The 987,500-nt window shown below is 45.0% G+C and overlaps 1 protein-coding gene and 4 long non-coding RNA genes across 8 annotated transcripts; 3 read left to right on the forward strand and 2 right to left on the reverse strand.

Moving 5' to 3' along the window:
- Positions 1 to 35,067: 35,067 nt before the first annotated feature.
- LOC122198788 lies at positions 35,068 to 47,033 on the reverse strand. The gene is made up of 3 exons (XR_006193162.1): positions 46,965 to 47,033; positions 45,551 to 45,655; positions 35,068 to 35,468 (listed from the first exon to the last, which is right to left on the reverse strand). It is a non-coding gene; the product is annotated as an uncharacterized LOC122198788 (long non-coding RNA).
- Positions 47,034 to 121,362: 74,329 nt separating this feature from the next.
- On the reverse strand, positions 121,363 to 129,508 carry LOC122230215. Of its 2 annotated transcripts, none has more exons than XR_006207345.1 (3): positions 129,401 to 129,508; positions 124,870 to 124,997; positions 121,363 to 121,729 (listed from the first exon to the last, which is right to left on the reverse strand). It is a non-coding gene; the product is annotated as an uncharacterized LOC122230215 (long non-coding RNA). The 2 variants fall into 2 exon arrangements; XR_006207346.1 differs by having other exon boundaries at positions 129,233 to 129,508.
- A 63,335-nt stretch (positions 129,509 to 192,843) lies between these two features.
- On the forward strand, positions 192,844 to 195,746 carry LOC122229599. The gene is made up of 3 exons (XR_006207076.1): positions 192,844 to 193,074; positions 194,018 to 194,117; positions 194,303 to 195,746. It is a non-coding gene; the product is annotated as an uncharacterized LOC122229599 (long non-coding RNA).
- Positions 195,747 to 198,228: 2,482 nt separating this feature from the next.
- Positions 198,229 to 953,068, forward strand: DSCAM (DS cell adhesion molecule). The gene is made up of 34 exons (XM_042902977.1): positions 198,229 to 198,286; positions 198,649 to 198,945; positions 327,579 to 327,896; positions 344,715 to 344,861; positions 643,536 to 643,682; positions 653,113 to 653,391; positions 656,819 to 657,094; positions 665,339 to 665,635; positions 666,466 to 666,741; positions 690,852 to 691,130; positions 707,731 to 707,850; positions 725,880 to 726,053; positions 815,697 to 815,893; positions 817,219 to 817,315; positions 818,670 to 818,798; positions 827,773 to 827,940; positions 838,634 to 838,704; positions 855,879 to 856,119; positions 857,645 to 857,791; positions 863,628 to 863,783; positions 874,342 to 874,475; positions 891,139 to 891,292; positions 895,786 to 895,903; positions 897,272 to 897,435; positions 899,017 to 899,115; positions 902,784 to 902,972; positions 904,417 to 904,707; positions 908,049 to 908,225; positions 919,086 to 919,116; positions 925,577 to 925,692; positions 929,087 to 929,236; positions 937,166 to 937,363; positions 938,684 to 938,986; positions 951,456 to 953,068. Exons 1-34 carry the CDS (start codon positions 198,229 to 198,231, stop codon positions 951,806 to 951,808), a joined length of 6,351 nt encoding a protein of 2,116 aa, XP_042758911.1. The 3' UTR covers positions 951,809 to 953,068.
- Positions 502,992 to 504,511, forward strand: LOC122229598. Of its 3 annotated transcripts, none has more exons than XR_006207073.1 (3): positions 502,992 to 503,142; positions 503,547 to 503,688; positions 504,271 to 504,511. It is a non-coding gene; the product is annotated as an uncharacterized LOC122229598 (long non-coding RNA). The 3 variants fall into 3 exon arrangements; XR_006207075.1 differs by having other exon boundaries at positions 502,992 to 503,116; XR_006207074.1 differs by lacking the exon at positions 503,547 to 503,688.
- Positions 953,069 to 987,500: the final 34,432 nt, after the last annotated feature.

The following is a 987,500-nucleotide window of genomic DNA, read 5'->3' on the forward strand; positions in this document are numbered from 1 at the left end:
AAACAGAAAGCAGCAAGCCTGAAAAACCTACGATGAGTTGCTTTTTATCATCCTGTTTTGAATTGCACTTTATTTTCCAGACCATCTTGTTTTGATATTGGCAAATATTCACTGAACTTTGGAATTCTCTTCCTTTCTCGTCCCTCCCTGGAAAATGAAGTTCTCTCTGCAAATTATTGCCTTATGTCTGACCGTCTTGGGTCCGTGTAATGGGGTTGCTAACATTTCTCTGACCTCCTAGTGGAATAATTAGGTGCTCTGGTTACCAAGCAACAGAAAGTCGGATGACCCAGGAGCAGAGAGTCCTGGGCAGACTCAGAGATGGAGTCTGTTTCTGGAAGAGCGTCCACCAGACGTGGGGGTGGCGATCTTCCTACCACGGTGGCTGACACTCTCAGGTGGCCAGCTGGCCTCCGCTGTCCCCAGGCATGGGGCCGACAGGACGCCAGCCTGCCCATCACGGGTCCCTGAGCTCATGCTCGTCACACAGCAGCCTCTATGCAGAGTTCAGGGAAACCTTTTGCATTTTTGTCTATTGATTTACTTATTTTATGATGATAAACACACATACATATACCATGAGGTCTGCCCTCTGAACAAACATTTGGGTGTCAGGTGCGGGATCGTTCCTGGAAGGACAGTGTCGTGCGGCACATCTCTGGAACGTTTTCTTGCACGACTGAAACTGCTCGTTCAGCAGCGGTTCCTCATTGCCCCTCCCCCAGCTCCTGGCGACCACCGTCTACCCTCTGCTTCTGTGAGTTTGACCACCTCGGGTAGCATGCACAGGGGCAACCATGCTGTATTTGTCCTTCTGCGACTGGCTTATTTCACTCAGCATCAGGGCTGCTCAGGGAGCTCGGTCCCAGGAGGGACTGTTCATCGAGACCCACCCCATGCGCTGACAAGTGGCGGTGGTATTTCTGATGGACGGGTTTTGTGACTCAGACCACGAAACCCCGAAGACGAAAACCGCAGCACCAGGAGATGTTGTCCTACCCAATAGCTCCTTCATGTGGCGTCAGGAGCAGACCAGCGCTGAAAAGAGCATCGTGCCAAGTCCTACACACGGAGTGCACAGGTCTGCAAATGTACGTGCGCTTAGGAAGGAAACTCCCGGACTGTAAAAGCCGTGTCCCCAATATCAGGTGTGACTATGCCTGGTGTCGAGATTATGGGATTCTGAGTAACTCTTAATCATTTTTAAACCTTTATTTTTTTGGTAAATGTTTATTTATTTTGAGAGAGAGAGTGCGCGCACGCGACAAAGAGTGAGCACGAAGGGGGAGGGGCAGAGAGAGAGGGAGAGAGAATCCCAAACAGGCTCCGTGCTGTCAGCACAGACCCTGACTCAGGGCTTGGTCTCAAGACCATGAGATCGTGACCTGAGCTGAAACCAAGAGTCGGATGCTTAACCGACTGAACCACCCAGTGCCCCTATTTTATACTTTTCTGTATATTTCAAGCGTTCTATAATTGATATTACTTTTACATTAGCACATGTAGACAAGCAAGCATGTGGATAATAAGTGTGCATCCATGGGCATTATGTTGTGTGTGTGTATAATGCCCAGTGGTTTGCTGTTGAAAGGGTGATTCTCTTTGTCAAAATGAGTTATTACCACATAAATCTACTTATTCGAGGGAAGACATAAAAAGATCTCTTGAGCAGCGACGTGAATTGCCTAGAAAACAGAGGGAGGATTATCCACAGGACTCAGACTCAGAAGACAGGGGACCCTGTGGTTCTCTGCCTGTGCATTTCAGCCACCTTCCTGAGACAGACTCTCTGGTCTTAACTCGTATACCTGAGAGCCAAGGTCCACTGAGCACTCACCACGTTCCAGGCCTGCTGACGGGTTTTCCTGTTAATCCCGTACCGAGCCTGAGAAGGAGGCTCCACTATCATCCCCATGTTCCAGACGGGAGAACAGAAGCACAGAGCGATCAGGTGATCTGGCGAAGACGCCCGGCGGGGAGCGGAGTCCAGGAAGCAGCCTTCCGAACCCACGCCTCCACCACGGTGCCGTGCTGCCCCTTCCAGATGGGGGTGACGGACGATAGGATGACCTAGGGGATGTGCGGGGCTTACAAAGTCAATGGCACTGGAGACGCCCTTGGGAACTAAATGGCATTTCAGGATGAGTTATTTACGATTCATCTAAAATTTTGATTCTTGCAGTACAGTCCCTGTACGTGGGGCTTTCTAGGCCTGGGATGGGAAGCTGCCTTCTTGTGGGATCTGCTTGGCAGGATTCTGCTTGGACACAGTCACTAGCTGTCCAGATGTCTTTCAACTGTGGCTGCCTGCTGTTCCGGCGTCCATCTGGCCTCGGTGGGCGTGAGTGACCGGGGCCTTCCCAAAGGCCAAGGGGCTCAGCCCTGGCAAAGGCGGGGGGTGCTTCTGGGAAGGACTCCAAGGTGATTTCCCAGGTGGCAGAGCCTCGATGCTGTGTTCACGCTAAGGTTTAGCACGTACGTCTCCGGAGTAGGCGATGTGTTGACTGACTTACGTCCATATTCGAGAGCATGATGTCTCAGTTGGCTTGGGTTGTTCTAACAAAAGGCCATAAACCGGTTAGCCTGTAAACAACACAAATTTATCTCACAGTTCTGGGATCTTGGTGGGGGCCTCCTCCTGGTTTGCAGATGGCCAGCTTCCTCCTGTGTCTTCACATGGCAGAAGGGGAGTGGCCAGCTCTCTGGCCTCTTCTGACACGGGCATGCTTGTCATTCGTGAGAACTCCACCCTCCTGGCCCCGTTACCTCCCAGAGGCCCGCCTGCGAATACCCTTACATCGGAATTCGGGGTTCAACAAATGAGTGTGGGGGGAAACACAAGATTCAGTCCATAGCAGTGGTGGCTATGAAAAATTTCCCTGACGGTAGGTTTGAAGAAGCTTCCTATTAATAATTTTAATTAGCAACCACTCTAGAACAGGAATAGGGAAGTCAAGCTCGTTTTTGTCTGTCGTAGACACGGAACCATCTGTCCCTCTAAAAATACAGGTTCTTCAAAGATTCCAGCTCAGTCGACTTCAGACACGTCCCTCGCATTTGAAACAGCCGTGTGATCTCAATCCCAATCAAGTCCTAAGCCACGTGGTCATGCAGTTTTGAGAGAGGCCCCTGGAATCCTGAGTTCTAGTTACTGCTGGTCACGGCGTGGCTCTCAATGATCCCAACTCGAAAATGTTTCTTAGTTTTAAATCAAACTAATCCTAACACCTCTGTTGTCTTTTGATCATCGTGTGTTAAAAAAAAACAAACACTTTGTAGCTGTTTTTCCTTTTACAGATCATGCCAAGTCTTTTTGGCCAAAGGAGACAACATTCTGGGGTGCTCCGTGGTCCGTCTCTGCTGGGAACTGAGCTCTCATTTACTCAGTTGACAAACATTGATTGAAATGCAAAGAGGGGGCAGAAGATACTTCTCTGCCCTGGAGAATCTCACAACCCAGTGGAGACACCCACAGCCTTGGAACAATTACTGTGGGTGCACACGTGTGTGTGTGTGTGTGTGTGTGTGTGTGTCTAAGAGGCAGCTCGGGTCAGGGTTTAACAGAATCAGTTTTGGACTAAATGCATTTTGCCATGCTTTTGGGGCTGGCCTGGCTGAGCCAGAGCTGAGTGCAAACAAGGTCTGAATTACGTGCAGTGAGAAACTTCCCTCCCCTTCATCTGGCTTTGTCCTCATCCAGCCCTGTTTCTTGCTCTTGTGGCCATCATCTGGCCTGGCATCCCCTTAGCAGAACAATGTCCATGAAATTAAATTCACAAAGGCCTTGGCGGCTAATTCGGAACCCGGCCCTGACATAGTCCCTGCCTGGGGCTGCCACTCACTGGTGGCCCTGGTGATGGGGACAGGGCAGGCGGCCAGCAGCCATCTGTAGACCCTCATGTGAACCCTGTGTGGCTGGGGCGGGGGGTGGGGGGGGAGGGAGGCAGGAGGCTAGGTGATGTGCAGGGAAACTGAGCGTCCTTGGAAACCCTCAGTCTCCTTCTTCTGGAACCCTAATTCCCTAGTCTTCAGTAGGGAAGTCCTGAGAGACACTTTTCATCAAGTCAGGCCCAGGGGTTAGTAAGTTGCTTCAAGGCACACAGTGCTCAGAACCCAGGACCCCAGGAGCTATTTCCATGATCTTCTCACTCTACCAAGTTACTTAGGCCCTGACAATCCCCACCACCCATATACTGTCCCTGCTACCTTTTTCCAGCTGAATAATTCAGGCTGTGCAAAACAGAGGTACGAAAGGTGATTGTTTCCAGCCTTTTAGGGTACGGGGCTACAGAAGGGACCTTTCAATCCCCAAGAAAATTGCTTGTTCTCTGCAAAATACATTGTACCATTCACTTCTCCACCTAGCCATTTCTATTCTGACACAGCCTCCTTTCAAATTCGACATACCATATGTAAATGTGAGCCAACGACCAAAATCTCCTTTCTAAAATTGAAACTCTTAATATTTTTCTTTGAAGATCGTCACCTCTTTTGGGCAGGAAATTACTGTCAACCTTCTTGCTGCCTGACAAGTAGTTAACTGAGCATTTTCTCCCATTTTTTTTTGAAAGGAAATATTATGCCAGGGACCATTTCTAGAAATACGTCTACATTTAAAAATCATTATCTTCAAAAATTGGCATCAGAAGTCACTGACGGTGCTGTATTCACGTCAAGTAGCTGGAGTACAGGTTAAACATCTTTTCATTGTATGTGAACTTGGTAACTCTTGGTCTATTTTAGAACGCTTTAGTTCAGTGTAATTACTACGGCTTCTAAAGGCGTTTCTGTGTAATTAGCACGCAGTTTATTTCGTGGTAACTATGCAATTAACTTGTCCCTCTTCTCTAAATGGAAAATACTATAATTCTGATAAGAATGGTTTGGATGCTCATTTTCTCAACCGTACTTTAAAAATATCTATATTTTTAAGTGCTTTCTTCATAATGTCCCTTCCCCTCCTTCAAATAACCTATCTGGTTTAATTAATTATTTTTTTCTTTTTTAGACCAAAAAAAAAAAAAAATAGCAAGGTAAGATTGCTACAATTTTGTGAGGCAGCCCTGAATTTTCAAGAAATCTTTTGAGATGTTAAAAAAAAAAAAATAGAGTGAAATTATCCATACGAAGGAATGCCGAGTCGGGGTCTTTGATGAGTCTGTTGAGGTGTGATGGAAATCGGGTCGTGAGCCCGAAGAAAACGGCTACGTTTGTCTCTGCTTCTCATTAGCTTTGGGAGGAAATTGGCTGCATTTTGGGCCCTTTTGTATTTTCTGCTGTGAAGGTGAGGGTGGCGTTTGCAGAGTGCCCTAGGGGACGTTCACTCTTCTCGTCTAAGGCACAAGTGGGAGGGATGGGCCAGGGCACCGATATGAAGCTTTGCAAAGTAAAACTAACCCCAGTGCTAATTACAACCTAGAGGAAGATGGGAAACACCAGCCCACAGAGTTTTTCAAGTCATTTTGCTCGTTCCTGTCTATACGACCAAATGGATGGCATTCGTATGGCTTATCGAGGCCGCTGATAAATTCATCTCCAAAAACAAATACTTTTACCTGTCACAGCATGGGCCCCAGGGCCAGCCATGGGCATAATTCGTATTCCCCTAATCTAATAAATCCATCTGTCCATCCAGCTATCCAGACATGCAGTAGAGAAGGACTGCCTAGGTGCTGGGGGTAAAGGGGACGTGTCTCTGCCCTTGAGGACTGCACACCCTTTTCGGGAGGCAGTGGGGCAACAACGATTAGAATAAGACAAGAGAGCACCGTGATGGCAAAAGCAGATGTTTTATACCGTGCTTGGCCATTCTGCAGATGTTCTACGAATGTGCTAAGTACCTCCTACGTGACCTTCAGTCATGGAGCTGTAACAAAGAATGAGCCTCATAAGATCCCGCTCCTAATGGTGGTTCCATTGTAGTAGGAAGACAGAAAATAAGCAGGTCAACCAGTAAAGATGACACCAATTGCCGGCAGTGCCGTGTTCTGCAAGGGAGCGGGGAAGCGATGGAGAAAAGAAGGTTGTGCTGGGCACGGTGGTCATGGGAAGGTTTCTCTAAGAAAGTGACGTTTGAGCAGAGACATGAAGTCAAAGCATGAACCTCGTGGAGGCCCGAAGGAGCCAGTCTCCGAGGTGGGATCCAAAAGTGTCAAAGCACAGGCGCGGGGAGGCCGGAGAGGAATGGGCCAGGACGCATGCCACTGGAAATGAGGCCAGAGAGACGCTGAGTGTCAGCACTGCAGGGAGCTGGAGTTCTTATTTGTTGTGTTTTGTTTCTTTGTTTTTGCGTGGGATAGGAAGTCGTGAGAAGATTTTGTGCAATGGTCAGGCAAGATCTGATTTTTTTTTTTTTAAAGCAAAGTTCCACTCTTTGGCTCCCATGTTAAAACCAGACCAAAGGAGGATGAAGTAAGGACAGCAGGGCCAGTCTGTAGAGCATTCTGTGGGAAGGATGATGGCAGCGTAGGTTGGAGTGTGCATAGAGGGGCTGTACAAAGTACAAAGAGTCTCCTGGATACGCTTTGAATATACACTCAATGCTGAGTTGGGTGGGAGGGGGCAGAGAATGAAGCAGGCAAAGGTGGCAGCTGGGATTTGGGCTTGAGCCACCAGAAGAATGGATTTGCTGAAGTGGGGAAGGCTTTGGGTGTGGCAACATTGGAGCTGATGAACCAGGGTTCATTCCTGGTCATGCTGTGTTTGTCATGTCTGGTTGACATCCAGGTGGAGACATTGAATAGGCATCTGGACACACGAGTCTGGAGTCGGGGAGGGGATATGAGCCAGGAATATAAATCAGGGAATTATCAGCTTGCAAGGGGTGTTTAGAGCAGCAAGACTGGATAAGCTCAGCAAGAGAGTAGGTGTAGGAAGACAGGGGGTGAGGGTTGAACCTGGAGCCCACAATGCTGACACACTGGCAAGAGGAGGAAGAGCACATATCAGCCAATGAGGCGGAGGAGAGGCTGGCAGGGGGGTGGGAAGGAAACTAGCAGGGCTTGAAGTCAAGGGAGGCAAGGGAAGGAAACATTCAAAAGGAAAGGGATGATCACCTATGTCCAACACACTGGGAGGTCAAGGAGGATGAGTGAACTGCCCACTAGGCTTGGGAAGATGGAGGTCACTGTCATTCCAGTTGACAATGGGACACATTTGGGAACAAAAACCTAAGTAGAGTAGTTACAAGGAACGGGAGGCTAGGTGGTGGAGATAGCCAGCACCCACCCCCTTGGGGGGAAGTTTGCCGTGAGGAAGGGGAAAGATGGAGGTGGTGGATGGAGGTGAGCGTGGGGCCAAGGGAAATCTTTTAACAGGGAGGGTATTACAACACATCTGTGGGTTAAGGAAGTTGTTCCACGGAGAAGGAAGGACCTGACAATGTGCTGGTGAGGAGGCAAGCTCAGAAGGAAAAATGAGTCCCAGAGGAGCTGTGAACAGAAACGGGTCTCAGGGCAGGGGAGGCAGAGTATGTGGGTACAGAGGCATAGAGGGGGCTGGGGCTGGAGAAGAGAACAGAAGCAAGCTCAGCAGGGCAGGCGACCCGAGACCCACTCAGCCAGAGCCACAGAGGAAGGTGGCAACTGAGCCGTCCTGCAAGCCGCCTCTCTGGGCTCCAGGCTTGTTCCTCCTCTTTCAAGTGTTCTCTACCACCACGGTCGGCAGCCTCGACCTCCTCCTTCTCCAGGCCAGTAGGATGTGCAGTCAAGTGCCTCGTACTCCTGTCTTTGATACACAATTTTCATTCTAGATCTGCCCTTGTCTCGTGTGTGTGCAGTAGGCAGATCAATGTCCTCTCCAAAACGTCTGCGTCCTCATCCCCAAAACCTGTGATTGTTAATTTGAGTGACAAAAGGCACTTGGCAGATGTGATTAAGGATTTTGAGATGGAGAGAGTACCCTGGATTGTCCGGGTGGGCAGACACGGGTCTTTTTAGGAGCTAAGCAGGAGGGTCAGAGTCAGAAAAGAAGACTTGACAGCTGAAACAGAGATTGGAGTCAGAGGACGGGGCCGCAAACCGAGGAATGTGGGCCAATTCTAGAAACTCGGACAAGACAAGGGAATGAATTCTCCTCTGGAGAGTCCAGAAGGAACACAGCCCTGCAGAAACCTCGATTTTAGTCTCGTAAGACTCATTTCAGACTTCTGATCTCTAGAACAGACAGACAATTAATTTGTGTTGTTTTAAAAGCTACGAGGTCTACGGTCATTTGTCACAGCAGCAACGGGAAACTAGTACGTATTTTATGAGAATTTACGAGGTCTGAGATCCGTGCTTTCGGAGCCCCGTTCCCACACATGTGGTGTACTAACCTTTGTGAAGACATTTAGGGGGCTCCTCTTTGGGAGATGAGGACAGGCTGGTCAGAGAGCAGTGGTGAGGGAACAGCTTCCGGCATCCATCATGTCAGAGGCCAGTCAGGCTAGAGGCACAGCTACGCTGGCCCCAACTGTGACCTCCGCTTTGACAATGCTCATGGTAAAGGGAGGCATTTCAGTAGCATGGTGGCCAGGAAAACGGGGAACGGTCGCAGCTCTGCACTCTGCCCTGTGCCCCAGAGACCAAAGCTCTGACCCCATCTTTTAGCCCCTTTCACAAAGAGAAGGTCTATGGGGGTCTGCGGGGCTGAGTCAGGCTTCAGGGTGACAGAAGAAAGTCCCTCCATTCCATCTCGTTGGGGATTTACAGCATTTTCCTCTTTGTAAAGTTGGGACTTCTCCAAGGCAATCCCAAGAAGGCTGCCATTGGGTGGCTGTAGGTCACCCCTGCTGTTCTTAAACTATTTTAAGCTGTTAGTTGCCATCCTTCCCTAATGTTTTCGTTACTAAAATTAATGTGCAGATTTTCTTCACGTGCACCCTTGGGTGATTTTGTCTTGGGTGGAATTTTAGAAAGCAGAGATTCACATGTATTGTGATCATCAAAGGGGGCATGAACTATCTGGCCGTGGAGCCATTGCGGTTTCCCATAGTTCTCCAGGAATGGGTGTCTTCATTCCTCCTCTGAACTTTCTACTTCCAGTGCTACTACGGAAGGTTAGAAACAGGAAGACAATAGCAGTCCGCGTTCTCTCCCTCACAAGTTGGACAGGAAGCTATGGTCCTAGAGTAAATCCTAGAACTAAAATATTGTCCTATCATAGCTCTGCAGTCAGAAGCCCAGCCAGTCACGAGACCTTGCTAAATCTTATGAAATGAGATACATTTGCGATCTGGATTACGACTCTGGAGTGCTCCGAACGAGTCCATAAATTTAAACAAATGGCGTGCGTGTCATATGAGAGAACCTGAAGATGCTTCTGGGTAACTTACAGGTCAGGTGTGTGGAGACAAAGGAAGAGGAAAGGACACTGGTCAGCTAAATCCGTATCCTCTGCTTTGGTGCTCTGCGACTAGGGAAGGGGTCAAAGACACAAGGTTCAAGTCATTAAGGATGGGGCGTTTCAGAACTGAAGACTCTTCTGTCTATGAGCACAGGATCTCCAGAAGAAGGACACGACTGTTGTGGGAAGCCCCCACTGGTGGGAGACAGGATGGGCTACCCTAGGCCTGTCGACAGGGGATAGAGGTAGCCTCTGCCCAGAACAACATATTTTCCAGTGGATCAGCTCTTTGGGTACCCCTTTCAGTAAAGGGTTTTTTTTTTTTTTTTTTTTAATGTTTATTTATTTGAGAGAGAGACAGAGACAGAGACAGAGCAAGAGCACGTGCAGAGGAGGGGCAGAGAGAGAGGGAGACACAGAATCCGAAGCAGGCTTCAGGCTCTGAGCTGTCAGCACAGAGCCCAACACGAGGCTTGAACTCACAAACCGTGAGATCATGACCTGAGCTGAAGTTGGATGCTTAACTGACTGAGCCACCCAGGCGCCCCCAGTGAAGGCTTTTTTTGTTTTGCACACCCTCCACTCCCACCCCCGGGGGGAGAAACTGAGGTTCTGGATTTCCGTGGTACCACTCTCACACCTTCCTGGTTCTGTTATTTGAATGTCACTGTCCTCATTAAAAAACAGGCTTCTTAAGAGCTGGGTCACAGTGTTACTTATCCCACATCCCCAGTGTGCCACCCGATGTCTGGCTCATTGTTGACTCTCGGTAAATATTGTTTGCATGAAGAAGGGAGATCCTCTAAGTCAGGGGTTGCATCCTATGGGCCTTGGATCAAATCGGGCCTCTAGCCCGATTTTGTAAATAAAGTTTCGTTGGAACACAATTGTACATTTTGTCTATGGCGCCCTACAAAGGCAGAGTTGAGTAGGTGCTACTCTACCACCCACGATGCCTGAAATATTTGCTCTCTGGCCCTTTACATGAATTGTTTGCTCCAGAATAAGTGCATCTTCTCTTGGAGGTTCTATCTTAAGGCAATTTACAATGTTATACTGAGAACCTTTTGGAACTTTCCTAATTTATCCCTCAAACGAATCAGAGACCGCCTAAGCCCAATACATTCAGGGTTGAGAATGAACACAAACCCTTCCCTTTATTCAGGGATGGACTGTCCTTAGAATCTGAAGGATTTCCTGCCCCCCTCCCCCCACCTCCCCAGTGTTTTGGAAGGGCTCAGCAAGGCCAGTCTCATACAGAAAATACTGAAAGCAGCTTTCTGACCTTAAATTATTTCCTCATTCACTTGAGCCCACCACCTAAAACTTCTTCAAGCACCCCTGTGAGAATTGAGGATATCATTGCTTTGTGTTTCAGTTTTCAGTCAAAGTGCTTTCCTTTTCACTCTGGTCTGAGGTCAGTGACGGGGGCGAAAAAGATGCTCCGACAGGTGTATGTGTGGTCCCGGTGGTGGGTGGAGGGGAGGAAGACAAAGAGGCCGCAGTGTTCCTTCGAGCTGGGACCTCTGGAGGGAGAAAGGCCTGAGTGGTCCCTTGGAGCTGGGACTTGGAGAGAGGTGAGCACGGCAGGTGCTGGGGGCCTGGAGAGGTAGGAGGAGGCATGCGGAGGGGGACCATGGAGACGGGGTGGGGGGTGTCCCAAGACCCATCTCTCCACCTCCCATGTGTGTCCTTTGTCCGTGGCTGTGAAAAGGGCCTTCCTACCAGCTGGGCAAAATGCATTTAATCCAGTGGCTCCCAATGGGGGTGGGCGATTTTGCACATTTGGCAGCATCTGGAAACGTTCTGGTTGTCAAAACGATGGGTGGCTGGGTGCTGTTGTCATCTATGAGCAGAAACCAGGGAAGTCCCTCCCCACCGCCCCTCCCCCCACACATACACAGCAAAAATTCTCCTGGCTCCATATGTCTGTGGTGCTGAGGTGGAGAACCCCGATCAAAATCCTCGGCGAGCTCGCGCACTTCCTCTGACGTGATGAAAGACACTTGGAGCGGGGTTGCGCGTGGAAAGATACCTGCTCGGCTGGGGCCTAGTGAAATCTTTTGCCTAGAAGATTGCAAAGTAATTAGGTGGGGCATCTACATTCTGTTTTGGGAGAATAGGAAGAATTATCTTGTCATCACAGGGCAATTATCCTGTGAATATTTTGGCTTTGCTGTGTAATTGCACATTATGCTTTGCTGTGTAATTGCAATTAACATGTAAGTGATCTAGCGATTCTGGTAGTGTGTCGCCCCCTCCTCTGGAAAATACGTGACGAATGCCATGGTGACAGCCACACGTGGGTGACATATGTCTAAAGAAGGGGTGGCGTAGGAATCAGGCACATTGCTGCCTTCTTACCCAGCCCCCCGCACTCATACGGCCATGTTTTTAGATGAATTTTGGGTAAGAATGTACAGCAGAAGCTTGAAAAGCAGTGGCAAATTATCCATATCGACAGCGGTTATGTGATTTTTCTGTCTCTGAGAAACACTTTCAGGTTCAACACTTTGCTCGTTTGTTTGTTGCAAGGCCAGCACATTCTTGACGAAAAAAAATATTTTTTTTAGTGTTTATTTATTTTTGAGAGACAGACAGAGTGTGAGCAGGGAGGGGCAGAAAGAGAGGGAGACGCAGAGCCCGAAGCAGGTTCCAGGCTCTGAGCCGTCAGCACAGAGCCTGACTGGGGAGGGTTGGGGCTCGAACTCAGCAACCGTGAGATCATGACCTGAGCCGAAGTCAGATGCTTAACTGACTGAGCCACCCAGGTGCCCTGAAAGGCCAGCATATTCTTGATAGCAAGGAATATTTTATCTCTTGTAACAACAGAATAGAATTTCTCTTCCCATATCTATAAAGGTTCTTTTGTAGATTAACGACAGCCACAGCCCCCACCCCATGTAGATCCCGTTTGTCCATTAGAATTCTTGGCTGTACATTATTCTCTAATGCTTAGCTTTGATGTACTTCCCATCACTGTGTGCATTTGAGTATCTACCAAAATAACCTGTACTCAGAGTTTTCAATTCTTTAATGAGTAGGTTTTCTGAAAGTGTTTTATTTTGAACTGGATTTCTTGTCTCCTCTATGCTCATTTCTAGCAGCAAAATAGGGAAGTTATAGAGTGTGTTTGGGTGTTGAGTGGCACTTTGGCCAGACTCTGGCTTGCTGCTCAGTCTGAGCGGGGTTTCCCAGCTTGGTGTGTGTGCCCAGCTCCTGGTGCGCAGCTGCTTGGCATCACGGAGGAGGCCCTGGCTTATGCCAAACCTGGTTCTCTCCTCTCGCACGGAGCTGAGAGTCAGGCTGGTGGGGCCATCCTGGCCCCACTGCTCATCCTTCTAGATCTAGAAACTGAGTTTCATTAGAGCCTTTGGCGAGCCTCAGGCCCTTGGAAAAACCTTCCTCGTATGTGCTAACCCGCACGGGGTGGATGTGTAAACCCTCGGGTCAAGATGCTGATTTCAATGATTCCAACACTTCAGCTCTTCCAAGGAGACAGAATTGGTTATGGTCCCCTGTCCCACTGTCTGGATACCCTAACCAGGACTCCCTTCCTAACTACCCCCCACCCCCCGCTTTTTTTTTGGCAAGGACAGCAGTGTCTTTTAGTCATCTGGGCTCACTTTGGTTGGTTGCTGATGCCAGGAGTCTCTTTCTCCCGTATACACTCAGCCACCCAACTGTGTGATGTGCTCGCTGCTCCTTCCTGGTGTCCCCGCATCTCTGCGTTTCCTCTCAGCCACCACAGCCTCATCACCTGGGTCAGGCCAGGGCTTCTGCAGTAAACGTGTGTTCAGGCCAACACATCCCGGACTAGCAGCCGGTTCATCTTCTACGGCCCAGACGCACAAATCAGGAAACACGAGGGAAAGCATCGTTGCGCATGAGGATTCTTCATTTACAAAAGGGATAGTCATTATTTATTTTACTATCGTTGTCATTTTACATGTTAAGTTTACAAAAAACCAGAGCAGAGCTATGGCCACAGACGAGCTATGCAGACCTTGTTATCACCGCTATTTTTGTACTTTAACATTTTTTTTTCGAAACATTCATATGTGCATTAGCTCCCCTGGTACATTTAAGGCATCATTTGATTTCCCAAGAATTAACTTGCACACAATTTTTAGAAGTGTCCGCAACATACCTACTATGATTGCACAAAGTGGGAAGCGGGGGTCGTGTGCGAGCCCGAAAATGTGGCCTTTTACAGTCAAGCACAGGACTGCACATGAGGCTTCACTCTGAATCCAAACCCCTTCCCTAGATCCATTCACTAGCTCTGGATGCCCATCAGGCTTCCCATACGCTGTCTAATTAGGCTCCAATCCTGCAATATCCCTTCTGTACAATCATTTCATAATGGTTGCATCGAAGCTGCTAGTTTAATAATCTAGATAATAACACACTTTGTGCAGAATCATTGATAATAGCTGTGCATTTATAATCCATGCTGTGAATGCTTTCGTCTTTTGAAACGCGATAGCATATTTCTCATACCAATTTTGAATCCCCACATGATCTTATTTTCTTCTCAACTACTGATTTTGTCCTGCTACTGTTGCTGTTGTCATCTGTCCCGGCGCTGCCGGGGACACCCCCCCCCCCCCCCCCGGTCTCTCACCCGCACGCTTTGCCTTCATCTTTTCCAATGTCACGGACGCTCATTCCCCGGTTCAGCACTCGCTGCATTTGGGAAACACCCCAAGGCCTCTGGTTTTATCTTGCACATTCTAATTCTTGGAATCGAAAAATTCACAGCCCACTTTCTGCTTATTAGTGCTCTCAAATTTTGTTGTTTTTGTTTTTGTTTTGTTTTTTTTTGTTTTATGTTTTGTTTTAATAGGATGCCTTGTGCTCTCCCTTGAAAGGGGAGGTGTCCTACCTGCTGACGGGGAGGGCGCCCAGGTCATCCTGCTGACCTGGGCTGAGTAGCCGCATTCGGCTTTCTCCTGGCTCCATCCAGGAGAGTAATGATGAGCATGGCTGGCTGGCTGGCTCTTGGGTGGTGGGGGGGACGGCTGACATTTGTCCCCTGTGCACTGGCTGATCTCATCAGTCACACCTTGAATCATTTATTTAAAAAAATTGTAATTGTGGTTACTATTTCGTTCTACTCAGAGCTGGTGTAAAATGATGACAAAGATAACATTTTGTTGTCTTGGAGGAAAGAAAAGCACAGCAGCTTGGATCAGGCTGCTGTGAGCCGATAATAGGTAAAAAAAAAAAAAAAAAAAAACCTGGGTGTAGCTAACCATTCTTTGTGAAGCTAATTAGCCATTAATCGGAAAGCCAAGAACTCATATAAGAGTTGGCTAGCAGCTGGTTTGCAAATACATTGAAAAAGGAGTGTCCGTCCCCAGTAGCTAAATGGATTTGCTTCATACAAACCAGGGAAGGAGACTGGATTCCTGCCCCCCCGCGAGGTTAGGCAGGTGCAGCACAGGACATGCAAAGGACATCCCATGTCCTGCCTTCCTCTCAACCCATGTCCACTTTGGTTAAATGTCATTGCACATAGTTATGTGTTATTGTTATTTGAAGTTGTGAAATTTTGATGGAAATAAATAATTAAAACCAAGTCAAAGTTATGAATAAAATCCTGTGTTGTGCCTTAAAACATGAACTCAGAATCAGCACCCCTGTATTCTTTGGATAAATTCTCAGTAGTGCTATTGCTGGGTCATAGGGTAGATCTATTTTTAATTTTTTGAGGAACCTCCACGCTGTTTTCCAGAGAGGCTGTACCAGTTTGCATTTCCACCAACAGTGCAAGAGACTCTTAAATACAGAGAACAAACTGAGGGTTGATGGGGTGGGGGAGACAGGAAAATGGGTGATGGGCATTGAGGAGGGCACTTGTTGGGATGAGCACTGGGTGTTGTATGTAAGCGATGAACCATGGGAATCTACCCCCCAAACCAAGAGCACACTTTACACACTGTATGTTAGCCAATTTGACAATAAATTATATTAAAAAAAAAAACCATGAACTCAGAGCATTTACCATTGACCTTGGGTCTGGAGGGACAGTGAAGAGAATGGAAATTGAAACATTTGCTTTACAAATGTTTATTTTTTTTATCACAATGGAAATACATGGCCATTGCAGAATATTCAAAAGAGTACAGAGCCACCAAAAACCCACCACCCTAGAACAACCTCTGTTGACATTTTGTACATTTCCTTCTAGCAGTTTTTTACAGGCTTTTTCCTTTATTTTTATTTTTTTATTTTCCTTTTTAATTTTTTTAACATTTATTTATTTTGAGAGAGACAGAACGTGAGCTGGGGAGGGGCAGAGACAGAGGGAGACACAGAATCTGAGCTGTCAGCACAGAGCCTGATGTGGGGCTTGAACCCACAAACCATGAGATCATGACCTGAGCCGAAGTCAAATACTTAACTGACTGAGCCACCCAGGTGCCCCAGGCTTTTTCCTTTTTTTTTTTTTTCGCAAAGTTGAAAATAAATGTAGGTATTAATCCTCACAAGTGAAAATGGTTGGCAGAAACCAACCATTCAAATATGGATGAATGGAAATTCTGACATTGTGTTCAGCAAGCATCGTTACAGATACAGGTTTAGGGAGGCCTGGCTGCACGTGAGTTGGAGTGCGGAATCTTGTGTTTGTAGTTGATTGCTGGATATGGGGAAATATTGCCAGCAGAATCTTAACATTAATTGAAGAAAGTACAGTGTCCAGCTCAAGGGAGATCATCTAGGGCGTTTTTGATCGTATACTACTGTTTGGAAATAACATTGAGCATGTGCTTTAATACGCATATATTTATGTGTATATTATTAATTATACACATGCAACTCTAGTAATATATCTTACCTTTATGCATGATCATATTTACCCATTATACACACATATATGCACACATACACAATCTAATTACATGCATGTAACTCTAGTAATATGGTATATGTTAGTATTATAATATAGCAATGTATTAATGTTTATTAACATATAATAATATATGTTTATGTTGGAAATCAGACATCTAAAATAGTGTGGTCTGCTCTGGGCATCCCAGTATGTAACTCTCACTGTAGACCATTACCTGGGACAGCGGGGGTCTGCTTAGCAGCTCTGTCAGAGACTCGAGACCACAGGTCACCGAAAAGCCCTGTGTTCTGGTACCAAGGAACATGTCGGTTTCGTCCCTCTCTGTACCTTTTTATCTCTTCTGTCACCATTCCATGTGTGTGCCATGTGAAATTTACATTGTATCCAGGCATTGCCAGAACACGAGGAGGGGACCTGGTTAATCATTCTTGATATTAAAAAGACCAACTGCGAACACTACATAGGTGTAAAGGTGGCCCCAATTAGCCAATCATTCATGTTAGAACTCCAATCATGTCCCATCCCCCTGATCAAGACACTTATTTCAAAAAAATCACATCTCAGAGCGCCTGGGTGGCTCAGTTGGTTAAGTGACTCTTGATTTCGGCTCAGGTCATAATCTCATGGTTCAGGAGCTCGAGCCCTGTGATTTTGGTTCAGGTCATGATCTCATCATGGTTCATGAGCTCGAGCCCCGCGTTGGGCTCTGCGTTGACAGTATGGAGCCTGCTTGGGATTCCCTCTCTCTCCCTCTCTCTCTTTCATTCTCTGGTCTTCCCCTGTTCGTGCTCTCTCTCTCTCTTTCTCTATCTTTCAAAATAAATAAACTTAAAGAAATCACATTCTCATTTCTGGCAATATTAGGCATAATAAGGATAGGGGAATTGATATGAAAGACCTTTCATATTCTTTAAAAAATTTTTTTTTTTCTTAACGTTTATTTATTATTGAGAGACAGAGAGAGACAAAGCATGAGCATGGGAGGGGCAGAGAGAGGAGACACAGAATCTGAAGCAGGCTCCAGGCTCTGAGCTGTCAGCACAGAGCCCAATGTGGGGCTCAAACCCACAAACTGCAGGATCATGACCTGAGCCAAAGTTGGACACTCAACCGACTGAGCCACTCAGGCGCCCCAAGACCTTTGATATTCTTAAAAGATATGTCTTGAGATCTGAATACATACTTCAGTTCTCAGATGCAATGACAACACTTAGTTTTGCCCATGGAAAAGCATATGGCGGGCTTGCCAGAGACCAAGCCCTGCTGAATTGTCACCTCACTCCTCAGTATGTGCTCTGTCCATACCCTGAGAAAGAACGATTGCTCTCCAAGGCTACCTTTCTTCCTCTTCAGTTCGATCACCAGTACTCGCCAGTGGCTGGCCTTTGTGGTCATTTATTCCTCTAGGAAGAGGAAGGGTTCAATCAATTCATAAGAGCTACTGGCTGTGACAGGAAGCAGAGAACCACCTGGGTTTTTGCAAATGGGGATGCTGGGTGGTCAGCAGGCTCATTCCCCAGCCAAATGATTTGCTCCAACATGCCAGCTTCCTAACTGGCATCCAAACATGGGTCTTAGCAAACTCACAGATTATCATTTGTCATGGACACTGGAGATCAGAAAGAACAGTGCACTCCATTTTTGAATGTTGAAGGACAAGTGTGATGCCTGCTGTTTCTCCTTGGTTACTGAGGCATCCTGGGAATGTCCTCAGCCTTCTTGAGAAGTAGTCATATGGTAGAAGAGGCTTAGGGTCTCTTAAAAATGATCTTATTAGCCATCTCGTTTGGCAGAAAAGGAATTCTGGGCTGGAGGCTGTCATAGTGAATTGGTAAAATAACCCTAACCTCCATTCCCTCACCTGTACAGGGGTGTGGTGGGGAGGGGGTTAGAGGTAATGTGCACATGCCCAGAATTAATAAGACAGTCTATGGAAACAATCCTTCCTAAACTGGGATTAAAATCCAGAATTCCTAAGTCATGATCTTGGTATTTCTTCCAAGCCACAGCTATGGCCATCTGGCCAAAGCTTGACCCATGGCCATTGAAATGCTCTCTACAACTCTTAATGATACAGGGGCACAATCTTTCTAAAAAAAATCATTATTTTGGGGCACCTGGGTGGCTCAGTCGGTTAAGCACCAGACTTTGGCTCAGGTCACGACCTCAGGGTCTGTGGGTTCGTGCCCCATGTCGGGCTCTGTGCTAACAGCTAGAGCCTGGAGACTGCTTCAGATTCTGTGTCTCCCTCTCTCTCTCTCTGCCTCTCCCCTGCTCACACACACTCTCTCTCTCTCAAAAATAAATAAACATTAAAAAAATCTTTTAAAAATCACTATTTTTCCGTGTCATTTGTCTGCATGGTCATTTGTGACAACCCTATATTCAAAGGGAATAATGTCACGGATGAGTTATGTTAAGTCAGTACAAAATTTCCTTTCGGTAAGATATGAATGAAAATCTCTCTGTAATAAACAAAAAGTATTGTGTATAATTTCCCACTGGTCTTTTTTGTTAATTGGGCTCTTACTGTTGAAGCCTTTAATGTAGAGAATAAATGAATAACCGGCTTTTATGCACAGACTCCTTTCATTATGTACAAGGGCTCAAAATTTAAAGTGAACTATTTTTAGATCTTACATTATGATATAAAAGATTGTTTATTGCTGGTAATGCAGGAAGCAAATTGCATTTCAGCTTCTGCCTGGGTTTTCCGTGGTGGGATTTGCGTGAGCCTCCATTCTTGCTGATTCATTCGTTATGTCCCCAAATGACTTGAGTAAAATCTTATCGTTTTTCACCGGAATGTGGTTCTCGAACATTTTCTGGTACGATTCAAGTTCAGATTCTGCTTTGGCCATTCCAGACGGCGATTCTTAGATGAATCAAATTAAAATTTTCTTCTGGGAACCCTGTTGGGGTAAAAACATAGGAAGTGGGATATCGTGTAAACGGGGGGGGGGGGGGGACAAATCCTCATGATGGTGTTTGCCCCAGACACTGGTTCTCTGTACCTTCTCTCCTTCTCCTCCTCCTCCAAAACCCTTCTTCCTCTGCAGTGTTTCTTCTCTCCTTCTCCTCCTTCTGACTCATGTTCCAAAATTACAACTCTCTTTTAATGTGACAAAATGTCACGGAATCTCACTGATGGCTCCTTATATCTAATGTGGTAGAAACAGGAAGAGCACGCAACAAATAACAGTGCACTCAACGACCTCTTACAATTAACTTTATTTAATTCATCACAATGGTTTCTTTCTTTTTAAATGTTTATTTAATTTTTGTGCGCGCGTGAGAGAGACCGAATGTGAGCAGGGGAGGGGCAGAGAGACAGAGGGAGACACAGGATCCGAAGCAGGCTCCAGGCTCCCAGCTGTCAGCACAGAGCCCGATGCGGGGCTCGAACTCATGAACCGAGAGATCATGACCTGAGCCGAAGTGGGACACTCAACCGACTGAGCCACCCAGGACCCCCCACAATAGTTTCTATATCCTTTCTTATTGTTATTTTTATTTAAGTTTTATTTATTTATTTTGAGAGACAGGAAGGGGGAGGGGATCCCAAGCAGGATCCACACTGTCAGTGCAGAATCCAATGCAGGGGCTTGGAATTCACTAACCATGAGATTACAACCTGAGCCGAAATCGAGTCGGATGCTTAACCGGACTGAGCCACCCAGGCCCCCCTCTGTGTACATTTTATTTTAATTTAATTTAATTTTATTATTTCATTTTATTTGTGTCTGAGAAAGAGGACACAAGTGAGTGAGGGGCAGAGAGAGAGAGAGAGAGAGAGAAGTGGGGCTCGTGCTCACCCCATGTGGGGCTTGAACTCATGAACTGTAAGATCATGACCTGAGCCAAAGTCGGATGCTTAACGGACTGAGCCACCCAGGCGCCCCTAATATACATTTTAAAAAATGTTACATGTACACATATGAAAATTTTTTTTTTCAATTTGTGGGACAATATGGACCCCAGGACATCTCACAACACAGCTACGGCTGCCCATGGGTTGGGAACCAGTGCACTTACTATACCTAAGTTTTCGTTTATTTATTCGCTGCTTACTGGCTCCCAGGGATGTCTGGGCACTGCCGGTAAGTAGATGGACGAGACATGATCCTTGTCTGCGGGTGGACACAGTGTGAGCGAGTGAGAGGCGGGGCCCGGCTGGAGCTTGGTAGCTGCCTGACCCTGGGCAGGCTGGTTCCTCTCTTCGTATGCCAGTGTTCTCACCCATAAAACGGAGGTAACATTCTTCCTTCACCCGGTCGTGCCTAGCGAATTAAGGGAGTGACGGCACATCAAGTATTCGGAGTGGCTGTCGCCTAAGTACTGCGTGTGGCCGTCATTACTGGTTCCCAGCGGGAGGGGGTGGCCCTGGGTCCCGGCCCCACTGGCCTGCGTGTCTATGAGGACCTCACTGTTGGATGTATGATGGCTCTCGGTCCCTTCTCCTTAGCAGGGACGCCCCTTCAGTCTTCCGGGAAGTGGCCACCGAGATGGCATAGGAAACACAAGAGGTTTACTGGGAAGTCAGGGCGAGACACAGAGTGGTGGCGGGGAGTGCCCCAGACCCAAAAAGGGATGGAGGTGCCAGGAGGATTGGGCCCGGGGGAGCCTCAGACGGCCACCCCCACGAGGCAGCCTCGGTGGCCAGGTGACAGGGAGCCCCAGAGCAGAGATTGCTTGCAGAGGGGGCCTGTGCTGGGCAGGAGGGCCAGATCTGTAGCTCCCACAAAGCTCAGTGTTGCTGGGGCAGCCCGGGGAGAGCTGGCCTCGGGTGACGCTTGCCGTGTGTCCCAACGGTGCAGCAGCCAGAGGCTGGCCGCTCACGAGCTCCTCCGGGGCAGATTGTCCCTGGAGGGAGGTCTGAGCCACATGGCACCTGCATCACAGCCTCCAGAGCCCTTCACCTTCCCTTGAACCCCTGGGTGTGTGTCAGGGAGGGAATGTCAGCCCAGCGCTCCTGTCCCAGCCCCTCCGGGCTTGGCTGCCCACTGGCTCTGAGGACAGGAGGGCTGCCTTTCCTGAATCCCCTGGACCTCCCTCTCTCGGCTGCATGGACACTTGCTTTGGTCCTGGGCCTCGAGGGTGGCCTCTTCTGCCCCAAGTCTCTCCAGATGAGTCCCCGGTGGGCACAGCCTTCGGCTCCCCATCCAGCCCCCCTGCTCAGGGCAGGAACGGGCACCAGCCCATCCTTGGCTTGTACCGTCTCTAGCTCTCCTTCCGTTCCCAGGCGCCTCTGTCTGCGGTGAGCGAGCAGCCCCAGCCGCTCCCCTTTCCCACCCAGCCTGTCCCGTGCACGCCAACTCTGGCCACTGTGCATGGACCTCCAGCCCTCGGGCAGGCACCCTGGTGGGCACAGGGCTCCCAGGGAAGGCTTCCCCGCAGAGGGAGCCCCTTCCTGAAGGATGGACGGCAGATAGTGGGGGAAGGTGCACTGGCAGAGAGGGCCTGCGGGGACAAGGAACAGAACCACTTGCCCCTTCACCTCTCCCTTTGTCAAGCACGTGGCCATCCTAGCCTCTGTTTCTAGGGAACAAGTGAGGCATTTCTGCAGCGGGGACGAGGCAGCTAGCTTGAGATTTCTCCTGGACAAAGGCTTGCAACTCAAAGAACAAAAAAAACCAGTTTTTGCTCGCAGCAGCTTTTCTGTTTTCTCTGTGGGCAGGTTTCAGTGTCGCCCCCGTGGGAACGGGCATTAAAACCCAGGAGGTGTTTTTCCCCACAGGAGCCCTTGCTAGGAACGTACGTGTACAGAGGTCCTTGGACTTGAGGTCCCGGCAAGCCACCTGGGGGGCTTGTTAAGACCCAAGTGGCCGGGTCCCCTCCAGAGTTTCTCATTCCGTGGGTCTGGGGTGGGGCTCAAGAGCCCGCTTTCTTAGCAAGTTCCCGGGTGAGGCCGATGCTGCTGGTCCGGGGACCACACTTGGAGGACTGCCGCGTCCTCCACACCCCAGCCATCATGTGGATTTGGGTCTTTGCATATCCCGACTCGCTGAGCCTACTGCTTCCCTGATGACACCAACATGTTACTGCCTCTTTGACGAGGCTCATCATTACTGATTTATAGAGAGCCCCTTCAGCTATTTCTTGAAGGTGTTCCTTTCTTACCCAGTTATCCCTTTCCTGGGTCTATGTAGACGGTTTAATTTCCCTCTTCCGTTAGAACATAACAGTGAAGGTTGTTTATTGTCTTTTGATTTCTGACTTTGTCCGATTTTAGGTCCAGATTCAAGGTAATAGAACCAATAGGTTCAAACCAATCAATCCCTCCCAGTACCCCCCCACCCCCGCCCCCAGCCAGGCTGGAACCCTCAGTTGAACCCGTCCTTCTCGAAATAGCTAATTCCACTGGCTTGCTGGTCAAGACATAGTAAACAAGATTGGTCAGGTTAGTTGTTTGGTCAGATAAGACTCAAGGTCTAACGTGTCCGGTCTGGGAACCCACTGGTGCGTCTGGGAAGGTACAGGAGACATTCTCGCCTCCCAGTCTTGCTGCCTGTTTCTAGAATGTACAGCTACTAACCTGAAGGGTCAGTGTTGTGGCCAGAGGGCTATTCTTTGGCAAACATCCCTCCAGTTGTAAGAATATCCCAGGAGTGACTGAGACAGTGAGCTTCTTGGACATCAAAACATTCCCCGACCCAGACAACAGTAGCACTCTCTAGACAGTGAGGTTATTTCTGGCATTTGATGGGAGATCTCATTCAAAAGCGCTGCAGCATTGACATCATGAAATATTTACCATCCTTTCCATAATCTTCTGTTCTTGTATACAATCCAAAGCAACCCGTAGAGAAGCAGATAGTTTAAAGAGAGAAGTGTGTGCTGTGAAACGGTTAGCCTGACTTGGAGTCACTTCTGTGCCACGTTTTGGTTTCCAAATGGGAGGAAGTAAAGTGGAGTGTGGGCATTAGCGCCCTGCTGATGGCCAGGTGCGCCCTGAATTTCGGGAAATTGCCAGCAGGTGGGACGGGAGTGTGGCTCCCTCCTGGAGGCAGAGAGCAGCATGCAGAGAGCAGAGAGAGCATTGGGCTGCCTCCGCCGGAGAGCAAGCTGCTTGGGGATGCAGAGAGTATTGTAGGGTAGGTGCAGCGTGGTGACTTCGGGGGAGGCTCACGCCCCCCCCTGTTGTGTTCCCGGAGCTGACTGCCGGCCCCCGGCCTCTGGCGCGCCAGGCACAGTCCATTCATCCACATGCAGGTGTATCTCGCCCTCTCACTATCTCCATGTTCCCTCCTAATCCTACCTTCATTAAAATTTAAGTTATCCAATATCCATAAAATCATACAACTCCCTTTAGGAGGGAGGACGCTGTGGCTGAGTTTTCATTGGTACCTGACTTGTGGTCATGGGGTTGTTAGGACGCCGGGCCAGACCAGCGACACCAAATGAACGCCAGCTCGAGCGATCAGTGTGTGCCCTGTTGTACCCCGAGGCGCTGCCCTAGTTAGGGTCTGTCAGTGGCTCCATTCTGATGGCCCTTTTACAAGGGGCTGACCCTGCCAGCTGGTCGTCGTCGCCCACTCGGGGCTGTGGCATAATTGGCCACTGTTTTGCATCCTTGGACTTTCTTTAATTTTGTAAATGCTGGTATTTGTCTTTTAGAAATGTGTGATTTTTTTTTAGAGAGAGAGTGGAGGAGGGGCAGAGGGGGAGAGAGAGAGAGAGAGAGAGAGAGAGAGAGAGACTCCCAAACAGCTTCCGTGCTCAGACTATTAATTAAATACTATTTACTTATTAGGTAAATAGTATTTACCTATTATAACTAGTCATCTCTTTCTTTCTTGAGAAATTGTAGCTCTTTGGGTCAAAAAGTTGTTTGTCTCAGGAAAGTTCCACAGAGCACAGGCTGAATGATTTTATTTGAAAATAAAAATAGAGGGTGCCTGGGTGGCTCAGTCGGTTGAGTGTCCAAGTCTTGATTTTGGCTCAGGTCATGATCTCGTGGTTCCTGGGTCCGAGCCCCATGTCGGGCTCTGCATCAACATCGTGGAGCCTACTTGGGATTCTTTCTCTCTCTCTCTCTGCCCCTTCCCCACCTTTTCTCTCTCTCTCAAAATAAATAAATAAACCTAAAAAAATAAATAAAAATAGTGGTGGCTGGCTAGCTCAGTCAGTAGAGCACGTGACTCTTAATCTCAGGGTTGAGTTAGACCCTCGCGTTGGGCACGGAATCTACTTAAAACTAAAAAAAAATTAAAATAAAGGAAAGAGACAGAGAAAGGAGATTCACGGCTACACGGAGAGAAGAGAGTGGCCCCAAAGAGAACAGACGTGGGTAGTTACAGAAAATTAACAAAGACCTAGGTTCACGGAGCAGGAAAGTGCCTTAGAAACGGTGCCGTGAGGGCCTGAGTTCTCTTTCACAGAGGCTGCGGTCAGTGGAGCCTCCCGAGGGCAACACGCTCGTTGCTGTGCATTTCCTCTGCATCTAGACCCTGCAGCCCCGTCCTCTCGGCTATTTCTTTTTCCGGTGAGTCCCTTTGGGGTGATCACAGTCAGCTCAGAGGACATGGGGTGAGATGATCTATATCCTCAGGGATGTTCCCCCCTTACTGTGGCAGCAAAACTGGCATCCATGGGGGACTATATTAACGCAAGAGGAAGGGAGGCCTGATCACGGTGTGCTCCCTGGAGGAGGCAAAGGATAGAGTCCTTGTTCTGGCCATGATTCACATGAGTCGCTGCTTTGTACATTATTTACGTGTTACTCAACATCACGATGGGCACACCGGGTCTAGTAAGGGCCAGGCTTCAGGAACATATTACCCTTAATTGTTGAACGGAGCACATGACTTTCCTTTTTAGGCCCAAAGTGCACACTGTACCTCCTGTTGATGTGTGCAGGGATGTGGCCTGTTTGAGGGGCCTGTCCATTTTAATCCCCTGGGAGGAGACTCTCTGCATATTTTTGCCCAGTTATAATCCCCCCTCCTTTGACATTGATATAACTACTGACGTAACCTTAATAACCAATCAATAAGCACATAAACACAATGCAATGACAGCCAGTTTGCAGGAAGAGAAGGCTGTCATGTGCCTCAGTCTTGCCACGTATTAAATGGGGCTTGGGAAGGTTAAATGAATCAATAGGAGTAAAGCTTTTATAGCTCAGTGCCTGGCACATAATAGATGCTCATTTTGTGTTGGCTACGCGGATGTGGTGATAGTGACGATGATGGTGAAGAAGAAGACGAGGAAAAAATGGAGGAAGAAATAGGGGTGGGGGGAGAGACACAAAAGTATAGGCTGGTAACGACTACATATACTTAAACACACATGTGCATATGTGTGTGTATACATACATATATTTACATACACATACAAACATAGAATCACCTTCAATTTCATTTTCTTATCAAAACTTTACATACAGTGGTGCCTGGGTGGCTCAGTCGGTTGAGCGTCTGACTTTGGCTCAGGTCATGATCTCACGGTTCATGGGTTCAAGCCCTGTGTCAGGCTCTTTGCTGACAACTCAGAGCCTGGAGCCTGTTTTGGATTCTGTGTCTCCCTCTCTCTCTGCCCCTCCCCCCCCACTCTCTCTCTCTCTCTCTCTCTCTCTCTCTCTCTCAAAAATAAATAAAAACATTAAAAGAAAACTTTACATACATACACGGCATCACTGCGTATCACAGGTAATACAATATTGGACTTATTTGGGGGCTATGTTCAACGTTATGTGCTTGTTAAAAGAAATTTATCATTATTGTCTTTCCTTTGGGAAAGCTTGTACTACAGAATGAATAATTAAAGTAGAAATATTTTTAGATAATCCCAAATAGACAGCATTTGACTTACCTACTGCCCCACTACCATGGTGACTAGGAGTACGGACTCTGTCCAAGAAATCGCTAAAGGGACACAAGACAGAAATCGCATAGCCCTGATGCACTGACTCTGCCAGCCCTTTGCCCGGCCCTCACCTGAATCTGCTCTATGTCTTGCAATGAATTGTGGGTGCAGGTAAATAACGTGCACTAATTCTTTGCAGTTCCCCCCACCCCCTGAGTCTGGGATGGCCCCGCCACTTGCTTTCACCAGTGGAATGCAGCAGAAGTGATGCTATGGGAGTTCTGTGTCTGGGCCTCGGGGGCTTTGCAGCTTCTGCTCTCACTGCTGTGGAAGGCGGCCGCCATATGCAGAAGCCTAGGCTAGCCGACTGGAGAGCTCCACTACTGAGCACGTGGGTGTCATCGTCACATACCGTCACCCCAGTGAACTGTCAGATGACTTCATAACAGACCAGCAGAAGAACTGCCCAGAAGATCCCAGTCCACACTGCTGGCCCAGGGAATCGAGAGCAAAGAAAATGGTTGTTGTTTCAAACCACCGAGTTTGGGGATGGTTTGTTAAGCCGCCATCGGTCAGTGATACCAGGTTGGACCATTGGGATTTTCAGTCACATTGGATTTGCCAAAAGCCAAGTTCAGAGTTCCGGGATTTTGAGATGATGGGAATTTGAGGTTCTGGGACTTCAGTATGTTAGGACTTCAGCATTCCACAGAAATGCATGTGCCTGGAACATCAGTTGAAACAGGATGTGACAGGAGACAAAACTGAAGAAGCGAAGGGAGCCTCTGATGCCCCACTAAGGACATTGGACTTCTTGGGCAAGTGATGAGAATCAGGATGTCTTTGGTAGGTGGGACAGTGTTCCAAATCTGTATGCAGGAATCACCCCATGGTTCATGGGAATTGGACTGGGGAGATGTAAGCCTGGATGGACCCCCAGAAACACAAAATGAGGCAGGACTTGTGAGAGACTCAGGTGCTCAGGAAAGGTAACGTGGCAGAAAGGTGAAGCATCGCGTGTCAGTAGCCATTAGGTCTGCTCCTGCACCCAGGATCTAACTCCTGGGTACACATTCCAACATCTGGGAGACCCATTAAAGAGTGTCAATCTCCAGGGCCCATCCCAGACACTCTTGATCCAGGTGGACGGGCATGAGACCAAGGCATTGGTACTTTTGGGGGGCAGCTTGGGTGTTCTCCTGTGCCGTCCTGGTTGAAAGCCATTGGATTAGATACATGGGTGGATCTGAAGCTCAGGAAAGAGGTCAAGTCTGGTGGTAAAGATTTGGTTCCAACCCAGTGAGAGCAGGCAGAGGGAGGAAAGGAGCACCGGCTGAGAAATGACTCAGAGAAGCCAACCCTTAAGGGCAGGAAGAGGAAGAGGGGCCAGTCTTGGGAACAGCAGGAGGGTCAAACCTCCAGAGAGGAAGAGGGGGGAGGGGGTGGTGGCGTCCTGAGCCAGGGCTGGAGCCCCGGGGCCTCGAGAGCAGCTGGTGCCACGGGCGTGTGACAGAGCCCTAACGGGAGGATGGTTGGCCGCCAGCCCAGGTCAACACACTAAGCTTTGTTCCATGTGACGCTGCTGTCCCGGTGCAAGTGAGAAATGCACTCCTGTCACACGCGTGGGACGGTGGCTCTACTATTGATCTTGTGCCGCTAATGATCTAAAGGACCGCCTGCCGAAGGGTGGGCTTCCTTTGATAAAAACTCAAGGGAAGAACACCCAATGAAGTGCAAAACGGAATATTTAAATTCGGGGCAACGTACTGAAGGAAGGAGTGTGGCAGGCACGATGTTTATCAGAGGAAGGCCATTTCTAGTTAGATAGAAGCCTGGAAGTGACCATGATTTCTGAGACTGGATGGTTGCTCGGGAGACCAGATTTCTTTATTGCCGCCATTCTTTTAGTCGTTGTTTTCGTAGAATTGTGACCGCTTGGCTTTTGTTCCGTACCTGCTTGGGTTTGGGAAGTCAGATGTTTCTATCCCCCACCCCCCCTCTGCTGCCAAGATGCGTAACTGTTACTTTGAACAGGCAAACGCCACAATATACTTTATCGTTTCTGTCACTGTTCCACGTGGCCTCATTCCCTCCAGCCTTGCTCTTGGGTGAAATCTTGAGCAAGCCAATAACTCCTTGAATCTTTGACACACAAGGAAAAGGTGTTCTATGCAATTTTGGATCCCCAAGCGGTCTTGACTCAGTATTTAAAATGTCCAACCTATGAGACACCTGGGTGGCTCAGTCCGTTAAGCATCTGACTTCGGCTCAGGTCATGATCTCACAGTTTGTGAGTTTGAGCCCCTCGTCGGGCCCGGTGCTGACAGCTCAAAGCCTGGAGCCTGCTTTGGTTTCTCTATCTCCCTCCCCCCCGCCCCTCCCCCCTCTCAGAAATAAACACTAAAAAATTAAAAATAAATAAAATGTCCATCTGGAGGCTGGGTGGCTCAGTCTATTAAGTGTCTGACTCATGATTTTGACTCAAGTCATGATCTCAGGGTTGGTGAGCTCCAGCCCCATGTCAGGCTCTGCACTGATGGTGGGGAGCCTGCGTGGGATTCTCTCTCTCTCCCTCCTCTCTCTGTCCCTCCCCCACTTGCCCTTTCTCTCTCTCTCAAAAGTAAATAAACCTACAAATAAGTAAAATGTCCAATCTAATTTGGCAGCCCCAAACCCAAACTGTATTCAGAATTGGAGGTTCTTCCCACCCCTGGGACGGGGGCGGGGGGCAGTGGTGGTGAGGTTTAGCCGACCTTTCCTATTTCCTTTGTTGTCCTTTTCCCGTCTTCTCCACCCCACCTCACGGAGCTCCAGAGTCAGAGCAGAGTCTGGTGGGAGGAGGGGAGGGGCAGGAAGGTGACCGACTGGCATGGCTGAGATATGGACTTAGTGCTCCCTGGGCTTTGTCTGTGGCCATCATTGACCCTTGCCCTTGTGGGGTTCCTCAGACTTCCCACTGGGAACACCCATGGGCTGGTCCTGGGATGCGGGCTCACTCATGAACCTTCCTCTACCCCCTCTGCTGACCTCGTTTCTCCCCTGGCCGGGGGCCCTCTGGGGTGGGTAGATCATTTGAGAAGGTGCTGCAGCTAACGTGTGGCACCCCAATTCTGTCTCTTGGGTCCTCATCATCTTAGTAATGCCTGTGACTCTGTCCCGTGGCGGCCAGATGACAAATGCCTCTGCTTTCTCATTCCTCAGGTGGGCAGTTGAAGTGAGTTCCTCACATCTCTTTGTGGATCCCCAGCAGGCACTGACAGAGTGAGTCAGACCCCTGTCCCTGCCCTTTTACTGGCAGCCTTCGTCCCCTTCCTGCACACGCTCCCTCTGATCTCCCCTCCTGTAAACCGTTGCCCTCACATCCGTGTCTCTAGGTCCACTCTGGGGGATGCTTAACCTAAGAGGAGACATATCTATACCCCTCTTTGGTGGAGACATGGCTGGCTCCCATAGTGGCCCCCCTGCTTGTTCAGCTGCCAGAGTCTAGCTATAGCCTCCCACCCACACACCTCCCAGCACCCAGACACCGGGCTCCTTGGGTCAAGGGACGTGTGATAAGATCTCCGAGAGGTCCCCTTGGGGCTCTCCTTTGGACTCTAAGTTATAGGACAGCACAGTGTCCCACCCTTTCCTCATGGGGTGCGGGATAGGGAAAATGCCATGGTGTTGCAAACTCCCCACCCCAAAGTTCTTTGGAAGGGACTTTTGTGTTAAACGTACAATCATCTGACCATGAAACAGAGGGAGGGAGGGAGGGAAGGACTGAAGGAGGGAGAGAAAGAGAGATTCTAAGGAATTGGCTCCTGTGATTATGGAGGCTGCCAAGTCCCAAATCTGTGGAGCTGGTGTCCTGGGTGGAGTCTGAAGGCTGGAAGCCACTGTAGAACCAGAAGAGCAGGTGTTTCCAACCAAGAGCGGTCAGGCGGTCAGGCAGGGGACTTCCCTCTTACTCAGGGGAAGTCAACCTTCCTTCTGTCTGGGCTTTGCTTCCCCTGGACGTGGCCCATCCACACCGGGGAGGGCGATCTGCTTTACTCGGTCACTGCCTCTAATGTTGGCCTCCTCCTGAAACACCCTCACAGACATGCCTAGAACGCATGTCCAAATATCTGGGCGTCCTGTGGCCCCATCAAGCTGACACGTAAAATTAACCCTCACAACTACCAAATGTTTAAAACCCCAGCAACTTCTAGGATCATTGGAGATGTTTAAAATCCAGACCAAACTTTACTGAAGGATTCTGATGACAAGGAGGAGGGACCTTCTACTATGTCTTAGCATTTTCTTATAACTTCTCATTGAATACCTGGTGGGGGGGGGCATGAGGACCTGGGGGTGAGGATTACCATTTCCAACTTCAGGGGTAGGAAACCAAGGCTCAGAGAGGTGGAAGAACTTGCCCAAGTGCACGTGATAGTGATGTGGGAGGGGGATAGGACCAGGCAGAGATTTTGGAATGGGGCTTTGGCACCTTTTCAGAGCAAGTGCCACGTGCTTTGACATACTTTGATCATATGTGGGCTTGGTTTCCTAGCATGGCCATCATGGATTCCCACAAACTGGATGCCTTAGAATAACAGGCATTTACTGGGCACCTGGGTGGCTCAGTTGGTTCAGCTTCCAACTCTTGATTTCAGCTCAGGTCATGATCTCATGGTTCATGGGTTCAAGCCCTACATCAGACTCTATGCTGACAGCACAGAGCCTGCTTGGGATTCTGTCTCCCTCTCTCTCTGCCTCTCCCCTGCTGGCTCTCTATCTCTTTCTCAAAATAAATAAACACTTAATAAAATAAAAAAAATAATAGATATTTATTTCCTTGCTGTTCAGGCCAGAAGTCCCAAATCAAAGTGTTGGCCAGGCTATGTACCCTCTGAAGGCTCCAGGGTAGGCTCCTTCCTTGCCCTTTCCTAGCTCATGGGTGGTGGCAGTCTCCATGTTCCTTGGCTTATAGGCACGTCACTTCAATCACAAGATGGTCTCTCTGTGTCTGATTCCAAATTTGCTTTTTCTTACAAGGACACAAGTCATGGATTTAGGGCTCACCCTAACCCAGGGTCACCTCATCCTGACTTGATCGCATCTGCAAAAACCCTATTTCCAAGTCAGGGCAGGTTCGCAGGAAGCAGGGGGTTAGGAGTCCAACTCTTCTGGGGACATCAGTCCTCTCTACTTCTGGGGACATCAGTCCTCCCCACTGTGTGTGTTGTCAGGCATTTTCTCCCCGAGACTAGGATCTGCTGTTGGAGGAGACAGAAGAGGCAGGCAGCCGGGGGAGGTGTGGGTGGCCGTGTGGTTTGAAGCCACAGGGCTGGGCTCACCAAGCCAGATTACTTGGAGCTCTGGGCCTTCACGCTCCTGAGCCCTGCTGCTGTGACAGCCCACGTGAATGTGGGTAAGCGATGTCCTGGCAGGATCTCACCTATCACTTTTATCTCTGTCTGTGTCACAGCCTTCCCCAGGTGCAGCCCTGAACGGAATAGCTCCCCGCATGTGAGCCCACTATTCTCGCCTGCACACTGGCCGATCTAAAACTGTTTCACCGTCAGATCTGGAGCTGTTCAAAGGGAAAAATTTAGTGAGTTGATAAGAGTTCTCCAAAAGAGCACGTAGTGGTTTTCTGAATAGTCTGTGTGCTAAGGAACAGAGTTTGCGTGCAGTTTGTAATTGATTAGCGCTGTGTCTACGCAGACTCCATCCTTTCGGGTGAACCCATCTTGCGGAGATGTGATGTATCCCGGAGACCCTGATCCCTGGGCTCATGACTTTTCCTATCCCTTAATAGCTGTAGTGAAGCGTATTCTGGAAAATGATGAAGCGCTGTGAGCAATGAATACAAAGGTCGCCTCTTCGGTGCAAACATCCTCAGAGGTATCCGTGGTCGTGGGTGACTCAGGAAGGAGGGAGACTTGGTTGGATTGCCTTCCTCAAGTTCCTTCTTACCTGAATTCACTTTGGAAACATTCCCTTTAGGATAAGTACCAGATTTAAAAAATTTATTGTCTAAAGGTAAACGTGCTGGAAGGTTTTCAGTAATTCAAAATATGGGCTTCTGGTGGAATCAGGGCAGGAAACTCCACGAGCCCCGTTTGGCAGTGTCTGCCTTGCTGATCACAGGTGCTGCGGATAAACTGGATGTCCCCTCGGTGCTTTCGCTGGGACACCCAGTGCGGGGTGGTTCATCTGTGACACCTCCTAGGGGGTTTGAAAGGAGGATGACCTTTAAGGTGAGAGCTTTGTGACAAAAAGAGTCTTCCTATGAATATGATCTTGCTTTTCTTCCTCTTTTGTTTATTTCTTTTTCAGATCAATTAATTTATTTTTTAATTTACATCCAAGCTAGTTAGCAGATAGTGCAACAATCGTTTCAGGAGTAGATTCCAGTGACTCATCCCCTACGTAGAACACCCAGCGCTCATCCCAACAAGTGTCCTCCTCAATGCCCCTCCCCCATTTGGCCCATCCCCCCTCCCACAACCCCTCCAGCCACCCTCAGTTTGTTCTCCATATTTAAGAGTCTCTTATGTTTTGTTCCCCTCCTTGTTTTTATATTATTTTTGCTTCCCTTCCCTCATGTTCATCTGTTTTGTCTCTTGAAGTCCTCATATGAGTGAAGTCCCATGATATTTGTCTTTCTCTGACTAATTTCGCTCAGCATAATACCCTCCAGTTCCATCCACGTAGTTGCAAATGGCAAGATTTCATTCTTTTTGATTGCTGAGCTATTTATTTATTTATTTTTTAATGTTTATTTATTTTTGAAAGACAGAGAGACAGAGCAAGAGCAGGGGAGGGGCAGAGAGAGAGGGAGACCCAGAATCCAAAGCAGGCTCCAGGCTCCGAGCTGTCAGCACAGAGCCTGATGTGGGGCTCGAACTCACGAACCGTGAGATCACGACCTGAGCTGAAGTCGGACACTCAACTGACCGAGCCACCCAGGCACCCTGATTTATTCATTTTTGAGAAAGAGAGAGAGAAATAGAGGCAGAGAGAGAGGGAGACAGAAAATCCAAAGCAGGCTCTGAGCTGTCAGTGCAGAGCCCGATGCGGGGCTGGATCTCACAAACCGTGAGATATGACCTGAGCCAAAATCAAGAGTCAGAAGCTTAACGGATGGAGCTGCCCAAGCACACCTTGCTTTTCTTCCTCTTACTGAGATGGGAAACCTGCTGTCTTTTATTGAGTGCGTATCCGTGGCATCACAAAGGATATTTTCTGCTTCACAACTTAGACCCAGTATTTAACGTGCAAACCCAGCTCATGTCACTTCGAAATCTTTAACATACTTTACTAGTCATCCGAACTTTACTAGTTAGTCATCAGACGTTTAGAACTATTCTTTGCTACACGGTTATGGACTCTCAACCTGTGTTGGGATGGAGTCTTGGGTTGGTGGCTAGTACCTCTGGGAACAGGATGAGGCCATCTATCTGGCGACAGATTCTTGTTCGCATTTGAAAGGATCACCTTGGGAGCCGTGATGCTCTATGCCTGGAAGGTTCATTTCTACCTTGACCTGCGTGTGGTGGAGGCAATTTGGAGACAGAAACACTAGTCGTGGCTCTTCACTTCAGCTCCAGTCCTGAGACTTTTGTAAATCGGGTTCAACGCACTCACACGGACCCACATCTGCTTGAACGTTTCAGTTTCCAGGCTGACCATGGGTCACATAACTTTGCTGCAGCATGGAGCTTTTCCTTGCTGTTTTGTTTTTCTCCCCAGGTTTATCCCGAGGCATAAAAATCAGTAATGACCAGTCAGAAGCATAAGTGAGAGCAATGTAATCTCATGCTGGGGGGCGGCCACAGGCGTCCCAGGCTTTTTGCCGCTGGGCGGGGGGGAGGGAAGAACTGGAAAGCGGCTGCCCCCTTCGATGCCCTGTGGAGCCTCAGGGTCTCGGGGTAACGGATGCTCAGCGGTGCTCACTCTGGCTCTGAGACATGGCAGCCTGTGAAGGTGAGCCAGCCCTAATCTCTTGAGACCTGCCTTCCTTATCTGCAAAACCAGTAGGAGAACGACGTCCACCCAAGAGAGTCAAACCCACATGGATCAAATCAAGGGTGGTAAGGATAAATCCGTGAGGAGTTGCAATCCTGCGTGTCTAGCCAAGTTCCTGGTATGCAGTGAATGCTTAATAAGAGACACAGGATTAATTCACAGACAGCTAAATGTAAGAACGTTTGGTCGGGGTGGGGGTGCCTGGGGGGCTCAGTCGTTAAACATCTGACTTTGTCTCAGGTCATGATCTCGCAGTTGGTGAGTTCGAATCTCCTGTTGGGTGAGCACGAGCCCCCACTTTGGGTGAGTCCCGATTTTCTCTCTCTCTCCCTCTCTGCCCTTCCTGGGATTCCTCTCTCTCTCTCTCTCTCTCTCTCTCTCTCTCTCTGCCCCTCACTCACTTGCACCCTCTCTCTCTCAAAAAAAAAAAAAAAAAAAAAGAAACTTATTAAAAAAAAACAAAAACGGAATAAGGCAGGATTGGAAGCCAGGGACGCGTTCTGCTTTGCAGCACGGGGATTGGATGTGAGGCCAAGTATTTCTGGGCTCAGGGTTTGCTGCTGCAGCAGGAAGGAAACCAGAGTAATGTAATTTGGCAGGCACTGATAAGGCGCCTACTACGTTCAGGGCCCTGTGCGAGGTGTGTTGGGAGAGAGGTGAGTTTCGTAGGGCAAGATAACTGCCTCTGAGTCAGGCACTTCCCCGTCATATCTGCCAAAGATGAAAACAGCACGAGTCACAAAAATATACGACTCAAGGCAGGGGGGTGGCCGGGCAAGTGAGCCCGTCTGCCACACACTGGTCATGCCGAATTTCCTCAGTAAAATCGACGTGAATCGCACTCAGGCTGCAAAACGCATCTCTGAGTATTAAAATTGTTCCTTCCATAACTGCTCCCCTAATTCCTTAGCACCCAGTGTCTAATATTTATCTCATGCCGTATGTACTTGTGTGCGTGTCTGTGGCCAGCACAACCGTGCATGTTTCAGGACTACGGAAGCCCCCGTTAGCTGTCCCTTTTTGCCTCTGATGTCGGGGCACGTAGTAGGGATACGTGAAAAAGAACCGTGTAGGCAGGTCTGGGAGAACACATCGGCGACTTGAAAGAAGGCAGGTGCTAATCCTTTTCCAGGGCTGGCATGGGGTGGGGGTGTCTCATTTCACGCCCCATCTGAAGTCTCCCCCTCTTCATACACCATCCAACCTCTCATCTGACAGTCCTTTGCTTTTATATAATCATTATTTTTACATTGTGGTAAATAAAATATACATACAAAATTTTACCCTTTTAACCATATAGGTTGGCAGCTTTAAGTACGTTCACACGGCCGTGTGACCATCCCGGCCATCCATCTCCCGAACCTTTGTCATCTTGCAAAACAAAAAACTCTGTAGCTACTAAATGATACCTCTCCGTTCCACCCCGCCCCTGGAAGCCACAGGTTTTCATGCCTGAGATGAAACGTAGAAACAGTGAGGCCTATAAAATACACAAATATTATGTAAATGACTGGATGAAATTTTACACACCTGTAAACTATGCAAAACTACCGAGGGTGAGGTATAGAATATGCTCATCATCCCAGGAGGCTCCAGAATGATCCTTCCCAGGCAATACTCTCCCAAGAGATAAGCACCACTGTGCATTCAAACACCATTGATTAGCGTGGTCTGTCTGTGAATGTCAAATTAACTGGAATCATGAGGTGACCACTCTTTTGATTATGACTTTTTTCCACTCGGTGTAATGTCTGTGAGATTTATCCAGGCCGTTTTGTCTATCAGTAAGTTGGCTCTTACTTATGGAATGGTATTCCAGTGCATGCATGGACCGCAGTTTTGTTTTTTTTTTTTAATTTTTTTATATTAAATATAATTTATTGTCAAACTGGCTTCCATACAACTCCCAGTGTTCCTCCCAACAGGTGCCCTCCTCCATGCCCACCCCCCATTTCCCCCCTCCCGCACCCCCCATGGACCACAATTTATTTTATCCATTCATTTGGGATGTTTCCAGTTTGGGTCTAAGTAAAGTTGCTATGAATATTTGTGCACGCCTTTGCATTTGTGTGGAATAAGCACTCATTTCTCTTGGTATAAACCGAGGAATGGGATGACTATGTGGTCAAAGAGTAGGTACACGTTTACCTAGAGCAGAAAATGCCACACCATTTTCTACACCGATAGTACATTTGCACCCTCATCAGCAAAGTATGAGAGTTCCTGTTGTCCCGTGTCCTTGCCAACATTTCCTTGACAGCTTCACTCTTGTTCATTTTCGGCTTTCTAGTGGATGTGTCGTGGTGTCTGAAGTTTTGTATTCTTGGGAAGTAATTTCATTCGACACACTGTCGCGTGCCTGTTGGCCAGTTTGGCATCCTCTTTGGGGAAGGGTCTGTTAAACGCATTTCCCCACTTTTTAAAATCTGATCATTTGTCTTTTTAAAATGGACTTGTAGGTGTTCCTTAAATATTCTTGACATGGGTCCTTTGTCAGGCATGTGCCTCATGAACATGCCTCCTACTCCGTGGTTTGTTTTTTACTCCTTTTTTCTTTAAAAAAATTTTTTTAAGTTTATTTGTTTATTTTGAGACAGAGAGAGAGAGAGCATGAGCACGGGAGGGGCAGAGAGAGAGGGAGAGAGAGAGAATGTCAAGCAGGCTCCGTGCTGTCAGTACAGAGCCCGATGGGGGGCTTGAACTCACCAACCTCATGCCCTGAGCCGAAATCAAGAGTAAACACTTAACTGACTGAGCCACCCAGGTATCCCTTGTTCTTTACTCTTTAAATGAAGTCATTTGATGAACAGAAATTCTTGATTTAATTGAAGTCAATGGTTTATTTTTTTGTTTGTGCCAGTTGGGTCCAATTTAAGGAATTTTTGCCAAAGTCATAAAGATCTCGTACGTTTTCTTCTAGAAACCTTAGTGGTTTTGCTTTCATAATTTTCCATCTCGGATTAAAGTGTATGGATAATATGAGGTAGGAAATCAATATTCTATTACTCCACTACCATTTATTAAAAAGACCATCATTTCTTCCCTGAATTGCATTGGTGCCTGTTACAAACCAGGAAATTGCATGTGGGGGTCAGTTTCCAGACACTCTATTCTGATCCATTGGTCTATTTCTCTGTCTTTGGGCCAATACCAAACTGCCCCGATTAGTGAGTTTTTGTATTACATCTTGAAATCTGGTAATAGAAGTCCTCTGATTTTATTCTTCTTCCAGATTGTGTGGACCATTCTAGGTCCTTTGCTTTACCACATACTTTGTAGAAGCACTTTGTCAACTTACACACACACACACACACACACACACACACCCCTACTGGGGATTTTACCTGGTATTGTGTTGAATCTGTAGATCAGTTTGGGGAGAAGGACATCTTAACAATATCAAGCTTTCCTGTTTGTGATCAAGGTGCATCTCTCCATTTTTTAAAATCTCCATTAATTTCTTAGTAATGTATTTTCGCTTTCACGTCAATGGTTTGGCCTAGCTTTTGCTAGATTTATTCCTAAGCATTTGATTGTTTTTTGAATGCTATTGTAAATAGTATTTTTGTAAAATTTATTTTAAAATTATTGTTTTAGAAGCCTAGGCTTGAGTTCAGATTCTCTCATTTACTAGCTTTGTGTCTTTGGACACTTTCCTCTATCTGTCTCAGTTTCCCCACTTATAAACGGAACTACAACAGTTCCTCCATCAGTATATCATCAAGAGGCTCCACTAAGATGTCAGTGCCAGACCGACAGATATTCAAACCCCGCTCTGCTTGGACATTCTTTTGGGCAAGTGGGTTGTGGGCCTTTTCTGAGGTCCAAGCTCTAGGAAGACTCAAGAATTAGTAGCTCCTTTCCACACGTCCCCTTGGAAAGTGAGAGATTCTCTTTCTGTGAGAGAATCCAATTGTCAGATCTTTAAAGTGGGAGAGGCCCTGCATGCTGCCTGAATGGGTCTGTGCTATTGGTCCAAGTGTCCCCATTTTTGGAAGGGGAGAGTAGTTTTCTTGATTCATCATTTTTGCAATTCCTTGCAAGGGTGCCATTTTAAGAGCCCACTTGTGGTTTTCTGCCGACCGCTTTGCCTCATGACCACCATTTAGAACATACTTACCGCCCAAATGTACCCGGCGAATGTTCTGCATGAGTTCTCTCTCTAAGTAGATGGTTTCCTTTTGATCATAGTAATTGAAAGTTCAACCCCTTGAGGGGTTTCTGGAAAGTGTGCGTCTGGTGGACAACTGCTCACAGAGCAGGGGGAAATTATCTGAGAGGCTGTGCTTCCGGGTGGATGGTTGATTATGGAAAATAAGCTTCCTGCAAATAGGTTCTTCCCCTCAGTTGCCTCTTTGATCCCCACTCCCTGTATTTTTGTCCAGGTCTGACGGGGTCCTCACTACTCCCCTCTATTGCCTTCTCTGCCATGTTGGGCTTTAACTTCTCTGTGTACCGTGCACAGCCCCGTGAGGGGATGACATATGAAGACCTACCTTTTCCTCCTTTCAGAAGTATTCTTTCCCTGTCCACACTCAGACCTGCCTTGCCACTGGGAGATCCTCTCTGCCACAGAAGCTCCTGTCCCCACGGCCCGCCCCAGGGAAGGCAGCTGAGCACTGCCAGGGGGCCCTCTGCATGCGGCTGGATGGTGCATTCCAGATCTCACATTCCCCTCTCTCCCCTTGGCCATATGCACTCTCGATGCCGCTCACTGCCTCTCCAGCTACTAAATGAAGAGTCAGAATCTTGCTATACTCCCTTCGCCCACACAGGCTCCTTTTATGACCATCGTTGATGGAAATACCAGCGTCCCATGTCTAAATAGAGAAAAGGAAAATTATTCAAATTTGAAGTTCAGCAACTCAGAACATGATTGATGGTCAGTCACATTAAATTGCACCTCATTTCTAGAAAAAAATTTAGAAGATGCTCCTTCTTATCTGTAAAGCCTTGAGTTGCCGAAGACCCAGGGGCTGCTCTTGGCACAGGATGCCTGGTGATGCTGGGGGCAAGGGGGCTTGCCCTGGCACTCCATTTCAGAAACCGGATGCAGTTTTCACAATGTTTTGAGTCCGCAGTTGATGATAGGTGATGGCGAGAGTGACAGACAGTCCTGAGACAATGGCTCAGTAACGCCCGGTGCCACAGGCCTGCGTGTCCCAACAGCTCATAATTTTACCGGTTCCACTTACTTTGGATCCCATGGTTAATCGGGACCGTGGGGGATCTCCAAATTTCCCCTCCAGAGTAGGAATACTTGGTGAGGAGAAAGAGCCTCTGGGGAGTAGGATGTTCGTTCTATTGTGTCACAGGAAGCAAGACACCTGCCTGATTTCAGCGCTCCCCTGAGAAGGAGCTCTGAGCCTGAATCTTTTGTGTCGGCGACACCAGGGTGCCCTGAGAAACGTTTTGACTTCGTCGTGAGCAGAAGAAAACTTGATGGTCTACAATCCCTAGCACACAGTTGACGCTCTGTAAAAGGCTGTTAAATAAAATCACGTGTGCTGGATGCAAAAGGGGATCTTTGAGACCATCTATCCCCACCCCCACCCCCCCACCCCCAGTTTCTGGATAAAAACCATGAGTCCCTGATTGGCTACCTGGTTGCTGAGCAGCTTGAGAATGACATCTGGGCTCCGGGTCTGCTGCCCACGTCCCCCCCCCCTTGCCCAGCCAGACCGCGTAGCCTCTTAGAGTCTCAGCCAGAAGGAAGTCACAGAGGCCTGGCTCAAGGTGAGCCAAATCCCCTGGATGCCTTTTGGGCTCGCTCGCTTTGCATGGAAAAGCGGTAAGAGGGCCCCGCTAGCCTGGGCACGGGGGCAGCTGTGGGGCGGGGGGGGCAAGCTGTCTGCGGGAAGTTAGGCTAAAGGGTTTGTGGCGACATTCACAGGACCATGTGCGTCCGCAGGCCCCTCTTCAATAAGTAGGGGTGCCGTAGCTCCCCGGCGCCCCCACGGAGAACAGACGTGCGCATCCAAGATGAAGATTTATCTGCAGTGGGTGTGACAAGAGTACTTGCTCGTTGGCATTGGTAAGGGTGTGTGGCACTTTCAACAGTGGCTGCTACGGAGCACACACTTGGTGGATCTTAGCCGTGTTCATTATTCTTGGTTGTAGAGCGACCTGGTCAGCACATGGCCGGACGGTGGAAGCAGGGGGTCCGCCACACGACTGGAGAGTCAGGAGACATTCTCTTTGTCAAGGGCGCTTGGAAGACAGCATATCTAATGCTTGCAAATGAACAACACGACCTCTCTGGGTGACTCTGGGTCTCCCCCTTTAAGATAATCTGTAAAATGTCTTCGAGAGAGCTAGCTTGTGTTGTCAGAGGTTTTAAACATGTGTGTATTTTAATCAGACCCACGTGGCAAATACTGGAGACGTTCTGTTCTCTCGTGTTGGGGATATTTTGAAAGCTAAAATAATTCCAAGTTCTGATTTCCTTAAAAAAAAAAAACAAAAAAAAAACAACTCAAACTTTAAAAACCTTCATCTCCGTTTCCACTCTCCTTTTTCTGCTAAAGCTAAATTTTAAATCATAGAGTCAGATTATCAATGTTCACCCAGAGGATTGCAGCAGAGTCATTAAATCTTATTACAAAGCGAAGTGCAGAAAGTAATTGCACATATTTGTAAGTAGCTTAGAATTGATTAAAAATGCATAAGGAAAAGCTGCAAAATTCTCCGCAGGCCCAAGGATGCTACCTCCTCGGGGAAACCATTACAGCTGCTTATTCTCTGAGTAGCCTTCTCTGTTTCCCTGTGAACAGGCAGGAAGGCAGCTAGCTCCCGAGCAGAGCAGAGCAGGAGGCAGCCTGAGAGGTTGCTATGGCTTAGCAAGCCCAGGGGGAGTGCAATTCATATTCCTTTCGGGAGGCGTAAGGAAAGCTCCTCGGAGTGAACTGACAGAGTCTTACTCCAGGCCTCCGAGGCTGCATTTTTGCAAGGTAGCGTTTGCTCCAAGGGTGCACTGCAAGGAGAGAAAGGGGGACAAAACGCGGGGAGGAGGCTTCACCCACGTGCCTACGGAAGGCACAGCAGTTTCGCTGACGTTGTTCATGGGTTTTCAGCGAAAGTGTAAGAAAATGCCCTCATATTTGTCTGTCCTGCTTGTACTCTCTTGGCAATCACTTTCTGCAGCCATCAACCGACCGTTACGCTGTTAGGTTCAGGGCCTGCCGTATACCAGCCGCTGTTGGGCACAGGAGGGCGAGAAGTGATGTCACTCAACATACATTTAATGAGCACCTGTTATGAGGCAAGAATTATTCTTGTCTTCATTTTACTAATTGAAGTATAATTGACACACGATGCTATATTAGCTTCAGGTGTATGACATCGTGAGTCGACAATTGTATACATCCCATGATGCTGGCCAAGTAAGTGCAGACACAATCTGTCACCACGTATTGACTCTATTCCCCCGGCTGTACTCTTCACACCCTGACTTACCTGTTTAAGAACCGTTTAAGGATTGAGGAAACATCCCCACCATCCAGGGGTTCACGCTACGGTGGAAGGGAGGGGTGTGTGCTATCGATGGATATCTGTGCTATAGTACGAGACATGTCTTTAAAAAGAAGGGTCTTGAAGTATTTTGTTCTTTTTATTTCTTCGTATTTATAAAATAGATATGTGTTGAACGATATATACTGCGAACCCCGTGAATACAGCAGGAGGAAATGTCCTAAAGTAAACACACACCTGTAAATAGCACCCACATCAAGAACTAGAACGCTTTGCACCTAAAGCCTTGATTTGTGCCCCCATCAGCCATTACTTCCCCTTAGAAATACTCTCGACTATTTTACTTGGATTTTGACCTTGACCAATAAAAGCATACTTTCCGCAAAAGAGGATTGCAATGCACGTTTGACTGTGCACTGATTTTAAGAATGGCCACAAAAATCTGAATGCATCCAGGAAAAGGTGTTAACGCAACCGTCTCATTTGGCTGCAAAATCACAACTAAAGGTCGACACACTACCTGCATCACATTTTTTCCCTTGACTCTTTTAAAAGCCATGCATTCCCTTTGTTTACTCAGAGTTCAAGGTCTCCGCCCCTGGAATGCCACTTCTCTCCCCTCTCTGCCCTTTGGCCATTCTGGTTTTTTGGTTTTGTTTTTTTTCTTTTTCTGGCAATCCACGTATGTTTCTTTTTTCTTCCTCTCAAAACCCTATTGAAAAGAGAGTTAGGGAATGAAAAATGAATTAGCTTACAACCATAAAGAGATTTGGAAGGGAGCCATTGTTGAATGACAGCTTGCTTTGCATTTCCTGAAGGTGAGAGCAGGTGGAGTCTTGATGCCTAATAATAAATCAGGGGCGGAGAGTCCAGAGGGGAATGTGACTGGAGAGACCCCACACTGCACACCTGCCCGCCGCCCCGCGGGACCCCACGGAGGCTTGCAATGGAGACACGCTTTGGAGGGTGGGAGTGAGATGTTGGGGGACGAACCAAAACCTGAGCCCTGACAAGCCCCTTCCTAACCTTCGGGCACAGAACAGCCACCAGGCAGATGTTTACCCTCCAGGGGAAAAAAAAAAAAAAAGCAAAAGATTCTTCACTAAAGAAACAGCTAGCAAGGTCTGGCACCAAGAGCCGCGTTTGCCGGGGCCTGGATGGGAGGGCTGTTCCCATCCTGCTCAGGCAGCAGCGAAACTTTCCATGAGGGGCCTCGTTTGCAGACAACAGCTCCCGGCTGCTGCAGTATTTAAAAAAAAATTTTTTTTACATTTATTTATTTTTGAGAGGCAGAGAGAGACAGAGCGTGAGCAGGGGAGGGGCAGAGAGAGGAGACACAGAATCCAAAGCAGGCTCTGGGCTCTGAGCTGTCCGCACAGAGCCGGACGCGGGGCTTGAACCCATGAACCGTGAGATCATGACCTGAGCCCAAGTCAGATGCTAACTGACTGAGCCACCCAGGAGCCCCTGGCTGCTGCAGTATTTAAACCATGAATGGACAACAGGATGTCATGGGCATATGGAGAGAGTCTGGAATGCAAAGGAAAAAAGCAAAGATAAATAAGCAAGGAAAATGACCCAGGAGGAAACAAATAATTCAAGGGATAAAAGAACACTTAAAAAAATCCCAATTGGTGTCCTCAGAGAGTGCGATTTGAGAAGGTATAAAATCTACACTCCATCAACAGGATTTAGCCTAGAAAGACTCTTAGAAAACAAGAATGATCTCTTGGAAAGCCAAACACGATTTTCAAACTACAAAACCCAACAGAAGCTTTCAACAACGAAAACCAGGAAGCCTCCCATAATGTAAGACAAAACCACAACAAAACAAAGGGATAGAAATATGCACGAGTGCCCGAGATGACGCCTATCAGTTTAAAAGGCCAACAGACGATCAGAATGTCCAGAAAGACAGGACAAAGAAAACACAGTTTTAGAAGGAATAGCACAAGATGATTTCCGAGAGATGAAGAAAGCATATGGCCCTGGATGGAAATCATCCTCTGATCCCAGCATAACTCACAAGGAAGTTGACATCGAGGCACATTGTTACTGTGGGTCAAAGTACACCAATCAGTGGAAGGTTCTGAAAGCCTCCAGAGAGTATGACACCCTTGTTTTTCACCTAGGCTCAGAATCAGACTGCCCTTGGAATTCCTACAAGCCCAATGTCACAGAACAAGGAGGAATGTCTTCTCAGTTCTGAGGTGAGTGATTTACAGCCTCCAATCACATATGCAACAAAATTATCAACCCGGTGTGAAGACAGATTGTTCAAGAGCCCAGACTTTTTTTTTCCCTTAGACAACCATTGTGACAAAGGCATTCAAGGATGTACTCCAGCCAAACAAAGGGGTGAACCAAAAAAGGAAGGCTTAAGATCCAAGAATAGATTTTATACAGGATGATGGCTCTACAACGGAACTGGAGAGAGATTAGTCTAGTGCCAAAGGGCTCAAGAAAGATAAAGGAAGAAAGAATGTTCTGTATATTTGAAAATCTCCTTGCAACAGATAATGGTAAGGGATGTGATGATAGACAGATAGACAGATTTTCAAGTACCTCAGGAAAAATAAAATCCATAGAGAATGGGAAATTACTTATAATGTTATGTATACTTATTTCATAAGAAATTACTTATAATGTTACCGATTGTTACCTTTTAGAAGACCAGTTGCCAAACCAGAGGCCAATCACAATAATGGTTACAGAACAAAGTGTATATATTGTTAACAGAACAAAGTGTATATATTGTCAACCTTGGCCATGAAAAAGCAACAGTCTAACCATCTGGAAGGGTTTAAACCTGGATTTAAGATCAATCTTTATTTTTTAGTCTCCCCCCCCTTACTCCTATTCCAGAGTAAGGAGATGAGGTGTTCTGACCACTGCGTTTTCTTGGAAATGTCCAAATGGGTACCAATGAATGCTACACGATGAGGGTATACACACGTGCGCTGTCACCGCCTTTCTCTGGGAGACAGCACATTCAAAGTGAAAAACAAAAGAGGCAATTATCCAGGTGTATTGACAGATGCAGGCGGTTGTTTTCGTGCAGTGGTAACGGGGCTGGGTGCACGTTACTGGGTTTTACTGCTGCCATATTTTATTTACCCGCAAAATTGAAAGTTTTTTCCTTGGTATTTGAAACTGGTTTTGGCTAGGCTAAACAAACGTGTGTGCCTCTAACATAAGGCATCGTGGGCATACTTTTGTTTTCTACAAGTGGTAAAACCAGGCACCTCTACACTTATCCAACCAGACACTGTTGTGGGGACCTGTCTGAGCTGCTCAGCCTCCCAGCAGAGCACAGGACTACAGTAAGCGCGTGGGAGAGGAGGAGGGACCAAAGACCTGGTGTCAGTTACGCGTCACTTGGTCTGACCCTCAGGAGGAGGGGCAGTCTCCACGTCTCTGATGCGGGCAGGGCCCCTTCCTCTGATGGGAAGGCGGGACGGGACCAGTCTGGTTAGTGTTTCACAAACAGCCCCAGGGACCTCAGAACCTGGAGCAGTGCCCACTCCTCCCTTTCTCTTCCTGATGTCTGGGCACATGCACCAGTGTGCAGGTGTGCAAGGCATGTGGAAGATAGGTCAACGAACTGGAGGCAGAGTGTGGCCTGTACCACATTATATGCATCTATCTATCTGTCTGTCTGTCTGTCTATCTATCTATCTATCTATCTATCATCTGTCTATTGTCTGTCTATCATCTATCTATCATCTATCTATTGTCTGTCTATCTATCTATCTATCTATCTATCTATCATCTATCATCTGTCTATTGTCTGTCTATCTATCTATCTATCTATCTATCTATCTATCTATCTATCTATCGTCTGTCTATCATCTGTCTATCATCTATCTATTGTCTGTCTATCTATCTATCTATCTATCATCTGTCTATCATCTGTCTATCTGTCTGTCTATCTATCATCTGTCTATCATCCATTATCTATCTATCTATCTATCTATCTATCTATCGTCTATCATCTATCTATTGTCTATCTATCTATCATCTATCTATTGTCTGTCTATCTATCTATCTAAATTTTCAAAATATGCATGTTCATTGTAAAAAAGTACAAACCCTTCAGAGGTGCCCTTGAATGCCATGCTCAGAAGATCAGTGTATCTCCCCTGGATGGTTTCCTCTTCTTGTTCCGAAACTTCCTTTTTTGGTCCTGTAGCATTCCTGCCATTGAAAAACACGTCTAAATCTGAAAGTGGCTGGTCCCCAACGTCCTCACCATGCGTGCTGAAAACTGCCTCTCCATTTAGCTACCTCTGCCAGCAACCCGCATGGCTCTTCAGTGCTGCGTTCCCTTGCTCCTGAGCTCCGGCTGGCATCCTGACAAAACGCCACCATCAGCAGTGTGCAGGGCTGTGCCCAAAGGGGACATCTGGTTGCCTCGCTGTGGGCGGCTCATTGTCCTGCTGCCCGGTATTCAAACCACACTGAATAATTTCCTCGCGTCAACTTTCTTAAAGGAAGTAGACCGCGGGGTGCGTGTGTGTGTGTGTGTGTGTGTGTGTGTGTGTGTGTGTGTGTGTGTTTATATGATGAGTTTGGAAACATTTAAAATAAGATTTTACTTACATACACACACAGACACTTCTGAGAAAAGGCTTCAGCTCCCTAAATCCTGAGATCTCACGCAAGCTTTTGGGGGTGCAAATATTGTACATATGCTCAAGCCAAATGCTCACTTGTTTCCAGAATATTCTTACCCTTCCTAGAGTGTCCCACATTTCATCCCCGGTCCCCAGCCTGCCCATCCCGGTCTCTAGTCACTGGACTGTGGATGTCTGTCTGTGCCTCCCTTTCAGAGCATAATGATTTACGTGGAGCACAGTTCCTACTTTTCTCTCTCCTCCCCTGTGTATGAGTGATAAATGCTGGGGGGCGTAGTGAAAAAACATAACCGCCTCTCGTCTACTTGGGGGTAGGGCAGATTTGGGCAAAACTGCACAATCCCTACTTCTTTCTGGGAAAAGCCTGTTTTCTCCAGCAGACTGGATTTAACATGTGGGGTGTGAGCTGTTCTGGAGGAAGGAGCCCTCGGCAGAGGTGAGTGAGTGCCATTGTGAAGGCAATTAGTCATGGTGAGCCGGGAGGGCACAGGGGTGACACCTGTGATGTCCATGATGATGGCGGTGACCCCACCATCTGACACACGTCTGAGCCTGCAAGGAGCTCGTTTTCCTCTTATTTCTGGCCATGAGTGTCAGGGTAATAGAACAAAGGCAAGAACTGGTTCAGTCACATTCCCCCTGACTACGATTGTAGTTTACCAGGCTTATTATTGTAAACGGGCTTATTAGATGTGCTCAATTTTTTCAACATCAAAGACTTAATGTTTTCCCTTTTCCAAAAATAATGCATTTTTTTAAAAGAGGAAAACAATCAGAACATAAAGACGAGGTACCATAACAACGTTCATCACCTCCCCCAGCTTTGGGCACTCTCATTTATATAATTCTCAACTTCCGTACATACTTACAAGTCAGGAAAAATTGCATCCTACGGTATAGTATTGTAGACCGCGTTGTCACCACAAACCGGCACGATGGTGTCCCTGGATGTTGTTCTAGAACAGTGGCGAGATCTGCATTCCCCGTAGGAATATTCCGTACTCGAATTAGTTCCCCTAGTCTGATATTTAGGGTTTTTCTTAATGTGAGAAATGAATTAGATCAGCATTATTACCGTTTTATGAATGATCCGGTCCAAATTCTGCTTTGACTTTAACGATTCAAATAACAAAGGAAGGAGAAAGAAGGTGCTATAGTGTGGCTCGTGTGCGTGAGGGGGCACAGTCTCTTTTCTGGTAAAATCATGTAGGTTCCCTTTCTTGCATCACCAGGTCTAACTGCCAGGGGCCTGGCCTCCTTCTGTTCTGCCTGGCCCGCAGGGGGCGCCACAGGGAAGTGCCCATCACGCTGTTATTTCGAGGTTGACATTCTAGAAACCTGCAATCAGGTTTTCTGTACATGAGATGCTGTTAAGTCAATGCGGCCCCTCAGCCAGAATCCAAGCACCATCTTCTCCAGAGCAGCAGAGCAAACATGTGTTCATGAAAAATCATGACTTCAGTGGACACTCTGAGCCCTGGGATACCCTAACCTTTACAACCGACGTAGGTACACAGTTGTAAGGTTTAGCTCAATAAAACCCTAATGATACGGCTGGATGAGGCCAAAGGTTTCCATGGCAACCGAACTGCTACACGAGCCCTTAGAACAGGGTGTCCCACAGGCCCGAGAACCAGAGAGGAGGGTTGATGTGGTGTGAACACAGGAGATCCCACCTTCGCCGCATCAGAGGGGAGCTGGTGCTGGGCCACGCGGTCAAAGTAGGAAATTTCAGTACCTTCCTCATCTCCTCCCTCCCCTCTCCTGTCCTCTCTCAGCCCCACCCTGTTGGAGCATCTCGGAATCTCCACCTGGCCCCGGAGCCGGGAAGCATGCCATCGAGCAGCCTGTTTGTCCCTCCTTCTGTGTTACACCTGTCACAGGCTGTTTCTCTGTCACCTCTTTAAGGGCTGATGGTGGTCACCTGGAGGCACTGTCACGTTGAAGGCTGTGGAGGGCGAGTGTCTGTGGAGGAGATATCCTGGACAGTGTTTGACATCACCCCAGGACTGGCAAATCGGTTTCCCTGGGAGTTGAGATCCAGCCTTGATTGTTAGCTTCGGTGTCGAGAACGACGAGCCTGCGCACAGGATGGGAAGGAAGGACATTGTGATCAGCTCGTGATACATGTTGACGAACCAGATGATGAAGGAAAAGGAACATGCTAGTTGTCTCCACTGCTCACATCTACATAGAAAACTGGGTCTGAAAAGATGGATTTTGCTTTTTCTGGTCATCTGGATTATCTTCTCGAGTCTTAAGAAAGTATGTTCTAGAACTTGAGTCCTTGGAAAGAAGAAGTCTCCTCTTGCTTTGGTCTCACGGAAATGGTTTATATACTCCGCAAAGTGTGCTTGTCATGTGCACAGACACTTGGACGTTAGGGCCAAGTACCTCCCCCAATCAGACATACATGTGATGTCTAGAATATGGTCTGTTAAAAGCTTAAAATTATCCTCAAATTTAGTTTCTATCTAGTTATGCTGCTACCAAAAATGGAGCACGGGCCTCACGAACACCAATCACATTTCAAGAATGTACTGTTTGGGATGAGAAACTGAAAAGTCTGGGAAGACGGTGCGTGGGAGAAAGGGTGTTTCTCCTGCATCTAAATGGCAGGGACAGCGAGCCCATGTGAAGGGGGCAGCTGATGGCAGCGAGTGTGGAAGGGGCCTTCGTACTCTCTCGGGTCCTCCAGTGTGCTGCCTCCCTACAGCTGCTGTAACAATCCAGCACCAAACCAGTGGCTTCAAACAACACGCATGTCCCGTCTTATAGTTTTGGAGGCCACAAGTCCTGAAATCAAGCTGTCAGCCTGGCTGGTTCCTTCTCAAGTCTCGGGGAGGGGGATCTGTTTCCTCACTTTTCCCAGCTTCTAGGAGTCGTCTGCATTTATGCCTCATGGCTTTTTCCTCCACCTTTGAAGCCCACCCTGTAGCCTCTTCCAGGGTGTCCCCCCCTCTCTGCTACTGTGGTCCCATCTGTCTGTGTCCCTGACCCTCCTGCCCCCTTCTTTCTCCATCTCAAGACCCTTCATCACATCTGCAAATTCCCTTTTGCCATGAAAGGCAGCAAATTCACAGGTCCCTGAGATTAGAATGTGAGCATGTTTAGGGGGACATCATTTTGCCACCACACTAAGGGTCAGGGAGTGTCCCCTGTGGCCTGATCCCAGCGGGGTTGAGCAAGCTGGTCGAGGTGCTGCCTGTTCTGTGTTGTTAGAGTCTGAGCTACTTCGTTCACCTTGAAGACAGCAACAGCCAGACCTTTCGATATTTTTTTTTTTTAACGTTTATTCATTTTGAGGGACACACACACAGAGAGAGACAGAGAGAGAGAGAGAGAGAGAGAGAGAGAGAGAGAGAGAGAGAGAGCATGAGCAGCGGAGAGGCAGAGAGAGAGGGAGACACAATCTGAAGCAGGCTCCAGGCTCTGAGCTGTCAATACAGAGCCCTACACGGGGCTCGAACCCACCAACGGTGAGATCACCACCTGAGTTGAAGTCAGACACTTAACCGACTGAACCACCCAGGTGCCTCTGGCGCCCCTGACCTTTCCGTATTTTAAAGAACAAGGAGCATCAATTCTGCAATTAAGAATTAAATTGGTGCTTGTATTTTGTTTTCTTGTGACTTTTTCTTTGCCGAATTCCTCCTCTGATATCAAGAGGTCTGATGTGGAGGTTCAGGGCGTTGGTCCCAGCTGAGGGCACACCCATGGCTATTATGCTCTTGTCTGCCGTTGCCTTTCCCCTAGCTGGAATCACTTTTCAACAAAACAGTAAGAGAGGTTTGATTGCCTTCGGAAGTCACGGGCTCAGGTATGTAATCAGGCCTTAATTGGAAGTGCTGAGTGCCGAGTCTGGCTGGAAGATGAGCAGATTCCCTCCCGGGGAAAGGATGAGTGTGGACCCCTTCGCGGGGCCTCTCGAAGCCCCTCTGCGCTTAATAATAGAAGCGGAAGGCTCCCTGAATGGGCCCATCTAGGCAATCAACGCAGCTGTTTTCCGCTGCATAAAACAATTTCAACCAACTCAGTAAACTCAATTAATCCTCTTTAAAAGACACCGAGTGGGAGAAAAGAGATTTATTTTGAATATCCTCCCCAGAGCTGTCGGCACCGGGGCTCAGCGGGGCAAATACGAGCTGGAGATTGAATGACTCCTGCAGGCGTGGACCCAGCCGCGAATCATATTCCACAAACAGATATCCAAGAGCGAGACTCGGGGTTTGGGGGCCTCCAGGGCTGGGGGAGGGCTTAGGGATCCTCTCCAGTTTCTGTAGAGGGGCCTTTTTTTTTTTTTCCTTCTCTGTGATGTGATTCTTCAGGTCTGGTCTCTGCTCTTTTTGCCTAGATTGGGGGTGGGGGGCATGGGAATCTCCACCTGGTGTCCCCAGTGCAGCCTTGCGAGGGGTCCACCAGTTGTCCCCTCTGGCATTTCCTCTTCTGGCTTCTGCTGTCATTTTTATGATGCTCCCCATTCTTCCTACATCAGCCCCAAGCCACAGCCTCCAGCACAGACGACGTTCCCACTCTGTCCTGCTTGCCCTGCATGAACTTAGGTTCTCATCAAAGACAGAACAAGTTGTGACTTTCAGTAGCTTGTGTCTTCTGGCCGAGACAAAGAAATAATGAAACCGGTCACCTTCCTTCAATAGAGGAGGAGGAAAGGGGGAAAAGAATCGAGTGTTTACACTGCAAGTGATTCTGCTGCAGATAGATATGGCAGACTGTATGTCAGAGGACCCCTGTGATGTGTAGAATTCCAGGTGGGCAGTTTCAGCCCCAATGGGTGGGAGGATGGGGTGGGGTGGGGTGAGGAGAGTGAGTGGGACAGGGCCAGCCACCAGGGCCAGGCACTCGGCAGCCATGTGTCCAGGACTGGAGTTCCTGAGAGGGTTGGTTGGAAGAAGGCTGGACTCAGGCACCCGGAAGTGGGACCCAACAGGAACTGGGCTCACTGAGATCCAGACCCTGAACCTGGGGCATCCGATGGGGACGTGGTCAGAAGATCTAGCCAGTTAAATGGAGGTGCAGGTTCCAAACAGAACAATAGCAAGGCCAACGATGCTAGGCTTCCATCTATGAGTTCCTGAAATCCTTGATGAGAAGAGTCATGGTTCCAGAGCCAGGGAGAGGGTTTCCCCATTGCCGTGTCCTATCCATGTTCCTCTCCACTCTTCATGGGCAACAGCTTGCTTGAGTGGCTGCCGAGTGGTGTCACACTGCTTGGACTGTGAGTTGGCCTGTGTGGTAGATTGGACCACCCTGACTGCTGAATTAGCGTCCCTCAGCACCCTCCCCCATGTGCCGAGGTGGTGAACACTTCACCTGGGTCCATCCCCTTTCTGCGTGCCTGGTTCTTGATGTAAACAGCCATGCCTTGCTATATCCAAGACTCATCCCTCAGTACTTTGCTCAAATGCCACTCAATGTATGAAGCTCAGGCAGCCCAATCATCTCCTAGTTCTTTCCATAGCTGTTACTTGTGGTTGTTTCCAAATTCCTAACAGATGATGAATCTTCGGGATTTGAGATTGAGAAATCTCAATTTGGGGGGATTCTTAGGAGTGTCACGATCCTAAGTTAGTCTTAAAACTCTTCCAATGTTCTTCATACCCTTTGCTTACTGTTAACAAAACCTAGAACATTTCATAAGTAAGAAATATCAAGTTCAGCATTATTTTCAAATTACTGCAGCAAAGGTTCAAACAAATATCCAAACAAACATTCAAGAGCAAATATTCAAACACCAGGAAATGCTGGTGAAGATTAGTAAGACTTCATGGAAAATTTGGATCTCCTATCCAGGTCCATAGAACTTTGTAAAATTGACAATTTAAGGACTTATTTTGCTTTCAACATTCATCGTTCCTCAATACACCTCTTATAAGATTTGTGGAAAGTAAGTGTGTGATGAAGCAATTTCCAAGAGCGCCTCGCTATGCCCATCCGGGAGCACACACTGTTAAATACGGCAGGTGCAGACATGAGGAACTACGGATCACATGACCGTTTATCTCCGCCTACTCCGGCCCCAAGTCACCGGAAGTGTGTATCTTGGCTGTTGACTCCGGTGTCAGGGCTTTCTGCTCCCACCTTCAGTGGGATGGCCTTCCAAACAGTCACATCTTTAGGTTGGTCGTACAGCTTATTGTCTCAGAAGAATTCTGATACTTCTTTCTGTTTTCCTATGTCTTGACCAGTTTTTCCTAAACTTGGGGGTCTGGAAAAACAAATTCCTTAGGAAGGAATCCCTGCTCGGAAGAGCTTGTCAGGTGTATGTGTGTTAGCACAGCATTGTCCAGTTAGCACAGAAGAGTCGCCGTGTACCTGTGTGTGGATTGTATGTCCCTTTCCCTCACTTCATGAACGCATCGGGAGCAAACCGATGTCATGATGATGTCAACAATGGCAACTGTGATGTTCTTATGTTATTAAGTTGTTAGTAAATAAGTGTTTTTGCTGAATAAAAGTTTTTGTGAAATAAATTCAACAACAATAATTTCCTCTTCCTCCTCCTTTTCTCTTCCTCCTGTTTCTCTTCTCCTTATTCATTGAGCATTTGTCATGTGGCAAATGCAAGGTTGAGAGCTTTACATGTATTTTTTTTAGTTTATTTATTTACTTTGGGGGGCGGGGAGAGAGAGAATCCCAAGCAGATTCCACATGGTCAGTGTGGAGCCTGATGTGGGGCTCGGACACATGAACCACAAGATCATGACCTCAGCCAAAATCTAGAGTCAGATGCTTAACCGACCGAGCCACCCAGGTGCCCCTGCATGTATTTTTAAAATCAAGGGGTGCCTGGGTGGCTCAGTCGGTTAAGCATCCGACTTCAGCTCAGGTCAGGATCTCGCGGTCCGTGGGTTCGAGCCCCGCGTCGGGCTCTGGGCTGATGGCTCAGAGCCTGGAGCCTGCTTCGGATTCTGTGTCTCCCTCTCCCTCTGCCCCTCCCCCGTTCATGCTGTGTCTCTCTCTGTCTCAAAAATAAATAAATGTTAAAAAAAATTAAAATCAAGCTTATTGCAGTATAATTTATATCCAATAAAATGTACTCTTTGAAGCGTAGAGTTCAAGAGACTTGACAAGTCTATAGGTTGTGTCACTGCCACCACAATCTTGATGTAGGATGTCCTCATCACTCCTGAAATTTCTCTTTACCTGTTGCAGTCTAGGTAGGCAATGACCTGCTTTCTGTCACTGTAAGTTAGGTTTGCTTTTCCAGAAACTCAGAGGCGCGGCTTTATCAGTATGTTCTCTTTTGGGTCTTAACTTCTTTTGTTTAGCACACCTGTGACATTCATCCGAGCTGCTGAATGTACCAGTAATCCATTCCTTCCTTTCCTTTCCCCTCCCTCCCTCCCTCCCTCCCTCCCTTTCTTTTTACTGAGTCCTATCCACTGTGTAAATATACTGTAGCTGGTTTATCTACTCACTTATTTCAGACATTTGGGTTGTTTCCAGTTTTGAGCTACTATGAATAAAGCGGCTGCAAACGTCCACGTACAGGATTTTGTGTGGATACACATTTTTATCTGGATAAATAGTTAGGGTCGGAATTCTGGGTTGTATGCTAAATATATGATTCACTTTGTCCAAAATAGCAACACTGCTTTCAAAAGCGGTGGAACTATTTGACGTTACCATCAGCAACGGATGAGAGTTCCAAACGCTTTCCATCCTTGCCAATTTGGCAGTCTGGCTTCTTAATTTTGGACATCACTGGACCTGTAATGGTATCTCATTGTGGCTTTAATTCACATTTTCCTAACGGCTAATGATCTTGAACATCTTTCAATATGTTTAACGTGTTTATCGGCCATTCCTGTATCCGCTTTTGTACTATAGCTGTTCAAATCCTCTGCTTGCGTTTTAGTTGGGGTTTTTGCCTTGTCAGTTCGTGCACATTCTTTATACATTCTGGATATGAATTCTTCATCACATCTATGTGTCATCAGTACTTAAAACAACGGTTTATGTTTTCATTTTCTGAAGAACAGAAGTTTTAAAATTTGATTAAGTCCAACTTATAATTTTGTCTTCTGTCCTTGCTCTTTCTGCTTGGCTAAAAAAAAAAAAACCACTGCAAGAACACGAAACTCGTCTCCCATACATTCTTCTACAGGATTGAAAATTGTAGTTTTCAGGTGGAGGTCTATACTCTGTTTCAAACTCATCCCTGGGACGCTTTAGGTAAGCGGGGAGCTCCCCTGGCCCACCATCGAGGATACCCAGATGTCCCAGTGCCAAATGTTGCAACACTCTTCTTTTTCTCAGTGAATTGTCTTGATGGCCGTTGGAAAGTCAATTGACCATCTATTCGTGGGTTTATTTCTTAATTCTCCTTCTCTCTCTCTCTCTCTCTCTCTTTCTCTCAGTGAGCTTGTGATTTCTTGGTCATGCACAACGTAGCCCTTGGCCTAAAAGGTAAGCAAAGATTTGTTGAGCTAGTATCGGTATATACAGTTGCTGTCGTAAGGGCGTCAGCTTATGTGTGGGTGGAGGGTCCCAGCCCTGCTTCCCCTCTCAGTGCACCTTACGGTTTCCTGGCTCATGGTCACGTAGCTACGGCTTGGTTGCTTCCCATAACAGGGAGCTTATTATCACACAAGGCAGCACACCCCATTTGGGGATCCTAATTAATGCCAAGTTCCCCAGCCAGGACACAAGTGGATACTAGGCAGATGAAAGCTTACCGAGATTTTCTGCAAAGGACAAAAGGCGTAAAGCCGGGAACTTGGGAGCATGAAGGTAGACTTCCTTGATCATTCTTCCCAGCGTTAGCTCAGGGGTTGTTTATCTTCGAGCCTCCTGGGTCCCTGCCTCGTGCCCTTACGCAGCCGGATGACAGCTCATCCAAGATGCTGTGTCAGGAATTTATGTATGCTGCGTGAGTGGTGGGCTGGGGCTGGGCTGCACTGGGTGACCTCCCAGAGTCTCCTGACTTCTCAGAGCCTTCGACTCAAGCTTCCTTTTCCTGCTTTTCTTCAGAAGGGTTATTTACAGCCAGGCCTACAAAGTCGAAAAAGCTAATCCCTGTGATTATGTCTTCCTGCACATCTTTTGGCTAGAACATACGAAGGGTTTATTTAAAGCATCTCCACTATTGTCCTCTGCACTGTATGATCTAATTTCATCGGGCCGGTGTCTACATCTTCCTCCCATATTTCTGAGTCCTTGCTTCCACCCCTAAATTTTATTGTGTGCAGCTGGTCTGGAATCTCAGCGGCAACAAGACTGTTCTCAGTAGCAAGGACTCTAGAAATCCACGTCCCAACGTCTCCGCTTGGGCCTTGGACAGACAGCTGGAAAGTCAGATCTGCTATGTATGTATTTGTAAACTGAGAAAGTTTTGTTTATTTTAATAGAGCATTTTAATTTCCTTTGAAGAAAACAAAAAAAAATCTAATTGAAGATAAAGAATGAGATTACCCCATGCCTGGCATTCCTCGATCATAGTGATTTCTGGCTTTGAATAACCTTGTTAATTCAATTCAACTGTGTGCCTGGGCTAGCTGTGCTGACGCTTAATCCAAGGAGACAATGGAGTAAATTGGATAGCAGAAGATACTTCCTGTCCTGCTGGCCTGCTTCTCTCAAAGGACAACAGATGATGCAAAGCTCTCAGCTTTAGCCATGAATACACCACCTGCTCAACTAACAGAAAAATATATTTAACTGTCGGTACGGACATTTAGAATAAAATACCATTATAAATTACTCCTCATATAAATATTTCAAATGCAATGTACGTGACAAAAATATTGATTGGCAAGACTGATAGTATTGAACATCAAATGAGCCTTTGCCATGCCTAACAGACAAGCCTAATTCAATCATCTGGCCAGACTAATCTCTATGAGTTTACAAGTGTTTGGCCAAGGATTTGCAAGTCTATCAGCAATTCTGGTCGAAAGTCCCAAATTCTGGGATGTAGAGTCTGACTTTCAAAAATGTTATTGAAATACGTGACCTGGGGCACCTGGGTGGCTCAGTCGGTTAAGCGTCCGACTTCAGCTCTGGTCACGATCTCGCGGTCCGTGAGTTCGAGCCCCGCATCGGGCTCTGGGCTGATGGCTCAGAGCCTGGAGCCTGCTTCCGATTCTGTGTCTCCCTCTCCCTCTGCCCCTCCCCCGTTCATGCTCTGTCTCTCTCTGTCTCAAAAATAAACAAACATTAAAAAAAATAAAAAAAAAAGAAAGAAATGCGTGACCTCTGTTTGGTTAGAAAACACACAGTTTCCCCAGTACTATTCTTTCTGCTTAATTTCACTGCTTTGGTTGCCCGCACCTGTTATTAACCAAACATACATCTCAACCCTCCGTATCAAGAAACTGATTTTGTCAGAAGTTCTGACATGGCCTTGCATGAACACTGCCAATTATTTTTGCTGTTTAGATTCCCCCCACTAAGCCACATCCTGACTTTTTATCTTTTTTTTTTCCCCCTAAAGACTCAACCCTGGACGTGAAAACAAATTTACTTTTTTGAGGGGGAAGATAACTGAAGATCACCCTATTCATTGGGTTTTTGCTTTTTAAAACCTCGTGTTCTACAACATGGGAGATCCAGAGAGCCATGTAAAACACATGCAAAGCTAATTCATCACTGTAATGTGACAAAGTTGTAACCAGTACCCACGTCAAAAAGCGCTTCTCGGGGCACCTGGGTGGCTCAGTCGGTTGAGCGTCCGACTTTGGCTTAGGTCACGATTTTGTGATTGACCAGTTCGAGCCCCGCGTCAGGCTCTGTGCGAACAGCTCAGAGCCTAGAGCCTGCTTCAGATTCTGTGTCTCCCTCTCTTTGCTCCTCCCCTGCTCATGTTCTGTTTCTCTCTCAAAAATAAATAAATATTTAAAAAAATAAAAGAGTTAACTATAAAAAGAGCACTTCTCTACCCACCCAGAAGTTTCTCCATGCGCTTCCTCTCATCACACCAAATCCCCCCAAAGTAACCAGTATCCCGACTTCTGTAGTGATAACTCTCTTGCATTTCTTTATAATTTGTAAAGCCCCAGACAGTATAACTTTGTTTCACCCATTTTTTCCCTAGCTTGACAGTTTCTCAAGTCTCTTGTAATGTACAGCTTTCTCCTCCATCCCGTGTATCTCCTTTCTTATCCTTACAATTTACCTGTAGAGGCACCTGAGTTGTTTGAACTATGGTGTTTCCTAGTCTTGATTTTGCTGGACATACATGCCTGGTACAGTCCAGGATCATGTACTTCTCTCATATTCCCTGCACATTGTGAGCTGGAACCTGGGGTTTGATCAGACACAGATTTTCAGATTCGGTCCCTTTGACAAGACTTGGAGAAATGGTGGAGTGTTCTTTCATCAGGAGGCACAAGGTGTCTGACTACCTTTTCCTTTTTTATAAATGTCTGTAGTCACTGGAGCTCATTGTCTCAATCTGTTAATTCATGTGGGTTTTTTGGTTTGTTTTATTTTGTTTTATGGTAGGAGAACTTGCAATTTGTTGATTTCTTTTTCATTTGTTAGCTGGCATACTTAAAAAGAATTTTTTTTTATTTGAGAGAGAGAGAGCACAAGAGAAGGGCAGAAGAGAGAGAGAGAGAGAGAGAGAGAGAGAGAGAGAGAGAGAGAGAGAGAGAATCCCAAGCAGGCTCCACACTCAGCACAGAGCCCAGATGGGGGGCTTGATCCCACAACCCTGGGATCATGACCCAAGCTGAAATCAAGAGTCAGACACTCAACTGACTGAGCCTCCCAGACCCCCTTGAGATACTTTTATAAAGAGATACTTCCTTACTGTACTATTTGGTTACCCAATAGTTTAGTTGATGTATAAAAGGCAATTAATACTCTATTGTTTCTTTTATTTGAAAGTTTTCAAGGTAAATGCTATATTCTTCTTTCTTTACCAGTTATAAAAACAATTAATTGGTTCCCTATCATTGTTCAAAGGCGACCAAGTAGCTTTATAAAAAAAAATGTCATTAGGAAAGAATCGATCTTAGTATATTTGCTAGGTTTCAATGCATGGTAATTTTTTTTAATGTTTATTTATTTTTGAGACAGAGAGAGACAGAGCATGAGCAGGGAAGGGGCAGAGAGAGAGGGAGACACAGAATCGGAAGCAGGCTCCAGGCTCCGAGCTGTCAGCACAGAGCCCGACGTGGGGCTCGAACTCACAAACCGCGAGATCATGACCTGAGCTGAAGTCGGACGCTTAACCGACTGAGCCTCCCAGGCACCCCGCATGGTAATTTTTTAAAAATTAAAGTTGGAATTATTCCATCTTTGGCTAGTGGGAACTTTTTCAAGTTGTTCTTTGTTTGACATGATCCATTATTTTATGATGTGAAAAGATATTTTAGGCTCATCTTGTGTATTTCCTGTGCCAAACCTACATTAGCCATTTCTTTAAGAAGTCCTTGTATCTTGGAGGCACCTGGGTGGCTCAGTTGGCTAAGTGTCTGACTTCAGCTCAGGTCATGATCTCATGGTTCATGGGCTTAATCAAGCCCCACGTTGGGCTCTGCACTGACAGTGTGGAGCCTGCCTCAGATTCTCTCTCTCTCTTTTCCCTGTCCCTCTCCACTCTCTCTCTCTCTCAAAATAAATAAATAAACTTAAAAGAAAGTCCTTGTGTCTTTTAATGGAGAATGTAATTTCTGGTCACGATACAACAATCAGGTTTGAGGGATGGGATTGTTTTAAGCCTGTAAGCCATTTTAGTGGAAATGTATAGGACACACGCGCGCGCGCACACACACACACACGCTATCTTATGAATACATTTTGACACTTTGATTCAAAATAAAACAACATACTCTTACAATCCAGCAATCATACTCCTTGGCCTTTACCCAAAGGGGTTGAAAACTTATGCCCACATAAAAACTTGCACATGGATGCTTACAGCAGCTTTATTCATAATCATCAAAACTTGGAAGAAACTAAAATGTCCTTCAGTGGGTGAACGGATAAATAAACTGTAGTCCATCCAGACAATGGAATAGTCTTTAGTGATAGAAAGAAATGAGCCATGTGAAGATACAGAGGAATCTTAAGTGCATATCACTAAGGGAGAGAAGCCAATGTGAAAAGGCTACATACTGTATGTATGACTCCAACTATGCGACATTCTGGAAAAAAAGAACTATGGAGACAGTAAAAAAGATGAGTGGTTTGCCAGGAGTTGGGGAGGGGAGGGATAAACAGACGGACTACAGAGGATTTTTGGGGCATTTTTTTTTAATTTTTTTTTTAACGTTTATTTATTTTTGAGACAGAGAGAGACAGAGCATGAACGGGGGAGGGTCAGAGAGAGAGGGAGACACAGAATCCGAAACAGGCTCCGGGCTCTGAGCTGTCAGCACAGAGCCCGACGTGGGGCTTGAACTCACGGACCGCGAGATCATGACCTGAGCCGAAGTCAGACGCTTAACCGACTGAGCCACCCAGGCGCCCCTTAGGGCATTTATACAAACATCAAGAGTGATGTAAACGTAAACTGTGGACTTCTGTTTGGTTCATTATTTGTGACAGTTGTACCATTCTGGTGGAGAATGTTACAGGGGGGCTGTGTGTATGTGGGGTGGGTGCTCTCTCTGTGCGGTCCCCTCAATTTTGCTGTGATCCTAAAACTGCTCCAAAAAATAAAGTCTTAATAGAAGAATATAAACAAATAAATAAAGGAAAAGGAGACAACCTATCTCCCTTCTCCCAAACTAAGAATACTCGTTCTCAATGACAAGGAGATGATAGAATACCCAGAATTGTGTGTTTCTCCCCCTTTGCACACGCAAATCTCATAATACCGATGCTCATACCATCACAGGATTTTTGCTGGAAGCATCAACCTTCTCGTTTGCACGTGTTCTCCCTATTTGCTCTGATACCAGATCTATGCTGTCAGAATGCACAGCTAGTTCGCACCACACTCTTTCTTTTTTATCCCCCATGAAGACTTCGCTCTAGAAGGAATGCTACAATAGATGCTTGGCAATAATAGTCGCGTCTACGAGTCCTCTGGTTTTCCGAAGCTGTTTCCTTAGCAGGTTCCCCAAGAAGAGCTCACACATGCTGAAAACAGTGCTCCTGTGCCTTTCATACACGGAAGTCAGCTTGTGGATGGTAAACCTTGGACTCACATTTTTTTCTCATAGTCGTAAACATGACTCCATTTTCTTATGGCCTAAACCATTGCTCTGGAAAAACGTGTGAATGATCTTCTTTCGCCTTCTTACAAAGCACTCATTCTTTTAAAAAAATTTTTTTTAAATATTTATTCATTTTTGAGAGACAGAGAGTGAGCAGGGGAGGGGCAGAGAGAGGGGGAGACACAGAATCCGAAGCAGACTCCAGGCTCCGAGCTGTCAGCACAGAGCCTGACACGGGGCTCGAACTCATGGACTGTGAGATCATGACCCGAGCCGAAGTCGGATGCCCAACCGACTGAGCCACCCAGGTGCCCTGCAAAGCACTCATTCTTTTCTCCTAGATGCCCAGATAACTTTTCATTATGTATTTATTTAATATTGTTAATTTTTCCAAATACATTTTTAAAGCTCAGTCATTTTGGGGAGGGGGGGCACTTGGGTGGCTCAGTCGGTTAAGCGTCTGACTCGATTTCGGCTCAGGGCATGATCTCACGGTTCATGAGTTCAAGCCCCGTGTTGGGCTCTGTGCTGACAGCGTGGAGCCTGCTGGGGATTCTCTCTCTCTCGCTCTCTGCCCCTCCTCCCTCTCTCTCAAAATAAATAACTAAACGTAAAAAATTATCAAATTAGGTAATCTTGGTATGTATTGGGAGGATAGGTTATGTCTTCATCGTTCTGGGTCGTATCGTCAGTTACACAATATTGTCAAGTTTGTTTATGGAAACAATGCTTTTCTGTGTATAATTTCCTATCAACATTTTAGTGGGACAGTAGCATTAGATTCCGGAATTTCGTGAACAAGGTTTGGGGAAGGTTCTGGGGCAAAGCTCATTGAACCACAGCCTGTAGGCCATATCCGCTGGCCACCTGGTTCCTTGGGGCCCACAAGCTAAGAATGGTTTTTACATTTTTAAACAGTTAAATTTGAAATGGTTACATAAGTTCCTACATAATATCTTCCATGTTGCCTTTTGGACCTCAAAGCCTAAAATATTTACTATCTGGCCTTTAAAAAAAAAGTATGTTGACCCCCGTTCTACAAGAATTATTGCAATAAACAGGGGGAAAGTATCCAGGGAATAGGAAGGGGCTGCTCAGACCAGGAGATGAAGTGTATTTGTCCCAGACACTACAGGCTTTGGTCTCTTAGCTTCTGCCTTAGACATTCTGCAGCGACACCGAACCCCTCCTCCCTTCCTCTCTCTCTGTGTCTCTAGAAAGCTCCTCTCACAGTGGGGACTTGAGATTTCATTCTCATTCAGGTGTAAAAACCTGCTGGGAAATATTGCCCATTCAGAGAATTTTCATCTTTATAAAAGGGGATAATAGCTTTAAGACAAAAGAACAGGTGCCCAATTTTTTAACCCCAGGATTCAGCCTGTCAGTGTGTGTGTATGTGTGTGTGTGCATGCGTGTGTGTGTGCATGTGCATGTTTGCACGTATGCACATGCACGTGTGGGCGATAGTGTGGCAAAATTAAATGAGTACATAGGGGAGAAAAAGCCTGAAAATTACCTGGAAAATAATTAGAACAGTAGTGGGGGAAATTTATACTACATTTATTTAATGTAATCAAATCAATATTGTTTTAGCATAAAACAGATGAATTAATGTAATAGGACAGAGGATCTCGAAGTCAATTCCAGTATGCAGGAAAATTTAATTTATGATAAAGATAGAATTGACATTTATTTGGAAAAGTTGGCTTATTAAAAAAAAAAAAAAGGATTCTGGCACAACTTATTGACTGTCCATCTGGAAAAAAACAACATTAGACCTTAAGTCAGATTATGCCCCAAAAGAAATTGCAGGTTGATTAAGGAACTATGGTTTTTAAAAACCCAACAAAGGTTGTAAAAGGAACTCTAAGGGTAGAGAGACATTGTTCACAAAGAAAACAGAAAAGCTACGAAGTAAAGATACCCCTATTTTTCTCTCTCAATGCTCCTATGGTAGGAAGATGCCATGAACAAAATAAAAAATGAATCATCTGGCAGTGTGTTTGCAATGCAGGTGCCCAACAGAGCTCTGATGTTTTATAAAAATGAAAAAGAGCACCAGTGCAAGAGGACAATGGGCGGGGATAGAACAGGAAGACTGGGACTCTCCTGGAGCGGGACCAGGCCAGAGGAGGCTGGGACCAGGGCCCGCGTGGTGGAGAGAGTCACCACGCGCCTCGGGGACTCCTTACTGCTTTCCACGTCCCGTCACTCCTCCTGCCACAGGCATTGGGCTCCCGCCGCGTCACCCCTGACTCATGGCTCCCGCCTTTCCTCAGGGAGGGGTCCTACAGCCCTGCCAGGTGTCTTAGGCCAGCTCTGACATTTTCCTGCAGTGACAAGTTTCTCTCTCCCCAACAGACTGGAAGCCCCAGAAGCTTCTAGAAACCCCATGGGAACAGAGAGCATGACTGTCCTTTTCAGCATCTCGTGCCTAGACGCCACAGGGAGCCCAATCCACCTCGCTGTCCCGTGGGGGGTGTATGTTGCCATGTAAGACTGTCGTTTGCCCCCTTTTAAATAAATTGAGCCAACGTTGAAAACTCGTAGCTGAAAAAGCCACTTAAAAAAGGGAAAATCTGGCAGCGTGTGCCTGCACCCCCAATGTCTTCAGTGGCAGTGCTGGAGCTGCTGGGTCCCTCCCCCCGCCCACCCCCCCACCCCCCCCACCCCCCCGTTCAAACACCCCCCTGGCCTGCGGGCACTCCAGCTGGGAAGCTTGCAGTCTGGCCTCACACACGCTCCCCCCACCCCTCCCCCTCCCCATATACCCTTGGTTTTAGCATGCTGCACTCAGGCACCCTGGAGGGTTCTGGAAGGAGTCTACGTGACCATACCAGGAACTTTGATTTCGCTCAAACCTGAGTTTGCTCTCGTGGCTTCTGCCTTTAGGCTCAGTAGAGTTGGCTCCTGTTTTCCCAGCTTCTGAAAATGCAAGTTTCATGGTCTGTGTCTGTCTTTCTACCCACCTGCCTACGTGTTTCTCTATCGCTCACCCATCCCTTTATCTACCTACTTACCGTCTATTATCAGTCCTCTATCCACCCATCCATACACACCCACACGTGCACTTACAGCTGCACACAAATAGATGTACGTGTGTGCGCATATACACGTATGTAGGCACACAGGTATCTCAACATTTATATGCATATGTACGTGCACTCACATACTTACTGTACCCATGCATCTAAACCTTTTTTTTAACATTTATTCATTTTTTGAGAGACAGAGACAGTGCAAGCAGGGGAGGGATAGAGAGAGGGAGACACAGCATCCGAAGCAGGCTCGGGGCTCTGAGCTGTCAGCACAGAGCCCTAGCCGGGGCTCGAAACCACGAACCGTGAGATCATGACCCGAGCCAAAGTCGGATGCCCAACTGGCTGAGCCACCCAGGCATCCCAATCTGTACCCAAATATCTGTACTCTAGATCTATACTTATATCTGTGTCTATACAATAGCTTTTAGGCTATTTCTGTCCCAGGGATTAGGACTCAGTTTCCTGCTGCAGAAAACATACATGGAGACCTCCCTGCTGCTCGTTTGGGGATCAGTCATGCCCTCCTCAACACGCCCCTCTATTTGAAGTCTGTTATCATGAGCAGCACAGCAGACCCTTGTGGGAGCAAGGCCTCAGGAGAGCCCCGGGCCTGAGCTCTGGGAAGGGGCTCTGTTCGTCCAAGCTCTTGCAGAAAACAAAAGCAGAACCGAACTTTGAAACTCATATGAAAAACTTAGGCTTATGTTAAAAAAAAAAAACAGGGGCGCCTGGGTGGCTGAGTTGGTTAAGCGACTGACTTCAGCTCAGGTCATGGTCTCCCGGTTCGTGGGTTCAAGCCCCGCGTCGGGCTCTGTGCTGACAGCGTGGAGCCTGGAGCCTGCTTCGGATTCTGGGTCTCCCTCTCTCTCTCCCCCTTCCCTGCCTGTGCTCTATTTCTCTCAATTAAAAACAAAAAGAAGGGGCACCTGGGTGGCGCAGTCGGTTGAGCGTCCGACTTCAGCCAGGTCACGATCTCGCGGTCCGTGAGTTCGAGCCCCGCGTCGGGCTCTGGGCTGATGGCTTGGAGCCTGGAGCCTGTTTCCGATTCTGTGTCTCCCTCTCTCTCTGCCCCTCCCCTGTTCATGCTCTGTCTCTCTCTGTCCCAAAAATAAATAAAAAACGTTGAAAAAAAAAAATTTTAAAAACAAAAAGAAAAACAAAAACAAAAGCAAAAGCTTGTTTCCCCTTGTGATAGACCACCCTCCCAAGCTGCATTTTCTTATCCCTCGTTTACAGAAAAGTTAAAAAGGAAAATTATGAGATAAACCCCTTGAAATGTACAGATACGTTTATTTTCCAGTGTAAATTGTTTCAGAAAGCTGCCGGTCTCTGGTGGAGACGCACCTGACCCACCATGCCGGGCTTCAGGTTCAGCAGGAACAAGCTGGTGACACCGGGCTTCCCGGATGCGTCTGGAGTGTGTCACCTGGGTTCCGGCCGCCCGCCCCTTGCTTCTGGCCTGAGCTTCGGCCTCAGCTGCAAGACCCCCTTGGCTGACTTGTTCATTCCTACTCATGCTCGAGAGAAAGCTCGGTGGGGCTCATCTCCCCATTTGTGTCCTTTTGGGTGGTTGGAGCCCTCAGCTGTCCACAGATCTCCGGAAGGCAGTGCTTTCCTCCACCTTGCTCTTTTGGAACCACTAAGGGAGATGCAGGTTTTTTAAACTGTTTATTTATTTATTTTTGAGACAGAGAGAGAGGGAACGAGCAGGAGAGGGGCAGAGAGAGGGAGACAGAGGATCCGAAGCAGCCTCTGTGCTGACGGTAGAGAGTCCCCATGCAGGGCTCGAACTCATCAACCATGAGATCGTGACCTGAGCCGAAGTCAGACGCTTAACCGACTGTGTCCCAGGGAGATGTGGTTTTAATCGCCTGAAACCACCATTCAGCTGGCACCTCTGCTCGTCTATGCCCAGGAGAGGCGGGCAGCAGGGGCCTGTGGCTCAGGGGCATCCGGGAGCCGTCCCGGCCCCAGGGAGGCCAGCTCTCTGTGGCTGAGTGGTTCTTGTTTGTCTTCCACAGGCTCCGTGTGCGGTGTGGGCTTGTCCCTGCTGCTCTGGAGGAGGGGACCGCAGCGGCCACCCCCACAATGCAGTGCAAGGACTGACCTGGGGCAAGTTACTAAGGGTCACTGGGCTGAGCATTTTGCTTTGAACTCTGGTGACAATGCTGCCTTTTCCACGTGGGACATGTGAGCAACTGAGTCTATGTGAATGCAGGTGACTGGCTTGGCGGGCAGGTCTGGTCCTGCCTGTCTCCCCACAGTGGGGGGGCCGGGCACCGATGGCCTGGAGGAAAAGCAGGTCCCTCGCTTCCTGGCTGGGTGACCACTTACCCCCAGCACCTGTTTCCTCTTCTGCAGCATGTGGATGAAAGAGTGTCTCCTCTTAGGATCGGTGCGAGCAGTAGTAACACGTTGAAACCCCAAAGCTCTCACGAGAGCCCGGACACATCCGAGGACCGGGTGTGGTCATTGTCCAGTCACCCCAGACAGGAAGACAGCATTTCTCAGGGAGAAACTGAGCTGATTAATTGTCAGGCATTGGCTACACCAGTGTCCGGATCACGTTCTTTTCTCGTTATATTTTTTTCCCTTTTCCTTGTTTGTTTTTACTGCTCTCAGATTTCAGTCGCGCCCAGGGTCTGTTTTTCACAAACCCCGAACATCCGCGTGCGCGGTGATGCTCTTGGGCTCCCAGAAAGCACACGTGCATGCGTGGCGATTCGTTACCCACATGGTAGTTACCCTGCATTTGGGGGAGCTAGAGCTTTCGAGAAACAGCCCTCATTTGGGTACTGAGCACATATTTCCCCTGGTGGTGAAGGAGTCTTTGTGGTGACTCCCCTGTCTTCTCCTCCAGGAAGTCACGGCAGGAAGAGGCAGCTGGGGTGCCTTGGGTCTCCGACCCGGTCCTTAATTAACCCCTTGGTGTTTAAGCCCCTGCAGGGATCTTACAGTCGTCATCCGACTCCTTCCCTGACCGTGGCCCTGGTTCTCCTCCTTCCCCACCTCCCAGTCTCTGCTGGGCGTCTACTCTGGAGGTACACCCAGGAGCCCAGGTCAGTGAGGAGAAGATTCCTGTTGTATCTCTTCTGCCTTTTCTCAGTCAGGCTGTCTTGGGAACATCTACCCTTCCCGGCCACTCCCAGTTCTTAGGTCAACATGCCTCCATTTTTGTTAGGCACTATTATGTGCTGAATCGCGTCCGCCCCAAAATGCATAGGCTGAAGCCCTAATCCTTAAGTGATTGTATTTGGAGACGGGGGTTTTTAACAGAGGCAACTGAGGTCAAACAAGACCACTAGGGTGGACCCTAACTCAAGGTGTCCTTAGAAGGAGGGCAGATGAAGACACAGATACACACAGGGACAACCACCAAAATACAGGGAGAAGATGCCCTTCTAGAAGCCCGGGACAGAGACCTCAGGAGAAACGAACCCTGCCCATGCCGTCCAGCCTCCAGGACTGAGAAATGATACATTTCTGTAGTTTGAGGCACCCAGTGTGGGGACCTTTGTTGTGGCCGCCTGACTAATCTGGGCATTCAGTGCCAGATACCAAAAGTCAGCTGTGACTCTGTCACTCTGAGTAAGCTGAGTGATGCACACAGAGCAGCCAGCCAGTGCCTTGTCTGCTCCCGGATGGTATCGGGCACTGTACTTTCAGGGGGAGCGTGGGAGGGACGAAGGCGACCGCACGTTGACTCAGAATAGTTTTACACTGAGCGATCCCCTCCCCACCCTCCAAATTACATTAAAATAGATGATACACAGGTTTTAGCAAGAAAAATAGTACTTCCCTTTCTCCTAATTAGGCATTTTTACTCTTGTTTTTTTTTTTTTCCGAACAAAGAAAGAGTGATATTTAGAATTCTGGCGGTAAATTATAAGAATCCCCATTGAATTCAAAGAGAATAGCTCTTCAGCTGGCACCTTTTTGCCTTTCGTCCTATTTTTTTTAATATGAAATTTATTGTCAAACTGGTTTCCATACAACACCCAGTGCTCATCCCAGCAGGTGCCCTCCTCAATACCCATCCCCCACCCTTCCCTCCCTCCCACCCTCCATCAACCCTCAGTTTATTCTCAGTTTTTAAGAGTCTCTTATGTGACTCCCTCTCTCTCTAACTTTTTTTTTTCCCTCCCCTCCCCCATGGTCTTCTGTTAAGTTTCTCAGGATCCACATAAGAGTGGAAACGTATAGTATCTGTCTTTCTCTGTATGACTTATTTCACTTAGCATAACACTCTCCAGTTCCATCCATGTTGCTACAAAAGGCCATATTTCATTCTATCTCATTGCTAAGTAGTATTCCATTGTGTATATAAGCCACAATTTCTTTATCTATTCATCAGTTGATGACCTTTCATCCTGTTTTTTGAGAACGAATTAACCAGAGGAAAGATATAAACAGAAGACAACTGAGGCAAGAAGGAAAGTTTATTTTAACGTTCACAGAATTTTTTATTTTTATCTTTTTAATTATAAATTTTTAACGTTTATTTTATTTTTGTTTTTGAGAGACAGAACATGAGTAGAGAAGGAGCAGAGAGAGGGAGACAGAAAATCTAAAGCAGGGTCAGCCCAGAGCCTGATGTAGGGCTCGGACCCACGAACCGTGAGATCATGACCTGAGCTCATGTCGGACACTCAACCATTGGAGCCACCCAGGAGCCCCAACATTCACAGATTTTTTTTAAAAAGAACTATGTGGCACCATGTTAATTCATTTTATCCAAGAAGGAAAATACCTTTCTGTAAAATAGCTCACCAGGTCCTCCTGAAACACGACATGTATTTCCAGGGTGCATAGATATGTTCAAGCCTCCAAACATGAGCTGCCTCCTGAATATTCTATGGCTTTGGACAAGGATGAGCGAGCAGATGACATGCACCTATTTCTTGCACCTGTCCTCAGCACATGCATCCTCATTGCTGGGTGGTGCACGAACCACGGGACTTTGGCTTTCATTTTCTTACCGCCTTGAATATGCTAAGAAGAGAAAGCGCATCACAAGAATCCAGTGGTTTAAATCTTTCTGTGCAGGTGTTGGAATGCCATCGAATCTAGTTGCCCTTAGAAACCCAAGTTCATTACTGATACCTGCCCTCCACGTATCTTCCCATGAACATCTAATCACAGAGCAATGCTTCCCCGCTTTACACCCCTTGGAGATTCTCTTCTGCACACAGAATAAGATGCAGACTCCTCACCAGGGCCACCCTTGATGGTGTCTTAGCCTTGACTTAGATTATTTGTCTTTAATGTATGGGTCTGAAGACCATTGTTGAGCATTTCGAATATCCTAAGCCCTTTCCAGGTTCAGAGTTGTTCTGTCATCGGAGAGAACAGAGAGAGGTCACTCCCACCTTCCAACCTGAACCATGAGCCCTGTTCAATTGCCTCACGGTTTCCTATGCTTTTGCTTTACGTCACCTGGCTTGGTTATGAAAATACATAATTTTGTGTGATCATGGAATGTCTATCTCCCCTAAGCTGTAAGTATCCTGGAGGAGGGGCCCCAACTGTTCTGTCTGGTTTCCCTCTGAGCTGATATGCACCCTTGCTGTCTCGCTACGTACTTGTTGAATATAGGAATTCATGAAGGCACAGGACTATTACCTGGCACCTGACTGTTGTTTTAATGAAAGTGTGTACAGACTTCCTGAGCCTCGCTTCTTTAGGAAAAGAATGCTATCTTGGGAGACTCCGTATTTTGCTCACCGATACTCATTAGCAGCTGGGAATGAATTTTCAAGCAGTTTGAACTGGAGGATGTATTCGTCACCAGATGGGAGGAAATTACTCCTCCCTAGTCTTGAATGAGGTCTCCTAAGAACGATTGGTCTTAGACAGCTCCCTTGACCTTGGGCAATTGTGAATTACCTCACATGCAAATGAGGTCACGTCAATCCCCTTTTCCAGGGCTCCAGCCTTAACATGTGATGAGATCACAAACAGCAGTACTAGAATGCCTTTGATTGTGTAGCATTTCAGCATGTACAAAAGGGCAGTTTTGCCTTGCAGCTGGGACTCACAGGGAGAAAGCCTTGCCGTGCAAACCTCGCCATATCCAGGCCTCATCCTTGGGGGGTCTCTCAGCCCCGCTGCCCACTGCTGCCCACGACTTCCTTCTCGGCTCACCTCCAGAGTCCGTAAACTCCAGGCCATGGGCCAGATTAGGTCTGCCGTCTGTCTGTGTCACCTGTGAGCTAAGAATGGGTTTTACATTTTCAATTGGTTGGGAAAAAATATCGAAGGAAGAATAATTTGTGACATACGAAAATGCCATGAAATTCAGATTTCAGTGTCCATAAATACATTTTTATGGGAGCACATCCTCTCTTGTTTATTTATTGTCTGTGGCTTGTTCTATAATGGCAGAGTTGAGTAGTTGGGACAGATGTGGTCTGCAAAGCTGACATTATTTTCTAGGTAATTCTTCATGGGGGAGGTTTGCCAACACCTTGCTTATGTGGGGTACGTTCCAAGGTTATCGCCTTGCCTGCCTGTCCACTGAGCTTCTGTCCCCTCCTTCAGCATCTCAGAGTCACTGTCCTTGCTTCCCGGAGGCCCTCTTTCCCCTGCTTGGTGTAGGTCCCCAGTCCCTAGTCTCTTGTGATTCCCCTCCCCTCCCCCACCCGCACTGTGCCTTTGTCCTAACACTCGCTACCATTGATACTGGTGGGATTAGGGGGTTCACATCCGTGCTGCTCCACAGACTCAGCTTTGTGAGAAGACCATGTCTGTTTGGCCCAACATTGTGTCCTCAGTACTCAACAGCAGGGAGATATTGCTAGAGTACATGACCGAGGTTTCAAATGCCCATCGCACACCCAGAACAACCTCATATACAAGAGAAGGAGCCTCCAGGAACTCAGACCATCAGAGCCTATTCTTCATACGGGCAACTCCTCCTGATCCTGAGCCACGACACACGGCTAATCAGATCCAAGGGTGAAAACCTCCTACTTTAACTCAGGAAACCTCACAGAGATCGCTAATCAGAAGCAGAATAACCAATGTTTACACTTCTTGGCAGAAATTTGTGTTTTAGGTCTATTTATTCATTTTTGGGAAAGAGAGAGAGCACAAGCAGGGGAGGGGCAGAGAGAGAAAGACACAGAATCCGAAGCAGGCTCCAGGCTCTGAGCTGTCAGCACAGAGCCTGACATGGGCTCAAACCCACGCACTGTGAGATCATGACTTGAGCTGGAGGCTTAACCAACTGAGCTACCCAGGCTCCCCTTCTTGGCAGAAATTTTACCAAATGATGGAACAGGCAGTACCGAGCGATCTAGATGGTGAGCTCACTTTAATGGACTTTTACGATATACACATCAGGGCTAAGTTCTACAGGCATCATGAGGAAATACCCCTACGCCCATCTTACAGATGCAAAACACAGGCAGAGGACTCATATCCTTGTTCAGAGTCTGGATTAAAAACTATATCCACTTATCCCATTGTCCCGTGAGTGGGACAGGGTTGAGTATAACGGTCCTTCACTAAATGTTAAGTCTAAAAGCTTGCCAATGCTTTGGCATCCCTCGGGGCCAGAAGGGGCTGTCAGACGTGTGGAAAATTGGCTCCAAGGAGCGGCTGAGAGAATGTTCCAGACCCAGTTGCTGCTGATGGCTGCGGGGCACCTTACCTGGAGCTGTTGATATGTTTATGACACAACACTGTAAAAATGATCCATTTAGAAGGTATTTGTCTCAAGATTTCCCTTGGGTAATTCTGAAGGGCAAAGTCATTTTGAGACCAGAAGCTCACGGTGTTGACCGTTCCACCTTGTAATGGGAATAATTGACTGCTTGGGGCCTCTGACTTCAAAATCAAGCTAAGGGAGTATGTGTAATAGACTGTTTTTCTCACACTAGGTAATGCTTACAACCCACGGATACTGTATACAGTGAACACGACTTTTGGTCATCATCTGCTAAACAATCCCCAATCAGTATTATTTTTTCCTCACCTCCATATCCAACCTGACAGGAAGCCTGGGTGTTTTTTGCCTTCAACATAGAAGAGTTTGAAAGTCATTACTCCCAGCCTTACAACAAGAAAAATAGCTGAGAACCAACATGTTTCTCTGACCCCATTGGAGAACTGACGTTGAAGGGAAAATGGGCAATACAGAGTCTGGAGGGGTGGATGCATCTGGGGAGAGATACAGCCACGGAGGTCTGCTCCCCAGAAGCAGAACCACTGTGGCCATCCATGGGCACGAACACTTGAATGGTAATTTTGATGAATTGCTGGAGGCTGAGTGTGCATAGTATGAGGGAAAGAAAGTCCTGGGAGTATCAGACTTCGGGGCCCCTGCTTCTGACTCACCACCTGGTTCTCACCTCGAAGAGCGAAGGAAGATGTTCTTGTGTCTCTGGAGAGGGGAGGGGCCAAGTAACAGCTTTGAAATGTGCCTGGGGCATCCCCCATGACAAAGGCACCGGAAAAGATTTAACCAGAACCTCATTCCAACATCCCAGCTCACCCCTTTTAGCCTTCTTGTCTCCCGGGAGGGAGGACAACAGCTAGGAAACACTTGTGAAGATCAGAGACCCACTGAAAATTCTACGATGTAAGCGCAGGTATTGGAACGCGTCCTCCCCCACATCTGAGCATCACATCGCCAGGCTGCAGTGTGGTGACAGTGGTTTAGAGCGGAAAGAACCACCAGACACATACTCCACTTCAGGAAAAGTTCTTGGAGAAGCATAAGGACAACAGGGAAAGACCAAAATAAGGGCACCGGAGGAAGATGAAGTCACTAACACACAATAACACCAAAGAAGGAGGGTGAAGAGAAAGAAGACAGAAATACTGCGGTGTAAATCTAACAAAGTGGGGGTGCTGGGGGGCAGGGTTGTCACTGTTGAAGTGGTAAGTTTCTAGATAAGCAAGGGGAGGAGGCTAGAATGATCCACATGGCGATGGATGAGAGTTTGAGACATCAGTATACGCTCATGTTCAGCTTAATATATGGATATAGATGGTGACATATAGGAGTATTTAGGAATATGTGTTTATACAGGATTAGCATGCACACGTATATTTCCTTGTTCTGTCTACTGACTGGGCTGAGAAGCAATGAAATCCCGGTAGCGAGGAGCACAGCTCGTGCTCAGATCTCGCGTTCTAGTGCCGTTCTCCAGGAAGAGGAACCAGCACTCCTCGGAGAAATGAGTAATCCTTTGACAAGTACGGGAAATATACCAGATGAGCCCAGAGCATCTTGAAGTGCCAAAAAGTAAGGAACATACACACACGCGTACACACACACTGATGTGAATTTATCAAAGGAACACAAGCACCAATTGAAAGAACTCCCAGGGATCAGAGCTGGACCCTAGTGAACACCAACACATCGGATTATAACTCAGAGTATAAAATAAATATCCATGAGTCCATACTGATAGAAATGTGAGATAGAATGAATATAAACAAACAAACAAATAAATAAAATAATAAGGAAAAATCTCCTATGGAAAGAAGCATACATCTACGTGGATAACACATCCTCATACACACACATCTAAATACATCTACGTGGATACCACATCCTCAAGGAGATGGAACATAATTACTCACACCTTAGGTGTGGACTATACATGGCGACTTCCTTTCAGAGAGAACAGTAATGGAAAGGGAAGGAAGAGATATTTTTACCATGAAGGCAGCTGAGAAACATGACCTCAATCAGGTGACCAAGGTCAACATCAGCAATGGACACTTCGTGTTAATGTTATGTGTCCTTGATATGAAGCAAAAGGTACTTTACCTCTGTGATCTGCCTCAAACCCATAACCTAGTCCAACTGTGAGAAGGACATTGGGCAAATCTTTTTTTTTCTTTAATTTTTAATGTTTATTTCTTTTTGAAAGAGAGAGAGGGAGAGAGACAGAGTGTGAGTGGGGGAGGGGCAGAGAGGGAGACACAGAATCCGAAGCAGGCTCCAGGCTCCAAGCTGTGAGCAGAGAGTCGGATGCGGGGCTTGAACCCATGAACTGTGAGATTATGACCGACCTGAGCCGAAGTTGGATGCTCAACTGACTGAGCCACCCAGGCACCTGCTTGTTTTTTTTTTTTTTCAGGCAAATCTTAATTGGGGAACATTCTACAAGTACCTGCTGTGTGTATGTGTGTGTGTGTGTGTGTGTGTGTGTGTGTGCAAAATCTGTCTTCTCTGCTCCCCTATATGACAATTCCCATGTCATATACAACCACCCTACCGCGCACAGAGAGAGCTGTGGACATCATTTCTCAGCCCTCGTTCACTCGCAGGGCAGCCCATCCACATTTGGATCCGTCCCTCCCACTGGTCTGTTATTTCCCTGTTTTGAACCTTGTAAATAATATGAGGGGGATGGTCCTAGGATGGTTGTGAATATTTAGTAAGACAATGTAATATTGTAAGACAATGTAAGAGTATTACCATGTAAGGCAACGTAATATTGCCTTACTAAGTACATATATATACTAAATACAAAGAGTAGATCATCAGTCCATTTTAGTTTCTACCATCAAAAGTGCTGTATTTGGCTGTTTGGCTCTACGCTTGGGTCTTGACATCACTATCCTGACGAATTTCACCTTGTGTCACTTCCCACTCCACAAGGACGGTTCCTCCTCCAGCAGGAGGCCCGTGTTTTCTTCTCTGTGAAGATATCTTTCTCCTTCTCTAGAGGTGACATCACCACTGGGTGAGGCCACCAGGGCTGCAGTTGACAAGATAATACGGAGAAAGTACGGTAGGACACACCGGGACTCTGAGCCAGACGCACTGTGAGTCCGTACCCTTCATATTAAACAGCTGTCGTCACGGTGTTGCTTTTAACAGTAAAGACAACGTGTTACAGAGTCTGCAAAAGTAGATTAAAATATCCGCTTTTCTCCTACATGAACAAAACTGCTTTTGGTCTTTTCCTTCTTCATTCCAATCCACGCCGTGATGCATCTATGTAAAATATCACCGACCTGAAATAGAAAGGAAATGTTTTGATTTAACTCATGCGTTCCTACAAGCAGCCTCTATTTCCTTTACGCTGATGAAGATCTGAGGGCATAGAAGACAAACATCAGCACCCCTCTGATGGTTTCCTCAAGGAACGCAGGGATGACAGGACTTTTCCCGGTGTGGCCCTTTTCAGAGGAACATTAGTTTTTCCAGGGAGATCTGGAAAAGCTGAATCTCCGTGATACGCATGTGCAGCTTGTAATATGTCCCACTGTTTGGAACAATTCTTTTGCAAACACATGCTTTTCCCCACAAAAGCCTCTAGGGAGTATGCTACATGAATATTTAGGAAAAGTTGCCTGTACGTGTGGTCTATGACAAGTCGGGAGAGACGCTTTTCCTGGATAAGGGGACCCTTCGCACCCCGACAGAGCTGGGCTGGAATAGTGACGTTCTTTCTTTTTTTAAAAATTTTTATCTATTTTTGAAAGAGAGAGAGATCGGGGAGGAGGGGCAGAAGGAGAGGGGCACAGAGGATCCAAGGCAGGCTCCACACTGACAGCAGAGAGCCTGATGCAGGGCTTGAACCCACAAACCGTGAGATCATGACCTGAGCCGAAGTCGGACGCTCAACCGACTGAGCCACCCAGGCGCCCCCAGTGAAGTTCTTTCCAAGAAAAGCAACGAAGGCCTAACAGAGATCACTTCTTGGCCTCTCGCCATGCATCGGTGTGGTCACCACTGCAGAGGTCCTGTCTGTCTTCGTGTCCAGCCCCCTTCAGCTGGCCAGACGTCGGCGTGTGCTCCGGGCCAGAAGGAGAAGCCTGCCTTCCTTGGCATCGACCTACGATTGGCTTCGTTGTCAGAATATTCTGGCATCCAAGGGGCCAGGCGAGGTTGAAAGCCGTGCTAGGTGTTCAGATTACTCCTTTGTTAAAATTACGAGAAGGTGGTCACGGTGCATCCCGGTCCCCCCTGAGGTGGCTCACAGGTCAACTCGGTGGGCTTGCTCTCTCTCTTTAGGTAGGAAGCCCTTCCCATGACCTCTCCTGATCGGAGATTTCGCTGAGAAAAGTTGGTGGGCACGCTTCAGGCAGATCTGTATTTCACGGCCCGCTGTCCCGCTCTGTCTCATCTAGTCCTCGCGATGTCATCTTACGAGTGGGGCGATGGGGGCGTGGAGAGGATCTATTGCCTGAAACTGGCGGGCCGAGGGTCCCGGGCACCTGCTGCGATTCCAGAGCCTGGGAGGCCCCCGCGGCCGCTCTTCAGGGCAGCAGAGACGTTGTCCTGTCCTCCACCCTGGCAGCCCCGGCGAGGCAGACCCCGTCTGGCGTTCTCGAACCGCTGCTGGCCATGAGCGTTCCCGGAGCAGCCGGGCCTCCCCACCACCCTTCCCGGCCTCAGTGTCATCCCGGCTGCGTCCGGAGGGAAGGGGGAGAATCCAGACCCTTCGGGGCAACTGTCAAGCCAGTGGTATAACTTTCTTTCCATTCTGATGGGTGAGTGTGTGTGTGGTGGGTGTGGTGTGCCTACTGTGTGCATGTTTGGTATTCATATGTGCTGCGTGTGCACGTGTGGTATGTGTGGGCGTGTGTGAAGTGTGTGGGGCGCGTTTCTGCGGGGCTGTGTTAGCAGTTTCACCCTCCCCAGGTGAGGGTAAGAGACTCGCAGAGAGTAAGTCTCATGTCCTGGGGAACTGGGAGGAGGTCGTGACAGAGCCCATTCGGTGTTCCCTTCCCCAAACAGGCAATGTGCACGGTCCTCTTCCTGCTCCAGGACTAAGGCTGAGAGCTCAGATGGTCTTATCATCACAGAAGTGAACGTTTTTCTGCCAAGTAGCACATGAATTCGATCAAGCATCACGCCAAAGAAAAAGCACATTCGACTCCTTTTATCGGAGAAATGTGTTTGATGTTGCACCATAAAAATTTCGAATAGAATATGTAAACTCTACTTAATAAAGCAACAAATTGAAGAAGTCAATTTCTGAACGTCCATGCTTAGAAGAAGGGTAGGAGGTTCTGAAATGGAATCCTGAAGAAAGAGGGAAGGAAGCTACTCAAGTCTGAAGTGTGCCTGGGCTCCGGGATCCTACCCTCTAATTCTCATTTAAAAATTCTACAAATGTATTCCTTTCTGGTGGGTGGTACTCGACTGGTCTATCCTTGAGGTCGTATCCCATTGTCCTAATTACTGTAGCTTTATCATATAACTGAGTTATATATTTCATTAAATCTTTTCCAGTATTTGGTTTGCAGTGTAGATTTCATGCATATCTTTTGTTACATTTATTCTCAAGCATTGATGTTTTCTAACACGATTTGCAATGATATTTAAATGTTTCATGTCATAGTCTTTGTTGATAGTATATAGGCAAACATTTTGATACTTATATGTTTACTGTTTGTCCATCAAACTTGGCAAATTCACCTTTTAATGCCATTATTCTCTTTGTAGATTCACTCTGTCTTCTTAATGTACAATCATGTCATCTGTGAATAATGACAGTTTTATTTGATTCTTTCTAACACTTAAATTTTTTTTATTCCTTTTCTTGCCCTTTGCACTGTCCAGGACCCCTAGCACAACATTGGATGGGAGTGATGATAGTGGAATCTTTGTATTTTTTCTAAATTTTAGAGAAAGATTTTAATATCTCATCATTAAGTATCATATTAGCTGTTGGCAAACATTTTCAACAGACTAAAGATTCCTTCCATTTCTAGTTTGCAGAAAGGTTTTTTTTTTAATATTATGAAAGGTGTCAGATTTTATCACTGCTTTTTCTGCACCTATAGAGGTGAACATATTATTTGTCGTCTTTATTTTGTTAATGTGGTGCATTTAATTGATCAGTTTTCAATGTTAAACCATCTTTTCATTCCCATAATGAGCTTCCTATGACCATGATATTTTGTCCTTTATATTTAGGGCTGGATTCAATTTGGTAATTCTATTTTTTTTTTAAATTTTTTTTAACGCTTATTTATTTTTGAGACAGAGAGAGACAGAACATGAATGGGGGAGGAGCAGAGAGAGAGAGGGAGACACAGAATCGGAAGCAGGCTCCAGGCTCTGAGCAATCAGCCCAGAGCCCGACGCGGGGCTCAAACTCACGGACCGTGAGATCGTGACCTGAGCTGAAGTCGGACGCTTAACCGACTGAGCCACCCAGGCGCCCCCAATTTGGTAATTTTAAAAAAGACTTTTGTACCTATAGACATAAAAGAGATTGGCCCATAATTATCCTTTCTTGAAATGACCATGTCAATCGAGATTATAAAATTATTTGGGAAGATTTCCCTGATTCTCTATTTTCTGAAACTGTTTGTAAAAATTGCTATTATATATTCCTTAATATTTTTTTAAGTGTTTATTTTTGTGAGAGAGAGAGAGAGAGAGAGAGAGAGAGAGACAGAGCATGAGCGGGGGAGGGACAGAGAGAGGGAGACACAGAATCTGAAGCAGGCTCCAGGCTCTGAGCTGTCAGCACAGACCCCGATGTGGGGCTCAAACTCACAGACTGTGAGGTCATGACCTGAGCTGAAGTCGGACGCTTAACTGAGCCACCCAGGCGCCCCCCTCCTTTATATATATTTTAGGTTTACCCATTAGAGAGAGAGAGAGAGAAGGAAGGAAGGAAGGAAGGAAGGAAGGAAGGAAAGAAAGAAGGGAGGGAGGGAGGGAGGGAGGAAGGAAAGAAGGGAGGGAGGGAGGGAGGAAGGAAAGAAAGGAGGGAGGGAGGGAGGAAGGAAGGAAGGAAGGAAGGAAGGAAGGAAGAAAGAAGAAAGAGCGAGCGAGCATGTGTGCACCTGTGTGGGCCGGGGCAGGGGCAGAGAGAGAGCGAGACAGAGAATCCCAAGCAGGCTCTGTGCTCTCGGTGCAGACCCTGATGAGGCACTTGAGCCCATGAACCCCAAGATCATGACCTGGGCCGAAGCTGGACATTTAACTGACAGCCACCCAGGCTCCCCTCCTTAAATATTTTGAACAAGTTCACCAGGGAGGCCTTCTTAATCTAGAATTTTTGGTGGGAAAAATTTTAATGGGATCATCTCTTTAGAAAATACCCAATTCTTCAGGGTTTTCAATTCTTTTGACAGTGTTAGTAGTGTGTGCTTTTAATATCTTGTCCACTTAATTTTTCAAAAAATTGGCATAAAATCATTAATAACATTATTATTTTTTTAATTTTATTTTTTATTTTTTTTAATTTACATCCAAATTAGTTAGCATAATAACATTATTTTTTAATGCCAGTAGGATTTATAGTTATGTTCTTTTTTAAATATTGATACCAAAAATTGGTAATTTTTGTCATTTTTCATTTCTCTTGGGTGGTCTTATAGAGGGCGTAATGACACCATTAGTCTTTGCAAAAGATCTGTTTTTGGCTTTATTGATTTTCTGTATTAACTCTTTTCTTTCTATTAAATTGATTTCTGTTCTTAATTTTACTATTTCCATCTCTTCTGTTGGGTTGAATTTGCTTTTCTTTTTTCTAGCTTATTCAGATGCAATTTTAGATAATTAATTAACCTTATTTTTAAACACATTTATTAAAACCATAAATGTTCTCCTGCTTCTTCGGCTTCTTTCTACAAGATTGGAAATGTTCAATCATCATTATTATTTCGTTGAAAATATTCTATAATTTCCGTTGTGATTCCTTATTTAACTCCGTGTTCTTTAGACACGCATTGCTTAATTTTCAAGTACCTGAGACCATTTTAGTTACCTGGTAGGGACGTGCAATTTAATACCACCAAGTTAGAGAATGTGATTTGTATGATTCTGACTTCTCAAAATTTGCTGAGGTCTACTTCATGGCTCATCCTAACGCCTATTTTGGCGAATGTTGCGTGTGAACGGGAAGCATGTTTCTTTTGTATGTCAGGATTAGGTTTCCATAATGTCAGTTGGGTCTACTCAGCTAATCATATTGTTTAATTTTCCTATGGCCTTACTAAATTGATTTTCTTTTTTTCCTTTTTTTAAATATGAAATTTATTGTCTGAATTGATTTTTTTTAAATATGAAATTTATTGTCTAAATTGATTTTCTGTTTGTTTCCTATTCTCTCAGTTACCAGGAGAGGTTTCATAAAATCTCCAAACTTGACAATGGATTGTTTATTTTTCCTTTGTGTTCTGCAAATGTCTGCTTTAGGTATGTTTTCGTTACGTTATTAAGTACATACACATTTAGGAGTCTTTTTTTTTTTTAAGTTTATTTATTTATTTTGAGAGAGACAGAGGGAGTGCGACTGGGGGAGGGGCAGAGAGAGAGGGAGACAGAGAATTGCAAGCAGGTTCTGCACCATCAGCACGGAGCCCCACACGGAGCTCGAACGCATGAAAACCGTGAGATCATGACCAGAGCTGAAACCAAGAGTCAGACGCTTAACCGACTAAGTCACCCAGGTGCCCCTTAGGAGGAGTTTTATCTTCTGGCTCAGTGGATCCTTGTATCATTATGATTAAGTCCTTCCTAGTCTCTGATCTAATTGTTGCCTTACAGGTACGACACTAATATAGAATATGGCCACTACAGCCTTTCCTGGTTCTGTTAGAAGCGAGTTATACCCACATCCATCCTTTGACTTTTTTATGACAATATTCATCTGTTATTGTCTCTCGCAAACATTAAATTATTGGAGGGGCGCCTGGGCTGCTCAGTAGGTTGAATGTCCGATTTCGGCTCAGGTCATGATCTCACAGTTGGTGGGTTCAAGCCCCATGTCGGGCTCTGTGCTGACAGCTCGGAGCCTGGAGCCCACTTTGGGGTCTGTGTCTCCCTCTCTCTCTGCCCCTCCCCCGCTCATGCTCTGTGTCTCTCTGTCTCTGAAAAAATGAATAAATGTCTAAAAAAGTATTAAATTATTGGAGCGTGTTTTTAAGAAATTATTTGTCTTTTAATTCGACAGTTTATTCCAGTCATCAGGAATGTAATTAAGAATATAGTTGACTTTGGAGCGCCTGGGTGGCTCATTCGGTTGAGTGTCTGACTTTGGCTCAGGTCATGATCTTGCGGTTGGTGGGTTCAAGCCCCACGTCGGGCTCTGTGCTGACAGCTCGGAGCCTGGAGCCTGCTTCGGATTCTGTGTGTGTGTCTCTCTCTCTGCTCCTCCCCTGCTCGTGCTGTCTCTCTCTCTCTCCTTCAAAAAATAAATTTAAAAAAACATTAAAAAAAATTAAAGAATGTAGTTGACTTTAATTTTATCATCTTTTCATTGTTTTCTATCTGTCTCATCTGTTTTTGATTCTTTTATTTGTCATTTCCTGACTCCCTTTGGATTGGGTGTATTTTTTCAAAAATTCTCACTCTTTAGGTTTTTGTTCTATATTCTTCTCATTTGTGTAGCGGTACTGTGGGAAATTAATGTTCATCCCAGAGGAGGATTTAGCCTCACCACGTCTGGGAGAACGGGAGACTCTTACCCCAGTGTGACCCCGTCTGTGCTCAGCACCTGCGTGAGCAGAGTCATACATTTGTACTTCTGCTTATGTGGTTAACCACATGAGACGCTATCATCACTCTTTGGATTAATTCATTATTAGGATTAAGTTATTGCTATTAAACAGTTAATGACATTTGTTTTCACCCCTGTATTGACTCCTCCCAGGACTCCTAGCTCCTTTAGAACTTCAGTGTCTGGAAGCGAATTAATTCAGCATTTACTCTCCTAAATATATCTTTATTCCGTGCATTTTTGAAGGACATTTATGAATTTATGATGCAATAAAATGCTGGGTTGGAAGGTTCTTTTTTTTTCCTTCTCTCAGAGATTTGAAGACATCACCCGTTGTTTCTGGCTTCTATATATTGTAGCTCTTGGAAGGTTATGTGTCTTTCCTTGTTGGAAAGATTTCCCTCCTGTATCTTGTTTTCAACATTTTAAATAAACCTGCTTTGGTACGATTTTTTTTTTTGGAAGGGGGTAACCACCCTGCTTATGTCGTGCTGAGTTACTACAATATATGGGTTGAGCTCTTTTACCGGTTTTGAGAAATTCTTAGCCGTTATTCCTTCAAATATTTTTCTGTCCACCCTCTCTCCTCCTTCCTTTCTGGAGCTTCAATCACACATGTATTAGAGCTGTGGACTATGTCCTGACTTGTCTTTATGCTTTGAATTGGTTTTCCATTCTTTTATTTTTAATGTGTTTCAGCCTGGATATTTTCCATGCACTGTCTCTGAGCGCATCACTGCCATTTTTTGCTTTGCCAGCTCTTCTGTTAAATCTATACAACATCTTCTTAACTTCAGATATTTAAAAAATTCCAGAATGTCCATTTGCTTATGTTTTCTACTTCTACTTTATAGCAATATTTGCTACCCTTTCATTACTTTCACTGCTATTTTTCTTTCTATTATTTTATATATTAATTATAGTTGTTTTAAAGTCCTTGTCAACATTCTACAATACCTGGATCTTCTGTGAGTGTACCCCTAGTTTTTGAACATTTAGGGCCTTTTTTAAAATAAACTTTTTATTCTAGAATGGTTCTATATTTACAAAAAAAGGGGGTATGAGAAGAATGCAGAGTTTTATGTCCTCTGAACCCAGTTTCCCTTATTATTAATATATCAGTGCAGTATATTTTTCATAATTAATGAACCCATATGGATACGTGATTAACTAAAGTCCATACTTTATTCAGATTCCTTTTGTTTTTACCTAACGTCCTTTTTCCGTTCTAGGATTCTGCATTATATTACTTGTCACGTCTCCTTAGGATCTTCCTGGCTGTGGCCATTTCTTAGCCTTCCCTTGTGTTTGATGACAGTTTTGAGAAGCTCTGGTCAGGTAGTTTGTAGAAAGTCCCCAGTCATTGCTGATTTGCTTGATGTTTTTCTCACGATTAGAGCAGACTTACAAGCTTGAGGGAAGAACAGATATAATGTGCCATTCTCATGCACGTATCTAGGATACACATTATCAACATGACTTACCACGAGTGATGTTAACCTCAATCCCGCAGTGGTGTTCCACAAGTTCCTCTATATTGCACGCTTTGGAAGGAACTCCCTAAGCACAGTCCACACTCAAGTGGGGAGTTACGCTCCACTTCCTTGAAGATGAAGTACCCACATAAATTATTTGGGATTCTTCCAAATAGGAAGACTGTCTCTTCTCCATGTAGTTACTTATTCAATCATTTATTAATATCGGTATGGACGAATGGATATATATGTTATATTTTAGGTAATAATCCAATATTACTTTATTTTTTGCCCCAATTAACCTAGTTTCCACCCTTAGGAAATCTTCCAGTTGACTCTCGTGTTCCTTTGACATAAACTATCATTTGTTTTGCTTTTGAGCATTTCTTTACATTCTGGTAACATGCGGGTTCGTCTTGTGTATTTTCTGCTCTGGTCCTAGAATCAGACATTTCTCCAAGGAGCCCTGGTTCCTTTGATGAGAAAGTAGTATTAGAAACCAAGTTTTGGGGCCAGATGTGCTGCTTGATAACCCATCGACAAACATTTCCATATGTAACCATCTGGACTATATTCCGGGAACTGTGAGTTTGCATTGATGGCTCTGACTCCAATCCATTACCACCCAGATCATTCTAGCCTCCTCCCTCTGCTAATGTGTAAACTCCCACTACAACAGTGAGACGCCTACTTTCGACCCCTGCCACACTTGCTGTGTTAAGTCTAGTACACACCTGGATTAGTTCCAGAATTAATCCATAATCCCATGGGAACCATTACCAACGAGAGCCCTCTGCCTATGTGCTGTTTCTTTTACTTTTAGACTTACGGGCTTCACTCCTTTCCAAAGCTCCTTAGGTCAGTATATTTTTCACTCCTTTCTTCACTGGGGTTGTTTAATAGGGTTGAATATGCTTTGATCCTTTTGTTATATTCTACATTCCAGGCTGGGATCGTTGAACTCTGAAGTGATTTAAAATTTGTACACGTTATCATTTGCTCTTTGTGCTAGAAAATTCAGTGGGTTTTGGTAAGGGCATAGTGCCATATCTCCAACAATACAGTATCAGACAGTTTCAGATAGTTTCACCAAGTCCAAGAATAGGGCTATTCCGTCTATAGTATACTGCATGTTGGATTTCATCAAGGCCGGTTCTAACTTGAGTATACAACATGGTATAACATCGCTGAGTGCCCCTTCTAGACATGACATCATCTAAGTGTGTATTTTTGTGTGTGTGTCTCTCTTGAAGCATACAAAATACCCTATCCTATCCCATCTTTCACTTTCGGAGGATAGCTTGCTTGTATATAATTATAAGTTGATTCTTTTTATTTTTCAAATTTAATGTTTCACTTCACATTCTTCTTACTTACATTGTTTCTGATGAGACACCTGCTGTAATTCTGATCCTTGTTCCTCTATAGGTTAGGTTATTGTTTTCCCCTCTGGCTTTTTTTCCCCCAAGATCTTTTCTTTGCCTTTGGTTTTCTGTAGTTTGAATTTGGTGTGCCTTGGTATTTTGGGGAGAGGGTTGGTATTTATGTCATTTGGTGTTCTCTGACCATCCTGGATCTGTGGTTTAGTGTCTGCTTTTCATTTTGGAGAATTCTTGGCCATTATTATTTCAAATGTTTCTTCTGCACTGCACTCTATTTCCTCTCCTGTACCAATTGCACATATGGTACAACTTTGAAATTATTCCACCATTTTTGGATATTCTATATCGGGATTGCTTTTTTCCCATTCTTTTTTCTCTTTGAATTTCAGTTTGGGAAGTTTTCCTTGATCTGTCTTCAAGTTCGCTAATGCCTTGGCTCTGTTGCATTGACAGATGAGCCCATCCAAATAGCCTTAGTGTCTCTTACAGTATTATTCTTAACATTTTTTTATTCTTAGAGTTTCCAACTCTCTGCTTACATTACTCATCTGTTTTCACATGTTGTCTGCATTTTCTCTTATATACATCAGCAGAGTAATCATAGTTTTTTAAAATATCCATCTTTTCAGGTTTTGCTTCTTCTTGCTTTTTTGTATGGCTTGTAATTTTTTTGTTGAGAGCTGGCTGTGGCATTTCAGCCGGCGGGAACAGGAACTAAAGTGAATAGGGCTATGGTGCTAGGTGTTCTAATAATCTGGCCAAGAGTTAGTCTGCACTCAATGCTGGTTGCTGTAGGTTCCAGAAACTTCCTATTTCTTCAGTGTCACTGTTTTTTCCTCCCCTGCTGACTTCGGGCTTCCCTAGGTACTCTTCCCTATATAAAGTCTGCATTCTGCAGCTCTTTCAGCTTTAATCCATTGTTCTATACACCACCAGCCCTGCTGGTGTGGTGGTAAGGTGCAGGGGAGGGGAAGCTCTTATAAACTTATGATTAAATCTCACTGGTTAGTGGGACTGTGGCCTTCACAAGTGTCTCTCTAGCAACCCAGCTTTTCCTTTTTGCCCTTGCCTCCTACTTTGTAGCATTCCCAATCTGCTTCCTTGAAGCCTTGACCCTCGATGACTGTTTTTTTCCCCTTACGTGAGGCAGGAAAGACACATGGGGCTTGACTGGGAGGAATGCTCTTCTCCCAGCTGAGCTAAGGTTCTGACACCTTTTTTTTTTCTACTGAACACTAGTCCTCTGTTGTGAAGATTCTTTCATTTCACAAGGATTTCTTTTCCCTACCAGAGCCAGGAGGACATCTTTCTCAGATCTTTACCAGGGGAACCTGGTGTAATTCCTGAGAGTAAAGGTCACAATCCCAATACACACACGCTAAAACTATGCCCCCAGGAATTTCTTAGTCTAGCAATTAATCAAAATTGCTGTTTAAACATTCCTACCAGTCTGTAATTGCAGTGGCTTCCACTCCAGATAAGCAGATTTCAGCTGGGATTCTCCAGAGTCTGAGGTAGTGGTTTAACCTATGACCTCAATTCAAGGATTAGTTAAAGGAAAGTCATTGATTTTCAGTGTGTCCAGACTTTTATTGTTGTTGGTAAGTATAGAATGATGAATTCCAAGTTCTTTACATGCCAGAACTGAAATCATATACTGCTAATTAAAAAACAACACACATTTTCTTGGTTGTTGGTCCAATTGCTTGTCGAGTGATATATATATATATATATATATATATATATATATATATATATATATATATATATGTATTTTTTTTATCATATCCCAGATGTTGCATACAAATAGATCATGTGTGCTCTAGATAATACCTTCAGTCAGTGTAGGTTCCCTTTTCCTCTAGTGGGCATGTAGAGAGAGGATCTGATCACTCCAATGCAATTAAGAATACCTTGGGTTGGGGCTGGATTGTAATTTTGGCCAGATTTGTTCCTATCTGGTAAATCCTTGTTTCTTGGCTATAGTGTTCCTCAGCTTTTGCTTATCTCCTCACCCCCACCAGAATGTTCTCCCCTTCCAAGTATTTTGAGCTTAGCTGTTGCCTCACACAAATGAGACTATGGCCAATAACCTGAAAGGGAGACTGGCTCTGTGTTTTCTGCAGAGCTTCTCTCCCTAATGGGACTTAGTTTCTTAAGCATTGTACGAAATTTCCGTCTGTGTCAGTGTCTACGGTCCCCAGTTTCCAGCACTGCAGCAGAGCTCAGCAAATGTCTCAAGGGGAGACATGCTTGTTTGGGGGTTACTCTTTCAATCCATCACTCCATCCACAAGGGATGGTCCAAAGTCTTCTGGCAGCGTTCCTCAGTTTGAGCAAGCTTAGTCTCCAACTAATGTTCAGAATTGGCAACCACACCAGAAGAATAACACAGTCCACGATCAACATCTCATCTAGGAGAAGCTGTTGTATCTCTCTGGCTTGAGTTCTTCTGGTCTCCACAAATTCTATGCCTCTTCAATCCAATTCTCTGTCAAAAATATGAGTTGTGTAATTTGTCCAGTGTTTTCTAAAAAACTGGCCGTGGTAGGGGCACTTGGGGGGCTCAGTCGGTTGAGCATCTGGCTCTTGGTTTTGGCTTAGGTCATGATTTCATGGTTTTGCGAGTTCAAGCCCCGCATTGGCCTCTGTCCTGATGGCGCAGAGCCTGCTTGAGGTTCTCCTTCTCTCTCTGCCTCTCCCCTGCCCAACACTCTCTCTGTCTTTCTGAAGAAAAAAGAAAGAAAGAAAGAAACTTAAAAAAATTGCCATGGTAGTAGAGGTCTGCATGTATAGGTCTATCTACCTGGAATCAGAAGATATAGATCATTATTTTTTCATAGGAAAAATTAGAATTCTTTTATTTGGCAATTTTCTGTATGTACCATGCTACCAGTGGGGATTGGCAAATCTACCTAATTCTATCTGTTGACTCACAAAGTAGCTAGATATCTGCAGTCATCTCCACATGCTTAGTGTTGAACTGTCAACAAGAGTGGGCATCCAATATCGGTGTTTCCAACTTTGAAAACTATAATAAATATACACCTATGGTTCTTACGGGAATTTAAGGCAGCACAGTGGAGGAGAATCCTGCATCTGTAAAAAGGAGCAGAAAACGTAATAGACAAAATTGCACAATAGTACATGAAGCAGAAGACAACGGGGATATCCTGTGGGACACTTTAATTAAAGCCCAGAAAATTGCAATTTCTTAGAATCAACACAGAAAACAGGAAACATCCGGTATAGATTCACAAAGGGCTACTTAGAGGTATACCAAAAAAATTATACTGGAAATGACGAACAGGGGAGGAAAACTTAGAAACAAAAGAAAAAAAAAAAAGACATGAGCTTCAAAAAAAAAAATCTCAAAATGTTTCAACATCGTATAATGCCAGTGGGGTCAGGGTGCTGCAGAAAAGCTGGAAAACCCCCACATTAATGTCTCCATGTCCCTGGAAAGGATGTGAATTGTCAAGTCCTTGGGGGAAAATGTGAAACAAATAGTCCGTATTGACTTCAACTTGGTTGGAGTGCAGGATAGATGGTGGAGGTTAGTAAGGTCGTAAGTTTCCGACTATAAAGAGATCTTTGTTCACTTTTGATGTTCCTTAGCATCAAAATGCCTGCCTGTTCACAATGTAGAGTGTATTATACACATATATTTGTGGCGTGCGTGTGTGTGTGGTGCGTGCATGTGTGAAAAGCCTGAAGAATTGTGTGTCACTAGGTTCATCCATAAATAAGAGAACTCTCCTTCCCAAAACAAACGAAGATCAACCATCTGACATATGTGCATGTGTACTAAGGGCTCCCGAGGGACACAGTGTCTAAAACCAATGACGTTCTGTAAAATTCAAGGCACATTGGGATGCCGTGCTGGAGCGGTAGAGAGAGTGTGGATTCTGTGGTCAGACTTGGGTGCAAATCCTGGCACCGCACTTAACTAATAAACGAGCATGAGAAGGTCATTAACCTTTCCGAGCTTCAGTCTCCTCGAGTGTGGAGTAGAGATAATGTCCACCTCCTGGAGTTTTTGTGGTGATGAAACTAAGTGATACATGGTGAGCACCAGGCACAATACCAGTGTATTGTGGGACTGGTGTACCAGAAATGATAACGCTCATGACTGCGCAGTGCACACAGAAGAAGAAAGATCGGGTTGTTGTGGCAGAGGCACGACTAGGAGGGACACCTCTGGTTGAGAGGGAGGGGCAGTGGTGGCTGTGCACTAAGTGAAGTCACTTGGAGATCAGAGGTGGGGGAGCAGAGGTAGAGGGTGAAGGATTCTGGTGCCAGTACTTCTAGAGAACATGGGTTCTAGGAAAGCAAGAAAAAAATGATGAAAAATGCAGGACACAGGTGGGAACCCCTCAGAGGCAGTTCTCTGAGTGTGGCCTCTTCTAGGTTCTTCTGAGCTGTGGTTTAGTTGTGAGCCTGTCATAAGGAGGTCACAACAAGTGGTAATCCAGGGGTCCTACACTGTGGCCACGTCTCCATGGTTGCCCTCCCACAAAGCTAGTACAGTGTCTGATAATTTCCGGATTCATGTGTGATCTAATCCTGCTCTCAGGAAAGCCACCATATGGGCTTTGGCAGGCCTTGCGACGGCATCGTTCCCACTAGCCTCATCTGCAAGAGGAGGGGTTGATATCTTTGAAGTTTCTTACAAAAGCTAAAAAAAAACCCATAATATATAAGTTGAATAAATGCCTTGTAATGTTTTTAAAAAGGTCAAAATAAGAAAAGAAGTGTACAAGTGTAATCTGCAAGAAGAGGTAAAGCAAATTACCAATTGTAAGAATAAGAGGAAAATGATGCAGAGGGTCATAGTGGGCTACAAGCCAGACACACATCCTTGTTTGTGGCCCTGCTGAAGAACAGAGGTTGACTGGGGGCAGGATAGGCAGAAGGAGCAATTTCAACTTGTGCAATCAGGTCAAATCACCCTTCTCTGAAGCCAGTGCTTCCAGGTTGAGAAATGGTGGCTACCTTCCTCTCAACAAGGAGCCATCCGTAGAGAGGTTTAGAATGGGATTCATTTTTGCTTCCATGGCTGGAAGTGCTTTCTCTCCTATGTTTAGCCTTTAGCCCAGGCATGCTTGAACTCGCTGAGTGACTGGCCTCTTAATTAAATTTACCTGATGAAGGAAACATTTTGTGCTTGGTCAAACAGTGAGTAAGGACAGGGTCTGGAAACATACCATCAGGTTGGAACAAACCTACTTCTAATGAGGTCAGAAAAGAATAAGGAACATTTAAGAGAAATTGGCCACAGTGGATGAGGGAAGGACCAGTCAGATTTCTGGGAGCAGAAGGTTGTATATGTGACCGCTCATTAAAAAAGATGTTAGCTATGATCAAGCTTCAAGTGAAGGGCTTCTGGTCCTGCCCTTTGGAAAGAGGGGGGTCAGTGCTATCTCAGTTTTCCTGCCAGGGAACAGTGCCCCAAAAGCTTATAAATTAGCACCTCAGTATTTCATCCCAAGGTTTCTGAAAGGATGGTCTTTCCTCCCCTTCCCCCAGCCCCACTTTGTTTAGGCAACAGGTCACAGTCATGAATGGGTTGGGACCAGAGACCTATCACAGTGAGAGCCACTGCATGGGAAAGGAAACCATCCTGCAGAGTTCTGTTTTTCCTTTAACTTTCCCACCAGTGGGTAATGACAGAACTGTGGCAAATTGATGGTAACCATGTCCTGGTAAACAGCTGCTGGGAAGCTGTGCTGGGGGAGAGTTGCTATAACTCTTTTTTATTTTATTCTCTCCTGTGGTGAGCAGATCCTAAGGTGATCCCCAGTGATCCCTGCCTCCTGGTGTTCGTGCCTTTGTGAGCATAGGTGGGATCCACAGCTTACTTCTAGTCAATAGATGATGGCAAAGGTGGTAAGATGTGTGTTCTGTGATTGCACTGTGTTGTATAAGACTCTGTGTCATTAGCAGACTCACTCTTGCTCTCCTGTGGGCCTTGAAGAAGCAATATGCCATGCTGTAGACTGTCTGTGGGGAGACCCATGGGACAGGGCACTGTGGGCACCTGTAGGAGCTGTGGACAGTCTCTGGCCAACAGCCATCAGGGGATTCTGCCCACCTCCTGTGCACGCTTGGAAGTGAATTCCTCCTCAACCCAGCTTCCGGATGAGAACGCAGCCCAGCGGGACACCTTAATTGCAGCCCTGTGAGACCCTGAGCAGTAGACCAGGTAGGCTGTGCTTGGAAGTCCTGAACCACAGAAACTGAGATAACAAATAAGTGTTGTTTGAAGCCACTAAGGTTGTGGTAATCTGTTAGGCAGCATGGAAAAAATTAACACACCTCCGCAAACTATATTCGACGTGGGGATTTTGACATCTTCATGTTGAGAGTCCTTGAGGCCTCGGGTGATGGCGCCCAGCCCTTCCTTCTGTAGGCTATCTACAGCAGCAGCTATGAGCATCTATCCATGATTGGACGACCTTCTGAAGCACATCTTTAATCTTGAGGCACAGCCAGCAATAGTGGTTCAATGAACACAGTGCTTCTCTTTGGCATGGATTCACCTACTTCATGATTCTCCCGATGTGTCAGATCCTGGGCTAACACCTCAGCAGAAATATTAATGGTGAAGATAAGAACTGCCTACAAAAATCTAGAACCCAGTGGAGGAGAGGACTATTTAGATAAGTAGCCTCAATTAAAGGCACATCTGTTGTCCAGGCAGTGAGGCAATAAGGAAGATGTGGACCATTTCTCTCTGAACGTCTTCTTCCCCATTTTGGCCCCACTTGCTGGGCTGCCTGGCCCTCCACATTCAAATGTGCTCATCTGAGCTGACTTCGCTGCCCATTCCCTTCTCTTCTAACACAGGGGCACAAGTGAACCTCACCTCCCATGTCAGAGCCGGCTGATTTTTATGACATTCTCAAATGTGCATTTTGTTTTCTAAATGATTCAGTATACAGTGGTGCTCATTCTCTGCAAAATTTTGTATGAGGTGAATCTGGTCTTTAGCATCCCTGCTCTTTGGTTGCCACATCTTCCCCTATTTCATCAGTCTCTCTCCCCTTCAGGACTCCGATCCTTCCCCTCTATTAAGTGCCGATCTCAAAAGGACCATGCATCTGCTGGGTTAGTCATCCACTCTGACGGTCTTTCCCAAGTGGTCCTATACGGTGGTGGCACCTTTCATGGGGGTATTTGCAGATTCAGCTTAATCACCATGGATGAAAAGGTTTGGTTACCATTTAAATGGGTTAATTATGGGGGTGTCTAGGAAAACCTCTTCGGACAAGGAGGAAACGACCTGATTGGGTTGGGTGTAAAACCAGTCTTTCCAGTCTCATCTGTGACTGGGACCACGTGAAATGCACGGACTACGGTATCACATGTGCGTTTACCATAGTGGTTCTCAACCGGAGCGATTTTGCCCCCTACTGGACATTTGACAATGTCTGGGGACATTTTTGGTTGTCACAACTCAGGGGTAGGGGTGTTTCTATTGGCATCTGGCTTTCAGAGGCCAGGACCACTGCTGAATCTCCCCCAGTGCACAGGGCAGTCCTCACAATAAAGAATTATCTAGCCCAAAGTGTTAGCAGGGTTGAGATCGGGAACCCCTGATTTAATAGACTCAAACTCAACTCCCTATATTTGGCAAAGAAAATAGCAATGGCAACAAAGATAGATAACGTGAGAATTCTCTCCACATACCCCATTTTTTCCCCTTCAGAACAATCCTTCCCTCCCCTGGACTCACCGAAAGTGAAGCTCAAAGAGAAATGAAGAAGGGTTTTTTCCCTTTGAATTGCTGTTAGGATTTAATATTCATCTTTATTAACTTTATCCTGAATGTGTACCTGAGGTGTTCTGGATTAGAGACAGATGATCATTATTCATTTAGAAAGCAAATAATGTCTGCAGGCTCCCGTGTTTTGATTCTCACCCCTGGGGTGACGTGGGGAAGTAGGCCAAGGCCACACACGTGCATGTACACAGAGTCTGCATCTGAGTGAAGAATGAATTCTCTCCTGATGCAGGGGGGCAGAGGGAGGGGAGAGGCAGCTGCCCTCCTGTCCCCTCCCCAAAGGAGGTACTCCCTAGAGGAGGAAGAGAAAGGATCCAGGGTTCTCTGTTCTGTTTGGAGTGTGAATTCATCCCTTCAAAGGCCAGGTGAGCCCTGGCGTCAGTTTTCATGGCTTAGCGGTGTTTCCAAGTCTCTGGGCTTGAAGTGCAGACATCCAGCCAGAGCCGGTGCATCCCTCTGGGGTTCTCACCCTCGCTACAGTTGTACTTTAACTTCCCGGGGCTCTCTCTGAGCCTGGGCTCCCCCCTTTTGCAGACAACGGTGTTCAGAAAGCCCCGACACTGCCAGAACACACACATAGTTTCTTCCCACCCAGCCATTTCCAGGTCCTTTGGGGACTTGGGGATGGTTTAAGGACCTTTTGTGACTCCCTGTCCCGGTATGTTCTCCTGTCACACAGAAGAAGAGCAGGACGCACGTGAGCAGAGCCTTCCTGAGAATCACGTTGAGGTTCTTCCCACACATCTCATCAGAGAATTCTGCTGAGTTAGTAGAGCGCCCGCCATTTTGCAGATGGAGGGTTTACTGTCGAGAAGGAACCTCCATTATGTCAGGGTGGGAATTTGGCTCTGGGGCCAACTGGGGTGGGAATACTTCTAAGTTTCCCTGAAATCAGCCTAAGGGAGTTGTCATTTGCACCCAAGTGACTGGCAGCTCTGTGGCCCCACCATGGCAGCCCTGGCTAGGAAGGACATCTGCCTTTACTGGATTCTTTTCTCCCCTGCCATGCGCACGGCTCACACAGTCGGCGGCCCTGTTCGACAGTCGTAACACACTCCTGGTCTTTGGGGATTATTAGAAACAGTGCTAAAAATGAAGGGAAAGTCATTTTAAGATTCCTTCAAATTGCACTATCTGGGGGTAAATGTGCTCTAAATTATTTCCAAGGGGAAAAAAAATAAAGCCATCAAGTCGCTACTGCATATCTAGAATATAAGAGACCGAATAGCACATATTAGGAAGCAGGTGTTTGTAGTTTATGAAATAAAGCTCTAAGGTGAAACATTAAATATATTACTTACACTTCATTGTGGAGGTTTAAGTATTCACTGGGGAGAAATTGGCGAGAAACCAGAAGCTGAGCTTGGATCCTGTCATCCATGCTGAACATCCCAGAGGTGAGGGGCCATTTGGCCCAAGTCCATGTTCTAGAAGGTCAGTGGCAATGCAGCCTGTCAGATTCCAGTGGTGCTCCAAGCCTCCTTTATCCAGAGAGCAACACAGACAATGGCGGTGCGTTGTAAAGATTAGCTATTGGGCACTGTATTCCATGATTCCATCATGTGACATGAAACTCATTCTGTTTTGGGGCTTTTTTTGTTGTTTTTTTTGTTTTTAAGTAATAAGTAGATATTTTCAAAGAGGGTGCTGTTTGCACTGAAGCTCAGGGGGGACATGTACCAGTTGCCATCCAAAGGTGTCTATTGAGCTTGTAATTGTCCTAAGATGACACACGTTAAGACAGCCCAAGTCCTGCCTCCCAGAAACTTCCTATCCATAATGGGCACCAGAACTATTGAAAGGGAAATTGGGCATCTGCCTCTGGGTTTATTTTCAACTAGAGAGCTTCCCCTGTTTTAGGCGGGAAGGTGAGGTGTATTCTCTGGAATAGTTTAACAGACTAATGGTTCCACTTCTCCAAGAGCAGTGTGGACATGGCCCTGCGTGAAGTCACTGTTAGATTAGATGGTTTCAAGACTCTTCCATTTCACCTGAGTTAAATGTATGGCACTTGGAACCCAAGGTTCAGAAGACTGTTGAGGCCGGGGAGCCAAGGAAGCTGCCCATGGGCAGGTTGGTCACTGTTCTTTCCTCAAGATCCCCCGGGTTCCAACCAAGCCATGTTTGCAAGAGCTCAGTACATGGTCAACCCAGGAAGACTATAAGAAAGGACACAATGTCCTTTGGTCTCCGGAGAACACAGAACCTGTAGGGCGTGAGCGTGAACGTGTTTAATGGGGCGCTCTGAACTCACTGATACAACGACTGTTGAGGGTCGACCAGATGGCTCAGGGAACGAGATCAGGAACGTGACAGATACCATCCTTTTCCTCACAGAGTTTTACAATTTAACAGAGAAGAAAAGAAATTGCAAGAAGGGGGTGGCCACATGCGACGAGCACCTGAGGGAAAGACCCAGCCTGTTTCCGAGGTCGTGGGAGGTGTCCCTGAAGAGGCTCTGTCAGAATGCAACGTGAGGCTGGGGCAAGCCCACCAGGTGTGTGGCCTGCAATGTTGGCTGCTGCCCTGGGATGTGCCCAGCAGAGTGCAGGGTCCTGAGCACCGGGGGCTCCTCTGGTAAAATAGCTGGGGATTTATTCTTCGGTCTCTGATAGTCAGAGAAACCCACGACACCCCCTCCTACTGCAACCATGGACACCATTTTATAGGACGCAGTGTTTTTTGTTTGTTTGCTTTTTATAATTTCTCTCTTCCTCCCTCTTTCTCTTCTCTTTTCTTCCTTTCCTGTCTCTTTTGTAGAAAATATAAGCCAACCTCATTCATACCTGTGAGGGCTCACGTTTCGATATCTGCTCAGAACTGCTCAGCAAGAGACATGACGTAGGGAGGCATAGAGACTGAAGGTTTGGCACTGAAGGGTGAAGCCAGCGCTAGGTGAGAGGGATGTATAGCGACCGCCAGAAGCGAACTCTGGTTGTGCGTGTATTTGATAGTACTTAGCAGCTGTTGGCAAACAATTTTTATTATGATCTTCGTTGCTTGCCTGGCTTTTGTCTGTTAGTGCTTGTGCTTTGTCTTGATGAAACCTGACAACCCGACCCCATTCCTGGTTCATGCAGAATGCAAACTAACAACTTCTTAGCTGGTGTGAGGGCCACTGGTCTGGTGTCCAGTGAAACAGCCCTTGTTACAAAATGGCATCTGCACAGGAGACCAGGAGACTATTCCTCTTTCCATTATGTGCTCCCGGCTTGGGTTTCCAGGGAGAAAAGATCGGGCAAGATGATTTCTCTTCTCTTCTTGCTCTGAGACCTTCCGGTTTGTGGAATGGGACTTTGCCAGTTTCGGGGCTTACCTGGACATGAAGGAGAAAACCCTACAGTCCTTGTAGGCACAACGGGACATCTCTGGAGATACTCAAATGCAGGAAGATCAGGTGAAATGACCTCATTAATTAGGGGGTGAAAAATAGGTCACACTGATCTTTCAAAATACGGTGGCTTACAGAAATTCAAATAGCACACAAATCAGAATTTTGTGCTACAAAATGATCTTGTCATGTAAGTTGGGTGTGCTGACCTGGACAGTTGTGGTGACATAAATACTTTGACATAAATACAAAGGTAGTGAGCACAACCTTTGAGCCCTGGGGTGTGACTTAATGGTCCCAGGCTCAGACTTACAATCAGTAATTTTGTGAGTCTTTTTTTTTTTGAGAAAGGTAAATGTGGGCCATTATTCTTATGGCCCCACATTAATGTTGGCATGCCTTGCCGGGAGTCTCATTATATTCCTTATTTCAGAGTCAAAGTGCTTATGTTATAAACAAGCTAAAATTTCACCTGTAAGAAAATCGGCACAATTTCTTATTTTACCATCCTCAGTGCCAAGCATAAAAAATGCACTTTCTGTTTGGGCAATTTTGCACAGCAGGAAATTTAAATTATTTACAGCTTTCCTTGTCTGGAAGCAGAGGAAACACACCATTTTCCAGGCCACAATTTATACTGTGAAATGTTCTTAAGACAAAAAATGGGAGTAAATTACTGATGTGTGCAAGAATGAGGGAAAGAACAAAGGAGTGTCAAAAACCAAGGGGTGTCTTTCTCCTGCTCTAACCAAGGTGGATCTAAGGGAACTGCAGGGCAGTTAAACATCAAGACAACTGGAAATTGTACTGTTCTCGGAGGCTTCCGCAAAATGGTTCCAAAACAACTGTGAATGACCACCAACGGGAATGACGTGATCAAAACCCGGGTGTGAAATTGGAAGCCAGTGCTGGATGGAGGCGAGAGCTGGTGGCTAAGGGTGCTGCATGAAGGTTGGTCTGTGTCTCCTGGGGGCCAGCCGAGGACGTGCGTTTTGGGAACTCAGTGCTCTGAGCATTTGCGCACCTGGGGAGGCAAAAGGGAGGAACAAAAGTCATTCTCCTTTCCTCTCTTCCCAGCCTTCAGTGTTCCACCAGCCTTTTGCTCACTCTCCCTGCCGACCGAATAGCCTGTGTGCTCCAAGCACCCTCCACACAGCGTTACTAAGCGTTGCCATATGTTAATCAGTGTTAGTCGCCACTGCTGATGAAGAATTTCACATCTTGGTTTGGAACTGATCGCCTGCCTGTTCAATTAGTGAACATGAGTCCATTAAGGTTAACATTCTGGACCTGCATGGTTGGAGACCTCACCTGACGGTGGAGAGAGGGGTCTATGCGCCACTCTTCTCGGGCTTTCCTTCTAGTTCTATTAATGGACTCATTTCAGCTAAACATAAAAACAAATGGTTTATATTCACTGAGCAGCGTTATGGTGAGTCTCATGGGGTCTCCTCTCTTCATGCTTGTCTCCAATCTATAGACCAATTCAAATTTTACAGCTGGGGAGACTGAGGCTCACATAGGTAGAAAGAGGTGCTGGTGAGATTCAGCCTAGGTGCTCTGCCTGCAGAAACGACCCTCACGGCTGCTCTTCTGTCCTGAGGAGCGAGTAAACCCTCCCCGGCTGGAAGCTATCACTGGATGGATCTCACGGCGCCCAGACATTCAAGAGCACAGAAAAGAGCGAGTAAGAGAGACAACGGGAGAGCTGGTCTGGGGGGATAGCACGTCACCCCACTGCTAGCACAGCTACCTCCAATACTCTTTAAACTGGTTCAGGGTATAGAAAAAAAAGAACATCTTACTTTTTTAAAAAAATGGAAGCAAACACAGCTTTGTTATCAAAGGATAAAAAAAAAACAGTATAAAAACAAAAACCACAGGCAAATCTCACCTAATAACAGCATCCAGCAACACACTGGGAAAAAATAATGTCGAGAGAATTTTGTTCCCAGAATACAAATGTCCTTCACTATTAGGAAAGGTTTTAGGGGCGCCTGGGTGACTCAGTCAGTTAAGCATCTGACTCTCGCTTTCTGTTCAAGTCATGATCTCATTGTTCGGGGGTTCGAGCCCCACATTGGGGCTCCATGCCCAGCATGGAGGCTGTTTGGGATTCTCTCTCTCCTTTCTCTCTGCCCCTCCCCTACTCGCTCTCTCTCTCTCTCAGAAAAGAAAAGAAAAGAAAAGAAAAGAAAAGAAAAGAAAAGAAAAGAAAAGAACCAATGCAAGATATAGCAAACCAAATGAAACTTGTGATTTATGATTATTTCCTGCCATGTAATCCATTTTGGGGTCATCTGGGCACCTTTGAAAATGTGGGTATTATTATAATAAAGCTGGGTATAATAATAATTATTAATTTTGTTTCATTTAATAATGATTTGTGTCCATGTAGACAAACAGCATACTTCTTTAGAGATCCATGATTTCTGTTATTTGCTGGAAATCAGTCAGCAATGTGTGTATATACAGATATGGTGTGTGTGTGTGTGTGTAAAACAAATAAGACAGGATGTTAGCAATTGCTGAATCTAGGTTATTGGGTTTATGATGTTTATTTTCTTATAATAAACATATATACTTTCTAATTTTATTCATGTTTTAAATATTTATGATAAAATATTTTTTAAATAGACACCTCAATCCAAAAGGCACTTTCATGCTTCGTAGGGAAACACTGAAAACATCCCCATAAAGTCAGGAGTAAGACCGAAGGACACGAAGCGTTACTACTCTTATTGATTTTAACTGGACAGTCAATGCAACTAGAAAGGACAAGGAAATTAGACATGGAGGAAGTAACATTTTCATTATGTAAAAAAGTGGAAAAACCAAGAGGAAACAGTTGGAAAGCAATTACACATGAGAGAATCCAGAAAGGGTCAGAACAGAACAATTAATATACAGGTATTAATTGCTATCATACCCCAGCGGAAGGAGGTTATGATGGAAGAGAAAAGCCACTTATAACATCTCCGAAAACCATGGTGTAACTGGGGACGAGCTTACCAAGCAAGGGTGAAGATCATGAAGAAAACGGTCAAGCCTGTAAAAGGATATGACAGACTTGATAAATGGGAAGGCATACCCTGCTTGGACAGCACTCAGCTTTATGGAATTACCAACTCTCCCTTGGTGAATCCATACATTTCGTGTAATTACAATAGCCTAATGGCATTTTTTGCAAGAGGAATAAACAAGCATTCTGAAAATGAATTTTGAAATAAAATTGCAAGAATTAAATCAAGGTGCTGCTGGCATTAGAAAAGACAGACAAATGGAAAAAAGACACATATAATACAGATCCCATTAGGTAAAGAATTTCAAAACGTTATTTTAAATTAGAGAGGAAAATTTTCATTATTAAATAAGGATTGTATAGATAACAAGATAGTATTTGGAAGAAATAAATTGTGGAAAACAAATTTTCAATAGTTCAACCTATAAATATATATATAAATATATAAAGTATATATTTATATACAAATAATATATATTTATATACAGAATATGTATTTGCATATATACATAATATATATTTGGATATATAAAAATATATAAGAATATATAAAGAATATATACAATATAAAGAATATATTTGTGTATAAATAATATGTATTTGTATATATAAAGAATATATATTTGTATATATAAGAATATGTATTTGTATATATAAAGAATATATGTTTATATAAGAATATGTAGGGGCGCCTGGGTGGCTCAGTCGGTTAAGCGTCCGACTTCAGCTCAGGTCACGATCTCGCGGTATGTGAGTTCGAGCCCCGCGTCGGGCTCTGTGCTGACTGCTCAGAGCCTGGAGCCTGTTTCAGATTCTGTGTCTCCCTCTCTCTCTGACCCTCCCCCATTCATGCTCTGTCTCTCTCTGTCTCAAAAATAAATAAACGTTAAAAAAAATTTTTTTAAAAAGAATATGTAAAGAATATATGTAATATAAAGAATATATATTCTTCTTTAATAATATACAATAATATATAAAGAATATATAATATAAAGAATATATATTTGTATATATAAGAATATGTATTTGTATATATAAAGAATATATATTTGTTTATATAAGAATATATAAAGAATATATATAATATAGAGTATATATTCTTTATATATAAAGAATATATATAACATAAAGAATATATATTCTTTATATATAAAGAACATATATAACATAAAAAATATATATTCTTTATATATAAAGAATCAATATAGCATAAAAATATATATTCTTTACCTAAGAATATATAATATAAAGAATACATATTCTTTATATTATGATACATATAATATATAATAATATATATGATATAAAGAATATATATTATTTATATAATAATATATAAAGACATACATAATATAAAGAATATATATTTGTATATATGAATAATATATATTTGTATATATATAAACAGTAAAAGCACTGAAAGAAAGCACGAGAATGAATTTCTCTTTGGCTGTTACACTAGACCTGGGCTGATAAATTTCACTGCATATAGCCCTGAATCACAAACAAATTCAAAACAAAAATGACAGTCTTGCAAAAAAAAATTGCAGTTTTTATCACAAAGGGTTAATTTTTCTAGCAAATCAAGAAGAAAATATTTGAAATAAAATAGAAATTGAGTAGGCCATAATACAGATAGTTTCCACCATTCCACCAAATACAAATACAAGAAGCTTCTAGACACTTGGATATGTGTTCTGCCTCACTCAAGTCAGGATTCGTGCAGATTCAAATGATATCCTGACTGTGGTTCACCCATCAGGTTGATGTGGATCAAAGACAACAGCGTTTGGGGAAGTTAGGGGGAGAGAGGCAAGCTCTTGTTTGGGGCTGGAAATTGTCCTTTGATAGATGATAGATCTTTTGAAGGTAAATTTGGCCATTTTTATTATGAATTCTAATTATGCTTAATTAATCATATTTCCTTATATATTTATGATATTTGAGGATATGTCAATAGTATTATTTACTAATAATATAGAAGGTCTTTGTTAGGGAGACTGTTAAGTCCATCATGACGCATTCATTTAGTGGCCGCCATTACAAAGGATAAGGTAAGTGTTTGGTGCTGACATTGAAACACCTCCAAAGTGAATATGAAGTGAAAACCAGCAAACGCAACAATATTGTGCCCAGCACGCTATGAGGTGGATACTTTTTCCTCACACGATTGTCTTGCCCAAGTCCAGGATACCCATTTCCGTGAGGATCCACAAGCAGCTGGTAGCCTTGCTCGCCTTGGGGGGCAGGCAGTGGAGAGGGGGTTGGGGAGAAGCTTACATCCTGCAGTACAACACTTCTACCTTAACTTTTGCGTCATCTGCAGTATTTGTTTTTCAAATCATGACTACAGTTTTGAAGACAACGACCACAGGGGCAAACAGCACATTCACCATATGCCAGGTGCTGCTCCCAGGGCCGTAGACATCTCGGGCCACCCTGTCCTCCTGGCCTCCGGAGGCAGGTGCTGTCATTACAGACAGCGAATGGAGTGCGAGGCACAGAGTGGAACAAAAGATGGGGAATCTTCGGCCATCTGCCTTGGCGTCTCTACTGCATCAGGTGCTTGTGGAGGAAATCCCAGTAGAAAGGGGATTTCTCTGTGGCTGATGACACTGGTTAAGAACGGGGCACCAGAGGATGGAGAGGAAGCCTTTTTCCAGAAGTGTGAGTGGATGGGGTCCAGACTCCAGGCTGGGTTGGAGCTGGTTCAGACAGAAGTTTCCTGCTCGTCTCAGAAGAGAAGGGTGTGGGAAGGACCGATGCCGTCGGCACGTGATTTGCATGGCTGGTGATCAGATGCTTCAAGGTCAGCACCAAAGTCCTACCTCATCCTTTGTAACAGCTGCTTCCAAATAAATGCATCATGATGGATTACGTGTCTCTTCTTATAGGTATTTAGGGTTCGTTATTTTTTTCTGCGGGAGAGAGAGCAAGTGAAAGTGAGCAAACGGCGGGGAGAGAGAGAGAGAGAGAGAGAGAGAGAGAGAGAGAGAGAGAAGTGGGGCTCATCCGATGCAGGGCTCGAGCTTACCTGATGTGGGGTTTGAACTCACAAACCGTAAGATCATGACTTGAGCCCAAGTCGGGTGCTTAACTGATTGAGACACCCAGGCGCCCTCGTTTGTTTTTTTAAAACTACGTTTATATGTTATATATGTTTTTGTTTATATGTTATATATTTCTATTATATTTCAATTTTTGTTCTATATAATCTAATCGTATTAGACTTACTATAATAGTGAGGTAAGGACGTTCAAGAACCTGAAGACCCGCCGTCCAATTAGAGCCGTGTTGACATGAAGATTCACCCCAGCCCGGAGGGCTAGAATCCACAAGATGAATACTGGGGGTGGGCCGGGATATGGAAGAACTGGAAACCTCACACATGGCAGGTGGGAACGTACAATGGCGCAGCCGCTTTGGAAAACAGTCTGGTAGTTTCTCAAATGGCCAAACACACCGTTACCCTATGACCCAACAATCCCTCTCCTAGATGTGTATACATAAGACAAATGAAAACACGTGTCCACACAAACGTCTGTACAAGAATGTTCACAGTGGCTTCCCTGCCCCCACCCCCCACCTCCAGTAATAGCCGAAGAGTCAAACAACCCAAATGTCCCTCCCCCGAGAATGGATCAAGGGTGGTACATCTACGTGAGGGAGTAGTCAAGAACCAAGTACAATATGGATTGAAAACCACCTTGAAACATTCTGCCGTGTGAAAAAAAAAAGCCAGTCACAAAGGCCACATATGGTGTGACCCCCCCGGTCTTAAACAGAAGCTCCAAGAACGCAGGACTTGACGTTGCTTGCTGAGCACGGTGTGTCCCCCGCGGTGGGTGGCTCGTGCGCAGGGAGCTGGCTGGAGCCGCGCCTGAGAGCATCATGCCCTGATGACACAGGCATTGCCACGCCCACCGTTCCAGGGGGCCGGTGCACCCCCACCCTGCCCATCAACCCAGATTCCATCCCGGTAGTAACCAGCACACTGGAGGCACATAAACTGTGCCCTGGCTTCCCCGCCCCCCGAGGCTGTGCAAGCTCCTTTGCATAGATGGTTTTTGATGTCCACAGCCAGAAGTGTTATCGAGGCCACAGTACAGATCGTGGCCGGGACTCAGAGGTGGTGGGCAACCTACTCAGGCCCCTCAACTTGCAGGCTTTGAGTTTGAGTCTGAAGTGGGTCTGGCGTCCAGGTCGGCAGGACGGCCATGATCCTAGGCCACCTCTTCATTCATTTCCTAAGTATTTATTGCGCCCCCCGCCCCGCACACTGGGCACCTAGCTTGACGATAAGAACATAGAGATGGCCTCCAGGAACCTGCAGACCAGCTGGGGAGACCCCACTCTCCTGCGTGGTACCTCTTGCAGCACCCCCAGTGCTCAGGAACCAGAACTTTCATGCAGCTGTTAGACTTGCAGGACATTTTGACATCCCCGGTTGACATTACCTGGGTCATGATGACTTTGTCAACATGTAAAAATCGCCGTTCTTTAAAAATACCAAAAAACTGGGTGCCTGGGTGGCTCAATCAGTTAAGCATCCAACTTTGGCTCAGGTCATGATCTTACGGTCTGGTCATGATCTTATGGTCTGGTCATGATCTTACGGTCTGTGGGTTCGAGCCCCACGTCAGGCTCTGTCAGGCTGTCAGTGCAGAGCCTAGAACCTACTTTGGATTCTGTGTCTCTGTCTCTCTCTGCCCCTCCCCTGCTCATGCTCTGTCTCTCTCTCTCTCAAAAAAACAAATAAACATTTAAAAAAATGTAAAAAACCCAGAAAACTGCTTGCAACAGGCATTCTTGGGTCTGACTACATCCCTAACTCCCACCCTTGCCGAAAGTTATTTCCATAATCTATAGTAGCAAGTTTTAGAGAGTCCCTCTCTCTTTCTCTCCCTTTTTCCGTGGCAAGGTATTGCTTTTATGATCAGAAAAGTAGTAAGGGTTTTTTTTCAAAGTTGATTAGAACTAGACTCTCTTCTAAGCCTAGTTGCCCCAAATCACACGTTGTTAAGGGGGTTTTATGATATTAAATCTATCACAGAGAGTATAGAAAGGACATTCAGTTTTTGAACTGAGGATTTCCTACTATCGCTAGACTCAGAATAAAGAATGATTTTGTGGCACTGATTTCCTTTCCTTCTCACTCGCCAGCCCAGTGGCCAAAGGAGGTGTGGTCAATCAGGAGGAAAGGGTATTGTGAGCAGAACAGGTTCAGCAGCGTGGATAACTGGGTGGGTTTTTTTAATACTAGTTTTTTCAGATGAACAGTTTTACCACTTTTGGATGATACGTTTACTTGCAAAATGTTTATCGAATACAAAAGAGGCGAAGTTTCCCTGCAGTTCTGTCCTCCAGCCACCCAATTTTCTTCCCGAGAGGACATACAGTTTCCAGAATCCTGCCAGAGCTCTTACACACATACACCAGCTCATGGTTAGGCGTGAGTGGGTACAGAGACACAGACATGCAGACATGCATTTATGTGCATAACGCATGCACCCATAACACAGATGTAATATACATTACAGATAGAGATTATATGTTTTTACGTGGATTGTAGCTTTGTTTCATGCTTTCCTCTCATTGTTTCTCCCAAATCCTACCTTAATGAACCATCTTCTACAAACCGACATCAGCTAATCTAAGATGCCTTGATAATAAGACATCCTATTATTTTATGTGCCACGAACAAGGGGAAAAAATGCCGCTAATTAAAACATGCTACAGTGTTGATTGTCAAACTCGGCCAATTTCCAAAATGCATCTTAAAAACTGATAAAATATAGCACACTGTCACTCAAGGCTCTAGGATAAACTTCCAGGGGTGGGGCGGCACGTTCAAACTACAAGTTTATTTCTAGTTTTTAAATATCTAATTGTGCTCACTGAGGCTCTGCTAATTTATACTTGAACGCATGAAAATACCCGATTCCCCACTTCTTCTCAAATTCAGTGTCTAAACAAACTTCTACTTTTTTTTCAATATAATAAATTAGAAAATGGCATAGTTTTGTTTTGCTTTTTTTTTTTTCTTAGAAATGATGCTGAACTTGACTTAACAGCCATTTGGTTTTTTTGTTCCTGAGAACTGTTAAATTCTTCGTGCATTTTCCTATTGACTTGCTGCATTTTATATGACTTTCTAGGTGCTTTTTCTATTTTCAGAAAGACAGCCAATTGTGATATGAGTTGCACATTTTTCCCCAGAGTTTTCAATTTGCCTTTTACTTTGACTGTGGTGTTTTGCGTTGCAGAGTTTTTTGGTTCACATTTGTTTATTTTTGAGAGACAGAGAGACAGAGTGTGAATGGGGGAGGGGCAGAGGGAGAGGGAGACACAGAATACGAAGCAGCTCCAGGCTCTGAGCCATCAGCACAGAGCCCGACGCGGGGCTCAGACCCACAGACCGTGAGATCATGACCTGAGCTGAAGTCGGACGCTCAACCGACTGAGCCACCCAGGAGCCAGATTTATGGTTTTAAGTATAAATTCATAATATGTATATTTTCTGAATGGCTATCAAGTTGTCCCAGTGACATGAAACATCACCCTAAGTAGATAATAAAATCCCACTTGCATTTGGATCCTCCAACACTTTCTGGAATCCTCCCAAGTTCTTATAATATTATCACCTATTTCCGTTCTTTCTTGAATCTTGTATCTTTCTACTGGATCTTATCCTTTGACCTTTGGGTTTAGACAAGGTTTTTTTATTTACCACAAAATAATACTCTCTCTCAACACTACATGACCCCACATCTGAGTCTATGCCTTTTCACCTTTTTTTTTTTATAGCCAAGCTTCTAGAAAGAAAACAATTTCATATTTTCTCTCTATTTCTCCGTGTTCTTCATGATCTGGATTCCACTCAATGCTACCTTAAAATCGTTCTTTTTTAAATTTTTTATTTATTTTTTAATGTTTATTTATCTTTGAGAGAGAGAGAGACAGAGCTTGAGTGGGGGCGGGGCAGAGAGAGAGGGAGACACAAAATCCGAAGCGGGCTGCAGGCTCCAAGCTGTGAGCACAGAGCCCAACTCGGGGCTTGAACCCACGAAACTGTGAGATCATGACCTGAGCCGAAGTCGGCCGCTTGACCGACTGAGCCACCCAGGCACCCCAGTTGTGTGCCGAGTTGGCTTGTGTTTGATTCATCACGGCTGATTGTTACATTTTCCAGAATTGTGTGAGCTGGTTGTTAAATGCCAAATTATAAAAATGTGATTATTAAAAATCAATGTTATTAACTTCCAAGTAAGAAAGTTATACTAAAACAAAGGTAATAAATATTTGAAACCATCAGTTGCTATTTTCTATGCTCTTGAGATTATTTTGCTCTGAAGTATCTGCCTGGTGGTAATCCTATCCCTCCTGCACATCTTCCCAGCCCTGCCTTCAGTGATGTCACGTTGGCCGCCTGAACTGTGCCATGGCAGGAATATTTTTGCCATGGAAATTGGCAAACGTTACCAACCAGAGCTGGATGTATTGCTTTGTTAGTTTGTTGGACTTAAAGTGTTGGAGGAAACGTCAATAATGTGGATTGTGCGTTAGAGGGCGTCATGCCTTTAACCGTTATGATGAGAATAACTCAAGCGTTTGAGGAAAGCAGCTTCCAGGATTCAAAAATTCCTGGCCTATTCAGGAAAGAAATAGGTCAGGTCGTTGACCAATGATTGAAGTCCTGACCTACACCGTCATTATTCCACTTTGTGTTTCTTGTAAACGAAAATAGCAACCAGTATTTGTGTGGGAAACTTTATCAGTTGGAACACAGGTTCTCTAGAGATTTAAGGGTTCTGCAAAAATAAATAAGACATATTGTGAGAATCCATTTGCTATGTGGAATTGACAATAAAGAAAGAGTATTCTGCTATTATTTGCAAATTGTGGGCTGCAGTTTCCTATGACAGTAAAATTCCCTATCTTAGTCCAGTCACTGCCTCCTCCCAAATGAATTATCGTGCTGGACCCTAAGGCCTCTTTGGAGCCATTCCTGCTTGGCCTTGGAGACGCTGTCCCCCAGCCCCACCCTGTGCATCTTTCCCTCATCCCCGTTCCCACTGAGCCAATGAGAAACCAGCCTGGTGAAAGCCTCAGGCTCAGAGTTTGCTTGAGAAAAGAATCTGAATAAAATCTGGAGCCTTATCCTTATTTCAAGTACAATTTGTTACCCAACATGATCGCTAGAGGGGAAATGTCTAGGGTGAACGAAAATGTCATCGGAAGTGCACATATTTTAAATGAAGGAGGTAGAATCGGATTGTGCCGCACAGTGACTGTGTCGCAGGAGTTGTGCCCTGTGCAAATGAGCCTTTCTTTCCATGGTTCCACCTGCTGTCAGTGGGCAAACGATGGCCAGTGAATCTCCTATGGTCTGGCCAGTGGGAGGAGGGCCTTCTCCTTCACAGTGGTGGAGCAGGTGCATTAGTTTCTATCGCTGCTGTAACAAATCACCACTACCTCCATGGCTTACAACACAAATCTATCGTGTCACAGTTCTGTAGGTCACAGGCCCAGCACCGTGTGGCTGGTTTCTCTTCCTGGGGCCTCACAAGGACGGAATCGACGTTGGCCAGGCTGGATTTTTATCTAGAGGCTCTGTGGCAGAGCCCTCTTTCGGGCTTGCTCAGGTGTTGGAAGATTCATTTCCATGCATTTGCAAGACAGAAGGCCCTGTTCCTTTACTGGCAGCCAGAGGTCATTCACTGTTTCTAGAGGCCTCCGCATTCTTTGGCTCACAGCCCCTTCATCTCCAAAGCCAGCAACGGCCTATCAAACACTTCTCCTGATTCAAATCTTTCTGCCTCTTTTAAGGGCTCATGTGATGATATTGGGTCCACCACGATAATGTGGCATAATTAGTCCACCTTAAAATTTTATTTATTTATTTATTTATTTATTTATTTATTTATTTATTTATTTATTGAGAGAGAGAGAGAGAGAAAGCAGAAGAGAGGCAGGGAGAGAGAGAGAGAGAGAGAGAGAGAGAGAGAGAGAGAGAGAGAGAATCTCAAGCAGGCTCCACACTCAGCATGGAGCCCAACACGGGGCTTGATCCCACGACCCTGGGATCATGACCTGAGCCAAAATCAAGAGTCAGACACTCAACTGACTGAGCCACCCTGGTGCCCCAATGTCTTTACGTTAGTAGCCTTAGTTACATCTGAAAAGTCCCTTTTGCCAAGGTACATAAAGCATTCATGGGCATAGCGCCAGTGGTTAAAGTCACGATGACCAAAATCAGCCCCTCCCAGTCTGCCTGTTTCATACCCATCCTTCTCGCCGCCTAATGTCCTCAAAGGTCCCATCTCATCACAGCATCAACCCGGAGTCCAAATGAAACTAAATTTCATCCGTTCTAGAGACCAGCACTCATCATCTGAATCGGGTGCAGCTCCTGGCACATCCTTCCCCATCTACAGGCCGGTGGCTAAAGACACAAGTCACCTGCCCCCCCACACAGAGCAGTGGGACAGGCGTAGGCTAAGCGGCAAATATTCCCCTTCAAAATCTGGAAAATGGAAGGTTGGGTGAAACCCCTAGTCCCAGCCAGATGAATTTTCTGAATTTCCAGGCCTGGGGCTAATCTTCTGGGGCTCCCAGCTCTGCATCTGGGCTCTTCCTCCTGCCCGGGGTCACCTTTCCTTTTTCATGCAAGGGCAGCTTGCTCTTAGCTCAACAGTTTGATCAGCCTGCCAGGAAGGAATAGAGTCTGTGGGGAGGGTCCAAAGCCTTTCATTTCATCCTCTTGCTGTCCCTTCTGGTCCCAACTAGCCGCACCTCAGCTCATCTGAAATTCTCAAGGACCGTGTGGGCCCGCTGGGAATACCGCAGAGTTCACGCCATTGGATGAAAGTCTGCTTCGTGGGTCCCTCATCCTAAAATGCCAGTGTCGTCGTAAAATCATTATCATGGAACTGCCCATTTAGAATGTCTTGGTTTTTCTCCCCCAGTCTTGGCAAATTAATCAAGGAGTGACATGAGAGCACAGATGTTCATTTGTTTGAGGTGAACTTGATTTCTGGAAATCTGATTTCAGGAAAATAACAATCGAGGAAGCAACCTGACTCTCTTTTAGTCTTGTGGTTACAGAACTTAACACTGTTGCAGCCTTAAGCCCCTGTGGCTGATTTGCTCTTTGTTTTTCGCACCTGTGGATCATCTCATATCATGAATAAGAATATTACAAAATATAGGAGAGCCTGGTGGCTCGGTCGGTTGAGCGTCCGGCTTCGGCTCAGGTCATGAGTTCAAGGGCCACATCGAGCTCCGTCTGTCAGTCTGTCAGTGCAGAGCCCCCATCGGATCCTGTGTCCCCTTCTCTCGGCCCCTCCCCTACTTGCACTGGCCCCAAAATAAAAATAAAATATTAAAGAAAGGGAATGTTACAAAATATCACTCGAAATTGCACTTTGAGAACCCCTGGTTGGAGATAAATGCTAAAATATCACATTCATTTAATACACATTTCTGAAGTCCCTACTTCATGCCTGGGGTTGTTCTAGGCACTTGGGATTCAGTAGCCAATGGGACAGGTACAAAGACTCTTTGCCCTCGTGGAACTTATTTTCAGTGTCGAATCTTGCACCGTCTTAGGGTAAGGACCGACATATGCAGCTTCCTGTGAGTTACATTCTGGGGGCCCACCAGCGATCTGACTGGAGGCACACTCCAGCCCTGGGCTATCATCAGCCCAGAGCCAGCCACACCGCGTGCAATGGGCTGACGAGCAAGCGAGGCACAGGCTGACATGGGTGGGTGGCGGAGGCTTGTGAGTCATGAGCAGACTAGCGGAGAATCACGACAGGGATTGAGATAGTCCTGGCAATGCTTCCGAGGACACACAGGATGCATCTGAGAGAGAACCAAAACTTCACTGTGTTGCATGAGTTCCCTGAGCTGAGGAGGGCTGAGACACTTCCTTGTGAAATGGCGAGCTGGAATTAGGAGTTAGCCTAGTTAACCTGGTAGTTAACCTAGTTTCCATGGACAGCCAATTTCTTGAGAAATTAGAGTCTTTTCTGGACAGAGAGAGGAGCCTTGCAGGGACCAAGGCTTGGTTCCCTCCTTTGGAATCACTGACAGACATACTTACCAGCAGGAAATCCACAAGGGGCAGATGCCAGTGACCAGCATAGAAGCAGAGGTGGCTGGTGGCAAGGACTGAATTAGAGGGCACGGGTCTGCAGGAGGGGTTATGCACGGACTCGAAGGCACAGAACCTCTGTGGTCATAGCAGATGGCGCCCCTGCCAGGGAAGAGGCACAGGAGGGGAGAATCTGTAATTACCAGGAAGACGCCACCAGACTGAGAATGTTTGGGTAGGGGAGGCACCGGACTGACCCAGGATCACAAGGAAAGTTGGATCAGGTGAGGCCAGGAAGATCCCAGCCCCAAATTTCCAAACCCCTCGAGACCTCACCTCAAATCTGAAAGGGGTTTGTCTCCTTGAACTGATGAAAGAAATCGCCACAAACTGGGTGGTTTGGAACAATGGAAGTTTTCTCTCTCGCTTCAGGTGACCCCTAGTTGGAAATCCCCTAGTTGGCAGAATGGGCTCCTTCTTGGGGATTCTGAGGGAGAATCGTCCCGGCTTCTCTCCCAGCTTCTGGCTCCAGGCAATCCTGTAGACACCCCCTTCCAGTGTCTGCTTTGTCTCCTCATGGTGTCCTTCTAGTGTGAATGTGTTCATCTCTTCCCTTATGAGGATGCCAGTCATTGGATTTAGGGCCCTCCCTAATCTGGGACGGCCTCACCTCAAGATCCTTAACTCCATCACATCTGCAAAGACCCGATTTCTAAAAAAGTTTACCTTCACAGGAACGGGCGTTAGCAAATGTCTGTTGGGGTGGCAATGGAACCTCGTACCTTGTCCTGATTGCCACTCTCGTCTGCCTTCTCCACAGGGGCGAAACTGGGTTGTTGGGGCGGTGGGGCTGGAGGGGGAGTAGGAAAGGTCCAGCTGTGCCAGGCTTGAGAGAGCTTGGAGGGGACAGGGGAGAGGACAGTGAGAGATCTGGGACGAGAAATATAGAAAGTGCCTCGGGAAGGGGGGATTTTAAAGTAGCAACACTGTGCTCTGCACATCGTGAGTGGAATCTTCCTTTGCCAAGTTTGAAAGACTTCCTTACAGATTTAAACTGCACTTACATAATCATCTGGTAGCCAGACTGGGGATTCTTTGTGACATTGTTGCCACATAGCGAGAGATGGTCTTCCCGGCAAGAGCGAGACGGTCCGGTTTTATACTTTTGCAGCAGACCTGAAACGACTGTTCTCCCACAGGGTAGTATTCCAAAAACCCGTGTTTTTAAAAAATGTTTATTTATTTATTTTGAGAGAGAGAGAGAGAGAGAGAGAGAATCCCAAGCAGGTTCCATGCTGTCAGCACAGAACCTGACATGGGGCTCGATCCCACAAACCCTGAGATCATGACCTGAGTCGAAATCAAGAGTCAGATAGTTAACCAACTGAGCCACCCAGGTGCCCCCCACCCCCCTGCCAAGCCATATTGATATAACTGTATTTTTCTACAGGCCAGAAGGAGTTAATTCCAAGGAGTCAAAAGGTATTGCCCAATCACCTGAAGGGTTTGAATCATAAATACTGAGTGAGGAAGATTCTGTCCCTGCCTCCTTTATCTCCGGGACACCACACTACATCTGTTAGTGTCTCTTCATATGGAGAAACACGTTTTCTGGAAGACTCAAGCTTCCGTCCCCTACTTTCCCCTGACAAGCCCCCATGTTTGGCGGTCTCCGCTTCTCTTCTGGAAACTCCCTGCAGTAACCTGATGCACACCTGAGCAGAGGGCATGTGTCTTCCTGAAGAGCCATGACTTGACATTGGCAGAGAGGAGAGCCACATCTCAGTTTCAGCCACTTTACAAATAATTCGCTCAAGTTAGAGGCAGCGGGAGTGACATTACGTGCTGTATGGAACTGGGACGCTATCACAATTTCTTGAGGAGTCCTTACTTCAGTTTATTTTTCTCCATAAAAGCAAATATTGCATGGAAGAATAGTAATTAGAAATGTATCCCATGGATAAATCATTCCTTATAGTTCCCAGTTTTAATGTAGTTGATTTTCATGTGTTCATCCAGCACATATTTCTTGAACTCCTACTATGTGCCAAGGTTGTCTGAACTGGTTGATCGAATACAGCTGACTCTGTATTTCGGTGCCCACTGGTTCTCTTTTCCTGTTTCCTTGCATGGCCACATGTAGTTCCCCATTTCTCAAGAAGTACATTGTTAAAATCTGAATTCCCTTCTCCCACTTTTCTAAAGCAATAGTAATAATGATTACAGTCAGAAGAGGTCAAGCTGATTTAATATATTAAAATATTAACTTGCTAGCCAATTTCAAGGCCAACATTTAAAACCACTAATATAAAAAGGGTTAAATGTGACAAGAAAAATAGAAAACTCAGGTACATTGTGCCTGTCAATGACCTTGGGAGCCTGTTATAAAGTCTCTTAAATTTTGAAAGGGTAAAATAAATGGTTGGAGAGAGACATTTAAAAAAAATCATACGCAGTTATAACAGTGGGGGCCTGTTTGCGGTAATGAACCAACCCGACGTCCATCAGCCACGCATCAGTCAGTGTTAACAATGGTGACATTGTGTGCTCGCGGGATGCAGAAGGTTGTGATGTGAAAATTATCCTTCTGTCGGCTCCTTCAACCCTGGTTCCAAATTGAACCCTTGGAGAAATATTTGGTTAGGCCTGTGCTTTTCAAAATAAAGCAAATGTACTTTAAAAACATTAAAATAAGTTAGAGACAATGGCTTTACCAGAACCATGTGGATTAGGGGGATTGTGCTGTAATTTTAGACGAAACAAGGTTAGCTTCAGGAAAGTCACCAACAGTAGTTTTAAAAAGTTAAAACCTGCCAATATGTTGGCGGTCCACCCTGACTGCCTGGGGGTGGGATGAAGTCATGGCCTCAAACAGGACCACCTCAGAACTATAATGATGACTTATTAAGACCAAGGGAAATCAACAGGTATAGAGTATGCCTAGAGGTTTTAAAGGAGTTTAATGATTTGGGGGCACCTGGGTGGCTTGGTTGGTTAAGCGTCGACTCTTGGTGTTGGCTCAGGTCATGATCTCACTGTTCGTGGGTTCAAGCCCCACGTGGGGCTCTGCACTGACAGCTCAGAGCCTGCTTGGGATTCTCTCTCTCTCTCTCTCTCTCCCCCCCCCCTCAAAATAAATAAACTGTAAAAAGGGGGGGAAAGGAGTTTAATGATTTTGACTAAAATCATCGGTAGACAAAGATGAATTTGCACAAGGTCCACCAGTGGAAGGGCAAAGCAAGTTTATCATACGTAGCTCAAAAGGACCACCTCTCTGAAGTCAAACCAAAAACAAACTAGCTGATATCGAAGCAAAAAGGGGACCGTATTGCCCAGCGTGTGGAGATTAACGACAGGTACCAGCATCCCCGTGTGTCACCTCATCCCAGGCAGCACTTGGAAGGTCTTTACCGTGAGGCCGGATGACCACAGCAAGTTCAGTCCAAGGGTTTGCTGGTCTCCTAACAGCCAGAGAAAACCCGTGCTCTTTACCAGGTGTCCAAACCTGGGCTCTTGTTACTGGTTGTTTCTTCCAGCCTGTGTATCGCTGACGGCGAGGCTCCCTCTTACCCCTTTGCTTTTCTTTCTGTCCTTCTGTCTTTTCACTCCCCTCCAGGGCCCAGCACATTCATTAAGACCAGGAGTCCTTGGCTCATAGGAAATCTGAACGCTTCTCTCCTGTCTTTATGAGTCTGACCCCCTTGAACTGAGTCCACTAGTTTCTAGAGGCTGCTGTAAGAAATGACCACAGACTCTGTAGCTCCAAACAGCAAGAGTTTGCTCTCGTACAGTGCCAGAAGTCAGAAGTCCACCAGGGGTCACCCAGGACAAAAATCAAGGTGTCACCAGTCCTGGTCGCTCCTGGAGACTCCAGGGGAGAATCTTTTCCTTTGCTGCTCTTATGGTCTGAATGTTTGTGTCCCTTGCCCCAAATTCATATGCTGAAATCCTAACCCCCAATGTGGTGGTATTAGGAGATGGGGCCTTTGGGAGGTGAATCATCATGATGGTGGGGTCTCACGATGGGATCAGTGCCCTTATGAAAGGGAGCCACCCCCCAGCTCTTACACTTTCTCTACCATGGTGGGGGTGGGGTGGACACAGGAAGACGTCTGCCGTTTGCAACCCACAAGAGGGCTCTGCCCAGACCCCGACCATGCAGGCAGGTGGTCACAGACTGGCAGCCTCTAGAAGCGTGAGGAGTGAATGTCTGTGGTCTGGATTCTCGGTCTGTGGTGCTCTGGCACAGCAGCCCTAGCCAACTAAGGCACCCGCCTTTCTCAGCTTCTGTAAGCTGCCCATGTTCTTTGGCTTGGGCCCCCTTTCTCACCTCACCCTGACCTCTGCTTATGTCATCACATCCCTGACTGTCTCCCTTCTGTCCTGCCTTTTTATAAAGAAATTTGAGCTTACCCTGAACCCAACCACATAATCCAAGATAACCTCCCCATCACAAAACCCTTCATTTAACCACATTTGCAGGTTCCTTCACCAAGGAAGGTAACATATCCACTGGCTCCGGGGATTAGGATGCGGACACCTTCAGGGGCCATTGTGCTGTCCACCACAGGGCTGACTAAATTGTCCCCTACAAAATGTGTCCTGTCTCCTCCAGCAGCTGGGATCTACCAGCCTGCCTGAGAAGTTTCCAACCCCTCCTTGCGATGTGTGCTGGCCATTCAGCTCTGATCCTTAATGGGGCAGGTCTGGTCCAGTAACCAGGCCCTCAGGCCTTCTGCTGGTGTCAGGCTGGGTTCCTGCAGGGGGAGGCAGGGAGGATCCAGGGCATTTCACATCCATCTCTCGGTGGGTGAGGCTCCTGGCATCAGTACATGGCCTCCATGATTTCCCTCCTGCTGGTGGCCCCACTCTGGCTTTTGTCCCCTGCCCTAGCATCTCCAGCCCCAGGTGTGGCTGTGGCTCTGTCGTGCTGCTCCTCTCTGGGTTGTCTCACGTCCCCTTGTATCCTCTTCCAATTCTTCTCAGCACCTTTGTATTCAATTCTCCCAGTTATATTCCTTCGATTTCATTTATCTGGTAGGATTTTGTTTTCCTGGCTAGACCCCGACGGATGCACTATTTCAACAGTGTCAGGGAGGTGGACATAGAAAGTGGCTTGACTCTTGCTCTCAGAAGTTGACGGCGTGGCCGAGGACACATTGGATCAACCGGTGTCATGCAGTACAGGGTGGGGCGAGGCCACAGTCCTGCACCAACAAGGCGCCGTGGGGCGTAGAGATGGGACCCTTCTGGAGACTTGAAGCTTAAGACACCTTTGGTTTTGAAGGATGGGGAGAATTTCAAGACAATGGGCAGGGAGGACGTTTCAGGAGGAGAGAGGAAATCAGCAGGAACACAGAGGTGGGACCGGGCAGGGGCACTGAGGAGGGGACAGTAGGCCCGCGTGACTGCAGACCACACACATCCTTAGTGGGGGAGGGGAGAGGAAGGGCGGTGAAAGGTGGCAGGGCTGTCCATGCATGTCCTGGGGCTGCTGCAATGAGTTCCCACAAACCCTGTGGCTTTAAGCAACGGAAATCTGTTGTCTCGCATTTCTGAAAGCCAGCGGTCCCATATGAAGGCGTGGCAGGCTGGGCTGTCTCAGACCTTTTCCAACTGCTGGTGGCTGCCTCTCTCCTGTCTCTGCCCGGGCTGTCACATGGCACCCCTGTATGTATCTCTGCGCTCTTGCCCAAATACCCCTCTTCTCGCAAGGACACCGGCCACTGGAGTCAGGGCCACCCTGCTCCAGTCTGACCTGCTTGTAACTTCATCACATCCGGAAGGCTGACCTTTGAGCAACACACGTTTAAAATTCATGGGTTGGGGCTCCTGGGTGGCTCAGTCAGTTAAGCGTTTGACTCGTGATTTCGGCTCAGGTCATGATCTCACGGTTCGTGGGTTCGAGCCCCGAGTCAGGCCCTGTGCCAACGATGCTGAGCCTGTGTGGGACTCTCTTTCTCTCTCTTTGCCCCTCCCCCATGTGCACTCTCTTCTCTCAAAAAATAAATAAACTGAAAAAATAAAATAAAATTCATGGGTCCACTTAGACGCAGAATTTGGGGGGGTGTAGATACGGTACAGCAGTCTAAAGATATTTCCTCTTCCTTATGATTTTCTTTTCTCTAGCTTACTTTAAGAATATAGTATTTAATACATATAACAAAACAAAGTATGTGATAAACGACTTTTGAGGTTATCTGTAAGGTCAACAGTAGGCTCAGTAGAAAAGTTTTGGGCGAGTCAAAAGCTATGCCTGGATTTTCGGCTGTGCAAGGGGTCAGGGGTTGTTCAAGGGTCAACTGTATTTCTAAATAATATCACACTCACCAGTATTGAGGGTTAGGGTTTCAACATATCTTTTGGGGGGACACAAAGGCAGGTGATGGAGCACCCCCAGGGCCTTGCTGAGGCCTGTATATTTGATGACGGGTTCTGGTTTATTGGGTCAGGACCACAAGGGAACTCTTGTCTGCTGCTACGTTTTCATGAGCATTTAAATCAACCAAAATACAGCTACCTGATGACCCAGCAATTACACCGCTAGGTATTTATCCAAAGGATACAGGAGTGCTGATTCAAAGGGGCACATGCACCCCAATGTTTATAGCAGTGCTATCGACAATAGCCAAAGTATAAAAAGAGCCCAAATGTCCATTGACTGATGAATGACTAAAGATGTGGTGTATACATACAACGGAGTACTACGCAGCGATCAAAAAGAATGAAATCTTGCCATTTGTAACAACGTGCATGGAACTAGAGTGCATCATGCTAAGCGAAATAAGTCAATCAGAGAAAAGATAAATATCATATGACTTCATTCGTGGGTGGAATTTAAGAAATAAAACAGATGAACAGAGGGGAAGGGAAGGAAAGGTAAGATAAAAAGAGAGGGAGACAAACCGTAAGAGACTCTTGGATGCAGAGAACAAACTGAGGGCTGCTGGAGGGGAGGTGGGTGGGGGATGGGCTAGATGAGGGATGGGCATTAAGGAGGGCGCTTGTCGGGATGAGCACTGGGTGTCCTATGTAAGGGATGAATCACTGAATTCTACTCCTGAAACCAGGACTACACTGTATGTTAACTAACTTGGATTTAAATAAAATTTTAAAAAATAAAAAAAGAAACCAACCCAGTCTTTTAGCAGCAAAAACAAAACAAGACAGCGACCTTCCCCAGCGCCACATGTTCACATGTGTCTCTCCCTCCTAGAAGACAGCTCGTCCACACTTGCTGTCCCCCCGCCATTCACATCCCATCTGCTCCTCTACCCGCTGGCTCTGACTCCCATTACTTTCTTGTGCTCTCCGCGTCATCACCCTCCACCCCTCCATCTGCTTGCTGATGATACCCCACCCTGCTAAATAGCGGCACTTACCTGTTCTGGCCCTTGCCTGCTACTCAACTTCTCCGAAACGGAACCGCCTACCTCCCCGTCCTTGAGTCCCCCATTGCCAGTGAATGGCCCTGCTAACCCACTAGCTCTCCAACCAGCTCCAGAGTCACCCCCAGTGCCTTCCTCTCGCTCATGCCGTGTCCCCTCGTCCTGGAAACTCACCATCTCTCATGGGGATTGCTCGACCATCTCCTAAATGATTCCAGCCCCTCAGTCTGGCAGCCCTGAAATCCTCAGAGCAGCCACGGGGACTTTTCTTGACCATGAGCCGGCCGTGCGCCTCGGACTACCTGTAAGGCACAGACGGACTGCTGGCAGGCTGCAGGGGCTGAGCCCGGCCGACTTCCACTTCTCACCGTGTAGGGGTGTGTTGCCTGCGTGCACCCACTCAGGTACGACGCTGCTCACATTTCCATCCCCGAAATATGCTGCTGCTCGCCTTTTACCTCAAGGCCTCTGTCCAACGGAAGAACTCTTCCTTCCTTTTCACCCAACCAATGCCTACTCATTTCTTTTTATTTTATTTTTTTTAACGTTTATTTATTTTTGAGACAGAGAGAGACAGAGCATGAATGGGGGAGGGTCAGAGAGAGGGAGACACAGAATCTGAAACAGGCTCCAGGCTCTGAGCTGTCAGCACAGAGCCCGGCGCGGGGCTCAAACTCACGGACCGCAAGATCATGACCTGAGCCGAAGTCGGCCGCTTAACCGACTGAGCCACCCAGGTGCCCCTCATTTCTTTTTAATGAAGCAGTGAGCAGAGAGACGAGTGAGAAACAGAGGATTGCAATTTTCCTTCTGTGACTACCTACTCCCTCCAATCCTCTCCACTTAGGACAAAACCCAGGCAACTGCTCTGCCCACATCACAGGACCGAGCCTGACGCGAATGCAGGCCCAGTCCCGGGCCCGCCTCCATCGCACGTCCAGTCTCCTAAATGATGGGAGCATTTCAAATACTTGTCGGATCTCTAATGGAGAGGGTAGAGCTGGCAGTTCAAATGACTCTCTGATGTCCAAGCCAAGATGCTCTAATTTACATAAGTGACAAAAAATGCATGCTCCTTTACATCAAAGCCCTGTGCGGTTCTGCGTGGACCTGACCATCTGTGAAGGGTTTGGCTAACAGAATCCACTTTAGAAAGCACATCCAAGGGAAATTCGCCAATTTCTATTTCGGGACAGACCAATAATATCCAGGCTGAAAATGGCCTTGGCCGTCACCTGTGCAACCACTTTGCTCTCTACAGGCCAGAGCAGATGGGTGCAGAGGCGGCTGACTCCCTCCAAGGTGACTCAGCTCATCATGGGACCGGCGGACACAGGGGCTGGATGTCACTTGCCCAGCACCTGTTCTTTCTGCGGGCAGTCCTCACCCCCATCACAGCGTAGAGATGAAAAGTCAACCGGGATTTAGAATCTAATCCCAAAGAGCGGCTGGCCAGCTCCATGATCCTGGGAGAGCTATCTGTGGCAGCGCGGTACCCCATCTATCCCCAGGGGAGAGAGATCTCTTTCCTGCCAACCTCAGGGACCTGTTCAGTCCGCCATTATTCGTCTATCCCAACATGCACTCCTTCTCTTGCTGGGCATTGGGTGCCGTGCTGTGTGGTGTAATCCAGACAAATAACATGTGGTCCCAACAGGAGCCTCCAGAGCTATCTCCCCAGCTTGTGGAACCCCACGTTTCTCTTGACACACACTGGAAGTGCCGTGGCTAAGGCCTGCTTTCAAAGATGCTCTCGGCAGGCAGAAGCTGGGCTGTGCCTCTGACATCAGGCCTGGGTCCCAGTGCTCTCCAGGGGCTTCTAGACAAGACTGCTGTGACCTCAGGTGTCGGTCTGCTCCGGCTGCCATAACGAAGTACCGTGACCTGGGGTCTTCAACAACAGACATGGATTCTGTCCGAGTGCTGGAGGATGGAAGTCCAAGATCAAGGTGCTGGATGATTAGCTTTCTGGTGAGACCTCTCTTTCTGGAGGAAAGTATGGTACCTTTCAGATGGTACCTTTTTACTCCGTCCCCATGTGGCCTTTTCTCCACATGTGTCACACACAGAGGGAACCAGCAAGCTCTCTGATGTCTCCTAAGGACACTCATCCTGTGGAATCAGGGGTCATCCTCCTGACCTCCTTTAACCTCAATTACTTCCTTTGTGGCCCCATCTCCAAGTGCAGTCATTCTGGGGATTGGAGTTTCAGCATACAGCTTTGGGGGGGAGGGTGACCCCATAAGTTCAAGGGCCGGAGCAACCACTAGGCTCGATGCCGTGATGTTCCTCTGCTGCCCAAACAGCTCATTCCGTGATGCACGTACCTGCATCTTTGGGGTTCCCAGGGAAACGCACGGCTCTTGTAGGCTTTATTCTTTACTCGTTCAGATGAGCAGGGAAGCAATCTTCAAGGTGTTGATTTCTCTCTCCGGAATGAAGAGTATTATCCTTCCATTCACTGAATCGACACAGCAGGGCCGTGACAACTTTGTCGGCCACCTCCCAGGCTCCTCCTCCTCTTCCGCAGGTATCAGGTGGGCCCAGCGTGTCCTGAAAAAAGACTGCATTCCTCAGCCTCCCTTCCAGAGTGAAGGTGTTGCCCCTCGTGCGGATCCTGGCTGAAGGGGCAACGACAAAATACGTTTGGCAAAACAAAAGTGAATGGGGAGAGCCTGGGCTGCAAGTGTGCACAGAAGGTGCGAGAAGGCATGCCTACAATGGATTCACGCTGAGCTGTGAAAACAGCCATGTTTTTAGTTTATTTGTTTATTTTGGGTGGGGGAGAGGCAGAGAGAGAGGGAGAGAGAGAATCCCCAGCAGGCTCCACACTCTCAGCACAGAGCCCGATGCAGGGCTCCAACTTGCAAACTGTGAAATCATGACCTGAGATGAAACCGAGAGTTGGACACTTAATTGACTAAGCCACCCAGGTGCGCCCACCAATTTTTAATGTTGATCGATGTGGATTTCAAGCTAGGCAATAATAGTAAGAGAAAATAACCTTCGCAAGAAGGGGTGGGATAGAGCTACTGAAGTGGGAGAGGCTGAAATTCTATACTTTGTTAGAATTACAGGAAAGCTAAGGTGTTACCAATTTTAGAGCAACAACCACAAAACAGAAAGCAATTTCTGACTTCCTAACAGATGGGGATTAAGTGCTGGTGAGGAAAACAAGGGGCGCCTGGGTGGCTCAGTCGGTTGAGCCTCTGACTTTGGCTCAGGACATGATCTCACGGTCCGTGAGTTCGAGCCTTGTGTTGGGCTCTGTGCTGACAGCTCGGAGCCTGGAGCCTGCTTCGGATTCTGTGTCTCCCTCTCTCTCTGTCTCTCCCCCATTCATGCTCTGTGTCTCTCTGTCTCATAAATAAACATTAAAAAAAATTTTTTTTAAGTGCTGGTGAGGAAAACTTAAAGAAATCAATGCAACAAAAGGCAAGAAAGGGAAAAAAATAATCAAAGAAAAAAAATAGGATAAACAGAGCATAGGATGGCAGAAAGAGATCACAATAAATATTAGGTTGAATGTTATGAGATCACCATTTTGTTTAAGTTTATTTTTTTTTTAAAGAGAGAAAGAGAGAGAGAGAATGTGAGTGGGGGAGGCACAGAGAGAGAGAGGGAGAGAGAAAATCCCAAGCAGGCTCCACACTGTCAACACAGAGCTGGACATGGGGCTCGAACCTACGAACTGTGAGATCATGACCTGAGCCGAAATCAAGAGTCGAAATCAAGAGTCAAAATCAAGACTCGAATGCTTAACTGACTCAGCCACCCAGGTGCCCCGCAAGATGGCCCTATTTTAAGTAAGAATATCTAAATATTAGTAACTGCATATGGCTTAACTTATTATAAAGCAGGATTATGTGTCCTCACTAAAAGACGACAAATAAGGGAATGGATTTTTTAAAATTCAAGTTGATGTTGAAAAAGGCGTACCTAAACAGAACGCGGGAGAAAGACTAAACGTGCAGAGCAGTAAAAGACCAGTACTAACCGAAAGGAAGCCAATGCAGCTGCTGTCATTTCACCAAAATACACTTAAAGGCAAAAAGTGTCCTTAGATAGGGGGAAGGGAAGGAAAAATAAGATAAAAAGAGAGGGAGACAAACCATAAGAGACTCTTGGATGCAGAGAACAAACTGAGGGCTCATGGAGGGGAGGTGGGTGGGGGAGGGGCTGGATGGGGGATGGGCATTAAGGAGGGCGCCTGTTGGGATGAGCACTGGGTGTCCTATGTAAGTGATGAATCACTAAATTCTATTCTCAAAATCACTATTACGCTATGAAACCCAACTTGGATTTAAATTTTAATAAAAACCAATCCATCAATCAATAATAAATGAAATTTTAAAAAGTGTCATTAGAGATGAAGAATTATGTGGTAAGGATAAAACCAACATTTTCCTGAGAACATGCAGCAGCCACAAGCCTGTGCATGTCTGAAAAATGTGTGGCTTAAGATACATGAAAAAGGCAAACTGTCAGACTAGTGCACTCACTCATCTATGTCTCTAGCCCAGGAAACCGTAAGAGGAAGCAGACCTATGCATAATCTTAATGGGAAAATTTAAGATAACTCTCTCAGAAATTGATAGAACACAATAAAAGATTGTAATGTTATAAACGGTATGAAAAATACCATTTTACACAGTGGATTGGAAAAAATATATATCCTTGCACTGAAAAAATGGAGGCTGTACTTTCTTTTTAAGTTCATGTAGAACACTTACAATGGTCCTGCATGAAATCACTGAGAAAAGTCTTCAACAAATACAAAATAACGAATACTATTCAGATGGCAATGGGATGAAATCAAAGTGGAAATTAAAACTCCCCCAAAACCTTACTTTGTAGAAAATTGCCCTGATGCTGGGGCGCCTGGGTGGCTCAGTCGGTTAAGCGTCCGACTTCAGCTCAGGTCATGATCTCGCGGTCCATGAGTTCGAGCCCCGCGTCAGGCTCTGGGCTGATGGCTCAGAGCCTGGAGCCTGTTTCCAATTCTGTGTCTCCCTCTCTTCTGCCCCTCCCCCGTTCATGCTCTCTCTCTGTCTCAAAAATAAATAAACGTTAAAAAAAAAGAAAGAAAATTGCCCTGATGCAACCGTTGATCCTAAGTACACTGCTAGGGGGGCCCTCCCAGGGATGATGCAACAGAAAGGAACACGGGCCGTATTCAGATGCTTGAATCACACAGTTTATTAAACTCAACCTAAGTCACACGGAGGGAAGTGAGGGGAGAGAGAAAGGGTAAGTTAACATACTTCAGAGCAGGTGAAGTTCCTGAATCCTAGGTACACGGTGCTCATGGGTCCTGTTTCTCTCCCTGCTGCATCAACCTTCCCCCCCAAGGATGCTGTTATGAGGACTGGGGCCGAGTTTTGAAGAAGGGGCTCCACAAATGGAAGCTTCCCTGGGTCACTGGCACCTGATATCTCTTCCTTGGAGAGACACAGGGGCAAGGAGGCTTGGCCGCAGCTCACTAGGCAGACTGTCGAGAAGTTGTGGTTTTCATCTGTGCTCCTCAGGCAGAACATCGGGGCTGCGGAGAGATCACCATGGGTGTCACTGATGGCTGGCCAAATCTGGGGGCAACACAGTTACCTGCCCAGAGGTGGCCTGATCATGACCTAATAAAGCATCTACTTTATTATGTCATATTTTAAGGATTTATTCTATCTAACCTTGATATATCTTACAGGTTACTAACCTTCCTTTCTATATGTAACACACCTATTGATTTTACTGTATTTCACAAGCTACTTCAATATACTTGAATATTCATGACCTATATTTAACCTGACATATGATTTTACTCAATCTCATAAACTAAAAGCTTACTTAAGATCTATGCTTAACTCTTTTGTGAATGTCCTAAGAAAAGCCACATGATCTCTGGACTACCTGAATTATCTCCTTCTTCAAAGCACTCAAAGGTTTTAGTATGGGTATAGCCTCAAAGGACTGCACCACTGCTCACAGAAATACACACACACACACACACACGCACACACGCACATGCACATTCAGATAGTTTTCCTTATGAAACAATTGAATATTTTCAGATAACAACACACACTTTTCTTAAAAAAGTTTTTCATTAATGGAAAAATCTCAGTGGAAATTAGGAACTAGTTGGGACAACAATGGAACTCTGCTGCATAGGTCTTATGAGATGCAGCTAACACCGTACTTGGGTATACATTTATAGCCCTAAATGCTATTATTGAAAATAAGACTAACAAGCATGAATTAAGCATTCAATTAAAGAAGCTAGATAAAGAAAAACAGAGAAAAATAAAGACATAAAATAGAGAAGACTTTGATTAATAGGAAAGCCTAGGTGGTTTCAGCTAATGAAGAGCTCCGTGGCCCCAGTGGGTGCTGAATTAACCAAATGCAATGTGAGGCTTAATATAAATAAAATGCCATGTGCCAGTGGTGGTGATTGTCACAGAATGTTCCTTATTGCAAAGTTCTTCTCCTGGGCTTTAAGTTAGCAGACCAGTATGCAAGGAACACTGACTTGTTCAGAAATTACTGTAGAAACTGTGAGTGTTTCACCTGGATAAAAGATCTATGGGAGAATCTGTAGGAGAATGGATTAGACTCAACTTGTCCAGGAATTTAGGAATAATTCGTTTGGAATTACAAAAAGTCAAATGTCAGGTTGTCGTAAGTAAAGACACCCATCTAACAACTAGGCGTTGGTGGCCATGTAGAGCTGCTTCTCTTGGTTCCATTCTGAAGAAGTCTACGGGGGCTGGGTTCCCTGTGAGTACCAGGGAGGAGCAGAGGTGGTGGTGGGGGGGGTCCTGCTCAGTTCAAAAAGTCTATTAATCCAGAATAATAATAGTCTGCTGGCATGGAGGAAGCCCTGGTATTTAAATGCTGCTTTCTTCTACCAAAACTCTGTTAATTATAAAAGTTAGAAAATTATAATATCATAACATGCTCCTGGGACATGAGTCACCTTGGGCTGGGTGACTTTTGTAATGGTCAGAAAATCAGCATGGTCCGCATGGTCAGAAACCATCTTGTGTCTTATTTGCTTATCCACATACTGTCTTTGTTCTCCCTGAAGGCAGGGACCATTTTATCCCAGACTTTGGACTACTTGGCACCTGGAAATGTGCTGGGACCTAGTAGGTGTTTGATAAATATTTGTTCAAAGAATGTGTCTAGGGTTCTTAACTCTCTAAATTATCCATGGGTCTGCTTCACGGGGTTTACAAACTCGCCAAATTTGTGTCTAAATTGGGTTTCTGGGGGGAGAAGGCCCATAGATTTTATCAGAGGCTCAAATGAGCCCCAGATCCAAGCAAAGTTGAGAACTATGAGTTTAGTGATGCCAGGAAGAGACAAAGAGGAGTTTGTCTTTTAAAACATTAATGGAAAGTTTAGGGACACGTGGGTGGCTCAGTCGGTTAAGCATCCGACTACGGCTCAGGTAATGATCTCACAGTTCACGAGTTCAAGCCCCGCGTCGGGCTCTGTGCTGACAGCGCAGAGCCTGGAGCCTGTTTCAGATTCTGTGTCTCCCTCTCTCTCTGCCCTTCCCCCACTCATGCTCTGTCTCTCTCTCCCTCTCTATCAAAAATAAATAAAACATTAAAAAAAACAAATAAAACATTATGGAAAATTTAGATTTCATGGAGTTTCAGCTGAATGTTAATGTGCTTGCATTATTGGAAAATTATATGCATTTTCTAGAAGTTGATCATCTTTATAGGGTGTAAATCTGATAACTTAGCCTTAACCACAATAGTTGATTAGATGAATTCCTTCTTCTGCCCCATCAGATTTGTTGCAGATTCTTTTCAGTTTTCAGGAATATTTGTACTTCTTAATAACACAAAAAAATTTAAAATATCTCTGGAGCACCCGAATCACCTTTTTTTTTTTTTTAAAGTACTCAAAGATTTTAGTATGGGTATGCTCCTGGGACAGAATTGCTGTTTAGAGAAATACACACACACACACACACGCACACACACACACGCACACACACAGAAAACACACATACATACACAGAGTCAGTATACCAAAGGGGGAACGGAAGTGACTTTGGGCAGTTTCCACGGCAAAGATGCATCCTTAAACTGCAACATTTTTATTCCTGAACAGGTAATTTATCATTACGTGTTTATGGGAATGATTACGGCAAGTCCAACTCTGTTAGCGGTTAAGTACACACTTAAAATGAATCCTGCTAACAGTTGTGATTGGCGTACAAAAATAAAATATATTATTTTATCATGTACATACCCTATTATTATCAGTATTTGCATTATATTATTTTATCATCATCCTATTATAATGTTGATAAGATATCATAAAATCTTACGGGTCTTTGCTCTGACTTTAAATGAGTTACTCTGTCTCTGAATATCACTCATTGTCTCTTCCCTCACACCCGCTATAAAGTCACAGGGAATTACAATCCCACTCAGGACTATCATGTTGGCCCTCAAATGTTCAGCTTCTTTCTTTCTGGCACCTGTTTTCTTCTTAGAAGGCTGGTGGGCCCTGTGATATACAACAAAATCAATCAGGCACATCTCACCATTCTGCCTAAATATAAGCCCTTGTCTGACCCTGAACCACAAATGAGAGCCACCCCCTACCTCGGAGATGCTTCCTCAGGGTCTCACATGCAGGAAAGAGAGAGGGCTCCCTTACCTGTCCACACAGGTGAGTGTGGGCACCTCCTTGCTGTCCAGTATGGCGTTCATTCAAGGAGAAAGAATTTTAAAAATGTGAAAATATCATCTCAGAGGGCTCTTCCCATCTTGTCCTTTGGTCTGAAGCTAGAAAATGAGTAAGAGTGACTTCTTTTATTCAGAGGGCAGAGTTCAAGTGGGGAGTGGGGCAAACATCCTAGTTTCTGCTTCCAACTCGGAGAGACGCTTCCCAACTGGTTAGAAAAACAAATTCTGTTTAAATCAAGAACTCAGACTTTGAATTGGAGAGAGACTGCTTTTTCACGAGCCTTACCTCTCCCCGCTGCCCACCCCCCAGACACACAGCATATATGAATCTCTTTCCACAGGGAGCATCTGGGATTTTCAATTATTAAAAGGAAGCTCAGAGCCAGGCGCTTCCTTGGGGAGCCCAACGAGACTTAGGCTGCAGGTTCTGTGTAACCCCTGGCATTCAGTAACATTTCCAATACCTTGGCTTAAATCTGGACGTTTTAGATTTGGGGGTGAGCACTGGCATGGCGAACGCAAGGGGAATAAATAAATAAAGGCGTGAGTGAAGAGAGATCAGCAGTTCTCCCCCACCCCTCCCATGCAAGGACCATGTTTCTTGCAGCGATGTAAACAACCAACCAGCGGGCAGGCAGGTCGAGCATCCAGCTCCAGCCTCTTTCTGGCCGGGCCCCTCCTCTGCCGCTCCTTCCCCAGCCCTGCCGTGCCTCTCTCGGTAAGATCCAGAGGGCGTTCCCTGGCCTGACACGGGATGAGCTTCGCCAGTGTCTGCCGCGCCTCCTTCCAGCCCTTGTGGTTGAACGGGGCTCTTTTCCTTGTTGGCTTCCTTTTCCTCTCCATGGCCCAACTCTTGTCGCCTCCTAACACTTCGGACAAATGAAGTTTGTGAGGTCATGATTTCCCCAGGGGCAAGTAGAAAGTCGCCTCCCACTCCCCAACACCACATTAGAGGGAGAGACTTTCTTCCCCCCCCCCCCCACCCCGTTCCAATTCATGTGATGGACTTGACTTTTCTGGCTGATCTCTCTGCCGCCTTTCGAAGCCTCTTGGTGTGAAAAGGCAGCAAATGGTGGTCACCTGGACACTGAGCTAAAGGATGGCATGTGCACAAAATTGTACCAAGGCACCACGTACAGAGAAAAAGATGGCACCCCTATTGGTGTTGCACTTAGAGTCCGTTATCACCCCTAGAATTACCCTGCAGATTCTATGTCACGTTGTGCCAGTTAATTGCACAAAGAATCACGTTGGGTGCAAGCATGCTCCAACACTATCCCTCACTGTGCACGTCGACCTGCGGTGCGGGTCCAGGGGCAGGGGCTTCCACTCGTCTCGCACCAGGCTTTTTTTTTTCAGAATTCACCAGCTGGGAGTGTCAGGCAAGGACAGCCACCGACCCTCCTCCGTGGGTCCTCCCGGCATTTCCATCCTCACTTGCCTATGAATATACACTCGCGTCCCCTTCCTCACGCCAAAGCCGGGCAGCTGGTCAACCTGGCGTTAAAGGGAGGTTAAGGCAAAGACGGAAAACAACGAGAATGGGAAACATGCTTTCAGAGCCCCAAATCAAGAAACGTTATTTCCTTTCTGCGTTTCTAGAGACATTCAAAACAATTCCTGGACGTGAAAAATCCGTGCGGAATAATTGAAATCGAAATGTGGAAGGCCTTACGTTGCCCTAATCCATTTACAGCGGTGTGAATTGCTTCTCAAAGCCAACTGCCAGACGGGCTGCTTTACTTAATGACTCGAATGCTCAAGTTCCCTCGGGGGAGGAGACGGTTTTGCCACCAACTGTGGCATTTCCCCACTTTCTCCTTTGTCCTGAGGTGGCCTGGCTGTGGTCCAGGCTCTCCTGAGATCTCAGCCAGCGGGAGCAGGTACCTGCTCAGTCTGCTCCCAGCACGGCACATGCTTTATCCCACACCTGCTGAGTCTCGAGGAGACAAAAAAGGGGGTAAAGAACACGTCCTGTTTTGTTCCCATGCGCTGATGGCTCAATTCTCGTAATTTATGGGGATAAAATATGCATGGCTGTTACACCTGAAAAGAAGGAACAGGAATCGCTAGCAATTTGTCCACAGATAGAACCATCAGAGAAAGTGCCTGAACCAAGGGCCCCCGGGGGAAATGGTGTCAGGAAGACGGCTGTGGTTGAGCAGCTCCAGGCTCTGGGAACTGCTTCTCCTAAGAATCCAGGCACTCAGGGGCCGCACCAGGATGGCCCTCCTGTCTTCTTCCCCCAGACCCTGAGCTCTTCCTGCTGATCAGGTTTGATAGCGGGTCCATTTATGAAGTGAAGATTTGACATTGTAGAGATGTCAGGACGAAAAGCGAGGACAGCAGTTTTCCAGGTGTGGGCCATGGACCGCTGGGAACCCCAAGTGCTTTCACAGTCCAGGATCACGTCATCGAAACAATTTTCTTTTTTTATTATCTTTATTTTTTAATGTTTTATTTATTTTTGAGAGACAGAAAGAGACAGTGCAAGCGGGGAGGGGCAGAGAGAGAAGGAGACACAGAATCCAAAGCAGGCTCCAGGCTCCGAGCTGTCAGCACAGAGCCCGACGCGGGGCTCGAACTCACAAACTACGAGATCGTGACCTGAGCCGAAGTCGGACGCTTAACCCACTGAGCCACCCAGGCGCCCAAAAACAATTTTCTTAATGCCTTTTTCTTTGCCTTTTTCACTGAGTTGACCTTTGCATTGATGATGCAGAAGCATTAATATTAATAGGTATATTAGTCTCCAGAGAAACAGAATAGGGTGTGTGTGTGTGTGTCTGTGTACAGAGAGAGAGAGAGAGAGAGAGAGAGAGTGAGAGAGAGAGAGAAACAATGCTCTTTGGAGGGATAATACAAACATATGTAATGTATATTAGATGGATACATACAGATAACACATACACACACACAAGAGAGAGATTTTAAGGAATTGGCTCACATGATTGTGGGAACTAACATGTTCAAAATCTGTAGGGCAGGTCAGCAGGCTGGAGACCCAGGGAGGAGTGAGTGCTGTAGCTTGAGTCTGAAGGCAGCCTGGAGGAAGAATTCCCTCTTCCCCAGGGGACCTCAGTCTCTTCTTGTAAGCCTTCAACTGATTGGATGAGGCCCACCCACATCATAGAGAGTCATGGGCTTTACTTCATGTTCACCGATTTAATGTTAATCTCATGTAAATAATCTCTAGACTGGTGTTTGATGAGGCAACGGGGAAACATAACTTAGCCAAGTTGACGCATAAAATTAACCATCACAACAGGTAAAACTGCTGGTGACTTAGCATAAATGAAGGCCATGGTGTTAAACTGGACAGTAGTCATTGGCTTCTTCACTACTGTGTACTCAGAGGAAAGAGAGAGAGAGAAAGAAAGAAAGAAAGAAAGAAAGAAAGAAAGAAAATAAAGAGGAGGAAAGAAAGAAAGAAAGAAAGAAGGAAAGAAAGAAAGAAGAGAAAAGAAAAGAAAAGAAAAGCAAAAAGGAGGAAAGGAAGGAAGGAAGGAAAGGAAGAAAAAAAGAAAGCCGGTTTCACCTAAGAATATCTTTGATGAAATGCAAGAAAGAGTCAATTTCACTAAACACCCCCAAGAGACTGCTCATGACATCTACCGCCCACCGTCGGCAGAGGGCAGCCTCCCGCACTGCCCACCCTCCCGCCTGCAGGCCCACATCCGTGGGGAGCTGAGGCCCACGTGCTAAGTAGCGCCCGCACTGCGCGACACCCACACGGGCTGCCTCTCCGCCAGCGAGAAGCTGGCACGCCGGGTGGTGCTGGGGCTGGGTGGCGCCCTGCTCGCCAATTCCTGCCTCCCCTCTACGCCACCAGCCTTGTGCTGGCCGACCCCTGCCACGACCCCTCCCCCCCCCCAACTCTGAGCAGGGCCATCCACACCTGGCCCAGCCTAGACCGGGTCTTGGGGCCGTGCCTGCCTCCTCCCTATGCCCGTACCACGCTGCGCCTGTTTGCGGGGCCCCTTGCGGCCCCCTTGGATCCTACCCCCAATGCCTGCCATTGCCCGAGCCTCAACTGGAGCCTGGCGGGGGGACACTGATGTCGAGGTTGTGGATGTGGGCACCGGGCGCGTGAAGGCTGAGGCCTCCCTCGGGCCTCCCTCCCGCCTCTGCAGGGCAGCCTTTCTCCGGGGCCTTCCGCCAGGCTGCCAGAGCTCTCGGGAAGTCCTGCCTCCTGGCCTTGAAGACCTACGATGCAGCCAAGGCCGGACCCTACCAGGACGCTCGCAGGCAGCTGTCTCTCCTCCTGGACCAGCAGGGCCCGGGGGCTTGGCCCTCAAAACCAGTGGTGGACAAATTCAGAGTCTGAAACCCACCTGCTGAAGCAGACGAGGTCCCCAGGAATCCCCTGCATCCCGGGCCCTCCCTGTGAAACCTCGCGGTGCGAGCCCCTCCCCTTTAGCCTCCACAGCAGCTTTGACCTCTGCTGCCCTAGTTCCATGGGGACCGTCATCAGGTGCTCGCTGTTTCCGTGGCGCTCTTACGTCTGGGTCTGAGCACCGCCTCCCACCAGTGCAAGGACCGCGAAACCAAACTCGATGACTCGCCCTCCGGGGAGCAATCGTCGTGGGCTGCCCCCCAAGGGGCCCGACGGGCCGCCCATCCCCCCCAACGCGCCATCCGCGCATGCGCAGCGTTACTGCGCTCGTGGAACGTCTAGGAACAGGAAGGACGTGCACCGCGTGCGCGCCCGCTGCTGTAACGGAAACGCACCCGTTTGCTGTCGTCGCCGAGAGTCCTGCTGTGGCCACTGTTGATGGGCATATTGCCCAAATTCAGCTTCCGCAGGGCAGGGATTTTGTTGTCACGCTGTCCCCACGGTCTAGAAGAGGCACGGCCTGTGATCGGGCGCTGGATTCCTACTTGTTAATTCAACAAATGCACAAAAAGGGTTCAGGTTGCTTCGGGCTCCTGCAAGGTGAAGCTGCCTTAAGCGTTTTGCACGACTGAGGACGATGCTTCTCTGCGCGCAGCCAGCCTGCCCGTGCAGGTGGCCGCCGCGTGCCCCGCGTCTGCTCCTGTGGCCGGGCAGCCTCGGCTGGGCTTCCTCAGTTTGCTCCAGCGATTTCTGCCTTCCCCTCCTCCCCCTCCGCCCAAGGCCACCTTCCCGCCATCGCCGTGTCTTGTCAGCGGTGCGGCTTCTCATCTGATGTGGGACAGTCGTCGCCAGCGAGCGTTCGCACATAGCGCAGCTGGCAAGTGCTTCTCGCCTAGACGGTGTGACAGAGACCGACGAAGGAGCTTATTAGCGTCTTAAGGGCATTTCCTGTGGTGTCTGAGGAGCCCCTCGGCCCACTGAGGACGAGCCTGGGGCCTGCACAGGGCTCCGGAGGGGCCGGCCGAGCTGCAGGTGCACTGAGCACTGGCTGAGGACGGTGCAGCTGACTCCATCGTCGTGTTGGGTTTCAGCCGCGCGTGGACGTTCGCCGCAATTCGGACGGGAACTTGAATGGTGGTGTTCGTGCTTCTAAACAAAGAGCGCATTTATGAGAATGGGAGCGGCAGAGGGACGGCAGCCAGAAAGGAAGATGGTCTCAAACACTGCCTGGGGGAGGGGACGGCTTCTGGAAGCCTCATGCGTACACAGAGGAAGAGGGGCCTCTCCGTTACGGGCGAGGTGGGGCTCCCACCTGCTGGCCGCTGGGCCCGGCTGATGCCTCAGAGCTTCCAGTCGTCCTTGGTCCTTGTGAGGTTCTGGGTCCTCGGGAAGCTGTGCCCTGAGCAATTAGACAGGCAAGAGGCTTACGGGGGGTGGGTGCGGGGAGGAGAGGGGGTGTCTGCGCGGATGAACGAGAGAGAGAGCACAAGCAGCCAGGGAGGGGCTCCCAGAAGCGGGGCTCCCAGGCATGCAGAGCGGGAGGAGGGAGGGCTGTGTAGGAAGGGGCCTGGCACCGAGATGCTTGGCCAGGGAACCCTGGTGCAGAGATGGCTTTAGAGCAGCCGCGTGTCGGGCAGAAATGGCCTGCCTCTTGCATTCAACGGGGGTGCAACGGGGGTGGCCCCGGGAGCGTGAAGCCTGCGGCTGGGCACGGCCACCCAGTTAGGCACCTTGCAGCTGGTTTCTCTCCAAGGGCGAGCTGAGTGGGGCATGCCCGTGGCTGCCTCCCGGGCCCCATGACCGCTCACAGGCAGAGGGGCCCCTGGAAGGTGGCAGCTCAGAGGCGGCCCTCTCTTCCTCCCTCTGGCTCCTCCTGTGCTGCCCTCATATGCCTGGTCCTGGTTGTGCGCCCAGCTGTCCAGCCTCTCCCAGGAGTGTTCTGGACCCCATTAGAGAGGGGGCCGTGGGGAGAAAGAAGACGCGGCTAAGGGGGAAGCAGTGTCATCAGGGAGGTGTCAGGGAAGGCAATATATTCTGGTGACGGTATTTTCAAACGCTCAGTTCCTGGGAAGGGACCCCAGGCCATAACCGAAACACCAATAACTGAGGCAGAGTGAGTCCTTTGAGGGAAGCCACAGCGGGGTTGGCAAAAGAAACACACGGGGGAGGGGACAACAAAGCCCCCGGTGGGTACAACTGGCATGATTGAAAAGCCACTGCCGGGTGAATCGTTTACCCATGGCTAATAGCTTTTGTTGGTTTTCTTTTCTCTTTTAAGGGCATTGGTCAAATTTAGGCTACCTTGCATAGAAAGGCAGTTTTTCAATGTCGGCCGGGCTGTGAGGGGCTGCCACGACTTTATACTGTGGTTCCTCCTGCAGTTATGCAGTGTGCAACCTGGAGCACTGTGCCCCTGCTACCGTGCCCTGTGGGCAGCTGGGGCCTGAGCTGAGATTAGCTGTCACAGCTGTGGCCCATGTGTATGTATGTATGTATGTATGTATGTATGTATATATATGTATGTGCATATATGTATGCAATATATGCATACATATATGCACATACATATATATTGCACATATATATATATTGCATACATATACCATACATACCATAATATATATGCATACATATATATAATATAATATATTATATATGCATATAATATATATGCATAATTGCATATATATAATATGCATATATATAATTGCATGTATATTCATACATAAATGCATATATAATGCATATTATATATTATATATATAATATGTATATATTACATATAAATAAATATATAATGTATAATATATAAATATATAAACTATATAATATATAACATATTTATATATATAATATATAATTTACATGCATAAATATATAAATGCATATATATGCATACATATATATTGCATATATATATACACACCATATATACCATAATATATATGCATACATATATATATTGCATATATAATATAATATATATTATATATGCATGTATGCATATATGTATGTATATATGTGTGTATGTATATATGTAGTATATATTATGTATACAATATATATACGTATGCAATATGTATGCAATATATATTCATTTATATTCATTATTTATTTACCTAAAGATGTGTATTTGTTCAGTGTAAATTTATTTATTTAAATGTATTTAGGGTCAGATGTTATCTTCTTTTGCATGTGTAACATAATTTCACCTTAATGCACATTTGATGTTTTTTAGGAACGTTTTGAGCACACCAGTTTTCCATTTTTTAAAGTTTATTTATTTATTTTGAGAGAGAGAGAGAAAGTGCACAAGAGCAAGGAAGGGTCAGAGGGAGAGAGAGGGGGAGAGAGAGAGATAATCCCAAGTAGGCTCCATGCTGAACATGTGGGCCTGGAACTCAGGAACTGTGAAATCATGAGCTGAGCCCAGTGTGATCTCAATCTTTTTGTACTTGCTGAGGGCTGATTTGCATCCCAGTATGTGGTCTATTCTGGAGAATGTTCCATGTGCGCTGGAGAAGAATGTATATTCTGCTGCTTTAGGATGAAATGTTCTGAATGTATCTGTTAAGTCCATCTGGTCCAGTGTGTCACTCAAAGCCATTGTTTCCTTGTTGATTTACTGATTAGATGATCTGTCCGTTGTTGTAAGTGGGGTGTTGAAGTCCCCTACTATTATGGCATTATTATCAATGAGTTTTTTTATGTTGTGATTAATTGATTTATATATTTGGGCGCTTTCACATTTGGCGCATAAATGTTTACAATTGTTAGGTCTTCTTGGTGGATAGACCCCTTGATTATGATATAATGCCCTTCTTCATCTCTTGTTACGGTCTTTATTTTAAAGTCCAGATTGTCTGATATAAGTATGGCTTCTCCGGCTTTCTTTTGTTGACCATTAGCATGATAGATGGTTCTCCATCCCCTTACTTTCAATCTGAAGGTGTCTTTAGGTCTACGGTGGGTCTCTTATAAAGAGCATATAGATGGATCTTGGTTTCTTATCCATTCTGTTACCCTCTGTCTTTTGATTGGAGCATTGAGTCCATTGACGTTTAGAGTAAGTACTGAAAGATATGACTTTATTGCCATTATGATGCTTGTGGAGTTGGAGTTTCTGGTGGTGTTCTCTGGTCCTCTCTAGTCTTTGTTGGTGTTAATCTCTCCTTCTATTTTGAATGAGTCCAGCCTTTCTGGATAAAGAATTCTTGGCTGCATATTTTTCTGACTCAGCACATTGAATATATCCCACCACTCCTTTCTGGCCTGCCAAGTTTCTGTGGATAGGTCTGCTGCAAACCTGATCTGTCTTCCCTTGTAGGTTAGGGACTTCTTTTCCCTTGCTGCTTTCATGATTCTCTTCTTGCCCGAGTATTTTGTGAATTTGACTCTGATATGCCTTGTTGATGGTCGGTTTTTGTTGAATCTAATGGGGGTCCTCTGTGCTTCCTGGATTTTGATGTCTGTGTATTTCCCCAGGTTAAGAAAGTTTTCCATTATGATTTGCTCAGATAACCCTTCTACCCCTATTTCTCTCTCTTCCTCTTCTGGGACCCCTATGATTCTGATGTTTTCCCTTTTTAATGAGTCACTGATTTCTCTAATTCTTAAATCATGCTCTTTTGCCTTAATCTCCCTCTTTTTCTGCTTCATTATTCTCCATAAGTTTGTCCTCTGTATTGCTGATTCTCTGCTCTGCCTCATCCATCCTTGCCACCATGGCACCATTCAAGATTGCAGCGTGCAGTTGTAACATTTTTTATTTCATCCTGACTAGATTTTACTTCTTTTATCTCCATGGAAAGGGATTATAATCTATTTTTGACTCCAGCTAGTATTCTTATTATCGTGATTCTAAATTTTGGTTCAGACATCTTGCTTGTATCTGTGTTGGTTACGTCCCTGGCTGTTGTTTCGTCCTGCTCTTTCTTTTGGCTAAATTCCTTTGTTTTGTCATTTTGAAGGGAGAAAAGGAATTAATGAGGTTAAAAACAATTCAAATTAAAAAAGAATTTAAATTAAAAAATTAAAAACAACACACACACACAAAATCAAATAAATGATGCTAGATCCTAGGTGTGTTTTGGTCTGGGTGTTGAAAGGTGCTTGATAGATTAGAGAAAAAAGGAGAAAGGGAAAAAAAAGGAAATTTTTTGAAAATTTGAAAAAATGAATACACTGAAATGGAATAAAATGAAATGATGGAAGTAAAATAGAATTTGAAAAAATGTACACAAAAGTAAAAAGTATAGTAGAAAAGAAAATTACAGAAATGTTTTTAATAAAAATTGAAAATAAAAATAAATTTTTTCTCTTTCTGTGTTCGAGAAAAAGAAACGAAAAAGAGGGGCAAAAAAGAATACTGAATAGATAGACCAGCAAACAGACTGAAATATGATTGAAATTACTTTGTTTTCCCCTAGAAGTCAAACTACGAAGCGCTTTATAGTCCGTAAACTAAGCAGGCGAAGAGACTTGTGTGCTTCAAGAGCGTCGTTGGCCCAGTTGGGCGGGGCTCAGTGTAACAGCTCCGCTCTCCACTAGATGGTGCTGCTCAGCTCACTGGGGTGGATTATTGTGGCGCTTGCAGGTGCGAATGAGCATGCGCGGGAGTGGTGAAAATGGCGTCACCCAGCCCCCCAGTCTCTAGTATCGGAACTCTGTTCCCCTCCATCAGCAATCGTGCACCCGTCCTTTGTCTTTGGCTTCCACCCGCTCCCTGCTTTTACACTGTCTGTGACCAAGCCCCAGGCAGCACCTCTCGCCTGAGTTTTATCTCAGCTGCGGCTGTGTTCGCCGACCCCTTGCTTCTGAGGGACGGCGGCTTTGACCCGTTCTGCCCCTCTGCGGAGGGTCTCACCCAGCAATGGCCAGCGCCGGCCACACCCAGGAAAGTTCGCGGGACCGTGCTGCTGCCGATGCCCAGAGACTGCGGCTGGGCGCCAGCCCGCCCGAGAGAAAGTTCACGCAATTGTGTAGCAGCAGCATTTCAGGGATTATGGAAAATCACAGCACGCGTCCGGCGCCAGGCTTCACCTCCAACGACCTTGTTCTAGTACCAGCAGATGTGGTTGTTCTCCGGGGTCTGCTGGCACCTTTGCCTGTTGGGGGTGGGGGGCGCCACACCGCCTCTACCAGATGTCCTCCCAGCAGGGGAACCACCTCTGCATGTGGCCCAAAGACACCCAAACCCCACTCTGCTCCTGGGGATTCGCTTTTCCTACCACCACACCTCTAGGTATCGAGCTGCGGAGTTGCAGACGCTGTGCTCCCCCTGTTTATAGAGTCTTTGTGGAATTTAAACCCTCTCCTTTCTCCTTTCTCCTTTCTCCCTTTTTAGTTCAGTCCCTGCGGCGTTTTCCACTTTTCCACTGTCTCTCCAGCTGCTTTTGGGGGGGGTGTGCTTTTCCTGTATCCCCCCCATCCTCTCTCTTCCTTCCACAGCTTCTCTCTCCCCCAGTTCACCTCTCCACGCCGTGTACCTGCTGAGTTCTGTGGTTCAGGTTGTGCAGATTGTTGTGTTAATCCTCAAATCAGATTTCTGGGTGTGCAGTTTAGTGTTGATCTGGTTGTATTTCAGGGACGCGAGACACACACAAAAAACCTTCCATGCTGTTCCTCCATCTTGGCTCCTCCCTGACCTGAGCCCAAATGAAGAGTCAAATGCTTAGCTGACTGAGCCCCCAGGCGCCTGGAGCACACAAGTTTTCCTGATGTGCTACTGAGCGCTGTCTGCGGTGGTTTGGGTCTGGAACGGGTCTGTAATTGACACGTGCATCGTGAAGCTTAATTACCTAACGATGGCGTCTATTTTTGCTGGTAGAGGTGAGGCTGTTGATGTCCACATTTCTCATGCTCCCGCTCCCCCAGTGTAATCATGGTGGTGGGGGGGTGGCCGGTTAAACACCTCTCCACCGAGGCTCCGTAACCAGCAACAAACAAGACCTGGAAACGTTTCAGGAAGATTTTCATCCTCCAGATGCTGGCAGCCTGGTCAGAGAGGAGACACAAGGAGTTCTTTCTAAGGATAGACGCTGACTGGGTACCCAATGTGAGGCAGTGATGTTAAATTCCACGCGGGAGGAGTCAGTAACAGTGCCACATTTGGCTTGTGGCTGTCCCTGCAGAGAAGAAATTGCACTAATAATATTTAATTACTGTGATAGTGTCTGAGCGGAGTATTGCGGGGTGGGGCTCCCCAGATGGCAAGGATATGAGAAAGTGTGGCAAGGAGGCACGTGGGGCTCTGGGCAGGGAACCACATAGAAAGGTGCTGGGTGACTGAGGATGGGGCTCTGACCTGCTCGATTGAAGCAAAAGGTCCGTTAAAGTGGGGTGGTGAGAAATGAGTCTGGAAATTAGGACAGACACCTCAGGGCTGATAGTTCTAGGACGCACTAATTCTCAAGTGCTGTGCTTTCAGCAAAGATGGCCAGCCTACCCGTAGCCCGTGACTCATCAGTGCCTCTGCCATAATTTTATGTAAAAAGTAATCCGATGCGCCCCATGGAGCCTTTGATTTGGAGTTACAATGCCCCAAGGTTTCAGCCAAAAAGGAAGGGGTGGTGCCTGATGGGAAAAGATGCATGTCCTAGAGGCATATCCACGATGAGCCGGGGACACTCAGGACTTCTATTTCATAAGGATCTTCTAAAGGCTGAGCCTTTGTCCACTCGGGCTGTGATAACAGAGTAGCATAGACAGCTTGGCTGAAGACAACAGAAGTTTGTCACTCACAGTGCTGGAGGCTGGGGAAGTCTGAGATTGGGGGCCCCTGTGTGGTTGGATGAGGTTGATCTTCAGGTGGCCGACCTCTCGTGTGTCCTCACAGAGGAGAGAGGTAGGGAAGTCTGTGGGATTTGTAACAGCACGAAATCCCATTCATGGGGGTGCCACCCTCGTGACCTGATCCCCTGTCAGAGGCACCCCCTGAAACCACCACCCGGAGCGTTAGGACGTCAGCATGTGAATTTTTGTTGAGACACAGTCGTCCAGACCATAGCAGTCTGCGTTTACTATTATTGCCAAAGGTGTTGTTCTTTTCCTACCAAATATTAAAACTATGCCCTTTTCTTAACCCTTCTGCTTGTTCTTACTTTCCTCTTTGGCCGTATCAGAGTTAAAGCTGATGGCCGCAAAAGCCATTTTGTTTGGCAAATCAGTTTCGTTTCCTACAATATCTTGCTTCATGACAATTCCATGAGGAAGTTGATGTAACGATGTTAGACGCTCAGGTTTGGGACTTGCTCCTCTGGTCAGGTCCCGTTGGGGACAATGAGTGAGCCCACATGCCCGCTGAGCTGGAGACTGGAGATTGGCCCGTCCTGGGTGTTCTCTTCTCTGCTGTGCTTGCAGTCTGACCTCCAGTGTGTGTCTTCCCAGCGCCCTTGCCCACTGGCTTCTGATGGGGTCACCAGTAGAAAGTGGGGCAAAAGACTTGAGGGTAGAAGGGGAGAAAAGTTTAGAAGTGGCTTCTGGTGGTAGTCCCCAGGTACTCGGTAGCTTCCTTGTCTGCCTACATCTCAGAAGACGGTTCTTTAATTTAACTCTCTTCCAAGAGACCGATGAGAAGGTGAAGGCATTTCCCCCTCCTCTTGAGGGGGAGGGACTTCCAATGAAAAGAGCCAATCCTTTCCACGTGCCACGGATCAGGTACTAAGCAGCAGGCACCTCGGTGTTACACACATCGCCTTCCTTCCTTTTCACGGCAACCCCTTGGGTTTCGAGGCCATTTGGCAGATGAGGCAGGGAAAGCCGAAACCCGGGTCTCTGACCCTGTAGACCACATTCACCCGTATTTGTGTTTGCCCTCTACGATTCTTCCACGTCCTGAGTTTTATTTGATTTTCTCAATGAGATTCCCCATTTTCGTCACATCCATTAATAGCTAAGTGGACATCATTTTGAAATATTGAAGTCTGAGGAAGGATTTTTCCAGTTCAGATACGTGGGGGAAAACATATCATTTTTGGTCATTTATTTCATGGGTTTCTCAAGTCTATTAACATTTGTATTAAACTGTTCAAATGACCTGGCTTCGTTTTTCACAGGAGCAGACCTGGTACACACTGGACTTTGCTCTGTGGTGTTGTAAGCAGATAACAAGTAGCATTTCCGAATCTCATAGAAGCATTTGGAGAGAAGTTGTTTTATGAGGTTAACGAAACAGATTCAAAATGTAATCTACTGGGTGACCTGGCTGGCTCGGTCGGTCAAGTGTCCTACTCTTGGTCTTGGCTAAGGTCATGATCTCATCACAGTTGGTGGGGTCCAGCCCTGCCTCTGTTTCTGTGCTGACAGTGGGGAGGCTGCTGGGGATTCTCTCTCTCTCCCTCTCTCTCTGCCCCTCCCCTGCTCACGCTCACCGTCTCTCTCAAAATAAAAATAAACTTTAAAAAAATAATATAAAATGAAATACATGCATAATATGCCATACATCTGGTCAAACTTACAAGCAGACTTGATTCATGTGCTTCTTCCTTAGTATAATGTATTTGTGAAAATTATTTTTATAAATTGGTCAATCGTAAATGTTTATTTTTTAATTATTTTTATTTTTAATGTTTATTTAACTTGAGAGAGAGAGGCAGAGCATGACTGGGGGAGGCGCAGAGAGAGAGGGAGACAGAATCAGAAGCAGGCTCCAGGCTCCGAGCTGTCAGCACAGAGCCTGATGTGGGGCTTGAACTCACGGAAGTGAGATCATGACCTGAGCCGAAGTCGGACGCTTAACCGCTTAACCCGCCGAGCCACCCAGGCACCCCAATCATAAATGTTTTAAATACTGGGTTCTTTTTTTTATTTAAACAATAGGCATTTATATTCTTTTTAAATTACTTTTTTTTTTTTCAACGTTTTTAATTTATTTTTGGGACAGAGAGAGACAGAGCATGAACGGGGGAGGGGCAGAGAGAGAGGGAGACACAGAATCGGAAACAGGCTCCAGGCTCCGAGCCATCAGCCCAGAGCCTGACGCGGGGCTCGAACTCACGGACCGCGAGATCGTGACCTGGCTGAAGTCGGACGCTTAACCGACTGCGCCACCCAGGCGCCCCTATATTCTTTTGTATTGAAAGATAATACTTTGTTTTTGGTACTATTGGGTTCTTATTTGAATGTGTTATTTATATCGAAGTCATGGCTTACCCTTCCCTTTGCACAAGTTGCCGTCCCTGAACTTGGACTTGAAACCAACATAAACAGGAAAAGAAAGCTCCCTAGCTCCTTCTCTAAACATGTTCTTGTCTTCAAACCCATCATGAGTGACAGGACCCTTAACACCCAAATTTGTCACAACATGGCAAGAGGTGACACCCTGTGCCTTGGCTTTTAGCTCTGCCACCAAGAAGATTTCACATACGATAAGCCTATTTCGTTTCCCTGGGACAACCTTTTTTGTTTTCGTCATGCATGATTTATTGTGGCAAAATACACATAATAAAAAATATGCCTTTTAGCCACTTTGGGTGAGCAGGTCAGCGGCATCAGGTGGGTGCACACTGTCGTGTGACCGTCAGCACCATCCCTCAGCAGACCTTCCCTCTTCCCCCGCTGGAGCTCCGCCCCCATGGGAGCAGTGGGGTGTTTTTTTTTTCTCTTTTTTTTTTAAATGTTTATTTTTGAGAGAGAGAGGGAGAGAGGCAGAGCACGAGTGGGGGAGGGGCACGGAGAGAGGGAGACCCAGAATCCGAAGCCGGCTCCAGGCTCCGAGCTGTCGGCAGGGAGCCCGACGCGGGGCTCGAACCCACAAACTGTGAGATCGTGACCTGAGCCGAAGTCGGACGCTCAACTGACTGAGCCACCCAGGTGGCCCTCTTTTTCTTTTTAGAAGTATTTATTTTTGAGAGAGAGAGTAAGAACGAGAGTGGCCAGGGGAGGGGCAGAAAGAGAGGGAGACAGAGGATCTGAAGCGGGCTCTGTGCTGACCGCAGAGAGCTCCATGTGGGGCTTGAACTCACAAACCGTGACATCATGACCTAAGCCGAAGTTGGGTGCTCAAGCGACTGAACCCCTTAGCACCCCCTGCCCCAGCAGCAGTGGTTTTAAAGCTCGATTCTGCATTGATGTAGGGTCACCTGTGACAGCAGGTGTGACACGGACAGTCAATGAGCACACTGTCCTTGTCTGACTTGTTGAGGAAATACGAACGCGGGAAGTCAAGATCACGGCCCTTTAGTATGCCAGTAGAGAATCCGCCTGTCCCCGTAGCCACCTGTAATCCCGCTCTCTGGAGACAGTGCACAACTGGCTACCATCGAACTGTTCAAAGACTCTTCCGCTTATGACGTCCACTGTGTCACAAGAATGTCACCCGTTGGTCAAAGGACTTGCTGAAATCAAGCTAACATCCCCCTGTGATCTCGATCCCTGAGATTTCGCAGATTCTCCTGATCTAACAGATCAGTAATCTTGTCTTTTTTTCTAAAGATGCCTTTTTTAAAAAAGTTTCTTTTGAGAGAGACAGAGCACGAGTTGGGGAGGGGCAGAGAGCGATGGGGGGAGAGAGAGAATTCCAAGCAGGCTCCACACCGTTAACGCGAAGCTTGACGTGGGGCTCAAACGAAAAACTGTGAGATCATGACCTGAGCCAAAACCAAGGGTCAGATGCTTAACTGACTGAGTCACCCAGGCTCCCCCTTTTTTAAAATGCTTCCTCTTCATGAGCCCGTGCCGGTTCTTCAAATACTCAGAAACACATCTGCAGGGGCTGTGTGTCCAGCGTGTTCCGTTGTCTTCCCCGGGGAATTTGGAGGGCCCACTTGTCTGTGCTGTAAAGTGCCAGTAGGGTCTCGTGGTCTCATCACTCCCTGCCACACCATTAGGCATCTCCGGACCCTCCCAGCTGCCACCATCCCCTGCAAGTATCCTGTGATGGTGTCCCTTCTGGGTAGCTCAGATTCACCGAAACGGGCAGCTTTGTATTCTGACTTATTCTCATAGAACCTACCACTTGCCAGGTATTGTTGTAAACTTCCAACCTCAGAAAAATCTTTTGGGCTAAGTAGCATTTCCAACCTTCTTCTTTGGGCGAGGAGTTGGTCGTGGAAAGGCTGAGTCACTGCCCAAGAACGGGGACCACGTGAAGCTCACCGTGTCCCCCCCTCCAGCCTTGCACTCTGCCGGGACCCCCGATCAGACCGGTTGTGTGTTAGCATTTGTATTAGATGTCTTCTTGTCTCTTCTTAAGTCTCCTGAGATCCAATTTTCAGCCTTGCTGGCAAGGCAATGATTTATTAGATGTTGTCACTTAAAAGAATGAGATTTCCTGGGCGCCTGGGTGGCTCAGTCGGTTAAGCCTCCGACTTCGGCCCAGGTCATGATCTCACGGCTCGTGGGTTCAAGCCCCGAGTCCGGGTCTGTGCTGACAGCTCAGAGCCTGGAGCCCGCTTCAGATTCTGTGTCTCCCTCTCTCTCTGCCCCTCCCTGACTCACACTCGGTCTCTAGCTCTCAAAAATAAATAAACGTTACAAAAAGTTTAAATGAATGAGACTTCCTTCGGATGCTCACACGATGGAAACCCCCTGCGCTGTGGTTACAAATAATACAGCCAGTGCTCTCCTCTGACTGGGTACAGAGAGCCCCTCTTTGCTCCCCTCCCCACATGCTCTTCATGGTTTTGTGGGCGTTTGGATAGTCACATGTCCTCTGGGCACAGAGCACCACAACTTAATCTTCTCGACTAAATATTGAATTTGGAATGGAAGAAGGCAACAGTACGTGTCCTAAGACCCAAAGGAGAAGTATTCGTATCTTTGATCTAAAATTCTAAGTGCTCCGGACCCAACGCCCACACCATCTCAGGTCTCACCGTGGACGCAGGCAGGGAGTAAGGCCGCTGCTTCCTAGGATCTCTGTGGAAGTAACCAGTGACGATCGATAATTTGCAAAGCTGTAGCAGCAGCTGGGGCATCATTATTGCTCCTTCTGCTTCTCGCTGAAATTTTTTCCCCAGCGATTATTCCCCAAACAATTTTAACCTAAGTGCATCAGGTGTATTTTCTCACGAATTTATTTTTCCTTCAAATCGGTTTAAATAGCTGCTTATGTCAAAAGGCACTGAAACCCAGTCTCCCTTTAAGACTCGATCCCAGTAAAAAGAAGATTGACATCAGTACGTATTGTATAAACACAACAGTTCTCGGAGATTTTTAGTAAGTTCAAAGAAATTGCTGGAGTTTTAAAAACCTCTTAAGTCTTACAGTCTTGGCTCTGAAAAAGCATGGGCTAAAATCCAAAGCTTCAGGTTTTTTGGTGAGAGACTGTGAGCAGGGGAGGGGCAGAGAGAGAGAAAAGAGAGAATCCCAAACAGGCTCCATAGCCAGTGCAGAGCCCATCATGGGGCTCAATCCCATGATCGTGAGATCGTGACCTGAGCAGAAATCAAGAGTCAGACACTTAACTGACTGAGCCACGCAGGCACCCCCTAAAATAGAGTTTTTAGTCCACCTGGGCCTCAGAGGGGTTGATGAGCACTGCATGGCTCTGGTTACATTTTGGATAAATCATGTGTCTGCACCGGACATGGTCTCTTCTTTCATGCTGCCTATTTCTTTCTTCTTTTTTTTAAAATATAATTTACTGTCAAATTGGTTTCCATGCAACACCCAGTGCTCATCCCAACAGATGCCCTCCTCAATGTTCCATCACCCACTTTCCCCTCCCCCCACTGCCATCAACCCTCAGTTTGTTCTCAGTATTTAAGAGTCTCTTATGGTTTGCCTCCCTCCTTCTCTGTAACTTTTTTTTCCCCTTCCCCTCCCCCATGGTCTTCTGTTAAGTTTCTCAGGATCCACATAGGAGTGAAAACATATGGTATCTGTCTTTCTCTGCCTGACTTATTTCACTTAGCATCATACCTTCCAGTTCCATCCACATCGCTGCAAAGGAAACAATCAACACAACTGAAAGGCAACCGACGGAATGGGAAAAGATATTTGCAAATGATGTATCAGATAAAGGGCTAGTATCCAAAATCTATAAAGAACTCACCAAACTCCATACCCAAAAAAACAGATAACCCAGTGAAGAAATGGGCAGAAGACATGAATAGACACTTCTCTAAAGAAGACATCCGGATGGCCAACAGGCACATGAAAAGATGCCCAACACCTTCTCTTTCAATCAATGATCTGTAAGTTCATTTCTTGGATCAATAGTGTATGATTTTTTTTTAATTTTTAAAATATTTATTTTTGAGAGAGAGAGAGAGAATGAGTTTGTGTAAGCAGGGGGGGCAGGACAGAGAGAGAGGGAGACACAGAATCCAAAGCAGGCACCAGACTCTGAGCGGTCAGCTCAGAGCCCGACTTGGGGCTTGAACCCACGAACTGTGAGATCATGACCTGAGCTTAACTGACTGAGCCACCCAGGCGCCCCAGTAGTCTACAATTCTAAACTGCCAGAATGAAAACCTCCGTGTATACCACATGGATTGGCCTCTTTGCCTTTCTGGGTTTTTGTGTTCAATTATGCTTGTGCCTAAAAAGTCAGGCCTCAGGCTTTTCAAAAGCAAGTTCTGCCAATTCTTTTGTGGTTTGATTCGTAGGGGGTTGGGGTCACCCCTGCCCCCGTCCCAGCTCTCTTAAACAATGTGGGTTCCCCCCACCCCTTAATAAACTATTTTTAAGAGCAGTTTTCAGTTCACAAAAAAATTGAGTGGAAAGTTCAGAAAGTTCCCATAGTTCCCCTGCCCCCACACAGGTGCAGTCTCTCCCACTGTGGGGTGCCTTTGTCACAGCTGATGAATCCACTTGTCATTATCATCCAAAGTTCATTGTTACTTGCACTGGGGTTCCCTCTTGGTGTCGCCCATTCTTCTGGTCTTGGCAAATGCATAATGATACATATCTACCATTACGACAACATACAGAGTAGTTTCACTGTCCCCAAAATCCTCTGTGATGCTCTGTCTATCGTCCTTCCTTCTCCAACCCCCGCGACTACCGATCTTTTCACTATCTCTCTAGTTCTCCTTTTCTAGAATGTCATATAGTTGGAGTCATGTGGCCTTTTCAGACTGGCTTCGTTCACTGAGTGACGTGGGTCAGGTTCCTCCGTGTCTTTTCATGGCACGATAGCTCATTTGTTTCTAGCACCGAATACTTTTCCATTGTCTGGATTGATTGGTTTATTTATCGCTCCACCTACTGAAGGACACTGGTTGCTTCCAAGGTTGACGGTTATAAATAAACCCCTGTAGACACTGTCCACAAGTTTTTGCGTGGACATAAGTTTTTAGCTCCTTTGGGTAAATATCAAGGATGTGGTTTTTAAACGCCCAGTGACAAATGTCTGGCTCTGCACTGGGCAGAGTTCCTTGAGAAGTAAGGGCTTGTCAGCATCCCTCCCTGACCCCCTGGGTCCTGTCACGCGGTGGGACTACAAAATGAGCCCCTACCATGTGAACTGTGCTGTTTAATGCTGTGGGAGAGACAAAAGTTGTCCCATGTGGAGATGGCACCTAAGGACCTCAAAGTTTGGACTAGGAAACAAGACGGGGGCTCCCTAGGGTACACGAGTGACACCGAGAGTGGTTAGCCAGGATGGTTCGGATTGGGAGGGTGCAATGGTCTGGGCTGCAGCGAGCTGGAAAGGCTCTGGGAGTTGATGGCAGGCACCTGTGCCCTGGAGGATGAGGCAGTTGTTCTGGGCACAACCTGCAGGGTCCTTTGTGGGGAGGACGTTTACATTTTTTTAACATGTATTTATTTTTGAGAGACAGAGCGAGACAGAGCATGAATGGGGGAGGGTCAGAGAGAGGGAGACGCAGAATCTGAAACAGGCTCCAGGCTCTGAGCTGTCAGCACAGAGCCCGACGCGGGGCTCGAGCTCACGGACCGCGAGATCATGACCCGAGCCGAAGTCGGATGCTCAGCCGACGGAGCCACCCAGGTGCCCCCGTCGTGGGGAGGATTTTTAAAGGCAACCGGGGGCAGAAAGGTTGAAGACATCCGCCCTGCCCTCCCGAGGTGTCTGCTTCCCTCCCAGAGTCACCCTCTGGACGTTGCCTTCGTCACTGGGCTGCTGATGGGCGTCAGGGTCTTGCCAATGGCATTCAGCCTGACTGGGTGGTCATAGTTTCCTTTCTCACCCGCCACATTGTCTCTTTGTCACAGTAAGCATTTTCTATCTTGTCCAGAAGTACCCATCAAAACGCTAAGACACAGTCCTGTATGGCCCTGGTACAACGAACACGTTTCGAAAAGTCATCTTCGACATTTCCTGTGGCCACGCGGAAGCCGCAGAACTTGATGTAGGACGTGGGTTGTCTTGCCTTCTGCCTCTTTCTCGGATGCAGTCAATAGTGAATGGTCTATTACTGCTAAGCTTGGCAAAGCCCGTGTGCCTTGGCAAGGTCCAATCCTCACCCCAGCGGCAGCAGGAGATGGGCCGTGTCCCCGGGGGCCAGCGCACGGGGCAGACCCCCATCGGGCTTCTTTCCTTTGCTGTCTTCCCTAGAAACACCGTCTCCAGTCCCAGTGGTGAACGCGCTGTGGGAAAACACGTATTTGTGTAAAACCCAAAAGTTTCACAATCGTCATTCATGAGGAAACTACGGCTCGGGCGACCTGCCGTGATAAGCCAGATTCGGTGGGACAACCACGGGAATCACGACGATTCCCAAATGCTGCGGGAACAGATCTCTACCATCTGAGGCCAGCATGGGTCGGGCAGTGTTTGACAGGCTCAGCGTTTGGGGCCAGCCCCGTGTCAACTTTTTTATTTGTGCTTTTTGACAGACGATGGCTTCTGTGGTTTACCTGTAGCCCCACCATTCTGTTCTGCCTTCCACCATTCTGTTATGCTTCCCGCCTGGTCTGAACTGGCCAGCCCCCCTCCCCCCCCCAGGGACAGCAGCCTGGGGTCCTCCTTGGGGACCCTACCACAAAGTTACCCGAAATCATTTTTGTTTATCTATTGCCTCGTGTCTTTTCCACTAGCAAGCGATAGCCATAAAGGCAGAAACCTCTCTCCCCGGTTTACCATGTCCTGTCCGGGACCCAGTAGGGGCTCTGCGACCACAGGTTGAAAGAATGATGTCATTACTGGCGGCACTCCAATGTCCCCGAGAGAATGCAGGACAGGCTGTCACCCCACCACTAATGACACAGAAATTAGCGGACAAACCATTCTGGTGTGTGTGGCTTGTCTTTGGTTCAGCTCTCGGATTTGAAAGTCTGGCATGTGGATCTTTTGTCTCTCCTCCGGGCTTGGCCTTCCCTCCCAGAACACGACGTACCTTTTCTTCTTTCTGGCTTTCTGCATTTTGAATGCAGTTTGATGACACAGTGGAATGGAACTCTCTGAACCAAGCTAGGTCCCTTGAAAGGAAATCACTCTTTCTGCCGTATATATATGGAAGTATTCCATTTTTCCCCTTTAAAAACTTTGCCTGTTTCTGTTAAGCACCCAGAGAGGGTCCCGAATAGTGAATCCATACCCTTGTCTTCATGCCCTAAGAATCTGGAGACATGAAGGAAGGATGCAGGGCAGCTGCTTTCAAATCTGATGTGACTGTTTACCTGAGTCCCTCCTATGGGACAAACACGACACACTGTGTGTGCCTCTGCTTGATGACTAGCGAAGCGTCTGTTTACCGGAGATGATAATTCTGGAAAAGGAACAGCCTCTGTGGCCATGAGCCCTTGTCATTCTTCAGGTTGAAGCGGGGAAGACCCCGGACCATTTTAAGCACAAGAGAGGTCACTGGGGAGATAATAAGGTTGCACAAAGATAAGAAGGGTTATTTTGATTCTGGTCTCGGAGATCGGGAGAGAGGCTGCCATAACCACGTACAGGAGTCATTAGGGAGGTTGGACACAACACTCACACGCTTTAGGGCCCCCAGATAAAGCTGTGGCAGGTCACCGGGACAGAGTTTGGAGGGCACACACTATAGGAGCTTCACTGAAAAGAGCAGTTTCTCTCCCTGCCAGCAAAAAAAAAAAAACCCGAGTGGTACCAAGGGCTTTGTGTTGTATCGTTTGTTCTTCCTTATCGTCTGGCCTTTATGTGGGTCTGTCCTCTTCAAGGTTCAAGCAAATATGCAATCACCACAATACTCGAGTAGACACCCTTTGAAAACTCCCCGCAGAGCAGAAATAAATGTCGCTGGTTTGGTGTTCTGCAAGCCATGTGGCTGGTAGTGCCCCCCCACCCCCCCCACCAGCCCAGACCTGGGTCCTGGCTACGGAGCCGGGTGCAGCTGGACCATTGAGCCCGGAGGTGGAAATCACAGCAGCTCCCGGGGCTTGGTTCTGTGTTGCCCGGGGTTGCCTGACCTTGCGTGGAGTGCCCCTTTGGCCAATAGAAGGTGACTTCAAATTAAATCCCAAAAGCGTTCCAACAGCACGGTCATTTCCTATGCTTGCCCTCCCCACTCGTGCCCCATTTGGGTACCCAATAGCGAGGGGTCCTTGGAAACGGCCCCCTGCCTTTGCTAACTGGCCTTCCCTCTGGGTGAGCAAGTGGAATCTCCACGGAACGTTCTGAGGATGTCATCTGTTAAGAGCGTGCGTATTCCTGCCATAGTTTTGGTTTTTTTAACCTTTATCTATTTTTGAGACAGAGACAGAGCATGAACGGGGGAGGGCCAGAGAGCGAGGGAGACACAGAACAAGAAGCAGGCTCCAGGCTCCGAGCTGTCAGCACAGAGCCCTATGCAGGGTCCGAACTCACAAACCATGAGATCGTAACCTGAGCCGAAGTCGGATGCCCAACCGACTGAGCCACCCAGGCGCCCCCCTGCCATAGTTGTAAACTCTCGCAGGGTTTTCTGTGTCCCCGAGCGGGCCGAGCGAGCCCGGCAGCCTCTGTCCAGGCCTCTGGGGGAGGCTGAGCTGTCCTGCCGTTTCCCTCCCACGGTGAGTGCCAAGCCCAGGTAAAGGTCCCGCCCGGGCAGGCCGGCGGCGCTGAGAATCACAACGAATGTATCCTAGCAGCTGACGCGGTCCAAGCAGGGACCGCGTCCGCAGCTGTTCCGGGCTCTTTCCCGGTGCACATTCGCTCCATCTTCTCCGCGGCCCCGGGAGGCCAGGCATCAGCGAGGGCTCGGCCGGGACCGTGGGGCGATGGCGAGCCCGAGTCTCAGGAGGACGCCCGGGAAGCCCTGGCAGACCTCCGCACCGGATGCCTGCACAGCCCCGGCCCGGCTCTGCCGCGTCTATGCCGGCCTCTCCCGGGCAGAATCTAACGGGAACCCACCGGCACCGGGAGGGGAGACGGAGGCTCCGGGCTTTGCTCCTGGGAGCCCTCCTGGGAGCTGGGGGGAGGGGGGGAGGAGGGTTTCTGAGGGCAGCCAGGTGCTGGAGGCCAACGCGTCAACATCCAGGACTAGGTGATGCTGCTCTCGCGTCTGCTGCACAGACGGGAAACTGAGGCACGGAGAACGCAACTCACGTGTGACTTGCCCGAGGTGTGCAACGCAGAACTGGGCCCCAAACCCAGGAACTCAGCTTTGCGGGCCGCACTCCAGCCGCTTGGACCGTGTGATCTTTCTTCTAGAAACCAGGCGAGCCTGCCGCTGCGGCCAGAGGGCTTTAGGGGGCCACTCTGTTCCTTCCTCTGGGCGGCTGAGGAGGGGGACGGAGGCAGAAAAGGGACCCTGGAACTGTCCCCGTCGAAGAGGTCAGGAAACACGCCAGGAGTTGTGTCTCCCCGGGGCGTGCTGGCAGCTGCCTGACAGCAGACAAGAGCTGAACCATGTCCCCCATCCCTCTGGGCTGATGCTACAGAAGGAGGCTGGGCCGAGCTCCCCAAGAAAGGACTTTGCCCTCCCAGAGATGTCTGCTGTGGCTTCCACAGTGGCTGGGGATCACAGAGGTTTCTTTCTTTCTTTTTTCAAAATTTTTTAATGTGTATTTATTCCTGAGAGAGAGACAGAGAGACAGATGGAGGGAGGGAGGGGGGTGAGAGAGGGAAACACGGAATCCGAAGCAGGCTCCAGGTTCTGTGATTGTCAGCACAGAGGCCGACACGGGGCTCGAGCCCATGAACCGTGAGCTCGTGACCTGAGCCGAAGTCGGACGCTTAACCTACTGAGCTGCCCGGGTGCCCCCATCACAGAGGTTTCTTGCCCAGTGAGGGTGGCGGAGGGGTGTGAGGTATGCTCTTGAAAAACCCATGAGATGGGGCACCTGGGCGGCTCAGTTGGTTCAGGCGTTGGACTTCTCGGCTCAGGTCGTGATCTCACGGTTCGTGGGTTCGAGCCCCGCGTCGGGCTCTGCGCTGACGGCTCGGAGCCTGGAGCCTGCTTCGGATTCTGGGTCTCCCTCCCTCTCTGCCCCTCCTCCACTCCCTCTCTCCCTCTCTCTCTCTCTCAAAAATGCATAAATGTTAAAAAAATTAAAAAAAAAAAGAAAGAAAAACCCATGAAAGCGGGCCTGAGGGAAGGAGATTTAGGAATTAGGCGAGGCCGACTTTGTAATATTTGGAAACGGAACCTTACAAATACCTGAAGGGGATGGAGAAGCCGTGTCCCAGAGACATCATCCAGCTCCAAGGAACGGGGATCTGAAAGCAGTTTGGAAGATGACGATGCGGTGAACGCAGCAGGACGATGTCCTGATCTACCCCACCCCCCACCCCCATTTGGCTCCTTCGGTGAACTGGTTGCCTGCACATCATCACCCCGATCCTCCCAAAACACTCAGAGGTGACGTCATTACCCCCATTTTACAGACAAGAAAGCTGAGTTTTCAGCGTGAACTGAGTCACCTGCTGTAAGGTCACAGGCTGGAAGACAGAACCGGACAGACAGGTGTTCCCGTGGGTCAACGGGTTAATGCAGGTAAGTCAGGTGAGGACCTGCCTGAGGTCGGATGTGCTGATTGCATCCTCCTGAGAGAGTCCGTTCCTGGCTAGATGTTGGACGCTTGGTGACGGCATTGTCATAACACCTCGTGGAAGCCGTTATATCAGCGCTTAATGGGAAACTGGTGTGTAGTTAATGAATCCTTAATATTCCAGAGAAGCAGCCACTAATCGTGATATTTGGTAAAGAATCCACGTCTGCGGAGCTCTTAATGCTGGAGCCTGACATAGATTTATTCAGAAGGGCACTAGAGTGGGATTTCATTACTGGGCATGAGAGAGACCTGGCCGATGTGACAGATCTGGGAGGCCAATAATGCCGTAGGGATCGGCGATCAGCTGGGGGAAAAGAGGCTATTGCGGGAGCCGGGATATAATATTGCAGACTCAGTTCCGTGCAGGGTGATGCCCAAGTCGCTCCCCGGATTATTATTGCCACGCTGCCCCTGTTACCGCTATCCCCAGCATCACCATCACTAATCACTACGTCGTTCGTGCCCCTGCCCCCAGGATGTCTGCACTTCGGTCACAGTCCTATTAAAGTCATGCGCGAAATCACATGATTTTGTCCCGTGGAACAACACTCTTACAACCTCTAAGCACAGCAGCCACGCAGAAGGTCCAAAAAGTCTACCCCGTAAATGTATAAGAAAACACAATATGGCGTAATATAAAGTAGCACGTGCTGGGGAAGATAGTCCGGAAGGGCCGGGCGGAAGACGGAATCTTAGCTTCAAGATACGTTATTGTGCTGCTTTTTCATTCAGCCTTGTGTATTTGAATCCACGTGCCTGCCAAAAACATAAAAGGAAAGGCTCCTATCTTGGGGCAAAACTTCCTAACTTAGAGGAAAACTGAACAAATTAAATTTTTTTCCAAATCTTTATTTTTGAGAGAGAGGGAGAGAGAGAGTGCGAACAGGGGAGGGGGTGGAGACAGAGGGGGATACAGAATCCAAAGCAAAATCCAGGCTCTGAGCTGTCAGCACAGAGCCCGATGCGGGACTCGAACTCATAGAGCTGAAGTCCGACGCTTAACCCACTGAGCCACCCAGGCGCCCCCAAATGGAGCAAATTATATTAAGTCAAATAAAAGCATCAATGATTCATAATTCTGCGCCCCAGGCCATTAAGGAAGTTTCAAGGCGACGTGAAAACGGTGTCTTCCGTGCCTCCAACCTGCAGCGTCGGGACGTGGTCATACGACACAACCAGGGAGGCGCGTGCTGTCTGGTCTCACGCCCCAACGGCTCTGGGGGGACTCCGCCAGTGTGGGAGGGAGCCCACGGATGACGGCCGGACTCGACTTCTGTTACCCTCGGGCATGAAGTTCCACGAAGGAATGACAACTTAGAAGTCACTTGCAAGGGTAACACGTAAAGGTTTGTTAGAAACTCCGCGCGCCCGGGCCGTGTTTGCGCTCCCCCCGGTGCTGTTAGAAGTGCAGACCCAAGGGGAGTAGCCCCGTGTGAACTCCACACTCAGCATTTCCTGTTTGATAGAACAGTTATTTTGGTGGCGTGTGGGTTGTAGTGCCCTTTGCTTCCGGATCAGACAGGAGCTGTTTCCCGCCCTTGGAGCCACCCCTTCTCCTTTACGGAGACAGACGTCGTCAAGGCCAGGCGAGCAGTGACCTGAAATGAGTGGGATCGTGCGGAAGGCGCACCGTGGCGATTCTGGGGTCACAGCTGAGCCAACACGCGAAGCCCGCGCTTTGCAGGATACAGTTAAGACTGCAAGCCCTCAGCAGTGGATGAGTTTAAGACGATTTTCATCATCAGCTTGGGTAGGAACAGGGCAAAACTCTTTGCTGTTCTTATTATATCGCTCAGGAGTCTAAAATATCTTTTGGGGGGCTTTAATTTTTTCAAGTTTATTTATTTATTTTGAGAGAGACAGACAGCGTGAGTAGGGGAGGGGCAGAGAGAGAGGGAGAGAAAATCCCAAGCAGGCTCTGGTGGGGCTCAAACCCACGCTGTGAGATCATGTGCTGAGCCAAAACCGAGAGTCAGACACTTAACTGACTGAGCCACCCAGGCGCCCCAGGCCTCAAATATCTTATTAAATCACCTAAAATAAAATCAAGTAATGTTTTAAAGCTTATTTATTTATTTTTGAGATGGAGAATGTGCGTGCGTGCGTGGGTATGAGCCGGGGAGGGGCAGAGGGAGGAAGAGAGGGAACCCCAAGCAGGCTCTGCACTGTCAGCACAGAGCCCTAAATGGGGCTCAAACACACAAACCTTGAGATCATGACCTGAGCTGAAACCAAGAGTCGGACGCTTAACCGACTGAGCCACCCAGGCGCCCCGAGCACTGGGGTTTTAAACATAACAAGCTTACTATCCGACAGCCTTTTAACTAGAATTCTCTGTCAGCTTTTAAAAAAATGTCTCTACTATGAAAATTGATGTTCAGAATAATGGCTGTGGAGGGGAACAGGTGAAGCTGGTTGAGTATGACTTTGAAGGCCCTGGCCAGACGTTCTGGATTCTTCTCCAGAATGGTGTTTCCATTTTTTTTTCCTTCCCTCAGAACTTAAGACCCTTTTATTTCCCAGTAAAGTTCTGCTTTTACATCAGTAAGTGTATGTGCTTAAGGAGGTGCCTGTGTGCCTCCAGGTGTTACCGAGATCTGTCTACAAGCAGGAGCTCATGTCACAGACATGAAATACTAAGAAATTCTAGCCACTGAAGAGTTGGAAAGGTATTTGGGAGGGAGACACAGTAATACAATCTTATATCCCTGAAGCCGTCTTACAGACACTGCTGTCCCATTCTGAAAATGCCCTTGGACTCATAAAGACGGAACTGTATTCCAATGGTTGAGATGCAAAATACTTTAGTGTAGTCTTCTGAGTTCAAAAAATAGCAATCAGCTTACATAGGATGATGGTTTTTTGTAAGAGTGCCTCAACGGAGTGCCAGCCATCGTGTTAAGTCTTTGCACATTTGCTGTCTCGTGTAAGCCACCTTTTTTTATACATGCCCAGATATCACCGCGCCCCTCCCCCAACTCTCTCTGGACCCATGCAAGTCCTTGACCTTCAGAAACCCTCTTCTGACCTCTCCTGCCCCAGTGATGCTCAGTCCCATTGAGAGCATTACATTTGTGGTTAATACGTTAGGAAACCGCAGCCCACAGACCAAATCCAGCCAGCCACAATGGCTTTAACATTTTCACATGGTCGGAAAATCAAAAGAGGCGTATTTGTGACACGTGAAAATCATGCGAAGTTTAGACTGGTGTCCATGGGTAAAGTGTTGTCGGAGTTGCGTCACACGCATTCATTTCCGCGTTGTCCGTGTTTGCTTTTGTGCTACTAAGGCCTAGTTGAGCAGTTGAGACTGAGGCGTGGCCCACAAAATCTGAAATATTTCCTATCCGATCCTTCCAGAAGGAGTTTGCGGACCCCTGCGCAGGCCTTCACACTCCAGGTCTTTAACCTTTCAGTTCATGCTTGAATGTTTACTGACCTTCTCACATGCTGACAGCACAAAGGGAGCGTGTGCTTTGGTCTGAGCGTGAGGCTTACGAAGCGATTCCCAGAAGAAATGGATAATTCAGAGCGGATAATCAGGATCTGACTCCATACTGGAAAATGTAGTCAAAGCAGTGCATAAGACTGGCTGCATTTACTTGGTGCTACCTGTGATCTACACTCTTTACCGCTATCTCATTTAATTGTCGCTTTGGTCCTGCATGTAAAGTATTGTTTTGCACCCATTTTACAGATGAGAAAACTCAGGCAGAGACTGGTTAGGGGATTTCCAAAGCTCAGCCAGTCCGATGTGAGGTCAGCTTTGAAGCCAAATCAACCTGGCTCTGAAGACTGCCATCGTATAGCCACTTTACCCTGCTGGGTCAAACCTTGGGTGGAAAGTCAAAAACCGAGTTCAAATCCTGGCTCCCCCAGTAATTAGCCATGGGATCTTGGGCAAGTCCTTGACCTCTCTGGGAGCACGGAAAGAGTTTCCACACAGGCTTGCGGTGAGGCTAAAAGAGGTGGTGTCCGAGGACGTGGCTGGTGGACCTCATATAAAACATGGCGGTCAATGTCAATGAGCTATGGGCTTTATAAAATATTCTAATGCCCGGCAACATGTATTCTTGATTTTAAGTGAACTATTTCCAATAATCACAGTACTTTACTTATTTCAAGATTTTAAAAGTGATGTGGCTTTGATGTTGAGCCACACCGTTGGGATAGGCACCTGCCACAGACACTAAGGCCCCGAGTCTGGTGTCTTGTGCCAGAACCCATGAAACAGTAACAGGCTAACGTGTCGGCCTGTGAGTGGGGTCGAGGGTCTCCTCCTTCACAGTTCCTGACGTATGATGCTGCGGATTTATCGGGATGCAGACAGCGGTAGATAAAAGTATGTGGACCTTTCGTTAGTTGTACTCCAAACAGTTTTCTGGGGCATGAGTAAATAATGATGATAATAATAATAATAATAATAATAATAATAATAATATCTGATGTGTACTGAGCCAAACACTGTTCCTGTGCTTTGTCTGTATCTCTCTCTTTTTAAATGTTTATTTGTTTTTCAGAGAGACAGAGAGAGCATGAGCGAGCTGGGGAGGGGCAGAGAGAGAGGGACACACAGAATCGGAAGCAGGCTCCAGGCTCCGAGCTGTCAGCACAGCTGGGCTCAAACCCACGGACCGCGAGATCATGACCTGAGCTGAAGTCAGACGCTCAACCGACTGAGCCACCCAGGTGCCCCTGTATCTCTCTTTTTCTTAAAGCTTATTTATTTATTTATTTTGAGAGAGAGAGGGAAAGAGAGAGAATCCCAAGTAGGCTCTGCACTGCCAGCACGGAGCCCGACGAGGGGCTCGAACTCATGAACTGTGAGATCATGACCCTGAGCCTAAACCAAGTGTCGGACGCTTAACCGCCTGAGCCACCCAGGCGAGGCGCCCCATGTCTGTATTTCATTTATCACTAAAAGCACCTCTGTGAGGCACGTTCTATTACCACCATCATTCTGCAGATGAGGGAACTGAGGTGCTGAGAAGCTGTGTGGCCACCGCTAGGCAGCGGTGGAAGTGGAATCCAGCCCACTCTCCTGGCAGGGCCCTGCCCCTGAGCAGTCGGGTAATGAGAGGGTTGGGTCCCAGAGAGGCGTGGGCAGAAAATTATACTGGATTGTACGACTTTCAAGGAACTGTTATGTATAGCAGTTTAAACCCGGGATAGAACTAAGACCTTAAGCGAATAGAGGGAATGATATAGATCTATTTGAAAGACCTGCGTTCCAAATACTGATTCCAAAAACTATACCGCGAGTGTGCCCACCTGTACACGGCGGCTTGACAGGTCTAGGAAGAGAAAGTTCAATTCAGTAACGTAGTCAGACACGTGGCCTGGTTAAATTGTTTATTCTGCCCGTTGACGGTATTGGTATCGTAGATGCAACATGAGAAAAGGTCTAGCCTGACCAAAAGGGGTCCGGGAGGGCACTGGACCCCCGTCTCCGTCCCACGCTGCAATGGTGCCTCAGCGGGTGGGGGTCATTGGCATCTTTCCCAACAGTGGGCAAACATTTCTAAGGCTTCTGGCCTTCGCAGCCCCAAAGGGCAAGGGGGGCATGAAGTCTGGCCAGAGGAATTAACCGAAGTGCCTAAAATCTGAGACGAGAGGGTCCAAGAAGAAAAGGTACATGGAATGTGACACGGAGGAGAAGACCAAGATGTGACTTTAAAACTGTCCCCAAGGTCATCAAGGGCACTTTATGGACAATGATGCCTGCTCTAGAATTTCGCTGAATAAATGAATGCAAATCATAACAACAACGAGTTAGGGGAAGACATAAGACAAAACATTTTTTTTTTTCTGAAAGAAAAGATTTGTTAAACATGGACCTGACTAAAAAATATCATGCAGGGGCGCCTGGGTGGCGCAGTCGGTTGAGCGGCCGACTTCAGCCAGGTCACGATCTCACGGTCCGTGAGTTTGAGCCCCGCGTCGGGCTCTGGGCTGATGGCTCAGAGCCTGGAGCCTGTTTCCGATTCTGTGTCTCCCTCTTTCTCTGTCCCTCCCCCGTTCATGCTCTGTCTCTCTCTGTCCCAAAAATAAATAAAAAAATTTAAAAAAAAAAAAAATATCATGCAATGTGCCCTGGGCGGCTAAAGAAATATATGGTCAACTTTTTCTTTTCTTTCCTTTTTTTTTTTAAACTGAGAAAATGTGGCTTTACTATGTGCTAGAAAGTAGGAAGGGGAACCAGGAAAAGATTCCTGGAAGGTAACCCTTGGAGGGTCTAACGTTTGCTCTACTATGCACCATGATGTTGCTGGCTAGGCTGGGCTGGGGTGGTGGTTCTTTTTTCCTCAGATATTTAGTCTTGGCTTATAACACTTTTGTCCCTTAAATGTTTTATTATTTTTATGACTTTAAGAAGTAATACGGTTACTAAGAATAAAGTTGAAACAGCAACTGTTGTGATTCAGTATTGCAAAGTGGCTTTAGAAAATGCAGGTATAACCTCAGTGGTAGGCAGTCCTGATTCTCTGTCCAGCAGAGGAACGACCTGGGGAGAACGTGGAGACCAGAAGGGAAATGGCAGGAGACCCCAATTCAAAAAAGGAGTGAGACATGGGGCACCTGGGTGGCTCAGTCGGTTGAGCGTCCGACTTCGGCTCAGGTCACGATCTCGCGGTATGTGAGTTCGAGCCCCGCGTCGGGCTCTGTGCTGACTGCTCAGAGCCTGGAGCCTGTGTCAGATTCTGTGTCTCCCTCTCTCTGACCCTCCCCCGTTCATGCTCTGTCTCTCTCTGTCTCAAAAATAAATAAACGTTAAAAAAAAAATAAAAAATAAAAAAACAAAAACAAAAACAACAACAACAACAACAAAAAAAGGAGTGAGATAAAGGACAGGTTCTTTGTTCCCAGTATTTCTCCAGTTCACCTTGCTTGGATCAAACCCCACCAAACAGGTGCCAGGTGCCGGGTCACCCGGAGAATCCAGGAATCGCCGCTACTTTCCCGGGAGCCCTGGAGAACCCTACAAACCCCAACTGTCCCGTTAGTAGGTAACCCTGTGTAGGCTTCAGCCACCAGGTGGGGCCCAACTGCACAAAGGACCAGCCCGGATTTGGCCCTGTGTCCAGAACCCCTGGGCAGGCAAGCTCACCCTGGATATTCATTAGCCTTGAAAGAATGCCTCCCTGCATTGACATCATTTATTTTATTTTATTTTATTTTATTTTATTTTATTTTATTTTATTTTATTTTATTTATTTATTTTTACACTTATTTATTTTTGAGAGACAGAGAAAGACAGAGCACAAGCAGGAGAGGGGCAGAGAGAGAGGGAGACACAGAATCTGAAGCGGGCTCCAGGCTCCGAGCTGTCAGCACAGAGCCCGACGCGGGGCTCGAACTCACCAACCGTGAGATCATGACCTGAGCCAAAGTTGGACGCTCAACCGACTGAGCCACCCAGGCGCCCCTCACTGATTTATTTTAAACACCGTTTGTGTGTATGTGTGTGTGTGTGTGTGTGTGTGTGTGTGTGTGTGTGTGTGTTTATTTTTTTCAATGGCATTTTACTCTGGCATTCCTGGATTATTGAAAAAAAAAAAAAGGGTTCATTACTCCACCCTCCCCACCCCCAGCCTGCATTCCTCAGAAGCTCCTTTCAATTTTTTAAGCCTCTTCCCCACCTTCGTATTTATCTCCATATTTCTCAATAACCTGCTTACCTTGTGATTTCTCCATTTTGTTCAGATGAAGACACTGTCTATTGACTTCCTTCCTGTGGCTAATGGGGTCTTGGTTCTCCAATACCTCTTTCTGCCCCGGAAGAGGGCACGGCCCTTCCCTCCTCACTCCCGATATACTTGTGTACTGACTATGGCTAATTCAGTGCCAGAGTTCACATACTCACCGTGTAAACATCGGTCTTGGTTGAGCCAATCCAGTCCTACAATTACGTTTCCTTTCTTGTATCAGTTTTGTTATTCCTGGAGGTGACAGGTGCTCCGTTTCTTCCGTTTGCTTTGTCTTCCCTCTTCCTCATTGACCGGTGCCAGACCTTCAAACAGAACTATCCCCTCCATCCACTCAGAAACATCAGGCCATCTGCTAGTAACTCCTTCTCCCCGGAAGCTCTCTCTTGCAGCTCTCTGTGCCCCTGCTCCAGTGTGGACTGGCTGCCCTCGCCACGGTTGACACTCTTGTCCCAGGACCTCCCTTATCAGTCCTTCTGCGGGTTTCCTTGCCTTTCTCTTGTGGGGGTTCCTGTCTTCCTGAAGGCACAGAGGAACCTGTGTCTCTATCTCCCATGCTTCACTCCCTCGTTTTGGAGAAGGAAGACTTCCAAGAGCTTTGGGAGAAAGGATTCATGGGTGTGGGGGGGGGGGTAACACCTCAGAGATCTGGTTTATTTTTATTCTACCCTTACCCGGTGAGATTGGGTTAGGCTACCGATTCTTTCTGCTCAGATTTCTAGACATTGCTCCTGTGTCATAACATTTGGGATTGGTATGGAGAAACACGATGCTCTTCTGAATTACTATCCTTTAATGTGGACAATTGTAGGAAACGTTAGTATATTGTCCTTATCCCTGGCAGTCAGACATTTTCTAATGAGTGCTTTGGAATTAATTAATTAATCAATTTTACATTTGTATTTATTTATATTCAGGGTACTCAGTATGCCTTTTATTTTATGCCAGAAGCTCACGTGCTTCGGTCCTGGGAAACTTTCTTGGATAATTTCCTTGATGATATTTTTACCTCTAAATTCTTTCTTTTCTTGTCTTTTTCTTTTTTTTTCTTTTTTTTGGAAATTCCTATAATTCAGATATTGTATCTCCTTGATTCATTTTCTAATTATCTTTTTTTTTCCTTCCCGTTTTCCATCCCTTTCCTTTTTGTTCTCCTCTCTGGGAAATTTCCTCACAACTTTTACCTTCCGATCATCCTACTGACTTTGTGAAAACGTTGCTGCTATCGTATTTCAGTGCTCAAGAGCTCATTCCTACTTTATAAGTGATACTCTCACAACGTGTTATTCTTGTTTCACAGTTGACAAGGTTTTGGTTATTTCTCTGGGGTCATCAATTGTAGAATTCTTCTTTTTTTTTTTTCTCTTACGTTCCCTTCTGCCCTGTGTTTTATTCCTGTTTCTTTCCACTTGTCTCTTGTCTTTCGTGTTGGAACTTGCCTACAAATGTCTGTTAATCCTTGGACGTACACTTATATTTCAGAAAGAGAATCAACGTGTTCACAGCAAACTACACACCGTGTGTGTGTGTGTGGCGGGACGGAGGACCCTGTCAATTAGAAGCCTTCTCTCTAGTGGCATTAGTTGGCTTTTACCACCAGGGAGTTGCAATGCCAGTATCTGTGAGTCTTTTCACCTGCAAAGATCACTTCCCCAAGGAGCAGTCTGAGTCTCACGGAGGGAGCAGAGGGTTCAGGCAGGGACAAAGTAAGTCTTGCTGCCTGTGTTCTGGAGCCGGAGCAAGCAGAAGGCAGGCTACCAATGCAGGGATGTGGATTTCAAGTGAATTACTTCTTTCTAGAGGGATGAACCACGCCTGTCCACAAGGATCCTGGTGACTGATGACTGAGTCCACATGCTCCCCGGAGGTTTGCCTAAGTCTCCTGCCAGGATCTAGGAGACACCTGCATCAGGCTGCCTGGGGAAGGGGGTGTCTGGGATATCACCTGCCCTTTGAAGACTCTACCTTCAGAGTACTTGTGCCCCCCAGGGCTCTCAGTCATCCCAGTGTCCTAGAGTAAAACCGTCTTGCCTCTTGTTGACCGCCCCCCCCACCACAGGCAAAGGACGCAGCTTCTCCCCCTTGTGAGCCACGCCAGTGAGCACACAACCTCCCTTTCCAGCCTGTTCAAACTATATTGGTACTTTTTGCCTGTGGATATCCCCTTCCATTCTCTTTGTCCTTTTGGATTCTTGACTGGGGTTCATGAAGGGCACTTGTGTCCAGCTCTCCATGGTTACTGGATATCCCTTAGCTTCTATCATATCTTGCATATTTTTAGGCCTTTAGAGAACGAGCCACAAATAATTTAGGAAGTGTTTGCTAAAAAAAAAAAAAAAAAGTTAGGGACTGTGAAGACAATGTGAGCAAGCCACAGAACGGAACAAGGGCCCGGGAACACCGGCCGGCAGTTGGAAAGACTGAACTTTGCTTGTCAACCATTTGCTTATTTGTGGACAGGTCACATTTCTCCAAATCTATTTTATCCTCTGGAAAATGAGCCCAATCTACTAATAGGTGCATTATACAGTTACTCTGAAGATGAGGAGCAACCGGGAATGTTAATGTCCTCTGAAAAGTCGGAAGTGTTTCGCCGTAAGCAGCCTGTTTGGCTCACCTATCTTGAAGATGGCATGTTTATGAGTGCAATATAGTATTTGTTTAGCCTTTTGAAAAACATGCTAGAAGCAATGATGTAAGGCTAGATTTTGATAAAGGACCTGGACTATATGCGTAGAAGTAGACCAGTGCCCTTTAAATTTTTTCCGGATTGGCATGCCTGGGTGGCTCAGTCAGTTGGGGAACTGGTTTCAGCTGGGGCCATGAGCTCCTCCTGGTTTGTGAGTGTCAGCCCCGAACTGCATTGGGTCACTGCTGTCAGAGCAGAGGTGGCTTCTGATCCTCTGTCCTCTTCTCTCTCTCTCTGCCCCTCCCAGCTCACACACACACTCTCTCTCAAACAAACAAACAAACAAACAAACATTTTTAAAAAATTTATGGGGCAGCTGGGTGGCTCAGTCGGTTAAGGCTTGGCTCAGGTCATGATCTCCAGGTGAATGAGCCTGCATGGGGCTCTGTGCTGATGGCTCAGAGCCTGGAGCCTGCTTCAGATTCTGTGTCTCCCTCTCTCTGCCCATCCCTTGCTCTTACTCTCTCTCTTTCTCAAAAATAAGTAAACATTAAAACAAATTAAATAAATTTATAAATTTTTTTCCGGATTGAGCCTTCTCCCTCTCTGCTGTTCCAGCCTCCATGGCACCCTGGGCTCTCCGCGGCTGCTTTAAGACTGCAGAGCGCCCCAGAGGCCAGAGGCAGGGGAGGGGGTCCTCGCTCGCTCCGCGCCCACCCGCCCGCCCGCCCGCCTCCCAGGCAGGGAAGGTTAGCGAGGGCTCACTGCGATTCGGGCCTCGGGAGAGGAAAGATGAGCCTGCCCGCCCGCCTGCTGCCTGGATGTGGAGGCTGAGGGCCGGCGCACGGGAGGCCGCTTGCTGCGCAGTCGGGGAGCCGGGTGCCCGGGATGAGCTCACGCCCGCGTCTGCGGCTCCGTCCACCTGCCGACCTGCCGGCGGCCCCCTGAGCTGACGGCGCACCTGGGCTGCAGCCCCGCCGGCCCGCTCTGGCCGCAGCGTTGGGCGCGGCGCCCGGGAGCAGGTGTGCAGGAGCGCAGCGCGCGGCGAGCGCAGCCCTCGCCCCGGAGCCCGGCAGCGCCGCGTGCCCGGGCGGCTCGGCAGCAGCGGCGGCCCCCGGGCAGGTGGCGAGCGAGCGGAGCCGGGCGGAGCGCGGGGGGCGAGGCGGGGGGCCCGTAGGGTACGCGGGCTCTTCGTCAGAGGGTGCGGCGACCGCGCCGCTGGCGAAGGTTGCTCGGCGGCTTCAGTTTCCGCGAATTCACGCGTGTCCTAAAAGGACACTGACCTTCTAAACAGCTTTCCACTGATTTTTCCCTGTTTGTGTTACAGCTGAGAAGCTGCCAACAACCGTGTTCCCCTGCAAGCTGGATTCGCTAGCAAAGCCAAGGCTAAACTAACTTGTAGGGAATGACCCTTTGATTTTCTCACCATTCCCGCCCTTCGGCCTCCCAGCGCACTTGCCCCTCTCTCTCCCCTAACATTTCGGAAGAGTCTCTATTTCTTACCAGGTTCCTCCTCCAGGTGGTTGGACAGGGACAGAGTCTGGGGTTGTGCACAGTAGAGGCACTCAGTTGTATGTTGTTGAAAACTCACGGGGTAGAGCCCGCTGAGGGGGCCTATGGCGATGTCTTCACTCCGCTTCCACATTGGGCTTACATTAGTGCTGACACCCACCCATCCCTGATTTAACCCACTTCTTGGTTTTGCTTTTGCAGTTGGCCGGAGAGCATCAGCGATGCGTCTTTCCTGGACAGAACAGGAAGTGAAATGAGCTGTTTCTGGTCATACTCCACTAAGGTTGGTCTTTTGTGGAACACAGGATGCCACAGGTTTGGGCTCTTTGCTGTCTTAAAGTGCTGTCTGAGAAAGGCATCCTGATGAACCAGGTGTTTCAAGGTCTGGCAGAGTATTCCCTCTTTGGTGCCCCCGGCTGGTGTAGGTATCCTCTGGGGACACTCTTCTCAATGCTTTCTCTCACTACTATCTGTGAACAAACTTGCCATTCCTGACTGACTCATGCTGTTCCCTGCATGTGCCCAGGACAGAGAAGAGAGGCAACTTTTTATCCTCATCCAAACACTGGTTCCTGTCTAACTGCCCCATGTCTGCCCTAACTGACCAATACACCTCCAGTGGAGCTGCCTTCTTTGGGGCATGATCAGTGATTTGTAATTCATATGTTTTGGTCACATATGTTGTCTTCCTACCAATAACCAGCCATGGCAGTTCTGCAACATTGCTTGAGCGCCTGCTGTGTACTCTGAATCCTGGGCTGGTACCCTGTAGGTATCAGCTATGTTGATCCACACATGGACCTTAATAGGTGAACATTAACCTCCCCAAGGTACAGGTCCAGCACAGCTGTTGGTAGGTAACATGCGGGTCACACAGCAGTACATTATGAACATACATAATCTAAGAGAGTGGCTTATAGATTGATCTGCAGAAATCAGCCCTGACCCTCATACATTGCTGGTGGAAATGTACAGTGGTGTAGCCACCTTGGAAAACAGTCTTCGAGTTCCTCAAAAACTTAAAAATAGCATTACCATATGACCCAGCAAGCAGTTCCATTCCTAAGTTTCCACCCAAGAGAAAGGAAAAGGAGTCTTCACACAGAAACGTGTGCATGAATATTCAGACCAGCGTTATTTCTAACAGCTCAAAGTGGAAACAACTCCAATGTCTGTAAGCTGATGAATAGAGAAAGCGAACGTAGAATATCAATACAGTGGCATATTATCCAGCCATTAAAAGCAATGAAGTCCTAGCACAAACTACTATGTGGAGGAAGCCAGTCACAAAAGGGGACATACAGTACAGCTCCATTCATATGAAATGCCCAGAATAGGCAAACCCACAGAGAAGCAAGTAGAAAGGAGCTTGTCTATCGATGGGGGGTGGAGGGAAATGGGGACAGATAGCTAAAGGGTGCAAGGTTTCTTTGTGGGGTGATGAAAGTCTTCTAAAATCAGATTTGATGATAGTTGCACACCTCTGTATACATGCAAAATTATTGGATTGTATAGTTTAAATGGGTCAAGTGTAAGATGTGAATTACCTCTCAATAATGCTGTTATATACAATATCAGCTCTCTGAGTCATGATCGCTTGGACATACTGAATGTATACCAGTTGTCCCCCCTTATCTGTGGGGGATCTGTTTCAAAACCCCCAGTGGATGCCTGAAACTGTGGATAGTACTGTTCCCTATGTATATTATGTTTTTTCCTATATGCACATTCCTGAGAAAGGGGGGAGCAAGGGAGGGGAAACTGCTATAAGAGACTGAGGGCTTGGGAATAAAATACTTGTCCTTAAAAGGGAGGAGCAGAAAATAATTGCCCTTTTGAAATCTCAGAGGTATTATTGTTTTTGTGGATTTATTGACACATAGGAATAAGGGTTTGAAAAATTGTAGCCATTCTTTCCTGAGTAAAATATTCATCTGTATTTGCATGAACAAATGGGCAATAATCAATCCACACTATGTTCCTTAATTTGGTTCAATGAGGAAGCAAATAAACAACTACTTCTGGATCGCCATGGAATAAAAAAACTGCTTTAGTATTTGAAAAAAAAAAACTGTAACCCTCAGAATTTAAATACTAATATGCAAAGCGTATTTTCTGCTTTCTATTTCTTAATTCATAGTAATAAAAATAGAGAAATAATAACAATAATCAGACATTCCTATAAGCTTTCGTAGATTCTTAATAATTTTTTGAATGTTTTATTTATTCTTGAGAAAGAAAACCAGAACATGAGCGAGGGAAGGGCAGAGCAAGAGAGGGACGCAGAATCCAAAGCAGACTCCAAGCTCCGAACTGTCAGCACAGAGCCCGACGTGGGGCTTGAACTCATGAGCCGCGAGATCATGACCTGAGCTGAAGTTGGATGCTCAACCGACTGAGCCACCCAGGCGCCCCAATAATTTTTAAATATTCTATTTTTTGTTTTAAAAATATATGAGAAAAAATAGCACAAGCGATTCTCATTCGACAGGTGCTTAATATCAAGGGTTAGAGATGTCAAGCGATTTATGCCAAATCGAAGAATTTGCTGAGGTGGGTGAGCCTAAAATCCAGGGCACCGCACCCCTGCTCTACCATACCGGGCTGCTTCATTTTAACGCAAAGAGGTGACTTTGTTTCCCCATCCTTACGGACACTGAGAGACACATGGAGATTGTTTTATATTTCAAATCCCTTCTCTTATCCTAATCCTCAAATTAGATATGCGTTCAGGCTCCTAAAAATCAAGTGCAACACTGGGGGCGAACACAGACACGTGCTCCGAGATAACTTATCTCCCTGTGGAACCCCCTGGCCCTGCCCCATTTCCACGCCTGGAGAATAGACTGCTCCCTGCAGGAGACCAAGGGTCTGGAATGACTCTTCTCTTGGAGACCCACCTTATGGGTTGTTTTAATTCTTTCCCTGTTTATAGCGGACTGAGGGCTGGAGCTATAAAAGAAAGGAGACGAGCAAAGTCATACCATGTCTCTGTTCATGACCCGTGGCCAGCCGTGGGCCCTACACAGAGAGAGGAGTGCTGTGTGGGAAGCTGGGCGTGTGCACTGGGGTCAAGACGGCTGGCGTTGATCTCCGCCCCATCACTGCCTGGCTGTCATCTTGAGGGAACCCTCGTTGGTTCTGATTATCTGTACCTATGAACGAGAGCTGGGTTGCTGAGGATCTTACCAGGGGCAGTGCGCGGGAAGGCAGTTTTTTTTAACTCTAAAGCCAAATGTGATTGTGCCCAGCGGACACTCTAGCGACGAAGCGGGACCCGGCATTTTCTGTGGTTTTAACAGGGTACGCAGCCCAGTGCTAACCGATGTGGTGGAGGGGTGAGGCTTATCCTCGATGTCCCTGCATCAGTGTCCTCTGGGCAACACAGGACCCCACCCAACATTCACGCACCCAATCTCCATCCTTCCGGCTTTGGGAGCAAGGAAGGCATTCGCCGAATCTATGGAGTTTCTGGCACTCTGTTGTTGTCAACAGAAGTTGACATCCGGTCACCCTGCTATGGGGTTGATAACAGAGGCTATCTCAGGTAACCTGGCGGAGGATTAAGCTTTATGAAACCAACTGGCAGTCCTGGCAGGTCCCGGGGGTTGCACAGATGAGACGCTCACGCTGCCAGCCCGGTGAGGAGTGCGTGATTTGACGTCTGGCTCCCAGGTAGAGTGTGGGCACCCGGAGGTGGCCCGGCGGGATCAGCATCTGGGCTCCAGTGGCCACTAGCCATGTAACTTTGGGCAAATGCTGCAACTTTTCTACATTTGGGGTTCCCGGTCAGTAAAACGGGGAAGGAGTTCCGTCTACCTCCTAGAGTATGAGGACACGTGTGAAAAGCCCCTCCACAAGGGAGGAGCAAGGAGTGCCCCGTAAAGAGCTGATGTTGTTGCGTGTGATCCGAGCATGGGGGCACTCGGCGGTCCCCCGACGTGCCGTGGGTCGACAGCCAGCTGTGTGGAAAGTCTGGGGAACCAGAGAGGGTGCGGTAGCCCAGTCTGGGTGACGAGAGGTGACATTTGAACTGGGTCCAGAAGGGCTAGGGGCGGGCTCGCGTTAGACAGAGGGAAGAAGGGAATCTCTGGCAGAGACCGGCATGATGCCTTTGGTGTGTTTGGGGTGATGCCGGCACCTGGGTGACCTGGGGAAGATGAGAGTCCGGGTTGGAATGAGTGTCCGGGGCCTTCCACGCCATGGGAAGGAGTCTGGATTTTATCAGCGGGAAACTGTTTTCAACAGAGCTCCCAAAATGTGTTCCTAGAACACTAATTCTTTAGGGCTGCTTTTTACCTTCTACATGCTTGATATGAAATTTCTTTCTAATTTTTTTTAATATATCTTTTTTTTTTTTGAGACAGAGAGAGAGGGAGACAGAATGTGAGCAAGGGAGGGGCAGAGAGAGAGGGAGACACAGAATCGGAAGCAGGCTCCAGGCTCCGAGCTGTCAGCACAGAGCCCGACGCGGGGCTCGAACTCACGGACCGTGAGATCATGACCTGAACCGAAGTAGGACGCTTAACCGACGGAGCCCCCCAGGAGCCCCTTAAATTTCTCAAGACGAAGTACTTAAGTGTTACTTCTTGTTGCAACAAGAAACATGATGCCGTGTAATAAATGTCAACAATCTCTCTCCTGCCAGATCCCCTCCGGCTCCACCCCCCAAGGTAACAAGCATGGTCGGCCGGCTGTATCTTTCTCCACACACATGTGTAGACACACCCTTAGACAAGCCCCTGCTTGAAGGGATGACCCTGTCACCGCACAGGGACCAGTGGAGGGGTGGGTACTGTCTGACAAAGCTCTGCCTGGAGGTCCCTCAATCATACGATCCCCATGACTGACTTCTCTTAAAGTCGGCCTTTGTGGAGGTCACGAAGAGACGGGCTCATGATAAACGAAATGCCGTAAATAGTTCTTATATTGGGCCTTTTGCTTGCTGTAGCGAAAAAGCTTCTAAATACACCTTCAGCTAGCACGAGGAGATCTGATATTACGCAACCTGAAGGAGGAGAGGCACCCAGACCATACTCACAGTCGATTCGCTTGGGAGGAAAAACTGGACTTTCAAAGTCCACCTCTGTTACTTGCAAGGGCATCTCTTGTCTGCTGGCAGACTGGAAGACAAGGCCACCAGGTGGAACCGCCTGACGACCCATCCCGGCCTGCCAACTCGAATCTGCGCGGCCAAGGGCTACTTGGCGTTTGTGGACACACAAACGCCGAAGGCCAGATGTGATGTGATGAGTCTGAAGGGTGGAACTAATTCCTCCTTTGACCCTAGAGGGTTTGTGTTGAGGAAGAAACTGATGTGAAATGCCCTGTCTCCACTGAGGCCCCCCAGCAGAAAATAGATGGCAGGCCCAGCGGACTGGGTACTGAGGCAAGGGCACCAATGAGAGATGAGGAGGTAACCAAGGCATGGTCCCAGGGGAAAGCTTTTGCATTTCTAAGAATGAAGAGGCTAGGGGGCCGGGGGGCGGGGGGTGTTATAGGACGCTGAGACGGTTAGAAGTTATGGAGGACAGTATGGTAGGGAACAGAAGTTGTAGTTATGACCAAATTGGTTATTGCCAAACCATGGTGTGGCTGGAAGGAGGAGAGTTACAGGATCAGACCTCTCCCTTCCGGCCCTGTGGTCTCCTGCCCTTCTCTTTTGGCTGCACCTAGGGAAGCCCGGATACCAAGGAGCCTGGATGGTGCAGTCCACGGAAGTCAGCTGCTTGAGGCCCAGGTGCAGGGAGGGGTGGAGGGGCAGGTGGAGACCATCCAGTAACGCTACACCTGGGGCATAGGCATCAAAGCTGCCTTCGTTACGCTTTTAACGTTATAAATAAAAATGAGTTGAACCTATGTTTTAATTATTATGTTTCTAAATGTGTATTTTTCTAAGATTTTATATTTTTTATATATTTTTTTAATGTTAGTTTATTTTTGAGCGAGAGAGAGAGACAGAGTGTGAGCAAGGGAGGGGCAGAGAGAGAGGGAGACCCAGAATCCGAAGCAGGCTCCAGGCTCTGAGCTGTCAGCACAGAGCCCGACGCGGGGCTCGAACCCACAAGCCGTGCGATCGTGACCTGAGCCGAAGTCGGATGCTTAACTGACTGAGCCACCCAGGTGGCCCCTAAGATTTTATTTTTTTAAAGTTATCTCTGCACCCAACTGGGGCTTGAACCAACAGCCCCGAGGTTAAGGGTCACATGCTCTACCAACTGGGTCAGCCAAGCACCCCATTATTTTTCAAAGTTTATGGGGTTTTTTTTTAGTAATCTCTACACCCAATGTGGGGCTTGAACTCATGGCCCCAAGATCAAGAGTCGCCTGCTCTTCCAACTAAGCCATATAGGCACCCCTGTTAACCTTGTATTTTTAAGAGATGATGGGCTATTGCTGTGAAACATTTGATCTTACATGAAGAATATCATGGCTTCAGGGTGAAAAAAATGTAATCAGCAAAGAGTATCTATGCTCCCTGAGAAATTTTGGTAAATATAGTCTGCAACATTCTATCTGCCTCTTGCTTAAGTATTTTTTAAATAGCGGTAATGAGATAGAAATCACGTACCGTGCAATTTACTCATTTAAGGTGTACATTTCAATCAAGGGCTCTTAGGATATTCACAAATGTACATCCATCATCAAATCTAACTTCAGGACATTTTTGTCACCCCGAAAAGAAACCACTTACCCCTTAGAAGTCAATTCCCCTTTCCTTATAGTACTTCCCCAGCCCTCAGGAACCATTCGTCTATTATCTCTATGATTTGCCTCATCTGGACATTTCATACAAATGGAATCAGGGGCGCCTGGGTGGCTCAGTCGGTTAAGGGTCCGACTTCGGCTCAGGTCATGATCTCGCCGTTTTTGAGTCCGAGCCCCACGTCGGGCTCTGTGCTGACAGCTCAGAGCCTGGAGCCTGTTTCAGATTCTGTGTCTCCCTCTCTCTCTGACCCTGCCCCATTCATGCTCTGTCTCTTTCGGTCTCAAAAATAAATAAACGTTCAAAAACATTTTAATGGAATCGTAGAGGACATGGCCCTTAGTGACTGGCTTCTCTCACTTAGCATGGCATATTTTCGTCCTTGTTGTAGCATGTATCAGTCCTTTATGCCTTTTTATTTATTTTTATTTTTTTAAAAACATTTATTTAATTTTGAGAGACAGCACGAGCAGGAGAGGGGCAGAGAGAGAGGGAGACACAAAATCCAAAGCAGGCTCCAGGCTCCGAGCTGTCAGCACAGAGCCCGACGCGGGGCTCGAACTCATGGACCATGAGATCATGACCTGAGCTGAAGTCAGATACCTAACTGACTGAGCCACCCAGGCACCCCTATGCCTTTTTATTTTTGAATATTTCATCAAATGTATATGCCCTATTTTATTGATCTATTCATCATGACAGTTACGAATTATGATGAATGGCATCTCTAAAATCTTTATGTACAAGTTTTTGTGGGACTTAAGTTTTCATTTCTGTTTCCAAAGAGGCTGCATCATTTTACATTTCTAGTGACAGTGAATGAGGGTTTCAGTTTCTTCAAGTTTGCAAACATTTGTATCATCTCTTTCTGATACTTAGTGAAGTGGTTTCTCATGGAGGTTTTGATTTGTATTTTCCTGATGACTAGCGATGCTGGGTGTGTTTTCACCTGTTATTGTCCACCCGCGTATCTTCTTTGGTAGAACGTCAAATCGAGATCTCGTTAACTTAACTGGGTTATCTATTCTTAAATCATGGTGCTGTAAGAGTTCTTTATCCTGGCTATGTCAGACATATGATTTGGAAATATTCTCTCATTCCATGGCTGTGTATTCACTTTTTGATAGCGTCCCTTGCAGCACGAAAACTTTTATTTTTGATTTAGTCTGATCGATGCATCTTTCTTCTGTCCTTTGTGCTTTTGATGGTGTATCTAGTAAGGCTTTGCCTAATGCAAGGTCATAAAGTGTTATTCCTCTGTTGTCTTCTGAGAGTTTTCTAGTTGCGGCCCTTACATTTATTTCGGTCTGTGATCATTTTGAGCTAATTTTTGTGCATGGTGTGAAGTCCGGGTCCAATTTCATTCATTTGCATTGTGACATCCAGTTGTCTCACACTAGTTGTTGAAAAGATTATTCTTTCCCCCTTGAATTGTCTTAACATTTTTGTTGCAAATGTAAGGGTTTATTTCTGGACTCTCAGTTCTGTTCCATTGACTTCCAGACCACACTGTCTTCATAACTGAAGCTTGGTTCTAAGTTCCTCCTCTCAGTTTTATTGAGATATAATTGATGTATAACATTTATAAGTTAAGGTGTACAGCATAATTATTTGCCACATGTATATATTATAAAATGATTACCCCAGTAAGTTTAGTTGACCTCTGTCACTTTACATAATTACAATATTTTCCCTTGTGACGAGAACTTTTAAGATTTACTCTCTTTGTAGTAAGTTTTTGAATTGGGAGTGTGAGTCCTCCAGCTTTATTCTTCCTTTTAAGATTGTTTTCACTATCCTTTTATATTTGAATTTTAGGGTTAGTTTGTTATTTTCTGCAAGAAAGCCAGCTGGTATATTTTGAGGGATTGCATTGAATCTGTAGATCAATTTGGGGAGTATTGTCATCTTAATGATATTGTCTTCTTTTTTAAATTAAGAATTTTTTTTAGCGTTTATTTATTTTCAAGAGAGAGATAGACAGAGCATAAGCAGGGGAGGGGCAGGGAGAGAGAGAGAAATAGAATCCAAAACAGGCTCCAGGCTGTCAGAACAGAGCCCAATGCGAGGTTCGAACCCACAAACTGTGAGATCATGACCTGAGCCAAAGTCAGACACTTAACTGACTGAGCCACCCAGGTGCCTCTTAATGATATTGTCTTCTGATTTATGAGCATGAGATATTTTTCTTCTTTACTTTTTTCAATAATGTTTTATAGTTTTTGGAATGCATGTTTTGCATTTCTTTTTTTAAATAACATTTTTAAAAAAAATTTTTTAAAGTAAGCTCTATGCCCAACATGAGGCTTGAACTCAAGACCCTGAAATCAAGAGTCACATGCTCTATTGACTGAGCCAGCCAGGCACCTCTGTATTTCTTTTAAATATATTAGCAAGCATTCTGTTCTTTTTTATGCTATTGTAAATGAAATGGTTTTCTTTATTTCATGGTCAGGTTGTCTATTGAAACCATATAGAACAAGATTGATTTTTGTATATTGACCTCATAGCCTCCAAACTTGCTTAAATTGTTTACTTGTTCTAATAGCTTTTTTTGGTGGATTCTTCAGGATTTTCTCTATACAAGATTATGTAATTTACAAATAGAAACAGTTTTATTTTTCCCTTATAGTCTTGATGCCTTTTAATTCTTTTCTTGCCCATTTTCTTGGGTAAAATTTCCAATACCACATTGACTGGAAGTGGTGAGAGTATATATCCTTGCCATGTTGTTGATCCTGTGGGAGAAGTATTCAATATTTCACCATTAATTATACTGTTAAGCTGTGGTTTTTGTAGATGCCCTTTGTCAGACTAAAAAAGTTCACTTTTTTTGCTAGTTTGCTGAGTGCTTTCATCATGGAAGTGTTTTGAATTTTGCCAAATGCTTGCTCCGCACCTATTGAGGGGATCCTGTGTTTTTGTCATTTATTCTATGGACATGTATGTATTATGTTAGTTGATTTTCAGATGTTAAACCGATCTTGCATTCTTGGGCTAAATGCTATTTGGTTACGGTGTACAGTTCTTTTTATATGTCGCTGGATTCAGGGGGGAGGGAGAGTTAAGATCGCGGAGGAGTATGGGGACCCTGGGCTTGTCTTGTCCCTGAAATGCAGCTAGATCAGCACCAAACCATTTTGAACACCTAGCAAATTGATCTGAGTATTAACACAACAATCTGTGTAACTTGAGCCACAGACTCAGCAGGGGTGCGGTTGGAGAGGTGAACTGGGGGAGAGAAAAGCGGTGGAGGGTAGGGAGCTGTTTTTGCAGAGAAAGGACAGAGAAAGAGAAAGGGGGAGAGTGTGGCACATTGGGATTGTGCAAGAAAAGCACTCCCCTGAAAGTAGCTGGAGAGAAAGAGAGAGAAATAGTGAAAACGCTCGCAGGGGTCTGAACAAGAAATCTGTTCTCCAAAACCTTTGATGGGAGGAAAGGAGAGGGTTTCAATGCCACCAGGATTCTATAAACAGTGGAGTGCAGAGTCTGACGTTTTGGAGCTCAGTGGCTGGCGGTGCTCTGGTGAAGAAGAGGGGCAAATCTCCAGGAACAGACAGAAGGGTCTGAGGGGTCTGTGTGCCACACGGGGAGAAGCAGTTCCCCTGTTTGGGGAGCATTTGGTAGAAGCGATACTGCCTCCCCACAGGCACAGGTCCCAGCTCATCCCAGAGAGCAGCCACGTTTGCTAGTGTTGGGATAAAGATGCCAGGGTGTGGTGAAGCCTGGCATCAGCTGTGTGTTGTGATTTGCCATAATCTCTGAACCTCTGCTGCCGCGCATTCGCACAAACATCTTCTGGGGCAAGCCGGGACCCGGCCATTGCTCAGCAAGACCCTCCTCCAGAGAGTCGGTGTGGGTCAAAGCCCCAGGGATCTCTGAAGTGTGGGGGTTTTGAAATACAACCCTTTCTGAGGTAGTATTTGTGAGGGAGGTGCCACTTGGTGGGCAGACAGCTTGGACATGGACAGGGTGGAGGCAGGGAGAGGAGGGAGGCCTGAGACAAAGAAGGGGTGTTGATCACAGGTTGGTGAAAGTGTGAAATTCCTGTGTCAGAGGCTAGGGAAGCTGGGTGAAGCTATTTCCACCTCTGGCATGCAGGTGCATAGGCGTGCCACACTGATCCACCCCAGTAAGCTAAGCAGCGCCACCTAGTGGAGAACGGAATTGTTACACCCAGCCCTCCCCAACTGTGCCCTCCAAGCACATCCCCTAGAAGACCAGTACAAATCCCTCCGCCTGCTTAGTGTATGGACTATAGAGTGCTTCATAGTTTCAGTTCTGGGGGAAACGATGTAACTTCATTCAGGTTTCATTCTATTTTTGGTTCAGCTCTTTGTTCATTGTCTTTGCTTTTGTTTTTGCTTAAATTGCTTCTTTTTTTTCTTTTCTTCCTCTTTCTTTTCTTCCTCTTCCTCTTTCACAGAAAGTGAAAATTGTATTTTTATTTTTCACTTTATTTTTATTAAAAAATTATTCCATTTCATTTTCTTTATTTCCTTTTATTCTATTTTATTATATAATTTTTTTAATTTTTAAATTTTTTCTTACCTTTTCTTTCCATTTTCTTTCCCTTTTTTCCCTATTCTATTAAGATTCTTTCAATAAGAAGACCAAAACACACCTAGGATCTAGCTTGCCTTATTTCATTTTTTGTTTTGTTTTTAAATTTTTAAATGTTTATTTAGTTTTGAAAGAGAGTGCAAGTAGGGGAGGGGCAAAGAGAGAGGGAGACACAGAAGCTGAAGCCGGCTCCAGGGTCTGAGCTGCCAGCACAGAGCTTGACATGGGGCTCAAACCCATGAACTATGAGATCATGACTTGAGCCAAAGTCAGATGCTTAACCAACTGAGCCACCCAGGCTCCCCAAATTTTTATTTTGTTTTTATAATTTTTTATTTTATTAATTTTTTTCATCCTCCAAAATGACAAAATGAAGGAATTCACCCCAAAAGAAAGAACAGGAAGGAATGACAGCCAGCGGTTAATCAACACAGATAGAAGCAAAAATGTCTGAACTAGAATTTAGAGCCACAATAAAAAGAATACTAATTGGGGTTGAAAAAAGCATAGAATGCCCTTCTGCAGAGATAAAATAAATCAAATCTAGTCAGGATGAAATTAAAAATACTACAACTGAGATGCAATCTTGAGGGATGCCATGATGGCAAGGATGGATGAAGTAAAGCAGCAAATCAGTAATCTAGATAAAATTATAGAGAATAATGAAGGAGAAAAAAAGAGGGGAACAAAGGCAAAAGATTATGATACAAGACTTAAAGAACTCAAAGTGTCTTAAGGTCACTTAAAGTGACTTATTAAAAAGGAATAACATCCGGATCATAGTAGTCCCAGAAGATGAAGAGAGAGGAAAAGGGGCAGAGGTTTATGTGAGCAAATTATAGCAGAAAACTTTCCTAATCTGGGGAAGGATGCAGACATCAAAATCCAAGAAGCACAGAGAACTCCCATTAGATTCCACAAAAACAGACCATCACCAAGGTGTATCAGTCAAATTCAAGAAATCCATAGACAAGGAAAGAATTATGAAAGCAAGGGGAAAAAAGTCCTTAACCTATAAGGGAATATAGATCAGGTTTGCAGCAGACCATTCCGCAGGAACTTGGCAGGCCAGAAAGGAGTGGCAGGATATATTCAATGTGCTGAACCAGAAAAATATGCAGCCAATAATTCTTTATCCAGCAAGGCTGTCATTCAAAATAGAAGGAGAGATAAAGAGCTTCCCAGACAAACAAAAATTAAAGGAATTCGTGACCACTCAACCAACCCTGCAAGAAATTTTAAGGAGGGCTCTTCAAGTGGAGAAAAGACAAAACTAAACAAAAAAGACCAAATGCAACAGACTACATATGGCTGGATTCAGTGTCTAGCATTTGGATACAACTTTTTACATCTATATTCATAAGTGACATTGTTCTGTAGTTTTCTTGTGACATTTTTGGCTGGTGTTAGCCTCAGTTTAATATTGGCCTAGTGTGAATTGGCAAATTTCTCTCTAATTTTTGGAGGAGTTTATGAAGAGTTAGTATTATTTACTCTTTAAATGTTTGGTAGAATTAACCAGTGAAGTCATCTGAGTCTGAGCATTGTGGGTTTTTGGTTACTAATTCAATCTCTTTACTTGTTATAGGTCTGTTTAGATTTTCTATTTCTTTTTTTTAATGTTTATTTATTTTGAGAGAGAGAGAGAGAGAGAGAGAGAGAGAGAGAGAGAATGGAGCATGGGGGGGGGGGAGAGAGAATCTCAAGCAGGCTGCACACCATCAGTGCAGAGCCTTAACATGGGGCTCAATCCCACGAATCTTGAGATCATGACCTGAGCTCAAATCAAGAGTCAGATGCTTAAACAACTGAGCCACCCAGACTCCCCTTCTATTTCTTTTTGAGTAGTGTCAGGAATTTGTGTTTTTCTAGGAATCTGCCCATTTTGTATAAATTATATAATTTACTCATATGTATTTGTTCATTATATTCCCTCAATATTTTTTAGTAGATCCACAATTTCCCAGTTATTTCCTAATTTTAGTAATTTGAATCTTTTCTCTTTTTTCTTAGTCAATCTACAAAAGGTATACCAATTTTGTTGATTTTTTTAAGTGTTTATTTATTTTTGAGAGATAGAGAGACAGAGTGTGAGCAGGGGAGGGGCAGAGAGAGAGGGAGACACAGAATCTGAAGCAGGCTCCAGGCTCTGAGCCGTCAGCACAGAGCCCGATGCAGGGCTCAAACTCACAAACTGTGAGGTCATGACCCAGGCTGAAGTCGGCCACTTAACTAACTGAGCCACCCAGGCACCCCCAATTTTGTTGATCTTTCAGGAAACTTTTCATTTTATTGTTTTTCTCTATTGTTTTTTTCTATTTTCTAATTTCATTCCTTTCTGTCTGATCTTTATTACTTCCTTCCATTTGCTTGCTTTAGGTTTACTTAACTTTTTTTCTTCCCCTGTGTCTTAACGTAGAAATGTAGGTGACTGACTTGAGATCTTTCTTATTTTTTAATATAGGCATCCTCAGCTATGAATTTCCCTCTAAAACACCACTTCATCTGCATTCCACAACTTTGTGTATGTTGAGTCTTTCATTTTCATTCCATCTCAAAATATTTTCCGATATCTTTTTAGATTTCTTCTCCAACCCATTGGTAATTTAGGAGCATGTAGTGTCATTTCTGAATATTTGTGAAGTTCCAAAACTTCCCTTTGTTATTAATTACTCATCTATTTCATTTGTGGTTAGAGAACATACTTTGTATGATTTCAGTACTCTTTGTTCAGTCTCGTTTGATGGCTCTGTATATGGTCTACGTGGAGAATGTTCCATGTACACCTGAGAAGAATGTGTAATCTACTCTTGTTGGGTGCTTTAGAGATGTCTGTTAGGTCTAGTTGATTTCTGTTTCGTTGTTGCATCCATTATTGAAATGAAGTATTCAATAATTATTTTTGTATTATTTAATCCTTTCTTCAGTTCCATCAGTTTTGCTTCACTCATTTTGGGACTCTGTCATTAGGACATATGTGTTTATAACTGTTATATCTTGTTGAAGAATTGATGTTTTATCATTATAAAATTTCCTTCTTTATCTCTAGAAACACTTTTTTTGTTGTTTTGGTTGTAAAGTCTAATTTGCATAATATGTATATAGCTGCTCCAGTTCTTTTATGGTTGTTGTATATCTTTTCTACCCTCTTACTTTCAAACCTTTTTTTTTAAATCTTTGCATTTAAAATGTGTCTTCTCTAGATACCATGTAGTTAGGTCTTGTTTTTGTTTTGTCCAGTCTCACAATCTCTGCCTTTGGGTAGATTATTTAACTTATTCACGTTTAGTGTTATTATTGATATGGTTGAATTTATGTACCCTTTTACTTTGTTTTCTATATGGTTTTTTTGTTTCTTTGTCTCATATACAGATTTCTTTTGCATTAAGTGAACATTTTCTAATGTTAATTTCTTTAATGGCTTTCACTATGTATTATCTAGGATTTTTTTCTTAGTGATTGCTCTAGATTTACAATATATATCTTCATATCAGAATGTATTTTAGGGGTCCCTGGGTGGCTCAGTCGGTTGAGTGTCCAACTCTTGGTTTTGGCTCAGGTCATGATCTCATGGTTTGTGAGTTGGACCTCCCCATTGGGCTCTGTGCTGACAGCATGGGGCCTGCTTGAGATTCTTTTGCCCTCTCTCTCTGCCCTTACCTGGCTCTCTCTCCCTCTTAAAATAAATATATAAACTTAAAAAATGTATTTTAGGTTTAGACTAACTCAATTCAAGTGAGATTATAGAAATGGTAATCCTATTTAACTCCACTTCTTCCTCCACTTTCTTATATAATTAGAAATTTGTTATATTAACCTTATTCACCATTTCTGATTTTCTTCATTTATTTCTGTAGATTTGAGTTATCTTGTGTCATTTTCTTCCTTCAATATAATTTTGTTTCCATTGGCCTCTTTTGTATTGTTATTGCGAAATATGTTATAATTTTGTATGATAAAAGACCAATAATGAAATTACATGCATTTTTTATGCAATTGATTTTTTTAATCTTTTATTTTATTTTTGAGAGAGAGAAAGACAGCGTGTGAGCAGGGGAGAAGCAGAGAGAGGGAGATACAGAATCCAAAGCAGGCTGCAGGCTCTGAGCCGTCAGCACAGAGCCCAACACGGGGCTCGAACTCACGAGCTGTGAGATCGTGACCTGAGCTGAAGTCGGACACTCAACCGACTGAGCCACCCAGGTGCCCTTTATGCAATTGATTTTTAAAACAGGAGAGAAAGGAGAAGATATTTGGAATTAATTACATATATATGTAACTACAATAACAATTAACTATGTGATTACCTTTATTGATACTCATTGTTTCTTTGTATGAATTTGGATTACTGTCTGATGTCAATTTCATTCAGTCTGAAGTACATCCTTTAGTATTTCTTGTAAGTCAAGTATGCTAGCAATGACTTTTCTGTTGTTTTTTTTTTTCTTTCTTTCTAGTAATGTTATTATAGCACTTTCACTTTGGAAAGATAGGCTTGTGGGATATACGATCCTTGGTTGACAGTATTTTTTTTTCCAGTTAGCAATTTGAATATGTCACTCCACTGCTTTGGCCTCCATTGTTGCTGACAGTCAGCTGTTAATATTGGTGGGGTTCCTTTGTATGTGATAAATTGTTTTTCTCTTGCTGCTTTCAAGATTCCTCTTTGTCTTTGGCACTCAAAATCTTCATAACAGATGTGGGTTTAGATCTCTTGCATTTATGAGACTTGGAGTTCATTGAACTTCTGAAATACATGGATTAAAGATTTTCATCAAATGTGGGCTGTTTTTAGCCATTGTTTTTGAATATCTTTTGTGTTCCTTTCTCTCTCCTCTGATGCACTCATTACCCTTATGTTGGCATGCCTAATAATTTCCCACATTTACTGAGACTGTGTTTAGTCTTCTCAGTCTTTTTAAAAAATTTTTATCATTTCTTAACAACTTATTGTCAAGTTAACTAACATACAGTGTAGACAGTGTAGTCTCATCGTTTTTTCTCTGTTCTTCAGACTGCATGATCTCTATTGGCCCATGTTTAAGTTCATTGACACCTTCTTCTGCCAACTCATAGCTACTATTGAGCCCATCTAGTAAGTTTTTTTATTTTGATTATTAGGCTTTCAGCTCCAGAATTCTCAGTTGGCTTGTTTTTATGATTCCTATCCCTTTGTTAATATTCTCAATTTGATAAGACATTGTTATCATACCATCTCTTAATCCTTGAAGCATGGATTTAGCTCTTTGAACATATTTACAAGATATGCTTTGAAGTTGTTATTTATTTAAACCAAAATCTGAGTGGGAAGTGGGAACCTCATGTTCTTGGCTATATCTGCCTGAGATAGAGTTTCTTCTTCTTCTTCCCCTCCCCCTCCTCCTCCTCCTCCTTCTTCTTCTTCTTCTTCTTCTTCTTCTTTGTTTAAGTTTGTTTATTTGTTTATGTATTTATTTTTATTTTTTTATTTTTTATTAAATTTTCTTTAATGTTTATTTATTTTTGAGAGAGAGAGACAGAGTGCAGGTGGGGGGGCGGTGGCAGAGAGAGAGGGAGACACAGAATCTGAAGCAAGCTCCAGGCTCCGAGCTGTCAGCGCAGAGCCCGATGTGGGGCTCGAACTCACGAACCATTGAGATCATGACCTGAACCGAAGTCGGATGCTCAACCGACTGAGCCAACCAGGCGTCCCTTCAGTAGACCTTCTATCACACTGAGGTTGGAGTGGGGTGGGGAGTGAGCAAATAATGGCTCAGATGCTACAGACACTCACTGTTCTTACCAAGATATAGTAGATTTTCTTAAATAAATGTTTCTCCATTTAACATATGTCTGCTGTAGTCCTTTAGGACAATTTCCAAAGACTTAATATTTTTTTAATAATTTTTTCCAGTTATGGTTATTTCACTGGGGAGAGAGAATATGTAGCTTCTCATGTCACCATTCCAGAAGTGTTCCTTTTTATGTTGTCTATTTTTGTTTACAATTTTAGTTATTTAAACTTTTTTCTCAGACTTACACATGTACTACATTTGGAGTCATATAGTTTACAGGGTTTGCTGCAGTAACACTATTCCCACCCTTTTTCTTTTCTCCTCCACAGAGAAAAATCACTCAATTCTTTTTAATTCACTTAAAAAATTATCTCCTTGTTTAGAAGTAACATGCTTATATAGCATCTTTTCCTTTCTTCTTATTTTTAAAAAATTTAAATCCAAGTTAGTTAACATATAGGGTATTAATGATTTCAGGAATAGAATTTAGTGATTCATCACTTACATATAACACCCAGTGCTCATCCCAACAAGTGCCATCCTTAATGCCCACCACCCATTTTCACATCTACCACCCAAAGCCCCTCCAGCAACCCTCAGTTCATTCTCTGTATTTAAGAGTCTCTTATGGTTTGTCTTCCTCTCTGTTTTTATATTATTTTTGCTTCCCTTCCCTTATGTTCATCCATTTTGTATCTTAAATTCCACATATTGGGGAAATATATGTGTGTGTGTGTGTGTGTGTGTGTGTGTGTGTGTGTATATATATATATATATATATATATATATATATATATATATACCACATCTCCTGTATCCATTCATCAGTCGATGGGCATTTGGACTCTTTCCCTACTTTGGCTATTGTCGATAGTGCTTCTATAAACTTTGGGGTCCATGTGCCCCTTCAAAAGAACACTCCTGTATCTTTGGAAAAATACCTACCACTGTTGTTGCTGGTTTTAGGGTAGTTCTATTTTTAATTTTTTGAGAAACCTCCAAACTGTTTTTTAGAGTGGCTGCACCAGTTTGCATTCCCACCAGCAGTGCAAAAGAGATCCTCTTTCTCCGCATCCTTGCCAACATCTGTTGTTGCCTGAGTTGTTAATTTTAGCCGCTCTGACAGGTGTGAGGTGGTATCTTATTGTGGTTTTGATTTGTATTTCCTTGACGATGAGTGATATTGAGCATTTTTTCATGTCTGTTAGCCATCTGGATGTCTTCTCTGGAAAAGTGTCTATTCATGTCTTTTCCCCATTTCTTCATTGGATCATTTGTTTTTTGGGTGTTGAGTTTGATAAGTTCTTTATAGATTTTGGGTACTAACCATTTATCTGATGTATCATTTGCAAACATCTTCTCCCATTCCGTTGGTTGCTTTTTAGTTTTGCTGATTGTTTCTTTTGCTGTGCAGAAACTTTTTGTTCTGATGAGGTCCCAGTAGATCATTTTTCTTTTTGTTTCCCTTGTCTCCAGAGACATGTCAAGTAAGAAGTTGTTGCGGCCTAGGTAAAAGAGGTTGTTGCCTGTTTTCTCCTCTAGGAGTTTGATGGTTTCCTGTCTTACATTTAGGTCCTTCATCCATTTTGAGTTTATTTTTGTGTATAGTGTAAGAAAGTGGTCCAGGTTCATTCTGCATGTCGTGTCCAGTTTTCCCAACATCATTTGCTGAAGAGACTCTCTTTTTTCCATTGGATATTCTTTCCTGCTTTGTCAAAAATTTGTTGGCCATACATTTGTGGGTCCATTCTGGGTTCTCTATTCTCTATTCCATTGATCTATGTGTCTGTTTTTGTGCCAAGTACCATACTGTCTTGATGATAACAGCTTTGTAATACAGCTCGACGTCCGGAATTGTGATGCCTCCTGCTTTGGTTTTCTTTTTCAGGATTTCTTTGGCTTTTTGGGGTCTTCTCTGGTTCCATACAAATTTTAGGATTGTTTGGTCTAGCTCTGTGAAGAATGCTGGTGTTATTTTGATAGGGACTGTGCTTATCTAGTGTCTTTAAAAAATATTCCAGTGGTTACCTGTGTGGCTCAGTCAGATGAGTGTCCCACTCTTGATTTTGACTCAGGTCATGATCTCAAGGTTTGTGGGATTGAGCCCCATGTTGGGCTCTGTGCCAACAGTGTGGAGCCTGCTTGGGATTCTCTCACTCCCTCTCCCTCTGCCCCTTCCCTCCTACCTCTCTCTCAAAATACGTAAATAACAACCTAAAAAATATTCCAGTTTTAGGTACTATTAACTTCCCATGACGGATGAGGATCGAGCTTTAGTTCACTCTGACTTCGCCCTGTGCACATGTGCTTCCGTCATGCATCTTTCAAGATAGTTGTAATGTTGATTATACCGACATCCCATGTTTATATTTTCAATATCCAGTGTCTTGAGTACCATCAACTTTCACAGCTGAGCTACACAGTATACTCCTTTTGTTTTCCTTCCCATTTTTAAACATTTGTTTTCCCAAGAATTAACATCCATTTGGGTCTTTTGTTTGCTTGGTTTCCTATGTGCTTACTACGAATTCCACACCCTCTTCCATTTGTGTAATTCTCCCCACAATGTGTTCAAACACCCAGATGTCTTACGAGTTTTACCTCTCTGAAGATATCTCTCCAGGAGCTTCTGAGCAGACACTGTCTGGACTCACTGCTCTCCGGGCTTGTGGTCCAGCTGCTCTCTGGGGTCCTCACCATGATCGATCCTGGAGACTGTCTGAATCTGTGACTTGTTTTAGACCTCTTATATCCTGTATGTCACATCTTCTTTCTTGGTTTCAGTTTCATTGTCGTGAAGCTCATCCTTCGGTATGACCTTGATAAAGGGTGTAGGGGAGGTATATTTTTTGAAACCTTGTATTATGAAAATGTACTGATGCCAGTTATTAATAGTTGGCTTACCTGGGCACAGGATTTTAGGTTGGAAATAATTTTACCTGTGATTTTGTATGACATGTTCTTCTGCTTTCTAATTTCTAACACCATTTTTGAGAAATGCAATGTCATGCTGATTCTTAACCCTGTGTATTAAACCTGATTTTTTTTTTTTTTACTAGGAGTTTATAGTATCTTTAGTGCTGTGCTCTAAAATTTTATAGTGTGCTTAGGTATAGGTCTGTTTTCATCTTTTGTGCTGGATATTTGATGGTCCTCTTCAGTCCAGAAAATCATGTCCTTTGGATCTAACAAAGTTTCTTGAATTATTTCTTTGATGACTTTCTTCTTTCCATGTGATCTTTCCTCCTTCTTTATCTCCTTTAATTTAGATGTCAGCCTCCATGGACTGGTCCTCTAATTAAAAAAAAAAAAAAAACTTTTCTCTAAATTTTTGTTTTGCTTTCTAGATCATTCTTTCCAGCCCCTCTATTGGATATATCAATGTTGCTATCTTTTTTTCAGTTTCTGAGAACTTTGATTTTGATTTTTGACTTTTCCTTTAAAAAATAGCATTTGTTCTTATTTTTATGGATATGTATCTTTTACCTTTTCTCCCTGAGACTATTGGTTGATCTAATGAAGTTTTCTTGCTGAAGAGTCTCTTTCCTCTAAGTCACTATTTTTTTTCCTATTTGTTTTGATCACTCACTTTCATAAGGAATGCTCTCTTCACGTGTCTTTTGCACTTTTGAATATTTAATCTCTGTATTTTTAAATGTTTTTTTTTAAGTTTTATTTATTTATTTTGAGAGAGCGTGAGAGAGAGAGAGAGAGAGAGGCAGAGAGGGAGGTGGATGCAGGATCTGAAGCCGGCTCTACACTGACAGCAGTGAGACCGATGTGGGACTTGAATTCACAAACTGTGAGATCATGACCCGAGCTGAAGTCAGACACACAACTGAACCACCCAGGCGCCCCTCTGTATTTAAGAGAAGAATTATAAAATGTTGTTTGGCAGCTCATCGACTCTCATTGAGAGTCATGGTTCTCAAAGTGTGGTCTGTGAGGACCAGCTGTGTCAGCATTCCCAGGTGCTTATTAGGTATGGATGTTCTGGAGACCCTCTTGGACCTTCTGAATACGAATTTCTGGTGGTTGCACCCAGGAATCTGTATTTTAATGCCCCTCTCCCCATAATTTTTATTCGTGCTGAAGTTTGAGAAGCACTGAGAAATATAGCGTATTCTGCCTGGATGGTTTCATTGGGGGAGCTCTGCGTGTCAGTGTCTTTATGCCCTTTTCTTGGACTGACCAGGAATCCCAGGGTGATCTCTGGCTGCCAAACTGCAGAGAGCCTGAGTAGGGAAGAAGCTTGGGAAGTCCCAAATCAGGGCGTAAACGTTTCTTTAATGCCCTGTTTCCAATTTGTATTCAGTTCTCAACTGTGTCTGCTTCCACCCAGCCTAGAGATTCTCTCCTTCTCTAGAATTAAACCTTCAGTCATCAGCTGTTGTGGCAGAGGGGCTCTTGCCTTTGTCCATCTTGCTGATTCTGCTACACCTCACCCTCCACGCCTCTGGTTTCCATCTCCCCATTTGGCTCCCCCATTCCAAATAAAGTCTGCCAGAGCCTTGCAGGATTGGGCGGCTGCCTGCACCACCACACCTCTTTCCCTTGGTTACCAAATTCCTGCTCCAAGGACTCCCGGCTGTTCTGTGAGTGTAGCAGCCCTCCTGGCCTGGAGCCTTGGCACAAGCTTCTTCTCTAGTGATGCTTTCTCCATCCTCCTTCACCTAGCCCAATCCCTTGCCACATGTAATGGGTTGAGATGTGTCCGCCCTCCCCCAAAGCTATTGAAGTCCTAACCCACAGCATCTGTGAATGTGACTTAACTGCTTAACTGGAAATAAGGTCTTTGCAGATGATCAAGTTAAGATGGAATCATTAAGGTGGCCCTAAGCCAGTAATTCAATAAAATGGGGGAAATTTGGACAGAGACAGGACTGCACAGAGAGTGAGAGCACTATGCAAACATGAAGGCAGAAATTTGGGTGATGCTTCTACAAACCAAGGAACACTGAGGATGGCCAGAAAGCCACCAGAAGCTGGGACAGAGGCCTGGAGCAGAGTCTCTGTCATGGCCCTCAGAGGGAACCAGCCCTGCAGACATCTTGATCTTAGACTTCTGGTCTTCAGAACTGTGAGAAAATACATTTCTGTTGTGTAAGTGGCCCGGTATGTGGTGCTTTCTTACAGTAGTCCTAGCCGACCAGTACCCTACCCTCTGTTCCTCCTCTGTGATGCCTTGTCTGATCTCCCACCCTTGGTTAAGTACTCCTTTGGTATATCACTAGCTTGTACTTTTCCACCAAAGTATTTTCATCAGTGCAATTATTTAATTGTAATGGATTTATTTATTAAGTAAGTGAATACTTACTTAATTTCTTGTGCAGTTATTGGTTGTATTGGATTTATTTATTAAGTAAGTGAATACTTACTCAATTTCTTGTGAAGTTATTGGCTGTATTGGATTTATTTATTAAGTAAGTGAATACTTAATTTCTTGTGCAGTTATTGGCTGTATTGGATTTATTTATTAAGTAAGTGAATACTTACTCAATTTCTTGTGCAGTTATTGGTTTTATTTGCTCCACATGGGTCTCCTGCATGCAGGGAATTGGGGCCATGTCTATTTTGTTCACTCCTGCATTGCAAAGTGTCTGCCAGTACATGGTAACCTCAGCGCTGAAGGACTGAATTTGCTTTTGTTCCATCTTTGTACCTCCCTGGGGAAGCTAGGTTGGCTTTGGATTTATAAAGCAGTCTTTGACCTTGGCCCGTCTATTGGATGGGACGTCCTGAGCCAGCCCTCCAGCCACACTTACTGCGGGTGGGTCTCCCACTGCACCTCCTGGGATGCCAGCGGAGAATGAGGGAACTGACCTTTACTGACAAAGCGGGTGGCCCACTGAACTCATCTGGGCAACTTATGTCAGAGTTGCCGGAGCCTTGATCCCACTCCCGACCAACCTCCCTGGGTGATTCTAACATGAAAATCACTGCCCCTAAGCCCGTTTGCATCTGTCTTAAGTGGAATGGGAACTTACTTGGTCACCTGGATTCCGGGCTCATAGCAGATTGAAATATATGAATATGGAAGGGGAGATTTACCAGAAACTGTTCCCATGCGCCAAACAATAGAGTTCCCCAGATGCAAAAGGGCCACTAAGTACAGGGACAAATAGACCTCTGACCTACATTGTGAGGCTCATAATGATGAGGTTAAGTTATCAGCAAAAATTTTAGAGCTCCACATGCGTTCCGTAAGAAGTCAGGATGCAACAAATCACTGTCAAAAGTATTGCCAAATCAAGCATTTCTGATGTTTCGGGCACAGCCCTGAGCAGGGAGGATGCTTTGTTTAAACCTTACAAGAGCCTTCCGGTTCATGTTCTGTTGATGTTTGCATTTTGCAGATGAGGAAACTGAGGCCCTGAGAGATGGAGTGAGCTGCTCGAGGTCCCTTTACTAGTAATTGGAAGGACAAACCGTAGCCCTCATTTGTCTGAGTCTGAAGTTTGTGATATTAATCTTTATTTGAAGAAATTCCTTTCGTTCACCTAAAAGACAAATTTTGTTAAGAAAGTTAATTTATGAAGAACATGTCATCATTTATCAGCACGGTATTAATGAACCACTGTTACGTTTACTTAAAAATTACCCACAGGAAAAGGGGCACCTGGGTGACTCAGTTGGTTGAGCATCCACTTTGGCTCAGGTCATGATCTTGTGGTTTGTGAGTTCGAGCCCCACATTGGGCTCTGTGCTGTCAGCACAGAGCCTGCTTCGGATCCGTTGTCCTGCTGTCTCCCCGACTCATTCTCTCTCTCTCTCTGTCTCTCTCTCTCAAAAGAATAAATATTAAAAAATAGTTCACAAAATTATCCATAGGAATGGATTGGATAATGGTTGACAAATGTGAACTTTTCAGTACTTATTTAATTTATAATCAGAGCACTTTGGTGGATAAAGAGGAAAACAGAACTATCGTGTTTCATTCCTTTGCATCTTCCGAACTGTGGCAGATCCATACGAGGGATATATGTGCTGGGTTTCCACAGTCTGCGTAGCACCGACCGGCAGAAGACTGCTATTTTCCCACACCTTCCCCCTGCTGGCCTGTCCGAGGCTACCCGGGGAAGGGGCTGGCCCGGCATAGGACGCTCCTGGTCAGCTGGGCGCCCCCCACTTTGGCCTCACTTCCCCGCGTGGTGAGTTCAGATCAGGTTGTGATGATAAGCCGACGCTGACACGGAAATGTGGGAATGAGAGAGAGGGGAGCTTGCAGCGGTGTGAGATTTACTTTCTTCTCACGGTAGCAGGAAGCTCCCTCTGGATCTCTGCTTGCAGGTACGACCGCAGCTTTGCGTTTTCTCTGCAGCTTGGAAGTTCTGTCCTCTAAGACAGGTCATCACATTTTCTTCTAGGAAGTCCAAAGACAGGAAACAGACATGGAGTGAGAGAGCATTTTGTATTCATCCCCACTCTTTCCTCTAGTGGTTGATTATGGAAACCCCCAACCTAACAGATGGTTGGGTGTGGGGCTCTGTGTTGAAGATACTATTATTAACAAATGACATGCACGTGTCCTCCACAGAGAGTTCCAGGAGGCCAGCTCTCCAGCCAGACGATGCTCTGATATGTTATTGTCTGGGACGAAGGCGGCTCCATGCACAGAGGAGAGAATAAGCTGTGTTCTCTCTGAAGGGCAAGGATAAGAACTGAATGGCTTATTGGTTTGAATGGCTAGAAAATACGTAAGTTCCCACCGGATTGATTAAGAAGCACGGATGTAATTTTCAGAGTAGACATGGGTGGGCGATCCCTAAGTGATTTGTTGGTTCTCTGTGTTTATTGAATCAGATATACTGATAGCAACCCTTAGGGCTCCATGGTTCCTCGAGCTTCACTCTTAGCTGGGATTATACTTGTGGCTTCTCAGAGTCGAGAGGGTCCTCAGAAGCCTAAACGAGTTAGAGAATGAGGGATCCAAAAAAGGGAGAAGGTTCCAGAATTTATACAGTAATGAAAAAAAAAATAGGATGATTTGGGGCTGTCGCTTATTTTTGGTACTTTTTTCTTGCAACCAGCGTCCATAACCATTGATCAATTTAGGTTGCCAGGTGGCAAAAGTCCCCAGACATGGTAATACTTAAAATATATACGAAATATTTTAGAGCTGTAAGTCATGACACTGTAAAAAGTTGTAGGGATGAGTTTCTCACATTCCTGCTGGTTAACAAGGAGAGAGAGAGGGAGAGATGCACATTAATGCCTGCCTTGTTCTGTAATGCAAAATCCGTTCCCTATTTCTCTTTTGCATCAATTCTACGAGGAACACCGAAGGCCGAGATATTTCAAGAAAAATTCTCTGGCTCTGGGTCCAGCACTGTCCGATGTAACTGTCCGCAATAACGGAAATGTTCTCTGTGTTCACTGTCGATGTGTTAGCCACTAGCCACGCATGACCGCTGGACCCTTGAAACGTGGGTAGTGCAACTGAGAAACTAAATTTTCATTCGATTTTCATTAATGCACCTTAACACATCAATAGCCACATGGGGCTAAGAGCTAAGATATTGGTTCTGACCTATCGGACAGAGTTATGGACAATATCTTCCTATAGCTCATTGGTGTCTTTTTATGCTAGTGACTTTTAATTGAAAAGGTACAAATATGCATGTAAAGTGAAATAAAAGTAATCAGAAAACATCGGTTTGGTAAGAGAAGACTATTTTGTGAAATTACCCCACCCGACTTCTTCCGCTTCAAAACATCCTGACGGCGGTATACGGGCTATGAGGTTGCCTCATCTTTTTAATGGCGGCGTAGTATTCCATTGGCTAGCTGTACCGTATCTAACTGGGACCAGTAGTGGATATATATTGTTTTCACTTGCAGTTCAATGACTTTCCATCCACTTACCTCTTTGCACGTGTGTGGGGCCGGTCTTTTCTGTGACAGCAAATGGCACGAGAAGAAAAGTCTCTAAGACAACCCCGGGATACAGGATCAGTTAGGATTTAATAAGTGACCCTCCTTGCGTTGTTCTCCGAAACGAACCAGAGTGAGCTGAGTTTCCACGTGGTGGGTGTGACGCCGATTGGAAGCACCTCGAGAGAAGTGGTTGCCGCCCACTTGTGCCCACCATCCCAGTCCGTAACAGGAGCTCAACAAAGTTTGTTGAATGAACAAGGAGATGTTCCAGTTGTGAGTCGTACCCTGAGGTCTTTTGCCTACTTTGGAAAGCATCAGCTGAGGATTGAATGGGCGCCCCTTGTCATGGAGAGAAAAAGCTATCACTAGCTCTGGTAATCAAATATTAATTAATTAATTACTTTTAGAGAGAGAGAATAGGGAGAAGGGGCAGAGGGGGAGACACACACACACACACACACACACACACAGAGACAGAGAGAGAGAGAGAGAGAGAGAGAGAGAGAGAGAGAGAGAGAATCTCAAGCAGGCTCCATGCTGAGCATCCCGTGTGGGGTTCCATCCCATGACCCTGGAATCATGACCTGAGCCAAAATCAAGAGCCCGATGCTCAACCAACCGAGCCATCTGGGCACTCCCAATATTATTTACTTTTTAATTGCCTCATACCCATTCCTGGAATAATATCCACTACTGTTCCTAGAGAAATAGTAATAAAGAAACTAAAATACTGAGAGTTGCTCTTCAAAAGTTTGCCTGAAATTTGGTAAAATCCATGGAAACTGGTATGAAGAAAGGTGTCATTGCCCATTTTGTGCACTGCGAGTTCTGCTTAGCTGCTCCCGTGGGGCTCCCTAAACTGAAAGGATCCTGTCCCCGGTCAGTGCACGATGTCACATTTCTGCAAGGCAATGGACGGGAGACGTGGCACAGAAGGAGAAGCCGAGTTTGCACGGCCGAACTTGGGCACAGTTTCCAAGTGGAAGGTCTCTCCTTTCCAGCTCTGCCCACCACAGAGCTCCACGAACACTCTGCCCTTTCTTCCATAACCACCCCATCTCCCTTCCTTTCCCCTGAGCGCTCACCTGTGCAGGTGCTTGAACCAGATGAGCCCTGGAGACCGGCCTCCTTTTCTTCTGTCACCTCCTCTGGGTGTTGGCTTCTGACTCCTCCCCTACCCGATGGCTCAGCGTCTGTGGGGCAGTGGGGAAGTGAACCTTCCCTAGGGGTTTTTGTAAGAGTCGGAATGAGCTCTCACCCAACACATTTTCAGTGTAACAAGGCAGGACCAGAAAGGTCAGGAGGGAAGGAGACCAGCGAATGTGGACCTTTAGGGTCAGCACTCCTACTCCGCATGTGCCCTTTGCATTACGGCGCCCACAGACTGCGTCAGCCTTCCCAGTTGACTTTATTTTATTTCATTATTGCCTTTTAATTTAATATTTTTATTTTTATTAAACAATTTTTTTAATGTTTATTCATTTTCGAGAGATAGTGACAAAGCATGAGTGGGGAGGGGCAGAGAGAGAGAGGGAGACACAGAATCCGAAGCCGGCTCCGGGCTCTGAGCTGTCAGCACAGAGCCTGACGCGGGGCTTGAACTCACAATGTGAGATCGTGACCTGAGATGAAGTCGGACTTCATCCGACTGAGCCACCCAGGCGCCCGTAATTTTAGATCTTCTTATCAAGAAAATAAAAAGGATCGAACAACCCAGAAAAGGTAATAAACAAGTAAAATATGGATCTACTGTTACGCAGACAACTACCGTTACGTTCATTGCAACGGATTTCACACAAAGAGCTCATGTTATACGTTGTTGTACTGGGTTTTTCTAAATCAACCTCTTCCTTTTTTTCTTTCAATGATTTTCTTGCTTCTTTCTCCCCGTTTCCCATCCTCAGCCCAGTCGGGGAAGAGATGTTTCTATCTGGTGTGCAACATTTTCCCACCTTTACGAAGTTGCCTGCACACACATATGCACTTACACGCGCACACACACGCATATAGGCTTTCTGTTATTGTTTGATTTATGAAATTAGATATTTTATATATTCCTCTGCATCTTTATTTTCTCAATTAAATGTGATGGAAGTGTCCTCACATCACTGATTTTTTGTTTTTGACTGTGATGTTCCAAACGTTTGCGTGTTCTAAAATTTATTCGGCGTCCCTCACTGATGGGCGCTCAGATGATTTTTCTCTTATTCATTCTTTCTTTTTCTGTCTATTGTCTCAGCAAACAATGCTCAGTGGATAGCATTGTGCAAATAGCTTTAAGTACTGGTTATTTTTTACCTCAATGGGAGAGATTCCCAAGAGTAGGATTGCTAAGTTGAAGGTAAGTGTATTTTTGTTTTGTTTTGCTTTTTTTTTAAATACATATTGCCAGAATCTGTTAACAATAAAGAAAGCTACAAACACATTGCGTCGCCACCAGCAGTATCTGAAAGTGCCTTTTCTCCCTGCACCCCGCCAACATTAGGATTCCACCTGCTTACTTTTGGGTTTTGCGGGGAGAGGCAATGTGTGATTGTTATTTAAATTTCCATTTTGTCGCCTATTTACGCGATTGAGCGTCCCCTCAGGTCCGCTGGCTGGTGTTGTCTTCTGTGAATGGTTGTGTTCAAATCCTGGACGCGTTTTTCCATTGGCTCGATCGTCTTTTTGTTATCGACTGGTGAGTGTTCAGTCTTCTGTTGCTGTTGGGACATTAGCTGTCCTGTGTGTGGTGACAGGGCCCCCAACTCACTTCACCTTTGCCTTCTATGTTGTTTTGCTATATTTTGCTGTTTAATGAATGCTCGCAGTCGACTGTCTTTTATTTTACAGCCTCTGGACTTTCTGTCGTGTTTACAGGTATATCCCTGGCCCCTCGGTCACAAATACGTTTTCCAGGATATTCTACTGTCTGAATTGCTTGGTTCAAAAACATTTCTTTTTCATCTTTCCAACGTGGGGGTTTTTTGGTTAGTTTTTCACATGAAGCATTTAAATATGTCTGAAATGAGGGAGGGTCCAATTTTATCGTATCCCGTTTGACTCCTCTAAAGATGTCCAGTTTTGGTTCCTGTAAATTGAGAGGAGACCTTTGCTTGTCTAGTGCCGTCTGGTGTGCTGAGCTGTGGCTGGGGACACGGGGATCACCCGATGGCCCCGGACTGCCTCCCCGACTGCCGCCCTCAGGGCCGCACTGGGTCGCTGTCAGACAGTGCCAAAGTCACAGGCCAACCCCGCGTGTGATTCCTTCTCCACGTCCAGAGCCGGGGCACCACCTGACGGGAGGCCCAAAGCCAGCAGCGTTGAACTTCTCAAGTCTCACCAGGGGGTGGTTTGTAACCCCTGGTTTCGGACTCAGGCCGACTCGCACGGGCTCAGCCGCAGGGGCTCTTGGGCTCCTGGGCTCCTGCCGGTGGACTCTGTCATGATCTGCCGTCTCCCCTCCTCCCGGCCAGGCCGCCCTCCTGCACTGAGTCCGGGGTTGCGTGATGCACCCGCTCCCACGGGCCCATGCTTCCCTGTGAAGCGTTCTCTGCTTCTGAGACGCCTCTGATACCAACCTGTTTTGACCTTTTCTTATAATTCAAATCTCTAGATTCGGGAACTCTTCATTTGAAAATTAACTTGTTAGAGTGGCTATCAGCAAGGCACCTGCCTGGTTGGGAGTAAAGAAGGATTTATTTTGATGAAATGTTTACGCAGATTGAGATGAGTTGACGTGTAAGAAGGCTTTCTCCCCCTTCCATCTGGGGTCCCTTCCCATTCTTCGAATCCGCTCTGCCTCCCAGCAGGTGGATGAAATGTAGCGAAGGCCTTGGGGGGGGGGGTCTTGCCTCATGTGCGGTTTCTCTTGAAACCCCGCCTTTCTTTGTCGTCATTCAGCAGATGTCCACTGAGCACTTACTACATGCTGGACACTGTTGTAGGGTTGCTGACTGCGACAGGGAAGAGAAAGACCAGGCCCCAGCCATCACAGAGGTGGATGTACCTAGGAATAAATACCTATGTGTGTAATTAAATATGGAGGGTAAATACTGCAGGGCAGAATATGCTGCGGTTTGGGGGCTTGTCAGGAAGGTTCTCTGTGGGCAGCCGAGGGAACGGTGTTTATGGAGAGGGTGGGGACGTGTTGGTCGTGTTTGAGGAGAGGCCAGGAGCCAATGTCCAGGGTGGGAGTGGGGAGGCAGCAGGAGACCTACCGCACAGAGCAGGGTGGAGGTGGCGGAGTTGGTGGTAGTGGAGGGGCACAGGGCCTGCAGCCACGGTGCGGACTGAGCGAAAGATCAGAAGGCAATGGAGAGATGTGAACGGAGCTTCCCGTGATCTTGTGTGTGTGTGTGTGTGTGTGTGTGTGTGTAAAAGATCATGTTGGCTGCATTACAGCGGTGGGTGTGATGGTAGAAGAGAACAGGAACGTGAAAAGCCTCTGAGAGATGGTGGTGTCCCTGTTTTTGGTCAGCGTCTCCTCTGTCCACACAGGCACCCAGATGGATCCCGGGAGTCAGCTTAGTGTCCTCCCTCTCCCGCACCTCTTCCTCCCTAGCCTTCTCATCACTTCCTGCTTTTCCCTCACCACTTCCTCCCTCTCTCTTACCACTTCCCCCCACTCTTCCTCACCAATTCCTCCTTCTCCCTCACATCACTTCCTGCTTCTCTGTCACCACTTCCTTCCTCTCCCTCGCCTTTCCTCCCTGTCCCTCACCACTTCCTGCTTCTCTGTCACCACTTCCTCCCTGTCCCTCACCACTTCCTCCCTCCCCCTCAGTACTTCCTGCCTCTCCGTCTCCACTTCCTCCCTCTCCCTCACCACTTCCTCCCTCTCTCACCACTCCCCCCTCCCTCTCACTACTTCCTCCCTTTCTCTGACCACTTCCTCCCTCTCTCCCTCACCCTTCCTCCTCCCTCAGCACTTCCTCCCTATCTTTCCCTGCTTCCCCCTCCCTCTCACCACTTCCTCTCTCTCCATCACCACTTCCTCCTTCTCTCCCTCTCACCACTTCCTCCCTGTCCCTCACCACTTTCTCCTCTCTCTGTCCCCACTTCCTGCCCTCTCTTCCCTGTTCTGAGGACACTGATCCTTACCAGACATAGAGGGCTGTCCTTGGATTCAAGCTCTGCCCCTACCTGGATGTTTCTGGACCCTTCTGAGCTGAGGCTCCCCCAGCTGAAGAATGGGAATGACAGTCACGGCACGTATGTCACAGAGCAGAATTGAATTTGGTAAGCATCCACAGCACCGGACATGCCAGCACTGAATAACCACCACGATGATGGTGACGGCAGCTGTCATCGCCATCACTGGTGTTTCCGAGTTCGACGGTCTCACCTTCCTACTGTGTCCCAATATTACAGGATGCAAATGTCTTCATCCCAGTACCGTGGCTCTCATGGGGTCTCAGTTGTTCTCCATCTGGACTCAGGCTAGCTTTCTGACTGTCATCCTGTGACCTTCTCAAGTCCCCTGGCCATTCTCCGCCGCGTCCCTAGCAGGGAATGCTTCCAGAGCATAAATCTGATCATAGCACTTCCTGCTTCCCATAGGTCAGTGGCTTCTGCTCACCTTCACGATGAAGTCCAAACCCTTCTCGCACCAGTTCCTCTGTTCCTGTCTCGTTTCCTGCACACTGTTCCCAACACACACCCACTAGCTGAATTAATGTGCCACCCCCCAATTACAGAGTTTATTTCATCAAATTATCGCAACTATTATCCGAATCCCCCGTTGAATTGTGAGGTTAGTAGGGACAGTGTCTTAGCCACGATTTGTTTTTAAATGTACAGTCAAGTGTGTAAGTGCACTAATCTTAGGTGTACAGCTTAACGAATGTTTATGTGTGTATGTATCCTTGTGACTTCCACTCAGACACAGAGAACATTTCAAGCAACCCAGAGGCTGCCTAGTGCCCCCTACCTCCCTGCTCCACACTTAACTCCTCTCTGAGCTCCCGGGGACCATTCTAGCTGCTGTAAGTAGCAGGCATGCTCTGAGTATTTGCGGAAGGTGTCCGTGAGCTCAGTGGAGGAAAAAAGGGACGGCCCCCGGACACTCTTGGCCCTCTCTACCCTTTGCAGTTCTCAGACCGGAAGTATAATAGTGCCTGATTTCATTTCAACCGAAGTACCAGCCTCCAGGATCGTACATTTACTCAGCATGTTTCTACAGGTCCGGCCTCAGACAGTAATGACCGTAGGTGGCGGTGCTCGGTGTAACCCCTATCAAACCAGCTCCCATACCTCATTTTGTCAGCTTGACAATCTGTAAGGTAAGAAGAACACATATGCTTATTTTCATCTTCCAAGGGAAGAAATCGAGGCTCCAGAGAGCCTGAAGTCCTTCTCTGGGCACCACGCGGGGGTCTCTGGTACACACAGCACGAGCAAGGGGTGTGGGGTCCATGGCCATTTCTGTCGGGACACCCTTCCCATGCCCTTTGCTTTTTGATTTCAGGCTTCTTGGGTCCTGTTACGGGGTCAGTTGTGTCTCCTCTAAACCATATACTGAAACCCTAACCCCCGGTATCTCAGAATGCAACCGTATTTAGAAGCAGGGTCGTTACAAGTTGCAGATGTAAGTAAGATGGGCCCATACTGGATTGGGATGAGTCCCTCATCGAGTATGACTGCCGTCCTTGGACAAAGAGCAGAAGAGACACGGTCACGCAGTGGGACGAGGCCACGTGAAGCTGTGGGCTGGCGCGAGGCACCTACAAGCCAGACGACGGGGAGGACTGCCTGCCGGCCACCAGAAGCTGGGAGAGGCAGAAAGGATTCCCCCCTACAGGTGTCGAAGTAGAGCTGTGCCCACACCTTAATTTTGGACTTCCATGCTCCAGGACTGTGAGACCAGAAATTTCCGTGGCTTTCAGTCATCCGGTTTGGGCATCCAGAGGACGCTGCTGCAGGCTCCTTTGGGGAACTACTTGCCCCCTTGGTCAGAAAGGAGCGAGCCCTCCCACTGCGGCCACTGCTGACATTTGTAACCCCAAGTGCCTCCTCACCCATCCCATCTATGTGTCACCCCAGCCCCTCCTTTAGAACGTGGCTCAAATGCCACCACTAGAGAGAGATGCTCTTCTCAATCCTGCAAGAGAACATGGAGGAGAAACAGACGATGAAATCAGATGCTGCTGCCGACGCCCCCCACCCCCACCCCACGGTCCTTGTTTCCTGTTTAGCATAATTCAAGTGGGCGAAAAGTAGCCTGGGACACTTTTATCTGGCTTGGGCCGGGGGTGGGGACGGGAAGACAATGACTTACAGAATGCCTTCATTTCAGGTCAGAGGTTGATTTTCAGGAGGCCAGGTGTTAACATTAAGTTGGAATACAAAAAAAGAATTCCATTGTTGGGAGAGGTTATGGAGAGGACACAGCTTCCGGTAGACTGAGGGCTGGCCCGAGGCTCTTTTCCCCTCCACCTGCCCCGCCCCCCCAAGCACCTTCAACGAAACAACCTGGAGAGAGTAAGGTGCAACTGAGACCATCTGGAGGGTACAGGAAACGGGATCTCTTCAAGGCCTCTCTGTAAACTTTTAGGATTCTGGAAGGCTGGGGGAGATGCGGTTCTATGCAGGGGAGGGCAAGCCTCCCATGTAAGTTGCCTTGTTTATTGCACCTGGGGCAGACCCCGCTGAAGCAGCTGGTCAGTTTCCTCAGCCTCCCCTTGCCAGGCCACGTGCAGGGTGTCACTTTCAAGTTTCACCCTTTAGAACTCCCAGAACTCCTGATGGGGGTTTTGAAATAACACAAATTAAAACCCAAGTGTATCTGGTCAAGTTCCTGGTGTCTGCTTGATCAGGGTAGAGCACCCCCTTCCCCCTGATTCAATTTTGCATCTTGACATCTTAATGGAACCGGCAGGCTCAGCTAGATTGCCATTTCCCTCCAAAAGACTTCTCCAAGGGTGAGGGTGAGTATTCTTTCTCTTCTGAATTTCCACATAGCGTAATGTGTACGTATCTTAGAGCAGGCTTCGCTTGCTCCCTGCATTACAGATCTGCATTCCGCTTCACAGCTGTTTCCTGGGTGTGTACATGTGCCAGGCCTCGGGGACAGCTTCCTAAGCAGGAGAGATAACGGCGCCTCCATTCACGGAGCTCACAGTTTTGTGGTATATGTGGGTTTTTATTTTGAAATATGTTCTAGAAGTCTTTGTGGGAAGAGCTGCTCTGTTAAGCCTATTCTAGATCACTACTAACCTGGTCAATCTGGGGCAGGTGTGTTAGATAGACCGCCACAGACCCTTCATTGGCCTCCTGGGGGTCAAATCCCAGGCGTTTGCACTGGAATCCTGCCTCCCAGAAGGACCTGCACTTGGGGTTAAATGCTCTGCGGTTGCCATCTTGAAATGTTCATTGCTTTGAACAATTATGTTGATTTGGCATTTATGCCTCCTGTGCTATCCTGCCACCTTCGCAGGAGGGGTTCTTGCCTACCCACTCCCTCATTGCCGTGGTGCCCTGGGTCTTGACCAGGCTCCTCCCCACCCCATCCTGCAGCCAGTGCCATCTGGGTAATGTGAGAAGAGGAGGTCTGGATGCTGTCACCCTCAGTGTGCCTGGTAGGGGCCTTGGGTGGGCACGCAGGGAGTGTTGAGGCTGCGCATGCAGATTGCGTGGTATTTTAGGGGAGGGCCTAGCGGGGACTGCCCCTGCCCCAGGCTGCCCTTGCTGGGGATACATTCCACAGGTGACCTGACCAGGGCCAGACTCTCACCGCCCCTGATCTGGCTACAAGTGCTTCCGGGCTTGCAGACGGAAGCCCCTTGAGAATCTTCTATCTACTGTGCACCGGGGCAGTGGCCTGTGGGAAAGGCAGGACCCTGCTGGGGGCACAGTGCATTGGCCCAGTGGAGGGCGGTAGATGGGAGCTCCTGGGGCTGTGCTGAGTCACACGCCCTTGCCGGGGGACGATTCCCAGGCCCGAGGGAGCAAGGCATTAAATTGGAAATAAAAACCGCCACAACCGTTTGAGAGAGACTGAGAAACAAAGGGAAAAGTTTCATATTTTAGTCTTTAATAGCGATTCTTTCCCTTTTGAAAAAGGCACTCCCCGTTTTCATTTTGCACGGGATCCCAGCCCCAGCCATAGCCGTGCCATGATTTATTACAGGGACCACACAGGCTAAGGAGACGCACAACCACACGAGTTAGGAGCCTTGGGAATGTTCGTTCTGCACGTGACAATAACCAGGCACAAGCCGCACCTCAGGTAAGTGGCCAAATGGTGCTCTGATGTCTGATCCCAGTGCCTGAGCGCCCGACTGTGAAGGCGGAGAGGAGCCTCACACATGGCCGGTGTGCAGTTAGCATTCTGTGCACTGAATGAATGGGTCGAGGAGCTGGACGTGGGACCAGAAATCACGCCCTCCCCTGCCCTCCCGGACTGCATTTAGGAGAGCCCAGTGAGCGAGCACCCCACGGGTGCAAAGCCGGAGGACCCCCGGGGCCGGGTAGGGCAGGGCTGGGCCTGCGGTCCTGAGTGGGCGGCAGCACGTGACCACCTGCAGCTGCAGAGCGATGGCGAGCGCGCAGCATCACTGGCTCAGCTGGCCCTTCCTCCCACACAGGGCCTGGCCATCTTGTGCCCAACTCTGGTAAAGCACCATTTTGTTTCTGCCTCACCATTTGCTTTTCCTGTAATTTTGCGAGCCGTTGTAGGTGTGCTTATCTCTCCTTTTGCATATGGAGGGAACCGTGGGGCCCACTCGTTTCCCATGAGCCCACCTCCTCCACCCCGGACGCTTCTCGTCCTCAGGCCTGATTGCCCTGTCCCTGAGCATTCTACCTTGGATCCGAAACCGGGGTGCATTCCAGCTTGTTTTGTTTGTTTTTTGCAAAGTGATGAAACATGGGTGCATGTCCCTTTTAAGGCTTTTATTTTAATACTGTGACTTCAAGAACCATACAGAACACTCAGGAAATATAATCATACTGGCTTTTCACACTAACGTGGAAGGGGTTGTAGGTTTGGAATTACTCAAATTACCACCAATTTTAATCAGGCTTTTTTTTTTTTTTTTTTTGCACCATCCAGAGAGCAAAATTAGAATTGCCTGTGTTTGTGTTCTACAATGTATTTGAGATAATTAAAAATTAGCCCGTGAAACCATCGAGATCATTATAGGAGCAGGAAGGATTTGGAGGCGGCCTTTTCCCTCCGGGCAAATGAGCTGGACTTTTAGGAGAGTAAATACGAAATCTGAACCCGGCTGCACATTTTACTAAAACGGCTAACATCTCATGGTCACCTCTGCCTAGCTGGCAGGCCTCCGGAATAGCCCCCCCCGGCCGTGTCTTATTAGCAACCTGCAAGAAAATAACTAAAAATAATCGGCCGTTGAAATGATTATTTAAGCCTCTAAGAAACGCATCCTGATGACTGTGCGTGACTGTGTGGTGGCCGCGCTCTCGTCGCTCCTGCCTCTCCAGTCCGGCTCCACTTCTCCGCTGCTGCTTTAAGACTGCAGAGCGCCCCAGCGGCCAGAGGCAGGGGAGGGGGTCCCCGCTCGCCTCCGCGCCGCTCGCTCGCTCGCTCGCTCCGCGCCCGCCCGCCCGCCTCCCAGGCAGGGAAGGTTAGCGAGGGCTCACTGCGATTCGGGCCGCGGGAGAGGAAAGATGAGCCTGCCCGCCCGCCTGCTGCCTGGATGTGGAGGCTGAGGGCCGGCGCACGGGAGGCCGCTTGCTGCGCAGTCGGGGCGCCGGGTGCCCGGGATGAGCTCACGCCCGCGTCTGCGGCTCCGTCCACCTGCCGACCTGCCGGCGGCCCCCTGAGCTGACGGCGCACCTGGGCTGCAGCCCCGCCGGCCCGCTCTGGCCGCAGCGTTGGGCGCGGCGCCCGGGAGCAGGTGTGCAGGAGCGCAGCGCGCGGCGAGCGCAGCCCTCGCCCCGGAGCCCGGCCGCGCCGCGTGCCCGGGCGGCTCGGCAGCAGCGGCGGCGGCGGCGGCGGGCGGGCGGCGGCCCCCGGGCAGGTGGCGAGCGAGCGGAGCCGGGCGGAGCGCGGGGGGCGAGGCCGGCGCGTCGCTCGCGGGAGGCCGGGGAGCAGCAGGGGCATGTGGATACTGGCTCTCTCCTTGTTCCAGAGCTTCGCGAATGGTGAGCCTTTCGGTTTGTGGTCAATTTCCTTGCTTGTATTGACCGGAGTGTGGGGGGCATCGGATGCATGGGGGAAGTCTTTCCCTTCTCCTTCCCCCCATCTGTGCTTAAACTGTCATGCGTTTCTGTCTTTCTTTCTTTTATTTAATATTATTTTTATTTCTTTTGGGAGGAGAGGAGGCAATGTAGAGAGGCCGGGGGTGGGGGGGGGGATTGCTCTGTAATCATTTAAAGGAGCTTACCTAGCAAAGTGACAGCTGCGAGCTAACTCCAGGGCTAGATAGCTACCTCATTCAGAATAAACCAGGTTTGGCGAGAGGAGGGGAGAGGGGAGATCGCCACTTTGACACATTACAACCTCAAAGGGACATGACATTCCAAGTGTGGGCAGGTGGGGGGTCAATTAAGAGCGGCTGGCTTCGCATTCAGAGCTTTTTGAGCTTTTAAAACATGTGCTTTAAATCTGCCACAATTCGTCTCCGGCAGCACTGAAGCCTTTAAGAAAGATCTGTCCTTCCTCCCCCCTCCCCCCGCGGTAGTACATCTCCCTCACAGTCATTTATGTAAAATTATGCACTCCTAAGCATTACATCATCTGAGCTGTTGACAAATTTTTAAAAACACCTGTATAGTTGCACAAATGACATCAGCGAATATTGTAAAGAGGTTCCTTGCCTCGCGCCCATCAGTGTCACATTTTGAGATGCTTTCTTCCTGGGGATTCGAAAAGCTATTGCTCTTGCCTGAGTCAGACCCAATTAGTAAGTGTGCCTGCACCTTAGTTTGCCCGTCGCTGTGTAAATATGAACTTACATGTATGAATGGCTTCCTCTCACTTGGGAACTAAGGGAAACTGTCCTCATTTGGTATTGCCCGGGAGTAGTTATAGCTTCAATTCCCGTTCCAAATTTTGGAACACAAAGCTGCATCAAATGTATGACTTGCTGACAGTGAAAATTAAACCATTAAAGCAGAATCCCCTGCCCAGGAGACACAGAGGGTGGGGGTGGGGGTGAGGGGGTGGGAAGGAAGAAAGAAATCTCACCCTTGTGAGAAAATACCAGAAGCCAAGGGGAGGCTCTCAGATTTTCTTGAAAGATGCACACGGGTGCGTTTTCTGTGCTGTCTAGATAGTGTCTAAATCATCCCACTGACAGGACAGAGGAAACACAAGAAACTTTGTAAAATTAATAATACAAAAAAAAGGCGACTGAGAACAGGTAGAGAAGAAGGCACTCCTGAAATTAACAGGGAAATGATGCTTTGCTCTCTAATATAACCTACAGCAAAGTGTGCACAACTTTCATTTGGAGGTTTCCCAGCAGGCGAGGATTGCAACAAGTTCTGACATGACCCCATCTTTCCCAGAGGGCACTCTCCCGCTCCTGCAGCCTCCTGGGAATTTACCTTGGGGGAGAGATCTGCTGTAGCTAATGTGTGCTGATGCATCAGGAAAGTCGGCCCTTTATGCTGCTCTGCTAATGTGAACCAGGAGAAGACGTAAAAAATGCTCACATACATGTCCCTGTGCCTCAGAGCCTTGACGGCCTGTCTCACCTGTCAGGGCGTACCTCTCCCGACTCCTGGGAAAGGTCGGGATCATAGGATGAAATAAGGTTTCCATCCTGTGGGGAAATACGTGTTTCAGGATGACAGACGACTTTGTGCTTCTGAGTGTCAGTCAGTCCCTGTTTTACAGTTTTACAGTTAGAGGTGACAGAAATAGTGTGGAAGAATTTCTGGAACAGTCTCTGATGCAGGGATTCTATACATGCGTATGACTTTTAAAAAAATCGATCTCCATACTGAAATGATAAGAAAATCATAGTGAGACAATTGTGGAAAACCTCAAATGTTCTACAAGGAAAATCTATGCAAAGAAATGCACGCGCATTTTGAGCCTTATCCTCTTACACCTTTTTCAAGACCTTTAGGGTTGATTGATAACCACCTTATTGGCTCTGTAATGAATGCAGGTAGATTTCACAATATAAGGGTGCATATCAAATGAATATTGGATGTGGCTGTATTACGTGGTCTGACGCTATCTATCAGAAGGCTGTGGAACTCTTATATAAAAATGGCCCTCTCTTTTTATGACCAAGCATTCAAAAAAAAAAAAAAAAGGCCTGACTGTAGAGCTTTGGGCTCTTTTATTCGGCGGCGGGGGGGAGGAATTAGCTTTAAAGAGTTTCTCGATGAATGATGTTCAATGGATACTGTGCAAAAAGGATCATAAAATACACAGTCATGTGAAAATAGAGTATGAGTCCAAATTGGAATGCTCTCTGTTCAGAGGATCACATTTCAAAAATGTGAAATTAAATGGTTCCTACCCATCTATCTGAATGAGACTTTAAAAAAAAACAGGATTTTTTTTTTTTTTTTTTAACAACTATCATAGTTTGGTCTACCTTAATTTAAAAAAAATTCCTGAATGTGTGTGATGAAAGATCTGTGAATTTTAATACCTAAGCTGATTACCACTAGGCCTCAAATAGCAAAATGTCTGACAGGATTTACACAAATATATTTGTAAAGGATTATGCAGTTTGATAGTCTGGGGTGCTGACAACATCAGAACCCCACAGTGCATTTTACCAGTAGACAATAGCGTTTCTCCCGCTGATGTAATGCGGTGCACATGTATTTCTTAGCGAAGGCACGGTTGCTGGAGAGGCTGCAGACGGTATTTTGGGTGAAAAATAAAAGTGAGCGAGCAGTCCCTTCATGGGTTAAACGCTTGAATGAATTACCTCACCTGATCAGGTGCTGTCATCATGTTTAAAGCAGTCAACTTGCTCTGCAACGTTCTGGAAATACTCACCGGAGACCTTCTGTTACAGTGTGAGGAGACAGGGTCCATATCTGTGCAGACACACGTCCCTGGATGGCTCTTCAGGACAGGATCACACTGCATTGTGCTTGGCCACAGTTTCTCTTGGTTTTAACCCCCCGGAGCACATTGTAGTTTAAGATTCCTGTTAAAAGCAGGAGCAGGCCTCTGGATAAGCTGAATAAGGAACAGTGAGCATATTTATTGCATAGAATACATTTTTGCTAGTATCTTTGCGTCTCTTTATGTACCCACGTGTCCCTGACATCTTTTCCTGAGCCGTGGAATCTTGACCTTTGTGGCTTTGCTGTTTTCACAGAGCTCGTGGAGATTACAGGAGGTGGGTGCTGGGAGAGAGACAGGTGCTCATCAGAACAAAAGTAGGGTGTCAGCCCCTTCCCGGCATCACGGGCTCGTCTCGACAGGATATTGCATGCTGCGAACTGGGCATTTTATTTAAATTTAGGAGCAGGCCTTTGTGAGTACAAATGCACCTTGAGACCTTTTAAAATGACTTTTATTTTATTCGGGTAAATAGACGTAAGTAAAGTGTCGCCGGGTGAATAATTTCAGGGCCTCCTGCCCTCCTCTCCTTCCCCTGTTTTTATTAAGCAGGTTCAAATTCTATCTCAGAATTTCAGAGCTCATCTAAAATTTCTAGGTCTCTTAAGCTGTGTGCCCCTGCCAGATGCCCTCTGTAGGAAAACAAAATGCCATGCAGACCTTTAATAAATGGCAGCCCATCCTTCTCGACTCTCTCCTGGATGCCCCTTTGGTGTGATGGCAGTTCATTGCTGCCCCCGGGGGAATCAGGGGCCCGCTGGGCAGGAAAGGGTTCCATATACAGAGGTGCTGATAGGGGAAATAATGTTGACCAAAAAAAAAAAAAAAAAAAAAAAAAAATCCCTAATTCCTGGACCTCCACGTAGCTATCAAAGTGTTCTATCATTGATATGTCTGAGATGGGATGCAGTGAGGCTTTCCTGAAGACACTCCATGCAATGTGCGTTGAAACTCGATGTAAGAGGGCCGAGAGAGAGAGAGAGAGAGAGAGAGAGAGAGATATGGGGAAGGTCATTTTATAAGGAGAGACCTATGAACACAGCAGGAGACTAGAAATTTCTGTTTGACAAATTAAAGAATGGATTTCTCAGTGGATGCATTTACAGAATCGATGGCATCCGAATTTCACAAAATGAGCTGAATTCTCGGGGTGAGATCATGAATGTACCTCATCAATAATGAATAGGCAGTGAAAATGATACATTTAGCGTCAGGTTAGGCAGGGCAGCGGCAGCGTTTGCGTGGCGTGCGTGTGTGCGGGGCGCAGCGGGCAGAGCGCGCAGGGCCCTGGGGCGTTTCTCGTGCACACCCGCCGCGTCTGGGCATTTTCTCGGCTGCTGCGCGCGGAAGTGCACGCTGGCTCCTGGTGACCGGCTCCCTCGGCAGGCCCCCGGGAGGGAGAGAGGTGCTGGTACCTGCATGTCAATTGTGTCCCCGCCATAGGACACTAGTGGGCGGCAGACCTCGCAAGACTGCTGCAGCCAGCCTTCCTCGGCAGAGCAGGCAAAACGGCCGCCTCCGGGGAAGCTCTGCCGTGTGTGCGTGGCGATCGGAGGCCCTCCTCCCCGCGGTTTCTCCGGTTCCAGTGCCCAGACCCCCGTGGCACGGTGCACTTGCCCGGGGGCAGTGCGCAGGCTGTGGCGGGGAGGCGGTGTCCGGCCGCGGTTTGTTGCCGATTTTACAAAGGAAGACCGCGCTCGTTCTTTTGCAGCGCTTTCCTGAAACCTAGAAGGTGCCCGGCGAGGAAGGTGCATTTGCATAGCCCCTTCCAAACTGGCGGGGGAGCCCGGCCCAGGCGTGTGTGCGTCTCCTCCTGGAGGTGGCGGCTCCGGGAGCAGCCCCGCGCCTGATTGGCTGACCTTCCAATGTCATTCCAGGAGGCCCTGCTCGCTTCTCCTCCCGCTGCTGGTGACAGGGGTGATGCTGCCGCTCCTCTGCAGTCCGGCTGTCTCACTGCCCTGCCTGCGGGACTCTGCGGCCAGGAACCCCCTCCCCCGCCCCCCCCCCCCCCCCCCCCCCCCCCCCCCCGCCTTCCCCACCCCCACTCCCCGGGCAAATTGAGCAGCACCTGTTCACCTGGACCAGGATTAACTCTTCACCTCCCCGAGAGCCAGGTCCCCCCCGCCCCCCGATTTGTGTTCTTTCCTTTAGTGTTTTGAAAATAGAAAATTCAGAGTTGTGTTTCCCTCCCGAGCTTATGGGTTAAGATGGGCATGGAAGATTCCAGCAACCCCACATGTACTCAGTTTGTGGGTGCAGCCCACAGGGTGCCTTCTGCAGGTGACACCATCCACGAAGGTGGCAGGAGGGAAGTGCCACGGAGCGGGTAGATTACTGGCTTCCGGTTCAGAAGTCAGACAGCTTCTGGCCAGGATGTTGGGCAGGGCTGGATGCAGAAACCTCCCCCATACTAGGTCCTTACATTTAACATAGAACCTTGGACGTTCCCTCCACGGTGTCTAGGGCAGCAGATAACTTTATTCCTTTGCTGCTTATGTGGCTAGTGACTGTGTCCTCTCTAGAAGGTGAGACTCATGCAGTGCTCGAGTGTGTCCTTAGACACCCTGTGCTGAGCGTGTGCACAGAATGGGTGGAAATAGATGTTGGCTGACTGGAAGGAGGCCCAGATGATGGGCAGGGCCCTCCTCCCCTCCTCCCCTCCTCCCCTCCTCCCCTCCTCCCCTCCTCCCCTCCTCCCCTCCTCCCCTCCTCCCCTCCTCCCCTCCTCCCCTCCTCCCCTCCTCCCCTCCTCCCCTCCTCCCCTCCTCCCCTCCTCCCCTCCTCCCCTCCTCCCCTCCTCCCCTCCTCCCCTCCTCCCCTCCCTGTCTGCGTCCTTCTCTCCTGTCCCCACCTCACCCTTCCTTTGCTCCTTCTGGGCCCCTGTCTCTAAACCATTGTGAGAAAGGTACCTAAGTCGCCGTGAGGATTCCTTGGCTCCTGCCATCTCGTTCTGACACACAGACCTGATGGCTGAAGAAGCGTTTATTTGCTAGAAATGCGTCTCGGGCATTTTCTGCTCTTTACCGAAATGGATTCACATCTGGAGTACGTGGTGGGACTCCATCACGGGGTCATTATGGTGATGCAGCTGTTTGAGGTGCTCTTCCTGGTGTGGATTGGGTCAAGTGTCACAGAAAGTAAGGTTACAAACGCCGGCCCCCCTTGTTCTCAAGCGAATGCTGCTAAGTGCACGATTCAGAAACCCTATATGATGTTTACTGCCCTGTTGCATTCTGAAAGCCCGTCAGAAGCGTCAGATCCACACAGAACTTTCCCTCGGGATTCTTGGGAATTCATTTCTTCATCAAAGGGCCACCCAGGACATCAAAACAAAGCTCAGTGTCTTAGGCCTTAATTGACTTAAAAAAATCACATTATTTTCTTAAGTGTCCCACTGATTTCGGAGTTTCTCAGCATTATCTCTCTTTTTTTCCTTTCTCATTTTGCAGCAGTTGGTTGCTTCCTCAAAGTAGCATGAAAGGAATAGTTTTATTCATTATTGAAATTTCAACTTCTCTTTAAACGAAAGAATCACGTTGGGTGTCCCAGTGTACAATATTTATTATCCTTTGATATCGGGAGATCGGTATTCTGTGTTGATCAGTAATTACAGTATTTAAAAAAAAGTCATTCAGGTGGACGAATTTTTGGTCTTGAAGCCCCCCTGGATTATATAAATGTATATCCCAGGTCAGCAGAGGGGAGAGAAAGGGGGTCGACAAGATATTTGTTGAGGTAAGAGGAAGGAAGGGTCTCCCGCGCAGCAGAATGACAGAGATTAATAAATCTTGCTCGCATCCCTATTTAAGTTATTTTTACGCAGACAACAGTGAGTAAGATTTAAGAGTGAGCCAGCAGTCCTATTTATAGAAAGCCGTTTTTAAATGCAGTGGTTGAGACAGTGAAAGAAAGCGCTGAAAACGTGAGAGATCACCTCCATTCCGAATGCCTGCTTCCTCTAACTTCCCAGCAGGGTGCAGAATTTTTGGAGGAGACCAAAAAAGGCATCTCAGCCCTTGCTGAAGTACTGGGAAACCGCTTCGGATGCTGCGGAATGTTCTAGAAATGCTCTGAGGGTTTAAGACCGTGTCTGATTCGGGGGGTGGGGCGGGAGCCAGTGTATATACTGCTTGGAAACTGGGCTTGGGTAGGTCTGGGGGGTGGGTAAGGGGACGATGTGGAGCGGGCTGCATGGCCACAGATACTCATTGGGCGGCGTGCGTCGCCTCTCTCGCGGATGGTCAGCTGCAGAAAGGGAGAGGGTTGGGTCCACGTGTGTGTTTGTGGCAGAGCAGTTAGTGAGAGAAAGGTTCGGATGTAGGGTCTTGTGATTATCACAAGTTCGTCCATGTTACCTAAGTTCTGGAGATTTAAATTGTGCTGTGCACTCCTCTAAGTGGCCAGTTGAGATGGGCAGGCCAAGTCACCACCAGCTGATTGACTGACGTAAATGTCACCGGACAAAGAAAGAACACACCTGCTGTTAAAAATGATGTAGTCTTGGGGTGCCTGGGTGGCTCAGTCGGCTAAGCATCCGACTTCGGCTCAGGTCATGATCTCACGGTTCGTGGGTTCGAGCCCCGCGTCGGGCTCTGTGCTGACAGCTCAGAGCCTGGAGCCTGCTTCGGATTCTGTGTCTCCCTCTCTCTCTGTCCCCCCCATCTCAAAAATAAATAAACATTAAAAAATAGTTAAAGGGGCTCTGGGTGGCTCAGTCGGTTAAGCGTCTGACTTCAGCTTAGGTCGTATCTCATGGTTCATGGGTTCGAGCCCCGTGTCAGGCTCTTTGCTGACCACTCATAGCCTGGCGCCTGCTTCGGATTCTGTCTCTCCCTCTCTCTCTGCCCCTCCCTGCTTGTGCTCTCCCCCTCTCTCTCTCTCTCTCTCAAAAATAAATAAACATTAAAAAAATAAAAAAAAATATAAAAAAAAATGAAATAGTCTTCCTTCCTAGGACTGCATCTGTTTCTTGTAACATTTTGGTTTTTCTAGTCCCAAGTGGGTTGTCTTTTCTATTAGGAGTAGAACTCTTTTTTTTCTTTAAATAAAAAGTCTTTATTTTACTTTTTAAAAAACTTATTTATTTAAGTTCAAGTTAGTTAATATACAGTGTAGTATTGGCTTCAGGAGTCAACACAGCGATCCATGACTTCTATGCAACACCCAGTACTCATCCCAACAAGTGCCCTCCTTGGGAGGAGAACTCTTTTTTTTTATTTATTATTTATTTATTTTTTAACGTTTATTTATTTTTGAGACAGAGAGAGACAGAGCATGAACGGGGGAGGGGCAGAGAGAGAGGGAGACACAGAATCGGAAGCAGGCTCCAGGCTCCGAGCCGTCAGCCCAGAGCCCGACGCGGGGCTCGAACTCACGGACCGCAAGATCGTGACCTGAGCTGAAGTCAGACACTTAACCGGCTGAGCCACCCAGGTGCCCCAAGGGAGGAGAACTCTTAAATTTGCATGGAAATACTGCTGGTTTACAGGTTGTAAATCTGAACAAAAGCCACGTCCTGACCTACCCCTGAGCCAGATGCTGTGAAAAGCATTTGCCTTTCATCTTGTGAAGAAGTCTCTGTAAAATGGGCCATTTTGTAGCCAGCGTCTCCAGACTACATAATGGCCACATTTGCTGAGGTGATAAAGAGATTTGAAGCCTTTAATTACCAATTTTGATTGATGTGAGCCTTGTCTCTTTTATTATTGGGATGAGGAACCAGGAAATGGCTTTAAGCTTTATTTTACACAGAATTTAAGCGATTCTTGTTGGTGTCCGCTGTGCACAAATGCAGCGAAAGCTTACAGTTTTTTTCTATATTATGGAAATTCTCCAGTTATTGGCTACTTCTGCAAAACTACAGTGGTGATAACGCTCCCAGTGAAGATCCTGATGACCTCGGGGTCCCCGAGTGCCCTCTGCATCCTCATGGGACCTCCATGAGGATCACGTTAAACTGAGACTAGAGCCTCCCAGAGGCAGGATGCTTATGGAGGGACCAGGCCGTGTGAAATGGCCGATGGCGGTGTGACCCTCACCATTCATGCCTCTTCCTAACCTTGAATGAAGCACTGATGTACTTTGTGAAATCCCCATTCACTGCATGAACTTCAGGGTGATGGGAACATTTCTGTGATTATGTCCGAAGACAAAAGCAAAGCATGAGGATAATGAGAACCACCGCATTCCTATGTGTTTTAAAATTGTATTCCTTTTTTTTTTTTTTCCTACATAAAGGACCTGAGTTATAGCGTGGAAACTTCTGAGTAAACATATTTTTCTCAATCGAGAAACCTGAGATTCATTTCTTCTCTCCGTGGTGGCCTGATTTGATCTTGGGTTCCCATGGGACCCCAAAACCCCCAGATCCCAGCCTGCTTCATTACAGTGTTTGTTTCTCAGTATTGGCTATAGAGCATTTTTAATAACTTGATTTGTAGCTGCCAGGGTAGAAATAACAATGCTTGGTAATATTACATGTGAGACTTCGGGGTGAGCTAAAGACCCCCAACCACAGTGGCAATTGGCTCTTGCAGGCGACTGGGCAACTTGACCGAGAGAGGGCACCGGGGTTATTCTGTCATCCACCTTGGACCTTGTCATTGCTGTGCCTGCAAAGGGCAGTCATTTGCCCATCTGGTGGCCAGTGAACAAGAAATGCATAAAAAATCATTCTAAGAAAAAGAATCATTCTCTCGTAAATTATTCAGGTCGGTAGAACCCAAGTTAGCAGACTCTGTCTGGTACCTTGACATGAGAGCAGAAAGCAAGAGGGAATAATTTCCAGATGTGTGCGTGCGTCTTACGATCCGCCAGAATCAATGCCTATTAAGCCTTTGGTGGCTACTGTTCTACAACAGACTTGATGGATATTTACGTAGAAAACCGGGAAGAAAAATTTTGACCTACACGCGATGTTGGTATTTGTCGTGGCTACTTACTTTGATCCGTGGTTCCTCTGTGTCTTGTGGCATCTCACATGACCAGCCACGGCCACCCACCTTGTTATTAATGGTCACAAGAGACCCCTCTTTCTCCCCCTTGCCCTGTCGCTGATGAGGGGAGTGGGAGGATCTTCTTTAGGCTTCTGTGGCATCAGGTGCTTAAAGGCAATGGGAGGAAAGGTTACGGGAAGACCACGAATATGGAGGAAGGGGCTGCACCAGCCCCCGTGTCAAGATAACAGGAATAGACGGGGAGGAAGGAGGATACGGGCTGCCTCCAGGCCGCAGTCTGTTGACATCTTGGGTCTTGTTCTAGTTAACGTGTCTCCTTCTGGATCTTCTCAGCTAAGGATCAAGGCCGTTGGTTCTCAGTGCCCATGTGGGCTGGGTCAGGGAGGAAGAAGTTACAGAAATTTCCTGGAGGGTTTTTCCCCTCATGAGTCTCGTACTGGAGATTCTGATGCCAGCACCATTTTGGGAATGGGCCATAATTGGAAGAGTTCCTCAGGTCTCCTTCCAATGGGTACCTTTGCCATCTCTCCTCTACCCCTATAGGCCCCCAACTTTGTGCAGAAGCCTCAGATAATAGTTGATATGGTCTCCCAGCTCCGACCACCAGGGAGTCTGGTTCTGCAGCCCTGGGGAATGTATGGTTTGGGAAACTGCGTTGTTTTTCTGATGTAGGTGGCCCATAATCCACCTCTGGAAAACACCTACTGGGCAAGGGGCTTCCCGGCCCGTTTGACAGAACGCCAGACACGAGCTAGAAAGCCAACCCAATGAAATTCCAAGAGGACCTCAATTCTTGGGGAACTCTGTATTGAGTAGTGATTCCTTGGGGGGTGGGATGTGTGGGGTTACGTAGTCACTGACTACATATGGTAATAGGGATTTGGGCAGGTTTAGGGAGAGTTGCAGTAGAAGCTGGTGACAGGGAAGCACCTGCGTGCGGGGGGTGTGATCCCACCAGGGACACTTCTAATTTGCATTCTGGTAGCTGGAGAATCATTTATGGCTATATCGAATCTCTGTTAGCATCTAAATGTGGATATGTGTGCATATATACGTGTGCCATTTTTTCGGATTGTTTGAGTTCATTGGCTGTTCAGGTTCATTGCTAGGTATGCGCTTTGCTTACGGACTTGGTTCCGTTGTGTTTTCTCACACTGACCCCCTCGTTGCAGCTGGGGTCCTAGCAGGGAAGCCCTTTGGAACCTGAATGTAGCGCCACAGCTCCAAGCAAGAGGCCAGTAGTGTGCAACCGTCTGGGTCCCTGTATTGAGCAGTCTTGAGACATGAGCGAGAGTGGATTGAGACCGGACAGGAGAATGGATCTGTTTGCAGCATGAGGTTTTACTTCGGTGCCAAACTGGGAACATTACATGCGCCTTCATTCAAATATCAGTGCCCAAGCTCCTTCCAAAGCCACATATAAACGACTTGGGGATCGTCTGCTCTTTGGGTTCTCTTGGTCTCCGCTTCCTCCTTTTAGGCAAATGACCCCAAATTGACCGTATTTATCACATGAAGCATGTGCTGTCATGCTAAGTTGTCATGAAAAGGAAAAATGGCGTATAGGGACATATATGCATTTTTAGACCTTGTCACATGCATGATAAAATCGAGGACAATTACTGGCGGCAGGATAATCCTTTCAAAACACCGTGTCCTTGATTTTTGCACTAAAATAGACTTGAATGTGTGCCGGGGAGAGGCCTAAATTCAGAGCCTTAAAAAATACCCTTTTGTGTCCTGAGATCTTATTTTAGATAATATTAAAAATAACTTTCCCTCCTAGGCATCTTAAACAAGTTTGATGTTATAATGCTCTGGCGATTTTATTGTGATTCACCACAGAGATGATCTTTCAGAGCGGCTGTTTTGATACTTTGCTTTAGAAGAAAACGGTATGAAAGGCATAGCAGGCCGAAGAAATGGGATTTCTGCTTACTCAGAACTACACGAATTAGGGGAGACCCTGTCTCTCTACAACAATAGGTTCCTACTTCTCCATTCCTTTAAAAGGGGGGCATTGTGTTAGGAAGTCACAGGCTCTGCCCCGGGGATTTCTGGAAGAAGGAATCAGTCTAAAATAGCTCCTCGTCCCTCTCTGATCTGGAGATTTCACAACCTGCACGGTTTGTACAGACTGTTCTCTTTAAAATTTTGTAGTTGGCCTAGGTCACTCTTCCTTGATCTCTCCTCCCCCCCCACCCCCCGGAAAGGGCATAAATATTTCCATCATCAAGTTTAATGACCTGCGGGAGACTCACGAGTCATTGCAAATGGTTAAACACTTTCCTTAGAAAAAATACGAACGAGAGGTCGTGTGACTCAGATTTATTATTAGAATAAATCACCTTAACTCATGGAAAATATTTATTACACCCTGTAGTACGTGTTGAGTGTTTTTTTCCCCTAGGTTCCCAGCATCTGTGTCTGTCCATAAGCACAAGCATCATTAGGGCTGTTCTGTCTAGTGGCCCAGCCGCTTTGGGCAGTGCAGTGAGCCTCCCGTAGTGGAGACGGATTCGCAGGGAACGGAGGAGCTTTCTGCATTTAGTCTCCTGTCATTATTTTCACCTTCCTCTCTCCCTCCTTGGAAACTGGAGCAAATATCAGAACTTAACGTGCACAAAACCGGAGTGTGGGAAGAGAGCCGTATTTCCCCGGGGTCTGAGGCCTTTGCTGGCTGTACAGATTTCACAGGGGGTTTGCTGTCACATGGACGGGGGTAGGGATACCTGCTGTGATCCCTCAGCTGAAGTCTGGAAGCAAGGGACAGTGTCCTTTCAGCCTGTGGGTGACCCACTCAGGGGACCCCGTGGAAGTCTAGAGATCGTTGAGTGGGGGCAGGCTGGTATTTAAATATTCTTCTAACGTGTACAGGCCTAGGCATTATGGGTTGTTGTAGAGCTCTAAACGGAGCCATGAGGTACAATTAAACTCCATGGCGCTGTTATTTTAGGCTCATTATTTTTGGCAGATGGAAATAACCCCCCCCTCCCGCTTTTATGATGTGATCATTTTAAAAAGGGGTATGGTCTTGACAAATGTGTTCTTCAGTTAGATCAGTAGTTCTAACTAGGAGCGATTTCACCTCCCAGGTGACGCTGGGCAGTATCTGGAAACATCTGCACGCGTCGCAATTCTTGTGGGGGAGGAGAGGCCACTGGCTTCTAGTGGGTGGAGGCCCCGGGTGTCGCTCAACATCCTGGAATGTGCAGGACAGACACCCCCGCCTGCCATGACAAAGAATTATCTGGTCCAAAATGTCAGTAGTGCAGAGGTTGAGAAACCCTAGGTTAAACAGCATACAGCCGAGATACTACCATAGAATATCAGTTTTGTGCTTTTCTGTGGATGCTGGCCTGGCCCTGGAGAGAGAAAGCCGGAAGGGAGATGTTCTCAATCTTGGTTATAATTCCTTGGCTACAAAACTCAGAGCTGGTGATACTTGTCACTGACGAAGCTTTCTTTACGATTTGCTTTTTCTTTCTTTTTTTTTTTTTCTCACGAATAACAAGAAGAAAACCAAATCTGGATCCCCTTTTAGGCCAAGTCGCTAAGAGCAGGAGCACCGAGGTGTTCCTGCGGCCATTTCTCCCCTCAAGTGGTTATGCTAATTAGTGTTTGATCAGATGATTAAATTATAATTCGATTAATCCGTGCGGCGCGCTCTCGGGATGCGCGTCTCTCGCCGGGTTACCTTGCGCCGGAAGCGCCCTCCGTAGGCCCGCTCTTCCTGAAGACGTGGATTTCTGTTTTCAAAGCACACTGCGGATCCTTTGTTGCCTGGTCAAAGGGAGAGGGGATATTTCTGTCACCTGCTCGCCCGGGGAAGAGGCCTCTGGGAAACGTGGGAAACGCGGAAACCCTGATTAGAAAGCACCAATTATTGGAAGACGTTGGATGCAGAGGATCTGGAAGGGCAGGGAGCGTGCCTGCCCCAGGGGAAGGCCGTGTGGCTCCCAAGGCTGCCTGCCAGGCCTCTTGCTCCTGGAAGGGGGGAGGGCACCTTCCTGCCGCCTCCCTCCCCCACCCTGCAGCTGTGAGCTGCCTGTGTGCACATGGCCCCCGGTTCTCTGTGTTTATTTCAAGTGTGTATTTCCTTAAAGGAGGGTTCCACCATTTTGTTTCTGTGTGTTTCAGCTTTTAACCGGTGGCTTGAGGTGTCGGTGTTGTTTAGTGACTGCTTTTCCCCGCCAGGCACTTTGGTCTAGGTGACTTTGAGGTTTGTCCAGGTAGATGCTTATGAAATGCCCTCTGACAGGAGGCACTTGAGGTGAATTGGAAAGAACGTTGAGTGGGAGCTCCTGAAGGCCAAGCTGCTGTGAATGGATTTCGCCTCCAGGACGCGAGGTTGCCATGGCTCATTTTGTGGTTCCAGGAGATTTAGCAGTGGTTGGATTTTCCTTTATACCTTGTCACTTTTTTCTCCCGTTATGTTCTTGTAATGGGGGTCGTCTGGTTACCGGAAGCATAAGTATTTGGGATATGTTTTCTTTTTCTTTTTAAGTTTATTTTATTTATTTAGAGAGAGAGAGAGAGACTGGGCACATGTGCATGTGAAGGGGGGAGGAGTGGAGAGAGAGGGAATCCCAAGCGGACCCCTTGCTGTTAGTTCAGAGCCCGCTGTTAGTTCAGATCCCACAAACTGTGATATCATGACCTGAGCCGAAATCAAGAATCAGAAGCTTAGCCGACTGAGCCTCCGAGGTGCCCCTGGATTTTTTTTTTTTTTCCTATCAAAATGTGTATGCGTTTGGATCTGTCTGGAACTTACAGCATTTGCACTTAGGAACAGGCCAGAAGGTGATACGTATATCACCGGCCCCACATACCTCATCCTAAGAACTACTTGGGACCACAGAATTTATGACAATATAGGGACTAAATACCTGCTTAGATTTTCACATCTCCCCTACTCTGAAAATCTTGCACTATCATTTGTGAGAGATTACAGTCTCTTGATTGAGTGAAATTTGGCTTGTGATTCTTCCCAATAAAAAAATGAAAGTACGAGGAAACTCACTGAGCATCTGAAGTGTGCAGGCACTTGGCTTACTGTCTTGGGTGCACTTGCTGTGTTTCTTAGTAATAATAGTGAGGATAATGTCGGTGGTAATCTCTGGCATTACTTACTGCTAAGAGGCAGGTCCTCCTTTAAGAGTTTATGGTATTTCCTGTAATGCCCGGAGCTGGGAGGTAGGCATTATTACCAGCATCATCTCCAGAAGGTGGGGTTAGATGGTTTGCTACGAGTTCCATAGCTACTGAATGGCAGGACAGGGCCTGAGCCCAGGTTGTGTACAAACCCACGTGGCTGTCGGGCTTCCGTCCATCCTTACACGGTTGAATGAGGAGGTACTTCAGTGCAAGTTTTGCAGAATAAGATGCGGGATTTGCAGATGTTGGATGTGGACCCTGGTCAGGTGGGGCCTCTTGATTCCAGGTCCCGGTTATCTCTGCGTTGGGAGCATTTTCAGATTCTCCCAACGAAGCCACACTTCCTCCTCTGACTTTTTTTGAACTTCAGAAATGATGATGTTAAGTTTCCTTTGGAAGTTGAGCAGTAAAAAGTTGTCTTGAGAGAGTGAAACATCAGCTTTGAAGAATGGGTGTGTACATGGGGAAAATCCGTGTACTTTCCCTTGTCAGCCTCCATTTACGTATGTGCTAAGTTAGGCAAGTATGGGACAGGTTAATTAACTTCTATCCCCTTCAAAGGTAGAGCTCTTTCGCGGTATCGTGTTCTGTTGTTGGTGTGCTTAAGAGGGACATTTATATTCCCTTCGTGTTACCTTACGCGCTGGGACCTTCCCCAGCCCCCAAATTTAGATCGCGTATCTGTTTTTAAGTACATTACATTTCATTTGTCCCGAACAGGTCAAGGTCAAAGTCAAAGTGTTAGAGTAAAACTAGTTTTTGAAGTTGGGAATTGAAGACTGGAACAGGGTGTGAGTTTGGTATCCGCCAGACTGTCGGGGAAAAAGACACAAATTAGTTTTGTGCACGCAAGTCTGCACCTTCTCAGTGCAGCTGGATTATTTTCCTGGCTCGTCCAACGTGTCTCTGGAGTCGAGACGTTCACACTGACGGTAGCTGAGAATAACACCTGTGTGTGTACACGGTCGCCACCTCGCAGACCTTGGGTACTGGTCCCCCAGAAGACGCGACCACAGACAGACGAGGAGATATCGGGCGTCCTCTCTACTGGCCAGGCAGCCTGGCGTTTGTGGCCAAGTATCCCTCTACAGTCCCTTTCGTGTGGCATGCGGACCGAGCCCATGCATAATAATTGCTGATACTTACGGAACGCCGACTACGGCACCAGGCACTGTGCTAGTAAGTGCTGGGTTGTATCATCTCCTTTCATCGCGAGTCATATCTTTGAGATACTTACTCATATTATGCCTCGTTTTATCCTTGGGAGGAATCAAGGTGAGTCACCTTGTAAAGGTGAGTCTAGTAAGGTGAAGAGACTTTCCAAAGTCCTATATCCGGCGAGTGGGGGAGGCAAGAACCTGCGCAGTCTGCTTCCAGAACACGTACATCGACTACCTGCCTATTCTCGCCCTTTAGGGAGCTCCTAATATTTGGGCTGGTTCCCGAGTGCACACGCTAGTGTAAGCGGCAGTACTCATCTGGAGATCTGGAAATATGGGGTGTATCACTGGAGAGTTGCGACGGGCCGGTTTAAGTTTTCTTGGAGGAAGATGCTGGGAAAATGTGGCAATGTGGGACTTTCGGGGTTGGGTTGTTTTAATCCCATTTCTAGAATCTCAGCTCATTCCCGAATTCGGATGCTCAATTGCCAAAGTGTCACCAAGCACACGCTGCCTATCTCATGCTACCAAGCACCAGTCAGCACCATCTCCCAGCCTGGAGCACGTGACCCGTGTCTCTTCATATCTATCGCGATGGCGTTCGGATTGAAAATTAAACTCTCCGAGGGCACCTGACTGGCTTAGTGGGTTGAGTGCCCGACTCGTGGTTTCAGCTCGGGTCACGATCTCACGGTTTCATGAGTTCGAGCTCTGCGTTGGGCCCTGCGCTCACCGTGGGGAGCCTGTGTGTTCCTCTGGTCAAGGAACTGCTGTTCTCGTTGGTCTTGTCTTATGTTGTGACCACACACCTCAGCTGAGCCCTCGGATCTGTCCTCGCTCCCGCCTGACTGCCCCATTGCCTCCGGCTTCTGTGGGAAAACTGTCTTACACCTTCTCCCTCCTCCGCGAACCTCAGACTCCCCTTCCTTCCCAACTTCCAGTCGATGACCTTGATTCCTTTACCAAGAACCTAGAAGAATTGAGGGAGCCACTCGGAATATCCCCTCCTCCCACACCCAGTTGATCATTCTGTCATGTCTGTACCTGCTTTGAGTTTCCCTTCCTGGTTAGTGAGGGAAGGGTTCAGGTACGGGGGCGTCTGGACACCCGACACTGGACGCGGTAACAGGTGAGGTCGACAGCCAGTCTCTGGTCGTGTACGTCCACGGCCCGAGGGCTGAAGACAGCCACACGGGGCCGGGCCACGCTCAGGAACAGACGGAGGGCGGAGCAGGCCGTGTGACGTCAAGAGCGTGAGTGCCCCCTGGTTCACACGGAGGACACAGTTGGCTCGTTGAACGACTCCGCAGGTCCACAGGCTGGCAGGGAATCAAACCTTGCTGCTCAAGGATGGGCAGGGACTGTGCCCGGTCCCTCGATAAGGAGGCTTATTTGGTGGTGGGGGGTGGGTGGCTGGGGGAACTTGGCCTGTGGGAGCAGAAGGAGACGGAAGAACTACTGGCCCGGCCGTTTGTAGCCCTTCTGATTTTCCCAGGTGGGGAGAACGTTAATTTCAGGTCTTGCGCCCCGATACCCACATACACTGCCTTCCGCCCCTGATGGCGGAAGCACCTGCCTCGTTCCCCCCAAGGGCTGAGGCCTCCGTCTGAATCCAGAGTCGCAGCGTCTCCCATGCACTCAAGAACCTTGGCTTCACATCCGTGATCTCATCCCCTGGCACCTCCCGATTTCCCCTGTCTTCTGGGTTGTGTGCCACACGACGTTCTCTCTCCCATAAACACGCCAGCACGTGGAATACACCAACTGATACACCGGTTCCCCCCCCGCCGCTCCCCTCACCTACCTCCTTTATCTGACACTGTTGATTGAAAAACTACCCAGAAGAGTTGCGATTACCAGTACTTGTCCCACGACTGGGGTGGGGATTTGTTTCAGTGTCCAGCCGCCGCAGAGCGACGTGACGTCCCGCGGGACCTGGCTAGCACACAGGTGGTTGTGCACGCGACTCGGTGCGCGGTTTCCACGGCGCTTGGAGCTGCGTGTACCCCTCTGGCCGGGATCAGAGGCGGGCCACACGCTCTGGGACCGTGTGGCATCTCGGGGTCACACGAGGGGCGAGTCCTTGCAGGTCTGCGGAGGGCCGTCTGAACCCCCCCAGTGCCTCCGTCGCTCAGTCTCTCAAACACGATCCCATCCGTGTCGTCTCCCAAGCTCCACGGAAGCTGCTTTGCGGGGGTCGCCGCTGACCCCCGTGTGTCTGGTCTCGCCTCGTGAGACCCTCTGCAGCCTTTGACAGAGGAGGCCCCCCTCCTTCTCGAGGCACCTTCCCTGGGATCCTGGGTGCCCTAGTCTTTAGGTTTGTCTTTGCGTCTCTGGGTTCTCCTTCGTGTTGTCTTTGCTAAGTCTCCTCTCCAGTCAACGCCAAGGGCTGGGATACCCCAGGGCTCCGTTCGCAGCCTCCCCTCCCCATCTATGCTTACTCTTTCTGGGATTTAATTTAGGCCGAGGCACAAAATACCATCTGCATGCTGATGATGTCCTCGTTCGTCCCTCTGTCCGTGGCTTCCCCTCTGAGCTCCCATCCAGACCCTCAGATCCAGTCGCCTACCCACCATCTCCCCCTGGAGATCCCGTAGGCGTCTCCAGCTTTGACCTAACACGGAGCTGCTAGATTTTTCTCCCCGCGTCGGCTCCCGTCCCAGGTCTTTGTCATCCTCACTGAGCACGGCTGTTCATCCACTGCTCAGGAGCGAGCCTGGCTCAGGATGGAGTCACCCTTGACTGCCGTCTTTCCTCCCTGACTCCTGTGCAAACCACCAGTAGGTGCCAGTGACTCTACCTTCAGAATACGACCATTTCTGGGCCACCTGAGGGGCTCAGTCAGGTGAGCATCCAACTCTTGATTTCAGCTCGAGTCATGATCTCAGGGTGGTGAGTTTGAGCCCCACGCTGGGCTCTGTGCGGAGCACGGAGCCTGGTTGGGTTCTCTCTCGCTCTCTCTCTGCCCCTCCCCTGCTTGCTCGTGCTCTCTCTAAAGATAAAGAAATTAATCAATAAAAAAAAGAGAACATGGCCTCTTCTTCTGCTTCCACCTCAATTCACGCCACTGTCCTCTCTTGCCGGGTTCTCTCTGCGTCCGCTCCCACCCCACAGTTGGATTTCCACCTAGTAGCCCCAGGGGCCTGCTGAAATTATAAATCAGACCACGTCACCCCTCTGCTCAAAGCGTGTAGGGACGTCTCCCATCACCACTAAAATAAGCCCAACACTCCTTCCTGCGACCGGAGGCCCCTCCAGGACGTGGCTCAGGCTGACCACACGGGCCGCCTCCTCTCCAGCCACCCCAGCCTCCTGGGATTTGTTCCAAAGTGCTGAGCTGTATGCGCCCAGCGACACTCGCTGCTTTTCCTTCCTGGGATGCTCTCCTCTGGACCTTCCATCGTCTGCTTTCTCACGTCTTTCAGTTCTCTGCCCAGACACCATCTCCTGGGAGAGGCCTCCCACGATCACACGAGCTAAGATGAAGTGGCCTTCTCGATAACTCCGTTCCTCCTCACCACTCTCCGGGTTTCCTCAGAGTCGCTATGGGTGCCTGGAATAACGGAGCTGTGTGTCTGTTATCTGTCTCCTCCAACCGGGGAAGCAGGGACCTTGTCTCCAGTGCTCACCTCTGAGTCTTGGGCCCCAGGAGAGTCCCTGAACACCTCAGGTATCCAGAAAGTATTTGGTGATTGAACGATTAAGTCAAGGACTGCTGTTTTACAGCGATCTAACTCTGAGAGCCTTGATGACATTGCTTTTTTAAATTTGACTCTGTTCTGTTTTTCCCCAGTGCAATCACAGTATCTCTCTGCACACAAGGAGTTTCTGGGGAAGATTTAGACGTGCATATTGATAGAAAGATCAGCAAGCATCATGCCCTACAATTTTCAACTCTGACCTGCTCTTAGAGGCTTAATAATAAAAGATGCCGTAATTAGAAAAAACAAAACAAAAACCTTTGTCACTATACTGAGGATTGTGCAGAAAGGAGACCGTTTTTTAGGTCTTCTGTCGGTCATAGCAAAGTCCCAGGGAAGAGAGGACAAGCTCACGAGTGCAGAAAGACCTGGTAATGATCACCACACTGGACATGCAGAGAAGGTTCTGCAGTGTTTATGGAGGCAGAAACCACTTCCCATTCGACTATTTAAAAAGTGCTTTAAGGGGGCGCCTGGGTGGCTCAGTCGGTTAAACGTCCGACTTCAGCTCAGGTCACGATCTCGCGGTCCGTGAGTTCGAGCCCCGCGTCGGGCTCTGGGCTGATGGCTCAGAGCCTGGAGCTTGCTTCCGATTCTGTGTCTCCCTCTCTCTCTCTGCCCCTCCCCCGTTCATGCTGTGTCTCTCTCTGTCTCAAAAATAAACAAACGTTAAAAAAAAAATTAAAAAAAAAAAGTGCTTTAAGGAGAGGGAGATTTCAAGACTTGGCTTTTAAGGATGCGTATATTTTTTTAAGCGTTTATTTACTTTTGAGAGAGAGAGAGATTGAGAGAATCTCAAGCAGGCTCCGCACTGTCAGCACAGAGCCCAACGTGGGGGTCAGACTCGTGGATCGTGAAGTCATGACCTGAGCTGAAGTCAAGAGTCGGAGGCTTAACCGACTGAACCACCCCGGTTCCCCTGGGATGTGTATATTTTCACTGGGCAAGGCGGACCGCAAAAAAATATCAGGACTTACGGGGAAAAGCAGTGGGTCCATTCAGCTTCTGTGTGACATCAGAGTGGAAGGTACGTCTAAAAATGGGGCAGGGAGCAGAATCCAGAGGCCCAGTTTATAGTTATGTTCAAAATCTTTGCGTTAAAATCATAACCTAAGTCCTGTGAGTGATCAGTGCTGTATTTTGCCTGTGGTGTGCGGGAAAGGAGAGAACATCGGTGGGAGGGTGGCCAGGCAGAGCTACGTCTGTGGTGCAGGAAGGGGCCAGTTGGCTGCTGGGATGGCAGTGGATGTCTGGGTGCTGACAGAGGGGCGGGAGGGGTGAAGGAGGAAATCAGCGGGGATAACCTAAGCTTGTCTACTAGCAAGGTGGGGTCTAGATTACCCCACGGGCCATCTTACTATGTGGAGTCGCCAGGAAGCAAAGGGCGTGAATAGGTTTGTAGCTTTTGTATGATAATTATGCTCAGACTACTCCGCTTGAATATACATATTTTTGAGACTCTCTGGAGTTTGCCTGCTGGAGAACTGTATGCCATTGGCAGGGTCTCGTGGCCCCCGATGCGTGCCACTGTGTCCTGTAGTTATCACAGCGTAACCCGAGAGAGGCTGGAAACTGGACGGCGGTCTGTACAGATCGGGGCCACGTCCCGAGACGTGAATCAGTGAAGTTAAACCAGCGGAAAACCAACAATCTTCATTTCTTTCAGTCTTCATATTTCTCTCAAAAGTAAATCGTATAAAAATTTAATATCGACCGTGGGTTTGAATTCTAGTGCCACTGGAGCGACCGCTGTCTATTATTTTGTGGATGATTGAGCTACATTTTGGATCCATTTCGGGTGAACCTGTTCGGGTTCTAGAGTCACCAGAAAAGGAAGGGTCAGGCAGAAGTAGGAAGATGTATACTTTCTGTCATGTAATCTAACTAAATTAAACTTAAGAGGCTTCAGTTTGGAGTGTCATCACCCAGAAATCCATTTTCTTTTGCTTACGTACTGTGCTCCACAGAAATCCTTGGTATGGTTAAGAAATTGTAAGTGTGATGGCTGGGTGGCTCGGTCGGTTAAGCTTCCGTGTCTTGATTTTGGCATGATCTCATGGTTCACGGGATCGAGCCCCACGTCCAGCTCTGTGCTGACAGTGTGGAGCCTGCACACGCACATACTCCTTCTCTCTCAAAATAAATAAATAAACTTAAATTATAAGTGAAAAATTTTCTTCTGTGAGTTTCCTGAAGCTTCTCCATTTTTTAAAAATTTATTTATCGTCAAGTTAGCTAACATACAGTGTGGTCTTGGCTTCAGGAGTAGATTCCCATGATTCATCACTTACGTACAACACCCAGTGCTCATCCCAACAAGTGACCTCCTCAGTGCCCATCACCCATTTTCCCCATCCGCCTAACCCCCACCCCCCATCAACCATCAGTTTGTTCTCTGTGTTGAAGAGTCTCTTATGGTTTGCCTGCCTCTTTGTATCTTATTTTTCCTTCCCTTCCCCTATGTTCTCCTATTAGGTTTCTCAAATTCCGCCTATGAGTGAAATCGTATGATATGTGTCTTTCTCTGACTTTTTTCACTTAGCATAATACCCTCCAGTTCCATCCATGTTGTCAGAAATGGCAAGATTTCATTCTTTTTCATTGCCAAGTAGTATTCCAGTGTGTGTGTGTGTGTGTGTGTGTGTGTGTGTGTGTGTGTGTATACGTATGTATATACGTGTGTATACATATACACACACACACACACGTATATATACCACATCTTTATCCATTCATCAGTTGATGGACATTTGGGCTCTTTCCATAATTTGGCTATTGTTGAAAGTGCTGCTATAAACATTGGGGTACATGTGCCCCTATGATTCAGCACTCCAGTATCCTTTGGATAAATTCCTAGTAGTGCTATTGCTGGATTGTAGGGTAGTTCTATTTTTAATTTTTTGAGGAAACTCCACACTGTTTTCCAGAGCGGCTACACCAGTTTGCATTCCTACCAGTAGTATAAAAGGGTTCCCCTTTCTCCACATCCTCACCAACATGTTGTTTCCTGAGTTGTCAATTTTCTCCATTCTTAAGTCAAATTTAGATTCAGCAAAATTCAGCTTAGTATTAACTTCAGCCTCAAAATGATTTACAATCCAGTTCATAATCCACATTCATGGTCTCCTTTCTTGTTGTGCAACTTACAGGGTGTCTTTTATGATTTATCTTTTTTGCCAACTCCTTTCCTCTCTTCCTTTCCTTCCTCATCTTCTATACTTGTTCACACACACACACACCCACACACTATATGTGTCCTTATTTTAATAATTATTTTTATAATACATTTATTAAAATTTTTTTTTTTGCTTTTGAATTTGCTGATAAAGGGTTGTGTTTTCAGAAATGAAAATTGAAAAAATCAGTTTTCAGGCCTGGAAATCATACATACATATGATTGTGATGAACCGTGATCATCTTACGTGGTTGATCATTGCTAGCACGTTACTAATGACTGATCATGAAATCAACATGAGCTCAAAACTCACCCAACAGGTTTTCTTTGGAGAGGGTTTCTTAATTAACCAGAAAATATTTACTGTGCATATTTTATGTCCATTGGGAATATGGAATAAGAGAAGAAAAGTATAAAGAAGATTTCTGCCCTTGAAGAATTGACCAATTCATTGGGAAATCGTGACATATATAAGTATAAGGAAATAAGATCTTTCTAAAACCGAGAGAAGATAAACTGGGTAATCTAATTTAGTTAGATTAAAAAATGAGCTGCTGATGGTTCAGAAAAGGCATTACATTTAAGAAAAAGAGAAGAGAGTAAGCTTTGTGAGGTGAAATCGGGGAGGGCTTTATGGAAGAGTGACTTCAACAGAATCCGATGAGGCGTGGATCAGTGTTGGGCAGCAGTTTGAGAGTGGGCTTGGCTTTGGCAGCAATGGTGTGTGTGTGTGCATGTGTGTGTGTGTGTGCGTGCGCGCGTGTGTGTGTGCATGTGCCTGTGTGTCTGCATGGGCATGCGTGCACGCGCAGGTATGCGTGAAGCTTGCAGGCTTGGAAGTAGGGGTGAGTGTTATAAATTTGGAGACTGACCCATGGTTCAGTTAAGAGGCTGAGAAGTAAAATTCAGGCTGCAACAAGAAGCTGTGAAAGACTCTCAAAAAGTTAAGTTTCCCATGAGAGCGAGGCATTTAGAAATGGTCAGAAGCACCCAGGCGCCTGGGTGGCTCAGTCGGTTAAGCATGGGACTTCTGCTCAGGTCATGATCTCGCGGACTGTGAGTTCCAGCCCCGCATCGGGCTCTGTGCGGACGGCTCGGAGCCTGGAGCCTGCTTCGGATTCTGTGTCTCCCTCGCTATCCGCCCCTCCCCCACTCACGATCGGTCTGTCTCGCTCTCAAAAATAAATAAACGTAAAAAAAAAAAAAAGGAAATGGTCAGAAGCGCCTCTGGGGGACTCGGACCCATGGCAAACGGCTGTGGTGTAGAGGCAGCGACGACCGCAGCTATTTCAAACCCCAGGATTGGCCCTGGGTTTTTACAGCGTGGAAAGTAAAGGGCTCTCGTTTAAAGCAGGGTGAGATAAATGGAAGAAATAAAATAAGAAAAAAAAACCCAGTGAATTCCCCATCAGTTACAAAGGAAGAGCTTTACAAAAGGTAAAATTTATGACCTCTCCATATGCTAACACCAGCCATGTTTTATGATCCTGTAATTATCTCAAATATCTTGTGATGTCTATACACACACAGAGGGGTTTACACTGTCGATAAAATGAGGAAAGGCAAAGTCTGTGCTAAGATTATTTGCCCAGAAGAGGGTCTTTATCACCCAGCAGGAGTCTCAGGGAGAAAAAAAAAAAAAAAAAAGATCTTTAATTATTCATCAAAGTTATAACCTAGTCAAATTTAGTCTTATTTGAGACTTTCACCTCAACCTTTTAGGACGCAGACTGGATTTATATTTTAGTTCTCGGACTCTATTTGAGTTCATGATGTCTCTTAGCTTTTGTGATTTGCTGTATGTTTCCTTTAGTTAGACATCCTTCCTGAAGAGAAGCTTATGCTTTTTCGTATCTTCCCTCCTCAAAGAGAGTGATTCTGTTTTTTAAAATTCTACTGTGGTGACTCATTGAATGGTGGTTTTGGAAGAACATTCTGCAAATGGCACACAGGAATGATGGACCCTGGGGGGACTTGAGAGGGGACAGCGAGCTGGGCACCAGAAGGGGAAGCCCAGAGTGAGGGGTGAGCCTTGCCGGGAGGGGAAAGGAGGAGATTGAAAATGCCCTGACTTCTCGGATGGGAAGAATAAAAAAAAAAAAAAATGACAGCGTGATAAAATCAAAACGCAGAGATGTTTTGAGAAATTGGAATAAACGTGTTTGCCACGTCGGAGTGAAGATGCTGCCCCGATTATTGATAGTGGAGTGATTATTGATATTGATAGTTAAAGGCATATAGAATACAATCTGTTATTATGCTTTAAGGAAGTTATTGCTTAATGAGGGAACGAATGTTAATTCGCACATGGAACGTGCGAGGCCCCGATGTTTAGGGTGGCTTAGAGCCTAGACAGAGCTGGGCTTCCTGTCTGAAGACGCTGCTTGTTTTTCTTTTCTTTATCTTTTCTTATGCCTATGGAGTTCAGCTTTAAGATAATTTTCTTTCCCTCAGTATACACTTGTGACTATAATCTTTAACTCAGGTATTTATTTATTTTTTACTTTGTTGGCCACCTGCAGAAAGCCTTCGTTTATTTGTATGTCCCCACGCACATTATCCTCCACAAATTTTTACCTTCCCACCTCGTCACGTTCCTGATAGTGACGCCCTGCTTTTTGATGCTGAAGGCCTCGGCGTCCTTGGAGCCATGGACGAGGAGAGAAGGAAGGGACCCTGGCAGCCACCTTTGAGAGGCCCGAGGGAAGGGGACCAAAGATAGAGCAGACTTCTTTCCTAAGACACATTATGATTTGGACAGAGCTAACATTCATCCAGCTGACCTGCCTCCCAGGTACAGATAATTTCCATCATGCTGAGTACGTGAAGGGGAAGGACACCAGAAGGGATTGGAAAGTCACATATAGGTCAAAGCAGATCAAGATGTGCATACTCTCTTGCGTGATCTCACAGCGTGGCTCATGCTCGACTGTGATGGGTTCCTTATTCCAGGAGTCCATGAGGATTAGCAATTATGTGGCATTAGCTCTACGTCCTTAAATTCGTGGCTTCGTGGACGGCAAATATGGCTGCGATTGGAAACATGTCCACCGCTGGTGTGTGTTTAATCCTTGCGTTTTTCTCCCAGGACTGAGAGTCTTTTGTGAAAGTCCGGAAAGATGTTCTACTGACAGGGACACCCCCCCCCCTCCCGCCCCGTTCCTGGGAGGGAGGAACATGGGGACAGAAGGTGCCCATCCTTGGGTGCAGCCCAGCACAAGACCCTGGCTGCAGGCAATCTGTGTTCAGTTATGGTAAAACGTTAAATTAGCTGAAAGAGAATTTTTCTGGTTACTTGAGTTTGCCTGTTGGACTCCATTAATTATTCAGTCATTAAATCGTTTACATGAACTCTTTCTTAGTCTGAAAAATAATCAGCCTTTAGGCGGCTTACTGTTTGTTATTCCTCACTGGAGCTTTTGTGGACAAGTAGCCCTGGGCCATGGAAAAGAATCCAACACAAATTAAGGTGCAGGGTCGATTGAATGGAAGCAGATCCATTAGATCCCATGTTCTGACTTCTTTTCCTGCTTTAGTGAGGAATACCCCAGGTGCGATTCAAATCTAATTTTTATTTTAAATCTAGCAGAAACTCTTCTACAGTGGTCGTTTTATTTACTTTTATTTATTTTATTTTTTAAATTTTATTTTAGAGAGAGTGAGTGCGCGGGGAAGAGGCAGAGGGGCAGAGGGAGAGAAAGGGAGAATCTTAGGCAAGCTCTGGGCTCAGTGAGGAGCCTGATGTGGGGCTCGAACCCACGACCCTGGGATCATGACCTGAGCCGAAATCAAGAGTTAGATGCTCAACCGACTGAGCCACCCAGGCGCCCTCATAACTGGTCATTTTAAAGTCATGGTGTCTGATTCAAACCAAAAACAAAAAAAAAAAACCTCCAACCCTACATCTGTTTTCTTTTTTGTACATTCATTTCTTGTTTCCAGGGCGTTTTAGTTGTTACAAAAATTTGGTATTTCTCTTAGGGATTACCATATCTTCTAGAAATGAACTTTCATTTTTTTTTTATTAAAAGAAAAATTTTTTTAATGTTTATTCATTTTTGAGGGACAGAGAGAGACAGAGCACAGGCAGGGGAGGAGCAGAGAGGCAGGGAGACACAGAATCCGAAGCAGGCTCCAGGCTCCGAGCTGTCAGCACAGAGCCCGACGCGGGGCTCGAACCCACGGACCGTGAGATCATGACCTGAGCCGAAGTCAGACGCTCAACCGACTGAGCCCCGCCAGGCACCCCTAGAAACGAACTTTAGAAACAAGAATGTTTTCAGTGCCATTCCATCCTCCGCCATCTTGGTGGGGAATTGGAAAAGCAAATAGGAAGTTGGGAATCTCCAAACTTCGAGTCAACTTGGGCCGTTCTGAGAGCAAACCATCCTGCTCGCGTGTGAGCACAGAGCACACTCCCATCTGCCGTGGCTCTGTCGTTTTGTTCACGGAGAAGCCTCGTGTCGCCCGGGGAGGGGCTGCGTGCCTGCGGGGCCCACAGGGACAGGCCGCTGCGTCTTTTCCCATCCGCGGCCTGGGGACAGCTTTCGTCACCAGGAGGCCTGCGAAGTGCTGAACTGTGCGGCATCCTATTCTTACCTTCTTCCCTCTCCTATAAATGATGACAAATTGCCTCGCTGTAAATTTGCAAGTCCCTAAATGGCGTTTTTGTCAAAGCCTTTAGAACAAAATGCTTACTCAGAGAGATTTTTAAGTATTGGGAGCCGGGGTGGCTGGGAGCAGGCCTAATTATTATGCATCATGACACAATGCATCATGCATCACCCTTGCTTTTCTGCTTCTTAAACACTTGTTACGATGATGAGACTAATTCCAATGGACAAACGGGGCGCTCTCCTGCACGTCGCTCCTGTGATGTCATAGTCGTCTTCCAGGGGGCTTCAGCGCCGCCTCCCACGGAAGCCCCTCACACGTGCACGTTTTATTAAGACACTTGAATAATTGGCTCGGAGATAATTGTCAGTCAAGGGAAAATAACCTTTTATCAAAGGTGCCTTGGAGGTGGCCTGTTCACAGAAGAAACAAGCGATCTCATTTGCACTTACTCTGGGTCCCCTTTCCCTCCTGGCATTTATAGGGAATAAGCTGCCTCGAAGGAATGTAAAAGAAGGCAGGGTGTGGGTGTGGAAGGGAAGGGGAGCTGTCAAATTGTTAAGACAAATGGGGCTTCGAGAATCCTAATTAAACCTCAAATTGCTTAGAAACGGGAAGTATGTATTCCTGATCATTGGCACCAGGAAAAAAAAAAGGTCTAATTTACCACGTATCTTTAGATAAGGGTAGCCGTTATTTGGCTGTGCGAGGTGTTGGCCTCACCTGTCGTGTAGGTGAAGGTAATGGCTTCAAAGGCTGTGAAATCCGCGTCCGAGGCTCCGCGTCCGATGTCATGGATACATTGACAAGCTGGAAAGTATGTGTAGAGTTTTGTTTTGAATTTTCTTCTCCTGGAAGCTTTCTGGTTGTGTCCTGGGAGAATTTTAGTGCATTCGAACCGTCCGCGGTGTTGTTCGGGTATCAGAAAAATACAATAAATAACAGGTCCGTATTCTCGAGACTCAAGGTAGGTATTTGCAAGAAAATAGGTTTGTTTGGAAGACAGCCCTGCTTTCAAGGGGCGCCTGGGTGGCTCAGTCAAGTCAAATGTCTGACTCTTGATTTCAGCTCAGGTCATGATCTCACGGTTCGTGAGTTCAAGTCCCGCGTTAGGCTCTGTGTTGACAGACCCTGTGATTCTCTCTCTCCCTCCCTCCCTCTGCGCCCTTCCCCTGCACACACATGTGTGCGTGCTCTCTGTCTCTGTCTCTGTCTCTGTCTCTCTCAGAATAAATAAACAAACTTAGAAATCCTAAAATGATTTTGGTTCCTCTGGAGGTGCTGACGGCCTCTGATGCCGAGGGGGACCACGCTTTCTCCTGTCACTCACCTCGTGATGCAGAGTATCAGCCCTCCTTTTCACGAGGGAGGCCGAAAAGGCTTCCAGCATCACAGAATCTTGACTTCATCCTGATACAGTCAGCAGCAGAGCTGAGGACAACCCACTCCCATTTGTATAGCCTTTGCTCAAGCTGCAAACCATACTTCTCTTTCTATAGGACTTTGGCTGCCATTAATTTAAAATACACGTTTAATACAAAGCCCCGCCCTTTAACAAAACTTTTTTTTTTTCTTTTTAAAGTTGTTTCCTTGGTACAACTTGGATTGATTTTGGAAAAAGCAATCGTCCTGGAGTAGGAGGTAGGGCAGTGTCTCTAACTTCGGGATCCTTCTGTTTCTAGTTGAGTCTTCGCCTCTGGGATCTGATGGGATCTTGGCAAGTGTCCTCATCTGTGGGGAAAACAACACCCATGCAGAATATAGTAACGAGGGTGACAGTCTGCTGAGCACTTGCTAAATGCCAGGCGCTGTACTAGGACTATCCCACGTGACTCTTGCTGGCAGCCCTTTATTTTACGGCTCTCTGTCCTTTACGACGAGCGCACTCAGTCGCAGGAAGGTTGAGAAAGTTGCTGAAGGTCCGTTGGAACCCAGATCTTCTGACTCAGGACCAGTGTTAGTGCCCCAGATCCCCAAATTCTGGCTCATGCCACCTTTTTTTTTTTAATTTTTTTTAACGTGTATTTATTTTTGAGACAGAGAGAGACAGAGCATGAACGGGGGAGGGGCAGAGAGAGAGGGCGACACAGAATCGGAAGCAGGCTCCAGGCTCCGAGCTGTCAGCCCAGAGCCCGACGCAGGGCTCGAACTCACGGACCGCGAGATCGTGACCTGAGCTGAAGTCGGACGCTTAACCGACTGAGCCACCCAGGCGCCCCTCATGCCACCTTTCACACGTACCTCATGAAGTCATTGTAAACATCGAACCAAATGGTCGTAATGCCTGTGGGAGCACCTCGAAAAGAGGACATTACCCTGGCATCTGTCGCGCTGCCGTTCTGACCACTTTCTCATCTGGGAAGCAGACACAATCACAGCTGCCCTCGAAGACATTGGTGCTCATTTAAGTGGAAGGGAATTGATTAGCGTTGGAAAATTCTGTCTTTGACTTCTTCCAGAAGAGGTTGGTGCCAGCTTTACCCTGGGAGATAAAGGGACCTACATTGGCTCGTAGTCACTGAATAGGTTCTTGGGTCTCCGGGAGGCAGCAGCCCGCCTTTAAGGCATTATCTGTGCCAGCCCAGGTTGTGGGCTCCAGGAGGAGAGCTTTGTTTGGGGGAGAAAAGGGCCTTATCTGGTGGAACTCCGTCCATCCCTGTTTGTCCTGAGGACGTTACCCAGCACCAACTGATGGGCCCCTCACCGTGTGCCAACGCGGAAAGAAACAAAATGGCAACAGCGTGAAGGTTGAGGCTGGTGACAGCTGGTCTCTTTCCTCCGTTCAGCCCCTAAATGGTCGGCTCGAACTTTCGGCCCCATCGTGGTGCTGTAGCATTTGAGCGTGGTCTGCAGAAGCAGATCAGTTCCCGTTTCGAGGGTTTGACACGTGGCTCTTCTCAGGAGCCCGTTTTCAATTTGTGCTTATTTTAAGCTTGTACGTTGCCATCAGGTTTGTAAACATGGCGATTGCTGGTTTTTACTGAGAAGAATGTGGGATAAATAGGCCTTCGTTTGCCATCCCGTAACCAAAGGTCAGTGCACGAATCTCCTAGGCGGCTCAGTTATCTGGTCTACCTCTCGTTACCCGGCTGGCCTCGTTGCTTCTCGTGGACGGTCCTAGTATTTTTATCTCTATCCGTTCACCTGAAGGACTGAGACTCCGCGTCAGTCTCTGGGTCAGCATTTCATCTTGTTCTTCCGTTCTTTCCTTTTCTCTCTTTGCCCCAAGACGAGCTAAAATCTCTCGACGTCCGTGAACTATTTGTCCGTGTTGCTGCTAAGCCTTTGGTGCCAACGTGGTGGAGATGAACAGTCTCCTTCCTCATCAGTGCACATCTTTGTGTGAGCTTTGAAAATAGCTCTTAGATGTAACTGAGCAAAAGCAGTGTTTCTTTTCACGGCCTGTCTTTGCACAAGAAGTTCCAGCATCTCTAACTTTGATCCTTCCTCTACTATGCCAGGAGGCGGGGCTCCCACGCTGATCATTCTTAAGATTTCAGTGACAGCGCTGGTAAAGCTATAAGCGTGATAGCTTCAGGTCAAACACCGGACGCGTTTTCTAGAAGGGTTCTGGAAGGTGCACCTGGTCGTGGACAGGGCCGGAGAGGCGGCATGCTTCTGTGGTCGGCTGTCCCCGTGCAGGAAAATTGTGCAGCTGGCACACCCAGCCCCTTGTTTGGGGGCGCGAGAAAAGCGGTTTTTCAGAACGTTCTAGTTGCATTCTGGTCACAGTTGCTTATTTATTAGTGCCTTTGCTTCCCGCTTCCTCTGGGGTATCATGTGGTCGCTTGGCAAGTGGCAGTGAATTTCAGCTGTGTCCATGTGACCGCTGGCAAATCGCCAGTGACCAAAAGATCCATGCATCAGGCCTGCTTCACACCCCTGTTTGCATGCTTCACAGTGTTTTAGACTAATAAGCACATGCATGGTCTCATCACCCTCTGTTCTTTTACCCGACCATGGCCTTCAGGTCAAACAGTGTGGTTTCAACTTCTTTTTTATTTTTAAAAATTTAAAAAATGTTTATTTAGTTTTGAGAGAGAGAGAACATGAGCAGGGGACGGGCAGAGAGAGAGGGAGACATGGAATCCGAAGCAGGCTCCAGGCTCCGAGCTGTCAGCCCAGAGCCCAACGCGGGGCTCGAACCTACGACCAGTGAGATCATGACCTGAGCCGAAGTCGGACGCCCAAAGGACCGAGCCCCCCAGGCGCCCTTTCGTGTGACTTCACATTCACTCAAAATCCCTCAGCCTTTTTGTAGAATGAAAATCACATCTCTATTACATTCTTTAGAAGAATCTACTCGATTTGGCTGCATTTTCATGCAAATTTGCTGTTTGTCATTTACCCCACTTGCTACTACCCTCTTACCTCCCTTTATACTTGAGGCAGAATTTCCCTCCGCAAGTCTACATTCACTGCTCCCACGTCCTCACCTTGGACTCACTCAACACCTCATCTGTCAGTTCCATGCGGCCCTTTCTGCCCTGTCCCTTCACTGGAACGGACCACTCCCAGGCCACCGGGGACTTCCATAGCACCAGATCCAGTGGCCAGCTTGCATGCGGTCCTCACAACCCTTCTCAGTACCAGGGAGGCCTCTGTCCTCGCTGGGACAACCTCTTCCTTGGCTCCCAGCTTCCCACACTCTCCTTTCTTCTGCCTCCCCAGTCTTCTTGGCCAGTTCATGCCTGGCCTTTCAGCATTAGGCTTCCCTAGCACTTTACCCCTCTGTCTTTATCCCCCACTCTTGTCCCGCCTGATAAAATGCATGCCCAGGACGGACTGACCGTTTCCTGCTCTCCTCTGAGTCTCATACCTGTCTGCTCAGTTGTTGAGGCTCATCCGCTTAGAGCTCAGAGTCACTTCTAAAGTGAGTAGGACCAACCAAAGGCCGTCTTCTCCCTCTGTCCCCCACAAATAGGCATGCCGTAAGGTGTGGGCAAAGACAGTTCAGATGCATCTGCAGCGAGAGTGCAGGAGGTGGCAGTGAATTCGGGTGTCTTGGGAGCCCTGGGAGTGATTGACTTTGAGAGGCATGGTGGCAGGGTTGTCTGAGTGTTGAGGGATGGTTCAGGGTGTAGCTTGTGGGCTCCTGAACTCAGGACGTGAGGCTTCCTTACCTGGGAAGCCTGGGGTGCTCGTCCCCTTCTCTCACATGCTCCAGTAGGATGGTCTTTGCCCTGAGAGCCCACGGTGAAAGTGAAAAGGTTCCTTTCTTGTTAAGAGTGGCTGTTCAGGGTGAGGAGCTTTGTGAGGTCAAGAGCTGGGGATTTCCGGATGTTTCTGTGATATTTGTTATATTACTTGGTACTGCTTTCTGTCCCTCCTCGGTTACTTTTCCTCATCTAAATTTCCGCCTCCTTGTAAGACATTCCTTCTCCTGCCCAATACCAGGAGATTGGAGGATGGAGAAGGAATGTTCTATTTTCACTGGAGCACCAGCTCTGCAGATGGAGAACATAGTGATTGTGAATCAGAAGCCAAAGGGAGTGAGAAGGGAGGAAGCCAGAACCAGCCAGAAAGTTGGACTTGTGATAGGCCACATGCCTGTCCTATAGGAGATGCCATACGAGTCTTCGAGAAATCTGCTCTGCTTGGTTCAGACCAAAGAGAGGGTAAGTGAGAGATACAGATTTCTCAAGACGAGAAAGTAAGGCCAGACCTGAGAAGTGACCCAGAGCTGACTGGCCATCTGTCTCGGTCTCCAGACTCACAGTGTCTTACCTGTTTCTCTCTGAGTATTGGATCAATCCCCTGTCTGTAGATTTCCTCTATCTGTTCTCTAGCCCGGGCGCCCAGTTCTGCAGTTCCGGGACTTTCTTTCCAATCCCTGGAGGAAAGAATCTGTCCCCGGTTAGGCCTATCTTTGGGTGAAATTTAAACCTCTTTATAATATATGTTCTGTTCATGATTCATGTTGGCAAACTGGGGGGAATATTTAAGTCAATGAAAGTTCAAGGAACAGTTTCGGGCATTTGGTCGGCATCAGACACTTGGCCGAGTGAAGTCAGGATTTATTCTTGAAGGGTCAAGGTTTGAAAGGGAAATGCGCACTTGAAATGATGGCTCTCTAAAATACAGAGCCGCAGATGCTAATTTGGGGGTTCTGACTAATAGAGAAATCCCTCAAGAAGTCAGTCTGAGTTTCATATATCATACAGGGCTCTTTTCCTTCCTTTCTGAGTCTGTGTGTTCAGGCATACAGTGATGAATCAGACTCTTCCGTCTCCGACAGACACCCACTGGAAAGGACTTTGGAGACCCCAGTCAAGGGCACACCAAGCCTTCCGGTCTTACTTGATGACAGGCTGTGCCAGGGCCTCTGTTCATTTAGCTTAATGACATGCCATCCCTGGGGGGCTCACAGCACCTAGCTGAGTGTTTCCCTGCACAATGCCATCAGTCATGGCACATCTCCTTTCAAACCTGCAACGGACTTGTGCACAAGTGAGGAAACTGAGGTCCAGAGAGGTTACAGATGGGCAGCTGGTAACGGATGGGGCCGGGACCCAAGCCCAGATGTCAGACCCCACAGTCTGGACACTCTGCTCACCTGCCTACATTCCTGGTTCAGAAACTCCCCAGCAAGAGTAGGCTGGGCCTCCTGGGCCTGGGAGAGCTCCCACATGAGTCTTCTTTTGCTCTAAGTCCCTTTGCAGGAAAAACCAACCTGGGTTCCTCTAAGAGAACTCCCCTCCCCAGAATATGCCTGTGCTGTCCCTCCTGTGTGCGTCCCTGCTGGTGCACAAGGACATGTGTGCACAGCAGCCTCTGGACGAAAATGCAGAACCGCTTCAGCTGTCTTCCCTTGGCCCCGAGTTCAGCCACGTGGGCCGTGATCTGACGGTTTTGGTGGAAGAGCCAAGCAGCCTCTGGCTTCTGTGCAGCAGCGGATGGACGGCTGCCCCTTCTGGAGTGCCACTGTCATCTGGCCCGAAATCAAGAGGCCACACCACATTCACTGCGGATGGTTGTTTTTTTGTTTTTTTCTTCTCCCCGAAGACTGATTTGCTGGGTCTTTAGCTAAATGTCATGTCTGCTTCTCACACCCACATCGTTGCACTTTTCCTAGACGCGGTGAGTCACTTACAAGGGGCCATTTGGGGAAAGGATTTTGTAAAACCTTTTTTTAAACCTTTTTAAAAATGCTTTTTTTAAAGCATTGTAACTGATGTCCACCAAAATGCCCCCCCCACGCTGCCCCCCGCCTCCGCTAGACTGCAACTCAACAAATAATTGTTGAATGGTTGCTATAGGCAAAGAGCTCTGAATATAACAAAGATGAAAATGCCATTTGACAAGTGGCCTTGAAGCTCCTCGGGGACACGGACACATACCGATAACTCTAGTCTGAGGTGGGCGGGGTCTGTGCTGGGCGATCACAGGCTCTGTCTATTAACTACCTACCTACTTTCTAACTTTATTTTTTATATTTTTAGCATCTTTACGGGGGATAATTTACATGCCATTTGATTCACTTGCTTCTAGTGTCTAAGTCATTGATTTTTAGGAAGTTTACAGGGTTGTGCAGATATTTCCACCATCTAATCCTAGAATCACCCCAAAATACTCCTGCACCATCCAAAAATAGCCTTCGTGTCTCTTTGGCAGACATTCGCCATTCCAGCCTTTCCCCCTAGTCCCAGCCTTGGGCGGCCGCCTCTGCTCCACCTTGTTTAGAGATTGGCCTTTTCTGTATATTTCATATAAATGGAATCATGTAATATATGGTCTGCTGCTTGGCCTCTTTCACTTACCATTATGTTTTTGAGGTTCACCCACGTATCGGCCCTTCATTCCATTTTTATTGCCAAATAATACTCTGTCATATAGACGGACCGCATTTTGTTTATCCGTTCTCCAGTTGATGGACGTTTGGGTAGTTTATGCTTTTTGGCTATCGTGAAGAATGTGGTGCTATGAAAATTCATGCACCAGCTTTTATATGGACATGTGTTTTCATTTCTCTTGGGTCTAGACTGGTGGTAGACGCTCTGGGTCACGCAGTAAACTTACGTTGAATTTTTAAAGCGACTCCCAAGCTGTTTTCCTAAGGCGCTTGCCCTACTCTGCCTTCCCACCAGTGATGTTCGAGGGTTCCAGCTTCCCCACTGCTTTGCCAACACTGGTATTGTTTCTCTTTTGTATGATCCCATTCTACTGGGGGTGAATTGGTATCTCATGGTGGTTTTAATTTGCATTTCCCTCCAGACATAACGTGAAGCATATTTTTGTATGCTTCCCAGCTATGGGTATATACGTTTTCGGTGAAATATTCACTCAAACTGTTTGCTTGTTTTTTTTTTTTCCTGTTGCTTTTTAAGGAAAGTATGGAGAAAGATGAGCCACACAAAAGTCTCCAGGGGTGGGTGGTCCATTTTAGAAATTAGCGCCAATACAACGTTCCCTACATTCTGGCTTATCCTGTCTGGTTGTTGACGTCTATCATGGCACCTACGTATTTCAACGGCCATGGTAGGGTGTCAGACTTAATCAGTCTACACCATGGCAGGAGAGGGGATGCAGTGGACAGGATGCAGGCTGTGTTGGCCATCTGACATGCCACCTGGCCCTAGCAGACGCTGGACTGATGCCCACCCAGGTGTCCAGATCTTTCTGTGTCAGTACACTCTAGAGATTTCCAGCTGCCAGCATCTGCCTCCTCCTGCCCGTGGGCTTTGCCCACAAGCTTGGTCCGCCCATATAGGGCAGGCTGGAAGTTTCAGAGGATTCACATCCCCATAGCAGCCCTCAACCAACAGCTGATGATTGGGGGTGGGTCTTACCAGTATAGGTTTTTATAACAGAGCACTATAAGCATGATATTTTTTTCAAAGGTTTTAAATATCATCAGATGTTCACCAGCTAAACTTGGAGAGATGAGTTTGTTGGTCACCACTGTTTACTGAGATCTTACAGGGCTTATCAGCAGCAGGAATTTTTTTCTCCTGGTTCTGGAGGCTGGAAGTCTGAGATCAGGAGGCCAGCATGGTCAGGCCCTGGTGAGGGCTCTCACATGGCAAAAAAAGAAGGAGTGAGAGCTCTCTGGGGTCTTTTGCATAAGGGCACTGATCCCATTCGTGAGGGTTCTTATTACCTCCCAAAGGTCCCACCTCATAATGCCATTGCATTGGGGGTTTGGATTTCAATATGTGAATTGGGGTGGGGGGGCGGCCCACAGATACCCAGTCCACGCCAGTGGGTATATAAATAACCTGACTCCCTTGAACCACAAGTATGAATTCTGGGGTATATGTTTTGTACTATGTCCCAGAGTTTCTCTGCAGAATGAAGCCTCAGGAGCACTCTGACAGAGTTGACAGGGTATGCCCCCTGGGGGGCAGGGACAGTAGATGTCATACACTTGAACTGTTGGGTTAGGATCTGCCTCAAGGGAACCCACACCCACACTGCCCGTGGTCTAGTCTCATGGGCCGCTGGTCCTGCCTGGGACACGGAGGCCCCTGCTGTGGCAGTGATCGTGCTGGCCTGGGGTGCCCCGAGCGTTTCCATACGTATCCTGACAAACCAGAGCTGGTTGGATGCAAAAGGACTGTTAGGGTGGGGGCAGGGCTCTCACCCAGTGGGAAAAGGAACATCGGAGATTGTTCAGGAAAGGCCAGGTGGCACTGGGAACGGTCAGCCGAGAGGGTGTAGGGCGGTCTCTGGGATGAAAGTTAGAGGCTACACACAGGTTGAGGAGGCTGGGCTTGATGATCTGGAGGGGTAACACCACGATGCAAGGCAGAGGGCCAGCGGCCTGTGGACCGCATGTGCTCTGGGCACGATTCCGATCCACACCGGGCAGCAGGTGAATGTGTGACCCCAAAAGTCTCTTTCAACTTTAATATTATAACAGCTCTTGTCAAAAGGCCAAGATTGCTTAGGATCTCAAGGTCAGAGGTCATGTTTATTGGGCGTCTTTAGGCCTGCTGGTCTCCCTGGGGCCTGGTAAGCAGGGATGCTGAGTGATAGAAGGACAGTGAGGACGGGGCCTCCATTGCCCCAGTATCGGAGCAGGGAGGGTTTACGTCCTAGGTCACGTCCAGGGAGACAGATCCCGGGAAGATGTGCGTGCAGGAGATTTGGGGGAGATGTTCTCAGGAGCCACACCTGTGAGCAAATAAAGCCAGGAGGGCTGGGGAGAAGAGAAGTGCAGCGGATCCCAGGAGAAACCCTACAACCCAGGTGTCCCTCGGAGTTTTCCCTGTTGGGCTGGGCTCCCACACCGCCTCTGACCAGTCTTTGGATAAGTGACGTCTGCGGAGACAAGGTTTCTTTTGGTTGAGGGCAGTTCTCCCTGCAGAGGGTCTGCTCTGAGCTCTCAGCAGGTAGCGTGCCTGGGAAGTAGGGTCCCAGTACCCGAGCCCTGAAGCAGATTACAGGGTCCGCCACAGACAGCAGACCAAACGAAACCCCCCTGAGACACAACAGCCCCCACAATCCTACTCAATGGACCGGTGCCCCTGTCGCGGATGCTGGAGGAAGCTGGATGGAATCCAGGCTTTCGTCCCCCGCCTCAGCACCCGCTTCTCGCTTGTCCTCCTTCCCCGGCCTGTGGGCTGAAGCTTTTCGAGAGAGGTGGCCGGGAGGATTGTCCCCCGGAGGGGGTCAGGGTGGGAGGACCAAGGGGCTGTAATTTGGCGGATAGCCGGGCCAGGCAATCAAAAGACCAGTGACAAGAAGGGGTTCCTGAGTGGCCATCCCAAGGCTCAGGAGGCTGACCTGGAGGAAAGCAGGCATGAGAACCCATATTTAGCCTCCAGGTTCATAGGACACCGATGTTTCCTTATAGCGAAGAGATTGGGACGCAATAGCGTCAGGTGGTCAGCCCGCCATAGAGTTCAATAATAATCAACCACTGATCACATATTTATAATGCTTTTCGTCATATATCGCCTCACGTCTGCCTCTGCAACCCTAATTTCTTAGGTTGATAAAATGAATGGGAGCCAGCCCTTAAATATGTTCATACTGAGGTCCAAAATGAGGGATGAGTTTTGAATACCTCTAGGGTTTAAAACTAAATGATATCACTTTTTACCTCAGACTATCCAAAGGTATTTATGTAGCAATGTTATATCTATTATACGAGAGCTAGATTTACTGTATTTAAAAAAAATTTTTTTTAATGTTTACATACTTTTTGACAGAGAGAGACAGAGCATGAGCAGGGAAGGGGCAGAGAGAGAGGGAGACACAGAATCCGAAGCAGGCTCCGAGCTGTCAGCATAGAGCCCGACGTGGGGCTCGAACTCACCGTGAGATCATAACCCCAGCCGAAGTCGGACACTCAACTGACTGAGCCACCCAGGCACCCCTAGATTTACTTTAAATATCAGATACGCACCAGGTAAACTTGGAGAGACGAGTTAGTCCGTCAGCACTATCTACTGAGCTCCTACAGGGCGTCAGGCACTGAGGGAATTGGGTGTCACCCACACGGTCCCTGCCCTTGGGGGGATGACGTTAGAAAGTTACTCAGGAATGGGAGCATTTCGAAGGGCATCAGCACCAAAGTAGACCCCACACTGGGAGTATGTAGTAGGGGGCTTCATCTAGCCTGTGGGTCAGGGAGGGCAGAGAGACCGGCCTTGGTTGTGGCCTGGCCCTCCGGGGTTACAAAACGTGGCCTGCTGAAGGATCTGAGAAAAGGTCAGCCGGGCTGGAGAGTAGAGGATGAGGGTATAACAGGCAGGGTCCCAACAGGAAGGTGATGGCACTCGACAGTTAGAAAGCACCAGGAATGTTTAATGGAGAGACCGCTTATGAAAGTGTGGGCTGCGTATCAGGCGGGCACGAAGGACCGTGCAGTGCCCTGGGTCCCGAGATGGCTGACATGGCCCCGTGCATAGGCCCGGTCGGGTCCGGGTGTGAGGGACTGGTTCCCGGGACCTGGAAGGAGATGGCCACCTTGCCAGGGTGGGTGACCGTTAGTTGACAGAGGCACAAGCCAAGGAGACCCGTCCGGGAGTGAGCCAGGGGGTTAATACGTGGCACTGCTCTCCTGCCTGCCTCTGACCTGCTATGATCTGAGCTCGCCAGGAGTCAGAGGGCACGGGCAGCTGCTGATGTAGTCAGTACTCGTCAGAAAACCAGGTAGGGATGCGATGTGGACGAGCAAACGGAAGGAGTCTTCCGAGAAGGAGAGGGATGCAGATAGGGGGTGTGGGCAGTGGCCAGATTAAAAAGAGATGGTTGGCTCATATCCAGGATTCCGTTTCATTCAAAGGCTCCCAGGCAGTGTTTTATGCATTTAAGCAAGGAAGTAACGTGAGCGTGTTATCGTAGAAACATAACAACGTAGCAGAGTAGAGGATAGACTTTGGAGGAGGAAGAAGGGATTTTGGAAGGCTGTTTAGGAGGTGGTGACAGCTCACTAGGAGACAGAGTGGGGGCCTGGGCCAGCTGAGCCATGTGTCTGGGGAGAAGTGAGCCAATTCGAGGTGTCTCGTTTGGGCAGCTGGGTGCATGTTCCTGTCACTGATGCCGGGAACATTGGAGTCGGACCGGTTTGTAGTAGCAGCTGGGTTTGCGGATCTGGAACTTGGGAGATGGGCGTGGGCGGCGTGGACAGGTGGCTTGTCGACGGTCATTCAGGCGCGGGCTGTGCGCGAGATCTCTGAAGAGCAAGTATGAGTAGGGTAAACCAAGAAGAGGGCCCAGGTTAGAATCCCTAAAAGCACCAGGGTTGGGGGATTCGGCAAAGAGCGATGGCCCAGTAAAGAGGGCTGAGAAGCGCTGTCTGTGGATGGTAGAAAATCCATAGGAACAGGGCAGGGGAGGGGGCACACGGGGTTGTGGAGCGTCTGAGAAACGAGGACACGGAGCCTGGGGTGTTTGCGTCTCCCCAGGGGATGTCTGCTGGGAATGGGGAGGCGCGAAATCAGCCAGTAGTGGAGGGAGGTGGGGACAGGGGGAGCACTGTACTCTGTGAGAGGACTGGAGCATCCTAGATGGTGCCCGGAGTCGGCAGAGAGGCAAGGAGCCAGGAGGACCCCAACAGTGGAGAACAGGGTGGAAAGGAAGGAGAAGCCAAGCCTTGCCGCCCACAGAATATCCGTCCCCAGGCTTCATCACCTTCTGGAAGCATAGCCGCCGTGCTTCCATATGAAGGAAGGTGTGCAGACTTTGGGCTGTCCTGATTCCAAACCAGACTCAGCACTGGCAAGGCCACGCCCGCTCTCAGAACCGTGGGGGCCGGTAGAGGTTAGTGACCACGCATCAGTAACGGCACCGGTTTGCCCACTTGTGGGATTTTCAACAGCCACACTCGAGGGTCTGATACAGGCATGAAGGTGGCGTTTCCCCATCCTCCCTCCCTCTCTCCCTCCCTTCCTTCCTTCCTTTGCAGTCAAAACTGGAGTTCGAAGTGTAAGGGTCTCTGTATTCTAGGAATTACCAACTCCCCGGACAGCGCAGAGGCTTGGCGATCACAGAAACACAGAATGTTCCTTTTACAGGTGATGAGCTTACGAGGAGAAGCAGAAGGGAAAGGTGGAGGCCTGGGGTTGGTCATGGGCGAGGTCTGCGATGGCAGAGGTGTCTGGTGAGGGGACGTCTCTGCATCCCGGCTCTTTTAGGCCACAGTAAAGCCTAAAGGTTTTGCAGTTTTCTTCCGTGGGGTTTCAGACACGTCTGTGGTTCGCTTCGATTGTCCTTGTCTCCTCGGGCTGGGAAGGGTGACCGGGGTGGTGCATGCACGCTCACGGGGCAGAGGGGCCATGGGAAAGTCAAAGGCATCATTTGCATTTGTGAAGCAAAAGCCGCTGCTCACATCTGTATCTGCCATATGGCACATGTGCCATAATTGTTTCTAGAACGTGAGTTTTCAGCTGTGCAGCACTCAGCAGAGACTTGGGGAAAGAGCAAGGAATTTAAGAATGCATATTGCTTTCCCTCTTAGAAACCCACTCGTGTGACTTACCTCTAACTTAGTGCTTCTGAAGAGAATCCTGGCTTATCGGAATTCTAATATGTCAACAAAGACCTACCAAGTTGCTCCTCTGAGAGGCGGGATTCTGTAGGTTGGGCCTTGCCTAGCTGACTGGCATGTATGGTAACCTGAATTATGTGGCCACACCCAGCAGGATGGACACGTGCTAACCCCTAGAACCTGTGCACGACCTACTGCATGGCCAAGGAGACTTTGCAGGTGTATTTCAATTAAGGCTCTGGACATGGGGAGATTATGCTGGATTATCTAGAAGGCTTGATACATTCACAGGGTTCCTTCTAGGAGGGAGGCAGGTGGTCAGAAGGACAGGAGGAGATATGTTGTGGAGCAAGAAAGGGGACGGATGGGAGGAGGGGCCATGAACCAAGATGGTGCAGGTGGCCTCAGGACACTGGAGAAGTCAAGGGGACAGATTCTCCCCCAGAGCCTCCAGAGGGAGGTCTGCTGACACTTTCACCTTAGCCATGTGAAACTGATCTTGGATTTCTGGCCTCCAGAACTATACGAGAATACATTTGTGTTGTTTTAAGCCCCCAACTTTGCGTTAGTTTGTCAGATTGACAACGAGATATTAGTATTGTATAATAATATATTTGGAAGTTTCCCCCCCCCCCTTTTATTGCACTGATCAGTTGCCCTGATGAATTTACATGTTTGGTTTCCCTAGGTCAGAGGAGGTGATGCAAGCAGTGAACTTGAGTTAATATGCTAGCTCCCATCTTAACCTTTTGGAGGCCTATAGATCAGAGTTAGTGAGGAGGAATTTCCAATGTAAAACACCAGCAGCCTGATCCTGTCAACCCATCTTGCTCCAGAATATAGCAGATGTTCTGGAAGGAGAGTCACCTTGCAAAACCGGACTCTGAATTTAGGAAGTGGACTTTTACTTTGGGTCCAAACCGTCTCCTTACGTGTGTGACTCAATATTGGTATCTAGAAATGTCTGTGTGGATGAATGGCATTTTTCGAAAATATGCCGGTTTACTCTTGGAAGTAAGAAATACCAGTGGTTTAGGGTATAATTTGATGGGATTGGAAAGAATGTTTCCCCTCATTTATGCTAAAATGCTTTATCTGAACTGCTTCAGTTTTAAATTATTGTATTTTTTTAATGTTTATCATTTTTTTCTAATTGAAAACAATATATACTGAATGTGTAAAATTTGTAATACACTTGAACACAAGCCGAAAGGGCAGGAAAACATTTGTAGTTCTACAGTGTGGAGATAGATACTGTTAACATTCCGGATATTTTTGTCAGATATTAATAATCAGGTGCTTGCCCAATTGTTTTATTGCTTCCTGAGCATCTCCACACGTCAGGATATATTCTTCTGCAACATGGTTTTATAATAGCAGCATTCTATTTTATTTTATATATCTTCCACAATTTACTTAGCCAATCTCCCTAATGTGCATTTAGGTTGTCCCTGAATTTTTATTGTTGCCTGTTCATGTGCATTGCCCATTTCTTTTTTGGTGTGTCATTTGAAAAATAGGTTTGCAAACTTTTTGTTGTTGTGTGTTAGGGTTATTAACTTTTAAACAGATATGTACAATTTTGAAGGCAATTGTTTGCATTTTAATTTTGTTTATGGTGAGCTTTTTTGGACATATATGTATTAATAAGTTTTATGTACTCTAAACTATTTAGCTTTTCATTTCTTGGCATGTCTCTGGCGATTTCTGTTCTCTATAATTTACAGATTGATTTTCTTCAGTTCTGATGGCATGCCAGATCTTAACCAGCTTTTCCTTTTAGATCAAAGGCAACTTTCCTTCTTCATGGGGGAGCAGTGGTATTTCTAATCCTTAACCAATCACTTAGTTCATTTTAGGTTAAGAATGTTTTTTTTTTCCCTTTAGCGTATTTTGACCTCGAATCTCCTCTATTGGATAATTTGATTGTTTGGCCATGTAATCTCATCTTTTAGCAGCTCCAGGCCGAATTCAGAATACCTAGGGATCAGTATTATGTGAGTCTGTGAATGTGCACATATTTATATTGTGAGTTAAATACCTATGAAAAGTAATTTGCATCTAATGAAGAGCTGCTTTTCCCCAGATGATAATGAAAGAGAAAATACCTAGTACGTGGCTTCCATTTTCCACATTAAAGTGATGTCCCTACTCTTAACAACACAAACTGATAAATTAGAAAAAAAAAATCAGATCCTTCCAACTGCATTAAAATTTGAAGAAAAAGAAATGATTTCTTTCTAACAAGGCAGGAAAAAAAAAAACCCAAGCTGAATAAGCTCTGGGCTTCTGGAATTTCACATTCAGCTCTTTCTCTGCTTATGTTCCAAACAATTGCATAAAAGCAATCCTAAACAAATGTTTATAGAGGCTGCACTCTGAAATACTGATAATGAATTCTACATAACAAGCACACTCTTTCCCCCGGCTGTTTGAATTTAAAGTATACATTTTGCAGTAATTTTGATGACTTCATTTTGAAACGGTTCTTAACAGACATTTTGGAAATGTCTCATGTCATGAATTTATTCATAAACCAGCCTGTCAAAACCCTTAGCTTTCACCGGGGAGAACGTGTCTCAGATGCACGGGTACTTGCTCTGCCTCTGTCATCCGCCATCTTGAAAGATCATTACTCATTTCCGTTACCACTTGGATGTTCTGGCTCACTGCCACTGGGTTTTAGGACGTGTGGAGGAGATCATGGCTGAGTTTTCAGTTATGTACCATCTGGTAGGGACTATATTCCTCTTCTGATTATTACAGTAACTTGTACTTGGGAAGCTGTGGTGTGTACTGTTACGTTTAGTGGTCAACGTCACTCAACAAAAGGGTGATAAACCAATAATGGGGTCTTGGAACAGGAGAGTACAGCACAATGTGTCATTTTTTCACATGTTCACAGTCCCTAATGAGGACTAATAGGCACTCATGTTTATTTGTTCAATAAACAAGCCATTGGGTTGTGAATATGAGGTCAGCGTAGCCAGTCATAAGGTGTGAGCTGCTTTATCAAAGAGCATTCATTATATGATGGCTAGAGGAAGTACTGGAATATATTAGAATGCTGTCATGGTAGTTACCGCACAGATCACTCCCCTTCTAATGGGCGAGGGAAATAAGGTGATGCTTCTGCTTCTCTCTCTCTCTCTCTCTCTCTCTCTCCCTCCCTCCCTCCCTCCCTCCCTCCCTCCCTCCCTCCCTCTCCCTCTCCCCCCCCGTCTCTCCCCTCCCCTCCCTGTCTCTCCCCTTCCCTCCTTCCTTTCCTTCCCTCCCTTGCTTCCTTCCTTCCTTTCTTTTTAGTGGGGGGGGGGGGGCAGAGAGAGAGAGAGAGAGAGAGAGCAAGCATCTTAAGCAGGCTCCACACTCAGCACAGAGCCTAATGTGGGGCTCGATCCCATGACCGTGGGATCATGACCTGAGCTGAAATCAAGGGTTGGATGCTCAACCCACTGAGCCACCCACGTGCCTCTCTGCCTTTCCATTTGTAATTCATGGCCTGTTGATCTTGCCCTTTCGTGAAGCATGACATCACGCAGGTGTGTTAAACCAGCACTTCTACTTCAGTGTAAACATATATCGTCTGAAGATTTTGTTAAAATTCAGACTCTGGAGAGACTGAGATTCTAGATTTTACCCAACTCCCAGGTGATGCTCATACTGTTGCAGGTCCCCAGATCATAGTGAGTTGGGTGCTCATTCTGGTCTGCAGGACAGAGGTACAGAGCCCAGCCCAGGTAGATTCAGTGCTTAAGGGGCAGTGGAATATACTGGATAACAGTGTTATCCAGCGTAATCCAGCATTAACAGACTCTGGATGTGAATCCTGGCTCTGCCATTGCTGAGTTTTGGGTCATTAAAACCATAAACAGAAAGAGGAATTATGATTACGAAAATGGCTTAGGTGAGGAGGAAATTATGAATTCGATACGGAGCATAAGTTTATGTTGCCAAAGGGAGAACCTGACAATGAAGTTGGAAGAAGGGTTTCAGACAATCTACGAACGAGCTAACCAGATTCACCAATTGACGATCCATTAACTAATACATTCTAAAGGTGTATCAGTCTCCGTGTATAGAAGGGAGAGTGTAGACCAAGGCATATGCAGTGCTTGAGTGGTGAAGAAGAAGATCTTTATTAATGCAGTGGCTTATTTTACCAGGTGGGTAATCTTCTTGTCCAGTTTGACTAAGAATAATAGGCACAGAGTATTCACGACTGTCTGTATTTGGAGCGGTATGTTGCAAAACAAAGTTAATGCGTTAAATTTAACTGTGATTTAAATCGATGTTGCCCGAGTCCCCAGAGACCAATGAAACCCAAGTAGGGTGGGAAAAGCAGCCACTTCTGTTGTTGCCTAATGATAGAGAAGATTTGAAAATCAAAGGCATTGGTTTCGCCTCACTGTGCAGCAAGGAACAAAACCGAATTAATTATAAATAAGATGAATAAATAATTCAAATATATCACTTATTGCCTCTTTATTGCTCAACCCTTGAAAAATTATTTCAATTAGAAACTTAAACTCAGTTTGATAGACGACGAAGAGTGTGCAGCTGAAGATAAATGTAAATCCTTTTGTGATATAAAAATTTGATTTTCAGTATGAGGTCTATTAAAATGAAATTAATAATCTCCAGAAAAAAGAGGTAGTGACAAGAAAGGTTGGCTTTTTCCCACAGAATATTGGTTATTTTAAGAGAAAAAAAAATCAATAAGCTTATTATAGAGATAATTAAAAAAAAATCAAAACGACAACATCCTAAGCACCCACCCGCCTTCCAAACAACAAAACTAATAAGTATTTGTTTCTCTGGGTTTCATATTAACATCATAGAGGGGATGTGCTACTTATATTACACGTGATCTCAATTTTCTGTGCTCAAGGAAGCAATTCATTTTCTCTGTGTTTGTTGGCTTTGTGAAGCACAGTAGAGCACTGTTCATCTGTGGCACCTGCAAAGCGAGGGATTTGTCTGTCTGGAGCCATACTGGATCCTTTTCAAGGCAAGAATGTCCTAGTAAGTTGGTTTGATCCCTGTGTTTCCATGTTCTGGTGCTGCAAAGCTCTCCTTCTGCCATCCCGGATGGGTATGGCTAATTGATAAGAGCACTGTCTTTTGTATGTTCAGTCTAAACCTCATTCCTTCTCATCACAGACTCAAGGCAGTTACTTCTGAAAGTTGATCAGGATAGGCATGAAACCTACCTGCCATCTCTCTGAGGATCTAAGAATTTGGTAATATTTATCTGGCATGTTAATAGTTTGCCTCATTTGTTAATGACATGCAAACATCTTTCACCTTATGGTTTAGTTCAGGCTGTAGAAATGAGTTCTTTCTGTCCTCTATATAGACAGTCTTAATATGTACTGATCATCAGCTTCCCTTCTGCTTCTCATCCCATAAGAAATGAAATACTCATTACCCAACAAAGAGTAAACACAAAACATGCAAACAACTGCTGGGTCACCAGTGCTGGTCCAGGCAGTTTTCAACTGATTTGGAAAGTTACCAGAGCATTCAAGGTGGCAGTGTCGGAGATCCTGAGCTCACCTTCTTCCGTGGGCACAACAAATCTACAACTACCTTTGGAATAATTCTCTCTTAAGGGGATGTAGAAACTGGAAGAACAGAGCCTCTATGACAAGGGGCAGTGCTGAAACAGGTAAAGGAGTGAGAGATACAGTCACAATAAGGAGAAAACTACACTCCAGACATGGAATTCCATTGTTTGGAGAGATCTCAAAGGTGTGGAACCTTTCACTGTGCAGCAGGAAATTTGACCTGTACATCAGACACCCCAATCCATAGATCCTGTGATGGATAGATGAGCCCCCAAAACACCTGGGTTTGCAAGCCAACAGGGACTATGTCCAGGAGAAGTATAGAACTCCAGGGAAGGGAAGCCCACTCTTAGAGGGCTCAGTGCAGACTCAGCACTAGGAACCAGCACAAAAACACCAGATTGAAAATTGCATAGACCACAGGTTAAGGAGACCTACGTAATAGTCTTAGAGCTACTGCCAGAGAAGCAGGAGGAAGCTGGGCCTCTGCCTGGGGACGAAGACACCGGTGGTAACCATTTTTACTCCTTCTTTCTACCAGCTGATCCCAAGGCTGGTGGACACCATTTTGGAATTCTCACTCTAGACTTTTCACACCAGGGGGCATGTCTCACTGAGAGCCGGGTGCAACCCTGCACCTCTGCCGGGCCTCACAGCAGATAGGACAGTAACCGCACCCTCCAGCACACAGCAGTCATACCTGCCACAACAAGAGGTGTGTGCAGTCCATACGGGGGACTCCTCTAAAGCATCTGGCCATGGTGGTCAAGGGAAATTGTGCTTCTGGGTCCCACAGAACATCTGCATGAGGCCACTGCTTCAATACTGGGAGGCATAGCTGAACTACCTAACACATAGAAACAGACAGAGTTAAACAAAATGAAGAGAAAGAGGAATAGGTTCCGAATGACAGAACAAGACAAAATCTCAGAGAATGAAATGAAATGGAGATAGGCATGATTAAGAGTTCCAAGTGATGGTGATAAGGAAATTTCAGCATACTGAAATTGTGTGAAGTCTGGATGAACACAGTGAGAGCTGCAACAAAGAGAAAATATAAGAAAGTACCAGCTGGAGCTGAAGAATATAAGAACAAATGAAAAATACACTAGAGGGAATAAACAGATTAGGCGACACAGAAGAATAGATCAGCGAACTGGAAGATTGGGTTCATACTGAACAACAAAAAAGAAAAAAGAATTGTAAAAAATGAAGATAGTGTAAGTCACCTCGTGACAAAATCAAGCTACTAACATTTGCCTTATAGGGATCCCCAAAGGAGAAGGGAGAGGGAAAAGGCAGAAAACTTACTTGAAGAAATAATAGTTGAAAACTTCCCAAACCTGAGGAAGGCAGCAGGGCTTTTTTCCAGGTCCAGGAAGAACAGAGAATCCCAAACAAGGTGAACCCAAAGAAATCCACAGCAAGAAACAAGTAGAAATGCCAAGAATTAAAAACAAAGAATATTAAAAGTAGCAAGAGAAAAGAAATTAATTACATAAAAGGGAAGCTGTGTAAGTCTGTGAGTGGATTTTTCAGCAGAAACTTTGCAGGACAGAAGGACATGGCACGATGTATTCAAAGTGCTGAAAGGAAAAACTTAACCACCAAGAATACTCTTACCCAGAAAAGTTATTATTCAGAATTGAAGGGGAGGCAAAAAGTCACCAGGTGAACAAAAGCAAAAGGAGTTCATCACCACTAAACCAGCTTTACAAGAAATATTAAAGGGACTTCTATAAGTGGAAAAGATAAGGCTATAACTACAAATAAGAAAATACATGCAGGAAAAATCTCATTGGTAAAGGCAGATGTATAGTAAATGGAGTGGATCAACCACTTACAAAGATAGTATGAAGGTTAAAAAACAAAAATAGTAAAATCAACTGTATCTACAATAAGGGAGTACACAAAGGAAAAGTATGTCAAATATGTCAGAAACGTAGAACGTGGGGTGGCGAAAGTAAAACACAAACAAAACGTAACACTACGAAGGTCATCAAATCACAAGGGAAGAGAGCAAGAGAAGAATGAACAGAGAAGAAATACAAAAACAACCAGAAAGCAGTTAGCAAAATGGCAATAAGTAAATCTGAGTAATTACTTTAAATGTAAATAGACTGAATGTTAAATCAAAAGAGATAGACCCATCTATATATTGCCTACAAGAGACTCACTTCAGATATAAAGACACACACATACTGATAGTGAAGGGATGGGAAAACATATACCATGACAATTAAAATGTCAAGAAGGCTGGGGCAGCACTACTTATGTTAGGCAAAGTTTAAAACAGGATGTGACAAGGGAAAAAGAAGGGACTTCTTCAACAAAGATATAACACTTGTAAATATTTAGGCACTCAACATATGAGAACCTAAATATATAAAGCAAATATTAACAGACCTAGGGGGATAAATTTAAAGTAATACAATAATAGTAGGATACATTAACACCCCAAGTACACCAATGGATGGGCCACCAAGACATGAAGTCAGTAAGGAAACATTGGCCTTATATTAGTGCTTGAGCTCTGCTGCGATGATGAGAGTGGTGAGGATGTTGAGATCCCATTTATATGATACTCCGTCTACCGGCTTCCCAATCCACAGTTCATTTCCAGATCCCTTCTAGTTGTGGCAAAACTTGTGCCTACCCAGGCACATAAGCCTTACATCCAATCGAGAACTTTTTTTATTGACACTTTCTACTGTTTAGAATTGGAATTCTTAATAAAGAGTTATTAAAGCAAAAAAGGTAACACTGGCCTTAAATGACACATTAGACCAAATGACGTAACAGATATATATGAAACATTCCATCCCAAAACAATGGAATACACATTCTTCTCAAGAATATGAGGCACATTCTCCAGGATGGATCACATGTTGGCCCACAAAACAAGTCTTGATAAATTTAAGAAGATTGAAATCAGATCAAACATCTTTTCCAACCACAATGCTATGAAAGTAGAAATCCATTATAGGAAGAAAACTGGAAAAAAAAACCCAACTAACCCATGAACACATGGAGACTAGACAACATGCTATTAAATAAGCAATGGGTCAACAAAGAATTCAAAGAGGAAATAAAAAAATACATGGAGACAAATGAAAATGAAAAAACAAATGTCCCAAAATTTTTGGGACACAGCGAAAGAGGTTCTAAGAGGGAAGTTCATAAAGATACAGACTCACCTCAAGAAAGAAGAAAAATCTCAGTCTAACCTTACACCTAAAAGAAATAGAAAAAGAACATACAAAACCCAAAGTTAGTAGGAGGAAGAAAATAATGAAGATGAGAATGGAATAAATGAATTAGAAACTAAAAAAAAATTAGAAAAGATCAATGAAACCAAGGACTGGTTCTTTGAAAAGACAAACAAAATTAATGAACCATTATCAAGACTCATCAAAGAAAAGAGAAAAGACTCAAATAAAATAAGAAATCAAAGAGGGTAAGTTACAATTAATACCCAGCAATGTAAAGGATCATACAAGACTACTACAAATAATTGTATGCTAACAAACTGGACATTCTAGAAAGAAATGGATAAATTCCAAGATTCATACAATCTTCCCAAAGGGAATCAGGAATAAATGGAAAATCTGAACAGACCAATTGCTAGTAATGAAGTTGAATCAGCAATAAAAAAAATTACCAACAAAAGCCCAGCATCAGACAGTTTTACAGGTGAATTCTATCAAAAATGTAAAGAAGAGTTAATGCCTATTGTCCTTAAACTATTCAAAAAATTTGAAGAGGAAGGAATGCTCCCAAGGTCATTTTATGACACCAAGAATTACCCTGATACCTGAACCAAAGACACTCCCGCCCCCCCCCAAAATTACAGGCTAATATACCTGAAGAACAGCAATGCAAAAATCCTCAACAAATTATTAGCAAATATTTTGCTAATATTCAACAATGCATTCAACAATACATTAAAAGGATTATACACCATGATTAAGTGGGATTTATTCCAAGGATGCAAGGATTGTTCAGTGTCCACAAATCAATCAACATGCTGTACCATGTTAATAAAACACAGGATAAAATCATCATCTCAAAAGATGCAGAAAAATCATTTGACAAAATTCAACATTTATTTATAATAAAAACTATCAACAAAGTGGACATAGCGGGAACATACCTCAACATAATAAAGGCCATTTATGACAAGCCCACAGCTAACATTGTACTTAATGGTGAAAAGCTGAAAGCCCTTTTTCTAAGATAAGGAACATGACAAGGATGTTGTGCACTATTGCCATTTTTATTCAACATAGTATTAGAAGTACTAGCCACAGTAATTAGGCAAGAAAAAGAAATAAAATGTGTCCAAATTGGAAAGAAAGAAGTAAAACTGTCACTATTTGTATATTGAAAACCCTAAAGCCTCCACTAAAAGACTATTAGAACTGATAAATGAATTCAGAAAGTCACAAGATGAAAAATGAACACGGAAAGCTTGGTGCCTTTCTATACACTAGTAATGAAATATCAGAGAGAAATTAAGAAAACCCATTAGCAATTGCCTCAGAAAGAATAAAATACCTAGGAATGAACTAATCAATGAGATGAAAGAATTGTACTCTGGAAATTATAAGACACTGGTCAAAGAAATTGAAGACAGCATGAATAAAGTGTAATGATGTACTTTGCTCACGGATTGGAAGAATTAATTTTGTTGAAATATTGGTACCACACAAAGAAATCTTACAGGTTCAATGCAATCCCTGTCCAAACATCAATGGCAGTTTTCATAGAACTAGAACAAATAATTCCAAAATTTTTATGGAACCACACAGACCCCCAGAAAAACCAAAGCGATCTTGAGAAAGAACAAAGCTGGAGTTACCAGACCCACAGATTTTACACTATACTACAAATCTGTAGTAATCCAAATAGTATGGTTACTGGCACAAAAACAGACACATGGATCTATGGGACAGAATAGAGATCCCAGAAATAAACCCACACTTAATGTGGTCGTTTAATCTATGACAAAGGAGGCAAGAATATACGATGGGGAAAGACAGTCTGTTCAATAAATGGTGCTGGGGAAAACTGGATAGCTACATGCAAAAGAATGAAACTGGACCACTTTATTACACTGTACATAAGAATAAACTCAAAATGGATTGAAGACTTGAATGTACGATCTGAAACCGTAAAGCTTCCAGAAGGAAACTGTAGGCAGTAAACTAGTCGATGTTATTCATACTGAATTTTTTCAGATCTGTCTCCTGAGGCAAGGGCAACAAGAGGGAAAATAAATAAGACTACCTCAAACTAAAAGGCTTTGGCATAGTGAAGGAAACTATCAACAAAAAGGCAAACCAATGAATGAGAAGAGGTATTCACAAATGATATATTTATATATAAGTGTACAAATAAGAGGTTAACATCCAAAATATATAAAGAACTCACAAAACTTGGTGTCAAAAACCAGTCTGATTGAAAAGTGGGCGGCGGATCCAAAACAGATATTTTTACAAAGAAAACACAAAGATGGTCAACAGGCACTTGAAAAGATCCTCAACATCACTCATCATCAGGGAAATGCAAATCGAAACCACAATAAGCCATTACTTCACACCAATCAGAAAGGCTAGAACCAAGAAGGCAAGAAATAGCGATTATTAGTGAAGATGTAGAGAAAAGGGAACCCTCGTGCACGGTTGGCGGGAATGTACATTGGTGCAGCCACGGAAGACAGTATGGAGGTTCCCGAGAAACTAAAAATAGAAATATTATACATTCCAGCAATTCCGCTTCCATATATTTATCCGAAGAAAATGAAAACACTGATTTGAAAAGATTTTAGCATTATTTAAATAGTCAAGATATGCAAACCACATATATATATATATGTGTGTGTGTGTGTGTGTGTGTATATATATACACACATATATATACACACACATATATATGTACATATATATGTATATATATATGTGTGTATGTATATAAAGATATGCAAACTATATATGTATGTGTATATATGATGTGTGTATATATATAACACATGTATATGTGTACCCGTACATATATGTACATGGAGATATGTACATATATATGTACATACACACAATGGAATATTTAGCCATAAAAAGAGTGAAATCTTGCCACTTGTGATGACATGGATGGACCTAGAGAGTATTATGCTAAGTGAAATAAGACAGAGAAAGACAAACATCGTATGATTTCACTTATATGGGGAATCTAAAAAACCCCACACAAAACAAACAAAACGGTGACTCACAGATAGAACAAACAGGTGGTTGCCAGAGAGCAGGCAGGTGGGGGAGGTGAGCAAAATAGATGAAGGGGGTTGAGAGGTACAACCTTCCAGACACAGGGATGTAATGTACAGCAAAGGGAATATAATTAATGATATTGCAACAACTTCATAAGGTGATGGATGGTAATTATACTTATGACGAGCACTGTGTGATGTACGTAAATACCAAATCACTATGTTGCACACCTGAAGCTAATGCAATTATTTGTATGTCAGTTCTTCTTCAACTAGAAAAAAGGAGGTTGCCAGAAAGTGTACAACAGGGGTTGCAGACTGTTAGCGGTCAGCCCCCGGATGTGTTTTGTCTGGCCCGCGGGCTGCTTCTTTCTTTCATTTGCGTGTGGGGGTCCCCGCTCCGCAGACATCACAGGCTCATCCCGTGCCTGTGGCTTGATCCTGATGATGCCTGAGGACAGCTGATGTTGTGACTCCTAGCAGCAGACTCTGTCCTTCCTTTATCTCAGTCGCTCCTCCTTCCTGTCATGGATTAGAAATGTGTCCTCCTCAAATCCATGAGTTCAAGCCCTAACCCTGCAGCATGACCGTATTTGGGATGGAGCCTTAAAAAAGAGGTAATTAAAGTCTAATGAGGTCACAGGGTGGGCTGCTAATCCAGTGGAACTGGTGTCCTTGGAAGAAGGGGAGACCCCCGGGATGCATGTGAACAGAGAAGAGGCCACCTGAGGACACAGTGCGAGGCGGGCCACCCACAAGGCAAGGGGAGAGGCCTCAGGGGACCTTCATCTTGGACGTCCAGTCTGCGGAACTGTTTAAGCCACACACTGTGTTCGTCGGAGTGGACTCAGACACCTCCCTTACTCCTGAAACCACGGGTGGGACTGTAGTAATCTCTGCCCGGCGCTGAGAGGGGACCCAAATCAGGGTGCTCTGCCCCCAAGGGTCCCCTCAGAATTCTTCCTGGTTTTCTCTTTTTCTGAGGGTCTAAAGAACCTCCTCGATCCCTGAGCCAGGAGGGACTCACCCACGAGTCCAAAAGACCTCAGGGCTTCTTGCAAGAAACCAGATTTTTTTTTGAGGGGGAAATATTTTTTTACTTTGAATCTTTGGCCAGGTAAAAGGAAAGGACAGCGTTAAAATTAATTTCATTTTCTCCCCATGCCTCGCACCTCCTCCTCCCTCCACCTGCTAAGGAGACACCTGTGTTGGACAGGAAGATAGTGACAATCTGGAAGACATGGGCAAGGGAAACAAAAGTTCGAGAACCCAGAAAACGAGGTGTTTCATATTGGGAAGGGCAGAGAGCTGTTGGTGGAGGAGGAGAATCCCTGTTGTAAAGGGGGAGAGATGTGGAGGGGGGTTGTGTGGCCCAGAGACCACGTGTTTGGAGAACTCGGAGGGTGATGGGAGAGCAATCTGGCAGATCAGCCTCTGCGTGTGTGTGTGTGTATGTGTGTGCACATGTGCCTTTGCACACATGCATGCACATGTACGTGTGTGTGCCCATGTGCATGTGCATGCGTGTGTGTGTGTGTTGGGGACCGTGTGATGGAGAATGAGGACTCTGTCTTTGTGACTTGGCATGATGAGTGCAGTTGCCCTTTGCCACGCTGCTAGAGATTTCTTTTTTTTTTTTAATGTTTATTTATTTTTGAGAGAGATGGAGACAGAATGCAAGTGGGTTAGGGGCAGAGGGAGAGGGAGACACAGAATCCGAAGGAGAGGCTCCAGGCTTCAAGCTGTCAGCACAGAGCCCAACGCGGGGCTCGAACTCACAAGCTGTGAGATCCAGACCTGAGCCGAAGTCGGACGCTCGACCGACTGAGCCACCCAGGCGCCCCTGCCATGCTGCTAGAGATTTCTTAAAGCCTTAATCTTACTCATATCGTCTTTGCCTGTCAGCCTGGTGTTGTTTTGATTCGTTTTTCCCAGTAGCACTGACTTTCATCCATTCAGGTTACGTCACCTAAGATTGTTATCTGTTGGGTTTAAAATGCTCATTCATGTAAATGGATGAACAATTTCAGTGGATACTCAATATGCCACATAGTTAAGTCAGCCTAAAATGTTTTTTTGGTATTTCTGTGCTCTAACTAATATCACGAGTGACAGCATCCTAGCAGCATGTACGCAGGTATGCATATATATGTATTAATGCACATACACGTACATATAAACATATACACACATATATGTGCGTATGCATCTATATAGCGGGTTAAAATGGTTTTGGCTTATAGTGGTCTTAATAATAAACAGGATTTGACCCGTATTATATCAAGCACAAACCAAAGCAATGGCTTCCCAGTTTATAATTTTAGACAAGTTCTTATTTGAATCATGGTTTTCCTCTTCATATAATTTTGAGTCAGTGCAAACTGGTCTTTGGTCCTTTGTTCGCGGGTCGTGTTCACTTTTTGGGAGGAAATACTTTCCTTTGCAGCATCATTGTGTGACAGCGATCTCACGGGATGTGAGGGACCTGTTTTTATCAACAGTGATCATGTCGCTCTTAAACTTGTACGGAATGAGAGGCCAGAGCTACAAGGGGTCAGCTGCTTGAAGATGGTTATTATATTATAACGAAATCAGCCAAGAACGTACATGCGGTGGACGTTTGCCAGGACTGTCCCAGCACAGCCCTACAGACACTTGCTGTCTCCCGGTTCTGGAGGCTGCAAGTCTGGGAGCAAGGTACCAGCATGGTTGGTTCTCTCGGAGGCCATGAGGGACGATTTGTTTCAAGCTTCTCTCCCCGCTTCTGGTGGCTTGCGGGGAATTTCGGTGATCCTTGGCTTATCTACCACTGCTTGGATCTTTGCACGTCTTTCTCCCTGTGTGTCTCCATGTGTTCAAATTTCCACTTTTTTTTTTTTTTTTTTTTTTTTGTAAGGACACCAATCATACTGGGTTAGGGTCCCACCCTTCTCCAGACTAATTATATTTGCAATGGTTCTATTTCCAAACAGGGTCACATTCTGAGGGAATTGGGGTTAGGACCTCAACATAAACTTTTAAGGGGACATAATTCAACCCACGACGCAAGCTAATTTATTTACCTAACAACTATTATGTAAGGGTTTTCTGTCCATCTAAAGAAAATCAAACGCATCTCCAGAAAAATGAGTATTTCTTTTCCCTTTCCAATTTGTGGTCTTGAAGGATGTGTTATTCAGCTTCCTTAACTGAGCAGTGTGAGCGGTGATGGGACAGGACACTTGGGAAGCATGCCCCGGTTAGTCCGGGAGCTTGAGGACATGCCTGCATTGTGTGCTTCATGGCTCAGGTTTCTGAGCCTGGGTTTAAGACCATGTACAGAGAAGCACACTTATTTATAGTTCAAACAACGATGTAGCCCCTTAGGAATAGGACAATAAACGATTTCACTCTGTCTGGACTTCAAGAATGAAAATGGCGTATGTTGATATTGTTCCATTTATTATACAAATAAGTAGCAACACGTGACCACTTAAGAGGATATTGTCACAGTACCGCCTGCTATTTCCCTCCTTGATTTATTAGGGCTTCTTAGAAGATAGGCACAAACCCGTCCCACCCTCCATCCATCTACATGAGTGCTCGTAAAGGCAGGCAGTCAGTGCTAAACATACCTCCTTAAGGATGTTTTCCCATTACATGAAGCATCAAGTGTGTCCTTTTGGCTAATAACAAATGTGAGTGGAATATTTACTGTTTATTATGTGATTCCCTTGGAAATTTTACAAATTATCATTTAACGTATTTATTGCACTCTATTTTATAGTATCCCAAACATCTTCAATGCTTTATTGCACTAGAATCAACATACTCCCATGTATACGTGCACATATACACATGTGCATGTACACACGCACACACACATTCACGCCCTTATTTTCTTCAAGAGTAAGCCAACCTCAATAGCCTGTGCAACTGATTTCATATAACAGGATGGGAATATGAATCTCAGAAGGCCATGATAGAAATCATTTACATGAATTTATCCCATATAGCATTCTTTATTTTTTATTAAAAAATATTTTTTAAGTTTATTTTTGAGAGAGAGAGAGAGAGAGAGAGAGAGAAAGCTCATGGCAGGGAAGGGGCAGAGAGAGAAGGAGAGACAGAATCCCATGTGAGGCTCGAACTCCTATGAGATCATGACCTGAGCTGAGATCAAGAGACAGATGCTTAACCAACTGAGCCACCCAGGCACCCTTATTTTTTATTTTTTATTAAATTTTATTTATTTTGAGAGAGAGAGAGAGAGAGAGGGAGAGAAAGATGAGGAGCAGGGAGAGAGGGGGAGAGCGAGAATCCCAAGCAGGCTCTGCACTGTCAGCACAGAGTCCAACCCAGGACTTAAACCCATGAACAGTGAGATCATGACCTGAGCAGAAACCAAGAGTCGGAAGCTTAACCGACTGGCACCACACCATATAGCATTCTTTAAATTTCCAGCACTTGGAAGGGTGAGGAATTGTGAAAGAAGGCAAAACCCGTTGTCCGCACCAGTATGGGTTTTGTTACGTCTGGGATACATTGGACTTGAATCAGGGCCTGTGGGAAAGGCCACCTATAGCACTCCATCAAGGCAAGCATTCATATCCTGGGGTGCTTTTAACTAGAAGGTTTGAAGTTTTCCTGTGAGTTCTGGATAGTGGCTTGTGGACCTCTGATACTGGGGAAAAAACAGGAATCCTGCATCCCGGGATCAAGTCTTAAAAGTAATGGCTTGGTTATAGTGGGGAGGGAGCTAGATCGGCTGGGGAGCCCATCACAGCCACGCGGACGACACGCAGATGGCCCAGGCTCCCGGCGCTGAGGCTGGGAAGGAACGTCTGACTTTAAGAAGTAGAACAGAAAGAATCCATCCACTCTCCTGCATCATGTGTGGCATTTTAATTACTTAGGCAGCTTATCAGGACATAATGAAGCAGCTGGTATGATTATGGCATTTTGTCCCAATTATTTACAAAGCCACACAGCCACTTAAACACCGTTGTTGTCACATCTAGCAAGTTAGATTCTCGAGTAGGTGTTAGGCCTGATTTGTTGTCCGACTCAGATAATTATTCTATTGCTGTCACTTTTTTGTTTTTGAGCCAAAGGATTAAGATTTGAGTTATTCTCTAAAAGTGGGATTGATTTTTTATCTCAGTTGTCTTCTTCTGCTCTCCGTTATCTTCCCTCATGTTCTGGATCATCTCAGGGCTTCTCTGGTTTCATTCTGTCTTATGGAAGGATCTTCCAAGTCAGATGCTCTGGAAGTATACTTAGAGCAGAGGGGTGCACGGTATTCTCGAAGGATCCCAAAAGGTAGGGTGAAGCATCCAGGAGGTTCTTGGCAGTATGTGGCTGTTTCAGCTTTAATGAATGCCAAGCAGTGACTGACAAATATTAATATTTTTCTAGTAGACATTCTAGGCCTACATTCTGATTGCTGAAGAGAAAACAATTCTTTTAATGGTCAAATCTAAAACTATAGGATTATTGTGTTGTTCCGTTGCACCATAAAATAGGGTAAAGAAGACGCTTTGCTGAATTAATCCTTTTGCTTGACTCTTCATGCCTTCCTAAATAATCTGGTTTAAAATAAAAGTTGGATTATGGCTTTAGACTTGAATCATCATGGGTTCCCCTCCATATGTTTTTACAGTAAGTGGATTCTCGTATTGAAACAAAATCCACATGTGATCTTCTTTAGGAAGTTAGACGTATTGTGTGTCCAAATCGCCGAATTAATAGGACGCTGGAGTTTGGAGAACGCGGCTAAAAATAGCTATGGCCAGAAATCACTTAATGTGAAGAGCCCCAGGGCAGGGAAGTTGGAGACCAGCACCAGTGATCCCAATTCAAAATGAACCAGAAGAAATGGACTGACGCGGGTAAGACATGTGCAGGTTTACGAGGCCAGGCTTATGCTCCTGTTTTGTCTGGAAATGCCAACATACGGCATTTCCCCCAGCGAAGCCATAAAATGAAAAGTTCTTTGTCCTCCACTCCAAAATTACACTTTCCCCCAAAAGGGAGCCACATTTATTTACGAACACGTAGGATAGGTAATGTCCTATCCCTATTGCCTGAATTCCATAATGTTCTTTTAGGTTGAAAAGAAATGTGTCCTGGGGGTGCCTGGGTGGCTCGGTCAGTTGAGCGTCTGACTCTGGATTTCGGCTCAGGTCACGATCCCACAGTTTGTGAGTTTGAGCCCCGCATCAGGCTCTGTACCTGACAGCGCGGAGCCTGCTTGGGATTCTCTCTCTCTCTCCCTCTCTCTCTTCCCCTCGCCCCTATTTTTTTAAATAGACTTCAAAAAAATGTGTGCTGGTTCAACATTTATTTTTATTCAGAACGCAGGAATACAGATGTACAAACCAAAAATCAAATTATGTAATGGCATTTTCTTAAATGGCATGTGTTCGTGTCAGAACTAAGCACCTTTAGTTTGTTGTGAGTGGCTCAGGAATTCTTGGAAGAGAGGTGAGGGAAGGAGAAGGCGTTTTTGATTCTGGTGTCAGTTTTCTTGGTGACCCACGCAGATGGACGGTCAGCTTTCTGTGGAGCAAACCGAGTCTTTCACTCTGGGTCAGCAGCGTCCATTTTTCGGTGGCTTCTTTTCCTACTTCATGTTTGCTGTTAATGATCATTTAATACCAATATCCTCGGCATGAAATTGGGGACGCAGTGGAGAAGGTGAATGTCGCGGCCTGTTCCCATCCCCCTCCGTAATCTTCGGGATCTGACCTAATTCTGATCCTTCTACTCCCCTCAGCGTGATTGGCTGCCGTTGCTGAGTTCCGTTAATTTTGGTTTGAGCAGTTCGTAATTGTGAACGCGAAGAGCTTCCTGCGATACCGAACTGCTTCTTTGTGTGTAGTAGGGACTCGATATATAGATCCAGAGCGGGTGAATCACAGTGACTGTGTATGGGAATATCAGGACCGAGTGGATTCTAAGATGAGCCACAATTCAAGTTTAAGGAATACGAGATAATCCATGAGTGCTGACATTATAAGGAAGGTGGATCTTGAGAAACGGTGTGGGGTGTAAGTCCCAAGCATGAGATGAGCACGTGGTGGGTCCATTTGTACCAGCTACTTAGGGGCAATGGGAGGAGATTTGCAGAAGTCTGATTTTTATGTCATATATGGTAGTGGCATGCCAATAAAGACAGAATTGAACAGGATGTAGCCAACGTGCTGGGTCTAGAGGTAATCCTTAAGTTGTTTTGTGACCCACTAAATGGCCAGAATGTAAGCCTTACATTTAAAGTTGACTTTGGGGTGCCTGGGTGGCTCAGTCGGTTAAGGGGCCGACTTTGGCTCAGGTCACGATCTCGCGGTCTGTGCGTTCGAGCCCTGCGTCGGGCTCTGTGCTGACAGCTCAGAGCCTGGAGCCTGCTTCCGATTCTGTGTCTCCCTCTCTCCGCCCCTCCCCTGCTCACACTCTGTATCTCTCTCTCTCTCTCTCTCTCTCTCTCTCTCTCTCAAAAATAAATGGACATTAAAAAATTAAAAAAAAATAAAGGTATTTACTAGTATTTTTCTGATAAGAGTGGCCGGTCAGTGAAAACCATTCCTGCCCCTTATTTTAGAAACTTCCGGAGCAGGTGGGACCATGAAGGCAGTTTTCCATGAGGGTAGTTCTGCGGTGAGGCCACGAGAGGTGCACGAATACCTCTGGTTGTTTCTTCGTTTACAGCCCCTCAAACCCTCTGCACAAGGGTGCTTTCTTATTAATGTGTTATCACAACTCCTGGAGAGCAACCAACCAACTGGGAAGGTCACGGAATCCAGATTTCCGACATACGTGCCTGTTTGTATGCGCAGGGTCCTGCGTGCAGCGTTGAACGTCACCAGAAATAGTTGATGTTTGTAGTTCAAGACAAATTGCTTTGCCCTAATGTGAATTCATCTCCACCTGAATTGTACTGGTCTCTACTTCTAAAAGTATTTTCAGGGCGGAATCATTCAGTTGATGTGGAAGCTGCCTGTCCATGTTTTGAGACTTTATGAGCTAGAATACTGGCTGATGTATTTTAAGTAGGTAACCAAAAGCATGGAGTTAATAACATGTGCCATGGGATGGCCTCGTCTAGAATGAACGTGTTTATGCAGAGGTCATTCTGATGAATATTGACTTATTTCTAGAAATTAATCTGAAGATGTTTTGTATATTTGCCAATAAAATACAGCACACGAGCTATACATACATATACATATATATATGTATATATATATATGTATAAAAACCAACACTTGCCTTAAGACAAAATTTTTTCTAACCTTCCCAAACACTGCATGTTCATTAGATGATATACAGAATCAAATTTGACCTTTTCAGTATTTTAAAGGCGTGTATAAGAAGAGAGAGGGAAAGCAATTTTGGCAGCTGCTTTGGGGTGTGACCCCAAACAGATGTCTGTGGAAAGCAATAGATTCTTCAAAGGGGGATTGTCAAAGCGTCACAACCGTTTGCTCTCAACGGTTTCGTGCTCATGCACATAAGAGGGACGTTTTTAGGCAATCGTGTGTGTGGCGAGGTGAGTTAAAAATACCATCCAGGAGCTGCGTCATCCTGGTCACATGCGTGCCGTCCGTCGCTCCGGCTCGCGGTGCAGCAACTGCGAGACGTTTATTGGCAATTTACTCTCTGTCCCATGTGACTCCCTGGGTGCCTTTCCTTTGTGGAAATGGCCTTTCCATTTAAAGTCGTCTTAAAGAAGGCCCATTCTCCATGAGCCGAACTGAGGACTTTCCATGGCTTGCTATTTTACACACACACACACACACACACACACACACACACACACACAGTGGGAGGTTTCAAGCTACATGTACAATATCCAGTCTCACCCCACCTGCTGCTTTGCAAATGCTGGGTGCAGCTTGGTGATGACCGATAGATGTGTTACCGTAGGTCATTCCTGGCAGTGACACGTGTTGCCGCTGGTCAACGGTGCGAGAGCTGGCGGCCACTCCTCTTCTGCTGTGAATCAACCCCCCGGGCTTGGGAGGAATTGCATCCTGGCGTGAGAACTGGGCGTCACAGCGTCAGCAAGTTCTGCCTCCTTCGCAAGAACATCATCAGTTGATCGGGCTTTCTCCGGCTCCCATTTTTTATCCTGTCTCCTCTCTCTCTTCTTAACAGTAATTTGGTTTGTCTGGAGGATGAAGAACAATACCAGTAAAACCACCAGATGCCTCCCTTGCAGGTTCAGGGCATGAGCACCATGGTCTTAACCTGTCACACGTGTGTCATGAAGGCAGGTGACCGAATGGCTGCTGTGGTCAGCCTCAACTAAAGCGTATCATACAAAAATAAGTGGAAAGTATTCCTATTGAGTTATTTTTTAAAACACTGATGATAATTGAAGAGGTGAATGTTTAAACATCTATTTTGGTTTCATGGAACTTAATAAATCACCTTCAGTGGCTTCAGAAATGATTATATGAATACACACACACACACACACACACACACTCCATGTATGAGTTTGCTTGGGCTGCCATGACGGAGTGCCCCAGATGGGGGTGGTGGGGGCTTTGTCAGCAGACATTTATTTTCTCACCGTCCTTGAGGCTGAAAGTCTGAGGTCAAGGTGTTTAGTTAGGTCATTTTACCTCAATTACCTCTTTCAAGGCTGTACCTACAAATACACTTATAGCCTGAGGTCCTGAGGGTCAGGACTTCAACATATACATTTGGGGAGGACACGAATCAGTCCGCGACACTGATTGTCTGAAGTGTTACGACAGAAGGAGGGACTGTTGCTATGGAGGAGCAGTTAGAGTGGTGGACCTACCTTGGGTTTTGTTGGCCGGGACTATGACCGCTGGAATCACAGCAGTTATCCTGGGGAAGGGTCTTCTCGGTAAAGATGGGCATCTGGAATTCATTCTCTACTTTAAGGTGACCTGGTCGCACCTTCTTTGGGATCACGGAAATAATCCCTTTAGTTTTTGGTTGTTGTTTCCTCCTCTGATGGGACTCTGAAAGGGCCACCCGGTGTTAGAAACAGGTTACCCGGCTTGCTGTTCCAATCAGAGCTCCCAGCCCTGCTCGTCCACCTCCGGGCTGCTTCGGACGTAGCCGTTCGGCGGTGATTGATTACCGCCGACTCTCTCCTTATCGTTACCCCTGGGAAGCTGGTTCCACAGCAAAGAGCAGATACAAAGGAAAATCAGATTGTTGTCAACTCAAGTCATGCATTTAGATTTTCCCTCCTTTTCCTCCTTTCCCCACTGTGTTCCGCTCCTTAATCTCCCTTTAAAGAGGGAAAAACATCTACCACGCGTCCTTTGTTGCAGCCTGCAACGTTAACGTTGGAAGATAGAAACCAGCGTTTTGTTTTTTTGCAAGGCTAAAGAACATTTTCTGAGCTCGGTCGTTCCCAGTGAGGGAAGCCATCTATCCAAAAGATTATAAAACAGAATACTCTGCTCTTCGGTGCCCGCGCGTGGCAGAGGGAAGATAAATTCACTTGCCCGTGCACAGGGAGGCGGCAGCGAATTTGGTAATTTGATCTCCTCCCCCTTTGCTCTTTCTGCAACTCTGTTGGGTTAAGGTGGACGTTTGGTGTTAAATAATGCGTGACACAAATTTAAAGTGAGGCCTCTGACGTTTTACGTAAATGCAGATGGATGACGAGACCCTTGGACGTCTTCCCAGTCTGATTCCGTGGCAAATGAGACGGTATTCCATAATCATTGAACGAATGGGTCCATGTCGGCCTTGAGGTCGATGACAAGTGGCGGCTGTAGTCAGCACGTGCTGAGGTCATTCTTGTACAAATAGGAGAGTTACTGCAAGTAACGTCCCCTCCCCCCATCCCGTTTTACTCAGGAGGTGTCGCAGCGTGGGGTTAATGAGCAGGGTCCCTGGCTTCAAATCCTGGCCTTATCGCCGAGGAGCTAGATAGCTTTGGGAAAGTTACTGAGTCTCTCCGTGCCTCAGGACTCCGTCCATAAAAGCAGGTTATTAATAATAATAATAATACTTCCTTGTAAGGCTGCTGTGCTTGTTGAGTGAGACAATATATAGAACACTTAGAACAGTACCTGGCACGTGGTAAGAAATAACATAAATACTGGCCACTGTTACTGTTGCCTGTTGGCACAATGCCTCACCTTGATGCTTCAGACTTGCCGGAATATTCTAGCACTCATATAGATCGTATGTGACAAGACCTCCAAGAAAGGATGATTCCTATCAATGTGTCTTGACTTGCGAGGATCACCTTTTGGGATTTTATTTTTATTTTTTTTATATGAAGTTTATGGTCAAATTGGTTTCCATAGACCTTTGGGGACTTTATATCCTACAGCTAATGAGTCTTTGTTGCTAGCCTACTCTACTGAGTCTGCGCAGTCACGGGACTGGCATGTTTATTGCGTGTTCATTCAGGCTAGGAAGACTTCAGAAACACATTACAGGAATGCAGCCAGAGCTCGGTTCCAACTCTTTGTGTGCACACATAATGCTTATTAAATTTAGCTAATATTCAGAGCAGTTAAATTGGAGATGAGATCAGGTCACAGAGCCTTCTGCCCCTAAACTTGAATGTACTCAGTAAAGCACAGCAGAGTGTACATGGGCAGAAACTAACAATAGGGCTGGAGGCGACGGTCTGACCTTCAAGCAGTGGGTCCTTTCTGGGTAAGGAGAGGCAGGAAAAATCTCGGGAAATACTACATCTCTGAGCAGTAGCACCAGGGAAGGAGAATAGACAAGGTTCTGAAAAACCTCAAGAGCGTACACACCTCCACCAAATTTGGAGAGAAGCAGACTGGTGGTAAAATCCAGTCAACCAAGCTAGAATCCAAAAGAACTCAGGAATGGAGGAACAGGGGCCGAAGAAGTGCTGGAGAGCTTTTAAGGCTACCCAACTGCAGAGTTGTAGTTACAGGATTTAAATGTCATTAAACATGAAAATGTGGAATAATCTATATTAAACTGGGGATGAGGAGGAATAAGGAAGGGCAGGTAACAGAGCTGATGGGACACTGCTTGAAGCCACTGAACAAAGTAATGAGCACTTAATATTATAACCTCCAGAAGGACTAACACTACATGTAAAACTTCAAGATTACCGAAGGGGAAGTGCACACAACAGAGTAACATCCGTCCAGAGGGACAAAGATGAATGGAGATGATGACAGTCATAGGGGTTGAGTGCTTACTGTACCTGCTATGTGTGAATTGCTTTCAATCAGTCCCTCAAAAGAATCCTATGTAACAGGTTCTGTGCAGGTTAATACTGTATACGTGAGAACGGTAGGGGAAAGAGAGGAACTTGTAGTTCCTTATGGCCCGTAAGTACAAGAGCTAGGATTTGAACCAGAGTCCAGTCCTTTGGGGAGAAGGCGAGAGAATTTTGTAAAAGAATTAGGTGGGTGTTACATGACTTGTACCTATTTATTCAGCTTGTCTTGGATGCAGAGGCAGTTGATTAGAATAGAAACAAGTCTGGAAATAGGTTCAATTACATGTGGGGATTTATTATACAACAAAGGTGGCTAAAATCAGGAAGGGAAAGATGAATCTTCAGTGAATGAAACTGGAGCCTCTGGTTATTATTTAGGAAAAAAAATAAATCTGAATGTGCCCCTTAATTCTTCCACCAAAATCAGTGATAAATGAAATACATATTTATATCTAAATGTGGACCAAAAAAGTGCTAGAAAAATCGATGTTCGAATAATCCTGGGAGAATATTTGTAATAGTAATAAGAAAGAGATATAACAAAGAACTTTCTTCCCTTACAAGAAATGCTTAAAAAGAGAGAACGATGAGTAACTCAATAGAAAGATGAGCAAAGCGTATGAACAGGCAGATGCACCAAATGAAATCTGAGTGTCCAGTAAAGACACGAAAACCACCAACTCTCATGATCGACGAAGTGCAAATCAAATCGACACCATGCCATCTTTTATTTAGCAGATGGATAAGAATGGAAATCTGATGCTGCACTAGCATGGATATGGGGACAGGCCCCCTCACTTCCCACTTCTGGTGGGAGTGTGGATTGGAGCAGGAGGCAGTGGGAAATGGAAACACCCAGATGCCCTCTGCTTGGAATACTCTGTGATATTCTCACACAAGAGACACGTGCAACGATACTCACGCAGCAGGATTGGTAATGATGAAAACAGGAGGCAACGTTATGATAAAATATATGGCCATTTATATTTTTAAATGTCTATTTTTGAGAGAGCGAGCGAGAGAGAGCGAGAGAGCATGACGAGTCGGGGAGGGTGAGAGAGAGAAGGTGACCGAGAATCCCAGGCGGGTTCCACACTATCCGCACGGAGCCCAACATGGGGCTGGATCCCACGACTTTAGTAAGAGCATGACCTGAGCCGAAATCAAGAATTGGATGCTTAACTAACTGAGCCACCCAGGCACCTCAAAATATACTGCCATTTAAATTAATGGAGTGAGTGAGGGTGTGCCTGGGTAGCTCAGTTGGTTAAGCATCCAACATCAGCTTAGGTCATGATCTTGCAGTGTGTAGGTTTGAGCCCCGTGTCAGGCTCTGTGCTGACAGCACAGACCCTGGAGCTTGTTTAAGATTCCATGTCTTCCCCCCACCTCTCTTTCTGCTCTTTCCCCCTCTCTCTTTCTCTCTTCTCTGTCTTTCTCTCTCAAAAATAAACATTAAAAAAGTGTTTAAATTAATGGAATGAGGGAGATCTATGTGCATTGACATAAAACAAGAAATTATCAAATGACCAAAATGAGGTGCTGTTATAATAGCATACATATTTTAATCTTATTTATGCATTTCAAAACTACATATTATGTACTTTTACATATATATTATACTTCTGATCTGGAAGAATTCATAGGAAAATATTACCCAGTGGCTTTTTCCTTTTGTACCTAAGTTTGGGAGTTGTAAAGGCAAATTTTTGCTCTTAACTTAACAACTTTCCCATACGTAAAAAAATGTTTTACTGTAAGCATCATAAAAGTATAAGTCATCAGTTTTGGGGCACTTGGGTGGCTCAGTTGGTTGAATGTCTGACTCTTAATTTTGGCTCAGGTCATGATCCCAGGGCCGTGGGATTGAGCCCTACATTGGGCTCTGCACTGAGTGTGGAGCCTGCTTGGTCTTCTCTCTCCTTCTCTCTCTGCTCCTCTCTCTGTAAAAAGAAAAGAGTAAATCATCAGTTTCAAAGAATTGAATGAATCAATTTAATGGCCACTACTAAGAGGTTTGGGGTTCATCCATGTGTGTTGAGGGCAGTCCTGCCCCTGGAGTAGCTTCTGGGGAGTACACCCCAATAATGGTTCAGAAAGGTAGTAGTGTCCCATCAAGGCTCTGCCTCTTCTCAGTTTCTCCAGAATTCTTTCCAGCTGTTCTTCTGTGATCCTGCAGAATCTAGAGTTCAAATCCATCTCCTATAGCCAAAGACCGTGGCTTGGGAGATTTTTTTTCACTAGGATTTGCTAATTCTTTTGTTGAATGATGGGCCCAAACCTTTGTTGAACTTTCCCCCTGTTTAATTATGCAAACATTATTCCTTTAAAATGATCTCCCAATGTAGTCAACCCTGTGTTCAAAATCGAAACCCTTGCGCTAACCTGATACCACGTACTCCTACTTTGTTGGAGTTTCCTTCAAAATGTTTTCTCAAATTTTCTTTTCAACTAATTATGGCTCCTGTGTTGGGTGAGGATCCTTCAGACTCCTCTGCACCTGTGGGCATGGCTAGCGTTCCTCTTTCTGCTCATTAAAAAAATGTTTTTTAATGTTTATTCATTTTTGAGAGAGAGAGAGCGAGAGTGAGTGAGGGAGCAAGCACAAGCGGGGGAGGGGCAGAGAGAAAGGGAGACACAGAATCTGAAGCAGGTTCCAGGCTCCGAGCTGTCAGCACAGAGCCTGATGCGGGGCTCAAACCCATGAACCTTGAGATCATGACCTGAGCTGAAGTCAGACGCCCAACCAACTGAGCCACCTAGGGCCCCTCTTCCTGCTCATTTGAAAATGTTTGCAAGCCATTGGCAATCACCCACTTCTGGCTTATGTATCCCAGACCCGAAAGTGTAATGTAAGCACCATTTTCTCTTTATTTTTTAAATTTATTATCATTATTATTTTATTTCAAGGAGAGAGAGCACAAGAGAGGGACAGAGAGGAAGAGAGAGAGAATCTTAAGCAAGGTCCACGCTTAGTGCAGAGCATGATGCGGGGCTCGATCTCATGACTCTGGGATCATGACCTGAGCTGAAATCAAGTCAGATGTTCAGCTGACTGAGCCACTCAGGAACCCCGCGCCGTTTTGTCTTTTAAAACTTACCATGAGATCGTAGCTTTCAGTATTACCATTCTGAATTTAAAGATCAGTTGGCAATCATAAGCGGAGTTTATTATCGCATGGAGTAACAAGACTATCAGACAACAATTTCTAGTTTGAGTGTAGATGTAGCAGTGATTACCAGGAACTAAATTTAATTCTTACTTGTGATGGCTGCTTCATCATAGGATGCTGCCATACTTAATTTTCTCTGCTCTCTGTAGTTTCTCGTAATAATTACTTTCAGCTTATATGCAAGATGTATAATAAATAGTGTACACATAATTTGCATGTAGGTGGCTCATAAAATCACAAGTGGTCAATAAAGTTGTAAAAACCATTTCCCCTTCACAAGTTTTACATGCTTGAGTGGTTGTATGTCAGAGTCTCAAGCCTCATCCCAGTGCCACCGCAAGACGATGTCTCTTGGCTCATGGTGGGAATAACACGAACCTTGGAAGTCAGCCCAATGTGGGTTTAAAGACTCTGCTTCTTGGAAGCCGTGTGACTTGTCTTGCTCTGACTCTGCTTCCTCAACATGACCGTGGAGGTGATATTGTGTACATGTGCCATTTGTTGTCGTAATTGGAGAGATGATGTGTATGAAGTCTAGAGCATGTAATAATGCCCACTAATGGCACGATCCCTGCCTTGTGTGAAGGAAGACATGCTTACGGGTGTGACATACTCAACAGTGTCTTTGTTGCTGCTCCCTTCCTGACAGACATGGGTGTGTATACAAATCTTAGCGATCTCTTTGAAAAGAGCCCAGTCAGCTCCTCACTCATCATACATGGGCCACGTGGGCATTTTTCTGTCCCTGGGCTCTGCCCTGGGAGTTCCGCTTCACAGATTACCCCCTGCTGTCCCTCTGCCAGAGATGCTCTTCTCTGGGTCACTCAAGTCCTGGCTCAGGAGAACTTCACTGACTCAGACCCGTCACCTCACTGGTTTTATTTTCCTCCTAACATTTATTATCTGAAATGATTACTTCTTTTTTTAATTTTTTGTAACGATTTATTTAGTTTTGAGAGGCAGAGAAAGAGAGAGAGAGAGAGGGAGACACACCATCTGAAGCAGCCTCCAGGTCTGAGCACAGAGCCCCAGGCAGGGCTCGAACTCACAAGTTCATGAGATCATGACCTGAGCTGAAGTTGGACGCTCAACTGACCGAGCCCCCCAGGTGCCCCTGAAACGATTATTTCTTGACTTAATTTTTGTGTGAGTTGCCTTCCTGCCTGCATGGAATGATAGGTCCACAAAGATGTGGATTTTGTCTGAATCAATCCCTCCTAGGATCTAGAACAGTGCCTGCCCTTGGTTCGTATGCAACAAGAATTTAGCAAGACTATTTATACATAACGTGGTAGCATCAAAGGGGGCAGACTTCCTGGAGAGAAACTTGAGCAGTGCCTATTAGAAATTATAAACATTCACATCTCTTTGACCTCACAATTTCTCTTCCTCAGAATTTAGTCTGTGGACACAGTTGAGCATGTCCTACAAAAGTTGGCTGGAAGGGTGTTTGTCGTCACTCACGTAGGGTTGCCCTCATGACCTCCTGATAGCCGGCCTTGCATCTCTCCATTCTCTTTTTTTCATACTCAACCCAAGAATGTTTTCTTCCCCTTTAGTCAATATTCATATCAAAATGATCCTGGTTAAGAAGTTAAAGTCTGGTATACTGGGAACCATTGGTTTGCTGTCCCATCTCTCCTGGGCCCTTCTTGAGACAGTTGTGCAAACCCTAGCTTTGTCTGTGTGTGTTCGTTGTCACAATTGGTGAGTTGAACTTCTTTTTCCTACCTTACTTTTTTCCCAACTTGATTATATTTATACTTTCTCTCATCTTTCTTTGTGTGATGCGTTTTTCTTTTTTTCTCTGCTTGTTTAGGATTTATGTTTTCTATTTCTTAAAAGTGTAGATGTCGCCTTGGAATTCTACCATGAGTATCTAAACTAGCAATGTCTACAGTTAAAGAATAGCCTAGCTATTCTCCTCCATGAGACACAGCCCAGTCTGCTTGGTTTTTTTTTTTTAATGTTTTTATTTATTTTTGAGACAGAGACAGAGCACGAGCAGGGGAGGGGCAGAGACAGAGGGAGACACAGAATCCGAAGCAGGCTGCAGGTTCCCAGCTGTCAGCGCAGAGCCTGATGCGGGGCTCAAACTCATGGACTGTGAGATCATGACCTGAGCCGAAGTCGGATGTTTAACCGACTGAGCTACCCGGGCGCCCCAGTCTGCTTGTTTTTTTAAAGAACATTCTCATCATTATTAACCTCTTGCTGACAGCATGCTAATTGCCTGTAGAACAAAGACCAGGATCCTTGAGTTGGTCTCCAAAGTTCTTTTTTTAAATTTTTGTTAATGTTTATTTATTTTTTGAGTGAGAGATTGACAGGGTGGAGAGAGAGGGAGACACAGAATCTGAAGCAGGCTGCAGGCTCTGAGCTGTCAGCACAGAGCCCAACACAGGGCCCGAACCCACGAACCGTGAGATCATGACCTGAGCTGTAGTCGGACCCTCAACCGACTGAGCCACCCAGGTGCCCCAGGTCTCCAAGGTGCTAAATCACTTTCTCCCCACATGGGATTTCAGCCTCATCTTAAATCATGGTCTGGCTTGCTTTCAGCACTCTTCTTGTTTCCGATGGTGTCTCAGGGATTTGCACACATCCCATTCTTTCTGTGCGAAGGGCCTTCTCCCTCGGGCCCTCTCAGCCTCTGACCCTCTCCTCCAACTCCCAAATAGATAAAATTACCCTTGCACATAGCCTCATGACATCATGGATCCTTTGTAGCACTTATCAGAAAGGTCATTTTACTTCCGTTTCAATGATCATTTGATCAAATCTGTCTCTCCCACGGGAGCACCGTAAAGATAGTAATTATATCTGACTTCGCTTCCCAGCTCTTCCCCAGTCTCTGTTGAGTGAACAAATGCACGAAGGAGTGAGAGCTGAGTAACAGCGATAAGAAATCTTGGATGGTCCATCTCGGCCTGTTTTTTGAGGCTATTGAGGAGATCTGAGTTGAGCCCGTTGAGTGATCGCGGCAAGATGTTTACCCAGACTGACTCTTTGATGTGTCTGAGAAACAAGCAAGACTAAGGAATGATCCGCGTGGCTTCCAGTGTAGAGATGCTTTATTTATGTCTCAGGCTTTCAACGTAGTGTCTTCTTAACTTCACGCGATACTCCCTTGGTTCATTATAACGCGCTGCCATTAAGACTGACTCATGTTGGTGGTAAAGGGTGTGTTTGGGTGTGAGGATGCTGGGATCCTCAGCTGCCCGGCCAAGGAGTGGTTGCCCAGGCGGACCTTCCAGAGCTGCAAGGCCGCGGAGGCCCCCAGACAGCTGTGGAGACCATGTTCTTTCCTTGGTCGTCCAGGTGCAACTCAGGGATCTTCACTCTGGTTCCCACCATGCACTTCCGTTAGGTTCTGGGCATAGCTGCTCTTACCCGTGTCTCTCTCGTTTCACTGCCCACTATGCTACCCGTATGCTTGTTCTTTCTTTTTATTGCTTTGGTGCTCTTTGACTCAGTGTTTTATAGTAGACTCTCAGAGAGGAAGAAAATATGGGTCTTAGGGCAGAGCTCTCAGAAACAAGTCACGGGTGACTGTCCTCGTAGCATGTGGTGTGAAGGGCACGGGTGTCAGAGGCGCTCGGGGACGTCTCTCCTGTGTGCTGGACAGTGTCTCTGCTGGTGCTGGGGGCTCAAACCAATTTCAGCTTCCCGTGGGACCAATGGCTTCCTTCTTATTGGGGGTGCACCTGAGCCCAGCTTCCAGGGGCTCCCCGAGTCTCCTACGTGCTGGATATCCAGCCTTCCCAAACCACTGGCATGGAAACCCACGCTCCCTGTGCCCCGGTAGCCTGGCTTTTCCCCTGCTGACAAGATTGCTGTCACACTTGCCTTGTAAGGGACAGCGGCATAGTGAAGGGGAATGCCCTGGAAGGTCATAGCCACGCTGTATGTCCGTCAGTGTTCTGGCCCCACGCACCTTGCCGTGGGGTCAGAGCAAAGATCGGGCGACTGCTGCCTTCTGTTGCGGACTGTGGTTTGTAGTACTGGCTCAGTTGTCTTAGTTTGGTATAATGGGCTGAAAAGTATCCCCCCCAAATCCACGTTCACCTGGAACCTCAGGATGTGACCTGGAAAATAAGGTCTCCAGTTCGAGTAATGATTTAGAGAGGAAATCGTCTTGGATCAAGGGTGGCCTCTAAATTCGATAACCGATGTCCTTAGAAAGTAGAGGGGGATTAAGACAGAGGCACAGGGAGAAGGCTATGTGAGGGAGGGTGGCAGATACTAGAATGACGTGTCCACAAGCCCGGGTACACCAGTGATTGCTGACAGAACCAGAAGCTGGTTCCTTCCTCAGTCTCCAGAAACCCAACTCTGATTCCACCTCAGTCTCAGATCTCTGGCCTCCAGAACTGTGAGCGAATAAATTCCGGATGTTTTAAGCCACTCCGTTTGTGGTGATTTGTCACAGCCACCCCGGGGACCCCATGCTGTTGGTTTCCAAGAAGCAGAAAGTGAGGACGGGTTTCTTGGGCAGGTTTCTGAAAGGTTCGTTGAGGAAAGGCAGCACAAGGAGCAGGTGTATCAGGGATGTGGTTCCTGCTGATGGCTGAAGGTTAGTCCAGGCTGTGAGTGGTCCAGCCTGACCCCCCAGGGGAGCCCTGGAGCACAGAGCATCCACAGGGTTGCTCTGCCTGTGGGGCCGACCTCTTGAACCCTCAGTCAGCCAGAGATGGGCTGTGGGCTGCCAGGGAGGACGGGGAGGCATCCTCCAGGGTGATCTGGTTCTCATTTGGTGTAGACAGTTCTCTGGGGGCGAGGAGGCATCTGGGCAAAGCTGAGGAGCTGTTAGCTGCTAACTCTCAGCAGGAAGATGGGCACACTGGCTTGTGCCTGGGTACCACTGCTCCGACCGTGCCGGTCATTACTTCTCTATCCAAATCCTGATGTGTGACAAGTGGCAAACGCTTTGCCTGACTGGGGACACCCACAGAGGATACCCACCAAGGACACTGTTCTTCCAACTGTCTGCAGTCGGGAGGGAAGTCATTGGCTACAGACAGGTGTCAGGGACAGACAGGTAGCAGGTACTGGGAATGTGGCTGGGCTCCCGAGCTGACAGGGACAGCTGGGAAGGTTGGGGCTCCTGCTGGGGGAGGACGGGGACACCTCCTGAACCTGCCTTGAGCTCCCCGCGGAGCTGTGAGTAGCAGAAAGTGTAGGACCCAGCTCTGAAGGAGCGAGAGAGGCTATGATCGCCGAATTGCTTTTTCACCTGTTACTCACAAAACGTTTAATAACAAAACCTAGGAATCGAATTTGCCTTGACACGGCAGGACGTTGTCTCAATCCATGTTACGAAAATTCTGTATCAATTCCCGTCCATCTGATTTTGCCCTTTATCGGCACAGGGAACACAAATGACTATTTTTCATGGCCTCTTTCCCATTAACAGGGTCACATTTTACAAAACAGTAAAGAACATTCCCACAAAGATGACATCATAAACTCCAGTCTCCATTTTTATTTTCCCTCCACTGTGTGCAACGTATGCATTTTCCCTGGACATAAAACATGCATGTGAAATCAAATTAGCTGCCTGTGTTAGCTTGCGTTCCCGGCCTACCCATTTGGAATGCCTTTCCAAATCAAAAGCAAGGTTTTGAGGCAGTAACAATAGCATCACAAATCAAGCAGATCGGTTTCAGAGTTTTACCTACAGTAATTGAGAATAAAAAATGTATTGTCCGGGGCTCCCCACTGTATCTTCCTATTTCCTTTAGCCTGCACTTGATCTGCTTAGAGGCACAGTCTAGGTGGCAATGAACCGCGCACTGAGGGACAGAGGAGGCGGACTGAGCAGGTTCTGGCATTCGCTTCCCTTGGCCGTGGACGCGCGCCGCGTAGAAACGGGGTTAAGGATTTGCCTTGTCTCACCCACTGGAGGTGCCAAGACATAACTTGGTCACGGTCCTAGGCAGTGGAATGCACGGTTCCAATTGTCAAGGAGTTCTGCTTTCAAAACTCCACATTTAGGAAAAGCTTCACGGGCGCCTGGGTGTCTCAGTCAGTTAAGCGTCTGACTTCGGCTCAGGTCATGATCTCACGGTTCGTGAGTTCGAGCCCCGCGTCGGGCTGTGTGCAGACAGCTCGGAGCCCGGAGCCTGCCTCGGATTCTGTGTCTCCTTCTCTCTCTGCCCCTTCCCCTCTCGTGCTCTGTCTCTCTCAAAAATAAGTAAACACTTAACAAATTTAAAAAAGCTTCAAAAGGCACAGTGTTCTTTGCGGTGACCTTCAGGCTTTTCCATTCCCAATACTACCGCCAGCATCCTGTTCCCTCCATCTCAGCAGCCTGCCCATGACCGAAGCTGCTGGAGGGCACCCAGCCCAGTGCCCGCTCAAAGAGGCCACTGGCTGAATGAGCTGTGTGGGTTTTGTCCTGAAGGCTCATTTCCTTATGCAGCCCGTTTGTCCCGCCTGCACTCAACCCACCCAGCCAACCCCTTTCCTACCGCTTGGAGCCCAAGCCTCTATGTCTGCCCAGCCCCACTCACCACTGATGCTCAGCAGTCCCTAGCAGGTGCCTCGGAGGTCAGCCGGCCTGGGAGCGCGTGTCATGTTCACGCCCTACCCTCCCGGAAGCTGCCTTATGTTCATCCCATCCACTCGCCTTCCATGGCTGCTGCTTCTCTTTCTAGACGTTCTAAATCTTTCTGCGAGTTTCCAGAAGAGACTCCCTAGGTCCTCACGTGCCCCTCCACATGGCAACTTTTGACCTCGTTTATTTTTTACGCTTATGCCCTCAACGTGGTTTTGCTTTTGCTGAGTAACTGCGAGAAGGTTTCTTCCTTAGGCTATAAATATCTCAGGGTCAGGAGCTCTGTTCCCCTTCGTTCTATATGGTTCTGGCAGCTTGCCTAACGGTTTTGTGCCTCTGTTTTCTCATCTGGAAAGTGGGGATGGTAATAATGTGTGCCTCCCATAGGGTCACTGTGAATTTGTGCACTCTAAAGAGGTTTAGAGTCGTGTCTGGCCACAGGCAGCTGGTCACTGCTGGTTTTCTTCCTCCTCTGAGACAATACAGAGGGCTGTGTTACCTGAATTGGCCACACCAGTGACTTGGGCAATATTATACTCTGATTTCATGGAGAAAGTCAAATAAGGGCTACTCCGGGGTGAGTCTCTATGTTGGTGCACAACCACCCCCGTATTTCTGAGCCCCGGACTCTGGTGGGATGCTTGCACATGAGTTCACCACACTTCGGGGCACTGAGTTGTAAGCCCCAGCATGCTACCCTGTCGCTGTGACCCTCACGTGCCAATAGAGAAAAAAATGTTGTGGGGCGCCTGGGTGGCGCAGTCGGTTAAGCGTCCGACTTCAGCCAGGTCACGATCTCGCGGTCCGTGAGTTCGAGCCCCGCGTCAGGCTCTGGGCTGATGGCTCGGAGCCTGGAGCCTGTTTCCGATTCTGTGTCTCCCTCTCTCTCTGCCCCTCCCCCGTTCATGCTCTGTCTCTCTCTGTCCCAAAAATAAATAAAAAACGTTGAAAAAAAAAATTTAAAAAAAAAAAAAAAAAAAAAAAAAAAAAAAATGTTGAAAAGTGTTGGGAGCTGATTCCAAATTTCGTTTCCATATGTCAATAAATGTGAGGACAAACTGAAAACATTGAGAGAAAAGGCTCTTTAAAAAAAATGTGAGGGGTGCCTGGATGGCTCAGTCAAGAGCATCTGACTCTTGATTTGGGCTCAGGTCTCGATCCCAGGACCCTGGGCTCTGTGCTAAGTGTGGAGTCTGCTTGGGATTCTCTCTCTCCCCCACCGCCACCTCCCCATCTCCCTCTGCCCCTCCCCTGTGCTCTCTCTCTCTCCCTCTCCCTAAGAAAATAAATAAAAACAAAATAAAACCGTGTGAAAGGCGACCTCCTCTTGTATCCCGGGGATAATGAAGACCAGTTATGCAACACCTCCTTTTGATTTTTAGGAAGATGTAACTTAGAGGATGTTCCCTGGTTTGACTTGGGGAAGAGCTCAGGGTTCTCCGGGCCTGGACACAAGCTTCCCAGGTGTGGTTGAAGGGGGCCTGGCCTAGGATTCGGGGCTCTCTTGAGGGCTCTCGCTCTGATGATGTCGATGCTGGTGGTGCTCCTCCTGTGCTGGGGTGGGTGGTGGGGGGACTCACCTCCTTTGCCCCGCGGATGCAACACCACAGGCCCGCCTCAGTGCCGGAGGTCATCTGTGGGTTTCTGGTCAGGACCCCCCACGTTCCCCAAGAGGAAAATGGGCTCTAAGCGTGTAAGGTGCTGCAGTATCTTTTCTAGAAGCCTGCTCAGAAAACTCAAACTATGAAGAATATTTATGGGGCAACACGCGGTTTATCACAGGCGTAAATGTCACTCTGGTTCTGGAATGGTCCTGGGGAGGGGAGGGATCTGGCACTGATCACGGCCACTCAGAGCCTCGGGGGAAATTGCAGAGGGCGGGGGCAGGACACCTGAGATGCTGAGGCATCTACTCCAGTGAGTCAATATGAGCCAACATCCCCCAGCTGCCCTCTAGAGAGGGGTCCAATTTTTTTAAGTTTGTTTGTTTATTTTTGAAAAAGACAAAGAGTGCGAACTGGGGAGGTGCAGAGAGAGAGAAAGGGGGGGGGGGGAGCGAATCTGAAGCAGTCTCCGTGCTCTCAGCGCAAAGCACAACGTGGGGCTCAATCTCACAAACCATGAGATCATGACCTGAGCTGAAATCAAGAGTCAGATGCTTAATAGACTGAGCCACCCAAGTGCCCCAAGACAGGTCTAATTTTTTAGCTGCGAAATGACTTCACTTTGACATTGAAGGAGGCCTTTAATTGCCATATTTAATATCAATCCTCCTATAACCTCCCCTTTTGGAGCAACTTCAGCCATACCCCACGCAGCTCTGTGCCTCCCCTTTCCAAAGGAGAGCAGTTTTGGTCTCATTTGCCATAAGCCCTCCCTCCCTCGGGCCGCGCCTCTGTTCCTCACCCCTGGTAGCTTCTGGCTTCACTCTGATCACAATTACCACGGTTCCTCCTTCCTCGGGAAGCCTGCTTTTACCTGCAAGCACTTCCAGACGGGGCAAAGTGCATGGGAGCCTCTAACAGCAGATGGATCCCTAAGTGTGCCAGGGAAAGACCGTCCCGTGATGTTCCCTGAAGCTGGCAAACACCGGAAATGGAAATTGTGTATGATGAGAATGAACTCAAATCGGGTGGATTTATGAAGCCCGAGATGTTGGCTGGCCACTGGTCTTGTCCTCACCAGGACTTGCTGGGAGGGATGGCGAACAGTCGTTGCCATTGGTGGAAGACAGGACGTAATGGTGGTCAGCGTCAGATCAGACCCATAAAGTCATGGGGAAACTTGCAAAAAAAAAAACCGCAGGACAAATGTATATTATGATGCTGTTCTCAGGTTGATCACCCTGCAGCCCCAGAGGGAGTGTCGCTGTAAACGGGTGGGGCAGGTGGGCAGGTCCCCTCTAGTGGCCCAGAGCTTAAGTCTGGGGTCAGAGTAGACCCGGGGTGACCTCATTTCCTTTAGTGGAGCCACAGCCTCTGTGCTACAAGCCCAGATAAATTTCTAAAACCTACCCCTGTGTTGTCTGCCATTAATCAACACCAAAGTCGTTTTTTTAATGTTTATTTTATTTTTATTTAGTTTTGAGAGAGAGAGCGAGCGCAAGTGGGGGAGGGGCAGAGAGAGAGGGAGACAGAGGATCTGAAGTCGGCTCTGCGTGGACAGCAGAGAGCCCCATGTGGGGCTTGAACTCACAAACCTGTGAGATCATGACCTGAGCCGAAAGCAGACGCGTAACTGACTGAGCCACCCGAGTGCCCCTAAATGTTTATTTTGGGAGAGAGAGTGCTTGAGCGCATGAGTAGGGGAGGGGCGCTGAGAGGACAGGGGAACAGAGGTTCTGAAGCAGGATCCGTGCTGTCAGCACAGAGCCCCATGCGGGGCTCGAACTCCCGACCCAGGCGCCCCATCACCAAAATATTTTATAAGTAGTTTCCCACTCAGTCACATTCTTTGTTACTTTTGATTTTGTTTTTTTTTTTTTTTTTTTTTTTTTGTCCCTGTCACCAAGCCTTTGCATATGTAGGAAAAATAAAACTTGATACATCTCTTGGTAAAACCACAGAGGGAGGGAGAGAATGAGAGAGAGAGAGAGAGAGAGAAGGAAGGAGGTGGGGAGACGGAGAGGGAGGGAGACAACGGTGAGTGATGTACCAGGACTGTAATTGGCAGACTGGTGATGTGAAGTCCCTGTGTTGCTCACAAGATCCCAAATGTCACACGGGGCCGCCATCAGCAGAACTGGTAGTTTATCCCGTCAGTTACCCGTGATGTCCAGAACCAAATATTAGCATGGCTGGAATTAATAATACCAAGTGATCATTTGCATTTGAAATGTAGCGGGAGCCACCGTGAGATACCCAATCCCGAGGTGTCGCTGTTCTGAACATCGGCCAGGCTGACACTTGGACGAGGGTTTGCGTTCCCAAACGGAGACGGGGCGCGTGTTCTTCTGTGCATTTTCCTAGCTGCGGAAGCTTACGCAGACGTGTCAGCCTAAAGGTCAGCCTTCTCAGGCTGAGAGAGAAAACAGGCGTCGGGCGAAGCCGAGGGCTGCTGTGTGTAGGGAGTGTCTGGGCTGACTTGGTGGGTGACGGGAGCCCCAGCCACCCTCCGTCCGGCACCCGCCGATCGTCCGGCACCTGCTTTGCGCTTGGCTGTGTTCTTGCTCCAAGGGATTTGGACCCCGAGTTACTGGCAAGGGCTGTCAGCACCCTAGTTTTGCCTGAACGCGCCCCTCCCACCGGGCTGCTAGCGTGTTTGAGCTGACAGTGAAACCCATCTGTGAATTCCTTTCCTTTCTCTCCCCTCTCCAGCATCTCCCGACCGTGAGTCTTCATATTCTTAGCTGAGTATCTTTGCTTTCAAAACAGAGTGCAAAATAATTAAGAGGCTTTTATTGTTTATATATATATATATATATATATATATGTTTCTATATATATCTATACATACACACACACACACATATTAGCGATGGTTAAAACTTGGAAATTGTCACTTCCGTGAGGTTTTCAAGGTTATGTTTCTCTCCATTTGGTGCCTTACCAGCAGTCATTTTCTTGCAGTAAAAATCATATGGGAAAAGAATTCTAAATGACCTACTTTATCATTGAGATCAAGCCTTAATGCTCATAGTCAGTTTCTATGTAGTATCCCGCCTTCCATCAGGTATGGCAATGGCGTATAGCAGATATTCTGTTCTGATACATATTGCGTTCTTTCATACACATCCATAAATACCAAAACACATATAAAGTGGGAAGGGTGTACGTTGAGTTTGGATACATGGGGGAAACGGGGAGAATTTCACCTGACTTTGCAATTTGGCCCTACCAGTTCATTATTTTTAATAAGTAGCCATCTTACCCATAGCACTTTCCCATCGTAGATTTAATTAGTCTCCCCCCCCCCCTTTTCCTAGTTGACAGAGCTGAGAGGAGGGAAACGGCGGCAATTTGAAACCTTGTTAGAAATTTATGAAGTGCTAAAATGTTTTATTCCCAGAGGGTGGCTTGCCAGCTGTCACCGGAACGTGCTCGCTGGCTGCCCCCCCTCCGCGGGTCGGGGAAGCAGGGTGGAGGTAGCCTGCCCTGAGAGCGGGCACGGGGCTGGGTAAATGATGCCTTCCGTAATTAGCACAGGGTGGAGGGAAGCTAATTATTTCCCCTGAAATTGACCAGTGGTGTGTAAGATGAGAAATGAGGGGGCCTCTGGGGAAGAAAAGGCAGAGCCTGAGCTTAAGACCCTGGGCTGCCTTTAATAAAATGCGCTGGCAGGGCAGTGAGAGGGGTCGGCTTTGAGTGTGGACATCAAAACAAATAAACGCCTCGCTCGTCGGTGGCTTCCAGCAGACACTGAGCCTGTTTCTGGCAAAATGGCCCTGAATTCACTTTTTTCTGGAGGAAACGCCTTCTTGCAAACCTCACAAAGTGTTACGGATGGTCTTGTAAAGGGGCTGTATCTTACCTGCAATGTCTTAACCCCCGCCAAGTCCTTCCCCCACCGTCTCTCCAGGGCCCCAGATTTCTTCCTCAGGGGACATTTTGTAGTGTTCTTAGTTGGAGATATCACTTGTGACCACAGACACCCTGGGGAATAAGCAACTCATAATAAAGGTGCCGTGTGGGATGTGATGGAGACTGGGGATCCCGCAGAGGCAGCGGGGGGAGCCAAAGGGCTGACCGGGGACGAGAAAGGGGCCTGGCTGCCCCCTCAAAGTTTGCCACCTAGCCGTGCTCTGTGCAGGGAGGAGCTGATGGTCCCGGGGACGGCATCCTGGGCTGCGGGAGGCTCAGACCTTTGTTTCAGTCTCCAAGCACTGAGAGCTGGCAAAGACGGGGGTCAGGAAATGATGCCCTAAGTCGCCCCTCCTCCCCAGCCACCTCCCCTGCCTCTCCAAAGAGTGAAATGTTTTTGGTGGCACAGAACTTTCTGACAAGTTAATTTTTGAAAAGATCTTACTTGCGGTGTAGCAAGACACTCTGATTAGGTTTACTCTCTGTGTTCGTTTGCTGGGACCCTTGAGACAAAGCACCACGAGCTGGGCACTGTAAACAATAGACGGTCAAGGTGTCGGTGCCCTCTGGCCCGGGAGGCAAGAATATGGTCCAGGCCTGTCCCCTTGACCGGTCAGTGGACATCACCATCTTCACGTGGCCTTCTCCCTGTGTGCGCGTCTGGGTCCAGATGTCCCCCTTTTTATGAGGAGACCAGTCGTTTTGGATGCCGGCATACCCCAGTGACCTCTTTTTACCGTGATTGCTTTTGTAAAGATCCTGTCTCCGAATAAGGTCACGTTCTGAGTTAATGGGGGTTAGGGTTTCAGTATATGAGTTTTGAAGGGAAACTACACCGTCCATTCATTTATCCAAGACCTGCATGTCAGGTGGCCATCCGGGACAAGGCCCTTCAAGATCAAAAACTTCAGAAGAGACAGCTTCTACCTTGTGAGTCCGCGCAGCTAACCCGGGTGGGGCATGGATTATGACCCAGGTGGAGACTTACAGGCTGAGTGATAACTACCTGGAACCTGCCTGTATGCCACCTTGCATGACAACGAGGACTTTGCAGATGCAATTAAGTTAAGGATCTTGAGACGGAAAGATCACCTGGGTCCTTAAAAGGGGAAAGCAGAAGGGAGAGTGGCATGGAGGGGAAGAGAGAGAGAGAGAGAGAGGGAGAGAGAGAGGGAGAGAGAGAGAGAGAGAGAGAGAGAGATAAGGAAGGGGCCGCAGCCAAGGACTGCATGTAAGCTTTGGAAGCCAGGACAGGAAAACCTCTTCTTCTCTTGTAGCCTTTGGAAGGAACGTAGCCCCGCCGACCCGTTTCGTTTCTGACCTCTGGAACCATAAGGTGATAAATTTGTGTTATGTGAAGCCACTAAGTTTATGGTTATAACAGCAATGGGAAGCTAATACAGGTCCCAAGCTGGTGGGCTCAGAGCAGCCTGGAGCTGTACCTGGGCTTACAGAACTGCGCGGAGTAAAGGTGATAAAGTCCAGGGGCGCCTGGGTGGCTCAGTCGGTTAAGCATCTGACTTCGGCTCAGGTCATGATCTCACAGTTTGTGGGTTCAAGCCTCACGGGCTGTGCTGACAGCTCAGAGCCTGGAGCCTGCTTCGGATTCTGTGTCTCCCTCTCTCTCTCTGCCCCGCCCACCCCCCCATTCTCTCTTTCTTTCTCTCTCTCAAAAATAAACATTAAAAAATTTAACAAAAAGGTGGTAAAGTCCACTGCTCAGGAAGAGGGTGGATGACGCCTGCTGCTCGACTTAGCGGCACTCCCTGGCAACATTCAGGCCCCTGCCCAGGTTGCATTCAGTTCAGATACCAGACCAGCTTGTCCCCTGGGGAGTTAGCTGGTTGCAGACCGGATGGAAGCTCCGCGGTGGGAGGGGGATGCTCAGCACTGATTCCTGCGTTGAATGAGGAGAAAGGGGGTGCACGCGGAGTGGTGATCTGGAGACTCTAAGCCCTGACTTCCCTTTTGGAGCACAGCCCAGGTATCCACACACACACACACACACACACACACACACACACACACACTGTGGGGTGTGAGTGGGTTGACTTGGGGAACCCTGTTCTGATTATGCTGGAGCTCCAGCTGAGAGGAGGACGGGCTAGATGGAGGGCAGTTTGGGGTCAGGCAAGCAGGGCGCACTGTTCCCAGAGGCCCTGGGAGAGTCACACCCGGCTTCCCAGGGACAGGGGACGGCCAGGCGAGGCCTCGGTGAGTGGACTTCCGGAAAAGCCGGCTTCCTCCACCTCTGTGGGAAATGCCACCGCTGCGGGACTTCCCTGGCGGTTGCCTGTCCCTGCTGTCGACACAGAGCATCTGCAGGCGGCCCTCTCCTGCTTCTTGAAAGGTCTGCGGCTGGGGCCTCTGGTGAAAAGAGCTGCGTCTTTGGGGTAAGGCTGGCGGGAAGCAAATCCAAATTCTGCTCGAAGGGCGGATTTTTGTGCAAGATCAGCACCCCTCTCAGCCTCAGTTTTCCCATCCGAGAAATGGGAACGATCCTATAATGTTTGGAGCAGGACCAAGGCAAAGACCAATGGAATGGAGGGATGTGAAATTTCCAAAGGCAGTGCCGGGTTTTCTGTGGGGTTCTGAAAGGCGGGTGCCTGTGGGGTGTGGAGGGCAGTGGCTGGGATAGCGATGGGAGGGGGGAGGGCGGTGCTGCGGGCAGGGGCACCCCCCTGGTCTGCACACTGACCTCCTCCAGGAAGCACACTCAACAAGAGATCCTGCGGTTGGAGGAACTGGGCTAGTATTTGAACCAGGGTTAGCTGGTTCTCGTGCCCATTTAGCGAGTGGTCTGGGCGCCCCACCAGCGCCCCCAGCAATCTGAGAGCAGCACTGGGTCTGTGCCGAAGGCGGCATAGAAGGGTGTGTGTCCCCTGGTGTCTTGGATCTAGAAGAGGAAGGGGAGGAGATAAGTGAGCCAGTGGGCTGCCCTCAAGAATATGGGCATTTGCCAGCGACTGGCAGGGCAGAGAGGAGACACAGGGCTCTAAAGGTGGTTCGACTAGTTATTTTATTCAGATTTCCAAAAAAGCACACCTGTAATCCAACCCAAAGAGACTCCAAAGGGCGGAGAGGAAGCCAGAGAGAAGTTGGCTGTCAGGCCGCCCTGATGTTGGAAGAAGCGGGGGCAGTTGGGGATACCCGACTGATGGGGTTTTAGGCAACGGTGGGGGTGAGATGGGACGGACAGGATGGGGTGAGGGTGTGGGAGAGTTTGAGAGCCTGGGGTCCACCTGGGCTATTGGTGGTTGTTCCCTTGCAGGAAGACCCGACACGGATGGAGTGGGACAGGCTAACGCCCTGCTAGGGAGGAGCCCTATTTTCCCCTGTCCATCCCTCCTCCCCCTGGCCCTCTCTCTGCCCCCCTTCTCTCTCCTACATGGCTCCACCCCTCACCATAGCCAGCACTGCTTTCTGGCAGCCCCGTGCAGCCTAGACTCCTCTCCTCTGAGAAATGCCCCAAGTGCACATCCCGGCTCTTTGTTTGGGGTAGTTGACTCACTGGGATAAGTGTTGGGATGCAAAGCCAGATGAAGGGCTGCAGATCAGAAGTGTTCCTTCCCATCACCTGCTGGGATGGGAGAATGTCCCAATCAGGCCTTGTGAAGAAACCCATTTCTCCTGAATTTCTGCCAGATGTGTTTTCGCTGGCAGGAAGACGACTTGGGATGTACTATTTTGGGGTAAAGGCTCATTGAGGAGCCGGATTAGCTTCTTGGTCTCCCAGGGTCATAGAGCTGATCCTCCTGGCCCTCACCCGAGCAACAGCTGACGCGAAACCAGAGGTGGCCCCAGAGAAGAATGGGTGTGACCAAAATGGTTCATCCATTTGATTCCAGAAGCTACTGCACCTCCTACTTTCTGTGTCTCAGTTTTGGTTCCTCACTTTGTGTTTTCCTTCTTTCATGCCCAGAGCATGTATGTGTCAGTCTCCCGGGGCTGTGACAGAGCCCCACAGAGCGGCTTTAAACAAAAGAAATCGGTGATCTCACAGTTCTGCTGTCTGAAGTCGGAAGTTGAGGTGCTGGGAAGGTTGGGTCCTTCTGGAGAATCCAAGGGAGGATCTGTTCCATGTGTCCCAGCTCTTGTGGTTGACGGCAGCCCGTGGTTTGTGGCCACCTGACTCCAGTCTGTGCCTCTGTCATCCCATGGCATCCTCCCGTTGTCTCTGTCCCCGCATCCCTGGGTCTTTGATTACATCCACAAAGACCCTATTTCTGTACAAGGACACATTCACAGGGACTGTGAACAGGGACTTGAACGGCCCTTCTTGGGGGACACAGTTCCGCCCACAGTGCTGTGTATACTGGGTCCTTCACGCAAACCAGTAGCAGGTGCACAGGAAGGACCAGATGAATCCCAAGACCAGGAATTAGAAAGCAATGGGAAGAAAATCCTGCAGTCCATTCTCTCTCCACTTGGTCTAAATAAAGGGATTGGGAATATTCTGTCACCAAGGCGCGGATAGAAGTGTCACATTTGGAAAGTGCCCCCTGGGTGCTCTAGCTGCCCATCCAGCCCAGCACCAGCTGGGTGCTTTCCCGGCCACTCCTCTGGAAGGACACAGCTCCTCTGTGGTTTTGCTGTGCGAGCTTTTCACGCCTCTGATGAAAATGTTGGCTTTCTCCTTGATGGGGGGATTACTGCTTCATCGTAGCTAGGTTGAAAAGTATGGCAATGTTAAATATTTCCCTGAGGGTTTGGGAATGCTTCCTGGCTGTTTTTTTTGTTTCTCTTCTCTTCTCTTCTCTTCTCTTCTCTTCTCTTCTCTTCTCTTCTCTTCTCTTCTCCTCTCTTCTCTCTTCTCTCTTCTCTCTTCTCTCTTCTCTCTTCTCTCCTCTCTCCTCTCTTCTTTTCTTTCTTTCTTTCTTTCTTTCTTTCTTTCTTTCTCTTTTCTTTCTTTCTTTCTCTCTTTTCTTTCTTTCTTTCTTTCTTTCTTTCTTTCTTTCTTTCTTTCTTTCTTTCTTTCTTTCTTTCTTTCTTTTCTTCCAGGTTTTTTAAAATATAATTTATCGACAAATTGGTTTCCATACAACACCCGGTGCGGCCGTTCATAAATTAGCCTTTTGACTTAGACCTGGAGGAGGTGGCAGTTTGAAAGCTTTCTAGGTTTAGTTTTTTCCTTTGAGCGACGCTGGCTTGGCCCCGAGCATTTAACTCTCCCTTTAGACACCAGCGAATTGCTCAGGGCATGTGAGGTGTTTGCCTTCAGACTGTTGTCAGTCAAGGCCATGGTATTTGTTTGCTTTAATTTTTTGTATTGATGTATTTTTAAAAAAATGTTTATTTTTGAGGGAGAGAGAGAGTGAGCGCAGGGGATGGGCAGAGAGAGGGAGAGAGAGAATCCCAAGCAGGCTCTGTGCTGTGAGAGCGGAGCCTGACGCGGGGCTGGAACCCACGAACTGGGAGATCGTGACCTGAGACAAAGTCAAGAGTTGGGACCCTTAACCGACTGAGCCACCCAGGCGCCCCCTGCTTTAACTTAAAAAAAAAAACAAACAAAAAAAAAACAAAACAGAAAAAAGTTGGTTCATTTATAATGACTCTTTAAGTTAAATTTTGGTAATTTTTGATTATTCCACTGTTACTCCACTGTTACCATGAGCTCATTTTACAGATGAAGAAACTGAGGTTTAGGGAAGCCTGGTCCCTCAGCACTGGAGGCAGGGCTGGGGCAGGAACAGTGGGAGAAGCCAGAACTCAGGGCTGTGGGCCAGCAGAGCGGGCTCGGATTCGTGTGTGAGCGTGCATCTGGGGTAGTTTTGTAGTGGGGTGGGGTGGGCTGACCCAGACACGAGTAAGACCTTACCAAGGAGATACCGGGTAGAAAGAAGCAACAAGAATGTTCCTCACCTGCATCAGGTGGTCAGGCTGACGTGGAGGGAGAGTGCGGGGTGGGGGGTGGGGGTGCCGAGAAGGAGCCGTGGCTCCCAATTCCCAGGACCCGAGGGGGCTTCATACGACAGGTGGCATATCTGTTTCCTGCGACTGCTCTAACAAACACAGGTTTGTAGCTGGAAACAACACAAATTTGCCATCTTCCCATTCTGGAGGTCAGGCATCGGGAAATAGGTTTTATTGGGCCAGACCCAGGGTTCCAGCAAGGCGGTGCTCCTCTCCAGAGGCGCTCTGGGAGAATGCGTTCCTCACCTTCTCCAGCCCCTGCAGGCCGCCTGCAGCCCTTGGCTCATGGCCTCCTTCTGGTGATGGCATCAGTCTGACCTCTGCTTCCACTGTCTCTGCGCTCCCTCTGGGACGGACCTTCCTGCTTCCCTCTTAAAAGGACCCATGTAACTACAGTGAACCCACCTGCACCCTCCAGGATGCCTTGTATCTCAAAACTGAATCGCACCCGCGAGGTCCCTTTTGCCGCATCAGGTCACATGTTCCCAAGTTCCAGGCATTCAAGTGTGGACATCTTTGGAGGGGCCATTATTCTGCCACGCACAGATGGTAGGGTTGTTTAGCCAAAGGAGATTTCTAGGCTTGGACATGAGCCTGAGGCAGGAGACAAGGGGAGGCACAAGATGCATTTGGGAAGCAGGGATGAAGCTGTGTCCGGTGGGCAGAGAGCATAAGGAGGGAAGGACAGGGAGACAGAGCTGGAAAGTAGGGCTGATCCATGGAGGGTCTTGAATGCCAGGCTAAGGCCAGAGACGGGGGTCACTGCAAAGTTGCAAAGAGGTGTATTAGATATTTATTGTTGTGAACAAACCATGCCTGGACTTAGTGGCTTAAGGCGGCCACCATGATGATTTCATGACTCCGTGGGTTGGCCGAGCGGTTGTTCCAGTAAGAGCAGGCTCTGCTGGGAAGTCGCATTCGTTACTTGTCCGGGTGTCAGCTGGGACGGCTGGGAGAGCCGGGCCCCTCCACGCGTTTCTTATCCCCACCGTGGTCTGGCCCAGCTTGTACACATGGTGGCCGTCCCACATCTCCATCCCACAGCCCCGGGCATTTTCAGCCCTCTGCTTGTGTTACGCTTGTCAGTGTCCTGTTGGTTAAAGCAAGTCACGTGGCCAAGCCCAGATTCAAGGAATGGAGCAGCAAGGTCACATCGCGTAGGACAACGTGCACCCAGGAACAGAACTTTCTAGGCCATCTCTCACAAATAATCTACTACAGAAGTTGAGTGACATGATCTCGGGTATTTGTAGTGTAGTAAACATGATGCATATATCGGCCCTTGTCTTACAGAGCTGTAGAATGTTCTAGAAATTAATTGCACAGGCTTGTGAGTTACATCACCGGGCACGCAGTTCTGGTTCTAGGACGTACAAACTGTGTCACCTCTGACCAACTTTTCTGTGGCTGTTTCCTCATCTGCAAAACGGGAATGATAATACCTCCCTCCTAGGGATGTGGGTGCTCAGGACCCAATGAGTTAAAATCTGGAAAGTGCTTATCACAGTACCTGGCATACTGCAGCTGCTAAGTAGATGCTCTCTGTTGTAGTTACGATTTCATTTTGCTGTTGAACTCGCATGTCCCCTAATGTATTATGGTGCGTGCGTGCGTGCATGTATTGGGGAATGCTATAGACACCACAACTAGCCATGGGAAACCATGATGTTACCTCGAGCCTGCTCTTCTGTGTCCTTCCATTCACCGTGTCCACGCTGCTGTGCTTCTCAGGGGAGCTGGGCTTCCCTCTCCTCTTTGGGTCACCCTCAGCCTACACAGGGTGTCTGTCGTCTCAAACTACCCCTTCCCACGGGGCTAAGCCACCTCTCAAGAGCAGACATGACATCTTCACTTCAGTCTTATTCCCCCATGTCTGTCCATGTCCTGCATGCTGCCACCCTCACCTCTCTTCAGGATGCAGGATCTCCGTCCTGAGGTCCTATCTTTGGTCTTTTCCGTGCCGTGTCTTATAGCTGGACTCCATCACCGGACCACTTGGCATTGCTTGCTCAGATGGATTTGGGGATTTAGAAAATGCTTTTTTCTCTCCATTGCCCCTTAAGACCCTTATCTCAGACTAAAGAAACAAAATCGGGAGCTCAGGGCTGAATCTAGGCGTATCTGTCCTCTCTGACCCGGTAGCTATCATGTTCTTGGTGGGTGAAGGAGCCGTGGGTCAATTAGTAATGAAAACGTGCAGTTTTGTAGCATAAGCTCTTGGTGCCCTCCCAGGCCTGCCCCGTCTTTAGCATTTCCGGGCAAGTAGTCAGACTTCTGGCTGCTGGCAGGAGCCACGCTTTGCCTAAGGGCTCAGCCCGGAGCACTTGGGAATTGACTCCCAGGAGTAGCCTTGAACTGATGTCCGTAGGAGTTAATAACACGTACCTGAGCCTCTCGGGCAGGCTGACTGCGGTGTGGTTCTATACTGGGTCTCGACATGTCCCAAAAGCATAAGTGACCATTGCTCCTAGTGGTGAGTTGCCTGAAACCTCACCCTTGACTCACTTGCCCCCTTCAGTGCCTCTGTTTCCTGCAAACGCCTCCCAATAGACTACTTTCACTTGGGTCCCTGTCTCAGGGTCCCTGTCTTCTGAGGGGATCCGGAGGTGAAGCGATTTAACGTGTCGCGTGCATTACTCCTGCTACAATTTCACCTGTTGGCACCGTGGAGAATGGATTGGAGAAGCGTGGAAGAGGAGGCTGTCACGGTGGTCCTGGAGGAAGGTCCTGTGCATGCACGGGATGGTGATGACATCACCAGGAGGTTCCCCCCTTGCCCCCCCCCCACCCCCCGCCAAGAGGACAGGACAGTGGCGGGGCAGCAGGAGGATGGGCTTGGGTCCACGGTGTCTGGTGAGGTGACGTGACTGAGAGGGTGTCGGTCCCCCCAGTGAAGCTGAGCACGGCAGGGTGGAGCTGGCCTGATGGCAAGAAAGTCTTGGCCACTGTTTCTTTCCCTTTCGTTTCTGCCACATTCATAGATTCACTGCCCAGAGCAACGGAAAGAAATGTCAAACACACAGTTCCCTTCGAGTTGCAGTCGGATATTTGAAGTACGGAGAGACGGGAGTCGCAAGCCCAAGGTCGTAAAGCTAGCAAGCTGCGGAACCATGAACCAGTACATGAAGGCTAGGGCCAGCTTTGCTCCAAGGGTGCTGCAGATGTTTGTCTGTCTTCATTCATTCTACAAAGCTTCATTTTATCTTATTTTTTTTTTTTTACTTTTCACTTCTTGATTCTGTCAGTTGTCCTTTGTATGCATATGAGGTGTGTGTCCCCCATTAGGTTGATCTGTGGCATAATTTCTACAATAGAAAAGGGAGTTAAATGGGACATTTGAGATGACTGTCCTCATCTTAAGGTTATTTAAAAGCAATTACTACCACCAGTTGGAAGTGCTACCTCGGGCTCCACTGATAGTAATGTGCACCTAAGAATTCAATTAGCTTGTAAATGGATTAGTCTATTTGTTGACCGATGCATTTGCTTCAAATTCAGCACAATTTAGGTCTAAGGAGTATCAGTTTTATCTGTTTAACCTTTGTTTAAAGGTGTGTTTCCTTTTTAAGTAGAGGATTTACTCATCCCCTTTCCCATTGAATGTTACTTCATTTATATTTTTGCTTCCTCAACTATAATTCACGTCTTGATTCCATAATCCTTATTAAATCATTTCAGCCCCTTCTGTTGTTTTAAGGTGTGCTAGCGGGCTTATCCGCAGAGATCCCAGGCGAAGGTGATGCTGTAACATCAAATCACATGCTAGCTTGGTACTCTCTGGTCCAACTTTCTGTGATGATTAGAAGTAGTCTAGAACATGAAGCCGTTTAGTGGCTGGTAGCCACTCGGAAGATTTGACTACTGAGCCCTTGAAATGGGGATAGAATGAGCGGATAGAATGAGGGGTGGAATTAGTAGTTTTGTTTAGTTTTGGTGAATTTGAATTTAATAGTCAAGTGGCTGGTGGCTGCCATATTGGAGAGCGTAGTTCTGGAGGACAGAGAACCCTAACCTAACCCTAACCCTAACCCTAACCCACAGAAGGTTTTGACCAACTCACAGTCTTCGTAGTTTAGAGATACCAGTCTTCGCATCGCCACGTTGGACTTGGCAGGTACAGCTAGATTTTCCACGGAGCGAAGTCGTTTCCTGGAATCCAACAGACCAAAGAAGACTTCCTGATAGGCTACATTGGATGGATCCTTGTAGATACTCTCCTAAAACATAAATTGATATGTGTTTTTTGTTCATCAGGCACCTGCCGTGGGGCTTCCATGGCACCTGACAGGCTGGCTTCCAAAAGAGAAGGGCCCGGGATCCAGGAGACAGAGGCAAAATGTGTGTTTACGTGAGCTTTGCCACATAGCGGAGACTGAAGGGCCGGTGTGGATTCAGATGTAGGATGATAAGTGTTAGAGATTTTGGACCGTATTTTATCCTGTTGTTTGACATCCGTCACTGCATTCATTCATTCGACAGGTATTTATTGTCTACTATTTGATAATTGCTGGGGGATATACTAGTGATCAAAGCAGACTCCCTTTCTGTCTGTCTGTCTCTCTATCTATCTATCTATCTATCTTCTATCCATTATCTATCTATTGATCTGTCTGTCTTATCTATCATTTAGCTATCTGTTATCTATCGATCAGTTATCTATCTCTCATTTGTTTATTTCCTTGAGTTTTTTTCACAGGGCTTTATTGGAACATTTGAGTTCTTATCCAGTCTTACAACAATATTTTAAAAATCAGGGCATGTTTTCTCACGTATCTCCTCTAATGTTCTTGGTCTTCATGCCGAATGGTCAGATATCAGTGGAGCCATAGGTTCCACTGATTTTCCTAAGGAGGGATGGTAGGGGAGTCTCTGCCTCATGAAGCAGTTTTCAGCTGCTTTCAGCAGAAAGCCCATGTGTGGGAGAGGGGCTCAGCAAGAGAAGGCTGACTTCAACTTTTGAGAAAGGGTGGGGGGTGTGGCAAAAAAGAAAGCACCCACTTTGACAGAGTCTCTGGGAACTCCTCCTCCTTTCTGGGAACAAACCCTCATGGTACTCAGTAAAACCTGTGGCTTGTATAATTCATCATTAGGTATTTTTTCATCATTCCCTTGTGCAAAGCGTTGTTGGGGTCCAAAAGGACAGATAGCCTTCGCTTTCTTACCTTGACTGTTCTTGGAGGTCAGTCATCTGGTGGGGGGGGAGTTTCGCCATCCAGTTGGGCTGTGGACCTAAGAACAGGTAACCTGGGTTTGCTGCACGGTGAGTTTGTAGTACAGCCACAGAAACAGAGCAGGGCATCGCATCAGTGACGGGGCCATTTATAGATGAATATCGGATTCCAAAGAAGTGATGTGCTTGGGTGTGCTCTCAATGATTTTTCTCGCCTTTTTAAAATGCGATTTAAAAATTTGTTGCGCCGGGGCGCCTGGGTGGCTCAGTTGGTTAAGTGTCTGACTCTTGATTTCACCTTGGGTCATGATCTCATGGTTGGTGAGTTCAGGCCCCCGTGTCGGGCTGTGTGCTGGCAGTGTGGAGCCTGCTTGGGATTCTCTTCCTCTGCCCCTCTCCCTCTTGCACACATGCATGTGTGCTCTCTCACTCTCTCTCAAAATAAGTAAATCAACTTGGAAAAAAATGTTACATCGGCAGAATACAAGCATGTGTAGAACCTGCCTATGTAAAGAAACACGAGTGTCCTTGAAAAGCCCCCTGTGTGCTCCTCTCCGATGACTCCCCTCCCCAAGGAGGGAGCCCCTCCTGAATTCTGTGTTAGTTAACCCCTGCCTCTCTCTCGTTGTACCTCATGTGCATACAGCCCCGAGTTGTGCCTTGCTGTGATGTGCATGGTCTTGAACTTGAGGCCTTTACGGTCACAGAGGAGGTGTCCTCGACATCATTGCTTTGAGATTTTCCCATGACAACCCGTGTCATTTGTCCATCGTTAAAAACAAAAAGTTTTCTGGGCAACGAACGTGTGCCACATGTTGATGCCGGGTGCTGGGGAAATAGAGCGAACAAAACAGGCAAACCCCATGCCCTCACGTAGGTTCGTTCAAAGGGACAGCGGGGCAGCACACGAGAGGAACAGAATGTGTGGCACGTAACTGGTGTGAGGAGAAACCCGAGGCAGCGAAGGAGAGACATTGTGGGGAGATGTGGAGTCTCAGGTAGGGAGGCGAAGAGGGGGGCTTCTGAGTGAAAACTTGGAGGGGGCGAGGGAGAGAGGCTTGGAGACGCTGGAGGGAGCACTCCAGGCGGAGCAAACAGCCAGCGCCAAAGCCCTGCAGCAGCCTTGTGTCTGGCCTTTCAGGTACTTGGGGGGGGGGGCAGGGTAAGTGGCGGCAGGGGTCCCGGGGGAGGAGGTGAGGACAGAGAGGAGGTGGGAGATGGACGCCACCGGAAGGGTGTGAGCGGTGACACGGGGTGACATTGCGCATTGGCGTTTTGACATCGTGTATGTGGCTGCTGTGTTGAGAGGATGCGGGAGGACATGGAAGCAGCCCCCGGGGAGGAGTCCCTTAGCACTTTGAGAGATGGCACCACCCGTGAAGGGGGTCACCTTGTCGGCGTAGACATATGAAGGCTGCGTGTTGGGATGTCCCGATGCTTGCATTGAGGCTGGCAGAGAAAGTGACAATTGCTTTTTAATTCTCATCGACTTCTGATGGCTGTGTGATGAGCAATACGATGGGGGAGGGGCGGGATGGGGGGTGGGCAAGGAGAGAGGAGCCAGCGGAGGGAGGAGGGAGAGACCTGGGCTCAGCCGGGAGCCCGCTCAGTTTGTGATGCGAAGCCACAGCCTGTCCTGGTGAGCCTGGAGGGGGCTTCACAGGGGAGGTCTGGGCTGGGACTGGAGAAGTAGTGACACCGCTGAAACCCTCAGGGTGTGAGTGAGCACAGGGAGCAGGTGTGCGGAGGGGAGAGAAAGGTCCGAGGGCCGAGTGCTGGGACGCTCAAGTTCAGAGTCAGGAAATGAGCGGGAACCAGGCATCATCAGTCGTGTCTACTGTCCCGCCTAGGGTGACGCGCGTGGTCACTGGTGACTTTTGTGACGGCAGTTTTGGTGGAGCGATGGGGACAAAAGTCTGCCAAGAATGTGAGAAGAGGAGGCCGGAGGGAAAGGTGAAGCCAAGGGAGGACTTGAGGGGAGGAATAACGACACTTCGGTGTGTGTATGCACCTAGGAATGATCCAGTAGAGAAGGGAGATGTGACGGTTTAAAAAATAAGAGGAAATAAATGGTTCTACAGTCTCTCTAGTTCGATAGAAAGATACGTAGATACATAGATTGACGTGAATGGGTAATTGGTAAAGAATATATTCTGTTGTTGACAAGCTTTTGGGTTAGTTCACCGATTTGGGGTTTTTGTACAAATATATACCAGCAACAGAAGCGTGTTTTCATTTCCATTGTTTCAGATCCTGGTCAGCACTTGGTATTAAACTTCCTAATTTTTACTAATTTCATGTGAAATCTACATTCCCCCCCCCCTTTTTTTTAATGTTTATTTATTTTTGAGAGAGACAGAGACAGAGACAGGGCTTGAGCGGGGGAGGGGCAGAGAAAGAGCAAGACACAGAATCCGAAGGAGGCTCCAGGCTCCGAGCTGTCAGCACAGAGCCCGATGCGGGGCTCGAGCTCACGGACCGTGAGATCATGACCTGAGCCGAAGTAGGACGCTTAACTGACTGAGCCACCCAGGCGCCCCTACATTTCCTTTTTAATGAGGCTGATCATCTTTTTAAAAAAATTTTTAAAAAGTCTTTTTTAGAGAGAGTGCTAGCGGGGGGAGAGTGAGACTCTTAAGCAGGTTCTGTGTTCAGCACAAGGCTTGACACGGGTTTCGATCCCACGATCCCGGGGTCACGACCTGAGCCGAAATCAAGAGTCAGATGCTCAACCGACAGAGCCGCCCAGGTGCCCCAGAGGCTGAGCATCTTTCCACGTGCGTGTTGCCAGTCATGTGAGGTGCCTGCCTATGTCCAGCGCACTGACTATTGTCATCGTATTTGTTTACTTCCCCCTCTTTGTTTTTAAATGTTAATTATACATTGTTTATGCTGATCCCGTGTTAGTTATATGGCTATAAATATTTTAAATGTTTTCCCATTTGTTGCTTATATTTTACCTTTTTGGTTCTCTTCTTGATGAATAGGTGATCTTAGATTCATTTCACTATTTTTTAAAATTTAATTTAATTTTTTAAAATTTATTTACTTAAATTCAAGTTAGTTAACATACCCCGTAGTCTTGGTTTCAGGAGTAGAACCCAATGAATCATCTCTTACATATGACACCCAGTGCTCATCCCGACAAGTGCCCTCCTTAATGCCCATTTAACTCCTCCCCCACCCACCTCCTTTCCAAAAACCCTCAGTTTGTTCTCTGTGTTTAAGAGTCTATGGTTCGCCTCCCTCTCTGTTTTCATCTCATTTGTCCACGTCACCATTTTTGATTAGAGTTTTGTGCCTTAAAAAATGGCTTCCTACCATAAGCTTTCCTACCTTGTTTTCTAGAATAGTTGGTATTGGGTTTTCTCTCCTGAAGCCCTTGATTCATCTGGGGTGGACTTTTGTCTGGTGAGAGACAGGGATTCGATTTCATTGGCCTCCATCAAGATCACGAATAGTCCCAGCCTCATTCTGTCCGCATTTCCTCCTTTCATTGTCCATAGCTTCCCTCACGCAGGTGGGCCTCCACACGTGTGCAAGGTCTCTTCTGGCCTCTGTCGTCTGTTCCAGAACCCACCCGCGTGGCCCGGCATCAACACCACACTGGCTCCGTGACCGTGGCTTCATAAGAAATCTGCTTTTCTGGAAGGGCGAGTCCGTGCTCCTCTTGGCTCGTTAGGCTTTTCTGTAAATTGTGAAGCAGAATATCCAAATTTCTCTGAACGTCCTTTTAGGACTTTGTTGGAACAGCAAAACATTGTGTTTAAGAAGACCCCGGAGCCCGTATCCTTAGCACAGAATTCTGCTTCTTACTAACTGTGTGCGTCACTTCCTTCCCCAGCAAAACAGAGATGGTAGAAGGGTTTTCTCACCATGGGAGGAGTAAAGAGTTGCTGTCCACGAAGCCCTGGAGGGTTGCCTGGTATTCAGGAAGTGCTAAGTAAGCGTAAGGTATCATAATTATTGTGATTTTTTATTGGGCTTTTGATCTGTTGATCAGTTTAAGGAACTTTGACCTCTTTATATCACAAGGACAAAGATCAATTTTGAGGGATGATAGGGAGAGTTCTCTAGATCCAGGACTCATGAGAAATATTGAGAACTTTTGACCAGACGGGAACATCGTATCTGAGTCACTCTCTGTGTCGGGAAGAGCTCTTATTTATGAAAGTATAAATTATGAATTAAAAATCGTAAAAACTTATGTATTAATTTTTAAAAGTAATTTTTATTTATCTTAGACATTTTACCTTTTTGTAAAAATTGGATTTCCCCTTCTTTTTTTTTTATTTTTTTAACGTTTATTTATTTTTTGAGACAGAGACAGAGCATGAACGGGGGAGTGGCAGAGAGAGAGGGAGACACAGAACCAGAAGAAGGCTCCAGGCTCTGAGCCGTCAGCCCAGAGCCCGACGCGGGGCTGGAACTCACGGTCCGTGAGATCGTGACCTGAGCTGAAGTCGGACGCTTAACCAACTGAGCCACCCAGTCTCCCCTTTTTTCCTTTTTTAAAAAAATGTTTATTTATTTATTTTGAGAAGAGGAAGCATGCATGAGTGAGTGAGTGAGAGGGAGAGAGAGAGAGAGAGAGAGAGAATGCTAAGCAGACTCTGCACTGTCAGCCCAGAGCCCAATGTGGGGCTCGAACTCACGGTCCGTGAGATGGTGACCTGAGCTGAAGTCGGATGCTTAACCGACTGAGCCACCCAGGCGCCCCGGATTTTCCCCTTCTGATATGAGCAAATCCTCTTTGCTTTTTTTGGGGGGGGTGTGAAATTCAATCTTTCTGGTACGTTAACCTCTTTTATTATATCAGGGTAGGGAAACAAGTACAGAAAAATATAGCTTGTGGAGAAAAGTCTCTCATTTTCTGGGACTCGTAAAGACCTTATTTGTTTCAGGTGACAGGCCCCAAGTGCGATCAAAGGACATTATTGTCAGAAATGGCAACTGTGATGTAGCAGAGTTGCTGCCAGGAGTTGATGATGCAGAAACAATTCATTTTGGGTCAGATGGTGCTGAATGGGGGGTTAGTAATAGCACTTTGCCATATTAATTTCTGTGTGAATAGTGTCTGTGGGACCACCCATTACGTTCATTCGTGGGATTGATTGCTCTTTGCAGGTTGCTACCAACAATCCTGCCCTGTTGCTTTTCAAAAGTGAGTGCTTCACCACTTTGCTTTCAGGCCGTAAGGACCATTAGTTGAGATCCTGATCTGCTCCAAGTGGAGTAGGATTTTATAACTCAATGCAAAAATATAAAAGGAAAATATTACTGATAAAAATAATGATGCTGATGAAGATGGAGGTGGTGATGATAGTTGTGAGGATGGTAATCATGATGATGGTGGTGGTGATGATGGTACGGAGATGGTGATGATGATAATGGTGATGATGATGGTGAAGATGGTGGTGATAATGATGATGGTGGTGATGGTGGTGATGATGATGGTGATGTTATGATGATGATAATGGTTATGTGATGGTGATGATGGTGATGGTGAAGATGGTGATGATGAGGATGGTGGTGATGATGGTGGTGATGGTGAAGATGGTGATGATGATGGTGATGGTGGTAATGATGATGGTGGTGATGGTGAAGATGGTGATGGTGGTAATGATGATGGTGATGATGTTATGATGATGATAATGGTGATGATGGTAATGATGATGGTGATGATGTTATGATAATGGTTATGGTGATGGTGATGATGGTGGTGGTGATAATGGTGGTGATGATGATGGTGATGATGATAGTGAAGATGGTGATGATGGTGATGATGTTATGGTGATGATGGTGATGATGGTGATGGTGATAGTGAAGGGGGTGATGATGATGGTGATGAAGGTGAAGATGGTGATGGTGGTAATGATGATGGTGATGATGGGATGATATTGATGATAATGGTTATGGTGATGATGGTGATGGTGATGATGATAGTGAAGATAGTGATGATGGTGATGATGTTATGATGATGATGATGATGATGGTGATGGTGATAGTGAAGGTGGTGATGATGATGATGATGGTGATGATGGTGATGATGATGATGGTGATAAAGGTGAAGATGGTTATGATGATGATGGTGATGGTGGTGATGATGGTGATGAGGATATGATGATAATGGTTATGGTTATGGTGATGGTGATGATGGTGATGTTGATAGTGATGATGGTGATGATGTTATGATGGTGATGGTGATGATGACGGTGATGGTGATAGTGAAGGTGGTGATAGTGATGATGGCGGTGGTGATGATGATGGTGATGATATGATAATGGTGATGATGATATGATTATGATAATGGTTATGGTGATGATGGTGATGGTGATGATAGTGAAGATAGTGATGATGGTGATGATGTTATGATGATGATGGTGATGGTGATAGTGAAGGTGGTGATGATGGTGATGGTGATGATGATGGTGATAAAGGTGAAGATGGTTATGATGGTGATGGTGGTGATGATGGTGATGAAGATACGATGATGATAATGGTTATGGTGATGGTGATGATGGTGATGATGATAGTGATGATGGTGATGATGTTACGATGGTGATGGTGATGATGACGATGACGATGCTGGTGATAGTGAAGGTGGTGACAGTGATGATGGTGGTGGTGATGGTGGTAGTCATGATGATGGTGGTGGTGATGATAATGGTGATGATATCACCTTTCTCATGGGGTTTTGTGAGGTTGGGACCTAATCCATGTAAAATAACCAGCACAGAGCCTGGCCCACTAAAGGGGATACATTAAATCTCAGCTGCCCTGAACTTCTCTCCCAAACCTTCTATTCTATATCTTCTGTGTTGTCTGGATTTTCTTTATTGGTTAAATATATCAGTTTTACATTGTTGCTCTATCAAATAATTATAAATTTGATGACTTAAAACAACATACATTTTGTTCTCTTACAGTTGGGAGGTCAAAGGTCTGAAATCAGATCTCACGGGCCAAAATCAGTGTGTCAGGGCACTGTGCTCCCTCCTGAGGCTGTGGGAGAGAATCAGTTGCCTTGTCTTTACTTGCTTTAGAGCTCCTTCGTCCATATGTAAAGTGAGCAGTGTAGCGTCTTGTTTTAGCGGTCACATTGTTTTATTCTATATCAAATACACCTCTGTCTCTCTCTGACAAGGACACTTGTGATTGCATTTATGGCCTACCCAATAATCTCCCCATCTCAGCCTTTAACTTAATCACATCTATGAAGCCTTGTTGGCAGATAAGAAAGTGTTCATAGGCCTGGATACCTTTGGGGGCCATTGTTCAGTTTACCACAATAAGAATAAAATAAATTCAAAATGAAAACACTTCATATTGGTGCCAATTTATTACAAAATAAACCTATCATGCTCAGCAAAGTCATATTTCACACAGTGTCCCTCATTCGTTAGTAAATGTAGGAGTTATACATAGAGTGATAGAAATCAATTCACTGGCCTTGGACTCCCTGTGAAGATTTCGGTCGGCATAGCCAAGAGTTGAGGCTAAAGCTGCTTGGAAGTTACGTATTCTACGTCTTATGGTGCCAAAATTACCTTGGGCTTTGACCGTGGATGTTGTGTGTGGCTTTACAGGTTAGATATAAAGATATGCAGGGCACCCACTAGAGTTATGCAGTGCACAACATGTGTGGCTGTAAATGGTGGGCTTTTTGTGATGCCCACGGGATTCTAATCTCCAGAAACGTGAGGTCCACGTCTGTCTTGTATCCCCACTACTTACTGTAGTGCCAGGCATAGAGTAGGCGTTCGTATTTAGGAAGCAAAGCAATGAACAGATGCGTATTCGGTGTGAGAGCCACCAAGTAGCTCCTCGTCTGTGGTTCCCAGAACAATGGCTTCTCAACATCGGCTGCACATTAGACTGACCTGAGGGAGATCTTAAAAAAGAAAGTTCTTGTGCTGGATCCTGTTCACAGAGATTCTGATTTCTTTGGTCTGGGTGGGGCCATGGTATTACTACACTTGAGAAAGATCCTGGGTGCCTCCACTGTGCAGCCCGGTAGCTAACCATTGTTCCGATATCGTGATTCTCGGATTTCAGTGTGCATTAGAACCGCCTGGAGAACTCGTTGGAATGCAGGGTCTGGAGCTGGGGGCTGAGCTGTGCATTTCTAACAGGCCCCCAGGTAAGGCTGACGTGGTTGGTCTGGGGAACTACTGACACTCAGTGCTCTGGAAGGTAATAGAGAAGATAAATCCCTCCAGTATGCACGGGAGAAAAATAGTTGGGGATGCCGTTTTGGAAGTGTGTGTGCATGTTTAATGCGGAAGTAAGGCACATGGTAAGAACCTACGCCGTGAATTTACAATAAACGATACTGTTCCTTTCATCCAACAGCCTTTCAAAGTAGGCATTTTAAATTTCTGATTTTTTTAGGGTTTTTAAAATTTGTTTTTTGTTTTGTTTCTGTTTTTGTTTTTAGCCAACAAACTAGAAAGAGAAGGAGATGACTAATTTTGCTCAAGCTACGCGTGACCTTTCCGTGTGTCCCAGAGTCACACCCTGTGGGAGGCTAGAGGCCACTCGCACTATCTTGGGTTCACCTGTCTCCCCTTCTGATCACTGTCCCTGCTCTGACCTCAGGGGACGGTGTGATGGGGCCCATGGAGCTCTAACCGGATTTTCTCGCTAACTTCTGTGTAAGGGGAACGTCCTTGGTCCTCCCTGCATGGTAGCAATGCCTATCCAGCTAGGACATCTTTGATTAGCTTGAACCAAAAGTCTCCACACCGACCAATACACGCTTGGAAAGTGACAGCAGCCTGAGATTTGCTGACCTTCATGTCATTCTCAACTTCTGATATTTGGACCAGGACTTTGTACATCCCAGGAGACATTTTTCAGAGCGGAGCCACTTTTCCCGAAGCCGCCTTGCTGGCTGTCCTCCCTGTCTTTCCGAGTCCTCCTCTGACCCCAGTGTCCCTACTACCCAAAAGTCTGTGGTCCCCAGCCCGCCTTGCTTGGGTCAAAGACCTTGATGTCATCCAGAGGGACCCAAGACTTCCTTCCGTTCGCTTTATCCAAACTGATACTGTCTGTTTTTGAAACACACGGCAACACTCAACTAATGCAAAAGTTTATATGATTAGAGTAGTTTGTACTCCGATGTAAGCAAGGCTTGATGGACGTTTTGAATTTTAAAGAGGAACTTGTCATGACTTTCAAATATGAGAAAATACTGGCAAGGGAGACATCTGTGGACAGAAAACGCCACGGGCAATTTCCCGACCTTCTTCCCTGGGCTGCCCTTCACTCGGGCAGGGAAGAAACCCACAGCTTTAGGATTCTGACCAGACCATCCCCTCAGCTCCCTTTAGCAAGGGGCAGGCGTGGCTGAAAGCTGGCTGTGAACATTTGAAACTTCACGTCTCAGATCTGGAAGGAGGCCTCCTGTATTCGTTTGCTCCTCCCTACGAGGTGTAAGTTTCACTTATGGCAACATTTACGGGCACTGTTTTAGGTGGTTCAGGCAGGGGCTTTCCAGGGTTGCTGGCTGTGGGGTTGCCTCCGCTCACATATAGGTGTTCCTGCTGTTCTCCAGTTAGAGACTGGTGTGCGTTTGCTTGTAACGGTTTGCTGTCGATGATGGCGAGGAAGCGCCTCATGCACATCTCCCAGAGACGGCCTGCCTGATGAAAGTTTCCACCCGGGGGCAATGGGCTGGCTGTTGGAAATCAGGTTCCAGAATTATAGGCTAAGGTGAAGTAAGCAACGGAGATCAAACTCCATGCCAGATTTGGATCTTCTTTGCTGGAAGAAAACTTTCACCTACATGCTGTAAGTGACACAGCAACCATGGGACATAAAAGCTGTATTTTATCCGCGGCGTTACGGGCTGAGTTGTGTTCCCCGCCCCCAATGCTTACGTGGAAATCCTGATCCCCAGCACGTCAGCCTGTCACTGGGTTTGGAGACGGGGCCTTTAAAGAGGGCCTTAAGTGAAACTGATGTCATAGGCTGGGCCCTAACCCAGTGTGATCGGCGTACTTACAAGTCATGGGAAGTAGGACACGGACACATGCAGAGGGATGGCCGTGCGAGGACGCAGGGAGAAGGTGTCACCCACACGTGTATCAGGGAGAGAGGCCTCGGGAGCTACCCAGCCTGCCAACACCTTGATGTCACTTTAATGTCAGACGGCTGGCCTCCAGGACGGAGAAAACAGATCTCTGTTGCGGAAGCCCCCGGGGTGCGGTGCTTTGTTATGGCACCCAGCAAACCGATGCACCCAGATTTAATGAATGAAAGGAAGGGAGAAGTGGCCAGTGAACGCACCCCTTCCCTTACAGGCTTTCCCCGGTCACCGCCCCGGCCCCACGCAGGTGGAGTTTCTCTGTCGGGGTCCTCAGCGGCTGACCCCGAGCCTTCGCTCCCCGGTGCTGCAGCAGAGCAGGCTCCTCCCTTTGTCCTGTTTCTGCCTGCCTACATTTGTGCGTCCCTTCTTTCCCTGTGTCAGCGGCTCAGATAAAGGAAGGTGACAAGAGGGAACATAGTCCTCAGCCTAAGTAGGCAAAGCAAACACCATTTACCTGAGATCTGGAGAACGGGAACGCAGGCTTCCAGGAGGATTCGTGGCCAGGACACTGGTTCTGTAAGAGAACGGCTGGACGCTGGTGGCGCTGGTCCTGCCCCTCGGGGCGGGGGCTGCAGGGTCCCCTTGACCAGCCCCTGCAGAATTGATTTGAATTGAACTGATACCACTCCGGGCCCTCAGTTAAGCAGGAGATGCGGGTCTCTGTGCCCTGTTGCCTCTCCGTTGGCTGGATTTGGGGCACTGGTCCTCAAAGTGTGGCGCCCCGACCAGGTACATCGGCGTCACTTGGGCGCTCAGTGCCCGCTTCTGACGGACTGAATCACACACTTTGGGGTGGGTTCAGCAATCTCTTACCACGCCCTCCAGGGGATTCCAATCATCCTCCAGTTTGAGAGCCACTGGGTTAAGGAATGAGGGGCCACTAGAAAATTCTGGAGAGCCCGAAGAGAGAGACGCTGTTGCTGCCTTCAAGGTGCTAATCCTTGAGGAGTGTTCTCCTGGGAGAAGGTGTAGAAGGGCGAGTCTGTGAGCCCAGAATAAGGATGCCAGGATCAGACAAGAACCACCCCCTCGCCCCTCTGTCCTTTGTAAGCCAAGCTGGTTTTGAGTTCGTATTAGTCAGGTGTTTGCGGAGAAACAGAACCAACAATGTGTGATGTGCATATTTGTGTGTGTGTGTTTGTGTGTGTATAGATAGGCATTTGTTTTAAGGAATTGGTTCGTGTGATTGTGGAGGCTTGCTGAGTACATCCGCAGGGTAGGCTGGCAGGCTGGGGGCCAGGGCCAGGGGAGAGTTGCAGTTCAAATGCAATGGTCGTCTGCTGACAGAATTTCCTCTCAGGGCAGGTCCTCTCTGGTTGATTAAATCCTTCAACTGCTTGGACGAGGCCCACTCACATTGGGGAAGGTGGTCTGCCTGATTCACAGCCCGCTGATTTAAATGTTAACCTCATCAAAAACAAAACAAAACAACAAACACCTTAATGGAAACATCTAGAATACTGTTTAACCAAATGTCTGGGTACTGTGGCCCTGCAACTTGATGCTTGAAATTAGTCATCACAAGCTTCTTGTATTCTTTTTATTTCTGTTCCCTTTTTGTTGTCGAGGTGAGTAAGTGAAACCTTTTTAATAGCTGCAGCCTGTCTCCCTGTTATAAACAAACAGCATCTTGACAAAGACAAAGGACAGCACCGAGTGACCATGCTGTTCTGAGTGCTCCCCCGTGCTGGTGAAGTCAACTCTCCTGTTATCTCAATCTTTTTTTTTAAAGTATATTTATTTATTTTGAGAGAGTGAGAGCACAGAAGGAGCAGAGGGAGAGAGGGAGGGAGAGAGAGAATCCCAAGCAGGTTCCCCACTGACAGTGCGACGTGGGGCTCGAACTCATGAACCATGAGACCATGGCTGGAGCCAAAACAAAGAGTTGGACGCTTCACCAACCAGGCCATCCGTGAGCCCCTGTTATCTCAATCTTGAAGACATGGAAAGAGAGGCGCCCAAAAGGTCAATAAGCTGCCTGAAGTCATGTGTTCGGAACGCAGTAGAGCTAAGATGCTGAGGAGTTTAGTTGTGGAATGTTCCTAACCACGGTCTGAGGTCTTGTAGGAGGAATCAGGGGTGTGTGTGTGTGTGTGTGTGTGTGTGTGTGTGTGTGTGTGTTTGGGTAGCCAAAGATAGAAGTAGGTGTGTTAAAAGGTCCCCTGCTCTTCAAATGAAGGGAGGGAGGGAGAACAGATCTGGAAACAGACTCTTGCTGGGTAAACAACATCCATCAATAATAGCACTGGGCCCCCTGAAATGTGCTAATTTTTAATCGGGTGGCTATATTATCAGCAGCAGTGTTTTCTTTATTATTGCCACTATGTCAATGCTAAAAATAGTAACGACCCCTCATTAAACATTTATTGGCCAGAAATAACTCTTTAAGTGCCTCATCTAAATATAAGCCAGTTACGATCAGTCCCATTTTCGTGATAAATTCCTTGAGGCTTGGGTAAGTTAATTCTCCCTAAGTTCCATGGCTGATAAGCTAGATAGAGATCAAACAGAGCTGCCCAGCAAATAGAATGGTCCCAGAAAACTTCAACAAGAAGCTGGTAAAGGACCACAGATGTCAGTTGAGGCAAACATACAATGGGGAAGAGGGAGCCCCAGGCTCTCTCCTCCGGGGAAGTTCTGGCCGTTTGGTTCATCAGAAGGGGAGACAGAAGTGATGCTGAGCCAGGATCATTCTTGCCACCTTGCAGCTTAGTGCTGTCGCCCTATAATTAGGTGTTGATCCGTGACATATGAATCACCTGCCACTCAAACTGCTGAGCTTTTAAGTGCAAACATCTCCGGTAACAGGAGTAAAGTGGTATTTCCTTATAAAGCTCTGTGTCCTTTTAACAAGCATCACATAATCCTATAATATGCATCATTTCTGCCTTTCGGTGAAATCAAAACCTGCCTTTATAACTAACAGTCAAAATTCAAGAACTACAATAGTGAAAACAAGAAACTGGAATAAGGGAAAATATCTTTTATAGTCTTAATTGCCATAATTCTAGAATATTCCTTACCATTTTTTCTATATATAAACTTGTTTTCTAATTGAAATCACATTGCAGTCACAATTTTGCTTTGTGTCTAACATTGTATCTTAAATATTTCCTATCGTATGTCATGATCTTTTTAAATACAATTTTTGGCCCATAATATTCCATTAATGTCTCATAGTTAATTGTTTTCTTCTGTGGTTTATTTAGATCATTTCCAACTTTGTGGATTTTTTTAAATGTTTATTTATATTTGAGAGAGAGACAGACAGAGCATGAGTTGGGGAGGGACAGAGAGAGACAGAGATAGAGACAGAATCTGAAACAGACTCCAGGCTCTGAGCTGTCAGCACACAGCCAGACATGGGGACTGAACTCATGAGCCGTGAGATCATGACCCAAGTGGAAGTCGGATGCTTAACTGACTGAGCCACCCAGGTGCCCCTAGATTTTTTTTTAATGTTTATTTATTTATTTTGAGAGAGAGAGAGAGAGAGACCGAGGCAGAGAGAGTACATGCAAGCAGGGGAGGGGCAGAGAGAGAATTCCAAGAAGGCTCCATGCCATCAACGCGGAGCCCGACGTGGGCTTGAGTGCATGAACCTCAAGATCATGACCTGAGCCAGAATCAAGGGTCAGACAGACGCTTAACCAACTGAGGTACCCAGGTGCCGCCCAGCTTTGTAGATTTTTAATAAATTAGATTGCAACGAACAAGCTGGTGCAGAAAACATGTGTGCTGTTTAAGATTATAACCCTGGAATGCAATAGAGAAGAAGATGCCCACAGATCTGGTTTGAGTCGTGACTGTGTCTCCCCAGCCACGTGGCTGTCGTGGCCTGCCCTACCTTAGCTAATGTCTGGGGGAACCTCTGCTTCTCATCCCTAAAACGGGGGTACTACCTGCACGTGAGGTTGTTGTGGTCATTGTCTCTTGAGGCTCAAAGGATACATTTAAAGAGTCTCATCACAATTGCAGTGAGGAAATTCATCAATGGTGACTATTAGCATCGGGCTTTGTGCTGACAGCATGGAGCCTGCTCGGGATTCCCTCTCTCCCTCTCCCTCTGCCCCTCCCCACTTGTGTGCGTGTGTGTGCGTGTGCGTGTGTGTGTGTGTGCGCGCGCCTTGTCTGTTCCCGTATCCTTTGAACTGAATTAAATTCAGTAAACAACACTAGAGTAGCTCCCATGTGTCAGCACTTCTTTAGACGGTAGCCGTGCAGGGGCGAATGGGATTCGATCCTTGCCCCTCTGGAACGGTCGGTGAGTCTAGTGGGGGTGTGTGTTTGCACTGCCCTACACACAGTGACAGGCATGTGGCCAAAGGAAGTGGCGAGAGTGCTTAATTCCTTTGCCGACTTATCTCTGGATGCCTTAGCGCTTTTTCAGATTGATTTGTGAGTAGTTGACCCGCTTACACTTCAAGCCAGTGAGCATTTCTCTTTTGTGTCATGGATGGAAACAGAGGTGGCAAGTCAGTACTCTGGATTCTCTTACTTTGTCTACTCGCGGCTCTTGCAAAAGCACGTTTCGTTTTTCTTCTTCCTGAATAAGTGAGGCCACACCTCGCCCTCTGGAGGCCTGGACCGTAGAGCTGGGGAGGGGGGAGAGGGGTACAGATGGCTTCTGTTAGCAGAGAAGCCAGCTCCATAGTCTGCATTTGGGCGTTCTTGAGGAAATAAGATATTAACTGCAGACAGTGTTCTGGAAAATCAAGGGTGAACCACCCGTATTGAAACTCTGACGGCAAGTGTAACGGCGGGCTTAATTGAGTTTTTAGAGCCAAGACTGCCGTATAATATCCTCATATTTTGCAAGCAATTCCATTTACCTTCAGAGAGCATGTCAGGCTCCCACTGCTGTGGGCAAAAAGAAAGCGCAGTGGTTTACATACGAGAAGGGACTCCCTCGTACTCCTGGCTTGACTCCAGGCTCTGGCCATTGTCTCCTACGGTGGCCTTTTCCGACTCGGTGGATCATTTAAAAATAGAGTTTTAAAAGTTTTATTTAAATTGGTTTTTCACTGAGATACAACTGACATGCGACATTGTGTTAGCATCAGATGTGCAACGCCGTGATTTGATATTTGTATCTGTTGTGAAACGACCGCCACGGTATGTCTAGTTGACATTGTCCCCATGCATAGTGACATTTTTTTTTTTAATTTAAAAAATAGTTTAAAGGTATTTCTAGAGTAGTATTACAGTTCTCTCTCTTTGGTGGCTATTAAAGCTAAGACCCTCTCCTTAAGGTTTCCTCGGATTTGAGGTCCTTGATTTCACTCTCAGGCCTCCTTCCGAATTCCTTAGGCTCCCGTGGATCTCCTGAGGACCCCAAGTCAGTGCCCCTCTAATTCAATACTCGCCGAGCCCCATCAACTCGTTATTTATTAAGCGCTGATGTTTGCAGAATTTAGTTCAGGCCTGCCATACATTTCAGATTTGGGGGTCACTCGCTGATGTTGGGATTTTATTTTTAGGAAGCCAATGAGACATTCTAGTTCTGCTCCTACATCCGGAACTGATGAAGAGAGACATGGGAGAGAGAGAGAGAGAGGCGTCAGATGTAACTCAAAATAGCATCTAGAATTCTATGACAGTTTTCAGTTTGAACCCCAGAACCGGGCCGAGCTGGACCCCTCTCAGTTTACCATGGGGGTGAGAGCAGAGCGGAGGAGGCACTCTCTCGCGGGCAGACGGGGGCTGGCAGGTGACAGGTGCCAGCAGGTGAGGGGAAGAGAAGGGGATGTGCCATGCTTCTCCCAACTCCCCTCTCGCCTGAGGGAGGGAGGGAGGGTCCCGAGGCTCATGGGTGTTACACTCCAGCGCGGGCTTTGTCATCTGTGGACTGCTGATGTTTGGGGCTGGATCACCGCCGCGGGGGCCTGTCCTGTGTCTTGTAGACATTTAGCAGCACCGTGGCCTCTGCTCGCTAGATGCCATAGCACCGTGCAGACTCTGCTGTGGCAATTAGTGCTGTCTCCAGGCGTTGGCCGCTGTTCCCTGGGCGCAAAATAGCCCTCAGTGGAGAAGCGCTTCTCCAGTACAGGGATCCTCCGGGAAGAAGAGGCAGAGTATCCTTCCCAGTATGCTTCCTAATCCCAGCACATAGGGTCTACTGCCTTCTCTGCTCGTCTCAGCTCCCTGCCTGTGCCTCCTCCCTCCCATTTTCTCCATCCTCCCCTCTCATAATGACTGCCACCGGCGGACTGTTGCAGGGGCAGCAGCTCCCTGGCTTTGTGGCCCTCAAGGGCCTACCTGCACCTCTGTACCCCTCCCAGGGCCCCCGCACTGCCCTCGGCACGGCACGACCTCATGTGCGTGGTGGTAATGACTTCAGAGAGTGTTGTTCAGATATTGGAAGGAAAACGGGTGTGAACATTTTCCCGTAAATATTTAGCTGCCAGTGTGATTCCCTCAAAGCATTTTATGCATTCATCTGACCCACCAGACGCATGGATCTTACCTAGCACAGAAAGCAGAGACTCTTAAAACAGTGGAGAGAGTAGTAAGTCATGTCTGTGCTGCTGGCTGTAAGCCCAGTCTGAGCTAGCACAAAGTGCCATTAAAAAGTGATAATGGTCGCATAGATTACCTTCTTCACATGTGATTCCTCTGAAAAAGTGTGTTTTATTCATCATTCTTATGCTGTTATTTTGGATCCAAACTACAGTTTTCCAGCTATGTGATACATGTAGCTAATTAGGACTAGTTGGGGGGTCGAAAGCAACTTATTTTGCAAAGCATGTTCACTTGAAATGATCTCAATAATTCTATAAGCTATTTTAGGAATTAGGGTTCATATGTCATTAATTACAGGACCCTTGGTCACATCACTCAGAAAAGCAGCTTCCAAGGAGATGTGAAATAACAAAAATTCAAGCGAGTAATTTAAAGATCCGATGGGCTTTATTAAGCCACTCATGAATTGGGCGGCAGTGCCCCCATCCAGCGAGTACAGGGGGGCTCGATTCCCAACAAAATGGAAGGTTTTTATAGGAAGGAGGGTGGGACAAGGAAGTTATTAGCAAAAGAAAGGAAGGGTTGCTTCAAGCCGGGTCACCTTCCCTGGGTGGGTGGGGGTTGGTCCCGCAGATCCCTCCTCTTCCTGGGGTGGGGGCAATGGAGAAGGTCCAGGAGACCGGTCACCCCATCTGTGCCCACCAGAAAATTCCTGACTCCCAGGTTGAGACTACATTTCTGCGGGAGGCTGGACCCACAGTTAGGTGAGGTGTAAAATCCTGGCTCGGGGACCCGGCCAAAGTGACACCACTGGGGGGCTGTGGTTTTCTTTTGGACAGGGATCAAGTTATGGAACCCATAGATCTTTTCCAAGGCACAGAAGTAGGCATCTCTTCAGTTATTTCGTGCTTCTTAATAGAAAGGCGTAAGAACCTAGACCTCGTCTAATCAACCTTCAGCACCCTCGGCCACACCAACACATCCTCCCCGTTGAGAAATTGCAACGCTAGCCTCAGGCACGGGCAGTTCTAAGTGTCAGAACATTCTACCTTACGTGGAGGCAAAATCTGCCTGCCTTGAACTTCCTTCTGGAGGGTCCTGGGGCCACAGAGAACACCCCATCCTCTTGTTCATAGCAATGGTTGCAGGATCTCCAAGACTCTTCTGTCACATTGTCCCGAGTCGCCTCTCCTCATACCTCTACCTGGTATGGGACGGATTGTGCCCCTCCCCCAACAAATTCGTCTGCTGAAGCCATCGCCTCTGACATCTCAGGGTGTGGCTATAGTGGACGTACAGCCTTCAGAGGGGTGATTAAGTTAGCAAGAGGCCTCAACCTAATCTGACTGGTGTCCTTGTAAGAAGAGGAAACGTGGATCCACGGCGGGGATGCACGCACACAGAGGAAGGGCCGTGTGAGGACGCAGCACGAATCTGGCCATCTACAAGCCATGGAGAGAGGCCTAGGAGAGCACAAGCCTGCTGGCACGTTGATCTTGGACTTTCTGCCTCCGGACCCTGAGAGAATAGATGTCTGTTATTTAAGCCACCAAGTCTGTGTTTTGTTACGGCCGCTGGAGCTGACTTATACATCCTCTATCCCTGACCCCACTAGGAGTGTGACACGTTAGTGTCCTGTCTCACCTTCCCGCTGCGTAATCAAGATAACAATAGCACCTTCCCCATGGGGCTGGCGAGGGATTACCGGAGATCATGAACGGTGCCTGGCACGCTTTGATGAACGTTACTTCTTGTGAACGTGCCTATCCTTATATTATCTTTAATAAAAATATTAAATGCGACAAGGTTAGGACAAATCTAATAGCACGATACCTCAGAATTTCTGTAAGGTTGACTTCGATCCATTCCTAAATACATTCAGACATTTGTACTTACGGCTCACCTCCTTGTGCCCACACCTTCCTGGTTGAAATTTAGATTTGCTGCCTCTGACATTTTCCTAGTTTACTGGCCTTTTACGTTTTAAAGAAATGATTAAAACATATTTAAATTATTTTGTTTTTAAGTGTGTAATGCTGGTCAAAATACGCAAATGGGAAAACTGTTCTTGTGGGATGGTTACTTAGAATCATGAGTTTACTTTCTATTGGCTAAAATTTTTCTAACAGTAATAGACTTGCTTTGTCGTATTTTGTAATGGCACCCATGTTGGGCTTTAGGAATCATGAGTGAATTGCATACACTATGTCGTTAATATACCGCAGACCCCCCAAATATGTAAATGAAGACGCTACTGACCTGGAAGCTGGAGTCTGGGTTCTAGACTCCTCTCTCCTCCTGTCCTGCACTTTGCATTGCTCTGGAAACCTTCTTGGATCTCACACCAGGTTATTCTCATGTGGAGACGGACATGACAGGATCAAGGGCACACCAGGCTTGTGGTCCTTTGATAGGCCGTGCAGATCTCATTTCCTCCTTATCACACCGTCTGAGGTCAGAACTCTTGTCTTTACACATAAGATTTGATTTTTATCCACCACTGGGAAGCGCTGTGGCTGGCAGTGTCCTCATGCTCCCTCTTGGAAATGAGTGAGGCGGGGTTGGTTTAATGGAAAACGTTCCAGTAATAACTTTCAGACGTTACAACTCAATTTGATTTTCTGAAGTCATCATGGAGGGAATATTTTAAAAGTCTTACTCCTTTAAGTTTAAAAATGCTCTGCAGAATTAATGTGGCAACAGCCAGCCACCCCGTCCAACCCCAACCTTCTGGAAAAGATATGCCTCCAGGACATTTCTCCAAATGAAGTGTCAAATCCAAATCAAGTCAAATTTCCAGTGTGGGATAATGGGCTCTATTTTATGACTTTCTTCTGTGCCCCAGGGGGTGCTTGGGCCCATTACACAGCTGGTTGGTGTATATTAGGTATATTAGCAGAGGGACTTTGAGTGGCTGTGGGCTCTTTGCTTGGTGAAGCCCAAGCCACAATTCATAGGTTCTGGGGTTATTACCAGTGCGCCGGGTTTCCCCAAGAATGCTCAAACTCCATTCTGTTACGAATACTTGATAGCAAGGAGAATGTGATTCTTCCCTTTTTAGGGAAGTTTCTGTGACTCAGCAAATCCATCCTAGTGTGATAGGCAAACTGTCAAAATTAATGAATGCCAACTGAGATGTGGTCCCTACAGGGAGAAACCCGGTGCGGTTGTGAATTAGCATTAACGCCCCCATGCATCTCGAACATGCTACATTTTCACCACGGATTCAGGCCTAGGGGATGTCTTTAGAGGAAAGCACAGTTTTAATTTTGGAGAAGCAGTACACCAAGGTAGATAATTCGAATTTTTCTAGCACCAAAGGAAAAAGAAAAGAAAAGAAAGAAGAACTGTAATCAAAGACATTTCGATGGTAGCGACTTGTTTTGGTTTTCGTGTGGCTTCAGGTTGAGGCTGTCATGGCTGAGCCTTACTCTGTCTAGGGTAAGACACGACGCGAGGGCAGGTGATTTCGAAGGCTTTGGAGTGAGCCCCCGGAAATACAGTGCACCAAGGCAAACGCATCTGATTATGAGAATTGTACGTCGTTACTCTGCGGTGGTGTTTCGATGAAAGGTGTATAACTTGGGGATTTTGGCCTTTAAGGGGCTGAACGCAGAAAGGCAGGTGCCTTGCCTCCCTTCTGAGAAAGAGCACCCAGCCCGTGCCCCTCATTTGTGGGGAGTCTGGGTCCAAACACAGTCCCTGCTGAAATGACTCCTGTAGAGTGAACCCCAGGTCTGTGTCTCCCTGCAGAGTTCAAACTTCGTACGCGTTCTCATCTCTAATGTGAAAACACCAGTAGTGGCTGCAAGATGGGCTTTGAGAATTTGTTTTCTACTAAAATACTTCACATAATTCGTGTTCAATAAATATCAGCCATTCTGCTACACCCAAAACAAAAGCAATGATAGTCGAGTTAACAAAATTGAAAGTTGGGTAATGCACTTGGTGCCACCGTCTTGGCAGATGAGAGGCTAGCGAGTTGAGATGACAAGAATGTTGTGTGTGGGGGCAGCCACTGAGTAAAGGGGACACGCTCTCTTCTTTGTACTGCCCAGAACACGAACGTGAGATCTTGGATAACTCACTCCCTTCCTTCTTTTTGGCCTGTGTTCTCTGACCTCATACGGTGTGTACCCAGGGATTTAAGGAGATGGGGGGGAGGTGTTGGGGGGGATGCACTGGTATGGGTACCATGGTCTATAAAAGTACAGGTGGGATTGTTAATCATGTATCACGAAAGCCTAATTTTAGAATGTTATATTTCACTGAGATTTACTTATTTATAGTTGGTTGAACTTAATCAAGCAGCCGTGTATTCAAGAAGCACTTCCCGGGATTCGACGCCATGCTCGAAATTGTTGGAGGGGTCACAGATCTATCAGGGAATTCGACCAACCAAGTGTTGACCGTTTAGAAACTCAAACTTTAAGGAAGGGGAGAGACAGATAATAAAAAACTATAACGAATAAGTAAATTAGGCAGCGTGCTACAAAGTGATCAACATTGTGGAGAGAGACCGCAGACAAAGTGATCAACATTGTGGAGAGAGACCTCAATTGGGAGTATTCACCGTGGCGGAGTGCGGGGTGAGAGCAAGCCTCGATGAGGAGGGGCTCCGCAAACACTGGAGAAGGTGGGGGGAACCAGCCCTGTGCTCTCTGCGGGAGGAGCATCCCAGGCAGAGGGAGGAGTCTGCGGGGACGCTGTAGGCACTAGAGGCAGGAGTGGAAGGAGCAAGGGGGAGGAGTAGGACGTGACAGCAGAGAAGGAACAGTGAGTATGGATCATAGGGTTAGGCTTTTGTGCCAGAGAATGAAGGCCCTGCAGGGTTCTGAGCAGAGGAGAGAGATGACCTGATGGGCTCGCCTGGATCGCTCCGGCTGATGGGTCAGTGAGTCTGTGGGGGACAGAAGTGGATGCCGAGAGAGCCACGGGGCATCCTTGGGACAAGGATGAGAGGTGGTGGTTTGGACCCAGGAGGTGGCAGGAGAGATGGCCAGGAGAGATGGCGAGGTGAGCACATTTTGGAGGTGCAGCTGACGGACCTCCTGATGCAGCGAATGTAAGGACTCAGAAAAAGAGGGACATTGAAGGGTTTGGGCCCGGCACCTCTAAGAATGGATGGACCTTAGGTCTCTTATTCAAAAGCAGATATTTTACAGCTCTGTTTTTTTTTGTACGTATCCTTTATGGTTTTAATTTATCTCTTTCTGAAATATTAACAAATATGAAAAAGAGTCACGTGGGAAGAGGGGGACGGCCAGAGAGCTTCATGAATGTGATGTGTTCCGAATGATGGATCCCAGAATAGGGGTGTGATGGAAGGAACCAGGAAATTAGAGCAACAATTCACCAGAATTCCAGTCAACAGATTTGCACCCCCTAAAGTCTTAAGTGTTTGAGCCTCCCAAATAAAGCTGTGTAGGTGGTGGGATTCCTGTATCCCACGTTCCGTCATTCAGAGCCCGTGGGGGGCTGTTAGGTTCCATGCTGGCCGATACGGGGTGAGAATCAGTTTCTACACGGGAGGACGCACGTAAGGGTCGGTTAGGGCTGCTGCTTCATGTGATGGAATGAAACACACGCTCTAGAAGCACAGTCACCTACTGACTTTGCTTTCTGTATTTTTTTTTCCTTTTTAAGCTTTTTTTCTCCTAGTATTCAGATCTGTATTTTCAAATGCTCTCTTTACACTGAAATACTTAATTTTTGAGAGCTAGATATCTATTTAACTTAATTTTATGGACTATGAATGGCTGCCCTCTTCATCTTCTCCTACTTTTCTCATATAATGATATTACCATTTTGGGTTAAATCAATATTTAGGGTTTACATTATTATAACCATGTAAATATTAGCTACAGCTGAGCCACATAGCACCTTATGAACGCTTTTCCTTTCTGCTATAGCTTTGTGTTTTCCCTGGGATTAATAATCACTGACTTTTTTGTTTACTTAGTCTTCACGGCATGTGTAACTAAATCATCCCCCAAATTCTCCAACAGGACTAAGTACTCCTTTTAATACATTCTGATACATCAGGGTCTTTGAATGTTTATTTATTATTTTTTTTGAAACATGTCTGGGAGCCTTTTTCCTGCAGGAGTCTGGGCTAGTTTCCACTCTACCACTGTTAACTGGGAATCTTACAGTTTTTTTTTTAACGTTTATTTATTTTTGAGAGAGAGAGAGAGAGAGCGAGCAGGGGAGGGGCAGAGACAGAGGGAGATGCAGAATCCGAAGCAGGTTCCAGGCTCTGAGCTGTCAGCACAGAGCCTGAACCCATGAACTGAGATCATGACCTGAACCGAAGTTGGCTGCTTAACCGACTGAACCACCCAGGCGCCCCTTCTCTTGGAATCATTGAGTGTCACTCTGGAAACTGCTTTTCTGGAATTCCTCACCTGCATTTTAGTCTCTGTTTCCTCTGTACGTCATATATTCCTCTCCCTTGATTTGCTGCTTTACTTATTCATTCTAGTAGCTTTCTGAATAGGGTGCATGAGAGGTAAAATTTTTTGAGTTTGCATTATCTAAAAATGTCTTTGTTTATTTGCTCAAATACCCTGGGTGTAGATTTCTAGGTCCACCCCGTGACTTTTGCTATAAATGGGCACACCAAGGTTCAGAGGTGAAAGATATCACCTTCATACTGTTCCACGTCAGACAGCAGGTTTCAATGATGGAGAACCCCAAGGAAGATGGCACCTTTGGTCCAAAGAAATGCCTTTCTCCATCAATGGAGCCCTGATTTGAGTCATATTTAAGTGTCTGCTGCATTATCTTTGTACTCAGTGCTGTGTAAGCAGATGGTGTACAAGGATGATCACATCCCCTTTGTTGCATACGTGGTGTAAGTGTTTGAGCAATGAAGAAAGTCACATAAACGAGCCATATCTTGGTGAAGCAAGGGCAAAAAAGTGAGAAAAGTGACCTCAGCGGGTATGAAGGTTCAGATGATGATGGAGGCAGGTGAGTTCCGTGCAATATTCCCCAGTGTCACGTGGGAAGAGAGAGGGGTGTATCATACCTGGAATCCAGACCCTGGTTCCTCCCATCACTGCTTTGGAGATAGTAGGTATTGCCGATAAGACCGGGCAACTGAACATCTATACTCCGTCACTGCTTATTCATCCTGCTCCTGAAACTCTACTCAAATGGTAGGAAAGACATTTGTACATAATCCTAAGGACAAGGAGAAGGAGGCAAGATGGTGGCAGCCATGAGTTGGCAGCGGTGGTGTGAGTTGTCCGTGACGTAACATATTGGAGAAAGCTGAAGAAAGTCACCTGGAAGGAAGCCAGTGAGCAGGCTGCTGAACTGAAGGGGCCAGGTTAGACTAGAGCCAGTCCTCTGAGAATCCTTCTAGTTGAAAAATCTTGTTGTCACTTGCCACTTAGGCTACATTTTGAGTATTTGGAATGGTCATTCATTTGATTACCGGAACACGAAGGAAATCTATGAATTACCTGGAAGAATACAGTACTTTAAGAAGTAGGCTTATGGAAGTCCTTAGGCCAGAGCAGAATGGAAAATTGAGCGGCCCTGAGCTCGGTAAAGTGATGCCGAACGATGGAAAGTGATGCTAAAGGAAATGATGCTGAACGATGAAATTAACTAAAAAGAATTTTTTTTTTTGGTCATTACCCTTCAATGCTTTCACTTAATACTGGAGCTTAAGGTTTCATGTCTGGAATTAGATTTTACAGTTTTCTGTTGGGGTCCCCTTGCAATCTCTGGCTTTAATTTATTTTGTTCTTTAATCACACGACAGGTAATTCAGTTGGCCTCAGTTAATTTCATTTCACCCCTCCCTTTGATAGTGTTATTTTATTGCTTTGCTGTTCTGTGTGTTTCTGGTTCACATTGCTGTGCTTTTGGACACGCCGCTCATTTTTGTAGTATTTTCTCTCTCTCTCCAAGTCTTTCAATCTTCAGGAAACAGTTCTGTCAGCATCGTTATGAGGCATCATTATTTCCCACTCTTTTTTTCCCGAGGATTTTCTTAATTTCCAGTTCCTCGTATGAGTCTGCAGCCATACTTTTTTCATTAATTTGTTCTATTCTTGTTCCCGCCTTTGTTTGCGCCTTTGTTCCCACGTGTCACCAAATGCCGAAGAGTCCTTTACATCATTTTGGATGATGCACGTGCTGTATTGCTGTGATCGTAATTCCCGGAGTGCCTTCTGCTCCTTCCCAATCACTGGCCGCTTTCATGCCTATGGGAGAACTTGGAGCTTTAAGTGTAAATGCTGGCACATAGCAAACTACATACATACGATTCATTACAGTGTCTGTGCTCTTCTCTAAAAAGGTACACTTAACTGCCAGCAGTGTTACTGAGAGTGACAGTCATCCATCGAAAGGGATGGAGAGACTTTATCTCTAAATGAATTCCCTCTACACATATGGAAATACTTCTCTAGAAGGATATTGCGAACAATACCGAGACATTTTCTGAGCAAAAACATTAACATTTTTCTTATTTTTTTTCCTCCAGAGATTTGTAAAATACATAGCAAAATTGAACTTTTTTTTTCCTTTTGAAAAATCAGTACAAATATTGGATAAAAAGAACCCTTTTACACATGGTAGCTAAATCTCATAAACGTGTTCTTCTTATAATATCTGAGAAGTTCTTTCTCTCAGCTCCTCATTCTTATTGTCCCTTGACATCTATATAATGGAATTTTGATCATAATAGATGATGCGTATGACATACAGATTAAATATTGTTCCTTAAAAAGATTTTTGGGGGCCTCACACAGTATGAAAGTCATAATATTTTTCTTTTTGAACATTTATTTATTCATTCCGTAACAATTGGAGAGCCTCTATTATATACTAGTCAGTACACCAGGGAACGGGAATAAGTTGCATCGCGTATATGTAGTGCCCCTCTTGTGGATTACAATGCGGTGTGGGGTACACACCAAACAACGAAGAAAAGAATTATCAGCGAATCAGGCAGAAGGAAAAGGTAGGACCTCGGGTCTACTCTGAGAGGTGGAAGACCAGGAACACGTTTCTAAGGACTTGATGTATAAGCTGAGATTCAAAGAATGAATCGTATTCAAAGTATGAACAAAAGTATCCCAGCAAAGGGCCCCGGATCTGTGCTGTCCCTTACAAGGGAAGACGCTTGGGGACCCAAGGCAGTGGGAAGTCCAGCGTGGCTGGACTCTAGGGAACCATCAGCGTGAGGTAAGATTGAGTTTTTTCTATGCATAATGTATTACCATCAAAATAAAAGAAGGCGGATCCAATCTCAACAAAAAGCACTGATAGGCCACCCCCCTGGAGGTTAGCGCTGCACAAGAAAGAAATGTTGTTGTGTGCAAATTTATTAGGAGTTGCTGAACTGTTTTCCAAAGTCATCGTATAATTTTACATCCCCACCATCTTATATGAGAGTTTCAGTTGCTCCAAATCCTACGAAAATTTTGTCTTTGTTTTAAATTTTTTATTGAAATTCTAGTTAGTTAACATACAATGTGATAGTCGTTTCAGGTGTACAATATAGTGATTCAACACTTCGATACAACACCCCGTGCTCATCACGGTGAGTGTAACCCTTGATCTCCATCACCTATTTCACCCCCCACCCCCCGCACCCCACGTCCCCTTTGGTAACCATCAGTGTGTTCTCTGTAGTTAAGAGTCTGTTTCGTGGTTTGCCCCTCTCTCTTTCTCTTTCTCTCCCCTTTGCTCATTTACCTTGTTTCTTAAATTCCATACATGAGTGAAATCATGTGATGTTTGTCTTTCTCTGACTGGCTTATCTCACTTAGTATAATACTCTCTACCTCCGTTTATGTCATTGCAAGTGGCAAGATTTCATTCTTCTTGATGGCTGAGTAATATTCTGTTGTGTGATTTGTGTGTGTGTGTGTGTATCTGTGTGTGTCTGTGTATCACATCTGCTTTATCCATTCCTAAATCTATGGAAACTTGGGCTGCTTCAGTATCTTGATTATTATAAATAATGCAGCAGTAAACGTCAGGGTGCATGTATCCCTTTGGATTGGTATTTCTGTATTCTTTGGGTAAATACCTCGTAGTGCAGTTGCTGGATTGTAGGGTAATTCTGTTGAGGAACCTCTGTACTCTTTTCCCCGGTGGCTGTACCAGTTTGCATTCCTGCAAGCAGTGCTCGAGGGTTCCCCTTTCTCCACCTCCTCTCCAATACCGGTTCTTCCAGCTTTCACTACTTTTTTTTACAGTAGTGGTAACATGGGATTTTCATTTATCCTTTTAATCTACCTGTTTCGTCATATTTTAAAAGGAATTTCTCCTGGATAATGTATAGTTAGGTCTTGATTTTTCATCCAGTCTGACAATTTCTGCCTTTTACTTGGAGTGCTTAGCTATTAATTAATTAATTAATTAATTAATTTTACAGAGAGAGACATGAGCAGAGGTGAGGGGGAGAGGGGAGAGAGAGAGAGAGAGAGAGAGAGAGAGAGAGAGAGAATGGATCCCAAGCAGGCTCCATGCTTAGCATGGAGCCCCATGTGGGGCTTGATCCCATGACCCTGGGATCATGACCTGAGCCAAAATCAAGAGTCGAACACTCAACCAACTGAGCCACCCGGGTGCCCCTGTTTAGCCATTTATATGTGATGTGAACGTCAGTTGTTAAGATTTAAATCTAAGATTTAAATCTTAATCTAAGATTTAAGTCTTGTTACCTGCTTCCTATTTATTCCATCTATTTTCTGTTCTTTTCCTTTTCTTGTCTACTTTTGGATTAGTGGAGTATTTTTTTTAATGATCAAATTTTTTATCTCTAATGGGTTAATATCTAAGTTTTGTTTTGCTTTACCTTTTGTTTTTTTTTAAGTGGTTGCTTTAGGGTTTATCATATTGAAACTAACATGGCCTAGTTTCCAATGCTATTCTAGTGCTTCATGTGTGGCAGAAGAAATTATAGCAGTAGATTGTCATTTCCCTCTTCTCACCTGCCTTTGTGCTCTTATCGTCACTCATTTTATCCCTATATATGTTACAAACCCCATGATAACATTAGTATCATTTTTGCTGTAAACAGTAAATTGTCTTTTGATTTTTTTTTATAAATGAGTAAATACATCTGTTTTTTTAAATTTTTACTTACATACTTGCTATCTTTTGGCTCTCTTCATTTCTTTTGTGAAGTCATAAATGTCTATCTGGCATTTTCCTTTTCCCAAAGGACTTCCTTTAACATTTCTTACAATTGCTGATCTATTGTCATTGAGTTCTCTTAGCTTATGGATATATGAAAAATCATTATTATTTTGCCTTCATTTGTGAAAGAGTTTTTTTTTTTTTTGGCTGTGTATAGAATTTTATATGGCAGGTCTTTTTTTCTTTATTCTCTTTAAATAATGTTTTAATTTTTTGCTTCACTGTCTTCTGGTTTGCACTGTTTCTGAGAAGTCAGCCATCATGCTTGTCTTTACTCTGTATGTAGTGTGTCTTTTACTTAGAAATCTGGCTGCTTTTAGATTTTTCTCTTTATCATCAGCCTTCAGAAATTTATGATGTGTCACGGTGTGGTTTTTTTTTCATGTTTCTTCTGTTTGGGGTTCATTGAATTTATGGGATATTTGCAGTTCTAGGATTCATTAAATGTTGAAAAATTTGGGGGCGCCTGGGTGGCTCAGTCGGTTAAGCGTCCGACTTCAGCTCAGGTCACGATCTCGCGGTCCGTGAGTTCGAGCCTTGCGTCGGGCTCTGGGCTGACAGCTCAGAGCCTGGAGCCTGCTTCCAGTTCTGTGTCTCCCTCTCTCTGTGCCCCTCCCCCATACATGCTCTGTCTCTCTCTGTCTCAAAAATAAATAAACGTTAAAAAAAAATTTAAAAAAAAATGTTGAAAAATTTGGATGGTGATTTTTCAAAAAATGTTCTGTCTCACTTTCTCCTTCTGGAACTCCAATTATACATATATTAGGTCATGTGATATGGCCCCTATCTCTCACCGATTTGTTTTTCATGCTCTTTAAGCCTATTTTCCTTTGCTTTTTAATTAATTTAGTTTCTACTATTCCATCTTTTGGTTCACTGATAGTTTCCTCTGCAAGGCCTACTCTGTTATTCATTTCATTTGCATGTTTTTCATTTCATGTATCATATTTTTAATCTCCAAAAGTTTCATCTCGGCTATTTGTATAGCCTCCATTTCTTTTCATCAATATGCCCTTGCTTTTCTCTGCTGTCTTGAAAGTGTTGGGAGATTATTTATAATAGCTATTGAATGTTTATGCCTGCTAATTCTGTCATCTGTCATTTCTGTGTCTATTTCTATTGAATCAATTTATTCCTGATAATAGATCACCTTTTCCTGCTTGTGTCCAATTTTTACTGAATACCAGACATTGAAAATCTTACATTATCGATTATTAGATTTTGTTCTTTTCCATTAACTAGTATTGAAATGTGTTTTTTGGGCAGTTAAGCTCCTTGGAATCAATTTTATTCCTTCTGAGATCCATTCTGGGATGCCTTTTAGGCTCTGTTATGATTAATTTGGCCCCCGCTGTTATGCTGATAACACTTCTAAGTCCTTTATCTGATATCTGATATCCCATATGTCAGTTCTTTCCACCCTGGCTGGCAAGAATATGAATTGGTCCTTCCTCCATGTGAATTTCAGAGCTTTTCCACCTGTTCCTCTCTGGTGTCTCTTATCCAGCACTGGCCGTTTCCTCACATACATGCAAACGTCCATACACAGCTAAGGCTGTGTGTAAAGACTCATCCAAGGAAAACTTCTTTGGGTCTCTTGATCTCCCCGTCTGTGCAACTTCCTTCTCTCTGCTTTGTAAATCTGGAAGCCTTGGCCTCCCCACACCTCACATTTGTGCTTCTCAGCTCCAAAGTTCCACCAAGTTCTACTTGGGTTTCCTCCTTTTGGGAGGATCTGGGACCTCTCTCCAGGCAGTAAGCTGGGCACTTGGGGCCCACCTTGTTTGTTTGTTTATTCCCTTGTTTTGTGCGTTACTGTTCTGTATCACCTGAATGTCTACTTGTGAGAGGGCAAATCTGGTTCCTGGCCTTTTGGTTCGTTTGTTTTGTTCTATCATGGATAGAAACAGAATTTTGTATTTAAAAGTTTTATGCCACTGTGAAGTTTTATCCAGCTCTTATTCATGAGAACAATTTCACCATTGCTTCAATGCTGGGGAATAGATAGAATAATTGAAATACATTAGCGTTAAATGCATATACCATCTGAGCATATTTTTAGAACCTGACTTGGAATTAGTTTATGGAAGTTTGGAATGCTTTTCAAGTCATTATGAGACCATTCATTTATCTGCTTTCAGATCATCTGATAAAGACGACACTAAATTTCAAAGCATTTATTCAAGCATGAAAACATTTTGTAGTCTCTGAATCAGTGAAGAGTTCTGCTTTCTAGATAATATTTACCTAAGGCTAAGTTATATCCCTTTTCATTTTGGGAGACCTTTACAGAAGCAGTTCATTTTACTAATAAGCACATTCATTGGCATATTCCTGTAGAATCAGTAAACGTATTTCAGTCCGAAATGGCATTTCCATTCAAAATGAATATATCCAATTTGCACATCTAATGGTCTGTTTTGGTTCTCATGTTTTCTGATCTCTCTGTAGCAATTGCCACTGTTGAAAACAACTGGTTGACTTCCTAAAATACTGTCTTTTTCTTTCTAAGGCATCATTCTCTCTCTGATTTGGGCTCCTGATTTCATAATTTCCTCTTCATCTTCATGATGGCTTTTTCTTTTTTCATTACTTTAAAAACATTTAACTTCTTTTTTTTTTATTAAAAAAATTTTTTTAATCTTTATTTACTTTTGAAAGAGAGAGAGAGAAAGAGTGCGAGCCAGGAGGAACAGGGAGACACAGAATCCGAAGCAGACGCCAGGCTCCGAGCTGTCGGCACAGAGCCCGACGCGGGGCTCAAACTCACAAACTGCAAGATCATGACCTGAGCCGAAGTCAGACACTTAACTGACTGAGCCGCCCAGGTGCCCCCAAAGTATTTAACTTCTTAATGAAGTATGGAATATATACATACAAGTGTACCTATCACAGCGTATAGCTCAGGGAAGTTTTCATTAGCTTAGCGCATCAGTGTACCCAGAACCCAGATCAAGAACATGTATGCAGCTGGCAGCTGGATGCCACCCTGTCCTTTCATTCTCTAGACCCACCCTGACCTGTGATTTCTTTTTTTCTTTTTAATTTTTTAATGTTTATTTATTTTTGAGAGAGAGAGAAAGAGAGACAGAGAGTGAGTGGGGGAGGGGCAGAGAGAGAGGGAGACAGACTCTGAAGCAGGCTCCAGGCTCTGGGCTGGCAGCACAGAGCCCGATATGGGGCTTGAACTCCTGAACCACAAGATCATGATCTGAGCTAAAGTCAGATGCTCAACCGACCGAGCCCCCCAGGAGCCCCAGCTGACCTGTGATTCTTAACATTCTGGATTAGTGTTTCCTATTTTTATGCTTGATATAAATGGAATAATACAGCGTGTAGTCTTATTGTGTCTATTTGTTTTGCTTGAGCATTATGGTTGTGAGATTTATATATTTTTTGTAATTATAGATTGTTCATTCTCACGGTTATGTAGTGATTCAGTGTACAGATACATCCTACTTTATTTGCCCGTTTTTCTGTTGGTGGATATTTGAGTGGTTTCCAGCTTGAGACTCTTACAAATGGTGCCGCTAGGGACATCCCAGGGTGTGCTCTTTTGGTGAGGGTATGCATACATTTCTGTTGGATAAACACCTCGCAGGTGAATTGTTGAGTCATAGGGTATGCATATGTTCCGTTTCGGGCGACATCGGTGAACGGTTTTCCACAAAATCTGATTTTATCAGATTCCACCCCCATCTGCACCGTAGGAAGTTCCTATTGCTGTATGTTCTTGAGCCCCTTAATATATATAGTCTGTCGTTCCCACTTTAATCATTCGGAGGGCTGTTTAGTGCTAACTCCTTATGCTTTTAATTTCATTTGTTTGTTGACTAGTTACATTCAGCATTTTCTCATGTGCATATCGGCTGTTTATATAATGGCTTCTGTGAAGTGACTCTCCAAGCCTTCTACTTTGTAATTGGATTCTCTTTTTCTTATTGGTTTCTAGGAGTTCGTTGTGTATTTTGCACACCAGTCTTTGGCCCGATATCTTTTGCGCAACTCCCCTTTTGTATATTAACTGTCCCTGAGGACCCGTCTCTTTGTTGGTTTCTTTTAACTTTTATTTTATTTTATTTCGAAAATTTTCATTCCAGTGTAGTTGACGTACGGTGTTCTCTCAGTTTCAGGTGTACAATACAGTGATTCGACACTTCCCTGTACGAATTACTCGGTGCTCATCAAGATAAGTGTACTTTTCAATCCCCTTTGCCTATTTTACGCCTCCCCCTCCCCGCCCCGCCCCACCCCGTCTCTGGTTTTTGTATCTCCTTGTTCATTCCACTCTCCTTGGTATGTCTCAGCCACTGGTGAGCTTCGGTTTCCTGGACTGTGGCTTCTCTTGCCGGGGACTTAGAGCCCTATTCCCACCTCACTACTGAGTGGCCCAAGGGCAGTGCCCCCTTGACCTTAGTAAAACTGACATTGTTGTTTTCTCTGCCCACCTCCGTTCTGCCTTGTATGTTCTCTATTTTTGTTCATGGTGCAACACGCGACCAGGCATATGAGCTGTTGAATTCTGACCATAATGACTTTTTCCGCTTCCTCTTTCACGTTCCTTTCATGGCCCTGCCCACAAATTCTGGCGGGGTCACATCAAGACACATTCATATAGGCTTTCTCCTCCCTTCACCCCACCCATGACCACGCAGGTCTAGGCCACCCCCGCAGCAGCCTGGTTGGACTTCCAGCCTCCGCTCCTCGTAAGCCCAGTGTTAACTTTCTAAGACGACAATTTGGAAAATGGCTTGCCCTGCATCAAAACGTTCACTGTTTCTCTGTTTTTGTTTAAACAGCTTTCTTGAGATGTAATTCACATGCAATGAAATTTACCCATTTGTATAATTCAGTGGTTTTTAGTCAGCTTGCAGATATGTACAAGCTTCATCAAAGTCGAGTTTAAACCTTTTGAATGACCTCACAAAGAGCCCCTGCATCCCGAGGTTACCACCCTATTACCCCACACCCTCACCGCTAGCTCTAAGGAAACCACTCCCTTCTTTCTGTCCTTGTAGAGTTCTCTCTTTCGGAGACTTCATGTGCTGTAATTATAGAGTACGCGGCCCTTTGTGATTGGCTTTTTTCACTTAGCATAATGTCGTCAAGGCTCATCCATGTCTGTATCAGGTGTCAGTATTTCATTTCTTGCCATTACTGGAGAAACTTCCACTGAATGGACGTACCAGATCTTGCTTATCTGTTCTTCAGTTGATGGACGCGCTGGTTGTTCCCACACCTGGCTATTATAAATAATGCTGCTCTGAACACCTGTGCACAAGTTTTTGCAGGCACACGTGTATCCATTTCTCTTGGGTATATACCTATGGATGGGACTTCCTGTGGCCTGCAGAATTAAGCATATGCTTTTTAGCATGAGATCTGATATCACTTAGGATCTAGACTTTATAACAAGTATCTGAAATGGAAGCTTCCTGAGATCACCCTCCAAGCCTTGGTTGTAGTGTCCCCGGGCCTTAGCACAGTGCTAGGCCAGTAGGAGGTGATGGGTGAGTGTGTTCAGAGTGAGTGAGTCTGAAGACTCTCAAGTTCCCTCGCTCATGTTGTGCATCACTCTTATTTCTGTCCTGAAGTTCCGATTATCCGGGATCTTCTCGCTTCTCTCCTGCCTGTGATTGACTCCGTGTCCTAACTTGTTTATGCCCCCTGCCTAGAATTTCCCTTCCGCTTCTCTTCTTGAGAGTTGGCCTCATCTTCCCCAGGTCGGGGTAGTCTCTCTCATCGATGCATCCGTAGCATTTTGTGAGTAGTTCTGCCACAGCGCTCAGCAAAGAATTTTCATCTGTCTCTTTACTGACCATGGTACCCCCTGGACGAACGAGCGATTGTTTCTTTCATGTCTCTTCACCTCGCCAGATCTGAATTTTCAAGAAAGCAATGTAGACTTATTTTTTTCTTTTTAGTGTAACATTCTTCTTTCTGTTGTCACTGGAGCCCTGCTTATGCCATCTGTTATAATGTGATAAAACGTGGAGAAATCTGTACATGAAAGAACAATCCTCCAAAGCCCCTTCCTTCGGCATCCTTGGTGTCCGTACCCCGGGATTTTATACGCTGAATGTTGGAGCGAGAGTATGCCAAATGTTTTGTTTAGCTTTCTGTTATTAAACTGCAGTTGGTTTCTGGGAAGTTTCACACGCACGTAATTCACAGCGAGATCGCCTGTGCCCTTACTGGAGGGAGCAAATGTTGCTGTATTTAAAGTACGTGCAGCATGCTATAAAATGAAGTACTATTATTTAAGCAGATGGATGGTCCCTTAGATGGAAGAAACAGAAGCTGCTGGAATGTAGTTTGGGTTTTCTTTTGCCTGTGGCCATATGATGTGTATCTTAGAGAATGAGTTTATGTTACGTTATTAAACCCAGTGGTGTGAAATACAAAGACTGAAGTGAAATACCTTAAAAATGTAAGGAGAAGTGACAGTAATCCCCCGTGGGTCACTTATCTCCTTAACTATACTAGGATTAAACATTTATTTTGCGTTTTTTCTTGCAGGCATTTGAATAATTTCACATTTATATATGAAATATTTCTCACATACATTCCTGTGTTCAAAGACTATTCTTAACAAGGCTAACTTTTGTGAGACAAGAGAACGAATTCAAATATGACTAAATTTTATTTAGTTCAAATTACCTAAATCCAGTTGACAGAAGAGTAATGTGGGAACAAAAAAGAATCTGGTGGAATTAATTAGCCTCAGAGAGTGACAGTTTCCTCCCTCCTAACAACGTGTTTGGGGTGATGTCAGTTTCCTAGAAAGCTCAAATGTAAAATCACCGTGCTACTCTCAGCATTTTTATTTGAGTTGAAAGCTGTAATGTTTAACTATTAACTGTGCTTCCGATCTGAGCCAATTTCTTAGTTAGCAATAATTTTCATATTCTGATTTATGGAGCATTGCTAAAGATTTTAGTTATGGTTGGGAGAGAAAGCCATCAAAGTTACTACTCGATGAACACCCCCCCTCCCCGCCCTTGCCTGTCTTCTCTTTGAGTGAGTCTGTCACTTTTACAAAGTGGCTTTTTCTCCACCATCTTCTGGCGTGGTGGTGTTTCCTCCATGGTGTCCCCTCTTTTCTCAGCTCAGAAGTAGTCAGCACTGGTTCCAGTGGGCAAGCTGGTGGACACTTCCGCTGAGACAGATCAGCAGGAAGCGGGTGGATGTTCAGATGAGATACCTGGGGGTTGCTGACTGTCCTAAACACAGCTTCTCCGGGATTTGGCTTTACAGAGGAAAGGCAGCCATATGCTGACAGTAAATCTTCATCAGAAAGACCGAATCTGGCCTCTGTGAGCTCCTAGCCCTGAATCCACGGTCAAGTGACAAAATCCCCACCTCTTCTTCCGTAAAGTGGAGCCTGTGCTCTCCTGGCAGAGCTCCTGTTCACAAGACTAAAAGAACACCTTGAGGATCACAGCATTGCCTGGGATGGTATAGGCGCTCGGTAAATGATATTCTCATCTCTGCCCAGTGAGACTAATTCCAGGCATCGAGGGCGTCTTTTCTCACGTGAATATGTGACTAAGAGTGCGTTTGTTTTTAGAAAGTCACATAGAAGCACAAATGTCTGCGAGGTAGGTCTTCACGGCGTTTTAAAACCTTTCGTTAATTTTTGGATTCTAGAAGTTGTTCCCTTTGTTCATGGAAGTGACACTGTGACTACTGGTTACCGAGTGCAACATAGGCACTCAGTAAATGAATTAAAAAGCCAACTATGTGTGAAGAGGTTTGCAGATATCTTACTCGTAGCAATGAAAATAGTTTAAATAACTAAGATCAGGAAAACAGTTCAGAGAATCATGTTATATAAAATCTGCATCCACTATTTACTTGGAAGGTCTGTATAGAAATATGGAATCTTGTATATGAAACGGCGTTAAGAGAATGAAGCATAGCCTATAACAATTGCATGGTTTATGTATTCGCATTATTACATAGAATTATCGTAGAGGTGCATACGGCACGTGGGCAGATGGACCAGAAGAGGAAGCTGCCACGGGCCGGTGGGATTGAATGATACAGCTGTCAAAGTTCTCATTTTCACCACTGCCCATTTTTGAGTAAAAAATGCCCTGTTGAGGGGCGCCTGGGTGGTTCAGTCGGTTAAACGTCCGACTTCGGCTCAGGTCACGATCTCACAGCTCGTGAGTTCGAGCCCCGCGTCGGGCTCTGTGCTGACCGCTCGGAGCCTGGAGCCTCCTTCGGATTCTGTGTGTGTCTCTCTCTCCCCCTCCCCGGCTCATGCTCTGTCACTCTCTCCCTGTCAAAAATAAATAAACATTAAAAAAAATAAAAACAAATGCACCATTGCTTTGATGCTATTTGTAGAAAATCAGTTGTGCTTTTCAAAAAAACGTTTTACATACAAACGTACATTTTCATTTGTAAAAATTGTGACTAATTTCGTTCGAGAATATGGCTCAGTGTGGCTCCCACCCAGAGCAATTTAGCCCTAGCAACTGGATCCAGTCCTTCATCCTTTTAGCTTGTGCTTATCAAGCACCTGCTGGCTGCCAGGCTCTGCACTCTAGGTGACAGGGTGAGCGAATCATGACACTTTTCTCAGGGGTCTTACGTTCTAGAGGGGGAGACAAACAATAGAGGAATACGAAACACAGAGCATGATTCCCAGTAGTGGTCATTCCTGTGGAGACAGAGCAGGGCGTGGGGAACGGGCTGGTAAGTAACCTGTCACAAGTTAAGGTCCAGGGTAACTTCGCAGTTTGTGTACAGAGTGTGTGAGATGAGTTGACGCCTTATTTGTTCGTACCGGCCTCTGTGTCCACAGTGGAGCAATTTTGAATGGTTTCGTTGTAGTCAAACCTGGCGATTGTTTATCAGAACAACCTTCTGAGGCCGGGCTGACTGAAGGCCAAGTTCAGAGCGTGCACCTCCCTGACCAATTCTTGTGTTGTCTTCTTGTAGTTTTCAGTGAGGACCTTCACTCCAGCCTCTACTTTGTCAATGCATCTCTGCAAGAGGTAGTGTTTGCGAGCACCACGGGGACCCTGGTGCCCTGCCCCGCTGCAGGCATCCCTCCTGTGTCTCTCAGATGGTACCTAGCAACGGGCGAGGAGATCTACGATGTCCCCGGGATCCGCCACGTCCACCCCAACGGCACTCTCCAAATTTTCCCCTTCCCTCCTTCAAGCTTTAGTACCTTAATCCATGATAATACTTACTATTGCACAGCTGAAAATCCTTCAGGGAAAATTAGAAGTCAGGATGTCCACATCAAGGCTGGTGAGTACGTTTCCTCTGCTTTGTTCCTTCTGTGCCTGCTTTGGGGGGGTTGGGGGAGGTGGGCGTTGGCGAACAGTAAACCGTCATCAGCTGAGGACCAATGAAAAAAACCCTGTGGTCGGATCATTCGGCACTCCTGACAGCTTCTTCGAGACGTCAGAGCATCCCTTGACGGGCTTTCAAAATGCCTTGTGTCGCTGGAGCTAAGACGTGGAATTAGCGATAGCAAGTGGGTGAAGTTCAAGCTGCAGACGTATTGTGTTTTGACTGATTGATGCTCTGACTCGGACTTTCAGTGTCTCAAGTCCACTGTGTTTGCTTCCTGCCCTGTCTCTGCTCTTTCCTCCCCTAGGGGCAGGCAGTGTGGGGGCGGGGAGGAAAAGGGGAGAGGGGAGGGACACAGAGCTGAAGTGGAACAAAACTTTGGCATCAAGGTGTGATGTAACTGGAAATGAAACACACAATAGGTCTAATATTCTTGTATTCGTGAAATTAAAAAAGGAGCATTTTAAACTTTTTTCGCTGTGTCACAGGTTGCTGGAATATTGTCAATGAATAAATCCTGAATTGGTTGTATTCTTTTTAATACCCTATATGTATATATATATATATATATATATATATCCATATATGTATACCCATATATACCCATATATATATATATATACCCATATATATATACCCATATATATATATATATATACACACACATATATATATATATATATATATATATATATATATATATATACACACACCCAAGTGGTCTCCAGCAGAGAACCCGAGGTGGGGCTTGAACTCACGAGCCGTGAGATCACAATCTGAGCCGAACTCAGATGCTTAACCCACTGAGCCGCCCAGATGCCCCAATTACATTTCTATAAGTCAGCCGAGGAATACAGTCTGAGATCCACAGACATAAAAAAGTTACACATACAGGACACATTGTGTCATTTTACAGATTGAACAAAGCCCCGAAAAACTAACGCACAGCTAGATTCTAGTTAGCAAACAGCATTTTAGGTTTCTTTAAGCTTCACCCTACAAATACTACAGGAGACTGACACAATACAAGGTCAGGGCAAAGAGAAGGTGGCTCTGATTGTTATCTTAGGCCCCAGGTAGCTGGGGGAGCCTGGTTATAATTTCTGTGGCAAGTAAGGAGATGCTTCTTGAAGGCTTTGCAACATGAGCAAATTATGAGATGTTTCTGGATTCCTGCATATGATCTCTTTGATGTAAGCAATCAAACGTTAGACTACAGTTCATTCTGCTAGTGACTCATTTTCCCAACTCTGTTTTGATCTCTGTGACACGCTCACAAATCCCAGCACCTGAGCAAGAACGTACTCGAGAAAGGAAGAAAAAGATGGGCTTTAATCAGCAGATATGAAAAGCTGATACCCCGAATAATTAAAATAAAGCAAATGCAATTTGTAGGGAGACCTCTAAACCTGACAGTCAGGAGGACATAGGGAGTGCCTTTCACTTGACAGGCTGACAGTGTTCATGATGTGTTTACAGAAACATATTTAGAGCCTACAAAGCGCCACTTACAGAAGAACCTGGGACTTCAAACAGCTGTGCTTGTGTGTGTGTGTTAATGCGCTGTTTCTGTCTTGGGTTTCTTGTCAGATAAAGAATTAAGTGCTTACTCCTGTATAACTGCCGTTTTTGAAATTCGTCATGGAATCGATTGCTTTTGCGTGCCACTGAATGTGTCGGGGGGGTGGAAATCACATCGCCTTGTCTGGTGGCTGTTCCTTCCACAGAAGGAACGTTCTTGCTGTTCACGTGCGCGTATTCCCGACATCGAATCGTACTGAGTACACGTGCAGCAGACAGACGTGTGTTTGCTGCCTCGGTGTGGACTCACGAGATGGACAGGCACGCTGCCCAAATGCAATTTATTTTCCCATTTGACTTTCCTTCTTGTTGTGAAGACATTATGACTGTAATGGTCTTTTAGCTTTTTTTATTGGATGCTTGAAAATCTGGTTTCCCCATTTTTATGTAGATGCTCGTGTAGAACCGGATGGCCGTTTGCAAGAGCAGGTGGTGGGTGACCGGTGACGCTACCCAGTGACAGGTATAGGGTAGAGTTGAGCAGAATGGGGGCTGGCCCCCGGGTGGTGCCTCATCTCAGGTCTGCGTGCCTCAGTGTCCCTCTGGATTGGGGCTGGGATTTTCGTGGAGTAATCCTTTAGGTAAAATGGCCTCATAATCCCTCCTTTGGTGGTTCAGGGAATTCTCATTCTTGACGTTTTTCAGTGACTTTGACTTAGGTGTTGGTGTCACCAAAGCGGGATGGTTCCTCTGTCATGTTGCAGGAGTTTTTACGTCAGTACCCAGGATTCACAGTCTCGCTGCTTAGAAGAATGAAGTGGACACAAAATGAGCTCCAGGCAGAAGTTTATTAGACTGTAAGATTGAAAAGTAAGAAAAATAGGAAAGCTCTCTTTACAGAGAAGGGCCCTTTGAAAGTGAATGCCCCAGGACCACAGGCAAGGATCCTTGTCGTAGAAGGTTCTGGTCAGCCCTCCCCCCTCCCTTTCCCCTCGGTCCCTCTCAGGTCCCACCCTTATGGGCCTCATGGCTCTAGGTGCTGGGGTGTCCGTTCCTGATTGGCTCTCATCGTACGAGGGGTGGTCTATGGCCATACTTAGGTCTTTTGTCACATTCCTGAGAGAAACCTGAGGGGGAGTAGGTGGGTCTGTTACATTCGTAAGAGGAACCTTACGCCTGGGTGGGGGAGGGGGGTTTCTGTGGTCAGATACTCCCAGCATTGTTCCAAAATAGGACTCCCCCCCCCCCCCCCCCCCCCACCTCAGGTCCTAATCCTTCCCTCTGGGCCTGTTTTATCATACCTTTTCCTATCATAATGTCACATGAATCTGCAAGGCTGGTCACCTTGCACATCAAAGACCTTCTTCCCCTTTCTGTTCCAAGGACAGGATGCAGTATGCAGCTGTACTTCCCCTGGCCCGCCCTCCCCCCCCCCCCCCCCCCCCCCCCCCCCGGCCCCTAGCAAATAGGGGCCCATACTGCCCCTAGCAGTATGACCTTGGGCAAGTACAAAGAAATTCTAGTGGTTGTTTCCTCCTTCATTGACTGTGGCTGGGGCTCGAACCCAAAACTGTGAGATCATGACCCGAGCCGAAGTCGGAAGCCCAACCCACTGAGCCACCCAGGCGCCCCTCCCCCAGCCCAGTTTTAGTAAAACTCCTACTCAGTCCTCCCTTCCCTTTGACATCTGGCCACTCATAGTTCTGATCAAGTTCCTCATTCTTACTTTGATGTGTGAGTCTGTCCTACCTTTGGCCTTGATGTATCCTCTTGGTAAATCTTCCTCCTGCTGAGACCCGCACTCTGCCCTTTGGCTAGAAAACCCCACTTCTCCTCGCTCTATTTGGAGTTGAGAAAAATTTCTCTCCGAGCCTGCTGGAATAGTCGTGAGTCCTATTACAACAGTCTTGAATAAAGTCTTCCTTTACATTTTAACAAGCATCAGAATAATTACAATTTTTTTCTTTAACAATAAACAAACTATGGTGAATCTATACAATGGAATACTATTAAGCAATGTAAAGAAACAAGCTACCGAGTTTTGAAAAGACAGGGAAGAACCTTAAATGCATCTCACTAAGTGACAGAAGCCAATCTGAAAAGGTTATAAACTGTGTGATTCCCACTCATACACATTCTGGAAAGGGTGAAACTATAGAGACAATAAAAAGATCAGTGGCTTCCAGGGGCTCCAGGGGAGGAAAGGAGGGACGGATAAGTGGATAACAGGACATTTTTAAGGCAGTGATGCCTCCATTCTGGATGATACCTTAATGGTGGATACATGGCATTCTTTTTTTTTTTTTTTAATATTTATTTATTTTGAGAGAGAGAAGAGAGAGAGAGAGTGTGCAAGTGTGAGTGGGGGAGGGGCAGAGAGAGAAAGGGAGAGAACATCCCAGGCAGGCTCCCTACTGTCAGCACAGAGCCCAGTGTGGGGCTCGAACTCACGAGAGCCGTGAGATCATGACCTGAGCCAAAATCAAGAGTCAGACACTTAACCAACTGAGCTACCTAAGCGCCCCTGCATGATATTCTTCATGGAACGAAAGAACCTTCATGTAAACTATGAGCTTTAGTTAATAACAATGTATAAATACTACTCATGAATTGTAACAAATGTATGTAACACTAATGAACTAATGCAACTTGATAACCATGAGAGAGACTGCAGGGGTGGGGTGAAGAGAGTGCATGGGAACACTCTGTACTTTCTGTGGAAGTTTTCTATAAACCTACAAATGGCTCTAAAAAATAAAATCTATTCCAAAAGAAGTGAAAACATTATTTCGGGGAGCTTGGTATACAAACAGAGTCCCCAAAGGAATGGATGGGAAAACAAACAGACAAAATAGATGAAGAGTGGAAATACTGGCTAAAATTTTTCAAATTTGATAAAAACCATAAACTTGAAGATCCAAGGAGCTCAACAAACCCCAAGCACAAGGTACACGAAGAAAATTCCACCGAGGCCCATCAGAATCAAATTTCTCAGGACCAGTCTAAAGACAAAATGTTAGAAACGGCCAGAGGAAAAAGACACGTTACACAGGGAAGAATAAAAACGGGAACAGCAGCAGATTTCCCTTCAGAATCAATGTGAGAAGACAGAGAAGCAACACCTTTAAAGTACTGAAAGGAAGTGTAATTTGTAAATCTAGAAATCTATGCCCACTAGAAGTATTTTTCAAAAATAAAGGTGAAATAAAGGCTTTTTTTTTTTTTTTTGGACACACGAAAGCTGGAAGAATTTAGCAGCAGCTGACCTGCGCTTGTAGAAATCTTAAAGGAAGTTCTACCATCATAAGATAAATGGCTCCTGATGGGTTCTTGGATCTGCTGGAAGGGAAGAAGAATGACAATGGTAGCTATATGGGTAAAGAAATTACGTTTTTCTAGAATTAGAGTATAACCGACATGCAATATCCTATTAGTTTCAGATGTACCTCATAGTGATTTGATATTTTTACACATTAAAAGATGATCTTCCTGGTAAGTCTAGTTACCACCCATCACCACAAAATGTTATTACAATATTACTGAGTCTGTTCCCTGTGCTTTACATTATATTCCCGTGACTTATTTATTTTATAACTGGAGGTTTGTACCTCCTAATCCCCTTTACCTAGTTCACCTCCCTGCTCTGGTAACCAGCAGTTTGTTTTCTGTGTCCATAAGTCCATTTCTGTTTTGTTTGTTCATTTGTTCTATTTTTTTTGTTTTTGTTTTGTTTTGTTTTTTTTAGATTCCACGTATAAGTAAACTGATGTGCTGTCTCTCTCTGACTTATTTCATTTAGCATAATACCCTCTAGATCTGCCCATGTTGTCGCAAATGGCACGATTTCATCTTTCTTATGTCTGAGTAATATTCTGTTTTATACACACACACTCACCCCCCTCCCCCTATATTCCTTATCTTCCTATCTGTGGACACGTAGGTTGCTTTCATATCTTGGCTATTGTAAATAGCACTGCAGGGAACATAGGGGTGCATATATCTCTTTGAACTGGTGTTTTGTTTCTGTTTCGGAGAAACATCCAGAAGTAGAAGTGTTGGACTGTATGGTGGTTCTGCTTTAAACTCTTTGAGGAACCTTCGTACGGTTTTCCCTGGTGGCTGTGCCATTTTACATCCCCACCAACAGTACATGAGGGTTCCCTTTTCTCTATGTCCTTGCCAACACTTACTATTTCTTGTCTTTTTGATAATAGAAAATCTGAGCAGTGTGAGGTGATACCTCATTTCCTTGATGATTAATGATATTGAGCATCTTTTCATATGCCTGTTGGTCATCTCCATGTCTTTGAAATGCCTTCCCAATCTTTAATCAGATTGTTTTTTTTGTGTTTGTTGTTGTTTGATATTAAGTGCTATGAGTTCTTTATATATTTTGGGTATTAACCCTTGTCAGATGTTTGATTTGCAGATATCTTTTCCCATTCTGTGGGTTGCCTTTTCATTTTTGATATGGTTTCTTTCACTTTGCAGAAGCTTTTTAGTTCAATGTGGTCCCACTTGTTTATTTTAGCTTTACTTATCCTTGTATGAGGAGACCGGTCCAAAAAAATATTGCTAAGACAAATGTCAAACAGCTTACTGCCTGTGTTTTTTTTTTCCCTTTTCTAGGAGTGTTGTCTATGTTTTCTTCTAGGAGTTTCTTCTAGGAGTTTCTAGGTCTTACATTCAAGTTTTTAATCCATTTTGAGTTGATTTTAGTGTGTTGATATGGTGCAAGAAAGTGGTCCAGTTTCATTCTTTTGCATGTGTCTGTCCAGTTTTCCCAGCACCATTTATTAAAGAAATTGTCTTTCCCCCCTTGTATATTCTTGCCTCCTTTGTCATGGATTAATTGACCACAAATGCATGCGTTTATTTCTGGGCTCTCTGTCCTATTCCACTGATCTATGTGTCTGTTTTTGTGTGAGTACTATACTTTCTGGATTACTATAGCATTGTAGTATAGTTTGAAATCAGGGAGCATGATACCTCTGGCTTTGTTCTTTCTCAAGATTGTTTTGGACATTCATGGGCTCTTATGGTTCATAAAAATTTTAGGATTCTGTGAAAAATGCCATTGGAAATCTGTAGATGGCTTTAAATCATAATTTTTTTGGTATTTATAATAGATTCTAAAAGATTTATAATCTTTTAAAAGACCATCTGACTATTTAAACAAAAATAATAATAATGACTTGTGGAGTTTATAACGTATGTCTAAATAAAATGGATGGTAATTAATAGCATTAAGGCCTGGAGTAGAGATGTGGCAGTATAATATTGTAAGGTTATTTTTTTATATGTGAAGTTGTGTAATATCACCTGACTATAGATTATGATAAGTTACAGATGTATAGTCTAAGATGTACAGCATCCGCTAAAATAGCAAAACAGAGAATTATGACTAATAAGCTAATCAAGGAGGAAAAAAATGGAATGACTCAAAAAAATTTCAGTGCTAAACATATAATGAAAAAATAGGAAAAAGGAAACAATAGATGGTGAAAATAGAAATAAAATAACAAGATGATGAATTTAAACCTAACCATACCAATATTCACATTAAATATAAATGTTATAATTATCCGAATTAAAAGGCAACAATTGCTAGATTAGATTCAAATACTGTTTAAAAGAAGTGTACTTTATTTTTAAAAAAATTTTAAAAATATTTATTTACTTTGGTAGAGAGAAAGTGAAAGGGAGAGTGCATGTGAGTGGGGGAGGGGCAGAGAGCGAGGGAAAGAGAGAATCCCAAGCAGGCTCTGCGCTGTTAGCATGGGATTCAATCCCATGAGCTGTGAGATTATGACCTGTGCTGAAATCAACAGTCAGATGCTTAACTGAATGAGCCACCCAGACACCCTGAAATGTACTTTAAATATAAAGATGCAGATATGTTAAAGGTAACAGGATGGGAAAATATGTATTATGCTCATCAAGTCAAATACATTTAATCAAAAATATCAGAAGAAATCTAGAGTAAGTACATTAATATCAAAGTGTATTTCATAGCAAAGAATATTACCAGGGCTAAAGGTCATTTCATAATATAAAAGAGTCATTTAATTCAGAAGATATTGACCATTCTAAATGTTTATGCCCCTTATTTCAGCACTTCAAAATACATGAAGTAAAAACCAGTCATGGCCAAATTATGGAAAGAGCCCAAATGTCCATCAACTGATGAATGCATAAAGGAGATGTGGTGGTATACACACACACACACACACACACACACACACACACACACACACACGCAATGGAAAACTAATCAGCAATGAAAAAGAATGAAATCTTGCCACTTGAAACAATGTGGATGGAACTAGAGGGTAGTATTCTAAGCGAAATAAGTCAGAGAAAGAAAGATACCATATAATTGCATTCATGTGGAATTTGAGAAACACAACAGATAACATTGGGGAAGGGAAGGAAAAATAAGATAAAAACAGAGAGGAAGGTAAATCATAAGAAACTCTTAAGTACAGAGCACAAACAGGATTGCTGGAGGGGAGGTGGGTGAGGGGATGGGCTAAATGGCTGATGGGTATTGAGGAGGGCACTTGTTGAGATGAACACTGGATGTCGCATGTAAGAGATGAATCACTGGGTTCTCCCCCTGAAGCCAAGACTACGTCGTATGTTAACTAATTTGAATTTAAATAACAAAAAAAACAAGAGTAAAATTTCTAGGAGAAACAGACAAGTCAAACTTTATCATTGGAGATTTCAATATCCCTTTTTTATTAAGGAGCAGTAGACAGAATCAGCAAGAATAGAGAATACTTGAAGGGCAGTGTTAGATATTCGACCACGTTGACGTTTAAATAGAGAACATTGAATCCAACAGTGGCACAATACATACACTTTTTAAGGTCACACGGAAATTTACCAAACCATATTATGGGAAATGAAGCAAGTCCGAGGTGGATTTTTTATTTTTTTTAATGTTTATTTATTTTTGAGAGACATACAGCACACGCACAAGTGGGGGAGGGGCAGAGAACGAGGGGGACAGAGGATCCAAAGCAAGCTTTTACAGCAGACAGCTTGATGTGGAACCCATGAACCCATGAACCACAGGATCACAACCGGAGCCGAAGTCGGACGCTTAACCAACTGAGCCACCCAGGCCCCCCTCAGATGAATTTTTTTAAAAATAAAATTATATAAAATATGTTCTTTGACTGCAGTGGAACTAAGTTAGCAGTCACCAACTCCAGGAAATCCCCAAATACTGGGATACTAAATAACACACTTCTAAATAGTCGGTGTAAAAGAAAAAGCAGAAGGAAAACTAGAAGGTATTTTTATTTAAGTTTATTTTTGAGAGAGACAGAGACAGCATGAGTGGGGGAGCGGCAGAGACACTCTTGAGAGAGAATCCCAAGCAAGCTCTGTGCCACAGAGCCTGATGAGGGGCTCGAACTCACAAAACCGTGAGATCATGACCTGAGCTGAAACCAAGAATACCTAACTGACTGAGCCACCCAGGTGCCCCAGAAGGTATTTTGAATGGAGTGAAAATGGAAGCCCAATATCTAAGAAAGAATTTTGGGGACACCACTAAAACAGTGCCTGGGGGGGGCATTTATTGTTTAAAAAACCCCAATTAGAAATTAAAAATTGTCTCAAATACTGATCTTGGCTTCTATCCTAAAACAAGAAAAGGAGAGCAAATTAAAACTAATATAAGCAGAAAGGAAATAATATAAGTCAGAGTCAAAATCAATAAATTATAAAACATAGCAAATCCAGGAAGCCAAAACTTTTACATGGATATTCATAGCAGCTTTATTTGTAATAGCCCAAAATGGGTCAAAGCCCATCAACAGATGACTGAGTAAACAAATTGTGGTTCAACCATAAAATGGGGTGAAAAGGAATGTATTACTGAGCTCCCCCCACCTTATCTACGGGGGATGTGTTCCAAGATGCCCAGTGGATGCCTGAAACCATGGATAGTAACAAAGTCTACATATACTGTGTGTTTTCCTATACATACATTTCTGTGATAAAGTTTCATTTATAAATGATGCCCAGTCCGAGATTAACAACAAAAGTGATAAAACGGAATGATTAAAACAATGTGCCGTGATAAAAGCTATGTGAATATGGTCTCTCTCTCCAAATGTCTTATTATAGTGTCCTCCCCCTTCTTGTGACGTGAGATGATAAAGTGCCTCTGAGGTGACATGAAATGGGGTGAGTGAAGTACGCATCGTGATGTAGCCTTCGGCTTACCATTGACCTTCTGATGACACATCAGAAGGGGGATCATGTGCTTCCAGACCTCGGTTGACCGAAGCTAACTGAAGCCATGAAGAAAAGGAAAACCACAGATGAGGGGCGGAGTGCTGTGTTGGTAAACACAGCAACAGGCGAGGAATCTCAAAATATCTATACTGAGTGAAAGAAGCCAGATAAAAATGTATGCACTGTATGACTCCATTTATATAAAACTCTAAAATGTGTCACCTAGTCTGTAATTATGGAAAGCACACCAGTGGTAGCCTGTGAAAGGGGGTGGGGGTGGGGAGGGAGGGTTTGTAAAAGAGAACAAGCGAACTTTTCAGGTGATGGGTCTGTTCCTTATCTTGGTTGTGACCTCATAGGTGTATACATACGTCAAAACTTGTCAGTAAACATGCTGTTTTATCCTATCCCAATTTTATGTTGATCAGGTTGTTTTAAGACAAAGCAAGTACTAATATCTGGCTGACCTATTCACCTGAGAGAGTTGCCTTGATGTTAATAGAAAAACAGTAGCTGATAGGGACTGCACGTTCGGTGGGCACCTCCGTGCTTCTCTGCCCAGCCCACAGGAAGCCTCTTAAGTATCTCTTGGCATCCACGTCACTCGAAAAAGTCTTGAGCCTCTGGTGACAGGTGATTGTCCTGAGGGAGAGCAGCCAACCAGTCTGGTTCATTGGTTTCTCTGCTTTCTGATTTTGAAATTGAAGTCCTGAGAGAGTGTCCATCTATCCTCAGGACGCTTGGGGACCTTCAGGTGGGTGGGGCACCTTCCATCCTCCATGGGAACCAGAAAGCCAGAGGAAGCCTGTCTGTGGAAGAGGAGAAGGGTGAAGCCAGAATCGAAGAGGAAGAGGTTGAGGTGCCCTTCCCAGAGCTCACTTGCAAGTTCCAAAGCAGTCATGTCTTCAAAGGTGTCTTCTCTTTGAGCCTAAGGTAGTTCAGATCAGCTCCCCTTGCCAGCGATCAGAGAGATCAGTGAATAAAACGGTTGTGTGCTAGACATTGTGCCAAGCACTTGAAGACATTCTCTCTTTCATTTTGTTTTTACATTTTTAAAAAATGTTTTATTTATTTTTGAGAGAGAGAGCACGAGCAGGCGCGGGGGAGGGAAGGGGGGGGACAGAAGATCAAAAGCAGGCTCTAGACTGACAGCAGCGAGCCCAGGGAGGGGGTCAAACTCACAAACTGTGAGATCATGACCTGAGCCGATGTTGGACGCTTAACCGACTGAGCCACCCATGTGCCCGGCCATTCTCTATTTTAACCTGCACGACCAGGCAAGGTAGATAGTATTTCCATTTTCAGGTGAAGGGAAGGAGGTCTCTGTGGGCTTGTTGTTGGTTGTTCATAGGAATTGCGGTTGGGAAGTCAGTTTACCTAAGAGGTACTGGGCCAGTCCTCACAGTTTCTGGAATGTTCCCTGCTCATATCACCTTCACTCCTCTCTCTTTCCTCTCCACCTCTGCATCTTCCTGTCCTTCGGGGCCAGCTCAAGTGCCTCCTTCCCCACCAGCTACTCACAGGCTCCATGGTTCAGTCCTTCCCTAGATTCTTATTACCTGTTGTGACTCTCACCTGTGCCCTCGTCTCTGTTCTCTTCTAGTTCTGCCACCCGAACTTGCCTTCTTCAGCTAATTGTTCCATAGAGGTTAGGATCTCCGTAGTCCCTGAGACCGTGCTTGACATGAGGGTGTGTTCAAGATGTAATTGTTTGAGGCATATCTCTTAATTTATTAAGTAATCAGCTACAAAATACAATAGAACAAAAAACCAATTTCTATAAAACTAGTGTGGCTTGAGGTCATGTTGTGCCTCAGATTACCATTTCCCAAACAGGAAAGACGGACATCAACCCTCCTCCTGGCCCTAAGTCTTCTGTTGTTCCGGAGAAACCCACATGGACATTTATTAGTGGTTTATCACTTTGGATGGAGAAATCAAAGGGGTAGAAACAGTCTGAATCCGGGGCGCCTGGGTGGCGCAGTCGGTTAAGCGTCCGACTTCAGCCAGGTCACGATCTCGCGGTCCGTGAGTTCGAGCCCCGCGTCAGGCTCTGGGCTGATGGCTCGGAGCCTGGAGCCTGTTTCCGATTCTGTGTCTCCCTCTCTCTCTGCCCCTCCCCCGTTCATGCTCTGTCTCTCTCTGTCCCAAAAATAAAATAAAAAACGTTGAAAAAAAATTAAAAAAAAAAAAAAACAAAACAAAGAAACAGTCTGAATCCAACCCATCGGGGAGGAAGGCCACCCAGACCTACCTTCCCCCCCGCAGTGCCCAATTCTTCACTTTCCCCTCACTCACCTCCACCCCACCGTCCCCCATTGTAGGTGGGTCCTACAAATGCATGCCGTCGTCCCGTTGCTCCATGGATAGAGTCTGGATCAGGACCAACCTCATGGGATGGGAGCAGTGCAGTCACATAGGGCCCAGTGCTGAGAGGGTCCCAGAGCTTAGGGTTAAACTTCTCCCATTGCCATCTTGAAACATTTAGTGCTTTTATCTTTCTGTGTTTAGTAAGTGAAGTGTGATAGGGCATTGGAATGTGCTCTGGGAGCTTGGGGCCTCGGCTCTTACACGGTCCTGCCTCATGTCGCCTCCCCCAGAAGGGGTCTCAACAGCCCACTCACCAGTTTCTGGGTTCACAGACCCCCCACTTAGCCTCCACCTCCCTAACCCCACTGTGTCCACTGCTGCCCCTCTGATCTCTGGTGCCCTGGCCCTGCCTGGCCTCTGCTCCCTGTCCCTGTCCCTGTCCAGCAGCCACTGCCCCCTTCCCCCCTGGCCGGGGCCCGGGTGGGGTGTGGATAGGAGTGGGTGCAGACACTCCCAAGTGGGGTATGGCAGAAGCCACCCTTCCCCCAGCCAGCACGGAGGCCGCAATCTCTTAGAGGTCGCCTGATCGCTGTGGGTTGAGGCAATGGAGACGGGAGATGGTCTTTCCCATCCCCGGCTGGGGCTTCGCGCTTCTGCCCAGACACCGGCAGAAGGGAGCCCTGCAGCTGGTGGGCTGTGTGTGCCCGGTGAAGTGTGGCCCAGAGCAGCTGTGAGGCCTGCACCTGCTTAGTGCCTCAGTGGTTGTTCTGTGCCCCAGGCAGTGCGTCATCGAGCAGCGAATGAAAAACACCATGGCAGGGTGAGAGAAAGACCACAGGAAAAAAGAGCAAGTTTTCTAGTTTTAGGATCCTTATGGCACTTTTCCCCTCCTTGGTAAATAAGAGGTCCTGGATTTTCAATTTGCCCTGGGCCCCACAAATCAGGTGCTTGGCCTGACTTGCTTAAATTTATTTTCATGGTAGACTGTGAAAAGAGACTGTTCCTTGTTTACTAATACTTGGGTTTGAAAGGGTCTTTCCATTTGGAAGGATGACATCTAACAGGGAGGGGTGGGTCCTACAAAGGCACACCAGCTGTGTGATCTCTGCTCACTATATACGCCTGATTTTCCCCCAAAGCCACGTCACTGCAGATTGTCTCTTCTGATCCCTTTTACCGCGTTAGATCTCAATGGCAAGATTTCAGAGCTGGTAAGTTTGACTAAGGCGGACTCCCGTCGGTAGCCCTGGAGTCAGATCCCCTGGCTCTGCGTGCTGGTTGCTGAGAACCCACACAGACAATCTTCAGAAGATTGTTCGTGCCCCGGACCCGCTTCACACACAAACAGAGTGGGAAGTGCCTGGGAATGCCTTGCCCTGGGACCAGTCCCAAGCCAGGGACAGACTGCTCTGAGGATAAAGTCCCAGCTCCTGGCACGGGATGATGGAGCTCTGAGGCGGGACTCACGTTCACAGCTCCTCTCGGATCAGGTGGAGGCTGGGACTGCCCTGAAGTCACACTCTGGCTTAGCTGCCCGCCCTGCCCTGTGCTCCTTCCCCAGCCTCTCCCTGGTTCTCCGGGGCTCCTGTCTACGATCAGCCGCTTTCACCCAGCTCCTATCTGCTCTGGGGAGAGCCCAGCTTAGGACCCAGGGTGCAAGACCTAGGTCACGCTATTTTGTGATGCAAATGTCAGTCGTGTTTAAAATAACACTTAGTGTTTGCCTGGGTCTTACTCTTGCAGCCTGGTCTCTGTTCCCATAATTAGTTGTAGTGAGGCCTAGATTTACCCGAGTATCCTGGGAGGCTCGCTGTGACCTTGGGAGACTTGTATTGTAATATGAGAAGTATATCCTGATCGATAGTAGTTTTGGCCTCTTAAGCTGTGGGGGCCTCAGGAGTAAACATTTTTACTCATAAGGGGGAGATCTATCGTGAAAACCCGGGTCGCTTTTTAAAAATAATAGGTAATGACTACAGAGTCAAATGTAGAATATGTGTATATTCTACAATAGGGTTAGAAGTGTGGGTGGTGGGCATTGAGGAGGGCACTTGTTGGGATGAGCACTGGGTGTTGTATGGAAGCAATGAACCACGAGAATCTACCCCCCAAAACCAAGAGCACACTGTGCACACTATATGTTAGCCAATTGGACCATAATTTATATTAAAAAAAAAGAAAGACATTACATCATTAAAAAAAGAAGTACGTGTAAAAGGAAGCCCTGTTACGTCTATGTATTCATCCTCCGAGCATTTATTGAGTATCGACTGTATGCCAAACATTTTTAAAAGTTCTACAGTAATTTTTTGAAAGGCCCCATGCGTGGTCTGTCTTTGCAGAAGGAAGAATCTAGTGAGGGAATGGAGTGTTTCCTTTGACGTCTGTTCCCTCTGAGCTGCGTGGGGTGCGGTGCACCCAGTTTGTAGCCCTGATTCAAGGAGACCTGGGCTCTTTGGGGCTGGCTTGGGGGCTGGAAGGAACAAAAATCCCAGACATTTGACCCTGGCTCACGGGAGGCCAGCGGGAAGCTGTGTGTGAGGCCCGGACTGAGGGGTTCCGAGGCTGCAGGACTTTGGGTACAAACAGGGCAAGTCCCTAGTTGGTCACTGTATGTTTGTGGCTCCGGTGACCAGGCCTAGTGCGTGGCCGCAAGCCTTTTAGGAAGGCACTCCTTCTGTCTCCCTATGGGCACCTTCCCTTGTCCCTGCTCTTCCTGGCTGGGACAGAGAGAGAGGCGCCCTGTTTTTGATTTGCATTACAAATTCCTCCACCTGAGCCATTTATGTGCGTGAAGTGGGGTTCACAGGAAGTGTGGTGAGCCCAAGTGATTTTATGGCTTGTAGCAAACATCCTACAAACACACAGACTTACATTGGACTCCTACACTTCGCTCAGGTGGCCTTGTCCCTGTGCCGAGGGACTCTGCGGCTCTTGGCCATGTTGTCCGGTCCCTCCCTCTTCTCTTGTCAACCCTTCTCTCTTCTGTCTTCTTCTCTCCACCACTCCCAAATTCTCGTTCATTGATGACTTTGGTTACTTTATCTCTTTGTCGCCTCTTTCTGTCGTATGACTGTAGACCTCCACTCTCCCCAGAGTTTCATTTATCGAGGTATTTTCCGGTACAAAGTGAGCTCCTGCCCCTGTGTGTGATGATGATGTTTCTGAGGCCAGGCCCTTGGGCACCCTGAGCTGGTGCCCGGTGGACTTTTTTGCAAGAGGTGTCAAATTGCCCCCTGGCACATCGCACGGGACCGCGATGGAGTGCAGGGATGCGGGTCTCAGAAAAGTCCCAAACCTCTGAAAATCTCTCTGGTTTGAGACAGGAATGAACAAATTCTCCAGGTCGGGAAAATAATAAATACTGATATTACCAACGGGGTTTGGGGAGCCGTACTCTGAGTAGTGGCATACTCTAATACTAAAATGCATATCACAGAACCAGTGCCAGTCTTAAAGATCATTCTCCTTGAGCATTCACCTATGCCTATGAAGAGATTCCCCTTTAGAAGCTCATTCCTATTTTTGTCGGTATGCCAATTTCTTTAAAAGTTAATTTCATGGCCGGTTTTCTTGGCACACATTTGGCCAGTAGATGACTAAAAATATCGAGAGCTGGTTAGATGATGAGATAGTAAGCTGTCTCTGGGGCTGTTGGAGAAGACCAGAGACTTCTGAAATTCAGACTTGGAGAATCTTCCTGTCCCAACCCCCTCATTTTAAGTCTGAGGAAAATAAAGGTCTGCAGAAGTGAGGCTTGCTTCCATATTTATCAAGCTGGGGTGAGGCACAGCTGGGATTAGAGCACTGATTTCTCCTTATCCGGGAGGCAGAGGCCTCTCCCCACATCAGGCGATGGCGTGAATCCAGTTCTGGCTGTTGGTCCACGTAGCTTCACCCAACCTGCTCGTGGCAGGTGCCGTTCTGAGTGCGGTATCCATATTAACGGACTGAGTCATTATGATTGCCCTCGTGGTAGATGTCTATCATCAAAATCCCCATTATGTGGATGGTTAGGGCACTCACTCACTGTGCAGGTGGCTGGGCTTGGGTGTGAACCCAGTCAGGTGGACGTGAAGGGTGGGCAAAGAGTCCCACTGCCACCCCACCTCTAACCCAGACATCTGGCTCATGGATGTCTCCTCTGAAGGTTTTCCGGGTGCTCCTAAGGTGCTTGGGCAGAGGCTTCCTCATCAGCCTCCTTCCCTAAGCCACGGGAAGTGGAATAATTGTGTCCAAAACTGCTTTGCAGCTGGCACAAAAGATTACTTATGCGGAGTTATTTTAATCGTCAGATAGTCTTTAAGAATTCTCAGGAGAGGTTGCCTTTCTTGATTTTTTTAACCCCTTCTTCTTTATAGTCAGAAAATTCTTCCCTCATCCTCAAAGGACATGGAGAGCAGTGTCTTATGATCGTGGCTCCTTGAAGAAGCTACTTCTCCCTTCCAGGTGTATGTAAGGGGGCAGATGAGCTGTTTCTAGATATGCTTTTGCCCTTTGGAAAATGCATTTGTCCAGGGAATGAAAGTTTTCAAGACACGAACTGCAGGTTTCTCTAATTTATTTTCCAATAACTGTAGTCGATGCAGTCACTATATGTAAGCAACCATGCGTATATTCGAATGAGGTTGTCCCAGAATGAGCCCCTGCCAAGGTCTTACCAATGGTCCTCTCCTTGCCTTCCAGTTTTACGGGAGCCCTATACAGTCCGTGTGGAGGACCAGAAAACCATGAGAGGCAATGTTGCGGTCTTCAAGTGCATTATCCCCTCCTCGGTGGAGGCGTACGTCACCGTGGTCTCATGGGAGAAAGACACCGTGGTACTCATCTCAGGTAGGCTGGGCGTGTCCGGGGCGCAGGGCGCCGGGCTCACCTTCTCAGTGCTCATTTCAGGTATTGAATTGGGTCTCTGGCTATGTGTCCATCATAGCTAAGAATTGGCCTACGTCTGGTTGATGCTGTTTGATGATTGTGTGACATCAGTGCTTTATATCGGTTTCCCGACTCGATGCAGACATTCCTCAGTGAATTGACTGATGGACGGGTAGAAATGAGTTACTGTGCGTACCACCGTCATGTTATTCTCTGAGGCAGTTTTGGCTTATATCTGCTGCTGAAAATAGGGCAGTATGGTTATCGCGTCTGGGAGAGTCATCAGTAATATGCTCAGGACTGATAGCCTCCAACTATAATCTGGCAAACAGAAGCTCTGGTTTCGAATGTTGTGACCTTTTCAAATGCCTTGAGAGCTATGTGATGTCTCTGATCTCTTTGTTGAAGATTCTACTCAGAATATATATTCAGCACTGAGATACATATATATATGTATATACATGTGAAATATATAACATAATATTATATACGTGTATAATTTATTATATTAAATATTTATTTAAATTTTAATTTATTATTTAATTTTAATTTATTATTTAATTATTTTAATTTATTATTTAAAAATTATATATACATATATATCAAATACATAATTTATTGGTTTTTTTCTGGAACCTGGAAGTGACACGACTGAAATTTTAGCCTCTAAGATGTGCTAGTTCTTTTCTCATGGTTTTTAAGTAGATTTCTTGCCCCCTTGCTGCTTAGCTGGAAAGGCCCTATGGGCAGTACCCACGTTTCCTGTTTTGCTCGTCTTTGGAGAGTAAGTGACTATGGGCTGGTCTTGGAGAAGAGCGATGATGGGTACCAAGTCAGCTAAAGCTGATTATAAATGCTTGCTTTCCTCTGTATGTCTGTGTGGATGCGTGTCCACATGTGCACACACACGTCTTATGCAACTCTTGAATACCGTCAAAATTTTGCCCGTTTACAGAGATAGGAAATTAGAACTCAGTTCTCATGGTGACCTAGCATTTATGCTCTTCAGCTTTTTGGTTTTCTAGACAGTATAGGTTACTATTCAGGGACGATTAAAAAAAAAAAAAAAACCAGACAAACCACAAAACCATTAGAAAGTCCAAACCAAAAATTATATCTTTGGTCTTTAAAGTACGTCCAGTAAACTATCACGTAATTGAGGTTTTCAGGTTTTCTTAACACGTTCAGCTCAGACTCCCTCTAACTTCAGTGAACATTAAATGTCTAAACCACCATGATTTAACTTAAAGTATTGAAAAAATAGTAGGCTTAATGACTGAAATATGATTACACGTAGTCAGAATGGACTCACCTGTGCACTTTTATTTGTTGTCGTGTTTTTTTAAAAAAATTATTTATTTGTGTTAAGCGATCCCTGCACCCAACGTGGAGCTCCAGCTCAGGGCCCCAAGATGAAGGGTCACACGTGCTCCCGCTGGAGCCAGACAGGCTCCCCCTCTTTGTTGTGTTTGGTGAATGGTCTTACTGGCTTCTGTTTAGAGGTCATTTTAGTTTCTGAATGGCAGATGGAGAGATTTGATGACAAGTCCGTCTGGCTGAGCCCAAGGCCAGAGTGGAAGGGCAGTCACATGCACCTGTTGAGGGCGGTGGGCTCACTGAGGGGGACAATGCAGGACGGTATTTGCAGTCTCCCACACTCAGGGGCCTGGGCTGAGGGAGGTGCGACCGTCATAGAACAGCCATGGGACAACTTCTGGGGTTTGCCGTGGAGGGGGAGGGAACAGGGGAGGATTACAAATGGATTTGTACTTGAGGAGACATATGTCATTTCTGTGAATATTTGATTGGCCAAAGCCAGTCACATGACCTGTCTGACTTGAGTGAGACGTGCCCAGGAGAGAACGACTGGAGATCTGAGTGGGAGATAGAAATATCTACCGAGGTTTTATATACCTGTTGATATAGACATCTATATCGATAGGTATGTTTTATATGTTTGTAATACAGGTTATATATTGATATTTATCAATTTATTATTAAATATATTAATATTGTATATTAAATAATTATATGTTATATATAAATTATATACCATATATAAATAATTATATGTGAAATGAAATATATTTAAAATATATTAATATTTATTAATTTATTATTACATACATAACATTAATAAATAGTAATAATACAGGTTATACATTAAAAATGTAATGTGTGCATTCTTATGTTTCCTAGGCATCTTTTTTTTTTTTTTAACGTTGATTCATTTTTGAGAGACACAGAGAGACAGAACATGAGCAGGGGAAGGGGCAGAGAGAGAGGGAGACACAGAATCTGAAGCAGGCTCCAGGCTCCGAGCTGTCAGCCCAGAGCCCGACGTGGGGCTCGAACTCACGAACTGAGAGATCATGACCTGAGCTGGAGTCGGGCGCTCAACCGACTGAGCCACCTGGGAACCCCCCTTGGCATCTTTAATTAGCGGTTTACCCATGCAGATTTCATCTTTTTGCAATCTATGTGAATAGACTTGTTTTCTTCAAACATGAACCTAATTAAATTAAAGGAATTTTATATCTGGTGAGCAGGAGAGGGTGCTGATATGCAAACCCAAAGCTGGTGTCTTCCTAACAGGAACTGATGACACCCTTGTCTCCTCAGTCACGCCTTAGAGCTTTATCCTTTGGCAAAATTTTGAAAACAATGTGTACCATGGATAAGCACTTGGCCTTTTTTTTTTTCCCCACAAAAGTATCCACAAAAACCAATATAGTATAGGCTTTTATCTCATCAAGGAATACTTCAGTAGCAAGTTTTTGTTGGTTTATAAGCTAGCCATTTCATCAAACACGAGGTATTCCCAAGATACTCAGTGTGGCTCCCATGGCGTGTGTGTGTGTGTGTGTGTGTGTGTGTGTGTGTGTACGTTTGTATACAGAGAAAGAGATGGGGAGACAAAGACACAGAAACAGACTGAGACACGCACAGAAAGAGAGTGAGTTAGAGCTGTTTTCATTCTCAAGGAGTTTAACCTGAGAACAGGGCCCCGATGCAGCGTTATGACCTGTAAATAGGAAGTCCGGAAGTTAACCTTGTACTGTAACTGGTGCACCTGCTCCCAGCGCCTGGCCCCCACCCAGTGAGGCTGTCAAAAATGCCCAGGGAAGGAAGTCATGAAGCCACTGAAGATGACAAAATGGTTAAAAGCATTGGGGATCTTAATCAATGAACGGGTTTTGGGTGATTTTGGTGGGGAAGGATTACATTTCTTGCTGGTGGCCAGGTCCCCGCATGAGGCAGGGCACAGGTAACCACACGTAGGAGGCAGGGAGGCTCAGAGGCTGAGCCTGGGGCCTCCCTCCTCCGGGCAGCAGTGGGGGCAGCCTCACACAGCACCGAGGTCCCAGGGACCCAGGGGCTTTTCTGAGTGAACTCTCAGCTCCAGCAAAGGCATCCCAGATCGTGTGCACGGTAGATGGTCCGCAAAATGTTAATAAACCGATAACCCTGGTGGTCCCTTGCTGATCTGGTTTAGCTTTGGTGGCTGGCAGGGGCGGTCACCGGCCTCAGTCTTCCCGGGATTCTGAGACAGCCCAGCCTACGGTGAGTCTGGCTGGGAAATTTGTCCCATGGGACATGCCTTCTCCGTACACGTCGCTTCCTTTGGTGGAAGAAGGCAGTGAGCCAAATCCGCCGTGAAAAGGAGCCTGTTGTGCATGTCTGCCTCAGCGGGTAGAGTGGGAAGAGAAGACCGGCTGTGGGCTGATCCCAGAAAGCCGGAGCCCCCGCAGGTCACCGGGGGCCTGGCCGCTGTCCCCGCGTGTGCACATGGTGCTAGTGAAAGGAAGCCGCCTGTTCTCCGGGTCCCTGCTGTCCTCCCACCGCTCTGTGGGTGCCACCACTCAGCCTCTCGAGTCCAGAGCACCCCGGGGAGAGGCCAGAGTGCCAGGCCTTCTCCTGGTCCGTGAGTGTCAGGCTTATGCACACGTTCTAGGCCAGGGGTGTTTGGAAATCCAGGCTGAGGTAAGTGGGTGTTTGTCGCCTAGGAAATCCTTCCAGTGAAAAACATTTAAATATTCGTGTGTTCCTATAAAAAGAAAGGGCGCGTCTTCCTAGTTTTTGCTCTTTAGTTTGGTTGAGCAGATCGGTGACTGGGCTATGTTCTTCCAGGGGTGAGAGGCACCAGTCATGTCTGTCTGGGTTTCAGCGTGAGCTGCATGGTTTCATTAGCTTACTGCACATAAAGTCATCATTGATTTTTTCCGGGGGAGGTTTCAGTTGGCCTGACTCTAGACTTAGGCATCAAGCAGTGCCTCTCTGGCAGATGAGGTCATTAGATCACCCCTAGTACGAGCATAAATGAGTGCATTTATTCAAAATGATCTTTGGAAAGAATCGTCCAGTGGTCTTGTTATGGACTACATGTTCATGTCCCCTTAAGGTTCGTGAGTTGAGGTCCCAGCCTCCAGTGTGATGGTATTTGGAGGTGGAGCCTTTGGAGAAAATTAGAGTTAGAGGGGGTCGTGGGAGTGGGGCCCCCGTGATGGGATTTGTGTCCCTAGAAGAAGAGACACCAGAGCCCTCCCTCTCCACCAGAGGAGGGCAGTGAGCAGGTGGCCATGTGTATCCCAGAGGAGGGCTCTTAACAGAACTTGACTGTTCAGGCAGCCTGAACTTGGACTTCCAGCCTCCCAAACTGTGAGAGATAAAAGACTGGTGTTTAAGCCCCCCACTCTATGGCCTTTATTTTTTAATTTGTGGGTTTTTTTTGCTTGTTTATTTATTTTGAGAAAGAGAGAGAGAGAGTGCATACATGCGCAAATGGGGGAAGGGCAGAGAGAGAGAGAGAGACGGAATCCCAATCAGGCTCTGAGCTGGCAGTGTAGAGCCCGATGCAGGATTTGAACTCACAAGCTTTGAGATCATGACCTGAGCTGAAACCCAAGAGCTGGACACTTAACTGGCTGAGCCACCCAGGTGCCCCATGGTATTTTTTTTAATAGCAGCCGAAGCTGAAAAGACAGGCTGAGAAGTAAGAGCCCCAAAACTCCCCCCGGGGAAGGAGGGGCACATAATGTCTGATGTTGTTGTGCTCTCTGCTTTGCTGTCTCCCTGGGCTGTCACCCGGCCACAGGATAGCACTTGGTTGACCTTCACTCTCGTACTCTGGCCGATGGATGATAGGAACCAGGGAACGTGTGGTGGGAGGGCATCTCAGGGACAGGCACACCCTGTGCATCGAGTGTCCTCCGTTAACACTGTGGATCCCGATGGGGCGCCTTCTTACCTAACGAAAATGAGCCCGGAAGAACAAGAGTGATGATGTCCATACTCATTTTCGAACATCCTTATCACCTCCTCTGAGCGCAGACGAGAGCCTTTTAAATATCAGAATATGAATATGGCCCAATGAAAACATAGTAGGGTGGATGGCGGTGTGCCTGGGGAGGTACGGCTGATGTGGAGATAGGGAAGACGCCGTCCCGGCAAAGAACAATATCGGCGATTTTATATTTGGGTTTCACTCAGTGGCCCATTGTGAGTTTCTTCCCGGTTAGGGAGGCTGGCGACGAGCGAGCCCAATATTCTGTGTCTGTTTCCTCTGATAAAATTCTGAGAGTCTCACTGGGGGTTTAGCTACATTAACATCAAAGACACAGCCCAAGGGTAACCGGATTTGGAAAATGGAAAAAGTGAACATTTTACTATTCCCAGAGATCTGCCTCCCTCTTTAGCACTGGCCCAATTTTCCGTTAGGATATTTCCCATCTGAACACCTCTATTACTGATGACTCAAGGAGAATTTTATCTCCGAGGATCAATGAGTTCAAGTCCACGGGTGATTATCTTTTTCCTGTATTTTGGGTAAAAGTGAACAATTTTCTGCCCACATTAAATATCAAAGCCCCAGCACTTGACATGAAACACTCACTGTAGTTTACGAATGCTGTGTTTGGGTCTGGTTGCCGTAGATAAGGCAGGATCTGGGCTTGAAGACCCCCCCCCCCATGGAGATGACTTCTGCTCCCAGGGAGCTGTGGGTAGAGGTTACGGTGCTGTGTGTGGGGTGAGCTTGGTGGCAGGCAAAGAGGTAGGCCCCACAGGAACGCGTACCTTCGGCGTTTCTGCCTGGGGAGGTGTGGAAGGTTTCACCAAAGAGGTGGCCATTTGAGAAAATGGTGGTTTGCATCTTAGGGTGAGGAAAGCAGTTGCATCATAGGTAGAGTGACCCCAGTTAGGCCGGGTTTTTCAGGTTTCAGCAAACTGAAACTAAGGGAAGATTTGAGGTGCTCTGTTCCCTTTTGGAGTTGGGGGCATAGCTGCTGGGGGCAGGGAGGGCTGCGATGTGGCTGGTTGTCTCTGTATTTGTGACCCCCCCCCCCCCCCCCGTGGCTATAAGAGAGTCCATGTTCCCGCCTTCGAAGGCACTTATAGTTTAATTTTACTCCTGGTCGCTGGGCATTTTCAAGGCAATCTCTGCAAAGCTGCTCAGGTTGCCATGGTGATAAGACCCAGTTCTGCCCTCAAGGTGCTTATGAGTAAAGGGAATGAGATCAACATCAAAATGATTTCAGGGACCTAAATCACCCATCGTCACCTGAAAGCCCCGTCTTTGATTCTAAAAGTACTAGGATGTTGCAGGAACAAAAAGAAGCATTAATTTAACATTCACTGAAAAAGACATTTTTAGGACCAAATGGAAGCTGTTAAAGGGACATTTTCCTTTCTTTCTTCTTTACTTCCACCCATCCCTCTGTCTGTCCATCCATCCTTCTGTCTGTCTGTCTATCCATCTATCCATCCATCCGTCCGTCTGTGTATTCATCCATCCATCTATTCATCTGTCCATCTGTCTATCATTTATCTATCTGTCTGTCTATCTATCTATCTATCTATCTAATCTATCTAGATTCTAGATTTCTGGCAAGTCAGAGCCTCATTAAAAACACTGGAAATGATTCTTAGCACAGGAGGCATTCAGCAGACTAGAGTTGGAAAGGTGGAGACATGTCATATTTTCACTACGTCGTGTTTTGGGGGAGTATGACAACTAAAAACTGGGCAGGTGCACAGGAAGCGGGGAGGGACCTGGTCTCATTCCTTTTTAAAGCCATTGATTGGTTACACTTTTTCCATGTAAGTCTATTCTCACGAAGTCAGTTTTTGCATGTTATTCCACCGCCACCTGAAAGTGATTCACAACAGGGCTGTTTACAACGCAGAGCAAACTCCACCTGACGCTGGGAATGACAGGTATGTTAGATGAGCTGCTTGAGTCTGCCATTCCAGAAAGAACCCACCAGTGGGATCCTGAAAGAGCCAGAGTAAACAGAAGGTCTGTTAAGTGTGAGCCTTCAGAGAGAAGACACATTCCTCATTCTCAAAATTAGAAATTGTCTTGGAGATTATAGCTTGAAGGAAACAAAAAAAATATGTTTTTGACTTTTGAACTTCTGAGACAAGTAGACACATGGCTAAAGACTTGTTAACATAATGTTTAGAACAGAGAGAAAGAAAGAAAGGGAGAAAGAAAGAAAAGAATGAAAACATGACAAGGAAAGTATGGTAGCAAGTTTATACTGGAGCATCTCAGTGTGTGTGTGTGTGTGTGTGTGTGTGTGTGTGTGTGTGTGTGTGTGTGTAAAAGACACCTTCTGCCATGAAGGTATTGGGTCAGCCTAACATGCCCCTTGGTTTCCTACCAAGGAGCACCAGAGGAATATGGCCTCACCTCTGTGGTGTATTACAGCGAGAGGGTGCAGAGTGAGACCAGCAAAGGGAAAAGGCGCGTGGGGACAGGTCTGGAGGAAACCAGGCAAAAGCTTCCAGCACTTTTCTCCTCATGGAGTCGCATAGGACACACTTAATCCCGGCAGCAGGGACTAATGACAGCAAATGTAAAATACTGTCTCCCGAGCATTTTAGAGATGCATTAGAGGTTCAGTGTCCCAAGGATTTTCCTGGAGGCTGGTCACGTGGGCACCCTCTGACTGGCATGTCCCCAAATTCCAGACTCCCGGAAGGAGAGCAGGTGTTCTGGTGTTCAGTAAACCATATTGTTCGTATGGTTCAGGCACAGGAAGGTGGTGGGGACTCTCCTGAAATTCCAGTTCCTAGACATCGGCCAAGAGGCAGCCTCACAAGCAGGCTTGTCTAATGAAAGCAGCTCTACACGTTCCACGTTGACTCCTTTCTGTACAGGGCTGTTTTCTCAGAGATGGCGGCTCAGTCCACTCAGTCACATTCTGAATGTGCCCGGCATCAAATGGGCAGGTTCAAAAAGCAGGTTCCAGGCTCTGAGCTGTCAGCAGAGAGCCCCATGCGGGACTTAAACTCATGAACCGCAAGATCATGACCTGAGCCATCCAGGCGCCCCTGCTCAGTCTGTAGTTTAAAGGTTTTATCACCTCATATCCATATCGCCTCCATCTTTAGGCAGTTGTCACCCCAGTTTTTTAAATATCCCCAAACACATTGACCCAGATTTTCCCCTTGCCTCCACCTAAATGTAAACATAGTTTCATTTTGTCTTCTGCTAACAGGGGCCTTCTGCCTGCTCTCTCTATGATGTTGGGTTCTTTCTAGATAGGAGAAACAGATGGTCAGCCAAGTCAGTCAGTTCTAATTTGGACCCAAGTGCATTTTCTTCTGGTCTTTTGTTCATCTGTGAGATTTTATTTCAGGAACACTGAAGAGAACAACAGGATCATTTGCAAAATAATATCAGGCAGTGATGGCAATGATACGGTCATCGTTATCATCAAGCTAAAATCAGATGTCATGAATCGAAATATGTTGACGCAGTGCGCCATTCTGTAAGAAAACAGGATTCGCAACTTATAGATGTAATTTTTGACTCAGAATAAGAGAGCAGGGTGAATTCAAGGTCAGGACCTGAGTTAAGTGTAGATTATATTGTATGGGGCTTTTGGTGCTTCTTCCTGTGTGCTAGGTTAACCCAAGTGCAGGAAAGTCCCTCCCTAGGTGGTTTGGTGGCGGGAACTCCAGAAAGCCACCGGGCAGAGTCACAAGGCCTGTCAGCCCTTTGTGACTTCGCTTCTGGGCAGATGAGACAGGACAGCACATCTCCCAGCAGCCTAGACTCCCTCTCTCCTCAGTAACCCCATGACCAGTAGAATCCCCAGTCAAGATGGTTGCCACCATTTTGTTTTCTCTTCTCCAGCCTTGGGAGAAGCCAGAGGCCAGGTACCCTGACCATTTGCGCCAGTTTTCACTGGCCCTTCATCGTTTCCCAAGATTTGGGGGTGTTTCTGTTGATTGCTCGTACGTTACGGACAGTGGGTTTCCCAAGCTTCTCCTCGGGAGTCTGAAAATTTCCACTCTTAGCCCCTCACGGATCTGTTCTCCAGTCCTCAAGAGGTAGTCACTTTCTACTTCTGGAGCCTGAGCCCTGCTCCTCCTACCTCAAACGTTGTCTTCGTGTTTCCTGTCACAGGAAGACACAGACAGACACAGACTCTCCTGTCCACTCTGATCCCCCACGTGTGCTGCTGTCAGGACGCCTCTTGCTTGTCTCGGACCTTCTCCTCTGGGACCTCTGCCATCACCTCTTTGGTGATTATCATATTTCTTTTTTTTTTTAATTTTTTTTATTAAATTTTTTTTAATCTTTATTTATTTTTGAGAGAGAGACAGAGTGTGAGCAGGGGAGGAGCAGAGAGAGAGGGAGACACAGAATCTGAAGCAGGCTCCAGACCCCAAGCTGTCAGCACAGAGCCCGACGTGGGGCTCGAACTCACGAACCGTGAGATCATGACCCAAGCCGAAGTCGGATGCTCAACTGACTGAGCCACCCAGGCACCCCTGATTATCATATTTCTTATGACACCGATGCTCAGCGGTTATCACAACTTTCATGTTACTGTTTCCATTCATACTTTTTTTTCCCCCCTTGGAAAGCTTATTGAAAGGAGAGTCTGAACCCCCTACTCTGCCTAATCTCGTGTGGTCTGGGCTCTACCACTTGCATGGTACTGAAACTTAACATTTTCAAGGTCACCCATGACTTCTAGTATCATGTGCCAAGGGCAAGTTCTGACTTCCTTGAAGAACCTGTGCCCTTGACCTTCTTCCTCCATTGGTTGCCCTCCTTTGGTTGGCGAACTACTGTACCCTGTCCTGATTGACTTCGTCCATATTTCTACATTATCTCTTTCCTTATCTTTTCTTCCTCGCTCAGAAGTGTAAATAGACCCCCAAAATCAGTCTTCACGCCCTCTCCTTTCAATCTCCACTTTCTTTACTGGTCATTTCATTTCTTTCCCAGGGCTTCATCCACCACGTCTGTGTAGATGACCCTAACCTTGGAACTGTCTTGTCTCCTGGGCTTGCTTATTCCCCACTGTCTGCTCCCCTCCTGCCACCTCTAACAGAGCGTAACTAAAGCAGAATTGAGTATTTCTTCCAACCAGTAATTCATTTTGCCTTTGAATTACTTTCTTTTCTTTTCTTTTCTTTTCTTTTCTTTTCTTTTCTTTTCTTTTCTTTTCTTTTCTTTTCTTTTCTTTCCAGATTGTACCTATTAGGCTTCCAAAGTATCACAAACTAGGTGATAAATAACACACATTAAAATAACAGAAATGTGTTCTATCACAACTCTAGAGACCGGAAATACAGGGTCAAAATGTCAGCAGGGCTATGCTCTCTCTGAAGGCTCTGGGGAACAATCCATTCTGCGCGTGTCTCCCAGCTTCTGGTAGCCGAGGTGGCCCTTTGGGTTCCTCACCTTATAGATGCATCACTACAATCTCTGCCTCTCTTGTCTCAGGGCCTCTGTCCTGTGCGTGTGCCTCTGTGTCCCTTCTCTTCTTATAAGGACACCAGTCAGATTGGATTAAGGGCCCACCCTCTTCCAGGATGATCTCATCTTAACTAATTACATTTACGATGACCCGATTTCCAAATAAGGTCGTATTTCGAGGTTCCAGGAAGGACATGACTTTTGGGAGGAGGCTCTTCAGCCCAGTACATGAACAAATCCTTCTGATTCCTTTTGACCCTCTCTCACGCCTATTTTCCATCTTTTTATCTCCTGCTTGACAACTGACATTAAATGAGATCCTTAAATGAAAATAACTTGGAAAGGAAGGAAACCACAAGCAGAGAGTTTCAGGGACAAGTACCCACACCTGAGTGAGTGTTCCTGTGCTGGCCTCTTTGCCCTGCCCAGCCGTGCTCGAATGCCAGCTGGTAGCCACACCATCAGCTGTATGTGGCCCGCCCTGGTGTCAGACTGGGCTGGGGGCCAGGATGGGGACAGAATCAAGATGTTCCAGAGCCAAGACACCAGGGACTGTAGGCAAACTGCTTGATTTGTATTTTCAGATCATGCTGTGGACTGAAAGGTGCCCCCACGCTCAGCAGCCCTAACCCCTCATAGGCTTTCTAGTTACCAAGTAAGGTTAAATGAGGTCCTAAAGGTTGGCTGTCATTCAACAGGACTGTGGCCTTATAAAAAAGAGGGAGAAAGACGTGTGACCACACAGTGAGAAGCAAAGAGAGCTCTCACCAGACACTGATCATGCTGGCACCCCAATCTCTGACTTCCAGGCTCCAGAACTGTGAGAAGTACATTCCTGTTGTGTAAGCCCCTCAGTCTATGGGATTTCGTTACGGCAGCCTGAGCTAATACAGTTAATATGCATATCAACTCACTTTCTCGGTCTAATTCTGCAACTTCTGAATGTCACGTGTCACCTTGCTCCCTACCCAGCTTTCTTTGTTGTACAGACACATGAGTAAATAACGTATATGAAGCAGTCTGATGATAAAATGAGCTCTCACCCTTTTGATGAATGATTCTATTTTCAGGTGCGGTGTTTTTTTTTGGGGGGGGGGGAGAGAAATTTAAAGTCCAGGCTTCCCTCCTCTAAGGGGAAAGGGGGACATTTATGACTGGAAAAATGAATGATAAATTTTCCAAGTGACTAGTCATCTGAAAACTTATACGCAATATAAAATGTCCCATGTGAGTGAAATCATATGGTATTTGTTGTATGCCTGAAACCAGCATAACATTGTGTGTCAACTAAAATAAAAAAATTGAAAAAAAAATTTCCTCCCAAAGAACCCCAGATTCAAAAGTCAGTCCCCAAGTAACTGTATTCTTGTTGGATAAGCAATCATTTAGGATTGAAACATCTACAACTAAGCCTGGTTTGCATTGACTGTGCTGTGTCTATGTGTGGGGAACTGATGAGAATATTTACAGAATGTTTTAGTCTGTTTAGTTTCTGGAAATAGAGTGATGATGCACACTATTGAGCGTCCAGAATTGGGCTTTTCAAAGAATTGAAGATCTCCAGTGCATGTTGCTCTGCGTGAGCATAGTCAAGATGTTCTCTGTAGAGAAGCTAATAAGCAAGTACAGTAAATAAGCAGATATAGACTGTTTTTAAAATCTCCGGTTGGGTCACATGCTCTTCCAGGAAAGGTTTCAGGCTACCGTTCACCTTTCATTTTGCCAACAGTCTGCGTGAGGTCTTGGATTTGAACTTAGAGAGACCTGGCTTTGGGTCCTAACTTCATAGCTGCGAGGGATTTAACAGTTAATTACTTCTCTGTGGAATTGGACCCAGTGTTTTTATAAAGATTAGAGATGCCAGGGGATGTGCTTCATGAGTTATAGATACCTGACCAATTCTTGGTCTCTAGCTGTGCATTTGTCTTTTTAGTCTAAAGGCAAGAGGGTTGACCCTGAAGCTGATGTCTAGGTCCATGTTCCCAACCCATCATAGACCACACTGTGACCTTGGGCTAATCATATAACTTTCCTGTGCCTCAGTTTCCTCGATTGTAAAATGACAGCAACAATAATAACTACATCAGAAGATTGTTGTAATGATTAAATGAGTGAATATGCATAAAGTAGAAATTACAGAAATATAACTAATTCTATTTAAGAAGAGTTACTAAAATGCCAGGTATGCTGAATGATGAAATCCTGTAATGTCAACATTAAGGTGCTAGAATGCTACTGAACTAATCTGTTGTATTTTATCAAAGTAAACACACTTCCTTTATTAAGTGTTTACTATTTTTTTTCTTTTAGAGAGAGACAGAAAGTGCGAGCAGTGGGGGGAGGGGCAGAGGGTGAGAGCAAGAATCTTAAGCAGACTCCAGGCTCCGTGTGGAGCCTGACGTGGGCTCAGTCCCACGACACTGGGATCAGGATCTGAGCCAAAATCAAGAGTCGGACACTCAATCACTGAGCCACCCAGGCGCCCCAAATGCTTACTTTTCTTAAACAGAGATCAGATGATGTAAAATGAGCAATACATTAGAAAAAAGGCTCTTACTTTTTGCCTTACCCCGGAAGTAAATCAGAAGACATGTTTGAAGGGGTGCCTGGGTGGCTTAGTCGGTTGAGCGTCCGACTTCGGCTCAGGTCACAATCTCACGGTCCGTGAGTTCGAGCCCCGCGTCGGGCTCTGTGCTCACAGCTCAGAGCCTGGAGCCTGCTTCGGATTCGGTGTCTCCCTCTCTCTCTGCCCCTAACCCACTCGCATTCTGTCTCTGTCTCTCTCAAAAAATAAACAAACATTAAAAAATTTTTTTAAGATACAAAGAAGACGTATTTGAGAAGTTTGAACTTACATCGAAGCACTTGCAACACTTTTGGGTCAGTAAATAACTGACAATGTATGTTAGGTTCTATAGAACAGCTCCAACTGTCCCCGTAGGTGGTGTCAGCAGCCCCCACTTCCCAGGTGAGAACACTGAGGCACACAGTCCTTGATGCTCTCCCCCAGGGTCTCCCCTTGCAATTTTTCCTTTCTAGAAAGTAGAGATTCTGCCTTCTGAGAAGTCTTCCGGTTTTTTTACAGCACCCGAGTGTGTAAGCGTCGACAAAAATTGTCACTTGAATGACAAACAACTTGTAACAGCTGTAACTTGAGCGTAGGGACTTACTTAAATAAGAAAAACATTTTCAAATATGGTATGATTCTGGATAGTTGACACATCTAGGACATTTCATGTGGTTTGGGGACAGTATGCTTAATGTTTCTTGAAACAGTGTTCTGCAACTAAAAAAAAAAATCCAAATAGATGAAACTGCCTAGGATAAAAACAATTTTCTTAATTTCAATTTTATTTAAAATCATCCCTTCCCACTGGCCCCCAGTATAACATTAGGATGCCTGGCAGACCACAGTAGCTTGATAGATATTTATTGAACGAATGTTGAATGAGCAAATGTTCCATCGAAATTGTGGTATTTTCTTTCAAATTAGTCGTAATGCTTTAAGAAGTGTTTTACTTTCCTGTATATTTTTCCTACTACTCTGAAGCACAGTTTCACATCAACTTGTCCTCCCGTGCAAAGTGTCTGGGCCGGCCAAATCCCAGGCAACATGCGCTCTCACAGCCGACTTTTCACCAAATGATGCTGTTGTAAGGGAAACAGATAGTCCAGAATCCTCAGTATTTATTAGTCCCAAAGCAAAAGCGATCTCCCGTTATTTTCACGAAATGATTTTATCTTTATAAGCCCACAGTTTTATGCTGTGGTGTTTGTTAAAATACGGCACTGACTAATGGACAATGGAGACCCTTACACGCCAAGACCTCTAGAGGCATTTTAGAACATTTGTGAAGGTACCAGGCCCACAGTCAAGCCATTCTTCCTCACATCCTTACTCATTTCTCTAAAGGGAGGCATGCACATGTGCACACACGCCCACACACGCGCGCACACACATACACACACACAGACACCTTCGGTAAACACAGCCAACTCTTCTGTATGGCTTTTGCATGTGGGGATGCTTGTTTCAAACATGGATCGGCGTGCTTCACCAATTTATGACGCTGTGTCTGAGAACGATAGATTTCTGTGTAGCGGACGGTCAGAGTATCTTCCTGATGCAGACGTGGAGCCCAGGAAGGGTCCCCTGGCAGGGAATGGCGGCTGCCTCACTGGCGGGCTCCCCCGTGTGCGTCGGGGTGAGGGTGGGGATATTGCCTAGAGCATCAGTCATCTCTGTTACAGGATCAGATGTCGTGTTGGACAATTATTTCGTGGGGGAAGGAGGAGTCACCTGGGCACTGGATGGCAAAGTGGGGGCTCAAACCTGGGATTTTTTTTTTTTTTTGGTGTGGTTGTTTTACACTAGTAACTTAAAGATCTTTTGTTAATTTCATTTAAGTACTTACTGTACGTAAGGCATTGTTTTTAAAGTTGCCGTTTGGAATGATGTGACCTGCGTAAGAGGCACACAGGCAAGAAAGAGGTACCTGCTCAGGATTTATTTCAAGTCAGTGTGTTTACTGTAGTAAAGGCGTTGCCCCCGCTAGCACGTCTTTGGAACTGTTGATTGAAAAACAGTTCATGGAAAACTGTGAATTTTACATTTCTGAGGGGTGCTTGGGTGGCTCTCAGCCGGTTGAGCATCTAGCTCTTGATTTTGGCTGAGGTCATGGTCCCAGGGTCCTGGGATCCAGCCCCACATCAGGCTCTGTGCTGAGTGTGGAGCCTGCTTGAGATTCTCTCTCTCTCTCTCTCTCTCTCTCTCTCTCTCTCTCTCTCCCCCCCTCCCTCCCTCTCTCCCTCCCCCCCCCCCTGCTCCTCTCCCCTGCTCACATGTTCTGTCTCTCAATTAATGGGTGTTTGGTTGGTTGGGCGTCCAACTTCAGCTCAGGTCATGATCTTGCAGTTCGTGGGTTCAGGCCCTGTGTCGGGCTCTGTGCTGGCAGCTCAGAGCCTGGAGCCTGCTTCGGATTCTGTGTCTCCTCTCTCTGTTCCTCCCCTGCTCACGCTCTGTCTCTCTCTCTCTCTCTCTCTCTCAAAAATAAATAAAGATTAAAAAAAATAAAAAAAAATTTAAATTCTGAGTTTCTGAGTTTTATTTCAATATCCAATATTTAAAACGCATTTTGATGCAAACAAGATGTTATATATCTGGGGATGTGGGTAGTTTCTAAACTCTAAATATATTCCTTTAGAGGTAGAAATGTTCTTAGCTCAACGTTTCTAGACTTTTTTGGATCAGGACCAGCTGAGGAAGTAATGCGAACTGTAGAACAGTGGATCCCCAGGAAACACATACGCACCCAAACCCGCACGAATTCTAGGCCTTTTCTGCTTTGCTTCATTCAACCTTGCAACTCATCTACGCCCTCAGCTACCCTCACCCGGACTAACTGGGTGTTCATCCACGTGACGCCTCCTGATAGGTATGTTGAGTAGTGCTTTTTTTTTTTCTTTTTTTAGCGACGTTTGACCTTGAAATCTTAAGCCTCATCCTTTTTCTGCTCTCTTATTTGCCCTTGTTCCTTCAGCTCCCTCGGTTAGGCGTACATTTCCTCTGCTTCTGTGCCCATCGCCTTGTACCAGTGGTTTTCAATACAATAGTTCTTGTACCGGGAAAAGTGAGAGGCTTTTACAAAAAGCCTTCATCAAGTCATTTTCAAACTACAGATGATTAGGGAAGAAAGGCCATACTGAGTCTCCCCCTCCCTAATTAGATGGTGAAATTTTTAGTTCTTGGCATTGTTATCTGTTTGAAACGAAACCCTATCATTGAGAAAGCCAAACTGAACTCGAAACCGAGGAGGGCCACTTCCCAAAAGGGAATGCAGCCAGACTTGAACCCTCCGTGGAAAGCCAAAGCACACGCCATCTGGATGCATGTGACACGTGTCTACGGCTCCGGTTGCCGAGTTTCAAGTAATTGGTTCTTTAAAAAAATTATTCTAGATTTCAGGAGTTAAAAAGAAATTGTCTATATTGCAAATACCCACCATGAATAATCAAATGTGGAAGAGAAGTGTGTCTCAGCTTTGTAAATACTCTTTTTTTATTTTTTTTAATTTTTTTTTAACGTTTATTTATTTTTGAGACAGAGACAGAGACAGAGCATGAACGGGGGAGGGTCAGAGAGAGGGAGACACAGAATCCGAAACAGGCTCCAGGCTCTGAGCTGTCAGCACAGAGCCCGACGCGGGCTCGAACTCACGGACCGCGAGATCGTGACCTGAGCCGAAGTCGGACGTTTAACCGACTGAGCCACCCAGGCGCCCCGATTTATAGATGTTTTATATGTACCCCTGTGAGCTAGTTACTCAGAAGTAGAATCAGAAGGCCTGTGGATGTGTGATTTAGGGGATTTCTGTTTTGGAGGGTCATTAAATGGTGACGCCATGAGTGTCGATGTTCTTAAACGCCGTGTGTAACAGCAGGATATCCAAGGTGGTGGGAGTCTGCACCCACGTAAAGGTTCAGCAGATTCTTTGTGTACATAAGGTTATTAGGTGAGATGTAAAATCCAATTTTACAGAGAAGTGTATTTGTTTGTTAATAACCATCATACGCAACCAGAATTCAAAGCAAGTTAGGATGTACTTTTTCCTTTAATGTAGATTTGGCTCGTTTATCTCCCGTCTCAAATCCTTTTCTAAAAGAGTTAGGGGGGACAGAAACTATAAATTACGGGCAGTCACTTGCGCTCAGGTATTGGCGTGGGTGTCCTGGACCAGGGCATGCACGCCAGGTGGAAATGAGAGAAAAACACAAGAAGTTAACCATACGTATAGGCTTCGTCCTGCTCGCCCACATTCTCCCTGACAGCCGCATGATTCATTCAAAGGTTTATTGATTTTTTTTCTTTTCTGCTGACCTGCTTTGTTGACAGGTGTGTGTGGATCACAGCTATTTGACAGGCCAGAAGTGTGCTACCCCATTAGTCCCTGTGGTCTGGGAGAAATATTTTATACCTAGTAGTCCTCATCCACAGTAAGAGAGAGATCCGTTAACACACCTTCTTCCTATGAATTCATGTCATGAGTTCAGAGATGGCAGCCTGAAACCAGAAGCAGCTAGAATTACTTGTTAGAGTGAATGCGCAAGGTGTAGATGAGTGTGTGTGTGTGTGTGTGTGTGTGTGTGTGTGTGAATGTGTACGCGTGTGTTTATGTATAACTATAGGATGGTTTGAGAGCTGTGGCTTTCTCACTCTTAGCAACAAACATTAGTCAATATTTCGTTCTTTAAAAATACCTTTTTGGGGAGCCTGGGTGGCTCAGTTAGTAAAGCATCCGACTGCGGCTCAGGTCGTGATCTCGCAGTCCCTGAGTTCGAGCCCCGCATCGGGCTCTGTGCTGACAGCTCTGAGCCTGGAGCCTGCTTCAGATTCTGCGTCTCCCTCTCTCTCTGCTCCTCCTCCCCCACTCATGCTCTGTCTCTCTATCAAAAATAAATAAGCATTAAAAAAAGAAACCTTTTTGATACGTGGGATTGGCTTCAAATTAACCCAGTGTGTGTGGGAGACGGGGGCCGGATGCGGCAGGAGGGGATCATTGCTGAAATGGGTGACAGATATATGGACGTTCCTTATGGTCGTATTTATCTTTTGTGTATGTTTAAAATACACTCTAATGAGAAGCTGAGGGAAAAACACCTGGGTAACAACCCTAAGACTTTTTATTTGAACCTTCTGAGTACACGGTTACACATGAACTATTGGCACATCATCAAGCCAGAAGTCGGCAGATTATGAATGTCATATTTTAAAAATTAATGATACATTAAGTGCAGTGTTGTATTCCTGCTGGTTATGAGCTCTGAAATTCTGGGACACCACTAGAACCATAAAAAGAATGTCCTTTAAAATTAGTGATGCTTCTCCAAGTTGAGAGTGTTCCTTCTCAGTTAATGAGATGGGATATTTTCGACCAGCATCTCCTAAGCTGTGTCCATGGAGAGGTTGAGAGCATAGAAAATTTTGTTCATGGATTCTGGGCTTAAAAAAATTCGGGAAGAATGTATTAAACAATAGGACCATGGCTCTTTATGATAGGACCATGCACTGTGAATCCTAAGTGATCATGGCAATTTTTATTTTTATTTACTTTTACCTTCTAAAACCATCTATGATATTCCTTAGAATGCAGTTTGGGAAACAGTATGTTGGAATTTAAGGCCACTAAAGCTGATCTGTATAAAAGTGTTCCTTTAGGGGTGCCTGGGTGGCTCAGTGGGTTAAGCATCCGACTTCTGCTCAGGTCATGATCTCGCGGTTCGTGGGTTCGAGCCCCGCGTCGGGCTCTGTGCTGACAGCTCAGAGCCTGGAGCCTCCTTCAGTTTCAGTGTCTCCCTCTTTCTCTGCCCCTCCCCTGTTCATGCTCTGTCTCTCTCTCTCTCTCAAAAATAAACATTTAAAAAAAGTGTTCCTTTTAAAAAAATTGTTTTATATTTATTTATTTTTGATAGAGAGAGAGAGAGAGAGAGAGAGAGAGAGACAGAGCACAAGTGGGGGAGGGGCGGAGAGAGAAGAAGACACAGAATCGGAAGCAGGCTCCAGGCTCCGAGCTGTCAGCACAAAGCCCGACGCAGGGCTCGAACCCCCAACCCGGAGGTCATGACCTGAGCCAAAGTCGGACGCTTAACCCACTGAGCTTCCCAGGCGCCCCAAAAAAGTGTTCCTTTAAACCTTAGGTTCAGTGATTAAGGGTTAAATATGGACTGGATGTTGTCATAAGATCAAATGCCACTCAGGGGTAGAATAAATCTGAAAATTCTGTTTTTCTAGTATCTAGGGTGTAGGTGTCTCTGATTTTGTTGGATTCTGATTCTATTTTGTACCTCTAGGCATCGTTTGTATCCTTTGGACTGTAAGGCGAGACACCATCGTGCCCAGCTCCAGAGCAGCCCGGTAGAGAGTGGGAAGGAAAGGGCGTGTGCTTATGCTGAGTTGGACAGCAAGAGGGGGCCAGCCCCTTGGGGTCCTCAAGTGAGTCAGGGACACCTAAGAGGGACAAGCATGGGAGGTGGGCAAGGCCAGTGCATCAAGAACCTTCTCAGCTCAGTCAAGGCGATTGGATTTTTTGTAGGGATGATGGAAAACTGTTGAAATCTGGGCATGGGGCTGATGTGACTGTGGCTGCTGTATGGACAATAGCGGGAGGGTAGGGAACAAGTGGATGGTTGGATGGGTGAGCACGAGACACGGAGACTGGATCGGGAGGTAGACACGGTGACAGAGAGAAGAGGACAGATCTGGGAAACGTTTGGGGAAGATTTGGTATGTTGGCTAGGTGCAACGGGAGACAGATGAAAGAAAGTTGTTGGCATAGGGAGTTTACCGGATGGCACTACCATGAACAGGTGGAGAAACCGTATTGTTTAATTTCATCAACCAGAAATTGATCAGCTTGAATAACAGGGAAAACCCCTCAGGAATTCTCTTCTTGAGGGCGGGTGGGAGAGGAGGCCTGTTAGCCCCTTATGCTCACCAGAAACGTCTTCAGGAAGCTGGCTCAAGACCTGCTTCTCCTGCCTCTTGGTTTCGATTACAGTGTTATTCTGTGTCGCCGTGGGCTTTACGTGGCTTACCACGCTCCTGCCTCATCCCCTGACCTCACCCTGTTCCCCGGGGCTCATTCAGGAGGGTCCACATCAAGGCGAGTGAATGGTGGGGGCATCTGAGACCAGAAGGCTGCCCTGCTCTGGACCCCGTACAACAGCCGACCGTGCACAGCAGTGGTCAGCGACCGTTCAATTTCACTTAATTGATTTGAGCCCAAAGTCAAAACCCCATGGCGCCTTCCCACTCTTCTGTGTGGACGGGGTATCTCAGAGAAGTGCTGTCTCGCGTCCCCTCGCCCACTGGTGACCACCTACCACGCACGGGGCCTCCGCGGTCGGCTGGCTTTGGTTCGTCTTCACGACCTTGAACTCTCCTGCTTTGCCCACGGTCGTCCCCTTCTCTGCTTTTGTTTCATGAGTGCAGACTTTTTCTTTTCCAGTCTGCTCCATTAGTCATCTCGTCTTCAGGAGACCTTCTTTCCACCTCTTCTGAGTTTTCCAATTTCTAACCTTCGGGTCATTTTCTTCGCTGCCTTTGATCTCTCTCCGAATATTCCTTCATTAAGGACAGCACGTAAATTTTCTTCTAAACTCATGCGGGGAGTGGGGGGGGAGAATAAAATTTTATGTCTCTGCAAGAAAGTAAGTGCAGTGAAAGACCGTACTGGAGTTTCTTCGCAGAAACTTTATGTGGTCATGTTTCTAATTAGAACACGGATGTAAATCTTGCCCTCCATTCACTTGTCTCATGCCATGTCCCGCAGGAGGCCTTCCTCGCTTCTGCTTTAAATTGTGGGATGCGCTCTCTCCTAAGGGAAGAGCCGTATTACTTGATGAACACCAAGCATTGTCTCTGGCACGAGTTACATGAAAAACACCCATTGGACTTGTCTCCTGTTCGTTCTAACTGATGGTGTTTTCAGGAGAAATGCTGTCACCTGTGTGAAAGCAGTCGGAGGCTGATTTTTAAAAATCGACTGTGGTGGAGGGGCGCCTGGGTGGTTCAGCCGGTGGAGCGTTGTTTCGGCTCAGGCCGTGATCCCAGGGTCGTGGGATCGAGCCCTGCGTTGGGCTCTGCGCTGAGCAGGGAGCCTCCTTGGGATTCTGTCCGTCTCTCCCTCTGCCCCTCCCCCATGTGTGGTCTCCCCCCAAATAAAAATACATATTTAAAAAAAATGGTTAAGAAAGTAAATTTCATATTATACATCCGTAACCACAATTTAAGACTCGTTTTAAAGTAGATTATTTCATCTTCTCCCTTTAAATAATTACATGGGGAAATGGGAAAACTGATTTTGTGCACAGAAAAGACCTAGGTGAGTTAACAGTATCATGTGTAACACTGTATTTTACAAACAACGTTAAAAATAAGAGTTGTTTTGGGGCGCCTGGGTGGCATAGTCGGTTAAGCGTCCGACTTCAGCCAGGTCATGATCTCGCGGTCCGTGAGTTCGAGCCCTACGTCAGGCTCTGGGCTGATGGCTCGGAGCCTGGAGCCTGTTTCCGATTCTGTGTGTCTCCCTCTTTCTCTTCCCCTCCCCCGTTCATGCTCTGTCTCTCTCTGTCCCAAAAATAAATAAATAAAAAAAAATAAAATAAAAATAAGAGTTGTTTTGTCCTAGTATTTTTAATTTTTTAAATGATGATTATTTTTTAATTTTATTCAAGTCCAAGCTAGTTAACTAGTGCAAACATGGTTTTTGGAGTAGAATTTAGTGATTTGTCACTTACATAGGACACCCGGTGCTCATCCCAACAGGTGCCCTCCTTAATGCCCGTCACCATTTAGCCCATCCCCCCCTCCAGCAGCCCTCAGGTTGTTCTCTGTATTGAAGAGTCTCTTATGGTTTGCCTCCCTCTCTGTTTTCATCTTATTTTTCCTTCTCTTCCCCTATGTTCATCTGCTTTGGTTCTTAAATTCCACATATGAGTGAAATCATCACGGTATTTGTCTTTCTCTGACTCATTTCGCTCAGCGTTACACACTCTAGTTCCATCCACGTTGTTGCAAATGGCAAGATTTCATTCTTTTTGATTGCCGAGAAATACTCCATTGTGTATACATACCACATCTTCTTTATCCATTCGTCAGTCAGTGGACATTTGGGCAGTTTCCATACTTTGGTATTATTGATAACGCTGCTATAAACATTGGGGTGCACGTGTCCCTTCAAATCAGCATTTTTGTATCCTTTGGATACCTTCCTAGTAGTACAATTACTGGGTTATAGGGTAGTTCTATTTTTAATTTTCTTGAAGAACCTCCATACTGTTGTCCAGAGCGGCTGCACCAGTTTGCATTCCCACCAGCAGTGCAGGAGGGTTCCCATTTCTCCGCATCCTCGTCAGCATCTGTTGTTTCTTGAGTCGTTAATGTTAGCCACTCTGACAGGCGTGAGGTGGTGTCTCCTTGTGGTTTTGATTTGCATTTCCCTGATATTTAGCATCTGTTCATGCGTCTGATACCCATCTGTATGTCTTCTTTGGAAAATTGTCTGTTGATACCTTTTGCCTATTATTTTCTTTACTTTGAGAAAGGGGGAGGGGCAAAGGGAGAGGGAGAGAGAGGATCCCAAGCAGACTCTACTGTCCGAGTGAGCCTGACGTGGGGTTTGATCCCATGAACCGTGAGATATGACCTGAGCTGAAATCAGGAGTCAGACGCTTAACCAACTGAGCTACCCAGGTACTCCTGTCCTAGTATTTTTTAAAAGAATGTGGTTGATGACATTGAATTTGGATTTTTAAAATGATAGCCATATGTTGGAAAAAGCCCTTAGAAAACAAAATACAAGTAAACGGTACACTTAACAGTATGGAGGTTCCTCAAAAAGCTAAAAATAGAACTCCCCTATGACCCAGCAATTGCACTACTAGGCATTTATCCAAGGGATACAGGTGTGCTGTTTTGAAGGGACACATGCACCCCCCAAGTTAATAGCAGCACCATCAACAATAGCCAAAGGATGGAAAGAGCCCAAATGTCCATTGATGGACGAATGGATAAAGAAGATGTGGTATATATATACAATGGAGTATTACTCGGCAATCAAAAAAGAATGAAATCTTGTCATTTGCAACTATGTGGATGGAACTGGAGGGGATTTTGCTAAGTGAAATTAGAGAAAGACAAAAACCATGAGACTTCACTCATATGAGGACTTTAAGAGACAAAACAGATGAACATAAGGGAAGGGAAACAAAAATAATATAAAAACAGGGAGGGGGACAAAACAGAAGAGACTCCTAAATATGGAGAACAAACGGAGGGTTGCTGGAGGGGCTGTGGGAGGGGGGATGGGCTAAATGGGGAAGGGGCACTAAGGAATCTACTCCTGAAATCATTGCTGCACTAGATGCTAACTAAATTTGGATGCAAATTTTAAAAAATAAAAAATAAAATTAAAAAAATACCTTTTTTTAAAAAGAGTGTAATAAATCTAAAAAATAGAGTATTTTGCTAGTGTCTATTTTCTTTATCACTGTGGTTGCCCAAATGGCATATAACTGGGGTACAGGCTACAAGAAGGCAGGGATTTTGATCTGTGTTGTTAACGTCTAGAATAGTAGGTGGCCCCAAGTGTCAACTCAGTGAATATTTGTTTAATGAGTGCATTTGGGGGATCTGTGCTAGTCGGCACTCCAGTGTGTGCTGTGTAAACCAGTAGGTTCCTCAAGCAATCATATGGAACTTCTGAGAGGGGAGATGGGGAGCTGTTGGTTATGGGGGACACAGCGTCAGTTTTGCAAGATGAAAAAGTTCTGGAGATGGATGTGGTGGTGATGGCGATCAGGAGCCTTCCCTGTGTCTAGCACATAATTGTTACCAGTGAGCTTTCAGTTGCTAAGTATGTTGTATCTCAGAGTAAATAATTTAAGCAGACGCTGCAGATGAAAACACTGAAAAGCAGCGGGGCGGACAGATTTGTCCATTGCCTCAAATTAGATAAGTAACAGGGCCTCCCTCTGTTTAGGACACTAGATTAGGCACCGCACGTTTAGTGAGCACCTACTATGTGCCAGCCCTGTGCTTGGCTTTGTGAACGTCATGGTGATCAAGAGAGATACACTCAGGGAAGGCATACTCTGACGTGTGTGCAGAGGGGATAGAACCACGTTCTGAGGTTCATACTGTCTACCCTCTTCCATATTGCCTTGTCTTAGCCCCAACGTTTGTACTTATTTATTTATTTTTCCTAATTGTAGTTGTTTGGTGGGATTATCTTAGAGGGAGAGAGTAGGCCCCTTTGTCACCTCTGGGTGGTCTGGGTGAAAACGACATGACAGGCAGCCTACTGTAGGGCAATCTGTTAATCCAGTAAAGTTTCATCTAAAGTAATATCCTCGAACAGCGTGTCTTAAACTGCTGTGTGCACACCAGTCACCGGGAAATCCTGTTAAAACTGATTCTCATTCAGTTGTTCAGGAAGGAGGCTGAGACTCTGAATTTTTTTTTTAAACTTTGTTTTGAGAGAGAGACAGGGTGTGAACAGGGGAGGGGCAGAGAGAGAGGGAGAGAGAGGATCCCAAGCAGGCTTTACGCTGTGAGCACAGAGCCCGATGCGGAGCTCGAACTCATGGAGTGTGAGATCATGACCTGAGCTGAAACCAAGAGTCGGACGCTTAACTGACTGAGCCACCCAGGCGTCCCTAGACTCTGAATTCTAATGAGCCCTCAAGTGTTGCTGAATTTTTTGGTCCAGGGGTCACACTGTGAGTGGCAAGACTGTAAGTTCTCAGCCCTACCTGATGGTTAGAACCATCTGGGGGGATTTTTTTAAATACTGGTGCTCTGTTCTTAGAGGTTCCCTCTAAGTGGTCAGGGCAGGGCCCTCACATCTGTATTTTAAAAGCCCTCCAAGTGACTAAATGAGCGGCCAGCACCGAAGGCCAGTGCCCTGGACTTCTCTGTCACCCCGTGTAACTGGGTCCAGCGATGTGATCTGTGCAGACCAGTGTCGCTTGGGGTCTAGGGAAGGCGGGGAAGTTGTCACAAGACAGCGCCCAGCACGGGGACTGGTGTGCAGAAATAAGTCTGCTGGGCAAGTGAGTGGTCCTTTTCAGACATTATAGATTACGGTGAGCAACTTGATCCCACGGCTGTGGCTCTGGTGCTCCAGGCCCTGACTTCATGGAGGCAGGAAGGGGCCTTGCCCTCTGAGATGGAAGTTGGGACAAGTACTGGAAAGAAAGTGGCAGAAAGATAACTTTATATCTGCGATAGATAGGTGGGTGATGGATGATAGATGGATGGATAGTTGATGGAGGGACGGATGGACGGATGGGTTATGGATTATGGATTATAGATAAAATAAGGTAAGAAACGAATGAAGTGAAGAATGGAGACCATAAATCCATGGTAACTTGCCAGGCACTAAAGTCAGAAGAACAGGTAGACACAATTCGCACGTCATTTCAATATGCTCAGCATATTAAGCAATATAAGCAAGCATTTATTTTTCGGTACTAGGTCTCAATGAAAATAGAAACCGAGCCTTAAAAGGTTGCTTCTGGATAAAAATCCATTTCTCTTGCTAAGGAGTGCTTCTCAGGTACTGTTCATTTGCTTCCCAGCCCATGACAGTGTCTCCAAGAGGCGTGACCTTGCTGTGCAGGTTGGGGGGTGGGGACACGCATTGTTCCGTCTGAGCAGAAAGCGCTTTCTGGCTCTGTCCCGAGATCTCGTTTTCACTGCATTGTCAGATCCAGGCAGGAAGTGGCTTTCGTGGGGTTTTGTCGTCCTGATTGTGTTCCTGACGTCCGTGTTGGGAAACGTTTTCCCCGACGGGAGGCACAGCTCAGCGAGATCATGTACTGCCAATGTGGCTCCGAGGGTGACCGCATGAGGTGACCCCTGCAGACAGGAGGGCCACACGGGAGCTCTGCAGTGTCCCTCTCGCAAAACGCCCGCCGTTCTTCGTTCACGCTCGGGATAAAGTCGCAGGGCCCGGCCATGAGTGCTGGTGGCTTCACCACTCCAAGGGGACATTGCGGGATGTGTCCCCTAGAAAGTGGCAAGGAGTCCTTTAAATGGGTGAGAGACAAGGTGGGAAAGGAGCATTCAGTCAGGGAACAGCATGTGTGGGGCCCCTGAGGCAGGAGGTGAGGGCAGAGGTGATGAAGCAGGTACAGACAGCAGTCAGGAGGAGCTTGAGGGAGGACAGGACGGCCCTTCCCTGGTCACGGAGTCCGGTCTTGTCCCCTCGTTCCTGCTTTGGGGATTTTTTCCCATGTGTCTCTCGCCAGAATATTCTGTCCCCAGATATTCACGGGGCCTGCTTGATCCCTCCTGGCCACTCAAGTCATGGTTGGGGACACACCTTTCTTCTGTACTCGCTGCTTCATGGTGGTTACCACCGTCGGAGGTTCTGTTGTTCCCTCGTTCCTTTGCTTGTTCCCCACCTGTCATCCCTCATCTAAGTGAAAGGCCCTGGGGGCGCCTGGGGGGCCTAGTGAGTTAAGCGTCCGACTCTTGGTTTTGGCTCGGGTCGTGATCTCACGGTTCGTGAGCCCGAGCCCCACGTCGGGCCCTGCACTGGGTGTGGAGCCTGCTTGGGATGCTCTCTCTCTCCCTCTCCGTCTGCCCCTCCCCCCCAAAAACAAATAAATAAACTTAAAAAAAAGAAAGCTCCTGGAAGCAGGTCCTTTGTTGTGTCCAGTGCCCTTCCCGGTGTTGAGAACAGCGTGTGGCATGCACTAAGCCCTCTCTGTTTACGCAGCCACGGACGAGGGTTTCCAGTCTGGCCAAAGTTCCAGAAATCTACCAATGTGAAAAACGCCTGCTCTCGTAGGCGCCAGTTTGCAGGGCAGTTCTGGGCATGGCTGGCTCGCGGCAGCTGCTGGGCTGGTCCAAGTCACCGATTTGGGGACCTTGAGCCTGCCAAGCGGGAAGGGGGGGGTGGGCTTGCTCCCTCAGCCCGCTTGCAGTCTGGTATTTTTCTTAGCGTTTGTAACCCTCGGATGGTTCCCAGGTGCGCCTTCCTCCCTGCATGGGGGGGCCCTTACCCTAATGAGAGGAGGGTCCCTCCAGAGGGTGCTCTTGTCAGGAATAGGGACCCCAGTCTTAAGGTGGCCACTGCTCTGGTCCCTCAAGGCCCACACTCATGGTTTTTGTCATTTTTTTCGGAGGCAGCTTTGTAGTCCCTGTAATCCACACCTTCATCCGTAGGGACACCCAACAACCTTCTTCTCAGTGACTAACGATGCACAGAAGCAAGCTTGAGGCTTGATGAGGAGGGTGACCAGATCTTTACAAATATGACGAGAAAACCTGTGAGTCCCTGGTGGAAGGACCCCTCTCTCTCCTTCCGTGAAAGTACAGATTTTCCTTCAGACTTCACAGCTGGTTCTATGGACACCAGATGGCATTGGGACGCTTCTCTGCCTGTTGGAAGAACCCACTTCTCTTATCTCAGGCTGTGGACAAGGGGTCATTTGCAGATGGAGATAGAATTCTGAAGAGGAGGAACAGTGGCTTTGTAAATCTGAATACAATTTGTGTGTATGCTGTACTCAGACGATACTTGGGCAGAGTGACATCTGAATACATAGTTACAACATAGTATAAGCTTCTCATTTGAAAGTATTATACTTAACAGCAACAAACTGAGTTCAGGAGTTCGGCAGTTCTTTGTATTAGCTAGGACTATTTTGATGGCAAATGACAAAGAGCCCAAGAGGATGTTATTGGCTCACATAACAAAAAGTCCAGCAGTAACCACCTTCAGGTCCAGCTAGATCAAGGTGTTCAAGCAACTCCAGTGGGAGCACATCTGACTCTTGCTGTCAGGCTCCCTACAGTGGGATTTCCTCTGGGTTAGACTGGGCCCTCGGCACGCAGGTGCAGCACACATCTTATTACCAGGAGAGCAGCTTGGCAGCCGAGAGGAAGAGTTGTCTTTCTCCTGTCCCTGAGATGGGCTCATGTCACATGCACGTCTGTGAACTACTCGCTATGTATAGAGATATGATGGTGGTGACCTTGGCCCCACGTCAGTGATGGAGGGCTCCTCACAGGAAAGCCCAGGTGCTCTTACCTTGAGAGGGGGAGGTGGATGCCTAGAGACAAAAGTGACAGATGTGCACAGACGGTGTTTAAGGGGCAGGAAGGGAGTGTTGGCGACGTGGATGATGCCGTGATGTGTGGGATGGCCCGTGAGTGGCTGGGTGGCCCTGGGCCCTCGCGCTGGCAGGCCACACACACACATCATTGACGACCACAGTAAGCCCTTGTGTATTCCGAAACCCCCTAAAACTGGGCTTCTGATGAACACTCTTCTGCTTCTGTGTTTTTTTTTTCCTATTTACTTCTATTTTCATTCAGTGCCTCGAAAGGGAGTTAGGCCAATCCCAGTGTTCCATTTTGGGGTAAAGGACAACTTGAGGAGGACCATGCCTGACACCTGTTCTCCACCTGTGCACGTGGAGGGAAGATTTGGATCTTGTGTTCCCTGTGGGCCAAGGTGCGACACTCCCCTCTGCTCTCAAGTTCAAAGGCACCACTGCCCAGGAGAAGCATGGGACTCATTGTGTTAAAAACAACACAAACTTAGATTGACAGCTCTCTCAGGAAATAAATTTTGATAGATGGCTGATAAAAGGGAAACGTCTGTAGACCTGAAGAATAAGAGATAGCTGGGATTGGACCTTTCAAGAAAGAAATATCAGCAGTGAACTCCCTTTTGACATTTGTTTCTTACATAATTGTAGGTGCTCATAAATTCGAATGCTTTTGTCTCCTCGCAGATTTTTTTTTACAACTTAATGCCATGATTTTTACATTTTTAGGATCTCTCTGTAACACTAACCAAGCGCTAATTCCCAGGGGCTCCCAAGAGAGCGATTACGTGATTTTATGCTCCACTCCTGCGTGCATAATCACTTTGAAAAAAAATAATATCTTCATAGGAATAGTCTGAGTAATAAATACCTCAATATGATGATCTTATTTCTTCAAATATTTATTTGCTATATCATTTACATTTATTTACCAGGCAAAGAACTTTTGCTCCAAGAATTGGCCCACTTGTGGAAAATGGGGCTCGACACCTGTCTGTTTTCCTGTTACCTTCTGTCCCTTTGGGGACCTATAGTGCAGAGGTACGGCTTACCGCAGAGGCCCTCATGGTCTCCTGTCCCTCTGTCCTTCCCTCGTTCCCTGGTAATACCTGACGTTTCTGTACAGTTTGAGAATATGTCCATTTTGTTAGGGAAACCTACTGTCATTTGCAAATCAGCAAGCCAAGCACTGTTCTCATCCATGCTAAGAAAAGCGTGTTTTCTAGACCTAAGAAGACACAGTAAATTCATACAAGTTTTTTCTATTAACAAAGCCTTTCAAATAGGGATTTTTGTCTGTTTTCTCCCTCATCTGCTCGATGCCCGGTGCAGGGTTGGCATTCACTGAGGATTGTTTTTGTTGAGACAAATGTTGAATGAATACATGCACTCCAACCAGACAGAAAAAGACCGAGAATAACGAAACAGGCGCTTCAGTCCAGCGCTGAGATGGACGTTTGTACTTTGCCACGTTTTATCCGTTCTTTTCATAAATAATACTATTAGAAGCGGGGTCCCACTGATGTTTTCATGTGCATGTTCATACTTTACAATATGTTTATAAACCCATAAATCACAGAAGCTATGACTTGTTGGGTTTAGAAATGTGTAAACATGCTATCATACACGTTAAATCTGCCCTTCTGATAAATCATTTCTCTAGACCCTTCTCTGTTTTCCTACAGAAACCCTTGCACCAAAATATTGCACTTCCCAGTCGAGGGTTGGTGAGCCTGGGGGTGGGGGTTGGGGGCGCCAATGTAATCAGGGTCCAGAAGTGGCTGTCCTTGGGCTCAAACCAAACTGGGTTATGAAATTAGCCTGGAGGGGAGAGAGGATGATGTCAGATGCTAATGTGATAACATTGCCATGGGCTCTCCTGGCAACCGAGCAGGCTGCTCGTTCTTTTTTTTTCCCCATCAGTTATTGAGATGTATGTTCCTTTTGTCATTAAGTTTATGTCATCGCTGGTTTGACTTTGGCCTCAAGTCGTTTCCTGGTCCCTCTGATTGCGAAGGACATCTCATGGTGCGGGGGTGGGGGGGGGATTCTCTGGGTCAGTGGACACTACGTGCTCTCAGCCCTTGTCCAAACCTTGGGGGCTGAATGTGTTTCGGAACCCTTGGATTTCACACAGGCGACGGTGTGCACACCCTGGATGTTTTCTGCAGCGCCCCCCATCTGCTCCCCCCCCCATCTGCTCCCCCCTGCCCCACCGTGGAGCACGGGGCCCTATTGCTCTGACAGTTCTCTGCAGCAGAACGTTGGACTTTTCATTCTGAGTGGGATACACAAGGACCGAATGGAGTCTCCTGTCCGTTCAGGTTTTCCTGGCAGGTGAATCAGGAAAATTCTTTTTCGGTTTTCAGACAGTTTTCGATCAAGGAACTGCAGATAAGAGATTGTAGATGTTTGTTATTATGATTATGATGATGATTCCATTCTAAGTTCACATACTTTCTGGCCAGTTGATGGCATCGTCCTCTGTTTATTAGCACTGACTCAGATTCCTTTCTTCCTCCCTTCCTCCCTCCCTTCCTTCCTTCCTTCCTTCCTTCCTTCCCCCTTTCCTTCTTTCTTCCACCCTTCCTTCCTTTCTCTTTCCCTCTCTCCCTCCTTCCCTTCTTCTTCCCTCTTTCCTTCCTCCCTTCCTCCTTTCTTCTCCTCCTTTCCTTCCTTCCTCCCCTCCCCTCCCCTCCCCTCCCCTCCCCTCCCCTCCCCTCCCCTCCCCTCCCCTTCCCTTCCTCTTTCTCTCATTATTTCAGTAAGATTGGGAGAGACACAGCAGAGTGTATGGTCTTTCAAGACTCAGGTTTTTAAGTCAAACAGATCCGTGGCCCCATCCTGTTTCTGCCGCTCATTCTCTGTGTGATCATTGTTCCGTGTAACTCCTGGGACTTGATTCCTGAGATAATCATCACATCTGCCTCCTCAGGGATATTGTGCGGACACAACAAGGGGATGGGTGTGAAAACACTTAAAATGGTTCCCAGCACATAGCTAGTGCTCGGTGGATTGCAACGGCCATCGTGGCTGCTGTTGGCCTGGTGTACAATATCCCACCACATTTGCTATTCTCTTTTGAGCAATGAATTTACTCATATTTAATTGTTTTTAACTGGGAAGTGAATTTGGTCTTCATGCACATGTAAGTTATTTGGCAATAACTGTCTGAAACTGTTCTCCATAATCGTTATCTCCATCAGCCTTAGCTTCAAATGTTATGTGAGAGTTTGTCATAAATAGCCATATGCCTGACCTCGTAAGGGTGCACAGCTGCTGCATCCTGTGAGTTATAGATGGATGATAGATACATAGATACATAGATAGATAGATAGATAGATAGATAGATGATGGATGATAGTTGGATGATGGATGGCTGGATGATAGATGGTGGATGGTTGGATAGATGGATGATGGATGGATAGGTGGGTAGGTGGATGGATGGATGGATGGATGGGTAGCTGGGTGGGTCGGTGTGGATGGGTGGGTGGATGGACAAATGGATGGATGGATGGACGGATGGATGGATGGAGAGATGGATGGATTATGGATGGATGGGTGGGTGGGTGGGTTGATGGATGGATGGGTAGATAGACGATGGATGGATGATAGATGGATGATGGATGTTGATAGATAGATAGATAGATAGATGATGGATGATAGATGGATGATGGCTGGCTGCATGATAGATGGTGGATGGTTGGATAGATGGATGATGGATGGATAGGTAGGTAGGTGGATGGATGGATGGGTAGCTGGGTGGGTCGGTGTGGATGGGTGGGTAGATGGACAAATGGATGGATGGATGGACGGATGGATGGATGGAGAGATGGATGGATTATGGATGGATGGGTGGGTGGGTGGGTTGATGGATGGATGGGTAGATAGATGATGGATGGATGATAGATGGATGATGGATGATGATAGATAGGTTGATAGATAGATAGATAGATAGATAGATAGATAGATAGATGATGGATGATAGATGGATGATGGCTGGCTGGATGATAGATGGTGGATGGTTGGATAGATGGATGATGGATGGATGGGTAGATAGACGATGAATGGATTGATGGCTGGATGATAGATGGATGATGGATGATGATAGATAGGTTGATAGATAGGTAGATAGATAGATAGGGATGATACATAGGTGATAGATGGATAAATGAATAGATAGGTATTCATCTGAACCCCGAGAGGTTGTGAACAGGAAATGCCATGAAATACCCCGGGATTCTATGTTTACTATGAGCCAAAGCACATGAGAGAATCTTTCCAAAAGGGGAAAAAGAAGAATTCCTACAGGCAGAGGTCATTTCTTTGCTTGGCATTCGTAGCCCTGCCAGAGTTAACTGCCTCCGTTTTCATCAGAGAGTCAGACACGCGGATGTCGCTGTGGTCCCGCAAGCCACGCTGGCAGGTCCGTGTAGGCACAGCGCTGCTATGGGGGTTCTGTCCCTCTGTTGCCGAAGCCCCTCAGCCTCGGTTATTTCAAGACGCTTCTTCCCCTCCTCCCCAGAGGAACACTTAGGATTTCGAGTTGGTTAATGCAGGGGCTTCAAGACGGAGCCTCATTGGACCCATTAGCGAACAGATGGGACGCGTGTGCGGCCCTCTGCCACTTCGTATTCATCCCTGTAACGAAAACGTGTATTATCCGTAGGACTAATGTCTTAAACTTGTGATTTTATTTAGTTCTTTCTTCGCCCACTTGAATGTTATGGTTGATGACGAGTGCGTAATAAGACCCGTTCTGTGATTGGCCTTTTCATTTCTCTGGGTAAGTGGAGTGCCTCTCGATGTGTTTTTATTTGTCCTCCCTTCCCCCCCGAATTCCCTGTCACGCGTGCCCTCTCTGCACACACGGCCGGGGTGTCTCAGGGGGACCGTCGTCTCCTTGTTCGTGTTTCATACTTGAAAGTAGTATTCAAATGCAACCGTATTTTACAGATTGGCAATTTTGCTATAATTAAGCTTCATGAATATGAAGATTCTTGTAGAATTCCCCTGATGCCCCATGGTGAGGGTTTGCAATAAAATTCCTTCTCAGCTCACTGTGCCCCATTGGAGTGTCAGTCTGGCTCAATTACAGCATGATGTTTACTCCCAGGAAGGGCTCACCACGTATTAGATCGTTTTTAAACCTTGGCAGAAACGGTCTGAGAGGCACATTTGTTCAGAGGGCTTGACAAACAAACAAAACCAAACCAAACAAAACAAAAATCCCAAAACAACAACAACAACAATAACAACACCCCCCCCACCCCCGCCGCCGAGAAGGTCAGTATTTCACAGATCCAGGGATGTTCAGAAGTTAAAGGCTAAAGTTAAGGACCTGGGAGGAGGCGCCATTTGTGGAATGGCCTGTTGGGTTTTCTTCTGATTGGCTTCGTCCCTGCAAAATCTAGGAATGAGCCAACCTCTTTGTAACTGAAACGGGCTTCCTCCTCCTGGTTGGCTCTTCTGTGACGGCCCCGGGCAGCTCCTGAATTGGAGATCGCTGTTGGTTTGTTCTTGCTCGTTTATTTACTTTTGTAAACAGGTGATGCATTTGTAATCCAGAACTCAAGAAGCGTTTTATTTTATTTTGTTTTATTTTATTTTTTATTTTTTGAGAGAGAGAGAGAGAGAGAGAGCACACGTACACAAGCAGGGGAGGGGCAGAGCGAGGGAGAGAGAGACACCCACACACACAGAATCTGAAGCAGGCTCCAGGCTGTGTGCTCTCAGCACCGAGCCTGATGTGACGTGGGGCTCGAACCCATAAACCACGAGATCGTGACCCGAGCCGAAGTCAGATGCTTAACCGACGGAGCCACCCAGGCACCCCCAAAAGTATTTTTAAAAAGTACGTACAGGAAATTCTAGTCTCACCACAGACCCTCACCCTAATTCCCCCGTAGGCATACCCCACCCTCAAGTAGGTGCCTACTGTCATTCTCGTTCCTTTGTGTTCTGTCCTTCTGGAAATTCTCTGTGCATACATGCATGCACAGATAAACGTGTACTGCTTTGTACCCCTAGTACTCACCCATCAGCACGGCGTTGGCTCTCTGACTGAGCACTCCCTAATCTAACTGCCACATTCTGTCTGTCGCTCGGATCTCCAGGAAATTGTGGTCACGTTGTTTCAGGATAAGTCCTCTGCTGCCTTGCAGCTGTCCGGCTCTCCTGTTCTCAGCCGAAAGTAAAACCTTGGACTTCGTCCATTTCATTTTTTTTTTTTTTCCTTGCAGTTTGAAAGGCACTTGAACCAGCCCCCCCCCCCCCATGTTGCTTTTAACATCTTTTACATTTTAAAAAGAGTTGTACTCTGGTCTGTTTGCTTTTATCCTCGGTGAAAATGGCCCGAATAACTAGGCCAACAGAGACTTGCATCTTAAGGGATAATTATTGACGTATTCCTCACGTCAGCCCGAAAGTAACCCCTGGGGGTGAATGATCGCGTGGAGCCTCCTCGCCCGTGAACAGCAGCGTCTCATGACTCCGAAAGCTTCGATGCATCGAAGACCACGCCGAGGTGGGTTATGCCCTCTGCTGTGGTTTGGGACGATGGCCACCCGTACGGAGCTTGTGGATACCGTGAAATCAACCCGCTCCTGCGCAAAACCTTCTCAGGCTGTAGGCTCAGCCAGAAGACCTTAAAACGTTTTAGTGAGCAATAACAAGTTTTATCTTAAAAATCTGTTTAATTTTTGAAACAGTTGCTTCTATTTTTTTTTTGATAGACATAAAATGTTGGGGGGCACCCTACTTGTATCAGGGGGTTAGGTGAAGGAGTGCTTCCTCTGCAGCCGGGACTTCGTATTTTCACCTCTGGTCTGCGTTCGTTACTATGAAATGAGGGGCATCCTACCATCACACCCTTACTTAGGGTTCCGTGGGTTCCCGCGTTCTTGCTTTCATTCGCTGTGGGTGTGGAATGGCCGGGCTTGGCCGTTTTGTCCCAGCCGCGTCACATGCAGTTAAACTCGAGGCTTTAAATGGCCACCATCAAAGACAGCTCGGACGAAAACTCGCATTGTTGCAGTTCGTTGTCTCGGGGTAGAAGCCGCGACAAACGTGGCCCAGAAATGTGGCAGCGAGAGTGCGCGGGATGATCCCCCTTGTTCCATTGTGGGCTTGTGCCGGCGAACACGCTTTTTACGGAAGCGTCTAGCCGTGCGTCTCGGCTCTCCCTGTCAGCTCGAGGCCGCAGCCAAGAAACAACACAGAGCCCGTTTGACAGTGCGGCTGCTAATGGAGCAAGCGGCACGACAGGGCTTGGCGACGACGGGCTCTGCAAAAACAGGTGAAAACCGTTCACGTTAGGATCTGGACGGTGCTCGCGAGGAACCTGGAAGTCATCAGCATGGGTGTGCGGAAATGAAATAGAAACGCTAATAAAGGATAGAAGGGGACCTTTAAAAGGGGTGAAAAGGACAAAATGAAACGAGAGCAATGTTTTGGGCTCCTGACAAAGGGAACAAGCCACAGGCATAATCCTCGAACGCCCAGTTTCTGGCAGGACCTCGACACGCGTGGGGCGTGTCTGGGACCGTGCGGGGCAAAAAGGCAGGAGCCAGACTCTCTGTCTTCCTCTGGCTGCTTCAGAGGCTGCTTAAACCAGTGGTCACACGGCATGAGTTTGGGTTCCCGTGGTCATCTCCCCGGTGGGACCGAGCCCCTTGACGGCAGAGATGGTAATTTCGTTCACGAGGCTGCAGCTTAACCCCTGGGCTAGAGTCTGGTACTTACTAAATGTGGACAGCAGAGCGATTGGTCCTAAGGATCCCCACGTCCTCACTTCCAGGACCCGTGACAATGTTAGCTTACACGGTGAAAAGGACTTTGCAGATGTGATTGAGGCTCGAGATGGGGAAGCATGTCCTGGATTATCTCCATGGGTCCCAGGTAATCACAAGGGTCCTTGTCAAGGAAAGGAGGGGGGGGGGGCAGGGTCAGATGCAGAGGGATCCCAGGTGAGGAAGACTCTATTCCCCATTGCTGGCTCTGAAGAAGGGGCCATGAGCCAGGGAATGTGGGAGCCGCTTGAGGCTGGAAAAGGCAAGGAACAGACCTCCCCCGGAGGCTCCAGAAGGAACAGCCCTGCCAACAGTCAGCGAGATCCATTTATGATTCTGATCTCTCATTCTGTAAGACAGTAAGTTTGTGTTGTTGTTTTTTATATATAATTAAATAAATTTTTAATGTTTATTTTGGAGAGAGAGAGAGAGAGAGAGCAGGGGCAGGGGAGGGGCGGAGAGATGGAGACACAGAATCGGAAGCAGGCTCCGGGTCTGAGCTGTCAGCACAGAGCCTGATGCGGGGCTTCAACCCAGGAATGGTGAGATCATGACCTGGGCTGAAGTCGGACACGTAGCCATCTGAGGCACCTGGATACCTCTAAATTTGGGTGGTTTTAAGCCACCAAGTTTGTGGTAATTTGTTGCAGCAGCCACAGGGAACCAGTACAGTAAGCAGTCAAGGTGGAACAGGTCCCTTGCTGCACATGACCTGTGACGCGTGCTGGGACCAAAGCACTGCCAGGAATCACTGCTCTTGGTTCTGTACCAACACCGGAAAGGCAAAAATTCGACCTAGAAAGCCATTTCTATCGGAGCAGTTACATGGGGCTTCGTCTTGCATATATTGTGTTTGTGCTCATTCTCCTGATGGCCTGTGTGATTTGTACGGAAAAACAAGAGGTTTACCGGCCTTAGGACTCTGTGTAGGTGATTGGGTCAAAAAGGAACATCTTGTAGGGCACCTGGGTGGCTCAGTCAGTTGAACGTCAGACTTCAGCTTGGGTCATGGTCTCACAGTTCGTGGGTTTGCGCCCCACGTCGGGCTCGCTGATATCGGTGTGGAGCCCGATTCGGATCCTCTCGCTCCCTCTCTCTCGGCCCCTCCCCTGCTCGTGCTCTCCCCCCCTCTCTCAAAAATAAATAAACATCAAAAAAAGGAACATCTTTTTATGTGTGTAACGAGTATATGTGGCATATTCCGGGCTTCCTCCTTGGGGGGCGGGCATGACGATGTAGGTAAACGTTGCCTAAGTACCTCTACCCCGTTGAGGTGAAACACTTAGATCATGATGAGTGGGGATGTTGCCTCTAGAATAATGCACAAGGTGACAGGTGGGTGGTAAGTGGTCACAGATGCTTGGATGGAAAGGAGGCCCTTCCCCCAATGAGAGGTTTTTGTTTTCGTCTTTGGGCTCTGCAAGCAGTTCCAGTCAAAAGAAGAAGTCCCCAGCCACGATTTTGTGGCACCACATAAAATGCTTCCTCACCCCTCCCCTTCTCCAAGCCCCCAGAAAGTGGTGTTCTTTGTCCCGCGGGCTTGTCACCACTGCTGTTGCAGCATGGGACACGCTGAAGTGGCCCCCCACCCCCCTGCAGTCTCTAGGGGTGCACCTGGACCGAACGCTCCTCCAGGTGTCTCTCCAGAAGGCAGTGCTAACAGGTAGAGGAGGTGAGGCAAAGTGACCCGGTGCCAGCTGATCCAGAGAGGACCCAGCCTGGCCTGCGGTGCCCTACGCGCAACAGTCTCTCTCTTCGGTGACGTCACGGCGGTGGCCACCTCTCAAGCTCCTTCCTAGACTCCCTCTCACCCGGAGCTTCCAGGCCGTGTGTTTTTCCACCACTGCTTATTACTGTCTGCACGCCATTGTTCTCATTTCCAGCTGGTTCTACCGGGGTTTCATCGCCAGGGCAAAAGGGACCTTATATTCAGAGTGGACATTCAGTTGAGAGACAACCATGTGACATTATCTGTTGTTAAATACGTATATTTTAAATGTTTATTATTTTGAGAGAGAGAGAGAGAGAGCGTGAGCAGGGGAAAGGGCAGAGAGAGAGGGAGACACAGAATCAGAAGCAGGTTCCAGGCTCCGAGCTGTCAGCACAGAGCCTGACGCGGGACTCCATCCCACGAACCGAGAGATCATGACCTGAGCCAAAATCAGGAGTTGGATGCTGACGGTTCCCCTGTTGCTAAATATGTTGTAGAAAAATCTTCTGTACCGTTTGGGAAACAGAAATCGTCTACTTCTTGAGACTACAAAGGATGTAACGGCATTGCCCCGTGGAGGCCATGGAGGTGCTGAGCATGTGACAGTGGGGATGTCGTAGATGTGGACAGGGATGGGGGTTGGAGGCGGGGGTACGTGTGATGCCCCTGTTGCTTGGGTGTGGTCCAGAGTGGAGGAGACGTGAATGGCTGACGGGCCAAAGGCGGTGGAAGGGAGCTGGGACTGGGGTCAAGATAACGGTCCGTTAAGTCCGGGCCATGTGGAAACTCCTGGTGTCCCGGGCACACCCAGCCCAGATGCCTCCTCCGCAACCAGGTACAGGGGCCCGAAGACCATCTGCGTAGTGGGAAGGTCGTGAAAGTGATGCCAGATCGTGGCTTGTGATTCAGCCGGGACACGAGCAGCCAACGAACCATCACACCGGCAGTTTCTAAAACTCAGAAGTATAGGAGTTATTCGGTGAACAGTTGGTGCTCCGGCTTCGGGGACCTGCCGAGCGGTCGCCGTGTGTGTGCCTGTGTGTGCAGACGTACGTGCTCAGGAAAAAGGGTGGGGGGAGGTGTTCACTTATTTCACGTAATTAATGACTTGTGTAATTGTACGGGTTGTTGAGTATTTTAATATCACCCCGGGGAATATGTGCCGTGCAGTAGCTCCTGAGTCTTACTTTATTCTACTTTTCCAAAACCCTATTGTTTTTTGGTTGTGGCAAGCACGCAAAATACGCTTTTGCCGGTTTTGTTTTTCCGTGTACTGTTTCCTCAGCCTGTGCGTCTTCTCTTCCACGTATCCCCCTAACTCATCGTACTTCTCTACGTAACGGTTAACTCTAACCTGAGGAGTTTGGAAGGTAAAAAGCTGCAGCGGGAATATTTGCAATGGACGTGATTTGTTAGGTGACATACAGTTTACATTCCACCTATCCCAAAGGTTCTGTCTTATAACTAGGCTGGCACTGTTAGATCCTTGTCCTGGCCCGAGCAATTTTACCATTTTAGGTAAGGAGAACAGACCTTGGGCAATGGTTTATGTAATGGGATTTCTTGGAGGTCAGTCAGATTTATTTAGTAATAATAAAAACACGCATAAAATTTGCCATAGCACTTCAGATGTTACTCTGTATTATTATTATTTTTTTAACGTTTATTTATTTTTGAGACAGAGAGAGATACAGCATGAACGGGGGAGGGGCAGAGAGAGAGGGAGACACAGAATCGGAAGCAGGCTCCAGGCTCCGAGCTGTCAGCCCAGAGCCCGACGCGGGGCTCGAACTCGCGGACCGCGAGATCGTGACCTGAGCTGAAGTCGGACGCTCAACCGACTGAGCCACCCAGGCGCCCCGAGATGTTACTCTGTATTATTAATTGAAAACTGATGTTTGATCAGATTTTTATTTGAAATGTCAGATTCGAAACATTTAATGGGCTACTTATGGCTATTTTCTCAAATATGTCTGATGGAGGAACAAAAATTCGAGATCACTTTGCAGAAAGAAGGGTATAATTATCAGAGAAATGGTACTTATACACATAGGGACTAAGGCAAAGATTGTTGCATTTGTAATTTAGGAGCAAACCGATTGGCCTTTCTAAGCTCTAATGATAGTGCATACATCTTTGCAGTAACATTTGGCTGATGCCAGTCTTGTGAATTTTAACAACTCCTATAATGCAGAAGCCAATAAAGTGATAATTATAGGGTTGGAAAACTTACCTTCACAATGGTAGATCAGGTTGGCCCCGTGACTATTCATGGCTTGAACTTTTCCTCCTTTAAAAAGCCAGAGCACAATTTAAAACAACTTTGTGTCTTTAAAGGGTTATAGATTCCCAGCGAGAATGCACAGGGCCATAGCTAAGAGCAAAGAGAAGCTTTGGAAGACGACCCGGGAGCTGGGCGGGCTTGCGGCTTCCCATCATACGTGTGCACCTGCACGTTGGGGGGCAGACACTGAGCTGCTCAGAAGCTCTGCTGAGGCCTTGGGGGGGCAGTCCAGTTCTACCTGGAGAGTCTATAAGGGACTGGAAAGAAGAACCAAAGGTTTTATGCTCCCTTGTCTTTGGAGTGGGCAGGTCAGCCCCCCTGAAATTCAACCACGTGCCAGGTCTCCCTGTACTGTTGATTTCGTGTTCCGTTTTCCCTGTAATCCTTTCTATATTTTATGTTTGAGGTCACTCTTCCTGTCCTCTCTAAATATTTCATCCAAGGAAGAAAAACTAAGATGAACTCAGAGAAAAGAAGTGAAGTTGGGAAGAAGTTCAGTGGGCACAGAATGGACTCTAGACCGAGGCAGTGACTCATTATTTCTCTTTGGGAACATGAAATCAGAAGTCAGGGTTTAAGGCGAACACCTGCTTCTTTTGGTGAGTTGCAGGGTGGTTACGTTCTGGGCCTTAGGCTCCAGCCATGCCTCTCTCTTCAGTCATGATGCTTTCCCCAGCCGAGTGCCTTCCTTGACTGGAACAGCACGGTAGCAATTTATCCCCAGCCTCCTCCCTGACAAGGGTCTCTCTGTGGTTAACACAGTTATTTCATGGTCCAGAGCATCGTGGTCCAATGTGTACTTTTCATTATGTACTATCTGCTCTGTGTCCCTTGTAGTCCACAGAGAGTATGTCTTTAATGTCACAAGACTTTTTTTTTATTTTTTTATTTTTATTTTTTTTTAATGTTTATTTATTTTTGAGACAGAGAGAGACAGAGCATGGACAGGGGAGGGGCAGAGGGAGAGGGAGACACAGAATCTGAAACAGGCTCCAGGCTCCGAGCCGTCAGCACAGAGCCCGACGCGGGGCTCAAACTCACAGACCGTGAGATCGTGACCTGAGCCGAAGTCAGACGCTTAACCGACCAAGCCACCCAGGCGCCCCAAGACTTTTTTTTTAATGTTTATTTTTATTTTTGAGGGAGAGAGAGAGGGAGATAGAGAATGAGTGGGGGAAGGGCAGAGAGAAGAGGGAGACACAGAATCCGAAGCAGGTTCCAGGCTCTGAGCGGTCAGCATGGAGCCCAATGCAAGGCTTGAACTTACGAACCGCAAGATCGTGACCTGAGCCGAAGTCGGATGCTTAACCGCCTGAGCCACCCAGGCGCCCCACAAGACCATTTACATAACCCATCGCTTTGGAATATTCCGTGTATAGAACAACATGTTTTTTAGGTTAAGGAGCATTTTCTTTCCTTGTTGCCTCCACCCCTCCTCCTTCCCCACAAATTACCTTTAGTTTACCAAGAAACCACGGTAAATACACTTTCATGTTAAAAGATTCCTTTTTTTTGTTTTAAGCCAAATTGAGTTGGATGTTAAAGCGAATGGGACAAGTTACCTGTTTAATAACTACACGGTGTTTAGACCCTTGGCCCAGTACCACCAAATAAGGACTATGCTTTGCTCAGACAGCGAAAAGGATGCATGTTTATTACACGAAAGAGGAGTGGGGGACCCTTGCGGTCTTGCCAAATGGCTGTGAGGTTTGGGTGCCCCTGTTTCCCACTTGTTCTCGTTTTACTGTGGGTATAAACTAACTAGTGCATGCCTTGAATAGGGTGGCATTGAACCCTCACAGCGCTCCATATATATGCACGGGTTTCCATTTTCACTCCTCTCCCGTAATTCAGCTAACAGGCTTCTACACTCCGTCCAGCTTTCATCTCTGTGTCTGTCTCATCATCTCTAATAAAATCTTTTGCTCTTGGCACATGACTTGCGAGGCTGTTTGTAGGGACTTCATATTCCGTTTCTACATCTTCGTGGCTCCAGATGCCTCCGTAGCGTATTAAACCAAAACCACGAGAAACTCTGTGGATTGTTATTCCTGAGCTTGACAGTTTCCTTAATTGCTGTAGCTTCCAGGGCATCAAACAATCACCAGAGAAGGAAGAAAGGGGGAGATGTTAGGGAGAAAAGTTGTAGGGAAAGAGCGCATAAAATCTTCATGAAAGACTCCATTATACTGTTATACTAGGAAAATGTCATCGCTTTGACAGCTCCCACTGTGTGTTTCTGTGGCCAAATCTGGAAGAAAATGAAACGGCCCCCGCCAAGTCTCCTTAGTTGTAAAACGTGGTAAAAGACTGTGAGTTGTGTGGCTTTTAGTTACTTCAAAAATAATTTTATAAATCTTGAGGTTTTTTTTTAAATCTGTTGTTTTGAGACAGCAAAGTGGGGGAGGGGCAAAGGGAGAGGAAGAGAGAGGGAATCCCAAGCAGGCTCCCTGCTGTCAGCACAGAGCCTGATGTGGGGCTTGATCTCGTGACCCGTGAGATCGCGACCTGAGCTGGGATCAAGAGTTGGGAGCTCAACCTACTGAGCCCCCCAGGTGCCCCTTAAATCTATTTTCAAATGAAAAAATATCATAAATCCCCTCAGGTTGGAAGTTGTGTCTCCTATGGTTTCACATTCCAGGATTTTCATGTTTGTACATGTGCTCGTGAGGGTGTTGACTACAGACAGATCACCTCAGTCCTTCCCCAAACACTACTTGCCACGGCGAGAAACGTCATAAAATCTGAGTTCAGCTTTATACTCTTATTAGAAAGAGTTAGTTCATTCATCCCTCCAGAAAGTGTTTATTGAGCATCTACTATGTGATGGCTTTTCTTGCTCTGTCAGGCTATCAAATCTAAGCAGAGCTCTGAAACCACACACATTCTGAGTCTTCGTCTTGGACCAGTTGAATCAGAACCGCCGGGCTGGGCCTTGAGAAGTTGGGTGTTTAATACCCAAATGACAATTTTTTTTTTTACTTTATTTTTTTTTTCCAGTTTGATTAAGAAGTCATTGCCATCCATCGCTGTATTGGTTTAAGGTGCACAGCGTGTTGGTTTGATTACATCTGTTGCCAAACGGTCACTACAGTAGGTTTAGTTAACAGCTGTCACCTCTTACGGATACAATGAAAAGAAATAGAGAAAAAAAGTCTCCTTGCGCTGGGAATTCTTAGGATCTCTCAGCTTTGTTGTGTGTCACACAGCAGTGGTAGCCGTATCACGTTGTGCGTCGTATCCCCTCACGTATTTATTTCTTAACTGGAAGTTCGCATCTTTGCACCACCTCCCTCCAGGTCCCCCTTCTGTTGCTTCCACAACGACTTGTGCGCAGTGAGCCTGATGGCCTCAGCAGAGCACGTGTGGACCAAAGGGAGTCTGTATTAGTTTGCTTGGGCAGTCGGGACAAAAAGCACAGACTTGGTGGCTTAATCAACCCAAGTGCATTGTCTCAGAATTGAGGCTGGATGTCCAAGATCAAGCTGTCGGCAGGGATGATTCTTCCCGAGGGCTATCTCCTTGGCTCATAGACGGCCACCTTCCTGGTGTCCCTTCATGTGCTTAAATGACCTCTTCTTACAAGGACACAGTCAGATTGTATTAGGACCAACTCCGTTGCCTCCTGTTAACTTAAACTCTGCAAAGAGCCTGTCTCCACAGACGGTCACGTCCTGACTGTCACCTTCTGTCACATTCTGTTGGGGTCAGGACTTCCAATGTACGAATGGGGGATCGTGGGCACCGTTCGGCCCATGACAGACTGAATTGGCTGCACTCTTAGCTGGTGTTCTGGTCCTCTCTGTGTGGATGTGGCTCCCTCTCTCGAGAGCCTCACGCTTCTGTTACGGCCCTCGGGATTCCTCCCAGGGAGGCTTGTGTAAACTGAATCGAACCCAAAGTATCTCAAGCTATTGGATCGTGATGCTCCAATGTTTGCAAGCTTCCTATTGATAACACGTTGCTCACTCATAAAATATGTTGTCCATCCGAGTTAGAGACAATAAAACAAGAAGTCAGGCCCTTGACTGAAGGCCACCCGAGTGTGAGTTAGAGTTGAGAATATCTACTTGTTTTACTTAATTCAAGATTTTGATAAATACGAAGTGTCTGTTTACACATAGTAGCCATCACGCACATCCACCTCATGTAGATATGAGCTGCGTTTAAGAATAATTTTATTGGGGCGCCTGGGTGGCGCAGTCGGTTAAGCGTCCGACTTCAGCCAGGTCACGATCTCGCGGTCCGTGAGTTCGAGCCCCGTGTCAGGCTCTGGGCTGATGGCTCGGAGCCTGGAGCCTGTTTCCGATTCTGTGTCTCCCTCTCTCTCTCTGCCCCTCTCTGTCCCAAAAAAAAAAAAAAAAAGTTGAAAAAAAAGAATAATTTTATTATATTCCTCCCTACACTTTCTCCGTCTACCCACCCATCACTCACCGTCTACTGGAAAACATTTTATTCTATTCCAGATGCTGTGCCGCATGCCAGAAAGGCATGCCACAAGACAGCCCTACTCTGTGCAGTCACAGAGCACAGAATCCAGGCTCTAGGCTCTTACCAGAGCAAATACGACCCCCTCACTGGCTGTCTGGGGGGCTGGCCCCCAAGGATCATGGCCGTCGTATCAAGGTCACAGGAGAGCTTGTAAAAAGGCTTCCTCGTAGACTCAACACTCATCTCCAGAACCAGCATCTTCTGTGAGTGGAGGCGGAGACTGGGGTTCTAGACTGTGCGTCTCTACAATTTCATCTCTCATGGCTTCTAAGGGGAGCTTTTGACCGTGACCCGGGGCAGTCCTTCCCTGCCATTTGCCTCCACTGCAGTGTTCTTCCCCTGGGCGTCTCTTCATTCCGTAGCCCAGCAGCCGCCCCTCTCGCACCATGAAGCCCGCTTAGTGGCTAGAGCCAATGTAGAGCTTTTCATCTCTGAGTTCCTTCTGGGTTATGGAGTGCTGTGTAACAAGATATGTGACCCCTGGACAAATTACTTCACCTCTCTGAGCCTCCATTTTCCCATCCAAGAGCCTAAGCGTGAATAATAACCATTATATTGTAATGACACCATAAGGATAAATGAGAGAACGTCTCTAAATCATCCTGGCGATAGTAACACCTAGCGGGCCCACTAGGAAATAGTACATCCTCCCATGGTTTGTGCCAGCGCTGAATTTTGCGACCTTCTTTTATTCTCTAGGTCAAAAGAAGTAGAACAACAACCACAAAGATTAACAAGAAAAGAAAAAGAAAGAAGGTGAAACATTAAAAAATAACAGCGTGAAACGTTGGTCTCTTTTTTTTTTTTCCCCTCGAAGTGCAGTATAGATTTATTCAAAGGAGCAACTTTTGCACTTGGTTTTGGTCTCACGGTGTCTGGCAAAGAGAGCATTCTGCACATAGTAGATGTTTCATGTCCGTCATTAAAGGGTCTTGCCCTGAAAGCATCCAGTAACGAGCCTCAGAGTGCAGCGCTAACATGGGGAACGCGTATTCCTGAAGTTATGCTCCCCTCTCCAGTTTAACTTTGTACGACGTGCTTTGCCAGTTGATGGCATGTCATATATGGCTATTTCTTGAAAACTGATACTATTAGCGTGTAATTTTCAAGTGTCCTAGTCGTGATTCAACTATTATTATTTTTTGCTACTGCACATCTTTGAAATACATGCTCACTTGGCTTCTGCCAGTCGGTAGGTATCTCCATTTGGGAGCAGAAAAATCCGCTGAATTGGGAATCAAATCAATTCTTCTCTGACGTCTTAAGATCAAGGTATTCTAGAACTTCCCTTCTAGATATTTTTAATCGTAGCAAGTCTTTCGTGATACATACTTAAAAGAAGGGAAGGAGAATGCTTCTTTTGAAAGCCAGTGGCCTCTGATGACCAAAATGGACCACCGAGAAAAGCATCTGGTTTGTTTCCATTGAATGTCTGTCTGCCTGACTTAGATATGACCCATCTAGTGGGTATTAGCACATGACACGCAAACCCTTTTGGAGCATTTAGAGAAAGAGGAGGCATCCTTGAATGCTTAGTCAAGATACCTTTTCCTACAAGTAGCCCCAGTGTCTTGCCCGTCTCCTCTTTTCTGTGTCCAGCACCTGTGGCATTGCGGTGACATAAGCTTAAATGTCCAGCACACGGACCGCACTGACGTGGCCACCAAGACCATAATGTGGCTTGACAGATGCCTCTTCTCTACGCGGCCACACACTGTCCACCTCTGTAGAAGAACCAGGAAGAAGCACAGACACTGACTTACACATACAAAACTTCATGCCGTGGGTTCCTTACATATTAATGGGGACAAGGATTTCACGTGAGGATGGGATCTCCCTCCTCCCTAAGCCATAGGGTTTCCTGTGCCCGTACTCTTCCCACATGAGCACAATGGAGTGGGCAGCAGGGACTGTCTGTATTTCTTGCAGAAAGTAGAAATGTTTTCCTAAATTGCTTTCATATACTGTTTGAAAGCACTGTAGAATTTTTTAGCAGCTTATCCAACATCTCCCCCTCTGGAGTGTGCGTGTTTGTGTGTGTGTGTGTGTGTGTGTGTGTGTGTGGTGTGTTTGGTGGTGGGAAAGGCAGAGCAAGCAGGACAGAGAAAAAGGAGGGGCTATTTGATCTGTTTCTGCCTTCTTCCTTTCTCTGTACATCATTTTGGATAATTACGGCAGACTGGGTCCTTGCACACACGACAAGTGTCTAAACCAGTGTCTCCCACCCACACCTTCTTTTCCTTCTTTCCCCTTCTCCCTTTGCCTCAGCAGCTGGCTTCCTAGAAGACCCAGCCCCCACCCCTCTCACATTCGCATCCATCAATCATTGGCTAGCCATGAACCCAACTGGCTTTAGGTTATTTACTTCCTGTACCACATCTCTCTTTCAAATTGTATGACGCAAGTTTGCACACCGATGAAGGCGGGGATGCCTCACCTTCCCCTCTTCCCCTCGTTTGTGGAAAGCTGTGGATCAGGGGCTGATTAGGGTTACACAGATGTAAGGGGCACGGACCAGAGTCGACTCCGGATCTGTCTGACGTCAGCCGATTGTGGAACTGCTCACGGTCACTGCTGTGGAGTGGGGTCTGCGCATCCCCCCCACGCGCCCCCCCCCCCCATTGCCCCATTGTCAGGGAGGAACCCTGGGGAGCAGCAGGCTGCAGCGTCTCCTACAAGAGAGGAGGTGTCTTTGCCTCCAGCTCTGCTCGCAGGTTCCACCCCTCCCACGTTTTTCTGCCACTTGCTCTTCTCGGCTCCCCTCTTGATGGCTGCTTCGAGACAGGTTTTCTCCAGTCGCACACTTGCCCCTGCTTTGCATGCTGCATAGTGGTAACAGCACGATCGGAGGCTCATTAAGGGAACTAATCAATTCCACGCGCTGCACCAGCACAGCAGATCGCCACACGGGCAGAGCCATTAGCAAGTCGGTGCATTAACACATGGCATTTCCGTGAATCAATATGGAGCCCATGGAGCACAAGCATGTGTGTGCCTTTTCTCCCATTAAGGAAAACGGATGCCAGAAACAACTGTTCAGATGTTTTCAAGTATGCCTTCTTGGAAGGGGAAAATATTTTTTGTTTTTCTTGCAAAATCATGCTTTTGCGGGGGCCCACTGTGGACCGTGATGGCTTCTATTTCTCCTGGGACTGTGTCATCCAGGGCTGAGGATTTGGAGTCAGACCCTCAGCCATCGTGATTCACAAAATGCTTTGTAAAGCGTCACAGCGACAACAAAAAAAAACCCCTGTGCAAATGGAGAGCCCATTATTTTACACACGGGGACTTACTCTAAAATAGGTATCATTTTTAATATTAGCTAAAATCTATGCTCAAGGAATGGTCATTCAATATGGGCTCCTCTGTCATTAATAGTTCTCTCCAAATAGTATAATTTTCTAGCCCACGTAAATTAAAAATTAATAATACTTGCTGGAAGCATGGTTGCTGAAAACGAATTCAGGTGTATTTCCCCACTGGTGAAATCCTGCTTACGCCTTGTCGGGAACTAACATGTAAATATCGTGGGATCTGAAAAGTGATGTCACTTACACTGAAGGGCTTCCGAGGAGAACCTGAGTGAGGAGCTCAGTATTCCTGTTTACTGGACAATGCGTATCACTTAACAGCGGGGGGAGGGCAATGGACTTCTAGTCCTAAAGTCCATGAAGACAATAGCCGTGATGTGTTTTCGCGGTCCTGGCTTCCTCCAGACACAGGTGAATCTCTGCTTTACTTGGTCACTGGACACAAAAGGAATGAGCTTGAGGGAGATGGCGGCTGCTGGGGGAAAACAGGTGCCGGGTATTTCAGGTGCCTGTGACGGCCCGAATAATTAGCACACATGGAAATCCCCTTCTGGAAAGCCACCACAGAAAGGAAGGCTGCCTCCGAGTATTTTAAGAATACTTCCATCATCTCGATAGGATCTAAAATGAGCATTCTGTCAGTATAGATCAGGAAGAAGGGCCTCCTTCTATTTTTAAAAAAAATACCCAACATTCCTATTTTTCATATTTTTCTAGCCTGTAATTACTCTTAATCAAAGTACAACAAATAGTAAGCAGTAAAAATGAAATAAATGTGGAGACAGTTTGCCAATAACGAGGAGAAAACGCTCCATCTGTCTAGCCGCGAGTAAAATGGGTGTAATTACTGCTCATTTTTCTCGTAATTGCTGAGTTATTAGTTTAAAGCTTACACCCAACTGGTGTGCAGTGAATACTACCCATTCCCTAATTACACCCCAGCCTTGCCGAGCTTGGAATCAGGGAACACAAGAGCCGAGAGGATGACCTGAATTAACCCTGAGTGCTTGCCTAGCGTTGCGACTGTCTGCTTAATTTGAATTTGATAAACTCTGGGTTCCCTCGCCACCCAAATACCAGACCACAGTGCTTGTCATTCTGTTTCCAATTGCAATTTATTTTTGGCCAATAATCTTGAATCCCTTTCCAGTGACAAACTCACGAGGTTATTGTTGCCAGAAACGATCCAAGCCGACTTCTGCCTTTGCATCACACATGTCATGGTCATCCACGGTTTCTTTACGTGCAGGGTTATAGTCGCGCCTTGTCGTCAAGGAAATACCATTGGAAAGTTCAGGATTACCCGTGGGTGGAGATATCTGACGGCACAGATTGCAGAGCGGGGCACATGTAGAAAAGAAGACTTCCTTCCTCATTTCTGTTTAATATGAATTGGAGCCCCGAAGGCAAATAGAGCTATGATTTGTTTATTCTTCTAACACGTTGTCTTATCTGTGAGGCTCACGTGAGAAACACTAACCTCATCAGAGGTTTATAGTCTCATCAGAAAAAGGAAGTCTGTAGATACTTCTGCCTATGACTGTTATAGCAAGAGTGGATTTTTCTGGGTTAATTCTATCTGGATCCCTCTTTCTGTCTAAACGTCACCATTACTGCCTTTGGACAAAGACAGCGTTTGAGTGACGGAGGTAGGCTTGATCTGTATTGATCACTGGGGTCTTGGGGCGTACTTAATGAAACCTGACTTTGCGCGTGCTGCTGAGGACAGGGATGACAGGAACATTCATTTGAGGGGCGTATTCTCAAGCCATGGAGTATTTGTTGAACGAGATGCTACGTGTGGAAGCCATGAGCTTCCTAGACCACAATCCTCAGACTGGCGTGGCATTTCCTTTCTTAGCAGGTCATTTGAGTTACAGAGGAGGAGACAATGGAAATACAGCACATTATGTTCGTTTCATTCCCCTTAGCCTAAGCGATAGCAAGGCATATTTTTCTATGCTGGAGATACGACTCGGAAAAAAAGAATCACTCTGGTGAAATTTGGTATGGCATATTCCCTGGTGTAAACCTCACACTTGGAGAAAGAGGGGAGATGAGCAAAGGCCTTAGTGGTTATTAGAAAACCTAAAATCAAAGAATCAAAGTCATTTTCATTCCTGGCTGCAGGAGCAGCAAATCCCACCCCACCCCCGCCCCCACCTCTCTCTGCAGAAGAGAGAGAATATTTAACCTCTTGGTTGAGATAAGCTGGTGAAAATCACGGAACTGTATTTTAACAATCTTCCTTCTAAGCCCCCGAGACCTGCAGTATCCCAGATCCTTCTGAGCTCCGCATAAATGTCTTTGCTGCCGGATAGGGAGTGCATTACGCATAATCCTTTGGTTGTGCTCGCCAGCTGGGGAGCAGAGATAGGGAATGTTGGGGGCTTACAGCTTTAAAATGGTGCCGATACGTCACCCAAAAGCAGAGAAATGAAATGAGTATTTGCATAATCTATCAGAGTTTCCCAGCTTTCTTTCCATCTTCTTATCATGTTTAAAAAAATCTATTAAGAGAATATTAGAACAAAATGTATTTTCCTCTTCAGAGAATTCATTTCGCCTCTGTCTTTGGTCCTATAGGGCTTTTCATTTGTTTTAATTTTTTACGCAGGCTTTTTTTTTTTTTTTTTTTTTGCTTTGTTCCTACTCTTCTCTGTTTGAGTCAACAGCACGTTTAGGTCGATTCTTTTGACCTGAGGACTTAGTTGTGAGCTGTCTTAAAATTATTATCAGAAAAGGCCCTAAATAAATGCAAGTGTGGACGTGGTGATATCTTATCTCCTGGAATTGAAATAGAGAAACCAAAATTCACTGTGTCAATGGCATTTTAATTCCATGTTAATTTCTCCCGCCTCCTTAAAAGAAAATGCGGTGAGGTCAGTTCTTGAGGCGTTGAAGGGACTCCTCCCGGGTTGTCCACCACCCCGTCAGTCAGCCACACATTCAGACACACAGGCACCCCCACCCCCACGCTCAGAGATGCACACTCGTTCATGAACGCTGACACGCACTGACACGTATTTACTCAAGACATACAGACACACATTGGTGACATACACATGCATACATACAGACACACACACACACACACACACACACACACACACACACACACACACAACTCTGAAGGCAGTAAGGCTTCTTTCTAGATTCTGGGCTGTTAAGAACGCTGACCAGCCTGCCTCCCTCATTCCCTCTTTCTCGGTTAGATTATTTTCATCCACTCTGTTTTCTAAATCTTCCCTTTAACTTCTTAGCAATCGGCAGTCTGGACCATCGTGCTGAAAGTGCTCTCTTGACAGTCACTGATGATGGTTTAATTGTGAAATCTGGTGGTAGCCGCCCTGTTGGACCTCAGTCGAGCGGTTGGCCTCATCTGCTGTCCTGCCCCTCTCCTTCTGAGACCCCTCCTGCCCTTGCTCGTTTCTGTCCCACTGCTCCTGATGGGCTCTCTCTCCATTCTCCTGCCCTGGCTGCCCCTTGTCTGCGTCCTGTCCTCCTTAAACTCCGACCTCCGTAGAAGGTCCCCAGTGCATTCATCGCTTTGTTCCCCAAGTATGTACTAAGTCCCTTGTGTATGCCAGGGGCTGCGGATACAACAGAGAACAACCAGGGTGAAGCACCTGTCCTCAGGGTGCCTGCCTTCCAGTGGGGGAAGAAGACCAACTAGTATTACAGAGATCATGTACACTGTGGTGTCATTGCTGATAAGTGCTGCAGAGAGAAGCAAACGCAGTGTGATCAGAGGTTTTAGACTATTTAACACTTGCAGTAGGATGGTGGGTGAAGGCCTCTTGGAGATGCAGACGTCTAGACAGATGTGAAGGGAAAAGATGGGAGTATATGTGGAGGAAGAGCCCTCCGGGCAGGCGGGAAGTGGAAAATTAGTGCTATTATGTTTCGATAGCAGAAGCCACAGAAGGCCCTGTGGCTGAGACCATGAGAGCATCACGCTGCAGTCACAAGGTCCCACTGTGTGGGCACAGATAGTGGGCACAGCTCTGTGGGCAGGTGCAGAGAGCTGTCATTGGTGTGCACGACAAGAGGAATGGCCATTCCTCAGTCGATTTAAATAGAGAAGCTTACATTTTGTATCTTTGAGACTTTTTTCTGTTATTTACTTATTTTTTATTAAAAATGTTTTTAATGTTTATTTTTGAGAGAGAGAGAGAGAGACAGACAGATGATGAGTGGGGCAGGGGCATAGAGAGAGGGAGACACAGAATCGGAAGCAGGCTCCAGGCTCTGAGCCATCAGCACAGAGCCCGATGCGGGGCTCAAACTCACAAACTGCGAGATCAGGACCTGAGCCGAAGTCGGACGCTTAACCGACTGAGCCACCCAGGCGCCCCTTTGAGACTTTTTTTTTAAAGGAATGTATCCCAGAGAAGAAATAACTGCTGTTTTTTGTTTGTTTAATTAGTCCATATTCCTGGGTCAAGAAAAAGATGGCAAATCCATCACGTCCTTCCTTTGGAGGAAATAAGCTTGTGTTTTCCATATATGGTCCTCTCCAAGGTACACGATCAAAGATCTTCTGTTGGACATTCCCTCCCACAACTCACTCATCTGTCGTGGATTTGCTCTATTTGTCCCCATCAAATTGTCTTTCCCCTACAGTCCTAACTGTTGCTCTTTATGGGTAATCCTCTTATCCCCAATTTTTAGCTAGTCCCCTCCTTCCTTCCCACTCACTTAACTGCCCAAATGGAAAAATCAGTATGTGTACTTTCTGAGGGCATAAAGACGGATATAAAGGCTTCCAATGAATATATTGAGATGAACCCATTTCTTGACGCTGGGATTTTTTGAAAGAATTGTTTTAGATTTATTTATTTGGTTTATGCATATTTTATTTTACTCGTTGCTTGTGTCATTTATTTAGGTGCTGTTTTATTTCCAGGACCTATTGATAGCGAGTAGTGGGTGTCAGGTTTGAAATGACGGCTGTCCTGTTGCATCCGAGCTGTGGCTCTTTGTGCTCCCAGAAGTGATGTGAAGACAGGTTGCCTTCTTATCTTGCGGGGTCATTGCCTGCCTCCCAGGGCCACCGCCATTTGGTTGTGAGGACTGTGTGTTCCTCCATGGCCGTGTGATGGATGCTATCGAAGAAATCATTTCAGGCTGTTGTTCTTTCCTTCCAAACCAAGAACCACATCCAGAGGTGCGATCTATTAAAGTAATTGTCATTCAGCAGTTAAAAACAAAATTCTCTGGTGGTGATGTATTAAATAAGAGAGCAGCACAGACTGGGAAGATATCAATAAACAATTTAAAGGCTGTTTTGGATAACAAATCGATGTGGAACAATGAATGTAGGCAACACGATGAAATGGGTAATTAACTCCCCCACTAGCTCTTTTGCAGGATCTCTGGGAATAAATTCTCTGAGGAGAAATAAAAGGGCAAGGTGATGCAGGTGAATGCCTTCAGCACATGATCTGAGCATTTGTACCGAACATGATTCAGGTACTTGTGGATCAGGATGTGAGAGTGGAATTCACGCCCCCTTGAAGGGGTCTCACCCTTGATCACTATTCTCAGTCTTGGTTCCAGAGCTGCTGGGCTTCATGTCAGTCTGATTGTGTGGCTCCCTCTTTCCAAAACTACTACACAGAGTCAGGACTGAATAGAAACTATAGGCTTAGAAATAAAGAGTGAATGAGAGCACTTGTGTATTCCACGTGAGCAGTTTCAGTTCTGTAATGTGATCAGCCGTGTCCTCCCGGTAGGCACAGCGCACGATTTCATGTTGGACTTAGGATTTGATACACTAAGGGCGGTTATAACATCCCGTGTCTGTGGCACGCTCACAGGGACCCTTAGGCATTTTATATGTCTTACCTCTTTAGTGTGTGTGTGAAACAACCCTTGGATATATGTATGTATACAAGACAATTCTATGTGTGTGTGTATGTATATATCTGTATCTATATCTATCTATATCATCTATAATGCACGTGTTATATTCATGTAAATAACACAGTCCATTGTTATGTATATATATGCACATGCGTGTGTGATTATATTTGCACGTTCGCATGTATATATGTGTACACATACGTAAGGGAGTGTGTGTGTGTGTGTGTGTGTGTGTGTGTGTGTAAAGTGATCCTGCTGAATCGCCACTGTTATTCTTCTCATTTTACGGATGGGGACTCCACTTGCTGGGGCGCCCATGTCTACCAGATGAGGACCTGTGGGAGCACCAGGGACCCCTAGCCTGTAGGGACTGTACTTTTTTCCTCTATATGGATAACTCTGATGGTCCACTATGTAAGTGAGTAGATTTTCTCTTCAGTTATGCTTTCAAATTTGGCCGTTGAAAAACATGTCTATCAGGGCATCTGAGCAGCTAGGTTGGTTAAATGTCCGACTTCAACTCGGATCATGATCTCATGGTTTGTGAGTTCAAGCCCCGCATCCAGCTCTGTGCTGACAGCTCAGAGCTGGGACCCTGCTTCGGATTCTGTGTCTCCCTCTCTCTGCCCCTCCCCTGCTTACACTCTCTCTCTCAAAAGTAAATAAACATACGGGGCGCCTGGGTGGCTCAGTCGGTTAAGCGGCCGACTTTGGCTCAGGTCATGATCTCGCGGTCCGTGAGTTCGAGCCCCGCATCGGGCTCTGTGCTGACAGCTCGGAGCCTGGAGCCTGTTTCAGATTCTGTGTCTCCCTCTCTCTGACCCTCCCCCATTCATGCTTTGTCTCTCTCTGTCTCAAAAATAAATAAACGTTTAAAAAAAATTAAAAAAAAAAAAAAAGTAAATAAACATAAAAAAAATTTTAAAAAGTCTGTCTAATCAATGCTTAGAAGTATTCCCAAGATGGTCCTGATGAAGAGGTAGAAAGAAGAGCTGTGATTTCACCTCCTCCAGCCACTCCCTTCCCCAGCCCTTAATCCTGCCCTCCTGCCCCAGGTCAGGACTCAAGGATTGCCTTCACTGCCTGGAAGAAATTCAGGGCTTTTCCTTGGTTAATAGTTACAGTCTCAGCCTGTTATTCATCATGTTTTTGTGATATAGTTGGTACATCAAAGTTTGAAAGATTTTATACTTAATACGATTTTTCTGATTCAACCACAAATAGCTATAAACTCTCCTGACCGCCCATATTCTATCCAGTGTCTCTAGGTAAACATTTATTGAATGCCTGCTATGAGACAGTCTGTTCCAGGGTCCAGAGATGGTGTCCACATGGTTCTTATGGTCCAGGAGATAAATAAATTGCTACCAGCCATACACTGATGGATGTCTTGGGTCTGTGAACATGGCTATTGGTGACTGCTGAGACCAGCAGTCACTGATAAATAGGTACTAATCAGGAATGCCAGAGAGGAAAGGACATTGGGAATGTCAGAGCACCACTATCTGCAGATTCATGGAATCATGTGTGTGAAATGTATCCACAGTAACATATTTATTCGTTCTTTGTTTCAAAGCTAAGTTTTGAGCACTAACTTTGTATAGTAAGGCCTTGTGTTAAACTTAGTTGGGTGACAGAGTCGGATACAACTTAGTCTCTGTCTTCAAGGAGATCAGAATTAGGTGGGTAGAAAATCAGAGGCACTCACTAACTATGAAATAAAGTACTAAGGCACTTGTATGGGAGGAGAGGGGAGTAAACGACCAGGGGAGCTCAATGCCACATGCCTACCCCCATGGGATAGCAGGGAAGGTATCAGAAAATGCTGTATTTCTCTGGGGCTTTTATCTCTGCTCCTAGATTCTGACATCACTGTTTTTTGCCACAACTTTGTAACAGTCTTGCACTCTCTCACTTTCTGGGTTCCATACTCATCGTCACTTGAAATTTTTAGTACAAACTAATTCCATTGGAACTTTGCCTTATTCACTCACCTCCACACCCTGACATTGTTTGTCTGTTGAGTAAAGTATTGGGTCTGTTAACCTTAAAATATAAAACAGGCAGTTATCATACCACCAAAATGCGTTTATTCTGGAATAGCAGGGAATTGTAATTTTCAAACTATGGCAAAACCATAAACAAGTCCAACAAACTAAGGAGAGGGATGGTGTTTTATGGAGAAGAAGGTGGAGATTGCTTTGAGTAAAACTCGTTTGGAGAAAAGCAAGTGTTCAAGGTGATGATGGCTTCTTGCTGGCTGATTTGCAGGGGTGGCTGACTGCTTATAGGAGATGCAGAGCACATCTTTCCCTGTTGGGACCGGTAACAGATGATTCTTTACTGTTGAGGATTCTTCTGTTGAGTCTGTAATTGACAGCTCTTCCTGTAATTGATGTGGATTGGTACAGCTTCCCCTCTGGCCTCCCCTTCTGGCCTTCTAACTCCATTTTAGTGAGGTTTCCCTTTATTAATTTTCATGGGTCACATCAGAATTTGCTTTAACCAATGTGTTTCTAAAAAGAATTTTGACTCAGTATCAAACCTCAGACTTTGGAGGAGCCATTTACCTTTAAGGTTTTTATATAAACTGCTAATTTAATTAAATGTGTTGGTTTAAAACATATATGAGTTAGGGCTGGGGAATTTTGAAATCTCGGAAGTGTATCAAAGTGTGCTCTTTTGGCAAAGAACATCGACTTTGGTTTTTTTTATTCAGACCGGCGGCAGCACTGTTGCAGACCTTTTTTCTTTTCCTTTCTTTGTCACAAGGTTAGCAGTGCCGCAGAGAATGAGGGGACACTTAGCAGAGACCTTGCTACATAGGCACGTGTAGAAAGCCAGGCTGGACCCCTCTTTCCTGCCATGCCTGTTGATGGGGTGCACCGAGGTTGATAAAGGCTATGTGGTGAATCGACTGCCTAAGAGGCGTTACTAAAAGGAAAACAAAGGCCACGAACGAGCTTCCAGCTTTGAGCCAAAGCAGCCAAGTTCCAAAGCCAGGGTCAAGTCAAGAAGAACCCGGTTCACCAAAGTGCCGCTGGGGTGTCCAGGGCCATCCGTGCTCTCAGGTGGCCCAGAAGGGCCACGAGTGGACAGGGCGGCCTTGGTGGGGGAAGCACCAACCACGAGGTGAGGAGATGCCCATAGGGGACACCCAGATGGGCCCGACTCAGTTGGGTGGCACCGAATACCTTTCTTCTGGGCCAGCGGATGGCTGCTGTGGCGGATGCTGACAAACGAAGGTCTCTCTGAGTGCTGGGAGCTACAGCTGGTTCCTGGGTGGGCTTTGGGCAGGAGCAGCCCACATTTCCAAGTATGAAAAGATACACTGTTCCCAGACATTTGGACCATGCCCTTTTAGGGGGTCCTTGCTTAAGTCTGCCTACTCAGCTGCTCCTGGCTTTCCTCCCCTTTGTGTTTAGCCTCCTAGAGGGAGTCCCGGCATCTAGGGCCCCACTCTCCTTGGTAGCCTCTCTCTTTTCATCCCTCTCTCCCTCTAACTCTCTCCTGTCTCCCTTCCTCTCTATCCCCCCACTCCTTGCTCAACTTCCTTTTAATCTTGTGAGCTGCTTTCTCTACATCTCCATTCGTGTGGAGAATGATACATATTAATACAACCAGGCATAGGCAGATTCTACAGTGGGCTGTAGTCCTGGACTCGTTTGGGGGCGATTTCAGTTATTACTTCTGCCCTCCTGTGTCCAAAAGGCCTTTGAAGCCTGGTTATTGCAGTCACCCGGCCTCGCCCAGGAGCACATCCATCAGCATTGGTGTCAGCAGTTCTGGAAGCTGGCACAGCTCCTCGGAGGCCTCACGCACAGCCAGAGCTACCCTTGCAAACTCAGACCTGTAAAGGGGCGCCCACTTCCGCTGCGTGAACACGTGCTTCCAAAGGCCCACTCTTCTAGAACCTTCCAGGGTGCAGGGAGGCAGGCATTGCTGCTGTCCCTGTTTGACAAGCAGAGTTTGAGGAACCTGTTCACAGTTGCAGGGACAGTGTCACAGCCTGGTTTCCATCCCTGGGAACTTCTGTCACCATTGGTCCTTTTTCTTTGCACTAGAAGCTCGTGTCTCATGTTAGACTGGGAGGCTTCGTGGACATGAGGTCAACAGAAGCTGTGAATGACTACATGTTGTCATAAACGCCTAGTTTAGCACAGAGATAATCATTGAGACGTCCCCGGCTCTCCCAGCTCTTGAGATTCTATCCAGTTTCATTTGGGTAAATATGGAAAACCATCTATATTGTTTCCAAGTGAGCAGAAATGATCTCTTTAGATGGCACATTCCAGTGTCTTAGCTCCTTCTCATCATTCCCAACATTAGGGCACATGAGAGAGAGGACAAAGAAAGAAATGATACTGGGAAGTAATTTGGAGGTCACAAAGGTGCAGGGTCCATTGGAGGAAAACTGTGCGTTCACCTGTATGAGCAACCCGACTATCACATGGGCCCAGAGTCCCACCCAAACTCCATGGCCAGGAAAGCCAACAAGTTTCATTTAGAAGAAATAACAAAAGTGGTTGATGAGGAAGATGTGGGAACAGTTTACCAGAACTGATCTGAAAGGCGGGAAAGGAGATATGAGCCAGTAGAGCAGGTAAGCAACTGGTTTAAGTATCAGGTGGAGTAGTTTGCCAAGAAGAGTCGCTCAGGAACCAAGAAGACAAATGAGGGGTTGCAGGAAGTGTGGCCTGGCTGAGCTGACCTGCAAGCCCATGGAGGTGGGGTGAGAGCCTTCTGAGCCATATGGAGAGGGCATGGGGTGCCCCTAAAAAGAAGCACCTATAAAGTAATTCCAGGTGACTTGGAATAAATGTGTAAGAGCCAAGGGTCCATTAAACGCTGGCATACAAACTTTCTACTTAGTAATGTGGTGTATTTAGGGGGTGCCTGGGTGGCTCAGTTGAGAGCTGGACTCTTGATTTTGACTCAGGTCATGATCCCAGGGTTGTGGGAGGGAGCTCTGTGTTGGAGTCTGTGCTGAGCCTGGAGCCTGCTTAAAGATTCTGTCTTTCTCTCCCTCTGGCCCTCTCCCCCACTCATGCTCTCTCTAAAATAATAATAATAATAATAATAATAATAATAATAATAATAATAACAACAACAACATGGCATATTTAATGGTTATAACTGCTCAAAAGCATGGGAAAAAGTTTTGTTATCTAATTTTGGAAAATCATAGTATTTTCACTCTCCAGATTTACTACAAAGATGTTCCAACTTCCGGGGTCTTTCCTTTGTCAGCTACTTGACCTGGGTTCTCTGCAGGGGCTCCTCTCACTGGCCAGCCTCAAAAGCCCATTCTTTTTGTCTGACTTCCCAGGCATCCTGCCTCCTCAGGGCCCATTAGCCCTGACTCCTCCTCCTCCTCCAGATGGCCAGAGACAAAGGATTGCGTCCTCCACATTTCTCAACTGAATGTCCTCAAGAGTCCCAGTTAAACATCAAATTATGTTGTAATTCTTGGTCTACTTAGGGATTACTCATCATTGGCCAGACTAAGTCACATGGCCAGTCCTGATGTCAGTAGACTATGAGCATGTGATTTTTCCCCAGAGGAGTTTGACTTGTTGTCATTTAGCTGCATATACAGTCTGCACACAAAAGATACACAGTTACATGTTTCCATGAGACTCACTCCTTCTGAAGAAGTCCTTTCTGTTGATTTTCTTTCAATTTAATTTTGATTTCCCTGAAACTAAAGGGCTCAAGGAATTTTATAAGGATAATCACATCCAATTCCATGTTTCACCCATGGTTCCTAACCTCTGGGCCTCTGTGTGGGGATAGGGAATGAATGACCTTGGAGAGCTAGCACTACAGCATATATCCTAGTACTTCGTGCCAACCAATATGTATGACACACACACACACATGAAGCTAGATAGGCAGGCAGATAGATAATAGACAGATAATCATGATAGATGAATGGATGGATGGTTGGATGGATGGATAGATAGATGAATGGATGGATGGTTGGCTGGTTTGATGAAGAGATATAGAGATGGATGGATAGATGAATGGATAGATGGATTGATGGATTGATGAGATGATAGAGATGGATGGATGGATGGATGGATGGATGGATGGGTGGATGGATAGATGGATGAATGGATGGATTGATGGAGAGATTATAGAGATAAATGGGTGGATGGATGGATGGATAGATGGATGGATGGATAGGATGGATAGATAGATAGATGGATCGATCGATCGATCAATAGGTAGATAGAGTACTTATGAGACGCACTGACTGTTCTACACCTGATCTTCACCAGAAGGCTGAGAATCAGTGCCAGTGACTGTTCTAAGGGCTTTACATCTATTAACTCAAGAGTTAATAAACTTTTTCAGGGAAGGGAAATATGCCAAATCTTTTAGTCTTTGGGGACCATGAGTTCTATGTTTTACTACGTAACTGTGCCATTATGTAGAGCAAAAGTGATTGCAAACACCCTGTAAACAGTTGAGCATGGCTTTGTTCCAATACAGATCGGCTTACAAAAGCAGGACGTGAACTGGCTTGACCCCTGGGCTATAGTTTGTCATATATTTGCTTATCTTTTCCTTACGACAACCTTACAGTTATTCTTAATTTATAGGTAAGGAGACTGAGGCTCATAGAGGTACGGTAACTTATTAGAGGTCACCCAGCTGGTAAGTGGGGAAGCCAGGTTTTGATGAGGCAGCCTGGCCCCAGGGCCCACGTGTCTACCCACTGGAATGAACTGCTTCTCTGTGACGCGGCTCTGGTGGGTTCAGATAGGCTGTTGAAGTGTAGATCAGATAAAGAGGGATCGGCTTTCCAGGTATTTAATAGCTTGGTTCTTTTGCTATGTAAACAAAGACACAAATTATTCAAGCTCCCCTCATGCTGGGGTTGTGTGCCCTGGTTAATATAAGCGCATGAGACCCCAAACTGGAAAATATACAGAGTGGTGACAATGTACCATCTGACTGTTTTTCACCGTTCACTTACAACTTAGGGGACCTTCAGGTTTCTTTCTGGTGCCTCTCCACAAGGGGGGCATAAAAGGCAAAGTCACCACAGAGGAGCTCCACCCAGGAGCAAGGAAAAGCCATTGTGGTGTGTGGGGAACAAGTACGGTTAGAAGGGCTGAATGTGTGTGGCCGTCAGTCATTTCTGCTGAGGGACCATGCACCAATCACTGTGCTTCTCTCAATCTGAGTTTTCTCTTATGAAAAATGGAGGTAAAGATATCTAGCTACACTGGGCGGTGAGTAATTGAGGAGTTGAAGTAAATGTAACATAACACCTCACAGACACATAAGGAATCCTCTGTCTTTGTCGCCTTCAGGGTAGGGTTTTGCTTTTGTTGTATTTCTCAGTTGATCGTGTTTAGAGAAGGCTCTGACCGTGTATTAACTGCAAATGAGAGTCATTGAATTCCAAGTTGCTCATACCTGTTTAAGGAAAATGACTAGCTCTTTAAATTTCAAGTGATTTTCTAGAAAAGTCAGAATGTTCAGGATCTCTGGAGCATTTTCTTGTAAGTGATGGTACAAGCCATGTGGTCAGCTTTCTTTACTTTTTCTGCTTATTCTAGTGCCACATAACATTCAAGACTTGGCCCTCCCAGTTGTTGTTATGATCTCCGAGTACATGTATCACTGATTCTTCTGTCCTTACCTGGTCCTTTGTCCTTCCCTCTATTTACAAGAGGTCGCTAGGTTACCTCTGTCTACCAGAGGTTACATTTGTTCGTTCATTGATTCAACACATATGAAGCTGTCTGCTATGGGTCAGGCAACGTGCTAGCTTCTGGGGAAACAAAGGCATGAAATAGACATGACTCCCGTCCTCAGTACATCTCTCTCTTCCTAGCATTGGAATGACTTGGCACGACAGGTGCTTTCCTTCTTTGCTGAGGATCTGAAAACTGGATGTCCACTTTATTTTAGTTATTATGTCGCTGGTACATAAAGAGCGAATCCAAGAACTCAAGGTACTTTTTATGAATAAAATGTTTAAGTTTGATCGCATTGGCTTTGTACTACCTATTCTGACCTTGCTGAGAAGTTTTATTTCTGTTAGCATCCTAATTCCTTATCATTCTAGCAACAATACTTACTTAGCATCTGCTATGTGATGTTCACTCTGGGAAAACATTGGCAAATTCTAGTGATGGACTCCTGCCTTCAAGGAGCTTACAGTCTAGCAACAAAGATAGGCAGGAAAAGACCTCAACAACTTAAACGTAATGAATGAAAATAATGCCATCAATGTGAAGGATGAGTTGGAGGCGAGAGAGACAAGGCAGGCAAGGGGATTATTCAGAGGGTTATTGTAGACAGGCGGAATAAATAGAAATTATCCAATTTTCCAAATACAAAAGTAAAAGGTATGACTTCACCGCAAGAATTATTTGAGTAGAATAAATTGAAATAATTAAGGTTTGTTGTAAATGTTCCAAAGGAAACAAACAGGGGAGAGAGGTAGAGTGGTGGCACAGGGTGGGAGAGCATCTATTTTGAGTTAGGGAAGCAGGAAGGTCCCTCCATGTCCCGAGGAATGAGAAAGGACCAAGCACTTGAAGAGCAGAGGGTGACATCAATGAAGGATGCAAGGAGACAGTGTGGCTGGAACTGAGTGGGACTAAAAGGAGACAAGGTCACAGAGAGAGGCGATTTAGACTTCCTGTTGCTATCCTGAGGCTGGGAGGCAGTGGGAAAAGTTTTGATTTTATTTCAACTTCAATGGGAAGTCAAGTGAAGGACTTTGACAAGGAACATGACCTGATTTGATGTTGGGTTAAAGAGGTCACTCTCACTAATGAAGATCAGAAGGAATAAATTGTAGAAGAGAACGTGTGAACGCAGAGAGACTAGGTAGGGAGCTATTTCAAATGCTACCTAAGAGATGATGGTGAACTCAACTGGAAGTAGAGACACATGGACTGACATGTGAGATATGTTTTGGAAATAGAAAGAATAGGATCTGTTGAAAGATGTGCTGAGGTAGAATGAGAGGAAGGAAGGAACGTAGGGCAGAAGGACGGTGAAATCAAGAGTGATTCCTCGTTTGAGGGATCGGGTTAATGGCGGTCCATTTCCTGAGAAGAAGAAATGTGTAAGAGGTTGTGTGGGGGGAGTTAAGAATGCTTTAAAACAGATTAGGTTTTAAATACAATAGACACTCATGTGGAAGGGCCAGGTTGGCAGTTAAATATGTGGATTTTATGTGGCCACATAAATCTGTGAGTTATCAGCTATATAATTGTATCTAAAGTGATTGGACGAATGTGATACTCTATGAAGGGAAGGAAAGAGAGCCCAGGACAAATTCGTGAAGAACACTAACATTTAGAGATGAGACAAAGGGGGAGGAGACGTCAGTGCAGCACCCAGTGGATTGGGAGGAAATGTAAGAATGTGGGGTGTCATGGATGTCATGACAATAATGGTAGAGGGAGGCTTTAGCTGTATCAGATGCTGCTGAGAGGTTAAGATGAGATCCATGAGATTGTCACCTGGACAAGGCCAGTGTCTTGAGGGACATAAGTTATATTGAAGAGGTTGAAGGCAAATGGCTGGTGAACACGTGAAGATGAATATTGGACCTACTCCTTTGAAAAACATGGTTGTGCATGAGAAGCAAAAAAACAAAAAAAAATGGGATAGTAGTAAAAGAGAAAAGCTAGTAAAGGGAATTTGGTTTTATTGTTGTTATTTGTTTATGTGTTTGTCGTAGAACAAATAGCAAGCATGGTTGCGTGATGGTCACAGTGATCCAACAGAGAATAAGATACTGAGAAGCAGTTACAAAGAAAGAAGAAAGCAGAAGGACCGAGATCCTCAAGAAGCCCACAAGGTGGGGGCTTCCAGAGCTCCGGCCGGGGAGTTTGTCTTGAGAGGGAAACTGGAGATGGGTGCAGAGTTGACGTTAGATTCTAACTGAGAAAGTTTGAGGTGAGATTTCTGTTCAGAGAAAGGGTGGGGAAGGCCTTGGGAGAGCTTTTAGGAGAGAAGGCGGAGATGAGAAACTTAAGATTCTGTCTCAGGGAGATGGGAAGAAGCTCGTTAGACACAGGGTTGTGGACCCTTGTTGGGCAACTTCTTCAGGTGAGGAAGACTCTGGGAGAGCTGGGTTCTGGAGAATTTAAGTGTAACTGTACAGGATATGGTAGTGCCTCTTGATGTAATATTTTTCTCTTGATCCCCGCGGTTTTTTATTTTCCTTTGGAGAACCTGGACGAATTGGTCTCCATGTTTATCTCTGTAGTGTTTCCACTCCTGGGTAAATTTTACTTGAGGTTTGGTATCTATTGAATTTCATAAACATCTCTCATTTTTCCATGTCACCCATGTCTCCTTCAGAGATTGTGTCCATGTTCGTTTTGTCCATTTGGGAGACCTAAAAAATAAAGATTTAAAATGAAAATTTGCTTGAACTTCAAGATGTAGATATTATTTGCATCTTTTATAATATATTTGTATAATACATAATCAAAACAGTAACAACCAACGTAATAAACACACTCTTAGATTACAAAAACTCATTTTGATTTATATAAACAAAGATTATTTTTCTGTATGTTGCTTGAGAAATGATTGGTATGAATAAGCTCTTTGGAAGATTATTCCATTAATTATACTGTCTCAGCTTTTCAAAGTATATTTGAAATATTTTATAATTTAGATTTGCCTGTAAAATTGACTTGTATGAGTGTGTATGTGTGTGCGTGCACAAAGATGTTTTCTGACATTCCCTTGGAATATATAACGGTCAAGGTCACTAAAAGCCAGTGTTTAGGAACACAGACGGCGCCAGTATTGACGTTCCATCTTCCTCCGTGCTTCTGTCCTTTGTCTGGAAGTTTCTTCTGCAGACCCTACTCTGCGCATCTGTAGTATGGCCATGCAGTTCAGGTGCCCAACACCCCATCTGGAGACGAGGCTGCTTTATTTCCCTACCTTCTGTAATCTTCTGCCTCCATTCTAAGGGTCTGGGGAAAAAATAAACAATCTTGGGAGTTGGTTTTTTTTTTTTTTTTAATCTGGTTGTTTTCCGACAATGCTGGGGATTTATTCTTCCAGATAGATGTTCAGATAAGACAGGTCTGAAAAAAAGGTTTGCTATCTCTGTGCCTTGTTCACCTGTTTCTAACTTGTATCGTATTACCAGAAGCTAACTGAGAGCCAGTTCTGTTTCCTTCCATGTGAGGGCAGTGGTAGAGGAAAGGACATGTTTCCATGTTGGTGATGGATGATGAGGAGGGAGGCTGAGGGGTGAAGCAGGGTCTGGATAGCGAGCTGGTGAGTCCAGCGTTCTGTTGGGATGCTGTGCCATCGGGGTAGGCGGGCACCCCCCTCCCCCGCATGACATAACTTGGAATGGGGGGGAAATGTGTGTTCAGAACATGGCCCCAAATCAGCGTCAGGGCCGAGCCCCACAGGAATACTGGAAAACAAAACAAAACAAAAAAACCCTCTGAGAGTGAACTCATTGGAAAAACCGTGTGCCTTAAAACATTCCGAGAGGAGACCACCCCTTAGGCTGTAGGATGACAGGTGATCAAGGTCATGATCAGGCCAGTTAGAGGTAAGCTTTTTGGAGCACAGAGTTGCAGTACTTGGCCATACCTTAAACAACTAAACAAGACAAAACACCCGCCATGCCCGGGCCCAGTGTTTTCTCCTGACCCTGTATTCACATATACAAGTCTATTCTGGGGGAGGAACAGGACAGAAAATGATGGCAGAGTTGCCTTTGGAACCTCTAGTTGCTTTCAAGAGGCCTGTGTGTCAAGGGTGAGCCCTCCACACCTTTGTGTTTGCAGAGCCTCAATTGGTCCTGTATTTATTTAGTCTCTTATTTGAAAAGACGCTTCCCTCTTGCCTTAGAAGAAGCTCATTACAGATAGACTTCACCTTTCTGTTGCCAAAGATGTTTCCTTGAAATGAACATGTAAAGAATGTTAGATCAGTAGCATGTCGCTGCGAGGCTATCCCTTTGATCCAGTTCGGAATGCATTTGTTAAAAAGCCGCTTTATTGATTTTTTTTTTTTAGCTGCTTTTTGCTGTGTGTGGAGCATTTGTACATATGCACATCACAATTTTTGCTACATCAAAGTGCTTAATAAGTTCACTGCACTCAGGAAACAGCATGCAAAACAGAGCGACTTTTCTCCAGGAAGATTTCTGCCACTTAACCTCCGGTATGAAAGTTGTTTTTAATGCGGTCCTTCTGAATAGCTTCAGAATAGGTTATGCAGTCTTCGGTGGAAGAGGCAGCCTGACTCCACCCTGCTTCTCGGAAAAAGGTGCAGTGTTGAAAAGGGGGAATTTCATAGAGCCAGGCGATGCATCTGATGGCCTTCTGTTGGACAAGAGTGATTTCACTTCAATTAATTATTTAATTGCTCACATTTGTGGGTGTCACTGGCTTCCAGGGAAGTGTTGACAGTGTTTGATGTATATGAGGCTCGTCATTCATTTAGTAATACATTGAAATTTATTTAGGTGACTAAGGTGATGTTTCTGTATTAGGTCCAATTATATTATTAGGCATGAGCACGGTAGGACCCTTATTTTTATTTATTTATTTTTTGTATGGGGTACTACAAAGCAGCGTAGAGTGCTTTTAATTCAAAATAAGGAGGGCGGGGAGGCTCTCGCAGATGCGGCTGTGAAAGACCTCATGCAGGTATACAGATGAACGCGTGTTAAAGATGTAACTTCTTTAATGAGGGAGCAGAGAAGATGTTATAACCAGTTCCAGTATTCATCAGGAATATTGAAATAAATGCGCCAATGCCGTCAAAACTGCCTTTTCTGTGGGGAGGAGGGGGGAGGGCTGGGGAGGGAAGTCAATTAGACCCCTACCAGCTAAGGCAGAATTTGTGTCTATCAGTTCCCGGACAAACTATACGATTCAGAAGTAGCTCCAAAGTGATGAAAGCCCAGAATAATCTCTGCACATTTTGCAGTTTTTTCAGTGAAGCACACATTGGTTTTTTTTTTTTTTTTCTCTGCACCTCCGACAGAGTGGCTGATCCTCAAATCCTTTATTTGGCTTTAATACTAGACAAGCACCTGACTTGGGGGGACTAGCTGAAGGTCAAGGAGTAAGAAAAGAGCAGAATAGGTACACAGAGCAAAAGAAATTCAGCCTAAAACAAGCAACCCGTCAACTTAGTATTTAAACACCTTTTGTCTCTTAGAGATTTATTTTTATTTCATGTTCATTTATTTTTGAAGAAGCCAGAGAAGGAGCGTGAGCGGGGGAGGGGCAGAGAGAGAGGGAGACACAGAATCCTAAGCGGGCTCCGGGTTCTAAGCTGTCAGCACAGAGCCCAACACGGGGCTCGAACTCATGAACCGTAAGATCGTGACCCGAGCTGAAGTTGGAGGCTTCCAGGTGCCCCTGTCTCTTAGAAGATTTTTTTTTATTGTGCTGGGAATTGAGGTAAAAGGTGGCTTTCCTTATTTCTGACTCCTGTCTCTTGGACTGTTCTTGTGGCCAATCCATGATTTGGCTCAGTCCCTGCCCTCACTTCCACTCTGATGTCTCTCTGTGCACCACACTCTCCACTCTCCGTAAAAGCCATCCCTAATTGGGCCCTGGGATGGGCATTTGGGGCCATCTCTGTGCAGAGCCTGCAAATAGAGTGACCAAATGCCCTTGATGCAGAATCTCAGTCCCTCCCGGCAGCTTAGAGAACACAGAGGGGGGCGCCCAGCAGCCCAGGCCTGCTGCCTGCTGCTCGCTGCTCAGGCATTGTTCTGTAAATTAGAGCTTCTGACTACTGGATCCTCAGGCCTCTTCCAGCTGCCTCTTGGGGGTGATCCACATCCGGAGACATCCGCTTTCTTGCTGTTTTCTTCTTGGCCCGAGTGAAATCTTACCCCAAGTGCTAGAACATTGAAAGGACGTCCACAACAGGTCTCACGAAAGGCTCCTTGGGAGTCCGGTCGTGACCCCCGAAGGCTAAAATGTGGGTGAGAGGGTCCTGAAGAATGTCTGGTATGAGGAGAGCGCCCCATGTCACTCTCCGTAAGCTCACCTCACCCCAAAATTGCTGGCTTTGTTACTGCATACAGGCTAGCTGTTTTTTTTCTTTTTATGATGCGATAATTATGTATGTAACAAAATTACTTTTTAATGTACACTTCTGCAAGTTTTGACAAATGCCTGGAGTCGAAAAACTGCTGCCCAATCAGAGAGGAAACATTGGCACTGAACCCCCCGAAATACCGTGGGGGTTAGTCAGTTACCTCACCTCTCATCTCCGTTCCCCCACCCTGTCCCCTGCTGGTGCCACCTTGCCTCTGAGTGTGGCTTTTTTCACTTTAGATCTGCCCCTGTGATTACGTATATCTCGTGCGAGCTGGGTAGTGGCACTCTGCTGACCGCAGTGGAACACGGTGGCTGACAGGTGTTCCACTGTAGGGACGTACAGCTTTTTTATTGTCACACTTGTAGAGAGACGTCGTTTTGTTTTGCCGTGTTTACTTACGGGAGATTATGAATACAGCCATTATAAACATTCATTTACAGGTTTTATATGAACGTGAGTTTTTATTTCACTGGGGTAAATACCTAGCAGCAGCATTTCTGAGTTGCAGGGTAAGTGAATGTTTAACTTGGTAAAGAACAAATAGTTTTTCAGAATGGCTAATTCATTTTGAGTTCCCACCAGCAACATATGAGAATCCCACATGCTACCTGTCCTCACGTCCTAACCCCTAAGCGGTACTTGGTACTATTAGATGTCCTTCCCTTCCTCCCTCCCTTCCTCCCTCCCTTCCCTACTTCCCACCTTTCTTCCCTCCCTCTGTCCCTCTGGCTCTCCTTCCTTCCATCCTTCCTTTTTTCCTTCCCTCCTTCCCTCCCTCCCTCCATCCCTCCGTCCCTCCTTCCCTTCCTCTGGCCTGCCTGCCTTCCTTTTTTCCTTCCTTCCTTCCTTCCTTCCTCCCTTCCTTCCTCCCTCCCTTCCTTCCTCCCTTCCTCCCTCCCTTCCTTCCTCCCTTCCTCCCTTCCTCCCTTCCTCCCTTCCTCCCTTCCTCCCTTCCTTCCTCCCTTCCTCCCTTCCTCCCTTCCTTCCTCCCTTCCTCCCTCCCTTCCTCCCTTCCTCCCTTCCTCCCTTCCTCCCTCCCTCCCTTCCTCCCTCCCTCCCTTCCTCCCTTCCTCCCTTCCTCCCTTCCTCCCTTCCTCCCTCCCTTCCTTCCTTCCTCCCTTCCTTCCTCCCTCCCTTCCTCCCTTCCTCCCTTCCTCCCTTCCTCCCTTCCCTTCCCTTCCCTTCCCTTCCCTTCCCTTCCCTTCCCTTCCCTTCCCTTCCCTTCCCTTCCCTTCCCTTCCTTTCCCTTCCCTTCCCTTCTTCCCACCTTCCTTCCCTCCCTCCCTCTCTTTCTTTGCCATTCTGATAGGCATGTAGTGTTGTCTCACATGATTTAAATTGCATTTCCTTGGTGACTAATATATTGGAGCTTTTCCCCCCATTTGCTTATTTACTATTCGTATATTTTCTTTATTGAAGTACCTATTCAAATCCTCTGACTGGGCTTTTTTAAAAATAGCTCTCCCATTCCCATTTTATCTTTCATAAAACAAGAACGCATTTTCGGGTCTCGGAACTACAGATTGGCACGTCCACAATGCCTCTGGATGTGGTGGGAAAACAAACTGGGAGGACAGATTATTTTGTGGATCCTTGAGGAGTAGATATTAAATAAAGTCGTAATCAACAGAAGCCTTCACTAAAAATAAGTTATGCCAAAGGGACCTGATTTCCTTCCTTTCTGATGAGTTAATTAAATTGTATATTAAAATAATTTCATAGATACAATATTGTGTTTCAGGCTTGTGAACAAAATGGAGAGATGTGGACTGCATGACAATAAGATTAGAGTGAATTATATTTTGTTGAAATAATATTACCCTAAGATATTGATTTTTCTTTTCTTTTCTTTTCTTTTTTTTTTTTGAGTCTGCCAACCTGGAGGGATGTTCCTGGCCCAACATCACTTACTCATCTGTAATATTCAAATTAAGTCATCCAGAATTAAGTGTTCTGTAGATTCTATCCGACAGGGCATAAATGTGCCACAAAGCCTTAGGCAGAATGGACCCAGATGTCCAGAATGTGGATCTGTGGTCCTCCCTGCCCTCCCCCCCCCCCCCCCCGCCCCTCCCCGGGCCATCAACGGGAAGGTAGGGGTGGTGCCTGCTAGGAGGAGAGCTTTGAGGTGCCACTCCCAAGTTCAGCCTACAGATGCAGGGGTGGCTGTTGACCTGCCCCTCTCCCCCACCTCTTTCCTCAGACCACATCCAGCGGACGTCTTTTTAAGGGCCGAGACCACAGAGAGTTTATCTGTGGATTTCATGAGGTGACGTTTGCAAATGCATGTATTCATTCGTCATTTAGATTTTATGAAAAAGGAGCACACGTTTTGAGAGGCATGGAAAAGCCCATTGATTTTTGGTGTGCCAACTAGCAATTTTCTTCTTATCAGAGATGTTTATTGAAATGCGATGCTTTAATTTCTTAAAGCAATGCCATATTTTAATCAGGCCCACGCAGCTCTTCATTCAGGAGCCAGAAACTGAGGAAGGAAAATGTTCTTTGGAAAGCAGACACGACGTTTCTGTTGCTTTCCACTCTTTACCGTGACAAAGAGCCCGAGGTTGTTTCCAAGTGGACGGCCGCCTCCCATTGGACCGTCCCTCCTCCGTCTGGGGGTTTGTCTGGCATCGTTTCGGCGGAGGGAGGAACTGGTAGGAGCTGTCAGGAGAGTCGCAGTCTCTGGCTGTGCTTGTAGCTACCACCGGACCCCTGACCCAGCTGCTTCCACGTCGGTGGTTCCCGACCGAGGGCCGTTTCCCCCCAGGAGTCCCGAGGCAATGTCTGTAGACGCTCGATGGTCCCAATCCGGAGGGAGTTACTGGCATCTAGTGTGTAGAAGTCCGGGCGCTGCTAACATCCTACGTTGCCCGGAACGTCCCCACAACCAAGAATTCTGTGGCCCCAGATGTCTACGGTGCTGGGATGATAAACCCTGCAGTCCCCGGGGGCCAGCGATGTCACGATGTAGGGATCTCAGGTCCATTCTGACTGCGGGTCATTGGGTGTCCGGAGCAGTGATGGAATCTGGGTCTTGACTTCTGTTGGGCTCGTTTTTTTTTAATGTTTATTTATTTTTGAGAGAGAGAGCGAGCGCGCTAGAAAGTAGGGGAGGGGCAGAGAGAGAGGGAAGCAGAATCTGAAGCAGGCTCCAGGCTTTGAGCTGTCAGCCCAGGGGGGGTCTCGAACTCCTGGACCGTGAGATCATGACCTGAGCTGAAGTTGGACGCTTGACCGACTGATCTCAGTGACGGATGCCCAGGGTCCCAGGCCAGGGAAGCCACTGGGCTCTCAGAGTCCGTGGCTCCTGGGGGGGTGTGGTCACATAGGCACACACAGGACCGGAAGGAATGCTGACGACCGCCACCCATCACACCGATGGCACAAATAAGCCAGGTAAGCTCGTGCGGCATGTTTGCAGGCCCCCCGGTGTATCAAATGGCCTTATTCACGTGTAGCACAGGGAAGATTTCAAGGGTTCAGGCCAAGGTCAGTTGTGTCAGCAGGCCCCCCGAAGATGTGGGAGGTGAGCGGCATCATCCCGCGTTTCTCACATGCTGCAGTCATCAGTACCCTTCTAGCCAAGTCCTTCTGTTTCAGTCAGACAGGGTTGGTTACTGGTGCTTGCAGCCCACAAGCGGGAGCTGACTTTTGCATGACGTCATTCACAAAATGACAACCAAGGCCACTTCTGTGCTTTGCATTGATGGATTGCGTACGTGTGTGTGTGTGCATGTGTGTGTGTGTATGTGTGTGTGTGTGTGTGATTTCAAACTGTTATCTTCATCATTTACATCAAAAGTGAGCTCTTTGGGGGCGCCTGGGTGGCTCAGTCAGTTAAGCGTCCGACTTCAGCTCAGGTTATGTCCTCGCGGTTCGTGGGATCGAGCCCCGCGTCTGGCTCTGTGCTGACAGCTCAGAGCCTGCAGCCTGCTTCAGATTCTGTGTCTCCCTCTCCCTCTCTCTCTCTCTCTCTCTCTCTCTCTCTCTCTCTGCCCCCGCCCTGCTCATGCTCTGTCTCTCTCTCAAAGTAAATAAAATAAACGTTAAAAAATTTTTTTAAAAGTGAGCTCTTTGAAGGCTCCACTGGAGACTGTACCTGAGTCAGGGGGAGGGTATAATAGGGAATGCCATTTACCTCCCTAGGGCTTTAAAAACTTTATATTTAAAATATTTTCTCTTTTTTATTTTTTTATTTTATTAAAAAATTTGTTTAATGTTTATTTATTTTTGAGAGACAGAGACAGCGCGAGCAAGGGAGGGACAGAGAGAGGGGGAGACACAGAATCCAAAGCAGGCTCCAGGCTCTGAGCTGTCAGCACAGAGCCGGATGCGGGACTCGAACCCGCGAACCGTGAGATCATGACCTGAGCCGAAGTCTGACGCTTAACCGAGTGAGAGCCACCCAGGCGCCCCTCTGTCTTTTTAAAAATAGACTAGAGTCAGCAGCCTTGCAGAGGTGTTGCCTACATCACATTTAGACCTTTGTCAATGTGCAGCTCTGTGCCTCGGGGTGCCTTTAGCTCTGGTGTCTGGGTGTTGGTACAGGTCCCAGGCCACCTCAGGGGTCTGCCGTTGCGTTGTCTGAGGCATCCTGGTTTTCTGACGTGCGTACTAAATGTAACTCACGTACGTAGCGCAGGTGACAATCTCCAAGGAAAGCAATGTTACCACCCGCAATAATGAAAGAGTTCGGTGGGAAACGTTTGGCCACGGCTGGGGCACATCGGCCTGATTTTCTCCCGCACCAGGCTCCTCTCTCTCTCGCGGATTCATCGAGGATGACGATGAGACTGCTCTTCAGATCCTTTTCCCCCATCTTTCAGATTGTAAAAGTAGTTCAGAGTTATTATTTAAAACCTAAAAACACAGGAAGATGTAAAGTTGATCATGAAAATAATTCATAATTCTGTTATTTAGAAAATTGTTGCCATTTTGGTGCATAATATCCCCACCTGTTTTGAAGGCATCTAGATGGGGACTGTAATGTGTGTGTACGTGTGGATATACATACACGTGCCTGTGAATATGCATCCACGTAGTTGTAACGTATATGTAAGTGATATCCTTTACATCCTATTGATGTCCTTCTGTGACATGCTTTTCACTTGTTTCATTGACACTACGTCAACATTGCATATTCATCCACACTTTTGAAGGATGTCACGTGGCCTCGTGAGTCTCCATCCCATGGCTGTGCCATAGTTAGAAGTGCTGGCCTCGACACACGGCTGCGTCCATGTTTTATATCACGTGCCATGCTGTGATGAGAATTTTCCATCAAATCTTGGTACACATAGGATTTTCCCTCAAGAATATGTTCTTATGGGTGGCATTTCTGAATGGAAGGACAGGCACGTTTTTCCAATTGAAACTTGTGGTTCTGGTGGCTCAGTGGGTTGAGCATCCAACTCTTGATTTCAGCTCACATCGTGGTCTCACATTTCGTGGGTTCGAGCCCCACGTTGGGTTGGGATTCTCTCTCTCTCTCTCTCTCTCTCTCTCTGACCCTCCCCCACTCACAGTCTCCCTCTCCTTCTCTCAAAATAAATAGACTTAAAAAAAAGAGAGAGAAATTTATGGCCAGTGTCCTCCATAGAAATTGTTCCAAATTTCACAGAGGGCCTACTTGCTCACAGATTTACCAATCTTAACGATTACTCTGTGTGTGTGTGTGTGTGTGTGTGTGTGTGTAAAATCTGAACACTTGGTGTACAGAAATGGCTTTTCATCATAATTAAAATGTAAAATAATTTTCGCTAGTAAGGATTAGCCAGAAAACCTTGAAATGAACTCCGTTGGCTTCTTTTTTTTTTTTTTTAATTTTTTTTTTTTAACATTTATTTATTTTTGAGACAGAGAGAGACAGAGCATGAACGGGGGAGGGGCAGAGAGAGGGAGACACAGAATCGGAAGCAGGCTCCAGGCTCTGAGCCATCAGCCCAGAGCCCGACGCGGGGCTCGAACTCACGGACCACGAGATCGTGACCTGAGCTGAAGTTGGACGCTTAGCTGACTGAGCCACCCAGGCGCCCCCGTTGGCTTCTCTTTTAATCAGAATGTCAGCCTGGTCAAATGTACCAAATAACACGAAGTAGCAAACAGAGCAAAGTGGTTTCTTGACCCTAAAGAAGCTGTTGGTGTGGATGATCACCTGACCCCCCGCACTTTTGTGACCTTGGGTCGGTTACTCCTGCAGGAAGCCCGGGGCCCGTGGGCTCTGAGGGGGCCAGGTCTACACGGCCCGGCTCTTGGGGCCGGGACTGGGTTCTGGTTGATGGGGTGCCTCTCAAGTGCTCTCCGAATCTCAGGGGGGCAGTCTCTGTCAGTTTGCTTTTCTCCCTGGGCAGGACTGGTTTTCGGGACCCACAGAGACTTTTTCTTCATGTGCAGGAGAAGTAATTTGTCTCCCAGATTTTGATTATGTCACACTTATTCCTTTTCTAATTATCCCTTATTTGTTCAATATAAGATAATAAATTCTGACAAACAATCAGCGAATGGGTACCAAGCGATGTGCTTCATTTTAATTGGCTTGCTTTTTTTTTTTTCCTTCTCTGCTAAATTATAGCCCATCAGCATGAGGTTCCCTGTGGTGAACAGCTAATAATATGCCCAGGTGCAGCCAATTTTACTTCCTAAATAAGAAATAATAGCTACGGATCCCCCAAATGTGAAGTGGAAAAGTGGGCCTTAATATCGCTTCTCAGCAGTATGCTTGCTGGGGCAAATTTTACATCCCGATCTCTATTCTAACAATGTGGCCTTCGGTGAGGCACAGATGGCTTTCTTAGAGACGTCCGAGAAATCTCTTGTTTACAGTAGGTGGCCTTAGATTTCACAGTAAAAAAAGCTGCTTTAAGACTCGAGAATATAAAACTACTCGAGATAAATACAAATGAAAAGATCCCCGTTAAATGACCCACTTCAACAAAATTTCACCCCATTTATTTCCCAGAACGGTGCTAGGAGGTGGGGTTGGATTCGTGCGACGACCCCAGGCAGATCTATCCAGTTGCTGGGGACTCTTTCCTCTTGTCACTTGACCACTAGTAATACTTGTTCCGACTTAGGGACACTGTCTTGGGTTTTAATTAGCTACAATGGGGTGAAGGTAGATGGTTGTAATTTTTTTCCAATTAACTTCATTATTTCTTACGCCGCCTGACTCAGAGAGGTACGGTTTCCGGCAAATCCAAGCATCCTCTTTCCGAGGATAGGTTGACCGGCATTTTCTCTAGGCAATATGGACGTTATTTTCATGGCCAGGTGGCTACAGACACTCTTGAGACCCCTCCTCCCCCCAAAACATAGGGGAAAGGTAGCAAAGGAGAAAGAATTAAAGATCCTTACCTTAGTTCTCCGATGCCGTAAGTACAATTATGGATGCGAAAGCTAAAATGAAAAGAATAACATAGGTTGCTGACCCCTTCCCTCCTTACCTCCTGCAGATTTCTGGCTCACGCACTATTTTCCACATGCCCTCGTTCCCTTGTCGGCCACCTCTGCACCACAGCCAAAGGGATTATCAGAAACCATCCAAGTTATCCATGGCTGTGAAACAAACATTTCCAAACTTGGTGGCTTAAAAGAACTACCCTTTACTTGGCTCGTGGGCAGGAGATTTGGCCAGAGCTCAGCAGAGAAGCTCACCTGTCCTCTGAGATGCGTGGACCTCAGCTGTGATGGCATGAATAACCAGCAGGATAGAAATCTCTCTCCTTGGGGAAAGGCTGATTTGGAGACTAGTGGAGACTGTTCTCATTCACAGGATGACCTTTCTCTTTAGCTCATCGCCTTGGGCCCTCTCCCCTTGGTATCGCTCTTGATTTGGCTCTCTTGCAGCAGTTGGACTTCTTACATGGTGGTTCAGGGCTCCCAGAGAGAGTGTGTCCAGTGATTAGGGCAGAGCTACAAGGCTTTTTATGACCTGGCCTTACAAATCCCAGAACTTGACATCCACCAAATTCTCTTAGAATCGTTAAGGTCAACTTGGATTCAAAGAGAGGAATTAGACTCCCACTCTCAATGAGAAGTGTAGCCAAGAATCTCCATCTATCTCTCTAATTCCTCATAAAAACACAGTGGTTATTTTCTTTGGGGGGGGCTTAAAATACATTTTTATTAGATTACAGTATTTTTAGTTTTCACCACCCTCCTATTACCAGGAAACCAGATAGGATTAGACAGGTTGACCATCCCCTCCCCCACCTTCCAGCCCCTTTGATATTTTCACTCTCTAGCTTAAAACCCTCCAAGGCTTCCCAGTGCTTTTAAGATAAAATCCAATACTGATTCAGAGCCCCCTACGTGTTTCTGTCAACCAGGCTCATCTAACACGGCTCTCCCAGGGTCTGTGGTCTGTATGTTAATATCCCAACTTTCCTCCCCTTTCTTGAACCAACCACCACAGTGGTGGTCCCCACCTCATGTTCTTCTCTTGATACGTCGTATGTTGCCTGGCTAAAGCCAAAGTATCTTCCAGTATCCATTTAAATGTCACTTATTGGGGAAGCCTTTATTTACCTCTGGATGCAGTCAGGTGTCCTTTCTTAGCACTCAGTGTTAAATGTTAGTTATGTAATCCAATGCTTGCATACCTCACTGGAATGAAAGTCTCATTAAGGTAGGGTTTTGTAAAAAAAAAAAAAAAAAAAAAAAAAAACTGTCCGGTACCGTTTGTATAGCACCTAACCCAGTACCTAGTATACAGTAGGCATCTAACAAATATTTATTAAATGAGTTAATATCCTATTGGCCTAAATCCAGAAGTAGTGCTTACCTGTACATCTCAAATCCTACCAAGTCCTCGAAACAGTGGTCTCCCAAGATACTTGTGGCTCTGCACCATCCAGTAGGGCAGCCACGGCCACATGTGATGCCACACCGAACCCTGGACATGTGGCTGGTCTGAACTGAGAGTGCCCCAAGAGTGACCTACGTACCGCATTCCAAGGATGTAGTGCAACAAAAAAGAATGTAAATGTCCTCATTCATAATATTTTATGCAGATTATCTGTTGAAATGATAATAGTTTTGCTCTACTGTGCTAATGAAGTATATTAGTAAAATTAATTTCACCTGCTGCTTTTTACATTTTTAATGTGACTTAATCTTAAGATCTCGAATCGCATACATGGCTTTCATTTGGGGATCGTGTTATACTTCTATCGAACAATGCTGCCCTAGACAGATGGCTCGATGGTGAAATCTGCTTGGAGAAATGCCACCGAATTCTCCCCGTTTAGAAGATTTATAATGAATGCACCAAAGGTGCCGAGAAGTCTTGCAATGGCACACCTATTTCCTTTAAACCAGTGTTTTTGGAAGTGATTTGACCACGCATGGGATCTATTTTAGCACCCTAGGTATTCATCTTCCATGAAGCACCCTTAGGGAAACATAGCTAGGTACCTGTCCCCAGAATGCCTGATCCTGAAGTCATGGAGTGTGACTTTCTTAAAATCTTGAATCACCTACACGGCTTTCGTTGTTGGTAGGAGGTGGACTGGGAGACATTGAAGAGAAAGCCAGATTTAGGGACCCTGCCAGAATTGCAGAACACGTCGTAAAGCCACGTAAGACCTGCGTGTCCCCCTGGGCGGTGGAAGTCATGTCCATTCAGGTAGACAGAGCCTCCCCAGCCCCGGAGGTAGGAACAGCCCGCTTGGGATCTTCACAGAGGTCTGGGCTGTTTTTGGATTTGCCTTATTCAACTAGTTTGTTTTAGTTTGCTCAAGAGGTGAACCCAAGGTGTGGTGTACAACTTGGCCAGATACGGTGTGTGTGCGGAGGCGTGCCCAAGGGACGGGGCGTAGGGGGAGTAAACGTGTCACAGTCACAGTGCCGTATCATCCTGCGGTTGCCTTGAACTGGCTGCCAGAAATGTGGGCGTTTTATTCTTGCCACCATCACCGATGGATGTTTTCCTCCCCGGCCGTTCCACATTTTGGTCTTGAGGGGAGAGACGAGAGATGGAAATGTGCCATGTATCGACACGGAATCCTCCAGATTGCCTCTTGGACTCTGCCGCAGGCCTCGTTTCTGTTTTAAAGGTGTTTAGTCCTCGCGACATTGTGTTCTGCAGCTCTCTGAAACTGGGAAATCATCCTTCTCCCCGTAAGGAAGAACTATGGCATCTTATGAATTAATCTCCAGAGGACTGGGACGCTCTTTGATGGACTGTTACTGGAGCACGGATGTAAGAAGTACTAAGAGCTCTAACCAGAGCTTGACAAGGTCTTGACAGGCTTACCACCTTGCTCTCATCCTGGCGCTAGCCTTTCCCAGGAAGGCCAGCCTGCCCTTTGTCAGAGCCAATACTGGGCTCTCATTGCCACCTAATTCCAATAAAGTGTTTCCAGTTTAGAGCTCTCCTCCTCAATCAGCATCTCCAATGCTATTTTCATCCCGATCCCCAACATTTTTCTCTTTCTCTTGGAGATTTGGCTCCCCTCCCCACTGTGTGATTAGAAGGAACATTGCACTGTATTATTCTACACAGAGCAGAGCGGCAAAGCATTTCCTGTAAGCATAAATCTTAATTGCTATCGTTGCTCTAAATCATAAATAACCCTAGCCCAAGTATCATCCCGCACAAGAAGGAAGAAAGCCAGGCAGAACATAATAAAAAGGTATTAATTGATAACTAACCAGGTGCTCTATCTCGCTTCAGTATAAATTTTATGACAACAATATTGTATAATTACTTCTTCTGGCGTTGAAAATTCCATATGATGTGCATACTTTAACTCTTTCTAGACCCAGCTGGAAAGAAAGCACTGATTTGGAAATCCGAAGCAATTCAGCATATTCAAGATATCTGACACAGAAAGAACATGAGAATTGCACCGGGAATGGACCCATAACCTTGATTTAAGGAAGGAGGGAAGAAATGGTGGCCTGGTACCCTTGTAACCAAAATTGTGGCATCCTTTAAGAAAATTTCAAATTTAAATTCTTTATATATGAAGTTGTTATTTAAGCTTGCCAACAATTAAAATAGACCAGTCCTTCCCAAATTGTGCTCCATTAAATGCTTCTTTGGGGGAGAGTTTATAATTTGTTCATTTGCCTACAGGCTTTGATGGCCAGCAAATTTGACAAATGCTTTCACAGCAGAGAGATGTTATTGAGGGTGCAACGTATCAAGCATAGTAAAAAGGCTGAGAGATTTTATAGTAAAAATACCTGTTTAAATTTATCTGACCTGCATTTCCACAACCTGTTGGGGCACAAAACAATTTATTTTGAGCCACCTCTCTTATTTTTCTTTAGAATACCAATTTAGGAAATGTTGAAATATACAGTGATGGTAGTGTGTGTGTGATGGGCTGGTTTCTTTTTCATTACTCTGCCCAGTAGACCCAGCCTCTGTCCCCAGTTTTATTGAACACATTGGATCACAACATTTTATTGTTCTTTCCAGCTTAAAATATGTTTTTGAAATATCCAGTCCTAATACCTAAATCCATTAAAAAAAATACCCCAATGGCAGTCCAAGATCATAGCAATGAAATATAATGTGATGTCAGCAGGTTTTTAGGATAATTCTTTTTTTCTGCTGTTGACATGAAAATCTTTCCAGTGAGTTCATTATGATTGTGTATATTTGATAATCAATCTCTTTCTACCAGTCGTAGCGCCTTTCAGAGTCGATCTCTTTTGAAAAACTCCCAGTCAAGAGCTCTAGATAGAAGGTAACAAGAAACTGGAGGCTGGCCTCTCTGTAAGTCCCCCATTGAAAGCTTTGCTCTCCTCCCTGTCCCTCCGTCCTCTGCCGTCAGCCTCCATGGAGTCACCTTGGTCCTACCCCTTTGTGCCAACTTCCTGCTCCATCTGGGATAGCGCACAGCGGGTGGGAACATACTAACCATTCTCTTGCTCTCATTTTGCCCCTGAAGTCCCTAGAAAGATGAATGCTTTTGAGCAGCTCAGAATTAAGCAGGACTGTGTTACACAGGAAAGTAGGATATGAATAACTTGAAGCACATTTTTTTTGAATAAGATGTTCTTTGCAGACTTCCTGTAACTGATTGGCATCATTTATCTTGCTGTGATTTCACAGCACAAACATAATTGTGATTGTTGTTCTTTGCTGATTTAAGTGAAACATAATTGTCCTCTTTGAAAAAAATGAAAAAAAAAATGACGAAGTTGGTTAATTTAAAAAGCTACCTGGGTTTGTAAGCATGGAGATTATTGATATTGTGAGAAGGAAGTGACACCATGGCCAGACCAAATACAGAGCAGGGGATGCTGATCCTGTGGAGGCTAAAGGTACATTTGATGGGGGATATGAACAGACCCAGAAGTGGTTACTTTGCAGCTACAGCACATATCCCACCTGGCCATCTCAAGGCTGTGTGACCTTGGGAAAGTTCTTAGCTCCTAGGCTCCGCGTCGAGAAAACTTGTTGTTGTCCTAGACTGGAGGACAAATTCAGCCAAGGGCCAAGTTCAGCCAGCTTTAATATTTGCATTTGGTCTATCATACAGTTGGCCTGTATGATATTGAATGTTTATTTTGAGTAATTGGCAACATTTAACATGGTAAAGGTGTGCTATGAAATCTAGATTTCTGGCTCCTCTTGAAAAACTGTAACTCTGGCGATGGAGACTCGTACTCCCATGGGGTTGCAGCTGGCTCCTCTGCTTTCCAGTTCATCACTGTCCCCACCAACCCCAGTGTCCCTGGCATTGAGGCAAACCACCAGTCACCAATCATATTTGCCATGTGTGCTGTTTGCTTATAGTAATTTAGAATTACTGAATGATCGGTGGGACCCACATTTCTATCCAAAGTAAAATATTTTCTCAAGAAAAATGAGATATGCCCTATTTCTTTGTATTAGTAAACAGTGTGTATTTAATATAAAAGCCAAGTGCATTTTATTTTTTATTGACACGCATCCAACTTTGCTCATGTTGGCTGCTATCTTGTCCTTTGTAGCATTTCAGTTCGTGGCCTGGTTTGGGGCTGGTAAACACATCTGCCTATTTTTTTTGGAAACAAATTTTATCGGGACGAGACGTACCTATTCATTTGCATGCTGTCTGTGATTGCATTCACATTCCAGCTGCAGACCTGAGTCGCCACAATAAAGACTATCTATTTGACAAAGCCAAAAACATTTATTATTTGACCGTTTATACAAAAAGCTTGATGACTTTTTTTTTTTTGAAACTTCAGCTCTGACATATATAGAACCTGGAAGTCATTCAACTTCTTATAACAAGAAAGAAAAAAAGAGAGAGAGAGAATGTGTGTAAAAGAAAGGAGAATAAAAATCATACTCGCATCTTGTTATTACAAAGTAAGAAGAGCAGAAATGATAAAAAAAAAAAAACACAATTCAACAACCAAAGACCGATGGCTTTTCTTAGATCCATCAGAGAATTGAAGTCATGGGGCCAACTGCCACTCTGAAATATTGAAGCGATAGGTTGAAACAGAGAATGACATCTAAGGTCAGTTTACTGGGAGAAGAATTGGTCAGAACATTTCAATGGTAAGTTTGACAAATTGCAGGGGTGGATGGCTGGCTATCCACCATGGATAGCATGGATGGCTAAAGAGGTAACATTTTCTGGACGCTCCCATATACTTTCTTCAGTTTTACCTCCAGGAGCCTCATTAAGTTCTCACCTGGAGATCGGAGAAAATCCCCTTTGTGTTTTGTGCACAGGGAGTGGAAAAGCATCATTTGAAATAAGCCTAGTGCCTTCTCCATAACAAAGCCTTGTCTTCCCAGGGAAGTTACTTTACCAGAGCCTTATCTAACCTGGGAAAGACCACTTAGCCAACAGCGGACCCCTCTAGGTTCCTTCTGGTCTTGCCGAGAAAGGGAGAAAAAAGAGATTCAACAAACAAACAACAACAACAACGAAAACAACATTTGAAAGTTAAAACCCGAGGACTCAGGGATACTAAAAACTGAGATTCAGTTGTAAGATTATAGAAAGCTCCCCCTTCTCAGCCCCTTCCCATCACATCAACAGGGCTCCAAAGTAAAAGCAGTGTACTACCACTGAGAGAGCTACAAGACACAAACTCCAAGGAGTTCTACAGAAACACAGAAAACAGAAGAGAAATAAAATACAATAAAAATAAAATAAAAATAAAAATAAAATAAAGTAAAATAAAATAAAATAAAATAAAAATAAAATGAAATGAAATGAAGTGAAATAAAATGAAATAAAAAAAATAGAAACCCAGAGCAAGCTGAAGTCTCTGGCCCCTATAGCCACAACAGTATTAAGTATAGGCAAGCTGCTTCTCAGACTTGACATAAAATATCACACTAAAAGCCTAATTATCACAGTTCCTATTACTCAATATATCATGTCTGTCGGTTAAGAAAAATTTATGAGGAATGCGGTACAAGTAAAGACACGTGAAGGGACAAAGCAAGACTTAGGACCAGACTCAGGTATGACACAAATGTTAGATTTATCAGACTTGGAATTTAAAATAACTTTGGTTAATATGCTAAGGGATCTAATGGAAAAAGTAGGTAAATGCAAGAGCATATGGGTGATATACACAGAGTTGAAAACTCCAGGGGTGCCTGGGGGGGGGGCTCCTTCGGTTAAGCAGCCGACTTTGGCTCAGGTCATGATCTCACAGTTCATGAGTTCGAGCCCCACGTCGGGCTCTGTGCTGACAGCTCGGAGCCTGGAGCCTGCTTTGGATTCTGTGTCTCCCCGTCTCTCGGCCCCTCCTCCACTCATGCTCTGTCTCTCTCTGTCTCTCAATAATAAATAGATGTTAAAAAAAATTAAGAAAACTTTGAGAAAGAGGTGAAAGAAATGCTACAATAGAAAACAATGCAACAACAATGAAGAATGCCTTTGATAGGCTCATTACTAGAATAGGCACAAGCAAGAATGAACAATGAGCCTGAAGATATGTCAATAGAGACATCAAACTGAAATGTAAAGAGGAAAAAAATGAAAAAGGAGCAGAATATTCAAGAATTGTGGGAAAATTACAAAAGATAGCATATGCAAAATGTGAAAGCTAGAGGAGCAGAAAGAAAAAGGTACAGAAGGAATATTTCAAGAAACGATAACTGGGAATTATCCAAAACTGATGGACACCAAATCACAGATCCAAGAGGCTCAGAGAATACCAAACAGGATAATCATTCCCAAATTTGACACCCAAGCATATTCTATCCAAACATCAGAAAACCAAAGAAAAAGAGAAAATATTAAAAGAAGTTGGTGGCGGGGCACCTGGGTGGCTCAGTCGGTTAAGCGGCCGACTTTGGCTCAGGTCATGATCTCACAGTCCGTGAGTTCGAGCCCCACGTCGGGCTCTGTGCTGACAGCTCAGAGCCTGGAGCCTGTTTCAGATTCTGTGTTTCCCTCTCTCTCTGACCCTTCCCTGTTCAAGCTCTGTCTCTCTCTGTCTCAAAAATAAATAAATGTTAAAAAAAATTAAAAAAAAAAAAGTTGGTGGCGGGGGACCTTACCTGTAAAGGAACTGGGTAATAATTATATTGGACTTTTTGCCACAAACAATGTAAGCAGGAGAGTGGAGTGAAATATGTAATGTATTGAAAGAAAAACAAAAGCTGTGGACACACAATTCTATATCCCACATAATTATTCTTCAAGAGTGAAGGAGAAGTCTTTTTTTTTTTAACGTTTTATTTATTTTTGAGACAGGGAGAGACAGAGCATGAACTGGGGAGGGTCAGAGAGAGGGAGACACAGAATCTGAAACAGGCTCCAGGCTCTGAGCTGTCAGCACAGAGCCCGACGCGAGGCTCGAACTCACAGACCGCGAGATCATGACCTGAGCTGAAGTCGGCCGCTTAGCCAACTGAGCCACCCCAGGTGCCCCAAGGAGAAGTATTTTCTTAGACACGTAAAAACTGAAGAAATTTGTCAACAGTGACTTGCCTTGTAAGACATGTTAAAAGTTCTACAGAGAGAAGGAAAATAACATAAAGTCAGAAACCAGACCTGCGTACAGAAAGAAGGCATATCGTAGAAGGAATAAATATTAGAAAAATAACATTTGGAAGGCAAAACAGACAAATCCACTATTATAGAGACTGTAATACCTCTCTGTCAGGAATTGACAGCAGGCAGAAAATGAGTAAGGATACAGATGACCTGAACATCGCCATCAAACAAGCAAATCTAATTGACATTTATAAAATACTTCATTAACGGCAGAATACACATTCTTTTCAAATGGAATGTTCACCCAGATCACATTCTGGGCCATAAAACACACTCCACCAAAATTAAAATCATAGAAACCACACAGAACATGGTCTCACACCACAACAGAATTAAACCACAGTGGAATTAAATTTGATTCAATTAAAGATAGTTAGAAAGTCTCAAAATATTTGGAGAATAAAAACACACTGCTAAATAACACATGAATCAAAGAAAGTCCCAAGGGAAATTTAAAAACATTTTGAACTAAATGAAAACACAACTTATAAAAATGTGTAAAATACAATGAGAGAGTATTACCTCATCAGAAACTTACCAGTATTTAATGTGTATGTCAGAAAAAGAGGACTGTCTGAAATCCATCACATAAGCTTCCAACTTTGGAAACTAGAGAAGGAAGTAAAATATAAGCCTAAAACAAGCAGAAGAAAAGAAATCGTAAGAATCAGAGCAGAAATCAATTAATTGAAAATGGGAAGCCAATAGGAAAAAGAAACAAAAGTAAAATCTTTGAAATATCGATAAAATTGGTAAACCTCCAGCTAGGTTACCAAGAAAAAAAAGTGAGAAGACGTAAACAACTAATATCAGAAATGAAAGAGGGGTCATCGCTAATGATTCCATGACCGTTAAAATGATAATAAAAGAGTATTATAAAAGACCCTATGCCCACAAATTTGATAAATGAAAAAAAACTAATTTCCTGGAGGACACAAACTATGAAAATTCATGCAAGGAGAAATAGATCATCTTAATGAGGCTATATATATTTTTAAAAATTGAGTTGGAGTTAGTAACCTTCCAAAAAAGGCAACAGCAGGCCAAAATGGTTTCACAGGTGCATTCTACCAACCAGTTAAGGAAGAAATTACATAAATTCTTTACAACCTCTTCCTAAGACTAAAAGCAGAGGAAATATTTCATAATTCCTTCTAGGAGACCAATATTACTCTAATACCAAAACCAAATAAAAACGTCACAAGAAAAGAAAGCTGCAGACAAGCGTCTCCCATGAACATGGATACAAAAGTCTTCAATGAAGTATTACCAGATCCAATCCAACCATGTATAAAAAGGATTATAGTCCACAACCAAGCTGACTTATTCCAGGTTTGGAAGGCTGGTTCCACATTTGAAAATCAATTAATATAATCCATGATGATTAATAATCTAAAGAAAGAAGTCAACTGATCATAACTGATCACAATAGATGCAGAAAAAAAAAATCTGATAAAACCAACATTTATCTGTGATTGAAAACTTTCAGCAAATTAGGAATACAGTGGAACTTTCTCATCCTTTTTTCATAGCCACAAAAAATATACAACAAACATTATACTTAATGGTGAGAAAGTACTTTCCCTCTCAGACTGGGAACAAGACAAGGATGTCCCCTCTCACTGATCCTATTCACGATCATACTGGAAATCCTGGCTAATTCAGTAAGGCAAGAAAAGGAGATAAAAGGTATATAAATTAGGAGGGAAGAAATAACACTGTCTTTGTTCACAGATGACATGATTGTCTATTTAGAAAATTCAAAAAAAAAAAAAAATCAACAATAAAACTCCTGAAAGTAATGAGCAGTTATGGCAAGATTTCAGGGTACAAGATTAATATACAAAGTCAATTACCTTCCTGTATACCAGCAATAGGCAATTGAAAATAAAAACACAGTATCATTTATGTTAGCATGAACAAACAAAAAAATAAAAAAAAAAACTTAGGTATTAATCTAACAGGATGTATACAGGATTTATATAAAGAAAACTATAAAACTCTAATGAAAGAAATACAAGATCTACATAAATGGAAAGATATCCCATGTTCATGAATGGGAAGATTCAATATTGCAAAGATGTCATTTTTTTCCCCCAACTTGGGTCTATAGATTCCATGGAATCCCAGTAAAAATCTCAGAAAGTCAATTTTTGCGTATCAGCTAATTGATTCTAAAGCTTATTTGGAAAGTGAAAAGACTCAGAAGAGTCAATACAATAGTGCAGAAGAACAAAGAGTACTACCACTACTTGACTTTAAGACTTCCAATGATTATGATGGTGTGATTTTTGACAAAGGGATGTCAAATACATTAATGGAACAGAATGAGCCGAGAAGTAGATCCACACAAATATATTCAAGTCAGTGTTGACAAATGAGCAAAGGTAATTCAATGGGAAAAAGATAGTCTTTTCAACAAATAGTGCTGAACACAATTGGATATTCATATGCAAAATGAATAAACAAACAAAAAACAAAACCAAAAACCCCCTGAAAAACTAGACACAAACTTTAACAATAAGAGTACAGAATTTACTTGCACGAAAATTAACTCAAAGTGGATTGTAGATTTTTAATATAAAATGCAAAACTATGCAATCTTTAGAACACAGAAGAAAATCTAAGGGACCCTTGAATTTGGTTATGACTTTTTAGCTTCTGTGTAAGCACAGAAGCACAATCCATGAGAAAAAAATGATGTAAGATTTTATTAAAATTAAAAAATCCTACTCTGGGGGCACCTGGGTGGCTCAGTTGGTTAAGCATCTGACTTCCCAGGTCATGATCTCGTGGTTCCTGAGTTCGGGCCCCATGTCAGGCTCTGTGCTGATAGCTGAGAGCCTGGAGCCTGCTTCAGATTCTGTGTCTCCCTCTCTCTCTGCCCCTCCCCCACTTGCACAACTCTCTCTCTCTCTCTCTCTCTCTCTCTCAAAAATAAACATTAAAAAAAACTCCTACTCTGTGAAAGACGCTGTTAAGAGCATCAAATGATAAGCCACAGACTGGGGGAAAATCTTTGCAAAACATATGTTTGAAAAAGACTTGTGTCTAAAATATACAAAGAACCTTTAAAAATCAGCAATAAGAGGGGCACCTGGGTGGCTCAGTCGGTTAAGCGGCCGACTTCGGCTCGGGTCATGATCTCGCGGTCCGTGAGTTCGAGCCCCGCATCGGGCTCTGTGCTGACAGCTCAGAGCCTGGAGCCTGTTTTGGATTCTGTGTCCCCCTCCCTCTGACCCTCCCCCGTTCATCCTCTGTCTCTCTCTGTCTCAAAAATAAATAAACGTTAAAAAAAAATTACAAAAAAATCAGCAATAAGAAAAACGATCCACTTTTAAAAAGGACAAAAGTGTTATGAACAGTCACTTCACCAAAGGAAATATACATAGATAGTAAATAAGCATATGAAAAGATACTCATCATCATACATCACTGGGGAATTGCAAATTAAAACAACAGTAAGATACCAGTACGTATCTATTAAAATGGCTAGAATCCAAAAACCTAACAACACCAAATGCTGACGAGGAGATGGAGAAACAGAAAATACTGGTAGGACTACAAAATGATAGAGCTACATTCAAAGATAGGCTCTCAGTTTCTTTCAAACTGCATGAAGTGTTACCTTACAATCCATTAATCACGTTCTTAGGTATTTACTCAATGGGTTGAAAACTTAAGTCCAAACAAAAGCCTGCAAAAAATGTTTATAGAAACTTCATAATTGCCTCAAACTGGAAGCCACCAAAACGTCCTTCAAAATTGAATGAATAAGCATACTGTGGGGCATCTGGACAGTGGAATATTATACAGTGATGAAGAGAAATGAGCTATCAAAGTATGAAAAGACATGGTCAAACCTTAGAAGTATATTGTTAAGTGAAGACAGCCAGTCTGAAAAAGTTACATACTGTATGATTCCAATGATGTGACATTCTAGAAAAGTCAAAACTGTAGAGACCGTAAAAGGACCAAGGGTTTGGGGTTACGGGCAAGAGAAAGAAAAGTAGGTGAACTATGGAGGATTTTTAGGACGGCGACACTATTCTGTATGATACCGTAATGGTGAATATGTGACGTTATGCGTTTGTAAAAACCCATCGAATATATAAGACAGAGTGTTGCTTAATATAAACTATGGTTTTAGTTAATAAAAATCAATAGAGCTTCTTCAGTTGAATCAAACACACTGATACAAGATTCTCACAAGAGGGGAAACTAGGGGGTTGGGGTAGAGAGAGAGGTATATGGAAACTCCGTACTATCTGCTCAGGTTTTTCTATACATTTACGACTGTTCTAAAAAAAAATGCAGTCTACTAATTTTCAAAAGAAAAGTGACGAAAAAAAGATGGCCATTCTTGATCTGGAGCCATGAACCTTTCTGTCCAAAAACTCTGCGGGATGCATGGTATCCCATTTCTGTAATCACTCCAACAGAGGAGATCTTTCATTTGTTTGAAGAGGACATTTTTCCAAGAACTCAACCTTCAGTGTAAAACATGCAAGGTCATCTTACATTGGGAAAGTAGGTTATTTTGATTTGCCCTATATGCTGTTTACACTTGAGACATAATGGTGATGTCTTATCAGGCAGAAGCTCATTTAAGCCAGCAACAGCCAAATTAGCTTAGACGGGAGACTATAAATACATCCTGTACGTTATGAGTGCTTACGGTGTATTAAAGGAGCACTGTGTTATTTGAGTTATGTGACTGTGGATTCTTAAAAATGTTAAAATATTGAAATTGGTAAAAACTGGCAAAAACATGAAAAAAAACCACACACTCCCACAGAACCTTAATTACAAAGAAAACTATAAGGTGTTTTAAGTGTGGGGGAAAATGCAAAAGGCCATGCTATTTATTCTGTTTTTAATATAGCCTCACATTGACTCACCTGTTATCTTGTGATAGATTCTAGAACATGGAGCAAAATGAACACATGTATATATTTATATTTATATACATGTACATGTATAGTTTCACACATTTATATTCATTTGATATATTCAAGAAACGAGGCACCTGTGGGCTATTTCATTTTTCCTCCAGAGTGATTTTCAGCTATGAAACTGTCATGTGAGCCAAGCCTTAAATCACAGAAGAAAGCATTATATTTCCCTTAAAGATAGCGTGAATAGAGTTCAGCTACTTAATGTGCACATTTAGTATAACCCAGATTGTTTCGGAGGGCTGATATTCAAGAATATTTTCTTGCTGAGAGGCAACCGGGTGGCTCAGTCCGTTAAGCATCTGACTCTTGGTTTCGGCTCAGGTCATGATCTCACAGTTTCGTGAGTTCGAGCCCCATGTCGGGCTCTGTGCTGACAGCACGGAGACTGCTTGGGATTCTCTCTCTCTCTCCTTCTCTCTTTCTTTCTGCCCCTCCCCTGCTCATATCTCTGCCTCTCCCAATATAAATAAATAAACTTAAAAAAAGAATATTTTCTTGCTTCAAGGAATTACCACAATAATGTATTCTGTTTTCTTTTGTTGTTGTTTTTTTCCCCTAAGATACCTACCTGTCAAGCATACAGCATGTTTGTTCTTCCCACCTCTCCAGTAAAGACTCTTGGTTTCCTTGTATTGTAGAACTTTGAAGAGCAAAGAGGTTTCTTGTTTTTAATAAATTGATAATGGAAAATGGAGTCAGCTGTTGGACAAGGAATGGGCATTGAGAGCTTCTGATTCGCCAGCTCCTACCCTTCAATGAATATCAGAATATTGACTCTACTATGCTTTGAAAACAGTAGTTCCTTAAAAGGTTATCATTCGGGGAGCAATTTTGTATTTGAAAGTATCCGACAGTTCGATATATATTTCAACTAATCCTGTGGATATAAAGTTATTTTGGCGATTTTTCTAAAACACCCATTTTTATAAGTAGTAGTTATGCATTCTTTTTAAAAAATGTTTATTCATTTTATAGAGAGAGCACAAGCAGGGAGGGGCAGAGAGAGAGGGAGACACAGAATCCAAAGCAGGCTCCAGGCTCCGAGCTGTCAGCACCAAGCCCGACGTGGGGCTCGAGCTCAGGAACGGTGAGCTCATGAGCTGAGCCGAAGTCGAACAGCTTGATGGACTGAGCCACCCAGGCATCCCAGTAGCTATGCATTCTCATAGAACAAGTGAGCCAGCTGTAGTCATATGGCAATAGTAGGGGGTGTCTTGCTCTACACTCCTGTGCCGTGTTAAGGCTTGTGCTAGTGCTTGAGCTCAGCAAACCAATGCAGGAAAAATGGTTTCTCAGAGTGCCCTGCCTTGTTAGTCTTTCTCGAAAGTAAAACCGGAGGCCAGCTGGGACATAAGAATAAGGCCAGATGCACACACACTCAGAACAAAGAGGCCACATTTTGCTGCAGCCTATATCCCATTAGCAATTGGGGGGGGGGGGGGGACATTAGATGCTAGGACACCTGGTCTCATAAATTTTACTTTGCTGAAAGAATTTATCATTAGCAATGTTTGTGTCCTAGGACCATTATAGATGTGGATCTCCTTCCTCCCTCCCTCCCTGCCTCTCTCCCTTCTTCCTTCCCTCCCTCCCTCCCTCCCTCCCTTCCTTCCTCCTTCCCTCCCTCCCTCCCTCCCTCTCTCCTTCCATCCCTCCCTTTCTTCCCCCTCCCTCCCTCCCTCCCTCCCTTCCTTCCTTCCTCCTCCCTCCCTCTCCTCCCTCTTTTTAAAAATGTTGCATTGTCAGACATTCCTTTCAGTATAACATTAAACAGAATTTGGATCTGGTCCAAATTCTTACAAACTGGGACCGTAATGTGGTTGCCTTTTGCCTTTTCTTTCCTGTTGAGAAGCATTCCTTCTGTAAATCGAGTTGGCAGAAGCAATGAATTAAACATTAGCTGATCTGATAAGCAAACTATTGAAAGCTTTCCCCTCAAAGAAAGGAGGCATTTCACTTAAGAAGTACCTGTAAAATTCACGGTCTGTATGGATTGAATAGAAGTGAACAAGTCAAATGTTACTTTTTTCTGGGCACAAAGGTGTTCCGGCAAGCATGTGCAGCTGTTCCAACGCAAACAAATCCATGCACACACAAGCGTGTGTTATCTGTGCAGTGTTGATCTTTTCAGCAACTCAGTCTGTTTTGAATAATCTTGCTCCCCTTACATCCAAGTACCACGGTGCCGTTATTCCACAATCACATTCAGTTGAAGTCGGGGGTCTTTAACAGCAATTTCATGTATGTTCATGAACGTATTTGGGCTACCCCCCAAAAGAACGTTCATCCCAGAGTCGGAGGGATAAAAAGAATAGCTCTGATGGTTTATGGTAAAAAATCTATTACGAGGAAGAAGAAACTATGTGGGGGAGTTTCTGAAGAAGTTACGGACTTCCGGGTAGGAAGGGTGCGTTCGTATTCCCTAGCCCAGCAGAAGCCACTGGCCGTGAGCTGCCTGGTGGAGCTTGGGTGTGCTTCTAGCAGTAGGAGCCTGCAACGTGCCTTTGAGTGGAGATGGCTCCTTAAAACCTCAGTACGTTCCCTTCCCTGGAAAGTCCCTGATGCAGAGAAGGTAAACATGATTATCCGTTCATCCGTTCATCCGTTGTGACCTACCTACCACGGACCTCGTGTTGTTTCAGATGAAATTTCGAAAAGAGGCGACTTCTGGTACCTACAAGGTGGATGCGTGGATGGGAGAGATGAGGGGGGGGTTGGTGAAGTCACCGGTGAGCACAGAGACACATCGTGGCACCAGGCAAGGCGTGACCGGTGCTCCCTGGGACCGGGGGGCACTCTAATGAGCTAGCATTACAAGATGTTAGCGAATGCGGGCTCCCTCGCCGAACCCGGCGTCATCAGACAGCGCACAGAAGTGGCACCAGGGGCCTGAAACGTTCTCCGGTGGTACCGTGAGCATACGTAGTGGCCTCCGGACTGTGGTTGCCTTGTTGGCGTCAGCCTCCGAACAACACCGCCGTCACGGTAATTTGTTCCTCCTCCGTGGTTTGCATTGCTGTACCCCGTTGAGACCTCCCGTCTCGGTACTGCAGATGGCCCGGTTATGTTGGAATGGGCATCATTCCTCTGGCCGTGACTCTGTGCTCTGCCGTCCCCTTGACATCATCGTCTCCGGGACTGGCAGAGAAGCCGTCGTTTATTCATCCCCCACCCGATGCCAAATACGGTGTGACAGCCTCACAAATGCCATTTCAGTTCATAGTCCTAACGATCTTATGAGACCATCAGTAGCGTTTTTATTTTTCAGACGGTTAAAAGGGAGTTTCAGGGGAGCCCGGGTGGCTCGGTCAGTGAAGTGTCCGACTTTGGCTCAGGTCATAATCTCGCGGTTCGTGAGTTCAAGCCCCACATTGGGTTCTGGGCTGACAGCGTAGAGCCTGGAGCCTGCTTTGGATTCTGAGTCTCCCTCTTTCTCTGCCGCTCTTCCAGTAGCGCACGCTCCCCCCCCCCCTCAAAAATAAATAAGCATTAAAAAAAAAGTGAGTTCCAAAGACGTAAGTGTCTTGCCCGGGGCATTCTCTGCCCGCCCGTGTGAGTTGAGTCCAATCCCGGGCTCCCACCTACTACAGGGGCTCACCGGCCTCTGCCCCCCTGTACAGCATGCACATGTCCTGGTCACCTTCCGGTGACTCGTGGCTCTGCAGACTCTCTGTCAACAACACATTTCCCAAACCCATTGCCTAGTGCATATTGAGCCCAATCTCATATTGGGTCCCGTTGCCCTCGTTTACCTTTTAGCACGTAACCCCTTCCTGACCTTGTTCTGGTAATTTGGTGCGGAGGGGGGCAGGGGCATCTTCCTGAAAACAAAACAAGAAATGATACCATACGGTTTAACCTGTGTTTGTACAGATTTAGGATTCCATTTTGGAACGTCAGATTCAGTGGAAAACACTTGCAGCTTAGCTACTGAATGTTAGCGGCCACCTAAGACCTACGTCTAGCTTATTCACTCTTGACCGTCGGAAATGGGTCACTCGGAAATTCAGCCTGCCCGCCAGACGCTCAGAGGTGCTCAGCTTGCTCAGATCTCTCCACCTCGGGACACATGCAGTCTTGAGCCACGCCAACGAAGTTCACCCATTAGAAGTTCACAGGGCACGGGGGACAGCCCGGCAGCCACGTGCCTGGTCTGCACCCCTTCCTCTCCATTCACGTTAAACACGTTAACAACTTGCAACTCTAACACCTTTGCTGTTCCCTCCCTCAGTTTCCCCACATTTTCCCTGGCCGTGCTTCGAGCTGACCGTGACTCTGGACCGTCATTTTCAGTTTTGGAGTGTCTGTGACTCCTCCCTTCACGGTTATGGGTTTGTTCCCTGGTGTTGCATGACAGTCCTGTGCAGCCCCGGAGAAGGGAAATCCCTGCTTTGTGCGGTCAGCCCGGACAGACCAGGGGTCTATGCCTGTCTCCACCTGCCACTACCTGGGGATCTTGATCCAAGCACAGTCCTCCACGTCGATCAGCTGGGGCTCTCCGGAGGCTTAGCACTGAATGACGTGTTCAAATCATTTCATACGGTTTTGTAATATTGAAGCATCTCATGTGAAGGTGAAGATTGGAGGGCTGACAGGTGACATTGCCAGGTCGTGACTCAAGTCCGGGAGTTTAGACTTTATTCCATGGGTTAGTGATTTCTAATTTCTGATTACTAATTGCTATTAATAAGACTTAAAATAACCTGTAGCTCTTTAATGAAGTTCTAATCTAGAAAACATATGCTTTAATTCATAAGTAGTGTGGTTTAAGTTAGCTGAAAGATATCTCAGGCAGTTCTAAACTTCAGGTGGGGGCAGAAAATATTTTTGTTTTTGTCCTACTTTTGAACAATTCAGCACCTGTTCTGGTTCTTCAACTATTTAAAATCGTCGAGTGTATTTTGTTTTGCACGTTTTCTTACCTTATTTCAGTTTAACCGCTGGCAAATGATCTGCAGCTCAGTGAGTCAGCAAATAATTGAGTACCTGTGATGAGTTCCTGTGAACTCTCTTAAGGGCTGGGGACAGCAATGGGTTAGAATGATGTGTGTGCCCTCACGGGGCTTCTATTCTGTGAGAAAGGCGTTCATATGCAATCAGAGGGGATGCCCACATTGCACTGAAAGATGACCCAGGGTGTGGGGCTAGAGAGGACCTGGGGTGGGCTGATGGGAGGGGCTGTCAACGACAGGTCTTTAAGGGTTTCATCAGGACTTGAATGGAAAGGATCTTCCTTTCCAGCCTGGCAGAGGGAACAGCATCAGCAAACACACAGAGGCAGGAAGGGGCTAGGTGTCCTGGAGGACAGAGAGAATGTTTGTTTCAGAAAGACCAGCTGAGGAGGAGGGTGGTTTAAGGTGACATGGGAAGGGCTTCAGGGAATCAAGCTGAGCCTTGTAGGTGAAGGGGGGCATTTACATTTTATTGTAATCGTGATAGGAAGCCATTGCCCTTTTGTTTGTTGACAACTGGAGTCTCTTCAGCTTATTAAAAATTCTGAGATACACCAGACCCTGCAACCCTGTGACATTTGATAGACATGCAGCTAACGGAGTTTCTTAGTCTGCCTATATAGATGGTGGATTCTAGACTGTTAAAATATCCTTCTCAGGGGGCGCCTGGGCGGTTCAGTCGGTAAAGCGTCCGACTTCGGCTCAGGTCCTGATCTCACAGTTCATAAGTTTCAGCCCCGCGTCGGGCTCTGTGCTGACAGCTCAGAGCCTGGAGTCTGCTTTGGATTCTGTGTCTCCCTGTCTCTCTGCTCCTCCCCTGCTCGTGCTCCATCTCTGTCTCTCCCTGTCTCTCAAAAATAAATAAATGTTGAAATGTCCTTATCAGTACCTTGACTTGGTGAAAAAAAAAAAACACATCAGAATTCCCTGGGGAACAATCATATTTTAAGGGTAATTCCTTGCCTGAAAAACATAATGTTAATGTATGTAATAGATTTTTTAAACAATTATATTTAGTGCTAAAACTGTAGTAGTGTATCTGTCATCTCCTTCCTGGATGGCGTAGATCTCCTTGAATGTGTCGTTTGTAGCGACTCTGAATGCCACGGAGCAGCTGGGCTGTGATGGAGAGTCCTGAGCGAGGTGGGAGGAAGTCCTGCCGCTTCATCGCTGTGTTTTTCTTGGCCAGATCGTGTCATTTCTCTCGTATGGGATTCCTTGCTTGGTACCGAGGGGCCAATGTCTGCTTCATGGATTTAGCGCCGTCTGGTGCATAGGGAAACGAACGGTAAGCTGTTAACGGATGTAAAAATCCAAGGCATCTTCTCCAAATATCCTGGACCGTTCATATCCTCAACACATACATGGCATATGATTAAGGGATTGGGATGGAAATTATTAAATTAGAATTCAATATGGCCCTCCTGTAGCTGTGAATGCCTCTGGGGAATAACTCCCGAGTTAAGCTGTGTCCACACTCTGTCAGCTGACCTGGTTCTTTCAGAACTCAAGAGAATTCCTCCAGGACCCTTCACCTGGAGGGGGCGCTCCCAGTACGGCCCCCTACCCCTCTCATATGTTTATAGTACTGTCACGGTATATAAGTTAAGTATTTCCCAACTCCGATCACATTGAACGTACGGGCCCAGACAATAAGGGGGCTCTTAACACATGATATGGTGTAAAAATAGTGTTGCATCTGGATGGCACATGGCTGTTCTGTTCTTCATGGACAGTGGTAGTCATGACTTACTGCCTACTCAGTGGCACCAGAGAAACACCTTTTTACTACGGAGGATCCGTGATGTCTTTTCTGTCCCCCTTTCTCAGGTCCACCTGAGGGAAAGCTTTAAATGATTAAAGTTGGTAACGATGTTCCCCTCCACAGGGTTTTCTGCACATGAATCCAGTCAGCTAAAATCCTCTGTTAGCATCTGTCTTCTGTAATATTCTGTAGTTGTGTTTTCTTTTCCTGTGGAAATCGTTTGTGGAAATTAGGCTTTCAGCCTGGTTCCCTCCTGGGGTGGGAGGCATCCACGTTTCACAGATACTCTCCTTTCTTACCACGGTGACATTTCAGCCAGTGAGAAAGCCCTTTCCTCTGTGGGGCAGGCGGACAGTGAACCAGACATGATTGGGAAACCCGGGGACTTGAGTTCTGGCTCCCGCGTCCCAGGCCAGATGTGTCCAGCCCCGGCAGATGTGCAGTGGCTTTCCTCCTCTACGTGTGCAGTCACCTGAAACGAGAGCCACTGGGATGGAAGATGGCCATGCTCCCCCCCTCCCTGCCCCCAAGATACCATAGTGCTGGTCAACACCTGGGATTCTGTTCCTTCACATCCCCCTTCCCACGTTGAGGATGGTGTTTAAGAACTGGCGAAGTTAGAAAATGGCATAAAAGGGGATATTGAAGAAAGAAGAAAACCCCGGAAGGTTCCCCCAGACTTTTCTCTTGCACCGTGCAAAGCCACTGCGTCCTTCCCATGTCACTGCGTCATTCGTTGTCCCTTCCCGGAAGCCCCCACTCCCTGCCCTGGCTGCCAGCACCCCTCCACTCTTCGTCCAGCCCCTCAACACGGCCACGGCTCCGTGCATGTTTATTTATCCTCTCTAGAAGGGCAGTCCCCCGAGGGTGTGGATCTGCTGTGCTTAGGCCACCGCCGTGTCCCCAGCACCCAGAAGAGTGGCTTACTAGTGCTCGTTTACGTCGGATGCACGGCAGCCGGGTGAGGGGTTTGCTTCATCGCTGCCTCTTTGTGGAAGGATGTTGTGAATACCTTGCTCAGAGTTCAAGGTGAGGAAAGGGAAAGACCTTGCCCCTGCTACACCCCCCTTCCCCACCTCCGGATGAAGCGCGAACAATCTAAGGTGATTTCTGGTCTGAGAAGTGAGGCTGACGATATTGCACAGGACTTTTACTTGTGAGAGAACATCCAAAGACTTTATTTATTTAATTTTTTAAGTTTGTTTATTTTGAGAGAGAGAGATTGGGAGAGAGACGATCCCAAGCAGGCTCCACACTGTCAGCCCAGAGCATGAGGCAGGGCTCGAACTCACAAACTGTGAGATCATGACCTGCCTGAGCTGAAATCAAGGGTTGGATGCTTAACCGACTGCGCCACCCAGGCGCTCACGGCCAAAGGCTTATATTTAAAAAGGAAGACACAGGGTGCCTGGGTGGCTCAGTCGGTTAAGCATCCGACTTCAGCCCAGGTCATGATCTTTCGGTTCGTGCGTTTGAGCCCCGCGTCGGGCTCTGTGCTGACAGCTCGGAGCCGGGAGCCTGTTTCCGATTCTGTGTCTCCCTCTCTCTCTGCCCCTCCCCTGCTCATGCTCTGTCTCTCTCTGTCTCAAAAATAAACGTTAAAGAAATTGAAAACAAAAAAGAAGACGCCAAGTCTAGTTTCTTGTTAGTTTTTCAGGTTTTTGACTTCGAGACCTATTTTCAAGGTGATACTAAGTTATCACTTATATCTTACTGCAATATCTTATTGCCATTACTAACAATACCCACCTGCTGAGGGCTATTACCTCAGTCCAGTGCTGAGCCTTTCAGTATATTACATCATTTACTCTTCCGTGTGACCCTTGAAGCCAGGGCTGTTTTCCCGTCTCGTATCGATGAGACATCTGAAGTCTGAGGGTTTAGTCAACTCCTTGCTGTTTGCACGGTTTGCAAAGTGGAAGGGCTAGGATTTGATCCCAGGTCTCCGTGCATTGAGTGGGAGACCCATGGAGACCCCGTGGGTGGTTGACATGCCCATGCCTGGCTGGAAAGAGTGAACGTAATGGTAGAGCACCAAATAGGGGGTATTAGAAACTCACATTTTTAAACTGTGGTTTTCCACATTATGTTAATATTCTTTATTTACATACTTCTGAGTAATCTGCAGACTCAATATATGAATGTAGGCTTTTTTGACTGCAAGCTTCGGGTATGAATGCTGTTTCGTTTTGGGTTTATTTCATAGGAACACTGGAGCTTCAGTTCAGGGATGTGGGCTCCCTTCTGAGTTGGTGGAAACCACCTGCCAGCCTCTATTTAATTCTGTTCTGGGGAAGAAGAGGTTTATTTTTTGCATCCTTAAAAAAAAAACTGGTCGGTGGAGGGAAAGGGGTTAATTTATAATGGTGGATTAAAAAAAAAAGCCATCCAGGGGCACCTGGGTGGCTCAGTTGGTTAAGTTTCCGACTCTTGACTTCGGCTCAAGTCACGGTCTCACGTTCTGTGAGTTCGAGCCCCGCATCAGACTGTCAGCGTGAAGCCTGTTTAAGATTCTCTCTGTCTCTCTGTCTCTGTCTCTGTCTCTGTCTCTGTCTCTCTCTCTCTGTGCCCCTCCCCTGCTTGCTCTCTAGCTCTCTTTCAAAATAAATAAAAATTAATTAATTTAAAAAAGCTATCCAGACATAAGCCACCAGGTGATGAAAGAATACAATGTATCCATTATGTTTTAACTAGTTTGTATTCAGAAATTTAGTAACGAGAATAGTTTTGTGGGTGTGTAGTTGCTATACTGTAAGCTCTGTACTTCACCATTTGTATGCATTTGATGTCCTACTTGTTGCTACAGATGATTTCAAAATTTACAAGCTCATTTTTTCTTTTTAAACTTCTGTGTAATACCTTCTGTCTTGAAAGGAGGCAGTTCACTTCTGTTTATTCTGTTTGGCCAGAAAGTGTGAATAAAACATTAATCTGAAGTTTATAAATTGTATTTTAGAGGCAAGGACTGCAGGCTGCGTTGCTATTTCTTCATGGCTTCTTTTTTTGTGTGTTTATTTATTTTTGAGAGAGAGAGAGGCAGTGAGAGAGGGAGAGAGAGGATTGGAAATGGGCTCTGCACTGACAGCAGAGGGGCTAGAACCTGGGAACGGTGAGATCATGACCCGAGCTGAAGCTGGACCCTCAACCAGCCGAACCACCCAGGCTCCCCCTTCGTTGATTATTTCTCTGGAAAAAGTGACTTGTTGATAGATTGCAGTTCTGTTGTGAGTAACAGTTCATTTCATAGTCTTTGAGAAAAAGTGCAGAGGGGGAGAGGGGGCCACACTAGCAGTGCTGTGACATGTCACCTCGGGTTACTTGCCCAGATCTCCATCTTTCCATACAAAAGCAGTCTTGAGTTCCTAATTAGGAAGATGAAAAATTCGGCTTGTGAAAATACTACTATGGAATAATGATAATTGATTGCAGTTTCTTTTTCTTCACATAAATGGCTTCACTTTCTTTTCTACGAGAATAAGGTTTTCTTCTTCCTCAGGCAAAATAATTTCCTTTGTTCTTATTCAGTTATTTTTCTTGTGAAACATTTTTCCACATGTGGAGTGGCACCAACTGAATAGTACACCCAGAAAAAGAACATCCTTTTTTTTTCTTTTGTCTAAGTCCTGGGAGAATGAAAGACTAGAATATTTGTGAGTATTTGATAGTATAATTGTATATATTAAATTATTATTATTTATTATTTTGCGAATCAATCATTTTTATCCATCATTTTTTAAATGCACTTGTCATAAGACAAGAATAAAGATTCAGTCTCCAGGATTTCAGCAAGGAGAGTCTGTTGCTCTAAAAATGACAGGTTCTCTACAGTTTTTCCCCATCACGACTAGCTTACAAAATCTTTTACCACCCTGGTCCCTGTTTGAGACTGTTATAAGCATATCCTCCTACTTAAACATGACCTGACCACTGTTGATATTAACCAAGTGATATTCACAAGGTAATTTTTCCTAAGCATATATAAGATCACGAGGTTATGTAGTGCGGTTAAAAGAAAGTGGGCTCTGAGGTCAGATGGACACCTTCTCTTCCTGGAGGGGCCAAGGGGCCCCCCAGGGTCCCGAGGTAGGAACCCGAGGACTGTGGCTCAGCAGTGATGTGAGCCCATGCTCCACAAATGTCGCTCACTCACCAGGCAGGAAGAGAGGGGAAGGCTTTCATCAGTGTTTTTCTGTCACTGAATTCGGAGCACTAGCCTGCATTTTAGATTCTCCTTGTATCAATTTTGCAAAATCTCTGTGATACCTGGAACCTGTGCGTCCCAGGCAGGTGGAAACAAGGCCGTATGAAGTCGTAACCGTGTGGGCAGCGCTGTGCCAGGAGTGGCTCTTTGTACTCGAGAATCAAATGATTGACTGTTGGCAAGGATTAAAACCGAGGCTTTCCGAGCGCGGGGCTTTGATCTTTGCCAAATCCACTGAGACAGCTGAAAATTCACGGGAAAGTGACAAGGATTTCCTAAACCCAATGCAAATAGATGTTTAACTTTCAACTCAACCTCTTGCCCAAAGGCGTTGCAAGTGCATGAAAAGAAAACCCTGGTTTGTAAATGAGAAAATGTTGATTTTTACAGCATATTCCAACTTGAACAAATTAAAACTGGAATTGCGGCATCCTTAAAATTTTTTTTTTTTAGTTATTATATAGCTGATGGGTCTTTTAATACAATTTCAATGATAGATATCTATAAAGTAGACACGATGTTCTTTCTGGCTTAATACAATTTGGAAAGGAAGAACTTACCAAATGGCAGATTTAACCTTTTGTGATAAAGACCATGGACCCTCATTCTTTGGGTAACACAGCCGGTTATGGACTACACGTCATCTTTTTTCTTTTTTCTTTTTTCTTTTTTTTTTTTTAATTTATTTTTGAGACAGAGACAGAGCATGAACAGGGGAGGAGCAGAGAGAGAGGGAGACACAGAATCTGAAACAGGCTCCGGGCTCTGAGCTGTCAGCACAGAGCCCGACGTGGGGCTCGAACTCACGGACCGTGAGATCGTGACCTGAGCCGAAGTCGGACGCTTAACCGACCGAGCCACCCAGGCGCCCCACATCATCTTTTTTCTTTGATTAACTGATGCTAATGAATATTACATAAAACTTAATAACATACAAAACATTTTCCAACATGAATATGTGTTGTAATGAACCTATAATTGTGAGTGCCTCATTTAAAAACATCAGCGTGTAGGCTAGCATTTATACTGGTAAATATATGTAGTTTTGTGAGGTGTAGCCCAGATTTTGTCATAAAAATCATGAACTTTAGGCCTGGCCGTGGTCCTAGTTTTCTGGTCAGAAAAAAAAAAAGAGTAATCAAACATTAGGTGATTTCAAGGTAATTCATAGTTAGAAGTCTGCAGGCTGTGATCTTTCCCATTTCTCCTCCAGTGGACAAGGTTATCGTATTACTAATAACTCTTACTAATTGCCTCGCAAAGCTCTCGTTCTCCTTTGTGTGTGTGTTGTTAGTATGTAGTGTACTTTCCAGGTAAATTGATTGATTAGATTTTTAAAGAAATTTTTGGACATATCGTATCCTCTGGACCCTTTGAATCACCTACCTGCTCTTTGTAATTTTTGTGTGGAGGAATTAGTGTCTTGCTCGTTATGCTGGACACCGTGTCATATGGCTGCCATGCAAGATGTCATCTCTGCTGTCACTTAGGACCCAGCCTTCCTTTGTGGTTAAATTTTATGATCTCATGATTGGAACATGGGGTTAGGAGGCACAAGAATTTGCTTTGGCAAGAAATTGAGGATTGCACAGACATTGAGGAGACAGTGATCCTTTCTGCAGCGGTGAACAGAATTGTGCCTGTAAGTCTTGTCCACATACTTCCTACCCTCCTGGCAGATATTTACTGCCCCCTGAAAGGGTGTCTGTGGTTGTTGGCATCCCCTGGAAGCTGGTCAGAATTGCAGAGTCTCAGGCCCTGCCCCAGAGCTCCCGAGTCACCAAGTGCATGCTGTCAAACCCTCAGGCGATTCTCACACACGTTGGAGTTTGAGAAGCATGGCGCTAAAATGACCTTGTCCTTTGAGTCAACCTTGGGCCAAGCATTTCCGCGTGCTCCGGCCTACCAGGCAGCTTTCCGTTCTCCTTAAACAGTCTCAGAGGCATGGAGTAATCAAACACGGCCCTCTCATTTTATGAGCCAACATTGGTGAGAGCTGCATGGGGTTCTTTTGCCTTTAGTTCTGAACAGGGGAAAATAAACCCTCTCCCAGATCATCCATGTGTTTTGCTGTTGCATTGATACACTGAGAAACGAAAAACAACCCTGTAGACCTACTAATTCTTAGGTCTTTCTTAAATATAGGTCTTTTGATATAGGTGAATTTAAAACATTTTTAAAGGCATTTAATAGAATTTCTCCTCCTCCTCCTCCTCCTCCTCCTCCTCCTCCTCCTCCTCCTCCTCCTCCTCCTCCTCCTCCTCCTTCTTCTTTGCTTTTAAAAACTTTATTTCATAAGTGCTTTGCTGTTTGGCGCTGTATTTCCCTTGTCAGACTCACTGTAGAACTCAGCCCATTTCACATTTGCCCCCCCCACCCGCAATCTACTCGCATTGTACATTTAACGAGAGATTTTGCAGAGAGCGGGAAGTAGGTGTTGGGTTTTCATCATAAACTTACAGAAATTCATTCATTCATTCATTCATTCATTCATTTATAAAAATTTACATCCAAGTTAGTTAGCATATAGTGAAAAATAATGGTTTCAGGAGTAGATTCCAGTGATGCATCCCCAATGTAAAACACCCAGTGCTCATTCCAACAAGTGTCCTCCTTAATTCCCCTTGCCCAGTTTAGCCCATCCCCCCAACCCAAAACCCCTCCAGCAACCCTCAGTTTGTTCCCTGTATTTAAGAGTCTCTTATGTTTTGTCCTCCTCCTTTAAAAAATTTTTTTTAACGTTTATTCATTTTTGAGAGAGACAGAGCATGAGCAGGGGAGGGGCAGAGAGAGAGGGAGACAGAATCTGAAGCAGGCTCCAGGCTCTGAGCTGCCAGCACAGAGCCCAAGGCGGGTCTCGAACCCACGAAGTGTGAGATCTTGACCTGAGCCAAGGTTGGCGGCTCAACAAACTGAGCCACCCAGACGCCCCAAGTTTGATAAGTTCTTTATAGATTTTGGATACTAACCCTTTATCTGATATGTCATTTGCAAATATCTTCTCCCACTCTGTCAGTTGCCTTTCAGTTTTGCTGATTGTTTCCTTTGCTGTGCAGAGGCTTTTTATTTTGTTGAGGTCCCAATAGTTCATTTTTGCTTTTGTTTTCCTTGCCTCTGGAGACGTGTCAAGTAAGAAGTTGCTGTGGCCAAGATCAAAGAGGTTTTTGCCTGCTTTCTCCTCGAGGATTTTGATAGCTTTCTGTCTTACCTTGAGGTCTTTCATCCATTCTGAGTTTATTTTTGTGTACGTTGTAAGAAAGTGATCCAGGTTCATTTTTCTGCGTGTTGCTGTCCAGTTTTCCCAGCACCATTTGCTGAAAAGACTGTCTTTATTCCATTGGATATTCTTTCCTGCTTTGTCAAAGATTAGCTGGCCATACGTTTGTGGGTCCATTTCTGGGTTCTCTATTCAGTTCCATTGATCTGAGTGTCTGTTTTCGTGCCGGTACCATCCTGTCTTGATGATTACAGCTTTGTAATACATCTCAAAGTCTGAGATTGTAATCCAGCTTTGATTTTCTTTTTCAGTATTGCTTTGGATATTCAGGGTCTTTTCTGGTTCCATACAAATTTTAGGATTGTTTGTTCTAGCTCTGTGAAGAATGCTGGTGTTATTTTGATAGGGATTGCATTGACTATGTGGATTGCTTTGGGTAGTATCAACATTTTAATGATATTTGTCCTCATCCATGGGCATGGGATATTTTTCCATTTTTTGTGCATTATTCCATTTCCTTCATAAGCTTTCTATAGTTTTCAGTGTATATAGATTTTTCACCTCTTTGGTTAGGTTTATTCCTAGGTATTTTACGGTTTTGGGTGCAGTTGTAAATGGGATCGATTCCTTGATTTCTCTTTCTGCTTCTTCATTATTGGTGTATAGGAATGCAGCCAATTTCTGTGCATTGATTTTATATCCTGAGACTTTGCTGAATTCCTGGATCAGTTCTAGCAGTTTTTTGACCGAATTTTTTTGGGTTTTCCACATAGAGTATCATGTTGTCTGCAAGGAGTGAAAGTTTGACTTCCTCCTTGCCGATTTGGATGCCTTTTATTTCTTTGTGTTGTCCAATTGCTGAGGCTAGGGCTTCCAACACTGTGTTGACTAACAGTGGTGAGAGTGGACATCCTTGTCATGTTCCTGACCTTGAGGGGAAAGCTCTCAGTTTTTCCCCATTGAGGATGGTCTTAGCATTGGGTTTTTCATATGTGGCTTTTGCGATCTTGAGGTATGATCCTTTTATCCCTACTTTCTTGAGGGTTTTTATCAAGAAAGGATGCTATATGTTGTCAAATGCTTTCTCTGCATCTATTAAGAGGATCATGTGGTTCTTATTCTTTCATTTATTAATGTGATGTATCACATTGATTGTTTTGCAGATATTGAACCAGTCCTGCATCCCAGCTATAAATGCCACTTGATTGTGGCGAATAATTCTTTTAATGTATTGTTGGATCAGGTTGACTAGTATCTTATTGAGAATTTTTTTTTTTAATTTTTTTTTCAACGTTTTTAATTTATTTTTGGGACAGAGAGAGACAGAGCATGAACGGGGGAGGGGCAGGGAGAGAGGGAGACACAGAATCGGAAACAGGCTCCAGGCTCCGAGCCATCAGCCCAGAGCCTGACGTGGGGCTCGAACTCACAGACCGCGAGATCGTGACCTGGCTGAAGTCGGACGCTTAACCAACTGCGCCACCCAGGCGCCCCGAGAATTTTTGTATCCATGTTCATCAGGGAAATTGGTCTGTAGTTCTCCTTTTTAGTGGGGTCTCTGTCTGATTTTGGAATCCAGGTAATGTTCGCCTTGTAGAATGAGTTTGGAAGGTTTCCTTCCGTTTCTTTTTTTTTTTGGAAAAGGTTCAAAATAATAGGTATTAAGTCTTCTTTAAATGTTTGTTAGAATTCCCCTGGAAAGCAATCCAGTCCTGGACACTTGTTTTTTTGGGAGATTTTTGATTACTAATTCGATTTCTTCACTGGTTATGGGTCTGTTCAAATTTTCTATTTCTTCCCGTTTCAGTTTTGGTAGTGTATATGTTTCTAGGAATTTGTCCATTTCTTCCAGATTGCCCATTTTATTGGCATATAATTGCTCATAATATTCTCTTATTATTGTTTGTATTTCTGTTGTGTTGGTTCTGATCTTTCCTCTTTCAGTTTTGATTTTATTTATTTGGGTCCTTTCCTTTTTCTTTTTGATCAAACTGGCTAGAGGTTTATCAATTTTGTTAATTCTTTCAAAGAACCAGCTCCTGGTTTCATTGACCTGTTCTGTTTTTTTGTTTTGTTTTGTTTTGTTTTTTTATTTCAATATCGATTTCTGCTCTAATCTCTATTATTTCCCATTTTCTGCTGGTTTGGGGCTTTATTTGCTGTTCTTTTCCCAGCTCTTTAAGGTGTAAGGTTAGGTTGTGTATCTGAGACCTTCCCACCTTCTTTAGGAAGGCCTGGATGGCTAGATACTTCCCTCTTATGACCGCCTTTGCTGCGTCCCAGAGGTTTGGGGCTGGCATGTTACCATTTTCATTGGCTTCCATGCACTGTTTAGTTGCTTCTTTAATTTCCTGGTTAATTTCTTGATCTCCAAGTATCCGTCATCTTTCCAAATTTTCCCACCTCGAGAGCTTCCTTTGGACCACGGAGCCCCAGGCGCTGGTATTTGTGATGAGCTTCTAGGTTTCTGGTGGTCTGTCCTGTCTGGAGCCTATTGACCTGATGTTACAGAGCCCCTGTTCTCTGAGTGGTGAGTGTGGCATGAGGGCCAGTTCCAGGGATGACTGTGGGGCACTTCACAGACTGCCCACGCTGCTTCCCATCTCCACGGGCATCCTTTGCTTTCTCCTTCCGTCCTGCACCCCTTGCTGAGTCCCCGGGCCCCTGCTCTTCCGAGCAGCTCCCTGCCCCACCGCTGACGCTTGTGAGATAGGTGACTTCAGTCCTTGTCATTATAACACTCGAGCTTCGTGCCTCAAGCTCATTCCAAATTGCCTTCCATCTTCCTGCAGATGAATTTGCAAAATACATGTAATTAATTTATTCCCCAGCCCCGACCCAGTGATCTCCACCACCAGGTAACTCACATCCAAGGCTTTGAAGTTAGAGCCATTGGTGCGTTAGTTGAACCGTGCCCAATCCCCCCATAGCATCAAGGAAAGGAGTCAGCGGGAGGCTTACGGGAGGAATATCACATTTCCTGTGCTCCCTTTCTTACGGATTTCTCTGGGACACCCATGGGCAGTGGAGACCAAGCTGCAGTCTTCTTCTGACTGATGTAGAATTATTTTTCCTTTCCGTTTTCTTGAGGCATAATTCCATCCACACAAGCAGCTTTGCTCATTCCTTAGTGCATAATAATCATGCTTTTCAAAACACAGAAGAACGCTTTCATCACTGAATTCTACTCCTTTTGATCCTCAACTGTCTTTTTTTTTTTTTAACCAAGCTCAGAGTGATGCCCGATGGTCAAACTCTGAGATGCTTGGAACTTTGAACATTCATTCACTTTGAACATGAATCCACAAACTCAGTGACCTGACCTAGCTGATATGAGCCCCAAACATTGCCTCACTACAGAGAGTGGATCTTTTCCAGGTCACTTGGGGCTCTAGACATCTTTAAGAGCGTAACAGAGGTGGGGCCATGCAGTGATGGAACATTGGGATTTTCTTTAGTGTTTTTTATTTATTTTGAGAAAGTGTACACATGCATGTGAGTGGGGGAGGGGCAGAGAGAGAGAGAGAGAGAGAGAGAGAGAGAAAATCCCAAGCAAGCTCTACACTGTCAGCACAGAGCCCAACACAGGGCTTGATCCCATGAACAATGAGATCATGACCTGAGCTGACATCAAGAGTTGGATGCTTAACCACCCACCAAACCACCCAGCTGCCCCGGGGATTGTTTTTTCAGTTGGTGATTTTCCTTCACAAAGGGGATGATTTTCTTCCATGTAAAAGAAGGCTTTTTCTTCATCACTGACCATATTAATGGGCTACACAACAGCACACTAAGTAAGAAAATAAAGACTGAGTCAGCCAACATATCTGGGATTTAACTCCATCATCTATAACACAAGGTGACAGATACAACCAGAATGTTCTATATTGTGCCCTCCGGGCTCTACAGGAGAGCTCATTCTGCATGCATGTGAGCACGGTTCTTCAATATACTTCGGAGACTATCTGTTATTATATTGGTTTCTTTGAAAGTTTTGGAAAGACTCTAGGATTTCCTTTAGAGCCAGTTAGCCAGCCAGAAGGAAATTTGGATATTCTTTTGCTCTTTGCTCTTCTCTGTTTTCTCCTGCCCATTTCTCTGGTTGGTTTGAGGGCCCTCAGAGTTGGGGTAAACTTTGGCAGAAAGCACTGGGGACAGTTGAGGCAGATGTAGGGGGGTGTGGGAAGAAAGGAGGGCAGAGGGGGAGCTCACATTCCCTTCACATTCCCACCCAGAAGCATATTTGTTTCTGTGGGTTCATTTGTAGCCTTTATTTCTGAAAGCTGATATGCCACAAATGTGATTCTCTGAGAGTTGTGCGACCAAACATTAAATCCGTGGAAATCAAACCCAGCCTGGAGTTGTCAATATAATCTGTCTTCAACCGAGAAACCAGCGACTGCTTTGGATGGTACAACGAATGCATGCTGGTACCCAAATAGCCTTCTGCATGGCTGGCTGTGCCCACTATATACCATTGCTTTCCATTTATAAAATGGGTCTCTTGAAAAATACAGGACTGGTTTTGTAAACATCCTTTTGTGATTCCATCTTGTACTTTTCGGAGTTCCTAAGTGGTCTTCCTTCAATACTTTATGGTACGTTGTCCTTGTCTTTTTTTTTTTTTAATTGCTTTCTAAAATTTTGCGGTAAATTTAATTGAATTCCCTCATCTAGTCATGACCTTAATAGTCTGTTCCAAATATTGCATTGCTTTTCGGTTGCTTCAATACCAGTGTGCAGTCTGTTTGAAGATAATACCTTTGCTCACTTAGGGACGGTCTCTCTCTCCACTAAACCTGTTTAGTGCCAACTTGTGCCATCTGGGCCAGGGTGTGGGTCCTGCTCACCTATGCTTTCTTCTGAATCGAGAGTACTTTGTTCTAAATGCTGGCATTTTATTTCTAGTTAGGCAATGTTAAGGACACCATTTCAACTTCTAGTAAGTATTTATGAGTGCGACCCTGTGTGATCTAACCAGAGTTCATTTTCTCCGGAACTTATCTTCATGTGCATGGGCTAGGTGCAGAGTCCCAGTGGCTGGAAATCCCTGCAATATTTATTCTGTGTGTCCATATCTATTTCTTCAATTACTGTCTCTCTTCCTCTGCTTACTGGCACGTTTTCGAAACACTCTCTGAGAACTGTTGCCAAGTCTGTATGTTGACCACACATAATATGTTTATGACATATAACCTGACAGTATTTTGTTTCTGCTCCTTCTTGTTGGGGATGTTATCTTGCTTTCTGAATCTGGACTGTGTGTGTATGAGATTATGTGTTTCTTTGTGTGCTTTGTCCCATTTTGGCGCTAAAAAAAAAATAAAATACCTACAAACAAAATCAAAGTGACAACATTTGATACAGGTGCATATTGACAATGTGCCTTTCGGGTATGCATTCTCATTATTTAATTTTTAATTTATTTTTTATTTTTGAGAGAGATAGAGAGGAGAGAGAGAGAGAGAGAAAGGAGGAAAGAGAATCTTAAGCAGGTTCTATGCTCCGCGTGGAACCCAATGTGGGGCTTGATCCCCCAACCCTGGGATCATGATCTGAGCCGAAATCAAGAGTCAGATGCTTAACTGACGGAGCCACCCGGGTGCCCCACATTCTCATTATTTAAACACAATTGTGCCTGCTAGTTCTTCTCTTCTTGCTGCTTTCTGATATAAAGATTTGGATTTAGACGTGAAATCATCCCTTGGGATAGATGCATCAGAACTGACTTATGAATGAGTCACTTCGTAGGATTTTGTTACATAGAGTCCCCAGGACTGTATGGCAAATCCAACGAGGTCTTAATTGGGTACCATTAAAAACTGGACTTATGGCCAGAATCCTAAACCACAGGATGGCATTTATCTAAAGTAATTACCTGTGACTCACCCACAGTTCACTATGATTTGCTCCTCTCACCAGCATGTGGGATCAGGGAATTAAAAGTAAGATGTGGATCAAATAAATTACATTTTACATTTGCCTTAGAGAATAGTGTGAGACTCTAGAAGTGAACGTGTATTTTACTGAGTTACTTGTTTACTTGTTTTTTGAAGAATTAAATGAATTCTATGAATATGAAGGTGTCATTGTTAAGCTTTAAACGAGAGAAACACGGAATTCATAGTAGCTATAAATTACCAACTTTAATGCCTCTTCGCCTGTTTCCAGGTGAGACCAGTGTTTTCAGATTCTAGTGTTCTCCAGAAGGCGTGGGTGCAAGTGGCCCCACCTGACAGAAAATGTCAGCGTTGTCATGACCCACGTGACAGAACCGGAAGGTCACATTTTGTCAAGAGTGAAGGAAAACTGAAATCCTGACCTCACATTTCCTCCTCGTTTCTCTCCCCATCCCAGCTCCCCTACCCTCACCCCTGGGAGAAACGTAAAAGGTGATGCAGTTTTAGGATTATGAGTTTTGGAAGGAGACAAAGCTGAGCTTGGATCCTGGCGTCTTCACCAACCAGCCGAGTGAACAGGGTGGGTTATCTGATGTCTCCAGGCCCGTGTGTCCTCACCTGTAAAACAGGGGTGACAGTGCTTACCTCACAGCTGCTAAAGATTTAAAAAGGTGATAAGTGGACGCTTCTGGCTTAGCACTTAACACAGAGCCCCATAGCTAGGGCAGCGTTCAAGCAGTAGCACTGGCTGTGACTGGCACAAGGTGGCCTCCGTGCATTAAGAAGGAAATGGGGGGCGCCTGGGTGGCTCTGTCGGTCGAGCGTCCGACTTCAGCTCAGATCTCATGGTTCGTGAGTTCGAGCCCCACGTCAGGCTCTGTGCTGATGGCTCAGAGCCTGGAGCCTGCTTCGGATTCTGTGTCTCCCTCTGTTTTTCTTCCTCCCCAGCTCCCACTCTGTCTCTCTCTCCGTCTCTCTAAAATAAGTAATAAAACATTTAACAAAAATGTAAAGAAGGAAGCTGGATTTCCTGCCACTGCAGGACACTGCATGGCACCAAAGTGTCATCGTCCCCTTTGAAGTATTTGCTTATGATTGAAATGGACCTGGTTGACCCATAGTTGTGTCTCCTTCTTCATCCCTGTTTAGTATTTGTGCCTTGTTGAAATATTTTTCTCTATTAGTCTCTTTAAAAACATAACTTTTCTTTCCGTTTAATTTATTGTTTTGTATTTTATTTATTTAATTTATTGTTTTGTATTTGTACATCTTCCTTCTAATGTCTTTGAGTTTCCTTTATTTTTCTAGCTTATAGAGTTGGATATTTAGCTGACCTGTTTTCAGTCTTTCTCTGTTTTAAAAAGAAATACATTGAAAGCTATAGATTTTTCCAATGAGCACTGTAGCTACACTCCCCAAGATTAATATATGTATATATTTATATATGTTTTTAATAGGCCACTTAAGCCTGCTTATATTTCCTTGAATTTCTGGTACATTTGGTATTTTCCATTTATCACACTTTGTCATTCATTTTCCTACCCTACGGAACTTCCCTGCCATCTGTTAAGTTGTTAGCATTCTCCCCGTTTCTTCTACTGGTGTGAAAGTTACAAATCCATGTCTGGTATTTCTGGGTAACCTAGTGACCTTGACCTCTTTAGCTCATTACAGAGGTTGTGGTTGGTGATTATGTCTATCATTCTCCTGAACCTGACTTTGTCATTCTGATCTCTTTCTCCTACTTTCCACATTGTTTTGTCTCAAATTTTAATTCTGCCTTCTTAACATGCTCATTTGTTTTTTTTTAAAGTGAATGGTTAGGGGCGCCTGGGTGGCTCAGTTGGTTGTGTTCTACACTTGATTTAGGCTCAGGTCATGATCTCACAGTTCATGAGATCAAGCCCCAAGTCGGGCTCCATGCTACAACACAGAGCCTGCTTGGGATTCTCTCTCTCTCTCTCTCTCTCTCTCTCTCTCTCTCTCTCTGTCTCTGTCCCCCCCCCCACTGTTGCTCTCTCTATAAAAATAAATAAATAAACTTAAAAAAAGTGAATACTTATTTAAATTTACCAGTGTATTCATGGAATTCTTTATTCATCATTGCTTGTGGTGGGACGGTCTGAATAGTTAAGATCTGGTATGGCATGTTGTCTAGCCAGTTGGGACAGAGGCCTGATCAGGCAGAGTGGGCCTAGCAGGCTGTGTATAGCAGCAGAAGATCCACCTGTTACGGCAGGACTCATTTCCTTCTTGCTGAGGTATAATCTTCAATACTTTCTTCAGTGACAATCCGGGAATAGGACGTTCTCATATTCTTTTTATATCTCAAAAGATTTTTGTTTTGCTTCAGTTGGGGCTGATAATATAACTGGGTATAGAATTCTGTATTAACATTTATTTCCTTTAGAAGTTCTGTGGTACCTTCTCATGATTTTCCTACATATTTTACTGCTGGTAAGCAATCTGTTGTCAATGTATCAGACCTTACTTTGCTAGTAATATTTTCCTCTCCGATAGGATCTAATATTTTTCTCTGGCTCTGTGATGCTGTATAGTTTAATATAGTTAAGACATGTATTTAAAAAAATAATTGTTCTGCTTTACTTGTAATATTTCTGGAATCTGAAGATTCATGTGATTCATAATTCGGGAATTTCCTTTAGGAATATTGTCTTTCCTGTTGTCTTCTTCTAAGATTCCTATTAAAAATGATTTAGAATGTGTTACTCTTTTCTCTAACTTCTTTTTCACAATGTTCAACTCTTTACCTCTCTGTTGTACATTGGGTGATTTCATCATCCCAATTTTTTTCTGTATTATTCCCTCTTTGTTTTTGTGAATTTTTGTTTAGTTTTATCTTTTTGGTTTGGTTTCAGAGGACTCAGCTACCCTGATGTCATTTTGTGGCACACTGTGGTCATTGGTCTTAGTGAGAGGCCCAGTCTTCTGTTGTTCATTTTCTTTTATTCCCGTCACCCACTTCCTTCTAGGCTTGTCCCCGTCATTTGAAAGGTCCCAATATGTTTAATGTGCATCTTTTGATTTGTATCAAATCAAATCGTGCAATGTTATTGTGTGCAAATGTTGGTTTTAGTTCATATAATCAAAAGGTGTAATATATCTTTTAATTTCAATCAATGCTATGTTTGGGATTCATTCATGTTGCTATATATAAATTGAGTTTCTTATATCTTATAGCTATATTGCACTCAGTGGTTTGGTAACCACCACATTTTATTTATATACTTCCCCAGAGATAGACACCCAGATTTCTATCTTCAAGCCTCACCACCACAAATTTTACTACAGTGAATATCCTTGTATTCCTCCCTTTCTGGACCTGTTCCAGAGTTCTTTGGGGGCATAGATACAGAATTACTTGACTGACTGTCACCAGATTACTTTGTACCATGGCTGCATTATTAGTCTATACTTTTTTTTTTTTTTTGGCAAGGCATGAGGGTTTCCATATTCCTGTATCCTTGCCAACTCTTGGATATATTTGGTTTTCTAATTTTAGATAGATGAAAAAGCTGTAAAATAACATCTCATTATTTTAATTCTTATTTTTTTCTGATTGGTAATTAATTTTAGGATTTTTTTGTGTTCATTTGAGCCTTATGGTTTTCTCTTTGAAAACTGCCCACTCATATCCTTTGCTATGTTACCAGTGATATTTCTGTCTTTTTCTTTTTGATTTTCAAGAGTCCTATATATATTCTAATATTAGGTGTCATTGACTTTAGACATTGAAAATATCTTCTTCCATTCTGTCACTGCTTTGACTTTGTCCATGGTCCCCTGCATTAAACAGAAACCCATACGTTTTCTTAGTGTATTTTTTGAGTTGTAATCTATGTGTAGTCAAATGCACTCATGAAAAATTTTCGGCTTAATGTGTTTTGTCATTTGAATATACTTATATTAACGCCATCTGAATCAAGATGTAGAACATTTCAGTTAAGTACTATCATGGAAAATTTGCTTGTTCCTATTACCAGTCATGTCCCCAAACGCAATCCCTTTCTGATTTCTATCAACAGAGTAGTTTTACCTATTCTTGGACTTTATATAAATAGAATGAAGCTTTGCATTCTTTGATATCAGGCTTCTTTTTCTCAGTATAATAATTAGGAAATTCACACATGTTGTTGCCAGTTTTCAGAAGTTTGTTCCTTTAATAATTCTTTTTTTTCATTCTCCTGTTGCTAGACTTTTGGGCTATTTCCAGTATTTGACTAATATGAGAAAGACTGGTTAAATGTTTTTGTAGAAGTATTTTTGTGGACATATGTGTCCTTTTATGGGGTAAATAGTAAGAGCGGGATTTCATGTTTTTAACTTTATAAGAAACTTCAAAAAGGTGCCATTTAAACTCCTGCCAGAAATGTATGATGGTTCTCACTGCTTTGTGTTTTCCCTGACTTTTAGTATAACAATGTTTACAATTGAATCATTTTGATGCGTATAAAATAGTATTTTATTAATATCAGTTTGCATTTACCTGATCATTTAATGATACTTTTTCATGTGCTCATTTGCCACAGTATATCTTCCTTTGTGAAGTGGCTGTTCCAATGTTTTGCTTAATTTTAATTGGGTTGTTTATATTGTTATAATTGAACTGTAAGGGTTCTTCATAGATTTTGGATGTGAATCGTTTGTGTGATGGGATATTTTGTTCCTTAGTTGTAGTATATGTGTTTTGTCATTGGTGCTTCTCAGTTTGCAAATGAAGAAAGCATTGATAAAATCTAATTCGTAACTTTTTATGGTTAGTACCTATTTTTTTTTTTTTTTTGCTTATTCCAAGGCTGTAAAGATATTCTCTGCAGCTTTCTTTTATACATGTATGGTTCCAGCCTTTCCTTTTAAATCTTATGATTCATCTTCTATTAATTGTTATGTAAAGAATGAGGTAGGTCTCCAGGTTCATTTTCTTCTGTCTATTTATCTTCTTCTTACGACAATATTTGTGAAAAAGACTTTCTTTCCACCCCCAACACCCATTTAATTGACTTTTCACCTTGGTTTAAAAAATTCATCAATCATACACGTGTGGCTCTTAATTCTGTTCCCCTGATCTCTTTGCTTATATGCATGCCAATTCTACACTATTTTAATTATATAGTCTAAAAATCAAATCCTGTAATTTTGTGGAGGTGGTTTTGCCTATGTTGTCTTGATTACTAAAGCTTCATTACAATCTTAAAAATCAGGTACTATGAGTGATTTCTTTTGAGATTGTTTTGGCTTTTTACATTTTATTTTCTTGCTGTATTGCACTATCTAGGACTTGTAGTACAATGTTAAGTGTTGATTAGAAGTGAATAAATATAATAGGGATGGATAGCTTTGCATTGTTTACAATCCTAAGGGTTGAAAATATTCAGTATTATTTCCACATTAGATATAATGTTATTTGTGTCTTTTTCATAGATGCCCTTTATCAGATTGTGGAAGTTTGTTTCTCTTCCTGGTTTTATGATGGTTTTTTTTCATAAATGCAGTTAGATTTTGTTCAGTGATTTTTCTGTATATAGTGAGATAATTATATGAAATTTTTCTTTATGAATTATTTTTTATTGGTTTTTAAATCTTAAATCAATTTTGTATTTCTAGGATAAACTCTACTTGGCCATGATATGTTATACTTTTATGTTTATAGTATGCAATTGCTAATATTTTATTTATTTGTTTGTTTATTTTAATTTTTTAAATGTTTATTCATTTTTGAGAGAGAAAGAGAGAGAGAGAGAGAGAGAGAGAGAGAGAGGGAGGGGCAGAGAGAGACAGACAAAATCCGAAGTAGGCTCCAGGTTCTGAGCTGTCAGCACAGAGCCTGACATGGGGCTTGAACTCACAAAGCTATGAGATCATGACCTGAACCGAAGTTGGATGCTTTAACCAACTGAGCCACCCAGGCGCCCCTCAATTGCTAATATTTTAATGATTTTTTTGTATAAATGTTTATGGTGGATATTGTTTATTATTTTTTATCTTGTACTGTCTTCGTTAGGTTCTAATGCCAGGATTATGCAGCCTCAGAAAATTATTTGGGAAATGTTCCTTCTTCCTCTGTTGTCTAAAAGAAATCTGTGAAGGATTAGTATCACGTCTTCCTTAAATATTGATATATAACCTGAAGATTGTTTTCTTTTGTGTTTTGTTTTTATGGGAAGACTTCTGATTGCCAATTCCATTCCTTTAGCAGGTATTGAACTACTTAGATATTTTTTCTTCTTGTATCAGTTGTGATGTTTCTCAAGGCACTTGTCCATTGTTTATAGTATCTTTTTATTAGCTTTCAAATACTTGTAGGAACTGGAGGTATGTTAATCTCTTTTATTCCTAATATGGGTAATTTCCTTTTTCTATCTTTTTTTCTTGGACAGTTTTGCTGGAGTCATAGCAATTTTATTAATCTTTTTAGCAAATCACCTTTCCATATTGTTGATTTGCTATAGCTTTCATCTGTTTTTATTTTATTAATTTCTGCCCTATTTTTTATTTATCCTGTTACCTCTGCTTTAGCTTAGATTTTTTTTTGTTTACTTTTTTGCCACTTGTTAATCTAGAAGCCTAGACTTTATTTTATGACATTTTCGCCCTATTTGAACAGGTGATTAAAGCTAGAAACCTCCCTCTGAGCACTGCTTTCATTGCATTCCATATGTTTTGATATGTTGTGTCCACTGTCATTCGATTTAAATGTTTTCTATTTTTTCCTGTGTTTTTTCTATACGTCAACACCTGTTTAGAAATATGTCGTTTAGCTTCCAAATATTTGACCTCTTTTATTTTTTTAAATTTCTTAAAAATTTATGTATTTATTTTGAAAGAGACAGGGAGAGGGAGAGGGAAAGAGAGAGAGAGAGAGAGAGAGAGAGAGAGAGAGAGAGAGAGAATATCACAAGCAGGCTCCGTGCTGTCAGCACAGAGCCCAATGCGGGGCTTGAACCCACAAACTGTGCGATCGTGACCTGAGCTGAAATTAAGAGCCAGATACTTCACCAAATAAGCCAACCACGTGCCCCCAAATATTTGAGTATTTCCAAAGTTATATTATTATTATTGATCTTAATTTTAATGTTTTGTTGTCAGAGAACACACTTTGTATGAATTAATATATTTTGAGGTTTTTTGAATAAAATGTCCAAGAATATGATTTATCTTAGTGAATGTTTCATGTGCCCTTTGCAAGAATCTGTATTATACAGTTGTTAAATGGAATGTTAATTATGTTAAATTGGTTGAAAGTATTACTCAAGTCTTCTATATTTTTGAATTTTCGGTTTACTTGTGTCATCAGTCCACAAGGAGAGGCATGTTAATTTTTCCCATTATTAATGTGAGCTTAATTTTAGCAACTCTTAGTTCTGTCAATTACTGTATCATGTGTTTTGTAGCTCTTTCATTAGGTGCATACAAATTCAAGGTCGTTATTCTTGACAGTGTAACTCTTAACATTAAAAAATATTTTTTAAATCTCTGCTGTTACTATTTACTTTTCTTTTTAAAAATATTTATTTTTGAGAGAGAGAAAGAGCAGGGAAGGGGCAGAGACAGAGGGAGACAGAGAATCCCAAGCTGGCCTCATGCTGCCAGCACAGAGCCCAGTGCGAGGCTCAAACTCATGAGCTGTGAGATCATGACCTGAGCCGAAATCAGGAGCCGGACACTCAACCGACTGAGCCACCCAGGTGCCCCTGGTGTTACTATTTTCTTGAATTGTATTATGTGGGATATAAGCATAGCCATGTAGATTTCTGAGCACAGCGAGTGATGGTAGGTTGTTTTTCAACATTTTATTTTTAACCATCTGTGTGTGTGTGTTTATGTGTGTTCTAAGTGTGTTTCTTGTAAGAGGCATATATTTGGGTTTCGCTTTTTTATCTAACCTTTAAGTTGTATTAAGTCCGTTTTTATTTAATGTAAGTATCAATTCAGTCGTTTAAGTCTTTCACCTTTTTCTATGTTTCTCTTAATCTTATTTCCTGCCTTATGTTGAATGACCAAGTAATTATTTAACTCTGTTAACTTTTTTGGGTTGTTGTTGTTTTAGAATCGTTGATCAAACCATTTTTTCCTATTGAATGTATCTGACAAAGTTTCAGTTTCACAATTAAATTAATGTAATTTCAAGTAAATGGTTAGGTTGTTGATCAAATCTGACGCAACTTCTATCGTTTTTTCATAAATGAGACATCACATTTCAGGACATTTTAAGATTTTCTTGTGCAGCAACTAATTTTAGATACTCAGTACCCAGTTTTTCACCAATGTCTTGTTGTAGTGACATGCGTTTTCTGCAATGTTTGTAGATACCATTATTTTGTGTCAGATCAGCAAAAAAATCTGTATATTTTTAGATGTTCATTGTTGTGTTATTTTTTAGAAGTTGCTGGAAATTTAAACACATATAACTTAGTATCATCTAATTTCCAATTACATTAAGCTCTTTTTTTCTTAGAGAGAGAGCGAGTGAGAGCGAGAGCATGCATGAATGGGGCAGTGGCTGGGTGGTGGAGAGAGAGAGAATTTTTTTTTAAACTTTTTTTAATGTTTATTTTTTGAGAGACAGAGAGAGAGAAACAGAGCATGAGTGGGGGAGGGACAGAGCAAGAGGGAGACACAGAATCCGAAGCAGGCTCCAGGCTCCGAGCCGTCAGCACAGAGCCCGATGCAGGGCTCAAACTCACAAACTACGAGATCATTACCTGAGACGCTTAACTGACTGAGCCACCCAGGCTCCCCAAGAGAGAGAGACTCTTAAGCAGGCCTTATGCTCAGTGTGGAGTCCAACGTGGGGCTCAGTCTCACGACCCTGGGGGATCATGCATGGCCTGAGCTGAAACCAAGAGTCAGATGTGTAACAGACTGAGCCACCAAGATGCCCCATTAAATTCTTTTTAAAAAGTAAGAACCTCATGGTTGTATAATTCCGTTCCTCCCCTTACCCGTGTTCTTTTTTCCTCTGTGTTCTATAAACTCTACAACGTGTTGTTACTATTTTTGTTTCGAACAATTGGGGCCTGAATCCATATATATAGCCCATATATTAGAATCTGTATACGTACACACGCGTATTAAAGATAATGAACGGGTCCTTTCTTTTTACCCATGTATCGCACTGCCTGTGTTTTAATTCTTTCCTGCAGACTGGAGGTTCTCTCTGGTATCACATCGCATCCCTCTGAATAAATTCTTTTAGCAATTTTTTGTAGCACAGGTTTTCTAGCTGCAAAAATCTCTTGAGTTTTTCTACGGCCAAAAGTGTCTTTACTTAGCTCTCATGTTTGATGCATCCTTTGGCTATATATACAGTTCTATACTGGCAGCTTTTCTTTTCTCTTGGCACTTTGTAAATTCCATTCCATGGTGAGAAATTCAACCCTCGTTCTTTTCATGCTTCCCTTGCATATGACATGGGTCGTTTTGGGGGCTACTTTTAAGAATTTCTTTCCATTTTCCAGTTTGCCTCTGATGTACTAGGTGTAATTTGCAAGTTATTTCTTAAACATTGTGTTCATGGTTGGCAGAGCTTTTTGGATATGTATGCTGATGTATTCCATCAATTTAAAAAATTATTGACAATTGTCTCTGAAAGTACCTTCTCTTCTGCACTTCTCTCCTCTCCTTCTGGGACTCCAGTTATTTATATTGCTTGGTAGTATATTACAGGTATTGGATGCTTTGTTTTATTCTATTTTTTCACTTGTTATTCTCCTTGTTCAGTCTGGATGGTGTCTGTTGGCCTACCTTTGATTTCACTGATGTTTTTCCTCTGGTGTTCCCAGTCTGCTAGTAAACACATCAACTGAATTCTTCCTCTCTGGGATTACATAATTTCATTCGCCTAGTTCCATTTGATTTTTGTCTTTGCTAGTTCCCTATCTCTGCTGGAATTCCTCATCTGTTCACACTTGTCAGCATTTTTCTCTAGATCCTTCCTTATAATGGCTTTCAAAATCCCGGAGTGACTATCCAAACGCCTGGGCCATTTCCACGTTTGCTGCCAGGGACGGTTTCGTCTTTGTGTATCTTGTGATTTTTATTTTATGTTAAACATCGTTTTGGGTAAGGGATATTCACCTGCTGAGAATGACATGCCACTCTGTCGGGCTGACGGTGTGAGGCTGAGCCACTGCAACAATAGCTGAGCTGGTCCTGGTCTCTGCTGCAGAGTCTGTGTCTTTAGGGGATTCAGTTCACCTGTTGTGAAGGTGGGTATGAAACTTTGCCTTCAGAAGGGCCTGGGATCTGAGCACCAGCCAGACTCTTTGGATCTCGTCACACTTGGCAGGGCCGGCCACCAGCTTTCTAAACTATGGGAATTCTCTTTCTGCCCTCTAGCCTGCCTGCCAGCCTTTTGAGTTTCTGGAGGCTTCTCTTTGGTCTCTAGATCTGTTCCTGGCTTTCTGCACACGGGGGGCCCTCTCTTTTTGCATTAGAGCACTGCCCTCAGCCTTTGCAGAGCCACCACAGTGTCCTGGATGAGTGTCCGGGGATCTTTGTAGGGTTTGTCTCAATTCCCCTGACTTTCTCCCAGCTTTTGGCATTGATTTTGTTGGATAAATAAATTCTTGTCTCCTTGTTTTCCTACTATAACCTCCCTTTTGATATTTGATAATTATTTGGTAATAAATATTCTGTTCGTTATTTTTATATTTAAAATTTATTTTTTTCCATTAAAAAATTTTTAATGTTTATTTGTGTGTGTGAGAGAGAGAGAGAGAGAGAGAGACAGAGACAGAGACAGAGAGAGAGACAGAGAGAGAAGGAGGCAGAGAGTCTGAAGCAGGCTCTGCACTGTCAGCACAAAGCCTGACATGGGGCTCAAACTCTCAAACCATGAGATCACAACCTGAGCCAAAGTCAGATGCTCATCTGACTGAGCCACCTAGGCGGCTACCCCCATATTGTAAATTTATGTTAACAAATTTAACATTTGCTGTGTTATCTTAAATCCTTGCTATGTTGATATCTTAAATCCAGACTGGAAAGGGGACATAAAAAACAAAAAAGCAAATTAAGTGTGTGGTGGTTGGGTGGGAGAAAAGTTTCATAACGTTTATCTAAAGAGGTCATTTTTCATTTGTACAGAGCTTAAGCTTATGAAAAATATTATACAGCTTTGATGCAAGGTGAGTGTACCAGTCAAGGTCTGCAGGAGAAATAGAACCAGTAGGTTATACAGATAGATGGATAGAGAGATAGATAGAGAGATAGATACATAGATGGTTAGATAGACACATGCATACATACACAGACGATAGATGCATGGATGGATAGATAGATAGATAGATGGATGGATTTCAAGATATTGGCTCACACAAAAATATTGGAGTTGATTGGGCTAGACAAGTCTGAAATCTATAGGGCAGGCCAAAGTCAGGTTGGAAACTCTGGGGTAAGAGCTAATGTGGTGATCCACGTGCCGAATTTGCTCTTGGGCAGGAAAACCTCTTAAGGCCTTTGATTGCTGATGTTGGCCATATGTGCAAAATACCTTCACGGCAATATCTTGACTAGCGTTTGACTGAAAAACTTAGTGCTGCCGCCTACTTATAAGTTGATGCATCAAATTGACTGTCACAGCGGGAAAGGGCATATTGCACAATATGGTACAGTGTGCTCTAAGGAATAATCTTTAAGGAAGAAAGGAACTGTAAGCAAGAGAAGGAAAGAGTTCCTCATTCATTCATGCTCTCTTGGGAGGCATGCTGGGGCTAGGTATCCTGAACAGTGGGGAAGGTCTGTGTCCAGTTGAGGGGCCCCTCTGCACTCCCTGATTGGCCTTTGTTATGAACCCAAGAGAAATCCTAGTAAACGGGGAGACAGGCGTTCCATCTGGGTTAGGCATCAGCTGCTCCTGGAGTCGCCTGGAGTCTAGGTGCCAGATGTCTGGCACCTAGAGACTCTGAGGCCCGTGGGAAGGAGCTGTCCCTCTTGTCAGGGGAAAAGAAGTCCCGCTCAGGTGCGACCTCTCATGCCAGCAGGAAGGGGGTTCCTGCTTCCAGTTGGCTTATCATCCAGACTACTGTGAGTGAACTCCCAGGGCCACCTCCGATCATTCTGCTCATTGCACTCAAGCAGTCCGTAGGGTATACATCAGCATGTTAACAGAAGGCATTTTGTTTTTGCAAGATGTGATTATGCGATAATGGGTCATTTTTTCCCACCTTTCCATATTTAATACAGTTTTTACAGTGAGTATTTCAATGTTATAATTCAGCCAATGCAGCTATTAACATTTTCGATAAACCAGGAGATGAGTTTATGTTCCGTAAGGAGGAAAATAGGATTCTTAATAGTTTGCTTTTTTCCATAAGTCTCCACCTATAATTACCATAAGCATCTCCTTGAACGTATGGTGCCTTGTGGTTGCAGTGGTTCATGGGGATGACAAAAGATGTCCTAGTACTTGAGAGAGCCCCTCTTTGTGGAAATCGGGCAGCTTCTATGCTCAGGATATTAGAAATAATTAATCCAAGTCATTCCCTTTTTTTTTTCTTTAAAAAATTTTTTTAATGTTTATTTATTTTTGAGAGAGAGAGGGAGACAGAGCATGAGTGGGGGAGGGCAGAGAGAGAGGGAGACACAGAATCCGAAGCAGGCTCCAGGCTCCGAGCTGTCAGCCCAGAGCCCGACGTGGCACTCGAACCCATGAACCATGAGATCATGACCTGAGCTGAAGTCGGATGCTTAACCGACTGAGCCACCCAGGCGCCCTGTCTTTTGTTTTGTTTTTCAGGTAGAGAAGCCATTCTTCGAGAAAAAAAATATATATATTTGAGCCATATTCTCTCTTTTTTTTTTCAATATATGAAGTTTATTGTCAAATTGGTTTCCATACAACACCCAGTGCTCATCCCAAAAGGTGCCCTCCTCAATACCCATCACCCACCCTCCCCTCCCTCCCACCCCCCATCAACCCTCAGTTTGTTCTCAGTTTTTAAGTTGAGCCATATTCTCAAATACCTTGTGCTTTGATAAAGCTAGCCCCGTAACTTTTTAGTGATCTCTTTGTTCTTCTTGCTTTATCAGAAACTGTCAAATTGGTGTAAAGTTTAGATAAGCAATTCTGGCACAGAAAGAAGAACTTGGCAGGGGAGAAAGGAGGTAGCACATATGCACTGCTGAACATTTCAGTCAAAAATAGTTTATGTTTGAGAAATGGAAGAGGAATAGACAGAAAAATTATTATTCTACACCATTGGGAATACTTGATCAAGAGTTGTAGTTTGCAGAAAAGAAGTTCTCGTGGAAAGTGACAAAAACATTCTAAAGGGTGAATTTTAATGTTTTTCAAACTAGCGTTCCCGATGATTTTCACATCAATTCAGTTTAACGAGTCATATTCGCTGAGTGCTTCTGTTGTGACTGACAGCTGTCTCAGTGTCAGAAATAATAACACAGCAGTAAACAAAACCTACCAACTGTTGCCCTTCCAGGGCTAAGGCACCAGTGAGGAGAGACAGATGACGGACGGAATAAACAACTCGGTTATAAAGTATTTTTTTAAGGAAATAAGGAAAGGAGATAAAAGCTGGGGGGGGGGTGCAGAGTTTGGTGTCCAGTGAGAATTCTTTCAAGGGGCGAAATAAGGACCCTACGTCTCTGTTCCTTGAAGTGGGTCCTGTATGGTTTAGTGCACTCAACAGCAGGTAACTGATGAGAAACAAGTCCCACTCCAATGGGGCTTGTTTGGTCTGGATGCTCTTATGTTTCCCGAGCCCCAAAGGGAAGACATCTGTGATCCCTCCTCTCTTAGCGTTCAGTGACTTCCCGGGGGAGTTGTTATTATTGTCGTTATTGGCAAGAGAAGGAGAAGCAGACAGAGAGTCCTAGCTGTGTCCCAGACAGTAAGCCACATGGTTTCATTTCCATGTCCCGTCTTAGCAGGGGAGACAGGGGCACAAAGGAGTGAGCTACCAGGGGCAAGGGCATTGCTGTTAAGGGTGTTGGAAGACTAGGGTGCCGGTGTGAGTGACCCCAAAGCTGGGACTGACATATTCGCAAGCACTGTAGGCACAGTGTCCATGGGCCATGATGATTTTAAGAGTCCATGAAAATGTTTTAATTTCTTTAAAAACCAGAAAGAAAAAATGAACATAATGCCCCCAAGATTGTATTTGCTTTTATACTGATGCGGCCGTAAAATATAATTCTTTAACAATTTCTTTATGGAGAAAGGACCCAAGGATGTCCTAATGTGGCCCTGCCCACAGCCCGATGTCTTTCATGGTCCTATGACCAATACCTCCCTTCTGTTCTAATATTGTTTGGCATTTCTCCTTCACCCTGAGGAGCCCAGTGTGTCCCCCCTCCTTGTGTGCCATAAAGGGATGTCTACAGAGGAGCCAAGAATGTCATTTTGCACAGTTCCCAGCACGAGGTAGTCATGTGATGCTTATGTGTCAAATGAGTGAATGAACAGGTGAGTGAATGAATGCTTCGGGGAACGAATGAGTGCATGCTTGAATCAATGAAGTCCTGAGTGAATAAATGACAAATGAATGCTCGATTGAATAAGTGAAAGAGTGAATGAATGCATGAATGAATGCCCGAATGAACAATGAATGCGTAAATAGATAAATGAGTGAATAAATAAGTAAATGAATTAATGCACGAATGCGTGAGAGAATGAACCCTGCCATGCCAGGGTTGGTGGCGGTGGTGATGTGATTTCCCTTTTTCCCTCGCTGACTTTTCTTCCCAGAAAAAATGTGGCATCAGCTCGCTGAATGTTTCGGACAATGGATTTGTTTTAAAATCATTCTGTGCCACATAATGCATACTGCCTTGAACCGGAGGGAGAATTAGAAATAATTTGGAACTCAGTTCAAAATAAATTCACTAAATCCAGTCCATGATAAATCCTGATTGCTTTTGAGCAGTGAAGAATGGATGGTGGGCATCTGTGCACAAGGCCAAATCGCGATGTACCCAAGCCTTGACAGTCGGTGCGCCTAGAGAGTCTTAAGCTATTTAGCCACTATTGAGGGTCGGGGGTTCAGCCATTTCTGCCTTTTAATGTAGAGAAGTTTACATGGAATTCTCTTGGTTTTGCTACTAAGATTCCATTGTATTACTTTGGATCGTCCCCCGTGTCTGTGTGTTGGGCTGTGGCATCCGGCCGCCATCTGAGAAGGTCCTTCTGGACAGAATAACTCTTCCAGCCCCAATAGTGCCTCACACATCTGCACAATCTCCTGAAACACATGCTTATGGCTGGCTAATTGGAAAACATCAACCCATGAAATTCGGGACAATAGTGACGTGTGAGTGTGGGGACAGGATGAAAGCAGAAGGACCCGTTGAGCAGGGGAAATGAAAATACTGGTTTTCAATCTGGACTCTGATGTCTACCATTTTGGTTTGAGAACTCGAATTTTAGCTTTATTTATGTACTCCCCCCCCCCCTTTTTTTCCCTCAGGAAGCTTCTATTAGCTGGCGTGTAATGTTTATCTAAAAGGACACATGTTGTAGGTGTGTGCGCTGGGGGTGGGGACACCCACCCAGGTGTGGAGTTGGCAGGAGTTATAAGGGTCCAAAGTCAGCTCGGAGCCTGAAATTTGGGAGCAAGAACTTTATGGTTCCCTAAATGTGGATGACAGTGATTCGTTAGGATGTATTTTCCCTTTCTTAAAGTTACATTTTGCCTTTTTGTATAATGTCAAATAACAATGTGAAGGAACCATGAGCCCTTCCACAGATAAGGAAATCTGGCTGGTGTTTTTGTACATCTTGGAGACCCCAAGGCACTGATTGCAAACATATGGCTGGCGATGATAATTCAGAAGCTATTTACATGGTGGGGACAGAAATTGAGTTTCAGAGAAATAAATTCCAATTTAAATCGGGTATGTTACTCATCCCAGAATGTTCCTTATGTGGGATTTATTTCTATGACAAGTGTCACAAGGCTTCTCCATGAACACACTCGCATCATAGCATTCTTTTGTGGGAATTGACATCAGCCAAATAGACGACCGATATCCTGGATAATATAAGGTCAGTTTGAAGACCCACGATCACCCCCCCAGAACACGGAGAGTTTCTTATGTAGCAATGAAGGGCTTCTTCTCCTTTCTGTGAGAGTAGGACCTGTCCTTTGTTCTTTTCTCCGAGTTACAGTGTCTTCTCATCTAATTGCCTCAGATGGCTGCTAAACCGTCAGGTGATACGAACTTCACTGGGTGCATTGGTCATACAGCCATAGATGCCTAGCAGCTCAGGGACACGAGAACAGGTGTCCCGCCCGTGGCTGGCAGAAGAGAACACATATACAAAGGCTACATTCCTTGGCTCTTGTCTTGTGTCTTCACTTCATGGTCTTAACAACCTTAAATCTTAATGAAAAGGTGCCACGTTGGTGTAATGTGCTTTAGGGAAGAAGCATTCTCCTTATACTCTGCCCCTGCCTGCCCCACCCCTGCTTCACTCACCTCCAGCTTCCAGGTACCCACCTTGGAGGCGTGGGAACCACCCAAATCAATATGGTGCATCTTACAGGAACACCAATTTTCCTTAATGCCAAGTAATTTCTCACCCTAATTCTGTGTTAGAGTAAGCTTACGTATATTATGTGTAAAATGTGGTCTCATGTGTTTTTAAGCCATGACGCAGAACTTCCAGAAACGTGGTAGCTATGACAGAACACTTGAGGTGGTCTTTGGCCATTCCCATCCCTGTCTCAGAGCTGCATGAGTGCATCTTGATTCTTCGGCCTCCTTGTGACTCCCTCTCCCCTTCCTGCCAAAGCCCACTCTCTTCTCTTCTCCCCTGTCAGGTCATCTACTACCTCACACATCTACCTGGCTGCCTTTCAGCTTCTGCCCCATCCACGTGTGCTTCTAGGCTCTGTAGCTCACCTGTTCAGCCTCCCCAGACAGAGGGTCTGATATTCAATATGCCACACAGGGCACACCTCTCCCCACTGGCCGGGATCAGGTCCAAAGAGGTGTGGCCAAGGAGGTGAGACCCATGGTGCAAGGCCTGACCCTCCAAAGGAAATGCTGGGGGCTGGGGAGATCTGGGAGCTTTTCTGAGTTTCTCGGATGGGGCTGGGGAGCTACAGGTCCCACCGCATAATCTGACCACCGTGACTTTGGATTCCACTCAGATCCCCAATTTGCACTCCCAGGGGCTGTTTCTCTCCTGTGCCATTTTTATCATCATCCCCACTTTCCGCTGCCAACATAGACTGGGAAACTTACCCTTGAATAAGCCTGAGAGCCAAATGTCTTTGTCCAACAAGAAAACCAGGAGAGAGTTGCGTGCTTTAGGAAGCATGCGTGTCTTAAGACGTGCAAAGATGTGTGTGGTGATTGGAAGAAATTACGCTACCAGTGTCTCCTGCCGCTATCAAATCCGACTTCCCTTCTGATAACAGATACTTTGGAATAACCCTTTACTTCCTGGCGTGAAATTTGTAGATAACATCACCCACCTACAGACACACTGGATCTGTGTTCATAGACGTCACATTCACAGCCATTCAGTGAGGGGACAAACCTCTGGCCTCTTGTGTCTGAGCGTGTACCTGGTGAAATACATATTTCATTGCGTGATTTTTATTTTTATCTTGTCATTAGATTATAATTAACTCATTATATTGAGTTTTTAAATAGCTTTATTCAGGCATGATTTTCATATCACTTCCTTTCCTTCTACATGTTCAGTTCAGTAATGTTTATATGTACAGAGTTGTGAAACAGTAACCAGAATCTAGTTTTAGAACATTCTCGTCAACCCAAAAAGAAACCACATGTGCGTTAGCAGTCTTTCCTCATTCCATGCTCAGCCTCAGGCAAACCACCAATCTATTTTATATCCTATAGATTCATCTTCTTTGGACATTTCATGCACGTGGAATCATATAATACTTGAGATCTTTGAGGTCATGTTTTTTTCACTTTCCACAGTGTTTTTGAGGTGGTATCAGTACTTTGTTCCTTTAAAAAAATTTTTTTTATCATTGATTCATTTTTGAGAGACAGAGAGAGACAGAGCATGGGTGGGGGAGGGGCAGAGAAAGAGGGAGATGCAGAATCCAAAGCAGGCTCCAGGCTCTGAGCCATCAGCACAGAGCCGGATGCGGGGCTCGGACTCACAAACCATGAGATCGTGACCTGAGGCAAAGTCGTACGCTTAACCAACTGAGCCACCCAGGCGCCCAATACTTTGTTCCTTTTTATTGTCAAATGGTATTCCGTTGCGTGGCTATATTACATTTTGTTTATCCGTTCACAAGTTATAAATGGGTATGCTATGAACACTTGTATACAAGTTTTTGTAAGTTTGTTTAAACATTACATGGGTAGGAAGGTCATGTTATTTATTATTTTTCAAGAGCTCCACTGGTGTCTCTAAAAGGTGGAAAGACCCTTTGGAAAGTTCTGGGCTGAAAGACATACATGGCGATCACGTTCTTGAAACATTCACTACAAATTAGAACTGGGTGCAAAATACTCACGTTTATAAGCCAGATAGATTTAGAGTCTGGCTCCAGTGATGATCAGCAGATCTCTCATCTAGAGAAACATGCCACAGAACGTGGAAACACTTGTGAAACTGGGCGCCATTATTTGCCAGGTGGGTTGGCCTGTGCAGTTAGGACGTCGAGAATCCTTGCTTCTCCCTTGCATTGGCAGCCACGCCAGGGCCCCAGTCATAATGGAAACACAGAGTCCCTATAGATTTCCAAAATGCCCCCCAGGATGGTACCGACCCATCGAGATTGCGCCGATAGGATCCACAAGTGCAGACAGTTCTTGACCGTTCGTCATGTGCCAACCATCTTGCTCGTGTTTCACAAGCTCCTTCCATTTAGTCGTGACAGCAATCCCATGGACTAGGGCAGTCTTAGAGGAGCAAAGTGGCCCAGAGGAGCCCCCTTGAAGTACCCGGCACCGCCTCGTGTCCCAGTGCGTGTCCACCACAGGACAAGGGCGAGCAGAAATGGCGATGGCAGGGCACAAAAGCAGGAGGGTGGCGGGAGGCATGCTGAACGAGGAGGTCACCCTGCCTCCTTCACGCTGGCACATCTGTGTGCAAAGCCGGCTCTGTTTCCCCAAGGTTACTCATTCACCTTCAGAGAAGAACTTTGAGGAGGCAGACTTACTGTAGTTTTCATTTCTGTTCCTCACAGGGAAATGCATGCCTTATAATCTTCTGTTTTTTTTTTTCTCCTGCAGATGGTCTGTTTAGGAGTATACCCTAAAGCACCCTCTTTCTGGTGTGACTGTGTACTTCGCTCTAATACAAGGCTTCGAAGGGGAAAACCTGTCAGAGATGTTTTAGGGTGGTTTCTTTTTCCGTATTTGGGAAGCCTAACCAAATAACACTTGCTGTGGTCATCGTTAAAGGCTCGATATTTATTTATATTTATTTATTTATAATTTTTAAAGTTTATTTTTATTTATTTTGAGAGAGAGAGCAAGAGGAGAAGGGGGACAGAGAGAGGGAGGGGGAGAGACAGAATCCCAAGTAGGCTCTCCACAGTCAGTGCAGAGCCTGATGCAGGGCTTGAACTTACGAACCGCGAGAGCATGACCCAAGCCGAAATCGAGAGTGAGACGCTTAACCTACTGAGCCCCCCAGGGGCCCCTAAATGCTTGATATTTGAAACCCGATAGCAGTGGACAGTGTAGGCCTCACGTTGGTAGATGATAGCTGGAGAGCTCTAGCCGTTGTCTTGTGCAGTGTCTGGGCCTTGAGATCATAGCTTCAGCTTCTCATTCCAACTCCTGGCTTCTCCTTTGGGATGTGCTTTCTCAAGAGGCACATCAGCTAGAGGTATTTATCCACTAGGAAATGTTATAATACATCTACGTTATATATATATATACACACACGTGTGTATATATATATATATATATATATATATACACACGTGTGTGTATATATATATATATATATATATATATATATATATGTTTTTTTTTTCCTTTGAATTCAGGTAATATCATTGATCTGGTAGAGTTTGCCAACTCCTGGAATGGTCTTCCATTGCTTTCCTAGCATGTTATTAGGTCTCATGGTCTCAGGTGACTTTAAACAGGAGGACCGACCATCCTGGTTAACCAGGGACAAAGGAGGGAACCAGGATGTGTGACTCTCAGTGCAAAAACCTGGACAGTTCTGGGCAAACCTGGACAGTCGGTCACCCTAGAGATGGTTTTAGTTGGCAAGAGTACCTTGACAGCTCTGTCATTTTAATATGTTGTGTTCCTCCCCCACCCCATCTCGGACGACAGATTCTCTTCCACTTCTGTGTAAACTTTTCTTGGGGAGAAGTCAGTCTGCCCAGCACCCTCTGGCCACTGCCTTCGTATGCGAGATTCTTGACACGCTTTATTTTAGCGTCTGTCTCCTGTGGACTGTTGATTTTCAGCAGCACGTGGGCTGCAGAAGTCCCACCGCTGAGACCTCCAATGGTCCCTTTTCTAGGGCAGCGTGCGGTAAAAGATGACATTCTGTGTGAATTGCAGCGAGAGATCATTTCCCCCTTTCCCTTTGAAGGCCATCAAGGTGACCTCCAGCAGCTCGGGGTAGGAGAATTCAGGGCTTTGGCTTCCCAGGTTCAGACACAGAGTTGAGCACCTAGTTTAAGCTCCGTATAATTTTGTGTAATTGCATTCAATTGCTCGCTCAATCTCTGATCGCTTTCTAATGAGCTGTTATTTTCAGAGGTAGGAGAAAAATCAGTGCAGGAAGAGAGGACGACACGAAGTGACGGGGAAGGGAGACCAGGCCTGCGATCCCTGAGCAAGGGCTCTCTGGGGAGGGGCGTGCCACGCAAGGCTGGAGGACATCGAACAACACAAGATTATGTTATGGGAGCTGGGCATCGCTTAGAAAGAGAGGCTAAGACGTGGGGAGAGTTGGCAAAATGCACACGTGGCCAGGTTTGTTCAGTCTTTGAAGAAGTCAGCAAAGTCATTGTTCTTTTCAAGACTTTAGTGTTTTAAATCTTTATTTATTTTTGAGGAGGGGGGAGGGAAGTGAGAGAGGGGGACAGGGGATCCATAGCAGGTTCTTCACTGACAGTAGAGGGCCTGACGTGGGGCTTGAACTCACAAACCCTGAGATCATGACCTGAGCCAAAGTCCGAAGCTTAACCTACTGAGCCACCCAAGCGCCCCAAGACTTTAGTTCTTTAGAGCAGTTTTAGTTTCGCACCAAAAATAAGGGAAAGGTACAGAGATTTCTTTATTCCCCTGCTCCCACCCATACAGAACCTCCCCCACTATCAACATCCTACACCAGAAGGTGCATTTGTTACCAGTGATGAATCTGTGCTGGTACATCATCATCACCCAGAGGCCATAGTTAACATCAGGTTCACTCTTGGTGATGTGCTTGCTACGGGTGTGGATAAATGGGTCATGGCAGGTGGCCACATGAGTAGCTTCACTGCGTTAAAAATCCTCTGTGCTCCGTCTTTTCATCCCTCTGTACCCACCCCGAGTGCTGGCAACCACTGATCTTCCTACAGTCTCTGTAGCGTTGCCTTTTCTAGAATGTCACGTAGTTGGACTCATACAGCGTGGAGACTTCTCTGATTGGCTTCTTTTGTTTAGTAATGCATATGTAAGCTTCTCTCATGTCTCTTCCCAATTTGAAGGTTTATTTCTTTTTTTAAAAAGTGTTTGTTTATTTTGAGAGAGGAAGCGAGTGAGCAGGGGAGAGGCAGAGAGAGAGAGAGAGAGAGAGGGAAGTAGAGAGAGAGAATCCCAAGCAGGCTCCACACTGTCAGCGCCGAGCCTGATGTGGGGCTCGAACCCCCAAACCACGAGATCATGACCTGAGTTGAAACCAAAAGTGAGACGCTTAACCAACTGAGCCACTCGGGTGTTTATTTCTTTTTAGCGCTGAATACTATCCCATTGTCTGGGTGTGCTGTTTATCTGTCCATTCACCCCCAAAGGACATCTTGATTGCTTCCAAGTTTTGGTAGTTATGATTGAAGTTAATTTAAAATAATGACAAAATATGTGATGTTAAAAGTGAGATGTGCCTGGATGTTATTGAAATGCACGCAAAGGGCCTCCAAATCCAGGCTCCCTTCATGCTTTTGCCAGTGGGTCTGTTCTCCCCTAAGCAATATCAGTAACTCCCTGTACATGCCTTCCCATCTCCAAACACGGAAACAACTACTTGGTCCACTTGCTTTTGTCATTATTACATTTCATGAAAGAATATCATCATTGTCGGGGACCTAGGATATGAACTAATATTGAAACCAAAGAACAAACAAACGAGAGAGACAGAAAAGAAAACCGTCTCACTGTGACAAATCTTCACAAACCCCGCATTTTATTAAGATGTAAACCACTTGAAGAAAAGCCAGAGGAAAATAGAGGGAATGAGGTGTCATTCGACCAAACAAACGCTGAAAGGTGACCATATAAATTGTCTCAAATGGCAGCCCAGAAAGCAGGGATCTGTCACTGTGGAAACAGAGTTAGCAGAAACAGACTTAAATGAAAACGAAGCAGTTTATGTTCTTCCGGAGACACTCCGCACGTGAGAAAATGCTAGAACAACGTGTATTCAGAATACACAGCTGGACACATTTTTGTTGTCTATACTTTCCCCAAGATTTGCGTTCTTCCCAAGAGATCTGTTGTGTGTGGGATATGTGGCCACCAGGGGGCACTGCGTGCGCGTGTGCACAGTTAGCCTGGGTGACTGGGTTTCCATTGTAGACTCCCATCAAGGCCACCAGCCCAGGTCGGTGGACAGGTGTGGAACTGGAGGTCACACGCCAAGACTCTGGCCCAGCTCCTCATAGTCCAAAGGCTTTCATGTTTGTTAACTCATGACCCCTAGTGTCGTTCCCACAGACAAAGAGGACTGAACATGATATTAACAGTGGATTGACCGAAAACACCCGTGTGCTCGCTTGGTTCAATGCGCGGTGGACGCCAGTGTAAGGTGCTCGTGGATATTCACGGGAACGTGGGGCCACAGAATCTGGAGCTGGCCAGGAATTTCCAGATCGCGTCTCCCAAATCCCCACCCAATGCGGGAGGCCCCCCAGGAGCCATTTGCCTACCTGACTGCTTGTCTTCTAGCCATCTCTGAGATTTTCTAGGCAGATCTTACTTCACACGGAACTCATTCCATGGAGCAACAGAAGGTCCCTCCTTGTATTGAGGCCACATGGGAGGACTCTGTAATTCTGCCACTTGACTTTGACATCTTTTTATCTAACTGCTCTAAGAACAGGGGTGGATGACAATTACTGAGTTGAAAACACTGAAAATCTTGAAAGTACAGAAGATAGCCTTCATAAGGTGTCAACAAAGTACTTCAGTATCATTGTGTTGCCCCATTTTGATAGGTATTGTAATAAGATGACTTTTTGTGGCTTACATGTCCTGAATCATATTTTAAGGCTGCAGATTTTTGTGTGTTATGTAAATGAGACCATCAGGCCCCAGATCTACAACATGAGCTTCTAATGAACTTCTAATGAGTTCTGTTTCTGCACACAAGGGGGAAATTTTCATCATTTCCTTCTATACTTCCTACCGATGGCCACAAACACAAAAGCTATCCACTTACAATGCCACCTACACTTTATAGCAAAATGGAAAAAACAAGACAATTTCAATGGTGAATTATTTTATGTAAGTATAAATATAAATATACACACACACACATACTCACTGTGTTAGCATGTGCCACAGGAGAAATAAAGAAGAAAATAATAACTAAACGCAATGGTGTAGTATAATTTCCCCAAGCTGGTGGTTCATGCAATTCCAATTTGTTTTGGCTGTGTAAGGTGTATGATAAATAATTTTCTCCTCTTGACCATAGGCTGATATCCAAGAGACAAGAAAGGTAACACATTGCCTATTGTTGCCTTTATTAAGCTGATATCAAAAAACATGAGGCTAGTTCTAATATTTGATTTGGCTTAATTGATTGGCAGAAAGAGAAACACAGAGGGAGTTTCCCTGTAACACTAGGTTTTTAATCCCACTGGCGGGGAGAAAACCCATAGAGAAAGGGTCACACTGGGAATCCTCAAAGATGGCTGGTGGAGAAGTCAGAAACTGGTTCCTTTTTATATCCGGTGCCTCAGAAGAGCCGAGGAGGAGATTGGGAGGCTGCACTCAGTGCTGAGGTGTCCACAGCTGAAATCCCCAGGCTCACGTCTGCTCAGAGGACAGCCCACATTCACGCCTTAATGTGGGCAGCCCTTCCCAACATCACTTGCAGGAATTACATTGCCAGGAATTCACGGTTAGATAGTGTATTATTCTCACTGGAAAGAAGGAGCAGGTGGAAGGTTGTCTGGAGTAGAGCTTCCTTCACCTTGAGGTGACCTTCACCTGCCTGGGGTGGGGAACTTGGTGCTTCTCAAGTGAAAAGCTGCCAGGTACGTGGGTCTTGGCAAAGTTCAGGCTGAGCTTTGGCCATCTTTGAAATGCTGATTTTTCAAAGTGCACAGCAATGACCTAGAGAACTCTAGAAATGCCTAGGCCTGCTCTCCCACCACACGACCCCACCCCCCCCCCCCACGCACGTGTGCACACACGCGAACACACACACATGCATACCGCACACACACGTGCATGCTCAGGCATGCAGAATTAGCCTTGGAAAAGGACTAGGAATATGGATTCGGGCTTCCCACTGAAACTTCCAGGCTCTGCCCTTGATCCTTTCTGCTGATTAGGACTTGCTTTCTTTATTGCAGACATGATGTCATCTCATTGACAGTTTAAAAAATAAACACATGTCTGTCTGTGCACATTTATATATTCGCGTATATATCCTTTTAAGAGACGCACACTTGGGAATTGGGGGGCATATAGGTTGTGAGATGGTTGTACCTGCTTTTTAAAAATGTTACCAAAAATACATGCAGTGCATTTGCTCATGTGGTTAACATCACCGTATGAGTAAATCGTTTCTTCTCACTTACTCTCTTGTGCCTATAGTCCTTCAAACACTGTATTTTTTCCTTTTCTTGTTAATTGCTGGTTTTAGACCAGATTTTTCTGTTACTAGATTTTTTTAATTTCTAAAAGAGATAAAACATGATGTAACATGTGTTGTCTCTCTCTTTTTTTTTTTTTTCTCCCGCAATAGACAGTACTGGGAGAGACACTCACCCTGGCCGTCCCCAGTAGTCTTACTGGACAGTCCGGTCTTACTCACTTGGGGATTTTATGATAAGCCTCAGATTCTAAACATGACTTTGACTCCAGATCTACTGAGGTTCTGTGTAACTTGGGAAAGTATGGATTCACTCTTACAAATTGACAAGATCGTGGACCCCGTGAGGCACTCAAAATATGAGAGGGTGTTTCTCTCAGTTTCTTATTCTGCTTATAATCATTTGTCGCTACTTTGCTGTCCTTAACTAGGCGGCTTTATTCTCCAGATATTTTCCCCTGGTATGTTTGTGGCTTTGCTTAGTCGCGTCTCTTTATGCTTTAAGGATTTCCATTTTACACTTTAAGTGTCTTATAAGGTTACCTTAAAAAAGACAGCCTATTTTCTGGAGTGACATAGGACAGATTGTCAGGGGACGATGTGACTGTCCTTTAATCGGGCACTGTTTTATATACATAATAAAAATGATTTCTGCCCGCTTATCAGATCGATGTATGGGCTCATAAATTCACTTTATCCTGGCGTCCCTAGTGAAGGACATTTCGCCATGTGCTGCTAAGAACAATCAAGGTTTAAAATCATTTTCAAAGGTGATAAAATAACCAGGGTGGTTTATGAAGAGGGATGGAAATTTGATAAAAATAGCATGACATATCTCACAATATACAGTGAGAAAGCCCATCTCTTTTAAAATGTAGGGACGAAATGCTCTAATATTTGTTTTTATCTAGATTAAGTTACAAAGAGAACCATCATTGTTTCCGTCCTGCTACAAATGAGATCTGTCTGGTGGGACATCATCACATTGTTGTCAGCTTGAGGTCTGGCTGCTCTGTGATCGCACACACAGTCACCATCTCACGCTACGCGTCACCCTACTGGATAGGAGTCTGGACTTTATTAATATAATTAACTTAGATCACTTTCGTGACAACTGATATAGCTACAGTCGAGTGATGACATCATTTGTTCTTTGATATAAATGTTGGATGGAAAGGTTTGGAGACCGAAGAGAGGAATGGACGTTCATTAGTCTAATAATCCTTGGATACTAGTCATTTAGGTTGACTTGTGTCATCTATACAAAGACACAGGATTTTTTAAAAAAAAATGGTGTCCTTGGATATGTGCCCCAAAACACTTCTGTTCAATGCAGCTATAAATCAAAATATTACTGGATCATGAAGTAGGTATTCCTAATACTTACAGTCAAAGCATCTTGATCCATGTTGGATCTTTCTGACATGTTCCCATGACATGTCCGTGTATACACGATCACGTGTCCTGAAGGTCACGTCATCATTAACGTCAAACATACCTCTTTCCTTAAAGGTGGTTCTATATCTTGACTTGGAGGTAGAAAAACATTTAGAGCAATTCAAAGCAAATATTATATATCACTTTTTATTCTAGACATTCTGTTTTTTTTTTCTTATCGACAGACGTGTTTTCTTCATATCTAACAGTATTATCCAACTCGCACCCCTTTTACTCAACTAATAACTTTTCTACTATCAGAACAAAAGTTAGTTTAAAATTGGTTGAAGTGTCCTGCATTTACACTTAGAATAATAATTTTATATAAGAAAATTAAACTATATTTTATCTTCTGTAAGTCAGTAAAATGTTTTGGGGGTTAATGATCAAATTTTCATTCTACTTATTTTATTATCAGTGAAAGTGTTAGTGCAACTGAGTCTTGATTTTAAGCAGATTTCAGAAGCCAATTAAATTCTGCCTTCAATAACTCAGTTCTGTCTATAGAGGTGATGTGTGATGGGTCTCTGGTAGTGAAAAAGGGTTACTTTTGCTATTTGGGTTTTACCATTAAAACAATTTTATATACGGGGCACCTGGGTGGCTCAGTTGGTCAAGCGTCCGACTTCGGCTCAGGTCGTGATCTCGCGGTTGGTGGGTTCGAGCCCCGCATCGGGCTCTGTGCTGACAGCTCAGAGCCTCGAGCCTGCTTCGGATTCTGTGCCTCCCTTTCTCTCTGCTCCTCCCCCGCTCATGCTCTGTCTCTCTCCCTCTCTCTCTCTCTCTCTCTCTCTCAGAAATAAACATTAAAAAATTTTAAAAAACCAATTTTATATATATCTGCCTGTGTAAAGTGTTTTAAGCACTCAAGATCATATGCACTTTTATCTTTGTGGGTTTCCCTGAGCGGATGGGGTGTTACCTAGATTCTAGCTTTCACCTGTCTGAAAAGAGGAGGCAGTAAGGCCTGAGTATTTGATTTTAAAATATTCATGTCAATTTTAAATAATTTTAAAATACTCATGTCAATAATTTATGGTGTTTTAGAATATAAGGTATTTATCATTTCATTCCCTCATTAATGGATTCATTAATGGATTCATTGATTCATTCACATGTCAACCATTTATTGAATGCCTTATGTGTGCTAGGATCTGGGCTTGCTTCTTAAGTACTAACAAACAAATAAGATACTGTCTGTAGAGAGTTTCGAGTGTAACGGGGGAAACTGAAAAGTAAATACCTAATTCTAACACAATGTGTTGAGTGCTGAATTCCAACACAGTGTGTCCATGGTTACAGAGAAGCCATGACATACCATGACAGTAGGGAAATCATGCTTGGTATCCTACAGAAGTTCACCCTAAAATGAATTCCACACCTCACATCTCGTTGGGTCTGCCATCTTTCAAGAACACCTAAAAATAGGAATCACGTGCGTAATTTTTGCAAACATGATTCAGTGCAATACAGGCCTGAGGAGAGTATGCATCTCTGTATGTGAGCGGAAGAACTCTCTCTGCATGATTTTCTGAATGAGGATTACCGTTCACATTATTAACTCAATGCCATATTCAGCACACAACGCTGGTCAACTGACTGTCAACATTGGACCGATTTCCCCAGAGTTGCCCACGTGGCGAGATACTCGAGGGGCCCTGAGTGGCTGGGATCACACAGCAACACCCTCTAGGGAACTGACCAGAAGCAGAAAATGCCTGCAGCTGGTGACAGGCACTTCTAAGGCACATCAAGCCTGAGTTTTCACTCATAGATAACCTGAGTCTCTTCCACCTAAATAAGACTTCGCCAGAAAATGGTCCGGTTTTGTTCAGCTTGCAGTTATGTTCTAGAACTTCTTAAGTTAGTTCAATAGAACCGTTTGAAGTATCATAAAAAGCCATACCAACCATCAAATGAAGAAACAAAGCCGCAGACTAAGAACACAGCCACAAATCACATTCTACAAATATGAAGATATAAGCACCCTGTTTTCGTTTTGGGATTTTGTGGTTTCCTCTTAGCTTGGCTCTGCCACTTGCTGTGGCCCAGACAAGTCAGGTGACCCCTTGGGACTCGGATGTGTCCTATGTTAAGTGAGGAAATTGAACTAAGTCATTTCGCAGGAAGCTACTGTTTATAAGTCTTTTGAGTGCACGCTTGATGTGCTGTGCTGAGAATTAACGGTGAGAAGGGTTTCGACGGCTACCACAATTCTTGGTTGAGAGAGGACTGGTCAGAGAACGTGGGTTTGGTTTAATAACGTCAAAAATATACCTTATTTGTTTGCAAAAAGCTAAGAAAAGAAATACCTGCATTTCCCTCGGTCACATGTTACAAAACAGGGGCTCCCTGCTCATTCCACACTGAGAGGCGCTGTCACACAGAATGATTTCTCAGGAGCCCCGGTGGACTGGCTAATCGCCACCGGCCCCTGCCACAGCAAATGCTGATTCACAGGAGGTGCTGTTATTATGTGGGTCCCTGGAATTCAGTGGAAATTCTCAGAAGGGAGGAGTTGATCGAAGACAGTGCATCTGTCCTTTCTGAGATGTAAAAGATAAGCCTTTCAGTACTTTTCGTAAACACACCTCTCCAATATAGCAACAAACACTCTTGACGGCGTTTTAAAATTGGGAAAGAAATGTTGGGATATGTGCTCTTTCTCCTTTAATTTTAATGTTATTTACTTATTTTAAAGTTTTTAAATTTATTTTGAGAGAGAGAGAGAGAGAGAATCCCAAGCAGCCTCCTTGCTGTCAGTGAGTGTGGAGCCTGATGTGGGACTCGATCCCAAGAACTGTGAGATCATGAGCTGAGCCGAAACCAAGAGTCAGATGCTTAACCGACGGAGCCACCCAGGAACCCCTATTCTTTAGTTTTTAAATTCCTCCAAGAGACTGTTTCTAAGAGGGTTTGCCCTTTAATCCTAGCTGATACATGATTTGTTGTCTTACAATTAAGTGCAGATGGTTTCCAGCAGTAATCAGATAAACAGCGATGCAATTTAGGGATGGTTCAATTTCCGGGTTGGATTTGCATCCTAATCCGGGACTAAAAAAAAAATTAGAAAACTGTTTCCAGATGACCTGTAATGTTCTTTTACAACGTTCGCTTCAGAAGCCCTTAAGCATGGCAAATAATGCCCATGGTTACGTGGGGCGAAGAAAATTAGTTCACAGAAGTAGGTAAAAATGTGGAAATGCCTACAGGTTGTGCAAGGGCCAACTCCCCTAGAAAAAAGAGTGGCCAGTCATAATAGATTGAAATTGGTTTGAGATCCGGTTCAGATGGAATGTTGACGGAGCCCTTGACCCTTGTCAGCAGTGTGCAGGGGGGACGGCTGAGGTGGACCGTCAGGTCCTGGAAGACGAGGGGAACATTTCTACCACAGGGGAGGGCAGGACAAGGTGGCAGACTCTTAGTGTCGCCTGCACCGGGAGCAATCGGGAGACACACGTAGGTTCCTCGGTGACCTGTCGCCTCACGGAGATGGGAGTTTCCGGCTGAATCAGAGCTGAGAAACGCAGTGCGCGCACGGAAGGCCGCCCGACCCAGTTCTGATCACAGATCTGAAGATGGGTCTGGGGAGGTGGGGATGGGCTCTGTGGTTTTCCTGGCTTTCTCATTTTGGAACTTCCGCTGTCCCTTTTGGCTGTTTCTCTTTCCACTTCTGGAGCCCTGGTGCATCTCCAAGGACAGGGTGGTGACGGCTTGCTCCTGGAGCTGTGTCCGCTGGTCCTCGTCGTTCAGCTTTGCCCCTCAGTCCTGTAAAATGCTAAAGAAGAAGAATCATCCTTTACAAGCTGACCTAAGATCGGCTCGCGTAGTGCGATTTTCACGTGAGGAGGGGAGACGGATGTGGCCTGCTTGGCTCTGGGACACTCAGATCATGCTTGTGCACCATGGACCCTGGTGGGATCATCGGGGGCCATGAGAGAGGGCAGTGGAGCCTCCCTGCCCCCACCGTGTAATCTTGTACTCACACTATTCCAAGAAGTTCAAGCTTTGATCTGAGTGCCTTTCTTCTAAGAATTTGGCTTTAACTTTTATTGGAACTTAGCTTGGGCCCACCTTGCATGCCCAATAAAATTCCCTGGGAATGCTTGAAATTCTTTAAAAGAAGAGAAGGGGTTTCCTACAACGCTGGTTGCGGTAGGCAGAAGCCTTGCTGACCTCCAGACACCCTTGCTCTTGTCTAATTTCCTCCCATTGAGAGTTGAGAAACCTGCCAGTGATTATGTTGTATTCTATGGCGAAAGGGGTTTTGTGGATGTGATTAAGGTCTCAAATAAGCTGACCTGAAGGTAGGGAGATTATCAGGATGGGCCTGACCTAAACGCATGATCCCTTTAAATCTGAGTTGGAGGTCAGAGCATGAGAAGAGATTGGGGCGGGGAGGACAGGTGTGAGCCACCAGGTGCTGAGAACAGCCTCCAGCTGGCAGCCAGCAAGAAAATAGGGGTCTCTGTCCCCAAACCCCAAGGGACTGAATTCTGAAAACAAGAATGTGCTTTGGGAGTAGATTTTCCCCCAGAGCTTCCTGATGAGAACCCAGCCTGGCTGACACCTTGATTTCAGGCTCGTGACATCTTGGGCAGACAAGCCAGCCGTGCCCCGGTGAGCGTCTCATGCACAGAAGTGTGAACTCATAATGGGCATTATTTCCAGCTGCTAAGTGCAAGGGCGTCTGTCTGCCATGATAGAAAGCTAATACATAGGCGCACCTGTAGTCAATTGGACCATTTCATTTCTTTGATTAAGGATTTGATTTCAGCTCTGACCCGCCCTCTCTACTCTGTGTGTTGATGCCAAGGCTGGGATCCTGCAAACCCAACTCTCCTTCACCAGCTGTGCATCCGGGCTCTGCCATCAGGGCCCCTGGGTTGTCTGGAGTCTGGCAGAGAGGGCAGGGCGAGTTCCCAGCTATCGATTCCTGGTTGTCTCAGTAGCATCTGAACTTGACCCAGCTGGCAGTGGGCTCCTGAAGTCACATTCAGTTTCAGTGTGCAAGGTTATCATTCCTGCACCTGCAAAATCAGCCTTATTGTACCCCCTCCGAGATGCAAATGCCACCCAATAGCATCCTCTACTTACAGGTCTGAATTTACAAGGTCCTTCTTTTTTTTTTTTTAAAGTTTAATTATTTTTAAGAGAGAGAGTGCACGCATGCACGGAGTGGGGTGGGGCGGAGGCTCCTCGCTGCTCAAGCAGAGCCAGACTCAGGGCTTGATCCCGCGAAGCGTAAGAACGGGACCTGAGCCGAGATCAAGAGTTGGCTGCCCAACCAACTGAGCCACCGAGGCGCCCCTACGAGGTCCCTCTTCTGAGCTCCTGAGGTTCGAGCATCTGCCGGCCACCAAGATGGCCCCTCGTAGGTCCCTTAGAGGCTGGAGTCTGGCTCGGTGGGTCCTTTCCCCAAGCCTCCAGGTTCGAGTAGCTCTACCCCTTCTTTTCTGTTCTCTCAGCCCTGAAGTTACCAACTCTCCGAAAGGAGGCAGGGCCTCCTTTTGCCTTTCTGTTCTCCAGTACCTGGTTAGTAATTCACTGTGTTAAATTCTTCCTGTTAAGATCACAGAAGGGCTTTTTGATGTCCTGACTTGACCCTGACTTGATACACTTTTCACTGTCTCATTGAGTCTTATGTGGGGTGGGCGGGAACCGGAGGCACGAAGCCTCCACCGACTTCCACTTCCCCTCAAGTTGCTGGCCCTCCCGTTGAAGGATAAATATCTTTGGAAACACCCTCTCTTTGGGAAGTGTAGACTCTGATGAGCACTGAGCGTTAGTCCTGATGTAGGGACATCGGCACTTTCCCCCTCATCTGTGAGTCCCCAAGTGAGAATTCTGGGGTCTGGATGATGGTGGGGCTGGTGGAGCCTCGGGGTGCAGCGTAGCCCTGTGCACCTGCCACAGTCTGTCCACCCTCTGCCATCTTCCATGACCCCTTCTTGTGAGCCTCAGGTCCCTGACCTTCTGGCCTAGAAAGACCGTCCCGGCATGTCTTTGAGGCGTGTGGCTGCCGTGGCCACACATTCTGGCAGCTAGTTCTCTACAAAAGTGCTCCCTGAAGAGAGTGGTGTGTTGGGAATGTCTCCTCCAGTGGCAAGAAGGGGACATCCTAAGGGGGAGTAGAAAGGGTCCAGTCTTACTTGGCAGGGATTTTGATGAAAAAGCAATTTTTGCATGCAAAGCGTTGTACAAAGGCTGTGCGAAATTTTTACTAAACTTTCAGTAAAATTTTAAACTATGTATGTATGTATTTATTATTTATAGCAAGTGGGGAAGGGGAAGACGGAGAGGGAGACGAGAATCCCAAGCACGCTCCTCACTGCGCTCCGTCAGCGTGGAAACCACGTGGGGCTCGATCTCGGAGCCGCGAGATCATGACCTGAGCTGAAATCAAGAGTCGGATGCTTAACTGGCTGAGCCACCCAGGCACAACCTCAGCAAAATATTTTTAAGCCAGCGTATGGGAGGTGGAAGTCACAGGCAGAGCAGCTCAGAGAAAGGGTATGGAGTCAAGCTGAGTCTCAAGCTGGCGTCTGCATGTTGGTCCGGAGCGGGGATCCAAATGCCCCCCTGCCAGCTGGTCGGTAGTGGGCATTTCCTGTAATCGGGACCGGCACTCTGATGGGGTTCTGTTCACAAGTAGAGGAGGTGAAGGACAAAGGACCAAGTACGGTGCCTGATACTTGGTAGACGTCCCATAAAACCGGGCTCTTTATAGAGGTTAGAGTGGGAGAGAGCCAAAGCATAAGAGACTGTTAAAAACTGAGAACAAACTGAGGGTTGATGGGGGGTGGGAGGGAGGGGAGGGTGGGGGATGGGTATTGAGGAGGGCACCTTTTGGGATGAGCACTGGGTGTTGTATGGAAACCAATTTGACAGTAAATTTCATATATTAAAAAATAAAAAATAAATAAATAAAAACAACAACAACAACAAAAAAACCGGGCTCTTTACTTAGCATCTTGGCACGTCATTCATGCCAACAGTTTGTTCAGTAACTTGTGCGCTTGTCAGAGCGTGGCAGGTTTGGTTGAGGCCGGATTTAGCGGGTACCTTTGTCAGCCTGTAGGTCAGTGCCTGCCAGCAGCGTCTTGCGTGGCACACCTCCGGCGGCTTTGTCTCCTGTCCCCCTCTTCACCCCACCCTTGCCTCCATTGGTGTGGCTGGGGGTATGGAACCTCAGCACGGCAGACGTGGTCTCTTTGTTAAATAAGGAGGGATGTGCAGGTGACTTATCCCCAGATCTCACATCTTCTGTATGGAAGGGGCGGGGCCGGGACCTGCGTCTTCTTGCCCCAGGGTGACCCCTCTCACTGTGCCTTGCTGCTTCCATCCTATCAAAGTAAATTCATAACTTATCTGACTGGACAGCACGAATAAACCTTTCAGAGAGCTTTCATTTATCTAGAGAGACAGTCCCATAAGGACCACCCTTACCCTTCTCAGCTGCTCAGTTTGTGTCCACGGCTTCACAACCTTGGGCGCATTTTTTAACCTCCACGTAGGGGACCAAAGAACCTGCTGAAATTTTCTGGAATGAAAACTTAATACCTTGACCTGTTTGGAGCATCAGTCAGTCCCTTAGGAATGTTCTGCCAAGCTTGGTTGACTTAAAAATTGAGTTTATGCCTTGATTCATCTTTAATTTTTTGGTGTGTGTGTTTTCTCAAAACGAGAAGATAAAAGTCATTCCTTCCTTTGCGCCTTATTTCAACTCCTCGATGGCTTTTGGAAAATGCATTTGATTTTTAACTCTCTGGACCACTTTCAGATACAATTTCAGTGTGTCCTAATCTTGACATGTTAATGTATCTTTTAAAAGACGAGTATATATCCCGAAGTTGTGATATTCGTGGTACTATTTCGTGGTACTTTGGAAGAAAGGACTAATTTAATGAGCGCTGTATAGCGAGTGAAGGAACCCTGACCTTCCCCTTGCAAACCTTCTTCTTTCAAGTCAGTAAATTGAGAAAGAATTTCAAGAGGAGAGGGACCTCTTTTTGGTGTCAGAATTAAATAACTACTCTAATAAAATCAGAAGTGATTTCGGGAGCTAGCTTCTGCTGTTGAGCTCTTTCCCTGGTAATTCAGATGAGGAAATAAAAATTTAATGTGGATTTTAATATATATGATAAATAATATATATTTTTTACATAACAGACTCTAGTTTATTTTATATTTATATGTGTACATACATATATACGCACACACACACATATATATGCGTACACATTCTACTGTTTTTTTTTTTTTTCAACTGGAAATTAATTACCCCAGGATTCTAAATTGCTCATGGCTCATTACCAGTCACCTACAATCTTGCCGCCGAGCGGGAAATCAGACGCAGGCGCTTTAAGCCGAGCCGGTTTGGCATTTACTTACTTAGTTAAAGATCATCACCAAGCAGAAACCCCTTGGGAAGAGTGGCTGGCTCATTGGGCCCCATGGGGAGGGCGGTAATTAAACTCTGAAGGCAGCACTGATGTTCAGCTAAAAGCTTGTCTTTAAATAGTAATACGCTTGCGTTGTAAAGTGGTGGGCCCTCGGGTGGCTGTTGCCACAGTGTGAGGAGCTGGCACTTTTTTATATAAAAGCTAAATTGAAGAAACTGTTATGAGCTCATCTGCATAAAGCAATATGATTCTGCCTGAGGGTGCAGGCAGCGGGGAGTGATTAGCCAACCGGCTCTCTGCCTGCTCCTCCACGGCGCTGCTAACACGCCGCTTGTCACTAAAAAATCGGAGGCCCCATATGCCAGGCTGCCTCTGCCGGGCGCCCCCTCTGACGACACGCCGAGGAGTTCCTGCCCGGCTCCGGGAGCCCGGGCGCAGTCTGCAGAGGACGTGCGTGTGTGCGTCCTGCCTTTCCCGGGGGCGGCCCATTGTTCCGGGGAACGTGGCAGAGACCTTGGGGGTTCGCCTCACTGATTGGACGCACGTTCGAAGGACGGGGCAGCTTTGCTCCGGAGCCCTGCCAGGCGCCCTGGGCATCTCGTCCGTGTGCCACTCGGGGTGGCGGCGTTGGGAATGGGGTCCCCGGGAAGAAGCACCTGCCTCCGATTCCGCTGGTCTCCTGGGAGCTGAGCAGGACGAGTCAGGAGGCCACCCTCTCCCCTTCGTGGACTGTTTCTCTTTAAAACACGTTTTGTGCTCCGGCTCTCAGTTTTCTGCGCTTTATTAATTATGCAAACCTCTTTTGCCTCAACGTGTAAACAGCGCATTAAAATTTTAATCTTGAGGCGAGTGGCTTTTATGCGGCCTGACAGCTGCATCCCAGGGCTTTGAAAAGGGAGATGCCTCCATTTGGCTTTTGAGGAATCCCCTTTCGGGTCCCTCCAGGTGATGGGTTTGGGTGCCGGGTGGCTTCTGGGCTGATCTGATTTCGAGCTGCCTTTGCAGGTTTCCCTCTGTCACTGGGATCAAGACCTTTCTAACAGCAGGTGCTGGAGAAGGGAGAGGGACTTTCAGGGAGGGCTTGCGCCACACCAAGGCGTACAAAAGGAAGGAGCTGCCTTCCTGCCCAGCTGGACCGTCACCCCGGGGACGATGAGGTTATATCCTCCTGGGATGGGTGGGGTCGGGGAACGAGAGATGGTAAGATCCCTCCCTGACCAGTGGTGCTCTTGGGCGCCATTTTGGTTGTTCTGCTTGGTCTTTTGGGGGAATGTGGAAGGCACTGACTTAGGCCTCGAGAAAAAATGTTCTCCAGCCACCCTTCTCCCCCATAACTAGGTGTCAGCCTTCTTAAAGTATCCAGACCCCACCCCAGCCACCAGAACAAAGCCACCACCGGCTCACTAGTGCTGTCCGGAAAAGGTACTTCCGGGAAGGACAGGATGTGACCTTCCTTAGGAAGACCCACACTTCTCTGTTTTCTAGGTGGGTTGTGGGATGAGGGTGGCAGTGACTAGATCCCAATAAATATTCCATGAGTCACAACTCCAACATCCAAATGTCATCTATAGACTTTTTAAAAATTCAACTTCCTTTTTAAGTGAATAGGCTGCATTTCAAAGGAATAAAACCAACGCACAAACCAAAGGCCATTTGAGGCCTGTGTGTGGCCTGGGAAAGGGGAAGCCCATTTATTTACTCTCCTCCCTATGCCAGGGGCTGTGTTTATGGGGACCAGGCCCTGTGGAGTAGGTGTTATCATTGCATTATCTGCATGTGCAAACCAAGGCCCTGAGAAGGTCCAGGGGCTGGGAGGTGACTGTCATTCAAATCCAGGTCTGTCCCACCCAAAGCCTGTAGTCTTTTGACCACTTTCCATTTCGCTTCTGGCCAGAGCTTGCCCGGGGTGCTGGTGGGGACGTTGCCGATGTGGCAGGGGCCTCGACCCAGTGAAATGCAGCCTCCTGGAAGCCACTCCCTGCTCCCCTCCATGGTTCCTGACCCCAAAGCTCTCCTCCGCAAACACCTGAAATTTATTTTCCCTGGGCCATGGACTCTTCCCCCACACTGGCTCTCTTAAAATGCCTGTGTCCTAGAAGAGAGAGAATGTCCAGTCTGAGTTCTGTGCAGGGAGTGTTGGTAAGGGGATGGAAAGGAGCACGGGTTCTATCGCAGCCCCCAGGCACTGCATCCCATCATTTGGGTTCCAAGACCTTTTCACTGGGGATTATCATCCCCAGCAGATGGGGGTCGAGGTGGGGAAGGCTTAGCAAGGCTAGGAAAGCTTCCAAGGTCACATGCCTGCAAGGGAGGCCCAGATTGGGCCCGACTCTGCCCCTAAAGCCCTTGGCCCTTGCTTTCCTCCACAACAGGCTCACCCAGCCACATGAGGTCTTGGGATCTGAGACCACTGCAGTGGACAAATGGGGACAGACGTTCAGAAATGCCACGGATGGCTAGAGACACACATCCTGCCCCCGAATTGCTTCTAGCGTCATTTGGGGGGTTTCTCCTACAGCCCTGCCTGCGTTTTATGGCACGGTGGTCACACCCCCCCCGAACGGCCCTTGCGGCTGAGGAGACCGAGTCTCCCTGGAGTCGTGGCAGGTGCACAGACCGTGCTCTGGCCCTCGCTCTGCAGCCTTTCTGGTTCTCATGCTGTTTTCTGTCTTCTACAAACTGTTAAGGACTTGGCGGAATTGATGGGACTTGCAAGTCAGGCCTTTTGATTTGCGAGAGGGAAGTTCCGGAAGTCACGGGGGCCTGATAGCTCCGGAGGAGGATCTCAGGCCAGAGGTGTTTTCCCCAATCCGTGAAGATCACTGGTAGGCTCTTCACTTTTGAATGCTGGCCCCCCAGTCTGCCTTGTTTTGCATGCTTTTAATTAAACGATAGTGACCGAGTGTCTCGCTTTCCTTATTTGGAAGAAGAAGGACGCCTGCCTCCCACGTTCAATGTGGCTGTCAAATGCAGACTGAGAGTTTCCATTTGGAAAGGTGTAACGGGTCGGTCAAGAGCAACAACAACAGCAACAATAAAATGGCAACCGTGTGAGTTGCTGCCTTGATGCGTTAGCATGCACTGGGCAATTTAGAACAACAGGAATGTGCTCCCTCACGGTTGTAAAGACTAGAAATCCAAAGTCAAGGCACCGGCAGGGCTGGGCTCCCTCTAAAAGCCTGAGGGGAGGATCCTTGCTGCCCCGTCCAGGGTCTGGTGCCTCCAGGATCATTGTCATTCGTTGGTTTGCTTCATCTCTGTTCTGTCATTGCGTGGCCCTCTTCTCTGTGTCTCTGTGTGTCTCTTCTTCGTATAAAGACCACTGTTAAGTTAACCACTTTAAGGGAAAATGAGCAGCCTCTGCCAAAGGAATAAAAACCTACAAACCAAAAGCTATTCGAGGCTTTCTGCCCATCTTCAGGGCACACCAAGCAATGTAAAACAGATAAGAGGGCTGCTCGGGCTGAGTCACAGTGAATGTTCCCTGCCACAGTCCCCGTGTCCAGAGACCCTCCTCATTTCCCCGAGACTCCTGGGAATGCACCTTGAAAGCCATCAATACTGCCTCTGCTTTGTGTGAGCGAAGGCACCGGGCCAGCAGATGTGTTCCTCGTGGCATCTTTAACCCTAAACATTTTCTCTCATCACAGCTTCAAATTCACAGTGAATAGGGCATTTCTACCCATGTCTGCAAATAATCGTTTTCACTTTTATCTTCTTTTGAGATTCAGTGTTTATTTTTGAACAGTTCCAGAGAGGTCGAAAAACCAAGCCCCTTTTCTAAAATCAATTAGTCTAGCAGAGAACGCTGGACAGGTGGTCGCAATGAGAAGGAAAGGAAGCAAAAATGCCATGTGTGTTTAGAAAACTGGTTTCTCTTGTTAAATCTTTGAGCCACTGTGCCTTTCTCCACCTTCCTTTGTGGGCTTTGCTCTGCTCTTTGTTTCTAGCTACTGATGGACGCAGGTGGCATTTTTTGTGAGCACAGAGATACAATTTTATTCCAAACTAACTTAAGAGGCGTGCTTGAAAACCACAAACACAGTTGTTCTCATTGTGGCACCTACCAGGTCTAAAGCAAATATAACTAGAAATTTACCCCAAATACCTATTCTATATATTTTTAAAAATTTTTTAATGTTTATTTTTGAGACAGAGAGAGAGAGAGAGACAGAGCATGAGTGGGGGAGGGGCAGAGAGAGAGAGGGAGACACGGAATCCGAAGCAGGCTCCAGGCTCTGAGCTGTCAGCACGGACCCTGATGTGGGGCTTGAACTCACGGACTGTGAGATCATGACCTGAGCCGAAGTCAGACGCCCAACCGACTGAGCCACCCAGGAGCCCCTAAAAAAAATTTTTTTTTAACATTTATTTATTATTGAGAGACAGAGACAGAGCATGTGCAGGGGAGGGGCAGATAGAGAGAGGGAGACACAGAATCCGAAGCAGGCTCCAGGCTCTGAGCTGTCAGCACGGACCCTGATGTGGGGCTTGAACTCACGGACTGCGAGATCATGACCTGAGCCGAAGTCGGAGGCTTACCCACTGAGCCACCCAGGCGCCCCCGTATTCTATATTCTACTGACTTCTGGGCAGTGTATGTACCTGAATTTGGATGCATTTCTTCAAAGTCTTTCTGGACATTAATACACAGAACAGATGATTCTTCTTAATGATTCACTAAGTCTTATTGTTTTACTTGTTAACGTGTGTTTGATAGATTTAGTCATAAGACCACAATGTTCAGAAAGCTGGCCTTAGGTCTTCTAATGCATATATTTCTATGCACGCATATCTTTCTCTGAAAACCCACAGGACTGCAGGTGTTAGTACAAAGTATCTTTCTCCTTAACTGTGTCTTGATTTCCTTTATTATTTCTGGCTCCCTGTATTCTTCTCTCAATACTTTTCAAAATTCATATATGCAGAGTGCCTCAGACTTAAGACCCTACCGGAAAGAAAAATCCTTTCCTGTCAATTATAGAAACCCGCTGCCTAATAATGATAAGCACATATTTCAAAGTGTTTTAGTGAGTGTGTTTAAAAGTTCAGCTCTGGAAAAGACCTCTATTCATTTAATTAGCAAGAAAACAACTCTTAATTTCTGAATAGAGTAGACTGAAAGCACAGTACAAAGAACCGTTTGGGACGAGGTTGTTAAGATTCCTCTCTTAAAATACTTGCACTTAAGCTTTGCAGTTTATTCTTGCGGATTTAGAACATTTTTTATCTGATGCTTATTTTATGTGCCTTATTCTGTTTGTAAATTCACCCTCCACCTGACATGTTCAAAGCATGCAGCGAATACTGCCGTGGACCCCTCTTCAGACACTTCTGGGTTAGTCAGAGTGTAGTAATGTGAATTACTTCTCTCTTATTGAAAGTTTGTACATCTTTTTGTAATGCGTAGAAGACACAGATAAACGGAAATAAAAAATAATGGTGGCCTGTAAAAATTGTGACGTTTGTCATTATTTTGATGTATAGAAAGGCCTCTCCTGTGGCAACATGATATTGATGTGATGTGCAGCTCTATTTTCTTCCAGAACACTCCTTGTTTCATTGTTAACATACATTAACGATTTCTTTTGATAAAATATGTTGTCAGTGCTTTGGTGGTTCGCTCAGTATTTGTGGGTGGAGTTCATGTGGCTAAAACCAGACCGGAGTGCAAGAAAGGAGGGGGACCCTTTTCAGACATTTTGGCCTAAAGAGAAAGAGATACAGTGCAGGGGAGAGCATATATCAAAGGGAAGGCCGTTTCTTTTTGTAAATACTCGTGTACTATCCGTCTTTTTCTGATTAACATTTTCCAGCTTTTGTATCCTAGAAAATTGCACTTGTTGGCTCTTTTACCAAGCTTCATATGATTTGGAGGGATGAAGCCCATATCTAATGAGAGAAGAACACACAAAGAAAATAAACCATGGTCCTGGTGCTCCAGAAACCCAGTCCCGTGTGGGGGTGATGGAAGGGATAGACTTGGTAATTAAGATCGACAGGAAGCAGATCGTGCCTGTGTTAAAGTGGAATCTCCAAGTCCCCGAGGAGCAGGGAGAGAGAGATTGGTTCTATCTGGAAAATCGATGGAGGCTTCTTAGAGGAATTGCTGTTTGATCTCTACTCTACCTTCTCGAGAATCTAAACGTGCCTTAATTAATGTTTAGTGAATGAATTAATGAATAGAGAGTGTTTTGTTTTTCTGTGTTTTGGTTGTGCATGTGAAGGGGGGTGAGCAGGCTTCTGATGTAGAAGGGACAGCCCACAAGCCCGACAACTGATAATTAGTCAATATTTGTTAAGAATTCATGAATTCTAATAAGGATATTGAGGCTGGATCATACATGAAAGTAAAGCATCCCTAAATGAATAATGCAACTCTGTATAACACCATTTGCAAAAAGTTATCCATACTAAAATTATAGGTGCTCTGAGCCTAAAGGCAGTGTCTTCTTTATCGTGTTTTCCCCATAGCACTAAAAAAAAAATAAATATTAATAAAGCCATTATGTAAAGAGAGAGCCACCAGGAATGCCCTGGATTATGTCCGCATACAGGGAATGCACCTTAATCTGAATGTAGACAGCTATGCCCTATTTCCCTTTTGCAAAAAGCCTACAAATTGATTTTTATAAATTTACCGATGACACCATCCATCCTTTCTCGTCCTGGGAAAAGCATATGCACAGGAAGGAAAGCATGGCCTTGCCTCAGCTTGGCCACTAATTATAGGTGACTTTAGCTGTATTCCATCTTGCTGTGATTCTGTTCATTACATTTGCAAATGGTCATAGGATTGCAAACTTGTTATGAAGCGGTGAAATCCTTTTCTTAAATAAAATCTCATCTGCAATCTCAGTATTTCTAACATATAATCTCTGGTTGAGCCCACGTGAACGTCTGGAGACCCAGAGTCCAGCCTGCTCAGCGCCTGCCCCCAACGCTGTCCCCGACCCCCACACCTACCCTCCCCCACCTGCTCCTCCCCTGGGGATCCCTGGGGACTCCGGGGTGTGGAGCTCCCCAGACAACCACTGGACTGTGATCATGAGGTTCCTCCCTGGCCCCAAATCGTGATCTGTAATAAATCTTTGTCTGGATTCCTTTTCATCCTATAAAGGGCAAGTCTTCTCTCCAGTGTATGAGTTAATTTACCTTAATGGCGTCTTTATCCTCTACCCCTTTGCCTGTGTAAGAAAGATGCAGCCCAGAGAAATAGATCTCAACCTTTATTGTGTACGAAACACTTGAACAGTTCATTGAAATTCAGGGCGCTGTCCTGTTTCTCGCTGTGTATGCCCTGCTTCCCAGTCTTACTGAGCAAGTCCGTCTGAGAGGCCGTGGATCTGATTTGAAAACAACATCCCTGATGATTTTAATAGCAGGCGGTCCACAGACTACACCAGGAGAAAAGAAAACAAAACAAAAATAAAGTAAGAGCATTGCTGTAGGATTCAGAGGATGGCAAACAGAGAGAGTAAGCACCGTGTCAAAGCGAATTTTCATTTCATGCTTAGGGATTGTTCCCTTTTATGTTTGGGCCAAATTCTACGTGATCCCACGATGGAGACATCGGGATCGCTCATTAAGGTGGAATTTTTTCCAAGAACACTTTAAAACTGGGGCACTTTACGGTTTGGAGCTGTTACAATAAGGAATAAGTTTGAGGAAGTCGCGTATTATGATGTAACCACCAGATCCCATTCCTGGAGGACGGTGCCGGTTGGATGCAGTGGGTCCTGCTGGGTTCAGGCCCCTCTCTTCCGTATTCCTGGTGATTTGCTTTGGGCTCAGTGAGGATCCCCTTACATCTCTGAGCTAGGCTCCCTATCAAAACCGTGGGGGAGCCCCTGCTCTGCCCCAGCGTGAGCTGAGCCCTGCGTTTGCCCCTTCTGCTGGTCCCTAGCCCACCAGCTCACTCACTCACCTCCTAATTAGCGTAGACGGAGCACTTTCTCTGAGGCCCCAAGATGAATACCGCTGGCCCCCACCCCAAGGAGCTGTAAAGCCATATGGAAGAAATGGGGGTACTTTACATTATGCAGAAGTGCTTGGGACGTGTTTCAGTTTGCTAGGGCAGCTGTGATAAAGTCCCACAGACTGATGGCTTACACAACAGAAGTCTCTTGTGTCCCAGTCCCGGAGGCCTGAAGTCCAAGGTCAAGGTGTGGGCAGGGCTGGTTCCTCCCGAGGGCGGGGAGGGAGAATCTGCCCATCCTCTCCCCTGGCTTCTGGTGCTCCCCAGCATCTTTGGCGGTCCTTGGCTTGTAGACACATCACCCCATGTCTGCCTGCATCCTCACAGGGAGCTGAGCCCCTCCTACTCCAGATGACCTCATCTCCGATTGCCTCTTCGGGAATCCTGTTTCCAAATAAGGGTCTGATGTACTGGGGATTAAACATATCGTATTTGCTCAACATTGACTTGGTCAATACGTGTTAAAAAAGGAGGTGGTTGGGGAGAAAGGGAGGAGCGAGGGGAGAGGGAGACTGACTTACAAATGGGTGATTATTGACTTCTGTCCTTGCAGATGTTTCTGGAAATGGGCAGTGCTTTCAAATAACTGTGAGAAAGCTAAAATTGTTCTTTCCCTTGTGGCCGCTCTAATGTCATAAGACGGGATTAATTAAGGGAAGAGCATGCTATCTGAGAAAGACTGAATTGTGGTCCCCAAATTCACATGTTGAGAATAATTCCTCCTTCCCTGGGCACTTCAGTGGAACTGATGGATGGATGGAGTGATTCTGTAAAAATGTAAGGCAGCTCATACTCTCTGCTCACATCCTCTGGTGGCTTTCCCTTTCATGCTAGGAGAAGCCAAAGTTCTACAAAGTTCTTCCTCCCCTGTGCTCTGATTTCCCATAACCTTAACACCATTTGACACAGCACGCCTCTTCCTCAGTTTCTTTCTCGCACCCCATCTGGAAGGTGGGCGCCATTCTGTCCACTGATTGCTTGGCTGTTCTGTCCCCAGCACGTGGGGCAATTCCTGCACGGAGTGAGTGCTTTCTCAAAGTAGCTGCTGTGTCAGTGAGTGGACCAAGGACTTAGAGACTGAAGGGACACAGATCAACAACACACAGTCTGTGACAGCCACTGCGGGGAGGCGGGTTGTACAGAAAGGATATTACGTAAGTTATTCGGATTTGTAGACCACACTTCTCGCCAGCGCGATGGGCATGCTGATTTCTCTGGGCTTTAGTTGCTTCTCCTGGAAAATGGGGACAGTAATTGTACCAGTCTCTTGGGTAACTGAGAGGGTTCAGTAGCTAATATCGTGAAGTTCTAAGTGCTTATGTTAGGTAGAAACAGTCAACTTAGTACATTTCAACATCTTTATTCCTTTTCCGTTTTTTTTTTTTTTGAAGTTTTCTATCATGAACATGAATTGCCTTTATGATCAGAATTTAAAAAAACCGCCTTTAAAAGAAAACAAAGGGAATACAATGCTCACATATGTCTGGTTTAAACGTTAGTGCCTGAGAGCTTTGTTCTGGGCTCAGGTTTGCACCAGAGGACTTGGTGGGCAGGTCAGGACTCCCAAATCTGCTATAGCTCCCCTCTACCGGAAATAACAATGTGCCTCACCAAGGTAGATCGCTCTGTCTGTGCACAGTGGCCCCTCTTATCATATTTTCCAATGTGTAAGATTTTAAAAAGCATATATTATCCTTTTGATTCTCAAAACAATCCTGTAGGGAAATTAAACCATTTTCTTTAATAACATGGGATCTGATGCTGAGATTTTTGCCTCAAATCATATCCGTGGAAGGTGGCAGAAATAAATACCAGCTGATCCAGCTTCAGTTATTGTCCTTTTGCTCGAAGCTGCCTCCTTTCTAGCCACAATTCCTCCTGATAATAAATCTTTTTAAAACCATGTCCAAGTAATTAAAACAAAACAAAACAAATAAAAGGATCTCCCAAGATAGAATAATATGAGGGAGGTAGGATGTTTAGGAGACAACTTTGCTCTCTTTTATAAAATCCAATGGCCTTTCTGAGCTTTGACATGAGGAAGAGTTTTAGGAGTGAGCGTAAGGTCCACTAACATTTCAGTTAGGGGCGCCTGGGTGGCTTAAGTCTGTTAAGCGTCCAACTTCAGCTCGGGTCATGATCTCATGGTTTGCGAGTTCAAGCCCCACGTCAGGCTCTGTGCTGACAGCTCAGAGCCTGGAGCCTGCTTCGGATTCTGTGTCTCCTTCTCTCTCTGCTCCTCCCCAGCTCACACTCTGTCTCTCTCTCTCTCTCTCTCTCTCAAAAATAAATAAACATTAAAAACAAACAAATACAATTTCAGTCAAATGCTCAAAATATCCAATTTTAATTCTCTTTCCATCCTGACAACAAACAAACAAGCCGTGTCCAGGCCTGCCCAAGTGGGATTCTGTTCTAGACAACCTGCAAGGCATATGTGGGACAGGTTGAGAATTCGTGCTCTGCTCTAATCCAGGTTCCTGTCCAACACCTGTGTGATCTGCCAACTTGTCTGTCTCCCACCCACCGGCCCAGAGTGTGTTCTATATTTGTCTGCTGGTCCTTCCCACTAGACTCTGAGCTTCTGGAGAACAGAAACTGGCTCTTATATATCCGCACATCCAGCTCCTGGTACATAGTAGATGTTCAGTTCATGTGTGTTAAGAATTGAGTTGAATACAGCTTTGAAAAATATGTTATCACATCTAAACTGAATTTACACAGTACTTATGATGACAGTAGTTTATTTTTTGACCCTATAAAATGTCATAGATCTCATGTCCTAATTAGCAAATGAAGACAAAGGTTATAAGGAAGTTAGTGCACACCGAGACAGAACTAGCTTCAGCTGGCGTTTGCTGAGGACGAATCACGTGCTGTCACAGCTGATCCTTGCCCTAACTCTGTTCCTGTTTTTGCCAATGGATGAGGACACGAGTCTAGGGGACTTATTTGCCCAAGTTCCTGTGTATTATAATAAGCAGAGCAAACATTTCTTTTTAGTGCTTACCCTGCATGCACCGCTCTTGTAAATCTTCTAATATGTATTATATCACTCGATTCTCCCCTAAACCCTTAGGATAGGAAGGATTGTTGTATTCACCTTACGAATAACTAGGCACAGAGGATTAAGTGAAGATGCAGATTAGACTAGAATAAATGGTGGACCACAATCAAAACCCAACTTCTTGGTATAAAAGGTCATACTCTTAACCCTGACCCCCTCTTGGGGAACCAGGTCTATCCCAGGCATAGTCTAAAGCACAAGTCCATCCTTTTCCCCAAAACTAGAACTTTCTATTTTTCTTGTCCTATATTAGCTGACCTCACAGAAATTCAGAGACTACATCATAATGCTATGGCAACTTTAGAGGTAATGCTGGCAGAGATCATTATGGCCACCCATTATTCGATGCCATTCTATACGTTATTTCCAAATCAGAGAATAAGAAAAAAAATAGATAAAAGAATACTATGGGCTAATTACCCTGTAGAAAAGTATTGCATAAAATGATGAATAAATTAAAAAAAATCTATATATATTCCACTCCTAAATAATTATCCTGGATAATATTATTTTTAAAGTACTCTTCAAGTGAAAATAATGTTGGTCAAGAAATATGTTCATGAAAACAAGCTCTTGGTGATGAATGTCATTGGCCTGTGAGTAAAAGGGGAAAGCTGATCCCTCCCTGTGGGGTTCAGGCTAAGTCTCTCGGAGCCGGGTCTGTGCACCTTGATTCCCGTGAATGCTGTCCAGATGCCAGAGGCCCCTCCAGCTACACTTGAGATGCACGTGTTTCCTCATCGATCTTCTTCTTTTTCCTTTTCTTATAGACGAGAGAAAGTACAACCTTGACTTTCTTCTGAACTGTCACAAATGACATTTACTTTTTTCCCTGTGGAAACTACTCAAAATAATTAATATCCAAGAATATAGTCTTTATACAACTACTTTGCTCCTAGAGAAATTCGAAGGTTAGAAAATGTCAAAAAGAATCTGAATTGATTTTGCCACCTGGGGTGAAGTTTTCTATTCTTGTTACAAAAGTCAATTTTCATAAAAAAATTTTCGTATACCATACCTTGGGAATATCTTAATTTCAATGGATAAAAAAAGCGTATAGTTGCCTGTTTACAGTTTTACTTTAATATAGAGCATTGGTATTAAGGGTTTATCATCTACTTTATAGATTTCTGATCTTCTGTAGGAATAAAGTAAAAGGAGAGTCACTCAAGTAAATTTTAAAATACTGACTCATATGCTTTCAGTCATGTGTGGGTGAGTAGCTAGATGGGTGGATGGATGGATGGTTGGGTGGGTGCATGGGTGGATGGATGGTTGGGTGGGTGCATGGGTGGATGGATGGTTGGATGGGTGCATGGGTGGGTGAATGGATGGATGGGGAAATGGATGGATGGGGAAATGAATAGATAGTGGATTCATTTCTTTGAACAGTGTTGATACATTGGTTAAATGTTGTGCTTGTGACCTTAAGTTGGGATACTGGAGAGAGAGAACAACTTTTAAATAGGCTTGGGATATTTAAAATATCATGTCTGTACGTTTATAACACAATATAAAGAAATGGTTTTCACATGCATTTGTACATGTGTGGATACAATGAAGAGGATGAGAGTAGTTTTGATCATCTGTAAGCTTTGATAATGAAGTACCATTGTCTTTACAATATCTGGAAGCAACCTATGGATCCTTAAAATCATTTTTTATTCCACTTCCCTGCCTTTGCTGACCAGCTACAAGTGAGATTTTTTTTTATCCTACCGGTAAAGTCAGTCAAATCGAATGAAATTCTTTCTCTTAACACATACACAGATCCAGGCTGAGGTCTGACTATATAACACCATTAACTGAGGCTCTCTTGGTGGTCCCTAGGGCACTGTGAGATGTCCCCTTGCCCTTGGACTTTTCCTTCTATCCCTGTCTCTTTGACTTACTCCACAAAGTCTTCTGGATGTTTCCAAACACTCCCCACACACTTCTGCCTCAGGGTCATTCCATTTGTAGGTGTCTCTGCTCAGGATGCTTTCTCCCCAGGTGACCACTGTCTCTCCCTGTCTCTCCCCTTTGGGTCTGTGCTCCTGGGTCACTTTTATCAGGATGGCCCTGACCATCTCATTTCACAGCACACCTGTCACCCTTGATCTCCTTTCCCCCATTCTTTTTTGGTCAGGAGCCTCCTTGGCCCCCTCAATGTGACCTAGCTGACCACTGTATTTAAAATCATGACCTTATGGGACATCACTTCTCACTTCCCTTTCTCTTTCTCTGTAGCATCCATGCCGCCTCACACACTCCTTTATCTTGTTTGGCATCCGTGTCCCTCTTATCGGGGGGGGGGGGGGGGGGGAGGGGTGTGTCTCCTGATCCTTCAGTGACATATCCTTAGTGCCTAGAATACATCCAGAGGGGTCTGCTGCAAAACAGTGGAGAGGATTTAGGTGTGTGTGGCGGGGGGTAGGCAGATAGGATTAACCATCGGTTTTACTGGAAACCATAGCTGCCTTATCTGAAATTTGTTAGTATTTGAGCCTCATTGTTCATTCTCCTTGTTGCCCACCGTTGTGAACCGAAGGAATTTCTTTGTATAAAGTGTCTACAACCACCTCTTTTATATAAAACAACATTTATTTGGAGCCACTCAATTTACATGACCTTTTTTCTTAAGCAGCAATGAAAGGATAAAAGAGTTGACTAAAACATAATGTAAAAACTCTCCAGTATTTGAAGATGTTCACCTTGAATCGGTCGTTTTTTTTTAAATGTTTATTTATTTATTGGGTGGGGGAAGGAAGGGGAGAGAGAGAGGGAGAGGGAGAGGGAGAGAGAATGAATCCCAAGCAGGCTCTGCACTGTCAGCTCAGAGCCCGATACGGGGCTCAAACCCATGAACCGTGAGATCATGACCTGAGCCAAAATCAAGAGTTTTGCCCGACCGACTGAGCCACACAGGCGCCTCTCATCTTGAAGAGATTGTGGCTATTTCAGTTGCCGGGTTTTGGAGTCTGGGGTGGTTGGACCCCAGCTCTGCCGCCTGGCGGCCCAATGTCCTTGACCCACGTTTGCCCTCCCTCGGCCCAGTGCCCGTCTGCAAGTGGCACCCATGTCAGTCACCGGGGCAGAGGACTGAGCGGGGTGCTGAATTGCACTTCCTTGTTGTTGGTTCATCAGTTTCATTGAATTTCTGTCTGGAAGGAAGGCAGGGAGGGGGCAGGACCAGCACTGTCCGTCACGTGGCTCGGGTTCTAATGGCCAGAGCCCTGCTTCCTCCCACGCGTGGGGCCCCCTCTGGTGGAGAAGGCTCGGGGATCAGGGTGGACACCTCTGCCTGCTTCCTTGCGCTCCCTGGAGTTCTGGTGGAATTCTGGTGGAATTCTCTGGTGGAATCCACATTGTCCTCCGTTTGCCCCACGCTTCCTGAGCAGCCCCCTCCGTGAGCCAGAAGCTTCCAGGCATGGAGCCCAAGAGTGGGAGACGCTGACATAGGCCTTGTCTGCAGGGCAGGCGGTGACACCTGCGAGGCTCCAGTGAGACAACGAGGTGTGCTGATGCCGGGAGAAGAAATGGTCAGGACCCGTGGGCATGTCCCCTGTAGGAAAAGGCAGGCACACTCACGTACAGGGGGAGATGTGGAGTGAGACAGATATGGGGACATGGGCAGGGTGTCATGCAGAGGGGACCTGAAGGAGAAAGAGAGTGTGGTGTGCTTGAGGTGGGGAAGGGTGTGGGGGAGGGGACAGATCAGGTTCAGAGAGGGAGGCTGTGGATGCCAGCAGGCACTTACCCTGCAGCGTCCCGTGGGCCACAGTAATGGTCCTGTTTGCGTTAAGGAGACACAGACACGTCACTGCTGGGGACACACAATCACGTTTGCAATATAAACTTCCACTCTGCCTGCGGTGTAGCAAGTGGTTGGGAGCAAGGGGCTGGCCAGCTCCCGAAGTGGGGTGATGCTTGAGTCATAATGCAGGTGAGAGCTGTGGGGAGCCTGACCCAGAGGACAGAGGACAGGACTCCGGCAGAGCTGAGAGATGACGTGGCAGAGAGTGGAATGGACTTGGTGGCACCACGGATGCTGACGGAGAGGGAGAAGGAAAAAGAGGGAGGGCGAGGTGACTTCTTTACTGGGAACTGGGTGGGAGCCCCCATGGAGGGAACCAGGCGAAGTGTGGGTTTCGGGTGGAGAAGGAGGAGTGTGGTGTTGGAGGTTGATTTTGAAGTATCTCCAGGATTTCTTGGTGGAGGGGAGACTGTCTTTGTATGTGAGACAACACATTTTCTCTAGGAAAATAGGTTATTTGCTGTTGTAAATCAGGCAGTTGAGTCCTTTTATAGGGTGGATGTGGGATAATTCAGAATTTTCCTAACATGGCGTAAAACGGGTCAAAGGGTTTTACTTTCAGTGCGAAAGCAGTTAGAGGGATCACCTGAAATCAGAGTTTCCCAATGGATAAACCGTAGACAACTGGTCACCTAAAAGGGTGGGAATCCTTTCTCGACCACAAGAAAGGGTTTTCTGCCACACTCTTATTTACCAACAAGGGTCAGATGGAGACCCTTGGTCAAGTCTGTGTGTGATTCTAAAGAGAAGAGGATGATCAAGTCCAGAATAAGGACGGCTATTCTAAAAAGATAAACAATATTGGGAGAACTGATGGTGTTTTCTTTCTTCGAACTGAATTTGTATTTCCCAGTTTCCAGGTGCTGGTTGGTGTCTTTTGCTTGGTCCAGCCCCTCTCGAGGTCCAATTATATATGGAGCTGGGGCAATTGTCAACAGTTTGGTGTGTGTTATTTCATCCTGTTGGTGAGGCATCCCTTGAAAATAAACAGCACCCTCAGAGTTAAGACAGTATATCTCCAATGTAGAAACTGTCTCTTCAAAGTATTGCTGGGGGCAGTAGCAAATAAAAAATGGCAATCCTGTTTCCATAAACTTTATTGCATCCTGTAACTATGCTTTCTAGGTAGATAAAGGTTCTTAGTTTAGTTTAGTTTTGTTTTTCCTGCATAAAAGAGAAGAAAGACAGGTACCAGAGGGAGAGATGGCCAAGGGGTATCCTAATCCTCTGATATTTTATAGTGAAAAAAAAAATATTCCCTCGAAGAAGCAAGGTAGGTTTTTAAGGTGGTTATGAACATTTCTTCCAAACTCAGAGACATGCGGGCAACATTCTTAAAGCCCTTTTATATCTAAATGGCTAAGGAGCTTAGAAATTTACCTCGAATCTTTCTCATCCAGTAAGATTAGGGTTGTGTAGGAGCTGATGTGAGAGAGATGATTGTAACATATCCACTGACAGACAGAAATGACCACCAGTCTCTGAGGGTCCGGATACAAACCTTTGATCGGCTGAATTCTTAGTATTAAGGAGATCCATGTGGCTTTGGAAGGCTTTGAAAGGATCCAGGACTTTTAAGATAAGGTTGCTCCTAATCAACACAAGCAAACATTAGAGCTTGGAGTAAAATCTCTGCAAACATAATTCCTATTCAAGAGGAAAAAAAAAACAACAAACTATTTTAGCAGCCACCAAGGAACCCCACCACGTTCTGTAATAGAAACACACAAAACTCGTGATGGATGTTTGTCAGTGCCTTTTAGCCCTGGAAGGTGTGGTAAAAGCTTTCTGGTGACTCGCTCAGGAACCTTCCCAAAGGTGAGTGTCATGGCATGCTTTGAAAAAGAGGGGCCCAAAATGGAAAGCCTTGACATTGCTAAGGGTAAACTATGTCTCGAAGCATACCTATGAGGATTCTCTGGCTACTCACCCCGACTGATTGTTGCTACACCAGCTGTCTTCCTGGATTCTGAAACCAGAGACATTGCTTTTACAAGGTGATTTCTCGAGACTAACTCAGCAAAAGCAAAGGACACAATAACTGTCCCGCAGCAGGGGAGGAGAGACATAAGGGCATTTCTCAAGCCTCTGGCTTTAAGGAACCGAGCCTGGAACTAGAAATATGAGGCACGAACACTCACAATTTATCAGTAACATAGGGCAACGGTGCCCACAGTATCTAAACATGAAGATCGTAGCTAAGCCGTCTTTCTTTTAGGTCAAGGAATAACACCATCCGGTAAATACTGGGAAGGGATATTTTAAGCCAGGGCTGTCCTAGAAAATCCAGAGCAAATGTTTATGCATATCCTATTTGTAAAAAAAAATGCTTATATTTTACGTTTTCTAAATACGTGTAACAATATATCAGAGGCCGGGAATTAATATAACAAAGCGATCCCATGATGTTCTTAGATGTACGGCTTTAGTCCTTAGCTTCATGTGGTGAGTCTTGCCTTGTGTCTCTTGTATCTTATTTGAGCCACATGCGGGAAAGAAGAGAATTCCACATGGAATGGCATTCTAGCATTCACCGTTCACTGTGGCCCAGGAGTCGTGGCTTTGGCCACGCGCGCATCAGGGAGAGCTTTGTGAACGAAAATCGATGGTAACTTACCAAATCGTCCTGAGGACTTTGAGGACTATTGTAGTCTCTGGCACTGAAGCAGCCCAGTGCTGAAGGATCACTTTTGGGCTTGCAATTTTAAAATGGGGCCATGATATTTTGGGACACAAAGAGGGAGCATGGCTGCAAACCTGTGTCACTAGACACTGTGGAAATCTCGGGGATGTCTGGACGAGAGGCTTGCTCTCACGTTCTCATAGCTCTGAGTAGCGCATTCTTCAGAGAGAAAGGAGAGCCCCACACGGGGGTCCTGTCTCAGGCTTTCACGCAGGATTCCTCCCTGGGAGGCAAGAGTGGCTTCAGGCTTCCTTTGAACCAGTAGCTATGACAGCCAGAACCGGCACTGCTGGATGAAAACACTGGGTTTGTGCCAGGGCGTTTCAGTTACCCACGGCTGCGGAAGAAACCACCTCAAAAGTCAGTGGCTTAAAACAAGGGCTATCTGTTCGGCTGGTGCCTTTGCAGGTTGGCGGTTTGGGCTGGGCTCACCCGGGCTGGGGCATGCATGAGTCTGGGTCCAGCCGCTTGTCAGCAAGGTGGCTCTGCTTTGGGGGATGGCCAAGCTGTGTTTTGGCGTGATGGAAGGAACTGCTCCATTCGCTTCTTGTCATCAGCAGCCTAGCCCGGGCTCGTCCGTGGGGCATCTCAGCAAGGTTCAGGGAGAGAGAAGGTGTTTAAGGTCTCTGAAAGTCCCGGTTGGGGGCTGGCACACCGTGACTTCTTCCTCATCATATAGGTCATCGTGAGACACAAAGCCCCTGCCTGTGGTTCTCTCCAGAGTGTCTCAGTCAGCATAGTTCCTGGCTTTCTAGCTGGTTCTCAGACTACTTTCATTATCTCCAGGACTCCAGATCCCATCCACCTGCCATGCCAACCCTCACCCCAACCCTCTCCTGGAAGATGGCCTTGTCTCTACATAGCTAGAAAGGGGAGAGCAATGGAACAATTCTGTTTAATTAATATTCTGATCACATGGACCAGGGTCCATAAGGCCAGGACCCCATGAGTAGCCCTCACATCCCTGGCCTGAAGAAGCCAGGAAAAGGGGTGGAGATCATTTGGGGCAGTAGAGCTTCCCTGGAAGGGTTGGCCTTGTGCTAAGTCACATGCAGCGTGAACAATATCCTGCCCTCTCCTCCACATTCAGGTCTCTCCTGAAAACACACGGTCCCTGCCGAGTGATCAGCCATAGGGACATCACAGCTCTGCATCTAGAACCAGTCCCATTTGAGCAGCTGATGGGGCTTCCCTGAGACCCCAAGATAAGAAATTGAGTGCAAGCAATTCATTTCAGAGGCAGTCCCAGAAAATATCCTAAGGAATTAGGGAAGGGAGACAGGAAAGGAAAGAAGGCAACGACGTGAGTGTTGTGCAATGAGTTACTGCCATTCGTAACGGGGGCTCAGTCCCACCTGGGGAACCCCGAGAGACCTGGTGGATTACCCTTAAGGAATGATCATACCTGACAGACAAGGAACCTGCCGCATCTGTGGCTGAGAGCTGTTCCTGGGGACTTTGACCCCCCAACGCTCGCTGTCCTGACTGCTGGCGAGAGAAGGCTCTCAGGTACAGGGGTGCAGCTGTTTGCAGTAGGACCCCTCTTGGCCAGAACTGGAACACAGGTGCCTCACAGCATGAAGTGAACTTTGTGAGGCCACACGGCCAGGAACTAAATCTGACTCTAAAGTCCGTGCTCTTTTTGGCTGGACGAGGCGCCATCCCAACCACGGAATACGTTGCCCCCAAAGGGAGAGGATGGGCCAGAGGAACAAAGTGTGCTGGGGAAAGATGCAGTGAGCTCGGCGGGGCTGAGGGCCCAGAGGATGGATGGACATTGTGGAAACGGAGAGCAAGTAAGCAAAACAGGAAAGAACAGGAGAGAAGAAGAAATGATGATCACACCTGTAGTTGCTGGGATCCTAGATGTTGTTGGGTGTGCAGAAGGCTGGGTGATAAAAATCAAAGGCCACCAAAAACTGTTTGAATATCTTAGCAAACCACTGATGCATTCAGGGAAGAGTTCATCAGCAATGTATAAATGTTCTTCTTACCCAAATAGTGTTTGTTTCATGGCGGTCTGGGTCCTGTGACACAAAGCCCCACATTCTGTAATGATCTATTCTGATCTGTTCTAAATGCACCCCTGCCCTCTGCTAGACAGAAAACAGGGAGACCGACTCTTTCAAACCCTGGGGGCATGGCGTCGCTCTTTAGTGTTATGTTCCCAGGTGTATTTATTGGATGCCCTATTATATGCGTATATTTGCATGAAATAAATACACCATGAATAAAGATCCACTTTGGGAACACCATCTGCCAACACAAGTGGTGAAGTGCACATTCTTATTTGTGAAGTTTTCATGAACTTTTCTGGGATCTCGGGAGCATTATTCCTTGTATCAACGTCATGTGCATTAACATAATGTGCTTAAATTCCATAGGTATCTATGAAGTTTTTTTTTTTTTCCCTGAGCCAAATAAGTCACCTTTCACCAGAAAAACTGAATAAAAAATGAATGAGTAAGTTTGCTGGCCCAAATTCTGTGTTTAGCTGACATATTGTATACCAAGAGATTGCACTGATTATTAATAAATGGCAACACCACCCCCCGCAAAATGCTAGAAAAGCTTAACTCTATAAAATGCTTATATTTTATTGTTTATATTTATGTGTATCTTAACATAGAGTTAAGATTTTATATATTAAGAGAAGTTAATTAAGATTTATATGTATATATAATACATATGCAGTACAATTTTTACAATTATCTAAACTTTAACAAAATCTAACATTGTAAATTCCTTAATCACAGCAGAAAAGGGGGGGGGAAGACTTCATTCTACAAATACTCATTGTGTTACTTCTTTGCATTAGTATTTTTACGCTAGTAATATTCTGGAGAAGTTCAGAAATAAAGACATAGACAAGGAAGAAAGAGAATTCCCATGTGTGGTGTTCTCCCATAACCACACTAACAATAAAAGTTTTTTAATATCTCTTTGTTGCTTTTCCCGATTTTAGATTTTTTTTTGATTACTTGTGTTGAAAAATACCAAATTTTTAAAAAGTTTAATTTGGGAGAATTTGTTCATGAAAATTCTAACTTTTAAGTTGTTTATGATCAGTTTTCTTAAGGACCCAAACTGCCACTAGTAATTTTTTTTTAAGGTAGATGTGACATGTTTTGTTATAAACCAAATTCTGTTCATCAGATTAAGCTCTCACATTTATTCAAATTCTTGAGACACTCTTTGCATTACTGACTCTGTTCCCTGTGCTCTGCTTTTTATCTTCATGACTTATTTAAAAATTTTTTTTAATGTTTATTTATTTTTGGGACAGAGAGAGACAGAGCATGAACGGGGGAGGGGCAGAGAGAGAGGAAGACACAGAATCAGAAGCAGGCTCCAGGCTCTGAGCCATCAGCCCAGAGCCTGACGCGGGGCTCAAACTCACGGACCGCGAGATCGTGACCTGAGCTGAAGTCGGACGCTTAACCGACTGAGCCACCCAGGCGCCCCTATCTTCATGACTTATTTTAAAACTGGAAGTTTATGCCTCTTAATCTCCGCCACCTAATTGGCCCATCTTCCCATACCCCTACCCTTTGGCAGCCACATTTGTTCTCTGTACTTATGAATCTGTTTCTGTCTTTCGTTTGTTGGTTGCTTGCTTTGGTTTTTAGGGTCTACATATAAGTGAAATGATATGGTATTTGTCTTTATTTTATAGTACCCTTTAGGTCCGTCCGTGTTGTCATAAATGGCAAGATTTCATTCTTTTTTATAACTGAGGATATTCTCTTGCACATGTGTATCCCACAACTTCTCTATCCGTTCATCTACAGATGGGCATTTGGGTTGCTTCCATATCTGGGCTACTGTAAATCAAGCTGTAATAAACATAGGGGTGCACATATCTTTTCAAATTAATACACAGCCCCCCTGAAGATGTAGACATGAAATGAAAGTTGTTTTGCCCCCGACCAGCTATAGACATCAGTTGATCAATTTTGTTTCCTTTCCAAGGGAAAATATTTGTCATGCACCAGCAAGGGCCCGTGAACTCCAGTTTGAAAAGACTCACCAAGTACAACTCTCCAGTTTGAAAACTGGGGAGTTGAAGCCCAAAGAGATAATGTGACTTCGATTTAGTTATCAGTGTTTATTGTTTCAAAGGGGAAAAATTAAATTAATGAAGGCATTGGAAACTACATTGCATTCTTATTAAATACACTTTGTAGGATTTGTGGTTGATGATCGTGAACATCAAATCTGACTTCCCTGTTGAGCAAAATGAACGATAATCAAGTGGAACAAATTGCATTGCTGTTATCCCTTCTTGTTGATTTGAGCTAGCACATGATAACTGAACTGACATGGGCTTTGTTTGCTTAGCTCTTCTCCTAAGGAGACCTGCATGCATTTTGCACTTTGAATTTATACCAGTTTTCTATCTACTAACTGCCTAGTCCCGACCTCGATTTAATCAAGAGTTCTGTCTCCCTCTTCAGTTTAATTATAGCACATACCCATGGAAAGCACATATTTTATGCCTAGTTTTGTTCTAGAATGCTTGTCAACCCGAGCACTGTTGACATTCGGGGCCAGATAATTCTTTGCTAACGGGCCAGGGGGGCTGTCCTGTGCATTTTATAAGATACTTAGCAGCATCCCTGGCTTCTACCCACTAGATGTCAGTATCACCCGTTCTCCCCCTCCCAGTTGTGACCAAAAATGTCTCCAAATATATTAACCCAATGTCCTCTGGAGTACAAAATTGCCCCCCATCGAGAACCCGTATTCTAGGTACAGCAAAGGTTGTAAGAGTATTGTAAGACTACAGAGAGAGAGGGTGTTTCTAGAGCCTCTTGTGGTCTTGTTTTGTTAGAATCTGCTAGAAGCTAAGCAAACAAGGGCCATTTCAGCTCAGTTATCGTGCGCTAATTCAACGTAATCATTGGTGATGATTTACATACACGCCATCGTCATCCAGTCTCAGTTTGTTGGTGTTTTTGTTTGTGTGTTTTGCCCCCTCAAGAACTCACAAAACTGTAAATACATTTAGGACATTTAAATTGTTGACGGCAATCTTTGATTTTGACACACTTTCACGGGAAAAGTATTTGCTGGAATATAGTAGCATTGCGTTTAACCTCACCCTCCATTTGACTTGCTATGATTATAGAGCATCACTTTCTCTAAAAGGAGGAGGATATTTACAGTAAGGCAGAGCTACCGACACGCAAGCCTGACACACGTATCGATGTGTGGGCATTTCAGGTCACCCCTGAAATTTAACTTGAAGTTTATAGGTCCATGGCTCACAGAATTTCTTCTGGTGGAAATTTATCCCTGCGTTGAGAAGAACTAATCTACTGCATGCATAATGTAGGGCCAAGGCTAATGTCATTCGGGCAATGTATTGGCTCAGGGTAGTTATATGTCTTGAAATAGATGAGAGGTCTGAAATAATATACGTATTCACGGGTATTAGGAGTCAAGAGCTATAAATGTTGGGATCCAGACAACGCAAGAAGGGTAAGGCACATGCTTTGTGATCTAAATTACCCAGGTGATGGAAGTTTCAAAGGTGCCTGTTTGTTATTGTTGCTTAGGTTTGTTGTTCAAGCAAACAAGTATCATATTAGGGTTCTCCAGAAAAATAGAACCAATAGGGTGTGTGTGTGTGTGTGTGTGTGTGTGTTTGTGTGTGTGTACACATACCTGCCCCACCAAATTCTGGGCATACCCTCCCTCTGCATTAAATGCTAGTATCTCTGTGAACCAGAGTTTATCAACCCAGAGGCTGGGACTATAGCTGAGGTTCAGGGCCACCTGCAGGGCCAAACAGGTGCTTCAAGGTGAGACCAAGGGGCTGGATTCAGGAAAGCACGAGCCAGCTGCTGCTACGGGTACCCAGTGGCAAGGGAATGGAGAGCCTGATTGCACAGACAGCACGTGTCCAGCGTCCCTCCTGTGTCTCAAGAGCTAAGGCTCAGGCCAGCACAGGGCTGCAGGTCCCCGAACCACCACAAAACGACAGGTTTTGTAAACCCGAAGGCAGGAGGAGGGCAGGGGGGAGTTACCTTGTATTTATTTGCTGTTCTTATAGCCACGGCCTTACTTTCAGCTGCTTAAATCATGACGTTTATGGTTAGGTCCAGACAGAATGGGCTAATGCCTATCCACACTGAAGACAAAGGGACGCCTGGGTAGCTTAGTTGGTTGAGGGCCCAGTTCTTGATTTTGGCTCAGGTCATGATCTCATGGTTGTGGGATCGAGCCCCAAGTCGGGGCTCTGCACTGGGCATTGAGCCTGCTTAAGATTCTTTCTCTGTCTCTCTCTCTTTGCCTCTGTCTCCCCTCCTCCTCTCTCTCCCTCTCTCTCTGTCTCTCTCTCAAAAAATGACTGAAAACAGAACATTAAATAGCATCGTGGAAATGCTCAAATTGGATGGTTTAGTTATCACCTGGGTTGATGTTATGGAGCAGGCCAGCGAAGGTTGGTCTTAGGTTCTAGGGGGAAAAAAGCGCTAACAGAAAAGAGAGAGGGGAAGGGGGGGGGGGAGAAAGAGAGAGCGCTAGAGAGTAAGAGAGACAGGAAAGAGTAGAGAAGAGAGAGGGAGAGAGAGAGAGAGATGAGATGAAAGAGGGAGAGAGAGAGAGAGAGAGAGATTTGGGCCCTAAAGGCAGTAACGTGTGTGTATCTTAGCAGAAAGAGCCATTTGGATTTCTCCAACACCGTAGGGCGCTGCAGAGACCCTCCCCTCCTCCTGCTTCCTCCCTGGGCTGGCGTTTCTTTCCTTTCTGACCCCTGCCTGGTCACAGAGAGAGATGGATTTTGACAGAATCAGGAAGAGTTGTTCTATTTCCATGGCAACGTCAATTCACATTCTGCAGGTATATCGCGGCCACTTAGGCCACGGACTAAATGAAGGCTCCTGAAGGTTCTGGCCAAAAATAACTTGGCAGGCCACCGTTCCTCCCAGCCCCACGGAGATGGGCATTAACTGACGGGATGCCAGCTGTCAGCTCCGCTCCTGTCTCCCTGCTAAAGAGGAAGGAGCAGGACTTGCCAGTGCTTGGGGGAGGGGTGCCAGCCAGGGGCTGCTCCATTGTTTCCACGGGCTCAGAAATAGCTGAATGGAACATGAAATACATTCTAACTTGTTCACCCCAGGGGCGCCAGATAATTTGTATTTCAGCACAAGTATTATAATTACATAGCTTAGAGTTTGAATTAATTAGCATTTGGGGAAGTCGTGATAAAACCGAGCAGTTATTAAAAAATTAATTTTAATAGAAATCAGTTTGGAGAGGGTTGCTTGTCTTTTGAAAGAGGATTGATTGATTGATTGATTGATTGGTTTATGATAGCGAAGGGAGGGAGAAGGATAACATGATTCAATAGTCCCATAACCAACCTAGAATAATAACTGCCCTTATCATTGGGTGTTACCCATGGGTAACTAACTCTCCAGGGATAGTGGATAGATACTGAAAACCCAAACCAGTGGCACAAATGCCCAGCACATTTAAAAATAACTCAAGAGTTACGGTAATGTTTGAGGGTTACCTGTGGGGGGAAAAATGCTTAGTATTATCCTTTAAAAAAATACATCATCTCCCAAAGAGATGGGTTATGTCTACGTTACTGATAATAAACGCAGTGGAGAATCGCTTCCTATATTTGTTCTGGACACACAAGATGCTCGGCAGGCATTAGCATGGGTCAGAGAGTAACTCCCGCAGTCAGCAAATACTGTCTGTGCACGTTCTAGGTATAAGGCTGTCCTGGGGCTCTGGGGGAGAATACAGAAGACACATCCTTGCCCTCAGAAGCTTTTACCCTGTGTGGTTCCTTGGCACGGGGAGTCAGAAAAGACTGGTTTATATGAAGGGAAAACATTTCGACCTTAGGTTGGAATTTAATGACACCACCTCTTAAAACCAAAGACACTCCTAATAAAATCTTAGTTTTCTGAAGTTGTTCATCTTTCCGTGGTTCTATCAAAGCCTATCCTTACTCTTAGGAGATAACGTTGAATGATCTGAGGTAAAACGGGCATCAGGTGCGCAACACACTTTTTAAATTGTTCGGCAGCAGCAATGGCTGTGTCACTCTTGGGGGAAGTGACAGTGGTGATGCAGGTGGCACTTTGTCAGCGAGTGGCCAGGCTAAGTGAAAGGTATACTGCGGATCACCCTATTTTCGTAACTGTCCCTTACTTTGTATGTTTTCAAAATTATAAGTTAAAGAGTAGTGGGAGTACATAGCTTTTGATGAAGTGACCATTTTCAGATTTTCAGAAACAAAGGTAAGAAACCATTGCTTTGGAAATGATTTCCACTTCAGAAAAGGGATGCATGCGTTCAGAAAAAGCTCTTTCCTATTTCACGGTAACAGTAGAGAGGTTTCTGCTGTGTGACGAAAGCCATAGAAGGGATGAACTTGTAAGGACTGAAGGTCTAGCTTTTTCTAAAGGCTGGGAACTCACTCTTTAAGCAAAAATAGAAATAACTTCTGCACACTGCCTCTTCTTGGAAACAGTATTTCACCGTCTCTTCCCAGACTGTACCCTTGCCACTGTTTCAGGATTAAATGATCAGGTGTCATACTCAGCGTTTTCATATCTAAGATGGGTTGTTCCCTTCAGAAGGTCCTTTGGAGAAGAATGTCTGGGATTTCATAAGCTCTGTTATGTATCTGGGGTTTCAGAAGCTCTGTGTTAAGAATGGTCTAATAACCATCATTATTTAACACACATTACGTATTTATGTTATATTTACTAGTACGAGAGGGAAGACAAGGAATAAAAGTAAATTCTTCTGCAGGGTCTGTTTGTACATGCTATTACCATGCTCCATAAAGAAAAAAGAACTTTAATTTAATTTCAATCCATTTTGGCATTTTTTATCTTATCACTGGATATTGGCGTAGAGCATGAGAATATATATATATATATATATATATATATACACACACACACCACACACACACATATATACATACTGGTGCAACCTACATTGTCTGACTATTGTTTGTTGAAAATTCGTATTGGTTTTATGTAACACCTAGAGGAGAAAACAGAGATCCAGAAGTTCCATGGTTTACTTTGAGTAAGGAGACAATAATCTCTTATATTCTGATGTGTTGAGTTAGAGCCTGGGGCATTTTCTTAATAATCCAGAGTTTTAACCATGAGCCACGTTTTAAGAGGAATGAGTACGTATCACGAAAATTAATAGGAGAACCTCGTTCCTGTCCCCCGGGCTGATGACGCATCGCATGGCTCCCTGGCTCAGTGACGACATACGGTGAGAGAAAAGGTGATTCAGGAATTGTAAACAGAGTACAAGGGACTGAGGCAGCAGCTTTATCCTAATTCTTTGGGAACAAGGAGGATGGTTGTTGGATTTTCTTCGTACTTGCCCTGTTTCTCTTAAATTATTTCAGGAGGATGCTTTCATGTTTTGAAAGGCAAATTTTTGAAGAGAATTGTGTGCCTCCTAGTTCACACCCAGCCGATGCCTGCCTCCGCTTGCACAAATGGCCTCGGATCTTCCGTGTGGATTCTGTATACCGTCTATCACTGCGTTGTTCAGCGAGCAGTTCTGAGACCAGAGTGTTGAAAGTTTATGAAGTGCTTTTCTGTTACCTCTTCCGGTGTAGAGTTTGGTTTCTGGAAAATAGTTTATTTTCAACTGCACTTATGTTTTCTTCATTGTTGCATACATTTTCCCGTTTTTAAGTTCTCCTTCTAAATATGTTATTTTTCTTGTATTCTCTCCATGTATTCAACACCCATATGCGTGTTTTTGCTCTTAGGTTTTTGTTTGTTCCCAAGATGGAGTTTATTCTCTTAACCATCGTGGTTCCTGCACTGGGATGTAAATAGTGTGCACATATGTTTGGAGGTGGTAATTTCCATCCTGTCTTGGCAAGATGCCCCGAAGCACCCACCTCTTTCTGTCCAGGGGCAAGTTACATCTCTTTATTTTTTATTATTTTAGATGTTTATTTAGTTTTGAGAGAGAGGGGGAGAGAGAGCGAGCACAAATAGGGGAAGGGCAGAGAGAGAGAGGGAGACCCAGAAACCAAAGTAGGCTCCAGGCTCTGAGATGTCAGCACAGAGCTCAACATGGGGCTCAAACTCATGAACCGTGAGATCATGACCTGAGCTGAAGTCAGACACTTAACTGACTGAGCCGCCCAGGTGCCCTACAAATGACATCTCTTCAGAGACACTGTGTGACCTCACCATCTACCACTATGATCTGTGTTCTCTGTGGTTAAGAATTACCTGTCTACACAGCGTGAGATTTAGTGGTATTCATGGCAAAGAAGAAAAGACAGGAAGAGAAGGTACGTTGAGTGCATTAGAGTATGTAATAGAAGACAGAAGCATGCCAGAAGACAGACAAACGCTAGTGAGAGGAAAAAAAAAAGGCGTAGTAAGAAACAGGTAGAGGAGGGGAACATGAGAGCCCCATTGATGCCCCATTGGGCCTTGTTGTCAGAGAGAAATTTTGGAGGAAATAGTCAACACTGGACAGATCTGCTGTCCCCTCCCTGAAGTTCTGAGAGCGGCCACCAGGGACGCAGTTCATTGTGCTAATGCACAGGCGCTGTCCAGGCGTGACCCAGAAAGGCTAAAGACTACTACTCCCAAAGCTTATAACTAGAAAATGATATAAATTCACTACAAAAAAGGTAAAATGTGCAGTAATATTTAAAGATTATTTAAAACCACAAACTGATGACTCTTTCCGTTAAAATAACCAAGTAGTCAGAAGCTGATGCTTCCCAAACGCTGTCCAGTTAGAGGACAGATCTATAACATTTCTCCTGGTGATCGGTGACATGGAATAATGCGGTGTGAAGAAAGCCTGGCACGCTCTCCTCTTTCCTTTCTTTTTCAAGCTTTGACGACTATTGAATTTTGCTCTCTCTGCCCATTTAGACTCCAGAACATCACGAGATGCCCACATTTCCAACAGCTCTAAGTAATAGATGTAAGATTGGGAAGGACAGTGAGGATGCCTGTCTACTTGCCATTGTATCCCCAACGAACAGCAGAGGGACTACACTGAGTAGGTGTTAAATTCACACTTGTGAACGAATAGATGAGAAAGAAAATCGACCCAATCATTTTTGTGAGTGACAAAGAACAGGGCTCGGTTAGGGTAGGATGGACAAAATGCCTTTCTTCTCCTTTGCAATCACTGAATGGAGTTCGGTTGGAAGGAGATCTTTGTGTGATTGATTCAAACACATTCGCCGTCCTATTGCAAAACCGTGCAGCCTGTCTCCCTCTCTGTTCTCATTCTAGAGGACTTCTTTCTGTGTGCAAGCCCTTTTTTGATAAAAACAATACCTCAGCCTGATACCTGCTAGGTGGCAAAGTGGCAGTTGATATGTAGTCAGAGGGGCAAGGGGCTAGTTTTGGTGGAAGTAAAAGACCCTAACTTTATTCGATGAGAATTATAAATTCATAAACTTGTGGGGTGTTTGAGCTGAAAGGGACATTAGTGATCTGATTTTGGTTCAATCCTTTCCATTTTCTTGTAGTTGATGAAAGCTTTTCCTTGAGGAAGTGGTGAAGTTGCTCAACCCAGATCATGTTTATTTTGCTTATTTCTGTTAAGTAACATGCATGACATTTAGAGTATTTCTTTTTCAAAGGGAACTCTCACGTGTTACTCTGACAAAGAAATTCATGTAATCACTTGCCTGAAGCTTAATTCTTTGAAGTTTTAATTGTATTTATGTGAAAATGTATTTTTAACATCCGTCCTTAACAGCTGTGTTTCCTTGGGGCTGTCAGAAAATTTCTACTCTATTTCTTTATCTGTAAAATGGACACAGAAATATTTGCTCTTTTCCATTCTCCTTTCTCGGGTGTAGCTGAGGACCTGTGAAAACACTTTATAAACTGTAAAGTAATATACCACATACAGAATTACATAAATTCATAGAGTTTTATTATCTATACAGATAAACCTGATCTTTATTATTAATACATGTATGCACAATACAAAATGTTTCTGATAAATTTTTTTAAATTGGAATTTTGGGGCACATGAGTGGCTCAGTTGGTTGAGCACCTGACTCTCGATTTCAGCTCAGGTCACGATGTCACAGTCCATGGATTTGAGCCCCACATTGGGCTCTGTGCTGACAGTGTGGAGTCTGTTTGGGATTCTCTGTCTCCCTCTCTCTCTGCCCCTGCCCTGCTCGCACTCTCTCTCTCTCTCTCTCTCTCTCTCTCTCTCTCTCTCTCTCTTCCTCAAAATAAATAAACTTAAAAAATAAATAAAAATGCGGATTTTATGGAGTGTTTGGACTGTAGAACAAACATGATGTGATTTTTCTGAAACCAAAATTTCTGACTTTTGTTTTCATATGTAAATAAGTGTGATACTAGCTCTTGAACAACTTATTTAAAACTTCAGCTCTATTTTGATTCTGAAAAGAAAGATTAGGGGTGCTTGGGTGGCTCAGTCGGTTAAGCGTCCGACTCTTGATTACGGCTCAGGTCGTGATCTCACAATTTGTGAGTCTGAGCCCTGCATCGAGCTCCATGCTGACGGTGCAGAGCCTGCTTGAGATTCTCTCCTGCTTTCCCTCTCTCTCTACCCCTCCTCACCCTCTCAAAAATAAAAAATAATAAAAACTTACAAAAATAAAAATAAAATAAAAAAAGATTAATTAGAAGGCAATATCTAGACATGTCCGACTACGTAGCTAGAATATTAGTGATGAAAGTACCAGCCCCACCGAAACTAATAAATTTCCCCCTAAATTTGATTGCCTTTGATTGAAGTATGGCCCATACTTTATTACTATATTAGGTTTAGCTCTGTCCATTAGTGATGTCGTAGCGATTGTTTTTTGTTGTTGTTTTTAATGTTCAGGGGTTAGTTTTAGAGTCCTTCAGAAAAAAAAAAAAATTCAAGCATTTCTTACAAATTTGCTTTCCGGTCTGGTTTTGTTTTGCTTCAAAATGTGCATATGCCGTTTTTATAACTTCACAGCTCATGAAGTCATCGTGCTTGAGCCTTTGTTCCTGGTTTTTAACGTGATCCTCTTTGATCATCTAACGGTTTGCACTGGCTGGCCGCTGTATGTGAGGCGCTGCGTATCGAGCGGGTCTCTGTCCGTGTCCGTGTCCGTGTCTGGTCTTCCTTGTCAATCTGCACCCACTGCGTGTTGACATTTGCCCTTGGGGTGAGCATGTGCAGGCCCCCTGGGAAATCAGGGACAGGCCCCCTGGCTCTGAGTGAAGTGCACAAAGAGGAGACGTCATTCCTCCTTCAACGCCCTCCCGGTGGAAGAACGGAAAATCAAGTCTCCTAAGGCCACTGAAAGTGGGCAGATGTCTACCCGCTCTTTCTCCAGCCTTCTGGGTAAAAGAGAAGCAGTCTTGGAGAAAGACCTTTTGCTGAGCAGTAGGTTGCTGGGGAATGGTAGCAAGGCTTTGTTTTATTTTGAAATGTTTGTTTATTTTGAGAGAGACAGAGAGAGAGGGAGAGAGAGAATCCCAAGCGAGCTAATAGCTCGCGCACTGTGAGATCATGACGTGAGCCAAAGTCAAGAGTCAGATGCTTAACCAACCGAGCCACCCAGGCACCAGGTGTGACATCATCTTGGGTGTCTGGGCTTACTGTCCGTACTCCTTTTAAATTCTGCTTGGTGCTTTATTTTCTTGGCTTTATGGCTATAGATGGCTGTGCTCTTGGAAACGGGGTCGAACAAAAGCCTTTCCGTTTCCCGTGTAACACGTGAGTCTCATTGAAAACCATCATCTTCCAAAATAGGTAGAATTCAGGAGAGCAGGGAATGACAATTTCTCATGAGAACGAGTTGCAATTCGAAGAGGAAGCCATGACAACTCTGTGTCTCAGACATTAGCAGCTTAACTTGTTCAGGCCCTGGTTCCATTTTTACCAAATCCTTACTACTTAGTAACCAAACCTTTACTCAGAAATGCATCATTCTGCCCTTATTCCTTCTATTGAACTCTTGTTTTTCTGCGCGTTTAAATGCCAGACTATTTAGTCAGCATATTTTAAATTAGATTAAAGTAATCTATCCTTGGGATCTTGGTACCATTACAAGTTTGCATTTAACAATTATAAATAAGTTATTCTAATAAGCAAAAACAGGCTCTTTGGATCTTCTACTTTGTCCCTTTGGGTTAGGAATAGCATAGTAGTTCCCATGTAAGGTGTGGATCAACCGTGAATCTCAACATATTCCATTTCATCAACTTCATTATTCATTTATTTATTTTCCAAAAGTTACAAAAACAAGTGCCCATTTACGTTCACAAGTCAAACAGTTCCAACTGGTGAATGCCCAAAGAGTCTCCTTCCGTTCCTGTTAGTGTGATCCCTACACATGCTTCCCTACACCAAGATTAAATATGATAGCCCGATTTAGGATTGTTCCACTTTAGGGAAAAAAAATGGGTGACACATTCATCTCCACTCATTTTTTCCCCAACTACATTTAGCACATAACCTGTGGATTTCTGGCCATGAAGTTCCAGGGTTTGGTGCTTTGGTAGAGCAGTTCAGTAAGGAGGCATGGAACAGACTGTCTAAAGGGCACATCTGACCATCTCCTATAAATGAAAATTATTTTAAACAATGAGAAGCACACATTCGAAATGCATGAGTTTACTACATGAAAACAGCAGGGTGTATGTAAATATCTGAATGTGGTGGCTGTCATCTCGAAGTCAAATAGAAGAGCTGCCTGTCTTAATGATAAGACTATTGTCTGAAATCGGATCCTGGTATTTACTAATGATTGATGCCGTTTTAACAAGGAAAGTCTATTTTCAAATCCAAGTATAGCTTCTCTAATGATATGCTTCATATTTGTGGATAATGTTTGAGTAACAGTGGGGCAAAAATGCATTGTTTTCCTCCTTTGACTGCTACCAAATCAATATCTTCTACATTATACTTGGGGTTAATATTTTGCTAATACAGTGAGGTCAAAATGTGTTTTTCCTCCCAGAAAACCACCCTTTCCTTTGGCCGTATATGTGGACAGATTTTGGTGAGCGGACATGGTGTTAGGAGTGTAGAAAGGGCTACTAACTCTTCCAGAGTTGCTGCTTTCAGTCAATAATTGATCCTCAAATACGGTTTCGTGCTTCCTCTTTGCTCTACGAGGGCAGTGGGTCAGCAGCTCCCATTGGCGTTTTCTGTCTTTATCAGAGAATCCACGGGCAGTCATAGGTTCCAGGAGACGGTGTGAAACCTTCAAAGGGAGGATCTTATTTGCTGGGATACCCATTCTTTATTGCTTATCTGAAAACCAGATGCCATAGGTGCTGTCGCTGCCCCAGTGCACACGAGCTTGGCGGTTGAGACGAGTGGTGAGGAAGCCTTGACCATGCCCGTTTGACTTGGAGATGAGCCACAGAGCGGCTCATAGGATTGGTTGCACGTTTTTGAAATGCAGTACATCCGCAGCAAAGCTTCCGTAGTGAGCCTTGAAGAGCCCCGGAAGAAACACAGGCTGATTCAAGAGTATTACATTCGATTTTTTACTCTACGGTGGATAATTTGGTCTCTCTCATTTTTTTAATGGTTCTCTGCATCGTTTTTTGCATCTTCCTGAATGAAAAAGAGCCAAATATAGCTACTTGGCTCATTTCATAGGTCCGCAGTTTGATTAATAGTGTTATTGGCGAGGTGCTAAAAGTCAGGGATGCTGTTACCACCATGCGCACGGGGACTGGCTCCGTGAAGCGGGGTGGGATTTCACATGAGGAGTGCTGCGTATCGCAGTCATCAAGCGACCCCCTGTGTGACCTTGTGTGACGAGCGGAGATCCCCAAAGAGCAATTGAATCAGCATAGCTCAAGCTGGAAATTTCTGATGGCCGCCTCCTACCTTAGCAACAACCTCGTCTCTCTGGAGCACAAGCGTTCCTGTAAACAGGTGGAGAAATTGAGGGACCCCAAGCGTTCACCAAGTGGAGGGAACTCACGATAGCATTTGCCACTTAGCGTGTTCCCTGAAATCCAGAAGGCAGAGTTGAACGGCAACCGGCGATTGTAAACCGACTGAGAAAGGTCTGAAACAATAGAATTCTGTTTAGACACCAGCAGGCTTTTTCTCCGAGTGGTAGGAGTGAATATTGCAGGCGTCTCTACCCTTCCCTATTCTAAGCAAAGGGCAAATAAACCAGTTAAAAATAACCAGACAGAGGTTTTAGCATGTGAGGATACTTGCCTACTCTGTCCCCTTTGTCCACCTTTACGAGGTACGATGGCACAAGGCTGCAGGTTTACACCAGGGCTGAACTTCTGACAGGTTCTGGCTTTAGCCGCACACACAGTTGGGGTCTCGCCATACTTCACGCGGGATGGGCTCAATCCTCTTCCACTGATCCTCAACCTCTCTCTTTTCTGGGTGTCTCAAAGCCTTCCCAGCATATCCACCACCTGTGAAATGGGAAGCCGGTCGTGGGGTGCTGTCGCAGCCACAAAACTAAATCACGCACGGGGCCTCACCCTGTGTCTTGCAGAGGAGAACACGAGAGCTGGTGTGGGGTAATGTGTTCCACTACCTCTGTTTTTTTCTTTTTTTCAGTAATAGGATCTTTTTATTTTCTCTTTGTCTTTCTAAAAAATGTTCAAATAATTTGCATCTGATAACAAAATACTACGCGTCTCCCTTGCATCATTTAAGAACTGCAAAGAAATCCCTCTCCTTCTCCCTCCCCTCTCCCCCTTCCTTTCTGTTCTCTCTTCCCTCTTTTTCTTTTCCTCCCTGTTCCAGGCCTGGGGCGTGTGAGCTTCCAGAACTGGCCAGAGGGGACAGCGAGCGTGAGCGTGAGATGTCCCTGTCCCGGGGCTGGTTCTTCCAACACTCTTCAGAGCTTCTAATGGGAAAGTTGAGCTGTTTTGAAATATCCAAGAACAGTTTTCCTTTAACAGCCGGGAAGAGAAGTTCCTCCAGTCAGTGGCCTAGTGGTGATGATAAACTCTAGTGGTAACCAGTGCTGATCGGTCCACGACGACGATACATAAATGTTGAACTCAGAGCCGAACCTCAGTGAGTCCACCGGATTCAAAGTCACACGGTAAAGATGCTATCTGGCTGTAAAGCGACAGCAACAACAGAGCCAGATCTTATCTCTGTGACTTGAACAGTCCAGGGGAAATGCAATCCTGATTAAATACTTCAATGAAAGAGAGCCCTCTCTCTCTACTGTCTCTCTCCCTCTCTCTCTCTCAAAAATGAATAAACATTAGAAAAAAGGGGGAGCGCCTGGGTGACTCTGTCGGTTGAGCGTCCCACTTCGGCTCAGGTCATGATCTCACGGTCTGTGAGTTCGAGCCCCGCGTCGGGCTCTGTGCTGACACCTCGGAGCCTGGAGCCTGCGTCGGATTCTGTGTCTTCCTCTCCCTCTCTCTTAAAAATGAATAAACATTTAAAAATTTTTTTAAAAAAGACCAGCCATCGGTGACAAAGATTTGGATTCAAGATCTCAGGGTAGTTTTGTCGGTGAGTTCTTAAAGCTACCTGAGGGGGATAATAGGTGGCCACAGCAGTGGCCGTGGATGGCGTGGTCAGCGTGGGGCAGCCCCTGGAGAGCATTAGCATCTGTTCCCTGGCTCATCTGGCTACAGCGGTCAGCTAGGGAAGTGCGCTGTCTTGTCATGAGTGCATGTTAATACAGTCTTCTTGGATAATGCGAGAAAGCTAGCAACAGCGGTGACTGCAATTTGATTTTCAAGAATTGTTCCCACCTCTGGTCAGATAAATTAGTTAAGAGATGGAAAAACACTATATGCTGATATTAACACTCACTTTTTCTTAGTTGGTAAATGAATGCACTGTGATGTAAAAAGACTTGCAGGGGAATCCTCAGCTTAGTGGATAGCTTCTTTTAAAAATATGATTTATGGAAAAATCGGCTAACATACAGTGCGTAAAGTGTATGTTTTGGGGGTAGATTCCCGTGGGTCATCGCTTACACACAACACCCAGCGCTCATCCCAACAAGTGGCCTCCTCAATGCCCGTCACCCATTTTCCCCTCTTCCCTACCGCCCCATCCACCCTCAGTTTGTTCTCTGTATTTAAGAGTCTCTTATGGCTTGCCTCCCTCCCTCTCTGTTTGTAACCATTTGCTCCCCTTCTCTTCCCCCATGGTCTTCTGTTAAGTGGATGGCTTTGAATTCAGCACTGCAACTCATTAGCGGTGTGGCCAGGAGCAAATCTCCCTCTGCCACCCTAGTTTCATCTTCTAGAAAAACACCTACTAAAGCCTCTTATTGTGGAAGGTTGCTGGGAGGTAGGAGATTTCTGTCCCAAAGATGCCTGTGTCCTACTCCCCAGGACCTGTGAATATGTTGGGTTCCATGACAAGCAGGGGGTGGGGTGGGGATGAAGGTTGCGGGTGGAATTAATATTGCCCATCAGCTGTCCTTCCAATAAAAGAACAGTTTCATGCAAGATTCACAAGTGATCATTGTTAGATGACCCTCGTTGCCTCAGGGCTGGAAGATGGTTAAGGTGGGCCACGGAGGGTAGTAACCAAGTGTCGTTTCCCACGTGAAGATGAACAGAAGCTGAAATATCACTGAAGCCAGAACACAGAGCACAGGGCTTACCGCTTCCCTCAGACCAGAGCTCGAGTGTTCAATTACGGTGAATTACCTGACCCATCAACAAGAATGTGGAAATACACAGACAGGGCAATAAATCTAAATCTAGACGACTAAAGCGAAAGATGAATTAGCTCAGAAGTGACAGATTTTTCCACCTTTTTCTTATCACCTGATGAATGTTTCCCAAATACCAAAGAGGTCTTCTTTGATAAAGCCATGCCAGCAAAGTGGATTTCTGCCCTCTCCAAGGCAGCTGGCCCAAACGTCCATCGCTTTCCTTCCTGTAGATCTTGACGTAAGACCAGCAGGTGTTTAGCGATTATAGACCCTTTAGCACTGCACACATAAGATACCAAGTTGAACATCTCAGACTATGTGGTTGTAGTGAATTCTGGCGATGAAGATAATTTTTTTTTTAATTTTGAACTTAAGAAAGCCTAAGTCATAGGCACTAGAAAGTCTCATCTTGGTCTTTGAGTTTGGCTACCATGTTTCAGAATCACCTGGTTCAGTAAGTCTGGCCATGATGGACTTGATCTGTGTTATGGGGTTAAATCCCATCCCCACACCTGATTTGGGTATCGAAGTCCTAACCCCCAGGACCTCAGAATGGGACCTTATTTGGAAATAGGGTCATTGTAGAAGTAATTAGTGAAATTACAATGAGGCCATGTTTGGGTAGGATGGGCCCCTAATCTAAAATGACTCATGTTCTTGGGGTTGCCTGGGTGGCTCAGTCGGTGAAGCATCCGATTTCTGCTCAGGTCGTGATCTCACGGTTCCTGAGGCTGGGACCCATGTCGGGCTCTGCGCTAACAGCCTAGGGTGTGGAGCCTGCTTCAGATTCTGTGTCTCCCTCTCTCTCTGCCCCTCCAACCACCCCGCCCCCATGCCCATGCTCTCTCTCTTTCTCTCTCAGAAATAAAAACATTAACAGTATTTTTTCATTAAAAAAATCAATAAAATGACTCATGTCCTTATAAAAGGAGAAATCTGGACACATCCACACACACACTCAGAAAGACGGGGGGCGGGGGGAAGTCACGTCAAGATGAGTTACGCCACCATAAGCCAAAGAAGTACCACGACTTAGCAGAGGAGCCTGGAACAGATCCTTTCCGAGAGAACTTCAGGGGGAGCATAGCCGTGCTGACTCCTTGATCTCTGACTTCTAGCCTCCAGAACTGTGGGTAAGCTACTGTATTTACAGTACTTAGTCATGGCATTCCTAGAAAGCCATTGTCACCTCAGCAGCACACGCCCGTCAAATTCAACCCACAGGTGCTCAAGCAGCTCAGACACTTAGGCACATTATCCCATAAAAAACAGGAAAGGCGTGACATCTCGTGAAATAGCTAGTTCTAACATCTTTATTAATCATTTAGCTTGTCTGGGGCTTGAGTTTTATTCATCTGCTAATTGAGGAGGCTTAGTTTTTCTGAAATCTTTCCATTTGCCTACCCCCGAGGGCAATATAACATAAAACCCCAGAGAGTTGGGATTTGCCCAGAGCAGCCCACTCCCAGCTTAAGTGATCTGTGAAACCCTGTATTAAGTCTTGAAGACTCGTGTGGATCTAATTCTTTTCCACATGGTATGTGTTTGCTTTCATATTAAATAATATTTGCAATTGCTTATCATCACCTAACGTTGAAGCACTAATGTTATGATCTGTACTTATACCCTAGATCCATATTCCTTTGCATATTATCACATGTCCCAGTTCCTGGCACCTCTGTTGGAGAACAGTAGGGCTGCACTATCTGTGGTCCCTTCCAGCCCTAAAACCCTGGACTCCTGGGACTGTTCATACATGGCTTACATCATTAAAGACCAGATTGTGTCTCTGTGTGTGAGGCCCCCAGATGAGTCCCCCCTTCCTTCCTTCCTTTTTTAAAGTAAGATTCATACCCAGCACAGGGCTTGAACTCATAACCCTGAGATGTAGGCCTGAGCTGGGATCAAGAGTCAGATGTTTAACCAGCTGAGCCACTCAGGTGCCCCTATTTTGTGCATTTCTAAATAGACCCGAAAGACATTGATGGGATTGCCAGTGGGGCTGACATGCCTTGTGCTCAGGGCCCTTTAGTCTGTAATGAACTTAACCAAGAAGGATGAGATACCAAGAACAGGAGTCTCAGGCTTCAATTAATGTAAACATTTTTGGGGAAAATAGCAGTGACTCCATGCTAAGACTAAAGCAGTGTAGATACCTGTCGGGAAAGGGGTGAATAGGCGTCAGATACACTTTTCAATATAGGACAGAGTGACCAATCATCTTCTGAGGAAGACAGTGAGTTTGTATTGTTGAAGTACCCGCAAACTCAAAAGGGATAATGCAGTGTATTAAAGGTGAAATCGAATGAACAGAAAAATTGGGTGGACTGGTTGCTTGTCTACAGGTACCAAGACTTTGATGATGGTAGCATCCAACTCCAACTCAATTTGATTTTAGTGATTATTAAAAAAAAGAAGGAAGGGAAGGAGGGAGGGAGGGAAGAAGGAAAGAAGGATGGATGGACAGACAGGTCTAGTTCTTTTGATTATGTGGAGGTGAACTCTTCAAGTATTGGACACTTACAGAGCCAGCAGGTGAACACAACATATGTGTCTTTCGAATAAATGTGTAGTGTGATATCACACGGGATGGGGACCTTACAGCAATTTGTTGGGGTCTCCATGTGTGAGGGACCATACTATAGATACTAGCTATATACCATTAGCGAAAAAAATAAGAGAGAGAAATATATCGTCTCAAGAAACTTATATATGTTATATACAGAAATACAGACAAGTGATCACCTAATAGTGAGGTGATGATATATGCCCAGAAGAAAGATAAAACAGGTAAAAGGCTGAGGAATGGTGGAGTGGTACCATTTTAAAGAGGCTGGTCAGGGAAGGCCATAAAAAATGAGGGAGCAAGGAAAGGGGCCTTGGGAAGTGGAGGAACAGGTTTGTAGGGAGCAAAAATAGTAGGTCAGGAGCCCGGTCATGGTCCTAGAAAAGCCACGACCCCCCAGGAGGTCAGTGAGGCTGAAGGAGAGCAAGTAAGAAAATGAAGACAGAAGAATTGAGATCTGAGTGTGACAGGACCAGGTCATGACAAGTCCTGTAGGACTTGAGGCAACACTCTGAGTGGGATGGATTTCACCTGGGGACCCATTGAGAGGAAGATGGGGAGGAGAAGCAAGACACCATCTCTGTGCCCTTCCACAACACCAGCGTCTCCCTCTTCACCCAGCCGTGGCCATGGTGTGTCCTCTTCTCCCTTAGTGTCTCCCACCCTGGACAAGTGAGGAACAGTGATGGTCCCGTGAAAGTAGAGTTCTGAGAATGTTCATGCTGTAATCCATCCTGAAGATGACCTTTCTTTCACTGACCCTCTAGAAGCCTTTGGAGCTGCAGAACCACTGTCTTGCTTGCTCTTGTATTAGTTTCTATAGATTCATATGTTTCTTATCTTTGGAAACCTACTGAAGATCCCTAAATGAGGGCCTGCTTTTAAAACCCGAATTTCGCACTTGCACACAGAAGACACGTAACAAAGCTTCGCTACCGTGCAACAGAACACTAAGTTTAATGCCTTTTTAAAAAATGTATTCTCATGAGAAAAGAAGCAATTCACGGATGACCTCAATGAGAATAAAATCGGTACATTCTCAATGGAGACAGTCTTTATATAATGAATAAAAATAGAGAGCATAATTTTTTAAAAGGAGAACCCAAGAATTAAACTGGAAAGGGAAGCAAAACTATGAAACTCACGAGATTAATACTAAATATAACATACTTGATGGAAACTCATCATTTGCCCTCATCCTTTGGGACAGAAGTCATAACTTTATACAAAGACAGAGGGCTGCCGGATTAAATGCGGGATGCTCTGTTAAATTTGAATTTCTGACAAATAGTAAATAATGTCAGTATAAGCATATCCCAAGTGCTTACACTCAAAATTGCACATCATCCGAAATTCAGATTTAACTGGTGTCCTGTGTTTTTGTTAGCTAAATCTGGCAGTCCTACAAAGAAGAGGCAATTGACTCATGGTCTCTAGACTACGAAGAGTAATTGCTGAAGTAGCAGCAAGAGGTTATGTTGAGTCTTCTGTATCCACCATTGTCTTTGACCTTGCTCTGCTTAGGAAGAGCAGCCTTGGCTGCACTCCTTCCATATGCCTCTCCAGGTCCCCTCTGTCACCTGTCTCCACCCTGCTTTGGGCACCTGGTGGCTGGTTGCCTCAATGGGCTCCCTGGTCATCTTGTTCCCATTGGGCTCAGCTAATGGGAAACACCAGTAGGAGACAGGAAGGCAGGGAAAGAGTGCTGTCAGGGTATTTAATTTTATTCACCAGTTCCTTCCCTGCCATGTTGTTGTGGCTCCTTTTGGGGTCTCATTCACTCTTTGGTCCTAGAACAGGTAACAGGTTTGAGCTGCTGTTAACCCGAGGGCAGTACTTTGTAAATTGTCCCTTTTTAAGATTCTCCTCAAATTTCTGAGCCTAGGGTGTTGTCTCTTTCCTGCTGAAAACATAATCCAGGAAAGGATATGCAGTAGATATCCAAGGTCACGTGTATGATCTGTGAGCGTGAAAGCGTGAATTAGAAAGAAAAAAAAATAATAAAGAACTGGAAAGAAAATGGCAGAGTTGGCATTCTGGCTGTGCCATTCAGATGGTGAGGTCCTGGTGGGCACTTAGTCTCCTTTATAAAATGGATATCTGCTCCTGAAAAGTTCCTGGAAAAAATGAATAGAAATAGAAGTCTTAACCAGCTACAAAAATAAAAATAAAAAATGAGCTCTGTGGAAAAAAGCAATTTATCACTAGAATGCCCATGTCCCCATAGAATAAGACCGTAAATCCTGTATTTATAGAACATGGGTTTTTAAGAGGCTTTTTTCAGAGAATCTAGAAATTTAGTAGGTGAAAAGAAAAAATCGACCATTCACATCTTGTCTTATGCCATTCTTTCCTGCAACCCCTCCTTCCTGCTTGTGCCTCACTGTGCTACTGAATTCTCTTCCCTAAAAATGGTGCTCAGCACTTCACCTCTGGCTCAGAACTTGGATGAGTCCTTTCAATGCAACTAGTAGGTTTTCGAGAAATATTTGCTAAATTTAATTGCATTTCTGCTCCTTTGACCCAATTGTCTTAGATGCGGTTGGGAGACAAGCAAGAGAAATAGCTAAATCCCCTAATAATTATTTCTCTAAACTTTCGCAGAGAATTAGCCCAGCCTATTGAAGCATGGCTGATCCCACACAGTAGAGAAGACACACACCAGGCCAGTGGGTGGATTCTTAATTAAGATCGGGGATCTTTTATTTAGAGGCTGGCCCAAATCAGAAGATCCTAGCTACTATCGTCATAGATGTAGGAGGGTTTCAGGAGTTCTTTGGTTTTGTTTGGTTTTACTTTGAGTATCCAGGCAAGGTTGTTGAAGGGCAGGAGAGCAATCAGTGAAGAGATTGACTGTTCTTGTCAGAATTCTTCAGCCTGATAAATTTGAGGGCTAGAATTTCTTTGTACTGTTGAGTGAAGATTCCTTAGCAGATTTCTCCATATCTGCCATATTGTGTTTTAGTCTCTCCTGCCATCTGATTACATAAACAGATAGAATAGTTTCTTCTTAATCTTTTATAGTTTGCAAGTATCTGTAAGTGTATTTCATTGTAGTCTGTTTTCTAGCTTAGTACATTTAACTGATTTCATTTTGTACCGAATTGATCTGTTTTATTCCCAGCTAATTTTTCCAGGAATTATCACCCATCCCAATTATGTACAATGTAAAGCTCCAGCTCTCTTACTTGGTACAGGATGGGCTGTGTATCACATTGTTATACTGAGAAACTCTCTTGTGTTCTAATCTTCCCTCTTAAGACTGGCTTTTTGGCATTCTTTGGGTTCTAAAATTCTATTTGAGAATTACTAGAGTGTTTATTCTCCTTTTAATATTTTCTACCTTTTCTCAATACTGGTGATGGATACTACGTACAATCTTTTTTTTTTTTTTTAACGTACAATCTTTTATATTATAATGTAGGCATATATAACCTTAAACTATTTCTTTTAGATCTGCCTATAAATTCTGAACAACTGTTCAGCTGTTTCTTGATCATCTCCACCAGTTTCTCCCAGTTTTCTTCTGGTCTTACAGAAATTGTGTGTCCAAAATACCCTTGTGTAAAGGGAAGGGAAGTCAAGACCCTCTACCTTTGAAACCTCTACCATGGGTCATTCACTACGTACAGTTCTTTATATGCATTACTTTGCTTAGTCTCCACAGGGGTCTTGCAGAGCAGATGGTGTTATCCCTATTTTTTTTATGAGGAAACTGAGGCTCACTGAAATAGGTAGGATAAGCCTTCCAAGGTCACTGAGTCAGTAATGGTGGGATCAGAATATCACCTAAAAGCGATCATAGCAATCCTTATGATGACAATAGCTAACATTTCCTAGATTCCCACTGTGACCCAGGCTCTGTGTTAAGCATTTAGGAAACCCAACAATAACCAAATGTTATTAATCCCATTTTCCAAATGAGGAAGCTGAGGCTAAGCAAGGTTGAGTCCCATTGGATCAAACCCAGGCTCAACACCAATCCCACAAACGTTCTTCCCCTACATCCTGTGTCATACCCTTTGCTCAACTTTTATGAGTATCTTGGATGACACCCCAAGGATTATCTCCTTGAAAATCTAATTATTCATATTTCATAATTATAGTAGTTTGAAATTTCATGGCATTTCAACAGAGCATGGTGGCATTTCCCAATATTAGCTGGAAATATGGTAGAAATATTGAGCTTCTGTTTGGTGACACAAAGCTGTGCAAAGGCAAATGTATATACCTGATTTTTACGGGAGGCAAATACCCTAATTGGTCTTTAGATCTGAGTTCCTTGGAGCACAAGTGCGCAATGTTGAAGTTTTGTTGAGAGAACAGTGACATATACGATAAGTGCTAACTGTAGCAGATTTTGAGAGCATGGTTTGCATTGTTGATGTGCATTCAGTCATGGAGAATAAATGAGTTAAATGCTTGCTGGAGGAAGGCCAGTTGGAAGTATACCATTCAAATGATCTCTGGTATGCTCCCATGAAAAGGGAATGATTGCCTTCTAATTAAAACATTCATTGTTATCTTCTGGACACTGGATGCCCCACGGTTTAGATCTAAAACCAGCTGACTTGGGAACCCTGTACCCCACCTTTTCCAGCTTCTCTACCCTATGTTAGTGGCACGGGGGCCTCTCACTGGTGTCCCATGGCAGGGCTTGAAGGAAAGATACACCCTGCCATTAAAAGACACACAAGCAAGGGTAAGGGATCAGAACAGGTGGGAACCATCTGTTCTGGGGGTGGGAAGTGAGCCTTATGCTCAATTATTTCCCTTTTCTTATTTTTATATGATTGGTCTTCACTGACCTGCATTACTGTTCAAGGCATACAAATACAAAACAAACCAAGTTTTTAATTTAAGTGGAACTGATCCCCATTATGTGTAATACATACCTAATAATTTATGCGTTATAAAGTAGAATTTACCAATGACACTGGAGCTCTGGAATAACATTTTTTTTTCTTAAAACAATGAAAAAATTTGATTTATTCAGACATTTATTGAGTGCATATTAAGCACCAATCACTGTTCTAGGTGTCTGGGATACTTTAGTAAAAAACCAGACAAAAATCTTCCCTCCTGTGACTTCTGCTGGGGAAAAGGGTACCTCCAGTAAGCACAACCAATATACAGATGACGCTGTCTGTTGGGGGGTGAGCACCGTGGGGGAATGAAATGCACAGGGCTGAGAAGAAGAGTTGTGAATGACAGTGGCAGGGTCGCTGTACTAAAGAGGGGCAGGCAGCCAAAATGGGCCTCATTGAGAAAGTGGTGTTTGAGGAAATGCAAAAAGGAGAGGTAGAGGAAATGTATTTGAGGGCAAGGAGCAAATCGAGGCAGGCCTTAGAGCCAGGATGTGACTGGCATGTTTCAGAAATGACACAGAGGCTGGCAGGGGGCTGGGTTGAATGAATGGAACGGGGCGGTAGGGTTACAGGTAGCTCAGAGAGGAAGTGGAGGGCCAGGCCTCATAGAGCATTGCAGTTCTGTAAAGTCTTTGTGGCATGGGGAGCCCCTGCGGGAATTTGAGCAGGGGATTGACTCTGTTTTAGAAAATACAGTGGCTACTGAGTGGAGAAAAGACAGTGGTGGGCACGGGCATGGCTGAGACTAGAGATGGGGGACCGTGAGCAGGAGCCCCAGTAAGGGACAGGATAGTGGTCACGGCATCGAGGTGGGCGGAAGGGTTCACATTCCCGGCACAATTTGATTGAATGGGGTTTACTGATGACCTGGGTATGAGGTGTGAGAAAAAAGAGCTCAATTAACAATAACTCCTGATGCTTTCGATCATTTACTGTCAAGTGGGAAAATAGATTTTTTTTCCCTGGGAAATCTTTATTCTTGTAAAGAGAATTACATTTGAAATGTGCATAACCCCAGGGCGGGGGCAAAGAATATGGGGCCAGGAGGAAAGCAAAGAAAGATTAATGGCTAAGCCAAGTCCTGCTCTGTGCCAGGAGCTTCGCCTACACTCGCTCACGTGTCCATTTCCTCTGGGCCATCCAGCTGGGGTACGTTACTCCAGTTGGAATCCAAAGAATTCCAGGCAGAGCTCAGATCTTTTCTCAGCAATGACCTGGCAGTAAAGTGAGGGTAGGGCAGAGGGAGGAGGGGCCCCAGGGACACCCCTGCCCTTCCCTCCTTCCTCTTTACTCACTGTCCCTTGTACCTCCTGACCAGGAGTTGGATGGTCCACCATTGGCCTCAAAGTGGCAAAGTCATGGTGTTAAGATCCATGTAATGGAACCGTCCTATGCAAGTTTGGTTAAATAAAAAATAAAAATGTCTAGACTCCAATTATAGATCTAGATTTTTTTCTAAAGTTTGTTTATTTTGAAAGAGAGAAAGGGAGAGAGTGCACATGAGCGGGGGAGGGGCAGAGAGAGGGAGTGAGAGAGAATTCCAAGCAGGTTCTACGCTCTGAGTGCAGAGCCCGACGTGGGGCTCAATCCCATGAACCATGAGATCGTGACCTGAGCTGAAATCAAGAGTCGGACGCCTAACCAACCAAGCCTTAAAGGTTCCCCTCGATTTTTTAAAAATGAGCCACATTTATCATGCACAACACTGTTCTTAGCAAATCAGACAGACCTACAAAGTCTTACATTGTATCCTGGTTGAAACAATTCATCTTTCGTCTTTGTTTACATTTCCAAAATTTATGAAATGGAAGTTTGGGTTTTTTTTTTTTTGCATATTTTATGGCATGATTTTTTTTTAAAGTATAGATCTAGAGAAGAGTGTCCCGTGGTTTTTGACTATCCAATTACATATGAGTATAGCATTGTGGTAGAATCTCATACAGTATTCTTTGCACAGAGCTGGCGAATCTCTGTGAATTTTCTTTCAAATCTCCGGGAACTATCCTGAACACGTCTTTGTTGCCTTTTGCTGGGGAGATATCTAGAATTTAAATTGTGTTTGCTGAGGATGATTCTGGAAATGGAACCAAGGGAAAACAAGCCATTTTATTAATCTTTGGGTGTGCGTGGGAGTTGAAGCAGAGAATAATAAAATTAAGGTGTTCTTTTTCACTGTGGAAGCTATAGTCAGGATAATTCTCCCTCCCTCCCAGGTTAGAGGTTTCCCAGCAGTAATCTCGAAGGGAACTCTCATCAGAATGATGTCCATGTAGGATCATTTTCCTTTCCTGTCTTCTTTGGGTGGATGGATTTCTCCTCTTCTTTTCTTTTCTTTTTTTAAAATTTTTAATATTTATATTTGAGAGAGAGACGGAGACAGAGACAGAGAGCAAGCAATGGAGGGGCAGAGAGAGAGGAAGACACAGAATCTGAAGCAGGCTTCAGGCTCCAAGCTGTCAGCACAGAGCCCAACACGGGGCTCGAACCCATGAACTGTGAGGTCATGATCTGAGCCAAAGTCAGACACTTAACTGACTGAGCCACCCAGGTGCCCCTGAAAGTTAGCCATTTTATTTTATTTTATTTTATTTTATTTTATTTTATTTTATTTTATTTTATTTTATTTTTTAAATTTTTAACGTTTATTTATTTTTGAGACAGAGAGAGACAGAGCATGAGTGGGGGAGGGTCAGAGAGAGAGGAAGACACAGAATCTGAAACAGGCTCCAGGCTCTGAGCAGTCAGCACAGAGCCTGATGCGGGGCTTGAACTCACGGACCGTGAGATCATGACCTGAGCCGAAGTCGGAGGTCGGACGCTTAACCGACTGAGCCACCCAGGCGCCCCTGAAAGTTAGCCATTTTAAAATGAACAGCGCAACGGCATTTGGTTCGTCCACCATGTTGGGCCGCCATCTCTCCCCACCCGCGGTCCTGGCAGACCATCAGTCTGCGTCCTGTCTTCATGGGCTGACCTGTGCTGGATGCTTCCTCCAAGCAAAGTCAAGCAGTGTCCGGCCTCTTGCATCTGGCCTCTTGCATGTAGCATGCCTCCTCGCTCACCTCGTACTGTCTGCCTGCCAGGAACAGAAAATGAGGACAAGCCTGGTTGCTAAAGCCAAACACCGATGCCACCAAGGCAAGGGAGCAGGTGTTCAGAAGGAGAGGAGACCCAGTGAGGAGCAAAGCAGGAGCTCAGAGGAGCCCCTCAGGGGTGCAGCTGCTTCTCGAATGTCCGCCCTGATGTGGGCTAACTTCAAGCGCCGTTTGAGGACTATGCTGTTGAGTGCACGGGCTGAAGGCTTGTGCCGCTCAGGGGATATTGGAAGGTGAAAGGAAGCATTGCGTGGCCTCCTGGTTGCCCGTTTACTCCATGGAAACTCAAGCCTTCATTTTAATGCCAAAGCACTTCTCTGCTGTGGGCGAGAGCACAGGATCTGCGTGCATTTCGAGGTTAAGACATAAACTTTAAAATACTACCTTGCCCGGTTGTGGGCCTCTTTTTACACTCTGACCCCAGACCCCAAAATAAAGCCAGGTAATCACAGTAGCCTTATGTCATAGTGTTTTGGGAAATCTGTGTGTCATGCTTGGTGTCACACCAGATGGACAAAGGTCAGCAGCTACAGAGGTGACATAGCCAGCAGGAAACCAGGGCAGAAAGCTACTCACAAACGCTACTAAAGGATTTTTTGAAAGGAAGTAAAATCATGATGCATGCAAACATGAACACGAGTCAGGGATTTTATTTAATGTATTTACTAATGAGGGAACTGGCAAGGCGTTACCTGGTTCCGTTGAGGATTTGGCTCACGGGACTTGTATTATCTCTAGGACAGACTCTCCCACACTGCCACGAACAGACAGAAAATGTTTGTATTGCTATCAGTCTTCTAGTAACGTCTTCCTAGGTTGCAAAAGGTTAGTCACAGGTGAGCAAAGGTATGGACGGCCAGGATGGGTGGACTTGGTAAGACACCCAAAGCCCATTTAATCATTTTTTGCCCGTTTCAGTCCTTCACAATTTTTCCTGACAACATACTTGAAATGGAGAAATGTTGGACTTGACCACTCACAGTCCTTAGATTGGGTCTGTCTCCAGGTAGGCTGCCTGCTGAAGGTCAGAAGATATTCTGGAAAGCAAGAACCATGCATGCCCAGCCCTCCATCCGCTAGGATGCCTCTACTCCACAGAATTACTAATCCATACATGTTGGGCAGTTGCGCAAATATTGAGATTAAAATAGCCTGCTTCCTGGAAAAATAAAAAGTGCTTGCTTGGTGCCTTGATAGGGAAAGGAATGCATGCTTAAATACCTAATATTTAAACTTCCCATTTGAATTTTATTTTTTTTTATTTTAGTATTACAGTTTTTTTTACGAAGAGAGAGAGAGAGCGAGCACGTGTGAGCAGGGGAAGAGGGCAGAGGGGCAGAGAGAGACAGAGAGAGAGAGAGAGAGAGAGAGACGGGGAATCTCAAGCAGGCTCCATGCTCAGCACAGAGCCCAACGTGGGGCTTGATCCCAGGACGCTGGAATCATGACTTGAGCCGAAGTCAAGAGTCAGAAGCTCAGGCACCCCTTCCATCTGACTTTTAAAAGAGCTACAGTCATGGAACTCCTTTCACGGATAAATTACCAGTTCTTCAGATGTCTCCACCAGGGCGACCAAGACATGTTTCAACTGAGCTCTGGTATTAAAATGATAAGGAAGCCAGCTATGTTTTCCTACCCAACCCACAGATGAGACTCTCCGTGGGAAAACAGTAATCTACGTTTATTCATGGATGTTCATAGTTGCTAAATGAGTTATATAGAAATGTTTCTGCTAAACAGCATAAGCAGTTTTATTGTATATGTTTAATTATAGTCTGTCTCTATCAGGTAGGAAATTAACAGATGTTATTAAGGAGAAATTTTTCATAGTTATTTAACTGAGTAAAAACATCATGGTTTGTCAATCCACATAATACATTTTTAATGAAAAATGGCTAATAAAGATATAATTCCCATGGTAACTTCTCTCCAGAGTGTTTAGGTCAGTGACCTTACAACCAAAACAATGTAACTCTTAAATCGATGCTGCCCATATAGCTGGATTTTCTCTTTTAAAAACTGTAATAATACTTTAAATGACTAAAACCACACTTCTCCATAACAGGTTTCCAGTAAATGGTTCCGCTTCCCTCCTTACTTTGCACGCAGAATCAAAATGGAATTAAAATAAAATCTCAGCGCAGTGAAACACTTGTGGAAATTTTAAAACAGATCATTGCTGTTTTCCACGTCATGCAGAATCTTTTAGAATTCGTCCGTCCATGTGTATGCACACGTTTGCTTTTTCACAAAACTACCTTTCATTATGTTTCTTGTCTAGAAACAAAGAAGAGTCATGTGTTTTTTTTTAAATTAGTCACAACTAATTTATTGTCAGATTTTAGGAGATGTCTTTCACTGACAGAGTCCGTCAGTATATAGCCAGCAAGTCGGATATCTTGTTGAAAATAATTCCATCCACAGGACAGCAGCTCTGCCTTAATTACATTTTCACAATTAGGCAGGCTGTGCATCATTAGTTTCCTTGATAGCATCCCATGCATATCACCTCATTTTCAAGCTCAAGTCTGTTAGAGGCAGGCCACTCTGCACCCGCCATTCTTCTCTGTTTCACACCTATGGAAGGTGCCGAGACTTATAAATGATCTTGCTGAAATGCTTTGGGAACAACACAGGGGCCTCACACAGGATATAAACAAAGGGAATCAAACATTCTAGAATCAGAGCATTTATTGCCCTCCCGTCAGGCCCAACCTCTGGGACCATCGGATACCTTTTGCTCTAATTCGTTGTGAAATGGTACCAGAGAATGGGAAAATGTTGTCATTTCTCCAGTCTTGATTCTCAAAACCAATAACGTTTTCCTTTTGTCCAGTTTCAAAAACATGAAATTGTTTCACGCGATGCTTGAGTTGTAGTAAGAAAAAATTTTTGAGTAGTTTTCTCCTTAAAAAAAGAAAGAAAACAGAGAAAAAGTTGAGCCTGGGGAAGACAGGGAGGGAAGGCCAGTGTAGAATATTTACATGTAACCAAAGCAATTATGAGTTTTATAATTTGGGGGTTAAGCAAATGTGTTTTAAATGTGTTCAAAGAAAACAGGCCCAATTTAAGTGTGCTCTTCTACAACTGTAAGTGCATAAAATTCAATTTTTTTATGTTTTATTTTATATTAGAGAGAGAGAGAGAGAGAGAGACAGAACGTGAACAGGGGAGGGGCAGAGAGTTGGAGAAAGAATCCGAAGCAGGCTCCAGGCTCCCAGCTGGCAGCACAGAGCTCAATGCAGGGCTCGAACTCATGAGCAGTGAGATCGTGACCTGAGCCGAAATCGGGTGCTGAACCGACTTAGCCACCCAGGCGCCCTGTAGGTGTGTAAGTTAAATATCGACTAGAAAAGGTACTTCATAGGGTAGATATGTATGCAGTAGCTATGCTTAGAATACTGGTTAGAATGGCCATATTAAAAAAAAAGTAAGAAATAATAGGAGGAAATTCACTTATGTGAATGAAGAGGCCAGGAATGATCACCTCTGTGCCAGCGTGGCCACAGCAGGCTGGTGGTGAGCGTTTCCATGTACGAACAAATGAGTGGCAGTCTCAGCCAGGAGAGAGGGCGCTCTCGTTCTTCCCATGGGAGTTGCTCTCATAGTAATTAGAGGGACTTAGCAACTTCTGAGACTCCTTGTTTCCTGCTCAACAGGGGACCAGAAATGGACCCACGGGGGTGAGAGAATAGCCTTGTGTCAGTAGCAGGTGCAATGGCTCCATGTTCTTGCTTTGTCATTCATTGGCTTGTGGCCGCAGGACATCGCTCTGGCCCTCACTCTGCTGCCCGATGACCATCCTGTCTGCCCCTCAGGGTAGTTAGTTACGGTGGGTGGCCCTAAGCCCAAATGCTAATGAAATGACTGGGCATTGCCCCCAAGTTAGGACGGTGCTCTTATTGTCATAACTTACTCTTTGCACTGTTGAATGTGGTTCTGGTTTTATTGTACATTTTTTAAAAAAGAAGAAAATCATCCTCTTCGTAGTTTTCTTGAATTATTTTGTTCATTTCCGCCGATACTGAGTGTTGGATATTTGAGTGTATTTCAGTATTAATCAAATATTCATGTTGGATATTTTAGTATATTTCAGTATTACTGAGCAAGGCTTCCATAAAGTGAATTTAATGGGGTGCCTGGGTGGCTCGGTTGGTTAAGTGCCTGACTCTTGGCTTCGGCTCAGGTCATGATCTCCCAGTTTGTGGGTTCGAGCTCCGTGTCGGGCTTTACTCTGGCAGCATGGAACCTGCTTGGGCTTCTGTCTCCCTCTGTCTTCAGCCCCTCCCCTATTCATTCTGTATCTCTCTCTCAAAAATAAATAAATAAACATTTCGCAACATTATATACATTTCACTACGCTCAACACGATGACTGTAGAAACCATCTGTCACCAAAATCATTACAATATTATAGACTGTATTACCGATGCAGTATTTTTCATCCCTGTGACTTATTTATACCTGGAAGTTTGCACCTCTTAATTCCCCTTCACCTGTTTTACCCCACTCCTCTGGCAACCACCAGTTTGTTGTCTGTATTTATTAGTCTGTCTCAGTTTTTTGTTTATTTGTTTTGTACATTCCACATATAGGTGAAATCATGCACTATTTGTCTTTCTCTGTCTGACTTATTAGCATAATGCCCTCTGGGTGCCCCCCCCCATGTCATCATAAAGGGCAAGATCTGCTTTTTTATGACTTGAGAAATATTCGTGTGTGTGTGTGTGTGTGTGTGTGTGTGTGTGTGTGTGTGTGTATCACATCTTCCTTATCCATTGATCTATCAAACGTTTTTATTAGGTTGCTTCCATATCTTAGATAATTTAAATAATGCCATAATAAACATAGGGGGGCCTGCATGTCTTTTCAAATCAGTGTTTTTGTTTTCTTTGGATAAATACCCAGTAGTGGAGTTACTGGACCATATAGTATTTTTATTTTTACTTTTTTGAGAAGCCTCCATACTGTTTTCCACAGTGGCTTCACCATTTTGTATTTCCAGCAGCAATGGACAGGGTTGGAGACATCCTTATCCTTTTGATACTAGGCATTCTGACAGGCATGAGGTCGTGCCTCATTGTGGTTTTGACTTGCATTGTCCTAAAATTCACCCCGACCATATCCCAGGTATGTAGAAAACAAAATCTATGATATTTCTACAAATGGCCCCAATTTTTTATACATAGAATTTGACTTAATGTACACGAGCCTACGAACAAACTAGATCAGTCCTTGACACGCTACTTGGTCACAAAGAATTTAGATATTTAAAGGGAGGGACACAGGGGCAAGGAGATCTATAAGCCCAAAAGGACTTGTGAAATGCTTTGTCTCATGCTTTAGTAATTCCTTAACTTTTATGAATGATGCCACATCTCCATAAAGAGACCTCCCTTTTTTTAAAGATTGTTTATTTTTGAGGGAGGGAGAGAAAGAGAGACAGAGACAGAGAGAGACAGAGTGTGAGCAGGGGAGGGACAGAGAGAGAGGGAGACACAGAATCCAAAGCAGGGTCCAGGCTCTAGGCTCTGAGCTGTCAGCACAGACCCTGACGCAGGACTCGAACTCACAAACCAGGAGATCATGACCTGAGCTGAAGTCAAATGCTTAACTGACTGAGCCACCCAGCTGCCCCAAGAAACCATCCCTTTTCTTTTTTTTTTAAATTTTTTTAAACGTTTATTTATTTTTGAGACAGAGAGAGACAGAGCATGAATGGGGGAGGGCCAGAGAGAGGGAGACACAGAATCTGAAACAGCCTCCAGGCTCTGAGCTGTCAGCACAGAGCCCGACGCGGGGCTCGAACTCACGGACCGCGAGATCATGACCTGAGCTGAAGTAGGCCGCTTAACCGACTGAGCCACCCAGGCGCCCCGAAACCATCCCTTTTCTAAACAGGAGCCCAGGCCAAGGCACAAGAATTTGTGTGGGGGCTCTGAGGCTGGAGCAGCGTCGAAACACAGAGTGTTAAAAAAAATGGCTCCTGAGTTTCCATTTGACCCCACGTCCTGCCTTCCTCCTTCTTCATATTGTATGCAGGCAGTTTCTGTCCGAGCTCACCAAGCTGAGAGGGGGGATTCCATTGCACAGCACTCAGTTTTGCTAAGTGAAATAAACAGCATGGTAAAGGAAGGCTGACTTTATTTATTTTCGCTACAGCTCACACATATTGCTATCATTTACCTAATGCAAAAGACCATTAGGTGTGTGTGTGTGTGTGCGCGCGCGTGCGTGTGTGTAAATACAATCTAAAAATATTTGCAACCCATTTCTCTTCACTGCTGGAATTCATAGTTTTCCAGTTAAAAAAGAAAATGATTCTTGGCAGCCCATGCAGAGGATCCCACAGGAGATATTTCTAGAAAGACCAACGAAATAACCACGTGAGGAGATCCAGAAGAGCGGTACGTCACCCTTGCCTCCCTCTGGGTGATGATCACAACCCGTGTGCTTCCCAGAGCTGCCACAGGAGTCTTGGCTTCAGAGGCCAGTAAGAGCCGGATTTGGAGCCCAGCAGACCTGCGTGGGAAGCGTCTCGATCCTGGTCAAGCTACTCCTCCTGTGTGTCTGGTTCCATCATGGATAACGGGGGACAATGGGAGAAGCCACATGCTTACCAAGAGGATCAATACATTACTGCAGTAAAGCTCCTAGCACAGTGACTGCTACCTAGAAGAGCTTCAGTTACTATTTCTATTGCTGTGGGCACTGTAATCGGTTGTACTTGTGGGAAGTTGTGGTAAAATCATGACATTGTTAGATTTGTAAGTTTTTGTTCCAAATCTCAGTGTACCACCTGAAATGACAAATCTTTCTTGTTGCCAAGAAGTGATTTTTTAGGCTATTCTCTATATTTCGAAGATGATACGTAACAGAGAAATGGCCACCGTTTTAGTATGACATAATCTTTTTTTACACCTTACTCATTTAGTTGGCAGATAACAAATAAAGCGAGTACAACCGCTATGGAAAATGGTCAGTACCTCATACAGCTAGTTACATGCTGCCCTATGACAAAGCCATTCCACACCCAAGTGTGTCCCCAACACAAACACCTTTGTTCACAATACATAAGAACTAGAGTATTCTTAGCGGCATTCTGCCTTAAGAGCCCCGAACAAGAAGCCACCTGAATTCCCCAAAGAGCTGAATGGAGAAGAATGAAGACATGTTCCCACAATATGTGACACCACAAAGAAATAAGGATGAAGGGACACCAGCTATACACAGCATGGACCAGTCTCACAAAGGCAGTGTTGAGGGAAGGAAGTTAGACACAAAGGGATATGTACTGTGTGGTCCTATTTATATACAGTTCAAAAACAGGCAAAACTAACCTGTGTTGTTAGAATTCAGGGGATGGGTGACCTTGGAGGGTGATCACCCCAAAGGCATACGGTTTTGCAGGGGGGGGGGACCCCTCAGGGGTGCTGCTCATTTGTTGTGTCTTGACCTAAGTATTTCTTACGTGGGTAGGGTCAGTTGGTGAACATTCAGTTGAACTGTTCACTTTTAAAATAAAAATAAATGTACTCTCTTTAAAGTATATTACACTTTACTAGCAAGTTTTTTAAAAAAATAATGGTGCAGAGGGGCGCCTGGGTGGCTCAGTTGGTTAAGCATCTGACTTTGGCTCAGGTCATGATCTCACGTTCTTGAGTTCCAGTCGTGCATCGGGTAAATAGAGCCCCACTTTGCGTGAGCTCGAGCCCCATTTTGGGTGGACATGAGCCCTGCTTCTCTCTCTCTCTTTCTGTCTCTGCCCCTCACTCACTGGCACTCTCTCCTTGTCTCAGAAAAAAAGAAAAAATGTCAATACAGAAAATGTATCATTTGTATCTTTTAAAATCCTGAATACAGTTTTAACAATTTAAATGGAAATGTGTTCTTGGGTTTTAAATTAATTATGTAATTTTGATAAAATTCGAAAATAGTTTCAAATCTGTGCTCACATTAAAAGCGTACCTCTCAGTTTTGATAGACATTTTACCTAACTGAGCACACCGTGTAGGGTGGGTTATCACTTCCATCCAAAACAGAAAAAGTGAAACAGGAGGTTTGGAATGCTCCTGCTAATGGTAATGGGTAGGTTTGTCGGAGGGGATGTGAGTACATACAGTGGAAATAATTGTGGGAGATTCGTAAGCATCAGCAGAAATTAAACGTTCCTTTGGAACTCCAGTGGCGAACATCAGAGAAGCAGCCAGCTCTAAGACTGCAGAGAACACTAGTGGATTAATGCTCTTTAGCCATTATCAGGTTCTGATTTTGTTTTTTCACTTTCTTCACCTTCTCCTCCTTCTTCCTCTTCTTTCTCCTTGTCCTTTGTTCTTGTCCTTGTCCTTCCCTTCCCCTTTCTCCTCCTCCTCCCATTCCTCCTCCCATCCCTCCTCCCCCCTTTCCTCCTCCTCCTCCTTCTTCTCCCCTTCCCTCCTCTTGCCCTCCCCTTCTCCTCCTCCCCCCTCCCCTCCTCCTCCTCCTCCTCCCCCTTTTCTTCTTGTCTAGAATCTCTTTTCTCCCCATTCCTTTTTTTGGTTCTTATATTTCATTAGGTCAGGTTGGAATTTTCCATGGCACATAGAGAGCCATTTTTATTTTTCTACACTGTTAAGGAAAAAGGGATTAATTTTTATATTCCTTTTAACTTGTAAGTATGTCTCAATGAGATTTGAACAGATGTATTTTGAAAATATACTTATGAATTAAAATGCATTTCATATTTTTATTTTTTTTTAATTTTTTTAACGTTTACTTTATTTTTGAGACAGAGAGCAAGCAGGGAAGGGGCAGAGAGAGAGGGAGACACAAAATCTGAAGCAGGCTCCAGGTTCTGAGCTGTCAGCACAGAGCCTAACGTGGGGCTTGAACTCACAGACTGCGAGATCATGACCTGAGCTGAAGTCGGACGCTTAACCGACTGAGCTGCCCAAGCACCCCTCATATTTTTCTACATTGAGGCCCTAAATGCATGTAGACAGGCTTCAGTCCTCACTAAGATACTTTTGAACTCACTCGTGGAGAGCATAGCGTAACGTATGCTTTGTCAAATCACTAGGTTATACGCCTGAAACTAATGGAACATTGTGTACCAAATATACTCAGAAAAAAATTAAAAGAAATTCACACACACAAAACTTATTAAGAATCTCTAGAACTTTTGTTTTATTCTTTGGCCTTTTCCACACACCTCAGTTTTATGCAATGAAAATACATTGTTCTTCAATTTGAACTTAAAGATAAGTAAATTCAGAAATAAATAGCTGGTGTTCACGAGGTCTAGGCACATCAAAACTGAGGTCACTGGATGAAGGTGAGGGAATGAACTTTCTCGTTGCCGCCCTCTGAACTTCCCATCAAATTTGCTTCCTAGTTCAGGGTCATGCGTTGACATTCTGGTTTGACCCCCATAAACACTGAAACGCTCTTTGGTTGGTTAGGCCACAAATGCTTTCGCTGACAAAGTTGTGAGTAAACTCTGTTTAAACACCCAGTTTACTAAATATTTGCAATCATCATCATTTCTTTTTTTTAAAATTTTTTAATGTTTATTTATTTTTGAGAGAGAGAGAGAGCATGAGTAGGGGAGGGCCAGAGAGGGAGACACAGAATCCGAAGCAGGCTCCAGGCTCTGAGCTGTCAGCACAGAGCCTGACATGGGGCTCAAATTCACAAACTGTAAGATCATGACCTGAGCCAAAGTCGACGCTTAACCGACTGAGCCACCCAGGCTCCCCAGTCATCGTCATTTCTGTCCTCATCAATGTGATCATTATAAATTGATTACCACGTGCCAGGCACTTGGCTGTGCATTTTACATGTGTTATCTGAATATTTAAACATTATAACAACCCAGTGGATGATATTAGCCCCACCTAACAGAGGAAGAAACTGAGTCTCAAGGAACTTAAAATTAAGAAATGGTTCTGGGGTTTCTGAGTGGCTCAGGTGGTTAAGCATCCAACTCTTGATTTCTGCTCAGGTCATGATCTCCTGGTTTGTAAGTTCAAGCTGCGCACGGGGCTCTAGGCCTACAGCACGGAGCCTACTTGGGATTCTCTCTCTTCCTCTCTCTCTCTGCTCCTTCCCTCCCCCACTCTTAAAATAAACTTAAAAAAAAAAAGAAATGGTTTAACTTCATGTCAGTAATGGATAGTTGAACAGATATTGAGACTCAGAGTTGATTCTGCTCTCCCCATACTGTATTGCTTTTCAGAAATGTATCAGTGTACCCTAAGTGCTTTCTAATGGGTCCACTTCAATAGAAACAGAATGAAATCTCAGGTATAGTTCCTTCTCCCGTAAGGTTCCTAGTCCAGCTGTGACGTGAAGGGAGCATCTACAGCAAGATAAAACATGATGTGGGATAGGGGCATCTGGGTGGCTCAGTCGGCTGAGCATTCGACTTCAGCTCAGGTCATTATCTCATGGTCCGTGAGTTCGAGCCCCACGTCGGGCTCTGTGCTGACAGCTCGGAGCCTGGAACCTGCTTTGGATTCTGTGTCTCCCTCTCTCTCTCCCTCCCGCACTCACACTGTCTCTCTCTCTCTCTCTCTCTCTCTCACTGCCTCAAGAATACATAAACATTAAAAAAAATTAAAAAAAACATGATGTGGGATAAAGCAGCCTATAGTATTGGATAATTAATAAACAACAATGTGACAACACTACAAAATCAAGGATGAAGTAAAAGACCAAGAAAGCCCGAAACTACCCAAATGGAACGGGCAGGCCATTTTGTATGTAAAAGGAAGCACATTCGTTAATGAACACATCGATAATGCAACCGAGGGTGACCTGATCCACATAACAGCAGGACTCGAAAGAAGGCAACAGAAGGAGCCCCTGACTCTAACGTGCAATCACAAGAATGGCCCCAGCCCCGTTCTAAGAGGAGCATCCCTGCGCCGTCTAATTAAGAGTTTTACAAGAGAAGGAATCTTGCCGCGTCAGTTAGCCCTCAAAGATGCGAGGCACCACGCACGTGTCCTTCTGAAGGACACTGGTCTGAATGTGAAGACCTAAGTCAGAGCCTAGTTGGAAGGTTTAAATGCAGAAAATCAACTCTAGAGCATCCCAGAAGAACTGAGTGAAGTGCTAATGCCCTAAGAAATGGAAGCATGTCATTAATTGTGCATGGCTGGCTAGAAGAGTAATGCAGAGTGCCTGACCGCTGGAGAAGCTTCTCCAGGTTGCGGGTGTTCTTCAGAATCCAGGGGAGGTGAGGCAACCTCCAGCCTTGTCATTGCCGGGATGCTGGGGGTTTTTGCGTCTGGGGTGATGGCACATCTTCAGACGCCCTTGAGAGCCTGCAGAGCGAAGGTGAAGGTTGTAGGGCCAGGGAGTGTTGGTCTACCTGCTCTGGGTGTATGCGGGGTCAGGCGTCCTGGGGAGGGTCTCGGAGGACCCTCAGAGGACATGTCAAGAGCAACTTTTCCCTCTGTCTCTATGGCCTCGGACTCCGCTTCGTAGGCGTGTATGTAAGCTCACACACACACACGCTCTGGCTGCACAAGCCTTAAGGTCATCATTATTTATTATGTCTGAGGGAATGCTCCCATCCCCCGTGACAACTGTGATTAATGATAATGTGCAAACCTGAGGTAATTTGCTGACATATTAGATCTCTGTGAGGCACCAGAATGGAAGCGGCATTTTTCAAACCCCGCTCTGCTGGAGCCCCAGGGGCTGCGCTGGCTCACGGTGGAAGGGGGGGGGGGCAGCCCCGTGGCTGCTGCTCCATTTTGAGCAATTTTCTGTGTTTATTTGTGTATAGCTGTTCGTTAATATTTTGGATGAAGAAAAGTAAGTGCTGTCTACAAAAAAAAATGTTAGAAAACAATAGGGTGGAATATTACATGTGGGCAGAGAAACATACCAAGGGAGTTCTTGGGATGTTCTCTAGAATCTTCTAGACCTTTGTGTGTATGTGTGTCTGTTTTGATGATCATCGGTACTTGTTTGCTCAGGTCGCCGTAACAAAGCACCACAGGCTAGGGGCTTAAACAACACGAGTGTATTTTCTCATGGTTTTGGAGTCCAGAAGGCCATCATCAAGGTGTCTGCAGGGCTGCTTTCTCCTGAGACCTCTCTCCTTGGCTTGTGGACGCCATTTTCTCCCTGTGTCCTCACATGGCCATCCCTCTTGTGTCTGTGTCCTAATGTACTTTTCTTATAAGGACACTAGTCATTGGATTAGGGCCCACACCAGAGGCCTTGTTTTAATTATCTCTTTCTTATTAACGTTTATTTATTTTTGAGAGACAGAGAGAGAGAAAGCATGAGCGGGAGAGGGGCAGAGAGAGAGGACGACATAGATCCAGGATCTAGGCTATCAGCACAGACAGAGCCTGATGCGGGGCTAGAATCCATGAACCGTGAGATCATGACCTGAGCCCAAGTCGGACGCTTAACCAGCTGAGCCACCCAGGCACCCCTAATTATCTCTTTAAAGGCCCCATCTCCAAATACAGTCACATTCTGAGGTGCTTGGGAGTTAGGACTTCAACGTATGATTTGGGGGGGTGGGTGGATACCATTCGGCACATTGTCTAAAAAGTTGTCTGTGGGTATTGTGATCACAGAGAGTGTGTATGATCTGCACAGTGGTGACCCCTGCCCCATTTCAGAGCCCTCGCTTGGGTCGTGATTTACCTCCAGCATATCAGAAAGCCAGGCTGCCTTAGGGGACCTGCTTTGTTGTCAGAGGATTTCTTACTCATTCTCCCCTTTATTTAGTTACTGCGTATTTCCGTGGGAGGTCCTCAATAAAGCTTCTCAGCAAATCCCAATATTTGTCTCGTTATATTCAAATTACATATTGGATGGAACTTTAATCATCTGTAGGTCCTATAACACTTCTCTGCCACGAATGCAGGCCATTCTGTGTTTTCTGTATCCGTCTGGCTGGCAAGTTCCTAACTATGAACTGAGATTGGCTGGGGGTTCTTGCTGGCAGGTAAACTGAGGGATGGTGCCTGCTTTTTAGCAAGGTCTCTGCCAGTTTGCTGAACTTCCCCCTTCGTTCCCCCAGAATGACATTGATACTTCTCTAAGAAATTAGTGCCCCATATGGACTGTCTTGTTTGCTGGGAAATAGGTTCATAGCCCACTGTGAGGGCTGACCGCAGTGACCTTTGCAACAAAAATGTCAAGTGCCCTGCTGTGTTCGTGCTAATAAGCATTGAGAAGCTGTGCGTTCTCCCTTCTCATTTCTCCCTTCCCGGTGGCATACGTTAGCCTGTACCCAGTTTCCTCATTGTGCGTGCATCTGGGAAGTGTTAGTGTTCTAGAAGGACTGGATAGGAGGCACAGCATCTAATTGTTTTGACAAATGAGTCCGACTGGCTTTTTTTTTTTAAATTCAAAACCACTTTAACACACAAAAATTAACCACCCCCCAAATAACCCACCCCTTCCCAAACAAACGGACAAACGAGTCAAACCGAATCAACTATTCTTGTGTTTGATTTGGAACTAGTTCCAAGTTCCCACAAACCTGGTGTTTAAAAATTCCACGACAAAATTACTTCCAAATGAAGTCTTACCATTATTTTTTTTTTTTCCATTTAGGAAACAATTATGTCCAGCACAGCAAGATGCATGTGTATTGCCAGTGAACTAAAACACACTTATGCAAGTTAGAACTGACACATCCATAGCTTAAAAGAGGATTACTTCCGAGACATTTTCTTTAGTTAAAAAAAAAAAAAAAAAAAAAAAGATTTACTTCAGGCTTGCTTTAAATAGCCTTTGGTGAAGGTAAACTATGATTCGATGTGAAAAAACATTCACACCCTTCTCAGAAACATATGTTTTGAAATGCGGTGTAATCTTGTGTTCTGAATCGAAAGAAGAGTGAAGCGTCCACATTCCCTGTTTTTATGCAGACGCGCTCGTTTCCTTGACACGTGTAAGTGACATCCCAGGTCTAAAAGGCTGCCACGGAGAGGGAGGGTCAGAAAAGCAAGTTGAGTCCAGCTTTATCCCTGGACGACAGGTGACGGGGTACTGGGACAGTCTCTGCTCCTCTCGGCTTTCCCCGTTGGTGAAATTGTGGCACAGGTCGCTTCTCCCTCCAAGCCCAGGAGGGATGTGATGATGGAAGCTTCTTCTTGGGCTGTGGAGCCGGGTTGCCTGGAGGTGAAGCCGCGTGTCCTTGGGCACGTGGTTGGCACATTCCAGTTTCTCCATCAGAAAAGCAAGAAAAAAAAAATAGTACCCAGCTCATCAGTTTGCTGTGTAAGATTAAATTATTTAATCCCCGCAGAGCACCGAGATCAGGAGTGGGACCCGGTGCCCCTCCATACACAGTCGGTCGACAAGCGCTGGGTTAAAAATCATGGTAGCTGAGATCTGCCAGTAACTAGCTGGTGGCAAGAGGGTAGATTTTCCTCAGTCGTGTCACAGGGAGTGGCCGATGGCCTTGACCCCATTAAGTCAACTGGTCCCCGCCTGTAGTATGAAGTGGTTTCTCAGCATTGACACGCGCTTGGTTCTCTGGGACATGAACAAACCACCTTCTGTGCATCCGAGGTCAGAGCTTCAGCAAGGAGCTTATTAAATTGCCGGGATAATTTGCCACTAATTGGTCAGAGTTCATGTTGATTCAGCCTAACCTCTGAAAAGAAAGTTGCCACTTATGGATCTTTACCAATTACATTTTACCCCTCTCGGATGCATCCAAGGGAGAAAAATACCAGAAATGAAATGACGAGATAAAATTGAATATGACAGCCGAGGTCTAGGGAAGGAAAACCGTGAAATGTCCATGATGAAAGTAAAGTTGCTAAACAAAACCAAAATAGTTCATAATAATTTTTCTTACATACGTAGCATTCTGATGGTGGTGGTTTAAGATTCTGGGCTCTTTGTCAGTATTGAATTAATCATATGAATTAAAAGAAAACCCAAACTCTTCAGGCTTCATGACTTGGAGTAATCATAGTGCTGGGCTCAAAATGCAGGACGCCGAAGAAGGGCTAATGGGAAACTGACCTGCGGTGTCGTTTTTCACTTGACCCCACTGGAGACCAGGCAGTAGAAAGCTCTTGAATTCTGTGAACCACCTTCAGCAGGCACGCCTTGTCTGGGTGAGGGAAACACGGAACAGTGCAGGTGGCTTTGGTGGGACATTATTGTAAGCCTACCACTGGCATGAATTATCGAATTCAAGGCTCTCGCACATTCTGGGTTCTGTGTGTTTTTCTTATAGGCCTGAAACGTGAAATTCATGGCCTAATAGGACCCTTGATTTTCATCGTATGTACTAATCTCTCATTGCTTGGAAAACTCTCTGTGCTGTGTCAGGGTACACACCTTTTCCTTTTGCGGCCAAATTTGAAATAAATAAAACGTATTGGTTGCATTATTTTTACTGATTATGACATTTATATTAATTATATCACTTTTAGGTTAAAAAATACAAAAATAAAAACAAAAGCTAGATACGCTATAAAATATCTAGAAACAGGACTAATTATCAAAAAGTGAGAGGCCCCTATTATCCTGTGCCCCAGAAATGAACATTTTCAAACTTGTTGGGGTAGACTTATTCAGGTTTCTTCCTGTGATAGATAATATGTGACGCTATCTTATTATAGATTCCTATGGAAGCTATTAAAATGGTTTTCCATAGAGTACATGCGCCTCACTGGTATTTTCTCAATCAGACACCACATATGAATAGTTCCAATGTCACATGAATGTAAGAGCTCAGGGGCAGCTGGGTGGCTCAGTCGGTTAAGCGTCCGACTTCGGCTCAGGTCATGATCTCATGGTCTGTGAGTTCGAGCCCCATGTCGGGCTCTGTGCTGACAGCTCGGAGCCTGGAGCCTGCTTTGGATTCTGTGTCTCCCTCTGTCTCTGCCCCTTTCCTGCTCTGTCTCTCAAAAATAAATAAACATTAAAAAACTTTTTAAAAAGAACTCATATATGGCACATGCCCCCCCCCCCATTTTTGTCCATAGAGGCAATGACTGTCACCGTTGTTTTACTAGTCCTTGGGTATTTGCTTTGATTTTTCTAAATCCTGTTGAGGTATCTACTGACTTCATGTTATGACAGATGCAGAGTTTAGTCACTTACCCCATATCCCCATGCTCCTAGAATTTTTACGGTTTCAGTCCATCCATTATAACCATGGAAATGCCATCAAGTATTGAGGCAGGCAGTGGACTATGTGTTGAAGGGCAAGGACTCACACCCTCCAGGGTGCAGCACCGTTGTGCACCTGGTCAGGTCTGGCAGGTAAGTCTTCGGCCCCAGCTTGTCTCATCAGCACAGGGGTCGCCTGGCACCCCCACTGGCTTCCATTCTGAGCTGCTCCCCCTGAGCAGCCCCGGCCCCGCATCTGCCTGTGTTCTTATCTCCTCTCCAGAACTTGCCCCCCTATTTCCTAAGTCCTGCATCTCTGCCTGAATTCTCTTTCTCTCTCCTTGCGAGAGGGCACATCCTCTTGGATCCTCTTGGGATAGTAGTTTCCCAAAAAGGGTGCGTGAGAAGTGCATTTTGAAGAACTTCCATTTGCAAAAAGAATTTCAGTTTGAGAGTACTGTTTTTTTTTTTTTCTCTCGGAAATTTAAAATGATTTTATATGAAATAATTTCTCCATTGCCTTTAAGCTTCCAGGATAGTTAGCATTCTAACTTTTGATCTTCGGGTATAAATTCATTTTCTTTTTTTTTTCCTCTTTAGAAACATCTAGGCCCTCCTTGTAATCCCTGACATCCCATAACATTATGAGGATGTGTCTGGCCCCGCTTCCATTCGTGGTGCTGGCTGTCGAGGGTGCACAGCCCTGTCCGTCACGGTGGGGCCGCTGCCTCCCACTGCTTTTTGGATAATTCCCTCCTCGCTCTTTCCCTCCTTCTGTCCTGCTGGGACTCCTGTTGTTCAGATGTTAGACCTTCAGGATGGAGATATTAGTGTTTTAAGCCTTTATTCTTTTGTTGTCCAGATGTTATTGTCGTTGTTGTCTGACAGTCCACAAATTTCCTCAACGTTTTCTTCTTGTCTTTCTATTCCCCTAACAAGGAATTCTCCACTTCGCTTTATAAATACCCCCACATTCTGTTTCCGTTTAGTAGCCAGAGGATGAAACTTTGGGCTCCTGAGTTGGCAGGAGAAGGTTGGTCCCAGGATGCAGGATCGGGGGATTTTCAGGCAGTGTCTCCTCCTCCAAACCTCAGAAGGATCTGGAGCCTCCAATTCCTGAGGTGTGTGTGTGTGTGTGTGTGTGTGTGTGTGTGCGCACAAAGTCTCCTCAGCTCGCCTTCCTCCCCCGTCCTTCCATGTACAGCCCGCTGCCCTTCCATCTACGTCTGGCCTCAGAGAGTGGCGCTTGTGTGTGTGGACACATCACGGTGGCCTTGGAGCACTGAGCATCTCTGCAGTGGGTGGTTGTCTTATCACCCTTCCTTCATAAGCATCTCATCGCCCCCCTGTTGCTCTTTCTTCCTCCCTCCCTCCTGCTCCCCACACCCCCCCCCCAAGGAACTGTGTTTTCTACAGCTACTTTCTTATAGAAATTTCACTTATAACAAGTATGTACAAGAGCTTTCACTCTGCTCCTTTCTTCCCGGAAGGAAGGAAGGAAGGAAGGAAGAGCATGAGCTCGCCTTTTGTCATCTTCTGTGTGATCAGTAAATTAATTTCATCAAATTGTCGCTCAATCGCTCACACTTCTGCCTGTGCCTCCAGATAGGTACGTATTTCCTAAAATAGAGCATTCACTCTTTCACGGAAAATTGTCACATGGCAGTTTCTACAGATATAGACAGTGTATCATATCATCTTAAATAAAGTTATGGATAAGCGGTGCCTGGGTGGCCCAGTCAGTTAACCATCCGACTCTTGATTTTAGCTCAGGTCATGATCTCATGGTTCGTGAGTTTAAACCCCACGTGAGGCTCTGCGTTGACAGCATGGAGCCTGCCTGGGATTCTCTGTCTCCCTCTCTCTCGGCACCTCTCCGCTTGTGCTCCCTCTCTCTGTCTCAAAAATAAATAAACGCTTTTTTAAAAAGTAAAAAAAAAATCAATAAATAAAGTTATAAAGACCAACTAACTGTTCAGTTCCTTTAAGGATTAAATCTGTGTGTGTACATATATCTGTAAGAAAGGATACAGTGTGTTGAGGCTAAGAAACGAAGACAAATAATTTAAAACTTTTTTGATGCATCTTTGTGTCAATAGCTGATTATGTTTAAATTTGATTATGATTTCCTCAAATCACCTTTATTTTCTTAATTCTTTAAACATAGGTGAAGTACTAATGACCAAAATATGGGAGCCCTCTGGTGGTTGGTTGGTGGTGAAAATAGCTTTAGATACAGACTAATGTGTTTATCCTCAGGCTTAAATTCTAGTTCATGAGATCTAGTTATTTTAAAGTTTCTGAAAATGTAGGAAACATTTAAATAAATAGATGAACAAAGCCCGCTAAAAGTTTTAAAACATTTAAATATGACTGCATTAGGAAAAAAAATATGATTTTGAAAGGTGATTATCGACTAAGTTCTACCAGGTTCTTATGAGTATTCCTGGAAGCCAACAGAAATCACAGAGGAGCCCCGATATTCTTGGGGCCCTGCTGTCCTTTCTCAGCAATTCAAAGGCCTTTGGGATGGCCCCGAAGAAATTACTACCACTTAGCCTTGAAGGAAGTGAGGGTACGTAAACTAGAGTAAAGAAGAGTTGTGTTAGTTATCTTCTAGGGTCAGAAGGGACATATTTGTCATGCTGATTTCACCCCTCACCTGGCCAGGGAAGGCAGAAGTAGAAGTGAGGTGGGGGAAAGCAGTTTCGGGTCCACATAAGGAAGAACCCAGTAGCAAAAGCAATATCAGAAAAATAGAATGGGCTGCCTTAGGAAGTAGTGAGTTCCCCACCACAGCGTCGTCAAGCAGAGGATAGAGACCTGCTTGTCATAATTGCCATGAGGGGATTCAGCCTTTCAGGGGTTGTCCTGGACGCCACGATCCCTTCTGACCCTCCAACTTGGGACTACGTGGGTTAATCATCAACTGTCATATGGGAGCCGCTGAAGGCACTGACGGCTTTCTGTTTAAATCAGAGTTTCAGGAATGGAAGGCAGTATCGGCACATGAGGTGGGTCTCGGCAGGGATAGATGTCATTTGTTTCCAGGTCCAGGAGGGTAGATGTATCCAGGCTATGTGTTGCCTTCTTTCTGAAAGGATAGCAGCACAGATCACTCCTGATCTCTGGGAACTCTCTAGCTGTTCAGGAGCCACGAATTTAGAATCACAGATGGGGTTGTGCATATGTCTGTGGGATGCTGGCGTTTCTTCCTCAGCAACAGTTCCATTTATACTGTGCTCCTTGTGACCACATCTCTGCATACTTCACAGTCTTTTTGAGATTCTCGTAGGCATGGTTCCGTCACCCAAAACAGCGAGGATGTGCTTCTCTTTTATTTTTATGCTTTCCAAAACAAACAGACCTTAGAACTTGACAAGCTTGCAGAAAATATTTTCCACCAAATGTGTTTATAATCCAACAAGTTGTTACAGCAGGGGGTCATTGTTCCTTCCTCGACTAGCTCAAGAGTTAGCTGGGAGTTAGCTGTATGCCCTTTGAAGAGAGAACATAATTTTATTCTCCAGAAGGGGAATGCGTGAACTCGTTGTTTGTTTTTTTATTTTCTAATGTTTATTTATTTTTCGAGAGAGAAAGACAGAGTGCGAACAGAGGAGGGCCAGAGAGAGAGAGAGGGAGACACAGAATCCGAAGCGAGCTCTAGGCTCTCAGCTGTCAGCACAGAGCCCGACGCGGGGGCCCAGACTCAGGAACCGTGAGATCATGACCTGAGCTGAAATTGACGCTTAACCGACTGAACCACGGAAGGACCCCACCAACTCATTATTTTTAATAGGACACAGTTTCTGATGTTAATCTATATCAATTTGAACAACTTATTGTGCTGGTACCGACCTTCCACACCGAATCATTCTAACTCGATTGGTCTCAGGTACAACCAGGACACTCAGAATTTTTCAAAAGCCCGAAGTGATTCCAATGTCCTGTAAAGTTTGGGAGCCAGTGCTCAGCCTAAACCAACAGCTACCTTAAGCCAATTCTGTTCTTAACCACCATATTAATTTCCTATTGCCTTAACGAATTAGTATAAATTGAGGTAGCTTACGACAACACAGAGTTATTATCTTACACTTGCGGATGAGGGCTACATGAGCCTCCACGGGCCAAAATCAAGGAGTTGGCAGGGCTGTGTTTCCTTCTGGAGGCACCAGAGGAGAACGGATTTCCTTGCCTTTGCAGCTTCTCTGCAAGACTACCCGCACTGCTTGCCGCACGGCCCCCTTCTGTCCTCAGAGCCAGAAATGCTGGTCCAGTCTTTCTAACATCACGTCATTCTGACATCGTTCCTCTCACTTCCACTTTTGAAGCCCCTTGTTATTACGTTGGGTCAGCCTGAATCGTTCAGAATAATCTTCCCACTTTAAGATCAGCTGATTTATTCACAGCTTCTGGAGATTGGGATATGGGCACCTTCTGGGGCTGTAATTCCTTCACACCTGCCTTCTGGATGCCCGACTCCAGAGACAGAGGCTTTATTGTGAAACTGGCTTCATGGCATTAAAACTGGGCTGAGCGGGGGCAGGATATTGAACGTCTCTAAATATCTGGAAGTCAAAGAAGTGAAGTGTTTACCTCACAATATTAAGACAGTATTAAATATGTGAATATTTAATTAGATAGATTGCAGATAGAAATAGATACACTGGATGTTGGCAAAGGAATGTTAGAAGACCTTAGCTATTCTTTTTTGTTTGTTTGTTTGTTTTTGTTTTTTTTTTTGTTTTGATTAAAAAAATTATCATTTTTATTAAGAGTTGTTCACCTTTCTACAGTTCCCCAATTCTCCACTTTGGAGGCAAATACTTTTACCCGTTCTTGGGATTTCCTTTCAAAGATGTTCTATGCATTTACAAACACGTGCAAATACATAATTGATTTGCACGAGTGGTAGACGCCAACACACTTTTCTGAATAATAATTTAACATCACCCCCCGAGTGTACATCAATTTATTTAGCCAGTCCTTTGTGGAGGAACATTCATTTATTACTATTATTATTTTATCGGTGAACATGGAATATTGTTTAGTTCTTTGCAACTACGACCATGGCTCTAACTATTATTCATATAAATTAATCATCTTGCACGTGGTCTAGGTATCTTTATATAAATTCCCGGAAGTGAACCTTCTGAATCAAAGATAATAATGTGCATTTAAACATTTGATCTATATTGCCAAACGTGGCTTTCGTGATCTCTTATCCATTTTCATTCCCGTCAGCATAGTGTGTGTGTCCACGCTTCCTTGGCTGGTTCATGTCACGAAGGAATTTTATTTCCACCACTGTGACAGGTGAAAAGAGCAGTATGCATTAGATTAGCATCTCTCACTGTGAGTGAATCAAGCATCTTTTCATATATTCCTTTGTGATCATATTTTTTTTCGATTAACATTCAATTTATGTCCCTCACTGATATGTCTCTGGAGTGTTGGAGTTTTCCTTAATGATTAATTGACAGGATTTCATCACAGTTTAGGAACTGTCTCTTTTCTATGATATGAATTAACAAAAATTTTTCTCACTTTGTTTGCTTTTCATTTGGCCTTAGACAAATACTTGATTTTTATGTGGTTGAATTTATATATTGTTTATAACATGACAGTTTTCTATCATACTTAGAAAAATGTTTCCTATCTTTGGTTATAGAGGACAAAAATTTCCTATTTTTCTTCTAATAATGACATTATTTTGTGTTGTTTAAATTCTGAAGCTTGTTTTGATTCAATGAATTAAGGTAGGCATATGTTTTCAATTTTTTTCCAGAAAAAAAAAAAAAACACCATTTGTTGAATGATTGATTTTCTTTCTACTGATACCCAATACCATTTTTATCACATACGGAAAGATTTATATACATATATGTATGTTTTGTGTTTTTTTGGTCTAGTCTTTCCTTTTTGTTCCATGCTTCTGTCTATTCATGCACCCTGCTATAACCTGGAAATACATTTAAGTGTCTGGTAGATCTACTTCTGCTTTATTTACTCATTTTTTGAAGGTTTTTTTCTGGCTGTTTTTGCATGATTGCTTTGAAATTAGATTATCTATCTATCTGGAAAAAAATGTGTTTGGTGTTTCCTATGTGTGGTCTGAAATGCGTAGATTAATTCAAGAATTGCCCTCCTTGGGATATTGTGTTCTCATCTTAAGTAGGATCTGACATTACACTTGCCCAAATGTCCTTTTGAGTATCTGAGAAGCAATTCAGCATGTTGTCTGTGGGTCTGTGCACATTCGTTACCTCTTTACTTCCTGTTCCTGTTGTGAATAGGATCCTGGCTTCAGAGGAGGGGTTGTTTGCATGTACTTAGGCAGTCTGGTGTCACATTTTTTTACTCCGTCATCTCACAGGGTTATCTTTACCATTTGTAATGGCTTTTCAATTGATCCTCATGGATTTTTCAGTTGCGCAATTATATCGTGTGCGAGTAACGCTAAGCCCCTTCTCTGTCTTAGACTTTGTTCTAATCTCCTTCCCCCATCACATTGTGCACATTTAATCTCGTCACTATCTGTGCCTCATTCCCCATTGCCATTGTCAATTTTGTGTGTTTTGTTCTTCCTCTCCCTATTAGCTGAACCATTTTTCTGTTTTGTTATCTTAAAACTTTAGATCTATTGAATACTTCTAACATCAGTCTGCTTCCAATATGTTGATTCTTGCATTTATTTTCAGTCAATTTCCTCTTTTTGCTTTACTTGTATATATTTTATTCATCCTTTTTCTAATTTTTTTTTAAATTGGGTGCTTAATTCGTTTATTTTCATTCTTTCCTGTTACTTATATAAGCATGCAAGGCTTTAAAATTTCTTCCAAGTGTTGCTTTTGGTATGTCACATAGGTTCTGATATGAAATGTACTCATTACCATTATTTTTAAGATGTTCTCCAATCTCTGCTTTGGTTTCCGTGGTGACTTAGGAGCAAATTCCATGTGGGAAATCCTGTTTAGTTGCAGTTTTGTATGGAGTTTAGAGACTCCTCTGCTCCACAACATTTCTACTTGCAGAAATATAATGAACTTCTCTGTGATCTAACGTGTCTTTAAGATTGGCGATGGTTTTCCATGGATGGTGGAAAGGAGGACGGATTATCTGTCTTCAGATTGTAGAATTACCTAAATTACATATAGATCTAACTTATTAACTGTGTTGTATACATCCTTATTATCCATTTATGTGTATTTGGTCAGTCATGTGCTGAGAGAGGTAAATTAAAATCTGCTACTTAGAATATTTCTGCCTATGTTTTCTTTTTCTTGTAGGTTTTGCTTTATGAATTTTGATGTGATGTTTGTATTATATATTGATATCCATTCTTTTTTTTAAATTTTTTTAACGTTTATTTATTTTTGAGATAGAGACAGAGAGCATGAACGGGGGAGGGTCAGAGAGAGAGGGAGACACAGAATCCGAAACAGGCTCCAGGCTCTGAGCTGTTAGCACAGAGCCCGACGCGGGGCTCGAACTCACGGACCGCGAGATCATGACCTGAGCCAAAGTCGGACACTTAACCGACTGAGCCACCCAGGCGCCCCTGATATCCATTCTTCTTATATGTTTGTTGCAGATTTAATAAAGGGCTATTCTTTGTCACACTAATGGTCTCTATCTTAATTTTCTCTTTGTCATGTGACCAGTGTTTTCACTTTGTTTGTACTTGCCTGATATGCCTTTCCACATTTTTGATATTTAATACTTTCAATCACTTTAAAATTCACCAAAATGGTATATAATTAAATTTGTGATGCAAAATGGGAGTAAAATTAGCAAATTTACATTGTTCTGTATCATATTTCATGTTATGTTTTTATTCCATATGATTTCTTTTGTTTTCTCCTCTTTGTTTCTGTGTGTGTGTGTGTGTGTGTGTGTGTGTGTGTTTAATTTGTGTTATAATAATTTTAAATTGCCATGATGTAAAACAGGGGTTTCTGTTCTATAATTCCCAGTTTATATTCCTAATCCTATGGTTAAATGAACAAATGCAGAGTCAATGCTTTTCATATGATTTCTTGATTTATTTTTCCATCACTTTATTAGGAGCATTTTAAACATGTAGAAAAATTAAAATAATTGTATAGTGAACACTTATTAATTCTTATCTAGAGTCTACAATTGATATTTGCTATATATGTTCTATCACCTATCTGTTTAGATTCACCCGTCTTACTTCTTGATGCATTTCAGAATAATTCGCAGGTATCAGTAGACTCTTGAACAGTTCAGCCAACACATCATTAAGCAGAGTTCAATAGTAATAGTCTTCATTCAGTTTTTCCATTAGCTGTTTTTTTTCTAATTGTCAGAATGATTTCACAGCAACTGTAATTTCTGACTCTGTTTCCATTTGAAAATGTGTTCTGAAGTCTTTATAATTGAATGCTACTTTTGCTTTGGTATAACATTTTATTCCCATGAATATTTTACATTATCCCACTAACTTCAAACGTGGGATGTCATTGTGAAAGAGATGAGTAATTATGATTTACTTTCTTAAGTGACTTTCTGTTTTTTTTTTCACCCAACTGCAAAAAAAAAATGTCTATCTTCAAAAGTCCTGTAAAATAAATCTTAATAGAGATAAGGTTCTTGTTGGCTTTTCTATATCAGATATTCTTAGGACATTATGACCAGTTCAGTCCATATATTCAGATCTTCTTATTCTGATATTTCTGTATTGCTTCTGAAATAACATTTAACATTTTTTTAATGTTTACTTATTTTTGAGAGGGAGAGAGAGAGACAGAGCATGAGCAGGGGAGGGGCAGAGAGAGAGGGAGACACAGAATTCAAAGCAGCTTCAGGCTCTGAGCTGTCAGCATAGAGCCCAACACGGGGCTCGAATCCAGGGACCATGAGATCATGACCTGAGCAGAAGTTGGATGCTTAACCAACTGAGCTACCCAGGTGCCCCCCTAAATAACATTTTTAGTACTTCTTAGTTCATTTATATACTTCTCTTACCAGCCATGTGGATTTTGGATCTTCTCTTCTTCCCTGTCTGTCTCGATTCATTTTTAATCATCTATGTATCTGTCTGTCTATCCATCCATCCAACCATCCATCCATCTATCCATCCATCTAGCCATCTAGCCATCTATCTATCTATGCATCTATCCATCTATCTACTTATTTACTTAGGCTATTTTCCTAATCTAATCCTACAAGTTATGGACAAGGTCTACTTTCCTTGTGCTGATCACAACATGACAGTCAGTTTGTGATTTAAAAAAAAATCCCTTCCTTTACTTTCCTTTGCTTATGAATAGCTTATATTCCATCTCCTTGTCTACACTGAGCCTTTTACAACTCTGCTTGAAGCTATCTTAGTGTTTCCGCACGTTATTTTCACCCATTGTTTTATATTTTGTTTAAATGATTCATTGGCTCAGTAACTACCTTTTCTGGTGAAGTGTTGATGTTTCATTTGTTTTTCCGGTGTTTTTCCTAACCTCATCTTATGTTATATTTATAGAGACAGTTCCATGCTGGGAACTTTTTGATTTATTTCATACCTTTTAATGGAAGGCCTTCCTAAATCAGGTACCTGTAAAAGGTACATTCAGGAGTGAAACCATAACCAGGTTCGCAGGAATCATTCCCACTTTATAATGAAGCATCTTCTGACATTGGCTTATATTCATGTGTGAGCTCTTTTGCCTTTCCTTCTCCCCAAGCTACAGAAGTCAGCAGGTCCTGGACTGCTTCTAATCCTTTAGAGATGGGGGTAGAAATTACCCAGTCCTACCTCTCTTGCTGTATCACCGTGCCAGACAAGCTCTGGAGAAGACCCGACTACCAACCCACCATCGTATTACCCCATTTAGTGATTAATGAAGCCATTAATTATTCCTGTAGTAGAATTCCCACACTCTGACAAGGATGCTTGGTTGGCTCTGCCTGGGTCGCTACAGATAACTTTTTATGGTCACTTCCCACCTTTTTAATCTCATTCTCCCTGCTTTTGCAAGGACATTTGAGTTCATGGAAATCTCTTTCTTTGTTTTTACTTGTTTTGTTGTGTTTGTTTTTTTGAAGACAGATAATATATGTAAAGAGCCTTTTGGTGAATTTCTTCTATTTAGAAACTCTTCTCCCTGTCCATCCTGCCTCTTCTTTATGGTAGAGCTCCCTGGTTCTATGTAGTGTCTTCAAAGTTGTGGTACTGCTTTTTTCTATTTTATTTCTACATTTGAAAAAATTTTATCCGTTCATCAGTTGATGGACATTTAGGCTCTTTCCATAATTTGGCTATTGTTGAAAGCAAAAAAAAAAAAAATTATGTTTATTTATTTTTGAGAGAGAGAGAAACAGAGCATGACTGGGGGGAGAGCAGAAAGAGAGGGAGACACAGAATCCGAAGCAGGCTCCAGGCTCTGAGCTGTCAGCACAGAGCCCGACGCGGGGCTCGAACCCACGAACCACGAGATCATGACCCGAGCTGAAGTCGGGCGCTTAACTGACTGAGCCACCCAGGCGCCCCATATTCCTACATTTTTAAAGGCAGGAAATTTGGATAATTGAAAAGTGGGTGTTTCCTTCAAAGTGGTCCTGACAGAAAACTTCCACCTGTATAGTTTAATTTCATCTTTTCGACAATCCTCCAAAGCAGGCACAGTTACCCTCATTCTGTAGGTGAACAGAAGCAGCTCTGGTAGAACACCTGCCTTGGCCAATGTCACCCAGTGAATACACAGCAGACTGAGTTCTGACACCCCTCTTCCCTTCAGCGCACCGGCCCTCCTAGCTGGGAATGGAGAGCAAACACAAGGAAAGAAACAGCCCTCAGAACTTGGTGAGAGCTTTGACATTTGAAATAGATTAGAGAAAATAGAAAATTGCCCTTATTTATCATGAGCAGGCTTTGCCATGGTGACAGACTGTCTAATTGGCTCATATATATCTTTCCATTTCAGTATATGATTCCGCTCATTAGTATGCAATTCTCTTCATCCCTGCTGGGCAGGGATCCGAGGGCACTTATGGACCGTGTTCCCACCACCGGGGCCCTGTTGGAGAGTGGAATGGCTTTCATGTGATATGAAATGTCTCAGCCAAGGACTCCTCGTTTCTACACTTGGACATGATTTGTGCCTTTGCTAATCCAGGGACCAAGGCTTTTACTTTTTTCTCAGCCTTATTAGTGAGTGATCGGTTGTTCCCTTGATCTTTTCAATTAAGATAATTTTATAGGAGGGCCAAGTCTGTTTGCTCTTCATACACCTCAGTGCTTCACGCGTTTTCACTGCCGTATAAATGTTTCTTTAATTGACTGTTACCTGTTCTTAAGGAAAGAGTTGTAGCACTTTTGATGGTCTCCTTTTATTTATCTTGCATCACTCTCAAGAATACATATTTGTTGACATTGTACCAACCAGTACTCAGATGGATGGTAAATTTCCCCTGGATCAGGAGATGGGCAATGGTCCCCAAGAATGGCTGGAAGAAGGCTGGGGGCAAATGAAGCTTTCTGGCCTGTTTGTGAAAACACGAAGGGAAACATACATTTGGTTGCCGTAAGCACTTTGTGCAGCGAGAACGTAAACTCACCCGCCAGTCATACTAAGGATTTCTCCAGAATCGCAGCTACCAGCCTGTCATCATGACCTTTTCTAGTATCACGTGCCGTGGAGTTGTATGTTACCCAAAGACAATATGACAGAAAACTGTGCGTTACTTCCTCAGTAATTTTACCCCTCCTCCTTATCCTCTCAAGAAAGAATACGTTCCGAAAGAGAAAAAGGCACATACTTACCACACATCAAGCTCATGAGCTCAGACAACAGGTGGAGAGTTTACACATTAATTAAGCTCCATTTTATGCCATTAGCTGCATGTGTGTTGGATAGTACTTGTGTGTGTATGTGGACACCACATGTACACACACATTCACGTGCTCACACACACAGCCCATCAAGTTCAGAAACACACCCAGCCATCCTTCTGCCTCCGAGTAGAAAAGGAAAGATTAGAAAGATCAGAATTCATCTTAAATGGCATGTTGAATGTAATAGGAATTATCAAATTAAATCGAATTGAACAACAGAGACCTACATCGCTAATGGCAGCCCCAGCCAGAATTTTGCAGATTTGTCCCATTTTCCTGTGTAGAATATGTCATTTGGCGCAAATCCTAGCTCAGACCTTCTTTGCAGCTGCATAACTGTTAGCCTTGATAGAGAATTGTTTGCATCGTGCCTCAGAAAAAAAGAAATCCTGCCACATCTGGTTTCTTCTCTTCTGCTGGTAGAGAGCTCTCACGCTCCGTGATACCGCATATCCTGGTAGGTCCCACTGGTTACCTGAGCACGGACGCCATCTTGTGTGCTTTGTATAAACAGAATGTAAAGACTCACTCTGACCAGTAGGCAGGTAACATATTTCCTACTCTGTATCGTAGTCACTGTGTCGTACAAAAAGTTGTCCACACAGTACAATAAGAACTACAAGAGACACCGTCTTATTTAATTTCCTTCATTTCATATTTTAACGTCACTGAAGTGCCTTAAATGGATGCATGTCTGCGTGCACACATCTCTGAAACCAGCTTGTATGAGATGATAAGTGTTCTCAAAGCCACTTTGAATACTGAAGTCACTTGACAAGTCAGATTTCTGCATTTGCTGGTATTTTCCAGGATGGCTGTTTTTCTTCGAATATTTATTGAGGGCTCTGTATCTACCCCTCTCACGCACTTTTCTCCATATGTCAATCATCTTGATTTTATGTAAGTAAAATAAGTTGTATTCATTTATTTTTTTTATTTTATTAAGTTTATGTTAATTCCACCATAGTTAACATACAGTGTTATATTAGTTTCTGGTGTCCAGTGTGGTAATTCAATAATTCTGTACATTACTCGGTGTTCATCGTGATATGTGTGCTATTTAATCCCCATCACCTATTTCACCCCCACCCCATCCACCTCCCCTCTGGCAACCATCAGTGTGTTCTCCATAGTTAAGAGTCTGTTCCTTGGTTTGTCGCTTTCTTTAGATATTTTTCCTTTGCTCCTTTGTTTCTTAAATTCCATATGTGAATACAATCAAATGGTATTTGTCTTTCTCTGACTATTTCACTTAGCATTGCATGCTCTAGCTCCATCCATGTTGTTGCAAATGGCAAGATTTCATTCCTTTTTATGGTTGAATAAGATTCAATTTCAATTGAATTGTTTGTGTGTGTGTATGTGTGTGTGTATATATATATATCACATCTTTATCCATTTGTCTATCAGTGGACACTTGGGTTGCTTCCATAATTTTGCTATTGTAAATGATGCTGCTGTAAACATAGGGGTGCATGTATCCCTTTGATTTAGTGTCTTTGTATTTTTGGGGGGTAAATAGCCAGCAGTGTGACCACTGGATCATAGAGTAGTTCTATTTTTAACTTTTTGAGGAGCTTCCATACTGCCTTCCACGGTGGCTGCATCAGTTTGCATTTCCCCCAACAGTGCACAGGGGTTCCCCTTTCTCTGAATCCTCATCAACCCTTGTGGTTTCTTGTGTTTTTGATTTTAGCCATTCTGACAGGTGTGAGGTGATACCACATTGTGGTTTTGGTTTGAATTTCCTTGGTGATAAGTAATGTTGAACATCTTCTCATGTGTGTGTTGACCATGGCCATCTTATATCTTGAACAAACAATTCTAAAACTTGTATGGAACCACAAAAGACCCCAAATAGCCAAAGCAATCTTGAAAAATAAAAACAAAACTGGAAGTATTACAATTCCAGACTTCAAATGATATTACAAAGCTGTAGTAAAACAATATGGTACCGTCACAAAAGTAGACACAAAATCAAAGGAACATAATAGAATATCCAGAATAAACCCACAATTATATGGTCAATTAATCTTCAACAAAGGAGGGAAGATATATAATGAGAAAAAGACTTTCTTCAACAAATGATGCTGGGAAAACTGGACAGCTACGTGCAAAAGAATGAAACTGGACCACTTTCTTAAACCATACACAAAAATAAACTCAAAATGGATTAAGGATCTAAATATGAGACCAGAAACCATAAAAGTCATAAAAGAGGGTACAGGCAGTGATTATTCTGACACTAGCCGTAGCAACATTTTTCTAGATATGTCTTGTTTGGCAAGGGAAACAAAAGCAAGAATAAACTCTTGGGACTACATCAAAATAAAAAGCTTCTGCACAGAGAAAGAAACAATCCACAAAACTAAAAGCCATCCTACTGAATAGTAGAAGATATTTGTAAATGACATATCTGATAAAGGGCTAGAGCTAGTATGCAAAATATTTATTTTTTTTTAATATGAAATTTATTGTCAAATTGGTTTCCATACAACACCCAGTGCTCATCCCAAAAGGTGCCCTCCTCAGTACCCACCACCCACCCTCCCCTCCCTCCCACCCCCATCAACCCTCAGTTTGTTCTCAGTTTTTAAGAGTCTCTTATGCTTTGGCTCCCTCCCTCTCTCTCTTTTTTTTTTTTTAAACAGGGATCCTGGGTAGCTCAGTCAGTTGAGCATCTGACTCTTAATTTCAGCTTAGGTCATGATCGCGAGGTCATGGGATCCAGCCCCATGTCAGGCTCCACACTGAGCCCTGAGTGTGGGGCCTGCCTGGGATTCTCTGTCCCTCTCTCTCTGTCTACCTCCTCCCCCTTACTCATACTCTCTGTCTCTCTCTCTAAAATAAAAAAAAAGCAACATACATAAAAAAATGATACAACTCAACACCCCCAAAACAAATAATCCAGTTAAATAAAAAGGGAAGAAAACATGAATAGATTTTATTTATTTAAAAAATTTTCTTAATGTTTATCTTTACAGAGAGAGAGAGAGAGGGTGCAAGCAGAGGAGGGGCAGAGAGAGAGGGAGACACAGAATCTGAAGCAGGCTCCAGGTTCTGAGCTGTCAGCACAGAGCCCGACACAGGGCTCAAACTCATGAACCGAGAGATCGTGACCCAAGCCAAAGTCGGACGCTTAACCAGCTGACCCACTCAGGTGCCCCTAGATTTTAGTTTTGAAGTTCACGTAGTTGAGTGGCCTCTCGGTACTTCAGCGTCTTGGGAGGTAATATGATTGGTATCTTTCAGCAGCACCACTAACGATTGAGGGACCTTGCTGTCATAACCAGTATTCACAGTGAAGTAGTAATTCCTTGTTAAATATCACATTCATGTTAACCTCTGCAATAATTTCTGGTGTGCATACGTATCATAGCTATCCCGAAACTGTGACCGCGGTGATTCGATTTATTTGTACACTTGAATAAAGTACAGCACATGGTCTGCTGGAAACGCTTGTGGCCAAATTGCCATCATTACTGTGCTTTACCACACCGATGTTTGATGTAGTTGAGAAGGCAATTTTCATTTAGTTTATTCTGACACCTATATATACCTGGTACAGACTTAGTACGATTCAAGGCACGCATGCACACTCACGCATGATTCTTATGAATACACCACATGGGTGGGGACCAAGAAACACTCAGCATCTCACGCATTTGGTGTGGAAATTCCTTTGCTACCCCAAGTATGTTACCTTTGATACACCACTAAGGGAACCCTACTCATCTGTTATGAAGATGTATGTCTCTTTCAATGAGAAGGGGTGTCAAAGCTAGTAGAAACGGTTATGGGGAGCTGGACTGTAATACTCTCCATTCGTTAAGATAATATCTGCTTTCTTTTATAAACACTGGAGTCTCTCCTTCTCTTTCGTCTGGCCCTTTGGAGTCTGAACAGTTCAACCTCAGCTATTCAGTGGGAGACCCAGATTCCAACTGGGCAGTCTTTCCATGAGGCTGAATGCCCAGAGATGGCTTGCTAAACATCGCAGAAACCTTCTACTTTCCTGCCTTCCCCTCCCACTCCAGTGTGCTGTGTGATAAATGAAGGATTATTTATAGACCAGGCCTTGAAAGAACAAGACATACAGACTTTCATGTATCCTGGAATGGCCCAACTCAGCCAACTGGCCAGAACACCCACCAGCAGGAAAAAAACATGAGCAGCAGGCAGGTAAACCACAAGAGATTCACTGATTTACAAAATACAGTTGAGATCCTAAGATGCAAAAGAAAAAAAAAAAGATAGGTATAGAAATATAGCTGTAGTCCAGCTGTTGCCAGAAATTTCCATATGAATTGTATATGAATTAAGCAGCCTCCTAAATACTTTATTTCAGAGCTGCAGTAATGTCCACAATTAAAGAGCAGCAGCTATAAAACATTCCTTCAGTAAAGTGTCAATATGCTTCATGAAAACCATGCATAGCCCTGATAGCTTTGATAAACTTAATACGTATGAAAGATAAAGCCTCAAAAATTTGCAGATAAACTTCACTCCTGAATTAAAACCTGGGTAAAGACGTGGGCAATTAATCGAATATTTGGAAGTCATTGTCCGTGAAAACCCCAAGGAATCTTCAACCCAGAGTTGTATCCTGGGAAATACTCTTCTTCAAGGTCATCAAGATTGCCTTTATTGGTAAATAACATTTATTGTGTTACCAAAAGCAAGGTACTGAGTATCATCACGTAGCTGTGAATGAATAAATAAGATTCTGGCTAGAATTTGAAGCAGACAGTGGTCTATCAAAGACATGTGGGGTCCATTTTCAAGCACTAGTCTGGGTTCAGGACATTCAAAAGATTCAGACTCCACACAGTCCTTAGCAAAACAAATCTGGTTTGTTCTGCTGGTTTTCCCAGTATTCAAGGCAAGGAGAAATCCTCACACATATTATTTTATGCTATGTGGTTTGGTTTGGTTTGATATAATATATAAAGCTGCTGAGTCCTGTGTATAGCGGGAAAAAAAATTCAAAAAAGAATGTCAGAATAACTTGTTAACTAACGCCTATATAGCATTCTAGAACATTTTAATGCTAATCAACATCTATGTTGCTGTACATGTAGAAATATCATTAACCATTTCAAGATGTTGCTGTACATGTAGAAATATCATTAACCATTTCATTGACTTCTTATTCTGTATATCCCAATCAGAACTTGCTTAAAAGAAACAAAAAAAGTCACACTTAATATTTTTAATTTTGTTTTCACCTTAGGGAATGGTTCTAATTGCTGGCGGTGATTTACAGCATTAATAAAAATAGGCTTATATCAAATATATTACGGTGAGAAGTGTCACTAGGAAAGGGAAGCCTAACCTTTATTAAGAAATCTAAGGGGCGCCTGGGTGGCTCAGCCGGTTAAGCGTCTGACTTCGGCTCAGGTCCTGATCTCACGTTTGTGAGTTTGAGCCCCACATCGGGCTCTGTGCTGATGGCTCAGAGCCTGGAGCCTGCTTTGGATTCTGTGTCTCCTTCTCTCTCTGCTCCTCCCCCAATTTGTGCTCTGTCTCTCAAAAATAAATAAATGTAAAAAAATTTTTTTTTAAAAAAGAAATTGAAAACAGGTTCATTTATTAAGGAACTTCAGCCAGAGTCGGGCAGGAAAGAAGACAGTAGATTTTAGAAACACTAATTATTTTAGAGTCTTTCATGTCTTTGTGCCTCCAACGAAAAATACCAAGAGAAGGATATGGACATAAGCTTATGTGAGTCAGTAAGAATGCCTTTTTTCCTTAACTGTCTCTTTTATTTGTTTGTTTTTAAGGTTTCATTTCAATTCCAGTTCATTGACATACAGTGAGTGTTACATTAGTTTCAGGTGTATAATATAGTGATTCAACACTTCCATCCGTTCTCCGGTGCTCGTCACAAGTGCCCTCCTTAATCCCCATCACCTATTTCACCCATCTCCCCCTCCGTCTCCCCTCTGGTATCATCAGTTTGTTCTCATAGTGAAGAGTCTGTTTCTTGCTTTGCCTCTCTCTCTTTCTTTCCCTTTGCTCATTTGTTTCTTAAATCCCACATAGGAATGAAATTATACGGTATTTGTCTTTCTCTGACTTACTTCACTTAGCATTATTCTCTGGCTCCATTCGTGTTGCTGCCAATGGCAAGATTTCGTTCCTTTTTATGGCTGAGTAATATTCCATTGTGTGTATATGCCACACATGTCTTCTTTATCCCTTCATCTATCGATGGACACATCTATCGAAAGCTTTCCCAACTTTCCATAGTTTGGCTATTGTAGATGATGCTGCAGGAAACATAGGGGTGCATATATCTTTTGGAATTAGTACTTTTGTATTCTTTGGGTAAATATCCAGTAGCACAATTGCTGGATCATAAGGTAGTTCTATTTTTAACTTTTTGAGGAACCTCCATACGGTTTTCCAGAGTGGCTGCACCAGTTTGCATTCCCACCAACAGTGCACAAGACTTCTCCTTTCTCCACATGTACACCGATGCCTGTTGATTCTTGTGTTGTTGACTTTAGCCATTCTGAAAGGTGTGAGGCGATATCTCATATTCGTACCTCCCTAACGATGAGTGATGTTGAGTATCTTTTCGTGTCTCTCGGTCATTTGGATGTCTTTTTTGGAGATAATGTCTCTTCATGTCTTCTGCCCATTTTCTTAATTGGATTATTCATTTTTGGGGTATTGAGTTTTATAAATTCTTTATCTATTTTGAATACCAATTAACCCTTTGCCAGATATGTCATTTGCAAATATCTTCTCAGGTAAAAAATGCCTTTTAAAAAAATCTGTTCAATTACTGTTTAGAATATAACGTTAAAGAATATATCAACGATAACTTATGAAATCGGTTATCTTGGTCACATATGAAACTCTGTGGCAGGTGAGGCTTTGCTTTGATTCCTAAATAGTGATTGTGAAGACTTGATGTTTTCTTTCCCATCTTTCACTTCTGAGACTATGAGAATAGAGATTGGTATAATGAGCTTATACTTGGCATTGTGGGGTACACAATTTTTATAGGTCGGACATTATTTTGAAAACATAATTATATATATAATGATGTTGTGGTAGGCAGAAAAAATGGCTTTACAGAGGTGCCTACGTCCTAATCCCCTAAACCAGTGACTATGGAACATTACATGGCATAAGGGAATTGGGGTTACAGGTGAAAGTAAGTGACCTTGAGATGGAGAGATTATCCTAGATTACCCAGAAGGACCAATCTAATCACACAAGCCCTTACAAGCAGAAGGCCTCTCCCAGGTGCGACCAGAAGGAGATGTAACCACAGAAGGGTTGGGGGGGGGGGGGCTGAATTTGGAGATGAGGGAGGAGGCCACTGCCAGGAAATTCAAGTGGCCGCTAGAAGCTGGAAAAGGCAAAAACGATAGCCTCCCTTCAGAGCCCCCAGAATGAACCCAGCCCCACCCACCTTGGTTTTAACCCAGAGAGTCTTATGTCCAACTTCTAACTTCCAGAAGTATAAGATAACGAACTTGTGCTGTTTTAAGCCACTAAGTGTGTGGTAATGGATTACAGCAGCGACAGGAAATCTGTACAGGTATGAATAAGATTTAGCATTTTCTCCCTCCACACTGAGAGAAAGTGCTAAGAACTATATTTAAAGTTGTTATGAGGGTGGGGTGGGGAATATAGCCCCTCAGAACAAGAGAAACAGGTTTTGTGTTTGCACGGTAAATAGACTATAACTATAGCACAGTTGATAGAATCAAGGAACTCAGCCTTCCTATTGTCTGTTGTTCAAAAGACACAAGAAACATTTAATTTTATTAGGCCAGTATTCCAACAGCCATGGGGATGAAAATGTATGCGATCAAGAATTCGCTCTGCTAAAGCAAATGGGTTTTTAAGAGTAGAGCAATCACATAAAAAATCAGTGTTGACTTTTTTTCCCCCCCTTAAAAATTTCAGGTAGGTTGAGGTTGGTTGATGTACATATCACACCCCTGCTCGTTAAGCAGCTATACTTCGTGGAATATCATATGTGAGAAAAGGCTTTTTCACAAATAAGTTGTTTAATGTAGGAGAAAAAAACTGTTGGCTAACACCAACAGAAATGTGGTTGTTCGGGGCACCTGGGTGGCTCAGTCGGTTGAGCGTCCGACTTTGGCTCAGGTCATGATCTCGCGGTCTGTGAGTTCGAGCCCCGCGTCGGGCTCTGTGATGACAGCTCAGAGCCTGGAGCCTGCTTCAGATTCTGTGTCTCCCTCTCTCTCTGCCCCCCCACCCCCGCTCATGCTCTGTCTCTCTCTCTCTCTGTCAAAAATAAATAAAACATTAAAAAAAATTAAAAGAAATGTGGTTATTCTTTCAAGGGCAGCTATTGCCCCCGAAGTACAAATATATCTCATTCAGGGCATACCGAAAGCACAGTGATGTGTTGTGTGACAAGCATGGCCTTAAGTGGAAAGCAAAGAGAGGGACAGTTGGCCATGGCATTTGCCTGTGTAGGTCTCAGAAGTTCTGGAACGTCTCAAATGTTTTTCCCCAATGTGAGCAGTGTTTTTCCTTATCATGCGTTACTTCTCACTCACTTCCGTTCTACACGGAATTTTTAAATAATTTTTAAACCATAAAGAACATACATGGTCCCCAGTAAGGAAAGAACAAGTCTTTCACTGGTCTGTGGAAAACGCTATATAATTTCCGTTGTTCTTTATTTGCCCTAGACATTTTAGAACCAAAATGGGAATTAGGGTTTTTAGAAGGAAATCGTGGGTCTTAGGTTTTGAGTTGGTAATACAGAGGCCTTCCATGCCTTCCACCAGGCAGCCCCCACTTGGGTGGGAGAGCCCTGGTCATTGAACGGGCTGGACTGTATTCACTCACACGTCCAACCTTAACCCAATGAGTAGTCCTCCGTTCCGAGGAAGAGTTGCCATAAGGGGTTCCTCACAGCGACTGCTAAGGCTGCCTGGAAAGACATCCCATCAACATTGTGTGCCAGCCCTGCCAGAGCACGAAGGGGTCAGCAGAACATGGGGCACAGGGAGGTGCTATAAAAGGAGGGCCCTCCTGATGCACAGGCCCCCCCCCCCCCCGTCAGTAGAGGAGGAGACCCCAGGTCTTCGGTACCGCTCAGTCCTTACTGTGAGCTGATGTGCCACACGGTCTCTGCTGCACTGAGAGCCAGTATGGATGCTGGAATTTTCCAACAGCACTTTCAAAGCCATGAGGATTTACCAATATAAGCCTTCCAGGTGTCTTTGGTAACATACAGCTGCTGTACCTCATTGGTTGGAATGAACGTTGTTAATTTTGAGGTCGTCAGTAGAATTAATTACTTTGGGGAAAAGCCACATCCATGAGTTGCTGGGAGTGATTCTTCAATGAGATTCACTTTGCGACTTGGTCAGAGTCCGTGCTGGCCATTGCAAACTACGCACTGAGTGCACTTGCTTTGTTTGCTAATTTTATTGTTTCTTAACAGCAACGGTGACTGGGGATCATTCCTTCTTTTTTTTTTTTTTTAATTTGGGTTTATTATTTTATTTTATTTTATTTTTTTAAATTTACATCCAAATTAGTTAGCATATAGTGCAATAATGATTTCAGGAGTAGAACCTGAGTGACCCTTGCCCATTTAGCCCATCCCCCCTCCTGTACTCCCTCCAGTAACCCTCTGTTTGTTCTCCATATTTATGAGTCTCTTCTGTTTTGTCCCCCTCCCTGTTTTTATATTATTTTTGTTTCCCTTCCCTTATGTTCATCTGTTTTGTCTCTTAAAGTCCTCATATGAGTGAAGTCATATGGTATTTGTCTTTTTCTGACTAATCTCACTTAGCATAATACCCTCCAGTTCCATCCACGTAGTCGCAAATGGCAAGATTTCATTCTTTTTGATTGCCGAGTAATACTCCATTGTGTATATATACCACATCTTCTTTATCCATTTATCCATTGATGGACATTTGGGCTCCTTCTATACTTTGGCTATTGTTGATAGCACTGCTATAAACATGGGGGTGCATGTGTCCCTTCGAACAGCACACCCGTATCCCTTGGATAAATACCTAGTAGTGTAATTGCTGGGTCATAGGGTAGTTCTATTTTTAGTTTTTTGAGGAACCTCCACACTGTTTTCCAGAGTGGCTGTACCAGCTTGAATTCTCACCAACAATGCAAAAGAGATCCACTTTCTCTGCATCCTCGCCAACATGTGTTATTGCCTCAGTTGTTAATGTCAGCCATTCTGACAGGTGTGAGGTGGTATCTCATTGTGGTTTTGATTTCTATTTCCCTGATGATGAGTGATGTTGAGCATTTTTTCATGTGTCGGTTGGCCATCTGGACGTCTTCTTTGGAGAAGTGTCTATTCATGTCTTTTGCCCATTTTTCACTGGATTATTTGTTTTTTGGATGTTGAGTTTGATAAGTTCTTTATAGATTTTGGGTACTAACCCTTTATCTGATATGTTGTTTGCACATATCTTCTCCTATTCTGTCGGTTGCCTTTTAGTTTTGCTGGTTGTTCCCTTCACTGTGCAGAAGCTTTTTATTTTGATGAGGTCCCAGTAGTTCATTTTTGCTTTTGCTTCCCTTGCCTCTGGAGACGTGTTGAGTAAGGAGTTGCTGCAGCCAAGATCAAAGAGGTTTTTGCCTACTTTCTCTTCGAGGATTTTGATGGCTTCCTGTCTTACATTGAGGTCTTTCAACCATTTTGAGTTTATTTTTGTGTCTGGTGTAAGAAAGTGGTCCAGGTTCATTCTTCTGCATGTCGCTGTCCAGTTTTCCCAGCACCACTTGCTGAACTGCTCCTTCTTAATGCAGTTGAGCATGTGCTACATGGCATAGGGTCCCAGGGTGCTTGATGGAGGGTGACTGGGAGGATGTTGGCTTGTGTATGAGAATCAGTGAAGCACTGTGCATGGGAAAGATTTCCACTGATGACATCTGAGACCAGCCAACATTTCTTGGCCAGTGCCCTTGGAACTGAGCCCTCCCATTTGATGGATCCCATGACATGGCCTTAGCAGAGTCCACTGTGGCCCTGACTGATGAAAGTAGAGCAGAAAGGTGGGCATGTCAATCCAATGTGAGCTGACTGTCAACTCAGCATGACTCTCTAAAGTAGACTTGAGTTTCTTAATTTGTATAAAACAGTGACTTTGACCACCCTTTCTATGACTAAGTGGATCACACAATGCACAGAAGTCCCAGCATCTTTTGTTGCCATTTCTAGATGGCCTGCTGACAAGGGAGACCAGGGAGGGATGGTCTTCAACAAGGTCTTTGGAAGAACAGGTGCTCCAGGAGTGAGTGGGACCAGTGGTCTGGACAGAGGGAGGTTCTAGCAGTTGTTGGTATTCCATTCTCTCCATTTGATCCAACTCCTTGGTATGTTGCCTGGGTCACTCAGTTTCTTCTTCTTATTCATTGCTCCTTGACCAAGAGCAGATGGTATGGGCACCTCCTCTGTTGAAGGATAAACCAGGATTCCTAACTGAATCCATCAGTCCCCTGATCTGGCCCCAGCTGTTCTCAGGTCCCCAGATCACCAACCTCTTCTTTGACTTGGTCTTCACAAATATGGCCCCAACTTCTCCCTTCCAAGCCCCTCTTGTCTAACCAACTCCACCACTCAGCCTGGAGGTCTCAAAGAGAAAGGCCCTCCCTGATTGTTCAAGTCCATCATTTTCCCCTTGCCAGTATTGTGACCTTTAATTATGGAGTAATTTACAGGAGCAAATGTTTACATTCTGATTTTTCCCGTTAGATGCTGTGCTCCATGAAGGCAGATCCACATCCATCCCCCTTATGGGGAAGAGCCCAGCGTGTACCTGATGGCTGTGCCAACCTTATCTGCCAGGGACCCTACTCAGTAGTGCCTGGTCTCCCCTCTGGCCTCCAGTAGTGCCCTTCAGTGCCATTTCCAGCCAGCCAGGCTTGGCTGACCCAACTCTGGACTTACCTACCTGCCTGACCCAGGAGCTCCAAACATACACAGACGAGGGCGTGCTAAGATGAGCTCTTAGCCAAAGTAAGCTTCTGGTGACTCCTCAGAAATAAGCATTTTCTAGAGTCTGGAAGCGTATATGTTTAGACTGAGGAGGCATGGCAAATTTCACTTAGTCTAGCCACCTTCTTTAGGCAAACAGAGAAGTGGGGGGATCGCCTCCACTGTTCTCACATTGTCCACCCCATCCCTACCCTCCTGCCCTCCCCTCCCCCACCACCGTGCCCTCTCCTTCCCCCACTAATCTGCCCTCCCCTCCCCCATCACCCTGTCCTTCCCTTCCCCCACGACTCTATCCCCTACTCTGCCCTCCCCTCCCCGACCACTCCATTCACCTTTTTCGCTTGTTCCTTGCATCTGGACAGTATCACTGTCCTATGGCACTCTGGACAGCTATCACTGACCTGTCCCACATCTCCCACATCTGCCTTCTGCGTCCAGATACAGCAGTCTGCAGGCCATCCCCTGAAGTTACCACACCCCCACCATAATGCATGTTTCCTTCTTTGGGGAGACAGAAAGGTGACTGAAACTGAGCGGGAGGACAGGTCCTCATAATGGCCCAGCAGCACTGGGACATGTGTCATGCATCCATCACCCAGCTTTCCAGCAGTTACTCATCCAGCTGAGCGCTTTCTTGTGCCCACCTCAGCAGTGTGCCCACTCTTGTGCCCACCTCAGCCGGTCCCTGCCCCTGATACCTGGAGTCTGCTCGGGGAGACGCAAGACTGCCCCTTCAGGCACCAGCCTGCTCAGCTCCTCTGCCTGAGCCATGATATTTTCCTTGCTTCTGATGGTCATGTGCTGTTAACAACACGTAGTACACTGGGTTTCTCTAGAGATAAAAGGCCAGTGCTAGCAGAAAGTCAGACGGATAGGTGCACAATTGAAGACACAAATGCTTGCTGTTATTGGCCAGGGTGCTTGTAAGATCTAGAGTGAAATCAGCTCTAAACAGGCACTTGGGCCTCCTTGGCAGTGAGCCCTCACAGAGGTGCCTGAAGTTGTCGTGTCTGAACCATCCACTTCCGCTGGAGCTTTCAGCCTTGGCTCCTTGGCCACGTCCCCCCTGCCGCCCCAGGAGTCCTTAAGTAAGATCGGGATGTCTTAGTTCTGTCCTACCCACAAAGGAGTAGGACACTATAAATTTTTTTGAGAAAAGACCACATAAAGTAAAGACATGAAGACATGAAGATTTTTAAAATCTTGTTAAAAAAGGGGGCGCCTGGGTGGCTCAGTCGGTTGAGCATCTGACTTCGGCTCAGGTCATGATCTCACCGTTGGTGACTTTGAGCCCCACGTTGGGCTCTGTGCTGACAGCTCAGAGCCTGGAGCCTGCTTCGGATTCTGTGTCTCCCTCTCTCTCTGCTCCTCCCCGGCTCACACTCTGTCTCTCTCAAAAATAAAATAAACATTAAAAAAATTTAAAAAAACCCTTTAAAATCCTGTTAAAAAGATTGTCATAATAATGTAACTTAAGAAATCTAAAAGGCTGAACCTCAAAATATTCACATAGATGATGCTAATGACCTTGATAAGCTCTCTTTATTTTTGAATGTCAATATCCATTATTTGAATCATTGAATAGTCTTTCAGGAGCACTGCAACAAGCTGTATTCAGCTTAGAGGCATTCCTGGCCTATACAGCTTAGAGGCCACTTCTCTAGGACCTTCTCTAGATCTATTGTCTCTCTTAGGACAATAAGATCCCAGGCAGGACTACAAAGCTAACTATTCTGTTTAACCTTTGTTTCTAGGGCAAAAGGAATTTTGCTAAGACATTAATATACAGGCAAGTTGATTCTTCATTAAGTAATGTGTTCCTCTCAACAGATACACATATATCTTATTACATTATACATCTTTAATATATATTTTTTATATTTTTCTCTAATACAGAAATGAATTTCTTAGACTATTTGGACATCTTTGCGTTGAAAGCATAAGAGTCTGGCAAGATCTCATTTTTTTATTGTGACTGAGAATATATATATATACACACACACACACACACACACACACACACACCACATTTTCCTTATCCACTCATCTATTGATGGACGCTTGGGATGCTTCCATATCTTGGCTATTATAAATAATGCTGCAATAAACATAGGGGTGCATGTATCTTTTCCAATTAGTGTTTTTGCTTTCTTTGGGTAAATACTCAGTAGTGCGATTACTGAATCATATGGTAATTCTGTTTTTAAAAGAACCTCCATACTGTTTTGCACAGTGGCGGCTTCGGTTTACAGTCCTACCAAAGGCATATGGGGGTCTTTTTTCTCTACATCCTCGCCAACATTTGTCAGTTTTTGTCTTTTTGATTCTACCCACTCTGACAGGTGTAAGGTGATAGCACATTGTAGTGACAAAATAAGTAAGTCACAAAGACGAAAAGTTCAGCATAGGTAATATATTCAGTACGATGGTAATAATGTTGTCTGGGGATAGAGGGTCACTGTGCTTACTGTGGTGGTCACTGGGTAACATAGAGAATTGTTGAATCATTATGTTGTACATCTGAAACTAACATAACCCTGTATGTTAGTTACACCTGGATTAGAAAAGAAAGAAAAAAAAAAAAAGGAAGTGATAGAGTCTCATGATCTTTATTCAACATAAACTGTACAATCTGAATCATTAGAGAAAATAAGAGTATACTCTTCTTTCCAAGAAAATCAAGCAAGTTTTATATATTCTTAGTTGCAAAGTATCACAGTTATTGCGTGATGACGGTTACCTGAAGGAGATGGAGATTCTTCAAAGTAAGGGTTAACTGATGACCGGAAAGCAGCTCATGTTAAATCCTAACTGGATTTCTGGAGGAAACTTGGAGGGCCTTGGGGGCAGCAGATTTTTATATACGATCTCATGTTCCAGATACACATAGCTGAGCTCTGTTCTCTCTTACCTATAGGAAATGAGTTGACGGAGAGGGGAATCATCCGTGAGAAAGGACTTTTATACTGAACTGTAGATTCTACCCAAATATGAAATCGGCTGTGTAGTAATGCAGTGCACATGACTGGTTACAGGCTTCCTAGCTAACACACCCCAAAGGGTTTAACAAATACTTCCGGTACCGTTAATTGCTTATCAAAAAAGGTGTTCCATTTTGCCTTTTGAATAATGCGGGAGGCGAGTGGCAAATCCAATAACTTGGAGGAGGAATTCTGAAAGATGAAAGGAAATTTGCGTTTAGAAAGGCGAAGATGAGAAATTAGGCAAAACCCTTTAACCTTACGGTGTTTCAGAGAAGTGAGCCAGAGTGGAGTACGCCATGGCCCTTGGCAAACCTGGGTGCTGGGGACATAAGGAAGAAAGCCGGTGCTGACTGTTCCAGTATGGCGCATGAGGTGCTGACTGCCAGCTTCCGGTGGGGAAAGGTGCCCCCTAGCGGCTGCCTGGTCTGGATGCTTTTTAAGACAGCTCCAACATAGACCGGTGGGGAGACTGCGCAAGAAAGATCTTTATTCTGAACAAACGTGAGTAGTTTGACATCATAATCACTATCATAAATATAGCACCACTCAGGGGCTGTCTTGTGCATTCTCCTACCTCTGACGATTTTCCAGGAATACTATGAGACGTGTGTGCCCAGTTATTGGGAGGAAACTCATGTTAAATAGATTTCTCAAGATCGTATTGGCGTTACAGGAGAGAATAAGATCTAGACTTTCTGCCTCCTCCATCTGGCTGCTTCTCACATTTGGGAACCCATAGCGTGGTAAATGTGCCGGCGGCTGATGAAAACATAAACCTGCCAAAACAAGTGATTAGGTAGGAAGGGAGGCATTGTGTGCTTTTGTTTCTCTTTTGCTTGGGGACTGCTTCAAGTTGAGAGTGGGGTTTTTGACACTCATTAAACCAAGAAAGGGAGAGGATTCATGCACAGGACAACGTTGGAGACACGGGTTAGAGAGGAGTATGGAATCCTTAACTAATGAGATCACTGGGTGAATCTGTTGGGGGTCAGCACGCCTGGTAGGTCGACTCAAGGGACGTGAGCTGGTCTGAGAGATGCAGTGAACTACGTGGCTTTGTTCGTGCACAGGTCAGAGGACATTTCACAAGGCATTTTATGAGCAGGGGCACCACGTGCAGAGTAAAACTTTGGCTGTACTGAGTACATTTTTAAAGAGAAGTATTACTTATTTGGGGGAGCCCACTGTGGAGATTCTTGAAGGTCTTGAACTATAAGCTTCAGCCCTAGAGAGAGTAATGAGGTGATCAAAGAGAAGCTGTACAGGGATAGAAAAATGTTCAATGCGCTGAGCTTTCAAAGCAATGGCGAGAGAAGTGGTTCTGGTGTGAATAGTATCACTACTGCTATACTTACAAAGGAAAAATCTATTTGTGTTGGATTTTTACGAACTTCCAGACATTTTGACTCAGGCCTCAGATATGTTAAGAACTCCCCTTCTCTCTCCCTCTCTCTCTTGCTCCTAAAATAATGGGGAAGGTGTGGGATGAGACACCCTCAAGACTCCATGCAACTATGAGATTCCGTGACTCTAAAAATTAAATTTGAGATTTGGAAGGTTACTTAGGATAACCACAAACAAATAGAACGTATGGAAAGACACTGTTCACAGACCCATACTCATGTTATCCCAGAGTGAGCTGAGTCACCTCACGGCCCAGAGGCCAGCATGACAAAGGCTTCTGAGGTTACCAGGTGGAAATCATAGCAAACTCTGAGGACAAGTATAGATCTATGATGGGGAAGCACAGGGAAGGGAAGGAGGGAGGAGAGTGGGACAGACAGAGTGAGGTACATGTGGAGCAGCAAAGTGGGCAGTATAACCTAGAGCTCATAAGAAAATTCCATGCCACTCTGGAATCTGCCATTACTCAGTCAGGAAAGGCATGGATATCAGGAGATCTGGACCCTACTCTCTACTCTGGAGCAAGTTACAAGTTTTGAGCCTCAGTGTCATCGTCTACCAAAAGAGAGGAGCAGGTCCACATGATCCCTTCAGTTCCCGTTTAGTCTTTGAACATATTGTGCTTTTCGTTTTTAACAGATTGTGTATTAGTCAGCTACTTCTTCAATAATGCAGTATAACAAATAGTCCCCTGGATCAAAAACCATTTATCTCTCCCTTGAGTTCCTAGTTGGCTGGATATTGACTGGCCTCGGCTAGGTTAGGCTGGGCCGGGCTTGTCTCCAGGTACCAGATGGGGCCAGGTAGGCTCCACTTGATTCTGTTCCTCTCGGGACCAACGGGGATGTGGGGTTTGCTTTGCTCAGGGCAGAGGGCAGCAGCATCAGAAGCATGGAAAACCGAGCACGCACACTGAGAGCCTCTGTTCCAGACACTTGGCTGGCATGATCTTGGCTATAAGTCACATGTCCAAGCCTAACTTTAGAGGCATTAAGAAATGCATGCTTCCCTCTGTGAGGCTGGCAATGGAAGAATGGAAGGGAACAATAAAGGATCAACTGCAATCTGGTATCCTGAGGCTTCCAGTTCAGTTATTGATCCTCCCGTGAGCATGTTTTTGGCATATTTTAAAGCTGAGAAAGAAAGAGTAGCTTCTGTTGATATTACAAGGGCAAGAGGGGAAAAAGGAAAGGAAAAGCCACTTTTCTCCAGTACTGTATGTGATCTCTTGTCTCAGGAAATCTTCAATCTATACAAAGTCAAGGCATGTAAGTGTTTTTCCTTCACACGCTTCTAAATTCTCAATGAAAATATTAGGGTAATAGCTGCAGAACTTGACATAAATGCCTGTTTGTCAACTTTGTAAAGTGAATAGGAATATAAGCATGATGTGGAAACCACCGTAAATCAGGCAGAATTATTAAAACGTTAAAATATGTCATGCTGTTGTCACCTGTAATGGCTACAACATTAGGATGGATGGAAAGCCAGAGAAAACAGTACCCACCCTTCCTCTGCTAGAATTTGTGATGAAGATCTTGCCTTTCTTTGTTGATGTTTCCAGTGGAATCACGTTGACCCAAATGAAATGTCATAGATTGCCAATGTGATTTTACTTTTTCGAGATAATGTTCAACTCCATTTGGACATGCACGTAAAGATGTAAAGCTAGATTTTATTGTGATAACGAAATAGCCTCATGATGGGGAGTGGAACCATGGGGAGCTGGCTTCCCCAGCAGGGAAACAGATGCAAACACAGACCCCTTGAGTGGAATCCTGTAATCCACCTGTGGCTTCAACCCTCTAATTTACCTTAAGGCCGTATGAACATTCTTGTTAATTAGAAGATGTTATAGGGACACCTGGGTGGCTCAGTCAGTTAGACATCTGACTCTTGATATCAGCTCAGGTCATGATCTCGTGGTTTGTGCGTTCAAGCCCCGCATCAGGCTCTGAGCTGACAGCGCGGAGCCTGCTTGGGATTCTCTCTCTCTCTCTCTCTCTCTCTCTCTCTCTCTCTCTCTGCCCCTCCCCCACTCACATGCTCGCTCGCTCGCGCTCTCTCCCTCCCTCTCAAAATAAATACATAAACTTTAATAAAAAAAATAAGAAGATGTTACAGTATGGCCAGATACGAAACATTGCCAAAATAGAGAAAGGATTTTCCACAGCTTTACTGATCCTCCGTTCCAGTATAAATCCATTGACCAAGAAAGGAGCATCGTGTGGATTTATGCCCGTAGCAATACAAGTGTGAATTAAAACCTTGTTTAAAATTTTTATTTTGGAACGAGTTAGCATTTTACAGCGACATAAGAAGTTGATTAAATAAAGTACATAAATTAGCCAATACTCAGAAGATCTGCACAGCCTTTCTGCCACTCGTACAGATTCCTGCCTTCAGCAGCACTGCTAGACCTAGACATGTGTGAGCAGACACAAAGAAGGAAAACAAGGAGTCTGTGGTGCTGATTTATGTGGCTCGGCATTTTTCCATCCCTGGTTTACAAGAATAGGACTTATGCTCTCTCCCTGCTGTTTTATGAGCTCTCATTTCATGCTTATACACACACATACTGGGGGAAAAGAAGGGGTTCATGGATGTATCATGTATGGTTTCTTGCAATAAAAGGACGTATTCCATTTGGGGAGTCTAGACATTCATCGATAATTGAACAGCAATTTAAAATATGCATTGTTTTCTTTAAAAGATGTTTAATACATAAATGGTACACATCCGTTACTGAGAAATGAAGAGGTACAGATTAGTAAATTAAAAAAATAATAAAATAAAATAAAATAAAATAAAATAAAATAAAATAAAATAAAATAAAATAAAATCGCTCTATGCCAGCAAACTAAGGTGGATAATGTGAGCATTTGGTGTCTACGTCTAGACTTTTGTTTTTTTTCATGTATGTATATAACTTCCTGTAAAAGTTCTACACATGGGTATTTCACACATATCTCTTAAAAGAGATCACACAGTATCTAATGCACTTTTTTAATGTACTTTTTTTACCCAACAGTATATTTTGAACCACTTGTCTCTATCAACAAATGTATTTATCAGTTTGCTCTTTCTGCAGATATTTTTTGGCCCCTTCCAACATGCCCTCCCTGTGGGAGGTGAGATTACTCAGTTATGTTCATTGTGTTTATAACCCCCATCTTCTGGGCCTGCAGTTCAGAGGAGAAGACAGTTGTTGATGAGCAAACAGATGAGTGCATAATTACAAGTTGTAATACATGTTATGAAAGTAACGTAACAAGAGCACAACAAGAGAGAACGTGTCAAGGTGGGGTGGGTGGTGAACAGAAGCTCCAGACAGGTGGCCAGGAAACTCAAGGGTAACTCAGTCAGGGGGGACCCACATGTGCGATGGTATTTCTGCTTCAGGACGTCTTCCTTTCATCTGTTGAAGAGGTGTCAGAATATACAGATTTTTGGAATCGGCCACACTATGGCCATCTTCCAGAAAAAAGGTCATAAAAAGCTATGAATTAGGAGGTCAATATCCACAGTGTGCAGGGGTTGAAGTTAGGGAGCTCAACTCCAGCCCTGCACTTTGTGCCTATGTTATGCGCCTCATGAGAGAGTAAAGGTCTGCTCGTTATCAAAAAGCCCTGGAAGACACACTGATTATCGAGAGCGAAAATGTGTCATCTCACTCAGTCCCCACTTCTTATGTTGTTGACACCAAATGAAGGCCAAGTGCAGCTCTCCCTTAGGCTGACATGAAATCTTTCACCTCAGAGACACTGTGTGGATCCTGCTTGTGAGTTCCCGTTACCAGCAATATGTCGGGTAACTATAGGCTGGTAGGACTTCTGACATTGAAGTTGACCAAGACCAAATAAAATTGCAGGATTCTGTTTGTTGTCATGATTCGTGAGGCTTCTAAAAATACGTGATGTTCCTTTGCTCTGTGTTGGGTTACTGAATTCTCTCATTTACTCACTGTTCATTCATTTACTTATTCATTCATCCATCCATTCATTCAACTCAATATGTATTTGAGAGCCTGCTGTGTGTCAGGCACTGTTCTAAACTATCAAGACACCAAATAGAAGACATGACCTTTGCCCTCAAGAAATTTATATTCTAGACTAGTTTCACCTTGGACAAAACCAAAAGCTATGTCTCATTGTGTTTGATCATTTAAAATTTTTTTAATGTTGGCGCCTGGGTGGCGCAGTCGGTTAAGCGTCCGACTTCAGCCAGGTCACGATCTCGTGGTCCGTGAGTTCGAGCCCCGCGTCAGGCTCTGGGCTGATGGCTCGGAGCCTGGAGCCTGTTTCCGATTCTGTGTCTCCCTCTCTCTCTGCCCCTCCCCCGTTCATGCTCTGTCTCTCTCTGTCCCAAAAATAAATAAAAAACGTTGAAAAAAAAAATTAAAAAAAAAAAAAAAAAAAAAGAAAAAATTTTTTAATGTTTATTTTTAACAGAGAGAGAGAGAGAGAGACAGAGAATGAGCGGGGGAGGGGCAGAGAGAGAGGGAGACACAGAATCCGAAGCAGGCTCCAAGCTCTGAGCTGTCAGCACAGAGCCCGACGCGGGGCTCGAACCCACAGACCACGAGATCATGACCTGAGCCGAAGTTGGACACTCAACTGACTGAGCCACCCAGGCACCCCTGTGTTTGATCATTTTAGAGTTGAAAAGGACCTACAATATTATTTTATCCTCCTCATTTGAAGCTCAGTGATAGAGTGGCTTCCCTAGGATCATGGAGTCAGTCCATGTCAGAACCCAGGTTACGCTCTGTCCTCAGGCTCCTAGTCTTGGGTCTGTTACTACTGTCAAAGATTTAACTTTAATCAGGTCCTGGATTCGGGGACTAGACTCCCTGAGCTTTTCTTTCTAGGTGTGGAACTTGAGAAGGTTATTTAATCTCTCTGTGCCTCAGTTCCTCCCTTGTAAAGTAGGGATAATTATAGAGCTTGCCTCATAAGATTCACACCAAGATTATGAGATGATTTCTGCGACGACTTAAGCCTGTCCCATAGTCAGCACTTGGTGAAGCTTGGCTGTTGTTGTTGTTGTTTTATTCCCCATGACTGTGTGAACACCCTCGTGTGGGCTAGAGCTTGAGTTCTCCCTTCTTGGAATTCTCAGAGCAGAAGGTTCCCCTGTAGACTCCTCCTTGTGTGAAAACCATCCTGAACATGAACTGACTGGTGACCATGTTGCAGAGCCTGTTTCTATCCCTTCCAAAGAAAGCCATCTATAGAACATTCATTAAATAATTGAATGGTTTTGACCATTTTCAGGAATTCTGAAAATAAATTCCTACATTTTTGGTCAAATGTAATCCATTTCCTGTGTCTCTAAGGACTATATCTCATTACAGGTATACAGAGAATTTCTGTAACAATTGTGATGCAGTCTTTCACAAAATACAGTCCCAACACACACACACACACACACACACACACACACACACACACACACGCAGTCACACATACCCAAATTCATCTGAAAAATACTACAGTCCCTTTCTGGAAACTCAAAATTTACAACAGCTTATTAAAAACTCTGGAAAGTACTGAGGTTACAAGAGCTGAATTCTAGAACTTATTTGAGCAAGGAATACCTCAGGGCCAGCTTCACTGGGTGTGTGACCTGTGCAGTCGCAAGGACCATGTGCCTAGAAAGACCTGGCAGGGCTTGGCTTAATGCTGTGTTGTTGTCATCTTGAAATCCTTAGTCATTTTTAAACAAGCAGATGTGCATTTTTATTTTCCCCTGAATCTTGCAAGTCTTGTAAGTCATGTAGCAATTCTAAACACCCCCATTCATATCCCAAAGAGCTGGCATTCTGTCACACGGTCTCTGGCGAGACCCCCCAGTGCCTGCATCTGTCTAGGGCACTGCCTCTGTCTGGTCCCCAGGTGTGCACTGTTTCCTGTCGTCTGGATCAGTGAGACAAACTCAATGAAGAGTCAGGACTCTACCTTGATTCTTAAAAATATGCACCAGATTTCCAGATCTCAAACATACATGCACACACCAGTAACTAACAGCATATACCAGCCAGGGTACTGAATGCCAAGCTGAGTAGAATTTAGCTTACCCTTGTTTTGATAACCAGAATTCTAAGTTCTTCCCCAGAGGACTAGAACTGGTCACTTAAACCAGAAGTACATGTTTAAGTGTAATCTGTATAAGCTAAGCATCTCAAGGGGGTTGTTCCCCAAATTCATCTTTATATAATTGCTGAGTTATAAGACTATTTGTAGGTGAAGAAATACATGGCTGGGGTGCCTGGGTGGCTCATTCAGTTGAGGGCCGACTTCGGTTCAGGTTCTCACAGTTTATGGGTTCGAGCCCCGCATTGGGCTCCGTGCTGACAGCTCAGAGCCTGGAGCCTGCTTCGGATTCTGTGTCTCCTTCTCTCTCTGGCCCTCCGCCTCCCTCCTTCTTTCTCTCTCTCTCAAAAATAAATAAACATTAAAAAAATAACACAAAACAAAATCCTGACGTAGTCTTCAGAACCTTTGAGTCTCCTTTTAAAATCTGAACCTACAATACAAATAATCATTTTTAGCTACTTTCTGGAAACAAAGCCCTCTGCCTCATCAGTGCACTTTTGTTAAGAGAGTCCACAGACTAGGGTGCCTGGGTGGCTCAGTCAGTTAATCATCTGACTTCAGCTCAGGTCACGATCTCACAGTCTGTGAGTTCAAACCCTGTGTTAGGCTCTGTGCTGACAGCTCAGAGCCTGGATCCTGCTTTGGATTCTGTGTCCCTCTCTCTCTGCTCCTCCCCTGCTCATGCTGTCTGTGTCTCTGTCTCAAAAATAAATAAACATTAAAAAAAATAAAAAGAAAAATATATGGCCTATAACCGATAACAGAAGCACTTTTGAAATAGCACAAAGGTGAGTTTAAAATTTCTACAAGTTGGTGGAGGGATGGACACACAGATCAGTGGAACAGAACCTGGAAACAGACCCACACACATGTGCCCAGCCGATTTCTGACAAAGGTGTAGAGCAGTTCCGTGGAGGAAAGATTGTCTTTTTTTCAACAAATGTTCCCAGAGCAATTAGACATCCGTAGGGGAAAAAAAAAACAAAACAGACCTTGACCTAAGCCTTCTATCTTGTACAAAAATAAACTCAAAATGGGTCACAGGCTGAAATATAAAGTGTAAATGCATATTTCCAACTAAATCAAACAAAAAGTATAGAAATCGAAATCCTGGGAGGACTTTACAAATTATCTAGCAACTACCTTGTACTCTGACCCCAGCCATTACGAACAAGGAACTGTTGGCTGACGAGGCCTTCTTTCAACTGAGGTTTCAGCTCAGCAGCTGTAAAGCAAGGCCACCAATAGGCCACGTCACCTTGTCCCTCAGCCACTAAGTCAAAGAGCTGGGAAATACGGATCCTGGAGTAGTCTCACCCCGTCTCCTGCCTAATGGAAGGCTCTTGTCTGTGCCCTTGACATTCTGTTATTGCTGATACATCCCATTATTGGAAAGCTTTCTAGAGCATTATGGTGGAGGGGGGGGGGGATGTGGGTCTTTAGAGACAGTAGTCCTAGGGTCAGACTTTTCCTTTATCTCCTATTAGGCCCAATCTACAAATGACCATACATGTGGCTTCTATTCAACATTATGAGAAAAAAACCTAGTGACTGATAGCCAAAATAGGTTTTGCAGACAGGTTTAGTAAATGGTTATGCTCCCCAGAAGATTTTGATATGGCATCTAATCAGATGTTTCTTGTGATACCTGGTGTATTGCTGATGATTAAGTTTGCTGAGAATGATAAATAATTACACAAATCCAAAAATCCCTTCACTTCTCCATACACAGTGCATATCGGAATTGCTTTTTGGAATCATAATTGAGGTGCTGCCGTGTTAGTTCGTTTAATTATTTCCACTTGATGGCCTGATTAGCAAAATTGCTTACACTGTTTCCCTTGCATAATGCACCATGATGAGGAACAATTACTGAAGAGTCTGTGTCCCAGACCCCAGCTAAGCAACCATCCCAAAGCGAGGGTGGCCTTGCAGGCATCCAGAAGGATGTTTGAGTTCAGCCACTTGATTCCAAGATTCTGAGCTCAAACAGTCTGTCTTTCAAGATAGGTATTTTGGTCAACTCCAAGACATTGGGAAATTGATCCACTGCGTTGCATTTGCTGATGTTGTACTGTCTTTGCATCCCAGTGTTAGACAATGCCATTCCCTTCCTGCCTTCAAGTTGTTTGTTCACACATGCTCTGTCTGCACTAGCTGGAGAGGTGGAGATTTCTTCCTGCACATGTCCGTCAGTGTGATTGTAAATATATTATCTCCTGGCGGACTTTGTGTGGCATTAATGTTTGGCAACCCATATGACCTGCCACTAAATTATGTGTGCATAAACCCTCTTAAGAAGGAAAATAGTGAAGTGGTTCAGAAGGAAGTTTGTGGTTGTGTGGGCTGAGTAACATAGTAGGTTAGGACAAGAACCCAAGGGAAGGCTAGAATGAACGGCCCAGTTAGGAAGTAGAAAGATAGTCTAGAGACACCCTGATGGTTACCAGCTCCTCCCAAGAGGAACCTTGTGCCTTTGACTGGGGTGATACTTTCCAGTCTTTACTATTTGCCTAGACCTGGGGAAAGGTAAGGAAGATCAACCTACCAGCCAGCGGCACGAACAAACCCAGCCTGCTCCCAGATTTTATTTGCTTTCATTGATAATTAGACTTTGGGAAAACACTTTCCAAGAAAACTAAAATTGTGTGCAGGGATCTGAGATATGGGCAGTCCAAGCAAAGGGCAGCATGTGAACCAGCAGGTGCCAGGCGTTCTCTGTCATTACCACGTAGCACCTTGAACAGCCAATGTCCTGTTTGGTACTGGCACTATTTTGTTTTTGATGGATGCATTCATAGAGGAGAAATGTGAACTTTGTTGTGCCTGCAGGGTGCTGGTGACTTGAGACAAATAGAAATTGTGTAGCAGTCACAGAAGAAATCGTGCTTTTCACAGCCAGGAACAAAGAATAAACCGGAGGGGCAGTGTGTGGTCCTGGTTATGAGAACAGGCTTTGCACTCACATGGCCTGAGTGCAAACCCCAGCCCAGCAGCCCTGGGCAAATGACTGAATCATCTGGGCCTTGGTTTCTTCATCTGAATAACAGAGATGACCACACCTAGACCACAGGTTTGCCTTGAGGTTCAATAAGGTGATGTGTGACAAATGAAAGTTACTTGCTGTTTTTATTATTTTATTTTTTACTGCACCTATTCAGGGCTCATTTTGTGGCTTCATGATGAAAAAGGGCTTTCTGCTTTAGGCCAAGATAATCAGCTTTCTCCTACCTGGTAGGCTGAGTGATGGCCCCCTGAGTATGTCCACATCCTAACTTCCAGAAACCTGTGGATGTTACCTTGCATAGCCAAGGGGACATTGCAGACATGATTAAGTGAAGAATCTTGAGATGTGAGGAGATTATCCTGGATTATGGGGTGCAAGAGAATCAGTGAGAGAAAAAGTGGAGTGAGGATGGGATCAGAGATGGGTGATGGCCACGGAGCCAAGGAAAGCTGTAGCTTCCAAAGGTGGAAGAGGCAAGGAGCAGGTCCTCCCCTGGAGCCTCCAGGAGGAACCAGCCCTGGTGACATCTTGACTTAGACTTCTGTTTTTCAGAACTGAGAGAGCATGAATTTGCATTGTTTTAAGCCACTCTGTGGTAATTTGTTATAGCAGCAAGAGGAAGCTAGTACATCCTGTTACATCAGATTTCAACTAGTATAGATGGAGTTTTTCTGAGAGTTATTGCATAACATCAACCTTTTATTTTTGTTTTTTTTTTTATGTTTATTTTTGGGAGAGAGAGAGAGAACAAGTGGGGCAGAGGCAGAGGGATAAGAGGACAGTGGATCCAAAGCTGGCTCTGTGCTGATGGCAGAGAACTTGACTCGGGGCTCAAACTCATGAACCGTGAGGTCATCACCTGAGGCGAAGTCAGCCGCTTAACCCACTGAGCCACTCAGGCAGGCACCCTCATATCAGCCTTTAAGATTAAAAGAAATGATGAAGGCGTGACAGAGTAGCTACTTATGTCCTGCCTGTTTCCCTCCATACACATTCTGTCTGATATAATGATGCTCAGGTTGTTTTGCGTTTTAAGCTACTAGTTCTGTCTTGGAAGGTTTTCCTGTTGTAGTTCTTCTCCAGTCATCTCAGGATCTGCTTCTACTTACCACAGCCCCACCCTTATCATTGCCGGTGGTTGTACAATTAGATAATAAAGTAGTAGTAACAGGGAACATGTACCTGCCATGAGCTCAGCCTAAGTGCATCACAAGCTTTCTCTCTTTTAACTCTGCAGCAACTTGTCCAGGTGGGAGCTGTGCTGACCCTGTGTATAGATCCTGAAACTGAGGTCCAGAGAGGCCAAGTGGGCACTAGTTCCACCAGGGATGAAAATGAGCCCAAGCTCTGGAAGATGTTCTAGGCTGCCTCTTGACATCAACTTCCCAACAATGCTGGCTGGCTGGCTGGAACCGTCCCTAAGAGTTCTGAGCTAGGCTGTGAGTGTAGACGTGGTTAATTCCCCATCAAATACGTGTGCGTGGAGTTGTTTAATTATGTTGGTGCTGATTTTGGTAACAGGTGGGGGTGCAGCGGCCACCCCCTCCAAGTGTGGGAAGACATTCTTTAAACTCTTGGCATTACAGAAACATTAATTTTTGTTTATTTGTATTTTGCACATGTACTTAATGACTTTGGTTTGAGTTGCTCTCTTCTTAGCTAGGTGTCAGTGCATTTAATTCTTCCAGGGTGAAATTCCATTAAGGGCAGCAGTCATGCCTCATTGTCATCTGTCTCTCAGCATCTAGATCAGTACCCAGCATGGAAAGGCCCAGAAAGTGTTTATCAAATAACTAAAATAGGTAGCATACCTTGTGGTATTTAATGGCAGCCAGCATTACCTGAGCGCTTAACTGCGTGCCAGCCAGGAAACCAGGTGTGGTTCTTGTATTAACTCACGGATCCTCCCATCACCATTATGAGTCCAGGTACGTGGGGGTTGGTAACTCTCCAAATTGCTGTGGGAGCTCTGAGTCGCAAGCCCAGGCTGCCTGCATCCACAGTTGGCACTTTTAAAGCGGTTGCAATACCACCTTTATAGAGTCTGAAAGTGTAACACCGTATGTGATACGTTGCAAAAATTTGCAAAGCTGCGGTTTTGTTTGCACTGAAATAAATCATTTTCCTCTGATACCATATAATAGCACCTAAAGTTTGGGTAACTGTAAGCTCCATGAGAATGAAGATTTTTGTCTTGTGAGCTAGTTTATCTCATAAGCCTAGAACCCCATATATAGTGTATGCTCAATAAATGTGGGTTGACTGTAAAAATCATCATATCTCAAAGGGTTCCAGTGATACTTGTGAAGGTGCATAAGAGTAAGGCTTCTAAAACATTGAGATGATTTCTGGTTTATATTTTATTTTTCTCAACGAGAGGACTCATGTGATACAGGTTATGTCTCTGTGTGCATGCCTGTGTGTGTGTGTGTGTGTGGAAGGGGGTTTTGTGTGTGTGTGTGTGTGTGTGTGTGTGTGTGTGTGTGTGTGTATCGGGCCGTTGTATGAAAAGGGGAGTGTCATGGTATTCCCAATACTAAAATAGAGTGTTTGCTCTACAGGGAATTTATGTTTACATATCACGTTGGGAGATGGTTTTGTCTTATACAGTCCTGAGTTACCTTAGATTCTATATAAAGACCCACCCACACTCTAATAATTGATCAAAAGGTAGTATTTGCACTCATTTTTGGCCTACCTGAGGGTGGGTGCCTTTGTAGAGAGAACAGAGCATAAGTAAATCTGTGGTCAGATAGGTATGTGGGGGAAGACAGGATGAGCACACCAAGCCCTCCTCTATAGAGTGAAATTCAAGTGGCATTTCAGGAGTTTAGGAGGGAAATTTGCCTTCATCATGGATCAGACGGAACCAGAACTATGAGGACAAAAAAGTAACATGTGGGAGGTGTTTCCCTCTGGATGGATGAGGCAGTATGGTTTGAGATGTAATTGGTAGAAGGCTAGAAACATTTGCAATCAAAACAGAGCAGATTCATTGATACTATTTGGAGAATTCCCTTGGAAGAATGGGTCTTCCTGTCTAGAGTGCCAATACTCAACCTGGAACACAGTAGCTTGGTTGACTTGATCACCTCACCAGTCAAGTCTTACAGAAAAGTAATAGCACTCAGGGCAGCATATAGCAGACAAAAATCGAGGATAGCCTCCCTGGCCTTTGTTTTATTTAGTCTGATGCATCGGGATACGAATGTATGACATTCTTCCAGAGATGGAGCAGGTATGGGGTGGTCGATCATGCCCCCACTTCTTTGCCTGTGTCTCCTGCACTGTCGAGATTTGGAAGAGAACGATACAAGAGAGGCAGCAGTATAGGGGCAGAGGTCTTAGTCCTCTGGGAGGGCTGTGGGGAGGAGGGATCCTGGCACTCAGTCACTGCAAGGGGCCAATGTGTTTAGTAAATCTCTCTTGCCTTGACCTTCCCCTTTGAGGATCAGGGAAGCCATCCTGATACTGCCCTAGGTCTGAAGGGATGTGGGAATTCTGCCTCACGTTAACAAAGCTGACAGGAGCTCTGAGTCGTCCAGCATGCCAGCATATGAACGGCTGGATCCAAGGCTGGCAGTCAGCTGGGACCGGGAAGCCCACTCCTGCTCTTGAGGGAGGCTCATGGCACAGAATCTGCTTGGCCACAACTTCTCAGCCAGCCTGGAATCCCAAGGTTAGGGCGGCTTGTTCTCTCAAATGGCTAATGACACCAGGCTCCTAGGCTCACATCTAGCAATGGTGGGCGTTCTTCCACCAGACGGAACTGTAATAAACATCCCAACAATGGAGGGTAGTGAACTTGCACATTGCATTTCTTTCAAAGGGTTAGCCAAGCACTGATGAAGAAAGACCAAACATGAGCTAAGAAGGCAGTTAGGGTTTGACAGAGGGAACGACTGTGGACATTATCCCATTTATGCTGCTTCAGGCTCCTGTATGGGCGCCATTTTGGTTGTCCCGTTGACTGTGGTGATGAGCTGGTGTTTCCAGGAAGCAATGAGGAAATCTCTTCAAGTGCATGCCTCTGGGAGTATCTCTGGTTCTTCACTTCATCTCTCGTGTCATTGTACTCTCTAGAACAATTATCTTCAATGGTATTCATGTGTAAAATCTAAATCGTGAAGCATGATCCTTGATAATGTTAATGTGGCTATTTACATTACTATTATTTAAATGTTTGCAGTATATTGGAAGATGCCAAGTCCCTAAATATTTTGGCAGGTAGTAACAGGGATATAGATACTCTTCACCTGTTTTTACTATATGCAGTTTCCATCTGGGTACATCCACACGGGAACCACCTCGCCACATACTGAATGTCCAATGCAGGGGTGAATAGAGACAAGGAAGGGGTCAGAGGTCTCCTAGAAAACTGCCCACCAGTCTTGTGAGGTGGGAACCTATGTGATTGTCATAGGCAAACATGTCTGTGTTACTTACAGAAACCATGACTGCACCCTGGCTCTTGGGGACCAGACGTGAGCCCCGATCTCTGCACTGGTTTTGCTAGACGTGCTCTTGGGCTGCCCTTTCATTCCAGTGCTGCCAGCGTGTAAAAGTGGCTTTCCTCCATTCCCACACCCAAGCCCACAATTGCCCACAAATATATAAATTGACGATAAGGTTCAGAGAAGCTATTTTTGTCCAGCAGGCAAAGTGATCGTTCTAAAGACCTTAAATTATTTGAAAAATTTAGAGTCTTGATCCTTTCCTTTTATGAAAACTCTGTGTGTGTGTGTGTGTGTGTGTATTATATGTGCATACATATATATACACATGCATACGTACATAATATAGCTGATACACATATACGTATATAATATATATATGCTTAACATATATACCTGTAACCTATAAATGTACTGTATAGACATATATTGTTCATGTACATATATGAATGCATGTTTGTGTATACGTACGTATATACATGTATCCATTTGTGGGTGTTTGTGGAGTGTGTGTATATGTATACAAATAAGGTTGGTTAGGAAAAGATATACTTCAGAATTTAGTAAAAAAGATGCTGGGCTCCAGTTTTATGATTGAACAAGAAACTTGGGAAAGAAAATTTTAATCTCAGCTATGTCATTAACTTTTTGACCCTAATCTTCATGTAAGTGACCCACTGTCACTTACTACATGGTAGGTGGCATCATTGTAGAAGCCTGAACTGACATTATATTCTGGAAATAGGTATTTTATCTTTAATCCACGGTAAATTGTATTAGTTTCCTGTGGCTGCCAAAGCAAGTTACCAAAAACTGCATGGTTTAAAACAGAAGAAATTTATTCTGTCACAGCCTGGAGTCCAGAAGTCTGAAATCCAGGTGTCTGCAGGGCTACACCCCTCATGGCTCTCGCAGAGGGCCCTTCCTGCCTCTTCCAGCACCTGGTGTGGCCAGCGGGTCCTTGGCAAGCAATCCTTGACCTGTAGACTGGACCCTCCAGACATGTGGCAGCCTTCTTCTCCCTGTGTCGTCACATCCTTTCCCTCTGCGTGTCTGTCTCTGGGTCCAAATTGCCCCTTTTTTATAAAAACATCAGTCCTGTGGGATTGGAGCCACCTCAGTGACCTCACCTTGGTCACGTCAATAAAGCGTCTTGTCTCCCAGTAAGGTCACATTCTGAGGTTCTGGCTTCAACATATTTTTGGGGGTGGGGAAAGGAACACAGTTCAACCTATAACAAAATTCTAAATGGAAAAATAAAAGAAATAGATTTTAAAAGATATGTTGCTAAGGTATCTGTCCATGAACGAGGTTCCAAGTCTGGTTATCTATGTCTACAAATTAAAAAAAAATAGATTAATTACATTTTTTAACTTCATATTTTTTGAAATAAATTCTTATTTTTTGTATTAGTTTATTTATTAAAGTGGAAAAACTGGCATTTGCTATTTCTAAAAAGATAAAGGACGATGGAAAAGAAATGAAATATGAAATTTTGTTTACAAGATTTCTCGATTTTTTTCTCTCTTTTTAAAAAATTTTAATTCAAGTTCGTTAACATACAGTGTAATATTGGTTTCAGGAGTCGAACTCAGTGGTGCATCTCTTACATAGGACACCCAGTGCTCATCCCAAAGAGTGCCCTCCTTCATGCCCGTCACCCATTTAACCCATCCCCCACCTACTCCCCTCAAGCAACCCTCAGTTTGTTCTCTGTACAATATTTGTCTAAATTCTTATCGCAACATCCCACCTCTGTCTGCCCCACAACCTTCCCCTCTTAGATTTTTGCCCTACGAGATTAAGAACAGGAAGTTATAAAGTGCCATTATTAACTTTATTTTTACTACTGAGTATGGCCCAAATAGAGGCTCTCAAATTGTGTGTACATGTTTTCAGGTATGATTCTGACCGGAAACTGAGCTAGAGTTGATTCTGAAGCTGAAGGGGGTGGGGGTGGGGGTCTTCTCTAATGTAGGAGCCCTGGTGCCTTTGTACGTGCTCTGGGTTTGTAGCAGATTCCTTCCATTTCAAGCATAGCTGTAAATATTCCCCCTTGGGATGCTGTACTCCAAAAATGTGTTATTTGAGACATGGGCTGTAGGTAGCACTCCATTAAAATTACTTAATGTTAGTGGAACATGTAGCATTGTTTAGGGATATTCATTCATGTAAATTTCTGAATGGAGAAATCTATATTCTGTTTACATATATGTTTTCTTTTTCTCTTTGTATCTTTCACTCTCTTTTATGCCTTATGGATGGTGAATCAATTCACAATTAGCGGTTTTTCTTGTTAATGAAAACCTGTACACAGTATTTCTGTTCAAAATGTTCATGAGCAGAGTCAGCACTGAGAGCAGAAGCCCATTTGATGTAAAACGCCTCGAGATTCTCACATATGCCACTGCCTGGCAAAGTCAGAAAAGGGTAAATAAATTATCCAGGCAATACCTTCTGTGCCCTCTGGACTTGTATGCCTTGTTAGTGTCTAAGGTTACAGAAAAAAGAAATGGAACGCTGGGGTTGCCACGGAGACACCCAAGTCCTGTCAACAGCTCTTGCTCTAATAGTGACAAATGGTACTTATTACATCAGGACTAATTTCATCGGATTCTGCTCAGATAAAGATACTTAACCTTTACTGATAAAATTGTGTCATTATAATTACTTAGTCAAAGACCTTATTAGACAACAGTAGTCTATGTCCATAGATGCATATTTTATTGAGGTTTATTACATATTATGTTGATGGCATATTGGAAAGTTTGCTTTTTCTGCAACACCTTTAACTCTTGGAAAAACCTGCAGCAATGATTTTTGGGTTTTGTAGCTGCCTCGTTTGGAAAACATGAAAAATGTGGTTTCTGCAAGTTCTGCTGAAGGTTTTTGTTACATTTTATTTTCACTCCCTTCCTGTATCCTTTTTCTCTTAACTTTTTTTATATATGACTTGTTTTCATAACCACCTTTTCTCTAGAAATTTGAAAGGCATGTGTTCAGTACTTAACTCTACTGATGATTACTCCCAAATTTTATATAGAAGCATACAAACATATTTTCCTAGTCATAAATGCCAAAAAAATTAAAAGGTATCTGTATGTTTCTCGGGTATAAGATGACTAATTTGGTAGGCTTCTAAATTTGTTATTCTCCTGACAGAGCCTTATTTTGATAGCAACAGTCTGGGACTTTCCATCATGATGATGGTGGCAACAGAATTGCTTTCACCATTTTGTCTCACAAGAATATCAATAACACATATTTGGACCTAGTTTATATTTAACTGAGTTCATTGAAAGTCATGCCATATGTCATTGAGTTCTTTATTTTATCTTTTGATAGTCTGGGATATAATAATTTTTCCAGAAGGGCTATGTGGGTGGTGTATCTAAAATGCAATCCTGAATGCAGGCGATGGAAGACAATATGGCTAGGTATAGAAATTTACTCACAAAGCTGTACATTTTGCTTCATTTAAAGATGATGTGTTTTATCTAGTTAGAAGACTTTCTTTATCCTTATTTTTTAAATGTCTTCAATGTATGTTTAAGAATTTTTCTATCTTCTTGGGCGCCTGGCTGGCTCAGAAGGTTGAGCATCCGACTCTTGATTTCAGCTCCAGTCATGATTCCAGGGTTGTGGGATTGAGCCTCACTTGGAGCTCTGTGCTGAGCGTGGAGTCTGCTTTAAGATTCTCTGCCCCTCTCCCCCACTTTCACACTCTGTATCTCTGAGAGAATTAAAAAATTAAAAAAATAATTCTTCTGTTTTCAATACAGTTGCCTGATACTTCATGAGCTCTTTCTATCTGAAAGCACAGGATTTTGTGGGCTCCTGAATAGACTTTTAAACCGTTTTTCTTAGTGTTTTAAATTGCATCAGTGTTTTAATTTTTCACTCTTTACTGTCAGTGCCATTTAATTTTTTCTTTTATCCCACCAATTCAATTTCATGCAATATTTCATTTTCTATTTACAGTGTTTAATTCAGGAAACATATTTTTTAATCCCCACCAAATCAATTTGTCTTTATGCTAGTTTGTCTCTTTATTTAACAGTTCTAGTTTTGTATATGCAATGTCTTTTTCATTTATATTGGGATTAATAAGACATTTTCTAAAACCATGTACTGTGTGTACTTTCTGCTAAAATATTCATGCTTTGCCCTCCAGTCCTTCCAGTCCTTAGCAAAACAGACCTTTCCTTCACTGAAAACAAATCCCATGTTCTTGTTGCCACAGTCCCCTTCTACCTTCCCTGGAATGGTGTAAAATTCTCCTATGCCCGGGTATGGAACTGTAAGATTTGGATTCACAGATACTGTAGTTTACTTGGGCATCTTCATATTTAATCTGAGCTTCCATCAAAACTGACTGGTGGCTTAAACATGAACTCGTTTATGCAGGGTGTTTTGCTGAGGTAGCTTGCGAAAGCTTAATTTCACGGCCAACCTGACTTTCCTATCTTTCCAGCTGCACAATTTGCCAGGATGTGAAGTAGATAATGTAAAATCTTCTCAACACACTTGATTTTCTGGTGTCATTTGACCTCTTCATGTTCATGGAGTTTCTTTACTCCCTTCTGGACCCCTGTGTTATTACATCAGGGGCTATTCCCAAAGGAGTTCTCTCATCTTTTATTGAGAAACCTTCATGTGGAAGAAAGAGTCCTATACAGTCAAGCAAAACATCTGTGTTTCAGTGTGCATGAGTCATGGATACACCGAGTGATTCTAGGCAAGAGATTTTCCCATTTGGGACCTCATTTTCCTCATTCGTATATGGGGATCATAGTGGAGAGCAGACATTTTTCTTAAGAATAAATGACATAATATATATGACAACATTTCTTATCTTTCATCACAATGATCATCCATATCCTTGACTTAGGGTGACTTAATGTCTGACGGGGATGCTTCTTCAAAAATCTTGTGACTAACATTTATCAAGCACAGTGATTATTATTTACTGAGTTAAACTGAATGAAGTTTAGCTAGAGTCATACCCAAAAAATCTGGGTGGCGATTGTAGCTAAATGTCACTCTACTACTGTAAGATAAAATCTGAGTTATTTACTCTCTGATATGGACATACTATGTGGTTCTATATATGCTCTTTGTTTTTCTTGTCTTTATCAAATATCAAATTCAATATTTGCTTAGACTTGTGGTCGTGTTTCTGAAATGAATTCTAATGTGTTTTTTGCGGTACTCAGAAATTCAATATTTCTTTGCAAAATCTTTATGGTTGTTTAAAAATCACTTATTCCCTCTGTCTTTTGTCTTCAAAAATGGCTTTTAAGCAAAAGGAACAAAATCTTTGTGAAATATTTTAGGTTGTCAGTAAAAATAAAAGCAAGCATATAGATATCAACTCAATTCTTATGACTCTATAATGCTATTAAAAGAGTAGTTCTGGAAATTGTCTACTCATTTAAGAATGGTTGGTTATATAGGAAATGAAAATATGAACACCAGCATTATATATATATATATAACCAGATGCCTCAACCGCATCGGACCAATGTCACCTTTGCAGATGACAGAATATTGGGTCAAGTCCTGAAGGAGCATGAACCATTTCAGAGTCCTTTGATTTGTCCATACAGTAGTAGTTACATGAAACATTCTTGAATTTTAAAATTATACAGTTTTTTTTCATGAAATGTTCATTAAATAATGATATTTTGAATGTTACATATATTGCCCTCTCTGCCTTCCTAAAAAATTCTACGTTTATTCTGCAAGTATCTTGCTTTAAATCCAACCACTAGAGAGTACTGTAACACCTAGACACAATCAGTCGTGAAATATTATTGTAATTTTTCAATATAGTATCTTCATTGTTTTATTTTACTAATTCGAGCAATTCAATTGACCTGAATATCAGTCCCCATAATTTTCTTTGCAAATAGCTGAATATGATCCCTCCCCCCCAAAGTCCTGAGTTGGTCAAATTATTATTTTTCAATTTTGATCTTACTTTGTCCTGAAATAGAAAGCATATGTTTCTGTCCTGCCTCCATACTAATCGCCAGATCATTTTGGGAAAACATTTATGCAAGAAATGGTCAGAGGAACGTCAGCTTTGTTTACAAGATGTAAATTCAACAAGCATCCATTAAACACCAAGAACCTACCAAGCCCAGGGCACTGCTTAGTATGTGTGTCTACAAACAATTGCAAGGCTTCCCCTTAACTAAATAAAGTACGTGCAGACAAATGAAGACATGACCTTGGGCTGAGCACGTCAGGTCAAGAGATTGGCACAGAAGAGGGTGACCAGAGATTGGGGATGGGGAAGAAGGCAGCACTGAGTGGGGAAGTCAGGAAGACACCCCAGAAGAACTAGAGAAGTGGGAGGGAACCGAGTCTAGAACAACAGTTTGGAATAGAAAAAATTAAGTCAAAGATGCTCAATACGGAAAAAAGAATGATCCTAATGTCCACGCGGGGCAGGACTTTTCAGGTTATAAGTGAAGTAGAGTGTGCAGGTCATTTCGTTAAAAGGAAATGTTTGCATGCCCAGACTGATGGGGTCTGGATTGTGAATGGCCTCTCATGCCAGTTTTAGGAGTTTAAATACAATCCATTGTGCCACAAGGTCGTAACCTTTTCATCTTAAAAAAAAAAAAAATCCACAGTGTGATAGACACCCATTATTAATAACACTGGATGGTACTGTATAATTTAAATATATATATATAATTTTTATTTCTCAGTTGTACCTCAATAAAACTGGGGGAGGGGATGTGGATAGTATAACAGGGATACATGACAAGGTTGTGCCCTCCAAGGGCTGGGGTCGGGTGGAGGTGTGTATAGGAATGATAGTGGGGGTGGGGAGAAGATAGAGAGGAAGTGGCCTGGGGAGCAGGAGAAGGCCTCCCACGGTGGGTCTCAGATGCCCCCTAGGGAGCTTCTGTGAAAGGTGCCTCTTAGTTCTTACCGGGATGTGGGCTGTTGTGCAGATCGGAGCTTCTTTCTTTCTCTGGGCCCTGGACAACTTCCTTGTCCAGGCATGGGTCAATTCCCTTGTGCCCCCAGGACTCCACACCTCTGTTCTGGGATTCCTCACAGTCTCCTACTCATTTGGCATCCCCACCACACTGTGCTCCTTGCAAACCTCTGGTCTGTCTCTGGCATCTTGCGAGGAGTCATCCGGCCCCAGGAAATTCCTTGGTTTCTCCACTGTTTCTTTGCTCCCTCTTCAGATAGGTCTAGAAGTCAGTACAGGACTCCATCTACAGTATGAACAGCCTAACAGTGGGGCTCCCACCTCTTGGAGAGCTCTACTGAGGGGACCGTAGACAACAATAGCCTTTGATATTGAGCCATTTACACTGTTATTTTATACTAGAATGTGAGTTAAGTTCTGTCTTTTCTTATAATAACTGTCATAAACTCATGACTCTCATTTAATTACAATTATAAAAAGCCTTCGGTTGGAAAAAAAATCCATCTCTTTTTTTTACATAATAATCTTTAGTATTAACATTAATAAAGTTTATTGAGTGCCTGACATGGACAGAAATGTCCAAATCACATTCTAGGTGTTTTCTCTTTCTCCTGAGTAATTTCGTCCTTGGCTTCCACAAATCACACCTCGTGTCTGTAGACTCGATCCTGGAGAAGTTTCAGGTATATATCACAAATCCTGCCATATGTCACTGTGGATATACTTTTGTTGAGGATGAGAAAATTTTCTCTCAATTACTCAAGAATATTTATATGCTGTGTAAATCTGTAACTATTGAATATTTCTTCCTTCCTTCCTCCTGTGCCTTGATAAATCTCTTTAGCTTTGAGGCCTTGCCATGTACCTGGTGCCTTTTCTGAACACGGGGTAGCCTCAGGCAGGTCTGTGTTGGCAGGCGAGTCACTGGTTGAGGATCTTCCCTGCGCTGTGATTATAATAATCTGTGATTTTCAACACGTGCCTCTATTGCTAACTGGATCTCTGTTTCTCACACTGTAGGTTTAATTGAGATGTTTGCCTTCTTACCATTGCACTCTAAGAATTCTTTATTATTGTAGATACAAGTCCTTTATCAGAGATTTGCTTTGTAAGTATTTTCTCTTAATCTGCAATTGGACTTTTCATTTTTTTTAAATAGTGACTTTGGAAGAGTAAATTTGGAAATCGTGATGAAATTTGTTTCATTGGTATTTGTTCTTTTATGATTTTGTGTCCTTGATGGGTCGCTTCAGTTGTCTTCAGTGTCTTCCAGAAGTGATACAGTTTCAGCTGTTACGCTTAGGCCTGTGATCCACTTCAAGTTAATTCTGTGTATATTTTGAAGTAATAATTGAGGCCCACGTTTGGCATATGGATAGCTTACTTATTTTGCATATCGATAGCAAGATCTTTTAGCATTGTTTTCTGAAAACATCTTTTCTTTCCCCGTTGAATTACCTAAGTACATCAGTCAAAAATCAACCCATCATGTATGTCAGAGGTCCTGGCTTCTCTTCAGTTCCATTGACCTACATGTTTATTTTTATGGCAATAATATACTGTCTTGATTGCACAATTCTGTAAATAAATACTCTGCAACCAGGCAGCCTAAGTCCTTCAACTGTGTTCTTACCAAAAGTTGTTTTAGCTATTCTGTAGTTTTTAAATGTCTTTACGAATTTTAGAATTCACTTTTCTCCTGGGTTTATGATTGGGATTGTGTTGAATCCAAGGATAAATTTAGGAAGAATTGACACTTTAATAATATTGAGTCTTCTTACCCATGATTGTGATTTAACCCTCTATTTATTTAAGGCTGTTTTCATTTCTCTCATCAATATGGTATATTGGTGTGTGTGTGTGTGTGTGTGTGTGTGTATTTAAAATTTTTTTAATGTTTATTTTTGAGACAGAGGGAGACAGAGCATGAGTGGGGGAGGGGCAGAGATAGAAGGAGACACAGAATCCGAAGCAGGCTTCAGGCTCCGAGGTGTCAGCACAGAGCCCGACACGGGGCTCGAACTCACAAACTGTGAGATCATGACCTGAGCCAAAGTCAGATGCTTAACAGACTGAGCCACCCAGGCGCCCCGGTATATTGGTATATTGACTGGTCTATTGATATATTGATTTGGTAGATTGATTCTGTAACCTTGTTAGACTCACTTTGTGGTTCTGGTGTCTCCCCTAGTAAATTACTTAAGGGTTTTGTTGTTGTCGTTGTTGTTTGTTTTTCATGTAGACTATCATGTCACCTGTGAATATAGTTTTACTTCTTGCTTGCCAATCTGCATGCATTGTATTTCTTTGTTTTGTCTTATTGCACTGGCGAGGACCTCTATTGCAACACTGAATGGAAGTGCTGACAGCGGCCATCCTTGTTGCTCCTGATCTCAGGGAAAGGGCATTCAGCCCTTCTTATTTTGCACGTGTTCAGATGATCATATGGTTTTCCTTCTGCAGAATGTGTGTCCTCTGGGGTCTTCTAAGAAGCTGCCAAAACGGAAGCGAGTTGCAAAACATGTTTTAGGGGAAACGCTTATTAAATAAATAGGGCATCAGGGACAGGAGTGGGTGGAGAGGCTTTCAGACCACAGTGCAAGTCCGATATCCGTGAAAGGATGGAGAGAGTAGAAAGAGCCTCAGATGGCTGTGCATGGCTGAGAAATTGTCAGCCAGGCCAGTGAGGAACCCCAGGACAAGCACTGCTCGTCAGACGTGTCCTACATCTGGCGGAAATGGCCCATGTAGTGCCCCCACCCCCACCCCAATTCTTTGCTAGGAGCAGCCTGAGTACAGTGTGGCTGCAGCATTAATGCTGTTGTAGATCTGAGGTCACTTCAGGTGGTGGCATTTGGTGAACTGCATCACCCAGGGCAGATTCTCTTGAAGAGGAATTGACTGGCACACCTCGGTGCCAGTGCCGGCCGACTCTGCAAATCTAGCAAATTACACCGGTTGATTTTCACGTCTTAAACCAGTTTTCCCTTAGCAAGATAAATCTCATTGGCTATGGTATATTATTCTTATATCTGTATATCTAAATATCTAGATTATATATACCATTGGATTCAACTTGCAAATATTTTGTTTGAGGATTTTTTTTCCTATAATGCCTTTGGTTCTGGAATAAAGTTAATACTGGACTCATAAAAGGAGTTCGGAGCTGTTTCCTCCTCTCCTATTTTCTGAAAGACATGGTATAGTATTGTGTTATTTCCTTCTTAAAGGCTTGGTAGAATTCAGTAATTAAACCACCTTTGCCTAAGCATTTTGGGGGAAGCTTTTTAACTGTAAATTCAAGTACTTTGATAGTTACAGGATTCTTAAAGTAATCTATTTCATATCAGGCAACTATTGGTAGTTTGTAGCTTTTCGAGAAACTGATTTCATTTAAGTTGGTGAATTTATGTGCGTGACGATGTCCATATTATTCCTTTCCTATCCTTTTAATATCTAGGAGGTCTGACTGATATTACTAATATTGGTAATTTGTGTCTCCTGTCTTCATCACATTGTCAGCCTTGCTGTAAATTTATTAATTTTATTTGATATAATGGTATATCAATGGTCTGGGCTGGGCTAGCTTTCTGATGAGTAATATTGACATGTTTATTTTTAAACTATCTCTTTGCTTTCGATCTTTCTGTGACTTAAGAATTAAAGTGCATTTCTTTTACACAGTGTTTAGTTGTATATACAGTCTATATCTTGTTTTCTTATGCAGTCTCACAATATCTGCCTTTTAATCGAAATATATAGACTGTCTATATTTAATGTGACTATTGACAAGGTTGGGTTTGAATCTATCATCTTGCTATTTGTTTTCTGTTTGTTCGATTTATTCTTTGTTCTTTCCTCTTTTATTGCAATACTTTGGATTAGGTGTATATTGATCATATTCATAAAATTTTATCTTTACTCTTAGCTTATTAGTTGTGTTTTGTTTTTGTTTGTGCTATTTGTTTTCATTATTTTGCTTATTTGTAGTGTTTTCTCAATGATTTAAATATACCTGTGGAACACATCACTCTGTGTCTTCAACTAACATTTTCCCTGTCATATGTTCCAACTGGGAACTATGTGCTTGCTATTCACTGGGAGAGCCCATCAGGTCGTGCATTGTGGCTACGGACCTGTCTCCAGGCAGGAAGCTAGGGCAGGCATAGAGGCCACCCCACTGGATTTCTTTCTCTCAGGACCCGCTGCTCCATGCTGCCTGCTTTTCAATCCTACAAGCCATTATTTCATAGATCTTGCCCATTTTCCGGGTGGTTTAAGATGAGAGGGTAAATATGGATCTTGTTACTCTATTATGGCTGAATGTGGAAGGGATTATTACATATTTTAACACTTAAAAAGCCCCAATAATTTTCTAATGAAACTTTTTATTTTTTTTTATTTTATTTTTTTTTCTAATGAAACTTTTTAATTCTGAACTTCTCGATATCCAAGAACTGCAGATATTGCTAGTACTTACTCTCAAACTTTTATAAGAATGAACATCTAAAAGTATGGGTGATAGGTATTAAGGAGAGCACTTGGGATGAGCACTGGGCGTTGTATAGAAGTCATGAATCACTGAGCTCTACTCCTGAAGCCAATACTGCACTATACATTAATTAACTAAAATTTAAAAAAAATCCATCTAAAGTATTTAAATGCCCTTTATGGTTGCCATGTTTTTGTTTCACTCCATCAGTGAATTAATATTGGGCCATAACACTGTTATTCAAGGAAATATTAAGCGATTGCTCAGTGAACAAATTAACCACAAATCACCTAAACATCTAGACAGGTCAGAAGGTAATATTCAAGTCCCATTCATAACTCACAGAAAATGGGCTATTTGCAATTGCTACCCGATAGAGGACAAATGCCCCGTTAATCAAAACTATGGCAGCCCAAGAACACTAGTTATGTCACTGAAAGGGATGGCTGCATCACGGAGCCTTTGGCACACCGTGCTGGACGCACGAGTGAGCACATCTTTTAGCCCTCCCTCTGCGTGTGGTGTAGACAGGATCCTGTACAAATCTGCCCGTAACAGTAAATAGACTCAGGAAAGGAAAATGCAGAGCAAGCTGACAAGCAGAAGCGACACCTACTAAATACCCACTTCCGTAAATTGTTTAGCTGAATCTTAGAGTAAGAGAAACCTCCAATATGAGCGAATACCAGGTTAAGACTGTTGAACGCCTGCTCTTAGGTCAGAACTAGAAAATATTCAGTGTTCAGATTGCCAGTGTCCCTCGTTAAAATGTGTCCTCAAAAAGAAAATATTCGGTGTTCAGATTGCCAGTGTCCCTCATTAAATGTGCCTTCAAAACTGGACCTGATGCTCAGCAGTGACCTTCAATCCTCCTTCATTCTGAGCCCCAGAGCTTTTTCTGTTAAATATTGCATACCTAGCATTTCCCTTCATATTATTTGCAAATGCTTCTCAATCTCTGAAACCTTGCAGTTCCCATTGTATTACTTGCTTTTACTTCTGCCTCCCATCCATCTTGCTAAGTGACCTTAAATTCCACCTTGTCTTTCAATATGCTGTCCACCTGCCTAGTAAGAGAAAACCCAGCTACACACTGATGAAAACTGCCCGTGTTAGCTAGCCTGGAGTCTAGGCTTAGTGTCCTTTATTATTTCTCTCATTTAAAATATTCTTTATTAACATTTCCTTATTTTTTTTTTTATCATTTACTCTCATGTTGGGCAGTCAGTGGCCCAGCGCTCAAGTTGTTTCATGTCCCTCAGTGGCAGGGCAAGCCTACCGCCAGGCACGATGTGCAACATCTTTTGTCGTTGTTAATAACTCAGTGGGCATATAAACCCACCAGGTAGCCGAAGAGCCTTATAAAGAACTGGGTCCCTTTAATGGGATCCTTGAAAGGTAGTGTTGTACCACCACGTTGTTCATTTGGATCCGGTTCATATACAGAGGGGTCACGCAAGTTATTCATTGATGCTTAATAATCACTCTGCAGCTTAGTTCCTAAGATAAGCGTTATTCTATGGCTCGTGATTCTTCGGGGCAGGAAACCGCAGAGCACAGGGAGGTTTGCTTGTCTTGGCTCCTCGTGCTGTCTGCTGGGTTCAGACTGAGATGTCAAAGGCAGCCTTCCCCCACCCGCCTCCGCCTTAGCTTCCGTGGCTCAAATGACCCAGCCCACTTGCTTTCCTTTCATGTGACCTTTCTGTTTATATGGAGCGACTTGCCCTTCAGGGTCTCCCTCCCATGTGGTTTCTTTCCATCAGGGTAGCTTAGACCCCTTTATGCGGCTGCTGCATTCTACCTGGACCAGAGAGAAAGCTGTAAGACCTCTAAATGGATGGCCTTGAAACTCCCATGATGTCACCTGCATGGCACTCTTTTGGTCAAAGCAAGTTATAAGACCATCTGAGATTCAAGGGGTGGGGAGTATAGATTTCCCCTTTGAATCTGGGATTCGAGGCAAAGTCACATCACAAAGGGGGTGTGGACACAGAAGCCTGACTTACTGGGGACCATTTTGAACAGGTATCGCTAAGGCTTATCCCAGGACTGCACCAGTGACCATAATTCTAGGTCACGATAAATAGCACAACTTCTAAATTTAAACATGACTGTTACACACGTGTGGTCTCAGAAGGATAAGATGATCAGATAGCTTCTCTGGTCCCCCTTAGATGGGCAAATGGCCCCTGTTATGTTTTCTGGGAGTCCCGTGTGCTCCGTGCCCGTAGAATATCAGTATTACTCAGTAGGAAAATTGCCTTCTTACTTGACTGTCTCTGCTACTAGACTCAGTTCCTGGGGGCCATGGGCTGTGTCCTATTCTCTGAATCTCCCAAAGTTGGTATGACACCCTTTATATAGGAACTATCTATTCATGCAATGAAAATAAATACCTGTACTTAAATAATATATATTTTGTATGGAGCTAAATTAAAATCCTTACTGTCTGCACATTAGATTATTTTTCACATATCCTATGTCTTATGTCTAGTAATCTAATAGATGAATGAAAAAGAGTCGTTTAAATGCAGCTAAGATTTTGTTCTGTTTTCCCCATGTCGCGTAGCGGGCTGCCTGTCTCCTCCTATGACTCAGAAGGTTCTTGCAAGTCTCCTCTTGATCTAGGTGACAGTCAGGGCTGAAATAGAATTTCATTCAATGATTTCATTCTGCCATTTAATAAGCATGACTGTATGTGTTGGGTATGCCTGAAGACCATATAAATATCAGTCATTCTAGGAAAGAGGACCCATTCACTGAATCCAAATGGAAATGAATACAAAGCAAACAATGTCAGGGGTGCCAGCTGCAGAGCCTTTCCTAGACAGTTACAACACGATAACCTCCAGTCAAGAAGAGACCACACCCTCCTCTGCTCGTCCTATTCCTAGCTGCTGGCATAGAGCCTGGTGGATGAGGGACCCTATTTGTTGCATAGAGTTTTAGTGATGTTATCACTTTCTGAAGAGGATACCCTTAAAGTTGAATTTTTCCCCATGTTTATTTGTTTAAATGAAGGACAATTCATAGAGCAGATTTCTAGACACACAGCAGGCGCTTGGAAAATACGTGACGTCCAAAGGGGCCTATGCTGTATTGAAGAAGCACCTTGTTTCCAAGGAAACGCTCTTAGCTGTATGCTCAACCTTTGGTCTCCAGTCCTGAGAGGCCATGTGAGCACATAATAGTCTCTAACTAGTCAAAAGACTGGGTCTGAGGGGCTTATTTGCAAAATTTTACCCAATGTCACAGACTTCCTCTAAAATCTTTAACAGATCTGCAACCTTTTCTTTGTTCAGAGAATCTGAAAGATTAAGGTGAGTTTAGTGTCTAAATCCTTTCCCTTTTGCCATTCATGTAAATTTCCAGAGCACTTGGCAAATGTAAAGTGTTTTGCTGCAGCATTTTGTTTATGCCACAGATGGATGCCTTTGAAATTAACCCTCAGTGAGACAGTTGTCGAGTGAGGTGTTAGGAAGTCGTATTCACAGAAGACAAGAAAGGTGTAAGATAGCAGTCTTGATATAAGAGGGAGTCGACGTGAGAAACTAAAATCCATCTCGGAGCTTTTTCACTTAGGTCTGTGAGGAATTGTCTATCAAATGTTTATAGCCCCCCATATTCATAAGCTGAAACCTAGCGCCCTGTGTGATAGCCTTTGGAGGTGGGGCCTTTGGGAGATGATTGGGTCATGAGGGGGAGCCCTCATGAATGGGATCAGTGATCTTATAAAAGAAACCCCTTGAGCTCCCTCTACCCTTTGTTGCAAGAGGAGAAGCAAGGAAATAGCCATCTATGAACCAGAAAGCAGGCCTTCACCAGACATTGAACCTATAGATGCCTTGGTCTAGGACTTCCAGCCTTCAGAACTGTGATAAAAAAAAAAAAAACTTACGTTGTTTATAAAGCACCCAGTATAGGATATTTTTGTTATAGCAGCCTGAATAGATGAGACATCGGAGAATCGATCATCTATGTTCATTATTTGGCACAGTGCTTATCGGGTAGTTCAATAAATGGTAGCCATGATGGTCATGGTGATGGTGATGATGATGGTTAATATTATAAAACAGAAATGCCCGAATTTCATATTATTTTCTGAAATATTTTATTAGTCAGATTTCCTGAGCATTTAAAATTATAACTGCCATTCCCTTAAAAAATGTTCAAGAAAAATCCAATTCTCAAGCTTTGATAAAGAGCGTAATGTGCTTATCAGCTTTCAAATCTAAGGTCCCCTGAAAACATTTTAGGCTCTAGTGGATTCTGCCTGCTTTGTGATTGGCATTGTCATGACAAAATCTGGGCTCCTGATAGGGGTAGAGGTACGTGTGTACGTGTGTGTGTATGCTGTGTATGTGTGTGCGTGTGTGCGTACACATTAATGAGGAGAATGATGTCGGTGTCACAGCGTGAAGTGGATGTCACTGTGGAAGGCAGGTCATACCTGGAATGCCTCCCTGTTGTCTTGCAGGCAAACCTGTCCTACCTACAGCTGCCAGTGTATTAACATCAGACAGGAAAACCATCCATGCAAGAATAGGGCTGTGGAGGGCGTAGTTTGATAAACTACGGATCTGACTTTTAAGGTATCTAATTCCAGGGAAAATTCCAGCGAGCATTGTCTTTAATTTGTTCTTTTGGAAAAGTAGATTTGCTAACCACTTGTATTTTAAAAATTGTTGTCATTTGATGTTAATATATGAATGTGCATTCTCTCTTAGAGCATGCTGTTCTATTGGTACATTTCCCTTTCGGTATTTTAAAGGATCCTTGGTAATATATAATGGTGATTTTCATGTACCACTTGGTATATACAGACATATAATTATGTCCGTTCTGATGATTCTGCATCACTGAGCACTTTGTTGAATACACCTACACACACCGTATGTCAAGTAGGTGCTTGATGAAAATGACACAGTGATGGGCACGTTATAGGAGGTGCCTCTTTTCAGCAGCTGGTGGGGGGGAGATGGACACCTAATGAAACGGACTGTGATCAGAAAGGACCGTGACAGGGAGACAGAGGCATAACGTATTCTCCAAATGTTCTCAAATTTGTTTAATTCATGCTTTCCTCAACTTATCGCTCTCAGGTGATGTGAAGAGATGATTTATTACCTGCTGCTATACTGCTCTGAGTTTTAGCATTAAAATCAAGCCTTCCATTTTTGTATTGCAAAAGGTGAAAAGAAAGGTTAATATCGTAAGAACCCATTTTCCTAAAATTCAAATTCAAATACATACGTTCGAGTCTATTGAACTTAGGACTTTCCCCTTAAGAAATAGTTACTAAAAACAAATGGAGAGATACAATGCTAACGTTGAGGTAGTTCAGTTGTTTCTCATTTCTCTGGTTTAATTATTTTTTAATGTTTATTTATTTTTGAGAGAGAGACAGAGCATGGGCGGGGGAGAGGCAGAGAGAGAGGGAGACACAGAATCCGAAGCAGGCTCCAGGCTCCGAGCTGTCAGCACAGAGCCCGACGCGGGGCTCGAACCCACGAACTGTGAGATCATGACCCGAGCCTAAGTCGGACGCTTAACCGAATGAGCCACTCAGGCGCCCCTCGTTTCTCTTATTTGCCTGCAGGGATCCATAGTCTGCCTAACCTTCCTATTCCTTTGAAAATACACACGTGTTTTACCCTCTTTGGAAAAATTGCCTTTTCTCCATTTAGAAATGATTTCATATTTAAGCTCTCCAGAAATTTTCTTTTTCTCAAAGCAGATACCTTTTAATAATAATCTGACATAGCTCAATCTACTTATTAGGACCCAAATATCATGTGTCCTAGAAAGAGTAAAACTCACATAGCCACCCAGATGTTATAACGGTCCCCTGTCAACCACACTGGGTGTTTTAAAAAGGTGAACCACTTGATTATTTTCCAGCACTGTTCCACTCTCTGTGTGTAAAATGCCTCCAGCAAAGCTGGATGGCCCTCTGTAGAAAGAACTAGGAGAGCTAGCAAGGCTGGTCCTTGGTAGGTCACCAGAGACACAGATGGGGCAGGTCTGGGAGGCAGAGCTTTAGGAGTGCTGGACCTTCATGTGACCCCGATGGAACCATCCTGACTCCCTTCTCATGTCTTCTAAACAGGATGTGATCCCATCACAACCATTCTCAATATGTGGCCCTAGACCCCTGAGGGTCTCCCACACTCTTGTAGGGATCTGCAGTGTCTAAAGCATTTTCAAAATAATACTAACATGTTCTTGGTCTGCTTCACCGCTTTGCAGTAAATCGCTAGTGCCTTAGCACATATCAAGACCGGGGACCCAGTCACACTTGTGTTGTACAGGAATTATACTGTATTCTTCACTACCACACACTCACAGGAAAAAACTATTTAAGAATGTCCCTTCATGGGGCGCCTGGGTGGCTCAGTCTTAAGTTAAGCGCCCGACTTCAGCTCAGGTCATGATCTCACGGTCCGTGAGTTCGAGCCCCACATCGGGCTCTGTGCTGACAGCTCAGAGCCTGGAGCCTGTTTCAGATTCTGTGTCTCCCTCTGCCCTCCCCCACCTCATGCTCTATCTGTCAAAAATGAACAAACATTAAAAAAATTTTAAAAAAAGAATGTCCCTTTGTGCAGCCATCAAACTATTAATTGTGTTAGATCTCAGCCCTTGAGTACATGACTTCTTAATACTCTATGTGAAAAAATGGAAGTTCACATAAAATACTTTGGGAATATACACAAGGAGAATGAATACATTAGGGGAGAGCACTGTGCACTTGAGTTGCAAGCTGAATTATTGGGTTTTATTTTGTTTTGTTTGTTTTTGGTTTTGCTTTGTTTTTTAATGGGATACCACTTTTAACATAAAAGAACAATGAATGGAAAAACTATGATTATTCGGATTATAGATATTTAGCAACTCTTTTCTTAAAAATGAACCAAGGTGAGCCCATCACTTCTCATGTCACTTGAAGGAAAATAACTGAAAGAATTTGCTCCAGTGGTAAAATTCGACCTTTCAAGGAAAAATTTTAAATGTTGGGAAAGTTTTATCCACCACTGTGTGCCTGAGAGTCTTCCAATATCAGAAAGACTTTTCTGGTGAGATCGGTGATGATATTCACAAAAACCATTTTTTTGACATTGAATATCGAAATGTGTCAACATTGAGAAGATCTGCAAAATTCAGCGAAAGATATTTTATAAATGACTAAGCATGACGATACAAAAGTCATGCGTCAATAATAGATCCACTCAGATTTGAGGCAGAACTTTGGGCGATGAATTTTAACAGAGTATGAAAACATCACTGCAACTAACCTTTCAGAAACTAGCAAAGACTGGCCACAGTGATCCACAAAAGCAATTCAAGCACTTTTTTCTTTGCCAGCTACATACACGTGAAGCTGCTTCACCTTGATAGACTTGCACCAAAACGGCACACCGCAGGAGACTGAGTGCATGAGAATTGCACGGTCTTCTATTAAAGCAGACATTACAAAGACTTCACAGAAATGGAACGGCGTCACTCTGGTCCCCATTTTTTTTTTGTTTTAGAAAATATAGTTAGTTTCATTCAAAGAATGCTTGTTTATGTTAACGTGCGATGGGTTACTATTTCATTTCTTAGAGAATTAATAAATAAATATTTTACAACTTTAAAATTTTCTGCCACTCTAAATATCAGCGGTTCTCATAATCAAAGTCTGTTTGAGGTACTCAGTAATTTGTAGGGCTCTGAAATGGGGTCCTGAGAGCCACAGCTTTAGACCTGCTGCATAAGGTATCAGAGGACTGTGCCTCTGGGATGGGAGCACCTCTGACCCACTCTGCCTGCTCCAATCACAGTAGGTTAACTAGTGACTATTTTCCACCTGGGATTCTATGGAAAATCCCACTGGGAGAATCCATCACTTACCTATGTAAAATTTAGAAATATGTCCTCTGGAGCAGAGAAATTCCGAGACAAAAAAAAAATCTTTACTTAATTTCACTTGTCATGTCACACACACACACACTAAAATGGGTATGGTTATGTCACATTCCCCCCCCCCCCTTTTTTGTTTTTTTGGTTTTTTTTTACTTTTGAGAGAGAGAGAGGCAGAGCGTCAGCAGGGGAGGGGCAGAGAGAGCGGTATACACAGAATCCGAAGCAGGCTCCAGGCTCTGAGCTGTCAGCACAGAGCCCGACGCGGGGCTCGAACTCATGAACCATGAGATCATGACCTGAGCTGAAGTGGGACGCTTAACCGACTGAGCCACCCAGGCGCCCCTATGTCACATCCCTTTTAAGGTCGGTGTGAAGTTGATTTGAGTCAGTGTTGGTAATGCACTTAAAATACGCCTATCACTGCTAAGTTCATATAAGTATTTGCTGAATAAAAAATTTCTAACATCAGCAAGTGATGACATATTTGCAGGTCACATTGCTAGACAGGTAACCAGGTTGATGTGACTCTTGACCCCTGGGATTCAGGAAGCTTGTCCAAACCAGGCGGGTTCAGGAAGGACACCTTTCGGTGTTTGCGTTCCAAGGGCCGTTCTCTGTACACACGGTGACATATAATGGCCATACAAGGCCACACTGATCAACTGCGGATTGGACTGAGCACATAAGGAATTAGCGACCCTGACTGTGCAATTTAAGCGGGCTGGTCCTCCCACGAGCCCTAAGTCTGTTTAGAAACTAAAAGTAACTCAGCTTCCAATACAGAGCTCTCCACCCACACCCCTAAGAGCCGTGTGTGGCTGGGAGATCTCTGGCTTCTCATTTGACTGACCCCTTCACTCCTTAAGCAATGAGTGTTTATGGGCGATGCAAAACAAAACAAAACAAAACAAAACAAAACACTGCCTTTTCTTGACTCCTGACTTCACTGTGCAGAATTCGGTATGTATGCACAATTCCAAAATGAACATGGCAGGCAGAGCAAGATGTTGCAGCCCTCGAATCCTGGACACTTACTTACGTCCAGCTCTAAGGATTTCTTAGCTGAGCCACCATCAACAAATTGTTGACCATGTTAACATGAGATGGGGAATTGGTGGCTTCTGAATGTGGGGGAAAAGGAAATGAATAGCGACAGTGAAAGCTTAACCTAGGGGGAAAAACACGCGGGGTGTGTTGTAGAGCCATTTGGAGTCGGCTGCAAAAGGTTAGGATTTGGGATAAGGTCGAGTTTGAGGTGACCTTGAACTTTGGGATAACCATTCACACTTTGCTCAGAAGCGCTGTGGGACCATTATAATTGAGTCACTTCTTAAAACAGCTGAATGAGGGGCGCCCGGGTGGCTCGGTCGGTTAAGCGTCCGACTTCAGCTCAGGTCATGATCTCGCGGTTTATGAGTTCGAGCCCCGCGTCAGGCTCTGGGCTGACAGCTCAGAGCCTGGAGCCCGCTTCGGATTCCGTGTCTCCCCCTCTCTCTGCCCCTCCCCTGCTCATGCTGTGTCTCTCTCTGTCTCAAAAATAAATAAAAAATTTAAAAAAATTAAAAAAAAAATAGCTGAATGAAAGTGGCAGGTCACCGAAGAGGATGCGAGTGCCCAAAGGGCAGGGACTCTGTAGGCTGTCTGTGGCCCTGTGCCAGGGAATTTAGGTAGGTGTTTTCACCAACAGCCAGCTGAATACAAACATCCTCAGTGAGGTATGGTTTGTGACACCGCCATGTAAACTGAATTTGTTATCAAGATATATTTCATTGCTAATGCTGCCATTGGTGTTATGGAAGTAGGAGGGCTAAAAGGCCTTGCGAGGGCTAGTCGCAGGATTTAGGGGCCTTCATTCACCGTGTTTTCCTCACGTGAAGGGCCACAGCCGTCTCAAGTTAGGTATTTTACTCATGGTAGCGCCCGTTCTGGAACATTCCAATGGACACGGATGTAAGTTGCTCCTAGCCAGTGTATTTTCACTTGTAATCTCCCTCATCACATAACCGAAGCCACCAAAAGCAACCAACACGATCCTTGCATTTGGAAATCATCCTTATTATAGTGGATAAATGAGCACCAAATCTGATCTAACAAATTTAGCTAATTCCCAAGATTAGAAATTTGGGGTGGGGGGGGGTGGTGGGGAAGATGCGCCTGGGTGGCTTAGTCGGTTAGGTGTCCAACTTCGGCTCAGGTCATGATCTCACAGGTTCAAACCCCACATCGGGTTCTGTGCTGACAGCTCAGAACCTAGAGCCTGCTTCCACTTCTGTGTCTCCCTCTCTCTCTGCCCCTCTCCCACTTGCTCTCTCTCTCTCTCAAAAATAAATAAACATTAAAATTTAAAAAAAAAAGAATTTTTTTGGAAAGTAGGAAAATTGTGAAGGATCTCTTTTACATAGTCTCTGTTATGCGTGATTTTCTTTAAATTTTTTTTTTAACGTTTTATTTATTTTTGAGACAGGGAGAGACAGAGCCTGAACAGGGGAGGGTCAGAGAGAGGGAGACACAGAATCGGAAACAGGCTCCAGGCTCCGAGCTGTCAGCACAGAGCCCGACGCGGGGCTCGAACTCACGGACTGTGAGATCATGACCTGAGCCGAAGTCGGCTGCCCAACCGACTGAGCCACCCAGGCGCCCCTGTTATGCGTGATTTTCAATGAAATTCCATTACATTATTGTTTGCCGTCTAAACATCCTTTTGACCTGTTTTTGTGAACTAAATATATAATTTAGAATTTGAATTAAAGTTGCCTTTTGGTAAAAAGATGTGGTAGCGATGAAGACAAAAATAAACAAAATCTCTCTAGTAAGTTCAAACTTAAAATTGCAAACGTCGTCTTTATTTAGGAAATTAACACCGTCAATGCTATTCTGAAGCATAACCAGTTGCCCTGGAGTTGGAAGGCTTGGTGAGGTGCATTTACATCACACAGACACCAAGCCACAGCTTTCCCTCACTAATGGCTTGGAAGGGGCTTCAGAGAGAGTCCTGGTAATCAGGTTTGACATTCTGAATTGATGGCTGATGGAGTGTAAGGGCCAAGGTACAGAGTGATCTCAGGGACTTTTAATAAAACTTGGCAAATGATCAGGATGCACAGTCAATCACACAGCAAAAGCCCATATTCCCCACCCCCATTCTTCCCCAAGAGGGCCCCTGAGCAAACAATAAAATAAAATAAAATAAAATAAAATAAAATAAAATAAAATAAAATAAAATAAAATAGTAAAGTAAAGTAATACCACAAACATAAAGAATCTTTAACAGAATTTGGTCCACAGAGAGTGGGATTCTTTCTTAGAACTGCTTTATCATTCAGTTTCTTTGAGTTCATTAATTTAGAGAGAAAACAAAACTAACAGCAAGGTCTCGATATTTCTAAATTTTGTTTTTGTTCGTTTGTTTTTAGTTTTGTGATTTAGGAAAAAGAAAGCACAGTAATTCCTCGCAAAGACCACTATGGCATCTGCACAGAAGTCTTCAAATTCTATTATCAAATCAATTGTCACTAATTTCAGGGATCCTAAAATATGAACTTACACATTGCTCTCAGCCCTTCCAACCGAAAATAGAGGCAAATGTTATAAACTCCAGGTAGAAAACTTGCTTCATTTTAAAGCTGGATACCAAAGATACTGAATTTTTGATCAAAAAAAAAAAATTGAAAGTAAAAATAAACCTGACCTTTGAAGAGAGGAATTTCTTGCCTTCAAATCTGACTTTCATTTTTTTTTCATTAAAATAGAAATAAACATAAAGTAAAAAAGAATGTCCCAGAATAATCTCTTCTCAAGTTAAAAATATGGAGCCACATCAACTTATTTTTGGAACCGGCCAAGAACAGAGAGGGAGGAAGAAGTTCAAATGTAATGTCTTACCATTTCTTTTTGGAGTTAGGTTTCATGAAAATCTTGCCGTTCTTTTGGCAAATTAAACTACCTGGACTCCGTATAGTTGTATCACCTATGTTAATAAGCATCTCTTGACCATCTCCCGACCCCAGTTTATCCATGTTATTCTACCTTTCATTTCTTTGAAATCGGCCTTAGGGTCTCCTTGGGAAGTAAGTAGCATATATTAAAGATTCTGGGGTTCGCTGATGTTTAAACCACTCTCCCATCTAAGACTGCCTATCTCTCTATTCTAATCTCTCTTACCGCTCCACAATTACACTAAAAAACAAAACAAAACAAAACCCAAATGTGAACTTGTGAGCGGTGGTGCAGGAAAATTGCCCTCTACCCTCCAAGGTTCTTTAGCTGGTCTAAGAATCAAGCTGCCATGAGACAGACTAACAGGAGAAAATCAAACAAGTTTAATAACGTGCATTCCTCCTGGTTACATGGGAGAAACCCAGGAACACTGAGTAACTCTCTGGAGTAGACGAAGCCATCACCTTAAATTCCATCTTCAACTAAAACCAAAAGATTTGGGGGATGGGGAGTCCGTTATGGGAGGTGATTAAGAAAAGCACAGTGAGTGGAGTCAGGTTGTTACGCAGATTTAAGTCCCTGGCTGCTCCAGTGAACAATTTCTAGAGATTTAGTCTTCCCCCCTCTTCCTGGTACCATGGGGGAATACCTTACACATGAAGATTTATCTTCTACATGGAAACCTCTCTTACAAAGGGTAACTTCTACTCAGTTTTCAGAGCTTCTCTTCTGTCTGCAGTTTCTTAAAAACAACCAGCTTAAAATAATCAATATGTCAAAAACACGAAGGTTGGAGGGGCCAAATGTGCTCCCCTACTTGTGCCTTTGGTCCTGTAGTTCTGTGTTGAAAATCCTTCTCTCCCTGTCCTTTGGATGAAAATCTTCCATTTTTTAAAAATTCAGCACAAGATAGAGGCTCTCCCAATCTGTCCTCCTCTTGGAAAGACATGGTGTTGCCATCCTCTGTGCTCTCTCTTCTGTAAATATTTCTGTCTGAACAAGGGCTTGGATTACCCAGTGTGTGTTCCCACCTCCTTATGGTTTGTCAGCGAGGTTGAGACTCAAGGAAGCAAAAAGCTACCTTCTGAGATACCTTTGTAGCCAGGACTCTGGGAGGGGTTAGGATGCTGTCAGAGGCATAGGGGCCAATACAGGTCCGTGTTCTATCATTTTTCACCTTAACTGTATGAAAGTCATCCGGTGTGGTGTAGTGGAAAGGATGTGACATTGACCTCACGTTGTGACCTCAGACCTCACGTTACATGACCACATACGTGAGGTCACGTATGTGACCCTCAGACCTCACGTTACATGACCTTGCTGAACCTCAGATTCCTCATTCAACTCATAAGAGCATTGCGGGGATTGAATGAGATAATAGGCAAAATGCCTGGAAGATAGTAATCAATAAGGGTCACTTGGTCTCCCTCACGTTGATAAACAGAATATTCTGAGTGAAGTAGAGTACGGATTTACTGCTGTATTTAGACCCTTACAGGTTGCTATTGTGCTAAACCACTCAACAACTATATTGTAGAATTTATTTATTAACTGTTCTAAAACGTCATCAATTTAATGCCTTTCTTTAAAAAAGTATAGGTTTGGGCCCAGAAACTTTACCTTGAGGAGCTAATTAAGGAAATAATTAGAAATACAGATAAAGATCTATGTGGAGCGTTTTATTTTATGTTAATTATAATGGTGAAATATTAGAAGCCCCCAAGAGTAGATAGGTTAATTATTGTATATCCACCCAATGGATTATTACACAGTTTTAAAATGATGTATTAAAACCTTTTAGTGATAGGAAGTCATGATTTAGTAATATTTATACAATATCCATTGCGTATACACATGACAAAAATATTGAGTAAAATATACTGCATGAAAGATATTTAAATAACAATATAATCTTAAAAATCTGAATGTACATAATATATGTAGAAGAAAGAATAGAAGGGCTATGCAAAAATATTAATCATGGTCAGCTGTAGCAGCCAACTATTCCACTGGTAATGGAATTATGAGGGATTTGTGTTTTATTCTTCAATGTTTCTTTATTTTTTAGATTTTTCACAGTGTGCCTATATTTGTAATCAGAAAAAAAATGTAATTTAAAAATCTATGAAAATATGGATACCTGTATACCTTGAGTTTTAAATATATACATATAAAGATATACATTTAATAGTTTTTCTCAGACTGCAGTTTTCTTTGTGTTTTCACCGAAAAAATATAAACTCCCAAGCCTTGGGAATGTATCATTTTATATTTAGATTCCAGCTCACTTCTTGGGGGAAATTCATTCATTTTTCACTTCTCTTATAACTAATATTTATGGACTACCACTCTGCCAGATGCTGTGTGCTTGGGTCCTGAGAGATTCTCAGACATGAGGGGTTCTTTGGATGTGGCTTTCAGAAGTGGGTGAGATTGAGAAGTCAGTTTACTTACTACATTATTATTTATCTGGATGTGAACTTGATTTGAAGGTATCCTAAACCTTTCATCCAAGAAGACTTTAACGGTCATAATCTGAAGTCGGTGTTAGAAAACCACACATTGAGTGCTTTAAATGTGGTCTTACATTCGATGTCCAGGAAGCAGAGTTTGAGTGATGTCTAACTAATGCAGTAATGTTCAGTTCTGTACGTATGTGACATCTCATGGCTCTTTTTAATGCTTGGTTTTGGGCTGGTAGATTTTCTTATCTTTTAAATGTTTGTACTTTTATATACGTTTTTATTTATTTGTTTGTTTTTATTTTTACTTTTTAGAGAGAAAGTGAAACTATGAGCAGGGGAGAGGCGCAGAGGGAGAGAGAGAATCCCCAGCAGGCTCTACTCTCAGTGTGGAGCCCAATTCAGGGCTCAATCCCATGACCCTGGGATCATGACCTCAGCTGAAATCAAGAGTCAGTTCATCCAACTGAGGCACCTGGGTGCTTCTTATAGATTCGTTTTGAGAGAGAGAGAGAGAGAAAGAGAGCGAGCATGTGCACACGGGGGAGGGGTAGAGAGAGAGGGAGAGAGAGAATCCCAAGCAATTTTAGGCCCAGCACAAGCCCAGAGCAGGGCTCTATCTCACTGCCACAAGATCATAACCTGAGCCGAAATTCGGAGTTGGTCGCTTAACGAACTGAGCCACCCAGGTGCCCCGAATGTTTGTACTTTAAAAATATTTTTTCATTATTAAAAATTATCCTGGTGGCTCACCTAACATCGGTACTATCTCAGGAGCAAAAGCTTCTGGCAGTGCTTATCGTGTGTGTATTTACTTTGTTTTTCACCTGTGTCACGTTTTTAAGAGCCTCACAGAGTCAGGACCATTGTTTCTGAGGTCATATTCACGATGAGGTTGCTGTATGATCCTTTCTGGGAAGCATCTCTACGGTTGCATTTCATGGAGCTTGAGGGGAGCCAAGGGAAGGAGCTCCTGGTCTGGAGTAGACCCAGAGGCTTCTCCCACCCACACATGGCTGCTCCTTTCCCTTGAGTCATGATGCATAACACAGTCTCCATCCTGGAACTGGGGGCATTACAAGAATTCGCGTGCTGTTCTTCTCTGCGACTCAGAAGAATATTCAGAATAAATTCATGCGATTATTCCCTTCTGAGTTTTCTTGGGGTGGTTTCTTAGAAAAACAGTTGCAAGTTTATACCATACAGGAGTATTGTTTTCTAATCCACGCTCATCCTGTAACTATTCTGAATTTTTTTAACGTTTATTTATTTTTGAGAGAGAGAGAGAGAGAGATGGAGCATGAGTGGGGGAGAGGCAGAGAGAGGGAGACAGAATCCGAAGCAGGTTCCAGACTCTGAGCTGTCAGCACAGAGCCCGACACCAGGCTTGAATTCACGAACCATGAGATCATGACCTGATCCAAAGATGGACATTCAACCGACTGAGCCCCCCCAGGCGCCTCTCATCCTGTAACTATTTTAAATGTATTCCATTTTAGGAAGGGTATGGCTTATAGATGACTGTCCGATCTTGTCATTTGGGGCTGTTTCCTGGGTGTTTGTGCTTTCCAAATGCTTACAAATCTTGTTTCTCTGTAGTGTTTATCCACACTAGGAACACAAATAATTTTTAGGGTCTTGAGCCATATATATGACTGTTTCCTGCTGACAGGCATTTTTATGGCATTAATAGCATTCATTATTGGATTAATAGGATTACATGTTAGAGAAGCAGAGTACTAGTTATCAGGGATTTGTCTTGTTTATTCACTGTTCAACTATGAGGTTTGGATAGGTATGGAATGTTTGATGGCGACATGTCATCATGGAGATGAGGGCAATTGGAGAGCACTTTTGAAACGAGTGGTGAAGAGGTGGGGACTCATCCTCTGGTGGTTGTTCAGTAGGTATTGGTCCCCACAGCCCAAACTTCCTTCTCTGCGCATCCACTGCCAGAGTGGGATCAGAGGGGAGGGAGGAAGGGATTGCCCACAGCTCCTTTTCTCTGAGATGACCCAGGCCACATTCCAACTCTTAGGATATGCACATTATAGTCAAACACTCCACCCAAGTGACATGATAGAGTTAGCAATTCTTCAATTTTTTTGTAGCAAGAAACTTCCAGTAAAAGCAACGGAACAGTAGAATGATATGCTTCTCTAAATGCTATCGATAAGCAAGTATTTACTGAATGAACACATTCCATGCTCTGTGAGGGACTATGGGGGATATCAGCAGACACCAGTTTGTAAGAAGCATGTGTTCTGGGGATGTCTTACGTTGACATTGTAGTCAGTCTCACACTTGCCTAGAGAAAAATTCTGTAGTAGGCATGAACATTGGAGAGAGAGAGAGAGAGAGAGAGAGAAAGAAATCTCAGTACGAGCTAACAAAATTAAGTGTTTCTCCCAAAAGAAAGAAAATTAGAATACTTTGTAGTGGTACTTTGAAATCACTCACGGGCATGTTATTTCATTTGATTAAACTGAGCAGGGGGTTCTTTCATGTTCTCACTTATCCGTACTTTTTTTTGCCTATAATTTGTATTAAGAACTATGGCATTCTTTTCTCAAAGAGGAAGTGGGTGCATTGTCTAAAATTCAGCATCCCTCGAGATTTCTGTGTTTCGTGTTTATACACCCATAGACTTTTTAACATAACATTTGCTTGTTATATAAAGCTCATCTGAATGGTGATGCTCGTTCTAAAAGCTGTAAGGTCTACCCAGGGTAAGAGCGCCTATGTGCATGCACATTGCTTATATATAGCAGTGACTGCTGATGTGACCCATGCTCTGTGGAGTGTGTTCAAGACTACAGTGATTTCATGCAACTTGATCTATCTGATAGGAATTGCTATAAATCTTGAAGTCATTTTCCATGATAAAGCTGTTCTCTTAGGAGAAACTCTCTCCCTATCTCCCTCCCTTGTAAAGAACTATGGGTATAGTTTGTGCCCTCTTATTTTAACTGTGTTGTACATGAGATGGGAAGAGGTGAGCTTGCATTGAGATGACGCTGTTATAGCTTAAACTGTGTCCTCTAAAAGTAAACGTTGAAGCCCTTACTTGCCAGCAGCCCAGAATGTGACCATGCTCGAAACCGGATCGTTAAAGATGTAATTAGTTAAGAAGAAATCAGACTGGAGTAGGGTGGCCCTTGATCCAGCATGACTGGTGTCCTTGTGAGAAGAGGGAAAACTGGACACAGACGCGGAGGGAACAGGGTCATGGGAAGACAGCGGTAGAGGCTGGAGTTAGATGGCAGTGAGCCAAGGAATGCACACGGCTACTAGACCTGGAAGAGGTAAGGAAGGATCCCGGTCTAGAAGCTTTGGAGGGAGTATGGCCCTGCAGACAACTTGGTTTCATACTCTTGTTCTCTAGAAATGGGAGAGAAGGAATCTGTGTGGTTTAAACCACCCAGTTTTTGGGGCGCCTGGGTGGCTCAGTCGGTTAAGCCTCCGACTTCAGCTCAGGTCACGATCTCATGGTCCGTGAGTTCGAGCCCCGCGTCGGGCTCTGGGCTGATGGCTCAGAGCCTGGAGCCTGCTTCCGATTCTGTGTCTCCCTCTCTCTGACCCTCCCCCGTTCATGCTCTGTCTCTCTCTGTCTCAAAAATAAATAAACGTTAAAAAAAAAAAAAAAAAAAATTTTAAAAGGGGCGCCTGGGTGGCGCAGTCGGTTAAGCGTCCGACTTCAGCCAGGTCACGATCTCACGGTCCGTGAGTTCGAGCCCCGCGTCAGGCTCTGGGCTGATGGCTCGGAGCCTGGAGCCTGTTTCCGATTCTGTGTCTCCCTCTCTCTCTGTCCCTCCCCCGTTCATGCTCTGTCTCTCTCTGTCCCAAAAATAAATAAACGTTGAAAAAAAAAAAAAAAAAAAAAATTTAAACCACCCAGTTTTTGGTACTTTGTTATGGCTGCCCTAAGAAACTAACACAGACGCCATATTGAAAGATGAAGCCAAAGGCAAAACACAAAACGAGTGGCACTGGCAATCAACTCATCAAAGGCCTTCCGTCTTCCTGCCATGAATTATTCAAATCTCCTTTCTGCACCTGTCAGTTTGAAAACGAAGATGGTCTTCTCTTGCTTGGCTATTACAGATCCTCCTAAAATGGTCGCTCACAGATGACTGGTAGACTCCATATTCTTTACTTCTATGGAGTGGAGAAAAAAATGAACAAACTATGAGCTTGGATGGAATATTGAAATCAGCCTCAGACGCCTCCCGAGAAGGTCTGAATTGGAAATTGGGCCAGAGAAGTCAGAGGGGACTTGGTTCGTGTTAGTGAACATCGTGTGGGGTGAGGTGTGTGGGGCCAGTTGAATAGCAAACTGTGTAGGCAAAAAGGTTGGCCAGTGCACATGGAGAAGACCTTTTTGGGAGGGCTTGTTCATCCAGGGATTATACCTCATTATATTTTCTTTTTAGAACAAGAGTTAAGGGTATGCTTTTCTCATTCCTTTCATTAATCTGAGTTAGTTGAATACAGATTACTGTTGCACTTCAGCTACGCTTTTTTGTTTTGTTTTTTACGTGAAGTCAACATTTTCATGTTATTCATTCAAAAATAGCATTGTATCAAGGTGACACTTGGGCTATGGTTTTGATGCTAAGACCCTCATCAACTTGGTTCACGTGGTTAAAAATGATTTCGGGAATTTAACAAAGAATTGTTTTAATATACTTGGAAAAAATTAATGCTAAAATATCTGTGATGGAACCTCATCACTCTTTTTGTATAATCCTTTGTGGTATTTGTTATATACAGTGGGTATCCTTAGGTTGAGCCAGGAAAAAAGTAGTACCCAACAGTCAGATGTCTTTTTTTGTAACATTAGCTTTTTCCTTATGGCCTTCATTTTATGCTATTTCTCTCTATAAAATATCAATTACTTAAAAGGATATTCTCTAATTAAAGTTTAATATCCAGAAATGAAAGAAAGATGGCTTCAATGCTAGACATTTATAACGACTTTATTATATCCTTGCTCAAATGGCAAGTTGAAGTTTTCACAGCATGGCATGAGAATAATTTATCAGAAGATATCAAAATGAGTAAAATCTATGTTGGAGAAAGCCCTTTTGTACTCTCTCAAGAAGAGAGCAAATTATCTTAAAATGCAAGGAATTTTCATTCATCCTTTTTAAAGGACTACCCTACTTTGATGAAACGCATGTTGAATTAGATTGAAGGAAAGGGTAGATTTACCATGTTGTGTTCCACTGATGTGTGAATGGCAAAGGATGTTTAACTGTACACTGTATTTATTGTGAGAAAAGCTTGTATCAGCTAATATAAAATGAACATGTTCCACATGGAATTTGTAAACAATTACTAGGGGAGAAAACGTGGGAAGAAAATGTAGAGAATTTAAGAAAAAAGAAAGATTTGCTTACCTTAGAGCAATGAATGCATGCAACCGTACTCTGTGCTTCATTTGCATTGGAATGCATCCCAATAGGCCTTGGTAAGATTGGACACACTTCTCAAAATGTAAAGTTGACATTTCTTAGAATTGTATCAAATATTTTGAAAGAACACAGCTTAAGTAATCGATGGGAGAGAATGGGAGAGGGGGTGTGTGTGTGTGTCTTAAAATGGCATTTATTTCCATGGTTTTGCAACGAAGATTCAATGAAATAACGGCCATAAAACTTCTCTGTAAACTGTTAAGCCTGTTCTGGTGTCTCATATAGTAAGTCAATGCCTACCAGGGTAAGACGCGGGTGGGATGGCATTTGCGGATCCATATCATAAGCAGACTAAAGTGATTACCTTCCTTTGGGTGCAGATATAATGCTACTGACCTTCCTCGTGCTGAATGACACAGGGCTTGAGAACACCCTAACTCCTGTAACATCCCTCCCATCTTACAGGCTATTGCCCAGTGTTTTCACTTCATACAGGCATTATTTGTTTAGAGTTACCCATGCACACCAGCCCCTTTGCTCAACATTCCGTTGGGCTCTCCTTCGTTCCTTGAGTATCTGGCCTTCCTGGGAGCACGTCCCGGAGTCCCAGGAGAGTGAGTGTTATTGGCAAATTCTCTCTGTTCCGATCAATTCTGGGGTGTTGTCAGGTCTTTTTCTCCAAATATTGATGTCTGCCATTGATGTCCTGCTTCCTCTTTCTGGACTATAGCCGTGTAGATCTCCAACATCTCTCTTCCAAGGCTCTTATACCTCTCATTCATATTAATGCTTCTTTTTCTCTTTAGGAAATATTTTGGGTAGTTTCTTTGGATTTATGTTACAGTACACTGATCCTAACTGCATCTTATCTAAATATTTACATCAAGGATTACTTTTTATTTCTAAACATTCTATTTTCTTTATCTAATTTCTCTTTTCTGATGATGTCTTACCTCTTTTTCTTATTCTCGATTCAATTTTGTATTTCTGCAGACATTTCAGAAACACCTAATGAGTAATCTGTACCCTGTTATTCCACTGTCTGGGGTCCCTGTCGTTTCTTCTGACTCTTCTTACAGTAAATTGTTCTTTAATGTGTTCTGTGGTTTTGGATTGGGAGCTCAGGAGTGGAATGGAGGAGTGGGTTTCAACATCCCTGGTAGCTCAGTTCTCCAGGGAAGATTGACTTTTGCTTCTGGAAACTGGGTCACTCTGTGCTAATTTCTTGTCACGACGTTTCTTAGACCCTGCAGATAGTGTAAATCTAGCCCCCAAACCTGAGCAAGCATCGTGCTGCGGTTAGACGTGTTTCCTACCCAAAGCCCAGGTAGGAGTAAGCAAGGGCATTTGCTAAGAATCGTGCTCTTCTAGTCTGCCCTTTTGGTGGGGGGGTGGGGGGGGGGTGGTTAAGTTTCTGCAGAGGCTTCCTCACCTTGTGTGGCACTAAAACCTTCTCCTTTCCTCATTGTCCCCTGAGAGAGCAGATGTCCCATAACACCCACAGTATCAACAAGATCTTTGCTCTCGAGTCTTTGCTTCTCTCCTCATGTATAGGTCCCTAAGGACTTTCCTCATCTAACAGCTCCACTGCCCATTTAAATGGATGTTTATAATATAATATATAATATAATATAATATAATATAATATAATATAATATAATATAATATAAATCATATACTATATGTTATATATATGTCATGTTATATATGTATATTATATTGTATCATATTATACTATATATTATATATGTTATGTTATAGTATATATATTATATTGACCCACCATCTGTAGTTCCTTATACCTGCAAGCATTTCAAAATAATTAATATTTTACATCATCAGAAAGGAGTCCTGCTACAACTCACATTTGACTTGTCGACCATATTTTTTTTTTAACGTTTATTTACTTTTTGAGACAGAGAGAGACAGAGCATGAACGGGGGAGGGTCAGAGAGAGAGGGAGACACAGAATCGGAAGCAGCTCCAGGCTCTGAGCCATCAGCATGGAGCCCGACGCGGGGCTCGAACTCACCAGCCGTGAGATCATGACCTGAGCCGAAGTCGGACGCTTAACCGGCTGAGCCACCCAGGCGCCCCGATTTGTCGACCATATTAAACTATTTGAAAGAAAAACAGGAAAAGAAGATTCTAAATGATATGCCATAGTGGGTGATGGGCAGGGAGGAGGGCACCTGTTGGGATGAGCACTGGGTGTTGTACGGAAACCAATTTGATGACAAATTGTATTAAAAAAAGTAAATAATATGCCATATTTTTATGGCAGAAATGACTGAAATGAACCCAAGGAGGGATTTTACCTCAGTATTTTAAAAGAAAGGTCATTAGATGGTTGTTTAACAATTAAAAATAATAATGAAAAGGCTGGTCTGAGTGCAGTGGTATTTACAATTGATCACAGGCAGTTACGGATTTCTTTGTTCCTGCTCCACTCACACTGCTTCACTAGACTAGCCTAAAATAATAATAGTAGTAGCAATAATAATAATAATAAAGAAATATGTGTGGAATTGAGAATCCTGATTGCTTAGACTTTAAACTGAGAAGTAATCTGATAGGGCCCCATCAAAAAATAGAATTCTGCTGATCACTAGTTTCTATCAGAGCCCAAGAAAGAGTAAATGGGAATTGGTTAGAGAATAATAAAGTGGAAATCACGTGTCATTATGAGGCAGTATTAAGGTAGCAGAAATCCCACAGGCATTCACTGTTTTGTTTCTGAGAGCACTTCCCACACAGTGTTTCCCAACACATATGGGTTCAGTCCTGTCCCCTAGGGCGAGCCTCTGGGGCTCGTGTGGGTTCCGTCCTGTCCCCCAGGGCGAGCCTCTGGGGCTCGTGTGGGTTCCGTCCTGTCCCCCAGGGCGAGCCTCTGGGGCTCGTGTGGGTTCCGTCCTGTCCCCCAGGGCGAGCCTCTGGGGCTCGTGTGGGTTCCGTCCTGTCCCCCAGGGCGAGCCTCTGGGGCTCGTGTGGGTTCCGTCCTGTCCCCCAGGGCGAGCCTCTGGGGCTCGTGTGTGTTCCGTCCTGTCCCCCAGGGCGAGCCTCTGGGGCTCGTGTGGGTTCCGTCCTGTCCCCCAGGGCGAGCCTCTGGTCTCAGGCCAGCAGGGGCACCAGGTGTTTTCCAGGTAGTGCAGGGGGTGGGCAAGGAGTCCCCTCACTACCCCAGTGCCTCCGCAAGGAGTGACACCTACACATGCTCAAAGCGCGTCTCAGAAAGAGCCTCGTATGTTCTACAGTTGCCTCCAACTGAAGGCTCAGTATTTGAAAATCTTCGCAGAGACTTAAGGTCCTGGGTCCATTTTCCTTTTAATTGTTCCTAGGAGGTTACAAAACCCATTAAGAGTTGCTTTGCGATGAAAAATAAATAGGTTCTATTCCAGGGTTTATTCCTTTTCCAAGGCCTTATTTCATTTATCTTCGCCTGGGAGGTGGCCCAAGGAAAGGCGAACTAAAAGCTCCCTGTTAGGATGTAGAAGGCGAGTACATTGCCACGGGTGTAATTAATGGGGCATGATATTGCTTTTAGGCAGTGATGTGCATTAACGTTTATCCAGTACCCTCCTGGCCTGACGGTAAGGGCTGGAGCCACCCTGAGCTCCTTGTTACCACTGAGAGCCCTGGGTGAAGGGAGCTCTGCTTTAAGGCAGCGAGGCTGGTATTGACAACAATACCCATCGGCCCAGAGAGGACCCCCCCCCCCCGCCCTTCCTGGCTGTGAGTCATGATAATCACTTATTTTCTATTCAGGCTTATTTCATGGTTTGGAATAATGCAACCTCTCCTTTCTCGTAAAAGTTTATCCATTTAAAAATGTCTACTATACTTTTCAAGGAAAGACATAACCTGACCCAAGGCTGCAGTAGATGCCTCGTAAACCCAACAGCATGAACTCTGACCCCGTCCTCCTCCGTGGGCTCAGGAACACCAGTCCTCTCAACCAGAACTGTGGCCCACGGTGCGGCTCGTCAGGCCTTTCAAGTCACATGGCATTGCAGAGGACCCAGGAAAATTGAAAACACAGCCTCTCTCCCCAGTAATTACATATGTAGGAAGACACGTTAGTGAGACGTTGTCTGAGGAGACTTTCTGTAAGAGCGGACTATTGACATCGCCGAGGCCATTAAGTAGTGCGGTGGATGGATCCCTTCATTCACTGGACGTGTATTTAATGAGCAACTACTGTGTGTGTGTCTCGCGCTGTTCCCAGGTGCTGAGGCTACAACAATGAAAAGAATAAAACGGAAAGATACATGTCTCCACTGAGCTCAATTGTAGTAGTTAGCCTGACTTATATTTATACAATATGATGTCATGCTTACGTTCAAAAAGAATGAACTAGAATTCTCTGCATTAACCTGGAGAAAGCTTCAGAAGCATAATGTTGGGTGGAAAAAAGCAAGTTTTTCCGGGATAAACAGTAGGCTATTGATGCGAATTTGAAAAAGGAAAGAAGATAGAGAACAATAGGTATCTGGTTCATGCATGTATGTGTGTGTAATGGAATAAAATCTGTGAACAGAGCACATACGCTAGATTCCTGATAACAGTGACTTTTGGGGAGAAAAAGGGCAGGGGAGGGAACAAAGAGAAGAATTTATCTTTTTTCTGTAAAGTGTCATTTCTTTCATGAAAATAAACAAAGCAAATAGTAGTGCTGACAGTGATCGATTCTGAGCAGTGGGCACATAGAGGAGCATTTTATGTCTGTGTGGGTCGTTTAAATACTTCATTTACCCAAAAAGACGGAAGGAGGATGAGGGACTGAGGACACAACGGGGGGAGGGGCAAGTCAGAAGAAAATAAATCGTTGTGAGGCCAGGACTTCCTCTAAAGGACTTGGTCCCTTGTAAACCAGGGACCCCTCGTCGTGAAGCTGAGCCCGCTGCCCCGTCTCTGCCCTGGGCTCGTGCTGCCCTCTGGCTTCCCCAGCAGCCGTCCGTCTTGCTGCCTGGCTTTGGCGACATCGTTTACATCTTCCCAGCTCTGCTCCCCGCAGCATCCCGTAGTCAGCCCACAATTTGACCTCTGCCTCGCTTGGGTTTACCTCTTGCCCCGTAATCTGAAAATCATCTACCGCTATTCTGGCAGCAACCCCCCCCCCCCGGCCGTCTGGAAGCCCTACTGTACCCTTCATGACCTCACTGGTGTGACCACAAAGTTCCTCCACTGAGGGTCCGCCCTGTGCTTCCCCAGGTCACCCATTTTGCTGCTCGCCTGGCCCTCTGCGAGTCCAGATTTCTCTGGCCATCCTTTTCTCCAAGGAACAGTGTATATAACTCACCTCCTTGTAAGCATCACGCATACACAGTTCATCTCAAATTCTGGTCAGTCACGAACCACCTTTATGATTTCTGCAGTCACTGAATGTCATCTTCGCTATTATTTATCTAAGTAACTCATATTCTTTTAAAGCAATATAACATAAAGCAAATGTGCGTTGCCGTCTTTAAGTAGTATTATTAGCTGTGTGTGTGTTTTTGTGTATCACATACAAATATAGAGATAAATTTCACTCCTATGTGGAATGTAAGAAACAAAACAAATGAGCAAAGGAAAAAAGAGAGAGAGAGAGAGAGAGGCAAACCAAGAAACAGACTCTTAACTATAGAGAACAATCTGATGGTCACCAGAGGGGAGGTGGGGGAGGGGAATGGGGGAAACAGGTGACGGGGATCAAGGAGGGCACTTGTGATGAGCACCGGGTGTTGTATGAAAGTGATGAATGACTGTATTCTCCCCCTAAACCAATATAACATTGTACAATAACTATATTGGAGTTACAATTTAAAAACTTAATAAAAAATCTCAGATTAAAAAAATACAAAAAAAACATATGGTGAAAGCGAAACAATGCTATTAAAATCTGGCCAGATACAATTGCCTTCCAGAGGCTCTTAGCCACTGGCTTACTTTTCCTATGTTAAAAAAAAAAAAAAAAAGAAAAAGAAAAAGGAGATCAGAAATTGTTGTAGGAGGAGCAGAGAGCATTCATGCCCACAAAACACCCCAAGAATCATGGCAGAGGAAAGCTGGGTGCACAGAGCTGGTGGGCAGGTCAGGGGAACCCTCCAGAGGCTTTCCCTTGTAGCTTTCCCAGCAGTGGTTCCTGTCCCACCCTGATTAATTACAGATACGTTATTTTTCAGTCTTCGCTTACCTCCACACGTATGTATATTCAGCTGGCACTATTTCACCCTGCTTTGTATGGTGGTGGGTTTTCTTTCCCTATAACAATGGGAATTTAGTCAAACAACAGCCTTTAGTCACAGGGTTGTCTTCAACCCCATTTGTAGCTCTGCGCGTCGTGGGCAATTGCTATGTGACTGTATCAGTAATGTTTTGTTAGAAAAGACCTTGCCAGGCAATGGGTTTCACGATCAGCTGGGTCTTGAGAAGCCAGTTGGGGAACGGAGTTAGCCTCACAGTGGAAGGCTCTGGGACATGGAAACTCGTGTTTGGCCTCTACCCAATCCCAATGGGTCAGGCCACTTAAAACCAAGAGGGTCTGGGGGTGGGGGAGTGACACTAGGCGCGTATCTGACACGATTTCTACCATTGTGTGGAGGGGGGAGCTTTGTAACTATGTTACCTGCATACAGATTTGCACAAAAGCTCAGTACACTCCTTGCAATTCCTGTAGACATCTTCGTGCATTGTCAAGAAACAGACATAATCCAAGACCTTCAAGTGATGCAGCTTAGAAATGATATCAGCTGCCTCGTCTGCCACTGTTGCTGTAAATGCAGCCACGTCTGTGGCCTTTACACACTTGGCAGTCTGCATATGTGAAAGGAAGATGTTGAGAATCCCGAATATATGAAGTCTATTAGACTTGCCCAGAGGCGGGAAACCTAGTGGGAAAAAAAGAACAGCCAGATCTCCAGGTGCTGCGTGGTGCTCTTCAAACATTTTTTTTCTTGACTCGCTGTGAGAAGTACACAGTGAAAAATACGTTTTATAGTGGAACCCAGTGTGCACATAAGCACACAAAGACACATGCATACACACAGACGTATACACACACATCCACAATCTTATATGGGCGCCTGTGAACTCCAACAAAGCTTTCATAAAGTTCTTACACCCCCTGTTTGTGATGCATGCCAATTCGTTCTGTCTACTCTACTTTATTTTTAAAAAACAAAGTTACAGTCCGTGAAATTGACGTCACAGCCCGTTAATAGGTCACTGCCCACCATGGGAAGAACCATTACCCTGTAATATTAAGTGACCACGACGTTGTGTCTATTTTCAGTTTTAACGGTTCCTATTTTTCTAAATTCTTTCTGGTAGCCATATGTCATATTCATGAGGCAGACCAACTCCATGATTAATTTTCACGGCATTTCAGCAGTAAGCCCAGGGACTCCGATTCCACTTGGGTCCATAGCACGGTTAGACCACGTAAGCACCATCACCGCGGATCAAAGTGCCATGCTTTGTTCTTGCTGCTCTTTCTTTTCTTTCTGAACATGTTGCTTTTTAATGAGAACTGTATCACATAGCCACAACTGCAGCAGATGATCAACATGAAATATGCATTCCCTTCAGCCTCAGAGTCAGAAATCTCGTGGGAAAAGGAATACGGTTGGTGCGCTTCTCCAAACATGAGTTAGACCCCATGGCATTCTTATTCTTCCCTTTCCCCACAGTCTATAAGGGGGCCACTTTCCATGCCCAGAAATCCAAAACAAGTCACCCACGAACAACCAGTGCCATGCCCCAAGGCTTCTTCTTTCCAGCAAAGGCTTTCCTCTGTGGCCATCCCATGCCCCTCTCCAGAACCTAGGAGTCACCTTTGACCTCACCCCAGCATCCAGGCCACGTCTGCATCTGGTCAATTCTATTTTCAAAACGTATCTTATTTCAGTCCCCTGAACATGCCATCATTTCCCTACCTCAGGACCTTTGCACATGTTTTTCCTGTCTTCCTTGTTCTCAGCCCTGCTCTCCCATCTGCTGTGTCTCTTCTGAAACCGCCCCCCCTCCCCTGCCCTGCCTAAACAGCAGTTTTCTTCATGTGAATTCAGCCTCCATGCCTTAATCCTCTTAAGAGCACTTAGCACCTTTTGTAATTATTTTCTTGGTCTGTTTACTTGTTTTGATTCTCTCCCCGACCAAAATTTTTGCTCCTAGATGTCACGGCCCAAAACTGTTTCGTCCAGCATATAAATGAGTAAATACAATTTAAAGTTTTCTAAGCTTCTTTGTTGGCTCTTTATAAAGATCCTTAAAAGAATTCCTTTAAAAAAATCAAATTCTATTCTTTGTAAGGATTTATTCCTTTAAAATAACCAGGAATCTAACTAGAGGAAAGATTCATGGCATCCTGAATATCTGCTCAAGAACGAAGATCTGATCATTAAGAGACTAAATAGGGTAATTAGGTATACAGTCAGAATGCAGGGCGCAGGCTGAAATTAGTAGTGTATAATTGAGCCTCATTTAACTGCAGGAGAATTTCACTGAGAGAATTTTATTTACATAAGAAAAGTGTCTTAGTGAGATGGCTCTGCGAGAATTTAAACACATATATGCCGAATCACCCTGTGCTTCTCAAATCCAGCCCCGGGTCGCTAGCTTATTCTTCTCGCCCTGTGTGCAGGACCAGCGCCATCCTGTCTGGCCAAGTGATTTCTTCCAGACAGCCCAAGGTCCAAGCTGGAGCCTCACGACCCCTTGAATATCTTGGTGGCGATTTTGTAAACCTAGCAGATCCTGACAATATGACGCCCTACGTCCTGCGCCTGTCTTGGGGGAAAATCCCAGATAAGTGTGTCATCAGTGTCCAAACAAGTATTTAATCCAGCCCTGTGCGAGGTGAAGGGGCACAGCAGGGGAAGAAAGGCAAACGTGGGGATCATCCTGCCTCAGGATTATTGTGTCCTTGGGGGAGGCAGTGCCAACCCACATAAGACTAGACTGAATGCACTTAGGTATGAAGTTCCGTGATACCAAAGTGGGCCGGAATCAGGAGGTCCGCTCCATCCTGGCTGAGATGTGGGGTTGCGTGTGCAGAGGGGAAGGATTACAAAGACCAGGGTAAACATTGAGAGCCCCCCTTCTGCTATGACACACGCGCAGATGTGATCCGATTGAAAACCATGCTAAACAGAAGGCCATCCTCTGACACATTTACTCCCAACGTCAATATTATCCTGGATTTCTCTCCTTCCCCTCTGCCGTGCCACTCAAATGAGTTTGGTCTACACCTGCTGTGTCCATATGCTGACTGATACCTTCTTCAAAATAAATTTCAGCCGCACAAGTAATGCAGTAATAGAGTCTTCTTTAGACATTTTCAAGTACGTGAGACCGTGGGGCAAAGCCTGTCGTTCTCCCTTCCCTTCCCCTCGTCCACAGGTGACTTCACAGGCAGCTATGGCCAACGTTTTGGTGGATGGCTTCTGACACCTTCCTCTCGGTCCGTTTACACCCACTGATTTATACACACACGCACACATTCCTGGCCTTTTGTACAGAACATCGTGTGTTGGTCTGTACTCACTTTATCGGACGTCTTGCAGATCTCAACCTGCACTACGCATACATTTACTTTACTGTCTTTTCAGTGGCTTCATAGCATGGCTACACCCTAACTTGACTCACCCCCTGATTGGCATGTAGGTTTGTTGACCGTTTCTCATTTTCATTTTTTTTTTAAATATTTTGAAAGTCGGTTAATTGATTTCAAGAGAGAGAGAGGGAGAGGTGGAGAGAGAGGGAGAGAGAGAATTCCAAGCAGGCTCTGTGATGTCAGCACAGAGCCCGACTCGGGGCTGGGTTCCACGAACCGGGAGCTCGTGACCTGAGCCGAAATCAAGAATCAGCGGCTTAAGTGACTGCGCCACCCAGGCGCCCCGACGGCTTTTCATTTTTAAACAAGGCCTCCATGCACTTCTTATGTGTACCTTGGTGTGTGTGCATGTATGGGTGTTTCCACGGGGTAGACTCCTTGAAGGGTCCAGCTGCTAGAGCAAGTATGCAGTTATTTCTTAATTTGAAACACGCCACCAGAGTGCCTACCAAAAACCAAGACTCCACCAGTTCACCTCCTCCTCGTAGATACGCGTTCACCCGTGCAAATACGGGTGAAGACCAGTATTATCAAATATTTTAATTTTTTTCTAGTTTCCTGCATAAAAAAAAAAAATCACATCGTGTTTTAATCTACATTGATTTTGTACAGTTCTAAATGAATTCAGTTCAGAAATCAAAATGCAATTAATTTCATTAGTTAATTAATTAATGCAATTAATTAATTAATGCGATTATTTTCATTCATTAACTAATGCAGTTAATTTCATTTGTGGAAGATGGAATTCTTTGCAGTATCAAGCTGCTGATGCTGGACTTTGATATGCTCTTTATTTCCCCGAGTATCATTCCGTTATACCCTTTGGTAATGATGTTTAGTTTTCTTAAAGTGTACTATATATATTACTCACTGCTTGTAGCTAGATATTTAATGTTTGTATTGATCTAGCAGGTGAGATACGTTATCAATATATTTTATTGCAGATTACAGCTATTCCTGAATTCCTTTTGCCAGCAGGCAAATGTTAAACGGACACTCTTGTTTAACATCCCAATATTCTCCAGAAGGTATTACTGCCCTGTTGCACAGAATAGGACACCGAGGCCCTTTTACGTGACATGGGTATTCTAGTTTATGCTGGAAAAGAGACTCAGCTGACATGAAAGTCCTTTGTGAAAGTCCTCCCCGCCGTGGTTTTCATAATCCCACACCCTCCCGGGTCTCTGTCCCTCCTTCTCTGGGCTGTGTCTCGCTGGCCCTTTTCCTTCGCTCCCACACAGGGGGTCCTGGACACCAGTCCCCAAAAAGGGCTTCTTGACACGCAGAGCTTGACCCCCGCAGCTCTGTCCCCAGCTTGACTTGCATCACACAAGCAAAGTGACCCAGCACCTCCTCCCTAAAAGTAGACACCCCTGCCCAGCTTCTCTGCCTGCTGGTGCCACCACCCCCCACCCACCCATCGGGACCACAGATGGAGGGCTTGGAGCATTCTTCTCCCCAGTCAAGGCCTGTCGATTCTTTAGCTTAAATGATTCTGGGCTTGGGGCGCCTGGGTGGCTCAGTCGGTTAAGCGTCCAACTTCAGCTCAGGTCACGATCTCGCAGTCCGCGAGTTCGAGCCCCGCGTCAGGCTCTGGGCTGATGGCTCAGAGCCTGGAGCCTGTTTTGGATTCTGTGTCTCCCTCTCTCTCTGCCCCTCCCCCATTCATGCTCTGTCTCTCTCTGTCTCAAAAATAAATAAATGTTAAAAAAAAATTAAAAAAAAAATAAATGATTCTGGGCTTGTCACTTCTGTTCCATGGGCCCTGGTGCTGTGCCCTGCTGACTCACAGGGGCCGTGACCCAGTGCCAGGGAGCACGGCGCCTGAGCGTGTGAGCTCCCGGCCAGGACACCAGGGCATCACGCTGGTGGGATGCCAAAAGCTGTGTGAACACAGGCAAGCCACTTAATCTCTGTTCCTCACTTTTCTCATCTGCAAAGTGGGAATAATACCTGCCTCATGAGGTCGTTGTGAGAACAAAGTGGGTCAAAATGCAGGATGTTCAGAGCAGTGGTGGTTCTTCCTAGGCTTGTAATAGCTGTTGGCTCTGATTAGGATTCGTATGCATACCCAGATGTCTCTGTGTCTAAATTTCCACTTTTTCATGACAACTGTGACATTGGATTAGGGGTGCACCCTACTTCAGCCTGACCTCTTTTAAAAATTATTTTTTAAGTTTTATTTATTTATTTTGGGAGAGAGAGACAGACAGAGAGAGTGCATGAGCAGGGGAGGGGCCGGGCGAGGGAGAGAGAGAATCCCAAGCAGCCTCCGTGCTGTCAGTATGGAGCCTGATATGGGACTCAAACTTATGAACCGTGAGATCATGACCGGAGCCGAAATCAAGAGTCGGACACTTAACCAACTGAGCCCCCCAGGCGCCCCTCAGTATGACCCCATCTTAACTAATTACACCTGTAACGAACCTATTTCCAAATAAGGTCACGTTCTGAGGTCTTGGGGGTTAGGACTTAAGTTCTGAATTTTGGAGGGGACACACGTCGACCCATAACACCGGGGTAGAAGTCTTACCTTAAGGGCCTCCTCCTTTCCCTTATATGTGGCTTTCAACATAGTTTTCTTTGAAGAATCCTTTTTATCAGGCCACCCAGCTGCTCAAGAAATAACTGCTGCTCCTTCCCGCCTGCCTCTGATTACAGCTTGGCCCCCACCCGTCACGTCACAGAACAGACATACCTCAGACCCAAGTGAAGAGTTAGATTATGTTTCAGTCTACATCTGGATTAAGAGAAAGTGATAACCTGAAGGTTACCATAGATTATATATATATATATATTTTTTTTTTTTCTGTTTCCACTTCTGTTTTAGTTAATGCTAATTCAAGTTTCAAACTAAAAGATGTGAGATCCTCATTTAGAGGCTCATCTCGTTTCTAGTGCCATATACTTAGAACTTAGATTTCAATCTTGCGTTTCTTTCTTGGAGGCTGTTAGGAAAACGGCTCAGGACGAAGCTGTTTCATTACACAGTTGGCTGTCAATTGGAGGTGGCAGGCACAGCTGAGAAAAGTTTCATTGTGTTTTACTCTGCCACTTGGCATCTTATTAGAGGGACCATCTGTTCTTTTAATTACTATTAACTCAGTTCAGATTGCAATAGCAAAAGGAAAAAAAGAGGGAAAAAACCCTAAGATATATTTCTGACTAAGTGAAAAATCAGATACGCTTTAAAAAATCTCCCTGAAAATAGTGTCATCCCTACTGAAGATTTAACGGCCTGACTGCATAGGAAAGAGCCAGAAAGCATAATGCAGGAGGAATTAATATCAAAATCCGAAAATATGCTCATTTTCATATAAGAATATATTATGGTTTCTCCTGGAGGGGGGAAATACTGGTTTTTATGTATTATACATGAGGAAGTTTCACGTTGAAACCTAGAAGGAGGTATTTCAGCTTGCTTTCTTGTTGCCCAGGCTTAAGAAGAGACATTCTGTATACACGTGGTGATAGACTGTTTGATCACCCATCTCTCGAACAAATGTTTTCAGCTAGCATAGCTAGGCGCAGCTTGGTGTAATGGAGATGAAAAACTGAGCAAGACAAATCAAGTTTCTGCTACTCTGGTTGGAGGAGAGAAAAGCTAAGCCAACCTGAAATTCACAAAAGGCAGCCTCACGATGTGATAAAATCAAGTCCCATGAGCGTGAGTGATGAGGGGTAAGTTAATGCGGGCTGGCATTGCTGGGAAGTTGATTTAGAAACTGAGGCCAGAAAGATAAGAAGGGGCCAGCCAGGTAGAGATACAGGCTCAGGGCCCTTCAGGTGGAGCGACTAAGAGAACAGGGTGGCTGGTGCATGGTGGCAGAGGGAGAGAGGGGGCGAATGGCTTTTGGAAATATGATCAAAGCCTGAAGCATTGTAGGCCACCGTGAACAATTCGGCCTACTGGGACCTGGTCAACACGAAACCATCTACCCAATCTACTGCGCTGCATGACCATGGATGCTGAGTGGGGAGCAGGCTGAAAGGAGCAGGAATGGAAACAGAGAAGGTGGGGAGCCCCAGACTGGGGTGTTTAGCAGAGACAGGGAAGCGGACCATTCCGGAATTTATTTTAGAAGTCAGAACGGAAGGGCCTTGTATTAGATGAGATACGAGAGGTGAGGAATGGTTAATTTGGAAAACTTCAGAATATGCATCTTATGTTCGGATACTGACAAATATACCGGCAAACATTCCTATTCAAATTACATTCTAATGATTATGGAGGAAGACCTCAAGCTTCCATGAACGTCCCAGTCCACTGCAAGAAGGATTTCTGAGCACAGTGTCTCTATTGCCCTCCCTCTCCCTACAGCCCCTCACTGGGACATAGGAAGCGACTCTGAGAGCCTTGTCCTGTTTCTCTGCACCTGGGTCGTACCCTGTGGTACATACAACCTGTCTCACAGGGGGTTGGGAAACGTTTTGCCTGTGGTGACACAGCTCCAAGTGGCAGAACTGTGACATAAAACTCAGCCATGTTGCTTCCACTTTGATGTTTTCCTGATACATGAGGCTGCTTCACATAAGTTAGCAAATAAATGAACAATTAAATATTATGTTCATGTCCATGTGGGCTCTTCCCTGTCTGGCTCAGGCACGCCGATGGCCCTGGGCAGCTATGTGCATATCTTGTCGACTGACGACTGACCTATCAGAACAGAATAGCAAACGTTACGCTTGCTTTTATAGATCCCCTACGTAATACATGGCTCTCTGCTGGATGACGTCCTTGCGTTAATCTAAACTTCAACACTGGAACAGAGAGGATACTATTCACCATCTGTCTTTAATAGACAAAGTTTAAAGAGGCTGAGTGTCTTGTCTGAGGTCACACAGCTGGAAAGTGACTTGGACAGGTCTGGAATTCAGATCCACTGGATTCGGGACTCCAGCTTTTTTTTTTTTTCTCCTCCACGATGAGAAGTCTTTCCAGGGGGTCAGCTTGTTTTACCTGGTACCAAGGAAAAGATCTTTTAACTTGATTCTTTATAAGAATGAGAAAAAAAAAATGGCTGAGTAGATTGAACACGCAGGTTGGTAAAGGATGCTTGGACATATAAGGTTAATTATTTATGTCCGAGTAATCCGCAAGGATATGTAACAATACATAGGTCTGGTAATAATACACGTTTCCTCCCTGGGTATTATTGGTAGTTACCTTCATGAACGTGAGACGGGTTTCCCGATTACACTTCTCTCTCCCATCCTGTTTTCTCACCTTGTTGCCATGTGTCCAACCCTAAGACTGAAATCTCTTTCGATCGTAAGCGCCCTGAAGACAGGGGCCGTGTCTCCCTCCGTTTGGGACTCCCAAAGCCCAGGAGAGTGCTGGCACGAAGAACGGTGGACCATTCGGCTCCGGTCTTCCTAGAATCAGCTTGTATACATTTTCTTCTGGAGGTCACGTATGCCTGCTTTCTGCAGCTCAGATCTTCAGCTACCCATAGTTGGACCAATGGGTTTCTAGAACTGTTGCTGTTTTAATTTCTGCCTCTGATGCTTTCACATAGAAAGCTCAAGAAGGCATTGTGTCTGAACCTCAGGAGCCGGTGCTGTCTGAGCCTACTCCGCCATTCAGCACAGCAGTAGTGGGAGGAGTGTGGCCGTGGACTTACACCCTGAGTGTTCCTACGACACTCCCAGTTGTGCAGACATCCCATTTTCCTTGCTAGTCTTGTCTCTGGATAGAAATATCCTGCCAGGTGCTGTGCTGAGCTCACGCAACTGGTACCAAACTGTGGGTTTATGTTCACGGTGCTGACGTACAAGCTCATGTCAATAACGTTGGAGAACCGCACCAGCACTTACTCGTGACCCATTAACTCTTAGTTTCTGCCAAGTTGTAACAGCTGGGCTATGTCTGGTTTCTACCTTTCAGCGTACTGAATGCATCACTTTGTGAACGTATTGACGAGGATATTGACGGCAGAGAGAAGTAATGATTCTCAGTTTGCCCGGTTGCAAAGGAAGGAGCAGATAAACCGTTAGAACGAGGGGCTTAAACATCTGGGAACCGGTTAGTGCATGTTGAGAAGTCAAGAGAGCTACTGAGACCTCCCTCTAATAACTCAGCAGCGCCCCTCCATAATTGATGTCCACAGTGGCGACCTGGAATCCAAAACTCATTCACTATTGTTCAGTTGATCGACTGATTCGCGATGCGTTTGACGTGACAAAAAGTATGCGCTGTATTTTAGAAATGTTTTAATCTAGAGCGCTAATAGCTTTCCAAGGGAGAGAAAACTACCTATAAAATTTTGGCTTTGCACAGTTGTATGCTACAGGACAGATGTGAGTAGTAAAAGTGTGTGTGTGTGTGTGTGTGTGTGTGTGTGTGCATGGATGAGACAGAGAGAGAGTTTGTGTGTGTGTGTGTAGTTTATGACATTGGCATTTTGTATCTTGCTGTTGGAATATTTTAATAGAAGCACATTCTTCAATCCCATTTAGGGATGTGAATGAACCATTTATTCTGTATGACCCAGAAGGCTCTGATGACGTAAGGCAGGAAGCGGTGTGCCTTGGCAAGTTAGGGAGCAGTTACGATTTCTTATCACCATGGAGACAAGACATCTGGGGCTCCAGAGACTCTGTGTGCTGCCCCTGAAAATGCCATGCATCTTGGGAGTTCTGACTGTTCCCCAGGACCCTGGGTCTTCAGGGCCTCTCTCTTAGTCAGAGGCTCCTGTTTTTTGTCTTTATTTTGTTTTAAAATGTCGATGGCTTTTGAAACGGGTTTCAATGAGAAATGAGGGGCGAGACGGAGATGGTTGAAATGACGTACGGTAATTAAGTCAATTCCCTCTTCTTGCGAACGTCTCAGGAAGGTTCAAAACAAACAAGGTTCAAGTTCTTCTGAAACAGCACGTCTGAACCGTCTTCTTTAGCATGCTAAGTGAGTTAAAAAAAAAAAAAGTGAGATATTACAGGAGCGAGTGAGTGATTAAATTAAATGTGCCTGGAGAATGGAGCCCTCTCAGGAGTCAGCAGAGTAATGAACGCACACTGCTGTGCGGCCCTTCCGCATTTTCCAGCACTCCTGAGCTGTGCTACCCAGAGTGCTCCCACTTACATTTTACCACCGCTGATGGCCTGCCAATTCTAATGAAAATACCCTGTGTCAGAAAGGCGACGGGATTTATGTACGTTAGCTTTTGGTTCCTCTTTTCTGTCCACGGCTCAGTACTTAAAAGAGGCTCGATATTAAAACATTATGTAAGTATGCAAAATCTATTGCAAGAAAAACGTTTCGGCTATATGCAATGTCTCTTGGCAAGGAATGCTGGTGTGCGATGACATAGGAAAAGTGGTAAAATGTATTTTTAGTTGCTTTCCCTGGGGAGAGGGGAGGATAAGGCAAAAATATCTAGAAAACAGAGCATTTGATTTTCTAGCTATTCTAATACATAGCGTATTGGTGGTGTATTTTAAAATATGTAACTAAATAAAGTTGTTTAAAAAGTGAATTTTTTACTTAAAGATTTCTATACTGTTTTTTCGGTTAATTTGTGTCCTTTCATTTATTTTTATTTTTATTGTTTTAATGTTTATTTATGTTTTGAGAGACAGAGAGAGGCAGAGTGTGAGTGGGGGAGGGGCAGAGAGAGAGGGAGACACAGAATCGGAAACAGGCTCCAGGCTCTGAGCTGTCAGCACAGAGCCCGAACTCATGGGCTGTGAGATCAGGACCTGAGCCGAAGTCGGACGCCCAACCGACTGAGCCACCCGGGTGGCCCCAATTTGTGTCCTTGTAAAAAGCTTATTCTAGATTGGTATTTCTTTCATGATTTTTTTTTCTTACCCACACCCTTTTGAATTGCTCTTTCTTGCGTAAGAAATCATAAGCCATTTTTATTTTATGTGAACAACTGATCGATGGATAAAGTGTAGTCCTTATAAGAAATTAGTGGGCATTATGTTCAGAACTTAAATATTGGAGACTTACAACTATTGAGGTCAAGACTCCTGGTCAATTCTGATTAAAGTAAACCAAAGGAAGTTTCAAATGAACATAGGACAACAAACAATAAAAGAAGGTGATTTTTTGGCATTTTTCGTCTTTTCCCAAAGAAACAAGATCACATTGTCCCCCAAGTAGCCTTGCATCCAGTGGTGGACTATTCCATAGGAGGGTGTAACGGTGGCAGGGGTGGTATCCTCAGTCATTCACCATGGGGGTGCCACAGCTCACTCTGGGGTTTACTGCTTTGCCCTTATTTGGCTTATCATCAGATTATAATTGAACAGTAAAACTGTCTCCAGGTACTTACATTTTCAAAGGGAAAATTATCTCTATCCTTCTTAAAGCAGCACTGACATTTGATCTCTTAATGTAGATGGTTCGGTACAGGTAGAGCTGTACAGACAAACGTCTAGGGATGTAGAGAGTACACCCCCCCCCAATGAAAAGTAGGGATTGATCATTGTTGGGGTAGCAGTTAAGTAACCCCAGAGTTTTCCAAGACACTGATTACAGGAGGAATTGATCTTAGTCTTAGAATCGAGCATCAGGTGTTGGCTGTTATTATGAGCAGGTTAAGACGGTCCTTCCTGGGAAGTCTCCACAAACTTTATATTTTATGTATTATTGATTTATAATCTAACATTTATTATTTTTTTAAGTTTTATTTACTTATTTTTGAGAGAGACAGAGAGAGTGAGTGGGGGAGGGGCAGAGAGAGCAGGAGAGAGAGAGAGAGAGAGAGAGAGAGAGAGAGAGAGAGAATCCCAAGCAGGCTCTGCACTGTCAGCACGGAGCCCGATGTGGGGCTGCAACTCACATGCCCTGAGATCATGACCTGAGCCGAAACTAAGAGTCGGACTCTTAACCGACTGAGCCACCCAGGCGCCCCTATAATCTAACATTTATAATTTATATATTTATTGATTTATAATTTAACATTTGTGTGTTTAATTGAAACACTTCAACCAGAGACAGTTCATACATATAGGAGGTAGAAATTTACTAGAGAAAGTTAATACTCCTTTGATGTGTCACATTCTAAGAGAAACGTGGTCAGCAAGGAAAATCTGCTAAATTAGCTCCACAGCAATTATATGCCGGGTCTGTTGCTCAAAATATAAACATGTGTGGGATGCCCGGGGGGGGGGGGGTTGGGGGGCTCAGTCGGTTAAGCGTCCGACTTAGGCTCGGGTCATGATCTCACAGTTTGTGGGTTCGAGCCCCACATCAGGCTCTATCCTGACAGCTTGGAGCCTGGAGCCTGCTTTGGATTCTGTGTCTCCCTCTCTCTCTGCTCCCCACCCCGCCGCCCGCCCCCACCACTTGAACTCTGTCTCTCTCAAAAATAAATACACATTAAAAAATTATTTAAAAAAAAAGATAAACATTTGACCTAAAAACTTAATTCATGAGATTTGATTTTCTAAGCATATATTTAATGTATAGCATACTTACTAAAAACGCCTAATTTAGGGTAATTGAAAAGTTAAAATAGCTTGGACCCTTAAGGTAACCGACACACTCCTATCATTAGCCTTTGTTTCAGGTTCTTTCAGTTGGGGGGGGGGGGGTTGAAAAAATTCCACGTCTTTGTTTATGTGGTTGGGTTGCTTTTGTTCTATTTTAATTGCGTAATCATTCTCTTCTATTTCAGGATCTAGATTTCTCATCACATCCACGGGAGCCTTGTATATTAAAGATGTACAGAATGAAGATGGGTTGTATAACTACCGCTGTATCACGCGGCATAGATACACCGGGGAGACCAGGCAGAGTAACAGCGCTAGACTGTTTGTATCAGGTAAACACCCATCCAGCCCGTGTTTCCTGTTTCCGTGACACCTTTGTTAGTGCTCTGAGCTAAGTCAACCGAACTTGTAGGACTCAAGACTCAAACAAAGGCTTCCTTTGTTTTTTCTTCCAAAACAGTTTAGCAACCAAAGGTTTGCCAATGCTGAACGCTACAAATATAGGTATTCTGAGTGAAGTCATCTCGAGTTTTCCCAAATTCCACACTCCTTTGAGCCAACATGGCTTCTGTTTTGAAGGGAGCGCCTCCTTGCCCTGGGTGTGTGTGTTCCGTCCAGCAGCACCTTGAGGCTGCCTATGACACAGAGCTCCGAGGGAGAAGAGCGGGGACCCAGGGACACACCTCTTGTTCCCCATATTCCGTCTAACAATATTGGGGACACTGCCCCCATCTCAAGTTAAAGGGCTAGACGCTCCCTCCCGCCTCCTGCCAGGATTATTGTCCAATGGAGGAAACCCGAGTGCAGTTGATTCCACTCTTGTAAATACGCCAGCTTTGTGCCTTCCTTTATGGGATTTATACTTGGAGAAAATATCAGCTGCTTGCATCATCGTCACAACTGGCTCGTCGCTGGCCCACCTGTCCCACAAGTAAGCGATCCGCTCACACGGCGATATGCCAGCTCTTCACGGAGCGGTGTGGAATGGGAGATGTCCCTCTTGGTCCTAGAAATGTAGCGTGGAGTATGTGACATTTGCCCTTGCGGCTTGAGAAGGTAAAACCGTTCCCCGAAGTGACCCTCTTTAACCTATTTGTAGTGATACTTGTTTGAGGGAGAAGTGATGGAAAGCTGTTGACCGTGGGGGTAGTGAAAAACATCTTGCCCGAACACCCCCTTACTGCGCTTCTTCTCTATCTTGGTTCCTGTTGCACGTTCACATCCTTACGATAGCCAGAGACCACGCGCGCTCTCAGGGGCTGTGCAAACACAAGTCAGAATTCAGCCATCTCCCCTCTGCACAGGGAGACATTTTTTCTTTACCTGTTGACATGGAAAAGAGATGTATTTTATCCCTTGTTTCATAGTGCTGTGTTTTTGTCTCTGTAAGGGCAAGACGATCAGTACACTAAAATTACACTGTGTTAAAAAGAAAGAAAACCTGGAAAAAAGCGAATGAGAAAGCGAATGGCATCTGTGATCGTAGTCCACGGTGGCTTTAATGACAGCATGGTGTTTTACTGGCTCACAATATCCTAGGAAAGGTCTTGTGTGCAGTGAGGAGAACATGGTAACAGTATTGGGACAAGAAAGGAGAAGGATGGAGGGGTGGATCTGGGTACAAGATTAAATTGAGTTTTAGCAAGAGAAGCAATACACGTTTCTCCATCCAAAAAAAGTGACTTAAGTGATGAGAATCTGGGAGCCCATCTTTCTTGGAAGAGAAGACTGAAAAAAAATCTGAAAAAAAGAGAAAACCAGCAAAAGGAAGAGAGAGAGAGAGAGAGAGAATCCTGAAAGGTGGAAGTGTTTACCTCTACTCTAAATTATTAAGTACTTATTTTCAAATTCGACTCTCAGGGATCAGGAGGCAGATTTACTTTTCTGAATCCCAAGTTTGTTATTGTTGTTGTTTTGTTTCATTTCATAGAACATTCTGCTGATGCTTTAAACATTGACAGCAGGGCCCATGAGCATTTGGTCACCATGGAAATGAGGGGGTCCATGAGGCTGTCCAGCGAGCATTTGTGACGGGAAGTGAGGCGCTTTTGGGCACAATCTGTGGGGGAATGTCCCACACTAAGACACTGAGAATTTGGGGTTAGAGGTGTAGCTGTGGGGTCAACTGAGTCAAGTGTCATGGAAAGGCACTTGAGAGAGTCTACTGTGTGTAGAACATAACTGTTAGGACTTTTGTCACAGAAACATTAATAACACAGTTGAGGGGGGAAATTGTTAATGCTAGAAAATGAGACCATGAACGCTGAGTGAGGATGACTATTCTAGAAATCTAAGCCCTGGGGGAGCCTGGGTGGCTCAGTCGGTTAAGCATCCGACTCTCAATTTCAGCTCAGGTCATAATCTCACAGTCGTGGGATTGAGCCCTGCATCAGGCTCTGCACTGACGGTATGGAGCCTGCTTGGTATATTCTCTCTCTCTCTTTTTCTCTCTCTTTCTCTCTCTCCCCAAAATAAATAAACTTTTAAAAGATGTTTATTTATTCTGGGGAGAGAGAGAATGTAAGCAGGGGAAGGTCAGAGAGAAATGGAGAGAGAGAGACTTCCAAGGAGATTCTGCAGTGTCAGCACAGAGCCCAATGCAGGGCTCAAACCCACAAACCGTGAGATCATGATCTGAGCCAAAACTGAGAGCCGGACACTTTACCACCTGAGCCACTCGGGGGGCTCCAATAAATATTTCTTTAAAAAAGAAATATTAGCTCTGAAGGAAAAAGAAAAATCAATTTTACTTTAGATTTAAATGCATTTAAAAATGCACACATGGGGTTTGGGTCATGTGGGTAGCAAGGTTTTTAATGATCTCAAACTCACCCTGAAACTAAAACAGACAGACTATGATGACAGAGGAAAAAGCACGTGGACGAGACCTTCGGCGGCACCCAGTGGAACGTGGACATGAGTGGGTGTGGATGAAGTGCGGACAGTAGTAGGGGCACAGGAACAAAGCAGTGTCACAGAAGTGGCAGGAGGCGGGGGGGGGGGGGGGGGGGGGGAAGACCCGCGAGGACTTCACAGTCGCAGATCGGCAAAATAGTCAGCAAATACTTCTCTCCAAAGCAGAGGGCCAGCCCTTGGGTGGGCCCCTGGGGCAATGGGTGTAGGAGTATTCATGGCACTCAGATAGACCTACCCGAGTTCTGAGTTGAAGACGAGTGTGGAAGGACCATGTGGTGATCGCATCACTCAGTGGTAGCCCAGCTCCTTGAAGACCTCATAGGTGTTCATTCAGCAAATACTCCTTTCAGAAGAACAGGAAGTCACCCTGATGGAAACTGCTGGGTTTAGCAGTAAAATGGAGTCAGAGTGACTCAGCATTACTAAAAGCGACAAAGAGAGGAGCCTCAGGGGAAGGCCTGGAGGAAGTCCATCCTCTAAAATACTATAATGGGGTACTCTCTAGACCCTAGTGTCCTTTAAAGATCCCCCAAAAAGGGACCATGGCTCCTTAGAAGAATGGTGGATTGCAGTGTCTGGGACAGGAAATGGATAAGATGAACCTGAAACATTAAGATTGTCAAAACGAGACAGGGGACATCTTCTGAAGGCGTTCTCGTTGGCCCAAAGTGTGATGAGTTGAATTTCAGAAATAACCGATGGCACGTGATTGGCGACCATTAAACATTTTAAAATCTTTTGAGTTCATTACGAATACGCGCACGTACATATATATGCAGTAAAACCTTGGTTTGCAAGCATAATTTGTTCTGGAAACGTGGTTGTAATCCAAAGCACTTGTATCTGAAAGCGAATTTCCCCCTAAGAAGTATTGGAGTCTCAGATGATTCATTCCACAACCCAAAAATATTCATATAAAAATGATTACAGGGCTGTACTATAATACAAAATAATAAAGACAATGTAAAATAGGGGCGCCCAGGTGGCTCCGTCGGTTAAGCGTCTTGACTCTTCATTTCAGGTCAGGTCATGATCTTGTGGTTTGTGAGTTCCGGCTCCTCATCGGGCTCCGTGCAGGTAGCGTGGAGCCTGCTTGGGATGCTCTGTCTCCTTCTCTCTCTGCCCCTTCCCCCCTCATGCTCTCTCTCTCTCTCAAAAATAAATAAATAAACATTAAAAATATATTTTAAAAAAAGGAAATACAAAATATAAAGAAAAATAAACAAATTAACCGACACTTACCCTTGAAAACCTTCATGGCTGGTGTGAGGGAGACAAGAGAGAGGAGGGTTATTGTGTAGGACGACTTTGACTATCAGTAACGGAATCACTGCTGTCTGTTGCCTCAGTGGAGTCTTTTTCCTTTTGTGCAACTTTAACAAGGAACCTATCCAATGACACTTGCTTTTGCTTCCTTTTGAGGATTTCACAGAAATGTGACATTGCATGGTCGTTAAACAGATTCATTGCCTGCACCGCTACAGCCTTGCTTGGGTGGTGCTTTTCTACAAAATCTTGCACCGTTTCCCACATTTTACCCATCTCCCTGATCTCACCTGAACTGAGGGATTCCTCTGCCTTTTTCTCCTCCTCTGCAGACGAGATGCAGACATAGACTTCTTACAAAATCTTGCAATTTTGGCCACTCACATACCTCACTCATACTTCTTGATCATTTCCTTTTTAACTTCCACCGTAATCATCTCCTTCTTGTTCCCCCTTTTCTTTTCAACCTTTGTCTGCATGGGGGCCATCGTATATGCTCACACGCATGTTGACTACAGGACAGTATTAATAAACTTGTTATATGCTGTATTTAATGTAACTGGCAATAAGGCAGCAGAGGAAAGGGTCTATATCTGCAGGCAACCTGAGCTAGAATGAAGCAAAGCATTCCTAGCTTACTCTTGTACGGAAAAGCAAAGGGCTGTCCAGAGGTGCTTTGAAGTGATAAAAAATACACCAGTGCCAGTTGTGGGCATCTTCCAACGTTCTGAAAAATCACTGATTTCTGCCAAGCACTACGGCCTAAAGTCAAGCATCTGAGCATGGGAGACGATCACCCACAATCCTGCAGAGAGAGAGAGAGAGAGAGAGAGAGAGAGAGAAGAAGAAGAAGAAGAAGAAGAAGAAGAAGAAGAAGAAGAAGAAGAAGCAGCAGCAGCAGCAGGAGGAGGAGGAGGAGGAGGAGGAGGAAAGAACCATTGGCTCAGTTGTGATCACGTGACATTCGGCATCACCTACTGCTCGTATTACAAACATCGCTCATTTATCAAGTTAAAGTTTATTAGAAATATTTGCTCATCTTGCAGAATACTTGTAGAACAAGTTACTCACAATCCAAGGTTTTACTGTACTTGCATACTTAAGTTCATATATATACTTGGATACGTGCACCCATATCTATTTAATGACAACAAAAGCAGCAATAGGAATCTCATTGGTCTACACAGAGGAAATTAGGGCATCACCACTTGGTTTTTGTAAGTGGTAGTTTAAAGAGAATCACAATTCTCCTGTCATACCTATGACTACTGTATTTCAAAATGACCAAAGAATCCTAGTTCAGGAAGGATAGTTCTTATCTGCCGAATAATTACATCTACTGAAGTTGAAGGAAATATGACAATTAGAAAATCATTTAAACCCTTAATGAAATAGTCCAGACAAACTTTATTACCTGAACTTGCTGATGAACTTAGCATGACCGAAGATGAGAAAGCCACACATGATATGGGTGCAAAGAAAGAGAGGTTGGGTGGCACATGGGTGGCTCAGTCGGTTAAGCATCTGGCTCTTCACTTGGGCTCAAGTCATGATCTCACAGTTTGTGGGTTCGAGACTCACACCGGGCTCTGTGCAACAGCGTAGAGACTGCTTTGGATTCTCTGTCTCTCTCTCTCCCTCTCATGTGTTTGCTCTCTCGCTCTCTCTCTCTCTCTCAAAATAAATTTAAAACAAAAGAAATAAAGAGACTGAACCTCATCTAATCATATCATTAGAACTAAATTCCAGTTTATGAGGAAGATGGCCACAGAGGAACCCATTGAAAATTCAGAATTTGGGGTTTGCTGCAAAACAGCCCACTGGCTTCTTCAGTAAGTTGAAGACATGAGAGAGAAAAGAAGGAGGACCTTCTTTGGATTAAAAGAGAATCAAGAGACATAGCTGTTAACCATAGAACAATCCAGACTTAATCGGATCAATTGTAAATAATAATAATAGTTAATAATGATGTGTTTTTAGCCCCTTGGGTAAAAATGAATTTGGAATAGATACTAAATGGTACCAAGAGGTTATTATTACTATTGTGTGTTACCGACATTGTGGTTTTATGAGAAAACTTGTGTTTTTATTAGAGAAGCATACTAATGATATGGTGATGACAGACATTCTATGATTTGACTCAGTGTGTCAGCACCAAAAGCAAAGACTATAAAGAAGTAAACAGATAGATGATAAAAAAAATTTTTTGCTGCCTCTTGTGTCTGGGTGATGAATATGTTGGATGCATTATATTATTTTTTTCTAATTTTGTGCGAGTTTGCAAATTTTTGCGATAACTGGTTTTTAACATGTAGATATACAGTTTGAAGACAAGGGGATGAAAATTAAATACGATGCTGTTTGTTTGTACTAATTTTATACATGAGCAAATATCCCTCCAAGAGCCTGTCACAAGGGTTGCTTAAATTGTATACTTAATATACAGAAGAAATGCCCCGCTCCTTTTTTGTAGTTTTATTGAGATTTAATTTACCATCTCTAAACTTCACCCACATTAACTATACAATTCAGTGATTTTAGTAAATACAGAAAGCTGTGCAACCATGGATGTCATCCAATTTTAGAACATTTCCACCACCCAGAAAAATCCCTGGGGCCCATTTGAAGTCAATTCTAATTCCCATCTCCAGCTCCGGGCAACCACTAATCTACTGCCTGTCTCTATAGATTTGTGTTTTCTGTATATTTCGTATAAATTGTATCTTACAATTGTGGCTTTATATCAGGCTTCATTCACGTAGCATGATCTTTTAAGGTCCATCTGTGTTGTAAGATGTATCCGTAGGTCACTCTTTTTTATGGCTAACTAATAGTCCATTGTATGTATATACACATCTCATTTATCCCTTTACTGATGGCCATTTGGGTTGTTTCCACTTATTGGCTGTTATGAATCCTGCCTGAGGATTCTAGTTTTTTCTCTACTTCCACTTGAGCCCTTGTTCTTGTTTGTGGTTTTTTATTAGAGCCATCCTAGTGGGTATGAAGCAGTATAAACACTGTAGTTTTTTTTTTAAATATAATTCTAATGTGTATTACCCCAGTGGCTAATGTTATGGAGCATCTTTCCATGTGCTTATTAGTCATTTGTGTGTCGCCTTTGGTGATTATCTATTCAAATCTTTTGCCCATTTTTTGAGTGAGTTGTTTCTTCTTATCATAGAGATGTCAGGGTTCTTTATATTTTTTGGAGATAAGTCCTTAATCAGAAATACTACTTGCAAATATGTTCTTCTAATAGGTTGCTCCTTATTGTTTTCTTAATGGTATCTTGGAAAATATAAAATATTTTAATTTTCATGATGTTTAATATATTGATTTTTTTTTTTGCCCCTGGTGTTTTTGGTGTTGTATCTAAGAACTCTGCCAGACCCAAGGTCATGAAGATTTGTTTTAGCTCAAACGTTTAGACCTACCACCCACTTTGAGTTAATTTTTGTAGGTGTTGTGAGGTAAGACTTCTAAATTCTTCTTTTTGAAATGGATATCCAATTTTCCCATCCCTTCTTTTTAAAAAGTCATTAGAATTATACAATGCTATCTTAAAATTTCTATCAATGATTAGTTTCAGGATTATAAAATTTAAGTGAAATAATTGGGTATTGCTTTTTTGTGACTAGTGTTAGAAGTGGCAGCTTTTGGAGCGCCTGGGTGGCTCAGTCGGTTAGCCTCCAACTTCGGCTCAGGTCATGATCTCACAGCTTGTGAGTTCAAGCCCCGCGTGAGGATCTGTGCTGACAGCTCAGAGCCTGCAGCCTGCTTCGGATTCTGTGTCTTCCTCTCTCTCTCTCTCTGCTCCTTCCCCACTCACACTCTGTCTCTCAAAAATAAATAAACATTAAAAAATGTAAAAAAGAAAATAAAAAGGAAAGAAAGAAAGGAAAAGAAGTGACACCTCTTGTTTTCTGGGTTGTGAGCTTCTCCTACGGAAAAACTTCTAACCCCGCCTACCAAAGGAGTGACACCTTCTCTGTGTCACCTTCTCCAGCACCAACCCTACATCCCACTCTAAACAGAGCAACAGATTTTATAACTCTGTAGTCCATAAGAAAGTAACTTGCTCTTCAACACTCTTCCAAATCTGTCTGTAACTTCCATCAGGAGGGTATTGAAGTGATAAGGCCTCTGCTGGCAAGGGCTCCTTGCTGTTGTGGGCCTCTTAGGTCTATAATCCCTCTGGAGCCCATACCCAGACAGTGTAGGAAATGTGAGTGTAAGTAATTATGGGCTATGGAATTTTTCAGTTACAGTGGGTGAACCACAGAAGAGTCCTAGAAACTCGGTCGGTCACATATCCTTTACGAGATCATTAGGTTCCCTCATTGTATCCCATGAGAACATTCACGTTGTTCTTATAAAGCTCCAGGGAGGTGAGAAGAGCAGCGGGTTTGTCATGGATTTCATCTCTCATGATTGCAAGGGAAGCAGCTTTAGCTCAGTGGGTCTGCCATTTTCCCATGGTCTATTGGTCGTCCCTGGTGGCTGTGGAATCACAGCACCTTCAAGAGGACATTCCACATGATTCTTGGATACAATAGAGGGTATCCAGCCCTTTGCTTTGGGGGTTACTGCAGGTACATTGAAATAGGCACAGTGCTTTTCTAACTAAGGTGAAGATAAGAAAATTTCAGGAACCAGGAGCCCATATCTGTTCTTTATCCTTACGGAGACCAGTGTGACCACCCATGTGTGTGGTCCAGTGCAAGTTCAGAACAGGAAGAATAAAAGAGCAAGGAGACTTTTATTTTGGGCACCCAAAAGGGGATCTCTATTTTTACATTCTTAATAATATTCCTTGAGAATATCAATTCCTCAAAGCAAGCTTAGACATTGAGCTGGGTGGTTTCCACTGACCCACTTTTTGAGAGTATTTGGTCCCTTTCCTCATTGGGCTCAAGAGTTTATAAAACCAGCTAAACATCATTTGGGAGAACGGGTGAATTAGACACTGTCATAATGTTAAACAACTATTTCTGCTACTGTTCTTTGGAAAGGAGAAGTCTGACATCGTCTGGTTATAGAACAATCTAATTTCTGGCCTGGGCCAACAATTCCGGTAGAAGCTTGCTGATTCTAAAGTTCCTCATTATTTAGTGGGAAATGAAAAGTAGAACCTTTTCTGCTGCCACCTTTTGAAGATTTTGAGCAGAAGAAATGTATATGAATAGGGCTTTTCTTTCTGTTCTTTAATAGAAACTTGAAGGTCTGTCGTCAATAGTATGACGTATAGAATTTAACTTATACGTGAGGTCCTCTGATTCTTTTTTTTTTTTTTTTTTTAACGTTTTATTTATTTTTGAGACAGAGAGAGACAGAGCATGAACGGGGGAGGGGCAGAGAGAGAGGGAGACACAGAATCGGAAGCAGGCTCCAGGCTCCGAGCCATCAGCCCAGAGCCTGACGCGGGGCTCGAACTCACGGACCGCGAGATCGTGACCTGGCTGAAGTCGGACGCTCAACCGACTGAGCCACCCAGGCGCCCCAATGAGGTCCTCTGATTCTAAATGGCCACTTCAACTCATTCACCGCGTCTCATAAGAGTTTTTCTTTCTTCCTCAGACCCAGCGAACTCAGCCCCATCCATACTGGATGGGTTTGATCATCGCAAAGCCATGGCAGGGCAGCGTGTGGAGTTGCCTTGCAAAGCGCTTGGGCATCCTGAGCCAGATTATCGCTGGCTGAAGGACAACATGCCCCTGGAACTTTCTGGAAGGTTTCAGAAGACCGTGACAGGGCTGCTCATTGAGAACACTCGTCCTTCAGACTCAGGCAGCTATGTGTGTGAAGTTTCCAACAGATACGGAACTGCTAAGGTGATAGGCCGCCTGTACGTGAAACGTAAGTTGGAGGGTAGCTTGGAACAGTGATGTTGGCTGCCATTGATGGAGCTCTTGATACAAGATGACTTCCAGGATCTTGCTATAGCCTTCCATTAATCCTGACAACAGTCCTGCTGAGACCAATATTACCCCATTTTGCAGATGAGGAAATGAATGCTCAGACAGATTGCTCACGATTACACAGCTGGGGTGTTTGGATTTAGGATTGGAATTCAGGTTTATCTGAACCTCCAAGCTTTCCATCAGGCCACAGACTATGTATCTGAGATCCCATTACCTAGTTGTTGAATTCACAATGGCCAGCCTGTCTGAACACTGACGGAGGAAGAGGGGCGGGCTTGTGATGTCCCTGCAGGGGATGGTAGTCCGATCACAGTGGGTGTCCTTGGCTGGCTTTCAGATGCTACTTTATGTTCCTGAATGGGGCTATTATCCACAGAAATATGGAGCTCTAAATTATCAAAATATTGGACTTAGACTCATTATTACATATCATTTAATTCAAATATGGTGGGTGTATTTCATCTCTGATTGGTTTGTAGTGACTATCTTGAGAAGGATGCTGAAGGCAGACCCCAGAGGAAGGAGGGGTGTGACCACAGTGAGGAGCACTCTAATCTAGGCAAACACCCTCCATTTTACTCACGCAGAAACCAAATCAATGCGAGTCACATGACCACAATTGAGCGGCAGGGCTTTGGTCAAAGCAAGTGGCCCTGAGATGCCACTAGAACATTCTTTTCATAGTGTATGATTTTATATATTACATACGATAAAATATTTTTTTATCTGATGAACTGACTGATCAAGCTAAGTCATAAGAGTTGGCATTGAAAGGGAGGCATTCTCTTGACCTGGATTTTTCCAACCCCATGCCTATTAGTGCAACTGCCTGTTCCAGGGTCACTCTGGGTGTGGTCTGTTCTAGCACAATACCACCCCAACAGAATATGTTAAATATCCCAGTGACTGCTTGGAACCAGCTGCCCAGGGTGAGTCCTGAGAATATCATGAAAACGTGTTTAGGCTGGGCTTCAGAAGAAATGGAAGATAAGTTCCGCACAGCTCTATTTCTGAAGCTGAAGAAACTTCCAGATGCAATGATGCAGTACTGGAAGGCAAGGAAGAAGTGTCCCCACAGGTTCAAAACCTCCTCTGTGTTAAAACACCTTTCATGGCTCCCCATTTCCTGCTGAATAAGTTTATATTTTAGAGTATTGTCAAAATCATTGTAAGTAAGCCTGTCTGGTGATATTGCCCATGCTTTTGCTTGAAAGAAAACTGACCAACTCCCGTTACATTTAATTTCTTCCTATTCCATGTATAAAGCCATCCCTATCCTGACCACAGGTCACACTCCTCCCTCCACATGGAAGAGGGTTTTCAAATACTTGAAGGTCTAAACTTTCTGTCTTCCTAACCCCAGTGCAGTGCCCTCCCCAGTGACACCCCCTGTCCCAACCATCTCAGGCTGAGCTCTCAGCGTTTATTGCTTTCTCATTTATCAAAATCTACACTTTAGAAGTTATTTGCAGAAAAGTGTTAATTCTGACCGTACTTTGTTGTCACCCTTGTACTCTTTTGCCACATCTGGACAAGTCCTGAAGTGCCCCTCAAATGTTCCCCAACTCCCTCTGACTTCATGACTTCTGTCTTTCTTCTCTAGAAAGAAAGCATTCTCTTGGGTTCTAAATCCAAAGCCCTCTCTTCTCCCGTCTCTTCTCCTCTGGTGCTCTCTTTATTCATAGGGCTCTGGATTCCTCCCCTCTGAGAACAAGCCTGGATCTGCAGCCTTCGCCTGGCTTCCTTCCTGAGTGTTAGACAGCATGTGTCCCAATTTTACATCAGATGTGCCACTGGCATTTCAACACAGCAGCATCGCAAAACAAACTCTCCACCATCTCTGCGTGGTCAATGGCTCTTCTTATTTGAGATGTCTTCCCCACTCCCGAGCCCCCTAAATGCAGGCTTTAAATCCTGGATCCTCCTTAAGCCTTTCCTTTCCGAGTCCAAGTCCTGCCAAGTCCTATAGATTGTAGCTCATGGTGCTTCTTAGCCACCCTCCCCACGCCCCTCCTGTCCTAGATTGAGACTTAACTGCACCTCAACTAGACATTTGGAGTGCTCCCTTACTGACCAATTTCCCCACTCCAGTTTGTGCAATACAGTATGATCAATCAATTCTCCTAAAAATGTGTTTGACTATAAACTCACTTGCAAAAAATTCTCGAATGCTTCCTTTCGTCCCCTCTGACTTAATTCCAAGATCGTGAAGCCTTTTGAAATCTTGTTCCAGATTGCCTTTGGCATTTTTCTCCCATAATTTTCCTACGGAGATTCTGTGTCATGTCCAAAGTGAACAGGCACGCTCTCCTTGTGACAACGGCTATGCTTCATGCCCTAATTCACAAAATGCCCTTTCTTTCCAGCTGGCCTCAGCTCTATTCATCGTTGATATCTAAGGAATTTCCTGATCTTTCTACCGATCCCCTTCCACATGGTATATGTCTCTGATGGACCCTATATCACTTCTTGGCTACTATATTAACTCTTGTATTTGTCTCATCTGCCAAAAGACCGAACTTCTTGGAACCAGAGACTTCGTGGTGTGGTGACAGGAGATGTCAGGAATAATTGGAGTAAAAAATGGTTTTAGCTATTTACTGCTTGAGTGGATTTGGTTCAGTTAATTAATCTCTCTGAACAACCACTTCTTCTTCTGTAAAATGGATATGATAAGACAAAACATGCAGGACTATGGGAAGACTGACTTATATAATGTACAAAAGAAGTGTAATAATTTTATGGCACATGCCAGGTGCACCATGAATATAATTCATCTCTGTCTTACCTGTAGCATTAACCCTACTTTTGGCTTCTATTAGATGTTCAGTAAATGAACTTTCTACATAAGATTGGGTTTGTTTTTGTTTCATTGGTCACAAAGTCTAATATCAACCTATTTTCTTACAGCTGTGTGTTATGGGCCCTGGGTGAGCCACAAAGGGGGGTATGAGCAGGTGTTGTGACTGTGTGAGAATCGTCCAGAGAAACCCGTCAGTGCTACCGTGGGACAAGGCAAATAGGATTTAAATGTTCCAATACCTGTGTCCTTATTGGTGGCCAGAACTTGGCATTTCTTATTGTCAGTGGGTGAATCCCCACACTTACCCAGTGAGAAAGCAGTTTGACCAAATGTTGGTCTGTTTGCCACACAGAGAAAAAAGACCAGAAAAAAAAACCAAAGAGTAAAGAGGGCGCTCCTGAACAAAATGGCGCACTATGGAATAATCCAGAACATAAGAACTGTGTAGCATTGCTTACAACGATGCCTTTGCCTTGTCAGAAGCTCAGGATGTTGTTGAAATGATGTCTATGTATGTGATGTTCTTACCTTCTTTTTTTTCTCTCACCAAAATTTCCAGAGCCACTGAAAGCTACCATCAGCCCCAGGAAAGTTAAAAGCAGCGTGGGTAGCCAGGTTTCCTTGTCCTGCAGCGTGACAGGCAGTGAGGACCAGGAACTCTCCTGGTACCGAAACGGTGAAATCCTCAACCCTGGAAAAAATGTGAGGATCACAGGGATCAACCACGAAAACCTTATAATGGATCACATGGTCAAAAGTGACGGGGGCGCATACCAGTGCTTTGTGCGCAAGGATAAGCTGTCCGCTCAAGACTATGTGCAGGTGGTCCTTGAAGGTCAGTGGGCCTTGTTATAGGGTTCAGCTGCAAAAGAACCCAAACGCAGAGCACTCAGAAGAATGATGAAGCAGTGCTGATAACTCCCAGTGTTAGGATTTCTGTCTGTCTGGCTAGCTAATAACTCGGCCCTGGTTTCTCAGGATACGCCGGGCTAATAAGAGACCAAGTGCTGGTGAAAGTTATAAATGGTAGAAGTACTATAATAAAAGTAACTTCACATAAAGTTAAGTAACATAAATGTCGCCCACTCATGTGTTTAGTTACTTGTCAAGTTACAGACCTCAGAAACGTGGAACATATAGTTTGGTTGACGGCGTGTTAGCCCAGACTGGAGTTTCTCGATGATGCTTTGTTGGAAGAGCCATTTGATGCTATAGGGTGGTTACCAGCATCTCTGGCCTCTGCCCGCTAGATGCTAGCAGCATCCAAGTTGTGACAACCGAAAACACCTCCAGACATTGCCAAATATCCCAGGGTTGGGGGTGGGGAGAGATAAGGAAATAACAGCCCCCAGCTGAGAAGTACAATTTTACGGGCAAAGCGTAGGGCAAAATTTCAGTATAGTACTTGGTGGAAAGAAAAAAAATGGCATCTGGTTGGCACAGTTGTCACTGATCGGGTCCAGATATTCACCAATTTAGGTGAACAGAATTTGTAAGGAATGACCTCGGGTTATTATAGTAGGTTTCAGGTGTGTTGTTTTCTTTTCTTACTGTCCTGCGTACATCTTCAAGGTTATCAATCAGCCAGGGAAAAAAAGCTATCCAGGTAACATTCAAGTGAGACATACATTTGTCACCGGATAATTGAACAAGCTTTTGTCTGCGTATGTGTGTGTGTCTTATTGGAAATTCTGTCTTTACATATAATTTAAAATTCATTTGATGTCAATTGATTAAAATAATGACGTGACTTTCCTATAGTCTAAAGAGAAAAAATATTTACGTATGAACATTAGTTTAAAATATGCCTTGATGCTCTTAGGGGATATTTCTGTTATTGTTTTTTTAACCTTAGCTTATTTTTAAGAAGCGGGCTTAGCAATGAGATTCTTATTTTGATTCGGGCATTTTCTTGCAAACAGTTTTTTTTTTTAAAGCAGAGGCGAAATTGCCAGAAGGCTTGGGACTCCTATTAAATGCCTGACACCGTGTTCCCCGTAATAATTAAGTACAGAAAGTAATCAATTTGTACAGAGCCAGTTTGGTGCTGCTGATGCACTATAGTCCTTACATAGCCACTATTTTTAGATTCTTTGTAGAAGAGGGACAGAGTACCTGTCTAGGCCTAGTTACCTTGGCAACTATCTCGTGTGACTAAGAAAACCTAAAGAGCATATTGATAATCCATAATGATGTCGGAAGATTTCAGGTTATCAGAGAGTGACAGCAAGAAAGATTTCAAAGACACTCAGGTCTCACTGGGAAAATAATGTCTGCTTTCATCTCCAAAAAAGCCTGTCACTTGAATAAAAAAAAAAAAAAAAGGCGGGGCAGAGGAGCATAGCGAGCATTCTCATGGATTTATTTGTCGCGTGTCAGTTTCCATTCAGGACAAGAAGCTTCACTTTATTTTTTCTCTTCTGAGAGATGACAGTATGAATGTAGCAAAAGAGAGCAGAAGTGTAGTTATAAATACATATCTAGTAGCTGCCTTAAAATGGACTCTAACTAGTATCCTTGGCTATAACCTCCTATTATTCCCATTGAAGTAGCTTTAGGTTAATGTCAATTATAAAAACTCACAATACTGTGAGCTGAGAATGACCATTGATATAAACGCAGAATCTGGGAGTATTTTCTAGGAGGCCAAAGAAACTGGGAGTTTCAAAAGAAACTGGAAGTCTGAAGAAACTGAAATCTGACAATTAGAGATTCAAGATCAAACCAGAGTAACTGGAGAACGGAATAATAAAAAAGAATAAGAACAGGTCCTACTTCAGAAAACGATAGAATAGCATGTATCAGATTAACCTGGAAGTAGATAAAAATTATGAACTTGGGGAAAAGCAAAACTGTACGTGGACACTGGAGAAACACGCAAGAGCGGGTGGAAAGGATTTGACCCATGAAAGAAGAGGAAAGGGTTAGGTGATATGTGCACTGATACCACTTTTCCCCTGAGGACAGTCCCCAGGCTTTGTGAGGTAAGAGGGGAAACCTCGAATACTAGAAGAAAAGCAGAAAGCCATAGTTCTATGGGATTGACATACAGAAGGACAAAAGTCTGCAATGTCAAATCACCTGCAGTTGAGGAAGATAAGTTGAAATTCCAGTAAGGAGGGAATTCCTTACATTCCGAACAGTGGGGAGTCCTAAAATGTAAAGATAAACTTCCCTGAAAAACTTACTTGACACCCGGACTGGAAAATGTGGAAGATAATCCCAGTAAAAATTAAAAAGAAAAATAACTAGACATACAAAAAAGAGAAAGTAGGTAGTAGAAATAGACCTTGAGAGAACCCAGATGAATGTTAGACAAAGACTTAAAAACTTCTATTTAAAATATGGTCAATACGTTAGGGTCACCTGGGTGGCTCAGTCGGTTAAGCGTCCAACTCTTGATTTCAGCTCAGGCCATGATCTCACTGTTCCTGGGACTGAGTCCTGTGTTCAGCTCTGTGCTAACAGCATGGAGCCTGCTTGGGATTCTGTCTTTCCCTCTGCCCCTCTGCCCCTCTCCCCCACTCCCCCACTCATTCTGTCTCCTCTCTCTCTCTCAAAATAAGTAAACATCTTAAATAAACAAACAAATAAATAAAATAGGTTCAATAAGGAAAATACGGGCATAATGAATAATTATCTGGGAAAGACCAGAAGAGAAAATGAAAACTATAAAAAGGAACCAGTAGAAATATAAAAATTCAGTGTATTGGCTTTAATGGAAGATTGGAGAAGGAAGAAAGGATCAGTGAATTTGAAGATAAATTAGAATACATTATCCTGTTTGAAGCACAGAGAAAGAAATCTGCAAAGGAAGTGAGCAGCGTCTCAATGACATGGGACATTCATTAGATGGTCTGATCTCCATATAATTAGAAGTCCAGAAAAACAGAAGATTGAGACTGGGGCAGAAAAAAATATTTGAAGAAATAATGGTGACAGTTTTCCCAATTTTGGTATTAAAGTTACAGAGCCAAAAATCAGTAAATCTCAAGTATAAATATAATCACATGCAGACACATTATAAAGAGTCCTGTTGCTGAAAACCAAAGATAAATAAAAAAATCTTATAAATCTGAGAGAGGAGAACTCTTTTCTTTTTTTAATTTTTTTAAACATTTATTCATTTTTGAGAGAGAGAGACAGAGCATGAACAGGGGAGGGGCAGAGAGAGAGAGGGAGACACAGAATCTGAAGCAGGCTCCAGGCTCTGAGCTGTCTGCACAGAACCCGACGTGGGCTTGAACTCACAGACTGAGAGATCATGACCTGAGCTGAAGTCGGACGCTCAACTGACTGAGCCACCCAGGCGCCCCTGAGAGAGGAGAAATCTTAAGTAAAGGGAGATATCAGTACAAATGATGGATGACTTCTCATCAGATATTTTGGAGGACAGAAGACAGTGGAACAACATCTTTGAAATGTTGACAAGGATAAAAAAAAAAAAAATCCCTGTTGACCTAGGTTCCTATATCTGTGAAGAATAGTCTTTAAAAAACAGGGAAAGTAGATATTTTCAATAAACCAAAGCTGGAAGAATGTGATAGCAGAAGTTTTGACACATGAAGTCACTGAAGGCGAAAAGGAAATGACCTAAAATGGAAATTCAGATCTATAGGCATAAGGCCCATTAGAAAAGGCAGGAAATATGTTAGTAAGCATTCAGAATTTTTTTTCTCTTTTAATGTCTTTAAATAATAATTGACAAATTATAAAATTATAACACTGTTTTATAGAGTTTAGGTATAAATAGATGTAATAACACAAAGCACAGAATATAAATGAAATTATTTGTGCTAGGGTTTTTACATTTCACATGAAGTAACGTAATTTTCACTTTTAGTACATGAAATCAAAATTATATAGATGCACACACACATATATTAGACATATGAATATTTATGTGTATATATCTCTACATAAATATGTGTGTGTATATATACATATGTAGTGTGTGTGTATATACATGCATATATACACACACAAATATGTATATCTGTATCTATATCAATATAAAACTGAGTTCGAATTTATCCCATAAACGTACGATTGGCAAAACATAAAATCAAAATTTATGTATGTATAAGGCATCATATTAATAGAATATAGGAGAAAAACCAATTGATGACTTCAGTATATTCAGAAAACACCATTTGACAGGATTCAACATCCATTCAGAATAAAAAATTCTCAGGAAACTAGAAATGTAAGGAACTTCTTTGACCTAATGGCATTTATGAATTTATTTACTTAAATGATTTATTTATTCATACTTAATGGCTGAGGACTAAATATTTTTCCTTTAACATTGGGACTGAGGATGTTCACAAATACCTCTTCTATTCAACACTGTTCCAGAAGTCCTAGGTAGGCATGACTAAAATGCATAAAATTTGGAAAGGAAAAGTCTCAACTGTCTTTAATCACAGACCTTGTTGTTTACATGGAAAATTCCAAGTAATCTATAAAACAATTCCCAGATAAGTTTAGAAACTCAAGATACAAAAACACAATTTTTTTGTGTGTTTATATAGTAGAAACCAACAATTGGAAAATAATATTTTAAAATTTCCATTTATATTAGGATAACACAAAAGATACTTGGGAATAAAATTAACAACAGATGTGAAAGATTTCAACATGTGAAACTATACAACTATACATTGCTAATATAGAATCGTGATGACCTAAAAAACTGGAAAGTATACCATATTTGAGGACTAAAAAGCTAAATATTTTTAAGGTAGCAGTCCTCTGTAAGATAATCAATGTAATCCTAATAAAAATCCCAACAGCGTAGAAAAGTGAAAGTCCGGGGACACCTAGGTGGCTCAGTTGGTTAAGTGTACAACTCTTTATATCGGCTCAAGGCATGATCTGGCAGTCGTGAACTTGAGCCCCATGTTGAGCTCTGCACTGAGCATGAAGCCTGCTTGGGATTCTCTCTCTCCCTCTCTGTCTGCCCCCCCCCCCCTGTCTCTTGCTTTCTTCCTCTCTCAAAATAAATAAATAAGCATTTGAAAAATAAAGAAAAATGGAAGTCCTATAGTCTAAGTTGATTTAAAAGACATGCATGAGAAAGTTAAAGGACTGAGAATTGTGCAATCTTTAAAAAAGAATAAAGTCGGAGGACTCATACTAGCTACATTAAACGATACAGATACATAACTCAATAGAACATACTAGATGGTCTAGAATATGCCCACACACATATATGATAAATTAATTTGCAAGAGAGTCCACAATATTCCAAAGGTAAAGGAAAGTCTTTTTGACAAACAGTACTACACAATGAATGTAATAACAACAACAACAAAAAATGAATATCAATCCCTACCTCACACCTTATACCTTACACAGATTTAATTTGCTCTAAAATATAGACTGGGATATAAAATCCCAAACTATGAAGTCTCTAAAAGGAAACATAGAAGAATTATTCATCGTCTGAATGGTAGGCAAAGCTTTCTTAGGATAAAGAAAGCGGTAAAAGTCAAATACACCATTAAGAAAATAAAAGGCAACTACAAACTGAAAGAAAACATTTTACATATGCAAAAACACACATCTCTTATATATGTGTGTGTGTGTGTGTGTGTGTGTGTGTGTGTGTGTGTATATATATGTATAATGTCTGGCACACATTTTATGTAACTAATATATCTGACAAGTATATTTGACCATTATAAGATACATGATAGATATTTGTTTTCAACATACGTAAAGAACTCCTACAAATCAATAAAACGTAGTCTAACATAACAACGGACAAAAGATTTGAGTAGATATTTCACAAAAGGAGATACACAAATGGCCACTAAGCACATAAAGACAACATTATTTCCATGATACCCTTGCCAAAAATGCACAACCTGCATCTAATCATGACAAAACAGAAAAAACAAAACAGAAAAAAGTGTGACCAACTGGCTATGGAGTAATTCTTCAAAATGTTAAAGCCAAAAAATGCAGAAGAGACCAAAGAATGATCCAGATTGAAGGATGCATGCTAAGGAAGCATGAAAGATAAATGGGATGTGTGCTACTGGTTGGGCTGGGAGAGAGAGCTGGGAGGGACATTGTTGGTCAGCAGACGGACTTTCCATGTGGACTGCGTGTTCGGTGATAGAACACTTCCAAAGTTTCACTTCTTAATTTCGCTGCCTGTCCTATGGTAATAGTAGAATGTTTGCAGGATAGAGAACCCACACGCTAGGAGTATATGGATTTGAAGTTCAAGAAGAGGCAAACAAAGTCACATTGAAAGAAGTCAGGACAGTGATTCCCTCTGGTGAGAGGGGATTGGTCGAAAGGAACCCTGGGCAAGTTGTGGGGTCCTGAAATGCTTTATGTTGGCAGTCATTTGGGTGGTTACACAGTGTACATATTTAACAAAATATTCTGCTTGTACGCTTAAGATCTGTATGTGTCACTGTATGTAAACTATATCTACAAAAAAGGTGTAACTGAAGAAAACAGTCACAACACAGATTTTTTAAAAAGACACATTTTCAGTGCATAGTGTAAAAATCAGTGCAAAGAAATATACAGCTCTGCACATCCAAAAAAAAAAAGTTGAATTGTAAGATTAAATAAAATAACATTCCTCAGCATCGACAGCCGATTACGTACAAAGACTAACAATCATGGTGACGTCTCACTTCTCCGTAAATAAAGGCAGAGCATGCTGAAGCAGAGTGTGTGGTGTTCTAAGGGTAAAAACACAGGTTCTTTACTTTAATATTATGAAGCCCTTTTTTTCATCTTTGATACTAAAGCAAGATGCTTGCAATTCAAGAACACTGCAATACTCCACTGTGGTTGCACGTGGGGAAAAAACATACTCAAGGGCCTTCTCCAGTCACCCAGGAGTTGGAATGAAATTGACATCCAGGAATTTGCAAGAGGAAAGACGGTAGAGGGCTCAGCAAAGCACCCCCATCAGGAGAACCCTACATGGCTGGTCCCTCTGGCCACAGAAATAGGCTTCCAGGTTTCCAGGGAGGAGGAGTGGGTGGGGCGGGGAGGGGGGAGGGCGGAAAGAGAAACTCTTCAGGGGTACTTGTAAGTGTTAACAGTTATCTTTCTGTGATGGAATTGTGAGCTAGCTTCAGGTGTGTTTCCTCCATTTGTTTGCTTTCCAATTTGTCAGCAGTGAATGTGTGTGTGTGTGTGTGTAAATATATATATATATATATATATATATATGTATATATATATATACACACATATATATATATACATATATGTTAATATGTATGCATATATATGCATGCATTTATGATTGCTACCATACAGTATGAGGGAAATGGTTCATATATATGATGGAAAGACAATGGAGTATGAAAATTTTGTCTTTGTTGAAAATACTGGAAATTCCTGTGGAAAACTCCCTAAGACCTAGATCTTACTTTGCCTGGGACGGTCTGAGGCTGTGCCTGCCTCCCTGGCATAATTACTTCTGGTATCTGTTTTGTTCTCAAAACTGTCCCATGTTGGATGATAAATTTGTACAGCCACCGACTTAAGACACTTACAGAGATATTTATTACACACTGGAAGACTCAAAGTTTATTTGGCTTTGATCCCACTCTCAGAGTTTCCATGACATTTACATGGACTTCCCACTTATCATTAAAACTATAAAGGATGATCAGTCTTTACTCCTCTGAACAAGTCCCTGGGGCATAAGCCCTAATTATCTCAGAAGTGGAAGGCTAAAGTGACCAGGGGTGGGTTTCCTCTGGGTTTATAACATGTAATAGGGACCTAACAGTTCTAGATTGTAGACTTCTTGGGAGCTGACGTTGTGTAACTTGAGCATCTGCGTTTCATGATTGTTCTTCTTAGGACAATCAGGAAATATATAGAAGTAATTTATTAAAGGTTGCTAACACTGTTTGCCTATTTTGAAAATGAAATCTTGCTCTGCTTGGAATTTAGCTCTAGCCATAAAACCAGACTTGCCTGTAGTGTTCAATAACCAGCATGTCTGTCTCCTAACCATTACACAAATGTACTTGGAGGTCGTTTAATTATTTGTATGTGCCACTTCCTTCCATCCTTTGTCTTCCTGCAGACGGAACTCCCAAAATTATTTCTGCCTTTAGTGAGAAAGTGGTGAGTCCAGCAGAACCAGTCTCCCTCATGTGCAACGTCAAGGGAACTCCGTTGCCCACCATCACGTGGACCCTGGACGACGACCCGATCCTCAAGGGTGGCAGTCACCGCATCAGCCAGATGATCACGTCGGAGGGAAACGTGGTCAGCTACCTGAACATCTCCAGCTCTCAGGTCCGGGATGGGGGAGTCTACCGCTGCACTGCCAACAATTCGGCGGGAGTCGTCCTGTACCAGGCTCGAATAAACGTAAGAGGTGCTTGTCAAATCAGCTCCTCAAAAAAAACAAAAAACAAAAAACAAAAAAAACCAACAACAAAAAACCCAAAAAACAAAAAAAACCCACATCTAACTCACTGTAGTGGAGAAGAAGGTTTCTGCATGCCCTGAGCTGAGTCTCGGAATGCCGAAAACAGATTCACCATTGCTTCCCATTTCCTACCCTCTCCTTTCGGCTCCAGAATGGCCCAGATTGGGTTCATGTGGGAAGTGGCATTTTGTTCTTTTCGGTCAGCTTGTTCTCTTTGTTACTCTTCGATTTGTCCACTTGATCTTTTCTTTCCCGGTTTATGCTCTGCACGCTCTTTTCCTTCCTCCTCCTCTTCTGTTCTTCCACATTCATGGTAAAGCTCCATGTACCTGGTATTTTAACTTACATTCATAGTGCACCATGGCATAACCTCCGTCTTGATAAACCTACTTCATGGAGAGAGTTTGAAAATTGAATTGCTCCCGGTGTTTTCACAAAAAACAGCATGATTGTTCAGGGCAGACTAATTACTTTTTGTTGAAGAAATTGCCTCTTCTCTTGTAATTCAAGACGTTTTCATAGAAGTAGTTGATACTTAGGGTATTTAACACTCCTTCGATCCATTTGAAAGTAATGAAACGAAAAGGAAAAAGAAGGACAGCTCAGTAGAAGAATCCAAATGCAGAGAAGATCGTGTAATAGAAAAGTTGAAAAAGATATTTTTCACATGGAAATAATCTACATTGTTTTTCTTTTACTCAAGGAAAAGTGTACCCGTTTCCACACATGAGATGTACCCTTAAATTATTTTCAAGAGTTCCTTTGTGTCTCTCTAGGGCCTGCAAGCATTCGGCCAATGAAAAATATCACAGCCATCGCAGGACGGGACACGTACATCCACTGCCGTGTGATTGGCTATCCGTATTACTCCATCAAATGGTACAAGAACTCTAATCTGCTTCCTTTCAACCACCGCCAAGTGGCGTTTGAGAACAACGGCACTCTAAAACTCTCAGATGTGCAAAAGGAAGTAGATGAGGGAGAGTACACGTGCAACGTGCTGGTTCAACCACAGCTCTCCACCAGCCAGAGTGTCCACGTGACGGTCAAAGGTAAGGCTGTTCTCCCTGTCCCCACACGTCTTGCCCTTACTCAGCTCTTTCACCGGAGGGACGATGAAGCGCAGGGGGGATCTTAGAAGCTGCATGTTTACGGTAGGACAGTTACAAAAACAGGAAGGATAGAGTACCTCACATGTTCTGATCTCTTGACTCCTCAATGCATCCACTCCTGCATCAAGAGCTGTGGTTGATACGATTTTCTTTTCATGTGGAATTTTTGGTTTGGTTTTCCAGAGGACGTGTGTTGTCAGTATTACCACAAGAAGAGAGAGAGAGAGATCATTGGCTTCATTACCTAGTTGTCCGACAGATCATTTTAAAACACATATAGATCTTCCTCCACTTACGATGGGGTTACGTCCCAATAAACTCATTGTAAGTTGAAAATGTAGTAAGCCAAAAATGTATTCAATATATCTCACTACCAAACCTCATAGCTTAGCCTAGCCTACCTGAAACATGCTCAGAACAGTAACATTCGTCTGCAGTTGGGCAAAAATCATGCAATGCAAATCTGACTTTATAATAAAATGTTGGCTATATCCTGTGATGTATTGAATACGGTACAGAAAGTGAAGAACAGAAAGGTTGTGTGGGTGAAGTATGGTTGTCCGTTTGGGTTGTTTACCCCTGTGACTGCTGGCTGACCGGGAGTCGTCTAGCATCAACGTGAGGGTATCTACTGCAGAGCACCAGCTCTGGGCGGCGGGGGGGATGTAGGTTTAAAATTCAAAGTACAGTTTCTACTGGATGTACTCGTCTTCTACACCATCGTGAAGTGGAAGAATCATAAGTTGAACCATCCTAAGTTGAGAACCATCTGAATCTTTGTTTTCCTAAAAAATCCTGAAAGCACGTTCTTGCAGAATCCTACCAGAAGAGGTTTTCTGTAACAGATCAAGACTTCAAACAGACTTCTCATGTTGAATAGATGATCAGGTCAAAACAACAACATAGGAATTATATGATTAAAGAGCTCCACAGAAAAATTCCTTGATTTTTAAATGATTCTTTACATCTCAGTTCACCAGGATGAACTTTGGGGGATGAACAAAGTTTTCCATGGCCTTCCCCAACCTTTTTCCCCTATAAACCTTGTTAGTTTACCTTTCCAGGACACCTATAAATACACATACACACACACACACACACACACACACACACACACACACACACACAGATGTGCATGCACACATATAATCTGTAATATATCATATATGTTATATAATATGTAGCATATATTAGGTATAATTTCACATTAATAATTTTCAATCTTTTAAAATAGCCACATATCTGAAGACTTTTCTCAGATCATTAGAATTTCTTGGTAAACCAGACTGTGATAGCTGCATAAAACTTCATTTTGTAGTTGAATTTATTTCTTCAACTGCGATTCCTGAAATATCTGCTTGATGCTGGGCTCTACTCCAGGCATTGAAGGAAACAGTGATGAAGAAGGTAGACAAGTTTCTTCCCCTGTCGAACTCTCCTTCCAATCACGAGGGACAAACAGTAAACAAACAAAACAAGCAAATAAACCAGAAAGTATAATACAATGTAAAGAATTAAAACATGTCAGTATCTTAAATATTAGCTGCATTGGAGAATTAGAAGCTAGATCAATGAATGTTTGGTGCTTTGCTGTCTTAAAATTCATTTTCTATCTGAATGAATGTCTTACCCACACATTGTTTTGTAACATAGTAAGTTGATCATTTGGAAATTATTGGTTTGCTGAGTTAGGTAGATCTTTGAAACATTGACACAATTTATAATAATGTCAGAATATCACCATGGTTTCATCAGAAAAGTATTTCAGTATTGGGAAGCTGTAGAGTTCATAGTGACAGATACAAGTCTTACAAAAGTCTATTCTTTTGCTTGAGAGTTTCAATTTCATTGTTTGCAGCAAATACAGTCAGTTGTGATCATAGGAGTGACAGGCTTATTTCTTTTTTTTTCTAGGAAAATGTCTGCTAGTTACCCAAGCCTGAATAGCTATAGCTTTTAGGCAGCCATTCTCTGTGGAAACAATGGAATTCCATGAAAAGAGTGGCTAGTTGAGCTTGTAACTCAGACAAGTGCACAAGTACTTGGCTTCAAGACAACCTTCCTGCTCAGCAGACAGATCAAGTGCTTTGTGCATTTTCCCCATTTTGTTACACAGAGCATAGAACTCTGGAAATGTCATGGGCTTATTATTTTTATGGCTCCATAAAGTGTCCTTAGAAACTGCTTTTGACAAAAATTGGGACTGTGTGGTGGTAAACAACACAATGACAGCTAGTACATTTTGGTGTCAGTGCCATGATTTGTGCGAAGGCCCCAGCAGTCTTACCCACCGTTACTTTTGTGTATCTATGCAAATGTCACCCCATTGAGAAAGGTGAATAATATCTTAGTGTTACAGTGAAAATGATTATCTTTTTGCCATCTCCCTAAAATGTTCTCAGGGATCCCCAGAGGTCTTCAGATTACATTTGGAAAATATCTTGGTGCTAAATATTTCTTTCTTTCTTTTCTTTTCTTTCTTTCTTTCTTTCTTCCTTTCTTTCTTTCTTTCTGTCTTTCTTTCTTTCTTTCTTTCTGTCTTTCTTTCTTTCTTTCTTTTCTTTCTTTCTTTCTAAATTAGCTGCCACCAGAATATAAGCTTCTTTTTTAATTTATTTATTTAAATTCAAGTTAGTTAACATACAGTGTAGTGTTGGTTTCAGGAGTGGTACCCAGTGTTTATCACTTACACATAACACCCAGTGCATCAGCAGTCAAAAAGAATGAAATATTGCTATTTGCAACAATGTGGATAGAACTAGGGTGTATTAGGCCGAGGGAAATAGGTCAGGCAGGAAAAGACAAATATCATATTATTTCATTCATATTTGGAATTTAGGAAACACAACACATGATCATAGGGAAGGAAGGAAAGGAAAAATAAGATAGAGAACCTAGAGAAGGAAGCAAACCATAAGAGACTCTTAAATAAATATTTCATTTATTTCTAATATTTAACCATTTTGAATGATGTGTCAAATGCCCTTCTCTATGCATTGGCCTTTATCTACTTGTAAGATGATTTATTTCAGGAAAAATTGCCAGTGTGACCGTTAGATAAATGGATACAGATATTTTAATGTCAGGTTTTTAGGAGACATAAATTCAAACAAAGACCATTTGAATTATTCACTTATATTCTTAAAATGTTCTCGACCAGCAGAAATCAATGTATTAATCTTTATCCTTTTAATTTTATGTGACAGAAACTGACTCAAACTGGCCTATACCCAAAAGGAGAATTTATTGGCTCTTAATAACCAAAGTATCGATCATTTTAGAAAACAAATCAGATAGTTTTGGTTTCAAGAATTTCTTTTCTTCTAAGGATATATTATGTAGAATAATCATTTTCAGGTTCTTGGCAAGGATTGTCAAATGAAAGAAGGAACATATTATTTTGTGCAATATTTCGTTATAGTTGCCTGGTGAGAAATAGCTGTCCGTGGGTGGGGAAGTTGAAGGGATTTGGGATCTGCACTGCTACAGGGAGGTTGGGGAAGGCTTCTCTGAGAAACTGACATCTGATCAAGGACACGGAGGTGGGCAAGATAGCCAAACATATACCCGGGGCAAAGAGCATTCTAGGCAGAGGGAACACAAATAGTCAGGGGTGGGCCTGGCAACCTAGAGAACTAGTAGAGAGGCAATATGGCAGGAACAAAGTGGACACAGGGTAGAGGTATGGTCAGAATTAGCAGGGTCCTCTCATGGAGGACCAGGGCTGGGCTCGGAGGGTTTGAGTTTTTCCTTTGAGTGAGATGGAGGGGTGATCAGAGATGTCAGATTAAACAGAGATGTCACCTGGCCTGGGTTGTAAAAGCGTATGCCTGACTCCTATTGCTGAGAAAAGGCTGAAGCCCAGAAGGGACAGAGAGGGGGTGAGGAGAAGACAGATTCTGGATATATTTTGAAGGTCTCCTCCATGGGATTCCCTGATGGACCGGATGTAGGTGTAAGAGGATAAAATCTGGGCCTGAGCGATGGCAAGACTAGTGCTTCTGTCAGTTGAGCCAAGAGAAGATGCAGTGAAGCAACTTAAGGGAAGAAATCAGGAGTCTACTTTTGGATGTACTGAGCTTGAAACATTAAGTGGATCCACCAAGTAGACAGTTGGATAGATAAGAGTGGAATTTAGGACAGCGGAATCTTAAGCAGATTTGGAGACATCGGTGAATAAATAATGCGTAAGACACAGGCCTACATGTGACCATCAGGAGACTGTGTACCTCACTGCAGATTTTCACTCGTATAGACAGATTTATCAATCCCTTAGTTAGACTCACAGTAAAACCTGTGCACCAGATATCTGAAGCTAAAGTCTGATGGAAATTCGTACAAGAACTGTTTGAAATTTAAATCTGTATCTTTAAATTTCCTCAATGAGGACAGATCAGTGTATCAACCATGATCCTATCGATTGCAAAGCGCAGGAGGTCAAATCAGACTGGTTTGATAGCAACTACTACAGTGTATGGGGGAGGTAGGGGTGGAGGTCAAGGTTGTATTGAACTAAACTTTGGGAGGGTCAGAGAGAACGTAGGCCTTGGGGGAGGCCTGGTCTAGACCTTTAATTACCATCTGAAGCTTCTGATTCTTTGGTGTTTCCCTCTACACATCGGCTTCGTTCCCTCTGAGCAGCCCTTCCATTCGGCAAGAAAACTGGCCCTGAGCGTCCCTGGGCTCACATGCCCTTTCGCCAGTGGTTCCACATAGGAAACTTGTAGGGAGGGATTCTGGCTCCCTCCCAGGAACAGGCCACCACCCATTCCTGGACCAGTCACTGTGAGCAGACCTATGGGGTGCCTGGACAGGCTGCCCACTTACCCCCATACGTCCACACCAGGGAGAAGGTTGCACTTATCTAAAGAAAGAGGGACATGAAAGCAACAGACATTGCAAGCTGTCTCAAGATAGTGAATTAAAACACGAACGGAGCTGATCATGACTTCTGAATGTGTATTCACTTTACTTAGTAAAATGTGCTCGGTAAACAAAGGCCCCCAAGCAGGTCAACACCTCAGAAAATAAGTTCTGTCCAATAGCTAAGAATTCTCCCTAAAGGAAACCAGCCCCAGGGCCAGAAGAATGATGTTAGGCAGCAAACGCCAAGTAAAGACCATTGATAGAAAGCATGGGGGAAGGGGCCAGGCGGAAGGAAGACGTCAGGTGCCGCAGGAAGTCAGACGGACAAGGGGACGAAGAGAGCAGAAAACCCTCTAGATGCGGGATGACGTTGAAACCAAGCAGGTCTTGATGAAACCTACAATAGACGAATGGACAAAGCAGGAGACGTCCCCGGCAGTCTCTGATGGTAGCCTTCTGGACGGCAGGTTACACCTCCATGGAGCCCACCATATGAGACTATCACACACTAACAAACATTTGAGGGGAAAAACCTTAACAGTGGGTTTGCCAAGAAGCCTGGACTACTGAACTTGCTCAAAGAGGTGTTGAGTTGGTGTTCATTGGATGTATATAGCTTTTCACGCAGATGTCTTGGCAGAGGAGAGAGTATAGACTTTTGGTTAGTCGTTGCTTCAAAGCATGTTTTAAAAGGAGCATCTTGTGAACTAAATACAGTTGTCGGCTATCAGTACTCTAGCACATCCCCTTTACTTTTATTTAATTTCATCTCTTCTGTGTTGACAGATCAAACTGTAGACACCAAAGGAGGAAATTGCAGGCTGGGCGTACCAGGATAAGCCGGCGTATGTCTGTGTGGGACTTCCCAGATGAAAAATAATACATTCTGGGTTTCTGTGTATCACCTGACATCCCCTTTCATTTTTTTATTCATTGGTCACAGTTACCTGCATTGCACTGCAGCAAAAATATTTAGAGTAATTCAGTTTAACACACTGCTTGCATTTCTTGCTTCAGATGACTTCTAACTTTCAATATATAGTAGTAATTATACACCATGAGCAATTTTAGCCTTTCCTCAGATGTTATTAGAAAGGTTGTAACCGAACTGACTTCTGAACATTTACATTTGGATTTTAAAATGTTTTGAAATGAAATATGTAAATTAAGTCACACTCCAGTGGCCGGGATTGTGGTCTATCAATGCTTTTAAAAAATTAATAACCTTTACTGATTTCAATTAAGATAAAGGTTATGATAAGGGAAGAGATAAGAAATCAACTGAATGATAGGAAAAGACAGATTTTTTTTTGCTTTGTGAATCAGGATTGAAAGACAATCTTTTCTTATTTTATTTATATAAATAACAGCTCGATTACCTTTCTGGTTAGACTGCACAGTGAATATTTTATTCGGAAAATTTCAGAAGAGCAAGTGTGATCCCTCACATGTTGGCTTCCTTGGAAATCGGGCACACTCATTGCTGTCAATAATGCCACAAACTTGGGGGGGGGGGGGCACACCATTTCCGTCTTGTTTCCAGGCGGTTCTTTTTTTTTTAAACACTGAAAGCATTGTGTGTGGGGGAGGGGGGGTGCGCGTCTGTGTGCGTTTATTTCAACAACATTTGGAAGCAATACTATTTTCCAGCCATGTCCTTTTTGCTAATAGTCTTGGCCCTTCGCTTATTTTGTAGCATTGACTTACAACTTTGAAAAAAAAAAAAAAAACTTCAAAGATCGATTTAAACACCACGTTAACTATTGATAATGCCTACAACGTAAGCGGTTCTGAATTATATTAACCAACTACAAGCACCATTGTGCTGCTTTCGAGCATGTAGGGAGAAATGAAAGTCAAAATCCCTTCACTTCATTTCAATTTAACAAGCAGGGTTATATTTAACACATTTCAAAGCTTTTCTTCCTCATTTTAGGTGCCACATTGAACTTGAACAGTGCCTAATTGAGTGTTTTAATTGCTAGGGACCAGCACTGCCAGGAAAGTTAATTGGCTGCTACATAAAAATGTCACCTTCTATTTATATTTATATAAAACTTTATAGTTTACAAACACTTTCATATGTGTAACCTTAATTAATGCTCACAGTGACTCTGTAATGTACATAAAGCATGAGCAGAGAAGCGGGATTAAGAGCGTGCGGGAGGCTTGCTCAAAGCTGTCCAGTAATGTATTCGGGATTCAAATACACGTCTTTGGGTTCCAGTGCAGCCCCGTAGTGGGCCTTAGAAAAGCAATCGGCATTGCAGTGGGAGGCCACGGTGGAGGGGAAGGAAATCAAGGCAATGAACCCGAGAAGAAAGCTCCTTGAAAAGTTAAGAAAGAAGATTATGTAACAATTAGGAAGGGCGTGAGGTTATTGAGGGCTTAATTTAAGAGAGAGAATGAGAACTAGTTACATTGATGAGAAGTAAAAGGAGGAATGGGTTTGGAAAGTGAGGGTGGGTAAGGACCCGAGGCGACTCCAGAAGTCCTCGCCTGGGTGACCGAGAGGCTGAGACAGGGAGCCTACGGTAGTCATGGCTTGGGAAGGGCTTTTGGAGAGTGAGGTTTGGTTGACAGCCTCTGGACCACCGTTCTGGATTCGGACCACAGGGACTTTGAAACGTGGGTTTGGAGGGCTCCAATGAGTAGAGAGCGACAGTCAACACTGTAAGAGGTCAAGAGTGACTGAGGAGCATCAGGCTTTCACAATGCTTTTTCATGAGTTTTTAAAAATCAGTGTTGGCCAATAATGAGATGAGATGATGATGCTCGAAACACAACAAGAGCGATCACGGACATTAGCTCCCCCTTAGCTCATTTCACCGTGATCGTGGTGGCACTTTCCCATCCTAATGGGAGACACGCCTTTCTCATGCCCTGCTTCAAACTGAGGGAAGAATTAGGCGCCGTTGGCAGTGTTTCTGGCCTGACAGTAGAGACCTTTTGCATTCTGCCCCCTGACAGGGACAAGGCTCTGCACCAGTTGACGCGTTCTGCCCCCAGCACAGCTCTTTGTCCTCCCCTGCACCTGCTCTGTGGCCACGGCGATCTGGCTAGTGCTGCTGTGGGTGCAGCTGGGGAGGTGGAGGCTGAATTAAAAATGGGGCTCGGCTCCCATCTCTGAGCGGGCAGTCGGGAGTCTGCCTACCGATGACATCATTCTCCGGGGACTCCTGACAGCTGATGCCATTTGGCCCCTTTGGCCCCGGGAGAGGCACGGCTCTGTGTGCGGCACCATGGGCAGGGCCATCCACTCCGGACATTTGCCCCTCTGCTGTTCCAACGAGGCTCGGGGCCCACCTCTGTCAGGGATGACGTTCTTCTCTCTTTATCGATAAGCTCCGCTTGCTGCTGGGGTCATTGTTAGTATTGTTTGGGGGGAAACGTGGCGTTTCCAGGCTAGTTTTCTCTTTCAGGTGCCTCATTAAAGTTGAGCGGCGTTGAATGTAGGGTCCTATTTGCTGGGTCTCGCGTGGCCTTAGACTGTTGTCATTCACAAAATTTTTGCACTGATTGTCAGCAACTGCTTAGGGAAGGTATAGTTTCTCTTATGAATAATATGGGAGAAAATAGGCCTAGTAGAGGAATGTAGGGTAAGGTGGTAAATGTGCATTCCTTTTGTGGGACTTTGTGGTTTCAAATGGAGATTTACATTCTTTTGGTGACTCCCAGTGTGACAGAAGAAGGCTGATGAGGTGGGGGACTTGTACCACCCCCCCCCTTGATAAACTACCAAGGAGGAGTTTAATGGGTGCAGGTGGCTGCATTCACTCCCCTGGCTGATGATTTACGCTCTCAAGCTCCCGCAGGAGAGAATGACTCTCCTTTGGTTAGGATGTCAGAATTGAGCTCTGAAGTCAGCTTGGCTGTCTTCTTCAGACAGGTTTGTCCTAGAGGTGGAAGACCTTGTAATCCCCCCTTTGATTCTGGAAAATGAAGCTGGTACCTTTCTTCAAGGGAATCCTTCGTTAGATTTTTTTAGAAATGACGCCCCAAATTGTTTTTCTGTCCGTAGAGGAAAAGGAAAAACATTATGTATTGGATTTGTTACGAAGTCAAAGAATGCAGGCTTTTACTCAGTTAAAGCTAAGATTGTGGAAGAAATAATATTTTGCAATACTTGGGCTTGTTAAACATGGGAACGTGGAGAAGGAGAGAATTACGTAGGCATGAGAAAAAAAGAAAGGATGACAAGAAAATTATGGCACTTTCCCTGCCTAGCCCGTAATCAGTCTCTTTGCAAATATACACAAGTGTACGTGTACCTATATCCAGCACACGGTAAAAGACCCTCAGGTCGTGCTTAAGTAATATTTTTCTGATAATATTTTAAGTCAGGAAAAAAAAAACCCACCTCTCAATTATTGAAAATCATGCAGTGGGATCTTTCATGTGGATTGGTACATATTATAACTATATAACTTTGTGCACATGTGATATATAACATAAATAATGCTTGCGTATTTTATTTATACTTATATATAAACATAAAATATATGCATGGGTTAAAATCATGTATAAATATTTATATTTATATGCATTGGGTGCCTGGGTGGCTTAGTCAGTGAAGCTTCCAATTCAGCTCAGGTCAGGTCTTGATCACAGGGTCATGAATTCAAGACCTGAATTGGGCTCTCTGCTGGGCATGAAGCACAGAAAGGAGGTTATTTAAAAATTAAAATTATTTAAGATTATTAAATATATATATATACACACACACTATATTCATATATAGATAGACATATTTGAGTATATATAAGAGATGCCTGCATATGCATAAATAGATGATACAAAGGTAAAGCCTTAGGGATATTAGTGAATGTGGAGTTCACCTAGATGAGACTACCGTGTGATACTCACCTTGCCCTGGACGGAACCTGCATTTTTCCCGACTCTGTCTGCACAGACTTGTGCAGTGCCCCACCCTAAGCTCTGAGCCCGTCCTGATTCTGCACAGCCCACGATCACCGTAGTTCTTCCTCCTGTCGGATACAAATCTGCCTCCTCTCGCTGTTCCCTTTTTCTCTGGTCCCATTATTCCCTCCAGGGTGGCACCGAACAGCTGACCCCCACCTCCCCGGAAGCTGCCTACTGAGTATTTATGTGTGTATTTATTTTTGTGTGTACTTAATATACTTATTTTAAATCTACTTTTTAATGCCCTTATTAAGATAGACATATAAATGGGGGCGCCTGGGTAGCTCAGTTGGTTAAACATCTGACTTCAGCACAGGTCACGATCTCACAGTGTGTGAGTTTGAGCCCCGTGTCCGGCTCTGTGCTGACAGCTCAGAGCCTGGAACCTGCTTCCGATCCTGTGTCTCCCTCTCTCTCTGCCCCTCCTCCGCTCACGCTGTCTCTCTCAAAAATAAATAAACAAAAAAAAATTGGTTTTAAATAAAAACTTAAAACAAAAGATAGACATATAAATGTATATTAAAGCATGCAAAGTAAACCTTTTTGCTGTTGTCCCCCAGCCCTTTGACACTGTGCCTCGTGCTACGATGAATATTCTAGTAGATGTGCCCCTGTGTGATATTAACTTGGTATCACTAATGACTGCAGAGCGCCCTCCAAAATACACTTTCGGCTGCTGCCAGCCACACACAAGAGTCCACATTTCCCCATATCTGTGCCAGTGCTTGATATTATCTGCCTTTCACAGTGTTGCAGATCTAATGCCTGTGGATTTTATTTTAATCTGCTTTTATTCCATTACTACTGATGTGGAGCATCAAACTCTTCATTGTGAGATATCTGGGTATCCCATCTCTGAATTTCCTCGGCCCACCTCGACATCATTTTCCCTGCGATTTTTTCCTGCTTTGCTGTAATTCTTCCATGTAAATTTGAATCTCTTATTACATAGAAATGGTTGTGAGTACCTTTTTCACGGCTGCCTCTCAGTTGTCTTCCATGGGGTCTTGATTCAGAAGCCCCTGAGCTCATGGAAGATCCATTCCTACACGATTTTCTGTGTTCACTCTATGTTTATATTTCCACTGTGCACATTTAGGTCTTTCGTCCACGTTGAGAACTGTAGATACAACAGAAGTGGGTGTCAGTTTCTTCTTTCTCTGTATATTGAGACAGGTTTTCTAATACCATGAACTAGATGACCCATACTTTCCACTCTTCTCCATATACTGAGATACGACGGTGGTGTCATCACAGACAGTCTTAGTTTTGTGACATGTGTAATGCTTTCTTTGTGGATCTCTTATCCATTAAAAAAAAATATTTCTTCTTAACATGTATTGGGCGTAAATCTGTGTATATGTGTTCAATTACATTTAATAGTTGTGTTATGTGTCATCTCTAGCTTTTTTTTATCCCCTTCATTGATCAGTTATTAAACTGGGTGTTAATATTACTAAGTATAATTGTTGATTTATCTATTTTCTGTCATAATCTCTGGGTTGTTTTTTTTTTTTTTTTGTCTTCAATTATCTACTGTATGACTCAAAAGTTCCTCTTCTTGCCTTCTTTGTTTCACATTTTTCCTAGGAGATCTTTTCTCATCTTTAACTCCTGTTTTTCTTTAGTCTTTTGTTTTATGATGTTTGGATCCAATTTTTTTAAATTTTTGTTCATTTTTGAGAGAGAGACAGAGCATGAGCAGGAGAGGGGCAGAGAGATAGGGAGACACAGAATCGGAAGCGGGCTCCAGGCTCTGAGCTGTCAGCACAGAGCCCGACACGGGGCTTGAACCCACGTATCATGAGATCATGACTTGAGCTGAAGTTGGACTCTTAACTAGCTGAGCCACTCGGGCGGCCCTGGATCTAAGTTTTAATCATGTATGTGTGTGCATGTGCGTATGCATGTACGTGTGTGACTTTTGACACATGTTTAACACCTGTATGTTTATTTTAATTAATCTGATATCAAAGGTTATTTTAGATTTTAATTACATTGTTAGCCCCATATTTTCCATTTAATCTCTATTTCCTGTTCTCTGCTTTTACTTAGAACTAGATAGACTCACTCCAATACTGGTAATTAGATTTATGATATGATCTGTTTAGGCTAAATGGTCATAAATATGCCACAATCGTATTTCCATACAGATGAAGTTCTTTGCCCTAGCTATTCACTTCAGTCACAGAATTTGTTAATTTATTCAAGAAAGAATCAGTTGCTTGTGTTGTATATTAATCTAGGCGCGGGGACAGCATACCTTGGTTCTGCAGACCTGACTTGTTCAAGTTGCCTGTGAGTGATAACAAAACCCAGAGGGTTTTACTCTACCTTTCACTCAAAGACGCAGAACATGTCACTGCTGATACCCATCTAGTGTGAATCCTCACCATGAAGAAATTGACACAGAGAGTTCCAGAGACTGATGCATGGACACACATCTGGTCTGACTACGTGGAGAACTGTCTGTGTAATCAGTTCTGCAAATTTACGATGATGTGGATATTGTGTGGACAGACTACCAAAACAAATATGCTGTTTGTCTATTTTCAGGCATTTAACCATGTTGCTCCTTCATTATATCACTAGTTCAGTGCCCTGAAATTTGTCAAAGAAATTTAATTGACTTACAGCTTCATTGCAATGGTGTAACTACCTTTTTATACCCTTGTTTCACCATGATGTATTTCGACCTGTTGCTCAAGAAATGTAGCAACTTGAAGTCAGTTATAATTAATAACCAAGCTTCTGGAGAAGGGTGACCTTTTCTAAGTCAGGGTCATGGAAAATACTCCTCAAGTAAACAGATGACTGACCATCATTATAAAACAGCTGCTTGAAAAAAAAGGAACAGGAGCTAAGTTTTAAAATGAATGCCTGTGCTCTTTCGAATCTTGCCAATCCTTGTCATGTAGCCTCACTGTCATCACCTCTGTTTAGAGCCACATGGCTTTGCTTCCATGGATAATTTATATAAGCAAAAGCAAAGTACTTGCAATCCACCTGGATGAGTCTTTTCTCCATCTGGATTAGTAAAACCTGAGCTAGATTTCATTTTCTTTTTTTTTTTTTTAAGTTTCTTTATTTTTGAGAGAGAGAGTACATGCACATGTGGGGGAGGGGCAGAGAGGAGACACAGAACCCGAAGTAGGCTCCACACCATCAGGACAAAGACTGATGTGGGGCTTCAACTCATGAACTGTGGGATCGTGTCCTAAGCCAAGATCAAGAGTCGGACGCTTAACCAACTGCACCATGCAGGCGCCCCTAGACTTCCATTTTCTTGAAGCCATGATGATTCAAATAGCTTTTCTTTAAATATTGGAGATGCAGTCTACTCAGTTTTATTACCAAGTGTAAATGTGTTGCTGCCCTTCACTGGGGGAAAAGCAGCCTGACACCCTCCTCGGTCCAAGGTGACTCTTCATTGTAAAATACAGAAATTCTCATGAATTCTCGAGTTGTTCATCATTTGTAAATGTCAAATGAACTATTTACTTCAGCATGATATGGTTATGGCTATGAAACACCTTCCAGGAAGAAACATCTCACACGACTAGGATCTAGAATCTCCTCTGGAAACCACCCAGCTCCTTCCAGCCCCGGGTTGATGATAGCATAGGTGACCTATTCTTCTTGAGAAGTGCTTTGGAAGGAGACGCTGCCGTCCTTCTCAGAGTTGGTTGTAGTGTTTTTACATCCCCAAATTCCAAGCAGTCTGTCTTTCCTTTATGTCTAATTTGTATCTTCCTGGCTGACGGGAACAATAGTTTCTGTTTCTCTTCATTATGATTCCGCATTATGCCTTAAGGATGTTTTTTCTTCCTGAAATGCTTTACATGTATCTACTCTCATGGGCTTTAATTGGTAATTTTAAGCAATTTTTGGAAAAAAAAGTTATTTCTCTTACCTATCTCCTTACATTGTCACATTTATGGCTCTATGGTTGTCACAATCTGGCAGTCCAAAATACCTTGTTTAAAAATCATTGTACAAGAGTTACTCTTATGTCTGCACTATTCCAAAGTTGTCCTATTTTTATGTCAACTGAGCTACTCTGTTGGCAGGTACTCAGCTTAGGAACCTTTTGCTTTAGGCCTCATCTGCTAGGAACACTTTACCTAATATATGTAGTATGTAGATATGCTTGGGCACTCATACCTATGTGTGTTTTGATTTATATTTGCCATGCTTTCTTGTATTTCTGAGTTGAGGCTTTTGCGAGTTCTTGAGTACTGATTCCACTATTAGCACTGAATTCTTACTCATTTTAGTTCTATTTGACGTATATTCGTGAGCTTGTGAGTATCCATAACCCCTTAGGATAGACAAAATTTCAGTTCTGAACATTGGCTGAACTTGGGATACCGAAATGAATACCAACCAACCAACCAGCAAAGGAACACAGACTATTGTTTTAAGTAATGAGTAACAATCTTAAAATTACACTTCTAAACTATTTTATTTTCTTGTGCTTCTATCAATGACAGAATGTTTCTATTCTATTCTGAAAGGAAGATACTTTCAGTCAAATACAGAGTGGTCTCATTAAAAGAGAACCCAGCATACATGATAATTGTCTTCTGGTCGCAATCTGAAATGAATAAAAACAACGTGGACGGATGGACAGGTGGATGGATGGACGGATGGACGGATGGATGGAGTATATACTGGCAGTGTTACATACAGATTTGGTTTTGTTATTAATAGTAGATCAATTTTCACTGTAGGTGAGTGAGACTGCTGCAGATTCAGCTATCCAGGAAGCAGTCTCTGAGAGAGAGAGGTTTTAGTGTGTATGGTGTTTATCAAGGTGTGTCCCAATAACCAGCACTATTGAAGGAGGGAGAGGAAGAAGGACTGGGCACAGGGAGGAGAGGAGCTGTGGTGCAGGCTGATGACAGCCTTACCATCCCTGCAGGGAGCTCTGGAGAAAAAAGGACTTTCAGAGCCATCATGAGTTGGGCAGAATTGTCCTTTTCAGCCAGTCATTGGACGTAGGCCACCCCAGAAAGAGTCTGTCCTTGGGGAGGTGGATCTCTGCAGCCAGAACAGTCTTCAGAGTGGCTGGTAACTGAAGGGTGCTGCCTGACATCACTCCCAGCACTCGGGGCACACATTCGTTCTTGAAAAGGAATCTGAGCCACGTGTCACCGGGTGCATCAACTTCTACCACTTAAATAGATGCCAAACAGCTATCGATGTGCGTCGTAAACGCTTTTCCTAAAAATATTTTTTCCTTAAATTGCTCCCACTTTCTATGATGACATTAGCCCAATATTTCAAATAAGAAATGAAAAGGATCATGGTGTATGATGATAGCATAATCGAACTAGACTTTTGTCATCAAGATAATTTGTAAGCCAGAGGACCTCTTTAGTTCTTTGATTCTGTAGCAGGATTCTCACACAGAGTCATGACACCGAGGCCTTTTTCTTCCAGGAAGCAACTTCATTTGTGCCGGCATGGCTCAGTTGGGTTCCTACCCGAAGAACTGAGCCCCGAATGCCATGTGGCGTGTTTTTTATACATTTTTTTACTTTTCGTCTCCCATATATGGTAACACACAAACATGCAATCTGATTAAGTGGTCTCATGTTACATGGTGGTGAAGGATGTTGTCATGTACACGTATAGCCAGGTTACCTTGAGGTTTGTTTTTTTTTTCTTTCCTTAGAGAGGAGACCCTCTCTACCACAATTCCTGTGCCTTATTGAATTTATTCAGGGAATATCTGTGCATTTACTGTGAATGGGCTGCAGTCAGTGGAAGGATCTGCAGACAAATAACCATTACGCATCAGCAGGTACCAGATGTCTTGAAAAGGGAGCAGCACGGGATGAGAAATATTTCCGCTCGCCGTGGGAGAGCAGTGGATAGACAAATAGGAAAACACTGATTTCAACACAACACCGTCAAAGAAATGTGTATGCAGGAGGCCTTTTAGGGACAGAGAAGATGGACATCTAACCAGTTCTGGTGCTAAGGTGGGATGGGAAGCCTGGAGTCAAGAAGAAGTCTCCAAGAGAAACTGACTTGAGTCTCAAAGGGGATCTGGAGCCTGAAAAAGTCTCCGAAGCAGCTAGCAATGGAATTGAGTGTTCACCGCAGAAGATGGTAGGAGTGGGAATGGGGTCCTGGGGGGGCATGGGGCAGAAATGGGATCAGAGGATAGTTCCCTACGTTCAGAGTCAGTCAGCCCGAAACAAAGAATCCCCAGTATAGGCAAGCAGCATGAGTCAGCACAGAGACAAGCATCAAGTTGCAGTGTCTGTTACCTTCTACTTGATCCTAAAAGCAGTGAAGGAATTAAGGCAGAGGGACGTGCTCACAACTATGTTTTAGGACATTAATATGGTGGAGGTCTGTAAGATCAGTTGCAGTGCAGAAAGATTAAAAAATTAGGGAGACCTGTTAGGGCACAATGGAAAAAGTTTTAATAAAAGATGATGGTGGTGTGTTTGGAAGAAAAGGAGCCAGACCAAGAGATACTGAGAAGTGAAGCAGAAGAGACACCGCAGCCTGCTGATCGTGGCTGGAGATCAAGAGAAATGCACAACGAGGAAGGCTTTTGTTATCCTAGCTTGTAGCTGGGAGGTTTTGTAAGCGCTAACAGGAACAAACACTGAACATGAAGCTTAGATTAAGGGAAACCTGATACTTTTGGTTTTGGATTTGAGATGCTTCTGGGACATCAAGATGAAAATATTAGCAGACATTTAAACAAGCAGGCATGAAGCTTGTGAAGGAGTTTTTGGTTGGAAAATGTAGAAATAAGTCAGCTGGAGAAAGACAAGTATCATATGACTTCACTCATATGTGGAATTTAAGAAACAAAAAAGATGAACATATGGGTGGAGGGAAAAAAGAGAAGAGAGGGAAACAAACCACAGGAGACTCTTAATGTTAGAGAACAAACTGAGGGTTCATGGAGGGAGGTTGGTGGGGAGATGGGCTAGATGGGTGATGGCCATTAAGGAGACACTTGTTGGGATGAGCACTGGGTGTTGTGTGTAAATGATGAATCACTGAATTCTACTTCTGAAACTAAATTGTACTGTATGTTAACTAACTAAAATATAAATAATAATAAATAAAATATAATGAAAAGTTAGGGAGAAAAAGAAAATGTAGATCGGGGAATCAGCAGCATGGAGTTAACATCTGGAGTGGAGGGACAGATGAGGTCATCAGGGAAACAGGAAGGAAGCAAGGCCAGGACCGGCGGCCAAGGAATGAGGTTTCCACCAGTGTAGGGTCAGTAGGGGGCACACAGTCTCCAGTGAATTGGAAGCCTCTGGTTTCTTTGGCATCTATTGGCCCCAACAATGCCCTTCTTACACATCCTGCCCTCCTGAATCTCGGCCTCCTGCCTGTCCTTCTCTGGCAGGCATGGGCCCAGGACTGACAGCCTAACTTATGGTGAGTCCAGAGCAGCTCTGGCTCAGGAGATCACGCTCACATAGCAGTGCTCCATTGGCCCAGATGGCCATAACTGAATAAGTGAGGCCAGATCTTGACTTTATCTCCCCAACTCGCCCTACCAGTAGGAGTAGAGATGGCTCAGCACAACCTCGAATTAGAAGTCCTGGGCCCTTAGGCTAATCAGACTGTGAAACAAAGCCTCTCCTTTGTCCTTATCATCTCATTGTTATTGTATATTGGATCTATTTTCCTTTCTACTCCCTAACTCCTGGCTTGTCTAACATCCGGAGTGTAAATACATGTTGTCACCTGGAAAAGATATTTTTCAAAACCATTATGCAATTAAGACGTACAAGACGTTATTTATTCCACTAGATGTGGGAAGTAGGGATGAACGTGATACAGCTTCTGCCTCCTGGGTCATTCTACTGAAGGGAAGAGGCATGTGCAAAGACTGCTATGCTCATGCGCCATACTGTGACCCTTTCCTCTATAGGATCTTAGCAGCAGGCTCGTGGAGCGGGTAGAGGAAGAGTGTAATCTTGTGGTGCGAATAGAGCAGAGAACTACATCACATGGGGCTAGGAATCTACAGTTTTGGAATCCAAAGCATGTTGTAAAGTAGCAGAATCGGACAAATAGTCTTAGGAGTGGAGAGACAATTGAGTGACATGCTCCTCTCACAACGGCGCATGCTCCTCAGCCTCATCGTTTTAGAGTCACAGCTTGTATTTCAGCAGACGGTACGGGGCGGTAAGCCTTTGCTGGTCCTGGCATCTCCAGTGGGCATGTGGGCACCTCAAGTGCATGTGTAATCAGGACTGAGCTCCCAGAGATCAGCCATGGGCTTTGCATTTCCATAATGGACAGGATCCGCAGATGCGGTTTTTGGAGACTTTGTGAAACAGGCAAGATATAAAATAAGAAAACTTCTTGAAGGATAAGGAGAGAGAGTTTGTTGGACAGAACGGGGAAGAGGACATGGGAAGACGAGAATATTCATTGTTGTAACCAAGAAGACTGGCTTGAGGTAGGCTCTTGGAGCAGCCGAGACCAGAAGCTGTCAACCTGAGACTGTCTGGAGGCATGGGGCATTACAGCACAACTAGAAAAGAGATGATGAATGTGGACTTGATCAAATTATATATGGCGGTGCAAACTCAAACCCCATGCGTCTCGACATCCATGTAACATATTTGATTTTTCCCAGTGAGTTGTGGGCCCTGGGGCCAAAAAAATGGTAGGAAAAGGAAAGAAAGGGCGATGCTTGCTCATTGAGCAGCTTCTGTGCACCCCTGGGGCTCTGTGCCTGTGTGTTCCATGAAGCCCTCACCAACGCTCATGAATTGTGCTCTTTATCATCACCTTACACGTGAAGAAACTGAATCACAGACTTAAAGAAAGTGGATGAGGAAAACATTGCAAATCACCCAAGATTGGCCAACACCCAACCCATGTATCTTTCATGTCATACTTCTCTCTGGGAAGAAAATAACAGCTCTTTTTTCCGCATAAAGAAGACTATACAACTAATTTTTGAGGGACAAGACAAAAATATATGAGCCTGACTTTAGAAAGAGTGTCTATAAATTAACATTTGGTTGCACTTGATGGTTCCTAACTGCCTGGGAGAGAGGAGCCCCACCAGTACAGAGAATGAAGTCACCAAACCTGGTAATTAGTGACATTTAGCAGATATTTATATGCTTTGTGAGGGCAGGTTAGGTCAACACCTGTTGTCGGTCACATTCCGCATTTCTGTTCCCGTCATATTACCACCTTTCACTGTCAAATAAGATTCAGAGAATTTAGCTTGAGAGGTGATCTAATGGACCAGATGTAGCAAGTGATGTGTCTCAAGCAGGTGGTTTGGCTCCACCAAAGTCATCGCGAGCAGTTTTTAATCGCTTCGTTTATTTTTTGCCTCTAATTTTATAACTTACAAGTGTACAGCAAGAGATTTGGGGCCCTCTAAGAAAATTTAAGCATTTTATACAGCAGACTTGTGTTCATGGCTAAAGCAATAGAGGCAGTCTATGTAGTGAGGTGAAAAGTGTCATGATCCACAAATCAGTCTGATGGTTTAGTCTGCATTTTATAAAGTACATCCTGATGTGGCAAGTAAAACAAATAACAAACCTGATTTTGACGTTATTCTGGGGAAATGACTTTTCCCGCTAACCAAATCCTCTTTTTTGTCATGAAAATCTTTAACTCTTTTGGGTGGTTTTTTTTTCCTAAATATATTTTAAAATATTTTATTTTATTATTTTTTTCCTTTACAGATATACCACTCAACACTTTATGTCACTAATATTAAATTATGTTTCTATATGTTGTATATCCATTAACAGAGTTTGACAGATTTTATGCTTTTGTGTTATAAATTCTATACAAGAATTAAAGGTGGACTTGTACATCAAAATTGCAAAATACAGTATTCTATAGATACTGTAGATTTAATTTTACCAGAGAACTGCATGTTTCCATATGGCTATGTGTTGCAGTCTAGTGTCCTCTTTTTAAATTTTTTTTTAACATTTTTATTTATTTTTTTTTAAATTTTTTTTTAACGTTTATTTATTTTTGAGACAGAGAGAGATAGAGCATGAACAGGGGAGGGGCAGAGAGAGAGGGAGACACAGAATCCGAAACAGGCCCCAGGCTCTGAGCGGTCAGCACAGAGCCCAACGCGGGGCTCGAACCCACGGACCGTGAGATCATGACCCGAGCCGAAGTCGGACGCTTAACCGACCCAGCCACCCAGGCGCCCCAACATTTTTATTTATTTTTGAGAGAGAGAGAGACAGTGCACACAGGGGAGGGGCAGAGAGAGAGGGAGACACAGAATCTGAAGCAGGCTCCAGGCTCCAGGCTCCGAGCTGTCAGCACAGAGCCTGACGCGGGGCTTGAACCCACAAACCTTGAGATCGTTAGCCGAAGTCAGACGCTTAGCTGACCGAGCCACCCAGGAGCCCCAGGTGTCCTTTTATTTCAACTTGATATTTCAAGTTGATATTTCCTTTAGGATCTCCTGCAGGACAGCCCTGGTGACCTCCCTCTGTTTTGTCTATCTGGGAAAGTCTGTCTCTCCTCAGTTTTTGAATAACGGTTTTGCTGGGTGCAACATTCTTGGCTGGCTATAGTTAATCTATTAACTATAACTTACGATTCGGAGTATGCAACTTTAGGTATGTACTATGATTGCGTATTCATTGCGACCATGCTGGTGATGAAGGGCAGTTTGTCGCAGCTCAAAATGTCCCCCAGCTGCTGTGCATCTTGCACTCTTGTGTCTATGTTTTATAAAGTTTATTCCTGGTCCCTCACCCCCTTGCTTGCCAACTCTGCCTTCTCACTGAGCCCGCATCAGTGTGTCTGTGTTCTCAGCACCAGGTTTGGGCTAGGAATGAGATTGCTAAGAGTGTTATGATAGTTCAAAATGCAGTGTTGAGGGATGCCGGGGTGGCTCAGTCGGTCATGCGTCCAGCTTCGGCTCAGGTTGTGATCTCACGGTTTGTGGGATGGAGCCACTCATCGGGCTCTAGGCTGACAGCTCAGAGCCTGGAGCCCGCTTTGGATTCTGTGTCTCCCTCTCTCTCTGCCCCTCCCCCCACTCACACTCTGCATGTGACTCCCTCTCAAAAATAAATAAACATTAAAAAAAACCAAACCAGTGTTGAAAGCAAGAGATTATCCTTTGAGCACTGCAGGTGAGGGTGACCATGTGGGCTTCTGGGAGCTTGCTTTCACTGCATGGGAGGCACAGGTCTTCAGCAGTGTCTCTCTGTGGTTCAAGTTTCTGAAATTTACTCCCGGGACTATAATTACATCCCTTAGAGTTCTATAAACCAATGAATTCCAGAAGCTTTAAAATGATAGAATCTGTTTTTGCATTCTTCTTAAATTCTGATTCCTCTGTAGCTACTTCTTGCCTCTGTTCTTAAAAGTAACATGTACCTGCTCTGTCTCTATTCTAGAACTTTCTTTTGCTCTTAGAAGTAGACATCCTTGGGACACCTGGGTGACTCAGTCAGTTGAGCGTCCGACTTTGGCTCAGGTCGTGATCTCACAGCTTGTGAGTTCGAGCCCTGCGTCGGGCTCTGTGCTGACAGGTCAGAGCCTGGAACCTGCTCTGGATTCTGTGTCTCCCTCTCTCTCTGCCCCTCCCCCACTCATGCTCTGTCTCTCTCTCTCTCTCTCTCTCTCTCTCTCTGTCAAAAATAAATAAACATTTAAAAAAATTTAGAAGTAGAAATCCTCATAATGAATAATCACTGACAGTCTACATCCTACATATTGTGTTCTTATTAGGCAAATCAAAAATATGCTGTCTAACCTTTCTTGATCTGGAGAATAGAAAGTCAGTCCTATTTTTCCTCTCCCTACTATAACTGGTAGAAATGGAGCCCTTTCCTTTGCCAAGTGACCTTTCAACTTAACTGTTTTACTTTTTCCTCATCTGAAAGGCTTACAAAATAGAACCAATGCTAAGCAATGGATTCAGGTGTCCTTGGATGTTTGTAGACCCCAGTGCTCACGTCGGCAGTACATATACTAAAATTGGAAGTTCATAAACTCCGTGCTAACTCATTCACACCTGACGGCAACCCCCTCCTTCTACAAATAAGGAAGTGAAGGCACAGAGAAGGGGTTAAAAACTTTATTTAGTAGCACAGCTGGACTTAAACACAGGTAGTCTGGCTTCGAAGTTCTTACCTCAAAAAAAAAAAAAAAAGAAAGAAAGAAAGAAAGAAAGAAAGAAAGAAAGAAAGAAAGAAAGAAAGAAAGAAAGAAAAGATCTACAATTCAGATAATGAGCACCAAGCTCCTGAGTGCCTACATTTGTCTCAGTGGACTGACACTCAGGTTCCTATGTGTAAGGAACTAAATAAGAGGAAATGTAGTTGCTTTTTTATTTAAAAAAAAATGGTAGTTTATTAAGTGTCAATAATAGGTACACGTGTAATAAACATTTATGCCGTTTGGGGCAATATTTAGAGAAACATGAGCACGTCTGCTACAAGTTGGTACTTCCCCACCCAATGTCAACTATGAGTAATCACAGCCTAATCCAGCCTGATCGTTTCAACCAGCCCCAGCTAGAACCTCATCCCGAGATCTTTTTCTCCTGGTGTCAGATTGACTCGTTGCAGATTCACAGCTGTAACTTTACCTTGAGTATCAGCAAACTGTCAGCTGTCACCAGTTTTGACATCGAATGCACCTGGTACCTTAAGCTATTTTTGTTTGTTTGTTTGTTTCTCTGGTGAGACCTAACTGGAACCATTTATTCACTCACCGGTCTAACTCTGGCTGTATTTGCAGTTCTGAGTTCTTTCTCCCAAATGCTTTTGAAAGCATATAGTAGGAGTAATAATAATGTGGAATAGCAGATGGCCACGGCTATGCTCTGTTGACATCTGCTGCCTATGACTATGCTTGAAAGCTCCACTGAACAGAGACCAAGGTGTTATGGTCATTGCTGTGTGGCCAGCACACACGGTGTTGTCACACGTATATCAGGAACTCAGTAGGCACTTCTTGTATGAACGAGTGAATGAATGGATGGATGGATGGTTTCCATTCAGATGTTTCTCAGCTTGATCTCTTATATCTCCCCAAGCCTGATCATTGAAATGTATCTATAATTGATTTAGTGAACAAACTGTAGATACCCTACTATTTCATATAAAACCATCTGGTATAATAACTGATTTATTGCATGCATAGTAATCTCGGTTTACAACCTTGTATATTTCCAAACTTTTGAAATAAAATTGGTAAAGTCTGAGCCCTCACTCTTTAGTGAACTAGTCCTATGGCCAAGGGCAAAGTAATATCTTTGAATAAGTTTCCCTCTTTACGACTTGAGACTCTGAATAACAACCCCATAAGGCCGATGGGAAGAGCATATTGATAACTTGCCCTTGATCCCATAACCAAGAAGTAACCATGGTAGGATTCAAAGTTGGCTTCTCTGGCTCAGTTTTAAGCATTTTATGACTTTGACACCCTGTGAGATCATCCAGGAGTGGTCCTGAGGCAAGAAGGTAAACAGAAGCTTATCAGGGAGATTAAATCAGAAAAGAGATTTCCAGACTGAGCTTGGCTGTGTCCATGGCTGGCCAGGTTGAAGGCTATAACCTTGTCCTCATTAGCAACACATCTCAGCAACTCAGGACATTGGCCATGGACAGTCCATAATTTAAAGTCATGCACATGGCATGTGTAAAATTGAGGGGTATAGAATGAAGACATGATTATCCTAACATAAAATAAGTCTTTTTCATTAATACTTGCTGTTAGTTGGGCATTAGTCCTAAAAAAAGCATGTTTAACAATGAAAGTGTAATCTCCTCTTGAACAGGCTTAAAGTATACCCATTAGCAAGGCATGGGATGCATTAAAGAGGGAATAGTAATTGTTGTGGTAGTATTAGTGAAACAGGAGAGAAATCTTTTCTTGTACACATCATTTTCAAAAGCTTCTAAGGAAAACACAGACTCAAATGCCTCTTTCACAATGAATAGTACAGAGTCTGAAATATTTTTATTCAAAATGATTATGGTATTTTTTAAAGTTTGTTGAAATAAATTAAGCTTGTTTGCCAAAGTACAAATTAAGCCATGCTTTTCATTTAGAACGATGAGAGAATTCAAGTAACAGGATGGCACAACTTCACCTCCTCTCCCAGTGCATGTATTTACATGTTATGGAAGTGACTCTGTTACTCTTTCAATGTCATGCAAAAGGGTAAAAGGAAAAGAGAACGTAGAGCGTGCGTGCAATTCATTAGCATCTTTCCTCTGTTACGTTTTCTTTTCTTTCAGTTCCACCTTTCATCCAACCTTTTGAGTTTCCAAGATTCTCCATTGGACAGCGGGTCTTTATCCCATGTGTTGTGGTCTCAGGGGACTTACCCATCACGATCACTTGGCAGAAGGACGGCCGGCCAATCCCAGCGAGCCTCGGGGTGACCATCGACAACATTGACTTCACAAGCTCCTTGCGGATTTCCAATCTCTCCCTCATGCACAACGGGAACTATACCTGCATAGCCCGGAATGAGGCAGCAGCTGTGGAACACCAAAGCCAGCTGATCGTGAGAGGTAAGTGGGATGTGTGGCATCAGCACAGTCAAATTCAGCGATGCTCACGGAGTGCGTTCACTTGCAATAACGTGAAAATTTTAGACTTTGCAGAATCTGCTCTCGTCCCATTCAAATAAAACTCACAACTGTAGAAGCCAACTACAAACTCTGCTAACACCAAACCAAGTCTTTATTTACCTAAGATGTGAAGCTCCAAATAATTAACAGCTAAGAAATGCATGCAGGAAGAAGTGAGAGTGTCATTTAATTGATGAGTGAGGCTTTCCCTGAATTAGCCCCCAAAGTCCATAAGCTCCTGCTGTATTGCATTCACTCGAAATGGCACTTTTTATAAGAGTATTATTTAGATTGATGGCCTTAAAAATAATGTTTGTCGAATATCATTTGTCAAATCACACCTTTTCCAAAAAATCATAAAAGGATAACTTTTCTTTTTTTGTTATTTTTTATTATTTGTTTTACTGAAGTGTAGTTGACACATAGCAAAGAGTAGCTTCCTGTATTTTTTTTAGTTTAGTTCTAGAAATGCAAAATTAGTTTCAGTTTAGGAATATGTTTTGCTCCTCTCTTCTGTTTAGCATCAGACCTCTCATTAATTTAGAAAGCTATGATAACATTCATCAAATTAAACGAAGTGGGGTGGTATTTATTTAGAAATTAAAATAGGATAGTCCAGGGGTGCCTGGGCGGCTCAGTTGGTTAAGTGTCCGACTTCAGCTCAGGTTATGATCTCGCAGTTCATGGGTTAGAGCCCTGTGTCAGGCTCTGTGCTGACAGCTTAGAGCCTGGAGCCTGCTTCGGATTCTGTGTCTCCCTCTCTCTCTGCTCCTCCCCTGTTCATGCTCTGTGTCTCTTTCAAAAATAAATAAACATTAAAAATTTTTTAAAGAAATTAAAATAGGGTAGTCCAGCTTGTAGAAAATATTGGCAGGGGACTCGATGCATCTGAAATGTAGGCACCAGTCTACTTCACATCTCTCTTCTAGTCACCAAATTCCCGTGAAGGCTCCACTCCACATGTGCAAAATGAGCAGCTAGTATTCTCTAATGTGTGTTGGGCACAGACATGTGGTTTTATGATTCTCCAAGAGCACTATGCATTCATCTCTGAGCACAGTTTTCACCCACATTGTAAAAGCAACTGTATGAAATTTAAAGACTTATGTTAATGTTGATTACTTGCATTTTAAAGTCTCCAGATATTGGGCTCTCAGAGTAAGTGTTGGGAGAGGTTGATTTCCATTATCTTCCAAACATCTGAGCAGATCTGAGCAGATTGTTTCTTGATCAACAGATGCCTGTGTCTTTCCTCAGTCTTTGAATCTTGTCCCCAAGACATCCTTCCTTCCTTTCTGGCTGAAAAGTAGTGCATTTTCTATGTAATGGCCAACAAAAGAAACTGAAGTATACTTAGAATTTATATGAAGAAACCAACTTTGTATTTGTAAAACGTATTTTCCCTGAGTAAGACAATATATTTTCAGTCAGATACTGAAAGTAAGTGTTGCAGATGAGAGGAAGCACACCTTTTGCTCAGTAAAGTAAAAAGAAGCATCTTTAACAGAAGTGAAGAAGAAGCAAGGAGTAGCAGTGTGACATGGGAGAGAAACGAGAAGGTCCAGATCCAAGGCATTCCAGCATTTGAGGTTCCAAAATAAGAGAAGGAATTAGCAAAGGAAACAGAGAGGGAAAAGGAGAAGCCAGTGAAGTAAGAGGAAATCCAGCAGACTATGAAGTCATGGAAGCAAATTAGGAAATATATCAAGAAACACAGGTAATAAAGTATATACAATCCCACTGGAAATAGAAAAAGGCAATCCAAGAATCAGTCATTGAGTTTAGGGAGATGGACATTGTTTGTGACCATGAAGAGTGGTGTGGTTGCAGTGAATGCCTAATTAGAAGGACTAAGGAACAGACAGGGAGGTGAGTAAATGTGTGGGAATTCAAGAAAAGACAACTATTTTCATGTTTTCAGACACATTGCTATGATGGGAGGCAGAAAACTGGTGAGGAAGTTGGAGGAGGACATGGGACAAGGGAAACTTACATGCTGATGGGAATGAGCCAGTAGAGAGGAGAGAAACGTGGCAAAGATAAAGAGGAGATAATTACAGGATCAAAGTCCTTGAGTTAGTGAATTGGAACTGGATTCTTTGCACCAATGGAGTATGTTAACAACAGTATATAAAGAGCCATTGTGGGGTATTCTAGAAGACTGAACCAACCAAAATGGTTAGAAATTTTAGGGAGGCAGATTTTGGTTCAAGTAACTTGAAAAATAAATTTAAAAATGTAATGAATGGGACTATCGAAGAGTAACAGGTAATGGATTTGTCCACCTATCATTTAAAAAAAAACCTGTAAAACTGGTAAAAAAATATGTATATAAAACAACCATTTCCAGGCAGTGGAAGGCAGGAAGCAGAGGGTTGTGATCCTGGAGAAAATGGAAATATAGGAGTTGAGCTCCAAAATGTACCCCAGCTCTCTGAGGCACTTTCCAAACCATGACAGAGGGATGCAGAACCCAAGTAGATAACTGTGATCTTGCTGGATGGAGAAAACAGATAGAAATTTGGAAACCATCGAAGTGTGAGATTTTGCAGTGCTGGGGAATAGGGAGCTATTCAGAGAGCTCTAAAAATCTCCTTGTGAGTCTTTAGCTAAATACTACACTTCACATGCATAGGATGAGACTTCATGAAATCTATCAGAGAACAAGTACCAGGTAGATGTGAGATGAATGAAGAATTCAGAGGCTACACAGTACTGGGATGTATTGGAGTTCTGAACAGCCAGAATAGAGAACACATGGAAATTCAGTTAAAATCTCAGAGGGGACACTAGGAGGAGAGCTAATCTATCCTTGGAATAGGAGCTATTCTAGACAAACCCTAAAAGAGCCTAAAAAGATCCTTGGTTGTATAAAACTTTGCCAGTGAATTAACTGCAAGAATAACATTCAACACTTAAAGTCAACAAAACCCATACTCTCAATAGCATAGCATATCCACAGTGTGTTACACATACTTACTAGATATGTAAAGAAGGAGGAAAATGTGAGCCATAAACAAAAGGAAAAACAATTAAAGTAATGGACTGATGGACACACAGATGTCCCAGTTAGCAGGCAAGGGTTTAAAGTGGCTAGCTACCCTCTTATTTCAAGGGTTCAATATAATGAACTCAAGTAAATGAGTGCACAGAGAACACAAGAAGGGAAACGTAAAATATTTTTTAAAACAAGAACCAGGAAGAAATTCTAACTCTGAAAGATATAATGTGTGAAATGAGAAATTCACTAGATCCATTTAATAAGATATAAAGAAATTGTGGTTTACATATACAATGGAATACTACTTGGCAATGAGAAAGAATGAAATCTTGCCTTTTGTAGCAACGTGAATGGAACTGGAGAGTGTGATGCTAAGTGAAATAAGTCATACAGAGAAAGACAGATACCATAGGTTTTCACTCTTAGGTGGATCCTGAGAAACTTAACAGAAGACCATGGGGGCGGGGAAGGGAAAAAACAAAAAAGGTTAGAGAGGGAGGGAGCCAAAACATAAGAGACTCTTAAAACCTGAGAACAAACTGAGGGTTGATGGGGGGGTGGGAGGGAGAGGAGGGTGGGTGATGGGTATTGAGGAGGGCACCTGTTGGGATGAGCACTGGGTGTTGTATGGAAACCAATTTGACAATAAATTTCATATTAAAAAAAAAGATATTAAATACTGCAGAATAAAGGATTACTGAACTTGAAAAGAGGGCAAGAGAAAATACCAGATATTTTCACAGAGAGTAAACAGTGCCTCACTGAGCTTCGGGAAATGTCAGCCCTTCCAACATATACGTAGTTAGAGTCAGAGAAAAAGGTTCAGGGAAAAAATATATATTTGAATAACAATGATTGGAAATTTTCCAAATGCGAAGAAAAATGTAAATATACATATCAAAATGGTCAATGAAACCCTCAAAAAATAAGCACAAAGAGAAACCGTGTCAGGGCTCGTTATAATTGTATTGTTAAAAACCAATAATAAAATATTAAAAGTAACCAGAGAGAGTTACCTGGATGGCTCAGTCAGTGAAGCATCCAACTTCGGCTCAGGTCATGATCTCATGGTGTGTGAGTTCGAGCCCCACATCAGGGTTTTTGCTGTCAGCACAGGGCCCACTTCAGATCCTCTGCCCTCCTCTGTCTGCCCCTCCCCCAGTCATGTGCACTCTTGCTCCCTCTGTCTGTCACAAATAAATAACCATTAAAATAAAAAAGTAACCAGAGAAATTAAGCTTGTTACATTCAAGAGGACCAAGTAAGAAAACTTTAGACTACTCATCGTAAACAATTCAAGCCAGAAGAGAATGGAACAGCATGTTTAAAGTGCTGAAAGAAAGGTGTGGAGGAAGAACATTATCAATCTAGGATTCTGTAACCAGAAAAATATATTCTTTTTCTTTTTTTAGAAAAATATATTCTTAAAAAATGGATGCCGAATAAAGGCGTTTTTAGACAAGTAAAGGTTGAGAGAATTAATTACCAGCCAGATTTTACTACAGGAAATGTTAAGGAATGTTCTTTAGGCTAAAAGAAAACAATTCCAGGTGGAAACTGATCTTCAAGAGGAATGAACAGCTCTTGGTAAGATAAATTTATGGCTAAAGATAAAATATACCATATTATCATTTTCATTTCTTTAAAAACATTTAGATGTTTAAACAACAATAATTTATAACATGCAAAAGTAAAATATACAACAATAATTTCACAAACAGGAAAAAGGAAAGTGGAATTTTACTTCGTAAAATTTATCCTATGTTATACATGAAGTGGCATGAAATTATTTGAACATAGATGTTGCTAGTTAAATACATACAATGCAACCTCTTGAGGAATTATAAAAATGAAACAAATAGGTATAGATGTGAATGCAACAGAATAGAAAAAAGAGCATTAAAATACACTTGATTAGTTACAAAAGATAGGAAAAGAGAGACATAATAACAAAGAAGAAATGGAAAATAGATGGAAAACTCAAAGACAACTATATCAATACTTTCATTAGGTATAAATGGACTAAACATACCAATTAAAAAGCAAAGACTGCCAATCTTAATTAAAAAGCAAGATTCAAGTACATATTACCACACTTTAAATATAAAAGACATAGTAATTAAAAGTAAAATGATATAAAACCAATCACGAAAAGCTTAATTGGATGTATTAATATTAAATAAAATAAGTCTCAGGACAATAAATATTACTATAAGCAAATAAGGACATGTTATAATAATAAAATGGTTAATTCATCAAGAAGACATATACAACTGAAATCTGGATGCACCTAATAACAGAAATCCAAGCACATGACTATGAAATAGAACTGAAAGGAGTAACGGACAAACAACTAATGCCAATTGGGAGTTTCAGCACTCCTTTCTTAATACTTAAGAGAGTAAGTAGAAAAAAGAATCAGTAAGAACGGAGAAGATTTAAACTACCTATCAGCCCATATAACCTAATTGATATTTATAGATTATATCCAACAACTTCATAATGCACATTCTAGAATTCTGATCACCTGAAGAATAAGAATGTAAGTTTTATTGTTTAAAGCCACTAAGTTTGTTGTGATTTATTTCACCAGCTCTAGAAAACTAACGCAAAGGCAAATATCACTATAGCCCCTACAGACATTAATTAAAAGGGTAGTAAAGAAATCTTTTGGACAATTTTATGGCAGTCTGTTTGACAATTTAGATCAAATGGCCAATGATTTCAAAGACATAAATTATCAAAATGGATACAAGATAAAAGTGAAAATTTGACTAGCCCTATGTCTGTTATAAAATTTGAATTTTTGTCAAAAACTTTCCCACAAAAACTGAAGGCCAAGAGAGCTTAATTTGTAAATTCTAGCAAGAATTTAAGAAATAATAGAACTCTTACACAAACTCCTTCAGATAATAGAAGGAAAGGGAATAGTTCCCAAATTTTTATGACATAGCATAAACTTAATATAAAAAGTTGATAAAGACATCACTTACAAAAAAATTTGCAAGCTGTTATTGCCCATGAATGTGGGTGCAAAAATAGTTGGCAGAATATGAGCATATCAAATTAGCAGTATAAAGAAAGGATAATATATCATGACAAAGTGGGCCCTTTCACAGGACTAAATGCTTGGTTTATGATTCAAAATTAAATCAATAGAATTTACCATATTAACAGTAAAGTAGAAAAATCACGGATATAAATGAAATAGAGGAAAAGAAGTTACTAGAAATTCAATAGCCATTCCTGATTTAAAAAATAATAAAACTTTCGATTAACAATCAATAAAAGGTAAGTTTCACTAGAGTAAAAGTCACCTATGAAAATCCATAGTGTTTTGTACTTCTTATCCTCATGATTAGGAAGGAGATAAGCATATCTACTCTCAACATTTCTATCAGGATTGTTTTAGAGGTCATAGTCTTTGCATTTAGACAGGAAAAAGAAATGCAAGCATTACATTTGTAATAGAAGGCACAAACGTACCTACATTTACATATGGGTCTGTACAGAAAAATGTTAACAAATCTACCAGTGTACAAAAGAAAAAGAGAAATGAGTCAAAGCGTATCAATATTTAAAACCAATGAAACGCAAAAGAAGACTGTAACAGAGGAAAAAGGAGACAAAGGAATAAAACAGAAAGAAAACATTTTGCTAATGCCCATAACAAGTCCATCCCTATCAATAATTACTCTAAATGTAAATAGAACAGATAACTGATACCCACAAAACATAGATAATCCTGAAGAACAGTATGATGAGTAAAAGAAGCCAGACACACAAAAAAGAGTAACATATTCTATTTGTATCCATTTATAAAAAATTCCAGGATAGAAAACTATTCAATGGAGATAAAAATCAGAAGAATGGTTACCACTGGGAAGGAGTATTGGCAACTGACAAGGAATGGACATGAGGGAAATTTGGGGGACAGTAAAAGTATTCTAAATCTTGATGGGGTGTTGATTTTATGGATTTAGGCACTTGTCAAAACCTATCAAACTATACACTTAAAATATGTGTCTATTACTGTATATAAATTCTGCTTCCATTTTTTAAATATTAAAATATAATCTTCCTAAGGTTCAAAATTCTTCAAAAATGAAATAATTAAGTAACTTACTTCGAAAAATAACAACTTTCCCACCAAGAGAACTTTGTTAAAAATGGGTTGGTGTTTTGGAAGGGACTGTATAAAAGAAATAGATGTCACAGATTAGTGGCTGACCTCAATAAATAATAACTTCCCTCCTGGCTCTAATGCTCAATGATTTAAAATGAAAGTCTATTATTTATACACTTTATTCCTTACAGGCTGTATCATCTTTTATACACATGTGGAAAGTAATCTAACTTCAACATGACTTTTAGTAAATCTATATTTTTGTTAATTGTATTTAACAGCATATAGACACATAAGTATACAAGTTCCTTTAACTTATGCTACAGTGGGGATAGGCTTATGATTCATTCAATTACTTTAAAATTGGACCAGATCTGGAGTGCCTGGATGGCTCAGTTGGTTATGTGTCCAACTCTTGATCTCGGCTCAGGTCTTGATCTCATGGTTGTGAGTTCAAGCCCCGCATTGGGCTCTGCACTGGGTATGAAGCCTACTTAAAATAAACAAACAAATAAGTAAATAGACAAACAAATAAATAAATAATGTTATATATATTATACATCTATATACACATATTATATATACTATATACATGTATATAGTAGATGTATATATACACATATAGTAGATGTATAATAGATAATGTACATATTATGTATATAAAATGGGACCAGATCTGGAGTGCATGTTTGGTAGGTACCGTAACAGGTTATCATTCTGATTTCAGAAAGTCAGTCACCCCAAATAAACCCTAATCATTGTCAAAGCAGCTTTGAGCCTACTTTGCCTTTAATTTCAGTTTTCATGGTAATGGCTAAAATGGATTTATTAGATTAGGACTACAAAATATCCTTCACTCTTGAATAAAGCATTTTCTGTTTTAAAGTCCTTCTGTGTAGCCATCTTTACTGTGTTTTTTTTTCTTAAAATTTTTCAGTCTGGTGAGTTCAGTATTTTCTTGTTTCAGTTGCTTGCAAAAGAAAATAAATATTCTGAGCTGCACCTCTTTGAACCATCAATGGGTAGATACAAGTACATTCTTTTGCACCCATTCCCAGATGACTGCATTTTTTCTGTCTTTCATCTTTCTCTTATTCCATCATTAAACAGCTGTGTCTTTAGCACATACTTGTAATTGCTGGCCCTGGAATAGTCGCTGGGATGATGAACGCTCATTTCTTCCCAGTGAGAGCTCCCATCTAGTGGAAGACAGGTGACAGCCTTACATGGTGGTATGACAGGCCGCAGGGAAACTGTGAAGGAAGAGAGGGAAGTTACCTTATTTAGGTTAGGAGATACCCAATGGGAGGGAGGGATCCTGATGGGTTAGAAAATACAGCATCGAGTTAAAAAGAGGCAAAGGAAGGCAATGTGTTCCTGGAAGAAGGTCTGTCACCTGCAGTGGCATGGAAGGCTTGAGACAGCAGGTGCATTTATTTCCCTGGTGTGGTAGAATGGTGTGGCTGGGGAGCAAAATGAGGAAGGATGAGACTCTAGAGCTAACTCTGGCTCACAGTTTGTAGATTCTGTGCCCTAAGGTCTAGAGGCCATGGGAATTGATGAGGGAATCTAAAGCAGTAAAATCACACAGTTTATGGCAGGACGTTCCATGCACTGAAATAAAGTGAGACCATGAGCCCGGAAGTCCGGAGGGGAGGCCTTTGTGCTCTATGTGAGAAGGGGTGATGGTTGGAGCCAAGGTGGTGGCAGTGGGGATGGCAAAGGTGGGGCTAATTCAGAAGACAGTTTGCAGGAACTGACGGTCTACTCTTTGAGAAAAATATGTGAGAAGCCTTGATGACAGACGTTCTCCCCAAAAGTAGCTGGCCAAGGACCATGCTGGGAGTGGGGAGCTGCTCAGGGCGTATAATATCTCAGAGTTCTCCTCCGTTTCCCGTCTGCCCTCAGTACATAATAGTTGGGACAGGGAGGTTTCTCTGTGGATGGTTAATGCCTGCTGTGAGTGACAGCCTCTTGTTTTTGATTGCTAGAAATCAGGCAGCTGCTCAGATTGCAGCTTTTAATTTGAAGGGTCAAGTGGTTGAATTTGGTCGTCACTTCAGCTGGATCATATTCTGAATGAGCTAAATAGACACTGTAGTAAGATGAGGAATCTTATTTATTATTGCCATTTAGAATGGAGGAGCATTCCATATTGCAAAGCGTGGACTTACCAGTTAACTTTGGAACACGGCTTGTCATTTGGTTCATGAAAAAAATATGCAAAGGTATAGTTGGGGAAGCAAAACCAACATGAAAAGAGCAAACAGCATTAGAGAATGATTATGTGGGTCTTTATTTAAATCTTTAACTGGAGTTAAGTGGTTTTCTCTTGGAGGCTTTAAAGCTTTTGGTCTGAGATGTAGTTTGGGAAAAATAGAATGAGGAGTTTAGAGACCTTGAAATTGCCTTGTCACAGTGAGGGTGGTCTGGAGGACTTCAAGTGACAGACTATTAATTACAAGAGCAAAATGAACTCTAATAAGGGGGAGATCAGTGATACGTTCAAGGGAGGCTTCATGGAAGGAGTGAGCTCCATCAGCCCTGATGTGCATAGGGTTTAGAAAATAAAAATGCAACACTCTGTCTCCCAGTTAGAAAATCAAGGTCCCCCTTTCTGCTTTTTCATTTATGTGACTTTGAAAACATGAGTGAATCTCTCTGATCCTCAATTTACTAACCTATAAAATAGGAACAGGGAGACTTGCTTCTTGGAGCTGCTCAGAAAATTTAATTAGGTGACAAGGTAACAATTGGTATGACCTTTGCACTTGGCTGACAGCAGAGCACTCTGATTACTGTCCATGAATGGGGGGCGGGGGTGGGGGTGGGACGGAGGTATATGTTCCAGGCATATGTTCTGAGGTCGGAGAGTGATAGCACCAGCCAAGACGTAGAGGCTGTGCCATAGCCAGAGTTGGCCTGTCTGCTTATTTTCAACAAGTGTGTACTTGACATAGGAAAGGCTGGGGAACTACAAATGTCCTTGAATGGATTTTCTTGAGGGAGGAAGACCGTCTGGTAGCAGTTGATGGGCTGTGCTTTGCAGACAGGAAAGCCAAGGAAAACCCACTGGCCTGCAAGCCTGCCTCCCCAGACCTCTTCCCTGCTTCTCTTCTTTCCGTTTTCTTCCTTTCAGCCCTGTGATGATGTGGACACCTCTTAGCTTTGTGACCTTGGGTAAATTCCTTAACCTCTCTTTATCTCCATTTTTTATTCATAAAATGGGATACTACCTAGTAATGATTTCCAAGGGCTAAATAAAATAATGCATTTATCATGGTGCTTGGGACATAATAAACACTCAGGGAGTGATGACACTCTTCCACCCTTGTCCCTCTGTATGCCCCCCTTCCTGCTACATGATTTTGGATCATGATTGAGGGTATACTGCATAGAAGGGCCATGGGGCAACCCAAGCATTAGGCAATTAATTAGAATGAAGGCCTTGGGAATATGGCCAAAAAGGTAAAAGTACAATATAGTTTTGGGATACCACAGCAGTTGAGACAAATTGCACATGGGAGATGAAGGTAACATCTAAGACATTTCAGCTGAGGTGTGGAATAAATGGGTATGACAGCAGTGGAGTTTGCGAGCCCAGTTCCTAGTTATTCCTTCTATCGCAACCTTATGACCTAGAATCATTATAGAACTTAGTACAGTTTTTGACTTGTCAGGTAATTGGGAAGATTTATAGAGACTTAATTTAAAATAAATTAGCTGTTTTCCTACAGGAAGTTAAAAGAAAAAAGAAAACAAAACAACCCTTAGCTCTTATGTGTGTGCCTTATGGCTTACACTGTCTGTGGACCAATAATCTTCCTAATGTCATGCTCAGTGGGGTGACCTTGGCACTAAAGAAGCCATTTGGAGGGAAAGTACTAGACTTAATGACTGAACACACCTGCCCTTTGGTTCCTAATATTGGCTCTGCGTCACTGAGAGGAAAGCTGCAGATGAGATGATTTTCTATCTGCGGCTCCATAGGAGGTCAGTTTTCTCACATTTCTTTATGTCCAATGATGTAGCTGCTGTTTCTGACTTTTAATGATTAGCTGCCCCATAGAAAACAAACACTGCTCAAAAGGCCTCTAGTTAACCTTTATTTGGCAAGGAAAATAAAAGTTATACAGGGCCACTATCTTATTGCTATGTTTAGTGGTCTAATTTTTGTGCCATATTTCTACTATAATTTTATTTCATCCATTGATTCTTCCAACAAATATTTCTGAAGCCTCTATTCTGAGTGCTGGAGTGCAGTGGTGATCAAAACAGAGATATCAAGTTCCTGGCCCATAAGACTCACATTCCAGTGGAAGAAAGAGACAACAAACAAACAAACATGCAAACAAACAAACAATGTCAGGTATCTGCATGTACTATGAAATTAAAACTCAGTAGGAGGATTGAGAGTGATGGGGATAGGAAAGGTATGTCAGATAGGATGGACAGGGAAATCCTTTCTCGAGAGATTTTTGAGCAGACTTGACTAAGGTAAGGGAGCAAGTCACAGGGCTCTCTGCAGGAAGTGAGCTCCAGGGAAGAGACCAAGCATGAAGGCCCCAAGTCAGGAGTGAGCTTTGTGTGTTCAAAGAGCTGCAAGAGACCAATGTGCTCAGTGTTACATAAGGGAAGAGGCAAAGGAATGAGGGCGAGGGCCAGACCATCTTTCTGGTTGTGACAGGAAGCCATTGGATTTTAGTGTCCGGTGTCATAAATTAAATCTTACCTAGACTTTGACCAATTACCATCTTGACTAAATGCCATCCAGTAGAGAGTGGCAATATTTATGTACATATCCCCTCTTCCCCACCACCGCCACCAAATAGCTCCTAGTTTTGCTTTCAGTAAAACTGAATCCTTGTTCCTGGTGACAGCTTAGGGCAGCTTACATCCATTCTTTGGAAATATATAGCTTCTTGGAGGCCATGAATTTTAAACATAAAAAAACATTGAATCGCGCCTAAGATTGAAAAGTACCTGTCCTATTACAAACATATTACTATTCCTCTCTTAAAAACAGCAAAAATAATCCCCCCCTCCTTTAACAAACAGACCAAGCCAAAGAACACGGTATTTTAAACAGCCCTCATTTTAGACAAGGTGACGAGAAGGGATCCCTTGGAGACTTAAGATGTTATCAGACTACATGGGTCCCATGACACGATTTGGGTATTTTGGAACATACGTATCTTAAATTTCTCTTTCTGGAGGGACAGATGTAATGTTTGTGTAGTTATGATTCAGACAGGTGTATGGTACAAATGACCTATCATTGCATTTTGGGGGTGTGGCATAATTATTTGGTTGAATCCTTCCCTTCCATTTCCTTAATCACCCTCCTCCCCATTGGAAAATCCTTCTACTGGAAAAACCAACCATATTGGCAAACATGCTCACTACAACATACAAAATAAAGTGTCACACAAGTTAAAGGAGAGCAAAATATAATTTTAAGAAAGGAAACCAGCAACTTTTGGGAATTAAAACCTAGACAATACAGAGTACTTAGTCTTTGGGTCCTATAGGAAGTTTTAGCTCAGATTGCAACAGTTCCACCTCTAGTCTGTTTCTCCTTGGCCAAAATCCTCCTATAGTGCTTTCTGCTGTCTTCCCTCAGAAAAAACTAGGTCCATCCTACTCTCAAGGTCTTTGGGCGTTGGGGTCACTGTGATCTGTGTTATGATCTTAGTCATGATAACTTTGGAGAAAGCCTATTTCCCTGTTCTGTAAAGCTGGAGTAATGTCCATTTGTTTTTCCTTTCAGCAGATATTTTCAGAGTACTTTCTATGTTCCATTGCTGTGCTCTGTGCTGGGGATACAATGGTCAGTGGGAAAGGAATGGTTCTTATTCTTAGATGGTGAAGAGCCTTATGGGGGAGACAGGCAATTAAACCAGCAACACCAAACAATTTGATAAAGGCTATGGCAGGGCAACAAAGGGTTCTGTGGGGGCATTTAATCTCATTCATAGCACTAGAAAAGGTGTCTCAGACTAAGTGGGCTCGGAACTGAGATGCAAATAATAAGTGAGAGTTCGTTAAACAAAGAAATGCAGAAGCATATGTGAAGTCCAAGCAGCAAGAACAATCATGGGGACTGGAGAACAGACAGAGTTTTAGAACAGCTGGAGAAAAGCCTGCAAGAAGGGAATGTCAAGAGATGAAGCTGGAAACCAGGGACCCAAGTCATAAAGAACCTTCACAATATTGTATGATTCTGGATTATATCAAAGAACAATTGGAATGCACTGACGATTTTAAGCAGGCAGTCACATCGTCCAGTAAGTGTCTTGGATTCTTCAAGCTACTGTGTGGAGAACAGACTCAAGAGGGGTGGTAGGTGCCAGGTAGACAGACCCCAGTGACGAGGCTACTTCTAAAACCAGATAAGAACCAGTATTGGCCTTTGTCTCCGGGAAAGTTCCTCCAAAAGCAGAGTGTGAGGTACGTGATTGGCTGCAAGTCACTAATGATATGTGATTCCTGGATTCCAGAGTGAGGGCTGGATGGCAGGAGTAAGATCAGAAAGAAAGGGAAAAAATCAATAAAGGTTGTTTTAATGAGCTTGTTGCCACCTTTGGGCAGTGGGGGATCCTTTATACTGGGAATCCTCTGAGGAATCACAGATAATCACAATCACTTCTTAAAGTGTTGTCTCTGGACCAGCAGACTCAGCATCCCTGGTAGCTTATTAGAAAGGCAGTATCTTAGATCCCTCCTCAGATCTACTAAGTCAAAACTTTGGAAGGTATGGCTCAGCAACTTGTGTTTTAGTCAGATCTTCAGGTGATTCTGATGCCCTATAATGTTTGATCACAGGCATAGAAAGAACATGCCTCAGACTCGTCCCATGGGATTGGAGGATGGAGAGAAGAGGCATTTCCCTCCCCCAACTCCTGTCCCTCATTGGTATATGTTTGTCACCCACATTTCTGGGTTGCATCAGGGAGAGTGAGTAAGCATTTGTGACACCAGAGAAGGCCCTGGGACAGCAGAGACTCATGCTCTTGGTGTGGTACCCTGGCAAGTGCATGGAACTGTCCAGCCCCTGGTGTGCTGAAACCAGATGAATGGAGGATATGATATGTGGCAATTTACCACACACCTTGTTTACCCATGGTGACTAGGGCATGCAATAAATATGGAGAGATTTTGAGGATATGTGATACATTTTCAAGGAAGAACCATCAGTGCCAGATATAAGGAGATGAAAGAGGAAGTTATGAAAGATAATTCTCAGTTTTATAGGCCATTTCCATCTATAATTACCTTACACTTACAATATGTCAATGGCTATTTCTCATGTAAACCTCTTTGATCAGTTTTTAAGTAGTGTCCCTTTGGATTAGAACCAAATTGAGGGGAGGGGTCATGGATCAATTATAATTAGACAGGCTTCCAGAGAAAATGCAAGAGAGTAGTGATCCTGTCCATTTGACAAAAGGTTTCCTTCTCTTAGCAGAATTTGAGCCAAATAGAGCATAGACTATAGATGACTGCATATTTACTTTCCACCTGGCCAGAGTGATTTTGGCATTGTGCCTTAAACTTTATAATCTATCCTCAAGATTTATTACTTTTACTAGAAAACTTTGCTGTATATAATCTCCAGAATTTTTCCTAGAAATAGTTTTCTCAGCTTGAGACAGCCATCCCTTATCACCTTATTTTAAATATATTTACATTTTATTGAATATATTTGTCTCAGAATACCATCTAAATGAAGTAAAATTGCTTGCTAGTTAAGCAATATTGAGGAGACCCATTGGCTGCATACATGATTTAATTTGCAAGTTGGGAATTGTATTTGTTAAGGATATGTTAAAGCTGGACATACCTGCATTTATTAAATTAACAGGCACTCCCAGAGCACTTAATATCTTCCGGACACTGTTCTGAGAACACTTGTAATCTTAATTCCTTTGATCTCCACACCAATTCTATAAAATGAGTACTGTAATTATACCCAATTTAAAGATAAGGAAATTGAAGCCAAGAGACATTTGATAACTTGCACCAAATCATCCAACTGGAAGAACCAAAGTTGGAGCTCAAACCCTGGTATTTAGTCCTTGGCCCTGTACTCCTAGACATCACTGTTGTCTCTTTCAGAAACACAGCAGTGATTACAATCTCCAGCTGCTTCTTGTGTCTTGATATCATTCCCTCCTCTTCGACTGTTTTATGGACAAAATGATCTTCGCTGTGGTTCATATCATTCCAATGTGTTTTGAAGCTTCTAGCTAACATGGACTCTTATTTTTCTCCCAGTCCATTTCATGTTGTGGCTGGAATTACTATTGATCTGTAGCATATAGGCCCATATTTCTGTCTCAAAATAAGAATTTTGGAAATTGCAAGGCTGACAAGACTAGCTTTACCAGGAATTAAGGAAAGGAGATGAAGAACACTCACATTTGCTAAGTGCCTGGCATATGGTAGACACAATCTATCTCCTCTCATATAATGGACTGCCTCATTGAAAGTTCATCCCATAATTAATCATTGATTTTGATGGAAAAGATTCTGAGATTCTAATACCTTCAGATGCTGCCTTTCCTAGAAGTATATGTATCTTCTCTTTAAGAGAAGACGCCAATACTCTTACAATGACAATAACTTAATTCAAAGCATTTGCTTTCTCTTGGCAGGTGTGTTTCAGGACAGAGTGCATGTGTATGATTTGGGTAGGGATGCATTTTTTCCAGCACTTCATAAAACTCACCAAATATGCATTTATTTAATATGCTTTTTAAATATGTACACGATAAAGTCTTCATGGTACCTCACTTCACTTAGCTTCCATCATCCTCTGTTGGTCCAGAAGAGTACTTACTGACATCAGGAATAATGGTCTGTGTGTCTTCATCAGATTTTGGGGAGAAGTTCAATGCCATGCTGTGTTCTCTATTGCCTTTAGGGGATGCCTATTAATTTTCCCTTCATCTCCTATTAGAACAAGAATAGATACCAAATGCTTTGAGCAGCACACCCAAGAGGAATACTTCCTCTTGATAATTGCTCTTTGTTCCTTAAATTGTGGTCCTGATTCTATTTGCCATGGAGTGGATTGCTCAAGATCTTCCATACCCCAAGTAAAAACCAATGTCCTATTCCCTTGGTTTATTCAACTTCCACACGTAAGAGGCCACACATAAGAGGCCAGTTTTTCCCAGAGCAAATTAACTTCAGTCTGCAGAATCTCACTGATCTAAATAAGAAAATTTTCCTACACTGAGGTCACTTTCCTGACTTATTCCAGATCACATATACTATTTTTCAGTCTTCCATATAGGTAACCCGTTGTTTTTATTTTAATGTCCATTAAAATTATTGGCATTATTAAAATCATAGCTTTGAAAGTTGTGTTCTTGTCCAAATTAAGGGTGACATTTCTCTCTTTTCAGTTCCTCCGAAATTTGTGGTTCAGCCACGGGACCAGGACGGGATTTATGGCAAGGCTGTCATCCTCAATTGCTCAGCTGAGGGCTATCCTGTACCCACCATAGTGTGGAAATTCTCTAAAGGTATGAAGTTACTTGATTTGCTTGTTACCTGCCGAACACATGTTAGAATCTAAAGAATTAGATGAGCATTTCGAGTCCTTCCAGATGTGTTTCTGGCAAGTAAATATGTTCCCACCTCCACCAAGTCTTTCCTCTCACAAATAACCCTACTCCACTGAAATGTTTTTATTTGGACCAGGAAAGTATCTGGTCTTGCATAGCATTCCCTGGGGAAGATCACGAATGGGGCAGGTTATTCCATGGAAGCTATTTCAGCACCATGGATAGCTCTGCATTGCCTACAGGAGTTGTGTAACCATAATCCACTTGGAGAGAACTGCATACCCTGACATGTGCAGACACAAGGATGAATTGTCAGTATTGCTCATTGTTTGGAAAGTATTTCCCTGTTGTTTATACATTTGTGGTTAATTGGCTTTAGAAGGTTAAAAATAAAAACACATCCATGCCCTATTTTCAGCATCCAGTGTTCTTTGTTTTCACTCCTAATCATGCTTTCTCTGTGCAAAGGCAAAGCAGCCTCCCCACTTTTAAGGTAACACTGTCAATGTTGCAGGAATAGAAACTTGTAACATGCAGACTGATGGGGAACATTCTAGACACCATGAAGATCATTTGTGTCCATCTTATTGTCTTCTCCAGGAAAGCGTTCTTAACTGTGCTTATGAACATATTGGAATTCTCTCTCTTTTTTCATTCACTCACCTTCACTCATTAATGTATCAAGCAGTTGAAGGCCAAATACACACTGGTGGGATAAACAAACAAATAAATCATGGTCTCTTTTCCTAACAGTCTAAGACCTACTATATGTGTTTAATTGTTCTGAGTCTGTTACCTATTTGTTTGCTTTATTATGGTTTGTATTCCACATACTGCTTTTTAAAATAACATGCTGTATTTCTTATTATGGAAATAACAACAATAGAAGAAAGACAAAATGGGTCACTTACCACCTCCTTCCTGGTATATTTCCTTCCAGGGAGAAAGAGAAGAGGGAGGGAAGAGAATGCTAGAAACCATTTCGTTGCAGGAAGGAATCAATTACATTTTTAAGAATTCCCCGAGCCTACTGTCCTATAGCCTGCCGCATACATTGTCCATGCCAAAGCACTTTATTCAAAAAGCAAAGCCTGTTGTTCAGAGTAACTGCCCACATGACTTTTTATTTTAGGCCATATTTGAAGCCTCATGTTGCATTATATGGAAACAAACAGCGTGCATTTAACTTAGTTTGCATACATGTTCATATATGATATTATGAACATTTTCCACAACACTTACCTTCTTCAAAATTATTTCTAATGTTTGCCATTGTGCAAGGCTCCCTGTCTCTCCTTGAGATTGTTTTCAGTTTCTCCTATACACTCTGCAGACGAACATCCCTGTATGTGCATCCCATCCAGTGTACATGTGTGTGATTGTTTCCTTAGAAGTAAAGTGGCATTTAAGGCTTTGGGTCTGTATGGCCCAGGGTGCTTGGGAAAATATTGTGGCAATTTGCACACCCACCAGCAACGTGAGGCTGTGTGTATCCCTGTGTCGTCACCAGATAGAAAGGATCTTTTTATTCCTAATCTTTACAATACGATGGGTGAAATGGCTTTCTGTTTTAATTTGTATATTTGGATTACTAATGATGCTAAACATGTTTATCCTATGTTTACTGCTTCCCTTTGGGGGGATTTCTTATTCATGTTACTTGCACACTTCCCTCCAAATCTTATTTATTTGTAAGAGTGTTATTCTTAGATGAAATAATGCTTTGTCTGTCATGGATCTGGTAGACATTTTATTCCTTCCCATCACTGATGTGTGAATGAAGTTATAGTAGCCTTTTTTTATTTTAAAATTTTATGTGCAATATGAAACCATCAAAGAAACAATGAGAGACTTCAACAAACAAATTTTTATAAATGTGTTTTAAATTCCCCTCAAATAACACCATTCAAAGATAAACAAGGATAAGTGCTCTGAACGTTTTTGGCTAGCCTTTCAGACCTGTCCCCTGGAAAATGCATATATCTGTGGATATACCTGTAATTTTGTGGGCTCTTTAAATCGATCATATGATTCTTCCTCACTTATAATCTTCCTTCTTCAGTTACCAATATACTGTGAATGTCTTTCCCTGTGAATAAACATGGGTATTCACTATGACTTTTTAATATCTGTGTAGAGCTTACATTAATACATCCGTAAGTCCATCTAACTATCTCTTACCTTTGTTAGGATTGGGCTCAGTGACTTAAAGCCACAAGGGTTTGCTCTTTCTCGTATGAGGAGTCTAGACAGACAGTTTAGGACCAGTTTGTTTTTTCCTCTAGGTCGTCAGGGACCCAAATTGCTTATGCCTTTGATCTGCCCCTCTCGACAAGCAGTTAGCGCCACTGAGCTCCATGGCCACTTCCCCTTTCCCCAGAAGAGGAAGAGCAGAGCTGCCACCCAACCTGAGTCACCTCCCCCCAAGGACCTCTCTGAAATGTCCTTAAATCAATTCCTCTAACAACCCACCACCCAGGTCACCCCAGCTATAGGGGGTCTGCAAGCTGCATTGTAGCTACGTGCTCAGCCACCATGCCCACAGCTTGGGCTATTTACCAAGAGGGGAATATGGAGACTTGGCAACTAGGTGTGTCCAACACAATTGTTGGATAGTGTTTGCTTTTTCCTGGGTTTTCACTGTTGCAAAAACATCACAGTGACTCTATCTCATCAATATTTGTACGTGTTCATTTTTTTTCCAGGGGTAAATTTCTGGAAGTAGAGTCACTGGCTCAAAGAGTAAGCGATTTCTATAGCTTTCAATATGCCTTGTCCACTCGCCAGAATTTTATTCATGTGCACATCCTTCCGCAGTTTACAATGTTGCCTGGTTTCCTGCAACAAAAATAATATCGTGTGTTAACGCTTATTTTTAAATATCTTCCAATGGAATAGGGGGAGATTGTGTAATATTATTTTAATTATACAAGTGACACAGATGTTTCTTAAGAAAAATTTAGCCTTGCTGATGGAACGCGTTTCTGGTAATCAAATATTCACTGAGAGCTTAAGGGCACCTTCGTTATGTGTGACCAAGGGGGGAAAAAAAGTTGTAAACCCAACAGACTTGGGCTGTTTCTCTGAGAGCTGCGACAATCTAATCCTGAGGCTGCAGAATTCCAGAGTAAATCGCAGTGGCTTAAGGGCGGCGATTGCAGGAATGAAACAATCTTTGTGGGAAAATAACGTTATTAGAGTCTTGACCTTGGGTCCAGATGCATGAAGTCTAAAACATTCAATTCTGTCTCCTGTTGTTTTTTTTCTTCCCTTTACATGAACAAACGAGGTCTCTGGTCTGAAGAGATTTTTTTTTTTAAATCAGGGCTTAATACCATAGTGGGCCTCACCTGTGTTCCCAGAAATCCACAACGAAGCACACGTATGTCGTTTATAGTGGAGGGAATGGGTTTCAGTCACTGTCCTAGGGACCATTCCCTTGTTAGCCACTAAGGCCCAAAGAAGGGCTGCTAAGGTAAGATACAACTAGTGCACTGGCCCGTGGCCAGCCTGGGTATCCTTTGCTCTCTGGCTGCCCATGGACAAGGCCACTTCTGACCCCCCAGGGAAGCGTGGTCATGGAAATGTTTAAAGGCAAGGGTCAGAGCATGACTGGAAGGGGGCACAGGGGAGTGGGGAGTAGTTTGCATTTCAAGTAAGGTTTTCATGGAGAAGGTAATGTGAGTAAAGCCTTAAAGAAATGGGAGATGAGGTTTGTGTGTGTCTGCAGGGGAAGCATTGAAGGCTTTAGTGCCAACTAGTATCAAAGCCAGGGGCAGAAGTTTGTGCCTGGAATGTTCCAGAAACACTGAGGAAGACACTGAAGCTGGGGCAGAGCAAAAGGAGACCTCAGAGGTCCCAGGAGGTCAGATCTCTCATCAATCATTACAAGTGGTGTGATGGTGCCATGGTGGGGATGAGTAGGGGGTCACAGTAGTGACAGTGACGCTGTCCCTTTTCTTCCACTGCCATGCTGAGCCCAGAACTAGGAGGCTATTGGAGCAATCCAGGAGGGGTGGTGGGTCTGCCCATCCCCCCTGCTGTGTTGAATGTAGACCATGGGAAGGCAGGACTCGCGGCAGGAGCCCATTAGGAGGCCTGAGCTGTGATGTGGCTTGGATCAGGGTGACAACAGTGCAGGAGGATCAGCAGTTCAGAATCTACAGCCTGATGGGCTGGTGTGGGTGTGGGTGAAGGGACAAAGCCTCTGAGAATAGATGGAGCCATGCTGGGGGGGCAGATTGGGTCATGGTCAGTATGGGAGTGTGAGCCTCTCTGTAGACATACTCGTCAATTCCCAAGATAAGCAATGAGGAATTTCCCAGGTATACTTTTTTTTAAATGAGTGCTTTCTCTGCTGTCATAGCTTTTACCTTCCACCTGTTGGCCGCCATATACCCAACTTGAGATTTACATCCATTCCGTGACCTGGGCCCTGTGCTATCCCTGTCCTTAGCCATAGTTTTTCCAGCGAGCAGTATTCCAAGCTCTGCTTTACTCAAAATGGTATGTCTGTGTCTTTTCACACATAAATCCAGTTTGGCCTGTAGGAGATGGGTGGCTCACATTATCGTCCAGGAGGAAACCGAGGCTGCCTGACTTCCCGGTAGAAGGGACTTAATCATCTTCCTGCATGTACCGAAGAGCTGACTTTGGAGTCTGGCGAATGTACAGTCTGTGCCTTGATGTCATTCATTTGGGGTCAGTTTTCCCACAGATGTGGTGTGCTATTTAATATTTAGATTCTTAGCATCTTTTATTTAAGAAAAAAATCTCTTACGTTACGTCTGTAAATATTTGTTCTCTTCCCTTTTCCATTTGCTTCTGCAGGGTCTCCACATTTTTACCTTAATGTATATTTTCTACATCTTTTACTCAAGCAAATTTGTTCTTCTTTGCACAATTTTTCCTTCCCGTTTGTGATTTTACTTTTTCTTCTTCTTTCGCCACTTCTGCCCGTTCATATTTCACTCTTTCTGGGGCCCTCGCTTCCTAGGCAAGTGACTGGTTCACAGCGTTCATCTAACTCATGGCAGCATTCTTCTGGTGTGATCCCATGACCCACTTTCTTTTCCTGTGTCTGTCTTCCAGTGTTCTTACAGTGTCTTTGCTTCCTTTTGAGAACTCCCATTCCAGGAAAATTCAGATCCCTAGAAAGAGAACGCTGTGTGCAGCTATCTGGTTCTGCACTTAATGCTGCCTGTCTGATTCTAAGAGCCACAGCAGGTGCAGGGAAGCCTCTGCCCGACCCAGCCTGGGCACACTGGTGCTGGTTTTGCCCCTCGCTGTGCCCCCACCTTAACAACGCGTCCTTTGCTGATGCTTGCCCACATTCACAGCCACAGTCGTCTGTCCTTTTCTTTCTGCATGTACCTCTGCTCATGTACACTTTTGGTTGTCCATTTACCTCCTTTGTGGCTCAATTTTCTTTCCCTCTGTGTCCTAATTGTTCTTGTATGGTTTCCAAAAAAAGAAGAAATGTTAGTTTTATGCTGCCATCTTTAAATCTTACACCCTATTTGTTTATATACTAAGCTATATAAAATTTGGACTTTCTGTAAGAAAAACAAGTAAAGTGGGAATCTAGGAGGAGGAGTTAAGAAATCGTCAGTTAAGAGAGTCGGCAGAGCTCGGACCCAAGACACAACACTGGCTGTGTTACCGCAGGAAAATTACTTAACCTGTGTGAACCACAGTTTCCTCGTGCACGTGTGTGTGTGTGTGTGTGTGTGTGTGTGTGTGTGTGTGTGAGAGAGAGAGAGAGAGAGAGAGAGAGAGAGAGAGAAAGAGATAAGATAAGAGGATTAACGTGATGGTTTAGTAAGATGATTCATAGAAAGCATTCATTCTGGTGCCTGGCACATCGCAATCAGTCAATAACATTAGCGGTCATCAGCAGCAGCTCACATGGGAAGCCAGTTGTCCGAAAACCATTTATTGGATAGCCCAACCTTTCCCCCACTGACATGAACTGCTTTATAGTCTACGAGAAAAAACGGTGTCCACCAAAGTCTGTTTCCGATGCTCTCTTTTACTCCGATCTGTCCATTCTGGCATCAGGACCACGTGTGTTAGAGGCTTAGCTCTTCCAGACACATTTTAATACCTAGTACGATACTCTCCCCATTTGTTTTCCAAAAGTGTCCTGTATTTCTCACATGGATATTTGTTTGCTTATTTCTTCTAGATGAATGTTAGGATAATTTTGTCAAGTTCTAAAAAAAAATTATTTGAAAACTTTGGAAGATTGTAATAAATCTAAAGGTTAATATGGAGAACAGGGATTTCATTAAAATATTGAGCCTTCCCAGCCAATGGCATGGACATTCTCTGCATTTATTCAGATTTCGTGTGTGTGTCCTTTATAATTCAGTTGCTTTCTTTCTGTGTGCCTCTGGCAGTGAGTATTTGTAAACTTCTGTCTGCAAGTGTCTTTGATTGTCTTCGGTTTTCTGGGTGGAAACGGGGCCCATCTATAGCCAGGGTTTGTTGGCTCTCCAGGGCCCCAGTTTTCCTTGGATGCTCAGAGCATCCACACCACGTGGCTCATGACAGTTTCTCCCGTGCTCCGATATCTCCCACTGTCCCCAGAAAGCTGTTCCCCGTTGTCATTTCTGTACCCACAGGTGCAGTCTACCAGAGAGCCTAGCTGTCTCTTACCACCAAGGTCCCAGAAGTTTCCTCTTCTTCTGGGTGTCTACCCCCCTGCCCAAACCCTCCTCGCTCGTCATATATAGGGGCCATTCTCTGGATGTTTTCATGCACTGTGTTCAATTCCAAATTAAGAAACAAATGCTGTACTCAGTACCTGGTCCAACAGCTCAGGCGACCCCTCTGGAGCCTCCTCCTACTTCAGGGGCTGGCCCCAGAGTGCTTCACCTTGATCCTGCTCACCCCTTCTCTCCCAAGGTCGAGGTAGACATCCCGGGGCCTGTGTCTAGGGATGACACGAAGAACACACAGCATGGGGCAAGCCTCAAGTCCCTCCAGTTCTCCTGGGCTCACCACTTCCCTGCCCTCTGTGTGGGCAGAGCGCCCTGAGCCTCTGACCCCATGGGTTCACCCTCTTCCGTGCCATTGGTTTGCTGGACCTGCAGCGATCCTCCCAGCTCCTTCTAGCAACACCTGCTTCAAGCTCATGCATCAGGCTCATCCAAGTTATTGGGGCCCAGTTGTTTTCCAATGTCCTTGTCCCCACTAGCACATAAATGGGTGATGAGAATCTGGAGTTAATGCAGGGAAAGGGTTCAAAGAATCTAAAAAGGAGAAGACGACGCCTCCCTGTGATGTGAGTGGTGAACACAAACCCAACTTCAAGGCTGACTGTGGCTCCCCGTTTATGACACTTGTGTGGTCCCCACATGGGGACACTAAGCATAGTGAGTTCTTGGGGAAGGACTGTGAGCCGAATAGAGAGGATGGATACTCAACTTAGTGTTTTATTTTCTTCCTTTGATGGTAGAATAAAACTCACTGTGGATGAAAACCTGCCTTCCTCTGCTAAATGGGTGGAGTATAGTGGCCCTAGGAGCTCCTCCGAGGTCCTTCCCGCTCCCAAGGAAGCTGAAATTCCGACCAGCCTTGGTAGAGTCACCAGGACGACAGGCCCCGGGCCCTTCTTGTGCTTCATTTCTTTCTTTGTCTCTACCCCTCCATCTGCCCTCTTCCTCATTGTCTTCCTCACTGCTCTTCTAGATAGAGGCAGCCACACCCAGGGCAAATATGCAGGGGTCTCCTGCTGCAGGGAAAAGGTGGCTGAAGGCCTTTTATGGCAGATACAGCTGCATGATCCCAACACACCGCGATGGCGACCTCGAGCCGTTTCAACACCCTGAAGGAGAGATCATGTGTCCTGTCAGCAAATGCAGACTTGGGTCAGTTCATGGTTACTTCTTCTGCTAAGTGACTCGAGGGCATAGTGTTCTGTCTTTGTGATTAAAAAAAAAAATCCTTGCCAGCTAGGGATAAAGTCATGCAGTTGGCATGCTGAGCTAGTCAACTCCCGAATTGTAGTCACCCCGGGGCAGGCATGAGCTCGCCCACCTAAGGGAGGTGGTTTTCTCTGGATATGGGCCTTCATTATAGACATAAAGGAATTAAGGGAAGGAAACTGAATTCCAAGTGAGCGTAATTGATGGCCTCGATGCTGACCCAGTTAGGGTGTGGTGTTTTATCAAGAAAGGATTTATGGGGTGCCTGGGTGGCTCAGTCGGTTGAGCGTCCAATCTTGATTTCTGCTCAGGTCATGATCTCATGGTTCGCGTCAGGGTCTGTGCTGAGTGTGGAGTCTGCTTGGGATTCTCTCTCTCTCTTCTCCTCTCTCTCTCTCAAAATAAGTAAAGAAACAACTTATGCTCCCTCTCTGTCTCTCTCAATGAACAAACAAACAAACATTTTTTAAAAAGAAAGGATTTAATACCGGGAAGTAGAGGCATGCAAAATTTTGGCAAGGGTGGGGGAAACTCAGCTTCCTTTCTGGAACCTGAGAAATGTGACAACCTCGAGAAGCCACCTCCGTCTGTGGTTGCAGCTGCCTCCGCACCAGGGCAGTGATTTGTCCTCCTGGAAGTCACCTTGGCATCTGCCTGTGCACCGACTTGTTGCTTCTCAAGGAGAGTGATGGCTTTTCCATCCCTGCACCTTCCAAACTGTATCCAAGTGCCTCTCACTGGTGAAATACAAACCAGAACCTGGTGACAATTCAGCAGGAAATGGTTTTTCTCAGGCTTCCAGTCCCTGCAATTTAGGGAAGAGATCAGAAGTGTTCCAGTAGGCTGAGGATAGACAGACCATCTCTGATGCAAGCATATGGACAAAATGTCACATGCACATCCTGTACAGCCTGGAAGATTCTTTCTTGGGAATAGCTTGGGCTTGGGAATAGCTTTCCGGCCTGGACCTGGACCAGTGCCTCAGGACCCTACCTCTGTCCACTTCTGGGTTCTTCTCCAGAAGGAGACACCAGAACTTAGCACTCAGTCACTGAGCACCGGTGCCATGGGTGGCGGCTCACCTTGGAGCAGGTGCCATCCAAATGTTGGTAGTTGCTCTCCCCTTCCCATCTCCGCTTCAATCTTTGTGCCCCCTCACTCCCTGCAACCCACCGACTATTCCCAGACAAGGAAGACCACCTCCCTGAGCAAGCAGAACATACTCATTCTTCAGGGAAACACCACCCTCTCCAGAAGGACAAGAGGGATTGTGTTTTCAATTCCTTGGTGGGCAAAGGGACACGCTTCCTACTTTGCCATTGGGTGCAGCCCAGGGAATATAGACAGATCTCCTTTCTGCCGTTCTGCTGTTCGACTTCAAATCAATGTTATTTCAGCCCGCTAGGGAGACCCTCTGAATGTGCTCATTGACCAACTTCTTCATTTCTTATGTGGGCATTTATGTGCACATTCACACGGCCTTGCTTCCTTTGGTGAACAGTAATCTGTAGAGCATGGAAATGCATTACTCTTCCTGTTCCATATACGGTGAAATTAAGGATGCAGAGAGAATAAGCTACTTGCTCAAGGGCACAGTTCGTAAGTTTCCAATGCTTCTGACTCTTAGCCAAGTGCTCTGGCTACAGACCAGCAAAGACTCAAGAGTGGTAGAAAAGATGAAACAATCACCATCTTCGCTGCTGCCTTCCAAGTGGGCGTGCTTGGTGACACTCAGCTATTCTTCCCCCCCTGTGCCCACTCCCCCAGTCCTTGGGAACACTGCTAAGTGTATCTTTCCATAAAGAAGAAAGGTCACGTGGTATTAACACACCCAGTAATTCAGTATGTGCCTTACATAATGCTTTAACATTTTCTTTTCATGTAATAGAGCATTAAAATTGTCCCCGCTTGACCCCAGCTATCCACAGAAAATTGGCAGCTTTTTAATTAATGACTTCTGGCTGCTACAGTGTATCTTCTAGCTAATTTCCCAGAGCACTCACCTCATGCCAACAAGATTACAGAATTCTGAATATTGTATGCACTGTGTTATATTTTGCTCTTTATAATAATGATGAACAACCTAAAGTGGATGGCCGATAATTTTATCAAGCTGTGACAAAGTCTACTTCCCTCCAGCTGAACAAATGGGTAACCCTTGGGACTGTTGTTCTTATGGTAGATGAATTGGTTCACTCTTCTGTTTAGCAAGCGTGATCAGATTTATAAATTGTGTAACTCTTCCAGTTAGGTTCACTTCCTCATGAAAAAAAGATTTAATGTTTTTCAAATGCATATACTTTATTCCTGTCTTTGTTAAGACCTTTTCATAATGAAGAGGCTTCTCTTAGTCTACATAGGAATTAATAGATAATCCTATCCAGTGATTTAACGGAGACAGCTGAGCTTAACACTAGTTAAATTTTATATTGTAATGCTTTAGTATAAGTGTGTCAAATGTTGTAAGTATTTTTCTGGTGAAAATTCTTTGAGGAGAGGAAAGCATACGTGTTTTTGACGTCAATGATCCTATTAACTGTCTCATATTCTATCAGCATTTTGTTAGATTTTTTAGGGTGTTGTACCCCGTTTTACATAACTTATAAATCCCATTGCATTTTCAGATTTCCTGGTTTTCTGCCTTATGGATGTATTTTTAAAATCCTACGTTTGGCTGAATTTTTAGGTTGTGTGTATTAAACTACATCTGGATCTCTTACTGCAGTAAACTTTGGGAAAGGCATCAATAGCCTCGACAGCTTCAAAACATGGACTAAATTTAAGCACTTAAATAAAAATTAAAGGCTTTTTCAGTAAGTTCTAATAGTATCCTTTTATCCTTGCCCAAAAGAACACGTTATCCATAAAAACGAATTTTATAATTGGTAAAAACTGAATTTTTAAAACATACCGTCAACTTTTACAGGAGAAAAAAAAACATATGATCATTTCAATAAATATTGAAAGGCAGTTGATAATATTCAACATTCAGGCCTGACTTTAAATGAGGGGTGGGGGTGGGGGGAAGTGGGTGATGGGCATGGAGGAGGGCAGTTGTTGGGATGAGCATTGGGTATTGTAATGGAAACCAATCTGACGATAAATTATATTTTTTAAAAATAATAAATTAAAATAAAAATAAATAAATAAGAAAAAATAAATTTGTGTAAAACCGGAGTATAGAAATGCTTTATAAGACCCAAGTGCTTTGGCAAATGAAGGAGGAAAAGACAGGAAGTCCAATAGATACATAGGCAAAGGATGTAGATGGGCTGTTCACCAAGAAAACAGGTATAAATTGCCAAAACATGATGATGTGAAAAGATGCTCAAACTTATCTACAGGCAAAACAAACAAAAAATATCAAAAAAAATTGTCAAAGCATGCAAATTAAAATAATGATGAAAATCAAAAAGGTCAGTCATGTACATGTGTGAGGAAAAATTAACCCTCAGCCAACACTGATGGAAATGAAATCGACGTGTTTCTTAGGAAGCAGCTTAGCCATACATTTCAACACTAAATGCGCAGAATTCCCCTTCGAGCATTAATCCCAGAGGTTGCCTACCACTCTATTGACTGACTGATAAGTGGAGAGATTCCTTGCAACATGGTCCTTCTTCTTGTGGAGTAAGAAAGACAGAAATTCAACTAATCATAAAATCATAGTAAGGAGAAATCTTTTAAGAAGGAGTATTGTGGGCTTACTGTATGCCATACCATACTTAAAGAATTTCAATGCCTACATCACCTTATTAAGGAGATTCTATATTATCTCCACTTTTACAGGTGGAAGAAACTGAGGAACTGAAAGATTACCTCATTACCTAGTTATTCGGTGTTACTGATGATCTGATGCCTTGCAACAAATTATCCCCCAAAATTAGTGGCATAGATAATGCACATTTATTACCTCCTATGTCTGTGGGTCTGGAATCTGAGTATGGCTTAGCTGAGTCCTCCTGTTCAAGGTCTCTCCCAGCACTGCAGTTAAGGTGTTGGCCGGTGATGCAGTCATGTCAAGGCTCAGCCTGGGAAGAGTCTCGTCCCCCAAGCCCACTCGTGTGGTTGCTGTGTTGTATGGCAGGATTCAGTCATAGACTGTTGGTTGGAGAACACCCTCAAGGGAGCCTCTCCATAGGGTAGCCTACATTCCCCACAGTGAGGCCACTAGCCTCAGAGAGGGAGGGATTGAAAGAGAGACCACAGAGGCTCCTGGGTGGCTCAGTCCGTTGAGCAGCCAACTCTTGATTTCAGCTCAGGTCATGATCCCAGGGTCGTGGGATCGAATCCCGTATTGGGCTCCATGCTAAGCACAGAGCCTGCTTAAGATACTCTCCCTCCCCGTGCCCCTCCCCACTCACTCTCTCTAAAAAAAAAAAAAGAAAGAAAAGAAAAGAAAAAAATATACATATGTATATGTAAAGAAGAGAGGTACCTGGGTGGCTCAGTCTGTTAAGTGCCCGACTCTTGATTTCAGCTCAGGTCATGATCTCACGGTTAGTAGGATCGAGCCCCGCATCAGGCTCTGCATGGACAGCTCAGAGCTTGCTTGGGATTCTCTCTATCTCTCTCTTTTCTCTCCCTGTCCCTCTCCTGCTGGTGCTCCCTCTCTCAAAATAAATAAACTTTTAAAAAAATGTTGGGGCACCTGGGTGGCTCAGTCAGTTAAGCATCCGACTTCAGCACAGGCCGTGATCTCACGGTTCGTGAGTTCAAGCCCCATGTCAGGCTCTGTGCTGACAGCTCAGAGCCTGGAGCCTGCTTCAGATTCTGTGTCTCCCTCTCTCTCTTCCCCTCCCTAGCTCACACTCGCATTCTCTCTCTCTGTGTCAAAAATAAATAAACTTAAAAAAAATTTTTAATGTTAAAAAAAAAAGAACAAGGAGAGCCACAATCCTTTGTGATCATAGCTACATGCCCAGTATCTGCCCCACAGTGGGTGCTCAGTAATCAAACAATAAATCCCATTTATGTAAAAATAGAGCACATCTTTATATTCACTTATAAAATATTAGGAAGGGAAAATTATGAGATTGGGGTCTTGAGAAGAAAAAGAGGGCATTTACTTACTTACTTACTATTTGAATTTGGGGCCCAAAATTCTCAGATCCCTAATCTAGGATTCTCATGTTTTATACTATAATAAGTAAACTAACAGGTACCTTTCATTAATTACTTTTCAAAACCAATCACTCATTTACTGGCATGTTCATAATTCATCAAACACTTGTTAAAAATCCTCTGTGAATTTCATGTGAATTAGGTTTCTAATGATCCACATTACACATGTTTCTAAATTTGCATTTTTTTACATTTTGATGATTTGTCTATTCCCCAAGAGCAAACAGATTAGGGGTCGGAATGTTTTTCTTCATTTTGTCTCACTTTAGAAAGTATTCAGAAGCTGATACCAGAGAGAGCAACATGTGGCAATTATGAAAGAAAAGTGTTGTTACATCTTTAAAACTTTCCATCCTTGATTTTGAATGCTTTAAGAATGAGACATATTTTTTAAAAATATTTCATGCATCAGACGTGTGATAAAATACTAACCCAAATGTGTATTATTTGTATATGCTCCTCCTTCCAACTTTGTTTTTTAAAAAAAATTTTTTTAATGTTTATTTATTTTTGGGACAGAGAGAGACAGAGCATGAATGGGGGAGGGGCAGAGAGAGAGGGAGACACAGAATCGGAAGCAGGCTCCAGGCTCCGAGCCATCAGCCCAGAGCCTGACACGGGGCTCGAACTCACGAACCATGAGATCGTGACCTGAGCTGAAGTCGGACGCTCAACCGACTGAGCCACCCAGGCGCCCCTCCTTCCAACTTTGTAGTGATCTTACAGATGTGGGCTTCTTACAAACCAGATGTCAGCCACGTATGGGACATGAGTCAGATCCTACCCACACCCAGTCTTTCCATTGGATGCTATTAGAACACAGGCTGCTTTGTTTGGGTATTTTCTCTGGCTACTTTTGTGCCTCATTGGCAGAAGTATGTAGTTATATAACAGTGTGGCCTGCAAAGCCTACAACATTTATTATTTGGCCCTTTTGGAAAATGATTTCCTAGTATTGTCTGAAAAAATTGAGCATTTTGATCCATGAACATTTCTTTCGGTCTTCATTAATTGTTAGCAAGAACTTTTACAGTTTTCAGTGAGCAAGTCTTACACATATCTTATTTAATGAATTTCTTAGCATTTCATCTTTTGATGCAAATGTATCATTTTTTTTAAATTTCAATTTCCAATTGCTTTTTACTAATACATTTGTAAACAAAATTAACTTTGAGTTGTGTACATTGAAGTATCCCATGACGTCCCTAAACTCACTATGTTTCTAGCAACTTTTTGGTAAGTTCTTTTTTATTAAGTATGACTTAGTTATAGGTGTTTTTGGAGAAACCTTTATCAGGTTAGTTCATTGTCTTCCTAGTTTGCTATGAGATTTGATCAGGATGTTGAATTCTGTGAAAAACATTTTTTTTTGTATCTACTCACTCTATTTCTGTTTTTGTATGTTGAAGTAGTGAGTTTCTTTCATTGGCTAATTCCTGAATTTAAACCAACCTTGCATTCCTGGAGTAAATCTCACTTGGTCATAATACATTGTTGTTTGTATGTTGATATACCTGATTTGGTAATGTTTGGTTAAGGATTTTTATGTCCGTGTCCATTAGGGATATCGGTCTCTAGTTCTCTTTTCTCTTAAGATTCTTGTCTGACTTTGGTATCAGGATAATTCTGTGTAAAATTGGTTTTATTTCTTCTTTAATTATAGGTAATATTTACTAGTGAAGCTTCCCGGGTTTTGGGTGTTATTTGTGGAAGGTTTTTAACTATAAATTAAATTTATTTATAGATATGACTATTAGATCTACCTCCTTTTTCTTGAGCGATCCTTGATAGTTTGTGTCTTTCAAGAAATGTATCTATTTAATCTAAGTTGTCAAATTCATTGGCACAAAGTTATTCCTAATATTTTGCTATTATGCTTTTAATTAAAGTAGAGTGTATAGTGATGGTTATCTTTTTATGGTTATTTGTAACTTGTGCCTTCTCTCTTCTACATCAGTCCTAGAGGCTCACCTACTGTTTTTTTTTTTTTTTTCAAAGAGCTAGCTTTTGGTTTTACTGATTTTTTTTTTATCTGTTGTTTTTCTGTTTTGTATTTCACTGATTTGAGTTATCCTCCTTATTTCCTTCCTTCTTCATACTTTGGGTTTTTCTTGCCCTTCTTGTAATAGCTTCTTAAGGTGGGTGCTTAGATAGTTGATTGGTGACCTTCTTCCTTTTCTAATACAGTAATTTAATGCTACACACTTCTAAGTTTTGCTTTTATCTGTTATCTCACAAATTTTGATATGGTGTTTTTATATTCATATGTATATATTCTTTTTTTTTTTAATTTTTTTTTAACGTTTATTTATTTTTGAGACAGAGAGAGAGCATGAACAGGGGAGGGTCAGAGAGAGGGAGACACAGAATCTGAAACAGGCTCCAGGCTCTGAGCTGTCAGCACAGAGCCCGACGCAGGGCTCGAACTCACGGACCGCGAGATCATGACCTGAGCCGAAGTCGGACGCTTAACCGACTGAGCCACCCAGGCGCCCCTCATATGTATATATTCTTATTACTCTGGTGGTTTCTTCTTTGACTCATGAGTTATTTAGACATATATCATTTAATTTTCAAATATTTGGGGTTTTTTTTCCAGATGTATGTGTGTTATTGTTTTCAATTTTCGTTTTGCTGTGGAAATAGAACATAACATGTGTTATTTTTATCTTATAACATCTACTGAAATTTGTATTATGACTAACAATATTGCCCCTTTTATTAAGTGTCAAATGTGCCCTCAAAATCAATATGTATTCTGCTATTTAGGGTGCAGAGTTCTGTAAATGTCAGTTAAGTCAAATTGATTAATAGTGGTATTAAAGTCTTCCATATTTCAAATCTCATTTCCTCTGCCCCCCCCTTTCTTTTCCTTTTGAGACTATAATTTTCAGTGTTAGAATATTTGATGTAATTTCAGAATTCCAGGATAACCTATTTCATATTTTCCACTTTTGCACTTTTTTTTTTTAACTTTGGATGTTTTCCACTGACCTAGGTTTAAATTCACTAATTTTTTTCCTCTGTCTAACCTGCTGAGTAGCTTGTTTAAAGATTTATTCATCTCTTACATTGTGGTATTTGTTTTTATCATTTTGTCTTTCTTATAGTTTAATGGTTTTAATATTGCTTCTGAACCCGCCCCCCCCCCCGTTTATGGATATTAATCATAATTATTGTAAAGTCCCTGTGGAAGAGCTCCCCTACCATAGTGATGTCGATATTTTTTTTCCTGGTCCTTTTTTCTTGCTTTTTTGTGTGTCTCGTAATATTTTATTGAGTATGGCCCTGGTGCATAAAAGGAAAGAAAAGTAGAGATTGCAGGAGGTTATACTTACTTCCAGTCCTTGTTATCTGCTTTTATGCCGAGGTCCTGGTCCCCCCAACCTCTGCCAGAGATGGGATTATTTATCTCCTTGTGGGGCTTTTAACTTTTTGTAACTAATTTCACTTAGTTGTCTGTGACTTCGACTTTCTAAGCGACTCAGAGAACAGTATGATTTTGTAGATGAACAGCCTCTCTTTTTTGTTGTTAGAATGGAAACGACATTCCTTCGTGTCTCTCTCCATTGTCAGCAGAAATGGAAATCTGTTCTTTTAATTGAAGTCTTCATATGTCCTCTGTGGCAGTTCTGTGTTGGTAGCAGCCACCTGTTGTGGGGATTCTGCTTGTCCTTCTTGTTCGGTGTGAAATGTCCCCTCGGTACATTATGAATTTCCCTGGTCTCTTTGGTGGGGCTGGGTTACCTGATCTAGACATGAGGGCAGGGAGGGCGCAGCCACGGTCTCTGCCACTGTGAGCTAAGGAGTACCAATTGGTAAGTGATCCGTTTGGCATGGAGATAGCATGAGAAAGTGTCTCCCTTCTCGTGTCCCCAGATGCAAAGCCTGAAGTTTCCTGCAGGTGGGGTATGGTGACGGTGCAACAGTGTGCATGTTCAGCTCCCACGAAGGATCTGGGGCCATGGAGACCAGCATGGGGCTCACGCTGTGGGCTTTCTCCAGGAAGATGGAATTGGTCTTTACCACTGGGTCCTGTCCCCAAATCCTCAGACTCAGGTCACACAGTAGGGAAGCTCTACCAGCTTATCAAGGCTTAGATCACCCTCTCCCAGTCTCACCCAGGGCCCCCTGCACAGGGATAAGCAACATAGCAGGCTAATCCAAACCGCCGTCTTCCCGGAAATCTCCCTAGACCACCCTTGGTCCTGCTTTTTATTATTTCTAAAAGATATTTTTTTTCAGAACAGTTTCGTAAGGATCTTCCATATGAGTCATATCACACCTCTGTCCACGGCACGTGTCATCGGTGGCATTTTCTCCTTGAACGCCGTACTCTGAGGAGAGCGGTGTTTTAATTCTGTGCTGTCTCACTGGCACCATCTGACTTATTTATTTAGACGACATTAAGTGATACTAACATGCACGTGTGTCTAGACTGCAGCGTGACTGTGCTTAGAAGAGAAACCTGCGATACTTGTATTCTCTTTGTACACTCACCGCAAGCAAAGTCTTCAAATGCCCTGTCCCTGGAACTTTCCTTGTTTACATTCATAGTAATTCCCTGGGAACACAAGGCTTCTATTTAGTCTCAGGAGAGGCGTCTACTCCTCTGCTGTTCCACTGTGATGTCTTTGAATAATTTATCAGCTACTTAACACTCATCAAATTTGGCTTTTTGTGTAGAAACGACCTGTAACAGTCTCTTACTCTCTCTCTCAGAGTCTGAAGCAGTGTCATTTTAAATAAATGTGCTTCTCTCCAAACAAGAATTTACACGTTGGGGAGAAACAATTCCGCATATCCCACGACTGCCCTCTAGATGGTAAATACCCCTCACTTCTCTGTGCTAAGCTGCGTGAACTTGAACTCACTGTCTCCCCTTGTGTGTTTCTGTCGGCATCATCCTTCCTCCTTCTTGTTCTCCTCCAGGTGCTGGGGTTCCCCAGTTCCAACCAATCGCCCTGAATGGCCGAATTCAGGTTCTGAGCAACGGGTCCTTATTGATCAAGCACGTTGTGGAGGAAGACAGCGGCTACTACCTGTGCAAGGTCAGCAACGATGTGGGTGCAGACGTCAGCAAGTCCATGTACCTCACGGTGAAAAGTAAGGAAGAAGAATGCTTTGTTTTACCTAAATAGGTCTTTCTGTGCTTAAAGTTGCCATTGTCTCCGCACACCTCTGTTTAAAACAAAACAAAACAAAAAACAAAATGGTGGTTGGCTGCAGCTGAGGTTTGAGGTTTTGCTCGCCTGGGACACGACCGAAGAGGAGGGCAAAAATCCAGCCGGTTGCAATAGGCTGACCGTGTGCCCGGTGTCTGGGGCCACATGCTCGTGTGCCTTGGGTTCCCTTGGCCGTGCAGACCTAGCAGGTGAGTGGGCCTCTGCCTTTAGCGCCCACATTTCTATTCTGTTGATTTTACCGCGGAAAAGCCCAGCGTATGGTCTTGTGTGTGCTCTTTTCAGACAGTCTGTTTCCACGCATTTTATGATTTGCAAGCTGGCTTGTCCCTAGGTTTCCTTTTAGAGATCCTTATGAAATCAAGCAGCCGGAAACCTCATTACCAAAGACACACAACTACAAGACAGGAACATGTAACACCCTGCCTAGGGTCCATGTTGCTGACCCGTTTTATAGGAGAGGGCAACTTATAATGAGATTATTTTTCTACTTTGGTAAGTAAACCACCAAAGGAAGGACGTAAAACGGGCCAACTTTTGTAAAGTTGCTGCTTTTTAGCAAATGGTTGGGCGCCTAGTTTACAGCGAATTACTTATGTCTTTGTCCATTTGTGCAATTTTCTGTTAGATAAATTGTGATCTCTTCCAGATAAGGCTTTGATCGGCCTTTCTCTTTTTTATTTTAATTGTGTTCTCGGTAGGCTGGAAAAGACCTCTACCGTATCGCTCATTAGAGGGATTGAATTTAAAAGTAAATCTCAGTGGGTCTTATGTATATGTGTGTGTGAGAGAGAGAGATTTAAGCTGACTGCACAAATGCTAGTATCCGCCCTATTTCACTCAGAATTTATTCTAGTCCGTTATTTCCAACGTAACGCTGAAAATATCAAGCTATTTATTTGCTATACTTTTATATCATGAAAAAATTACAGTTTGAAATAGGGTTGCTTTAAAACGTGTTTTGTAGATATCCAATACGTAAATTTGATTCTAAATTTTATACTCTGGAGGAACTGATTTGCAAGAATCTGAAGACAAATTGTCGTTTCATATAAATCCAAAGTTGAAAGGATAACTTAAAAAACTATAAATTGATGATATTTGAAGGAAACCCAAGAGCTGAAGACCAGTGTTGGCCAATATTGATCCATCTTTCCCCAATAAAAGAAATATATTTTTTAATTTGATTATATTTAATAGAATATGAATATGTTTGATTCTAAATTCGGTTATATTTTGCCACTTTGAAATATTTTAAAATTATAAAAATTCCGCAAGTCTATATCTATGCTGTAATAGATACAGGGCCCTGTGAAGGATGTGAATACTTCATCCACGGACTTATGTTTGGGAAGAGGAGATAACAAGGAAGTATATAGAGCTTACTAATATTAATGCAAGATGGAGAGTAATATAATATGTGCCATAGTTGTACCTTTCAGGGGAGGATATAACTTTCATTTTGTGGGGACTAAGGACCGTTTCATGGAGAAAAAGTCTTTTAAGTGGGTGGAATTTAAAAATACAAAAGCTGGTTTTCCCCAGATTTCCTCTCTACACACCTTTGATGCTCTTAGTGTGGGGCATGGGAGAGGACCACGGAGATGTCTTTCTGCCCTTAGCGACCTTTCTTTCTTGTGGGTTGATGGGGAATGGGTGTATACAACTGCCATCCAGTGGAATACACTGGAAAAGAGTTCCAAACACAAAGGCGCGCAGACGAGGGCGTGATTTACATTTGTGTGTAGGACCAGCGACTGCACAGTGACAACACATGGGTTTAAGTTCAGTCTTAGACGATGCAGTGGGTATCAACAGGTCCAATCCTTGAGGGTGGATAGGGGCGCTTGAGGAAGAGGGAACAGAGAGCAGAGAGAAGAAATTAAAACTCCCGAGGCAGGAGGTAACTCTGTCTGCGTGTTGTACCCTGTACATGGAGGGGGTTAGACAGGGAAACGTTTAATAAAGGTGAGCAAATGTCAAACAGAGATGGTTCTTAGAGGTGGCCAAGTTTAGATTCTGTCAAACCATACAAACTATTAGCAGAGAGATGCTTTTAGGTAACAGTTAATTCTACCAGTTTTTAACCCTTGGTGGGTTTATAAATGTGTTCAGTTTCAAGTGTTTGGTATATTTAACCTTTTAAAATCATACTATTTGAATTCTAGAAAGTAAAAAGAATAATTTAAGAAAGCTATAGAAACACAAAGACAGGAGATATACAACAAATAGAGGTGTTACTCAAATGATACCATTAAAAAAAAGAAACAGTAACAACAAACAGGGATAACTTCGCTTTTTCTGTGTGTATTTGTGTGACCAGACTACTTAGTGGATTAAAACGGACTCGTGGAGGCAGCACACAGCAATGCAAATCTGCTGCTTGGTGTTATCTATTTTACCATGAAAATAGGGAGGAGGGGGGCGCCTGGGTGGCTCAGTCAGTTGAGCATCAGACTTTGGCTCAGGTCATGATGTCACGGTTTGTGAGTTCGAGCCCCTCGTCAGGCTCTCTGCTGTCAGCACAGAGCCCGCTTAGGAACCTCTGTCCCCCCTCTTTCTGCACTTCCCCTGCTCGCTCTCTCTCTCTTAAAGATAAAAAAATAAACGTTAAAACAAAAAGGAAAGAAAATAGGAAGTTTGAGCACAGAGCACACCCTGGCTGACTTTATGCCCCTATGAATGGTAACATGTTTTATTGTTACTTCTGCAGAGGACAGAAGGGGAGCACTAAGCTGTAGACACACACCCACATGCACATGTGCAGTTACAGTGTGTGCACAACAAACCCAGATGCCTTCCAGGTAGAGGCAAGAAGAGAAAGAACCATCATCCCATTCTCTTTTATTTTAATCTCTTAACATGGCCCTAAAAATGGCATGCACCCACACCCATGTGCACACACACACACACACACACACACACACACACACACACACACTGCATTCCATACAAACACAGAAAAATCATCCCAAATGAACTAAAGCTACCTATTCAAACTGCAGCCAGGAGAGGAATGAGAGCATACCAGGGACACTACTGGCCAATCCCTGGGAAAACCATTGCATGGTATCACCAAAAAAAAAGGGACAAAGCGTCCTCCCCCTCTCCCCCAAACAGTTGATTCCAATATTTCGCACACTAAAGAATTTCTCTGTATTGTTGGAATTGGTTCCATAAAAGTGGTAACAAGTTTCCTTTGAGGTGGTAACTGCTATTTTGACAACCTCCAATCAGTTCTGTCCCCTAAATGAAGACCGTCTTGGGGAAAAACAAGGAATCCTACATTCTGGGTCAAAATTAGGAAAGTCCTCAAAGCCTGTGTGCCGTGGACGTGGAGGGCTGAAGTGTCATGTAATTAACAGGGAGCCCAGGGTAGGGTGAAGAGCCCCCCTGCCCCGAGGTTGCAGCCCAAACAATCTGGTCTTTCTGGTTCTCCACTTCTCATTAGTGATCTCAAATTGCTTTAGTTCTCTGACCCTGTAAAATAAGAAGAATCACACCTTTCATGGGGAGGGGGGGGTATGAAAATTAAATGGGATAATGTATGTGAAGATACACTGTAAATCAGAAAGCACTCTATGTACGGATCTGGCACATACACATAGCAGGTGATCCTGCTGGTTAGAGAGAAAGAAACCGTAGATGCTCATGGTGCTGCACACTGGAATTCTTCCAGAAAACCATTCTGAACAGGAAAATTAAAAGGTTGTAGGGTAGGAAGAGGAAGAGGAAACATGACTTCCGAGATCCAGGCGGGGGGTGCTTTCACTGTCCCTGTGATGCTGACCCATGGGGGTGGTGCCTTTGGAAACTCTTATTCCTGACTCCAGCTGTTTATGAATCATCAATAAAATGTTTGAGGATTTCAAACTGAAAAAAAATTGTTTGGGTAGAAAGGAGATTTCACGGTTTTAAATAAAAATTTTACGTACTCTCTCATTTTTATAATTCATATTTTTAAAAAGTGGGCTGCAAATATTTCTAAATGTAATAGGGCAGAACTTTCTGCCCGATCAAGCAATGTCAGGAAATTAAGGCGGCTTCTTGGACAATAGTCTGGATTCCCAGGACGGCTGGTGCTGGTTTTATACACATTTGAAGGACCTGAACTCTCCCAACAGCGCCGGTTGCCAGGGGCTCACTGGGGACGCAAGAACCTTGCACTGGCTGAGCAAGCCTCTTGTCTGGGAAGTTCTTTCACTCGGGTGCTTTCAAAAACCACTACTGCACTAGCAGAGCAATTTGATGGTGAACCCCCACCCCCACCCCACCACACACACACACACACACACACACACACACACACACACACACACACACATGCGTTTTTGACATCAGACACATGGAGGCTGTGAGCAGAGATGAGGCAACCAAGCTTGGATGAACCGTCAGGGACCGCGACCAGTGGGATAAAAAAATAACCCTTCAAATCCTTCAGGTTTGTTGGTCTTGCTGTTTCTGGAACCACATTATTCATTATTATCCCAGTCATAGCTTAGCTTTTACCAAAACGCGTGCCCGGAATAGGGACCCGAAACATCAAATGTTGTTGAGGACTTCGGCAGAAAAGACAGAGGGACCGGGCTGTCCTTTCCATCAGACTCTACTTTCTAAACTTTCTGTTTGGCCTCTGGTGACAACGCTGCACCCTCGCCCCAGGCCCACGGGGGCGCTGCAGAGCGTCTCCATCCCCAGACCTTGTGCGAGTTGGGAGATCTGGTTGGTTGTAGTAAGAAAAGAGCTGCCCCAGACCGCTGGATCTCTCAAGGGGATGAGTCGTTGTCCCGAATGTTTCTCCCAGGTGCCAGAATTACGTCCTCCCCTCCCCACTTTCTGCCTCTGGGCCCGCATGCTCCCTGGAACTGATCTCTGTGTGGATCTGAGGCCCCGATGCACAAACAGCTCCTTTTTTTGTCACTGCATGCAGGATGAAAGAACGTCCCTTACCAAACAGGAGCAGGGTGCTGCCCGGAGAGGTGGTTGCTCTCCGGATCCAGTGATGCCACTGCCTCTCAGAGCCAATCCGCAGGATGTGGTGGGGCCTTGGTCCCCAAGCCTCCCTCGGGCTCAGCCCAGGCAGGTCCCTGGGTATCATGCACACATCTCTTTTTCCTCCAGGATTCGGGCATATAGGCCTTGCAGCTCATGTACACTCACTGTCAGCTTTGGTCAGTCTGCTGGACCTTGGCCATGATATTTCTGGATAGACCTTGGTGATGTGATAGGATCTCAGGCCACTCAAGTCCTGCCTTTGCTGGGGAGGATATGTTGGGGGTGGCGTTCAAGAATCTACCGCCATCTCCGAGAATCCATTCAACTTCTGTGACTTCCTACCCTCACACTGTGTCCCCACAGATCTTTACCCTACACCTCGTTAGCTAAATAAAAATCCCCTCTAGTCTTTGCGATTGCTCTGTGAGCCTCCTAAAAGAAGGAGCAGGGCCCCCAGCTGGCCCTCTGTGAGGTTGTGATGGCCTTAATAATTCCTATAAAATGTTTTCCAGGCCCCTCCCAGTCACTTTGACAGGACACCCTTTCCTCTAAAAGCAAAATAAGGTTTGTTTTCAGGCTGCTTTGTTCTTAGCAAGAGAGGACAGTTTTGAATATATAGAATTACTAAATTATAATTTTTTTGTTTCCTAACCTGCCAAAATAGCTGAGTGGGTCCAATGCTGTTTTCCCTGATATTTTAATTCGGGAGCTTCTAAATTTTTTTCAACATTTATTCACTTTTGAGAGACAGAGAGAGGCAGAGCATGAGCAGGGGAGGGGGAGAGAGAGTGAGACACAGAATCATAAGCAGGCTCCAGGCTCCGAGCTGTTTGTTAGCACAGAGCCCGATGTGGGGCTCGAACTCACAAACCACGAGATCATGACCTGAGCTAAAGTCAGACGCTCAACCGACTGAGTCACCCAGGTGCCCCTTAACTCAGGAGCTTCTAAATCACACTTTGACTCATGGGCCCCTGTAGGCAGATCCCATGAGGTTCTGGGACCCCTTGATATCAGGTGCAAACGTGTGTTTTTTTGCTGAGGGGAAACACTGTGGCCTTCGTGATTCCCTCAAAGGGATGCATGATGCAAGAAGATCAAGAACCACTGTTCTGGAAAAATCACACCCTGGATGGCCTTGTGTATTTTCCTTGCAGTGTCTCTTGGAACATTGGACTGGAAGCAGCCAGGCACACGATGAGAGGGTAGAAGGGGCTAAGGACGAGTAAGCAGCCCTGAGCCAGGCACACAATGAGAGGGTAGAAGGGGCTAAGGACGAGTAAGCAGCCCTGAGCCAGGCACACAATGAGAGGGTAGAAGGGGCTAAGGACGAGTAAGCAGCCCTGAGTCAGGCAGCAGCCTGGGTTCTGTTGAAAACTAGGATTTTCTATTTCACTACCTTTGCTTCATGTCCACACTCTTACCGCGGCCTTACGCCACGTGTGACGTAAATGAATCAAAGCGATGTAACTCTGTGGTTGCCAGTCAGGCTCGAAGCTCACACAGCCTGGGCTCCCTCTCTCCAAGCCTCCGTAGATTAGAGTCACAGAAAATACATCTCTCGTGGGATCCCTATAAGGCTGGCATGACCCATCACTGAAACACTCAGTAAAAATTCCTGACGTGGTTGTTGCAGAGCAATGGCGGCTACTGTTGTGGTTGATGTTAGGGCTGTTATTATAATTATCATCATCATTCCTAAATTACAGCTTATGACTCCCCCCAAACAAGCCACATTAGTGTCTGTTATAGAGTATGAGGTGTCCCTGACTCCAAAACATCCAGGTGACACATTTTCATGACTTTAGAGTCCGCCAGCCCCCACTCCGATGTATTCTACATGTATGCACACACTCATATCCCTCACCCTTCCCTTTTCTGGTCCAGCTGTCAAAAATATCTACGCTTTTCATGGCAATGCCTGGGTGCAGGAGCAGAGGATGGGAAGGGGCAGGGGAAAGTAAGAATGGAAAAGGGGGGCCACTTGTAGCCAGTAGACGACGCTCCACGGCTGTAATTGCCAATGGTGGGTGGCGGCTCCTTCCAGGGAGAGCGTCTTGTACTCCACATAAACATTCGCATTTCACTTCTTAAATGAGCCTGGAATTCTACCAGCTGAAGATCCTTTGGGGTTAATAAGGAATTTGTAAAATGGGAAGACTAAATCACTGTAATTTGTTGCCAGCTCCAATTTCAGCCTCGTCTCTCAGTGTTAAGTGTTGAATTGTGTGCCCCCAAAATTCATATATTGAAGTCCTGACCCCTAGTATCTTAGAATGTGACCTTATTTGGAAATGGCGTCCTTGCAGATGAAATTAGTTAAAATGAGATTTTATTAAGAGTAAGGTGGCCTTTAATCTAATATGACTGATGTCCTTATAAAAAGGGAAATTTTGGAACTAGTCATGAGGGCACAGGGTCATGTGAAGACAGAGACAGAGACAGGATAATGCTGCCACCAGCAAAGGGAAGCTGGAAGAGAAAAAGAAGGATATTTCCCTAGAGTCTTCAGAGGGAGAACAATCCTACCAACACTTTGATTTCAGACTTGGGGCCTCCCGAGCCGTGATAGAATACATTTCTGTTGTTTTAGGCCACCCAGTTGGTGGTGCTTTGTTGTGGCAGGCCTGGAACACGAATGCACACAGTGATAACAGAGATCTTCTGTAGAGTCTTGTGTTTGAGAGAAGCACACTATAACGACATCACCTGCTCCAGCAGGTAAATCCTAATCTGTCTAAACCCATGGATACGAACTCTAGTCTGAAGAAACCACGAGCAGCCTATTCCCTTTGGACATAATTGGTTTAAAGATGGGCATGAGACCCAGTTTGGGCCAACAAAATGTAAGAAGAGACCTTCTGGAAAAGATTTCCTTATTCTTAATAGGCAACTGTGCCAGAGATGCTCATCTCTTTTGATTCTTGGCCCCGCCTGGAGGTGACACCTTGATCCGTGGCAGCCATTTTGGTATTGTTCCCAGGATACAACCAATATCTAGAAGAAGGTAGCATTAAGAAAAGAGGAAAAGTGGAGTTTTACCCCTACTGTACTGCATCTTGAATCCTCTGAACTCATAGTTGTAGAAGACTAATTACTCGGTTGCCTTTCTGTCTAAACCAATGTGGGTCAAGGCCTTCTTGTTTGCAACTGGAGACATCCCAGCACAATAGGTAAGGAGACAGCATCCTCAGAAATTCCTGGGACTTGATTCAGCCATGCTGCTCTCCTCAGCAGTCGGGCTGAAATAAACACCTCTGAGGGACTGGGGAGTTTTATTTGAGTTGAGGAACTATTATAGGGACTCATAAAGCCTGATGCTTTGGGTCGGGGTAGAACAGGTCTGAGGGAAGAATGGCATTGGAGGGTCAAGGACAGCATGCAGGTCTGGGGAACATCTGGTGTCCCCGGAGCAGGGAGGCCAGTACCTGGTGGAGGGAGACTGAGAAAAACAAACAGGATTTTTAAAAATGTTTCTCAGGATGGTACTCTTCTGAGGCGAGGTGAGTGTATTTTTCTCTTTTATTTAGTTGCTTCCTCTTCCTCCTCCTGTTTAGAGACTCCCTTCTACCCAGCAGCTGAGAAGTTATGTGTTGCCTCTTTGGGGTAATCTCAGCTCTTTAGGCGTTTCTTGGTTGATTAAGATCCTTCTTCCCCCACGGCCTTCTGTGGGTGTTGGCATCAGTCTTCTGAGTCCTCAGCTGTCACCCTCCACGCCGGCACCCACTGAGATGCCTTTATTCCCATCTGGCCCTGGGCCATGGGATCGCTGCCTAGCTGCCCCCTTCGGTCCTCTGGCTGTCCCTTGTCCTTTCTGCCCACTCGTCTGGTCGGCAGTATTGACTGGGCTCCTGCTAGCCTCCAGGACTGTTCTAGACACTGCACATCAGATGAACAAGACAGAACTAGTTTACATCTCCATGGGGAGAATGACATGTGCATCGGTATTTAGCAAAAAGCCTGGCAGAGAACAGAATGAAGGAAATGGGTTGTGTGTGTGCTTGGAGAGAACATTCCAGATGATGGAGTAGCAAGTGCAAAGGCTCGAGGTAGAAATTGGTTATGTTTGCAGAGCAGCAAGGAGACCATGTGCTTGGAGTACAAGGTACATGGCGGGGCCAAGAGACCTGGGCAGGGGCTGGATCCACAGTCAAACTTTGAACTTTATTTCAATGATGATGAGACACCATTGGAGGATTTTGAGCGGAGGAAAAGTATCATGACAATAATACTCTCATTCTGACACCCACACTCAAAATTCTATATTACATCTGACTTATGGGAGGAGCGCAGAGAGGCAGGAGAGCCAGCCAGAAGAGCAGGTGGCAGTCTTGTGACAGTCCCAGGAGACTGGGGGTTTGCGTCTGTCTCTGGGTCTCAGGGATTCTGCTTCCCATGGCCTGTGGTTAGAGAGGCCGCCTTTTAGAAACCCAGAGAGATCCCTCCGGCCCCCATGCTGAGCTGGTGGAGCCCAGAGCTCCTTGATGGGACCGTCCCCAGTGGCCAACTCCTTCAGCTCCACCACCACCCATTTTCCTAGTGCGCTAATCTCTGCAATCCTTCTAGCAATGGGGCTTTAATTTCTGGTTTGCTATGCTGATAAGAAGAGGCAGTTCTCCGGGCGTCCACTTGGCCTTTCCTATCATAATAGCCCTCACTCAGCAGTTTGAGAACCATGTGGGCATTCTGCCAGTTACCAAGTGACACATTCTGGAACGGGGGAAATAACCACAGGATAGGTTTGAAGATTCATTGGGTCCACTGGAAACCAGACCTATGCCAGAATGTATTGCCCCCTGACCTATAGAAGCCCCTGACTGGGGGACCAGGGTAGTGTTTTGGTTCTCCAAGAATTAGAGTCAGGTCAGGGTTACCACCCCCATGCTTGATGGGTCATTTTTCTCTGGCCGCTTTTAAGATTTTCTTTCTCTTGGGATTTCAGAGTTTGACCGTAATGTACCTATATGTCGTCTCCTTTGTACTTATGTTGGTTTGGATGGAGGAGCTGGTAAGATCTTTAAACCTGAGAAGTTTTCAACCATTAGTTCTTCACATGATTTTGTTGTCGTCCTTTTATTCTCTCTTAGGTCTCATTCTAGGACACGTATGCTAGTCCATTGGATACGGCCCCAGGACTAAGGTTTCTGATACTTCTGACACATTTTTCTTCAGTCTTTTCCCTCTGTCATCAAACTGCCTATTTTTAAATCTATTTTTATCATTACTGACACTTTCTCCAGCTGTCTCCAGTGTGCATTAAGCTCATGCACTGAAGTTTTCATTTTAGTTAGTGTACTCTTCAGTTCAAGGATTTTATTTGGTTCCTTTTTTATATTCTCTATTTTTTTGCTCAATTTCCAATCTGTCTACTCATTATGCACATGCATTAAGTTACAGCATCAGCCATATTTACAACAGCTGCTCCAATCCTTGTTTGCTATTTGCAACATCTGAGTGCTTTTATGGTCAGTTTCTATTGATGGCTTCTGTTTCATAGAGAACACATTTTACCTGTGATTTTCCATGTCTGGAAGTTTTTAAAAATCATGTACTTGATAAGTGATACATTGAAGAGACTCTGGATTCTGTTATGTTCCTCCGAAGACTGACTTTTGTCCTAGGTGGCTTTCAGCTAGCTGGAGTTGAACTCCAAGGTCTCTCTCTCCCTTGCAGTGGGCGGCAGCTGAAACCTTGATCAGCCTCTAGCTGATGCTTTTCCCCTGAGCCCACTGTGAGCTTCTGCACTCTTCAGTAGTCATCCACGATTTGGGCTCATGTGAAAATGGTGGGACTTACACTCTCTGTGACTCCCTTCTCTCTAGGGTGTCCCCCTAATGTTCTCACTGCTCCTCCAGACCTTAAGTGTGCCCTCTGATAGATGGAGTAATTGGCCTCTACAGCTAATTCATACTCCAATCTAGAGAAGTGTCCAGTAAATTCACAGATCTCACCCACTGAGGTTTATCCTTTAAGGGAAGATACTATTTTAGCTCAGCTAATTCAGTTTCTGCTTGCTTTCAGTGCCTGAATACCTCTCTCTGTCTCCCTCCCTCCCTCCCTCTCTGTCTATACACACACACACATATATACAAATGCATGCATATATACATACATACCCAGAATACAAAATCTAGATGTTATAGTTATAGGAGGAAAGGTTAGTCTATCCGAACTCTGCCAGTACTGCAAGTCTGAAACATTTAATTTTATTTTATAGTGTTTTGATATATAGTTTAAATTTTTTATGTAGCTAAATATAACAACTTTCCAATGTTTTCCCCCCATTTTGTACCCTGATTAAAAAGTTATTATCAACCCAAGGGATATTAATAGTCTATATTAAATATATAATATATAAATTTCTTTAATTTCTATAAACATACAGATTTCTATACTTGCCATTAACTTTGTACTACTTAAGAAAGACATTGTGATGTAAATTGTAAGAGTGAATATATTTTCTGCGAATGGTTAGTCAGTTGTCCTAACGTTATTTGCTGAACATCTTGTCCTGTCCTTACTTTTTGAAATAGAAATTTCATTTTAGGGAAAGATATTTAAGAAAATGGCGTCTCAAGTCAAACTTCCCAGCCAACAGCATACATGACATAAGGAAAAATGCATAAGTTGGACTTCATAGAAATTAAAACATTGCATGCATCAAGAAAATGAAAAGACAGTTGAAGAATGGGGGGGAATATGTGTAAATCCTATATCTGATAGGGTACTTGTACCTAGAACACTTATAACTCAACAATAAAAACACAGCTAAACCAATTAAAAAATAGATAAAGGATTTGAAAAGACATTTATCTAAAGACAGTATACAAGTGGCCAATAAGTACATAAAAAGGTGTTTGATATCATAGTTCAGTTAGGGAAATGCAAATTAAAACCCCAATCACATATCTCTTCATACCCATTAGGTTGGCTTAAAAGAAAAAAAGCAAAGTCCATCGTCAAGGACATGGATAAATTGAAACATCATGTATTGTTGGTGAGACGGTGAAATGATGCAGCCACTTTGCACAATGGTTGAGCAGTTCCTCTAAAATTTAAACATGGAGTTAGATATGACCCAGTAATTCCACTCCTAGTCATATACCCAAGATAAATGAAGACAAATGTATACACAGAAACTTGTACATGAATGCAACTATTCATGATAGCTAAAATGTGGAAACAATCCAAATGTCCATCAACTGGCAAATGGATACTCCAAATGCAGTATGTCCTGTAACAGAGTACCATTCAGCTACACAAACGAAGTAGGAATACATTCTACAACATGGATGTACCTTGAAGACATTCTGCTAAGTTAAAGGAGCCAGACACAAATAAATTACCATGTATCATGTGGTCCCTTTTATATGAAATATCCACAACAGGCAAATCCACAAAGACAGAAAGTAGATTAGTGGTTACCAAGGGCTGGGAATGTGGAGCAAAGGCGAGGGAGTGAAAATGGGTAGAAGGTTTCCTTTGGGGGTGATAAAAATGTTCTAGAATGTTCTAGAATTAGTGGTGAATTTTGCAGAACCCTGTATATATACTAAAAATCACTGAACTGTACAAACTATACACTTTAAAAAATGAATTTCAGGGCACCTGGGTAGCTCAGTCAGTTAAGCATTGACTATTTTGGCTTAGATCATGATCTCACAGTTCTGAGATCAAGCTCCGCATCAGGCTCTGTGCTGATAGCTGATAGCATGAAGCCTGCTTAGGATTTTGTCTTTCCCTCTTTCTCTGCCCCTCCCCTGCTCGCTCACTCTCTCTGTCTCTCTGTCTCTCTCTTTCGGAAATAAATAAACATTAAAACAAACATGAACTTCATGGTATGTGAATTATACCTCAATAAAGGTATCAGTTTTTATTTTTTATTTTTTTATTAAAAAAATTTTTTTTAATGTTTATTTATTTTTAAGACAGAGAGAGACAGAGCATGAATGGGGGAGGGTCAGAGAGAGAGGGAGACACAGAATCTGAAGTAGGATCCAGGCTCTGAGCTGTCAGCACAGAGCCCAACGCGGGGCTCCAACTCACGGACTGTGAGATCATGACCTGAGCCGAAGTCGGACGCTTAACCGACCAAGCCACCCAGGCGCCCCAAGGTATCAGTTTTTAAAAAATCCCAAAATACCTAGCAACTTCTAATGAGCCTGTGTAATAGTTGTTAAGAGTCTGGGTTTTGAAATCAGACAATCTGGTTTCAAATCGCATTTCTACTACTTTTGTTTAAGTTTATTTATTTATTTTGAGAACGAGAGAGAGTGGGGGTGCAGAAAGAGGGAGAGAGAGAGAATCCCAAGCAGACTCCATGCTGTCAGTGCAGAGCCCAACACCAGGATCAAACTCACGAACTATGAGATCATGACCTGAGCTAAAATCAAGAGCTGATGCTTAACCCACTGAGCCACCCAAGTGCCCCTTAGTTCCACTAACTTCTTACTTATGTAGACTTGGGCAAGTTCCCCAACCTTTCCAAGCCCCATCTTCCTTATCTATAATGGAGATAATTGTGTACACTGCCTAGAGCTGTGGGCATTAACTGATAGAATATTCTGGCAGTAGAGTGTCTACAAAAGTGTGAGATAGCCTCTTAATTGGTGCAAGCTGTTGAGCTTATAGCCTACATGCTCATGGATACATGGAACTTTTAAGGCCCACACCCACGTTGTGTGCTTAAATAATCGAATCTTTGTAATATGATAAAGGTGTGATGGCATAAGTGTGGCCTCTCTCTGACCCCTCCACTTCCAGCCCTTCCCTCCACCGTTACTTGGAATTATCTTTGTTCTGCTCTCGTGTTTATCCTTCCAAATAAACTTTGGTCTCTTCCAGAAGCAATTATTGGGGGTGGGTGGAGATTAAACTTTGATTTATAGAACAGATTGGGGTGGAGAACCCGCAACCATACAGTATGGATTCCTCACAAGCAGAAACATGACACTTCCTTCCAGGCTCTGCAGTTAGTTGTAAGCCTCTCACTAGAGATGCACATTTTTTCCCATTTGAGACGCAGACATATTTCATTGTTTTTTCCCATAGAAATCTGAAGTCCATATGCTATTTTAAATACATATTTTGCCTTCCCCTTTTATTTTTACAAAGCCCACATTCGTAATAATTTTGTATTATTATGGGACTGCATGTGTGAATGTTTCTGCAGCATTAACAGTTTCAGGGTGAGACGGTGAGTGCATGTAGATCAGTTTTGACAGCCGTTGCTTAGGTCTTTCATTAATTTAACAACCATTTGCTGAGTTGCGTGCCAGGGTGTCAGGGTGTCAGGCAAGCATCTGAGCTGGATTCCCACACTTCTGCACTCCCGCCTCCTTTCTGCCAATGCCCTTCAGCCAGAGCCTACCAGCCACACTGGGTAGTGTAACGTGTTGGGTTTATGGTTGACTCGAAGGAGAACGGACACCACGGGGTGCTGGTGGGAGGCTGTCTCCATAAGAAGGTGTCAGAAAGGATGTGTTATATACTTGGGCCTATGTTAGGTGATTTGGGCAAAGGGTCAAGGAAGCAATGCTTGGCTCTACATTGGATACTGTTGGGAGTGGGGGCAATTCTATGATCCGGTGTCTTAATGAATCCTAAGGGAGGAAGGACAGAGCCAGGCCAATGCTTAGTAAACGTGTGGCAGCCACTCATTAGTCAAGATGGTGGATATTTAGCCATGTAGTGGTTTATTTGGACAACAGTCATGCTGTTGTCTGTGTTCAGACATGATGGAGAGGGCTTGTTTAGTCTCGATCCATCTCAGCCAGAGTGGTCTGGTCTGATGTCGATATTTTGTGAAACTGTCAAGGAGAGAATACCAAGGCCCACCTGGGAGTTCCCAGCCAGCTCCTGGACATCAGGGGCTACTTTCCTCTTCCTCCTTTCTCTTAATCACTGCTGTCACCTCATTGGTTTTAATGTAATTCATCTTGAAAAGGATGCAGAAGACAATGGACAGTTTTGTTTAGGCACGACTAAAGAAAAGCAGCCACAGATAAATGTCCTCAAGGGCCACGGACCAGTTTCTTTTTTGCAAGCTCAGCTGTACAAGCTCAGGAGTCATCCAGTCTTCCATGGGCCTCTTGAACAGGTGCATGGAAATAAGCTTACAGAAAGGTGAGGCTTGGAGATTCCCCTCTGATAATTTATTGTATGTAGAGGATGCTCCCTTTTCTCTTGGGGACACCAGGTTTGACCCTCTGCAGGGACAATCTGAACTACTCATGTTAGGGTCCATCCAAAGACAACATCCCCAGAGAGGAGTTGCTGATGAACGTTCGTAATGCAATGGTAGGTCATGGCAGGATGCCCATGGCCACCAGGGCAGTGACTAGCATCTGCTTTTTGCAGTTCCAGCTATGGCTGCAGCAGCAACAGAGATGAGTTGACAGTGGGCCTTTGAATATACTGTTTCCCCACCTATGCATTTAAATCCCCATGCCCTCAGCCACTTGATTCTAGCACCTCAAGCTAGGTATCCACATGTGTGCATTTAGCCGTTGACTTTAAGGCCCATCGTGGAGGAGTACAGCCCATATACACATAGGCCGAAAAGAACCTCTTCATTGGAAGAGGTCACTTGAGTTTTAGCACATTCTGGGCCCCAGAGTGTGACTGTAATGGTCAATGTTTTATATTATGCATCAAAGGACTGTACATGATTTTATAAGCATGGGAGAAGCATTGGTGGAGAATGGCTGTCTCAATATACTTGTTCTCTGTAAAGAGAACTTTAAGATGAATGGTATTCATCTGATTCTGATTTTAATCTTCTCTCTAAGGAAATGGGGAGAACCCATAACTTGGGGCCCAGAGGCACCACTTCCTGCTGATGTGACCGGTTTCTCAATGCTGGGAGGTCCTGTGGGATCTGGTCCATACTCAGTACTCATCTTGTTCCCTGCCTCATTACTTAGCTTCTGTATTTGCTCAGAGCAGAGTCTTAACTGAGTAGGGAAGAAGTTGTGTCAGTTCCAGGAAGAAGGCACAGCCAGTGCAAATGCCCTGAGGCAGGAGAAAACTTGATGTGTCCCCTCAGTGGTGCTGCTGGTAGAAATAACAGAATTCAGGGCACCTATGTGGCTCAGTGGGTTAAGCATCTGACTCTTGATTTCAGAGCAGGTCATGATCTCACAGTTCACAAGTTTGAGCCCGTATCCAGCTCTGCACTGAGAGCACAGAGTCTGTTGAGGATTCTCTCTCCCTGTCTCTCTGCCCCTCCCCTGCTCATGTTCTCCTTCTGTCTCTCTCTGGGAAAATGAATAATAAAATAAATAAACATTTTTTAAAAAAGGATAATTAAAAAAAAAAAGAAAGAACAGAGTTCAAGAAGAGGGGACAAAGTCTTTACGGGGCAGCAGGGAGGTGGTGTTGCAGTCTGGGTGAGCAGCACAACCTCTTTTGTTTCTTCTCCTAGTGGGTACATCTGTATGTGTCACCTTCTCCTTTAAAAAAATGAAAGCATGGGGCGCCTGGGTGGTTCAGTCCATTAAGCGTCTGACTCTTGATCTCAGCTCAGGTCATTATCTTACAGTTCTTGAGATCGAGCCCCGCGTTGGGTTCTGCACTGACAGCATGGAGTCTGCTTGGGATTCTCTCTCTCCCTCTTTCCCTCCCTCCCCCATGTGCATGCACTTTCTCTCTCTTTCTCTCTAAATAAATAAACGCACTTAGGAAAAATGAAAGCACACAATGTTTGTTGGTTTGATTTGGCTTTTTCAGTTAATAGCATAGCCTAGTTGTCTCTCTGGATAAATACACATAACTCCTGCTCATTCCTTCCTTTTTTTAAGAAAATATAATTTATTGTCAAACTGGTTTCCATACAAAACCCAGTGCTCATCCCAACAAATGCCCTCCTCCATGCCTATCACCCACTTTCCCCTCTGCCCCACCCCCCATCAACCCTCAGTTTGTTCTCAGTCTTTAAGACCCTCCTTCCAATGGCACCTCATGGGGCACCAGGTGCCTTGGCATCACTTTGGAACCCATTTCTTACTAGACATGTAGCATGGAAACAACTTCATGGGTTCATTTCCTTTGAGAATAACCTACTCTGAGCCTTAAGTCATGGATTCTCACCCCTACTTGCAGCAGGAAGTGTGCAGGATGGAAGGAGGAGGAGAGCTGAGGCCAGATCATAAAAGACCCTGAGGAGGGAGTTTCAGACTGTGTATTTTTGGGTTTTCATTCCTTCTGTACATTTTGTATACTGTTGAGTACCACTAAAGAACGGTATCTTTCCCCAGAGATGCAACACAGATGCCCCACCTTTTGTGGCTCGTTTATAGATTTGATACAGAATGGGCCCTTACCGGCAAGTGGAAACAGAGTCGAGGCAGGAAGTGTCTCACAATTCTGAGTCCACAGCCATTCGTCCTGGAGGGGAGAGAGGAGAGAAAAGCAGTTTTACGTAAAGCCTTCAATAGGCACCAAGGGGAGGGCACATCCCTCTGTGAAGAGAATGAGTAGAAAGGGGCCTCCTCTGACCTTAAGTTGTGTTAGTAAGGACAAAATACCCTGCTTGTTGTCACTGTTATCACACACCGCACTGCCAGCTTGTCACCTTGGCCGTGTGCTGAAGGCAGGAGAAAGGCATGGGAATGTGCATGACCATTAAGACAATTGTTGTTTCCTGTGTGGTCTCTGGGATGAGTTGCTGACACTTCCTGTGAACGTCACTTTGTCATGTGCCGCTGGGAAGTCATATCTGCAGCTGTAAAAACTGGGAGCAAAATAATTACCCCACAGGTTGTGTTACCGTGTTGGTATTATCTAAGTGAGCCCCTTCTGTTTATGCAGTTCTGTCCCCTCAGGACAGGCAGGGGCCAGGCACTGAATTTGGCATTTGTGTGTGTTTGTGTGTGTGTGTGCATATAACGTATATATATACACACATACGTATATATGTGTGTGTGTGTGTGTGTGTGTGTGTGTGTGTGTGTGTATGACATATATGGGGGGAGAAATACACACATACAACAATTATCTTTGTTTTCTTCTCTCTCTTATGCCTTTATCATAGGACATAAGAGGTATTGAGTTTATATCATAGTATTTCATTTACAGGACGGCAAAGAGAAGAATGAACATCCTCCAGGGACTTTGCATCCTCTTTTCAGAGAAGGATTAGTGTTTTTGGTCTTCCACAGGATAGTTGCATCATGTTAGGTGGAAATATGACCTTACTATCCCTTTTATTCAGAGGTGAAGTGTGGTTTAAGGAAATATGGGTGGCTGCCATTGACAAGCGGTGGACTTTGAAGATTAATGTTACATGTCAACTTGGCTGGGCCATGGTGCCCCAATGTGTGGTCAAATGCCAGTCTAGATGTGGCTGTGAAGGTATTTTGTAGACGTGACTGACACTTGAATCAGTGGTCTTTGAGTAGAGCAGATTCCCCTCCATAATGTGGGTGGGCCTCACCCAATCAGTTGAAAACCTTTAGAGGAAAAGACGGAGTTCCCTGTAGGAAGAAGGGATTCTGCCTCCAGGCTACCTTCAGACTTGAGCTACAACATCAACTGTCCTCTGGGCCTCCAGCCTGCCCTGCAGATTCTGGACTGTTGTGTGAGCCTGCTCCTAACATCAATCTGTCTATCCATGTGTCCGTCCCATAGGTTCTGTTTCTCTGCAGGACCCTGACTGATACAGACCTGGGAGCAGGAGGGTTGGCTGCTCAGGAAGGATGGCATTTCCACACACGTGGCTTGCTGTGCTCACAACATAAACATCTCCCTCCACAGAACTGTACGGTTTAACGTGCCATGGGGATTCCACCTTGTTTACTAAGAGTTGGAACTGAGAATGTTCTCTCTATAAATACTCAGGGTCTGCCGCTGCCTTTTAATTTGGGAATACCCAGTTTTAAAAACTCAAGTCGGAAATATCCAGTGGATACCTACTGTCTTTGTTCTCTCTCGCTGCCATGACAAATTGCCAAAAACTTAGCAACTTAAAAAAAAAAAAATACCCGTTTATTCTCTCAGGGTTTGCAGGTTTAGAAATCTGGTGGGCTTGGCTGGCTTCTCTGCTTTGTCTCTCGCAGAGCCAGAGTCAAGGTGTGGAGGCTGCATTGCTTTCTGGAGGCTCTAAGGCAGAAACTGCCTCCCCACGCATTCGGGCTCTTTGCAGACTTCCCCTCCAAGTGGCTGTAGACCAGGGGGTCCTTGTTTCTGTGCTGGCTGTTGCTTGGGGTCAACCTTAGCCCCTAGAAGCCTCTTTTTGTTCCTTACATATAACCACTTGATCTCAAAACCGACAAGTACAGGTTGAGTGCTTTTATACTTCAAAACTCTCTGACTCTCCTTCTGCCCCATTTCTCCTGCCTCTTCTACAGTTGAATCTAATTAACTGATGCTTATCCTTTCCTCTTCCACTTTTTCTTAATGTTTATTTATTTTGGGGAGAGAGAGGGAGAGAGGGGAGCACACACGAGCGGGAAAGGGGCAGAGAGAGAGGGGGACAGAGGATCCAAAGGGAGCTCTGCACAGACAGCAGAGAGCCCGATGTGGGGCTTGCACTCAAGAACCGTGAGATCATGACCTGAGCCGAAGTCAGACACTCAACCAGTTAAGCCACCCGGGTGCCCATCCTCTTCCACTTTTAAGGGCCAGGGCCTATGTGACTATGCTGGGACCACCCACATAATTCAGAATTCTTCCTATTTTAAGATCATCTGATTAGCAATCTTAATTACACCTGCAAAGTCACTTTTTCCCTGAAAGGTAACATATTCGTGCCCCAGAGACTAGGGTGTGCACCTTTCTGGGGCACTATTATTCTGCCTATTGTACCTGCTGTGAATTAGGGCAATGAATGTCCCTGCCCTCACAGCCCTGACCAGCGCATTGGAGAAAAGAGCCATATGCTAATGACAGATCTGTCCTCACACCACACTAGACCAAAATGGTGAGGCTCAGAGTAGCACCTAAATCGCACAGCAGTAATGGAGCAAAGCGGTCTGAGTTCACTGCTACCTGACCCATAAACCCAGCACACTGCAACACATGACAGCAGGTGCTCAGTGGTTGAATGAATGGAGGCATAGAAGGGAATATGGACCCAGAAAGCTAAATCTATTGGAATTATCTCTTCAATGTGATTTAACATCTTTTATTGACGTGTCCATTCCTTAATTCTATGTTGAAAATGCACTCCATGCTGCATTCTGCGCAGGGCCCTACAGGTATGATGGTGAATAAACCAGATGAACACGTGTGTAGTTAACCACAAGGATAGGGGCGTGAGAGAAACGCACTAAACGCTCTGGCACCACGTAGCAAATGTCACACGCGAGATACGCGAGGAGACTCCGAGGAAGCTGGTTTTTAAACGGAAAGCCAAAAACCAGAGACAGTGTGTCCTAGGCTGCCTTCCAGAGGAGACAGACTCCAAGGTGGGGGTTTGGGGGCAGGAAGCCGGTTGGGGACTGCTTGGGATCGGCACCTATTAGCACCCACGTAGGAGAGAGTCCAGGAGGTAGCAGGGGCAGAGGGAGATACTGGGCTGTGGGTGCAAGCAGGGCGTTGGCTGATGCTGCAGAGGGCTCGGAAGCTGAGCTGGTCCTCCAGAGTTGTCTAGAGCTGGGGCTGGAGGCCTGGGTTTCATGCCAGTTACCTTAATCCTTGTGTTAAGTTGCAGTGTGCCTCAGATTCCTTGGGGGTAGATATGATATATGCCCTCAGTGATTAGAAAAGCTCACAATTGCAATAATCAAATACAATTAATACTGCCAGCTGTACATATTATAATCACGAGCATCCTGGAAAGTCTGGTCTTGATGGGGGGATGTAGAGGCCTAACGAGTCAGTTTTCATTTTCTCCCATCGTGATGGTCTTCAACTGGGTTCTGTTGAAGCTACTGTAACGACTTCTTGGACACGTCTCAGAGCTTTCTACTTACTCCTTCGTGTAGTAGGAGTCAGACTTAAGCTGTGACATTCCACACTCCCCCTGGCTAGAGGTTCTGGTCTTTTATTCTGGGGGTTATAGGAGGAGATAGTGAGAGTCAAAGGAGCCCTTATTATCTTAGCTATGGATATTTCTCTAATACTTGATGACTGTCAAAGCCTGTAGCCTACATTGTAACGCCATCCCCTGACACCAACGGGGTGTCCTACGATTCAATTCAATTCTGTCGCTAACTACCTACAGTTAGTGTCTGATCCCAGAAATGAAAGGACTCGGTACCTCAGAACTGTTCTAACTTCTGACATTAAGTGGAGTCTCCAGGCCACCTACTTCTGTATGGCCAGCTACAAATTAGGGGTTTCCCAAGACCCTATCAGTTTAAGAGTTCTCTGGAATGACTCAAAGAACTCGTGAAAGCCGTATGCCTAAAAATTGTTGTTTTATTGAAAAGGATATGAACGAACAGCCAGGTGAATGGGTACATAGGCGAGATCTGGAGTCATCCTGGGTGCAGGAGTGTCTATCTCTGTAAGAGTTGAAGCAGGTTGCCGTCCCAGTACATTGATGTGTTCAAAACCAGCAAGTTCTCCAGGTCTTAGTATTCAGAGTTTTTATAAAAGTTTCACTGCTGAGGTATGATTGATTGCATCATGATGGGACTCAATTTCTAGCTCCCTACCTTCCACCAAGGCCAGGGGTGAGACTATGATTTCCAACCTTTAATCACATGCTTTGGCCTTCTGGCATGGCCAGCCCCTACTTCAAGCTACCTGAGAGCCCACCATGGATCACCTCATTAGCATAAACTCAGGTATGGCAGAAAGGGGTAGAAAGTAGTAATTGGGGAGTCTGAATTTCATTCTCCCACTGTTTTGGCACTCCCAACATCTATGGGTTCCTCTTATAGCCTCCTTCGCTTGGATTTGGGTGGGGGGCAAGTGATTCGAGCCATAGCACTCTCTCATGTCTCGGCACAATTGCCTCTTCCATCTCTGTGGCCCCCAATTTTGTTTTCTGCACTAGGAAAGAATGGGTACTGGATTAATGGTTGTAAGTAGCAAGGCTTAGTAAGTCCTAAGTGGAAATCTGGTCCTGGTATTCTTTAGGAAATTTAAGGACAGGGTACTTTGATTCTTAACCTTGAGTCATAGAAACCAAATCTGAGGCCATAGCAACTTGCCTTCTTAGCACCCGCTTATATCTTCTAGCTGGTCCCTTTAAGTAAAATACTTTCTTTTTTTCTGATTGTAATAAGTACACTTGTTCCCAGATCTTTTAAAAATGGAATAATAAGTAAAAAGGTAGAAAAATCTTCCCTGATCCCAACATTCACATGGGGTGTTTTAAAGGAGACCTCATAGAAGTATTTTTCTTTTTCCTGCCCAAGAAAAGTATATCTGAAAAGTATGGAAGAGGCAAAAGAGTCAAACAATAGCATCTCATTTGTTGATGACAAAACAGATATGGGACAGGGCTGCTCATATCTCTGGGCAAAGAACTTCCTAACTTGAGCCGAGAATTCAACAGACTTACCCAGGCAATCCTGTGCATCACTGGGCTCCTGACAGCTTTTGTGCCTTACCAAGGCATGGACCTGTCATGCATGCCTCACTGCCCGAAGGTGGACATTTCGTTTCTGTGGCTTTGTAACCAATTATCCCAGACTTAGTGTCTTGGAACAGCACACATCTATCATCTCCCAATGTCCATGGGTCAGGAGGCCAGGCATCACTTACCTAAGCCTTCTTCAGTGTCTCTGAAGGCTGCAATCAAGGCGTGAGCTGAGGTCTCATCTGAAGGCTCACCTAGGGAAGGCCTTGCTTCCAAGTTCATGTAGTTGGTGTCAGGATTCATTCCTCCAAAGCTGTTGGACTGAAGACCTTGCCTCCTTTGTGGCTATTGGTCAGAGGCTGCCCTACATTCTTTGCAATGGGGACATCTCCACCACGGTTGATTGCTTTACCAAAACACACAAGGTGAGGAGGCAATAGACAGTCACAAGATGGAAGTTAGAATCTCATGGGGCCTGTGCACAGGAGCAACGTCCCATGAAATTTTCCATGTCTGTTGGTTACACTCACAGGTACTGCCCACACTCAAGATGGAGGGCTTCCATGGGGGCATGAGTACCAGGGTCAGGATCACCAGAGCCCATCACAGAATCTGCCCACCACAGGTCCATGTTTCTTAGGGCTGCCAGCTCCCAAGAAAAGGCAGAGGAGAGGACAACTTACTTTTTAAAAAATTTTTTTCATGTTTATTTATTTATCTTGAGAGAAAGGAAAAGAAAAAACACACATGCGTGTGCACAAGCTGGGGAAGAGCAGAGAGAGGGACAGAGAGAATCCCAAGCAGGCTTTGCCCTGTCAGTACAGAGCCCGACGCAGAGCATGATCTTGTGAACCGTGAGATCATGACCTGAGCCGAGATCAAGAGTTGGACACTTAACCAACTGAGCCACCCAGACACCTCAGGACAACTTACTCTTTTTTTTTTTAATGTTTTATTATTTATTTTTGAGAGAGAGAGAGAGAGACAGAGTGCAAGCAAGGGAAGGGCAGAGAGAGAGGGAGAGAGAATCCAAAGCAGGCTCCAGGCTCCAGGGCTCTAACCCATGAACCGCAAGATCATGACCTGAGCCGAAGTTGGCCGCTTAACCGACTGAGCCACCCAGGCACCCCTGGGACAGCTTACTCTTGGAAGTAAGTTCTATCAGTTCTATCTACATCCTGCCCAGTTCTATCTACATCCTGTCAATATTTTTCTGCCATTCAGTATTCTTCTACTATGTGCTTTGTAGTGGCCTTCACTCTCCATCACATGCTAGTCCTGTGTCTGTTCAGACCTGTCTTTGGCAGCCAGTTATGCCTTATCATTTCCAAGCTGCATCAACAAAATGGCATCCTGAATATACTGCACTGATTAACAAAGAGAGCATAGGCGCCGTGTTCCAGAACCAGGATGCCAGAGCCCAGAAATATGCCGCAAAGCCTGCACTGTTTTTCAGGGTGTGGCAAGACAGAGATCGAGCTGGATCTCGGTGGCCTCAGCAGCCCCTGAACTGGTGTGATGAACAGGGCAGGGCTGGGAAGGAGGAGGTCTTGGGGACGCTGGGCCAGGTAACACACGCTCACAGCCCCTCCCTCGCTCGTTGGCCATTCAGGTCTTGGATGTGCCAACATAGCCCTCCACTGAAGCTGTGCTTAATTACTTCCGGCAGCCTCTGTGGACACGACATGTCAGTAATCTTTCGAATGTTCTCATTAGCGGTGAGGCTGGGAATGGCAGCCGCACGCAGTGCCACACAGCAGCCGTCGCCAAGCCGGCACTGGCACTTTGGCGGAGTCTTAATGTGAGTGCTGCCCTTTTACTGATTAGCAGCGGAGATAAAAGGAGGCCACGGCGAGGCTGTCTGGGGATTCAGAAATTCTGGGTTGATCCTTCTGGAGGAATTGTAAAATGCCTGCCTTTTGCACTGCATTAGCAGGCCATCCATCGCGTATGTCCACTGTGGACATGGGATTTTAACACAAACTATAGACGATGCATCAGGCTGACCTAAGATTTCCATTCCCAGCTCACCACGCGGCACCAAATCTCTACTCTCGTTCCGTCTTGCCTGTCCCTCCCCTTTGATAGCCTTTGATGCAATTCCCCACACTCCTGATCCATGCCTCTGACCTTTTCCTTAAAACGCCAGACTCCTTGCCCTTGTAGGAATATTCCATAGATCTTACAAGATGCTGCATCCGTGTGGATTGAGCTTGTTACACAGTCGGTGAATCCCCAAGCTTCTATAGGGTGTTCTGCCTTTCCCAACCCTGGAATTGCAGGACCCAGCCAAGTACAGGAGCGCTCTTGGATTGAAATTCAAAGGTTATGAAGTCAAGGTCATTGTGAGCAGGACCTCTTCAAAAACAGCACAAGGTGCCTGTGTGCTGAGGCTTGAAGTCAACAAGGAGGCCAGAGCATTGATTCAAAACCGTTCCACCCAGGCCTGAGACCCGGGTCAGCACAGGAGCCTCTCGCCCAAGTGGCCTGGCCCAGCGTGGCCCATCTGCCCTGATGCAGCCTCCAGAGGGGCCGGAAGCCCCCACTCACCAGCCAGAGCCATCTCTGGGCTCACGCGCCACAGCAGACAATACGCCTCAAGGCTCCTTCCTCTCCTGGAGCTCCATGACTTCCCCCTCCACCATGCAGCGTGGTGGCTTGCTGGCTTCCTTCTTACTTACTGGCTGCTGTCACAGAACCACTGTGTTTCCCCACAAGGTCATGACCACCTCAAGTCTGGGCTCCCCAAACTTAAATCTCAGTATCCAGGATGCAAAGAGAGTTCCCATTTCACCCCTGTGCCTGGAAATTCGGCTCATCCCACATGTCCGTGCAACAGCTGCCTTCATGGACAACCTCCTTGAACCTTTTGGAATGTTCATGTATGTCCTTGGTCACAGCACTGCAGCCTGGAAGTCCTGGGGTCTCCAGTGGGAGGGGACGTCACCCGGTCCCCTGGTCCTGCATGAGGCTTCAGCTCCCTTCATCAACCCGGGCATGTCTTCACGAGTGATAAATCGGAGAATTAAACCCATGTGTCAGGGGGTGTGCAGGCCTTCCTCTGGGGTCATCCGCCTTGCCCAAATGCAGGCTGATGGGAGCCCAGCCGGCCGGGGACAAACAGGGCTCCCAGGAAGGGTCATCTGGCGTGGGCTTGAACGTGTCCATTGACAGAGAGCTCACTACTTTCAGAGACATATTATTCTAATGGAAATATCATGACTGCTATTTTTATCCTATCGAATCCCTGGGTTGTTTGGTACGTTTATATGCTAATGCGCAAAAACGCTACAATCCGGGTCCCTGCATTTGCCGTGTTTCAGATGATGAGAGTAGTGTTTGTCAAGGTTAAAGACGGACTCAAGGTCACATATAGGGTAATCAACCATCCCTGTTGGCCTGGGATTCAAACTCCAGCATCTTGGGGATTCCTCACTCAAGAGGAAGTTAAGGAGCTGACACGTGAACCTTTGCTCATCCAGGCTGAGCACTATCAATGTCTGCCTGCTTTTCTCATTCTGCTTTTTACTGTCTTCCCGTTCCTGCTTTTCCCTCATGTTGGCCCCCTCTGCCCCTCAGTCCTGAGTAGGATGTGTCACCCGCAGCAGAGCCCTGCTCCACTGGGGCCTCCCCTTTTGGCAGTTCCTGCCCTTGGGGACAACACTGGGCACTTGGGAAGTGGTCAGGCACTCTTGCTCATGCTCACAGAGGCCCCCTGGACATGCTTCTTGATGAGACTGGAAGGAGCAGGAACCTGGGTCTCCCCCGAGCTTGAAGCCTGTTCTGCCCCTGCCGCCCCCATCCCTCCCCCTGGCTGCGTCTGTGTGACCGCCGGAAGCCTCGGTGGTCTGTCCAGCTTTAGGACAAGCATCGGAGCCTGCAGCGCTCCAGATGCACACTTTGCCCGGCTCAGAGAAGCCTGTGGAAAATGACTTGCTCCCTCATTGACCCCTGGGATGAAGGGGGAGGCGAGGTTATGAGCTCCACCTGCTCAAGCCACCCTCTCTGCCAGCACCAACCTGAGAGGGAGGGCAACAGAGAGAGACCGGGGGAAACTCCCCTGTCTGATCTGTGCCGCATGTCCCCCAGGGCCTCCCTGCAGGAGGGGTGAAGGTGGGGGTCCGCAAAGCCATGCTGATGCCCAGCAAGCGGGGACCGATTGGGCCTGCTCCCAGCCCTCCCCTTCTCTTGGGCACTGGCGAGAGGCTCAGGTAAATCCTGCAAGCCCCAGGAGGATCTGTTAGGATCTGTTCGGGAGAACAGTCCCCTTTTTGTCCTCATGAGGTGCCCCCACTCAGAGGGGTGAGCAGGCTCCGAGGGCTGTCTGCTGCCTCTTCTGACCATTGACACAGCTTCGATTTAAGGACATGCCCTTCGATCACCCATCATGTGTCATTAGCCCGACAGGCGGCAGCAGTGAGGGGACACAAGCACCAGTAAATCGCGCTGAAAGTCACCGGAGCCACCCTTGGTTGATTCTCCCTGAGCGATTCCGTGGCAGCTTGGACATTGTTGGGATGACACAGTGCCTTCTGCAGCGGAGGCGAAGGGAACAGGTTCGAGGTAGCTGGTGAAAGCAGGAACATCCCTCCTTCCATGAGCATGAACATCCATGAGCACTGTTTTGTTCAACGGCCAGGACAGAATTTCAAGCACTTCTGCATGCAAATCGGGATGGCACTGAGCTTTCTTGCTTTTTTTAAGACCCTGCCTTCATCCACCCCACCGCTGGCTGCTGGAGAGAGTCAGGCCTGTGGCAAACCGCACGTCTGGTGACTTCTGCGGCTTTTCTGCCTGGCTTTTCTCTCCTCTCGCACTCCCCTCTGAGCAAGGCCCCCACCTCCAGGTGATGCTCCTGGGTAGCCTCCTGCTTGTCGAGCTTTGACAGAGCGCACCCTGGCTTTCGTTCCGCCCCCGTTTCTCCGGAATTTATCTGAGACCTCTTAGGTCTGCATCGTGAAAAATGAAACGCAAAACAGGCCCAAGGTCTTAAGGAGGCGATTAAGCAGAGAATAGTCCGTGGCAGCACAGTGGTGAATTGTAAGAGCTGTGGGGCCGCAGCCCGGATGACAAAAGATGTGGGGTGTGAGACCACTGGGAGAGAATGGCCACTTCCCATACAGCAGCGCGCCCGCTGAGGAGTGGTCTCCCCCACGTGTCGTCTGAATGTGAAAAGGAGAATCCATTCGGGCCCAGATGCGCATTTATGTCCTGCTCTCCTTTAGCTGTGCGGTCTGGGGTTGGCAGGGCTGAAACGCACACAGCGGATGGGAACTGCAAGGTGGACCCCTGTGTGGGTCCCTTGTCACCGCAGGCCTTCTCTGTGACATTGCGAGAATTGAATGGGATGACAAGTAACGGTGGCTGCCGGACTGGGGGGGGGGGGGGGGGGGGCGGTTCCTTACTTTCTTTGCGTTATCCCTCTCCTGTCCAGAGATGCCGGTCTCATTCAGCCGTCACAGCTCCACGCTCGCCATGGGCATGGACTGCCGTGCACGAACAAAGTACACGAGAGCAAGACGTTTCTTAGAGTCTTGCAAGGCGTCTGTCTGTGTTACAGGCAGGGCTGGCTTCACGGGGGAAGTGCCCAGCACCCAGAAAGGTCTCATGCTGGAGTTAGAGTTCTGCTGTCACTGTTTGGAAATTCTTAGGAATTTTTCAAAAGAGGGGCTTCACATTTTCATTTTGCATTGAGCCCTGCAATTCATATCTCCCGTTTATAGGTGATAGAATATGAAACTAGCCTTTTTAAAAAATACTCATTTCTTGGGTGGCTCAGTCAGTTCAGTGTCGACTCTCGATTTCTGCTCAGGTCATGATCTCATGGTTTGTGGGCTTGAGCCCTGAGTCAGGCTCTGCACTAACAGTGCTTAGGATTGTCTCTCTCCCTCTCTCTCTCTTTCTCTCTCTCAAAATAAATAGATAATTTAAAAAAATTTTTTAAATGTTTCTTCATTTTTGAGGAACAGAGAAAGAGCGCAAGCAGGGGACAGCAGAGAGAGAGGGAGACACAGAATCCGAAGCAGGCTCCAGGCTCTGAGCTGTCAGCCCAGAGCCCGATGCGGGGCTCGAACTCACAAACCGCAAGATCATGACCTGAGCTGAAGTCAGACGCTTAACCGACTGAGCCACCCATGCGCCCCAGTAGATAAACTTTTAAAAAAGAAAGAAAAAGGAAAAGGAGTTCTGGATCTCTTTACCAGAGTAAAACAAGCCAACAAATTCAGGGCCCATGACCCCTGAACATCTCCTCCCCCAAAGACTTTATTTTTCTCTCTGAAAAAAAAACCATTTTGTTACTTTTCTTTTTTCTCTTTACTTATGATATGTTCATTTGCTTTAATTCTAAACTGTGAAATGTAACAAGACTCTTGCAGGAAGACCTTTCTTCCCGAGCTTCAATGTTCCAGAGTTGGCATGAACACTCAAGAACATTAGCCGTATGTAGCACATTCGCGTTAGGGGTGATCCCAGAGCTTGGGCACACAGATGGCCCAGCTGTGAGCTGGGCCCAGAGGTCATTAGCTGTAAACAGAAAATAAGGTGCAAAGACTCAGAGACAGGGAAGGGCTGTCAGGTTGCCAAACTACAATGGTGATGAGGGGTCACCACCAAGGTCATGGTTGTGGTTGGAAGGGTTCATCGGGAGGTAGAAATGAGCAGAGAGGAAGAGAGCCCCAGGGGCTTGCACACGTTAGGATAGAGAGGCTATGCCCCAGTAACAGGTAACCCCCAGCTCTCAGCAGCTTAAAACAGAGTTTTCTTGGTTTGTCATGCACATGATATGCCCACCATAGGGAGAACATGGGGCCCTGCTCCTTGTAGTGGGAGTCTCTCAGGTTCCCAGATGATAAAGCAGGCACCATCTCAAAGTTGCCTGTCACCATGCCAGTGAGCAAGTGTGTTCTCAATGGTTTCATCCTAGTAAGTAGACATTTCAGCCTGGAAGCTACATGTCACTTTTGCTCACAACTCAGTGGCCGTAGCTAGTCACCTACCAACTGTCTCCTGTCATCACCAACCACAAGGGACCCAGAAGAGCAAATCTCCCGGGTGCTCAGAAGGTAGAAGACCTGAGGCCTATGGTAAACAGCATTAATGACCCTTACAAAGGCTAAAATATGACTTTTGTACTTGATTGTTTTGACCATCCATCCATCCATCTATCCACCCACCCACCACTCCATCACTCCATCTATTACTCCATCTGTCCATCCATCTCTCCATCCATCCATCCATCCACCCACCACTCCATCACTCCATCTGTTACTCCATCCCTCCATCCATCACTCCATCCCTCCATCCATCAATCCATCACTCCATCTCTCCATCCGTCCATCCATCCATCCATCCACCCATCCATCCACCCACCACTCCATCACTCCATCTGTTACTCCATCCGTCCATCCATCCTTCCATCCATCAGTCCATCACTCCATGTGTCCGTCCATCCATCCATCCATCCATCCCTCCATCTATCCCTCCATCCATCAGTCCATCACTCCATCCATCCGCTCACCCATCCATCCACCCACCCACCACTCCATCACTCCATCTATTACTCCATCTGTCCATCCATCCTTCCATCCATCCCTCCATCCCTCCATCCCTCCATCCATCCATCCATCCCTCCATCCATCAATCCATCACTCCATCTGTCCGTCCATCCATCCATCCATCCATCCACCCACCCACCCACCACTCCATCACTCTATTACTCCATCCCTCCATCCATCCCTCCATCCATCCCTCCATCCATCAATCCATCACTCCATGTGTCTGTCCATCCATCTATCCATCCATCCATCCCTCCATCCATCCATCCATCTCTCCATCCATAACTCCAGGAGTCCATCTAAAAAATAGCCATTTTTTGTGTGCAGGATGTGATGCTAAACCTTAATGGAGTCATCCAGATCTCTGCATTTAAAGAGTTTATGTTTGTTGGAGGAGCTGCACATACTTTGTGAGGAAGGGAGCCTTGTGTCACAAATGTCATGTATACCATGCAGGCAGTTTGCCATGGGAGTTTAGAGAAGGAAAGCCAACATTTTTTCATAGGCACATCGGTGGATGCCTTCATAGAGGAGGTAGCATTGGAGCTGCATATTAAGAATGTATGCAGTTGCAATAAGCAGAAAGATAAGGAGGTTGGTGGGAAAGGCATTTCTGACATGGGCAATAGCCTGAACAAAAACCTAGAAGGTAGAAAACAAGATATTTTAAATAGAAAAAAAGCAAACATGATCTACTATCAACCTGTGGAAGATGCTGAATACTTGTGAGAGCAGAGAAGACATCATCAGAGAAGTTCTTATGGAAAAGTCATTAACATCTGTCTATATGCAATATGGTTGGGAATACATGGAGTAAGTGGAATAAAAATGGAGTAAGCTAGTAAGGAGACTGTTGCAATAATCTAGACATGAGGTGATAAATGTTTACTCCCCACAGGTAAGGTGATAGGAAGGCCAGGACAGAATAAGAGCTGTCAGGAGGGGAGGTCAATAAAAACGACAGTGACCAGACAAGAATGGAGGAAGGGGAGCAGGTAGCACCCATGGAGGGCAACTGTAGGTTTAGCCTCAGGCCCGACTCTGAGCACTCACTCGCCTCTTCATTGTTACAAAAAGGGAGAAGTTACAGATAACATGGTAGGTAGGTAGGTAGATAGATAGATGGACAGACAGACAGACAGACAGGCAGACAATGAGAAGTTGGCCCACATAATGGAGGTTGAGAAGTTCCACTATCTGACATCTGCAAGCCAGAGACCCAAGAAAACCAATTCCAGTCTGAGGGGCAAAAGGGGAAAATCCCTTCTTCCTCCACCTTTTTGCTCTCTTTAGACCCTCAGGGGATTGGATGATGCTCCCCCCCACACACTGGGGAGGGCAATCTACTTTCCTGATTCCACTGATTCAAATGCTAATCTCATTCGGAAACACCCTCACTGGCACACTCATAAGTAATGTTTAATCTGGGCGATGTTTAACATGGGCCAAGTTGACTAACCATCACAGGAGGTGAACGTCAGGGGTGTCAATGGTGATACAGACCTTGCTGGGGTGGAGGTCCCCATGGCAGAGGCACATGCAGGTGGCAAACTTTCACCTCCTCAGGTTGAGCCTTAATCATGATGGTTCCCTCATATAATCATACAAAGTGGGGTCTAGGGACCCAGAGCATCAGCATCACCATTACTGGTGTCTTTAAATTCTCTTGGAATGGGGCTAGGAAGTCTGTGCTCTGTCAAGATCCCTGGGAAATTTGTCTGCACATTGAAGTCTGGGAAGCTATGGTGTGTTACTGTACTGAGGAAGCCAGAACAAAATACAGTAGACCAGGGGCTTAAACTACAAACATTTATTTCTCTTAGTTCTGGAGACTAGAAGTCCAAGATCAAGGTACTGGCCAATTCAGTTCCTGGTGAGGGTTTTCTTCCTTGTTTTCAGATATCCATCTTCCTGCTTTGCCCTCAACATGGTGTGTGTGTGTGTGTGTGTGTGTGTGTGTGTGTGTGTGTAGAAAGAAAAAGATCTCTTCCTCTTCATATAAGTCCACCATGCTGCCAGTTTAGACCCCCACCTTTATGACTTCATTTAGCCTTTCTGACCTTCCGAGAGCCCTGATACAGTCACCCTGGAGAGAGCACAACCAGGACCCTGCAGATAGACCCCTGAAATTGACAGAGATTAGGCAAGTTCTGAACACATTAAAAAGTGGCCAGTATAAGAGCACTCAAGGTCGCTGTTAAAACATCTCCAATATCTAAGTCCTTCTCTGTTTGCAAGTACCAACTTTTGGATGCTTTGTGGACCCTTTCAGAGCTGGATTATATAACTACTGCCATTGGCTATGCCACTTCCAGGGCAAGCGGCCATATTGAATCTTGCCTATGCTAGGTCAAGTGCCTTTGGAAGTTCCCTGTAAGAATCTAGGCAGCTATGCTCAGTTAAGTAACTTCTTACCAGCATAGGACAGCTACCTAATCTAAACAATATAATCCACCTGAGGCTGGAAAAAGCATTACATTTTGTTTCTTCTCCTCCGTAGTTTATTTCCTTTAAAAACTTAGAAGGTGTCCCTTAGTTCAGCATTGCTTTTTGCTGGTTTCATCCTGCACAAAAAAGCGACTAAGTCATATTTAAGAAAGAATGTCTCTGAAACGGGCCCCCTTCTTCATCCTGTGATCTAAATCAAAGTCACTGTAGCCTTGAGCCTTCTTTATTATTACCTTCTCTTCCTGAGAGATTTGTGATGTCAGAAATCCTGTTTCCAGTACTTACTGTTGTTATATGTCCTCACTTTGTAAAAGACTAATTTCTCTCTCCTTCACTAGAGCCAAAATTATCTTTCAATATCTTAACAATCTTAATAGTATTTAGGATTTCGACATCCTGAAATGTTGCCTATTCTTCTCTGCAGAAAAGACCTTTGAAGCAGAACTTCTAGAGATGGGGAAATCAGTGAAAACCCATAATAATTGCTTGATTCCCCTCTGGACACATAAACTGTTCTCCGTATCTGAAGTTGTTCATGGGGAAACTTTAAAGGATTATAAATTAGAAAATGAATGGTACACGTGATGAACATATTAAAACTCGCTCTTTTTCAGAAAGGTACTTCTGCTTCTCCCAATTCCAAGGAAATGGGAAAGTCACCTCTAATGGGGACTTGTATCCCTGTCAGAGACTCAGGTGAGAAGGGTACAGCCATGCTCCCCCTTGAAAGTGGTAAGGTTCTGTTTCTTTGGGTAATTACCCCATAGTTGAATTACTGGACCATATGTTATTTCTGTTTTTAATTTTTTGAGGAACCTCCATACTGTTTTCCAGAGTGGCTGCACTAGTTTTCATTCCCACTAACAGTGCGTGAGGGTCCCCCTTTTTCTGTCATACACCTGAAAGTAATGTAACCTTGTGTGTCAACTATACTCAGAGAAAAGAAGAGAAAAGAAGGGTAACGTTCTAGAAAATCATGGAAGGGCTTTTATTTTTTTCCCAGACACTGCACTGTCATCTCTGGTGGCTGTCACAAAAAAAGAACACCAGCATCCCATTAGGCCCATGCAAAGCCAGTGGTTAGATTTAGGCCTCAAGAAGGAAGGACGTGCTGCCTGATGTTATTGTTTATTTAGACAATACACAAATTAGTTAATTTTCCTTTCTTCCTGCTGCCATGAATGCATCCCATGGAGTGGATGAAAGGCAACAGAAGCTTACCCACTTAGAGTACCTTGTTCATTCCTCTCCCTCCTAGAGGCCAACCAGGCCGACCCTGCATGTTTCGTGTTTATTCCAGCCACCAGCTAGAGTTTGGGGTTACCACCTCTTCCCTCTCCCCTCATCACCATTAGACCCAATGTCCCCAACAGCTATCCAGCTCTCCCAACCCCAGAAGCAAGGGCTATGAACTACCACTTAAGCAGGAGGATCTCATGAGGGTCAGGCTGTAGACCCCGGGCGTGGGAGAGGCCCACAGTCCCAAACCACCGAGAGTCATGTGTCCATCAGGCCAAATGAACACAAAACACAAGAAAGGAATGACTGGCACTGCCCAAGGGATCTCTAAGACAAGACTTTAGACACTGATGGCATTTTCTGCTCATACTTTGTTTTCAGTAACCCCCAAGAATTATGTATGATCAGCTTTATCTTGTACGTAGTCCCTCTGAAACCAGCTCTCAGAGTGGTGACGTGATTTTCCCAGTCACTCAGCCCACAAGAGGTGAAGTGGGATTTCCCGACCGGGTTTGTTGAATGCGATTCCGTGATGACCGTCCTATCAGCTGTTCGAAGTCCTCGTGTTCCTAAAGGAGAAGCTCTGTACTTGAGTCAGTCTAGTGTCCCTTCATGGTCTCGCCCCAATTCTTACTAATTATTCCTGAACAAAAGTGTGGTTTGATATACAGGCTCCCCACCCACCATGCTGCACTGGTCAGGCTCCTACTTCCGTTCCTTCCCATAGTCTCCATGTTTGCCACAGTGGGGAGCTGTGACCTCCCTTGTAGGGTATGCCTCCCACATTTACAACGTATGAAATACATTCAAGACACCAAATGATTTAATGCCATAAAAGATATTCAAGGGGCTGCTGACCATACCCAGATTGTGTATTAAATTAATTAAAGGTGCCCAGAAATACATTGCTCAAACAGTCATAAAGGTCTCCTGAGTGTTCCTTCTCTCTCTTCTCATTATTTGGTTTATCTATTGAACCTGACCCTTGAGGTCACTGTTTTTGCCCATTTGACCCTAGTTCCTTCATTATCTCCAATCTCTCAACTCCTCTGTTCCTAGAGAAGAAGCCTAGACCTGGCTGTCAGTCCTAGAGAAGAAGCCTAGACCCGGCTCTTGGCTTTGGGTGAAACTGCACTCGTGTGCCCACGTTGACCTTCATCCACAGATGCACCAATAATTGGCCTTTTTCTGTTTGAACACTCAACTCTGAATCAGTCTTGTCCTCAAAACTCCATATTTCCATTGTTTACTCCCACAGAGACCCACACAAATTGATTTTTCTCTCAAACTTGCAAAACCTCTGTGGTGGACTCTGGTGGACAGGGTGATGACCTTCCCAAAGATGTCTACGCCTCACCCATGGAATCTGACAATACGTCACCTTGCATGGCAATGTGACTTTACAGCTGTGATTTACTTAAGGGTCTTGATATGAAGAGATCCCTGTATTATTGGCGGGGGGGGGGGGGGTGGCGGCAGTGTAGTCCTAAGGGTCTTTATAAGAGAGCGGTAACAGCATCAAAGTCAAAGAACAGGATGTGACAATGCAAGCAGAGGTTGGAGTCAAGGGTGGGGTGTTGAAGATGGAGGAGGGGCCAAGAGCCGAGGAATGCAGGTGCCTCTAGAATGTGGAAGAAGCAAGGACACATGCTTTCCCTTAGAGCCTCCAGAAGGAACATAGATAGCCCTGCTGGCACCATGAATTTAGACTTCTACCCCACCAGAAGTGTAAGAGAATGCATTAGGGTTAAGTCACTAAGTTTGGGGTACCTTGTCACAGCAGCAGTAACAAATTAATATAACCCCCTAGCATTTTCGCAGCACTGTTTCTGGCAAAGCTTGATGAACAGTCTTCATGCAACAGACAAGATGCAAGGTCTGGGAGTGAGGGATGGGCACTGGGGCTCTGGTGCTCCTGGCATTGACAGGAGAGTTGGACAAGTGTCCAGTTGTTGTGAGATGTTTCATGGCAGCACTCGAATAAAGCTTCCCCATGTGCTTCCCATCCAGTTCTCCCAGATGCCCAGCCCGGTGACATTGGCGGCCATGGCCTCCTCTCAGACATTGCTAAAATAGAGCATCTACTACTCACTGATAGTAATCCAGTGGACACTTATTTAATGCTTATTTAATGACTGTGTACCAGTCATTCCCCCAAGCTCTTTAGCAATATTAACTTGTTGAATCATTATTCCATCACGATGTTGTAGGTACAGTTATTAGCCCCATTTTAGAGGCGCCTGGTTGGCTCAGTCAGTTAAATGTCTGACTCTTGATTTTGGTTCAGATCATGATCTCACAGTTCATGAGTTCCAGCCCCGTGTAGGGCTTTCTTCTGACAGTGAGGTGCCCACTTGGGATTCTCTCCCCCTCTCTCTCTGACCCTCCCCCACTCATGCTCTCTCTCTCTCTCTCTCTCTCTCTGTCTCTGTCTCTCTGTCTCTGAAAATAAATTTTGAAAGAAAGAAAGAAGGAAGGAAGGAAGGAAGGAAGGAAGGAAGGAAGAAAAACTGACAGAACTGAGACTCATAGAACTTAAGACCACTGGGCTTGATTGAGGCAAAGCCAGGATGCATGTCTGAGTAGCATGTTCTCAGGGGTCTTCAGTTGAACCCTGGCTTGCCACATCCCTGCTGGCCTGGGTGATGTCCTTCCTCCAGCCACAGGGACTGAGGTCTAGATTCTTACCGCATATGTTTGTCCCACTGGAATAGTACCCTACAGAACCAAAAGTTCCATAAAATTATGGAATGACAAACTAGCCCACACCTGCCGACAATCATCGGAATAGAAAAGAGCCAGGAAGCCATTGGCGAAGGTGACCGTGTAACATGATAAAAAGATGGAGGAAGCTCAGACACCCTTCAGAGTGGGCACTGTGGGGAGAGCATTTTGACTTATCTGCTCATCCGATGTTGGTTGAGTCTACACTTTGTGCCAACCCTTGGGCTCTGTGCTTGGAATACCATACAGAACGGGGAGCCGTTTCTAGAATGTGGGCAGGAAACATGGCAGCCAAATTCAAGGTTTAGAATTCCATTGTAATATATGTAGTTGTGTAGGAAGAAACAAATTGTTTTCTATTATGGTGTACAGATCAGAGCAGGCATACAGAAGAACTATGCTGTTTCCAACCCCAATATAATGCTTAGTAATAGATCCCCACGGGTACTTCATTACCTGGGGCTTTGGTAATTTTTATTTGAGCACAACAACCTTCATTTTGAGTAATGGAAAAATTACCCATGTGATAGTGAGCTTTCTTTTCTTAGTTCCATTCATGGTGCAAACATATGTTTATCATATCTAACGTGACAGAGCTCTATATATAATGATGATGGCCTCTAGCACGGTGTAAATAGATCTGATTTTTTTTTCCTGAAAAAAAACGCAAGCCTGATGCGTTATCATTAACTTTTTGGTTGCATTGTTATCCAGAGTGAAACTGAATTTGCTTGCAAATGGATACATTTGAAGAAGTGACAGAAGAGGTGGCCCTAAGCAGGGGAAGAAAAGATGAGATTTGAATGGAAGGCAGTATTTGACCCTGATGGATGTGGTTCCATTTTCTTCCCTCCAAATGGACTGAATTCTATTTCCCATCTCATTGACTGAGCTTTCTTGCTGAAGAGGGACAAGGTGAATTAAGGGGTCAGAAAGAGTCTTACATAGTTTTAAATAGCAGCTCTTTTAGTCTTAATTATTGGAATTTCTGTAACATTCTTCACATGAAATATGACAGAAGGTATATCATATTTTTGCTGACCTGACATTTTTCTCTCATGTTTTCCTGCTTTGTAAGTAAAATGTATTTCACTATGGTGGGCCTCACAGATGATTACCATGGAACATAAAGCCGCTGACTATTTTGGGTTTCACGTATATATTGGTTCTGTGGCCACTCTTGGCCCCTAAATATGTCCTGTTGTCTCAGTGGGATAAAGGTGAATAGTTCCACAGTAATATGTCCCCACCCCCACAGAACAATATGAAAATGTCCAGTCTGCTGTGTGCAGTCCATAGGAGGGTTTCAGCCACAAAGGCATGTCAATTATCCCCAACACTATCATATTTCTGAAAAGGCTGGTTTCATCAGAGTGTGGACAGGTGACAGTGATCTTATTAATAGACTCAGGCCATGAAGTCATGATATCTCTGGTGTGCATGTAAAGGTGAGGAGCTGGAAAGGGACTGAGAAGTTGAGCCGATTGAAGCCTCTTGTTTGAGAGAAGAGGAGAAGACCCACCCTCGGGATGTATGACCTGCCTCTAGTCCTGGGCTTTATATGGATATGTCATATTCCCATTGCACGTTAGGAAAAACAACTCATGGAGGCGGGTCAGGATGTGAGAGGTAGAGCCACGTAAAAATAGAAACACGGATGCACCCAAAGAATTGCCAGTTGAATTCTTCGAAATGCTCCAGGAACTGGAGCACCTGGGTGGCTCAGTCGGTTGAGCGTTCGGCTCTTGGTTTCGGCTCAGGTCATGATCTCACAGTTCATGAGTTCGAGTCCCACATCGGGCTCCATGCTGATGGTATGGAGCCTCCTTGAGATTCTGTCTTTCCCTCTCTCTCTGCCCCTTCCCTACTTGTTCTCTCAATCTCTCTCTCAATAAATAAACTTAAAAAAATAAATGTTCCAGGAAGGATGACAAGGACTGGGACATCACAGAAAATTGAGAGAAGATGGGGCAGTGAGCTGGATCAAGGAAAACATCACAGAGTAGCAAGGAACAGAGAGAGGAAGCAGGAAACAGAAGCAGTAAGGTCACTGCAGACAGGAGTCAAGATAGTCACAGAATTTTTCACCTGCCTTATTTTATAAAAATTGGAAAACCAACCACATCTTGTGCCAACATTACCAAGAATGGAAAAGCACATAATAGCTTCATTTACTAATTGTCCACGAAGGGTCAGGCCCAGTGGGAGGTGGTCTGCTTATCATACCCATGCATCATCCTCTTGAGGTGGTTGTGGCCATGACCTCCGTTTTACAGATGAAGAAACTGCGACTCAGAGATGTTGAGCAACTTGCCCAAAGCCACAGAGCGATTCCATACCGCAGACTGGATTTGACGTCGAGGCTGCATGGGTTCAAAGCCCACCCTCTTGACAACTCCCCTGGACAACTTAACTCGACTGGATTCCAACTCAGCAGGATAACTTCATTTGCCTTGACACGTAATACTAAGTCATCCAAAGAAAGTACTTTATCCTAAAGGGCAAACATTAAGCCAAGTAGATATTGTAAGACAAAGATGACGTTAGGAGAGCACAGGCACATTTAAGCCTCCCTGGTTCCGCAGGCTGACTTTGTGCAAGGACTTTCTTGTGCTTCTGTGTGTGTGTAAGCGTGGGCCTCTGGGTATCAGCTGTGGTCGTGTTTCGCCTGAGAGCTGAGACAGGAGGGACGAAGAGGTGGACGGGGCCGAGGGGGTCATACCGCGGCCAGAGTGAGGCAGAGAGGAGTGTGCAGTCTGTCCCTGAGGCTGTCAGGTGTCTGCACATCTGGAAGCGTCTTCACCTGCAAGGAATATTGCGCAGCAATGAATGAAAGGGAAGCGGGGCTGTACCAGGGTCCGTGCAATTGCCCTGAGCTATAGCTGTGTGGGAAAAGCAATACGCAGAGAAATATGTGCAGAAGATACCCTTTTGGCAAATGAACCATGACCAAAACACTGCACTGTGCACATATGTGCTGTGCGTGTGTTGGGGGGACTGTTTGGATACAGAGAATAATCTAGAAAGACCTACTGGCGGTTACAACAGAGTGTTCTCAGGGCAGAGGTGAGAGAGAGTGTGTTCCTGTGGAGGGAAGAGAAGAAAGGAAATGTATGTCATTAGATAAACAGGATATAAGATGCATCTGCATTTAATCACAATTACGTAATCGTGTGTGTGCGCATGTGTGCACCTGCATACGTAAAAAGGGCTGTGAAAATATGGTCCCCAGAACATGGGCGGTAATTGTTTTGAGGTGGCTTAGTTTTATTTTTTATTTTTATTTTTTTTCCAATATATGAAATTTATTGTCAAATTGGTTTCCATGCAACACCCAGTGCTCATCCCAAAAGGTGCCCTCCTCAATACCCATCACCCACCCTCCCCTCCCTCCCACCCCCCATCAACCCTCAGTTTGTTCTCAGTTTTTAAGAGTCTCTTATGCTTTGGCTCTCTTCTACTCTAACCTCTTTTTTTTTTTTTCCTTCCCCTCCCCCATGGGTTTCTGTTAAGTTTCTCAGGATCCACATAAGAGTGAAACCATATGGTATCTGTCTTTCTCTGTATGGCTTATTTCACTTAGCATCACACTTTCCAGTTCCATCCACGTTGCTACAAAGGGCCATATTTCATTCTTTCTCATTGAGGTGGCTTAGTTTTAAATGATCTTCGTTTTCTTCTTCAAGTGTAAGTATGTGGTTAGGGTTCTTGCAGCCTTCAGCTACTTTTGAATGGAGAAAAAGATGGTTTAAATGATTACTTTGGTCTTAAAAATTAATATGGCCATTTATTAAAGTTATCAGTGCAAAAACCCTCTATCTTCCTTTAACTTTTAGTCCAACTCAATAATCTTACTGTATATATATGTTACATATATATGTTATATACATATGTGTATAATATATATACATGTACATATATATGTATATAATATATGTATAATATATATATGTAACATATATATACAATTTGAACAAGTACTTTTAAGGGACTTTTGATTAATGTTTTCTTCCATTAATAAATTCAGTTCGTTTTTCATCTTTGTGGACTTAACTATGGTTATAAATTAAGTGTACTTGATTTCCTTTTTAAGTCCTCCAGTGATCTGACTAACTAAAGATTTCCAGGCATCCAAATAACTTTTGTAAATCAAATACATTAAACTTACAAGTAAATTTAGTTATTCTTGTAATTTTTTCAATGTTATATGATTGTACCCAACCTTGGTAAGCGTCCCACCTACTCTTGCCTATCTAAATCAATTACTCCATTGTACATTAGAGTTAGAATTAAAAGTCTGATATGGAATACTAATACATCTCATAAACATAGAAACTGCACTTATTCTCACAAACATAATATGTGAATTTTCTTCTCTACAACATTGCTATACTGTATTCTAGCTCTTTCTGGTGGTAGAGATATTTATTTGCTGAGGAAACATGACATGTCAACGATTTAGGGGGAAGCTTCCTTGGAATCTTCAGGGGCATTTTCTCGGTGGACTGAAGTTTCTATTTTTCTTCTCTTTTTTTTTTCTTTATTTTCTTTATTTATTTTGAGAGAGGGAGAGGCAGAGAGAGAAGGAGAGAGAGAATCCCAAGCAGTCTCCACACTGTCATGGCAGAACCCAGTGCGGGCTTGAACTCATGAACCCTGAGATCATGACATGAGCCAAAATCAAGAGTCAGATGCTTAACTGACTGAGCCACTCAGGCGCCCCAGTGGACTGAAGTTTCTTTATCAAGGAACCCCCTTGTAGATACACTGGCTGGTTCTTTGATTTTGAAACTCACTCCCACCCTATTCTATGGCTGCTGAATTAAGGCTCCTCAAATGGGGTTTGTCATACTCCATTCTCCCTAAAGTCACGTTACGCATTGCCTGACTCCATGGCTGTGCCATAAGTCTGCCACTCTTATGCTGCTGAACCACTTGATTTGATTTAACAAATCCATGTTGGGCTCTATTATCTTTGAATTTTTCCACATCCCTCTGCCTTTAGGGTCATAACAACAAATATAATTCAGTATCTTAATGCATAATGCATGACTTTGTCAGACTCCTGTTCAGGGTATAGGTCTGCTGATACAAAGGGAGGAAATTCCGTTTTGTACACATGTGCTATTGTACACTGTTGAAGGAAGGAAGGGAAGAAAAGGGAGAGAAAAAAGGGAAAACAGTAGTGGTGGTATGTCAGAGGGATGCTGGAGTCAGCCAAAATGGTACTCAGTGGCTAAATCTGGAACAATTTGAGAAAGAAAATAAATAGTGTTGGATTATAATCCAAAGAATAAAATAAATATCCTTGAGTCCACAGTGCTATAAATAAATGATTGAATAAATAAATAAGAATACACACACACACACATACACACACACACACACACACACACACACACACACACACATATATATATATATATATATATATATATATATATATATATATAATGGAATATTACACAACAATCAAAAAGAATGAAATCTTGTCATTTGCAACAACGTGGATGGAACTAGAGTGTATTATGCTATGCAAAATAAGTCAGGCAGAGAAAGACAAGAACCGTATGATTTAACTCATGGGTGGAATTTAAGAAGCCCAACAGATGAACATGGGGGAGGGGGAAGAAAAATAATATAAAAACAGAGAGGGAGACAAACCATAAGAGACTCTTGAATACAGAGAACAACTGAGGGTTGCTGGAGGGGAGTTGAATGGCGCGGGGAGCGGGGGGTGGGCTAGATGGGGGATGGGCATTAAGGAGGGCATCTGTTGGGATGCGCACTGGGTGTTACACGTAAATGATGAATCACTGGGTTCTACTCCTGAAGCCAAGACTACACTGTATGTTAGCTAACTTGAGTTTAAGTAAATAAATTCAAATAAATAACTAATAAATAAATAAAGTGCTTCCTTGCAAAAAAAAAAAAAACAAAGGAAATCTGAATAAACTATGAAATTAATCATGTGAAATGGTCATTTAATCATTGTATAATGTAAGATGTATACATAACAGGAGAAGCTGGGTGTAACTTACATGAGCAGTTCTCTGTATTATCCCAACTTGCCTATAAATCTAATTACCTCCTAAAATGTTAAGTTCATTTAAAACAAAACAAAACAAACAAAAAATAACAGCAAAGCAGAGGCATCCTCCCCTAGGTGGATGAGTTAGGTGGGAGTGGGGAGAGTGCAAGAACTTTTAGCTGCATTTCTCCACAAACAGGTCTGATCTCAGGATAGAGTGGAGGCATTCCGGATTCTGAGAAAATTGACAGAATGATCTGGGCACAAATGCTGGGCATTTATGAAACAGTTTGCCCTACATGCTGTCTAGCGTAGCAGCCCTTCCCATAAACTTCAGTTTTGTGAAGGGCTACAAAAATGGCCCTTTTTGAAAGACTTGGTTAAAATGTTTTGAGCTGCCTTCCACCACCTTCAGGAAGGTGGGGTTGGGGACTGTGCTGTTACACTGTGGCCGTCACTCTTCTCTGAAAGCCTGGAACATTCCAGTGCTGCTTGTTCAGGGATGGAGCCTCTACATGAGCCGTAGCTCATCACCCCCTGCTCATATGAGCATCAGTCCTTGATCCTTAAGTGATTTCTTCCCTTCCAAAATGCCTGAGAGAGCGTGCATGATCGCAACCAACAAAAGTAGCAAATGCACCTTTTAAAATATATCGCTACACTTCAAAGAGGCTCCCGAACATTTGAGTATGATTTGGGTTCCTGTGTTACAACTTGGCACAGCCGGTCAGGTCTTTGTGGACGGCTGCTTCACGGGGTTGGAACATTTTGTGGCCTGCAGGCTCCCTACACTCAGCATGTAGCTGTCTTCCTTGCATTTGGCAGCCAAGTGGAATCATCAGTATCATTTTAATACCACGTTTTATCTGCGGCTTGATAATCTCTCTCAGCAGTGAAATATGGCTTCCAAAAAAAATGCGAGACAGTGGACCTAGCCACTGTAAAGTCAGTATTCATGGGGGAGTTTTCTGGTTCAGCCCGAGAAAGTGCTGGCAACCCATGAGTTACAAAGAATTACTTACCAAATAGTAAGTGAAATGGTGGATTCCGCGTTTACATCTGCATTTTGTCCTCCGATTCCCTGTGCGTCTGACCTGCATTCTTAATTTCATAGGTAGCCGTCATTTAGAGATTATCGTTAGATAATCATTAGATTATCTACTCATTAGATTATCATCATTACATTATCATTAGAGATTATCATCCGGAGGTAAGGTCAAGGGCACAGATTGTAGGAACCAAACTGTCTGGATTGGTATCCCAGGTCTGCCGTGTAGTAACTTTCTGTGCCTCAGTGTCCTCACCTCTACAACAGGAATAATGAGAACCCACCTCATTGGACTGATGTGTGGATATACAAGAGAAAGTATATGTCACACACTCAGTAGATAGGTTCTACTGACATGTGAGAGGTTATTAGCGAACCTATGTAAGAATGGATGTGTTTCTGTGTTGGAATCGGCATCATTCAAAATTGGACTACGTCAAAGTGATGATGGGACTGCGGTTTCATGGCCGGTGCAGCAGCACCAACATATTGGTGTCTGATTCCAAGAAGGTGTTGGCCCAGGTAGAGCTTAAGGAGGTCGGTGAAGGGGGCCACTATTTGTCACCCCCCCCCCCCACCATCCCAGTGAAATGCAGTAGACCCAGGAGCCACAGGGGTAGAGGTTGAGAAGGAAGGAGCAGCAGCTTGCCTCCTGGGTGGCAGAGACTTTACCCCCAAGCTTCGCACTTTAGCAGGGCTTATGGGTGGCCTCTTACCTGAGGGACCCGGGAGGTGGCTATCGAGCTCACACAGACAGGGATGGGAAAGAAGATGCCCCCGTTTCTCGCACATGTGGTCGACCTTAGGCGTTTTGAAGATGTGAGAAGGAGGGTAAGAAAGGGCATAAGGGTAAGAAAATGGAAGGTAGAAACATGAGAACTTGTGGAGTGTTGGAGAAGCAGTGGTGTGGATGGCTGGGGGGTGTTGAGGGGCCATGACTGGGGTAACTGGGGGTTGGGGTTCAGTTGGAGGTGAGCTTCCCAACACCAGGTGGGTCTCTTGGGCTTGACCTCAAAGGCCACTGAGTGTTGGTGAAGTCCAGGTAGTCAGGGAAGGTCTTGCAAACAGGAACAAAGACAGTAAACAGGAGAGAAAAATATATATGTACATGTATGCATGTTAATTTCCTATGGGCATTGTGGGAGGGAAGGTCTGTGTCTGAGAATGGGCGGGGATTTTTACCCATTTGGCTTGGCTAGACTCCCTTGAACTGGCAGCTTTCGTCATTTACCAATAAGCAACCTGAGTACGTCATGTATGTATGATACATGTATGCTGTGTACCAGAACATCACAGCATGTAACATACTGCTTTTAAAGGGTAGTCTTTATGGGGCGCCTGGGTGGCTCAGTCGGCTAAGCGTCCGACCTCGTCTCAGGTCATGATCTCACGTCTCCTGAGTTGGAGCCCCGTGTTGAGCTCTGTGCTCTGTGCTGACAGCTCAGAGCCTGGAGCCTGCTTCGGATTCTCTGTCTCTCTCTCTCTCTGCCCCTCCCCTGCTCACTCTGTCTCTCTCTCTCTTCAAAATAAATAAACATTAAAGTAAATAAATAATAAAAAGGTAGTCTTTAATTCAGTCCAATTGAGGTTATCAAGAGCCCATGGTCAACCACACTAGAGATCAACGATTTCAGCAACTGACAATTCAATTAAGACAAGAAGCATTACTTATTTATCTTTTTCAAGTAGGTGGCATATTTAGTTTGGAAACTCTCTGGCGTGTTTGTGTGTGTGTGCGTGCGTGTGTGTGTGTGTGTGTGTAGCCCTTCAGACAGTTGTCCTAATTAATGTCACTTGAAGTGATATAGTCTCAGATACCAACTTTAGAAAACAGGAAAGTCAGTTTTTAACTTTTTCATTTGTGACTATACCGAAACTTCCAATAAGAATTCGAGGGATTTCTTTACCGCCAGTATTGTACTTTGCACATTTAAGCATCGATATTTATTTGTGGAATTAAACTCACATTCATTGATGTTACAGATAATCTTAGTGCACACAGGGAAAAGCTGGGTACCCTGGCTCATCTTTCCCAGTCAGAAGAGTCTCCCCATAGGTGTCATGGGCTCTGTCCTGACACCTAGCATTTCTCATGAAGTGTTGTTGTAAAAGCCAGACCCATTTCAAAGTATTGGTTTCATAGGCAGTCAAATCAATTTCTTTCCTTTCTTTTTAACGGTCATTTAGACTGTTGACTAAGTTCAAAACTACCAGAACTCTTAAATGTATATCTGTGTGTCCCCAGATGTATTCTCCCATGTAACTTAACCAAATCCTCTTTGAAACAATGTTAGTTCTAAATAGCACATCAGTGGGGGTGCCTGGGTGGCTCAGTCGGCTAAGCATCGGACTTCGGCTCAGGTCATGATCTCGCGGTCTGTGAGTTCAAGCCCCGTGTCGCGTCGGGCTCTGTGCTGACAACTCAGAGCCTGGAGCCTGTTTCAGATTCTGTGTCTCCCTCTCTCTCTCTGCCCCTCCCCCACTTATGCTCTGTCTCACATTGTCTCTCAAAAATAAGTAAATGTTAAAAAAAATTTAAACAGCGCACCAGTGATTAGCTAATGAAAGATTATATGCCCCAATGTCTTGGGAAGGAAAATAGATTGGGTTGTAGGATATTTAAAGAGGTTTTCTTTTTAATAAAAAAAAATTCCCGTCGTATCTGTACTTAGGCACATGTTTTCTCAATTACCTTGTGCAGATGTTGTGAGGGTCCTGTGGATTTTACTTCCTCCTCATGTGGTTGTTTCTTCTTTCTGAAATTTAGGGAATGCACAGGGACCCCCAGCATGGGGGGCGGGGGGTGTGCATCTTGAAACTTTCCATCCTTCACAAACCCCCAGCCTGTCTGAACAGGTGGGAGGTACCTCTCTGAGCTCTTACCCAGGGTTAGGGGCTCTGGGGGGAGGGGGAGCGCAGGGGGAGACTCGAAGGCCCTCCTGCAGAGCCTGCTGCCCACATGCCCAGCAAGGCAAACATCATGACTTACAAAGCTGTGGGGGATGGGCCCAGGGCAGGAGAGAACCAAGAACAGTCCCAGGCGTTAAAGTTTAATTGGAAAAACTTCCACGAGGCTCTAAGCCTTGGAAGCACATCAAGACAGAGTTTGAGTTTGTAAGCCTTCCTAATTACATAGACGGGCACTCCTCAAACATACTGGTCTCAGGATAGCTTTATACTTTCAAAAATTATTGAGAACCCCAACATGCTTTTATTGATGTAGGTTATATCTACCAGTATTTATTGTATTAGAACTCCAACTGATGGGGCTCCTGGGTGGCTCAGTCTAAGGTTAAGCAGCTGACTCTCAGTTTCAGCTCATGTCATGATCTCACAGTTTATGAGTTTGAGCCCCGTGTTGGGCTCTGCACTGACAGTGTAGAGCCCGCTTGGGATTCTCTCTCTCTCTCTCTCTCTCTCTCTCTCTCTCTCTCTCTCTCCCTCTCCCCCTCCCCTTTTCATGTTGTCTCTGTCTCTCAAAACAAACTTAAAACAAAAAACAAAAAACAAATCCAACTGAGAATTTAAAAGAAAAACATTTAAATGATAGTAATAAGCAGACCTATTACCATAGATACCACTTGGTATTGAAAAAAATTATATTGTCAAAAACAAAAACAAAATTTAGTGACAAAAGAGGCATCACTTTTACATTCTGAGAGTCTGGCTACAGCTGGACAGCATAGCAACTTCTGCGTTCAGTCTCCTGTGACGTGTTATTTTGGTTGGAGTATGTGAAGAGAATATAGCCACACGCCGAGATGTAGCTGTAAAAGGAAGGTGTAATAATAGCCTTGTGAGATCGTTGTGGCCGTTCCTCTTTATACGCCACCAAATTGGACAGGTGGTAGTCTTTAAAGGCTAGTTGCCACACAGAATCAGAAACGAGGGGCAACCTAAGGGGGTGCTCGGTCGGTAGAGTGTCCAACTTCAGCTCAGGTCATGATCTCATGGTTCATGAGTTTGAGCCCCACATCAGGCTCTGTGCTGACAGCTTAGAGCCTGGAGTCTGCTTCAGATTCTCCCCATCTCACACTCTGTTTCTCTCTCTCTCCCCCTCTCTCTCAAAAATGAATAAACATTAAAAATAATAATAAAAATAACCAGAAACCATATCAACAGCCTTATTTGCACTATTACATTAAAATCTATTGGTTTACTTTGCACTTGGAATGGATCTTTTTTTTTTTAATTTTTATGTTATTTATTTTTGAGAGAGAGAGAGAGAGAGAGAGAGACAGAGCATGAGTGGGGGAGGGGCAGAGAGAGAAGGAGAATCAGAATCTGAAGCAGGCTCCAGGCTTCAAGCTGTCAGCACAGAGCCCTATGCAGGGCCCTGAACCCATGAACCATGAGATCATGACCTGAGCCGAAGTGGGATGCTCAACCAACTGAGCCACCCAGGTACCCCTGGAATGGGTCTTTTGCACATGCATGGTTTTGTGGCACCCAACATTGGATTTTTGGGAAATATTGATTTGAAAAGTTTGTGTGGGTATTCCAAATGTTGATATATTGCATTAGACAACATTTCTTAAAGGCGCAGTTTTTAATATCATCACTAAAATCATCCAAAAGTCTTTAAATATTAGGAAATTATATTATGTGCATGATGGAGAATGCAAATTTTTCAAAACTGAATTTCGACTTGAAAGCTCAGATTTTTTATCCGTGGCAACAAATACATTCTCTGGTTTTCCCTGAAGTGACAGCCCGCTTCATTCATTTCGAGAACATGCGTGTCAAATACCCAAAAAACGGTTTTTCAGCTTCCTTTCCATAAAAACGCAGTTGCACGATGAAAGCAGCCAATGCGTCTCACAGCAGCTCTTTCTCTTGACCGCCCGCACACGCTCACGTCATGCGTGCTTGCCACTCTGTCACATGGAATATTAAAGGGACGTGTCCTCAAGGGTCACAATGGAATGAAACGAAAGGGTTGTTACTGCCTTGTCAAGGACATACTTAAGTGGAGCTTAAGTGGTAAGCACTGCGTTTGTTTTTGCTGTGAGTGTTTTTGCTGGCGAGGACGCGGGCCACCAAGGCAGGATAACGTCACCACCTGATGACTGCCGCGGCATGGCCACGATCCATTTCTTCGTCTTATTCTGAAAACACCTTTTAATCTCACAGGTCCCCTGAAAGATTCTTGGAGATACCAGGTATGTGCTGACCATACCCAAGGTCATCTGAGAACAGTTGATAGAGAAAAATCCTACCATTGTTTTATGTGCGTGTGTGTTTACAAATACATATTTATTTTATTTTATTTATTTTTTTAGAGAATTTATTGACAAACTGGTTTCCATACAGCCCCCAGTGCTCATCCCAACAGTTGCCCTCCTCAATGCCCATCACCCACTTATGTTAATATTTTTCAGGTTATACAAATCTCAAATCTGAGCAATCCAACCAGGTTGGATTTTAGGGTTCTCTGCAGGTTGTAGGGTAGGGGTACGCCATAGGTGGGCAGGTAGCATAATGCCAGCGGGACCATTCTGTTATTCTTGTGACACTAATGAGGCTTCGTCCTTTTGCATAATAATGAACAGAGGTACTGGAATCAGAGAAAAATGCACTGACGTCCTGACTTTCCTTCTCATCCGCTGGGTGATCTGTAGCATGTGTCCAAATGCCTCTGAGCCTCAGTTTCTGCATCTGTGAAGTGGAGATAATGCAAAGCCAACTCCTAGGACTGCGTGAAGATTAATGAGATGGAAAATCCTCTGATGGAGAGGTTTCACCAGATACCTTATAAAAGTAGTCTCCTTCAGCCTCACGGTCCTCTGAGCGCAGAGAGGAACACAGGCGGGATGGCCCCCCTCGGGCTGAGTGGAGGGGTAGGCCTGTGGGTGAGGGCTTCTCCCATTGCCTCCAGCTTTGGGTCTGTGCACAAACACCCAGGGAAGAATTGTGTGAGGGAAGAATTGGGTCCCCCGCCTGTTTCCTTGGTGACAGAACAGTGAACTCGCATGGAGAGAGTGTCATACTTTCTCATCATTGTATGGCACCAAGATTATGGAGACTTTTTATAAATAGGATTATGAAGTATTAGACTTTATCACAGCAGAGTATACAAGACATCCAGTTCGTTTACACTCGATATACATATCATGGAGAAAAATACTTTTTTTTTAAGTTTATTTAAACTTTATTTTATTTAAACTTTATTTATTTAAACTCTCTCAGAGAGAGAGAGAGAGAGAGTGTGAGTGTGAGCTAGGGAGGGGCAGAGAGAGAGGGAGACACAGAATCCAAAGCAGGCTCCAGGCTCCAGGCTGCCAGCACAGAGCCTGACGTGGGGCCTCAACTCACAAACTGTGAGATCATGACCTGAGCCGAAGTTGGTGCTTAACCAACTGAGCCACCCAAGGGCTGCAAGGCAAATTAATATCACCCAGTCTTTCCTGTCAGAGGAAAAAAAAAGAAAAAAAAAGAAGATAGAACAGAACTTAACCCACCAAACACTGTCAGCCATCTACAGATGTTAGAAAAAGTACATTAACTCCTTAGATCCAAGAGATTCCAGTCTCCTCTGTCTCATTGTGACGCACGACTGAGACCATAGTGCATTAACACCTTAATGACTTTACGGAAGTTCCATAGATGCTTAAAGCTAATTTCCCCAAACTGTTCAATATCTTTTATGGAGAGAAAGAAAATTTGTGTTTGGTCTCCATCCAGCCTATCCCAAAAATATTATTTGGTATATATAACAACGTAAAACACGTGGCCAGTCTCAATATATTGAAACTCGTATTAATTCACAACAACAGATATATTGCTTATGAAGTTGAGTACTATCTAAAAAGAATTTTACTTAATTCCACAACTTATGGAGCACTGGCTGGACTAATAAACACGTAGGGAAACTTTAAAAAAATTGATAAAATGGAATGCCGGCAGGAATGTACAAAGGTACGTGTTCGGATATGGTGTTCAGCAGGAAGCTTTCTCTAAGGCAATTTGACAACATGTATCAAAAGGCATAAAAATGTTCATTTCTTGTGATCCACTAATTTCATCCTTAATTATCCATACCAAAGAAATAAAGTGTGTAGACTAAGATTTATGTAGGAAGAGTCAACATGGCCCTTTATAATAATAAAAAATGTCTCTTTGCATAGCCAATTAAGTGAATGCGTATGTGAACTTTATGGTGCCTCGACCTAATTAAACAGATAATTTTAAATGATGCTTTTCAAAAGTTTCCTTAGTGTCGGGGAAAGTCATATGGTACAGCTAAATTATTAAAAAACAGGACATGGAAGGCATAAACGATACAATAATCTTAACAGTGTGAGGAAAAGTGCGTGGAAAACACGAGCAGGAAATGTCAGTGTTAAAAACATTAGCTTCTGTGGATCAGGATTACGGATGATGTATTTTTGTGCTTCCTTGTGGACTGAGCTGAATGAATCCACCCCAAATCTGTATGTTGAAGCCCTGACCCCCAGGCTGATGGTGTGTGGAGGCGGGGCCTGTGGAAGGGAAGTCAGTTTAGAGAAGGTCAGGGAAGCAGGACCCCCACGAAGGAATTAGTGTCCATAAGATGAGGCTGAGACCAGACCTGCCCCTGGCTGCCAGGGACGGGCCGCGAGAGGGTTGGCCCTCTGCACATCAGGAAGGGAGTCCTGATCTCAGACTCAAAGCCTCCAGAGCTGTGAGACATACATCTCTGCCATTTAAAACACCCCATCTCTATGGGGTGCCTGGGTGACTCAGTCAGTTGAGCGTCCAACTTCGGCTCAGGTCGTGGTCTTGCGGTCCATGAGTTCAAGCCCCTCATCGGGCCTGGAGCCTGCTTCCGATTCTGGGTCTCCCTCTCTCTCTGCCCTTCTCCCGCTCATGCTCTGTCTCTGTCAAAAACAAATAAACATTAATAAATAAATAAATAAAACCCCCCATCTCTGGTATATTTTTTATGGCAGCCCAAACTAGGACGTGCTTCTCCATATTTTGCTGCATTTTCCAAATTTTCTAAATCACTCTTCTGGTTTGCCATCAGGGAAAATTAATCAAGAAATGTAATAAAATATTATGAAATACGCATTGTCCTCTGAGTCACTGGATATGAAATAATCTTGAAATAATAAAAACCTTTGTCATAATATTTTTTGAAAAAGGGATAAGGAATGTTCTCTTGTAGAAAGTCGGGGTGTTTTTCGTAGTCATATGAGAGAAATCTATCTGGGCCTTTCTCCCCACAAAGGGGGGCGATCATTAGTTCTGTTGAATTTTTTCAGATCCAGCGATCTTTGTTTTCCACTTATGGAAACTGACTTTGAAAAATAAGGCAAATGACATTAAATTCTCAGCCGGAAAGAGACATTTGTCATTAGGCCCTACTGAGGCATCTCATCTCTGCTGTCACCCTGGAGCAGGACAGTGGCTCCAGGCAAGAGACCAGGCATCCAACCACCTTCTCATCCCCGGTCTGCCCTGGTCATCTGTACGAGTGGTCCCCAGCCACACTGCTGGGCATCACCCGTGCTATTCAATAAGCCAAGTCCTGTCTTCCAGGTGCAAAATTCTGTGATCCTCTGATGAACTATTCAAATGAGTTCACCTATGGCTGTACAAACTTAGCTGTCAACAGTGGAGTGACATTTTCTACCCCTCCCCTCTCACTCTGGTAGTATAACTGACTATAGATTAACAGAAAGTGTTGATTATAGATATCCACATATAGAAATCGCTGTGATTTCAAACATTCTAAAGTCGGCTGACCTTGCCTCCAGATGTTTCTAAGAGCTTTTCAGGAAGCAACCGATTCCATATAAATTTCATAAAAAATGGATCATAGGTCTGATAGGAGTCCGAGAGAAATCATGGCGTGCCTTGAGGCACTTATGCTTATCACTGTTCTACAGAAGGAATATTGGAATAAAATGCATTTTAATGTCTGGTTCCTTCTCTAGAAAGACTCTGGAAATGATACTCTGGGACTCAAGAAAGTTGGCTCAGTAAGAAAAAGAAAAATTGAAAGTCCTCCTGGAGATAGGGAGCCTATGTTCTGAGGATGCCCTTGGTGCAGAAGTAGGTAGGCAAGACTCAAGAGTGGATATGTACATAAGATAAAATATGAAATGTGGAGTCTAGTGTATTTGAAAATCTATAGTGAATGACTGTGCTAACAATATGTAAATTAGGAGTCTCTGCAGGAGGATGGCTCCAGGTGGCGAGGCTGGTTGGCAGTTCTGACTGGCTGGGGAGAAGGCAGCGATCCTATCCAGCCAGAGTGGACTGGGCAGCAAACTACCTGAAAAACATTATAAGCAGGAGAGAAAGGGAGGGAGGCTTTGTTTTGCAAACCCAGGTATCACTGACTGCCCGACACCTCACCCTATGTGTGTGGGTTGTTTTGCCGTCTGTCTAGGAAGGGAAGCTGCAAACGGATAGAGATTCTGAAGACCTTGACCACTGCCGTGGTGCCGGCACCTGGTGTAGTGCCTGACACAGTGGGCGCCTGATGAATACTTGCAAAATTGAAGGAATGATTGAGTAGATTAGGAACAAGGTGGTTGAGTTGACTAGTTAAATGAGGGAGTGCATGCCCCATAGTGAGGCCTCACACACCAGCACATGCCTACTGGCGGAGACCAAGCTACTGCCCAGAAGAGCATTTGAACCCAAAGCAAATTTTAAAAAACCCGGAATGTCTATAGGGGCAGTGGGACAGAGCAGGGTCAGAGCTCTGACATGTTGTAAAGGAAAGACACATGCAGGGAAGCATGGGACCCCCAAAGGCAGGGGTAAGGTCTTCAGAGGAGAAACTTCCCTGCTCCCACCCTAGAAACATGGGGTGAAACCAAGACGAAGACAGGCAGTGGCACAAAAATTAGGACACGGGTTCGGTAGCAATTAAAAACAACCAAAATCAATAGTGGTTTGAGAGGAGAGTGTGGTTTTGGCTCATGTGACATCTGCATATCCACAGTTCAGTCTCATAGAAAGCTGCAGAGAAGGGAAGGGGATGTTTGTTGAGCAACTGCCCTGCACATTAGGGCTAATCATGGGGAAAGTGAGAGGAGGGTGAGTCTTGCATCAAGACTCCTACATGAACCATAGTCCATGGAGCAAAGCAGCTCTAGGGCCAATGAACTCAGACTAAGGTCAGAAGCAAACCCAGTGTCCACACCCTTCCAGCTCACATGTGGTGAGTTGCAGGAAGACAGGATTGGAGGTTAATTGGGTGGAAGCAGAAGAAGCATGAACTGCTCCCTCTGTCCCCGCCACCTGCCTCTACCTAAATGGAAGATTCTGGAAATAAAGTGGAAAAGGAAGAGCATTGTGCCATGTTGTTGAAAGCTAGGGGGCCAGATGTCTGCAGCATCAGAGTTTGCTAAAGAGACTTTGCCTTCCAACATGGCTGTCCCTTAGCTACAGGTTGGAATGACCCTCAATGACCAGGCCAAGGCCCTGAGGTGCCCCTAGAGGACAGAAGCTGAAAGGTAGAGACCCAGGGGTTACCCCTTCAGGGGAGAAACCCTATAGCACTCCTGGAGCTGGCCTCCTTATCCCCCTCCTCCAGGAACCTTCTTTGCCTCAGCTTATTTTCAAGAGAAGGAGTCCGTCCTTCCGTGTCTTCTCTAATCAGTTCCATCGTAGCCTTCTTCTCCCCTCCATCTCCACGCCAGCAACCCAGCAGTGTCTCTTAGCTTCTGGAAATAATCTGTAGTGGCCGCTAAGACCCCTCCTACATAGAACCCAAGTAAGAACTCAATAAGTTAAATGGGACTTCTCTACAACTATCATATATTACTCATGGCAATGCTACCTACAGGTATCCATATCTATGTATCTCTGTCTATCTATCTTTCATCTATCTAAGTAAGTGAGTAGGAATCTCTGTCTATCTATCTTTCATCTATCTAAGTAAGTGAGTAGGAATGTATGGTGGAGGGGCGTCTGGGGGGGCTCAGTTGGCTAAGCTTCCAAGTATTCATTTCAGCTCAGGTCATGATCTCATGGTTCGTGAGTTCCAGCCCCGTGTTGGGCTCTGCACTGACAGTGTGGAGCCTGCTTGGGATTCTCATTCTCTCTCTCTCTCTCTCTCTCCTCCCCCCTCCCCCCTTTCAAAATAAATAAATAAACATTAAAAGAAAGAAAGTAAGGTATGGCAGAAACAACTTCTTAACATGTATTTTGGTGGCCGCTTACAAGCTGTTTCTAAAGCTGCCTTGTTCATGCGCCTTCCTGACACACCTAACACCAGAGCCTGATTGGAAACCATTGAGGTACCCGGGGAGGCAGAGGCCATGAAGAAGCAGTAGGTCACTTCACTTGATTGCTGGCTCAGGGTGCACTTTTTTAACCACATCTGGTTATTATGTTCATGCTCCTAGGATTAGAAACAAAAATACCTCAGAAACCCTGATACACAAAATAAAGCAATTCGTATAATAGGAAGTAAAAAACACAGAATAGTAAGTTTTCATGAAATGATATTTAAATTATTTGGGGGGGTTGCCTTCATCTTCTAGGGCTGCCGGAACAAATTCCCACAAATCGGTGACTTAAAAGAAATGTATCCTCTCACAGTTTGGGGGACCGGAAGTCTGAGATCAAGATGTCACCAGAGTTAGCTTCTTCTGGAGTTTCTGAAGGAGAATTCATTCTTACCTCTCCCCTAGCTTCTGGTGGCTTCCAGCAACCCTTGGTATTCCTTGGCTTTAGATGTGTCGCTCCAGGATCTGTCCCTGACCACATGTGACTTTCTTTCCTGCATCTCTGTGCCCTTCTCCTCTTCTGTCTCTTACGAAGACACTCAGCATTGGATTTAGGACCTACCCTAATTCTGGATGATCTCATCTAGAGGTCCTTACCTTATTGAATCTGCAAAGACCCTTATTCCAAATAAGTTCACATTCTGGGGATCCAGGGCTTAGAATGTGGATGTATATTTGGCAGCTCACAATTCAACCCAAGGCATGGATGAAAATTAAAATGGAAAACAGGGGTGCCTAGGTGGTCAGTCCGTTAAGTGTCTGACTCTTGATTTCAGCTCAGGTCATGATCTCATGGTCGTGAGATCAAGCCCCGTGTTGGGCTCTGTAATTGGCATGGAGCCTGCTTAAGATTGTTCTCTCTGGCCCTCTTACCCTCCCCCATTCATGTTCATGCTCTCTCCTTCTCTCTCTGTCTTATGCTCTCTCTCAAAAATAAATACGTTAATTAATTAATTAGTTAAAATGGAAAATATCGACCTTCCTAAAGGATAGTTTTATTGCCAGGTGCCTGGGTGGCTCTGTCAGTTAAGCATCTGACTTCAGCTCAGGTCATGATCTCTCGGTTCGTGGATTCAAGCCCCACGTCAGGCTCTGTGCTGACAGCTCGGAGCCTGGAGCCTGCTTCAGATTCTGTGTCTCCCTCTCTCTCTGCCCCTCCCCCCCCCAAATAAATAAACATTAAAAAATTTTTAAAAAGAATAGTTTTATTGCCAATGATGTAAATGCCTCAGCATCACGGCATCTGAGAGAGGCCTCACAAAGCAGATGTGTGCCCTTGTGTGAGAATGTGTGCCCTTGTGTCAGAAGCAGCTTAGGATGTGCAGAGGGATGTGTCATCCTGTTGCCATGAGTGATAGGCATTCTCACAGCTCACGAAGGAAAGCAACGGTAGCTGTCGTAAAAGCATTTCCCAGTAAGGATGACGTCCTGAGAACTCAACACAGAATGCTGGGACAAGTAGGGCATTTTCAAGCCTTATTTCCTAGTTCACTGTCTCTTCCCTTCTGGCACCATGATGACTGTCTGAGCAATTTAACTTCATTAGGTTCATGGGGAAATGAGCGGGATTGATGTGCCTTGAGGATACTGTTGGGAGAGAGTGACAGAGGGCTTGCCGCGCGTTTACGGTGGCGTCCCTGTTTCTCATCTCCAGAAATCCATTGTTATGGATTAAAAAATCCCTGTGAGTGTCAGGTTTGTGAACAGCAATAGATTACCATCACGATATAGCACCCCTCGGTGTTGCTCCGTCACAGAAGTTTCTAGAAAAGGCGCTGGCTCCACAACGATGCGAGGCACTATTGATAGCACCTCCTTCTGAGAAATCCTACAGAGAGTCGTTCGATGCTGGTGAGACGGCCATGACTCTCGCTTCTCAGCTCAGGACTGCATTTGGGCATTGATAGTGGGTTTCTCCTCAGATCAGCCAAATACAGGAGACTAATTACTTCATGAGAAGAATAGCTGTTCCCCCTTTCAGTAGATGGAGCCACATGAGAAGACAAAGGACTGCCAGAGAGGGCTTGGCATGATGACTAGAATCACAACAGAGGGCCCTAGAAACAGAAACCTAGAATTTAACAGTGCTGACCAACAGGACCGCTCTGCATTGCCTTCTGCTGTGGAAGCTTTGCCAGTCCAACCCTAATCCTTGACATTTTGGGGTCCAGATATCTCTGTTCTGGAAGGAACATGGGCAGCTCCTTCCCTGCTTCCATGTGCACTTTCTTGTTTGCTTGCATAGCTGTCAACTCCCTTCATAATGACACCTTTTTTCTCTAGATTTCTGTATAGGTTTATAGTTAGGTCATAGCCAAAGCTTGCAGCTCTGGAACGATCTGGGGCTTTAAAGCAAAAATTTGGAAATTTGGGGGCCAGGGACTCTTTGAAACATTGGAGGATAGCTCTGGCTTCTTGCCATAGAAAATCAACTATATCCATACAAGTTGGAATTCTATTTGTGACCCCCTAAGGACCTGCGGAGCCCTATCATGAATTCCTATGATAAGTAAATATTTCTGCTCTATGCCGGCATAGGTAGCTTTACAAGTGCTGTATCTCTTGGATTCTTGGAACCCTTTGTGTTTGACCCTATATACTCCCTCTACCAGTAGACAATGTTGAAGAAATAGAAATAGTAGCTTCCTTTTGATTGTTAGATACATAAAATATATTACATGTAATAAATTTATTTGTGCACAGTTTACATTTGAGTGTGGGTGATAGAAGAAAGGAAGCTGAAACTCTTTCTCGGGAAGATAGTGCAAGAGCTGAGGTATAATTTTAGGAAAGAACATTCTGGAAACATGAGAGTTAATAACACCTCCCACAGGGTTCTAGATGGACAAATGTGGACACTTTATCATTGTACTCCTCATCGGTGTGTGATACATGTTCATCATATGTCTGGCCATGGCCAGCTGGTCCTGAGATTTGAGTATATGCCATAGATAGGGTTCGTTCCCTCTGTTCCTGCCCCCCCCCCCCAGTTTATCTCTGCCTGGGAAAGCCAGATGCAATGGGCTAATTCCTTGAAAGATACAATCTGCCAAAACTCACTCAACAAGAAATAGACAACTTGAAAAGGTCTGTATCAGTCAATAACAACCTTCCAAGACAGAAAGTGCCAGGCCCAGAGGAATTCACTGGTGAATTATATCAAACATTTAAAGAATAAATTATACCAATTCTCTACAATCTCTGTGAAAGACTAGAAGCAGAGAGAATAGGGGTGCCTGGGTGGCTCAGTTGGTTGGGCAACAGACTTCGGCTCAGGTCGTGGTCTCATTGTTCATGAGTTCAGGTCCCACATCAGGCCTGTGCTTACAGCTCAGAGCCTGGAGCCTGCTGCCCCTCCCCAGCTCACACTCTCTCTCTCTTAAAAATGAATAAACATTTAAAAAATTGAAAAAAAAAGAAGCAGAGATAATAGGAGCAGCTGAGTGGCTTAGTCAGTTGAGCATCTGACTTTAGCTGAGGTCATGATCTCATGGCTCATGAGCTCAAGGTCTGTGTGCTGACAAATCAGAGCCCACTTCTGATTATGATTCTGTGTCTCTCTCACTCTCTGCCCCTCTCCCGTTCATGCTCTGTCTCTCTTTCTCAAAATAATAATAATAATAATAATAATAATAATAGTAATAATAATAATAATAATAAACATTAAAAAAAAGCAGCAGCAGAAAGAATACTTCTTAACTCATTCTGTAAGACCAGCATTACCCTAATACAAAAATCAGACAAAGATATTCCAGGAAAAGAAAACTAAGACCATTATATCTTATAAAATAAATGCAAAAGTCATCAACAAAATGTTAGCAAATTGAATCTTAAAAAGTTTAAAAGAAAATAATTCTATACCATAACCAAGTGGGATTTATCCCACATTTGAAAATTAAAAAATGTAATCCATCACTTCAACACTCTAAAAAAGAAAAATCACATGATTATTTTATTTTCCCTACATCATCAACAGATGTAGAGGAAATAAAAAGAGCATTTGACAAAATTCAACATCAATCATGATAAAACTCTCTATAAAGCAGTAGAGTAGGAATAGAGAAGAACTTTTTTTCAACTTGATAAAAGATTGTCTGTAAACCAAACTTTCAGCTAACATCATACTTAATGGTGAGAAACTTGAAGCTTTCCAGATCAGGAACAAGGCAAAATGCCCTTTCTCACCACTCTTTTTCAACACTGTCCTAGAAGTCCTTGACAATGCAATAAGGCAAGAAAAGGAAATAAAAGGTATATAGATTGAGAAGGAAAACATAAAGTTGTCTTTGTTTGCAGATGTCATGTTCATCTCTGTAGAAAATCTCAAAGAATGGACAAAAGACTCCCAAAACTAATAAAAGTTTAAACTAGGGTTTTAAAATACCAGTTCAATATATAAGTCATTTCTTTCCTATATACAAACAATGAACAGGTAGAATTTAAAATTTAAAAATACAGTGCCATTTATATTAGCATCCAAAAACCGAATTACCTAGGTATAAGTTTCACAAAATATATGCAAAATGTATATATGAGGAAAATTCCAAACTCTGATAAAATCAAATAATTAAATAAATGGAGAGAGATTTCATGTTCATGGTAGGAAAACCCAATGTCAGTTCTTCTCAAATGGATTTATAGATTCAGTGCAATCCTAATACATATGTTAAGAAGTTATTTTATGGATGTTGACAAACTGATTCCAAAATTTATATGGACAGGCAAAAGACCCAGAGTAGCCAACACAATATTGAAGGAGAAGAACAAAGCTGCAAGACTAATGCAACCCGGCTTCAAAACTTACTATAAAGCTACACTAATCAAGACAGTGTGGTGTTAGCAGAAGAACAGACAAGTAGATCAATGGAACAAAATAGAGAGCCCAGAAATAGACCCACATTAATATTGTCAACTAATCTTTGACAAAGGAGCCAAGGCAATGCGGTGGAGCAAACATAGTCTCTTTGACAAATGGTGCTGGAATAACTGGATGTTTATATGCGTAAAAAATTAATCTAGACACAAACCTTACCTCCTTCAGAAAGATTAACTCTAAGTGGGTCATGGGACTAAATATAAAATGCAAAACTATAAAACTCCTGGAAGATAACACACGAGAACACCTACATGACCTTGGGTATGGTGATGACTTTTTATCTATAATACCAAAGACATGATCCATGAAAGTGACTAATTGATAAGATGGGCTTCATTGAAGTTAAAAAATTCTTATTTTCGATTAACAGTAGAAATACTGTTAATTAGAACACAAGCCACAGACTGGAAAAAATATTTGCAGAAGTCACATCTGATAAAGAACTGTTATCCAAAATATACAAAGAATTCTTAAAACCAGCAATAAGAAAACTAACAACCCAATTGAAAAATAGGCCGAAGATCTTTTTTTTTGTTATTTCTTTTTTTTAATATGAAATTTATTGTCAAATTGGTTTCCGTACAACACCCAGTGCTCATCCCAACAGGTGCCCTCCTCAATGCCCATCACCCACCCTCCCCTCCCTCCCACTCCCCATCAACCCTCAGTTTATTCTCAGTTTTTAAGAGTCTATTATGGTTTGGCTCCCTCACTCTCTAACCTTTCTTTTTTTTTTCCTTCCCCTCCCCCATGGTCTGCTGGTAAGTTTCTCAGGATCTACATAAGAGTGAAAACATATGGTATCTGTCTTTCTCTCTATGACTTATTTCACTTAGCATAACACTCTCTAGTTCTATCCATGTTGCTACAATAGGCCATATTTCATTCTTTCTCATTGCCACGTAATATTCCATTGTGTATATAAACCACAGTTTCTTTTTCCATTCATCAGTGGATGCACATTCAGGCTCTTTCCATAATTTGGCTGTTGTTGAAAGTGCTGCTATAAACATTGGGGTCCAAGTGCCCCTATGCATCAGCCCTCCTGTATCCCTTGGGTACATTCCTAGCGGTGTTATTGCTGGGTCATAGGGTAGATCTGTTTTCTTTTTTTTGAGGAACCTCCACATCTCCGCATCCTCTCCAGCATCTGTAGTCTCCTTGTTTGTTCATTTTAGCCACCCTGACTGACATGAGGTGGTATCTCAGTGTGGCTTTGATTTGTATTTCCCTGATGAGGAGTGACCAGAGATCCTAACAGGTACCTCACCAAAGAAGATACACAGTTGGTAATCAAACCTATGAAAAGATGTTCTACATCTTATGTCATCAGGAAAATGCAGGCGAAAACATCGATGAGATACCACTACACGCCTGTCAAAATGGAAAAAACCAGAACACTCAAAAGTACCGAATTCTGTCAACAATGGGGGACAACAGGAACTCTCATACATTGTACGAGCTGTCCATATAAAACTAAACATAACCTTAGCCATACCACCCAGCAGTATCTCTCCTTTGTATTTGCCCAAAGGAGCTAAAAATTTATGTCCACATACACACACACACACAAAGCACTTAGATGTGTATAGCAGCTTTTTTCATAATTACCAAAACGTGGAAGCAACCAAGATGTCTTTCAGTAGGTGAATGGATGAACAAATAGTGGTACAACTGGAGAGTGGAATGTTATTCAATGCTACAAAGAGATGAGCTGTCAAGCCAATAGTCATGGAAGAACCTTAAATGCCTATTTCTGAAGGAAGCAAGTATGAGAAGGCTACGTACTGTATGATTCCAACTATATGACATTCCTGAAAAGGAAAAACTATGAAGACAATAAGAAGATCAGTGGCTGCCAGGGGTGGGTGGGGAGAGAGATGAACAGGCAGAACACAGAAGATTTTTAGGGCAGTGAAGATAGTCTGTATGATGTTATAACGATGGACAGATGTCATTATACATTTATTCGTCCAGACTCATTGACTGCACGGCACCAAGAGTAAACCTTGGGTAAACTGTGGACTTTGGGTAATTATGATGTGTCAATGTAGGTTCATCCTTGGTTAAGAACAAAATGTATGATTCTGGCGAGTGATGTTGATAACGGGGAGGTTGTGCAACTGTGGGGGCAGGAGGTATATTGGAAATCTCTGTACCTTGGTCTCAATTATATTGTAAACCTAAAACTGCTCTAAGAAAACAAAAATCTCTTTTAAAAAAACTGAGCACATGAGAATATTGCAACAATAAATATTTTGTGGTTGCCTCTCACTGTGTTGCCCCCAGAACGAATGGCCCTGATGTCCCGATAAAAACTAAGGGTCAGGAGAGTAGAGGTTAGCAGTGACCTGGGGCCACATGATGGCAGTGTTTATCCATAAAGGCATATGGATGTTCATTTGTTATTCTGTGTTTCGCTGTATGGGAATGAAATATTTCGTAATAGATTGTAAGAGTACATATAACAGCATTCAATATAAAAATATGATGAAATCGGTATGGGTTCATGCTGCCACTGGAAAATGTGATCACCTACCAGGATAACTCCCAGGAAGCCATACCTGGTCTGTAGGAAAGCTGCTGGCTTACAGACGGACATCTGGTATACTAAGCACTCGGTTGCCTTCACTGATAACCGGAATAGCAGAAGGTCACTTTGACCTGCTATGTCAACTTCTGGGATTCAGAGACACTAGGGTCTGATGGAGCATGTCCTCTGGAGGTGTTCTGGCACCACATACTGACTAAGGGAAAAGAAGCAGGTAAGTTTGATGAGGGAATAAAGCCATAGGCATCTCCAAAAGGACATGGGTCCAGTATCTGCTGACCTGATGGACTGGAATCAGAATCTCAGGAGGTTGGAGAAGTGCTTCAAGAAAAAAAAAATGAAACGAAAGAGCTATATCACCAAATCTCTAAGATTGGAGGGTGGAAGGCCATTCTTCAGTGCCGCGGTGCAGAGAGGCAGTGGTGGTCCTCTGCCCTTTGGTGGAGGACTCAAAGAACTTCAGTACCTGGAAGAACCCAAAGAACGACATCTTTTCTTTGTACCTCAGAGAATCTGCCACGTCAGAAGCAGAAAGCCTCTCAGAGGAGAGAACAGCTTCTCAGAAACAGTGGCAAGAGCACATGGAAATGGACACACTTAAAAGCAAACTGTGCAATCTTTGTCTCCAGCAAAATAGAAGCCAGGAAGAAAGCACTTACCCAGAAAAATAAGGTGGTCCTTTGTTGAGCAAATGGATGGACGATAACCCACAGAGTGAGCCAGGGAGACTTTATAAACTAATTGTGGTATTCAAGCGTGAAAAACCAGCTAGAATATAGCAGGAAGTGACAGAATCAGAATGCTGAGGGTTTCAGCACATGCTTCCCAGCAAAAGTCCAGTGGAACCTAACAAAGGTCAGGCCGTATGTGGGAGTCCCTGTGCTTTCCCCTCTTGATCTGCTGTGAACCTTTGCTCTTAAAAAAAAAAAACTCAACATAAATTAAAAAAATAAATGCACACATAACTTAAATGATATAATAATTAAATTAATAACAGAATATCAAAGGCAAAGGAGAAACTCCATTTCAAACCAAAAAGTCAAATAAAATGCATTCTACAGTCTATGTTCTTTGACTACAATGCATGAAAACTTGGTTGTTTGACTCCCGCTTCAAATTCTAAAGTAGATCTTCACTTCCTTTATGTTCAATCCAGATACCCTGGCCTGTCCCAGAGCGTGCTTCATGGCCTGACCCCTTTTTGATGTTTTACTCTGCAGTCGGTTATCGGGAAACCCCTTCAGCAGCTCACCTGAGCCACACAAGTACACCTCTGTGCCTTTGAATGCCTGCCCTCTCTGCCTTGAACACCTTCCTTTGGATAAAAGTTCTAGTATTTTCTTCTCATGCAACAAACGTCTGTATTCATAGAGCAGCTACCATGTACCAGTCACTGGAGTATATAAAATTAAGACACAATCTTTGACCTCAAGGAATTTATAGTCTGGAGGGGAGAGGTAGCAAGAAAGGAGTGAGGCAGGAGCCTGGGTGGCTCAGTAGGTTGAGGGTCCGACTTCAGCTCAGGTCATTACTCGCAGTTGTTGAGTTCAATTCGAGCCCCACATCGGGCTCTGTGCTGACAGCTCAGAACCTACAGCCTGTTTCAGATTCTGTGTCTCCCTCTTTCTCTGCCCCTCCCCAGCTCACTCGCTCTCTCTCTCTCACTCTCAAAAATAAATAAACATTAAAAAAATATAATGCCTCACCAAACAGGCAATCTCTTATAAAACCACATGTACACTTACCACACGATCCAGCAATCACATACTTGGGCGTTTACCCCAGAGCCATGAAAATGTTCACAAAATGTTCACAAAAGTCTCCACTCATGAATGTTCGTAGAAGCTTTATTAATAGTAGCCAAATTCGGGGGGTGGGAGGGAATGTCTTTTAATAGGAGAGTGGTTGAAAATCTCTGGTCCAACCATACAATGGAATAGCACCCAGTGATAACAAGGAAGAAACTATGGGTGAATGCAACAACCTAGATGGACTTGAAGGGTAGTACGTAAGCTTAGGGAAAAGAGTTGGTCTCAAAAGTTGGTTCTGTTTTGTAACATTCTCAAAGGACAAAACCGCACAAGTAGAGAATAATTTAGTGGTTTCTAGGAGACAGGGAAAGAGGTTGGGGTGGGGCCCGGTGCAAATACAAAAAGGTAGCAACAGGGACTTCTTTTGTGGTGATAAAACCGACGGTGGGTGCCCAGCTTTAAATTAGATAAAGTTACATAGAACTACACACATGAAAACACACACACACACACACACACACACACACACACAAATGTCGGTTAAACGGTAGCGAAAAACAAGTAAGGTATGTATTTCAGTTAATAGAAATGTCCCAGCACCAGTTTCCTGATTTTCACATTGTGCCACAGTGACGTAAAATCTCAATATTGGTAGAAGTTGGGTGAAGGCTGCACAGGACTCAACACTAGTTTTGCAATCTCTGTGAGTCTGTATTTCAAAGTAAATTTTTTTAAGTTTATTTTGAGAGAGAGAGTGGGGGTGGGGTGGGGTGGGGCAGAGAGGGTGGGAGAGAGAGAATCCCAAGCAGGCTCCAAGCTGTCAGCGTGGAGCCCCACGTGGGGCTCGATCCCACAAACCATGAGGTCGTGACCTGAACTGAAATCAGGAGTCAGACAGACGCTCAACCGACCGAGCCACCCAGGCGCCCCTCAAAATAAGTCGTTTTTAATAAGTAATGTCCCCAAACACATAAGGCCAAAAGGAAAAAAAAAGATAGCAGGTGGATATGTAGCACATTTGTGGTGTGGACATGACAGTGTTGGGAGAGTTCAGAGAAGACATCATCCTGGAGAGGTGAGGTGGGGGGCGGGGAGGAATGTGAGTTTACCCGGGAGGGTTGGGTGGTAGTCGGACTGGAGAAATGGGGGTGACTTGGGGAAAGCTAGAGCACTGCCAACCAGCTGTGCTGGAAAAGGGAAAGTATGTTCCCATACGGGATCGGGGAGGTGGCGGAACACTCAAAGTGAGTTCGGGTGCGAAAGCAGAATTTTTGGTTGAAGGAGGAGTTACCTGGTCAGTGGAAACGCAGTCTGCAGGGAGATTGCAAACACCTTGGACTTCAAGCTGTGGGAACAGAGAGCAGATAGTAGGAGCCGCCGTAAATTGCAAGTGAGAGACTGTCATACTGGGGGTGGCATTTTGGGGGGCTGAACCCGGCGGAGGTGGGGAGTGGATCGGAGTGGGGCGAGACGAAGGGTTCGAGCGCCGTTGTCACAGCCCAGCACAGGCTTGCACGGAAGTGACAGTTGTGTGCCAAGGACGTGAACGATGCTGTGAACATCCACCCAAGAGCACCAGGTCCCTGATGAGCATGGGGACCCGGAGTGAGTCCAAGGTCGATCCCGGCCGGGATGCAAGAATAGGGAGGAGAGACTTTGGGGGGAAAGCCGCCACCTTGCGCTTTGCCCACGTTGAGGAGGTGGCGTGCCCTCCTTCTGCAGATGTCTGTGGCTCGCTTCCCGAGGTGTGAGACAGCAGCTGAAGACAGGTGAGCCACTGTCCCGGAGTAACCCGCCGCCACAGCCCAAGCGGATGAGACCTGCAAGGGGGAGACTGGACGGGGCGATGCAGAAGGGAGGAGTGGAAGCCTCTGCACGTGCAGGTGTGCCCGCTACAGGGTCTAGAAAATACGACGCCCTTCCTCGCCCCACCCTTCTTCTGTCATTTTGCCTGGCATCCCCCTGGACAGGACCAGGCCTGGCTTCCTGCTCTGCCTGAGCGCTCCCTCACCCCCCCTGCTTCCTTAACGAGCTCCTGGCACAGGCTGTTGTCAGGTGCACGTCGTCAGCCATAGCAACCAGCCCTGAGCGTCCCCGGCTCCAGGGATGAGGGGAACACCGCTCTTTGTCCAAGTGGCCACAGGCAGTCTAAACCCCCAGAACCTCGACTCCACAATTAACCCTGATTGCAAGTTCTCGAAATGGTGCCCCCTCATCTAGCTGTCAGCTCCCTTGCACTTAGAGCTTCCAGAAAGAAATCACAACAGCTCAGACCTGATCTTCGGGGCTGTTTGTTTTGAGGGCTTTTTCCTTAGCTGGAGGGGGAGGGCTGCTTCCCATCGCCGGCAAACACTTCTTACGTCTCCCTAGAGGATCAGATCGCCCTGTTTTATGTTGCTGTTGGGTTTTTAATAAGAGGGTGAGAAGAGGGAGGGAGGACAGATGGGGGGGCTCCAAACAGGCGGCTGCAGCTGTCTCTCCCTGTGTGGGCTGTGCGACCCACGAGGATTTCATTCGGTGCAAAATCGGACCTTCCTATAGACAGTGGTTATCTAAGGATCACTTTGTTCGTGTTCTCTCCGTGCCCAAAGTGTTCCTTCGCGTGTAGGATGGAAAGGGACTGTTGCCGCTTCTCCCGACTGGATGGGAATCCCTGACCGTGCAGCAATCTGAGCTCCTTGGAAAAAAAAAAAAAAGACACAAAGTTCTAGCTCAATGAGAGGGTCTGTGTGTCCAGCCGGAGACCTCTGGAGATTTTTCTTTCATTTGTTTGACAGTGGAACTGTGGTCTGATTCGGCGCAGCGATGCGGCCTCCAGAAGAGTCTTCAGCCGGGGCTTGAAGATGTGTTATTGCACCTTTTTTTTCCGGGTGATCCCTGTACTGATCATGCTTGAATCTGGGGTGTTTCACTGGGACCATAAACTCAAGCCAATTAGTTCATATCATGTCAAAAACAAAAACAGAACAAAACAACTATGCTTTCTGCTTATAAAAGTAAATGTGTTTATCGTAAAAGATTCAGAAAAATCAAAGAAATAAATGAATAATGATATAATAAATAAATGAAGTGAATATACCTATCATTCCTCCTGTTAACATATTGACTATCTTTTAGGACATTTAAATTTTTATTCCTACATAGAGATATATAGGATTTGTCTGTATGCAAAGAGAGAGGGGAGGAGAGAGTGAGAAAGAGAGGTTCTTAAATACATTTTTAAGAACAAAAAAATGACTATGCCTTATAGGCTTTTTTATCCAGCAGATAATATGTTATTGGTATTGTGGACTGAATTCTGTCCCCCGCCCCCTGCCAAAATTCATATGTTGAAGTCCAGCCCCCCTCAGCGTGACTGTATTTGGGTGAGGGCCTTTATTTTTTTTAATGTTTTGTTTATTTATTTTGAGACAGAGAGAGAGAATGAGCAGGGCACAGAGAGAGGGAGAGAGAGAATTCCAAGCAGGCTCCATGCTGTCTGCAAGGAGCCAGACGCAGGGCTCAATCCCCTGAACTGTGAGATCATGATCTGAGCTAAAATCAAGAGCTGGACATTTAACAGACTGAGCCACCCGTGTGCCCCTGGGAGAGGGCCTTTAACAGGTAATTTAGGTTGAATGATGTCATGAGACTGGGGCCCTAATGAAATAGGACTGGTGTCATTGTAAGAAGAGGGGAAGGCACCAGGGGTGTGGCACACAGAGAAAAGGCCGGGTGAAGACACAGGCGGCCATCGGCAAAGCCAAGGAGGGGCCAAATCTGCAGACATCTTGATCTTGGACTTCCAGCCTCTAGAACCGTGAGAAAATTCGTTCTGTGATTTAAGTCACCAAGTCTTTGGTGTATTGTTATGGCAGCCCAACGAAACCAGTGCAGGTATCTTTTCTTTAGTGTTTTAATGGCTGATTCCTAGTCCATTCTATGGCTGTGTAGTTACTTATTTAAACAATCATGAATATTTGTTTTTATGACGAGCAAGGTTGAAAGAAGCATCCTTATACATACACATCCATCAAATCATTCTTAGGGTGAAATAGGAGAAATTGTATTGCAGGGTCAAAAGATGTGTTTGTGCGAAATTGTGTCACATGTGGCCAAACTAAACTGGCTTCCCCCCCCCCCCCAAAAAAAGCTGCGCCAACCGGCATTTCCATTTGCAGGATTTAAGTACCAGCATCCCCACCTCCTAGAAAACCAGACACTTTCAGTCTTTAACATGTTCTACATTCGTGGGCAAAAATGATCATTTAACTTCCTAACAGAAAAGGTTGAGTATCTTGATATTTGCTGAAATTTTAGTTTCTTCTTTTTAAATAATTTCTCTGCATCCTTTTTCATTTTCCCAGTATGTCTTGTTGGTCTGGATATTGATCACGTGATCATCCTTTCTCTGGCATATGTTACAGTATCTTTTCCCATTTGCCATTTTCCTTTCACGTTTTGCTTAGAGGTTTGCTTATTTATCAGTAGAAAGATTTCTTAAATTGTTGTGTAGACAGATCTACGAAGCTATTACTACACAGTTTCCGGTTTGGATGTTGTGCACATAATTTTTGTTTCTTCTTCTCAAAATATTCGCCTAAATTTCTTCCGAGTGAATATCATGAGGAAAACCAAGGTTAAGGATGTTTGGCACACCATTATTTGAAATGAAAAACAACAGGGGCACCTGGGTGGCTCAGTCAGGTGAGCATCTGTCCGACTCTTGATTTTGGCTCCAGTAATGACCTCAAGGTTTGTGAGTTCGAGCCCCATGTGGGGCTCTGCACTGACAGCTGGGAGCCTGCTTGGGATTCTCTGTTTCCATCCCTCTCTCTGTCTCTGTCTCTCTCTCTCTCAAAAATAAATATATAAACATTAAAAAATATTTTTTATTTTTATTAAAAAAAAGTAAACATTTAAAAAAATTGTAAAAAAAAAAAAAACCCCACTGTTTATACTTTTTGGTGTAACACATCCAATTAGCCATGTCAAAGTGGGTAGGACGTATTTGGTGCCAGAGTCACCCCGTCCTCTGGGCCAGTGGGTTTCAATATGTGGTGGCCAGGAACTTGCGGGGCATACAGGCTCTGGGGTCCCTCCCTAGACCTGTAGGATCAGACACTCAGTGAGGCCAGGTCACCTGTACTGTGACACACCCGCCATTGATTGGGAAGCAGGCTCAAGTCTGAACACCGCTTCTCTGGCTGTGCAGACAGCTGCCTCCCTGTGGGGATCTCAAGTGCCTTTCCCCCAGGTAGCTTCGAGCCGTTTACACCTTACATTCCGTCCCTGTCATTAGGGACACATCCACTCGGATGCGGGCGTTTTCATCACAGCTCATTTGCACACAAACACACGTGTGTTTTAAAGCCCTCATTACATACATGCATTGACATTACTTATTCTTAGAACCAGGTGGATTTCAGAAAGAGGGACACCCTTGCGGGACAGATTGAATGTTGAGCCAAAACTCACCATCCCTCCTCCTTGTGCACCCAAGACTCTCTGAGAAGGAAACAGGTGCTGCGGCCAGTGCCAGGATGCATCTACAGACTTGATGCTCTCATGTTAAATATCAGAGGTCAAATGAGGTAAAAAAACAAAACAAGGGGCGCCTGGGTGGCTCAGTCGGTTAGGCGTCCGACTTCAGCGCAGGTCACGATCTCGCGGTCCGTGAGTTCGAGCCCCGCGTCGGGCTCTGGGCTGATGGCTCGGAGCCTGGAGCCTGCTTCCGATTCTGTGTCTCCCTCTCTCTCTGCCCCTCCCCCGTTCATGCTCTGTCTCTCGCTGTCTCAAAAATAAATAAACGTTAAAAAAAATTTAAAAAAATTTAAAAAAAACAACAAAGCAAAACAAAACAAAACCTGGTGCCTGTTTCATAAATATTCTTCAAACGGGATGGAGAGAACACCGCTATCATCTTTCTTCGTGGGAAGCTATTAAATGTTCTTTAATGTGCCTGAATCTCTCGTGACAGGCTTAAATATTCCCTATACCTGTTTTTCTCCATTTTTCTTTTTTCTCGTCTTTTTCCTATGCCTGTTTTGTATATGGATAAGGTGAAATACACAATATCAGTATGCACCTATAAAGACAGCAAATTGGGGCCATCCTAAAGGAGAGGTTTTTAATGCGTTGGGTAATATTTCTCGTGGCTTTGCAGCTCAGGCCGTGTGCTGCGGGAGCCTGACCCCCGTGCTCAAGTGCACACGTCCGTGCATGAACGAGCAGTGAGTGAAAACCGCGAGTGTCCCGGCAGCACTCACTTCGCCCGAGCTGAGTCTCCTAGCGGGTTTCTGCTTCATTTAGAGCTGTCAATACCTCAATTAGTGCCTGCTCGCCTGCCCCGGGAGGGACGGTTACGCATTGCACTTCCCAAGCCTCTGAAATCTAAAAACCCCCTGAGAGCCGCTCAGTCATAAAATACCTCCTGATTAACAGTGCCGTTTGCCAAAAAATCCCCCGCTCCTTTCTGTTTCTTCCTTCGTTAAGATTTATCGACTGCCATAAACAGAAGACACCAAGAGGTGCCACCTGCCAGCAGCTGACGCTGAAAACGTCCCCCAAGCATGCCATGTGAGGGTTCACTGATTTTATGCCTGGATCTGAAACTCACAAGTCCACAGCACAAAGCAAGGAAAAGGCACAGATTTCAGCTGTTGTGTGCGCCCGGGTGTGCACGTATCCTGGCGTTTACGTGTGAGCTTGGACGTGACCTCCACCCTTCGGTATCGTTAACCCTACAATTCAGTACGTGGAGAGAATTTCCCTCGCCGTGAGTTAAGAAAGGGAAGGCAGCTGGTTCAGGCTCCCACAAGGCTGTGTTTAGCGGTGCCGCTGGCTCCTTCAGAAAAGGTGTTTTTCTGTCTGCAGAGTCGTCAGTGCGTTTTGTATCTCCATAGGCTCTTTTCCGAACAGATGTTGCCTTAGCAAACCTATCAAAGAGGCCAAGAGACCATCTGAGCACTTTATTTATTTTTGCTTCTTGAAGGAGAAAGCTCTCAAAAAGGAAATATATCATGGCATATTTATTTTCTAATAAACATTATTAAAAATGCATGTCATTTTGGCTTTCATATAAAATTGGGGAGAAAGAACTTAAAATAATCAAATGCTCTAGTGGCTTAGAAATTGCCCCGGATGCCTCCAACACACACACACACACACACACACACACACACACATGTGATCGCACATGTGCACATACACATATGCACACTGTGCACATGTCGAATGCATGCACATATACACAATCACACGGGCACACCTGAGTACACGTGCACCCACACACCTGTACAAATATAGACTCTTCTGGTGATCTAAGGCAATAATCCCTTTGAAAACAACCCTCAAGGGGTGCCTGGGTGGCTCAGTCGGTTGGGTGTCCGACTCCAGCTCAGGTTATGATCTCACAGTTTGTGGGTTCGAGCCCCGCATCGGGCTGTGTGCTGACAGCTCGGAGCCTGCAGGCTGCTTCCGAGTCTGTGTCTCTCTCTCTTTGTTCTGCCCCTCCCCGACTTATGTTCTGTTGCTCTCAAAAAATAAACAATATAAGGAAGAAAATAGCACTCAAAACCTTCTTCTTGGAAAGTAAGCAGTCCATCACCCCATTTTCTTCCTATCAGGGGACCAGAATTTAGCATGTAGGAAACACTCTCTTTTTCCTTTTTTTTTAACCTGTGCTGTCAATTATCCAGGTGATGTGATGGATACAGCCATTATATTATTTGCCAAATCCATTAATATTTCATTTAGAACCTACAAAAGGGAAATTTACTTTTAAATATGTTTTATTTATCGCTCAAATGTTATATAAACCACATGGCATAGTTAGATCTTTAAAATCTCTACAATCCCTTCACCCTAATGCTGTGTTTCCCACCCCCCCCCCCCTTTCTGGTCCTTGCCTACATACATATATAGAAAAGCTCCTTCAGCCTTGGTGGAATATAAATCTAATTGGGAAAACAAGTCATGGATGCAGATATTAGCTAGAGAAAAAATAACATTGTAAACGCCTAGAGTCTACAAAGGACTTCCTGTGCATTTGATCTTTGCAGCTGCTCTGTACTGAGGCGGCATCACCATGGCACCCACTGAGGGCTCGGGCTCAGAGTATAAACACTCCCGGAAGTTTATAGTCCACAAATCGGTGGAACCAGAGCTCAGTCAGCTCTTCTGATTCCAAATCCTGCACTATTTCTGCAGAACACTTTCCCAGTGATTGGGAGTGATTGGGTTGGGGGCGGGGGGCAGGGGGGATGCCAGGAATAGCTCTAAAGCCATGGTGCTCCTGTGTGGCATGCACCAGAATCTCATGGAGAGTTCTTCAGGCCGCCAGCCCCAGGGTTGCATTTCTAGAAAGTTCCCAAGTGCTGCTCCTGCTACTGGTCCAGGAGCGACTCTTGAAGAACCACTGTTGTCGACAAATGAATAACAAAGATTGATGGTGAGGCTATAAATCTGTACAACTGTTTTTGAGAGCTGCTTGGCACTGTCTCATAAATTTAGAGAAATACACATACCTTAGCTGGAAATTTCAGTCCTCTCTACGTTCCCTAAACAAGTTCGTGCATACTTTTCCAGGGGTCATAGTCGTATGGAATCTGAAACTTCTGAAATAAATAAACCACGGAATATTCATACAAAGAAGTATTATACATCAGTGAAAACACCTGCAGGCAATGCGTATATGTTGTAGATGTCATATAAACACAGAACAAGGGTGCCTGGCTGGTTTAGTTCGTGGAGCGTGTGACTCTTGATCTCAGGGTTGTAAGTTTGAGCCCCTTGTTGGGCATAGAGGTTACTTAAAAATAAATTTTTTAACACTAACAGAATAAAAGAAGGAAGACACAAAACAGTGCAGACAGTATGATTCTACTGTATAGACAACTCAAGAACAGGCGAGACTAAACCCAGTTGCTCATGGATGCAAAACCAGGTAGGAAAAGCAGAGGCTGCCTACATCATCATTCTGGTTCCCCTGCTTTACTACCTGTGTGACTGTGAATGAGTCACCCAGTTTGTCTTTGCCTCAGCTCTGCACACCTGAAATCAGGGTATTAATAGCACTTACCTCCTAGGGTTGCTGTAAAAATGAAAAGCAGGTAACATTCTCAACATAGGGCTTAATACATGCTAGCTATAATTACCATCATCTTTATTACGTGAGATGTTTTTCAAAGGGCATTTTATGTCCTTGATATTAGCATAAACAAATGAAAAAGACATGCAGGGAAAAATGGATAAGCCAAATGACAGAAACCAAATCTTACAACCAAATCCAGATAACCAAATTAACAAAAACACGTACGCATTTATACAAGCAAATGGAAGCATACATTAGAGGCCAAATAAAGAAGGCTCTGTGAGAATGGATGTTGAACAGGATGAATATCAAGTGGACAAAATAGCTTCCAGGAAAAGGCGAACCATCTGAAATTAAAAATAGGGTGGGGATTGCAGGGTTCAGGGCAGGATCCGGGTCCTGGGCACTGGCTCATCTTGGACAAGAATCTTCCAGTGGAGAAGCCCCAAGGATGCTCTACAGAGGGAGGTGGCACTTCCAGGACACACTTTCCTGAATTCCAGGGAGTCACAAGGCAATCCGCTGTTGCAGCTGATAGCAGAATGTGGCTGAGGCCGCCACCACAAGTGTAGTGGAGATAATGGCTTATCTTCTCCCTTGGAGCTTCTTTTGAAAACTGGCTGGACAGAAAAGCATTTGCTCAAAAGTTAGAACATGGTTTTGGACCCAACTATTCTGTGTATCCATTCCCGAGCCACGGGAGCTCCTGGTTCTGTTTCCATGGAAACTTCTTGCCTTCCAAGAACTATATCAGAATATGTGAGGAGGAAGAGGGCTTGACTGGGGGACATCCATTTCCCAGATCCCACATGGGTTGTTGGCCAGCCTGGGATCTTCACAGGCTATTGGCCAGAAACATTCCTCATGGTCCTCTCCAGCCACCTGCGTGTCCTGGTGACATGATGGCAGGCTTCCATGGAACAAGTGATCAGACACACACACACACGCACACACGCACACACACACACACACACACACACACACAGACACACACAGGTGCTCCAGTGCCCAAGATGAAAGCTGCAGTCTAATCTGAGTGATTTGCCACCACTTCTGCCGGATTCTATAGTTCATGCAGACCAAAGAGTCTGGCAAAATGTGGGAGAGGCTATACAATGGTTTGCAAACCAGGATTCGAGGACCACTGGGAATCACCTTGGGGGACAGTCAATACCGCTGATTTTTTTTCTAATTAATATTCTAGACCTCATCCAGTTTTTCATGATGACATAGCCTATTTTCTTATATTTTTAAACTTATTTTTTACTATCACTGTCAGCAGGAAATCAAAGTTTACTTACCATTTTCCTTCTTTCTAATTACCTGGAAGTCTTGTTAGGTAAAACATAACATCTATGTGCATGACCAGACAGGAATAAAAAAAAAAAAAAAGGAAGAAATTTCTGCCTATATCTATGTGAATTGGAGGAAAATACTGTTTTTAATAAATTTTGGTTAATATTCACACTTGTCATGCAAAATAAATCAACTTTCTTCCTATGTCACTTGAAACAAGTTCAGAGTGAATAGAATATGAATCCTAAATGTTTTCTGTCTTTACCCTGACACATTTAATCACGTTAGGAGACCCTGGCAAAGCTTCCAGAAAGAGGAAATGTTGCCATTCTTGTTAAAGTTTAACATCAAATAAAGCCCACTGTAGCTTGGAAACATGGATTTGATTAATGGTTATAATCAAAGTAACTTCATTATGTAAGCATAATAAGCCAGCCAAGAAGATATTTTAGTGTGTGCTAAGAACTTATTAATTCCTGGCTGGAGAAATCATTTTCTTTATGGGGATTAGAGCTGCCCAGTAGGTAGCCTTACTTGCTAAAACTTTTATGAACAATAAGTATTTGGACAGGAGGAATTTTTGATTCAGCAGCAGTGATAATAGGCACTTTGTGCTTCTGCGGGGCCTTTCTGCCGACACACTCAGTGGGTTCCACTAACATAATCTCATTAATCCTGATCACAGCCTCAGGAGGCTGGAGGTCTCATTGTTCTTACAGATGAGGAAATGGAGAAGAAGCTAAGAGGCAGAGACCCCAAATGGAGAAAAAGCCACTTGGCCTTTGAATGAAGCAGACACAGGATCGCAAACCATTTTCTCTAGCAAAACGCTATAGACATTTTCAAGAATAATACTTTGTACACCAATGATCATAGAAGCATTATTTACAATGGCCGAAAGGTGAAAGTAACACAAGAGTCCGTGGATGGATGGATGGATGGATGGACGGATGGATGGACAAAATGTGGCATATAGACACGATAGAATGTTACTCAGGCTATAAGAGGAAGGATTTTCTGACATGCGCTACAGCATGGATGAACCATGATTACATTATGCTAACAGATTAGCCAGTCACAGAGGGACAAATACTGCAAGATTCCTCTTGTACGAGGCCCCTAAAGAGGTCAAATCCACAAAAATGGGAAATAGAATGATGGGTGCCAGGGGCTTGGAGGGAGGGAATAGAAGTTAGTGTTTACTGGGGACACGCTTTCAGTTTGGGAAGATGAAAACGTTCTGGAGATGGATGGTGGGGATTGTTGTATGACCGTGTGAGTGTGCCTAACGTCACTGACCTATACAATGAAGAGTGGTTAAGGTGGTAAATTTGATGATAGGTGTGCTGGGGAGAACATGTGTTTGCTGTGCTTGGGAAATGTGACTGTGGGTTCATCGAAGGCCCCAGGTGATGCTGTGACAGGAACCATAATTACAATGAAAGATAATGTCGATAGGTTTTGCTGTATTAGAAAGGAGACTAACCACTCAGGGCTTGCCCTGTATGCGCACATGGCAACAGAGAAAGAGGAGGTCAGTGGCTCCCTGCTCCCTCTTCAAGACTGTGGTTGGTCATGTCCAAGTCTTGCCCAAGAGACCGCCTCCTCCCAACTTCTTTGCCCCCTTCAGGTGACTAGGTGACAGGAGTGGCTGCCTAGGAAGCTGAGTATTTATCAGCTTCCAGGGCCAGCGTCCTGGGCAGGTGACCAGTGCAGTGGCATGAACCCCTGAGCTCTCAAGAGCCCTGTGCTTGGGGTTTCATGTTCTTCAGCTGCCATCTTGAAATTCTTAATAACTTTATCTTTAAATTTGTGTTTGTAAGTGAAGTCCGATGGAAGAGTGGAGCTTGAACTCCCCAGTTCACTTGAGCCTCAGCCTAGGTGTCATCCTCTTCCCACAGCCACCTGTCTCTCCTTTCTCTGTCTCCCTGAGCCGGCCCCGGGCTCTCTACCCAACAATCCCTGAGGTCCTACCCACATGGGGACCTTAGTGTGTGTCGGAAGAGAAAGGTCAGGCTCCCCACAGCATCTCCTTGCTCTCCCTGCCTTTAAGTGGCAACACCAGGAGCTTTCAGAACGTGACTCAAAATACCATTGGGGCCACCCACTCAAGACCTGGGTATGGCTGTCATTCTGGTGGAAAGGGGACCCTGGCAGCCAGTGTGGTGTGCACATATGCAGGCCACCTCCCAGGCCTTGTCCTCATGCCTGGGAGGGCTGGAACTTGCCCAGCCCCAAGTCCAGGGGAACATAACATTAAACAGAAAATACAAACCCTCATGATATGTGGGGCAGGGGGAGAATGAGAGAGAGAGAGAGACCGCAGTATAAAGAAAAAGCCTTATATTTTAGGGGGAAAAAAAGTTAGAGAGGGAGGGAGCCAAACCATAAGAGACTCTTAAAAACTGAGAATAAACTGAGGGTTGATGGGGGGTGGGAGGGGAAGGAAGTGATGGGTATTGAGGAGGGCACTTATTGGGATGAGCACTGGGTGTTGTATGGAAACCAATTTGACGATAAATTTCATATTGAAAAAAAATAATAAAGTGAAGTACACCCCCCCAAAAGAACTTTAATGGCACCTTTTTCCTGCTTTTTGAACAAGGGCCCCACATTTCTATTTTGCTCTGGGTCCTACAAATCACATAGCCAGTCCTACCAAGCAGTCTCAAATATGCAGTGGGCTTACAGAAGGCATGTTATTTTGCAGCTGAGGAATTGGAGCTATCAAAGATGTCATAGGGAGTCTCCCCTGAGTGGACCCAGCCCTGGGGTCAAGGGGCTTCCAAGGATGCCCTGGCTACCCCATGCCCTGTAGTCAGAGGTGGGCCAGCCTCTGGTCCAAAGAGGCTTTGCACTTGGATTCAGGAGATCTAGGGTCTCCTTCTAGATTTTCTACTTACCTCCTAGTTGCATGGCTCTAGGCTTATTACGTCCCTTCCCTGATCGTATTTTGGTTCATGTAAATGGAATTAAGAATTCTCTGCTCTACTGAGAACATGGGTGTTGCCGTGAGATCATGTTTGTGAAAATGGTCACGCAACTGAAAGAGTGAGAGGCATGGATGAATTATGAATTTCATGTGGCTTGGCTTAGACCTGCTTAGCTTCTGCAGGCCCTCGAAGAAGAAAGGAAGAACCAGGAGAGAAAAGACAAAGCAGGGAGGGGAGGGGAGGGAAAACTGTTCATGTTAGAGATTAACATGACTACTAGATGAAGCAGACCTTTGGATTAGGGGTAAGTAGAGGCACAAAGAGAACGTGTTCCAGTTTAGCCAGTCATAAATCTTCTTGTTCTCTGTTTCCTTGCTTATAAATAAAGGCAAAGGGGAGAAGAGGCCAGATATTAAATGAATCCTTGCATTCGCTTGGGCTCTATTCTTTATTTTTCCCCACTTCAAAATAGGTATTTGGTGTCTGGTTCTCTTGGATCATCTGCATGGACATCTGTTAATATAAATTTAAATCCAATGAATGTGCTAAAAACGTTATTTCTGCATCTCTCACACATCTTTATAGCATAATTTAGAATCTACTTACAGTGGAACTTATAAATAGGTCTTGGGCCATTTCTATGACCAGAATGTCTATCCCGTCAGGTTGCTATATGGGTTAAATACACGCAGGGCATGTGAAAAAGTTCTAGATGTAAGTCAGCACTCATGCAAGTTAGCAATGATGATGGTGATGATGATGGAATTGTGAGAGAAAGAGAAGAAGGGTAGAAAAATAAGGAAGGAGGGGAGGGGGATAAGGGGATAAAATGGAAAGGAAAGGGACAGGGACAGTGGAGGAGAATTAGGGCTGTCACAGACCCCTGATCACCCTGTAGAGTTGTTGCAACGCAGGCTGTATGTGAGAATCCCTTGGAGAGCTTCACATAAACCCATTCCGGGGCCCTGCCCCCAGAGACTCTGACTCCGTTGGCCTGGGGTAGGGCCTGGGCACTAGTCTATTTTAAAAACTACTCAGGTTGACTCCAGCTTCTGAGGTGCTGCCCAGGTTGACAGCATCCGGTCCCAGGCAGCCCTCCTAGGAGTCACACGAGAAGAAAGAGGCTCAGGACAGTCAGTGGTCTTGCCCACTCATAGCATGTCCTGGACAGTATGAGGCTGGAGCCCAGGCGCCTTGCTCCGAGTCCCCTTCACACCTCTTCCTCCGATATGACACATGTGAGAGTGGCACCAGACCTCAAGTCACATCTGCAGAGTCCAGAGTGAGGCACGTGCCGTCCGTCTCCCCCCAGGGCAGCAGATTTCAGGAAGAAGGGTGCCATCTTAGTGCCTTCGCCATCTTCCAGATGCTCACTGAGTCATGTTTTCGCCAGGTCTATTTTAAAATAGAATAATGAAAATTCTGTATTCAGTAAAGTTTGATTGGCTGATGAGAGAACACTGAAATAAATTTAGATTCAAGTCTGCACATGAAATATTCATTGTGGAATCCAGGCAGTGGGTATATGGCTGTTCAACTTTCTGTATGTTTGATTTTTTTTCCCAGACAAATGTTGAGATGGGGGTAGGGGGAGGTGGGGGATGTTAAAAAAAATGTACTTGAAGAAGCAGGTTTAAAATACGTGTTCACGTCTCAGAACATCTGCCTCCCTGGTCCTCCCAAGCATGAACCCTTGTGTCCCTGACTCTGTTTTCCAGTTTGGGCTTTGTTGCTTCATCCTTGGACCATACCCTCTTCTGCCACCTCTGTTCTGACAGAGTGGAGGCACTGAGGGGGACCCCCAGGAGACAGGGCTTGTCTGCTCCAATAGAGGGAGTCCTGGGCACCCAGAAAGATCGGCCACTTTCTATGTTGGGATGAGTATTGACGATGGTAATGATGGGGCTAGAGTAGACCTTGTTTAAGTCAGATCCTGGTTGACTCCTCTCCTGAAACTTTGACACCCACTTCTCTATTCCGGGCTCGTCTTTCCTTCTCTGTAAAATGAAGGGATTGAACCAGACGACCATGACAGGCAAGTTGTCTAGTTAGAGATTATCTAGGCTTCTCGGTATTTCATTTTGTTCCTTTTTCAGTGCTAGTTTCAGCAGAGCTGGGGAGGGAGGAAAAAAAGACAAAAATGTATTAGAATTGGTTTTGTGCCGTTAAAAAAGGAGAGTAATGTTTAGAACTCGTCTTGAATATCACCAGCTTATTAATAGAACCGTCCCCTCTTCTGTATCCCTAAGTTGAAAAAGCAACGTATGTGTGGACTCTTTGCTGAATTACATGTCAACACACAGTGATGAGCTGTTCACATCGGTAGGGTTTACTCTTATGAATAAGATTAGTTACTGTTCTCAGGTGAACTCACCGCCTCCTCAGTGCCCCCTGTATTATGGGAACACTCCTTAAAGTCATCAGTATAGTGACACACTCCCCTGTGCCGTTTTGTGGTCTGTATTTAAGAGGAAAAACTGTTGTAGGTGGAGGGAAGGAAGAGAGTCCTGATTTCTAGGGTTTGCCAATGCCTGTGGTGTAAATTCTCCCACTGTTCACACTTCAGGCTACCTAGCTCACGTCCCACGAGTGTGAGTTGGGCCTCAGTGCGCACAACTTTTCCCGGCCAGTGTCAGAGGCCCCACCGGACACCTGCATCTTTATGCTGCAAGCAAGTAGGTCAGATGATGCCCCCTTGTGCCATAAGAGCACAGATTTCCTGAACAGGGAGGTGCTATTAGATGGTATCGTGGTGTATGATGGAAATCTACAAGCCAACATATCACAATGTGAAAATGGCACCTTCCGTAGCGGGTAACTTGGCAGGAAAAGCGCACAGCACACACTCTCTGAACAAAGCTTTCCTGGTCTGGCTTTCCTTTGCCCTTGCTAGCAGGGTTTGCCCACCGCCTCTGCGTGGTACCAATCCCTGTTAAATTACCCCATCCGTTTGTTACGCTTCAGAAATCCGTGCAAAAAGCACTGCTCCGCTGATACGTTGTCATCTCTCAGCATCCATGACTGTGACAGGTGAAAAGGTCATCCCTTCAAACATTAGCATTGCAAGGAGCCATGGTAATGATCCTTTTTTTAAAAAAAAAAATCTTTTTGACCATTTCTTTAAAAGGCTGAAAATATGTGGGTGGACCAGGGAAACATGAGCTGGTCATAACATTCGTGACTCAATACAGAGTTTATTCACCAGAGCTAAATACCTATTTTGGTGGGGCAGTCTTCCAAAGGGCAAATGTGAGTAGAAAGAGAGCATCTTTGGAAGAGGAAGACGGGCAAACCATTAACAAGCCAGAGGCGGGTGGTTTTGTCAAGGCATCGCTCCCATGTGGAATGCAATTAAACCTCTCCTTATTAGGAAGAGGAAAGAACAGAAAACAACTTCTCAAAGCGATGCTGTGTTTTTCATGGGGAGCAGTAACATGTTCTTCCATGGGTTTTTATTTTTAAGGAATAGGAAATTACATTCTGGGTGAACAGCAAGCTTCACCGAGCATTTGCTTCCCTGCATAGCAGCTCGTGAGGTAAGACAGAAACCCTTATTTCAGAACTGGTTCACTCTCCAAAGAAGGAGAAGAAGGAGAAGGAGAAATGATAAAATGCCCCGATCCGGGGAATAAAATGCCATATCCCCACGGGAACTCTCTCTGTTTTCCTCGTCTGGCATTTTACAAACTTTTTTCCTGCCCATCAGGGAGCCCTCTCCGTCGTAGCCTTTACACACCCCTGACACTGTGAGGCACTAATATGGACTTGTTTCTAGAACCCAGCTCTGCCACCAAAATTTCTCCATCCTGTGCTCCACTCAGGGGTCTGCGGGAATCAGGCTCCTGACTGGAGGGACCGGGGGGTCATGTCTCAAAGCTAAATTATATGTGAGTTTCAGTTTCTGATTCATACTCCCCAGCTTGGAGAGGAAAACGGAGAAGTCAGTATATTCTTCTTCTTGGACCTACAACAGATTTATTCACAGTTTTTTTTTTTTCAAGGTCACTTTTGTGGCCCTGGAATCTTTAATTACCATGAATTCGAACTTGGCACTTGTGAGAAAAAAAATCTTGGTTAATGGATTTGAGCCCAAACTGAAAATGTCTTTACTAAAAGATGTGCCCCAAGTCCTGAGCAGACCACAGACCCCAAACAAAAGTCCACATCCATTCCTCATCTGAAGACGTCACAAGTCCCTGCCATCAGACACATGGGGATGCCATCAGTCTATGCTTATCTAGCACTGACCCTGCTGCGGGCTGGCCTCTTTAATCCTCTCAACGATCATTGTCTCCCTGGGACAAAGAACAAAACCGAGTGAGGCACAGTGTAGTTAAGTGACTATCTGGGGCCACTCAGGAAACAAGTGGCACACCTAGGATTCACACTTGGGCAACGACCTTGTTATATAGGCTGATGGTAACCCATCCTATAATCATGAGTTTGCAACTGAGGATCACTTTGGAAACTATATATGCTGCACATTGTATCTTTCTCTGCAAAGCCATCCAATAGAAATTGCTTTTTGGGGTGGCGCCTGGGTAGATCTCTCGGTTGACAGACTCTTGATTTCAGTTCAAGTCTTGATCCCAGGGGCGTGGGATTGATCCCTGCATCAGGCTCTGCGCTGAGCATGCAGTCTTCTTAAGAGTCTCTCTCTCTCTCTCTCTCTCTCTCTCTCTCTCTCTCTCTCTGTCTCCCCCGCCCCTCTCCCCTACTTGTTCATTCTTTCTCTCTAAAAAATTTTTAGAAAAGAAATTGTTTTTTTCAGTGTAGAACATCTGCCATATCATCCTAAAGAGTCAAGACCCATGATTAAGGTCAGCTCAAAACAATTCTTAATCTCCTATTATAGAAAAGCCCCAAATAATAATAAATAAACATAATAGTTTGCTTTTTTCTCATATAAATGTTTTCTGGAGTTAGGCGGGCCAGCTTGGGCATGACAGCTTCATGGTGTCAGCAAGGACCCAGGCTCCCATCTCCAGAGTCATCTCAAGGTCCAAGATGGGAGCTGGAACTCCAGGTATCAGACCCTGATGTCAGGCTGGCACAGGAGGAAACCGAGAAAGCCTAAAGGGAGCTCAACTCCTAGGACACCTGGATGCATCATTGGCTTGAGCTGGCAACACCCAACTACAAGAAGAACTTGGAAATACATTCTTTTATTAGGGTATATTTTTAATAATGTCTCTTGCTAAAAACTGGGGAAAGAGGAACCTGGGCTTCCAGAGGTAACTAGAAATTTCTGCTTGGTGAACAGTCCATACCTACTGTCACAGTTTAAGAGGGCCCCCCAAAATAATACCCCTGAGTTCAGAATCAAGCAAGAGATAGACACAGAAGTAGAGTGGTTGGATACTAGCTTTCTGGAAGATGTGTGTTTGCAGATGCTACATTCTAGAATTAGGGAGACTTACCCCAGTCTCTGCCCAGGCTGGAGATGCACACACCTCTCACTCAGGCACGTCTTCTTTCACTACAGGAAGTTTGTAGATCGGAACATGTGCCCTCTGCCAACAGATATCTGGAAGGAACTGGGTCACACTTGTCAGTTCCTCCCCAACCCTCAAGTCAGGTTAGTCATTGCCCCTCCATTCGGGGGAGGGGTTAGAAGTGTTGCTTTCATACAAGGTCCCCCCCACACGGAAGAATTTCCCCCAACAGCCACCTGCCCATTTTGACAGCTGGTATTATTTTTTCTGGTCTGCAAATTTTTCTGCATACATCCAACAGTACACTAGGAAACGTTGAACCACCAGATCCCCAAAACAAAATGTACAAATAATAATAAAATAGGCCATATCAGCCTCATCAATTCCATTGAGCCAACTCCTTCTCATAAAATACGTTAGCTGCCTTTCTGTGAACCCTTGTGTCTGTAGCTACCACAGGGCTGTTCCTACTGAACAGTGTTGTTCCGAGGCAAAGGTTTCTTGGTGCTTTTATTTGCAGTAACAAGGAAGACGGAAGTAAAACAGGAGGAAGTATTGGGGAATGTCATTCATTTGTCAATGGTGCGAGGGAACTGTTTGCTGAATCAGATGCATCAGACTTCTTTGCTGAACCTTGCATCCTGGAAGGATGGTTTCGCAATACTTGGCACTATGTAAAATGTAATAGCTTCAGACATTTAATCTTTGCCATTAACTTCTTCTCCATCCCTTTTTAAAATCTAGACAATCCGCAAAACAATAAACCGAGCCTGATGGTGTAGCATCTATAAGAGCGGACAGGCACTGACTCATTAACTCCTAAGTCCCACCCTCTGTGGTTCTATACAAATCCACTGGTGTCTGCTTGAGATGCCAAACAAGCCCATCCAGGGCCCCAAATCCCTGCAGCCCTGGGTGTTGTTGCCGAGGTCTCCACCTGCGTTGGATTTAAAATGCAGAAGCCACCAATCAACATTACACACGTCCCCACCAGTACACCTTGGCTCACTCCCTCACCCCAGACGCCCCCATTGTTCAACATCTGTTACAGTGAGGTCCACGATGGTTGTCACAGGCCTAGTGGATGCAAAGCCGCCAAGGGACCCTTTGCTTTAACCCCCAGATAAATCCACACATCAACATACATCCCAAGTGAGAGCAAATATGTTGTTATCTACGTGTCTTTTTTAGCAACAAGTTGACAATTATGGGTTAGACATAACAGAGACTGTCTTGATCTCGGATATTTGAATCATTTTTCCTATTTCTATCCACATTTTTTGCCCTCAGTTTTATCCAGTGAGTCTTACAATAAGCAACCAATTCCTGTCTGTATTTTTTTAAATTTTTTTTTAACGTTTATTTATTTTTCAGACAGAGAGAGACAGAGCATGAACGGGGGAGGGGCAGAGAGAGAGGGAGACACAGAATCGGAAGCAGGCTCCAGGCTCTGAGCCGTCAACCCAGAGCCCGACGCAGGGCTCGAACCCACGGACCGTGAGATCGTGACCTGAGCCGAAGTGGGACGCTTAACAGACTGAGCCACCCAGGCGCCCCCCAATTCCTGTCTTTAAAAGATCGTGTGGTTGTTGGAGCAAAAGAAAGCTTCTTGGGAGATTCTCAAATAATTTGGATCCGTAGAACATTTTTTTAATTAAAAACTCAACTGCATTTCACATGTCTAAGTAATTTGATAACATACACAAATACGGAGTTTACCATGATCACAGAAAGGAATTTTTCACAGTGGCAAAGACCCTGACTTAATGCATTAATGAGCATGCCTGAATACATCCTACGTAGCCAGCACCCCACCGCTGAGGACATTTGCCAAGGGTCGATGTTCAACTGACACTTCCAGTATTCAACAGGTGCCCCTGATTCTTTCTCCAAATCTCTTGGGGGAAAATGGTTGCTACCCCCTTCCTTCCTGGCCTATTTTCAAGGGAAGACATCGAAGGATGCTCATAGAGAGATGTTGAGTTCATCCCACGCCTTTGCATGAATAAAATGTCTACACAACTTATTTCTCCTACCCTCTTGGACACTTAAAATGTTTTTATTAACCATTTTAGAAAGGAATCTTCTCGAATACTTAAAATAGTCCTATCTCTTATTAAGCAAACCACACCAGGCCAGTGTAACATTTTCTCAATGGTCGAGGGTCATCATTTGGAAACCCATGATGATGGAGTAATGGTCTTCTTGGTATGGGGGCATGTTGAGCACAGGGTGCGGGGAAGAGAGACATCGTGTTTGCGAGCCCACGTGGGCCTGGTCACCATGATCTCGGGATTTGTGTCATTCCGCCATCATCTCTCATGTCAGCTCTTGGGCAGTTCCGCTTTTCTTTCTGGTTCTACCCGGGGAATAGCCAGCTGCTGTCTCCAGGGAGGGTGTTAATCTGCTGTAGGCAGGAAAGTAATTGAACTATACTCATCTGTTCTGCCCATGAACACGAAGAGACTTTGAAAGAGCATCCAGTTTCTCCTACTGCTAACATGTTTGCATTTTGTAGATATTTTAGGGCTATTTGGGCGTTCTTAGACACAATTTATGATTGCTTCCTTTTCCCCTTAAATATATTTCCTGTGGTTGGGGTTTTCTGAAACAGTGCCACTCTAAACGAAATCCTCACTCTGTGCTTAAAGGGAAAGTGATAAGGAGACATATGGGAAGAGCCTCACAGGCTGGTCTGGCCTCTCCCCATAACTATGTTCCAGAAAGTGGTCCCCTGCACTATAATGAGCTTGCATCACAGTGCACTGGGCAGGGTGGGATCACACACAAGGCTCCATGCAAGAAAGCGGATGTCCCCCGCACTGCCCCAGGCGCAAATATTCAGTGCACCTGTCCACTTCTCCCTTGGTCAGGGTGGGAGTTTTCCCTTTCAGCTGCCCTTCTGCACACCAGATGTCCAAGTTCCATGCCTCCTGTCCTGTGCAGAGGTTTTCTGTAGCCTTCAAACCCTTGACAAAGAATGGTGCAAAGTTGCAGGCAGGAGTATCAAATAAGAGGGAGTGGTCCACTCTACTGCCTGCTCCCCCTAGAGCCTCCCCCTTGGAGGATGCCCTTGGGGAGGGACACCGTGTCTCCCTTCGGCCCCTCCAAATGGCATGCACATTCAGCCCCCTGTCTGGGTAGGGCCCCTCAGTTGGTGACTATCTGGACCAGCGAATGGGGCTGGTGAACTCCCAGGGCTGTAGTCCCTTCCCCTCAGTGGGGTGAGGAATTGGAATACACTGAGAAGGTCCCCATCTGTTGTCCCAGGATCATAGCTCAGTGGAGCCTTCTCATGCTGCTCGCAGGCCCTGATCTCAGAGGAGGAGGGGCTCCATCCCCTGTGTTTGCCTCATTCTCCCAGTTGGCATGGGTCAGCCTCTCCTGGAACCTTCCTCACCACCCTCACCTGTGCGGTGGCAGCACTGGGTTGGCGCTGAGCTTTCTGCAGCCAGTGAGCATCAAGCTGGAGCTCACCTATAGCTTCACCCTGCTTTTATGGTTCACGGGAAACATTCCCCCCACTTCCTCTTCTGTGCTCCGTCTTCTGACACAGAGATTGTAAAAATGGTGAAGCCACTTGGGATGACAATGTGGCAGTTCGTCAGAACGTGAAACGTAGAATTTCCGTGTGACACAGCGGTTTCTCTAGTAGAGATCTACCTGGGAAAAGTGAAACCATAGGTCTAAGCGAGAACCTTCATGCAAATCTTGGTAGCAGCATTATTCATAATATCCCAAAAGTGGAAACAGTTCCAATGTGTGTCAACTGTGAATGAATAAACGAAATGTGTTAATCCCGTGCAATGCAGTATTATTCAGCAACAAAAAAGAAGCTCTGATAAGGGCGCCTGGGTGACTCAGTTGGTTAAGCGTCCAACTTCGGCTCAGGTCACAATCTCACACTTCGTGGGTTCGAGCCCCACATCAGGCTCTGTGCTGACAGCTTAGAGCCTGGAGCTTGCTTTGGATTCTGTGTCTCCCTCTCTCTCTGCCCCTCCCTGTCTCACACTCTCTCTCTCTCTCTCTCTCTCTCTCTCTCTCTCAAAGATAAATAAATATTTTTTAAAAATGTATAAAAATTTTTTTTAAAAAGGGAAAATGCTGATACATGCTACACTATGGCTTAACCTGGAAAACATTCTCAGTGGGGGAAAAAAGGCAAAAATTAGACACAAAAGAATACCTACTATGGGATCCCATTTGTAGGAAATGTCCAGAAAAGGCAAATCTAGAAGGACAGAATATTGATTACTGTTTGCCTGGAATGGGGAGTAGGAAAGGACTATAAATGGACAGGGGAATCCTTTTGGGATAATGTACATGCTCTAAAAATTGATATGGTTGGGGCGCCTGGGTTGCTCAGTCAGCTAAGGATCTGACTCTTGATTTGGGCTCAGGTCACGATCTCGCAGTTCATGAGATAGAACCCCACATCAGGCTCTGTGCTGTCAGCTCGGGATTCTCTTCTCCCTCTCTCTCTGCCATCCTCTGCTCTCTCTCTCTCTCTCCCTGTCTCTCTCAAAAATAAGCTTACTAAAATGATTTTCCTTTAAAAAAAATAAAACCAAATTTGATGTGGTGGTAACTATACAACTGTATGTACTTCTGTTGGGTTGTAATAGTGTGTGTGTGTGTGTGTGTGTGTGTTGGATAATACAAATATATGTGTATGAGCCCCCCCAAAAAAACTCATGCCTACATGAACCTCAGAATGTGAATTCGTGTGGAAATAAGGTCTTTGCAGATATAATTAGTTAAGATGAAGTCATACTGCGTGAGGGTGGGTCCTAAATCCAATGACTGGTATCCTTATAAGAAATCCACATGAAGACCCGGGGAAACCCTTAAGGAAGAACATGACGTGAGTGTGGGCAGAGATGGGAGAGTTGTGGCCACAAGCCAAGGATCGTGGGGGCCAGCAGAAGCTGGAAGAGGCAGGGAATGATTCTTCCCTAGAAGTTCGGAGGGAGCATGGCCCTGCCTTCACCTTGATTTTGGACTGGCCTCCAGAACTGTGAGAGAACAGATTTCTGTTGTTGGAAGCCACCCAGCTCGTGGTGATTTGTTTCAGCTCTCCTAGAAAACTACTACAATGGACAAACCCTTTCCCCTGTGCACTTAAAACAGGTAAATATTATGGCATGTAAATAAGACCTCAAAAAAGCTGTTGGTAAAGATTAAATTTTTTTCTTGAAGCGGCTAGAGGAAGTGAGTGATCGGGACCGAAGGCTGGGGCCCATGAGCCAGTCTGGCTTTCCCTCAGTTGTGCTGGAAGGGGGATCTCACCACCACCGAGGATAAAATGCGGGGCCCACGGTGTTTCTTCCCTTCAGTTAGTCTGTCCACTCCACGCCTCCTAATCTCTGCCACACACCCGCCGACTGTAGAGAAACTTCAAAGTGTGGGTTCTCCTGCGGGCGTCCAGGCTACAGAGCCGGTAGGTTTCTTACTCGTTGTGGTATGTCTCAACCCACTCCGGTACGCTGTGGGGAAGACGGGACCCAGCACGGGCCAGGAGAGATCCGATGGGCATGGATGGAGTGTGCCTCCCACTGGGGTGTGTTCGTGTCTCTTTCGCTAGGATCTTCGGGCCCACGGCCCAAGTAGGAACACCAGCGTATTGCCCCTTTAGCGTGAATTTAACCCCAAACCCACATAGAGGCAGACCAGCTGTGGGTTTTCCGGGAAGGCTTTTTTTTTTTTTCTCTTCGTCCATAACACAAGCCAAGGCTGTTTGCTTTTCCCTTCCCCCCGTGTGGGTCTGGTTGTCCTTGTTGCAGGTCCTCGCTCTGAAGGTAGGGCCCTTTGAGCAGCCTGGTTTGAAGGTCCCACTTTCAACTCCCTGCCTCCAACATCATAATACCTCTGGCCTTTCAACAGCCACTTCTGCTTCCGGCTCCTGGGATTTCTCTCACTTTCTTAGAAGCTGCGTGCGCATTTAAAAGGATGCTTGTTTTGCGCCGCCCTGCATCTCTAAGTGGTGTATGGGGTGGGAGCAGAGTCCTACGTCACCCAGCACATGGCCAAGAATGGAGGTCTTTAGAAGAATTTTGAGGTGGGAGACAGGGAACCTGAGAAGTTGCACAAAGAGAGGTTTCTGTTTTCTTGGTGCGCTGGGGATGAGATGGCCTGCCATATGTTACGGGAGAAGGGTGGGTCTGGGGTCTCCGGGTGACGGTGACAGTTTGTGACAACTGTGGGTATATCTAGAAGTCACTTCGAGGATGGGTCAGCAGCGATCAGGGCCCCAGCCTAAGTTGCTCGATAAGGTTTCAGAGTTCCACAGTTGAAAATCAGGGTCAGAAACTGTCATTTGCTACTGGAAGCCCCCTCTCCCATCTGTTCAGCAAGTAAAATTGTTTTCCTATGTGTCCTCGGGGACACAGGCTATATTCCGTGACCGACGTGTGCCCTCGGTGGGCCGGGAAGAGAGCAGCGCCCCCTGAATATGAAATCCCATGGCAACTTCTGAATGAATGAGCTTAGGGCTCATTTCGTCAGGTTTCACTTTTCTGCCACCTTGCCCCTTTTCTGCTCATGATTCGTGCTCAGCGGTTTCTTGAATACATTTTATTTCAAAGAAACAGCTCTTTTGTAAAAATGTTTATTTATTTATTTTGAGAGAAAGAAAGCACAATGTGGGTGGGGAGGGGCAGAGAGAGAGAGAGAGAAAATCCCGAGGAGGCTCCACACTGTTAGTGCAGAGCCTGACGCAGGGCTTGAACTGACAAAACCGTGAGATCGTGAGCTGAGCCAAAACCAAGAGTTGGACACTTAACCGACTGAGCCCCCCCAGACGCCCCTCAAGGAAACACCCCTTTAAGCCAGATTTAGCTGAGTGTTGAGGTGGGAAGTCAAGAATCCTGCTTTGCCAAATAAGTCGTGTCCTTCTTGGATTTTCAGTTCCTGCGATGATAACGTCCTATCCAAATACGACCCTAGCCACTCAGGGTCAAAAGAAGGAAATGAGCTGTGCAGCCCATGGCGAGAAGCCCATCATCGTCCGCTGGGAGAAGGAGGACCGTATCATTAACCCCGAGATGGCCCGTTACCTTGTGTCCACCAAGGAGGTGGGAGAGGAAGTGATCTCAACGCTGCAGGTAAAACGCGTCAAACACAGCGGATCAGCATCTAACTTTGTCAGCAGAATAATCCTGTCCTTTGACCTAAGCGGGGGCATGCGGGTGATGAACAGCAGATAATCTTCCAGGACTACCATTTCTTTCCCACTTCTTACAGCAAGATTCCTGAGCAGCCTGCAAAAACAGTGCTTTACTTTAAATGTTATTAAGAATAAAATTACAATGAGCATGGCAGGGAACCCAACGGTAGTAAAAACCAAAAAAAAAAAAAAAAAAAAAAAAAAGGTAGGAATCGAGTCTCTTAATGATAATTAATCCCAGAAAAATGGCATCTTATGCTGTGCACATGTTTTAACATGCTGTAAAAAGAAACAAATTGGATGGGCTTTCTAAGGAAAAGTGGTTTGCTTTTCTTGGACAAATCCAACAGAAAAGCTTCTGTCTTTCACATAGGATCACAAAAACTAGAAAAAAAGTATTGTCGTCTCTTAGATTTTTTTATTTTTTTTTATTTTATTTTTTTTAATTTTTTTAACGTTTATTTATTTTTGAGACAGAGAAAGACAAAGCATGAAGGGGGGAGGGCCAGAGAGAGGGAGACACAGAATCCGAAACAGGCTGCAGGCTCTGAGCTGTCAGCACAAAGCCCGATGCGGGGCTTGAACTCACGGACCGCGAGATCACGACCTGAGCCGAAGTCGGCCGCTTAACCGACTGAGCCACCCAGGCGCCCCTCTTAGATTTTTTTAGTACTAGTGGTAGTTAACTGAGTGGTGTTTTTAGTGGCGGGGGGTGGGGTGAATGATGCTATAGCCCACACAGAGAAAAAAAAAAAAAGCCCTGTGTTTGAAACACTGATATTGATTCACTCACAGGTCCAATCCTAGAGTCCTTCTAGAGAGAACTCTAATGAGGGTCCTGTAAGACCAAGCATTTACTGCAGGATTTATAGGTCTGCTTCTTTAGGCACTCTGGATACTCTAAGCACACACCATGAGAAAAAAAAAAAAAAAAAAAAAAAAAAAAAAAAAAAAAATATATATATATATATATATATATATATATATATGGAATATACATCAACCTGACCATGGCATCCTACATAAATTACACATCCAATTTAACGAGGACCAGCTGACACTGATAACGTACGTCGAACCTATCCATCTACACCGTTACAAATGCACTGAAATAATTTGCTCTCGGGGGTGTGTGTGCACGTGTGCGGGTGTGCTGGGGACCGGAAGGGTAGCAATGGAGAGATTTTTATCATCAAAAGTCCTTTTAGTTGTCCTTGCTCCATACTACTGGATAAGATGGATTTCTTTCTGCTTTACACATAGATTTTGCCAACTGTTAGAGAAGATTCTGGCTTCTTCTCCTGTCATGCTATCAATTCTTATGGGGAGGACCGTGGAATAATTCAGCTCACAGTGCAAGGTAGGAAGGAGACCAAATTGGGGGAAAACACGGCTTTTAGGACAGTAAGTGAGGAGGTTTGGGGATGGCGGTGGGGTGGTCTGGAGCTGATAGCCAAGAAAGAATCCTTGAAGACGTCTTTGGTGCAAAAAGGTGATTTTATGAAAGCACGGGGACAGAACCCCTGGACAGGAAGAGCTGCACTGGGGTCGTGAGGGGTAGCTCGTTCTCTACCCTCAGGTTGGGAGGGGCTCCAGGATAGAGTAAGTCTCTAAGGTATTTTGGAAGCAAGGTTTCCAGGACCTTGAGGGGCTAGCTGTTGCTAAGGAAACACCATTTATTACCATTTAATAAAACCTCAGTCACGAGCCCCTTCAGATCTATATCAGGGGCCAGAAGCTTGGAGTAGGGTCACCAGCGTATATCTTGGGGGAGTTGAGGTAAAGGAAGCAGACTTACAGGGTCCTCGAGGTTGGGACAATGTTAAGGCAAGATTCCCTTTTGCCCCCAGCAAAGTGTCATCCTTGAGGAAGCTGAGCTCCTAGAGGGAAGGCACTCTGCTGGTCTCAAGGACTTGTCAGTGGGCTGTAGGCAGTAGGGAACTTCATTTTTCATTTGCCTTAGTTTCCCCACATCACCATGGCACGCACCTAAACCCCTTTCCTTTGTTCTTGGGCCGCCAGGACTGTCCGAGGAATATCACACATATTCCACTGGGGGCGGGGGGCGGTGTGCCAGCCTGTATTTTGCCCTCAGCTTGTCCCATGCCCCCCCCATCCCCAAGTGTATGCCCAGGCTCAGACCCCTGTGTGGGCTCAGCTTGCTACGTAACAGCTCCTGATTCCCAGAAAATGTTGAACATGCACACAGCTGGTGTCAAAACAGTTTCTTGCAGTGCCCATGAGGATGTCAAGGTGCAGCCCCCAAAACACCGGGAGCAAATCCTTAAAGGAATTGGGTCAGGTGACCCTGCGGGCCCACGGAGTGCACCACGTGTAACAGTGTGCCTGGTCAGCCCACCTTTAGGAATCCTTACGCCAAACGGTGCAAATGACACGGGAAGTTTAACATTTGAAGCCCAGACATTCTTTTGAGTTCGAGATTCCAAACCAGAAGAGTGACATCCTTGTTTGGTGGCCCAGCCCCGCGATAAAAGCCTGCTTACAGAGCCCTGCTGTAAACATTGGCATTTGGGGAAAAGTGGAATTTCTCGTCCCTGCTATGCGAATAGGAAAAAAAATTGCTTCCAGGTAAAAGTTTCAGCTGCTGTCAAAGGCTGACAGGGCTTTTCGGGAGCCGTAGTCAGCATTTCCACCCGCGTCCTCTGTCTGAGCCATGTTTGAACTAAGCCCGGGTTTTCCTGTCGATTGCGCAGAGCCCCCAGACCCTCCCGAAATTGAGATCAAAGACGTGAAAGCTCGCACAATCACCCTCAGGTGGACCATGGGGTTTGACGGCAACAGCCCCATCACGGGCTACGATATTGAGTGCAAAAATAAATCAGGTAAGCTCTTTATTCCCTCCAGCTTTACTTCCACTTCAAAAGGCCCTGTTACTGCTCTCCTTTGTTATTCACGATCACCTGTGAGAATAAACCTGAACTCCACGGAAACTCCGAGGGGGCTCCTTTTACCGGTTTGTCTCTCTTCTTGCACAAAGGACTCCACATTTCCTTTCTGGGGTGCGGTCTGTGTGCAGGGGCCTGTCTCTGCCTCAGGGCCCCCTCCTTTCTCTCCGGGCCCCGGGCTTGCTCCCTGCCCGCCATCCTGGCGTTCTTGCCACCAGCCGGCAGGGGGGCAGCTACGGACAGCACCTGGCCACTGGCCACTGATGTCCTCTTTCCTGCCACCCCCCCCCTTGCTGTCCTCACGTGCCATTTTCCCTGTGGCTGCTCGCTACGGGGACTCCGTCCAGAGCCTGGGCTCCAGCTGTGCTTGGAGTCCGTGGGCCGAGTCTGTGCAGAGGCAGGAGAGCTGCTCCTGGCGGAGACGGGCACTGACCCCGTAGGGGACGTCCTGGAAGGACCGCAGGGACAGGCCCGCGTTCGGCCAGGTGGGCAGAGGGGCCATGAGTAAAACAGACCCAATGTCAGGACCGTGACAGGTGTGTCCGTTTATCCCCTTAAAGGGATCACGAATGCCAGGGTCACTTGGAACTTTACGATCCATCAGGCCGAGGGGAGAACACCTCAGTGTGGCCTCTGGCGGGAACTTTTCCTGCCTCTCATAAGAGGAATCGGAGCCTCGCCAGCATGTGTAGGGTTAACAAGTTCCTTGCAGACCACGCATAGCCTTATTGTTTCCTTTCCGGCCACCAGACTTTAGGTGACACTGTCCGTGACCTGCACAGTATCTTTTGAGCTGAGACCCTGGTGACAGCCAAAGCTCGGGGCAGCTGGAGGCAGGTCGCGAGTGAGGAATGCTTCAGGACGAGCGAGCAAGGGGCAGGACGAGAGGGTGGCAGGAGCTGGAAAGGACGGCCGAGGGTGGAGTGTCCCCGAAGCAATGCCTGAACGCTAAGAACTCCCAAGAACGGGGGTTTTAGAAACAGCACTTGAGACTTGCAGTGCGCAGCTGGGTGGGGAACGCACGCTAGAGCAGCTTGTGACCCAGAGTCCCAACAGAGACCTGGCAGTGAGCCATGCGTGCACGGGGCCCGGTGGGGCTTCGGGAGAGGCCCTCCATGGCTGCCTGGGGCACTGTCATCAGCGGATAGGACAGCCAGCGCAGGCTGGAGGCGGGGGCACAGTGACGGCCAGCAGGCTGGAGACGGTGCTGGCCCAAACAGGGCTCTTTCAGGAACTGGGAGAAACGGGTTTCCAGGGCCAAAGGGAAGCAAGGAGGCCCTGCCTTTGTTCTAAAGACCTAGGTCAGGAAGGAGCCCAGGGATCCCAAGGTCCGCCATGCCCGTCTTGAAGGAAAGGAAACACTCCTTAGTGAAGCCAGCATGTGCCTAGCAGAGAGTGGCCCCGAAACTGATGGTAACAGTGAGCTCTCCAGAGAAACGCACGCGCACATCATGGGGACAGTCCACAGAGTCCTGGGCGGGGGAGGGATGGCCCCGCCATCCTCTGGCCGAGCACTGACTGCGGGACCCCAGGCTTCTGTGCTCTTGGCGTGGGTCCCCAGGCGGGCTCCCAGGACAGCAGGGTCAGTGCCTCGGTGCCGGTGTCCAGGTGCCAGTGATGGTCCAGTGGTTGCACAACCTGTCCTGGCTCCGCCGCTGGCCCTGTCTCTACCTGGCCGTGTGCCTTCACTGGTCCCCTGCCCTCAGCATTCCCCTCTGTGACATGGGACTCCACAACCTTTCCCTGTGACGAGTCCTTCAAAGGTCACAGGCTGTCCTCCGGCTGGAGAACCGCCCCCCTTCCCTGGACCACACGGTTCCCATGCTTACCCCCACCTGCTCCTTAGACCCCACTCCTCACGTCACCTCTGCAAGGACGCATTTCTGGCCTCCCGCTCGCGTGCTCCTAGAGCATCATCTCCTTTCTTTCCCGGCTGGGCTGTGGTGGGCAGTTTGTTTGTGTTTTCTGTTCCCACGTTTATCAACATTTCCTTTTATCGCATCTGGATGTCGAGTCAAGTTAGAAAAGCTGTTCTCTACGGCCGGGCTATAAAACAATCTCCCCTGCTTCCTACGTGTATGGTTTCTTTCTCTTGCTCTTTAAAATTGAGATCTCTAATCCATTTGGAGTTGATTCCTGGGTATGCTGGGAGATGTGGCTCTACTTTGACCTTTTCCCAGATGGGAATCCTCCTGCCCCAACATGATTTACTAAAAAGCCCACCTTTCCCCACTGGTTCCAGATGTCACTTTTATCGCCCCCTGGCTTTCCACGTGCACCTGTGTCTCTTTCTGGACTTTCTAGTCAATGCCACCGTTTTGTCCATCTCTGCCTCGGCACTAGACTGCGGTAGTCACGCAGGCTTTGTGGTTCCACTTCTGGTGGCCCTGGTTCACCCTTACGACTTTTCCTTTCCGTGTCTTATTCGCTTTCTACACACGGAGCCATCCGCATCAACCTGTCTAGCTCCATAAAAATATTCTTGGCATTGCTGCTGGGATTGCATCAGACTTGTTAATGACCTGAGGGAGGACCGACACTTTTATGACGCGGTCGTGGGTTGCGTTTTGCCCACCGAGAAGTTCTAAGCCCTGCTACCACAAATGCCACCTTCCGTGGGATGAGGGCCACTGCAAGCGTGACTTGCTGGTGGGTGTGCCATCTTCACTGGGCCGGAAGTCCCCGTGCCACCAGATTGAGTTTCCCCCAACCCGTTTCCCCAACACCCAGCACAGCACCCAGCATGCTGTGGGCACCCAATGCGTATTTGGTGAATACTCTTTAAAGACGGGAGCTGCTTTAAAACACTTTCCCCTGTGTCTGGCAGATGGCAAACCTCTATTAAATAGCAGCTTTCACTCTTACTCTAGTGTGCACCCAGTGCTTAGGGATCGAATGCCTCCAAAACCGTCGGTGTCGCCCATTTAAGAGTCCTCAGTGCGCGCCCCCCCCCCCCCCAGCGCTCCCCATAAGTTCCCTGAAGGCAGGAACTCTGGGATCGTGTGCCCCTAGGTCCCAACATCTAGCATGGTGCCTGTCATGTTGGGAGCACTCAGTAAATACTGATGGCACTTAATTTACCTGCGACCCAAATCTAAGAATCCTCTCCACGGCATTTCCAAATTACAAACTGATCGGGCTCTACATCACGCAGGTAGGAGAGCTCCTTCTCTGTGATGTGGCTGCAGTCAGGTTCCATCCATCTGTCATCCTCTCTTTCAGCCACACACAGGACCAGCCTGGTGGGTGGCTGAGATGTTCACGCAGCCCTGGAGTGCGGTGAACCCAGTTTGAGATAGAATGCGTCCCAGGAGAGTCACTGGGGAGGAACCCGGACTCCATGACCTCAGATTTCCAGGAGGGCCCTCCAGACGGTCCACCTCTTTCAGTGCGAAAGGCCTGGACAGAAGATCCGCGTTGGCAGCTGGCAGTAACTGTATCCACTGCTGTAAAAAAGCATGTTGGTCTGGGCTTTTCTCGTATTTGTTGCCTCCACATTAGATTTGGGATGTATGAAAGGGACAACCATAATTTAAGATAGTTAATTTAAGGCTGCGTACATAGAAAACTGGTCCTTCAAATCACAGCTTAAATGTCACTTCCTCCAGGAAGCCTTCCCTGACCACCCATTTTATAGTGTGCTCCTTTGTCTACTCATAGAGCATCCTAAACGCCTTGGAACATTTGGTCGGCTTCTGACTGCTTCTTTAGTACCTGGATCCTCTACTGGGAAGATACTTAAGATCCGTCTCCCCTGCTGGGAAGTTGTCCCTCTGAGGGCTCTCTTGACCCCCTGGGGGACCCCTGTAATCCCCCTGCAGCCCTGTGCTATGAGCCTGCATCCCCCACAGCGAGCATCATACAAATGAGACTTGTAGTAAACATTTGTTAGCGTGTTGATTCTCATTCTCTGTTTTAAGCACTGAAATCACACCCAAAAGGCACTTTCCTCTACTCTTTGTTAATTTACGTGTGGCTGTACTTTGTGTTCTTAACAGAGCGGGTCCCTGCAAGCCGTCATTCCATCTGTGCTTGGACAGTCCCAGCAGTGGGAACTCACTAGCCCCAAGGAAGCACCATTCTGCCTTGACCCAGCCACGACTGTCAGAATTCTCACATTTCTTGCACCAACACAGACCTTCCTGAGTCCGGTGGCCCTCTTCCCACCCCTAAAACCTTTGGTCAAATGCTATCCCTTCCAGGATTTGAAGGCAGACGACTCTCTTGGTTTTCTGTTTAGCAGGAAAAAGAAAATATCCCAAGTCCCCTTACTGGTATCTCCTGCGACACCCTCCCGACCATCTCAGTCTGGCCATGCCAGTATCATCGAGGTCTGTTCATGTAGTTCAACCAGTTCCACTGGCTGCTTTGTCTTCCACGTTACTTGGTTCCTAATGACCGTTGCTTCTCCTCCGGATGGACACAAAGAACCCCTTCGCCAAACAATTCCAGCATCTCACTCTGTGTGTGCCGCCAGCTCAGCAGCTCACTTCCTTCCCCTCCTTGGAAGGTAGCCTGCCTCGTGCCCACGTCCCCTCTTCTGGCACCCGTCTCCTCCTCCACCGTGCCCCACAGATTGCCCAGCGGACCCCAGTGCCTTGGCGTGCTCTCTTGTCCCAGAGTGTAACCACCCAGCCCCCAGGAAGCACAAACTCTCTTATGCAGGTAGGTGCCGTCTTCCAGAACTTTCTTCTTTCTCCAGCCTCCCTTCTCCCTCTCACCCCAAGAACATTCTCCTCCATGGAGCAGACAGAGCAAAAGAGGCTTTCCCTATGTGCTACGTCTCCCTTCTATTAACTAATGCAGTGGAACTGGTCCTTCTCTGAGCTGCCTCTAAATTTTTAAGCATTTAGTGTCATTTTGTCTCCAGAAAAGCCCTTCTGGTCACCGTCATGCCTCCTGGTCTTTGGCCTCTAACAACGAACACTTCTTTAGATCAAGTTCACCCTTCTTAGGTTTGTCCTTGGTGATCTGCTGACCCCTGACTTAGCGTATTGGACCCCCAAGTGGGGCTCCCCAGCGAGCATCCCTAATCCCGTACAAGCACCCTGGTCCCGGTGGGCTCCCTCAGTCCTTTCCCACAGGGATTGCTTGGAGTTTCAGAGGCAGGAATATGACTGTGAACTCCTCCATCTCTCTGGGGCAGATCAGGGAACGCTGCCCACTTTGTCCAAGAACGCTTCGGACATGCCCTGTCTAAACCTCGTGCGCAGCCCTCCAGACCCTTGTTCTACGTATCCATAGTCACTACGTTCGTTCTTGGCCAGAGTCCCCTCTCTTGTACTTGGCCAAACTCCTCGTCGGTCAGCCAAGTCACACACTTGTCAGAAAGCCTGCATCTGAACATAAGAGATGTTCAGCACGTGTCTAGAAAATTGAAACCCAATCTCATTAGGTGTTCTGCAGAGAATATGTGGAGGTGATATGCTACAGGAAAATGACCTGGAACTTCAAGGTAACACAGGTGAGGTCAAAGCCCAGCCCCAGCTCAGAGCGGCCGTGTCAATGGCCTGAGTTTCTGGACCTTCACGATGAAAATAAAAATCCTTACCTCACCAGGATGTTGTAATAATTCGGCCAAATAAATGACTCCAAACCCTAGCCATGCATCAGAATGACCCAGAGAGAGCCTTTTTGTTTTCATTTATTTTAATTTTTCTTAATGTTTATTTTTGAGAGAGACAGAGAGGGACCGAGTGCAAGCGGGGGAGGGGCAGAGAGAGAGGGAGACACAGAATCCGAAACAGGCTCCAGGCTCTGAGCTGTCAGCACAGAGCCCGACGCGGGGCTCGAACTCACAGTCCACGAGATTGTGACCTGAGCCGCAGTCGGATGCTTAACAGAATTAACCACCCAGGCGCCCCAGAGAGAGGCTTTTTAAAAGTACAGGTTCCTGGGCACCATTACCCGGTGATTCTGATTCGGTAGGTCTGAAAGTGCCATTGTCAGAAAGCTCCAGGGTGTTTCCACTGCGCCCACACATTCGGGGACGGCAGGAGTCACATTTGTAAACTGCCCCGCACAGTACTGGGCGACCAGGTCCTACTCCACAAACACGAGTTCCCTGTGCCGCTGGTTGTTCTCTGGCTGCCGCCTTGACCCGCCGCACAAACCCATCGTCTGCCCTTCTCGGGGAGGCTGACCTCCAAGACAACAACACAGATTTTCTTCCCTCTGACCTCCCCTTGGCTTCACCCAGTGCCAGGCACAGAGAATGATCAGACAAGGATCCTGGCAGCCGCTGCGTTCTGTGTATGCAGCTTCTATTGGGCTCTTCTTCTGAGGTCCAGCCCTGTCTGGACTCCGACCACGCTGTCCCATCCCTTGGCCCTCCCGACGCAGAGGGAGCAGCTCCACACTCTTGCTAGATGCTGGGAGTGTGAGCAACCTCTGCAAGCTCCTGTAGCCCAGCCCACACCTTGGCAAATGGTCCCTCGTGAACGATCTTCCAGCGTGACTTATAAACCCTCCTTACACTGCGTTCGTTCTCTGCATCCGGACAGCACCGTCCCCTTCCTCCACTGGGCAGGGAGAGCCGTGATAAATTCCCCTGACAATTTCATTCCTTGCCTCTTCCCGTCCGTGCCCTTAACCAGTCAGTACTCTCCGTTCATGCCTGCATCCCAGGCCTCTCAGATTCCCCAGCCTGCATTTCTGCTTGTGACGTACCCCTAAGTTTCTGTATTTTGTCCGTGGTACACCCTTCCTAGTTGTATTTGCATTTCAGTGTGCATTTCCAGCCTCCCAAGTGCCAGGATCGCTCTGTGGTTGTTTGCAACGCCCAGGGTTGCATTCTCCAGCACACTCTGCTAATAATCCACGTCCTGCCTGTCCGCACGTCGGCGTCTGAGATCAGAAGCCGCATCTCCAAGCCCTGTCCCGACTCTTTTCTCCTGGGCAGTCACCTCCTTGTTTTTATTCCTCCTTTGATGCTGTATCATTTGCCAGAGGGTGTCTGGTGGATTGAACTACGCTTTCTTCTCCTTCTCCACTCGGTTACTTTCAAATCTTCCGGGATAAAACATTCTTTCTCATCTTCTTGACCTTCAGCTCAAAATCCACCCTGTGTTGTTTTGAGCCTTATTCTAATAATCATGATCGTTGACATCATCCTTTTTTCTGCCAAAGAGTAAGAACTGCAAGAAAGAAGCTGAACACACCTTCTGCTTCCAGCCCATGACCCCCGGCCTTGGCCACGACCCCACGGACTACTCATGAATTGATTGGCAGGAGGAGGAGGTGGTCAGTGGATGTCACTATGCCTCTTCGGGCTCTCGGCCACCTCCCAGACACATCCTGGCAATTCAGAAACCTCCACACGGCCCTGGGCAGAGCCATCAACCACCACAAGTATCTGCTTCCTCCCAGGGCTGGTTAGCTACTTTCTCTGCACCTTCTAGTGCCTGGGGGTTCCTCTCTTGTTCCAGACGTCTTCTCCAGAAGGCTTGGCTTTCTCCTTTGCAGGACAAGGCTCGTGTCTACGTGTCAGGCCACTGGTACTTAATCCCCTCACTTCGGGCTCCTCTGTTGAAACCCACTCTTCCCTTCCACCATTGGAATTTTTGTACCAGCTTCTTCTACGTCCGAGTTCTTCTATCTTCAGTCTTCTTGACTCAAGTGACAGTTTTCCTTTTAGGTGCAATGGATATTCATTGTGCTGTGTTCTCTGATAAGATACAGCATTCCAAGGCCACCTTGGAGAAACCTGTTTTGGTACAAGGTCCAGAAGACCTCTTAACATTCACGGCTACCTTTAGGCAGACCAGCCCTCTAAACGTCCGTGCTCATCATTAACGTGGAAGGGGGAAACGAACCCAGGGCTCGGAGGTCTGTGTGTGTGCCATTTATGTATCTATCTGTTAAATACGCATTTAATCGTGGCTTGTCTGCTGTGCATCAGGCACTGTGCAAACACTGGGGACACGGCATTGAACACGGCGAGCATGGTCTCTGCTGTCAATGGAGCTCAGAATCCAGCAGGGAATGCAGAATCTCAGTGGGGTTCCTGCAAGCGAACGTCACCCTAGGGGACCCCGGGGGCTGTGGGAGTACATAAGCGTCATCTGTGTCCACCACCTCCTGTCTTTTTTCTCCCACAACTGATCCCATCTCTTCATCCCTCACCCCCCGCCCTTAACAACCGCCCAAATGTCTTCTGAAATAAGAATTGCGTGCTCCTTATTGGTTGAAGCCTAAATATCAGCAGGTACAAACTGTCACCTCTCCAATGCTCCCTCTTCACATGGGGCACGGGTTCTTGTTAATATTACTGTGGTTGAAAAAGAATCCCTACAATAAATTCTTTGAAAGTAAACGTTGACGCCGGAGACTGAGATTTGTGTTTATGGAGGTATTTCACATTCACCCCTCTGCTTCTGGAGAAGGAAGGACCTGATATGGCTAGAGGTCTTTCTGCTCTTCAAATGCTTTTTAGAACCAGGGATTTGGGGGGGGGGGGGTGGCGCAGGGGGCAGTGCCTGAACCGTAATCCCCTTTGCTGTTCTGTACAATGAGTGCCTTGCTATGGCTGTTTACCGCCTCACTGACATGTGCTTTTACCGCGTGTACTGTCCTCCTTCATATCCACGGGCACATGGGTGGGGTTGCCTCCGAGGTCCTCCCGGACTCAGCCACCCACGGCCCTTGTCCCCGTCAGCGTGGGTAATCAGAGTATGATGTCCCCCTCTGGTGGCCAGCCCGCTGGAACACACTGGGAGCATTGCTTTGAGAATTCACTTAGAGTTGTTAACTTTTCTTTCTTCCCTTCCTCCTTCCTTTCTGTGTGTGTGTGTGTGTGTGTGTGTGTGTGTGTGTGTGTGTGTGTGTTTGATTCCTAGTTGTGAACTGTCAAAGGCAGAGAAAAAAAACTCACGTCTCTATCTCTTCTTTTTTGAAAAACAAAACCCAAAAGACTCCTGGGATTCTGCTCAGAGAACCAAAGATGTTTCCCCTCAACTGAACTCGGCCACCATCATTGACATCCACCCTTCCTCCACCTACAGCATCCGCATGTACGCCAAGAACCGGATTGGCAAGAGCGAGCCCAGCAACGAGCTCTCCATCACCGCGGACGAAGCAGGTGCGTGTGACCGGGCGAGGCCCACACCCCAGAGCCCCCCAGCTGGCCCTCAGGGCTCAGGCAGCTAACAAGGACTCAGGCCTTTGCCTGTGTCTGGCCTTTGAAGGGTTCCCTCCATGGCGCCAGGCCCTGTTAGAGACTCGGACAGTGCCTTGCCTCCTGCTTTGAAGGCGCTGCTCTTCAAATAAGACTTCGTTCAGGGTTCTCGTGTCCAAGAATTAAAAGGCAAACCTAGAAGACTAACAATCTGGTGATATTTAAAGAGCTGCACGACCACTTTTACGATTGCCTTTTACAGTTTACGGTTTACTTTTACAATTGTAAAAGCTGCCATTTTTACACTTCCTTGGTTTGGATGCATGGAGTCCAGGCTGACAGGAGAGCCTTGAGTGTATGTCTTGCCCAAGGCCCTACGCAGCCCAGGTGTGAGAGGATCGCTTCAGTAGAAAATGGCAAGAAAACTCTGTGCGTGAGGAGTTGGGGGGACAGTGGTAGGAGATATTTTGTTGGTTAGAAATGTCAATATTTCTATAGCACACTTTACTGTTCTTTTTCCTATTACAAAGAATTTCATAGTCAGTGTTAAAAATTAAGAGGCTAGGGGCTCTTGGGTGGCTCAGGCGGTTAAGCGGCCGACTTCGGCTCAGGTCATGATCTCGAGATTCGTGGGTTCGAGCCCCACGTTGGGCTCTGTGCTGCCAGCTCGGAGCCTGGAGCCTGCCTCCGATTCTGTGTCTCCCCCTCTCTCTGCCCCTCCCATACTCATGCCCTGTCTCTCTCTGTCTCTTAGTAATAAATAAATGTCAAAAAAAATTTTTTAAAAGAAAATTAAGAGGCTAGAGATCAGCAGTTTGTAGAAGGTAAAACTGCTTCCGTAATCCCACCACCTAGAGCTACCAGTGAACATGGCGATACCACCTCATAAATCAGTCATCGCACACACACACACACACACACACACACACACACACACGTGTGCACGCTCCCCCACATGCATGGCTACCAGGGGGTGAATTAACCAGTTTGTAGAGGACTGAGAAAGCTGACTGTCAACCCACCTCCTGGCAGGAAAAGGGGAAGGAAAACTAAGGAATCAAGGCCAGGTTCATCTCTTGGGAGGAAGAGTGTCCAGCCCCAAACCTAGCTTTTCTTTCTCTGCCTGAAATTGGAGATAATCAGCTACTACCCACCACTGCAATAAAGTTGGAAACTTAGTCTCAGATCCCTTCTTCATCACCAGGGTTAAGAGGATCATCCCCAAATGAGTGAGAGTCCACGGGAGATCTGTTTCAGCTTTCACCGGGGGAATTAGGACTGTTCTTGACTTTCTTCCTTCCACGCACTTCTCTTTGGCCCTCATTAGCGGCCTTCTGGAAGGACATCGCTTTTGTAAACCCTTAAGTACTCGTCTGTGATTCCTAATGATACCTTCCACCATCTACTTAATAAATCGTATCTTATTAGATCTTATATAGATCTTATTAGATAATAAGATAGATCTTATTATTAGTAATAAGAAATTTTCCATTTCTTATTACTACAAACACCACTGTGATGAACATCATTTCTGGTATATCTTTTGACATTTAAGGCTATTTTTTAGGTGAAATTCCAGGAAGTAAGGTTGCTGGCTCAAAAAAAATGCAAACACGTATTCTTCTGATTACGTCAATACCGTCTTCTGTCAATACTGGGTTGGAATGGACAGCTCTTCCCAAACTAGAGATGAGCACTTTTTCTCAACCCAGGAACACATCAGTTCTTGAAAACCGTTTTTAAGGGCAGGCAATAGGATAGCTTTATGCTTGAGTGTCTGGGGCTGAGCCATTTCTATTACTTAGAAACTCGGTGTGATTGCTCATCTGCAAAACAGATGTAATGATGGCTTTCTCCTCCTGACCCCAACCGTGCGGGTCATCGGCGGGGGGGGGGGGGGGGGAAAGGCAGGCTGTGAAAGCACTCTGTAGGTCTCAAACAAGTGAGAAATGCACATCAACACGCTCCTGCAGAAATAGAATTTTATTTAAATATTTCAACAACCCACTAACTTCCTGGAATGTCATCACGTTGTATATTTAGGGAAGACACACTGTCCCCAAAATGTAATCTTTGACGCACTGTGCAAACTTCTCCTTCCTTCCTAACGCTGCCCCGTCTTGACAGCCTTCTCAAGAAAACTGTATTTTCCCCTGGTGCATCTTGGGGCTGCCTTCCTGATCGCCGTTATGAATCCTGCTGCTTTTCTCTGACTCTGCGTGGCCTCTGCTGCAGCTGGCCGTTGCCATGGCAGCGCGTCCCTCCGGGCTGGGCGGTCAGGCGAACAGCCGCGCCGGTCACCGGCCTGCAGTACAGATTCCCAGCATCTCTGCAGACGCTCAGATGCAGAAGCCACCTCCTTGGCTTCCAGGGCGGCCTCTTGGATTTTACCTGCACGCTGGCTGCTGTCGGCTGCTCCTTCCCGCCAGCCCCGCTCATTTACTATTCAGATGAGCGAAGGGAAGATGCAAGGAGAGGAGCAGGTGGAACAGAGTGAAGCTTCAAAACAGAATTTGGCTTTGTCTGGGCGCATAGGTTTTGTGGCTGGAATTTTAAAAAGCAGATTTTCTCAAGGGAGCCTGGGTGGTTCAGTCGGTTGAGCGTCCAACTTCCGCTCAGGTCACGATCTCGCGGTTCGCGAGCTGGAGCTCCACATCAGGCTCGCTGCCGTCCACGCAGAGCTGCTTCAGATCCTCTGTCCCCCTCTCTCTCTGCCCCACCCCTGTCTGCATGCTCTCTCTCTCAAAAATAGATTAAAAAAACATTCACCTCTCAGGCAGTAAGAATCCTCAGATGGAAACTTCCGGAATCTGTAGACCCGCTCATTTTTATGGCGAGGCATTGCCCAAGTCTGAGGTACCGGGGGACATCGGTCAGTACCCACCTGGGTGGGGACATGAGTCGGGGAGGTGGTTAGTTAGGTCCGGGTCTCCCCACACCCCCTGTACTTGGAAGCTGCACTCGGCTTCCTCTGGCCCTTTGCTGCCCCCCACCTGCCATGCTGTGCATGTGTGCTGAGTCCTCTGTCTGGAAGGGCAACCAAGTTCCCGTCTCCCTGGATGACATTAGTGCTCCTCCCCAGCACAAGCAGGAGTCCTTCTGGCAGTTGCCTTTGAGGCATATCATCATTTCTCCATGGAGCTCAGTGTCCCGGATGATGCCGTGACCCCCCTCATCATCAGGGGCTACACGCTGCTCAGGTCTCATTCTTCATGTGTGGCTGGCACAAGGCAGGCCTTTCATGGAATTCTGATGTGGGAGGAATATTCATGAAGATGCCTCACACGATTGTGTTAGAGTGGGTATAACGGTGAACCCCCTATGTGTGCGATGAGGATATATTTGCACTGAAGCTTTGAAGGGCCTCATGAGGAGAGAAAAGGAGAGGGGCACCTGGGTGGCTCAGTCGGTCAGGCGTCTTCACTCAGGTCATGATCTCACGGTTTGTGAGTTCGAACCCCGCGTCGGGCTCTGTGCTGACGCTCCGAGCCTGGAACCTGCTTCAGATTCTATGTCTCCTTCTGTCTCTGTTCCTCTCGCACTCGCACTCTGTCTCTCTCTCTCTCTCTCTCTCTCTCTCAAAAATAAGTAAAGATTAAAAAAAATAAAAGAAGAAAATTAGAGAGAGGCAAAAGGGAAGAAGGGGTGGAAGGTGGAGGAAGAGGAAGCCACACGTGTCCGAGCACCAGCTAAGACACGGGCATCACCAGAGCCAGCAGCCTGAGATTCCTGACCCTGTCCTGATGGGCTGGGCCTTGTTCCCGGTCACAGACTGCAGCCCACAGCACAGCAGGCCCGAGTGTGTGTTCGGCTCGGGTCTGCCTATTAGCGTGCCAATCTTTGAATTTAGGTGTCAGTTTTTAAAATCTGGAAAACTCAGATCAAAATCTAGTAACAATTCCTCTTGAGTGCCTGCTTGTCAAGAATCAGCTGGGGCCAAGGGTACAGAGGTTACCTTGAGGCTGACCATATACTCCCCTGAGTTCATCATCGCCCCACCCTTCTTTCATGTAACGGTTCAGCAAATTACAGCCCATGAGCCAAATCCCACTTACAACCCTCAAGCTAAGAATAGGTTTTTCATCTTAAAAAGAAGAATATGTCACAGAGACCTCCTGTGGCCTGCAAAGCCTAAATATTTACTACTTGTCCCCTTACGTAAAAAGTTTATAGATCCCAGGGGCACCTGGGGGCTCAGTTGGCTAAGTGCCTAACTTCAGCTCAGGTCATGATCTCACGGTTCGTGAGTTCAAGCCCTGCATCGGGCTTCGTGCTGACATCTTGGAGCCTGGAGTCTGCTTCCAATTCTGTGTCTCCCTCTCTCTCTGTCCTTCCCCCACTTGTGCGCGCTCTCTCTCTCTCAAAAGTATTAATAAATAAAATTGTTTTAAAAGTTTACAGATCCCTAATTTAGGCCGTGGTGGGAATGTGGGTTCTGGACTCCTGCTGTATCTTCCGTCACAAAGCTTAGTGCGGAAGGTGTCACTGCCGCCTACACAGTGTCCTTACCCAACATTAGAAAATAGCACGGTTCCAATGCCACAGTCCCAAGTGTGTTTTCATGTGAGGGCTCACAGATGCGTTTGTCAGACACCCTGGTATATGCTTGACATGCATCAGGGGTCTCACTGTCTAGAGCTGTCTTCCTGACTTCCCTCAGCAGCCTCTAGCCCCTCAGAGAGCAGAAGGAGAGAGAGGAAGTAGGGACACAGGCAAGAGTTAATGGGATTAGATCCTAATGGACCGGAGGCGCACTGTCTTACCAAGTTCCTTCAACACCGATCGTCACGTCCACAGCTGACCCTTGATCACAGTCCAGAGAAGCAAGATGTGATCCAGAGGAAGAGTGTCCTCTTTGTGCTGAGCTGGGGGCTGAGAGGGAGAGGATATGATGAGGGCTTAAGGAATAAAAGGCATCCACGTGTAACAGTATACATGAAGGTCAGTGCACAGTAGGACCCAGTGTGGCATCAACCGTTTTCTTCAAGAAGACGGTCAAGTGCACAGCGTCTGCCCACAGGGAAGAACCGGGCACGCCCTGCCGCTGAGCCTTTAGCAATCTGCCCCCGTGGCTGTCGTTTTTCTTCAGCTTCCACTGAAAGACTTTGAGAATTAAACCAAACAAATCATTGGCTGCCTCGCTGTCCCTCATCCATGCCCTACAGTCACTCACTGGCTAACCTAGAATGTTGTAGAATGGTTTGGAATGTTCTTCCCCCTCCTCCCACACCTCCTCAGGTGTTTGGTCCAACCCACTGCCTGCTCAAGCATACTAGGTCCCCTCCCTCCCTCAGCATTCTCATTTTTTAAAAATAGCATCACTCGCCATCCACATAGCATATAATCTACCAATTTATTTTGTTTATGAGCTATTTTTAGTCCCTCCCACAAGGTCAGGAATAGTTGCCTGTTTGGTTCATTGCTGCATCCCAGCCACCTAGAATACCGTTTGGCACATAATAAGTCTTAAATTAAAAAGTTAAATTAATAAACTATTCACTTGATAAATAGTTATTAAATGAATTCCTTTTTTTCCCATGTAGGGGTCAACTGTTCTTTGTTTAATTTGATTTTTATTAAACACTGTCTTTGTCTCCTTCTCCCAGCAAAGAACATTGCTCTCATGCCCAATACCTCCATCAGAAGTGAATGTGTGGTAGAATTGTGCAGTTGCCCGTCGGACATTTTTTTTCCTTATTTTTTTATTTTTCTTAAGTAGGTTCCATGCCCAGCATGGAGCCCAGTGCGGGGCTTGAACTCAGGCCCTTGAGATCATGACCTAAGCTGAGATTAAGGATCAGACACTCAATACACTGAGCCACCCAGATGTCCCCCCACTTGGACATTTTTTAAACCCATTTTTACTTGCCTACTTTTGGACCTGTGCAGAGTAAGCCCTCAGTAAATTCCCCAATAAGGGAACCAGAGGTGGAAACTTGGAACAGATTCCCACTGGGATGGTTCAGCCAGGTTAAATGATTGATTTGGTTCCAAGAGTCTGAATAAAGCCAGGAGATGGCTTTGTGGAGGAGAGAATATTCTGAGGGTAGAGGGGTGTGCCACAGCTGGAGTCTTGGTATCTGCTGATGGGAAGTGAGAGAGAGGACTGTCTGTGGAGACTGTCCATTGAGAGCCACAAGGGGTCAGGTTAGCAGGATGAGGGAGAGGGGCTGTGTCAGGAGGCAGGGATGAGAGGCCAGCCCTGGTGCCCGTAAGAGGAAATCAAGAGCAGAGGTCTGCGTGTCTGGAAGTTAGGAAGGGTCCGTCATCATTGTGTCTCGAGCCAGACAGAATTAGTAAAGGCTGCCTTGCCTAGGAAAAACATGAGGAACTGAAATATCATTTTCACTTACTATCGTTTTGCAGTTTGAACAGTTTGGGCTTCTATAGAAATACAAAGAGTGTTTGTTTTGAAAAATCACACTCATTCTTAATTCTTACCTCCCAGCTTGCAAGAAAAAGCTAGAAAAAAGAAGAAACTATGCTTTCTATATATAGTGATAGCTTCAGTTCAAGAGCATGTACATAAATTCTTAAATGTCAGATGTCAACACGATTTTCAAAGTTAGTTAAATAAGTGAGGACCTAGTGGTTGATCTTGAATACTTTCAGCATTTGGGATTTCAATCTGCCTTGGATTATAACTTTACAGAAATCCTCTGTTTGCCATGAGATGAAGACTCGGGGGCTAATTACAGCTCAGGAAAGCATGCAAATTCCAAAAGCAGACTAATTTTTTCAATAAAGGTTTTTCCTATAATGCTTTAGAAACTTAGAGTGGAAAATTCAATGCTCAAAAAACCAAAAATGCGTCCTAGTTTAATTGGGCATGGCGCTAATGTGTGTGTGTGTGTAGGTTGTTCTTTCCTCCCTTGTCTTTTTTTTTCTATTACTTTGTTTGTTTGTTTGTTTTTAATGTTTATTTATTTTTTGAGAGAGAGAGAGAGAGAGAGAGACAGAGCATGAGCATGAGCAGGGGGGAGGGGCAGAGAGAGAGGAAGACACAGAATCCGAAGCAGGCTCCAGGCTCCGAGCTGTCAGCACAGAGCCAGACGTGGGGCTCGAACTCACGGAGCATGAGATCATGACCTGAGCTGAGTCACACGCTTAACTGACTGAGCCACCCAGGCACCCTTCTATCACTTTATTTTTAAGAGAGGGGAGGTCAGAAACCATTCCCTTCAGAGAATAGGCCAACCAATAAATGAGTTACTAACAAACCACTAGGCTACATAAAAAGGTGCCATGTTCTTAAACATGGTCAGGTCTGTCCTAGAGACAGGGACTGGGGTGGGGGGGCCTTCGGAGAGTAAGGGACCAGCCTGGAAAAACAAATCCTCCCCAGTTCATGACTGCATTATTGACTTCATGTTTTCTGATAAAATCCAGGCCATTTTATAAACACTGTCCTCACATCTTTGTTTTTAAGCCTGACTACATGTCGTCAAGGATGTGAAGCCTGAGACTGTGTGCCACCACACCACAGGCCACGGCCCAGACACACCCAGAGGACGCAGAATGCGGGGCTGTCCCCACACTGTCTCCTGTGCCTCTCAAATGGGATCCTCATGAAATCTGATGTAGCACAATTAAATTAAAATAATTCGGCACCAGTATATAGCTGTCAGACCTCAAAGTAATTTTTCCAAGAAGGATTTTCAGGCCCGAACCCCGTGCTTCCTGATAACCACAGAATCATCAATGTGGGAGAAACCTGTCCCACGGGTATTCATTGGAGCTGCTGTGGAAGGCTCCTGCATTCAAGGCCTGACCCTGTGAGCAGAATCTAGGTGCAGAGCTATGACAACCATTATGGCAGGTGGCTGGAGGCCAGCCCCTCCCTTGGTCCCTGCTCTGGAGTCCCCTTCAGTGCTAGCACATTCCTTTCATTGGAGGATCATCGATGGATCCAAGAGGCCACAGCACCCATGGCGAACCAACCGTCCCCATGACCTGCTGGGGAGAGAGAACTGTGCTCTTTGTTTCAGTGTCTGCACGTTTCTTTCCCCTTCAAAGCGGGGACTTGCTCTGGACCCGGATCGGGAGGCTGTTCAGCTTAGAGTCCACTAGGGGAAGACAGTCTACGTGTGTACCCAGCACCACAGTGACTGTGACGGTCCCGATGCTGAGATGGGGTGCACTGTGGGCATCACACAGGTGCAGGCAGGCAACACTGACAGAGGGAAAAGAAAGCTCCGGGGGAGAAGGTCAGATCTGCCTAGGGCAGATGTGGTTGGGTTCCACTGAGATGTTGGTGGCAGCTGAGACATGAGGGTGCGTGGGGGATGGGGGTGCAGAATGGAAGCGTGCAGAAGGAGGCAAGACACAGGACACAGAACACAGGGAAGTCAGTATGATGACTGAGTGGTTTGAAGGCTGCTCTCGGCCCATGTCCCCTTTGAAACTGGCACCAGCCATAGATGAGGGGCTGGAGCAGGCTGTCGGGTGAGGCTGAGAGCCTCCGTGGGGACAGCGGCCGACCAAGCACAGAAAGGAGACCCACAGGGCAGATCTCAGGGCTGGCGTGAGCAAGACGGAAGGAGGCATGGGGGAAGGAAGCCAAGTGCAGACTCAACTCCTCCTCTCTCTCTCTCCCGGCCCTTGTAAACATTTCCAGGGGCTCATTGCACACCCAGTATCTCCAATTCCCTCCCGGTTCATATTTCTAAAGCACGATGAACCATTTTTTCTGGAAAATCGTCTTCCCCTCTTGGCATTCTTACTCTCTCCTGGTCCCACCAGCCCTGGCCTCTGGAGTCAGCTCCCTACCCCCGCTTCTCCCCCCTGTATGGAGTCATAGGGTCCTGTGGTCCGTCCTCCAGTAGAAGTTGGGTGCCAGCTTCTTCCTGCCCAGTGCACTGCTCACCCCAGCCCACCTGCACACTCCGTCTGCACCTGTCGGTGGCCTCATGAAGGCCCACACATGATCTTCTCCCCATGTCATGTTCATGTGCCAAACTGGGGGTCCCTGCTCCTCTGTGCTGTATGGGGCACGCTTTTCCGCAGGCCGTTCCTCAAGCCTGTGTGTTCCTAAAGCCCACGGCCCTCCTTCCTGCTCCAATTCTGACTTCCTGACCTTGCCTCTTATGATTTAGCTGGGAAAATGCAATCAGGTTTGAGCCTGCTTCCCTCACCCAGCAAGTCCCCCGAAAGCATCCCCATTCTTTCTTCCCTCCTCCCACCCGGAGGTGGTTGCTCCGACGCCCCCTGGGACCCCTACCACCTCTGCTCCTGATACAGCCCTTGCGTCTGTGCTCACACGTTATTCCTTCAAGTGTACCTTTTCTTTTCATTGTGTGAATTTCCCCCTTTACTTCCCCTTATGCAAAACACTCAATGGTAATAACTATTATTGCTTGTATTTACAGAGTCCATGATTTTCACAGCAATCCTAGGACATGCATTTTATTGTCCTGTTAAATAACGAGGGAAACAGACAGAGAATTAAGTCACCTGCAAAGCACCACACAGCTACTAAGTGATAACAGCCAGAATTTGAACTCAGGCAGAAAGACCGAGACACCCACCAGCTTGGCAACTCCATCCGAGTATGGCTCACGCTTCTCCTGAATCAAGGGAAACAGGTTTCCCTTGACCTCCCCTCTCCCCTGATCTGACCTTTATCTTAGCCCTGCCATTGACTTGCGAACCCTTCAGACCAGTTCACATTCACTGTTTCTGCTTTCTTACCTGCCACGTGCTCCTTCCCCTGCCGCAAAGGGGCATCTCCAAGTCCATAGATGTGGCCCTTGTGCAGCTCAGCAGGGATCACAGAATTGTCATTCTGACAGCACGTTTGCATCCGAGGGGGTCTCTTCCTCGGAGTCCTGGGTTACCAGTTGCTTCCACTTCTCGGAAGACACTTGAGTATCTGGTCTGCCGTACGGTGGGGTTTCTCCCAGAGCGTGCATTCGCCGTTCTGATAACACGTGAACTCTCGGCGGACAAAAATATTTTCCGCCTCTGAGTTCGACGCTGTGTGCTCAGTGCCAGCACGTCGCTCACGCTAGTGACCGACTGGAACTGGAACGTAATCGGAATCTCTACAACCGTTGAAAATAAGGTGATGCGACTTGCACGCTTTGACTCTTCAACTTTGCTTCTTCCGCCTTCCAAGGCGACAGACTTTGGGTAACGAGAGTTTTTTAATCAGAGTGCGAAAAACTAAAGTCGTCTAAGAGACTCAAAGGCAGACGAATCCCGATTTTTTTGCTTTGCCCCAATAGCTCTGAACAACCTGCGTGGCCCCAATACCATGTCGCTAAACATGAGCTTCCAAGGGAAAGAGAGGGCGCTCCAACAGCCACCGCAGAGGTTTATAAAAGAAATGCTGTTTTTCAACTTCCTGTTTTACCTGTGAACTTGCTCAGCCTTAGGGTTTATTAATCACGTTGTCAAAGGCGTGGTGAGAAGGCAACAGAAGGACGGGTCCCCAAGGTTCATTGTTCCTGGGACTGGGTAAACACGGGGTAAATTTAGGACCCAGTGACTCCGCCAAATTGATTTGCTCCCTGAAGCTGCAAACACGTTTCCCTGTGCTCCCGGGGGGTGTGGCGGGGGGCGGGGAGGGGGGCGCCTTCTGGGCCTGCGTGTTGTGTAGACTTCAGTCGGTTCTGGAACCCGGCTCTAACGGGCCTGTGGGCTTTGGTCTTCACAGCTCCTGACGGCCCACCTCAGGAAGTCCACTTGGAGCCCATCTCATCTCAGAGCATCCGAGTGACCTGGAAGGTAAAAACACTTGCATTCCTGACGCTTTTTGCGCGGGGTGTGCCCTTCACTCGTGTTAAGGGGTAGGATGCCGAGGCACTCAATTTCGTACAACTTCTGTTTTGCGAAAAGAGATTAACAGCCCTTTTCTTGAAATCGAATATGTGTATCCCCGTTTTGAAAACTCGTGCGGCCGATTCTGTACCCACAAAGAGCGAGGTCGTTTTGCCTTGTTTCCACGCGTGGAATTTGATGGAGTCCTAAGAGCTGGTCTCCACACAAAGAGTGAAACAGATGTGGCCGGCGCGTCTCATTTCTGTCCGGTGGGGGGGGGGGGGGGGGGGGCTTTTTCTAGTGGCTTTTCTCCCAGCGGCACATTAGAGACTGGCACAAAGCCCACTGAGCCGGTGGAATGGACCCCTGCCGGCACTGTTCCACCAGCTCGCGGCGTCCCGGACAGTGCCCATCACGTCCCCTCAGGGAGCCAGGTGCCATCCAAGGCAGCAGTGGCCGCACGTGGCCACAGGTGCGGACTGGCCGCTGGCCAGCCGGTCGCGGGGAGACACAGCTTGAGCGACAAACTGAACAGCTGCCCACTGGGCACAATTTCGTCCGGCTGGCATGTTTTTTCCTAGCAAAGCTGTTGGCGGAGGGAGCAGAGTTGGTGAATGTCCTGGAACAAGCTGGTCACAAGCGGCCCGTTGGGTGCACTGCCCGACGTCACTAACGTGGTGGGGGAAACTGTCTAGGGGATTAGTCATCCCTCGATGTGCTCTTACCATTGATGACTGTAGGTCCAATCCCTTCTATCCAGAATATTCTTGCTGGAGCCAACTTGTGTAAGTTGCACTGGCTCTTCCAGCTCTGGTTTCCCTCCCTGCGTTCCATCTCAGAGGAGAAGTCGACAACCACAGCAGGGTCCTTAAGGGGCTTGCCCCTGAAACCCGGGAAGACCTCACTCATCACACCTGCTGTTGCTGTTTTCCTTCCTGTCCCAGCTCCTTAGAAAAGTGAGCTAGCTGCGTCCATAACACCAAAGGATCCTTGTTGTCATGGTGGTGTTGACGCACTTTAAGGCCACAAGCCCTCCTGCGGCGAGCTCTTACATCCCCTAGCCAGTGCTGTGGCTCCGGGGGACAGCAAGCCAGGACCGTTTAGCCGGACGGACAGTGCAGGCCAAGCAGCGTGGGACGGGGGTGGTGTTTGTCTCTGTGAGCACGTCCGGCAGCTGCGAGCATCACAAGCTGTGTAATAAAAGGCACTCAGCAAGCCGTAGCCCCGTACACATCCCGGCCAGGCTACAGACGGAATGCTGACTCACTCGGGCTCAAAGGCTCTGTGAGGCTTCCTCCACTGGCCCTGCAGCATCTCACACTTTGCCACCGGAAAACACCAGCTATTCCTGTGGTCCCTAAAGCGTTCTGGTCCCTCATGAGAAAGTTGTCTGTCCACAGAGCTCCTACACCGAAAAACGGAAACTTTTGAGACTTTAAGAGGCATTGCGTCCTTTCTGTCTCTAGAAGAAAAAAAAAAGCCAAAATCGGTAAATTGCAGTTATGTTTCTTCTTAGTGTCAAAAGAATGACCATGTTGTGGGCTCTTAGAAGAAAGCCTCGCTTCCGTTAGGTCATGAGCCGATCGTAATGCATGGTTCAGTGTTTTCCCTCGGAGCAGCGGGCCGACGTTGTGTGGCCCGTCAGCACGCGGACAGGTGCACAGGTGACTTAACAGACCGAACGAGGTAAGGGCCGCCGTTCGCTGGCTTGGCATTTCCTGTTGGCCTGATTATGTAATGGAAGTGCGTCCCCGATTCAACTGAATTGTGCTTTTATCTGCAACCCAAAATATATGTAAAGGATGATACATTGGAGAAAATATGCCTTGATGTTATTATGGTGTAGAAGTCCCAGATTTATATCTTGTGTACGGAGACTGATCAGAAAAGGGAAGAGAGAAGGAAGTAAAGAAAGAAAGAGAAATCACATTTCCCCGGAGAGGGAGCCCTGCGCCAGTCAGCAGGATAGAAATCCCCCAAGTTGTGAGAGGACTGGGCTGGACACTCATTCAGGGTCACGGGACAGCTGACGGAAGTAGAAGGTGAGCTCCGTGGAGAGAAGACAGAGGAGAGAATAGCCCTGGGGCTTTGGTGGGAAAACAGCCATTTTAGGCTCTCGACCTCTTAAAGGTCAGGGGCACTTTGGCAGCCTTTCTTTAACACTGGAGCTGGAGACTAAGTTCGTTTAATTACTGTGTAAGCAGTACTCCTGTGACACGCCCCTTCTGTTGAACAAAATAAACAACACGGCTTTCTTTTTTATCCAGCCATGTCTTTCACCAAAGAAAAGTCAAATTTAAAAATTTTCAAGTCTGGTGAAGTTTCCCCAGGGCCCAATGAATGGTCTACCCATAGGGCTCGCCAGGCCACTCAGCACTGGCTGCAGGCTGTCACCCTGCTTTCCTCCAGTGACAATGGGCCCTTAACGTGCCCACAGCTGGCCTCTGCCTCCTCCTTGCGGGTCATGGCCAACACCGCTTGTAACGTTCCCCCTTCTGCCTGCCCGGTCCCTCTGACTCGACTCTCTGTGAAGATGTGTGCGTCTCCAAAGTGGAATTAATTATCGGAGCATCTGTGCCACCCTCACTCTTGGTGACAGTTCAGGGAGACCCCCATCACACGGGTTCTACGTTCTGTTCTACGTTCTGTTGTTCTGTGAGCTCCTGAAGGTCAGGGAGTGTCTCATCCATCTTCGGTCCCCAGTGACTGGCACCTTGGCACGCATGAATGAGTGAATGAACAAATGATTGGCTGAGGACATCTGTGAGCTGAGAATGATGAGGTCCATAGCATAGATGTTCCATATCACAATGGCCTCTGAAGCCTTCCATCGTTCAGCACCTGCCGTGGAGAAGGCACCCCAGCTATGAGGAAATCCGAGCCTCAGGCTGTACTATCATGAGGGTCTAACCCATGCTACAGTGAGGTTCTCCCGAGCCTACCGTGGGTGGACACCCAAAGATGTGAGTCCTGCTCTGTGGGGCAGACGGACGGCCAATGGGCTTCTCCTGTAATTTATTGAAAACCGAGTGGCCGTAATGGTTCACAAATTTTGTGATAGGTGTCAGAGGAAATGGCCCTTTGCACTTCACATCAAATGTCAGCCTTCGGGCAGATGTCCGAGAACCAGGGCCATATTAAATCGGGCTTTTAATACTTTTACGTATTTGGAATTAAATAAAAATGCTGAGCCGCACCTTGGCAGCAACTCTAGAGGTAACATCAGTGGTTCTAAATAAATAAAAATAAATGATACTAAAGGTTCGTTTTCTAGCTCTGGCTCCCCCCTCAACCCTTTAAAGGCCAGAAGGGTCTGCAGAAGCAAATACAATTTACTGCATGTTTTTGCTGGCGTTCCTTAAAATCAGAACAAATATGTAAAGCTACCAATTTTTGATAACAGATTTGATAAAGTACCTGCAAAATCATAAAACTTAAAGGAGAATTCTTTGGTTTGTCAGGAAACTGCGGTTTCAGTCCGTGTCCCTAAGTGTCAAAATCCCGACGGAACAAGTCTCTTTTGAAGGTGCCCATCACCTTCTCTTCTGGCCAGTCTCAGAATCCATGGATTCCATTTTATTGCAAATGCAGGACAGTTTGATTGCCCGCTATTTGCATGTGCTTATAACAGAAAACCTTAAGCATCTGGAATATTTAACTATCACAGGTATTTTAAAACACTTCTCCAGAGGATGCAGTTTAAGGCAGAGGTTTTTTGTTTTTTTGTTTTTCCTATTGACGTAAATATTTCCTTTTGTTTAAAACTAGAAGTCCGTTTAGAGCCGCAGGCCATCCGAAAACTACGGAATTTTCAGCTGTTTCAATATTGCCGTGCTAAAAACAGCTGTCAAACTGATAACTCCAGAGAGGTCCCTGAGAATGACTTTGCCACCTTTCTTGCCCCTTCTGTGTCCACCCCTCTGGCTGGATTTCATTTAGAATGAACAATGTTGGAAAAGAGACACCTGATTTCCATAAAATATGAACATCGCGTATTTAGGGGGTTAAATTTCAGTAAGCTGAAGAATGCTTTTAACCAAACGCCACATCTCCACAATCCCCAGTAATTCCCACTGATTGAAGCACCATTGCAATCTATCTATCGTATGTTTCTGAGATGAGCTCTTCCAATGAGAAAATGGCTTAGCTCGTCATTTAAAAACAGAACTGCCTTCTTGCCAGTGACTTTCATCATAATGATTTAATAAATGGCAGGTTCCCCTTGACTCCTGCATCTAAATCCCCCTACCCAGGAAATGGCTTGCTGTGTTGGAAAAGACAGCCTTCTAGAACATAGCTAGTATTCCCTGGCTGGGATCCCTGAAGCATTTGCTCTCTACCAGGCATTGTGTTCAATTTTGCATACATTATGCCATTAGATCTGTGTATCGAGTACGTCAGGTTTTGTACAAACTCCTGACGTTAAACGGATTTGCCCAAAATCTGAGGGCTGGGGACTATCCACTTGAGGACCCTCACGCAGCTTTTCCAACTGGTTTCTAAGCAACCGAAAAGCTAAGGTACTTGAAATGCCAAGACTGCAGCTTGGGCCCAAGTGAAGTTCAACAAATATTAGTTTCTTGTCCTGTTCCTTCCAACCTCATGTTATAAATTCCACCCGACATTAGTGTTAGAGGAGAGAAGAAAAATGTAACTTTTACCTTCTCCCTCTTTCTTTCCAACTGTAAACTTGAACCTTAGCGTAACTAGACCAGTAAGTCAACACCCCTTTTTCCAACATCAGTTGAAATTGAAAAGGGTTGCCTTGAAATTAATTTTACTTCATTTCTTGCTTCTCACTTTAATCCTCAGGCTATGAAAAATTACAGAATTTACATTTCTTAATCAATTTGTTCTAGAGTTGGATTTACAGCAGCTTTATTAAAAATCCCGATGACCAACATGTGTTACAAATATTTAAGTAACTATCAGCCCTTCTCATATTAACAAGCCAGGCTCTTTCCCCTATAGTAAGAGAAGAAAAATCCAAGCTGATTTAGAAACGTTTTGGGCATCCACATAGCCTAGGAGTATTCTCTCTCAGCTTCTTACAGTTGACTTGCTCTGGGAGGATAGAGGGCATATCTTGTCTTGTTTTTGTTTGTTCACTGTATCCCCCATAGAATTATATTTAAATATGTGTTAAATGAACACGTGAACAATTTCTATTGCTTGCATTCATGTTAAAATATTCATATCAAGAGGAAGTACCTTGTTTTTGGAAACCTTTTTTTTTTTTTTACTGTGTTCACATCTTACTTTTTTGTACATGTATAACGTACACAAATCCCTTTAACAGCCCCATCCATTGCTTATTTGCTTCATTTGGCATATATTTGGCATCTCTCTCCATCTACCCCTTGGGTTAGCCTTCCTGGTTTAGCTGTGTGATTGGCCTTCACCACTGACCCTAGTTCTCTGTCCCAGGGAGAGCCTTGATCCAGACTGCCCAAGGGTCCTGGCTGACCTCCCAACCTAAGCAGGCAATTCTCTTGGTTCCCAGCCCCCAAGTGCAGCAAAAAGATGCTGGCCAGCTTTCCAAAGGCTGCTTAGTGGCCAGGAGTGTGGGTCCAGGTCTGACACCAGGCATGCTGGAGAGATTGGCTGGAACTCAGCATAGGAGGGACATCCCATTGTACGGCTCCAGTTAATTGACCCTGACAGGACACAAATTGAGCTTGGACTAAGGACTAGGATTAAGGCCATCTCCATTCACCGGCTGGCAATGCTTTCAGATGGCTTGTTCTGTAAGTTTCACACTGAGGCTGGATGAACATGACACAATACAAGACGTCAGAGGCACTTTCGTTGTTCTGTTTCAAAGATGTTAGGTGATAAACTGCTAGCGAAGAGTGTTAGGAGGCAAAGAAGGTATTTTTGGCTTCATAGAGAACATTATCAAAAATGCAAATAAGAATAATGATAACAATCACAAAGTTAGAGCTAAAAGAGCGTTCTGGACATTTATTGATGACCAGCTACAGGTCTTTCTCTGTCTAACACAGCAACATCATATTTTACAAGTGAATTAGGTTGTAAAGGTGGGACATTAGGGGAGAAAAGGTGGGGAGCACCTGGGTGGCTCCGTCGGTTGAGCGTCTGACTCTTGATTTTGGCTTAGGTCATGATCCCAGAGTCAGGAGATCGAGCCTCGTGTCAGACTCCTTGCTGAGCATGGGGCCTGTTTAAGATTCCGTCTCTCTCCCTCTGCCCCTCTCCCCCACCCATGCTCTCTATTTCTCTCTCTAAAAAAAAATAAAATAAAATAACTAAGATGGGACATTAGGATAAAAATTGCTTATGAGTGAATAATATTAAAAATTACTTAATTGCCTATTAAGTACACTATGCATAATTTTAGCTATGAAATTTTACAGGGACATATGTGTATGAATATATACTACTTCTGGTGAAAAAATAAGAGTATATGCAAAAATATCACTTGACGACATTTCATCATGCATCAAGGAGGATTAACATAAGTTAAATGTCTCTACAAGTAAATTGCATATAGTAAGAATACTTGGATATCATTTAAAAAGTAATAGATTAGACTTCAGGAAAATCACGTATTACTCCCATGACCACACCTGATAAAAATGACCTCAAGCAACTTACTTTGTCTTTGCTGAAACTCAAACCCTTTACACTCGTTCCATTCAGAGAGTTTTTCTTATTTTATCATAAACGAATGGACTTGTTTATGAGTATTATCTTCCCTGCTCATCATCTATCAGTACTGACTTGATAACAGAGAGGATAAAAGGCATGATGACACTTTAGAATATGCAGGTTGAACCCTTGAATGACAGCCTCAATTTTGATCCCTCTGCAGGATGCTGGCCCCCAGGTGGCTCTGGGTAGCACAGCCCATTCTGCTACCAATACATCCCAGTAAATATAAATATTGTGAAATTTGCCTTACCAAAAAACAAAACAAAAACAAAAACACAAAAAAACAAAAAGCAAAACCAAAACAAAAAAAAAAAAACCCAAAAAAACAACAGCAACAACAAATAAATAAAAATTTTATTTTAAATAATCTAATAATGAATGACTAGGTAGTAACTTTAAGAAAAATAGTCATAAGATTGCCTCGTATTTAGTTTTACTGGTTCTCATAAAATACTAACTCTGCTTTTAACAGAGAGCAAGTCAGATCAAGCTACAGTGAGTATGGTTCTAACCATCATAAAACCAATTGGCACCCATCAAGTGAGTGAATGAAGATACACCATTTTATTTGCTTGATTTTCCTAGAGAGCAGTCATTAAGCCATCTTGCTGATGACATTTCTCATCTTATCAGAGAAATCAAATAAGGTGGTTAAGTTAATAAATGGGGCACCTATGTTACAATGAAAAAATCAAACAAATAAAGGAACACATGTCCGACCAAGAATTGCACAGACATCAGATGACACCTGTAATGTCCTGGACATGTCTCTTAAGGCAAAGGAAGAAATATGATGCTGCTTTTATCATTTAAAACCAGGCTGGACAAAGTTCTTTGTGGTCTGTTTCAGGAAGAACTCTGGCCAGGACAGCATGAGCCAATTGCTGTAGGAGACTGTCCTGTATCCAGTTTCCACATTCTGTGTTCAGGATAACATGAAAGCAAACAGAAAAACACAACGTATGCTTTCAGATTCATTTCACCACTACAAATGCATTTAACTAAATGCAGTAAGATGTAACCAATCAACTCTATCTCGTATAATTTTTTTTTTAAAGCCAGCTCCTCTTTGTAGAAATCTCTTTGAAAACTAGTTTTACGTTCTTTCAATTCTTGTGATGGATTCCTCCCGTTAGCACATGCTTTTGAAAAGTTTAAGTTGAGATGTGAAATAAAAATGCTGTGCGCTTTGAGTAATCACAGAAATATGGGCAATGAAACAATTCTACCTTTTAAAGATATATTACCATTTTTTGTGTTTTTTCTGGAAGTTAACCATCTACAGTTGAAAATAAGCCCTGTTTTTATATAAATAACAGAAGAATTCAGGAGGCATATTATTGACTTCTGGAAGTCAGAGTCCCCAAGGAAGGAAAGTATGAGGTATAGAGTGTGCAGGGTCACTCCAGGGTCAACACAGGACCTGTGGCTCTCTTTGCATTTGGGCATGTGTCGGCCTCATCCCCCATCTGAGAACCAGACTGGTCCCTTGGGGGGTCCCATGTCCAGGATAGCATGTTCCTGACAGGGGAGACTATCCTGTTGAACACTCTCTCAACACTTCTCTTCCATTACCCATTCGTGAGTGTTCATGCCCAATGGTCCTTCAGTTGAGGCCAATGCCTTTCATTACCAAAGCACGAATAAGAAGCCAAGTTTAATAGCTCTGTGGAAGCAATGGGCCGTGTGCTTCAATCATGACACAAAGAGTAGACGGTGGATACTAAACCCATGATCGAAAGTCCACTGTTGATGCAGGCACTGCTGCTCTTCTCATAGGACCCGTTAGAACTTTGCCATCCCCGCAAGGAGGAGGACTGACTCCATCAAACACTCAGCCCCAACCCTGGCCCCTCTCAGACCCTCCTGTCACAGAGGTGCGTCTCCTCACACCATTGCTCACCTCCCATCCCCGCCCCGTGTTCACATCTTACTTTGTTCTAGAGTAAGCTGAACAAAGCTTACTCTAGCGCAACCCATGAATTCTACCCTGCACGTTGATTCAGTCCACAACATTGTGTCCCACAGGGGTCTGTATGCCGTTTCTGTCAAGGGCCAAAGAGTAAGTACTTCCAGCCTTGTGAGTCCTATAGCCTCTGTCTTAACCATTTAGCTCTGCCACTGGAGGGCAGAAGCAGACAGCCAAATGAGTGCATCCAAGCTCCAGTAAAACTTTACTTAGACATACTGACCTTTGAAGCTCACGTAATTTTCACATGCCACAAAATATTCTCCCTCCTTTGAATTTTGCAGCCATGTAAAAATGTAAAAAGCATATACGTTCTTAGCTAAGGGCCATATAGAAGAAATGCCCAAAGAGACTTGGCCCCTGGACCATAGTTTGTCAACCGTGCTTTACTGAAGAAGGCAACGCCTGGGAAGCAGCCGTATGCAATTGGAACACATCACAAATAAGCTTCCTGTCCCTTGGCTCTTTGAACCAAGATTTAAAGCACTGAAGGACTTCCTTGTGAAGTTTGGATCTTCTTTGGTTCTTCTGGATAGAAAATACATAGCAGAAGTTACAAAAACTGTGACAGAAGCAACTCTTCGTATGGTTGAGGCAGACCGTTTCTCTACAAAGACACTAATACCTTTGAAAACACTGCCTTTTGCACTTGCTTAGCAGATCTGGACCAACTGTGCCCCCAGATCTCCTTGGCCACCCTACCATCCCCAGGGGCTCCCATTACCTACAGGGGAGGTAGCCCAGGTTGTCACCCTCTAGTCCGCATAGGAGGAGCCAAGCCCTTTGAGATGACTCAGGTGTTGCTAAATAGTTGGGGTCCCAGCCCTGTGTTCACAAACTGGTACACGCTCTCTTTCGACATCCTAACCAAAACTCCTTTCCCTCTACATCCCCATTGCCTGCACAGTGTCTAGACACTCAGGTGGGACCTGTCTCCCCAAACATCACAGTCTCCAGGTTCATTCTTTCTTGGCTGGGCCCTGGCTACATCCCTTGTTGGCCAACGGAGATGTCTCCTGCACCCCTCCCCACTCTGTCCCTGCTCTTTCCCTCGTATGAACCTGGGCTCCTTCATTCTCCATGCCATTTCTCTCCAACAGACTCCACTCACAGACTCTGGGACACTGCGAGTCATCACCCCTCTGGCCAACTCTGTTTCTCAGAAACATCTAGACATCTAGAGGCCCTGACATTAAATGTGGGATATTCTGGAGACCAGCTCTCAGAGCCAGTACATATAAAATCAAGTAGGGTCTGCGTATGTGCTGTGAATTCCTTTGTTAGGTCTTTGGTAGAAACCGCTGGATAAGCCTCTCTGGCTGGTGAGAAATGCTGTGTGTGGTTATCAGACAGGGTAGGATGGAAGGGACAGTGACATTCCGAAAAGGGAGGGGACCCAGCAAGAGGAGCGATAAACAAATGTTTATTGGCTGGATGAATGAATGACTGAGTGAATGAATGAATGAAATGAGAGCCACCCCACACTTTAGAAAGTAAATAAATGAAGTCCTGTTATGCAATAGTTAACCTCAGTTTGATCCCATAAAATTGTAAGAGCCTGTTTCTAAAATTCTACATGTGTTTTCCAAGCCTGCGCATACGCTTGGCCCCTGCCTCTTCCCCAGCTGCCAAATCTGACTGGAATAGTAACTACCAGCTACAAGTCAGAGTTCCTGGCCTCTCAATACTGTGTGTATTTCAGAGTTCTGTCATTCGCCGTCAATTTCTCAGCCCTGAACTGAATAGCTTCTGTGTTCCAAAGCACGTCTCATGGGCAGATCACATGTCCACTTTGTATTTCACAACATGTGACCCTTCATTCTGTCCTGACCACTGGATGACAGTAACTTTTGGGGAGGGTGCCACGTGGCCATGTGTACCCCTCATAGGAGACACACGGCGTGGACACTGTATTTCGTGCAGAGACAAGGCGCAGACCTCTTCTCTTGGACATCGCTTCGTCAAAACCCACCGTCCATTCACTCAGAGCAGCTGTTCAGCCAGGGGTCTGTGCAGCAAGGCATGGTCCCCCTCCAACTGAGGCTGCATGTGAAGCAGAGCCCCTTCCCCGCTGTGCCACTCACGGGACCATGAAGGTCTGACAGTCATTATTTGCTTGTGTTCCCTTTGGTTCCACAGAGAGACCAGGAAAATGGGTTATTAGTGACCTGAAATTTAAGGAATCAGTGGTTGTTTAACTACATTGTCCATCCCAAGCAAGGCCAATATTCAACTCTGTAAAGACTCCCCAAGACAACAACAGTGGTTCTCAGGCTTGAGCATACATCAGGATGCCCTGGAGGACTTGTGAAAACACAGATCACCACCCCTACCCCTCAGCGGGTTTCTGATTCAGAGGGGATTCCCTAGCTTTCTCCCCACTCCAGACATCCCCACCCCCCACAGTCATCACAGATCCCTCCTGAAGGGTCCCTCGGAGGTATTCCTTCCGGGGTCATCTCTTGTGATCTCGCCTGGGTGCAGCAGGGAAGGTCGACTGCATTCCAGCAACGGCTGGTCTTCCTCTAGGCTCAGGGGAAGTGTTCCTTCTCGGGAACCTTTTTGCCCACAATGGGAAAAGGCACCTCTCTCTTTTCCCTTCCATGCTACCCAGTGCCAACCTTGGGCACCACAAGCATAGTGCTCTGCGTTAATCACGGATTCACTTGCAGGTGTCCACTTGTATGGGAGAGGCACCAGCCCCTACTGCTCTATTTAATGCATCCGTTCACTGCGCAAGCTTACTGAGTAGCCTCTATTTATGCTGGGGAGCAGGGAAGGGGGCTGGAGGGATAACATGAACGAACATGAGAAAAGACAGACCGCCACCCCTGTAATAAAGGGAAATGAGGACAGGTTTCAATTTTAAGTGAATTTGGAACAATCTAAAAGGAAAATTTGCGATTCATTTTTCACCTGAGTTACTCAACAGGCCTGAGCAATGTGGTGTTCCTGGAATGCAGAAGTCTGCGGTAGAGGTTTTTAGCTCTCATGGTTGGCCGGCAGGTGAATCCTGGCAATGAGCAGAGTCCATTCACCTGTGGTGGGAAGGGGGAGGGGAGCGTGCCAGAAACAGGCCCCGGCTAGTGGTTTTCTAAAGAAGAGATGCCTGTTCTCATCACTCACGTCCTTGATGGTGCTGTGAACATTTGCACATCCCTGTTTTTACCAACTTTTCAAAGACCTCTACATCTGCCACTGCGGCTCCCAGGCTGATTTGGATGAATGCATAAAATACTGGCACTTGCAAAACCACACAGATCCATTGACAAGGTGCTACTGTTGTCATGGAGATCAAAAGAGACAGTTTCTTAAAGGAAGTGGGGGTTGGCAGGGGAGGATTGGAGGCTGGAGAAAGGGCGCCTAGAAGGATGAAAGAAGGCTGTTTAGGGAGACTAAAGGAGGAAGAAAATGCCAGGGCCAGAAAGGGGACAGAGTACCCCAGATGGCAGATAAATGAGGCACATGGAAAGAAACCGGGCTCATTACTGGATCCAAAGGCAAATGAAAGGAAGAGTAGTATTCAACGTGGAAAAATAATTAACCCCTACATGAGAAACGCAATAGTGAATAGAAAAGGGCTTCTCGTGGAACTGTAGCACACTCTGAGGGGTTTGAGAGAAGGGAGGAACAGAACCCCCCGTAAATCAGAGCCATCTGTAAATAACAACATCTTCCAGTGCGGAAGGGGACTCAGAATGTTGAATTCTACAATACAGAGTGAAGGGGGCCCTCCTCCACTTTAGACTTCCTTGCTTTGTTCTTTTTTTCTTCATTTTTCCATTCACTTACTCTCCAGAATCTTCCTTTAGTATGTAGTAAGAGGACTAGTTGGCAGGTGAGGTTTGGTCTAAATCTGTGGGTCTGCCTTAAGTGATCCTTATTGTATATTTTTTAATGTTCTTATTTATTTATTTGTTTGTTTTTGAGAGAAAGAGAAAGAGAAAAAAAAAACACAAAACACAAGTGGGGGAAGAGCAGAGAGAGAAAGGGAGCTCCAGGCTCTGAGTGCAGAGAGCCCAACGCGGGGCTCAAACCCATGGACCGTGAGATCATGACCTGAGCTGAAATCAGCCGCTTAACCAACTGAGCCACCCAGGCGCCTCAAGTGATCCTTATTATGAAAACATGTAGCCCATCAGCTGGCTAAGGAAGTGAGCAAACTTTCTGGAATACCTGTTTTAAGAAGGAAAATAAAAAGATCACTTTGTCCAAATAAGTTGGTTCTTTGAATGCTATTTGCTGCTTTAATGGGTCCTGGAAAATGAAGCCGGACCCTTCCAAATCCTGCCTGGATCTCTCATCCTGATGCGTGAGCTGCCACACTAAGTGACCACGTGGAAGCCAGCTCTCAGCTTGAATCTAAGTTGCACGGTGCTCCTGAGACCTCCTTCCGTACTGGCTCATCCAGGCCTCTGATCAGGCCTGTATCGTGATTCCTGATTCCGGGCATCTCGTCCATCTTTAAGCCTTTCCCATTAGCCCTGGACCCAGTCAGATTATAAACCTGCAACTGAGGTCATTCCTACCCGTCACTTTTGTTGAGCCTCATCCGTGCTCAAAACCCTTCTCTTCTGCATCTACCGTAACATTTTCTGAGAATGTCCCCTGTGCTGAAGTCCCGTTTTAGACGAGTGAGTGGGTGAGATTTCAGGCATGCTTGTGGGAATCCTTGTGCGCTTGGAGCTTGCATTCAGGTCCTTGGAAACCAACATTCGATACAGACCGGTGGCCACAGGAGGGGATGGAAGTGATCGGTTCTTGCTGAGCCGATGGCTGAAGGAGAGAGAACCAGAGGCTGAAGGAGAGAGAACGTAGATGGAGGCAGTCGAAGGAAACCGATGAGCTGGCGGTGGAGAATGAGTTGGGTTTTGACAGAGAAGGGAGAGGAGTAGTCTCTGATGCGGGGGAGCAGCGGGGAGAGGCTCATGAGATGGGAAAATGCAAGAGAGTTAGAACTTCCGTGCTTGTTCAGCAGCCCGAGAGAACCCTAGGTCATCAGGGAACGTCCAGGAACATCCTTGTTAAATCTCAACTACAGGTACAGCTGAGATTTGGAGAGAAGGGGCATGATCGAAGTGGTTTCTTAGGAAATTTGCCTTCTTCAGTAACCTGCAACCCGGATTCAAGATCTCTACCTGATTTCCTCTTTTTCCTTTCTTCCACCGTTAACTCCATTCATTTAGTTTCATGAAACAAATGAAAACATTTTTTTTCGATCACAATTTGATGCTATTTAACATCAAACTGGTTGATGGTTCTGAAACCATCTTCCACATTAGGATTTCTTCTTTACATACATCTACCTTTATCCCAGGTCAACACATGCTCCAAGGCTCAGATGTTTAAAGCATCATTGCAAACAAACTTGAAAGTAAAGGGTATTATGTACTAACTTGCCTTGGGATGATGTGAAGCTCATTGCCAGACAAATGGATTCAGGGGCCACCACTGTTCCACACCCCCTGTCCCCACTGGCCTGTTGCCCATTCAAATCAGAGAGAATCTCCAGGGTCACTTTCAAAACACTTTGGAATGCGCACCACAGTCCCAAACATTTCCTATACTGAATGTACAAAAATCCTGTTTCTATGGATTTGTAAAAAGGTAAGAGTTTTTCAGTGTTTCCAAGGATTTCTTTCATGTAAACACATCCCTAATTTGAAATCTGACTGCTCAGCATACAAAATAATGATAAAACATAAACTCTGCCTGATACAGTTAGAATTTTGCCTTGTTTTTGCGCATGCAAGCAATGCTTTCTCTTCATGTGATTTGTTAAATGTTTCTTTGATTTAAAAATGTCTAGCATAATTACGCTAGTTAGAATGTATTCTTACCCATGGGAGGGAAAAAAGGAAGATTTCTCCACCCTACCCATGCAACCAGATCACAGGCATGATTAATCTCCCAAACCCAAGGAGCTAAAAGTCAGCAAGCAGGTTCCTCTACTTCTGGAAGGTTTAGCTAAATTGGTTGCTGTGCTATGTAAACGTATTCTGATGGAAATTGCCTTTATTCCCTTCTCTCGCTTCTTGATCCGATGCGTAACCACCGTATTAGGATCCTGACCTAGTGTCTGAGGGGGTCTTAAACCTACACAGTGAGTCACTTGAAAAATTAGAATATTTAATGAGTCTAAACCTAATCTTAAAAAATATATATCATTTATATTTGGGTCACTGTATTTAACATTAAAAATTTTTTAATGTTTATTTATTTTTGAGAGAGAGAGACAGAGCATGAGCAGGGAAGGAGCAGAGAGAGAAAGGGAGACACAGAACCAGAAGCAGGCTCCAGACTCCGAGCTCTCTGCACAGAGCCCAACGCGGGGCTCTAACTCACGAGCCGTGAGATCACGACCTGAGCCGAAGTCAGACATTTAACCAACTGAACCACCCAGACGCCCCATGCTGTATTTAACACTTAAAAACTACATGAAATAAAAGAAATACCTGTTTTAAATTTTACTTAGAGATGACTCTTGCAGGGAAATTAATTTCATTAATTAATTAAATGATATAAATGCCACTCAGGGGTTGTGGTAAAACAATTTCCATGTCATCAAATTCTCAAAATCGAAACTCTTTCGATCCGATTTCATACAAAGTGAAAAGTCATAGCTCATCACTGGAAAAACAAGATTGCATAGAGCTGTGCTTATAAAAAAGATCTCGCGTCAGGATCCCACGGTGCCGACTTGACTATGAACGCACTGGTTTACATGCCTGTTTCATCGGATCTCTATCGGATCTACGTATTTGCCTGAAATCAGACTGCTTGTTGAGGAAGACAGCTGCAATCCAAGAAAACCAAGTATGAGGAAACTTGCTTTAAAAGCTGTGATTTTACTGCTCCTCTATAGCTCAGACTAACACTCCAGCGTAACCGGCGGTATAATCCCACTGGGAGGGTGCCTATTAGGCAATTCATCAATATTGGCTGAAATTCATTAATGCTGCCCAGAACCTCCTTCTGCCTTCTCCCTGTGTGGATGCCGCTGCCTCGCGCTTTGCCCTTGATGAAGGACTAGCTCACCAGCCAGCCCCGCCCCATCTGCTCCCTAGCCACCATTCCTGGCTGCCCTGTGCTGGACACCCTTGCTCTCCTGCGGCCACCCTGCCTCTCCCAGCCGCTTTCTGCAGGCACCGCGCACTATGTCCTCACCTCCCAGGCCCGAGCCCTGGCCACCCGTCCAAGTCCACGGGGAACGGCCCCCTCCAACCGCTCTGAGTTCGCCGCTTCCTGGACGCCTGCTGGCCTTCGCATCCAGGGCCGGACACTCGACACTTGAGAGTCTCTCTGGTTTCCTAAGTGTTTACTCCCTCTCTCCAATTGGATTGTCAGCACTTGGGGGACAGAGAAAGTCCTCATGCTCCTGAGGGCTCTAAGCCCACGGTTTGTAGTGAAATACAGACACACAGATACACGCACACCAGACAAAACACAAATATGCACACATACACACTTGCACACACTCGTATGCAAACACACATGTACTCACACAATGCACACGCAGACATAATACAAATACTCACATATGTACACTTGCACACAAGTAAGTATCTCTTGACTGCCTGAAAGTCTGCAAAACCTCCCTGCAAAATCACCGTTGTGCTGCTCTTATAATTGTAAAGAGTTTGGCTTCTTTTAAAAATCCAAGATGTTGGCTAACATGTTCTGTCTTCGATTCAGCAGACCCTCTGTCATTAGCAGAGACTAGCCAACTATAGCCTCACCCCTGCCCAGGTTACATCCCCATGAAATGATTCCAAAACAATTTGTGCCTTAAGGAAACAAGTCTGCCTTCTTGTCATTGGTGGGCCCCCTTCGCATGCAGCTCTCAATTGGAAACACCTTTATTCTGGAACATTCCATTAAAGTGGAAGCTCCACGAGGGCAGGGACCTTGTTTTAAAAACTCATTTCTGGGGGCACCTAGGGGGCTCAGTCGGTTATGGGTTCGACTCTGGCTCAGGTCACGATCTCACGGTCTGTGGGTTCGAGCCCCGTGTCGGGCTCTGTGCTGACAGCTCAGAGCCTGGAGCCTGCTTCGGATTCTGTGTCTCCCTCTCTCTGCCCCTCCCCTGCTCACACTCTGTCTCTCTCTCTTTCTCTCTCAAAAATAAATATTTTAAAAAAATTTTTAATAAAATAAAACAAAAAATCATTTCTACTCCCTGTCAGAGCAGCTCTTACTCAGTAGATTTTGCTAGGTGAAGGTGTGAAGATCGGTGTCCCCGTGTGACAGCTGGTGGAGCTGAGGCACCACATGGGTACGTGGTGTTTCCGACCCCCGAGGAGGAGTACGCGGCCAAGGGCGGCTGTGCATGAGCTCACTGCAAACATCCCTGTCTCGACTCCTGTTAGGACACCTCCTACCTTCATCACCATGGCCGTCCGACCGGATTCCGCTTCCCTAAGAGGCTGGTGGGTGCGGGCTTCCCTCCTGTCCTTCTCAAGTTTTCCTTAGTGCGTTCTTTTCTTCTCCTCTTCAGGCTCCCAAGAAACATTTGCAAAATGGGATTATCCGTGGCTACCAGATAGGATACCGCGAGTACAGCACCGGGGGCAACTTCCAATTCAACATTATCAGTATCGACACCACTGGGGACAGTGAGATTTACACCCTGGACAACCTCAATAAGTTCACCCAGTACGGCCTGGTAGTGCAGGCCTGCAACCGGGCCGGGACGGGACCTTCTTCTCAGGAAATCATCACCACCACCCTCGAGGATGGTAGGTTCTGGAAGCGGCCGCTCGGGCCTTTCCTTCCTCAAGCGTCGGCTCTGGTCTGGTGGCCGCTCTGGCCCCCGACAGCCTGGCTCCTGCTGGCTCTGCCGTGACAAAGGTGCCAGGCCCGGGCCGGGGCCTGGGGGTTCCAGGGAAACTTGCCTTAATTCACTCACCGGCAGCAGGGACTGGGTCTCACCCTTGACTGCAGAGCCCAAATCTGTTCCTCTCCAGCATCTCAGTCATTCCAAGCAGGAGAATTGGGCTTTTCCCGAGTGCATCCAAGGCTCTCCCTGGGACCGACTAGGATGTAGAAATCTGATTTTCTAAGAATTTCTTCCAAATCAATGTTAACGGGGATTTTTCTTTATTTCTTTCTTTTCTTATTTTTCTTCTTCTTATTATTATATTATTATTATTATTATTATTATTATTATTATTATTATTATTTTGGATTGCTTTCTATTTTCAACCACTCTGCACCAGAAAAAGGAATGAGCAGGGTCCTGGAGCAAATCTCACGGTGACCGAGCACCCCCTAGTGACCATGAGGAGTTACTTCACCCTTCTCCCATGCCTTCCAGTCGTGCTTGAAAAGCAATAGAGAATGAATGGTGTCCCGAGGCCCAAGGTTAGGGGCAGAGATAAGGCATGGGGTTCATTGTCACACTAAGTGTAGATTTTTAAGGCAGGAACTTCGCACGCTGGGGACTTGCATCCATAACTTCCGACCATTTTTACAGGGAGAGAAGTCTTACAAAACCAGGAACCCTAAAACTGGGATTTTTCTTTCCGACTCCATGGTCTTTGCAATCATGGTTACGTATGCCTTTTGGTTTTCACTTCAATGCTCATGGTGCACTGATGTGTGTGTTTCTGTTGATACTTTGTCCCTTCTCCCAGCCAGGCCATTTAAGCTTTGCATAAACTCAATGTGAAGAAAACAAGACCTCAGACATCCTTCCGGCCTCTGTCTTAACCCATTTTCCCTCTTTCCTCTGACAAAATATTATACTTTGGAAAGGGGAGGCTGGCCTGGGAGGAGGGGGACAGTGAATAAGCTATATGACTACATGTCTGCTCTGTAGCACTTTTCAATAGCTAGGCTTCCAGTTTACATGCCAGATGCAGCTAAATACAGAGGGTCACTTACAAGAGTGATGGGGAAATAAATCGGACAAGCTATGGTGTTTTACTCATGCAGTAATATCAGAAGCGTTCCCCATTCCCCAGTCCCAGTCCAGCCTCCTTCAAAGTGAAGCAATTAACTCAGAAAGGGAGACTATGGAAGTATGTTAGGACATAGACTCATATTATTTTACATAAACTCATATTATTTTACATTTTACGGAGTTATAATATTTGCATAGGGTAGTGGTACTCGGGTTTTTTTTTTTCCTTAATTTTGTGGATTGAGTACGATCTTTTTCTTTCCTTGCACGTTGCAGTGTTAAACTAATGTTGCTTATTCGGTATTGCTTTGCCACTTAAACCTCCCACGGTGTTACAGATTCTAATTGTTTAATTTCAGTGCCCAGTTACCCCCCTGAAAATGTCCAAGCCATAGCAACATCACCAGAAAGCATATCAATATCCTGGTCCACACTTTCCAAGGAAGCCTTGAATGGAATTCTCCAGGGGTTCAGAGTCATTTACTGGGCCAACCTGATGGACGGAGGTAAGAGGGCTAAAAGAGCTGTTGAGTTTGCCCCCAAAGGATGTGTGCTGAGATTAGCAGGCCCTCCTCCTAATGTGGGATACAGGCTACGGAGGGCACATCTTTATCAGTGGACACAGTCTGCTTTCCCCCTGTCGTCCTGTTCTTAGGCTCTCACAGGTGTGCACAGCTGTTTAAAACATCATGTATCCTCCAAAAGTGATGTGAGGTAACAGAGTGGGTGGCATTTGGGACCTCTAGTCATGGATGCATTTTTCTAGATGAGTATCTATGCCAAGCCCCCGCCTCCACATGCAGCACCAAGATGTTGATTTGTATCTAGAAAGTTCTACGTGACGTGTATCCTAAAAGGCTGACCTCTTCCAAATTCCCAATAGAACTCAGCAGGGAAACTTCTAAAGTGCCTGTAGCTGACCCAGGAGAGGGCTCACAGGAGGAATGCCGGAATATTCCTCACGAGGAGCCATTTAATCCCAAACCTCCTTCTGTCTTTTTCCCCTTCTCCTTCCCCACCTCCCGTTTCTCTTCTGTCGTTCTTCTTGTTTCTCTGTGTTTGTTTTTATTTTTCTTCCAAGTTACAGGACAAAATCCTTCTGTTGGTTTGGGCAAGCCTCTGAATGAGAGCCTGCTCAGATAGAGGCGAGGTTGGGCCCAGAACTTTCTTGGGGAGAGTACCTCTCGGTGTGCCTGCTTTCAGAGGGTGGGTGTCGCTGAACCAGACTGAGCGCCTCTCCGTGAGCGGGATAGACACACACCCGTACCACAGCCCTCACGGGAAGCTACTAAGGCCTGCATCCCAAGACCGTGTGGCCCACGCTCCCACCCTCCCCTTCAGTCCAGTCCCAGCCTCCTCCTGCACCTCCTGTCCCAGGGCAGGGGGCTGCCTCTCCCCTTGTGTGGGGCTTCTTTGAACCCCTCTGACTGCATGTGGCCTCCTGATGCGTGCTTGCCTCTCAGTTTGGGCAAACACAGCCAGAGCCCCCAGATATATCTCGAGTCTGCTCTGCCAAGCAGGTGGCTGTCCCCACCCAGGTACACAGAGCACACGGGGCCTCGGAGGCCGCAGGGGGCTCTAATATTGATGCCACAGTACAGGAAGGAAGACACGTTAATAAATAAGCTAAGTAAATAGCAGTTTGGGGAGCCTTAGTTATTTATGTCTTCATCAGACCTGCTTCTCAGGGCTCAGTAAGGATTCACCTGCTCCATCCGAGGCAGGCACACTGAGTACCTACTCTGTGCTGGCCTCGTGCTAGACCAGTGAGCCCAGAAGAATCTAGTGAACATAGAACCACAAGCCCGGTAATGCACAGCCATCCTCCACAGAGGGACAGAACTACGTAAATGATTCTTTGACAACTTCACCCTCTTGTCCCCCAAAAGAGCTCTTTTAAAATCCCACAGAGGTAAAGTGTAGAGCAAAAATATTTGTAAAAAGCATCTATTTTGTTGACAGTGTCATGCTATATCATCGTATATTCTTGTTCTGGTTTCTCGTCCCCCTCTTGAATGACGTCAAGTTAGAACACCTGAGCGCACTCCCTTAAAGGCAGCGTGACACCGAAATGATTTTGTTGTTCTTCCTGTTGGAAGTGTTTTCCAGAACCCGGTGGTGACGACTCATCCGTATTTTCACACATCGGTCCCATTCGCAATATTGCCTATTAACACCTTAGCTCTACGAAGGGTAATGTGGTGAAGACAGCTCTTTTGACTTGACGCTTCTAAGCGTTAAATACTTGAATATTCAAAAACATGAAAGGCTTTAAGTAAAGACTGCTTGGAAATGCATCCGGTTCCTAAAGATACCGTTGGCTGACGGTATTCGGATCAAAGCGATGTGCTTAATGCCTAATGTGGGAGTTCTATACTTAATCTCCGAAAGATGAGAAAGAAACCCTTAGAGACATAAACCTGCTACGAACACTCACTCCTTACCTGCTGCTTATAAGAAGTGACATTTATGAATTAGCAGGTGATTCCACGGGATCACTGATACTTCTGCAAAAACTTCTCAGGCTGCGGCCCGAGGCTCCCACGGACGTGAGACATCGTGACTGTGTAAAGGACTGGACCCACTCACCCACACCCCCACAGCCACACTCGCACGCACCCCCACACACTCACGCACACAGACTCACACGCAGCCTCACACATATATCTACACGCTCATAGGCACACACACTCGCACACTGGGAGACCCAGGTTGTCACTACCACTGTGATTAGCAGTTGCCCCGAATGCTTTCAAATATGTACATCAGAAAAGCATTTGTTATTGTTAACGTGATCAGATAAAGCTGGTTAATATATCTGATAGGACAGGCGAGCCACACACCACGTTGGTGAAATTTCCGAGTGTCTTATCATCTGAAAGCTCAGTACTTTGCAAGACCTCACAAAGCCGTTCATCTGAGATTGCTAGAAAACTTGTGCACGCCGAAGTCCCGTTTCCGTCTGAATCCGAACCGGATTCTGAAGCGAGGAGGCATTTAGGTGCCATCCGGCTGTTAGCGTCGATGGTCGGCCAGTTCACGGCACTTCAGGAACGTTACTCCCACCCCCGTTTTTTGTCTTAAAACCCTTTGAGAACGAGGGAGGGCATCGATACGTAAAACAGTTTGTTTTCCAACAGAAAGTGAAAAAAATGTTAGAGTAGAAATGATACCTCTAAATTCATTTCATGTATTTATTTCATGTTATTTTAGTCATGATTTCACCTGAGCGTCATTCTTCAGTTCCTGTTTGTTTTTTAATAACCTTACTGAGGCTGTAAAAGGTAGATGATAGAAATCCTCCTTAAGCCATAAAAAAAAAAGTACAAGGGCTCAAAAGAATGGCAAATGAGGCATGCCGTTTGGATTGGGCCTTTTGTCATAATTGTCCTCTTTAGTTTCTGCAGATCCACTAAAGATCAAGTGTCTGCCAGTCAGGACCATGCCCTTCCCCTTGGGGCATCGAGAGTGAGGTGCACGTGTGGCACATATTAGGAAGGTCTGGGGGGTGATCTTGAACTGGGGCTCTGACCGCAGTCACATTCCTGGTTCATGAATCCGTTCCTCAAAGCAGTATGAACCCCAATGCGAGTAAACATTCAAGTGTTCATTCTAATCTGTCTCATGCTTCTTGAGCAGATGGAATTCTTCTGTTTTAACTGTTGCTTGAAAAAGATGGGGGCGACCCCCTCCACCTTGTCCCTCTTAGCCGCCCTCTTCCCCATCACTGTCTCTCATCCAGGAGCCGCACTGATGAATCAGCACCTCTGTCTCTCGCAGCAAATGACTGCAGCCTGCTTTCTCCACCAGGGAGAGACTCCCGGGTCCTTCTTAAAGATAACAATTGCAAAAAAACAAAAGCAAAACCCCAGAGACCCCAGAGGTTAAATAATTTAGACAAGGTCTCATAACTGGCTGCTGGCATGCAGCCCTGTGAAACCCCATTTTCCTGGTGTGTGTGTGTGTGTGCGTGTGTGTGTGTGAGATCTTTGGCACAGCATAGAAATTCCTAAATCTGAAAAGATCTTGATGACATCTATACTTAAGGTTTTTCCCATTAGCATTTGAAGTGTATCCTCATCCCACTGACCCCTATTAGATATGTTTAGGAAAACAAACGTTGCAAGTGCATAGGACAGTATGAAGAGCCATGGTGGTCGCCAGGTAGAACCTTCCTTCGGGGGGAGACTTCCTCACCCTTCTGGCCTGACAGTTGTCCACTCTCTGAATGTGCGGCAACCCCACACACGAGCAAATATCTTTTCACCTTTGTAAGCCATCTCTTGAGGCTTCCAAATCGTGGCCCCAAGAAGTCTGCATACACTGCTGACCTCCCCAGAAGACACCCGGCCAAAGACCCCTCCTGGGGACCCCCCTCCTTGCCCACTTTCTTCCCCAGCAAAGCGTCCTGCCGCAGAGTTGGCCCACAGTCTGCTCAAGGCGGTGACAGGCCTCTGGCTCGTGTCTGCAGCTGGGTCTGTGACCCAACATCCCTCACATCCCCCACAGCCCTCCTCCCCACGCAGAGGCCCCAGCACGTGCGTGACAAGCCTTGGCCACCCCATGACTATTTTAGATTCAGCTTTTCTCCTATGTCCAGCTCAACCTTGATCCTTTGAGTGGCAAACACCAAAGAGACAAAAAGACACTCTGTGGTCTTCATAATCACAGAATACGTGGCTGTTAATTACTAGGTGGCCTTCTGTGCGACGTGTGAGAAGGACAGGAGGGCGGGAAGAGAAAGCCACGCTGGTGGAGAGCTCAATAATCTGACCGACATGATGTTTTTCACTGAGTGACCACCGCAGAGCGCGGAGACTGTGGTCTGTGGACCTGAGGCCGTGCACTGTGGCTCCACGGCCCATGCTCTCGGCCACTCTGCTAGGCTCCGTGACCTTAGGCAAGGTACCTGCCTGCTGTGGTTTCCTCGCCTGTAACATGCAGGCCAATAACAGGATTGGTGTGCTGGTTAAAGAGTTAGCATCTGAAGCCAGAACAGCGCTGGCCCGTAAGTGGGTCCTACTGCTTGTCGACTGTAAGCACAGGTGCACAGGTGGCCTTGGCTACGGCCAGCCACCCAACGAACAGTCCCTCCTGGACCTGTGCTCCGCCCATCCTCTTAGTCACTGGGGGGCCCAGGCTCGCAGGCAGTGCCCATCCTCCACGGCTGGCTGTGCCCGGGGGTGAGTGGTCCTCAAGCCTCTCTCTCCTGCATGAGCTGCTCCGTAGGTGGCTCATTTCAGAACCTAGAACACCCGTGGAGGTACTTAACACATCATTGTAAGTTTTCTCAAATTGCCCTGTCTGATACGCCTAAGAAGGGAGAGCAAAACGTTCCCTCTCTGAGTATTATTAGCTGATCCCACTCCAGAAAATGAAGCATTTTTAGCTGACGCCAAGTTTCTGACACATCAGCGTGTCACTTTGGCAAAGAAGCTGGGGGGCTGTGGCGGGGGTTCACTCCAGGGAAGAGGAGCCGTTTCCTGAGCCACCTCATCTCAGCTCAGACACCTGAGAAGTTAGGTACTTAAAAATACATGTACGTTAAAGTACAATTTGTTTGTTTGTTAAACAAAAGACAAAACTCGACTTGCAGAAGTTTTTTTAGTGTATTTTTTAACTTTATTTATTTTTAGAGAGAGAGGAGAGAGAATTCTCAAGCAGGGCCTGCACGGTCAGCACGGAGCCTGATGTGGGGATTCGATCTCAGAAACCGTGAGATCAGGACCTGCGCCGAAACCAAGAGTCAGATGCTTAACAGATTGAGCACCCAGGCGCCCCTGACTTGCAGAAGTTTTTTGATGAGCAGTTAGAAATGCACCTGCAGGGGGCGCCTGGGTGGCTGGGTCCGTTTAGCATCCAACTCTTGGTTTCGGCTCAGATCATGATCTTGCGGTTTCATGGGTTCGAGACCCACATCAGCCTCTGCGCTGACAGCACAAAGCCTGCTTGGGAATCTCTCTCTCTGTCCCTCTTTCTCTGCCCCTCCCCAACTCGTGCTGTGTCTGTCTCTCTCAAAATAAGTAAATAAACTTAGCAGAGTGAGCCCTGTACAGCCCCAAGCTCCCCGGGCTGAGTGTGGGGGGCACACTTGATTGGCTGCTGGCCCCGGCCGTCGGGTTGGGTGGTAACACTTGGAGTGACCTGCTCCGTTTTCCAGACTGATGTTCTGCCGTGTTCCGTGGCAGTTGCACATGAATGAGTGTCGGTGCCGTGTGCAGGCTGTGCACGGTCCCTCTGGGCCATCTCAGGGTGTGGCAGCTAGAGGGCGAGCCCCAGGGCTGGCCAGTGAGCACGGCACGCCCACAGCCAGTCACCGGATCCTGTTCTCTTGTCCTCCAGAGCTGGGCGAGATTAAAAACGTCACCACAACGCAGCCTTCCCTAGAGCTGGACGGGCTGGAGAAATATACCAACTACAGCATCCAGGTGCTGGCCTTCACCCGTGCGGGGGACGGCGTCAGAAGTGAGCAGATCTTCACTCGGACCAAAGAGGATGGTAAGAGACGGGGCAGGTGTGGATGGGACTCCAGGGGACACATAGGGCCCCACAGGGTGACAGCATCCCGGGCAGCAGCCAGTGTTGGGAGGGCTGGGTCCTGGAGACCAGTGTTCCTCTATCAGCCTGGCCTTGACTTTGCTCTGGACAGACCTTTTGCTGCCCTGCCAGAATATTCCAGCTCAATTCAGACCATTGACTCCCTGTGTCGCCTTTGTTCGTTGTATCCTTTGTTCCTCTCCCCTATAGTTTTTCTTCTTTTTAAAATTTTTTGGCCAAGTATTATTTAAACAAAAATGCCTTTATCCCAGAGCTGTAAAGCAGGTTGTACCTGTTTCGTGTCCCATCAGAATAATTTTAGTGATGCTTCAGCTATGAGGGTAGGCTCTGATTATTTCCATGCTTCCACTTGAAAATTATGTAATGGCCTAAGTCATATTATTCTGTGCCAGCTTTAGAATCACTTCAGAATAAATCCTTAATTTGAGATCTTCATATTAATCGTTTTTGACTTCTTAGAAGAACTGATAATGATTTAGTAAAATTTTAAATCATGGCTCACTTCAGTTCAGACCATTAATTCTTGCTGTTCCACACCATCTGGACTCGGTTCTGTGGCTCTTTCCCCAACCTACCAAAACTCTCTGGCAAGTGTTTTTTTCCTAAGTTTTTTAAAAGTTTATTTATTTATTTTGAGAGAGAGAGAGAGCGCGTGTGGGAGGGTCAGAGAGAGAGGGAGAGAGAATCCCAAGCGGGGTCCGCACTGCCAGCGTAGAGCCCGATGCAGGGGCTCGAACTTGGCAAACCATGAGATCATGACCTGAGCCAAGATCAAAAAGCCAGAAGCTTAACCGGTTGAGCCACCCAGGCGCCCCTTTGTATTATTTTAAGGGAAACCTGAGGGGCCATATCTGAGCCTGTCTGAAGAACAGCTGAAGTTGTGATAAATGTTACAGCAACAGTGAGAAAAGCAGGTCTCCGCCTGGAGAAAGGAAAGAGCAAAACGGATGTCCAGTGATACCCATGTGGGACTCTCCAGATGGGAGTGCAGAATTGTACCAGAGGTAGGGGCAGGATGAGGCACCGGTGCACCTACATTCCGTGCAGGTTTGGGCTCGCCGAACTGTTTTGTCTTCTTGCCAGGACTCTGCTCCCAGGAAGCCGGGCAGGGTGCAGGGGGGAGGTGTCACCCACATAGAACATGCAACATCAAACACACTGTGGTTCCATCCACATCCGTCCTGTGGAAGCCCCAGGCTCAGAGGCCTGGGTGGACTCTTCCTTCAGCCTTTTCTGTCCCCTAACAGAGCTTCTCTGACACCCGCAGCATAGTACCTCTCACCTTACTCTCTGCCCTCCCCTCCGCAAACCCAGCCCTTCTTCCCCCCAACTGGTCCCATCCATCTATGCTCACACCTTATTTTCACTGTCTCTGTCGCCCTTCTTGCTTTATTGGGGGCACACACAAATTCATCCTCATTAGCTGTAGCTTTTCTAGAATACACAGGCAGTTCTTTCCAGGAATGTGCAGGTGTCAGCCAATTCTGCCCAAGGAAATGGATTATTTAGGGCAACCCGAGGTCAAAATGAAATGCCATTAGAAAGTCACACATTAATGGAGAGATCTACAAAGCTGTGTCCTAAGTGAAGGGGGTCATAATTTAATTTTTAGAAATGCGGTAGACAAAGAGCTGTGTCTAGAAGCTGGCTGTGTCACTTGCTGCCCAAGGGACTTCGGGCACCTTACCTAACCTTCTCTGAACTGATGTACAAAATTGACATCATAATCAGACTGCACAGAGTTAAGATATAAAAAGTCAAGTGATGTCTGCAAACACCCAGCCTGACACATAGTGGGATGGTTCTGACACTAGATGTTTGATTATTTGATCTTCACTCCTTCGGAGTGGGGGCGGAACACTCTTTTGCCCTGCTAAGCAATAACACAAATGTCACTGGAATTATTATTTAAAGAGCAAATTGATCGGCAACACAAATTTTGACACCTGCATTTTTTAGACGAAGGTACAGAAATCCGTTAAGAAGGGAAGGCTCGCCACGGCTTTTTGACCGGTAATTTGGATCAATTTGTAATTAATTCTCCACTTTTAGAAATCATAGGGTTCTCTCTCAACACTTGACCCCGACACATAAGGTCTAATTTGTCATTCAGCCACTCTGTGCTTTTGTACCCAATGCTGATGGTATATGGAGGTGCCGTTGATTGTAGAGGGCCCTGCCCTCCCGCAGGAAGGAGGTGAAGGACCCACTGGTCCAGGTGTACCTCCAGACAGAGATGCAAGCCCCGAATGTCAGTATTTACTCGGGATGAATCGCCAGCATTTTGAAAACAAAGCCGAGCGGAGATTCGGTAGAAATCGAGAAAAACTGGTATAATAAGCTTATCTCCCGGATTCACATGAAACATTCACTAATTTAAAATGGTGAAGAACTGAGCTAGTCACCATGGTTAACTCAAGACCTAACATAAATAGGCACTCGAGCAATTGATAGAACTGAATGCAAGTTGGTGTCTAATTGAAAGAAACAACAAGGCTAATTACCATAGAAGGAATGCTTAATCAGATTGAGAATACACAACCTGTTTAAACTTGTGCTACAAAATCTTACAGTTTTGAAGTTCGGATTAACCTGCCAGGTTCAATTAAATTATGTAAGATTGTGGATAAGATTCCAGTAAAATAATAATTGCCAACATTCATTAAGTTCTTCCTCAGTAAGGCACTAATCTAGGCACAGAGTAAAGTTTCAGTGTTTGTTGATAGTCTCACAAGGAAAGAAATATTTATGCATTGAAAGCAAGCATTAAATTTGGCTCTCTCTGCCCAATTTCTTTCTTTTTTTTTTTAAGAGCTGTAGTATTTTTTGAGAGAGAGAGAGAGAGAGTGTGTGTGTGCGCACAAGCAGAGGAGGGACAGAGGAGGAAGGAGAGAGAATCCCAAGCAGATTCCACGCTTAGCACAGAGCCCTACACAGGGCTCAATCCCATGACCACAAGAGCATGACCTGCACCAAAGTCGAGTCAGACACTCAACCAACTGAGCTACCCAGGCACCCTGGCCCAATACATTTCTTTTTTTTCTTTTAAATTTTTTTTATTTATTATTTTTGAGAGAGAGAAAGCATGTGAGCAGGGAAGGGGCGGGGTGGGGGGGGGTACAGAGGATCTGAAGTGGGCTCTGTGCTGATAGCAGAGAGCCCGATGCAGGGCTCGAACTCACAAACCGTGAGACCATGACCTGGCCAAAGCCAAACGCTTAACTGACTGAGCCACCCAGGTGCACCCCCCATCCATACATTTCTTAAATGAGGTCCCTAAACCCCCCGTGTCAGGAGGCCTAGAGTTTAAGTTGTGTCATTTGGTCACTGATCATCTTTTTTTTTTTTAATGTTTATTTATTTTTGAGAAAGAGAGAGACACTGAGTGTGAACAGGGAGGGGCAGAGAGAGAGGGAGACACAGAATCTGAAGCAGGCTCCAGGCTCTGAGCTGTCAGCACAGAGCCCGACGTGGGGCTCGAACTCACGAACTGTGAGATCATGACCTGAGCTAAAGTCGGACGCTTAACCGTCTAAGCCACCCAGGTGCCCCTGGGTCACCGATCATCTTGAGGAGGAAAAATGTATCACTTGCTAATAAAACATACAAAAATAGGATAAAATAATAACTAAAAATAGATTAAATAAATAAATCGAATCAAAAATTAGAACATTTTTATTTATTTTTTTAACATTTATTTATTATTGAGAGACGGAGAGAGACAGAGCATGAACATGATGGGGGGGCAGGCAGAGAGAGGAGGAGACGCAGAATCTGAAACAGGCTCCGGGCTCTGAGCTGTCAGCACAGAGCCCGACACGGGGCTCGAACCCACAAACCACAAGATCATGACCTGAGCTGAAGTTGGACGCCTAACCCACGGAGCCACCCAGGCGCCCCTAAAAAATTAGAACATTTTTTAAAAGTTTACTTCTGCCAGGGATAATTTGCAATTGAAATGTTTGCTCAGAGGACAAGTTTCCAGTTTCTTCAGTAGTTGCTCGGCCCGTGTAAGGACTCTTGGGCCAGTAGACACGTTCTTAAATCTGTGGACATATTCTTGGGTCCACAAACATATTCTTGGGCCCACAGACACCACCTCCCGGGGCCCGTGAAAATTGCTTAGGCTTCAGATTCTCTTTCCGGGACTGCTCAATCGATCAGAACTTGGACCTTCGTTATTCCGCAGGAACACAAAAGATGATTTGCTGATCTGGCTTTGTGTTTTTGAACACAGGACAACCAATTCTGAATTCTAAAGGGTTTGTGAAATCCTAATGCCATTTTATTTGCTGAGACTATAATCTGAGCAAAGCCGTGGGGAAAAAGAACACAAACAAAACACAATCTATTAATTTTCCCATTGTTATTTTTATTCTGCAGGCATCAGGTAGTTTCCACCCTGATCCTTTTCTGCAAAAGTAAACACTGTGTGTGTGTGTTTAAGTTCAAATATTTACTGAGTACATTACTAATGCACATTACTCTGTAAATCATTTTCTATGCGAAGGAGGCCGGCGGGAGGTGCGATATGTGATCTTTGCTCTCCCGCCTCTTGACTAGCAATCTCTTTGAGGGGGGCCATCTGAAAACAGAGCCAAGAGTGAGTGAAGAATAAACAGACATCAGGCTATCTCTGAATCCTCAGGGCCCCCCCATCTTGAGCCCTACGTTCTCTTGGAGGCATAGATCATACATGCTCAGGTGATCATGTGACCACCCCTCAGCTCATCTTAAAAGCGATGGGACTTTGAGGGCGTGTGTCTGGTCTGTTTGCTGATGCACCAGAGGTGCTGCGCCCCAGTAGACAGGTATTGAGCGCACGGCAGTGCTGGGCTCTGTGCAGTAGCAGGGACAGCAACAGCACAACAGGCCAGGGCGTCCCAGAAGGCCTCCCACCGTGAGGATGTCAGAGCTCCCTCCAATGGCGTGGTTCTCATGCAGGTTCCTGTGACCTCCCTGGGCTCCTGGGTGGGCCCGTGAGGTGCCCAGTGGGGGGCTCCACACTGCACGCTCTGCTTCAGGAAGAGCCACTCCTGTGCTGCGTATTGGTTCCCCCACACGACGCCACCATAGTTAAAAGATTTTGTCTACTTTGAAGAATGTTTAGGAAATATCGCTCTTGTAGGAGCAAAGGCCAGAGATATTGGCGTCTTGTGGAAATGGGAATGGAAGAGTGACGTGTGCCTCGCACGCCCGTGATGACAGCCACAGTTGTGGGTGGTTCCATCCAGCACCAGGCCGTCTGCACATGGCTCAGGGGGGCCTCTGTGGGGGGTTGGGCTCAGGTGGGTCTGGCTACCGTGGTGGATCACATACGCAGCAGGCTATCTCACACACACACATACACACACACACACACACACACACACCTGCCGAAACCTGATCAGCAAAACCAGAGAAGTGATCGTGACGTTAACTGAAGTATCTGTGTGTGTACCTATACTTCAAACCAAGGCAATCATCTTTCAAAGCACTGACTTTGAGGCTTTACATTAAGATACATCATTAAAAGGCCCTAACTGAGTGGATTCATTTTCTGTGGTGTATAATGCATCACCTGAAACCTAGTACTTAAAATGGCACAAATTTGTTGTCTCACCATTTCCTTGGGTTAGGGGTCCAGGTACCGGTCAGCTGGGTCCCTGGCTCAGGGTCTCATAGGCTGAAATCGAGCTGTTGGCTGGGGCTGTGAACTCATCTGAGGTCAGGTCCCCCCTGCCCAAACTCACTGGTTGTTGTCAGCATCTGGTTCCTTGTGGGCGTGGGGCTGGGACCATCTCCGCAGCTCCCGGAGGCCACCTACTGTTCCCTGTCTTATGGCCCCTCCACAGCAAGACAGTTTGCTTCCTCAAGACCAATGAGAGAGCATCTCTACTGCTTTAAATCTCTCTGACTTCTTCCGTCTCTGACATCTAGACCCTCTTGTAAGGGGCTTCTCTGATTAGGTCAGGCCCACCCAGAATGCTCTCCTCTTGGTTAACTTAAAGTCAGCTGGTTAGGACGTTAATTATATATGCAAAATCCCTTCACCTTTGTTACGTGACATAACCTGGTCATGGGAGTAATCCAACCATCATAGCGACAGGTACTACCCACATTCAAGGGAAAGAAACTATACAGATATTTATATCAAAGGATAAAAATCTTGGACACTATCTTAGAATTCTTCCTACCACCCAATCGCTAGTGGAATCACTTTTCTATTCACTTAGAATATCTGCATTGAGGATTAGTATGTTCCAGATACTGGCCCAGGCACTAGAGATACAGCAGAGAACAGGGTGGGCGTGGCAGGGCTTGCAGGCTGGTGGAAAAGACTTACGTGGATTCTGACATGTTCCATGAAGGAGAAGGGTCTTAAGAGAAAACATGAGAGCCCTGGCTTTATCTAGGCTAGTGGTCAGAAAAGGTTTTCTCAAGGAAGTAATGTTTAGTAGAACCTGATAGAGGAGTAAGAGTTGCCAAGATAAGAAAAAAAAGAGAGAGTGGGAAAAGATTTCAGACAGAAGGAACCCAAGATCCTAGATCATCATGTGTCAACGTCCTGGGATGGGCTAAGAATGCCACTTCCGGTGTTGCAGAACAACACTAAGCCATAGGGACAGCTCAACTACTGACCACGTCCACGTGGAGGTCTCAGAAGCTCTCCAACCTTACACATCCTCTGGGAGGGATAAGAGAGAATTCTAGGTTCTGGCTTTTGCAACCAAGAAGATAGCTGTGCCATTTCTTGCAATGGGGTGCAGGAGGAAGGGAGGTTTGGAAGGGAAGATGGTGATCCTGGTTTGGGACACAGTATATCTAAGATATCTATGAATCAGATTGGAGATGTCAGTGGCAAGTGGGTATGTGAGCTCTAAGAGCTTCCGCAATACAGAAAGGAGGTGTAGGCAGATTGGAAGAATATAGAAGAAACGGTTCTCCGGACCTGTGTTCTTTACTTCAACCAATTAAATCTGAAGTCAGAAATTCACTCAACAGTGTATAGGAATTTGTGAAAACTGCCTAAGCTTGCCTGTATTACACACACACACACACACACACACACACACACACACACAGAAAGCAGATTACCAAAATGTGTTCTGATGACTAAGAATGTTTTAGGAAAATACGTCCCAGACAGACCATCCTACACCATCTCCGTTTTCTGCAACTCTCAACATCTGGTGTTTATAGTTCAACACTGGGTCACAAAGTAAAACCCAGGATCCTTTAGTGATGTACAACGTAAGGAAATGATGATTGCCATTACGAATGATAGCTAGAATTTATTTGGTGCCTGCTGAATGCAAAACTCCATCTGAATTCTTTAGATGAATTATCTTTTGTAATCCTAGCAATAAAACTGTAAATAGGTACAATTATTGGTCTAGCTTCATAGAGGAGGAGACTAAGGCTTGTTGGAGAAGTTAACGAATTTGCCCAGGACGTGGACCTAAGTGCTGGAGCTGAACAAAAGCCCTCGGTGGGGCTATAGGGCTCACACCTTGAACCATCGTGGGATAATCCAAACCAGAACAATTTACATTCTAACTCTTAAGATAGTGGCTCAGCGATGCAGAAAACTTTTCCAGAATGTCTTGTTCCTCAAAGTTTCTATGTAGCTATTCCTCTGTGGTATAAAATTCTAATAACCCTAGAAAAAAAAGATTGCACGAGATAGATCATGCATCAAGTATATGAGGAGTCAGATAGGGATTTACATGGTAAATGCCCTTTGATATAATCAAGACAAGTCAATGGAAATAATCAAATAGAGGAAGGAGTGTAAAGTGGCCAACAGACATACCTTAAACATTCTATTTTAACTCAAATCAGACAATACAGATTGATTCTCTAATCATTCTTTAATTAAATAATATGGTCTAATTTCTATTAAGTTTTGGATGAAGAGATTAGAAGTCTATGTCATTGTTTCCATAAACTGTTTTCATCATGGATCATCTGCCATTTCCAGTTTAAGTTCTCTGAGAGGAGAGTAAGGCATGATGCCATTTGCCAACAACTTATGCTTGATTTTTTTTAATCTGTTTGTCTTGATATTTGCTACGTGTGTCATCTTTCTCAAGGGTCTTGGCCCAAAGCTAGCCGAACCTTCTTTTTTTAACTTACCTTTAAGAAAGCTTTTCCAAAGAAGTCCCATTAATTGTCATGGAAACAGCTTTATTTGGCACTCCTATTTCATTGGTTTGGATAATGAATTAAATCACATTGCCACGACAGGTGTAATTGTCACAAACAAGGTAGAAACAAATATGACTGACTTCTGTCGAGCAGCCACTCAAGTGGTTGTTGCCCAAGCCCTTGGGCTTCTAGAAAGAAGCTGGCCAGAGGGAATGTTGGGTATGTTAAATGCCAGCCAGGTGGTTGCTTTAGAAAAGGAATGGAGTGTGTTGGAGAATCTGGGGCATCCGTTAGGATGAAAATGTCAAACAAATGTCCACTCTACACTTGGTGTTCAGGAGGAGCCCTTGTGGGTCTCAACCAGCTTGTGGATTTGGGGGTGTCTTGGCTGTTCCCCTCACCAATAGGAAACCTAAGCACAAGTGCCCTCCATACTCAGCACAATAGTGCCTTGTTCCCAAAGACTTAGTAACCCAGGTGTCATCACTTACTTGTGTCCTCTTTTCTAGACCCTCTGCCACCAACAGGACTTGTCAAAAACTGATCCCAAGATTTTATATTTTCAAGTGGTGGTGATGTCACACCCACATTAGCTCTCATGGTGATTGCTGGTTTTGTTCTTTTGACCTTGAAGAGTCAAGATGACAATCATGAGACACATAGTCAACTCCACAAATATTTAGTGAGCAGTTATGTTGTTACCGGAGCAGGAAGAGACTCAAAGATTCCTCCAGGGGCTCACAAGGGATGTATATCGGTTAGAATTTCAAGACCTCCATCAAGGTGGGAACCACCCTCCAGGTGGACAGTTAGACCAACGAGGAACAAAGCAAGATCCTTAAGGCTTATCCCATAGCAATTTTAATGCTCTTTTCTCTTCTCCCCATGTCTTGTCCACCTCACTCCATCCTCCCTCTTCTACCTGGAAAACAGAAAGATGGGGGGAAGGAATACGTGCATTTGATCTCATTGACAAAATATGCTTAATATTGTTAGCACCATTTCCTTCTTTCTTAGATGGCTTACAGAGGGGTTTTTCTTGTCTATACAAGTGTGAATCTTTGACACAAAAATCCATCCTCGTAAAAAAGTGTTTCTGTACCTCCCCTGAGCCAAAAGAGATGTCATTACAAAGTGTTTTGGGCAAGGAAGAGTGGTCCCTAAAGACCAAGATACTTTGCCCTCATTCGTCTCTAACTCAGGAGGCAAGATGTACGTCCCCAGCCTGTTCAAAGCCAAACACTATAGCAGCACAAGAAACTAAATTCTCCAGCTGTTCAGAGGCAGGAACTCACAAGGGACTGAAATGGGTAAAGAAGGCTCCCAGGAAGTCAGGGACTTGAACTGAACGTATTAGTTCTGTTGAAGCAACAGTTATTCATGGCACTTGTTAAAGAGCAGCAGCAGGCACACTTCTCAGGGGGACTGCTGTGACGTGAATATGTGGGGTCAACCTCAGTGGGAGTTTGTGGCAGGGGAGAGAGGCCGGGCTCGACTTCACGTACAACAAGTGGGAATTTACAGCCAAGGAGTGGAGGGGAAGGATGGGGCTGTGGGTGGAGAATTAGTGATAGGAGACCTTGGGGGTAAGGGTATTCTGACTAGAGTGATCAAACAGGACTCTGGTTGAAGGCACACAAGGATGATCGGATAGTACCTGGGTGTGGAAGAGAATGAAGTCTTTGATCATGTATCAAGTGATCCGATATTGAGGAGATTCTGGCTGAACTGACCGAGCAGCGTTCTTGCTAAAATTAGGCCATTAGAGGACATGCCCTTGGACAGGGTTCGTGTGGAGCACAGGTCACTCGTCAAAGAGAGGCTCTGTCAGCTCCTAGGGCTGCTGGCATAGGGCCCCGCAGAGGGAGGCCTTCAACAACAGAAATGGGTTGTCCCATGGTTTTTGGAGGCCAAGAAATCCAAAATCAAGGTGTGGGCCAGGTGGGCTCCCTCTGAGGGCTATGAGGGAGAGTCTGTTCCAGGCTTCTGCCCTTGGCTTTTAGGGGGCCATTCGCCCCTTGTGTCCTCACATGGTCTTCTCTCTGTATATGTCTTTGTGCCCACATTTCCCTTTTTTCATAAGGACACCAGTCACATGAGATTAGCACCACCCTAGTGACCACAGTTTCACTTGGTCATCTCTGTGGAGACCCCTTCTCCAAGTCAGGTCACATTCTGAGCTTCTGGGGGCTGGGCCTTCACCACGTGGATTCCGAGGGGACGCGGTTGAGCCCACAGCACTGACCCCTGAGGAGCTGGCCAGAGAGAGGGGCCAGGCCTAGCCGGAGCGGGGGTTGTGTTGGGCAGCGTGGGCCAGAGCGCCTGGTCGGAAGCCCCATCGCTGTGACTAAATGCCCGGCTCTTCCAGTTCCAGGTCCTCCTGCGGGAGTGAAGGCAGCAGCGGCCTCAGCCTCCATGGTCTTTGTGTCCTGGCTTCCCCCTCTCAAGCTGAACGGCATCATCCGAAAGTACACTGTATTCTGCTCCCACCCCTATCCCACAGTAAGTTGGTAAATAACCAAGTGCCTTTCAAGCACCTTCCAGAAAACGAGCTGCGAGTGCTCCTTTGGGACACCTTCATTCCTTTGTTTCCCACCTACTTGGGTCTTTCCAGTGGTTTTATTCCCCGCCCCCCCCCCCACCTCCCGCCGTTGTCTCTACCACAAAGCAACATCCTCATTTACACCTCACTTGAAAATACACATCTGAATCATTATAAGGGACACAGTCGTCTAGAAGTATTGTTCAGTTGGTGACTTCCCACAACACCGCCAGCCGGCTTCTCAAAATCAAAACCCAGAGGTCTGAATTGTGCCTTAATTGGTAGTCAGTGGACAACGCTTATTGATTTTGCTCTTGGACGCGTCATTCCGTGCCCACCAGGCCCTCCCTGCCTCCCCCCCTTCCCTCTGACCTCCCTCCTATGCCTCCACCTCCCGCCCCATCTTCCTGCCAGGTCCCGTCCCCCACTAAGAGAAGCAGGCAAGCCGCTGTCGGGCCAGAAACGAGGGCCTGTGCTGAGGATCTGTGACCCCGACGATCGCATAGCCCACCTCATTCACTGAGACAGAGTTAAAAGAGTTCGTGTAATTAATACTTCAACGTGCTATATTTATTATCATTAATATTATTACTACCGGGTCATAATTATAGAGCTAAACTGTTTCTTAGACCAGCTACAAAAGCATGTCGGAAAGGGAAATTTTAGAGGAAAGAAAGCCAGAGTAGGACCACAAAATTCATGCTATCTTCACAGGAATATTTACGGCATTTTCTGGGGTTGACACCACGTGACCTGTCTTTCTGTCCTCCTGCTGGGGTATAGAAGGAGACCTGTATCGTCAGTCAGTGTTTGTGGAGTGAATATACAGATTAATTTTGGTTTTTATTGTGATAAAATACCGTAACGCAGAATTTGCCATCCGAATCACTCCTAAGTGTCCAGGTCAGTGGCATTAGGTATATTCACATGGTTGTGAACCATGATCCGCCTCTAGAACGTCTCTGTCTCCCCAAACTGAATCTCTGTCCCCGTGAAACACTGACTCCCCGTTCCCAACTCCTTCCAGCCCTGTCACCTCCTTCATCTGTTTGCTGTAGGACTCACATTTGCTGTTCGGATTCCACCAAGCTAGGAAAAAAGAGTTCAGGGTACCCAGAACACCCTCAATCTGCTCTTTATCTCTAAACTAAAACCCCAGCCTGGCTTACTTGAAATTAGTCCTGATGGACCGATGCTTGGGTGAGATAGCCCCACAGGTGGCCGCTTTGGGCCATGTTAGTCTTTGTCCCCCCAGCCTGTGGATTTCACACAATAAAATAGGAAGAGTTACAAATCCTAAAAACATGAGACAACTGTCTATAAGAAAGAGTAGAAAAGATTTGCCCAAGGATTCCCACCATCTCTCCACGCACGCCACAGTAGGATTCAACCACCCAGTACCTTCCCAACAAGACCCTTCCAAAAACAACAATCGTAAGATCGAACTAACCAGAAAAGACAGGAATTAACAGCCAAATTTCTCACCTACTTCATGTCTGACTGCCACTCACCGGGTGTCTCTGTGCTGCCTTTGACTCTATTATAAAGCACTGTAGATCTAGAAATATGATCGTTACAAAGCACTGTGGTCTTCTGGGTAGTGTCATGTAAGTTTTGCAAAGAGGGTCCAGAATCCCAAGCTGTGTGCAGTAAAGTGGAGGGAACCAGAATCAGGCTGAGTCCATCTCTGGAGCCACATGGCTGCTTATCCACGTCAAACATCATCTAAGACCCCAGCGCCTAGTTTTTTCTTTAATAGACTTTATTTTTAAAGCAATTTTAGGGTGACAGAAAAACCAAGTGGGAGGTACAGACATTTTCCCCTAGGAGACCTATTTTTAAAATAAAATAATACCATTATAAGTGAAGACCAGAGAGAACTAATACATTTCTCTTAGGAAGGAAACATTTGAAAATCTCACCCATTGCTTTGTGGGGCTTTCTTTCACATGGAATTAGTAAGAGTGTACAAATTGCTGGAAAGAAGGGTTTTTGTTCCATCTTGGGTTTCTGGAATTTGACTCTAAGTTAGAAGAAGGGATGGGATGACGTTTTGTGAGGCTTTCACATTTCCGCCCATGTGTCAGAATGAACACCAGAGGGCAGTGCTAGCTGCGTATGATATTCTTGCTCGGCTGAGTATTTCTTTTCTTTGAAATGATTTCACAGTGGAATGTAGAACATGGCAGGATAAATGAGGACACAGCACAGCCTGTAATTTAATCTTCTTTAGAGGAGTCCCTCGGCTGACTTGCTCGCTGATGTAAATTTCCTCTTAAGACCCCCCAGTGAATGGACCTTGTTACAAGACCCACGCTCTTCTCTCTAATGGGTAAAGCCCATTGTCTAAGAATAGACGCTGGTTTCACTGCGTTCTCTTGGGTTAGCCTAGTAAAAGGTGTTGGGATTTGAAACTTTGTGTGGCCAGATAAGAAAGTGTAAATGCATCTAAAGTCTGGTGGCGCTAGGTAAACACAGAATCTCCCTGTGCCGGACCAGCAGATGCACGGAGACATTAACCGCCCCAGGCAGAGATTCGAGCAGCAAAATCTCAAAGTTCATTTGCTTCAAGGAACTCAGGCATATAATTTGGGGGGCGTGACTCTGAATTTTCATAGATGACAGTTTGAAGGATCAATTCACACACTACCTTGTAAGGTCCCAGGGAGAGAGTCGCGAGGCTGGATCTCCCCTCTAGCCCTCCTCCCCTCATGAAAGCAGCCTGTGGGGAGTGCCCTAGATTAACCAAGGACAAGGATAGAGAAAGTGTCTCTTCTATAGCACTAAGCCGATTGAGATGGGACTTAGAAACGTGAAATCAGACAGCATGAACTTCTCAGCAATGAAGAACAAAATCAGAAGGCTTGAAACGATCATATCAGTGAGCTGTGACTCACCTCAATTATTCCAGTTTCAAACGATAAGGTGATCCAGCCCCTGCACAGGATAGGTGTTCCGTTGACGTTGCCGAATGAGCAACTGAGAATGTTCCAGTACCCTTCTTCTCCAGAAGACAGCTTTCAGCAACAAAACTCCCCACAGTGTAGCCCACGACTTAGAAGTAAGCAAGTCTTCATGAAGAGACACCAGGGAAGTAACCTTCGCCAGGTCTGGGCAGCTTCCAAACCAAAACAGCAGGTGTGGGTTTTCCTTGGACCCGCCCCCCAGGACTGCATTTAATAAATCATGGGGCTGAGGACAAGAGAGAGTGGCTTTAGGAAGCCAGAATTGTTGAGGAATCTCAGGTCAAACCACGGTGCCGTGATGGAATTGTCAAGCGGGGTCAACTTGACCATCTGTATTATAATGCTGTCCATCTCACTGGCCACTGCTCCTGTCTCAGAAGTCACCGTGCACCCCCTGGGTGTACAAGGCTATTCCCTTTTGGGGAGGTGGCACTCTTCCCGTTTCAGGCTGCCACATAGCATGCCATTATTATACAGCGATCTGTGTTTAAATTCTGACTTAACTTCCCTTCTATTTTTAGACTTTCTCTTCTCTTAGGCTCCCTCTCCCTTGACAGCCACCCTTCAATGTAGGCATTTCTCAATACTCTTCCTTTATCCTCTTTTCCTATTCTTTATTGTCCCCATGAATCACTGAATCTTATATACTTTTTAAAGTATATTTATTTATTTTGAGAAAGAGAGAGAGCACAGGGAAGGGGCAGAGAGAGAGGGAGAGAGAGAATCCCAAGCAGGCTCTGGGTTGTCAGTGCAGAGCACAATGTGGGGCTCAAACCTATGAACCGTGAGATCATGACCTGAGCCAAAATCAAGAGTTGGATGCTTAACCGACTGATCCACCCAGGTGCCTTTGAATCTGTTTTTACAATTTAACTATCATCTGAAGTTACAGAGATCAAAAATGTTTCTCTCCAACCCCGACTGACCAGCTTAGAGGACCAGGCAACCCCATATTTCCAAATTCCTTCCATCCGTGTCTTCACGGAGACCCCACCGCATCCAACGTGTTCTGAATCAAATTCATTCTTGTCCCCCTTCTCTTCCTGTTTCCCAGCTAAGCCACTGATCTAACAGTACCCTTTGTCCTCTGACCAGAGGCCTAAAACCTCAGGGATTTACACCAACAGTTTTATCTTTCTTCCACATTCACGTCTGTTCTGAGTTGTAGTAGCTCTGGTCCATATTATCCGTACTCTGGGAAGCACCCATGCAGGTTTTATGTCAGAGGGAATACATCTCTGGAAGGTCTGACATAGGCATAACGTGGCCTCCCCCAACCACAAGGGGGCCAGGAAGCACAATCCTCACAAGTACCCAGAAGACAGGAAAACCAGGGCAGCTGGGAGAACAGCTCCAATGGCGACCGTGGGACCGCGGTGATAAAGGATAGTGTCTGCCTTTCTTTGAGGAGTTCCTGGTTCTAGGGAAGTCAGAAAATGCTAGGGATTGTCACTGTCCTTGTGACGTGGCAAAGGACACGACTGTGACCTGCAGAGCACAGGACACTGTGGCAGAAGCCACAGGCAAGGGGGTGTTTCTCAAACAGTGGGGTCAGAGACAGCTTCTTGGGATGCACCTGTAGCCCTGGCTTATAGGCAGGGAAGAGCTCTACCTTATGAAAAGGTATTATGACCAGAGGAAATAGCATCTGCGAGGTGACATTGTGTCATGAGAAGTCTCTCCCTGCAGTATCTTTTAATCTTCTCCCTTCTTTTCATGCCCACTTGGGGAACCAAACCAGGTCAGAAGTCCTTCCACTGCCAGGCTCAAGGGCCTATCCATTGTCCACATTGCTGCCAAAATCATTCTTTCCCATTCTGTATCTGACCGTGTCACTCCCTTGGGCAAATTCTTGGATGACTTCTCCCTTTTTACCTAAAACAAAATTCAAAATCCTCAAGATGACCTGAACAGATTTCCATAATCCAGCTCTAACTCCTGTCCAGTGTCCTATCTCCTATTCCATTAACCTATCCATCTATTCCTAAGCCGTTCCATCGTGTGTGTGTGTGTGTGTGTGTGTGTGTGTGTCCTCCTCCCATTTAAAGTCTTTATTCTTAAGGCTCAACTTAAATGCTTTATTATTTATTCCACCATTTTTGAGCATTTTCTGTATTCTAGCCACTGTCTGCTAAACACGTTATGCCTATGGTTTCCAAGCACGTTCTTTCATGACTCACAATAGGAAATGCATCTTATAATCACAAGCCAGTACCCACACAGCAAAAGCTTCATAAACAAAACTTACACTTGCCACACAGGATGCGCTATGATATTTTCCAAACCGTTGGATTTTTTTTCTCTTCTGTTTTGCTCTGTAAATGATTGTCATAACTCACAAAATTGCTTCTATGACTCACATCTTAAAAAATCCTGGTTTTCATCAGTTAATTCCAATGGTTATCATATGCAGGTGGGGTTATGATTGCCTCGTTGTAATGGTACTGAAATGGAGAATGTACTGTCTGCCAGGACCATGCGGCTAGCAAGGTAAAGACAGGGTCTGCAACCCACAGGTGTCTGAGCTTAGAGTCCAGGCCCTTCACGGTGACAGCCTACGGCCTTCCCTGGGAAGCGGGCTCCGTCTCGCCTCGGAGGTCCCCAGCATTGATTTCCAACCTCACTTTGGTGTAACCACCACAATCCCTTGTGTTATCGTTAGGTGGGGACATCATTGGGCCCCAGTTCAAGCGCACACCCCACCGTTAGTCACCCTTATTCCTTTAGAAAGCCTGGTATTATGCTGAAATAGCAGATGTTCATAAAATGTTGTGTTGAATTAAATTGTATGGATTACGGCAGTAAGTCATGCAATAGAAGTTAAACTGTATAATGAAGTTTCTGGTTCATGACGCAGGAAAGCATATCCTCTGCTTGGGGAGGCTTTTCAGTCTCAGCAGGAGTTATATACAGTGCCCATGCTTTTAACTCACTGACATGGAGATCATCCTTCCATAGTTCTGTCTAAAAGACCTGATGGTGGATCTCTTTTCTGTGATGGCAAAGCCAGAAATTTTGGAGCAGCCAAAAGTTGACTAAGAGTGCATGGGTTTCTTCCATTTACACGTGTGCGATGAATTACTTGTTCATTACCGAATAAGTGATAGTGATCAAGTCAGCTTAAGAAAGCACTTTTGCAGATAGATCATTGGTACAGCAGATGGGGTGACAGCAGAGAAGAGACGAGGCAAAATTGTAGTGAGTGGAGGTGACTTTGTTCAAAAGAGCCTGGGAACTATAAGGACGCTGTAATGCCAGTTTGGCTAACCGGACGAAGCCCCAATTCTACACAGGAACATGGAGACACCAGCTCCTTATAAGCATTTTCTGGGTGTCAACTTTAATGCACTTGCAAAATAATGATTTTTATATTTGAAAGGCCCAAAAGTAAAATATCTTCTGTTTGGAAGACTTTTTTTAAAAGTAGCCAACAGTGGAAGATATAATGGCGGTTACAGGCATCTCAGTCAAGTGCAGAGGAAACCACCAGAACTGACTTGCATAAAGCAAGTAGCATTAATATGCTGTTCCCACCATGCAGGCTCCCCACCCCGGTCTGTCCCTTTAGGATGGTCTTCATCGATCCATTATCTTCTGTTAGAGGTGAAAATACTGAAATAAAATGAAAATCAGGGCAAAATGTCTTATACATAAGAACAAAGACAAACCTGAAGTCAATCCAGCCAACTACTGATTCTGAACGTAATCCAGATCATTTTCTCTGCCCCTAAACAGAAAGATTTGATATGGCCTCGGAGTGTCCAATAATGCAAAGAGCTGCCTATTTTGTTTATCTTGCTTTGGGAGAGGTTTCTTTAAATCACTGCTGTGAACGTACTATCTACAAAATCAGAACATTCGAGTCTTTTTTTTTTTTAATAGATATTAGGGCTTTTTAAAGCACCATACTTCTTTGATAGAATTAGTTTTTCATTAAAAAGTTAATTGAGATTTTTTAAGTGGAATTCTTTTTATATCCGTGAGATACGCTGAATAATTTGATGTGAGCGGCCTGTGAATCCATAGTCATTCTCTACACAGTTTTTCTTGATTGCATTCAAATCATTTCTAGGTCATTAGTCAACTTAATGCAACAGGCATTTCCTCAGCCCATTCCACTTTGTGGTCTGTGAGCCCTGATTTTGCAACACTGGGATCTAGGGTGTCCGGGGCATCCATAAAGGGAGGGCCACTGCAAGGCCACCCTCAAAGAACCTGAACTCCATCCAAGACCACAAGGTTGCACCAAGACTGTGCAAGACCACAATCCAAAGTGGGATAAACATAAGGACCATGCATGACCTATAAACAAAGGGCAGATGTGCCTTGTTGAGGGGATGTGAGAAGGCTCACAAGACTTTGCAAGCCACCCATCGAGCTAAATAGTGTGAGGGATTTGGAAATGAATCTAGCAATTATTGGTTAAGCATCCAGTTTGATAGAATTTGCTAAAGAGCGTTTGAAGTAATTCATTGTGGCTAATTTTATCTTATTTACTGGTTAAAAAGTGTCTTAAATATGAGGGAAATTATTGCACCAAAACCACAAGGCAAAAAGAATTCTGTAGTGAAAGTAGCAGGCTCTTCACGGGTGACACTGGAGCACAGGGAGAAAACCGAGCTTCCAGCAACCTCTACGTTCTTTGGAGGAGTATACTATTGGGTCCCTCAGAAATCTACGACTCCCTCCACCAGACCCGAAGCAATAATAAGAAAGGAATAACACATGAACATGAGCTGCCTGGCTTGAGGATTGCAACGTTTATATCATGAGCTATGTTTTCCACTCTTGGTACAATTTTAGAGAAGCCAGCATGTCTGAGGCTTTATAAAAACAAACAAAGAAACAAAAAAACTGCCATGAATATTTTTTTAAATCAAACACATGCAGTTTTTTATTTATTTTCCTGGGTATTTTGCAAATATGAATCATGTCCTCCGCTACAACTGGAGTAGTTTTGGCAAGGGAATTCAAATGATTTTTATTTCTAGATTTTAGCAAGAACTTACCAGAATTTTACTATGCCTCATGTAATTAATCCTCCGTTTGCCAAGCCATGATCATCTCTTGTTCCCTTGGGGCAGGAACTTACCTCACAGTTTACACACTAGACTTGAACTCAGTAAACACCTGTGAATTCAAGCACAGCAACTATTTATGAGGTTTCCCCATTACAGGTATGGGGCTAAGAGCTCTTACATACCTTTTCTTTGCAAGACCCAGAGGAGAGATCTGTAGTCCAGTGAGTTTACATGGCTGTCCCCAGGTGTCCTATTCCTCTGGCCATCCCTTATCAGCCCAGTTATAGTGATCCATTCAAGATTAATTTGCATCGTAGGCATAATCAAATCTTCTAGAGTGGCTAATATCTCTGTCTTAACTTTGAAGATGAGACGACAGAGTTATAGATCTGCCAGCAGGAAATTAAATATTTAGAGATTTAAATATTTAAATACTGAGAAGAGTGTCTCTCTTCCTCCTCCCCACCAGTTTCTCCTTCTGCCACTTTTGATTCATTAATCCTAAGAACCTACATTTGGGGGGTGCTTTTCCTTGACTACAATTTTTCTGTCTCACTGCCCTTCAGAGAGAAGCCTTTCTATTCCCTCCACACTCTCAATGCTTCAAAGTCTCTGATGCATCATTGCAGCTGGAGTGTTAGGAGAAATCTGGAAAGAAAACGGAACCCTTCTCACTGACCATTCCCAGAGCGTGGGAGGGAATGATACATGATGGAATGCACATGGAAATTAGCAAGTCAGCTCAAACGTGGTTAGATCATTGTGTTGAGAAATCTAGTGTCCAATAAAAAGACAGTTGATGGAAGGTAAATATAATCAGTTACTTTATCTCATATAGAATATTGAGGAAAATGTTTCATAAGGAAGCAATATTCATCCCCCCTCTTTCTCAGAACCTGTATTTTTAACTGAGCATCAAAGGGAAGGCTTTGAACAAACAGATTTGCTTCACTACCCTGAGTGAACGTCTGATTATCTTTTTTCCCATTTGGCTCTTTTTCTCTTACCTGTTGCCACCTCTTGGACTTGTTAACGTTGGTTGAATTACGCACCATCTGCGGATAAACGATTATGGAATTTGCAGTACACCCCTCTGTAGAAGGCATCTTACACTCCTGGAGGCAGCCAGTCTTGCTGTCTCCTTGCAGGGCCTACATGGAAGCATCCCTAACCCACCATGATGGAAGTGACAGCCAGCCCCAGGAACCTGCTCTCCTGCTGGGAGCAGGACTAGCCTTTGCCACCCTACATAGCCTTTGGCCTGATTGGTGATTCACCTATCTCTGTGTTCTTCCAAACTCCAAGCTCTCTGAGTGGTTTGCTTGGAGCTCCTAACCTCCTGGCACCGCTAGGTGGGCATGGACACGGACTTCTGTCAATGAGAAGGGCACCTGTTGGGATGAGCACCGGATGTTGAATGGAAACCAATTTGGCAATAAATTTCATATTTAAAAAAAAGAATATCCTATTCTTGGCTTAGCCTCTCCTGGGGCCCAGAGAAGGATGATGGACAGGTCATCAGAATCAGAAAGCCCTGCCTGATTGATCTCACGTCTCTTGTTAGGAAGGAAGGTACCAGCATCTTTGGGACGATTCTCACTTGTGAAGCTCATTGCTAAAACTTTAAGACAAAAGGAGAAGTCACATTTAATATCCAGTTACACATATTATGAAGAAAACAAATCAACTCTTCTATTGTTTAAATTGCTCATTTGGCAACCTTCTGTTTTGAGAGACAGAAAAAATTGTGCCTAATTATGGCAGCCATAGGGAAATAGGCTGGTATCAGAGGGAGATCACACCAGTGCAACTAAATTTCCCGAATAACCAATAGGAACCCCTGAACAGCCCGACTCTTATTTCTCACCCTCATCTATAGAGAAATTTCATTCTAGCGGGAAGAATTTTCTATAAACAAACCTTTTTACTTTGGCTTTGGATGATCTATCATATAAATAGTGAAACAAATATTATTGCATAAGAAATTGTATTTTTATCATTGATTTTATCCATGCCTTGTGTTGCAGATAAAAATTCAATAAAATGCCTAGTTTGGAGGTAGTCAAGAGCAAATTGTACCTTCTAGACAGGATGCTTATTGAGTTTTAACTAAAAGCTATGCGCCCTTCACAGAAAACCCTTATTTTGTAAATATATTTTAATGCTCTGTTGATGCTTAATGTTCAGTAGGAGCGATTGTTATAATTTGCACATCATTAAGCTTTGTAAAATTAATTTGGCAACAACATAGCCTTGGAACATTACAGAATACAAATACACACAGTCTTGGGATTGTCTCGTCGAATTGCTAGGAAACAAGCCAAATTCCCCCTGAAATTCTAGAAGGATTTTATTTCCCCGTGATCTTCTGAACACAAGACAGGACTGGTGTGTGTGAGAGGGGTGGGGTGGCAACGGGGGCAGGTAGGGTAACGATAGTGCATGCACATGAACGTATGGGCACACCTGAAGAACTTCTCCAAGAGCCCTATCGTCTCCCTTTAATCATCTGACAGTGTGTATATACAGAAGTCAAATACTGGACAATGGGAAATTCTCTGACTTTGTTTCTTATTGAGTGAGCATGAGATCTCTGACAATGAACAGGTATAGTTAACATTTGCGCCCCTTGGTTAATTATAGAGCTGGGATTGCAGTTCACACAGCCTAATGACCTACAGCTTACAGGGATAAAAGTAAACCCTTCCCGTGTCTGGTTGCTTGTAAATGGCAGTACTGGACTTGGGTCAGAGGCACTGAGCTTGAACCTCTGCCCACCATTTCTGCCACTCTGACCTTAGTGAGGCACTTACTTTGTCTGTACCTTAGTTTTCTTGCCTAGGTCTCACTTTTATATCAAAATACCACACTGGGTGGCTTCAATAATAGATCTTTATTTCTCATAGTTCAGGAGGCTGGGAAGTCCGAAGATCGAGGCACCCTCAGATTCAGTGTCTGGTGCAGGACTTTTTCCTGAGTTTTCATTGTATTCTCACATGGCAAACACACACACACACACACACACACACACACACACACACACACACACACGGAAGAGAGAGATAGAGAAAGAGATCTCTTGTTTCTTCATCCCCTTATAAGAGCACAAATCCCGCCCATGAGGGTTCCACTCTCATGACCTAATTACCTACCAATGGCCCCACCTCCTAATATCACATTGGGGTGTTAGGATTTCAACATATGCATTGGAGGGGGCACAAACATTCAGTCAATTCTGCCCCTGGCCCCAAAAAGCCCGTGTCCATGTCAAGTGCAAAATACATTCGTTCCATCCCAGTAGCTCCCCAAGTCTTAACTCACTGCAACATCTACTCTAAAGTCCAAAGTCTCATCTACATACTGGCTGAATCAGGTATGGGTAAGACTCCAGGTACATTCATCTGGAGACAAAATCCACTCCAGCTATGAACCTGTGAGACCAGGCAAGTTACGTGCTTCTAAAATACAATGGGACATGCATTGGGTAGACATTCCCGTTCCAAAAGAAAGAAATAGGAAAGAAGGAAGGACTGATGGCTCCCAAGTAAGTCTAAAACTTAGCAGATCCCGCTGGATCTTCAGAAACAAGAATAATCCTCTTTGGTTCAATGCTCTACCAGTGACACCTCTGGGATTGCAGTCTCTCCCCGACTTCTCAGGAGGGTTCTGCCCATGCTGTGGCTCTATGCAGAGGCTCTGTCCATGTTGCAGTTCTGCAAGGCTCTGCCAGGCAAGGCTCTCCCCCACTCAGCTCTGGGAGGTCCAGTCCTCTGGCCTGTTGAAACCAAGGCCGTGACCCTGATGATCTCTGAATATCCTTCAGAGCTATTCTTCCCTCTTCTTGAAGAACAGCATGAGTTGAGGGCCACGTAGCTCTATCATCCTGTCCTGTAGAATCTAGAACTCGGCTCTTTTTACTTCTATCCCGTCTCAGTCTCCTTAGGTTCAACTGGCAGCGTTCCTGCTGGTGTGGCTGTTTTCAGTCCGTAGTTCTCACCCACACCAATCTCCTCACCACGGGGCTGCTAGGCCACACCCTTACTGTTCTCATCCAAACACACTTTCTCCTGTTTTTGCCATACGGATAGGCTGAGAATTTCCCAAATCTTTAAGTTCTGGTTCTTCTTGGCTTAACAATTCCTTCTTCAATTCATTTCTCTCTTTTTGCATTTTTCCATAAGCAGTCAGGAGGAGCCACACTTACAACAGCTAAGTGTCCCATTTCATCGCTTGCACGTTTGACCTTCCACAAAAACACTAGAACCTGAACGTAACTCAGGCAAACTTTTTGTCGCTGTATAGCACAGACCATCTTTTCCCATTATCCAATAACACTTTCCCAACTTCCATCTGAGGCTTCACTAAAATGGCTTTTACCACCCACATTTCTACCCACACCCTGTGTGTGCAATCATTTATGTGTTCTCTGAGAAGAGGCAGACTCTGTCTCCAGTTCTCCCCTTCTTTGTGAGCTCTCACCAGTATCATCATTAATAGTCCCTTCACAGGATCTTAGCTTTTTCTAGCATCAGCCTCAAGACTTTTCCCACCTCTGCCCAGTTCAAAGCCACATCCATGTGTTTCTGTGCTTGCTACAGCAACACCCTACCTCTCAGTACTAATTTTTGTATTTGTCTGCTTGGGCTGCTGCAGCAAAATACCACGCTGGCTGGTTTAAACAACAGACACTTATTTCTAAGCGTTCTGGAGACCAGCCTCCACATCCAAGATCCGAGATCGAGGTCCAGTAGATACAGCGTCTGTTGTCTTCCTGGTTTCGAGATGGCTACCTTCTTGCTGTGTCCTCACATGGTAGAGAGAGAAAGCTCTTGGGTCTCTTCCTTTTTTATATAAGAAAGGGCGTTAATTATATAATGAGAGCCCCACCCTCATGACCTAATCTGAAGCCGATTAGCCCCAAAGGCCCCACTTCCAAATCCCATTATTTTAGGGATTAGGATGTCGACATATGAATTGTAAGGGAACACACACATTCAGTCCACAGCATTCCTCATCTGTAAAATGGATCTGATATCAGTCTACCTGTCTTATATGGATTCTTTAAGGAAGAGGTGTGACCTGTCTGAGCCTATGCCTCCTTGACATTCCCTGGTTCTTGCTTCATGTATTTTGAAGCTTTGTCATTAAGCTCATAAATGTTTAGGATTGTTATGTCCTCTTGATGAATTGATCCCTTTATTATTATGAAATTACCTTCTTTATCACTGGTAAGATTCTTTACTCATAAATCTATTTTGTCTGATATGAATATAGCCACTCCAGCTTCCTTTTGATTAGTATTAGCACAGTATCGTTTTTCTGTCCTTTTATTTCTAACATACTTGTGTTTTTATATTTGAAAAAGATTTATTGTAGGCAGCATATAGTTGTGTATTGCTTCTATATCCATTCTTACAATCTCTGCATTAATTAGGATTTTAGATCATTTATACTTAATAGATTTTTGATCTATTGATATAGATTTAAATCTATAATCTTACTACTTGGGTTTTTTATTCTCATATTTGTTCTTTTCTGCTTTTTTGCTTTTTTTTAATTAACTGAGTATTTTCTATCACTTCACTTTATTTATTTGGTTGGCTCATTAGCATTATTTTACTATTTATTTTGTAATTTCAGTCATTTTTTAGGATTAAAAGCATATATATTTAACTTATCACTTTATACTTTCAACTGATGTTATACACTGCACATAGAGTACAAGGACCTTATAATAGTATGCCTCCACTTTTTCCTACTTAATATTTGTGCAACTGTTGTCATACATTTTACTTTTACGTGTGTTATAAACCCCACACTGTGTCATTATTACCTTTTGATTATCAATTATTTTTAGTGAGATTTAAAGAACAAGAAAAAATCATATATTTACCTTTGTAGTTACTGTTTCTGGTACTTTACATCCCTTTGTGTACATTTAATTTCTATCTGGTATCGTTTTCCTTCTGACTGAAAGACTTTCTTTAACATTTCTTGTAGTGTGAATCTGCCGATGGTTAATTCTTTCAGCTTTTTACATTTTGAAAAGTCTTTATTTCTTTTTAGTTTTGAAATGTATGTTTTTTTGAGTATAGAGTTCTAGGCTGACTTTTTTTCTTTTAGTACTTTAAAAATGTTGTTCCACTGTCTTCTTACTTCATGTCTTAATCAGCTCAGGCTACTGTAACAAAAATACCATAGATCAGGTGGCTCATAAATAACAGAAATTTATTTCTCACAGTTCTGGAGGCTGAATATCTAAGATCATGGTGCCATCAGAGTGGGGTTATGGTGAGGGACCTCTAGTGGATTGCAGATTTGTCATTGTGTCCCCACATGGTGGAAGAGGGCAAGGGAGCTCTCTGGGGTCTCTTTTATAAGGGCACTCACTAATCCCATGATCTAATCACCTCCCAAAGGCCCCCGCCTCCTACTGTCATCACCTTGGGGGATTAGGTTTCAAAGTACAAATTTTGGGAAGACATTCAAAAGCACTTGGATTATTTTTGACAAGAAGTCTTCTGACATCATTGTTTTTGTTCCTTCACACATAACGTGACCCTTCTCTGACTACTTTTAAGATCTCCTATCCCTGGTTTTGAGCAGTTTGGTTATGATATGCCTTGATGTGGTTTCCTTCATATTTCTGTGGCTGAGGTTCATTGAGATTCTTGGCTGTCTGTGTTTATGGTTTTCACCAGATTTGGAAAAATTCCATGAAACATTTTTCTGTCATGCCTCCCTTTCCTCCTTTAGTGATTCCAGCTACATGTATGTTAGGCTGCTTGATGCTGTTCCATAGCCCACTAAAGCTTTGTTAAGTTTTGTACTCTGTTTTCTCTCCGTGTTTCATATATTAATATGTCTTCATGTTCATTGACCTTTTGTTTTCTCTGCAAATCTAATCTGCTATTAATCTAATCCAGTGTATTTTTCATTTCACATATTGTAATTGCATCTCAAGCTTTGACTTGGGTCTTTTTATATCATTCATGAATCTGTTTAAATTCTTGAATATCTATGGTCATAACACAACTATAACTGTTATAATGCCCGTTTCTGCTAAATTTAATATCTAGGTCAATTATGGGTCAATTAGGATTGATTGAATTACATTTTCTTTATGAAAGAAATGTTTCTCTGGTTTTTTCCATTCCTGAATTTTTTTTTTCTAACAGCTTTTTTGAGATATAAGTTACATATAAAAAAATTCATGCTTTTAAAGTGTTCAAATCAGTGGCTCTTTGCATATTCACAGAGTTACACAACCCCGACTATTATCTAATGTTAGAACATTTATCATCATCCCAGAAAGGAACCCTATATCCTACAGCAGTCATTCCCCATTCTGTCCCAACTCTACTCTGCCCCTGACAGCTGCTAGTGTACTTGCTGTCTCTCTGGATTTGACTATTCTGGAAATTTTGTAAAAAGGGAATCATAAGTATGTAATCTTTTGTGGTTGACTTTTCTCACTTAGTATAGTATTTTCAAGATTTATCCAAGTTAAACACGTATTTGTACTTCATTTCTTTCTATTGTTGAATAATACTTCCTTGTGTGGATACAACACATTTTGTTTATGCGTCCATTCACCAGTCGATGGATATTTGGGCTGTTCATATCTGGAAAAATTTTATGGGATGTCAAACATTACAAAATTCACCTTGTTTTGTACTGGATATTTTCACTGCTATAAATATTCTGACTTTCGTTCTGGGATGCAGTTAAGTTAGTTAGTGACAATATCATCTATATGAATTTTGCTTCTAATATTTGTTAGGCAATACCAGTGTGGTATTCAGTCTAGACCTAATTATTCCCCACCACCGAGGTAAGACCCTTATGCGTTGTATCCAATGCCCTGTGAATCGTGAGGGCTTCTAATCCGGCTGGTGGAACAGGCACTATTCCCAACCCTGTGTGAATGCTGGGCACCTTGACCTCCAATCCATTCAGGTAATTGTTTCCCTAGTTTCTGGTAGTTTACTCGAATACCTTCACAGATCTGCTTGGCGGCATACCCAGGTGGGACCGTCTTCAGATTCCCAGAGTGCTCTCTCTGTGTAGCTCTATCCTGTGAACACCAGCCTCTTCTCAGTCTCTCAGGTGCAGATCCTTAACTCAGGGAAGCTGCTGGGCTCCTCCTGGACTCCTTCTCTGTGCCACAGCCTAGAGACTCTCACAAAAACGTAAAAATTCTGCAATCATAGGCTTACTTCGTTTGTTTTCCACATTTCAGAGAGCTCTGTCCTTCATTACCTTAGGCAATACCTTTGAGACTTTGGTTATACTCTGTGTGTTCTCTGGTTGTTTGGGGTCGGAGGGAAAATCTGTTTTTGTTACTGTATCTCAGCCAAAAACATTTGGGCCATGACCCATCATATAAATGGCTAAATTACTCATTGGTGGCTGCCAAAGCGGCTGCATAGAGAAATGTAAACTCTCTATATGTATATGTGAGATGTCAATATCAACATCAGTATCAATATCAATATATCCCAGCCTTTTAGAAAAGGACTAGTGGTGACTTTTTTTTCTGAGGATAGATAATATGTTGGTAACCACGCCTTTAGGAAATCCCTTTGTGCCATTTGCCTCCTTGAATGTGGGAACATTTGTGTCTCCTTCCACAGGTGATCAGCGAGTTTGAAGCCTCTCCTGACTCATTTTCCTACAGAATTCCCAACCTGAGTCGGAACCGTCAGTACAGCGTCTGGGTGGTCGCGGTGACTTCAGCTGGGAGAGGAAACAGCAGTGAAATCATCACGGTAGAGCCGTTAGCTAAAGGTGTGCCATTGTAGAAAAGACCTCATTTCCCATCGTAATTGGACTGTTTTTAAATCCCTGTTCTATCAGAAATAAAGCTTACGGTGCCCTAAAAATCCCCAGAAAACCAGAACATCACGTGTTATCACATTTCAGCGTAAGAAATAAGGTTGCTGCTAGCTGGCACTGGGCTTTTGTGCAAATCAGAAAAGACTCCACCGAGGGTTAGTGGCTTTACAACTCAAAGTGCCTTAAGGAAAGTAAAGACAAAGAGCCCCCACTCACCCCTTGGGGTAAGTGAAAATCACCCCATAGTAACTCCTCAAGGAAGTTGTGCTTTCATCAAGATCAAGCATCGTATTTCTTAAAGAGAAATGTTTATTTTATTCTGGAAACTGACGAATATAAGAAAATCGTCAGTTCTTCTTGTATTGAGAGAATTGCTATAAGCAAGACCTTAATTAAGAGTGGGAAGTCCGAGTCCCCAAAGAACAAAAGGTTCCTAAAAACGAATACGGTATCTTCACACTGAGATGTTATACTGGTCCTTAGAAAGCACATATAGGCACAGAATATTCTTACTCTACTTCTGGTAATTGCTCCCCCCAGTGTTCAGGGTACCGCTGTATTAGCACTTTTCACAAGTAAATGTACTAACATCACAATTCCAGGGCCAGCAGGAGGTGCCCCCTGATTTTGGAATATACCACATTGGCAATGTTTTCCTAACAAGGCTGCTAGGTGCCCAAAAGAGAACAGAACACTCCAAGATTCCGATTTTACCTCTCAGAGCTCATGATAACGTGCTTATTAGTGTGATACTAAGAAAGAAGCAGAATAGAGTAGTGAGGGAAAAGGAGAATACTGTCACATTTTGAACACAATTACAGTTAGAGAGTAAATGTATTGTTGCTGAAGAAAATAAATTGGTGGATTTTTTTGTCTATTAGAATCTTTGATTATGATATCCCGCCACCCCTAACGTACCCTCTCACATTTAGCAACAGTGATTATCAGTGGACATAAGGACTGCACTGTGGGATAAAAGCAAACCAGCCCATGAAATGCTGCAGTGGCTTTACTTCTTCTCTCCTGCTGTGTGTTCAGTGTCAGGCAGGTGGTTGGAAAAGTCCTTTTTCTCAAGAGACATATGGCAGGAGGCAGAAATGGAGAGGGGTCAGCACTCAGACACCCCCATACCTGGAATGGGAAGAGCCTACCGGGGAGACAGATTCAGGTCCCGGAGTAACTCTGCAGAACACCAGCTTTCTCTGGGGAGGGTGAGGCACAGGGGATGCCAGAGAGGAAGGGGCGAGGGCAGACAGCAAGAAGAACCAGGAGCATAAGGCCAGGAATAACAGAGATGTTTCGGAAAGGAGGGAGGGGTCTGCCATGGCAGCAGCTGCTAGGAGGTCAAGGCAAACAAGACTAGACATGCCCTTGGGTTGGCCACACAACCTCGCTGACCTTGAAAGCAGTTTCCTGGGGATGGGAGCTGGTTGAGGGGACAGAGGAGATGGGAGGTGAGGAAACAGGTCTGCTTGGCAGAAAGTTCTCCAAAAACACACACCACCTGGAAGAAGCCACAGGCCAGAGTGAGGATGGGTCTCACCCAAGGAAAGGCTCTGGTTTCACTGTGGGCTAATGTGTCAGCCAGCAGAACATGTTTGTATGGTGATGGGAAAACCCAAGTGGAGAGGGGGAGGTGATAATCCAGGAGGAAGAGCAGGGCCACAGGGCTGAGGTTTGGAGGAAGAAGGCCAAGGGGGCTTATAGGTTTGGTGACAGGAAATGCAGAGTTCCCAACCTGGGTTTTCTATTTCCTCTGCCAAGCATTAGGCAATTTGGGGTGTGGTGGAGAAAGGAGTTTGAGAAAAGGAAGGACAATAGGAAATCATCACTGCAGAGAAGCGGGAAGGAACTTACTAACAAAGCAGTAAGATTGGAAGGGAGAGCGGACAGGTCAGCCGAGGTCGGTGATTGTAAATGTTTGGTGGGTCCTAAATTCTCTGTTGTATGGATTTCTCCAGAAATGTTCAGCTTCTCATGTTCAAGTGGGGTTCCCTCAGAGTTAGGCTTGATCCAGATGGGTTTTCCAAAAAGGGACTGAGCTAAGGAACCTCTCAGGCACGGAGCAGATGTTCTAGATAAAAAGCTCCACCCAGAAGCCCCAGACACTGGCAAACCACAAAGGCTGACAGGATCAAGCCGGAGAGATGAAGCTTCCGGCAGCCCAAGGAGACTGGTCCGGGTTATCCTGTCATTGCTGGGAGATGGATGCAGGCAGCATCAGTGCAAATCTGTCGGTGGGAAGCAAAGTCCAAACTCTAGAGTTCGGGACTCCAGAGTCCCCGCAGAGAGGACTGCTGTTTAGCAGATCAAGTGGCAGAACGGAGACATGGACCCAGTCCCGGAGGAACACCATCCCGAAGGAGCCCAGGGCCAGGGTCGAGCAGTACAGGACCCAGGAAGGACGTCCAGGTGCAGGCGGATTGATTTTCGGAATCACCTGAGGTGCACGTTAAGACTCCTTAAACCCATCAAAGAGCCATTGAGTCACGGATCAGCATAGGAATCTGCATTTCTAACAGATTCTAGATGATTCTCTTGCCTGTGCCCATTTGAAAACCAGTTCTGGTGAGCTCTGTAGCTTATTAGTCTTGGAATTTCAGATGAGGACCCTTGACCTTCCAGCTGCCCCCAGTGGGCATTAATTCTACACACTGAGTGTGTCGGGCTTCAAGACAAAGTGGTTCTGGCCTCTGTTTCTCAAAATGCTGATGGGAAATTATTCATAAGGCCTGGAATTGATTTTAAGGGTTATAGCTAACACATGACAGCACTAAAATGGAATAGAGTCAGATAGTCTAGACTGACTTGAAAGGAGAAAAGTACAAAAGATCGGAATGCATGAAACGTGGCAAGTATTAATTTGGGGCACTTTGTTTTCACTCACATCCCAATACGTGTATAACTTCTGGATTCAACGTGCAGTTTGTTCCTTACAGTAGGACGGGGGATGTTCAAAAGCTTGTTAAGTCCCTACCTCTAGCTGGATTTCCTGATCATCCCAATTTTGCTGCAAAAATACTCCTCATCCTATAAAAGGATGGTCTGAAGGGCTTGAAATGGAGCATGCCATACCACCAATGCCAGAAGTCCAACGCGACCTGACCAAAATATTTTTGTTACGATAAAAAATTAAAAAACGTCAATGACTGAAAAAGTGGCCTCCACCTTAGAATACCATGGAGAAAGTGTGCCGTCCATGAGCCGTCTCTGAAGGCTCTGCTCTAAGGAGGAAGACCTTGCTGTAATATTTGCTGCACAAAACAGGCTCAGCTTCTGAACCCACCAGCATGTGGTTTCAGTTCTGGCCCACAGCACTCCGAACAATGAAAATAAGAGTTGTTTGGTAGACCTTAATGACCAAGGCTGGTGTTCTAGACCGGGATGCCTCTGTAATGACTTGACTCCATATTTCCTGAAATTCTAGGGCTTTCCTGGAGAGCCTGCTCCCCATGCCCATTGGCCAGTCCAGACCCTCAAGTCTCAGATGATTCAGGGTCCCAACACTGGTCCAATCTTTACGGGTCTAGAACCAGACTGGGGCTACCTTCCATATGTGGTCTCTGTGTCTATGTGTCTGGGCTGGCTGAGCTTCCAGAGAGAGGGTGTGTCCCAGAAAGCAGTATCCCGACATGTGGCAAAGGTGGGGCACATTGTTTCGCTTCTGGAAGACTTATGTCTTGGGGTCAGCTTCCGTGTCTCACCCAAGAAGATAGCGCTAGGAACCCGTCAGGGCCAGCTCCTCGGTCTGCACGGAGGCCCCTGCCGACACAGGTGCACCCGGGCTCTCTCCTGTCTACTCCTGCTGCTTTGGGACCGTGCCGATACCAGATGCCTCTGGCAGATGCTTCTGTTGGAGCATCTGAATCACTGTCCCAATCAAACAGTGTTCCTCGAGAGAAGCCACTCTGAAAACATTCGCTGTCCTTAACGTTTGTGCCAAAGACCAAATTGATACAATAAAGCCAGGAAAGTACCACAAAATCGATAAATAGAAGTTGTTCCGGTTTTACCTCTCCATCTTTTGGGGCTTTATGCCCTGTATTGTCTATTCTCTCCGATATTAACAGTATATTGAATGTGCATTTTTGGTGTTGAGATAAATTGCTTAATAACGTGCCTTGAGAAATAATTGGGCTCATAGAAAACACAGCTTGGGGCTGCTGGGCTTATGAAGACCCAAATAGTTAATTTCGGCTCCTCACATTTCGTCAGTAGGAGGGGAAAATGCTCCAGTAGGGATTTTCAGGTATTTGTATGTTCTTCCAAAGACAATCCTTTACACACATCCTGATACCAGGGAATAGTGTTGACAGGTGTGACATCAGTTGGCTGTGCTGCCTTCACCCTTGTAGGGGGTGTTACTATATTGGGAAAGGTCACTTTGGCCTTTGTGTCACTAAAGCCGTGGTGCAATTGGACTTCTGCTGTGTTTGGTGCTCCAGCTCCGGCACGAATCCTGACCTTCAGTGGCACAGTGACTACCCCATGGATGAAAGACATCGCCTTACCTTGTAAAGCTGTTGGGGACCCTTCTCCTGCAGTAAAATGGATGAAAGACAGGTAACCAGTAACCTAATGTATGCCTTTAGTGAAACTCTAAGACAGTACATCAGACATACCAGGTTGGGGCTAGTGGTCTAATTCTAATTCTCCAGGAAAATTCCAGGAGACATCAAGTCTTCTGGTGGAGAGGGAGTTGGCGTAGGGGGCAGAATCTCGGCTTCAGCACCAAAAGGGTCTGGTGTATTGTATCAGTCTTCTGTAAATTCAGAGCCTTTCAATTCATAAGAGAATGCTTGAGAGGAAAATAGTCTAACCAACCCAATGATCTCTGCACTTCATCATGTAAATTTCCTCTATAACCAAGATGAACACTCCCACCCTCATATGAGACCGGGTGGCCATTTTTCTCCTGAGATAATGGTCCAACTAACCCTACCTCCAGTGCTCTGAGAAATAACTTCAAGAAATGGAATGCATTAGGACTTCGCTAATAGAAAATCTGGTTTTCCACATTAATAGTAACTATTAAGATAATAGCAGCCAAGATAGGAGGGGGAAAGTGGGTGAGATGTGTTCTGTCCTGTAACTTTTCTAAGTGCTTGCTCTATGTTCAGAAGAAGAAATTGGAATATAAATAAAGGGCTGAGACTTCACTAATGAGCATGGAGATTTGATATAAAATGGGTTCAGAAGAGTGCTGATTTTCAAAGAAAAGCACTTAAAAGATATAAACTATTGAAATAATGGTCTTGGCCCAGGGACCACTTTTCTCCTCTCTTTTAAAATCAGTTAATCCAAATAAAAATAAGTAAATTAAAAAAAAGTAAATAAAATCACTTAATCCAAGGAAATGAATAAGCTCCCAAGGGTCAAGAGGCATTCTGCCTGACGAGAGGATGACCCTAGGTGACTGGACAGTCGCCACCAAGGATACGGTTATGATCACAGGGAGCTCCCTTTACACTGAGACCAACTCATCACCCTCTTGAGAGACCACAGTCCACTTTCTTTGTCAAAATCACCAACACCTGTGAATTTAAGCAGATCTACAAGAGACCCTCAAATTTAGTTGTCCTTATGCGATTGGGTCCAAATGGCACTTCTGTCCCAGAAGGAATTTTTACAAGAGGAAGTCGCCGTGCGTACATGGTGGAGGAGAGAGAGAGACACCCATTAGGGATGTGATGGGCCCTGACAGATGTGAGAGCCAGAATCCAAGCCCCCAGCACAGAGCTAACTTCCACCATAGCCTGTTTTTTTTTACAAAGAACGAAATTCAGCCGTTTGATTGTTTATGTCATAGAATCACAGTTTAGTTCCAAATGTGTTATCTACTTCAGAAAAGACTCTTTATGCTTTTCCCCAGTCTCAGCTAATTTGGATTGTAATTTCTTTAATCTGTGCCCTTTTCTTCCTGTGAGGCAGTAACGGGACACCCAGCCTGGTAACGGTTGATGGGCGGAGAAGCGTCTTCAGCAACGGGAGCTTCGTTATCCGAACCGTGAAGGCGGAGGACTCCGGCTATTACAGCTGCATCGCCAATAACAACTGGGGATCGGATGAGATTATTTTAAATTTACAAGTACAAGGTACAAAACCTGGGGACTCTTTTTAACGGCTTCTTTAGATGCGTGCCTATATGCGAAGAGTCACATCGACCTGATCTAAAAATCAGCCTTTCTAAGGAGCTCATTGCTATTTTCTAGTACAAAAATAGATAAATGCATGCTCATTTTGGAAAATGGAATGCTGCCAATCAAAGAAAATAGAAACGTTCATCGTCCCAAAGATAACACTAGAAAAAGGATAAGAGATACATTGTTATTATCTTTTACTAACGTTTTTGCGTCGCGGAGAAAGTTCATCTTGATAATGTCCACCAATTGCATGGTTTCTTTTACATATGTGTAAGTGTAACCCACAAGACATAAACAAAAGATAGGCCTAAACTGAGGTCTTCTATCTGCTAATTGGCTAAACTTTTCTATGCAATGTACATTAAAAGGACTCCAACCAAGCAAACTGCTATAATATTTGGTGGGGTTTTTAATACAGCGTATATGGTTTTTCTTGATATCAGACACAAAAAGTACATGACAAATCCAAGATGGTCAAATTAAAGCCAGGTGTAAAATCCCAAGTGGTCACCGTCTCGGTTCAGGTTTGGTTGCACAGTGATACTTTATCAGTAGAAAAATCAAAGGGTATGCTTCTTTGGATTTAAGTGGTGTCACATTAATAAATCACAGCGAGTAACAATAAAATTAGTATTGTCCTCAGTGAGAGACGAGGGGAAGAGAGCAAGTATATTTTTAAAAAATGACGCCAAGTCGATCTGCAGCTTCAAGTAAATTGGAGCCAACAGAATTCCATGGTGTTTTAGAAGACTGACGTGATATTGTGACTCTTAAAGGGGTCAGTTTTCCCCACCTTCAATATATACGGGCCTCTCTCAGAAGAAAAGAGATGGGCATTTTATGGGAAGCTTTCTATATCATTTGGATAACATGATTCTGAATTTCTTCCATGGTTCTGTCTTCGGTGCTGATCCAAAAGAATATTGAGGTCCATTGGTTGGAAGTTATGTATTCTTCAAACCTTGTATGAGTATGCAAGTTCTTGTGTAGCCACTCAATGGCACGCCTTTGATTTTCAGAGTTGAGTGTGTGTGTGTGTGTGTGTGTGTGTGTGTGACATCTTGGAAGAGTAGCTTAAAAAGTGGAAATTTTTACAGTTCTTTTTCTCACTAGCCATTCTCACCTCCCCCTCCCCCTCCCTGAGAACAGAACAGCTAAGTGGGTGCCACTTATCTTTCTCACTTGAATCATGGCTGAAATTCAGAGTAATGCATGCATCCTTAGTAAGTTGAAAGAAGATTTCAATCAGCGACGAACAACTCAGAAATTCAAGGAATCCGAGCGGAAGTGTGTTAGATATAAATCCAAGTAGAAATGCAGTTTTTCGTTAAGTAATAGATTCAGTCTGCTCTATCTCTTTAACCCAGGACATCGACTAAATAGACACTCTGACAGAAGTGAATTGCGTATTTTGGCACCCTAAAACACTTATTTAATAAATGGTTGTTAAAAATGATTTGGTAAATGGCTGTTAAAGCAGATGAAAGATGTGAAAAACTGATTCTTGTCTCCTAAAAACTGTTCCCTATCTAGTTCCACCTGATCAGCCTCGGCTTACAGTGTCCAAAACAACGTCTTCTTCCATTACCCTCTCGTGGCTCCCTGGAGACAATGGGGGCAGTTCCATCAGAGGTAATAAGCAGTAGGTTGTCCACAGTCATTAATTGTCATTATCCCCAGGCCAATAAGTGACACATCTTCATCAAGTAATCGTTATGTGTTAGTTATAATTAATTCTCCCACTACCTCAACAGCAAGCCACACATCTATTTTTATGGTATGTACTGAAACTCATCATCCATCCGAGGCATCTCATTCACAAATTTATCATTATGCATCCAATTTGAGTGAAAGGTTAACAAAGGCAGAAGAGAAAGAAAGAATTTGGTAATCTCTCCCCCAAGATTCTGCATACTGTTTCTTCCCCATGTTGTCAACACTCCGTCATTCATTCACTCTCGTACTCAATCATTCATTCAAATAACCACAGTTTTCGTTGTAACTTCTAAAACACGGAAAGATGGAGAACCTAGAATTTATATGGGAAATGATCTATTTGCACAAAGCTTTGCAATTAGTCCATAGCAGAAAAGAGTAAAGGATGTTTGTCCTGAGGAACAAAGAAGCGTGATATTTCTACCGGCGTGAAGTTGGGAGAGCATCACTCTAAGCAAGCTGTGGCCCCAGGAAAGGAAGAGAATCTGGAGGAACAGACTGAAGATGCACAGGGGTGGGGGGCTAGTCCTAGAGCACATGGGAGGGGGTAGCCGGCTTGGATTTCCAAAAGCAGAGACCATCCCTTCTTCTGAGTAAGGAGCAGACAATTGGAAATAGGGGCCATTTCAGGGCAAAACCAGTGGGATGCTGGAGTCAGCTCCTTTCCAACTCACGAGAGCAAGCTGTCTTCTCTCTTCCCCACCTTGCACTTACTGACTACACCCAGGCTGGGGATCTTTATACACCACAGAAATCAGAAATGCTACTGGTCAGGGCTCCATTTCTTTCTTTCTTTCTTTTTTCTTTCTTTCTTTCTTTCTTTCTTTCTTTCTTTCTTTCTTCTTTCTTTCTTTCTTTCTTTCTCTTCCTTCCTTCCTTTCTTCCTTCCTTCCTTTCTTCCTTCCTTCCATTCTTTCTTTCTCTTTTTCTTTCTCTTCCTTCCTTCCTTCCATTCTTTTTCTTTCTCTTTTTCTTTCTTTCTCTTCCTTCCTTCCTTTCTTCTTTCATTTCTTTCTTTCTTTCGTTTCTTTCTTTCTTTTTCTTTCTCTTTCTTTCTTCCATTCTTTCTTTCTCTTTTTCTTTCTTTCTCTTTCTTTCTTTCTTTCTTTCTCTTCCTTCCTTTTCTTCCTTCATTTCTTTTTTCTTTCTTTCTTCCTTCCTTTCTTTCTATCTTTCTTTCTTTCTCTTCCTTCCTTCCTTTCTTCCTTCCTTCACTTCTCTCTCTTTCTTTCTTTCTTTTTGAACAGCCAGTTGTTAAACATTTATCAGCACTCCACTGAGTGAAAGGGAGGATCTTCCCTTTTAAAAAATACCACTTGGCTTATTGGGTAGTGAGGATGTGTTTGTGGTTTTGAGGGAGTGTGGGGAAGTGAGGAAGATTTGTAACAGCTGCCATGTGAAATGCACAGGGAGTCATTAATAGACCAACAAAGTCATTGCCAAGAGGGAACGAGGCCCCAGCTGCAGATAAATAGCCCAAATTGTGATGGTCACAATTTTCAGTTTAATGACTTCCTCAAGTGGTGCCGGACAGCTGGGAGGAAAAGTGGATCTCAGGTTACCAGAGCTGATGACTGGCCCAGTAAGTGTGGCCAGAAGTCATAAGAGTGAGTGAAACCAAGTTCATGGTGAAAATGGCCTCCTGAAGATTCTAGGCTGGTTAGAGAACATTGTTATGGGGGAAAAATGGGGCATTGGGGTAAGAGTTCAAGGGATTCTAGGACCCCAATCTCAAATGAAATGAAGTTTTGGTTCTGTAAGCATGAGAGCAGGGGAGAGGTAGTACAGAAAGTGTCAGAGTGGAAGGTCTTGGAGATGAAGCCAGTTTTAGTAATGAAGAATTTCCAAACAAAGACAAATGGGGGTCCCTGAAACACAGTGGTGGCCAAAGCCATTGGCACGGGGGATCCCATTGCCAAGGGTTATAAAAGCTTCCCAGATGTGATTTGGATGGAGGAAATTAGAAGGAAAGTATACTCCTGGTTATGTCCAGGGCAGCAAGGAGGTGGTTTGGGCAGGGCTGGAGGGGAAGCCAAGAAATGATGTTGGGAGCATGGGGAACACAAACCCTCAGCCACCTGTCAGGTACTGAAGGAGATTTGAGGGGTGCAGATAGGAACCCTCAAAGAGAAAAGAAGGCTGGGAAAGGAAGAGGGACCCCAAGGATGCAGAGGACCAGAGGGGAAGGAAGGAGCAAAGAACAGGGAGGTTGCAGACCCTGACCCCAGAAGGAAGAATCGAGGACAGGGGACCTCCATGTGGGAGGTCTGCAAAACACCTAATGCTGCCAATGTGGGGTTAGGAACCTCTGTAGTGCAGAGCTGAGAAGTGTCTTGCCTGTGTTAAAAATGGAGCCCCACGGGCTGGAGGAAGATACAAGCCCACTGGTGTGGAGGCACCATGCACCAGGCAGACTGGTACCTGGGTTGTTGGGGTATGAACATGGAGGAGACAGGGACAGAGAAAACCAGACATGTTTGACCCCAGGAATTCGCTGGGGCAACAAGAGTGAAGGCCATACCAAGGAGGAATGCCTCAGTGATCACAAGGGCCAGGAGTGCTGGCTTCGGAGTCTGAGGTGGGTTTTGAATCTTACTGATGGGGCTCTAGGATAGTCCCCTAACCTCTCTGGACTTCAGGGTCTTCATCTCACTGTGGAGACAATCACTGTCTCAGAGGTCCAGGTGAGGTAATGAAAGGAACGGGGTGAGGACAACGAATGGCACGTGGTGAGCACTCAAGAAATGGACGGTTGATGTTCGTGGTAGTAGGAGTGCAGGTAATAGTGGTCATGTGTGGAGATGAACTGTTGGAAGGATTTTTCAGACAAGGAGAGGCAGGTTGCCGTTGAAGTGTTGGGATGGCTACAGGATTTAGAGCTGGTTCCCTTTGTGGTTGTGGACTGGGTAGGGGTTCGTGGATGAGATTCCTACCCCCTTGATCACATCGGTCCAGCTTTTCCAGAGCTTTGGTTCTCTTGAAAATAATTCAGCTTCGGATCATGATGATAGCCCAGGATTCAGGCACGTGTGCTCTGAAGCCAGATGTCTAGAGATTTCGTGCCTACTCCCTGCTGCCCGCGCCACCTTTTTTCTTCTTAAAATTTTTTTAGTGATATATTTTATTTCTGAGAAAGAGAGAAAGAGAAAGACAGATTGCGAGGGGGGAAGGGCCAGAGAGAGGGAGACACAGAATCCCAAGCAGGCTCCAGGCTCCAAGCTGGGGCTCAAACCCACGAACCATAAGATCATGACCTGAGCCGAAGTTGGATGCTTAACTGACTGAGCCACCCAGGAGCCCCCACTACACCATTTAAAAGGAAATGGGGAGAAAGTGGTTTTATTTTCACCATCCCACTTAGCGATACACTATAGTATGTCGGGTATGGCCTAACTACTAATGAAAACATCATCATGGCACTCCTCCTAGCCTAGGTTCAATTTCCTGCATCAGGGAGACTTCAGATGTTCTCTTCCAAAGATGTGTGAATTCTGAGAACTTTCACCCCATACAAAATGAAAACGCCCACCAGCTTCTAGGAGAACGGAAATAATGCTCTTTTAAATATCTCGTGCTTTCTGTAGGATACATATTGCAGTACTCTGAGGACAACAGCGAGCAGTGGGGAAGTTTTCCAATCAGCCCAAGTGAGCGCTCTTACCGCCTGGAAAACCTGAAGTGTGGTACTTGGTACAAGTTCACTCTTACTGCGCAGAATGGAGTGGGACCAGGACGCATAAGTGAAATCATAGAAGCGAAAACGCTGGGGAAAGGTATGTATGCCTTCTGGTTTCTACATTTCCTGTTTTCGAGATCGAATGGGGGATCGGAATCCCAAAAGATGCATCATATATTTGCACGCTCGGTTGTGAGTTTGAACCTTGTGGTTCCCGAAACAGGTCTGGAAGTGTTACAGTGAAATGAGAGAGGTGGCCAGTCTTTAGAGAATATCCTGGTTCTCTTTTTTCATTATCTCATTTGCAGTGGAGAAAAGGAGTAGCAGTTGAAGATCAAGGGCTTTGGTGCCAACATAAAGTGCCCCGGCTGGGTGGCCATGAAATAAGACATTTGCCCTGTCACCTTCTTCTGGTGTGATCTTCTTCCTCAGTCACCCCATGACCCCTGCATCCAGAACTTTTCACATTGCCTCAGAGGCCTCCCCCTTTTCAGGTGGGAAGTGAGTGGGATAGACTGTTGACCTTTAATGTGAATTGGTTTTTAATCTGAAACATGGACGTTGGAGGAGATGAACCCCGAGAGGAAAACGACACTCAGTGGTGTAATTGCAATCTGGGGACACCAGTAAGAGGAGGGGTACAGTGGCACGTGGGTGTAGGTGAGGCAGTGAAGAGAGAGTCTTTGTGGCTCCCCCTCACATCTGACTCCCATCTGGTGCACGGGATGGCAAAAGAGCTAGAGATGGGAAGACAAAGGCGCTGTTTGGATCTGGCACCAGAGTTGCGGATAAGATGCGGCCAGGGTTCAAAGGGTGAGGTGTTGATTTACGCAGAAATATATCCATTAGGCTCTGGGCTCCAGCAGGAAGTGCTTGGATAGCAAGGGATACCTGCTTGCACTTCCCAAATTCAACTAGACTTCTCTTGAGTCAGATCTGTCCGCATGAGAGTAGAAACAGGTCAGCTCGATACACAACACTGATTCCTTCAGAACCACTCAAGGAGGGGCTCCTGGGTGGCTCAGTCGGTTAAGCACCTGACTCTTGATTGTGGCTCAGGTCATGATCTCACAGTTGTGAGATCGAGCCCCACATCAGGCTCCGTGCTGAGTGTGGAACCTGCTTAGGACTCTCTCTCTTTCCCTCTCTCTCTCTCTCTCTCTCTCTCTCTGCCCCTCCCCTGCACTCTCTTGCACACGCTCTCTCTCTCAGATAAATAAACATTAAGAAAAGAAAGAGAACCACTCAAGGAAACGCATTCATGAAAATAGCACTGTTCTTCAAGAGCTCTAAGATACACAAAAATAACCCCTACCCACCCCATTTTCCCTCTCCCACCCAGGTTATTATGGTTGGAGACTGCCCATTGGTCCATAGGTCCCTATAAATAGCGGACTCGTTGCAAGTGGCCTATGATCCAGACTTGGGCCGAACTCCTCCCCCAGGCGGGGAAGGCAGCCAAAAGAAGCTGTGTGACTGCTCTGACAGCCTTCATGGGTGTATCCCATGAGCTGACCCCCCCACTGTGCCTTCCCCCTCAGAGCCCCAGTTCTCCAAGGAGCAAGAGCTCTTCGCCAGCATCAACACCACGCGCGTGAGGCTGAACCTCATTGGCTGGAACGATGGCGGCTGTCCCATCACCTCCTTCACACTTGAGTACAGACCCTTTGGGACCACGGTCTGGACCACGGCTCAGCGGACCTCTCTCTCCAAGTCGTACATTTTGTACGACCTTCAGGAAGCCACCTGGTACGAGCTGCAGATGAGGGTTTGCAACAGTGCCGGCTGTGCAGAGAAGCAGGCCAACTTCGCCACGCTGAACTATGATGGCGGTAAGCCGGCTGGCTTCGCAGCCCTCCTGTTTGTGTCGCAAGACGTGTGCACGTGCTTACTGTCCCTCTCCCATTCGGCATTCATCCTTGGCACAGGGCGACCAGCGCCCACAGAACCCTTTAGGCATCAGGGCCATTCCGTTGGCTCCCTGTGAGGCTCCCTAGTTGACTGCGTTCACGTGACCATGGCTCTGTTCCAGAAACAAGGGGCTGAGGGCCAACGGGAATCTCCTTAGGGCATCTTGGTGCAGGAGTGATTTGTCTTCGGGCTGAAGGATTCTTAACGTTCACTTACCGAACACGTGGTTCTCTGCCTTTGTCAATGACCGTGAGCTAACGCTGCCTTTGTTGTCTCCTCACCCCTCCCCCACCCCATCCCAACCCACATAACTTCGTCTTTGCTCTCATTTAGCCCTTAAATTGCATGCGCAGAAACCGTTTTCATGGTAAAGGAGCTTATGTCAGGCCCTGAATGGAAATGGAGGCACTGATGAAAATAGAATAGTGTCGTAAGATATTAGTGTGTGTCCCGCCCCCCTGCACACACACACACACATGCAGTTCGCATGGCCTTTCTGAAAACGAGGCGAGGTGTCTTGTGATGTTTAGTCAATCAAAAATAACTGATACGAGTTTTTATCCTTTTCTTTTTCCTACAACTAGTATCAAAGGCCATTTACTGACATCTGAACAAATGCCCAGCCCCGTGAAGCTGAAAGGTAGTGTGTCATTGATTGCTCTGTGGTTAGGGAACTTTAGAAAGTCTTAAATAGCAGCATATGGGTGCTGATTTCTGCAGCTTTGTGGTGACTTTCACTCAGGGAAAAGCAGTGGGTAAGTTAGGAGCTCAATCACAAGACCCACCACAGTTCATCAGGATGCTTGGAGCTCCTGGCTTAGCATCCCCCTCGCCCCTCTGAGCCTTCTGGCCAACACCACTGATTAGGTCAGACCACAGAGCTGGATGGCTTAGCCCAGAAAGTCTATACTGGAGCAAATACCCCAATGCTTTATTCATCACTAGGCAGGCTAAAGGGTGTCCCCTCCTCTGCTCATGTGTACTTGGGATCTTGCTTAATTAAAGCTCTAGCAAGAACCTCTTTGGGGTGGAGGCTATCCTGCCCTAAGCAGAGTGTCCGTGAACCCACAGACCCTCAGAAACAACCAAAGGAAGCCGACAAGGTGACGTGGGCTAGGATCCTCATTTGCCCGTTTTCTGTGGCCTGTGCTAGATGGCCCAGAACGAGTTCTTCCTGCTCTGGAACACTGTAAACCCATCCCCAAGTCTCCTTTCCGGGGCCGTCTCTCCACAAAGTCCCCCTCAGCTGGAGTCCAGACCATGCACGTAAGAAGGCCCTGCGGTGGAAGCCTTCCTGACATTGGTTACACCAGCCCTCAGTTATAGGCAAGGGATGTCGTTCAAAGGTGTCCCGTCTCCAAGCATCACCCACAGGCAGAGAGCAGCCCTTCCTATCGGCTTTCTCTTCCAACATGGTTTAAGTCTTTGATCTTACAAAATAAAGGACTTTCGCATACCAAACACCTTGCTTTGTATTTAGGAGTTCCCCCAAAGCCCTCTGCTAGCAGGTACATTTTGGGGCAGTAAGCGTACTTGTTATTTTAGCGTGTAAGTAAAATAAGTAAGTATTTACGCTTAAGTAAGCGTACTTCTTATTATCGGCTTACAGTAATTGACTTAAGATAATCACATGCCGGCACATCACTTCTCTGTAATCTGTGGACATGCCAGAGCACTGGGCCTCGGCGTGCACATTGGCGATATGGTCACGCTAATCTTTGAATTAGAAACCACTCACATGCAGAATTGGAAACTATGATTCAAATTTACAAAGCAACGTGCAGATTTTAAATGCTTGTCTGCTAAAAAAAAATTTAAAAAAAAGCAATGCTCTCATTTTATCCAAGGTCTTAGATTACAATCACAAAAAGTCCTGTGAGCTACATTTGATTTTCTGAAATCTGAAATAATTTTATCGCAGTAGGAAACAAAAATACATACTTATATTTTCCTTGAAAAGGATTATGGATTTCTTTGAACTGATCCCATGGATCTATAGCTTCAACATCTCTTTTGTCATATCTGGCTGAAGGTTTTCCTTTGATTTTTGGAGAAATGGACGTGGGCAATTAGCCTCACGCCCGTGCCAGTCAGACCTCAGATGCTTCCCTTTCTTTCTTTGACTCTTTCTTCTGCCATTTCCTTAGTCAAACGGTAGCACGGGTCCTTCTGCCGTCTTGCTTTTGCAGACCGTCTTCACTGCATCCTCTTACATGGGTTCTGAGCATCCCAGACTTGGGATTCCAGCTAAAAACACTGCACAGTTGGAAGAACCCTTTTCTTGGCCTCGGCAGATAGCATAGGGGACTGGGATTCTGTTATCCCTGCTCTACTACGAAATGCAGGCTGAAGACCATTGGTGTGCAGGGACGAATTGCATTATCTTTGCATTATTTTTTCCTAAGCCCCTGACTTCCTGGCCCTTGGTTTACCTGGAAAATACAGTGGGCTGGAGAGTCTTACATAATGGAAGGTGCCAGAATGCATGCCCCATGAAGTGAGGATGTATGTTTGAATCTCTGCACCCATTGTGTTCAGGCTCTACGTAGAAAGCAGCTTGAAATAACTCAGAGTTCAGTCTACTTAGTCGTTTCCTTATAATTCTAAGTAACTTAAATTTCATGACACCGTATCATAATGCCTGATCATTAAGGAGCTTGCTTTGGGGACCTGGATGCTTCCTCTTTTTCCACAGCTCTTGTACCCTAAAAGGAGAGCTTCTAAAGTAGAGTTGGTCTTAAGCCTGTGATAAAAAGCAAGGGAAGAGCCCCACAGAAAGGGATGTTAAGCTTCTTTAAGCCAGTGTGGCTGGTACAGTCTCCCTTCAGACTCCTGTCCACTTGCCAGACCTATTGTTCCTTCTTTGATGTGCAGCTTTTCAAATAGCCTCCGTCAGTTGCCCTGAGGGTGACAATTCCAGGTAGATGCATGTGGCTTTTTAAAGCCCCTCGCCTGGACAGTGTGGTCTTCAAGGGCGTGCGCCCAGCAGTACGTTGCAAAATGAAGTCCCTTTCAAAGAAACGCGCTTCACCCTTTGTGCAGATCCCTAGCTGATGTGCTGCCGCATAAGTTGAAAGTTGGGCAGAGGAGGGGCGTGAGAAAGTAAACAAATCAGCAAGGACCTAGATAAAGAGTTCCTCTCATCTCTCATCACCCTGGACACCCCTGGATCACACAGCGCGCCTCTTGTAACCGTCATCCCTAAAACCTCCTCCATGCTGTCTTCATTAATAGCCATCTAACACCATGGCCCTGCTTTCAGGTACAATCCCTCCACTCACTAAGTCGGTTGTCCAAAGCGAAGAAGGGCTGACGACCAATGAGGGGCTCAAGATGCTGGTGACCATCTCCTGTATCCTGGTGGGGATCTTGCTTCTGTTTGTGCTCCTGCTGGTGGTGCGGAGGAGGCGGCGGGAGCAGAGGCTGAAGAGGCTGAGAGGTGAGTGGAGGCCCCGCGGTCACCCGCACGCACCGTCGCTGGACAGCCAGCCTGGCAGCAACCCGGCGAAGGTCCCCCAGCTGCCTGACTCTGTGACGTGCCTTCAGCAGGACCGCAGAGCCTTGGAGGAAAGCTGCACACGTGTCACCACTCGCACGATCAGAAACTGAGCAAGGGTCAGCCACACCCCGGTCTCCTAAATCCTAGACATCAGGAGGCCAAAAATATATATATATATATACATTTTCTCATGGGTTTTGCAACTCTGCTTGCTTTCATTCTCAGCCCATTCCAACGATGCTGTCAATTATGGCTTCCTTTTCAAAAAGCCCTATCGCATGTGCCGTGGCAGTGAGAACTGTTTTATTGCTGGGAAGCGGAAATTGAGGGCTTGTGGTAAAGCATTGTGAGGCAGAAGACACACACTCCCAAATTAGAAATTTGAGCTGAAGCCCAGTGTAAGAGTTTCACTCTAACTAAAAAAACAAAAAAACAAAACAAAACAAAACAAAAAAGCCATGGAAAACAAGAGCCTAGGCCAGACGAGAGCCATTGTTAGCAGGCTGGTCCCATTATTACTCTGTCCCGCTCCGGGAGGTCCTGGTGATGAAGCTATTTCCAGCTTCTGGCCGAGGGCCCGTCCTTGCCCTTGCCCTGCGGTGTGAGGACAGCGAGCCCTTTCAAACATGCGACCCCCTACAGGAAGAGCATCTGAGTCCTTGGCTTTTCACCTGTCAGGGTATGTAAGCAGGCCACTTTTTTTTATATAAAATGCGGGGACACGATGTTCTCGTTTTAATGTCAGTCCAGGGTGGAGTGATGTCACGCAGCCTCCTGCATGCTCTTCAAAGACACGTCTGCGGAACAAGTAGCACCGTCCCCAGTACGTATCTGTGACATCCCCAGACAGCGCTGATGCGCACGGAAAACGTTGACCTCTTCCGTAAGCGCTCCAGTTGAGCATAATCCAGTTAGAGCAGCAGAATGTGGTAATATTTTCTCCAGTCTACGCTTATGCAAAGCATCCCTCTTTATGTGACCCTAACACGTTTTCCCCTCAAGTTGCTTCCACCTTGCCGACAAATTAAAATATCTGAAATACGTTGCACTCCATGGGTACACATTAATAACCCTTCCACTTGAATCTCCTGTAGCCCCATAAAATTTCAGATGAGCCGTCGATCTCATGGAAATATCTTTTCTAAATGGCGTTAACCACTGACTTAATTTTGCAGGCTTACCTTAGTGAACCCCACATCCCAAGCACTGTGCTTGATGCCTTGATGTATCAAGATGAAGAGAAAGAGCCTTCTGAACTTTGGGTTTAGCGTAGGAGGCAGACATGAGCATCTACCAGGAAAAGAACAAAAATGTCACGAATGCTAAAATCGGGCTTCAAACAAATCCTACGTAAGCACAAAAGAGGGAGCAATTAATCCCAACTGGGGAGAGACCGGGAGGCCATCTAAGAGCTCGCTAAGAGCAACGTATTGCTTAACATTTGGAGAAATCCAGGATAAAGGGAGCTGTGTTGGATTCTTTTCACAAGCGCTCCTCACTAAGATACCGAAAGGATGTTTCCATAACCCTGTCACAGAAAACAGAATCCCACATTCTGGACTTTGGGGACAATGTTATCGAGGAGTCAGTAACTGACAGACCGGCAAAGGTCTGTCCTTGTCGCGTTTCGACAGCCAAATCCAACTAGCTGCATTTCGAAGGCTATGAATCATTCGTGGCACATCTCATAAGACCCACAGTAAAATTTTTGGATTAGTCATTTCTATTTGACCACGAGGGTTCCGCAGCAAATGCATTAAACAAGAAGGCACTCCTTCCCAGCATTCTACGACCCTCTGCCAAATTTATCGTTCCGCTCTCCCCCGGCCCCATTGCGTTCTCCTTCTTGCCCAGTTCAATTTACCCTATGCTGCTTGTAATTTAAGCACCCCAGTCTCCAAAGATGTTAAGGACGCTGCTGACTCTTCCCAAAGCATGGGGCCGGACTGATGGCAGGCCCATGCTTCCTTTATTTTCCTTCTTAACAGTGCCTTGTAATTTAGTAATTGCTTTGCAAGGGCTCCTGCCAGAAAATATCCAGGGACTGGCATTTTTATTGTTGGCGTCTCTACCTCTAGACACCAGTATTTTGTGGCGGATCTTGGTAGAGAAAGCAATGCATCACATGAGAGAGCCTTTCACTACCCGGGAATGGTTTTGTTTTCTTTATGCCTGAGAAAAAAACAGAGCCAACACAAAGGTTTCAGCAGGAAGAAGATAAGTGCCGTGGCAAAGAGGCTGTGTTTATGCAAGATGCCGAGAAGACAGGAGTTTCAGAGAAGTAGACTGCCGTGATACAAAAGTCACTGCAATCTTGCATTTTGTACACGCTTCGTAAAGCCTTCCTGATCCAGAGTCAGACAAGAGGGCAGCAAGAACGCAGAGGGCTTGGGCACCCAATTCTACCTGCTCCGTCACGGCAAGTTTTAATGTGGACGCACAGAAGGAAATCGAATTCAACAAACCATTCTTGAACCATTATCTACCACGTGCTGGGTGTAACTGCTTTTCAAACCAACGTAAAATGTTCTTTTTAACTACTTCCGTTTGATCACAAGGGTTTGCCCAGGTCCCAGATGGAAAAAAGATGACTAGAACCCCATCCCAGAACCGTAGAAGCTGACACCCTAGTGGCAGCGAGTAAAGGCTTACAAGAGACAGACATCTGCCTATAACTGTGAAAAGTATAGCATAAAAGGACAGAGTAAGTGTCATGGGTTATAGGGGAGGGGGTGGGCAGTTGTTAGTGAAAGGCCAGGTCTTGTCCCCAAAATATCTGTCTTTCAGCCCGGCAGGGCTCCTGAAATATTAATTAATGACATGAAATGTTTCCAGTTCAGTCATAGAGGAAAACTATAGCCAGAGCTTAAAGTAGTAGGTGCCTACCTATTAAACAGAGCTCATTAGTAGAATCGCCCACTTACAACCTGACCCACATAAGGCACAGGTCCTGTGCCTGGATTAGAGTGAGTTCAGATATATTCACAGATTCAACAGAAGACTTGCTTCATAAAATATTTTTACTGCCCCCAAATAAGGGCACTTCTAATAATACGTCGATGTTGCTTGAGCAACCACCAATCGAGATCAAAACTGGAAATAAAATATAGATTACAGAAAAATATTGTGATCTAATGAACACTCTAGGGGGTTACTATTTAGGGTCACCTCCATATTGTTGACCTTGTTTGATTTTTAGAAACTACTAAAAGTTTATAAGCAAAGAATGCTTTACCATGTAGACAAGCAACCTAGTTAGGTGAATATAACATAATGTTCTTTATGTAAAAGTGAAGGAAGGAAAGGAAAGGGCAGGGAAGGGAAGGGAAGGAAAGGAGATGGACGGAGGGAAGGGAGGGAGGGAGGGAGGGAGGAAAGAAGGACGGGAAGGAGGGAGATGAGATACAAGCAATTGAGCCAACCTATATTTTTTCTTACCTGAGAACTTTCCCAATTTTAGAGCATAGCGACCTCCTAAGTCTAAATTGTCTACAAGTGCTACATTTTTTAAAAACCTGTAACCTTATCCAGGAGTCCAGAAGCCACATTTTTGCATGTAATCATACCCTAATTTTTTCTCCACTTCTAAGTCTTTCCATGTGCAAGATTACAGAACAAATTCCTGGCTGGGCCCATGATCCCAGAATCCCTAACCTTGTAAAAATGCGATTCCCACATCAAATAATCGACTCCATATCACTAAAAACCTCCTTTAGTGTGAGTCTACCCAAAAAGGTCCAAAGTTATGTTGACACCAGCCAGTGCAGGTCAACTCACAGGCCAAGTCTAAGAGCTACTTCTGGGACTTCAAATAAGCTGTAGTTTAAAAAAAAAAAAAAAACAATGGATATCAAATTTGACCATGCTTCTGTGGCAAAATGCCTTTCTTCCTTTGAACAGAAGCATAGTTATTTTAAGCATGCTTTAAAATGGGTTAATATTATAAAAACAGATCAGTTCCAGAAGGCCATTCCCAGAGAGAATCTGGCCTCATGGTTCTACACGGGCACAGTTTAAGGTGGGGGGTGGGGTGGGCATGAGGAATTGTCATCATTTTCTGAGGTCTGACATTCCATTCATCTGTTCTGCAAATGAGCTCGAACTCTCCTCCTTTGTAAGAACAAAAGTCAGCTTGAATTTTAATAATCTAAAGGAAGAGCAGTAAAGAGACGTCATCAGCAAGCTAATAAATGCCCAAATTGCAGTTTATTTAGGATCAGAAGCATGTGCTCTGAAACTTTATTCCTATGCTTTGCTTGCTTCCTACCTACTTTCCTTCCTTCCTTCCTTCCTTCCTTCCTTCCTTCCTTCCTTCCTCCCTTCCTCCCTCCCTCCCTCCCTCCCTCCCCTTCCTTCCTTCCTTCCTTCCTTCCTTCCTTCCTAGCTTCCTTCCTTCCTTTCTTTTTTTTCTTTTTTTCACCTTAATTTCTTAATAAAACTATTCTTTCAAAACACCAAATTTGCCACAGGAGAATTGAGTAAAAAGAGGCCTCTGTGTCAGAGAGTGGGGAGCAAAGGAACGTTGGTATGGCGGCAGGGCCAAGCCAAGGGCAGCCCGTGGAGTGAGGGACAGAGAGGGGGCGGTCAGGAGAGAGACAGTAGCCTCAGCCCCGGAGCTGTGCTCCGCCTGGGTGGTCTACTTGGTCCCTGTTTGTACTTGCAGTTTTCTCAGATTGCAAGTATATATGGCTTTGTTTTTTTGGATATTTAGTTAGCCATGACTTTTGTGTCAGCTTTCATAGCATGCCAAGGGTTGGAAGTCCTGTTCGTCATCTGGTAAAAACATAAATGCAGGCTCATAGCCCTTACAAAAATAGCTACTTTATGAGACCCATTTCAATGCCACAGAAGGGCGGAGATTGTTGTGAGGGAGCCTGCAAGTAAGAACTTTTGATAGATAGTAAAGCTGGGTAAAATCTGATGCTCCCAAGCTGGTTTTTTGCTTTTGTGGGTGTGTGCAAGGGACTGTCCCACGGAAGCATGAACCTGAGCTTGTCCCATTTTGCCGAACTAGAACTTCACAAATGAGAAGTGTGGTCATGTAGCTATGGGTGGGATTTCTCCTCTATAAGAAAACATCTGGGCACACAAACCAGGAGGCAGCTCAGACTCTCCCTGGGCACAGCTGCCACACTTGATGCTCGCCGTGAACCCTCCTGACTCACCGTTCATGGTGTTGTCCAGTGGATGAGAACCTCCGTGCAGCACACGGACCCACGGTGGGAACGGTGGTCTGCAAAAAGAACAGGGGAACTGGGCGAGACCACGCCGTGATATTCGTAACCTAGCGGGGGCGCTTCTTCCCAAGAGCCAACCGAATCGTGCATGCATCAACAGAGGACTCATATTTTCCACTTTTTGCCTTCCTCCTCCTCTGTAACTGCCTTGTATTAGTCTCTCCACAGCGGTGCAAACAGCTTAAGTATAAGCTTGACGTCATTATGCCCTGTTTTGCCGACATGACAAAGGAACTTGTCCAAAATCACGTATCAGGACCGAGCTAGTGAGAGCGCCCAGATCGCCGCTGCTTAACCCCGGCTCTCTTGCCATGAGATTTCTTGGCATCAACATTGTTGGCTTTGAAAGAGTTATCAGTGAAGCCTGAGGTCAGAAAGATACATTAACACAGAATCAACAGCTACTTTATAATTTTATTTTTTCCCATTGAAAATATTTCACTTGTCCATTTTCTATCTCTATGTTCACTATCTTTCCGGCTTCCCATATATTTAAAAATATATGTTCTTTCTTGTTTGCACATCTTCTACCTGATGCCCTTCTCTCTACTGCTTTTCCTCACTGGATTATTGAAAGGGGATTCTATGCTCAGACGCATCACCTCTCACTAGCTCCTGACTCTTCACGGTCTCACTTCCACCCCCACCTTCCAAATGCTCTCCTGAAGGCAGATGACCAGTTACCTTCTGATCACCAAATTCTCCTTCCAGCTACCATTTGCTAGCCTTCTTTGCACGTTCAGAGTGTTACCAAATCGTATTTTTTAGAGCCCCTTTCTTCTGTGTTTCAGTATCATTAGACCATCCTGATGATATTTCATATTTCTCCGTGCCCCAACCCAAAAGAGTAAGAGGGAAACACAGAGCCAAGGATAGATATGTAGGAGTAGCAAAGGGCTTTAGGCAAGGTGTCACAAAGTCTAAATCTCAGATTGAGCTGAAATTTGTGGGGGGGGAAATGTGACAGGCAACACAAGAAGCTGTTTAGCAAGAGAACAAGGCTTGAGATGATGTTCTCATGTTAACAGATGGCAGGTAGAAAGAACGACTCAGCGTCTGCTTCGCTTTGATGTGCACCAGGAGGAGTGCTATTCAAACCACAAAACGTGGAACAAGAATTATAAAAAAGGAAGGAAAGGACGGAAAGAGGGAGAGGGAACAGGAAAGGGGATAGGAGGGGAGAGGCAGGGAGGGAAAGAAAGACTGGGAGAGAAAAAAGGGGAGGGAAGGAAGGAAGGAAGGAAGGAAGGGAGGGAGGGAGGAAGGGAGGATAGAAGGTGCTTGAGAAAGTAATCAGAGCCCCTGATTATTTAAATTGATTTTTTCTTTCAAAATCTACTATATTCTAGTGTTATGGGGGCAAAAGAGGGGATATTGCATAAAATAATAGTTCTGATCTCTTGCTGACAAGGAGGAAGCCATGTTTACAACAAACTATTACACAAATTCTGAATCATCAGCCACATACCGTGGACACCAGTAAATGCTATGAAAATACACTGAAAGGAAAGATTTTTTTCCCACTGGAAATATTAGGAAGGGTATCACGTGGCACTGGTCCTTAGACCCCAAAGGATGATGTGTTGGGATTCTGGACAAAAATTTCCAGACATAATCCCCAAATCTTTGTGAATAATCTTTGAACCATCGAAATTAGAGGTGTTGGAAAATAGTCCTACGCCATACCTCTTTGCAAAAACAACAAATTCTAGAAATTATAGACTGAAATAAAGCAGGTTGTAGAAAGGAGGGTTTGTGAGCAATCAGAAATTATGAGGATCAGCCGAGGCCCAGACAAACCCCATTTGCATTTGGACAGGGCATAAGGGAGTACCAGGCTCTGGCTGATACAAGGGCAGGCTGAGCCCATTTTTGATGTGGCAACTCTCCCAGAGAGAAAGCTAGTGTATTAACGGGAAGAATCCAAATGTTAAGAGATTTTGAAAGGCTGGAACCAAAGAGATAAAATGTAGTGGGGAGAATTGTAAAGTCTTCTCTGTAAGTTGTAAACATTCATTTGCAACACACGTAATGAGCGTTGTGTTCTCACGGGTGTGTGATAAAGAGAATATCAAAACATAAGCAGTTTCTGTGCTCTGCCTCACTTAATAAAGGACAATAAGAAAGCACAGGTCTTTCACAGAGGAGAGTCCCAGGTAGAGGATTACGTAGAAATTATGCCATCTGAGGAGGGATTGAGGAAATGAGAAACTTCAGCTTGGAAAAGAGACAGATGGCACGCAGCTGCACGGAGATATTCACATGGCTTTTGAATGGAATGGCTCCAGGTGTCGTCATTGTATCCAGGCAGAAATTACATCAAGGGAGTTCAACACAAGAGCAGGAAGATGTTTCCCACAATTAAGCGTATCCTCAGGGAAAGCTTGTGTGGACGCACCGTCTAGCAGGGACTGGGCTGAGCCCGGAGAGGAAAATGACTCAGCACATGGAGAACAGGAAGCCACCGTGTGAAGGCGGCAAAGGCTGCATTGGCCGTGGTGCAGAGGTGCATGAAGTCCAGAAAACCAAAGCACCAACTCCACCTGGGGGGCTTGGGAGGGTGCACAGGGCAAGTCACATCTGCATGTGGTGCTACAACAGAGGACGCCTTACAGGAGCCAAGTCATGGGGTCTGCAGACCAAGTCATGGCGTCTACGGTGAATGCAAGAGGGAGAGCCTCAGAGAGAGTGCTGGAGGCCAGATGCAAGGGGCAACAGGGCAGGGAAAACAGCTTAGCATCAGCGTGCGAAGGTTCTTGCTCTGCGCTGAGTCCTGCTGGCAGGAAGGTCCCTTGGAGAGTTTCAAAGCACAGGTGTGACGCCGTAAGGGGGTGTGTTCCCAATCCATCACCCTGTGGGTGGGTGTCGCTTAGAAGACCGGCGACACTGAAGGTGGCAAGGCCAGGGAGTGGGCTGCAGATGAGTAATGAGATTCGAACTGAGAAGATAGGGAAAAATGAAGGTCCCCTGGGGCCATGTTGAGAGTGACAGATCAACAAACTAGACAGTGGGTCAGAACTGAGAGCAGGAGGTAGGGCGCTGTACGAGCAGTGACAGCATCGACCCCTCTCTGGAGCACCTAGTGGCCGGGCACATTTTAACATCTGCCCAAGATACTGTGGGAGGGAGGCAAACATCTACTGGGGGAATGCTCTTAAGATTCTATGATTTCAAGATTTTAAAAACGTTCTTCGTTTGTCCCAGATTCTCTCCTCACCACTAAACAAAAGTTTTGTCATCTCTTTGCGCTGTCCCTACACCTACATGAAGAAGACCCTGAACCCCAACTCAGCCCCGACATCTCTCTCAAACTTGATCCCAAATCTGCCTTGAACGGCCTCACCTCATGTCCCCCAGCTTACCATCCCCCTCAGTCAGCTGACACTAGGTGTCTCTTCCTCTGTGCGTCCCTTAGGATATGACACAGATCCCGCTGTACGCATAAAGAACCTGAAGGATAGTGACGGAAAATAAGTGTGGTTATGACATTGGTTATGGAATCCTGCTCAGCTGCCACGAATTACTGAACATGTTCTGGGTCTCAGTTTCCTGGTTTCTGAAGGAGGGCATCATAGTCCCCAGGCAGAGACTGGCACAGTGCAGATGCCTAGTGCTCCCAGTTATGACTGCATGCCCGCTCCCAGAAGACATTCATGGACAGTCGCTGGTGCCACCTGTGCTGTCCAGACCCCATCACTGGGCATAAAACTCCACCAGCGGTTCTCAAAGGTGAACTCACACAAGAAGTGAATTTCAATTAATGTCGTTTTTCTCACAATTTCAGATGAAATCAGGAGGAGGACATAGCAGCTAGGCAGAAAGAGAAATGGATCTGCTCTAAGATGATAAGCACAGGGAAGCGTGGGCCAAAATGCCTCACGGCACCTGCAGCTGTGGACCAGCTGAACCCCAGCGAAGATGCCTGCTAATTTTAGATGAGGGGAACTTGCAGTCAGAGCTTGTCGGTATTTGAGGGGAGCTCTGTTCCCACTTGGCCGGATGCTGCAATTCCTTGCACATGGGTATGAAAAAGTCATGGGACAGAAAACTGCACTGACTTCAGGAACAGAAAGAAAATGATGATGATGAGCAAAACAAGGACACCCGGTCCAGTCCGAAGACGTTTGAGACTGAGTTACCTTCCAGTCATGAGCCGAAGTACAAAGCATACTCCTTGAAATTTCCCCTTCTCTTTTACACTGTTGAGCTAGCCACTGCTTGGCTGTTACATAGAGCTCATTAATCCCACGCTTCTGACATTATATATATATTGACTTTGCAAGTGTTAAGTCATTCAGGAAGAGAAGAAACTCATATTTGCTTGGTCTCCGCAGAGAAAGACACGAACTAGGAAGTTAAATGCTGTTTTGCTTTCTTGGCTTCACCATATGGGCAAGAGTAGAAGGGAACTGAAGCTGCTTCCTTTTCAAGAATGAACCCATCTGTGCATAAAACCAGGGTCCCCTTGTGAGGTTTCCAGTGGGAACTGGCATAGCTGACTTAAGAACTGAGCTTTGATTTCCGGGGGTGCCAGCCCACGTGTGGTTACCCCTGTGACTGTCCACGCCCCTTGGTAATACCATGCTCCTTCCCAACGTGATGGTGATTGCACTTAAATGTCAGCCCCCAAAAGATAAAAGATGAGATAAAAGTGTTCCAACATATGTATTTTCTCCACAGCCAGTCACATAGCTGCATCCATTTCCGGAAAGTTCTGTTCATTGAACGCTACATTTAACATCAAGACATTATAGAAAGCAATGAAAAAATAATAAAGCACGAAGAAGGTTTTTGTATTCTAAGAAGGGAAACACTCATTTTTGCCAGGACAAAATGTGTAAAAAGAAAAACAAATTATATTTTAAGAGAAATGAGAATTTCAAAGCAATGCCACCAAAAATGTAGAATATTTTTTTTCTACATCATCTTTAGGCAGAATTGCTTTTGTCAGGAGTGGGAACCAGGTCTTGGCAAGCAATGTCCTCAGAGACAAAAAAATAAAGAAAATTTTTACTTTGGAGTTTGAAATAAACATCTGAGTTTCTAGATGTAGTGATATGCCATTTATACAATTATTTGATCAATCTAAGGGACTCACAGCTCTATAATAATGCCTCTTTAAAGTGATCTGTGGTGTCATAAGTTTTCAAATTTTGGTATTTTGATACAAAAAGAATAGAATTTTTGCTACATAAATTATTTTCAAACTTAGTTTTCTGACTACTGAAAATAAAATTGGGTTTTCAAAATGTGGCAAATAAATTCACCGTGAGAAGACCTCTTTAACAGGTGTCTGAGAATTTTTATGGCCCCAGAGTGTTATACTTTCTGTAATATATATATTTTTGTAATATATATTATATATATAACATACTATATATATAATCTGTCATGTAGAAGAAATAAGGAAGCCATTAAACTTTTGGTTATTAGTGGTGATATATATACAATTACATTTTTAAATGGCTATTGTCATCTGATTCTGTAGAAAATTTGTCATAAATGCGTAAGTGAATGCCAATGAGTTATTTATCATGTACTAATATTAACTTTCTTTCCCCAGATGCAAAGAGTTTGGCTGAAATGCTCATGAGGTAAGAACAAAACCTAGCATTCTCAGATATCAAGTTCAAAATAATGATTTCCAAGTTGCTTTAACGGTTTTTAAAATAATTGAAATTGGTGGCACATTTTGTTTGTGACATATAAAGTCCATTCTGTGTACCAAAATATCCATGTTATGCCTAACAGGAGACATGTAGATATCAAATATTATAGTACTTTTATACACGGCATAGGTAGTTTTCCTGTTGACCAGACTGAACCAGTGGAATGTTTCCCGTTATACTGGGAATAAAAGGGCACATTAGAAGTAAATGGCTTTGGTTTTGCTTTCACCAAAATATACCACCTTTGAGGCTGAGGCTTCTTCCTAACAGAGTTAACCAAGGGGAAAGAAAACCAAAAAAGGAAATGTGATGTGTGCTTCCAAGGAATTGGGATGGTCAAGAAGGATCCTTCTTGCCGTCAGCTCCCATGGCTCCTTGAGCACCACTCCACTAGGGCACCAGTCACCAACTTCTGCAAATATCTAGTCAACATCTGGTCTTGAGGTCATAGCCTCATACATCAATCTCATATTAGAAGTACGATGAATGACTAGTTGATGAATGACTAGTGGTAGTTGAATGAGTAAGTGAATGTTCACCCCTGTAGAAGACACCCCAGTATTTGCATTTAAGTCTTTTATATTATAATGATTAAACCAAAAGTGAAAAAGGATAACCAGAGTCTGGAAATCAGATAATAACAATGTCAGGGATCCCAATGGTGTTGCCATTTTAGGATATTTACTGTAGGAGAAAAAGAGGATGGGGTATGGGGTCTCTCCTATTCCCCACCTCACCATAGGTGGATTTTACTTCCTTCACCATCTTTGCATATAAAATTGGTACTTTTTTGTTATTCACAAAGAACCAATAGCCCATATCACTAGTATCTTTGAAGACCTAAGACAGAGATTGACTACCATTGGCCCATGGATTACATGTTCCACAGATATGTCTGGCCATGCTGTGTTTTAGTTTTGGTTTTTAATTTTTATTTTAGAGAGAGAGAGAACACATGAGTGGGGGAGAGGAGCGGAGGGAAAGAGAGAGAATCTCAAGCAGGTTTCCCCCTCAGCAAGGAGCCAGACACGGGGCTCGATCCCACGACCCTGGGATCATGACCTGAGCTGAAACCAACAGTCAGACATTCAACCGACTGAGCCACCCAGGCGCCCTGGCCATACTGTGTTTTAAAACCATGTGAATTGTAGGTAAAGATATGGAGGACTCAGGCTTACTCAGAAATATTTGGTGTGAGCAAATAAATAAACATGGATGCCATTTGCCAACAAAGGTGATGCGAACCTATATGAAATGCCGTGACTTCATGCTCTAATGAAAGTGTGTACTTGTTTGCTAAGCAAGTCTGGGACATTCTTGTGGTCACATGGAAGGCATCCAGACACATATGTACTTGTGCAGAGCAAATCTGGCAGAACATCTGGAAAACAAAAAACCAGACAGAGTCATGCCTCTGTCTGAATCCCATGACACTGGAACCTGTGACTTCTGACATGCTCAACATTTGTTTGGTTGGAATGAGATGGTATCAGCTTTTCTGAGGTCCTAGAATGCATCCTTCCCCCTTCTTATTAGCTCCAAGCAAGACATCAAAAAGCATCTTCTTCATTCATAGGCCAAGCATGGTGGTTGAAAAACCACCTGTTGAGGAAAGCAGGCATGAATAGTGGTATTTGAGGTTGACAGTTGCCAACATGAAATTAGGAACGTCAAAACTACCAGTTACTCCCACTGAAGGTAGTTGAGGGGGTTTTCCTCCCAAGGGTACAGTGATTGAAAAGGAAGAGAATTTCCAAGCTCCTCAAATAGGCAGGGTTTTATGGGATTTATTTAGAAGTAAAAGCAGCGCTTTTAATCAGTTCGGTCTGAGTTTGGCAGGTTAGTGGGGCCAAGCAACAAATGTGTTGTCATCTACCTGGAGATCTGAGGGCCAACCATGTTGAGAATGTAGTCTGGAAAATCCAGGCAAGTCCTAGCCATTGGTACAGAGGAAGATACTGAGGTCCTGTCTTGGATCTTCACCGCTGCTTGCATGGGAAGTTGAGGACTGAGCCGGCTGGTGCAGAAGAACACGAACCACAAGCCTACTCTGTAGCCCCGTGTTACCACCGGCTGGTTTGTGATCTTGGGCAAGTTATCTACCCTACTCTCCTCATCTAGAAATAATTATTTGAAATCGCTCCCAGCTCCATCATTATGTGATCTTATGAAGATAATGTATTATCTGACCATGTTCCACAAAAAAAGTATCTGTGTACTTTAGTGGGATTAGCTGTCCTAGGGCCAGAAAGGCATATGTGACTGTAGGACAGACACCTATAAGCTGGTGCTGGGGTGTCTCCCATAGGGTGTCATCTCCCATCACTGGGCTTCGTGCTTCTGGACACTCATCTATTTCACCCAAGCAAATCGCCCCACAGAGAGAGAGAGAAGAGAGACTTCACCTACCCTGGCCAGATAGAAAGAAATTTCCTTTTTTTGTGATTAGGCAAAAAAAAAAAAAAAATTAAAGAAAAATACCAGACTTCTAAGAGATAAGACTAGCCCGGTCTAAGGCATTAGCCAATGCATAGCTAATATCTAAAGACCAGTATTTTATTTTTAATTTTTTTTAACGGTTATTTATTTTTGAGACAGGGAGAGACAGTGCATGAACGGGGGAGGGTCAGAGAGAGAGGGAGACACAGAATCTGAAACAGGCTCCAGGCTTTGAGCTGTCAGCACAGAGCCCTACTCGGGGCTCAAACTCACATACCACGAGATCATGACCTGAGCCAAAGTCAGATGCTTAACCGGCTGAGCCACCCAGGCGCCCCTAAAGACCAGTATTTTTAAGAGCTAGCTGTAAGTGGAAAAGGGTGGAGAAAGGTTCCAACTGAGAATTTAAATAAATGTTGCTTTTTTAATGTTCATATTTTTATGCACAGAGTAACAATCATCACCCACTCAACTATTATAATGAGGTATGGCCCTGAGATCCCTACAGTTATTCTAAACTTAAAGAAAGCTTCATATGATATTTGGGAAGGTGGGTGATGTGCAGCTTCCTTCATTTGTCTTTTATTCCCCATAAATCTTAAGGAAATATTAACTTTAAAGAGTTGTAACAACTATGAGTAGTTCATTGGCTAAGCCAGAAATACCATCCTCTGTGAACCAGGGTCAGCTCTCTGTCATTTGAATCTGACAACTAGATAGCAAGTGGATGGTGGAAGATTATATTTCAATAATAACTAACAAAAATTTAGCATGACCCCACATCATACAAAATGTGCAGTTTTGTTTCCGCAATGAAAACATTCATAATCTTTTCTCTAGGTCACAAAGGAGGTTTCTTCTAGTAGCCTTTTTTTTTTGAAAGTTTGTTGCTGTTTTAATGACCAATGATTGTAATTTCGGAGAATCAGCTTTCCTATAGCGATAGACTGTAAAATATGGCAGTCGTATTAAGGTGAGACCTAATAAACCTGTAGAATGAGAAGAATATTACTGCCTCTGGGACATATCACTCCGGTCCCACTGTACCCCCAAAACAACCTGGTTTATTCAACAAGCGTCAACAAATATTTATTGAGCACCTCCTCCTGCCACATACTGCCCTAAATCCCAGGGATTAAAAGGATACAGAATAGAAGGAAATATCCCTTGTGGAGCTCATATTCCAGTGGGAGAGACAGATCACAAATAAGTCAATTAAATGTATGCTCGACAGTAGTAAGTGTTGAGGAAACAAAATTAAAGGAAGGATGGGGAGGCGGAAAGTGTCAGCAGAGCCCATAGCTGGGCAAATCTGGCTGCCACCTGTATCATCAAGCCCTGAAGCAAGGCAGGGAGCCAGCCACGTGGCTATTGGGATCCGGGTAGGGGATGTTTCCTCCAAGCGAAGGGAACAGCAAAAGGAGAGAAGAACAATTAGCTCCTGAATCTCAAGGCTTGTTGGGCCATCCTCTTGCCTTCCCACTGCAGGGCTTGACAGCATGCTCTCCTTCAAGACGGAGGGGAAGTTTATCTCCAGCTTAGATTGTCTTTGCTCATAAACTTGAACCATATTCTAAGTCCTTGGGCCAACTGCCGTAGTGCACAGCAGTCACGTAGCCAGCTTCCTGTGACAGTCTGACAGTGGACCCCTTATTGTTAAGTAGGGTCTGTGCTTCGGTTCGTAGTGTTTAATGGAACAGCCGCTGGCTGCCTCATAACTATTCATGATGAGCAGAAGGAACTAGCTCACGTTTCTATTTCTGGTGCAAGGACAAGCTCAAGTCCCTGGTGGAGTTTCTAAACAGACCTTCCGGATACTCACAGAGGAGTAGTTTCCCATCTGTTTTTGTGGAAATAGAGCTTGTCTAAACATGACATAACTACAGCCCCCAAGTCACCAATATGTTCTTCATCTTATACTAAGTATGTGAATCTTTGCTTTAAAACACACACACACGTGCACACACACACACACACACACACACACGCACAAAGTGAAAACGTAGTTAAGTAAATAATTTTAAAAAGTATATAGACCATGTGAAAAATTCAGGCCACACGTTTGAATTTGGGCTCTGCGTAATTAGCATGATCTAGCTACATAACCCACTTACTCATCTGCAGAGCAAGAAATCTGGTTCAAGATCAAGTCCTCAATAAGGAAGGTGCACCTTTCAGAAGCTGTTGTTTTTGTAGGTTGTTTTGTTTATACTCAAATGAAGGAAGAGCCATTATAAAATATTCAGAATATTAACACAGACTTCAACATACAGATGTCTTCAGGGGGTGTTGGGTGAACTTGACCTTCAGAGTATTAATATTCCTTCAGCCACAGGGTTCAAGGGTAGATGAGTCCTCATCAACAAAAAAGGATCTGGGGTTCCTGGTGAATGCTTAGTTGGGAAGAAAAGCATTTAAGATGTAGTATGGATGCCCCCTTTATTATAATCTACTAAAAGCAACTAACACAAAAGTAAAGCATTAAGTGAAGTAGGCTCCAGAAATCTCTCTCAAAGTAGATTTTGGTAATTATTGAACTAGATTTATGGATGCCGTAGTTTATCATGATGAATTATTCTGAGTGACTGCTGCTCCTTAGAGGGTGTTCTAATATGCAGTTGACCCTGGACAATGCAGGGGTTAAGGGCACTGGCCCCCCTACACACAGTCAAAAATCCACATAGAACTTTTGATTTCCCCAAAACTTAAGTACTGATAGCCTACTGTTGACCAAAAGCCTGAGCGATAACATAAACAATCAATTAACACATATTTTGTATGTTATACATATGATATACTGCATTCTTATGATAAAGTAAACCAGAGAAAAGAAAATGTTATTAAGAAAATAGAAAGGAAGAGAAAATATTACAGTCCTAGACTGTATTTCTTGAGAAAAATCCACACGTAAGAGGACCCATGCAGTTCAAACCCATGATGTTCAAGGGTCAACTGTGCATTATTTTAAAATCTTCTCAATTCTTACAATTCTGTAGAAACTGAACAATCGCTCCTATCATGTAGATTTCTCCTTTTTTTAACGTTTATTTATTTTTGAGAGACAGAGAGAGACAGCGTGAGCAGGGAAGGGGCAGAGAGAGAGGGAGACACAGAATCCGAGCCCGACTCCAGGCTCTGAGCTGTCAGCACAGAGTCCAACGCAGGACTCGAACTCACGGACCACGAGATCATGACCTGAGCCAAAGTCAGATGCTCCACCGACTAAGCCACCCAGGCGCCCCTAGATTTCTAACTAAAGCCTTTATTGACTTTTTTGCGTTTTTGTGAAACATGCAGTGTTTTTTGTTTTTTATTTTTTTTTTATTGTAGGCTGTAACTGAATTTGATTATACCATGCCATTTTAGTACCTTTTTACATTTCCTTCTAGAAGACAGCTCGCTCTAAGAGTAATTTTCTGGTACACAAATTCTTACAGTAGTTTGGGTTTTTTTTTTTTTATTTTAAAACGTGATATCAGTTAGGATAAACTAGTGCCAGGGAAGCTAACAAGGTTTATGATTTGTTACTAGAACAAAAATAAAACGACACCATATATAAATACAAATCCATTAGTAGATCCCCTACCCAATGAGCAGCGAGCACAAATGCTTCCTCTGTTGCCATCACTGGAATATCTCATGTCTGACAAATAAAATGCTGCTGGTTTAAAAATCATTTTTTTTGTTTTACTTAGCTTTACACGAGAGAGGGAAAGTTCTGAAGGTTCCATCAATATAGAACCAATGTCTATTGACAATTTTCACTTTCTGAACCTCACAACCAATTGCTGAAACTTAGTAAATATTATTTGAATGAAGGAAGAAATATTTTTTTTTCTTTCTCCTTTTCCCCTTGTCCTTCCTGGCTTTTTTCAGTTGATGTACAAGCACAGATTGGCATCATGTAACTCTGTTTGTTAAGGCACCCTCTGTCTTGTATTCCCAGTAAGAATACCCGGACTTCGGATACCTTGAGCAAGCAACAACAAACCTTGAGGATGCACATTGACATACCCAGGGCTCAGCTTTTGATCGAAGAGAGAGACACAATGGAGACCATCGGTAAGGTGCCCTGTTTGTGGTTTCACACAGTGTGGCTTCTATGGCCATGCCCTCTCAGCCAAAATCCCGTAAGTTACAGGAATGTCTTGAGGGCCACGCAAGCAAAGTTAGAAGACAGTTCATTGTTACCGAGGAGAATAATAAATACCAGCAAATGGGGGTTGGGAGAAAGGAGCTTACACATACCTCAGAGGTCACCTAAAACAGAAGTTCCCCAACTTTGATCCGTGTTGGATCTTTCTTGGGGAGACTATTGGTGCCTCTCCAAAGAACAAACACCTGCAAACAAATAAACCTAGAAGGGCCATGCACGAAAGCCCCATCTTGGAAGTCCACTCAGTGCCTTCTTCTGCTCCAATAAGGCCTCCACTAAAGAAAATGTCCAAACTCTACTTAGCACTTAACACACAATGGTCTTTGTACAGACTGTCTTTTCTCTATCCCTCAGCACCCCGTAGACACCCTGGAATGGGTTCCTTCACAGTGCTTTGGGAAATTCCCAGGTCCCCGTTTCACAATCACAAATCAGACACCTGGAGAGCTTTTGTGGCTGGTTTTCTCAGAACCCTGCTGTCTTGACTTCTTCCAGCCCTTTCCATTCGAAGTCTGCCATCCCACACTGCCTTCCAACACAGTGCTATTTATTCCAGAATCAGAGACTTTGTATTTCCACTGCAAGGATGATCAGAAGAATAGCTAACATCTACTGAGGCCTCTCTAATGTCACATACTTGTAAAAGCACTTTATGGATGTAATCTCATTTAACCCTCAATCAACATAGGAGAAAGGCACTCCTTTATAACTCGGGCATCGAGAGTTTCTATAGCTTCCAGGTCACATAGACAGGAGTAGAACCCGTGCCCGGCCACCAGCTTAGCCTCCTGTAACCGTCACCACCTACTTCCATATCAACAAGCTACTTCCCAGAACCCCTCACCTTTAAAGTATCACTCAGCTTTCCAGTAGCCATGGAAACAGACCCAGAGGCAGGTCACCCAGTCTGCCCCTTTGCAAACTTCGCTCTGTTTGTTCTGGACCATGTTCACTGGCACTTGGTCCCAGGGCAACTCTATCCTGTGGTTTGGCTAAGACTACCCAACTCCTGGAACCTATTCTAGGAAGCTCCTGCCAGAAAAACAGTGGTAAATGGCCAGATGGGCAGAACATCTATGCTATTCCTTACCCCCTCCCTGCTTGATTATGTTCTAATAGACTTACAGTCTCCTAAATTCTAAGGCCTGGGATGCTCTTGCTGGATTTAAGTTTGGTCCAGGCATCATAGCACTTGGGGAAGGTTGGTGAAGCCCAGTGTGGCCCTCGATCAACCAAATTCAGTTAAATACCACCCATGTTGTATGAGGAATCACTACTCATCCTAAAATACCCGAGATTTTATTAGCTAGCTCACATCAGGACAAAGCACCCTGCCTTGTTTTTGATAATCTTTACTTTTCAGTAGTAGAGCTGAAATCTCTTTTATTGAACTCAATAGGTTGGGCATTGAAACCAAAATTTCCTTTGAAACGTGAGTTCAAAAATCAAAATGTACTTCCTTTGACCTTATAATATACTTACAACATTTGGTAAATGTTCCTCATCAGACTTCTCAATCATTGTACCCATGGTGGTTAAAATAGATAGGTAGTCGTTACTGGCCTAACACCAGAGAAGGGTCTGCCCACCATTTGCAAACAGAGCAAAGTTTGCAAAGGGGCAGACTGGGCAACTTGCCTCTGGGTCTGTTTCCATGGCTACTGGAAGGCTGTACTACCAACCTTTAGCCAGAGATGTGTCATAGTCTTCATGGGATCATCTATCGCCAAGAGTCGTTTATCTCCTGGTGATGCCTGACAGTTGGTGGATGGCACTTGCTAATTATTGGGAAGTAGAAATGTGATGCTTTAAAACACGCCGGGGTCTGACTACCAGCATCCAATACAAAAGTGCCATTAATTTCTAGCCAGAATGAATGGTTAACCTCACAAACTGATAGGCACCTGAAATTTCCCATTAGAAGTTTGTAGCTTATCCCCGCAGATAATCTGCAGGGCTCTTAGCAGGGCTCCATGTTAGAGACCATAACATGTCAGTGTTATTAATGAAAAATGAGTGTAGCTGTCAGGCTTCTGATGCCGGGTCCAATTGTAGGAACCTATTTCTGTAGAAAGGCCACCTCAGTTGAAGGCCGGATGAAGTCTGTGGCACGACCCCCACGCCGAGCCCAGGCTCCTGCCGCAGGACCCACCCATGCTGTATCACACGCTGTGATGCCAGCAGACATCCTGGCAAGGTTTCCTCTATTTCCCTGCCAAGAAATTTTATTCTAACTTCAAGAGGCTTTCCTCTCCTGCCAGAGCCTGAGTAATTGGATTTTGCAAGGTTCATTCTGTTCAGAGCCTTTTTTGGGCACAGAAGTCTAGCTGTGTTGTTTATGACTTCCACGTCACCGCTCCGTGTCCAGGCACACTCTAACGTGGTCCCAGCTGACTGATAAACTCATATGAACAGCATCCCGGGCTGCGGTGCTTGAAAATGTATGAATATATCCATATATCCTAAGGGAAGTTTCCCTTGGAGTAAAAAAGCTCTTAAGAAAGCGTGAAAAGTATCACAACAAAGTAATGAAAAATGTTGAGGCAACCGAATAATGACACGCAGCTCAACCAACTGCTTCCTTTCCAAGCCCTAGAATGCTCCAGACTCATCTGAACCAGGGCTCCTCCTTGTCTAACCTTCAAATGCCAATTGGGCTTGGAAATCTGACAAGTGAGTCATTCTGAAAAGTCAATTAAAGGATATTCTAGGGTAATTAAAGCTCAGAAGAGGTGGGAAGAAAAGGAACGTAGCTCAGAACCTTTAAAACAGAGGAATCCATAAACTCGGAAGACCAGCCCTTGTCTTCCCCTCCCCTCACCCCAACCCCAAACATTGGCCAGGTTCGGCGTGAGAGCCACCCAAGTGTAGACAGCCTCAGCAGTGTTTTTCCAGTACTGAAAACAAGGCTTGTTTTTGATGGCAACCTCATCACTGGTGGTGTCACCATCTCTGGTGACATCTCGGGTGAGCCTTTGGCAAACACGTAAATCCCAAACTCTGTCCAACAGGTGGTTCCGACAAGCCTCCCCAAATGAGTGTTTGTTTGGTAAGAAGACCCTTCTGTGTGGTCACCCTCTTTCATTCATGCTTCGAAAGCCAGCTCCTAAAGATAATCTATATTTAGCGTTCGACAGTGATTCCAATACAGGGCTTGAATTTGGGGGTTGTTTCTGCTCCTTTAGATGAGGTGATAATTGTTGCCATGAGCAATCACACAAGGAGCTAGGGGAGAGAAGGCAGGGGAGCCGTTTAAAGGGGTAAACATGTCTGGTTTCCTGTGTTCCTGCTGTTCTGCAGACGATCGCTCCACGGTCCTGTTAACGGATGCTGACTTTGGGGAGGCGGCCAAACAGAAGTCTCTGACGGTGACACACACAGTGCACTATCAGTCAGTGTCACAGGCCACCGGGCCCCTCGTGGATGTGTCGGACGCGCGGCCGGGAACGAGTAAGTGGTCCGACAATACAAACTGTGTGGGTGGTACCGATGCTGAGAAGATGCTGACGCTCTGTCCCTGTCCAACGAAAGCAGGGCTCGTTGGCCCTGTGCCTACGAAACAAATACGTACGATAATATCTCTAATTGGGACATGGGAGTTTTTACTGTTTGATCTAAGCTGGCGTTCAAACTATGTCACTGGAGGCCAATAACCCTTGGTGTCGATTCACTATCAAAGTGCCAGAAATTTCAGGTCAAGGTAATTTTTTTTTTTGATTTGGACGATGCGGGAACGGGGAAAAGTAATTAACATCAGTGAGTATCCACTCTGCGCCAGGATTAGGATAAGTAGGTTATGGCAAGTGTGTTATCTGTAAGGCAGCCCTGCAAGGTGCCTGCTTAGAATAGATATGAATAGATACGATAGCCGCTATGTTACAGATAAGAACGTGGACTCTCAGAGCAGTTAGGTAAACAGCCTGACATTGTACACACAATGTGTAGGGAAGCCAGGGTTTCACTGCGGATCTGTCCGTCCCTGGAGTTTATGTTTTCTCCTGAACACACTATTTGAGAAAAACTATAGTTCTGGCAAATCCGGGGATTATATTTGACTTAGTTATTAATATCTGCATTCATAATATACAGGAATTAATTACTGCAATGAAATTAAATACCCTAATATGTAGCTAGAGCTTATTAGACATTCTTATTCCTTCATAATTGAAATTGTTTCTAAATCTCTTTAAGAGACTGAGAAATTGATGTCCCGATTATTATCTTTCGGAAGCTTTGATGTCTAACTTTTAATCTCTAATCGCTCTGCAAAAATTTACATTCTCGGAGTGTTATAATTAGGAAAATAAATAATATAATGATAAAAGCTGTTATTCATACATTCTGACTTGTAAAGCATTTGTGAAATGTACTGATATCATGAAGCAAACCAGGTGATTCCTAAATAACTTTGTAATATGCAAGAAAACAGTTTCAGCTGTTACTGAAATTCATTTCAAAAACTGTCCTCAAGAACAGGCTGAAGAAATCTTCTGTTTCCCCCTTTCGTCTAGCCTCACCCCTTCCTTCCTTGATGACATCAGCACACACTGAAGACATGAAAGGGCCATGAGTGGGAATTAACTTTGCTTGGGGGTGTGTGAGTGAGAGCTTTGCTTTAGAAAGTGCTTCATAGTCCTTGACCCTCTCTCTGGCTATTGGCTTTCCCATCATGATCTGCCTGGTCCAGCTTCTGGATGCTTCAGGACACGGCACTGATGGATTTCTGAGACACTTATTGCTATTCAGTGAGGGAAGAATTACAGACCCAGGGGGACTGAAATGGAAGGATCCTTGACCTCAGAATTCCCTCAGCCCAGTCAGCGTGGAAGCTAATGGAGACATTGGCAGGAAAATAGGCAAGAGGCAGAGAAAACATGACAGATGCCCAGATAGTGGTTCCCAACCTTTCGTGTGCATCAGAATCACCCAGGGTGCCTGTTCAAAATACCCATTCCAGAACTCCATCTCCAAAGATTCTGATCCACTTGGTCTAGGGTGGGGCCCAGGAATCTGCATTGTAACAGACATCCTGGGTCATTCTGATGCTGATTGTCTGGAGCCCTCACAGAAAAATACTTCCCCAAGTGTTAGACGTGGGTCCCTGCCACTTAGCACAGGGGGACAGGACCTCTCAAGCTTGCCACTCTCATAGCCCGTGACTTCTTTCTGCCAGGTAAAATGAGCGAGCTTCCCCACCTTCCTTTCAGTGTTCAACTAGCAGAGGAATGCACAAAGGCCAGTCATAATAGGAAGGAAACAGTCACACTAAAGCACTGGGAGCATCCCAACTGCATGATCACCACCACCACCTCCCCAACTAATGGAAACATTGATTCAGTGACATTCAAAATATCAACAGAGGTGTGAATGTTGGTCATAAGCAGAAGTGATAACCAGCAAGAGGCAAGTGGCAGGGCCAGAGGCACATGGAAGGGGAGTGTCCGAGTGTCTCATACCTATAATGCTGTAAGCATAGTTGGGGAACTTTAAGGATTCCTGCATTCAGACTCAAAAATATTTATTAAGGTTTTACTTTCCATATGGCCCAGTGATGGGGGTACATCATGAGATGCAAAAAGGCATTCATTTCATCTCAGTAGAGGAATTGGACATTAACCAGGAAACTCAAGCATTTTTCATTTACCTATAAGGACTAGGACTAGGACATGATGGTGAGTGGGGGGAGGGGGGGCCATGTGGGGATGATGGGAGGGGCTACTTCAGATCCAACTCTGGGAAGATCCGTCACGGAGTTGAAAATCTGAGTCCAGGCCCGGAGCTGGCCTGCCAGGCAGGGGAAACAAGAGGCAATGGCTCCTAAGGCATGTTGGGGCAGCAGCATCACTGGAATGCCATGGGCAACAGGGAGGAGCCAGAGGAAAGAGCCAGCCTGGTCGCCAGGTCTCCTGGTCTAGCCTCATGAGTTTACACTCCACTCTGCAAGTGTTGGGATGAGTTGGCAGAGTTCAGTCTGATGATCACATCACACTGAAGCATCCACAGCTTACAGAACGATGCTTCTTTCGCTTGTGACGAGCTTCATCCAGTAATGTTTACAAACATTAAGCAAATCTACTCAACGTCATGCATCAGTCTCTAGTTCAAAAGGAAAACACAGAACTATTCATGTACCATCTGCACCACATTCTCTACTAGGGATCATTTTTTCATTAAATGTTCCCTCTGGAACCATATTACGAGGCCCTAAGAGCCTCCCATTTCCCATTTTGAAGTGGAAACAGTGGGTGACTGGCCCCCCAGCAGATGAGCCCCAGCAGAAGTCTGAAGCTGGGAGCTTTGTGAAGCCCGGTTCACTGCTTGTGTCCTGCACCCCAGAGCTTGTCACCTGTGCCCGGTGGTTCACCTGTGTCATCTCAGATCCCGTGCGGCAGTCTCTGCACACTGCAGTTTGGCACATTTGCAGAGGCCGATTTATGATCTATTTCTTCGACTGCAAAAGACACTATTACTCTGTTCTAATTGTACTAGGACTGTGTCACCATTGTGGGAATTCTTTAGTTATAAGTAGAGCATCTACAATATGTTGTCTGCACATTATAATGGCTGCATGATGGAAGTTGTGTTTCTAGGCATTTTGTTTAGTTTTCCAGAGTTGCAACAAAGATTCATTATGAGGATAGGAGAAATCACAACAATTGACTGTTGAGCTCTCCAGCCGGTGAAAATAGATGCCCTGGCTGTATCTGCAGCTCTGTTCGCTTCCCTGTCGCTCCTGTGGATGAGGGTACACTTGAAAGTGGGGGTCTGATGGTGTCCGTGTCTGTGTCCGCAACCCCCCCCAACTCCAGCCACAAGGTCTGACACATGGTAGGCACTCAATAAATGGATTTAAATATCAACCAACTGCCAAGTTCTGAAATCCGAGTAGAAGGGGTGGAAAAGAAAGGATGTTCAGCATTTTAAATAAACAGGACTCGGGAAGTCCATTTGGCCCCTTTCTTTGTTCTCCATTCCCTGGAGATCCTGAGGAGATCCATTTCCTAAGATGTCCTGAGACATCTAACCGGCTAAGTGTCTGTTTGCTAGATGATCAGATGTTTGTAAGTATGTACACAGTCTCTCTCCAGCTCACTTTGTGGAGACTTACCAATGAGATCATCACAGGAGAACTTAAATTAACTTTCTTACTCAAAAGATGTGCAAGGATACAAAGACACGTGAAATGATATGTGTTCGACTTGGTCCAGGTTTTTGGGTCATTTGAACCTGGAAGTCATCCCTTGGTTCACCATCCACCCATCTGGGCCGAGAGCATGTACAAGCGCCCTTGGTGCATGAAAGGGCTAGACCAGGAATGAGTGGGAGCTCCTGTCCTCACCAGCTCTACTTTTCAGCTCTTTTCTGAAGCATGGGGAACTCTCCAGCATCTGGCTTTATGATGTTCAATGGGTATTTTTTTTTCTGCCAAACCTTCTCTAAATTGAGTTTCAAGCCTTCCTGATCAACCTACCAAATGTCCCTCCACCCTCTTCCCAACAAACAGAATGTGTTCCAATCCTTACCAAGTGTTTGGCACTCAGGAATCGTGGGCCAGGCCCCAAGATCTACAAGGCCCCATCACCACCATGTCTCACAACAGCCCTGCGGGTGGGTGAGATGATAACCCCACTGTCAGAGATGAGGGAAGTGGGCACGTCTGATGAGCTCACAGCCAGCGAGTAGTAAAACTGAGTCAAAGGCAGACAACTTAACTCCAAAGCTCCTCCTCAACTGCTCCGTGTTGCTGTTGAGTGGAGACCATGATTCCCAGGGGATATCTACGGACTGAGTAGACTTCCATATCTACATAAGAAGAGTTTACAACATGGATGGAATCTTTTTTTGTTTAGACTTTGAAAGCACATGCACACTCCATCCATCACCCGGAATGGTACTAGACATCGTCCTGCAGGAAAATACCTGATGGGGTGAGGAGTGTGCCATGTGTAATGAGCCCTTGATAAATACTTGTTCGTTATGCAATGGGAATGTTCAGGCCTCCACAGCATCATCACCATGTGAAGCTGAGCCCACGGCACCTACAAGATAGGACTGGGAATAGCAGGGAATAAAAACAGATTAATACCTAGATCACAGTACACATGACATGTTTTATAACCCTATTATCCCCCAAATCCTCTCTTATCCTGAATTCAGGATGATTAAAATAATTTGATTCAATGGGCAGAAAAGCTTAATTTAGGTTTAGACCCAGTGTTCAAAAGCCAAGAGTTATTTGTATCACTTACCTTCTAATTTGTTGGCTGTTTAGCAAGCATGATGGCTCATCACTAAGTTTTATTTATATTAGAATGTTGGGGAGCCAAATAAAATGCTTTCCATGCAAGGACAGTAAATCTCAATGTGTATTTCCTTAGTAGCTTAGCTGGTAAGACCTACAAAGAAGGTTACCAAGTGGAATCCAAGTCAGATTTTTATTTTAGCTGCTATCATAGGAGTTATCATACAGAAGAGTTCAATTGAGGTACAAAACAGCTCCCAAAACCTGATTATTTTTAAAAAATGTGTCAACTACCTCAATATTCTACCAACTGAGATCATTTTGCCTCTAGGAGGCTTGCTTAGAGCAGGACAGAACTGCAAGCTGTGGTTCAAGGAAAGTAATACCATGACCTATATTCCCAACATTATCAGGCCATTGGTAAAACTGTCCTCATCTAGAAGGAAAAAAAAGGATAATGAACAAAATTAACTTAAAAAGAGTTCTAGCTTTGAATAGAGACTGATATGCATAACTTGACCATGGAATTTTCCACATAGGGAGATCTCAGTGAGAAAGGGGTAAGGTCCTGCCCCACTATGGGTGGGCAGGCTTGGTGGGAGGAAACACGGCAGGGGGAGAGGGATGGGAGTGAGGAGAGTACGTCCTTGAAGTGAGAAGATCAAACTGACATCCCCGCCCCTGCCCAAGCATCCATGCCAGGAGTAAATCTGATCCACGGCTGTCTTTGCAAGAAACTGAAAGAGGAATAAAAATGTGAATCCTCAAATCTTATGTAAGGGACTGGGTACTTTTCTGGAAAAGATTCATTAGCATTTAAATAACAAGCCCCATTTATCGAAGCTCTCCCTATGAAGTCCATAGTACCTGGAAGATATTTAGCCTCCTACCCGTGAGAATGTTTTTCTGTCTCTTTGAGGACCTCTCTCCTAGCATTTCAGTGGAGAAAATCCAATTATCATTCATACCTTGCTGTCCAGAGAGCTTGGTGCTCGAGCATAACACATTTACATTCTAATCAAGGCAAAAAAAAAAAATATCTTCCAATAAAGTCTTCTGTGGAATTTTGCAAGTAAGTGATGAAATGTGTCTTAAAATCAATGCCCCAAAGAATATGCACCAAGACGAAGCATTTTGATGACCCAGGAAATCTTAAAATATATCGATTTGGCTGCCATCTTAATGCTTGTCTCCAGCATTGTAGAATGATGGATTAGGTTCAAAGCCCAATAACTATAATTTTCCAAAAAGAAGAAAATCTTCCATTTAAAAAGAAAGTTATTTCACTACATTCAATTGTCTGCCTCCCATGATCCAACATGGCATTACACACAAGCCAGTGTCATGGCGGACACTGTATTGGACACTTAGATGTCCAGCATGAGGACATGTGTGGTCAAGTGACGGGCAATCTCTGAACCAAAACATGGAGTCTTGGGCTCCATTTTTACCACTTAATAGCTGTGTCACTTTTCCTCTCTGAGCTTCCATTGTCTCATCCATAAAGTGACCCTGGGCTGAGTGTATCCATCCAGGGGCCTATGTGTACTGGAGATCATCATGGGCTCTGTGAATGGACCGAAGGATGAACATCCTTACCCCTACCCTGGAGCAACTTCCAGGCCCATGAAAACACATAAGTAAGTCACTGTAACAATGCCAAGGAATGGCCCCCTCGGCGTTGATCTTCTGACACTGCCTCATTAGGGTTGAGCAGTAAATATAGACTGTTGTGTTTAAAAGTCTCCAGGACATTTTGAAATATAACTGCATAAAATTCCTTTTTTAGAAGCAGAGAATTCAGTGGTGTAAAAGGCCCATCTAGGACCTTATGTTGCCTATAGGCCAGAGCCCAAGAAAAGGTAACTGAGCCTCTCTATTCCCTATTCCACAGGGTTCTAGAAAAGACAGTGTTGCTTGTCCACTCCAGTGTCCCCCCCAAAGAGCTGAACTAAGAACTCTGTCCACTCATTGACCTGCTGTCTTTGGTTCCAGATTTAGAGAAAATGAAACCAATCTGGTGCCAGCCTCTGTATATGTAAATCTCTGGTTTTAAGGAAGGCAGACATATGAAATCCAGATACCCATTAACCGTGTGTTCTCCACATTGAATGACCCACATCTTTGACAAAGTTCAATTCCATTGAAGACATATGTTACCATATGCAAAAGACTAAGTGAGTATTAGGACAAGAGGGTATCACCATCTCGGTCTAGGAACTTGAAATTTAGTTGATGAGTAAAACAGCCCTGATCAAGGCAATGAGTAAATATAAAACCACAATAACACAGGAGATGCCTGGAGCTGCTGTAACAACATACCACAAACTGGGTGGCTGCAAAGAACAGAAATCCGTTGTCTTCTGGGAGCCAGAAGTCCAAATTCAAGATGTCAACATGCTCCTTCTGAAACCTGTCAAGAAAGATCCTTCCTTGCCTCTTCCTAGTTTCTGGTAGTTGCTGCTGACAGTCTTTGGCATTCCTTGGCTTGTAGCCCCAGCACCTCAATCTCTACTTCCATTGTTCCGTGGCATTCTCCTCTCCTGTTCTTATAAGGACACTAGTCCTGTTAGATTAAAGGACTACCCTGGTACAGTCTGACTTTATCTTGACTAATGACATCTACAGTGACCCTATTTCCAAGTAAGGTCACATTCTGAGGTACTAGGGGTTAGGATGCGGACATACCTTTTGAGGGGACATGAGTCAACCCATAACAACACCTTAAGGTAGGAGAACCATTAAAAAACAGACCACGTTAGAGCATATTTGGCCACGCGTGGAAGATGGTGGCTATTCTCTGGAAGTTTAAGTGATGTGCGTTGAGCCACGAAAACATTAAGGGCCAAGAAAAAGGTTTGAATCCATAATTCCTGAGTCCAAATCTAACATTCTTTACCCCACAGGACTTTTTAGAGTGCTTAAGTATCACATAAATGTCTCAGACCACAAGAGAAAGGAAATGAATCCTCTAGACAAAAACAGAAGGAAAGGCTTCCAGGATGCATGAGTCTTACAGGGGCGTCTTAAGGCTGGTGGGGGTGGGGGGGCAGGGGAAGAACCACCCTCAACACTTTGATCACAACTGATCATACTCCTAGAGACTAAGACATACATTGTTCTTGGCCTCTTCACAGATCCTACCACCAGGAGGAATGCCAAGGCAGGACCCACAGCAAGAAACCGGTATGCCAGCCAGTGGACCCTCAACAGACCCCACCCCACCATTTCAGCACACACCCTCACCACAGACTGGAGGCTGCCGACGCCCAGGGCTGCGGGATCAATGGACAAGGAGAGTGACAGTTACAGTGTCAGCCCCTCACAAGACACAGGTAGGGGTCTGCACGCCTCCTCCTCAACCCTGGGGACGGGCACGGCCCTCAGATAGCCTTCAAAGGCTCCTCCTTATGCTCTTTCAAGGCCACTTTCAAATTGTTAGGCTGTTTTTTAACCAGTATTAATACAACCATGCAGCATTGATGATATCCAGGGCCTGGTGATTTCTGCAGGGCAAAACCAACAGGCATCTCAGATGTCCTGAATCTCAGACTCATGCTGTCCTCTCCTTTGAGTTCCTACCCCACTGAGAGAAACACAGATACTTTAAAATGCTCACCCAAACTGTTGCAGTAGGTTCTGAATATACTCTGAGGGCACGTGACCCGCTACCATCTCTCGGTTTAAGACGTGGCACTGGAGGTGTCATGGCAAGGTCATGGCACCCTCTATAGGGAACATGGGCTGATCCTTTTGACAATTCAACAGGGGTTGATTATAAGGTAAGTCATCCAGTCTGTGCCATCAACCACCAAGATTTCACTTCTGAGAGAAGACAGGACCTAAGAATAGCGCTCGGTTGCCCCAGCCCCCAACCTTAACTCTAGAAAAGAAATTATATCTAAACCTAATAGCTGTAGGAAATTTGAATACTCATTTTCTTTTGTTCTGGCTGATATACTTCAAAAATAATGTTCCAAAGGTGGAGTGTTACCCTGTGCATTTATTTTTATGGCTGTTATTTCTCTTAGAAGAGTCTCAGAGTTGCACAGAGGTGATTCAAAACTTTTTCGTGTGTAAAATACAGATTCCTCTGGCCAAGATGCACCTCCTTTTGTCCTGGGGGTTTCCTGGGCCCCACAAAGGGTGGCAGTCACAAAGGATGAGTCCAAGGGATCAGGGGCCATTCTTCCCACTGGCCAGTTTCGTGCAGAATCACGGCTTCGTTTCTAACCACTGCCGTGTCTTCCTCGCAAGCTGAGCTGCAGAGCTCAAATCATTCGTGTCAATTAAAGTCCCTGCAGAACAGAGTGATCCGCAAGTCAGAGCAGGGGGTGGACACGGCCATTCATTTACACGACACTCCCAATCATCTTAACTAAACGCAGAATTTTTTAAGCATTGCTGATTGACGCGCGTGTCCCAGGCTGGGAGCATCTGACTAACGCGACTGAGCTGAAACAAAGCTTCTGAGCCCACTTTACTGAGACATAAAACACAGGCCCCACGGTGACCGAGGCAATTCTAATGACCCAGGACCCTGCCGGCGTGTACCATGATCTGGGAGAAACAGCCACAAGCCAGAGAAGGCCATCCAGTCGGTGCGACCGTAAAGCAATAATTTATCCGTCTCGTTCTCTCTTTTTACGCTATAGATCGAGCGCGAAGCAGCATGGTCTCCACAGAAAGTGCCTCCTCCACTTATGAAGAACTGGCCAGGGCCTACGAGCACGCCAAGATGGAAGAGCAACTGAGGCACGCCAAGTTCACCATCACAGAGTGCTTCATATCAGACACATCATCTGAACAGTTGACGGCAGGGACAAACGAGTACACGGACAGTCTGACCTCCAGCACCCCTTCAGAATCGGGGATCTGCAGGTTCACTGCATCCCCCCCCAAACCTCAGGATGGAGGTCGAGTGATGAACATGGCGGTTCCAAAGGCACATCGGCCAGGTGAGAAAAGAAATGCACGGACCACTGTTTAGGAGACTTGTCTTCCTGATTCGCTCTCGTCTGCTAGGAAAGCCCATCCTGGTGTTTGGACTCGATGCTCCGTTTGTAGGTTGCCGTGTAATGAACCACCCCAGAGCTTATTGGTTTGCAACAGTGACCATCGCTCATTTTGTGTATAAATCTGAAATGTAGTCAGGGCTTGGTGGGGCAGCCCATCTCTGTTCCAGTGGTGTCAGCTGGGCAGGCTCACTTAGGTCTGGAGGAGCCCTTCCCAAATGGCCATGTGTAGGATTCTCCACCAGGTGGCTTGGGCTTCTTCGTATCATGGCAGCTCGGCTCTAAAGCAAGTGTCCCAACAGGCAAACAGTGGACGTAGCTGGTCTCTTAAGGCGGGGCCTGGAAAATGACACATCATTTCCGCCACGTTCTGTTGTTCAAGCAGTCAGAAAGCCCAAGGAGCCCCAATGGGAGAGAAGGAGATCCCACTATGTGAAGAGAGGAGGCTCAAACGCAGGGGGCTTGTGTTGTAAAGCTGCTGTACTTAAGGCTTTCAGAAGGAGAGAGGTCTTACCAGGGGGCCGGTGCTTGGGCCTTGGTTTCATTGAGTTACCCAAAGTGACAGTAACTGGCTAGGGTTTGGTCACCCACTCGTTCAGTCTTTGTCTTGAGCACATGAGAGGGGTCTGGGTGTGTGGATGGCAGCTCTGAGCCCTAAGGCCTACAGGGCCCGGCAGATCATGTACATAAGTGAAGAGAATGGAGAGCAAGGGAAAAGGGGAATGGTGCAGGCGGAAAATTTAAGAGTTCACAGGCTATCTAGAGGGAAGAGACTCCAGCGTGTTCCCACCAACTAATCCCCAGTGGAAATGGGGGGTTAGTATGAGTGACTTTCTCAAGAGAAGCCAGAAAGCTTGGTTTTATACGGAGACCCACAGTTTTCAAGTGTTGGGCCAGATACTTGCAAACCATTATATGGGGCAAATAGACACATCTTTAGATGGAATCCGGCCATGGCAGCCAGTTGTACTCGTCATCTGAAGAATCCCTTTTTCTTCTTCACCCTGAAATAGCTGCCTGTAGACTTTCCTTTGTGGATGGCCTCTCCATTCTTGTTGAATCCAGTTTTATTTCTCCTTTTCCCATTTTCTGAACCTCTCTACTAGTCCTATTTCAAAAATTTATCTTCACTTTTAAATTACTGCAATTCCCTTGGGTTTTATGGCATATAGCCCAGCTGAAATGAGCCTTATAAATGCATAAAAATATATAAAAATAAGAATTGTCTAGCCAGCAACTAATCTTCCAAACTGAGTCAAGATTCATGCCAGCTTACAATAAAGAATGATGGCTTCATTTATTTTCATTCTGTCGACCTCCTCAGGGAGAAGATGAGCTGTGATTTGTGGGTGTTTTTATTTCCAGCATTTTTCGTTGTTGGCATTTATTTGCAAGGCAAATGCGATAAAAACATAAGCTCTTTATGGCTGTAAAGCCTGAGAGTGAGGAAGATAGGAGAGGAGAAAATGTGCCTCTGGACATGTTTAACCTTGGTAGCCTTCAGTTGCTGTCTCTATAAAATGGGCATTGACGTGGGTGCCTACCGTATGGGGTTTGTGTAAAACGAGTGTGGCATAATTTGGGTAAAGTGGTTAGTTAGCAGTTGTTTCTCTTGTTGCTTTGTTGAGGGATTCTCGTGGTGACTCCAGCGTGGTCTCCAGATGTGCGGCTGGCTCCTCTCCTCCCTCCCTCTTTTGTTGGTCTCCCTTCCGTGGCCACTGAGGGCCTCAAAAGCATCCGCCTTATTTGCATATCACCCAGTCACTACGCGACGCTTCCATCGGCAACCATATTCCCTTGCGTACAAGAGCTCCTGGGTGACATGATGCTCCTATATGTGCAAGCTTTGAATTAATTAAAGGCTTGGGTTTCTTTTTGATGTCTTGTTTGAACAGAAGTTCAAAAAAGTTTGCACTTCTGTTATGACATTGTTGCTTGGATCCATCAGAACAATCGAAAGATCACAACGAGGTCAGGTAGTAGAGTCTTAAAATGCTCTTTAGACTAAAATGAGTTTATAACTTTAGGTAGGAGTAATGTTTCAAGTCAGCACAAGTCCTCACGTCCACAAACTTTGCTTTGTCCACCCTAGATGACTGTATTATTATTGAATATTTCTGAGGCTTTTAGGAAAGCCTTTCAGTTGTGTCTTTATAAGGAGACTACATTCAACACCAGGCACCAACCCCAAGGTTACAATTTATCACTCTGCTGACTGGAGGCTGCCTCAAAATCATCAGTTCCTTGACTGCTTTCAAACCTCATTCCTACCTGTGTTCCCGTGGTTCTAGATGGTATCAGTCAGTGTCAGCAAAGCCTCCCCAGCCTCTGCCCATCTTTCCCCTCACCTTCGTGTCTTCTCGGGACCCAAAGCTTTTAAATGCAAATCAAGTCAGGGTCAAGTTAAATCAACTTGGCCAGACCCTGGCTCCAGGAAGACAGGAGACTGTCTTAATTGCCTCCAAACTTCTCTCCCAGCGTATAGCAGATAATCTGGCCGCATAGTCAGAAATATCATGAATGACTTAATGGCACTGAATATATGCTCCCACCCCTGTATGTGACACCTATGGTAGGTGCTTAAAGATATGGAATGAATGCAGATCTCTGTGATAATCACATAGCTGTTATGATGACAAAACTCACCAATTGGCTAAGATATTACAATTACTAGAACTTGTTAGTAAAAAGAACATTTCAGTCCACCCCTCTTCCAGCCTAACTTTAAATAAAGTGATTTATTTTCTGTTCTTGCTCTTGACAAGTGGAAAGGAAGTCTCTTCCACAGAAGGGGAGCCCCCCATGCAATGTGAAGGCTCTCACACATGGCAAACATCAGACTCTAGCTTTCGATGTTCAATAGTACTTGAACTCTGCATTTACTGAATTTTTAGGATGTTTATATTTTATGTAAAATGCCAGTTGTGCTATTGTTTTATTTTCTGCAATAAGGGATGGTTATTTCCGTCTTTAAAAACAAAAGACAAGCCAAACTCTATCTTCTTCTGAGAAACAGCTGGAAAGTTTAACAGCTTCTTTCCCTCTTGGTGAAGGCAACTTCCAATACTTTGATTACAGTAGCTGTTCTTGGGTTCGGGTAGCATCCTGAGCCAGTTTCTAATGTTCTTGAATTACTGCTCCTCCTTTATTCATGAGATTTATCCTCATGCCATCAAGAAATGCCATTGCACGAAGCTACTAAAATCCATTTAAAGGTTCGCATAGGCAACCCAATGCATCCTGGCCTCGGGAGCATCTGGAGAAGGGTTGGTCCATTTAGATCTCTGCTCTCACACTCTGGGACCCCAGCCTTAAATATATACCCATCAGCCCCTCCCGTGATGAATGCACTTGAGGTTTTCCAGCCAGAAGTGGCCACTGCCTGCTGTTGACTTGTTGGTTCTCTGAACAACCAGTTACATGAAGCAGTCTGGGGGCTTCAGTGTTCGGATCCATCTATGCCCTCCTGGATGTGTGCATTTATCCAAAGAGAAGAGCATGGGCGAGAGGTGCTTACCTGAAGGGCAAGCCATCCTCTGCTCCCTTGGCGACCTCCAAAGAAGGTTTCTCTTCCTGCTCTCAGCTACTGCGATCGTGCTGTCTCCCCTCCGAAGCCCACGTGGTTCTCGTGCTGGCTCTTGAATCAGAATTACACTCCAGAGAGAGCTTCACTGCCCCAAATCCCCCTCTTCAGCCTCATTCTACCTCCGTCTCCCTCGCCCTCTGAAGACATGGCTCTGCTCGGGGCAGGTCACCTGGTGCAGACTCCCTCCTCCTGACCCAGGGTGCCACACAGTTCCTCTCAAGCAGTTCTGCCTCCCACCTCCCCTAATCCCTCTGGGTTGAGCGGCTGGGGCCCCGTGCCTCAGACTTGCATCGTTCTCTTTTTTGCACTCGTTAAAATTAGATTTTCAAGTTTCGATCACGAATGTTATTCTAAGAGCTATGGAAAGGGTCTCCTTTCAAGTGCAAGTATCTCTGATATTCCCACACGCTCACACACCCTGTACCCGTGCGTGGTTCTGGCCTCCATCCTTCTAGAGATGTCCCTGACCCTTCTCTCCCGGCCTCTCAGCCTCCTTTTTCCCGTCAGCATGTATTTTTTGAGTGCTCACTCAGTAACTGGCCCCACTTCCAGAGCTGGAGATACGATGATAGACGAAACCCACAAACACCCCGTCTTAAGGCAACTTGCATTCCTGGAGGTGGAGACAGACACTATTCAAGTAAGCAAATAATACAGCTTCAGATGGTGGGGAGTTCTGGGAAGGGAAGTAACTGGGGAAAGGGACAAAGCCTGGCAGGGGTCAGGAGTTGGGGAGAATGGTCAAGGAAGGCTTCTGGGAGCAGTGAGACGTGAGCTGAGATCTAAATGGTGGCTGGGGCAAAGAAAGCCTGACAGACACCATAAAGGGACAGCGGTCCAGGCAGAGGGAAGTGCAAAGGAAGGAGACTGGAATGAGCTTCACATTCACCTCGTGGAACAAGACTTTGCTCTGAGCTGACAAACTCTCGAATGCTCCCATAGTATTTATAGTTAGAAGGACCCTGGGGCCATTAGCAACACCTCTGAATATTGCTGTACACCCTTGCCCTGGATAGACCTAAATATTCTAACGAGCTCTTCCTGGCTCCCTGCTGGGAAACTGATGTCTCTGATGTGCATTTGTGATTTTGTCTTCTTAAGGACTGACTTGTTATTTTAGTGTGACGTCTCCAGAACACAGGAAGTGATGGTGGACTTGTTCTGAGGGGCTCACCTTTTGCACTGGCCTCCTCCCTTTCCTGCCACTAGTTCCAGGTGCCCAGGCTTTCCCATCCTTCCAAGGGCTCTTGCGTGTTTATCGTAGGTGCTGCCGTCGTTATCTGTCCTCCAGTTCCTAAGTGTGCATTCTTTTGTTCTGACTGCCTGTTCTCGGACTCCGAGACCTTTAGCTCAGTTTTTCTTGGCTGGCTTATTGGGATTCAGCTTGGGTTGCTTAGGAGCCAGCCCACAGGTAGTACAAGGTAAGGAGGAGACCCGTGCCTGACAACGTGTGAGGGAGAGGCAGGAGGCCCACCTGTGTCCTGCTGAGCGGCCAGAACGAAGGTTCTAGATTCCAGTGCCATGGATGACAGGCAAAAAGTTTTGCCACAGTGCAAGTCTGGCATCTCCAGAAAGACACAAATGTTTTACACTCATTTATGCAACCCATATTTATTGGATATCTTCTCTATAAAAAGATACCGCACCGGGTATTATCCTAAGACATAAAAGTGTTAACATATTAAACCAACACTTCCCACAGTCTCCTTATTTTATCAGAATAGCATGTAGTATAATAAACAGCAGACAAAGAAACCTGAAGACACAAGGCAGATAAATGAGGAGATCCAAGAAACAAGGTCCAAATCCAGCCTATGGAAGACAGGGACCCCCCCCCCCCACACACACACACACACACACACACACACACACAAGTGAGATGCCATGATAAGCCAGGAGCAACTCTAAGGTGCTGGGAATATACAAAAATGTAAGAAGACAGCAAAGTCCTGTGTGGACACAGCTGGCCCCAATTTCTAACGTATCTTATATCCCAAACTTGGAAGCAACAAATTCAAGTGATACAGTCAATCCTCTCATGTTGAAATCCCTTGTGTGGTTGCCCATTGCTCTCAGGATAAAGACTCATGGGGCTTTGAGAAGCCAGTCCCGTCTTCCTCACCCATCAAGACCCCTGCTTTCGGGGCTCCTCAACTCCACAAATGTCTGTTTCCTCTGCCTAGAATCCTCTCACGTCTGGATTAACTCAGTCCTCCTGTGGGATGATTCAGGGCACACGGGTGTGCCAGCCCCCTGGGGGAGCAGGTGTGAGACTCCAACCGGGCCACCCTCTCAGTAGTCCCCAGCGTGTGGGTCCTTGTGGATCTTTTGTGGGAGCTGGAGCTCCCCTGAATCTCATGGCCCCCTCCTCACCGGGTGCTCCAAACACCCTGCTCAGTGGTCCTGACCTTGCCCAAATGCTGGGGCAAGGTCCTGTTTTTTATTCAGAACTACTTGATTTCAGAGGAATCGTAAGCAGCAACAAACTCAAAGCCCCGCTTCATACCTCAGTGTAGTTTTTAAAGTTCACCAGTGAGTAGGAAGATCGCAGGATTGATGAGCTCTTAAAAATGCATGAAGCCTCCTAAGTACAAGCCAAGAATGGTAAGAGAATCAGCACACACGGGCCTCCGCTATCGGCCTCGCATTATTTATTTAGGGGTTTTCCTGCTTGCCTTTTGGGAGCGAAGATTCATTTACCAAGAGAGGTTCATTTACAAGTTTTCATTACCTTGCTTCAGCATTAATATTAAACTCAAAAAGTGTTAGATCTCGTTTGGCTCCACAGTGGGCAGACTCCAAGCTCACCCTTTGTAAGTAGCTCTTTGATGTTGTAGCATCATTACAAGCCTGATCTGTGTGGTTCTTGGTGAAAGTGCTGGAAGCATTCTTTGCTTCTTACCTTTGCATCAATACCCAGCCCCATCCAAGCATAGAGATGAAGCCTTGTTAGAAATTGATGAAAGTTCCTTTGTATTTGGCCCCAGAGGACAGCCAAGCCCCCCGGGACTCTGGTTCACTTTCATTCCCAGAGAATTTGTTGCGAGAGCATCCGCGTGCTCTCTTAGGTGCATGGAGGGGGAAGAGGGCTATTGCAGTGCGAATTGGAATCGTAGCCTCCCCAAAATGCATTTGTTTGTTTCATACTTACCCCCGGATTCCTGATACAGATGTGCTTACCTAGTGTCCACAGGTGAGATAGTGAAGAGCATAAGGAAGGCTTAAAGATGCCCTTAGAACTCACCGTGCCCCCTTCTCTTGACTACAGATAAGATGCAAACACCAAAAGGGTCACAGCACCGTTTCGAGGCAAAGGCAAGAATTTTGCGTGAAACCCAGAAGTTGCTAGCTCATGCTCTTACCCCATCCTAATCTCCCACTGCATCGGGCCACCTCAGAGGCAGACCCCGTGGCCACTGTTGCATGAGAACCGTCCCTCACTCTCTCCCAAGAACCGAGGTCATAACTCCTTGTGGACCAGTAGAAGCTGAGCAGTGAAATCCCTTATTCTGATTGAGTTAAATGGTTTTCAGATAAAATTAAAGCAAAATGAGGGTCCACTTGGAATTGTGAACTTTGGCCCCTTTAAACTATGGTTTCTCAACAGCACAATGAGCCCTGGAAGCAGGGTCACTTTTTCTGGCGGGGGATGAAGGGGAGGGGTTGTCCTGTGCTTTGTAGGGTTTTAAGCAGCATCCTGAGCCTATGTGCAGCCACCTCCCAACTGTGACATCCAAATAGTCTTCAGACATGGCCTCCTGCTTCCTGAGGGGTAGAATCACTCTTTGCTGAGAACCACTGATCTAAACTCTAGACGTTTCCTTCCCTAGTGTGGGGTATGCCAAATGGCTGGAAGCATCGCCCGAGAATAGATTCATGGAAGGCACATCATTATAGATTTTCTGAATCAATGCATTCTTGCTCTTTTTCCATATCGATTTTGCCATCCTTCTTCCAAAGCTGAAGTGCATTCAAACTGTGTGTGCGTCTGAGTATCCTGAGAAAGTTCGGGAAGTTTTGCTTTCCCGATAGGAGGGAGCGTCTCCTGGCTTCAGATAAGTGACACAGGTTCACTAGAGCCGTTTTCGCAAGGCTGGGCCAACCATGGCTGGAAGCCCCCTTGGGGGTGATGGCAGGCTCTGAGTATGCCATGCACCTGCTGGGGGGTATGGGGCCGTCAGAGGGTCTGTGCTGGTTCACGACTGGCATCAGTAAGCGAGGTGGTTAGGGACAGAGGGAGAAATCAATGCCACTCATTCAGTGTGAACTTTCAGAGAGACTAGTGGTGCCGAAGGTCCCAGGAGCAGTGACAGGAAAATGAGGAATGGACCGTTATGTCAACAATAAGGCATAACATTGAACAAGGGCTGCGCCACCCCCTCCCCCCTAGTCCCTGGAGGTGGATGTCTCAGGGGCACAGGAGGGACAGCCTGTGATCTGGAGTTTGCAGGCTGGGGAAGCATGCAGAGGCCCGGAGGTAGGTGGGTATGGCCAGGAGAGGGGACAGGGCCACACCCTCACCTGTGATCTGCACGCTGGGGGCCCATGTGGCCGTGTCCTCCTCCACTCCTCTGCTGCATCCCATCTGCTATGGCTCTCTGTCTCCCATTTTCATCCCCTGCCCAAGTTCTCTGTCTCGTGTTTCTTCCCTCTGCTTCCCTCTGTGTGTGTGTGTGTGTGTGTGTGTGTGTGTGTGTGTGTGTGTGTGTGTTTCCATCGCTCATTCCACCTCTGTTCTCTCCATCTTTGTCTCTGTCTCTCTCTGATCGCTCTCTGATCTCTCCATCTCTCTCTCTCTCCGCTCTCTCAGCCCCGTTCCCCCCACTCACCCCACCCTGACCACCCGTGTCAACCCCTCTGACTGCGGTCCGGTCCGGCACCTGAGCCCCTAAGCTCAGCCCGTCAGAGCACCTTTTCCCAGGTGTCCGGACCCCTCCACCCCCACCCTCACCCCACGTCTCCCACACAAGGGCCGGGCCTGAGGAGCAGGGCACAGTGGGGAGACTGCTTACAACACACAAATGCATGAATTAAAACCCACAAAAATCAGTGGGCAGAGTGTGCCCCAAAGTTCCACTTGGGACTCTTCCCCCATCACCGTGTTTGCATTCATGCTGGGTTTGGGAAAGTAGCTAACAGGATCTAACTAACTAGGAAAGTGCTAGAAATGCAGGCCATTATGGAAGTAGGGCAGAAGGAAGACGTGGAAGGCGGCTTCGGGGCCCCCATATCCTTTCCCTTCCAGCCACCAGTATGTGAGCCTGGGTCCTTCTACCTGTCCCTTCTCCTGTGCATTTCCACTTCTCCTTCGGTGGCAGCTTCTCCCCAGGGCTTCCTCCCCTCTGTGTGTCATACACACACACACACACACACACACACACACACACACACACACACTCACACATGCATACACACATACACGAGCACACACACATAATCACATGAACACATGCATACACACATGCACACACATGCACATAAACACATGCACACTTACACTCACATGCACACACATACACACACACATATACACACAAACACATATGCACCCACCCGCACACACAGACCCATGCACCCACATAGATACACGCACACACACGCATACACACAAACATGCACACACAGTTACACACAAGCACACACACACATCCACACATATAACACACACGCGTGCCCACGCACCCCACTTTCCTTGCCGTCTGTGCGCTGGTCACTGCATTGCGTGTCGCTGCCACCCCTGCCCCCTCCTACCCGCACTATTTCACCCCTTCCCTCTGCTCTTTACTTCTTGGAGAAGAGGGTCCACATGAGGGAAACAAAACGAGAAGGAGAAAGAGGGAAAGAGGAGGGGTAAGGCGGAGTAAAGCAAAGAGGAGGAGTTTAAGTAACAAGTGATTGAATCCTCCTGAAAATAGAGGCAAACCCCACTGAAACTGGTTTTACTGGAAACAGCGCTAAAGCCACACTTCGGCTCCACAGTGGGTTGACACGCATAAGGATGCCAAGGGCCACGCGTGCCTGACGGAGGTGACTGTAGACTTGAGCTTCTCCGGGATCACTGGTCTTCTCACACGTGTGGGATGACTCCAGAGGGTTCTGGTGGGTTCTCGTCAGGGCGTATTGCTCCACAGAACATTAGAGAAGATTCAGCGGCTGGGGGTGGGTCAGCTGGGGAGGCTGGAGTGTGAGGGGCTCAAAGACCTGCTCGCTGTGGAGACAGATGCCTTCAAAGAGGCTCTGCTCCCCGCTGAAGGAGATCCAGCCCATCCCAGACAAGATTTAAGGACATCTGTGTGAGTGTCCTGTGGCCGCCATAGCAAAGTACCACGGACTGGGCGGCTCAGAACAACACAGATTTGTGCTGTCACAGTTCTGGGAAGGCAGAATTCCAAAATCGTTGTCAGCAGGCATGTGCTCCCTCCAGGAACTCCAGGGGAGAACCGCTTCCTTGCTGCCTCCAGCTGCTGGGGGCTGCAGGTGCTCCCTGGCTTGGGGCAGCACCTCTCCACCCCTCCTCCCCTCTTCACATGGCTCCTCCCTCTTCTCTTGTCTCCAGTCTCCCTCTGCCTTTCCCTAGAAGGACACCTGTCCCCAAACTTGGCACCCACCCCAAGTCCTGATGACTTCATCTCCAGATCCTTAACTTAATTACATAAACGAAGACTTTCTCCAAGCAAAGTCACGCTCACAGATTCTGAGGGCTGGGACATGGACATATCTCGGGGAGTAGGGGGTGGGCACTAACCAACCCACTGAAGACAGAAGCCAAGGTAGAAAGAAGAGTTCCCAGCTCATTCCCCTGGCAGGTCTCCAGGCCATTAACTTCAGACCTTCTAAGAAGGGAGATGTCTGATAGTAAAGCCGTTTCACGTGCATTATCTAATGAAATCCCCACCACCACTCCGTGTGGTGGATTCTGCGAGTACCCCCATTTTATGAGTGAGGAGACTGAGCCCAGATTAAATGCAGGCAACGTCTTCCAGACCTCTGCTCCTAAATCGCTCAGGGAAACAAGCAGGCGGAGGGCAGGACGCTAAGAAAAGCGGGTGTGCCCCTATCCAGATTGTCAGCATCGTCAACCCATATTCAGGTTTTCCAGTCCCCTTGTCTCTCGCTGGAGTGATGAGTGCATGAGTTCTCTCGGATCTGCAGGCATCTGAAGAACATAGAAGACGGAAGGGTGCGAGAACTCAGTCTCCCTAGGGGTACTTGGATTGGCACGTGGGGTGGGATTTTAATGGACATAAAGTGCCTTTAATAAACACAGCTCACCGATTACTTGGGTGCTTTCTTCCTCATAAGGGCGTGAATTATTAAGAAAGCTCATTTGCAGTATTCACACTGTCAAAAGGGCTAATTAGAGCATCGTACAACTTAATAAAGCTTTGCTGAAAAGTGGATCGCTCAGAGACACTGGATAGTCACAGACAGTTGTCAGACCTTCAGTAGGAAAGCGCAGGCAGCCTTCGTACACAAAGATGTGGGGGCTGGGCCCTTTCCGTTACTAAGGATTTGCAATTCTCCCCCACCTTTCTCAGCTACCCCAACCCTCTGATCACGAAATCGAACGTGAGCCCTTGCAGGCAGAAAGCAGCTATCATGGCTTTGTCTTTTGATTTCAAACACATTTGTTCTACCTCATCTAGGACCTGAGCACCCTGCAATCCAGCTGGGACCAAGAAACTACTGCTTTGCAAAGGGCTTAATAAGTCCTGTTCATTCAGTGGGGACTTAGCGGGATAGAGAGCCATTCCCGAATCTGTCGCAACACTTTGCAAATATGCCACGGGTTCAAGATTCAGTTGGATCTCAGAAACAGCACGAGGCATTCTTGACCTACATTTTCAAATCACCCTGGGGGTAAAGGAATGCCACGTTTTCTTAAGTCTGAGAACAAAATGACAGAAGAATAATAGTCATGTAAATAAATAAACGAGCAAATGAATATAATGGGCTTATTCAACTCTCAAGAATAAAGATGGGTCACTGCTTTTAGGAAATGGGATGTGTAAACACCCACCCACACCGTCCTTCCCTTTCACCATGAGGCCACCCTCCATTCAGAAGCCAGGATCCTTGGGCCCTTTTCTAGCTCACTGTTCTATGCCCTCTTATATTCCATGGACATCCTCTGAGCTCAGACCATCACCATGCCTCCCGCACCTGAACATCCTCCCGTCTGGCATCCTGGCTCGAGGACAGCACACCCCAGCCCGCTTTCAAACCAGAACTGCCCACCCACCCAGTGTGCCATGGAGAGGTTACAAGTGAGCCAAAACAGTGAGCCCCTCGGCCCCCAGATGGCCGGGAAGAGCCCCCCGCATTCATCCCAGCTGGTTGCTGCACAAACACTCCTTGTCTGTGTGCGTCCTGGAGAAAGAAAGACCCGAAGCCCTGGGCTAACCAATGAGCATTACCTTTTCCTTGGCATCGCTGCCTCCCTCCTCAAGCCCTGTGCTCCCCCCAGTGCTTCCAGTCACCACCCACGGGGTCCAGTGTATCACACTTTGTACCTGGGGCGCGCTGTCGCCTTTGACGTATGTTTTTCTTTCCATGGTGGGATTTTGAAGGATCTCGTTACCTCTCTTTCTCCTGCTGAAGCATGACACTTAAGAGCCTAAGCCAAGGTGCCCTAGAAAAGCCAGTGGGATGCCTGGTGGGACGGGTGTCAGGACAATTCCACCTGCTTTTGTAGTGAGCTCTGACAAGGGGTCCTGCAAAGCAGTGGCGAGGTCCAGTGACATCTCCGGCTCTAAACGCTGAACGACACTAGGCACCTGCTTAGCAGATGAGGAAGCCAACTAACCACTCTGTGTTTCCTTCCAGGTGACCTCATACATTTGCCTCCATACCTTAGAATGGACTTTTTGTTAAACCGAAGCGGTGCCAGCACCAGCAGGGACCTGAGTTTAGGGCAAGCGTGCTTGGAACCTCAGAAAAGTCGGACCCTGAAGCGACCCACGGTCCTTGAACCGATCCCCATGGAGGCGTCCTCCTCCACGTCCTCCACGAGAGAGGGACAGCAGTGGCAACAAGGGGCTGTGGCCACATTACCTCAGCGAGAGGGAGCAGAGCTGGGACAGGCAGCTAAGATGAGCAGCTCCCAAGAATCCCTGCTTGACTCTCGGGGCCATTTGAAAGGAAACAATCCCTACGCAAAATCCTACACCCTGGTATAACAAATAGCATGACTGGACAGCAGTTGTAAATACAATTTAAAAAATTCAATCAAAGCTACCTTTTTTTTACGGAATTCCAATATTTATAATTAAAGAAAATTGCCAAAATATATTAAAAAAAAAAAGAGAAAATACTGAAACCACAGACAGTGCAAAGACTCTCCTGCTTTTTTTCTGTCTGAGTGTGAGCTCCATCTGCCTGGGCATCTGATTTTTTGGGAAAGAAGTCCAGTTTTATGATCTTCACGGGCTATTGCATTTTTACTGATTTTCTACAAAGTGCATGGGGGACTAATTAAACCTTCTGACTGGAAGTTCTATCACACAAGATTTAAGAACGAAAACAGGAAAAAAAATTTACCCTCTTTGTGAATTTAAAAGGAACCTTGATTTGGGGGCAGGGGGGGAGACTTCGGTCATGTTTGCACACCTTTCTTTCCCATTAGAAACTGGGTCCTCAATTTGACCTCCTTCTGTTGTTAATTAGGATGAGTGCCGTCAGTGAAGGGGTTAGGGGGGAATCAATTTGATTTTCTTTTTTTCTTTCTGTTTATTTTTTAATTTAATGAGACACTCTTTGCATTTTGTCTAAGCGAAATAAAAAAGGAAAGGTTGTCTGCCTTTATTTCGGTGTCTACCTCTCTTGTCTCCTACTGATCGCTGGGTCCTCCTTCCTCTTGACTCTCGTGTTTGCAAACACCAGGACTGACCCAGACGGAGCCCAATTTGATAAACCAGCGAAGATAACAGCACTCCAAGCTCCTCAGGAATGGCTGAGAAGAGCACAGAAGACACAGCTGGTCCTGACCATAACCGGGGGCTGGCCAGGTGTTCTAAGCTTCCTAGATGTTCCATTCCTTCCTTGCCTTTCCACAGCACTTCGCCCTCTAGCTACGCCAGGGGTCAGCAAACCGTGGTCCACGTGCCAAATCCAGCCCGCTGCTGCTTTTGTAAATAACATGTCATTGGAACACTGCCATGTGCACCATTTGCATTTTGTCTATGGCTGTTTTGTGCCACGATGGCAGAGTTGAGTGGTTACAACAGAGGTGGTAGGAAAATATTACCAGCTGGCCCAGGAGAGAAACGTTTGCAGACTCCTCCTCTAGAGTCCCACAGTTAGCACCAGCTTGCTGGAGAAATGAAGAGAGGACCAGGGAATTCTATGCACCCTGCCCTCTGGGACCTGTTCTGTCACCACCATGACTGGTATCTAAATTTGCAATAGACCATCTTAGAATATGTTGCCTCTGATTCACTCCTCTGTACCCGGAGGAAACCAGCCAATAGTAAGTGAAGTTCCTCTGAAATTTAACTTTTAATTTTTTTTCCCTCCAAGTTTAAATTATTTACCACGGGGCTCATCCTACCAGAAAACGTACTCTTAAGTAGTCTGAACTTCATTCTTCATCCCATGGCACACGGTGTGCTTTAGAAAGTGCACATCATCTGCCCATGGCACCCACACCCACACCCCATCCCAGACTCTCTTAGGTCTTCACAACAGGGGTCTGGCATTGATCAGAAAACTTGATCAAATGCCCATGGCAGCTCAGTTGCCCAGGTAACACACTACACAAGTACCTTTCTCTCTCTTAGTAGTCTCTACAGGCTCCTATTTAAGCCACCAGCACAGACTGGTGCCAATTATTACCATCTGACATGTTCAGAAATGTCTTTCCTGTTCTCCCCTCCTCCTTCCTTCCTTTCCTCCCTCTTTTCCATCACTGCTTCCTTCCATTTATTTTCCAGGTAGGCACATTGACCTACCTAGCCTGCAGACCAGGTCCACAATTCATCTGCCGGAACAAACATTAGATGACTCCGTGCTTGTGAAGTGTGCTTTCTTTATTCTTGCCACAGTTTCAGAATTTGATCCCTGTTGACAGTTTATTGTCTGCACCCTTACAGACCCTCACAGACTGCTTTTGTATGCAAAGGAAATTAAATGCTGCTTTCTGGGAAAAAATTAAAACTATCTTTCATCAGTTTAAAACTTCTATAGTCCCCAAACTTAGAAGTTTACCATTTTTTTCATTTTCTCTCAAGCTGTGCAAAAATAAAAATTCTGCATCATGACTGCCTCTCTAATGGATTACTTTCATAATCCTGCCTTGATGACGTTCGTTAAAATGAATTCAACACACAAGCATTGTATCAAAAAGTCCACTTCTCTCTCTCTCTCAGGAAGGGGCCTGGAATTAATAGCCACAAAGAGATCCAGATCTATAGACGTAAAAGGGGCACTGTGTAGTAAAACAGCCATTGTCCAGGGTGACAATAAATTAATTTTCCTCTGGACCTCTGCCTGTCTCTAACCTGATTTATAATGTCTTTGAGAGGTCATCTTGTTAGGCTAAGTCTGAAACCAGAGTGCTTTATCTTAGATCAATGGGACGCAGGTAAGTTCTTTATCCTTTGCCAATATCTAGAGGGTCACTGGACAATAGCCATTGGGTCAATGGGCTGGGTTTCTTCTGAGGCATCCATTCAGCTGACAGTCTAAAAAAGGCCCACCTTCCTAAAGTGAACAAGGCCTTTGCTTAATACATAGCCAATAAACCACACAGCATTAGTACACATATATCTACACGAACCCTAGTGCTTGCATTCGGTTCGCATGTCTGCCTGCCCACTTTCTTACATCCACATCTGCCATGACCTTCCACAAGGAGGAGAAGGTGTAGAAGTGGAGGTGAAGAAAGATGAAGGGGTAAAATGATACAAAGCTTATCATAGGTCAGGATGGATAACCTCCCATCCCACCATGTTTGTGCCCATGCTACAGAGAACCATGATAATACTTTAAGACACCGAAAACACACTGTTGCTTAAATTGCTCATAAAATAAGCAGGAAATCACAGTCCGTTAAGGCCCTTCTGATCTGGGACTTTGATCTCCATAGGCCAAAAGCTTCATGTGACTTTTAAGGAAATGACTGAGGCCTTCCAGAAAAGCTGTGAACTCTGTAAATCTATTTCTAGCAAAGGTGGACAGCCTCCGTGGACTAGGATTGCTAATCCAAGAACTAGTTGATTATAATCACCTACTCTTGAAGGTTCAATGGGAGCTGGTGGTATGTCCGTGTTCAAAAGTGTTCCTCTATTACCTAAACAATGTGACCCAGAGGGCATCATCAGCTCTCTGAAGATCACTTGGGAAGATTAAGTATCAATAATTTAATATCCAAGGGTCCTGAGCCCCATGTTACTTTTTCACTCATTGGCTCAAAGTGACCTGTCAAACAACAGAGTCAGAGGAATAAAGCTGGAGCGAAAGAAAAGTTTTCTTCAGTTCTTAGAAACCAAACTGTTGCAATCCTAACAAGGGCATAAGTCAAGGAGTCTTCAGGCTTATGTAGAACTGTGTCTGTTTGCTCTTATATGTTGTTTATTTGAGAAGATTTGTGATGGTAGAGCTCTTGAGTAGCCTAAGGAATTTCTGAGCCTACCAAGCCACGGCTAGGACAGAGTTAGGTGGTAACTAAGGATGGGATCCTGGCTGAGCCCCTCTTCCCTCCACGCTGGGACCAAAGATGGGATGGACCTCAGTGTTGGCTGGGTCACTCGAGTATCAGCAAGCATGAGAGTGGGAATTAATGGTTGAGAGACAATCTGCCATGAGTCCCTTGCATTTGCACATATCTGCTGAGAGGAGACATTAATGGATTCTGTTCTGTACTATATTTTCAAGGATGTCTGCATAACAAATAGCTTTGGAAGATAGAGATATGTCTCCCTTCTGGGCAAGAGGCAGTTCTGTTTGCTGACCAAGATAATAAAAACAATGTCTTTCTCTGAGGCAAAATTTAACAGGCTTGCCAGCAACCCTTTTTTTTTTTAAGTTTGGAGTTTCCTAGGCATTAGACACAGGCATTCACACCCTCAAGCTTCCCTGCCTGTCTGCGTGGCCTCAGTCAGGTCCCCTGGTGTTCTACCGTCTTCACCCCCAATTTCTCATCGTCTCAGCCCGCTCCCAACATTCCTGCTGCCACATTGTCCATGGCTCTCGGTTCATACCCTTCTCATCTGACTTACCATATAATTTAGTTATTTATGATGGTTGTCTATTCCTACAAGGTCGGCTGCACAAGGACAGAGCTCCGTTTTCTCAGTGTGTTCTTCATTCCTAGATCAGCACCTGGTCCATTGTAGGCATCCTATGATTATTTGTTGAAATGGAAAAGAAATGTTTGGTGCTTCTTAACTTCATGGTTCCTCGACTGTGACCCAAACCTACTGTGTGCACAGTCTACCTGGCTCCACTGTATCACCCCATGGGCCTTGAGGGCACAAGAGAACTGATGGGGTCGTGGCAGTCATGACCTTCTCTGTGCTGTGAGTAATACCACACAGAGTCTCTGACTTAGGAGACTGGAGTCCTCTGCCATGGAACTGTGGCAGACCAAGCTATTAGCTTTTAAGTGTGATACAAATCTGAGACTCTCTACACGTCCTGACAATAGCAAACCAGATGTGGGCAACACCAGCCCCCTCCTCAACTCCCTAGCAGGACCCTTGCAGGTTAGGCTTCTGGGTGTGATCCACTGACTCACAAACTTTTTACAATTTGATGAGAATGTTGTTGTTATAATTGTTTTGCTTTTCGCAATCTCTCACCTTCAGAAAGAAAGGGAAAAGGCTGGGGAAAAGTAACTTTGAGCACATGGCAAGGAGTGCCTGTTTCATCTCCCAAGACAAGCTTGGCAAAGCTGGAAAGTTCTTTGTGTTCCAGAAACTTCAAGCCAACTGTAAGAAGAAAAGGCAGTGTTTATTATCACTGGCATCGTGCCTCCCCACAGGGGGTTGTGTTCTGCCTCAAAGAAATAACCCTTCCGTGGAGAGAAAAACAACTGGGATTTACATTCATGTGTGTATTGACGGGAAGGTGCTCAGAAGTGTCCTTGAGACAGCAGGGCCCAAGGCCAAACCACCACCAAGGGCGTTACCATGACCACCTGGGCATCGCAATCGGAGGGAAGGCAGCCATTTCCAACAATGCTGTGTGTGGGCACAAAGTTCTGTTTGCAAAGAGTTAATTCGTGTTTGCTTCAGTCTCTCATTCTCTGAGGTTCCCCTAAGGGCTGAATGCCTCAAAAAAAAGAGAGGGGACCTCTTCTTGACACTGCATGGAAAAGTATTTAACAAACTATTAAAAAGATTCTTTCTGTTTCTAGATCTAAAATGTTAAGTGTCTTACAAAGATTCAACTTCTAAGATGGAGTAGTTAACGGTGCCAGCATGCTGACCCAGCACTCAACCCCAGGTAATGTGAAAAAAAGACCTTGACCTGAGTAAGAGCACAATGTTCCATCAACCACTGTGCCCATACTCAATGACACACAAGTAGGACACATCCTAGACACCACATCAGCAACCCTCCAATGTCTATTTTCCCATCCAAGGTAGGAGGTTGCTCTGCCATTGACCAGGAAGGGAACCTGATGTCAGTCCGAAGACGTGCACTCTGCACATGCAGAGCAAAGCACCAGCCAGGTAAAGATGTACTGTTAGCCCAACACTACCTGTTTTTCTGACCACTTGGCCCCATGGCAAGAGAACATCCCTGTTCCATTGAAACCGCCATTTCTTTCATTATCTTTAGCTTAGTGGATCTTGGTGGAAGACACTCAGCCCAATCATGTGGCAAGAGTTAACCTTCAACATCAAGGAGCTGATGTTTTCATTAGTAGTTAAGAGTCTTTTGTATCAAACCAAGCATCCAACAAAGGCTGTCAGAGCAGGCAGCAAGGGGACGTTCTAATGGCTAGGGAGCTAACTGGAAACTCTCCAATGTCCATTCTTGTCAAAGACTGTTATCAAGATGTCTTTGTCTGTTTGCCTCCCTATGTGCCCATTCTGCCGAATATGAAACATGTTGTGTGTTTAATGATGTCGGGTAACAGGAGGATTTGGGGCTGACAAGGCACATGGTATAAATAGCAAGAACACTGTGCAGAGAGGCTCAGCTCTAGCACCAAGTCCAGGAACTTACCGTGAGATCTCGTATTTGGCCATCTGGTTTGGACATCTGCAAACAGACCTGATTGGATCAGCTCTCCAAGGCCCTTCCAGTTCAACAAGGGGATGATCCTCCTTGGTGTCAATCTCATTGGGTAAATATCCGAGCTCCTTAGAAGTGTGTGTGAGAGGTGAGAGTTGTATTGCATTCTTTTTTCTTTTTTCTTTTTTTTTTTTTTTTACTCCTACATCCAGCTCAGGCATCAGCCAAACCTGGTAAATGTTTTCAAATGATGCCTATGAAGTAGGTGTGCAGCTGTTTCGTAGAATGTGAAAGGACGCTCTAAATATACATTGGCCCTTTTTAATAAACTCCTAAATTTTAACCTTTTTAATAAACTCCTAAATTCAGCTAATTACTGTGTGTGTATTCTTTATTCTGGGGGAAAGGGAAAATAAAGAAATGTGATTTGGACTGCTAGGCACGAGGCAAGAGAACATGCCTGTTTCACTGAAACTTTCACTTGTAAAAGTTTTATGTAGTAGAGATTTCTCTGCATGTTGCATAAAATCTCACATATTGGTGTTGAAGAGACTGACCTTCTCCCGAGTCCTCCAAAATAAAAACTTTTTTTAGGTAGTCTGTATCCTAACATCAGAGTTAACAGATTTCTAAGTTTGTGCTGATAACCCTTGTGTGAGAGTCAGCAGAAAATTGACTTTCATTGTTGTTGCCACTGTTGGGAGCAGCCCCAGTGACTCACATTTGCCAAGATATCACACTTCTCAGTCTTGGAAATGTAAACCAGCCTTCTGTAGCTGAGGCTCCTGGGAAGCCAGCACTTTTCATGCCATCCTAGGTCCACTGGGTTGGTCTAACCCTTCAGGACCCTCTCTAAAGCCCAATGCTCTCCCCTGCCCTCACTCCCAGCAAACAGACAACCAAGAAAAAGCCTTCCTTTTTCTGCACACACCCCCAAACTTTTTAGAGCCTACACCCTTCCTTACTCTTATCCTCCCAGGACAGTAGTCAAAGTGTCCCCCTCCTACCTACATCTCATCTGTCCATCTGTAGGCTGGATCTCCACCCCTCCCACCTTTATAAGGCCTCCCTCCCCCACTCACTCATGTCTCCTCTCACATTTGTATGATATTCAAGTCTTTCACATCAAGAAAAAATAAATCTCTCCTTCCACCCACCAACCACTGCAGGCACTGTCCTGTCCCCACTCTCTTTCACAATGAAGCATCTTGAAAAATTGTACACCATGGTCACACGCCCATACCACCTGTTTTCCTCCCATCTACTCTCTCTCCTGAAGGTGACCTCCTTGAGGATGTATAAGAATTCCCTGTGGCTTGGGGCACCTGGGTGGCGCAGTCGGTTAAGCGTCCGACTTCAGCCAGGTCACGATCTCGCGGTCCATGAGTTCGAGCCCCGCGTCAGGCTCTGGGCTGATGGCTCGGAGCCTGGAGCCTGTTTCCGATTCTGTGTCTCCCTCTCTCTCTGCCCCTCCCCCGTTCATGCTCTGTCTCTCTCTGTCCCAAAAATAAATAAAAAACGTTGAAAAAAAATTTAAAAAAAAAAAAAAAAAAAAGAATTCCCTGTGGCTTGATCCCATGACCCTTCTTTCAGTCAACCTCTTCTGCAGCACTGGAGAAGTTGTCTTCTTCCTGGTTCCTGGTTCTTCTACTCTTTGGGATAATTCTTCTCAATTTCATTGATAAGCTTCTCATTCTCCATAAGTCCTTTCAAATGTGCATTTTCCCAGATGTCCACCCTCACTCCTATACATTTATTTCTCATCCCGGACAATTTTAGTAGCCCATCTGCAATGATAGCTTCAATTATTACCGACATTCTGGTGAATCTTTATATCTCCAACCTGAACTTCTGCCCTAAGCTATCAATCCACATCCAACACTCTCCTGGACACCTCCACTTGGATGTCCCATGCAAAGCTCAACCTCACCCTACATTAACACTTATGACTATATATGATCTCATTGCTCCTGGCTCCCCTCCTCCTGAGTCCCCACCCCAATGATGGCTTTACCATCCCATCCAGGACTCTTCTTCACCTCTGCAGTCACTAATCATGTCTCTTATTCTTTTACACTTTTCCCTGTGCTTCTTAATCTCTCCACAACTGCTCTTGCTCAGGTCTTTCTTCACATAGACTATAGAAATGACTTCCTGGAATAGGTCTTGGTATCTCCAATATTATACCCTTTCCAGTCTCATTCTCTATACCAGTGCCAAACTAGTCTTCCTAACATGAATTCTCATTGAGCAATTTATTGCTTAATACTTTTCCATGATTTTTCCATTGCCTTAAGTAAAATATCCAAGCTCTTCAGTAGACCATATAAGGTCATTCATGATCTGGTTCTTGTCAAGTTTAGTCTTTCTAGACTAGACTAATTCATCTCTATCAATACCCCTTTGTCCCCCCCACCACCACCACTCTACACACATTCAATGTTTCTATCAGTGTTTTTTCAACACTTGTACTAACTCTATCACCCTGTGACTTTGCACATGCCTATTTGTCTATCTGGAACGTCATATCCCCTATCCTACTTGTCTGACTAATCTTTGCCCATCTTTCTGAGCTCAGCTGAGAGGTCACTTCCTGGGGCATAATTGTCCTTTATCCCTCATCACACTGTTAAACTCAAGAAAAAAACTTAGGTTCAGTGACCCTGGAATCACCTATCTTTGCCTCTGCTATGACACTTACCACTCTGAATTATAATGGTTTGCTTAGGATTTGTCTCTCTCCCTAGCTTCACTTCATCTAGAACTCTTCACTTCCCTTTTACCAAATCCTCTGTGCCAATCCTCTGGCTTCAAGTGCCTATACATGTAACTCTTTTGGGAAGAACTCCCTTCGGCTGCTGGAGTCATTTTACACACAGGTGAAGAGAGTGACAAGTGCCTAAGATGTCCCCTGGATGAAGGGCCTTATCCAATGACTGGCACAGGAGTGTGGAATCGAAGCTCCTTTGCTTATGAGCAGGGAAACCAACCTGATGATCTGTACCTTATTCTTCAGTCTTCCTGAGACACAAGTCGGAGCCCAGGATTTTGCCTGAAGTTATACTCAACTTCACATCTTCCTTACTCTTCTCTGGTTTTCAAAGGGCAGCAATCATGATCAAGATTCATGTACATCATTTTTCCTTTCCTGCCCCAGTGCCAAGGTTGGACACAACATCAGAGATCTCATGGAGTGTTAAATGTACCAATATGGAGTCCTGCATAACAAAATGTGTGGAACAAAGAGACCACTTATGGAAAAGAAAGTGTGACATTGGGCACATGATGATGGGTCTACTGTCCTACTATATCTATAAGTAACAATAGAGTATGATAATAGTATCTTGAAGATGTAGCCAAGATGCTACAATGGACACAACGCTCCATGAGGTTGGGGTGCTATGATATGGGATGCAGCACATATCGTAAACCAACATCCATCATATGGTGCTAAGTCCCCAGTGGTAGAATACATGGATCCAGAGACCAAAGTTGGGAAGCAGGAGTAACCTTACTGATCATGACTCTCAATAACTCACAAGGAAATGTATGATTTACTCCCCACAACTTTAGGTTCCATGGGTGTAGGGACCCACTTACCAGAGCAGAGCTATTTCCAGCAGGAGACACGGTAAAACTCACATTAAACTTAAAGCTACAGCTACTGCCTAGTCATTTTGGGTTCTGTTTAACAGCGCATCAGCAGGCAAATAAAGGTGTTACCATCCTGGAAGGAGTATTTGATCTGGATCATCATGAGGAAGTAGGATTTCCATGTCATGAGTGCAGACACTCACCAATGTTCACCAAGCAGTTGACTCACTGGGGTATCTCCTGGTGCTCCCATGCCCACTTTTAACCATGCATGAGCAGTTACAGCAACCATAGTCTTAAATAGATACAGCCACCCAGGGGGTCCTTCCTCTCTGGGATGAGGGTCTTGGCAACTTCTCTAAGCAAACTACCCGGGACAGTAGAAGTGATCCCTGATGGTGAAGTTTATCTAGAATGGATGACAGATGAAAGAGATAATGAACAGCAGATAATGAACTCTCCTCTTGTAGGGTTTTCCACAGAAATTGAATCCAACCACAATCTGGAAGTAGCCATGACATGTTGGACGGAATATAATGTGAGAAGAAAGTAGATCTAGGCAGAACATGGGATGGACTGAACGGACCTGTTGGTTCCCCACCCAGACCCCTCAAATATCGTCTTAATCTTTCCAGGTGCCCACACTCCAGCTTCTGTGGACCTCTTTCCTAGAGGCACCACCTCCTTCATTGCACAGCTCTTGAGCTCCTGGGGTTGTCTTTCCTACAAGAACAGAGAGCCAATTTGTCTAGGAATTGGCATCCCGGGAGAGAGCTTAACCAGTAACTGACGAGACAGGAATAAGGAAACCCAGCTCCCTTGCCTCAACATGAAGCAAAATCCAAACTGCAATTCATCCTCCAGAACTCCATGCAGACCAGCCTAAAGCTGGGACTTTGCCCAATATCACACCCTTGCTTCTTCTCTTTTCCAACTTTCCTCCCCACTCCTTTTCTGCTTTCTTTTGGTAGCATTTTAACAGATCATTTGAACATAAACTCACATCTCAAGTTCTATTTCTAGGGAGGCTTACCTCATGTAAGGTCCCACTTCATCCTACCCTTGTACCTGTTCTAGTGTCTAGTATATATTATATGCTCAATAAATATTGAGCAATAAATGAATAAATGAATAGATAGCATTACAAGTGTTAATACCTCTTGGGGGCAGCTGGGTGGCTCAGTAGGTTAAGTGTCCAACTTCAGCTCAGGTCATGATCTCACAGTCATGGGCTTGGGCTCCACGCTGAGTGTGGAGCCTACTTAAGATTCTCTCTCTCTCTCTCTCTCTCTCTCTCTCCCTCTCCCTCTCCCTCTCCCTCTCCCTCTCCCTCTCCCCTCTGCCCTTGCCCCCCAACAAATAAAATTTTTAAAAAAGAAAGAGTTTTCCCACCCAGGCCTTCTCACAGATGAAGAACTAGCAGGACGCTGTTAAAGCAGGGACTCTGCAAAGGATATTTTCAGCTGTATTGACAGGCTGGGGGAATAGGTAAATCGGTTGGGCTTTGAAGTCAAGGAGGAGAAGTCATTGGTGTCTTCAGCAGGGTTGGACTCAGCTAGGAGGCACCCAATTTTAACTTTTATCTTTTAACTTTGATGACAAAATCCTTTCCAGGCTTATAACCGAATGAGGATTAACATTTGGACTACCAGTAAAGGTTTTCAAAGATAGAAGATGAGATATTTATAGGTCTTGCAATACATGTGGAACCTTTAACACCGTTTCCAGAAATCTGAGTCTGGTTTTCTTTTAAGGCTTATTCTGTGATGCCCCACATTGTGGCTGATGCATCCTCCCACCTCCCTGCTAAGATGGACCCAGTGTTGCTAACACATGGGGCAAGAGGTTGTTGAGTTGAGCACAATATTTTAAAAGAGGGCCAAAAAAACCCACCATTTCACACAAATATGACCTAATCTTTGGACCAAAAATAATAAATACAGGAGAACGGGTTTCATTAGAACCTGCCCCATTATACAGATGGAAACCACTGAACCCTGAACACATACCACACCAGGATTTTTCATCAAGAAATTAATATTGAGACTTAATGAACAGCTCAAAGAGGTCTTACTTTTCTTTAGGTCATTTCAAAGACTTTTGTGCTGACCTGTGTATATGCACTAACACTGCTGGAAAGTTAAAACGTAGTGATTAAGACAAATCAAAACCACACTGAGATACCACCTCATGCCAGAGTGGCCAAAATGAACAAATCAGGAGACTATAGATGCTGGAGAGGATGTGGACAAACGGGAACCCTCTTGCACTGTTGGTGGGAATGCAAACTGGTGCAGCCGCTCTGGAAAACAGTGTGGAGGTTCCTCAGAAAATTAAAATTAGATCTACCCGATGACCCAGCAATAGCACTGCTAGGAATGTACCCAAGGGATACAGGAAGGCTGATGCATAGGGGCACTTGTACCCCAATGTTTACAGCAGCACTTTCAACAATAGCCAAAGTATGGAAAGAGCCTAAATATCCATCAACTGATGAATGGATAAAGAAATTGTAGTTTATATACACAATGGAATACTACATGACAATGAGAAAGAATGAAATCTGGCCTTTTGCAGCAATGTGGATGGAACGGGAGAGTGTTATGCTAAGTGAAATGAGTCATACAGAGAAAGACAGATACCATATGTTTTCACTCCTATGTGGATCTTGAGAAACTTAACAGAAGTCCATGGGGTAGGGGAAGGAAAAAAAAAGGTTAGACAGGGAGGGAGCCGAACCATAAAAGACTCTTAAAAACTGAGAACAAACTGAGGGTTGATGGGGGGTGGTAGAGAGGGGAAAGAGGGTGATGGGCATTGAGGGGGAGGGCACCTGTTGGGATGAGCACTGGGTGTTGTATGGAAACCAATTTGACGATAAATTATATTTTAAAAATCGAGTATAAGATCTATAGTCAGACTACTGGATTCGATTCTGGGCTCTACCATGGATAAGCTTGTAATCTCTGGGCAGTTACTTTCCGTGTCTCAATTTCATTATATGTAAAGCATGGGAAATAACCCTAACTTCTTTCAGGGATGTTATGAGTATGAAACAACTTCATGCATCTAAAAAGCTTGGAACAGTGTCTGGTATGTATAAGTTACTAATAAGTGTTAACAATTGTGGTTAGCTATTCCTCTGACCCATTTAAGACCATGCGTGCTGAGTCATACCTGTCAACGGAGAATGTCCCAACAAGCATCCCTCTCACTTCCAAACACTGTTTCAACATTTAGGCTGAGAAGGGTCACTTTGTTATAGTTGTTTAGATCAGCATAAGGCAAACACTTCTGCCAGGAGCTTTTGATTAGGTGAATGTCCATGGTTCTGAAATCAATTCCTAGCCCAAGAGCGCACATGTAATTGTGTCTAATCATGTTTACATGTTTAATTATGCAGTGACTTTTCAATTTTATATCATGTCTTCTGTTGTTTGAGCCAGTTTGTTTCGTAAAGCTATTATATTAACATATATTAAAGAAGAAAGGAGAGACTGCCAAAAGGAAGGGGAGGGAGACAAAGAGGGGCTAATTAAAGCCACTTCTTAAAGGGTGTCTACCAAATATCTATAAATGACAGCATGTATGGATTCAACTTCAAAACAAAGTTCCATCACTCTACAAGAAGCATGTTTAAATTTTTTAAATAGTCATTAATGTCATGTAGCTACATGTCCTCATGTATTTCTTATTTATTAGACATAATAAAAGTAATAAAAGCAAGTTCTTGTTTCTCAAATGTTTCAGCTTTTTTTAATAGCCGAATTACATTGAGTAACACTTGAATAACCTCAGAAAAGCATCCATTTGGACCCTGGTGATGTCTGAAATGGCAACAGCTCACACCCACCTGGAAGCCGTTCCTTCCTGCACAACCTCTAGAGTCCTGTTCACCCGAGTTTTCCCATCCTTCAACAGTGGGACAGCATTTACACAGCTTCTATGTAAAGCTCCACAGAGAGGTTCTCTAACTACTATAACCTTAAGTTATGAAGTTTAATAGAACTTCATGAAATTGGCAAGACTTCACTGAGAACCGTTGAACTCATATGCTGGAATGAAAGCTATATACAGCCAACAAAGCGGATACAGCAAGTTGGAAGATTTACATACGATAGCAGAGAGACCCTTAGGTGATCCCCCATGACCCCTGCCTTCTATTTATGCCTTTGTGCAATCCCCTCCCTCTGAGTGTGGGCATCCCCTGTGACGTTCTTTCCACAGAATGTGGCAAAGGTGACTGTCACTCCTGTGACTACATCACATAAGACTTCACCTGGCTAGCCACCTTGCTTTCACATTCCTCCTGGCCTTCAAGAGGAGTCATGCTGTGAACTGTCCCTGGGCAAGATAGCATAGCAGAAGACTGTGGGGACCCCCCGCAAGGGGGGCAGCCTCTGGCCAACAGCCAGCCCTCAGTCTTGCACTTACGAGGAAATGTGTTCCACCAATAACCCGAGCAAGCTTGGAAATACTTTCTTCTCCCGAAGAGCGTTCTCAAGAGACTTCAGTCCCCGTGGCCCTCTCAACCCCTTCACTGCAGCTTGGTGAGACCCCAAAGCAGAGAACCTAGATGCTTCATGCCCCAAAGCCTCATTCAAGAAACTGTGAGGCCGTGACCGTGCGTTGTCCTCAGCCACTAACTTACGCAGCGTAAGTAACTTTACACACACTAAGAAGCCAGACGTCTACAGGTGTAACCATCCTGGTTCTCCAGAACTGCATGAAGCCTCCACTTGAATTGGTGATTAAAAATTAAAACTCAATCCAAGGAAATTGACCACTTTCAATTTGTGACTCGGCCTATTGAGGGTAAGTACTTATCCAAATGAAGGATTCCTTCCTGCCCCTTCTTTGTGTCTTCGTGGCGACCTAAGTTCTGGGAGCAGTTGTGTCCTGAGGAACACACACACCCAGTTCAAGACAGGCTGGCTGGGGTGAGGGTTGGCCTCCACCTCTGCTGCAACCTGAGTCTCGGTGAAGCTGCCACTCAGGGCCTTCAGTATTCTATGCAGACAGTGCTGAGCCCCGTGGTCCCTGCCACGGCCACTGTGTTTGCCCTGTTCTGACTTAACAGGCGCTCTGGTCCAGCTGGGGGCCTGCTCCTCCCTGGAATGTGTGGGACCTTGAGATTGCCTTGGGATCTGTCTGGTTAAATGCCTCCCTCAACCTTAGGTCATCTGCATAAGGGTCTTCTCAGGTCATCCTAGGAGGCTTGCAGTGTTTCCAGACTATGCTTATTGGGCTCCTCAAACCTGTGTGCACAATTCTTGCCTCGTTAGAATTTAAAATTGCCTCTGGGAAGAGTCAGAATGTGGACGGAGATGTTCTCAGACACCTACGAACAGATCTGTTGTAACCTTATTGCCTCCTGAGCCCCTTGCTTGTTCAATCCTTATTTCCCTTTGCAAGTAGTTGAAAAGCTGCCTTTGCATTGTATTCTGTGTCTTCTCCAGAAATCCAGCTTATTTTATACTCTCTGTAGTCCACCCTCCAAGCTTCCTTAACAAAACTCACAAATCCTTTTGTCTTTCAACACAACCCAGCTCTCACAAATCAAAAATCCCTTGGTTTTTAGAGTGTTATCTTTTACAGTGACTTTCAAGAGCCAGTTTTGGAACTCCAAGTCAAGAATTTGGCCTTTGTTCTAGACATTATCATCTTTTCCCTTGAGATCTGAGAGACAGAGTTTGCCTGAATGCTTGTGGAAAGATAGAAGGAAAAGAGGAGACAATATCAAGATAATCATATGCCATGCATGGCCATGTGTAAGGGGACAGTGGGCAGAGCATGTCCTCCCCCAAAATATGTTGAAGTCCTAACTCTGATACCTAAATGTGACTTTATTTCAAAATAGACTCCAATTAAGAAGTCTAATCCATTAGGATGGGCCCTACTCCAACGTGACTGCTGTTCTTAGACATTGTTACACAGGGAAACAACCACGTGTTGCTGGAGACAGAGATTGGGATGATGCATCCATAAACCAAAGAACACCAAAGGTATCACCAACATCATCAAAAACAAACAGTAGATTCTCCACCAGAGCCTTCACAGGGAACATGGCCTTACCAACACCTTGATTTCAGACTTCTGGCCTCCAGAGCTTTGAGAAGATCAATTTCTGTTGATGTAAGCCACCCAGTTGGCATAACTTGTTATGACAGCCTAGGAGACCAGTGGAGACAGCTAGACAGGGATGGGTTGCTACCATGCAAATACAGCCCACCCCACCTCTCTTCTCCACCTCCAGACTCCAAATTCCACAAACATACCCGTTATCATCCCTCAGGTGCAAATAAGTGAACATGCAACCTATCCTGATTTAAGCAAGAACAAGATTTTGTTGGGAGATAGATCTGACCAGCTTCAGGAACGGCTGGATACAGGTGCTCAAACAATGTTACTATCTCCTTGTGGCTTTGTCTTTTTTTTCTTGCCCTTCATTCTTCAAAGGTCAGCCTTTCCACTTGAGCTATTGATCCCATCCTTTTGTTCTTTCTTTGCTATTGTTTTCCAGTAATCATTCTTTTTCTTTCTCTGTTCAGCCTACCAATCAGCCATGCAATCAATTTTTACTCAGAAAACTCATTTGGCATGAGATAATGTTGCATGATGATTAGGAGCATAGATTAAGGAGCCAGTGTCTCTGCCAACCATTAGCTCTGTGTTCTTGGGTGAGCCATTAACCTCTCTGTGCCTCATTCATCATATGGAGATAATAAAAGTAATTACCTCACAGTGTTGCTTTGACAATGAAGCTGAAAGACATTTAGTACATACAACCCAGTGAGTTCATATACATTAAATGTGGAGAGTAGGGTCTGACAACCGGTAAGCACCATTTATGTATGCCTACATATAAAAAGTACCTGTGTATTATGCAAAGTCATTTTAAACTAATGGTAAAACTTTTCAAAGCAAGCCTGTGACATAACTTGCCATTCCTAGAAGTTACACAATGAGGAAAGTGAAGCTCAGAGATATTTAGTATCTTGTCCAAGATCACCAAGTTAGCAAAAACTGTAGCCAATATTCCAAAATAGTTTTCTCCTTTCCAAGTGTACAGATCTCTCCCTCTATTTGTCTCTTTCTCCTCTGTATACCAAAATACCCAAGTGTCCCTTGTCCTAAACACAGGCTTCTGTCTTCCTGCTGGGACCTGAATGTCCCCTGCAGGCCCTAAAGCTTCTGTCATCTGTCTCCACTTTTATTTACTAGGATCTCATAGAAGTGGCTGACACTCAACATTCCCACATTCCCAATCCTTGCTCACTTCCTTACCCTTTACAATCTTGTTTTCTTTCCGGAATTCTCCCAAAAATGCTCTCATGAAGGTCACTAAATAGCCTTTGAGCATGGCATCCAATGGCCTTCCCAATGGCCAGACTTCCTGACTGCCCAGAGAGGGGCACCTGTCCATGGACTCTCCCTATGAATCCTCTCCCACCCACGGCCCCCACCGGTGTCTTGGTCTGTTTGGGTTGCCATAAAATGCCACAGGTAGCTTAGACATTGTTTCTCACAGTCCTGGAGGCTGGAAGTCCCAGACCAAGGTGCCCACAGACTGGATTCCTGATGAGGCCTCTCTTCCTGGCTTGAGTCTGGCTGCCTTCTGGCTGTGTCCTCGCATGGCCCTTCCTCAGTGAGTGCACGTAGGCGAGGAGCTAGGGGACCTCTGGTTTCTCTTCTTATAATGGTGCTAATCCCACCATGGAATCCACATTCATGACTTCCTCTAAACCTAATTACCTCCCAAAAACCCCATCTCCAAATATCATTATGGTGGGAGTTAGGGATCAACATATGAATTTGGGGGAACACTTAGGCTCTGGACCTCTCTTGTCCTCCATCTGGGATTTTGAAGGGCTGGGTGCCCCCATCTCCCACTGGCCCCATCCCCCACGGGCCCCATCCCCCACAGGCCCCCATCCCCCACTGGCCCCATGGCCTTCTCCAGTCGGGACCAGAGGCTGCCATTGCTCCAAAGCAAAGTCATCAGATCAGCTGGAAAGAAAAAAGAAAGATGTCAAGTTCTTAATATCTGAGGGTTTTTCCAAGCTATGCCCAAGGAAAAAAATGAAACAATTTAAAAAATACTTTCTTCTCCTAAGAGGGAAAAACACTCTCTTTAAACCAGAAGAGAGCCAGTGAAGTGCAAATAATTAGATATGTACAAGGTCTCTGGGAAGGAGCCATGAACCCACCTCAGGACTGTCCCCAAGGGGATGAGGCAAGGAAGCCTCTGATATGATGGGGACCAGGGAGTTGAGGAGACGTGGGGGCCCTTGTGCACATCTGCATGGAATGCTGAGGCCAAGGGCACAAGTAGGCTCACAGAGCCCCCACCCCTGATAGACTGGAGCAGAATCAAATTCAGTAGCAGGCAGTGTCAGAGGAGGGGTCACAGTCTTGAGGGGAGGGGTGGGGGGCGGCCAGAACCAAGCAGCACCCATGGAACATACATGTTGCAGAGGCCAGTGTCTGCAGTGCCCAGCGATGCCATCATCTTAGTCCCTAGAATGAATCTTCCCCCACCCCCGGAAAAGCAGCGGAGCAGGAGAGGAACCTGAACATTCACTGTGTTTACTGTGAATTAGGGAGATTTTGTTTCCACTACGTGCAGAAAGGGGCCTCCAGGGAGAAAGTCAGTTACAGGACCCATGCACTGACTCGTGCGGTTCTGGAAACTGGTCCCTGCAAAGCTCTGGGGTTTGTGTCTGATGCTGGTGCTTACGGTCCACAAAGAAGACAGTGGAGGCAGGAAGGATGGGTACCTGATGGGAGACAACAAGGACAAGGGAAGCCGCAAGCGGGAACCATAATCCATGAGCACAGATGGGCACCCATGAGGATCTGTTTTGAGCATGGCCCCACTGGTGAGGGAGGGACTAAGGCCGTGTGGTTAGGGGATGGTCAAACACACAGCACCTGACACTGGACAGATGTGGCCCACAGCAGCTTGTTGGTCACATACCCTCACACCACACTCTGTGCAGGGCCACACGAGGGCCACACTCAGGGTGCACAGCCAGGGCTTTGGGAGGAGGCTTTGCAGGATCAGGAGGATGTGGCTGGCTTGTTTGAATATCCTGCAGGCTGGCAGAGAACTGAAACCTGCTACCAGTGTTTTGCCAGGTGGCAGGGCACACATAGCATAGGCTGTGTCCCAATCCGCACCTTGAACTTCAGGAGCAGGTGGCAGGGTGCCCTTCAGGGGAAGCTGGCCTTCTTGGTCATGGAGTCACGCCCTCCCCCATCCGTTCCATGGAAGCCACCACAGCTGAGTCAACAGATGAGGACAATGTGTACAAGCAATGATCGTGCCTGGACTCCGTGCACTGACCTCCCAAGGGCTGAAGGATAATGGCTGCAGCTTTACCTGCACCTTCAAAACCTGTGCAAAGGCCCTGTGGCCCACCCTAACTCCGCCCTATGCACAGAGCTGGATCTTGGGAAAGGTAGTTGCCGCTTGGTCACGACCAGGTGGTGAAACCACCACACAATCCCTGCCCTTCCCCCCAAGACTGGAGGAAGTGCCATATCCTTCCTCCGGAGAAGGTTCCCCTGATTATCTCAGCTGAAAATGGGACCCTTCTCCTGGAAACCTCCAAAACACCTCATCCTTCCCCGACAGTGCTCCTGATTCTGTGCTGCGGATCTACTTGTGGTTACTTTGCATTTCCCCTGATGATCACAAGCCCCTGCCTGCGATCTCTAGCCATATGTCTCCCCTAATCCTCCCACAAAGCAAGCGTTATCATCCCCATTTTCCAGGTGAGCAAACACGACTGGGGGAAGGTGAGAAACCTGCCTGCGGTGGTGAAGTAAGAAAGCTGCAGTGAGGCTGAGTGTCACCACCAGACTTCTCTGATCCCGCCCTGGGCTCCGCCCCCCACTCCCGGCTCCCAGCTCCCTGAGCCCAGACACTGAGCTTTATCTGGGTGACTTTCATAGCAACTAGTTCTGCGACTTGGACAGGATAAGAACACCCTTGGGATCCATTCGAATCCTTTTCCTGGGTGCGAGGCCCAGCACCCATCTTCGTAGGAACCAGAACTACACCTGGTAAGACTTCGAATCAGACCCCTCCTTATTTGCGTGGCCTCAGACTCTTCTGACGACACCTGCCATATGTTCGGTCTGGACCTCCGGACCAAGGCTCGGGCTCCCGGCTCGGCGCACTTGTCCCCTTGTTTGATGTGCACACGGCTCCAGAGGAAGGTGTTACTAGTCCCATTTCGGGGTGAGAAAACTGAGGCTTGCAAACAGCGGCTTGCCCACGGCCAGAGACCATAAAGAACAGAAGGTGGGATGTCAGGCAGCCACACACCTCATGCCCGTCAGAGTTGTTCTTGCTCCCAGCCCCCACCACAGGTGGAGTGGCCCTCACTCCGTGCCGCCTGCCAGTCCCAGTGTCCCTGCGCTCCCCTTCTCTCCTCCAGTCACCTCGGCTCCCGCCTTCAGTAGCTGCCAGCGCTGTCCCCTCCGGGCTCAACCTGCTGTCACTGTGTCTCCTCCTGTGCGCCCAGCTGCCCCTGTGGGAGCCCCTTCTCTACACACCCAGGAGGTGCTCATTCTCTCCGTGGGGTGTTGCTCCCAACCAGCCACTGGGATCCAGTCCCTCCCCCACATTCCTGGAAAACCCATCATCCTGAGATAGAAATATCATCAAATAGCTTCTCCTCTTACATTTTTTGGTGGCTTTTCATTGCCCCCTGGGCATGCTCCCTGAGGTCCCTCTGATCTGACCTGCCCACTCCCCACCCTGAGCCAGTGACTCCAGACCTCTCCATGCCTCAGGGCTTTTGCTCAAGCTCCTCCTGTCCATGGGAATGCTTTGCTATGTCCAACTCTGACCCAGCCGTCAGAATCCCCTGCAGGTGTCACCCCTTGAGCCCACACCCGGGCAGATGCTCCCAAATACCCTGGGGAACCTCCATCGAAGTCAGGATCACCCCCAAACTCTCATGGTCAATGTATTTGTCTTGCTGCTTTCGTACTGTATGCTTCTAACATCAAGGGACTCATCATTTCCTCTTGGCATCCCAAGAGGTCTAGACCAGTGCCTGGTGCATCGTAGGGTCTCAGTAAAGGCTTGTGGACTAAAAATAACCATAAAACAGCTATTTCAGGTTGAGTCCTTCGCGTGTGCCGGGCACCAAGAAAGCGCTTCCTAGGTGTTACTCCATGTGATCCTCCTGATAACCCCATGAGGCAGGAATCTTCATTTCGTGGAGGTACGAAGGTACGGAGGTACGTACCTGACACAGGTACGGGGAGCTGCAGCAACTTCGGCTGACCTGTGGCAGAGCCAGGAGTTGAGACTCCACAGCTCACCTCCCGGCCACCACACAGGAGCAGGGATTGCATTGGAGCTGCCGGCCGGGACCCTTCGCAGAAGGGGAGCTGTGCAATAAGATCCGTGGCAAAGCAAGGGTTAACTCAAGTAAAACAAGCTGCCCTATAGGCTCTTTGAAGACAGTAGGGTGTTATTTGCTGAAGGACCATTTTCAGGATTTGGACGATAGAAATTAGCCAACTAAGCTTAGGTCTATTTATGAACTCATAGGGTTCTCTTCAACCTTGAAGAGAATTGACAACTTCATCAACGAGGAAAATGAGGAAAAACAGTGCCTATTTCGCAAAGAGCCCACGGCTGATAGAAAAGATATTCACAACAATTTTACCGAGGGAGGAATGTATGATCAGACAAAGGTTCCAGGGGAGCAGGGCTGATGCACTATGGAGATGCCACCCACCCCTCACTTGGCAGAGATGCACAGCCTCATGGGGTGACCAGCTCTCCTTTGCAGAAGAGACTATTCACAGACACAGCCCCCCGCATCAGTCAAGGCTGTTGCGTTGCTATTGTTTTTCTGGGGGTTTTAAAGTCTTATCGTTGGAATGAAAGCAAAGTTGATGCGGTAAGCAGTTTAAAGACCGTCCCATAAGAGGAAAATTCTCTCAGAGTAGTAAGCAACAGCTATTTTTAAAGTTTCCCTGCTGATGTTTCATGATTTTCAAGTAACTATTCAAGTTGATGTTTCCAAAGGATGGTCTTAGGTTGAGACCCAGATGGGCAATTTGTGAAAGACTGAAACTTGCTTTGTTTAAATGCCTCCAGTTTAATGAGGAGTTTTTAAATGTTCTTACTTTCTTTTTCCCTTTTTTTTTTTTTAATTTTTATTTATTTTTGAGACAGAGAAAGACAGAGCATGAACGGGGGAGGGTCAGAGAGAGGGAGACACAGAATCTGAAACAGGCTCCAGGCTCTGAGCTGTCAGCACAGAGCCCGATGCGGGGCTCGAACTCATGGACTGTGAGATCATGACCTGAGCTGAAGTCGGACGCTCAACTGACTGAGCCACCCAGGTGCCCCTCTTTTTTTCCCTTTTTACTTTGGGTCTTAGATGGATGAAGCTCTCCCAAAGGCTGTCATGCCTTCAGTTTCCCCTTCTAACTTCTCGGCACTCTTTGCCCTCGTCATTCAAGGTGCCCCCGTCATTCTTCACACCAGACTCACCACAAAGGCAGGGCTCATGGCATCGCGAGTACAATGAGAGGTCACTGGGATACCTCATCCCCCCTTCCTTCAAACTCTAGTGAGGAGTAAGTATAAGTTCATAAATGTCCATAAGAATGTTTTTGTGGAATCGTTATGAAATACAATTAGAAAAACTCATTAGTAATAAAAAAGAATCCAATTAATGGTACATGTGAAAATATTGGGTGTACAAATGTCAGGGTTTCCTATCATGGGCATCAGTAGATGCCTTACGTGTGCATCAGATAGAGCAGCACAACCTTTTTTGTTTGTTGTGCAAATGTGAGTCACCATCAGAGGGCACAAAACTTAAACAAGAGCGATCTTGGTCCCCTCCCCTACTCTTGGGCTGTGCAGGTTGAGACATTTGCTAATTCAGGACCCCTATGCCCTCTAATTCAGAACCCATATGCAAAGGGATCAGTGGCAGAAATCATGTGAAAGCATTGTGAGGTCAGATGAGTTGGCCAAAGATGAGTTGACACACTGCTAATAAGCAATCATAGAGATGGGAATCCACGTCTGGCTGATTCTAGCTTTCGCCTTTGCCCCCAAACCAGAGTGGATTATAGAACCCAGCCACTGAAATGATGAGGAGAAAACAAGAGCCATTCCTGGGAAGGAGTTGTCTAGAACGGCAGCCAGTTATAAGGAACCTGCACGGGGCAGGGGAGGGGGGGTGGATTCTGCCTCGTCCAGTTTCTTCAAGGCACCTCTGCCTTAGCACAAATGGTGGTGGGGGTGTAATTCATGAAAATTCTGTATTTTTAAGTTAATATCTTAAGTCATAATTCCTAGCTAGATGAAGACTTTGCTGCCATTTTTATATCAGCCAGAACACAAGTAGCTACTCATCCAATGTAGTTCAGTGAAAGGTCAGAAAGAGAAGCAGGTGGGTCACCATAGAACCAGATGAGTGGAGAAGGGAGCAGTGACGGAGTTACTCAGGTTCCGCTAGTGCTTTGGGGAGAACATGTTTGTGCTCAGTACCAGAACCAGACTGTTCTTGTGACTGCATAGGGTTTTATCCACATGCCATAGCTTACATTTCCTGCTTGTTAAATTACGTATACATTTTCCATAGTATGGTTTTGTTCTCAGCCATTCCCTTGGATATCTCTATAAGGCACTGATGAGAGATCCTTTTCCAGAGAGATTAAGGGGGTTGCAAACAAAAGACCCCAGCTACCACTTGCAGGTTCCGGATCTCAGAATATATGGGCCAGGGAATCTCCCCTGTGAGAATCTCCCCTACCAATAGGGTCTGCCCTTGGTTCAACCTGCCAAAGGTCATTCATTTGCCCATAGAATGAAATGAAGGAGTTGGAGGGTTCCATCAACCAGATCTTTTCAAGCACATTAGAGTTGCCAATAAAAAAGGGCTAAAGGAATTACCTAATTAATCCAAGCTTCTAAAACTAGTATGGGCTGCTTTCTCCAGTCAATTAAGAAATATTTTTATACTACCCACTAAATTTTCAGCATTTTCTAATCAATTAAAAGGAGAATATAAGTCTTAGAAGATATGATCCTCAACTTCCAATATTTCATCATCTTGTGAAGGAAACAAGACAAATACGCTTGACAGCTAAAAGAGGATAAAAACAGATTAAACTTAGTGCTGAATTAAGTATCCAGGAGGAAAGACCATGAAGGTCAGCCTAATCAAGAGGCAATTATCTCTGTCTCAGTATGAGGACAGATGGAGAGTGTACAAGAAAACACAATGTGTGGTATGTTTCCTCATATTTACCTTGAGGGCATCAGCCCTAATAGCCTTATGGGATTTCTGTGAGAAGACAATTTAAGTAGATAGTGTGTTTCCATTCAAGGCTGATGATGGACATAGACACCATGCAGTTCACTTGAGGATGACCCTCTGCAACCAGTCAGGAGATTCACCTGGAAGCTTCCCTCCCTTTCCTGAGGAGCCTACTGACTTCACCATAGCAACTCTACCCACTGCTCCCCCAGGCTTTCCTCAGGGTGGGGAGAGGAGACCATGGGCTCCATCATGAACACAGCTACTGTGTCACCTCCCCTTCCTCTCCCCAACCCAAGCAGGGCAGCACCTTTCTTCCATGATGACCATGGAGGATTACTCAAGATGGACATCTGGAGCAGGCTGGACCTCTGTTGTTTGATGTTGCAAGAATCCAGGAGTTCCTTGAAGGTTGAGTGACTAGCTCGACGTTCTGCTGACTTGTGGAGACCCAGTCAAAAGGAGTCTTTCACTTGAGCAGTGAGAGTCTGAGGGTGAGACTTCCTTTGCAGGGGCTGAAGAGATAGAGATATCCCTAGGTTCTCCAAAGAACCACCTGAATGCCCACTCCATGAGGGCCCTAGCGTTTGGATTCCCAGCTTAAGAAGAGCATGAAATGTCATCAGTGAGTGGACTGCAGCTTTGCCCAGTCAATCCAGGAAACATTTGCCTTTTTCTGTTAACCTTCTCACTCCATCCTCAGAGGATCCAGTGCCCAGAAGTGAAAGAAGGAGGAGGAGGAAGGTGAGGAGGAGGTGTGCCCTGCTTTGTGGGGAGGAGAAGAGAGACATAAATGAAGCTGGAGAGTGGTGTCGGCTGAAGAACAGCCCCAAGTCTTGAGTACCAGAGTGAGACTGTTCTAAGAATGGAGGGGAGTGACGCAGAAGTGAGAAGTGCAGGCTGTATTCAGGAGTCTGCTGCCTGGAGGACCCCAGAGACAGTTCAGAAGCATGCATATTGCAAAAGGAAAACTACACAGTTCCTGGCCATCATCCCAACCCACTGACACTTCACAAGAGGCCAATTCCATGGTAAATGTGAGCCAATGAATGTGTTCAAATTTCCAAAGTTTAAGCTTTGAACTTGTACATAAACCTATAGCTCAAGCTTAGTCAATACTATCACAGGTGCTTTTTATCAAGGAAAAAAGAAAAAATAAGTAGCAAATGACTAGCTTGATCATAGGATCCTAAGGTACATGATTCATGGCGCTATTTTCTTTTTCCCCTGCTGTGTCTCTAAGAAGTTTTAAAGTGACCCAGAAAAGGCCATTTCCCCTCATTCAGACCAACCTCAATTTCAGTTGAGAGACAATTCTCCAACAATGGTTGTTTTGGTGAACACGACTTTTATCTTACAAAGACAGTAACTATATGTGTGAAAAGCCATATTCATATAAATAGGCATCCTCTCAACTCAACCACTGGCTACAAAGCAGGTTTCAGGACTTGCCATTTTAGGTACTTTAACTGTGGGAGAATTACTTGGATGGGGGAATCATTATGGCCCACATATTCAGAAAGTCCCAATTAGGCATAGAAAAGTGCACATAGAATTGCTGATGAATATAATTTTTTCAGTTGTAGTTTATTTTTTATGCCTAAGTTCCAATTTACTCCATAGTGCTCTGGCATCCTGAAAACATTAATGAGTGTGCTCAAAGGGTCATTGTGAGGAGGGCCTATAATGTCATTCACATTAGACCCCAATAACCTGCTCTAAGGGTCCTGCTATTTATTTTTGGCACACAGCAAAAGGGAACCTTTTCTTATGTGAGCGTCCTTCTCATGTGTGAGCCCCCCTTCACAACAAGAGAAGAAAATTGGAGGGGATCCACTTGCTTTGCCCAAGGTCACAAAGCTAGTGCTTCTAAAGATGAGATGGACATTTTCTTGGCCGTCTTACCAAGCTAACATCCACACCGAGGCCTTCTTAACATGGCGAGGACCATGAGGGGCCATCACCCTCATTACTCCCATGTCAAGACCATAGAGAAGATATGCAGACAGCCTTAGGCTGTGATTCTGGACAACAGACAGTCATTTCCTAAAAGTGGTAGATGTGAATGACCACCCAAGTTATTCCTCTGTTTCTGCATGAAACTTCCCAACTCCCAAAGAAAAAGAATGCCCTTAACAAAATATCAGTGCCTTTTGCTTGACTGTTGAACTTCAGTGTTGGTCCTGCCCAGCCTCCCTGACCACACGCATAGGCACAGGGAACCCTTTCATACCACTGCTGTGAAACATGGCCATTGGTCTGAGTGGGTCTGGACCAGAGGAAGTTGGTGTTTACCACTTCTGATGGCAACAGTAAGATAAATCAGTTTGAAGCTATATTTTGGGTGACTAGCTTGATCCTTGAAAACCAAACTTTACTACAAATTTTCTTTTCTTTTAAAAAAATTTTTTTTAATTTAAATTCAAGTTAGTTAACATACAGTGTAGTTTTGGCTCAGGAGTAGAACCCAATGATTCATGTCTTACATATGACACCGAATGCTCATCCCCAAAAGTGCCCGCCTTAATGCCCATCACCCATTTAGCCCATCCCCCCCATAAGAGACTTTTAAATACAGGGAACAAACTGAGGGTTGCAAATTTTATTTCCTTATCCTTATCAATAAAGACATGTGGTCACTGCAGACCCTACCTCAAAATCCCGAGGTTAGATCATTTTTAGTATATTCTAGAACTTAACATTCTTGTGAAAAAGCTTCTGAAAGCTGAGCAGACAGATGAGTGTGTGTGAGGATAATGGAGGGTGTCCTGGCTTGAATTGTGACTTCCAAAAAGAGATGTTGAAGTCACAAAACCCCCCCGTAACTGTGAATGTGACCTTATTTGGAAATAGGGTCTCTGCAGATGTCATCAAGGTAAGATGAAGTCAGACTGGATTGAGAGGGGTGGGGGGCCTAAATCCAATGACAGGTGTCCTTATAAAGAAAACAAAATTTGGACACAGAGGCACAGGGAGAACTCCATGTAATGACAGAGGCAGAGACTGGAGTGACACGGCCAGAAACCAAGCCACGCCAAAGAGCCACGACCACCACCAGGAGCTGGTAAGACGCAAAGAAGTTACCCACCGCCGAGTCTCAGAGGGAGCAGGCCCCCCAGGATGTTGATCTCGGGCTCCATAACTGTGGCAGGATCATGGTCTGTTGTTTAAACCACCCAGCCTGTGGTACTCTGTGACCGCAGCCCTAGGAAGCTATTACAAGGTTGCATAGATTCTAGGGTATTTTTAAAAATTAGTTTGCTCATTAAAAAGCATATATTTAAGAGGGCCGCAGACCTCACTGACATACCCATGTCTCCCTTGCAGAAGCTCATAGGTAGCAGGGTGTCTGGGTGTCTCAGTTGGTTAAGCATTTGATTCTTGGTTTCAGCTCGGGTCATGATCTCACAGTGTGTGAATTCAAGCCCTGTGTTGGCCTCTGTGCTGACAGTGCAGAGCCTGCTTGGGATTCTCTCTCTCTCTTCTCTCTCTCTATCTCTCTCTCTCTACTCCTCCCCTGCTTATACTCTCTCCCTGTCTCTCTCTCTCTCTCTCTCAAAATAAATAAATAAACTTTAAAAATTTTTTAAAAAACAGCTCATAAATAGGAAAAATATGATCCCAGGAACCCCTCCCAGTGGCCCCATATTTTGCCTTCTTCAGCTTCAGGCTGCAGTGAGTCTCATCTGGAAAGAGAAAGGGCATAGGGACCCACCCTGCCCACTGCACATCTGGATCCTGGCTGCAGGGCGTCCTTGGCATCTACTCCTTCAACAGCAGAATATCAAGGGTTTGAAAACCCCATGTGGGTGAATGGATAATAAAAAGCGCATCAAGTAAAATTCCTTGAAACCCTGGTACAGGACCTGTATCAGAGCACACGTACTGAAATTGCAGTGACAGGTGTCTCCAAATTTGGTCAACCTAGATAGGGTATGGTTAAAAGCTGAAACATGGGGCCGTGAGTCAGCAATGTTGGCATCCCCATTTCTGTCTCCTTGCTGCTCTACAGAGCATGCATCTGTGAACCGCCCCAGCCTATCTGGACCCCAGGAACCCCAATATAACTACACCTGACTCCCCAGTACTTCGAATCACCACATTATCAAGAAATCACAGGAAAAATAAGGAGTCACATTAGATCTAACAGAGTGATTTGAGTTCCTCAGAACCGGGGAAGGAGTCGGTGGGGGAGACACATTCTGAATATTTGGTTCTTTAAAAGCCCCACATCTGTATTTCAAGCAAGCAGATGCTGAGGAGTAGCGATTCTGGAGATGACATTGACTCTGATCAGTCACCTGTGATAATTGTTATTAATAGTCAAGTTTGATCTCCAACCCAGTAACATCCTTCACACGGGCCAGATCCTGGCCTGCTGTGTGTATCTGAGCAGCCCATCCCCTCATCCAGAAAGCCAAACACTTGTAGCAATCTGGCAGGACAAGAAAAACTAAAACAATGAAAGCCAAAACCACTCTGAGATGATCTCAAACTGAAAGTGCAGCTTTGGTAAAAACCAGTGAGGAACGGCTGATTGCATCCAGGATTCCAATGACAGTGGGCCAAAGGGGGTCAGAGCATAGACGCAGATGGAAATGGCCCATGTTGGAGAAGGAAGACTGGTCAAAGGAAGACCAGGATAACGGTTACATGTTGTTATGGGTTGAATTGTGGGGTCTCCCCCAGAGACATGCACGGGTCCTAGTCCCCAGTACCTCAGAATGAGCCTTACTAGGAGATTGGGTCTTTACAGAGGTAATTGAGGTAAATGAGGCCATCAGGTGACCCTAACCCAACATGATAGTGTCCTTGTAGGAGGGAACACATGAACACAGGGACTCAGAGGAAAGAGGATGTGAAAAAAAAACATGGCGAAGCAGATTCCCCCCTCACAGCCTTCTGGCCTCCAGAACTGTGAGACAGAAAAGTCTTGTAGTGTGTTTGCCACAGTGGCCCCGGGAAACTGATGTAAATGTCATCTCCAAAGCCCTCCTCAATTTATTTCCATTAATCAGAATGAGTTTTCCGTCCTACGTTTTTAGGGTAAAAATGTATACGAAATCACATCAGCATCCTTGATGTACTCTTTTCTTTTTACCCATAGGGCTTATTCTACCAGGCACTGTTCTAAACAATGAAAATGAAGCCATACGTTCCCCAAGACACCTCTCTGAGGCAGGATTATTGTCATCACCCGTAGTGTGTGGATGAGGAAACCAAGGCCAAGGGGGGGAAGGAGTGTGTCAATGTCCTTGACCACTGGGTGACCCTGCTTGTCTTAAAACTACTCCCCCCCTCCTCCAACTTCTGGCCTATCAGTTCACCATGGTCTGATAGCTCCAGTCCTGCCCCACACAGATCCCAACATTCAGTTTGGGGGTTTGTGGAGATATAAGACCTTGTCTCACTCAAACCAAAGCCTCCCCCAGGGCAAGAGTGTGTAATCCAATCAAATTGTGCAGTTAGGTTGACAGCACCTGGGTTTCAAACTGAAAATAACACCAACACCAATGTTGGGCAGGCCTGGTCTTTGACCCTCTTCCCCAGCAGAGTGAACAGGCAACGTCACAGCCTGAGACCCCAGCTCGGCTCCCTTCCCACTCAGTGAATTACAGAGTGGGCTGAGATGCAGGAGAAGCTTCTGCTGGGAGGTAGAACAGAGCCATGGCCCCCGCCCCACATTCAACCCTTGTCCTGCCCGCCAACCCACACCTGGTCAGGTGATCTGGGGATGCCCACTCTACTGTAGCTGGTGACGCAGCTCACAGGCTGGGGAAGCTATTCCTCATGTGACAAAACAGAATATGCATGTCTAAGTTGTTTTCCCCTCCCTCCAGATAATTGCTGAAAGGGATGTGTTCAGCATCCATGGGAGTCAGGTGTTTAGAACCTGGGGTTTCTGGATTAACTGCAAAATGTTAACCAACTCACCGTAAGCACTCTTACCTGACACTCCTCTGGGAACATGAACGCACATATAACAAGGCGTTCAGGGGGTTCCATTCATTAAAATTAATTTCACTGCTAAAATTAAGATGCAGTTGCAGATGGAAAGTGAAAATGTTTGTAGAATAGGCAGGCTGTAAGAATGACTAGGGAAGCAGGAGCTACACGGGAAGTGAGACAACAGAGCAGAAAGAGGTTGGCTGGGGTGTGGGGCCCGAAGCTCGGGGCTGCCCCTCCCCGGGAGTGTCTGTGGCCGCTGGGCAGAACAGGCCTTCTCTCCTCAAGGTGAAGTTCGTCCCAATCAAAAACCTGATTCCTCTCAATCGATACTCAGTAGAGGGTTTGTAAACCTGGTGGTTTAGTTCAGTGCTTCTCAGACTTAGTGCATCAGAATCACCTGAAAGGCTTGGACAAAAACACAGGTTTCCAGCTGGTTCAGCATGTCTGGGGCGGGGCCCGGGCCTCTGCATTGCTGACGAGGGCCTGGGTGATACTGACATTGTGAGCCAGCCCAACCCTCTTTGAGAACCACTGCTTTGGGTAGTAGAGGCAGAGAGAGGAAGTGGGAACAGTGTTACCTCAGGAGCAGGTCCAGGACACCTGAGAGGGCCCTTGAGGGCAGATGTGCAAGCGTGCGGGGCATGAAGGCAGAGTCCATTTGTCACTTGTCTGTGAGCAGCCCCTCCCCACACATGCTGAGCCTGGTCTTTCCATAAACCGCCTCCTGGCGCTGCTCAGCTGATGCCCAGTGCATTTACCAGCTGCGCACCTCGGGCACGCGTCCTGACCTCTCTGAGCCTTGCTTTCCTCATTTAACACAAATGAAATAACACATGTAAAATACCCAGCCTGGCACATAGGGAACTGTAATAAATGTTAGCATCAATATTATATCACTTATTACTATTTAAAAATTTTTTTTGATGTTTATTTTTGAGAGAGAGTTTGCATGCCAGTGGGGGAAGGGCAGAGAGAGCAAGAGAGAGAGAGAGAGAGACAGAATCCGAAGCAGGCTCCAGGCTCTGAGTTCAGCACAGAGCCTGACCCGGGGCTCGAACTCTGACCAGTAAGATCATGACCTGAGGTGAAGTCGGACACTTAACTGACTGAGCCCCCCAGGCACTCCTATCGCTTTTTACTGTTAATGAAGAATTGACAAAATGTACCAGCTGCAGCAGCCACAGGTGCCCTTTGACCTCCAGGCCATCACATGCTCCATCAAAAAAGCAGACATACTTCAAGGGACCAAGGGACCAATCTCTGTCTGCCTCAGAGAGCTCTGCCCTTTGAAGAGGTTTTCAGGACTCGCTTCGTTATAGAAGCTGGAAACCCCATTTTGGCCCAGGGACCATTAGGCCACCACCAGAAATCCTAACCTTCTGACATTGCTTGTATCAAGGGCCAGGTGGGAGTCTAAGACTTACTGGAACAGGAGGTAAAAGAAAATACATAAAATTGTAGGGACAATATCTACCATCAATTTTTCCCCTCCATACTTGTTATGGGTTGAATCGTGTTCCTATATTGAAGTCCTAACACCCAGGACCTTGCAACCTGACCTTATTTGGAAATAAGGTCATTGCAGATATAATTAGTTAAAATGAGGTCATACCAGAGTAGAATGGCCCCAGTGCGATATGACGGGATATCTGGACACAGACATGTACGTACACAGACAGAACGCCATTTGAAGATGAAGATAGAGGTCCAGGTGATGCTTCTACAAGCCAAGGAACGCCAAAGACTGCCAGCAGCCCCCCAGAAGCTCAGGGAGAGGCTTGAAGAAGATACCCCTCCATAGCCCTCAGCAGAAGTCAACCCTTGCAGGCACTCTGATTTCAGACTTCAGCCTCCAGGACTGAGAGATGGCACTTCTGTGAGCCTCTGTTACAGCCGCCCCTGGAAACTGATGCATTTACTCAAGAGGAGCAGCCCTTGGCTTTGCTCAGCTCATACTGTCACTGAAGGAAGTGACAGGCAGAGGAGAAACACAGGAGACAAGAAAAGACCAGATGTCTCTGCTTGGCAAAGATGGAAAACATCCAACAGAAAGGTCTGAAAGGAGGAGGAGATGGATGATGCGATGTGCATCCTTCCTGTCCCTCCAAGAAGCTTCAGCAAAACCACTGATCTTCAATGTCTACAGCATCAGAACTGAGTGCAAATGAGAGAGTGCATGAGCTGGTGAGGGTCCGTGTGTGGGTGTGTGAATGTCACAGTGTGAGGCCTGTCCTTCAGCCATTCCTGGGCGCAAGGGTTCTGCTCTTCCCTCATGTGCGTCTGTACAGCTCCCTGTGGGCCTGGTCCTTGTCCGGATACACAAGCAACACAAGTTGATGCCTTAGGTAAGAACCCTGACCAAAGGGATGGCAAGGAGTTTCAGCAGTGGAATGTTTGTATTTGGACATATTGGAGGCCCCGTGTACGTCTAGATCCAGGAGGCAGTGGTGTCCCACAGGGTTTGGAGCTAAGAAGTCCAGGCTGGAGATGGGAGTCTGAGACTCTACACCATAGAGACAACATTGCAAGCCATAGGAGTGGACGGGAGCCTCCTGGAGAAGAAAATGAAGTGATAAGGGAAGAGGTGATGCCTTAGTAGGTGACCAGAAAAGAAGGATCAGAGAGCGAAAGAGAGAATGCTAAATGGAGTATGAGGAGAACCAGAGCCCTATTCCAATAGGCAAGGGAGAGCTTCCAAATGAAGGAGCAAGAAGAGAGTGAAAACCAGTTTCTAAGCTGAGAGGAAACAGAATATCCATTGGAGACAGCAACCCCCACACCACTGGCGAACTTGACTTTCAGTCCAGTGGAGATTGAGAAGCCAGATGACAATGAGTTGAAATGCAGGTATGGTGTGACTACAATATCTGTGAGGCCCAAATCCTGGGGCTGTGCTGGGCTCACTCTTCCTATCTAAATGAAAAGTGTATCCTTTTTTGAAAGATAACATGAAATTGGATCCTAATCAATGGTTCAAAATCTCCATAGAAGATTTGAACAGCTTGTTATGGTTTCACCAAGTTTCTACTGTGACCTTCTGTGTTTGGGGCAAAAACACTTCCCACCCCCCTGTTCTTTTTGTCCTATGGCTCTTAACTGTGGTTGAGGAAAAAGTCCATATTGAAGCGAAGTCAAGAAACACAAGTTACTATTGCAGGAAGTTTGGATGTGATGGGAGGGGTAGAAATTGACTACAGAGTGATGGATGTCAAGGAAGGGATTTTTTAAAGGTGCTGGAGTCTTCACCTTGCACATAGACCCTTAGAAAATATGTAAGTGAATGAGGGAAAGATTGAGGGTGGGCTGAGAGCAGAGGCAGCCCCAGATATCTACAGAACAAGCTGCCCCACAACGCTTGACATGGGCTGGGAATATCAGTCTTCTGTCTGATGGCTGTGGGTACCATGCTGTGTCTATCTGCCATATCTAGATGGATTTACCGACTACAGAATGCAGATGACACTGTGTGTGCCCCCCATTCTCCCTTGAGGACCAGAGCCATAGCTCACAGCTGAGATCTTTTCCAAGACTGGCCTTCGTTGGGGAGGGAACTGTCCTGTCCATGGCACCACCCCCTCCCTCACCAGCCAGATGCCAAGGACTGGTCAGTGCTGGGTGCAGACTTAGCGTTGACTTGGGAGGACTCTCATGGAGTCCAGTTCTGGAGTCCCTTGTAAGTCTGGCCGGGCCTTTTGCAATTACATCATCTCCCTCTGCCCAGGTCTTCTTCCCTCCTCCCTTCCGGGTGCTGCTCCCCAGAACACACCCCCAAAAATTTTCCTTTAGACCCACCTGCTAAACTCAGAACTCCTCAGATGCTAAATCATAATATCCCCAACAGGAGGACAACATATTGGCAAATTGGAGTAGAAAGGGATCCTGACATTCATTTGAGATCTTGAGTGTTTTCAAAAGTTTAGGTATAGATAGGAATTGAGAGGATAATGCTAATTTCTTAGGGAATTTTAGAGAAGGAAAGCCTGTGTTAGCAGTTTGGATGAGCAAGTTATCCATTGTGAAGTAGCTTGTTGGTTCAGAATCGGTCATGTGCCAGCTATGTGCTGGGTACTGGGTGCAGGGTGCCCATGATGAGGCCATGGGATCTTGTCCTCCAGGACTTCACACACCATTGGGCATCACTGTCAGAGAAGGTTGGTGGGGGAGTCCAAAATCCTAGTGTCTTCTTCTGTTTGCTTATCCTGCAGACACTTCTGGCCTGTGGTGACACTTCATGAAGGGACACTCTGTGGTCTTTCCTGCAGCTCCCTGTGCAGAGATTTAGCAAGGAACTTGCAAGTTTACTGCTTATGGTTGGTCAATGCAAACATACCCCCCATCAACCAGAAGCAACTTAGGTGTCCATTCTGGGGGTGGGATGTTCACTGTTACACAAAGAAAGGGTGCCAGACCCACAAGCCCACAAGTGGATGCAGTGGGTTCGTCTTAGCTCAGCCACGGAGGAGCTATGTCACCAACAGTCTTGGGTAGATGTTTTGCCTGTCTTTGAGCTTCTTGTTTCTGACATATAACATGAAGTGCTTGGACTAGAGAATCTCTCCTTTCCTTACTGGTTCTGAGAGATTCTTGTATTGGGGATTTTAAAGGGTCTTAATTATAAAGGTGTGGCGAATGACTTATGGGTCACCCAGAACCCCCATCAGGACAGAGGTATTCATTTCTCAGCTGCTGGGATTGTTGGTGGCTGAAGGTCTCAGAAGCATCCATGTGATGAGTGCCCTCTCACAGGAAGTCCTGTCCTTCCCTGGGGACAGTTCGCACCCAATGATAGATCAGTGTAGGGTGTCTTGAAGTCCTGGGCCCCTTGCCTCAGGGGGCCAGCTAAAGTACTACCCCAGGTCTGAGGCTCCCTGAAGATCACAGAGGTCCAGCCCTTCCCTCTGCCCCATACCTCTCTTTCCCTGGAGCCCACCCAGGGGAAATACCTCTCAGAAACAAAAAGCAGTGTTGAGCAAGCAACAGAAGAGGGAATTGACATAAAGTGGGGTGCAAGATGGCAGAAGCCATGGAGTAGCAAAGGGACACAGCCAGGTGGTGTGCAGGAGCAAGAGAGGGAAAGTCTTGCCCACTGTCCAAAAAGCAAGACCAGGTGGTGCAAGGTGATGTTGCCCTGCTTGTCTGTGAGAATCTCAGGTGTGATGAGAGCCAGCACAGGTGGCCAAGTCACCACCTCATGCTCCCTGGGCTGGCATTCAAGGAATGGAAAGCCGGTCACTTTCCTGACCTTGGAGACAGGAAATATGGGCCGCCATGTTCCACATGGGTGGCCTGTGCACAGGACTGCCCAGCCCCCTCCCCACCCCTTTCTGCTCCTTCCTCTCCCTCATAGGTGATAATTTCCTCCCTCAGTGGACCCCACAGGAGTAGCAGAGTTTCTGCTTTCTTAGACTGAATTCCCAAACTTCCTATCAACACAAGCCCCTCTCAGTATTCCTTTCCCACCCACCCATCCTACCAATTATATGGCTACCACTTAAAAGATTTGGCCAGCTAAAAAGGAGGTCACATTCCAAGGGCCCATGTCAGACATAGCATGTAGTTGTGTGTGCCAGTGTGGTCTGGGGTGCATGTCTGTGTGTGTGTCTATATGGTATGATGTGTGTTGTGTGTATCTGTGTGTGATGTGTATTGTGATGTGCATGTCTGCATTGTGTGGTGTATGTGTATATGTGTGTGGGGGGGGCTTGTGTCTGTGATAGATGTGTGATGTGTGTATCTACATGTGGGATACATGTGTCTGTGTGTGTGTGTCTATCTATGTGTGTGATGTATGGATCTGGGTGGTGTGGTGTGTGTGTGTCTGGGTGGTGTGTGT

Source organism: Panthera leo, chromosome C2 (assembly GCF_018350215.1).
Source record: "Panthera leo isolate Ple1 chromosome C2, P.leo_Ple1_pat1.1, whole genome shotgun sequence".
NCBI classification, from domain to species: domain Eukaryota; kingdom Metazoa; phylum Chordata; class Mammalia; order Carnivora; family Felidae; genus Panthera; species Panthera leo.

What these genes read in the sequence shown, in the direction of transcription:
- DSCAM (XM_042902977.1), top strand. Translation starts at nt 198,229, where the DNA reads ATGACTGTGCGTGACTGTGTGGTGGCCGCGCTCTCGTCGCTCCTGCCT. An exon ending in AAGTGATCTCAACGCTGCAG is followed by an intron (nt 815,894 to 817,218) that starts GTAAAACGCGTC and finishes CTTTACACATAG; the next exon opens with ATTTTGCCAACTGTTAGAGA. An exon ending in TTGGCTGAAATGCTCATGAG is followed by an intron (nt 919,117 to 925,576) that starts GTAAGAACAAAA and finishes TTGTATTCCCAG; the next exon opens with TAAGAATACCCGGACTTCGG.